The sequence below is a fragment of the Gopherus flavomarginatus genome, chromosome 4 (genome assembly GCF_025201925.1).
Source record: "Gopherus flavomarginatus isolate rGopFla2 chromosome 4, rGopFla2.mat.asm, whole genome shotgun sequence".
NCBI classification, from domain to species: Eukaryota; Metazoa; Chordata; order Testudines; family Testudinidae; genus Gopherus; species Gopherus flavomarginatus.
The window spans coordinates 106,260,566-107,413,998 of record NC_066620.1 but is presented as its reverse complement, the minus strand read 5'-3'; the positions used below and the strand labels follow the sequence as shown (position 1 = coordinate 107,413,998).

The window sequence follows — 1,153,433 nt, the reverse complement described above, 5'->3', positions numbered from 1 at the left end:
CTTTCTGACCCCTCCAAAAATTTCCTAATATTTACAGTACACATACCTCTAGAGCAAGGTAATATCCCTGGAATATTACCGGAAATTAAGGATCTCCAAAAAGTAGTGTGTCCCCAGAGAAATTGTGTGCTTTACACTAAACCCAGTGGCATGCTTGAGCGATCTACAAAGTTTAGTCTGGGCCAGGTGTGCAGCTATGCCATGAAAACATTAAGAAGTCTGATAGTTATGTACCCTACTATGCAGACTCACCTGAGACGTGTGTTCCTGCTCCTTCTTTGTAGAAAGAGGTGTACTGCAGGAGAAGAGGAACTTCTTGTGAGTCAAAAGGCAGATAAACTGAGAAAGTGGCAGAAAATGTTTGATAGATTGAGAGCTATGTCTGCTGGTCTGTTCACCTCCACTACCATCAGGATTCCAAACTGCTGTTATGGGAGGGTTTCAGAGTTGTCTGTTCTAGGACACTCAACTTCTAGTAGTTATAGTGAACCTTTCTTGACCATGCTGAAGTCCACGAAAAATGTAAGCAACTCAGCTCAGTCTGTCTAATTTTGGAACATCTAATGCTGATTTCAATTTCTTCCTGCCTAACTTAGCTTCCCTCTTGGCTAAATCTTTTGTAGAAGTTAGAGTACAAGATGAATTCTTTATTCAGCCTAGCCCTACTCTGCCACCTAAGGTCAGGCCTACTTCCTCAGCCAGAGGGACACAGATAATGACCAGTCTTTGTCCACAGTTCTCCACTTTTCTCCAATCAAGATGTAAATATTAGCTTAGATCCTCTTTCTTCTCAACCACTGAAGTAGTAATATCCTCTTCCAATCAGGTAGTTATGAGAGATATGGTATTCTGAGCAAGAAAAGTGCTGCAAGAGACCAGTTCCTGCTGATGAGTTCTGCTATAAGAGTTGCTTATGTGTCAGAATGTTACCAAAGAAAATTATTACAAATCAGTCTGCCACTTCTTGCAGGAGAACTCTCCCTTTATTGAAGGAGAAAAGCCTGAGGATTGTTTTTTCCATCCATCAGTAAATTCCCTTATTGATAAAAAACCTAGGAAATTCATATGAATTATGCCTTTTCTGCTCACTCAGTTAAGCTTTAAACTCCAAGTTGCTAAGGTAAAATTAAGGTCCTCAGTCCCTGCAGTAGACACTGCAGTGTCCTCTTGTTATAAACAGATAGCTAAGGGTTAATGTTTCTTTCACCTGAAGCACCTGACCAGAGGACCAATCAGGAAACCGGATTTTTTTAACTCTGGGTGGAGGGAAGTTTGTGTTTGAGGGCTTGTCTACATCACAAAGTTGCAGCGCTGGTGAGGGGGTTACAGCGCTGCAACTTAGGAGGTGTACACATCTGCAGGGCATCACCAGCGCTGCAACTCCCTGTTTGCAGCGCTGCCGTACTCCCGTTTTGTCTCGGGTGTAGAGGATCCAGCGCTGGTGATCCAGCGCTGGTAATCAAGTGTAGACACTTACCAGCGCTTTTCTTGACCTCCGTGGAATAAGCAGGTATCCCAGCATACCTGAGGAAGCCTCTCCTTCAAGCAGGTCTCTTTCCCTGCGGTTTGCAGGGGGCTCCGGGGAACGCGAGAGCAAACCGCGGGGAAACTGGTCTCCTTCCCCGGTTTGCTCTCGCGTTCCCCGAACCCCCGAGCAAGCAGGTCTCCTCGCTGCGGTTTGCAGGGGGGTTCCGGGAACGCGAGAGCAAACCGCGGGGAAGCTGGTCTCCTTCCCCGGTTTGCTCTCGCGTTCCCCGAACCCCCGTGCGAGCAGGTCTCCTTCCCTGCGGTTTGCAGGGGGGTTCGGGGAACGCGAGAGCAAACTGCGGGGAAGCTGGTCTCCTTCCCCGGTTTGCTCTCGCCTTCCCCGAACCCCCCTTGAAGCCGCCAAACAGCGCTGCAGTGTGGCCACATCTAACACCACTTGCAGCGCTGGTTGCTGTAAGTGTGGCCACTCTGCAGCGCTGGCCCTATACAGCTGTACTAATACAGCTGTAACAACCAGCGCTGCAAAATTGTAGATGTAGACATACCCTAAGTTTTTGTCTGTCTGCCTGCTTTTTCTGAGCTTTGGAGAAGTAGTTTCTGCTTTCTAATCTTCTGTTTCTAAGTGTACGGACAAAGAGATCAGATAGTAAGTTATATGGTTTCTTTTCTTTGGTATTTGCATGAATATAAGTGCTGGAGTGCTTTGATTTGTATTCTTTTTGAATAAGGCTGTTTATTCAATATTCTTTTAAGCAATTGACCCTGTATTTTGTCACCTTAATACAGAGAGACCATTTGTATGTATTTTTCCTTTTTTTTATATATAAAGCTTTTTTTTAAGACCTGTATGAGTTTTCTTTTCTGGGAAATTTCAGGGAAATGGAGTCTGTACTCACCAGGGAATTGGTGGGAGGAAGAAATCAGGGGGAGAGCTGTGTGTGTTGAATTTGCTAGCCTGATTTTGCATTTCCTCTGGGTGAAGAGGAAAGTGCTTTTGTTTCCAGGACTGGGAACGGAGAGGGGGAGTCACTCTGTTTGGATTCACAGAGCTTGTGTCTGTGTATCTCTCCAGGAGCACCTGGAGGGGGGAAGGGAAAAAGGATTATTTCCCTTTGTTGTGAGACTCAAGGGATTTGGGTCTTGGGGTCCCCAGGGAAGGTTTTTCAGGGGGACCAGAGTGCCCCAAAACACTCTAATTTTTTGGGTGGTGGCAGCAAGTACCAGGTCCAAGCTGGTAACTAAGCTTGGAGGTTTTCATGCTAACCCCCATATTTTGGACGCTAAGGTCCAAATCTGGGACTAAGGTTATGATATGGTGTGCAGCGGTTACGGGATAGACAAAATCCAGAAGCCAGTAGGAATATTATATTTTTCTTTTCTCTGCTACGGGCTTTTTAGCAGAGAGAAACAGTTTGGTTTTAAAAGGGAACCAAAGATAATTTTTTTTTCTTCTCTCTCTGGCAGTTTGTGGCTTGCATGTTAAGCAAGAAGCCATTACCAGACTGTTAAGGGTCTTTTGTCATGCAATAGCTCTCCCATTGAGAGTCATTACCAGCACTATATACATGCAAATAAAGTGGTTTTTCAGGTTTACTTAACATTGAAGATTAGCTAAAGGCACTGTTGCTAGGCAGACTTTAGGAGGCAACAGAGAACCTGCAGTTCAGAAGATAAACACCGGAGGGCACCCCAACACAAGAAAACAGGAATCATGACTTCTAAGGCAAAAATTGAGGCCGAAGAGCAATTCAAAAAAGCTGAACACAGGCGACAACTGGAGCTAAAAGAGAACAGGCAGCCAAAGAGGCAGCACACAAAAGAAAACTAGAAGAAGAAGAGTTGGCCCACCGCCGAGAAATGAAAAAACAACAAAAAGAAAATGAAAAGAAGAAAAAACAGAGAAAACATGAACTGGACTTGGCAAAAGCTGGGCTGCATGTGCCAGCCAACCCTAACAACCCGGCGCCAATTATTGCTCCACAGCACAGGAAATTTCCCACCTACAAGGCACTAACTGTTAAGGCCAAAAAGTGTCAAATAGGCCAAAACACAGTGACTTACCTGGGGCACCAGGTGGGTCGAGGAACCATAAACCCCCTACAGGCCAAGGTGGATGCTATCCAAAAGTGGCCTGTCCCAAGGTCAAAGAAACAGGTCCAATCCTTCTTAGGCTTGGCCGGATACTACAGGCGATTTGTACCACACTACAGCCAAATCGCTGCCCCACTGACCGACCTGACCAAAAAGACCCAGCCAAATGCCGTTAAGTGGACTGATGAGTGTCAAAAGGCCTTTACCCAACTTAAGGCAATGCTCATGTCTGACCCTGTGCTCAGGGCCCTGGATTTTGACAAACCATTCCTAGTAACCACAGATGCATCTGAGCGTGGTATAGGAGCAGTGCTCATGCAGGAAGCAACAGATCACAACTTCCATCCTGTCGTGTTTCTCAGCAAGAAACTGTCTGAGAGGGAAAGTCACTGGTCAGTCAGTGAAAAGGAATGCTATGCCATTGTGTATGCCCTGGAAAAGCTACGCCCATATGTTTGGGGACGGCGGTTCCAACTACAAACTGACCATGCTGCACTAAAGTGGCTTCATACTGCCAAGGGGAACAACAAGAAACTTCTTCGTTGGAGTTTAGCTCTCCAAAATTTTGATTTTGAAATTCAACACATCACAGGAGCTTCTAACAAAGTTGCTGATGCTCTCTCCCATGAGAGTTTCCCAGAATTCAGTAGTTAAAAAGTGTTCTTAAAATGTAGAAGTCTGTTAGTTATATACTTAGTGGTATATGTAAAGGTGCATGTGTTGTATTAATCTGTTTATTTTCAAGTTCTAGAAGGAAATCACCGCCAGTGAGCTTCCCCACTGTCTGCAATTTGGGGGGCGTGTCATAAACAGATAGCTAAGGGTTAATGTCTCTTTCACCTGAAGCACCTGAGCAGAGGACCAATCAGGAAACCGGATTTTTTCAACTCTGGGTGGAGGGAAGTTTGTGTCTGAGTCTTTGTCTGTCTGCCTGCTTTCTCTGAGCTTTGGAGAAGTAGTTTCTGTTTTCTAATCTTCTGTTTCTAAGTGTACGGACAAAGAGATCAGATAGTAAGTTATATGGTTTCTTTTCTTTGGTATTTGCATGAATATAAGTGCTGGAGTGCTTTGATTTGTATTCTTTTTGAATAAGGCTGTTTATTCAATATTCTTTTAAGCAATTGACCCTGTATTTTGTCACCTTAATACAGAGAGACCATTTGTATGTATTTTTCCTTTTTTTTATATATAAAGCTTTTTTTTAAGACCTGTATGAGTTTTCTTTTCTGGGAAATTTCAGGGAAATGGAGTCTGTACTCACCAGGGAATTGGTGGGAGGAAGAAATCAGGGGGAGAGCTGTGTGTGTTGAATTTGCTAGCCTGATTTTGCATTTCCTCTGGGTGAAGAGGAAAGTGCTTTTGTTTCCAGGACTGGGAACGGAGAGGGGGAGTCACTCTGTTTGGATTCACAGAGCTTGTGTCTGTGTATCTCTCCAGGAGCACCTGGAGGGGGGAAGGGAAAAAGGATTATTTCCCTTTGTTGTGAGACTCAAGGGATTTGGGTCTTGGGGTCCCCAGGGAAGGTTTTTCAGGGGGACCAGAGTGCCCCAAAACACTCTAATTTTTTGGGTGGTGGCAGCAAGTACCAGGTCCAAGCTGGTAACTAAGCTTGGAGGTTTTCATGCTAACCCCCATATTTTGGACGCTAAGGTCCAAATCTGGGACTAAGGTTATGATACCTCTTTAAGCAAACCGTTCCTCTTGAAAGGAATGCCAGTCCCCAGGATATACTGGAAATGCCCTCAGTAAAATAATATGGTAGAAGGTTGCATTGGCTGGCTTAGACTTGCTGGGGCCTGGGGCCAAAGCCTGAGGCCCACCACCCAAAGATGAAGCCCAAGGGCTTCAGCCCTGGGCATCACAGCTCAGGTTAGAGGCTTCCTGAAGCCACTGGACTTTGACTTTGCCCCGCCCCCCCCCTTTGGCCCCCACTTCTGTAATCTAATTTATCAGTTGCTGGCATATTGTCAGGGAACACTATCCTGTGAACTTGCTGCCAGCTGATGTGAGAGCAGTATGCACTCTGGTATCCATCTGGGGAGAAGTCTATCTGAAATTGATCATGTGTCACATCCTGGCATGTGACAAGGCAGCCAGGCATGGCCGGCATGGGCACCAGTGAGACTGGCAAACAGGCCATGAGAAGATAAAGGAACCAAAAACACAAGGCCTAGGATGATGACCTCCTGCTTTGGCTTAGAGCAGAAAATGTGCCTCGTTTTTTACAATGAGCTGGACTGAATCTTCAGAACTGAGACCAATCTGCTGGTAGATACTGCACAGAAGCATCTTGAGGCTTAATTGTGAGGGATGCAGAGGAGGAAACACAGTTGTTCCATGGACCAGGAGATGCCTGATGTATTCCTGGGATCTCAGAATCAATTTACTGGATCCAGGATCCCGACCCAGGAGCACAGATGAATGATGATACCTGAACCAGCTTGGAAGGAAGAGGAATCTGGAATCAGGAGCCCCTACTGCAGATATGTAGCTTGCTTTTTTTTTTTTTTGTAAGTTGTACTTGTGAGAGTTGATTTTGCAGGGTTAATAGGAAGAGTTTTCCAAGTTCTTACGAGTACTGCTTTTAGTATCTGCAAGGTACAGAGAGAGCCTCATGTAGGTACAAGTGTCCATTTGTCCCACTGCTTTGCCATTCTCTGCTCTCCAATGCCACCCTCTTTCCTCATGCAAGAGGGGCAGCTTTTAAGCCTGACTCTCAGATCTCTGTATATCTCCTCCATCTGTTTCTCTGAAGGTAGAGCTAGGGCATATGTAGTCACTTCTTGACTGTTTTAAAAACTCCAGCAGAAACCTTTCTTAACTGAGCAAGACCTGAGGTTGAGAGCTGAATGTTCACTCTTCATTTTAAGACAGTCTAGGAAATGGTGGTACCAGGACTTCTAGGGTATTACTGGAGTTTGCTATATTCTCAGAAAATTTCTAGTTTCCCAAGTCTTTGAAATCTCCCCAAATGCACTGTTTTAGGGAGCTGGATAAGGAAATGAGACTGCAACTGCACAGACATGGGACAAAAACTGAAATTGAAAACAGCCTAGCCAGTGTGAGCATACTGCCCTGTTGATAACTTACAGCAGTGGCATCCCACCAGTTCAAGTACTAGTGATTCATTTTGTTTAGACAAGATAGGAGTAGTTCATTAGTTTGATGGGGGTGTGAACTGTGAATCCAATTCATATTCTTAATAGTCTCATATTCTTCTTCCAATAGAGAGAGAGAGAGAGAGAGGTGTAAACTCTATCTTGTCTCTCAACTTCAATGCTCTACATGTTCCCTGATTAATTCTCAAGTTGATTTCTTTTTCTGGATACACAAATGTTACACTTTTTTTTTTATGAAGGAGTTGTCATTACAAATTGTTCAATAGTATATATAGGAAAAGGAGGGTACCTTCCATCATTCTGTTTGTAATACACTAATTTCAGCACAGTGATTTCCAAGAGGAGTTCTTAATTCAAAACAAAAAAAAAACCTGAAGGAGGTGCTGCTTCCATATAAAATTTTTATACAGTAAATGAAAGACCAGAAATAATTCTCAAATAATGCCTAGTAGGATACAAAAGTGGTAGAGTAATATAGACTATGTAACAGTTTAAGTAAACTAGTCAGAGTTAAGTTTGTCAGTTATGACAGGTTAAAATAAGACACGTGGCCAAATTCAAACTAGTGTGACTCTATTGACTTTCAGGGGTATAGAGCAAGGATAATTTTAGCTCAGTTACATTAGAAAACAGTACATTTAAATTAAATTCCCTGTTGTTAAAAAATGAATAAAGCAGTAATATATGAAACTTGTCAAAATATTTCAGACTGACTTCAAAAAACACTCTTGAGAATTAGCAGCGGTAAGTTGATTAAGAAGAGAGAGAATCTAAACAAGAACAGTACCTGAAATGAAACCAGAAAAAATGATAGAGAAACAAACCTCTTGGAGTGCTAAGGTTGCATAGTTTCCATCATACCTTTCCAAGAGTACACCTTTAATATATGGCAATTAATTCACTCAAATTTCTCCATTATATTTTCTAATCTCTGCCTGTTGATAGTTATTCTATTAGCTGTTATATAGCACATTTTATCTATAGTGTGCACAGGAGGGAAGTATTGTCATTCCTGTATGATAGAAAGTGAAGTGCTGAAAGGTGAAATAACTTGTTCAAGATCACATAGTAGTAGGTCAATGGCAGAGCTGAGCCTAGAACTCAAGTCCTTCTGTTGTCTAGCCCAAGGCCCTATCCAGTGGGCCATGCTGCCTCTGAAAAGGTTCTCCCCCTGCCCCACTCAGTGAGTGAATAGGATACTGTTTTGCTAATTTTATATAAATATAGCATATAGTATTTCATCCTGCTTGATTTGCACACATTGATTTCAAGTGCAAAACTCTGACTGACTTCCACAAAGCAGGCTCCAAAAGACCCACTTTTCATGCCTGATAGCTATATTCCTGATTTGCACTCAAATCTTTGTTAGAAAGAGTCAAAGCCATCACATCATGTAAGATTTGAGGTTCTACCACTTGCCTAGTCTCTCTCATGCTGTCACCACAGGCTTTAAGTTAGTAGCCGCTGATTAACATAGTAAGCATTACACATTAAAATAATTCTCCTCTACATAGCTTATTTTATTACAATATAAAAGTTGTTTATAAACTACATGGAAATATTACACAGAAACTGCTTTAGACTTTAGGGGACAGACATTATGAAGTATTTTGCCCTGTTGTACTGTATTGCTTTAAAGTAACATGTAGGTTCATATTAGAGATAGAAAAGAGTGATTAGATCATTGTCTACTCCAAGCACAAAAACTAGTCTTGCAGTAGAGGACATATTAGATATTAAAGTGATATGATGGTGTAACCCACTGATCACTGTGTAGTGTCTCTCCCTATATGCTCATTCCACAGAGGACATGGGTTTGCTATAGAGCCTGCCTCTTTCACTCTAGTTGTAGGGATGAATGTAACAGCACTTGAGGTCACAAGTTCAATCCTAAGTGCCAGCCGTGGTAGAGGTTATCTCCAGGAAACAAGATGGAATCACCAGACCAGCAAGAAAATGCCCAGGCCTGAAGAAGGCCATTGTGTAGCTCGAAAATGTGTCTCATTCATCACCAGAAGCTGGTCCAAGAAAAGATATTCCCTCACCTACCTTGTCTCTCAGGCCTAATTAGGTAACTTATCCTGCCTGTTCCTGAAAAAAGAGCAGGATATGTAAAACTTAGTGTACATCTACTTTGCAACCATGAGGTGTGATTGAGTAGACATACCTGAGCTTACTTCAGTCTAGCTAGCTTGGGTCCACAAGTAGTGAAGTTGCAGCAGCGTGCACCAGCTCCATGAGCAATTAGGGTTCTGGACGAGCTGGTTCAGCCCACATTATAGCACACCCTGCCATGGTTTTATTGCTCCGGTACCCAAACTAACTAGATTTAAGCTAGTTCACGTATGTCTATTTGAGCTGTAACCACACCCCATGATTGCAGTACTGATGTACCCTTTGTGGTTTTGGTTTACACAAAGGATAAACATCAGCAGCACCGCCATGTTGGGAAGCTGACAATATAAGAATGATGCACATAAATAGAGACAATTTAAGAAAAAATCAGCTGTTTCAGTACTCAAGTTGGGGAGAAGAACAGTTACATGATGCTGAGCTCTGATTTTAAGCTCATCCTTGTTCTAATGGGTGTCATCCCCAGCTGTCTCCCTCTCTTTTCTTCTCACTAACCCCTGCCATTGGAAGCACAGTTTATAGTGTGCTAACAGCAGCAAAGAATCCTGTGGCACCTTATAGACTAACAGACGTTTTGGAGCATGAGCTTTCGTGGGTGAATACCCACTCCCTCAGATGCATGTAATGGAAATTTCCAGGGGCAGGTATACATATGCTAGCAAGCAAGCTAGAGATAACGAGGTCAGTTCAATCAGGGAGGATGAGGCCCTGTTCTAGCAGTTGAGGTGTGAAAACCAAGAGAGGAGAAACTGGTTCTGTAATTGGCAAGTGTGCTAACAGTGACAATGTGTAACTCATGCTTGGTTATTGAACCAGAGGAGTTCTGTGAGATGCATTACTGTAGTGATAAGTGTAACTTCACTTTTCTGTTCTATATTTGTTTGAGACTTTATTACAGACTCCACTAAGATAAAGGATGTAAGGAGTTGTGGTGTGAAGTGAAATGACATAATTGTGTTGGAAAACTGTTGTAGCTTGATTTGTATGCTGAGGTAGCTTAATGTGAGTTAAATCAACTCCTTTGTTAGGAGTTTACCTGGGGCAAAGTAGCTTTTCAAAAGTGCATGGGTGATTTAGGAGCTTACAGCCTCTTGGTTTTTCCCATCAATCATTTAGACACTTTTGAAAATTTTGCCCAGGATGCCATTATAACTTGATCATCTTGTTGAGTTTACAAAGTGCACCTGACTTGAAGTGAACTAGTATTAATACTCACAATGGGCACCCAAATTTACAACTGTGTAGACCCAAATGCATAAATGTATGCATGACTTCTACAACTTTGTGTTAAGGTAAGCAATTGTGCTGTGCTGGTATAGGATAATCTACGCTAATCCATACTTCTGTTTTGCATTTAGGCATAAATGAAACCTTTGCAATGGAGTTGTGTCAGATAATCTAGAAAAAGAATAATCCTGTTTACAGAAAAAATACACGGGTATGGGGCTATATAATGTACAGAATACTGCTTCACACTTTACATATTCAAAGCTGTGTAGAGATGAATGTTCACACAAACCTGTGAAGTAGGTAAGTATCACTATCCTCATTTTACAGATTGGGAAATGGAGCCAGATAGGTGAAGTGACACTGCTGGGATAGTATCAGAGGGGTAGCCGTGTTAGTCTGGATCTGTAAAAGCAGCAAAGAGTCCTGTGGCACCTTATAGACTAACAGATGTTTATAAGGTGGCCATCCTGCAGCAAAAAACTTCAGGACCAGACTTCAAAGAGAAACTGCTGAGCTTCAGTTCATCTGCAAATTTGACACCATCAGCTCAGGATTAAACAAAGACTGTGAATGGCTTGCCAATTACAGAACCAGTTTCTCCTCCCTTGGTTTTCACACCTCAACTGCTAGAACAGGGCCTCATCCTCCCTGATTGAACTAACCTCATTATCTCTAGCTTGCCTGCATATATATACCTGCCCCTGGAAATTTCCACTACATGCATCTGACGAAGTGGGTATTCACCCCACGAAAGCTCATGCTCCAAAACATCTGTTAGTCTATAAGGTGCCACAGGACTCTTTGCTGCTTTTACTGCTGGGATAAGAATTTGTGAGTTCTTGGTTTCCAGACTGGTTGCCCAAGTTCAGATGTTTCAAACACCCCCCCAACATAATAATGTCACTTCACATATTAACATTTTCCTTCCACTGACATGAGGGCTCACTCCTAAAGCAGCTCAGTCACTGCAGTTTTTGCATAAAAGTGTAGAGGAAGCTATTGTGGGCCTTGTCCTTGTCCTATGGATGAACACACATCAATCTCCAGGGCTCTCAGTGGAGGCCTTCTTAAGAACACTAAATGTACAAAAAAGAAAATCTGCCCCTGCCCCCGCCCCCCAAACTCCTACTTTAAAATAAATGATACAAATCTTTAGTATTTGCAGTGTTCTGAGATTCTAAAGATAAAAATTCTTACTGGACACATGGCCTATGCTGCCCTTAATGATTCAGTACAAAACGGCCTGTGTTCAGGCTCCCTCTACATTTAAGCTTTCAGGAATGTTAAAGCTAATTTTGAATTTATTGCCAGGATTAAAATAACCAATTACCTTTTTCATTAGAATGTTTTAATCATCATTACCTCATACTATCTAGAAGCTCTAGTAACACAGTGATACATGTTATTTTTTTATTTGAATTTGAAGCACTCTTCATTAACTACAGAAGACTAGCACCCCTCTAGAAGGCACAATGCTGTATTTCAAAATAGCTTGAAAGCAGGTATGGGCACAGATTCTTTTGATGGATCATAAATCTGAACATTTCCGTACAGAGCATGGTCATGATTCTTGCTCAATATCTGTGTTGCATTTTCTTTTAACCATGACCTTTAAGTGAAGGAAAATTATTTAAATATTTTTGCAGAACTCTTTGCAGAAGTTCAAATCAAGCTGATAAAATGCTTATTAATATTATATGTTTAGACAATGCCTATAAACATCCATATTGTTAAAGAGATACAATAACGGATGAAGCAAAGTGACTACAATATGAAAGATGAGAAAGGACAACACAGTAAATGAATTCATCTAAATCTACACCCACACAACAAATTTTTAAAGCTTTATCCATAATGTCCTAGAATAACTTAAAAATGCACAACAGGCATACATTATCATTCTTGAATTTTTTCAGAGAAGGGCTTTTTTTAGTAGTTCATTAATAAAGCAATCTATTTTTAAACAATGGGACATAAGGGCAGAGAGCACCTAGTGGGATTTGGACTTTACACTTCAATGTTTTCTTTTGATGCAGAAGAACCTAATCAGCAACAGCAGCAAACTAAAAACACAGGATCTTTGTGAAGTGGTTTAGGGGAGATGGATGGACCCTGAAGGTTTTCTTTACAAACGGTCCTTAAAAAAAAAAAAAAAAAAAAAAAAAATGTGGTATCTTTTGCAATTTGCATGAGTTCACCATACCTTGTCAGTTGATGGCACTTTGACACCTGAAGACTTTTAGAAAGGAACTATATACAGATAACTTACAAAAAAAGAGCATATTTCTGTTTTGGTTTATATATATGAATGTAACTTAAGGGCTAGATATAACCTGTTAAATATTACTGTGCTGAAACCGTAAATATAAAATTACTTAACATTTTGATACCTACTGTATATTCATCCAACTTTAGTAGGAGTTAGACACTGGATGTAGCTGTGGAAGGCACACCATGGGACCTTGTCTGATCTTGCAGTCCTGGATGCAGACCAGTCATTGACTGTAACAGAAGCTACCATGCATATGCTGAGGACTGTAACATTAAGCTTATGTTGCTAGTGTAGTTTAGCTGCCAAAGAACATTTGTACTACAGATTGTTACACTGAATAAGTATCAGAGGGGTAGCATGTTAGTCTGTATGCCACCGGACTCCTTGTTGTTTTTACAATGAATAATCACTTTTCTGATTGAAACAAAGGCCATCATTATCAACCAAAAGTGAACAGAGCTTGCTTGGATGGGGAACATAATCTTTACTGAGGCTATGTCTACACTACGGACTGTACAGTAGCACAGCTGTACTGCTGCAGCTGCACTGCTGTAAGGTCTCCTGTGTAGTCACTCTATAAGAGGAGGAGAGCTCTCCTGCCAGCATAATTAAAACACCTCCAACAAGCAACGGTAGATATGGCGGCGGGAGAGCATCTCCCGCTGACATAGTGCTGTCCACACCAGCGTGTTTGTCAGTGAAACTTTTGTTGGTCAGGGTGTAGTTTTGCCAACAAAAGTGCTAGTGTAGACATAGCCTAAGAGCTAGATTGTGCAAGGGGCTGAGTCAATGGGGCTATTTGTGCTTAAAGCTAAGTATAGGCTTAAGTGCTTTCTTGGATTAGGCCCAGAATGCCTAGCATCTTGCAGGATCAAGGTCTAAATTAAAATTAATGTATTGTCTTAACCACATACTTCCTCTTCAGAAAAAGCCATTTATACAAGACATCTATTCTTAGGCTATGACGGTGGTAGTTATTTCCAGCCCTGGAGAAAACACCGTATCTCCACACACAGGAAAGTGCACTTCAAAAAAACAAATTCTAGTTCAACTTAATCACCACAACCATGTTTTGTTTTTAAAAAAGTGAGAGGAGATAAAATAAGTGAAGTCATAACTTAAATTAAAAATTCTTAAAGCTCAGTGATTAAGTGCTTGCCATAAAAACCTACTGGATCCTCCTAGATTCTACATATGAACAATGTTCAAGTCATTTGTATAAAACAGGGGTAGGCAACCTATGGCACAGGTGCCGAAGGTGGCATGCGAGCTGATTTTCAGTGGCACTCACCCTGCCCAGGTCCTGGCCACCGGTCTAGAGGGCTCTGCATTTTAATTGAGTTTTAAATGAAGCTTCTTAAACATTTTAAAAACCTTATTTACTTTACATACACCAATCGTTTAGTTATATATTATAGACTTATAGAAAGAGACCTTCTAAAAATGTTAAAATGTATTACTGGCACGCGAAACCTTAAATTAGAGTGAATGAATCAAGACTCGACACACCACTTCCAAAAGGTGGCCGACCCCTGGTATAAAATTACTGCAAGTCATGGCTCATTTAAAAATATATGTTTCCCACCCTCATCCCCATAGCAGCCATCATGTTTTGTGCCTGTTATAGATACATTTGTATTTCCACTGAAGAACACTAGTTCAACTATTTGGTTTAACTGTAAAAACATGGAGGGTATTGAGGGGAAAATATGGCATTGTTGCAAGTGTCATATGCTACGAAACTAGTAAATATTATATAAAATACATATATTCATTCTGTTACTTCCTGGAACATTCTATAATATTTATAATGTCCTTTTTAAAAGTTCGAGATGGTTTAGGGCTTTCCTCCTTTGCAAATCTGGGTATAAAAAGGAGCCCTAAAAAAGGTGATAGTTATCTGAATGCATGGTGAAAATGAGGCAATGTTACAGAATTTGTACTAGATGGAAAAGAATGGGGGACATGATGAAGCTGGTTTAGGGCCACTCCACCCAGAGCTAGCTGTGCACCTTGCTGTTGACTGAGGCAGCTCAGCCTGTGTGGTGCTTCCTCCTGACCAAATGCCATTGTGATGTCCCCACTGTTCTGGTTATCACTCTGAGGGAACTGCCAGAAACCCAGTATATGAGTAAGATCCATGGAGGGCATGCTAATAGATTCAACTGTTGTCACAGTCTCCTTGTGCAATATGTACTTGCCAGCATCACCTGCAGCCCCCGAGGAAGCTTCTTCCAGATAGACTTTGTGAGGTTCTGGTAAAGCCAGGTCCTCCAGTAAATTCACATTATGAGCTTTAACATCCACTTCCATGGATAGGTTTTTGAGGGATGTTGGTGCAAATGAGGTAGTACTCAGTTCATATTTGTTGTGCCGATGAAGATTCTGGTTGGCAGGAATTGATGGTGGAGATGGTTTAGAATGAGTGGCTGAGAGACTATCTACACAGCTCATCCTTAGCAAATGAGGAGGTTCAAAGGGATGAGTAGACTGGAGGCTTTGTTGACAGTGAATATGTGGGCTGCTGTACTCTTCTGCTTCTAATGTGTTCGGAAGCCCAAGCTGCATAGAAGCCCTCTCAGGAAAAGAGGACAGGATACTGGCATCTTCCTTCAGTCTGAATGGAGAGAAAGGGGCAAAGAGACCCTGCAAGTCACCATTCTGCAACCTGCCTTTCAGCAGCTCTTGTGGATGTGTTTTCTTCATGTGGCGAGTCAAGTGGTCCTTGCGCCCAAATCTCTGGGCACAAAACTGGCACAAGAAGTCCTTGCAGCCTGTGTGAACCACCATGTGACGCCGCACATCTTTGCGTGTATAGAAATAGTTTTCACAATGATCACACTTATGTTTCTTTTCCTTGGTGCTGCTGCCTGACTTCCCTGCATGAGTTTTGAGGTGTTCTAACAACACCTCAGTGCCTTCAAACTCTTGGGAACACACCCTGCAGGTAAGGTCACCACTAGTGGCTGCATGAAGAGCCAGGTGTCGTTTGTAACCCAGCTTGGTGTTGTACTTCTTGCCACACTCTTCACACTTGAAGGCCATTTTGTTGGGGTCATGAGTCTGAAGGTGATTTTTCAGATGGTCCTTTCTGTGGAAGGTCTTTTCACAGTAACCACATTGGTGAGATTTCTGTGGAGAGTGGGTGGCCGAGTGCCTAAGACAGAAGAATAACAACATGTTTACAGAACTCATGCACACAAGTGGGATACAGTTTCAAAATGTGAAGGCACTTGCGCTCTCTAGGGTAACAGTTTTTTTCAAAAAGCCAGACTCTATTAAATAGCAAACTAGTGGGTTTTTTATAGTCTGTAGAGCTAGATGAACATTACTGCAAGAAACACCTTTCGAATAGCAATCATAATTGTACTTGAGAGGCAGAGAATAGCTAGTGCCGAAAACAGAGGACTGGGAGTTGGAATACCTATTGTCCTGCCACTTATTCATCCTCCCTGTGCCTGTTCTCTCATCTGTAAAAGGGGTATAACACTTACTCTCAGAAGTGAGGTGAGACGTAATCAATTTAATGTTTGTGAAGTGCTCAAGTTCCTTAGAAGAAAGGACCCATATATAAGCCAACCTGACTTGGGTCTCAGGTGTATGCACACGCTATCAGAATGGATAGTTATAAGCAACATATGGCAGTGAATCTGTTTTATTCACATACCTTGAACAGCATTTATTTAAATCTTAACATCTTATAAAGAAATATGACCAATGGAGTTTAGCGAGTAGTTGTCACTAGTGCATGCCAAGAAAATACATCTTTTTCTCCCCACACCCCCACTGGGAAGGGCTGCTATCCCTTCAGGAGATGTACCTTATCAGTTTGTATTTGGAAATGAAAGCTTTCGTGCATCCCTGCTGGGAACACCTGTAGGGACGCTCTCCTGTGTGGGCATAAGTGTGGGCTGTGAGCTTTTCAACAGAAACAAATATCTTCCCGCAGAGTGGGCAGTGATAACTGTCTGGCTGCTTCACTTCTCTTTCCTTTAGTAGTGAAGACTGACCATTTCTCCATGTAGGCACAAATCTCACAATGGAACCGCAAACACTTCCTGAGCTGGCACAGGTAGACTTTGCACTAGGGGAACAGGAAATGGCCCCATAGCACTGGACAATGCTTGCGCCCATGCCAGTTTCACTCAGTTTGCCTTTGGTTTTGCCCTTTGCTTTTAGAGGTTCTAATTTATTTGCTGGTCTGAAGCTGGTGAGAAGTGCTTTGTCTTTACTGATGCATTGGTGAGATTCCAGCAGAGCTAAAGTCCCAAAAACGTTACTACAATTGGAGCATATCCAAGCGTCGGCACACTGTCTCTGCAATGAGAACAGAAACAGTTCCCTCAGATTAACCATTACAAAGAGAGAGAGGTCACATTCTTCTCACCAGCCCTATGTTGTCTTTGGTCGTCCCAAGGCCTCTCACTTCCCTCGGTGACAGGAGCAGGCACAGCACGTAACTGTCCCACCCAGACTGCTGTTCAGTTGGAGACATATTAATCTTAGCTGTGTACAAGCATGAAAACAAATGATTGGTAAATGATTATTTCCATGTTCTTGTCTGGTGTTTGCTATTCTAGCTCTTGCTGAGCCGTTGGTGATTTCCACCCCCCTTTTTTTTTTCAGTGTCTCTGTGCTTGTTCTTATTATGGAAGTGCTAGTCACAGTTCCATAGTTAAGACTGAGTCAAGTTTTCCACTTAATTTTAGACTGAGAGCATTCTGTGATACTGCAGCTGTACAGAAGTCATGGGCCTGTGGGATTATTCTGCCAACAATGCAGGGTATATGTCTGTGTGTGTGTCTCTCTCTCCATAGAGACACGGAGAAAGAAGAAAATAATGAGATGTAATAGCTTTTGTGCTTTAACGCTTGGGGGGGGGGGGGGGAGAAAGGGGGCGGGCGCTGTAACATGCAGCACATGTATGCCAAAGAATTAGAACATAACAAGCTAGAGCAGTGAACGGGTGAAAGGAGAATTTTAAGGACTGGTGTACTCAGTTTCCCAAGAACGTATGCCAGCATGTTAGTCTTTCCAGAGTTTAGCATTACATGCCAACACTGTATTGTGCTCTGTTTAGAGTACAAGTACGGTACACACAGTAATAGAGCTCCAGATACTTTATTTGATTGAAACTGTTAATTCAATGTTGAACTAGTTGACAATCATTTTCTCTCATGTGAACTGAGGCAAGGTGTTGGCCTGCATGCAGTCCTTGGACACTTACTGTTGTTAAAACTGGTGATAAAGCACAGATATCAGATTCTTCTTTGATGACAACTGCAGAAGCTTCCATAAACTTGGCGTAATCTGCAGCATACCACACTTTTAATTCTGTGTGGGGTTCAATTGGCTGTGAATGGAAAAAAATCCCCATTATTTACTTGTATTGTCTTTGTTTCTAGAGGAAACGTTTACATCTTATTTAAAACAGGTGGTAGTCTAGTTGTTGCCTTTACAGCAACTGTTTTCTTCACATCTGCTTAAACCCTTGATAGCTTATGTGATGCTGTATGGAATATGGGTGACCATTTATAATATTATTGATACCAATAGTATAGAATTGCAATGAATCTTACAAGATGCGCCATGTAAGGTATCAGTGGAAAAGTTCTGATTTGCTAAGTATAGTGGCCTTGTTTATATGCATGTATCATCTTTGTATCATGAGTTATTAATATGTATGATATCTGCATCTCCAACCTGTGCTGTTTCTGGATGGCATTGCTGAGGCCAGTCTGTCTGGGACTATCTAGACTGTTGGATGGCCAATCAAGGGAAATCAGCTCTACAATGAACCTACTGAGAGAAGCCAGGAGCTATGCCTATGAGCAGGGCCGGCTCCAGGCACCAGCATTCCAAGCAGGTGCTTAGGGCGGCAATCTGCAAGGAGTGGCAGTCCCTGTTGTTTTGTCCCCAGGCAGCGCGCCAAATTGCCACCGTGGACAGCGGGGGCAGCACGTGTGCCCTTAGGGTGGCAGGCGCGTTTCTGCGGCGGCCGCAATTCGGCAGCAGCTTCTATATTTAGCTGTCAGCGGCAGCTTCAGCTAAACATAGAAACTGCTGCCACCGCGGAAACACGCTGCCGCCCTAAGGGCACACGGGCTGCCCCCGCTGTCTACGACGGCAATTCAGTACGCTGCTTGGGGTGGCGAAAACTGTAGAACTGGCCCTGCCTATGAGTCAGCAAGACATGTAGGGACATGCCTGTGGACAGGGGATTAGAAGAGCTCTTCCATGCCCGTGAGTTTGGGTTTGGGACAGAAGATGTACAGGCCACATGGCAAAGGATAGTGAAAGGCAGCTGCATCTTCTCCATTTTGTCTTCAGTCCTGCTTCTCACCTCTGGAGAAACTTCTCTACGAACTGAAGCTTTGAACAAAGGACTGATAGACCCATCCAAGCTTTGGATGTGTTCCAGAGGAACTCCACAAGCCAGCAAACTCACCAGTGCTGCTAAGAACCTGATATATGGACTTTGAAATCTTATGTATGTATACAATTGCTTTCATCATTTAATGACTCTCTTCTCATTCTTTTCTAATAAACCTTTGGTTTTAGATACTAAAGGATTGGCTGGAAGGGTGGTATTTTGGGGAAGATCCAACCTAATATTGAGCTGGTTATGTGGGTGGCCCTTCGGGATCAGAAGAACATTTTGTATAGTGACTAGAGTTTTAAATAACTTCTCACATTACTGAACCTATTTGCTGTTTTGGAGCCAGAGACTGAAATTCAAAGGGAGCTGAGTGATTTCTTTTTTTTAGCTTCCTGATAACCAGTGTGGTGTCAGGAGCACAGTTTAGTTAGATTAACCAACCAGTCACACAGTTTTGGGAGAATCTGCTCTCCTTTTAGCAGCCTGCCCTGGTCTTGGCATTTTCAATGTGGGCTACTCTAGGCACCTTAGTTCACAGCTTAGTTTCAAAATTCAACTTTTTCTTTTTTTTAAGAACAACTGTTCAATGTGAGTTGAAAAATCAGTTATTTATTTGTACAATTCCTAAAGACAGGGAGGAGGAAATTTAACAAAGGTCACTGAGGTTAAGACTAAGGTAAATACTATATCATAATGTCTTTAGCCAATAATAATGCAAATTACAGAAAAATACAGAGTGAGCAGCAGTAAATACATTAGCATTTCACTCTTACATACTTTAAATTATTTCCATGCTGCTGTGGAGGAAACAGCAAAGATGATCAATGGCTGGGTCTTGTGCTACAACGTGTGACATCTTTACATCAATATTTTTGTTCTTTCCTAGCCTCAGTGTTTAACATGGGAATGATGGGGTAATACACACAAACTCTTAAGTGGCCAGATGGACTTTGAGCATGGATGATGCTTACTCACTTGTATACTGTGGGATTTTTGTTTTTAAAATGTGTGTTGTAGCGATTTGTCGTTTGCAGTAGTATTCCTCCAAATTCTCTAACAGTGTCCTCTAGTCACTCAATAGGCAAATGAGAGCTAAATAAGTGTCACTTAAAACTGCTGCTACAAAATGTGTATATGTACATGTAATTTTTATTTGTCTCATTGCAGTTTCTTTTCTTTGTTCCAAACTGAATCTTAAGGATCTTCATCTCTGTATTATAAAGGGGAGGGGAGGTGTCACCACTTTTTACCAGTCTTAACAGATTTTTTTTTTATGGTGTTTTCTCTTGCCTGTAGGAAATAGCTTTCTCTGTGACCAACTCCATGGCTACTCTGTGAAGCAAACAGCAGGGTGTGCTTTAGTATAGCAAGTGGCCCTCTCTCTCCCAGGAACAGTTCATCACACTCCCACAATACAGTGAGCAATGCTTTTCCTCAGGAGTGAGAGGAGCAAGGTCACTATTGAACCAGCCTCTCATATGATGCAGAATACACCCAGGCTGGTAAGACTCAATCCACCATACCCTGTTCTTCATGTTAGATATGTGTGACCAAATTTTCTGCTGAAATAAATGAGCACAGCTCCATTGAAGTCCATAGAACAGCACTCATTTACACTTGCAAAGAGTTTGACCTGTAACATTTAAATTATGCAAGAAAATATAGATTGACTAACTCATTATCACAACCTTGAAGAGAAAGCATTAGGGCTGTTGATTAATCACAGTTAACTGATGCAATTAATTACAAAAAATTAACTGTGATTAAAAAAATTAATTGTGATGAATTGCACTGTTAAACAATAGAATACCATTTGAAATTTATTTAATTTTTTTGGATGTTTTTCTACATTTTTCAAAAATATTGTTTTCTATTACAACACAGAATACGAAGTGTACAATGCTCACTTTATATAATTTTTATTACAAATATTTGCACTGTAAAAATGAGAGTATTTCTCAATTCACTTCATACAAGTATTGTAGTGCAATCTTTTTTTTGTGAAAGTGTAAACTTACAAATGTAGATTTTTGTTTGTTTGTTACATAACTGCACTCAAACAAAACAATGTAAAACATTAGAGCCCATAAGTCCATTTAGTCCTACTTCTTGTTCAGCCAACTGCTAAGACAAACAAGTTTGTTTACATTTACAGGGAATACTGCTGACTTCTTCTTATTTATGTCACCTGAAAGTGAGAACAGGCATTCACATGGCACTTTTGTAGCTGGCGTTGCAAGGTATTTACGTGCCAGATATGCTGAACATTTGTATGCCCCTTCATGCATCGGCCACCATTCCAGAGGACATGCTTCAATGCTGATGATTGTTAAAAAAAATAAATAATGTAGACTGAAGTCCTTGGGAGAGAATTGTATGTCTCCTGTTTTACATACATTCTGCCATATATTTCATGTTATAACAGCCTTGGGTGATGACCCAGCTCATGTTTATTTTAAGAACACTTTCACAGCAGATTTGACTAAACACAGAGAAGGTACCAATGTAAGATTTCTAAGGATAGATGCAGCACTCAACCCAAGGTTTAAGAATCTGAAGTGCCTTCCAAAATTTGAGAGGGACGAAGTGTGGAGAATGCTTTCAGACGTATTAAAAGAGCAACACTCAGATACAGAAACTACAGAACCCAAACCACCAAAAAAGAAAATCAACTTTCTACCAGTGGCATCTAACTTAGATGATGAAAATGAACATGCGTTGGTCCGCTCTGCTTTGGATCGTTATCGAGCAGAACTGTCATCAGTATGGACACACATCTGCTGGAATGAAGGTTGAAGCATGAAGGGACATATGAATCTTTAGCACATCTGGCACATAACTAGCTTGCAATGCCAGCTACAACAGTGCCATGTGAACGCTTGTTGTCACTTTCAGGTGACATTGTAAACAAGACATGGGCAGCATTATCTCCTGCAAATTGTAATCAAACTTGTTTGTCTGACCAATTGGGTGAAGTAGGACTGAGTGTACTTGTAGGCTCTAAATTTTTATAGTTTTATTTTTGAATGCAGTTATATTTTGTACATAATTCTACATTTGTAAATTCAACTTTCATTACAAAGAGATTGCATTACAGCACTTGTATTAGGTGAACTGAAAAATACTATTTATATTGTTTTTTACAATGCAAATATTTGTAATAAAAATAAATAAAGTGAGCACTGTATACTCTGTATTCTGTGTTGTAATTGAAATCAATATATTTGAAAATGTAGAAAAATCCAAAAATATTCAAATAAGTGGTATTCTATTATTGTTTAACAGTGCGATTAATTACAATTAATTTTTTTTAATCGCCTGACAGTCCTAAAAAGCATTTTTGTGCTTTCCAAATAATGATGATACTACCAGTTTCACTTATACAGCATAGATGTAATCATATTTTGTATAAAATCACAAAAGTAGTATGGATTGCTCCAGAATCCTTAATACAGATCTATTCACCTCTACAAGACAACGTGACAATCTGTTACATATTACCACCTGTCACTTTTTACACTAACTTTCTTACGTAGCCAAATACTACTAATACTTCTATAGCACTGTATATCTTAAAAGCACTTTACAACCATTAACTAATTCTTGCAACACTCCTGTGAAGTAGGCAAGTATTATTCCTATTTTACAGATGAAGAAATGGAGAGAAATCAGTTAAATAACTTGCCTAAAGTCGCACAGAAAATATGGGGCAGAGCTGGTACTAGATACTGTGAGTTCCTAACTCCTAAGCCTCTAAAAAAGTCCTACTTTAGAGAAGATATACAGTAGCTCAAGTAAAATATGGTTTAATAAATAAAGCAAAACAAGAAACATTTGGCACATTTACTCCAATACTAGAAAAGCTTCAGCTTTGTGAGATGGTAAGAGAATAAAATTGCATAGTCTTATAGTAAACCAAGATTTACAGCTGCTGTAGTCTTAGGATCCACTTTATAGTGGTCAAAACAACAAACAAACCCAAGAAGCAAGTTGCTATATTTCATTTCCACCTATAAATACAGTTTCTCTCAGAAAAATAATAATCCAGAGAATCTCTCAGAAACTGGTCACCTTGCAACAGGATCACAGTGCTAAAAATTCTGAAAAGTAAGTCTCTAACTAAATCACTGTTCTCAAGTATAGTATTCAGTACTGTAGAGCTTTCAGAGTTTTCTGTTTAGTATCCAGTTTCTGAGCAACTGGTCTCCAAAAAGTTGTTTCAATATATATCTAAGAAAAGAAAGGTACTGTTTGTCCTTTCCGGAGCAAAGCTGTGCTAGAGCAAGCTCAGCACAAACCAATTCAGATTTTAAAAAGAATATTTTTATAATAGCCATGCTTAAACTACAATTATCAACCATGCTATTTGAGTTGGTGGTGGTTTTTTTTTTTTTGTTTTTTGTTTTTTTTTTTTTTTTTTACCACCACTATCATTGTCTTTCCTATCCTTTGAAGCAGATTCCATGACACATTAGGCCTAGGCCAGTAGTTCTCAGACTTTTGTACTGGTGACCCCTTTCACATAGCAAGCCTCTGAGTGAGATGTCACTTATAAATTAAAAACACATTTTTATATATTTAACACAATTATAAATGCTGGAGGCAAAGCAGGGTTTGGAGACTGACAGCTTGTGACCCCCCCATATAATAACCTCCCGACTCCCAGTTTGAGAACCCCTGGTCTAGGCAGAAGGCCCAATAAGCAGCCTGTTTGATTGATTGAACATTAAGTGTTATGAAGGGATGTATGTAATGGAGAAGAGGTTACTTAACCATAATCAGTCTCTCATCTGTGATGAGGTGAGCCAGTCTCCTCAGTTTTTGGGTACAGTAAGCTATCATTTGAATGGTAGTCATGGAGGTGGTGTAGCCTTAACTACCTTAACAGTTGTGAAGTAGACTTCTCCAGCGTACTGATAGGCTACAAGGGTCTGTTCTTCCTGGTTCCGGGCAAGTCGGACAAACATCATCCAGTTACCACAGTCTTCATTGGGAGCATCCAGAAAGTACTTTCTGCCGTCTTTCAATACCTAAAGAAAAAGGAGAGAGGTTATGGGAGAAGGGATGAGTTACAACAGAGCTGTGGAAAGGAACACACTAAACTTTTCTGTTGAATTTGAGTCAGGGACAGGGCTTTTTATATATTTCTTTCATACACAGATGTTTTTAAAAACAAAATAAATGACACTTAAATGAGCCAACTGGAAAAAAAAAAAAAAAGGTTAAGACTGTACAATTTTTGAGGAGCCCAGGCACAGAAATAACCAGGTATTTGTTTGAAATATGTAATTACAGGTTATATTATTTGTCAAATGATTTTTAGAATGATGTAAAAAGATATTTTAAAGGTTTAAGCATAAGCAGATGGAGAAAGATAAGCTTTGAACTATAATGCATTTCTTAAGTGCTTGATATCTCAACCTTCAGTTTTGTGCTGAAGTTTTGTTTTGTATGGAACAATAATATAATGAGTCTAATGGATAACATCCAGTATATTGATACATCAACGCTCATCCCTCTTGACTGACCACATGTTGTATTCCTATAACAATAAGGACATCATACTAATGAATGACAATGCCTGGAAAGTCTCTCATTCTCTCTGCTTCACTTTATTCCTTCTGGATTCCTTTAGATGGAAAAAGAAAGGAATGTGTTGGGCAAGAGGCTTCAGATCTGCTGCCAGGATGTCACCCTTCAGTGACATACCCTGAAAGATGGATTGTCTTGCTGTAGCAGTATGTCCATTTTCAGTATGTTGACACTTCATGCACAAATATGCCATTTATCTGCTCCACTGCTCATCTGAAAGCTCTTGAGAGTTAAGAAGCAATTATGTGAAACACTCTACATTTCCATTGCCTTTGGGAGCTTTTCATCTAACATTGTAGTTGCTGATGAAAATACAGTTCTGCTGCATAAAGGCCGGTCTCAGTCACACTCAGGATTCTGGCAGATGGAAGGCAAAGCTCCTGCTGTTGTGCTGAAAGAAATTCAGGGTAAAGTCTCATGCCATTCTCTCTCTCATGAGGTAATTCATCAGCCATTTAGAATATAAATCTTAAGATATTTAAGGGGATAGAGGGACTGACAGAGGAATGGGGGTGGGTGTTGTTTGCACTGTCAACCTCCCAAAGGGTTCCATCGGAGGACAGCTTTAACTTGCTGGCAGAGGCTATAGGCAGCCTTTGTTAGTGGGGTTCCTACCAGGTGCATTGTATCAGCTATTGCTGGTCACTTTCAAGACTGCACTGGTTGTCCATGAGCCTGCCTGCACAGTGGGGGTGGCGAGTGTCCTATGCCAATGCAACCTTCCCTAGGCAGATGGCTAGGCTAGCAGTGGATCATGTAATCCAGAAGGGAATCAAGGCTAATAACTGTAAACAAGTATTTTTTAAATTTTAAACAAAGGTGTGCTTGATTAGGATGGTATACCTAGATACAACTGTACACAACTTTAAGATGCATATTATTTATTTGCATTGTGGAAGTGCCCAAAAGCTCTCATCATTGTGCTGGACACTGTACAAACTCACAGGAAGACATGGCTAAATAGATTATAACCAAAAGAAACAAGACAACAACAATATAAGCAATATGTCAAAGGTTGTCTCTCTTGTGGTTTACATTAAAAAAAATGCGCCCCCATTATCCTGTTTTCCTCAATGAACAGGTGCCTTAACCAGTTGCTGCCACTATTGCTGAGTCAGCCACAGAAAAAGATTAATCTTTGGTGTGAGTGGGTTGGTTTTTTTATAAAGTTAAATGGTGCCTGGATTACTGGTTAGTAAAAATATAAAAGGACAGACTTTGCCAAAGCTCTGCCTGCTCTTTAAAACCCTCTGGAAAATTTCCTAACAGCAATGACTGAGGAATAACACTCCCATTGAACTAGCAGAACCCCCGGCAATAGACATTTTAAAAATAGATTGGACAAATTCTAGATTGGGCAAATCCAAGCCAGCACACCTCAGCATTACACTAGAAGATCAAATTGGTCTGCATCATATATCATGTTTGTATCAAATTATGCATCACTAGATCAAAATTGGAAAACCAGTTGGCAATTAAAGTTACCCTGACCTGAAAATCATGAAACTTTGGACATGACTGCATGTGCAGTATGAATACTCTTGCATATGAAACTTGAATAGGAAAAAGAGAGATGCTTATGCCACTTAAAAAAGAAATAAATAAAAAATTGAAATATTACAAATCCTGCTGCACTAGTTTAGAACCCAGCAAAGAAAATCCTCCAAAGCCCGCCTGAACCTCTGAGTTTATTACCTGTAGAACTAGCCTGTTGTCATCATAGTGGGTAAGTTTTGTAGATAGTTTCCCAACATAAGGACCAAATTGTGTTCTCTTCTGTATAACTTTCTTAGCAAACACTCCAAGGACTGTGAATAAAAATAAGACCAGTCTAAGAAGAATATGCACATCATGATCTAAATCCCAAATATCTTCAACTGAGGGAAATGAACAAGTGTAACATAGGAGGGACACATGGAATTCCTCTGCTAGACTCAGGCTGAGGAATAAATCAGGCAAGTACTTCTAAATGCAGGGGTTCTCAAATTGGGGGTCCTGACCCCTCAAGGGATCACAAGGTTATTACATGGGGCATCTTGAGCTGTCAGCCTCCACTCCAAAACATCACTTCACCTCCAGCATTTTTAATAATATTAAATATAAAAAGTGTTTTTAATTTATAAATGGGGTCGAACTCAGAGGCTTTCTGTGAGAAAGGGGTCACCAATACAAAAGTTTGAGAACCTCTGCTCTAATGGGTAAAATTTTCAGTCACTGTTAAAATGGGACTGGGTAACATTTCCAAAACCTCCTAATTCACGATGAATTGCCAATTTTCCATATTAAACTGTGGGGCTAGAAGTATAGATCAGTCAGAATGATGTGAGCATCAGCAGGGCTATTGTAAGCTACTAAATATCACTTCCCGGGGGTTCTGCACCTTGGCATGTTTGACAAGGTTGTCCTCTCCAGCAATCAGTGTGTATAGCTATGAAAGTACAAAGTAAGCTATCTTACATGTTCCATTATTCCCCCATATTAACAGTGATAGTACTGCACAGAAGACCTTCATTTTCTGCAGTACTATCTAGGCAGAATTAGAGTTCTCTAACAATCTTTGGGGAGTATCTGTAAATTAGCAAGGAGTTTGTAATTCCCCCTCTCTCTCCAAACTCCAGTGAACTATCGTGTGGCCTGAAAGAAACAATACAATCTTTCTACAATGCTGACTTTAGATGCTGAAAAGGTGAATTGTACTGGGCCTTCGTATGCCGTCTGAATTTTGTTTCTTTCATTGCTACTTTGTTTATTGAACCTCTTTCCCCCTTTGCATGCCTATGTCACAATTAAGTGAAGTACCTATAGGTAAGGTTACAATTTTGTCATGGAGGTCACAAATCATGAATTTGAATAACATCTATGAAATCTTAGAAATGGCTGTAGAAATATATTTAATGAGGACCCCCAAACGAAGTGACATTGTCACCAGGTGCACGGGGTCACAGCACTGCTCAGGTTTGGTCTGTCTGTCCCTCTGTCTCCATCAGTGGTGGGTTCTGGGATTTAGCTGTGCTCAACCAAAAATTAAGATAGGCTGTTTAGAACTATCTGAACAAAATGCCACTTTTAAGTTACTTCTGAAAACAAGCAGTGTTAGTACCTTTTTGTCGCTTCTTTCCCAAGCATAGCTTAAAGGGCTAAGATACTTACTTTGTTGGTTCCCAGCTCGCAGCTCCAGCACTCGCAAAGTGAGGTAGTGAGGTAGGGTAAGGCGGGCTCGACTGGGAATAACCCTGTCTTTAACTCTGAAGAGTGGTCCATGGAGTTTGCATTCTCCTATAAGGCTTTTGCTGCAGTCCTCACACCCTATAAGCCAAGAAGAAAGTTCCCAATTACAAAAGTAATGTACTATCCTCCCCCTATTCCCAAGAAGTTGAGCATGAAAAGGAGACTGCAAAATAACATCTTGCTCTTATAGCACCCTTCATACTGGAGGATCCCAAAGCCCTTTGCAGACTTAAACTGATACACTTGCTAAATACAGGGCTCACTTCACCCTCAAATGACATACAGCCACCTCAGAGGCATACCGCAAAAAAAAATTCTGCATTTCCATGGACACAGAATTTGCCCCTTACTGCAGAATTTTCTGCTGCCATGAAACTTGTCACATCTGTCCCCTCCTTTCACTCTCAGCATACGTCTACACTGCAATAAAACACCCGTGGCTGGCCATGCCAGCTGACTCAGGTTCAGGCTGTGAGGTTATAAAATTGCAATGTCCATGTTCAGGCTCAGGCTGGAGCCCAGGCTCTGGGACCACAGGCTGAGACCAGCGGACTGGGTTTTTTTTTATTGCAGTGCAGACACATCCTCACATGCCAAATTCATGCTAATCAGTACTACGCTCCCACTACCTGAGCTCATACAGAAGGAGTACAGGCCAGCACAGATCAAAGTACTGCTCCTAACCCAGCGCTCCTCAAACTTTTGAGGTCTATGCCCCCCACTGTCCCTGAGCTGGGGTCAGGAGTGAGGCCATGGCAGACAGGGTTAAGGAGGCCCAGCTGGGGGTAGGGGCTGCAGCTGGGGGTAGGGCTGGGGCCAGAGCCGCCACCAGGGCTGTGGCTGGAGGTGGGGGTGGAGCCACAGCTAGCTGTGGTGGGGGCCAGCAGTCCAGCCCTGCGGCCAGGTGCGGCTCCACTCCCAGCCTTGCCCCCAGCCTCAGCCCCAGTTCGGGAATGGAGCCATGCCCAGCAGCTGATGATGGGAACGGAGAGAGCTGCGCATGAGGCCAGGAGCCGGGGACGCGGCTAGGGGCCGAAATGGAGCAGAGCGGGGGACGGGAAGGGGCCGCGTGGTGCTCCTTTCCCGACCCTATTGGGGCTGGCCCGGGCCCTGCAGCACCTCCCCAATGGTTCTTCATGTCACCCTAAGGGGGCGCGTCCCACACGTTGGGGATCTCTGTCCCAACCTCTAATGCTGCAAGGTGCTACCTCATAACAAAAACATTTTCTCTGCATTAGCAGTTGCATAGAAAAACTGGGCGAGAATTTCACCCATCCCCTTACCTGCCCAACCTGCTGGCTCTTTCGGTCATGACTAAGAAGGAAATGTGCGGCCTGCTCCATCACCAACAAATTTCCCTAAAGCACTTAGCTTCAGGACCCAGCCTGACCACTTGCTTGGCTTGATAGATCTTAGCACAAAATAGTTATACTGTGCATTAACATAATAAAGCTTAACGTCTCCTCCTTACTGCTCATAAAAACTATACCTAAAATGAGAACTAATTAAATCAAACTATTTTGGAAAATTTGCTATTTTTGGATTTTTTATGACTGTACCTTTATGGATATGATTGTTTCCCCTGTTTAGGGTGTCTTACTGCATAGTATTGCTATAATATTTTGGCATGTAATTCACAGAAAACATCCTTTTTTTGGACTATAAAATTACAGTTAGACTAAAGTGGTTTAGAAAAGATTTTGGGGGTACTTTGGAACATATGTCCCCTCAAAAGATTGGATATTTTGAGTACTCAACTTCATCAGAAACAGGTAACTGACATCAAAAAATCAAAGCAGATTAATCAAGACATTTATTTAGACCTGTTTAGCACTTGTCTGCCTTTGTTTATGTTGTTTTTCACAGAGAGAGAATGAAAATGATAAATCTATTATTCTAGAACATGAATGCAGTTTGATGTGAAAGACAATTAGTTTCTCTGAAATTAAAGACATTAGCAAAGATATTTGATACAGGGTTCAAATAATTGTCTGTGCATGGGGTTAAGTGGGTATGCAATTTTATTTGCCAAAGTATTTGAAAAAAATGTAGGTGTTGCATGTTGATGGGAAATATATATGCACACAGAATTCTCAAAAAAATTGTTTACATGTTTTGAATGCCAAACTTCAAAGGAACTGCACAAAAGCTATATATACACATGTTCTTAAAATTTGTAAGTGAGGTCCATGTTTAATAATTTATACTAATGACTGTAAATCAAATTTTCAGTGCAATGTACAGCTGTTAAGCTCTAACATACCAAGATCAGCAGGAAACGTGTGGCTGAATGACTGCGCACCAGTTCAGAAATGGGCCCTTAGTTAATACCACAGAAACAAGCTTACTACCAAGGACTCCAGAATTCAGGTAAGAACGATTCTTACAATGAATAAAACTGTCCTTTTTTAAGGAGCTACAAAATCCTATTGAGGCACATGGATGAATGCTCAAATCAGTATAATGCTTGTTTTCTTATGCAGCACAAAAGACTATTTTCACTCTTCTCCCCCCCCCCCCGCCAGATAGCATTATCTTTAAAACAAATCCTGCTACATTAACTTTCCATTTTAGTCCATTTTAAAAGACTGATTAACAGTATTTAGGCAGTTATACTCACAGCTTAACCTTTTCAATTTTAAAATCACTTTGTTTACCAATATTTAATAGAGTCCCCTTAAAGAGTATAGTTAACATCGAAGTGATACAGTATGTTGTTCAAGAAGATCAGGAAAATGAGCTATGAGCTTTCATTCAAATTCTCCAGATACTCACTTTCTATATGCAATGCAAATCATCTATCAATGTTATAAACAAACCAGTTGCAACAGATCAGTTAAACTCCACACAAGTTTTTATGATTTGGTTAACTTTCAACTAAACTATGCTGGTGGACTATGCAACTGTGTTCAGTACAGAATTCTGCATACCAAAGGTGAAAGTACATCCCAAGATGATGGGGAGGAATCAGAATATTTTAAGATGCTCAATTGTACAATAAAAGTGAGCACTTGCATAGTTAAAAATTCCAGTGCATCTTGGCTATGTGTCGAAAGAGATTTTTAAATCGTATGCAGGTTCTGGCCAAATTTGAACTTAATGAATATTTATTTCTTTACACTTAGAACACTTACCAGACTTCTTAGGAGGATGTGTCTGTAATATATGCAGTATTAAATAAAAACTCCAAAGTAATTACATGAGTTTGAAATCAATCAAATTGTGCCCTCTGGTAATTCCTGCATAATTCCTTTTGAAATCAAATGGAACCAGAAATGCCTTCAAAAGCAGAATCAAGCTCAATAACTAATTAAAATGGAACGCTTATGCCAAAATTCATATTTAGGCACCTAAATTAAAATGTCCTGACTTTTTTGAAGTTCTGAGTCCCCAAAACTCCAATTTATTTCCATGGGAATTCAATATCTCTGAAATTTACAGTATTGCCAATCCCAAGCATTCAAAAACCATAAACCATGACTGGCTAAAAAAAATCATTAGACTTTAATAAATAACAAATTGGGATCTTTTTCAATTTCCCTCATGATGTTTAAACTTTCCAGGTTCATATTTTCCTGTTAGTTTTGGCATTATTGAGGGCTAGAAACCTACTTTTGTTTTGTATTTTAAATGAAAGCTGAGATTCTCACATATTCAATTATTCCAGAAGCTTGAGCTACAGAAAAATTATCAAAAATCATGAGACTTGTAATAAAATCACAAGTGTTAGCAACAGTGAAATTAGGCCATTTTTATTCAGGTACCCAACTATGGACTTTGGGGCCTATCCTTTGGCACTAGATTTGAAAATGCCGACCTAAATTTTTATTTTTTTTAGGAAGCCACTATTTGGACAAGCAAATAACCATAGTTGGGGAGGTAAGAAGTGGTAAATCAGCATGAGACGGGTAAAAAAAAACTTTCAGTGGATACTAAAGCACTGGGAAGGGGATAAAAAAACAAACAAAACCAGATAATTAACTTAGTTTTACAACAACACAAAAAGCCTCTTCTTGCCTCTCTGACTTTTCTGTGCTGTCCTTCCTGCATCTAAGAATGAGTCATCAGAGCAGCCTGAGAAGTATCAGCAAGATCACAGTTCTTAGTAAAGATGGACATCGGAGCTAAATGAAACCTAGGCAAGTGTCTGTAAGTCTTGCCTGGTCTACCCTACGCGTTGATACCAAATTTAGCAGCGTTAAACCGATTTAACCCTGCACCTGTCCACACAATGAAGCCCTTTATATCAATATAAAGGGTTCTTAAAACCGATTTCTGTACTCCTGCCCGACGAGGGAAATAGCGCTCAAATCGGTATTGCCATGTCGGATTAGGGTTAGTGTGGCCGCAATTCGACAGTATTGGCCTCCGGGCGGTATCCCACAGAGCACCATTGTGACCTCTCTGGAAAGCCATCTGAATTTGGCTGCACTGGCCAGGTAGACAGGAAAAGCCCCGCAAACTTTTGAATTTCATTTCCTGTTTGGCCAGCGTGGAGAGCTCACCAGCACAGGTGACAACGCAGAGCTCATCAGCACAGGTAACAATGCAGTCTCCTGAGAATCGAAACAGAGCTCCAGCATGGACTGCACAGGAGGTACTGGATCTGATCGCTGTATGGGGAGGGGATTCCGTGCTAACAGAACTCCATTCCAAAAGACGAAATGAAAAAACATTTGAAAAAATGTCCAAGGCCATGATGCAGAGAGGCCACACCAGGGACTCAGTACAGTGCCGTGTGAAAGTTAAGGAGCTCAGACAAGCCTACCAGAAAACCAAAGAAGCAAACGGAAGGTCCGGGGCAGGGCCGAAAACATGCCGCTTCTACGCTGAGCTTCATGCAATTCTAGGGGTGTCCACCACCACTACCCTACCCCTGTCCGTGGATTCTTCCCTGCTACCAGCCACGTGGTGAGGGGGAGGGTGGCTAGCTGCGATCTTCCATGATACCAGCCATGCGGTGGTGGGAGGGGTAAAGCGATCATCCCAGAGATTTGGATGGGGGCGGTTCCGGTGCTGCACGTTAATAGGAAAGCAGCAGCACTGAACGGGCTTTGCTTGCTATTTGGGAAAGGAGGGCGCTGGATATATGAAAGCTGCAGAAGCCGAAAGACAATGGCTTACCATGGCCACATGCAAGCCGAATTCTGAGGCCCACACCTGCGTCTGTGATCTCTAACACCAAAGCCGCAGGCACTCAATATTAAGAAGCAAAATGCGACCTTGTAGTGAGATCACATGTGCTATGTAAGGTGAATAGTGTTGTTCACCAGGAAGAGTATAACCATTGTTCTGTAAAATGTATCTTTTAAAATACTTCTCTCTCTTTTTTCCTTCCCTCCTGCAGCTGCAAATTTTTCAAGTCTCCCTCCTCCATCCCAAAGGCTATCTCAAATAAGGCGGCAGAAAAAAAAGACGCAAGACGAAATGTTCTCAGAAATCATGGAAGTGACCTGCAATGAAAGAGTGGAAGGACGTGGTATTAAAGTGCAGGAAAGATGCCAGTGACCGTGAGGACAGGAGGGACAAACGTGAGGATAGCAGGGACGAATGTGAGGAGAGATGCTCGAAATGAGAGGTGCTGGCAGGAAGATCTGAGGTGTCGGGATGCAACTCTGGGGCTGCTGCGTGATCAAACGGACATGCTTCGGCGTCTGGTGGAGCTTCAGGAATGGCAGCAGGATCACAGAGTGCCGCTGCAGCCCCTGTATAACCACCCTCCCTCCTCACCATGTTCCTTAGCCTTCTCACCCACCAGACGACTAAGAACGCATGGAGGGAGGCTCCGTGCACCCGCCCATTCCACTCCAGTGGACAGCCCAACCAAAAGGCTGTCATTATTTTGAAATTTTTTTAGTGGCCTTTTCCTTCCCTCCTATCCTCCTCCCAAACCACACCCGGGCTACCTTGTCAGTTCTCGCCCTCTTTTTATAATTAATTAATAAAGAATACATGATTTTTAAACGAGAGTGATTTTAGTTCCTTAGGAAGCAAGCGGTAATCGAAGGAGGGGGTGGCTTACAGGGAATGAGTCAATCAAGGGGGAGGGGGTTTCATCAAGGAGAAACAAACAACAGTCACACCGTACCCTGGCCCGTGATGAAACTGGTTTTCAAAGCTTCTCTGATGCGCACCGCTTCCTGGTGTGCTCTTCTAATCACCCTGGTGTCTGCTGCGTGTAATCAGCAGCCAGGTGATTTGCCTCAGCCTCCCACCCCACCATAAAGGTCTCCCCCTTACTCTCACAGAGATTGTGGAGCACACAGCAAGCAGCAATAACAATGAGGACATTGGTTTGGCTGAGGTCTAAGCAAGTCAGTAATGTGCGCCAGCACGCCTTTAAACAGCCAAATGCACATTCTACCACCATTCTGCACTTGCTCAGCCTGTTGTTGAAGAACTCCTGACTACTGTCCAGGCTGCCTGTGTATGGCTTCATGAGCCATGGCATCAAGGGGTAGGCTGGGTTCCCCAGGATGACTACAGGCATTTCAACATCCCCAACTGTTAATATCTGGTCTGGGAAGTAAATCCCTTGCTGCACCCATTTAAACAGAGTAGTGTTCCTGAAGATGCGAGCATCATGAAACCTTCCCGGCCATCCCATGTGGATGTTGGTGAAACGTCCCTTGTGATCCACCAGTGCTTGCAGCACCATTGAAAAGTACCCCTTTCGGTTTATGCACTGGATGCCCTGGTGCTCCAGTGCCAAGATAGGGATATGGGTTCCATCTGTCGCCCCACTACAGTTAGGGAATCCCACTGCAGCAAAGCCATCCACTATGACCTGGACATTTCTCAGAGTCACAACCTTTTGTAGCAAGTATCAGAGGGGTAGCCGTGTTAGTCTGGATCTGTAAAAGCAGCAAAGAATCCTGTGGCACCTTATAGACTAACAGACGTTTTGGAGCATGAACTTTCGTGGGTGAATACCCACTTCGTCAGATGCATGTAGTGGAAATTTCCAGGGGCAGGTATATATATGCAGGCAAACTAGAGATAATGAGGTTAGTTCAATCAGGGAGGATGAGGCCCTGTTCTAGCAGTTGAGGTGTGAAAACCAAGGGAGGAGAAACTGGTTTTGTAGTTGGCAAGCCATTCACAGTCTTTGTTTAATCCTGAGCTGATGGTGTCAAATTTGCAGATGAACTGAAGCTCAGCAGTTTCTCTTTGAAGTCTGGTCCTGAAGTTTTTTTGCTGCAGGTTGGCCCCCTTAAGGTCTGCTATAGCGTGGCCAGGGAGGTTGAAGTGTTCTCCTACAGGTTTTTGTATATTGCCATTTCTAATATCTGATTTGTGTCCGTTTATCCTTTTCCGTAGCGACTGTCCAGTTTGGCCGATGTACATAGCAGAGGGGCATTGCTGGCATATGATGGCGTATATTACATTGGTGGATGTGCATGTGAATGAACCGGTGATGGTGTGGCTGATCTGGTTAGGTCTTCTGATGGTGTCGCTGGTGTAGATATGTGGGCAGAGTTGGCATCAAGGTTTGTTGCATGGATTGGTTCCTGAGCTAGAGTTCCCATGGTGCGGTGTGCAGTTACTGGTGAGAGTATGTTTCAGGTTGGTAGGTTGCCTGTGGGCGAGGACTAGCCTGCCACCCAAGGCCTGTGAAAGTGTGGGATCATTGTCCAGGATGGGTTGTAGATCCCTGATGATGCGTTGGAGAGGTTTCAGCTGGGGACTGTATGTGATGGCCAGTGGAGTCCTGTTGGTTTCTTTCTTGGGTTTGTCTTGCAGTAGGAGGCTTCTGGGTACACGTCTGGCTCTGTTGATCTGTTTCCTTATTTCCTCGTGCGGGTATTGTAGTTTTGAGAATGCTTGGTGGAGATTTTATAGGTGTTGGTCTCTGTCTGAGGGGTTAGAGCAGATGCGGTTGTACCTCAGTGCTTGGCTGTAGACAATGGATCGTGTGATGTGTCCGGGATGGAAGCTAGAGGCATGAAGGAAGGCATAGCGGTCGGTAGGTTTTTGGTATAGGGTGGTGGTAATGTGACCATCACTTATTTGCACCGTGGTGTCTAGGAAGTGGACCTCCCGTGTAGATCGGTCCAGGCTGAGGTTGATGGTGGGGTGGAAGCTGTTGAAATCGTGGTGGAATTTTTCCAGAGTCTCCTTCCCATGGGTCCAGATGATGAAGATGTAATCAATGTAGCATAGGCAGAGAAGGGGCGTGAGTGGACAAGAGCTGAGGAAGCGTTGTTCCAGGTGGACCATAAAAATATTGGCATATTGTGGGGCCATGCGGGTGCCCATAACGGTGCCACTGATCTGGAGATATATATTGTCATCAAATTTGAAATAGTTGTGTGTGAGGATAAAGGCACAGAGCTCAGCAGCCAGTTGTGCTGTGGTATCATCAGGGATACTGTTCCTGACAGCTTGTATTCCATCTGTGTGTGGGATGTTCGTGTAGAGAGCCTCTACATCCATGGTGGCTAGGATGGTGTTTTCTGGAAGGTCACCAATGCATTGTAGTTTCCTCAGGAAATCAGTGGTGTCACGGAGATAGCTGGGAGTGCTAGTGGCATAAGGTTTGAGTAGAGAGTCCACATATCTAGACAGTCCTTCAGTGAGAGTGCCAATGCCCGAGATGATGGGGCATCCAGGATTTCCAGGTTTGTGGATCTTGGGTAGTAGATAGAATAACCCTGGTCGGGGCTCTAAGGGTATGTTGATTTGTTCCGGTGTTAGTGTAGGGAGTGTCCTGAGTAGATGTTAAGGTTTCTTAGTGTATTCCTCAGTGGGATGTGAGGAAAGTGGCCTGTAGAATTTGGTGTTGGAGAGTTGTCTGGCGGCCTCCTTTTGGTAGTCAGACCTGTTCATGATGACAACAGCACCTCTTTTATCAGCCTCTTTGATGATAACGTCTGGGTGGTTTCTGAGACTGTGGATGGCATTGCGTTCTGCACGACTTAGGTTATGAGGCAAGCAATGTTGTTTTTCCACAATTTCTGCCTGTGCACGTCGGCGGAAGCATTCAATGTACAGGTCCAGACTGTGATTTCGACCCTCAGGAGGAGTCCATGTGGAGTTCTTCTTGTGCTGTTGGTGGGAGGGTATCTGTGTATCAGTGCGCTGTTCAGTGTTGTCCTGAAAGTATTCTTTGAGTTGGAGACAGCGAAAGTAGGCTTCCAGATCGCCGCAGAACTGTATCATGTTGGTGGGGGTGGCAGGGCAGAAAGAGAGTCCCCGAGATAGGACAGACTTTTCTTCTGGGCTGAGTGTGTAGTTGGATAGATTAACGATATTGCTAGGTGGGTTGGGGGTACCACGGTTGTGGCCCCATGAGGCAGGTAGGAGTTTAGACAGCTTACAGTCCTTTTTCCTTTGTAGAGAAGTGAAGTGAGTAATGTAGATCTCCTGTCTTATTTTAGTGAAGTCCGTTTGTATGGAAGTTTGGTTATTAATGAGAGTCTCCAGGTTGGAGAGCTCTTTTTTGATGTTTTCCTGTTTGCTGTATAGGATGCTGATCAGGTGGTTCCTCAGTTTCTTTGATAGAGTATGGCATAATCTCTCACTGTGGTCTGTGTAGTATGTAGATAGCAGTGGATTTTTCACCTTTAGTCCATTTGGTAGGATGTCCATCCGTTTGCATTTGGAAAGGAAGATGATATCTGTCTGTATAGTATGATATCTGTCTGGACAGTCGCTACGGAAAAGGATAAACGGACACAAATCAGATATTAGGAATGGCAATATACAAAAACCTGTAGGAGAACACTTCAACCTCCCTGGCCACGCTATAGCAGACCTTAAGGTGGCCATCCTGCAGCAAAAAAACTTCAGGACCAGACTTCAAAGAGAAACTGCTGAGCTTCAGTTCATCTGCAAATTTGACACCATCAGCTCAGGATTAAACAAAGACTGTGAATGGCTTGCCAACTACAAAACCAGTTTCTCCTCCCTTGGTTTTCACACCTCAACTGCTAGAACAGGGCCTCATCCTCCCTGATTGAACTAACCTCATGATCTCTAGCTTGCCTGCATATATATACCTGCCCCTGGAAATTTCCACTACATGCATCTGACGAAGTGGATATTCACCCACTAAAGCTCATGCTCCAAAACGTCTGTTAGTCTATAAGGTGCCACAGGATTCTTTGCAACCTTTCATAGCAGCAGCTTAATGATTGCTTTGGCTACTTGCATCACAGCAGCCCCCACAGTAGATTTGCCCACTCCAAACTGATTCCCGACTGACCGGTAGCTGTCTGGCATTGCAAGCTTCCAGAGGGCTATCGCCACTCGCTTCTCAACTATGAGGGCTGCTCTCATCTTGCTATTCTGGCATTTCAGGGCAGGGGAAAGCAAGTCACAAAATTCCAAGAAAGTGCCCTTACGCATGCGAAAGTTTCGCTGTCACTGGGAATCGTCCCACACTTGCAACACTATGTGGGCCCACCAGTCTGTGCTTGTTTCCCGGGCCCAAAATTGGCGTTCAATGGCTAGACCCTGCCCCATTACCAGCATGATCTCCAAAGCACAGGGGCCCACAGTTTGAGAGAATTCTGTGTCCATGTCCTCATCACTCTCATCGCCGCACTGCCGTAGCCGCCTCCTCCTCGACTGGTTTTGCAGGTCCTGGATCAGCATTGACTGCACGAGAATGCGCAAGGTGTTTACAACGTCCATGATTGCTGTCTTGAGCTGAGCAGGGTCCATGCTTGCCGTGCTATGGCATCTGCAAAGTTCACCCAGGGAAAAACGCGCAAAACGGTTGTCTGCTACTTGCACGGGGGGGGGGGGGGGTGAGGTTGTACCCAGAACCACCCACGACAATGTTTTTTTGCCCCATCAGGCACTGGGATCTCAACTCAGAATTCCAATGGGCAGGGAAGACTGCGGGAACTATGGGATAGCTAGGGGATGGCTACCCACAGTGCAACGCTCTGGAAATTAACACTAGCCTCGGTCATGGACGCACACCGCCGAATTAATGTGCTTAGTGTGGCCACATGCACTCGACTTTATACAATCTGTTTTTAAAAAATGGTTTCTGTGAAATTGGAATAATCCCATAGTGTAGACATACTCTCTGTTTAAAACTCATTTTATTTAATAATTTACCTATGATAAGTAACCACTGCCATTTTCCTTTCAAGCATCTGTCTCTCTACATAAGGTGGTGATAATATATTGTGTGTTTTAATCTCAAGATTAAGGCTTTTGAAACAGAACCACTGAATTTTGCACCCATACTTGTGTAAATACAGCTAAATAGGCCCATATCCTCCAAAGACTTATATGCGTGCTTAATTGGAAGCACTGTGAGTAGTGCTAATGGGAACTAGGATTAGTGCAAGATGAATTTAAGTACGTACTCTTGTGTGCCATGTCCAAGATGTATATAGAACTGCACAGTGAGGTCCTGAACTACAAGGAAGACTGTGCAGAATTGCAAGGAGGGTAGTGAGGCTCTGTGTGGATTCAGGGGTCTGCGCATGCAGTTCTCAATGCAGGAGTGGAGCCTCAGAGTTGTCATTCAAATAAACAATTGGTGCAATGGGTTCTTCTATTTCCAACCATCCAGACAATCATGTATGGCCAATGCAACTGACAATGTCAGAAGTACTCTACAGAGTATACTCGGGAGTCTCCCTGCCATTATTCCATAGGGATGGCATCTGAAAGGCTATATAACTGACCCAGTCAGAGAGGGCATTGATGGGGAAACTAATGTCTACAAATTCCAGCATTACTACACTTCTTAGACCTATACTTTTTGATACAGTCTCTCTCAGATTGGCTGACAATGCAGTGGTGGCTCCGTGACAGGAGCTTCCTGGACTTAGTCAGAGAAGAGCCAGGGGAGTTGAGGTTGGGAGTGTGGAAAGAGTTCACAGCAGCTCTAACACACTCTGGCTATCCATCTGGACAAAACAATAACAACCACCACCTTTTCATAGACACAAATGTCTGAACCAGAGAGAATACAGCTTTTCATAGCTGACTTCAAATGTGAAGCTGATGTTGGTCATCTATGTTTTATTTCCATAAAGTTTATAGGAAAACCCTTAATCAAGTAAATTGCAATAATCCAATGACACAGTGAGCAGGAAAAATGGATGAGGAGAGAGGATGGGTAAGATGCCATATGAGGTCAAAAGGGCTGAGGGAGACTGGAGAGAAGGCTGAAAGGAAGGACTTCCAGTGGATCTGTGGGTCACAACCATCATGGGCCAACAGCTAAGCTCAGGTCAGGGAAAGCCTTACGGTGCTGGGGAGACACTGAGGGGCACTGCAACAGACAGCAGGTTTTCTAAGGAAAGGGACTGGTAGCATATATGCAAGTATTCACTGTTAGTTCCAACAACAGGTAATCCCTCATTTGTCAAAGCACTTACACACATTGAAATGTTCTGCTGAATCTTGGGTCTATGGGCCTGATCCAAAACCCATTGACGTCCATAGAAAGATTCCTGTTGACTTCATTGGGCTCTGGATCAGAGTAAATGAGGAAGTAGATTTATAGGCAGTTCAGAATATTGGCAAGTATGTATGGTAATTGAAAAAGGGGAGATGTCAGCAAAGGCTATCACCTAACAATGTTTTTTAAATGGTAACACTGCCCAGATTCATCAATCTTGATTGATAAATAAATGTAAAATATTTTTAACAAAGTTAGGAAACCAGCCGGAGTTTGAAGCACTGCAGTGGCTCAGGTTCTACAAAAAAACTGGGAACTATTTCTATAAGGCAAAAGGTTACTTTTTTTGTTATTACTCCTTAGCTGTGCGGTCACACTGCCAATAGTTGAAATTGATTTTTTTTTTTGTTAGTGATACTGATCAAGTACATTTCATTCAGAAGGCATACGAATTAACCTCACTTAAAAAGCCCACAAAAATTAGCTGCAAAACAGATTTTTTCTTGCTATACATTGTTTTATGTATTTAAAACTTCCATATAGCTGGGCTTCAAGAAAGCATCCATCTCTTTGTGATTTAACGTTAGAGACATTACAATAAATCACCGACAGTCTGTACGTCTTCTGAGGCCAGCAAAAGTGTTAGGGGTCCTAGTTTGGCTTCCTGAGCTAAGGTGGAATAATGGTGGCTTTTGTTTCAGATTGTAAGGCCACTGCTAGAAAAGAGACTGTGGGCTTTGTTTTGTGCAAACCACTGAAAAACATTGCCAAAAGCAGAAAAGAGACAAAGAACTGCTGTTATAGGGAGGATGTATCTAATCACAGAGTCAGTGACCTTATCAATCCATGCATTCCTCTGTGATTCATCAAAACTGAACTCTTGAACAACCCTTTTAACAGTCCCCAGGTATTTGCCCTTTAAAGAGTTAGCTGCTATGTAAATGGCCTTGCTGACTCCTCCCCCTGTAGGACTGTAGATGTCAGGAAGAATCACAGCAGAGTGCAACTTTTAATAGTGTCAGGGGTACAACCACCAGAGCAGGAAGCTGACACCTCTAGGGCTAGTGAGAAGGCAGCGGGGGGGCGGGGGGGGGAGGGTCCTGACAAGGGGGAAACTGGAGAAGGTGGAAAGACGAGAGCAATTTATCTCCTTTGAATGCCTCCTCAAATTCATTACTCCTAACTAACTAGCAACATATCACATCATAATCTCCACTCAAGCATCCCTACTGCCAATCAAGTGCCTGACTTTATTTTAGTCAACAAATGAATGTAGCGTAACTAAAATGCTTGCAGCCTAAAATTTCCACACACACACCAGTCACATTATAAAAGGCTTTCCTAAGCAGTTCTTTCTCTCTTCTCCTGTTTGATCACCCCACTAATATTAATGTGGTGCTGATCATTGCTCATGTTTCTATATAAATTAGATTGTAAAATCCATGGGGGTTTTATTTGTCTGTCCTGAGATTGCCATGGTATCTGAGCATGTTACTAAAATCTGTTGGCCTGAATTTCAAAACTGAGTTACCGGAACGCTAGTTGAAGTCAGTAGGAGCTGCTGATACTCAGCACTTCTGAAAATTCAGTCCCCGTAAATTCTACAAGAAATCTAAACAAAGTTCTGTCTTTGGTTCTCTTTCCCAACCACCATTCCAACATAGGTAGAGGTTGATCATTGTGTGTGTGTTGCTGTTTTATATACTACCATAAATATCTTTGACAGTATGCAAATAAAGCGTCTTCCCTACAAGTACACTAAAAGTGCCTACAAGTCTATATGAAACTAGAAACTTCACTTCACAGTCAATTTATTTGTGTGTGTAATCACAGTAAGCAAATTTTTATCACCCTTAACTTCACTATTTCTTAATGAAACATTTTCTAATGTAGTATCTTAGTAAAGACTATGTTTCTTTTTGGAGACTTATGAACACGCCAGATTTGCACATTTAAAGTAAGACACCAAAAAAAAACCATCTTAGGCAAAACATTCAAACTTGTAAAGCATTTTTCTTGCTCCTACATAGTATCCTAAAAAAAAAAATCCACTTGGCTCCACCCAAAAGTTTCAACAACAATGACAAAAATCACCTTTAGGCTCTCTGAAAACAAGCATGAGAAATTTCAGACCAAACTTTGGAAAGTTAGGAGAACTTAAAATAGGGAGAAAATTGCATAACTATCTTATCTACAAAGTTAGGTTGACATAAGCTGCCTTGTGTCAACGTGGCTGTGCATGTCTACACTTAAATTTATCTCCCACCAATGAAAGCTCTCCATTATGCCAACATAGTTACACCATCTCCTTGATCAGTGTTGAGCCATGGTCTATGTACTGAGGTCAGTGCAGTATGAATGTAAACACTGTTACTTATATCAACCCTAAAGCCATGTCTACACTACACAGTTTTGTCAACCTTAGGCAGCTTACATCAACCTAACGGTGGGGGTGTACACACTGCAATGCTCCTCCTGCCACTTTAACTCACCTGCTATGCTGACATTAAACCGCCTCGGTGAAAGGAGTAGAGCTTAGGGCAACAAAGTTAGAGCAACGCAGTGTCATTGTAAACACTGTATTGCTTACATCACCCTAAGTGGCCTCCAGGAGGTATCCCACAATGCCCACCATGACCGCTTTGGTCACCATTTTGAACTCCAGGTACACAGGTGAACGCCTCTCCCCTGTTAAAGCCCCAGGAAGTTTTGAACTTGCTCTTCCTATTTGCTCGGTGTGGAGAGCTCACATAGCAACTGCCCAGCTGAGTAGGCCAGTTCCATGCAGCAAAAGTGCTCCTGCCTGGAGTACATGGGAGATTGTGGATCTCCTAGGTCTGTGGGGAAAGGAGGCTGTGCAGGCCCAGTTCCAGTTCAGCTGCAGGAATTTGCTTGGGGCATGGAGGGGAAGGGCTATGATAGAGACATGCAGCGGTGCTGGGTAAAATTCAGAGCTGTGGCAAGTATAGCAGAAGGCGAGGGAGGCAAATACCTCTGGTGTGCAGCCACAGACATGCCACTTATAACAAGGGGTAGTCTGGGGTCAGGGTGGTGGTGAATAGCCCCCACATCCCCTTCCCCATTGAGCTCCTCTCACAGCCTAGTGTTCATAACGCACAGCATGATACTGAAGAGCGGTGCAGGACCCATGCTTTCTGACACAGATAGCTGGCTCACTGGTTACCAGGGCAGTTGAAAAGCAGCTGGGAAACCTAGTAGGATGCCCATTGAACCTTCATCATGTGATGCTGAACCTACCCCCATGAGGCATTGCAAACCCTTCTCAAAGCACCCTGTGGCCAGTTGCACAGTGGGATAGCTACCCACAGTGCACTGCTCTCTGTGTCAATGCAAGAGCTGCTTCTGTGGATGTGCTCCGCTGACATAGGGGCGTAACATGGACATGCAACAGCAGTTTAATTACAGCAGTAACTTAAGTCACCTTAACTTTGTAGTGTAGACATGGCCAAACAGTGCTCCAGCTGCTGTCCCAAAATGCCTGACACTGAAAGCTCTAACCACAATTGTGAACTCCACTGCCCAGGGGACACAAACACCTGACTCACCCCCTTTGAAGCCCTGCTAATTTTTAAAAAAGTTTTTCCTGATTGCCCAGCTTGGCAAGCACATCCAGCAGCTCTCCATAGTTGTGTGCAACTGCCCTGCTGACCCTGCTGGCTACATGCGCGAGATGCACTCCTGCCTGGAGTAGACAAGAGATATTGGAGCTCCTGGGCCTGTGGGAAGAAGAGGATGTGCAAGCACAGCTACGAACCAGCCATAGAAACATGAACATCTATAAGCAGATTGCACAGGGGATGCAGGTGGTGGTGTACGACAGGGATCAGCAGCAACGCCCCGTAAAAACAAAGGAACTATAGCAGGCATATTAGAAGGCCAGGGAGGCCAACAATTGATCCAGTGCTGAGCTGCAGACCTGCTGCTTTTACAAGGAGCTGCATGCCATACTTGGCAGACTCCACCACCACTCTGTGCATCACTGTGGATACCTCTAAGGAGCCCAAGTCACAGGACCGTGTTGTGAACAGTGAGGAAGAGAAGGAGGAAGGAGGACATGTGACTGAGGGGAAATGTGTCCAGTAATGCTGCATGACCTGTTTGAGACTTCACTGCAGTCCTGTCAGTCCTAACAGTCAAGCACATGTGAGCCTAATGCAAGGGAAGGAACCTCAGGTGAAGTGTGCACATTTATTTTCCATTACAGTGATGATGCCTCCAACTTATCAGGACACAACTATCAACTTTTTATTAATTTACTCCTACTAGAAGATGTAGCAGTACAACGAAGAGAGGCAGAGTTTATCTGCTTTTCATTCCCCTGTACAGTTACACGGGGGTGAGGAGAAGGCAGGCAAAACAATTTGTTTATGTACACAGGTATGTCCCTTGAATCTTCCTGAGAGATCCTGATGAAACTTTCATGGAGGAACTCTGCAATCCACTCCTGAATAGTTGTAGGGATAACAGCCTTATTTCTTTCTCCATGATTTTGTTACAGAATAAAATGATATTCTTTGGAACGTAATTCACCTTTATTATTTCACTAAATATGTGGTGTGGGCTCAACCCATTACCTGTTACTGCACGTCACACAACTAATAGGGTAATTCACAAACGAAATTAATTGGTGCATTGACAATGCTGTATTTCTACATGTACATCAATCACCACATGATTCCTACCAGGTCACAAAAGAGCAGGACCAGATAGAGCACACCACAACAACATACACACTACTCTAGTTCACTGGTAAAATTATCTTTCAAAGGCTCCCTGAGCCATATAGTTCTGTGTTGAGCTCTTCTAATAGGCTTTGTATCTGGATGTCCAAATTCAGCATACTACCTCCGCTCTCCACTCCACTGAAAACTTTTGCATCACGTATATTATGCAGGACACATCAGGCAGTTGTGAGTAAACAGTACCAGCGACCCTTCAAACAACCAAAAGCACATTCAACTGTCATTCTGCATCTGCTGAGCTGGTAGTGCAATCGTTCCTTGGTGCTGTCAAGGTGGCTTGTGTATGGCTTCATAAGCCAGGGGAGCAATGGGTAGGCTGGGTCCTACAGGTTCACTATTGGCATTTCAACATTCTCAATGGTAATATGCCATTTGGAAAATAAAGTCCCTGCCTGTAGCTTTCTGAACAGTCTTGTGCTCTTTTATCTGGCCCTCAGCGTCATGCACCCCCCCTGACTACCTCACACTGATGTCATTGAAGCATCCTGGTGATCCACCAATAATTGCATAACCATAGAAAAGCAGCCCTTTCTATTGATGTACTCTGTAGCAAGGTGGTCTGGTGCCAGAATTGGGATATGCATGCTGTCCATTGCTCCTCTGCAGTTTGGAAACCCTGCTGTTGAAAATTCATCCATTATGTCCTGCACACTGCCAAGAGTCACAGTAGCAAGAGATTATTTGCCACACAACAGCCTCTGTGGTGGATGTCCCAACTCCAAATAGATTTCTGACTGATTGGTAGCAATCTGGCATTGCAGGTTTCCACAGGGTGATCAACACTCACTTCTCCGCTGTCAGTGCAGCTCTCATTTTGGGCCACAGTGAGCTTAGTGCACAGATCCAGGAACATGGCCTTGTGCCTCCAAAAGTTCTGCAGCCACTGCTCATCATCCAAAACCTGCATTACAATGCAATTCCACCAATCAGTGCTTGTTTCTTGGTCCCAGAAGCAGCACTTCACCATCTGCAACTGCTCCGTGAATGCCACTAACAACCTAGAATTGGTTCTCACTATATCTCACAGCAATCTGTCCTCCAAGGAATCATCATGTTCCCCACTTATTCGGTTCTTACAGCTCTGCAAATACTCCATGATCACTTGCCCTGTGTCTGCAACACTCATGACAATAGGGCAGAGCTGTGTAGACTCCATGCTTCTGTGAGAGATGGTGGACAGTGACAAGTCCTGTATAGGTTTGTGGGACTTTGAAAATTTTTTTTAAAAGGCACAAAAATTATGGGATACATTTAACATTATGGGATGGAGATAGTTGCAAACTGGGAAGTTGACCCCATGCTCCCAGTAACCCCTGCATGGACTCATTTCAACCCCATCATGCATTGCCAAAATTTCCCAAATGACTGCGCATTGGACAGTGGTAAGTTGTACAGTTGGATGCCTACCCACAGTGCACTGCACTCTGCATTAATACAAGCACTCCTACCTAATACACACACTGCCGACAAAGAGCCAAGTATGCATTCACACAAGCAATACACTAACTGCAGCTGCTATATGCTGACATAACTTGAGTCAATGAAAGTTTGTAATGTAGACATGGCTTAAGAAGATTGGCCACAAAAAGAGGACTAGATGAGACATGACACTCTAGTTGTGGGGAAGACGTCTGAGCAAACTGCCACTCATGGAAGGACTTGATACACTGGAAGATTGTTCATCATATTTTGATATTTTAATTGAAGAGTCGACCTATGATTACCATAGTGCTAGCCTAGCCATGATTTTACCTACTTATTATTTATTGTGATTTTTTTCTCTCTTATTTTTAATCCTGGGCATAATACCTTGTTAGATAACTGGAATTCATGGCAGAGACTTTGGTTGGGGACAGGCACAGTACACATTTCCAAGGGAAGGAACCTGATCTCCAGTCTCAATGATGCCAAGTCAGGCATGCAGTATGAGCCTAGGCCAGGGGTAAGCAAACTACACCCTGTGGGTTGCTTCTGGCCTGTCAGTCGTTTTTATCTGGCCCTCAAGCTTCCATCGGGGAGTGGGGTTGGGAGCTTGCCCTGCTCCACCCGGAGTTCCTCAGCCCCCGACTCACAATTCTCCCAGTCTCCTACGGCCCCATCCTAAAGAGCCTCGAAACCGCCCAGGGACCACACCTGTCTCAGCGAGGGTGCCTCCGCCCATAGTGATACCTGATACAGCCGCTTTGATGTCACTGCTGGCAGGGTCCCTAGGAGTCCCCGGTACTGCCCCTGTACAGCCACACACATCCCTGTGCCACACCCCATGAGTCCCCCCATCTCGGTAACATCCCTTATAGAGCTCCCCCCATGCTACACCCCATAGAGTCCCCCTCCCCCACCAGGCATTCATGACCCGCCATACAATTTCCATACCCAGATGTGACCCTCGGGCCAAAAAGTTTGCCCATCCCTGGCCTAGGCAGTTGTTCAGAAGAGTAAGTGAACTCTAGAGGCACACTCCCAAAAATCTAGGAAGACAATTGCAGTAGGGAACAATGGGCATTAGGTGAGCCATAAAGCTTAAGGAATGCTAGTGACTGGTTTCACAAAGTGAGCTAATGTTTATTTTTCCCAGTATTTTCTGCACTTTATTATCTGGCGAATACTTGATCATTTAGCTATGTAACAGTCAGACCGCTGGTGCTAAGTTTGTAGACAATATTTACAATCCTTTTGTTCACATATTAGAAACCTGATCCTCAATACCTTGTGCACCAAAAATTCCCCATCTGCTTCTGCTGAACATTGGTTGTGCCAGGAATAGACGTTTGGGCCCGTGTAGGAAAAAATAATTGGATTGTTCAGAACGTCTACCTTTTCAGGAATTAGCATGTGAGGGTGCCCTCCACCATTTTCTTCCAAAAATTCTGAAATATGTCAATCTTAAATTTATTCTCTGAAGAAAATTACATGAGAACTCATAATTTATTGCAAGTAGGTATACACTGAATTAAAAACATTGCCAGGAAAGAAGCATGTAAGTTACATAGTCCCAATATGGCACCAACTTCCTGGTGACAATTTACACCAGTTCTATATATCCTTTTAACTGTGCTGTTCAAGTAAAAAATGGATAATTCAGTTGTTTCTGCAATACAGAACATTTTGCTACAGGAAACAGACATGGCCATGCTGTGTACTTTACAGAGTGTTAGTTGTTGGGAGTGAGAAGGAAATGTGTTTTGACAGAAAAAAATATTCTGCCAAAAAATTATTTCCCAATTTCAATAGTAACTTTAACTTATTGTTCCATGCCATTATCCCCTTAAATTATTAAGTGTATGTAAACAAAATTAATGGATTACATTTCAAGTTTACAGGACCATTTGACAATGTGTAAGCATGTCAGAAAAAGCACAGAAACTGCAGAGACTTGCCATATCACTTAGTATATCCCTGCACTGGTTAGTACAAGATTATCCCGCTGTATTTTTGTTAGTGCTTTGTCCACTCTATTTTTAAACATCCCAGATGATGTGGCTTCTGTGTGTTCCTTTGGAAGCTTATAAATAGCCCAACAGATCTTGCCCCTAGGAAGAATTTTCTCATATTTTGCTAAATTTGGCATTGGCCAGGGTGAGGGATATAAGTGAAGCCAAACATATTAGTTCATACTTCTGACATCCAAAACAGAAAAACTGTTTCTGGCCATTGTTGCTATCTTTTGGCTAGCAAAAAAATGGGGTCTTTTCCTACCAAAGGACTTAGACACGGTAGATCACTCTATGCTGGACTCCTACTATCCACTACTAAGGGCTGACCACAAAGGCATGTACAACTTTTAGCTGATCCAAAATACAACAGCTGAGTTCCCAAATGGGATGGATCATTGAGAGTACAGCTCACCTGTAGAGTTTTCACTACAGTGGCTCCCTCATCCAGTTTTGGATCTGGTTTAAGGTCCCAGAGCTCTCCTTTTGTAACCACTCAATGGACTTAAGCTGACTACCTCAGGGACTGTCACTTTCTTTTTGCACTCCACTGTGAATACTATAATTACTTGCACTTTTTCAGCTAACTGAGCCCTGGGTAAACTGTCAGGCATCAAATACCTAGCATTTTCAGCAACAGCCCTACAGCTGTGGAATTCCCTAACATAAGAGATCAGGATGAGTTTGTGGCTTGTGTCTTTGCAAGCACAACACAAGATACACCTCTTTGTCGAGGCCTTCCCTAAAAAAAAAGAACCTACAAATGGCCAGTGAATTTTTTCTTCCCTTTAGGAATCTTTGTCTTAGAATGACCCAAAGGTCTACCACCTAACAGGAGTAGAAAAGAAGGTCCATAATTGGATATGGTTAGGAGAGAACGTGAACCATAGTTAGCCAAAAGCATAAAAACAAAAGCAATTATTTAAGTATAGCAGAAGCAGAAAGCCTATATGAGAATCAATGGATCTACCCGATCACTAGGCAACCCAAGGCACAATTGAGGAAGGGCAGAACATTGCGAGAAAGCTAAATTATTTCTCAGCATCACTCATAATCGGAGATGATGTTGGGAAGATCTGACTTAACCCTGAGATGCTGGCCTATTCCAGTGCCTAATTTCCTGCTGAAAGAAGAGTCTGGAGCCCAGTTTAGTGAAATAGCAAAAATTCACTCCTTCTCACCAAATAAATGACTGGAGGGAAGTTGCATAGGCAGATGACTCCAGGAGATCCATTCAGGCTTCTTAGCTTTATCTTCTGTCTTATCCATTTTGAGAGCCTGGCTGTCTGCTTTTGTAGTATAAGCCAAACTAAGTCCATGTGTTGCCTAGAAATATTATACAATACAACTGACAGCAAAAACCCTTTGAACAAATTCATTTCAACTACCATAAGACAGGAAATTCTACTATAGCCATGTCCTTCTACATTTTCTATGTTCTCCACCTTCAAGTGACCAGTTCAATTCTTTGAAAAGCCAAAACCAATTGTTCACACAATTATTATAAAATAATGAATGAGCACATTGAATGTAGAGAAAATGCACTCCTTTTAGAATGTCTAACTGCAATAATCTAACCTCTAAATAGGTTTCTGTGGCAAAATGTTGTCCAGATGAGCTGTATTTAAACTTTTACTTTGTTCTGCAGGTGAAAAGGCTAGAAGTAGATGTTAAATGTAACCAATGAACAAAGATCAAGATATACAGTACTCCCAATCTTGGTTTAACCACAATTGTAAGATTTGCGTAACAAAACACAAGTAATTTATCCCAGAGTAAACTGCTCTGTCCTATTATCATTTAGTTTTTATGTAGTGGAAGGCTTTTTGTTGGCTGAAGAAATAAACATCCTGGGAGAATTTATTTGTTTAACATACACTATAATTGCAGTACATATTACATAGATTTGTTTTCTATTATATTGTGACTCACAATATTTCATCTGATGGAACGCAATAGTATGAACAAATCCTCTTCTAAAATTACCAGATACTTAAGAAGAATACAGCAGCAACACTAATGGATGCAAGTCTTGGCTCTCCTTACTTAAGAGTACACGAGGTTTTCTCGCTTTGTGTTTGTTCTGAAGAGTTCACTGTTGGAGAGCTTGAAAAGCTTGTTTCAGAATGTAATTTCCTTGGCAGAAATTCAAAAGTGCTCAATTAGTGAACAGTTAATCCCAAATAGTTTTCCCTTTACCTTGGCCCACAGCCACACATTTCCATTGTTGAAAATGTGTTTGTGAAAGAAACATTCAATATTCTAAGCTTTGAGTGCACAGTGCATTTATATGTAAAGTATCTGAAGATCTGAACTGATTAATAACAAATTCAGTTTATATTGTGGTAGAGTAGCACATTAACTACAATTATAGAATTATGAGGCCAAGAACTTTATTTGAAGTATTTTAATTAGTCTATAATTTTTTAGTCTAAAATTTCTTGTAATTATTGAATTTCAATGTTTAGCTACAGTAACTGATTCCTTATCTAACAAGAAGACTGCAGAATGTTTTTTCAAATTCTCCATGACTTCATTCCTTATTTCAGTCTTATGTAGCCTTAATTTTTCTATGCCATACAAATAGTCTTACATTGAAAGAGCATTATGGTTGGGCTCATGAAAAGTGCTACAGAAGAGCTAAGTACTGTTGTTATTATTATTGTACAGTTAAGCACTTAAGTCAGGAAATGACAAAACGAAAGTTGTGAATGCATAACCTTAACTCTGCCCACTTGTGTGACTGCACTAAGCTACAATCTTTAATATACATCACACATTGTATTATTAGATAAATGGTATGGCACACTATTTTCCATAATCATAGATCCAGAAAAACATATAGAAAGAAAGAGCTTTAGTCTTCAGCACTTTAAAACTCAGATGCCTTTCAATAAATTTCAAATAGTGAATGAAAATTCCATAATTTCGAACTAATTAACTAGACATCTCACATCCATGTAGCCCTTATGTCTGCCACATCCTGCTGGGGAAGGCACAAAGACTTTCTTCCCCAGCTGTGAAACCTTCAAGGCAGTGGTTCTCAACCAGGGGTATGCATAGGTCTTCTGGGGGTACGTCACTTCATCTAGATATTTGCCTAGTTTTACAACAGGCTACATAAAAAGCACTAGCAAAATCATTACCAACTAAAATTTCATACAGACAATGACTTTTTATATTATATTACATGGTAACGTAAAGTGCAAATATGTCCAGTATTACACGTGTTTTAAGTCATTTACTGATGCATGCAAGCACGTTAATGATGTTGCAATTATGATGTGCATGCACTTGTGATGTAAAAATGGATAGATGTTTAAAATGAGGAAGTGGTAGTGGCAACAGTGAAAATTTTAAGAAATTGAAAATGATTGGAAAAAAAAAATCAACCCATTGTCAGTTCTGCAAGGAATATATTGCTTTTGAATTCACATCTACAAATACTGATCCACCTCAAGCTTTGTGTTTCTTTTGCGGAGAAACTCTATCAAATAATAGTATAAAGCTGGCGCATTTGCAATGACATTTGAAGATAAAACACCGTGTGCATAAGGGTAAGCCAGTAGAATTTTTTCAAAGAAAGTTTAATGAGTTCCAGACTTGCCAGCTTAAAATGAAATAAGCTTCAACTATTTCTACAAAATCACTTGAAGCTTCAAATAAAGATCATTTGGCCCATTGGACATCTGAGTTCAAGTCACATTTCCCCAACTTTCAACACTACCCAGCTCAGCTCGACTGAGTAAGAAACACATTCATTTTGTTAGATGTTAGCAGCATTCTGCCAATCAGCAATCTTCTTAAGCTGTCCTCAGACCTAGTTTGCAAATGAAGTTTAATGACTCCACACTAACCCAGTTCTGATGTTTAGTACAGAAAGAGTACACTGACCTTGGGAACCACATTTTGGATGTTGTTACACCTTTTGGGTCAATATCTCTTTGTGAAGTCTCATTTTCTGCTATGACTGCTATCAAAAACAAAGAGTAGAAGTAGTCTCAGTGTGGAGAAAAACTTAATTGTTGCTGTTGTTTCACTGCCTCCCAGAATGACAAAGCTCACAACTGAAAAACAGGCTCAGGTATCACACTGAAATGTAAGTACAATATTTATATTCCAATTGATTTTATTTGATAATTGTATGGTAAAAATGAGAAAGTAAGCAATTTTTCACTACTAGTGTGCTCTGACACTTCTGTATTTTTGTGTGATTTTGTAAGCAAGTAATTTTTAAGTGAGGTGAAACTTGGGGATACGCAAGACAAATCAGACAACAGAAAGGGGGTACAGTAGTCTGGAAAGGTTGAGAGCCACTGCCTTAAGATGTTCCTGAGTGGGTGTCTTCTAATAGATTCTCCTAAAATATGTAGGAGAATGGGTCTCTCTGCTGAACTCCTAAAGCACACAAGAAATGGGTCTTCCAGTTGTGTCTAATAATCTGTAAGAAGGAACTCTACTCTGGCACATTTTAGGAGATTCACAGCTGAGGGAAAGCCATGAAACCTACCTTCAGTTTTGGAGCTCCTAAGGTGCACTGGAGTGGGGTTCACTTCTGCACATTTTAGGAGGTGTTCAAAATGGAACCACTGACTTATATATAACAGTTTAAATTCTGTTTTAAAATGTAATCAAATTTAGGTGGAGGGAAGGATGTGTGCTTACACATAATTGACCTGCACACACATCCCACCTGCCAATCTGCCACATAATTCTAAAGTCATTCCTAAAAGACAAAAGTCAAAAGACTGCTTTTATTTTACACTTAGGAGTTTGGCAGCTTGGAGGTCACCAAGACTTCCCAGACATGCCGCTTTCTCCCAGCAATGCCCTCTACATTGGGGGCTGGCATAGGAACTGCTACGGCAACCCTGCACTAACAGAGGATTTAGGGAGCTGGTTCTGCTGCCTTCCTAGCTGCCTTTCAGCAGCCAGAGTGAGGGCTGTGACCGGACCCAGTGTGAGCGTCTGATTTAGGAGGCGCCATCAGAAATAATAATGATTTTAAGGTTTTGTCTCTTTAATTGCATAAGTTAACAGATTTATATTACTAATAACGCTTTCCTTTATTAAAGGTCAGTGATCTTAAAATTCCAATTTGCTATTTATGCACTACATCCAAGCAGAGACACAAAAAGTAATCAATGGAAATAAATGAAATCCCTTTCTTATTTTTTAAATGGACACTTTCATTTTTAGGTCATCCTTGCTTCTGTGTTTAGATTTCAAACACTGCAAGGGAATGTTTATCTTAAAACAATTGTTCTCATTTGTTTTTAAATACAGTAATATTTCTATTAGTTTTTATTTTTTTAATAAAATACTGATTTTTCCGATATTTAAATCTGGCGACAGCTTACCTTACAATTGTAATCAATAACTTGAAGCGTTCACTTTATGGAAAAAAAGTTATCAAATCGAACTCCATGAAGTTGTTCTTTCAGATTGCTTTGGATATCTGTTATACATAGGCTTGGCAGAATTTGCTTTTTTTTTTTTTTAAATATAATTTCAACAGATAATATGGACATTAAAGAGTTTTTCATTTATTTAAATTTTCACCAATGTGCAAAATTATGGGTTTTAAGCATATTTTTGATTTTATCTATTTCAATTTTCACCATTATGGAGGAGGGGGTCAAACAATTATTTAATGGCAGTAGACAATGACATTCAAAAAGTTAATGCTTTTTACAGCAAATCTTTCCGTTGACATATCTTCTAAGTAGCCTTTTCAATTCAACAAGTATAATTCTGCGGTTTCTCTTTTCATATATATGCATGCAGTATAGGAATAAAAACAAAAATATGCATCAAAAATAATAATAAAAAAAATTCAATTTTCCCTCTCGACACTCATTCACTCACCCACCAACTTTACAATGGTAAAATCAACCTAGATGGTGAATTCAGCAAATTTTCCATTTTTATGAACAATACAAAAATAGCATATTGTGGTGACATTTATTAAAAAAAGGGGTGATTTCAGATACTGGAAGGCATATCAAGTTTAATTTCTCGGCTTCTTTCAAACCAAATTGTTTATCCAAATTTTCAGCATTTTTCTCCTGTTGAAAATGAATTGAAATCTAACTTTCAGTGGTTTGAAGGGTCAGTAAAAAATTATCCTTTTCTGATTATTCTCAAGGCTAAGATATATGTGTCAGACTTATGATGGGCCACAATGTTTTTTGGTTGCTATCAGAATTCATATGCATAATAGGTATAGTTCAAATGAACTCAATTCCTGTAGTCTACATGTAAGTTTTCTAGTAAGCATGAGCAAAGATACTTCCCTCATTGCTGAAAGTTGAACCCATTTCAAAAAAATCAAATTGAAAAATAGTTTGACATGTTTTCAGCTTTTCTCCTTCCTTCCCACAATGGTTTGGCATGAAGTCACATAAAATTACTTCCAGAAATAGTGGGGAAGTTAGCAGCAGTCAGAAAAATGATTGCCAATTTGGTTGAAAAACAGTTTATTGCCTTATTGCAAAGCTAAACTTCTGCTGGTCTCAGCAGTGTGACCAGACGTCCCGATAAAATAGGGACTGTCCCAATTTTGAAGAGTTTGTCCCACATCCCGACCAGAGTACGGTCGGGAAGCCATCTGTCCCATATTTTGTTTCCTGGTCTTTGGCGGCAATTCGGAGGAGAGTCCTTCGGTCGCTGACAGTCTTCGGTGGTATTTTGGTGGCAAGGTTTATTACCAGCCGCCGAAATACCGCTGAAGACCGTCTGCAACTGAAGGACTCTCCGCCGAATTGCTGCCAAAGTCCCCGACGGGTGAGTATAAACCCACCCCCACCCCCACGGCGATCCCGATTTTTCCCCTTAACATCTGGTCACCCTAGGACTCAGCCACTATGCAATTCTCTTTAGGGAGACTTTTTGCAGGTTGTTTGTTTTTCTTGCCAAATCTCCTAGTGAATGATACTTACACAAAACAACCCTGACAGAACACTGGCATTTTCCAGCATTGACCCAGCCAAATGTGCACTTAGGAGGACACAGGCATATGTGCACAGCATCCAGAGTTTTAACAAAGCTGGCAGTTTTACTTATGGATAGTCCATGATTTTGGTGTCAACACTCTTGAGTGCAAACCTGCATGCTGAAAAGTGAGGTACAGAGACACAAAACACCAGTGTTAGCCACCCAGGATTTGCTTAGTACCTGACTTTTTAGGTGGCTGGTGGAGGGTTGCTGGGGTATATTTTGTCTTCCTCTCCAAAAAAATTCTGAGCTGGAACCACTTGATGGAGAGGGTCTGGGGCAAGGAGAGGTGGGGCACAGATGGCGAGAAGGGAGTGTGGGGTGAGAGATCCTCTGGAGTAGGGGGAGACAGCAGGAGTGGGGTGGGAAGGGCTGTTGAAGAGGGGGGAAAGTCTGGAGCAGGCAGCAGGACAGGGGGTAGGAGTGGGAGTCAGGACAGCCTTACCTAGTTTTGGGCAGAGAAGGGGGGGGGGGGGAGTCAGAGAAGCATTGCTTCTTGCAAAAGACTAACCCAATCCCATATTGTTTTTTACAATGTGATGTTATCACATATATGAATAATTTGTATAGGTTATTTAATATGTAGATTTGCAACTCCTCAACCCTAAAAAGGAACACAAATTCTATGTGTGGGTGTGAATCATGTGCATTAGGTCAGTGGTTTTCAAACTATTCACCAACATACCCCTCTTTTATCACAGGAAATAAACCAGGAAGGGGTGGAGTCAAGGCAATAATAGAAAACAGATGACAGTTTCCCTATCTTCCGGGTGAGAGGAGAGTAAGCAGAGCCTCCATCTAAGCAGCCAGGGAGAGGCATGCATTTTTATGTAGATTAAAAGTTGACTTTTTAACTTGAAATTCTCTCGCATGCACACACTGGCAGAGAAGAAGTGGGGAGTTTAAAAGTCAAGAGACAGACTGAAAAATATTCAATGTTTTTATTTTTAAACTCATGATTTTCCAGGGTCTGACGCATGACTTTTGATTACTTTAAGGTTGGCAATACTGAAAATGGGGCCAGATCCTCTACCTTTTCTAAGATGCATGGGAATAGGAGTCCAAGGGTAGCCAGAACTCTATGCTTCAGTGATCCTGAGATCATGGAATAGCTAGAACAGCCTGCTATAACATACTGGGGCTGAATTAGATCCTGGCCACCCCTAGGACTGGGGGAGTTTGATTAGGACTCTCCACCTCTCCTCAGGTCCCACACTGAGCAAGGACTTTGCCCAGGGTTCTTTTGGGAGTACAGCAATTTAAGTACAATTTTGAACGTGCTGAACATAGCTGTAATTGTTGTTTTCCATTTCTCTCAGCATAAGGCACAGAAATACAGGATCAAAAGTTTTGGTGAAGATTTGCAAAAATAACTAGTGCTTCAGTGAGTGCTTTAATTTTGAGGTGCTTAATTTCATACCTCCAAGCATTTAAAGTGGCTAAAATGGGACACAGCACCACTCAAATTTAGAGCAGGCACCCCTACTTCTACAAAAGGGCAGCCAGGTCAAACATGCATGGCGCTGCGACCCCACATGCCAGGTTGCAACATTACTGGGGTTAGGAGCCCTCTCAAATGAGGTCCCTGGAACAAATTTGTCCTTCTTTCTCCCTTCCCTCCCGCCCCCATGTGGCAAATGTTCTCCTTTAACTGGGACAGGGAGTCAAAATGAGACATTTTCTGCAAACCCCAAGACTGTTGGGAGGTCTGCAATCTTATTAGGTCCACTCTGTAAATGCTGGGCATATGCTGTCTTAAGATGCCTCAGAATTACACCTATAAATTTCCTAGACACAGAGACAGAACAAATAAATATTAATATCAGCATTTAATGATGACACTGGGAAGAAGCTGGCAAAATAACTGTTAGGAGCAGGGCCTTAGGTATTCTATATCCCCCAAATTTGCTATGGAATCCTCCACTTGCTACAAAATTATGTTGTAGAATCAAAACTTCCATTTAAAAAAAATGTTTCATGCTTTTCTTTGTGAAGAAACTTTCATAACGGGAAATACTGAAGCTTTCTCTTCTGGGTCGAAACAATAGATCATTAGTGACTGAAAATTATTACCAGCTGACAATCAGATGACCTAAATGAAATTAAGTTGGTAATCTCACTCCAGTTCCTAATATACAAGTCTCCACAGTATATTTTTAAAAAGCCAGCCATCCCAATTGGCACATGTTGGCAGGATCAGTAGAGAGGTAAAGGACTGAGTGGGTGTGGAGAGTGAACTATCCTCTCTCTAGTGGTGATTCAGGGAGTTGGCGTGATGACATGAGGAGAAGATTGTATTTATTTTCTGATTAGAAAACTTCAGCCTCCGGAGTAGAAAGTCTGACACTTGTTACCAGCACTAAATTAACTGAAAAGAAAAAAACAGGCATGTTTTTAATTATTTCCAAAGTGTATGTTTGGATAGGATACTCACACATGTCTGGACAATCTTGATCAGACACAGCCTCTTTTCATAAAATTCTTCTTATAAGTGAAGGTCATTACTTGGCCCAACAGTGTAGCTTTGACCTTTATTACATCATTAGTGAGGTCAAAGAGGCTATAACTAATGGATAAAACAAAACATTCCCTCCCAACAAATATTTTAAGTTAGACTAAGAAATGTCTAATTTATATAATAAGGAGGGTCCTTTTTACTATGTGTTTTAGTTTTCACTCAGACTTGGCATCTCTCAGCTCTATCCTGGATAAGTCTCTGTTTTCTGTATATTCCTATTGCATGCCTTGTTTCTCTGATCAGCTCCCTAAGATACCAGCCCTGCAAACATTTTCATGTGTATTTTACTTTGTTCACAAGAACTTTAAACATTTGCTGTACATCCAAATGGAAGCATAGGCAGAGTTTTTTATTTTAGTTTTGGAGTGGAGAAGTTGTGTTATACATTAAATAAAATTGAGAAGTCCAGTTCATAAATAGATAAAGCAGCAATCCTGTCTTTCCAACTAAGGAGCTGTGTTTCCATTTACTTGTCTTAGTGTACTTCTAGACAGTCATCATTACAGGTCCAGAATAAACTTCTAAGGAATTATATTTCTGACAGCTTCACAGATCATAACAGGTTCATAAGAAAATACTCTAAATCTAATGCCTTGCCAGCTAGGTTGCTAAAAAACTGGCAACCAGTTTTTCTAATAAATAGCATAATTGGTCAGGAGACCAAAACAAAATTAGCAGTGACTGAATTCCTCAGGGCTTGGATTTGGTCATAATGTGTGATGACTCCATATAAGAATTATCCTTTTTGGGTAGAAGAGGATTTTTGAGTAGATGTCTGTGAGTTTGAGAGTCATGTACGCATACACCTTTCGTTTTAATAAAGACTTTGTTTTCTCCTTCCCATAATTATACTGTAATCTGAGTTTAGAGTGCCATTTCACTATAAAGCCCTGTTAATTCTCTCATTAAGAAACATCTGAAAATGAAATAAAACTAAAAGTGAAGAATACAGTATCTGGTTAGTGAAAAGATATAGCTTTCTAGTCACTTTGGCCCAGATCCTCAAGGTGTCTGGGAACCTAAATTCCAGTTGGAATTAGGCACTTAAATACCTCTGAGGATGTATGCCTTTGTTCCCAATGTCCCATTCCTGCCTAACGTATTGCTACACTTGCTTCCACTGTACAAATAGAGCTAGAGCAAGTGGTGATCTGGGTGCATTATTTTTTTTTTTAATAAATGTTGGGTCAACAAATATAGCAACCGCTCTGCCTGAGGTGCAGATTTTTACTTCTCTGCCTAAATCAGGCCTGCACAACTCATAAAGCGGCAAGGGCCACATTACTCTAAAGAAAACAGCTGAGGGCCGAAACCCCCCAGTCCTGTGGAAACACACACCCCCAGCACCGCCCAGCCCTGCAGAAACAAACCCTCCTTCCCCAGCACCACCCCACCAAAACAGCTGTGGGCCAAAAAGGAAGGTTGCGGGTGGGGAGGTGATACTTAATTTTAAATCAATCAGGGGCTCCCAGCTGAAGAGGTGGCTGGGAGCTGTCAGGGGCAAATTAAAGGGCCCGAGGCTCCAGCGGCTGGGGGAACCCGGAGCTTTGTGGGGCTGGGGCACGGATTTGAAGGGCCCAGAGCTTCTGCCACTGGGGGGAGCCTGAGCCTTTTAAATCCCAGCCCCAGCCCATCCGCTGGAACTGTGGCCGGGATTCAAAGGGCTCTGGGCTGCCTGCAGCTGCGAGGAGCCCTGAGCCCTTTAAATCTCAGCCGCCGCTGAGATTCAAAGGGCTCTGGGCTGCCCGTGGAGGCGGGGAGCCCCGAGCCCTTTAAATCTCAGCCGTGGCTGGGAATCTCTGCAGGCAGCCCAGAGCCCTTTAAATCCCGGCCACGGCTGAGATTTAAAGGGCTCGGGGCTCCCCCCAGTTGCGGGCAGCCCAGAGCCCTTTGAATCCCGGCCGCGGCTGGGATTTAAAGGGCTCAGGGCTGCCCGCCGCCGCCGGCAGCCCAGAGCCCTTTGAATCCCGGCCGCGGCTGGGATTTAAAGGGCTCAGGGCTGCCCGCCGCCGCCGGCAGCCCAGAGCCCTTTGAATCCCGGCCGCGGCTGGGATTTAAAGGGCTCAGGGCTGCCCGCCGCCGCCGGCAGCCCAGAGCCCTTTGAATCCCGGCCGCGGCTGGGATTTAAAGGGCTCAGGGCTGCCCGCCGCCGCCGGCAGCCCAGAGCCCTTTGAATCCCGGTCGCGGCTGGGATTTAAAGGGGTCTGGGCTCCTCGCGGCTGCGGGCAGCCCAGAGCTCTTTGATTCCCCCCACGGGCCACACAGTGAGCCTCTGCGGGCCGCATGTTGTGCAGGCCTGGCCTAAATCATGTACATAGTTGTTTTTTGTTGTTGTTGGTTTGTTTGGTTTTGGGTTGGTTTTTTTTGTTTTTTTGTTTTTTTTTGTGGGGGGGAGGGTCCTGAAAATGTTGGGGATATAAAAGCAAAACCTGAAAACGTACATACATATACTCTGCAATACCACTATTTCATTCACAGGATTTCAAAGCATTTTACAAGCATTAGTAAATTAAATCTCAACACCTCTGAGAGATAAGTAGGTAAGAGTTATCTGTTCTACAGAAGAGGATACTGAGACAAAAAACAGTGAAGTTACTTGGTCAAGGTACTACAGCAAACCAGTTCCAGAGATGGGAATATAGGCCCAGATTGAACAAGTTCCTTAAGTTTATGCATAACTTTAAATATGTGAGCAGTTCCATCAAAGTCTATGGGATTATTCATGTGGACTAAAGTTACACAGATATTTAAGTACTGTACACTGCTGAATCAGGGCCATAATGCATGAATCCTGACTGCCGCTTCCCACTGTAACTAGTAGGCATCGTGATAACTATCATTTCATCTCAAGTTTGCACTTGGATTTAAGTCGGTATATAAGGAGACTACTGGTAGGTTGTATAGCTTTTTGCCTTCGGTCAGTCCAGCTGTAATATCTGAAAGGTGTAGTTTCATGAACCAAAAGCCTTTTACTTTGGTCACCACTCAAACTAATACAAATACTGTCGGGTTTTGTTTTTTACTGCTTTTATTAGTAAATTTACATTTCAATTACTTGGGGAATTCCTTTCCTCTGACAATAACTTTGAACATGTAAACAGAAAAAACATTGATTCTTGGTTATCTTCTTCTCTATATTTTTACAGAAAACAACTGGCACCCCAAAGTCATCAAAAATTATCAGTGATGGCAAACCCTACTCTTGCCTTTGGCGCACCTAAATGGAAAAGCAAAGGTAGAGAGGTTTCTTTACAAACAATACTTATGTTTTGAGGATGCTAGGTTTCCTGCTAAATAGGCCTATCAATCAACTGTCCTATCGGTGAATATTAAGGTTGCGATATACACTGGTCACTGAAAGATCCCATGCAGTTCAATTAATTTTCATACATGTAAAGACCTGCATATAAATACTACAGCCTACAGAAATGAATGAAGGGTAGGGACTTAATTTAGAGAGAGAGCCTTAAACGTCAATGAAAGGAAAATCTTTCATTCTATTTCTAGTTATTATCTTTTTACTTTCATTAAAAGTTCTTGTTATTTCTGTTTTTGTTTAAAAGAAAAGCTAAGCAACAAGCTAGTGTCATTTATATGTTCCACGGGAAAGAATACAGTGAGATCAAACTTTTTGCATTTAAGAATAATACAGTATAAATACTTCACAAGCCTGTTATGTGTAGTAAAACTGAAACAGCTTTTACCAGATTGCAAATTCTATTTTTAGACAGAATTACTCTAGTGCAAGATGGCAGGAAACATGTCTTTCTCCTTCAGCACTATTTTCCAAATATCCCCATGTTAAACTAAAGTCTAATTTTGCTCTGCCTTGTTTTCACAAGAGGACCCATTCAGTACCATGTGCTCCTTTTCAGCTGCCAATAAACAGAAGCAGCGAATTCCCCAGGGCTTCACGAAGCTAGTTAGGCATAGCCATTCGGTTTTTCAGGAAAACAGGGCATTCATTTCAGAGAGTTCCCGAGGAGCCAATACAACAAAGAGATCAAAGACCCATCTCCTCTCCTTCATTGTTTTCACTAGCCCTGGCCCAGATGAACAGCAACAGGTTTCCTCAAGACAAGGAAAGGGCCCTACAGACCACTTCAGGGTTCATTCAAATTAATCTGCTTCCTACATTCCAGTGACAGTGCAGAATGCTAACCGTGACAAACTCACACATTCAGACAGCATAATATACTGCCCACTAGTTCATCCAAGGTAAGAAAGAAAAACAAGCTCCAAAGGAAGTTACTTACTTCCCTGGTCAGTCAAGCTTCAATAAGTGTCTGACATTTCATAAATAAACTCTCTTTTCTTAATTTCCCAGGTTAAGGATACTAGTCAGAGTTATTTGCTGTCTTGTTAATTTATCATATTAAAATTTCATTATGACTTTGGTTTTCAGTTTACTTCCCAAAGTTTGTTGACACTGTTACTGATGTTCGAGCTGTGGGCATGTTTGTCTGTATTACGTACCTGTGAATCTTTCTGTAGAATCCACCCCTTGCAGCAGATGTGTGTTCTAAGATTTCTAAGAACTTGAGATTTCTTCTTTATTATTATATTTCTAGTCATCACGTTTAGGAGGATAACCTTGAAAATGTGACTGGACTCTGCACAACATGAAACAAGCCCCGAGAGATGTGAACTGTGTCATTCATGTCAATGGAGTGTTGACTCTGGAACCTAAAGGAAACATCTTAAAAAGTCAGCTGAACTATTTTTACTGCTAATCATTTTAGCAGAACCATCCAGCTAATTCACTTAACCCAAAATGCCTCCATCGAAGCCTCAAACCCCAAATTGTCCCCTGACCAGTGGCCAAATCCTCCTGTTTCCCCACTGATAAATGCAGTGCTACCAGTGTTATGATGTCAATACAAACATCAGTATCATATCAAAATCTGAAAATGCGGAAAATGTAAAATACATGTAATTTAATATCAAAATACATGAGGCTACTGCACTGTTTGTCTTATTCATTTTCATATTTAATATTTCAAGAAATCTCTAGTTTTTATTTAAGCTGCTGCAGAACTTTCAGTTCACTGCACCAGAGTGTTGCAGAACTCAGGGGACTGTGCAGCAGAATTTGGATCCAACTTGATGCACTATATACATACTGGTGTAATGAATGACGTTACCCACACTCATTAGCATCACCTTCTGTTTTGTATACCTTTTATTTAAAAAGATATCAATGTACTGTCACTGGGTCCTTCAACTACTCTCTTTCCTATAGCATTCCCTACATGTGGCAAGATTCATCCTGATCTTTGCTGCCAGAAAGCTGCAGAGGCAAGCATCCTACCCTGAAAATGCAGTGTTCCCTGTGAAAATTGTCCTGGTTCTTGATAGTCTCCCTGCAGCCCCTAGGGTGTCAAATAACAGTGATGAAATTGACTCATCTTGTTAATTTCACTCTGCTGCAGTATGTGAAAGACAGGGGCACAAGAAGAGCACTGTAAGTCAGCAGGCTTAGGAAGACAGCAGAGCATTGTTTTACATTCAGTTCTCTCTAAGACAGTCATCTTCACAACCATTTTAATTAAAACTTAGATTCTGCAAACGCTGATGGCTCTCACTCAGGGAAGCTTCCTACTCATCCGGGGGAGTGGATTTTTTCAAGTTCTGTATATACCTATCTAGATTCTTATGTTATGCCCATCACTGTGTCATCTGAGTGTCTCTCAAACTTATTAAAGTTACTACAAGAAGAATGTGTCTCTCTCTTTGCACCCCATTGTTTTAGGGGATGTGCATATGTGCGCGTGCACAGGTATTTCATATGAATTTTGTTGAGTTACATAAGAGAGGCTTGGTGTGAGGTTCATGGTCTTCCTGATCTCTTTTGGAGATAACTCCATAGTGGTGAACCAGCGGCAGAGAAAGCCTTCTCCTGCACATGCAAGTTTCACTGCTGAAGTTGACAGTTCCATTGCCCAGAGGAGAAAGTAAGCTGGTACGGCTTCTTCAGTGGTGATTTAAAGGGCCCAAGGCTCCAGCCATTGCGGGGAGCCCTGGGCCCTTTAAATTACCGCCAGAGCTCCAGCAGCTGGGTTCAGGCAGGGATTTAAAGGTCCTGGAGTTCCGGCCCCTGTGGGGAGCCCTGGGTCCTTTAATGTGCTGCCTGAGCCCCGCTCTGGAGCTCTGGCGGCTATTTAAAGGGTACGGGCCTCCCCGCAGCAGCTGGAGCCCCGGGCCCTTTAAATCGCCTCCGGAGCCCTGCTGCCACTATCCTAGCCCGAGCCCGAGCCCGAGCCCTGTCACCCCAGGCTAGTGGCAGCAGGGCTCCCATGGTGATTTAAAGGGCCCAGAGCTCTGCGGTGGCCGGAGATCTAGGCCCTTTAATTCACCCCTGAGCCCCGGGGCTCCCAGCCGCCTCTGTAGCTGGTAGCTCCAGGGTGGTTTAAAGGCCCTGGGACTCCCAGCCATAGCCAGAGCCCCAGGGCTGTTAAATATTGAAAGATCCCGCCCCTTCCAGTTAAGGCCACGCCCTGCTCAGGACTCCAGCGTACTGGTAAGTCCTTTAAGTTACTTTCACCCCTGCCATTGCCCCAATGGACTGGAGCCCTATGATCATGTACAGTAGCCACACCCTCAGAAAGCTGGGGCCAGTCCCATAATTGACTTAGAAAAAGAGAAAAGGAACCTTGAATTTGACGTGATACTCACTAAGGGCTTGTCTACACTGGCTCTTTACAGTGCTGCAACTTTTTCGCTCAGGGGTTTGAAAAAACACCCCCTGAGCACTGCAAGTTTCAGCACTGTAACATGGCACTGTAGACAGCGCTACAGCGCTGGCAGCTGCTCCCCTCATGAGGGTGGTTTTCTTACAGCACTGGGAGAGCTCTCTCCCAGTGCTGGTGCTGCGACTACACAGCTGCATTTAACATGGCTAGTGAAGACATGGCCTAAGAAGCTAGGAAAGGATGGCCTTGGTGTTAAGCGGGGTGGGCCTAGAACACCGAAGATCCAGGTTCTAGTCCCTGCTCTGTCATAAAAGTCCTGTATGATCTTAAGCAAGCCACTTAGTGTCTGTGTGCCTCAAATCCCCATCTATAAACTGGGGAGAATAGCACTTCCCTACCTCACAGAGGTGTAGGATAACTATCTTAATGACAGAGAGGCATTTAGATATTACAGAGATGAAGGTCATATAAATACACAGAAAAGAGTAGAGAGCTGAAGTAATGTGCATGTGCTGCTGAGAAAGAATCTGTTGTGTTCTGAACCAGCTGAAACTTTCTAAGTTAGCAATTTAAGTCCTAGGTACAACAATTGAGCAATACATGCTGACAAGCTCCCTGCCACATGGCAGATCTGGTTTAGAACTAATGCTTCAAACACGGACCACTATTTGTGCCAGCCTGTCATGGACACAAACAGAAGTCTCTGCTTCCAGGAAAACAATCTTTGGAGCAGAAGCAAAAGCAGCAGCATTATGATGTCAATTACAAATCAGAAAAACAAGATGCTAGGAGTCCAAAACCGGGAGTTTTCCTTGTTACACACCATATTGCCAAGTATATACATACATTATAAACCTTTATGTCTGAAGTTTTCCTATACTTGCTAAAGAGCACTAAATCATCCACCAATGTCTCCAATTATTTGCTGCGTGCATAAAATGTACGCTCTCAAATAACTGTGTTAAAGCAGGTATATCACCTTCAAGATCAGTTGCTATCTGCCAGCTGTTAGCCTATATACATCTATTATCTGATTTCAATTCGCAAGAAAAATCTAAATTTTCCTTTTTTCTTTTTATGGAAATCACTCACCTCTGATACAATACATTTCTGATACTTCCCTCCCTTACAGGTCATATCCCCTTTTTTCCACAGTTCATTTCTTTAGTGACCGTGTTTCACCTAAATATGGAAAGGCAGATAACTAAGCACACACAGACAGACAGACGGTATTTTATTGTTTGCGTGAGATAAATGGATAGAATATAAAAAATAAGTAGAAAATCACAGATGAAGTGGGTCTGCAGGAGAATGTAAAGGAGAGAAGAGTAATTTTGCATACCACTTCAGAAAGGGCTTTGTGGAAGAAAAGTAGATGTTTACTGGAGATGTAGACAGCCCACCACTGGTAGAGTGAGACGGCAGGGTGCGTCACAATAAAAGTAATTTAATACTTGGACAAGTCAAAAAAGTCAGGCTGGAATGGAGTTGTGTAGGGACTTGAAGGCAATGCCAAGAAGCTTGAACTTGATGCAGTGGAGCGATTTAAAGAGAAGGTAGTTTTTAAGTGAGATAAATCTTGGGGTATGCAAAACAAATCAGCCTTCTGAAAGGGGTACAGTAGTCAGGAAAGATTGAGAGCCACTGCTGTATATAGCACAAAACAGAACAGTTTTGCTTTAACCATGTTAACAGACAATTATAATGTAATCACATGCCCCAACACTGACACACTCGTACAGCTCAGTCCTCAGCAGATAATTTTGTGATCTTCAGGAATATATACTGTATATACTCAATCATAAGTCGGTTTATTTATAAGCTGACCCCCCCACAAGATGGATAAGTAAAAATGGAAATCTGTTATGACCCGTTCATAAGCCGACTCTATAATTCAGGGGTCAGCAAATTTTGGCTCCTGGACCATCAGGATAAGCTGCTGGTGGGCAGAGATGGCTTGTTTACCTCGAGCGTCCACAGGCATGGAGGTAAACCTAAGTACACCAAGTGTCCCAGCGCACCAACTGCTTACCCTGACGGGCCGGGACCGCAACTGGTGGGGAAATTTTTTGTGGGGGAAGAAGCTGGGAGTAACCCCTGTGACCACCCCCCACATGACCCCACCCCTAGCCCGGGACCCCTACACTCTCCCCATCCCATCCCTTCCCACCTTATCTGGGGAGGGCCAGGGGAGGATGTCTCTGGTCTGGCTGGAGCTGCTCCAGCAGGCTGGGCAGTGTGGCTGCAGCCTGCTCCGGCAGGCCGGACCAGGCGGCATGTCCACACCATGTTCCAGCAGGCTGGGCCAGGTGGCACAGCCACAGCCTGCTCTGGGAAGCAGGGCTGAGTGGTACGGCTGCAGCCTGCCAGTCCCGGAGCTGCAGCTACTTTGGAGGCCGGGAAGAGAGCCGCGTGGCCAGAAGTGGAGAGATTCTGGCCCTGCCTCTTCCCTTCTGGCTCTGCTGGCTGTGCTGCCTCTCCTTGCTCCCTCTGTTGGGGGGAGGATCTCTCTCTCTCTACACTCATTCCTAAGCTGACCCCCTTCTCTGGTGCGTCCCTTTTTTACTAAAAAAATTCAGCTTATGAATGAGTATATACGGTAAGTACTAGCTTGTTTGTCACCAGGCAACGTTCTTCCCTTTGAATCAAGTAAAGAGACACCATCAACTTGAAATCTAGTCAGCCTAAAAAAATGTGCTTAAAAAAATAGTCTCAGTTGCCATACCTTCCTTGAGCTTCTCTGACAATTATTCATAGATTCTAGGACTGGAAGGGACCTCGAGAGGTCATCAAGTCCAGTTCCCTGCCCTCATGGCAGGACCATGTCTAGACCATCCCTGATAGACATTTATCTAACCTACTCTTAAATATCTCCAGAGATGGAGATTCCACAACCTCCCTAGGCAATTTATTCCAGTGTTTAACAGTTAGGAACTTTTTCCTAATGTCCAACCTAAGCCTCCCTTGCTGCAGTTTAAGTCTATTGCTTCTTGTTCTATCCTTAGAGGCTAAGACGAATAAGTTTTCTCCCACCTCCTTATGACACCCTTTTAGATACCTGAAAATTGCTATCATGTCCCCTCTCAGTCTTCTCTTTTCCAAACTAAACAAACCCAATTCTTTCAGCCTTCCTTCATAGGTTATGTTCTCAAGACCTTTAATCATTCTTGTTGCTCTTCTCTGGACCCTCTCTAATTTCTCCACATATTGTGGTTTTACAATTCTATGTTTCTTCTTGTCTCCCCTCTGTCACTGTGTGAAAGGCAGGTATGCAACAAAGAAAACTGACAATAATGAAACAATTAATACAGAACATGCTGTCAAATGAAGAAAGAAAGAAAGAAAGCAGCTTATTGTAATCTTAGGTTCACTTGCAACAAAGGCGGATAAAACACTTTTAGACAGAAGTGTGATTTTTAAGTTGATGGTGTCTCAATTAATTTGTGCCTGTTCTTCAACTGATTTTCACAACTTTAATCACGGCAAGTAGTACCTTATTCCAAGAGTAGTGTCACTCACTAACAATAGTGTTCCACAGATGTCTCACAAAATATACAAACATAAAAACAGTTCTTCAATTTAAAATGAAACATCAGTCCAGAGCACACCTGATCATTCTAATAAAGCCATGTGGTACTAACATTTATTAGGAGGGAAGTTTACTTACATAGCAGATCCATGGACATGTTTACAGATCAGGTAAAGGAAACCTAAAATAAAGGAAATGGAAAAGTTTAGTTTTCTGTAGGGGAAGTGTTCATGTTTAACCCTGAAAAAGACAATCATATGTAGAGCTGACTACAGAATCATAATATTATAAGCTACAGACACATGGACACATCCTCATGTGTCAATTTTGTTGCAGTTGGAAGAGTCTGACAATGCAATGATCAGCATGGGCAATTTGAAGTGACTCTTAAACAGTTGTTCAGTTCCTTTATAAGTCAGAGGGATCTTATCTGCAGAGGTTTAATAAAGAAAGAATCACATACTTTGGAGAGCAAAAAAAGAGTAAAAATCTTAATTTAGTAGAAAGGATTCTCTCTTTAATTCACAAACGCTCCCAAAAGGTCAACAAAAAGTGTTTCTTTTTAATGAACCCAATGCTATTCAGAATAAACCATCCTTTGTTAATATTTGGCATAAAAAGAGCACGTCCTGATGCCTCAACTTTTATGTCCTTAACTGCCATTTTTATCTCCGAATCTATTGTTTCTGGGTCTGATATTGGAGTCCTTACACTGGCTAAGCCAAAAGAAGTTTTGACTGAGTCAAGGACAGCAGAATCAGGTTCTGTGTTAGCAATTTTGGAAGTCTTCTGGGGACTTCTGTTTTTCTGCTAAACTCTACTCATGTTATTTCATACCCCCACCCACCCTAATTATCTGTTTCATCCACCTGTTGTACCCTAACACCTAGATTGCAAGCACTCTGGGGCACAGGCTGTTTCCTTTGTTATTTGTCAGTTCAGTGCCTAGCACAATGGGTCCTTGATGCTTGGATGGGATGCCTAGAGCTGTGTAATACAAATAATAATAAGACAACACTACACAGCAATGAAACAGCCCCACAGCCAGATCCCCGCGAGCCTGAGTCGGCTGGTATGGGCCAGCCACAGGTGTCTAGTTGCTGTGTAGCCCTACCCTTAAAGGTTTCAGGCAGTGGATGAGGGTACAGAGACACAATTGTTAAAAATCAAGTGTGAAATCCTGCCCCTGCTGAAATCAGTAGGATTATGCCATTTAATTAAATTGATCCAGGATTTCATCCTCACTTTTAAAAATAAATGAGCTGTTAATAAGATGCTTCTAACTGAGACATTTTGGGGTTAGGTATGGGGACTGATGACATTGGTTTGAGACAGAGGAAGTGACAGAGGAAGAGGATGTTTGGAAGGATGAGTGGAAAAAGAGCATGAGCAGGGGGGCAGGAATTAGGCCCAAGAGGAGAGAAAGAAGTGGTAAGTTCAGTAGCTGCAAGGCATGGTGAGGCGGGAAAATCAGTAACATGTCAGTGGTATTAAAACTAGGACAGAAAGGTTGCGGCTGGCAGTCATTACACTGTTGTTGGAAGCCCATGGCTCTGCCTCTTACCCCTGGCTGCCAGGGAACTGATGGTGATGCCAGACAAGGCAGTGTTCTCCTGACATCTTGGGAAAGGGCATTTCTCCCAGGTTGGCTGACAACAGCAGAGATTTCTGACTGAAGCAAGCATCCCCTGCTGACAGCCCTGAAATTATGTGAGGACAAGTCATCGTCTGGGTAAAGAACCCCTCCACATGGCGATTGGTGGTGGGTAAGAAGAGAGGAAATGTGTCTTCCTTTCCCCCATACACATGCACACATCTTCTCTGCAAAAAGGTAGCATTTAATAATTCTACTCACCCTACCATTTCCCCTGTAGGGCAACTACATGAGGGATAATTGCAGACTTAGGGTAGGCAGCAAAGGAAGAGATGAGGAACAGGATCCACTGGCTGGTGCTCAAATTTGCACAAGAACTTCATTTACAGGAGGTCTCCACCCCACCACGCAGGACTGCATCCCCCACAGAACAGGTGACGTCTGCATCCCCTTCTGCCTGCACCCTGCTGAAGAGCCAGTGGGAGCTTATCCACTTCTTACAGACTGTGTAAGCAGGCCATAGACTAGTTTGTATTGTTTCATATAATGGTCAGAATAATCAAAAGTGTATACTAACACACATGCTATGTAGCTAGACTCCAACTCTCTCCTCAGCAACAAAACATATTTGGTTTTGTTCTCTTAAGGGAAGTTGGGACACCATAAACCTTATCTTCCTTCCATATTGTAGGTATTTGTTGATTGTCCTAAGCCATATGATTCTCCATGCTTGTTTTTTCTCTTTTAACTATCACTGACACTTTTGTGTTTGCTTGTCTGTATTTCTTCTTATACAGTTTCTGCTGTCTTTAATTCATAAAAGGGGAAGAATATCATAGTAAAGTAGAAACTGTTTAAGTATTAACAGAGTCCTAATGGGAAGAGACTAATATACAAGACCAAATTTTAACTTTGGAGATACATGCATAGCTTCATTGAAGTTAAAGGAAGCTTCACATGTGTGTCCAAGGTTAGGATTTGGCCCATGTTAAGAATAACACATCAGGATTTTCTATGAGTGAATCTTCCTGAATATGTGTGTGTATTTTGGATCTGTCGTATATAGCGTAGAACAGCAAACACTAAACATGGAATCTTAAGTTACTGGAAGAGGCTATTATATTTGCTATAGGATTTTTCTTCAGTATATGGGACTGCAAAATATTTTTTAAAAAAAGAGATTGCAATTTCCTCTGGTTGATCCTTAGCAGACAGAAAACCTTGTATTCCAATTTCAGAAGGCTGGCTTGTTAACATAGCAGAAGTTTCCTGATGTGGAAATCTTATGTATAAGCAACAAAGCTAAAGAATTTCAAATGTCATGGGAGGAATGTATTTCTTCCATACAGAATCGCACAGATATACAACAAAGGAAAACATGAAATCACTAGGTAGATGGTGTGGGTGGAAAGTAGTGAAGCAGTTCAGGATTCAGTTTCTCTAATGTGCTGTGCATAGTTTTTTATAGTTTTGTGGTATTCTTTTAAAACAAATGACATGGCTTCTGAGGAATACTTTTCTTTAAAACTAATTTTTAAAGGCACCTCTAAAGGTTATTATGGCTTGATTTTCAAATAGTGATGAGCACCCTCATTATTCATTGATCTCAGAGATCAATCAGACTAGGAGACCCCCATTGACTTCAGTGAGCTTAGATCAATGGCCTATGTTTTGCCCAAGCTTACATAGAGTTGCAGAGTTGGAAATAAAACCCAGACATCCCCTGCACTAACTAGTACACATATCCACAAGTTCACAATAATCTCAAAATACTGACAAACATATTCTGCTTCTGAGCAAGCTCTATCGAAAAGTCTTATTTTAGCTAAAAAACACAAAACTCAGTGGCCAAGGTCCTGTCCATTACTGCACTCTTGTCACATACACAAGCTTCCCTGTCCTGAGATGCAGCGTTGGGACTCTCACCATGGTTTTACCACCATTATGCCCTTTGGATTGCTTAATGGTATTCTGCCCTGACCAGCAATGTCTCCATGGCAATAGATGTACCAAGCAAGGTCCTTGCTCATCCTTACTGCATTAAGGAAGGCAGAAGCTCTACAGAATAAATTTTAAAAAGTTCCATTAAAATCCAATTAAATTGCAAGTACATCTGAGAGAACCTCAATATAAAGTTATAATCTAGCAGCCAGCAAGCCAAAGGGAAAAAAGGAAGTGTACAAATCTGACTGACAAAACAAATAACTATCAGTTTGATTTCCCTCCAACTTTTAAGCTTCTATGATAAAAACACCAGCTGCTTAAATTCATAAGATATTAAAAGAAGCACGGACTTGTGGTTAAAAACTAGGACTCAGGATATCTGGGTCCAATTCCCACTTTTGCCCCAGACCATAGGCAGGCTCTCTGTGCCTCAGTTCCCCACTTGTAAAAGGGTAATAACAACACTTCATTTCTCCCACCCTTTGTCAGTCTTGTTTATTTAATCTGTAAATTCATTGGGGCAGCAGCTGTGTCTATTTATGTATGTGTGTACAGCACCTAGCACAGTGGGGCCCTGATCTTGGATGAAGCCTCTAGCTGCTACTGTAATATGTAATAGCAATAGTTTTTTTTAAGTTGATAATATACTGGGCAACGAATAATAGGATACAGCAGGAGGCGAGTCTCTGTAATAATCATAAGACCATTTTAAATTTTGTATTTGGACAGTAAAAACAGAACTTCATGAAATTGCTGTTAAGTATAGCATACAAAGACAATTAGGGTGTGGTTATATGCAGTTGGGAGCATGGCTCCCAGCAGCTGACAGACACATTCTAGCTCAGCTTGAGTTAGCATGCTAAAAATAGCAGTATGGCCACAGCAATGCGGACAGTAGCTACCTGAGTACATACCCAAGCCAGCACCCGTGCTGCTGCAGCCACACTGCTATTTTTAGCATGCTAGCTTGAGCAGAGCTAGCATCTGTCTATCTGAACTGGGAAACATGCTCCCAACCCATAGGGACTGATCCCACATGCTTTACTCAGACAAAACTGCAGTAACATAGAATCATAGAATATCAGGGTTGGAAGGGACCTCAGGAGATCATCTAGTCCAACCCCCTGCTCAAAGCAGGACCAATTCCCAGCTAAATCATCCCAGCCAGGGCTACATCAAGCCTGACCTTAAAAATCTTTAAGGAAGGAGATTCCACCACTTCCCTAGGTAACCCATTCCACTGTTTCACCACCCTCCTAGTGAAAAAGTTTTTCCTAATATCCAACCTAAACCTCCCCCACTGCAACTTGAGACCATTACTCCTTGTTCTGTCATCAGGTACCACTGAGAACAGTCTAGATCCATCCTCTTTGGAACCCCCTTTCAGGTAGTTGAAAGCAGCTATCAAATCCCTCCCTCATTCTTCTCTTCTGCAGACTAAACAATCCCAGTCACCTCAGCCTCTCCTCAAAAGTCATGTGCTCCAGCCCCCTAATCATTTTTGCTGCCCTCCGCTGGACTCTTTCCAATTTTTCCACACCCTTCTTGTAGTGTGGGGCCCAAAACGACACAGTACTCCAGAGGAGGCCTCACCAATGCCAGATAGAGGGGAATGACGACGTCCCTCGATCTGCTGGCGATGCTCCTGCTTATACAGCCCAAATACAGTCCCAGGGTTTGATCCTGCAAGGAACTGAACTCTCTGATCCTGATCTAGCAAAGCGTTTATGCACATTATTAATTTAACCAGTAACCTGTGATCATTTACTTCAGTGGAATTACTTTGTGTTTAAAGATAAGCATGTGCTGGATCAGGGCTAGGATGTTCATGACCAAGTCCCACAGAGAAGGTATTATAATGCAGATAGTTGTTATAGGAATCAATGAAACTAAAACTAAAAATTCATAAAAGTGTGAGTTTTTAAATGACAAGTGACCTAGAATACTTGAAGAAGAGTTCTGTGTAGCTCAAAAGCTTGTCCCTCCCCAACAGAAGTTGGTCCAATAAAAGATATCCCCTCACCCACCTTGTCTCTCTAAAAGACCAAGACACATTTCTAAAATAATATATATTCCAAAGCAGACGGTAAGGAAATCTCCATTTCAGTGTGCCTGCATAAACAATATTGGATCACCAGTTCAAATTCTGGATTTAGCTAGAAGAAAGCAAATGAGAAACCCATTCACATGAAATCATGTGAAAAAGAATTTTCTCAGGTTACGTCCTTCCTCAGCATATCAACTAAACTATTTTCAGTGGTTTGGATTTGAAGCTGAATATGCATTTTAGGATACCAGGAGGGACACTCATCACAACTTTACTCAACTTATTTGACAACACAGGGGAAAAAAAGAGGGGGTGGGGGTTGTTTTGTCTCTCTGAAGCATTGTGCTCCCTTGCAACAAACTATCAGAAAAGGCCAACAAGCCTTCTGGAGCTAAACAGCGGTTTTACAAAAGACTTGGCTCTAACACTGTCTTTTTTCATTTTCCTACACAGCTCACTATGAAGAAATCAAACACTACAGGCTGCCAAGTTTCCAAACATGAGGATTCAAGCTATAGTAAAGAAGAGAGAGATATGCCTGCATCCTACCACATAGACCAGGGGTCGGCAACCTTTCAGAAGTGGTGTGCCGAGTCTTCATTTATTCACTCTAATTTAAGGTTGTGTGTGCCAATAATACATTTTAACATTTTCAGAAGGTCTCTTTCTATAAGTCTATAATATATAACTAAACTATTGTTGTCTGTAAAGTAAATAAGGTTTTTTAAATGTTTAAGAATCTTCATTTAAAATTAAATTAAAATGCAGAGCCCCCTGGACGGTGGCCAGGACCCAGGCAGTGTGAGTGCCAGTGAAAAATCAGCTCGCGTGCCGCCTTTGGCACGCGTGCCATAGGTTGCCTACCCCTGACATAGACCAGTCATGCCTTGAAACTCCCCCTCCGCCTCCCCCCCCAAAAAAAGGGCTGGGGTGGGGATCTGGTCATATGTAACAACCATTTCTGTAGCAGAAATAAATCATAAAAATAGATTTGACTTATGTAAACCAACATGTTAATTTCACATCTTACTTAAATTATTTTAGAATCCCTCAGTTTCATATACTCGCTACTGATATTGCAAATACCTAGCACAGCGCCCATAAATGCATTTCCTGCCCTGTTTTACGTACTTGTTTTGTCATTGTTAAGTATGAAAAAGTGAAGTCTAAACTTAGTGAGCTATGCCGTAAGATTTTGTTAAAAATACAATAGTTTGTCATTTTTAAACCTACACACATCTTTTTACTGATTTAGGCTCCAGTTCTGCAAAGGGACTATTCACTTCCTATGGAAGTTTTGCCCGAATAAGGACTGCAGGATCGGAGTCTTGATATCTTCACAGGTTATTTGCATATATTTTTTCGGATCTGTCATACACTGTTAAAGGTGACCTGTAGGGGTTGAGGAGAAGGTTGTGTCTCTTTGGCCTGTTACAAGACTGTTACATAAAAGAGAGGTCTGTATATAGCAGGGGTAGGAAAACTTTTTGGCCAAGGGCCACATCTGGGTATGGAATTTGTATGGCGGGCTATGAATGCTCACCAAATTGGGGTTGGGGTGCAGGAGGGGGTGAGGGCTCTGGCTGGGGGTCCATGCTCTGGGGTGGGGCCAGGAAGGAGCTCAGAGTGTGGGAGAGGGTTCCAGGCTAGGACAGAGTGTTGGAGTGTCAGGGAAGAGGGCTCCAGCTGGAGATGCAGGCTCTGGGATGTCATAAACAGATAGTTAAGGGTTAATGTCTCTTTTACCTGTAAAGGGTTACAAGCAGTGAACCTGGACCACCTGACCAGAGGACCAATCAGAAGACAAGATACTTTCAAATCTCGGTGGAGGGAAGTCTTTTTTTTTGTGTTGTTTGTTTGTCTGTTGTTCTCTCTGGGTTCTGAGAGCGACCAGACATACCTACAGGCTCTCTAATTTTCTGTTTAAATAGTAAGTACCAGTAGAAAGGCGGTTTAGTCTTTTTGATTGTTTTCTTTATTTGCAAATGTGTATTTTGCTGGAAGGATTTTAATTTGTATTTGTGCTGGGGGGAAGGCCTCTCTCTAGTGTCTATAAGCTGAAAGACCCTGTAACCTTTACCATCTTAATTACAGAGACAACTTTACTTTTTTTCTTTCTTTTATTAAAAACTTTTCTTTTTTTAAGACCTGATTGATTTTTTCGCCTTGTTGAGGCTCAAGGGAATTGAGTCGGTACTCACCAGGAAATTGTTGGGGGACAGGGACAGAGAAGGGAGGGGGGAAGGTGGAATCCCTCTGTTTTAGATTCACGGAGCTTGAATCTGTATTACCTCCTGGGGAGGGGGAAAGAGGAGGGGGCAAGGTGCACTCCTATCTGTTTTAAGATTCAAGGAGTTTGAATCACAGTGATCTTCCAGGGTAACCCAGGGAGGGAAAGCCTGGGAGAGGCAATTGTGGGGGAAAGGGTTTACTTTCCTGGCGTAAGATCCAAGGGGTCTGGGTCTTGGGGTCCTCTGGGAAGGTTTTGTGGGGGACCAGAGTGTACCAGGCACTGCAAGTCCTGGTTGGTGGCAGCACTACAAGATCTAAGCTGGTAATTAAGCTTAGGGGGATTCATGCTGGTACCCCATCTTTTGGACGCTAAGGTTCAGAGTGGGGGTTATACCATGACATGGGGTGCGTCTGGGGATGAGGGGTTTAGGGTGCAGGAGGGTGCTCTGGGCTAGGATTGAGGGGTTTGGAAGGCAAAAGGGGGATCAGGGATGGGGCCAGGGCATGGGAGGGGCTCAGGGGTGCAAGCTCTGGGTGGCACTTACCTCAAGCAGCTCCTGAAAACAACGGCATGTCTCCCCTCCGACTCCTATGCAGAGGTGCAGCCAGGTGGCTCTGTGCACTGCCCCGTTCACGGGCGCCACCTCTGCAGCTCCCATTGGCCACAGTTCCCAGCCAATGGGAACTGCAGGGGCAGCACTTCAGGCGGGGGCAGCATGCGGAATCCTCTGGCTTCCCCTACGTATAGAAGCCAGAGAGAGGACATGCCGCTGCTTCCGGGAGCCTTGCGAAGCCGAGGCACGTATGCATGGAGCGGCCCCCAACCCCACTGCCTGGCTGGAGCACAGGAGCAGGTCAAGCCCCTAACCCTGTTCCCCAGTGGGAGCTCGCGGACCGGATTAAATCAGCTGGTGGGCCGGATGTGGCCTGCGGGCCATAGTTTGCCCACCTCAGTATATAGGTAGACAGTGATAGATAAAATGCCACTAGATGGCACTCAAGAATATGCAGCATTGTTTCTTAAATTTTGTAGGATCAATAAAACTTCTGGTTGTCTGCAGCAACTAGCTTTCTTTTTGCAGCTCTTTACATCAGCTTGTAGCAGGCCCCAGATGTAGACAAGCACCCAAGCGGCATGAATGAAAAGTTATATTCTGCCACAGGAAACACATAGATAACGCCACCTTCTAATGCTTCTTAATCATAGAATCATAAGACTGGAAGGGACCTCGAGAGATCATCTAGTCCAGTCCCCTGCACTCATGGCAAGACCAAGTATTATCTAGACCATCCCTGACAGGTGTTTGTCTAACCTGCTCTTAAAAATCTCCGATGATAGAGATTCCACAACCTCCCTAGGCAATTTCTTCCAGTGCTTAACCACCCTGACAGTTAGGAAGCTTTTCCTAATGTCCAACCTAAACCTCCCTTGCTGCGATTTAAGCCTGTTGCTTCTTGTCTTATCCTGAGAGGTTAAGAAAAACAATTTTTCTCCCTCCTCCTTGTAACAACTTTTTATGTACTTGAAAACTGTTATCATGTCCCCTCTGTCTTCTCTTTTCCAGACTAAAAAAAAACCTTTTTTTTTTTTTCAAATCTTCCCTCATAGGTCATGTTTTCTAGACCTTTAATCATTTTTGTTGCTCTTCTCTGGACTGTTTCCAATTTGTCCACATCTTTCCAGAAATGTGGTGCCCAGAACTGGGACTAATCCAGGACTATTGCTAAGCAAAGACTTCTACCTAGACATAAAGAATTTAACATATAGAAATGAGGAGCAACAGGACTGTTGATTTATTATTAAATATTGGGATCCTTAACAGTGGATCCTAATTAGGGTAACTGGATTCCATTATATGTCTCAGTGCTTTTCTGAGTCTTTCCATTTTCTCACAATTCCCAGAGGTATTAAGGCTTCTGCTTTCAATCACGCCTGTGCTGATACACTGACTACTGAAGGGGATATGTTTCAGTATGTAAATTCTTCAACATCTGTAGGACCGGCTTTCAGGAGAGGCTTAATTTCCCAATTCCACTACTAATTAGGGTGTTATATGATGAGGTGTGTACTCCACACAGGTTCTGAAAGCATTCGTTGGGCCTAAGAGGCATACTGAGCTGCACCTGGAGGGTAGGTCAAGCTTCACTGAGGCAGCGGAGAGCAGAAGGGTGCTGCAGAGAGAGTGTGAAGAACTTTCCAGTCACTCTCTGGGATTAGAGAGTGTAGTCACCAGGAGGGTTAAGGAGGAAACCCAAGGTAAAAAAGAGTTGGCTCTGGGATCCTCTCCTAAGTGGAGAGGTCTGGTAGGCAGCTAGGAGAGACATGGAGCAGGCTTTGGTAGGAAGCCCTAACAAAAGGATCAGGAACTGAAACTGTAGGGAGAGAGCCCTGGGAGGCATTCCATTAGGGAACAGAGCAAGAAAAAGTGGAGAGGGGTCCAAAGTCCAAGTTGAGTCCAAGTTGGGATGAGAAGTGGGTTATGTATATATTTTATGGTTTGGGAGTTTGGTAGGAGCATGAAAGCCCTGGCCCTGAATGAAGGTTTAGCCTCGGAAGGGGAGAGCCTGAAAAATGCTGGATGGAGAGCAGTCTAAGGATCCAACAACAAGGAGTTGTGCGGAGCAGTCCATGAGCTAGAACCTGGTGTAGTGGGAAGGCCTGGGTTCCCCTACCAGCCACCAGAGAAGGTGATCTGAAGTCCCATACATAGGGATAAGGATGACTGGGAGCTCTAAGAGAAGGGTGTGAGGACCATGCAGCCCAGAGATAGGGCTGAAGACCTTTTTGGAAGAACATCAGGACTCTTGTTCTGTTGGACTTTCTATTACCTTGAAAGCAGTGAACTTAATCTGATCTGATTGGAGGGCCAGGTTATGGAAAGAGAGACCACTGACTGGTGGGAGAGACTGTCGGCAGAGGGTGGGAGAGAAGGGAGAGTGTGTTACATCTAGCTATAAGGGAGGTTGTCAGTGATGAGACACTTTTTCACATACAGTACTCTCATACACAAATGTTCAGATCCTTCATGTCCTTTGGTCCCAGATGTAAAAAGACCAATTTAAGATCACAGTAACCACCACTTGAATATGCCATGAATCAGATGTTAACATTTAACTCTCTCTAGCCTTATCTATGCTAGCATTTTTCAGGAAGTCTCCATTCACTACACTAGCACTGCCCTGGAGCTAGCAACAGTAGAAGTACTAGTGTAGGAATGGGGCATGTATTTTTACCACCATGTCATCTAGACTTGCAGTGAGCCATGGTGGCCAATACAGCAGTGAAAACAATGTCTAAACCAGGCCTGCACAACATACGGCCAGTGGGCCGCATGCTGCCTGTGGAGGCTCACTGTGTGGCCCGCGACGGGGAGTCAAAGGGGTCTGGGCTGCCCGCAGCAGCGGGGAGCCCAGAGCCCTTTAAATCCCAGCCATGGCTGGGATTCAAAAGGCTCTGAGCTGCCCGCAGCGGCGGGGAGCCCACAGCTCTTTAAATCTCAGCCACGGCCGGGATTCAAAGGGCTCTGGGCTGCCGGCTGCGGCGGGGAGCCCAGACCCCTTTAAATCCCAGCCGCGGCCGGGATTCAAAAGGCTCTGAGCTGCCTGCAGAGATTCCCGGCCGCGGCTGAGATTTAAAGGGCTCAGGGCTCCCCGGCGGCTGCAGGCAGCCCAGAGCCCTTTGAATCCTGGCCGCGGCTCCAGCGGACGGGCTGGGGCTGGGATTTAAAGGGCTCGGGCTCCCCTCAGTGGCAGGAGCTCTGGACCCTTTAAATCCCTGCCCCAGCCCTGCAAAGCTCTGGTTTCCCCCAGCCGCCAGAGCCCCGGGCCCTTTAATTTGCCCCTGACAGCTCCCAGACACCTCTTTAGCTGATTGATTTAAAATCAAGTATCACCTCCCCACCCCCAACCTTCCTTTTTGGCCCACAGCTGTTTCGGTGGGGCAGCGCTGGGGAAGGAGGGTTTGTTTCTGCAGGGTTGGGCGGTGCTGAAGCGGGGTGTTTCCGTGGGCCGGGAGGTCCTGGTGGGGGGGGTGTTTCCATGGGGCTGGGGGGTTTCAGCCCTCAGCTGTTTTCTTTAGAGTAATGTGGCCCTCACCGCTTTACAAGTTGTGCAGGCCTGGTCTAAACCAACATTCTCACAAATGTTGCCACGAGTGGAACTGCAACAGTGGGAGACTTCCTGAAAAATGGTAATGGAGACCCAGCCCGTCACTGAACTTATAGGTCACGGAAGCAGGGGACATATGTTAAAACTACTTTATTGAACTTGTAGAATTAGTTCCTGTAAGTTTAAATAATAGTTCAAGAGTTGAATTACAATTTGTGGAGTGAGTTTATTTTTCTTCTAAGCAAAAAGAAATAAAATACAATTTCTAATTTTAGGGACATCCTTTCTGGGGAGTATTTGGTGTGACAGAAAAATTCTAATTTCCCAAGACTGCATATATCCCTGACCATCAAGAATATTATACATTTACCAAAGTCCTTTGGCTATTTTCTTCCCTTCCTTCTTGTTTCTTCTATTAGATAAATTAACCACGCAGAACTATGATAACAGAATGAGATGTATGGCTCATGAGTAACTGCTGAACAGATACTGCCACTGGGTGAAGAGTCAGTATAATTATCTGTTTCTCAGATAGAGAGAGTTCAAAATGGGGAGTTTGTCCCATCGCCCTGACTTGAAGACTAGTTATAGAGACATAATCAGACCCTTTCTCATCTTGAGTGCTGGTTGGAATTGTTACTTAGATACTGTTAGTAATGTTAACATTCTGCCTGGCTTTTGAACTGGTAAGGAGAGGCTCCTTGCACCTTTGTTCAAACAGGAAGCCAAAATGTAGCACTAAGTCTACAATACTCATCATGCTAGTTTGGTTACGTAAAAATATTAGTCCTTGCTATTTCATCTTTCATAGTAATATAGCTCTTCTCTTGAATGATGCAAACAAACCTGAAGCTCGGTTAGATAAAAGGTTGGCTCTTTTCTGTGCAAGGTTCTCTTAAGTACTGGGGAATGCGGAAGGAATAGTGAAATCTGAGTCACCTTGTATTAGAATAACAAGGCCCCTGGCTCAAGAGCTCTGTAGGGAGGCAGAAGGGGAAAGAAATACCTTCACAGAATGAAGGAGCTCTGAGAAATAAGAATACAAGCAATAGACAGTTATTTTCCATTCCTCTGTTGAGCTAGAATCTTGAAATTTGGTTCACTCATTCATTATCCAAATGTCAAATACAGCACAATCTCAACTATGACCATTCCTTCAGTGGTCACTGAAAGATTAAAAGTCATTCTTATGGGATTCACCTATTTATATACCCCTTTTCAGGTATAATCTTGAACTTTATTTAATTCACAGGGTACTTTTCCAGCATTGGAGAGAGAAAGAACCCAGGATTTATGTAATTCATAATGGAAAAAGACACTCCAGAAGAGGAAAAGCTTGCAAAAAGAATTTTAAAAAATCCTAAATTTGAACTTTGACCTTTCAATAAGAGGTCACCAAAAGATCATCAGTCTTTCTTATTAGATTTCAACCAATCATGTGCCCTTTTTAGCTCCCAACTTGACATTCAATACATTCAGTATGGGCCAATGTGTCATGAAAGAACTGGCATTTGACATTTCTATCCCCAGTCACCAAAAGGTCACTCTAATTTACAACATTCCCTCTGCAAGGTGGTCATGTTTGGTTTGAGGTCTCCAATTTGGAGAAATTAAGGTCATCTAAGGAAAACAGCTGTAGAGCATTTAAGAGACTTAAGCTAAGAAAATTGTCAGCAGTGAGCAAGTACGTGATGTTGATTGTTAAATCCACTAAAAAAATGGACTTCTATCAACTAATTAATAACATGCACAGGAAACTATCCATTGTGTAACATTTTTATATTGGCTTTCTAAAATGTTATGCTGCTACCAAACTTTCAATCTGCTGCAGTTGGTTGCTATGGAAATATGTAACCACACTGTAGAACTTACCAAGTGGAAAGCTGAAGATTGTTCCCTAACCAATTGTTACAATTGGGGATGCTGGCATGCAGTAAGGTGTGGAACCAGCTTTGGTGTTTTGGTACCTAGCAATTAAGGCTTTTGGCACTGGAGAGAAAATGTTGTATCCTTCCCTCCCCTTCTTGAGCAAGGACAAAGATCAAGTTAAATTTGAAGGTTTTGTGGGGAATTCCTTGTTCTCCACCCTAACAATCTTTGATAGCTGCTGACTGCTCTACTACACCCTCTGATAGGGTATATACCTCACACAGGCTCCAAAAGAGTTAATGTATGCCTGAGTTGCCAATTAGGGTACAAGGTTGCACCTGGAGAGTGGGACAGGCTTAATTAGACATGAACCCCAGATGGGTTGTGACTATAAATGCAGGAAGCCTAGCGCAGAAAAGGCTGTAGGGAGGAGAAGAAGAAATTCTGTATTCACTCTGCAGGGCTAAAGTGAGCTTTATTCTCCTTCTTTCCCCAGGGGAAGAGCAAATGCTGAGATCCTCACCTGGCAGAACGCTAGGAGCAAGACAGAGAGGCCAGTAGGTGGCACAGGCTCTGATGGTGCATACACCCTGAAAGAAGGACAAGAAGCAGACTTCCAGACAGTGAGCCCTCAGAGGCATTTGCATGGGGAATAAGGCAAGAGAAACAAGACAAGGACCCAAGTCAAGCCCAAGCAGGGTGGAAGTGGGTTTAAGTTTATATTTGTTGGTTTGGGATGTTGTTGGATTCCAGGGGAGGGCCCTGGGTAGCCTTGAAAGTAGGGTGAACTTAGAAAAGCTGTAGAGGAGAAGTCCTGAGGAAGGCTATGATAGGAAAGAGTCCAGGAAGGCAGCACCAAGCAGTTGAATGGAGCAGGCCTTGGCAGCTGGTCACGGATTCCCTGGACTAGAGCCCAGTGGAGTGAGAGGGTGTGGGTTCCCTTAGTGGCATGAGGCTTAGGAAGGAAATAAGAATGGCTGAGAGGAGGGGGTTGAGGATCTTTTGTAAGGACATAGCCTTTTATTTTATTGGATTTTGTACCCCAAGAGGGGTGGGTCTAAATTGTTGCCAGTCTGGAGGGCTGAGTTATGGGAATAGAGAACATCGCTGGGGCACTAGAGAAGCGAGAGCCTGCTATGCCACGTTCAGCTACGAGGAGGCACTTTAGTGGTGAGTTCTCTCTCCACCCACTTTCATCTCCAATATCTGCTACTATATAACAAAAGTTAGCTTGATGTTTCTATTCAAATAGTCAACAGTGAAATACTTAATCATGTTAGCAATAATGTAAATGTCAGTTTCAGAATTTTCACTCCTTTAAGAGAAATGGGAGATGCAATTCAAGCTTATTTCAATGCTATTGTTTCAGGTTCTCTGCAAATTCCAGCAGAGATTATTTTTAGGGAAAATAACCTTCAAAATATGAACCCATTCAATAAAGGGCTGAAGAATTATTATTTAATAATCAGATTCTAGATCACAATTATGTTCAGGTCTTTTGTGAGGATCTGCTGGTCTGGAACCTGGATCTGCAAACTCCTGGGCAGTTGCTGTATCCACACTCCCACCCCTGTTGAAACAGAAAACAGCAGCCTATGATCCCTACAGGTTCAAACAACATGGGATGTCCTACCCATAGAGGTTCTGACTGGTAGAGCCTACTGTGTTTCCTGATTTCCCAAGGTCTTAAATAGTGTGCCTGGGCCAAACACCTGCAGCCTGTCTGTGCAATTAGGCAGATACCTGGCTTGCTGCTGCAAACAGACCTTGCTCTGCACTCCTGATGCCTTGCCTTGCTCCTGGTATCTGGCCTGGTCCTGGTCCCTGATCCTTGCCCCCTAGCTCTGCTCCTGATGCCTTGCATTCCCTCAGTTCCTGGCCCCCAGCTCCACTCTTGACTTTTTGACGTGCCTCCGTTCCTACTTCAGCTGGTTCCCTTGGCTCTGACCTACTACAGCTCATCAACCTTGACTATGACTTGATGCTGTGGCATAACACTGGGATTGACTGCTGCTTCTGGCCATGACCCTGTAAACTGAACTCAGACCACATTCTCATGTCTGCTCCAACCAGCCCCTGGCCTTGATCTGCTGCTCCTCCTTCCCCTCAGTAGCTGGGGTCCTGACAGCTTCCAATTTTTTTTTACTTTTAATCAATAAACACTGATTAAATATCCCTATACAAAAAAAATGGTGTTTATCCAATGAACACCAGAAATGGTTACTTGTCCAAAGTCTTGTCTACATGGAGCAGTAATGAAGACTATGTTTTTAAGCTAACAAACGTGTGAGACAGCAGGACCAATTTAACTTAAATTTATTCTATTATATTTTTTTGTATACACACATTCAGGACCTGAAAACTACATTGAGTTGGGAGTTGCTTGCTGTACCAAAATATCTCCTAGGAACCAATAAGGAGTTTTAGGCCAAGGTTTTCAAAACTGTCTAAGAGATTTTTGGAAGCTCAATTCCCATTAAAACGAGAGAGAGAAGTATCAAACCCCCTATGCACCTTTGGAAAGTGCTGTGCTTAAGGCACGGTAACTGGTGAAGCAGGACTCAAATTGAAGAACGTGGTGGTATGTTCAAGCTCTGCCCAAACAAGATACCAGCACTACTGATGGTGCAGATGTTCAAAATCTAATATGCTAGCTCTGCTGGTCCCTTTACAGTGGGAGGGAGCAAGCTCAGATATGACTTTGGGCTGCATTAGGATGGAGGCAACTTAGAACAGGTACCAGAATCATGTTACAGTGTCAGAATCTAAGCATTTATTAACAAAAAAGTATGCTTCTAGCCCTTGCGGCAGTTAACAAAAGTATGAAAAAGTGAATTAAGTATAACTAATGTCTGCCTGAGTCTGCAGCGCTTTACATATAGACAAGCCCACAGAGTTTTCTCTCTCCACTTGAAATTCCTGGATATAATCAAGCAATAAAATAAAATTGGAAACAAAATATTTACCTGATTTTGGGGGTGGGGGTTATATATGTCGTTAAATTTAGTAGCTGAACGCCAGGGCTACCTGTACTGATTTCAAAGCAGACTAACCTTCCTCCTGTCTTAACAAGCAGCAAGTAAGAAAAGTTATCAGAAAAATAGCAGCATCCTTGAGATAGCTTTCAAGAGGTGTTTCCTGGACTACTTTTTTTTGGTACATTTATCTACCCTTGTGAAGTTGAAAAGCACTTTTTTTTTTTTTTTTTGCACTGGCAAAATAGAACCAAAATAGTCTTTGCTATTTTAGTGACTTGACTAAACTGTATTTTGTACTACACTGTCATATGCTGGAGTATGAGTGTAAGATTGCTGTCCATTTAAAACTCTTGTGAAAATTAGAGGTGAATCAAATGAGGCTATTCCAAGTGAGAACATCTTAATATAAATAAAATTGATGTGGGACCACTGGGGAATTACCTGACAATGTGTGCTTTAATAAATATAGCCCTGATCCCATAAACATTTCATGCACAGGAGTGCCTCTAGTGAAGTCACGGATACTACTGATATCTGTAAAGCTAAACATGGGGGACATGGATCAGCATTCACATCGCACTTCCCCTCAGTACCCAGCCCAAGCTGGGGAAGCTAATGATCCAACCAGCGGACCAAATTCGGTGATGAATTCAGGTCACGTGCCACCTGAGGCATGTTGTGCATACACTAAGAAGAAGCCGCAAACATGTGCATAAGTGTTTGCTGGATTGGGAGCCTATATCTACCACTGTAAATATACGACAGTAACTGACTTTTTTTTTTTAATGGGGGGGTTGGATTCTACCTCTATTACTTTACACTTTGGTGGTGTAAAGATGTCATAAAAGGCTAGGAGTGGATTCCCCCCATGCAGCGGCAGTATAAGACTGACATAAGCAACCTTACATTGCTTCCTCTCTCATAGGCTGTGGTGTAGACAGGTAGGTTGGAATGCGTGTCCTTGTGACACTCAATGCTTGGGGGATTCAGGACTACAGAGAAGATTACTGAATTCAAAGAGAGCTAAAGATTGTCTTTAGTTCAGAAGAATGAATCTGTGCCCTATTGGTGGGTTAGAGTGTATTTTTGAAAAATAAGGTGCATATGAAACATCTCCTCACTAAAAATGTTAGTTTATAAATAGATAATACAGAGAGGACATATTAACCTTCCATCACTAATTTTAAAATACTCAAACTCAGTATTATTTAAAACTACACAGTTATTATGTGGGCTCTATGGACACTCTACCTGGTCAGACTCTGAGGCTCAATTAGATCAGGGTTCTAAATTTCGTTAAGGTCCAGATTTCTTGGCCAAGATATAGTCAAGGTCCAGACTCCAGAGAAAATAATTTTAAAAAAAGTCAATAAAAGATGTTGGGGTCCATTCAAGAGCATCTGGCAATCTAGATTTAGCCCACAGTCTGCCTGTTGACTACCCCAGGATTAGATTACCTGCTGTCCTCAAAAACCTGTTTGGAAAAACTACATACCCTTCCCTCTCATTTTTTCTGTCAGTTGTGGCCCTAAGTTTATTTTATATAAGTCTAGAAGAACTAGTCTAGAAGAACTAGTTCTGGTTTAAAAGCTAGAGCAAGACCTTGAGACCATTCAGAAACTACTAATATGGCAACTGACTTATTAAGTGGAGTTTCATGACAAAAGCGTGCTCTGGGATCTACAGGTTTTCAAGTGGCATTCTAGCAGCCTAAATCAAGATGCAGGACAACTGAATGCAGCCATTTACAACAGTGCAAGGTAGGTGTCAAATGCTGCCATTCTGACTTGATAGCATTGCACACTCACTTTACAAATGGTACAAGTGACTACAAAAGCATTGGAGTAACTGAAAATCAGATTCAAAGTGTTATTAACTTTGCAACTAAAGATTTGGGACTTGGAGTTTGGCTTCGCGTATGCTGATTCAGCTGCACTGCTGCACTTCGTTAGTGAAAACACTACTACACCCATGGGAGAGCTTCTCCCATCAGGACAATTAATCTGCCTCTGTGAGTAGTGGTGGCTACGTCAATGGGAGAAGCTCTCCCATTGACACAGCGCTGACTACACCAGGGGCTAGGTCAGTATAATTACGTCAATCAAGGGTGTGGATTTTTCACACCTCAAGTGACATAGTTATACACATATAAGTCTGTAGTGTAGACTTGGTTACTTGTGAGACTACTTCTCTCCATGAGACAAAGTTTCACAGCAGAGGCTCTTCAGCTGGGGCTCCCTCCCTGCAAATGGAGAGGAGCCTTCAACTGTGGAATTTGCTCCTCCCTCATTTGGTCAGAGCCTGGATGTCAGCTTTTTGGTTATGCTGTGAAGCACATTGTTTTCTCTGTGCCTCTCTGCCCCCCGGGGTGTTTGACGTGAGGTGGGCTAAATGGTTTTGGGTTTACTAATGTGGATGTGCGTGCATCAAGGTGAGATGCACAGTCTTGTATATTGTGCTATGTATTTTTTAATTTAAGTAATTGGTACCCAAAGCATAGGATGGGTATCTATAGAGTCTTTTATAAATCTAAATAAAATATTCATCCTGTGAAACATAAGTTTATATTAACCCTCCACACTAAAAATAGTAATAATTTACACTTATAGTGTCTTTCACCAAATGATTTCAAAGTACTCTACAAAAGTTATTTGCATTATTTGCCCCCTTTGCAAATGGAGAAATTGAGATACACAGGTGATATACATACGGAATGCAGGAAGCAGTAGTATTTTGACTAGAAATTAGGTCTCCTGGCTGCATCTTCCCAGAAAAGTTAAATTTTTGTTTGCTGTCTTTGTAACAGAGCTTAAGTTCTAACTGAACAGTTTAAAAAAACCCAGAATATCATGAGGCAAATTCTCCCCTAAGATACATGCACAGAGCTCCCTTAGAAGTCAATGAGAGCCAAAGACATTCAGGATCAAAACTGACTCCACTATCTGAAGTGAGATGTTTGTCTCTATACAGTATTTTTATAGAAGGATAATTCCACATTCCTTAAATTGTAGTATGACTGTGTTAGTCAATGGGAATGTTTTGAGTGGTGGTTGCAATAGTTGGCCCACAGAAGAGGTTTTTTTTTAAGGAAAACATAAAGCTCTCATGTCAAAACATGAAATTTCATACTGCGTAGATGCTACAGAATATGTCAAAACACAGTTAGCTACTTCACATCCACAGACTCTCTTACAACACAATTACCATGGCAAAATATAAACTAGCAAGAACTAGGTACAGATGAACAAAAAAAATTCTGTAGCCTTTTTGTTCATAAAGTCAATAGAAGTTGTATTGGGCCAAAACACCATCACCTCATCCTCAGGCTTTTGTAAAAAGCAAAGAAGAAAGACAAGTGGGAGAACCTGGCTTGTGGTTGGATTTGCATTCCACTGAGGGCAGAGGTTGAGACTTGTGGATAAAAACATTTGGAAAAGAAGAAAAAAAATCTTTTGGAGGCAGATATATGTGCAGTAATTTGCTTTCCTGTTACTCAGTGGAGTTTCCCGTGCCTCAGAAGGCACTTGTGATTACACAGAAAGTGGTTCTACTGCCTGGAAAAGGAAGGAGGCTGTATATGTCTGTAGCTGCACAGCACTCAATGGTGCTCCAGGACCCTGGTAAGGGCATATCACATATAACATGAAGATATCTCACATTTTGTCCCCCATACCTCTTAACTGCCCCCAAATTTTGAAGCACATCATTTGTTTTAGCCTTAATGTTACCTATGTTCCACACTAGTGGTTCTCAACCAGAGGTAAGTGTACCTCTAGGGGTACACACAGATCTTCCAGGGGGTACATCAACTCATCTAGATATTTGCTTAGTTTTACAACAGGCTACACAAAAAGCACTAGCCAAGTCAGTACAAACTAAAATTTCATGCAGACAATGACTTGTTTATACTGCTCTATATACTATACACTGAAATATAAGTACACTATTTACACTCCAATTGATTTATTTTATAATTATATGGTAAAAATGAGAAAGCAAGCCATTTTTCAGTACTAGTGTGCTATGACACTTGTATTTTTTGTCTGAGTTTGTAAGCAAGTAGCTTTTTAAGTGAGGTATAACTTGGGGGTACACAAGTCAAATCACACTCCTGAAAGGGGTACAGTAGCCTGGAAAGGTTGAGAGCCACCATTCTACACAAATGTATAGTGGCCCCTACTTTTTAATGCTGAAAAATATTTACATCAGAAATATTAAATCATTAACTGAAGTTACAGAAAATTATTTACATGGAAGGAGGGAATCCCCCAGTATTCTAAATTTCCTCCATGAATAATTTTTGTCTCTGTCATACACTGCATTCCCCATTTAGACCTTTGTAGGTTTTGAGGAATGTCACTTTGTCCAATCCTTTGTATTTCTTTATTCTAATAGTGGGAATATGTTGTTCTTCCCCTCTGCATCCCCTGCTCCTCACTCTGAAACTTGATCTGATTGTGCAGCTCTTTACTCATTTCAAGACTGACAACAAGGAAATGCCTGTACATGTAAAAATCAAAATCACCACGCCTTACACACACCTTGTAATCCCTTCCCACCTCTCACTTCATTCAACAAGGGAGAATCTACTTTCCCAGAATACTTTGCAGGAGAAGAAAACACGTTTTGTACATCATTGTCCTCAGTCCAGTTCAATACACAATACTTTACAAATGGCGGCAGCAGCAGCTTCCTCTTTAGCCCAAGAAGGTGGCAATAGAGAAGGGTGTGAGAGGGATAAAGTCTCAGAGAAAGCAGTAACAAACAGAACTATCATGTGTATCTCCTTTAAATCTGTGAGGCTAACAGGTGCTGACACTAGACATCTTTCCCCTCCCGCACTCAATGTAAGGGCTGGTCTACACTACGCGTTTATACCGGTTTTAGCAGCGTTAAACCAATTTAACGCAGCACCCGTCCACACAACGAGGCCCTTTATATCGATATAAAGGGCTCTTTACACCGGTTTCTGTACTCCTCCTCAACGAGAGGAGTAGCGCTGAAATCAGTATTACCATATCGGATTAGGGTTAGTGTGGCCGCAAATCGACGGTATTGGCCTCCGGGCGGTATCCCACAGCGCACCACTGTGACCGCTCTGGAAAGTGATCTGAACTCAGATGCACTGGCCAGGTAGACAGGAAAAGCCCCGCAAACTTTTGAATTCCATTTCCTGTTTGCCCAGCGTGGAGCTCTGATCAGCACGGGTGGCGATGCAGTCCTAAATCCAAAAAGAGCTCGAGCATGGACCGTACGGGAGATACTGGATCTGATCGCTGTATGGGGAGACAAATCTGTTCTATCACAGCTCCGTTACAGAAGACGAAATGCCAAAGCATTTGAAAAATATCTCCAGGCTATGATACAGAGTCCACAGCACAGTGCTGTGTGACAAGCGTAACGGAAAGCCAAAGAATCAAATGGACGCTCATGGAGGAAGGGAGGGGGGACTGAGGACTCCAGCAATCCCACAGTCCCCACAGTCTCCAAAAAGCAGTTGCATTCTTGGCTGAGCTCCCAATGCCTGTAGGGTCAAACACATTGTCCGGGGTGGTTCAGGGTATATCTCGTCCATTTACTCTCCCTCCCCCCTCCGTGAAAGAAAAGGGAAAAAAATCGTTTCTTGACTTTTTTCAATGTCACCGTATGTCTACTGCATGCTGCTGGTAGATGCGGTGCTGGGGCACTGAACAGCAGCACCCTCCCCCCTCCCTTCCCCGGTGGCAGATGGTACAGTGCAGTAGGACTGGTAGCCGTCATTCTCATCATCCCATGAGTGCTCCTGGCTGGCCTCAGGTGAAGTCAGCCGAGGGTGCCTGGGTAAAAATAGGAATGACTCCCGGTTATTCCCAGCAGATGGTACAGAACGGCTGGTAGCCATTCTCATCATAGCAACTGGGGGCTGAACTCCATCAGCTCCCCCCCTCATTTCATGTCTAAAGAAAAGATTCTGTACTGCTTGGACTATCATAGCAGCGGGATGCTGGGCTTCTCTCCTCCCCACCGTTTAATGTCCTGCCTGGACTATCACAGCAGCTGGAAGCTGCCTCTCCCTCATTTTACCTCACTAAAAAGTCAGTGTTTCTTATTCCTGCATTCTGTATTACTTCATCACACAAATGGGGGGACCCTGCAACGGTAGCCCAGAAGGGTTTGGGGAGGAGGGAAGCAACAGGTGGGGTTGTTGCAGGGGCACCCCCTAGAATGGCATGCAGCTCATCATTTCTGTGGGATCTGACACGGAGCGGCTATGCTCTCTGGTTCTCTGGTTCTCTAGTACACTTGCCCCATATTCTAGGCAGGACTGACTCTATTTTTAGATACAACATAAAGGAGGGAATGACCGGGGGGGTCATTCCCATTTTTGTCTTTGAGCCCCCAGCCGACCTTAGCGAAGGTCAGCCAGGAGCACCCAAGACAGCAGCAGTCAGTACAGAACGACTGATAACCGTCATCTCATCGCCAATTTACAATGGCACAGCAGACGGTACAAAACAACTGGTAACCATCTCTGCTACCTTGCAAAGGCAAATGAATGCTGCTGTGTAGCGCTGCAGTACCGCCTCTGTCAGCGGCATCCAGTACACATACGGTGACAGTGACAAGGCAAAATGGGCTCCATGGTTACCATGCTATGGCATCTGCCAGGGCAATCCAGGGAAAAAGGGCGCGAAATGATTGTCTGCCGTTGCTTTCACAGAGGAAGGACTGAGTGACGACATTTACCCAGAATCACCCGCGACACTATTTTTGCACCATCACGCATTGAGATCTCAACCCAGAATTCCAATGGGCGGGGGAGACTGCGGGAACTATGGGATAGCTACGAGATAGCTACCCACAGTGCAATGCTCCAGAAATCGACGCTAGCCTCGGTACATGGACACACACCACAGAATTATTGTGCTTTGTGTGGCCGCGTGCACTCGACTTTATACAATCTGTTTTACAAAACCAGTTTATGTAAAATCAGAATAATCCTGTAGTGTAGACATACCCTAAGTTACTAACTACATATCAATAAATATGCTGTCACCCATATGCATCTCACAGCTTATGCCTACAGTGCAATAAAACACGTGTGGCTGGATGTGTCGACTGATGGGCTCAAGCTGCAGAGCTATAAAATTGCAATGTGGATGCTCAAACTGGAACCCTGGTGGGGTCCGAGCCTGGGCTCCAGCCCAAGTCCAAATGTACACAGTGCAATTTTTTAGCCCCACAGCCCAAGACCCACGAGCCTGAGTCAACTGACAGGGGCCAGCCCCGAGTGTTTTATTGCAGTGTAGACAAACCCTAAAGCCTATATGTCTACACTGCAATGTAAACATGGGGTTTGAGCTCAAGGGTAACCTCTCTTTCATCCACGCACAAATAATGCCAACCCAGGGCTTAGACCCAGGGTATAGGGTTGCCAACTGTCCAGGATTGTCCTGGAGTCTCTGAGAATTAAAGATTAATCTTTAATTAAAGAATTCATCCAACTGAAGTTGGCATCCATACCAGGGTCCCAGAAGTCCACAGAGGATTGCGCGGGGGGGGGGGGGGGAAGCTGGGACACTTCAAGCCTTATTGTTTTGTACTGTAGATGCAACCCTATTGGACTCACCAAAAGTATCCCACAATTCCACAGCTTGTCATTCTTTGTCCTTGGGACAGTCAAGTGTTCCCACACTGCACCATGAACAAAGGGCTAGAGCAGCCCCATTTTGGGAGGATGCTAGGAAGTCTGGGATGGGGGAGGAAGCCTGTACATATTACTGGGGCCCAGAGGTCCGGAAGGGGACCCGGGGCCAGGCTTCTCCAGCCCTGCTTAGCTGGTCCGCCCTTGCTGCGGGGACCCGAACAATTTTTTTCACCGTGGCCCAAACCCGCTCTTGGCGGCCCTGGACAGGGGTGGTTGAAATCAGGCCCCCCCAGTGCAGTGCTGATGCTGGTGCTGCTGGTTGGGACCAACCGTTCAACAAGTCCTAACCTGGGGTTACAAATGAATGTAGACACTCAAGCCCTAGGTTAACAAACCCAGGGTCTGCTAACTCCAGTTCTACTAACCCTGGCCTGACTGCAGCCTAGTCTAGACATAAGACTCCCAATGCCTATGCGGGTCCCATTCTTGCCGCCTGGCTATTTAGCCTGTAAGCGCCTAGGGACAGGGAGTGTGTCCTGGGTACCCGCTAACAACACTGGGGAGCAGGGCCGGTGCAACCATTTAGGCAGACTAGGCGGTTGCCTAGGGTGCCGAGATTTGAGGGCGCCAAAAAGCGCCCTCAAATTTTTTTTTTAAATGGTTGAGCAGCCATTGCTCCTGGGACAGAGAGGGAGTCTGAGCTGCCGCAGTCATGCCTGCACGACCGTCCGCAGGCACCACTTATCACTGTTTGGAATGTTCAGTATCCACCTTAGAAATGCTAACAAGCTTATTCAGCGAAGTTTTGATGTACTTGATACATGCTATTAGATCGTCAATTAGGCATCAACGAGATAATTTAAGAGTAAATGTCTTTTTGTTTGAAGTACCACTGAACACTAATCTGTCCATTGCCCCCTCCCTCCTGTGTTACTGCTTGAAGCAGAATCCTGGGTAACAGTAATGGGGATGCTGGATAAACCTTTTAAAATATTTCCTCTTTATAATGCCACATTTTTAATACAATTTTAAAATTAGATCCCATAATTTCAAGGCATCGATTTCCCCGTTTAGACAATTAAATTGCAATTGTCGGCATGAACATCATTTTAAAGCTGGGTTTTGAAAATCTAATTTAACTTCAAAAATTAATGACCAAAAGATGGGCACGTGAAGTAAGGTAAAAGTAATTAACTGAGGGTCTAGCATTCACTCCCAACACCGCAAAAGAGCTGAGGGATTTCCAAAGAACTCCGACACCACTACAGTGTATTATTCAAACGTGAAAACATAGTTACTACAGATAATAAATAATAAGTTACCTGGGTTGGAAATAGATCTTTGTGGAAGGGAAAGCAGGAAACTTGTCTTTTTGATTACAGAATTATTTTGCTTCTGGATCCATTAAAATCATAACCGATTTTTTGGGGGAGGGGATGTGGGGAAGAAACTCTTTTCTCTACTAGGTTTGTTTATAGGCAGCTGAAAAGAAAAGTTAACTGGCTTTGCACAGAACTGAAACCTAAAGGTCTCTCTTCCTTCCTTCTCTACTCTGACCCCTCTGGGCTATTCCAAGTTAATTGTCATCTAATTGCCCAGCAAAGAAAGAGATAGTGGCAGCAATTAGGCATAGCCCCCACCAGTTCAGGAGTCATTAACACAGTACAAAGATATGCTGCATGCTTTCCGTGCACCCAGGCCTAATGAGGGACTGGGGGCAAGAGGAGCAGGGCTGAGCCCCTAGGGAGTGAGCCACAGAGAGCCAGTGCCCAGGAGGCTGAGAGGGCAAGGGGCTGCAGGGGCGTCCCCACTGCTATTTAAAATGCAGATCCCGCAGCAGTACCTCTCCATGGGACAGAGCCGGTTCCTCACAGAAGCTTCTGTCCAACAGCTCTTCCTTCTGCAGCTGCTCTTTGTGCTCCAGCTCCATCCATGGCAGCTGAACCCCCTATCCTGACTGAAGCCAACCCCTCATCCCCTGCCCTGCCTCCAGTCAGCCCCACATCCCTTGCCCTGCCCACAGCCAGCCTCACACCCCCTGCCCTGTCTCTAGCCAGCCCCACACCCCTGTATCCAGCCAGCCCCTCACTCCCTGCCCGCAGCCAGCCCCGCACCCCCTTCCCTGCCTTAACCAGCCCCGCATTCCCTGCCCTGCCCGCAGCCAGCCCCTGCTGCACCCCCTGCCCTGCCCACAGCCAGCCCCACACCTCCTGCCCTGCCCACAGCCAGCCCCACACCTCCTGTCTCCAGCCACCCCACACCCGCTGCCCACAGCCAGCCCCTCACTCCCTGCCCTGCATGCAGCCAGCCCCTACTGCACTCCTTGCCCTGTCCATAGCCAGCCCCACACCACCTGTCTCCATCCAGCCCCTGCTGCAGCCCCTGCCCTTCCTGCAGCCAGCCCCACACCCCCTGCCCTGCACGCAGCCATTCCCGCACCCCCTGTCTCCAGCCAACCCCACACCCCATCTCCAACCAGCTTTGGATCCCCTGCCCTGCCCAGAGCCAGCCAGCCCCACACCCTGTCAGGTCATTCAATTATTTTCATTAAATATGTAGGCTAAATAATGAAATTAATAAATTTTCAAGCCAAATATGTATTAATTCTAATGAACAATGCCACATTATGCAGTATTCATTTTTGAAAGTTTATAATAAGCAATGCTGGGGGGGGAGGGGTGGGGGCAGAGGGCGCAAGGTGGAAGTTTCGCCTAGGGAGCAAAATATCCTTGCACGGGCCCTGCTGGGGAGCAGGGGCGAGGAAATCTCTCTCCCCTCGCGCGTCTCACACTCTGTCCCCAGCCCAGGCAGCCCCTCCAGGGGAGCGTGAGGGCAGCGCCCCCGCCCGGCTCACCTGGCGCTGGTCCGCGAACAGCCGCCTCACTCAGCCCCCAGGCTCCCCAGCAGCGGCTGCCACTCACCCGCAACTCTCGCTCATCTCCCGGCTCCGCAGGGGCCGGCCGCCCGCTCCAAGCGCTGGGGTTGAGCCGCCTCCCCGCCGCCGATGCCTCCTCTGCCCAGGGCAGGCGCGCGATGCAGATCCGGGGGGAGGCTGCGCTGCGGCGGGGAGCTCAGCCGCGGGCCGGCGGGCGCCGGGACAGCTGCTGCCTCTGCGGCGGGCGGGGGACTTGCCCAGGCACGGTGAGCGGGCGCTCCTGCGTTGTATGGCCGCTCGGCCGGCCGGCCCTGCCCCCGCCTCCCGCTCTGCCCGGGCGGAGCAGCTCCCGCTCTGCGCGCAGGAGAAGCCGCAGGACTGGTTTGGGGGCGAGGTGGGTGGCGAAGCAGCCGGGGGAGGTGAATCGGTTCTGCCTCCTCGCGGTGTAACTGCGGAGTCACTTCCTGGCGGAGCCGGAGTGAGTGCGGGCGGGCGGACGCTTGCCAGCCCCAGGAGAGGGATGCGACCGGAGCACAGCGCTACAAAGCCCAGTAGCGCTTCTCCGGACTAACACATGCTTAGCATTGGGCCAGTGAGCAGCCCCGCTGAAGTCCTGGTGCACAGCTGGGTAGGCGCTGGTAGGATCGGGGCCTCAGACTGTTGACACAACGGTGGTTAATGCTGGTCTACTGCACTAGCTGGCCCCAACCCTAATTCTTCAGTGCCTCTTGTTTCAACTCCAAAATTACCCATGTGGTTTCACCAACTCCAAGCCTTCAAAATCGTGAGATTAGCTTTGATTGTGAAAGAATCATGCGATTTCAGAAATAACTACTGGATTATTTTCCATTTGCCTTTGGACGTTATTGGTTTTTCCAGCTTTTCTCTGCAGACTAGAAACTGACTTTATTAGGCAAGGACAACTGAGACTCAGCTCCAGCAGTTGGGAACTTTAAGAAAACCTCCAAAATCACTAGACATGATAAAATTGCAAGAATTGGTGATGCAGCCTATATTAACCACAAATGTGGTGTTCCCTCACTCTTATTGCAGAAAATTATTTAAATTCAAAATCATGAACACGAGATTGTAGAAGGGGTTCTTTGCACTGAAGGAAGGAATCACACACCATTTTAAGTATCAGAGGGGTAGCCCTGTTAGTCTGGATCTGTAAAAAGCAACAAAGAGTCCTGTGGTACACATTTTAAACATTTTAAGTTTCCTGAATGATTCCTTTTTTGTGTCCCTTATTTTGGATCTTTGTGACACATTATGGCCAATGGCCCACCTTTGGGCCTTGGTTGGTTAAGAGTTGTTATTACAATATTAACCTTAATCTATATAAAAGCTTCAAATTCTGTATACATAAATAGGGCTTCAGGCAGTTATAGGTATTTTAAGCACTGTGTTCACAGAAGAAGAATCATAGAAGCTTAGGGTTGGAAGAAACCTCAGCAGATCATCTAGTCCAACCCCCTGCTCAAAGTAGGACCAACACCAGCTAGGGTGTTGTCTACCGCAGCTTGAAACAGAGCTACATTATACCATGATTAAAATGGTGGCACCTAGTCTACTAATGCTCCCACACATTTAAACAGGTTCTTTGTGGTTCTCAGTAACCTGTTGCACTCTGTACCCTCCAACACTACCATACTAAAATGAAATGTTTCTCAAATGCAAATAATTTTACTTCCCAATATGGGATCCAATAATGCTTCCCACTGAGCAAAATTTTGCCATCAGTTAATTTTTAATGGTAAATTTTGTCTGAATAGGGATTTCAGGGTCAAATTAAGTCCCATTGCAGCAATTTCTTTACATTTCTCTCTCACTCTCTCTCTCATACAATTTCAGCCCCATGCTTACATCTACATTTTCTGTTAATTAAGGTGAGAGTAACCACCATCCCACAATATCAAAAAAATAAACATTTTAACCACTTAAACCTTGAGATATTTTAATTTATGGTTGCCAATGGCATATTATTATATAGTAGGCAGCTGTAAAAAGCAACGATTATTTTCAAACTATTTTCATATGCAAAATATTCTGAATTATTTTAAACTCAGATGATCAATTTAATCTTTGTCTCAGGAAGATCTTTAGTGGTTCAATCCTGCAGTCTTCTGGGTAAGCAAAGCTCCCACTGAGGTTTAAGTTATTTACTCTAGTTTCAAAACAAGACTGCAAGAAACTCATTTGTAGTATTTCTCAAATTCTTATTTCTAAAATCCATCTTTTCATGTGAGACTTAGCTATTTCTATTAATCTTATGCCACTGTGTCTTTTTATGTGTTCAAGATGAAGGAACTAGGAAAATTTTAAAACTACTTAAAACTCCATTTTTAATTTCTCATAGCCTTGCTATTTATACAGCTTACCAAAATATTTATATATAATGTTTATTTCCTTAACAGTCCTTACCTGCTGTAATTGAAACTTCTGTGAAGTCACAATTATGATGAATTTTCATATCACGGTAATTCTCCTGGCAACTGACTAATCTAAAGTCAGAATGTAAGGATCAAACAGAGAAAGAGTTGGAGAGAAGTTTGTTGTGAAAGGAAAGGAAGTAATAGCACTGGGAATATCTAAATTACTGTCAAGTTCTTCTTCCATTAAATTTCTTTTGTCAAATATGCCACGGAATTAAAGTCTCTTTTTGAAACATTGCCAGGAAAAGTCATTAGTTCCTGTTACTGCTGGTCCATAGATATTTTGCTGAATTCCTGCTGTGCAGGCTAATCCTAATTTTGTAGATAAAATGGATTTTTCCCTTGATCTTTGAAAGTCATGCAACTCTGCTTTAACGTTGTCTATTACCCCGCCCCAGTATCTGATTCCATTCACCATACAGTATTGCAATCAAGTGCTGGACCATGTGTCAAAGGGAATCCACTGAAAATGCTCAAAGTGGCCCCAAACATTTTAACTTAAGTGCTGAGGTTAAAGTAAGGAGAATGTGGAAATGGCAGAGGAGTGCAGCTTCCTGTGCTAAAATAAGAGGGGAGGTTCCCCTCCTCAACCTGTTTTGGGTAAACAGGGCTCTTCCCACAGCTCACCCTCTTCCTTAGCTGGGGCAGAAAGAGCTGCCTGACATTGTTAAATCTACTTTAACCACTGTTAAAATGCATGTTCTTCCCTAACTTCATGGGAAGAGGGAAGCATTGATGAAGTAATGGCAAAATTCTGGCACAGACAAAATTCAGTCCCTGGCTAATGACAGAGCCGCTCGGGGGAGGGCAAGTGGGGCAATTTGCCCCAGCCCCGCAGGGGCCCCATGAGCCCTGGCCCAGCGGCGGTCTGGGTGTTTGGCGGCATTTCAGCGGCAGGGGGCCCTTCAGTGCTGCCAAAGACACGGAGTGATTGAAGGGGCACCTGCTGCCGAAATCCCCCATGAGCCCTGGCACAGCAGTGGTCCAGGTCTTTGGCAGCATTTTGGCAGAGGGGGGCCCTTCATTGCTGCCGAAGACGCGGAGCGACTGAAGGGCCCCTCGCTGCCGAAATGTCGCCGAAGACCCGGACCACCGCCAGATGAATACAAGCACCAGAGCTCCCCCACTTTGCCCCAGGCCCCCTGAATCCTCTGGGTGGCCCTACCTAATGAATGGATGGAAGGTCAATCAACCAGGAAATAATCTTAAAGCCAAGGAACCATAGTCCAAACTTGTAGTGGGTGATGGTGGCACTGGCGTTTGGGGGGAATTGTTGGGTTTTGGGTTTTTTCCCCCATGGGTAAGCAGTACTATCAATTTGAACAATAGATGTAAACATTTGTATGTATATGTTCTATTAACCATTTATAATTCTCTTCTTTTCTTTTATTAATAAATCTTTAGGTAGGTTACTAAGGATTGGCTCACAGTGTGATATTTGGGTAAAATCTGAGATTCATATTGACCTGAGGGTATGCATCTGATCCTTTGGGATTAGAATGAATCTCACATATGGTGACATGGGTTTTCAAAAATTAGATTGAGTTGTCTGGATGGGAGCTAAGGGTTGGAACACCTAAAGAGGACTGTGTTGGGCTTCCAGTTAACCAGTGTGGTGCTGCAGAAGCTCTTTTGTTACTGGATTGGTGAATCTAATTATAGAATAAACCATCAATTTGGGGGAGATTGCAAGAAATATGGCAGACAGTCTGCTCTGAGTATGGTATTCTCAGTGTTTCCCATCCCAGGCATGTGGTCACAGTATTATCTTTGTTTTTGGCCTGATGTGACATCTACAGGAATACTGTATCCAGTTCTGGTGTCCACCATTCAATAAGGATGTTGACTAATTGGAGAGGATAACAAGAAGAGCAATGAGAATGATTAAAGAATTGTAAAACATGCCTTATGGAGATGGACTCAAGGAGCTAATTGTATTTATCAAAGAGAAGGTGAAGGGGTGACTTGATCACTGCCATTAAGTACCTACCTGGGGAACTAAAATTTTATAATGAAGGTCTTTTCATTCAAAAAGGCAAAGTCATAACAAGATCCAGTGGCAGGAAGAAGAAGCTAGACAAATTCATACAGAAGATCAGACTAAATGATCAAAGTGGTCCCTTCTTGGGCTTATCTCTGAATCTAATGTTGTAAATTCTGTACCTCAAGTAATAAGTGGTGTAAGTTTGTGCTGCAGCACTGAAGGTTCAGGGTTCAAAATTAGCTGAGAATGCATGATTTATTTGTTGGTGAGGGGAACAGAATTTTTTATACCTTTTTTCTGTTAAAAAAATACCCTAAGTAATTACATTTTAAAATAACCCTAATATTAAAAGAACATTATTTAGATTGGAAAGTCAAGTACTTGAAAGTTGGGAAATCCCAGATTTATAGTTTCATGTCCAATCTTAATTCTGCCTTCTCATGTGTATGCATGTCATAAACAGATAGTTAAGGGTTAATGTCTCTTTTACCTGTAAAGGGTTAAGAAGCTCAGTGAACCTGGCTGATACCTGACCAGAGGACCAATAGGGGGACAAGATACTTTCAGATCTTGGTGGAGGGAAGTCTTTGTTTGTGCTTTTTGTTTTGTTCGTTGTTCGCTCTTGGGGCTAAGAGGGACTAGAGGTACACCCAGGCTTTCTCAATCTTTCTGAATCAGTCTTTCATGTTTCAAAATAGTAAGTAAGAGCCAGGCAAGGCGGATTAGTCTTATGTTTGTTTTCTTAACTTGTAAATGTGTCTTTTTGCTGGAAGGATTTTTACCTCTGTTTGCTGTAACTTTGAATCTAAGGCTGGGGGGCGGGGGAGTCTCTCTAGTCTATATAAATCTGAGTACCCTGTAAAGGATTTTCCATCTTGATTTTACAGAGATCATTTTTACCTTTTCTTTAATTAAAAGCTTTCTTTTTAAGAACCTGATTGATTTTTCCTTGTTTTAGAATCCAAGGGATTGAGTCTAAACTCACCAGGGATTGGTGGGGGGAAAAGGAGGGGGATGGTTAATTCCTCTTTGTTTTAAGATCCAAGGAGTTTGGATCTGTGTAAGCCTCTCAAGGCAACCCAGAGAGGGGAGAAAAGGAGGGGGATGGTTAATTTCTCCTTGTTTTAAGACCCAAGGGGTTTGGGTCTTGGGTTCCCCAGGGAAGGTTTTGGGGGAACAGAAAAAATCCTTGACAATGCATTATGGTAAGTGTTTAATAACTTGATCACATACCATTTTTTTTCACGACCCTACCTGTAGATAGGTGGACTAGAGAGCAGAATTAATGTTACAGGGCAACTGTACACATAATTTCCTTTCAAGTATGTGACTTTGCTCTCTAAATGTTATTAACTTTTTATTGGTAATTTCTATTTATTTTATATATTGCTGTGTATATATATATATATATATATATATATATATATATATAAATAAATGTAAGGTAGAAATGCATTACTTAACTTTTCAAGGAAGTGTCATATGAGTGTCATGTATGGGCTTTTCAAACAATTAAGCTTCATCACTGTGGACAAGACATTCTGACCAATTTTACAAGTAGGGATACTGTGTCACAGAGTGATTCCTGGCTGAACCACCGTCAGCTCTGTTGCAATGCAACTTAGTAATATAGTTAAAACATGGCTTACTGTCATTTTTATAGCCAACACTAAGCTATGTTATAACACAGTAAGGGGGTCACCACTGAGGTATGTGTCCTCTAAATCAGTGTTTCTCAACAACTGCCAGTGTAGGAAGAATATTTTCTTCCTATGGACTAATTCATTCCAAACTGAGAAATCGTTTGGGACCTGAAAAAGCAGGAAAGTTTGTTTTTCTTTTCCAGATTATGAACAAACAGGAAAATGAAGATGAAGACAACTGAGTTAGCTGCAGAAGCCAATATTTTAAGTTTCTCAGGTTGGACTGGCTGACACAGTCGATTTGTTGCTGTTGTTTTTTTAATATTTAATTTAACAATTTTAACAAAAAACAAACCTGATTTTAAAAAACTTGAATGTTTACCTAATTCAAAAATTTACATGCTTCTTTTGTTAAAATATTATATGCTTGCTCTGGAAGAAAAAAATCCATTGTTGTTTTAGTTAAATAAAACAATATAAATGTCTGTCTGGTGATGTTCTCCTAATATAGCATGGCAAGAACATCCTCCAAATATTAATAATTAACCTGTTGAATTGAAGATAATTATGAAGTCATTGGTTATATAGTTCACCTACCAATCATTCATTTTCTGATATAGCTATAAAATTAAAGTTTTCAAAATAAATCGCTTTAAAAATGTATAGTGTGTACCTTCTAAAAATGAAACCTACATCTATCTCCGAGTTGTGAAGAATATGTATTAAGGTTATAACAACCAACAAGAATGCACTTTTATGTAGAAATCCATGATTAAATCAAGTCTTCCTGACTAGTGAATTAAATCAAATCCACCCTGGCACTGTCCATTGTCTTGAAGATGTTCAAACCGGGCAGTGATTGTAAAGGATGAGAGTATATAGAGAGGTGACATGTTGTGGACTTTCTGAAGGAAATCAGTTGTCATGGAGAAAGCTGTCCCTTTGCATGGTAAGTGGCTTGAGGATGGTTTCTCTGAATCCTGATATTCCTTCAATAAGAGTGCCATAGCCAAATATGATGGGTCTGCCTGCGTTCCCTTGTTTGGGTAGCTTGGGAAGAATGTAGATGATCACTGGGATGGGTTGGGGGGGTAGCGGTTTTGAGGGTTTTTTTGAAGTTGTCTGAGGAAGGATTTGATGATATCCTTAAATTCTTGGTGAATTGTGATGTGGGGTCTTCTTTGAGCGGTGTCAGAACTGTCAACTGTGACATCATCAATGAGGCCAGTTGACTGACTATAGTACCCTCTTTGTCTGCTAGCATGATCATTATCTGCCTTTCAGGGAGTGTATAGTTATCACCAATCTTCTCAGCTGCGGAGAGATTGCAGAGGATGCGATGTTTACGGATTTCAGTCAATTTTTTTCCCGAAGTAATCAGTCTAATGATCAAGTGTGTGGCTTCATCCATTGAAGGGTGCCCAGTCTGATTGTTTTCTTGTAGTAGTGGTGGGTGGTGTCATTATTGTGAAAGAATTTTTTGAGGCAGAGTCAGTGAGCATTTTCTAGTTTTTCGTGTTAGTATAGTATCAAGTTCCGTGGTGGAGCACAAGTTCAGTTTCTTGAGGAGTACAGCCAGTTCAGCTCGTTGGGGGCACTATTGATAAATTGATGATGGTGGGATGTCATGCAGTGTCCATGTGGTGGGACCCAGTGCCATGGTTTATTCTGGAGATGAAGTTCCATGGGTTGTGGAGCTGTTGTAATTGGCTCCACTTTTTGTATTGGATGGCTGTCATTACTACAAACAACGTAATGCAATGTAAACTGGTTGGTTTTGGTTTTAACAGCAAAGTAATTAATATAAGAAAGCAGGTATTTTACATTCAGAGTAACCACTACTGCGACCAGACATTGTCATCACCGAGACCAGTAGAACATCATGGTGGACGTCCCAGTGCCCTTCAAGAACAGGACTCCGGCCTTCCACGATGCCTGAGCTCAAAAGGTAGAAAAATACACCCCTCTGGACCCTTGAAAGCTAAGGGTTATCGGGTTCAGACACGCACTGGTTGTTAGAGCCTTGGGCGCTTGGGACCGCAGTAACATGAAAGTGCTGAGAGAATGCGGAATTGGTCAACGCTCTGCTGTTGTGGAACCTCATGTTGTCCGACGCCATCAGGTGGTCGAGGAACATCTACATAAAACACATCACCAGATGTTGGCAATACCAGGAGGGATGAGCTGGAGTGCTAATGAGAAGCGCAGTCATGAAAGTAACTGAAATATTTTCCTCACGGAAAGTATTTCCTAAATAGACCTACCTAATTCACAATTACTGAGGGACAATCTCCACTCATTGATATGTACTTTGCTTTCCACAACCAAATCTCTGTACAACTTTTCATGAGTGATGTACCTGACTATTTGGATTCTATTATCTAAACTGTAGTTAAATCTATTCACGTAAATTTGGGTTATTGCTGATTGAGCTCTATGTATCATATGACTTTAAAAACAAACTTTGTGGATAATCTAAGCACTATACCCAGAGGTACAGACACTTTTCTCAACCTATGTATAATATTTTTTAACATTAACTTTAATAAAAATTTTGGATTGGACCCATTATGGATCTGATTCTGCAAACATAATTCCCACTGAAGTCAGTAGGAATTTTTTGTCCCTAAAGACTACAGAATTAAGTCAGAAGTTAGTAAATGTCAAGGGCTCATATTAGTATATATGTAGTGTACACAATTTATTACCCATTATAAAAGCTTCTTTATAATTTTTAAACATTAAACTATTTTGACCTCAAATGTTTCACAAGTAGAGCAACAATACCTACTAAAAATCCTTTTTTTTTTTTTTGGACAGAAAAAAGGATAACATTGCAAATTTGCATCACTTATTCTTTGTTTTGTAATCCTTACTCACATGAGAAGTCCCACTGTGTTTCAATGGGAATACTTCAGTAGGAATTCTCATGTGAATGAAGGCTTGCAGGGTTGGGCCTTCAATTTATAGCAAATTTGAGCTTTTGCAAAACGAGATGTTGTTACTTCTGCAGTATTCATAGCCTTAGCAGTCCAGCATTTTCTCATAATACTCTTACAGACTTTTAAACAAAGCGGTGGCTTTTGGACGAGAAGCATTTTTAATTAGCCTCTGGCAAATTAGGTGTCATAGCATCGCTGTTTACTAGCTATTCAAACATTCATATCAAAGCATATCCCTTATAATGTGAGACCTGAATATTGAGTGGTCAAACAAAAATGAGTTAGGATAACCTGAGTCCTCATTTCTCTGGTGCATTTCTTGTATAATAGCTTAACTAGTTTTGAACCCTATGAAAGATCTGAGGGGTTTTTTTTTTTAATTCAAACCTGTAAATTGTCTAGAGTATATACATTCAAATTATATTTTTGTCTTTTAAAACAAATCCTTGTAGCATTATACAATAGAATATTGTATTAAATTTAGGGCTGTCGATTAATGTCAGTTAACTCATGTGATTAACTCAAATTAATCGCAATAAAAAAATTAATTGCAGTTTTAATCACACTGAACAACAGAATACCAGTGGCGAACCACAGCCACTGGGAGCTGCAGGGAGCTGTGCCTGTGGATGATCAGTATCAGCAAAATGTCTCACAGCCCACAATCAGATTACCGTGATGGACTGCATGCATCCTGCAGATTGCCCACCACTGATGTAGACACTGCTGATGCACATTAAGTTCCCTACTGCACTGCCCTAAATTCCATTTTTTAATGTAATGTGGACAGGAATGTGCATTGTTACACTAGATAAGCCAATTAATAAAGCTTCCCCATAAAACGTTTCATAAGGTTTCTTCAGGAATGGATTTAATAGTGGGCAAGGTAGAGCCTTTGGATTCTTTTTTCATTTTAAGAGATTCAACCTACCTGCCATTTTTAGCCCATAGGATTGCAGGACTTTCCTGGTTTCCTGTCTGCCCCTGCAGGAGCTTCCTCACCCTCACTCTACCCATCTGCTACCTGTTGAGTCTTGCCATTGAAGGTCCAAGTTACCAACAGTGCTTTTATCCTTCAAGCTGTGGGCTTTACATATTTGTGCATCATCTGGCACAAATAACCACACTTTCAAGAACACCATCAATTTTTAAAAAATTAAACTATTTTAAACTTAGTCACTTGTTACATCATGTACTTTGTCTTCAGACAGGAACTGCAAGCATTATTTGTGTAAAGCTGTATCAGCCTCAAGCACCATTTTTACATCTAGTATTAGAGGGGCAGCCGTGTTTGTTGCTTTTTACAGATCCAGAGTAAGAGTCCTGTGGCAGCTTATAGCCTAACAGACGTAAGGGAGCATAAGCTTTTGTGGAAGCTTATGCTCTAATATGTCTGTTAGTCTATAAGGTGCCATGGGACTCTGTTGATTTTTACCTCTATACATTCAATGTACTAAAAGTCAAATGCTAACAGAGCAAATATTGGCTAATCACTGGTACTTCTAGAACAGGGTCTCTATTTAAGGCCTTGTCTACACAGGAAAGGTTCAGTATAACCTAAAGCTGTGAATTTAAAAGTGATGGAGTTATACAAAAACCTCCCCCCTGTGGCCACTTATAGTATTAAAAGCTGGAGGGTTGTGTTTTTTTTTGAGTTTAGCTTGTTACTGGAGAAAGGATTTAAGCTAAACCAAAGTCACTCATATGGTATCAACACCGGGGGGTTCAGAGTGATATAAGTGGTAACTCATGAAAGCAAGGCCTTAATAAAATAATAGGCAGCACAGAAAGGTAATCTGTCTCCCCTAAACTTAAAACTGTTGGTTTAAAACGACAAACTTCATATCCAGATACACCTCTACCCCAATATAACACAACCCAATATAACACAAATTCGGATATAACGCAGTTAAGCAGTGCTCCGAGGGGCGGGGCTGCACACTCCAGCGGATCAAAGCAAGTTCGATATAATGTGGTTTCACCTAGACCGCGGTAAGATTTTTTGGCACCCGAGGACAGCATTATATCTGGGTAGCGGTGTATATTGAATTGTAATGAAATGCATTTCTGTATCTATCCTGTGCTAGATAAAACAGATTTGCTGAAGCTTTATTTTAGCTTCTGCCTGTGTCCAGACTACGTGATAATGGTGTATGCCCTACTAAATAGTTGAATTAATAGATTTCCCCTCATCTCATATGGAAAGGGTTATAATTTTGGAAACACGTTTGCAGGAGGAAGGTGACAATGCAGCTCCAAACTGCACACAGTATTAAACCTCCACTTCCTGAACTAGAAAGACAAACCAACACTTCAATTTGGAACTAAAAAATAAAAGACGGTGGCCATTGCCATCCAGTTCCCAAAATAAGAGCTCCATAAATGTTACAAGGTTCTACCTCCCAAAATTCGAACGATTCGGTTTTGCAAGCAAACAGTATGATATTCTCAAGTTAGAAACACGCCAAGAGCAGCAGAATCCACTCTGCCAGTCAAGTTAACTGTAGTTGCAAGTTGTTGCCCAGCATTTCATCACTCTGCCCAACACTCCTACACTAGGGTTTTACATACTTTACTCTTCCAAGATAGAAACATGAACATTATTAAAAAGATATCTGCACAGAAAAAAAAATAGATTTTTGCTTGTGGAAATGGGTAAAAGTTTATGTAAACTACTAATAGGGGAGAAGTCTTTCAGCAAAAGTTATTTCATCTTTCCCAGACTTCCCGCAGTGTTTTACTCTGTTGCTGTATGCAGTCAACATTTAGGAGATGAAGTTCCACTTTGCTGTTAGTACAATAGTCAAAATAGAAGAGGCAACAGAACTATATACCATGTAAGGGAAGAAAAGAGTGAAAGCGACAAAAGGAGAAACCAGAGGAAAAGACACACACCACACAAAATGAGGTGGTTTAGAGAACCCAGCAGCGCCCAGACGAAACAGAGACAAGAGCAAACAGGATACTAGAGAAAATAATTAGTGAACAGTATCCCACATAGTAATTCAGGGCCAGGGAGCATCAAATTACTTATTGTATAGGGTGGCTGTGTTGCGCATTTTACTAGCACACTATACTGATGACTCCAATTAATCCCTGGGAGCACCATAAAAATCTACAGGTTGTTTGAATTTTGGTAAGCAAATGCATGGAATGCAGGATGGGGAAATAGCTGCAGTTATGGAAGCCACAATTCATGCTTCAGAAACAAATGCACCCAAACACCCTGCAAACACACAATACTATAGTTACACAGAAACCAGGAGTCCAGTGGCACCTTAAAGACCAACTGATTTATGGGGCATAAACTTTCATGGGTAAAAAATGCACTTCTTCAGATGCATGGAGTGAGAACTACAGATGCAGGCATTATTACATTGACCAATAATGCCTGCATCTGTAGTTCTCACTCCATGCATCTGAAGAAGTGCATTTTTTACCCATGAAAGTTTATGCCCCATAAATCAGTTGGTCTTTAAGGTGTCACAGGTCTCCTCTATTGTTTTTGTGGCTACAGACTAACACCACTACTCCTTTGATACTTGACTGGTCCCTGGCTTTCCTACCAAGCTTTTAGTTACCCCAAGGGCAGTTCACCAAGAGCAACATCTGAAAGCACTCAAAGCATTTTTATTTCACATATTTAAAAAAAACAAACCCGTACAGCTAAACAAAGGATGGCGTAGGACAGCAAACAGTGCTACCCCACAGGAAAGGCCTAACGGCTAAGTCCCTCCAGCCCAGGTCAAGTCCTCTCAGGAGCAGCGGGCCACACAGTGGCTGAGCCCGACGACACGTGCTTTCCTCGTAGTTAGGCCCCATATCGGGAAGCGGGGGTCCCGGGTCCCTCACAGGGCACGGCTGGAGGCGGGGCGACGGATCAATGCGTTTGCCGGGCTAGGTCGTGATCGACAGCGGGGAAGGGTTAACAAGGTCCAGCGCGGCCAGCCCAAGCTCCCACCCCCGGCGGCGGCGAGGCAACTTCGTCTCACTCCTCCCGAGAGCCGCTCCCGCCCCCGCCCCGAGTCCATCCCGGCTTCGCTCCCCTGAGGTCGGGCGAGTTCTGAGGAAATCGGGCCGGGTCCAAACGTTTTTGGCTGGCGGGCGGGCAGGGGTCCCCTGGCAGGCGGAGGGAGGGGCGGTGCTAGGACTCCTCGGGCTTGTCGGCGGGCGGGCCGCAGGGCTGCAGCATCTTCTCCATGAGGTTGAAGCGCACGCGCGCCTTGCTCTCGTTCTCGGCGATGGCGAAGTAGTTGAGCAGGTCGAAGTGGCCCATGTAGGAGCAGTACGAGTCGCGGTGCTGGTTCACCAGCCACTCCCACTTGGTGGTGTCCGCGTGGCCCGTGCCGATGTACTTAGACTGCAGGTGCTCCAGCTGGCTGTGGATGGTGTAACGATCCGTCATGGCGACAGCAGGGGAGACCTGACTCGAAACCACCGAGCCCCAATCGCTTCCAGACTTCACCCGGCTCAGCCACAAAATGGCGGCCGGAAGTGACGTTTGGGAGGAAATACGAAATGTTCCCGCATCTAGCCCTTCCTCCCCTCGAGCAATACCGCGTCGATGAGTCACCGGACCAATTTTACCATCCGCCACAAAACTGTGAGGAGAAAAACGAAACTGTGGTGCGCGTCGCCCAGAGGCACGACGGGATCGCGCCCGGCTGAGGAACGAGGTAAATGCACCCGCCTCTGGACTGTGTATGCGCTGACTGCACTAGCGCGGCCCCAACTGCATGCTGGGAGCTGTAGTTCCGGGGGAGGGAGAGCGCGGGGGCAGAGGGTTGGTTCCGTTGACGGGCCCGAGCTGTGTCTTTCTTTTCACAAATGGCCACTGGACGTCACGCGCGCTGCCCCTCCCCAACTCCGCGCTCTCTGAGCCCCGGGCACGGAGATGAGGGGAGCCCCGTGTGCCACGGAAACGCCCAGCCGGAGACCGGCCACTCGCCCCCTCACCGCGCTCTTGGGCAGCCCCGAGGCTAGGGCGTGTCTGTAACGGGTTGAATTGTTCGGCCCAGCCCCCATTGACCGGTCAGACGGGTTCCCCACAGCCAAGTGCAGACAGTGCAGCGGGGCAAACCGCGGGGCACTGGGCAGAGCGTCAGCAGCCCCCGTGCAACGTTCCCGCTCTGCTCAGTGCGGCTCCGTCTTGAGCCCCAGCCTGAGCCTTCGCTGCTTGTCCGAGCCCTGCACCCTGGCCGGGTAGAGCTGAGTAGGGTCCCTGCAGCGGGAGCGGCGCTGCTGGCGGAGCGAGGACTAGTCCTAGGGACAGAGGTGAACACAGAGGGGGATGTTTTTCCGGATGGCTTTAGGAGTGGATCGGTCTGCTGCTGTGCACGTGTTTGCTCCTTTCACTCACGTCTCGGGGTTACTAGCCCAGAATGGAGACGTGCCTCTGAACAGAGGAAATGGTTAGAAAACAAAACACTTTGGAAAAGAGGCTTTACTTCCCTCCAGCTGCACCACAGCCTGGCTGTTTTCGGTACAGTTCTGGCTCTTCAATGTGAGACTTCCTGGGGTGCTTATTTATAAAGCAGGAATGAGATTCTGCTTATCTAAAGGTAACCTCAAGAGCTGGAATAGGCTGTGCCCTATAACACTAGCTTTAAAGTAGTGGGGGAGCAAAACCACACTCGTTACACAACTATGTTTAAATAGTTTGCCTGATAAAAATAGGTGGGTTTTTTGTTTGGTTTTTTTTGGTGGGATGGCAGAGAACCCGTGGTTGTGGAACCAGCCTATCCTATGCAATTCCCCAGATAGTCTCTAGCCTGGTTTTATAATACGGTGCTTATCTGATTTTCAGATAGGTGAATTATGTAATACCTGCATTATCAAATCCACATCTTCACTTCACGGAACTACTTGATGCTTGAGCTTACACCCATGGAGGTCAAGGAGAACTTTGTTTTTGATTTACTAGTTTGGGTATATGAAATCCTGAATTACTGACAATCATCAGGCATATATTTCACAGTAATAATGTATTAAAGGTATTGGCCTATGCTAGTAACTGGCTCACTTTTAGAATTTTCAATTAAAGTAATTAAAGCTTCAGGAAATGATTGTATACAAGATTTATGATGATAATTAAGGATTTACAGTTTCTCCATACTTGGATTCTCTGAAGTTACTAGTGTTTTTACTTGCAAAAATATGTTGATATAAACAATAAAAACACTTGGAAATGGTTTATTATTTGCTGAGATTCATAAAGAGTAAAAGTTGTATCATTCCAAGTTGTTAGGAGATGCAGTAACCAGAAATCTATACTTGCAGTGACTCGAACTGGCCATTGGATGTCAGAGTTGTCCTGTACTTGAATACAATAATAGTCTGACTGTGCAGACTCTCTTCTCAGGCTCTACCCTACCAGCACTCCTGGCTATCTTAGAGACAACACTGACTTCCTGAGGAAATTACAATCCATTGGTGGTCTTCCAGAAAACACCATCCTAGCCACTATGGGTGTAGAAGCCCTCTACACCAATATTAGACAAAGATGTAGTACAAACTGTCAGGAACAGTATCCCCATTAATGTCACGACATACCTGGTGACTGAACTTTATGACTTTGTCCTCACCCACAACTATTTCAGATTCAGGGACAATGTATACCTTCAAGTCACTGGCACTGTTATGGGTACCCACATGGCCCCACAGTATGCCAACATTTTTATGGCTGACTTAGAACAACGCTTCCTCAGCTCTCATCCTGTAATGCCCCTACTCTGCGCTACATTGATGACATCTTCATCATCTGTACCCATGGGAAAGAGGTCCTTGAGGAATTCCACCATGGTTTCAACAATTTCCACCCCACCATCAACCTCAACCTAGACCAGTCCACACAAGAGATGCACTTCATGGACACTACAGTGCAAAAAAGCGATGGTCACATAACCACTCTATACTGGAAATCTACTGACCACTACACTTACCTGCATGCCTCCTGCTTTTATCCAGACCACATCACATGATCCATTGTCTACAGCCAACCTCTAAGATACAACCACATTTGCTCCAGTCTCTCAGAGACAAACACCTACAGGATCTCTTTCAAGTGTTCTTAAAACTACAATACCCACCTGATGAAGTGAAGAAACTGACTGAGAGAGCCAGAAGGGTACCCAGAAGTCACCTACTACAGGACAGACCCAACAAAGAAAGTAACATAATGCCACTAGCTGTCACCTTCAGCCCCAACTAAAACCTCTCCACCACATCATCAAAGATTTACAACCTATCCTGAAGGACGATCCCTCACTCTCACAGACCTTGGGAGACAGGCCAGTCCTCACTTACAGACAGCCCCCCAACCTGAAACAAATACCCACCAGTAACTACACACCACACAACAAAAACACTAACCCAGGAAACTCCCTGCAACAACCCCCATTGTCAACTCTGTCCACATATCTGTGCAAGGGAATCCATCATAGGAGCTAACCACATCAGCCACACCACCAGGGGCTTGCTCATCTGCACATCTACCATTGTGGTATATGCCATCATGTGCCAGCAGTGTCCCTCTGCCATGTACATTGGCCAAACCGTATAGTCTCTACGCAAAAGAATAAATGGACACAAATCAGACATCAAGAATTATACTGTAACATTCAAAATGCAGTTGGAGAACATTTCAGCATCCCTGGACACTCAATAACAGACTTAAAAGCGGCAATTCTTCAACAAAAAAACTTCAAAACCAGACTCCAGCGAGAAACTGCAGAAGTGGAATTAATTTGCAAACTGGACGCTATCAAATTAGACCTGAATAAAGACTGGGAGTGGATGGGTCACTACAAAAACTAAAAACTAATTTCCCCATGCTTATTTCCCCCTACTGTTACTCGCACCTTCTTGTCAACTGTTTGAAATGGGCCATCCTGATTACCACTACAAAAGTGATTTTTCCTCCTGTTGATAATTGCGCACTTTCACTTTAATTGAATTGTCTCGTTAGAACTGACCGCCCACTTGGTAAGCCAACTCCCATCTTTTCAAAAACTGTGTATATATATCTGCCTACTGTATTTTCCACTCCATGCATCTGATGAAGTGGGTTTGAGCCCATGAAAGCTTATGCCCAAATAAATTCGTTAGTCTCTAAGGTGCCACAAGTGCTCCTCATTGTTTTTGATAATAATCAGTATGGGTTGCTCCTGCAAAGTCAGTGGGACTGTTCTTATGTGAGACAGCTAGGTAATGGAGAAAGACACTGTGATTTTCTACCTCAAGGTTTACCTGAGCTTTTAAGCCACCCATTGGTCCTGCATGTAACAGGAGAGCCCACAGATGCTATGTTTGACAGTACAATTCGATCATAGGGACAAATCAACCCAGAAAGAAGGGCATTGTTATATTTGGCATGCACCTGGAAACATTTCAAAATGCACTTTGCTAATTTTCTGACACTTACTAGAAATCACAGCATCCCTTACTATATTGGTTTGTTGTCCTGCTGATACAGTATCACAGAGATCTCCCGAGATTTCTCCAGAGACCAGGCTGAAAAGAACGGAAGTATGTGAGAATAATGTGGGGCTAGGGTTGGAAAGAATTCTCATTCCTGGATGGAAAATACATTGCATAGGAAAAGATTATTCATTTTCCTTATAGCGGGCCTCTCTGGCTCCTGACTAACAGGATTCTTGGACAATTACTTGTACAGATCCTATCACCTCTGTCATGGTAGGCTAATAATACCTATCTCTTATTAATTCTGTGAGTTTTTTTTTTCCCAAGATGTCCCATGGTGTCATATACGTTGTACATACCTTTTTATATGCACATAATTGGCCAAGTACTGTGATGACTTACAACTCATGTAACCGCAGAGTGTGCATAAATTGGCCCAGTATCAGCTGGAAGATCTCTTTTTTTCTCTGCTGAACAATCCTGTGTAAAGCTCTTTCCGCAAACTAGACCTCTCCTTCCCTCTCTCCCCATTTCTCATCCTTGCTATCCAAATCTTGATTCCTTTCCAATAAGTGAATTGCTCATGATATATCTTAGCATAAAACAAGGAAGCCACGGTAAAAAAAAATTAAATTATTTCCTAGAAATTTTGCTTTATTTATTGTTTTGAATCTGTGATTTAATGGTGTTAAAAAAAAAAAAAATTCTTAGAACTGGATTGTGCCAATGGATCCTAGCCAAAGCTGTGCATAGTAAGAAAATGATTAAAAACAAGGCATAAAAGCAATAAAATACCATGTCCTACCACTTCAAGGCATATGCTTCGAGTATGTGTTTGGCTTTTTTAATCAACTTGCAACTAAAATGTTTTCTCCTTTGTCTAAATCTAGCATCCCCTCCCAAAATATTACATTGCCCTGAAGCCCAGGGCAAGCACTATCCAGAACTGGGCCTGTGACATGTTTAAGATTTGATATTTAGCAGTGCATCCCAACTAGCAAGAATGGAGTGATTCCCAGCTTATGACCCTGGAAGGGCCTGAAATACTAGATTTAAAAATTTTGAGCTTTTTAAAGGAAATTTGTAGAGAGGTTATTTCAATGTTTATTTTTCCTTTGCAGCATGTACTGCTGGATGTACACACCTGCCCTTATCAAAACTCTCTGAAGCATTTTTAAAGTAGTTTTTCTATAACATATGTGGCATGTATCTGATGGCATAGAGGGGGATAAAGGCCCTGACAGGGCCATCCTCAGGATTTATGGGGCCCTATGCAGTATTATTAAACTGGTGCCCCTAAGCACTATGGCAGCCCGGGCTCACATGTGTATTTTAGAAAACGGTGGTCTTTTTAAGGATTTATTTAAAAAACTTATATGTCTGAAGATCCAAGCATTTAACACTAAAGATGAATACTCAGATTGTGCACATAACAATCTATGCAAGGATTTTTTAGAGATGTGATTTTTATAATCTTCAGCAACACACGGAGATATTTTTAAAGCAAATTTTAAACTGAGGTCTTGTTGACTAACATGTTGTGCATTATTGTAATATTTATTCAGAAGTGTTTTTGTCAATAAATTCAGAAATTGTCAGTATATACCTGGGGGTTGGCAAATGCCTGTTAAATGGCTTCATTACAACTTGAATGGCTCTTTAACAGTTTCAATGTTGTGCTAATAGGTCTGGCAGGCTGGAAGGCTTTTTCACTTTCAAGTACTAGATCCCATCTGGAGGAAGATTCACTAGGGGCTTGTCTACATCACAATGTTGCAGCGCTGGTGAGGGGGTTACAGCACTGCAACTTAGGAGGTGTACACATCTGCAGGGCATCATCAGCGCTGCAACTCCCTGTTTGCAGCGCTGGCCGTACTCCCGTTTCGTCTTGGGTGTAGAGGATCCAGCGCTGGTGATCCAGCGCTGGTAATCAAGTGTAGACACTTACCAGCGCTTTTCTTGACCTCTGTGGAATAAGCAGGTATCCCAGCATACCTGAGGAAGCCTCTCTGGTAATCAAGCAGGTCTCCTTCCCCGGTTTGCTCTCGCGTTCCCCGAACCCCCGAGCAAGCAGGTCTCCTTCCCTGCGGTTTGCAGGGGGGTTCGGGGAACGCGAGAGCAAACCGCGGGGAAGCTGGTCTCCTTCCCCGGTTTGCTCTCGCGTTCCCCGAACCCCCGTGCAAGCAGGTCTCCTTCCCTGGGGTTTGCAGGGGGGTTCGGGGAACGCAAGAGCAAACCGCGGGGAAGCTGGTCTCCTTCCCCGGTTTGCTCTCGCGTTCCCCGAACCCCCCCTTGAAGCCGCCTAACAGCGCTGCAGTGTGGCCACATCTAACACCACTTGCAGCGCTGGTTGCTGTAAGTGTGGCCATTCTGCAGCGCTGGCCCTATACAGCTGTACTAATACAGCTGTAACAACCAGCGCTGCAAAATTGTAGATGTAGACATACCCTAGTTTGCAGCAGCCAGCTGTGGTGGGAGCCTGCAGGAAGGGTCAGAACAGTGATAGGAAGAGTGGACACTAAGACCCAGGGGTGCCCCAAATTTTCAGGTGCCATACGCAGCCGCATTTGCTGCATATGCCTAAGGACGTTACCAGATTTGGCCGTTATTTTGGGGTATGCTCATTTATTCGGGTTACTCTTTAGGGGGATGGTTTCTGTAATTCTGTCAATGTACTGCTTGTATCACTTGTGTTGTCATATGGAGCTCTACTTCTCCCTGCACTGCAAGTCCCCTCCCAATGGAGCTATCCTGCAGGACCTAGGTTCCCTAGGGCTGGGTTTCTCCAGCCCCAGAACCGGATGAACACACACGCACCCACACGTACATTAACAGAGCAAGTCTGAGCAGACCGAGTCAATCAGCACTGTCAAGCTGACCCCTTATATGTCTCTAGACTCACTGGGCTGGATGGAGCAGCACTTTAAAGCTTCCCTCCCGAACCCACCCCATATGCCCCTGGGCTCCATGGACTGGGTCAAGTAGCACTTTTAAGCTGTCACCTTTATGTGTCCCAGATTCAGCACGTCCCTATCCCCACTCACAATTGTACGGGCAGTAACCTACTTGATGAGCAAACCCCACAGTATTTTGGGCACTGTAGGGATCTTTAACTTAGATAAAAGAAGCGTTGCTGTAGAGTGAATGTGGGAAGCTAAAACCATAAAAGAGTAAAATTCAGCAAGAGAGAGAGAGAGAGAAGCAACCAGCTTAACCATACAAGTTATTTATTGAATAATAGTGCTAACTACACAAGGAGGGCCTAAACAAACATAACAGTTACGTTATTAAAGATTAACCCCTAAGGTAGAAAGGAAAACAGAGAGAAAGAGGGGATCTTGCCCACTCCATAAGGCTTGAGCTGGCCGGGGTTCCCAGGTGATGATGGTAGTTCAGGTTCCTGAGTCCTGGAGACAGGCAGAGCCCCCAGCACAATCAGTCAGGAGAAGATGGAGTCCCAGTGGAACTGATGCATAGTTTGGATCTAAGGATTAGAACATTGAGTGGAGGGTGATTACAGATTTTTGTAGAGAAAATACAATGGTTCAAGGGAGAACTAGATTTCTTTATAGGTAAACTGATGACTCAAAGGTTTTCTTTAGGCTAGGCAATAGGAGCTGATCACTCAGGCTATGGGTGGTGTTTTTGTCCAGGGAGCTCACAGTGCAACTAGGCTGCTTCAGTATTTTGGATATCAATCAAGGATTCATTACTAGAATTGGTCTGATAACTGCTGAGCTGAGTGTGGGCAGGTGTAGGTTCATTAACATCTGGAGCAGAAATTTCCATAATGCAGTGCTTCCCTGCTTTTCTGGTCCCAGAGTTCAGTGCCGTTATTAGTTCTTCATTCTGCATGTCTCCTTGTCCCCTCTTTCATGCAGATGAGGCTAGGGGAGCTGTCTCTGTTCTTCATTCTGTATGCTAATGCAAATGTCTTAATCTTGTCACCGTTGTCAGGAAGAGTATGGGTATGCCTACACTACGGGATTATTCCGATTTTACATAAACCGGTTTTGTAAAACAGATTGTATAAAGTCGAGTGCATGCGGCCACACTAAGCACATTAATTTGGCGGTGTGCGTCCATGTACCGAGGCTAACGTCAATTTCCGGAGCGTTGCACTGTGGGTAGCTATCCCGTAGCTATCCCATAGTTCCCACAGTCTCCCCCGCCTCTTGGAATTCTGGGTTGAAATCCCAGTGCCTGATGGGGCAAAAAACATTGTCGCGGGTGGTTCTGGGTACAGCCTCACCCCTCCCTCCGTGAAAGCAGCAGACAACCGTTTCGCGCCTTTTTTTCTGGGTGAACTGTGCAAACGCCATAGCACAGCAAGCATGAACCCTGCTCAGATCAAGACCGCAATCATGGACATTGTAAACATCTTGCGCATTCTCGTGCAGTTTATGCTGAACCAGGACCTGCAAAGCCAGGCGAGGAGGAGGCGGCTACGGCAGAGCGGCGACGAGAGTAATGAGGACATGGACACAGAATTCTCTCAAACCGTGGGCCCCTGTGCTTTGGAGATCCTGCTATTAATGGGGCAGGTTCTAGCCATTGAACGCTGATTTTGGGCCTGGGAAACAAGCACAGACTGGTGGGACTGCATAGTTTGCAGGTTTGGGACAATTCGCAGTGGCTGCGAAACTTTCACGTGCGTAAGGGGACTTTCATGGAACTTTGTGACTTGCTTTCCCCTGCCCCGAAACACCATAATACCAAGATGAGAGCAGCCCTCACAGTTGAGAAGCGAGTGGCAATAGCCCTCTGGAAGCTTGCAACGCCAGACAGCTACCGGTCAGTCGGGAATCAATTTGGAGTGGGAAAATCTACTGTGGGGGCTGCTGTGATGCAAGTAGCCAAAGCAATCATTAAGCTACTGCTACAAAAGTTTGTGACTCTGGGAAACGTGCAGGTCATAGTGGATGGCCTTGCTGCAGTGGGATTCCCTAACTGTGGTGGGGTGATAAATGGAACCCATATCCCTATCTTGGCACTGGAGCACCAGGGCACCCAGTACGTAAATCGCAAGGGGTACTTTTCAATGGTGCTGCAAGCAATGGTGGATCACAAGGGACTTTTCACCAACATCCACGTGGGATGGCCAGGAAGGGTTCATGACGCTCGCGTCTTCAGGAACACTACTCTGTTTAAACGGCTGCAGCAAGGGAATTACTTCCCAGACCAGAAAATAACAGTTGGGGATGTTGAAATGCCTGTAGTTATCCTGGGGGACCCAGCCTACCCCTTGATGCCATGGCTCATGAAGCCATACACAGGCAGGCTGGACAGTAGTCAGGAGCTGTTCAACTACAGGCTGAGCAAGTGCAGAATGGTGGTAGAATGTGCATTTGGCTGTTTAAAGGCACGCTGGCGCACATTACTGACTTGCTCAGACCTCAGCCAAACCAATGTCCCCATTATTGCTGCTTGCTGTGTGCTTCACAATCTCTGTGAGAGTAAGGGGTAGACCTTTATGGCGGGATGGGAGGCTGAGGCAAATCACCTGGCCGCTGATTACGCACAGCCAGACACCAGGGCAATTAGAAGAGCACACCAGGAAGCGGTGCTCATCAGAGAAGCTTTGAAAACGAGTTTCATCACGGGCCAGGGTACGGTGTGACTGTTGTGTTTGTTTCCCCTTGAAGAACCCCCCCCGCCTTGATTGACTCATTCCCTGTAAGCAACCCACCCTCCCCCTTCGATTACAGCTTGCTTAAGGAAATAAAGTCTCTATTGTTTAAAAATCATATATTCTTTATTAAAAACTCATTATAAAAAGAGGGAGAGAACTGACAAGGGAGCCCGGGTGTGGTTTGGGAGGAGGATAGGAGGGAAGGAAATGGCCACTAAAAAAATTTCAAAGTAATGACAGCCTTTTGGTTGTGCTGTCCACGGGGGTGGAGTGGGCGGGTGCACGAATCCTTCCCCCACGTATTCTTACACGTCTGGGTGAGGAAGATATGGAACATTGTGAGAGCTGATGGTGGTTACACAGGGGCTGCAGCAGCACTCTGTGACCCTGCTGCTGTTCCTGAAGCTCCACCAGACGTCAGAGGATATCAGTTTGATCACGCAGCAGCCCCAGCGTTGCATCCCGCCACCGCTGATCTTCCTGCCTACACCTCTGATCTTCCTGCTGCCACCTCTCATCTCGAGCGTCCCTCCTCTCCTCCGTTCGTCCCTCCTATCCTCACGTTGGTCCCTCCTGTCCTCACGTTCACTGGCATCTTTCCTGTAATTTGATACCACGTCCTTCCACTCATTCAGATGAGCTCTTTCATTGCGGGTCACTTCCATGATTTCCGAGAACATTTCGTCTCGCGTCTTTTTTTTCCGCCGCCTTATCTGAGATAGCCTTTGGGATGGAGTAGGTAGGCTTGAAAAAATGTGCAGCTGCATGAGGGAGGGGAAAAAAGGGAGAGAAGTATTTAAAAAGATACATTTTACAAGACAATGCTTTTACTCTTTCACGGTGAACAGCACTATTCACCTTACATAGCACATGTGATTTCACTACAAGGTTGCATTTTGCATCTTAATATTGAGTGCCTGCGGCTCTGGTGTTAGCGATCTCACAGATGCAGGTCCAGGCAGCAGAATTCAGCTTGCATGTGGCCATGGTAAGCCATTGTCTTTCGGCTTCTGCAGCCTTCATATACACAGTGCCCTCCTTTCCCAAATACCAAGCAAATCCCCAGTGCTGCTTCTTTCCTGTTAACATGCAGCAGCAGAAAACCCCCCCCCCATCCAATTCTCTGGGATGATTGCTTTACCCCTCCCCCCACCACATGGCTGGTAGCAGGGAAGATCCCTGCTAGCCAAACGCGAAAAAGCTCAGCGCCATTCCCCCTCCCCCCGCTTGGCTATGTGCAAGGAAGGATTTCTTTTAAGCAACAGGCAAACAGCCCAGTAGGAATGGCCATCTCTGTCCCCTTACTTAAATTCCTGAATTTCAACCAGGTTACCATGAACGATATCACTCTCCTGAGGATAACACAGGAAGATAAAGAAAGGATGTTGCTTGAATGCCAGCAATCACCGGGACCATACGCAGCTAGGCTTTGTCATGCAATGATACCAGACTACTTGTTACATGCATGGCGTGGTCAAGTGTCCTACCATGGTGGACGGAATAAGGCTGCCCTGCCCAGAAACCTTCTGCAAAGGCTTTTGAAGTACCTCCAGGAGAGCTTCATGGAGATGTCCCTGGAGGATTTCCGCTCCATCATCAGACATATTAACAAACTTTTCCAATAACGGTACTGGCCACGAATGCATCCCAAGTCCTCAGGGCAAATTAATAATTAAAAAACGCTTGCTTTTAAACCATGTTTTATATTTACAAAGATACACTCACCAGAGGTCGCTTCCATGGCTTCGTTGTGTGGGCTAGTGGCTTTGGAAGGCTGGGAGGGTAATTCTGTCGGTGAGAAAAAGCTCCTGGCTGTTGGGGAGAATGGAGTGCTGTGTACCCTCTGCAAGCTTTTCCTCCTCTTCCCCATCTGCAGAATCCTCAGCCATGGCTGAGATTACAACCCCCACCTCGGAATCCACGGACAGGGGTAGGATAGTGGTGGCGGACCCCCCTAGAATTGCATGCAGCTCAGCGTAGAAGCGGCATGTTTTCGGCCCTGCCCCGGACCTTCCGTTTGCTTCTTTGGTTTTCTGGTAGGCTTGTCTGAGCTCCTTAACTTTCACTCTGCACTGCACTGAGTCCCTGGTGTGGCCTTTCTCCATTATGGCCTTGGAAATTTTTTCAAATTTTTTTTCATTTCGTCTTTTGGAATGGAGTTCTGTTAGCACAGAATCTTCTCCCCATATAGCGATCAAATCCAGTACCTCCCGTGCGGTTCAGTTCTCAGGAACTGCATTGTTACCTGTGCTGATGAGCTCTGCGTGGTCACCTGTGCTGGTGAGCTCTCCACGCTGGGCAAACAGGAAATGAAATTCAAAAGTTCGCGGAGCGTTTACTGTCTACCTAGCCAGTGCATCCAAGTTCAGATTGCTGTCCAGAGCGGTCACAGTGGTGCACTGTGGGATACTGCCCGGAGGCCAATACCATCGATTTGCTGTCACACTAACCCTAATCCGATATGGTAACACCGATTTCAGCGCTACTCCTCTCGTCTTGGAGGAGTACAGAAACCGGTTTAAAGAGCTCTTTATATTGATATAAAGGGCCTCGTTGTGTGGACAGGTGCAGCGTTAAATCGGTTTAACACTGCTAAAATCTGTATAAACGCATAGTGTAGACCAGGCCTATAGGTGTGTCTCCCATCTGCCCTTCATTGCTCTCTGCAAGTCTTTTCTCTGATGGATTTTGGTTTAAGCAGAGGCTGGGGGGGATCTTTCATGAGTCAGAGAGGCTGGATACTGCACCCTGGTTTCCCAAGAGCTGACTGGTATCAGATGGCCCCGGGCCCTGATCCTGCAGGCTGCCTTCCACAGGCCCCTACACCAATGCTGAGCACCATTGACTTCACTCTGGCTCTGCATAGCCAGAAGGATCCACTCAGGTGGAGCAGTTTACAAAACATAGGCTAAAGGTTATCTGCAATGACCTGGGTAATGCAGTCATAGTTTCACAAAACGTGACTAATACAGTTAGTAATACACCGTCATACTGATGACAGCTTTAGTCCAGTTCCAAGCATTACATAATACATATGTAATGGATTATGTAATACTAATAAATAAATACCCTAAGTCAATATTTAACACTAGGTTAGTTTAGTTTAATTTAGAAAGTGATTGATAATCTATTCCATAGCATTCAGGAGCATTTAAAGGAAGTTTCACACTAGAGTTTCACTAGCACAGCATCTATGGAAAAAACTTGAAATAGAGCAGTTTAAGAAACATGAGACAGAGAGAGAGAGAATCTGTCTAAAGAACACATCAAATGTCTCAAAAAAGGGATAACTATCACTTGATATTTGGAGAGGAGCTCTGTATTCCTTTATTTTGAAAATAAAAGCCTCTCTAAACAAATGTGCTAAGTTTCTGCTAAAGCTAAAAATAGAGCAGTCAGTCTGTCAGGTGAATTTAAATTGCTTATAATTACTGAAGGATAATTTTTAAAAATTCACAAGTTGTAAATAAAATGGATCTTAAAATCAAGAACCAGTAATCAGCAGTTATGTAGGTAGCTATGCTCTGATTTCTCCTTTCCTTAATGTGTCTCACCTTTCTTCCAGGACCTTTTTATGTCATTAATCCCAGGTAAAGTATCACAGCTAATACAGAGCTGAGGGATACAACAGTCTGCCCTGAATAAGTGAGCTTGTATGGTAGCATAAACACATTTAAATCACCATTAACAGAAAACCCCCAGTTTAACTTTTTATGGTCAGCCTAAAATAGAAGGAGCTGATCAGAACAATGGCCAATATTCTGTATCCACTACAATGTTTCTGTGCAATAGGGCAAGTTAGGACAGAGAAAAAGACAACTCTCATTCTCCCTTCTTTAAGTCTGACCCTTAAAAAGCTGCTTAATACCGCAGTCGTCTTGTTCATGTTTTTTAAAGATGTATTTCCTTTTTTAAATAAACTATTTTAAAATTTCTTTCCACAAAGAAGCCTATCTACTTAAAAAACAGTAATGTTTATCATTTCAATTAGATACTAGAACAGTGGTGTCATAATCCTTATCTTGACAGAACTCTAACATTTCTATTCCGCTCAAGTCTAAAACTCATCTGTAAAAACACTGAGTCAATAGATAAGACATTTGAGAAAGTACAAAAAATACTTTCAGTAGAAGTGCGGAGATGTTGATCTCTGAATCACTGACATGACTGACCAAAATGGATCATTTGATGCTGTTGTAAATGCATTATACTAATTTATTTTATGGAGTTTTGATCTGAGGATTACTGACATGACAGACAATAATGGATACACAGAAATCATTGTGGTTGATCATGGCAATAGATATTTAGGAAGGTTTAACCTCAGGATAAGTTGAACAATACAGTAAAACTGGTTCATCTTTATGTTACTGGGTTCTGGGATATCGATAACAGAAGAGACTGTTAACCAGACCAGTGCTTTACAACCTTCTGAGGTTGGCAACCTCTTATTCAAAAGCAAAAATTTTCATTACCCTCTTATGGTTTTAGCTTACTTTTATAGTAATGTATTAGTGATAACAATGATAAGCCTATATAAGTTAAGATGCGCACGCACACACACACACACACACACACTACATTAAAAGAACATTTGTAAGGTTACCAAGTCAAGTACTCAAAAGTTAGAATGTGCCAAAATTAAAGTTGTCTGTGGAACCTTAGTTTGATCTTTCCTTTGCTTTATGTATCAGGCAGATTCCTTGTCCATGGTACGTGGGCCCCGCCAGGTGACATTTGAGAGCACAAGAGAGACAGTCTTCGCTCACGAAAGCTCATGCTGAAATAAATCTGTTAGTCTCTAAGATGCCATAAGTACTCCTGGTTTTTTTGCAGATACAGACTTACACGGCTGCTACTCTGAAACCAGTCTTCTTGCTGTCCGTTGAAGTGCCTGAACCTAGACCTGGCCCAGCCAGTAGCAGCCCAAAGCTGCAATTGCTGAGAAAATCCTGCTCAGTCCCAGGCTGGATTGGGCAAACAGAATCTTCAGAGATTTCAGTAGCTACAATCTTTGAAGTCTCTACTGAGCATGTGCTATCTGCAATTTTTACAAAGGCTTTTAAATTGGCCCAGTTTGGGTGAATTATAATAGGGGACAGCACAAGTCACCTGCCTGCCAAATTTCACATCCCTGCTCCAAACCTGGGGGCACTGGAGCTGTTCAAAGAAAAGGTCACCAGATTAATTTTTTTTAACGTTAATAAAGCAAAGTATTTTTTCCTAATCTCATTCTTGGAAATGGCTATACTGTTTTGGCTGAAAACTTCAGCCTGAGGAAGACACCAACATTGAAATTTCCTCCCCAAATGGTTAAACTATGGCAAAGTTACAGGCAATTGAAAACAGGGTTTTATAATGTGAAGTGTCAGGCAACCTTAATAATAGGCAGTGTTAGCAGTACTGCCTATAGTTTTTGTGTGTGTTTCGAGAGCTTGTCAGAGAATACTTGACTTTAAAGGGTAAGGGCAGGCAGGGAGTGGGGTAGTGAGAATTTCTATGCTTTAGATCAGTGGTTCTCAAACTGTGGGTCGGGACTCTGTTTTAATGGGGTCACCAGGACTGGAGTTAGACTTCTCAGGGTCTGGGGCTGAAGCCCGACCCCACTGCCTGGGGCCGAAGCCCGAGTCCAAAGGCTTCAGCCCTGGGTGGCATGGCTCAGGTTACAGGGCCTCCCATCTGGGACTGAAGGCCTTGGGCCTTGCACTGCCTCCCTCCACCGCCACTCTGGGCGGCAGGGCTTTGAAGCCTGAGCCTGTCCATCTCCCCTCCTGGGGTCCTGTAGTAATTTTTATTGTCAGAAGGGGGTCGCAGTGCAGTGGTGTTTGAGAACCCCCGCTTTAGATTGTAATAATAATTTCAGTTCTGCAAGGGGTCATCGTGACCCATTGGTTGAGAAACACAGCACTAGACTATATGGTACAGAGACTATACATAGTGTTGCCAACCCCAAACATTCAAAATTTATCTTTCAGACCCTAACAATCGTAAATTGGGTTAAAAATAATGAGGTTTTTAAAAACTGTGATTCTTTTTGTCTTCTGTATTTTGAGCCATTAGATTTCACTGAATCACATTGTTTTTTTCCTCTACCATGAGGGCTAGACACTTATATTTTTGGAAAAAAATAAAACTGAGATTCTCATTTATTCAGATGATTCCAGGAGCTCAAGCTTTAAGAAAAACACCAATTATTGTGAGTGTTGGCAACACTGTCATAAGACCAGGAAGGCAGTCAAAAAATCCATGTGAAAAATAGTTTCCTTGCATATTCATGTACAGCAGCTGCTTCCTCCACCTTGGTATTTAAACCATACAGAAAAGCCCCTACAGAACTGATTCATGGTGATTGTAAACGATCATTCTCCTTGTGTGCTCTTTGCTTTTTCACTAACTTTGTCTGTCTTAAACATTTTGATTTCAATCTCTCAGAGACAAGGACTGGCTCTAATTCTGCTTTGTACGGAGCCTACCACAGTGAGGCCCCTAGGCACTATTGCAATAAAAATAATAATGTGGATATTGGTAAAATTTACCTCTGTGCAGAGGGCCAGCACAGGCATCTGTCAACACTAGATACCTTTAATTTTTTAATTAAATAGGAATGTATGTTTTTGTAGATAGGGAGAAGGAAGTAATGGAAAATTATCACAAGCATATTTCTAGGGTGTTCTCCAGTTTTCTGCTCCAGATTGGGCCTAAATATGTGGTCACTATTCACTAGGGGCTGGGTGTCGCAAGATGCTGAGCACACTGTCCCCAATCGACTACACTTAGCACTTTGCAGGATCAGACTCTAATGGTAAAGAAGGTTGAAATGTTATTCCCCGATGTGCCAGAAACAAAATCACTATTGCAAGAACAGACTGATAGCTATTCCAGTTGATGCTCACGCATGGTTTAACGTTGACATTTGAATCCATGTGGCACACTAAAAGATGTGAAATTATTTCCTGCCTTTTGGGGAAAAACACAAAGACAATTAAAGAACTTACTTTCAGGCTGGTCTTTACAGTCATACACCACTCACTCTATATAAGCAAGGGACAAGTGCACATCAGCATCAATTGGAAATGGCTTTATAAAAGTATATTTAATCTATCACATACAGCACAAACACTGATCAGTCCAATCAAATTCTGTTACAGTTCCTTTCTTTCCATACATAACAATTACAATTATTTGGGGTGGGGGAAAGTGGCAGGGGGCAGGTGAGGTGGTTACCATTCTCTAAAAAGTATTTGTCCTGTCCTATGCTAGTTAACTAGTCAGTTACATCAGCCACAGTTGTTTCCATCCCTTGGCTCTCTTGTACATGCATCACCGTTTAAAAGTTCTCTCTGAATGACTCTTTACTGCAGAATTGATTTATATTGTAAATGAAGAATGGAATCTTGCACAGATTTCTGAGTCATAAACTTACTTACATAATTTAAAAGAATAAAACAAGCTCGTCCAGTGACTCAGCTGGATATCACAGTCTTTCACACATGCACACACACCTGTAACCTGGAGTGGAGATCAGATTTAATTACAACATGAACCATTGCAGTGACACATCTACTTCAGATATGCTCTTCTGTCCAAATTTCTGCTAAACAAGGCATGATTTATGACTTCAGGTACACAGTGTGATCATGCAGTCAGGAAAATAGGACTTGTCATACTGGATCAGACCCATGGTCCTTTTTGTTTGGTTTCATGTCTCCAGCAGTGACCAGCACTAGATGTTTCAGAGGAAGGTACAAGAAGCAACCCCATGCTCCCAATGTCCCTAAATCTCCAACTGATAGAAGTTGGGACCGGATGGCAGGAATAGATCATTTGAAGTTGCCCTGTCCTGTTCATTCCCTCTGAAGCACCTGGCACTGGCTACTGTTGGAGACAATACAGGGCTAGATGGACCATTGATCTGACTTAGTATGGCCATTCTTATGTTCTAAAACTTGCAGTAGGCAGATAGGGGATAATCTGGCCCCCAAATCCATCAAATATAGATTGTGATTACTGGACTACCCTAAGCATTTGCTTTTTCAATAAGATACCATTACATATTTTAGGAGTAGCTGAGAAACTAATGTTTTCATGGTGACTCTTTGTAGAAAGAAAATGATAATTGGAAAAATGTCTTTAATAAAACTCACCCACCTCTCATTTGCATTTGTTTGCTGCATTTTTGGACTTTCTGAACCGGAGTAGAAATACTAAACTTATACTCCATTAGAAAAGAGTAAATGTAAAAGGGCACAGACTGAATCATATGTTCACTTATAAGTAAGATCTAGAAAATAGGATGGAATATCTGAGTTGGTGTAAAGTTTTTAAATGATGGAATGGAAACCAAGAGCCAAATGTGGTAGCTGGTATGAATACCTGAAAGCAGAATTTAGCTTTTAATTCAGGAGGTCTAGAGGACAAATGAAAATTAGGGAGAAACTTCTTTACACTAAGGAAAATTAGTCTGTGGAATGTTTCTCCAAGCAAAGAAACAATAGCGACTAAAGTATGATTAAAGAGTCATGGAGCCTTATGTCTGGCAAAAAACGTATGAAGGGTAACCACCAGCCAGGCAATTACACATCACTTCCTTATAATACAAATGAATAACTTTTTAATAGTACTTTTCATCCAATGATCTCAAAATGCTTTAAAAACATTAGTTCATTAACACTCCCAACCCCTTTGTGAGGCAAGGAAGTATTAATAGCCCTGTTTTATAGAATAGGAAACTGAGGTAGAGAGCATTTAAGTGACTTGCCCAAAGTGAGTTAGGCATAGATCTGGCATAGAACCCAGATCCTCTGATTCCCATTCTCCTGTGCTAAACATCTGACTGTGCTTCCCCAGTCTAGCCCATCTATTTTCTTGTGAGTCACAAAAGCTAAATGCCCAAGCACAGTACATAATGTGCAGATAAGCTTTGCTTATGACTACAAGCAAAAACAGGACCACAAGATATAACTGCTTGCTGTTTGTAAATTAGCCCTATGGAAAATTTCTTTATCAGTTAAGATTTTGTTTCCTCCTACATTCTCAAGTAGTCATTAAGCTGAACCCACACTGTCACTGACACATTTCTTACCCTTCACACTTTTAAGCATTACAACTTCTTTGTAACCTAAGATAGGTATGCAAAGCCAGTCAAGTGTTTAACCCCAGTAAAATCTAACACTTCTACAGCAAAATGAGAAACTGTCACTTCCTTGTCAGAACCTCAATTAGTCAGCATCAAGCCCATATGAATACACTTTTAAAGCAGTACCATCAATGTACCTTGTACAAACAACACATGTATATCTTGAAATACTGAAGAGTACATTGTTGCTGATGAATGCTGAAATGCTTTGAGTTACTTGGGTGAAGATGCTCTTTAAGTGCAAAATATTATTATTTATTCTACTAGTACTGTATTTGTTTATCTGGTAGTGGTGGGAGTCACTAAGTTTGGATTCAGATCTGAAATGAAATTTCTTCAAAATTTGGGTGCATTAGAGCCGGAATTTTGGTTTAATTGGTTGTGAAATACGGGCGCCAACCACAACGTTCAGATATGGCTGCGAACTTCTAAAATGCTCTGTGGGTGGTTGGATCTAGGGTAAGGGAGGCTACACAGCTACTTACTCCCTCCCCAGAGCAAGTGAGTGGGAGAGACCAAAGAATGGGCACAGTGTGGCTTCACCCCAGTTTCCTCTCCCCAATGTGCATACACACGCTCAGTGGCCAGAGTAGCTGAGCCATTGTGCAGTAGGTATAGCCCCGCAGTAAATTACTTTTCCTCAGGAATAAAGTTGAAGCAGTGAAGCAATTCTGACTCAGAGGTGAACTTACTCCACCATGAAAAATATTGCAAAGCTTGCCTCAAAACCTGGTGAATTCCCAGGAATCCTCTCTCTCTGTCTAGAGGCACCAGCCCCCATGGAGAGGCTCTGGAGAAAAGATAATACAGTCTTAGGATAGGCTCCACACAGCTGGAAGGGAGAAGGTGAGGATTTCCCTAGCGCTGTCCAGTCTCTCTCCCTGATATCCTCCACAGTGTCTGAATGAGGGGGAAGGCAGTGCTGCCAAGGCAGCTGAACCTCATTCTTTGGTGAAGAAGGAAGATCTGTGTATGAAGGGGTGATCTGTGTGTCTGTTGGGTGTCCAAGTATTTGATGCTAAAAGTGTATACTTACTCCTGTTCAAAATAATGCATCTATAGCTGAATAGTGAGCATTGTTTACTCATGAAAGTAACATTTAAAGCACTTTTCCATTTACATTTTAGATAAACTCCTGGTCTACACTAGCATAACTATGTCACTCAGGGGCGTGAAAAATCCACACTCCAAGTCATGTAGTTAAGATGACCTAAGTCCCCATGTAGAGAGTACTAGGTTGATGGAAGAATCCTTATGTTGACCTAGCTACCGCCTCTCTGGGAGACAAATTACCTACACTGACAGGCGAACACCTCCCATCAGTGTAGGTAGTGTCTACACTGAAACACTACAGGAGCACCACTGTAGTGTTTTTAAGTGTACACAAGCCCTAAGAAATCATGTTTTGGGTTTCTGCATCAATGAACTGTGTTTATCTGCTCCTGAATGCTTTTATAAAAGTGTTTGGGGGCGGAGGTGATGTTTTACGGTGAAGGGTTATACATCCGATGACATGACAAATTATGAAAAATATATAGCACATCTACTCTGACTCTAGGAATGGTGTTCACATGCTAAATTTGAACATAATATATTAAAATATTATTTACATAAACTCATACATCTTGTATAGAGGAGCATATTTCCATAACTGCAAAGAAATAATTGTTAGGTTTTTTTCGTCAGTCCTTACAAGTATTATTCCATAAGGAGTAAAGTTTATTTCGCAAACTTTGTATAGCTTTTTTCCTACCAATGGGTCACAAAACACTTTTATTGTATTCTCTATATGTTTGGAATTACTCTGCATGACTCCGTACAGTTAGTTTAGACTGTATTGCATTTTGTCTTGTGGTAGATGTTTCCTGTGTACAGTAACTCCCCACTTAAGGTCCTCTCACTTAACATTGTTTTGATCTTACATCCCTGCTCAATTACAGAACATGCTCCATTTAAAGTTGTGTAATGCTTTGCTAAATGTCATTTGGCTGCCTGATTTGTCCACAGCTGGCAGCCCCCTTATCAGCTCTCCTATGCCCTCCCTCACATACACAGCACCTCCAGTAGACCCCGTGTTTCAGCACCTTCCCCCTCCTCCACCCGCGGCAATCAGCTGGCTTGCGGCATTTTGGAGGCAGGAGGATGCGAGGAGGAGCGAGGACTTGGCGCACAGGCTTCCCCTGCCTCCCAAACATCGCAAACCAGCTGATTGCCGCGGGCAGGAGGGGGCGGGGAGCCTGCATGCCAAGTTCTCGTTCCTCCCTCCTGCCCCCTGAATGTCGGAAGCCAGCTGATTGCTGCAGGCAGGAGAGAGGAGGGAGGAACAAGGATGTGACGCACCTTGCCCTTCCCTCCCCACCTCCTGCCCACAGCAACCAGCTGGCTTGCAGTGTTCAGGAGGCAGGGCAGGGAGGGGGAGCCTGCGCGCCATGTCCTCACTTCTCCCTCCTGCCTCCTGAACGCTGCAAGCCAGCTGATTGCCACGGGCAGGAGGCAGGGGAAGAAGGGGGGAGGAGCGAAGACACTGCATGCAGAGTAAAGGAGAAGGGGGGGGAAGAAGAGGCAGGTTAATAGTGGGGGCTTGGGAAGGGGGGGGCATGGGTGGGCTGAAGGTTGAGCCCCCCCCACCCCTAGTGCTTGCAGAGTAGGGGAAGCTGCTGCTGCACAATATGCTTCTCCTAGCCTACAGCACCTTCAGCCTCCTTGCCTGCCTCACTGTCTGCAATGTCCGGGGGCTGTGCCTGTGTGGGGTAAGGCGGGGGCACCTCCCAACTATAGTACTGTACAGTATATGGCAAAAAAAAATTTCCTGGAACCTAACCCCCCTATTTACATTCATTCTTATGGGGAAATTGGATTCGCTTAACATCATTTCACTTAAAGTCGCATTTTTCAGGAACATGACTACAATGTTAAGTGAGGAATTACTGTATTATTTACACTATTGTAGTGCCTCGACCAAGAAGGAATGCTCAGTGTGCTAGCCACTGACAGTTACTGCCCCCAAGAGCTTCCTTTGAGTAAAGGAAAAAAGTAAGAGTAAAAAGATTATACAAAAATACTCCCCAGAAACAAAGTTCAGTCATTTGAATTTTCTGTTGCAGCTCTAATATGTAGCTTTATATTAATAATGTGAAATTCATTGCCTCTAAAAATAGTCTTTTCTCGTCATACATATATAGTAGACACGTTATCCCTTGCAGGTAAAAAAAAAAAAAATTCTGATCAACTCTGTGTGGATATTCTGGAATAAGCGAGTCCACACATGGAGATAATCAGAAATAACTCCATGTGTAGACAAGCCCACAGACCTTGGCTACATCCGGATTTTTTTTTTTTTACCTGCAATTCCCAATGGGTATAGATCCGTTGATGGATGGTGTAATGTAGCCAAGGCTTAGGTCGACTAGGGTATTTTTAAAAAGAACAAGAGTACTTGTGGCTCCTTAGAGACTAACAAATTTATTTCAGCATAAGCTTTCATGGGCTACAGCCCACTTCTTCGGATGCATAGAATGGAACACACAGACAAGAGATCTTTATACATACAGAGAACATGAAAAGGTGGAAGTACGCATACCAACTGGAAGAGTCCAATCAATTGAGATGAGCTATCATCAGAAGGAGAAAAAAAACCTTTGAAGTGATCATTGAGATGACCCTGCTGACTAACTTTACTTTGAGCCACCACCTGTGGGATTGCGCTCACTAGAAATTACTGGTCCTTGTATTGATACTGTCATACAGTTGCCCTCCTACTTGCCACCCCACTCATTTTCATTTATAAATGGTGAGCCAGTTCCCTAGCTGATGTAAATCACTGACTTCAGTGAAACTTGTAAAGGACATTTATAACTATTCAGTGCCAGTAATTCTTCACTTTCTGTACTCTGAGTGCTTGACTGTGGCTGAAAAACTATTCGCAGCATCTTTTAAATAGCCACAACTTTCTGCAGCTAGGTTTCAAAAAATAAAACACAAACCCATGTTTTCCTTAGATCAGGTTCATGACTTGTTTGACATATATCCCTGCACCTCAATATGTACCATTGATTTTTATTTGTTTCCTTGCTAGAAAAGTCTAGGACACAGCTACCCCCATGGTACCTCTCCCTTCTGATCTGCCAGGCAATCTGCCCAATCACTTTCCTAAGGGTGACAATTGAGGAGGCTAGAGGCAGGGCATTCTTGGTAGCAGGAACTGTTCTCTAGAATTCAGTACTGCCAGAAATACACCTAAACCTGAGCCAGGCTGCATTCAGAACTTGTTTGAGCTGCACCTCTCTGATCAGGATTTTTGCTATCTTCTGGCTCTGGTGTTTCTAATATTGAGACCATTGGCACGGTTTTTCCATCTCTACTCTTTAAAGCTGCAGTGTCACAAAGGGTTGTGCTCCTTATGCTTTGAAAGTTTTATTGTTTGTAATGTAAGCCATATTATGTGCATGCAGATATACTGTGATGCTAGTTATGGTAACTTACTTGTATTGTACTATGGTGATAGGTGGTGGATAAATACCTTTAATAAAAATAAAATGTTCACTCAAACAAAAGCTTATCCTTATCACACATATAAGGATTTTATTCTGCATCCAAAAGCTAATGAAAACAGTGCAAAAATCCAGTGGTTTATTACTAGCCCATTTGAATATTTTGAAAATACTTTGAATTTCCATTTACTCAGCTATTAGGTTAGTCAAACATGCTGGCACATGTCATCTCTTCTATGTCAACACAAGACACAAAATTCATCCAATCTGGCATTTGATACAGTCTTAACTGGCTCTGAGGCTATTCAGAATCCATGTAGATGCAATAAACCTAAAAAGCCATGCATGGATGCCAAGTTGTGGTTCACAAGGAATCCAGAAGTTTGTTTCAAATGCTTTTCAGGTGTAATTGAAAAAGAATGCTACCCCCATTCCTAAATAAACAAGAGAAAAGTCTCTAACATTGGAGCATTATGTCTGTAGATCTTTCAACAGTCCATTCTTTTTCAACAGTTTCTCTTAGTCCAGTGGTCCTCAAACTTTTCAGGGTCATGCCCGACCCACCCCTTTCTGTGCCCCCAGGAGCTGGGCTGCAGCTCCCAAGAGGTGAGGCCACGGCCAGGAGTAAGGGGGCTACAGCTAGGGGCGGGTCTGGGGCCAGGAATAGAGCTGTGTCCAGAAGCAGAGCCACAGCTGGGGGCTGAGGCCAGGTGTGGAGCCACAGCCTGGCTGCGGCTGGGAGCCAAGGCTGTGGGCTGGGCCAGGCATGGAGCTGGGGCCGTGGCTGGGGGAGCAGCTGGGGGCAGAGCGAGGCTGGATGGGACTCCCTCACTGCCCCCCATGGGGGTTGGCCCAGGCCCTGCCAAACCTCCCCAATGTTTCTCTGTGCCCTCCTAGGGGAGCATGTCCTACAGTTCAGGGACCACTGGCTTAGTCCTTCTAATGAAGGACTGGAAAGTACGTAGAACACCATTCACTCGGCCAAATACTACTCTCATTTATTCCCTTGTAAATCCATGGGTTTCAATTGAATTAATCTGGATTTACACATGTTTAAAAGTATTTGGCTTCTGAGTTCTTTTCAGGAGAATTTATTTCACACAGAAAGGTAAGATTTAAAAACCCAGCAGTTTGGTACATTTGACGGTCTCTGTCCAAGGCAGAAGACTAGTGCTGAAATAGTAGGTGTAGGTTCAGATACAGATCCATTGGCAGACCAGTATGGTGAGGAAGTTTCCAAAGTATCTACTCCACATCATATTCCACTACTCAGCTCAGCAGTTAGTCAATGTTTCAGCTCCATGAACACTTAAATTCACCCAGAAGACTAAAAATAAAAATGTGGAAATTAATTAATCTAATGGTATGTGTCCAGGGGCTTGGAGTGCTAATATCTGTGATTATTAATATGGGCTAGATTACATTTTCTGAACCTCACTTAAACTAAGGTGACTTGACATTGCTTTGGCAGTATAAATGGGCTTACAAGTAAGCATAAATTGTGATGGGGCAAGGCCAGATGGCTACAGTAAAGTACTGAGAAACAGGTATGTTAGCCCCAGGCTAAACAAATCCCTAGGACCCTGGTAACCAAATGGCAGTTGCTCCAGGTTAATCAAGGCACCTGGGGCCAATTAAGATCTTTCTAGAAGGCAGTGGAGATAGCTACTTTAATTAGAACACCTGCAGCCAATCAAGGCAGGCTAATCAGGGCACTTGGGTTTAAAAAGGAGCTCACTCCAGTCAGGCAGAGAGGAGCCAGATTAGAAGGAGCATGTGTGAGGAGCTGGGAGCAAGAGGGCAAGGAGCTGAGAGTGAGAGAGTGTACTGCTGGAGGATTGAGGAGGACAAGCATTATCAGACACCAGGAGGAAGGTCCTGTGGTGAGGATAAAGAAGGTGTTTGGAGGAGGCCATGGGGAAGTAGCCCAGGGAGTTGCAGCTGTCATGCAGCTGTTACAGGAGGCACTATAGACAGCTGCGATCCACAGGGCCCTGGGCTGGAACCCGGAGTAGAGGGCGGGCCCGGGTTCCCCCTCAAACCTCCCAACTCCTGATCAAAGACACAGGAGGAGCTGACCCAGACTGTGGGTTCCACAAGAGGGGAAGATCACTGAGGTGAGCACATCCACCAGTAAGTGCAGGACCCACCAAGGTAGAGGAGGAACTTTGTCACAAAATGTAGTTTACACTCACTTTGCACTGCAGTGTACTGCCAGAGTGGTGAAAAGGAGTTTGACGTAACTAAAAATTGGGCCCATTATGTAGTAGTTGATTGCTAGCAACCTATTATGTTTAAAATTAAAATTTATCCTGACCCAAAACAAATAAACAAAACAATTATAGATCCACAACACGGTAATTCACTATTTGAAATAGTTACAGGTGTGAGAAATGGAGTTTGATTTAGCATCTGATGATCCATGCAAGCTGATCCATGCAAATGGCTGTTTAAGCTTTGGCACAATTCTAGTGAAGTCAGTAGGGCTCTACACAGGCTTAGGGACCTGCCTGCATAGACTATCTTGCAGAATTTGGGCCAGGCATGTAACTGCAGATAAGAGTTGGAGAAGATGTAGTATCTGTCTTGTCTAATACTGCTTCAAAGGAAGGGGCCAGAAACCCCACAATTGAATTATGGAATATCTGCTTGTGAGAGAAGACTACAGAAAGAGAAATCTTCATGCTTCTAGACATAAACCAACCATGAATATATATGATTTAGGAAGAAACTTCCCTATGCGCAGGGTATTCTACGTTGGAGTTTGTAAACCATCTATTGAAACATATGGTATTGGCCACTGTCAGAAACAAGATACTGGACTAGAGGAACCACTGATCTGATCTGGCATAGCAATTCTTATTTCCATCCAGTGAAACATTCAAAGAGTACTGTCTATGTCAAGGAACTGAGGGTGATATTTTTCAACAGTTGTATCCCAAATCACTGCTGTTCCACGTCTATGAATGTTTCCATTATCCATATAACAATACTTTATATGTTCAAAGCATTAGTAAAAGAACATTAACTCATTAATCCTAACAACCTCTCTGTCAGATCTGAAGGTGGTCATTATTATTTCCATTTTACCAATGCAGAAACTGAACAAAAGTATAACTTGCCCAAGGCTACATAGTGAGTCAGGTCACAGAGCCAAGATTGGAATTAGGAATTTCCTCATTCTTTGGGACCACACTACTCAACATGTGTAACTTTAAAAAAAAAAAAATCCTAGTATGATCTTGGTATAAGTGGTACTCTTTGAAAATGAATCACATAGTTGAACTATCCATTGTGTAAAAATGTTATCTCAAAGGGGAGCCAAGATAACGCGGAATGTATAAATGGTGCAGGTATCAGAATAGGAACAAGCCCCTTTTTCCCAAAAGAGCAGTTTCATCCTCTGCTGTATCTGTCACCAGTGGACTGGTGCAGATTTCCTCCCCTCTTTCCTTGTGTGGTGTACAATAAATAAAAACTGGCAAAGAAATAAGGGTTAAACAACAGGTAAGTGTATTAAGGGATAAACTACAGATAAGGGAAGGGATAAATGTGAACGAGCAATAACTATATAAACAACACAAAACCAGTGACACAGCAGCCCTTCCTATGAGCATAAAGCAAAATTGAAACCAAACCCATCCTGGCATTGAAGAAAATATAACCCCAATTAAGAAACACTAATTATTTGTCTCACTGTATTCCCAGCACTTCAGTGGCGGTGAAGTCCAGGACCTCTACTCTGTGGGTAATTGGAACCCGTGGAGCAGGAGCACTGGAGAGTCCCTTGATGACTGTTGGAACTGAAGGAGCAGACCGAGAACCCTCAGGATGTTGGTGTCTTTTTCTGTCTTCTGGTATTCTTCGGTAGTGTACTAGTGCCACGAAGACCTAAACCGCGCACACACAGTTGCTGTGATGGACTGCGCCACTGGTCTGTGATTACAGTTCTTTTATAGAGTCTGTGGTGGGAAAACATGGTATGATCCTGGGAAAGGCAGGAAACAGTCTGAGGTGGTGTGACCTTGGGATCGCCCAGTGGAGGGAACAAACAGTTCAATCCAGTTACATCCAGGCCAGGCTGACAGTGCACAGAGGGGGTCACAAGATGACAGTTCAGACTCCATCTTGGATTGCTGCAATATTCTTAAAACTGATTATTGGGTCTGATACACACATGTAACTCAATAAACCATAACAGCTTATACCCAACATATCCCCTCCTTGGGGCCTTTTACTTAACTAAGTACAAAGGTCCCAAACAACCTTGGTACAATGTAGACAATTATAACAAATGTAAGTATCGACATAATAATGCACATATTAAGATTCACAGATAATATAACAGGCAAGTATCTAACTGAATAACTATACCTAGGTATTAAGAAGAGAGATGTCAAAGGGAACTTGCTTAGACCTTTTCTTAACCTTTCTGAGCTTGCACAGATAAACATTTAGTACAACTGCATAAATGATTAAAAGAAATTGTATGATTAAGAATACCATAATTGGATGGAGCATGGTGATCCAAGCAGCATGAGCTTCACCCGCATGGGTGGTAAAAATACCTTCCCACTATTGGTGTCACTAGGCATAACCCTAGGTAACTCGGGAGGGTGGAAGATCACGAGTGCCGATGAAGCCCTCCTGCTCAGGCCTCAATGAACCATTGTTCCTCCATGTTAAACACTTTGTGTAACCTAATGTGTTAACAGCTGCAAAAGTGTAGTGTCAGCAGCCAGTGATTTGTTGTAACAGACTGGAGATAGGCTGAAATGAACTCAAGGCCGCTTTTAGATATGTATATGTCTACAGCTGGACGGAAGAGGGAGGGGGGAACGGAGGATGAGCTAGTTAGCAGATTTTGCAGTAAACAACTCGGGTATAAAAGAGAAAAGCCGCTTGTTTTAGGTGTGCTTGATTTGAGGCATCACTTTCCTTGCACCGCTTTGAGATCTCAATTAAACTTGGTTTGCTTCTCCATCCTGGTGTGTTTACTGGTGCTACGCACACCGGGCAGCGGACCCTGCTGTTGCTTGCCTTGGGCACCCTGTGCCGGCAACGCCACCAATGTAGAGATGTGGTTTCATCCTTTACTTTCTTAAGGATTTGTTTGATTTTATTCACTGAATGATGGACAGTGAGAAGAGTCTTAAGACCTTCTGTTTTTAAGTTGTTGATATAATAGGTGAGCTGTTTATGGTGCAGTAATTTCTTGATAGCCTCTAAGTCAGCTCCAATATGTATAGGCTGTATGTAGTCGTATAGTTGATATTCAGACTGAATGAATTCTGACTCTAGGTCATGCAGCGTCACATTTATATCACACCCCCTTAGACTAGATACTTGACACAAACAAATATTTGCAGTAAAATTGTTGATTATATGGTAAAACCTATTTACAGTAAACATTGGACACAGACTTTTTACACAGACACAGTGTCTATCTACCTGCACTATGGCCAACTGGTTACCAAGGAAATGGTGGTGCAGCTTGTAATTACATGTTCCTGACAAAGAGTTTAGGCACACATGGGCCTCCTCCCATATGCCTGAGGTGCAAGTGTATCCCAACCCTTTCTGCTTAGTACAGGGTTGTACATTAATGAGTTTATACTTTTTCTCTTTAAGATGCACCCATTTACTTTCTTCCACAAAGGCACCATTAGGGATTGGTTGGCAAAAATTCCTAGCAGAATGAGAGGATAGATATTTTTCTCAATAGCTGACCTTAAGGTGAGTACAAGGGCTATAATAGTCTCATTATGGGGATAGTACATAAAATTAACGAGTCTCCACCATTCATGATGCCTTTTCTCAAGTTCACTGGAGTTATTTCTGATTATTCTTTTTAACTCCAAAGGCATGGTTCCATTTAGGCCATCTCTTACAATTGATTTTGCCACACTTAATAACCATTGCTGGGCTTCCATACAGGTAAGTGCCTCAGACAGATTTGATTGGAGGATGTCAAGAGCTCCCAATACCTGTAGGTGATATTGTTCCTGAATATCCAATCAATAAGGGAAGATATTTACAATATTGAATTTGGTGGGTATTAATCCCATCAGTGCTGAGGACAGTGGCTTCAATAAGGTTTTGCGTCATGACCTAGATCACCTATTCTTTTGGCAAGGAAGTTTTGATCGATGGTATTAATTACCCCAAGTCCAGCTCCTACTCCTCCAAGCACCTTTACTGTCACATCTCTTTTCTTCCTTTGTTGATGGCAAGATTCCTTGTAGCCATGCTCTCCATCCCATTAATAATGGCATCACAAAGGATGCACACAGAAGATGTAGTGGAATGATAGAGATTTGAATAGGCATTATGAACTTCTTTAGGGTGAATTTAAGTTCAGTGATCATAATTCTTGATACATCCTTTTTGACAATAAAAGGTCCCACGTACAGGAGCAGCTCTATGTATTTTGCTGCCCCAAGCACGGCAGTCAGGCGGCTTTCGGTGGCATGCCTGCAAGAGGTCCACTGGTCCCGCGCCTTCAGCGTACCCGCCGTCAAAGCCACGGGACTGGCAGTTTTCCAACAAGCACACTGCCGAAAGTCGCCTGCCTGCTGCCCTCACAGCGACCGGCAGGCCACCCTCCTGTGGCTTGCCACCCAGGCATGCAGTTGGTGTGCTGGTGCCTGGAGCAGCCCCCGCCCACTTAACTAGTTTGTAGTGGTGGAGCAATGGTAAATTTGAACAATGTTTTTTCAGTTCAAACGGGCCCCTAACAATCCACACCCCAGAGTGAAAAATACTAGTATTAACCATGAGAATTCCTGTGTAAGTGAAGTTGTCATTTTACTGAGTCATCCAACTTGCAAAATTTAGGTGAAACCTAATTAGTCAAAGAGAGAGAACATTGATTTCTGCATACTTGACAGGATAGATTCATGATTAAATGTTCGTTGGTATAAGGGAGTGCACATGTAATTTAGTTGAAGTGGATTGAAAATTATGGTGATGTAGGCTAGAAGTAATATTTATAAAGCCTGGTGTTGTGGTAGAAGGTGCACTGGTTTTAAAATTGATACACTTGGATGAGTCCCAGTCCTTTATGTCCTGTGAACAACCTATGAAAGGGGAAAGGTCCAACATCCATGCACATCCATTAGATAACTTTTTAATATATTTTAGCTATCCAGTTGGATTTAGCACTGGGTCGTGTGTTCGATTGTCGTGTAGGGTGAATGACACCAGTGAGTTGTTGCCTTTATTCTCCTTTATAACTAAATAACAATACCCTTCCATTACGTAGGAGTAAATGCTGGATAATCCAGCCATACATCCTCAGCGACCACCCAATATGCAGGAGTGAGAGGGATTTGAGTTGCTGACAGATCTTGTTTTCCCCATTTAAATCCAAAAGTGTGTATTTTAAATGGTGTCTTAGGCGGTGCTTCTGCCCTAATTTCCTCCTGGAAAGGGTTTTGTAGGGGCTTTAGGTGGTGCCCTTGGCATCATTTGGATTCTAGCTCCTTTGTTTTCCTTCTCGTAATTCTTGTCATACTCCTCATCATATTCCTCATTTTCAAAGTCCTCTTGTGTATATACCTCTTTCTGAATCCTCATCCTGGTCATACTCAGAAACAGGAATCTTCCATTTGTAGAGTAGACTCTCATTCACTTTACAAAACCAATGCTCGTTTTCTTGAACTATTAGACTTTGGCAAATCCATAGGCATAACCATGCCATAACTATAGACATCAGATATTTTCCAAGAGTGTTCATGCTTTCTTCAGTACCCTATAAAAGAAAACATGAAAATATTCATTTTACCTAAGGTGGTTTATGATTATTTTTCCTCTCTTTTTCCTTTACAGTGTTGTCTGGGCAGATGTTTCACTTCCACTGTGCGCTGTGAAACCATTTGGTGACTCGTTTCTTCCCAGACTTTATTCCAGCTGGTAAGTAGTCGGACTTGCTTTGTTTATAATGGTAACAGGACCAACCCATCTAGGACTGAGTGGATGGTTTTATTCTGAATAATACTTGAATAGAACTTGATCACTCACATTCTATTCAATGAATTTAAGGTTCTTCTTCGAGTGATTGCTCACATCCATTCCAGTTAGGTGTGCGCGCCGTGCGTGCACGTTCGTCGGAAACTTTTTTACCCTAGCAACTCCAGTGGGCCGGCAGGTCGCCCCCTGGAGTGGCGCCGCCATGGCGCTCAATATATATCCCTGCCGGCCCACCCGCTCCTCAGTTCCTTCTTACCGCCGTGTCGGTCGTTGGAACTGTGGAGCGCGGCATAGCTGTCCTCCACGTCCCTAGCTCTCCTTGTTATCTCTCGTTATCTCTCGTATTGTTATAGTTGTTAGTTAGATTGTTAAGTATAGATAGTAGTAATTAACTGTAAATAGATTGTAAATAGTTGTTCGCTGGGGGCTTAGCCCTTCCCGGCACCCGGCACCGGGCTCATGCCTGGTTCGCCGGGCTTCAAGCAGTGTGCGGCCTGCAAGAAGCCTATGCCCACCAGCGACCCCCACGACGCGTGCCTGAAGTGCCTGGGGGAATCGCACAGATCGGACAAGTGCCGCATCTGCAAGGCTTTTAAGCCAAGAACAAAAAAGGAGAGGGATCAAAGACTCCGGACTCTCCTTATGGAGGTGGCACTTGACCCGGCGGCTTCGCAGGCCGTGATCTCGGCGCCGGCACCGGATCACACCGGCACCGAAAAGACTCCCTGGCACCGACCTTCTCCGGCACCGGGGACAGAACCAAGACCGTCGAAGTCTGCTACTCCAGCCAGGCAGACCCGACTGGAGCGCCCGGCCTCAACATCGGCTGCGGCGCCGCAGGCACCGTCGACTCCGGGCCCGGCGGGTCCGTCGAGTCCGGTGCCGCCAAGCTCCCCCTTGAGATCTGGGGTCGAGATATTGGTCCCATCCACGCCGGAGACCTTCGCCTCGGCTCGGGACCTCATTGCCTTAACTGAGCCTACTCAGCTGCCACCCCCGGTACCTCCGGTGCGGGTCGCGTCTAGAGGCAAGCCAATGATGTCGGCACCGTCTAGGGACTCGCGCTCACGGTCCAGGTCCCGACGTCACGGCAGATCGAGATCTCGTCGCCGCTCGCAGTCCCGGCACCGCTCTCCTCGGCGGTACCGGTCGCACTCGCGGCACCGGTCGACCTCAAGGCGGTCCCGGTCGGATTCCAGCCGCCGATACCGGCACCGTGACTCCAGGAGCCAGTCCCGCCGTCACTCGCCGCACCGGTCGACCTCCCGGCACCGTGCTGGTGGCAGGTCCCGGTCCCGGTCGACCTCCCGGCACCGAGCTGGTGGCAGGTCCCGGTCCCGATCCCGGCACCGAAGCGGCGGCCGGTACCGGTCCAGATCCCGGCACCGAGACAGAACCCGGTCCCGGTCCCGATCCCGGCACCGATATGACTCCCGGTACCGGTCCCCGGCACCGAGACGTTCGTCCATGCCGACCCACGCAGACCCTTACCAACCAGGGTCAGCCCCGCCGTGGCCTTCTAGACAGCCGTCGGTCTCCTCCCAAACGGACAGCGGGTATGCGCTGGGCACCGACCGGCAGGCGGCGCTATTTAACGATCCGCCACAACACGACCAAGGCCCGCAGCAATGGGGGTTTTGGACACCCTGGGCATACCATCAAGCCCAGGGGCCCCAACAGCTCCCTGCTAGGCCTGCGACGGCGGAGCACAGGGCGCCGGAAGCCTCATTGTCTCGCCCCCCTCCCTCCCCGGATGGGGAGGAAGGGTCCAAGCAGCAAGACTCCGCTCTGGCTCCTGAGGCAGAGGCGAGGGCCGAGGGAGACCCTCCATTAGACACTCTCTTGCCGGGGGTCTCCTCATCTTCCTCCCCTGATGAAGCGGTGGCTGGTACCTCCTCCAGTAGCCCCCCACCGCTGGATCTCAGGGCGCACCAAGACCTCCTTAGGCGAGTAGCTCAGAATCTGAGTCTACAAGCCGAGGAGGTCTCGGAAATAGAGGATCCGATCGTTACCATCCTCTCATCGGATGCTCCCACCAGGGTCGCCCTGCCCTTCATAAGGACCATCCAGGCCAATGCCAATACCATCTGGCAGTCTCCGGCCTCCATCCCCCCTACGGCGAGGGGCGTCGAGAGGAAGTACATGGCCCCCTCTAAAGGCTATGGGTACCTCCATATACACCCGACACCGTGTTCCCTGGTGGTACAATCAGTGAATGACAAAGAGCGTCATGGGCAGGAAGCTCCAGCCCCCAAATCCAGAGAGGCCAGGCGAATGGACCTCCTCGGCCGTAAAGTATACTCGGCTGGGGCGCTGCAGCTCAGGGTTTCGAACCAGCAAGCCCTGCTAAGCAGATACGCCTTCAACTCCTGGGTGGCAGCAGACAAATTTAAGGAGCTGCTGCCGCAAGACGCTCGCCAGGAATTTGCAGCCATCTTAGATGAGGGCAAGAAGGTTGCACGCACGTCCTTGCAAGCTTCTTTGGACGCTGCAGACTTGGCTGCCCGTACCCTCGCGTCGGGAGTAACGATGCGCCGCATCTCCTGGCTGCAGGTTTCTGGCCTTCCGCCGGAGCTCCAGCATACCATCCAGGACCTCCCTTTCGAAGGCCAGGGCCTGTTTTCTGAAAAGACAGACCCCAGACTCAAGAGTCTGAAGGACAATCGGGTCATTATGCGGTCCCTCGGGATGCACACACCGGGAACGCAACGCAGACCCTTCCGGCCACAGCAACAACAGCAGCGCAGGCCATATTCCCAGTTCCGCCAGCGGCAGGACCTTAACAGGCGCCGCGGCAGGAATGGAAGGCGCAGGCATTCGGGGAACCAAGGGGGGCAGAACCAAGGCTCCTCTAAGCCCCCGCCTGGACCCAAGCCTTCATTTTGAAGGTGCGCCCGAGGGCGCAGTAACAGTTTCCCCCATGGATCCTTCCCCCCCGTTTTCCAACCGCCTTTCGTTTTTCCTCCCGGCGTGGACCCGAATAACATCGGACCGCTGGGTCTTACGCACGGTGCAGACGGGATACCGCCTGCAGTTTGTATCATTTCCTCCTTCCCGCCCCCCTTCCTCGTCCCTCTTCAGGGACCCCTCTCACGAGCAATTCCTTCGGCAGGAGGTACAGACGCTCCTCAGCAAAGGAGCTATAGAGGCGGTTCCGGAAAACGAGAAAGGCAAGGGGTTTTATTCCCGTTATTTTCTGATCCCCAAGGCCAAGGGAGGCCTCAGGCCTATCCTCGACCTGCGAGAGCTCAACAAATACCTGGTGAAGTTGAAGTTCCGCATGGTATCCCTGGGGACCATTATCCCATCCCTGGATCCGGGAGACTGGTACGCCGCCCTCGACATGCAGGACGCGTATTTTCACATTGCCATTTGGCCACACCACAGACGTTTCCTTCGCTTCGTGGTGGGCCCCCTTCATTACCAATTTGCAGTCCTCCCATTTGGCCTTTCCACGGCCCCGAGGGTGTTTACAAAATGCATGGCAGTTGTTGTGGCGCATCTTCGACGCAGTCGTATCCACGTGTTCCCTTATCTAGACGATTGGTTGATTCGGGGCACGTCGGAACAGCAAGTCTGCAGCCATGTCCGCGTGATCACCGGCATGTTTGCTACTTTGGGCCTCTTGATAAACACGGACAAGTCCACCCTGATTCCCACGCAGAGGGTGGAATTCATCGGGGCCGTCCTGGACGCCACTGTGGCCAGGGCCTTACTGCCATTGCAGAGGTTCCAGGCATTGTCGGCGATCGTTCAATGACTGCGGGCAGCCCCCTTGACATCAGTGCGGACATGTCTAGCCCTGTTAGGCCACATGGCGGCTTGCACCTTTGTGACCGGTTACGCTCGGCTCCGCATGAGGCCCCTCCAGTTGTGGCTCATCGATCATTACCGGCCGGCAAGACAGCCGCTAGACATGCTGATCACAATCCCCCAAAGGGTGTTAGATTCTCTCGGCTGGTGGCTAGACCAGTCCGTGCTATGTGCGGGGCTCCCTTTCCACCCACCTCAGCCCTCGGTGTCCCTGACAACGGATGCCTCAGATCTAGGCTGGGGGACCCACCTGGGGACCCTGAGAACGCAGGGCCTGTGGTCCCAGAAGGAGGTGGGGTTGCACATCAACATGCGGGAGTTGAGAGCGGTCCGCCTTGCTTGTCAAACGTTCTGCCATCAGCTTCAGGGTCGTTGTGTCGCGGTGTTCACCGACAACACGACGACCATGTACTATATCAACAAGCAAGGTGGCACCAGATCCTCCCCCCTGTGTCACGAGGCGATGCGACTCTGGGACTTTTGTGTAGCCCACTCCATTCACCTCACGGCTTCCTTCCTCCCCGGAGTACGGAACACGCTGGCGGATCGCTTGAGCAGGTCCTTCCTGTCGCACGAGTGGTCCCTTCGCCCGGACGTCGCCCTCTCCATCTTCCGGAGGTGGGGTTATCCCCGGGTGGACCTCTTCGCGTCCAGGGGGAACAAGAAGTGCCAAGCGTTCTGCTCCTTTCAGGGCAGGGAGCCCGGGTCGATAGCGGATGCCTTCCTTATTCAGTGGTCGACCCACTTGTACTACGCGTTTCCCCCGTTCCCTCTGGTCCACAGGGCCCTTCTGAAGGTGCGCAGGGACAGGGCTCACGTGATCATGGTAGCCCCGGCATGGCCCAGGCAACACTGGTACCCCATGCTGCTGGACCTGACCATAGCCGACCCAGTTCCCCTGCCCCTTCACCCGGACCTGATTACCCAGGAGCACGGGACCCTCTGTCACCCGGACCTGCAGTCGCTGCACCTAGCGGTGTGGCTCCTGCGTGGCTGACCGGTTCTGAGCTGCGCTGCTCCACACCGGTGAGGGAGGTGCTTTTGGGCAGCAGGAAGCCTTCCACGAGAGCGACATATTCGGCCAAGTGGAAGCGTTTCTCCTGTTGGTGCGTGGAGAGAAATCTCCGCCCTATGGAAGTTTCGGTGGCCGACATCTTAGACTACGTTTGGTCCCTCAAACAGCAAGGTCTGGCCATATCGTCGTTGCGAGTCCACCTGGCAGCTATCTCCACCTTTCACCCGGGTGCGGATGGTCGCTCTGTTTTTTCTCACCCGACGGTGTCTAGATTCCTTAAGGGGTTGGAACGTTTATACCCTAACGTCCGTCTCCCTGCTCCAACCTGGGATCTTAACCTGGTGTTGTCCCGGCTCATGGGACCCCCCTTTGAACCGTTAGCTACTTGCTCCCTGCTTTACCTCTCTTGGAAGACTGCCTTTCTAGTAGCTATCACCTCAGCTAGGCGAGTGTCGGAACTCCAGGCTCTTGTGGTAGACCCCCCATATACAGTCTTCCACAAAGATAAGGTGCAGCTGAAACCGCACCCTGCCTTTCTTCCCAAGGTAGTCTCGTCCTTCCACATCAGCCAAGAGATATTCCTTCCGGTTTTTTTTCCCGAAACCTCACTCCTCAGGCAGGGAGCAGCAGCTCCACTCGCTTGATGTCCGTAGGGCTCTCGCGTTCTACGTGGAGAGGACCAAGCCCTTCCGCAGATCCCCCCAGCTTTTCGTGGCGGTGGCGGTAGCGGACCGCATGAAAGGGCTTCCTATCTCCTCCCAGAGGTTATCCTCTTGGGTAACGTCCTGTATCAGGACCTGCTATGACTTGGCCCACGTCCCTACGGGCCGTGTGACTGCGCATTCTACCAGGGCGCAGGCGTCGTCGCTGCCTTTCCTCGCCCATGTGCCCATCCAGGAAATCTGTCGGGCAGCGACCTGGTCATCGGTCCACACCTTTGCTTCCCACTATGCCCTGGTCCAGCAGTCGAGAGAGGATGCGGCCTTCGGATCTGCAGTGCTCCATGCCGCGACTTCTCACTCCGACCCCACCGCCTAGGTATGGCTTGGGATTCACCTAACTGGAATGGATGTGAGCAATCACTCGAAGAAGAAAAGACGGTTACTCACCTTTGTAACTGTTGTTCTTCGAGATGTGTTGCTCACATCCATTCCGCACCCGCCTTCCTTCCCCACTGTCGGAGTAGCCGGCAAGAAGGAACTGAGGAGCGGGTGGGCCGGCAGGGATATATATTGAGCGCCATGGCGGCGCCACTCCAGGGGGCGACCTGCCGGCCCACTGGAGTTGCTAGGGTAAAAAAGTTTCCGACGAACATGCACGCGCAGCGCGCACACCTAACTGGAATGGATGTGAGCCACACATCTCGAAGAACAACAGTTACAAAGGTGAGTAACCGTCTTTTATTATTGAGCCTTTGGTCCATCTTCCTACAATTGGCTTCTAGGGTGACAGCTACTGCCCTTTGCGCACCAGTGATGACCCTTAGCATGGATTTTATGTATTGGTCTGTTATTGCTCTTGGTCAGTATTCATCAGGAGGTACCCCTCCTGGCACCCACCATTGTTCCAGCATTACCATAGGTCGTCCGAATAACAACACTTGAGGAGTGAAACCATGGGATCCTATGGTGGATCTCATTGCCATGAGATTTAATGGGACCTATCAATCCCAGTTTTTGCCTGAGAAATCAATTACTTTCCAGAGTGCAGTCTTCAGACATCTATTTGATCTTTCTACAAGGCCAGATGCTTGAGGGTGGCCTACTACATGGTATCTTTGATGCACCCCAGGGCTATACAGAGTTGTTTGGTTATTTCCCCGGTGAAATGAGGACCCTGATCAGAATCGATGACTCTTGGTAGACCAAACCGACTGAATGCGTTTTCCGGCAATAACTTGACTGTAGTTTGAGCTGTACAATTACATGCTGAATAAGCCTTGATCCACTTTGAGAAGGGGTCAATGCACACTAAACAATATTGATTTTCCCCTATTTGTTCGAGGTAGGGGACCAATATAATCAATTTGCACCTTAGCCATGGACCATTCACTGGTTGATAGAGAAGAGGTCCTTCGATGATTTTGGTGTCTGGGTTATTTTGAGCACATCTCAGGCAGTTGTTGATATAATGCTCTGTATCTCTTGCAATCTCTGGCCACCAGGCCACAGTAGCCAACTTACATAGTGTTTTCTGGACTCCAAAATGACCCTGTCTATGTGCCAGTTGATTCAGTTCTTGTTGAAGCACAGTTGGGATTACAAGCAATGGAATACCACCCTCTGTAGATTCCTGGTCTCCAACCTTGTTTTTAGTTGCCATAATTAAATCAGATGAATGATGTTTAATGGTATAGGATTTGTATTTGCCATCCTTTACTAGCTGCTTAATTTCTGGGTCTTGTGATTGTAACCTTATGATGTCCTGATGATCAGTGGGGTCTGTTGATGTTAAGGCATCAATGGTTGCTTTTACCTTATCCCATCTGAACTCTGGTCCCAAACTTGCAGCTTGTTTTGACAGTCAATCCACCTTGCTATTCAGGAGAGTGATTTCTGATTGATTCTTTCAATGGGCCTTAACCTTAAACAAGAAAGTGTCACCCCTCCTGGACTCAGCTAACTGCCATGCATATTGCAGATATCGGGCATAAGCAACTGGCTGGTTATCTGCTGTTCTCATTTCCCTCATTTTCCAAATAACCATCCAGTTCAGCAATGCCCTCATTGTCCAATCAGAATCTGTGCAGATGGTAATATCTGTGGAAGATTAAACCTTTTCCAAGGCTACAATGATTGCCACTATTTCTGCAGCCTGGGCTGAGTTGTGTGCGATGGTTCCTTTGAATGCTTTGTCAGATGCAACATGTAAATCCGCAAACCCTGTGGCTGCTTTTCCATTGACGTACACGCTGCTTCCATCCACAACCCACAGGTCTCGGTTATAAGTTTTAGCTTCTTCAAGCACTGATTCTAACTTGAAAGATGATATGATCTCAGGATTCATGTTCTCGGGAAGAGGACACTCATGATTTATCAGGGGCTCTTTTGGTGCAGGAACGCAAAGTGTGAATGGTGCCAGGCTGGGACGTGCAACCTTTTCTACTTGTATTTCTTTGTTGATCAAAGCTAAGGTCCAGTTAGCTAGACGAGGGTGGCTTACTCCTCCAGAGTTGGCTCTCTGTCAGCACATACTTCACAGGAGTGTGCGGGGTCTTTAACACTATAGGAGCCATGCCCACTATATACCCCCAATATATGCCCATACAAGAGCCAATACCTCTCATTCACATTTAGTGAATTGCTATTCCACTGCTGATAACATTCTGAACCCATATGCTATGGGCTTCAAGGATACCAGTGATTGCTGTGTTAGTGGTTGCTAATTAGAGGTGGAAGGGTTTGTTTACCTGCAGAAATGCCAGGACAGATGCTTCCATTAAGGCTTGCTTCAACTGTTGTACAGCTCTTTGCTCTTCCCCTCCCCTCTTCCATAGTTGGCCTTTCCTAATTAGCTGGTAAAGTGACCTTGCCTTCTCACTATAACCTTCCCGAGAAAAATCAACCAGGCCTAGGAAGGACCTGAGTGTGCTATCATCTGTTGGAGCAGGCTGTTAAGATATTAGCTCTATTCGACTGGTATCAGGTTTCCTCCTGGCAGGGCCCAGTTGCATCCCTAAGTAGACTAATTGTTGTTGAACTAGCTGGGCTTTGGTTGGGTTTTCTAGGAACCTGCTGTTTTCAGAATTCCTAGTACTTCATATAGAACTTTGATGTTATCTTGCTTGATTTTGGTAGCTATCAGTATGTTGTCTACATAACTGACAATGTTGTCATGGTAGGAGGCAGTTTTCCATAATGCTGTTACGATGCAATGACATAAACTCGGAGTATTGTGATACCTTTGGGGAACTCTTGTAATGGTGACTTGTTCTTAAGTGAAGGCAAATTTAAAGTAGTAGAAGGGATGGAGTTGTTTGGAGAAGAAGGCATTAGAGATGTCTAGGACACTGTACCAGCATGCACCTTCAGTGATTAATTTCATCACCTCTGGAAATTTAGCAACAACAGGGGCCAACCTGAGTGTCACCTTGTTTAATCTCCTAGAGTCCACGGTTAACCTCCAGGAGCTTCCATTGGCCTTTCTAACCAGCCAGATAGGAGAGTTTCAGACACTTTGACAAGGTATCAGCACTTCTTAATTCAATAATGTCTCTATTGTGGGTCGAATCCCCTCCTTCACCTCTGCAGAGTACTGGTATTGACGTATAGGCTTTGGATCAGGACCTTCTACCTTTATTGAGGCTTGAACCTTTCCACAAATTAGTTTGTTAGGAGCAAATACTTCCTTGTGATTTTTTTGATAACTTGTTGGATTTCTGTCTCCCATACAGGAAGCTGCAATTCTTCTGGAGCCTTGACATCACAGATGTGGTGTGTTGCAGGAATTAGAATACCTGCTTCTCCATGTTCGGCTTGAATCAACATCTTATCAGGTAAGTCAATAGTTACATTGAATTGTTGCAACAGATTTATTCCTAATATGCCTGTACCATCTAATTTTTGCAGTCCAAATGAGGCCTGTGTAGATAGAGAGACAATATGGCATGTAACTTCATAAGTAAAAGGAATGACATTTTCTTTACCATTATATGAGACCAAAGATTTCAGTTCTCTTGCTGGCAAGTTCTTAGCTGTAGGACTTCCCTTGAGACATGACATAAACTAGTGGAGTCCCTGTATCCACCAGTATTGATTGTTCTATTTTTCCGAAGCTTCCCATTATTTTAATTTTTACTGTAGGCCTGCCCCATTTGTCGTTAACTACAGTAAGTATGCTAGTGGAGACAGACTCTACAGGAGCGTCAAAACTTGGCCCTCCAGCCTTTTGCCCAGATTCATATTTAGCCAATTTTAGAAACATGTCCTCTGCTGACAGTCTCTGCTTATTTAGCTTGTCCCATGGCTCATACTGAGACAATCTTTTTAGCATAAGCTTTTTAAAAATCCTTAACTCATCTCTAGTTCCTCTAAACATAACGTTTCTGTTGTCCAGGGGTTTCGTAGTGGCGGAACTTTGTCCTATGTGGCTGCTTTTACCACTTGTTGTCTCCTTACTATTATATGCTGATACCTTCATTTTTGCTGATGTTCCTTGATGGACTAATTGCTGGAGTTCAAAAATCTCCCATGCTCTTGCTTCTAGTAAAGGCAGCTGACTGTTACATGTATCTATTGGACCCATAGCTAGTCGTATGCTAGGAGATAAACCCTGCACATAAAGTTCTCTTAATTCTTGTGTATCATAAGTGATTACCCCATTTCAGTTCACCCCTAGTCTAGCCAACCAGAATAACAATTTTTTCCTCAGAAAATATTTTTCTGGCCTTTCATCTACACTCTGCTTTTTTGAATATGCCTTTCCCACTACATTATCATGTGGATAAAACATTCAAAATACAAATGAATAGATAGTAGATGGTTCATTATTTGCATCAATTAATACATTATAAGGAAGAGTTGCAAAATCATAATTAGACATACATTCCCTTAGTATACATATCATATCATCTTGAGGTAAATGTGGTGTAACAGATAATTTGGCTCACCAGTTAAGCACTGTATCTCAGTCACAAGGGCCCATGTGCTTTCCCATGGCTCTAGCCTCCTCTGGTGTAAGAGTTTTACTTCCATGTTTTACCAAGGGGGGTTGTCCAGTGTTTTTAAATTGTGTAACTGTGGTCACCACAGGAGCCAATGGGCATCCTTTCTGTGCCACTTCCACCTCCTCGCAGCTTGAAGATGCAGAGCGTAGCTGCTCTTTCCCACACCAATTTTCTGGTGGATGTTCTCACACTGACCATTCAGATTGTTTGTGTAGTTCCCTCTGAAATTCCACACCGTCGTCTTTAGTCTTAACTAATTTAAATTATTTTATTTTCTGCTAATTATGGCATCTCACTGTTTATTCCCTTTTCTAAAACATTAATTAGTAACAGTAATACAGCATTGCAGCAAATCTATTGAGGAGATAATACAAATTGCATAGATCATGAGAGAGACAAGAGCCCAGGAGGAGCCTCAGTCCTGACCCATCTTATCTTTCATACCATATCTGTAAGGCTAAGGCCTTTATCTGCAGCCATATTGTAAGGCCTAAGGCCTTCGTCTGCAGCCAGATTGAAAGAGCAGCTGAGCAGCAGCCATTACCTGAGAAGCAGGAAGTCACGTCCTCACATTCCATCTAAATTGCATTAAAACAATGTAATATCAGGCTGTTAAGAAGGAGACCCTATCCTAATAGCACCCACTATCACCAGATAAAGAAACAGATCTTAAGATGGCTAAAGAAAACTTAGTTTGTTTGCATTCTATCTGCAGGGGCGGCTCTAGACATTTCGCCACCCCAAGCATGGCGTCATGCCGCTGGGGGTGCTCTGCCGGTTCTACGGCTCCGGTGGACCTCCCGCAGGTGTGCCTGCGGACGTCTGTTGGTCCTGCGGCTCCGGTGCTGCCCGTCTGGCTGGCAATAAATCACTTATCAATAGTTGTGGTTGTGAAATCCTCATTTCTTTATTGTTTTGTCATTATGGTCCCCACTTCCCTATTGTTTATCTGTATGGTCTCTGTAAGGTTCTTAAATTGTTTCTGTCTATTACATAATTAATTTTGCTAGGTGTAAATTAATGAAGGTGGTGGGGTAGAGTTGATTAGAGAATTTTGTTCCACTGTGTTAGGATTGGTTAGACAGATTTCAGTATGATGATTGGTTACATACAGCTAAGCAGGACTCAAGTTTCACTATATAAACTGGGGTCTGTGGGCTTGTCTACACATGGAGTTATTCCTGATTATCTCCATGTGTGGACTCGCTTATTCCAGAATATCCAGGACACAACCCCAAAGATCAGAGCTGCCAGACCTCAACACTCTGCTAATGACACCATGCAGAAACTGGAGTCCCCCAGATGGACTTGATCCTGACTGACCATCAAGAAAAGTTCATCTGGCTTATTGAGAGTGGTGAGCACTGTATGTGTAGCATGTGCAGTCTGTTTTTGGTAGTTGTTAATAAATAGAGGTTATGTAGTATATTACTGTGTAAGGCTCTCTCACTGGTAAAAGGTCCTGCAAACCTGCAGTAGTAGTATACGCCTAGAGCCCTACGAATTGGGAAAAGGTGGGGGTACCTAAATTTACCGGGTTATGCCTGGAGCTCGAGGGCCTAGAAAAAGATGGGGTGCCCTAATGTGTGCAGGTAACAGTCTCCACCAATGATGTTGCAGGCAGCAAATGTTTCTGGACAAGCATCTCATTCGTCGCTTGGTCAACTGGCCTGTCACACAGTGCATTGTTCACTGCAGTTTTGCTGGAACAGCCTACGGTTTACTTAATTCTCAATCAATGTTTTATGTTATACCAGCCAGAATATATCCTTGATTACCCATGCAGTTACATTAACAAGGAATTTTATTTCTAGATGTTTGCTATATTGGTTTTTATTTTCTAAATTGTCATTTAGTTTCTTCAGTGCAGTGTAAAGGAGAAAGCTGTGTCCTTAAAATCTTGTGATGTAGTCAGCCTTATGAAGGAACACTATGTTTGAAGAGGGAAAGCAAGAAAGTATCCAATCCTGTGATCCTGCAGATACCCTTAAATGGATGCTGGGATCCAGGCCTAACTGATCAGTACTACCAAAGAGATGGATCTAGATGGATGTGAAAAAGAGAGTTAAGAGGAGGAACAAGTCTTGTATTTAGAAATGTAGGGTTTTCTTTTATGGCTGCTTAATATTATTTATAGAAGGCTTTTAAAGTGTACGCTTTGATTTACATGCAATAAACCTATGGTCCCTCCCACTCTGATTCAGAAAAATATAATGGGTGAAATCCTGGCCCCTTTTTAAGTCTTTGGAAGTTCTCTCATTGACCTCACTTGGACCAGGATTTCACTCAATAAATGGAATACTCTACCAAGGGTCCTCAAACTTCAACGCACTGCAATCTCTTCTGACAACAAAAATTACTACAGGACCCCAGGAGCAGGGGCCAAGCCTGAGCCCCACCACTCCAGACAGGGGGACCGAAGCCCAGCAAGTCTAACACCAGCCCTGGCATCACATTAAAACGGGGTTACGACCCACTTTGGAGTCCCAACCCATAGTTTGAGAACTGCTGCAGAAAGATTTCATGAACAGGGAGGGAGATTAACATAGGAAGATTATATAAAAGCAGTAATTTTGGAGAAAGATTTAGAGGATAAGAGAAGAGGTCATATAATGTATGAAATTACTTCTTTAATATAAACTTTTAAATAAATTTTAGTTAAAATTATTTGTTTGCGAAATCAGAACAAAGCCCCAACTACATCATGTCAAATGGAAAGTAATTCTCTCCAAGAGTGAATAGTGTGTGTGTGTTCTCTCCAAGAGTGAATTTTGTGTGTGTGTGTGAGAGAGGAGAGAGAGAGAGAGAGAGAGAGAGAGAGAGCTTTTAACTAGGCCTTTGAATATCTCTGGAAAAATCTTCCGCCATAAAATGCTGTTTTGTTTCTTTCACAGCTTGATTCTGGCTTTGACTTCAAGTTGTTCTTATTGCACTTCATTCTTTCATCAGTTCCTTATCTGAAACTGTCACATGGTTTTGAGAACTAGATATTGAGTAAATGTACCAATTTAAATAGGGTCAGCATTGGAACATACTACATAAGATTACTGATGCAATATCTACACATTGTATTGTGAGTTATGTGACTAAGAGGGCCAAAGATCCAGTTCTATAGCTTGTACTCATATTGAATGTGAGTAAGGGCTGCAGGATCTGGTCCCAAATCTTTCAGTCTTTATTCAATCAAAACTCCTGTTAACAATTTTTGTGTCTGTGAACTGACTTGGCTTTCAATTCTGTTGGTAGGTAAGTGTGTCAAGGAATGAAGAGTCAAGATAAGATATTTAAATATTCAAATTCAGTCATAGTTTATCTCTTCAGATTCTATTACTTACATCAAAAATATGACCTCATTTACTATACAAGTAAGCATAAAAATATCAATCATAAGCCTATATCAGTTATTACACACACAAAGCTACATTAAAAGAACATTAATGTTACAAAATGAAGCACTCAAGCGTTAGAAAATGATAGAACTAAGGTTGCCTGTTCAGTCTTAATTTGGCCCCTGGTGGATAGCATAACAATAGTTTTTAATTACATGATCATGTAGTATTTCTTAGGGTTTTTTAAAAAGCTAACTGAAAAACAGAAATTCCATCATGTGGCATCATGTGGACACTCACATGGTGCAGCCTGTGTCTGGAACCTTTAGATCCACTGCACATACCTCAGTTACTTGAGCTAAGGTAGTAACAGATAGCAGTAGGAAATTGTCATCATCCATGTGGACCAGCACTTAAGGGAGAGGAGACACACACTTTGCCAGGGGGTTTTCTGACAGCAGAGGATGGGTGAGTCTTGGGTTCCGGTCCAGGCTCTGCAAGGAGTGGGCTGTAGTCGGCACAGGCTCTTCTGCCTGTTTCCTCCAAAGCCTGACCCCTTCTGCCCATCCCCTCCGATCTATTCCTCTCCCCGTCCTGTCTGTTCCCTACTCCAGCTCTTGTTGCAGTGTCATTGCCTGCTGCAGGAGTGGCCAGCCTGAGCCTGAGAAGGAGCCAGGATTTACCGATGAACATTGCCGAAGAGCCACAGTAATAAATCAGCAGCCCCTCACCAGCTCCCCACTCCCAGTATCTTTGGGATGGAGTTTGGGTGCTGGGTGCAGGCTCCAGGCTGGGGAAGGGGGTGGGTGTGCAGGCTCTGGGACTGAGTTTGGGAGCAGGCTCTGGGCTGGGGGTGTAGGAGGGGGTGAGGGGTGCAGGCTCTAGGAGGGAGTTTGGGGATGGGAGGCAGTACAGGCTCTGGGAGAGAGTTTGGGGGCGGGAGGGGGTGTGTGAGAAGGGGGAGGGGGTGCATGGTCTGGGAGGGAGTTTGGGGATAGGAGGGTGTTCAGCGGGGAGGGCTGTGGGGCTGAGGATGAGGGGTTCATGATGCAGGAGGGGGCTCAGGGCTGGGGCAGAGGATTAGGGTGCAGGAGGATGAAGGTTGGGGCTGAGGATGAGGGGTGCATGATGCAGGAGGGAGCTTAGGGCTGGGACAGAGGATTAGGGTGCAGGAGGATGAAGGCTGGGGCTGCGGGATAAGGGGTTCATGATGCAGGAGGAGGCTTAGGGCTGGGGCAGAGGATTAGGGTGTGGAGGGATGAGGGTTGGGGCTGATGGGTTTGGGGCATTGGAGAGGCTCAGGGCTAGGGCGGAAGAGCAGGATAAGGGCAGCCTGCCCTGCCATTATGGGAAGGGGGGCGCTAGGACCCTGGGGCAGCAGACAGCAGTTCTGCCGGGAGCCGCTCTGCGTAGGAACATGCAGGGACGCAGTGGTGGGGTGATGCGTAGGGGAGTGGGGGCTGGGGCCCGATCCAGGCAGGGCCGGGGGAGAGACCCAGCTCCAAATATTGGTGGAGCAGGGCCCCTAGCCCTGAATATTCCTGGTGCCTGAGCACCACAAAAGTATATAACCTGCCGCCTATGCCAGCACCCTGTTAGGAGGGGGATCCACAGTTTCTCCCTGGGAGGAGGGAGTTGGGATGCTGGCAAGCTCAGTGAATGGGGAGACACGAAGGTAGGAGAAGGCTTGGGGCATAGCAGCAAAGAATAGCAGTGCAGGCCTTGGCTGCTAACTGGAGGGCCCCTGAGCTGGAACCCAAAGTAAAGGATGGGCCCAGGTTCCCCTACCAGTCACTGAAGACATGGCAAATACCAACAGTGTTTAGCTTAAAGAGTTTTTAAAACTGGTTAGAATTTGGGGGAAGTTTTCTTCAGTAAAGACCCAATTTAAGGCAGAGTATGTTAGTACAACTTCTCTGACTGAGGCCTGGTGTACACTACGCTGTTAAACCGATTTTAACAGCGTTAAATCGATTTAACGCTGCACCCGTCCACACTACACTTCTCTTTATATCGATTTAAAGGGCTCTTTACATCGATTTCTGTACTCCTACAAAACGAGAGGAGTAACGCTAAAATCGATATTACTATATCGGATTAGGGTTAGTGTGGACGCAAATCAACGTTATTGGCCTCATTATTTTACAGTAGCTACCCACAGTGCACCGCTCCAGAAATCGACGCTAGCCTCAGACCATGGACGCACACCACCGAATTAATGTGCCTAGTGTGGACGCCCACAATCGACTTTATAATATCTGTTTTATAAAATCGGTTTAAGCTAATTCGAATTTATCCTGTAGTGTAGACGTAGCCTGAGTAAACTACACTAATCAACTCACAACTGAATTTGGCCCCAACTCTTTGGGGCACTGTCCATGCAATACTTTTTCATCTTTATTTGATAAATGGTTACAAGTGATGGGGTATAGTTTGTATTCCCAGCAGTTTTTCTGCCATCATACTGTGTTTGCATATCTGCCCTACCATGTTTGTATTAGTGAATTCTGGGAAAATCTGGACAACTATCCCCTAGTGCCTCAGGCCCCTGTTCAGTAAGATATTCAAGCACATCTGGTGTTAATTACCCAAGTTGTCCCATTGAAGCCAATGACACTATTCACATTTAAATACCTTTCTGAATCAGGACTTCAGTAAGGGAAAAAGCAACTAGAGGACATGCACACTGACCGATTAGTATCAGCAATATGTGGGGCAAAGTGTGGGCTTTGTACTTCACACAGAGCAGTGAAGAAGGACTAGCCAAACTGGTTATACAAAATTTAGTTAGGGTGTCCAGTCCACACTGCAAAAAAGCTGAACTTGTTACAGCATGATGCTTTGTCTACCCCTAGGCCTCTGGTGTAGCAAAATATGGTTAGCTCAACACAGTTAGTATACTCACCACAGACACAGAGTTTTAACCTTGTTGTATTCAGACACAAGCCATGTGTACAGCCAACCATGCCAGCAACTGATTACAAGTTATAACATGAACGGAGCCCAAAAAACTGCAGTCTGACTTTCTGCCACTTCTGTTGCTGCTGGTGGTGGTTCACATTCACTGAGGCAGCATCTGTTCCATCCACAATTCTCAGTCTATCACTTACCTCCCTTCTCCTGTATCATTCTGCGTAGTGCCGCCTACTGCCCATCAGGGGCATAGCCACCCCCCAGCCCTGGCTCTGCTTCAGCTGCAGCTTTATCCCACTCCGTCCACCCAGCCTCAGTTCTGCCCGCCTGGCGCTTCAGCTGGGGAGCGTGGTTGTGACGTGGGGGTTTTCTCCACCTGCCTGGTGCTCCAGCTGGGGAGCAGAGTCAGGGCACAGGGGCTTGCCCTGCTCTCCAGCCAGGGAGCAGGCGGAGCAAGGCAAGCTCTTGTGCCCTGACCCTGCTCCCTGGCAGGAGCACCAGGCAGGGAGTTAGAGCAGGCAGGATGCCCATTTTTCCTTGGGCCCACAATTGGCTGGGGGCCCTGGGCACGCTCCTTTGGCCCAGTGACTAATCTGCCACTGGGAGGAGGGTAAGCTTCAGGCAAACCAGTGGCGGCAGAGGAATCCTCAAAAAAGGTAGTCCTGCCACTTGGGGAGCCAGGACCGGCATGGGACTAGGATGGGAGCCATTGCTGCTGGAGAGCGGCTTCTCCTCCTGGAGCTGGGTGCACGAATGGGGCCCCAGAAGGCCCTGGCCAGAGCATCCATTGCCCCCTGCAAGGCTGGCTGGAGGGAGTGTGGGCCCCCCCATCATTGTCTGCCCACCCAAATGTCCCATCCTACCTATGCCATTGCTCCTGATATCCCATGCTCTGATCCATCCCCACCCACTCTGGTCCCCAGGAACTCCTGTGCTTCTACCCTTCCCATAACTTTACTCTTCACCCCCTCACTCCTTCATACCTCCCCAGGAGCGGTGCGAGGGTTTTTGGTGCCCTAGGCGCAGGGCCGGCTTGCTGGTCCCGTGGCCCCAGTGGGCCTCCCACAGGCGTTCCTGCGGACAGTCCGCTGGTCCCGTGGCTCCGGTGGACCTGCCGCAGGCGTGCCTGCGGATGCTGCACCGGAGCCGCGGGACCAGCGGACCGTCCGCAGGGACGCCTGTGGGAGGTCCACCAGAGCAGTCTGCTGCCCTCCCAAATCCGGTCGCCTAAATGGAAGAACCGGCCCTGTACCTCCCCCCACTCACCCAGCTGCTTCCTGCTCTGATAGTCCAGTCTCAATTATCTCCCCTTTCATTCCTCTCCCCCACACTGTTATTTAGCTCCCCGACCTGCTCTAACTGCACTAACAATGAGTCCTTGTGGCACCTTAGAGACTAACAAATTTATTTGGGCATAAACTTTTGTGGGCTAGAACCCACTTCATCACATGCATGGAGTGGAACATACAGTAGGCAGGTATAATTTACACAGCACATAAAAGATGAGAGTTGCCTTATCAAGTAGGGAGGCGATCAGTGCTAATGAGATCATTCAATTAAGGTGGAAGAGGCCTCTCCTCAACAGTTGCCAAGAAGGGGTGAATACCGAGGGAAGGGAAATCACTTTTGTAGTGCTAATGAGGCTAAAACAATCCAGGTGGCCCATTGCAAACAGCTGACAAGCAAGTGTGAGTCTCAGCAGAACAGAGTTAAAAGAGCCGCTTAAGGGAGGTTGTGCTGCCCCCTTGCACCAAAAGGCCCCTTCTAAGCTAGAGCACCAGGAAGGGAGTAGCACGGCGCAGTAGGGCACGGAAACCCAGCAGCTGGCTACAGCCAGAGCCACCCACACTGCCTAGCAGCTGGGGAAACCCCCTCGGCCTGTTCTCGGCTGTGACCCACCGCCAACCTCTCCCCTGAAGCAGGCCTGGGGAGAGTAGGAGGGGGCTGCACCACGGCTCTCGCAGCAGAGCCTTGGCGAGCCCGGCGCACCTCCGACCCCCGGGCTTCCCCACCATGCCGCGGCAGCCACTGGGAGACCCCCTCCCCCTGCGGGCTCCCAGGCTCTGGAAACCCCCAGCGCCCCGCAGCGCTGCATCCCGCGGCCGGTCACCACCCCGGCCTCGAACTGCGGCCAATGGGCCCGGACGGGGGAGGAGCCTGGGCGGGGCGCGTGAGGGGCTGGGGAAACTCCCCGCGCCCAGCCCGGCTTGACAGGCTCGCTGGAGGCAGAGGCACGTTTCTCCGGGAGGACGCGGCCGAAGCAAGCAGCGGGGACTCAGCCTCTAGCCCAGCTTCCTGGAGCGGTGAGTTCCGCCGGGGTCCGCTGGGGCTGGAGGGTTTGGCGGCGTGCGCCCTTCCTCGCTCTAAAGCCACCGTCTCTTTGGGCTGCTCGTGGGAGCCCGGAGTCTGCCTGTCTCCTCGCAGCCTCCCTCGCTCCTCTCTCGGCTGGGTGGGGTGGGCGTGAGCCGCGCCGCGCGCCTCGGGGGAAGCTGTAGCAGCTGAACTTTGCCGAACAGGCCGATGCGGTACCTGCTGGGTGGCAGGGGACTAAGGGAACAGTCCGCACGCCGGGCTAGGAAGGGGGCTTGGGGCGCCCGGGACGGATGATGGTTTTAATTGGTAAATCATCAGCCAGTGAGAAACTACAGACGTTCAGGTTCCCTTCAAATTGTGCCACATCTGGAAAGCTCCGGGGAAACTAACTTCTTTCTGTCTCGCCGGAGAAGTGCTTGAGACGCAGGTAAAGTACCACGGCCCTTTCAAACAGAAGTAAAAGAGAGAACACTTAGGGTATAGTAGCCAGCTAGCGTTGTGAGTGTGGTTGTGCTCTGAAATAGTCCTTTTGTTTAAAAAAAACAAATTTTGGAAAAAGAGATGCAGTGTGTCTGTTTTTCAAGAAAGTACCAGGTTTGGAAGGTGAATTTATGATATGTCTGAAAGCTCTTTTAAATCCTATCTAGCTATATATCTATCATCTATTTTCAGCTGTCATTTCTTAATCGTGTCACTAAGAACAAAATCAGGATCCCCCTACTCCTCCAGTTTATGCAACCTAACAAATGCTAACTTCATTAACAATTCAAACCCAGCTAATGTGTATTACAGTCCAAACCCAGCTAATATGTGTATTTGCCTTTAGATCCAGAACATAAGTCATTTTGCTCTCCCCTTAGTCACCCCAGAATTACCTGACTGAACAAGTTACCTGAGTGAACAAGTTTAGCTGACTGAACAGGTTACCTTTCTTTGGCTCTTCCTACTAACTGATTGGAATTGATGTTCTTGCTAAAACGAATAAGTACCTCCATATATTTGGGATAAACTTTTGTAATACAAACTGTATGGTAGTGGGACAGGAAGTGACCAGAGGACTGGCATTGGCCTGAAAATGGTAATTTAAACTTCCTGTTCCGACTCTTGAATTGTGATAGTATGAATTAGAAATGTGAGGCTTTTTTTTTTTTTAAGTCTTCAGACATTGAAGAAGGAAAATCAGTGGCTTTTATATATGAGCGAACAATTTGAGGAGAACTTAAACTGGGGCATGATTTTCTGATAATACTGTTACTTGCACCTTAAATTTTCAAAGGGCTGTGCAAGTGTGATGCTCCTGTATGATAGGTAACACAGTATTCTTATGCAAAACTGAGGTTGAGCCTTTGGTCACTCTTTCTTATGGTGCCCGCCCTCCACCCATGAATAATTCACTTTTCTTCTGCTTAAGGCTTGAGATTAGCTACTGCTCACAGACTAAATATGGCAGGTGTGTTTATGAACCGGACAATGGATTTAGCCAGCTGGTCTCCATGGTGCTTTTTTTCCCCTTTAGTCTAAAATGGTAAGGTAACAAGTGGCGTTAGGGTTACGTTTCAATTAATAGAGGGGTGAGACACAGCATCTTCTTGTGGATAATGTGTCTAATGTTTCAGATTATCATTTTCTGTGGTAATAGCAGCTTCTGATCATGGCAAATAACTGCAACACAATAGCATACAAAATCACGTGCCATACCATGCTGTCATGAAAGTTAACCATGTAATTTGGTTAGATTTACTGCTATAGTTTTAATGGTAAATAATAAACTATTATTTTTATAGTGCTGGAAGTCTAGACCTATACTTGTATGTCTGGGGGGCAGAATGTGAGAAGGAGAGGACTTCTATTTGACAGAAATGTAACAGTAATTTAACATTAGTCGAAGTCGCTAAATGCTTTACTGTAGTAGTTTCTTTGCATGTTTATGGGGCAAACTAGTGTGGGGAGTGGTGGGCGGGGACAGTACTATAGTACATTGCAGCTATAGACAGGCACATGTGTTGCACCTGACTCAGAATTGGGGGAGGGGGCACGGAGAGAGCAAGAGGAATTTCCTGTGGGTTTGTGGTGTTGGAGCAGCACAAATAGGGTTCCACACTGCAGGCAGGATCTAGTAGGAGATTTAAAGCCATGTTCTGTACCAAGGTACAGAGTAATAGAGTAGCAGCCTGGTAATTTACGTGCTTAAGTTCACTACAATTTTCCATCAGAAACACTTTCAACTATTAAAAAAAAAAAAATGCAGTGTCTGCTTTCCTCAACTTCTTTTTTTAACTGAAAATGGTTGCCTAAAAATGAAAATATTTTCATTTGCAACTGCCAAACTCCTTTTATGAAAAGTCAAAATGTTTGCAGGATGATTCCAGCCATCTCTCGCTACCACTGAGTATTGGATTGTTTCACTGAATGTTTGTATTTGAAAGAGAAGTTTGCAAAATGAGACCACACACAAATGGGGGGGGGCGGGGAAGTAGCCCTGGTCACTAATGGTATTTGTCTGAAATCATCTGGAAATCTGACCAGCGCCTCAATTTGTGAACTTCTTTTAACAAACAGACCCGTGGCCTGCCTGAATGAAAGCAGAACTAATAGTTACTTTCCCCCCTCCACCGTAATCATCTGAGTCCTATTTGGCTCAAGTCTGAACCAGATCACTGTTACAAATTCCTCAGGGCTTGGCTACATGTGAGTTACAGCGCTGGTGGTGACTTTACAGCGCTGTAACTTACTCCCCGTCCACACTGGCAAGGCACATACAGCGCTGTATCTCCCTGGCTACAGCGCTGTCTGTACTCCACCTCAGCCTGGGGAATAACGACTATAGCGCTGCTCTTGCAGCGCTGGGTTGCCATTGTTAACAGTGATTAATCTTACTGCTGTAACTGACCTCCGGAACCTTCCCATAATGCTTTTTAAGTAAAGATAACACTTTATTTTGTTGTGATGCCTCTCTTCGTTTTGTTGTGAACGCTCCCAGAGCTGCTTATCTGAAAAACAAACACAGCCACTGTTTGCTCCAGCAGAGGCAGGCAAGGGGATGAATGTCCACAGCTAGTGTTTGCTTGAGGAGAGAAGCAGCCCGGAGGCAGGGAGGAGGGGGTCCATTTTGGAGCAGCTGCTTATCTGGTCTGAAGGCTATTTGCATTTAGTAAATGAGAGAGGGGTGGGGGAAGAGGTCAAAACTTTTAAAATGATTGAAGGTTGGTGCTGTGTATCTTCCAAGTCCTTAGAACTTGCAAGGCAGGGAGCTGACACAATATCAGCTCCAAAAATCCACACACTCTTCTGTCTCCCCCACGCTCCCTGTCACACTCCAACCCATCCCCTCTTTTGAAAAGCACATTGCAGCCACTTGAACGCTGGGATAGCTGCCCATAATGCACCACTCTCAACACCGCTGCAAATTCTGCAAGTGTGGCCATACTGCAGCAGTGGTAACTGTCAGTGTGGTCACACTGCAGCACTTTCCCTACACAACTGTACAAAGACAGCTTTAACTCCCAGCGCTGTACAGCTGCAAGTGTAGCCAATCTCACCTAAACCACAAGAGACACTCGGCTACACTCTCCAGGCCTGCAATAAAGCTGATGAATGTTGCAGTCATTCTGAAAACACTTCAGTCCATGCCTCCTTGCTAAGTCTTTCATACGTCTAGAACAGGAAAGTACCCAAAATAACCCTCTAGAATCTATTGGAAGGAAGGAAAGAGAGAAACAAAAATTACCAGGGGCAGCCCCATATACTTCTACAAATCAGCACCTCGTTATCCATAGATCAATGACTGCTAATAGATCTAACAATATCAGCACTGCAGAGCCTTTTATGATACTGACTTATGTGGCTGCAGTTGTGCATTAGAAGTCAATTTGTAAATACAAGCAAGAAAAACACCTTGTGAGGTTATATGCTTGATCAGGAAGGGACACTCTTAAGTGCCATATGCCATAATATTCCTAGTTAGGCTTTTGCACCATTTTCAACATTGCTGGTGTCCCAGGAATATATGACACAGAATACATTTCCCCCTCTCTATTTAGGGAAATCTTTCTTTTGAAGGATGATCTCATTAATCAGTGCTGGTGATTTTAATCTTTGACTTGCCTTTACACAGCTCTGTATGTGACAAGTGGCCAAGGCGGATTACAAGCTACTGCTTTAACCTCTACATCTTCTTGTACTTTTAACTTCCTCATGGTGGCTTTCTGTTTTAACTCAAATTGCAGGCTGGGAGGATAAGGGAGGTGGCCTATGGGTGTTGCACATGGCTGGACGGAAATGAACTAGAGTGCAAGATCGACCCTCTGCTTCAAATTAGTTTCAGTTTACTTCTCAAAAATATCTACTCTAGAAGAGCGTGTGTGTGTGTGGTATGTGTGTGTGTGTGTGTGTGTGTATATATATATATATGCATTAAAGACACAAATGAGATAGGGACAACATGCTCCTGCCACAGAAAAAGAACAATTTATGAACCTACTCCTGGGCTCTCAGGCATGATTCCCATTAATTTTAGTCAGGGGCTTGCCTTGGGAAGAAGTGCAGAATTAGACCCAGTGTCTCAAAGCAGGAGTGGTTACATTTTCTGTATTTGGAGTGGAATGCTTGTCAATATTTTGCAGCTCTAGACTAAAGATCAGGATCTTTGCTCTCTGAGTGTAATAGGGCTTGTGTAGAAAAGTGTGTGGTGGGAAGGGAAGGTTAGCATTGCAAAAGTGGGTTTTCACTTCGAGGATTCATTCTTGTTACAGGGGCTGGCATGGATTGGTATGCACTACAGAATAATCAGTACAAAGCATTCTAGCTATTGGCATGTCCCTGTGCTGAGTTCACGGGGTGTGAGTGTAATTGCTGGGGGTATCTCCTGCAGCTAGTTAAGCTGGCTTTTTGGACCCTTTATAGCTCTTGAGCTGCTGTAGAGGTTGCAGTAAACACCAAAATTGGTCCCTAACTGTGTCAAAGCACTAATTTAGATTAATACTATTGAACAATAATCTGTTGTAACACAATATGTTGGTTGGAGATAGTTTTAAAAAATGCTGTCAGATCAGCAGCATAACTGTATGAGAATGCAAACCTCCCCATTGTGCGCCCCCCCCCCCATCATATTCCAATATGTGCATTCTGAAGTGTGTTGATTTTATCTGAAACGTAAAAATTTCCTCCACTCTTATCCTCAAACTTGCATCCTGGTGTAATAAGTATGGTCTATGGGCTTAGACAATTCTGAACAGTCTATCTTTAGAATTCTCAGTATAAATGGGTTTATCTAACTGGTAACTACTGACAACCTCATTTTACTACTCTGCTGTATGTTTAATGTCCCCTTGCTTGTTTGTTTATACATTCTATTTCATAATAAAAGTAGCATTTCTGTGATCATATTGTACTTATGTGGTGCGATGTTTTGGGGATCACCCAGACCAATAAATGGTTCTGTCACATCTGCTTTGTAAGTTTGAGTATCTTAATACTGTGCTGCTATGGCTCAGGGCTCTGACACCAGTAGCCACCTTATAAGCATAAGGTCCCACTCTGGCTTCCACCAGCCTCATTACTACTTGCATGGCAACCTCAACAATCCCTTTTGGTCCGAGTTCCTCCCCTCCAAATCCATCTCCCCAAATTGTCAACTATCAGACACTCGGGATTTTCCCCTCTAGTTCATCACCCTCAAGACGTGAAACCTGTCCCCAATTATTAGTGCACTTTTTGGCACACACTCCATACAGTTTGCCCAATAGAGTTCTGCTTGGGTAAAAGTAAACGAAGTTTATTTAGTAGAAAAATCCTTGGATTCAAAGATGAAATAATAAGGAAAAGCAAATGCATCTGAGTTGCACAGAAAATAAAGATGTAATCTCAGGCTTTACACTTCTATATTAGAAAAGGGAATATAGGTTACCTGTTGCCTTAGAACAGTTTCCCAGTATGCCCTTGGTCCTAGAGGGGAGTGCTTTCCAGATAATGTCCTACTTTCTTGTTGGCTCTGTTTCTGGATAGCCTTCACTTCTGTGACGAACTGGGAAAGTTCTTAATGTTTTCTCTGAGTACTGTGTTGGTGCCTCAGTGTCCCCATGGCAGTTCTTAAGTATCTGGCAGAGCAAAGGGCCAGTGCACCTAAATGCCTGGCACTCTGTCTCCTAGCAACTGATGGCCTGGGCCCCTCCCCTGCAAAGGTGCCAGCTGAAGGTGTTGGAGACAAAGGGATCAGGTGGCCTCCTGGCCCGGGAAAGGGGCTGAGGAGAGAGGAGGGGCTGGGAGGGGTGGTTAGTCTGGAACTGGCTGGGGTCAAGGGTGGAGGGCAGACCTGGGGGTCGGGCTCACTGCCACCCCAGAATGGACCCAGCCGAGGGGTCCGGTTCGCTGTATCTACAAGCTCTGTTTTAGACCCTGTTCCTGTCATCGAATAAACCTCTGTGTTACTGGCTGGCTAAGAGTCACGTCTGACTGCAAAGTGGGGGTGCAGAACCCGGTGGCTTCCCCAGGACCCCGCTGGGGTGGACTCGCTGTGGGAAGCGTATGGAGGGGCAGAGGATGCTGAATGCTCCAAGGAGAGACCCAGGAGGTGAAGACGTGTGAGCTTCTTGCCCTGAACAAGTCTGCTCGAAGGGAGAGGAGGCTCCCCAAAGTCCTGTCTGGCTTGGTGGGGAGGAGTTCCAGAGCATCGCCCAGTGACTCCGTGACAACTTCAAATCCCTTCCCTTTTAACAGGGTTTGCGGTTCGTTTGTTCTTCTTCCCCTTCTTCCCCCCCCCCCCCCCCCCGCACCCTTCCCTTTTTCTCAGAGGGCTTGGCTACACTTGAGATTCCAGAAGACTGGAAAAGGGCAAATATAGTGCCCATCTATAAAAAGGGAAATAGAAACAACCCAGGAAACTACAGACCAGTTAGTTTAACTTCTGTGCCAGGGAAGATAATGGAACAAGTAATCAAAGAAATCATCTGCAAACACTTGGAAGGTGGTAAGGTGATAGGGAATAGCCAGCATGGATTTGTAAAGAACAAATTGTGTCAAATTAATCTGATAGCATTCTTTGATAGGATAACGAGCCTTGTGGATAAGGGAGAAGCGGTGGATGTGATATACCTAGACTTTAGTAAGGCATTTGATACGGTCTCGCATGATATTCTTATAGATAAACTAGGAAAGTACAATTTAGATGGGGCTACTATAAGGTGGGTGCATAACTGGCTGGATAACCGTACTCAGAGTAGTTAATGGCTCCCAATCCTGCTGGAAAGGTATAACAAGTGGGGTTCCGCAGGGGTCTGTTTTGGGACCGGCTCTGTTCAATATCTTCATCAACGATTTAGATGTTGGCATAGAAAGTACGCTTATTAAGTTTGCGGACGACACCAAACTGGGAGGGATTGCAACTGCTTTGGAGGACAGGGTCAAAATTCAAAATGATCTGAACAAATTGGAGAAATGGTCTGAGGTAAACAGGATGAAGTTCAATAAAGATAAATGCAAAGTGCTCCACTTAGGAAGGAACAATCAGTTTCACACATACAGAATGGGAAGAGACTGTCTAGGAAGGAGTATGGCAGAAAGATCTAGGGGTCATAGTGGACCACAAGCTTAATATGAGTCAACAGTGTGATACTGTTGCAAAAAAAGCAAACGTGATTCTGGGATGCATTAACAGGTGTGTTGTAAACAAGACACGAGAAGTCATTCTTCTGCTTTACTCTGCGCTGGTTAGGCCTCAACTGGAGTATTGTGTCCAGTTCTGGGCACCGCATTTCAAGAAAGATGTGGAGAAATTGGAGAGGGTCCAGAGAAGAGCAACAAGAATGATTAAAGGTCTTGAGAACATGACCTATGAAGGAAGGCTGAAGGAATTGGGTTTGTTTAGTTTGGAAAAGAGAAGACTGAGAGGGGACATGATAGCAGTTTTCAGGTATCTAAAAGGGTGTCATCAGGAGGAGGGAGAAAACTTGCTCACCTTAGCTTCTAATGATAGAACAAGAAGCAATGGGCTTAAACTGCAGCAAGGGAGATTTAGGTTGGACATTGGGAAAAAGTTCCTAACTGTCAGGGTAGTTAAACACTGGAATAGATTGCCGAGGGAAGTTGTGGAATCTCCATCTCTGGAGATATTTAAGAGTAGGCTAGATAAATGTCTATTAGGGATGGTCTAGACAGTATTTGGTCCTGCCATGAGGGCAGGGGACTGGACTCGATGACCTCTCGAAGTCCCTTCCAGTCCTAGAGTCTGAGTCTGAGAGTTACAGCGCTGGTGGTGGCTTTACAGCGCTGTAGCTTACTCCTCGTCCACACTGGCAAGGTGCATACAACGCTGTAGCTCCCTGGCTACAGCGCTGTCTGTACTCCACATCAATGAGAGGAATAAAGAGAACAGTGCTGCTCTTGCAGCGCTGGGGTGCTAGTGTAAACAGTGGTTAATCTTACTACACTGTAACGGACCTCTGGAACCTTCCCATAATGCTTTTAAGTAAAGATAACACTTTGTTTTGTTAACTCAGGGCTCCTGGAGCTGCTTATCTAAAAAACAAACACAGCTACTGTTTGCTGAAGCAGAAGGGGATGAATGTCCACAGCTAGTCTTTGCTTGAGGAGAGAAGTGGGGAGGGGGGATGTCTGCTTTGGAGCAGCTGCTTATCTGGTCTGAAGGCTATTTGCATTTAGTGAATAAGAGAGGGGTGGGGGAAAGGGTTGAAACTTTTTTAAAATGATTGAAGGTTGGTGCTGTGTATCTTCAAGGCCTTAGAACTTGCAAGGCAGGGAGCTGACAGTGTCAGCTCCAAAATTCCACTCTGTCTCCCCCACGCTCCCTGTCGCACTCCACCCCACCCCCCTTTTTTGAAAAGCACATTGCAGCCACTTGAACACTGGGATAGCTGCCCATAATGCACCATTCCCAACACCACTGCAAATGTGGCCACACTGCAGCACTGGTAGCTGGCAGTGTGGCCACACTGCAGCGCTTTCCCTACACAACTGTACGAAGACAGCTTTAACTCCCAGCGCTGCACACCTGCAAGTGTAACCAAACCCAGAGTGTGGTAATTCATGGTGACACAGAGCAGGAGGTTCCCAGACTGGGATTTTCTTTTCAGGTTTCAAATTGTTTTCCCATAATGGTCCACCATTGTCTCTTAGTAGGTGGACAATGTAGGTGCTTGGAGTTGGTTTTGTATAAACATCTGGCCTGGGAGAGATCTTTCCTGCCTGATTGCCTCATCACGGTTCTGTGAGATGATGCTCTAGATGTACTATAGTTACAACTTTCTGCATACATTTATAACAATAACCTCTGTGTGAGCATGTATCCTCATGACCACTGAGTTCAGGACACTACAAGCTTTCATAAAAGATCTTACTTGACTTTTTTATATACACAGTAACAGTATGTACAAACAGCTGATTCAATTGCTTATTCTTTGGGATCCATTTTCTCCTTGGTGTGTCAGGACCCTGATTCTTACACATGGGTACAGTCACTTGATCTTGTCTTCCATTCAGAGATATCATGGTGATTATATGTTCTAAGTATTGCAGCAACATTACATTATGTGCATTACAGTATGAGTATGTGCTTAGTATTATTAATACCTTGCCTACTGAGTCATAGTGAGCCCAAGAAGTATAGTAGTTGCCCAGAAATGCATGGATGGCTGTGTCTTACTGCTTGTATTAGTGGTATGTATGTAAGTGTTACTGTATGATTTGCATAATGTATGATTTCTGTGACTCTGTTCAAGTCACTTAACTCCTCTGCTGTATTTTACATAATTGCCAAAATTGATATAAAGATAAATATATTTTGTGAGATTATTTTAAAAAAAAGTCTAGGGTAAGAGCCCAGAACACTGCATGGGTAGCTATAGTTGTATTTTTAAAACACTGAAGAAATATTTTATCAGGAGTTCTGTGATGAATAGCAGTTTTTTATAAAGTGCCGTGCAAATGCTAAAAATTTTTACTAGAATGGGTCCACTAGCCCCAAGCCTTCAGTGTTTCTGATAATTGCCTCTTGCAAAACCATTTTAAAAGTTGGTAGACATGCACAGTCTCCAGTACAAGCCTGTAGAATTACTTTCCTGTACACCCAAGGGCACCCAATTAATTTGTCCTCTCTCCAACCCTCACCCAAATCCTTAGAGTGCTTTTGGCATAGACATATTTATCTTCAGTCGAAAGGAATCAGCAATATCGAGGGCAGGGGGAGGACAAAAATGCTAAGGGTAACTCTGTTTCATGGGCCTTATAGTGAGGGTGAATAAAACTTTTTTTTCCTCTCAATCACCACAGCCCTGGTATAAGACACTCAAAAACCAAACTTACTTAGCTGTAATCAGTCAAATTCAGAAAGTGACTTCCAGCATGCTAGACTCCACTATTCATACCCTCTTTCCCATATTTGTATACCAAGATGACCAAGGGACTCTTACTACTAATCCAGGTCAGAAGACTGTCATAGGATGCTGGAAACTGGTCAGTAGTGATACATGAGCTGTACAGAATTCTCTGATAGAGAACTTGGAAAAATGAATTTTATGGTCTCTAACTCTTGAAGAGATTTGAATCTTAGCTGAGTGCTGTAAAACAGGCTTTCTACAGGGCTGGAGCACCCACAGGGAAAAAAATTGGTGGGTGCTCAGCACCCAATGGCATTTTCCCACCCTGCTCCATCTTACCTCTACCTCCTCCATGAGTGCGCCGCTACATCCTGCTTCTCCCCCTCCCTCCCAGTGCTTGCACTGTGAAACAGCTGGTTTGCAGGGTAGGGAAGGAGGGGGAATGTGGCATGCTGGGGGAAGAGGTGGGCCGGGGCGATTTGGGGAAGGGATCCAATAGGGGCAGAGTTAGGGCAGGGACTTTGGGGATGTGGTTGGAATGGGGGCAGGGCCGGGAGCAGGGGCACAGGCACCCACTAGTGCCAGATAAAGTTGGTGCCTATGCTGGGAACTATGTTGACTTTCATGTTGTGGTGCTACTAGAAAACGAACAATAAAAAATACTTTAATTTCAAATTCTTGCCCACTGCTGGCATATAAATACATCAAGGAGGGAAACAAAGCAATTATACATGTATCTATATCCTCACCTGTTCCCGGCTTCCATTTACCGCAAGCCTTCTGGATAAAAGGTCCAATAAAACTCCATCCTTGCAAAAGATGGCCGGTACCACCTGTAAGGGACTCATTAATATTGGCATCCAGATACCATTTATCATTTTATGTTGGAAATATCAAGATAGACAGGGTTATGGAATAAGCCTGCGAAATATGAGATATGAATAGAAAGACCTGGAAAGTGTTACTCAGGAAGTGCAATACAACCTTACTCTGAAGTTGTTGAACACTATTACAGAAATGTGGACTAGTCAAACAGGACACTCAAAGGCAATTAACATTCAAGTGGTTAGTGCTTCATTTCATAGTGCTAGAGGCACTAACCATTTGAATGTTAATTGTTTTTGATTCCTAGTTCTTCTCCTCACCTAGGGAGGACAAAGGCCTGGTCCACACTATGCTGTTAAACCGATTTTAACAGCGTTAAATCGATTTAATGCTGCACCCGTCCACACTACACTGCTCTTTATATCGATTTAAAGGGCTCTTTAAATTGATTTCTGTACTCGTACAAAACGAGAGGAGTAAGGCTAAAATCGATATTACTATATTGATTTAGGGTTAGTGTGGACGCAAATCGATGTTATTGCCCTCATTATTTTACAGTAGCTGCCCACAGTGCACCACTCCAGAAATAGATGCTAGCCTCGGACCACGGACGCACACCACTGAATTAATGTGCCTAATGTGGACGCGCACAATTGACTTTATAATATGTTTTATAAAATCAGCTTAAGCTAATTCGAATTTATCCTGTAGTGTAGACGTACCCATAGACATCCTGAAGACAGATTACTGGATAAACAAAGCCATCAAAAGTTGGAAGCACCATTGAAAGCCAACATGTCCAGGGTATTAGATATGGCATAATTAACTTGTTCTGGGATGACATCATGCTCTGAGGTGGGACTCAGTATTCAAGAACTTTGCTATTTAGCTATTCCATGGGGGGAGGGGAAGCAAGCTTATCCTGAAAAACTTGATTAAACCTTGTTAAGAAAGGGAAAAGAGAAGTGTGTGAGCAAGTCTTTAAAAGGGAATTGGCCCTATGACCTTGTCAACTGGACACACTCCCAGGTAGACTAACTTAAAACATAGTGGTGGATAGGATGATCTCTCTCTCTCTCTCTCTCTCTCTCTCTGCCTATCAGAGGAAAGGAAGCAGGTCTTAGCTGTAACGTGAAATGGATAACCAATCTTCTGTTGATGAATTTTTGATAGTTGTATGAGATTTCTGTAGGTCTCTAAATGTTAGTGTTAAAGGATGCCTTTACTTCTCTAAATTTTGGGAGAAATAAGATGATTAGTTTTCTTAATTCTCAGTGTTGCGATAAATCCTCCACTTCCTGGTTTTAGAGACTGTGTATGTTCTACTCTGATGTTATGAGCAAGAGCTCTTAAAACCACTCCAGGGCAGACAGGCAGAGTCCCAATTACTAGGGTGTGACTTTGCCTATATATATATGTAGCATTGTCCAGAGCTAGTTTTGGGGAGAGAGAAAAAACAGCTAAGTGGCTTGAGGGATGAGAGGCTCCACAAGCCTGCTGGCTATGGTGGAGAAATTGCTTCTCTAGACTGTCAGGGAATGATGTTTTGGGAGCTGACAGTTGTGATAATTTCAGAAGTACAGGATGCTTTCCCTAAGCAGCCCTTGCTTCCCTGCTACTGTTAACTATTTCTTTAGCATTTTTAGAACTTCAATAGCTAGTGATCTTTTTATTCTTATAATTCAAAGGCCATAATTTCAAAACATTTGGTTTGGTGCATATTGTGATCTCAAGAACTAACTTCAATATCAGCTACTACTTGCTGTGCACAGTGATTCTTTAAAATATACAATATGCTCTCTACTCAACATTGTGATACCTTTGGAGAGATGACCATCATTTTCCTGTGAAAGCCTTCTTAGCTTTTACAACATGGGAGAACAGATAACAAACCCAAGTTTGTGTTGTATCACTATTGCATTAACATTCACCAGACAAATTATTTAAATCTACTGTACAAATAAGTACTACTTTCATAACAGAAATAAGTCATTAGAAAATTGTCACGCGCTCAATGTTGACATCTTTTAAAATGAACATTTCAGTTATATTTTAATGTTTCTCTTACGTAAAATCAAAATAATTTAAGGAACAGTGAGACTGTCTTGTGACTGCCTTCTAATCTACTGCCAGACAAATGAAAGCTCATCTCTCTCACCAACAGAAGTTGGTCCAATAAAAGATACTACTTCACCCACCTTGTCTCTCTAATATTCTGGGACCAACACAGCTACAACAGTGCATATATACATTTGATTGTCCAAGCATTCCTTTATGATCTAACTGGGTGAAAGCCCATCAGCACTGAATTGTCCACAAACAGTGTGGGAAAACTACTGAAATGTACCGAGATGGATTATAAAACATCTTCCTTTGTGACCAGATTATTTCAAAATTGTCCACTGCAGGGTTTCTTGTATCTTACTCTGACACATTGGGTACTGGCTATTGCTAGAGACAGGATACTAGAGTAAACAGACCACTGGTCTGATCTAATATGGCAATTCTTATGTTACAATATGTATTAGCTCTTAGCTTCTTGGAAAAAGTTAAAGATGAAAGAAGAACGTATATTGTCTCAATGCATTTTACAAATGTTAGTATTTTATCTTCTTAGATGGCAACTGACATTGTTTCCATATATCAGGTTGCTATATCTACATCCATTTTAGTATTAAGATTTTCACCAGTACTTGAGGAAGTAAATGCTATTAACCAATTCTCATTAATATTACTCTGTGGATTAATTTATTAATGCTACAAAAAAAGGAACAAACATACACTGAATTTCCCCAGTGCTGTTTTTGATCTTTGGAGCATTGAAGGCTCTGGAAACTTCACTAATCTTCCTTCTCAAAAATCAAGGGCACTGGACACGTACATCTTAAAATTTAAACAAAGGTGTGTTTTGTTTGCATGTGTAAGTTCCATTACCTATTAACTTTTTGGTGCTATCTACCATCCAAGATCTGGCCTGCTATGATACGCATCAGGGTTTAGTTGGCTGCGTGAATCAAGCAGTAATAACACTGCCTAAACTGAAACTAGTCCTTTGCCGTTACAGATACAATTGTTTTTGGTTTTTGCCTCTTTAAATTTGGAGGGTGAATGCTGCTTGGAGTTGGGATAATTAGTGAAGCAGCATGATGTGTAACACTGGAGCAATAGTGGAAATGAAAGCTTGCAGCACTGAATAATAAGTCACCTGTGCCACTGAATTCCATTGTTGCAAATGTCTTGTTTTGATAAGAATTTTAAATTGCATCAATTCAGAGCCCTCATTATCTGACACAGCTTTTGCTTGTACGTAAAGTGTGCTCTGCTCAAGCCACTCAGTAACCAGGCATTTCGGAGTGCTAAATGTAGTTGCAATCTTATTGCAACACATACCACATCAAGAATTTGTAACACTCCTGTGCATCATGGGAAAACTGTTTGCTTATGGTGGTTGTTAATAGACAGAAGTTTCATTCTGTCATGGGAGGATCACTATGGGACAGATTCTCAGCTGGCTAAATTTTAAAATTTGCACCAGGAGAGTATCTAGCTTCAGGCACCTAACCTGACTGTTGCAGACATTAGGTAGCCTACTCTCTCTGTGTGTGTGTGTGTGTGTGTGTGTGTGTGTGTGTGTGAGAGAGAGAACAGTTGAATTGCAAAAGGAAAATACTCTCTATAGGGACAGACTTGCTGAAAGTGTACATTTCAAAATGAATATTAAAAATTGCATATGAAATAAATGAAGGCTAAACCAGGACATTCAGTCAGCTTTTTCTATAGAATTGGAAGGGACCTCAAGAGGTCAACTAGTCCAGTCCTCTGCACTCGTGGTAGGACTAAGTATTATCTAGACCATTCCTGACAAGTGTTTGTTTAACCTGCTCTTAAAAATCTCCAATGATGGAGATTCCACCACCTCCTTAGGCAATTTGTTCAGTGCTTAACCACCCACACAGTTTGGACATAAGGAAAAGTTTCCTATCTAAACCTCCCTTGCTATGATTTAAGCCCATTGCTTCTTGTCCTATCCTCAGAGATTAAGAAAACTTTTCTTCCTTCTCCTTGTAACAGCCTTTTATGTACTTGAAAACTGTCATGTCCCCCCCCGAGTCTTCTCTTTTCCAGACTAAACAAACCCAATTTTTTCAATCTTCCCTCATAGGTTGTTTTCTAGACCTCTAATAATTTTTGTTGCTCTTTTCTGGACTGCAATTTGTCCACATCCTTCCTGAAATGTGGTGCCCAGAGCTGAACACAATACTCCCTTTTGCTGTACTCAAGCCTCAACTGAATTACTTCTTGTATCTTGCTTATAGCTTGCCTGCTAATACATCCAGAAGGATGTTTGCTTTTTTGGAACAGCGTTACACTGTTAACTCATATTTAGCTTGTGGTCCACTATGACCCTCAGATCCCTTTCCACGGTACTCCTTCCTGGGCAGTCATTTCCCATTTTGTATGTGTGCAACTGATTGTTCCTTCCTAAATGGATTACTTTGCATTTGTCCTTATTGAATTTCATCCTATTTACAGTACTTTAGACCATTTCTCTAATTTGTCCAGATAATTTTGAATTTTAATCTTATCATCCAAAACACTTGCAACCCCTCCCAGGTTGGTATCGTCCACAAACTTTATCAAAGTACTCTGTATGTATGCCATTATCTAAATCATTGACGATATTGAACAGAACCAGACCCAGAATTGATCCCTGTGGGACCCCACTCATTATGTCTTTCCAGCATGACTGTGAACCACTGATGATTACTCTCTGGGAGTGATTTTCCAGCTAGTTTTGCACCCACCTTATAGTAGCTCCATCTAGGGTGGGTTTTCCTAGTTTGTTTATGAGAAGGCCATGCAAGACAGTATCAAACTTTACTAAAGTCAAGATATACCATATCTACCACTTCTCCCTTGTCCACAAGGCTCGTTACCCTGTCAAAGAAAGCTGTCAGGGTTAGTTTGATGTGATTTGTTTTTGACAAATCCATGCTGACTGTTACTTCTCACCTTATCTTCTAGATGTTCGCAAATTGATTATATGCTTCATTATCTTTCCAGGTACAGAAGTTAAGCTGGTCTGTAATTCCCTGGGTTGTCCTTATTTCCTTTTTTTATAGATTGGCACTATATTTGCCCATTTCCAGTGTTCTGGAATCTCTCCCCCATTGTGCTTGATCCTCACAATATCACAGTATTGGACAGTACTGCATATCCCTAAGTGAATCTTTATGCTAGTGTGCAAAATATTCACACCGGTTCACATAGGGCTCAATGAAATCAGTTGGAGTATTACCACTGATTTCAAAGGGTGAATGTTTAGGCCAATACTTACATATGCAGCGTGACTGTAGCTCTGTTGGTCCCAGGATGTTAGAGAGACAAGCTGGGTGTGAGATCTTTTACTGGACCAAATTCTATTGCTTGTACATGTCAAAGAATAATATTTAATGCCCTAGTGCTATTTAGTTATAACGCCACCCATAGCTAAGGTTGCCCGATACTCTCCATTTTAAGACCTGCTTTCATTTGCTTATAATTAGCTAAAATGGTTCAGCTGTTTCTGAGAGTGAAATTGGGAGAAAATGCATTGGTAAAACAATGTTAAAAGCATTTATACCCATTTTGCTGAGATACTCTAGTGTCTCTGTGCCTTGGAGCAGGAATTTGAAATATGGCAGCTGGGTTGCCTTGCTGTTGGGGATGTGCCTTTTGCAATTGATGTGAAAATTCACCCAACTTTAACCAAGTTACAAGCCTTTGAAAATAGTAATTTACACATACATGCTCAGTAGAGATTTGTTAGATGTTGCTGGCAAAATTTCCTCAATTCCAGCTGCAGTGTGCATGCTCCAGCCCGCCAACTCTTGTGTGCTGATTAGACTCTGCATGTGCCAGCCATACAGAGTGACTGAGAATGTTCCATCCCAGAGCCATTGGGGGCCAAGCAGGACTTGTCCTGCAACTGCTGCTCCTTATAGCTACAGTCTGGTGTGCTTTCAGGTACCAGAACAGAGAGCAGGAATACTGTGTCTTGTGCTTTGCATACCTCCTGGTGGTGCCCAGGTAGTGTGGTGAAAGGGGAACATCCTGACATGCTTGAACATATAGGGATGTAGTGGGGGAGACAGGCAGGATGGAAGATGCGTTCTGGGAACAGAGGGAGAAAGGAGAGGGCTCTAGGAGGACTGGAGCAGAGGAAGGTGGACAGAAGGGCTCAGATGGGGAAGGGATGGCAGGGTCAGACTGGGTAATATGGGGCAGCTATCTGCAACCAATAGAACATGCTCTTTCAGAATCTGGAATAGAACCCAGAATTCCCTATTCCCAACAGTTCTTTGTCTGTCAGTAGCAGTAAAGTGGCGAAGTATGTCGTCCTCCTCTAGTGGCTTTCCCAAACAGCGCATAACAGCCTCTTGATGCTACCAGTTGGCCCATTAACTGAAGTGGAAGAGGTCTGTTCTGTGGATCTACAGTGGATCTGCTGATGACCTACAAAATTGCACCAAAAAAATAAACTATATTCAAAGAACATCATGGTTGTTAAGTCAAGCGGTCAAAAGTTAGGAAATGCCAGGATTGAAGTTGCCTGTGCAGCCTTAATTCAGCTCCTTTGTGCACATGTATTATGATCCAGTTTTAATTACAAGATCACATACTTTTCAAAACTGGATTCTGTTCCTGCCTCTGCCACAGAGTTGCTCTAAGATGCTGGGCAAATCTCTTAAAACTAAACTTTGTGTGTAACCACTAATTGTGTGTTCCTCATTAACTTACGGCCAGCTTGAGACCTTGGGGTCAGATTCACAGAAGTATTGAACACTCACTGCTGCATCTGAAGTCAGTGGGAGCTGTGCTTCAAATAGCTGCTTTTGTAGTACTTCACATATCTGAAAAATCAGGCCCTAGGCATCTCAAATTGGGCACCCAAAACTAGTGCACCAATGACAGTTTTGCCCTTAATCTTTGCCGCCTTGCCCTTTTATAGATGAGGATTAACACCTTTCCCCACAGAGTTACTCTAAAGATAAACTATTAAAGTTTTTGAACTCTCAGCTATTACAGTGAGTACCATGGAAAAGCCCATGAGGAAATTAATACTGTACTCAGTGTATGGCTCAAATGATGTGCAATAAATAAAACTTGGTCATACATGGAGTATAAAATATCGAATAGCTGCTCATTCGGTGAGTACTATCCATCCTGTTCAGTGAATGTGGCAGGGGCAGTGTGTGTGGAGGTGGGGGAGGGAGGAATATTATGTGATCATATAATTAAAGACTGGATCACAATGCTATATGCACAAGAGGGGAGCAAACAAAGGTTGCACAATCATCATCTTGGCATTTCCTGGGTTTTTTTAATGCTTGACTTTTCAACTTTAACATATATCTGAATGTAGTTTTTTCTCTGTTAACATGACAATGGCACTTTAACCAGGATTCTACAGGCTTGCCAGGAAGGAATTTCGGTACAATAGTTTCACATTACATGTTCTCTAAGTATGAATTGGCATCAACCACTCTGACATGATATTCCAAGTCATCTTCAGTCGACTGTGGCATTACAAAAAGTGTAGAATTATGAACTATATCTCTTGCTCAGCTGTTTGCAAAATTGAGTGAAAATTTTTTCCGCTTCTTAAATTGACAACACTAGTTACTGGGCTGTAACAGGAGGTTTTGACCACCACCAGGTAGGGTTTGTTTGGTTTTTTGTTTGTTTCTTTGTTGGTCTGTTTAATCAGCATGTGAACATCAGATTTAGGGAAGTTAGGTGCCTAGTGAGATTTTTCAAAACTACCTATCTGCATCTTTAGGCACTTAAATAAGCACTGAACATCTTGCCCTCGACTAATTGTTGAGCTGTACAATTATGATGATCAGCCTGTGCATATAGACCTATATCCAGTTCTCTTTGCCTCTGTCTAGAACTTGGGTTTGATTAGCTTTCCTCTTGTTTACCTAATTTGGGGAGCACTCACTCTATGGACCAGAACTGCAACCCTCTATCAAATACTCTGTATGTGACAGAAGAGTTGGCTAGTCACATAGTGCAGGCTTTCCTAACCTCCAACTGTTGAATCATATTAAAAGACTACTAAAAATACACTCCTTGCTTGACTTCTTTTTTTAATGTAAGTAAAGTAACTTCTCTAGTTACTACAGGGATGTCATGATGGCTGACTGAATGGGAAGGAGGTGATCCCCAAGGCAGTCTCTAAAATTGTGGTCCACACTATAAATGTGAGAATCTCAATGTAAATAAATCTAGCTATATAATTCTCTTTGCTCTCTTTTAAAGGAATTAAATCTTGGAGCATTTCTTGAAGATAATTTGATAGCAATGCTGGAGCCATATTGATGGTTGTGAAGTGAATAGCTTTCAAAAACCAGTGCCCTTGTAGGGAAGGTGTGTATTCGCTTTATAATATATAAAATCATGACCCCTCCTTATCTCAAAAGGGTGTTAAACTAATTCATTAAAGTTGGAGCCGTGCTCTGATTGAAGCCACTATGTCTGCATGTGCTTCAAATTGCCTCTCACCTCTAAGGGATTTTAAATGAGAACATCTTTCTCAGCTGACACTGTTTTTTAGTACCTTTGAATATCTCACCCAGAGAATTAGCTTACCATTAATAGTGATTATATTTATTTTAGATCTAGTGAAAGCAAATCAGCATCACTATATATTTGACACTTGAAATTGAGTATGGGCTAGATGATCAGCAGTACAAGATTTTTGCATCACTGGACTCCAGTATACAACCGTACTGGAATTATTGCTGCTAAAATGATAGCATAGTTAATAGATTACAGTGACGCTCGATTGAGATGAATGTGGTTCATTTTCACCTCTTTACTTTTTGCAAGAACAGCTTATATTAAAAAAAAGCACAAATCCAATTACTTTTTAATTAAAACAATCATTCCCCAGCAATATTGGGAATGCAACTATTACAGCATGGAGGACCCAAAAGTGAGAGTCTAAACGAACATGAAACTGACCTCATTGTTAAAACTGAGAGAACTTGAATACAATGAAAATCATACATACACACATGCGTGTGTATATACACACACACACACACACACACACACACACACACCTTCCAACAAGCAGTGACAAACACTTCTAGTGATTTAGATATTAGTAACATAGGTAAAGTGTGGTCCTAAGTTGACAATGTTCTTTTAAGTCCATTCTACATACTAAGGTGTGAAACTAGTGGTGAAGGCTGTAGGCGAGCTGTAGCTGGCCAAAATGACATCTCTGTTGGACTTTTAGTTGGTGGTACTTAGGGGTGCAGAGGTAACCTGACAAAACCCAAAGCTATGCTGTCTTATTGAGTGCGCAGACAACCTTTAAAAAGACATTTTTTAGGGGTTCTCACTAAAGAGAGAAGTGGGTATAGCTATTTATATTTCTCTAACACAAATTTTTTTGTTTTACTTTTTATGTATTTTATTTTTAACTTCAGTTGCCGTTTGTGGGTTTTTTGTCAAATAGTCTCCTGTGGTGGCTATCCCCAAACAGTTTAGCATTGTGCTAGTGCATGATACCTGAAAAAGGAAACAAATTTTGTAAGCAAAACTATAAACTGTCCTGTTTGTTTTTCCTCTAAACTGAATGAAATATAGAAAATAAACAAATGGTGCACACAGTGAAGCATAGCTTAGATTCTCTAAAAAATCTTCAGATCCTTTTAAGAGTAAGGAATTAATTTTCTGTTTATCTTGGATTTAGACTACTGTCATACTCCATGGGCAGATTGATCCTTTAGTGTGGCTCAATCCATAGTCTGCCTCTCCAGTACTTCACAACAGTGCCCAAGTCAATTTCATATTATTTCACGTGTTCTATTTCATTAAGGGTGGCATGTAGAACTTGGCTATAAAATCTGACCATGAGAACAGGAAGACAAACATCTTCTTCTTTGAAATCATTAGGAGTAAATCATTCTGTTTCATGAGAAGGTGCTCTGGGCCTGCTTTTAAAGCAGAAAGAGGCAAAAAATATCCTAGCAACAAAATCTTACTCTAGGTCCCCATTTTTACTTTGTCACAAGCTTTTTGTGGAAGACTGAATTCTATATCTTAACAGGACCAAAACCATCTTTTCCTTTTTCTTTTTGGTGTTGGGAGGGGATGTCTCATGCAACACTACATTTAAATTAACAAATTAAAAACTGTTTTGGCCTCAGAAAATGAGGTTTATGTGCCTTAGCTCATTTCTGCTACCGTAGTGTGTATTTTTAAATCACCACAAACACCTTGATGCTATTAGCTATCTGTAGTATAGAAAAGTTGTGCTGTGTAACCGCTGTTTGTCAGTTCTCCTGCTGACAAAAAACTTCCACCCCCAAAGAGTGACGTTTGTAGTGTCGACAGGATAGCGCTCCTGCCAACAATGCGCTGTTCACATTGGTGCTTATCGTGGTGAAACTTTTGCCTTGGGGGACAGGGAGGGGAGGGTTAATACCTCTGAAAGACAGTTTTGTCATTCAATTGCCAGTGTAGACATAGCATTATACAGGTGTAAAGAATGTGGGTTTTTGTTTTGTTTTTGTTTTTTTGTTTAGCTTATTGCATGGAAGAGAATAAAGCTAAATCCAAAAAGCCACTATTATGCCAAGGTAAGAGTGTCTACCCTGGAGCTATACTACTATAATTTATATATATATAATCCTGCAAACACTTGCATGTGCCTCTTTAAATAGATTATTCATGTTCCATGAGTAAGTGTATGCATGAGCATTTGCAGAATTGTGGCTTAAAAGCTCTTTAAAATCCCTAGTAAGAGTCCTGCTAAGCCTGTTCTACAAAACTTTAAGATATGTGTGGCAAAGAGGGTAGTTACGGGTTGAGGGGGACTGCAATTAGGATTTTGTTTTTGTTCCTTAACTTTTAAAAACTATGCAATAGATCATAAATCTGCGTTTTTTTTGACTGTCATTGTCTTCACTGGATCCACACCTATACCCTTTGGCTGTGTCTGCACTAGGTTTTTTAAACCTTTTAAATAGTTCACACTAAATTAATTCATGGTAGTTAACACCTTTGTAAAGGCTAGCGTGGACATGCCCTTGAAAAATGAAAATGTAATTCAGTTCAGTGTCAAAACAAAACATAGAACACAAGACATAGAATGCCAATTGTATTATTCATGTACGTATCTAATTCAGTTATCACTCTTTAATGTAAATGGCTTTGTCATGGAATTCCAGCTTCTAAATTGCAGTGCCACAGAAACCTTGCTTTAGTAAATTTGATCTCTTGTATTTGCTGTCAATAGTTTTGTCTCAAGTACCAAGAATTTGAAAATAAACATACAGTGCTGCAATAATGGAAGAGACGTGCCACTAGGATAATCTGATGTTTAGTTTTAGTTTTTATTCAGCTCTATGAAGAGTTGGTTCTGTGTCTTCTCCACATTTAGTGCTCACTGAATTTAACAGAAATTCAGTGCGTTGAATGACGCCAGAATTGGGCTTTAACTGACATAGATCCCCTTAGGAGCTCTACTCCTTTCCTAAAATTCCAGCCTGAACTTTTCCATATCAATCCTTGTAACTAGAATCATAGAATATCAGGGTTGGAAGGGACCTCAGGAGGTCATCTTGTCCAACCCCCTGCTCAAAGCAGGACCAGTTCTTTCCCTTTGTGTGTGTTTGTACTCTGCAAACATGTTGACAGGTTTTATTGAGGCAAAAACAGCAAAGGCAGAAATTCTAAGGTTTCTGATCATTGGAGTTAATGATTCAGTAAAGGGTCAGGGTCTAGAAGGCATCTAGATGCAAAGAAATCATTTTAACTATTGAAAGCTGTACATCCAAAAACTTGGTGGGTGTGTGTGTGTGTGTGTGTGTGTCGGGGGGGGGAGGGTATTACTGAGCCCTATTGCAACCACAAGGGGACTCAGGTGCCAATGTCTTAGCGCCTCTATTCCAGTGACCTGTGTCAAGCGATGCAGGGAAGTTGAAAGGATGGTATTTTGTGGTGGTTTATGCAGAGATACTTAAAAAAAATTATTTAATACATTCTTTAATTTTTCTGTTTTTTTTTTTTTTGTTTTTTCCCCTTCTCCCCAACCCTCTTTGCTTACAGGCAGGATGAAAGACCGGTTATGTGAACTGTATGAGTTAGCTAGGCTTTATAACCAACAGTTTCCTAACAATGAGGATGATGAGAGTTTACCTCATGAAACCCTACTTTTTGAGACTGATTATGCCCTCGCAACTCTTTACAAAGATATCCAGAGTATCAGAACAGACAACCTCCACCTGAAAGAGGACGTCAAACGGCTAGGTAAACAAAATAATCGCTTTCTTACCTCCATGCGGCGTCTTAGTAGTATCAAACGAGATACTAACAGCATCGCCAAAGACATCAAGGCCCGTGGAGAAGGCATCCACAGGAAACTCCAGACAATGAAAGACTTCAATGAAGATGCAGAAACAAAACATGGCACGATGTCTGTCATAACCCGTGTATCAAAGAATCACTATGTTGACCTCATGCATGCCTTTCAGGAAGCCATGTTTGAGTACAATGAGGCAGAGATGAACCAGCGGGAGAACTGCAAGATTCGGATCCAGAGACAGCTGGAGATCATGGGCAAGGATGTTTCCGGAAACCAGATTGAAGACATGATCGAGCAAGGCAAGTGGGACGTCTTCTCTGAGAATCTCCTGTCTGATGTCAGAGGGGCTCGTGCAGCATTGAATGAGATAGAGACGAGACACAAGGAGTTGATGAAGTTGGAGAGTCGCATCAGGGAGGTTCATGAGCTCTTTCTACAGGTGGCACTACTGGTGGAGCAACAAGCTGACACCTTTGACATCATTCAACTGAATGTGGAAAAAGTTGAGGACTATGTCGGAGAGGCTAAATGTCAGGTGAGGAAAGCTCTGGAATACAGGAGGAAACACCCTTGTCGAACACTCCTCTGCTGTTGCTTTTCATGCTGCAGAAGATGATTCTCCTACTCAAGCCGTTACAGACCAACTTGAATGTGCCCTAAGAATGTATAGTTGAAATAGTGCTTTTAAAATGGGCTACTCCTTGGAACAGGGTTGCTTTTGGTTTTGGGAGGTTGGGGTGGTTACCCCTTGTCTTAGACAGAGATGCCTTAAGCACATTTATGTGCTAATAAAAGCCAAATGTTGCTTTCAAATCACTTTTATTATCTTAAAAAAAAAAAAAAAATCAAGCCTAACCTATTTGACTGTAATCAAGGCTAGAGTGCTTAAGAGAGCCTCATAAAATGATACATGCTCCAATCTGACACCACCTAACTTAAAGAATGAATGAAAGGCTCATAGCTTCCTCAATGAAGGATGTGTGTTGGTATACCACAAGGTGGCTATTTTCTATCTTCCACAGTGAGACTGCGTGGGGTACAGCTCTACTGCTGTAGTGAAGTAATTCTGTGGTGCTTCGTAAGTTTGCCTACCTTGAGGAAACTTGGAGCACACATGATGCAATCCTTGAGCAATTCATTGCCACATTCATTTGAAGAAACAGTAAATCTGTTAAACTATTAACAGAAAATATAGAATTAGTTTCTTAAATCTTTTTACACAAGGAGCTTGATTGTGATGTCACACTGGTTTTACACCATGGAACTCCCTTGAAATGAATGAAGTGAATTTTGATCTATTCCAGTGTAAATAAGATCAAACTCGGTCCCAAGAAGTGGTCATTCCTTCCCGCCCCCCTCCACCAAAAAAAAAATCCCTTTCATCATTGTGAACACACCAGAATTTTGACCAGGTCACAGGAAACACTGTCAAAATAAGACCTCTCCAACTGATTCTTTACTTTAGTCATTAAAGAACAACATTACAAACTTTAAATACTATTTAAATGTCGTCTGCTGAAGGACTGAAAATGGTCATGGCAAACTTTTCAAAGATTTTTAGCCCTGTGAATAAAATTAATACAACTATCTCCTCTCAAATGTGACTTAACACCCATAAATGGACACTTGTCTGGAGGGCAAATGCAACATTTTAGAGATTCACATAGACACAAATTTGAAGTTGTAGTGACAGATTTACCTTGTAAATAGATGCTTATTTTTGTAAGAATGTATTGATATATTATGTTTGTATATGTTAACATGAAGGTATTAATAACAATGTTTACTCTGGTTAATACATGAAGACTGATGGGGCTGTCTTGTGCCTCTGGGACAACTGCACATTGAAAAGAGAATAGACCCCTTTATTCAATACTTCTGTATGAGCCAACATTTTGGAGACAAAATAACACTTCCTTTTATTGGGTTTGAAAAGTTTTCCCTTCTCCCTCTAAAACCTTCTCTGACCATATTAGGTTTGGACAAAAAGGGAGGAAGAGAAATTTAAGGCCGAATTTTGCAGTCCTTAATTGATTACAGTTCCCATTGGTTTCACTTGATTGAGAGATGAAGAATTTGGCCCTTCCTTTTGAATATGCACAATATTCCAACTACAGTATTTCTAAGCAGCTTTCTGCTACATTGTGATTTTATTGGTACTTTGAACTCATAAGATTTTTCCAGAAGTTAGTGACTTTAAAGATCTTCTGTTTGGTTAACTTATCCCCCTTTTGTCCTTTTTAATATATTATTTTAACATTTCACATTTGTATTTTGGTGGTTTCCTGCCCAGAGGCACCCAGCTATTCTTCTGCACCCTTCACAGTGAAAGGTTTCTCTGTCTTTTGCACACTAAATGTATATTGTAACATTCTTTTAAATTACTTATAAAACAATAAGGTCTTGCAAAAACAAATTGATACTTACTTCTAAGCTTTCTTTGCCTAGCAAGAAAATGTTTCTGGTCAGGCTTGTCACATGGAGGATGGAGGAGTTAAATGAACTGTGGACAAGAACTTTTTCTTTTCCTCAAGTTGAAAGTCACTTTGCTTTGAACTAAATATTATATGAAGCACCTGTCTGTATTTTCATGTGTTCATTAGTTAGAATTTATGTAGGGGACAAATGAGCCTCAAACAAGAGTGTCTGTGGTATACAGTGAAGTCTTGAAGCCATCAGTGTTAGATTTGCTTGGGGAAATGCAAACAATTCAAATCTGAACTGCAAGGGGGGAAGAGAAGGGGGTGTAAAATGCACTGGCTGGCACCCTTTACTAATATTTAAGAGCTGTTGTCATGTTGAGTAGCACCTTACTCCATAAGTAGTCCCAATCTAGTCAGTGAGACTGTTCCTGAAGAAAGGTACATGTGCATGAGGATATCCGAATCTGGACTTAAAACAGGCCACAGAAAACCTGAATCTATTTGCTCTGTATATTGTAGCTTTTTCTGCCCCCCCCCTTTTATGATAGTTATGTAAATATTCTAGTTGTATGCTTTTTGTACATGTATGTACCTAGAAATGCAATAAAAGTATTTTGGTACAATGGTAAAGATGCATAGTCCCACCTTAAATCAGCAGATCCAAATAGTTTCTTGCACGTTGATATTCTGTGGGACTTGGAAAAAGTCATATTACCAAACTGTCTGTCCCTCTTTCATCAACTCTCACATGTGCCTGAAACATTAATTTGAAAAAATGTTCTACTGTTCCCTGCCAATGTAATTCACACTTCATGTTTTTCAGAAGATCTTAAACATTAATCCAGTGCAAGAAATACAAATTAAATCCAGCAGTTCTGAGATCCTTAAGATCATATTTAAAACATCACATTGTAAATATCCCTTCTAATGCTGCATCCTCAGTGGCACTCAGGAAAAGGAACTGAGATAAGCAAGAAGAAACAACTTATTTTGAAACAAGAAAAATACAGTTAAGGCTTGCATGCATCCAAACAGGCTCCGCTTGGCAATCCCTGATTATATAGTTTTTCTACCTTGGATAGTATATAATGGAGAAGTATATTAATTTTATAGTATATATCTTGTACAATATATTCTTAAGAAAGCTAAAACTTGCAAAGGTGCTTTTTAAACTCCTCCAGCAGCAAACATTTTTAAATCTCTTTTGAGTACTGTAGTCTGTTTGAATGTGCATTGCAGAGTCAATACAGGCCTGGGAGAGTGAGCTAGCATCTATTCAGACTTGTGCATCATCAATAAAACTCTTAACAAATTACTAATTGGAGGGCCAGCTTCAGCCGTTAACACTCACATAAGCACTACAGGAAACAAGGGAGTTGTACATGTGTAACTGTTGTCCAAATTTGACCTGCAAAACACTATTTGTCTGTCATGGTGATGTTTGAGCCAAAAAGCATTTGAATACAAAACCCATACAGAGAGCTTGACCTTGAAATCTTGGGGAGTTGGGATGAGGCAGAGTAGAGAACATTGTTTAGCTTCCAGATGGTGGTAACTAGATGCCAGATAGTGGCAACTAAAGCTGGAAGCTATAGAAACAACAGTGTGGAATTTCTCAAAGTTAACATCAGTTCCATTTTTGTTGTAGAACCATGTCAAGGTTCCTTCCCCACTCTGAATGTTAGGGTACAAATGTGGGGACCTGCATGGACACTTCTAAGCTTATTTACTAGCTTAGATCTGGTAACTCTGCCACCATCCAGAAATGTTAGTGTCTGGAGCACTTCCTGTTTCCCCCAAAACTCTCCCCTCCCTGGGTGGCCTTGAGGGACTTCACCAATTCCCTGGCGAACTCGGATCCAAACCCCTTGGATCTTAAAATAAGGAAAAATCAATCAGGTTCTTAAAAAGAAAGGTAAAAATCATCTCTGTAAAATCAGGATGGAAAATACTTTACAGGGTAATCAAATTCATCTAGCCTAGAGGAACCCCCTCTAACCTTAGGTTCAAAGTTAAAGCAAGCAGAGGTAAAATCCTCTAAGCAAAAAAAGGACATTTACAGGTTGAGAAAACAAAAATAAGACTAATCTGTCTTGCCTGGCTATTACTTACAATTTTGAAACATGAGAGACTGATTCATAAAGATTTGGAGAGCCTGGATGGACCTCTAGTCCCTCTTAGTCCCAAGAGCGAACAACAACCAAAACAAAGAGCACAAACAAAGACTTCCCTCCACCAAGATTTGAAAGTATCTTGTCCACTTATTGGTCCTCTGGTCAGGTGTCAGCCAGGTTCACTGAGCTTCTTAACCCTTTACAGGTAAAAGAGGCATCAACCCTTAACTATCTGTTTGACAAACCACATGTTAAATAGGGAACTACTTTCAGGAATTAAGATTTCTGTTTCCTGTAATTAGGTATTGCTTAATGCTGTGCTTTTTGACTTTACCCATCTGTGACCTTGCCTTGTCTTTGCATAGTATTTTGGAAAGGATGGATTTCACTGTAGTTACAGAGAATGAAACACAATGTCATGTCCTTGTAGGATGAGTGGGGGAAGAAGATAAAAGGGGCTTGATAGCATGTCAGTGCACTTATAAAACAAGCTAGGCAATTAAAGCAATCATGGGGAAAAATGAGCTACTAGTAAATCTAGAGCCAAGCTCAGGGAGATGCAAACAGTTTGATTGCATGTATCCTATGACACAGCAGTACCTTCTAAGCCACAGGATTGGAGCCAGGAGCAATGGCATTAAAGAAAGAGGGTGTTTTGGTTTGTTTTGGGTTTGGAGAGGGGGGTAGAGGCAGTTAATGTAAAAGAGGAAGTGATGGGAATGACAGAAGCTTCATGAGGAAACTGGTGACAGTATCCTCTTGATACTGGCAGAGGGGAACTGAAAACCAGACAAGCCCTAACGCAGTGCCCCACTTCCTCTAAAATTATACACTTGGCTTTGAAGAAAAAATTGTATTACTCATACAACACGCTCACTAATAGATGAGGAATATTCAATGCTATGTGTTAGTGGTTACTCCATAGCACCTTTTGCGGGTTCAATGTTTGTTACACTATATAAAATTTGCTTTGAGTTACTGAGGTAGAACTCCTAAATTGTAACTTCAACATGGAGGGTTCCCGCCCTCCCAAGAACTGCAGCAGTCTAGGGGGCATCTCTATGGCACTTGTTTTGAGAGAATCTTCTAGAAAAAAATCTTGTACAGCTTCTAGGTGCTGTGTTCTCTTCCCCTCCACCCACCATTTAAACAATAAAAAATAGTCATTGGGTGAAACTTTTTTCCTCTCTTCTCTAAAGCTACTGAGGAGGGGTTGGGCTGAATGGAATATATTTATTGGCAGCCCTCTATTTACTTTGTAATATTTAATTTATGGGATTTGTGGCCAGCACACCAGATTGTTGCATTAATTTACATTTAGTTACATTTTAGAAATTTGAATAAACTTTCCAGCACTGTCAGAAAGCCAGTAACAACTGGAAGATAAATGAGATGGGCATAATTGCAAGACTTGATGCTTCATATCTCTCTCAAAATGAAAAGGATATGACCATGACAGGAAATGAACTATTTTATAGACAGTTTACATGACTACCTCTAAAGCAAATAAAACACAATGTGATTTTTCATGTGAACCTAATACTTTTTTTCTTCAGAAATGTAATAAGCAGCCACTGTGCCCTATTCTCAATTATTACCCTGTTATTTAAATGTGCTGACAAAATTCAGATACTTAACTTTAGTGCTATAGGTGCACACTGCACAAATAGGATGGTTTTGCAAACACACTGGGAAATATACAGTAATGAGAGAGTACTGAAGAGACAGTTTTACACACTCCATTTACCAGTTTCATTGTAGGTCCTATGTATATTGAACCTATGCTGTGGAAGAGCAAGGATATTTTACAAAGGTAGGGGGCAAGTGCGCTCCCCAGTTATAAGCCCCAAATCTCACTATTGTGCTACTGTTTTACCACCCACAGCAATGGAGACTTCTACTAAAGATGCCAGAAAGTTGCAACAGTATCAAGAAAACTGAGCAACACAGATTGGGATCAAGCAGAAAGCACAACATGGAGAACACTCAAACGTGTGTTTTAATTGCGAGAAACAGTATCACCATGCAGATAATTGTTGGTTCAAGGAGAGAACCTGCAAGAAATTGGAGCGCACACACAAAAGACAAAGGTCAACACAAAACACTCAATCTTTAAAAGGCTGTACCAGCAAATTTCACATTCACTAGTTTGCAGGTGCCAACATGGAATCCCCACAGAATACTGAAGCATCTCTACAACTGTATAATTTAGATGACAATAATTGTTGTAGTATTTCATTTAGAAATAGAAGGAACTTAAAATGGAGCTTGCTGTGTGCTGTTTCTGTAATTTCAGAACAGGGTTAGCAGAGGCTACTTAAAAGTGTGAAGTTGCAGAAAACTTCAGTGCTTCTAAAACCACACACTGATGGAATCCTCACTCCCTTGGATGTTATTACAGAGAAGGTGATATGTAATTGTAAACAGCTGTGAAGTGCAGTGCTTGGGTACACATCTGTAGGGAAGCTTTTCAGCATTCGGGTTCCTGTAGATGCTGCTGATCTGAAATGCTTAAAAGATTTTATCTTGTCAGGAAATTGCAGAAGAGTGAAATGTTCTTTAAAATATTTATCTTGTAGCCTCTCAACTTTTACTATCATCCGTCATTTTCTGTTAGCTAAAGAGGTTACTTTTAAGGATTGGAATTTATACATACAATATATGTTGCTGTGGCACAAACTGTAAAATATAGTTTCCTTCAATAATAGACAGCTATAAACATTCACTATAATTCAGTTCTTGAGAACGAGAGGTAATTTAAGTCTGATAAAATGAGTGATCTTAATTAAAATAGTAATGAAGGAGAGAGGTGGAGAATAAATAATTGGATATTTTAGATTAAGAATTACAGTAATTGAAATAGTGTTGAATTGGGGTGGGCTAATGACTGAAATATTTATTTTTATCAATTGACAAATTAAAATATTAATACGCCATTGTTCAAATAGTGACTAAATGTTACGTAATGAGAGACATTATATTCACAGGTGCATGCATCCAGCTGTTTAAATCCTAGTTTTGCATAGGCCTGTGATTTGTTCATCTAGGAGCAAAATGTCTCTGAAAGGTATCAGCATTTCATTGCACTATAAGGAAGAACCACTCTCTCTTAGGAAACAGTTGTATGTGACTTTTAACCTAGCCACATATCCCTAATGCTAAGGAAATCTTAATTACATTACTTATTCAGCTCCTTTTCACTTCTCTCATAATCATTATCTTAATGATTTTGCAATTTGTAAAAGAAAGACGATTATCAAGATTAGTTCTGGTGCCTAGCAACCAAGAACATTTATTTTTATCCAAAAAAGATGATGGACAGTGATTATTGGATCTAGCCATTTTAACACTTTTTTGTTTGTTATAAAATCCTGTACGTTCCTATTGAAATCAGTGACAGTTCCCAATATATGTATGAGGGAAGAGCCCAAATTTGGGTGACTCAAACTGGGGCTATGTCTACACTACAAAGTTGTCCTGATGCAAGTTTCGTCAGCATATAGCTGCTACATTTAACATATCACTTGTGCGTGTGCATACTTGATTCCTTGCATCAGTGCTGCATGTACTCACTAGAAGGGCTTGCACTGATGGACAGTGTGGTGCACCATAGGTTTGCAACCTGCCACCATAAGCACACTAACTGTTGGAAAGTTGTGACAATGATTGTTGGGGCAGAAACAAGTTGCCCTGGAGAAAACTGGGAAAAAGAGGTCAACTTCCCATAATGCATTGTTCTTCATCTCATTATGTCATCTCTATCCTATAATTTTTGTGCCCATTTTCAATTTCCCATGAGCCCACATGGGACTTGTAGCTGTCCACCATACAGTCTGCACACCTCTGTGCTATTGTTATAGATGTAAGCAGAGTGAGGCTGAGCTCTACCCTGACATCTGGTGGTGAATTATGGGAAGTGCGGAAAGAATGTCAAGAAGGTGAAATTTCAGATATTTACATGGGCACACCCAGCAAGGCAGCCTGGGATGGTTATTTTGACAGCTCTGGGATCCCCAATTTCTTTGTTACTGGGGCAGGATAAATAAAGTGTTGCCACCTGATTATGTGAATGAGGAACTACCAGACTGCTTTATGACAGAGATGTTTCAATATAAATTAAATGACACTTGCTAGACAAGGGACATGGGTTCCAAAATTGTGAGAGGTTGGGGATTGGTGTGTGTATCTGATGGTATGGGTGCTTTTTGAGGGCCTGGAACACCAATTGCACATCCTCCTCTCTCCACTGTTAAAGAATAGAACTAATTTTGATTCCATTAGGAGTCCATCTAGAGATTGCTGAGCTGAATTTATGTTGGGCTAATAGTGCACCAGCACCAGGGCTCCCCTACTAAAAGCTGAAATCACTGAAAGAGCTGAGCTGAGTGCTGTATTAACTAGTGGGGGAGCCTGAAGACCTATTGTTAAGCGGCTGGCAGAGCGGAGCAGTTTGCAGCTTGTTGGAGCAGCCCATGGAACAGTGAGCGAAGTGTAGTGGTTTGCAGGGACAGCTGGAGAAGCGGCACAGCTGGTGTGGTGGAGCTGGTCGTGGTGAAGGCTGCAGCAGAACTCCATGGAGAGGCGGAGCAGTTGGCCCTGGCCCATGTAAGGTGCCTCTTAACACCCTGTGTGGACTCCCCCCATTTCCACCCAGGCTAGGGAGGGGGAAACTCTGCAGATAAACTCTTGAATTCTGGGGTGGCACTGACCAGAGACTTTTGGATTGTTGGACTTTGGGGTGATTGGACTTAAGACCCTAAGGGGAAAAGGACATTGCCAAACATACTTGGAGGTGGGTTTTTGTTTATGGTTTGTGTTATAATCCTGTATGTGGTGTTTCTCCAATGGGATGTCGCATTCTTTCCTTCCTTTATTAAAAGGATTTTGCTACACTCAGACTCCGTGCTTGTGAGAGGGGAAGTATTGCCTCCTAGAGGCGCCCAGGGGGGTGTGGTATGTAAGTGTCCCAGGTCACTGGGTGGGGGCTCGAGTAACCCCTGGATACTGAACCCAGCCCTTGTTGCTGCCAACTCAGAGGGGCAGAAGGGCGACATAAGCATTTTAAGCACAGGACGCATGAGCCTCTGTATTTGCAGAGCTGCAAGAAGAACTATGAGGAACATGATAATTTCCTGGTGGTCAGTTTGCTGTGGGTCATTGCGAGAATCAATTCAAAGTTATTGGTGGCATTCATTGAGGAGCTGCAAATAGCAGAGCACTACTTCTGGGCTCTAGAAACAAGCACTGACTGGTGGGTTTGCAACATAATGCAGGCTTGGGATGATGAGCAGTAGCTGCAGAACTTTCAGATGCACAAGGCCACATTCCTGGATCAGTGTACCGAGCTTTCCCCAGCCCTACAACACAGGGACACCAAACTGAGAGCTGCACTGGCAGTGGAGAAGCAAGTGGCTATCATGCTGTGGAAACTTACACGCCATTTTGCTACCAGTCAGTGAGAAGACATCATTTTGGAGTGGGAAGATCCACGGTGGAGGCCATTTTCATGCAAGTGCCCAGGGCCCTTAACTATCTCCCACCATACAGGATTTCAGCTCTCGGCAACATGCAGGGCAAGGTGGATACCTTTGCAGCTATGGGGTTCCCAAACTGCAGTGGCATAATAGAGGCATGCACATCCCTCTTTTGGCCCCAAAGTACATCAGAATAATGGGCTACATGGTCATGCAAGCACTTTGCCAACATCAGTGTGCACTGCTCATGAAAGGTATATGACACTTGCATCTTTAAGAACACAGAACTGTTCAGAAAGCTACAAGCAGGGACATTCTTTCCTGACCAGCGGATTACCATTGGCAATGCTGAAATGCCAATAGTGATCCTGGGGGACCCAGCCTATCCCTTAGTCCAGGGGTAGGCAACCTATGGCACGTGTGCCTAAGGTGGCACGCAAGCTGATTTTCAGTGGCACTCACACTGCCTGGGTCCTGGCCACTGGTCCGGGGGGCTCTGCATTTTAATTTAATTTTAAATGAAGCTTCTTAAACATTTTAAAGACCTTATTTACTTTACATACAACAATAGTTTAGTTACATATTATAGACTTGGAGAAAGAGACCTTCTAAAAATGTTAAAATGTATTACTGGCACGTGAAACCTTAAATTAGAGTGAATAAATGAAGACTCGGCACACCACTTCTGAAAGGCTGCCGACCCCTGCCTTAGTCCCTGTCTCATGAAGCCATACAGAGGCCACCTAAACAGCACGAATGAGAGAGTCAACTACAGGCTCAGAAGGTGCAGAATGACAGTTGAATGTGCTTTTGGTAGATAAGGGACAGTGGTGGTGGTTCCTCACCAGATCGGAAAGAATATTGCAATGGGTATAGCTGCTTGTTGTGTCCTGCATAATATTTGTTAAGCAAGGGAGGAAAACTTGTTGCAGGGTTGGAGAGTGAGCGGTTGTCTGCTTCATTTGAACAGTCAGACACAAGGGCTATCAGATGAACTCAGCGCGGAGCTATACAGCTCCAGAAGACTTTGAAAGAGCACTTTACTGTGGCTCACTGTTAATGTGCTGTGATGTTTAGGCTCAACATGGCGCTGCAGTGCATATATCACTGACAGTGCACTTATTAATGGTGGGGGCTTGCTATACATTTATGACTACACTGTTTGTCGTTGATCCTATGGGTTGTGAGTATGCAAGACCATTACTTTCACTGCCAGCAGGCATTATACACCATGTGCTGTAAACTAATAAAGATGACTCACTTTCAAAACGAAAGAGTTTTATTCACTTATGAAAACAGCTCAAAAAATTTCCTGAAGAATTTAAAAGTAAATACATTTTAACTTAATTTTTTTTAGGAACCTTAATAAATAAAGCAGAAGAAGGAACACTGATGTCCATTGTAGCTACACATACATGAACCATGGTTCTCACAAGTCAGCGTAGATGAAGCGGGGATTGTCCATGCTTTCTCCCAGCACAGTGTGGAAGCAGATGTGAAGGCTCTGAAGCCATGTGGAGTACTGGGTGGGGGCGGGGGAGTGCTGTAGGGAACTGCTATGCTGCAGTTCTCCCCAGACAGCAATGGGATTGTGGAACCTGGAGATCCACAGGAGTCTACACTACAGCATCTGAGTTTGCTGATGGAGAGGACCCATTAGCTATGTCCTGGTGTATTCAGCTCTCCTTTTCATGTGTCTTTCTCCTGTCTTCTCTTTCCCTCTCCATACAGTCTGCAATATTCACCCTCCATGCTCTCTTTCGAGGTCTGATACTGCACTGGCATCCAGAATCTCAGAGAACATGTCCTCTTTTTTCCCCTCCTTATCTGGGTTAGTTGTTCCAGTGGTGTGGAAGGGGACCGCTCTCAAGGCCACAGCTACAGATAAAACTCACAGAAGTACTATTGTTAAGAACATAAAAAGATTAGAACATAAGAACAGCCATACTGGATCAGACCAAAAAGCCATCTAGCCCAGTATCCTGTCTTCTGACAGTGGCCAATGCCAGGTGACCCATTGTTAGTATAACCATGGAAAACAAAACATAACATTGAGAACTCCCCCCTCCCCTTGATCCCCTAAAGTGTTAAACAAGATGTGCTTATTGACACTTCTACTTTGACTGCTTGTGCTGGTACCACTCCCATCTCAAGCCATGGTGAGTATGACCCACCGGGGTAAGGGAAATGAGGACAGAATTGCTTAGTTCCATTAAACTATTAGTATAGGACACTAGCTATGAATACTGGCACCATTTTCCACAGGCAGTGGTTCTAGCTGATATCTAACTCCTGAGGGTAATAATGGCAGAGAGAGCACAGCTGCTTCTGGCATCTTAAAATCAACGAGGTCCATATGCCATTAGCTTGTTTACTGCAGTGGTGCCTGCTGGAGTTATCACTGACTGGCATGGGAAAGTATCCTACAGTGGAGGAAGAAATAAGGCTGCCATCCCCAGAAACCTTCAGGAGAGGATTATAGCGTGTACCTCCAGGGAAGTTTCATTGAGATCTCTCAGGAGGATTCAAGCGACGTCCTTATTTACAGAAACAAACTGCTATGCATGCCCCTCCCGCCTAATTCTAGAGGGGAATGAAAAGCAGATAACAACTACGTTGGGGCGGGAGGGGGGCGCCATCACTATAATAAGAAATATATTTACACATTTACCCAAAGTTCCTTCCCCTCTATTAGGATCATCCACGCTAGACTGCAGGGACTGGCTGAATCTGGTGCAGTCAAAAACAGGTCCTGGCTCACAGCTGGAGTCCCTGGTCACCCAGCCCCCAAACTCCTCCTCCTCCTTGCAGTTCATGACGGGGGCCTGTGACTCAAGCTCCTTGGAGGTATTCACGGTGGTCTGCAAGGTGGTGGTAGAGTCTTCTCCAAGTATGGCACACAGTTCTTCGTAAAAGTGGCAGGTCTGTGGCTTGGCATTGGATCAATAGTTGGCCTCCTTGGACTTCTGCTGTGCCTGCTGCAATTTCTTGTCTTTCATGTGACACTGCTGCTAGTCCCCGTCATACCCCATCTGCTGCACTCCCCAAGCAATCTGCTCAGAGATGTCAACATTTCTACAGCTGGTTTGGAACTGTGCTTGCACAGCATCTTCTCCCCACAGGCCCAGAAGATCTAAAATCTTCTGTCTACTCCAAGCCAGAGCATGTCTGGAGTGTGTAGCTGGTATGGTCAGCTGGGCAGTTGCTACGAACAATAGAGAGCGGATAGAGGTGTGCTCACTATGCTCAACAACCAGAAGACAACATTTCAAACATTTGTGGGGGTTTTAAGGATGGAGGGAGGCGCTCTAAGTATGTGTGACACCTGGGCAGTGGAATTCACAATTGTGAACAGAGTGGTCAGTGCTGTGCATTGTGGAACAGCAGCTGGAGGACTGTTAGGGTTGACATAGGTAACATAGGGTCTACACTCATGCTGTGTTGATCTCCATACATTGACCATGGCTCAGTGCTGCTCAGGGAGCTGATGTTACTATGACAGCGTAATGGGGCACATACATTAGTGGGAGAAAAATTTAAGTATAGCTATATGCACAACTAAGTTAAAGCAAGATGTTACGTCAACCTAACTTTGTAGTGTAGACCAGACCTGAGTGAGTCTCTCTCTCTCTCTCTCTCTTATGTATAATATAAATGGGGCAGAGGGGTTTTTTTTTTGTTTATTTCTAAGGGGGGGGGCAGGGCAGGAAGAGGTGAAGCGAGGATGGTGGGCGCTCAGGGAAGGGTGTGGAATGGGGCAGGAAGAGTCAGGGTGGGGCCTTGGGGGAAAGAGTAGAGTGGGGGCAGGGCCAGGGGGAGAGCAGGGGTCAAGCACCTCCAGGGAAATCAGAAAGTCGCCACCTCTGCAACACTCTCCTGACTCCCTATGCCCAGAGTCCCCTGGACCCGCTATGCCCAGCACCCCCCCCACACACACAAATGCACAGCACCTTGCACACCACCCCTGCACAGGGCCCCCCAGCCCACAGGTCCACCACAACTGCCCAGCACCCCACATAGAACCCTCACTCCCTAGTGCCCCAACACACACAGATCTTCCCTGCCCCCTCACAGCCCAGAACACTCCCCAGAGACCAACTCCCCCACTCTCTGCCTCCTGGCCGCATTCACTAGCCCTGCTGGGAGGCGACTGTGTCTGCTGGGCTGAGCCACCAGTGCAGCCAGGGCTGGTCCCGGGGTAGGGAATCGCTCCATCTCTTGGGAGTGGCGCAACTAGCCAGGCCAGGGCCTGCCCTGGCCAGGCTCCCTCAGACCCATTTGTCTGGAGGGGCCAGCCAAGCCCCCCACACTATCCCCCACAGCTGGTCAAGACTGGCCAGGCTTCTGTACCAGTCCCAGGTGGCTCAGCTCCAGGGAGACACGTAGGACCCTACAAGTGGTGGGAAGCAGAGACTGCCTGGAGCCTGAGGTGCACTGGGGTCCATCCAGGGGGCGGAGAGGAGCCAGCAGGTGGGGCCAGAGGGTGGAGAGGAGCAACTGGTGGGCATGGGGATGGGGAGCAGGCTGGGGGGGGTCTTGGGGCACAGTGTAAACAGAGGACGCGGCACCTTCTGAGCATGGGCCCGGCTCCATGGCACCACTGTAAATCCAGCACTGCAGTGACCTTAGGATCCATAATATAAACAGCATATGTTATAGAATTCTAAGAACATCAGCTAAAGGAGTTATAGATGGTTAGAAGCAATGGATTGATCTGTGCGATACTAGCAACTGATTAATGATTTGTTAAAGAATTAATAAATGCTATTTATAAATGGAACCTCAATATAAAGTGTCCTACGTATTTACAGAAAAAGAGGAACTGAAAGACATGAAACATTTTTAATGGTCAAATCCTGCTTTTGCCTTTAGTTATTGCATACAGAAAATATGCCTTTGAAGGGAAAGGTGTGGTGACACTGTACAATTTCAGGAGTAACATTTCGCCCCCTAAAGAAACCTGTTTAACTAGAGAAGCCTGTTTCTATCAGCCGGGGCAGGTATGTTCCAGCATATAATTAAATGGGGATAAGTAAAATGTCAGTAAATAATAAAGTTAGTGTCTGTTTTCTACTCTTTCTTTCCTTTTTCATAGGCTGAGGGTCTCTTCATTATCACAATTGATTGGGACTTTTTCTAAACAGTTCTTCGTTTCCTTAAGGAAATGCTTTGCACCATAGGGTTTCACTGCTATAGAATGTGACTGTTTTGCCAACTTAATCTCATTTTCAGAGCATTAATTAAATGGCCAAAGAACAAACAAAATGTCATTTGTTCCCTAAGTGTGAAATAGAGCAGGAAGGATTTGTTTTCACTTTCATGTAGGCCCAAAGGCCAGTTTCACATGCAGGACTAAGGGGAAAGGGGAAACATCTAATACGGTTTTTATTACATAAATTAAACAGAAAACGAAAGGCAGCATTTCAGCCATGATACCTGCTTCTTGCTGGCTTTGGGCAAAATGGAGCAAGTCAGTAGCCTGTTATAGTTCTTAAGAGTGGCACTTTCATGACACAGCACCACAAGAACATAAGAAGGGCCATACCAGGTCAGGCCAAAGGTCCATCTAACCCAGTATCCTGTCTACCAACAGTGGTCAATGCCAGGTGCCCCAGAGGGAATGAACAGAACAGGTAATCATCAAGTGATCCATCCCCTGTCGCTCATTCCCAACTTCTGGTCAGCAGAGCCTAGGGACACCATCCCTGCCCATCCTGGCTAATAGCCATTGATGGACCTATACTCCATGAATGTATCTAGTTCTTTTTTGAACCCTGTTATGGTCTTGGCCTTCACAACATCCTCTGGCAAAGAGTTCCACAGGTTGATTGTGTGTGCTGTGAAGAAATACTTCCTTTTATTTGTTTTAAACCTGCTGACTATTAATTTCATTTGGCGACCTAACAAGGGCACTGAAATGATGGGGGTGGAAGCACTTCTAAACTCCACAAACTGCAACTTTTCAGAAAAATTTACCCTTTAGCCAGGCAGAAGTTTCCATGTTCTCTGTCTGGCTGTTTGTGAGGGAGGGGAGTGTGTTAGTGAATTGGGGAGGGGGTACAGTAGTGCAAGTGTTTGTGTACGGAGAATGTAATGGTGTGTATGGGGTGCAGGTGTACAGGGAGGGGCATAGTGGGTGCAGAGGCATGTGGGATGTGATGTGGGGTGGGGGTGGGGTGTAAGCGGGGCTTCATATAGGGGTGCAGTGGGTGTGGGTTAATTTAGTAAAGTAGCGCAGGAGTAGGTTACAGTGTGGGGGGTGCAGCTGGAGGGTGCAGTATGGGGGGAACAGTGTGGAGTAGGGTGCCATGTGGGGTGTGGATTGGGGATGGGTGGAGCAGGGGATACAGTGTGGGGTGCAGTATAGGGGGAACAGTGTGGAGTGGGGGTGCCACGTGGGGTGTGGATTGGGGGGAATACAGTGGCAGTGTGGAGGGGGGCGCCGCGGGGGCACCGAGCCTCGGCCTGGATGTGGGGCCCGGGGCGGAGCTCGGCGCTGCAGGGGGGGGCAGGTCCAGGCGCTCCCTTCTCGCGCGGGGGTGAGGCCGTGACCCGGCGCTGCCAGGCGGAGGCAGCGACCTCCGCTGTTCTCACACCAAATCTCCCGCCCGCCTCTCCCCGCGCGGCCGCGGCCCGCCCTCCTCCCGGCGGGCGCCGCTGGCTGCTCTGGGTTCTGCGCCCTCCCGCGCCGACGATGACAAGTTGCAGGGGCCCCGCTGGGGGGGAGTCACAGCCCCGTTCTCTTCCCATAGATGGGGCAGGCCGGGCTTGGCGGCGGCATGAGCTATGTAGCAGTGTCTGCGTGCCACTCTTGCACCTGCACCAGGATGGCCGAGTGGTTAAGGCGTTGGACTTAAGATCCAATGGACGCATGTCCGCGTGGGTTCGAACCCCACTCCTGGTAGCTGCTGTTTTTTTCCCCCCGGTCCGTTAAATTAACAAGGAGGGAATGTAACAAACGCCGAAACCCCAGTCATGGCTCAGGGAGACTCCCACCCTCTGCCTGTCACCCAACTAACACCAGGAGGAGTGGCATGTAACTGAGCTGTGGCTGCTGCTTGCACATTGGGACGGGGACTGGGCAGAAATGTCTAAAGAAAAATCTGTGATCACAGCACCCCCAGTGTCACCACAGAGTAAACATGGCTTCAGGCATGGTCTCTGCACACAAACAAGGGCAGATATGCCAGATGCAGACATACAGGGACTGATACATGGGGATAGGTACACAGACGCTGCCAGATGCAGACATACAGGGACTGATACATGGGGATAGGTACACAGACGCTGAGACTGAAACACACACATACATGCAGAGATTGACAGACATGCACACACACAGACGCATGCAAAAACTGACACACAGACATATGGACAGGCAGAGAGACGTGCAGAGCCCGACACACAGACTTCTAGAGACCCAGACATGTAGGGACAAGCATGCAAACACATAGGGAGAGATGCATAGAGATGCACAGACATGCAGAAACACATACACAGGCATGCCATGACAGAAGTAAAGACCTGCACACACAGGCAGCCACAAACACACAGCAAGAGTGAGAGAGACACACAGAGTCTGAAAATGACGGGAAACATACAGCGACAGATGCACACGCAGGAGACGACAGACAGGCGGTCACTGACACAGGTATGCATGTGAAGACTTATATACGCAGAGGGACAGAGACACAAGAACATGCAGTAATATACACGTAGAAAGAGACAGAAAAATACAGGGACAGACAGGAGTACAAATGGAGACAGAGACTCAGTCAGAAACATATGTATTGAGACATGAAAGACATGCTGAGAGGAGATTCCAGGCCCAAAGCACCTGGGGAGGCAGCAGCAGAAAGGCTGTTAAAGCTAAAGTGTGGAAGAAATGGCCCAAGAAGGGGGCCCCCGACCCAGTTCAGAGGAGACAGTGGGTGGCCTGTTTTTCCCAAGGTTGTGGGATCTAGAACAGGGGTTCTCAAACTGGGGGTTGGGACCCCTCAGGGGGTTGCGAGGTTATTATATGGTGGGGGAGTCATGAGCTGTCAGACTCCACCCTAAACCCTGCTTTGCCTCCAGCACTTATAATGGTGTTAAATACATAAAAAGGTGTTTTAATTTATAAAGGGGGTGGGTCGCACTCAGAGGCCTGCCATGTGAAAGAGGTCACCGTACAAAAGTTTGAGAACCACTGATCTAGAAGAACATATAATGATGTTCCTTAAGAAATGCAGGGCAAGGAACATAGCCAGAGTCTAGTTTGTGGCTGGGATCAGGGGTGGCGTGGGGGGTGGGAGGGAAGCTGCTCTCTGGCCTGGCAATTGAGCAGAACCTGGGGACCTGCCCCTGAGACAGGCTTGGAGATAAAAGGGGCCTGGTAAGAAGCAACTAAGTGATATAGCAGCAATAGATTGGAGTCAGCAGTGCATGAGGGTCCCTGGGTTGGACACTGCAGTAGTGGGCAAGCCCGAGTTTCGCCACAGGTAAAGAGGCATAAACTCTAAGAGGGGAACAGGCCTTATTTGGGAGTAGGGTAACCAGATGTCCCAATTTTATAGGGACAGTCCTGATTTTGGGGTCTTTTTAATATATAGGCTCCTATTACCCCCACCCCCATCCCAATTTTTCGCATTTGCTGTCTGGTCACCCTATTTGGGATCCTGAACAAGTGGCTGAATTTAAAGGACCCAGCGCTGAAGACCCTAGGGAGAGCAAATAGTCTGTTTGCTAGACTCTTTCCTGCCCTGGGCAGGGTGCATTTGGACTTTGTGATGTGGCCAGAGGGTCAAGCTGCTGAGGACACACCAAGGTTGGCTGGCAAGCTGCAGAGGGTACCAGAGTTGAAAAAAAGACTGCAGAAAAAGGTTGCACGCTTCTCCATTAGGAGACACTCAAGAAATATGTTCCCTGTTACAGAAGTCAATGGGAGTTTTGCTATTGACTTCAACAGGAGCAGGAACTGACCTTTTATTTTAATTTATTCCTTAGATTTAGAGAGCTACTATACACAAGCTACATGTGCCCTCAACATAACTTTAAACTACATCACAAAGAATACTCTAAAAGTGCAGCGGTATAATTCAGCATAACTCACTATGATTTCAGTCGTCGTGCCATGATTTTTGAGATGTTTGAATTGCCACATCATGATAGTGATGGGAGGGGCATAAAACTCATGGAATGACAATATTATGCTAGCCCAAAGAATATGTCGGGATAGCCAAATGCAAATCAAGAATGCCTCACTATAACTGAGATGGGCAACATTTACTATGAGTTTAGCCAGAATATTCAGGTCTAATTCCAGCTGAGGTAATTACAGTTGATCCTGCTGAATTTTCCCCCTATAGTTTGACTTGGATATATGATTTTAAGCTTTCGGTCTAAAACTGTGGTGTAGAGTTGAAAATGTTTAAAAAGTCAACTTTGGTCAGTACTGAAACTCAAAGGACAACAAAAGACTCAATGTAGTATAAAATAAAGATAATTTATTTCATACAGTCATTCTTTATTCTGTACCATACAACGTGCTCAGATATCACAGACATGACTACATATGTTTGATTGTTTAGATGAAATTAAGGAGGCGAACATATCCTGTTGGTAAACTTCTAGGGAATATGAGTATCTACCTACATGGTTTAATTATTCATCATTTGATATTCACTGAGGTCAAACTCCAAAATTTAAAAACACAACAGCAGTTCTTACAGGTTAAAACTATGCCAGGCTGACAATATCCTGAACAAACTGTATGAAATTAAGATAAACTGTATTGAATTAAGTTAAACCTCATTGAATTAGAGTTAATATCTTTGAGGGTCTATTGTATTAAAAATGCAACTGTGTATGTGTTGTGGCATTGTATGTACCTTCTCAAGTAGGGAGGAGAGATGCTAATGAATGTCCTTAGTTATCCGTCTTTGAAACCCCCTCCTGGGAAGATATATCTATACTAGTTCAAACCTGATTCTCCAGAGACCAACAAACAAATTAAAAGACTTTTGGGTAAAAGCCTGGGTTTTAAGTGACTCAGGGCCTTCTTCCTGACCCTGTAAATGGACAGGACCTCTGATCTATGGAGATCTCCAATCCTTAGGTGTTGATTGGAAGGACTTGGCCCACCAAGACTTCATAAGACTGTGTGCTTGTTCTGAGCTGAAGTTCTGATGAATATATAACTGCAACTGTCTCTGCTGCAATTTTTAGCAACTCAGCTCTCACAAGCCTGAGTCAGTTGACATGGGCTCTGAGACTTCACGCTGTGGGGTTTTTGTTGAAGTATAGCTGTACCCCTGGTTACCAATATTTGATACTAAAATGAAAGGTACCAAAAAAACCAACCAACCAAACAAAAAAAACTCATGAGATATCTGGTCAGTTGTATAATGGGAGAAAAAATAATTCCTCCTGACTCTGCGACCCTAGTGCTGCAATTAACTTTACAGGCTGACTGCACAATGTGTAAGGAAGTATTTCCTATAATTACTTTTAAATTTACCTTCATTCAATTGTTCTCATATTATGAGACCCTAACCCTAACCCATGGAACTCTTCCCTTTTCATTGCAAACTAATCCTTCTTTGGATCACTTCCCATTGTGTGTGAACCCTGCTTTAACGATAATCACCGCCAGTTCCCTTCTCTAGATCTCTTCATTATCACTTGACTAAACTCAAACTCACTATTCGACAGGGATGCATATCATTGTTATTAGCATATGCATTAGTTTCTATCACTTGAAATGCACCCTAGCCTCTTATTTTCATTTTTCTGCTGCTGCACAAAGAGCTGAGATCTTCAATAAGCTACCAATACTGATGCCTAATTCTTTCCCTTGCAGGATACCTGTGCAGAGACCACCGGTACTCGAGTTTAGACTATTTTTTGCCATTGTGTATAATCTTGCATTTATCTAAAATCCGTTTCAATATCTGTAGTGTTACTCAATCCCTCCAATGTGTCTAATTCTATATGAAAAGAATAGGAGTACTTGCGGGCATATATATTTCCTTACTATATGTTCCATTCTGTGCATCTAAAGAAGTGGGCTGTAGCGCAGGAAAGCTTATGCTCAAATAAATTTGTTAGTCTCTAAGGTGCCACAGGTACTCCTGTTCTTTTTGTGGACACAGGCTAACACAGTTGCTTCTCTGAAACCTGTCGTAATTCTATGTGGAGTTTACCCAATCATCTATGGGATTTAATAGGTGCAACAATTGAGTGTTGTCAACCAGACTTCATTAATTCTTTGTCTACTTCCTACTCCAAATCCATATATAACACTAGTCTCTAAACAGACCTTTTAAGAATTTTACTACTTAATCCCATCACTCTTTGGCCTGTCTTGAGAGGCAAAAAAGGATGTGTTTTTTTTTTTCAATCACATTGGGTCTTTGTCTTTAGTTTAACAGGGTTGAAAAACTTCTTTAAGAAGCAGGCTAAGAAATGTGAAAACATGGCTAGCTGTATTGTTGCCTAGACTCCAATAGGATCAGACAACATGGCTTCAAACAGGTTAGTCTGCATCTTACTGGGCCTTTTCAGTTGTGTTAAAGTAATCTGACTGAGCTAAAAGGATTGCAAAACACACTTTTTGCCTCTCAAGACAGGCCTTTTGACCAGAGGCAGCAGACAAATGTAATATCTGCTGCAGTTTGTTTTCTTCAATAGGAATTTGTTAAACTGTCTTCCTTTCTCTTAAATGGGGTGTAACTATCACGGCATTTTTAGGAGTAGAGTAAATCCTACAGGATTCCTTTGTTTTCCTGCATTCCTTCTTTGCCGCCCTCAAGAATTCTGTGTTATGGTGACCCTCCCTCTTGCTGTAGAGAGCTCTATGCTCTTCCCTTCAGAATTTATCAACCCCACTCCTAGGTGTTGGCCAAAGTGGATCAGCAGATTATAGGCAAGAGGTCCTCCCTCATTGTAGTTACTGACTCAGCTGGTATCTCGGGACATTAGGCCACTTTGGGGTTTGATTTCTATTTAAACCTTATCCACCATTTTAGGCCTGGTCTACATACACTGTTTATATGGATATAACTGTGACTTAGCGGGCTATATTTGTGTCAAAGTATGAACTCCGTGTTGTACTCTTGAGTAAAATCATCCAAAGACAACCTACTGTACTGCATTCAGACAGCTGCCCTGGCCAGTTAAGGTTTTTCACCCCTCGTTGAAGCACTAGCATTGAAGAGCCATTATTATTATTATTATTATTATTAATTATTTATTTATTCTACAGTGTCTAGGAGCACTAGTCAGGGACCAAAGCCCCATTTGCCTCTCCAACTACTGTGCCATCTCCCTTTAATCTTCTAATCAAATTGTGTGCTGTTTAAAATCACTCTCTGAAATTCCTCTCCTCAAATTACATCCTAGACCCTCTCCAATCTAGCTTCTGATCTTTGTACGCAATTGAAACTGCTCTCACCAAAGTCTCTAGAGACCTCTTCTTTGGCAAATGTCAGAACCAGTACTCCATCTTCATCTTCCTTATTCTGTCAGCCAGCTTTGACAGTTGACCATGCTCTTCTTCTTCAAGTCGTGTCTTGATAACTCTTTCTGTATATCACTAAAAATGGAAGTGTCTGAAGTTACTGCTTTTGCTATGTAATCCATTTTCTGTATGTAGCACACATATTTTAAAAAAGTTTCTGGGGTTAAAACTTTTCGGAATTGAGGCAAATGTATTTAATTCTGCTCTGAAGAATATTTTATTTATTTCCCAGACAAATCTCATTTAAATATATTTGAAACAGTGATACCCCAGGACTGGCTTTGACAATAACTGTCAGACCATTTTTAGAAATATTTCCTAACATGCTGCAGAGGTAACTGACAAAGCTATTTTAAAAGGGAGTGTCTGAGCTTGTGTCTAATATTAGCAAAAACCTGTAATCCTGAATTACTTGCATGAAATGGAGATTTAAGTGGGTTATTCCCTACAGAGTCTATCAGGTAGGCCATGATATTTTCCTATTGCTTTTATTCCCAATAGTTTGTATTGGGGAAGTATTTATTTTATCGTTTGTGTTCTTATAGTGAACACAAAAGATCTTGGGTCAGATTATGGCCCCTTCTCCAGGCCCTATACACTGCTCTGCTTATAAAGGGAAAGCAATGGTCTGAGAGTAGCATAGGGTTCATGTGAACAGCCTCATGCTGCACTCCTGTGCTGTCCCTGCTGTAGGGGCATGTATAGAGGGGCAAGGGAAGGAGTTGGAGAGAGTGAACCTGTAATACTTAATGCTATGGCAGTTCTGGATTGCAGAGCCACCCATAGGCAATCAGGTTGCTGCTCAAATTTATACTAATCTGGGTCATTTTGATTCCTGCAGCATCCCAGAATCCAGGCTATGCAGGATGGTGTAAAACCTGCTTTGCCTCCCCTGCTTCTGGGCCTCACCTTCTGTATTGTGTCTCCCAGGAAATGCAGCACAGACTTTTATCAACCTGATCCCTATCAAGGAAAGAAATAAACTGGAAAAAACAGATGGATTGTACTGTAGCAAGACAGCTGCATCCTACCCTGACAGCTGAAATCCCAAAATAGTGACAACTATTTAAAAGTTCTTCTCAAGAAACTGCCAATCAAGAAAAGCACAGGAAGTGGCATTTGTGAGCCAGTAGGTGGTGCTCTTCCCTCTGAATTAATTACAGAATTCATGCAGTTTGGTGCATGTGTACAGAGACAAATGTTAGTAATTAGAGGACTGATTAAAATCAGTAAGAACAAGTTCAGAGCATAATGTAAAACGAAGATGCACATGGTATGTAGCATTTTCATAGCCTCTAACATTTTTAAATAAATGCACTTCACCTTTGATCCCAGATTTATGCTTTCAGTCCGTCCAGTGATAGATCTATCCTTCCTGATACCCTGGGCTAAGACTAAAATTGCTGCTCCCTAACCCCCTTCACTTGATGAAAGGAACTAATTAACTTGCTACCAACTATTTTTCTTGCTCCTCAGATCTGGCCAACTTCTGTCCTTGGGACAACACCACTATGCACAAAGCCAGTCTAAGGATCCTGGGGTGGGCTAAGGGAGGTGATTGATTGTGTGTTTGCTTGTTCTGCCCATCAGACATCACCAGCTCCTCCTCCCCCAAACCTGAGTTATTTTATATAAAAAGGAGGCAGGTAATCTTCAGGTTACCACCAGTCTCTGGCTGTATGAGAAGTAGAACCCAGCTGCTTGTGCCAGGGTCAATGCATAGTTCTCAACACCGAAACTGGAGGTCTTGGAGCCTCTAGTAGATGCAGGAGGGGTTGTGTGTATTTGGTGAATGTTAGCAGTACACAGAGCTTTACAACCATTAACTAATTCATTATCACAGAACTCCTGATGTGCAGAACCAAACTTTTTTCAGGAAAGGGTTGTGTGGTTAGAAGACTGACATGGGAGACTTGGCTTCAAGTCTCTGATCTGGAGCAAGGACTTTAACTAGGGTCTCCTACATCACAAGTGAGTGCTCTGACTACAAGCCTATTGTGTGTGTATGCGAAAACATTTAAAATATCTTTTTTGTCCCATAGTGGACTGGGAAATGTTTTGAAATCTGAAACATTTTCACAGAATGGGACAAATGTTTCCTGCCCACCTCTAATGCTTAAGAGGGTGCAGGATCAAGACTTTGATAATTATTTACTTGTTATTTTCTGAACACCCAAAATATGCTAGGTACCTCACATAAACAAACGAAAACAGCCCCTGGCCAGACGTGTGTATGGTCTAAATTTGACAAGAGACAACAAAGTGAAGGTCATAAGCGGACAAAAAAGGGGGCAAGGGGAAAGGACAGACAGCCTGAGGATACTAAGATCCCATGGTTATGCATCTCAGTAAGCTATGTACACATCTGGAGGGTTATTGTATCTTTTTTTGTTTTTGATGAACATTTCCACCATCTCACTTCTTCTGAGTTAAATGGCAGAAGCGAGTTTTTAGGAGGATGTGAGTCTTCATCTTAGCGTATGTGCAACATGCCTCAACCGGCACATGACTAGGATTCCTCACCAAATTTGGTCTGCTGGTTGGCTCATTAGCTTCCCTGGCTTGGGCCAGGTACTGACGGGGAGTGCGACATGAATGCTGATCCATACCCCGCAGGATATTAGTGAAGGCTTGGCCAGCAGGTTTGGAGAGAGCTTTCCAATAGGGCTGTTGATTAATTGCAGTTAACCCACACGATTAACTCAAAAAAATTAATTATGATTTTAAAAAGTAATCACTGTTTTAATCCCATTATTATAGAATACCAATTTAAATTTATGAAATATTTTAGATGTTTTTCTATATTTTCATACATATTGTATTTTGTGTTGTAATTAAAATCAAAGCGTATTTTATTTTTATTACAAATATTTGCACTGTAAAAACGATAAACAAAAGAAATCGTATTTTTCAATTAATCTCATACAAGTACTGTAGTGCAATGTTTTTATCATGAAAGTGCAACTTACAAATGTAGATGTTTTTGTTACATAACTGCACTCAAAAATAAAACACTGTAAAAATTCAGAGCCTACAAGTCCACTCAGTCCTACTTCTTGTTCAGCCAATCGCTCAGACAAACAAGTTTGTTTACATTTATAGGAGATAATGTTGCCTTCTTCTTTTTATAAAGTCACCAGAAAGTGAGAACAGTCATTTGCATGGTACTTTTATAGCTGGCATTGCAAGGTATTTACATGCCAGATATGTTCAACATTTGTATGCTCCTTCATGCTTCGGCCATCATTCCAGAGAACATGCTTCCATGCTGATGACACTTGTTAAGAAAATAATTAAATAGTTAATTAAAATAGTTAATTAAATTTGTGACTGAACTCCTTGGGGGAGAATTGTATGTCTCCTGTTCTGTTTTACCTGCATTCTGCGATATATTTCATGTTATAGCAGTCTCGGATGATGATCCAGAATATGTTGTTCATTTTAATAACACTTTCACAGCAGATTTGACAAAACGCAAAGAAGATACCAATGTGAGACTTCTAAAGATAGCTACAGCACTTGACCCAAGGTTTAAGAATCTGAAGTGCCTTCCAAAATCTGAGAAGGACGAGGTGTGGAGCATGCTTTCAGAAGTCTTAAAAGAGCAACACTCCGATGTGGAAACTACAGAACCCGAACCACTAAAAAAGAAAATCAACCTTCTGTTGGTAGCATCTGACTCAGATGATGAAAATGAACATGCATCCATCCATACTGCTTTGGATTGTTATCGAGCAGAACCCATCATCAGTATGGACACATGTCCCCTGGAATGGTGGATGAAGCACGAAGGGACATATAAATCTTTAGTGCATCTAGCACATAAATATCTTGCGACGGTGGCTACAACAGTGCCATGAGAACGCCTGTTCTCACTTTCAGGTGAAATTGTAAACAAGAAGTGGGCAGCATTATCTCCTGCAATATAAACAAGCTTGTTTTTCTGAGCAATTGGCTGAACAAGAAGTAGTACTGAGTGGACTTTCAGGCTCTAAAATTTTACATTGTTTTCTTTTTGAATGCAGGGTTTTTTTTACATAATTCTACATTTGTAAATTCAACTTTCATGATAAGGAGATTGCACTACAGTACTTGTATGAGGTGAATTGAAAAATACTATTTCTTCTGTTTTTTTACAGTGCAAATATTTGTAATAAAAAATAAATATAAAGTGAGCACTATACACTTTGCATTCTGTGTTGTAATTGAAATCAATATATTTGAAAATGTAGAAAACATCCAAAAATATTTAAATAAATGATATCCTATTATTAACAGTGTGATTAATCATGCAATTAATCATGATTTTTTTTAAATTGTGGATTAATTGCGATTAATTTTTTTAATCGCTTGACAGACCTACTTTCCAGACAAGGCAGCATCAGAGCTAGGTTAGAACACAGATGTCCCTTGCTACCAGTTCTACATATAGAGGTTGATCCTGATCCTATTGAAGTAAATAGCAGAGTCCCATTGATTTCAGTGGTGCAGAATCAGGACTTTATTTACTGGACCATGTTGCTTCTTGTGCTGTTGAGCTGCTCCTTCTTGTGATCAGAAGCTATGCTGGTTAATCAGTAGAGGAGGTAGTTGACTGAGAAGGAGCTTGATGTGTTCCTTCTGCTCACAGCCACAAAGTTAGTTTGGCCTGCTCTCAAAAATGGAGGGACCTAAGAGCATGATTTTTAACAGAACCATTCGTGGCTCTAAGGAGGACTCCAAATAAGCACACATTAGGAGAAATCAATGACAGCCTTTCAGTCCTAGTGATCAGCTTACATTTTCAAGATATTTCACAAGGAGAAGGGCTAGATTTTTTTAAAATTGAGATTAGTCCTGACATTTCCCATTCCCCAAGATTAAGCGGGAGTATGGGCATGCTTCACAGGTTCCAAAGGCTCTGCATTGGCTCTATATTGAGATTACTGATGCTGCATTCAGTGAACATTCCAAGCTTCAGGCATGCATAAGAATGCATGAGATAGTGTCTACATGACCAGAGAGTGATCCAGTGGGCTGGAACGAACCATGAGACCCAATCTAAACAAAAATGGAAACATTTGTGGAAAATTTTCTGTTTTCATTTTTGATTGGTGGACACTGTGTCTTGTTCACTGCAGCCCCAGGCCTTGCTCCATTGCACCACAATTAAATACTGCTCTCTCCGTTCCATTGTCCCATTGTTTTCCTCAGGGGATTCTCTGTATCTTTCTGGAGCTCTGCCCTTAGGGTGACCAGACAGCAAGTGTGAAAAATCAGGATGGGGGTGAGGTGTAATAGGAGCCTATACAAGAAAAAGCCCCAAATATTGGGACTGCCCCTATAAAATCGGGACATCTGGTCACCCTACCTGCCCTCCTTCTCTCTCAACCCACTATAGAGCTCTGTGCTGCTCTGGGAGTTGAGTCCATGCAGGAGCAAGCTACAGGTGGGTGAACCAGAGCTGTCTGCTATATCCCTTGCTTTCTGGCATGAGCAGGAAGTGGAGGCGCACCCAGGGCATGACAGCACCATTGTTCTCACCTCCTTTCATGCTCTCTGCCCTCTGATTTTTGGCCCCTGCCACTCTCCTGAGGCATCTGGTCAATCAGAGAAAGTGGGAGGATAAGGAACAGATCTTCCCTTTCCTTTATATTCTGAAATTAATGGCACTACAGGCCAGGTAGTACCAGTGGCCAAAGAAGCCAGAGCTTGTTTGTTTGTCTATTTATATTTTAGATTTATAAAATATGATCTCTTTTTTTCTCAGTGTCCAGCACCCATTGCAGTCTCCTAGAATGCGCATACCTAATGCACCCAACATGTCAAGAACAGGTGCCGTATTGTATTTGCTCATCAAATGATTTTCAGTACTGCACTCTCACTAAATAGTACCTTAAACAGCACCTTAAATATACATATGTAACACAGTATTACTTCATAAAAATTACTGTTTAAGGGCAGATCATGTAAAAAACCAAAAGGCTTTCTTGTAGTGCATATGCAAAAAGAGGAAAAGTTAAATTTGCTGTAGGACCCACCACTGAATATCCTGACTGCTTTGCAATTAAAATCTCAAACCTAACCTTGTACTTACCCAGCTTTTTGCATAGCTTGTAATATCTCAAGTGTTCTGTTGCTAGAGACATTTTACTGTTGCCTCTTGAGGTCAGAATAAGGTCAAAAGCCTGGTGTTTTAGGGTATTTGGCATTCTTAGATAAAGCCTTTTGTATTCCATTCATGTGCACACACTACAGATGGGGATGCGGTATAGGAAAAGACCCTGCTGTCTGTGTTAAAGGGACAGACTTTCATTTGCATTTCAGTACATTGCATGGCTCTACTTTTCATTCTTCAACTTATTGCCCCATTCCTCTTTATAACACTCCTTTGCCTTTTTTTTTGTACTGCAACTGTTGGCATTTGGTGCCTGTTGCTGTGACGAATCTGTCATCAAAACATTCGCTTCTTGAGCCAAAATGTATTTCAGTTCTTCCAGCACATTCATATCAATATGATTGCAGCTTTCAGGGTTTTAAAGTGAAATTATTTTAACATATGGTAAGAGTATTTACTGGTTTCCTTTGGGAATTCCACCCATTGCGTTAGTTGCACACAGCTATTTTAAGAATACTGTTCTCATGTTTTAAACACTTGTAACACTGTTCCACCCAGTTCAGCCTCTGTTTCAGAATGACTTCTAATCTGTAAACTAACTGAGCTTTGGAACTATCAGCAACTCTGCCTTGGATTTTTTAATTATTTCCCCCTTCCAAAATACTAACAATCTCTATTTTATTATGACAAAACCAAAGTTTGCATAATTATCATAAAAGCCAGGTGTTCAGGCCTTCATTAAGCAGAGGAGATATGTTATTTTGATTTGCTGTGAAAATGCAATAAATAATTCTGTCACTACAATAAAATCAAATCTAGCATATAAAGGTATACTTTATCTTAAGTAAAATAGAAATTTGACTTGCATTAGGCAAAATGGTCTCTTAATTACAATTTAAGTCAAATGAAGAATAAATTTCTTTAGTGTAATTTTTAATTTTGTATATATACATTTTAATTTAAGGCTTACAATCACAGCTACAAATAATCCTGGCATGATAACAGCACTGCTCTAAAATAGTATCAACATGGTGATAAATTTGACTGTATTATATTCCATAAAAGCACTGGACTATCTATCAGGATAATGTGGAACTTTTTTTGTTTGATCATAATCCTCAGATAGCTTTTCTCACCCTAAAATGAATGGTGTTATTATTTTTTGCTTTAATGGGATCCTATTCTTTTGCCTCTCTAATGTGGTAGAATAATTGGGATAGGTGACATGGAATCAATGTTGTTCTATTAATCTGGTATCTTCATCTCCTGCAAAGTTTAGTTGTTTTGGTAATAATGTCTCAAAAATCAGTGAAAGTGGATAAAGTTGTATGATGGAATGGCTATACCCAGTTCTGAGTCTAGTGGGGAGATTATTAAAAACCTGCTCAAGATCAAGGAAATGACCGGTATCTGCCTTCTCCGTAGCAAATGGAGAGAACCCTTCCTGTGGTGTGAAGTGACAAAATGAGGCTGGTCTCGGCTAATGAGCATTCACCTCCATCAGGAAGAGGCAGGGGAAAGACTTGCTTATGAGTTGAAGTGGAAAATGAGCAGACTGTACTTGAGACAATGGAGCCTGAGAGATTCTGGTGCCAGAAGCTTTTCTTAACTTGTTAAGATTCTGTCTGCACGAAGCTTTATAATCTTTTGGTTGCTCAATATGAATGCCAGTTGTGAGAAGCAGTTTATTTTGTATTGGACTTTGACTTCTAGAGGACTGATATTATTTTGTGGTAGCTGAGTCAGGCAAGTCCCATTGAGCAGCTGAACAGTAGGCTGGTTCTGCTATAACAGGAACTAGAGTGATGGCTTAGACTAAACATATTGTACATGGGCACATGCACAAGCTTGTGGGACAGAAAGGCCATATGATACAACCTTATGTTGAACCAACATCTCTTTCATGCCCACTTTTTGTAAACATCTGCTTTAAAAAGCAATGCAAGATAAAACAAAATCCACGTTATGTGTCTGCAGTAGGGGGCTCTCAGTGTGATACAACAAACTAGTCAGACTTGTTTCCTTGGCAGTCTTTACTTTCTTTCCCCCTGAATCCACACATCCATGGTAGGGGTGGCAATAATACTCATGGCAATAGACGTTCCTCGGTTATTGTTCCTTGATAAGTAGAGATTCCTTCCCCACCCAGCATCACCCATGCTGGCACTATGCCTAGGATGATCAGGAAGTGTCAGAAAGTACCTTAATCCATCTCTTGCTTATTATGAAGATTTTCCACTTCATTCTGGATGAGGGCCTGGCCCTTGTAATCCTTATATAAGGATCCATAGGATTAGAAGCTGGATCTACAGAGCCTGGGCCAGCTGACATTCCCACATCTCCATGCCACAGGAAGTATTGCCCAAAGGGTCCAGAGTGATACTCTGATTGGTCTGTGCTCACAATTTAACTCTAGAGGATGGCCCAGGAAGTTGTCTGGGAAACCACACGGACTTCTGGCCTACTGTGAGTCCAGATCTCATACCATTTTCTGAAACTGCATGTGAAAACAATGCGAGGGCATGAGCAGAATGCAGCTTCCTCAGTCGGGTTCCCTGTTCTGATCACATTACCCCTCTGCTCCGGACTGTCCTCTAGCTCCCACTCCACATCTAAATTGACCTTCAAAGCCATTAATTGATAAGGTCCCAGCTACATTAGAGACTGAATCTTCATCTGTGAAATGTCTGAACAATTGTATCCTTCTGAGGCAATGCAGATCACAAAGCCCAGGTCAAAGCAAATAAGATAGGAGACAAAGCATTCTCAGTCAAGTGGATGGATGCACTGCAGAATAAATTCCCAGAGGAGATTAGACTAATCAAAAATGTACCACTTTTAGGCTGTGCTGCAAGACCTTCCTCTTTGATAAAACGTTTCTATCATTATTCTCTCACCACTGTGAAACTCCCTAAACCAAACCAAAAACACACTTCAAACACAACTTCCAGATACCAAAAGGGAGAAGAGCTGAAGATCACATGAAACCTACTGAGGTTCATGCATCGACGAAGTGGGTATTCACCTACGAAAGCTCATGCTCCAATACGTCTGTTAGTCTATAAGGTGCCACAGGACTCTTTGCAGCTTTTACAGATCCAGACTAACACGACTACCCCTCTGATACATGAACCCTACTGAGGACTTCTCTATGCCAATCCAAATAACCCAGAGAGTGCTCAGATAGCAGAATTATGGGTGCTGCTATTACAAACAAACCCCTCAGCTGCTTAGAAATAGTGTGGGTAGAGCCTTTGCCACTTTCCTGTTAAGAGATTGCATGCTTTGCTGGTAATTCTGAGACCTCGTCATACTCCAAAGCTTAGGGGTGTTGGGAAGCTTGCAAGGCTATGTGGACAGCACTTTGAAAATAATGTACTACATAAATGTTTGGGGCTCCAATCTGCTCTAGCCACTTTGTGCCAGTCATGTGACACAAAAAAGCATGGATTCCAGCTGGAAAAAGTTAATGGAAAATTCTCCTTGCAGAGTGGAACTCCCTGCTGGCAAAAAACCAGCAGAACCAGTAGAACAGGCCCTCACTCCAGTCTGCTGTACCAGACGTGGGGTGGGATAGAGCCTGACACAGGCATGGTCCGCTGGGGATGTTGCAGAGTTGGGCTCCATTATGCCAATTCCTGACTACTGCAAGTTAAAGTAACCCCTCAGTTGCTCTAAGTAATGCCAGGGCCAGGTCAGCACTGAATCAGGGCTCTTCATTGGCTTCCTGATGGTGCCTTTCTCCTCTGTGCTAAGCGGAGCTCAGGTACACAGAAAACTGAATCCTTGGTAATTCAGTGCTGCCACTAGGGTGGCCAACCCTCCCTATTTGGCTGGGAGTCTGCCAGAACTGGGCTCAATCTCCCAGAGGCTACTGAAGCCAATCTGGGAGATTTTAGGCTGCTTAAAGTCTGGGGGTGCATCAGGGCTAAGGCAGGTTCCCTACTTGCCCTGGCTCCATGCCACTCCTGGAAGCCCTAAGCACAGAAGGGGTACTGCCCCGAGTACCAACTCCACAGCTCCCATTGGCTGGGAACGAGAAACCATGGCCAATGGGAGCTGTGGGGCAGTGCCTGCGGGTAGGGGCAGTGCCTGCGGGCAGGGGCAGTGTGCAGAGCTGCCCGGCTGCCCCTGAGCCTAGGAACCACCACCGGACATGCCGCCGCTTCTGAGAGCCACCTGAGGTAAGCACCTCCTGGCTGGAGCCTGAACCCCTAACCCCCTTCCACACCCAACCCCCCTGCCCCTGTCTCCTCCCAAACCCAAACTCCCTCCCAGAGTCTGAACCCCAAAACCCCTTCTTCACCCCAACACCCTGCCCCAGCCCTGAGCCCCCTTCTGCACCCTCCAGGAGCCAGCACCAATCACCCCCTTCCTCACCCCAACCCTCTTCCCCAGGCTCAGTCCGCAGTCCCTTCCTGCACCCAAACTCCCTCCCAGAGCCTGCACCACCTCCTGCACCCCACCCCCCTGCCCCAGCCCAGTGAAAGTGAGTGAGGGTGGGGGGGAGTGAGCAACCGAGGGGGGCTGGAATGAGTGGGGGTGGGGCCTCGGAAAAGGCACAGGGGAGGAGCGTGGCTTTGGGGCAGGGGTGGGGTAGGGCAGAGGTGTTTTTGCGATTAGATATTTGCCTACTTGCCATCTCATGTGGTCTTGTCAGAGCTCATAACCGAAGCAGTTAGTATTTGGCTAGGAGGCTGCTTAAGGAAAACATAGGGAGCTGCAGAAAGGTGTTGGTGGCATTTTTCAGTAGGTGGAACTTTTCTCTCCTAGGTTATAGCCAGACTGCAATCACTGGTGATTAAAAGTCCAGATCCTGGACCAGGGAAGCTGTTGCAGCACAGGCTGTACAGACCTTCCTGGAACCCTGGGCAATTACTCATGGGACTGGCACACGGTGCTGAAGCTTTACTGTTCTGGTACCTGAGCAAACTCGATTAAAGCTAGCGGGGGTGCGCTGGCTCAAGCTGCAGTCATATTCCATGAGCTCAATCTACACATACCCTTAGTCGTTACTTAGCCAATGGCCCTACAGTGGTATTAGAAAATTGCTTTGCTCTTAGGGGTCCCTTTCTTTGGCTGGGAGTTAAAATGGAGGTGGCAGCATCCTGCATCTCTTCTGAGAAGAGTACAAGTGTTAACCCTGATTTCCTGGCTAAATGCTGACATGTGTAATGACATTCCATTTACCTACATTTTAGTTTATTTCAAATTGACAGAGTAGCCTTTGCCTTCTGTGTTGAAATGTGCAGTTTTCCTGTGTAGTCTTAGGCCCTAATTACACATGCAAGTAACTTCACCCTCCTTAGTCACTGGCATGACTATTGCAGGCTCAGGGCCTCGAACAGTTGTTACTCATCAGAGAGGTAGCTGTATGGCAGTGGTGGGTAAAATGATCCTATTATACATACATATCATTATACAGTAGGTGGTGTGGCCTAGTGGCTAGCACACTGGCCTAGCCTCAGGTGACCTGGTTCTATTTCTGGCTCCTCTACTAACCTGTTGAGTGATCTTGGGTAACTCTCTGTTTTCCTCATTGTAAAATGGGGATAATGATCCTGACCTCCTTCATAAAGTGCTTTGAGATCTACAGGTCAAAAGTGCTGTATAAAAGCTAGATATTATTAGAGTCTGTGTGTCAAATCAAAGTGATTGATTGTATAATAGGATCATTTTGCGCACCAATGAAATGATGATATAAATAAAATGGAGGAATTTAATTATTAAAGAAATGCAGGATCATTATTCTTCTTATTTCAAATAGGTGAGGCTGCCAAAAAGCCATTATTATGTTACAGAAATTTTCAATCAGTGACAACTTTGGTTGGATTTGAATTTGTGTCTTGGGGGTGTAAGGCTTTGGATTAGCAAGATGCTTGAGCCAACTCTAGGGATTTGCAGGCTTACTCAAAAGCACTGAAAGGATTTTTTATTTTATTTTCATATTCTAACTTGTTAACATTTCTTTCCTGTTGTTGCTGTTACTCTGCTTCTGTTTATTTGTTGCTATCCTTCCAGAAAAATCCAGGTTTAAATAGACATTCATGGGAAAAGATATTCAGTGGGAAAAGAGAGAAAGTCCTTTGGAAGATTTGTAGCATTTGATAATGTTATGAATGGGTCAAACAGCTATTTTAAAAATAGTTATTCAGTGATTTATTTGCAATAGGAATGGAGGAAGCCAAAGAAAATCCTCTATATTATCTGTTCTGAAACTCAAAATAGTCAGCCAGTTGTATTTATCCTTCAGCTGCATTCTATATCTTTTGGTGGTGGTGGCTGCATGATCATTTGCACAACACATTATTTATTTCAGTCTACTACTCTGAGACCTTTGGCCCACTAGGAATGTAATAAATAATTTCTTTTCACAAATAAATAATCTATTATTTAAGTTGGGCAGAAAATTAAAAAAAAAAACCAAACAGCAATTTTTAAAATGTTTTTGTATGTTTCTTTGATCAGCTATACCAACTATTTATATCCAAGGAGGTATAAACAAGCAGCACAACTAACCAGCAATCTAAACTTCTATATGTGCTTCTTCTGGCCTTCCTGCTTTATATTTTAGAAACCTGTTACTGTGTACCCATAACATCTCCTCTGCAGATTATTGCACATTGTTTTAATAACACATAATTAAGACTTCAGTGATTATTTTTGCAAAGCTATTTGGACCCTATTCTCCAAAAAGAACCATATGAGCAGACCCAGGCACCCACTGAAGACCTTACTGCGGTTCCTTGGAGGCAGAGGGATATGTCTGCATGATGCTCTTGGCAGCACAGGGGCCTAGAGGAGGAAAGATGCTCATAACCCAACCACCTAAATCTTCCTCTCTGTTCAAAAGAAACCCCCCGCCTTTACTTTACATATGCTGCAAACAGAATAGGTAAATCACCCTTGACCTTTAATAGAAAGAGTCCTGTTGTAAAATCCTACGTTCCAAATTAACCAATCAACAATGCCTGCAACAAAATGACCATTTAATTGCTAACCTACATTTCCCAAAAGGCCAAGGTCCCAAGGTCTATGTTCACTGCATCCTCCCAGGCCTAAAAAGCTCCATTTCCAGCCACATCTGCAATGTTTATTCTCTTGAATTATCTTCACTATCAGAAAGGTTAATTCCTCCAATGAAACCTCTAGGCCATCAGCCAAACTAAGAATAAACGGCAGAGGGCAATCGGAGGGAGAACACATGAACAACTGAAACTCTAATCTCATGGTTGTAGTGGCATAGTTGAGAAACCTCATGAATGGTGCTGAATATTTTTGTTTTCTGCCTGTAAAGCAATGTTTCTCAAACTCTTCTATTGGTGACCCCTTTCACACAGCAAACCTATGCGTGCGACCCCCCACCCTTATACACTTAAAACCAATTTTTTTGTATTTAACACTATTATAAATGTTGGAAGCAAAGTGGCGTTCAGGGGTGGAGGCTGACAGCTTGTGACCCCCCATATAATAACCTTGTGACCCCACAGCGGTCATGACCCCCAGTTTGAGAACCCCTGGTGTAAAGGCTTATGTCCTTCAAATACTAGGAATTGATCTTTTGGGGTTTTTCTTTTTTAAATTCAACAGCAAAACAATAAACATATTAGGCTTTATTCTTCACTCCCTCTGAGTGCAGCTTGGATGGAATAAAGAGGGTTTGTAAGAAGACATTTGCAGCACCCTGATTCAGGGCTGTCTGTCCCTCAGTGCAAGTTAAGGCTTCAGGTGGGCCACCTCAACTTAAATCAGTGGAGGACTAGGCAGAGTAGAGCTGAGCTCTGCCCTGATCCCTTCTATATTCATCCTGCCCACTCTCTGACCCTGGCACAGTCCCAACATGCTCCCCCCTCTCATTATACTGAAGTAAAGGTGGTGGCCGCTGAAGTGGAGGGATGGTTGGCATAGGAGATAGCTGAGCTATCTCTGCTAGCTGAGCATTCCCCTGTGGAGGAAGAGATGGTGATGCAAAGTAGCCGTAACTACCTGGAATACTGCAGCCCATTGCTGATCCCAAATATGGTTTTACATTAGCTTTTATTTATTTAACACTAACATCAACAAATGGCAATAGAGCCTTGAAAAGAATATTTCATTGTCGATATTTCATACAACGACACGCTTAGACAGCGAGGATCCATATCACCGAATGTCTCTGGCCTCATTATACAGCTTTATTCCAGGCATCCAAAGGCTCCACAGGATTATTACCGAATCTGGTGCTGACAGGTTAATCACAGATGACTGCATTCGTGGCCTTTCCCAGTCTATGGCCAGGCAACGTTCCCTGCTGACCCAAAGTCTGATCTTCAGGGCTAGATGTGCAGGGACTTTCTCTCTGAGGCAAGCTATGTAACCAAAAAGTACCAGGTAGAGGTGACCAGTGATGACTTTAATCCTCTTGAGGCCAGTGTTCAATAATATATACCTATTACTGATAAAATCAAACCATCTTATGCCTAGCAGTTGCTTCTGGCAAGGCAACACATATGAAATGCCTCCAGCCTCCTGCTCTCTTGTTTAAGCAACATCCACATTTCAGATCTGCATAAGAGGATCAGAAGAACACAGGTTTGATAAATCTGTACTTTTGTATATAATTTCACCTTTTTGGGGCTCTAGACTCTATATAGATCCTTCATGTCTGAGGTTGCTAAACTGATACTCCTTAGGATGTCTCATTGGCTGCTCCCATTTGGTGACAATTTATTGCCTAGATAGATTAAATCTTCCACTACTTCCATAGTTTGTCCATCAGCACAGAGGTCTTGTATCACAACTTTTGAGCTGCCACTCTGGATTTTCGGTTTTCTCCAAGAAACCCTTAGCCCATGGGCAGCTACCATGTGCTAGAAGCTCTCTATTACATCTTTAAGGTCATTTGTGTTCTGGTTGAAGAGGATGACATCATCCATATATTCCCAGTCAGTAAAATAAATTGAACCTACAGTTATACTGGTATTGGTGGAGATCTCTTCAGTGAGCCAATCTGTTGCATGGCAGAACAGGGCTGGTATCAGGATACATCATCCCTGCTTCTAGTGTAAAACCTATTGGGTCTATGGGTCCTCCATCGCACCCTGCTCCAAGTCATTATGTACATTTTGAATTAACCTCACAAGGGTGTTGGGAATGCCTTTCACAGGGCAGCTCTATTGACAGAATTGAAGGCTACCTTTAGGTCTACATATGCTGCTGTCAAAAGATGATTGAATTCATGACAAGTCTCAGATAAAAGACAAAAATCAAGTATAGCGTCCATTGCAAGTCACCCAGCAGCAAAGCCCAATTGGTCTAAGTGATAGGGTGACCAGATGTACCATTTTATAGGGACAGTCCTGATATTTGGGGATTTTTCTTATATAGGTGCCTATTACCCTCCACACTCTGTTCTGATTTTTTCATACTTGCTATCCAGTCACCCTACTGGGTGATGGCATGTCACAAGGATAGGCTGGAGCTGGGTGAGAAGGACACGTGTAAATGCTTTTCTGGAATAGAGAGCAGAGCTATTGGATTGTAGCAGCTACACTCAGTGCGTGGGCCTTTCCTCTTATAAAGTGGGCTGATGATCCCTTCTTTCCACTCTGCTGGTGTCTTTCCAGTAGTCCAACCTTGGACAAAAAGCTGGTGTAATGCTACACTTATGGGGTCTATGATACACCGGAAAAGTTGGGTCAAGCAGCGCGGCTGCTTCATAGTTTCTTTATGACAGAGTGAACCTTTTTCAATATAGGTATGTCTACACAGGTGTCATCCAGATCTGGACATGGAGTCACAGGATGGTTATGTGCAGCTTCATAATATTCTTTTCATCTTTGCAGGACTTCTTCTTAGGTTGAACATGTTTGACCATCAGCCTTATTTATTGTCACAAACCCCACGTAAAGTCCAGTTTTGGATCAAAGTGACAGAATAGCTTTGAATGCAGGCCGTGATTTATTAGATCTGATTCCCTCTTCTGCCTCTCTTGCCAAGTTCCCAAATTAAGCTTCATCATCTACTTTTTCTCTTGCCCAAAAAATACCTTGTAAACGTTTACATTCAGTGTCATCATGGTGCTGTCTCACCTCAGATTTCTTTTGCAGAATTTCAAATGTCTCATCAGATGACCAAGGACATCTTTTGTAACATTTCAGTTTGGGAATGGCATCTGCATCTTCTCAGATGACTGTGCTTATGGCTGTCCAAAGTGATTCTACATCACCCAGGACATTGCCACATGTGTCACATTTGTTATGCGCTATGACAGAGTACTTGTTAGCAAGTGCTGAATTTTCACAGATGCATTGTGCCTAATGTGTCATAATGGATGCACTTGTCTAGAAATTGGGGGTTAATTGCCATTTTAGCAACAAGGAGACGATGGTCAGTATTTTCCAGGGCTTCTGCACCTCTGTAGACCCAATATGACCTTGCTATACTATGATTCCAGTATATGATCCAGCTCTTTCTTCGTCCAGCCATCATTGGATATCCAGGTTTCCCAAAGAATATCTAAGCGCCTGAACCAACTGCCAGTGATGGTAGTATTATTAGAAGTGCAAAAGGAGAGAAATCTCACATAGTTGTCATTTATGATTCTTGAGCAGAAGGGCCCGAGTATAGTCTCCAAGCCATTTCTGGGACAACTTGGTGCAGCATTCATATCTACAAGTATAAAAGGATTGTCTTGCAGTGGGACAGAGTAAGTCACTGCTGTGGGCTTTTGACAGAATTCATCTTTATCAGTATCTGTAGCTTCCTTGGTGGGCATGTAGGCTATCCTGATGAACAGCTGCCCATGGCAATGTACCAATCCGGTATATAGCAGTCAATCAGAAATAGGGTGCCACATCGTAAGTGATTTAGTAAAGGGTGGACAGAGGGACAAGTGCTACCCCAGTTATATGGCTGGTTCCTCCAGAGTACAGTAGACTTGCATCCTCCACAGAATGTTCACCATTTTTCATGAGTCTCACCTTGGTTATCCCAGTGACTGCAACTTTGTATCTTTTCAACTCTTGGACTAATGAAACCTGGTTCCCAACCTTATTTAGGGTTAGTACATTCCAGGGGGCAAACCTAGTATATTTTCTCAGATCTGTCAGGCAGGGCCGGCGCTTTCATTTAGGTGGCCTAGGCAATCGCCTAGGGCGCCAGGATTATTGGTGGGCGGCGTTTTGCCGGACGGGGCGGCAGGCGGCTCCGGTGGAGCTGCTGCAGTCGTGCCTGCGGACGGTCGGCTGCTCGTGCGGCTCCGGTGGACCTCCTGCAGGCACCACTGCGGTAGCTCCACCAGAGCCGCGGGAGCAGCCGACCGTCCGCAGCCACGACTGCGGCAGCTCCACCGGAGCCGCGGGACCAGCGTGTGGGGCGGCGAATTGCTGTGCGCCTAGGGCGCTAAAACCCCTAGTGCCGGTCCTGCTGCCAGGGATGCCATAGGCATTATGGAGTTCGGTCTAAAGTGTGGACCATGTTTTATCAGATGCCTCCTGATTCGCTCTGTCTCCTTGGGATAGGGGAGATGTAGCTTGGTGATTTTGTTTGGGAACACCAGGAAGCAGATGGTTCTGAGGTCATAGCTCATCCGCCTTCACCATCATTTGGGAAGTATTTTGCCTTCTCTGCTGGGTCCGTCATTGGCCTTTGCTTATAACCCTGAACAGGGGCCCTTATCACATGCTACTGGCTGGTGCCTGCTGGAACTGAGGTTCATGTTGCCAGGGGCAACCGCACCCTGAAGTAGCACAGCAAATACTGCTGCCCAACCCTCTACCCAGTGGGTACTTCATAGGCTTCTTATGAATATTTATTGGCTGTTGGGTGGGATTTGCTGCTGTTCTGCTGATGTTGTTGGGTTGTTTTTTTTTTTTTTTGCTTTGCTTTGTTTGTTTCTTGTTAAGGATTGTGGTTTTAATTATTTGTCAAGGCACCTGGAGTCTGGAGAAGATGCTTTTTGTGTCTTAAGTGAATTAAATCAATACAATTAAGAAACAAGTATCATGATGAAGATTAGGGTTTGATTTCACTTATTACTGAGCATTGTTCTAATTACTTTGAGTGTCCCCAGGGACTTCAGCAAAGCCTCTCCCACAAATACCTCTCTGCTTTGCTTATCAATGGAACACTCTCCCTGAGCTCTGTCATGCCACTACCTTTTCCTCATTCAAATCTCTCCTTCAAACCGTTTCTGCTGCAATACCTACAAAAAACTGTTGATTGCTCGATTGTGTAAGGGTAGCTGATTTTATTATTATTTTTAATTTCAAATGATTTAAAAAACTCAGATTCTACCCAAAGCTAAACTTTATAATCCTATGATTTATTATTGTTATCCTCATCTTCTCTTTCTCCTATTGTTTATCCTAGCCTACTTCACTTATTGTTTATTACACTTACTGCATCATGTTTCTGATTAGATTATAAACTCTTTGGGTTTGTCTTGACTAGGATTAAAAAGTGTATTTTTAAAACACGATAGCTAAAATGTTTTAACTTGCCCTGTCTACACTTCAGTTTTAAAATACAGGTTTTATCCTAGTCTGAACAAGCTCTTTGGGGCAGGGACTGTCTTCCTATGTGTCTTTGTGCTGTCTAGCATGATGGCATGCACATCTCAGTTGGAGCTTTCAGCACTACTGTACTGTACTAAGCACTACTCTTGGTAGTTAAGTGTTCGCAGGATCAGTCCCTAAGATTGTACAGTGCTTGAACATTATATTACAAATGAATAATGTGCTAGCATACTAGTTCCTCTAGAAAGAATCTGATCCCTGTATGCTTGGCAAAACTCTCTGTTCAGTGACAAACGTATTTTCTGAAATGAGGAATGTTGCTATGACTTCTTTGCTAGGAAGAACTAATTATAACATTTCAATTTCACTTGCACTTGCGCATCAGCATCCAACTCCAGTTTACAGACTTCACTGATTTTCTAAGTGTGTCTTTTTCCATTTCCCCCTCCTCTTCTCAGTCTATTCAATAATACCTTCAAAAAGGCATAACTGTTTTTTTCCCTTGAACATCAAAACGGTTTCAATAATCTTTTCAGATGGTTCTGTGGTCTCTGTCTCTTTGCATTACAATGATAAAGTACTTGGCAGGGCTGGACTTATTTAAGTTCCTGTCTGGATTGGAAGATCATTTTTGGCTTTGGTTTAGAATGTCCCAAAGTAAATGATGTTCAAAAGTTCCCCCTCTGTCTGCTGTAATTTTAAGGCAGTTTGCCTGGCAGGGGTTTAGATCTGCTTCATGGAAGAAAATGGAGTAGGAATAATTACATGCAGAAATTCTAGCACAGCAGTTAAATAACTGGCTTCAAAATTATTTAAATAGCCAGCAAAAAACAAATAATAATAAAAGTCTTATTGGAAAATGTCTAATTTCCTAAGGAATTACATACATTGGGCAAAATTCTTCTCTCACACACATGCATGCAATTCCCATTGGAGTCTGAATGCAGAATTTTTCCCATTACACCAAGTATATAAAGACCAAGAATACAATTCATAGGCCTGATTTGCAGAGGTGCTAAACTCACACAGGTTCCACTGATTTTGTCTGGAATTGTGGGTGCTCATCATTAGTGGAAATCCAGCCCTGCATGCACGTTGAAAATAGTCCCAAGAATATAAATTAGACTTATACATTGTTCAAAACCACAACATCTGTGGGGCTCAGTTCTCAGTCTTGGTTCCAGCAACACAAAAGCAGCTGGAAAGCTGCCTTAAAGGGGCAGCCAAGATTTTCCTCTGACACAGCCCTCGTCCAGACTAACCCGCGGCATCGGCGGGTTAAAATCGATTGCTCGGGGATCGATATATCGCGTCTAGTCTGGACGCGGTGTATCGATCCCCGAGCGCGCTTACATCGATTCCGGAACTCCATCAATCCGAACGGAGTTCCGGAATCGACGCGGAGAGCCGCGGACATCGATGCCGCGCCGTCCAGACTGGTGAGTACCTCGATTTTAGAAATTCGACTTCAGCTACGTTATTCCCGTAGCTGAAGTTGCGTATCTAAAATCGATTTTAATTCCTAGTCTGGACGTGGCCACAGAGGAATCCTCAGAAGCCGCAAAACTGGCATGGCCAGATCTATACCACCACCTCAGCATAGGGAGGGAGGAAGGGAGGAGAGCAGAGCACGTGGCATTCCACCAGATCTTGCTGTAGGCAGGGCTAGCCTAAGGGCTGCAGAAAGGGTATGTCTGCACTGCAACTGGGAGGTGTGACTGCAGCATGTGTAGGAGTGGTGAGCAACCTGCGGCCTGTCAGGGTAATCTGCTGGAGGGCTGTGAGACAGTTTGTTTACATTGAACATCAGCAGGCACGGATTAAATGGTGGCTGCGGTTCACCATTTCCAGCCAATGGGAGCTGTGGGAAAAGCGCAGGCCGCACAGATGTGCTGGCTTCAAGTTGAGCATGTGCATAAATATTTGCAACATTAGGGACTAAAACTGTATTTTTATTATAAGGTTTTCACTTAGAAGCATCAAATCTTTGCCACTTTAAAACACAATTGATTCAGTGTTGACAAAAGTGATTTAGACTTTCAATGCATTAATAACGTTACTGAACATTTTAATACACACAGGCCAAATTCTTCAAAGCTCGGAGCCTAAACTTAGGCACGTATGGATGGGGCTTCAAAAACATCTCAGAGTATGTCTGTCTTGCAATTGAAGGTGTCATCACGGGGAGCTAGTGCGACTAAAAGGAGCGGTGAAGACATGGCAGCACAAGCTTCAGCGTGACCTAGCAACACAAGTACAAACTCAGGGTCCTGGGCAGCCTCATACAGCCGTCGCTGAAGCCTGCACTACTGTGTCTTCATTGATATTTTTAGCTGTGCTAGCTAGATTAAAGCCAGCACAGGTGTACTTATCCAAGCTGCAATGATACTGCTGATTGCAGTGAGGGCACCCGATGTGACCTAGGAGCACAAGTCCCATTGACTTCAGACTGTAGACCCTGGTGGAGGAGTATAGTGAAAGTGTTCAATATAGGGAAAGTGGAGCAGGTTGTAATGAGAGCGCCGTCTGTTTGCTTGTTGATTTTATGTTTAAGTCTGTGGCCCTTGGCTTGTCTTTTTCATCACAGATGTGCATTTTAAGAGTCTACAACATTCTATATAAAATCTGAAAATCTAACAGTTAGGGAACTGTATAAAGGAACAAATACAAAACATCCACCTGAGCCATTTAAGACTCTACAGTGGGAAGAAAATAAAGAACTAGCAAATTTACATAAAAATCTGATTTAAATTTTCCAGCACTGATCTAAATTAAACAAATCACAGTTTAATTTAAATGGATTTTCTTTGATTATTTTTTAAACCATGCTTATAATTCATCCTGTGCTGGGGGCATTTGGTTGACTCAGGATCAGAGGAGTTAAAAGGTGAGTTTGGGGACTGAGTCCATTAAGCGTTACACCCTCCCCCCAAAAGCAGACCCTCCCAAAAACCCACCCTATCTTTCAGACCCTCTAGATTATGAATATTTTCAGCAATGTGGGACCATTAATTTGTAAAATACATTTCTGTATCATCTTTCAGTGTTTATTTTACAAACATTAGTTATTGAAGCCAGGGGCAGCTCCAGGCACCAGAGCACCAAGCATGTGCCTGGGGCGGCAAGCCGCGGGGGGCGGCCTGCCTGTCGCCGTGAGGGCGCAGTCAGGCTGCCTTGGGCAGCATGCCTGTGGGAGGTCTGCCGGTCCTGCGGTTTCGGCGGCAATTCGACGGTGGGTACGTTGAAGGTGCGGGACCGGCAGACCTCCCACAGACATGCCGCCGAATCCACATTACCAGTGGACCTCCCGCAGGCATGCCGCCAAAAGCCACCTGACTACCGTGCCTGGGGCGACAAAATACATAGAGTAGCCCCTGACTGAAGCTTCTCTAAAGGAATTCTTATCCCTATTTTACAGATGAGTAAACTGAGTGACAGAGAGGTTCAGGGAATTTTTAAAATTTATATAGTAAGCCAGTGGAAGAACCTAGTTCCCTGTTCTAACTACTAAATGACACTCTCTTTAAAAAGAAAGAAGTTACAATTTGTCTGCTCAACCGTTGTGTATTATATGTCTAGCCACCAGTCAAGCCAAGCCAATTCTATAACTCAGACTGATAAAATAAGAACAACTTGGAAACAAATGGAATAAAAATAAAGAAATAAAATGGAAAACAATCTGTAGCAAACATGACTTTGAATAACAATTTACATCTGCCCATAATATGAACACACCATTTTATTAACCTAAAGCTTCCTGTCTTGCAAAGATACTTTGTTGTTGTTGGTGGTGTGGTGGTGTTTTTAATTGTCTAATTCAGTTAAGAAAATCAAACCCAGAAGGTAAATTGATGGCTATAATTGTTCATTAATGTAATATTTATGTAGTGTTCTTAAGGTGGTTATCTTCTAAATTATGATAAATTATAGTAGCTTTGACTGGTGTCAAAGTTAAGGGAATGTCAGCATCTCTATTGTAAACACAATTTCCAGGGTTCTATAACTAAGCCATAAAAATTTGCTGCAGGCTGAAACTTTATACACAAGGTTCCAACACAGACACAAACACACAAATATATATATAATAGCGATAATATATATATTTGTGTGTTTATATCTGTTTTGGAACTCTGTGTGTGTGTGTATGTATTTTATATATATAATTCCATTGAATCTAATGAGCTAAAAGTTTCTGCATGGAGATTACCATGTTGATTGAGATCAAAGAAGCAACCAAATCTAATAAAGCTGTAATAGCTGGTGAGCATGTTGTTTTTTGCTGCTCACTGTATTCAATATGATTGTTTCACTGTTCACTTGTCCTCCCACTCCATCTCTGTTTTTCTGCACCTGTTGTCTCATGTCATCTGTTTAGAGTGTAAACTCTGCGGGGCAAAGACAGTCTTGTGTATTATGTTTTACAGTGCCTAGCCCAGTGTTCTTCACTGCTAGGCCCATGAGCCAGTGACGGCTCCTATAGACCCTAAGTGTGGCTCCCTGTCGATCGCAATCTCTGACAATCTCTGTTGGTGTAACGGGGCTGCTGCGAAGGCTGGCTCCTTGCCTGCCACAGCCCCACGCTGCTCCCGGAAGCAGCCCTTGAGAGGTAAGGAAGGGGAGCAGAGGTCTCAGTGCACTGCTACTGCCTGCAAGCACCGGCCCCGCAGCTCCCATTGGCCGGGAACAGGGAACTGTTGCTAATGGGAGTTGTAGGGGCGGTGCCTTCAGAGAGGGCAGTGTGCAGAGCCACATGTCCCCCCAGGGGCCACAGGGGTGCGTTGGCCCCTTCCGGAAGCGATGTGGGACCAGGGCTGCCTGAAGTAAGTGCTGCCCCCTTCAATGGGCAGGTTCTGAATAGTTCTGCAGCATTAAGACCAGGAGTAGCATGAATACAGCAGTCCCAGCTATGTTGGACAAGCATTTCTCTTCCACCACCCAATCTGCAGCCTCCCGGGGCCAGCCTCCCATACTCCCTCCTGCAGCCCAAGTCCCTGCCCCAGCCTTGAGCCCCCTCTCAGAGCCAGCCAAAAAAAAAAAGAAAAGATAAAGGTATGTTCTTTGGAAGATGTAAACTGAAAGTTTCAAGAAAAGTGGACTGATGAGTTTTTCTTTGTGAAAATGAAACATGCATGAAACCTGTTTGTTTAATTTGTCAGCAGACGTGCTCTGCTTTTAAGCACAGCAATTTAGAATGCCATTACACAACAGTACATGAAAGTTTCAGTAAAAATTACCCACCTAGAAATAACCTAAGAAGAAGTAAAATTGAACAACTTGCTGCTTCACTAAAAGGCCAGCAAAAAATAATACAGAGATCGAGGTCCGTTGCAGAATGTTTGACAGAGGTATTTTTTTTAATTGCATGGATTTTAGCAAGACATAAAAGGGTATTTACTGACACAGAGATCGTTAAAGAGTGTTTTCTGGATTCTGCAGAAATCCTGCGTGCTGATTTCAATAACAAAAATGCAATCCTTAAGCATAACAATCATAATGAGAAGGATGGAGGAAATCAGAAAAGAATCTGACAACAGTTAACTGCAGATATTTTGGCAGCACCGTGTTTTAGCATAGCAGTGGATGAAAGTACAGATATATGTGACATCTCACAACTGGGTGTCTGGGTTCGTTTCCCCAAAGAAGAATTATTCCAGGAAGAAGTGCTGTGTTTAATACCTTCGAAAGGTGAAACAAAAGGGGAAAATATTTTGAGTGCCCTACTTGATTTTTTTTGCTGAGAATAACTTGGCCTGGACAAAGCTAACTTCTGTGTGTACAGACGGTGCTCCAAATATCTGAGGGAAGGAGAATGGATTGATTGGCCTGATGAGGAAATGAAAGGAAATACCCAAATTTGCAGAGTTTCATTGCATTATATACCAAGAAGCAATTGTGGGTAAACTAAAAAATAGTGAAATGCAAAGTGTTATGTAGTTGGTTGTAAAGGTGGTCAATTTTATTCTTTCAAGAGTGCTGAATCACCGACAGTTTTGAGTATTACTGGAAGAATACGAGACAGAGTATGGCGACCTAGTGATGCACAATCAAGTGAGATGGTTATCTCATGGCAACGTCCTTGAAAGATGTTTTGGTCTCCTTCCTGAGATTTGTGAATTCCTTGAGAGCAAGGGGAACAAGGAGAAAGGCGTAGGAAATCCAGAGTGGATAATTAAGCTGGCATTTTTGACTGACATCACTTGCCATTTGAATGCACTAAATCTCCAGTTGCAAGAGAAACAGAAACTTCCTAGTAACAAGCTGCATGTCGTAACTGCTTTTCAAAACAAGATTATGACATTATTCATTCCCAACATGCAGTTTGTTCACTTTCCAAAACTCAGAGCAGTCACCTCAGAAAATCCCAAGCTTTTGAAACATTTAGAACATAAGAATGGCCATACTGGGTCAGACCAAAGGTCCATCCAGCCCAGTATCCTGTCTACCGACAGTGGTCAATGCCAGGTGCCCCAGAGGGAGTGAACTTAACAGGTAAATATCAAGTGATCTCTCTCCTGCAGTCCATCACCACCCTCTGACAAACAGATGCTAGGGACATCATTCCTTACCCATCCTGGCTAATCACCATTAATGGACTTAACCTCCATGAATGTATCCAGTTCTCTTTTAAACCCTTTTATAGTCCTAGTTTTCACAACCTCCTCAGGAAAGGAGTTCCAAAAGTTGACTGTGCACTGTGTGAAGAACTTCCTTTATTGCTTTAAACCTGCTGCCCATTGATTTCATTTGGTGACCCCCTAGTTCTTATACTTTTCCTTATTCACTTTCTCCACATCACTCATGGTTTTATATACCTCTATCATATCTGCCCTTAGTCTCCTCTTTTCCAAGCTGAAAAGTCCTAGCCTCTTTAATTGCTCCTTCAATTTCAATTCATTTGTACAAGTATTGAGACAATTGAGGGTGGAATTCAAGTCTTGATTCAAAGATGTAATGGAGTACAAGGAGTTTTTTAATTTAATTGAGAACCCCTTAAATTTATCAGTGACGTCTCTGTCACCAGTTATCACAGACATTTGTAATAACTGTGCTAAACTGGAGAGTGAAATTGTGGAACTTCAGACAAATGACAAGAAAAGAGAAGAGGTGTTTATCATTTCTGGAACATGGTCCCTGATACACAATCAGGGATGGCTCTAGGTTTTTTGCTGCTCCAAGCAAAACATTTTTGGTTGCCCTCCACCCCAGCCCTGGGCTCCCACCATTGCCCTCCCCCACCTGCACCCCCTGCCGCCCCAGCCCTGGTCTCTCTTTTCCCCCTCCACCAGCATCCCCTGCTGCCCCAGCACTGGGCTCTCTCCCTACCCCACCTTCACCCCCTGCTGCCCCAGCCCTGGGCTCCCCCCACCAGTGCCGACTCTGCCCGCTTCCCCCTTGCCTCCAGCCGGTCCGGTGCTGGCAGGGTCAGGGTAAGCAGTGGGAGTCCCGGGCCACACCTCAACCCAGGGTCCCTCCAGCCAGGGCTCCTGCCTCTAGGACTGGCCGGGACCCGGGAGGGCAGAAGTGGGGGACCGCCCCAGCAGGGTAGCCCCAGAGGGAGCAGAGCCCCAGAGAGCAGGACGTGGGCCCTGCAAGGCACCACCCCACCCTCTATAGCCCCACTGCTACTTCTGGCCACCCTGTCACAGTCTCTGGGTGGCTCGGGCCGCTTCACTCAGCCTCAGCTGCGGTGCTGAGGGGCGGCCCCAGCCCGAGTGTCCCCTGTTCAGAGCCCGCCTGGTCCAGTCACACGGTGCGGGCGCTGCTCCCCCGCGACACGAATCGCAGTGGCTCCAGGGCATCCTCCGTGCACAACACGCGCTGCTGCCAGGGCTGGCTCTAGGCTTTTACTGCCTGAAGCCAAAAAAAAAAAAGGATGACCGGAATGCCCCCTGAAAATGTGCTGCCCCAAGCACATGCTTGGTTTCCTGGTGCCTAGAGCCGGCCCTGTACACAATACCCATCTCTGAAACACTGTGTGCAAAAATGCTGTCATATTTTATCAGTATGAATACCTGTGAATCTACATTTTCAACAAAGAATATTTTGAAAGGAAAACAGAGGAACAAATTGACTAACGAACATTTGGACTGTCTTACTAGGATTACGATGTGAGATTACAACTACTACATGAACAAAGTCAAGGAGGAACAGGCACACTTTCACTCATCCAGTTTTTAAAGTAAGTTCTACATTATTCTGCTCTGAAAAAGTTTATTTGCATAGGTGCCTTTTTAATTCCATATATTTTCCTGGTTATTATTTTATAAAAGGAGTATCGTTTTATGGTACAAGTAGACGTTGTTTTAGTTACACGAGTGGCTCTATAACATTACATCATTAAGTAGTAGTAAGCAATGTAGTAATTTAGTAATGGATGTGGCTCTCACTTTGAAGGTTTTTTGCCAAAGTGGGCCCAGTTAAAAAATAGTGAAGAGCACTGGCCTAGCCTACTGGGACCCTGACTGGGGCCTGTAGAAGCTACAACAATGCAGATAATAAATAATCATAATTAAATAATGTGTAACTTTAGCTCTACAGGTGGTCATATGTTATGTTGGAACAAGATTCTATACAGACCTTTGTTGATCCATGGAAGAAGGCCAAGATCATCTCTGCAGAGGCCTTGTATCCTTGTAGCAGTTCTGGTCTCTGGTGCTGCTTCTACTCTGCTCTCTGGAACTTCCAGCAGACACAGGCTGCTCTTGCTGTACTGCCTCCAGGTTCCTTGGAGGCAGAGGGACCTGTGGAAAAATCAGGGCAGTATGAGTCTATAGGGCTTGTCTACATCAGAAAGTTGCAGCGCTGGTGAGGGAGTTACAGCGCTGCAACTTAGGAGGTGTACACATCTGCAGGGCACCACCAGCGCTGCAACTCCCTGTTTGCAGCGCTGGCCGTACTCCCGTTTTGTCTCGGGTGTAGAGGATCCAGCGCTGGTGATCCAGCGCTGGTAATCAAGTATAGTCACTTACCAGCGCTTTTCTTGACCTCCGTGGAATAAGCAGGTATCCCAGCATACCTGAGGAAGCCTCTCTGGTAATCAAGCTGGTCTCCTTCCCCGGCTTGCTCTCGCGTTCCCCGAACCCCAAGCAAGCAGGTCTCCTTCCCTGCGGTTTGCAGGGTGGTTCGCGGAACGCGAGAGCAAACCGCGGCGAAGCTGGTCTCCTTCCCCGGTTTGCTCTCGCGTTCCCCGAACCCGAGCAAGCAGGTCTCCTTCCCTGCGGTTTGCAGGGTGGTTCGCGGAACGCGAGAGCAAACCGCGGCGAAGCTGGTCTCCTTCCCCGGTTTGCTCTCGCGTTCGCCGAACCCCCGAGCAAGCAGGTCTCCTGCCCTGCGGTTTGCAGGGTGGTTCGCGGAACGCGAGAGCAAACCGCGGCGAAGCTGGTCTCCTTCCCCGGTTTGCTCTCGCGTTCCCCGAACCCGAGCAAGCAGGTCTCCTTCCCTGCGGTTTGCAGGGTGGTTCGCGGAACGCGAGAGCAAACCGCGGCGAAGCTGGTCTCCTTCCCCGGTTTGCTCTCGCGTTCGCCGAACCCCCGAGCAAGCAGGTCTCCTTCCCTGCGGTTTGCAGGGTGGTTCGCGGAACGCGAGAGCAAACCGCGGCGAAGCTGGTCTCCTTCCCCGGTTTGCTCTCGCCTTCCCCAAAACCCCTTGAAGCCGCCCAACAGCGCTGCAGTGTGGCCACATCTAACACCACTTGCAGCGCTGGTTGCTGTAAGTGTGGCCACTCTGCAGCGCTGGCCCTATACAGCTGTACTAATACAGCTGTAACAACCAGCGCTGCAAAATTTTAGATGTAGACATGGCCAAAATTTGTTTTTGGAGGCAACTTCTGTCAGATGAGAGAGGACAACATGCAACTCTCCAGCCCTACCCTGACTCCACCCTATCTACAGGACCTGAGGATGGTGTAGTACTGCAGACACACCTGAATCTCTAATTCCATGCAAAAGAGGCAAGATCTGTGTGTGAGAATGGTTCTAAAGGTGGGCCCGATCTTGGTCATTACAGTTTGAAGTACATCAGAAGCAGAAAGCCTGGGAGACAGCCTGCTGTGCTAAGGACATGTGAAAGGAACAATGAAGAATAAGGACATTGCAGAGAAGCTAGATAATTTCTTTCCATCAGTCTCCACTGCAGAAGATGTTGTTGAGGTTCCTACCTTGGACTTCCTTTTTTCTGGTAATAAGGGTGAGGCACTGTCAGGAAATGAGGAAGAGATGCTGAAACAAAATATAAATTAAATAGCAACAAGTCATCAGGACTGGATGATATACATGTAAGAGTTCTGAAGGAATTTAAGCACAGAAATAGCTAAGTTATTAACAAAAATATGCAGTCTCTCATTAAGTTTAGCTACTCTAACGGAGGGCTGGAGGGTAGCAAATGTTGTAGTATCTATTTTAAAAAATGGTGCTAGAGTGTCTCCTAGTTATTGCAGACCAGTGAGCTGTGTTTCAGTACTGGGAAACTGGCTGAAAAATAATTAAAGGGAAAAAAGCTACAAAACACTTAGATGAAATAATGTGATAGGGTAAAGGAAAACTGTGCCTGTGCAAGCTACTAGAATTCTTTGAGCATGTCTCTAAAGGAGTAAATAAAGATTAACTAGTAGATATCATTGTCCTGGATTTTTCAATGACCTTTGATCAAGGCCCTCAAAAGAGGTTATTATGGAAAAGTTAGGTAAAGTTTTGTCATAGATCAGAAACTGGCTAAGAGAGACAAAACAAACAGCAGAAATAAATGGCGAATTTTCAAAATGACAAACAGTTATCAGGAGGTACCCCTAATGCTCATACAAGAACCAGGATTTTTTAATGTATTTCTGAAATCATGAAAATGGATGGCCAATGAGGAGCAAAATGTACAAATAAACCAAAATAATCTGGCTAGTCGAGATTAGAAACAACTGTAAGTACCTTCTGAGGGACTTGACAAGGGTTTGTGAATGGACAGCATGATCGCACATAATATTGATACTCCTGTGTTCATATATATATATATATACAATGGAATATATTTCTAAGTTTACAGATAATGTTTGTTGTTTATGTATTGTCTTGTCTTCTGAGAAAATGAGATACAAAAATAATAAGAGGCTTGTATCTACAGATTTGTATAATATATCAACATGGAAGCACTGTATAACTATTATCTGAGCTAAAGATACAAGTGCTGAAGAATAAATGCCTGCCAAGTTACAGTCTACCTAATACATTAACTGAGAATGACAACATGATGTGATCTGCAGGTAGGGACAATGAAGCTGTTCTGTTTACACAGCAATCCATATGGTATCTAATGTCTTTCTTAATAATAGAATGGTTTTCTGAAACCATGACAAAACATTGATGAATGGGTACGTATATTATTATAGCAGTCTATCACCAGCTACTGACACACAGCATTCTTTGTTATATTGTAATCCTATCAATCATGAGTGCATCCTAAAAATAGCGGTAACGAGAGCAAAGGAAACAAAAGAAGACAAGGTAAGACTAGCTGAGGGTAGAACAGTTACGTTGTTTTAGTGGGTAGGAAAAAAGTATTTACTGATGTGGGCCAAAATTGGAGGGATACATTTCATTTCAGCCAATTTCGTCATGCTTTCTGTTGCTTTTCCCCCTGCTTTTCCTTCCTTCCCTTTTCCTGGAGGCTTTCTCAGCTTTTCATATATTTTTCTTAATTTCTTTTACATTGTTTAGACATTTAGATCATGTCACATGATGTAATCTTAAAGTCCCACAGCAATCAAGGGGTCTTGTTGAAGTATTTTAGACAAATACTCTTGTGGAGCCCTCTTTATGCTTGAATGAATACACTGTTGTGCTATAGATTACTTTCCCATTTGTGCTGACCATTAGAATCCAAAGCCCCAAAATATACATATGTGTAGAATATACATTATTATAATTATTTACATTACAGAAGTACCTAGAAAGCCCAATAAGATTGGCACCCCATTGTGCCAGCCACTGTATAAACACATTGTAAAAAGAAATTCTCTGCTTTTGCCTTATTTACAGTCTAAATAAACTAAAGGATGGATGCACAGAGTTTGATCACTTGTCTGAACAGAGGCATGTTTAAAACCTTAGGACAAAATTCTCTTCCCATATCCACATGACAATACTTACCTTAGGTATTCTACTCACCTTCCATTGACACTGTGCAGATCAGAGAAGAAAATGTTACTGTGTTTATTACAGTGCGGCATAAGGAGAAACCAAGAATTAGAGCCCCCATTGTGCTAGGCACTGTGCAGAGGAGTAGACAGTCCTGCCCTGGAATGATGTCCCTTCTTTGTAAAACGTTAAAAATAGTTCTTTAAATGTAAAGAGGAAAAAGATCCCACCTGATTAAACCAAAATTAATTGATTTACAGGAAAAGTTTAATGCTTTAACTTCTTTTTAAGTAACTGTCAAAATCAGTTTATTAGAGAGAGAAGGTGGGTGAGGTAATATGTTTTTTTGGACCAACTTCTGTTGGGAGAAAGAAAAGCTTTCAAGCTTCACAGGGCTCTTCTCTGGGTCTGGGAAATGTACTTAGGCCAGATCTACACTAGGAATTTACTCTGGTATGACTACATCTCTCAGGGGTGTGAAAAATCCACACCCCTTGAGAGACATAGTTATACCAACCTAACCCCTGATGTAGATCAGAGCTAGGTCAATGGAAGAATTTTTTGCATCTGTTCTGGCAGGATCTGGTGTCACTTTGAGTTGGTGCATCCTGGTTTGTGGGGAACTTGCATCTGATGATTAGGTTGGCAAGGTTGGGGAGTGGGTTGTTTGAAGGCCAGAAGGGGAGGTTCAGGAAAGAGATCATTCAGGCTGGGGTCCCATTGAGTATAGGTTATTTAATGATACCCATTATGGATTCCAGTGTGGAAAGACAACTATAGGTGTGTGGTCAGAGAGGATTTTAAGTGTAGACAAACCCTCAGAATATCATAGCTAAATAGAAGGCGGAATAGATAGGTTAGCGTAAGGAGTTAACACATATTTCAAGGGATCACACAAGGTGAAGTTGCTTGTTAACACCCCTCTGTTAATAGGGGGCAATGAAGGGAGGGGGAAGGGTTAGAGATTGTTATAATAAGCTATAAATCCAGTGTCTCTGTTCAGTCCATGATTTTTAACATCCAGTAAAGTTATGAATGTAAGCTCTAGGCTCATCTTTTGAAAGTGTTGTTCAGATTGCCTTTGAGGATAAAGGCGGAGAGGTCAGATACAGAGTGATCACTTTGTGAAAAGTGTTCACCCATCAGTGACTGGGTGCTTTTGTCTTTGATCATTTTTCTGTGTGAGTTTGTTCAAAAGAGTAGTGATTGTCTAGTTTCATCCACATAGTTGTTATTGGGACACTTAGCGTACTGGATGAGATATATCACATGTTGTAATAAGCATATGTAGGATCCATGGATCTTGAAAGGTATGTTGCGGGCAGAGGTGGATTAAGGTTTCCTGAGGTCCTGGGCCAGACCAAGTGGGAGGCCTCTCCCACACCCCTTTTGCCTGCAGCTGCAGCCACAGCCCCATCTCTTTCTGCCCCTTCCCTGGGGCTGGGACCTGCTCCTCTTCCACCCAGGGTCCCTCCCATTTTGCCCCCTACTGTAGCCCTGCAACCCTTTTGCTCCTTTCTGCCACCCCCCACTGCGACCCCAAGACTGGAGAAGCTCTGTCCTCATGCCACGGCCTCGGGGCACAGTGGGGAGTGACATCTCCTCCAGTCCCAGGGCCGCAACGGGGGTTTGGCTTCCCCTCTGCACCTTCTGTGCTTCTGTGGGAGACCAGGGTCGGGGCACTGGGGCTTCTCCCACTGAACCCACCTGGCATTTCTGCGAAAGAGTAGTGTTGGGCACCCGGGTTTCCCATGCCATCCTGTGGCTTCTGCTGTGGATGTGTGAGGGGCACTGGGGCTTCCCCTGTCTGGGGGCTTCTGCTGAAGGAGGCTGTTGGGGGGGGTCCCCCATCCCATGGCTTCTGCCAGGGATGGGGGCTACTGGAGGGGGCTTCCCCCATCCCGTCACCCAGTGCTGCTGCCAGGGAGCCAGGTTGGGCCTTGGGGGTTTCCCCAACCCTGCTCACCTGGCAGCCAGGGCTCCAGGCTTCCGCCGCCTGGTTGCAGATTTTTTCCAGGGGCTCTTTAGTTGGCTGGCGCCCCTGGGCATTGGCCCAGTTAGCCCAGTGGCTAATCGGACACTGGTTGTGGGGTGGGGGGGGTGTTGATCATTGTAGCAATGGAGATATATCTGAAGGTTTTGCATCTATTGTTCTGGCAGGGTCTGTTGCTGCTTTGAGTTGGTGTGTTCTGGTCTGTGGGGAGCTTGCCTCTGATGATGAGCTTGGAGAGGCTGGACAGTTGTTTGAAGGCTAGAAGAGGATGTTCAGTAAAGATTTCATTCAGGATGTGGTCCCCTTTGAGTATGGGTTGTAAGTATTTCATGATATCCTACATGGGTGTGCAGTTGGAGGGGAGTTTATTTCCATACTGAAGCAGATTCTCTTGGGATATTTGGTTGGCCCATTAATGGTGCAATCTACTTCTCTGGTGGAGTGTTCTTTGGTGAAGGTGGTTTAAAGTGTGTTAAAATGTATACCCGAGACTTTCTACTTGGAGCAGATTCTGTGGTATCTCAATGCCTGAGATATAGATTTCTTAGTGTGTTTGGGGTGGTTACTGGATCTGTGAAGATACTGTGGTGATCTGTGGGTGTCAGTTTATGAAAGTCAGGATTTTGTAACTGGATGCTGAGAGAATTTGTAATGGGATATAGAGCCTTTTAATCTAGCCCAAGGTGTAATGACTGAAGGCTATTATCGTCCCATGGCTCTTTGGTAACCTGTGTGAAATGATTCTGATCATGTCACTCCAGTTTCCAAAAGACAGACCTCTTTTTCCATCCTTTCACTGAAGATTCCCCTACATACATTAAGGCAGACTCAAGAATTGCTAGACTCATTGCTAATCCTAGACCACTAGGTAGCAACAGCGGTGAGAAATTACTTCTTTTTCATCCCCAACTTGCTAGGATACTCCTTGCTCTTGGATAAGTATTGAGTCATAGAGATCCATGTGTTTGTCATCTTCAGCTATTATATTTATGGAAGCTCTGTTATAGCAGGATTCTGGAATTTTACTGTTGTGTTATTTCATGCTATTGTTCAGGCACTGAAGCATAGATATTCGGTATGTACTGGGAATTTCTGGGATAATAGTGGAATTACAATATAATATGTATGCGAACAGTTGTTCATTTAAGAACAGTAAAGTAGAATGCAAGCAGCAAAATGTGTTTATGTATATATGCAAGTTATTTTTTATACTGATCTATCGGAGTAACATAGAATAGACAACAAACAAACAAAACCCCCAAACAAGTTATCAAACAACACATATAAAGGTGTGTGATATATTACATAATTAGATTTTAACATAAATAAAACATTGCATTTCTATAGTGCCTGTCATTTCAGATCTGAGGCTATCAAAGTGCTTCAAAACATGAATAATCATAAAACTGTAGGGATGTAGTTTAGTATTATTATTTCTGTTTCAGAGGTAGGGATACTGGGGCAGAGAGAGATTTATATTGCTGTAGGGGCCCCAATCAAATATCAGGGTGCTAGGCTTTACACTATTAACAAAACTCTGTATTGTACAAACTCAGAACAAAAAGACTGACTCCCTGTTCTAAGAGATTATTTTTCTTAAATTACCTTCTGCCTCTGAGTCCTGTGTGCTTACTGTAAGACTAGTACAATATTTCTTTGGCATGCAAGTTCTAAGCCTCCACTGTCTATTTTATTTACATCACTGATGTAGATGATAGAACCATTGTTCTCAGTTTCTGCACTATTCCCTACTATGTCCAGTGATCTTCCAGTATTGTGGACAGACTCGTTTTAATCATTCTAGGGGTATGTGTGTGCGCGCGCATGTCTTCTTTGATCTCCCTAAAAATGTTTCACATGCAAGAAAACATTGTGTCTCACTTCATTGTCTAGGAATGAAGGGTCAAAGAGACTATATTACTACATTAGCGGCAATAGACACATTCACTGTGGTGGCAAAGTACCTAACTCATCCTTCTGGCCTGAAATCGACTACTGTTATTTAGTGGTTTCGCTTTTGGCAATGAGTCTCTACCAGGGTAAGTATGAATTTATCCAATTTGTCAATGTCAATTGGCATTTATATAATTTTTTTTTAATTATTTGTATTACACTAGTACCTAAAGGCCCCAAATCAGGACACCTTTGTACTAGATGCTCAACAAACGTAGTAAGACACAGCCTTTGTCCTATACCAGGGGTCAGCAACCTTTCAGAAGTGGTGTGCCAAGTCTTCATTTATTCACTCTGATTTAAGGTTTTGCATGCCAGTAATACATTTTCATGTTTTTAGAAGGTCTCTTTCTAAGTCTATAATATATAACTGAACTACTGTTGTATGTAAAGTAAATAAGGTTTTGTAAATGTTTAAGAAGCTTCTTTTAAAATTAAATTAAAATGCAGAGCCTCCTGGACCGGTGGCCAGGACCTGGGCAGTGTGAGCGCCATTGAAAATCAGCTTGTGTGCCGCCTTCGGCATGTGTGCCATATGTTACCTACCCCTGTCCTATACATTCTAAACAGGCAAGATAGTCAAGGGAGGTGGTACATAAATATTTTGATTAATAATGTCACAACCTCTGTGACGTCATGTTCTGTCAATACCCCATGAGCTGAGGTTCTTTATTTATGGTTTAATGTCATTGTAAATGGTAGTAATGTTATAATGATATGAGACCCAAACAATCTGAGACTTTAACTGTTCTGCAGATGTATGAGACATGCCCAGGACAGCAAGCTCCTGCTCGATACACAAATCTGCATGAATTTAATCGTTCTTTAATTTTTAAAAATCCCTCAATATACAACTTTAAAATTAACTGTAAATGTGATTGTGCTCACAACAGCAAACCATATCAAAGTGAACTCAGGGCATTGTTTGTGTTGCAGTTGTTAACATCCCTTCACATTATTTACAAACTCATTCCACTTGAAGCTAGAATGCAGTAAATTATATATTTATAGCATCTCCCTTGCATTTTATTTTGCCCCTCAGTAGTGTTATTCCACAGAACAAATGTCCAGTGCAAACTCCTCCAGTCTCCTCTCCTGCTGTCACCAACTGGCAGAGATTTATGTGTTAAATTTAAAGAGAAAAGGAATCCACAGAAAGATCTTGAGGTGGAAAAATGAGGTAAATAGACAATTGATATATATTTAGCAAAGGATAATGAAAAGTGTCAGCAAATATTTAGAGTAGGAGAAAACCCCTAGACAGGAAAGTATTTGAACTCCTAGACTACAGAGAGGGCCACCTTTTTTAAGCTAGACACATCTGGTCTAGCTTAAAAGTTTTGCATTTCTTCGCTGCCTGTCAGTTGTATGTACAAACTGGCAAAAATGTGTGCACCATTATCCCATTTGTACATGCAGATATGTGGTTTGGAGGGCCGTCTCTGAATATGCAGGTTGCTCCAGCTCATTCCTTCAGTGTGCAGGGTCCTTTCCCTACCTTCCTCTTCCTTCAAGTAGCTCAGTCCAGCTAGGGAACAACTTGGAGCTGGGCTGGGACAATGTGGAGTCCTGAACCACCCACAGCGCACAGCCTTCGCTGCTAGCAAACACAGCCTGTAATCTTCACCCAAGCTGCAGAGGGAGAGCAGGCACCCCAGACAGAAGGGCAACCTGAGGCTGAGTAGGGGAGAGGCGTCTGGCGTCCCGTGCCGAGGATCTCCGAGGGCTGATTGACAGGGCAGGCGGTCACATGACGCTGCCACGCCACTTTCCCATAGCCAGCGTGCAGCAGCAGCCACTGCTCTAGCTGGAGGGCGGGGAGGGGGGTTCTGGGAGCAAACAAAGTTCCCGGCGCAGCAGCAGCTGGGAGCATTCGTAGCCCGGACGCTGCCTGTCCTGCCAGCTCTTGCTCGCTTGGCCGGAGGGAAGCAGGCGCGCGGTTAGCGCCAGCCCTGCCCAGAGCCTTAGCCCCGTCCTGTCTCACCTACAGACAAAGGGGAAGTCCCGGGGGCCAACACAGCAGCAGGAGGAACAGCAACAGCTTGTACAAAAAGTTGCGGAGAGCCCGCCTGCAAAGGGCGCAGCTGGAGCCGCTTCCTACTCCCGAAGGACGCGGCGAGAGGGCGGAGGAAGGTGTTCCGGAGGTGGGAAGATTAAGCAGGAATTCTGCAGCTGGAAAAGCTTTTTTTTTTTTAAATCGAGTGTGTGTTTTGCATCCGTTGCCGCTTGTTTGGGGCGACTTCTGCAGCCGCTTGCCCCGGCTCCGGCGGTGGGAAGGCCGGGCGGGCGCAGGGGAGAGGCGCTGCCGCCCGGGGCGCTTCACGTTAAGCTGGAGCTCTCCGGCCCCGGGGTGCAGCGGCACGCAGCGCCGTAGGTGAGCTGGTGAGTAAGCGCTAGCCCGGGGGCGGGACGCCGGGCCCCCCGCGAGGAAGGGGACGAGGGTGTTGTGCCCTGCTCCGGAGCGTCCTGGCTGAGAGCTCCCCCTGCGGGATTGCTTGCTCTCTCCCCGCGTGGGGGCGGGTGTGCGGGTGGAGGAGCCCCCGGCACGAATGGGGCGGGGGGTTCAACATGAGCCAGACCCTTCCGAGGGGAGCCAGGGCTCCCAGCCTGCAGGTAATCGCCTGTAGGGTTGGCAGCAGGTCCCGAGGGAGGGGCCAGGGCGACGCCTGCACCCAAGGGAGTGGAGCCCCTCGCGGCTCAGGGGGCTTGCGGGCTGTGTCCGCTCTAGCGCTGCCCCGCCTCCCGTGGGGATGATCCAGTTTGAGACCGTAGGTGGAAAGGTTGCTCTGGGTCACTCGGGGGCGGGGAGGGGGGAGATGGTGGTGTACCAGTTGAATCCAACTTGCAGCCCCGCCTTGTTATTGCTCTAGTGATCTGACCTCTTGTTTGGTCACTTTCCTCTTTCCCCTTCTCCCACCCGATTTGTTACAGTTGTTTTTCAGCACATAACATCTTAAGGCAACGGCCATGTCTACATCTAAAATTTTGCAGCGCTGGTTGTTACAGCTGTATTAGTACAGCTGTATAGGGCCAGCGCTGCAGAGTGGCCACACTTACAGCAACCAGCGCTGCAAGTGGTGTTAGATGTGGCCACACTGCAGCGCTGTTGGGCGGCTTCAAGGGGTTTTGGGGAAGGCGAGAGCAAACCGGGGAAGGAGACCAGCTTCGCCGCGGTTTGCTCTCGCGTTCCGCGAACCACCCTGCAAACCGCAGGGAAGGAGACCTGCTTGCTCGGGGGTTCGGCGAACGCGAGAGCAAACCGGGGAAGGAGACCAGCTTCGCCGCGGTTTGCTCTCGCGTTCCGCGAACCACCCTGCAAACCGCAGGGAAGGAGACCTGCTTGCTCGGGGGTTCGGCGAACGCGAGAGCAAACCGGGGAAGGAGACCAGCTTCGCCGCGGTTTGCTCTCGCGTTCCCCGAACAAGCAGGTCTCCTTCCCTGCGGTTTGCAGGGTGGTTCGCGGAACGCGAGAGCAAACCGCGGCGAAGCTGGTCTCCTTTCCCGGTTTGCTCTCGCCTTCCCGGAACCACCCAGCAAACCTCAGGGAAGGAGACCTGCTTGCTCGGGGTTCGCGGAACGCGAGAGCAAACCGCGGCGAAGCTGGTCTCCTTCCCCGGTTTGCTCTCGCCTTCCCGGAACCACCCAGCAAACCTCAGGGAAGGAGACCTGCTTGCTCGGGGTTCGGGGAACGCGAGAGCAAGCCGGGGAAGGAGACCAGCTTGATTACCAGAGGCTTCCTCAGGTATGCTGGGATACCTGCTTATTCCACGGAGGTCAAAAAAAGCGCTGGTAAGTGACTATACTTGATTACCAGCGCTGGATCACCAGCGCTGGATCCTCTACACCCGAGACAAAACGGGAGTACGGCCAGCGCTGCAAACAGGGAGTTGCAGCGCTGGTGGTGCCCTGCAGATGTGTACACCTCCTAAGTTGCAGCGCTGTAACTCCCTCACCAGCGCTGCAACTTTCTGATGTAGACAAGCCCGTACTTCTTTCTTCTCCCTCCGGTCTCCCTTTCTGCAGGTGTCATTTAGATGAAAACAAGTGTGTGTGTCGGGGGTGGGAAAAGATGGGATGATGAAGAAGAAAAAGTCACGCTCCTCTTTCATGGTATGTGACTAAACTCCATAGGAGACAAGTCACTGAACCCCCTATATAACTTTGTGACCAGTGTGTGTATATATAAAGTCTGGGAACTGATCCAGGCTCTGGGGTAGTTGGCAAACAACTTCCTTCATAATTAGTAAGGGTTAAGCCAGCCAGTCCTAGTTTGTTTCTGTTCTGTGGAGAGTGACTAGTAAGTGGTGAGGATAATGTTCTTAATAGTGGTTTGATTAGTGTTGCATTGGAAGAAACGTGGAACTGATTTCCAAATACCTAAGATTTCAAAGTCAGGTATATAATCTTGCTATTCCAGTTATGACAAGCTTGATAATTCTTGATCTTTGCTCCAAAGTCTGTCTTTGATATCCCGCCTAGATTTAAAGTGTAATGACTTCATTTTCATTTCACTTGTATATTTTGCACTTCCCAGTATTCTAACATTAAGCAGTTTCCTTGGCTGTGTTTTTTCTGTGTGAATTGTAATCAGAGTAGAAAACAAATTTTAATCTTTTTTCTTTGTGAGTTGTGTTGAAATGCTCTTTAATTGGAAAAGGAACAGAAGTTTTTAATGACAGTGATATTTATAACACTTGATATGCACTGAAAACATGTATGAATGTCAAGCATATACCATTGTTCACATGTATAGATTTTAATAACTTCTGGTTTTAATACAGGGAATGATCACTTATCTACTTTTTTCCTTGTATGTTTTAGGTATTGTTGCTGAACTAGTCCTGTACATAGAAACTGTTTTTGGAAGAGTTTAGATAATACCAGAGAAGATTTTCAAGACTGTTAAAGGATGGCCACGGTTTCGGATCAAGAGGAAGGACCTGGTGGAGAACACAATGAATTCAGTGATATCATTAAGTCCAGATCTGGTAGGTTGCAGAAAAACAAAGTTGTATATGTCTCTTTCTTTATAGATCATTGATGATGAAAATGTCTCAAATTATGTGATGCAAACTGCCATTTAATTGACAAATTCCTAGCCTCTGTTTGCCAGAAGCTGGGAATTGGCCACAGGGGATGGATTACTTGATGATTACCTGTTCTGTTGATTCCCTCTGGGGCACCAGGCATTGGCCACTGTTGGAAGACAGGATACAGGGCTAGATGGACCTTTGATCTGACCCAGTAGGGCCTGTTCTTAAGTTCTTGCAACTTTTTTGTCTCTTTATACGTTTGTATAGTATCTAGCACTAGGAGGCCCTGATTCTAACTGGGGCTTCTTGATACAACTAAAATGTGTCTGCATATGTATAAAAATAATAATTGAATATCTCTACACTGGTAACCAAATCTTTTTATTTAAGATCCGCCTCCTGCATTATAATTACCTCTGGTTTTGTAAATAAGCAAGTGTTTAAATAAGTGCTCTTATGCAACCCAGTTTTGGCGGCTGCTTCTGTGTTTATTTCGAGCTGTGGAAAATGGCTACTACAGGTTGCAACACTGTAAGATGCTTTATATGTTTGTTAGTATGCTGTAAAATGAATCTACTTTTTTGACCTGCTACTGTCTGACTTTAGCACCACAGACATATCCTGTATCAAAAACATTTGTGTCAAAGAAATAGTTTCTGGATAATGTTCTTTTCAGAATTGTTTTTAAATGTTCCGCTTATGGGCCTTTCTGTAGTTCCTATTACTGTTGTATGTGAGTGCTTCACAAACATTAATGAAGTTATTCTTACAATAAATAGGGAACTGTTACCCCGTTTTACAGATGGCTGGCACAAAAAGGTGAAATGACTTGCTTAAGGGCACCCAGGAAATCGTTTTGCAGAGACAAAAACTGAACACACTCTGATTACTAATTCAATGCTTTATCCTAAAGGCAGGGTATTTGATATCCACAATGTAACAAATTGGAACTTTTCCAGTAATTTACTACAATAGTAACAAAATGGCTTTGTAATTAAAAAATATATTTGTGTCCTAGTGTAAATGCAGGTAGATAAGACTCAAATTATGTATATACAATTAGTATAATCAGGTTATATAACAAATTAAGTAGGATACAAATTTGAGATCAGATTCAAAGCCCATTGAAATCAGCGGCAATCTTTCAATTGATTTTTCAGATGTCTTTGCATCAGGCCTTTGAACACAGCTTTGAGGAATCACCATTTTTAGTGCATGAGTTCAGAGGGTGGAAAGCTTTTCTTAACTTCTGGAAGTACAGTTTGTGAAACAGTATTTGTTGTTTAATTCATATATTTTTTTTAAAGTTCTGGGCTATATTTGACCTGATTGGAAATGTCTGCTATATGTCAAGGACTCTGGGTTGGTGAGCACCTGTTTTTTTTGTGTGTGACAAATACTATAACTTTTGCAGGCATTTTGCGGAATCATTGCTGTATTTGATAAGTCCTCTGTATAAATAGAATGTACTGTAGTTTCCATTGTTCTGATATGGACCTGCACCTATCTACAGTAGTCCTTACTTCTCTCATCTAATAAATTAATTTAAGATATTTTTATACTAAAATCAGGAATGACTTAATTCAACTTTTTAGCCTAAATTGAAAATTTTTTTTTATATCCCATTTTCAAAACTCCTAAGAACTAAATTTGGATCTCAAGTATGCAGCATGCATCCCTACATATTTTAAAGTTAATTATTACACTACATAGCTGAGATCTGAACCAGCCCCTATAACTAAGCCTGTGGGAGGGATTTTTTTAATGAAAGGGACATAATGTATCCAAGCATAGACAGCAACAAATTAAAGGCCAATTGCCAGGTCTAAAATATATATATTGCATACTTTCCCCCTCCTCTTAACCCACGGAAAGAGAGAGAGAGAGAAAAAGCAAAGTTAAAGGGATATTCATGTTGGCACTTAAATGGAATACTGGGTTGCTTTCCATTAATCATTTGTATTTTCAGTTTGGGTTGCTGTTCATGCTAGAGATACAAATGGTCAGAGTCCAACAAAAATATTAGCATAAAATAATTAACTTCTCATAAAACGCTCCCAAATTATTTTTAACAGCTGATTGCACAAATATATTTTTGGGAGGATATGGGATGGGACTAAATAAGGAGTCTTTATTTTGATTTTCTTGTATGGTGAGGAAGGGTCTTTTTATTGTTTTTGCTTCTGAGATGTAAGTATGCACGCACAACTTTTCATTATTAGTGGAAGCAAGAAAACAGCTGCTTGTCAGACTTTTATTTACACAACAATTTAAGTTGTCAGAATATTTGTTTAAAATTTCTCATTACTGTGGTGCAGGATTTTTTTTTAAGTAGTAGGGATTATAAAAAAGCAGCTAATTTGAGTCCTCTGTGGGAGGGTAATATAGTGCCACTTATAAATAGACTTGGCTGAATTCAGCCTTTCAATTTTTTTTTATAATTTTGACAAATATCAGTATGTACTTTTAAGCATTTTTATCAATTTACATTTTCACTGTTGTGGAAAAGTGTTGGGGGTAGGAGCCAGACAATAATAAATAACCATAGACCCTGAGATTCAAAACATTTAACTTTTTTCCAACTTTTCTTCCATTCATTATTTGTTCTTTTTCTAAATAAACAAAGCTGCCAAACAAGATGTTGTTTAGGATGCCCGGATTATTTTAATAATTTAGGGAGCAAAATTCACCAGTAAAATAGTAACTTGTGTTCAGTAGAATGTCAGAATTTAAAAAAAGGGACAGCAGGGAAAGAATATATAATATAAACTTAAGAAGACAGTCAAACTGAGTATATAACCAATCTTTGTAAGATTTGATGCTTTAATTAGTTGGCTTTGGAAAATTCAGTAGCTGATAGTATGAATGCATAGAAAATTATAGAAATAGCTATTTTAATTGATGAAACCATTGATAGAAACGTGTGTTGAGCTAAAATGGTATTTACTCATGGTAATTTTATTAAAATACAGCTTTACCTTGATATAATGCTGTCCTTGGGAGCCAAAAAATCTTACCGCGTTATAGGTGAAACTGTGTTATATCGAACTTGCTTTGATCTGTCAGAATGCGCAGCCCCCCCCCCCCCCCCCGCCCGAGCACTGCTTTACCATGTTATATCCCAATTTGTGTTATATCGGGTCACGATATATCGGGGTAGAGGTGTATATCAGGCCTTACAGCTCTCCTAGGATATGTAGCATGTGTTGCATTGCATTTGTCTTCTGTTGTTTCTCAATTTTATGGAATTAAAAGTGAACTATAACTTAATTTAAAAATACCATTAATTTTAAAGAATATGGTATTTGCTATAAAAGCTCCAACTTTTTTTTTTTTTGGTGTTTTTTGTACAACTTAAAAACATCATTTATACAAAGAAAAAGAATCCTGGGTTACACAATTTCATGACCAATTTGCAGGGAGACGGATCTTTTATATGCCTACCTTTTTAAAATAAAACATTAATATCTTCAAAACTGTGTCTGAAGAATATTTGGAAAAATATTAACGTTTATAGAAAAGTTTTTGTTCAAGATCTAGTTCTGTCATTCAAAGATTTAAATTCACCATGTGTAGGAGTTCTTGTATGCTCAGATTGTGAGGGTGGTACATCATCCTTTTTTTAAATTAGGAAGAGTTACCCAGTGCATAAATGGCTCTAAACTGGGGCGGGCAAACTTTTTTTTGGCCTGAGGGCTGCACTGGGTTTTGGAAACTGTGTATGAAGGACCGGTTAGGGGAGGGAGTCATGGCCCAACCCCCTCCTCCCCCCGGGGACTCCTGCCTCATCCAACCCCCCCCGTTCCCTGACTGCCCTCCGCCACCCCAGCCAACCCCTCCTCTCATTTCTGATGCGCCTCCACCCCCGGACTCCTGCCCCACCTCTGCTCTAAACACATTATTGAATGCATTACCAATTCTGTCATCTTCAATCATCAGTAAGAAAGCATATTCCAAGACAGTGATGCACTTCTGTGGCCTTCGTAAGTCATAAATGCTTGAGAATACCCTGGTTTGTTTGACTAATCATAAACACATTTGGTTTCATTCAGTAACCTTTCTTTTAAAACATAGTACTAAAGAAGAGTCTTTTGAGGGTGTTAGGGTTTTTTTAAGTATGTCTGATTAAGATTTATTAGTTATCAAATGTTGGAAGATACTCTACTTATACTAGACAAATATAGGCACATACTCTGATTAGACAGTGTATTAAAGCTGTATTGCATAATGATGTATTTTATTTTTAAAAATCTATTGAATGTTTAGAATAACATAATGATTGTGACCAAAACTATATTGTGTAATAACTATTTTAATCCTGGCAATTACATGGAAGCCAACCCAAGGTTTGCAGAAGAACTGTATTTACTGTTAGCGTCTCTTCTTAGTGCACAAATATTAATGTTTTTTTCTTGAAAAACTATAGCATATCTGTCAATTGAATGGTTATTATATTTTTCAGTAAAATATTTACCATCTTATATAGCAAGGGTTGGCAACCTTTCAGAAGTGGTGTGCTGAGTCTTCATTTATTCACTCTAATTTAAGGTTTCGCGTGCTGGTAATACATTTTCACGTTTTTAGAAGGTCTCTTTCTTTGTCTATAATATGTAACTAAACTATTATTGTCTGTAAAGTAAATAAGGTTTTAAAAATGTTTAAGAAGCTTCATTTAAAATTAATTTAAAATGCAGAGCTCCCTGGACTGGTGGCCAGGACCCAGGCAGTGTGAGTGCCGCTGAAAATCAGCTCGTGTGCCACCTTCGGTACACGTGCCGTAGGTTACCTATCCCTGTTATATAGGGTATTCCATGCATCTGAAGACATTAAATGGGTATAGGTCAAACTTTACATATGTCTGTATTATTCCTTAAAAATCATTTTCATGGGTGTGTTTTCCATAACAGAAACTATTTATTTTTATATGTAATCTAGAATGTACCTTTTCTTTTTTTAAAAAAAGATCCTTTTGGGGAAATAAGTGCTTTTATGTTTGGTTTTGAAAAGAAGCTTTCAAGAAGGAATGCAAGGGGATGCGTTCTTTATAGTGGGTGAGAAAAACAGTCTGTCATCAGTGTGTTTTGAAGAACAGATTAACTTTTGCTGTGATTAATTATGAAACACTGAGGAAAAAGCCCCACTTGAAATCTGTCATGGTAGTTTCAATGGCAATGTATATAATTAAGCAGTAAGACATGACAGGCAAAACATTTCTGGAATCTTACTGAGTGCCTTAGGTGTGTTTTAAGGTACAAGAGTAGATTGGTAGGAGCTTAATTCTCCTGATCTAGCTTTCATTTTTAATTAAATTAAATGTGGCTGACAGAGTCTTGGAAGAACTGATCTAAAAATTGTACTTTATTTTGAGAGCTCTTTCGTGAGGATCGCTTTTGGGAGTTAACACTGGTCTTTGTAGAGAAGTATGACTGTCTGTTTTGTGAGGATATTTAGATAGCAAAACAGAGCTGTTGACTAAGATATCTCCCTGCCCTGGGACATGCTTTGAGAAGCAGACTTGTTCATTCCATAGTTCTTGGATGATGGCCCATAAAACAGTGAGTGTTAAATATATTGTATGCAACACATGTCCTAATAATCTATTTTTTTAAGTGCAAAAATTGCCAGGTGAAGCACAGGGCTGGCTCCATGGTTTTTTTGCTGCCCCAAGCGGCAGTGGAAGAAGGAAAAAAAAAAAAAAGCCGCGGTCGGCGTCCGCTCCACCGGTGCCGCTTTCTTCTTTGGTGGCAGATCCTTCCCTCCGAGAGGGACCGAGGGACCCGCTGCCGAAAAACCCGACGTGCTGCCCCTTTCCCTTGGCCGCCCAAAGCACCTGCTAACTGAATTGGTGCCTGGAACCGGCCCTGGTGAAGCAACTATTAACTAACTGGTGATGTAGAGAAACCAGCTGGTGATGGTATCGCTTTGAGCATTTGTATGCCATTGTAGCAATCAGAAACTTGTTAAACATTAATAAAAGAATTTGAACTAAAGGGATTGGCCTGAATCCAAAGGCTATTGAAGTCAACAGAGAGACTCTCATTGATTTCAAATAGGCTTTGGATGAGGCCTTTTCTCTGAGGCTTCTGGGTGCTTCCTTAAATAACTTTTTTGCTTGTTAAATTCAAGCTGTGAGTCTCTAGCAAATTGTGCCTTGTGAATTTGAAAACCACATCTGAAAATTTTGCAGCTATTAATATAAGTAACCCCTGAGATTGCTAAAACTTAAGTTAGCAAGTTTTTCTCCTTTTGTCTACGTATTCACTTTGTATATACACCTCTACCTCGATATAACGCAACCCGATATAACACAAATTCGGACAGAACATGGTAGAGCAGTGCTCTGGTGTGGGGCAGGGCTGCGCACTCCGGTGGATCAAAGCAAGTTCAATATAACGTGGTTTCACCTACAACGCGGTAAGATTTTTTGGCTCCCAAGGACAGCGTTATATCAAGGTAGAGGTGTAGTTATTTAGCTAGGGAGAAAATGGCTAACTGAAACAGACCTAAACATAAACAGGGGAGCAGAAATACTTCTGTTACCTGTCTTGGTAGCTGTCATGACCTGTCACTACTATCATCTCATTGTTTCATGTTACTTCCCTGTATCCATCTGTTGTGATTTGCTTGATATTTAGATTGTAAACTCCTTAGGGAAGGGACAGTCTTTTTGTTCTGTGTTTTGTAGAAAAAATCTGATCTGATTTCACCCCTCTGAGCAGGATTTCCTGTTTCCAAACCTGACCTGATTGCCTGGAATGAGCGGAAGAGCCATGGATACTGGTGGGCTCTGAGGGGTTCTGGTATATGACTGGCATTATGGTAATAGAAATAAATAACTGTCAGTGCATTAACAAATTGAATTCCCCAAGCAAGAGTACTGTGATGGAGAGACAACAACCAAACAAGCCCCACCGTATCATTGCACTAGAATTGCAGCCACTGAGAGGTTTGAGGTGGGAACAGGGAGGGTCCCTCTTCCTCAAATTCTTAACCTATTTTCGTTTCCCATCAATGTGATTGCAGTATCTTCACATCTTCTTCTGCCTTTCATGGCTACAGTGTTTTCAACACTGTGTTTGCGAGCAATGAAGCTTCATGTGTAGCTTCTTTAGTTCCTGGAATTGTATAAGTAATAGATTTTAAGCAAACATATTTCCCATATTTATGACAGACAGATTCAGAGGAAAGTGAAAACACAAGTATAGATAACATGCTTGGACAGACCGCCGACATTCTTTGTCAACCCTACCCCCTAACACAAATGCGCATTCTTTTGGGGAAGATTTTAGCATTCACAAGTTTGAGGGGGGAGAGAGGGGATGAGTCTAGTATATATTCAAGCCATTTAGCAAGGCTTAGCTATGTCATTACTGGCATCTTTCATAAAATTACTTAATTACCTTTTCTGTCACTGAAAACTCCTCCTAGTAGAGCAAGCACAGTGTGTTGCACGTCTATGAATAAAGAGGAGCAAGGCAATATTTAACTAATACTTTTGGTTTTGGAGGACTGGCAAAGAGCCTGGGAAAATATAATTCAGAGTGTGTTAAGAAGGGGTGAGGGTGGGGAACAGAGGCAGAACAAATTGACTGTGACCATCCTTCAGCTGATACAGATGCTCTGCTGTGAAATATCTATAGCTGTAAAGATTATGCATGTTTTGAATAAGTTATTCTGCCTTCATTGTGCTGGACAGTACTCCTCCCTTGATGGAAATTCAAAAGTCAGAAGAGAACAGCTGTTTTCCTTCCTGCATACTGAAATGCTCCCAGCTCAGTGCAGGGGAGAGTTGCAATTTTTTTTTCCTTCGGCGTGGGGCTGTGGTTTCCATTGGTGGACTTATGTTGGTGGAAGGATAACTTAATTGTCAGCGCATGTCAGGAGTCTGGTTTTCTCTGTTCAAATTTCTGGAATTAAGAAGGGACACAAATGAACTAGAATTTCAGAAAGTGATTAATTTATTCAAAGTGAAGGAAGGGAATTTTAAATATCTGCACAAGTAACTGGGCAGATAAATAAATAAACCTCTATGGGACTAGAGAGAGAATAATGGAAATGGTTTCACACAAGTCAAGACCATGGGATTATTCAAGAAACTGCAGATTTATAAATGCCAGCAGCTGCAAAATGCAGTGTAGTTGTAGCTGTATTGGTCCCAGGATATTAGAGACAAGGTGGGTGAGGTAATATCTTTTATTGGATGAACTTCTGTTGGTGAGAGAGACAAGGTTTCAGACTTGTACAGAGCTCTCCTTTGGCTTGGGAAATGTACTGTCACAGCTAAATACAAGGCGGAACAGCTGTGGAGGCAGTGGAAACTCTGAATGGAGGCAGAATAAAGGAACACTTAAACACTCTGCAGAGAAAGGTATAACATTGTCCGATGGCTGAAAGTTGAACCTAGACACATTCAGGCTCAAAATAAGAGGTACATTTTTGATAGTGTGAGTAAAGAACCACTGGAGGAATTTACAAAGGGTCATGGTGGATTCGTCATCACTAACCATTTTTAAATCAAGGTTGACTTTCCTGAAATATCTGCTCTAGGAATTATTTTGGGGGAAGTTCTATGGCCCATATTATACAGGAGGTCAGACTAGATCATAGATTCCAAGGCCAGAAGGGGACCATCATGAATGTGAAAACTGCGATTTTTCTTAGGACATGTCTTTTTAAGGGGTGGTCAAGAAATCTGATACAGTGATTGACCTGAGGAAGTCATATGCATAACTGACTTGGACTTGAGGAAGGCATATACAGAAGCTTAGCTAATGTTGAGGGGTGTGTGTGTGTAAGTGGGGAGGGGGGACACAAAAGTCAAGTCAAAAACAAAAGTCAGAAAGCAAGCCAAAATGAGGAAATGCCAAACAGATCTACACAAAGCAATAAAGGGAGTGGGGGAGAGAGAGAGAAGAAGCACACCTCCCACTTCCTCAGCAACACTTACTGGGTTAATTACCTTGTGCATTTGCTAGGCTTGGCAGAATGAGGGGCTGTTGAGGAGCTGATTGCTATCCTCAGGGCACCCCTTCCCCCCTGGGTTACAGTAGCTAGGGGCTCCAGCTGAACTCTGGTCCTTCCTGCAACACATCTTTCCACACTCCCTGAGGTAGAGGCTGTAAAGTAGAAGGTGTCAGAGCCAGTTCTTTGCCTGTGGGGCCTCTCCCATGCTGGAGTAGAGATATGGATATCTTCAGCTGACTACAGACAGTTTCTGTTCTCTTTTCTCTTTTGCAATACAAAGGGAACAGAGTGGGTTTGAGAATCTAACTCGTATCTAGAAAAGGATATTCCAAAACTGGAAATCATGGCAGAAAAATATCTACAGGAAGTGTACTATAGCTGCAGTTTCCTCTAGTGTCCAGAAATTCTATTAGTGTGAGATTCAGAGTACTCCTGCACAATATACTCCTTTCTGATTGGCTGAGCAATTCTGAATGTGAGCCTCAGTAGCATGAGAGAGGCTGTTAAGTAAAAGGGAATAGCATGGACTAGAGTGGTGATGTCTTTAGAAAGTATTCACTGTATAGGCTAGAAAAAGCTTTACACCTCCACCTGCTGCTGCTTATTAGGATTTTAAAATATAAATCCTTCCTTAAAACTCCCCTTCAGTTACACATACAAAAGAACTTGATGATGGCAAGGCTGCTGATGTGCTGAGATCACTGTTTGTTTGTTATGCTGACCAATATTGTCTCATTGTTTCCTTGTACAGTAATATTATTGCTAACTAATACCTTCATCCCATTTAGCACATGTTTCTGATTTCAGAGGTTCTGCCAACTTGTATATCTATGACTTCATTTGGAGCAGGTGCTGAGCACCTCTGAAAATTAAGCAATATACCTGTTGTGCTCTAGGTTTTCTTTCAAGTTTGAGCGGGTTAAAATTTGTTGTCTTACCTGTGGAAGAGCTGTGGGAAAACCTGCTGATTGGCACGTGTATTGTGCTGATAGAATGTGGCATATTTATGCGGACAAAGTAGTAACTTGTGTATTTAAAAATGTTGGGTACTTGTGAGTGAAAGAAATTGTGATTGAGTGACATACGGATTGGAATTTAGGATGTATATAGTTGAGAAAAATATTTTGTCTTTGGGATATTGAGAAGGAACGTGTGACAACTTATTCTAATCACCCAGAAGTTGTGGACTGCGTTGTGCAGGAAGTTTAGACAAGGCCGTCCAAGTGTCTCTTTCTGGCCTTAAAAATCTGCTAGTTATATGAAACCTCGTGGAGGTGGAACAAAGTAATTCGGTTAAGAATGATATGGAATTGGCCAGGTATGCAGTTAAGGGCAGACACTGGCTTATGCAGTTAGCTTGGGAGAAATGCGAGGTTTTGAGTCTTGGAACAAAATATTTTGGAAACATTTTCACAATACATTTAACAAATAGTTTTTGTTAATCTCTCTGTACTGCCTTTTTTTTTTTTTTTTTAAATCAAATGTAGCGTGTAGTTCCCTCCTCTCCACCCTATTTGAAGTGTCAAAGGAGGGAATTTTAGGAAGGACTACGCCCCAAAAATATTATGTCACAAATTATCGAGAAGGAAAAAGTGTTATGGATAAAATGCTAAATATTTTGGATGCTATTTAATAGCAAGAAAACAAAAAGGAAACAATTTTGGATGCACAAAGAAAAGTACTGCATATATGAATTTGTTTGGGCAGTTAGGTGAGTGTTGGGACTAGCATGCACATTTCTAGTCTCGAACTAAAACACAGCTATGTAAAGGCTGTTACATAAAATGAGTTTGGGTGAAGTGGTATTTAAATGCCACAACAGGTCCACCCTTTTTATCTTATTCTTCTGAGACATCTATCTGATATAGCCTGGCATTGAGCAACAGCTAGGGTTAGCATACTCACAAAGGGAGCCCCAACTCTCTGTCTTGACTTTCCAGAAATGTGCACTGCTGCTCTTTTCCTCCTGGGACTCCATGGGAACAGATTTCAGTAGTGAGAGAAGGCCTTTTGCTGGGGAAAGGCTGTCCTGAAGTGATGGAACTTGCAGTTAACTCTGAAAACTGTCTGGTTTGGTCTGATGGCTTCTGGGATGGCATTACATGTTCAGATTTCTCCTGCTTTCGCTGTTGCACCTGTGCTCAGGAATTTTTATATGGGGCTTAGCTATAGTGTCCCTTTAGAGTGTCCCCCCAACTTGTTTGTTTGTGGATTGATAAGTGGTCTCTTCAGGCTTGTATATATGAACATTTAGGCTATGTCTACGCTACAGTTTACGTTGGCATAATTTTGTGTTGCTCAGGGGTGTGACTAAATCATCGCCTCCCCCCACCCCCGTGATATAAGTTACACTGGCTTAAGTGCCAGTGTGGACAGTGCTGTGTTGGTGGGGGAATAGTTAAATAAATGCTCTAGTGTAGCCGTGCCTTTAATCCATGGCAAACTGGGATGTGTCGCGGACTGTGTGGATCCTGCTAATGCCTATTAATAGTTTGTTAATGTGCTTTGCTCTAGTTTTATTTCAAGGAGGACTAGATCAAAGCATATTAACAAACTGTTAATGCACATTAGCAGGGTCAATGTGGACGACTGGTCCCTGGCAGGCTAGTGGGGGGTAAATTTTCACCCCAACTTTCCAGGAACTAAATGCTCACACAGACAAGTTCTTATATAACCTGGTTGTAGCCCATTCAGAGCATTGTAGATTAGGAGTAAAACTTTAAATTCAATTGGTGAATAAATATGGAGTCATCAGGAATCACAGAGCACAGGAGTGATGTGTTCTCTCTGGCCTTTGTTGCTCAATAAATCAGCTGCTGGGTGATGTGAGAGTCAGTCTGTCTTCATCCCTGGACAGAAGGAATTGCAGCTGTCTAGCCTGGTTGGTATTGAAGGCTAGACCAGGGGTAGGCAACCTATGACACGCATGCCAAAGGCGGCACATAAGCTGACTTTCAGTGGCAATCACACTGCCAGGGTCCTGGCCACCGGCCCGGGGGGCGCTACATTTTAATTTAATTTTAAATGAAGCTTCTTAAACATTTTAAAAACCTTATTTACTTTCTATAACTAAACTATTGTTGTATATAAAGAGACCTTCTAAAAACATTAAAATGTATTACTGGCACACGAAATCTTAAATTAGAGTGAATAAATGAAGACTCGGCACACCACTTCTGAAAGGTTGCCGACCCTTGGGCTAGACTATCACAGTGCCAAGGACTTCGTTGGAGAAGAAGGGATATGCTCTCTGGGCTCATGAAGGTAGTAGAGAATGTTCCATTCTGCTACTGTTTGTGTCCAGAAGCAGTGAGGAATCCTTCTGATTAGTTGTTGGGTATCTCAGTTTGAAGAGTTTGCATTATTTTATTAAGATCATTTGGGACAGAAGAATGGCCTGATGCAAGGTAATAAATTTCTTAGAGGAGCCATTTCTAATTCATTCTAACTCCTAAGCTAATTAATGGGTTCACTTATAAATTCTCAAAAAATTCATTCTATCCTAAAAGAGAGAGTGCTGTAATTTTTGGGGAGGATGCACTGTAATCTCATTTGAAATACAAAACTCAACTCTACTTTAATTATAGAAACACAACCGGCGCTTCCATAATTGAGCAGAGGGAAGGGGAAATAAGACTCACTAGTAGCTGCTGTCACACTAGTTCATTTCCCCTCCCCCCACCTTCTTTGAAGTCAATGCATCTTATACATGTTCAAACGCTTCATTAACTTTCAGCAAGAAAACAGAGTTGTTTCATAATTAACCATGTACTAATTATTGGGCTACTGGAAAATAAATTTAGTTTTAAAGAAAACTGTGACCAGTGGCTGCTCCAGATTGTTGTCAGTGCCTCCAGCCCTTCTTTGCTACCCTTACGCCTACCTTTTCAGAGTTCCTCTCAGTCTTCCACTGCAGTTGCTAGGCTCTTTGATGAAATGCAGGCCATTTGACTGATGTTATCTTCTGCTGCTTGGCATGTCTGGAGTAGGTTCCCTTCCCCCCATGAAGATGAGCTATGCTGTTAACAATTGTGAAAGTTGAATAGAATTGGGATCATGGAACATACTCTGTCTTGGTCTAAGTTAGAACAGTTCTTAAACTAAGGGCTGGGGGAAAACCGACAGGTGTGGAGGAGCACGTGGTTTGGACATCCCTTAGGGGAGGATCTATAAGTGGAGATTCCCTATGTCCTAATAAGGAGGAGAGGATGGACGATGATAAAAAACCGGTAGGGTCTGATGAGAAACAGTCAAATGGGGGAAAAAAGGCTCATTCAATTATGTCGTGTAATGGCAGGCAGCTAAGAAGTGACAAGTTTTTAAAGTGCTTATATAGACGTCTAGCATTGGTAAATAATAAGATGGCTGAAGTAGAATGCCTCATATTAAATGAGAGTATTAAAATAATAGGCATCACAGAAACTTGGTGGAATGAGGATAATCAATGGGACACAGTAATACCAGGGTACAAAATATATCTGAAGGCCATAACAAGTCATGCCGCTGGGGGAGTGGCACTATATGTGGAAAAAGTGTAGACTCAAATGAAGTAAAAATCTTAAATGAACCAAACTGTACCAGGGAATTGCTATCCATGGAGATTCTATGCTTTAATAAGAAAATATAGCAGTATATCTCTACTGCAGACCATCTGACCAGGATGGTGATAGTGACTGTGAAATGCTCAGGGAGATTATAGAGGCTATTAAAATTAAAAAAAAACTCAATAATAGTTGAAATCCCCCATTATTAATTATCTCCTTATTAACTGGGTACGTATCACTTCAGGAAGGGATGCAGAGGGAGTTTCTTGCCACGTTAAATGACTGCTGCTTGGATCACAGGAGAGGCAATTCTTGATTTAGTTCTAAGTGGAGCGCAGGATCTGGTCCAAGAGGTCAATATAGCTGGACCACTTGGTAATAGTGACCATAATATAATTAAATTTAACATCCCTGTGGTGAGGAAAACACCACAGCAACCCAACACGGTAGCATTTAATTTCAGAAAGGGGAACTGCACAGAAATGAGGAGGTTAGTTAAACAGAAATTAAAAGGTACAGCATCAAAAGTAAAATCTCTACCAGCTGCATGGAAACTTTTTAAAGACACCATAATAGAGGCTCAACTTATATGTATATCCCAAATTAACAAACATGATAGGAGAACCAAAAAAAGAGCTAATGTGGCTAAACAACAAAGTAAAAAAAGCAGTGAGAGGCAAAAAGGCATCCTTTAAAAAGTGGATGTTAAATTCTAGTGAGGAAAATATAATGGAGCATAAAGTCTAGCAAATGAAGAAGTGTAAAAATAGAAACAAGAAGGCCAAAACAGAATTCGAAGAACAGCTAACCAAAGACTCAAAAAAATAATAGCAAACTTTTGCATCGGTCTTCATGGTTGAGGATGTGAGGGAGATTCCTAAACCTGAGCCATTCTTTTTAGGTGACAAATCTGAGTAACTGTCCCAGAGTGAGGTGTCATTGGAGGAGGTTTTGGAACAAACTGATAAACTAAACAGTAATAATTCACCAGGACCAGATGGTATTCACACAAGAGTTCTGAAGGAACTTAAATGTGAAATTGCAGGGCTACTAACTGTCATCTGTAACCTATCATTTAATCAGCTTCTGTACTAAATGACAGGAAGATAGCTAATATGATGCCAATTTTTAAAAAGGGCACCAGAGGAGAAGCTGGCAATTGCTGGCTAGTAAGCCTGACTTCAGTACTGGGCAACGTGGTTGAAACTGTAGTAAAGAATAAAATTGTCAAACACATAGATGAACATCATTTGTTGGGGAATAGTCAACATGGTTTTTGTAAAGGGAAATCATGCCTCACCAGTCTACTAGAATTCTTTGAGGGGATCAACAAACATGTGGACAAGGGGAATCCAGTGGATACAGTGTATTTAGATTTTCAGAAAGACTTTGACAGGGTCCCTCACCAAAGGCTCCTAAGCAAAGTAAGCAGTCATGGGATAAGAGGGAATTTTCTCTCATGGATTGATATGTGGTTAAAAGATAGGAAACAAAGGGTAGGAATAAATGGTCAGAATGGAGAGAGGTAAATAGTGGTGTCCCCCAGGAGTCTGTACTGGGCCCAGTCCTATTCAACATATTCATATATGGTCTGGAAAAAGGGGTAAGAATGAGGTGGCAAAATTTGCAGATGATACAAAACTACTCAAGATAATTAAGTCCCAGGGAGACTGCAAAGAGCTACAAAAGGATCTCTCAAAACTGTGTGACTGGGCAACAAAATGGCCCAGTGTTGATCAATGCAAAGTAATGCAAATTGGAAAACATAATCCCAACTATACATATAAAATGATGGGGTTTAAATTAGCTGTTACCATTCCAGGAAGAGATCTTGGAGTCATTGTGGATAGTTCTCTGAAAACATCCACTCAGTGTGCAGCAGCAGTCAAAAAAGCCAACAGAATGTTGGGAATAATTAAGAAAGGAATAGATAATGACAGAAAATATCATATTGCCTCTATATAAATCCATGGTACGCCCACATCTTGAATACTGTGTGCAGATGTGGTTGCCGCATCTCAAAATATTGGACTTGTAAAAGGTACAGAAAAGGGCAACAAAAATGAGTAGAGGTATGGTACGGCTTCCGTATGAGGAGAGTTTAATAAGATGGGGACTTCTCAGTTTGAAAAAGAGATGACTAAGGGGGAATATGATAGAGGTCTATCAAATCATGACTGATGTGGAGAAAGTAAACGAGGAAGTGTTGTTTACTCCTTGTCATAACATAAGAAGTAGGGGCCACCAGATGAAATAAATCAGCAGCAGGTTTAAAACAAACAAAAGGGAAGTATTTTTTCACACAACACACAGTCAACCTGTGGAACTCCGTGCCAGAGGATGTTGTGAAGGCCAGGACTATAACACGGTTCAAAAAAGAACTCGATAAGTTCATGGAGGATAGGTCCATCAATGGCTATTAGCCAGGATGGGCAGGGATGGTGTTCCTAGCCTCTGTTTGCCATAAGCTGGGTCTGGGTGACGGGATGGATCACTTGATGATTACCTGTTCTTTTAATTTCCTCTGAGGGCACCTGGCATTGGCCACTGTTGGAGGACAAGATACTGGGCTAGATGGACCTTTGGTCTGACCCAGTATGGCTGTTGTTATGTTCTTAAGTTAGATCAATGTAGCTACGGTGCTCAGTTGTTTTTTTTTAAAAAAAATAAATTTATGCTCCTGAGAACCAAAGCTATGCAGACCTAATGCCTGGACTTACTTACTGCCATTTGGGATGGGAGATTACCAACGGCAATGAAAAACCCTCCTACTGCTGTAGGAAACATCTACGTTATGGGTGCTACAGCAGCACAGATGTAGTGCCAGAGCTGTGCTGCTGTAGTGGCAATAGTATAAACACAGCCTCTTACCAATTTCCCTGCTGAGATTTATTCTTGTTCTCATACTTGGAAAAGTAAAGGTCAGAAAACTAGTTACATTTATAGTGTGTTGTGTTTGTTTTATTTTTATTACATGTGGCTTCCTTTTCTATCCTCCTGGCTCCTAATAAGAAGGTTGGGCTCCCTCAAGATCCTATCCATTATTATTTTTATTCCCCTCTGTTCTCTCCAAAGTCTCATACTGTGTGTCTGTGTGTGTTTTAAAAAAAAAACAAAAGAAGTGGTAGTTTTTGCCCTGGGGCTGAGGTGGGCTAGACATATCTCCCTTTGGAGACCAGCTATTAGTTAGCTAGAGGAGGCCACTTCATAGTTGAGTGAAATCTTATTTCCCTAGGTTCAGTGCAGTGCCAGTCACATCTCCTTTCTTATGACCTGAGGAGGAGAATTGAACTCAGATGTCCCTCCCAACTTCCTTTACACATGACAGTGCCTTCCCTTACACAAGAATGCTAGACAGGCCCCTCTCACATCTTTATACAGGCCATGGCTACACTAGAGAGTTGCAGCGCTGGTGAGGGGGTTACAGCGCTGCAACTTAGGATGTGGCCACACTTGCAAAGCACGGCCAGCGCGGCAACTCCCTGGTTGCAGCGCTGACTGTACACCTGGTCGAGCCTCAGGTGTAGGGATTCCAGCGCTGGTGATCCAGCGCTGGTCAGCAAGTGTGGACGCCCACCAGCGCTTTTATTGACCTCTGTGGTATAAGGAGGTATCCCAGCATACCTTAGAAGCCTCTCTGGTAATCATGCACACTCCGCTGCCTTGGGCTCAGCTGACCCCACCTTTAAATGCCCCGGGAATTTTAAAAATCCCCTTCCTGTTTGCTCAGCCAGATGTGGAGTGCAATCAATCATTCAATCAATCAGCGACCATGCCTTCACGCCCCAGACGAGCCCCATCATGGAACAATTCCGAGCTGCAGGACCTCATCAGTGTTTGGGGTGAGGAGGCTGTGCAAGCACAGCTGCGCTCCAGAAGGAGAAATTATGATACCTATGGGCAGGTATCGCAGTCCTTGCTGAGAAGGGGCCATGAACGGGACGCGTTGCAGTGCAGGGTCAAAATAAAAGAGCTGAGGAGTGCTTACTGCAAAACTCGTGAGGGAAATCGCCGCTCAAGAGCTGCCCCCACGACCTGCCGTTTTTACCAGGAGCTGGATGCCATACTTGGGTGTGACCCCACTGCCAATCCGAGGACCACGATGGAGAGTTCAGAGCAGGGAGAAGTGGGGGAGGGTGTAGAGGAAGCCGACAGTGAGGCTACTGGCGTGGAGGGAGACACCCCAGAGTCCCAGGAGGCATGCAGCCAGGAGCTCTTCTCAAGCCAGGAGGAGGCTAGCCAGTCGCAGCAGCTGGAAGTTGCTGGTGAGGAAGATGCTGAGGAGCGTGCTCGGGGTGAGCAGATTTTTATGTTTTGGGAGAGGAGGGTTTGGGTTATGGCTGCCTGCATGCATGCCTAAACGTGGAATAGCCCATTGATTTGCTCTATCACGTCTCTGTAATCTGCCTCGGTAATCTCTTGAAAAGTTGCAGCCAGAGCGTGCGCAATTTGCTTTCTCAAGTTTATTGGGAGAGCCACCGTGGTCCTTGTCCCGGTCAGGCTAACTCGTCCGATCCACTGTGCAGCGAGGGGTGGGGGGACCATGGCTGCACACAGGCAAGCTGCATAGGGGCCAGGGCGGAATCTACATGGCTGTAGAAGACCCTCCCTCTCTTCCCAGGTAACACGCAGCTGTGATATATTTGGCAGTAGGAAACCCTGTTGAGAATTTAGGGATACTTGAGTGCAGGGCGCCAGGTTCGCGGTCCCCCCCCCAGCCCCGCGGTGCGTTCCGGTCTCCCCACCCCCTTCCAGCACGTAGCCAGCCCCGCGGTGCGCTCCGGTCTCCCCCCACCGCCCCTTCCCAGCAGGCAGCAAGCCCCGCGGTGTCCTCCGGTCTCCCCGCCCTCCCCCCGTTCCCAGCTCCCCCCTCACCAGCAGGCCGGCAGTTACGCGGACCGCCCCCCCCAGCCAGCAGCTCGCCACTTTCCTGTTCACTACTGTCCCCTGTGCAGGACACCAGCTACCTCCTGTACCCAGTGCAGATAAACCCCAGTGACCCATCGGTCAATTCCCCCTCCAAGGTGCAGTCGGGGCAGAAACACTCACCCCGTTGCTCGCCATGCCTTCGCTTCCCTGGCCTGTCTGTGTTATGTTAAGTATGTGGGAAGGATGCTACAAAAAGTCTAAAAACTCCTTCACTGTGTGATAATAAACAATGTAGCCTCTGTGTATTACATGTTTCTATCTGTTTTTTTTAGTGACCTTGACTAATGCAGCGGGATCACTGGCCTCACGTCGCTTGCAGAACTTGAGAAAAAATCCGCGAAAATCAAAAGAAGAATTGATCAAAGCAGTTATGATTCACTACAACAGAGAAAGTAGGAAGACGCAGGAATGGAGAGAGAAAATGTATGAGTGGAGGCAAACACAAAGCAGGAGAAAGGAATTGGCTACCAAAAAAACCTCAAAGCAGATGATAAGCCTCCTGGCTCGCCAAACTGAGTCTTTCGAGTCTCTCGTAGCCATGCAGGCAGATCTGTACCGTGGTAACCCACACCCCTCCCAAAGCTCTCTTTCTTGTTCCCCAGTATTTGCACAAAACACCTTTCTCCAGCAGCCAGTTTCTTATTACCCCCAGCTGCCCCCAACACCTGTACGATCACCTACCAGCCCTGATAACTACAATTCTTACCCTGTGCACTCCACCCCCATTACCCTGCAGCATAGTAATCCTGAAGTGCAGCAGACGTTGAACAGTAATCCAAACAGGACATATTCAAACCTCTGAATGTACAATCCACCACCCTAACCCCCCTGGCCTTTTATGTACTGTACGCTGAATAAAGGATTTTATGGCTTTTACAATACGTTTTATTATTGCAGGAAGTGGTAAATATTGTACCCCAAGGTAGAAAGGGAGGTAGAAAGGAGCACAGCAAAGGCACCAAACATTACTGTTGGCTCTCAGCATCAAATTGCTCCCTTAAGGCATCCCTAATCCTTGAAGCCCTTTCCTGGGCCTCTCTAGTAGCCCTGCTCTCTGGCTGTGCAAATTCATTCTCTAGGCGTCGAACCTCGGAGGTCCATTCCTCACTGAATCTTTCACCCTTCCCTTCACAAATATTATGGAGGGTACAGCACGCGGATATAATAGCGGAGATGCTGCTTTCCCCCAAATCTAGCTTCCCATAAAGACACCTCCAGCAGGCTTTCAAACGGCCAAAAGCACACTCCACAGTCATTCTGCACCAGCTCAGCCTGTAGTTGAACCGGTCCTTGCTCCTGTCAAGCTTCTCTGTATACGGTTTCATGAGCCATGGCATTAAGGGGTAAGCGGGGTCTCCAAGGATCACAGTGGGCATTTCGCTGTCCACTACTGTGATCTTGCGGTCTGGGAAAAAAGTCCCGGCCCTCAGCCTCCTGAACAGGGCACTGTTCCGAAAGATGCGTGCATCATGCACCTTTCCAGGCCATCCTGAGTAAATGTCAGTGAAACGCCCACGGTGATCCACAAGCGCTTGCAGAACCACGGAGAAATACCCCTTGCGATTAACGTACTCTGATGCCAGGTGAGGTGGTGACAGAATAGGAATATGCGTCCCATCTATTGCCCCTCCACGGTTAGGGAAACCCATTTCTGCAAAGCCATCCACAATGTCCTGCACGTTCCCCAGAGTCACAGTTCTTAGCAGAGTGCGATTAATGGCTGTGCAAACTTGCATCAGCACCATTCCAGCGGTGGACTTTCCCCCTCCAAACTGGTTCGCCACCGATCGGTAGCTGTCTGGAGTTGCCAGCTTCCAGATTGCAATAGCCACCCGCTTCTCCACTGGCAGGGCAGCTCTCAATCTCGTGTCCCTGCGCCGCAGGATAGGGGCGAGCTCAGCACACAGTCCCATGAAAGTGGCTTTTCTCATCCGAAAGTTCTGCAGCCACTGCTCGTCATCCCAGGCTTGCAGGACGATGTGATCCCACCACTCGGTGCTGGTTTCCCGAGCCCAAAGGCGCCGTTCCAAGGTGCTGAGCACGTCTGTTACTGCCACAAGCAATTGAGTGTCTTGAGCGTCAGGCGTTTCAATATCATCGTCTGACTCCACTGTCACTTTGCAGCTGAAGGAATAGCTCCACTGCCATGCGTGATGTGCTGGCAACATTCATCAGCAAGGTCCTCAGCAGCTCAGGCTCCATTTGTAACAGAAATCTCAGAAATCGCGCTGCAGACTCACAATGCCGCCAAAATGCTCGGAATGTGTAGCAAAGCACCACGGGGCGTTGGAACTGGAAGCGGAAAGACCCGCACACTTCCTTCCCCTTCCCACAAGCCACAGCGCCAAAATGGGACGAGGTGCTCTGTGGGATAGCTGCCCACAATGCACCACTCTCAACAGCGCTGCAAGTGCTGCAAATGTGGCCACACTGCAGCGCTGGTAGCTGTCAGTGTGGCCACACTGCAGCACTGGTCCTACACAGCTGTACGAACACAGCTGTAACTATCAGCGCTGCAAAACTGTAAGTGTAGCCATGGCCACAGTCTTTTTTTTTTCCAGAGGGAGCATGTGGGTGTGGACACAATTAAAGCTGAGAACAGCTAAGCTTCAGACTTTGTTTGCCTGGATCAACCGTTGAGAAATGTGCTTATTTAGTCATGAAATATTGAAGGAAATGGGTTTAGAAGTTTGGAAGCATAATGTTAATGAATTCCATGTGAATTTTCTTTTTTCTTTTGAAATAATATCCATGATAAACAGCACTAGTGACCTATCTTTCCAGATCTTTGCGAGCAAAGATTTCTCAGCAGTTCTTTGACCTCTTTTCTCCCAGTAATTTCAGAGAGAGGGTTTTATGTTAATATATTCTTATCACTCCTTTTATCAGGAGGCAGAGCTATATAGTTATCACTTTAGTATACTTGTTTAGTATTATTGCCCTATATAATGTGGATTTTCATCTCCATAAAAAAGAGACAAGGACGAGATCTGTTCTTTGCTTTCTTTGACTTGAAAAATTTCCAGCTAATTTTGGCTTTCACTTAAACCATTCAGTCAAAACCAGTCAGTTTTTGAATAAATGTATGACATAGTTGTGCATGACTGAACCCTGTAGCAGCTCCATGCCAATGAGTTCCAGAATTGTAAAGAATGAATATGTTGATTAAAATAAATATTGGTATTCTTATCAAAGGCGATAATGTAAAGAGTAGGGACAGCATCATTTTGCTATGGGACTTGTCTGGACTGTCACCACTGGCAACTTCCCTGTACACATCTGAATTAGCACTTTACTCTCTCCAAGATAAATTGTAGGGAGGAGCAACAGACTTGGTGCCAGAGGCAAACTGAGGGAAAATAAAGAGATTTGGGCTATGTCTACACTGGAAATTGAGCAACAAAACTTTTGTTGTTCAGAGGTGTTAACCCCCTGCCCGGACCCTGCCTGAAAGGCAGTTGTCAGTATGAACAGAGCGTTGTCGGCATGAGTGGTCTCCTGTTGACAATGCGAATACCACTTGTTGGGAGTGAAAGTATTTTGTCGGCAAAAGCGTCCGACTTTTAGCGATACGGCTGTGTCGCTAAAAGCTGTGTAATGTAGACAAAGCCTTAGTCCTGTGGTCTAAATGATGTGATTCATGAAGTGAAATGTAGTATTAGCAGTAATATATACCGTATGAGGGAGGAAAAAGGATTGAACTAAAGCAAAACTCTTCCTCCCCCTCCCGGAATTCTCAGACTCCTTGCTAGTGGTATGTCCCTCCAGCTCTTGTTGCAGTGAGGCCAGCAGACTGCCAAGTTGTGGAGTGGAATGAAGCTGGGGTATAATATAAAATGTTTCAGTTCCAGTCACTGGGTTATAAAAACACATTATAAGCACTTGAGGTACAGAACAGAATAGCAATGCTAATCCTAGCACTGGGTATATTCAGTGTGTTACGACAGACTGACAAAATCTGTATTGGAACATCATTTGAAACCTATCATCTTGAATGTGATATAGTGTAGTGAACAGATGCTGTCAGCCCATGTTGCTAATTTTAATTTTGCACGGGAAGTAAATGCAATGTAAATGAAAATTGTGAAGCACTTTTATCAGGCTTCCTGCCCTTTTACTCAGTGGGGGATGGAAACGGATTAGTGAACCTTCCTCCCATCCACCTTCAAATGTCTGTTTTATTCTAATCTCAGTACTTTCCCCCTTAAACGGTTCAACTTCATGGCAACTCTTTGGGCTTAGAGGAGGCATTATTGTGGCTATCTTGGTAACTGTCCTTGTGGCCTGGGTAGGATCATTCAAGCCACAGGAGTGCCCTTTTTCCACCGTTCTTTCCCCTCCCTCACCTCAGGATGGAAAAAAAAAATAATTGCATAGCAGTTCTCTTCTCTGCTGGTACAGGGGAGCAAGGACCCAAACTGTGCCTCTCTGTATGACATGGCAATGCTCGGGCTGCTTGGAAACTGAAATTATATTCTCCATGCAGTGGACAGACAAACGGGTCAATCCGGTAACTACTCTCAGAAATCCAATGAAGCCTTGTGGACAACTTAGTAAAGCTTTTTTTAGTCTGAAACAATATTGCCAGCCTCACTGTAAAAATTGTTTTTGTATTACCATAGTGCCCCAGATCTGCACTATTGGACCTGAAACCCATTGTGTTAGGAACTGTACTAACACAGAACAGAAAGACAGTCCCTGCCCCAGGTTCTTATGTTTCTTCCCCTGTCATATAGGCTTGGCAGAATTTAGTTTCTTTGTTTATTTTTAAAAGCAATTTTTATTTTTATCTTTTAAATTTTTACAATTTTGGAAAATTATGGGGCAGGGATCAGATGATGATTTAATGACAGTGGACACTGAGATTCAAAAGGTTAAAACTTTAACTATTAAAAAACAAATTCAACATCAGATGTCAAAAATACAAAGTAAATATCTGTAAATCTAACTTCTCTAGCAGCATTTTATCTTTTAACTGTAAATTGATAGGTTTTTTTTAATTTGGTTTGTGTGCGTATGGTGAAATTGGGATTTACTGACACAGATTTAAAAATTTAATCCTTGCAAGTTTAGTATTAAGCACTTGTATGAAATCATAATTTTTGTTTCTCAAGGGTTTGCCTGCTCCTCCTGCTCTTTTTCCCCCTGAAGTCACCTTCTGTTAAGAGATGTTGCAGTTTGGTGCTGCAGGTGTTCATATGATTACACATACGGAACATGTGACTTTCAGTGGAGAATGAACTGCAAGTAGATATTTAAACTAAAATTCTAGGTTCATGAAATAAGTGGATAAAAGGGTTGGTGGTGGTGGGGGAACAGGGAACAAGACATGGAGACAGAGTTCTTTCTAAAGAGAGCAGTGTCTTTCTCCCCCTCTACCCCTTCTTGTTTTCCCTAAGGCATCAGGAGGTAGGAGATATCCAAGCAATATCAAAGAGAGGATATGTCCATGATCTTCCCCCATTTTACCATTTTGTTGCTCGCTTCCTCCCTCTCTTTGGGTATAGGACTTGGTTGGTACTGAAGCTTCGATTGTTCTAATCTGCCCCTTTGCTGTTTTCTGTTCCATAGCCAGGGTTGCTATTGAGTGAATTTACACCAAAGATGATGGATGTGACTTACAGACAGAAGCAGGAAGCGTCACTGTTTTAAGACTGGTGGCTTATGGGCTGAAATTTGAGAAGTTTTGTATTAGAAGTTAATTGGAGACATGAAATGCACAAAAGCTGGCATGTGCCGCTAGACTCTGCTCTGACAGCTTTGGAAAGGTTATGATACTAGTTGAATGCCAGGCTGTTACCACCTCCTGACCTGGAAACAACTGGGTCAGAGGGGTTGAAGCTAGCAAACATCAGATATCTAAATTTGTGTAAAGTTCAAGCCCTTATCAGTGTCTAACTTTTTTCCTCAGATTTTTGACCTTTATTCCCCAGCTTCCTGAAAGTTAGTAATTTTTGTTTTTGAATGATGATCCTCCTGCAGGATTGGCTTTTTAAAGCTATTGCAGTAGTGAGAGGTCAGGTCATAACTCACCTTCTCATTTGTTGTTTGTGTAATGCACTTGCTGTTCACAGGCCCAGTGCAAAGGAATGCCCCAGATTGTTCCTACCTTCAGGTCTTCCACATAGCAACACCGGTTGAAGTGCTTTTAAAGTCTTCTATATTCAAAGGACAGTTATGTTTTTGAAGGAAGGGATACGTTGGTCTTAGTGCCATGCTGATTTAAATTAATCTGACCACCTTCTGTGTCTATATCCCACACCCTGTCAGTTTATTTTAGCATTATGCCTTTGGGCTGCAGTGTGGGGTATTTTTAAATGCATTGGCCACTATACACTGCCACTTAAAATGACTTTGAGTCCACTACAGATTTGGTATTTCATACACAAATTTACTGTAGCAGTGAACGAATATGCCTGTTTGCTTTTTCTCACAGTTGTTGTGTAGATTTATCAAATAACGTCTGACTAGGTTAAGAACTTGGTGACTTTTTTTTTTTTAAATAAATGTTTAGCTATGAAAGGCTAAGTTTGAAAACTTGAATCAATTAAACAAAAAAAAAAATGGTTGCGGTTGGCAAGTATTCTTACCTGTCTCATAACTTATAAAATCCAAGCACTGAAAAGCAAAGAAAAAGAATAAGGATGTCCTTACTATTTTACACTGCCTACATAAATGGGAGCAGAAAATTGGGCCCATAATTCCCACTGAGAGTAACAGACATAAAACTGAGCCCCAAAATCATCTAGAACAAAAAAATTGGGTAGTGCTGCAATACAAATGAATATAACTAGCATGAGAGTTTCCAGGGAGATGTAGTTACCACCTCTACCTCAATATAATGCTGTCCTTGGGAACCAAAAAATCTTACCACGTTATATCAAACTTGCTTTGATCCACTGGAATGCGCAGCCCCGCTGCCCCAGAGCACTGCTTTACCGTGTTATATCCGAATTAGTGTTATATTGGGTCAGGTTATATTGGGGTAGCAGTGTACTTGCAAGGTTTGAGGGAGTAATAGAGAACTTTTTGGAGCTAAAGGGAAACAAAGAAACAGACAAAAGTCAAAGTTCCAAACTGGAGTAATTTTTTGACTAATTGCAGCTCAGAAATTGTTTGTCATTTCTTCTAACTTTACATGAAGATTCTCTTTTTCACAGATAATGTTAAAAAAAATATTTCCTTCCAAACTGAAACAAAATCAAGTTCTGAATATCAAAATCTCCCAAAAATTGAATTGCCTTTCTCTGCCCAGCTCTAGTGGTGAGGTTTTTGATTGTCCTTAGTTCAAGATCATTCTACAGTCTCCGGACTGGCCTCCAAGAAAGCTGCTGTTTCCTGTACAGAGGATCTTTATCTTTGTGACAAAGTTCCATTGTGCCTAAGAAGTGGAGGAGTTTACCATTGTCTCCAGCCCAGAGCTTTAGGTCGGGGGTTGGCAACCTCTGGCACGCGGCTAGCCAGGGTAAGCACCCTGGCGGGCTGGGCCAGTTTGTTTAACTGCCGCGTCAGCAGGTTTGGCGGAGCGAGGGGTGCCGGGAAGCTCTGGCCAGCACATCCTTCACCCGCGCTGGTTTCTGACGCCCCCATTTTCCTGGAGCAGCGAACTGCTATTTTCTCGTGGCTTCAGGAAACCCACCATAATAAATAGAAATAAACAATTTCATTCTACCACTCAGGTTTTTTAAATGATTACAGAAGTATTTTGACTGTTACTATTTGTGTAACAAATCCTGTGCTCACCCTGGAAAGAGGTGCAGAATTTGCTTAGTTGTCCTCCTCCAGGTTGGAGAGGAGGATGTTTTTCCTGTATTCTCAGTAACAATAAGGCCACTTCACACTGTTTTAGCGCTGTAATGGGATCTTTAAAATAAGGCCTCTTTACAGGTCCAGAACAGTGTAGGAGGCTTTGCTGTAACTGAGAATCAAGTCCTTAAGTGTATATGGTGGAAAAGAATGAGTGAAGTCCTGGCATTTATTGAAATCAAATGCAAAACTCTGATTTCACCCACTGAGGATCTAGATGAGTTTGTAGTTCTGATTTTTTTTTTTTAATGGAAGTATTTTGAATAATGATTGATGTTTTAGTGCTCTCTGGTATTAAGAGAAGAGTTAATTCTGTTTAATCTGGTTATACTCGATGGCTGATGTAGTCTGACTTTGGTCTGGATTTGTGCAAGTAGAATATAGCTGAATGTGAATCATTTTTGTTACTAAGACATCATGTAACTTTATTTTTCTAAGCGTTCCACAAGAAAAAAAATTTCATTCTTTGTCATTTCTTTGTGAATGAAGAAACTGTTTATATCAAACTGGGGTGGAGCCATCTGGGTGTGCAGTCGACATACTTCACTATAGAAGGACTCCAAGTCTTGTCAGGACTTAAATAAAGCTCAACCAGTTCTGAAGCCTCATTTCTGTGGAAATGACATGAGGTATGGCGTTTGTAGTTGATACACAAGATGGGCATATTGTAAAATGGCTACAAAATTTATTTGACTGACCATAGTGACTTGCTTTTTAAAGACAACAAAACTAGAATATTAAGACAAGGGTGTGGATGTAATAGACGTGGAAGTGTACGGGTTGTCGCTACAGTGACTTGAGTTTTGGCTTTCTTAACCATTATATTGTTGTGGGTTCCCCTCATCTGTCAGGGGAATAATACGAAGTATTCAGATTAAAATATGCAATGGTTAGTATAAATTTCGAAAGGCTTCCAAATCAAAATAATTATCTCTGGTTAACCAATGTACCTTTATTAAAAGGAACTGCCTCTAACTTACTATACAAATACTATATTTTCTAGTAGTCTTTGATTCTTTTCTTCTTTTCCCACTTTTTTCCTTTAGGGTGTGGGTGTATCAAATCTCAAATTTTCCAAATCTGTCATTTCATTTTACAAATAATTAGCTGTTATTTGTTCAAATGTCAGTATTTCAGCATCTTACTGCTAAACAATTGCAATACAAAAAGCTTTGCAATCTCATTACAAAATAATTATACTTCATAATGGAGAGTGTTTATGGTGGGAAAAGGTGAATGGGTTTTTTCTTTTCTAATAGTTTAACGAGAGCTGATCCTGTAATTACAATTCACCTTTTTCCATAATAACATATAACTAGTTTGTCAAGTCTGCTCAGCAATTTCTAAAGTCCATTTCAGGGTTCCCTTTATGTGTGAAATAAATAAATTAAGTGTAATTTGCATAACCACACTTAATTTTGAAAAAGATCACTATCTTCAATATGTCTTCAAATAAGAATACAGATGTAGCAGAGATTTTATTCAGGATTTTAAAATGGCGTTCTTAAAGGGAATAAATAAATTGAATGTAGAACAAACTGAAATAATGGTGGAAAGAAATGGGATGACTAAGAACTTTGCCTCAGTTTCCCCATATGTAAAATGGAAATAATACCAGCCTCTCCAGGGTGTTGAGAAACATAACTAATCCTTGGATGAAAGATGCTGCTGACCAGAAAAGAGTTTTTGTCTGATCCTTCCATTTTCCTTTTTTCTTCCAGACCCCCTCCCAAACCGTAATGATTGTACAGAATGCCTTCCCAAATGGAAATGCTTCTTAGTACCCAAACTTTTTAGCTTAATGCAGGGATGTCTAGTGTTTGTGATCTGGCCATCAGCAATGGAGCCTGGAGATGATTCTTTCAACCTCACATAGCTTTCCTTGTTTAGCTGAGAGACTTGATGGACACTAGCTGTGTGGAGGTAATATTCTATGCTTTTTGGTCAATTTATTGGTAAATCCAGTGAAGAGTGTTCTAGCTGCAATACAGAGTTTTTGTGTAATACCTAAAGCCTTCCAAAGAATAGTGTCAGTTCTCTCCAGGCCCATCACAATTATTTTATAGACTCTAATTCTGTCTTGGTTTTATTTATTTTCTTTTAGGCTTGTTTTTAGCTAAAAAGCATGGCAGACTTGCATGCCCCAGTGCTTATGCATCTCTGTTGCGTCTAGCCTGAGAATTTTGGGGGAATTCTCTGGTTGCGCTAGTTGCTTAGGCCTGGTCTACACTAGGGGCGGGTGATCGATCTAAGATAGATCGACTTCAGCTATGCTATTCTCGTAGCTGAAGTTGATGATGTATCTTAGATCGACTTAGAATCACTTACTTCATGTCCTCATGGCACAGGATTGACAGTCGCCGCTCCCCTGTCAACTTTGCTTCCACCTCTCGCTGAGCTGGAGTTCAGCAGTCGACGGGAGAGCAATTGGCAAACGATTTATTGCATCTACACTACATGCGATAAATCGATCCCTGATAGATTTAATTGCTGCGGCTGGTAGTGTAGACATACCCTTAGTTAATATTGGTAAAAATGCTATGGGCTGGCCTACGGTAGTGTTCCTGTTGCTGCTCATACTTACATAGGTGCACCACTGGTGGGAGAATTTCCTACAATTCTTAGGGCTCAGTCTTCTCAAGTGGTCAGTGTGACTGCACCTGTGTGAAGCCCCAGTGAAATAAATGGGATTTGACATGGCCCTGGGGCCTGCGCTGCATTGATCCAATTGCAGAGTCAAACCTGATCTGTGTTTTATAAGAAGGGCAGAAAATCTTTCAGGGTCTCTCAAGCTGCTCCAGGTGAAGTCAACACTTTATTTGCAGATAATCTATTTTAAGCACAAAATGCTATTAGTAAAGTTTAAAAAAAAAAATTGGAATCAAATCTGCTAGTTTGCTACTCCAGGAAGTACAATACATTAACTTTCTGACAGATGGTAATTTTTGTTCATTCAGATTTTTTTTAACTTTAAGTGTGTGTGTGGGAAATATCTTGTAGCCTCCCCCCCTCAACAGGTTGTCTCAACTTAATTTCAAATTTTAATGGTGATATTTTGTCTGATTTTCTTTTTGAGTGAGTTTTAACTTTTACAGAAAATGTCTGATTGGCCTGGGGATTGACACCTCTCCATTCTGCTGTATTCTGGGATGTGGTACAGTTCATTCTTTGAATAGGGCGGAATTCTTTTTTCCAATACAATGAGGAATTTCACTTTAGTGGAAAGATTTGAAGAATATTCACTTTCTTTCCTTTAATCTTTTCAAGCTGACTTTCTTTTCAGAATGGCAATTGTTCTTCTGTGGCAGCCTGCCCAGACTGAAGGGAGCCAGTGTTAGGAATGAAAAATATATTCACTTTGAATAAGAGAGTTTAACAAATCTGGAAGGACAGAGACCATAAATATCAGAAGAATAGAGCTGGTTATTAAAATGGCTTGATTTGTGGTGACTGAAATAGTGGTAGACATGGTTCTTGAGTAGCTTAGTATCTACAAGACAGTTCCCTCCTAATATGCACACCCAGTTACACTATGCCTGTGTCACATTTGACCCACCTGCTCTACTTAAACTGGATACAGGCTGTGTGACAGGCAAAACAATAGGCTGAATGAAACAGGAGTCACTCTTGACTTGCCTTGTGTAGTGTGGAGAGAAATAAATTATTTATGCAGCTTTGTTCAGGTGGAAAGCTAGGTAAATTTTACTGTCTGTTCTAGGTAATGAAAATTCATGCTATAAAAGATCAGGACACTATACCCTCTGTCAGTAGTTTCTTCATTAACCAGACCTAGCCAAAAATTACTTGAAGTAAAAATTTAACAGATGACATTAATGACTTGTTACAGACAAGCCTTTCAGTCACCACAAATCAGCCTGGGTCTATGAAAGTGGGCAGTACCTTGGAATACATTAGAAACCTTTTCCAGCTTAATATAGCTAAGGAAACTCAATATGGCTGATATCTATGCACTAACTTTCTGTATAGTAAACCTCAAGCAAATTGATCATGGATCCAGCGTTTGGGCAATGACAGTGTTTTAACAAATGTTTGTGTAATCCGTTTATACGCTTCTTCTCTAGTTGTGTCCTAGAAGGTGTTGTAGTTAGGTTAAATGTGGCTTGTATATTTTCCTGTTGTCTTTCTTTAAAAATTCATTATCTTTATCAGCATTGGCAGATTATCTAATATCCCTTTTGGAATTGCGTTTAAGATGTCTTGGAAGAATATAAATTTAAGCATAAGGATACTTAAAAATATTCCCTTGTTGTAATCTGTGACTTGGATTGTAGTTACCCTGCCTCTTGGATTCTGATCTCCTGCCTTCTATGCGTGTCAGTTGGGGGTGTGGTGTGGTGTGTTTGTTTTTTTTTTTTTTGTTTTTTTTTGTTTTTTTTTGCTACTCACCCTATCTTATTTTTCATCTTTCTTTTCTTCAGACTCCTGAGTTGTTTCTGCTGATAATGGGATAAGGCTTTTGTGGTTTTCCTGTAGCTGGAGACTTTGCCTGGCATATCAAAGGTTTTGTAATTCTTGTAACTTAAAATGTCTATTGATTGCTTGAAACAAGAATCTTTTTAAAGCAGTTCAACAGTCCAAGAAATTTAGATGTATCTTTCAATATGGCTGACTAACTGCAGTAGTTCTCTCTCTCAAGCACTGGTGTATGTTTGTCAGTGGGGGACACCAATATGTTTAGGGCTACTAAGGCCTGGTCTACATTGGGTGGGGGGCGTTGAGTTGATATAAGTTATGCAACTTCAGCTATGTGAATAACATAGCTGAAGTCAATGTACTTAGATCTGCCTACCGTGGTGTCTTTGCTGCAGTACGTCGACGGCTGACGCTCTCCCGTCGACTTTGCCTGTGCCTCTCACTCTGGTGGAATAGCAGAGTCAACGAGAGAGCGCTCAGCGGTCGATGTGTCGCATCTGGACTAGATGCGATAAATTAGCCCCCGGTGGATCGATCGCTGACCGTGGATCCAGCGGGTAATGTAGACAAGCTTTAAGATTTACTTGACTCACTATCTTGAATTTAATTTGTTCTACTTGCTGTTTGTTTCATTAGGCAGTCTCTACATGAGCCATGAAGTGGGAGAGTGTTGATTTTATTTTGGCGAGTGAAGAGTATCATTTGTGGTATTAATCCCACTTAAATTTGAATCACCAAAGACCCGTTTACGTTAAGACAGTATCTCTGGGAAACTTATTCTTTACTAACAGTCATTGATTTATTTTTAAAGAATTTTTTTCAGGTTTCGTGTACAATTGAGATTTTCTTCTTATTTATATTGTAGAAAAGCTTTCTTCTCTTAATCGAGAGGTAAAACTGTGAAATGAGTTTCCTTCTCCTACTTCATTTGCTTACAGATAATCACTGGCTATGGCATGACTAATGCGTAGTAGGCAGGATCTCTGTAACTCAGGCTTTGTCTACACTAGCACTTCTGTCAATTAAAACTTTTGTCAGTCAGGGATGTGACCGCTACTGCTGCTGGGGTGGTTTAATTATGCTGACAGGAGACGCTATCTCCTGCCAGCACAGAGCAGCTACACGGGAGACCTTACAGTAGTGCAGCTGCAGTGGTACAGCTATTGCCGCTGTAAGTTCTGTAGTATGACATGATCTCAGATGCCTGACATGAGGAAACCAGCAAAAACAGGGAAGACTAGCCTTGGGGTTTGACATAATTTTTTTTAAAGATTTTTTTTTTTTTTTAAAGGCTACTAGGATGATCCGAGGAATGGAAAACCTGTCTTATGAAAGAAGACTCAAAGAGCTTGGCTTGTTTAGCCTAACCAAAAGAAGGTTGAGGGAGATATGATTGCTCTCTATAAATATATCAGAGGAATAAATACCAGGGAGGGAGAGGAATTATTTAAACTCAATACCAACATGAACACAAGAACATATGGATATAAACTGGCCATCAGGAAGTTTAGACTTGAAATTAGATGAAGGTTTCCAACTATCTGAGGAGTGAAGTTCTGGAATAGCCTTGCAAGGGGAGCGGTGCAGGCAAGAGACATCGCTGGCTTCAAGACTAAGCTTGATACGTTTATGGAAGGGATGGTATGATGGGATAGCCTAATTTGGGCAATTAATTGATCTTTGACTATTAGCGGTAAATATGCCCAGTGGCCTATAATGGGACCCTAGATGGGGTGGGATCTGAATTACTACAGAGAATTCTTTCCTGGGTGTCTGGCTGGGGAGTCTCGCCCACATGCTCAGAGTTTAGCTGATCGCCATATTTGGGGTTGGGAAGGAATTTTCCTCCAAGGCAGATTGGCAGAGGTCCTGCGTTTTTTCACCTTTCTCTGCAGCGTGGTGCATGGGTCACTTGCTGGAGGATTTTCTGGACCTTGAAGTCTTTAAACCATGATTTGAGAACTTCAGTAGCTCGGATATAGGTCAGGGGTTTGTTACAGGAGTGGGTGGGTGAGATTCTGTGCCCTGCGTTGTGCAGGAGGTCAGATTAGAAGATCATAATGGTCCCTTCTGACTTTTAAAGTCTCAGTCTAAAAAGTAAAGCATTTTTTCCTAACAAGAACAAAACAAAAACAACCCATTCCCCTTCCTCCTATATTAGCAAACAAAATATCTTCAGAGCTTTTTGGTACACACAGAGAAATAAAGGGCTTGTCTACATCAGAAAGTTGCAGCGCTGGTGAGGGAGTTACAGCGCTGCAACTTAGGAGGTGTACACATCTGCAGGGCACCACCAGCGCTGCAACTCCCTGTTTGCAGCGCTGGCCGTACTCCCGTTTTGTCTCGGGTGTAGAGGATCCAGCGCTGGTGATCCAGCGCTGGTAATCAAATATAGACACTTACCAGCGCTTTTCTTGACCTCCGTGGAATAAGCAGGTATCCCAGCATACTTGAGGAAGCCTCTGGTAATCAAGCTGGTCTCCTTCCCCGGTTTGCTCTCGCGTTCCCTGAACCCCGAGCAAGCAGGTCTCCTTCCCTGAGGTTTGCTGGGTGGTTCCGGGAAGGCGAGAGCAAACCGGGAAAGGAGACCAGCTTCGCCGCGGTTTGCTCTCGCGTTCCCCGAACCCCGAGCAAGCAGGTCTCCTTCCCTGAGGTTTGCTGGGTGGTTCCGGGAACGCGAGAGCAAACCGGGAAAGGAGACCAGCTTCGCCGCGGTTTGCTCTCGCGTTCCCCGAACCCCGAGCAAGCAGGTCTCCTTCCCTGAGGTTTGCTGGGTGGTTCCGGGAACGCGAGAGCAAACCGGGAAAGGAGACCAGCTTCGCCGCGGTTTGCTCTCGCGTTTCCCGGAACCACCCTGCAAACCGCAGGGAAGGAGACCTGCTTGTTCGGGGTTCGGGGAACGCGAGAGCAAACCGCGGCGAAGCTGGTCTCCTTTCCCGGTTTGCTCTCGCGTTCCCGGAACCACCCAGCAAACCTCAGGGAAGGAGACCTGCTTGCTTGGGGTTCGGGGAACGCGAGAGCAAACCGGGAAAGGAGACCAGCTTCGCCGCGGTTTGCTCTCGCGTTTCCCGGAACCACCCTGCAAACCGCAGGGAAGGAGACCTGCTTGTTCGGGGAACGCGAGAGCAAACCGCGGCGAAGCTGGTCTCCTTTCCCGGGTTTGCTCTCGCGTTCCCCGAACCACCCAGCAAACCGCAGGGAAGGAGACCTGCTTGTTCGGGGAACGCGAGAGCAAACCGGGAAAGGAGACCAGCTTCGCCGCGGTTTGCTCTCGCGTTCCCCGAACCTCCCTTGAAGCCGCCCAACAGCGCTGCAGTGTGGCCACATCTAACACCACTTGCAGCGCTGGTTGCTGTAAGTGTGGCCACTCTGCAGCGCTGGCCCTATACAGCTGTACTAATACAGCTGTAACAACCAGCGCTGCAAAATTTTAGATGTAGACATGGCCAAAGTAAAAAGGGGGCACAAACACCATTTTTCCCTTTCTTTCTAGATCACTCTTAAGAAGTAAAAGGAATGTTTTTTGGGGGTGGGGAAATGGGGGAATCCCATTCAGAAGATGAGATTCCATTGAGTTAGCTGATTGGGTAAAGTTAATAATCTCTTTACACCCTGGTGAGTACAGAATGATGGATCTTGAAGACTTTTATCAGGAGTCCTCTCTTAAAATGGCCTTTCCTAATGCTTGAAAAGAAGAGTGGGGTATTACAGGTTCTTCCGTTCACAGCTCTTTTGCCTTGAAAATCCTCACACTCTCTCTTCATTTATGTAAATGGACTCTAGGATCTGGCTTCTGCCTCTCCTCATTTTGGTTGTCTTGCGGTTTAGGGCTGTTGGTTGGGGGTTCCGCTGGCAACCCTGTGGAGCTGCAAGCTGGTATTAGGGAGGCATGTTTTGGTGACGACAGCTCTGCTGTTGTGAATGGTAGTATTCACATTTGACAGTGGCACCATTTCTTGTCCACAACTGTGAATTATTCAGGGATTTCTCCTTAGACTTTGTGTATCACTGAGACAAACTCCAAATCCCATCAACTAGTTTAAATTTTCAGTACTACCTCCACAATCAAAAACAAATCTTAAACTTAATTAATGTAAAAACTAACTATTAAGAGTTAAAAGGGATTTCACAGCTGAGCAACAAAATGACAGATGAAATTCAATGTTAAGTACAAAGTAATGCACATTTTAAAACATAATCCCAACTATACATACAAAATGATGGGGTCTAAATTAGCTGTCATCACTTAAGAAAAAAGTACAGAAGAGGACAAGAAAAATGATTAGGGGATATGGAACAGCTTCTTTATAAGGAGAGAGTAAAAAGACTGGGACTCTTCATTTTAGAAGAGAAACAATGGGAGGAGGGGGAATATGATCATGAATGGTGTGGAGGATGTTTTTACTCTTCCAAAAAATACAGGAACCAGGGCTCACCCAATGAAATTAATAGGTAGCAGGTTTAAAACAAACATAAGGAAGTACTACTTCATACGACTTACAGTCAGCCTGTGGAATTCATTGCCATGGGATAGTGTGAAGTTCAAAAAATAAGTGGGTTCAGAAAAGAACTGGATAAGTTCATGGAGGATAGGCCCATCAATGACTATTAGCCAAGATGCTCAGGGATGCAACGCCATGCTCTAAGTATCCCTAAACCTCTAAATACCTGAAGCTGGGACTGGAAGATGAGATGGATCACTCGATAATTGTCCTGTTCTTTTAATTCCCTCTGAAGCATCTGGCAGCGTTAACTGTTGGAAGACAGGATAGTGGGCTAGATGGACAATTGGTCTGACCCAATATGGCCATTCTTATATTCTTTAGTATTTAATATCTGAAAGTCAGTGGACCTGTGGTTTTGCAGGACCTAAAGGCTCTCCTTGCCCAAATAAATTGCATGGATTACAATCTATAGCCTTGAATAGCAGCTGTCTTGGTTGTAAACTGAATGAAATACCAGGCAGGGAAAATATATACACTTTTCTTGTCATTCTGTATATGTTTAAAAAGTCAAAATAGACTAAATCTATGTGCATAAGATAAATAGGGATGAGAGTGTGTGCATCTTAGACAAATGACTAAGAGTCATCAGCCTACTAACCTCTTGCCCTCCTTTATGGTATTTCTATGACACATTTAATAGGTACACATCTCTTCTTGGGCTCTGGATCAGACTGTGAATTTGAAAATCCCTGCTTGGGTTTACAAGCTATTCTTTCTATAGCCCCTTTACATTTCTCTTTCCTATCTCCTCCAGGGTTTGTTTATATATCTTTGTCTGGTTTATATTTATATTTATAAGTTTTTGTATATATAAAAAGTTGAAAACTGTGTTTGAGCTGCTAGAATGAACGTGTAGGAGGAGGCTTGCAATTTCATGAATATGCTGGAAAATCTTAAAATTGTGCGTCAACATGAAAAGGTCCCCACCCAGTTGGGCAGCCACAAATGAGCATGCACAGTTCTGTGGGGGTAGCAGCAGTTGGCTAGCTTTCTTGAGCTTGACTTATTTAAAATGAAAACCTAATTTCACTTCCAGATGTGCTGTATATGGCTTTCTTTTTGATCTTTGACTTTATTTGCTGTCTAAACCTTATGTGCTCCTTCTCAACCAAGGGAGGAATTGCTTTGTGTTTTTTATTTTAGGTTGGTCTATGCTGGGAACTTACATTGGCATAGCAACATGCTTTTGTGGATTTTTTTTTTAACCCCAAGAGATGTAGGGTGACCAGATGTCCCATTTTTAAAGAGACAGTTACGTATTTAAGTTCCCCTACAGTGTTCTGACTTTTTCTTAAAAACTGGCAAATTGTCCAGTATTTTATTCTGTAACCGCCCCTTACCCCACCCCCTGTCAGTACCAATGAGTCCTGCTGCTGACCGGATTCCTTCTCGTCAGCTGCCTGCCCACCTGCAGCAGGGGTGGGCAGTGGCAAACAGTGGCGGTGGGTGTGCAAGGTTGGTGGTGGGGCGAAGATGCAGTGCACGGGGCCGGCTGTTCCCCTCGCTGGTCCATCAGCGCAGCCCCCACTGCGTGCCAGCTCTCAGCCAGCAGGGTCTCACCCGCCCGTCTCATTTCTGGGAGGCACTGGCTGCGGTGGTTGGTACATATGGGAAGGCGCCACACAGTTGTCACCTCTGCTGCCCACTCAGTGGTCCTTTACATGCTTCCCTCTTGCTGTCCTTTTCCTGCTTTGCCCCTCCACCCACGCCCCGCTGCTCTCCATATCCCCCTCAGTGGGATGCGTCCTGCTCCCAACGCTGTGTGGAGAACCAGCCCCTGGTTGAAGCACTGAGCTCACCAGCAGGCTCCATCCTTCCCCTGCTGCCTCTGGCTGGGCTGGCACCCCAGGAAAGCCCAAGACTCTCTGGCCTGGGGTGCTGGCCAGGAGGAGCCGAGCCCTCATGAGCTGAAGTCCTGCACAGCAGTGGCATGGGGAAGCCTCTCTGCCCCTCAGCTAAGCTCTAGAGTGGTGGTGGTGAGTGATTTTCCAGCCTGTTCACAACCCGAACCTGCAGGCACCACAGCAGCCCCCCAGGCAGGGGTTTAGCACCCTCGTCACCCATCCCCATCCCTACGATCCCTGGGTCCAGCCCCCAGGGAGCATGGCTGCTCCATCCTCTAGGCACCCTCCTCTGCTGAGCCACCTCTCTGGCCCAGTTCGTTGAAGCCCCTGCAGTCAGGTTCCCTGGGTCCTGGTGCACAATGCATCCTTAGGGCTTAACCCTTTCCTGCCCATGCTGTAGCTAGGAGATGAGAAGCGGCTGGGTTATGTCTGTGGCCAGCAGCAGCCTGGATGTGTTGGCTGCCTTTTGACACTGTGGGCAGGAAGGGACAAGCTGCTTCCAGCCACACGGGAGTTATAGGGGGCAATGAGGAGAAGAGATGAGCTATGTAAAGACATGGGCCAGATCCTCCCTGCCCCACAGCTTGAAACAGCTCCCATTCCTTCCCTCCCACATAGTGCTGAAAGGCTGCTGCTGGCTCCATTCTGGTGTGAACGCTGGCAGAAATCTGGGGATCCTGTATGCCCCCCTATGTTGCCTCAGGAAGGCGTGGTACCAGGAGAGGCAGGTCTGTCTTGGGGGCATGTGAGAGAGGTAGGTAGGGGTGTGTGTGTGTGTGTGTGTGTTTGTGAGAGAGAGAGAGAGACCCCTCCCTGTGTGTGGAGGGTAGGGTTGTGTGTGTGTGTCACCCCTCCCCGTGTGAACCCTAAAGCCTTAAAGATAAGGTAAATAAAAAGAATCCAACTATGCAGTATTTCTTTTTAACGGCCTCAGTCAACTTGATGTTAATCTGAATGTTAGTACGATTGATTGCTGTTGAACTCACTTGAATATGAGTAATTTTTACCAGGCGTCCTGTATTCAGCATAGGAAATATGGTCACCCTAGAGAGGTGCAACTATTATGACTTAGCCCCTAGTGTAGATAGTATTAAGTCAATGGAAGAATTTGTCTTTCAACCTAGCTACTGCCTCCTGGGGAGGTGTATTATCTATGCCGATGGGAGAACCCCTCCCATTGGCATAGGTAGTGTCTACACTGAAGTGCTACGGCTTGTGTGTTCTGCATTTGTTGTTCATAAGACCTACTCGGGTTGGGGAATCACTTTTTAGTATAAAAATTAGGCTTGTTCTAGTTTACATATCTACCTAGCCTAGGATGATCAGACGTCCCAGTAATATGGGGCCTATGTCTTATATATGCAACTGTAGTCCGTCACCTTCTGAAAAAGTGTCCTGTTTTTTCACACTTGCTATCAGGCTAGGCAAGGGTGACCAGTCTCTTAATAAGTGCATACATGCATGTGTACACTGAGTAGTTTCTGCTCTTTTGTTGCATGTCCTGCTGCTAGTAGCAAGGAAGGGAAAAGAACAGAAGACTTTATGGAGTCCAATAGGGTCCTCAGTTTGCAGGTCTTGCTTACTTGGGAAGTGGTTAGATTACAGTGTTGTGCATTATAGATTTGCAAGTAAAGTAAAAGCAGCAAAGAATCCTGTGGCACCTTATAGACTAACAGACGTTTTGGAGCATGAGCTTTCGTGGGTGAATACCCACTTCCTCAGATGCAAGTAAAGTAAGTGTGTGTGTTTGTATGCTCATTTTATGTATAATATATATTTAAAAAAAATAAAACTAGATACTCAGGCTGTTACAGAAACATCCTGGGGACTTTTTTAAACTGACAATGTTGGCAGACAGTATGGTTTAATTACATCTTATGTGGATTATTGTAATTAATTTGTTCATAAGAACAATAGTTTGCACTATTACTTCTTTCATTTGATTGATGGACAAGTTATAAAAACTAACGCTCTGGCTACACTATGAAGCTTTTAGCAACACAGCCATGCCACTAAAAGGCACGTAGCGTAGCTGCTGTTTGTCGTTCAATATGTACTACTTGATCCCAAACACCGCACTTTTAGCCAGTCTTTAGTAAATTAACTTAAATATTTATTAAATAAAAAAAGACAAGGAGAATTATTAAATAGTTAAAGTGAACCATGTACATTATAGTTGATTTCAGAGCCTATAGATCAGGATAAAAGCAGTGCTGTTAAATCTGCTAGCTTACAGCAAGTCTCTGGATCACCCAGAAGATTGGGGGTCCTCAGTCCGTTGTTCAAAGCTTCGTTGTTAGAAATCATAGTCCAGAGATGTGGAACAGGAAAGAAGCAAGAAGGCATTGTTACAGTCTCCAATTTATACCTCCCAGTCCATGTGCATGGAAAGTTAGAGTCTCAAACATGGAGTCAGACCCTGCTGAGTCATAGGGCCTCCATTGTCTATATGCTCTCTGAGGTGTCCTCAGGAGGGTCCCACTGGAAGTTGACTCTCAATGACCCATTGACCCTGGCTGGTCTTGATGTAATTCTGTCTTGTGGGTGGAACACAATATGTTTGGGATACAAACATAGCAAAGATCCATAACTTCATACAGTGATAATATACACACAGGATATTGTTCAACAGATTACAATTTTTCCAGTGATACCTTACAAGGCATACTTTGTACAAGATTTATCACAGTTGTGCACCAGTGGTGAACAAAAGCATGGTCACCTTTTTTTCTACACAGTATTGACTATACATTTAAATTACAGAATGAAATAAGGGAGGAAAAATTAATTACAGTGGAACAGCTAGTGTTGGAGTGACAGTGACTGATGAAGGGTTATGTGGTGAGATATTGGCTGGATTCTTAACTGTTCACTTCCAGAGCTTTCAGCATTTTTAAAAAAATGTAGAATTTATGTAAACAAAGAATGATTGATTGTGTATGTGTGTGTGTATGTGCAGGGGATGGGGATAGGCAGGAAGGAGCTGTTAGCTGAACTTCATTGAAACACCTTTGAACCTGAATTCTTTTTTTTGCAGGGGAAGCTTGTCATATTCCTTCTGTGCTCTTTTGACTGTGTGCTCGCTAGAACTCTGCCACCTCTGCCTGTATCAGTTTACCTCTGAGTATGATTTTAAAAAACCCCTCTAATTTTAACTAAAATTATATTTCATGTTAAGTCGATTAGGAATTAGTTTATGCTAAACTGACATATGCTACTTTTAAACTGAAATAAGAGTGTCAACAAAGAGGTTTGCACTGGTTTATTTACACTGGTTTAAAAAAACACCTTTTAGTTAAGCAGGTGTAACTTTTTTCTTCTTCATGCAAGGCCTAAGCCTCACTTAGGCAGAAAAAGTTTATGCTGCAGCTTGAACCTGGGTTTCAGCTACCATCCTAGACTATAACCCACCATAAATAGGGCATTGGAGAGACAGTGTTTCTAATGGATAATGAGCTCTTGACTGCTCCCAGCATTGCCACAGATTAGGTTTGTCCTTGGGAAAGTCATTTCACCTCTTCATGCCCCTTTTTTCCTCTTCCATCCCATGGGTTATCCTATCTGTTTAGATCAGTGGTTCTCAACTCACAGCCCAATCAGCACACAGCTGCAGCCCATGTGACATCCTCAGGGCCATACAGGTAGTGTGTATGTATATTGTGTAGATGCAGCCCACATAATACCCACAGAGCTGCATATGCAGCCCACAATGGTAAATAGGTTGAGAAGCACTGGTTTAGACAGGAAGGTCTTTGTGGCAAGGACTCTCACACTGTTTTGTTCAGTGCTTAGCACAATGGGGCTTTGATCTTGGTTGGGGCCTTTAGGCATTCCTGTAATACAAATAATAAATAGTTATTTTAAAGAGTAACATCCCTTTAATAGGATTTTAATGTGCTGAAAGGTCAAAAGCGCTGTGATGACAAAGAAACAAATTAAAAAACAACTTCAGAGTAATGCTGTGGTTGTGCCAGAAGCTGAAAAAAGCAAAGCAATACAGTGCAATACAGTTCTGTAACTTACCGTTCATACAACTCTTACAGTGTACTTCAGTTAGAATATATGGAACTGTATGTGAATGAGAAGTTATATGAAAGAGTCATGGTCCCACAGGATATGCTGTGCCTTTGACCTTTTAAACAGTCTTTCAGAGAGTGTATTCCTGCTGCTGATAATCCCTGGCCCTCCATTTTTCTCAAGGGGGAACCCATGACTCCCTTACTCAGAGACGTGGTCCCTGTCTTCAGTACCTCTGTTTCTCAGTGAGGCTCTTCAGTAGGTCCAAAGAAGCTTGGACCCCCATTGGATGCATTCTCCGCTTGATAGCTATGAAACTGGAAAATGTTGGCAGTGACAAAGGGACAGCCTTTTCAAAAGAGGACATCATTCTGAGACAACAGGGTTACCGTATAGTGGGTTAAACCGAAAAGCAAAGCATAATATTTTCACTCGTCCTCGACTATGGACGTCAGGCTTGTAGGAAACCTCCCTCTGACTGTCTCTTGGTGAGTCCGAGTCTTTCAGCTTTTGACTGACATCCCTTGGGCAGCTGCTCCCAAATTGGTCAAAACTTCCCCCCCTCCCATTTCTTTTCTGAGCCCCCATCCTATAATTTTTGTTTGCTTTGCCCTCTATTTTCCTGTCATGGCTAGAAACCTGGCCATTGTGTTTGAATGTTTTGCAGGAATACTTCTTATCTGGGCCATTGTTTTGCCTTTTGTGATAAATGAAGCGGGGGTGGGGTGGGGTGGGGGGGGAAGCGCCCTTTTATGGACACCCAGCCATCCAGTTAGCTATAAAACCCCTGTTAGTAGTTGTTCTCTACTTGCTTTACCTGTAAAGGATTAAGAAGTCCATAGATAACAGGAAGGGAGTGGGCACCTGACCAAAAGAGACAATGGGAAGGCTAGAATTTTTTAAAATTGGGGGAAAAAATTTCCCCTTTCTCTGTCTGTCGGTCTCCCGGAGAGAGGGGCTGCAGCTATGCTGTAAGAGCTTGGCCAGATATGAAAATCAGATCATACCTAGAAACCACTAATTTGAAACCTCAGATACGTGAGTAGATCAGGAAATGTCTAGGAAGATGTGATTAGGTTTATCTCTTTTTATTTCTTTATGGCTTGTGGACAACTCCTGTGCTAACCCCAGGTGCTTTTGTTTTGCTTGTAACTTTTAAACTGGACCTTAAGAGAGTGATCTTGACGCTTAAATCCTTTGTAGGTGTTAGGCTTTTCGCTAGATTTAAAAAACAAAGTTCCAAATGTATTTTCTTTCTTTGTTGTTTTTAATAAAATTTACCTCTTTTAAGAACAGGATTGGATTGTTGTGTCCCTAAGAGGTTTGTGCATGTTCTTTAATTAGCTGGTGGCAACAGCTGATTTCCTTTGTTTTTCTTTCTCAGCTCTTCCCTGGAGGGGGTGTCTTCCTGGGTTCTCAAAGGGGTTTTTGCACTTGGGTGGTGGCAGCATCTACCCATCCAACGTCAGAAAAAAGCTGTAACCTTGGGAGTTTAATACAAGCCTGGAGTGGCCAGTATTAATTTTTAGAATCCTTGCAGGCCCCTACCTTCTGCACTCCAAGTGCCAGAGTGAGGAATCAGCCTCAACACCCTTCTTGCTTGGTTTCTTTTAACAATCTTACAAACCTTTTGATCTAACTCCCTAGCAAGTAACTCACCATAAACACAGAGGCATGTACTATATTCATAAATAAGAATACACATATATTTCCCAGTTCGAGTATAAAGGGGGTGTGGAACCACAGACAGAGGGGTAAGGAATAGATAGTAATAGGCAGTGCTGGGTTGAGATGCTGGTTGGCATTTTACTGAATTAGGTAGTATATAAAAAAAAAAAAATTCAAAGTTAGAGCAAATCAGTGACATAGCTCTATGTGCCTTGGTAATGAAGAACCCTGATATATTTGTATTTATATGCAAGGTGTTAAATTAAGGACTGCAAGAGATCCTTTGGCTCCAATTTTGCCCTCTGGTTTTGTAACAAAAGAGCTAATCCTGAAAATGACACTAGGATTTTTTGCCAGTATAGCAGTGTTGAATAGAGGTGTTTTTTTTCTTTCTTATTAAAAAAACACTGCTATGCTGTCAATAGCCCTAGTGTATGTGCAGTTATAATGGCAAACACACTCTTGCCAATATAACTTAATTTGTTTGGAGAACCAGTATAAGCTATGCTGACAAGGCATACCCTAATTGGAATCAGTGGCATCTACCCTAGGAGAATTTGCTGGGATAGCTGTACTGGAGCCTTTTCTAGTACAAACAAAGCCGTAAACTCTTGTCTCTCTTCTGGTTTATTGGCCAAGTGAATTTGCCTGGCCTTGAGTGCAAGGTTGCTTATAGGCAGCAACTGGAAGATAAGCATTATTATGCATATATTCAATAATCCATTAAATTATATGCATTGCAATGTTCATTTTAAGTTTAGATATAACTTACTACTTAGCTGTCTGACACCTCTGTTTTCACTTACTCATGCTGGAGTATGTCAACATGTGGCTGTGTTGCCACTTCCTTGAATCAGTATAGATTGAAAGAATCGTGACAGCATGAATAAGAGTAGTGGCTCAGTAGATAACACCAAGATATTATCTCTATCTTTGATGCAGCACATTACTTCAGGCAATATTGTGGAGACATTAGTAAAGCAGGTCTTTTGATTTGATTGTACTGTATTAATATGTACTTGGGTCCTGTTAGTACTTGTATGAAAATGTGTATTTGAAAAATACTATAAATTTTTATTGGGCATGGAAATAAGGAGAGTGTTAAATGTATTTTAGCATAGAAGGAATTTTGACAGAGTAGTTCTAAACCACTAGAGCTGGGGTCGGCAACCTATGGCATGCATGCCAAAGATGGCACGCGAGCCGATCTTTAATGGCATGCTGTTGCCTGCTGGGACTCCAGCGTGCCATTAAAAATCCTGCCCAGCCCAGCCTGCTCTCCTCTGCCCTTCGCTCCCCCCACGGGGGCAGGGAGCAGAAGCATAGGCGTGCGTATGGGGTGGGCACATGGCCCCAATCTGTCGGCGCGGCAAGCTGCGGGGTCCACGCTCCTGGGCCAGAGCGCCCAGCTGAGCGCAGCAAGCTGCTGGCCTCTCCCCTGCCTTCCCTCCTCCCCTGGAGCCCTCTGGGGGTCGGGGCTGCATGCTCCCAATGGGCAGTGTTCGGCTCTGCGGGGAGACAGCCTAATTAATGATGAGATATTGAGATTCAAAATGTTAAAGCTTTTTATAATTATTAAAATGCAAATTGTGAGCATCATGTCAAAATACACACACAAATATTCTTACATCAAACTCTAATATGTTCTCAAGCAGCGTCTTTCTGTATATTTTGTCTTTTATGGTTAGTTTGTCTGTGTACAGTGAAGAGTATCTCAGTTCCGCATGTGGATCAAGGTTCTTGGGCTCAGTGAAGCAGCTCACCATAGATATTTCAGATGAAGGGCAAGTAATACTCTTGTGTGTGTGCTTGGTCTTTTAAAAATAAAAAATGTAACACCTACATAAAGTACAATTAGAGAGGATACTTAAAACTATTTATATAAAATTTAAGGTGCCTAAGTATACAAATCCAGCAACAACACGTCTATGGCTGTAACTTTAACTTTAGAAAGCTGTTTACTGGACTTCAGTTATACGGGAAGGAGTTAATTTCTGTTGTTTTTGGAGGTGGCTGTTCTTTCAGTGAGACTCAGACTCCTACGTCACTTAAACATTTTTGGAAGTTTTACCCAATATGACTGCACTGTAGGAACTGTCTGATATAAGTGATACTTTCTGTTCTTAGATTTGTACATAAATTAGTATATAGTCTCAGGTCTCTTTCTATAACTGATTTGATTCTTAGATTTTTATATATATAATATGTCATGACATACCTGTGTTTGGCTAGAGATTCAATTAGCTCATGCCTCTGCAGATTTAACAAATATAAGTTTGATAGAATAGCTCTGTGAACCAAGTCCAAATCAGGTTTTGTCACATCGCTGTTTTTCACATCTGAGTCAGGCGAAACAAAAGGAATTTCATATTTGTTTTCCTCTGGGTGGGTCTGCCTAGGCAGAGTGCTCTCATCACCAGAGATATGTATCTAGGTAGTAATGGAATGGTTTCCCTATTACTCATCTAATAGCTATGTAACAGTGACAGCATTACTTGTTCCTTATTAGTGACGCTGCTGCAAGTTTTAGCTAGCAGCCACTGTTGGGGGAAAACCTAACTTCTGACACAATCCGTCTGCTGACGGATCAGTCTCAGGGTATGTCTACATCTACAATTTTGCAGCGCTGGTTGTTACAGCTGTATTAGTACAGCTGTATAGGGCCAGCGCTGCAGAGTGGCCACACTTACAGCAACCAGCGCTGCAAGTGGTGTTAGATGTGGCCACACTGCAGCGCTGTTGGGCGGCTTCAAGGGGGGTTCGGGGAACACGAGAGCAAACCGGGAAAGGAGACCAGCTTCGCCGTGGTTTGCTCTCGCGTTCCCCGAACCACCCTGCAAACCGCAGGGAAGGAGACCTGCTTGCTCGGGGGTTCGGGGAACGAGAGAGCAAACCGGGAAAGGAGACCAGCTTCGCCGCGGTTTGCTCTCACGTTCCCCGAACCACCCTGCAAACCGCAGGGAAGGAGACCTGCTTGTTCGGGGAACGCGAGAGCAAACCGCGGCGAAGCTGGTCTCCTTTCCCGGTTTGCTCTCGCGTTCCCCAAACCACCCAGCAAACCGCAGGGAAGGAGACCTGCTTGCTCGGGGGTTCGGGGAACGAGAGAGCAAACCGGGAAAGGAGACCAGCTTCGCCGCGGTTTGCTCTCACGTTCCCCGAACCACCCTGCAAACCGCAGGGAAGGAGACCTGCTTGTTCGGGGAACGCGAGAGCAAACCGCGGCGAAGCTGGTCTCCTTCCCCGGTTTGCTCTCGCGTTCCCCGAACAAGCAGGTCTCCTTCCCTGCGGTTTGCAGGGTGGTTCGGGGAACGTGAGAGCAAACCGCGGCGAAGCTGGTCTCCTTTCCCGGTTTGCTCTCTCTTCCCCGAACCCCCGAGCAAGCAGGTCTCCTTCCCTGCGAAGGAGACCAGCTTCGCCGCGGTTTGCTCTCGCGTTCCCGGAACCACCCAGCAAACCTCAGGGAAGGAGACCTGCTTGCTCAGGGTTCGGGGAACGCAAGAGCAAGCCGGGGAAGGAGACCAGCTTGATTACCAGAGGCTTCCTCAGGTATGCTGGGATACCTGCTTATTCCATGGAGGTCAAGAAAAGCACTGGTAAGTGTCTATACTTGATTACCAGCGCTGGATCCTCTACACCCGAGACAAAACGGGAGTATGGCCAGCGCTGCAAACAGGGAGTTGCAGCGCTGGTGGTGCCCTGCAGATGTGTACACCTCCTAAGTTGCAGCGCTGTAACCCCCTCACCAGCGCTGCAACTTTGTGATGTAGACAAGCCCTCAGACTCCTGAATCTGTTCTCCATCATCAGCATAGTACACGCTACTAAGGCAGCTTAGATTTTTAAGCTTATAAACAGCCCAGCAAGAGCAGCTGGTCTTCAGATCAGTTACAAACCCAACCCACTATCCCCCAAGGATGTGGACTTGGAGAGGAAAGAGGAAGTATATAGTAGCTGCTCCTATCTTGTAGAAGTCACATATACTGTACAGTGAGAAGCTAATAGCAGGTGCAGGACTTCAGTGGAAATAAAACTGGAACAACCTCGTATCCCCAGTTTTGGTTTATCCTACTTTACAGAGGTGACATTGCTGGGGAGACACATGTTGGCTCGCTGCCCCCTGAGATTTCTGCCAGGGTTTTTGTTTAATATATATAATGTAATTTGTGAGGAGTGGTTTCATAATATGTGCCTTCTCCACTATCAACAGTTGCGAGTCGCCTCTAGGGTAAAGTAATGCAATGCCATTCCTTTTTTTCCCTACCTCTGTAGCAGCTTCATTAATATTTCAGAGACTCACTCTAACCCATTTATTGGGTTGGGAATACCATTTTTTGATAATACTTTAGCTTTCTTGATTCAGGTAAAGAGTCTGTACTAAAAGCAGTTTATTTTATTTGTTCAGGTTTATTTTTAAGATTTGTCTTAGTGTGATTCTGTTCTGAGAAGGGACTTTGTGAAGATGGTATGGTTGTGTTCCATGTTTATAGTGTTTCACCATTTACAAAATGGTTTTTCTCTCCCCATAAAAATGTATGTGTGTTCTCCCTTTGGTAAGTATTTCCTTCCAAGCATCATGCCACAAAACTCCAGCCAGCTGCCCAGCCACAATAACTGGCTACCTCCTGCACCACGTAAAAATAAGTCTCTATCCCTGCCAGAGCGCTTGTTGAAAAGAGTTGTCTCTAATCCTAGGTCCCATGTTCCAGCTAGGAGATGGTGTTGAGGTGGCCTAAACCATAATGGAATGACAGATCGGGATAAGAATGTGTTGGAACAAAATCTTCACAGGAAAGAAGACCTGGAAAACTTCTGCTGGTTTTTTGGTCATTCCATTTAAACTTAATTTAGCAGTTTATTTCAACAATAAGGAAACATACTGTAAATCCTACACCTGTGATGATTTAAAAAAAATAGTTGACATAGCTTTCTTTATCAACGTTAGTGATAAACTCTTCTGTTCTAAAAGAAACCACTGACTCATAACTGTAAGGATAAGTATTATGTAAGTGTCTATGCTAGTGTCTGAATGAACCTGCGAGCATCCTTGTGTGAACCATAGCAGTGGTTCTCAAACTGTGGGTCGGGACCCTGTTTTAATAGGGTCACTGGGGCTGGCATTAGACTTGTTGGGCTTGAGGCCAAAGCCTGAGCCCCACCACCTGGTGCTGAAGCTGAAGGACTTCACCCCTGGGCGGCAGGGCTCGGGCTTCGGTGTGAGCCCTGGGCAGCGGGGCTCAGGTTTCAGGTCCCCAACCCGGAGCTGAAGTCCTTGGGCTTTGGCTTTAGTCCCCCTGCCTGGGATGGCCAGGCTCAGGCTTCAGTCCCCCCTCCTGGGGTCATGTAGTAATTTTTTTGGTCAGAAGAAGGTTGCAGTACAATCAAGTTTTGAGAACCCCTGAACTAGAGGCTTCCAGAAGCATGAAGAGTCTCTGATAGAGTTGGCTGCTCATGCGGTTAATGTGGGTGTTGTGGATGCTCTCCTGATGAGCCTGAATGAGTGCTTACCAAGCACTCACTGTTAAACTACTCCTAGGAAGCCATTGAGATGTCAACCTCCATCTCTAGTCTGCGTATGATGTCAGTATTCGTCACCCATTTGGTAAAATTTCAAAGATGCTTTTTGTGCTTTCTCCCATGCTGCCACTCGCATGTGAGGGCTCCTCATAAACGTCTGCAAAGTGAATTTATTGGCCTTCTCAAATCCCTCCTTAAAATTCTATTCTGTCGTGATACCTAGAAAAAACGTAACCATGATTGGGCAGTTGATGTGCTGAAACAGCTGTCATGGTAATTACTATTGTCTTATTATCGTGGGTTCTCCTGTTTGTCCCTTGTCTTGTACTTTAGACTGTAATATCTGCCCCTAAGAGATTACAGCCTGTCCTTTTTATACAGTGCTTTGTAAAGTGGGAGCCCTGATCAATGACTGTAGATGCAACTACAGTATAAATAACTTATTCCTAAATATTTCTGGTTTTCCAGATGTTCTGTGATACTGTCTCTGAAATATTTATCTCTCTGATATTTGACAAGGACCAAAATATGGCTTCTCTTAATGTCATCAGTTAGGAACACTTTTCAGAAAGAATGAGTGAAACTGTGGATTCTTGAAAGATTTAAGATTTTGTAATCTATAATTACCTCTTATTTTGCAAAATGAGTCAGTTGACTAGTTATTATTGAACAGCCACATTAGCGGTGCTCTTAAAAATACTGAAACAGTTGTCAGAAGCATACTTTTATTAGAGCTCTAAAAATGATTGATACCATCGCCTCTTCTCTTTGCATAGTAGAAGCTATTTGTCCTCTTGGTGTCCATGAAAATAATAAATTTTCTTCCAGGTTGACTACACAGTGACACACTGTACCTCAAAATAGAGCCCGTAACCCCCATATTCATCATTCATAAAAGATTGTGATATTTCATACAAAGCATTCCATGTAAGATATCATGTGAAAGGTCATAATCTGCTCAAACCCATTGTTCTGTCAAAATATGTATATCATTAGCGTCCATGAAGTTATGAGACTTCATGTATGGTTATTGTTGAAATATGGTGAGAGTTTGGGAGTTGTCCACAGCTAGTTATCCAGTGACAACAAAAGAGGTGATCCACAGCCAGACAGCCGTTAAATGACCATTAATCAGCAGGAATGTTATAAACAAGAGACTTACAATTCCGAAAGAGTTGTGCAAGCATCACACAATGAGGATTGCTCCACTCTGGGACACAGGAAAGCACACCAGAACATGTCTGGGCTAGTGTTTTCCAGGCACATGGACTAAGGATATAAAATACAGGTATGATGCCACTGTCTCCTTTCCTCTCCCCAACTATGCTGGAAGCCACAAGAATGCTGGGAAGACAAAAACTTGAACTGAGGACACTGGTTCCGGGCTTAAAGGGGAAACCTGTGTATTAAGGACTGTGACCTACCTGCAACATCCAGTAGGGTGAGAAACTGCTTGATCCACATATTAGACTGTACAGTATGGTTTAGGATTTAGACTGTGTGCTTGCCTTTTATTTTTTTTGGTAACTATCTCTTCTCTTTTGTGCCTACCTCTTATAATCACGTAATCGATTTTTCTGTAGTTAAAAAACTGGTTCTATGCTTTATCTAAAACCATGTGTATTGGTTGAAGTGCTTGGGGAAATCTCCACTCAGCTTACAAAGGCTAGTGTGAGTCCTCTGGATAATGGGTAATGAACTTACACACTGGTCCGGTTTCTGACCAGGGCAAGATAGTACAGTTCTGAGATACAAGGCTGGGGGCTTGAGGGGAATTGGCTGGAGCTTCTCCATTGTTTGGTTCATGAGTGCAAAATATTGGGTGTGTCCCAGACTGTGGATGGTTGTGTAAGTGCAGTCCCTGCCAGAGATTGGTAGCTTGCCAACAACATCACAGTGTGAGAGCCCAGGTTGGTGGATGGAGGGCTCAGCGGTCCCACAGTCCAGGTTGCACCCTGGGAATCCCATCACATACTCAGGGCCGGTGCAAGAATGTTTCGCACCCTAGGCAAGACTTGCACCTTGTGCCCTTCCCCCCCCATGCCCCTGCCCAGAGGTGCCCCCCTGCAGCAGCTCCCCCTCTCCACCCTGAGGAGCCCCATCCGCAGCAGCTCCCCAACCTCTGCCCTGAGGCACCCCCCCACCCCAGCTCACCCCTGCTCCGTGTGCGAGCACCCTGAGCACGCCGTCGCTGCTTCACTTCTCCCGCCTCCCAGGCTTGCGGCGCTGTCATGGTATAATTCCCCACTCTGAACCTTAGCATCCAAAAGATGGGGTACCAGCATGAATTCCTCTAAGCTCAGTTACCAGCTTAGTACTTGTAGCGCTGCCACCAACCAGGAATTCCAGTGCCTGGTACACTCTGGTCCCCCCAACACCTTGCCTGTGGACCCCCAAGACCCAGACCCTCTGGATCTTAACACAAGGAAAGTAAACCCTTTCCCCCACCGTTGCCTCTCCCAGGTTTTCCCTCCCTGGGTTACCCTGGAAGATTACTGTGATTCAAACTCTTTGAATCTTAAAATAGAGAGGAAAATCCACCTTTCCCCGCCTCCTTTTCTCTCCCCCTCCTAGACTCTCCCTGAGAGAGAAAGTAATCCTAACACAGAGAGAAATTAGCCTCTCTCTCCCCCTTCCCTCCTTTCTCCCCACCAATTCCCTGGTGGATCCAGACCCAGTCCCCTGGGGTCTCACCAGAATAAAAAAAAATCAGGTTCTTAAACAAGAAAAGCTTTTAATTAAAGAAAGAAAAAACAGTAAAAAATTATCTTTGTAAATTTAAGATGGAATGTGTTACAGGGTCTTTCAGCTATAGACACTGGGAATACCCTCCCAGCCTAAGTATACAAGTACAAATTAAAATCCTTTCAGCAAAATACAAATTTGAACTCCTTCCAGCCAAATACACATTTGCAAATAAAGAAAACAAACATAAGCCTAACTCGCCTTATCTACCTAGTACTTACTATTCTGGACATATAAGAGACTGTATCAGAGAGATTGGAGAGAAACCTGGTTGCATGTCTGGTCACTCTCAGAACCCAGAGAGAACAACCAAAAACTAATAGTACACACAAAGACTTCCCTCCCTCAAGATTTGAAAGTATCCTGTCCCCTGATTGGTTCTCTGGTCAGGTGACAGCCAGGCTCACTGAACTTGTTAACCCTTAACTATCTGTTTATGACAGGGCCTAAGCTGAGTGGGAGGTGGGAGAAGTGGAGCATGCTCAGGGAGGAGGCGGGGCAGGGGTGAGCTGGGGTGGGGAGTTCCCCTGCATGCCGCTGCCCCCCACTTTACTTGCTGCAGGCGGCCCTCCCCACACTCCTCTGCCCCAGCGCCCTCCGCCTAAATGCCGACTGCAACCAGCGCGGCTGAAGATCCAGCCGCCACAGTCGCTGCCGAAGAAAATGGTGCCCCCCAAATGCCAGTGCCTTAGGCTGCCGCCTAATTCGCCTAAATGGTTGCGCTGGCCTTGCACATACTCTCTCCGCATTCAGGGTCGGCTCTGTTTTTTGCCGCCCCAAGCACGGCAGTCAGGCGACTTTCGGCGGCATGCCTGCGGGAGGTCCACTGGTGCCGTACCATCGGCGTGCCCACCGCTGAATTGCCGGAACCGGAGGACCTCCCACAGGAATGCTGCCAAAAGCCACCTGCCTCCTACTCTCACAGCAACCAGCAGGCCACCCCCATGGCTTGCCGTCCCAGGTATGTGCTTGCTGTGCTGGGGCCAGGAGCTGCCTCTGTCTGCAATGCTATTCTGAGGGGAAAAAACTAAGTTGTTTCTTTTACCTGTGCACCTGAACATCGTATTGCCTATTCATTTTATTTTAGGGTCGAGCAGGGTACTTTATATTGGCCCAAAATTCTGGTGTTTTGAATAAAAGTTTCAAAAGAGATCTTAGAAATCCTTTTACTATGCAGTGGAATTAACAGTTCTATAATTTAAAGGTGAGCTTGCTTCCCAACTTTAAACCTTATTATGGATTCTCAATGTCCCCCCAAAACGAAACCAGTTCTCCTGAAACATCACGTGTTGCATTTCAAACCAGGGTAGAATTTTCACGTAAGTTGTTTTTTTGGGGGATAGGCAGGAGATTTAAAGTTAAGGTGTTTAAATTCCTCTCCATCCATTTTTAGCATTTCCCCTAACTTTTTTTTTTTTTTCTGGCTCATCAAAGCTCCAAAATTGTTTAGCCTAGTTATTCAACGTCTTTTTTGATTGGCCTTGTTGACCAAGGGTGGTCTTAGTATTGTGGTGAATTACAATGGTATAATAAAAAGAGCTTGTGATGGATGCCATGTCAATACCGCACAGAAAAACAGGACAGGGAAGGAAGGGGTTAACTAGGAGTTTATTAGAGCAGGAACATAAAGGAGGCAAAGGAAAACTGGGACAGTGACCCCAGGGAATGAGTAAAATACTCATATTACTCCTACCGGAGCAAGAAATTTCTGACCCTGCATTACCAAAAAAGGAAGAATTGGCTACCTAGCCATTTAGCTGTATTGCTTATAAGAAAGTCAAGTTGTTCTTTTTTTCTTCCCACCCCACAGATAAAGCAAGCCATCCTTTACTGACTTGCTTTTTGATGTGGAAGAGAAGGCAGTGTTAGTAAATGTAACTGTAATGGTAAATGTAAAGTGCAATGATGAATGTAAAGTGCTTGTGATCAGGTGTATGTACTCTGCAATAAGATAGATAGGAAATGGTAGAACAGGGCTAAAAAGAAGTTCCAGGAGAGAGAATGGAACTCCCTCCTCCTAGCCCAGGCAGCAAACAGACTCTGGAAGCTCCCAGAGCCAGAAGGCCAGGAACTAGAAAATGGTCATAAAGAAGACTGTGATGCTTTGAAGAGACTGTGTAAGTTAAGGACTCTGTTCCCCTGCACGCCTATCCTCTTAGTTTGTGGTTTTTCACTTTTAATTTTTGTTTTTGGACCAGGCGGAAGAACCCCTGTCCTGACTCCATAGATGTTGGGGCCAGGATGGAGATTGGTGATGGTGCTTAGAGTCATAGACTTTAAGGTCAGAAAGGGCCTTTATGATCTTCTAGTCTGACATCCTGCACAACACAGGCCACAGAATCTCACCCACCCACTCCTGTAATAAACCCCTAACCTATGTCTGAGCTGTTTGAAGTCCTCAGATCATGATTTAAAGACTTCAAGGTGCAGAGTATCCTCCAGCAAGTGAGCCATGCACCATGCTGCGGAGGAAGGCGAACCCCCCACCCACCCCCGGCTTTTAATCTCTAAATGCATGACTTTGCCTGTTTCACTATTAAATTTCATCCTATTTTTAAATGCTTGTGCTTCCCATCCTTTGGCCCTCCTGGGTAATCATTGGCCCACACAAGGTTGTGCTTAGCTTTAACAGATTCTACATATTTCAGTAAGATTTAAAGTCACTTGTATTGATTTATGTTTAAGTTCAGCTTGTTTCATATGTATTTAGATTGTTTCTATGTATGGCATTGTGTATGTACACACTTGTAAACTAAAATGATGTAAACATGACAATGCTAAGGAATTGGCCATTAGCATACTGTGTTGAGGCAGGCTGCAGGCCTTATGAAATGCTCTGGCGGACCAAGTATGGACCATGGGCCATAGTTTGGGCACCCCTGCCTTAGCATAACAGGATGTAGATGTTCCCCCACCTCCCTCTCTCTCTCATCCTTTTCTCCTTTAAAAAAAGCAAAAAAAACCCACAACCCTTTCTCCCCTCCCCCTCCTTTTCTGTTTCCTGCTGCTGTGGTCTGAGCTGGTGGATGCAGACTCTGTTTAAGTGTGGAGTTGAGATTTCCTAAAGGAAAATAATCTCTACTCAAATGTGCCTCAAGACTATATTCCTGTCAAAACTATTTATTAAAGGTGCTTTGCTTTGTGCTGGTGTCAGTCTGGCCTTGTTTGAGTATCATCTTCTTGCTTGGTAATAGGTAGCCGTATGTCAAAGACTTTTTTAGTTTGCGCTGGTAGGAGAACCACATGTCTTTGCTCCACTTCTTACACCCTCACTCCTCTATAGTTTCAGCTGGTTCCTTGGGCTTTTTTTTAAATCTTGTGGGATGATAAAAAAAACTAGGCAGCCGGCCAGTGACTGTTGGGCTATAATAGAGCCAGTGGTATGTACAAAATTTGATTACTGCTGTCAGCACCAGAATGAATAAAAGAGACTGCATACCCTAGACAGATAGCTGTTAAATAAATGGTCTATTGAATTCTGTAGTAGTAGGAATGAGACCATCTTATTAGAATGAATGAAGTAACTTGTAGCTAGAATGCATGTGTTTGAACACTTAGGATTTTGTTTTTAAACATTCTCCTAGCTCTAGTATTCAGGCTACTTCCCAAAACTCAGCATGTCCCTCTCTTGATTACCAACTATTGCAGTTGATATAGTATTTCACATCCAGTATGTTATATTTTGGCAGAGGTTCTAGCTTCATTTTGACTTTAGATTATTTTAATGCCTTATTGTTCCTGCAACCTACTAATTCTATAAGTGACTCCTTTGCAAATCACATTTCTCACAGTTTAGTTTTACATCAGTGAGCGTCATTACTTAGATTCAAATTTAGGGCCTGATTTTGCAAACATTTAACTATGTCAATATCTTGATGAATGGGAGCGGATTACACACAGATGCAGGACCAATCGTTAGCAGTAATGAACTTTGAGTTTTAAGTAGGCCTATCAAGCGATTAAACAAATTAATCGTGGTTAATCGTAATGTTAATAATAGAATACCATTTATTTAAATATTTTTGGATATTTTCTATATTTTCAAATGTTTATTTCAATTACAGCACAGAATACAAAGTGTACAGTACTCACTTTATATTTATTACAAGTATTAGCATTGTAAAAAAGATTTTTTCAATTAACGTCATACAAATACTGTAGTGAAATCTTCATTGTGAAAGTGTAACTTGCAAATGTGTTTTTTGTTACATAACTTCACTCCAACAAAACAATGTAAAACTTTAGAGCCTACAGTCCACTCAGTCTTACTACTTGTTCAGCCAGCTGCTAAGACAAACAAGTTTGCTTACATTTACAGGAGATAATGCAGCCAGCTTCTCATTTATGTCATCTAAATGTGAGAACAGGCATTCATTCGCATGGCACTTTTGTAGCCGGCGTTGCAAGGTATTTACGTGCCAGATATGCTAAATATTCCTATGCCCCTTCATGCTTGGGTCACTGTTCCAGAGGATATGCTTCCATGCTGATGCTGCTCGTTTTTTTTTTTTTTAAATGAGTTAATTAAATTTGTGACTGAACTCCTTGGGGGAGAATTATGTCTCCTGCTCTGTTTTACTCACATTCTGCCATATATTTCATGTTCTAGGGGTCTCAGGTTATGACCCAGCACATTTATTTTAAGAACACTTTCACTGCAGATTTGACAAACTCAAAGTAGGTACAAATGTGAGATTTCTAAGGATAGCTACAGCACTCGACCCAAGATTTAAGAATCTGAAGTGTCTTCCAAAATCTGAGAGGACAAAAGGTGGAGAATACTTTCAGAAGTCTTAAAAGAGCAACACTCTGATGCAGAAATGACAGAACCTGAACCACCAAAAAAGAAAATGAACCTTCTACTGGTGGCATCTGACTCAGATAATGAAAATGAACATGCTGGTCCACTCTGCTGTGGATCATTATTGAGCAGAACCCATCATCAGCATGGATGCATGTCCTCTGGAATGGTGGTTGAAGCCTGAAGGGACATATGAATCTTTAGCACATCTGGCATGTAAATATCTTGCGATGCCCGCTACAACAGTGCCGTCGAACGTCTTTTCTCACTTTCAGGTGACATGGTAAACGAGAAGCAGGCAGCATTACCTCCTGTAAATGGTAACCAAACTTGTTTGTCTGAGAGAGTGGCTGAAGTAAGACTGAGTGCCCTAGGCTCTACAGTTTTATATTCAAAAATAAAACAATGCAGTTATTTTTTGTACATAATTCTACATTTGTAAGTTCAACTTTCATGATAGAGATTGCACTACAGTACTTGTATGAGGTGAATTGAAAAATACTATTTTTACAGTGCAAATATTTATATTTTATTACAAAGTGAGCACTGTACACTTTGCATTCTGTGTTGTAATAGAGATCAATATATTCAGAAATGTAGAAAAATATCCAAAAATATTTATTAAATTTCAATAGGTATTCTATGTTTAACAGTGCGATTAATCAGTTAATTTGTTTGAGTTAATCATGTGAGTTAACAGCGATTAATTGACAACTCTAGTTTTAAGTAATTTTTCTTTTATTAAATTGATCAGGATGAGAGGTGTCTTGGTAAAATTTGTTTGGGAGAAGCTCATCAGTCTGACCTATTAAAGAAATCCACTACACTGCTGTGTGAGCACCATTCCTAAAATATACTTTTAATACAAGTACCTCAAGTAAGTTTCATGGCATCCTTTTTAGCATCCCTTTCTTTTCTATACAGAGATTTCCCTCTGGTCCTCATCTTTATATACTCCTCATCTTAAATCACGTACCTGTTGTTACTTTCCCTTTGAATATATAAATGCAGATTAATATCCTAAAATACGTAGCCTTGAATTACAAATATATTTGTAATTAAACTGAAAGACATTTAATTAGCTACATCCAGAGCTCTCTTTTGCTTGTTGATTTCAGAACACCAAAGGGAAGACAGAGGTCTGTGCCCTGTGCTTTTTGAAGTAACACCCTGGGGTATTTGTGTATACAAATGATTTTTAACTTATTGTTAACTGTGTGGTGCTAATATTGCTTTGCCTTATTAAAACTGAATATTACTATTCTTGCCTATGTGTGTCTTGACGTTTCTACATATTGAGGATTTCAACTTTTGTTTATGCCTACATTACGGAGATGATTTTCAGATCATTTTAGCTGTACATCTTCTATTAATTTTAATGGAAGATTTATGCCTAAATCTCCTGCACTGCTTTGAAACTCCTGATGAAAGTACTTAATGGTACTTGCCTTACAGCTGTGTTGCTGTAAAGAATTAAGCAGTGCTATGTCCGTGTAAGTATTATTTTATTATTACTACAGCTGTTTTCTTTTTAGCATTTAATTTGCATATTTGTATAGCCTTTAAAGGATGTTCCATTAAATTTCAACAGTCTAGAACAGCATAGGAGAATTGCCACAGATTCTTTGCTACTTTCAGTATGTAGAACTACTGCTTTGAAGTTTTTTTGTCAAGAACACAAATTGTTACACGGGGGCACCTTTAATTAGTTTGTCTACATTGTTTGCATACGTTCTTCAACTATAAAATGCTTACGTGTTTCCTGAGTGGCTCACGTTGTGGTTGAGTTTAAGTCCAGTTCTTTCATAGAAAAACCAATTCTCTCCTCTACTCCCCCTCCAAAAATCCCAGCATGCAGTTCTCATGCTGTTATTGGTGTGCACTTCCTCTGCCTCTTCACTTTTTCCTGTTTTTAAACATTAGGCTTGATCATGAGCATTCAGACAGTCAAAAGAGTTCAGTGGAAAAAGTATATGTTTGCTTTTTTTGGGCATACAGATATCCAGGCTTGTTCTCTTCTGCCAGGTGAGTGCATATTTAAGATTCAAATATATTTCCAAGAGTAGAGAGAATACAAAAATTTGCTAGCCATCTTTTTTAACACAGTTTGTTTGCTTAGTCCAATAGCATTGTGTCATTAAAGGCTTGGCAGGAAACAGTCCAAGGGAAGCATAGTTTACAGTTTGCTGTTTTGTGGCAGAACTCCGCTGCAAACAACTGTGAATTGTGGCTGGTTAACATTTGCTGCTAGACGATTGCCACATAACACCTTTGGCACTGATGTATATATTTTTTAATTTAAAGTGTTAACTTGGTGAAGAAAGTTATTAAAATTATGTCAACTCTTTCACTGACTGACTTCCTTGAAAATACATATTAAAGTATGAAAAATGAGCATAGACAAAATCAGGAAGTCTTGCTGACATTTCCTGTTAGCTGAGAGACACACTAGATATTTAGGATTTGATTATCCAATTGTGCATATATAATAAAGTTCTGCTTATTGTGATTTTGAGTGTATTGGATTGTACATACTTCCTTTTAACAACTTTATCCCTCTTCACATTTCAGCACAGTTGCTAAAATGATTTAAAAAAAAAATCAAAGTTTAAAAAAGGCACCTTTTTAATCTTTTGAGACTAATGAATGAGATTTGCTCAGGGGCAGCTCCAGGCACCAGCACGCCAAGCGTGTGCCTGGGGCGGCAAGCCACGGGGGGGCGCTCTGCTGGTCGCCTTCGGCTGCATGCCTGTGGAGGGTCCGCTGGTCCCATGGCTTTAGCGGACCTCCCACAGGCGTGCCACCAAATCCGCGGGACCGGGGACCTCCCGCAGGCAAGCCGCTGAAGGCAGCCTGCCTGCCGTGCTTGGGGCGGCAAAATACCTAGAGCCCCCCCTGGATTTGCTGCAACCGAAAATAACACAGATGGGTTTTGGGGGGAGAGAGAACTGGGCACATGTTCTCTTCCTGTTTTGAACCCCCTTTAGGAATTGAAAATTCTAGTGCTCTGACGGCTGGAATCAGGACTAAAAAAGCTAAAGCAGGAACAGATTGAAGACTTCTCTATCTCTGAATTCCAGTTTTTTGGATAGTACTCTAACGATGGCAGGGCGTCAGATCTGAGATAATGATTGCCTCATGCTGATTACCTCCTGGTATAAATTGGCACAAGTCCATTGACTTCAAACCAGCAAAACCAGCCGAACAGCAGAGTTTGACCCATTGCTTTTATTTAATTTGTTTTGACCCAATTTTTGCTGTGGGATTGTGAACTGCTAAAGCAAGAAACCAATGTTCCTATGCTGTTTTTAGAAGAGGAATCCCCTGTTTCCAGTAGAATAAAGTAGTGGGATCAGAGTCTTGATTGTTTTTGCTTGCTTCTGTGTAAATTTGGAGCAATGGAGTTGGTCTGCATCTGGCCCTTAATCTTTAAAGGCCCAATCCACTCCCATTTAAGCCAATAGAAATTTCTGGGCATGCTCGTTTATTTCAGTAGGAGTTGGATCTACGGGTTTGGCTAACAATGCTCCACAGACTTTGGAGAGCTGAAGACTTACTAAAGCTAAAGTGAAATAAAAACAAAATGTTAATCAGAAGTAAGTCATTTCTAGGGTCAGATCTCTTGATCTGCCAGGGCTAGAAAAACTTTGGGAGGCTTGTCTTGAGCCTGGACTGTTAATCAGAAGGAACATTTTGAGCTCTGCTTTTCTACATTTTGAATGAAAAGCTGTTTTTGAAGACTTGTTTGTATCTGTTTTTCCTAGAGTACAGGTGTGGGTGAAGAAGATGTAAGTAGTGTGTTTTTGTTAATTGATTAACGCTGCTTTTGTGAAAGCTCTCAAGAGTTTAGTTCATCCACAGATTAGCTGTGAGTTGCATTCCTTTGGATCTTCTCAGGGGAAACAGTGAAGCTTGAGAAAAGAAGCTAAATTAGAAAAGGAAACCATTTCTTTAAACAAAGAATGAGGAAGTTTTAGTGAAACAGTAAATGGAAACATTGAAAGGGTGAAAGAGAGAGAGAGAGGTTAGAGAGGAAAAGACCTTTCAGGATATAGATGGGTAATCAAAGGACCTGATGTGAAACAGGAAAGAAGATGGGGGGGAGAGAGAAGAGGGAGAGATCTTTTTAGCAGAAATTCATAGATTCCAAGGCCAGTAAGGACCATTGTGATCAACTAATCTGATTTCCTGTATAACACAGGCCACAGAACTCTCCCTGCTTCCCTCCCCCCCACATGCTAGACTATATTCTTAAGAAAAACATCCAATCTTGATTTTAATCATTCTTGTTGCTCTCCTCTGAGCCATCCCCAATTCTCAGCATCCTTCTTGAATTGTGAGCACCAGAACTGGACGCAGTTTTCCAGCAGCAGTGCCAAATACAAAGGTAAAATAATCTTTCTACCCCACTCATGATTCTTCTACTTATGCATTCAAGGATTGCATTAGTCCTTTTTGTCACAGCGTTGCATTGGAAGCTCGTGTTCAGATGATTATCCACCACAACTCCCAAATCTTTTTCAGAGTCATGTATAGAAAGCTGCAGTTTGTAATGCTTTGACTGTGTGGTTTAATGGTGATTTGACTGTAGCAAATGCACAGATCTGTAAATTTTCCAGGCTTTGACTCCCTTTTGGGTGCTATAGATCAGCGGCTCTCAACCCCTCCCAACTACTATACCCCTTTCAGGGGTCTGATTTGTCTTGCATACCCCAAGTTACACCTCAGTTAGGAACTACTTGCTTACAAAATCAGACCTAATTTTTAGTAATAGTGTGCTGTGACACACTTCTATTTTTGTTTACTTTATCATTTTTACCATATAATTATAAAATCAATTGGAATATAAATATTGTATGCACATTTCAGTGTATAGAGAAAAAGGGTTCTTAAACTTCATTGCACGGTGACCCCCTTCTGACAACAAAAATTACTACATGACCCCAGGAAGGGGGGACCTGAAGCCTGAGTCTGCCTGATTCCCACTGCCCCAGGTGGGGTAGGGGTCAAAGCTGAAGCCCAAGGGCTTGTAACCAGAGCCCTGCCCGCTTCCTAGGGCTGAATCCCTCAGGCCTTGGCCTGGGCTGTGGGGCTTGGACTTCGACCCTGAGCCCCATCAAGTCTAAGTGATCCCCATTAAAATGAGGTCTTGACCTACTTTGGGGTCCCAACCCACAGTTTGAGAAACACTAATATAGAGCAATATAAACAAGTCATTGTCTGTGTGATGGGTTGGATCACCTGCCACCTGATGTACCAAGACTACCTCTGCCCCTGCCTTCTTGCCTGATCATCTTAGGACTTCAGTGCCCTGCCTGGTTTGAGCCAGACTTGCTAGCCTGCTGCAGACCCAGACCCAGGTCTGAATCATGTTCCCTAACAACTGTAGGATTACCTGAAAGCAGCTAACAGAAATGTTCTTGTCTTTAACACTCAGATGCCCAACTCCCAGTGGGGTCTAAACCCAAATAAATCCCTTTTACCCTGTATAAAACCTATACAGGGTAAACTCATAAATTTTTCGCCCTTTATAATGCTGATAGAGAGATGCGCAGCCATTCTCCCCCCCACCCCATGGTATTAATACATACTCTGGGTTAATTAATAAGTAAAAAGTGATTTTATTAAATACAGAAAGTAGGATTTAAGTGGTTCCAAGCAGTGACAGACAGAACAAAGTGAATTACCCAGTAAAATAAAATAAAATGCACACAAGTCTGTCTAATACAGTAAGAAACTGAATACAGATAAGATCCTCACCAGTTCCAGGATGCTTCCTTTTACAGAGTAATCTCCTTTTAGTCTGGGTCCAGCAATCACTCGCACCCCTTGCAGTCACTGTCCTTTGTCCAAGTTTCTTTCAGGTATCCTGGGGGTGGAATGGCTCTCTTTTTAGCTAGCTGAAGACCAAATGAAGGAGTCTTCCCTCAGCTTAAATAGACTTTCTCTTGTGGGTGGAGACCCCTCCTCTCTCCTATGCAAAGTCCAGCTACAAAATGGAGTATTGGAGTCACCTGGGCAAGTCACATGTCCATGCACGACTGGGTTCCTTACCAGCCAAGCCACATTCCTGGGAAAGTCCAGATGTGGATTGGTGTCTCCAAGTTCATTGTTGGCTGAAATGTTTCTTGATGGGGCTCTTAGTGCAAATAGTCTTTTCTCAGGAAACTGACCAACTGCTTCACTACAGCCTACATAGAATCAAACAAGTATGCAGCCAGTATTCATAACTTTGAATAAAAAAATGATACATGTATACAAATAGGATTAATAGATTCGGTAGATCATAACCTTTACAGAGATATGTTACATGACATATGTAGCATAGAACACATTCTAGTTATGTTATATATGTACATAAATAAGCATATTTCCATAAAGCCTTATGGGTGGCACCGTCAGTCTGTATTAAATTTTAGTTTGTACTGAGTTTGCTAGTGCCTTTCATGTAGCCTATTGTAAAACTAGGCAAATACCTAGATGAGTTGATATACGACCTAGAAGACCTTGGTGTACCCTCCAGGGGTATATGTGCCCCTGATTAAGAGCCACTGCTATAGATCACCCGAACTTTTTTTTTCTGAAAAAGCTGATATTTGACAGTATGAGCTAGGGCTGACTTAAACTGTTTTAGGAGGAAGAAGAAGAAAAACTAGACTAAACCTTTTGCCAATTCCTTGTATTAAACCCAAATATTAAAAAAGCCCAAACTGTTAGGAGGACTCTTCTTTCTCCAAGGACATGTCTACAACTGCACGTGAAAGCGTGTTTCTCAGTGTGGCTAGACAGATTCGTGCTACTTGTGCTCAAGCTAGCATGCTAAAAATAGCAATGTGGTCACAGTGGCATGGGTGATGTCTTGGGTTAGCCATGAAAGTGTATTTGTGCATTTGTTGCAAGGCCCAGCTGAGTCTTACCTATGCCCTTGGGTGCTCATGCTACATGCCTGTGATCCACTACATACACAATATGTAAAAGTTCAAAACAGACATGTGTCTAGTCCAGTGCCCCATGTCTGACAAGAGCCAGTACTAAAGGTTTCTGAAAAGTGTAAGAAACCCTATAGTGGGCAATTATGGAATAACTTCTCTATAGTGGATGTTTCTAATTAGGGGCTGTCTTATGCCTTGAAACATGAGGGGTTTATTGCCATACTAATTTTTATCTGATTGAATGGGATAGTATCATTACATTACATTTATGAAGATTGAATCTTTCTAAACTCTTGGATTCTATGAGACCTACTGGTAGCGTGGTACACGCATAAGTTGGGTTATGTAAAATATTTAATTTTTCTACAGTTCCTTTTTGCATTCTACTTATCCAAAACCTTTTTAGGAGTGATGAGTTATGTACTGGCTGTTCAGGCAAATGCACAAACTGTTTCTCTGTGTAAGGAGTTTTCAGTTGAGTGCATAAATAGAATCTATTGGGTATGAGATGGTCTTGCATCAGAGAAGTCAGAAATAAACATTCTTCCCTGAGTAGGTTTAATCTTGCAATGTCTGTCTTGTGTCTCTTTTTCTTAACATCTTAATGCTAAATAGGATCATGGAGTACAAGCTCTGTATACTTAGGAATAGGTTTGTTGCCTCATTCAGACCTCTGGGTGTGGTGCTCAATGATACAATTTGACCTTCAATTCAGCTGGTTAGATTCTGGTGACTTGGTCCAGCTAGAGAAGCCTTGGATTTTCTAAGTTTGGACCTTAACTGGGAGAAAGAATGGAGGTTCTGCCTCCACCAGCTGTTTCCTGCTCTGTGCAATCCCATGACACTGGTAGCCTTTTATAAGTGTGTGACTTAATTGTTTCAATCATTTAATTTTTTTGTTTTCTGCTATTTAGAAACACATTTAAAAATGGTATACATTTAGTTATTTCCTTTTGGCAACAACTCTGCCGTTTAACCTTTTATCTTGAAATACATTAGAGATACAGTCAGCTTGATACCTAATCGATTTGTAAGAATAAATGGTAAGTAGTTTCAGGTTGTATACTTCTCCTTGGGCCTTTCTGTCAATTTTCATGGCTTTTCAAGGAATTTTTTCTAACCCTTTTCTCTTTGCCATTGCTGTATTAAAGGACCCACATGAGCAACACTGAAAACTGACTAATAATGATGGCAGGTGTTGATACTGACTATCCCTTAAGTGTTATTTAAACTCAGAGTAAACAACTGAAAAACAGAGAAATATTTTTCTCTATACTCAGAGTAATTTTTGTAACACTCCAGAACAACAAGAACAAAAAAATCTCTGCAAAAAATAAAGAACAACCCTTTTGTACTTGCAGCATTGTGGGAAATTGGGAACCTCCCTAGACTGACCATGAATTTGATGTTGTCACTTTCATGTATTTCCACTGAAATGCTCTGACCCTTAATTGAAGGGCACCATATGCTTCCTGTTCTAGTCAGCTATGACTACAAGAATGGCTGAAAATACAGTCTGTTATGTGACCTGGTTTGTGAATTGTATTGCTGGATGGAGTGTTTTTTGTAAATCTTACTAAGCAAGTAATTCAAAAAGTGAGTTGGTCTAACTCCTGGACTATCCTTCCATTGAATTAAAAGTAATTGTTTTGGAGGGGAAGTAGATGAGTCATGGTTCAACCCTCAAGATGTGGTGAAATGAATTTTTGTAATTTTTTATATACTAATCTTAAAGGAGCGATGGAGAAAGTGATTGAAGTTTCTGCTTAAAAATGTAGGTTGTAACAAATGAGTTGGTTTGGTGTCCATATGGATTAGATTATGGAAACCACCTCCACAGCTCATTTTCAGCATGGGTGGAGAGACTGATAGCAATCAGGTAAAGCAAGCAAAGGTAAATTACATTTGCCCCTGGAAAAGGGTAGATTTTCTTTTCTTCTCCAGGAAGAATGTCATATTATACTTTGTATTTCCTTATGTGATGTGATGCTTGATAAAAATGTCACACAGTAGAAATATTTGAATTCTGCAGAAAATGCACGCTCTACACACCAGCAAATGCCTTAGTCCAAGCAGCTTTTCAGATTGTTAATGAGAGAGAATGTTAGATCCAAACAGAAAGTGGCTGGCAACCGTCCACACACAGACCAGACTTCAGAAATGCTCCTGAGGGTCTGTCCTACAGGAGTAACAGAAGATATCTAGACAGAAGGATAGAGAACAGTAGAACCCCTTGAGGGCATCCCAGGTTACTGACAATGCTTGTGGGCTGACAGAAGTAACATATTGCCCACCAGTTGGCTAACATTGAAACACATGACGAGCAGCAAACACAGGGTTCAGGTGGTAGATTCATCCCAGCTGATGATCAGATCACAACAGACAAAACTTTTCAGAACAAAATTGGCAGTTTGATCAGAAAGTTCTAGAGATTCAGGGATAGTAGTTATTGGCAGATAGAATAGCCCTCTCTTCTGTCAGGGATCTGATTGTCATCCTGGATATATTTGTGTATTTTGTTAATTGGCTATGTTAGTTTGTGGTGCTTATTTTTGGTTATTTTTGTTTGCATTTGGTTTTTTAATGAAGAAGATATAAGAGCAGCTCCTGGATATTGGGCCCCTGTCGTGTGGCAGGGTTATAACTGCTTATAATCCTGAGCCCTGTCATGTGACTGTTGCCAGGAAGTACAGGCTAGTCTCTTCTGAGTGCTGCTTTTCACCTGTATGAGCCCTGGTCCTACAAAAGGCTCCATGCAGGCCCAGAGGTTGTGGTAGACTTGGGGGTTAGAAGAAGGAAAAAGAAGAGAGAGTGTCATAAGAGATGAGTTGTTGATATCGAATGAACTTCGAAGGAAGAGGAAAAACTTATGCCCATTTTTGCTTCTTTTTGATTTACAAAGAATACAGAAGTCTGTGTCCCCCCCGCCCCGCCCTACTTGAATTTCTAGAGTAAAAAACCAGATCCTCTCTAGGCTGGAAGACTATGGGTTATGTCTACACCACCAGTGAAGGTACAGTTTCTGTGCAGGTAGGTATTCTTGTGCTAGCTTTAATTGAGCTAGTGCAGGAAATAATAGCACCCTGGTGAAGGCCAGCAACCAGAGTACATATCCTGAGTTCCTGGTGGGTTTGTACCAGGACAGCTAGGCTTCACCACCACATCCTCACTGCCATGATTATCCGTGCTGCCCAAGTTAGTGTGGGGTGGGTATACCTACCAGTGCGGCAATTGCACCTTCATCTGTGGTGTAGATGTACCCAAGGAAAAGTATTCAAGGTTAGGTAGGGCTTAGCTAATACTTTTTAATTGTCTTATCTTAACCCTAAACTGCATTTAGACTAGGGAAAAAGGTCAACACATTTTACCTCTATGATCTCACCAGGCTCCCTTCTAGGGTAAACCTCAACTGGTTATATCAAGGTAAAAGTGGTTAAACCTGCATCTGTTGGGGGTGGGTAGGGGTTAGGCTTAGTTTAAACGTGTTACTTAACACTGACCTAAGCCCAACCACTTTTCCAAGTTTATATAAATCCTTTGAAAGTAGAACTAGTGAAATGATGGTATCACAAGAATCAAGTGAGTGAAGACTGAGCAGTTGAGAATGGCAGACACTTTTAGGCAGACTGCTAAGGGGGTTGGGAGATGTTATGTTTCTGTAACTTCCCTGGTGAGTAATGATGTAGGCTACATGTGGATAAAAAGTGAGAGCTCACATGACACATTGTCTATCACCTGGTGTATACTACATAGGTCAATTTAAAGCAACTTACGTTGACCTAATTACATCGATGTACAGACGATATAGCCTTGTCCCACGAATGTAAGTGCCCTACTACACTGATGTAATAACACCACCTCCCAGAGAGGTGTAGCATGTGTCGGTGTAGCTAGGGTGATGCAGTGTCTGTGTAGACCCTACACTACTTACCTGGGCTGTTGGCTGTCTTGTCAATTTCAGGGCTCTAGGCTTAGCTGTGAAATTGACAATAAAGCCTGGCATCTAGAGCAGGGGTGCTCCTGGCTCTCCACTTCCAGCTGGGCTGCTATGCAGGGGCTCCCCACTCCCAGAGGTGAGAAGCTCTGATGGCTGCCCCCCACATTGCCCCTCTTCAGTTGGTGGAAGTGCTCCTGGTGAGAATATGTACCACCAATGGAAGGAGGGTGTAGTGTAAGTCAGCCTAACATAGGTTGACTTAGGGCTGTTGTGGAGACGTGTCTTTTGACACCCAGAAGAATCACCATCGAAACAAGGGAAGACAAGACTTGACACTGCTGATGTGTCTAAGGTAAAAAACCGAAACCATCCTCAAAGAAAACCAAAATATTCAGGGCTTCTTCATACAGTATAAAGGAGTAAAAAATAGTACAAGCACAACTTTTTGTTTTTAAAAAGTCGTTTCAGGTCATCTTTAAGTATCAAAGGTATTTACATTGAAGCTTGAGTGAATCATAATGTGAGAAATGTAGAGAATGTGGCTTCCAGGTCAAAGTATCCATTTAGCATCCTGATCTAATCCTAGAATGTGATTCACATACTCTTTTACACCTAAGTAAATTAAAACAAAGGTCCTTTTCCTATTCTAGGTCTGTGCTTGAGGCTAAATAGAAATAAATCTATGTTGCTGGTGTTGCAGACTTCTAGTGGTGTGATTGGTGGTTTTTTTTACTTTTTGGTGACTTTTGATGCTTTTGTAAAAGAAGCTAATCATGAATAGCAATGTGGGCTTGTTAAGTGGGTTTTGCTCATTTGGTTTATTCTGCCTGAGAAATAGCTTGAGAGGGAAGAATGTTTTACAAGGTCTTCCTATTATGTGTTTTGGAATGTTTTAAATCAGCTGGAGGGAAACGGTCCTGCTAATTTGAATTCTTAGTTAAAAAAGAGCCTTTTTATTGTTTAGACATTTAAAAAGTGATTTTTAATTCTTAGGGTAATTTCTTTAAGAAAATCAACAAAAAGGCATTGGTTGATTGTTGAAATTTTGCCTTGCTGCTTTGTACATTAAGAAAAGGCACAAGCTAGCTAACAAGCCTCAATCCCAGAAATTGCCAGATGCAATTATACTGATACATGGATCATTCCATTACTCTGAATGTGAACAGTAGAGTCAAAAATAATGCAGATAAAATCCAAGGTTGCTAAATAAATAGGACACAACTAGTAGAGAAAATGTTTTGTAGCTTCTCAGAGGATATAAGCAAAATGGAGATTTTTTTTTTAAAAGTATACAAAAGTTGAATTTATTATGTACTGGGACATAATTTTAAAATGCATGTAGTGGTTTTTTAAATTAAAACAGCAGCTGCTGATCTACAATTTTTCCACACCTTTCTGTTTGTTTTTATCCACAAGAATGGAAACAAAGGAGTTCTTTCAGAAGTCATTTAGATTATATATAATTTGCATCTTGTGAGACATCACAAGTTGTAAATGTAAGGGGGAAAAAAATCTAAATGCAGTTTGTAAAAGTAGGTTATCATGAGACTGTTAATCATATGATACAAGATTCTTGAATCCATGACTATACTAATTAAGGACTCAATCCACCCAAAGTTTTCATGTGGGCGCATCCTAACACCCACATGTGGTTGCATAAAATTGAACGGGACTCTGTTGCAGGATTGGGGTGCAAAATAGTAAAAGAAAATATGGAATCCATAAGATGAGGATTTGCAGTCTAATGCTGAGAAAAATCTTTAAAATTCACCTTGCACAATCAATGTTCTGAAGGAATCCATAGAGTTGCTTACGTATTAAAGACTTGGACCTTGACCCTGCAAGCTGCTTAGTAAGGGGAGACCCCACTCAGTGGAACCTTATTGAAATCACCAAGAATACAGTAACTCCTCACTTAATGTTGTAGTTATGGTCCTGAAAAATGCGACTTTAAGCGAGACGATGTTAAGTGAATCCAATTTCCCCATAAGAATTAATGTAAATGAGGGGGTTAGGTTCCAGGGAAATTATTTTCACCAGACAAAAGACACTCTCGCTCTCTCACACAGTAAAAGTTTTAAGCAGTTTAATACTGGTACACAATGATGATGATTGTGAAGCTTGATTGAGGTGGAGGAGTCAGAGGGTGGGAAATATCCCAGGGAATGCCTTACTGCTAAATGAACTAGTAATTGACTAAGCCCTGAAGGGTTAACTCTCACAACATTCTACAAGGCAGCAGGAAAGGAGGGAGGGCAGACAGAGAGAGACACTCTGTGTGAGAGAGGAAAAATGCACATTTCCCCTTTAAGTAGCTGACCCCAGGCTTAAGTACACTATCTTGTTTAATTAAATCAGCTTGCTGAGACTTGAGACAGCAGCTACCGCCTAGAGGCTCCCTCCCTCCATCATTTGTCCCCCCTGCTCTATGGAGAATGGGGTAAGCGGGATGCAGGAGCAGGGGGGAGGAGGAGACACCCTGACATTAGCTTCCCTTCCCCCCCCCCCCCCCGTACAATAAGCAGGAGTCTCTAGGAGCAGCTCCAAAGGCAGAGGGCAGGAGCAGCACATGGCAATGGGAGGAGGGACAGCTGCTGCACAGGGAACTTTGGGGAAAGGGGAGCTGCTAGGGGGACTGCTGGTCCACCCTGGTTCCAACCACTCACCAGCTAGCTGCAACGGGCTGCTCTTCCTGCAAGCAATGGACAAAACAGGCGACTGCCAAACGATGTCAGAAGGGAACATTTCACAATTTTAAACAAGCATGTTCCCTAGTTGGTCAGCAACTTAACATCAAAACGATGTTAACTGGGATGACTTTAAGTGAGGAGTTCCTGTACTCCACAGTGAGTAAAATTCAGCAAGTTTGTCTTTGCAGAATTGGGGCCTATACTACTAAATGATGGTGAAAGTTCAGACTTTTTTCAGATCTTGACTTGCAGGGAAATCTGTATATAACTTTTTGTTCTGCAGCTAAGACAGAAATGTCATCTAGAATTGCAGAGCTCTTCTGCTATTGATATTACAGAAATGCTGTTATGAATTGCTTGTTTCTAGTAGCCACCACAATGCACTAGGCACTGCACAAACACAGAAGAGGGCTACGTCCCAGCCCCTGAAGTGCTTACTGATAAGAGTGGTAGGCTTAATCTTAAAAACTGGTATTTGTGTTTGAACAATTGTAAGACTGTTCTAAATTGAGCTGATTAAGTTTAATTAATTGAATTGTATGCTTATCTTAAGGAACTGTACTGCCATTCCCATCCTACTGAATGGGGCTTTCCTATCCAGGTGAAGATAGGCCTTAAAAGAGAAGTTCTATTCCTGACCATGGGATTCAGGAGCTGGTCAGGTCTCTGGGAGTCCCATGGGATGATTGGAAGATGTAATTCTTCATATAGATTCTTTGTCATGTTTGCTGGATATAAATGGAGAGAGACTGAGGAAAAAGGGGGAGGGAACAGCTGACCAAGACTGTGATGCAAGAGTTTTGAGGGGCTTGACAAAATTTCCTGAAATAAGGAGGAAATTGAGGGCCCTGGTTGAACTGTCCCTTAGAGTTTAAGGCCAAAAAGGACCTTCATGATTATCTAGTCTGACCTTCTGCACATTATAGTTCACAAAACCTCACCCTGTCACTCCTGTGGTAGTCCCATGACCTCTGGCTGAAGTTCTCAAATCTTGATTTAAAAACTTAAAAGTTGCAGAGAATCCACCATTTATTCTAGTTCAAACTTGCAAGTGACCAGCTCCCCATACTGCAGAAGAAGGTGACTCTCTCCCTGCACCCCCATCTCTGTCAATCTGACCTGTGGGAAAATTCCTTCCCAGCCCCAAATATGGCGATCAGTTAGATACTGAGCATATGAGCATGACCCACCAGCCAGATACCTGAGAGAGAATTCTCAGTAGTTACTCAGAGCCCTCCCCATCTAGAGTCCAATCTCTGGCTGTTGGAGATATTTGCTAATAGCAGTCGCAGATGGGCCATATGCTGTTGTGGGCAGTATCACACTGTCCCCTCCCTAAATGTATCAAGTTCAGTTTTGAAAAAAGTTTTTTTTTTTTCTTTTTTTTCTTTTTTGTCCCCTCTACTCCCCTTGGAAGGCTGTTCCAGAACTTCACTCCTCTGATGTCTAGAAACCTTCATCTAATTTCAAGCCTAAATTTACGGATGGCCAGTTTATATCAATTTTTTCTTATTCCCACATTGGCCCTAAACTTAAATAACTCGTCTCTTTGCCTAGCATTCATCTTTTTGATGTATTTAGAGAGACAGTCAGATCTCCCCTCCTCCTTTGGCTTGTTTAGCCTAACAAAACAAGCTCCTTCAATCTCCTCTCATAAGACAGATTCTTCTGATCATCCTATTAGCCTTTCTCTATACCTGTTCCATCTTTTTTAAACATGGGAGATCAGCACTGCATGTAGTATTCCAGATAACTTTTTTTTTTTCCACATCTCAGCTCTGAGCTAAGATGTGAAAAAATTATCTAAGTTTTATATTCCAGATGAGTTCTTGCCCAGACCTTATCCATTGGCACTATCCCATTCACATTGAAGACTATGTGGAGTTGGGTTCCTGTGGAGATGCTGAAGGAGCATTGAGGGATAGTCCTGGACCAAGAAGGTTTAAAGCTAATTGCTTTTAGGTAACCAGTCTAGTGCAGGATAATTGACTCTTTGCTAGCCTTATTGGTTTGGACAGTACTCTAGGAGATAGAAATATGGAATTTCCTGATTTTGCTGGGTAACGTAACTAGGAGTTTACATTACTATGCAAATTTAGGTGAGACTTTATTAGGAATTAACTTAAAAGTCTCACATTTAAAATGGTAATATTTGGGTCTGAATCTTGAGGAATCACACTCGTGAAAGCTCAGGATCTTTTTGAAGCAGTTTAGAGCAGATTTCATTTTGAAGGGACCTAGTACCAGCGTTCCACTGAAGTCAAGGAAGAATTAACCTTGTGGAGACTGTATTAATGTTATAGAGCTATTAGCCCTGTGAATGCTGGGTAGTTCTTAAATTTTGAGTTTTAGCAAGAGTTGTGTTTACCAGTCTTTAAGAATACACCTCTACCCTGATATAACGCTACCCGATAAAACACAAATTCAGATATAATGCAGTAAAGCAGCACTCAGGGGTGTGTGTGTGTGTGTGTGTGTGTGTGTGTGCGCGTACGGGGAGTGGCGGCTGCGCACTCTGGCGGATCAAAGCAAGTTCTGTATAACGCGTTTAAGATTTTTTGGCTCCCGAGGACAGCGTTGTATCGAGGTAGAGGTGTATTTGAATCTGGATCTTAAATTTGTGTGTGTGAACAAGGCTTGAGAGTGTATTCATCTGCTTGCCACAGCCTCTTGATATGGGCCAGCAGGCAAATGCAGCCCTGTTTGACAGTTCAGTGTCCTATTTACTCTGTATAAGCCTGTAGGAGCATATCTTGTGCTGATCACTGGAGCATTCTGCTTGGTGAGCATGTGATGTAAGAATGAAAGTTATCGACAAAAAACAAAACAACCTCCCCTTTCACTAATGCACAGATTTTACAATACCAGGTTAACCCATTGCTTTGATTCTGACATATGAAGGGTTATCCTCACAAAATGTCAGTGGAAATGAGAAATGTAACAGTGAGCCTATGTATTCCTTTTGGAAGGAACAATTGAATACCTGAACTTAATAATGAGACTGCAAGTGCGAGTACTGGGGCGTCAGGATAGATCATTATCAAGTGCATTAGAAACAAAGGAAAAGTTTATCAGGTGTTGCAAAAATTATCTTAGCATCTAATTCTTAGCTTTTGTCTGAGTAACAGTTGTTTCTATTGTGGACTTTATTGAAAGTTGAGAGCTTCCTGGAACGAAGAGTAACTGTTGCCTCTTTGTGTGTTTTACGCTGTACAGAATGGCCAAGTCTCATGCAGCTTCATATGTGACATTTTATGCCAAATATTTGCTAATATGCAACTTATTTGCAAATGACCACAAACCTCAGGTTAAGTTCCATATGCCCTGCCTCAAGCAGTGGCAGGGGTAGAAATGGAGCAGCACAAAACTTGGTAGCTGTGACAAGTTAGTATGTGCTTAAGGGTATTTGGGAAGTAGGAGGCAGCTGTCGGGGGTTGGGAGTGGGGAGAAGCAAGAGCAGCTGTCTTTGTGGGGCTGTCTGAGTGAAAAGTGGTGGGTGAGTGGGCTGAGGGAGTGGCTGAGGGAAGCTGCGTTTGGGATGTCCAGAAAGGAGGATGTTTGGGAGGAGATGTGAGGCTGAAGGATAGTTAGGTTTGGGGAGAGGGGGTGTCCAGGAGGCATAGCTGGATAACCTGGAGAAGAAAAATATAGCTGCGTTTGTGGGGGAATTTGAGGGCAGCTGGGTGGGAGCTGAGACCTGAGTGGATGCTCTAACTCGTTGCTGAGGGGGGAGATGGGGTGGCACTTGGCCCTCCTCACCTTCAGTCCCTGTTCTTGTGGTTGCTGCCTGTTTGCTCCCCACTGATGGATCCCTGCGGGAAAGGACTTGCCAGGAGGAACAATGAGACAGAAGCCATATGGCTGCTTGGGAGGCACTACAGAGGCCTCTGCTCTTTCTTTTTTCACACCACTGCCCAATGTAGGTATACAGATAAAACATTTCAGTCCAGACCAAGCCTGGGGGTCTGTTTTAAACCACTACTGCCTATGCCAATGGCAGGCATTTGGCTGTTGGCGTAGGTAATTCACCTCCCCAAGAGATGGTAACTAGGTTGACAGAAGAAGCGTTCTGTCGACCTACCACGGGCTACACAGGGGAAAGGGGGGGCAGGTTAGGTTGGGATAACTATCTCTCAGGGGTGTGGATTTTGTTATACCAATTATATTAGACCAGTAAAAAAAAAAACCAGCAGGATCTTTTTAAAGGGGATAAGACAAAGATGCCACATTTTATTATGATAACAATTTATGACTAATAACTAATATCTTAATTCTTATACACACACATTATACCTATTACCTCTATATACACACACACACACACACACACACACACACACACACACACACACACACACACATTCACATTATACCTAATCCCTACACACACACACACATTCACATTATACCTAATCCCTACACACACACACACACATTCACATTATACCTAATCCCTACACACACACACACACATTCACATTATACCTAATCCCTACACACACACACACACATTCACATTATACCTAATCCCTACACACACACACACACACTCACATTATACCTAATCCCTACACACACACACACACACACACACTCATCAGGTGTTCTGCAGCTGCTGCATAGTTACCAGTCCTGAAGATAGCTTAAGTTCATGGCTTGATTTTGCAGCTTGGGTTCGTAACTTGTGTCAGCTAACTGGCCAGGAAAGCTGGGCACAAGGCTGAGCTGGATCTCTGTTGGGCAGGCACCGATGTTCCTCCATGTTGGCAGCAGAATGTTACCCAGAGTCTTCTTTTTTATAGGCTTTTAGTTTGGATTCCAAGTCTGTAGGTCTTGCTGTATCACGCTGCCTCTGGGTTTAGATTGATCACCCATCAATTGCAGGCGTGACTTTCAGCCTTGGACCTGGCTTTGATCTTCCTTCTGTTGTTCTGTTGTCCTTTTCTTTTTAGGGTGGATGCTTCTTACTTTGTTTAGGGCTGTTGTCTAGGTCTTCAGCCATTGGTATTTGAACTTTATCTCATCAGGACAGGCTGGAGCTGGAGGTTGATTCCATCATTCATACATACCTCATTCACACATCTAAACTAAACTAATAAGATTACAGCAGGGTTTGCAAAAATGAAGGTTGGAGGAAGGTTTTACAAAATGGAGTGAGTGTTTTAAAATGGGGTTTGAATTACAATATGGAACAGAAGTTACAGTATAGGCAAGTGTAGTGAATGGTGAACAGAAGTTACATTAATAAAGTGAACAATTGAAAACAATTTCATTTATCAGTTCTACAATTTTTCTCACACCATGAGACATGTAGCTATGCCTATGTAAGTTGCCAGTGTAGACCAGCCCCATGGCTTTGATTTATGTTCAGTATTTGAATTTCCATTACTGAGGTTGGCAGTTTTTTCCTAGATTGTCTGAAGGATCTTGAAAACACATATTGCACAGTTGTTTTCTCTGCTAAATGTAGAGTATTCCAACAGTGCAGTCCATCTGTGGTTAAATTGGGATATGTATGTATGTGTGTGTGTGTGTGTGTGTGTATGTATATGTATATGTATATGTATATGTATGTATGTATGTATGTAACTGGCTTACACCAAGGTAACATACAGGAGAAATAACACTGATTTAACCATATGTTATAGTCATTTGGTATACGATAACTCAGAGGAAGAAGTCAGATGTTTTCCAAGTGTTTTGTTGAAGTCTAACTACTTGGCTTCTCCTGCTCTTACCTCTTCAGACCATCACATCCCACACAAACCCATGTACATGTAACCAACTACATTCAAATATGATAGAAGCAGATCAAGGCAAATTTACCAGAACTTCGTGTTCCAAATGATAACACTGTCCTATTAAGTATCCTCAATCATTCTACAGAGCAGAAGCATGTACCAGTAAATAATCAGCTACCGCTTGAGTGTCTCCATCTGTGAAATAAGGAAACCCTGAGCCATGTGATGAGTTTGGTTATTTAAGGAGCCATTTAAATTTTGTTTTTATGCATAAAACCAAAAATTAATGTTTAAAGGTTTTTGATAAATACTTTTATTCCTTCTGCTGACTTCATCAGTTGAGAAGTTCTGTTTACTCAAAACCCCTTCAATCAATCACCGATCCTGTATCGGTTACTAATTTAATACTACAGTCGGAGTAATTCTTGGTGGTATGTTGTTTTCTGTACTGAAATCCGTTAGAGCGTGACAATAAACTCCCTGCAAGACTATCTGCAGCATTTGGGACACACTGGACTTCCAGTAGAAACTATTTGACAGCCTTGTGTTCCCCCACAAGAAAGATTCAGGAGGAAGTGGGCAAGGGGAAACCACTATATCACCAGGCTGACGTCTGTTCTATTATTATTATTGGTGGTAATAACCATAATATAGAGCACTGTACTTTTACAAGGTGCTTTGCCTTATGTTCAGTTAAGTGTGCAGGCAATAGACCTTGAGGTGCAGATTGTTAGTAGCCCGACTTTTATTAAAATGAACAGGAGATAGTGCAGCGCAGAAGTTCAGAATTTAATTAGAGATGGCTCTCCTGAATCTTGGGTCTTGTCTACACTGCTACTTTACATTGCTGCAACTTTCTTGCTCAGGGGTGTGAACACCCCCTACTCCCGCCCCAGCACTGCAAATTTCAGCGCTGCCAGCACTGGTAGCTACTCCTCTCATGGAGGTGTGTGTGTGTGATATAATATAGCGTTTGGAGAGCTTTCTCCCAGTGCTGGTGCCACTACTGCACAAGGCAGTTAAAGCGCTGGTGTTCCTAGTGAAGACATACCTGTTGTCATGCAAAGTTATTTTCTGTGTTTCGGAGGCATTATTTCAGTGCTTTGTCATCTTTCTTTGTATTCTCATTTAAGACCTTACCCTGCAAATGGATCTGCATGCCCGGACTCTTACTTCTGTAAACAATCCCAAACCCAAACCAAATAGTACAGAAAAATTTGGGATGTAACGTTCTGAAATGGGTGAACAAAGTTCTTGTGTGCTTTCAGTGAGACTGAAAAACAAGAAGTGGCTAGGCTGAGATGGTTTTATTATCTTCTTTCTCAAGTATCACTTGGTTTATCTATAGGTTAGCAGGGACTACTCCCTGTGGTTAGCCTTTTCTTTTTATTACATGGAACCACCCTTCCCAAGTCCTTTGATTTCTTATTTGAATTTCTGCTGTTCCCCTGCAGACTTTTAATATCCTTTCACGGATAGTTTCTCAGGGCTGTCCAGAGGGTTGCCAACCCTCCAGGAGTGTCCTGGAGTCACCAGGAATTTAAGAGTGACCTTTAATTAAAGATTATGCCATATGATGAAATCTCCAGGAATACATCCAACCAAAATTGGCAACCACAGCTGACCTATGTGGAAGAATTAGGGCTACTCAGTTACGTTACTTGGGGGTGTAGAAAAATCCATGCCACTGAGCAACATAGTTAAGCTGAACTAATACCATGGTGTAGACCAGAACCAACTTTAGGAAGTGCAGGGCCCAATTCGAACATTTTCCGCGGGGCCTTGGCAGGGATGACTTTAAAAAAAATGTAAAAAAATTCCTTTCATTTCTTAGCAACTGGTTCCCTATAAAAAGTTCTTATTTAAGGGATGTGCCACAGTATGTATTTTTTGTACCAATAGGGTTACAAAATGTCCATATTTTCCTCCCGGATGGCAATTTAAGAACCAAAAAGCCTGTCATGTCCGGGAAAATACAGATGCATGTTAACCCTACCTAAAGTTTTTTTTTTTTTTTTTTTTTTTTTTTTTTTTTAAAAGATGGACCTGAACTAGAAATAATCTCCGTTTTACGTGTCTGGGTCCCACCATTCCCTGGGGGTGTGCTAGCATGACCAAATGTCCTGATTTTATAGGGACAGTCCCAATTTTTGGGTCGTCTTCTTATATAGGATCCTATTACACCCCCCATCCTGATTTTTCACACGTGCTGTCTGGTCACCCTAGGGTGTGCACATCTGTAGGTCCCAGCTGCTCCCTGCTCCCCTCATTGAAGCAGGTGTGCAGGGTTACTGCCCTGGGAACTGCAGGGCACCAGTGGACATAGGGCTGGCTGGAGGCAGGGCAGGGGCTGGCTGGAGGCAGAGGGGTGTAGGGTGGGCTGGCTGGCTTCAGGCAGGGTCATAGGGGGATGCGGGATGGGTTGGCAGGGATAGAGACAGAGGAGTGTGGGACTGGCTGGTTTCAGGCAGTGGGGTGCGGCAGGGGTTGTCTGGAGACAGGGCAGGGGGTACGGCAGGGGCTGGCTGGAGACCCGCTGACTGGATACAGGGCAAGGGATGCGGGACTGGCTGGACACAGGGGCTGCTGCGGGCAGGGCAGGGGGAGTGGGGCTGGATGGAGACGGGCTGGCTGTGGGCAAGGCAGGGGGTGCAGGCAGGGCGGGGAGCGCGGGGCTGGTGCGGGCAGGGGGTGCAGGTACAGCCCACCCTGTACGTGAGTGCCCCCTCTACTTCCCTCACCTGCCAGAGTAGCAGCAGCAGCCTGGGGCTTGGGGGCTATTTAAAGGGCCCTGGGGATCCCCTGATTCTAACGCCCCGGCACTTTTAAATAGTCGCGGGAGCGCTGGGGAAGAGGTGGGACTCCGGTGGCTATTTAAAGGGCCGGAACGGTAGAAGCAACGGGAACCCCAGACTTTTTAAATAGCCCCCCAGAGCCCTGCAGCCCTACCCCAGGGCTCCAGCAGTGGGGCTTTGGTGGCAATTTAAAGGGCTTGGGGCTCCAGCCCCTGCTGGGAGCCCCAGGCCCTTTAAATTGCCCCCTGGGGAAGCTGGGCCACCCCGATACAGCGCACCGGCTCTTGCCGGTATGCTGTACTGGGGCTTGGGCGTGGGACCCTCTTAGGGGCGGGGTCCGCTTCAGGGGAATTGGCCTAAAGCCGGCCCTGGTGTAGACAGCACTAGGTTGACAGAAGAAGTCTTCCCTCAACCTAGCTACCACCTCTTAAGGAAGTGGCTTAGCTACAGCAATGGGAGAACCCCTCCCGACTGTAGATGTAGTGAATGTTTAAACTGAAGAGCTACAGTGACACAGCTGCATTGCCAGAACTGAGTGGCTGTTATGCCTACACTTAAAACACAGCCTCAGTTTGTGTGGTTTTTCTCCTTTTTGTCCCTAAATAAGTCTTCCTCAAAACTTGTATAACTTCCACAAACTTATAATGCAGGATTCTTAATTGATTTAACATTTAACAAAACCTGATTGCTTTTCCTTGCTACCAGGCTTATTCAGTGGGCAAAACTAATTGAAAATGTATGTCGCTCAGTGACCTAAGTACTTTATTGCTGTTTTCCTTAAGATTTTCCCCTTTCCCTTTTGTCACTTGTGTATTAACACAACTGTGAAGAAAATCATTATAGGATGAGGGGGTGGATATGTCTAGGAAGGTGTTTAAGGGCCCGGCAGACACTAATCTCAACAATTTTCATCTCTGTTGATGAAATTTGTTTTGTTTCAATACTGTCAGACATCTAAGTTCATATTAACAATAGAAGAGTTTTTTTTTTTTTTTTTTAAAAAACCATGGGCCAGATCCCTGGCCCTACTTCACTTTACAGTTAACCTGAGTTTGAGCACCTGGGTTAGCTTACTGGGGGTGTGTATTCCTTCAGCAAAGCCCTACCCATTTTACTATGTCATCACTGTTTCTGCATTTACCCATGTGTGTCTGGGGGTGTATCCCATGGTTCTTTGTGCTGAGATGCTGTAGGTATCTTTTTCTGGTCAGTTGTGTCAACTGTGAGAGAACTAGTCTGTCTTTTGGGGCAGTTGTGGGAAGAGTATTTGAGGACTATCAGCACTCTAGTGATATTTTTGCTTATGTTCTCACTACAAAGTGAGCAGATTCCAAACTGAGTTAAAGCTGGACTCTAACCTGCCCTCTCAACTGTGTAAACTAGCCTGGTCTTAAGTCCTCTCCAAACACAGGGCAGATGTTTTTGTGTGAGGAGAATCTGGTTAAGAGCCCAGCTTAACAGTGTAGTGAAGACATACCCTTGGATCCCTTTGGGTTGTGTAGAGAAAGTAGTGCCTGAAATAGGTAGTTTAGGATTCCTCTGACTGCCAGGGATGACAGCTCTGTCATCTGGCAATCACTTTTAGTCCACTGGCTGAGAATCCCCTTTCTGCTGCGCCCACTGCTAGCTACAGTATTAGCCCTCCTGCTGAATAGCTTACCTTTGCCTGTTTGACTGGCATGCGTGACAAACAAGTTGAGTAACAGTTTCATTGAAAGGTGAACTCTAAATTATTTTTAAAAAAATCCACTTTCTTTAGGAGTAGCTCCTGAGTTGCCCCACTGTCCAGTCAATGAGGAACAGTCAATACATGAACAACAGAATGTTTGTTTTCTGGTTCTTTGAAGCAAGGAACTCGAAAAGCAGTATTTGAACTGATTAATTTGCAAGATGGGTGGGAGTGCATAAGTCCATGATCCAGGGATATCTTCTCCCAAGACACTATTTGCATGTCATTTTTCTTCTTTTCTTGTTATTCTCCTGCACCTTCAAGTGCATAGGGTGTCCAGCTGTTTCCACCACTTATTTTGTTCTTGTGCTGGTCTGTTCAGACTTCTGAGTGTCACGTTGAGGTATTCGACTTCTTTCTCTATTTGTTCAATGTAATGTTTCTCTACATTGTCCTCTTTTTCACTTGTCAGGTGGTGTCCATATTATCACTTGAACTGGAAGTTGTGGTGGTAGCAGCATCCTTATACATATTCTAAATATATCCATTATCCTCTTCTCTCCATGTTTGATGCTTTAGGTTGGTTTGCTCTACTTAGACTTTCTAATGTTGCAAGAAAGTCTAATGAACTCTCTGAGGATCTTCTGCAGACGTTTACTTTGGAATGACCTAGCTATCAATTTCTGCTGTAGATTTTCATGACTCTTCTCCATAAATGAAGACAGGCATGATACTGGTGTTAAAAATGTGTATTTTTGTATCTTTTCCAGTCATACTACTTTCATAAACTTGAAAAGATTGGGAAAAGTTGTTAGCTGCTTTTGATGTTCATTGGTTGACATCTAACATGGTGTCACCATCATTGCACATATCACTCCGTAGATAGGTAAAATAACTTGCTACTTCTAGTATTTCTCTGTCTGTTCTGATAGCCATATATTTTCCCTTGTTGGTTGTTCCATTAGAAGCTATACTGATCTAAGCAGAACAGTGTCATCAGCAAAAATTAGGTAATTTGGTACAGTCCAAAGATAAAATTTGCTCTTTGAGTGAACCTTTATGAGCCATAGCTGCTTTAGCAGCGTCTAGAAAAAGGGGTAGATTGAGCTAGAGTCAGAGAATAGTTATTTCCCCAACTGTTTGAACACTATCCAAAAGAATATAAAATTACTCTACTCCCCCAAAAATAAAATGAGAAGCATGCAGTATACAAAACTACTACCTCGTATCAGTTCTCCCCTGCAGCCTAAATGCTCCATGCTTCATGGTAGGTACATAGAGTGTGTGACATTGGAGATGGATGCTTTCTTGGGAGCCAGATGATGCAACTGAATATGTATTGGTAATGTAAAGAAATATGATTTTTTTTTGTCAGTTCACCTTTATTCCAAACTCTCTGTTCTAAATGAGAATCGCTTCTCCATTGCATGGGTTTATTCCGTGACTACTATTCAAGTATGCACAAGTAAGAGGGTATAACAGATAAAAACACACTTCTATTAAGCAGATGTCACAATCTATCTTTGCTTTTTACATAGCACTTACTACAGTTTGGCAGCTGGAACCTGTGTGTGTTATCTTTTAATGCTCACTTAATGAACCCAAATTAGTTTATAGATTTAAGGATAAAAAGCTTAGTAGTCATCCTTTATTCTTTCTCTTCTTCCACAGCCACATAAAGGCTTGAGGAGTAATAATGGCCCAGAGTGACATGAATTGAAAGAATAGAACAACTCTGATTATAGACACAACTGAGGCTTTGGAGCTCTTATTTATTCCTTTGGCAAGTTATCTTTTTTTTCCATTGTGTTGCTCTTTCATGGAAAAGGTTGTAATTAAATACAAACAAATTGCTAACCAGTATAATCTGCTAGAGACAATGCTTGGGCACACTGATACTTTCTAGAGCATTCCTCCTCCTACAAACTGCCTTAGGATCTTCTCTTTTCTGGGTATTTGCAGACTTTTCTTCCCCATTTCTTTTTCTGACTTTGACTGTCATCTTAAGGTGTGTCTACACTGCAATAAAGAAACATGGGCACCAAGTCTCAGCACCTGGGTCAGCTGACTTGAGCTGGGGCTGCAATGAGATTCTGACAGGAAATTCAACCAGAGTTTTCTACATAACAGTGCGGTAAATGAAAGATTACTTTGGTTACTCGCCACTGAGGGACTTTTCAAACAGAGTCCTGCTCTTTGGGTATGTCTACGCTTGGAGCTGGGATTATGATTATCAGCTCAAGGACACATAACTGTGCTAGCTCAGTCAGAGCTAGGGCACTAAAAATAGTGCATAGCCATGGCAGTGCAGGTGGTGGTGGGGGCTGCCACCCTGACTGTGGGCCTGTCGGAAATGCCCATAAGACATGGTGCGGTAGCTCCTCCTGCCACTTGTGCTGCCATGGGCATGCCATCTTTAGCATACTAGCTCAGTCGGAGGTGGTGCGGGTATTTTGTTCCTCTGCTGGGAATCACTCCCCGACCTCCCAGCTCCAAGTATAAACATGCCCATAGATTTCCAGAAGTACTGAACTGCAAATGACTGATATCAGATGTATTTTCCTACTTGAATGTGAATTAAAAAAAAAATAGCGGCGAAATGACTGATTTTTAACATATCTTCTAGCCATCTGTGCAAGCGCATAAAGATTAAAAGTGCAGTCACAAGAATTTGTTCCTCAGTGACTATGAAGTGGTAAATCCCAGGGACATTACAGAATCTTGCCACTTGTGTCACAGGTCTCTCACATTTGTCAAGACTAGTGAGTGTTGCTGCTTGCATTCATGACGTTTTAAACAGGGTGCAAATGATGTTGTATGCTCCTTCATACATCATTGTATTCCCCCCCTCCACCCCTTTAGCTGATTAGCTGATTAAGTTTTTTCTGCTTTCTGTAATGCATGTTATGCATAATGTACAATTTTAGAAGAACAGGTTTGGAAAGCAGTAGTGCTATGGAAAGATCTAAGGGATGGTAGATAACAGCAAATTGGGTAGAAGCTTTCAATTTGATATGGTGGTAAATATTATTCATGCAGGTGCATCATATCACGGACCAAGGAGGTGACAATCCCTTTCTAAACGGCTTTGATTGGATCTCATCTATAATTCTGTGATTTCTTCTGTGCTACTCAGTACCAGAAAGATGACTAAAAACTGCAGCAAAATTGTAGAAGAATTATTAAGATTTAATTAAGTGGGAAGATTTAAGAGCTACATATGGAAAATGAAGTTGACTAAATTCTGACTAAGGAGGATGTGATAAATCTCCAAAGTATTTGGCAGACAGGAGGCAGTTGTGGATTTTGTTGTTTATACTTTTCAAACATCAAAACTTCCTCCCATGTTGTCCTGAGGAGCAGGAGCCCCATCTGTTCCCTGCTCAGCTGCCAAATCTAGACAACTTCCACAATTCAGGTCTCTCTTGCAGTGCAAAAATATGTAGTGCTCTGAAAACTTTGACAAAGTGAAATAAGTTTAATTTAATGCCAAATGAAATATGACACACAGGATTCATTGTACTGCACTGGGGACTTGGAGAGAGGAGACTACTTGATGAGGGGAAAAAAAGTAGTGTTGCAGGGGTCTTTGCTGCACAGCTTGGGTCTAACGTATAACACAGGACATTGGATGGAGTAATCATTATTACTACAATACCATATAGAATATAAATAGTCACATACTAAGACTTTCATATTTTAAAAGAAGTATAGTGATTCAATAATTTTTGTGTGTAAACTGCAGTGACCAGCCAACAATTTTGTGAGCTACTACAAGAAGGAAAGTGATTTTATTTTATATAGCCTATTTGCAAAATTTAGCAAACAGTTTAAATGTTCCTAATTTTGCCTGGCATGATACAGAGATGATTGACAATAGGGCTGGAGTTGCTTATAATAGCCCTGGCTACGTAATGTTTTATTTTAACTTGTTTTGCCTTCCTAAATTATGTCAATGGAGCCATGAAGACCAGTAAAAATACCATTTAAATCCTAGGTCAGATATGCTATGCCTTTAAAACGAAACATCACTATAATAAGGTGGTGAACAAAACTAAGCTAAGTATTTCTATCAAGGTCTGTGCTGGCCAAATAATTAATGTTTCAGCAGATTGTCCTGTGGCTATTACCATACAGTCATGTTTCAGCATATTGCTAACATTTTGAGACCTTTCTCTAGAGATGTGCAGTGATATTCTAGTACTTTAGAAATAATATTCTTGCTTTAGTTTTATTTCTATTCATTTGATGCTTCTATTTATGTACTTCAGCCAACGAGAAGTATGGTATTTATTTATTTTACCATTTAACTTCATAGCCTGCCCAGAGTGTGTACAAATCACTTGATATTTATTGCTCCCGGTAATGTGTATAAAATGAATTCAACTAATTTTTAGTAGGTTTCTCCATCTTGCTGGTTTATAGAGTCAGTGTGAGAGAAAAAAGTAAATCTCCAGTGACCCCTGAGGGACCCCACTTAATAGTATTTCCCATTTTTGAAGCACAGTCGTTCTCTCTCTATGTCGTCTTATGTTTAAGCAAACACAATTTTAGTATCAGAGGGGTAGCCGTGTTAGTCTGGATCTGTAAAAGCAGCAAAGAATCCTGTGGCACCTTATAGACTAACACACGTTTTGGAGCATGAGCTTTCGTGGGTGAATACCCACTTCGTCACTTGCATCTGACGAAGTGAGTATTCACCCACAAAAGCTCATGCTCCAAAACGTGTGTTAGTCTATAAGGTGCCACAGGATTCTTTGCTGCTTTTACAATTTTAGTACTCATTGATATATTTTAGTATGAGGCTTTTCTGCCTCACGCAAAAGGAACTGTCAAAATGTAATAAACTTCAGCAGTGAGAGTGCTAAGTGGCGCCAGTACCTACATGAAAGGATCATTAGGTAAATTACATAAGTAGGAGGAAACACGTTTTTAAGTTCATCATTGTTCAGGCACTACTCGATCATTGCCTGCTTCTCCAGTGTGCTGCTCTGTATTGTGATGTCACATCAACCACCGGAGTATTCTGGAGCTTGGAGCCAGCATATAGTGCTTTCCTCCACCATAAGTGTAGTTTACTAGTGTTTTAATAAGCTAATCTTCAAATGGTTCAGAGTGGCTTTTTGAGTTAGAAAACTATGCACAGTGCAGGGTTTTTTGTTTTTCTGTGTGAGGTTTTTTTAAAGCTGCACTTCCCAGAATAAATGCAGATATCTGATTTTTACTTTAGTTCCTAATTTCTTTAACCTTGTAGATTACCCTGTCTCAGTTCTGGGTAGGGTGACCAGATAGCAAGTGGAAAAATATTGGGACAGGGGATCGGGCGGTAATAGGTGCCTATATAAGAAAAAGCCCTCAAAATTGGGACTGTCCCTATAAAATCGGGACATCTGGTCACCTTAATTCTGGGCAAGCAGATGATGACCAATGTTGTTGCAGACTCTTTTGCCATGTGTTGAAGTTGACATGTTGGTTTGGCAGTTCCTGACGTACCTATTTCTCATAAAGACACAACCCTTAAAAATTAACTACTCTTTAAGTCATATTTCTCTTTTGTCAAAGAGGGAAGCCAGTAGTACAAGTTGGGTTCTAATTATGTTTAGTAAGAGCCTTTGATCCTCATTGACAAATCTAGTTGTAAGCATTCTTAAAGGGAAAGATGCAGATACCTCATAACCTCCCCCCGCCCTGTCAAAGGAGCAGATGTGTGACCCATCCATGATGGTATTGTCCAGCAATCCTTCAGTTTATTTGAATTCCATCACCATGTTAATTTAGCCTAGTACTGCACCTGATGGACATCAATAGTTATTCATCAGCATTTCAGGGTGAACATCCTACATCCACAGCAAGGGCTGGGGAGGTGGAAAACTTTTAACATGTACTACACTTCCATTCAGTGATCTCAGAACTCTATGGAGCAATCTTCACAGTGCTCCTGTGAGGCAGTTAATAGTAATTTTTAAAAGCAGTGCATGCCAAAGTACGTAGAGCTTGTCCCCTACTGGAGAAACATTGTAACCAGTTTTAAAATTGTACTGTTCAGTTTTATATCTAGTTAAAGCCATAGTGCGGACCTAGTTTTAGGCCATTTAATGTGGCCTTTACTCTTTTATTGATACATACATACTGAACTAGTTTCAAGTCAGCTTTTACTTTAGTCAGCTAATGGCACACCTACACAGCCTGTGGCAGCCTGCAGCAGTGAGCCTCCTAACCTGGATCAGCAGACTCAGGCTCATGTTATTGCACTAAAAATAGCTGTGTAGACAGAGCTTTGAAGTTGTGGGGCTCTGGAGCCCATCCCCCCCCTCTAGGCTTCAGAACCAACCTGAGTTTCTATGTCTGCATAGTTGTTTTTAGCATGGTAGTGCTAAACCCGCAAGCCTGAGTCTGTCAACCGAGGTTGGAGACTTACTGTAGACATTCCTTTAGTTTTCAGATTGGTTCAGTAGAAGTGTTTCAGGCATCCTTAAACCACCTAAAACTGAATCTGCAGTATGGTTTTAACTGGTTTTAAAATTTCTGAAGATGTTTTAAAACTGCTCAGAAACTTCTCCAGTGTGCACTGTCTTTGTGGACCTAACTGACTTAGACAAGGTGTCACCAGAAGCTGCAGGAGAGTTGTCTGACTTCGAGTCTTCTGCGTTAATTAGATACTCCCTTTTTTCTATATGGACAAAATGGGATGCTGATTTCCACATTCCCAATGCTACAGTTCCATCAGAAAAACCTTTAGTATATGAGAATAACAGAGTTTTGAAATCCAGATCATACTGACTTGACTTTACCACAGTCCTATTAAATAACTGAGTAAAGCATGGGGAGTGGAATGTGTGTACAAAATTACTTACCTGAGCAACTGTCTGCTGAAATCCTTTGGCTTGGAGTTCTCTGAAAACCCTTATGCTTTGACAATCTCTTCCCTTTGACTACAAATTCCATTTCTGTGTTATCATTTCTTTTGATACTCCCTTTAGGTAGAGTTTATCCCGGGGAACATTTTATAGTATCATAGAAATGTAGGGCTGGAAGGGACCTTGAGGTCATCTAGTCCAGCCTGCTGCACCAAGGGAGGATCAAGTATACCTAGACCATCGCTGACAGGTTTGTCTAACCTGTTTTTAAAAACCTCCATTGGTGATGATTCCACAGCCTCCCTATTCCAGTGCTTAACTATTCTGATAGGAAAAAAAACTTTCGAGCTAATATCTGTCTTGAATTTTCCTTGCTACAGATTAAACCCATTACTGCTTGTCCTATTTTCTGTGGAGATGAAGAACTGATCATAGTCCTTCACATATCTGAAGACTTTTATCTGATCACCCCTCATTCTTCTCTTCTCAAGACTTACCATGCCCAGTTATTTAACCTTTCCTCCTGAGGTCATGGTTTCTAAATCTTCTTTCATTTTTGTTGCTGTCCTCTGGATTCTCTCCAGTTTGTCCATCTCTTTCTCAAAGTGTGGTGCCTGGAATTGGTCACAGTACTCCAGTCTTACCAGTGCTGAGTAGAGCAGGACCATTACCTCCTGTGTCTTGCCTATGACAATCTTGTTAATACACCCCAGAATGTTGTTAGCCTTGTTTGCAAAGGCATCACATTGGTGGCTCATATTCAGTATGTGATCCGCTAAAACCCCTAGATCCTTTTCAACAGTACTACAGCTGTTCTCCATTTTGTAGTTGTGCATTTGATTTTTTTTTTGACTGTAGTACTTGGCACTTGTTTTTATTTAATTTCATCTTGTTGATTTCAGACCAATTTTTCAGTTTATTATGATCATTTTGAATTTTAATCTTGTCCTCCAAAGTGCTTGCAACCCCGCTCACCTTGGTGTCATCCAGAAGTTTTACAAGCATACTCTCCATTCCATTATCCAATTAATAAAAAATATTGATTAGTACTGGACCCAGGACTGACTGCTGTGACACCCCTCTACATGCATCCTCCCAGTTTGACAGCAAACTATTGGTATCCTGGTGAGCTACAATAAGCTCTTCAAAGTCTAGGGTTATCTGTATATAACATGGGTCATACCAATTTGATATTCAGTGGTGGTGTTAATTGTATTAAAAACCCATCTTTCAGTGCATGCTAGATAGTTACTCTTTCCTTTAGTAGGTAGGTCTGAATTTACAAACCCTCAAGGCCGTGAATCAGGCAGGGTAATCAACATCAGGGGTAAATTGGCTTAAATAACTATTCTGTTGAAGGTAATGGGCACTTAATTAGGGTATAGGGCAGAGGTTTTCATACAGTGGGGCACACTCCCTCTAGAAGGGCATGGAGGAATGTTTGGGGGGGGCACGGTGACGCCAGGCGGCTTGGGCTTCAGTCCAGTGCAGCGGGGCTTGGGGAGAGAGTGCCACCTCCAGCTGAGACTCATCATAATTGGCTGGGTTGGGAGGCAAAACCAAAAATTTGGGGAGAGGGGGCTCAGCTCAAAAAGTTTGAAAACTAGTTCTGTAGGGCCAGCCATGTGTAGACCTGTTGTTATCCTGTTCAAACTGCAAGAAACAAAAATTATGTAACATGTACCAGGAGCCATAAGAAGTGACCTTTTATGAGAGATGGCATTTTACTCCAATGCGCCATTTATCGTCCCTTCTTTCCTCCTCAAATTGCAGCAATAAAGAAATATATTTGATAAAAAGCTGCTATATTCCCATTCAGAAAGGTAGCTTTTGCATATGCTCAACCATTCAAGCTTTATGTAATCAGATGTTATTGTGCAAGGGCCTGTTGCTCATGACCCTGCAGAACACATTTCCCTGGCAGCGAGGCAAGTGAAAGGGCATTACTAAAGAGTAGTATGCCTTTTTGTCTAAGGAAGTGGATTCCTTTCCCCCACTTCAGATATTTCTTGGCTCAAACTATAGTGTGTGGGCATACTTTTGATAACTTTGTTTTTTGTGGGATTTTTTTGTACTGGCTTTCCTAGAGCATTGCGTGGATTGAAGGTAAGATTTTTAACCCAGTCTCTTCCAAGTAATAATGGGGTTTTAATTGCCCTGTGCCCCACTAATGCTAGCCTCTGTCACCTACTTGTCCCACAATCATCTTCATGCATTTCTTTCTTAAAAGGAGTAAACAGAACAACGTAGATAATTATAGGTGTATCCCCTTGATGTTGATCCTAGGTAAAATGATGAAATGGCTGATATGGGACTCAGTAAAGGATTAAAGGAATGTGATATAGTTAATGGCAATCAACATGGATTATGGAAAAATAGCTCTTGGCATACTAACTGCATATCTTTTTTTCATGAGATTACAAGTTTGGTTGATAAAGGTAATATTGTTGCGGTAATAGACTTAGACTTCTGCAAGGTATTTGTTGGTATCACATGACATTTTGATTAAGATACAAAATAAACATTGCACACCTTGAATGGATTTAAAACTGGTTGATATATTTCAAAATGTGACACTAAATGGGGACTCATTGAGTGGGAGTGTTTCCAGTGGAGTTCCTCAGGGTTCTGTTCTTGGCCATACGCTATTTTATCAATAGCCTGGAAGAAACCATAAAATCCTCACTGATAAAGTTTGCAGATGACCCAAAAATTGGGAGAAGGGTAAATAATGAAGGTGACCATCATTAATTAAGAGTGATCTGGGTTGCTTTGTAAGCTTGGCACAAGCAAATAATCTGTGTTTCAATACAGGCAAAGGTACAGTAGAAGCTCAATTACGAACACCTTGGCAAGGGAGGTTGTTCATAACTCTGAACTAAACATTACGGTTGTTCTTTTTGAAAGTTTACAACTGGACATTGACTTAATACGGCTTTGAAACTTTACTATGCAGCAGAAAAATGCTGCTTTTAACAATCTTAATTTAAACGAAACAAACACAGAAATTGTCCTTACTTTGTCAAATCTTTTTTTAAACTTTACCTTTATTTTTGTAGTACTGTACTTTATAACACAGTAGTGTTCTGTATTTGTTTTTGTCTGTGCTGCTGCCCAATTGTGTACTTCCAATTCCAAATGACATGTGTGGTTGACCGGTCAGTTCGTAACTCTGGTGTTCGTAACTCTAAGGTTCTGCTAGTGCAAATATTTAATGCTGATGATGATAATTAAGCATTGGAATAACTTAACAAGGGTTGTGGTGAATTCTCCATCTTTCCTAACAGCCTAGTATAAATTCCATTTGTTTTTAAATAACCCTAGTTAATTTGTCTGCTGATGAAATAAACTGGAATGGTGGCTACAGTGCCTGTGTTGTATGATATTTAGTTAACCGTCTTTGTAGGCATGTTTAAGCAGCATTAATATATTTAAATACAGTTAAATATTTTTATTTTATGCTTCCCTTAATTTTTTTCATCTATTGGAGTTTATTTTTGTTTGTGTGTGAAAGGTTAGTGTCCTGACTTCAGCACAAATGTGATTATAAAGTTCACACATGACTGGGGAAGGGGGGAAGAGATATGTTGATAGGATCCAATCGTGTGAAGTACTCAGCATCTCCTGTGAGTTCCCTCAACACTCGATAAAGTCAACACTCGGGAGAAACCAAGCACTTGCAGGATTAGGCTGTTTATTAAAGGGTTCAGCAGAGTGGTACAAATAGTTGCATGGCTTTTAGTAGTACACTGACATTTCACTTCTGTACCATTACGTTAAACATTAGCCATGCTAACCTAGCCTGGAGCATGTTTAACCTCCATGACATCTTTTTGACTTCTGAATTATCCATAGTGTACACAACAACTTCACCGTCTTTCCTTTTATCTTACTGAAATACCCCTGTCAACATGAATGTCTTTGCAGGTGAGAAGTATATTTCTGTTTTGTTTTGAAGTGTTTTCTAATATTTGTTGCATGATGTTTTCTTGAGAAACTCTTTGTTTCTGAGGCATCTAGAAAATAATTATGGTAAATTCTAGACAGACTGTAGGTTGTTTTATCACCGGCATTCCGATCTGTCTCAAATTTGTAGCTATTAAATGTCAGTCATGTGATTAGTGTTTCTCCTTGGATATTTAACACAAATTACTACTCAGGAAAGTTTTTTCTCTCTAATCTTTCATGCTAAATTTAAAGTTCTTTACTATCAACAGTTCTCCCACGTACATCAAGATTTGCAACAATAAATATAAATTGGCTGTTGATTCACACACAAATTATAAACTGACAATTGGGACACTTTTTAAAATAGTGAGCCTTCTTTGGACCCTTTCTAGTTTGACTGTAATCTCTTCTGAACTAAACTAGTGAGTTTTATGCCAAGAGCGATTGGTGCGGTCCAAGAACTTGAATCTATCCTATCATTGCATTCCAACTGGGATAGTGGACTATTTTTCCTAATTAATTGCTTGCTTTTAATTCAGAACTCAGAGTTGGTCAGTTTTACCTTAATCCGAGCATTGTGAACGAGAAGTATGGTGATTTGCTTCTTAAGACTCTGAATCCTAGTTGTAAGATCTTGAAATGAACCCAGGCATTTTGGCTTCTGTGGTAAGCTAAATGGAAGACAGATGTATGGAGCTTACTCTCTGCATACAGTAGTCTAGTACTATTTGCCATGCTCTTGAAGCTTAGTTATTGCTTAAATCTAGTGTTCAAGTTGTTTGACTCCAGTTGTTGTGTGTATTTAGCCTTGTGCCTTTCTCGGCACAACTCTCTCTCAAGCAGGAAATTGCACCTCTGCTATGGAATACCAAAATGTCTCCTTTCACCTTGTATCAATTCTGTTTTACAAGTCAGCAGTTATAGCCTTTACAAAATTTACTTTTTGAAAAGATACAAGATGTAGTAAAGATTGCAGAATAATTGGAGATATGGGAATCTGCATATCTCCAGTCCTTTTCCCCCTTGAAATGTTGAACAGTCTATCGAGTGCCTGGATCATTGGTGGTTCTTGATATTGTCCACTGGATTTGTAACCTTTTTTGTTGCCATAACTGATAGTTTTTCACCTGGACATCTTACTGACAGCTGAGATGTATCGGGAAATCTACAAATTATAGTCCTCATTTGCCTACCTGGCCTTCCTCTGCCCCTTAACAATATCTCTACTGCTATATTTTTCTCAGCTCTTAATCAACATCAGTTGGATGTCTTTTCATTCTGGTACACAGGTGGTCTTTATGTGGGAGTTACATGGTGAAATTTTATGGCTTGTGTTATGCAGGAGAGTAGACTAGGTGACTATAATCATCCCTTCTGATCTTAAAACTGGTGAGTTATCTCCATGAATGCAAGTGAGCCAAATAATTCCTAGATTAGAGAGATTAAAAAGGGAAAAAGGTAGCACATGGCCACCTGAATATGTGGAAAACAATTATAATATTAATGTAACCTCCCTCAGAAATGTAAACACCTTCTCTGTCCATTATGCAAATCTAATTCATAGTTACCTTTTTCATATCTCTGTAGCCAGTTAATTGTCCCCTTTTCAACCTCAGCACTGAAAGAGTCAAGTGACTTGCTGAAGATCACACAGGAAGTCAGTGATAGATCAATAACTTTACCCCAGCTCTCCCAAGTCTTAGTCTAGTACCCTAACCTTCATCTGTGTCTCCTGCTTGCTCTCCCTGCTCCTCTTTGAACCTATGTAACAATCTGGAATCGTAATGCAGGATTTTAGCACCGGGCCCTACATAAGTCAATAGAACAGCCCTGCATTCCTAACCATAACCCTTGAGACTGCCACCTACAGTGGGTACTTTGTCGGTGTTATGACACTGTGCCTGGAATTTTTTGTTCTGCATTGTCATTGTGAAAAAACAATGCAGTAACTGACTGATATGTGTAGGTGTCTGAAAAGGGCCTATTGTCCGATATCACAGTATCATTGGTGTGTCTGCAAGCCTTGCGCGCTCTTCAGTTTCTTTTTAAATTTCATTTTTATGTGTGGAGATGGGCAACATGGCATGTCAGAATATTTTTGCTGGGAGGTATGGAAATAACTATTTTAGTATCTCGTTTTAGCAGTTGAGACACTGGTTTCCAGGTAAACTTTGTATCTTGTCAAGCAAATACTGTTAGCTCAGAGGCTTGCAGCATGCTCTCATGAGAGTCACAGGGGTCCTTGATGACTCCTCTCGGGTGTTTTTTTCTGATGTCATCTACCCTAAGAAATAGTTAACAAGTGAGGTGTAATTTTGTTTCAAGAGGATGTATCCTGTATTCCTTAGCCTTGCCTACACGGAGGTTTTACCACAATTACAGTCATTGAAGTAACTGTGTTGGTGCAAGCCCCAGTGCAGACAGGCACCATCGTTACTTGCACTGGTGGAGTTATTACCCTGCCTTTTTAGTTTTGCCTTACTTCAGTAGTAGAGTGTACCAGTGTAACTACATTAGTGGCTAGCCACTGATGACTGAATTTTGGGGCAGATTCCCAATACAGACAAGGCCTTTCGGAGAGATGAGTGGCCAGACACAGATCCCATTGAAGTCAATGACCAAAGTTTGTCTTCATTGTGAGGTGGGATTTGGCCCATGATGTTAAAGAACCACAGTTCTGGCTGACCTTCTAAAAATTTAAATTGTTGTCAATTGACCATTACTTCCTCCTTTCCTATCAGCCTCCTCCCCTCGTGCCCCAACCATATTTCTCTACCCTAACCTGCACTGACTGCCTCAACGTGTCGGGGGTTAGTATTCATCCTCAGCTGATTCTTGGCTTCTCTAATGACACTGCCAACAAGGATACCAGTTTTGGCATGTAGATACTTGTGCCTTAAGACCTGGACTGAGACTCCCAGCTCTTTTCACATGGACAATCAAAGCGTCAGAAGGTGGTAAGACTTGTGGTCATTGACCTGGGTGAAATGCAGACTTGCAATATGGAGGTGAAAGGTTACAAATACTATTACATAACCCTTGAGCGATTCACTCCTCGGTCATATCTGAGAAGGGAGGGGATTTGCTTAACAATCTTAAGTTTATCTTTTTAAACAGTGACCGTCATTAAGATGATTATTTAGTAATTATATATGGTAATGCCCAGAGGCCTTCATCAGCATCAGGGTTGCTTGTGCTAGCCACTGTATGAAATCCTACCATACTTACAGCATTTTTAGTTTGACTTTTATTACTCCATTAATTGAAAGTAAACACTTAAGTAGTGTCTGTTTGTAAATAATAGACACAGATTTTATATGTGAGTAAATCTCTATTTTTAAGTACACTTAAATTATAAATGCTAAATGCTTTTCCCGCTCAGAAAAACTGAGCACTTTTTCCCTTTCTTCTGTAAACTGATACTGGTGTGATGTGGGGAGATATTTATCACAAATACAGTGTATGTACCCCAAGGCTAGACAAGTAGGCATTTCTAATTTTGTTACATTCCTAGGATCATAATTGAAAACCCAGAGGCTAATTCCTTATTTTATTTCTGAATTCCTTCTTTGTAGAAAATTAGAAGTTTAAACAAAGGGAGCAAGGCAAATTTAAGGCTGACTTAGATGAATGTTGACCCTTGCTCACTCTTGCTGGACTGGTTGACACAAAAGGCAGTGGGACTGTCTGATCTGGCCCATAAAACCTCCCTAGTGCCCTTTTCATGACAAAAATGTGCTTTTCCAACTTTTGTCTTTCAGGATTTAAGTAAAAAAAAACCCTGTATAGTGCAAGTGTAATGTAAATGGTAAAAGGAGGAGGCTGGTTTTAAAGATGACTTCTAGAAACAGAGCTTAAGCGAAGGGCAAACCACAACTCAGTGAGGTCTCCCCCTATATGTATATCCATATGAATAGTGTGTTCAGGAACAAAAAGGAGACATAAAGCTGAAAACTGGAACAGAGCTGGAATATGAAAGTCCTGATCAACTGAAAGGATAATGTTCATGGTGGAGGAATACGCAAGGCTGCCAGTGACTTCTGTAGGTGATTAAACACCAGAATGAAGCTCTGGCATTTGATCTCAGAGCCATTTGTTATGAATGCACTCAAGTGACACAAACGTACTTCTGTTACACAACATGGTACAAGAGACAACAAACAATGTGCTAGAAAATCCTTTTTTCTTTGCTCTTTGTTAGAGTTTGAAAATGTTTTTTAGTATTGTTAATGGCAGGGGTTTTCAACCTTTTTCTTTCTGAAACCCTTCCATTAAACACTCAGGGGCCCAGCAGGGGATGGGGCACAGTTTTACTTCTGTTTGGGTGGGGGCAGGGGCTGTCAGGGCTCAGGCCGGCTCTGCACAGTGGTGTCCAGGGAGAGCTTGCCATCTCCACACTCTGACTCACCTCAGGAGGCCACCCAGCCTGTCTGGGTTGTGGGAGACAGGGGTCAGAAGCAAAAATTGTAACTGAAAAGGGGAGGAGGGACTCAGCTCAAGAAGTTTTTGAAACCACGCAGAGTGCAGGCAGGGGGTAGTTAGGGACTGTGCGCAGGCAGAGAGGTAGCTCAAAGTGCAGGATAGATGTTTGTGTGCAGGCGGGAAGGTAGCTCAGTGTGCAGGGAGAGGGGTATCTGGGACTGTTTGCTGGCAGGCAGGTAGATCAGGGTGCAGAGAGGTAGTAGTTTAAGGGCTGTGTGCTGGGAGGGGGCCCCCACTGTGGTCGCTGCTCCCTGAGGGCTCTGCTGGCCCTGGGGCCAGGGCCACTACCGCCTGGGCAGCTCTCCTCTTACTGGCTGCATGAGCAGTCAAAAGGGGCTGGGAGCTGAGGCAGAGCTGCAAGCTCAGGCACTAGCAGGAGATGGGGTGGTGGGGAGGGGCCAGTGCGGCTGCCCATTCCATGGCACCAGCCAGAGCAGCAGCTGCCTGCACTTCCCAGCTCCCCACCTCCAACCTGGTTATGAGGCAGGGCCTTGGGGGCAGAAGGAGAGGAGGAGGGTAGGTGTGTGGAACTGCTCCTCTATCGGTTAAGCACTGCCGTTTGGTAAGTCAGCTCTCACCATGTCCCCTGAACTCCACCCTGTGGGCTCAGGGCTTCTGCCCTGCAGGGAACGTTTAGGCTCCAGGATACTGCAGCTTCTGCTTATGTCCCTGTGGGGGGTGCTATGGCTCAGGGCTCTGGGTTTCAGCCACAGGGTCCCGTGGACCCTTGAAAGGACTGGTTGGGCTGCGGACCCCCGTTTAGAGCCTCTGGTTAACGTCCGCCACTAACTGTTGAAAGTTCATTAAATGTCTGAGGGCAGGGCTAACAAGTAAGAAACTAACCGAGGGAATGATTTATGTAATAATGGAGTGAATTATGTGCCAGATTCTGTACTGTCTTTATGCAACCCCATTGACTTTGGGGTTACACATGTATAACTGAGAACATCATTTTGGTTCATAATGTTTGCTTATTTCAGTACCTTTTTTGAGAGAATTTTATTGGTCTGTGGCTGAAAATCTTAACTTTGTCACGCACTTCACTGAATGGTGGTAATTTATATGGTCAAACATATACAGTTTGTCATCTGTGTCATAATGTCAGTCTCTGGTAGTTACCTTTACAGACAGGTAGAAATCGACATACAATTAATTGGGCATTGTGTATGTTGCTCTAGTTCAGGGGTAGGAAGCTATGGCAGGCATGCTGAAGGCGGCATGCGAGCTGATTTTTGGTGGCGCTCTCACTGCCCGGGTCCTGGCCACCGTTCTGGGGGGCTCTGGACGTTAATTTAATTTTAAATTAAGTTTCTTAAACATTTTAAAAACCTTATTTACTTTACATACAACAATAGTTCAGTTATATATTATAGACTTATAGAAAGAGACCTAAAAACATTAAAATGTATTATTGGCACGCAAAACCTTAGAGTGGATAAATGAAGACTTGGCATACCACTTCTGGAAGGTTGCTGACCCCTGCTCTCTAGTTAATAGTACATCAGTCTTTCAGATGGGAAATTCTCTTCCTGGGGATTTATAACTGAACGGTAGATGCAACCTCACATTAACTATAATCCCTAATTACTAAAATGCTACTTTCCCATCTAGGCCACACTTTTATATTTGATTTATAAAGCTCGGAAATTAACATCCACAGGTTCTGAAAGTGAGCAGAATGCTTTGCAAAATCTTAAAGTAAATGTGACTTTTTGTGTTGCAAGAATGCTTAGTTGTTAAATTGATGAGGTCACATAAATTCCTTGATGGATAGATAGAAAATACCTAAAACAAAGGATTGGAGTGAGTGTGTTCATTTTTGACACTTTGTCAGAGGCTGAAAAAGTAAGGGCTTCCCATTTAAAGTAAAATGAAAGTCTGCTAGTCCAGTAGCTTGTGTTGTCCGCACAATCCTTGGCCCAGATACCACAGTGGTGAATGTAGTATAAATGTCTAGATAGTACTTCAGCCCTTGGGTCTGAAAACTGGCGGGGGCGGGGAGAAGGGGAAAACAAAACTATGGAGCAAAGCTTTGCTGGGATAACACTAATTGTAAACTCCTGGTGAGGTGTCAGAGTGTACCTATGCGTGCATGGGGTTATGGTGGTGAAAGTCAGATCAGTTAACTGCAAATGCAGTTTCATTTGTTTCTTAATCATTGTTGGTTTACGTGATCATTGAGACTTTTTTTTATTTTTGCAAACATTATTAATAAACCTGCTTTATTATTTTTCAGTGGTAACCAAATTAACATAAAACTACAAATATTGGTTTAAATTACTTGTGCTGGTTCTCTCAAAGGCTTAGGAATGCAAAAAGTCAGATCATGCCCATGAGAAAATATGTTCTACATGCATATCGAGGGAGTCTTTGTAGGGGGATGGAGATTAGTGGATGATGCTCAATATTTCAGTCTTCATCTAATCTATCATTTATCTATTTATTTTTGTGTTATTAAACACAGATGATAGAAGTGTCCATCCCAATATTTTGGCACCCCTACAAGGCTTTATGTTCATATTAATCTCCAAAATTAATATGAAATGCTTAAACCCATACAGTCACTATCACTTCCAGCCCCCAAACTTGATTATCTCATGCTAATAAATAACCTCATCCAACCCTTATTCTGTCTTCTCAGCAAATGTCTGAAAAATAGATAAGCTTTATGAGTATATCTGGGCCCTGGAGGACCATAGGGGAAAGGTTTTTGAGTCAGGGGACCCTGGTGAAGAATGCGAGGCTGGCAGCTTCCTCTTCTCTGTAGTGTTCTGGGAGTGCCATTTCAAGTGGCTGTATTAACCAGAACTGTGGCAACGTGGCATGGGGAGAGGGATGGTATTTTAAGTAATTAGGTCCCCAAACATTTAAGGTTTTAACGGATCAAAACCAACTCCACTCAGATGTTGATAGGCAGCCAGTGCAGCTTTTGCATCATCAGGGTTCTGTGTCCAATGTGAGACTGTTATATTTAAAAGGCTGCTATGCTTTGGATGAATTTAATCTTCTGAATAGGCTCAATGTGTAGCTCAAAATAGTGTGGTGTTAGTCTGAACTTGGGGTGACAAAGACACGGATAAGTGTAAGAAGTCTGAATCTGAAACACAAGGTTACTCTTCCTAGCAGCCAGGAGGGATGTGAGTTAAATGCATAGGTAAAGGCTCAAAGTGCCCCCAGACTTGAACACAGTAGATTCCACAGTTGCTGTCTTAGAGTCATGACATTGCCCTGTATCCTGGATGCAGGAGGTTTGGTCTGAATCTGAGCAATTCTATCTGCAAAGTAGCCAGCAAGTTCTTCACAGTGAGGCTGGGATTGTTTTGTTTGAAATGCTCGCTCTCTCTCAAACACCCCAGGATTGAGGTGGTATTCTTATTTGGGGAATTTTGAAGAATAAATGTTCACTCATTGTCTTTCCCCCTTCCCTCTTTTCTCTCTAGATGAACACAATGATGTACAGAAGAAGACCTTTACAAAATGGATTAATGCTCGCTTTTCCAAGGTAGAAATAATTTTCAAAAATTCCAGTAGGAACAAAATAAATGTCAGCTCTAGGTACCATATTTTGTTTCAGGGCTTTTAGCATTTACTAAATGTACTTGGATCAAAATTTTGAAGAACTGTCTCAAAAACATAGTAAAATGTATAATGGCAAAATATGTTTTTAAGTAAAATATTGGTAATATGTGTCCCCCACCTCCCCCCGGCAAATAAACACACTGTATCCCCTCAAAAATATTGCAGCACTATACTCTTGTTAGTTTGTGAGAGACACTTATATTCAACAGGTGTTAAGAACTACAGTTTTCTGCAGGCAGTGTCTGTTCAGTTCATAGTTGTCCTGCTGGAGTTTACTCTGTATACAATATCTTGGGTGGATTCTAATAACTAGCCTCATTTATGTTGATGCTAAGTCAATTCTGCTCATACACAATATTCAGTGAACCTTCACTCTGGTTCACAAAGTGCTTCCAGTTTGAGTCTTGGTTATAAACTGGTGGATAACTGTTCATTCATTTTTGCACACTTCTTTGCTTTCACACTAACTTTCCTGTGACTTAAAACCTATTGAGGACATTGCTTCTTATTGTGGGCTGGGAAAAGAAGTTGTAGCATCGCACAGGGAAGAAAAATAGCTATTTTAAACCTCCCTTTATGCCACTCTGCTGATTACTGAAGATGGAACACAATGGCCATGGGATTATTTCCTAGTTAATAGCATGAAGAGAGGAACCCTGGTTAGCCTCAAGTGAAGAACATATCTTTCTGGGCCAGAAAGGCTACTAAAAATAGAACAGCTAGTGTGGGTGCCTCACTTAATGGAAAGGTACATGCATGAGAAGTCCAATGTTTGAGGACAAGTACAAGGAGACAAATTTAAAAACCTTTGTGACACTGTTATGGGAAGTGATAATATAGACTTCTCAAAGCTATAGCTTGGTCTGCAGAACGCAGAGGTTTGATTACCCTCCCCTTGGCTCTCCAACTTAAAGTATATTGTTTAAATGCAAGGTTGGCATGATTTTATTCATTTTGATCTGACGGTTCATTTTGCTGGATAGCTGAGATTCTTAGCTTTTAGCCAAGATAGTCTTGGCCAGTGTTTTAGTTTGGGGAGAAGAGTGTATAAGTTGATTATGCCAGACACATCCTTCTCAATGCTGCTTAATGATCAAAGGGAAAAATGTTCTGAAAAAGCAAAAAACAAATTGAGAGAAACTTGAAGCATGATGTTATTTTTCTCCCTACTTTGGGCCCCAATCAGCATATAAATAGAAAAACTGACAATGTTATTGCATTAGCATATCACAATTCAAGTGAAAGGTCAAGAGTTTTCTATTTATTCATCTCGAGATACAATTTTTGGTATGACATTGGCAAGTGCAACTTAGAGTTTCAAGCAATGAAATTAAGGGCTGTTTTTATTTGTGTGTGTGTGTGTGTAATATATATATATATATATAAAAATGCACTTCACACAACACACATTCTACCTGTTGGATTCTCTTTCACGGGAAGTAGAGTCTAATACTATGGCTGGATTTAGAAGGATCTTGGCAATTTCGTGACCCATTCATTAATAACACATGAAGTTATGCAAGCTAAGTTAATGGTTAGAAGATTTGTACTCTAGGGCGTAAAGTGATCACCTGTATGATGCAAGAAGCAATGGGCTTAAACTGCAGCAAGGGAGATTTAGGTTGGACATTAGGAAAAATTCCTAACTGTCAGGGTAGTTAAACACTGGAATAGATTGCCTAGGGAAGTTGTGGAATCTCCATCTCTGGAGATATTTAAGAGTAGGTTACATAAATGTCTATTAGGGATGGTCTAGACAGTATTTGGTCCTGCCATGAGGGCAGGGGACTGGACTCGATGACTTCTCGAGGTCCCTTCCAGTCCTAGAGTCTGAGTCTATGCACTTCTAATTTTTTTTTCATGTTCAGCTCAAGCACTACTTTGCACAGGAAGGGCACCAGCTTAGGAAGATTAATGCACATGGATACAGTGGTGATGAGCATGATAAAAGGTGTAGGTGGAAAGATAATATATATAATATTAGAAAGCTTAGTTCCTTATAGTTTTAAAAACCTAAGGAAATTAAACAGGAATACTTAGTAGTTGAAAGCAGTCTCCTCAAAATGTGTTTATGAAATCATTTCGGCTGCTTAAAATGTAATTTCTACAAGTCACAGCTGGGTTAATTGGAACACCTCTCATGATAGAGAAATGAAGATGAGAGAAATTGGGTAGGTTTGTGTAGCTTATATCACAGGAAATTGTCGCTCCTCCCCAGCCCAAGTTGTGATTTTCTCCCTGTTAATGAATGGCCACGTGGTGTGTTGAAGTTTACATTTGTCTGGTGTTGATTTTCCTCTCTCAATCAAACAATTCACCGAACCTGCATTAGGGACGGAGAGAAATAAGCAATTTCTTAGTTTTATATCCATTTATACAGAATTTCGAAGTTCAGGCTCTAGGAACTTGTACATTAATTGTACTGTAATTGCCCTTCATTTTTGAATGTATAAATGAGTGGAAAATAATTTATGCTGTACTTGCTGTATAACACAATTTAATGTACAGAGAAACAGAAAATATTATATCTCCGTTTCATAGCCTCTATAATTTCATGCGCTTTAAAAATTGCTTGAACTTTAATTAAACCAATTGGACATAGTCTAAGAATCTTCTGTACAGTATAGAACAATGTCGTTCTCGTGTCTCGTCAGTCACTCTAAGAATTCCATTGGCAGTTTAATAACACCCCAATTGTACATAAACTATTTGGAAGCAACTTGCCTTTTTATAAAAAAAATTAAGTGTTAAAGAAGGCAGTTAATTTTACTTTGCTAAACCTCAACCTATTGAAAGCTGTAGTATGCTCAGCTTCATCTGACTTCAGCAAGTCTATGAAGCTGGCACCATAGGAGGATCATCCAACTAATTTAAAAAATCTATATACTTTTAAAATTGTACACTTACAGGTACTGTAAGAAAAATACTCCACCATATTAGTATGTGCCCAATATAAAAGCTAAACATGCAAACAATTATAAATTGCAAAAATGCTGGAAAGCTGCAAACCAACACAACTAAGCCAGAGGAATTTGCCCCTTAATATTCACTTTCTATTGTGATGTCCAATCTACTGTTAAAAGACAGGTTATAGGACTTCTGCCACTTTCCTAAAGAGACTATTCCACAAAATAATGTAACTAATTGTCAGGACGGTTTACAGTAAATATCTGGAAAATGTTTATTTTTTTAATTGCATACTGCTACTCAGAGTTATACTTGTGTGTAAATGTTTATTCTTGAAATATGTGCTCTTCAAACAATTGTTACCTCCTATCCTGTCCTTCCCCCTTCTCCGTCTGTCACCTCTAATTTAATCTATACTTCTAATTAACACATGAAAAAACTACATTAAAAGAACATTATTAGGGTTGCAAAGTCAAGCACTCAGAAATTAGGAAGTGCCAGAGTTAAGATTACCTGTGCCACATTAATTCCCCCTTCCCCATGTGTATGCATTATGATACAGTCTTTAATTACATGATCACATACTGTTTTTTCCACAGGATCCCTGCCTCATGCAGTACGCAAAATGAATGAAGCTCAGTTAATGAGCCGCTATTGAATATTTTGTTCCGTGTGGCCCCAGTTTACTGCACCCTATTCAAACCCTGCTTTGAAGAGTGAATTATTAATTTCCTTATGGACTTTTCCCTGGCATTCATTAGAGTCTGAGTGCTTCATACATGTTAATGAATTTATTTTCACTGTACCCCTGTGAGATTGTGTGTTTTTTTCCTTCTGCTGATGATAGATCATCTCAATTGATTGGACTCTTCCAGTTGGTATGCGTACTTCCACCTTTTCATGTTCTCTGTATGTATAAATATCTCCTGTCTGTGTGTTCCACTCTATGCATCCGAAGAAGTGAGCTGTAGTGCACGAAAGCTTATGCTGAAATAAACTTGTTAGTCTCTAAGGTGCCACAAGTACGCCTGTTCTTTGTGTGTGTGTAATATTATCCCCATTTCATAGATGGGGAAACAGACTCAGATCTTAGGTCAAAAATTTGGGGTTCCCAACTTGAGACATGTAGGACCTGATTTTTCATAGTACTTACAGCACTTTATGCATTCAAAGCTCATCTCCCATAGATTTCAATTGCAGCGGTGACTGCTCAACACTCATGGTTTGGAGCCCCCTGTTTTGCATGGTCTCAGTTTCCCCTGCAGCTTGCTGCTCCCCCTGTCTCATGTGGTCCCCCTCCTCTCTGCTGGTGACTTGCTTGTTACCTGATTCTCCCTTACCTCTTTGCCGTTTGCTATATACTTCCTCTGCCCTGCTTGGTTTTTCCTGCTTTTTTGCTGTTTGTTTGCTTACCTCCCCTGTCCTGCCTGGTGCCCTCTTTGCTTTCTCTTTGCCTGCCTCCCCTGGCCCTGCTGGGCCAACCTTGTTCTTTGTTTACCTGCCTTCCTTAGCTTGCCCAAGCCACAGCTTTTGTTGTTTGTCCCATACCCAGATCCCTTCTGCTTACTGTTTTGTCTTCTGCCCTGCCTGGCCCTGTTTGCCCCATGCACTTGCGCACTTTCTGCACTTTCATTTCATCCCCCCTTCACTGCTGCCCCTCTCCTGAAGGAGCTGGTGCTCCCCCACACACTGCCTATTGTGCCCCTCGCCCTCCTTCCTTTGTTTTGTTAACCCTTCCTGTTTTGTTTGTGCTTTCCCACCTCCCGCATCCTACATAGCCTAGTAGGGAGGAGCGGTCAGCCTCTATTTTCCCTACCCCCATGTTTCCCTTTATTTCTTCTCTCCACTGGTTGGCTGTTCCCATCATCTGACTTTGAAGGTGGACTCTGAGCAGGCCATGTGCTAGTTGTCCTCTCTAGCAGCTTTGCATCGGGTGGGGCTGGGGGCTGAGGAAGGGGACCCCTGACCTTTGTTGTTGCCCCATCTTGGCTATCCTAGGGTGAACAAAAATCAACGATTTAAATAAAAATTGGATTTTTTATTTAAATTTAAATGCTTTTTTACCTCAAAAAGCATTTTATCAAAACAATCGATCTAAAGATAGTTTTAATTTAGATACATTATAGCTCAAAGATATCTCATCATGGAATAGGGATTATAAATTCTAATTCTGTAGTATGAGATGATATATCCATGTAATGTTTAAGAAACGTTATGTAAATGAGTTCCAATAGTTCATGGATTAGGGACCCAATCTTATAGGGTTCCACAGGCTTCTGTATAGATTATTTAGGTAAATCTTTCTATCTGCCAAATGGGGCTCAGTGCTCAGTCTAGAAGATAGCACCAGAGATGCTTAGTTTTACAGTTCTCAAACTGGATTTGTGTCTCCACAGATAACATGCTTGTTAACAGCAAAAATGTTTTTAAATAAATAATATAGAGAAGTGAGAAATAACAGACCTCAACCCTATTGTCCCTCTGCAAATTTGTGTGCACAGAGTCAATCCCTTACCTGTCTTTCTCGAAAAGTGCATAGTTTCAAAAAGTTCAATGAATAGAAGATTGTTGGGGGCAGAATAGATCTGGACAAGAAGTCTGGAGCTAAATGTGAGAAGGGAGGGACAGGCAGTAGAAACAAAAGTGAAACTGTTTGAGCAGCATATTCCAGAATGCACTTTTATGTAGAAATCCATGATTAAATTGAGTCTAATTGACTAGTGATTTAAATCAAATCCATGGTGCTTTCTTCCCTATCTGCCCCTGTGGGAACCACCACTAGCACCACTGCTGATACCATCAGCATTGCTGCTGGGCAGTGGCAGCAGCAGGCAGAAGAAGGGACAGTACTGCCAAAACTCCCATTGCCATCAAGGGAGCTCCCATAGCTGACAGAAAGGGCCAGGACAGGAAAAAGGGCAAGAACCCCGCCCAGAAGGCTCCTTCTGTGGCGGCACCCACTACTGCCGCAGCCCTGCCATTGGTTGCAGCTCCCTGTCCCCCGTCACCCACCAGCTCTAGGGCCATTGGCTACTCAACACCCAGGGCCAACCTGCAGGTGGCTGTTCCACCTGCCATCCCAAAACCATCTGCTGTGGTCCCCGCACCCGCTACTGCTGCCACCGCTGCCTCCTCCCCACCCTGACCAGGAGGCATGGCTTCTCTTCTGCCGGTAAGTCCCCATTCACTTACTGGCGGCGGTGCGTGGGTAGCTTGGAACGTCCTTCCTGGTTCCCAACTAGGATGCCCTGTTGGGTCCACTTCTCATCAGGGAAAGGCACAGTGCTCCCCGTGCTGGGCTTTGGGGCATGTCTGGAGGGATGCTGGCCTTGCTTCTGCTGGTGATCCTACCTGCTCAGTTCCCTCTCCTGCACCAGCATCAGCTGACAGTCTCGCTTGGGTGCTGGGGATGGTCCCATCCTCGCATCCAGCTGAGCGAACGGATCCTGCTGCTGCTAAGCCATTAGGGAGTGTCTGTGGAAGAGGAGGCTGCTGTGACATCTGGGGCCTATCTCTGGAGAAGAACAACCCTGTCTCTGTTGCCCATCTTCCCCCCCCTTCCCCCCAGTCCCTATCCCATTGCCCCCTGGACCCAACCCCACTGGCTAACCCTCCATCAACACCACGGAGGACTGTGTACTGGTTACTAGGGGAAAGCACCTGTAACCGCGGGGGAAAGCCTCCGCAAATCGTGGACACAGCATATCTCCCTCCTCAAACTAGGCCTCCTGTAAAAGTAATCTAGGAGGACAACCACTAGGGCTGCTTCTGCACCCCCTGAGAAAGTGGGTGAAGTTGGCTGAGCAGCCTCTGGCAGCAGTGGGGGTTGGTGCTGTCCCCCTCAGAGTCCCTTACTAAGGAGGCCTGAGAGGGAACCCTCCACCCCTTTTCTGCCATCTTTCCCCTCTGCTGGTGCCAAGATGGAATGCTGATGGGGAGGAAACCCCTTATGGCAGGTGAGGGCCTCTGAGCGAGCTTGCAAGAGATCGAGGCCCTGGGTTGAGCCCTGTAGGTGGGGAAGGGAGATGGATTTTCACATGCATAGCAAAAGGCACATCCCGGATGCAGAGGTCGTTGTCTTGACAAATTTCAGTTTCCTGCTGCAAAGCATAGGGGTGTTAAGCTTCTAAAAGAGAATGTTTCCAGAATTGTTTAACATGGATGACACACATTTTCCTTAGTCGTCTTCTCAGAAATAATCAACCTGAGACAGACACCTGTCATGGAAGAATTCAGTTAAAATGGTCAAAGTTTGGCTAAGTTATAAGTAAATGAAACCCCATGTTCTTACAATCGAAAGTGGCAGGCAACTGTAATAGATGGTGCTATCAGCCCGTGCCTATAACTACGTTATCAACTATTATTATTTTTATATATTTGTATTAACACCCAGTTGTTTTAAACACTGAAAAAACAACATACTCAAATCAGTCCCTCTCCTAAAGAGCTGTTTATATGCTAAAACACTTTGCTGAATTGGGGTTATTAGAGAGGGACTGTTTAGGTCCCAGTTTTGTGAGATTATTTCCTTGTGTCTTAAAATGCACCTTAAAATAACACTGGCCTTTTACATTTTTTCTGCCATACTTATCAGACATTAATTTTGTTTTGAGACTGAAAAGTCATGTGAAATCTTCTTTCTGCAGTCACTTCTAGGTCTCTTTCAGCATTACTGCTTTGTGGTTTTCTCCCTTCCAATCTAAGGTTTGTTTTACCACACAACAAACCCTGGGCCCCTTACCTTTTTGATATTTTGCCAAATGCACTGCAGCATCTTGGCAAGTCTGATAAATCTGTGTAATGATGTTGCCTGAGTCTGCTGTTGTCTACAATTTCACGTGATTTCAGGATTCTCCAGGCCAAAGACATTGCAAAAGGGATTACATATGTCTGATTCAGGGAGATCATGGAATGTGTAGTGTATGGATCAGGCAAAAATAGAGATCATAATGATCTGTTAAGTCATGTTGTCTGTCCAAGGAAATATCATCCAAGACATCTGTAGTACTTTCTCTGGTTTAATTTTTGAGTGGCTCAAGTTAAGAAGCTTCTTTCATTTATTTGTAGAATATTCTATAACCGAATTATTGTTACTATTGCAGTAGGAAACATTTTTCAAAATTCAGTCTAGATTTTCCTTTGCTAAATTGCTTTCCATTTACCCTGAAAGATGTAACCTGGCTCAGCAAGATAGCTAGAGCCTGGCAGATTGGTGGAATATCAGCATCAATTTGGGGACAGAACATTTCATGTGTTGGCATAAACTGTATTTATCTATCTGAACTGATCTAAACCTTTGAAAACATTTGGGTTCAGTTTTTGCGTCTGTTCTTATTTCTTCTACTACTTTTACCTACTTCTTAAGAGCTCAGAATAGTGCTCTAAAATGATTTTTTTGTAAAGTAATCCTGATATGCAAACATATCCTAATTTTTAATTTTAATATGTTAGATGATATAGTCTGAGGCTAAATGGCGTTTGGCATAAAAGTAATAGGAATCAATTAGTTTGCCTCTAAGTTAGGAGCTAGAAATGAAATAGTCTGCCCATTCAGTATGATTTTAATCTGCTTAATTTTGAATTGAAATATTTTCACTTAAGGAAAAAAATCAAGAGAATAGAGATTCAAAATGTAGACGTTTGGTGTAGGGAGGAGGGGTTTAGATTTATTAGGAACTAGGGAAACTTTTGGGAAAGAGGAGCCTATAGAGGAAGCATGGGCTCACCTAAACCGAAATGGAACCAGATTGCTGGCACTTAATTTAAAAACTGATCTACAACCTTTTTAATGTTAAGAGCCAGGGGAAAACTGACCGGTCGGAGGAGCACGTGGTTCGGACATCCCTTAGGGGAGGATCTATTAATAGAGAATCTCTATGTCCTAGTGAGGACGAGAAGATGGAAAATGATAAAATACAAGCAGGGTCTGATCAGAAACAGTCAAAGAATCCCATTCAATCATATAATGGCAGACAGCTAAAAGGAGACAAGTTTTTAAAGTGCTTATATACCAATGCTAGAAGTCCAAATAAATGAACTAGAGTGCCTCGTATTAAATGAGGACATTGATATAATAGGCATCACAGAAACTTGGTGGAATGAGGATAATCAATGGGATATATTTTGTACCCTGGTAGTACTGTATCGGAAGGATAGAACAGGTCATGTTGGTGGGGGAGTGGCACTATATGTGAAAGAAAGCGTAGAATCAAATGAAGTCAAAATAGTTAATGAATCAAACTGTACCATAAAATCTCTGTGGATAGAAATTCCATGCTCTAATAACAAGAATATAGTGGTAGGGATATATTACCGACCAGGATGGTGATAGTGACTGTGAAATGCTCAGGGAGATTAGAGATGCTATTAAAATAAAAAACTCAATAATAATAATAATAATAATTAATAATAATTTGGGAGTTCAATTGTCCCCATATGGACTGAGTACATGTCACCTCAGAATGAGATGCAGAGATAGTTATTTGACACCTTAAATGACTTTTTCTTGGAGCAGCTGCTCCTGGAACCCACAAGAGGAGAGGCAATTCTTGATTTAGTCCTAAATGGAGCACAGGATCTGGTCCAAGAGGTGGATATAGCTGGACTGCTTGGTAATAGTGACCATAATATAATTAAATTCAATATCCCCGTGGCAGGAAAAACACCACAGTGACCCAACGCTGTAGCATTTAATTTCAGAAAGGGCAACTACACAAAAATGAGGAGGTTAATTAAGCAGAAATTAAAGAGTACAATACCAAAAGTGAAATTTCTGCAAGCTGCGTGGAAACTTTTTAAAGGCACCATAATAGAGGCTCAACTTAAATGTATACCCCAAATTAAAAAACATAGAGAACGAAAAAAGTGCTAATGTGGATAAACAACAAAATAAAAGAGAAGGTGAGAGTCTCAAAAAGGCATCCTTTAAAAAGTAGAAGTTAAATCCTACTGAGGAAAATAGAATGGAGCATAGCGAAATAGAATTAGGAAGGCCAAAAAAGAATTTGAGAAACAATTAGCCAGAGACTCAAAAAGTAATAGCAAAAAAAAAAAAAAAAATTAAGTACATCAGAAGCAGGAAGCCTGCTAAACAACCAGTGGGGCCACTGGACAATCGAGGTGCTAGAGGAGCACTCAAGGACAATAAGGCCACTGCGGAGAAACTATATGAATTCTTTGCATCGGTCTTCACAGCTGAGGATGTGAAGGGGATTCCCAAACCTGAGCCATTCTTTTTACATGACAGATCTGAGGAACTCTCCCAGATTGAAGTGTTACTAGAGGAGGTTTTGAAACAAATTGATAAACTAAACAGTAATAAGTCACCAGGTCCAAATGGTATTCACTCAAGAGTTCTGAAGGAACTCAAATGTGAAATTGCAGAACTACTAACTGTAATCTGTAACCTATCATTTAAGTCAGCTTCTGTACCAGATGACTGGAGGATAGCTAATGCGATGCCAATTTTTAAAAAGGGCTCCAGAGGTGATCATGCCAATTACAGGCCTGTAAGCCTGACTTCAGTACTGGGCAAACTGTTTGAAACTATAATAAACAATGTTGTCAGACACATAGATGAACATAATTTGTTGAGGAAGAGTCAGCATGGCTTTAGTAAAGGGAAATCGTGCCTCTCAGATCTACTAGAATTCTTTGAGGGGGTCAACAAGCATGTGGACCAAGGGGATCCAGTGGGTATAGTGTACTTACATTTTCAGAAAGCCTTTGACAAGGTCCCTCACCATAGGCTCTTACACAGCGTAAGCTGCCACGGAAGAGGGAAGGTGCTCTCATGGATTGGTAATTGGTTAAAAGATGGGAAACAGAGGGTAGATATAAATGGTTAGTTTTCAGAATGGAGAGAGATAAACAGTGGTGTCCCCCAGGGGTCTGTTTTGGGACCAGTCCTATTCAACATATTCATAAATTATCTGGAAAAAGGGGTAAACAGGGAAGTGGCAAAATTTGCACGTTACAAAATTACTAAAGATAGTTAAGACTCAGGCAGACTGCAAAGAGCTACAAAAGAATCTCTCAAAGCTGTGTGACAGGGCAACAAAATGGCAGATGGAATTCTGTGTTGATAAATGCAAAGTATGCATATTGGAAAGCATAATCCCAACTATACATATAAAATGTCTAAATTAGCTGTTACCACTCAAGAAAGAGATCTTGGAGTCATTGTGGATAGTTCTCTGAAAACATCCACTCAGTGTGCAGCAGTAGTCAAAAAAGCAAACAGAATGCTAGATAATAGGACAGAAAATACCATATTGCCTCTATATAAATTCACGGCACACCCACATCTTGAATACTGTGTGCAGATGTGTCGCCCATCTTAACAAAGAAATATTGGAATGGGAAAAGGTTCGGAAAAGGGCAGCAAAAATTATTAGGGGTAGGGAATGGCTTCCATATGAGGAGAGATTGGTAAGACTGGGACTTTTCAGCTTGGAAAACAGATGGCTAAAGTGAGATATGACAGAGGTCTATAAAATCATGACTGGTGTAGAGAAAGTAGATAAGGAAGTGTTGTTGTTTACTACTTCTCCTAATACAAGAACTAGGGGTCACCATGTGAAATTAATAGGCAGCATGTGTAAAACAAATAAAAGGAAGTATTTCTTCACACAACAGACAGTCAATCTGTGGAACTCCTTTCCAGAGGATGTTGTGAAGGCCAAGACCATAAAAAAGAACTAGGTAAATTCATGGAGGATAGGTCTATCAATGGTTATTAGCCAGGATGGGCAGGAATGGTGTTCCTAGTCTCTGTTTGCCAGAAGCAGGGAATGAACGACAGGGGATGGATCACTTGATGATTACCTGTTCTATTCATTTCCTCTGGGGAACCTGGTACTGGCCACTGTAGGAAGGCAGGATACTGGGCTAGGTGGACCTTTGGTCTGACCCAGTAGGGCTGTTCTTATGTACTCTTTAAAAATCCAGTTCAAGAGGGTGAAGAAAGGAAGGATCTTTGTCTGTAGCATACGATGCAAGAACCCAGGCAAGAAAAATGATCAAGAATTAATAAGGTATCTTTTTCACTTTTAGTGGGACCAGGATCAGTAAATTTGCAGGTGTCCAGATAAATCATTGATTTTTCTGATGCAACATGTTTGTCTTACCTGCTTGTTAGGTTTGAGGTTTGCTTTCATATTTTGTTTGCTTTTTTCTCTTTTCAACATTACTGTCAATAGTGTTTCTAGTGTTCTGTGAGTACAGTGGTGGTATCTTTATCTTTTATTTTTTATGAGCGGTGATTGCTATTGTATTCCACTCAGAGTTATGCATGCGCAACATGCTTCCAGAGCTGGGGAATTTGAAAAGTGTCCGTTGGTCCACACATGCACCCTGGCTCACCTTGTGCCTTTGTCTAAGGGGATGAAGGGCAGGGTCGACTGACTGCCTCTCCATTCCTTCTCACTGCTGCATATTTTGAGTTGGAACCTTTAGTGTCCACGGCTTTGGCTTCGCTCTACAAAATAAGAATGATCTAGTTTGTAAATAGTTTTAGCAGTTTTAATAGTTTTAAAAGTTCAGTGTTCTCAAAACCGCATGCTTCAGGAGAGAAACAAAGACTCCATTCCGTCAATGTTCAACAGGCCTTCTTGGCCTTTACCTGCAGAGAACAAAACCAGTTAAAAAATCCCTGAGATTATTCATCGCTGCAGCGGAAAGAGTGAGAGGGCACATCATCTCTACCCAGAGAATCTCCAAATGGATCTCAGGCTTCATTCTACTCTATCAGTGATCGAACTTTCCCTCCGCTCTATCCCTCAATGGAGTAAGAGCTCATTCCACCAGAGCGCAAGCAACAACTATGGCATCTCTTCAGGAGGTACCCCTCCTGGAAATCTGTAAAGCAGCCACATGGCACTTGGTTTGTATGTTTCCAAGACACTATGCCCTGGTGCAGGACTCTTCTGCTGATGCCTTCTTTGTGATGGTGATACTCCACTCAGCCCTACCATCTATATCGGGGTGGCTGAACTGACTCTCTGAGCTGCATACGATAATTTTCAGCAGTTCGAGAGCTGGATGCGCCAACCAGAGCTGGGGGCTTTGCCCCATTCCTGCTGAAGCTCTAAGCCTGGGCAGCTGCTTCTTACAGGGTCGAAGCCCCAAGACCCTCTTCCCTGCAGGGCAGAAGCCCCTAGCCTGACTATTCTGCTTCAGGGCAGAAGCCCTGAGCTCCCCGCACCTCAGTCTTGTAGGTGAAGAATGGAGTAGCAGTGTAGGGGGCTCTGCAAGCTACATTTTAATTGTAAGAGTTGTATGTGGCTTACATGCCGCAGTTTGGCCACCCCGATCTATATCCTCACACCCTCTTCCTACTTAGGTACGGCTTGTCAGTGGAATACGTTAGGGAAGATCACTTGAAGAAGAAGGGGAGGTAACGGGAGGTTCTCCGAAATGTGTGATCCTTATCTGTATTATACTACCTGCCTTCTTCCCCTTCCGCTTTGGATCCTACCTGATTTATGGTACAGAAGGAACTACGGAGAGGTAGTTGGTCTGTCCCGCCCCTTATTCCTTGGGACTGAGGCATGAGGTGAGCCAGTGTGCACACACAGACCATCTGATGCTACTTTCAACTTCTCCAGCGCCAGATGCATGGTGTGCATGTGTAACCCTCAGTGAAATACAAATAGGGATCACACATCTTGTAGAACCTCCAATTACAGGTAAGTAACCTCCCTATTTCTGTTCTACAAATAGTTTAACCTATATCTGTCAACTATATCTTGTTTGTTTAAACTTTGCACTGTAGCTCAACGATGAATCTTCTTGCTTTTCTCTTCACCTGTCTTCTGGAGACTTAGTTGGTTATTTGATTGTTTTCATTTTTTAAAAAGCATCAGCATTAATGTTTAATTCTATTAGTTGATTTTTGGTAAGAAGACTAGAAGATTTTGGCTGTTGGCAATGAGTTGCCAATTCCACAAAGGACTTAAGTATATTTAACAGGGGACTTAAGCATGGGCTTATGTCCTTTTAAAAAGAATAAGACTTAAGCATATGCTTAAATGAATCACATGCATACATATTTTGCTAAATTGGGGCCTGAAAAATGTTTTCTGTTTTTGTTTATGTATGTTGGGCCCTATTGTCCTTTTTGTGTGTGTGTGTGTGTGTGTGTATTTGGAGAACTAATAGAAAGGAGAAAAGTTCTTTTTCATATCTTAAAAATATTTCTGTAAATTAAAGTTGTGACCTAAACTTAAAAATTGGGAAGCTGCAACAGATTTTATTTGTTGACACTGTAGTTTAAGTTGTACAAAGACCTTTTCACTTTCTGAACTGTTTCCCACGTCAAGTTCCCATGTACTGGACTCATGATTTGGCATTGAGCATGATCAAGTTACCTTTGCTTTTTATTTGGTGCCTATATTATTGAGGAGTGCAACTAAATTGCAAAGTTCATGATGTTTTTGCCAAAGAGTTTATGCTAAAGTTAAAACAAAATAAATAGTTTGTGTTCTAGTTACTTAAATTAACTACATTGATCTTTTTCCCTCTGATTTAACCTCCACGCCTCCAAGACTAGAGTTGACACATGGCCATAATTTTATGGGAATGTCCCAATTTTGACTTAACTACTTAGCATCTTATAGGGTGCTCAAACTTGACAATAATTGCAGGTTAAAAAATCCCCAACGTTTTCACAATGTAACTTAGGATATCTGGGAAAATGACTAAATGACTGGTTTTCATGAGGCTGTGGATGACCTAATGCTTATTATAGTTCTTGCCAGCAGTGCTTTAAACAGGGGAACCTGTTTTGAGTCTCCCCCATGTAGCTAGTGGAGAATTATACCTTTGCTTTACCAGCGCATACTATTTCCCTGGTGCCCCCTAAGGTGCATCAGTGTGAAGCTGACAGGGATCATGACTTTCATTCTGTTGCTGCTATTCTTGCAAATGTTTCTGTAAGCGTAGGATTTTAATAGAGACTGGATTTCTGCAGGCCTCCTTACCCCCCATACTGACACGCTTACTAAAATAGTTTTATTATAGACTATCCTCAATTCATTTAATGAGAAAAGCATATTAAGATCTCTGCTACAAGTAATTCTGCTAAAAGTGACCAGGCACTACTTTATTGAATATATTAAAATGGCTTTTGTTTACAGATTTTTATGATTCTGGGTTGATTTTGTTTTTAAACTAACATGCATTACAAGTAAAACACAGAGTGCAAACAGTTGAGGTTGTAAAAACAGAATAAATTGCACAGTGCCTGTAACATAAAATAAACTAAGCAAGAACCAAGAAAAAGCAAATCTCTTAATGAGAATTCATGAATCTTCTTATTTCATCATAATTGAATTTGATATATTTCTCTATTAGTATTAAATGGAACTGAAGGTTGTTTAATTGCAAAATACAACAAATGTCACTTGTTCTAATAAAACTGCACAGATTTGCAAGCTAGCAGCAGAAGCTTATGGTTGTAAGTGGATTATCTGAGAGCTATTTGTAGTATAAGATGACTTAACTTTCAGTGGGCTAGATCTTATTTTATATCATATAAATTTCAGGGATGAGGAACACTTAGCATAGCTCCACACTGATCTAATGGTGCAACACCCTCCTTTAGAAAATTCAACCCATTTGCACAACAAGTAATCCTAGATACACCGAAGGTAATTTGATTCACTATTTGACACTGACACACATCCGCTCTGGCTGGTGAATGATGGCCAAGAGCATCTGGGCTTGCTGCTCACAGAGAGAGAAGGCTTCTTTCAAACACTGATACCTACTTCTCTGTTTAGAGAGGGAACAGTCTCACTGGTATGCATGAAACTGATGCTTGAGGTAACTGACCTTGCAATTATTGGCTTGTGTCCAGTCACTCAGTTCTAAGAAGGTAATTGAGAAACTAGTTAAAAGGTGTCTCAGGCTACATGTGTTCTCAGCTAACCTGGTTATATGTCAATATGAGTGGTGCTTCTGTATATGATTAACTGCCAAACTTCCATCCTTGTTCTGCTCTTATTTCTCTGCAGCACTTAACGCTGGTTACTGTGAAGTTCTGCTCAGAAACCTGGCAGGAGTAAACACAGCATGGTAGTTCTGTTCCTTATTGATGAATAGTACCCAGGGTGTTTGTGGTAGGCAGCAGCACCTTTGCTTGTGGAACTCTTCTCTGTAGAGTTCTGCAAAGCTTCATTCTTTCCCTGCATTCTTCAACATCTATCTCTAAACCAGCAATGCATCTTTTGAAATGCAGGAAAGAGATAGCTGTGTATCTCTTATTACTGTTGCAGCACCTGGATGAAAAGTAGATGCCTAATCTGAGGCAAGATGGCAATGATGCTTATGCATAAAAGGAAACACTTTTTTTTTTTTTTAAAAATCAGCCAATAAAACATCACCTTCAAGAGAGCGTGTCTGAACCACCATTCTTCAAGTGGTTTGTAGCCTAGAAAAAAATCTTGCTAAATTTTAGATACCCAGAGAGCAACAGCACCCAAAATGACTCCCAGCTTTCCAAGAGACTTTGGCCTATCTTGTCAGAGGTAAAATGAGTCAGTGACTTATGTATTTATGACCTCCAGATTTGAGGTGTTATACCTTAAAATGTAGCTAGTGACTGTAAAGCAAACTCCACCTGATGAAGCATGCAGCCCACAACTTGTCTGCTGAACAGCACACTTCATTCAGAACGCATCCTTCCAGTGTTTCCATCACTTCACTGGCTGCCTGTTGAGTATCTGATCAAGTTTAGAAACCGTGGGGTGAAATTCTGGGGAGAGCTACAAGGAGGTACAGCATCAAACTTGCAGCCTGAGGGAGTGGGATTAAGGTGGCATTGATATGAAATTATTATAGTGCAGTTAAGATAGAAAAAGTCCATTCTTGTTCATTAAAGTAGGGATAAAAGAAATATCTAGGTTGTGTTTTTGGTTTCTGATCTAGAGCAGAGTAAATGTTTTAAGATGTTCCACTGCAGTAGTGATAAACCTGATAGCAATATCTGATGGGACAGATGTAATCAATGGGACTTCTCACTAGGCCAGGGGTTCTCAAACTGGGGGTTGGGACCCCTCGGGGGGTTGCGAGCTGTTAGCCTTCACCCTAAATCCTGCTTTGCCTCCAGCACTTACAATGGTGTTAAATATATAAAAAGGTGTTTTAATTTATAAGGGGGGGTCGCACTCCAAGGCCTACCATATGAAAGAGGTCACCGTACGAAAGTTTGAGAACCACTGCACTAGGCCATATTCCAGACTGGTTTTGTCTTTTATTTCAGTCAACAAAGAGAACCTGAATGGTTCAGAGATGTAACATGAAAAGAGGAAATGTCTGTTAAATGTTTTCAGCACACAGTGGGCCTAAATTTTCATATTTCATTAGTGTTTTTGGTTGCCTCAATTTTTGGATGCTTAAACTGTCACCTTAAAGAAGCCAGGTTTTCAGAATTGCTGAGTGCTTGCACTTTAAAAATCAGGCTCCTTTAGATGTCTCAAGCTGGGCACCCAACATTGAAATTTAGTCCTATATGAGTAATATTTTTCTCCTTCTCATGCACCTGCAGTGGTCCTTCACTATTTTTTGCTGTGTTGATAGTGTCTACTGTTTAAAAGGACATTATTGGCTTAAAGTGATATGCATTTACTTGCTATTATATGTGTTACATAATGAGAGGTCAGAGGAAAAATCATATTTTTTTCTGTTTGTGACTTTGTACCTCTAACAGCACTCTTGTGTACAGTCAGCTTAATCTTTCCCCTTGTACAGCCATTCTGTTAGTTTTCAGTGTGTGTGTGTGTGTGTGTGTGTGTGTGTGTGTGTGTTTCACTCAGCAATAAGGAGAGAGAAAAAGAATAAAAATGTGTTCTGTAAAGCCACAACCATTGTCAGGAGGGTTTGGGGCCAGTGTAATTAGAGTGACTAGATTGCAACAGTAAAATGTCAGGACACATTGGGGCTCTGTCAGCTCTGCTCCTGCTCTCCTGGGGCCCCCTTGCCCTCACATCCTACCTCAGCCCCCTCCCCCCCCCCGTCGCCTGCTGCTGTCTTGCAGTGTCCCTGCCCGCTGCCTGCCGCTCACATCCTCACTCCCCTGCCATGCTGCCCCCCCTCCGCCCCCCACAAGGAGACAATACAAGTGATTGATGATCCCTTGAATGGGTTTTGGGGTGGGCCCACAGAGAGTCCTGGCTTTCCCTTAACACACCCTTCCCTTCCCCTCTCCCTTAGCCATGTCCCCTCGTGGTGTCCTTGAGCTCTGTATGGATTTGAGCAGGCTATATTGCTGAGGTGGCCAAACATACTGACCTCCAAGCCGCATATGACAATCTTCAGAAACTTGAGAGATGGGGCGTGCCTATTGGGGTTTCACCAGCTGTGCACGATGGGGTAGAAGCCCCAAACCCCCTCTCTCTGATGGGCAGAAGCCTCTACCCCACCATCCTGCTGCAAGACTGAGATCCTGAGCACCACCCTGAGTCTGGTAGGTGGAGAATGGAGGAGGGGAGCTGTTGGGGGGACTCTGTGAGCTACACTTTAATGTTAAGAGCCACAGGTGGCTTGCAAGCCACAGTTTGGCCACCTCTTCTATAACGTTTCCAAATCACAGTATACTCTGGGAACCTAATCATGGTAGCAGGTTACACAATCTTTCCTTGGGTAGTATCAGGATTTGGCCCTAAATATCTTGAGTTAGTTGCACAAGCCAAACCCACAGAGCAAATCCCTACTACCGACAAGCACACCCCAGCCTGTGCCCAGAGGTCTGGGCAGTGTGTTAAAAATATTCACCTTCACTGGGGAGGACTTTCTAGGATTAGGTAAGGACCCCTCCACTTGTAACTTCTGAGCTCACCTCTTCAGTGTGGTGATTTGTCTTTCATCACAAACCTCGTGTTCCACCTAGGCTGGGGAATTAACTAGAGGCTGAGGCAGCATCCACCCCTGAAACTTCAGATTCTACCCTCGTTTACACCAGTGCAAATCTGGAGTGATTCCACTGAGGCCAGGGTAATAACTGAAGCACCCTTGGAGCCCTCCCTCTGGAATGCAGCATTCAGAAGGAGACAGCAGGAGTTTGCTGGTCAGTCGTGAATATGGAGTTTCCTGTTGCAGTAAAATAATTCTAGGGACAGGGTTGATTTCGGAAAACTCTGGCTCCCTTTAGAGCAACCGCATGTGCCCAGAGAGGCAGCGTCTTGATCCCCCTTGGAGTAGTCGAGGCCATGCGATTTGTGTGCCTTAGGAATGGCTGGGGTTGGGGACTAGGGGCTAACAGTAAGGCTGCTGTGTGCCGGGTGCTCGTGCTGTGCTGAGTCAGGTGCATGCCCCCCTAAGTGCAGCCTCTGCTCGCCAGTGTGGGTAAGTGACCTGGGCAGCAGCTTGCGGCCTGCCCTGGGTGGAATCAGCACATGCAGGGCTGCAGCAGCAGCCTCTGCAGCCCTGCCCCCAGTGTGGTTGGGCACCTCTTCTCCTAGGTTCAACAGTGAGTTAGGTTGGCCAGTCTGTGCACCTTGACGGTAGGAATGCAACTATAACCTCGGTGGGGCATTTTCTTCCCCCCTCCTGATGCAAAAACAGTGGGGAAAGAAAAGCTTGGAAATGGCTTCTGGCAGCCTCCCCCATTGAACATGGAGCCATGTCTCATTTCAGAGCCAGCGGTTCTAGCCCTTCCACTGCATCCACGGAGGCAGCCTCTGTCTGGCTCTGGGTGTGAGCTGCCCTGCCCAGCCCTTCTTGGGGCACCCCGAATGCAGAGGGGTCCTGCTCCAGGGCTGTCACTCAGCCCTGGGTGCTGAGCCATTGGAACACTCCAGCCCGGGGGCTGGGCCAGGGGTCAGCAGCCCTCTGGGCTCAATTGGCTGGGGTGTGTTTTCCTCTCTGTTGTGGCCACAGAGTGAGTCTTCCTGATGGCAGAGATTTCTGAGGGTGCTGCCCCTGCCCTTAAAATAAATGGGGGACTTCAGTTCACTTTGGATTGGATCCCAAAGCTTGTTCACCAAGACCTGGTTTGAATCTGGCGCAGCGCTAAACCTGGTCACAAAGCGCTGGCAGGTGACAGCTGAATTGAAGTTCGACTTTTTTGTTCCCAGCCTCAAGGGGAGGCATGCCTTTCCCGTGTCTCCAGTCTGCTCAGTGATAGCCAGGAGTCAGCACTCTGGGGGAATGCTGGGTGGGGGTGGGGGGGAGACCCTCCACCAGCCTCCTCATCCTCATACCTGCCTGCTGCTTGCCTCCTCACTCCTTCGCCAGAGGCCCCTCCACCTGCTGTGAAACCCTCACACTCCGCCTGCCTCCTCACCTCCCCCTGGCTGCCTGCCACGCGCCTCCTCACTTCATAGCCTGCTGCTCGCCTCCTTACCTGAATATTGGGACAAACTGCATTCTGATCATACATCAATCGGGATGTGGGACAAAGGGTAAAATTTTGGAACGTCTGGTCACCCTAAATGTAGTAGCTGAATCTACTAATTTTTGTCTGTTAAGTAGCTTTAGTGTCCCTTTAAAACTTCTCATCTGATTCTGTTTGATGAGTAACCAGTTTTCATTTTATAACCTGTTAAATCTGTTTCTTCTGGTCTCCTCTTCGTCCTTTCACTTTCTCTCACTTCCTGGCTGATGGCCTGATGTGTTTGCCCTTGCCTCTTGCTTCAGGTCCTGGTATAATTTGTCTGATTGTCACTTTAATAGTGTTTTAGTACCTCAGTTTTGATCAGATCTCTTCAGTGATAAAATGACTGTTTTATGGGATATCGGTAGACATTGGGCCTCCATTGCTTTGCCCTTGTGTAGTTACTTACACCCGAGAAAAGTGAATATAAAATACACCAGTTCAGAAAGGTAAGTTTGCAGATCTGAAGTAATTGGGAGACAGTTATTCTGTGGATTTCCTGGGGCTTTGTATCTGGCCATTAACACATTGCCATAAAAATAACATTTATGTAGTTCACTTCCTACAAGGATCCAAAGTGCTCTGCAAAATTTACAGAATAGTGAATTATATCAGAAACTTGGCTCTATGACTATGTATTTTTTTGGGGAAAAAGGAAAAATTCCCAAGGCATATTAGATGGAAACCTAACAAAGTACTTACAAACCTTTATTATTTTATAGTCTGACCCTAACTCTCATCCCAGTACTGTGCATTGTTTTCTCTGGAAGCTTTCTACAAATGTACAAAACAGCGCATTTTTAACATTGCTTTATCTGTCTCTGTTTTGAGGATAATGAATGCTGTAATAAAGTAGAAATGAGTAGTTTAAATTTCAGAAATAATCTAAAGCTCTTTTGATGGCTGTTTAAATTGGCAGAAGAAAGTGTTGCTCTGATGCCAGTGAAATAAAACCATTCTTTTGAGAAAGCAGATCAAAACTTTTTCCAGCAGTACAGTACATGAAATGTTACATGTACGTGGAAAATATCATGACCTGCACAACAAAATGTCTGAGAACAGGAAATCAGGTTTATTTTCATATACTTAAAATGAGAAATAAAACATCCAAGTGGAAAAAAAAATCAGGCTGTATATGTCCCAAACCTCCTAAATGTAATATAGCACCATGAAGATCTTTTTATCCTCTCCAACAAAATTGCTACAATCCTACAGAAAAGTTGCTTGTGGTCTATTTATTAAAATCCATGTCAGGATATTTGATATTGGTATTTTCAGTCTCTGCACATTTTATAGATCTCTCTGAATCTCTGCATGTGTTTGTTAGCCACTAATATGAAGAGGAATGCAGTTCTTGCGTGTTGCACCCATAGCTGAAGCCTATAACTGTGGACACAAAATAGAATACTTGTTCTCCTTTCTGTAAGATGTTTGGCAGGGTTGTAGGAAACTTTTACTGGTACATCAGACTAACGACAACAGATTCCGAAGGGAAAGAAATCCTTGGACTTTTAGAATATGAACTTCCCTACCCTCTTCCTTCCCCCATGGCCACAAATCTGGCACTTTAGGTTTTGCCGTTTAGCACCTGGGCAGGGGTAGACTCTGTAGTAGCCCCCTAGCCCAACCGTTTACACACACATCAGCAGATACTTGCATTTATACTGAGGGCTTAGGGCTTCCTCCAATTAGTCAAGTTCCTATTGGCCCCTGATGGTCAGTGACTTGTGCTCTTTAATTGTCATGACCCATCACCTGTCCCTTGATCCAGTCCCAAATTAAGTTGCCTTGCATGTTGGTATTCATGATAAAGGTAATTTGTGATGGCTGAGCTGCTCCCATGGCACACCACATTGTGTGGGAGTACCCAAGAAATTTCAGCTTCTCCTTTCTCCCATTCTGCCATTCCAGGCCAGGTTTAAAGGTTGGGGTTGAACTGTAGGATATCTATATCCCCTGAAAAGCATATGCGAATACTGTCAATATGTGCTGTTCTTACCATGCTTGGAAGGGTATTGTTACACTTATTAAATAGTGACCTGTAGTGTTCCTGCTTGTAAAGGTTTGTGCATTGGCCTGCTAAACCCAGGGTTGTGAGTTCCTCCTTGATGGGGCCATTTAGGGATCTGGGGCAAAAATCTGTCTGGGGATTGGGCCTGCTTTGAAGCAGGGGGTTGGACTAGATGACCTCCTGAGGTCCCTTCCAACCCTGACATTCTATGATTCTATAAACTCTAATTTGCGCACATTATCTCATAATTACTCTGTTTGGAATTATGGTCTGTCAATTGCATTGCTCTCTCTATCCTAGATTTGTGTGTGTATATACAGTCTGTAGACACTTTTTTATAGATTGTGACAGTAATTGACTGGTAGCCCTTCTGCCAGAAAAGTTTATTGCATTAATTTAATGTCAGAAACCTTGGATGGTTGCTACTTTATTCTTTAAAAAAAAGTAGGGGGGGGGGACATGAGCATCCTTACCATTTTTGTTCAGATGGTTTCAGTTAAAACTGGGAGCTGCGCTTTGATTCCAGTTATGCTGATGTAAATGAGATCACAATGTGGTTCAGTGACTGAAATAGCTTAACTTGATTCAATATTAATTCTTTTAATAGTATTGGACCTTTCTGGCAGCTTTTGCTCTAACTAAAGTTTTAAGTTTTGAAACCAAAAGGTAGCTTCGAAATAATAAACATTATTTAAAAAATTGGCTGTATTGAGTCGCATGGAAGTAATCCCATTTTGCAATTGTGTTGACATTACAAAATGTGACGTCTGCTTTTTCTGGTTTAATATATTAGTAGAACGCTGCAATTCTTCTCTTCATAAAACTGTCATTAGGGAAAGAGGAGCCAAGATAGTGAAGATTGTGATAGCACAACTACTTGACATAACTGTGTCAGTTGACCAGTTTTTTGCTTTCTGAAAGAGTGGCATGTAGTTAAGGGAATAGTAGAGTGAGATTCTGAAATGCTGTGGACATTAGAAACCTTTTGGAATTATTTTGTTCTCCAATCTGGCAGTCAACTGACTGCGTTTTTTCCAGTCCCTTTTCCATAGAATCTGTGATTGGATCCATGGATAAGATTAAAGGGAGGTATACGAAAGGATTGCTATTACCATGCTGCTACCTAATTTACAGCAATTATGTGCCCATTTCAATAGAAATGTTTAGTGGGAGTTGAGCTTGGGCAATTCTGTTCCTGTACTTTTTTTCCCCATGGAAATAAATACATGGCTGGGGAAAATAAGGGACCAGTTTCAAAATATTAATGGAAATCTCAATTTCTGCATGTTCTAATCCGCTAATCTGGACAGAAGTGGTGGTATTCCTTCCTAAGGACTCAGTTCAAAGCCCATTGAAGACAACAGTAAGACTCCCAGTGACTTCAGTGAGCTTTGGATCAGCCCCAGAATGAAAAGCAACACGACCAAGAATCTTGTTGTTGAGATTCTGTTTCCCTTTCTCCTTTAATATTGTCCATAATCTTGGTTCTGCCTTAGGTATAGCCAGAACTGAACATTCCTTCTCAAAGAAATCTCCAAAAGTATAGCATGTGTGTTTTTTTTTCTTTTCCCTGGGATGTTGAAGCGCCTACATTAAAGTTAGGAGAAGCTGTAGATGCTCAGAGTGTGTCGATATTAGGCTGTTGATTTACAGCGATGGAGAAAGCAAAACGGTAAGGAAAGAATTTTCATCTGTGGAGAATGGTCATAACACACAGTTGTGGGACTCTTCTTTTTTCCTTTATTCAATAACTGTGAATTGAAAATATGATGCAAAATTAAATTTTCTCTAATTTTAAAGAGGCTTTTGTTGCTGAAATAGACTTTCATTTTGTTTCCATATTGTTTTTTTCTTGTAGAGTGGGAAGCCACCAATTAAGGATATGTTCACAGAACTCAAGGATGGAAGGAAGCTCTTGGATCTTCTAGAAGGGCTCACAGGAAATCCATTGGTAAGAAAAGTATTAATTAGTGATTGTGAAGGAAGCTTATCATCTGACCTCTGCTTTTTAAATACAAACATCCCAGTATGTAGTGCATGTAACTTTGGGCCTGATCTAAAGCCCATTGAAGATGTAAGGCATCACAAAAGGGAGAGTTTTCATGCTTTGATACCCACTTGTGACACTCCATGTTAAGCTTTATGATCCTGCAATTGGTTCTGCAGCAATAGGGCTCCACACAGGCCTGCTTCATGAGTCAGATTGTGATAGGTCAGGGGAAATGGAGTGGCCAGTATTGTCAAGGGTTGCTTTGAATTTTAAGTTCTCTCTGCCGCTACCCAAAGTAGGGCATGAAAAAAGAGGAAGTGCGGCCTGTCCCCAGTGCTCAAGGCCTCAGTTGTCTTCTGGGTGCCAAAACAACAAATTGCCTCTTATTCCTTCCAGGAGCCAATAACTCCTGCTGCTCTGTCAGACTTCCAAAAGCTTCACCTTTCCCCTTGGGAACTTCCACAAGGCAGTTACGTTGCCAGTACAAAATTCTGCAGCACACTGAAAATTTAAAAATTGTGGGGTTTGTGTAAGAAATTTGAAACATTCTGAAACTGAGGTTTTTTTCAATATATAAGGAATATTGTATTGTTACTCTTTTACATAGTTAATTCAGTAAAAAAACCTCTTTAATTTCTGTAGTCTTCCTTATTTTTCTGTTTTTCTTTATAATAACACTATAAAATGACACATTTCCTGTTGTTTGTTTATTTTGTTTTCATCTGTCATCAAGTGTTTTGACATGAACAAAATATAACTTTGTATTCTTATTTTTAGCCCAAAGAACGTGGTTCCACAAGAGTACATGCCCTAAATAATGTCAACAGAGTACTGCAAGTTTTACATCAGAACAGTGTAAGCTTATATTGTAACTTTAAAATATTTTTTTGCGGTCAGTTTGGTTTACTAAGTCTTCTAAGATAAGTGACTTGGAATTGCAGATCAGAAACATACCGCACACAGCAAATAAAAATGCCAGCAGACAGTGAAAACGATGAGCAATTCATGTGGTCAGTGTTTTCAACTGTCTGATGGTTTTGTGAAATACATGAATGCAAGCAATATGTTACCAAATGATATAGTTTTGGATGAGATTTTGATGAAGAGGAACTGAATGCTTTGGTTATAGGCATTTGTTCTCTCTGTAGGTTAAACTGTTTTGCATTTTCACCTCTCGTTATTTGCCACTTGTAAGTCAGTATCACTTCTAGTCGATGTATGTTATTAAATCAATATTATTTAATCTTATCTAGTTTCTTAGATGCACTCATGATAGTATTTGAGCACTACTTTACCAAACCTTTGGCATATAAGCCATATGTGGCTTCTTTAGAAATCTCTGTGATTCAGCCAGTAAGTGTTCTGAAGAGTAGTTTGATCAATCCTCAGCTGGTCTTGTCATAAACAGATAGTTAAGGGTTGATGCCTCTTTTACCTGTAAAGGGTTAAGAAGCTCAGTAAACCTGGCTGACACCTGACCAGAGGACCAATAAGGGGACAAGATACTTTCAAATCTTGGTGGAGCGAAGTTTTTGTTTGTACTCTGTTTTGGGTGGTGTTTGCTCTTGGGGCTAAGAGGAACCAGACATCAAATCCAGGCTCTCCACATCTTTCTGAATCAGTCTCTCATGTTTCAAACTTGTAAGTAATAGCCAGGCAGGGCGTGTTAGTCTTATTTTTGTTTTCTCAGCTTGTAAATGTACCTTTTTTGCTGAGAGGATTTTACCTCTGCTTGCTGTAACTTTGAACCTAAGGCTAGAGGGGGTTCCTCTGGGCAATATAAATCTGATTACCCTGTAAAGTATTTTCCATCCTGATTTTACAGAGATGATTTTTTTTTTTTTTACTTTTCTTTAATTAAAAGCTTTCTTTTTAAGAACCTGATTTGATTTTTCCTTGTTTTAAGATCCAAAGGGATTGGATCTGGACTCACCAGGGATTGGTGGGGGGAAAGGAAGGGGGATGGTTAATTTCTCCTTGTTTTAAGATCCAAGGGGTTTGGATCTGTGTTCACCAGGGAACTGGTGAAGCCTCTCAAGGCTGCCCACGGAGGGGAAGGTTTTGGAGGGGGGGAGGGGAACAAGAAGTGATCCAGACACTGAAATTTCTGGATGGTGGCAGAGTTACCAGATCTAAGCTAGTAATTAAGCTTAGAAGTGTCCATGCAGGTCCCCACATTTGTACCCTAAAGTTCAGGGTGGGAAAGGAACCTTGACAGGTCTAATGCCATCAGACCTTAGAAATAACACATGGTAGATATTACTTAAAATTAAAAATACAATATATTAAATTTAAGCACATGCTTGAATGTTTGTGGGATTGGAGCCTTTGATTGTTAATTCTCTGGAGCAGAGAGTAGGTTTCTATAATTTGTGCAGTTCCTAGCACAGTACGGCTCTGCTCTTTCCATTGCTGCAATACATACAGTACTTTTAGATAGTAATTTTAGAGAACATCAGTTAAAACATTTATTGCAAAAATTCCCAACTCAACAAACCAAAGGATAAATAGGATAAACAGAAGGATCCACCACTGAAGATGCAGCAGGAATCTATTTATATCCCTTTAGGGCAGAGATTCTCAGGGTTGAGAGTGTCAAAGTTAGAATCAGAACTCACAATTTGTCAGACCACTCTGTTTTATTAGCGCAGCGCTCCGCCAATAACACCCAGATAATGTGAGTGGCCGTGCAAGACCCAAACAGTCTTATTTATACAGATAAAAGAGCGGGAATTAGACAAAGGGACAAAGAAAGCGAAACAGTAAAATTCACCTGGGGCACAGCATGCATATCTTACTTCCTTACTAACTCTTATCGATCTAAGGCTAATACTTCACCAATTACCCTTAAACAGTGCAATTGTATTATGTTAATGTCTGTATTCCTGACACCTGGATTGCAGTATTCCAACAGTTTTGCTTAAAGGTACAGACAGCATTTCTTTAATCCTTTCTATTTTCACAATATAATTCATTCTACTTTCAGAAGGCGGTGTCAAACTTTTGGGGGAGAGAGGGAAGCACAGCAGGCCTTCCAGTAAATCAGTACTTACAGTAAAAGGGGTAGAGGAGGGCCAAGTTGCAACGCCACTCATCACGAAGGGGTGTACAGGCCAAATTTGAGTGAGTGGCATTGTGACCTTATGCGTGGGGTTGCAGTACCACTCACTCACATTTAGCTTGGAGGGTCAAATTTTAGTGGCATTGTGACCCCATGCTCCAGGTTGCAATGCCGCTCACTCACAGTGCCATAGATTTTTTGGGGTAGGGCTTCAAGTTTACAAAACTCCAAAAACCTCCTAAGTGGGGCTTGATTTGTAAAAAGTTGAGAACCCCTGCTTTAAGGCCTGACCCAAAGTGCCCATAGGAATCTTTCCATTGACTACATGAGTTTTGGTTCAGGTCCTTAATTAGTTGTCCCAGTCTTATAAGTGTTCAGTGGCTGATCAAAAACGAACAATACAGCTTTAATGAAAACAAGAGTTTTTAAAATTATACTGTAATCTTCTAGTGAAGCAGTTGTATTTTTATCTTCACAGAACAGTTTCATAAGCATGCTTTTTTTTTTCTAATCAGAATTGCTGTTTTGCATGTGGCAGGATTGAAATAATTCAGAATAACAGTCAGCTTCAGTGTGTTTCACTACAGTGTGTCTGAGTTTGTTGTAATTACGTTCCAATGTATTTATATACTGCTGACCAAACGATGTTGTGAAACTGCTGTATATTACTGAGCACTTTCCCCTTTTGTATTGCTGGACTGAAATCATATTACTAAGTGACTTGAAGCAAGCAAAGATTTATTCTTCTCTGACATACTGTGCACACACTTATTTGCTTTTCTAAGGATAAGTAATGAGCTTTTCTAGCCTGAAATTAATTTAGTTTATTTTATGAAAGTAATGGGATTGAGTTAAACTACTGAGTGATTTATTGGTTCTTCCTTGACCTGCCATGATCTGTAGTTTTGGAAATGTGCGGATAGCATTAGTCTGCTGACTGCTGTGAAGATTCTGCACATGGTTTACACCAGGTGCTCAGAAATATTAAGAGTTTAAGATAAAGGAGGAAGGAGTGCAATTGAATGTGAATACTTCCCTCTTATCTGGAAGCTTAGAGACTATAAAATATCATTAACTTTTGAAAGGATTAGTATTGAGTATTTAAAAAAATTTGTTCTAAGGAACAGGTGAGTACTAGGTGTCAAAATTTACAGTAATTGCTGTGACTTCAGTTCACTTACGTGAGCAGAATAGTTTAGATTATGATGATCAAAAAGGCTATTTGAAGATCAGAACATGGAGTGGTTTTCATATTGTGTAATTATAGGGTTGGATGTAGGATTTAGTACAGATACAGAGAGGATATAAAAAGAGTTGTCTATAATCACATAAGCATTTCTGTTGTGTGTTCTCAGGGCCTTTCCTTCTCCACTCAGATTAAATCACACCTTTTGCAAAATAATTTTCAGCAGACTGCACTTGGAGTACTTCCATTACAATGTGTTTGCATCCTACTTTTCTTTCCACTGTTGTGGTTGAATGATGTGTGATGACTATTTTTTCCTCTCTCCTTTCTTCCCTCCCTGTGTAACTTTTGTGAGTCTTGAGAGAGCATATGTCCAGCATTTACAGACTGTGCCATAATAAGATTCTGTATGTTTTACTGTAGAGATTGGAAGAGGATCCTTTCCCATCCCATTGCCTTCCTCACCGTCTTTCCAAAAACATGTGTTTCTGCTGCTTTAAAATGTGTGTCTACCTGAAAAGTGATGCTGGATTGTGGGGTTCCATGTCTGTCCCAGTGATTTTCATGTCAGTTTCATTCTTCTAACAAATTAAAAGATCGGTTGAAAAGGTGACACTTGGCACTAGTTGAATTCAGTGGAGTTACATGGGCAGACTGCAGAATCTTTATTATTGGTGATTATTCAAAGATTGCAAGGGCAGAAGGGACTATTCTGATAATTTAGTATGACCTCCTTGTAACATAGGCCATAGAGCTTCTCCAAAATAATTCCTAGAACATATCTTTTAGGAAAACATCCATTCTTGATTTAAAGATTGCCAGTGATGGGCAATCTGTCATGGCCCTTAGTAAATTGTTCCAATGATTAATTACCCCCACTTTTAAAAATGTACACCTTATTTCCATCCTGAATTTGTCTAGCTTCAACTTCCAGTCATTGGATTGGGTCGTACCTTTCTCTGGTAGATTGAAGAGCCCATTAACAGATTTGTTTCCCAAATAGGTAGTTATACACTGTAATCAAATCACCCCTTTAACCTTCTCTTTATTAACTTAAATAGATTGTGCTTCTTGAGTCTGTCGCTATAAATCATATTTTCTAATCCTTTAATCATTGGCATAAATTATATTACCCTCCAGCACGTGTCACTTAACTTGAAGTTCCGTCCCACATGTTCACGCAGCTTTTTATTCACTACACATTATAGATAGGAGCATAAGGAGCTGGTTCCCTAGTGCGATTTACAGTAGACACCAACTAGTACCCCATCTTATCATAGAAGATTAGGGTTGCAAAAGACGTCAGGCGATCATCTAGAACAACCACCTGCTCAAATAAGGACAAAACGCCACCTAAATTATCCCAGCCAGAGCCTTAAAAACCTCTAAGGATGGAGATTCCACCACCTTCCTAGGTAAACCATTGCAGTGCTTCACCACTCTCCTAGTGAAATAGTGTTTCCTAATATCCAACCTAGACCTCCCCCACTGCAACTTGAGACCATTGCTGCTTGTTCTGTCACCTGCCACCACTGAGAACAGCCTAGCTCCATCCCCTTTGGAACTCCCCTTCAGGTAACTGAAGGCTGCTATCAAATCCCTCCTCACTCTTCTCTTCTGCGGACTAAACAAGACCAGTTCCCTCAGCCTCTCCTCGTAAGTCATGTGCCCCGGCCCCCTGATCATTATTGTTCACATCCAATTTGTCCACATCCTTTCTGTAGTGGAGGCCCCAAACCTGGATGCAGTATTCCAGATGTGGCCTATAATAATAACTTCCCTCGATCTGCTGGGAATGCTCCTACTAATGCAGCCCAATATACCTTTAACTTTCTTGGCAACAAAGGCACACTTCTGACTCATAACCAACTTATCCACTGTAATCCCCAGGTCCTTTTCTTCAGAACTGCCGCTTAGCTAGTCGGTCCCCAGCCTGTAGCGGTGCATGGGATTTTTCCATCCTAAGTGCAGGACTCTGCACTTGTCCTTGTTGAACCTCATCAGATTTCTTTTGTCCCAATCCTCCAATTTGTCTAGGTCACTCTGGCAGGGCTGCCTGGGGGGGGGTGGGGGTGGGGCGCAAGTGGGGCAATTTGCCCCAGGCCCTGGGCCCTGCAGGGGCCCCGTGAGCCCTGGCTCAGCGGTGGTGCAGGTCTTGGATGGCATTTTGACAGCGGGGAGCCCTTCAGTGCTGCTGAAGACAGGGAGCAACTGAAGGGCCCCCCACTGCTGAAATGCCGCTGAAGACCCAGACCGCCGCCAGGTGAGTACAAGTGCCGCAGCTCCCCCACTTTGCCCCAGGCCCCCTGAATCCTTTGGGCAGCCCTGGACCCTATCCCTACCCTCCAGTGTATCTATCTCTTCCCCCCAGCTTAGTTTCACCTGCGAACTTGCTGAGGGTGCAATCCATCCCATCATCCAGATCATTAATAAAGATGTTGAACAAAATCTGCTTTATCTGATGAGATAGTAGGGAAGAGTTTCACTGTTGTATCAGATTAACGATGTAAGGCAGAATGGAATTTGTTTTCCTTCTCTGTTCACATTAATTCTGCCAGTGTAATGACCCCTATTCTGCATTGAGAAAAAAATTGCTGCTGCACCTGACATATATGTGTATGTGCTTTATGAAGTCCCTCAACCCAGGCGTAATCTGAGTTCATCCACTGAGTGCCTTTCTTCTATAGCCTCTAGATTTGCTGCTGTAGGTAGGCTATCCCATTGTCCATTTTGGATTTGGAGAGCTCATAACCCAAAACAAAAATGTCCAGTCTCTAGTTCTGGTTTCCCTACATTAATGTTATCAATTCAGATTTCTTCCCATTAAGACATCTTACAGACGTAGTTTATGGACTGCTGAACTTTTAAAAGATAACGCTACCTTGGCATTACACACAGCTTTCTAGGTCTGAGGCAGTTGGCTCTTTTCATTGCTCCATCCCTTTATTCAACCCTCTGAGAAAAACCTGTGGAATCTGACTCACTTTTTTGTACTCTCTTGTGAAAAAAGGAGTAAGAGCTGAGTTTGTTTCAAAAGCTTGACGTTGCACAGTGTAAAATGGAAATGAAGAGGAGTTCAAAAGCTTCCATAGGTGATGGTCAAGTTAAAATAAGAGAGGAAATTTCAAGAAAAAGCAGAACTCATTAGTGAATAAAGAAATTTAAAAAGGAAGATAAGACCAATGTCATGTTCCCCCTTGCAGCCCTTCCTGAAAAATTAAATAAACCCCATCCAACACTGCATACATATAATTTCTGTTGAGTTGAGCCCTCATTAAACTTCTTCAGTTAAAAGTAATGCAAACTGATTCTCCCCTGGACTCTTTTACCACATATAAAGCTTGTCATGTGTGGCTCCTGGTCAATCTGAAAACTAAAGTTGTTTGTAATTATGACACTTTCATGACTCTCTGTAATGCCATATAGTATTTAGGATTACCTTTTACCTTGCAAAACAGACCAGTTACTGCATGTTTGCCTGTGTATTGGTTGATTTTTGTATCCCCCTATATTGCTGGTCGGGACTGAACCCTTTCTCTGTTGCCTATGTATTTTGCTTCTAATTGCCTTCATGACAAATTCAGGTAAGTTGCTCTCTGCAGAAATCTCTGCTTGGAAATTTCCACAAAATTAAATGTATCTGTTCATTTGCTAGTATCTGGTTGGTAGATAAGAAAATGGGAGGACACTCAAATCCTTGGTGAGAAATATTGATTGACTTAGTTGAGTTAATGTCTCCAGGTGGAATTGGTGAATATAGGAGGGACTGACATTGTTGATGGAAATCACAAACTGACACTGGGATTACTGTGGAGTATCATCTTGCACTGGCAGGTAAGGACACTTTGGGGAGGTCAGTCTCTTTCTAGGAATTTCCACATTGATCTTTTTGAATTCTTACAAACCTTTCCTTGTCCTCTAGTGTGGAAAACATCACTTCTCTTTTGAGTTTGTAATTGGTGTAGGTCAGAGTTTAGTTTCTGACCATTTCTGTTGGCTGAATCCCACAGTGCACTTCCTAATTGTGTGTCTAGTTGTGCTCAGTCAGCTGGTTCTGTTCCTTGTGGTGTTACCACGCAAATGTTTTAAATGAAGACTAAAGAATTACATTTTTATTCTCTTCACAAGTTTTCTGTACAGATCTACTTGCAAGGTATTTTTAAAGTATTCTAGCAGAATGGTCTTGATACTGTTATTGTGACCTGGTTTCAGTGTCTCACCAAAGTACCTTCACTGACTTGAATGCAGTTACTCATGATTTACACCAATATGAGTAAGAGGAGAATTGGATACTTTGGGAGGGACTTTGGCCCCTCCTTAGGCATCATGTAAAAACGGCAAATGGCGTGTAAGAGGCTCAGGAGAATTCCTGATGTGGAATAATTGCCCCCCTACAAGGCCCAGTATAGAGGGATATGCTTGGGCTAGAATCAAGGACAGGAGATGGCAGAGCCATAGTGTATGCCATGTCATGCAAGCCTGGGCAGCACTGGGGATGCTGTTGTAACTTAGAACAGTCCTGGACTGTTACACTAGGGTCCCATTCTTCCCACACAGCTGCCCTTGATCAGAAGGGTGCAAAGTGTCTTAAAGGCTCCTGTTGTGTTTAGTGAAAACAGTGTTTTGAACTCTGATACCAGTTGGTGCAACAAATCCGCTTAAGTGAAGGTTTGGCAGATCAACAGTTAACACATGTAAAATTGTAGTTGTTACTGATTATTTACTTTCTGCAGGTGAAAGATGTCATGAAGGACATCATGTCAAACTTGCAGCAGACAAACAGTGAGAAAATCCTACTGAGCTGGGTTCGGCAATCCACAAGGCCTTATAGTCAGGTCAATGTTCTGAACTTTACTACAAGCTGGACCGATGGACTTGCCTTTAATGCTGTGATCCACAGACACAAGTAAGTGACATATTAGATCGTTAGCGGCACAAATAAGCAGCTTTTGCTTCTTCATCTTGGAGTACTGGTGGTGGGTTTTGGGATTTCTTTTTTTGTTTTGTTGGTGTGGTTACATTAACAATGGAGGGAAATTTGCCAATCCAGCATTTTTGTGGAGAAGGCAAAGCCAGGGCTACATTGCAACTCCCACTATTCCTTTACTCGCTTTTCAATTACCAAAAAATAAAAATACTTGAGATTGTTTTAAATCACAACTAACATGTATTAACTACAAAGTCAGCTGAATACGTCTTTACAGAGAGGATATCTTGCCTGTTAGACCATCTTACTCCTTTTCCCCCAAACTGAAAACACTTGGAAAAAAAGGCTCCAGTCCAGCTTGTTTTTTGTAGCATCTCTAGTGAGTAGATAAAGGAACACTTTGAAACAAATCAACATGTAATACAGGCACCATGGCTCCCTCTTAGTTTTGACTAAGTGTGATTTGAGACACATAGTAATTATTCTCACAGAATTGGCATACGTTACTTAACAGAAGAATCAAAGAATAATACAATTCTTTGTTTCTATAATGTGGTGTTTTATTCTCCCTGGGCCCTTTTTCTAAGAGAGATTGTTTAAGCTGCTCTGTGCAAAGATCACATATTCTTTGTTTTGAGAGGTGTGTTTTGGGAGTCTGTAGATATAATCATCACTAATTAAAAAAAATATGACTTTCATCAGATATTTCTGCTTTTGGTCAGTCCAGTGTAATTTTAAATTTCACAAATGTTTCAGGATCTATCATTTCCCAGAATGGGCTATTCCACAGTATAATTTATAATTATTCATTTAAAATTTATAGTTATAGCACCTGGGGGCCTACCAGATCACAGCTCCACTCTCAGGTGCTGTATTGACCTATAGAAAATGACAGTCCCTGCCTCAGTGATCTTCTAATCCGAAACACAAGACATAATATTTGGATGGGATGAACAAACAGGTTGGAATGAGGTTCAGGGGAGACAGGGTAACAAAAATAATAGGAGGTGTGAAATTCTTATCAGCAAAAATTTCAGTTTCCTAGCTGCCTAATGGATAGTGTGTGTGGGTGTTTTTTCTTTTTAAACCCACACACGCTATCCATTAGGCTGCTAGGAATATTTTATTTTAAATATTCCTTCTCTTTACTTTATTCCATTACACACAGGGGTATCATTTTGTAAATCCTTTCTAACCCTCCTGTTTAAACCCTTCAAATGTGTAGTCAATTATTAAAATCCTATTAGTTGCAAGTTATCCTATTTATGTTAATGTTAGAACTTTTTAACCTTTTCCCACATGTCAGAACCTTTAACTCCCTATTCAGTCTTGTTCCCCAGCTCTATATTCATTCCAGTTGCATGCGAGTACCCACCCCTTCCCTCCCCACCAAGTTTTAGAAATCTTACAAATAGCCATTTTTTTCATGACTTCGGTATTTAAAAAAAAAAATGGAAAATGATTATTCATATCCCTGTGATGTGCAGTTCAAACACTGCAGCACTGTGCAAATCATAGTGCTCTGAACTTGGAAGCAAAATGACTAGCAAGAAAAATGAAACTGACTTTTTTTCTTTCATTATCCAAACTGAGTGCAATACAAAAAGTAAATACTCAGCAGTAATGTTGAAAAATAAATATTTTAATAATAGATTTGTACATTTTTAAAGTTGACTATATTTCTTTAAATGTTACTACAAAAATAGTAGTTATAGCGTATATTATGTGACATGGGATGAGAATATAACTGCAGTCATATAGATATAGAGTTAGTGATTCAAATATGTTCAGAATTTTGTTAGTATTAGTGTGCACATACTATAACTTTCTGCTTGGAATCTCAGTGACACTTTTTAAAATCTGTAATTGCATTGTAATATTATTATCTGATGTGTGTGAAGTCTTATTTCTGCCCCCCCCACACCCCCATCTGATTTTGTTTTCCCTATTCTTTCAGACCTGAGCTCTTCAGTTGGGATAAAGTTTTGAAGTTGACCCCAACGGAGAGACTAGAACATGCTTTTACCATAGCCAAAAACCACCTGGGAATAGAAAAATTGTTAGATCCTGAAGGTAAAATGTTTCGTTTTGCTCTTGATTATAAATTCATTTCTGAGATAAGTGTTCAGAATTTACTTCCATTTACTTTTAATGTAAATACAGAGTCAAGTTGTTTTCCAGTTGTAACTTCTTGTTGTCTTCAGCTATTGAATTGGAAGAGAGATCTAGTAATAAGGGGGGGTGCGCGTGTGTGCATGTGTAAAAGTGACATCTATCTTCACTGATTTTTTTAATTTAAAAGTAAGTGATGCAACAAATGATCATTGGTTAAGGAAGAGAAAAGCAAAAACTGGTTTGCAATCTTTTTTTTTTTTATTGAAGTATGAGTTGATTATAATTGTACACGTCAAAAAGTGTAGGAGATAAAACTAAAAATAACTAAGCATTTTTCAGGCTCATGTAAAACATTAAATGCCATACACTGGGTAGCTCTTCTCATACAGAAACCCACTTTGCTGTCTATGCCCACTGAACAGCAGGGGCCACTTATTAACTGCTTAAGTGCTTCACCTGTGAGAACACTTGCCAGCAAGCTTTTATGACTTCTGTTGAACCCCCTCCCTTCTGAATGGACTCTGGGCTTCCCAGAGGTATGTCCTGCATAATAGATCAGCAGATGGCCTCTACAGCATTAGATGATCAGTCCTAGAGGTGCAGGTACAGAGGTAAGATTCAGTCTAGAGAAAGCTCTTGAAACCCATCACCCAGTGTATCTGTCACAAGTGAGGATAATGGGGCCTGACTCTCCATTGGGAAAGGACTGGACTGTACAGTTATGGTGCAGCTATGAGGAACCTGGTATGTTCAGTTACAGGATTTGGTAGCTTCTGCTGCACTGTCTATACTGTGTAGGGACTGACAGAATGTGGACTTTCCGTTTTCGTTCTTTGCTCAGCTTTTGTAAACACCGAGTTTCCCAAGACTTTCCAAACTAAAATCCTTGATTTCAGGAGCCTCTTTGCGCTGAAGAAGTTGGGGCAGAATCTCCCCAACCTCTTAGCAAAAATATTCTAGCATTTGAAGAAGTAAAAGGGTTGTTCCATTATTATTTGCATTTTCCATTGCTGGCGCTTCTCTGATCTGTTAACCGTTCCAGATGCATTGGGGAGGGTAGGCCAGACCTTTTGGCATAAAACTTTTTGATAATATTTGAGACCATGACACTTTCTGGTATACAGACCACACTCTAGCTATCTAGGAGATTTTCTAGAAAAGCAGTCTTGCTTCATTTCTTTTAAATTTCCTGTGTAGATGTTGCTGTACAGCTGCCTGACAAGAAATCTATCATCATGTATTTGACCTCTTTGTTTGAGGTTCTTCCTCAGCAAGTCACCATGGAAGACATCCGCGAGGTGGAGACTCTTCCAAGGCGATACAAAAAGGAATGTGAAGAAGGAGCGTTTAATATACAGCAAGTACGTTTCTCTCCATCCAGGTCTGGAAGCCTCTTGGCTATAATTTTCACCTGTTTAAGTATACTGGTAGCCCTCCCCACCCCTTGCAAAATCCATGGGAGGATACTAAAATCGCACCCTGACAATCTGCCTCCTGATTCTGTCTCTCATCTTCACTCTAGCATTGCCTTTCCTTCTCCTCCTCCCCCCTCCCTCCCTTTTTTTCCCCCCTCCCTACACTGATAATTGTCTACTTGTCCTGGAAAGTTTCAGATGCTTTAAGCTTCCTGCTTCTGCCCATCTTTCTCATTCATCTTGGTATGCTGGACAGGATGGCTCCTGATTCTGGATTGAATTTGCGTTGGGAGAGTTTTTGTTCTTCTCTGGTACTCCTCCGCTCTACTTCAGTGTCGCCTGCTGACTTAATTTAATAAACACTACTGAGGGTGATTTTATTTCTTAGTAATGACCTCTAGATTCTATAGTCGCCGGGGGGCGGGGAAGGAAAATAATCAGATCTGACAGTTGTCCCATCTAGTCTACAAAGTAACCACTATCATATTTTAATATGTTAAAAGATGGCGTAACAGACACATTGTCACATCACTGAAGTACTCAAGGGCTCTTAAACAATCTGTGTTTGTTGCCAATTATGGAAACCACATCTCTGCGTTTCTAAGAAATGTTATGTTCCTCTTTGCTATGTAGAGTGCAACGCCTGAAGAGGAGCATGAAGGTTCTAGAGCAGAAACCCCTAGCACTGTGACTGAGGTGGATATGGACTTGGACAGCTACCAAGAAGCTCTGGAAGAGGTCCTCACATGGTTGCTTTCAGCTGAAGATACATATCAGCAGGATAACATATCTGGTGATGTTGAAGAAGTCAAGGAGCAGTTTGCTACCCATGAAGTAAGTTTGTGTTGGCAGATCTTTTTCAAGCCCCTTCTTAAAATTGTTAGTTCTTGATACTATAAAAACATCATTCTGTTTAATTTGTGTTGCTTTTGCTAAATTTATACTGAAAGTTTGTAGGATATTTTAAGGCTTGTGACATTTGCATCATGCTTTGTTTTGTGCATTAGATTTTGAGTTTTAGCTGTTAGGGTTTTTTTGTTTTGTTTTTTAATAATAGAAATAATTGATTATTAGAATGTTACTTTTAGTGCAGTTTATCCTCATTCCTCAACTTCTACATTGTTTGATGAGAATTTTATAGACTTTGTCATGATTTATGGGCCAGATCCAATGGTGCTTGCTGATGTACGCCAGTAGAGGAGCTGGTTCTGCTCTTTCCCAATTTTTAGTACGAGGTTTCTGGTTGTAAGTGTAATGTTGCTAAAAGCTGTAGGTGCTAGAGTTGGAAAAATTCTGTTTAATACTTTAATCTGTCTTTCTGTCAATGTAAAATATACAATCATATCTAATCAGAAAATAGAACTACCTTCACAATAGTTGCCCTTCTCCATGCATAGGAGCTGTATGACCATATATAGAGAAGAGAAGAGACCCCTCCCATGTGCACATTTTTGGACTCTTTGTTAAAAAAAAAAAAATCCAATTTTTATTTCCATAGTTGAAAACGTATTTATCCGCTTTCTTTGCGGTATGTTTTGGTTTTGGTTTTCAATGTTTCCAATTAATATGTTTCTTACTGCATTTATTTGTAAAGGTTGTCTCCTAACCAGCAACCTCTTCTCTTAGGAAAGGTCTATTTTTATTCCTTTGCCACCTCTTTTTTGTTTTACCAAAACAAATACTTATGGTTCTTTTGAAATTTTATGATGTAGAGACCAGTGGGTTAAGGTCTGCTGTGCTTGTGCTTTTGATGATACCAGCTTTATTCTGCAGCATTGTGGTTTGAACATTATCAGTTTACTATGGGTATGTCTACACAAACCATTTTTTAAAAACAGATTGTATAAAGTCAAGTGCACGCGGCCACACTAAGCACATTAATTTGGTGGTGTGCGTCCATGTAACGAGGCTAGCGTCGATTTCTGGAGCGTTGCACTGTGGGTAGCTATCCCGTAGCTATCCCATAGTTCCCGCAGTCTCCCCCGCCCCTTGGAATTCTGGGTTGAGATCCCCATGCATGATGGTGCAAAAACAGTGTCGGTGATTCTGGGTAAATGTCGTCACTCAATCTTTCCTCCGTGAAAGCAACTGCAGACAATCATTTCGTGCCCTTTTTCCTCTGGATTGCCCTGGCAGACGCCATAGCATGGCAACCATGGAGCCTGTTTTGCCTTTTGTCACTGTCACCGTATGTGTACTGGATGCTGCTGACAGAGGCGGTACTGCAGTGCTACACAGCAGCATTCATTTGCCTTTGCAGGGTAGCAGAGATGGTTACCATCCCTATTGCACTGTCTGCCATTGCAAATTGGCGATGAGATGATGGTTATCAGTCATTTTGTACCGTTTGCAATTGGAAATTGACGATGACCGTTATCAATCATTTTGTACCGTCTGCTGCTGTCATGAGTGCTGCTGGCTGGCCTCGCTGAGGTTGGCCGGGGGCGCATGGACAAAATGGGAATGACTCCCCGGGTCATTCCCTTCTTTATGTTTTGTCTAAAAATAGTTAGTCCTGCCTAGAATATGGGGCAAGTCTACTAGAGAACCAGAGAGTACAGCCGCTCCGGGTCAGAGCCCCATAGATCCCGCAGAAATGATTAGCTGCATGCCATTCTAGGGGGTGCCCCTGCAACAACCCCACCCGTTGCTTCCCTCCTCCCCCAACCCTCCTGGGCTACCGTTGCAATGTCCCCCCATTTGTGTGATGAAGTAATAAAGAATGCAGGAATAAGAAACACTGACTTTTTAGTGAGATAAAATGAGGGGGAGGCAGCCTCTGGCTGCTATGATAGTCCAGACAGGACTATCAAGGGTAGGGGGCGGGGAGAGGAGCACAGCCTCCCGCTGCTGTGATAGTCCAGGGAGTACAGAATCTTTTCTTTAGACACGAAAGGGGGCAGGGGGGCTGATGGAGCTCAGGCTCCCGCTGCTATGATGAGGACAGTTACCAAGCATTTTGTACCATCTGCCACGAATGACAGGGAGTCATTTCCATTTTTACCCAGGCGCCCCCGGCCGACCTCACCGAGGCCAGCCAGGAGCACTTACGGGATGATGACGGTTTTCCACTATTTTGTACTGTCTGCCATCAGGAAAGGAAGGGGAGGGGATGCTGCTGTTCAGCACCACATCTACCAGCAGCATGCAGTAGACATACGGTGACATTGAAAAATGGCAAGAAATGTTTTTTTTCCCTTTTCTTTCACGGGGGAGAGAAGGGGGAGTAAATTGACGAGATATACCCTGAACCACCCCGGACAATGTTTTTGACCCTACAAGCACTGGGAGCTCAGCCAAGAATGCAAATGCTTTTCGGAGACTGCGGGGACTATGAGATAGCTGGAGTCCTCAGTCCCCCCTCACTCCCTCCATGAACGTCCGTTTGATTCTTTGGCTTTCCGTTACGCTTGTCACGCGGCACTGTGCTGAGTCCCTGCTGTGGCCTCTGTCTATCATAGCCTGGAGATTTTTTCAAATGCTTTGTCATTTCGTCTTCTGTAACGGAGATCTGATAGAACAGATTTGTCTCCCCATACAGCGATCGGATCCAGTATCTCCCGTACGGTCCATGCTGGAGCTCTTTTTGGGTTTGGGACTGCATGGCCACCCGTGCTGATCAGAGCTCCATGCTGGGCAAACAGGAAATGAAATTCAAAAGTTCGTGGGGCTTTTCCTGTCTACCTGGCCAGTGCATCCGAGTTCAGATCGCTTTCCAGAGCGGTTACAATGGTACACTGTGGGATACTGCCCAGAGGCCAATACCGTCGATTTGCGGCCACACTAACCCTAATCCGATATGGCAATACCGATTTCAGTGCTACTCCGCTCGTCAGGGAGGAATACAGAAACCAGTTTAAAGAACCCTTTATATCGATATAAACGGCCTTGTTGTGTGGACGGGTGCAGGGCTAATTCGGTTTAACGCTGCTAAATTCGGTTTAAACGTGTAGTGTAGACCAGGCCTAAGCCTGTTAGAAATTCATAAACTCCTCATGGCAGCTCAAAAATCAAGATGGTTCATTGTACATTTTCCAGGCTTTTATGATGGAGCTAACTGCGCACCAGAGTAATGTGGGTAGTGTACTGCAGGCTGGGAACCAATTGATAGCACAGGGCAATCTATCAGAGGAAGAGGAGGAAGAGATCCAGGAACAAATGAAACTGCTAAACTCTCGATGGGAAGCTCTCAGAGTGGACAGCATGGACAGGCAAGCTCGGTGAGTTGCACTCTAAAACTTCTTGTATAGCTGGAGAACTAGTTAATGGAAATCCTTGTGTGTTTAGTCCTCAAAATCAGGCTAATATCAGATTTTTCAGAATGAACTTGTCATTTTGTAGCATTAAATCCATCCTGTTTGTGTCTCAGTAACACATCTGGAGCAAAGCAAGAAGGAGGGAAAAAAATCTGTGTTCTTGGCTACTTTAATGTAAATATTTATATGTATGTATATAATATAGAAGGTGCCAGACTGAAAATGCAGTGTACTGCTTCTACTAATAGGAAGTAGTCTTAAAATTGTTGTAATAATTTAAGTTCTTAACAAATAAAAGCCTTCAATCATTGTAAAGAGTAGTATTTATATAATACAAAGGACTATCTGAAGGATTTTTTCCTGCTATGTTTTATTACAGTCATTAAGGGAGAAACTGCATTTCATTGCTGCTCTTGACATTGTCATTAAGAAGAAACATCTGATGCAAGAAACAATTAAGCTGTTAGAAAATGTGAGCGTATTTCTGTGTACGCTGGTGGCATATTTCATTAACTTTTGAGGAGTAAACCGATATTTAACTGTTTTCTTTAGTTTTAGAACTAAATGCTAAACAATTTATTTAGACATAAATGGCTTAGATATGGCTATATGGCTTTCCTCTTATTTATAACTAGATCTTATGCTTTTTACTTGCAAAAGCCTTTCTGGAATTATTCTGCTTTTGTGTTCTCCCATTTGCAGCCTGCATGATGTGTTGATGGAACTGCAGAAGAAGCAATTGCAGCAGTTGTCTGACTGGCTGACTGTCACAGAAGTGCGCATTCAAAAGATGGAATCTCAGGCCTTAGCTGAAGATTTAGAGTCGCTTCAAAAACAGATGGAAGTACATAAAGTAAATGCCTTTTTGCCTGTTCTGTAATACATGATATGGAAAAAAAATACTCAGACGCTCTAATAACTTAGTGACTGCTACAATGGAGAAACTCAATTGTGGCAGCCACTTCACGGTCCTCTCGTTTTTAGGCAAGATTCAGATCTGGTTGTACGCTGAGGGGACATGCTTGATAGTTTTGATGTGGAAGGGGATGGTAATGGAAAGGAAGAGACTGGACAGTTTTGAAAGCACTTTATTTACTAACTGAGTAAAGCACCTTTAGTGGAAGTTGCATTGTGACAGGCTGGATCGCAGAAACCCCCTTGGGAACTGCCAGCTGATGTGCCAAGACTATTACTGCCCCTGCTTTCCCTGCCAGCTTGGGATTCCAGCACCCTGTCTTGTTGAACCAGACGTGCCAGTCTGCTCCAACACAGACCCAGGGTCTGAACCACATGCCCCAAAGCTGCAGACTTAACCTGGAAGCAGTTTACAGAAGTGTTCCTGTCTTTAACGCTCAGATGCCCAACTCCCATAGGGTGTAAACCCCAAATAAATCCATTTTACCCTGTATAAAGCTTATAGTGGGTAAATTCATAAATTGTTCGACCTCTGTAACACTGATAGAGAGAGATGCACAGCTGTTCCCCCCCCCCCCCGCAGGTATTAATGCATGCTCTGGGTTAATTAATAAGTAAAAAGTGATTTTATTAAATACAGGAAGTAGGATTTAAGTTGTTCCAAGTAGTAACAGACAGAACAAAGTGAATTACCAAGTAAAATAAAATAAAACACGCAAATCTAAGCTTACTACAGTAATAAAACTGAATACAGATAAAACCTCATCAGTTTCAGTAAGCTTCCTTTTACAGACTAGTCTGCTACTAGTCTGGGTCCAGCAGTCACTCTCACCTCCTGTAGTTACTGTCCTTTGTTCCAGTTTCTTTCGGGTATCCTTGGGCGTGGAGAGGCTATCCCTTTAGCCAGCTGAAGACAAAATGGAGGGGTCTCCCAGGGGTTTAAATAGACTTTCTCTTGTGGATGGAGACCCCCTCCTCTCTCCTATCAAAGTCCAGCTCCAAGATGGCGTTTCGGAGTCACATGATCAAGCCACATGTCCATGCATGTCTCAGTTTTTACCAGCCAAGCCACATTCCTGGGAAAGCTCCAGTGTGGATTGGTGTCTTCAAGTTCATTGTTGGCTTAAGTAGTTCTTGACTGGGCATTTAATTTGCAGATTACTTTCTCAATAGAAATCAAGCAAGTATACAGCCAATAGTCCTAACTTCAAGTACAAAAAGGATACATGCATACAAATAGGATTAATAGTTTCAGTAGATCATAACCTTTACAGAGATATGCTACATAGCATATGTAGCATAAAACATATTCTAGTTATGTCATATACACATTCATAAGCATATTCCATAAAGCCTTATGGGGGGGGGCACCATCACATGCATATCTTGCCTTGTTTGCTGCATAAAAAATTCTTCATTAAATTGCCTATGTAGGGGAGGAGCTGAAAAATAACATTATTTACCCCTAATGAAGAGAAGAGTGCACTCAAGTGCACTGTACCTCTTGACACTTACAAAACAAACAATCTCCTCCCCACCCCCTGCAAAAAACCCCCCAAAAAAACCTCAACAACAAACCACTAAACCAAGAATTAAAGAGTCCTGTGGCACCTTATAGACTAACGGATGTATTGGAGCATGAGGTTTCGTGGGTGAATACCCACTTCGTCGAATGCATGTATTCACCCATGAAAGCTCATGTTCCAATACATCTGTTAGTCTATAAGGTGCCACAGGGCTCTTCGCTGCTTTTACAGATCCAGATTAACACGGCTACCCCTCTGATACTAAGCCAAGAAGAAATTGCTCTTTCATTTGTACAGCACTCCTCTAGTGGTGTGGCTCTAAGCCAAGTTTCTGGGGATGAGTCTTGCTTTCTGCCCCAGGTGCTTTTAGGTTGGAGAGGGCTTTTGGATGCTCATTATTCTTACAGCATTCTGTGGTAAGTGTTAAAAAGAACATTCATTCTGATGTGGAGGCAGCTTATTGACCACCTTCCTGTTTCCCAGTAAGGTACGTATCTTAAGGGGAAAGGGCATTAGAGATCTTATAAAAACTGCCACAGGAGTAGGCTTTGTCCTTGACTCATTGGTCAAAATTTCCCCTCCCCTCAAACTTTTGTGAGTTGAGTGCAGTGTTTATTTCCTTCCTCCATCTTGACCAGGGTCTACATTTCAGTGAGGCTTGAGGTATATAGATTTTGAATAATAATGTGCAGCTGTTATATAGCGTTCTTCATTAGTGGATCTCAGAGTGCGTTGCAGAGGACAGTATCATTATCTTCATTTTGAAGATTGGGTGAGGCACAGAGAGATGAAGTCACTAGCTCATGGTCACCCAGCAGGCCGATGGCAGAGCTGAGGATAGAACTGAGGTCTCTCATGTTCTACGCCGATGTTGTATCTACTGGTTGAAGGATCCTTTGGGATAAAGGATGTTACAGAACATGTAAAACTATATTTCTGGGGCAGAGTTACTCTGGTGATGTGATATTTACAATAGATATTTACAATAACTACACTTCTATATTGCTAAATAACAGGAGAATCTCTTCTCTCCTACATTTTCTTTGTAGTTGTTGTGTAGTCTTTTGTCAGTATTGTCTCTGAACACAGTGTACAATATATATGATCAAAACCGTGCAGTTGTCATTGTTCCATCAAAACCTATTAAGAGTGTGCATAGTAAGCAATGTAATCTGCTGTTATACTCGCAATATCGTGCTTTATTATGTATGGCAACACATTTTGTAGAAACCCTTTCTTACATGCATTATTAGAGATTCAGAAAGTCATTTGCTGTTCAGAGCCAAACATTTGAATGTTTGGACATTCCTTTTTATTTGCTGAGGAACACAAAGTACTTTTTTTTTTTTTTTTTTTTTTTGTAAATGAGAACAGAAAGCTGGTAGAATCTAAATATATAACTTTTCTTATTGCCTGGCATCTTCCATCGTCTGAAATATTTTAGGTTCATTACACTTTTTCTAGTTGCCTTTTCCTAATACTTAGTTACATTATATATTTGTCTCCCCTTAATAAAATATTTGCTTAATTGTTGAGTCTTTAGCACTTTGCCACAGCAAGAGTTTTAACTGCTATGGCCAAAAAGCTGGCTCTTTACCCATATATAGTTTCTGTAACCATTGATTTGTTCTTCCAGGGGCTGCAGGATGATCTTGAGATAGAGCAGGTTAAGGTAAACTCGCTGACCCACATGGTGGTGATTGTAGATGAAAACAATGGTGAGAGTACCACAGCTGTACTAGAGGAACAACTGCAGGTAAATGTTTTGTACTGTTGTTTGTTGTACTACATTACATGTAAACTATGTAAGATGGCTTGGTTTTTGTACATTTGTTATCTGATAGTTAATTGTGAAGCTGCTGTAAATATAGTACACCTCCACCCCGATATAATGCGACCCAATATAACACACATTCGGATATAACATGGTAAACCAGCGCTCCAGGAGGGTGGGGCTGTGCACTTTGGTGGATCAAAGCAAGTTTGATATAACAAGGTTTCACCTATAACGCGGTAAGATTTTTTGGCTCCCGAGGACAGCGTTATACCTCGGGGTAGAGGTTTACCTCTTAATTGTAAACTAGCTTAATTCACAATTTTTCTCCAAGTTAAGTCACTAGTGTATTTTGACATCTATGATTTGTTATCATATGCTTTATTCCTCTGAAATAAAATATTAGAATTGAAGTATGGAAAGGTGTTTGCTGAAAAACCTGGCTCACAGGCCCAGAAATAAGTTAATTTGTCATTACCTGAATACAGATAATGCCACACACATCAGTTTTAATGGAATTTTAAAAATGGACACATTTTTGTGCTGTAAACAAATTCTTATTAAATCACTATCTCTGAGAGATTACTCTTGGTTTCTTATAACATAAAGAATTTAGAAAATTTTACCTTAAGCAATTTTATTAAGTCCTAATTCCCATTTTTAAGAGTGCCAAAGTCACTTTGGAGGACAAATCCAGTTACAGAGGATAATTGATAGTCTGTTGGACTTGTACTCTTAAGAGGCAGACACTCTTTTTTGAAAATTTTACCCTTAATGCAATTTTATTTGTGGAACTATACAAAAGTAAGGGGATGATATACAGTAGAGTTTTTTTACCTTCTCAATCAAAATTATTTATTCAAAAGAGATGTTCATGAGAAATTTGGTTGTAAAGTATATTGCTGTTTGAAGAGTTGACCTTTTTATGTTCTACCTAAATAACTTGTAGTTCTAAAGTATTTCCCCAAAAATGTTCTACATTAAAAGTACTATTACTTGGCTTAAAACAAGAGATGATAAAGCGTGGGATTTTCAAAAGCAAATTGGAATTAGTCCACCGGTAGAGGACTCTTAAAATTTCCCTCCTTTGACTTTCTTCAGAACAATAGTTTCAATTCTAGATTTGAATAATTTTTATTTTAGAAAGAGGTTGTAGTGATTTAGAGAAAATAATCATGTGTTTTGAATATCTGGCTTTTTATGCATTTCAAAGTGTGACTGTGAATATTCATTAATGTTTCTTGCTGTTGTAGAGACTTGGCGAGCGTTGGACAGCAGTTTGTCATTGGACTGAGGAACGTTGGATGAAGCTGCAAGACATACAGATACTGTGGCAGGAGTTGGTAGAAGAGCAGGTAGGAAGCTGTGCAGCTATCCAAAAATTCTGATTTTAACTCATTACAATTGTAACTACCAAAAACATTTGTCAAACTGTAAAATTTTCATCTGTAAAATTATTTGCCACAAGATGCAAAATTAATCTCTTCTCCTTGGGACCTGCCAACCTGTACATGACAGTAATATAGGAATAACTGTAGTGCATCAGACCAATCTTGTCCAGTACCCTGTCTCTGCCATGCTTCTGAGGAAACTTTAAAACCGTTATAATGAACAATTATGCAATAATGTGATGTGATAGGATGCAATACTCTGTTGGCAGCTGAATCATGAAGTAATTAAATCCCTTTGCTCTGTTGAGATCAAAAGTCGAAGTAGTAGGAACTGCTTGAGGTTTCAGAACTAAATAAAGGGACCTGGGAACTAATAAGTTTGAAGATTGGAGGAAAGAGCTGTGCCTTATGAAAGAGAAGCCATTAAGTATCTCAGATTTTCAATGAGTCAGGGTGGAGAGGGGTTGCTAGTAAGAGATGAGCAGAGCTTCATCTCCAATGCAGAGAATTTGACTGGGGCCTGGTGGAAGGGACCCAGGTTACTCTTCTTCCTCCACTTGATACAGAGGAGGATTTGGGCAATTCTGCAGCTGCTTCTTTTGTTTTTCTGATGACGGACTTCTGAGAGAGACTAACTGCTTTCAGGGAGAAAACAGCCCTGTGGAGCTGCATTTTGGTTGTCATTTTCGTTTGGGGTTCCTGAGCATAGTGACCCTTTTATTCAAGCATCTGAGGAAGAAGTTTCTTAAGCCTAGGCATGAGAGCTGTCACACTTTTATCCTGTCCAATGTAGTGGTTTCATAACTGTGAAAATACCATATGTACTCATTCATAAGCCGAATATTTTTGGTAAAAAAGTGACACGTCATGGAGCGGGGGTTGGCTTATAAAGAGGTCTACACCAAAATTTGATGATTTTAAACTCTATGGAATCATTTGAATTGAATATCTAATACAATGTTGTTTTGTTTACCTGAAATGTCTGCAGGCACGGAGCCCCTCAGCTCCATGCCTGCAGAGGCTCCAAGTAAACAAAATGTCCCAACCCATCAGCTGCTTACCCTGATGTCCGGGAGCCAAAGTTTGCCAACCCCTGAAATATAGGGTTGGCTTATGAAAGGGTCATACAGTTTTTGCTATTTTTACCTAACCAACTTGGGGGAGTCGGCTTATAAATGAACGGGCTAATGAACGAGTATATACGGTATATAATCCCTTTAAAAATTCCTAATTGTTTTTCCTTTGTAATATGTTGTGCCAGTGTGTTCCACAGGTGAAGTGTTGTAGAAAATAAAATTTTTAACAGTTGCACGTTTTTGCATTTCAGTTTAATTTTTCTTGCATTATTAAAATAAATAATCCTAACTTCTTCTTCATAATAATATCAGTGTTCATTCCCAGTGACTTTAATATAGAAGTAATTGCATCACAGTGCTCTTCTGAGCATCTCATCTTGCAGGATCAATATCTGTGGAGTGTTGGGGATAATTTATCAACTTTGAACCCCATGGTCATTGGACTCTTCTGTCTTGTTAGTTAACCACGCATACATGGTTGGTGCGTGAAACCCCCTTCGGGGAGGCTAGCCACACCCCTTCTGCCACTCCTCCCCCCATTACAGCTGGAGGAGCTGAGCTGGGCCATGATCCACCCGCACCAGCTGTCCTGGATCGCTGGCTAGCCCGAGGACTTGGGCACACCAGTATGCCTGAGCTTGCCGCTGGCCAGCGAAGCCCCAAGCTCCAGGCCACCGGCCTGAGCTGAGCCCCCACCAGGTTTGGGGGAACAGGGGAGCGAGGAAGAGGCCTCAGGGTGGAGCATGGGTGGGGCTATGGCCTGGGTTTGGGCAGGCTTACCCCCCCCTTGCCTATTATACCCGCCGCCCATGAGTGCATGTTTGTCTGTGTAATGGTGAGACAGTTAAAGGATTTGTATCTGATTTATATTCAAACTGTATAACAGTATTTAAATAACAGATTGTTTTATTTGGGTTAAGACCAGTAAAGAATGGAGTAAAATGGAAACTGTTTGTCATTGACTCTGAGAGTGCAGTAACAGTGAATCACTAAGTACTTGGCAGCCTGGTAATTCTAGAATCTTTCCCAAATGTGCTATACGTGCTGCCAACATGAACGAACAAACACATCATTTTCCAGCCAACTAATCAATCCTATGACTAATATTTTTACAATTATGGATATAAAATAAAACAGGCAATTTAACAGAGTGAGATACGTGCCCTATCTCAATATTTGCTGATTTGAATATTAATTTTGAGACACACAGATGGCAATATGAGTTTAAGCCTACTTGATGTGACACTACACTTTATTTTTAACTTGCTGTGCAAATAAACATATTTAGGTCTTAGTAGAAGCAATCACACTGGGTGCTTTCTTCAGCTGTGATAGAGCCCTTGTTTGAGAGCTAGTGCTTATTCTGTAGTCCTGTTTAATAGCAATAGTTGGGCAGTAATTTGACAGCTTGGCGTTTTTAAATAGTGACGTGAAATGCTATAAACAATAAACATATATATATATATATATATATAAACATAATTAAAATCTGTTTGGGTCCTATGGATGCTGGGTATAGAACAGTGTTACCTATCCCATTGTAGCTAGCAGGGTTCCAGCCTGGCTTCTGTGACTGAGAGCAAATCTACACAAATCGGTGAGCCCTGCCCAGGGCTGATGGTCACCAGGTGATGTAAGTAACACAGAACTTACACAGACACTGCATTGCCCTAACTACATCAACCATAACACAATGCCTGTCACGGAGGTGGAGTTAAGTTGAGATAGTGGGCAATCATCGGTAGGAACTACACTTTAGTGTTAGATGCTTACAGAGCTAGGTTGACATAAATTGCCTTATGTTGACCTTACTTCTATAGTATATACACGAGGCCTGAGAACCATGTTATAGTAATGTTTTCTATAGACTACCAGTAGTCCTGGTTGTAGTTAGCATAGCTCTGCTGCTATTGTGGACCAGGTTTTAGAAACTGGTTTCTCAAAAGTCATACATATATTCTTGTATAATCAGAGAAATGTACAGCAAAATTTTATGGCAGTTTTTGTGTGGTGTAGGTTTATATCTGAGTCAAGGAGATGAACAGAGGAGCCACTAATCCCACTCTAGGTCAGGGTTCAGGCCCTCAACTACTCCCATGTTAAAGTCGCTTATGTGAACGTGCTTCTGATCTTTGCAGAACTGCAAGTGCAGTTCTTATCAGATGTGCATTCTGGAGGACTGCTTGCTAACCAGGAAGTGGGGACAGCTTAATCAATAGAAATGAGTGCGTCTTACACAGGAGTCTCTTCATGTGCACATATTTTACATAATGTACATGAACTGTGTGACTCTGAAAATAAAAAATCCTTAAAGGTTTTTTACTGTGTATTTAAAATACAGTAAGCGTGATGATGTGGAAATGTTAGTGTTTTACTGAAATGTCCTGTCATCTGAAGAAATAATTAAATGGTTTAACGCAACCATTGCTTCAGTTTGAGGCACTGGCTCAGGATCAGTCATCTATGCTACCAAGCTTAATTCATCAGTCCCTATGTTTCAGGAAAACTAAGTTAACTAGAAATTCTGAAATTAGAACTAATTTCAAGTTCTAGGAAAATATTTGTGTTCATTGACAAAAATATTTTAGATCATTCAGCTGCTGTCACTTCCACCATTTCACCAGTCAACTGGAAGAATGAACAGAGATGCATCAGTCTTTTTATGACTGCCTAAAGAATCTTTGGAAGCCTAACTGCCTAGTCAGCATAATTCTTACCACTCAGGAAACAAATTAGTCATTGCCATTTATTTCTTGGCACTGTAATAATTATAATGTTTCGGTTTCCTGGGGAAGGTTATCATTGTCAGCTAAATTAGCAGAGATTAATCATTCATGTTGAAGAGCTGCTTAACTCAGCTATATAAAATGTGTTGGCTGGAACATCAGCTTAGTTTTTCCAATGAATGTGTGGTGTTGTGGTCTTGTTCTTTCATACTTTATGGCATTTTCATCACCCTTATATTTTTCTGTCTATACATTTATGTACTCAGGTTATATAGGAAGGGAAAACTAAAGTAGTCTTAGGTCCAGGAATTGCTAATCAGTCCTGGACCAATGCCAAAACTGCACAACTAGACTGAGGATCTAGTGACACTTCTATAGTCTAATGTCCCGTGAACTGCTAAGGCTGCTTTGAAACAAACAAACAAAAAAACCCTACGTCCCTGTGGTTCTTAAACTGTGGTCCATGGAGTGTTGGATGATACATGGGCAGCTTCTCATTGCTTCCAGCTGTTAAGTTATATTAAAAGAAGCTAATATACAGTACTAACGTTTTTTCACATAAGGCGTAATGGTTGCCATAACAATGGTATTTGACCACTAATGAGGAAGGACAGTGGTCTTCACAATTCCAGATGAGATGGGTGGAAAAGCTGAGACAGTTTCTCCACACTATGAAAAAGTTAGAGCCCTTCTCATTTGTGGTGTTCGACAGTAGTGTATCCTTACAGCGTCAGTCTCTGTCTCTAGCAGTTTGTGAGGCATTGCCTGCTAAAGCTGTGTTGAAGTTGAGAAAGATTCAAGGATGGTAATTAGAATGTCGTGATTTGAAAGTTGATTGTGACAAACTGCCAAGGCTAGAAACACTGAAAGGTCCAGAGAGCAAGCTTTTTGGAGCACTAGGCCTGCTAGTGATGAGAAGGAAAATAGATTATTCTAAATATTTCACTATATTTAACTCTGGTATAATAATTTGTAAATGTAGGCTGGATTTCTGGCAGATCTCTAATCTGATATTCTTTTATCTCTGCATGTGTGCTACTCCCATTAACGCCAATAGGAGTTTGATGCATGTAAGGATTGCAGAACAGTGGTGGTGTGATCTAACAGGAAGATCTGAAAGGAGTAATTTGCCATTAGTTGTTTGACACGGTAGTATGTTTCAGAAGTGCTGTATTCTTTTTCCTCTGCAGTGCTTGTTGAAAGCTTGGTTAACTGACAAAGAGGAGGCTTTAAATAAAGTCCAAACAAGGAACTTCAGAGATCAAACAGAGCTGAGTGTGAATGTTCGAAAACTGGCAGTGAGTATTCCTATCCTGGTCTTCCCTGTCAATTTAAACAACATGAGTAAGTAACATGTTGTTGGCCTGACTTCATTTGACATCAGTAGGAGCTGTGAACATTCGGCATCTTTGAAAATGAGGCCATACATTCCCTCCTTATGTTTGTCAAAGTCCTTCATGGAGTTCTTTCTTTGTAAAATAGCATCTGTTTTGAGTATTTAACTTATTGTGGCAAACTCTGGTTCTCTGTGCTGCATTATGACCAGTTGCCTTTGTGGTCAACAGTTCCCATTGTTTCACTGAAGACTGTCAGTAAAAGACACTTTCCATAGTTCCCAGTGCTAGCTAAGACCTATGCAAAATTTTGTAGTAAATGTACTCTTGAATACTCTACAATATAATAGCTGATTCTGGGGCTGATTCTTTTTAAAAATTTCTTTCTCTTGTTGCATGATAAAGAATTGTGTTTTTGAAACACATAGATCATGGGATAAGTTTGTCTATGGAAATAAGAGAATTTGAATAAAATCTGGGAAGTGGTGGGAAAATATTTAGGATCTTTAAGTGAAAACAGTTAATGGATTTTTTTAAAATGACAGATTTTGAAGGAAGATATGGGAATGAAGCGTCAAATGCTAGATCAGTTAAGTGAGGTTGGTCAGGATGTGGCACAGCTCCTTGGGAATAACAGGGCTTCAAAGAAAATTGACAGTGATCTGGAAGAACTAACTCAGAGGTGGGACAGCTTAGTTCAGAAGCTTGAGGACTTCTCTAATCAGGTAAGCAAACAATATTAAATTGTCTTTCAATCCTTGATGTGTCCTTTGGCACCAGCTTTGGTAAAGGAAGGTTCATGCAATTACTTATGCCTAAATTAATCCATAATGTAATTCTGTGGACTTCCCTTGGTCTGTCAGAGCCCAAATTTATTACCCTTTTGGACACAGCTGTGTGAGGCCCAATTTCTACCACTCAGGTTGGGGGAGGGAAGGGGGCAGGGCCGGCTCCAGGCACCAGCATAGGAAGCAGGTGCTTGGGGCTGCCAATTCAAAGAGGCGGCACGTTTGGGTCTTCGGAGGGAATTCGGTGGCGAGTTCCTCATTTCCTTTCTTCCTCTTTGAGCTGCCACCAAAGAGGAAGAGAGGGAAGAGCTGCTGCCGAAGAAGTGGCGCAATGGAGCTGCCACTGAAGTGCCACCACTTGTCTTTTTTGCCGCTTGGGGTGGCAGAGAAGCTGGAGCCTGCCCTGGAGGGGGGCCTCATTAATATCTTTATCTTTATTTTTTACTGGTGGACAAAATAGTTTATTTTATATTGTTGGGAATTTTATTGATTATGTTGTTGTAAGGGTGCTGAGATTTGGCTGAATTGGTGATACTGTAGAAGTCAGAATAAATAAGTACATGGAATCATACTAAGGTTGAATTTAGACCTTGTGATTTTTCTCAATATGGTACAGATTTACCATGATATATTGAAATTATAGACACAAATATTTATATTGGCATGCAAGAATAAGAACAAGGCTTGCGTGTTTACACCATATCTTACTATTTAGGGCTCTAGTTAGTATTTCTTTCTTTCACAAAACTCCCATTCAGTAAGGAGTGCTGAGTAAGCTAGGCCACATTTCTGAAAAAGACTTAATCATGTGCTTGACTTTGACTATCTAGAGCACTCCCATGAGTCCAGTTCAAAGCCCTGTACAGTTAATAGACTCCCATTGATGGTAATGGACCTTGGATTGCGTGTCAATTTTTGCATAGTTGGAGTCTAGTTGTGATGAACTGGCAGCATAAGCGTTTATAAAGTTTTGTGTTATACTTCAAAAAAAACAACTCCTTCAACTGTCTCCCCTTCCCTCCCCCGAGTGTTTGGTTTTTACTGGTGAATGAAAATCTGTCATTGGCTTTGTTGGTTATATTTACTCAATCTGCTGCAAACTTTCAGTCAATTTGAGAGTTTTGATGCTTAGTTTCCCCATCTGGAAGAATTAGGATAATGTTACTTACTTCTGTCTACGGATAAGAAGGGCTAAATGTGTGAGGAGTTGTTTTTATTGGTAAATGGGTTTGAATGATATGTAAATGTAATTGGAAAAAAATGCACAGAGAATTTCTACCGTAAAGAATAAACTCTTTGCTAAATCATTTTGTGTAGGTAACACAGGCGGTGGGAAATATAGGAGTGTCCCAAGTGTCACAGAAGACAGATACAGAAATGATTTCTGTAAAGGAGCAGCTAATGGTAAAACAATACAGACAGGAACTACCACCACCTCCACCACCAAAGAAAAGGCAGATACCCGTGGATATTGGAGCAAAAAAAAGGTAAGAATACATTATTGGTATTTGTTACTCACTAGATAATATTTTAAACTTATTTTCCTTAGTCATTATATATGAAATTGTCTCAATGCAAATAAGAAATATCTATAACCTCTAGTGCTCGATGAAATTTTTCAGCCAAAACTTATTTTAAACAAAAAATGCAAGTTTGGTTTGACCAAAACATTTTGCGTACTTGTAAAATTGTTTGTTTTTGATTCAAAATGATTTAATTTTGAAATTCACTTTAAATTTTTTTAAGAAGTAGTTAAAATTTTGAGATTTTAAAAAACATCTTTTTTTTCCCCCCAACTTTTTGATTTGCCAAAAATTTTGTGTCAGGTTGACTCAACTATTGTTTTTTGATTCTTCCGCTCCCCTCCCTCCCCGAACGGCCAATGAGTCAAAAAAAAATTTGTTGTTTTCACATATTGTCTCTTAATTGTCACATAACTGGGAGCCCCAATTATGCTTGGTTGGTCCCCTCCTCTGACAGTGACATGTACTCTGCATTGCGTTTCCATTTGTGCACAGGTTACACAAAATATTATGGAAATTGGTGTGCAACAAATAATCATGAATTTTTCCACAAGTCAAAAAGTGAAGGAGAGGAGGCTGAGGGAACTGGGGTTATTTAGTCTGCAGAAGAGAAGAGTAGGGGGAGGATTTGATAGCAGCCTTCAACTGCTTGAAGCGGGGTTCCAAAGAGGATGTTAGGAAACACTGTTTCACTAGGAGGGTGATGAAGCACTGAAATGGGTTGCCTAGGGAGGTGGAAGAATCTATATCCTTCAAGATTTTTAAGGCCCAGCTTGACAAAGCCCTGGCTGGGATGATTTAGTTGGTGTTCGTCCTGCTTTGAGCAGGGTATTGGACTAGATGACTTCCTGAAATCTCTTCTAGTCCTAATATTCTTTGATTCTATGTATCTCCATATTATTATTATTATTATTATTATTTATTAAAGCATTTTCTCATAGACCTGAGTTCTGTTTGTAGCTCTGGCCTGGTCCACACTATGCTGTTAAACCGATTTTAACAGAGTTAAATCAATTTAATGCTGCACCTGTCCACACTACACTGCTCTTTATAACGATTTAAAGGGCTCTTTAAATCGATTTCTGTACTCCTACAAAACGAGAGGAGTAATGCTAAAATCGATATTACTATATCGATTTAGGTTAGTGTGGACGCAAATCAATGTTATTGGCCTCATTATTTTACAGTAGCTACCCACAGTGTACCGCTCCAGAAATCGACGCTAGCCTCGGACCACGGACGCATACCACCGAATTAATGTGCCTAGTGTGGACGCGCACAATTGACTTTATAATATCTGTTTTATAAAATTGGTTTAAGCTAATTCGAATTTATCCTGTAGTGTAGACATACCCTCTGTGACTGCTGCACCATGTGGTTTTTGTGGAAGTCATTCACTATCTGGTTTTCAGAGCTACAGACCACCTGCAGATCTTGTTTAACTTCAAATAGAGTTCTGGGTGCTCAAGACTTCTGAAAAATGTGGTGGTCAGCCCCTCTGTGCCTCAGTTTCCCCATTGAAAAATGGAGAGAATTTCCTTTGTAAAGCACTTTTAGATCTTTAAGTGAAAAGCATCATCCAAATGCCAAGTAATATTTATTTTATTTAGTAATACATAACCTTAATTTATTATTTACTTCTAATTGTGTTAAAATACATTGTTGCAACTATTTGGACAGAAAAACTGGTGGTCTTCCCCCAGCTTTCCTATATATTTAATGTATTGAGGTCTCATTGGTAGGAACTCACCGTTGTGGGTTTTTTTTTTAAAGCAAAATGTATTTTAGTGTCCTTTATAAAATATTGTAACTAAAACTAGATTACTATGGTCAAGATAAATGAACAGAGTAAATGCTGTGCATGCATATGTCTTACCCTTGCCATTTTCCGTTTACTCTCCATTTTGAAAAATTCAGTAATTTATCTGACCAGCGGTTTGGCTTCTGTACGTCATTAATATTAGAGGCCTGAGCCAAGAGCAGGGCTTTACTGTGCTAGGTGCTGTTCATTCACATAATGAGAAATAACTGTATCTTTTATAGCTTAAAATATCCCCATTTTAAAGATGAGAGAACTAAAGCACAGAGAGAGAAAGGAACTTGCATGAAGTCGCCTGACAAGTCTGTAGCACAGTGTCTGATTGAACCCAGAGCACCTTAGTCCCAGTCTGATGCCATAACCATAATATCATCTTTCTCTGTTTACAGTTCTTGAATTAGAGGTTCATGATGCTATATATATGTGTGTATGTATATATAATAATTTTTTTTTTTTTTGCTTTTTAAGAAAGTGATTGATTCTGCCTCATTTTCCTGTCTCCCTTTACTAGTGTTAAAGCTGTATCAGAGAATGAAGTCGGTAAAAACAGGTTAAACTTTCAGTTGCTTTTTTTGCCACTTCCCTATAACACAAGTTTGAGCCAATAAGTGAACAATGGCAGGAAACCTGCAAATTCTCCCACAAACAGTTTGACTGACTTAACAGTAACTTGCTCAAATACATTTGTTAGTCTCTAAGGTGCCACAAGTACTCCTGTTCTTTTTGCTGGAATTAGTTTCTTACTGGGTTGATTACAGGCTGTTGTTCTGCATTAGGGTTTGTCTGCGTGGGAAAGTAACAAGTGTGATTTTAAACCAATATAATTAAACTGGTATAGTCCTCATACATAGCCTTATAAGAGTGTTTGTTTTATTTTATTTTTCCTTGTTTAATTTGTCACTTTGGAAATGGTTTAAACTAAAAACGCCACTCTCACAGTGAGCTGTTCTGGTATAAATATGTTGGTTTAAATTCACACCTTAGCTGATACTGACTTAGCTTTCCTGTTTAGACCAGCCCTTAGTGTAGCTGAAGAGCAGTTTGCCCTGGATTCCGCAGGAGCCCCACGAACCCTAACCTGGCGACAGTCCAGGTCTTCAGCGGCATTTTGGCGGTGAGGGGCCCTTCAGTTGCTCCAGGTCTTCGGCAGCATTTCGGTGGCAGGGGGCCCTTCAGTGCTGCCGAAGACGCGGAGTGACTGAAGGGCCACCCGCTGCTGAAATGCGACCGAAGACCTGGGACCGCTGCTGGGAGAATATAAGCGCCGTAGCTCCACCGCTTTGCCCCAGGCCACCTGAATCCTCTGGGTGGCCCTGATTATAAGCTATTTCTCAATCAGCTGATCATTTCTAATGCCTTTGCTAGCTGCTCTGAGTTATTATGTAATTCTTTAGCAGCAGGTTCTTCATTTAAGCTAACTTTACAAATTTTTGCAGAGTTTGGAACAAAAATATAGTCCTTAGTTGTCTGTCATTCATATTTTTAGTTTAGTTTTGTTTTTTAGGGAAACCTTATGCTTACAAGCCTTGTAAGATTCATCCTATAGGACTGTATGTTAATAGAAATAGTAATCATGTGTTGTAAGGTATCATCTGTAAAATGAGAAAGCAAAAGGTACCGTTGCATCAAAGTTCATGCAAAGGAAATAGATGACGATGAAATTGTTTTCACTGTGGCAGTTTGATGAAGAGTCTGTAAGCAGTGAGATTTGTCGCTACTCGCTTGTGGTAGGGCAGTAATGTGAAAATACATGAATGCATGTGTGCCACCTTGCTTTCTCAATATTGATGGAGGAACATGAGGAACTTAATAAAAGACACAATGGCTGAATGGGGAGAAAAAAATGATGAAAAATGTTATCTGACCTTTTAAACCAGGTTTGATTCTGAAAATGCTGAGCTGTTGAACTGGATTTTGAAATCAAAAGCTGCCATTCAGGCCATAGAGATCAAAGAATACAAGAAGATGAGAGAGACTGCAAACATGAAAGAAAAGTTTAAGGTAAACTAAGAAGGTGGAAGGATGTTTCAGTGAATAGTTTGTCAGTTTTCGCTTCCTATCAGCTAGAGGTACAGTCTGATCTGAGAGCTTTCTGTGGATTAAGTCCCATTGTTAAATGGTTCTGGAATGCTGGACAAACGTGGAACTCTCTGGCTATGGGTCATGCATACTGATTTACTGGGAGGAGTGTTTTTCCTTTTTTTTGCTAATATCCACCTTCAGTGTAGTAATAGGAATTGCATTTCTAGAGGATTATTGTATTTTCTAGCGAGCTACTTATTTTAGCCCCATGGCTGACAGCTGGAGATGGGGACCTATTTGAAAACACTCAAGTAACATTGAGAAAGTATAGAGCTGTGCAGTCTCTACACACAATCCCCTGGAGGTATATATTGACCCTCGACCCACCCTGTCCCTCAGAAGAGCCTGAAGTGTTTTATTGCTAAAGTAACTGGAATCTTACTACTTACAATCTTAGCATAGGTCAGAGTCCCTGTAATTATACCCTTTATACAGTACTGTTGCTATAAAACTGTCACCAACCTGTGAGCCAGTGTAGAATTTACAAGACCCTGTGGAGCTATGCCTACTCTGTCTTGAATTCATGCCACTGGAAGAGTGAATCCTTGTGATTTTTTTTGTTTTTTTTTAAATAAGCATTGTCTTTGTAAAAGCTTACTGGAATATTAGCAGCACTTGAATCTGCTTGTGGAATTAATCCAGAAGGAGGCTCACTTCTGAGTAGACTCCAGTGCAAAAAGATGACATTGAGGCTATATGGAAGGATGTTGTAGCTGCTGCTATTATTATTATTATTATTATTATTAATCATTATTTATAAAGCTCCATAAATGTGCAAGGCTCTTCACAAAACAGAGTCCCTGCCCAGAAGAGTTTACAGTCTGATCCCAATTCTGTAATTTACAACATTCAGACGGCATGCTCCTCTGTGGAGCCCCATTTAAGTAAGGGTTCCAGGGAAGTATAGCAGTTCACCTGTCTGTTGTCAATTGCAGGCTTGGAGCCTCTGTTAAGACAAGAGGTAGAAGAAGGTGACAAACATGGAGAAAAGTTAATGGAGAAAAGGATGAGTGTGCAAACATTAAGTTCATAGGTCACTGGCATGTATCAAGGGGGTTTATAGTTAAAAAATAAATAAATTTAACTTTAGACTGTGGCTTGTATATCTCCTTGAAGAGATGCATTTTGAGGGGGAACTGGAAGGAGGGATAGATGCATGGCAGAAGAGGGAGTAGCCAGGGGCTTCTTGGCATGTGTGTGATTTAAAAAAAATTTAAAAAAAAAACCAGTTAATGTGGGTAAAGGATGTGAAGGGTTATTCAGCTGAGCTGCTTGACCTGAGCAAAACAGACATGTTGGGGAATGAAAAGGAGAGAAGAGCTAAGACGGGAGATGGAGCCACTCCAGTTTCAATATGACAGACCTATATTTACTAATACGTTAAAGAAGCCAGTCTGAACCAATAATTTCCCCCGGGCCTCCAATTTAAAAAAGAAGGAAAAAGGGAAATGATTTTGACAGTTTTGATTAAGAAATTAAATTCAAGTTTGGGGAGTTAGTATTCAGGGCTCTCCACAGAGCTGGCACAGGTTATCTGAGGAACCATCTCCCTTTATGCAGTCACACTGGAGCAATACAACCATTAGTACAGAGGACAGGTTTCTAGGCCTTCAGCCCAGTGTTACATTCTGGGAGTGAAGTCTGCATCAAAAGGACCGTGACTCTCTCTGCCTTCGCACCACATTTGAAAGCTCGTTAATTCGACTCAGATTTCTCTCATTACTCAATTATTTAAAAAAAAAAAAGCTTTTTTGGGGGAAATGGTAGGAGGGAGAAGAAGCTTCAGTTGTTTGAAAGAATTAACACTTCCATTTCTCATGATGAGTGTAGTATGAAGGGGGAAAAAATATGCCTGGAGCGCTGATCTTGCAAGCACTAAAGCATTCTCAAAAGAACAAATTAAAAACGTATAGGCAGGGCAAGCTGGAGAAGCTTGCATCTGCAATATCTGCTTGCTAGGTGAATTGGAAGCTTCAGATTTCACAGGATTCGATGCATTCTTTAACAGAATAACATTCTCCTGCAGGGCCAGCTCTGCCACTCGCAATGTAAATTACTGCAGTTAGCTCTACTCAGTGGATAACACTGTCCACTTACTGTTAATTTGGGGCCCAATCTTACTCCTGTGAATTTATGAAAGTTTGCCAGTGACATTTAGGAGACCAAAATGAGGCTCTTTAAGGCACACACATTTAACTGGAAGGAACATGGGAGTCAAGCGTTCAAGAATAAAAGGCCAGGAAATTTTGCCGATTGTCTGTCTGAATTTGACTTGGACTAAACATAATAAACATGGATCAAACAAAAAACCAAGAGTGCTACAATAACACAAGGAATAAAATTGCAGTGTTTTATCAACTGCTTGCAACCGGCACTGGGAGAAATGCTTGTGTTGGCTTTAAATGCAGGGAACAAAATATTCCATGGGGAGCCAGTATAGAGGTGTAGTGTGGTGTGCTCTTTCTGGCCCATGTTGCTGAGTAAATGGGATGTTACCTTCACCTCATTGTTTTCTTCTGAGATTTCCAATGAAGGTGTTTATTTTTACTGTATTTTTTAATACAAATTTAACTGAAAAGTCACTTTCCCATGGGGTGCTGAATGACTACCGAATAGTTAGTCACATGCAGCATGTTTCAGGTTTGAATTGGAATTTATATATGAAGGTTTCCACATCTCATTATCACTGGCTAACCAGACTGTTTTGGTCACCTTTTATTTTTGGTATCATGATACTATGATTAACCATTTTTTGTGACCAGTAAGTATTACTGTATAATACAGTTTGGCATTAGTTTCTGAAGTGAATGTCACTAACAAACACTCAAAGATATGTTGCTGTTTGCAACTGGAATCTCCTGCAAGAAATCCCGAATTACCTGGGAAGTGGTAGAGAAGTATGTATTATGTGCTGTACTGAAAAAGTTTGTGTCAATTCAAATGCCCATCTTTGAAACAACGTTCTTTGTTGGGATTTGATTTGCAGGCCCTAAAAAATGAAATGGCCGAGAAAAGCCAGCGGTTAGATGATTTGAGCCAAAGTGGACAGAATCTGTTGGCTCAAATGGGAAAAGGTAAGAGATCTTTAAAGTTCTTTCATTTTGTTTTGGTGGAGGCAAGTGATTTAAGCACTTGACGGAGTAGAAGCAGAGACATTTACTGAAGGTACTTTTTCCAGATGAAGCCTTTCTTCAACTCTTTATCTTCTAGAGAGAGATGAATGGGTCTTAATTGGTCTTTATGAACACAATGCATGTGACTGTTAACCAAACTTATGAAAGATCAGCTCTGAAAACATTTCTCTAAAGTAGCATGTGTCCATTCACTTCGTCTTAGGGCTTCTGTTTTATTTCCATTCATCTGAAGATGTTGAAAAAGGCAACATTAAAATTATGTATTGTTCTTTTGGAATCTTACACAAAGAATTTGTCTTCAAGACTTTTATATGTTATTGGCCTGCTATTTTAGGGCAAAGTTTGGATTGGACAAATATCAGTGTATCTGTCTCTGAATATTTGTCTGCTTTATGCATGTCTGTGATTCAGTGTAAAAATTCTTTTCAGTGTGCTCGGGTAATACAGTCACTACCCATGGTACAAAGGCAAAAGAGATGATCATACCTTGAGCCGTAATCTGAGTGAATGATTGTTAAAACCCCAACTTCTGAAAACTTACAGTTAACATGAATGAAAACTGGATCTTTTAGCCATGCCAAAGGATTGCTAGATAATAATTCCAATAAATAGAATGAAATGCTGTCAGTAAAGCATATCTCATTCTCCTGTAAAGCAGCTCTTCACGTACTCTGGAGACAGAATGTTGGTTGCTCTGGAGTCTAGTCCACAATTGCACTCTGGTACCATAGTTATGATTAGCAGAGTCCTCAGCTAGTCAAAGGGGTAGTGTCTGTGTATGCCACACGTGCATTACATGCCCAAGGATTGGCTGTGCTCTCAGGATGATTCTGTCTGGTCTCTGAACACTCATGGAGGACATCATCTTGTAGAACCAGGTGGCATTCTCCACACCATGTGACCTCACGCACAAGAGGTTATGCCACATGTTCTACAAAATGAGATCCTTCGCACATACAAGGTCATGACCTCACATACACATGTAGAGTTGCATTCCTTACTAAAAATGTCATGGTGCACACGGCTGATGTTGACCATTTTTTCTGATAGACTTTGTAAAACTTCTGCCAGGCTTCCCAAAATTTGGGCTTTTCCCACTCAGAAAGCCCTCATTTGCTCGGAGTCTCTAGCCAGACGATTCTTTTCCTGCTAGGGGTGAAATCTCTAATTTTGTTAGTGACCTGGTGTCACGTTCTGGGATGCAGTCCAGACCAGTGAGAGGTTGTCATTGTCTGTCCCTGTACCTTAGGGGTGTCTCAATGCTTTGCTGCTGTTGCTCCCCACCTGGGCCTTTCACAACCAGCTTACCAGCACGCAGATTGCACCCTGAGTGTCTGTGCTAGACAGCTCTGGTTCAGCAGCACTGACCTCAGCAGCCGGTCTATGTTCCTACTCTAGATTCCACTAGCCATGGTTGCTACTTGCAGAGTGACTCCAGTCCCAGATTTTCCCAAAACCATGTGTTCTGCAATGTCCAACCCTCTCCTGGTAGTTCAGAGAAATATGGTTTATTTAAAGACACACAAACACATCACAGCTTATTAATTAATGCACATTTTTATTTAAACACAGTACTGAGTTGGTTTATGGTAAAGTGAAATAAATTTTTAAACAAAATTAGGATTCATAGAGACAAGGTGGGTGAGGCAATATCTTTCATTGGATCAACTTCTGATAGTCAGAGAGACAAGCTTTGAAACCACACAGAGCTCTTCTTCAGGTCTAAGAAAGGTACTCTGAGCATCACGGCTAAATGCAAGATGGAACAGATTGTTTAGCATAAGTAGTTAGCACACGTTCTTAGGGACCATTCAAGGTTGAGTAGCTCATTAATGTTTCTGCAGTCACAGGACAAAAAGAGGTGTCCATGATTTTTAGTATCTAGCAGAGCTATGAATTTAAGCTGCCAGGCTCATCTTTTGAAAGTGTTGTGTAGGTTTCTTTGAGGATGAGGATTGATAGGTCAGAAATAGGTTGATCACTTTATGAAGTGTGTTCATCCACAGGTGATAGAGTGGTTTTTGCCTTATCATTTTCCCTGTGTGAGTTCATTCAAGAGCATAGGGCTTGTCTGGTTTCATCCACATAGTTGTTGGGGCATTTAGTGCACTGACTGAGGTATACCACATCTTGATAGGCATGCATAGGATCTGTGGATCTTGAAAAGTGTTATGGGGAGTTTTGATCTTTGTGGTGGTGAAGATAAGTCTGCAAATTTTGCGTCTGGTGCCACTTTAAGTTAGTGTGCCCTGGTCTGTGGGGAGCTTGCTTCTGACGAGGAGTTTGGAGAGGCAAGGGGTGGTGTTTGAAGGCCAGAAGTGGAATTCAGGAAAGATTTTCTTTGGGATGGGGTCCTTATTGAGTATGGTTTGTTGTTTGATACCCCATATTGGTTCAAATGTGGGGTGGCAGGTGAAAACTAGGGGTGTGCAATTGGATGGTTCTTCTGGGGTATTTGGGTGGCTTGTTCCATGCTTTGACATACTTCCCTGGTGGATTGTCCTTGTTTGGAGAAAGCGGCTTTAAGGGTGTTAAGGTGTATATCCCAGACTTTAAGTGAGTTAAAATTTAAGGAATGAAGATAGTTATAAGGAAAACAAAATAAAATATGCTTCTAAAAGTCTAAATCTTAATCTAGCAAGGTACAGGCTTTGTTCGAGATGGTTTCTCTCGCGAGCCATTCTTCTTCCCAGCCACGTCTGACTTTCCCTCAATAAGGACCTTCCACAAAAGTAGAAGGTACTAGCTTCCCTTGTTGTCTTAGGTGAAAGATCTTTGCCTAAGCAGGTTACTCACCTATGCTTGGTTCCAGAGATTTCAACCACCACTTGGTTGAAGGACATCCTCCCTGCTTGCATGAATTCTGACCTCTTGTATTGTCTAGTGATGGATGACAAAGACAGCTTCTGTCCTTACTTATATGTTCCAAAATTCAATGATTTTGAGCAGGTCTATCCTTAAAATGCTACATTTGCACAACTGCAGTGTTTAAGTGAAGATTGTCATATGCCGATGGGAGAGCTTCTCCTGTCGGTGTAGTTAATCCACCTACCTGAGAGGCGGTAGCCATGTTGATGGGAAAAGCTCTCCTGTTGGCATAGGGGGTTAGCTCAGTATAACCATGTTGAGCAGGGGTGTGAAAAATCCACACCTCTGAGCAATGTAATTTATACCGATATAGGTCTGTAAGTTATGGTACATCTACACTATGGGATTATTCCGATTTTACATAAACCAGTTTTGTAAAACAGATTGTATAAAGTCGAGTGCACGCGCCCACATTAGGCAATTAATTCGGCAGTGTGCGTCCATGGTCCGAGGCTATCGTCAATTTCTGGAACGTTGCACTGTGGGTAGCTATCCTGTAGCTATCCCATAGTTCCCGCAGTCTCCCCCTCCGCTTGGAATTCTGGGTTGAGATCCCAGTGCCTGATGGGGCAAAAATTACTGTCGCGGGTGGTTCTGGGTACAGCCTCACCCCTCCCTCCCTGAAAGCAGCAGACAACCGTTTCGCGCCTTTTTTCCTGGGTGAACTATGCAGACGCCATAGCACGGCAAGCATGGACCCTGCTCAGATCAATACTGCAATCATGGACGTTGTAAACACCTCGCACATTCTGGTGCAGTCTATGCTGAATCAAGACCTGCAAAGCCAGGCGAGGAGGCGGCAGCTACGGCAGCGCCCCGACGAGAGTGATGAGGACGTGGACACAGAATTCTCTCAAACCGCGGGCCCCTGCACTTTGGAGATCCTGCTGGTAATGGGGCAGGTTCTAGCTATTGAACGCCGATTTTGGGCCCGGGAAACAAGCACAGACTGGTGGGACCGCAACAGGCAAACAGCCCAGTAGGAATGGCCATCTCTGTCCCCTTAAATTCCTGAATTTCAACCAGGTTATCATGAACAATATCACTCTCCTGAGGATAACACGGCAAGATAAAGAGCGGATATTGCTTAAATGCCAGCAATCACCAGGACCATGCGCAGCTATGCTTTGTCATGCAGTGATACCCGATTACCACACCATGCATGTAGCAAGTAAAGTGTCCTATTATGGGGGACGGAATAAGGCTGCCTTACCCAGAAACCTTCTGCAAAGGCTTTTGGAGTACCTCCAGGAGCGCTTCATGGAGATGTCCCTGGAGGATTTCTGCTCCATCATCAGACATGTTAACAAACTTTTCCAATAATTGTACTGGCCACGAATGCATCCCAAGTCCTCAGGGCAAATCAATCATTAAAAAACGCTTGCTTTTAAACCATGTTTTATATTTACAGAGGTACATTCCCAGTCTTTATTCAAACCTAATTTAATAGTATCCAATTTGCAGATTAATTCCAGTTCTGCAGTTTCTCATTGGAGTCTGTTTTTGAAGTTTTTTGTTGGAGAAATGTGACTTTTAGGTCCGTAATTGAGTGACTAGGGAGGTTGAAGTGGGGTACTCACAGTTATGGTTGGCCTGGGTCAACTGATTTGGGCTTGTGGGGCTCAGGCTGCAGGGCTAAAAATTGCTGTGTAGACATATGGGTTGTGATGCGTTGGATCACAGAACCCCCCTTGGGAGCTGCCACCTGATGTGCCAAAACTACTTCTGCCCCTGCTTTCCCTGCCAGTTCAGGACCTCAGCACTGTGTCTTGCTGAGCCAGACATGCCTGTCTGCTCCAACAGAGACCGATGGTCTGAATTACTTGCCCTCAAAGCTACAGACTTGACTGAAAGCAGCTAACAGAAGTGTTCTTGTTTTTAACCCTCAGATGCCCAACTCCCAATGGGGTCTAAAACCCAAATACGGTAAATTCCTTTTACCTTATATAAGGCTTATGCAAGGTAAACTCATAAATTGTTCACCCTTTATAACACTGATAGAGAGGTATGCACAGCAATTTGCTCTCTCCACCCCAGATATTAATACATACTCTGGGTTAATAAGTAAAAAGTGATTTTATTCAATACAGGAAGTAGGATTTAAGTGGTTCCAAGTAGTAACACAGAACAAAGTGAATTGCCAAGCAAAATACAATAAAACATGCAAGTCTATGTCTAATACAGTAAGAAACTGAATACAGATAAGATCTCACCCTCAGAGATGTTTCAATATGTTTCTTTCACAGATTGGATGCCTTCCTAGTCAAGGCACAATTCTTACTCCTGGTACAGCCCTTGTTCTGGCTCAGGTGGTAGCTAGGGAATTCTTCATGATGGCTCCTCCCTTTATTCTGTTCCACCTATTTATATATCTTTTGCATAAGGTGGGAATCTTTTGTCCCTCTCTGGGTTTCCACCCCCTTCTTCTCAATGGAAAGACACCAGGTTAAAGATGGATTCCAGTTCAGGTGATCACATGTCACTGTAAAACTTCATTGCCCACTTGCCAGCACACAGGTATACAAGAAGACTTACAGGTAAAACAGACCCATCTGCAGTCAATTGTCTTGGTTAATAGGAGTCATCAAGATTCCAAACCACCATTAATGGCCCACACTTTGCATAATTACAGTAGGCCCTCAGAGTTACATTCCATATTTCTAGTTTCAGATACAAGAGTGGTACATTTATACAAATAGGATGACCTCACTCAGATTATAAGCTTTGTAATGATATCTTACAAGAGTCCTTTTGCATGAAGCATATTTCAGTTACATCAGCATATTTTCATAAAATCATATAGAGTGCAACATCACACGGGGGACCATGAGGGTGGAGGATCCTGGAGCTTGGGCTGGAGCCCAAGCTGGAACATGTACGCGGTGATTTTTGGACTCCATGAGCCCAAATCAGCTGGCTTAGTCTAGTCATGTTTTTTATCCCTGTGTAGACATACCTTAAGTTTTACTTATAATATAAGCTTGAAATTAAAAGCCAAAATGCTTGTTACCACTATTAGACATAGTTTCAAGGAAGGCTGACTTGGAAGTAAAAAAAACAACAAAAAAACCACCTCTGTGATTTATAGATGAAACATGTATATGTTTGCATTAGTATAGCTGAAAAATGGAATGATTAGATATTTGTAAATCAAGATGTGCTGCAGTTTCTGTAACCACAATGGTTTATTTCCTTCATTGACACAGAGGGACTTTTTACTGAGGATGTGAAAAATGCCCTGGAGAAGATACTGACAGAGTGGAAAGAGGTGATAATGCACCTAGAGGAATTGGCAAGAAAGATACAATACCAGGATGAAATAAACACATACTTTAGGGAAATGGGAGAACTTGAGAAGATTGTAAATGAGAAGGAGGTGTGGCTAAAAAATGCCACTTCAACATCGCAACAGCCACCTTTAACAAACCTAAAAGAGTCATGTGAGGTAAGGTTGGCAACTTTGTTTACTTTGGTATTAAACTTCTGGAAGAACGGAATACCCCGGATTAGTTTAGCCTGTGTCAACAGTGTAAGGGTAATCATCTCAAAAGCACTCAAATCTCATTTAAAATTATGGGATTTAGATGCTTTTGAAAACTTTATCCTAAATCTGTTGAATAGTCATAGCACAAGTATTTATACAAAATGGTTTAAATGTATATCTTGTTTTGTTTTTGTTAATTTTTCACAGCGGGAGCTCACTCATCTGTTAAGTCTGTGCCCTCAAATAGAACATCAGACTGCTAGCTGTAAGGGGCTCACATCCCAACCTGATGCTCCAAATTTCATCCAAGACAGCTTGAGCAATATTACTGGTTGCTTCAGAACTGTCCGACGCAAATTGGAAGAACGACAGCAGCAGCTGAAGAAAGGTAAATATTCCATTTCTTCTATTTAAATCACATTGATGCCTCTCTTGATTCTGTCCTTTTTAAAAATCAGATTTTGATACATACTCTTTTGGTGCACAGTCTGATGAACTCAGAGCCTGGAAAGAACTGCTGCTGCACTATATAATATGCATGATTGTCTTGTGTCTTCATTGACACACTGCAAGTGCCATGTAGAATTTGTAGCTGTGTAGAAATATAAAAGTAGCTTTTCCATTTTCCTCTTTTATCCACAATATGACAGTCCGTTCTAAAAAAGTTTCCAGTTCTTTGTGTAGGTTACATTATAAGTCAGTGATATCCGGAGAGAGTTTCAGAAAATGATAGAAAGTGCTGAAAGGAATGATTAGAATGTCTGAAAGGTAATATAAGGACAGATTATTTCTCTTGATATATTTATAATAGTGCTCAGTATACTATGTAACGTTTTTAAAGAAATCTCTTGCAACTATTTTTGTCAAGGACAGTGCACCCCTTATGAAGATGCATAGTACACTGTTGGAACAATATATAATAAATTGAAAAAGTGATACATTTATCAGTCTGATTCTGTAATCCTTCACTCCGGCACTATTCCTATTGACTACAGTGGGAATTTGTAGGATTGTAGGACCAGGTCCAGCAGCAGCCAATTATAGTCTAAGAAAGGAAAAAAAATCTGCTTTTTGAATTGTATATGTTAAAATTATGGGATAAATTGCTGTGCTGCCAAGAAACTTAGTTCTCTTGTGATTGTTGGCTGGTTGGTTAGGCCACAGTTCTCAAACTTTCCTATTTTGTGGACTATGTCTAAAATACATTTCTCTTCTAAAAGTTGATAAAGTGCCTTCGTAAGGTTATCAGTGTCTCAGTATTACCTTGTATTTCTGTTGTCTGTTTTTGTATCTACCTGTTGTCTCTTGTCTTGTACTTAGATTCAGCTCACTGGAACAGGAACCATCTCACATGATTCTTGGGTACCTAGCATAATGGAGCCCTGATTGCTGCCCTTTGGCACTACAGCAATCAAAATAATTGATAATACATATAATAATAGTAAGGTTCCATGTTTATTATGTCTCTGATTTCCTCATCAAATGTGTTCAATTTACAAGTTTTAAAAACAAGTCCTAATTGCTAGCTCTGCTAGCCTTTGATCTATTATTAATCATGTTTATGATGTTAGTTGTGACCAGGGCCAATCTCCTGTGGAAGCCCCATTATGCTAGGCACCGAAGAAACACATGGATCCTGCTCTGAAGAGCTTATAAGTGAGGTCAGAGGAGTCACAGAATCAGACCTCCGTGACTTCACCCCACAGTTGCTGGGAGCTGCAGGGTACCCCCACCTCTCCTGGTGGCCAGGAGCTGCGGGATATCCCTACGGGCAGTTGTGCAGGGGGGAGGGGAATCCACAGCAGGTGTAGGGTGCTGGACCCTCTTCCCTCCCCATTTTGTCATGGCTATTTTTATTAAAGGTCAGGGACAGGTCACAGCTTCCATGAATTTTATTAATTGCCTGTGACCTGTCCCTAACTTTTACTAAAAATGTCTATGACAAAATTATAGCCTTACTTACAAGCCAAATAGATGGGACAGACACAGGGTCTTAACAAACAAAGAGAACTGTGTGATGGCAGCAAACAAAATACTAGTACCACTTTTTTGTGGGTGGATTTTGTTAGGAAGGGGATAAGTTAAATAGAAAGTGAAGGGGGCAGGGCAGAGGAGTGAGTGAGTAAGAGGAGCAGGTTTGGAGTGAAGCTTAAGGGGAAGAGGCTTGAGGGAAGGGGGTGAATGGAGTGAACAGCCAGTCAGCACCATTTAAAACTGTAAAATGTTCTGATTGTCCAGAAGTCCCTGCTTTGGCTGCGTCTGCCCCTACAAGCTGCAGTCTCTGGCTGGCTCCTCTCTGTAGTTTTCCCCCTGTGTCCCATGAAAGTCAAGATAGCTGCTTACATATTGTGACAGACCCAGGCCAGTGGGGTAGAGGGCAAATATACTGATCACTGGATGAGTAGTTTTCTGTTCCCTGAGTGACCAGAGCAGGGGCTGCCCTAGAGTAATCAAGATTAGATTACCTGCAGCCAATCAAGGCAGGCTAATCAAGGCACCTGGGTTTAAAAAGGAGCTCACTCCAGTTAGGTGAGGGGGAGCCAGAGGAGAAGTGTGTATGAGGCACTGGGAGCAAGAGGCACAAGGAGCTGAGAGTGAGTGTGTGTGCTGCTGGAGGACTAAGGAGTACAAGCATTATCAGACACCAGAAGGAAGGTCCTGTGGTTAGGAAAAAGAAGGTGTTTGGAGGAGGCCATGGGGAAGTAGCCCAGGGAGTTGTAGCTGTCGTGCAGCTGTTACAGGAGGCACTATAGACAGCTGCAATCCACAGGGCCCTGGGCTGGAACCTGGAGTAGAGGGCGGGCCCGGGTTCCCCCTAAACCTCCCAACTCCTGATCAGACACAGGAGGAGTTGATCAGACTGTGGGGAAGATCACTGAGGTGAGCAAATCTGCCAATAAGCGCAGGACCCAGCAAGGTAGAGGAGGAACTTTGTCACAATATCTATAGTAATTAGGCCTGCAGTGTCATCTGTGCTTTCTGCCCTCCATGTGAGTGTAACTGATGGAAAATTAACAAGCATTTCTCATGGTGCACAAGAAGCTGTGTTGGTTCTCTGGTGCCAATTAAAGTGAAAAGTAGTGAAAACTGATTTAGTTGCTGAGCTTATAGGCTTCTAAATAGACACAAATAACTGATCTGCTGTGTCCTATTTATACATAGGCACTTTTCAGAATAGAACCACACTTGAAGTAACTCTTGAGGAAACTTTAATTTTGAATTTCCAGTCTGATCTCCCACATTTCCTGCAACAACTATATGGCTTTATATGATTAAAAATTAGTGTCAGGGTTGTATTAAGGAGATACAGACAAAAGGAAAATAATGTAGTGACATAGTGCAACTGGTTAAGTACATCTTCTCATCTCGTGCCTACTATTTATTTCTTCCTTGGTGTACAACTTTTTTTTAACATCGTCTCCTCCTCTTGTTGCCTGCAAACTTAACCAGCAAAAGGTGAGAGCAGTCACTTTGCAGATAGGTTGTGTTCTATATGTTGTTTACTTCTATGATTTTGGTGGTGTCTGCAAATTTGGTTGAAATTACATAAAAGAAATCTTAAGGAAAGAAAGAGTTTCTAACAGACTTCAGTTCTGGTATACCAATGTTTCTCAATGAATGGTCCATGGACCAGCACGAGTTGCTGAAGTCTCCCTGACACAATTTAGGAAGGCAACAAGCCTGTCAATGGTAACAAAAAGGTTGAGAAACACTGCTGTGTAGCAGATATACGAGGGAACTCTGGAGGAATGGCTGGTAAGGGAACATGATTAAAATTAATTTTGAGGGAAAGAAGAATAATTGACAAAAAAAGGAGATGGGAAACCTGTAAAATACATGAAAATGACTTTAAAGATAGGACTGAAACCTGCTTTGTAACCTGTCTGCTGCTGTCTTGTATATGATCCATGAGAGATTGGGTATTGCAGAAAGGTTATGACTGTAAGACCTCATTAGTTGTGACTGTCTAGAGAGTTTCTAGAGCAGGGGTTCTCCAACTTTATTGCACTGCAACCCCCTCCTGACAACAAAAATTACTACACTACCCCAGGAGGGAGGGCCAAAGCCTGAGCCCGGCTGTAGGTGGGGGCAAACCTGAAGCCCCATCAGCCAGAGCTGATAGTCTTGGTCTGAAGGCTTTTGCCCCAGGCAATGGGGGTCGGGCTTGGGTCCTGGGCCCCAGCAAGTCTAACGCCAGCCCGGGTGACCTCAGTTTGAGGACCACTGTTCTAGAGCAGGCCTGCACAACTCATAAAGCGGCGAGGGCCACATTACTCCAAAGAAAACAGCTGAGGGCCGAAACCTCCTGGCCCCGCAGAAACACTGCCCCCCCCCCGAACCTCCCGGCCCCGTGGAAACACCCCGCCCCAGCACCGCCCAGCCCTGCAGAAACAAACCCTTCTTCCCAGCGCCACTCCATCAAAACAGCTGTGGGCCAAAAAGGAAGGTTGGGGGTGGGGAGGTGATACTTGATTTTAAATCAACCAGGGGCTCCCAGCTGAAGAGGTGGCTGGGAGCCCTCAGGGACAAATTAAAGGCCCCAGGGCTCCAGCAGTTGGGGGAACCCGGAGCTTTGCGGGGCTGGGGCAGGGATTTAAAGGGCCCAGAGCTCCTGCCGCTGAGGGGAGCCCGAGCCCTTTAAGTCCCAGCCCATCTGCTGGAACCGCGGCCGGGATTCAAAGGGCTCTGGGCTGCCTGAGCCCTATGAATCCCAGCCACGACTGAGATTTAAAGAGATCTGGGCTCCCCGCTGCTGCGGGCAGCTCAGAGCCTTTTGAGTCCCAGCAGCGTCTGAGATTTAAAGGGCTCTGGGCTCCCTGCCGCTGCGGGCAGCCCAGAGCCCTAGGAATCCCAGTCGCGGCTGAGATGTAAAGAGCTCTGAGCTGCCCGCACCGGGGAGCCTTTTGAATCCTGGTTGCTGCTGGGATTTAAAGGTCTCTGGGCTCCCCGCGGCTGCAGGCAGCCCAGAGCCCTTTGATTCCCTGCCGCGGGCCACACAGTGAGCCTGCGGGTCGTATGTTGTGCAGGCCTGTTCTAGAGGAGTCATCTGACCAACTAAATCTCACAAAATCCCAATCTCTTTTTGCACCCTTCATGACTACTTAAATTGAGGTGTGGCGTGTGTAGCAGGATGATGTGAAATCACATACCCTTTTTTATTGTGGGTATATGGATCAGTACTTTTAGGGCTGAAATGGCCTTTTAGTTCATCTGTGCGACTACTGTAATGGAAGTAGCTCTGGGTACCAAAAGTAGCCTCTGTGCTGTTAAATTTATCTTCTGAATCTCAGTAACTGGTTCTGTCAAGCAGAAAAAATAGGTGATAGTAACAGTTATTGTTTAGGCCACAAATGTAGAGGGATCTTATCCGGCTATGGGCTTTATCTTGAAAGGCTGTGAGTGCCCTCAGTTGCCATTGTGAAGTGAAGGGGAGTTGAAGGTACTCCCATGTGTTGTAGTCTGACAGTACACTATTGAATATGGAAGGTTTCAGTGAAATATGATGTTTCATGGAGTCAATCAGTAACTTCACATACTACCATAACCTCTTAATGGAGCTATTTTTGTAATTAACTGTAACCAAATATATAAATGGTAAATGCACAAACACATATATGGTAATGATCTGTTAGGGAATCTCATTTAAGTCTTTTATTAACATCTTTCATATACTTCTAGCATTTCCGCTGATGCAGAATTTTTGAATGGACTCCTGCCAGACTGACCTATATCTGTATCACCATATATGCCTGTAAACCAAAGTTGTCCAACTACTTTTCCATTAAGCAAAACTATTAAAATTTCTAATGTATTTTTAATTTTTAGCCAGGTTTAAACTTAGTAAAAGATGATTTGGGGATATATGTACCTTTATTTACAAAAAAGTAGCATTCTTCTGAATGAAATAAATCATAAGTAATGTGAACTATGTTTCAGTATCTGCTTGAACTATATTTAAATGTAGTGTGATCTTTGTGCTGTTTGATATTTCATAGTCTGTTGGATCATTGACTTTCAGTGCTATGAGTTTAGGCTACATTGAAATGTATTGAACATGTACCTCATTTTCTGCTCTCAGACCATTTTGTGAGTTGAACAAGGCAGTGATCTTGTGGAGAAAAATGGGATGTGCCTGTATCATTCAAGACTAGAACATAATACAGCCAAAGTTGGTATTGGTAGCAAAGAGTTAAGATTCCACAGACATCCTTAACCTTGGAATTTTTTGACTGCTAAATGCTTCACTTTACAACGTTTTAAACCTTTTGCAGTGCACATCTTTCTCACTGAATGAGGTGAGGGGGTCTCTAGTCTCATTCATCATTCATTCTGACATAAAATAAGGCAGGGGCCCTTCAGAATAAATAAAATTACTCTTGGGGGGATTCTGCACCACTGTGCAATGCAGAATTTTGCAGAAATTAATATTGTGCATGCAGAATTTCCTCCTCCCTCCCCCTCAGAAATGGGCTGCAGAGATGTTGGCTGCCCATAGGGGCTGCTGGAGCCAGCAGAGCCTAGCTCACAAATAGAAGACAAGGCTGTGGGGAGTTCCCAGCTGTAGTTCCCAGAATGCCCCTGCGGAAACTCTGTGCAAGCCTGGGATCCAGCATCAGGATGTTTCTCCCTCTGGATTCCTGGGCTGTAGGAGAACAGGGGGTGAGTGTGTCTGGTCTGAAGGGGCCCCGCAGCTGGCCTTTGGGGGATAAGGGTGAGAATGTCTGGGCTAGGGAGGCCACAGCTGGCCTCTGTGTGTGTCGGGGGGTGTTTCAGGTTTTTGGATTGGGAGGGCATGGCTTGGCTCTGTGGGGGAGGGGATGTCTGGCTCCCCAGCTGAGCTCTGTAGGGGAGGGGACAGAGAAACAGGCACAGAGTTGTCATAGAGGTTTCTTTAACTCTCTCTACTTCTGGAGTAATTTTTTGTGTGTGCCTGTATTGTTACAGACATACTTGCTCACAGGTATTTTCAAATAGTTAGGTAATTTATTTCAAATGGGTGTGATAATGTAGTGTTGTTTTGACAAATAAAATTTGCTGAATTTTTAAATTTTTGATGCAGAATTTTTGGCTCAGAATTTTTAAAATTTTTGGCACAGAATTCCCCCCAGGAGTGTAATATGTAACTGCATAGACTAAAGTGTAAGGTGTACACGCAAAGCCTTAACTCTGGCATTTCTGGACTGGGGCCTGATTCAGAGTCCACTCATGTTAGTGGAAATGCTTGCATTGCCTTCAGTGGGCTTTGGATCAGGCCCTCAAGCATTAATTTAAAAAAGTTTTTTCCATCAGTGTCACTGTCTAAACCTCATACATGAAAGAGCAACTTTTAAAAATACTGAAAGGTCACTGTGTAATTACTTTAGCAAATTAAAATGGTGGGCTTCTCGTATCATTATCATGTCTAAAGTGGGAGCTCAGAACCCCTTGAAACAGTTACTTACTGTTATTTGGTAGAAAGGTGCAAGCAGGATAGTTCATAATTGGATTAAAGAATTGATTTTTCTATGTACTGACAATTAAATTTAAATAGTTATTTGTATAGGGCCTGGTTCAGAGCCTATTGCAATTTCCGGGAGTGTTTCCATTGACATCAGTGGGTTTTTGGTCAGGCTTGTAGAATGTAACAAAAAATTGGAGTGCCAGATTACCTCCTCCATGCACCTTGCTACATATGTTCTTCCCTAATGTGAGAAGTGATTATGCAAGGGTGCTGCATTCTTGAAATTAATTAATTAGCAAGACATATTTGAAGTACATGATACAGGATAAAGAACTAGGTATGCCTATGACACTGTAGAAATAAATAATGCTTTGGTGCAGGGTAAATTAGCCAACTACGTGCCACTGAAGAATGGAAGATAGGGAGCACTGTGAAATTGAAATGTGCATAAGAAATTTATTTTCTCTTTCAGCTTTGTCGAGCATATTAATCATACATAATTCTTTTTGGAAATACTTGTCTGAAGAAGAATTCCATCTTTGAAGCTTTTAGGACTTTGAGCTGCTTCTCAGGAACATTCTCCTTGCCTCTCTGTATCATTAAAGCTTCACTATTAACATTCAAACCAGGCATACTGACTTTGAAGAGATTTTAAATGTAGTGCACAAATATGTAGCTTTTAATATTTTACAGCCCAATATTAAGTGCACTGATCTATAGGTAGATTCCTCACCCCCGTAGTCTTTTTTGTTTTATGCATTGAAGAGGCTGGATGAAGTGTTTTATGCTGGCTCCAGCTGGGGGAGGAGAAAAGCTGTCTTTCCAGTGCAATAAAAAATAAGATTAAAATGCTATGCTATTAGGGCAACTATTTAAGGAACGAGCTCTTTAAGTCACATTGTCAGAAAACTTTCCCACGGATCATGCTTAAATTATGGGTTTTTTATCATGCTCATTGTGACGACGAATTATTTTGTAATTGTTATGATTTAGTTCATGTGCATATGAAGAGATATATGGGTAATGTGCATTGCAGTAGATCATTGCAAGACGTGACTAGAATATGCCTGAGATTTTTTAATATCTAGAAAATCATTTGAAGTAAGCTTGTTTGTTTATGAATGATAATGTATTTTAACCATTTATTACCTTGTAAACGCATTCTAATGAAAGGGGTCAGATAATATATTCAGGGTAGATTATAGTTTTTGAAAGTGTCGTTTGTCTGCAGATTGGAGTGCATGGTATTTGCCCCCAAGGTACTCTCCAAACTTTTATAAAAGAACTTATTGTTTGTTTGTGACTTTCTTATATAGTGGAAACTGCATATAGTGCAGTATAGTGTGTTTTTTGTCATTTAACATAACTTGAATTGCTTGCAAATAGAAGGGACCTTCAGCATTTATAAGCTCCTACAATGACGAGAAGTACTGGTGCTGGAAGTCTGCAGAGTTTATAAGCTTGTACAGCTCCAAAGGAATATTGTTGAGAATTGCAACTTGAATTTTATTTCAAATAAGGGTGGAATTTCATTGCAAGTTCCTTATCAGCAGGTTAAAACTACTGCTTCTACTTGCTATACCATGGAAGCTTTCCTTTTAAAACTGATATGGCTTCCTTTGAGAAACGATGCTACTGGATAGGTCTAATTGTCTCTAGAAGTGTTCACTCATTATTCAGTTAGAAATGGCATGAAGTAGCACTGATAGTTTTAACAATCCATTGTTGAAAGTGAGCCTTTTGATTATTTTTTGGTGATGTCAGTGAAGAATTTGCATATGTATCCAAGGCCAGAGAATATACATACCGCAATACTATTTTGATAGCCACCAGGGTGTTCAGTGCTGATTTTAAGTTACATATTTTTTTGATAGTTTCTGAAACACACAAACTAATGTGCCAAACAAATCCTTTGAGATTCCAAAGAAGTCAGAAGCAAGAAACCTAATTAAAAATAAATAGGCTTGCAAGGATTAGATTTTTATCAGTAAATGTTAATAAACGTTGATTTCACCTCATGCACACAAACTGATGAAAAAATATTTCCTTTGATGATTGAAATTTTGAGACAGGGAAATTAAGAAAAATGCTACTTTGAGAGCTTATTAGAGTTTGACTTAGACTATATACTTCGTTTATTTTGATATACAAATTATCCACATAATGTTTTAACCATTATAAAACTTTTATTTTTTGAATCTCAACATCTACTGTCCTTTAAATAACGGTCTGATGCCCCCTGATTTCCCACAACTGAAAATTTAAATCAATAAAAATTGAAAAAAAATTGCTTAAAATAACTGATATTATCCATCAAAATTATATAAAAAAGAATTCTGCCAAGCCTAAAACCAAATGAAGATGTGCAAACAGTCCACAACACATACTAACCTGCTGATTCATTGGTCCCAAGGTCCCCAGTTTTAGGCTGCTCCTCAATGTTTCCAAATAACATTTGATGTATTGCCAGCATGAATTCACTCCCTGTCATTGCTTCAGGAATATTAGATGTAGGCTAAATTTTTCAGAACTCCATGTTCAAAAAGGGTCTTAAGTGTCTTAAGTCTTTTTGGCTTTCAATGAGACTCAGGCTACTAAGTACCTAAGTCACTTTTGAAACTGGGATTTCAACTCTTGAGTCACTTAAGCATTTTTGTGTCAGAGGGGTAGCCGTGTTAGTCTGGATCTGTAAAAGCAGCAGAGTCCTGTGGCACCTTATAGACTAACAGACGTTTCGAAGCATGAGCTTTCGTGGATGAATACCCACTTCGTCAGATGCATGTAGTGGAAATTTCCAGGGGCAGATATATATGCAAGCAAGAAGCAAGCTAGAGATAATGAGCTTAGTTCAATCAGGGAGGATGAGGCCCTGTTCTAGTAGCTGAGGTGTGAAAACCAAGGGAGGAGAAACTGGTTTTGTAGTTGGCAAGCCATTCACAGTTTTTGTTTAATCCTGAGCTGATGGTGTCAAATTTGCAGATGAACTGAAGCTCAGCAGTTTCTCTTTGAAGTCTGGTCCTGAAGTTTTTTTGCTGCAGGATGGCCACCTTAAGATCTGCTATTGTGTGGCAAGGGAGGTTGAAGTGTTCTCCTACGGGTTTTTGTATATTACCATTCCTAATATCTGATTTGTGTCCATTTATCCTTTTCCGTAGCGACTGTCCAGTTTGGCCGATGTACATAGCAGAGGGGCATTGCTGGCGTATGATGGCATATATTACATTGGTGGACGTGCATGTGAATGAACCGGTGATGGTGTGGCTGATCTGGTTAGGTCCTGTGATGGTGTCGCTGGTGTAGATATGTGGGCAGAGTTGGCATCTCGGGCATTGGCACTCTCACTGAAGGATTGTCTGGATATGTGGACTCTCTACTCAGACCCTATGCCACCAGCACTCCCAGCTATCTCCGTGACACCACTGATTTCCTGAGGAAACTACAATGCATTGGTGACCTTCCAGAAAACACCATCCTAGCCACCATGGATGTAGAGGCTCTCTACACGAACATCCCACACACAGATGGAATACAAGCTGTCAGGAACAGTATCCCTGATGATGTCACAGCACAACTGGTTGCTGAGCTCTGTGCCTTAATCGTCACACACAATTATTTCAAATTTGATGACAATATATACCTCCAGATCAGTGGCACCGCTATGGGCACCCGCATGGCCCCACAATATGCCAATATTTTCATGACCGACCTGGAACAACGCTTCCTCAGCTCTCGTCCACTCACACCCCTTCTCTACCTACACTACATTAATTACATCTTCATCATCTGGACACATGGGAAGAAGACTCTCTGGAAAAATTCCACCATGATTTCAACAGCTTCCACCCCACCATCAGCTTCAGCCTGGACCAATCTACATGGGAGGTCCACTTCCTAGACACCATGGTGCAAATAAGTGATGGTCACATTAACACCACTCTATACCGAAAACCTACCGACCGCTATGCCTACCTTCATGCCTCCAGCTTCCATCCCGGGCACATCACACGATCCATTGTCTACAGCCAAGCACTGAGGTACAACCGCATCTGCTCTAACCCCTCAGACAGAGACCAACACCTACAAAATCTCCGCCAAGCATTCTCAAAACTACAATACCCGCACGAGGAAATAAGGAAACAGATCAACAGAGCCAGACGTGTACCCAGAAGCCTCCTACTGCAAGACAAACCCAAGAAAGAAACCAACAGGACTCCACTGGCCATCACATACAGTCCCCAGCTAAAACCTCTCCAACGCATCATCAGTGATCTACAACCCATCCTGGACAATGATCCCACACTTTCACAGGCCTTGGGTGGCAGGCCAGTCCTCGCCCACAGACAACCTGCCAACCTGAAGCATATTCTCACCAGTAACTGCACACTGCACCATAGTAACTAACTCAGGAACCAATTCATGCAACAAATCTCGATGCCAACTCTGCCCACATCTACACCAACAACACCATCACAGGACCTAACCAGATCAGGCACACCATCACTGGTTCATCCACCTGCATGTCCACCAATGTAATATATGCCCTCTGCTATGTACATCGGCCAAACTGGACAGTCTCTACGGAAGGCAGTCGGGGGACAGGGAGTGTGGCGAGTTGGGTAAGGGGTGGGGTATTATGCATTAAGGGTGTTCTAGCATTCATTCAAATATATGAAATATAGCTTAATTCCTTTTAGAAATAAAAGCACTGTGTACTCATTTCTTCCCTTTTTTAAAAATAGCAACCTTTTTGTCAAAAACAGAGTTAGAATGCCAGCCTAGCCAGGATTACTTGGACACTTTGAAGAGAGTGAAGGATACATTGAATGAATTGGAAAGTAAAGTACAATCCATCATGAGCGCTGTGAGTGACCCGAGTAAGGTTGAGAGAGCCTTGCAGCAGACAAAGGTAAGTTTATTTTCACTTTTGCATCTAGAAACTTGGCTATCTTGATAATTTCCTTACCCAAAAGAAGCATTAATGCAACCAGCAGCTGCTTTTCCCCATCCCACATCCCAATGTTTTAGCCACATTATCTGCGACTAGTGGTGCTTGGTGTACCCTAGCCAAATCCAGATGGATAATTTAAACTTTTTCTCTGCATCACCTTGGAATTTCAGTTGAGTAAGGGATGTATCTTTTTTTTTTTTTTTTTTTTTTTTTAATCCTAAACCATGAAGTATTATAGCTGTGAGCTGTTGAAAGACCTGTCTTTCAGCCTGCTTTTCAGAAGCAAGGAGTACTGACCCTTTGGTACTATAGAAAGAGAATTGCTTTAAAACATCTGCAGCTAGAAAGAAGTGAGACTTCACTTTATATATGTGCAATAGTAAGTAGATATCTTTGTCAAAAGCTGTTATATAAATGTACGAACCTCCTACTTCATTTATCTGTGTGTATGTATATATACACACACACACACATCTCCAAATAGTTAAATTTAAAAAGAAAAAAAATCCCCATAAATTAACTGTTCTCCCCTCCTCACCCCTTTTTGTAACCACTCTGTGTAATGGAGAAACCTTTTTCTATGCATTAGTGTAGGAGTGCGGGGATGAAACTAGAGGAACTCTGCTGAAGACTAATCACTGGTTTATTTTTTTTCCTTTTTTTGGGTTTTCCTTTCTTTTGGAGCAGGGGTTAGTTGGGGATGTTAATGTCCTAGTAAGTGAGGCTATCAGTGCTTTACTTTATAGACAACCGATTACGACATGGCAGAAATTCTGTAGCTTGATCTTCTGATGCTGCTATGTAATTTAAAGATGGCAGAAGTCTTTAGTACATGAGCTGTTGGGAATCATGAACGTGACTTTTTCTTTAGTCTCTGGGGATCTGTATGACTGGACTGCTGTTTAAGAATTCTACTCCACCTCTGTGACTAATTGACCCGAATGGACATACTGTGCAGATGTATGATAGTATAAGAATGACACACATGAGAGTTATAGAGGACGGCAACAAAGATTTCAGAGTGATGTTGAGTAGGAGGAGCCTGATTCTGTCTGCTCTCTTCCCTCACACTTACAAAGAACATAAGTGCTACCCATATGTACATTTTTTTTCCTGTTTTCTCCCTGCAGACTGTATGTAGAACAATAGAAGACCAGAAACCCATAATAGATAAACTTGCTGCAGAAACAAGAGCTTTGGAAAAACATGCTTCCTCTGATATAGCAAAGATCTACAAGCAAGAGTTCAAGTGTATACATGAGGAATGGGACAAGTTTTCTAAAGATGTTCACCTGCTGGAGGAAATTGTCTCTAAACTGAGAATATTTGAGGTAAAGTGAAAAATATTTGGGTTTATATCCATTGAGTCCATTTTCTTCTCCCTGTGCAAGCATGAATCCAGCTAATGTTTGACTTTGACATTTAAATATGTATTGGCCACAGATTTAAGAAGAATATAAAAATCTTATCACAGGGAATGCTGAAGTATACTGTAGTGTTGTCATGAGTCTCTCCATTTTAAAACCTCTGATGTACTTTTTCATCATCTGATAGAATTGTTTTTACTTAAATAAAAAATTCCTCTTTACACTCTGTTCCTGGAATGGCAGGGATCAAGTGTATCATTAGGAATTTACTCCTGTTAGGTGCTGAGTGCCCTCAGTTCTCCTTGATGTCAGTGGAAGCTGAGAACATTCAGCACCTCTCAGGGCTGTTAAGCACCTTACAGGATACAGCAATAAATGCTTCGCTTTTCTGCGTCTGAAAAGTAAGAATCACATTTCTGCTCCTGAACCGCAGTCCCTTGGTGTTGTTTGTTTTAAGTGTAATACTGGATTGGCACAGTGCCTTCAAAGAATAAGGGGAAAAGGAGGGTGATAGACAGGAATGGTTTTCCAATTCCAAAAACTCATCTTTGAAATGTCAGGAAGGTGGGTAATGGTTATTAAGAATAATTAGTATTTACAGTATGTGGTGCTTCATCCTTTTTTAAAACGTTATACAAACAATCCTCACCAACAGCCCTCTGAGGCAGGAAAGGAAATATCCTCACTTTAGAATGGGAGGGATTGCTTGCTCTGTGTCACACAGATTCATTGTGTCAAATGAATTTAAATTAACTTCTGGGTCGCCATCCCAGTCTCAATTTATTAATCTGTGCTATCTTTATGGGGAGGCAAAAACGTGAAAATTCAGTGCATCATAACTTGATTTCAAAACGTAGCTCAAAAAATATAGTACTAACCATCATTTGTAATTATGAAGTGAAGAGTGTGTGCCAATCAGAGCAGATTAAAAACCTGTCTGTCTGTTAATATGGAGTCATTGGTGTGTCTAATGTGATTAGTGTAGTGCTTAAGCAGACATTTGGAATACATTTCAGATCTGGGCTTCCTCTTCCCTTTTTTTTTTTTTTACTTTAAAATCTAGAAAATAAAAAATGTGTGTCTAGGAGATCTACTCATCTATCCCTCATTAGACCATTTATAGTAGTTCCAGATTCTGAATATAAAGTTTCCTTTACCACTGTTTTGCAGCTAGAAATTGCTGACAAGGGAGATGCTGAGCTCTCAGATTGAACTGCTGTCTGAATTATATTTCCACTTCAAGAATCTGCATTAAACATCTTTGAATACATTGAATTATCTCTATATTCTCTTCCATTTGAAGAATATATGTTTTATACAGTCCACATACATGCAAATTTTCTTATTGAACCTCATTTTTTGGGGCCATAAGATTCAGAGGAAGGGGAGAGGGGAAATCAGTGTGTGTGTGGGTGTTTTAGTTTTCCTCTTCTGATTCCACTACTTTTGGGGTGGGGGCAGGGGGTAGAATGTATATTTGACTTGGAGAACACATGCAAGCTTAAAAAGAAATTTTGATCTGGACAAGGATGTAACAGGGTGTTTCGTTCCAGGGACTGCTGAGCCTCTAGCTAAGTCAGCGCTGATTACAGGTTGAGCTTCATCGTAGCGGGATCAGGAAATTCCATATAAATGGCAGCAAGTGGCTGCAGTTAGCTGGGGAATGCTCAGGAAACACAAGTCAGAAGAGCTACTTTGCAGAAGCGAGAAAGATTTGACTCTTGCTGAGACATTGAACTGTGCCCAGCTCTGGGAAAAAGGAGTTAGCCCCGTAATGGAGGGGGGAAAGATGCTGAACTGGGGTTGGGGCCTGGAGGGCCTCGTATACCTGAGGACTGAATAAAATGGACCTCAGGCTAGGAATGTTTTAATTTCTTTTGGACTGTCTTGATTTTGAGGACCCATGTGAAGGACACTGCAGGAGCGGAGTACTGCAGAGGCACATCTGGGCGCAAAGGGGTGCTTGGGTGGTGGCCAACTCTGGTACTAAGAACTCAAGTGGAGACCTACATTTGTCTGTGTTGAAGCTGTTAATAGTATGGCTAGTTTTAAATGTGCCAAGTGATGAAATTTCAACCAAAGTCTTTGGTGATTATTCTTTTAAGAGATTTAGCTTGATGTTAAGGCCACAGTTGTCCTTTCTTAATCTCACCCCATTCTTCCTAGTTGTGTTGCCCTTCATCATGCTAAATAACTCCTCTTCTTCCATGTGTTCACATCGTTCAAATACTAATAGACTTACAATGGTTCCCTCTTAGTTCTCAGTTTGTTGAGCTATATATCCTTAACTTTTTAAATATTACCTCAGCTTCTCATTCAGTTTTGCAGTTCTTTTCAGAACTCTCTAATTTCTTGTCATTGCAATATCTTTCTTGTAACTAGTTGCACATCAAATTCAACATTTACTGCAGTCATTTGAATAATCCCCACGTTCACCCACTTAAGCATGCTTATCCTGTGCAGGATTGGGCCTTGAAAATGGAAATGCTCCCTTTTGCATATACATAAGAACAAGGTAGTGTACTCAGTTATTGTATCAGAATTATCTCAGAGATGTGATGCAGCTACAAGCTGAGGGCAAAATTCTCCTTTCTGGTCTTCACAGTAGTACTCAATGTTAGTGTACTGCTTTCACTGTGTGTTTGGGTCACCCATTGTTGTTAAGGCTACTGGTATTCCACTGATGTCAATAGGTGTCCTGGAGGCATAGGGAGAACAGAATGCTGAAGTTGAGTACATAGTTTTAGTGGAGGGGAAAAGCTTAAGAAAACTGCAGGAGGAGACCGTACTGAAGTATTCTGAAATTTGCAGTGGTGGTGCCTGAGGAGACGTACTTCAAAGGGCTTAAATGTGGGTGTTTTTTAATACATGGAAATTTTTTCCGATAGTTTTTCCCAGCATTTCCTGAATGCTCTGTAAAGGCTATCAATATACAAACAAACCTTCATAAAGCTGCATGTATGTAGTTTCCTATTTCCTTTGAGGAGCTTTGTTAGTACATACATTGGTGGTGATATCCCGGGATGCTGTAGTTTAAAAACCATCATAGTTTGAAGATGAAGATTGAAACAAAAACTTCATGGTTAGGACTGGGCAGATCAGAGTGAAGTTTGCGTTGCAGGGGGAGGGAGGATCTAATCTATAAACTAGTTGTATTTGCATAGATATTCTATACTACTCAGCGGCTGCTGGGTACTGTTGGAGACATGATACCAAATTGGATGGGTTGATTGTATTTTACAGCCATACCCAAACTTAGTAAAACAGATAGATGAGTGGGTAGACAAGAGACATGGGAAGCAACATGAGTTGAAGCAAGTGAGATCATGATGAAGATGATGATGATGTGATCATACATAGGAAGTTAGTTTGCATTTTCGTAAGGATTTTTGTTTTGTTTTAATCAATTTTCTCATGGTTTTTAAATGTACATTTTCCAGTAATATGAACACTTAGTTCTGAGAACTACACCTGCCAAATATCATTATCCCCATTTTACATTTAGGCAACAGAGACAAAGAGAGTGAAGTGACTTATTAAAGGTTGTACAGCAGATCAGTGGCAGAGCCACTTAGAAATCCTGACTCCCAGTCCAGTGCCCTGTCCGCTGGACTGTGATACAAGAGACCATGGAATTTCCCCTTAATTGTAGGAAGCAAATTCTGTGTGTCATCGGTGGCACATGGACTACAATATGTTTTTAGATTTCACTTTGGGAAATGAGAGGAAATGTATTCATTTTATTCAGTTTTGTTAAATGGTGCACAGCTTTACAAATTTTAGTGGAAAATATTGTGGAAAATACTGTTGGGCAAATGATCCCACTCTAAAGAGACCATCACACTCACACAGCCTCTGGATTGATAGCTGTGGGAAGGAGTGCTGTGTAGAAATATCCAGAAGGATTCTTCCTCAGCATCTTGTCCATGGATGGCAGGGTTTGCCTCCCTGTCAGGAAGGCACCAAAATCTGACAGATCTCCTCAACTTTCTGCAGTGGTTCTGGTCTCTTATATCTCCCAGGCAACACAGCTAGTAATGGAACAGAATGGCCAGGGATCTCTCCTGTTCTGTGGTTGTAGCTGCCCCTGGGTTCCTCCTTGCAGGGACTCACTGGGGAGAAAGAATACAGACAAGTTTGTCCCGTTTTTTTAGGTAGAGTTCTGAAGGGGCTTCTAAGGGTCTTAAGATATACATCCCTCTATCCTTCACCATCTCCACTCCTTTCCTCCACATGGAAAGTGGACAGCAGAGAGGCCCTCGGCAGAGGTGGGGGGAGAGCCAAATAAGTGTGTGAGCGCCGGTTTTGTGCAGAATGCTTCATATCTGCATTGAGAGGACTACCCCACATGTGAGAACATAAGTGGTATGATCTGGCCCCAAGTTTTAATATATGTTGTATTATATGTCTTTGTCCCATGAGTTGTTTTAAAAGGAATGCTGGTAAGTATCTCCTCTCCTCAAATTCTTTTCTAGATTATCATACCTCCACCATATTGTAATATTTGGTTCTCTTGTTTTCATTTTTCTTTAACCTACTGCAAAGAAATATTGCACATGCTTCTTATAGGGGCTCATGTTGATACTCAGTACATGTAATCTGTGTTTCCAGTTGGGATGAAATTGGGAAATTGTCCTATTATTGAGCTCATCCCAAATTTAGAGTAGAATTAAAAAAAACCCACCCCCCTGCCTTATGCATTTGACTCATTCTCTTTCTCTCTGCATGATGTGTAAGTATTTACTTCACTAAACCTAGAACATAAGACCCATACTGGGTCAGACCAATTGTCCATCTAGCTCAGTATCCTGTCTTCCAACAGTGGTCAGTGCCAGATGCTTCAGAGGGAATGAACACAACAGGGCAATTATCAAGTGATCCATCCCCTGTCATCCAGTTGCAGCATCTGGCAGTCAGAGGTTTAGGGACCCAGAGCATGAGGTTTCATCTTAATTACATTTCATCTAAACTGTCTCAGACACAAGGGTAGGTGAAGTAAAATCTCCTATTGGACCAACTCCTGTTGGAGAAACACAAGCCTTCGAGCCCACGCAGAGCTCCCTGTCAGATTTGAGAGAGGTACTCAGTGTCACAGCTACATCTCCAAGACCTGAAGAAGAACTCTACTTAAGCTCAAAAGACTTGCTGTCTCACTGACAGGAGCTGGTCCAGTCAAAGACACTACCTCACCCACTGTGTCTCTGTATTCCGGGACCAACATGTCTGCAACACCACTGCAAACTGTCTTAATGTTCTGGTTTTCTCGAATAAGAACATCCGAAAGCAAAGTACTTAAGCACATGCCTATCTCTAAAGCATGTGAATAATCCCATTGCATTTAGTTTGACTATTTATGTGCTTAAAGTTAAGCACATGCTTAAGTAAATTGTTAAATCTTGTCTTAATGAATACATATTTCACACTGAACTGTTGTTTCACTGTTGGAGCTTCCTATGGTCTGTTTAGACTGGTTTGTGAAATCAGTTTTCAAATCAGCTGCAGAAAATTACAAAAGCTGGAGGAGGAACAAAAAAAATGTAAAGAATATAACCGTAAATCTTTCCAGTAGTGGGTTTGGCACAAAAATAAGTACTGCAGTGTTTTAATGGGCTTCCAATGCAGAAATTTTTTTAGAAGTTGGCAGTGTAATATTTGGATCCTGAAAGTATTATTGTTACAAGGTTCCAATGAAGTAAGGTATATGTTTCTTCAGTTTTGGAATGCAGTATGGAATATATACTTTGTAAGGCTCAATTGTAGCTTTTAAGGCACAGCTCTGTATTGGGATGGTTGCATCAGCATAAAGTGAAACTGAAGGACAATAAATTGAAGAATGAGAAAATGAATACTTTTTTCCTGCAAAGTGTAGCTAACCCAAGGATCTCTTTATCACAAATATAATTGAAGCAGAGAGTATAGCAGGGGTTTTAAAATATTGGTCGTAAATAAGAATATTACACATCCACAATTACATTAGACAGGATAAAACTTTTTTGTTAGAAGGGATACAAATCTTCATTCTTCAGGGCATAAGTTAACTGATAAGAGTTAAGAGACTGCCCCATATCTGGTAATGGCCGCTGTCAGGCTATTGGATTTAGTGGATCATTGTTGTAATCAAGTATGGCATTTTCTGCCCATCTGTGTTCCTCAGAAAGGCAAAATGCCTCCCAGTGGTCCCCAGCAGGCATGGAGGAGGAGCATCCTTGTTACTGCACCTTTTAAAGAGATACAGTGTGCAACCTTTCTGCCTGTGTCAGTGCAGTGCAATGGGGAGGGAAACGATTCCTGTCTCCACCTCCTTGGGCACAGTGCATTCCTGGGGAATATGGTGGGGGCAGTCCTTGCACTCCTGTCTAAAAAGTGGCCTATAGTTGTGTCTGGTCTTCACAGAGGCCTTTACAGTAAGTTGTGGGCAGAAACTCCTTAATCCTATACTCACCCGCCTCTCTGTGTGCCTGTTTAGTGGCCAGGAAGAGTGCAGCCTGTGTTTAGAAGTTCTGTTACGTGCATGTAATACTTTACAATCATTCATACCAGTCTGAGGGTGGGAAACAAATCTCTCAAACAGAACAGAAATTGAAGCCATGCTAGCAGCTTTTAAAATTGCCCTCCCTTGTTGCTGATAGCTGTTGAAATGCTATAGTTATTGGCTGTACATCATGGAGTTACTGTGTTCAATTCAGGCTGATTCAGAAATCATTCAGAAGTGGATGGATGGTGTGAAGGACTTCTTAATGAAAGAACAGGTTATCCAAGGAGATTCTGAAGGGCTTCAAAAACAGCTTAACCAATGCACAGTGAGTTCTGCTGATATAAGGAATCTTCTGCAATAGTGGTTTTTCTCATCTTTATTATTTTGCTGCTGTTATTAAACAGAGCGTGTGACACATACAGTAAAGCATGCCAAAAAATTCTTTCACCTTTTGTCTTCATCTTTTTTTGTCCAGGTAGTATTTTTCAATTAGCCCTTCAATCCATTTAACCCTAATAATACATTGCACTTCAGAGAGCTTCTTCCAAATCTCCTAGCATGCTTACAAATTTTTGTATAATTTAGCTTCACAACTGCCATGATAGATGGGTAAGTGTTTACTGCATTTTATGGATGAGGAAACTGGGGCAGAGGAAGAAGTGACTTTCCTTGGTAATAAAGGAAGTCCTGCGCAGAATCAAGAATCACATTCAAATCTCCCAACTCCCCAGTTCTGAAATCACTCAGCCTTTCTTCCCAACCAATGTCTGGTAGGGTTATCCCCCAATGGTTATGAATTTTGGCTGAGAGCATTTGAATAAACCCTGATATGTAGTCAGTTTGTTTGTGTGGCTTTCCCTGGTTGCTGGAAATTTGGAAATGTCCAAAACACTTGTGCATCTTCTTCAAACCTATGGCATTCCAAAGGGATGATACAGGCATCTGGCATTTTTGGAATATTAATTTGAATGATGTCATGACTGAGTCAGGTGGGCTGTACTTACGTTGTGTCTGTTATGCCTTAGACACATTAGTTTGGTACACTCTCTGCTGACTGATATATGGATAAGATTGATATTTATCTTGGTGTCGCATTGCCTTTAATAGAAATGTATTTGGGAAAATTGAATAACAGGAATGCATATCATACAGATTTCTTACAAAAATGAATGCCTAATTAGTGTACTCCCATAACAGAGATTAACACGTTCTTTCTCTGATACATGTTTAGATGTTTGTTAATGAAATGGAAAAGACTGAGCTCTCTTTGAAAGAGATGAAAGAAGTAGAGTCCAGTTTAAGAAGCCAGCCTCTTGTAGGAGTTGATACCCGGATAAAATCTAGGCTATTAGACTGCCAGGCACAATGGGAGAAACTGAGCAAACAGGTCAGTAACTGATAGCATTACTACTTACTTGTTTTATCTTATCTGGTACTGCAATAATTAATTGCTTTTTCACTCTATGGGTGTTAATGGTCTAGACGGGTAGTAGTGTAACAAAATAGTCAAGCCTTTAGATATAACATCCCATTTATAAAATCTATTTAAAAAGGAAATTTGTAGTTTTAAGATATTGTAGCCTGCTACGAAAAAATGGTATGATGGGCTTGTTCAAGGAATTAATGCTTTACTTTGGCACTGTACTTTTTGAGTTAAATGTCTGTTTCTAATTTTTAAATGTTTATAATTTCAAAAAGTTGTTGTTACAATGGTAAATCAAAAGAAAAGATGGCCAAGAATAGTTCTTTTACCAGTGCATGTGTTTTTGTTTTATTAAGTATGTTTAAGTCACATTTTTACATCTTGTGATGTGCGCTTTTGGTTCTATTGAGCAGAACAGCCTGCAGCACACATGCTCTATTGTCAGAAGTCTTAGAACACTCTCCCATTGACTTCATTTGGAGTTGCATTTGTGGCTCTGGGAGATAGATGACCCTTAGTTTACATTTTAAAAGTAATATGTTGAGATCCTTTTAATGAGAATAATGGAAGAAACAGGTATGTGATCGGGTCCCATTGCTCTTGTCCTCTTTTTGTTTTGCACAGACTGCACAGAGACCTTCCTTCCTGTAGATACCACCATGTTGTTTGTTTACAGTGTGTCACTCCACCAGCTTTTACATACTAGTGTAGTCACAGTGTTTGCAGTATTATGTAGCTTTACTACTACTTGTTTCAAAGCATGTGTGTGGGGGAAGTTTCTCCTCCCAGAGAACTGCATTTTGTCAGGTCCTGCTAGTCTTGTCTGTCTGTTTTCTTCTGTCACCTGCATTTCCTTCCTGTGTTCTTTTATACAGTCTCCTTGCTAATGGGCTCATTAGCTTCACAACCCCAATCGGAACTAATAATCAAAACTCCTCTTCTTAATCAGGCCCTGCCCAGGGCATAACTGGCTAAACAGTGACCAGACTGCTGGTTAAGTTGCTGATTCCCAGCACTCTGTCACAGGAAATATAGTTTTAATATTGTACTTTGTCAAATCAATATTTCATTTTACAATAAATGATCAAAGATCCAGTTAATTTAAATTTTGGTTGATTTTAGTTTAGTGCATTGTTCGAACTAGTCCATTGGTTTTTCACTCAATGCATTTGAGCACCATATTAGGAAGTGTTAGCTCAGGCATGTCTGGAAAGTGGCTTACAAAAGGGAAGAGTTTCAGATAGACAGACCCAAATTTAAAATTTTATCCTAAAAGAAAAATAGTAGCGTTCTTTTGTGTTACAATGTCTCCCTAATGGAGTTTAAAAAATCTGTTCTCTAGAGTGACTGGTAATTCCTCGCTGCTGGTAAAAATAATGTTTTTGTTTCCTAAAACAAAGCTTCTGTGTTCTAAATTACAGTATGCCTTATATATTTCACTTTTAAAATGGCTGAAACTCAACCCTGGCCCAGTAAATCCTCTGAGAAATGCACTAAAAGTTCAAATGCATTATTCCCATATCTAATGGGTATTGTTGCTTTAGGTCTTTTTCTTGTTCACTTTTTAATTGTTTGTAGTTAGAGATTATCTGATTTACCAAGTCAACTTGCCTGTTGCTCATCTTCTCTTTCCCTGACAGGCAGTTGTAGGCCTTTTCTCAAGTTGTGTGTGAAGTCTGGAATGCTATTCCTGAAACTGTGTGCCACCCAACTTTTGACCCATCCTTCAAAACCCTCCTGAAAACAATTTTTTTCCCTGTTAATTTTCCAGTCCTGACCCTCCTTCTCCAGTCTTTGGTCTGTGCATTAATCAGAATGTGTTTGTTTGTATTACTTCTGGATAGAAAAAGAACTACACATCCATGTGCCATATGCCCTATACTGCTTGTTTCTAGTGACTTTCCTTTAAAGTGGCAGGGACATGTACTTTTGGAGCAGGAGAATCTGTGTTTTGAGTGGCTGTGGTGAGCAACATAGGGACACCTGTGAAGTTCTTAAGTGACTACTTACTTATTTAGCCACGAAAGCTTATGGTCCAATACGTCTATAAGGTGCCACAGGACTCTTTGTTGCTTTTTACAGATCCAGACTAACACAGCTACCCCTCTGATATTTATCTTTTTAGTATATAAGCATTAATAAATATGATACCAAAAGCACTTGATACTCTCTAGTACAGGGGTCAGCAGCCTTTCAGAAGTGGTGTGCCAAGTCTTCATTTATTCACTCTGATTTAAGATTTTGCATGCCAGTAATACATTTTTAACGTTTTTAGAAGGTCTTTCTTTGTCTATAATATAGAACTAAACTATTGTTGTATGTAAAGTAAATAAGGTTTTTAAAATGTTTAAGAAGTTTCATTTAAAATTAATTTAAAATGCAGAGCCTCCTGGATTGGTGGCCAAGATGCGGGCGTGTGAGTGCCACTGAAAATCAGCTCATGTGTCGCCTTTGGCGCACCTGCTATAGGTTGCCTATCCCTGCTCTAGTATCTCAGGGAGTGTCACCAGCCTATACTCAGAGAGAAAAGACATACCGTTTGTCCCCTCCAGATCTTGGTCTTCCTCCATGGAAGCAGGTGGCTTGGTCTGCTTAAAATAGCTCTAATGATTAGTTTTGAATTTCTGAATCTTTTAATCTAAAAAGAGAACTGTAAAGAATGTTTTGGTTGAGGGCAATTAATTAGTTGCACTTGACTTTGAGCCTATGTTAAAATGCTTTTCAAATGGTATGAGCAACTTCAAATAGTGAAACCACCTTAACTTTTCTTGTTGGCATTTCTAGATTGTTAGTCAGAAAAATCGGTTGTCTGAAAGTCAGGAAAAAACTGTAAACTTGAAGAAGGATTTGGCAGAGATGCAAGAATGGATGACACAGGCTGAAGAGGAGTACTTGGAGAGAGATTTTGAGTACAAATCTCCAGAAGAACTAGAGAATGCTGTAGAGGAAATGAAGGTCAGAAATACTAGATCATTACAAACACCTGGTTATGCACAAACAAATAAAACACAACACTTAACACATTTTGTCTGGGGGTTTACCTTGAGTTTTATATGATGATTACTTACATGGAAGGGAGTTCTGCTCATGATAAGATTAGTGCTATTCTCAACTATACTTTATGGAATTTTAATTTTTAAAGCACTGACTGAATAAGCAGATTTTCTCATTGGGCAAAGAGCAGCAAGAGTTCCATAATAAAAGGCTACTCACCCTGACCGACAAGCAGGGTTGGTGTCTGTAGAAAATTGGGTTGGTTGTGGAGGTGGGGAGAAGGAAAGTTGTGAAAAGTGAGAACGATAGAAATTTATTGCATGAGCCGAAAATTGAGGGGGAAAAAGAGAAAATGTGGTATTATACTTAGTAAATTAGTAATTCTAGTAACTGATCCATCCGCTTACAGCAATTGGGTCAGAGTCCCATATGTCCTTGAATAAATGTAGTGTCTCCATGTGGGGAAAAAAATTGAAACAAATTTGCTTTGTATTTTGGAACCAAGACAAAATTGTAATTTTAATCGTTCTAAAAGCAGCCCTGTCCCTGCTCCTTTCAACTTTCAGGCCAGTAGTCCCAAATTTAAAATGTCTTTTCTAGTTGAATATCGATAATTGAGCCAACAGATGGCTATATGATCTAATATTTTTGGTGAAGGTACAGAACTGACGAGCATTTTTGTCTGGATTAAAACAATTATAGGCCCAGGTTATCCAGTGGAATACTAAGTATAGGGTCTATTTTTGCTTTCTGCTATACTGACAAATGTACATTCAGAATTGTAAATTGCTTTTCTCAAGGGGTCTTCGTGAAGTAGTTTTCAGCAAGGATTTTTCATAGATGTCAAGGTCGCAAGAGACTATTATGATCTTCTAATCTGACATCCTGAATAACACAGGCCAGAGGACCTCCATGCATCTTTTCTGTAGAATAAATGTCTGAGAAATCTGAGTGCAGTCTGTGTCAGTTTAGTCCAGATTCATACCCTATACTACTTAATGTGATAAGGACATTGTAGTAATCTAGATGGTTAACCATAGTTTCATCAGATACCCTTTATCAAAAACAGAAGCATTTGGTTACTTATTAAGTATTATTTTGGGATTGAACTGAATATGTGAAAGGAAAAAAAATCTCTAGCTTTTCAAGGATTTTCAAAAGCCTAATTCCATTGTCATGGAAATTGATTAGTAAAACTCCCATTGTCTTCAGTGGGAGCAGAATTAAACCAATGATAAGCGCTTTCGAAAATCCCATTCTAAAAGAATTTTGTGAATAGAACCATGTGTATATAGTCCAAACTGGGGAGGTGAGGGCCTACAGAGAAAGATGAGAAAAAGACCCCAAGGGCAGCGGTTTTTTTTTTTTTTGCAGTGTCTAACCTACCTCTACCTTTTCTGACCCAAAGGGATAATATCTTTTCTGGTAAGGAGGCTGTCACTTCATGTTGTCACTCTCTTATGGACCACACTGCCTCAATCCTTGGCTTGATGTGTGTGTTGCCCTCCTGCCATTTGCTGCCACTTAACTTATATTTAGCATGCTACTCTGCTTGCATTATGTGGTGTCTCTTCTGAGCCATAATATTGCAGTATGGTAAATGTCAGCACAAGATGTAATATAAGATAGCTTGGGCCAACAATCCCTTTCCCACCTGAATCTCCACTGACTTCACTTTGTGCTTCTCTCTTCTATCCCTTATTGCCCATGGGTCTTTTGGGGTCTAAGTTCTGTTGGAATTAAGTTCTGCCAGCCAAGATTGAGATCCACATATCAACAGCATATGTGCTTAATCTTCCACTGCTTAGACGTCTTGGGAAGCTCCATTCTCTCTCAACAGACCATTCTGTGTGTGTGTGTTTATCATCTGTGTGTGTATGTTAAATATGCACAAACACATACAGAGACATGGCCTTCAGTCAAAATATGTACAAGTCAGAATTTGGTCCATTCATACGTAAGCATAGCAATATAAGGAAGAGCCTTTTAAGCCTGTAATTAGAATAATATTTAATGGTTAGTTATTAGATTAATAAATTGTTTTGGTTTCTTTTATGTTAATTACCATTGGGGAACACTGAGTTAAGCAGACACTGATCAAGTAATACATCTTTTTGACTAGAGAGCGAAAGAGGATGTGTTGCAGAAAGAAGTGCGCGTGAAGATTTTGAAAGACAATATCAAGGTGTTAGCTGCAAAAGTGCCATCTGGTGGTCAGCACTTGACATCCGAACTTAACATTGTGTTAGAGAACTACCAACTACTATGTAATCGGATCCGGGGGAAATGCCACACTTTAGAGGTATGATTGATAGCTCTCAAATTAATAAAACTCAGGAAAAAGGCACAAGAAAAAGATGGTGATGGACACTTACAATGTGAGGGTTCATCATTAAATCCAATATCCTTTGTGTACATAGTTTGCTATCACTTTTTTCCTTCTTACTGGAATCCACATGGAACCACCTAGTTTTTCTTTTATACTCTGTCCAGTAAGTAGCCCCACAGATTGTATTACAATAAACGTTTCTCTAGCAAAGGAGTGCTGTCACACAGCTCTGTTATCTATCGCCACTGCTTCCAAAATGGCAAAAAGAATCTCCAGAGCAACATTATTATTTATCCTTTTTCATGTAATAGAACTGAAATAAGTAGAGGTTCATGTGGGATAGGAGTAAATGTGGTCATTTTTACAAAGGAAAGATGAGTGGTATGGTGTGATAATCTGAGTATACGTAGTAATTCTGCAGGTAAATTTCATATGTTGCATTATGTGATTTGCAGATATCTAGATTCTTTACATTATGTGACACTTTTTTTTTTTTTAAATTCTTGTGTCCAGGAACCAGTTAAAAAAAATAAATCCAACTCCAGAACCCAATTTACAGAACCTGTAATGTGTGTTTGAATTTTGTTGCATGAATAATAGTGCTCATTGTTCTAGTATCATAGGCAAATCTGTTCACACTTAGAATGCTCATAGGCATATGAATATATGCTCTTCAGGCTAATTTCAGTTTTTCTATTACCTTTAGGAGGTATGGTCCTGTTGGGTTGAGCTGCTTCAGTATCTGGACCTAGAAACTGCTTGGCTAAACTCTTTGGAGGAAAGGGTACAAAGCACAGAAAATATGCCTGATAAATTGAATGCTGTCAATGAAGCTCTTGAGGTATTAGTCATGCTATTGAGTTGATGACTTTTCATATAGCTCTGTTAAGAAACGTCTAAATGAACCTCAATTGAAGACAAAAATGTATATTGAACTTTTCATTTCCTATGTCAAATGGATATATCATTTATTTGAATCTACAGGACAGATAATTGTAAAGATAACCAGTGAAAAGATAAACTTTAGCCTTCCTGGTAATTGTATTGTACTTTGTATCGTTTAGAGATACAGTTGCATGTTGTTTTCTGTCCCCTATAAATTGCTAAATCTTTGCAGTAGCCTTCATTTTGGAATAGTTGTGAATAGAAAATAAGTGCTATGACATTCCTGTTGAAAAAAATGATTGTTGAACTTGCCCTCTACAGTCACTGCAGTAGCAGTACCTAACTCATTCTGTTAGAGGACATTTGGAGTATAAAAGGTGCTGTGCATACAGCCAAAATTTGAATTCTAAAAACAGAGCAGAATTCAGCATCCTAACAGTTATTGTCTTTCTCTATTGTTTAGTCCCTGGAATCTGTCCTGCGTCATCCAGCTGATAATAGAACCCAGATTCGGGAGCTTGGTCAGACGTTGATTGATGGAGGGATTCTTGATGACATCATCAGTGAAAAATTGGAGGCTTTCAATGCCCGCTATGAAGAATTAAGTCACTTGGTAAGTATTTGGGGATGTGGTGGGAGGAAGTCTTTAAGTGTCACAGTCAGCTTAGTGCACTCAAATGGGTTTGAACAAAAGCTGAAATTATTATGGTTAGCCCATTCAAATCATGGACACAAGACTGAAAGGCAGTAATACAGAGAAGTGTTCACAATGGAGTCAGGAATACTTGATTTAGCAAATCACCGTAAGACTCAGATACACGATCATTTATGTTTCTATTAATTCATTATTATTTGGAAAAACTACAGTATCTTTTTACTTAATTTTCCAAATAGTTGTGACAAAATGGAAGACATTTAATCCTCAAAACTTAAAATGTTCTTTGAAATGGAGTTCATCCCTGTACTCCAGATTAATTTTCCTCTTCCACTATCCTATATTCTAGCAAAAGAGAGATGCTGCTGCCACTACAGTGCACATTTTCCTTAACACTGAAAGAACATGAATGGTTGCCATTTTTATTCTTGAATACGATTAGAACAAAGTCAAACTGAAATCAAGTATGTGAGGAAGCCATTGCAGGAGGTCAGACTGATCTTGAAGTCTGAGTCTTTTTTTTTCTTTTTCTCCTCCTTGTCTTTTGTGACATGTGGCCAAAAGGGCTAATGCAGTCTTTGGCTGCGTAAACAGGTGACTCTTGAGTAGGAGTAGAGAGGTTATTTTACCTCTGTATTTTGCACTAGTGTGACCACTGCTTAAATACTGTGTTCAGTTCTTGTGTCCACAATTCAAAAACAATGTTGGTAAGTTGGACAAGAGCCACGAGGATAATTAAAGGGTTAGAAAACATGCCTTGTAGTATTAGACTTAAGGAGCTCAATCTCTTTATCAAAGAGAAGGTTAAAGGGTGACTTGGTTACCCAAAAGAATCTACATAGGGAACAAATATTTGATGATAATGACTCTTCAGTTTTGCAGAGAAAGGTATAACGCAAGCCAATGGCTGAAAGTTGAAACTAGATAAATTCAGACTGGATAAGCTGTAAATTTTTAACAATGAAGGTAATTAACTATTGGAACAATTTGCCGAGTGTTGTGGTAGATTCTTTTTCACTGGCAATATTAAAATCAAGACTGAATTCTTTTCTAAAATATATGCGTGTAGGAATTATGTTAGTGAAGCTCTGTGTTATAAAGGCCTGTGTTACAGAGGTGATCAGACTAGATGATCACAATGGTCCCTTCTAGTCTTGAAATATGTGATATAGATATAATGGGCAGTGAAATGGTAGCTGCATCTCAGAGTTATTAAATTTACTCATCATAATCACATAACCCAGTAACCCAGGCTCCTACCTGAAGGGTGAGGACAGAGAAGCATAATCTGAGTCCAGTGTATTTGGATAATTGGCTGTCCTATCTTGGAATGGTGTGTGGCGATATGCTTTTAAAAAAAATTATATGTCAATATTATTCTTAGATTTTTTTCACTTTGGTAATTGGTTTCCAAATAACCCTCTTTCCTGGTAGCTGCATTGATGATACTTTCTAGTGTGGTCATTTAGAAGTTAAGTAGGTGTTTCTTTCTCGTGTGCATGTATGCTGGTGGTAGGGAACTGCCATTCATTTGTGAGGAGCGATTCTACAGGTAACATTCCCTTTTTGTTCTTGAACAGATGGAAAAAGAATTTGGAAGAGAGTTTATTGACAAAGGAAATGTGTGTTTGTATTCTAGTCAAGGAGAAATGTTTTTTGATGCATGTTACAAACTCTGTCAAATCCTGTACTGTCCAATTTATGAAACACAGCTGTATGAAACAACTTTCCTTCTGTTTACTGAGATGATTAAAAAAAGTCTTTCTCAGTAACTCAGACATAACATGAGTTTCCCTTCTGTGTTACTCTTTTTTTGTTTTATTATCAATTTAGTGGTATAAATCGCACACCAGGTTTCAGAAGGCAGTGCTGTGTAGAGTTCCTTTTCATGACTATTTTGTGTGTGAATTTATTTTTCATATTCTGAGGCAAAGCTTAAAAATATTTGTGCAGAACAACTCCTCCTTATACTTCTCTCCCCTTTAGGCAGTGAGCAGGCAGATTGCCTTGGAACAGCAGCTTCAGACCATGCGGGAAAATGGCCACATGCTGCAGGTCTTGCAGGAAAACTTAGCAGAGCTGGATAGACAGTTGGCCTCATACTTGACTGATAGAATAGATGCCTTCCAGATGCCACAGGAGGCCCAGGTATTCCAGCAGAGCTTTTTCACTGCATAAGATTTTTCTGATGTATGATGATGGTAGATTACTCCTTGGAGTACCATATTCTGTTTTTGTGTGGGAAGGATGCATTAGAATAGCTGCTGTAATGGCCATAATGGCATTCAGCCTAGCAAGCAGTCATCAAAGTCAGCATAGACTCCATAATATTTACGACACACTTCTTCAGAGTGGATTTACTGTTTGATATCTGACATACCCTGAGGGTTTTGTATCATTTATCTCCACCCTGTTTTTACATATTGGCAGAAAATTCAAGCAGAAATCACAGTTCATGAATCCACCTTGGAGGAGCTCAAGAAAAATGCACGGTCACTGCCTCCAGCTTCTGCTGAATGCAGGTCCCCTCGTGGTGGAACTCAGCTGGATGCCCTGCAGGTAAAGAAATCCCAGCCATGAATTTAGGCTCAGTCAGCTTCCAGTTGTAAACCACTTTTGTCCACCTGCAAATCACTTTGTGCAGTCAACCAGGTTTTAAAAATAAATGATGGATGCATTTATATGGTCTAAATGGGGAGCTGAAAGTACCCGGGGGAGGGGTTAGCAAGTAAGTTAATTCCTTAAGTTTCATAGACGGGAATGCGCGGAGCCAGAAGGGATTTTGTTTTCTTTTAATTGGAATGGTTACTGTGGATGTATGTGTGGTAGAGTCTGAGGCCTGTTGTACTGCAGAAGAAAGATAATTAAGGATGGATAATGTAATGTTGTTAAATTGTACTCAGAAAATGGCATACTCATGCAATGGGTTGTTTAATTATGATAAAGAAAAATGAAATGGAATCTGAAGAGAGAAACTTTAAACACTGTTTCAGTCCTCAGATATTAATGTAAAATGATCCTTTTTGGTGCTCTTATAAACAGAGGAAACTCCGGGAGGTATCCACAAAGTATCAACTTTTCCAGAAACCTGCCAATTTTGAGCAGCGCATGTTGGACTGTAAGCGGGTACTGGATAGTGTAAAGGCAGAACTCCATGTTTTGGATGTAAAGGATACTGATCCCGATGTAATCCAGGGTCACTTGGACAAGTGTATGGTAAAGATTTTATTGATGGATTTTTTCCAAATCCTTATTTTTAACCCATATATAACATTCTCTTTCTCTAAAATGATGTGCTTAGGATTTTTTGCATAGTTCTGTATCCCGGTTAAAGTAAATGCTAGTATAACTTGCCACAGTATACAAACAGAACTGTTACTAGGTAAAGGCTTGGATAAAAGTTATTACTTTTGAGTGGAAAATATGTAGTCATAAGGGTAATGCATTGTTAATTACAGGATATAAGTGTTACAACACTTATCAGAATTCCCCACCCTGGCTATTGCTCATGTTCTGGAGGCAAAATACAATTTAGAGACAAGTGTTTACTTGGCTCTTCATTTTAGCTTAATTTCTAATACCTTATGTAAAAAAGAGCATGAATCATGGGAAATCTCTGCCAACTCCTTTGGTGGTGGTATACAGTAAATTATGAAGTTGAGTAAATGTTATGAATATTAGATTTAATAATAAAGCAGAAAATGGATCATCTGAAATTTGAGAATTGATCTATGATCAAACATTTTGCTTCTTACTATTTGAGATGAAGAAGATGATACAAAGCATTTATATGCATTGTGATGTCCAAGTTCTTAACAGTCCCAGGGAACAGTTACCTACAAAATCTAAAATGTTGCTAAAATGTATTTTTCTCTGGTTTCAGAAACTGTATAAAACTCTAAGTGAAGTGAAGCTTGAAGTGGAGACTGTAATCAAGACAGGAAGACAAATTGTACAGAAACAGCAAACAGACAATCCCAAAGGAATGGATGAACAGCTCACAGCGCTAAAATTTCTTTATAATGATCTGGGTGCACAGGTAAGAAGAGTGACACATATATACCATATAACCTGTCTGTGTGTTCCATTCTATGCATCCGAAGAAGTGAACTGTAGCCCACAAAAGCTTATGCTGAAATAAATTTGTTAGTCTCTAAGGTGCCACAAGTACTCCGGTTCTTTTTGCATATAATCTAGAGCACATATCTTCTTCGTTTTCTTAAATACTCGTGTAGGAGCAGTGGTAGTTTTGGTTTCAGAGTTTCAAATTAAGGTTGTGTTCTTGAAACTGGCTAGTGCAATCCTAGGCTGCATCAGGGAAGGTATTTTCAGTTGACAGGGAAGTCTTAGTACCATTGTACAAGGCACTGATGAGACCTCATCTGGAATACTGTGTCCTGTTTTGGTCTCCCGTGTTTAAGAAAGATGAATTCAGACTGCACAAGTGCAGAGAAGGGCTACTAGGATGGTCAGAGAAATGGAAAACCTACCTTCTCGGAGGAGACTGAAAGAGCTTAGCCTGTTTAGCCTAACCAAAAGAAGGCTGAGGAGAGAGATGATTGCTCTCTATAAATACATCAGAGGGATAAATACCAGGGAGGCAGAAGAGTTATTGAAGTTGAACACTATTGTGGACACAAGAACAAACTGATGTAAACTAGACTTCAACAAGTGTAGGCTTGAAATTAGATGGATTCTAACCATCAGAGGAGTGAAGTTCTGGAGCAGCCTTCCAATGGGAGGAGTTAGGTCAAAAAACTTAATTGTCTTGAAGACTGAGCTAGATAATGTTATTAATGGAATGATATGATAAAACTGCTAGTAGAAAATATCCCCAATGGTCAGAGACTGGACACTAGATGGGGAGGGCTCTCAGTTACTAGAGAGAATTCTCTCCCAGATGGCCATTGGATCTTGCCAAAATGCTCAGGGTCCAACTGACCATCATATTTGGGGTTGGGAAGGGGTTTCCCTCCAGGTCAGATTGGCAGAGACCTGTTTTTTTATTTTTTTATTTTTTTTATAAAATTTTTTTTGCCTTCGTCTGGAGCTCAGGGCATCGGTCATTTGCAGGTTTAAACTAGTGTAAATGGCAGATTCTGTGTAACTTGATTTACTGAGTTCCTCAACTCAACCAGATATTATGGATCTGATCGGAGTGGGTGGGCAAGGTTTTTGTGGCCTGCAATGTGCTGGAGATCAGATTAGATGATCATGATGGTCCCTTCTGGCCTTCAAGTCTATGAGTCTGTGAACTGACAGTGTGTAGGCAAACTGCTGCACCCATTCATAATCAGTTGCAGGATCATGAAAGCTTATGCCCAAATACATTTGTTAGCCTCTAAGTTGCCACAAGGACTCCTTGGTTTTTTTTGCAGATTCAGACTAATATGGCTACCACTGAAACCTATTACATGGGAATTCATTTAGCTTTAAGCTTCAGTCGGTTAGTGATCACCTAGTCAATGGTTACATTTGTCAGTTAGTAGCTATAAAGAAGTGACGTGCCCATTTCTTTATTCTGACCTTTTTTAAGTGTATTATGTAGTTTCAACTGTTGATCAGTTAGCAAGAGGAAATTTGGTTATTTTGTTCTTTCTAGTAAGATGTAACAATTGTAAAGAACCTAATATTCTTTTCAGGGCACTTTGCAATACAAGACAACTTGACAATGCCATGATTTTGTGTGTTCAAGTGAGTTTTTTAATTGCTGGCTTCTTTCTGCAGGTGACTGAAGGGAAACAAGACCTGGAACGTGCATTGCAGCTGGCGTGCAAAATGAAGAAAGAAACTGCCTCTTTGTCAGAATGGCTAGCCCTTACAGAGACTGAATTAGTACAGAAGTCCACTTCAGAGAGTTTGCTTGCTGATCTTGATACAGAGATTGGCTGGGCTAAAGTAAGCAAGCTATATTATAATAGGGCTTTTCAACTATTAAAAAAGTTAATCTCAATTAATTAGGACATTAAAAAAATCATAATTGCAGTTTTAATCACACTGTTTAAATAAATGATATTCTATTAATATTTTTGGATGTTTTCTATATTTTCAAATATATTCATTTGTATGAAGTGATTTGAAAAATACTATTTTTCAGTTTATCTTTCTTATAGTGCACATATTTCTAATAAAAATAATATAAAGTGAGCAGTGTACACTTTGTATTGTGTTGAAATTTAAATCAATATATTTGAAAATGTAGAAAAACATCCAAAAATGTTTATAATTGTTTAACAGTGAGATTTAAATTCTGATAAATTTTTTAAAGTTAATTTGTTTTGAGTGAATTGCTTCAGTCAACTGCAGTTGACAGCCATAATTATAATTCCAGATTAATTATTATTTTTATTGCATTAACTCTGGGAATAACTAAGAATTTGGCATCCCTTTGTTCCCAAGCCTATTAGATGCTTAGTTCTTACTGGAGTTGACCATTGCGGAATCAGATCTGTGGTATCACAAATGTCTTAAACTGTGAGCGCATTTAATCTGTATAAGTGCCAGTACAATATTAAAGATGTTAAGAATTAGCTGTTCAATAATGTCTAACTATCTTATAATGTTTCCTACATAGTTCTTAATCTTTAATAAATACGGTGTTAATCAGTGCACACACTTATATTACTATCATTGCAACAGGTCTGTTCAGAAATTTTCCATCAAAACTGTTCTAGGTGGAAAATTGGGTTTTCAGTGGAAAGGGTTTTTTTGGTCTGCTTTCTGTGGAAAATTTTGATTTTTGTTGGAAAAACTGAAGAATTGTAGAATTTTGGAAAAACCTTTTGGGTTTTGGTTTTTCAATGATAGATTGAAATTTTCCACGAAGGGGGGGAAAATTTCTGACAAGCTCAATTTATTCTAAATTAAAGGATTTATAGCATTACAGTGACGCATGGAAATTTATTTAAGGTTTCCTGGTTTGTTTGCAACTGCAATATTGCATTGGCAAGAATACAGTCATGTTTTATATCTGATGCAATAGTTATTCAGCAGTCAGGTTTTTCCATTAACTCAGCATATTTTTCTAACTATTGCTTATTTGTGTTTCATTATTTGTTGCTGTAGTTAGAGAACATAGAAGTTAATCAATAAATATTCACCTAATGAACTGAAGGAAGGCTGAGTGCCTCAAAGTACTACAGTGTGTGTGTGTGTGTGTGTGTGTGTGTGTGAAGTGCAATAATATTTTATTTATGTATTTTATATGAAGTTATATATATGGAAATATACTGGTACGCTCAGTTTGTAAGCTCCTTGAAGATAGTAGGTTGGTTTGGCATGATTTGCCTTCACAAATCCCTGCTGGCTATTTCTTATAACCCTAAGTTCCTTCTTTGATAGTGTTACTGATGTAGTGGATGGGGGAAGCAGTAGATGTGAGAGATCTTGATTTTAGTAAGGCTTTTGATACTATCTCACATGACATTTTCATAAGCAAACTAGGGAAATCTCTTCTAGATGAAATTACTGTAAGGTGGGTGCACAACTGGCTAAAAGACAATAGTCAAAGAGTATCATCAGTGATTTACTGTCCAACTGGGAGAGTGTATCTAGTGAGATCGCACAAGGATCAGTCTGAGGTTTTTAAGATTTTCATTAGTGACTTGGTAATGGGATGGAGAGTATCTTATAAAATTTGCAGATGACACCAACTGGGATGGGTTGCAAGCAATTTGGAAGACAGGATTAGCATTGACAAATTGGAGAATTGGTCTGAATTCAACAAGATGAAATCTTTATAAGGATGAGTGCCAAGTACATTGGAAGGAAAAATCAAATGCACAAAAATAGAATGTGTAATAGCTTGCTAAGGAGTAGTACTGCTGAAAAGGATCTGAATGTTAGTTAGAATATGAGCCAAAAATGTGATGAATTTGCGAAAAAGGCTAATACCATTCTGGGGTGTATTAACAGGAGTGTTGTATGTAAGATGTGGGAGATAATTCCGACTGTACTTGGCACTGGAGTACTGAGTCAAGTTCTGGGCCCTACACTTTAGGAAAGATGTGGACAACTTTGAAGAGAATCCGGAGGACAACAACAAAAATGAGGGAAGGTTTAGAGGGCCTGCGCTTGTTTAGTCTTGAGAAAAGAAAGGGGGATGGACCTGACACCAGTCTTCCAATATGTTATCAAGAGGATGATGCTCAGTTGTTCTCCATGCCCACTGAAAGTAGGACAAGAAGAAAGTGGGCTTAATCTGCAGCAAGGTAGATTTAGGTTAGATATTAAGAAAAACTTTCTAACTAGAATAGTAGTTAAGCTCTAGAACCGGCCTCCAGAATGCACATCCTTTCTTAGGTGAAAAGCAATAAACCATTAAAAAAAAAAACAAAACTAACTGCCACCTTGCTTTTGTGATCCACTGAAGGTGGTGGTGTGCTATTTAAGTGTTTCTCTTGTTTCAGAATGTACTGAGAGAGCTGGAAAGAAGGAAAGCTGATCTGAACACCATCACAGAGAGCAGTGCAGCTCTCCAGGCCTTGGTGGAAGGCAGTGAGATTTCCCTGGAGGAGAAGCTCTGTGTTCTTAATGCAGGTTGGAGTCGAGTTCGAACCTGGACTGAAGACTGGTGCAACACCTTGTTGGTAAATTGTGAATAAAATATTTCATATGTGTGGTTCTCTCACCCCCTGGAAACATTTGCAGTTTAGAGTACTCTTTCTATATTGACAGTAAAGCTTCCACCATGCAAATTGTCTTAAAGGAAGTGGGGGATAGATTTTTGGCAGCCCACTTGCTGTGCAGACAGAGAGAGCGAAGTTATGAAGATCTATCAAATGAGGAAGCTAGGAAATTCTTTTGAGGTGGTATGTGTTTCAGACTAGCTGACAGACGTTGGCTCCCATAAGGTCCTTGGGAATGGAATGCACATTGCTAGTCCTTACTTGCTACAGTGATGGAGTTACATAAATTCCTGAAGCAGACAGACAAGTTGTAATTTTTAGCTCACTACATTGGAAGTGATGCTTAGTCATAATGAGTAAAAACAGTAATATATCTTTATTTCAGCATTCAGGCTTTTCTTTCTGGCTGCAATTATAGAATTCTTGTCCAGGTCCTCATCTCCTGTCTGACTTACTGCAACTTCTTTCTTGCTAGTCACCCTATCACACATGCCACTCCACTCCAATACATTCAAAATTCACCTTGTCAGCATCATCGTGTTTGCTTATTGCACGGATCTCATTACTTCCCTTTTTAAAACCCTACACTGGCATCTTCTCTTTCACCACTTAAGTTTTAGCTTCTTGTCTTTACTCTCATGGTCTACCGTAGCTCTGCTCTGCCCTACTTGTCCTCTCTAGTCCCTTATTGTGACACCTCCCTGCCTCTTCTGATCCACCAGTGATGCCAGTCTTGTCCACCCATTTGTTAGCTTATCCCATAACTCTCTCCTTACCGTCCTCTACAGCCCTCCTTATACATGCAGCGCTCTCCCATGAATTAATCTGGATGGAAGGTCACTACTCTCTTCTCATCAAAATGTCACCTCAAGACCCATCTCTATTGTGACACCTATAAGAAATTATGTATCCTGTAATGGTTTAGTGATTAGTTGGGGATAGTTTATTTTATGGAATAGAATAAAATAAACCAAAATAACAAAGCAACTCCCGCCTCACCCCTCTCCCTGACACCCCACCCCCCACGACTATTTTTGGTACTTTCAGGTACCTTCTCACATCCCTTTTTTGTCCTCATTATGATCATACTCATCTGTGTCCACCTCAGATTAGTCTGCAAGCCTTTTGGAACAAAGACTTTGTCTTATGCTTTTCTACAGCTCTTGCCAAAGTGTGCTCCCAATTCTGATTAGGGCCCTCTCACTGCTATCACAATACAAATAAATAGCAACATAGGTAATGAATCATTGATTTGATGACTTCCTGGGTGGCATATAGTTCCATGTAACCTTTTCTAAGTAAGTTGCTATGTTGCTAGTGGTTAGCATTGTTGCATTGTAAAGAAAAGAAACAAGCAAAGATAGATTGATTGCTCATCCTACGAAGTCTAGCAGTGCTGCTTCTTAATCAGCTTGCAAGAGTGTGTGTTGAGCAATACAAAATACTGCTTTCCCCGCACCCTGTGGGAGGCTGAACGCAATGTGTGGGTGGCACCCCAAGCTCCTGGTGGCTTAGCTTGTGATTGTGTAATATATTGATACCTGGAGGGTGGTTTCTGTTTCCAGTTCAGGAAAGCGCATAGGAACCTGCTTAAGTCCATTTGTACTTAGGACAGTTCTTAAACACATGCCTAAATTTAAGTGCTGTCCTGCACAGAGATGCTTTCCTGAATTGGGGCCAATATCTGTATCTTACATTTAAAAAAATCCCTTTTGGCCCCCTCTCCTGCTTATCTGTCCCCTTTCCTCACCTGTTCTTTCTTTATAATGTACGAGCCTCTTCTCTGAAAATAACTATCCTATGTTTCTCCAATGGGAATTTTGGAGCATCAGACAGAGGAGTGCGGAGATGCATGTGTCTCTGTTGCTAGTACACAGTTTAAAAATTCTGTTTATATGAGCCAATCAGAGGAGAAGGATTAGTATATTCATTGCATGACTATTTCTCTGTGAAGTGAGAAATGCATATGAGATGTGATGAATCAAAGTACAGAAATTGAATAAATGGCAACAAAATATCAAAACCACACCAAACACTGAAAGCTATATACAAAAAGGTATTTCTTCAACTTCAGACTAAAATGTGATTTTTGTTTGTAATTGTTTTTACCGAGTATTGTTGTATGACACATCTAAGATTACTATAATTGATAGAGATTAGAGGAAATATTCTGTTTTTGTCATGTGTTTTCTTTGTGAATCTGACAGTCCATTTCAGTATTTCTCCTGTAGAATCAGTCACTGTTGTTTGTGTAGGTCTCTTACACAGCTACAGGGGGAGAAAAATATCCTTTTAAAAAGGGAAAATGCACCACTTTCTGATGGTCATAGTGGACTAGTGATGAAATTGTGATGTAAAACAGGAATTCTTGAATTCTAATCCTATTTATGCTACAGAATTGTGTGGCCTTGTGGAAAACATCTTACTTACCTTTGTCCGTTTCCTTGTCTGTAAAACTGGGTCACTAACTCTTACCTACATCATCAGAGTGTAGAGCCATGTTTATAAAGTTGATTGAAGGTGAAAAATGCTATAAAATGTTCAATGTTTTTCTTCCTAAAGTATGTGTAGCATTTTTATATTTCATTAGGCTTACCCTACCTGGGACATTGAAAAATATTTTTGTTTCCTACTTGGATATATTTTTTACTTCCCTTTCCAGAATCATCAGAGCCAGCTGGAGATCTTTGATGAGAATGTTGCCCACATAAGTACTTGGCTCTATCAAGCTGAAGCCCTGCTGGATGAGACTGAGAAAAAGCCAGCGAGCAAAAAGGAAGAAACAGTGAAGGTTGCAAACTTAATCTTTTAAAGCAGGGAGTTATAAAAGAATAGCACTTTTTAATTCCATGTGAGATGGAGTTAGCTTTTCTAGTTGATTTTTTCTTTACACTGCAGTAACTTTCTGCTGCTTTTGCTTCTTAGCGTTTGACATCAGAATTGGATGGTGTGAGTCTCCGAGTGGATAACGTGCGGGACCAAGCCGTTATCTTAATGAACAGTCATGGCGTGTCATGCCGTGAACTTGTAGAACCAAAGCTGTCTGAACTGAACCGGAACTTTGAGAAAGTATCACAGCACATCAAAAGTGCTAAGGTGAGCAAGAAAGAGTCACAAAACCAGGAAGTTAATTTATATTGCACACACATTATTCAAATGGTTTTTTATGTGTATACTATTAATAGGGATAACTTCATTTTAATATACAAAGATACTTTTTTCTATGTAAATCTATGTAAAAAATTTCTCTATACGCGAAAATTAATAGATTCAGTAAGTAGCCAGTCACACTTACTGATCAGCAGGGTATGAACCCTGAATTGGATCATAGGTGAAAGGGTGCAGTGGCACTAGGGTGACGAGATGTCACAATTTTATAGGGACAGTCCCAATATTTGGGGCTTTTTCTTATTTAGGTGCCTTTTACCTCGTACCTTCTGTCCTGATTTTTCACACTTTCTATCTGGTCACCGTAAGTGGCACCAATCTATTATCTATTAGTCATTTATTAGACCATAAGGTAAATCCATATCTTGGCATGATTGTCAGCCTCTGTTAAAGAAGGGCTGCAGGACTAGACTAGCCAGAGGCCTGCAGGCTGAAATTCATTGGCAGAAACTCTCTGGCATATACCAATATTCTACTTAGCTATCTCCAGTTATTGTAGCGAGGCAACTCCTGCAATTTCATTACAAGTCCCATGATATTTTGATGTTTTTCTGTCATGGTCATGTATATAATGAGAATCTCACTTTTCTTTTTAAAGAAAGCCAAGCTGCTTGCCCTTTTGGTTGTGGAAAATAGCTTGAAATTATGAACCTTAAAGGCTCAAATACCAGAATGCAAATGAAAACACTCCAAATTAATTATTTTTAAAATCTCATGATTTTGAGGAAACCTCATTCAGGATTTTTGAATCCTGGGATGAGCAATACTGTTTGTTTGAGCAGGGAGAGGGTTAGCTTTCTTTTCTGAAAATAAATAGTTCAATATACAGTTTTATGGCCTGATCCTTTAGACAGGCATGTGGATTGATAACTACTTACACAGAGAGTCACATTTACATGAGTTACTTCAGTACTTGCAGGACTGATCCTTTAATGTGTGTGGTTTTTGTTTTATTTTTGTGCTACAGATACTTGTTTGTCAAGAACCATTGCCTTATACATTTCCTGTTGAGCCAGAACCCCAGGAACCTGGAGTGGCTTCTGCAGACCTTGACAAATTTGAGAGTGATTTACAAAACATGTTAAAAGTTGTGGAAAAGCACATGGAATCAAGTGATGAAGATGAAAAGGTTTGTGAGGAATGGATGAATTAAACAGCTTCATCATGTCTTCTTTGTTTCTGTAATTCAGCAGTGTCTTTTAACTGAACTGATCTCTGTGAAAAGGAAATGGTTGATATCTCTCTATGAATATGCAATATCACAGTTTTACTGAAAACCACCTTAAATTGTCAGTAAAGTAGAGCGGTTGGGGCAGAATGAGAGGATGAGTAGAATAGCTTCTCCTCCTCACCCTAGCATGAATAAGCTGTGCTCTCTACCTAGCTCACTGTGCTCTTTGGCTGGTGCAGTGAGAACTCCTCATCCTGTCTTAATCTGTTTTAATGATGGCTTTATATGTGCTTTAGTCTTTGCTTGTGGAGAATTGGAATTTCTCAGCTCCAGTTTATTTTGGGTGACAATGGGATGCTTAACAGTACTGAAGTGTTAATTTTGTTAGCATTTGGGCAGTCAGCAAATCCATTTTGAATACTCTAACATGGCTTTCTGTAAATGACCATAGGCTTCTGTAATTTTAGATGGATGAGGAGAGAGCGCAGATTGAGGAGGTTTTACAGAGTGGAGAGAAATTGTTACAGCGGCCCATGGAGGACAACAAGAGGGAGAAGATCCGCTTGCAGCTGTTGCTTCTGCAGACGAGGCACAACAATGTAAAGGTGTGACTTCAGAGTTTTAACATGACTGACTTCTGATGCAGTTTACGTGGTGGACTTCTGGAAGCTTATTTGAAATCTGATTGTGACCACTTAATAGCATGGTTTAGGGGATGAAAGCCTTCAGGATATTTAGTGTACATACAGAAAAAATGACTGACTGAACCTCAGTGATCCCAAATTCAAAAATATTCCCCAAAGTTAGTTTTGTTTTTCTGCAGTTTGATTTTCCTGAATTTTTAAATTTGTCCCCTGAGCCAATCAGAACTTGCTATGATTAGTTAGTCCCCACATCCCACTAAACGGAGTCTGAGCTTGATTTAAAATAAATAAGGAAAATCCATTCCCCAATTTATTTTTCTCAAACTGCATATCCCCTCCATCCCTATTTTGTGATAGGAACTGAAGTCTTTTCAAAGGAGGCAGGTGGTGGAGCTCTCCCCTGCGTTTTCACAATATAAGAGAGAAAAGGACAGTCTGTTGAACTGGCTGAATGAGACAGAACGTCGTCTGTCAGGACTGCAAGGAGAGGAAGATGAACAAAAACTACAGGTAAATACAGATGTTCAAAAAATTAAGAGTGGAGGTAATGACTTCATATTAGAATTGTGTGCTGGGGCTCGGGGATATTCTTTTGATTCTACCATGGTAAGGAATGTGTCCAGAAGGGTTGTATTAATTTTTCCGTTGTGTTTCATCAGCTTGTGTCAGTCTTGGATTAACTTGGAGTATTGCCTCATTATTGGGGGACCGATCAGTAGCAACCATGTCTAACTTTCTTTTAAATCTGTTATTTTGTGTACACAATATTTATCATAGGCAAGTGTTTAGTGCTGCCTCTAGTTAGGGTTTTCAGCTTCCTCTAATCTTGATGCCAAACTTTGCAGATTAGCTTGATGTATACTAATAATATTTTTGATCTGTTAAATTTTCAGATATTTTTCTCAAGATAGTTTGTTCACTTGAGACTTACTTTTAGCCAGTCCATAATTTCATCTAGTCTCAGAAGGGAAGCCTTTCCCTGGTTGGTCATCTTGGCTCCTAGGAGGGTAATCTGACAACTTGGCCTTTTTAGGATTTCTTAGAATGTCTAGAGTTGGCGCAGCATCCATAATCGTGTTAAAAGAGTTGCAGAATAATATCTGTTAAATGTTAGATGGGGAAAGAAAAGCAATCCAGTTGCTGATGATTGTGGATTGTAGGAAGTGAGGAAGAGAGCTGTAAAGCTTTGTATCCACCATTCTTCAGTGGTGCCCATTAGGTCTAATTGCATTCAATTTTAATACACACATACAAATGTATCTCTTAAAATTTGAAATATATGTATTTAGAGAGATTTTTATATTACCATATCTATTTTTTATTGTATTTTATTATGGTCATCTTCATAGATTTGAATTATACTCTGTATACCAGAGCTACTGAATTGATTGGGTTTGGATGGTCCTGTTTAAATCCTATTACAGTGTAATAGCTTTACTATATATGGGGGGAGAGATACCTCAGTGATTTGAGCATGGGCCTGCTAAATCAACGGTTATGAGTTCAGTCCTTGAGGGAGCCACTTAAGGATCTGGGGAAAATCAGGACTTGGTCCTGCTAGTTAAGGCAGGGGGCTGGACTCGATGACCTTTTTGGGGAAAAAAACACATTTGTCCACAATGAAGAATAAATTTCTGTCTAAAGAAGTAATTACATACTAAATCCCTGTAAGTTCATTTTCTGTTAATTTTAACTTGGAAATATGAATAAGTTTTTTCTTAGGTTTCTCTTCTTTTTTTATTTTATATATTTATTTATTTATTTTAAAACATATGTTAATATGTCAGGCCCTAATCATGCAAAGACTTACACGTGTGGTTAACTTCACACAATATAAAGTCGCATTGAAGTCTGTGGGGCTACTTAATGTGTGTAAAGTTAAGCAGGTGCATAAATCTTTTCTGGATTATGTGCTAGTTTTCTATAGAAAAATGATATATTCTGTAATTCAGTGGAATATAAAAATTAAACATAGATATTAAGCATTTGAAATAATTTCTCCTAAACTTTGAGAATACTAATTTTGTTTACATTATGCATAAAATTATACACATGTATTCAAGGTAGTATAAAATAGTATAATTCTGATGCCTTGTAGTATTTGACTACTAGTATGTGATCATGTAAAAAACACGGACAATCAGGGCACGTGCAAAAGAGGGCGCAGTTAAGGTTTCATAAGCAACTTTCACTTTGTCATGTCCAAACTTCCGAGTACTTCACTTTGTAACCTCATAATTCTTAAAAGATAATTTTTGTCTGAGAATTAATATTTAACTACAAATGGTGAAATATTACTTATGAGAGTTACATTGTGTGTCGTAGTTAGAGTCCCAAACAGCTAGAAGTTCTCAACTAATTTGCAAGGACTTTCTGCTCAGACACTATTTATTGATTTAGTTTCTGTCCAGAAATCCATGTTTTTAGATGCAGAGGATACGAATTCCTTACTTTTTTTTTCTATTTCTCCTTTTCATCCTACCAAAATAGTTTGGCTGCCATGACAATTAATTTAATATTTTATGCAATAACTATGAAAAGCCCTGTGAAGCAGTAAGTAATTTCTTGGACAAGCTTGGGGGTTAGGCAATCTGTGAAGTTAGTTCTGAATTTTCGGTTATGAACTTTCATAATTAAAACCAATCAATTTCTTTATGACTGTTCTGTAACTTTTTAAACCCAGGACCAATTAAAGAGGGGGATGGGGAATGTTCATGCTCTGAATGAGACCTTGTCACAGGGTCTCGTGCAGACTCTCTCCCACTTTTGTGCCTGCAGCCCGTGTTTAGGCTAGTATAATAGAGTGTTCACTCCTTCTTTTGTTGGGTCACTCAAGTGTCTTTATTTACAGTGCTCGTGCAGTTCCCAGATCCTCCAACAGTTAGTGCCCCACAGACCCTCCCCAGGGTCTCCTGGCCCTTGAGGTTTCCTTGTTGGTAAGGAGACAGAGCTACTGCCCTCCTGTCTCCTCTTAGGCTATCCTTCTCATTGAGGTTTGCCCACGGCTTTTATAGCCCTCTCCTGCTTCAGCCCAGCTGTCACTACTTAGGCCTTGGCTACACTGGCGCTTTACAGTGCTGCAACTTTCTCACTCAGAGGTGTGAAAAAACACCCCCCCGGGCGCTGCAAGATACAGCGCTGTAAAGCGCTAGTGTAAACAGTGCCACAGCGCTGGGAGTGCGGCTCCCAGCGCTGCAAGCTAATCCCCATGAGGAGGTGGAGTATGTGCAGCACTGGGAGAGCTCTCTCCCGGCGCTGTGACCACACTCACACTTGCAGCGCTTTGAAGTTTTGAGTGTAGCCATACCCTTAGCTCAGTATGTTCCTCTAAGCCAGCCTTCCTTAGGGCTTGCAGCTGGGCTCCCTGCTGAGTACCTGCATCTCTACACCAGGCCTCCTGGCCAGAGAGCAGACTGCAGCCAGCATTTTGGCAGAGCTTTAAAGGGGGTTTTACCATACCCTGCCACAGACCAATATAGCATAAAATATGTATGTGATACATGTCATTTAGAGTTACAGTGCGCCATGGCTGTCGTAGACGGCTGATGCAATAAGGTTATAAGAGCTTGTCTGCTGTCCTTAGCTACTTTGTGTATCCTGATAGCTACATTAAGGCTTCAGGGTCAAATTAATGGTAATCCCCTTTTTAGATGGACATTTAAAATCATTAAGCTTCTGTTGTGTACCTGTGGAATCACTGGGCTGTTAATTATGGACTCTAAGTTTGCCGAACTTGTATCTGGTTGCTCTATCAGGTACTTCATTAATCACTCCTGCCTCTTTGCATAACCCATCTGGGTTTACTGCTGCACCAGGAGGCAGGTACCCTGAGACAAACCATCTTAAAATGGGACTAGATTTACTTCATGGTCTACTTGAGATTTCCTTGCATATCAGACAGCACTCATACTCTACCAGAGCCTCTTAAGGCTTCCATCAAACAAAGGACAAATCTAATAGCTAAAGGGGAACTCCTGAGGTTGTCTAATCTTGAGGTGAGCCATTGTTATCTTTAACCTTGCCCATATTCCTTTTGGACACTGAGTCCAAATGGGTTTGAACAGGAAAGACAGTAGGGGCCTCTCAGCACAGATCTCAGATCTTCACCATTCACCCAAGAGTTCTTTCCAGTTTTCTGGATTCTTCTATACTGTGCATTCCTGACACAATCTCTGAGAGGAAGCAGGCCCAAAAAGCGTAAACCAACAGTCTCATGTCTCCTTGTGGGATGAAGAACTGCTTCCACTCAGTGCCAGGAAATGTAATTTCCCACAATCTCAAGATGTTATACAGACAAACAAGGCTGCATTTTAATGTACGTCAAAACAAATCCAGTCTGGCTACCCTTCCAGAGATCATTGAAATGTAGGGCTGGAAGGGACCTTGAGATATCATCAAGTCTAGCACCCGTGCTATGGTAGGACCAAGTAAACATAGATCTCAAACTAGTTACTCCTCTCCCCTACCCCCAAGCTTTAGAAAATTGTTTGACATGAACAAATGTTCATTTTACAGATTGGAAGGGAATTTGCTGCTGGTACCCATGCTGTTCTCTTCCTGATAAACTGGTGTTGACATTTAATTGGGTCAGAACACAACCATTAGAGTCTCTTAAGTAATATTCTCTCATAGTTAAGTAAAGCTCTCCATTTTTACTCTTATTCTCTATACTTAAAAAGACCTCAGGATTTCGTAAATGTGAGCATTTTCTTTTGCAGTAGTTAAGTAGCAAATCTGTGCACTCACTGACTGCACTGATTTAACTCAAATGAGCAGATAAAATTGACACAGCAATCTCAAATGAAAAAGTCTGTTTCCAGAATTCAGTGTGTATGGCAAGAGTGGTTTGAAATGCTGGATTTCCCTGACCAGCAGGATGTTTATTTGCAAAGATGGGAATACAGTGGAAGCTTGATGAACATGCTCTGAGTGCGTATTCCCCATTCATATTGAAGATGTGTATTTGTAAAGAGAAATACCCAGATCCTCAAAGGTATTTAGGTGCTTATTGCTATCAAGAGAGATAAGGGTTAGACTCCTTAGATATCGCTGAGGATATGGGTCAAAATGTTTAATAAACCTGCCTCTTCAGCAGTGAAATTAGTGATGGAAAAGGGAATTAGCTTATCCAGTCCCATTTCCCGAGGCAATAGCTCTACCGCTTGATCTTTTATTTGCTTTTTAGCTTTTAGTGCTCAAGATAAAAATGTTGGGCGCCAAACTTCCATGCTTATGATTTTTTTAAAAAGAAAACACCAGGCTTATATGAGATTTAGCTGGAATGATCTAAGTTGCAAGAGACATAATTATGTGAGGCAGAAATTACTGTTCTTCTTCAAGTGATTGCTCATATCAATTCCAGTTAGGTTTGTGCGCGTGCTGTGTGCACGGATGTCAGAACTTTTTCCCTAGCAGCTACCCATTGGGCTGGTTGGGGAACCCCCAGAATGGCGCCGATATGATGTTCTATCTAAGGCCTGGTCTACACTACGCGTTTAAACTGATTTTAGAAGCGTTAAACCGATTTAACACTGTACCCGTCCACACAATGAGGCCCTTTATATCGATATAAAGGACTCTTTAAATTGGTTTCTGTACTCCTCCCCAACGAGAGTAGGCTAAAATCGGTATTACCATATCGGATTAGGGTTAATGTGGCCGCAAATCGACAGTATTGGCCTCCGGGCGGTATCCCACAGTGCACCACTGTGACGGCTCTGGAAAGCAATCTGAACTCGGATGCACTGGCCAGGTAGACAGGAAGAGCCCCACGAACTTTTGAATTTCATTTCCTGTTTGTTTGCCCAGCGTAGAGCTCTGATCAGCACGGGTGCCCATGCAGTCCCAAACCCAAAAAGAGCTCCAGCATGGACCTTACGGGAGATATTGGATCTGATCGCTGTATGGGGAGACAAATCTGTTCTATCAGAGCTCCATTACAGAAGACGAAATGCCAAAGCATTTGAAAAAAATCTCCAGGCTATGATACAGAGTCCATGGCACTGTGCTGCGTGACAAGCATAACGGAAAACCAAAGAATTAAATGGATGCTCATGGAGGGAGTGAGAGGGTACTGAGGACTCCAGCAATCCCACAGTCCCTGCAGTCTCCGAAAAGCATTTGCATTCTTGGCTGAGCTCCCAATGCCTGTAGGGTCAAACACATTGTCCGGGATGGTTCAGGTTATAGCTTGTCAATTTACCCCCTCCACTCCATGAAAGAAAAGGGAAAAAAATCGTTTCTCGACTTTTCATATGTCTGAATGCTGCTGGTAGACGCGATGCTGCAGCAGTAAAGAGCAGTATCCGCTCCTCTTCCCTCCTCGGTGGCAGACGGTACAATATGCTTGCTATCTGCTGAGTACTCCTGGCTGGCCTCAGGTGAGGTCGGCCGGGGGCGCCTGGGTAAAAATAGGAATGACTCCCAGTCATTCCCAGTAGATGGTACAGAACGGCTGGTAACCGTCTTCGTCATAGCAACTGGGGGCTGAGCTCCATCAGCCCCCTCCCTTTCCTGTGTAAAGAAAAGATTCTGTCCTGCCTGGACTATCATAGCAGCGGAATTGGAACTGGAACTGGAATTGATATGAGCAAGCACTCAAAGAAGAGAAAATGGTTACTCACCTTTCTGTAACTGTTGTTGTTTGAGATGTGTTGCTCGTATATATTCCATTTCCACCCACCTTCCCCTCTCTCGGAGTAGCCATCAAGAAGGAACTGAAGTGGGGTCGGGCTGGCAGGGTCTTAAAATGCCATATCGGCGCCACTTCTGGGGGCTCCCCAGCCAGCCCGACGGGTAGCTGCTAGGGACAAAGTTTCCGACATCCGTGCACACGGCACAAGCACCTAACTGGAATAGATATGAGCAACATATCTCAAAGAACAACAGTTACAGAAAGGTGAGTAACCGTTTTTTCCTCCCCAGGCCTTGTTTGTTCTGCATTTTCACATTTAAGGAGGAGAAAAGCTGAATTTATAAAGCAGTACTGTAGTAATACACATACACCACTCTGACGTGTTTACCCATTGAGTGATGTGTGAAAAGGGGGAAATAACTTTTCAGTGATTGCAGACAGCTGTAATTAGGTGTACTCTGCAGGAACTGCTTCAGGAGCTTGAAGAGCACCGTGAGGAATTCACTGCTTTGCAGAAGAAGAGCAGCAACCTGTCCCAATATGGCCCAGTTGGGGAAGCAGAGCACACCAGTGTGTGTCAGCGCTGGCAACAAGTTGAAACCCAGTTTGCTGCATGTCAACAGATGCAGTTCAAACCCCAGGTAAGTGTATGTCTCTTTCCCTCCCCCCACCCCACCCCTGATGGTAAACAATTGTATATTATAATGCAGCAGGACAGGAAGATAAATCAAAAGAACTATCCATTTGAATGACATCCAGAGACTTGCATTTGGCCAGTGCATACTGGCATGCAGCTGCAATAATTTGTAGTATCCTACATCCTCTGCCGTGGAGGTAGCTGCAGAACAGCAGCATGGGGGTTACTGCACCTTAGTGGTCCTACATGACTTTTAAGCATTTGTCCATTCCCAGTCTTCTTCCACCCCTTGTGCACTGCTGAGGAAAGAGCCTGCAGAGAGCAAGGGTCTGAGTTTTGCAGATGATGCAAAGAGACTGCCTCTCCTTCCGCAGCAGAAACACACTGATTCCAAGGCCAGGGAGGCCTGCATGGCTGCAGAAGAGAGCTGGATTTATGTCTTCAGAATTAAGTCACTAAAGTTGGTGAAAGAATAAAGCATGTGAACAAAATGAATATATAGGGACACCCTGAAAATAGTAGCATGCCCATGATTATAAATTTTCTAGATCTGTCGGTCATAACAGGCAGAATTGCGCAATCAGCATAGGCATATGTTGTGAATTTTTTATCTAATAGTTCCTGTGCACTATTGTAATATTGCATCAAAGGTCATTCTTGATATATGATAGAGGTCTATAAAATCATAACTGGCTTGGAGAAAGTAAAACAGGAAGTGTTATTTATTCCTTCTCATAACACAAGAACTAGGGGTCACCAAATGAAATTAATAAGAAGCAGATTTAAAACAAACAAAAGGAAGTATTTCTTCAAACAACGCACAGTCAACCTGTGGAACTCTTTGCCAGAGGATGTTGTGAAGGCCAAGACTATAACAGGGTTAAAAAAGAGCTAGATACATTCATGGAGTATAGGCCCATCAATGGCTATTAGCCAGAATGGGCATCCCTAGCCTCTGTTTGCCAGAAGCTGGGAATGAGTGACAAGGGATGGGTCTCTTGATGATAACCTGTTTTGTTCATTCCCTCTGGAACACCTAGCATTGGCCACTGTTGGAAGACAAGATATTAGGCTAGATGGACCTTTGGTCTGACCCAGTATGGCCATTCTTATGATTATTTTAAGCCCCTGTGTTCTAATTATGCTCTCAATTGCATTAGAGCCAATTTTATGCTTGTACATCATGATTTTTTGTGTGTGCATGATAAATGGCTGAAACATAACATATGAATTAGTAGTCTCATGGCAGCATCCAGATGTTTCCAGTTTCAATACACTGCTAGCACTGCAATTTGGCATCCTTCCTTAGAAGTGTTCAGTAGCTGAGATAAACTTCATTCAACAGCTAGATGTCCTGACTTGAGCTTCTTCTGTGGTTCTTTTACTCTTGACCACACAAATTATGCCCACTGGATTCTAATTAATTTGAACAACATGTTCAAGCAGCAAAGAGTCCTGTGGCACCTTATAAACAAACAGACGTATGGGTGCATGAGCTTTCGTGGGTGAATACCCACTTCATCGGATGCATGCCCAGAAACATCAGACATTGAATACAACTTTAAGCTTAACAAATTCATAGAGTGAAAGAGACCCAAGTATGTTTTCTCAGCCACTGCTGTTGATCAATTGCAGAATTATTATCTCCAGGGAGAAGGAGAGCTGTTTGTCTCACTGACAATTGAAGTACATTTGGGTAATGTATGACGACTAGGCCAGATGTTGCTTAAGTGATATGGCAACTGTAAGAGGTTTAGCAGCACAATTGGAGGAAGAAAATGCAAAATATCACTGATGAACAGCAGCTATGCAGGAATCAATTGCAAAAGTTGCCAATTTTCCTTCAATCTTCCTGAGATTGAAGAACTGGGCTGTCCACTTGCAGTGGAGCACAAAAAGCTGATCTTCCTCAATACTGTTCCAAGGATTGCAGACTCAACTGCAGAAGAGACCTTTTGTAAGTAGAGGCATTTTTTGAAAATCACTTTTAATAGCATAACGAAAGAAAAAAATGCCACTTCATGCTGTTACTGATGTAGTTAATTACCCTGCTTTGGTCGCTGAACACCTGAAGTGAGCTTACCAAAAAACCCAATCATGAATTTTAGAATATCTTGGAATTTTTCTCATGGTTTCTATATAGAGTGATAGACACAGGATGAAAATTTAGATTAATCCTTCTGATATGTGTTTCTACCATCATGCTAACTGACAGCAACACTTAATGTTGATACTAAGAGTGATCTATTCACTGTCTACAAAATTCAGTGGAGGTGATTAATTAAAGGCATTGAAGTTACTAATGTTCTTGCTACTGTCATTAAAAAGAACACTTTTTAGAAGATTACACTCAGCATCACTTCACCCTTATCTCCCCTACTGCTCCCAAAGTACAGTGTGGGACTACTATATATTTTAAAAGGTACAAGTAGATTTGGCATTTAATTGGAGTCCAAATAGGACACTGATCCTGTAGGCACTTCAGTATACTGATACAACCTCTTACCTATAAGAGAGAACTCTTTCATTTCCTCTCCAATTTCCTTACTAAGCCATTTGCTCAAAACACAAAGGAACTTGCAGATTTAGAGTTCTGATACTCATTGTGCCATCGTGCAGTGTTCTCAACTCATTTGCTCCTTGTAACCATGATAGTGTGTTATACATACACCAGGTGAAGCAAAGAATGTTCATTGCAAGATTTTAATTTTTTATGGTTGATGTTAAAGCTCTGGTGTTTTCAGTGATGGCAACACAGTGTCCTCTGTCCATTAACAAGCTTTTGGAACAGGAAACTATTTCCAGGATATAGGCTACCTGGAGCTAATTTCCAGGAACTCTCCAGTGCAGTTATGTCATCTATATCATGTGCCATAGAAGACAGCCACATTTTACTACCTCCAGTGCTTCCCTCTCTATTAACTGGGAACTCAACCCATATAGATTGTGGTCTATAGAACCACATCAGACGATTCCAGAGGCCCCAGAAGTTGCTAATCTCTTGTGGCTGCAAAATGGATACAGTGGATACTGTATGCATACAAACATGGAACTCAATTGCACAGTTTTTTGGCATTATGAGGGAAAGTGAGGCACCACCTATGATGCTGGAAACCATGTAAGCACCTTTCAGCATGCTGGAAAAGTGCTCACATGCTTTTAAATCTTTTGTAGGGTCTTAGTTATCCCATGCAAAGCTTAAGACTTATGAGAGAATATTTAAAAATACTTTTGGGAGCAAAAAGTGCTAAGAAGACTAGGGGAGGAAAAATGGTGGGATGTGCTGGAGTAAATTTACAGCTCTGTTTTGTCTTCAGTAAAGCGCTGACAACCAGGAAAGCAGAGACTGTCTCTTGTTTCCATAAGTCCAGGGAGAAAAAGTGTTATACCTTTTTGGCATGAGGTATACAAATGAAGGTGGGAGAACTAAAAGATTCCTTTTTTTTTTTTTTTTTTAAAGGATTTTAAAAAAATTAAATTAATTACTGGTATAATCCTGATGGCCCTCTGTGGGATTGGGTAATTTTGAAAAGGTTAGAAAGAACTCTCATGTTTTTTGTTTTTAATTTAGAAAATGCCTACTCTGAATATAGTAGAAATTTTTCATTTGTAACAGTAGCCTTTTGTTTAGGATTTCCTTTTTTCCAAAATGAATTAAATTGAGAAGAATAAATAATTAAATGACTTTTTATGTTTCTTTAGGCAATCCCAGTCCTGAGGTTAAAAGGCAACTATCCATCAGGAATTAGGGCCTCTCCCTTCCCTACTGAATACCTTGTTGAAATTAACAGAGTTTTGCTGGCCATGGCTGATGTTGAACTGTTGCTGAATGCACCAGAGCTAAACACTGGTGTCTATGAGGACTTCTCTACGCAAGAAGATTCATTGAAGGTATTGCAAATTGAAGTGCTGTATTGCTAAAAGAGCAACAAAAAGGGATGAAAACCATGAAGTGATTCAGTGGTTACATTTTGTGTAGTATAATGGTTCAATGTATATCATGTGGAAAATAATAAGTAAATCCTACTTGTGTCTTTCCCACTGTAGCTGTTGTTGGTAACTGTCACGTGTCAGTGCATATTTTCTCTCTCAATTTGGAACACTCAAGTTTGAAATGGAAAAGTGAGAAGTGGTTTTCTTCTTTCAGTGAAATTTTATAGTTGTGTGTTTATAAATATTGGTTGCTACAGGGATTCCAATTTTTTTCATAGTGTGATCAACACCTCATTTAAAGAGAGGGAGAGCCTAATGGGTCAACTTCCCTTCCGCTGTCTCAACCATGATTTCATACATGTATCCCTGTAGTAACCGCAGCCGTTACTTATTTGGAAAAGTATTAGGAAAGAATTTGTTCATAGCTTAGATTACTACAAATAAAGTTTGAGTAAGCAAACCACATGTTTAACTTTAAGCATGAAAATACTCTTGTCCCAATTCAGCACTTAAGCACATAACTCATCCCAATTGAAGTCAATGGGATTACTCACATCCATTAATTTTTGTTTTTGAAAAAGTAACTTGCTAGGTAAAATTTTCCAAAGCACCGAAGTCCATTTTCAGAAGTAAATTAGATACTCAAGGGGTCTAAGTCTCATTTACTTTGAAAGTTTTTGAAACTTATACCTGGTCTCCTTTTATTTTTAATTTCATTCCTCATCTCACATCTACATCTCTTGTTCCATGCATGTTTCTTTGCCTTCTGATGTTTCCCATTCACTGCACAAGCTTCCCTTTGTAGCGATGTCCCCTAACAGAGGTAGCTAGGCTGACTGCTACTTTTGCTTATTGCCTGCTGCTTGTGTGCATGTCTCAGTGCTTCTTTGTAATTTCTTTGCAAAGTGTTATAAAAGCAGCTGGAAACAAGGAGAAAGAGCTAGTAACATGTGATTCACCAGCTCTCTACAGACCACAGTCTGAGGACTCCTGGACTAGTACTATTTATTAGTTTTTGGAGCAAGGGAGAATTAAAATAGCTGAACTATTTCACTGAGAAAAGCAATTACTATTGCTCATCCAAATGTTTTCAAAAGTATACATAACTATAACATCATGCCTTGTTAGGGTGAGGTGTTTTGATCCATTTTGATGATCATGCTGTTTTCAGTCCCTATTCCCTCCTTGCTGTATATGTGCACCCATAGAGGAGGAATTCCAGTGATGATAGTAAAACTGCATGCGTTTAAAAAGGCTCATCATAGTTTTAGGTAATAGCGTCCCATACATTTTTCTTTTTGACAATCTGACATTATTTAAAATACATTTTGGAAGAAAAATAGCATGCAGAAGTGTATGGAATTTATGGAAATAATGAAACTACAATTGATAGCCTGCAATTTCACCCATATGCCATTGTATCTAGATCATGGAGAAGTCTCAGAATAGTGCCAGCACTCTGTAAGGTTCTGGAACACCTAGACACAATACTGTAATATGTTTTGAAATTGGCAGTATTAACTCTGAAATCTTTTTGTCCTTTAAAGTTAAAATGTTCACATTACTTTAATGCCATTCTGAGTATGTCAGAAATTGTGCGGGGCGTAATTTAAACTTCCCCTTTTCTTATGTGACTTCAAAGGAAGTTTTGATGAGATGAGGAAGAAAGAGAAAAATTAACCTTAAGTGTATTGCGAGTGCAATCTTTGTTCAAAAGAGGAAGAGAAAAAGTGAAGTTCATTCTAATACTTCTTGTTCCTTTAACTTAAAAACTGCTTGGCTGTAAATATGTATGTTGTCCTCTTATAAGCTTGTGGAAAGGATAGAAGATTAAAAAAGTGCAGCTGAAAACAATTTTTCTCTGTTGATTTATCAGCTGGTGGTGCTCTTCCCATGATAGTCAGTGTCTTCCATTTCTGGGTGTTCAACTGGCAATATTCACAATGTTTTTTTGACGGGGCTATTGACTATTCTTGTTTCCTGCTGGTGTTGACTTTACTAATGGGTTGGTGCCATCATTGTGCTTGTAGAATATAAAAGATGTTTTGGACAAACTTGGGGACCAGATTGCAGTCATTCATGAGAAACAACCTGATGTTATCCTGGAAGCATCTGGACCTGAAGCAATTCAAATAGGAGATGCACTAACACAGCTGAATGCAGAGTGGGACAGAATTAATAGGATGTACAATGATCAGAAGTGGTAAGTCTGTTTGATTTTGTAGAGATATTTTAATGCAAGTGCAAAGGAGTTCCATTTCTCTCCCCAGAACCAGCTGTAACTCTGGTAACAGATGTATCTGCCAAAGTCTGGGGGTCCATCTCGGTCAGCTGCAGGCACAAGCTTATTGATCACGCTCGGACCACAGTCCAGTCATTTGTCATCTTTTTGTGCATTCCTTTAGTTCCTCTCATTCCAAGGATACTCAGGAAACTGAAATGAGACAAAGTAACATTAATCCTCATGGTCCAGGTGTGGCCAAGACAATATTGGTTCATGGACCTACCTTAGCTCTCCGTTTGGTCACTGATAACTTTATCTTTGGTCAAGAATCTCCTGTCTCGGAATCAGGCCATATCTTTGCATCCCAACTTCCAATCTCTCTACTTCATGGCATGGGGTTGAATTCTCAGAAAAAATGGTTACTAGTACAGTAACTGCAGGTCTTCGAGTTACGTTGTGCACATATATGTTCCACAACCCTTTCACTTTCCCTTCTACTATGCACATTGCAGTGGGCTGAAGGAGCAGAAAGAGAGGAGGCAAGCATGCCTTAAACTTGGCGCATGAGGAGAGCAGGGGTGCATCATGCACCGCTTAGTGGTACTGCTGTAAACAGTCTCCAACGTGAGTGTATTAGGCATGTACACAACGCATCTTGAAGAACAATAGCTATTGTATAGGTAACTCGGCTTTTCCTGCAGGGAAACTTAGCAACAGCCAAGTTTAGTGAGAGAGCCTGGACTTAGACTTAAGTTGTTTCAACTACTTGCAAAAGCAAATTCTGTTAGACTAGGTTTGGACTATATACTAGCTATACGTATTCTGTTCAGAGCAGGGTGAAAATTTTGATGTGCTCACAAAGCTCTGTAAACCTTTTTCTGGACAGTCCAAATGTTGGTGTAACTGAAGAGTTAATACAAAATGAGAATGTTAAAATGCGGGAGCTCATTAAATTCTTATATATATAGAAGCATTAAGTGTGTTCTTTTACAAAACAGTTTATGGAAGTCTCTGGTCTGCCCATGAGTTATAGATAGGTATAATTTTTGCAAAGGAAGGAGAATAAAAGCAAAACTGGTTACTCATGAGACAGATTATATTCATTAACGGAAGTTTTAAAGGTTGATAAGGTTTTAAAAAAAGTCATGCAAACAAATAGTGAATGTCACTTATTTATGAGGCAAAAAGGTATTTTAAAATAACACTGTATTGTTTGAATAACCATTTAAATATTAAGTAAACTATGTATTACATGAAGTAGTAATCTCCTCTGACCAATGTGTTCATTTTCTAAGCCTCCAAAAAACACATTGGCAATAAAAGAGAACTAGTTTTCCCATTTGGTTGTAGGGATCATTTTACTGGGTTAATTTCTTAAGGTGTGTGTGGGAAGTCAAAGCAGGTATTAGGAATTAGTGAAAAAAGAAACTCTCAATGTGTGCATTTCTTGATTTTTTTTGAGGGGGGATATTTTTTTTAATATGATGACTAAATTAAATGTAAAATTCACTATATATGCTAATGTGAAGGAGCCATTTGGAGAAGCTGACCAGGCCCATGGTTCTTAAAATACCACTATCGGGATATTATAACAGTTTATTTGAAGAAATCAGGTGGTGTTGCATTCTCATTCACTGGCTTTTAAAAAATGAACAATAAACTGTGATCACTGAAGAAAAACGCTTGTACCTAGTTCAATGGTTCATAAACCTGCAGGCTATTTGTGGCTCAATTAGCACAGAACCGCGACCCATGTGACAGCCTCAGGGCTATACAGGTAGTATATATATTGTGTAGATGGTGCCCACATGATGCACAGAAAGTTGCATATGCATCCCACAAAGGTAAATAGGTTGAGAACCACTGATCTAGTCTAAAGCATACTCAGTTTACAGAACTTTTTAGATTAAAGTTGTATGTAAATTAAATGCTGCTCATTTTCTAAATAGCTTGTACAGATTTCGGTTTGGGAGAATCATTCATGTTTACAAACTGAAGCCCAGATAAGCCCCTCCTTCCACCGTTGTAAGATGTAAGCCAACTCAGTTTAACTGACCTCGATAGTTAAAACTAAGCCATACAAACAAAGTAAAAGAAACCTTTTAAAAAAAAAAATCTAGGCCAGGAAATATGTATGAGTCTGGGCAAAGATTAGATCTATCTCAATCAGCAACAATTGAAATTGAAACTTTTTTAATCACTGCAAGTAAATAACTGAAGCACAGTGATCACGAGACTCGCTCATTAAACTTAGATTTGGTATTTCCTGATGGGATACAATTCAATCAAGCTATATCTGAACTTATACAGGAACTCCAAATCTGTCTACAAAGATGGCCAGTCAGAATCAATGAATTCAAAAATATAAGGATGAATTAAACATATATTAGTGTGTGAAACCAAAGAAAAATTTGAGATGAGTAAAAAGATGTGTTCTCAGTTTTAAATTGGTTCACATCTGTAGGGTTTGGTGTATCATGACTTAAAGACAAGTGGAACTTATTTCTTATTAAACATCATTGTATACATAAGAATTATGAGGTTTTCCTCTCTAGTGGAACTCCAGATCCAACTCCTATTGAAGTTTATGGAAAAAAGGTTCATGTTCCTACTCTGCAAACTAGTACCATGTCTTAATTTCTCTTTAAAAATGAACTGCATTTGTAAACGCATACCAGATCTTCAACTTCAGATCCATTAATATAGCTCTGCAGATTTATGTCAGTTGAGGATATCTGCCCTCTGTTTTATATTTTATAAAGGCAAACAAAAGGCACTATTTTGAAGTGGGACATGATCTAGTCCATCAGTGTGTTGTGTCTCTTCTGTATTGTCTGTCTTACATGGACTGTAAATCCTTTGGGGATAGAGGTCTTATCTGCTATACAGTGCAGAAATATTGTCAGCACTCACCAAATTATAAGTCACGTGCCTGGCTAAGATGCTTTTCCAGAAAGTATATTCTTGGTTTTGTTAAATAAATAAATAAATTCTTTTTTGTCAGCCTACTGTCACTGTCCATTTAGCTAGTATGAAAACATGTTGTTTATACTACTACTGTACTTGACCTTTTGCATGCCAGAGAAAATGTTTGCCTGTTAAGTTAAACTTAGCACTAATATGATGCTGCAAAAGTAAAATATATTGAAACTTATTGTGTAATAAGTTCTGTGGGACCTACTGCATGCAGGCCCTTTTCTGATCCAGTTGAAGTGGAGTGGTAACACTCTCAATCAGTGCAGTGTGATGAAGATCAGCTTCTCTCTTTAATTTCTTCTAGCAGCAGGAAATCATGGTTTTGTGAGCAAAAAACCCAACCTGGGCAATTCATCATATTTAATTTTTCATGCCCTCTGATGTATGAACCATTTAAAAAAATTGTTCTGCAGACCAGTTTTGCTGCAGCTAATTAATCTTTATTTCCCCAGTAATGGACACCAAATATTTCTCGGCCCTGCCCTCAGCCACTTCAATTTAGAAGGCAGTGATTGTTTGCGTAGTTGGCTTTTGCAGTCAGTGCAATGACAGGAACTGTTCAGTGTATAAGACTTACTTAACTGTAATGTATCAGGCCTTTCTATTTTGCAGGGCAAGTTGTTTTGAATTAACTGCTCTCAAGATTAAATATAAACAGGTCAGCCCATCTCTTTTCCCTGAAACAGTCTAGATAATTTTGAAATCCTTTCTTGTTCCCCAACAGTTGTTTTGACAGAGCAGTTGAAGACTGGAGGCAGTTCCATTGTGATCTCAATGACCTCACACAGTGGATAACAGAAGCTGAAGGGTTACTGGCTGATTCCCATGCTCCAGATGGTAGCTTGGATTTGGAGACCGCTGAGATGCATCAGCAGGTATGTGGCATTCAGTCAGAGGACAGGAAAACTGACAAAAGTTTAGCATGGATTTGAGCCAAAAATTCAAATCTGCCCATGAATAAAAATATGTACTTGAAATTGTGGTGGTCCTCTATAAAGTTTTGCAGGAAAATACGCCTGTGTTTAATTTGAAATTGTTTTTCTGGTTGTAATTTCAGTTGATTTTTTTTTTTAAATTAGATTATAAATGTAAAAGTTTTAATCAGGAGTTAGGGACCTAAGCCTTATTTTCTGTCTATTTCGCCTCCTCCCCATAAGAAGGTTCAGTTGGCTACATTTTAAAATATATTAGAATTAATGTGTACTATACTCCTTAATTGGATATACTTTTTAAAATAATTAGTATATCTATAATTAAATATTGCAGGGTTTAGTTTCCTATTCTGAGTAGAAAGCAAGCACAACTGTTTTGTATAAAGACTCCAGAAAAAAATTAAAATGTAATATTATTTGCTTTAGTTTTACCTCTTCACATTTTGTTTTCCTGGTTCTTCTCATGCATCATCATAAAGGAGAAGCAATTTTCTGTTTAGCTAAAATCTTAATTTAATTTTGTAAAAGCAAGAGGCTAAAGCATAACTTTAAAATAAATCCAAAACAAAAAAAATCCTTAGCAATGTGCAGGTATCTGTATTTTAGAAATCCAAATGTTAAATACTCGTGTTTTACAGGAGAAATTTATGATCCACTGAGTATGCTTGTATTTTATTCTTGGTTTTTAGTGCTGTTGGGAGTTTTCTTCTAGGGCATTTCCTTTCTCTTCCTTGAATCATCATCAGTTCTGTTCTAGTTGCAAAGAGATCTGTGCTAGTAATGTAAGCTTTTTCTAGCTGATAGGGATATGTTAAGGTTTGAACCTGACTTTTTCTGACTTCCCTCAGTTGCCTGGATTTTTTGTGATATCACTAGATCATGGCAGCATTGCCAAAATTATCCTAGCTAAAGTGTTGTAAGGTGTAGACGAGTTCCGCTGGGGCTCGACCCTTCCTGATGGGGAGGGGAGCCACACCAGCCTCTCTGTCGTCCCTGCAATTATAATCAGCTCTGGCCCTTTGGGGCAGGGCAGAGCAGTGGCAAAGTCAAACGGGGCCCAGCCCTTGGTTCGGGCGGGGCACCCAAACACAGTTACAAACAGCTCTGGCCCTTTGGCCGGGGAGAGGGGGGAGTCTGCCACCCGGATACGAGTGGCAGGGGGAACGCAGGCCCACCCACTCCTCTGCGTTCCAGCCCGGGGCCCTGGTAGCGGCCGTCACTGCTACCGGTGGTCAGTGGGGATCCTGACCGAAACACACTGACCATTGGTAAGGTTAGCTCTGCAGCATGACTGGGGTCAGGTGCCCCTGGGCTACTTCCTAGCTCCCCCTCTACTCCTACCTGGTCCGGAGCCTCCGTTCCGGGGACGTCCAGGACCATCGGTTCATCCCAATCCGCGCTGGGCGGCAGGTCCGGTAATGTTTCGGGGAATGCTGGCCAAGCCTGGTCTGGGGGCTCCTCAGGGCCGTAGTAGGGGCGAGGCAGCTCTGGCGGCTCCTTGTCGTAGCGGCCTCGAGAATGCTCCAGCGGCTCCTCGTCGTAGTAGGGGCGAGGCAGCTCTGGCAGCTCCTGGTCTCGGCCTCTGGCTTGGGCAGTCTCCCAGTTACGGGCGTCGGCGGACACGTCTGCTCCTGCTGGTGGCAGATCTCCAACTGAAGGCTGGGGCCTGGCTTTTATTCTTCCGGGTCGCCGCCTGACCCTCTGAGGGGCGGGACTTCCGCTCAGCGGGCCTGCCCCCATGGATGACTGACGGGGCTTGACCCTCCCTGAGGGGGAGGGGAGCCACACCGCCTCGCTACACAAGGTTACAACTACGGTGTGCACACAAGTTTGGAGAAGAACTGGTGAAAAGTCACAATCTGTGGGCAATCTTAAAAAAAGAAAAGAAAAATGTAGCACTTAAAAACATCAGGCATGAATGTAGATGCTAATGCTAACCATTGAAAAGTCAGTTCCTTTATATTCAGTTGTATTCAATAGCCAATTGTGCATCAGTCTTTTTTTTTTTAAATTATATTTATTTGTAAGTTGGCCTAGACTTAATAACAAGCATTTAATCATTCTTTTAAAGCTGCAGATTGTTGATGTAAAGTAGTTTAAAATGCTCTTTTTGGTAAAATAATATGCAGCCAGGATGCATTCTCAACGTTATAAGCCATAAATCAAAGTCAGTTTAGGTCAGTAATAAAATTCTGCGTGGTTTTCATACTTGTGACAGGAACTAGAAGAAGGAGTCAGCAGTCATCAGACCAGCTTTTCAACACTGAACAGAACTGGGGAAGGAATCATACAGAAACTCTCCACTACAGATGGGAGCTTTCTGCACGAAAAACTGGCGGGGTTAAACAAACGCTGGAAAGCAATTACTGCTGAGATCATGGATAGACAACAGAGGTAATAAGTTAATCAGAAATGTGGGTGTCTGAGCAGATATGATGGGGAGAATCTCATTTAGAAGACTCCAGAGGAGGTATAGATTTCTATTGCACACTGTTCATTAGGCTGAATTTTCCTAACATTTAGACCCTGTTTTCAAACTGCCTCATAGAACCACTTTCTCATAAAAGCATCAGCAATTGATTACTCAGATTGCTGTTAACACGAACAAACACAAGCCCACCTCTTCCCCCTCCCTACAGTTTTCTCTTTTTAAAATGGCTTCACTGCAAAATCAGATTATTTGGAGGGACCACTGCTACATTCAGTTCAACCTAACCCAGAGGAATTAGCTGTAAGTACATTTCTGCTGATCTTTACATTGCAATAACCTGAACATTATTATCTGAAATCCAAAAATGAAGTAATAGAGGACACAAAGAGAAAATATATCGTTTGTAAGAGCTGAAAGCTTCGTACACAATCGTTTATCTGACTGGAGAGTTTATAAGTAAGATCAGAATCCGTTTTGAAGGAGAAAATATAATCAGAGAATAGAAAGATCAGAATCCATTTATTACTGTAAATTTTGTGTAAAAGATCAAAGTTCAAGGGCAGTCTGAGATAAATGTGCACATTTTCAGTATTTCTATGTGGGATATGAAATCCCCATGTGTCATTAATTTTAATGGAAATTGTGAAGCTAAATCCCCATAATTAATACTATTTTTGTGTTTTCTGAAGCAAATCTAATTTTAAGTCTTCACTGCTGCATATAGAAAATCTTCTTGATTATTTTATTAGGCATAACCTGAGTAAGTTTTCATGTGCTACAAAAAATTATCCTTTCCCAATGTTTGCATATTTAGAGGCTCTCCTGAATATTTTCACAAACAATGGTCTTATAGTGGCTTATAGCAATTAGGCCCTAGTAATTCCTGAAACTTGGCTTTCTGATCTCTTGGTTCATGTGAACTTTTAAAATTAATATTTTATACAGATTTTTGGAAAAACCTATTTGGAGATTTTAAAGTGAAGTTTAAGCCATAGTTATTTGAATGTGATTTGCTTTTTTATGGTTGAGGAAAGAATCCTTTGATCAGCAAAACCAACTCTTTTGGTAACCGTCATTAGTGTAAAACAGAGAGCTGCATGTCATATTGGAGGTAGTGTGGGAATGGTACATACTGTTAGCAGTTATGGCAGCATATCTCACACCTCAACAGGCTTTAGTATTTGAACATGAAATTTTGCAAACGTCTCTCTCAATAAATATGTATTTTCCACTTTTAATCAAGTTGTCTCCATTTGCTTCATTTTGGTCTGTTATCTGCTGTCGGATTTGTGTTTTTTAGACTGAAAGGAGAGAATCAGCAGCTAATGGACTACAGGAAGAAGCTGGATGAGTTTGGTTGCTGGTTGGAAAATGTAGAAAATTCCCTGGAAATGAGACCTACATTCAACCATGAAGAAAACCTGAGAGAATTAAAGGCAAGATGGATTAAAATGTGTATGAGTGCCTGTGTGTCTTTCAGTAATTTTGAATCTGCCATGTCCAAATGTGGGATAAATATCCAAAATGAGGAGAGGCACAAGAAAAATATTATTGCATAAAGTGACATGAGATTAATTACCAAAATAAGAGACAGCTTTTACTGAGGGCCAGTTGAGAGTTGCATATGAAGTAGGAGAAGATGCCATTGGATGCAGTAGGTCAGCACACACTTATGCTGTGAAACCTTAAAATGTTTTTGTTACATTCTCAGTTCAAAAACAACAGCTGGCACTTCAGAAAAAGAATTTGTGGCATATGAAATATAGTAAGAGCAATTGCACAACATCATATATCTTCATGCGACTAAACAGACTGAATACCATCAAAAATTATAACAAGGGCATGAAATTATAATTTGTTTAAAGTGGTGTTTTTACTTATCAAAATGAGTGGTATTAACACTTCTGAGATTGAAATGTAGGAAGTTATAATTAATATCACAATGCATTTGATTACTATAAAGTTATCCAATGTGTTTCAATGTTTTATTGCACTTCAAAGAAAATAAGCAAGTAAATAGCCAATTAAAATACTTGTAAATAATGACACCTGTGTCCTGTTACTGGGAAGCTGAATATTTCTTTAATTGTCTTTTAGTCAGCATGGAGTACTTTTGGTTGTCTTTTAAATTTTATCAGTATTGAACATTAATAACATAATACTGTCGTATCTGTGAGCATGGTAATGAGAGAATGCTGTCAGTACCTGAATAGAATGAAACACATCAGTCTGTCTGGCAATGTTACTTGGTTGAAATTTCAACTAATAGTCTCAAATAGAATACAGAAATCAAACTTCCTTCAAATCTGTTTAAATGAGGTAAATTGGTTAAAATTACATCAATTGTTCATTCAAGTGCAGTCTATTGTATAGTGCCCAACCAGTAGTTCTTCTTTGAGTGCTTGCTCATATCTATTTCAGTTAGGTGTGCCCGCACCGCGTGCATGTTCGTTGGAAGATTTTTACTCTAGCAACACTTGGTGGGTCGGCTGGGCGTCCCCTGGAGTTGGCACTGCTATGGCGCCGGATATATACCCCAGCCGACCCAGCCACCCTTCAGTTCCTTCTTACTGCCCGTATTGGTTGTTGGAACAGTGGAATGCGGCTTAGCTGACCTCCACTTCCCTAGCTACTCGTAGTTCTCGTGTATATAGTTATAATCCTTTCATATATATTTTTTATATAGTTATACATTTTTGCTTTACTAGCATAGTTAGTTTAGTAATAGTTAGAGGGGTTCGGGGAGTAGCCCCTTCCCCGCACCCGGTGCCGGAGCCCATGCCCGGCTCACCGGGTTTTAAACTCTGCTCAGCCTAGTGCAAGCCAATGCCGACAGGAGATCCGCACGTATCCTGTTTGAAGTGCCTCGGGGAATCGCACTTGACAGCTAAGTGCCCCATTTGCAAGGCTTTTATGCCGAGAACAAAAAGGAGCGGGACTTTCACTTACCCCTCCGCCTTTGGCACTGAGCGATGATCAATCGGCGGGCAGAAGCGCCTCTTCAGCACCGGACCCCGCCGGTACTGCCAAGGCCTTTCGGCACCAGCCGTCGCCGGCACCGAAGTCGACTCGGCACCGCTCCCTCTCTCCAAGGTTGAGAGAGCCTACGACTCCTCCTGCCAGTGCCTGATGGCTCCCCGGCACGTGCCGTGGTTGAGCTCCCTGCTCCTGCTGCTTCCATGCCACCTGCACCGCAGCCAGAGAGCTCGTCTAAGTCAGATCGCCCAGCACCGACGCCTGCAGAGGCACCGATGACGTCGGCACCGTCGATTCCGGTCCCACGGGGCTGTCAAATCCAGTGCCTGACAGCTCCCCGGTACGCGCTGTGGTTGAGCTTACTGCTCCTGTTGCTTCCGTGCCAACTGCACCGCAGCCAGAGAGCCTGTCTAAGTCGGATCGCCTGGCACCGACACTTGCCGAGGCACTGATGACGTCGGCACCGTCGATCCCAGTCCCATGAGGGCCGTCGAATTTGGTGCCTGACAGCTCCCCGGTACGCGCTGTGGTTGAGCCTACTGTTCCCTCCATGCCGGAGACATTCCCAACGGCGAGGGATCTCATTGCCATGACAGAGTCGATGCTGCCTGACCCTGGCACTGCCGGTGCGGGTAATACAGTCTCTTGGCAAGCCTCCCTTGATATGACCATCCTCTGTTGGCACAGCAGAGTGCCACCGTTCATGATCACGGTCCCGCAGATGCTCCAGGTCCCGTCGGCACTCCCGCTCCCGAGACCACTTGCAGTCCCAGTGCTGTTCTCCTCCTCGGTACTGGTCGCACTCGCCGCATCGGTCTGTATCCCGTTCGCTGACCCACTACTCTCGGCACCGTTCCAGCTCCCGGCATCGCTACAGGCACCGTGACTCCCGTAGCTGCTCCCAACGTCGAGCCTAGAGATCTCGGTCAACCTCCCAGCACTGCTCTGGTCGCAGGTCTGGATCTCGTTCCAGGTACCGGTACGCCTCCCCGTACCGGTCCCCGGTGCCGAGTTGGGCAAGGTCTGATAGAGTCAGAGACTCTGCCCATGGTTTTTCAGCACCTCCATGGCCATCCAGACATGCATCAGTGTCATCCCATGCGGACAGCTCTTATGCTCAGGGCCGCGATTCTGATGTGCCCACCAACAACCTGAGAGCCCATCAGGACCGCCTAAGGAGGGTAGCACTCAATATGGACCTCCAGGTGGAGGAGGTCCCGGAGGTAGAGGACCCAGTAGTGGGCGTTCTATCGGCGGTTGCCCCACTAGAGGGGCCCTACCCATTTATTCGGACCATCCAGGCAAATGCCTATACTATGTGGCAGTCCCCAGCCTCTATCTCTCCTGCGGCCAGGGGAGTCGAGCGTAAATATATGGTGCCCTCTAAGGGGTACGGCTACTTGTATGTCCGTTCTCCTCCCTGCTCACTAGTCATTCAGTCTGTTAAGGAGAGGGAACGGCATGGCCAGCAGGCACCAGCCCCGAAATCGAAGGAGGCTAGGCGAATGAACCTACTCGGCGGCAATGTGTACTCTTCAGGGGCCTTACAGCTCTGGGTGGCAAATCAACAAGCCTTGCTTAGCCGCTATAATTATAACACCTAGGTGGCAGTAGTTAAGTTTATGGAGCTTCTCCCTCGAGGCTCCTGCCAGGAGTTCGCTGCCCTCTTGGAGGAAGGGAAAAAGGTGGCCAGAGCTTCCCTCCAGGCCTCGTTGGATACAGCAGACTCAGCAGCCAGGACTCCTGGCCTCGGGTGTTGCCATGAGGCGCATCTCATGGCTTCAGATTTCAAATCTCATGCTGGAGCTGCAGTATACCATTCAGGACTTAACCATTTGATGGTAAAGGCCTCTTCGCGGCAAAGACAGCCCCAGGCTGCAAAGCCTGAAGGACAATAGGGTCCTAATGCGCTCTCTCAGCGTGCATACCCCGGCGACCAAACACAGGCCTTTCCGTCCCCAGCCATGCTGCCGTACTCTGTGCCTAGCCAGAGACCGGACTTTGGCAGACGGCGCGACCGAGATGGTCGCAGACGACAGTCAGGACTGCTAGAGGGCCAAGATCAAGGTCCCTCGCAATCAACACCAGGACCAAAGACAAACTTTCGAAGGTGCGCCCGAGGGCGGCGTACCAGTTACAGGCCGGGATCCCACTCCTACTTTCTCCTGGCATGGTCCCAGTTAACTTCAGGTCGCTGGGTCCTACGCACGGTGGAGTATGGGTACCACCTCCAATTTGTTCCAACCCTGGCCCCCTTCAGGGACCCCTCTCACGAGCAATTCCTCTTACAAGAGGCCCAGACGCCGATGGACGAAAGGGGCAAGGGGTTTTACTCCTGTTATTCCCTAATCCCCAACTCGAACGGAGGTCTCAGACCTATCCTAGACCTGCGAGGACTCAACCAGTTTATAATAAGGTTGAAGTTCCGCATGGTATCCCTGGGAACCATTATCGTTGGATCCTGGAGACTGGTATGCCGCCCTCGATATGAAGGACGTGTACTTTCACATTGCCATCTTCCCTCCGCACGGGAGATACCTCCGCTTTCTAGACAACTGTCAGTACTTCCAGTTTACGGTCCTGCTGTTTGGCCTTTCTACAGCCCCACGGGTATTGTCCAAGTGTATGGCCGTAGTCGCTGCCTACCTTCACCTACGTTGGATATGCGTTTTTCTGTATCTGGACGATTGGATTATCCTAGGAGACTCTGAGACACACATCACTCAGCATGTGGGCATCGTCAAGGACCTATTCACACGTCTAGGCCTGATCATTACTATAGAACAATCCACTCTGGTTCCCATGCAGAGGTTAGACTTCCTAGGAGCTGTCCTGGACTCCGACCTAGCCGGAGCCTGCTTACCACAGCTGCGGTTTCAGGCGATGGCAACAATCATCCAAGGTCTGCAGACTTTCCCAACGACCTTGGCTCGCACTTGTCTCGGTCTCCTGGATCCCATGGCTGCCTGCAAGTTTGTAACCAACCATGCCAAGCTCCGCCTCCAAGTTTGACTCAACTTGGCGTACCGCCCGGACAGGGACCAAATGGTCACGGTAGTCACCATTCCCTCCAGCACCCTAGGCTCCCTAGAATGATGACTGACTCCCTCCCTGGTGTGGGCAGGGATGCCATTCCATCCACCTCAGCCCTCACTGTCCCTGATGACGGACACATCATCTCTTGGCTCGGGTGCTCACCTCGGTCACCTTCGAGCTTAAGGCCTTTGGTCTTCTCAGGAGCTGGCATTCCACATCAATGTCCAAAAATGAGAGCAGTCTGCCTGGCATGCCAGGGGTTCCAGCAGCAGCTGCAAGACTGTGGTGTCTCAGTGTTTACAGCCAACACAACGGCCATGTGCTACATAAACAATCAGGGAGGGACATGATCCTCCCTCTTTTGTCAGGAGGCCATCTATCTCTGGGACTTTTGCATAGCCCACTCGATAAATCTGGTAGCGTCCTTTCTCCCACGTGTTCGGAACACCTTGGCGCTTCGACTCAGCAGGTCTTTCCGGTCTCACGAGTGGTCGCTCTGCCCCGGTGTGATGCATTCTGTTTTCCAGAAGTAGAGACTTTTCCCCACATGGACCTGTTTGCTTACCGCGAGAGCAGGAAATGCCAGATGTTCTGCTCCTTCCAAGGTCTCTCCCCGGGATCGATCTCTGACGCTTTCCTGGTGCCGTGGAAGGGCCAACTCCTTTATGCCTTCCCACCGTTCCTGCTGGTTCATTGAGTCCTGCTCAAACTTTGCAGGGGCAGAGCGTGCATCATAATGATCACTCCAGCATGGTCCAGGCAGCACTGATACACCACGTTGCTCGACCTGTCAATAGCCAACCCAATTACCCTGCCACTCCCCCAGACGTCATAACTCAAGACCACGGCAGGCTTCGCCACCCGGACCTGCAGTCTCTTCATCTCACGGTGTGGCTGCTGCATGACTAAACCGGAGTAGCAGGAAGCCTTCCACCTGGTCAATGTACCTGGCCGAGTGAAAGCGTTTCTCCTACAGGTGCGAAACGCTTGATCTTCCTCCTACTGAGGTCTCGATCCCCTCTATTTGGCCTACCTCTGGCCTACAACAGCAGGGCCTAGCGGTGTCATCGCTGAGGGTACACTTGGCAGTCATCTCTACCTTCCACCCAGGCAAAGGTGGTCGTTCTGTGTTCTCACACTATGGGTTTCTAGGTTCCTCAAGGGCTTGGAGCGCTTACACCCTCAAGTACGCCTCCCAGCCGCAACCTGGGACCTCAACCTGGTTTTAACCAGACTTACGTCTCCCCCATTCGAGCTGTTAGCGACCTGCTCGCTGCTATACCTGTCTTGGAAGACAGCTTTCCTCGTAGGCATTACATCGGCCAGACGAGTCTCCGAGCTCAGGGCTCTTATGGTGGTTCCGCCGTACGTTATGTTTCACAAAGACAAGGTGCAGTTACGACCACACCGAGCTTTCCTCCCTAAGGTGGTTTTGGCCTTTCATGTTACCTACACTCAACGCAATGGGAGCAACAATTGCTCTCCCTGGACGTCTGTAGAGTGCTCGCATTTATATTGCGCGGATAGAACCATTTCATAAAATGCCCCAACTCTCTGTCGCGGTAGCAGACCGAAGGAAAGGCCTACCTGTTTCCTCTCAGAGGATCTCATCTTGGGTGATGGCGTGCATCCGCACTTGTTATGTTTTGGCTCATATTTCCCCAAGCCACATCACCGTGCATTCTACCAGGGCTCAGGCTTCATCTGCCGCCTTGCTGGCTCGTGTACCTACCCACGAGATATGTCGCGCAGCTCCATGGTTCTCGGTCCATACCTTTGCTTCACATTATGCTCTGGTTCAACAGTCAAGAGATGCTGCAGCCTCTGGCTCAGCAGTTTTACATTCTGCCACATTTCACTCCGACCCCACCGCCTGCGTAAGGCTTAGGAATCACCTAACTGGAATGGATATGAGCAAGCACTGCAAAAAGAAAAGACTTACTCACCTTTGTAACTGTTGTTCTTCGAGATGTGTTGCTCATATCCATTCCAAACCCATCCTCCTTCCCCTCTGTCGGAGTAGCCGGCAAGAAGGAACTGAAGAGTGGCTGGGTTGGCAGGGGTATACATCCAGCGCCGTAGCAGTGCCACTCCAGGGGGCGCCCAGCCGACCCACCGAGTGTTGCTAAGGTAAAAATCTTCCGACGAACGTGCACACGGCGCGCGCACACCTAACTGGAATGGATATGAGCAACACATCTCGAAGAACAACAGTTACAAAGGTGAGTAACCGTCTTTTATCAAAGCTAATCTTGTCATTTCCTGATCATTATATTCTCTCTGCCCACACTTGGAGCCAGAACCTGGCTAGGAAAATATTACTAATTATTATTATAGGTATTTAGATATTCTGCTGAGGGGCATCAATATATAAAAATGTGGATGGATAAATGGTTGCATACATGTTCTCCTTGTTGTTAACAATGTAATTATTTATCTAGTTGTGCTAGGTGCTTTGCAGACAAATAGATGACCTGGTCCCTGTTGTGCAGTGCTTATAGTTTAAGGCCCTGAACACACACTGTTTTTCTCCATGTATAATCCCATTGAAGTCAATTGGAGACTACATGCAAGACAAACTTTTTGCTGGATCTGTCCTGCCATGTAACATTAACACAGGCAAGAGTGAATAAGTGGGGGAAGATTCAGGGGTCAAAATAAGATATGAGGTTTTTTTTAAAGGGTAACTTTAAAATTTCCTCTTAACCTCTATTTCCCCCCTACCTGCCATGTCTGCCTGTCTGGAGCTTGTTGCAGGATTGCAGCCTTAGTTTTTAAAGACTTGAAAACTGGAACAGACCATAGTTTTAACTGAGGTGGGGAGACAGGTAATCAGTGCTTTTTAATTTGAATATATTGGCCACACCGAAAGGTAACCAAACCAAAGTATGCATGTAGCAGTTGAGTAGCTTTCATGAGTAATGTATAAAAGCGGATCCCTTCGCTATTCTCTTTTACTTTCAGTTCCTCAGATTTTTGTGTTTTATGCAGGAAGAAAATAAACTCTGATAGTCAAATAAAGCTTTTAAATACTCCTGTTTTCTGTTGTTGTTAGTAGTGCCCTGCAAATCTGCAGATAGCTGTAGACCATGTTTGTGGATTGTAGATTAGATGCGGATACAAATATCCACACAGGGCTTTAGTTACTAGATCTCTAGTTTATATGCTGTTGGTTGGTTAATTTTTGCTAATCAACTCTCCAAATGTCCCATTCTTCAGTTAACTAAACATTTATTTGTGTGTGTGTGTGTGTGCGCGCATGTGCATTCACACGCAGAGTCATCTTCAAACTAAAGTTCTCTCTTGCTCCCTGTAGGTCTTAACTGAGGAAATGGAAGTACAAGGAGAAAAACTGAAATGGTTGAACAGAACTGAATCTGAGGTACTTTCAGATAAAATTGTTGGTTTTCAGGAAAAAGAGAGAATTTCTGACATCTTAAGGGCTATCAATATGAAGTGGAACAAGGTGTGTATTTTCTCCATATTAATTATGTATAGTCAGCATGTCTAGTAGTTTATTAGGTAGAGGTCTATCCTCCTTTCCATACATGTGTGACTCCCACTAATGCTTTTGGAAGCTATCCATGCACATCAGCGGAAAGCTAGACTCCATAGTCTAGAGCATAAGTACTGTTCCATGTCTAAGTGCTAAGCTCATGTAAAAATTGTTCAATCAGTATGAATTCTCCTTTGGTTTAGATCTTTCTGGTTGAACTGGTTTTCCTTCAAAGAGCTAGAATGAGACAGGTTTTTTTTTCTTTTTTTTTTTAAACAAGCTGGAAAGTATCAATTAGAAATTGACATTTCAAAAGATTTTTAATAAGAAATTGAATATTTGCAATTACCATAGCAAATATTAAATAAAACCAAACTCAAGTTACTTCAGGAAGTGTGGTGGGTCATGTCTTACCTGGATTCTCTCTCCTTTTAGATAGTAGGAATTAGAAATTCTAATGAAATATGACCTCTTTGGCTTGATGACCTGATGAAGATAGGAGAATACTAGAGACTGGATTAGTGTGATTGAGGTTGTGTGAAGATTGATGAGACAGTTTGATTGTGGGTCAGGAATCTGAATATTTGCTAGGGGGAAGAGGGATTTGGTAGCTGTGGAGAGGAAAAAAGGTCTGTATCTCTCTCACTGCCGCCTCCAAGCCAAGTAACGCTCTTCCTTTTCCTTTCCTTTCCCCAAAATAATAGTGTAACTAAATTTGGTTGGCTCTAGTAGTCAGATAATTTATATATATTCTGTAAAAACCTCGCCTCATATTTTGGTACATCTTGTGTGCCTCTGCTAATATCTCAGCTAGTAGGGAATGCATTACAGCTGGGTACTTCGGCAAAAAAGAATGGAAAAGATTATCTGATCTGTGTCTAAATTCTGTTCTGTTTGACGCAAACTTAACTCAGGTGTGCACATGTATATAAAACACTACACTGTATATAGATAGATATAAAACTCTTATCTGAGCACAGGGTGACATTGCTTGCAGTTATTAAATTATAGGTGTTTATGGCGCTTTCTTTGCTGTCTGAAGAAATCTTCATTGTAAACATAGCTTTAGTATTTTAGTATATTTTGTGATCAATATTTTAGCTATGTTAATGAGTGTTTCTTTATAGCTATTAAAAAGCAAACAGCCTGAGTGGTCTTTTTTGTTTTTGTGTTTTTTTTGCCCTTCCATGCTGTGCTGTAGTTGTTCAAAGAGGTACCTGACAGAGTGAGAGAACTCGAGGCATATGTTCAGCAGCTCCATCTTGTGACACAGGCAAAGCCTTCTGGTGAGTGATGGTCAGAAAACATTTTACAATCATGTCTAATTCAATTGAGTTTAATCCTGTTTGCAGTAAAAAAAAAAAATAAAAAAAAAATAATTGTACTAACTTGGGTGAAGTGGAGATTGTAATATGCAGATTTTGCATCCTTGTATTTAGGACTGATTTTGTATTATTGGCAACACTGGAGCACTTAATTGGGGAAAAGGACAAGTTAGAGTTTTTTGTTGTTGCTTGATCATTGAATATTGATGAATAAAACCACTTGTTCTTTATTATTTGTATTACCATAGTGCTTAGGCACCCCAGTCATGGACCAGAAACCCAGGTGCTTTACAAGCACAGAACAAATACAGTCCCTGCCTGAAAGAGATTGCAATCTGAAATTAAGTAAATGGATTCATAATGTTTTTCAAAATTCCTCACCCAGGAAAATTTAAATGGAGCAAATAATTCTGTGTTATAATCTCAGCCTGTCAAGGGTCTATATTGTCTTGAGTTGAAATCAAGACTGTTAAGCGAACAATGGTTCATATTTTTTATTAGTGGAAGGCAAATGTCCATGATTTGAACTCCTGCTTGATTAACATATCTGTGCAGTTGTAATCTGTGGTATTTTTGGAAGGTGATCTGGTGATGCGTTGAAATGTGTGTTTGTTTTAAAATATACACATCCCAAGCCATCGGACTGTAAGATTGGGAGCCCTCAGTGTAACCAGGTTTGAGTGTTGAAGGAAGGGATAAGAACCAGACTAGAAGTGTTATTGTTCCTGCTCCATCCAACCAGACATCAGGCCAAGCTGTGAATTGCTAAATCTGTGCAAGGCCTTAAACCGTAGTTTAAGTTGTTTGTGTCTGAGGTGAGCTCTGTATTGAGAATTTTAAAGATCTTGTGGTTTTCCATCAATAGTATTAGTTTTGGACCTAGTCATAATGGAAGAAATACTTCAGTTCTTCTTTGAGTGCTGGTTTGTATGTGTATTTCAGTGTGGGTAGACGTGGGTCAGGAACCAGAGAATTTTGAAATCAATGTCTGTTGGTCCGCATGTGCACCCTGGCTCATCTGGTGCCTCTGTCTGAAGAGACAAAGAGCAGGGTAGACTTTCCTTCTCCTGTTCCTTCTCACCGCTGCATGGTCTGGGTTGGATACTAGGCTATGCCCAGGACTCCGGGCTTCAAAACTTGTGCTTCCAGCCCGCGATCCTTCTTGGTCAGCGACGACCTCCACTGCTCCTTGTACACCTTGAGGAAACCCACATTGCAGCAAGGTGGAAAGGGTGGGAACTTTGCCTCCTGATGGAAAAGGCCATGAGGCCCAATATGACCACGGCTAGGGAACCTCCAACCCCACTTTCCTCTGCATTAGCCAGACTAAGCAAAGAGTGTGTCAAATCAGGAACAAGGGAGTGTGCTTCCACAGAGCCTTTGGTAAGGTCTTGTTGACAGAAGAGGGAGCATACTCATAAACTTGAGACTAAATCTTCCTTCAAATCCACTTAGAAGTCGTTGGATCCAGTCTTGCCTAAACTGAGTATTAGCTCAGCCCAAGAGAACTTAGAATGTATTAAGTCTCAGAGGCTTGCTAAGAGAGCTCACAAGGGCTTCACTGGCAGTGAATCATGGTCTGGTTGTACTGGTGTCTCCAGTACCTCCCAAGCACAAACTCAGGATCCTCCAGCACTGATGAAGACTGATCGCTGAGAGCATTTGTCACCCACAGTACCATCTGCAACGGTTGTGGCACAGATTTTCTTTACTGCTGCTCCAGTGGTTCAGACAGACAGGAATCCTCTCACTCTGGGAAGAGCTGAGCCCTATTCTATTCCTGAGGATATCTTTGCTCTCCCAGACCCAGAGTCTCCCACTTCTTTGGATCCCCTCCTTTTTGAGAGAGGTTACAACTCCACCAGAGAAGCTGGCCTTTGAAAGGAGTTTGTCTCCCATTCCATTTCTGGGCTACTATTTCCCTCCAGCAGCACCATGGAACTGGAATCATTTTTTTTTCTTCATTGGGAGATTCTGAACCACCCAATGAACCTATATGTTGTCGTCCTCCAACCCAGTCAGAAGACCCTGGGCCAACTTGTGACCTGCCTTCACCTTACCATCTACCTCAGAATTGTTGACCACCATGACCCCCATTTGATCCATCCTTTTGGCTATACTGGGGGCCATCGGATCAGTGCCATCTTGTTGGTCTGGTCTGCTAGGGAGTCATTCCTTCCCTCCCCTTTGAAGGGACAACTGAAGCAGCCCCTGAACCCTATTGAGGAGGAGTATGCGCCAGATCCAGTGTTTCCATCAGATCTGATGAGATTGCCATCTTAAGTGCCAGACATGGTGGCGACTTTGTTTCCATCTCCCCCCGACGACTATAATCAATTCCAGGAGCTGCAGATTCCTGTTGAGGAGGTTCAAGATCCTTAACCCAAGCTTGGGGACATGCTCCAGTACAATCGCCCTCCCAGTTAATGAAGCCATCCTGGAACCAGCTTGGGTGGTCTAGAATATCCAAGCTACCAGAATCCCCATCCCTAAAGGGGCAGAAAAACGGTATGTCTTTGTCAAAGAGACAGAATTCCTGTTCTCTCACCCTACTCCTAGTTCTTCAGCCACTGCAGAGCGATCTAGGCAGCAACCCTGATCTACCCCAACTTATTGGGAAGGAAGGTCTTTTCTTCTTCTAGCCTCTGGTTCAGGATAGCCAATTACCAAGCACTACAGGGTGAGTATGACTTTCTGAATTGTTGAAAATGTATGGATTTTACTGACAGTCTCCCATAGCAGGACATAGCTGTTTCAGGCTATGAACTGTATCATAGACTAGATCAGGAGTGGCCAACCTGAAAAGGAACCAGAATTTACCAATGTACATTGCCAGAGAGCCACAGTAATACGTCAGCAGCCCTCCATCTGCTCCCCAGTGCCTGCTGGCGGCCCCCCACCAATCAGCTCCTACTCTGCTCTCCCCCTGAAATCAGCTATTTCTCGTGCGCAGGAGGCTAAGTGGAGGGAGGAGCGAGGGCATGGCAGGCGAAGGGGCAGGGGCCCTGGGGGAATGGGTGGAGTGGGGGGGCAGGGCTTGGGGCAGAGCAGGGGGTCGAGAAGTGAGAACCCCCAAGCACATTGGAAAGTTTGCATCTATGTCTCTAGCCCTGGAATCAGTGCCTAGGTAAGGAGCTGCATATTAAGCTCTGAAGAGCTGCATGCGGTTCAGGAGCTACAGATTGGCCACCCCTGGACAAGATCGTAATTAAGGCTACGATTTTTGTCATGGGTCTTTTTATTAAAAGTCAAGGTCAGGACAGAGGCAGTAAACAATAAATCACATATTTGTTGAAGGTGGAGTCCAAGCCCTGCTGCCCCGGATTGAATTATTGGAATTTTCAAGAAGTCACGGAGATCTCGTAAAATTGCAGAATCCGTGGCTTCCGTGACTGATTCATAGTCTCAATAATAACCAGCCACAGAGTACCTGTCAAGACCGCTCCACCTCTCCCCCCCGACTTATGGTCGCATGCACGTACGTGACACCTTTTGCTAGACTCCACCTTTGTTTCACCTATAAGCGTGGCTTCAAACTATGTGCTTGCCAAACCAACAGTCCATGAACGCCATAGTGACTGTTCCCAGCAAAGTGATGTCATCCTTGTCATGGTGGAGGAATCCCCTCCAGCTATGCGTTGGCGTTCCCTTCCTTGCCTCCACATAGGATAGGACAATCATTAACAACACATCCCTAATGGGAGCGCACATGAACAACAGTGCAGTGCAAGGCACCTGGATGTTTCAAGCGTCCATGAGCTACAAGCAGTTTGAAGGGCTTGCAAAAACTTCCCCCTGTTTGTTCAAGGTCTCCGTCCCCCCATAATGTCAGACAGTGTCACAACTGTCTTTTACATCAACAAAAAGTTGAAGTGAGATCCACCCTTCTGTGCACAGAAGCGGTTAGTCTGTGGAACTGGTGTATTGATAATCAGATTGCCCTGTTAGCAGTCCTCCTCCCAGGAAATCAGAATGTGCTAGCGGACTCTCAGCTGACACTTTGTGGTCCGATCATGAATGGGTGCTTCACAACTCTGTGGTAAACAATATTTTTGCTCTGTGGAGGTTCTCCACCAATCTGCCTCCCAAATAAATAGGAAATGCAACATATACTGTTCTAGAAGAACCCTGGGTTGCCACTCACGGGACAATGCTCTACATCTTCCATGGTCAGATCATATGAACTATGCCTTCCCTCCACTACAGCGTCAAGTTTTGTGCAAGATTTGGCAGGACAGGGCATGAGTTATTCTTATTGCCCTGAACTGGCCCAGACAGTTTTGATTCCCAAACATTCCTACGCATGTATCTCAGGCACTGATCATTATTCCTGTCTCCCAATCTCCTTACTCAGTGGAATGGCAAGATCAGGCAACCCAACTTGTGTCCACTACATCTCAGAGCCCGGATGAGCATCGTCCTTAGAGTAATTGTGCACTGAAGCTGTACAGAACATCCTTTCTAATAGTAGGAAGGATTCCACTAGCAGATTCTAGAAGGGCCAAATCAGAACCCCTCTGTCTATTTAAAAAAAAAACAAAAAAAACCCTCAATGGAACTTGAATCTTGTTCTCTCAGTATGCCCTAAGCCTCCTTTTGAACCATTAGCTTTCTTGCTCCATGTATCTGGTAGTAATCACCTGAGCCAGGAGAGCTGGTGATCAGGGTGTGTTGATGGCCAATCCTGCCATAAGGATGAAGTTTCATTATGTTTGCCCCTAGATTCAACCCCAGAGTAGTCTGAGTTTCATCTGAACCAGTCTATCCATTTACATGTATTCTTCCAGAAAACACATACATCCTTAAAAGAAAGGAGGCTCCATTCCCTCAACATTGGGCGAGCCCTAGCCTTTTATCAGCAGAGAATGAAAAGAATCAGGAAATTCCCTAAACTTTTTGTCACCATAGTGAAAAGGGTCAGGGGTCAGGCTGTATCCTCTCAAGCAATCTCAGAATGGATCTCTGGCCATATTTTTCTCTATCAGTTGTTTAATCTTCCTCCTCCTCATGGGATAAGAGCTCATTCAACAAGAATTTAAGCAACATTTATGACGTGGATTCAAGAAGTGCCTCTACTTGATATTTGTAAGCCAGCTCTGTGAAGCTCAGTCTTTGTTAGACGCTATGCCTTGGTACGAGGCTCCTCTGCTGATGCATCTTTTGGAACAACACTCCTTCATTTGGCTCTGCCATCTGCAACCTCACACCCTCCTTCTGTTTGAGTACTACTTGTCAGTCATCCACAGTGGAATACACCCAGGGACCAGCACTCGAAGTAGAAGAGAAAGTTACCTACCATATAGTAACTGGAGGTTCTTCAAGATGTGTGGACCATATCTCTATTCCACTACTCACCCTCCTTCCCCACTGCTGCAGATCATCTGTGATTCATGGTGGAGAAGGAACTTGAGGTGGTTGGTCTGCTCGAGTCAGGGTGTATGTGTGGACCAATGGCCTGCTTTCAAAGCTCTCCACTCCAGATGCATGGAGTGCATGCCTGCCTACAGTGGAATACAGATAGGGCCTAAACATCTCAAAGAACTTCCAGTTACTATAAGGTAAGTCACTTTTCTCTTTCAGAGAGTGGGTCAGTAGTTGCCTTTCCTACCCAACTGGAAACAAGATCTATATGTCCAGGACATATGCACTCTTCTTTGGACCTGATATTTTTAGTTCAGCAAGTTATTATATATCTAGAAATCATGATTCAAGTTTGATTTTTTGCAAGGTTTTCTTCTTTGGGAGCTATTGTTGTTTTCTAATGAATGTGAATCATTGAGTCGCTCTTTGTTGGTATAAAATCAAGCGACATGTATTTTGTTTTCCCTGATTTGTGTGTGCGCGCGTGCTGTTGTCAAGGTGCTTCAAATATCATTGTTGCTATTCTTTCACTGTAGACACTGGCATGAATGTGTAGATCTTACAGAAAATGTCATATTTTTTGTAGTTCTCACCAGTGTCACTTTGGACTTGATGTTTTTAAATATTAGGGAAAGAATCTTTTAAAAAATGCTGACTATATTTACTGTTTCAGCTTATCCTGCTGTCCAAAATGTGGTGCTAGTATCCTCTCCCTTTGAAGCTCCTGTACAGACTCAGCAGGCTTTGGAACATTCTGCACCTGCTGATCTGGATAAAACTACAACTGAACTGGCTGATTGGCTGGTGTTGATTGACCAGATGCTCAAGTCAAACATAGTCACTGTGGGAAATGCAGAAGAGATCAATCGGACAATTGCACGAATGAAAGTATGTCTCACTGGAGAAGCTAGTAATCTTGATGCGCCACAACAACTTTAATATTTTTTTTTCAAATTTCTGTATATTCTGAGGGAAGAAACAAAGAGAAAATCATTGTATCTTACTGCAGCTAGTACAGAGTTATTTGAAAATGACTGAGAAATAAAAATCTTTTATCTATATCTATAGATATCGATAGATATATAGAGAGATAGATGTAGATATCGTAGTTCTAAAATTGTTGTTCTTCTTTCCCCTGTTAAGCCCTTGTCCTACATCTCCAGGGCCGTACTGTTTTTACACCTAGACCTTTAGATTTGGAGAAAAAGTGCTATATGTGGAGTGTATATGTGTAGGGGCATTACCAATATCCTTTGCTGGTATATGCCTTTTTTTGAAAGTCAGTACATCAGCTTTTGGTCAGTTTAGAAAGCCATGCTTATTATCTATGCAATATAAGTGTATTTTAGGCTGTATTATAATGCAAGTTAATTTATTTCCATTTAATTTTAAATTAGAAGAACAGTTGTAAATGCTAATGTTAGACACTCACAAATGTTTGTTCCTGATCACAGTCCATGTGAGGCTGAGCCAGGACTAGGCATAGATGTCTGTGAGTGTCTACATTAGCATTTATGATCATTTTACTGATGATAATTGTAAATTAATCAACATGAGTTACAACATGACCAAAAACTGTAGTCTAGGCAATTCCTAAGAAACTGTTTGTATTGTGACTTCTAATGTCAGAATTTTTTGAAGAAGAGTTCAGTGTGTGGTAGATTTAGAGAAGTTTTTTTTAACTTCATAGCATTCATCAAATGTGGGTATAGTAATTAGTCATCATTTTGCCAAAATCATGTGATACTCACATTTCTGATTGTATCAAACAGGCTGATTTTCTTTTTCTCCTTTGATAATGATTACTGTTAGGTTTTATAGTGAGAAACTAATTTACAAAAGAGAAAAAAGAGGCAGCCAAAAATATTGTGCAGCACTTCCAATTAATATGTTGTTCACATAGATTAATCTGCACTTCAGAATCTTCAATAATAGCCAATCAAAATAAAGTAGCTTTATGATACTGTGACACCGAAAGTATGTTATACTTGTAAAATAAAGATGGTTACAGCTGTCTACAAGCACAGTTGGTCTTAGGTTCATAACTACACGTAGTCCAGAAAATGTTTTTATAATGTTAAAATTTGCATTTTCTAATTAAAAAAAAATCAAATATTGATTCTTACAGATAACAAAAGAGGATTTAGAACAGCGCCATCCTCAGCTGGATTCTGTTTTTACTTTGGCTCAAAATTTGAAAAATAAAACTTCCAGTTCAGATGTTAGGACAGTGATCACAGAGAAATGTAAGTTCTCCCTCTTTTTTGCAAGCATAGTTAGTTTTTCATTGTACTAAAATAAACGATTATTTTCTTTCCTGGTAAACTATGAACATTTCCCCTATTATAGCAGACTAGTTTGTATGCATCTAGGACTTAGCAGTCAAAACAGTCAAGTGACTTTCAGTTTCCCAGTGTTGTTTAAAAACACTCATCACTAATTAAAATGTTGGTGCTTCTTCACTGTCCATTTCTTAAGTATGGGGGGAGGTGGGGCGATACCTTGGGTAGCTCAGTACAGAGTAGCTCATGAAAGGCTTGAGAACTGCTTGCAAAATCCTTCCTGCTTATTCTGTTCATCCTATTCAGTGGTATAAAAGAAATAATGCATTATTTGTTCATTATGAACTGCTCTGTTCTCAACACTTTGTAATTGAGGGCAATAAAGACTTTGCTAGTGTTTGTCCCTGTTTGTTGGATTTGGGGTATAGAAGGAAAAAAGTAAAAACCAAGATAATTGAGTTGTGTGTTGAAAGTGGAAAAAATCTGTGATAGAGATGAAGAGTTGAGGGTTAAATTGAGCATATAATGGGGGTGAGGGAAGTCTTGATCTGTAATACAGAAAGGATATTTCTTATCTGTAATAATATGCCATGAAAACTTCAGAGATAGTGAGTTGGGTTTAGATTTTTAAAGCTATTTAGGCATTGCTGCACTCAGTGTTTCAATGCTTAACTGACTTAAGAGACTAAAATCTCATTTTCAAAAGGGAGTTAGGCACTTAGTAACCTAAATCCCATTGGCAGTCCTTCTTGAAAATGAGATTTAGTTGTCTAAGTCAGTTAAGCATTGTACCGATAAGTGCCGCAATGCCTAAATACTTTTAAAAATCTGAGTCCTGGTTTAAATGGACAGTCACTGTAGGTAGTTGTCTCAAGAGTTTTTTTCATCCAGCTTTGCAGGGGAGACCTGAATGCTCTGGAGATTCTCCTCTTCAGGTCATTAACCAGTGCAGAATGTTACACCATTTTCACTCCTATTGTTTTCACTTTTGCTGTTTTAATGAAATCACTGATTCTTCTTCGAGTGCTTGCTCATATCCGTTTCAGTTAGGAGCGCACGCACTGCGTGCACGTTCATCGGAGATTTTTTACCCTAGCAACACTCGGTGGGCCGGCAGGGTGCCCCCTGGAGTGGCGCTGTTATGGCGCCTGATATATACCCCTGCCGGCCCATCCGCTCCTCAGTTCCTTCTTGCCGCCCGTGTTGGTTGTTTGAACAGTGGAGCGCGGCTTAGCTGATCTCCACCTCCCTAGCTATTCGCTTGTTATATAGTTATTGTGTCCATAGTTCCTTTTCTGTAGTTCTAGTTAACAGTTATATTAGTAGTTCTTATAGTAGTTGTGTATATATAGTTAAAGAGGATCGGGGTCTAGCCCCTTCTCCTCCCCCGGTACCGGGGCCCATGCCCGGTTCACCAGGCTTCAAACCCTGCACGGTCTGTCATCGGCCGATGCCCACAAGAGACCCGCACGACTTCTGTTTAAAGTGCCTGGGCGAATCCCACCTTGCGGACAAGTGCTGAATCTGCAAGGCTTTCAAGCCCCGAACGAAGAAAGAGCGGGACATTCGCCTGAAGCAACTTTTGATGGAGGCAGCTGTAACTCCTCCATCCTTGGCACCGACTCCGGCACCGGGGACAAGTGCCCCCTCCGCACCGGAGCGTACAGTTCCACTAAAGACTTGTCGGCACCAGCCTTCACCCGCTCAACTTTCTGGCCAGCACCGCTCCCTCTCCCCGAGGAGCAAGAGGTACAAGGCTCCTGCGGCACCTGTATCTACACCACAGTCAGAGTGTACAACCATGGAGGACTGCCCGGCACCGTCAACTGCCGCGGAACCGCTTGCCTCCGCACCGTTGATTCCGGTCTCACAAGAGCTGTAGAGTCCGGTGCCTACCAGCTCCCCGGCGCACGCTGTGGTCGAGCTCGTAGTGCTCTCCATGCTGGAGACCTTCTCCACGGCTCGGGAACTAATTGCTTTGACGGAGCCTGAGCTGCCCCACCCCCCGGCACCGCCGGTGTGGGTTGTTCAGTCATTGGGCAAGCCCGCCATGATGAGGCCATCTTCGCCTGGCCCTATCGAACGCCGCCGGTCCCGATCCAGGTCCCACGGACACTCTCGGTCCTGCCATCATTCCCAATCCTGGCGCCGCTCGCAGTCTCAGTACCGTTCTCCATCCCGGTACCAGTCGTACTCGCGGCACCACTCGAGATCCCGGTCTCCTTCGCGGTACTCTGGGCACCGGTCCAGATCCCGGCACTGCCGTACCTCTCACAGCCGATCTTGGCATGGAGACGTAAGGCACCGGTCGACCTCCCGGCACCGCGTTGGTCGCAGGTCCCAGTCCCGCTCCCGGCACCGCTACGACTCCCGGTACCGTTCGCTGGTACTGCGCAGCAAAAAGTCCAATGGACGCAGAGACCTGGTCCAATCGACTTCAGCTCCTCCGTGGCCTTCGCGTCATCCATCCATCTCCTCCCATGCAAACAGTGCCTCCTACGGGGATTCGGATACGCATGCCCATGGCCTGGACCACGGACCTCATCAGTGGTCCTTTTGGACACCTTGGGCTTATCGTCAAGCCCGAGGCAAACCAACTGGCCCATCATGCTCCGGTCACTCAAAGCACCGTGTGCCCGAGGCCACCATCAGCAGACCTCCCCCTGCTGGTACAGAGGAAACCAGTGCACATGCACCGGACCCGCATGATCTTCCGGAGACGGAGGTCCCCCCTGGACCAGGCCTCAGTGCAGGACCCACTCGTCCCGGGGCTGTCATCCTCCTCTTCCCCGGATGAGGCAGTAGCGGGGACATCATTGTCGGGGCCACCTCCAATTGACCTCCGGTCACACCAGGACCTTCTGTGGCATGTCACCCAGAATATCAACCTTCCAGTAGAGGAGGTTCCAGAGGTGGAGGACCCGGTGATTAGCATCTTGTCCCCAGAGACACCAACCAGAGTGGCTCTCCCCTTCATCCGTTAGATCCAGGCTAGAGCAGGCACTATCTGGCAATCCCCGGCTTCCATCCCACCCGCAGTCAGGGAGGTCTGACGGAAATACATGGTGCCTTCCAAGGGGTATGAGTACCTCTATGTGCACCCTTCTTCCTTTTCATTGGTGGTACAGTCCGTCAATGAATGGGAGCGCCATGGCCAACAAGCCCCCGCACCTAAATCTAGGGAGGCCAGATGCATGGATTTGTTGGGACGGAAAATCTATTCCGCAGGAGGCCTCCAACTCCTCGTGGTGAACCAACAAGCCCTCCTGAGCAGATACAATTACGATACCTGGGAGGCGGTCGGGAAGTTTACCGAGTTGGTTCCGCAGGATTCCCGCCAGGAATTTACAGCACTCCTGGAGGAGAGGAAGAGTGTCATGAGGACATCCTTACAAGCCTCACTAGATGCTGCCGATTCGGCGGCTGGGACGGTTGCCTCTGGCATAGCCATGCGACGTATATCATAATTGCAAGTGTCTGGCCTGCCACTTGAGCTGCAACATACCATACAAGACTTACCGTTTGATGGACAAGGCTTGTTCTCGCAAAAGAGGGACCCCAGACTGCAGAGTCTGAAGGACAACTGCATAATTATGCATTTGTTGGGAATGCATACGCCTCAGACTCAAAGACGGTCATTCCACTCCCAACCTCAGCGCCCTTACCTCCCACCTCGGCCAAGACAAGACCTTGCCAGAAGACGAGGTCGCACCAACCGCAGACGTCAGTCTTGACCTCAAGGGGGTAACAATTCCGGTCCCACCAAACCAACACCAGACCCAAATCAAACTTTTGAGGGTGCACCCGAGAGCAGTGTACCAATTGCCTCCCCGGATCCCTTTCAGTTCTACAACCGCCTTACCCCGTTCCTCCCTGCGTGGTCCCAATTGACTTCAGATCGTTGGGTCCTATGTACGGTGGAGCTTGGATACCATCTTCAGTTTGTTTCACCCCCACCTCTCCTCGTCCTTCTTCAGGGACCCGTCTCACGAGCAACTCCTCATCCAGGAGGTCCGCAGGCACCTCTCAGTCAGAGCTATAGAGGAGGTACCGGAGGAATTAAGGGGCAAGGGGTTTTATTCCCGATATTTCCTAATTCCCAAGGCAAAAGGGGGCCTCCGGCCTATTCTAGACCTGCAAGGACTGAACAAATTCATCAAAAAGTTCAAGTTCCGCATGGTATCCCTTGGAACCATCATTCCTTCCCTGGATCTCGGAGATTGGTACGTCGCTCTCGACATGAAGGATGCATATTTCCACATTGCAATTTATCCCCCGCACAGGTGGTATCTGCGCTTTGTGGTAAATCATTGACACTACCAGTTTACTGTCCTCCCCTTTGGCCTCTCCTCGGCCCCTCATTTCTTCACGAAGTGTATGGCGGTCGTCACTGCTTCCCTACACCGTCGTCGAATACACGTCTTCCCTTACCTCAACGACTGGCTTATCCGAGGGGCCTCCGAGGCACAAGTCATCAGCCATGTGACCATCATCAAGGACCTGTTTATGTGTCTAGGCCTGATCATCAATTTAGACAAGTCCACTCTGGTGCCTACACAGAGGATAGAGTTTATCGGGGCAATGCTGGACTCCAACCTTGCAACGGCCAGTTTACCCCCACACTGGTTTCAGGCCATAGTCTCCCTCGTCCAAAGTCTTCAGAGCTTTCCAACAGCCTTGGCTCGCACTTGCCTTGGTCTCCTCGGTCACATGGCTGTATGCACGTTCGTCACAAAGCATGCCAGACTGCGAATGTGTCCTCTACAAATCTGGCTCACCTCCATCTATCGGCCGGGCAGAGACGCCATAGACATCATTCTGACAGTTCCACCGAGCGTTCTAGGCTCCCTCGACTGGTGGCGAATATCATCCCGGGTGTGTGCAGGTCTGCCGTTCCATCCTCCCCAGCCCTCCACGTCCCTAACAACGGACGTGTCCTCTCTGGGCTGGGGTGCTCACCTAGGGCACCTGCGCACCCAAGGCCTTTGGTTGTCCCAGGAGTTGACGCTACACATCAATGTCAGAGAGCTGAGAGCGGTCCGGCTGGCATGCCAAGTGTTCCAGAGCCATTTGCAGGGCCATTGTGTTGCTGTATTCATGGACAACACAACGGCCATGTATTACATAAACAAACGGAGGGACACAATCCTCCCCCTTGTGTCAGGAAGCGATCCAACTGTGGGACTTCTGCGTAGCCCACTCCATAGACCTAGTAGCCTCCTTCCTCCCAGGAGTCCGGAACACGCTCGCAGATCATCTGAGCAGGTCCTTCCTGTCGCACGGGTGGTCCATCCGTCCGGACATTCTCCATTCGGTTTTCTGGAGGTGGGGCTTTCCCTACATAGACCTGTTTGCCTCCAGAGTGAGCAGGAAATGCCAGGTATTCTGCTCCCTACAAGGTCGCTCCCCGGGCTCCCTGTCGGACGCGTTCCTCATTCCGTGAACGGGCCACCTCTGTTATGCCTTCCCACCGTTTCTTCTCGTCCACCGAGTTCTACTCAAGCTCCACAGGGACAAAGCCCGCCTTATCCTGATCGCTCTGGCTTGGCTGAGGCAGCATTAGTACACCATGCTGCTTGACCTGTCTCTGTCAGACCCGATTCCCCTACCACTCTGCCCGGACCTGATCACACAGGACTTCGGCAGGGTGCACCACCCGGACCTGCAGTCCCTTCATCTGACAGCATGGCTGCTGTCTGGTTGAGCCAACTGGAGTTGCGTTGTTCCGCCGCAGTGCAACAGGTGCTGCTGGGAAGCAGAAAGCCCTCCACGTGATCAACATACCTCACTAAATGGAAGCGCTTCTGTCACTGGTGCTCCCAGCAGGACCTGTCTCTGCAATCTGTATTGCTCCCCACTGTCTTGGACTATTTATGGTCTCTCAAAGAGCAAGGTCTGGCGATCTCTTCTCTAAGAGTGCATCTTGCAGCTATTTCCACCTTCCATCCTGGGGAAGCTGGCAGTTCCATTTTTTCCCGCCCTATAGTCTTCAGATTCCTCAAGGGCTTGGAGCGACTCTACCCGCAGGTCAAACGCCCAACTCCTACCTGGGACCTGAACCTCATCTGAACCAGGCTCATGGAGCCCCCCTTTGAGCCTTTAGCCACGTGCTCGCTGCTGTACCTGTCCTGGAAGACAGCATTCCTAGTCGCTGTCACCTCGGCTAGATGAGTCTCAGAACTTCGAGCATTGACTGTGTATCCTCTGTATACGGTATTCCATAAGGACAAGGTACAGCTGCGACCACACCCGGCGTTCCTCCCTAAGGTCGTCTCTGCCTTTCACATTAATCAGGACATCTTCCTGCCGGTCTTTTTTCCAAAGCCGCACTCATCGCGACGGGAACAGCAGCTGCATACTCTGGATGTCTGCAGGGCTCTTGCGTTTTACATCAAGAGGACCAAACCCTTCCGGCATTCACCTCAGCTATTTGTAGTGGTGGCAGAACGTATGAAGGGCATGGCAATCTCTTCCCAGCGTATTGCATCTTCGGTGACATCCTGTATTCGGGCATGCTATGACTTGGCTCACGCTCCGACTGGCCATCTCACCGCCCACTCGACTCGGGCTCAAGCCTCATCTGCCGCATTCTTGGCCCAAGTTCCCATACAGGAAATCTGCCGCGCGGCCACCTGGTCTTCCATCCACACCTTTGCATCGCACTATGCATTGGTCCAGCAGGCCAGAGACGATGCCGTCTTTGGCTCAGCGGTCTTACATTCTGCAACGTCTTGCTCCAACCCCACCACCTAGGTAAGGCTTGGGAATCACCTAACTGGAATGGATATGAGCAAGCACTCGAAGAAGAAAAGACGGTTACTCACCTTTGTAACTGTTGTTGTTCGAGATATGTTGCTCATATGCATTCCACACCCGCCATCCTTTCCCTCTGTCGGAGTAGCCGGCAAGAAGGAACTGAGGAGTGGATGGGCCGGCAGGGGTATATATCAGGCGCCATAGCGGCACCACTCCAGGGGGCGCCCTACCGGCCCACCGAGTGTTGCTAGGGTAAAAAATCTCCGACGAACGTGCACTTGGCGCGCACACCTAACTGGAATGGATATGAGCAACACATCTCAAAGAACAACAGTTACACAGGTGAGTAACCGTCTTTTTTTCACGAGCAACTGCTGTTTGGTTTTGAACCTAACATTTTATTCAAGATAGTAACATTTTTCTATTTTCTGTTAGGAGTGCTGGAGCTCTTTCTTCATAGCTCTAATTTAGCACTACTGAAGTCATGCCTGAAATTATCCTGAAGCTACTGTCAGGTTGCAGTTGATGACTCTAGTACATTTTATGTATCAATACAATAGCTTTTCTGGTATAAGTCATTGTCAGTATTCTTCAGTGAGAGAGTTGTGAAGCTGAGTGTAGCATTTCTTACTGGCAGAGGATGAGTAAAGAGGCTCTCATGCAGATAAGAGAACTCTTATGGCTTAGAATACTTTGAAATCACTTACAGAGGATTGGAATTCATATAAGTGCCACTAAATTCAATATGGCCCTTTCCTTTGCCTTTGTTCAGATGTGGAAAATAAAATGACTTGAGTACCAAGTGTATTTGATACCCACTTATATCTGTTTAACAGCAAAATAAATACCCCCTGGAGCTGATAAATATAAATTAGAATCAAGCATAACAGAGACCCATATCATACCGTCAATATAGAAGTGAAACTCTCCATAGATTTCTTTGCAAAATTCTACTTAAAAGTTCAGTGGAGCAATATGCTCCTGACTATAGGCTTTACATAATTCATTGGTAATTATTACTTAAATTAACTTTAAGCGAGTTATTTGTGTGAGCAGGATGGGCAGGATTTAAATCTGTCCAGGAGAGATGGGTCTGCTCATTGTTAAGGCTGCAACCAAGTTCTCTATGAACCTAGAGCCACTTCTGTAACTTAGGCTGGTATAATTTGATAGTGCAGAGCATTGCCAAGCTTTACCCTAAATGCAAAGGAAAATATTTCTTCAAAGTATGATGAAAATTGGTCAAAATTCTAGAGTAATAGGTCATTTTATAATTCTGCAGTCAGAAAATCTGACATCTTAAGTTTCTTAGTTTACCTCTAGTTCTAGTAACAGCATAGTTTGTTACTACCGCTTCTAACTTTCAACAGAGCTAAGTCTTCTTAACACCTCTTGAACTGGTAATATTTGAAGAAAATACATTGTAATGCATGGTTATTGTATATTATTGTAAAAGCTACATAAGTCTACACTAGAAACTGTTTTTGATTATATTAATACAGAGTAGGGATGTGATTATTTTTTCTTTTGGGTGACATTTCCGTATTGGAAAAAGCCCTAGTGTAGAGGCAGTTATACCAGCATAAAAATATGCTGACCAGTATAGCTTATTGCAGTCAAGAGGCCAGTATAAGCTATACTGGCATAAGCACTTTTCTGCAGTTGTAAGCTGTGTCTTCACTATGAGGGTTAGCCAGCTATCAATGGCTATCCTGGCAAACCTTTTCTAGTGTAGATGTGGCCTTAAACCCACACTTTATTACTTTGCGTCTCACTGTAATTGGACTATGGTGGACTGACTATATATGCGTTAATAAAAACAGTCTTCCTAACCCTATTCACTATTGTTTATCCATTGGCTAATCTGTATAAACACTTGCCTTTTTTTCTTGCTTCTGCGAGTATGAATACTGATATGCAGCAGAATTATTTTTATGGGTCTTGCAGCAGCTCTGTATACAGATGGTTTGCTCCAGTTCTGGTGGTCACAGGGAACAGTAGATAATGAAGTCATGGCTAGTGGGTGTGAACTTCAGGTTATAACTTCCTGCATTCTCCTCTGCAGTAGAGAAGGTCAAGAACCAGTGGGACAATACTCAGCATGGTGTGGAAGTACGGCAGCAGCAGCTAAAATACATGCTTTCTGACAGCATGCAATGGGATCAGCACAGGCAAGAAATGGAACAGCTCATAGAACAGTATGATATCCATCTGCACATGCTTCTGCAGGCTCCTAAAGAGACACTTATCAAACAGATCTCTGAAAGCAAAGTAAGATTTGTTCATGCTTTCTAATTCCTTCCTCTGACTGTATGACTTCATTGGGTCAGCAAAGGGTCTTCTCTGACTTAAAAGTGTATGATTCAGTCTTGATAACATCCTTGACAGGTTCTCTGTGCTTGTTTGAATATATAGCTTTGTTTATATGTAATTATATATTCTAAATAGCCATTTATTTTTGTTCAGAATTCCTGAGCCTCATGTTTAGTGAAAAGTAGTGAGTTTTTGGGGGGTGTGTGTGTGTGTGTCTGTATGTGTTTATATCACATTCACTTAATATCTCCATCTAATAAATGCCCTTACTTTAGCACAGAATTAATGATATGTGCTGACGCAAGCTTATCATACAGTCACTGAGTATAGTGCATGTTACTTCACAGCAACTTATGAGCCCTACTGGAGACAGTGGAAGTAATTATTAGAAATGGGCCAACTGATTCCAAAATTGACCTGAATTGTCACCACAAATGCAGAGTGCAAAGGCCTTTAAGGACCTCTTATTATGAACCGCTTGGAATAAATGTATCCTCCATCCCTCATGAGGCTCCCTGCTTTTGGTATTCCAATAAATCCGTTGTAGTACATAGGAAAGTCCAACTGCCTTAGTGCTGACTGCTGTCCCCCTAGGACATGAGAGATTCTCAGAGATGAGCCATACCTCTCTGATGCAAGGAAGGACAGAGTGGGCTAGGGGAGGAGTAGGACAAGACTGAACTAAAGTTAGGTGAGGTTAAAGTTAATATGTAATGTACATCTGCATATTATTTGTTTGTAAACAGACATGCACTTCTGATCTTTGTTTACCAAGTATGGCATTTCATCCCCTTAAAGAGAGCATGCCTACAGATCCTGAAGAAAAATTCCAACTCCTCCCATTGTTAATGGCAGGAGGTTTATGTCTCATAACATTTTAGAGGTTTTACTTGGCAAACTGTGCTAGAAAAATGATGTGAGACAAACTTTTTGAAAAATATTTCTAATTTGAAGTTCGCCTTTATTTTTACTCTGTATTTTGCTTACCATCTAGCAAGATGGGCAATGAAATGCAGAACAGAATTTGTGTAGTCCCTTGTTCTCTTTGGCAAGTTTCTTCTCTCTCATTTCTGTTTTGAATAGTTCATTAGCATCTATTGAAATTTATAGTGCCTTAATAATAGAGGATTTAGATCAGACAAGAAAATATGCATATAAACATGTTCTATAGTCAGTGCGTGCAAGAAATCAGACTTTGATTTTAAGTTTGCGCTGGTGCCTTGTTTGTTTGTTTTTTACTGACTTGATTTGTTCTGAAATTTCTCCTTAGCTGCTAATACAAGAACTGCGTAAAGGGGACATAACTGTGGCTGCATTCAATAACCTCTCTAATAAACTTCTTCTGGACTACAGTGATGATGACACAAGGAAGGTGAAAGAAATCACTGACCGCTTAAACACATCTTGGATAAACCTGAATCAAAGGTAACTTCAAGGCTCTGTTGAGTGTAAATATTGCACATGGTAAATCTAATCTTGCTGTTTTAAGTAGTCAAAATATTGGTTATAAACTCGTGGAAATGAGAGGCCCTCATAGGTCATCTAATCCCATTCCTTTTCTGTAGCATGCAGGGTTATCACTGTTCAATAGTCACATATATCAGAGTGAGTCTATTTTTGAGTATTTCCCATGATGGGAACTCCCATAACTGACCCTGGAAGACTTTTTCCATACACATACTGATCATCTTGTTTAATAAATAAATAATTCTGATGTTGAGTCACAATTTTTCCTTGTTTCAGTCTCATTTCTTTGCCCCTAGCCATTTCTCTCTGCAACATTTGGAACAATTCTTTCACTTCTTTGAAATCAGCACCTTTGGATATTTGTAGATTTTTTGTGAGTCTATACGTATTCAGTTCAGTCTGCTGACATATATGTTAGTTCCTATGAGCCTCTTCGTATCTTGGTGATCCTTTTCGTGAAGTGCCTCCAGTTTGTCATTTTTTGTGGGTCCCATATATGGTGCCTTTTTATTTTTCAACCTGAGTATCTAACTTGAGGAGCTGTAAGAACAGTCAATTATTCTCTGCTAGGAAATTTACTTATTTACACTCATTGAAAAAGATGTAGTTACTTAGGTGCTGAAAGTCTTTCAATAAAAATGTGGCCCCAGACATGTATATGTGCATAGTACTATTGCCTGGAAGGTAATCAAATTTTCATTCAAATCCTGTTTTTTTTAGATATATATATTTTTAGTAGCTGACAGACAAATGATACAAGAATAGTATATGACTGATATTTTTTGAATATCAAAGGCTTTAAAAGACAATAGTTGTCTTACCCAATTTAATGATGCTTCAGAAGGGAGACTCATTCTTTTTCTTTGAGTGATGGCTCATGTGTATTCCACAGTAGGTGTGCATGCTCGCCACATGCACTGGTGCTGGAAGTTTTTCCCTTAGCAGTACCCGTACTAGGGGAGCGCTGCTGCAACCCCTAGAGTGGCACTTCTATACCGCACTATAAGGGGAGCTGCACACTTTCCCCACCCTCAGTTCCTCCTTGCTGCCAGTGAAGGTAGTCAGAACTTAGTGCTCCAGCTCTGCTGCAGCCTTTCTACTTGACCTTAGTGGTACCATTCCTGGGATTGTTACTTCAGTTGTTAGAGTGGGCTCGGGGCATGCCCCGTGCCACAGGCTTCAAGTTGTGCGACTCCTGTCGCCTTTTGGTGCCTAGGAGTGACCCGCATGCTGAGTGCCTCCGGTGCTTGGTTGAGACTCACATCAGCAAATATTGTAAGATCCGCAGGTCATTCAAGCCGCGGACCAAGAAGGAGAGACACATTAGACTCGGTGCTATCCTCATGGAATCAATGTTGGGCCCCAACTCCGGCATGCCAGGTGGACTCAGCACCCGTCGCCGCATCATTGGTGCATAGCGAGGCCATCTCTACCAGCCGGCACCACTCCCTCCTCCAGGAAACAGGGAAAGGGCCATACCTTGCAGCGGTGCTGAGACAAGGAAAGAGGGGAGGCTGGTCCCATGTCAGGCAGCCTATGATCCTCCCCACCCCCCTGGGCTCAAGGCCTCCATCTCTGCCGGTATGGATGCCATCAATGCCGGAGGCGATGCAGGCTTCGAAAGACATTGAGTTTGCCGGTTCCAGGCTTGCAGCCGGTGATGGCTCCCCGATTTTGGGGCAAGCCTCCATTGGGTGCCCATCAGACCTCTCCTGCAGGTTGCAGTTCCTACTCTGAGGACTGGTCCCTGCACCATTCAGCATGCAGCGACCGATAGTCCAGCAGCTCGTGCTCTCCCTGAACGCCGACCAGGCCATCCCGGTCACCATCTGCACGAGAGTCTTGAGGACCCTCTACGCTGCCTGCCAGTGAGCACAGGCACCAAGATAGGTGCCGGGAACGTTTCCCTTTGCGACACGACTACTGCAACCGGTCTCGATGGGATAGGCGTCGTCATTCTCGTTCCAGTTACTGCTCAACTAGACATCGCGCTCGGGATTCCCCTTGCGATGACTCGGCACCAGAGCTCCTGCCTCCATCATGGGTACCGAAGTAGCACTTTGGGCGAGTACTGGTCCTCAATGTTGAGGCTCAGGTCCCGAGGGAGGCAACATCGTAGGCACCACCACACACACTGTTCTTATGAGACCGTGCACTCAACGGTTACCTCGGCCTCGGCATCCAGCCACCCATCCCCGACCCGCGTGGTCCAGCTGGGACAACTACCGCCACCGGGCCCTCAGCTGGGTCAGTGGCAAGGCGCCCCGTGGCAGGGACAATGGTGCCATTGGGCGCCATGGCTCGGTTGCCGGAGTGTCTCAGACCCCATCAGCATCATCTGGCCGTCTAAGAGACCCGCGTCCGGACTCTGATCTGGGGCTCGACCCGCTGGTACTGGCTGAGGCCCATGGCTCTGTGCCGGCCCTTTCCCTGGCACCGGACAACACCATAATGGCTCCCCCACCATCAATCCCTCAGGAGGACTTTAAGGCGCACCAAGACCTGCTGAAGAGGGTGGCATCCAGCCTCCAGCTGCAGGCCAAGGAAATGGAGGGCCTTCCAATTCCCTCTTTAACGTGTTGTCCCCCTTGGCCTGCTCAATGGCTTCAGTAATTTCCATGCGCAGGGCACTGTGGCTCCTCTTGTCTGGACTGTCGATGGGGGCCCAATCTCTTATGCAAGACCTCCCATTTGATTGGAAAGCGCTCTTTGCAGACCAGGCAAATGTCAGGCTGCATGGCATGAAGGACTCCTGTACCACCCTGCAGACCTAGGGGCCTCTGCATTCCTCCAGCTAAGGACAAAGCCAAACTGCAGCCATCGGCTCAACCTGCGAGGAGCCCCCATATAAGACTGAGGGACCAAAAATGCTGGTCTCAGTGACAATCCCACTCTGCCCCGCAGCCTGGACCCTCTAAGGGCAAGAGGCAGGGAAAGAAGTGTTTTTGACTATTTGCAAGGGGGCACTGGGCCAGTTGCCAGGGAGACCCCCTGATTAATAAAGTTCTGCAACTGTTTGTTGCCTTCTGCATGACTTGGGTCCTCAGCACCATTTCCAAGGGCTGCATGTTGCAATTCACCTCACCCGCTCCAAACCAGCCGCCCTCCACAGTGTACTCGGGGCACCCAGAGCATGCCCACCTCCTACGGCAGGAGGTGGACCATTTACTGTACCTGGGGGTGGTGGAAAGAGTACCAGTAGAATTCCAGGGCAAAGGGTACTTCTTGATCCTGAAGGCCAAAGGGGGCCTCAGGCCCATCCTGGACCTCTGGGGCCTAAACAGTTTTCTGGCTGGCTCCAAGTTCCGCATGGTGTCCCTGGCCTCTATTATCCTCTCTCTGGACCCGAGGGACTGATGTGTGTCCCTGGACCTCCAGGATGTGTGTGTACTTCCACATTCATATATTCGAGGGGCACAGGCACTTCCTTTGCTTCCTAGTGGGGCTGGACCACTACCAGTTTGCAATCCTTCCATTTGACCTATCCACGGCACCCAGGGTTTTCACAAAGTGTATGGCTGTGGTAGCAGCCTACCTCAGGCGGGAGGCGATACAGATCTTCTCATACCTGGACGATTGGCTTCTCAAGGGTGAATCGCGTTCTGAGGTAAAGACCCATGTGGAGCTGCTCCTCTCGACGTGCGCCAGTCTCAGCCTAGTGGTGAACGAGACCAAATCAACCTTAGCTTCAGTTCAGTGCATAGAGTTCTTTGGGGTGCTGCTGGACTTTTCAAGGGCCACAGCCTCTCACCTCCTAGACCAGTTTGAGGCCCTGAGAGATCTCATCACCTCGGTCACGGCTTTCCCGGTGACAACGATGAGAGCATGCCTTCAAATTCTGGGTCACATGGCGGCATGTACGTACATAGTCCTCCATGCTGGACTCCGAATGAGGCCTTCCAAGTCTGGCTAGCCTCCCAATTCTCTCAGGCCGGGGATGGGCTGGACAGGGTTCTCATGGTTCCGTCCCTGATACTGGCTTCCGTTCAATGGTGGTCTTGCCCGAGCAATATGCTGCAAGGGGTTCCCTTTCGGGATGCCAGCCTGTCTGTAGACCTGGCGACTGACACATCAGCCCTGGGTTGGGGAGCCCATACAGGAGACATGCAAGCCCAAGGGACATGGTCGATCCGAACTTGTCTCTTCACATAAATGACAAAGAGCTCAGGGAAGTTTGGTTGGCGTGCGTGGCCTTTCACAAGCATCTTTGCGGCAGGCTGGTCAGGGTCCTCATGGATAATACTACCGCCATGTACTACATCAACAAGCAAGGTGAGACTCACTCTCTAGCCGTCTGTCGGGAATCTCTGAGCCTATGGGAGTTCTGTATAGCCCACAATATCTCCCTGAGGGCCATATACCTCCCAGGCGTCCACAATACGCAAGCAGCTTACCTCAGCAGGGTCTTCTCCCCCCAGTATGAGTGGTCGCTCCATTTGGAGGTTGCACACCAGCTCTTCTGAGACTGGGGAGTTCCCTAGGCCGACCTCTTTGCAACCCACCAGAACTGGCGTTGCCCCAAGTTCTGCTCCTGGGGCGAGATGCTTTCCTCTTGTGGTGGTCAGGCCGGCTCCTCTACGCTTTCCTACAGTTCTCCCTCATTGACAAAGTCCTGCAAAAGGTAAAAGCAGACAAGGCGAGAGTCATCCTCATAGCCTTGCCGTGGGCCTGCCAACACTGGTACAGAACCCTCCTTCACTTCTTGGCGGCTTCCTCACCCTAGGACACTGCTGCTTCACTTGGACCTCCTCTCCCAGGATGGGAGCTGCCTCCTCCATCCCAATCTAGCCGTGCTCCACCTGACCGCATGGTTTCTCCATGGCTAGACGAGGAGGAGAGCAGGTGTTTGAAGCAGGTAAGGCGGGTCCTCCTGGAAAGTAGGAAGCCATCCACGCGCCGTACATATATGGCGAAATGGTCCAGGTTCTCCAAGTGAGCGGAGTGTCTCCCCCTCCTCTGCACCCCTCCATCTTATCCTGGACTACCTCCTGTCCTTTAGGACCCAAGGACTGGCAATTGCCTCAGTCAGGGTACACCTGGTGGCCATATTGACAAGGGCACTTGATCTTCTCCCACTCTGACCTCCTGCTTCCTGAAGGGCCTTGACAATTCGTTCCCATATGCTAGACCACCTGTGTCACAATGGGACCTGAACCAGGTTTTGTCATGACTCATGGGTCCTCCCTTTGAACCTCTGGCCACATGTTCCTGGTCTCAGCTCTCATGGAAGGTGGCCTTTCTTGTTGCAATCATGTCAGCCCACTGTGTCTCGGAACTCAGGGCCTTGACCTCGGAACCCCCCATACGGTGTTCCACAGGGATAAGGTCCAGCTTCGCTCGCACCCAGCTTTCTTCCCAAAGGTGGTCTCCGCCTTCCATATGGATCAGAGCATCTTTCTCCCAGTGCTCTGTCCTAAGCCCCATTCCTCCAGTGTGGAACACCGTCTCCACACGTTCAGTTTACGTAGAGTGCTGGCAAACCGTTCTGGAAGTCCTCGCAGCTTTTTGTTGCCTTGGCTGAATGGGTAAAGGGGCAACCAGTCTCCACCCAACGTCTTTCCCGCTGGATTACCTTCTGTATATGCACGTGCTATGACCTGGCAGGGGTTCCCCTGCCACCAGTCATTAGGGCACACTCAGCGAGGGCTCAGGCCTCATCGGCTGCCTTCGTGGCCCATGTCCCTGTCCAAGACATTTGTAGAGTGGCCACTTGGCCTCAGTTCACACGTTTACTTCACATTACACAATCGTCTCCCAGTCTAGGGATGACGGCAGGTTCGGCAGGGCGGAACTCCATCCCGGTCTATCATGAACTCCTCCCCACCTCCCCCAGGGATAGCTTGGAATCACCTACTGTGGAATACATAGGAGCAATCACTCGAAGAAGAAAGGACAGTTACCTGTTCCGTAACTGGCGTTCTTCGAGATGTGTTGCTCATGTCTATTCCACATCCCACCCTCCTTCCCCTCTGTTGGACTTGTCCAGCAAGAAAAAACTGAGGGTGGGAGCGTGCACGGCTCCCCTTATAGCTTGGTTCAGAGGCGCCACTCTAGAGGTTGCAGCAGTACTCCCTCAGTATGGGTATTGCTAAGGGGAGAAACTTAAGGCACCAGGGCATATGGCAAGCATGCACACCTACTGTGGAATACACCTGAGCAACACATCTTGAAGAACGCCATTTATGGAACAGGTAACTGTCCTTTTATTAGGGGAAAAATTCAGTATGTTTTAAAAAGTCTTTTTAAATAACGACAACCAATGAAACTGCTTTTGTAGCTGAAAGTGAATGAGAAGAGAGAGATGTATAATGAAGGTTGTGTAAGTGGCATTATGTCCTGGGGAGAAGAGGAGGAGGTTACTGCAGTGGCATGCAATAAGTGTCAGAGGTAATTAAGGAAGCAATGTATAGAATCTAATTACGCTTCCTGGGAGGGAGAACTCTACCTTAGTAGTAGTTTGCACTTTTGATGTGGTAAGGGATATATACAAATGCTTTCCTGATTATTTCCAGAGATAACACTGAAATGGCATAAAACTTTGTAGCTCATCCTATGTGATGCTTAGAGAGAGAGAGAGAGAGAGAGAGAACGAACAAAAATATATCCCTCTTTAGATATGTCTTGAGATATAGGCTGGGATTTTCAAAGGAGTTTGAAAACCCATTGAAGTTCACTGGGATTTGGGCACCTAACCCCCTGTGGCTCCAGGCAAATTGTGGAAAAAGGCTTTGGTTTATGACAGATTCCCAGTTTTTTCCATAATGTGGACCACTTCATAATGTTGAGGACATCTCATGGATCAGTTCCTTTTTTGATCATCCATTCGCGTTCAGATTTGAGGTTTCGGGTCATCCCTATAGCCATTACTGTAATTGTCCAAATGAAAAAGAATGGAGGTAAAAATCTGAGTTTGTGTATGTGATTGGCAACATAGGCCATATATACCATACAATCTGAGGCTTACTTCACGTGGGGCATCTGTGGAGGAGAGATTGTTTGGTGCACAAAGTTCAGTTCTGTCGCTTACACTTTTAAATAAAGGTTTATGCTTATAATATCATTTTAGAAGTGTACATTGTCTGTTCTGCAGTATCCATGAATGGAGAAACCAGGACGACTCTCTTCAGTTACTTTAGCTGGAAGACTCACGCTTCTGAATAGCATCACAATACAGCTATAAAACGTAATTCCAGCAGAACTTTAAATTTTCAACAGCTCATTTTAAAACTATTTACATTTAAGAGATTTAGCCCTCCAGTTTGATGTGGTGTAAATTGGATATGCTGTACAGTGGCTAATAACATTTTTATACTCAAAGGCTAAAACTACGGTAATTCATCAGTATTGTCACAGTCTCAGTAATGGATTACATTCTATGTCTTCAGCAGACAGTTGTTTCTTCCTGACACATTCTCCCCCCTGTGCTCACATTTCTTTGTACTGCAGAGTATACATTTTCAGTTTGCATCCGAAAAACAAGTTGACGGAATTTAGTGTTCAGACTGGGCTGAGAAGAGTCTAAAATTAAAAGGGGAATGCTATTCTTGTTCTTGATCATGGCTTTACTAATAGAATTAACATATTTTTTTTTCCTATGCACTCCTTGAGTCCTGTGTAACTTCTGCAGTTTTACGGAAGTCTGAAGCTCATTCAGATATGGACTCCACAACCTTGGAAGACCCTGGTCAGCACCTCTATCTTTTCGTGACTAGATCTGGACTCCTCTTGGAGTCTGACTGCACTTGCTTTATTGTCATGAAAGGTGATTACGGCACAGTGTAGTGTGCTCTCTTTTCCTTAGTTTTGGATTTGCAGTCTCTTTTGAGAATGAAATGCAAGTATCTAAGTCTTTTCTATAACAATGTGGATCACTACTAGGCCATCACATAAGGCCTAGTTTTTCTTCTAACTGAAAAATGGAAAATTCCCAGTTTACCCACATCATCACTCTCAAACCATTTGATATAGTAATCATGCTGCTGGAATATGAAGAGCATACTTAATAGCATGTTTTCAGCTTTAGTTCAAATACCATGAAAGTGATAGGACTATAACAGGCTTGCATTCTTTCTCTCAATTTCAACTAAGCAGAAAGTTTTGAGATATTAAAACTTAGTGCAGGAGCCATCATTCCTGACATAATGAAATTAGGTAAAAAGTTCAGCTTGTTCTCCTGTGCAGTTCATCAGGTCTTTAGGCTTACGGATCTGGGTCAATTGTCTTGATTCATAGAATCATAGAAGATTAGGGTTGGAAGAGACAGGAGGTCATCTAGTCCAACACTCTGTTCAAAGCAGGACCGACGCCAACTAAATCATCCCAGCCAGGACTTTGTCAAACCGGGCCTTAAGAGCCTCTAAGGATGGAGATTCCGCAACATCCCTAGGTAACCCATTCCAGTGCTTCACCACCCTCCTAGTGAAAAAGTTTCTCCTAATATCCAACCTAAACCTCCCCCACTGCAACTTGAGACCATTACTCCTTGTTCTGTCATCTGCTACCACTGAGAAAGGTCTAGATCCATTCTCTTTGGAACCCCCCGTCAGGTAGTTGAAGGCTGCTATCAAATCTGTCGTCTCCCAACCCCCCCCACCCCACACATACACCCTTCTCTTCTGCAGACCAAATAAGCCTAGTTCCCTCAGCCTCGCCTCATAACTCATGTGCCCCAGTCCCCCAATCATTTTCATTGCCCTCTGCTCGATTCTCTCCAATTTGTCCACCTCCTTTCTGTAGTGGAGGCCCCAAAATTGGACACAGTACTCCAGATGAGGCCTCACCAGTGCTGAATAGAGGGGAATGATCACTTCCGTTGATCTACTGCCAATGCTCCTAGTGTTGGACTTCTTGGCAACGAGAGCAAACTGTTGACTCATATCCAATTTCTTGTCCTCTGTAATCCCCAGGTCTTTTTCTGCAGAACTGCTGCTCTAGCCTTTGGTCCCTAGCCTGTAGCAGTGCATGGGCTTCTTCCATCCTAAGTGCAGGACTTTGCGCTTGTCCTTGTTGAACCTCATCAGATTTCTTTTGGCCCAGTCCTCCAATTTGCATACGTCATGCTGGAGGGTAGGGATAGGGTTCAGAGTATCTGCCTCTCCCCCCAGCTTAGTGTCATCCACTGAAGGTGCAATCCATCCCATCATCCAGATCATTAATGAAGATGTTGAACAAAACTAGCCACAGGACCGATCCCTGGGGCACTCCGCTTGATACTGGCTGTCAGCTAGACATCGAGCCGTTGATCATTATGTGTTGAGCCCAACAATCTAGCGAGTTTTCTATCCACCTTATAGTCCATTCATCCAATCTATACTACTTTAACTTACTGTCAAGAATACTGTGGGAGACCATATCAAAAGCTTTGCTAAAGTCAAGGAATACTTTGAAACTTGTCTGTTTCTTTGAAAGCCACCTTTGTTTCCAGCCTGTTCTTTCTGTTCCCATTGCTGTTTCACCTTTAAACTTACTTCCTTGCTTGTGAAGGAAATGCTTACAGAGGGAAATGATTTTGAAGTCAAGACTTCCTAGCTGCATTAACGTCTTTATTTTGTACTCTCTTTGCTGATTTACATTGCTTTGATTTTAGAAGGTGTTTTGTGTTGTCATTAGACAACATATTTATCGAGTGCCCTATCCTTCGAATTAACATTCCGTTACTATTTCCTCAATAGGAGGATAAATGTTGAGGCATGTTCCCACCAAATCTAAAGCTGGAAGCATCAAGCCATAGATGCAGTGATTAAATTAAAGGGTTCTGCTCTGTCAGTAGTTTATATGGCAGTATCCAGAATTTGAAGTGTGTAGGAACAGCTTAGTTTCAAAAAAATGAGAATTATTCAAGCAATATTTCTTTGATCATAATAGTTGTAAAGATGACATTAGACTTATTGCTCTTGAATGACAGTTCTTTTGCATTGATACAATGCTTTTCCAGAGTGCCAATAAACTAATGTACAAACCATGGGCTTGATCCTGAGGGGAACTGGTCACCTGCAACTTCTTTTGATTCTGAAATCAGGTCTTGCACCTATGGATCATTTCAGCCACTGCTGAAATTCAGCCACCTGTAGCTTCAAACACAGCAACTGTTTAATACTATTGAGGAAACACTGCACAGTACAGTACGAGAGGAAGGGGGGAAAGAAAATATTAATTCCTTCATTTAAAATGTAAGGAGGTTGAATGTAAATGTACAAGGTTAGACTTTTGGCCAAAATTCCTGGGAAGCTCCTATACATACAAAAATGACAAGTTGTGAGGATTTTGCTTTTGTCTCCTCTGAACAGCATCTTCATAAACACTTCACCGTTGACAGCATATGAGAGTGTTACTTTAGTTCTGACTTGGAGAGAAGAGACAGTTTACTGAATTAGTAGCAGTATTTCGGATAGCAGCTACTGGTAGATGTGCCAATAAAATGAAAGACTGCTACTGAAAATACTCACTTTTATTTTGTCCATATTTTGGGAAAAAAAAATCAAATTCAGTTTCGTACTGTGCAGAGTCCTGCGCTTAAGAAGGAAGAATCCCATGCACCGCTACAAGTTGGGGACCGACTGGCTAAGCAGCCATTGTGCAGAAAAGGACCTGGCATTAGAGTAGATAGGAAGCAGGATATGAGTCAGCAGTTTGCCCTTCTTGCCAAGAAGGCCAACGGCATATTGGGCTGTATTAGTAGGAGCATTGCCAGCAGATCAAGGGAAGTGATTATTCCCCTTTATCCAGCACTGGTGAGCGTTCCACTTGGAGTATTGTGTCCCATTTTGGTACTTCTCCCCCCGCCCCCCCCCCCCCCAAGGGATGTGGACAAACTGGAAAGAGTCCAGTGGAGGGCAATGAAAATGTTTAGGGGGCTGGGGCACATGACTTATTCAGAGAGGTTGAGGGAACTGGGCTTATTTAGTCTGCAGAAGAGAAAAGTGAGCGGGGATTTGATAGCAGCCTTCAACTATCTGACGGGGGATTCCAAAGAGGATGGAGCTAGGCTGTTCTCAGTGGTGGCAAATGACAGAAGAAGCAGCAATGGTCTCAAGTCGCAGTGGGGGAGGTCTAGGTTAGATATTAAGAAACACTTTTTCACTAGGAGGGTGATGAAGCACTGAAATGGGTTACCTAGGGAGGTGATGGAATCTCCATCCTTAGAGATCTTGAAGGCCCAGCTTGGCGAAGCCCTGGCTGGGTTGATTTAGTTTGTGTTGGTCCTGCTTTGAGCAGGGGAATGGACTAGATGACCTCCTGAGGTGTCTTCCAACCCTAATAGTCTATGATTCTATGTATAACTGGTAATGGTTAAATGATTTTTTAAAAATATTAACTGTAACAATTTTGAATTGTTACATTTCTGTAATAAAGTTGTTCTATCACGCAGTTTTATTCTAATCCTTTGTAGGATTAATATGAATGAGACTACTTAGACATGTTATAACAACCTCTATAGCAGTGGTTATCAAACTTTTTTTTCGCGGACCACTTGAAAATTGCTGAGGGTCTCAGTGGACCACTTAATGATTTTTCCAGTGTTGTTTCTACTGTTAGCTAACTATTGTAAAGCGCTTTGGATAAAAGCACTATATTAAAAAAAAAAACTTTTTGTTCTACAAATGAAAGCACACAACTCATATTTTAACATCAGTAGTCTTACCCTTCTAATGCGATGGATGTGCCCTCTCTTTTCCACCATGGTAACCTCTGAGCTGGGGCTTGGGAGGAGGGAGGTTTCTCCCTCTTTCCTTCCCAACCCCAGCTCTGTGGCTGCCGCAGCAGGGGAGAGAGCCATCTCTCCTTGGCAGCTGCAGCCCTGGAGCTGGGTAAAGTCACCTCTTTCTATGGTCTCCGCAGCCCTGCAAGTCCCAAATTCCTCCCACTCTTTCTCACCCTACTCCTCCCTCCCATCTCCCACCTATTCCCCGCCTCCCAAGGCCACCATCTCACCTTACATGTATATCTTTTCCAGGATCCAGGCGTGGCTCCACTAATTAGTTGGGTAACCCTTCATTCCCTCGTATGCGGTTGCCCAGGCGTGCACCTTAGAGGGAATTATCCGCGAACCACCTGAATGGAGCTCGCGGACCACCGGGAGTGCACGGACCACAGTTTGAGAACTTCTGCTCTGCAGCCTTTTGAAATGATCCCTTGTGATTTATGATGATGTTGCCAGAGTACATCAGTAAGATCACAAGTGTGTGTGGGTTATATAGTTGGAAACCACACATTGGAATTCCCCTTTCTGTATGTCTGTTTTGGACTAGATTCTGCCAGCCTTATTCAGGTATCCCACTACTTGAGTTTACTCTTTTTGGTACAAAGCTACTATTCAGCATGAGTGAGGCTGGCAAAATCTTGCTCTTTATGAGAGATGGGCCTGAGTGGGTTCCCCCAAATTTGACTTTTTGATCTGTCCACTGAATGTTATCAAAACTTCAAGTCTGTTTAATGCAATTTCAGTCATTTGTGTCTTTTTGAATCATATTTAAATTTGGCTTATTACTTATGAGCTGCTATCTACGGGGAAAATCTCAGATTTGACCATTGACATTTTTGTCAAATATCACCAGAAAGTTATCAGTGGATTTATTGCTCACATGGCCTTTTGAGCTAGAATCTTGTAACCAGTGTCTTTTTGGGGTTATGGTTTTGAAATATGGCACATTCTTTAGGTGTGGACTCCTGATCACAGGGAGAAAAGAAAAACGCATAGATGTTAAATATGACACTTCTTTCCTAGGGTACCAAAAGGTGGTCAGTATAGGGAATTGCAAACGTTATTTTAACTTCCAGTGTGAGGTGGTCATGCGGGGCATAAGGCCACCAATTTGGAGAAATTAAGGTAATCAATGGTAACTGTTTTTGCAACATTTCAATGATTTTCACCAAGAAAATTATCAAAGGCAAGAGGCATTGATACAGCTAGATGTTTGCACCCTAATGGGGGCTGTTGTCAGCTAGTGTTAAGTAAACACTGTCACATAAAGGCAAATACCTTTTATGTTTGTGGAAGCCCTGTATTTTTAGGGTATGGAAGTCATTTGGCCCTCCTAAACAAGTGCAAATGAAGTACATCTCTTCCATTTTCCACAGTGCTGTAATGTGTAAAGTGTATACAATTTTAGGGAAATGGTTTCCATTCACAGCAACAGACTACTGCTCTCTCTTCAGATAGTGGTTGCTGATAACAGCAGTGAGAAAAACATTCAAAGGGTGGAAATAACAGCTTCTCACACCTGAAATGTCACAAACCCATTATGGTAACACATAGAAGAAAATGCTAGGTTTTACTGAATAATTTGTATCCTGCTCACACTCCTCGGGTTTGGGTGTAATACATATATCCAGTACAGAATGATAGATACAGATGCAACCTTCCAGGAACCAATGACCTTACGTACAAGAAAACAGATGAGAACAGACTGTACAGTTTTTAGTGTTGTATCATAATGAATCTTCAGATCATCTTACAGTATCTTCATTTATGATTCACACACAATATGGTATGTCATTATGGGGGGGAAAATTGAGATGCCTGTCTCATTTGTACTTTCAGAGCTGGTGATAGGCAGAATGCCTTGGAGGTTGAACTGAAGATAGTGCAAGCCTTACTCAAGGATCTAGAGAGCTTCTTCAAATGGATGCAAGAGGCAGAAACTACAGTTAATGTCCTTGCGGATGCATCCCAGCGAGAGAATGCTCTGGAGGACAGTGCTTGTATTGGGGAACTGAAAAAACAGATGCAGGTAAGAGCACGAGAGAATATTGTTGTTTTATTGTTTTGTTTTCTGCTTCTCCATTATTGTGAACCTGACTAGGAAAAGGCACCTAATAAGCTGGAAGTCCTGCATCTTATTCATGAAAACAATATTTTAAAATGGCAACGGGTATGGAAGGAATTATTGATTTAATGAGATCTAAGAATCCTTACTTGGGAATAAAGAAAGGGTGGCCAGCTTGTGTCCTGGGCAATTTGTATCCTTCAGGTTCTAAATTGTGACCCTTGTGGGTAGCTGTATTAAGAAGAAAATGTACATTATGAATTGAAAATGTGCTCCCTGAGCTACACCCAGTTATTATTTAACTTAAGTTCTTGACTCTGCCCTGCTGCTAGGGAGCACAGGTATCCCTCCTCAGGTGCCTCCCACACTCCCCCTCCTCCTAGGCACTTTCCCTGCAGCAGCAGCAGCTGAGCGGAGCTGCTGTTAGCTGGGAGTGCTTTGAGCAGTTGCTATCTCTTTATTGTTGCTTAGCAGTTCCCCTGCTGGTAACCAGCTGCTTTACATGGGAGCGAGAAGAGAAAGTGGCTCCACTTGCCCCATTGCCTACTTCCTTGCCAGACTATGACAGCTAGGTATTCCCCTTCCCCCACCTCCACCCCCGGGCCTAGAGAAATACCTAGCAAAGAGAGGCTCCTTCTCCCTCACACAGCCACTGAGGAAAGGCTAAAAGGAGGATGGGGGAGGAGAGGAGACTCCCCCTAGGGTCAGCACACTCCAGCTACTCCCCCTCTCCGTACCCAACATGTCTCTTTATTGGGATGCGTGGGAACAGCGACACAGGCTCTGCTTTAGGGATACAATTGGAGGAGAGCAGGGCAGAGAACATGTACCAAAGGGTTGATTGGAGACACTTGACCTCTTTGTTATGCCATATTTGGGCCTCAGGCTGCAAAGATTGGATTCCACTATATTAAAATAATTTTCCATGTTTTGCATTTGTGCTAGAAAATAAATAGTTAAAATGATTTCTGAAGAAATATGGATTCTTTGGTTGCCCTGTTGACATAATGTAAATTCCCTTCACAGCTATCCCCCTTTCTTCCTAATTTTTTAAATATTTTGTAACTGAAGGAGAAAGTTTACTTCATCTAATATAGTGTATTTTCTTTCTGTGGGGAAAGCAAGCACAATAAGTAGGTCAGCCACACAATCCAGCCCCAAGTTTGTAGAAGGAAACCCTTATTTTGGCCTCCGTGTCACGAGGCGTGATCAGCTCTCCGTAGTTGTATAAAGTTTCCATTTTTAAAATAACAGATCTTCTTTTGTGAGGGAGCGCAGATATGACTTGTGTGTGCTAGTGGAGTGGTTGTACGCTAGCTCTTCCTGCTATCTGTGGCTGCAAACCATCCGCAAGAAGCAGAGTTCTTGTGTTGTGGCCACCAAGAAGCTAGAGGTGACTGCTTGGGGCTAAGAAAGCTGAAGCACAGTCATCTGTCCACCTCCCTTAGTTCAGCACCCTTTACTATGTTTTCTTTCTTTCCCAGGACTATGCTCTGTTCTGCACTACGCAGCAGAGGGAGCATTGTCTCCTAACCTGCCCATGAGTCAACACATAATTTTAAGTTCCCTTTCAAATATGAAAGGTTTAGCTATACCCCATATCAAAGGCTTTCATAACTCAGTGACTTTTGAAATAAATTTCCCCTTCCCCCGCAACTTTCAAGGTCACTTTAACTTTCTGATGAGCATTAATCTTCTAAAAGTATAGATGTTTATATTATTGTATTGATGTAATAATTCCAGGTGTATTCCTGTGTTTTCAGACATTTGTTTTTTGTCTTGTATTGATTTTATCACTGTGCAGTTAGTCCTGCTTGTTAGACTTCCAGGAAAGAGACATAAAATTACTCCAGATTCAGACTCACAATATCTGTTCACATTAACAATATTTTTTCCCCTGGTGCTGTGGTATATACAGTAACATGAAACTGTGTTTATCTCACCATTTCATGTGTTTACATGTATGAAAAATTGTATTTCCTAAATCAAATTGATTACAAAACATGTGCTGTGTTCTTACTGTCCTTGCTCTTATGAGAAACTATAGGAGAACTATACACTGATTGAATAGCACTTTACAAGGAGTTCAGACTGTGACTCATCTAATTTGAAACAAGACACAAGTAAGGTTTTAACAAATAATAGAAGAGAGGACTATAGTGACGTGATTAGATTCCGACAGATTAGCTGTTGCATAATTTGATGGTTCCAAATCATTAGTAATTTATTTTTAAATAGGTAAAATGAATTCAACTAGTCATCAACCTTGTTATTATTGGTGATCTAATTCCTTGTATGTATTGGATGAAACGGGTGACAAAGAAAATGGCACAGTTGAAAGAGGAGAGGGCAGATTTGCAGTGGAGGAAATCTGTTTGGCCATGGGAACTCCAGAAGTGTTTAGTGGCATGGGAAGGGAAGAAGTGGCATTAGATATTGAATCTAAGTCAGGGTAGGGGGTTGAAGGAACAGACTTTGTGGTGGATGAGAGGGGCAAAGGAGTCAAAATGGAGTGAGTAGAATGCACTACTATAATCCTGCCTTGGGGGAAGGACTGAATGGAGACAGAGAAGGGGACAGAGAGTGGTGTGGAAATCAAGGGTACTTGATGGCTGGGAGATTACAAAAAGACTGGATGGAAGGGTACATGGGCTATGCCCTGGAAATGAGGTGGTGATTGGTGAGAAGGAAATTGCTCGTGTATGATATTTCCATTGTCAGTGTTTAGTGAAGATGAGTTTGAGGAGTGGCCATTTTGGTGAGTAGAAGAGTTGATTCAGCAATGAAAGTCAAATGAGGTGGGGGGAAAAAAAAGGCCAGCTGGGAAATCTGTTTGTAAATTGTTCAAGGAGGAAGAACCTATGGTCGGGGAACCACCCAGTCCGGTGCATAGGCTGTGGTAGAGGAAGCTGGTGTTGGGCAGAAGAATCTACTTAAATGAAGAAGGCTGGCTCTGGTCAGACTCCATGCAATAGGCATTATCCCATCCTGAACACAGGGTGCAGAAGAGCAGGCTGGCATTAGCACAGGTATAAGGAGAGGGAAGTGTGCACAGGAGACCTGGAAGAGAGGAGACGTGTGCTAGTGATGGAGCCTGGGAATGGGAAAATGAAGAGCAGACAAGAAGAGGAGAGAAAATAATTACAGAGATGGAGAAAATGTATACTGTTAAATTTGGAGATAAAAGAATGAAATGGGGAGAGAGTGAGAGTGTGAGCAGAGAATAAAGAAATGAAAAACACAAAAGCAAGTAAAGCCAGTTTAAGGACAATAAGTGTTTAGTTTTCCCATATTCCTATCTGCTGTCATATTTCTCAGAAGAGGGAGTATTCAGAAGGGAGGAGAACTGAGGGAACCAAGGCAGAGGATGTAGAATCTTCAAGCTGATCACATCTGTTTGAAAGGGAGTACACCAACACTTGAAACATTTATAATTGAGCAATGTATAGACCATATGCTTCAAAGCTATGCAATACCTGAGGTTCTGTGAATTCGTCAGAGCCTTAATGTTACTTTTAATTGGTGCCTCTGACTGATGCATGAGAAGGATGTATGGAGATATTCATGTAGATAATATGCAGATTAATAGTAGATGTATTAATTCTTTCAGATTTTTCAAACTAAACCTGAAATCAGACATTGGCTATCCATTCAGGCTAGACATTGAAAAAAAGTATGCATCTTCTAGGTGAACAGGTAAATTGTATTCTAGCTCTGTAGAACATATCTAACTCTGCAGTCTTAAAAAACAAAAAGAAAAAAACTTGAGCAGTTGCAGTGTAGATACTAATCTTCATCCTGTGCTGTGTACTAGGTCTCATATCCTAATTCAGTGGCTCAAACCTCTTGTATGCTGTGACCCCACATTACAAAGAAAAGTTTTAATCCTTTAATTTGGGATATAAATGTATATTCCATATCAAAAAAGACGATAGGAGGACCAAAAGAATGCCACCATGAGTGGATGATATTCACCTCCAGAGTTCTGAAGGAACTCAAATTGCAGAACTACTAATTGTGGTATGTTATCTAACCCTGAAATCAGCATCTGTACCAGATGTTTGGAGGGTAGATAATGTAATGCTGATTTTTATAAAGGGCTTCAGAGAAGATTAAATTCACCTGAGGACAGTAAATTACTGTCCAGTGAGCCTAACTTCAGTACTGGGCAAATTGGTAGAAACTATAGTCAAGAACAGAATTATCTGACCCGTAGCAGATAAACATGATTGGTGGGGGAAGAGTCAACAGTGCTTTTGTAAATGGAAGTCATGCCTCACTAATCTATTAGAATTCTTCAAGCATCTGTGTAAGGGTGATCCAATTGATATAATTGTATTTGGGTTTTCAGGGGAGGGGGAGGGATAGCTCAGTGGTTTGAGCATTGGCCTGCTAAACCCAGGGTTGTGAGTTCAATCCTTGAGGGGGCCACTTAGGGATCTGGGGCAAAAATTGGTCCTGCTAATGGAGGCAGGGGGCTGGACTCGATGACCTTTCAAGGTCCCTTCCAGTTCTAGGAGACTGGTATATCTCCTACTTAAAAAAAAAAAAAAAAAAAAAAAAAAAAGGCTTTTGACTTGCTCTCTGATCATCAAAGGCTATTAAGGAAACTAAGTAGCCATAGGATGAAGAGGGAGGATCTGCCCATGGATCAGTAACTGGTTGAAAGATGAGAAACAAAGGATCAGAATAAGTGGTCATTTTCTCAATGGAGAGAAGTGAACTACGGTGTCCCCTATGGATCTGTACCAAAATCAGTGCTGTTCAGCATATATTCACTCATGATCTAGAAAAAGTGGTGAACACTGAGGTGGAAAAGTTTGCAGATCATATAAAATTGTTCAAGATAGTTAAATCCAAAGCAGAACGTGAGGAGTTAGAGGGATCTCACAAAACTGGGTGACTGAGTAACAGTATGGCAGATGGAATTCAACATTATTAAGTGGAAAGTAACGCACATTGGAAAAAATAATCCCAATTATAATTATACGGTGATGGGTTCTAAATTAGCTGCTGATCTTCGAGTGATTGCTCATATCCATTCCAGTTAGGTGTACGCGCTCATCGGAAGATTTTTACCCTAGCAACTCCGGTGGGTCGGCAGGTCGCCCCCTGGAGTGGCGCTGCCATGGCGCTGGATATATACCCACTGCCGACCCGACCGCTCCTCAGTTTCTTCTTACTACCTGTGTCGGTCGTTGGAACAGTGGAGTGCGGCTTAGCTCTCCTCCACTTCCCTAGCTTTTCCTTGGTCGTTTGATCTCTTGTTGTATATTGTTGACTTAGTCTATAGTGTAATTAGTTTTATAGTTATTAGTTAGTTACTGTATATAGTTTAGTGGGGCTTGGGCATTAGCCCTCCTCCTTGCTCCCTCGTTGTCCAGTCGGTTAATGAGAGGGAGCGCCATGGCCAGCAGGCTCCGGCCCCTAAATCAAAGGACGCGAGGCACATGGATTTGCTAGGGCGAAAAGTCTATTCCGCGGGGGCTCTCCAACTCCGCGTGTCCAATCAGCAAGCCTTCCTTAGCCGCTATAGTTACAACACCTGGGCAGCAGCGGACAAATTTAAGGAGTTGCTTCCGCAGGATGCACGACAGGAGTTCTCGGCGATCCTCGATGAAGGAAAGAAGGTGGCAAGAACCTCCTTCCAGGCTTCCCTGGACACCACGGACTCAGCCGCCAGGACTCTGGCCTCTGGCATGACTATGCACCATATCTTGTGGCTGCAGGTCTCCAGCCTCCCCCCTGGAGCTCTAACACACTATCCAGAATCTTCCATTTGAGGGCCAAGGGCTGTTCTCGGATAAAACTGACCCTAGGCTGCAGAGCCTAAAAGACAACAGGGTCATTATGCGCTCATTAGGAATGCACACGCCGGTAACAGTGCAGGCCGTTCCAGTCCCAGCCGCTCCACCCTTTTCCTCAGCCCCGGCAGAGGCAAGACTTCGCCAGACAGCAAGGCAGAACCGGTCGCCGCAGGCAGTCAGGCAACCAAGGGGGCCAGAACCAAAGCTCCTCCAAGCCTTCCTCAGGGCCAAAACCCTCCTTTTGAAGGTGCGCCCGAGGGTGTTGTACCAGTTTCTTTAAAGGATCCGTCCCCTCCTTTTTCCATCCGTCTTTCTTTTTTCCTCCCTGCGTGGTCCCAGCTAACATCAGATCGTTGGGTCTTACGCATGGTGGAACTTGGATACCACCTTCAATTTATTTCAACCTCCACCTTCCACCCACCTCCCTTGTCCCTCTTCAGGGACCCCTCTCACGAGCAACTCCCTCCTACAGGAGGTGCAAACGCTCCTCACCAAAGGAGCCATAGAGGAGGTACCGGAGCACGAGCGGGGCAAGGGGTTTTACTCCCGCTACTTCCTAATCCCGAAGGCAAAGGGGGGATCTCAGACCTATCCTCGATCTGCTGGAACTCACCAGATATATGATGAAGTTGAAGTTCCGTATGGTATCCCTGGGGACCATTATTCCATCCCTGGATCCTGGAGACCGGTATGCCGCCCTCGACATGCAAGATGCCTACTTCCACATAGCCATCTTCTCGCCTCACAGGAGGTTCCTCCGGTTCATGGCCAACTGCCAACATTTTTAGTTCGCGGTCCTCCCGTTCGGCCTCTCTGCAGCCCCAAGAGTATTCACCAAATGTATGGCTGTAGTCACCACCCACCTTCGCCGAAGTCGGATACACGTCTTTCCGTATCTAGATGACTGGCTCATCTGTGGGACCTCCGAGGCGCGAGTCCTCAGTCACGTCCACATTGTCAAGGACCTTTTCCTACACCTAGGTCTAATGATCAATGTGGAAAAATCGACTCTGATCCCCACTCAGAGGATAGAATTTATTGGCGCCACCCTGGACTCCACTCTTACCAAAGCCTGTCTACCACTGTCACGGTTCCAGACTATGGCAGCCATCATCCGGAGACTGCGAGCGGCGCCGTTGACATCGGTGCACACTTGTCTCACTCTCCTGGGCCACATGGCAGCCTGTACGTTCGTAACGAACTACACCAGACTGCACCTCCGGCCCCTCCAGTTGTGGCTCCACTCACAATACCGTCCAGCCAGGGATCCTATGGACATGGTCGTCACTATTCCCCCGACCGTCCTAGACTCCTTCGAGTGGTGGCTAGATCCCTCCATGGTGTGTGCAGGGCTCCCGTTCCACCCACCCCAGCCCTCGGCGTCCCTGACAACGGATGCATCATACCTGGATTGGGGGGCTCACCTTGGGCGTCTACGCACACAGGACCTTTGGTCATCTCAAGAGCTGACCCTCCACATCAACGTCCGGGAGCTGAGAGCGGTCCGCCTAGCTTGCCAGACATTCCAGCACCACTTATAGGGCTGCTGGGTGTCAGTATTCACCGACAACACAACGGCCATGCACTATATAAACAAGCAGGGCGGCACGAGATCTTCACCCGTGTCAAGAGACCTTACGACTCTGGGACTTCTGCATAGCCCACTCCATACACCTCTTCGCGTCCTTTCTCCCAGGAGTTCAGAACACGCTGGCGAATCGCCTCAGCAGATCCTTCCTTTCCCACGAATGGTCCCTTTGCCTGGATGTTGCTCTTTCTCTTTTCCGGAGGTGGGGGTTTCCCCGGATGGACCTCTTTGCGTCCCGCGGGAACAGGAAATGCCAGACGTTCTGCTCCTTTCAAGGCCTCTCACCGGGTTCAGTGGCGGACTCCTTTCTTGTACCGTGGACAACGCACCTGCTCTACACCTTTCCACCATTTCCGCTCGTCCACAGGGTCCTACTGAAATTACGCAGGGACAAAGCCCGCTTGATCATGATAGCTCCAGCGTGGCCTCGGCAGCACTGGTGCACCATGTTGCTAGACCTATCCATAGCCGACCCTGTCACGCTGCCTCTTCACCTGGACCTGATCACCAACGACCATGGCAAACTGCGTCACCCAGACCTTCAGTCCCTCCACCTCACAGCATGGCTCCTGCGTGGCTGACCCAGTCTGAGCTGCGTTGCTCTACCCCAGTGCAACAGGTGCTCCTGGGTAGCAGGAAGCCTTCCACTAGAGCGACATATTTGGCCAAGTGGAAGCGTTTCACTTGCTGGTGCGTGGAGCGGAACTTCCTTCCCACCGAGGTCTCCATCTCCAACATTTTGGATTACCTCTGGTCCCTTAAACAACAGGGCCTAGCGGTATCGTCTCCGAGGGTCCATTTGGTGGCCATTTCTACCTTCCACCCAGGGGAGAATGACCACTCGGTATTCTCACACCTAATGGTGTCTAGATTCCTTAAGGGCCTAGAACGCCTTTACCGCCAGGTACACCACCCTGCCCCTACATGGGACCTTAACCTGGTTTTTGCCAGACTCATGTCCGCCCCTTTCGAGCTGTTAGCAACTTGCTCTCTTCTCTACCTCTCATGGAAAACCGCTTTCCTAGTTGCCGTCACATCAGCGAGACGAGTCTTGGAGCTTTGAGCCCTCATGGTAGATCCCCCATATACTGTGTTTCACAGGGACAAAGTTCAGCTGCGACCACATCCAGCCTTTCTCCCCAAAGTGGTATCGGCCTTCCATGTTAACCAGGAGATCTTCCTATCTGTCTTCTTTCCAAAGCCCCATTCGTCTCGTAGGGAGCAGCAGCTACACTCCCTAGACGTCTGTAGAGCGCTTGCTTTTTATATTGAGCGAACTAAACCATTTCGCAGAACCCCCCAACTCCTCGTCGCGGTGGCTGAGAGTATCAAGGGCCTACCCGTCTCCTCGCAGCGGATTTCGTCCTGGGTAACGTCGTGCATCCGCACCTGTTACGACTTGACTCACGTCCTCTCGGGCCACGTGACTGCGCACTCTACCAGGCCTCAGGCCTCATCGGCTGCTGTCCTCGCTCACGTGCCCATTCCTGAAATTTGTCGTGCAGCGACCTGGTCCTCAGTCCACACCTTTGCCTCCCACTATGCCCTGGTTCAGCAGTCTAGGGATGATGCAGCCCTCGGCTCCGCAGTGTTACACTCTGCGACATCTCACTCCGACCCCACCGCCTAGGTAAGGCTTGGGAATCACCTAACTGGAATGGATATGAGCGATCACTCGAAGAAGAAAAGACGATTACTCACCTTTGTAACTGTTGTTCTTCGAGATGTGTTGCTCATATCCATTCCAAACCCACCCTCCTTCCCCACTGTCGGAGTAGCCGGCAAGAAGGAATTGAGGAGCGGTCGGGTTGGCAGGGGGTATATATCCAGCACCATAGCGGCGCCACTCCAGGGGCGACCTGCCGACCCACTGGAGTTGCTAGGGTAAAAATCTTCTGATGAACGTGCACGCGCGGCTCGCCCACCTAACTGGAATGGATACGAGCAACACATCTCAAAGAACAACAGTTACAAATATGAGTAACCGTCTTTTACTATTTAGGAAAGAGATCTTGAAATTACCATGAATAGTTCTCTGAAAACATCCACTCAATGCACAGCAGCAGTAAAAAAGGCTAACTGTTAGGAACTATTAGGAAAGGGATAGAAAATATCATAATGTCCCTATATCATGGGGCACCTGCAGCTTGAATGTCACGTGCAGTTCTGGTTGCCCTATCTCAAAAAAAAATATGGTGGAACTTGTAAAGATTCAGAGAAGGGCAACAAATATAATCAAGGATATGAAACATCTTTCATACAATGCGAGAGTAAAAAGATTAGGGCTATTCATCTTAGAAAAGAGACAACTAATGAGGGATATGAAAGAGGTCTGTAAAATCATGAATGGTGTAAAAAAAAAATGAGTAGAGAAGTGTTATCCTTTCACACAATACAAGAACCAGGGGTCACCCGATGAAATTAATAGTCAGCAAGTGCAATATAAACAAGACCAAGTACTTTTTCACATAATGCAAAACTAACCTGTGGAATTCATGCTAGAGGATGTTGAAATGGCCAAAAGCATAACGGGGTTAAAAAAAGAACTAGGTAAGTTCATGGAGGATAGGTCCATCAATGGCTATTAGCCAGGCATGCAACCCTCTACTCAGATGAACCTAAACTTTGGACTGCCATAAACTGGGAGTAAAAAACAGAGGTGGGTCACTCCATAGTTGTCCTTTTCTGTATACTCCCCCTGAATCTCTGGCCTGCTGGAGTCAGGACAGTGGGCAGGGTGGACCATAGTCTGATCCAGTATGGAAGCTCTTATGTTCTTAATTCCCATAGGCGAGCAGAGGGATGTCCAGAAACTAACTATCCATAAAGAAAGAAAAGGTGGTCAAGAGCCCCAGAACATGTTGGTAACTCTCCTTGGGGACATGACGCCCCCAGGTTGAGACCCAGCATTCTAATTAATATGTTAATTTAATGTTTTGATATGTGTTGGATAAGTGCATTTCCTGTTCTTTTGGAGATGTGGTTATCAGCTGTGTGATTTTTTTCCTCTCTTAATCTGGAGAATTTTTAGGATGCCATGATAGTGGAAGCCATGTACATGAACGTAAAAATAATTCAAAAGGGTTTTGCTCATTGGGTGTTCTTTCCTCCCTGTGCACTGTTTTTCAATGGGTTTCTAGAACACTTTTTTTTAACTAATTTGCATTGATTGCCTCACCTGCTATAATCAAAGTTGGATCTGTCTCTGTTTTGAGGCAGTGATGTTGTCCAGTGTTGTCCAAAACTCTATCTGTTTTGCTTCCTGCTGTGTTGATGTTTGTTCTTGCAGCACCTGTAATAGAAATGAAAATGTCTTTATTGACTCACCTCTCTAAGGAATAAGACATGGCTGCATGTGGTGGTGCTGTAATATGGCTATGTATGTTGGCTGGATTACACTTGGAATATGTTATAGGTAGAAAAAAAACCCCACATTGTAGTGTCTTATTTCTGCTGTTAGCTTGCTTAAATAATACTGCTTTATGGTGAATATACATCAAAGTGTTGCCTCTGAGGATTCAAAGCAGTGGAGACCCTGTCTAGGGATCATGATTTGAAATGTTCAGTTTGCCAATATCATATTCTCGTTCTTGTTGTTTCCATTTCTTAATGAGTCATTCAGGAAAAGGTTCTAATTGGAAATGGCATCTTAAAAATATTCATGCTTGCTGGTGTGGAAATTATTTGTTTGGGAGCCCTTTGGATGAATTAGCTTTAGAAGAGTTTTCACATGAAAGAGATTTGTCCCCAGCAGTTTTTCCTTTTGTATTAATAATCTAGCTTTGAGATGTGCCTGTATGTGATTTATTAGCCCTTAACATAAGGCTGATATAATTAGGGCAGGTATCCCTCTGCTCTTCTCTCAAGATTGATAACATGGTCTGTTGTTCACTCACTCCACAGCTCTGCCAGAGCTGCATTTAGTCTGAGAGGGAGAACACCCTTCTCCAGAGTGAGGGAGTGAATGCCGTTCTCTCTCTCTTTCTCAGTATAAAACAGCTATACGGGAAGAACTGTTGGGATATGTTGGAGCTGTCTTCCTAAGGGAATTCTGTTTTGTTTCTGCAGCTTTAATGTTTCAGTTAGTAATCTTCTCTGCTATTCAGTGCATTCCAGTATGGTAGCAGACATTCGGCTGCTCAACAACTTCATTCTTTCTCTGTGCATGCTGAGCTGAGCAAATACTGGCTAGGAGGAACTGTGAAGGGTTTTATTTTCTTGGTTTTTATTTTTTATTGAGAGAAACTTATGTTGTATCAACCTCATTTGCCTTTGAGACATATAAAGCTTTTTAGCTCTCAAAAGCAGTCCTGGAAGCGAGCATGCTCAGAGAGCTGGCAAATCGTTGTCCAGTGACCGGGAGTAAATGATAGTTGCTCTTCAGTTATAATGCACATTCTGAGGTATCTTCAGAAGTGTGGCAAACTTAAAATGATGGCTGTGGTGAGAACATCTCTGCAGAAAGTTGTGGTCTTGTTGCATCGCTTGCAGAGGATGGCAGTTTCTTCCCCACGTTACCAAAAGCTTTGTAAGGTGAGTAAAAAAAATGGGGAAAAAACAGATCTTTGGGAGTCTGTAGACCTTACTTTTATCTCAAAAAGCCAATAGATAGGATGGGGTGGCAGGAAAGCATCCGACTCTAGAAAGTAAATTTTGAAAGCCTGTTATATTCTGTTGTACGTACATACATGTGAGTTATTCACGAATGTGAAATATGTTGCTTTAAATGCACTTGCTGAGGTGGTGGGGTTTGTTTTCTTTTTTTTGATAAAATGTATTTGATTAACATTTAAGGATTTCTGTGAAGAAACTGTTCACATTCAATTACCTTCCTTAGAAGTCTATATTTTTTGGATGATGGTTAGGTTCTGGCAAATGTCTTACAATTCTTTAACTCCTATTTAATTGTTATCCAGGATACTTAAGCTTTCTTAAATTCCTATTTTTTGTTTGTTTTTGAGCTGAAACAAACTTTAAGCAAGCGTATGTTTTCAGCAGGCTAGTAAACAGTGTTAACACTTCTATTTTCCTATTCTATTTTTAGTGCTCTACAAAATTTTAAAAAAAGTTAGATGAAAATCATGTTGATAGATTTGACAGCTTTTTGTTTGAATAGAACTATTATCTCATTCCTTGAGACTGAATGTTCAGATTCCAGCCGGACTGTAGTATTGTTCCATACATTGCACAGGTACAGCTGGACAACTTTGTTGCTGTGAAAGTATCCCCAGCAACCCACTTGAAATATTTTTTTTTCGTCACTTCATGGATGCAAGACTTTTGAATGCAAGTTTGTGCTGTATTTCGGAAGTCATTTCTTAGGTAGTTAACATAACCTGACATAGTCAGTCATGCTCTCATGGATTTTTGGAGCCTAACAGGTGGATTCTCTTTCATGACTTTTGACAGTACAATTATTAGGAGAGGTGCATGCCCATGAGAAAAAGGGTATTTTGACATTACCGTGAAATCCATTGGCTGTTTTTGAAGCCATTGTTGGTTATCGGTGCTTATGATGTTTTTAAACTCTTTTGTTTCATACTGAAAGTACACACAAATTGCATATGAAGTATGTAAACCAATGCACGCCTGAAGGTAAACTGAGAAGTTCTCAGTGTTCATTTTTTATTAGATTGGAAAATGGCATGCTGCTAGCTAATCATGAAGTTTTGCATCAATGTGAGAGAGTTTCTGTTGGGGGAAATTTGGAGATGAAAGAAGCTACAAAGACATTGCCCAAATGCTTTATATTCTTTCATTGTCTCTTTCATTACTTCCAAACTTGACCGTAAAGTGATAATTGTTTAACATAATGTAAGTTAGCACGGGTAGAGTTTTGGCATGTCAGGATGATCGTACTCCCTTTGTATATACATTTGAAATTGTCCTGTTTACCTAATGTAGTTAAGTGATGTTTTAATTCACAGAAATGAATAATTGAGGATAGCTAGTTTGTTGTGTAAATGCAAGTTATTTAAGCATGTCTGCTTCAGTACTTTTTGTTTTTCATTTTAACAGTGAATAATTTGCTTTGATAAAGAACATTTGTTATGCAAATAAAGCATTTTTTTTATTAATGGAGAAGAAAACATTCATTCTCGCTTTCCTTTGCAAAATTACTAGTAATTATGAATACATAAAAGCATCTTTTTAGTCATTTTTATGTTTGTAGATAAACTACCTTGTAACAGAATGTTTGTCAACCTGGTAGTAAGTACTCAATGAATCCTATAGATGGGAGATAATAGCAGCAGTAATTGTCTGCTCAGTGGAAGTCTAGACACTAATCATGTGTATATAGTTTTCTGACTTTAAATCTACCCACGAGATACTAAAAATCTTAAAGAAGCTGTTACTTAAAACACATTTTCTGACTGAATGGCAAGCTCTGGGAAATTTGAGATTATATATTGTATGTTTTTCTTTAAAAACTTTGCTTTAGTGCTCTTAAAGATAGCCTGGTTATTAAACTGGAGTTTGACTTGTTCTGCCCTGCTAAATCAGCTACTGATAGAAAAGGAAATATTTGCAAACCCAGCCACTTCCAGCAGGTGTCAGTGTAAGGCAGTGATATGTGAGACTGATGATGGAACGTTTCATTCCTTTTTTGCTTCTGAGAATTAAATTACAAATTGAAAACCGTTTTTAAGGAAATCATTATTTACACTCAAGTTGTTGTCTCCACCTCCTCAAACCTTTGAAAAAAAATGCGGTATCTACTTCTCTTGTATATTCATGGAAATATAGCATTAACAGTTAAATACTGCATGAGAAGTTACATAATCATTATTAGGGTTTTGAATGAACAAATTGGTGCCTCATTTTTTTTCCGTGTTGCATAACCTAGGAAATACTAATTACCTTCCATGTAAAAGAAGCCCCTTCTGTGATTAGTGAGAGAGTCAGCAACGGCAAAGAGATTAACATCAACAATATAAATGCTCAGATGAACAGAGTGCTTATCTAATTAAGAGCATCATAAACGAAAACAGGCATGATCCTCAAATTGTGATCAAAACTGCTTTTCTTCTAATTTAGTAGCATGGTAAAGTAATAACTTAAAACTCAGTCTTCAGACTGTAAATTTGTTAAAAGCAGAAACAAAACCCAGCCCTTCCTTAAACTACATTTAGAATGTTGCTGAAATGGAAGATCATACAAAATTCTAAGTTCAGGTTAATATTTCATATGTGAGGAATTCCTTTTTCCTCCTCTGACTTCTCCAGATGAACACAATGATGAATACTTAAGTCTTTTTTTTTCTGATAATCCTCCACTGAACCTGCTACGTAACTGTGGTACGTTGAAATCATTTGAGGACATAACTAGTATTTACAGCAGCACAACAATTACATTGTACCAGAACATATTAGTGTCATCATTCAATGGTTAACTTCGCCTTATTTGTCAGACACAATTTTTTTAAAAATAGTTTATTGCATCATAAAATTCAGAAGTAAGAGATGGAATAACCTAAAAGGCCAATTGTTGAATGCAAAATTGTTCAAAGAGCACATTTTCTACTGTTATGTCCAAAGTGGTTCACTGAAGACTAGAATAGTTGCTTCATGAGAAGGTATAAAACTGATAGATTTTTCCCCTGAAGCGAAAACTGCAACATTACTTATGAAAATAGTATATGAAATTAGAAAGCTTTTATGAATGCTTGTAACAAAAATGATAAAATGTTTTATAGCTCAAGCAGGTAAATGTAGTGAACATTTTGAAATATGTATTATGTTGTTGGAGAATTACAGCACACTATTAGCACGTATGCAGATCAATTGAAAGAGAGAATGGGAAAGAGCTGGTATCTGAGAGAGAGAATATGCTTTTGAAAAAATGTGTTCATTAAAAAATTATAAAATATGTATAAATTCATATTTTAAAGATTGTCCTTTTCTGCTATTTATTTTCACTACTGTTATTGAATATACTAAGATATAGGAACATTAAAAGTTTTGAACCATGGAAATGTAGGACTGAAAGGACCTTGACAGTTCATTTAATCCAGTCCCCTGCACTGAGATAGGACTAAGTATTATCTAGACCATCCCTGATAGGTATTTGTCTAACCTGTTCTTGAAAATTTCTCATAGTGGAGAATCCACAACCTCCCTAGGTAATTTGCTTAACTACCCATACAGTTAGGAAGTTTTTCCTAATGTCTAACCTAAATCTCCCTTACTGCAATATAAGCCCATTATTACTTGTCCTGTCTTCAGTGGTTAAAGAGGACAGTTAGTCACCCTTTTCTTTATAACAGCCTTTTACATACTTGAAGAGCGTGATCATGTCATACCTCTGTTTTCTTCTCCAGACTAAGCAAACCCACTTTTTTCAATCTTTCCTCCTTGGTCATGTATTCTAAACCTTTAATCAGGTTTGTTTCTCTCCTCTAGACTTTCTCCAATTTGTCCAAATCTTTTCTGTAGTGTGGTCCCAAAACTGGATACAATATTCCAGTTGAGGCCTTATCAGTGTTGAGTAGAGTGGAAGAATTACTTCTCGTGTTTTGCTTGCAATACTCCTGCTAATACACCCCAAATGATGTTCACTTTTTTTGTGACAGTTACATTGTTGGCTCTTATTTAGTTTGTGATCCTCTATAACCCCCAGATCGTTTTCTGCGGTACTCCTTCCTAGGCAGTAATTTCCCATTTTGTATTTGTGTAACTGATTGATCTTTCTTAATTATAGTCGTTCACATTTGTACTTATTGAATTTCATCCTATTTAATTCAGACCATTTCTCCAGTCTATCAAGATCATTTTGAATTTGCAACCCTCTAAGTTTGGTATCATCTGCAGACTTCATAAGTGAACTCTCTATGCCATTATCCAAAACATGTAAGAAGATATTGAATAAAATGGTTATAATGAACACTAAGGTAGCTCAGAGTCACCTTTCACGTGACGTTGGTGATGTCCTCATATTTTGAAAGTAGCAATAACTAGAGGTCTTTGTGATGGGATCTCTGGAGTAAAACCTGGAACTGGGGTACTGCTGTGCCCCCTTAACTCTCCAGCCTAAGCTGTCTCTCACAATGCTTTGCTACTGACAAGCACCAAAGTCCGCCAGTTCCTGTTATCACTCTGTACAACAGCATGTGGGGTCCCACGCCCAGCTAGATTGCATGAATGCTCCCTGAGCCACTCATGAATCACACTGAAAAAGGCACCAGCCAAATGCTCCCAACCTTGTACCCCAGAACTATGTGGTCTTGCCCTGGTCAGAAGCCTGACCAGTGTAAGTTTATTACTCAGTCTGCCCCTCCTTGGATGTGGAGGGGATACTGAGCTGAGATTTCCCATTCATTTCAACCAAAATATAGTTTTAGCTAAAATATAAAACAAATTTATTAACCACAGAAAGATTTTAAGTGATTATAAGTGGTTGCACAAAAGGTCAGAGATAGTTACCAAAGAAAATAAAAGGTAAGCACACAGTCTAAATCTTAAATCTTATTAGACTAGGCAGTATTTGGATCAAGCAGTTGTTCTTATCTCACTGGATGTTGCAGCCAGGTTACTGTTTTAATACAGAGCCTGTCTCCTCTAGCAGTAAGTCTCTGAAGCTTACAACATGTTTCAGTAACAACCTTACGGCAAAATCTCATAACTTCATACACACTAGTGCAATATGTATTTTGACAGAAGAATCTGTTTCATATGATATCTTACATGGCATATTTTGTATGAAATATATCATAATTATATGATGGGTGAATATGGGGGCTCCAGGGTGTTGCTTTGAGGTACAGAGTGCTACAGTCTTCTTATGGAAGTTTGAAAAACATGACTGGGAATAAGGCAAAAAAAATCAATAAAAGGATAGTTGTGGCAAAAGGCTAGAGTAAAATTGTGGCCCACTGAAGTCAATGCAGGTTTTTCCATTGACTTCAGTGGAACCAGGATTTCACCCTTAATATTTAAATGGTCTGAACTTGGTAAAGTATTGACATCTGTTCAATCTGATGACGTAGTGTCAATCAATTGGGTGCAAAAAGGAGAAACCGTAGCAGAGTAAAAGGACACTGTGGGGAGAGAGAACAAGAATTTCCTGAAGCAGCTCTTGGGGTGGTCAAAACCACAGGATACTGTACCTGTGGCATTGTTTAACTACCTTATATTTGATGAGTGACAAGTACAGCCGTATGTACATCATCAGAGACATTCCTGAACTATGTATAAGACAAATTTATGATCTTAATAGTAGGAACTCTGGAGCTAATTCTCATTTATAGTATGGCTGCTTTATATTGCTCTGTCAGTGTGAAGAGACCTTAAAGTGAGAGTAAATGTAATTTATGCCCCTTTTAAGGTCACTTCACAATCCCGGAGCTGCTTAGTCGCATTAACAACACAGTGAAAGTCCCAGAGTATGGCTGCTGCACTTGGGAATTTTACTGTGCTGTAGCAGTGTCCACACTGGACAGACAGCAAGCTGGTGTGCTGTAGATTCACACCCTAGCTTGCAGCTCAGTAACTTGCCATGCAAACAAGCCACAAGACTCAGATACTCCATCTACAAAGATCTGCCACCAGAGAACTTGTTGACAATTATAAGAACAAAAGCAAACCTTGGGAACATGAGCAATTTGAATAAGGAATGAGCTTAAAGAATGCTCTAGCATAAGGATATTAGATTTCAGGAGAGTGAATTTTGAAGAATTGAGGAATCAAGTGAATAATGTCTGATGAGAGTCGGTATTAAGATCCCCCTTTTTGGAAGAAGCCTGACAGAAGTATGATGATTGAAAGACAACACACTATTAATGTTGAAAAATACAAAAGCAAAGAACAGTTAGTGGCCAATATGCTTTTATAAAGTACCACTCAAAGATCTGAAGGTTGTTTTTAAAACATCTGCACTGTAAATTGAAGGCAACCCAAAGAGGGATGGTTTACATGGGGCAATTAAGAGCAGCAACAGTAGGTTGGTGGAATGCTAGTGAGAGAGACTTTATAAGAATAAGAGACTTTATAAGAATTTATAAGAATTGAGAGGAAAGGATTGCTAGAGAGAAATTAATAAATTAAGAGTGAATTAAATTAAATGAAGTCCTATCTGGAATCTGTCTCCCGCAAGCAAAATAAAGAAATGTAGACAACTATGAAGTCTGAAAGATCCTATAAAAAACACTGTTGGCAGAAAAACAGGCAAGGTAATACTTGGAAATATGAACACCTGCAACTCAACTGGCTCAGGTTTCAGAGTGGTAGCTGTGTTAATCTGTATCAGTAAAAACAACGAGGAGTCCTTGTGGCACCTTAGAGACAAACAGATTTATTTGGGCATAAGCTTTCGTGGGATAATGAAGTGGATTCTACCCCACGAAAGCTTATGTCCAAATAAATCTGTTTGTCTCTAAGGTGCCACAAGTATTCTTCATTGTTTCAAATGGCTCAGTTTACCTGCAATATAGAGTATTTAAGGAACTGATAACAATTTACATTTAAAAAGCCATGGAAAACTTAATGAGGTACTGGGAAAGACGTGGGAGAAAAAAGCATATTAGTACTGATCTTCTTCAAAGAAAGAAAGTCATCTTGGAAACTACTGTCCTCTATCTATCCCCTCTCCCTAGTAAAAATATGGAAGGAATATTGAGAGAGAAAATAATTAAAAATCTATAGAAAAACAGAGACAAGAAATAAGAGAGAAGAGTTTATAAATAGATACTGACAAAAAGTAATTGATTGCTTTTTGTTAGAATTTATGAAATTTGTGGATGAAGGGAAAACAGTGGGATCAATCTATTTGGATTCAGAAAAACATTTGATATTGTATATCTCAGTCTGATTGAGAAAAATGTAACTGATACTGCTTTGGAATGAGCCTTGTCTTGGTTGGATTGAAAACTGGCTCTAGTGTATTACACTGCAATTCATCATAAGCCTGTGTGTATTTAGTTAGGACATGGTGGTTAATGTGGTTCCATCAATGTCTGCATTAGGTCTGGTTGGTCTTAAAATTCTTTTTAAGGTGTTGATCTAGAGGTGAGGTAAACCGTACATTAATTCTAAATTAGAAGGAGTTTTGGACATCATTGAGAACAGGGAAATAACTCAGAGACAGGTAACAATTAAAAATGTAGGCAAAAATATAAATCATAGGACTGGAAGGGACCTCGAGAGGTCCTCTAGTCCAGTCCCCTGCACTCATGGCAAGACTATATTATCTAGACCATTCCTGACAAGTGTGTGTCTAACTTGCTTTTAAAAATCTCCAATTATGGAGATTCCACAACCTATCTAGGCAATTTATTCCAATGCTTAACCACCCTGACAGTTAGGAAGCTTTTCCTAATGTCCAACGTAAACCTCCCTTGCTGCAATTTAAGCCCATTGCTTCTTGTCCTATCCTCAGAGGTTAAGGAAAACCATTTTTCTCCTTCCTCCTTTTATGTACTTGAAAACTATTATGTCCCCTCTGTCTTCTCTTTTCCAGACTAAAGAAACCCAATTTTTTCAAATCTTCCCTCATAGGTCATGTTTTCTAGACCATTAATCACTTTTGTTGCTCTTCTCTGGACTTTCTCCAATTTGTCCACATTTTTCCTGAAATGAAATAGAAATTTGAAAAATGAAGGTAGGGAAAAATAACTCGAAACACTAATACTCAATGGGAGTAAAAAATTTAGAAAACAGTAATGTCTGCTGTCACACTTTAAATATTTATTGGCATCAAATTAGACTTGATTTGGTGTGTGTGTCTGTGTGTGGTGGTGGAGGGGTGGTAAATAAAAGGCCAGGGCAACTAGGGATGCATTTACACAGGCATTATGTCATGGGACAGGGAGATAACTGTCCACATGTCAAATGTTATGTTGAGGTTTGAGCATCTGTAGCAAAAGAGAGAGTGATAAATTGGAGGAAGATCAGAGAAGAGCATGAAATGGTTGGGGACTAGAGGAATATATTTATAAAGACAGATGAAAAGTGCTAAAGATGTAGAGTTTGGCCAGTATTTGAGTGTTGGGATGTCACGTAGCCATTTCCAAATATTTGAAGAGTGTAACCACTTACCAAAGATGTATATTATTTACTATAATAAGGGGTAATAATTCAGAGTACTAGAATGAAATAAAATAAGTTATATAGACTAAATTTATGGAAAAGTTTTTGACAGTAAGAAGTGGTACCCTGTGACTTCTCAAGGGGTGTAGTTCGTTAGAGCCCTCAACATCTGTCCCATTTTGAGACTAAACTAGACAAAATTCTTGTGGTTCTATAATAGGGAACAATTGTGTGAAACCTGATGTTAAGACTGGATGACCTGAGACACTTTGTTCTTTTAGGGGTAGTCCTACACTATTGCGCTACATTGGTGCCAGTGCACTGATGCTGCTGTGCTGCTCTAGCCAGGGGTGCCTCTAGGCATTTTTCTGCCCCAAGCACGGCAGGCTGCCATGCACGCCTGCGGGAGGTCCGGAGCCTGCCTGCCTGCCGTGCACGCCTGTGGGAGGTCAACTGAAGCTGCGGGACTAGCAGACCCTCTGCCGGCAAGCTGCTAAAGGCAGCCTGCCTGCTGCCCTCGCGGCAACCGGCAGAGCGCCCCCAGTGGCTTGCCGCCCCAAGCACACACTTGGCGTGCTGGTGCCTAGAACCGCCCCTGGCTGTAGCATGTCAGCTGAAGATGTGCTATGCCAACATGAGAGTGCTCTCCCATCGGCGTAATTACACCACCTCAGTGAGAGGCAGAAGCTATGTTTGTGGGAGAAGCGTCTCCTGCCGACTGGTGTGGGTCAATGTAACTTGTTTCGCTCGGGAGCGGGCGGTCGCTTTTTCACACTCCAACTAAAGTAAGTTACATCGACTTAAGTGGTACTGTATACAAGCCTGCAGTCTCTAAATTCTGATTCTAATAGGAACACAGTTTAATATTCTGTATAACTTACTTGTGACCTCAGGTGATTCTGCTTTTTCAACTTGTTCTTTTTTTTTTGGTATTCCTGATGCATTTTCAGGCCTGGCTTTTAATCCTCCAAAAGGAGATATATTATATGTCACCTGCTTTCTGTGGCTAGGAGCTTCTTTTCAAGTGAAGGTTGCTCATCCTCTTGGAAATTATTATGAGCAGGAGCTCAAATAATTGAAAAGGAAGATAAAGTGGTTTGTTTCAGCTTGTTTCTTTTCATAGCCCCTTCTCTAATTTTAATTTGTTGGAGGTCTATAAAATTTATAAATAGGATTTGTATATTAAAGTAGGTCATGCTTATGAGTGCTCAGTGCATAACATGGACATCTGGAGATGCCAGTCTTTTGTTTGAAAAAGAGAATGAGGAGAAACAAAATGGGAGCAAGCACAAAGAAATTCAGGTTTAATATTTTAACTTCCCCATCAGTCATTATTTTTAGCAAGTAGAATAAACTTAAGCAAAATGGAAACAAGACAAGCTCAGATACTCTGTATTTTTTTTAAACAATGTTTTAAAAGCAGTATTTAAAAAAAAATATTTCAGGACATTCTTTAGAAATCATATCAGGTTTAGTTGTGTGTCTGGCTTGTTGAACTGAAAACAACTTGGCCACTGCAGAAAAACGAAAATTAAGACAGAATATAGGGTATATTTATTCAAGACTGAGTGTGGGATTAATGGGAATATTGACTTCCTTGAACTTCATGTGTTCACAGGAACTGGATCAATATTTGATATATGATGTCCTCTATAATAGTATTTTACACAGCGCTTTTTGATTGCTACTCTTTTTGCAGTGCAAGAACTCTTTTCTGTCCCACTAGCATCCAACTGTGAGCTTGCCTCAGCCCAAATCCCATACTCCTGCATAAAAGTCATATGTGATACACTGTTTCATAATATCTCCCTCAAGCAGTACTTAGCATTTCTAAATGGCTCCAAGGAAGGATTATAATGATTCACCAACTCTTTCCTCCAAAACTGCCTATCTTCTCCAAATATAACATAATTCTGTTTCACACAGATCACCAGAACTAATAGCATGGACACTGCACTTGCTGAACAACCAGAAAAGTAAGCAATCTCTTTTGAAGTTGTAGTGCCATCCCAGCCATTAGGAACTCTGAAAGAATGATGCAATGTGAACTCCTATCACCTCTTACCCTCCCGTTCTTAACTAATGCAGAGAGTGAGGAGACCAAATGTCCTCAGGTCACATGTGAAACTGAATATTTCACATTAAAGTTTGCTGAGCTAATAACTGCAGACTTGCTTTGGTTTTATGCTGCACTGTCCCATATTCACTTAACGTACAACTCGTACCATAGTTTGCTACAAAGCTTTTCACCGGAAAACAAATAATTTTTGCTATATGGTGTGTGAGTGTAAAGTTACTGTTGGTGAAAGGTGAGAGTGACCATCCTGTAGACTGATGTATGTTTGTATTACTTGTCACTAAAGAAAATAATAATATGCAGTGCCATTGGTACCTTAAGGTGGTATTTTCTATTCTACATTAAGTATATGTATTATTGCAAATTCAGTGACAAATAAAAATACTAGGATGCTGTAAATGTTAATTGTGCAGTGGTGACCACTGAATCTGCAGGCTAGGTACTGCACTGGCAAGGGAGTACAAGCTTTTCCACATTGTCCCAGCAGCGTAGCAAATCTCTGACCCGGAAACACTATGCTCTAATGGAGGGACGGATACTTCAGTCTCAATGCTTGTTCAGTTCTTGCCTCTTTGGCTGAGGCTGACAACTAATGTGCCAATTAGTGCTAATTGTGGTGGGCTTTGTGGCTTGGTCCCTGAACAGTCACCTGAGGTCACGACTTTCTATCATTGCCATCTTGGTCTCAGTTTGAACCATATTTGAGAGGAAGGACACAGTATTAGCCCACTGAGCCAACCAGTCATCTTTCGTGTTCTGTTTCAATTGTTCCAGTTCAACCACTCTGTCTGGTTCGCTGTGTGATGCAAAAGAATTACTCAGTGGCTACAGCATCCAACATTACAAAATAGAGAGAGTTCACAATTCCCCCCCGCCCCCCTATACCTCCCCGAAACTGACAGACCTTCCAAAAAACTCCCCATGTCCGTCCCACGCTTACCCTTCCCCATTTCTCTGTTTGGAGGCAACACTTTCCCCCTCCTTGTCCATAAAAAGATCTTTACGGTTCCTAATGGTATTTGCTGGGCCACTATGTATTTGCCAGACACTGGCAGCTTAACAGCAGAAACATGCAGACTCCCTCAGGTATTTTCACTAAAAAGAAAATCTCCTTTCAGTCTGATCTTTCACTGTGTATTGTCTAATAGTGTCACAAAACAATCAGCTCTGAATTGCTTCCTTTTCTTAAAAAATTAATGCAGTCTGAGAGAAGTGTGGTGATTTGTCTTGAGGCAAATAATATGGATTGTGTCAGAGTAGTGATTCTTTAAAATAAAGTGATAAAATCTCTCCTTTGTGTAGAAGCATGTGTAAAAAGAAATAGAAAGATAGTAAAAGAGAGATTTGATTAGTAATGGGCCTGTGCAGTAAAATTTGGAATTGTACCTCAGTGAAAATCAAGGTGTTACAGTCCTTAAATTAACTGGATTCCTGGAATCTGATTATTTTCTCGAACTTTTTGTCCCTACATACAATTCTAATTTTGTCAACATTTTTTAAAAAAAGGCGTGCGTACTTTTCATTTCCCCCTTATCCTCCCTGGCGCCTAAACTGTAGTTCTATGCTAAAGGGAAAAACTCTTTGGTAGTGACAGAAATGATGAGCTGCAAGATTCCACGGCACTCAGCACAGCCTGTAGTGTTCAGAGCATGACATTCATGTATTTTTTGCAATGCACACTTATTTTTCCCCTTTCCTTCCCAGGAGCAGGAAACCAGCCTTCCTAATAGAACAGAGATTTTTACCGAACCAGCACAATCAAGATCTGATGATATTGTTTGAAATGCTTAGAAAAAATGTGACTGTATGATTTAAATTGAGGTTTTGCAGCAGAGAATAAGCCTTGAAAGTGTCCGCATTAGTCCTTTGAATGACAGTGCTAACAATTGTAGCTCAACTGTTCAGCTGAAAAATGAGGCAGTGTTTTTCTAGTGGCTAGAATGAATGTCCTGAGTTCTGTTCCCAACTACTCCACTGCACTCTTGAGCAAATTGCTTAACGTCTTTCTCTTGGAAAGTCACAAGGATAAAAAAAGAGCACTTAAACTTTTGAGATGAAAGGAGTGCAATTTAAGAGCAAATTACAATATACACCAATAAACTATTTTTTATGCCACTCATAGCTGATTTTTAGAGGATCCATTATTATTAGTCTCAGCTGTTGATTGGTTAGGTTTGGAAAATGAAAAAAATCAGAGGGAACCAAATTGTCAGACTGCTAGTGTTCTACCCATAAAAGAACTACTGGATTCCCTACTGATCTAAAAATAAACAATATACAAGCTTCTCCTGTGGTAGAGGTAAATTACCAAGAGTGGGGACTAGACAGAGTAAAAACAGATGGATCATATGGAATTTTTGGGTTGCAAAAGAAGGGAAAACGGATCACCCCCTCCCTTTGCCAGAACAATATGCAGCTATTGAAATGAGGCCCTAACTTGTACAATTTGCTATGCTGATGAAACCAGAAAACTTCCTGACAGGAAGGATAATGATAACGCAAAATGTGTAGATAGAAATATGCTAAAACCTTTGGAATTTATCAAAATGGAAGACCGCATATATATCAAATGTTTGTATCGCATCCACATGAGGACCAAAAAGAGAAGTTAATGAGCAGATTTATTTTCTGTTGTGAAGCTGTCTGAAACACAGCTCTGGGACAGAATACAACAGGCAGTTAAATAGAAAACTGCTATAGGAAGGCTTTAAACTTTATTCTTTCCAGACCTAACTCCAATTATCTACAGAATGTGGAAGAGGACTGTGATTTAGAGTCCCTTAAAAAGCCTATGGCATAAAGCTATAAATGATGATTTGTTGGTTTAAACTGATTTTAATATGTTTAGACATCCATTTCTGTTTGGTACTGTCCCAACATCTGTGCAGAAGATGATTCTTTGTCAGTTTTATTTATATTTACACACCTACACACCCCAGTTTTTTATTTTCCATACCTTTCTTCCACCTGCTGGTTTGGCATTTAATTTCTTGATACTTATATTATTACTTTTACACACTTAATTCTTGGGTGGGATGAGTTAAGGAAGTGAAAGGCAACTCTCTAATCTAGATGTCTGCATAGCTCAGTAGACAGACTTGTGTTAGTTTCTTGTGAGCTAGTGCACTAAAAATAGTAGGGTCGATGTTGTGGCACAGGCTGTGGTTCATTCTAGCTGCTTGAGTCCCAGTCCACTCTGCCCCCTGGATCCAAGCTTAGATGGCTAGCTCAAGTTGCTGTCTGTCCCACATTGTCTACACTGCTGTTTTTAGTGCACTGGTTAGAGCTGTTAACTCAAACTGGGAGGCATGATTCCAGCTGCAGTATAAGCATACACCTATGTGGCAGTTTGTGCACTTCATTCTCCTGGGTGGTCCCTGAAGGAATTTACCATGATCTTTGCCCAAGGGCCCCTGACATGGTGGAGCAATTGAGCATTACCACGCCAAGTCCAGGAAGTATCCAGTTTTGGAGGTAGCTTTGTTACCTGTCACAGGAGAGGAATTTTGCCATGCCTGCTGGCAGCATTCAACCATCATTCAAACACTATGCTCTGAGTCTTAGGAGGGTGAAGATGAAGTAGAGACTCCTTAGGAAAGCACAAGAACTCCTAACAGAGCAAATGCAGCAGAGGCCCAGTCTGCAGTATAATCCCAGTATCTCCCCTCCTGAAGATTCTGCCATTGTAAGTCAGGAGTTAGCTCTCAAATTAAATATTCTGCCAGCTCCTGAAAATCCCACAAGTACAATTTGAAACCTGCATTCAAGGGCAAGCACTCACCAAGCCAGCAGAGAGACTGCCACAGATATCTCTAATTCAGGAATCACTCCTCACATAGCAGACAAAGCCTGAGTCATTATTCTCCATCGGGTTATCCAGTCATGCAGATGGTGGAGAAACAGGAGTTCTGTGATGGAATGAACTTTGCTGCAAATTCTGGATTTACAAGCTCTTTACAATGGATATCGGCCAACTGAGCTGTGAAATGCATGTGGACCAGCAAACTGCTCTTATGGGACTAAAGTCTATGTATCTACAGCATATTAGAACATCAGTTTCCTAATTAGTCTACTTTTATTTGGGAGGCTTTTATTTCTTATGGTGTATATGGCTATATGAGAAGTTCTCTCACTGCTCAAGAGGAAGTTAAGGGGTGACTTGATTAGTCTATGTGGACAACAAATATTTGATCTTGGACTCTTCAGTCTAGCAAAGAAAGGTAACATGATGCAGTGGCTGGAAGTTGAGTCTAGACAAAGTCAGACTGTAAATGAAGCATAAATTTTTAACGGGGAGAGTAATTAACCATTCAAACAATTTACCAAAGGTCATAATGGAGTCTCCATCACTGACCATATTTAAATCAAGATTGGATGTTTTTCTGAAAGATATGGTCTTGGAATTATTTTGGGGAAATTCTATGGCTTGTATTGTACATGATCCCAATGGATCCTATTGGCCTTGAATCTATAAATCCATAGAAATACAGGGTTAGAAGGGAAATGAAATCCATGGCCATGCTTTGAGGCAGGATTAAGTATACCTAGACCATCTCCAACAGGTGTTTGTCTAACCTGTTGTTAAAAACCTACAATAGGTATTCTACAACCTTTTTAGGTAATCTGATGCAGAATTAAATTGGACAACAGAAAACTTGAGTTTTCTAGAGCAATTAGATTTCTTGCAAGAGATCTGCTCACAAATCTCTGGTTAGGTAAGCACAATCTATAATGCCAATCATTCATGGTCCTACTTCTTTCTTTTTGAGCTCCCCAAAGGCACCATACTTCTGAGATGATCATGGTTAGCCATGCCAGCAGTCTGTCATATTTTCTCGTGTGAGAGTTCAATTGTCTGTATGTTTACTTTTATTCAAGTCTACTTTCTAACGCTCTCCTTAGCCAAGGTTATGGGTTAGTGGAAAATGCTGCTTCTGTATTCAAAAACCATATTGTGTCTTCTAAAATGACAAAATTGCTTTATGTACCTTAGAGCATAGGATCCCAAATGGCTGTACTTGTGTTTGATGTCCCATCAATTCACTCCACAACAATTTTTCAGCAGATGGTGCATGAACTCACAAAGTTTGGGAGCTGCTGCTGGAATAAAACCACCTTGAGCACTTCCCAGAACAGTCCCAGCCAGGAGCACCATGAGGAAATGTTAGTTGTCAACAATCTGAAATTTAATGAACCATTTAGAAAATCATCCAAGCTTGCTTTCTTTCCTTCTTTTTCTTTTCTCCATAGTAGCCAAATCCTTCAAAATTTCCATAGCCCAGCTTGATCAAATGCTGTTTTAGAAAAGATTGCTGTACATAATATCCAAACAGCTAGTCACTACTATAATTAAAGCTTATTCTACTCACTCAGTTGGGGACACAGAACTGAACTGCAGTATTTCCAGTGTGATCACAATGGAGCTGTGCATGGTCTGTTACTTACCTATGCTATCTATCTTACGCTGTCCACTTTTGTGGGCATGTGGATAAGGTCACCTACATATTTCAGCTTGAGTGATGTAAATAGACTTGGTTTAAAATAAGAGAGAGAGACTGTAGTTCTCTTGAGATAAATCAATTGTCCCGCAGGTGTGGAAGGAATTTCAAAGTTGCAAACAGAACTCAATGAAGAGTTTGCTAAGAAGGCAGATGTTACTGAATATAGGAAAATGTGTTCTAAGATTTGCCATCTGGGTTTGGAAAGGAGGATAAAAAGATGGCTTGGTGTGATTCCACCTAGTGCATTTCTTCTATTAAAATTTTAAATATGTTAAGTATAATCCTAATTAAAAATGAGAACCAACATTACTAACTAGTATGTGGAGAGTTGAAGCAGCTGGGCATGCATAGAATAGGCATTCATAGAAGTTGCTGAGTACACCATGATCCTTCTCAAGTACCTTCTAGTAGAACTTGCACGCAGCTCTTCTCGTGACTTAGTCTATAGCATGTAGATGTTATATTGTTGTACACTCAAATGTTCCTTCCCCTTTTTGCTGAAATTTTGGAGCATTTTGTTCACCCTAAAAATATAGTCTGTGTGTTTCTGCATTAAAAAGGTCTCGTATGGTTGACAACCTCAAGATTGATATGTAGGACTCAGTCAACAATTAGAGCTGTTTGGGCAGACCTCCAGCTAGTACTGCTCTGCATAGTTGTAGTGGTCCACCCACGGGATCCAAGGGCATGATCAGATTGCAACAAGTTTCTTCTTAATCACAATATTTAATAGTGAAGTGTGCAATATGTTATAGACATTATTATTAACCAGAGCATGAGAAGTCTATAGAGTTATTTTTTAAGGTTAGAAGATTTCCTCTTCCAGTGAGTTTTATATGCAGGAATGAACTGTATATCAGGGTGGTCAAACTTACTGGTCCTCTGAGCCCCATAGGACAAATCTTCAGAAGTTTGAGAGCCAGGACACACCTGCTGGGGGTCAGGGCTCAGGGCTTCAGCGGTGCAAGAAGAGCCTGATGGGGTTCAGGGCTTCAGCATGAGCCCCTCCTCCCCTCAGGGCAGAAACCCTGACACCTCCCTCTCCACTAGGCAGAAGCCCCTATCCTATCACCCCACTGCAAGGCAGAGGTCCTGAGCTCTACCCTGCCCAGTCTGGTAGGTGGAGAATAGGGTGAGAGTGTGGAGCTAAGTTCTCTCTAGGCTGAATGGCTGCACAGCAGCCTATTAAGTGCCATGCAGCTGCTCAGGGCTGCGGTGGGGAGAGTCCTCTTTCTCTGGTCCCAACCCAGCCTGGCCTGGACCTGCCACGGTTATGGGAGATGTGCCTCAGCCCCAGCCCGGCCCAATTGTGGGAGAGGCGCCTCTTCTGCATCCCCAACTCAGCCCTTGCCTAGACCTGCTGCAGCCATGGGAGAAGTGCCTATCCCGCAGCCCCAGTCCTGGAGCTGCTGTGGTGGAGAGAGGCCCTCTTCTCTCCCCACCATAGCCCTGGGGCAGCCTGCACCCCAAACCCCTCATCCCTGGTCCCACTCCAGAGCCCTCCCCCCAGCCAGAGCCCTCCCCACCTCAACCCTCTGCCCGAGCACTGAGCTCTCTCCCATACCCCAAACCCCTCATCCTCAGCCCCACTCCCAGCTGGAGCCCTCACCCCCTCTTCCCACCTCCTCCCCGCATCCTGGCCCCAGTTCTGAGCCCCCTCCCCTGTCAATGAATTTTGTTACATGCACCAATATGGAGCTGATTTGTTTGAGGGAACACTGATGTGGGGGTGTCGCAAGCAGCACTTTTACAGTAAAAGAGCTGCAGGTGGCTCGTCAGCCACAGTTTGGCCACTTCGCGTGCTCTGTGTGTGTGTGTGCACGTGCGCAGATATAAATATTTGTTTTAAAGTATGCTTGGAAAAATCCTCCATATATAAGTTTGAATTCCTTGAAACAAGGTACAGGGGCAAACAGTGGGTAGGAAGAGGAGATAAGGAATGGGAGCAGAATATCTTAGTTTACTACTTACATGGTGTGACTTAGTTTAACATTCTAATGATTAAGAATGTTCTTGTTTGGTTTAAATTCCTTCTTGCTATGTAAGACACCACAAGAAATAAAAATTATTTTATTAAATTGCATAAAACCACCAAATAGTTTAACTTGATTTAGTTGCTAAGAAGTGCACATGTCCTGCTGTCATACTGTAGCATATAAAAATTTTCACTGATGGGAGGACTGGAGAATATGTGAAACACTTGTATTGAAATGTATCACTCTTTGAAGTATCTGCTTTAAAAAGAAAGACTTGGTAAGAGTCAAATCAGAAACCTACTGAAACAAAAAACCTGTGTTTTATGCCCAAATACCTTCATTAAAATATTGACAGTGTCATTTTACTTGTAAATAAACTAGAGATTAATTCTCATTAATGGGATTGAGACTTTATCTGTTGCCCTTTGAAGAAAGGTTGATGGGTACTAGGACGGTTGCATAGACCTGATTACATAGAAATTATTGCGCAATTTCCCATAGGCACTGGAAAGTAAGTAGGCATTAATATGTATGTATTCCATCAACAAAAGGACTACAAATGTAGAAGGATGATTTTAGAACTTTCTAGGAGCTCATTGTTTTCTTCTGGTTTATCAGAAATGGAGCAAACTACAGATAGTATGTAGAAGCCGGTGGTTCTCAACCAGAGGTATGCGTACCCCTAGGGGTAGCAGAGTCTTCTAGGGGATACATCAACTCATCTAGATATTTGCCTAGTTTTACAATAGGCTACATAAAAAGCACTAGCGAAGCCAGTGTAAACTAAAATTTCGTACAGTGATTTGTTTATATTGCTTTGTGTACTATACACTGTAATGTAAGTACAATATTTATATTCCAGTTGATTTATTTTGTACGGTAAAAAGAGAAAGTAAGCATTTTTTCAGTAATAGTGCGTTATAACACTTTCTTATATTTGTATGTCTGATTTTGTAAGCAGGTAGTTTTTAAGTGAGGTGAAACGTAGGGTATGTGACAAATCAGACTCCTGAAAGTATGGGAAGTCTGGAAAGGTTAAAGCCGCGAGTCTAAGCAGTGAACGCTCTATGGAAAATAAAGGAGTATGCAAAATAACTCCAGGCTGATCACTTAAAGCACAGCAAATTAAACTGGTGGGAATTACAAATGGTTAGTAAATGGCATCATTTGTGTGCCTTGCTTACATATTTTGTCTAAAGGCTGAGACGGAATTAAAAACTTGTTGCTTTAAGCAGTGATAAAATATTCACAGAGGTTGAATGTTTGATTCTCTTAGCTTAGTTTAAAGACTTAGAGTTGTCATTTTATCTTTAAAATAAAATGCATGTTAAGGCCTTTAGTATTGCCAGTTTCTTTACAGACAAAATCTGTCTCTGCACATTTCAAACCCATACATTCTAGTACAAGTTTATCAGGATCAGTGCGGCAGGAAAACTATGGCAATATTCATATTGCAGGAGGGCAGTTCTTATTTACCAGAAGCAAAGTAGATTTTACTCTTAAGAAATTACTGAACCATATGTGCTTATACCTTAATTGCATTTGCTGCAGAAGACTGCTGTGCCACTTTTTAATTTTTCTATCGTTTCTTTACTTTATGCCAGGCAATAAATTGCAAATTCCTCTTAACAAAATGGTAGACTGATATTTTCTTGTCTTTACTTCAATACAGATACAAACCTTTTGTTTATAGAGCAACCTAACATTTGAAGAAATTTTGTTAGGTTTAAGGTTTATTAGCACATTTGTTTAATGAAGCTGCTGGCTCAGAAAGCTTAGAGTACTGTAGTAAAAGTTTTTGGATTCCAAGAAATGAGTGGTACCAGACAAATCTATAAATGTCTTCTCTCCTTGACTCTTCAGAAAACTGCCTTTCTTGTCCGTGTCCCATCCTCGTCTTCATGGGATTACCCTCCTCTGAAAGCTACCATTTGTTATGTATACATATGCATGTGTGCATATAATGGCATATTCTTCTGGATGGTTGGAAAGGGTTGTGGGTTTCTGCAAACCCACATTGGGACAAACACTATTTCTTCCCAACTCCTGCTGAAAATCAGCTGTCCCCTCCACCAAATTTTGTAAGTTGGTTTTGGCTCTTCCAGTTGACTTGAAATTCAGCACTGTTAACTCTTCTGATTAACTTAAATAAACCAACATGCAGCAGTAAGGACCCCAGTATGGAAAGTTACAGATATGATCAGCTTTTATTTTCCCAACAGAAGTCATTCTCACAGCACATATAAAAATTAAAATGGTTAAACAGCAAAAGAGAAGTGATTGTAATTTATTTCTTAAGTAACATTCTTTGCGTTTAGTAACACAGCTTGTCAAAAACAACAGAGTATCCTTTGGCATGCCATGTACCTCGAAAATCTGTTACATGATAAATATATAGAGAGAGAACTTCATAGGCAAGTGCTTTTTTTATTTCTATTTGAGATATTCCTGAATTACAGCAGAAGTCAACAATTTAGTATCTGGTTAGTCAAATGTACCTTATATAAAATTATTCAATGTCCCATAAGGTAGAAATGTGTGTTCTTTTGTTTAATAACTAATAAAAATGTAACCTAAACCTTTCAGAAGTTAGAGTTCAGTTTTTTCATAAATGAAAAATGTGGCGGTCCATAGGAAATAAACAGTTCAGTTTAAAAATATTAATTGGAATTTTTTCCCCGCAGTTGGCTCCAACCATAATACATCAGGCCTTTCGGTTCAGAGGAAGTGTTTTAATATTTGACATGTTTTCTCAGTAGAGTATATCCTCTTAGGGAAGGGAACACCATCATTTTAATAGTTCTTTAAAGTCAATAGGATTCCTATGAAACGACTGATAATTTTAGAATTATTATAAAGATAAATAAAGATAGTTGACCAGATTAAAAAACAGTAGTTGGCATATCAGTCTGAAAATTAGTATTGTTTAGCCATTTTCTCATGCAGGTTTTAGAATCATAGATGGAATTAAAGACAGATATTCAGCAAAACCTATCCACACATGCCACACTCACATACAGAAATCAGTTATAAGAAATATTGTAATTAAAACAGGCAGAATAAAATTTTTAAATTTCCCATATATCTGCTACCTTTTCCCACTTTTAGCTATTTTGTTATATTACTGAATATATTTATATAGCCACTTTACACTTTAAACACTGTTCAACTGCTTGTCCTTACTACTTAGGTCTCACTAATTAGGATAATTTATAACCTACTCTTCAATCTTTGAAAACTATCTTTTTGGCTATTCATGAATCTGCATAAAGGGAATTCCCTCCAAAAGTTGCAGTGGCAACAGTGGTAATCATATTGGGTCAAAGTAGACAGTGAATTGGAAGTGTTCAGTTAGAAGTACTGATCCCCTGGAGAGCTGTAGAACTAGTGTCCGGCACATCTTCAAAATAAAAGGGATTCCGTGATTTTTGGAGGGCTTAACATATATATTGAATGTTTACACTCCCATTTCTGATGTTTAGTTTAAGATATTTGGACATTGGTAGTGGGGAATCCTATGAACTTTGAATAGAAAGCTGTACAGCTGTTTTGGATTTTTTCATTTTTTTTGAGGAACCTCTGTGTACATACTAGGTTCGTTTGCTTAAAATCTGTTACACTGTTATCAAGGACTTGGAATTTTTAATGCAGTGTGAATCATTTAATTTCTCTTTTGACCTACTACTGAAATAGTTCCACTGTTAAAAGAAATATTTTTCAATCAATATAAAAATAACGTTCTTTCCAGAGTGAAAGGAATAATGTGTTTTGGAAAGATAAATATGTAGGCACACAGTATTTTTGTTGGTACACAAAGCTGAGTTAAAAATACGATATGAGACTAAGTGACAAAAGCAAGGCAATTCAATGTCTATTTGTCCCACTAGGCTTATGTGGTGCAGATCATTTAAGGCGTAACTTCAGACAGTGATAAAACATATTCTGTAAGCTTTACAACCCCAATTTTCTTAAACTGTTTTGTTCTGCTGTTTTTGTTTATTTTCTTTCCTTAAAGTGTTCTTCCTCCCCAAATACAAAAAATAAAAAAAAGAGGAACTCTGCTCATCATCAGCTTCTCACAATTATTAAATGCCATCCCTCTTAAATCTGCAATCCCACCCAGTTCTTGAGAGCCTTGGAAAACAGAGAGGCTGTTAGGGAGGGAGTTGAATGAGGAACAGAAAATGGCTAGGCATGCTGAATCAAGGAGGCTGTTTGAGGCATAGTGGACAGCATGAAAAATTGTCCAAAGAAGCAAATTGGAGAAATTAAGGCTGCCCTTTAACTGACATCTGTTTCTTCATGGTCCTATTATATATATTGTTACAGGTGCTGAATTCTTTTTGTGATGCTAAATTTTAAAGAGGGGTGGGATGGGAGGAAAATGTTAGCATCATGTAATGAACAAACTTAAATAAAATACAGTGTTGTTGCTAGTCACCAGAGTGATTCAGGTTCAGGTTTAATCAAATATGGTCGATGCTGAGTGTTCTTTGCCTCCCTCTGAACCCTGTATCTCTTTTGTTCTTTAGTTGTAGATGCAAAATGTAAAAATTTGCTGTTAGACCAGATCTGGCTACATTATAAACCATTTTATCCCCATCCAGCATTTAGTTAATATTATTGGTTTCCAGACAAATGACCAAAGTAGTATTTGTTATGCCTAAGTAATATTACTTATTTATATGGCATCGTTTGCAAGCCTTTCCAGAATTACAGACCATACATTCCAAATGAGAGGAAAGGTAGAATGTGGTAGCTATTCTGTCTCAGCCACATAGCAAAGCTATTTAAAGAGAAAAAGTCTTGATCACCTTGACCCGTTAAAGCAATAGGTGAAATTGGGTAAGTGAAATGCACTAGCTCAGGTTAGAATTAGATCAAAGCACGGAGGTAGTTCCTATTACTAAGAAAATGACATGGACTCTTTGACCGCTTGCATTAGGGTGTTTTTTTTACCTGTCATCTGAAAGTTGGGTCTTTTGATAGCACAATATCTTTTAATACCATGCTGATGCTTCTGTTCTGATTCAGAGAATCACCTATTGAATCATATATCAGAGGGGTAGCCGTGTTAGTCTGGATCTGCAAAAGCAGCAAAGAATCCTGTGGCACCTTATAGACTAACAGACGTTTTGGAGCATGAGCTTTCATGGGTGAATACCCACTTCGTCAGATGCATGTAATGGAAATTTCCAGGGGCAAGTATATATATGCAAGCAAGCTAGAGATAACAAGGTTAGTTCAATCAGGGAGGATGAGGCCCTGTTCTAGCAGTTGAGGTGTGAAAACCAAGGGAGGAGAAACTGGTTCTGTAGTTGGCAAGCCATTCACAGTCTTTGTTTAATCCTGAGCTGATGGTGTCAAATTTGCAGATGAACTGAAGCTCAGCAGTTTCTCTTTGAAGTCTGGTCCTGAAGTTTTTTTGCTGCAGGATGGCCACCTAAAGGTCTGCTATAGTGTGACTCATAGACTCTCTAGAGGAAATAGAAGTTTATAAAGAAGATGCTGATACAATCTTAGTCAACCTCTTTGTAATTTGTGTACTTGCATTGCACCAAAAATGTACTATTTATTTTAGGCAAGTAAGAAGAGAATGTCCCTGCATAGGGGAGTTTACAAGTTAAATAATTCCATAATAATTTCGTCAATAACTCCACAACTGTTTTTATTTTCCATGTAGACTTTACTCTTTGATTAAAAAAAAAATGGTAAGAATGAGCCTATCAATTACTTGGCTCAAAGGAGTTTCTTGGAAACCAATCACTGGAGTCAGGTCATTCTATTAAAAGGCTAGTTTAAAAGGTTGCAGTCTTATGATTTTTACAACATTGATCCAGGAATCCTTCAACTTTAAATTGCAGTTTCTTTGCTCCTCTGTTTTTATCATTTGTTTTAAATCAATGTGACTTTATATTAAGAAACATGTTTAGTCTCTCACCAGCATGCTCACGTTTGGTTGAGCAGTATGCAACCGGTTTAAAATGTGTTAATTTAAAGTTTAAAAAAAATCACATAAACTACATTTAAAATAAACCCAACATTATTAGCATTAATGATAGTCTTTGTATTCAGGCAATCCTTTTGCTGCAGGGGAAAGTAGTTTATCTGATTTGTCTTCTCTCCTCCCACATTTTTGGGGAAAAGAGGATACACTGTGCTTTTTAAAGTTCTTTGTTCATGACTTTTGGCTTTTAAATTGTTTGAAAATAATTTATTCCACATGCATAGGGACTGTTTTCACAATTGCTTTGTATAGATTTTGTACTGCATGTATGTTAACACTACAGTTCTTATGATGGGTCAGCTCTGAAGGTGCTGATATGATGATGTGTGGTGCTTTCCACTGTAGTGTTTTATTTCAAGCTGTGCTGTGTGAATGCAGTGGGGAGGCACTTATGCATAGCACACTTAACACATGTTGACCTCTCGCTGGGTTGTGTCAAAGTTAGAATCAGGACTCACAATTTGTCAGACCACTCTGTTTTATTAGCACAGCGCTCTGCCAATAACATTCAGAATATGTGAGCGCCCATGCAAGGCCAAAACAGTCTTATTTATACAGATAAAAGAGCGGGAATCAGACAAAGGAACAAAGAAAGCAAAACTGTAAAATTCACCTGGGGCACAGCATGCATATCCTACTTCCTTACTAACTCTTTATGGATCTGAGGCTAATACTTCACCAATTGCCATTAAATGGTGCAATTGTTCTATGTGAATGTCTGTATTCCTGACACCTGGATTGCAGCATTCCAACAGTTTTTCTTAAAGGTACAGACAGCATTTCTTTAATCCTTTCTATTTTCACAATATAATTCATTCTACTTTCACAATCTCTCCTTTTGGTCAAGCGCACGCCATGACCAACAATTACTGGGTTCCACAAATTAACCGTTTCTTATCTTTTTGTTCATCAATGATATTCAAAATCATTATATTAGCACTCTGTTTTGGGGCAGCCATCTGGGTGACACAATTCTGGATACAACAGATTAACTGAAACCATACAAAAATCACTAAGATTTCAAACAGGATAGTTAGGGCTCCCTGAAACAACCAGTTCTAACAATGTAGAAAAAACAATTATTCAATAAGAACTCTTACCCCAACCTTAAAGCACTGTCCCTGTACTTATTGGTAATGGCACACACATAATGTGTGTTATATATTGTTCTGTGTTCCAAGACAATCTGGCAAAGGAGGCAAGGATCATGCTGGCAGCGTGACTGAGTTGGGCAAAGAAATGCTAGTTAAGCTTAGCCCCTTCCACTAAAAAGATTTTTGGCAGGGCCCCAATCCATATTGCAGTCATCCCACAGCACACCTTCTTACTGGTAATTCTACAGATATTTAAGCACTCCACTTTTCTTTTCCCCCAGATTTTTTTTAAAGTAAAGGGTGGGGAAAAAAAAGAAGGAATATGCCATGAGTTGACAAAGATGGAAATTACAGTTCATCGCAAGAAGAAAGGCTGAGCCTTTGATGTGGTATATGAAGAATGACATAGTTCAAAAGTCCTATCCACTCTGAAAAATCAGGGAGACAGTAAATTTAGGCTTGGAATTTCTTTCCGTGTGTTATTTTATGTTAGAAATGTAATGATATTTCAACTGATTGTGGCAATATTTTTTTTAAGAAGGGAAACACACCAAGGGTGTCATTCTTACATTCCAACTGTGAAAGTAGAATGAATTATATTGTGAAAATAGAAAGGATTAAAGAAATGCTGTCTGTACCTTTAAGAAAAGCTGTTGGAATGCTGCAATCCAGGTGTCAGGAATACAGACATTCACATAGAACAATTGCACCATTTAATGGCAATTGGTGAAGTATTAGCCTCAGATCCATAAAGAGTTAGTAAGGAAGTAGGATATGCATGCTGTGCCCCAGGTGAATTTTACAGTTTTGCTTTCTTTGTTCCTTTGTCTGATTCCTGCTCTTTTATCTGTATAAATAAGACTGTTTTGGCCTTGCATGGGCGCTCACATATTCTGAATGTTATTGGCAGAGCGCTGTGCTAATAAAACAGAGTGGTCTGACAAATTGTGAGTCCTGATTCTAACTTTGACAATTTGGAGGTTCCACCGAGATGGCAACCGTCTTCACTGGGGCTGTGTGATTCCTGACTGTTTTTGTGGGATGACCGTGGCAGCCGGCACCTGGGCATTTGGCCCAAGCGGTCCCCCACTAGAGCGGAAAGGCGCACAGCCACAGTGAGGTCTACGCCATCGAACCTGTTGGTTCCCACTCTGTTCTGGTAGGGATCCCGGGATCTGACATCAGGAATCTGGTCAGGTAATTATTTCTGTGTTTTGTCCGGACTGAGGACTGTCCTGTCTGTGTGTCTATCTGTCCTCTTGTGGAGCGTTTGAGTCTGGGTGCCGTCTCTGTCTGGGGATCGGCCGACCAAGGGGTTCCTGTCCCCTTGGTCTGAGTGAGTGAAATCTGCACAATTGCAGCCGCACCACACCTTGGGTAAAACCCTTAGTGTGAAAGCAAGGGCAATTGAGGCAGTAGCCTGTGGGCTCCTTTTATGTGTTGCAGCAGGCATCGCTCTGACGAACCTGAATTTCCTTCTTGTGTGATTGGTGTGTGAAAGTCCTCCTGTACTGGTAACCAGACGTCTAAGTCGGGACAGTTCCCTAAATGAACGCCGGCTCATTTTATGTATTTAGGATGGGTCCAGACTACTGTAAAAAGGGTCAAGACTCCTGTAAATTTCTGGGAAAATGGTCTAGGCTAACTCAGGGGGATCCCAAAACTCAGTGGCCACTGTTAAAATCTTGGAACAAAGACTGAGTGGACGTCTTAAAGGACAAACTCGGCCAACCTAAAACTAAATTGGCTAAAGGAGAGGTTAATTGTTTCATGCAGTGGTGGGAAGAGGCAAATCATAGGTGGACAAAATCAAAACTGGCCTCTCTCACTTATTCAAATAATAAGTTAAAAGCTTTATTAAAAGCCTCCTCTCCCACCACTAGACCGAGCGCTCCCCTTTACCCCGTTCTCCAAACCCCGGATCAATCCAAACCCCTTCATACTCCCATCTCATTGTAAAAAGGACAAAAAGTCCCTTGTTCTGTTCCCCTTTGTTGTCTGCCTCAGAAACTGATTCTTTGTAGTGTCCCACTACCAATTCAGCAAGGCTGGGGGCAGGGGGAGCTCCTCAACTAGCCCCCACCCTTCCTGGTCCCTTTCCTTGAACATTTCTTTCAAAATTGTGAAATGACCACAATATCATTCACAAATGGTTCATTGAAAAAAGCAGGATCGGGCCCAGACAAGCAGGCAGGCAACAGAAAAGAAACAGGTTGAAAGCCCTAAGGGAATAGTGTCAGGAGTAAAAAAAAGTAGTAAGTGCAGGCATGAACCCCTGGAACAATACTTAAAAGGGTGAAATCTAAGGTGATAAAGGTGTCATTTTGGAACATAAACAAATGATTTAAGAAAGGAGAGTGAAAAGTTAACTATAGAGGCTGGAGAGAATTAAGCAGTTAAACTTTGTGGAAAATGTTAAAAAGGACCATGTTAAAGAGAGAGAATTCTTGGTTTCTTTGCAGACATTCTGAAGGGAAAATGGGCCCTTTTCCAGAAGAGTGCCTGTAAATAATCCTTATATATATACAGCTATGCAAAAACAAAGCAGTGTAAAAAAAAATGTTAAGGAAAAGAAAATGTGTATGTATCTATTTGTCTGTGTATGTAAAGTTCTAAGAATCTAAACCAACACATCTGGTTTGTAAAACTACTGTTTTGTAGGTGTAAGATAAATTGATTTTGTTTTTGTTTTTAATGCCACTAAAAATTCATTTGACTCTTTGATTCAAAGTTGCAAAACTGACAGATGACAGACCTTTTTGCAAGACACAGGTAATTAGTGTTGTTTGGCTTTGGGATTTAGCATTTAACCCTTAAGGGGTAACTCGATTCTTTACAAAAATTAAAACGTTTTTAAATAAAGACCAAGTCATGGCTGCAATAGGGCAGTCAGAATCAGGAGAATAGGTAGAGATTCTGGAGTCTTTTTGTTTGTTTGGTTTGTTTTTTTTGTAACAATAGCAGATAAGAGCTGTAATGACAGAATAAGAAGTTAACAGTGACCCTCTGAAGCAACAGCAGAGGTGAGGTGCACAAAACAAAAAGAAGCAATGTTAAAAACACTGAGCCTTAAAATGACTATGTGTAATCAGACTGTCACTTTAATAAAAGTACATGAAAACTCTGTAAAAACAAAACAAAGGTATACCTTATGTAAAAATTAATATGGCTAATGTTTTTGAAAAGTTATAGTATAGAAAGAATGTGCATTTTCCGTAGGACATGTGCAGCGTATATTGTAGAAAGAGATGTAAAAAAAAAAATGCAAATGAAACATGCTGCTGAATTAAAATCCTATTAGGGCTCCAAAAAGAGCCGCAATAGGCTGTTTTCTTTTTCAGATCCCTGTGTGTTAAAACAGAGTCTCTGAGCTCTGCTGATGGCTTTGAATCCAAAAGCCTAGCCTGTGTTGATGCAAATTACCTAACTGATAAAGAAAGGTGAAAACTGCCAGCACAAACGAAGCTGCAAATAAAGAACATACCTGGTCAGCAAACAAACTGCCTACATAAAAGGCATGGTATAACAAGATACCTTTAATTAATTTGATGCTAATGTTACTGTTAATATTAACATTAAAATAACTTTAATGTTAGTGAGTACCCCTGTAACAACTTGTAGTGTGTATGATTTTTGGAAAAATCCTTTAAAGTAATATCGTAATGATGCTTCTCAGCTATTACCTGTGAATAAACTTAAAGCTTAACACAGCAGGGAAAACATTACAAACTTGGTCTGCTATATAAGAGGCAAAACTTGAGGTACACCACCTCATGAATTTAATAACTAAACAGTGAAATAATTTTTGCATAACCCTTAAAACGTAGAAGCCATTAAAACCTGGCCTGCCTATTTAAAAAAAAAAACAAACACAGGAAAATAAGGGGGTAATTCCTCTGTTTTGCCTGCAGTCAGGAAGGGTATTTGTAAAAGAATGAAATCTTTAAGCAATAATCAATGCCACCCCAAAAGGGGTAGAAAACTGTTCTTTTTGTCTTTCAGATAATCCAAAGTACTGTATAATAGACTATGTGTATGTGTTAATTCTTGGGGAAAAGTGTTTAAAAAGTGCTAGCAACCCACCAGAAGACAAATGTAAATGTAATGTAAGTACTGTGTTTACCAATAATCACATTTACTATTTGCCACAACAACAACAACAAAAGAGTCTCCGCTTACTGTAAGCACTGATTTAGCTGAGTTCTCTATCAACCTTGGCATTAAATGGCAAACAGTTACCAATCATCTGTTAAAAGGTAAAAAGGTAACATGGCTCCTAAAAAAAAAAATAAAAACAAAAATGTGGAAAACTGAACTATTCATATTATACACGCAAATGGGGACATGTTAAAAATTGCCACTGCATAAAAGCATAACAGCTTACCATTGGTATAACATTTTCTGGATGGTCTCCCACAACTACTGGCATACTAATATTACTACCCTAATTGTTTTTGGTTTTACATTGTATGTGTTTAATTGAAATGTTTAAAATGTGCTGGTGGATAAAACAAATGTATGTAAAGCTAAAGCCACAGGCCCAAATCACCTCCCAGTATTTTCTATTACGTGGACTAAATAAGAAGTGACACTGGCGATTAATAATCTTAGTGTCAAAAGGGGGATATGTAGGAGCAGGATTTTATAATATCCCATAAGAATTAAAGTATAATTTGATTTCATCCTGCTAGTCACTATTTTTAAATAGCAGAAAGAAATGACCCCCTGGGACTATAGGATTCTGTTTTCCCATATGCATTACAAATTGGGCCCTCTCTAACTCTTTGTTTTAAGATTTAGGTAGTAAGAGACAGGATTCTCTATTGTGTCTGTGTTAAGTAAATTAGAGAAACATTGAAGGCCTGGGTCCAATGTAAATTGTCTTAGTTACCAATTGTAAAACTTAGCAAGGTTTAATTTGCAATGTTTTTTTTGTTCAATATAAAATACTACTGTTTGTATTCTCAAATCTATTTGTGTGAATGAGGAATGTATGCATCAGGACAAGATAAGGTGTGAAGGCCATTGTTATAGCCAGAGTCAAGGGACGGCTGTTAAACTGTCTGGCATCTCAGAGTGGATACATGCTTCGCAGTGTAAGAATGCACCACCCCCAGTGAACCAAACACCACCTCAGGACCACGCAGAGTCAATTTTTTTGACTCCAGAAGACGACGTAGAGGAACAGCCTGCAATACCTTACAATCTACGCTCTCGTAAGGGTTGCCAGAAGCAGATGACTACATAAAGCAAGGCCCAAGAAGAAGCAGTAGTGAGCCGAGCGCCTGCTGCCTGGTGGACATAAAACTGTGAGTGCAGTTCCCTCAGTTGAGGTTGTCAGAACCAGAAGGGCCTTGCCTCCAACATGCAGCTCTGGTAGCGCCTGTTCCTCGGCTGCTGGTATCTTAAGGTCTGGGGTGCACACAATGACAATTCTTTTATCCAGCAGCAAGTGTGGATAGCTCAGACCCTTAATATTTCTAAATGCTGGGTCTGCAGCCACATCCCAGCCCACTCTCAAACTGGTGTTCCTGTCCTGGCTATCCCACTCAATTCCCCAGACCTCACTGGAGGACCTTGTCTGTTTAACACAATATGGAACAGTAATGACACCTGGGAAGAGGCTATTGGCAGTTCCTTTACCCTACTTGGGGGAGCAATACACCAGGCAAAAAGGCTCCTAAGTAGTTAAATAATGGCAAATAAAACCAGAGAAAGTTTAAGAGCCCTGGCCAAGGAAACAGAGGCGATTGGACAGGTGGCCCTCCAGAACCGTCAGGCATTGGACATAGTGCTCACGGCCAAAGGAGGGACCTGTGCTCTCACTGGAAAACAATGTTGTATGTTTATACAATACCAATAAGGTAATAGATCGCTACAGCCACTTAGAACAAATCGCATATCTTCCTCATGAAGAGCTGAGTTCTTTATGGAAGTGGCTAAGTAACCTGTTCAATTTCTCTGGCATAGGAAACATATGGCATAGATTGACCTTAGTGTAGTTATTCAGAGTGTCATAGCCAAATACAAGGTCAAACAGATTGATTAGCATGAGTAGGTAACACATTCTAAGGGACCATTCAAGGTGAAGTGTCGTAGGGCAAAAATGGGGGTTAATGGGTTGTAGATTGTTGTAATAAGTTATAAATCTAGTGTCTTTATTAGGAGCAGGATTTTTTAGTGTCTAGCAAAATTATGAATTTAACCTACTAGGCTTGACTTCTGAAAGTACTGTGCCAGGTTTCCTTGGAGAATGAGGGCTGAGAGGACAGAAAGAGAGTGATCTCCTGTGAAAAGTGTTCAACATACAATATGGTGTTTTTGTTTTAGCATTTTCCTGTGTGAGTTCATTTGAGAGCATAGGGATTGTCTAGTTTCACCCACATAGTTGCTATTGAGGTATTCAGTGCATTGGATTAGGAACACCACATGTTATGCTAGGCATGTGTAGGACTGATGGATTTTGAAAGGCGTGTTGTGGGGTGTGTTGATCATTGTAGCAGTGGAAATATGTCTGCAGGTTTTGCATTTGTTGCTCTGGCAGACTCTGGTGCTGCTTTTAGTTGTTTTGTCTTGATCTGTGGGTAGCTTGGAGAGGCTGGAGTGTTGTCTGAAGCCAGAAGAGGGGGTTCAGGAAAGATTTCTGTCAGGAAAATATCCATTAAACTATGCTAATCTATCTGTTTGACTTTCTATTTAGGTGTGATACTCTGAGGGCTTGTCTTCACTACGGGGGGTGGTGGTGGTAAGTTGGCCTAAATTATGCTACTCCAGCTATGTGAGCAGCACCCTTGGCTGTAAGGAGAACCTCAGATAATTCATTTTTGCCATGGAATCCACCATTTTGCTGCAGCCAGGCACTCAGCATTTTCTCTTGTCTCCCTGCCCTTAGATAGCTTAGCTTGACTTATCCTGGCATCTTCACGGTGCTGAGTGAATGGGAGACGCTCTCCAGTTGACTTCCTTTACTGTTCTCTGAGAGCTGGAGTACCTTGGTTGACCGGAGAGCTCTCTACCATCTATTTAGCAGATCTTCACTGCACTTCTTACATTTCCATATCTTGTCCTGGAAATAGCATAAGAGACACCAGGTTAGTCTACTAAGACTAGGTCTACACTGGGAGTGGGGGGGTCGACCTAAGCTAACCAACTTCAGCTACGCAAATCGCGTAGCTGAAGTCTGCATATCTTAGGTCGATTTACCTGGCCATAAGGATGGTGGCGAGTCGACCACTGCCACATCAACTCCACATCCACCTCTTGCTGCGGTGGAGTTTCAGAATTGAGGGCAGAGCGATCAGGGATCGATTTTATTGCATCTACACTAGATGCAATAAATCGATCCCTGATAGACCACTACCCGCCTATCCGGCAGGTAGTGTAGATGTACCCTAACTCCTTCCGTCTATTACACTTCCTGTAGCTCACAGTAATGATCTGATTCTACAGCTTAGTGAGCTGGATACAGTTGGAACTGCATAATTTATTCATTTACCATCACATTTCTTGAAAGGCTTGCAACAGCACTAGTGTGTCTTCAGACAAAAGCTTGTTTGCTCTCAGTTCAGTAAAGTTACATTTTCAAATGAAAAATGCTGTTGGTAAATCTTATTTTCTCCTATTTTATTTTGGTCAGTTGTTACATTGTGTTTATTAATTCTGCTCCTGGGCTTGACCTGTTTTTTGCTTCTGAGTAACGTGGGTGATAATGCGCTCTTAGGAATCAGGTGGATTTTCTGCATCTCCTATAAATATTCTGGAAAAAACCATTAATTTGTTCCTGAGCAGTATGTATCTTAAATCAGGGATTCTCAGTCTGTTTCCTTTTTATTTAAAAAAAAATGTTTGTAATCCTAATGGCTGTAGGCAGTGATGTTGGAACAGTTTTTATAGTGTAGGTACTAAAAGCCTTTGAACAAAACTGTAAAACCTATATATGATTGAAACTACTTCAAGCCAGGGGTGCTGCTGTACCCCAGAGCCTCTAGTTTCAGCACCACTGGCAGTAAGGAGAACCTCAGATAATTCAGCTTTTTTGCCATGGAATCCACCATTTTGCTGCAGCCAGGCATTCAGCATTTTGTCTTGTCTCCCTGCCCTGCTGGGACCAGCCTGCAGCTGCCTCTTGCTCTCTAGCTTTCTTTTAAATTGGGGTACAATACATTTCCCTGCACTGTCCCATGAGCCAAGCAGCAAAGTGGCTGCAATCTCCCTTCAAAGGAGTTGTCACTGGTAGCTGGCAAAGGATACTAGAGCTTGCATATGGCCTTTTAAAGGAGAGAGCGCTGAGCCATTTGGAGACCTGACATCTACCTTCACAGAGGAAACCAATGGCATTTCTCAAGCATATGACTATGGGTTTACAAAATCAGAAGGCTGTTTCATTAAATGGCAATGCTGTAAACATGAAATCGTACTTGGTGTCACTGTTTACTGAAAAGCGTTTCATTACTAGGGAAACATTGACTGCATGTGTATGCCCGTCCACTCATGCACCATGGATGATGTTAAAGTTAAGGTGGGATCTGCTGCTGTCAATGGCTCAGCAATTCCTGCAGTTAGCTAACAAGTTCATAAAATGGCTACAGATGTTTGGGATCAGCCATTCAGAAGTGTTAAAGGGAGGTAGTACTTCTCAACAAAACAGAGTGAAACTACAGATATATATTCTTCTGTCAAATTTTTATTATTGGATCAATATGAAAGGGAAGGAATCATGTTTTGCTCTCCACTGACAGGATATGCCGCAAGAGGGGAAAAAATCTTTGAAGCTTTCTGACAATAATGTTGCAGCTGGGTTGGATTGACATTGCTGTATTGATATTTGCACTGTTAATGCCTGACCAAAAACACACAGCAGCCTTCTGACTATAATCCAGTGTGTTCTACCAAGCTATTATGACACATTGTTTAGTTCACCGGGAGGCTGTGGCAGCAAAGACGATGTTCATGAACAAATGTTAAGAAGTCATGACCACCTTCCCTCTCCCACATTGCCAAATGGGAAGGGGTCCCAACCAAGCTGGTGGAGGGTGGTCACGTATGGAAAAGGGGCTTGTGATATGGGAAATGCTTGAGAACTATTGGCTTAGGTAATGTTTTGGTTTGCATGACTTAGTGTACTGTACTGCCCCAGCAAAACAATATACTTCTCAAGCCAATTTCTCTTCCTGGATGCATTCTGACAACTCTCATTGATTTCAGTGGCATTTGTTTGTGGGAATCCAAGCAGAAATTAGCCCACTGACCCATAGAAAACCTGTTTTAATACAGAAATAAAATCGCCTTTGACTATCCATCCCAAATTGTCACCTATTACACCACACTGGAACCCACATGGAGTGTCAAACAAGTAAAACCCATACTCATTGGGAACCCCATCTTGAAAGTAATCTTTCCTGAACCCACTGTTCTTGCCTTCAAACAATGCCCCAGCCTCTCCAAGTTCATCATCAGAAGCAAGCTGCCCACAGACCAGGACACACCAACAAGTGGCACCAGACCCTGCCAGAACAACAGATACAAAATCTGCAGACATACCTTCACTATTGCAATGATCAACACCCCCTACAACACACCTTTCAAGATCCATGGTGTGATGGGGTCCCCGGGGTGCAACCTGGACTGTGGGCCTTCTGAGACTTCTAAATCCACCAACCTGGGCTGCCTCTCACACTGTGCTGCTGATGTCAAGTTACAAACCTCTGATAGGCACTGCACTTAAACAGAGATCCATGGGCAGGGACATGAATGATCTCCCTGCCACTTTGCCAGTGGAGATGCTCTAGTCAGTTCACCCCAGCTTCCCAGACTTGCACCCCTGAACTGTACCAGAAGCCTGACCAGTGTAAGTTCATTACTTAGTTCACCACTTCTTCATAGGAAAGTGGACATGCACCGACCTTTGTAACCTGAGCAGATTTCTCAAGCACTTTAGACAAACTTGTTAAGGATAAAAAATTAAAATAAATTTAACTACTACAGAAAGATAGATTATACATGGTATTCATAAAGGTCATAGATAGCTACCTTAAGAAATAAAAATAGAAACACGCATTCTAAATCCTAAACTTTTAGTCTAAGCAAGTGTTGAATCAAACCACTTTTCTCACCCTGACAGATGATACAAGCTGGTTACGGTTCCTCAGTACACTGACTGGGACTAAGTTTCAGCCTGGGGCTAAACTTCCCTTGTTCAAAATCTTTGTCCCCCAGATGTTCTTCTAGATGTTGAGTTGGGGAGAGAGAGGCTAAGTGATGATGTCACTCTCTCTCTTTTTATATCTTCCATCTGCTAGAAAGATCCTTGCTGTGACAGAGTCAGACAGTCCCTGTTGATCAAGCAATTTCCTTTGTGTATGTGCCTTCTCTTAAGGAGAATAGTGGATAGTGTGTTAATTAGCCATTAATGACCATCTGGCTACCAATAGTTACTCCTTTGTTGTAACTGAAAGGCTGGTGGTGGGTGTTCCCAACCTCACAACATATTTCAGTGATACATACAGCAATACTTCATAACTCCACATATAAAAATAGCACATACAATCCAGCAGGATATTAATGTTCAACAGATTAAGATTTTTAAAGTGATACCTCACAAGGCATACTTTGTACAACATATCATCATTTATGACAGTGGTGAATATGGAGGTTCCAGGGTGCTACTTTGAGGTGCAGAGTGCAACACATCGGTCTTACACTTGCCTATCACAATGTGTGTTGTATTTCAACCAGTTTGCTAAATCCCCCAGTAGCAACTATATTGGTGAAATCAATCACTACGCTCTTGAATGAACTCACATAGGGAAATAAAAGACAAAATCACCACATCACCTCTTCACAAAGTGATCACTCTTTTTCTGACCTCTGTCCTCATTCTCAAAGGAAACCTGCACAGCACTTTTAAAAAACGAGCCTGGGAGCTTAAATTCATAACATTGCTAGACACTAAAAATTATGCACTGAATAGACACACTGGATTTATAGCTTATTAAAATGATCTGTAACCCACTAACAATCTCATTTCCCTCTTCCATTCTGCCCTATGACTGGAGGGGTATCAATGGGCCATCTCATCTTGAATTGTCTATTGAAATGTGTGCTGACTACTTAAACTAAGCAATTTGTTTGACCTTATATTTAGCTGTAACACTGTGATTATGTTTCCAGGTCTGAGGAAGAAGCTCTGTGTGAGCTTGAAAGCAAGTCTTTTTCTCCCAACAAAAATTGGTCCAATAAAAGATATAATCTCATCCATTTTTTATCTCATTGAATTGTCGGCTGTTATTGTATACCCACTGGAGATTAAACGTGGGATTTATCATGGAATTAAAACAAAGAGAAATTCTGTTTAATGTGTGAAATATTTAATGTTACTTCCTCATTCTAGACTTCTCTCCCTTATCTCTCAGGAAGTTAACAATATATTTTTAGGATTCTATGCCACTAGGTAAATCTGCTTGTCTGTGGTAAGTATTTTATTTTAATGGTTAAGTAAAATTAATTTGCTCTTCGTTATTGTTTAGTTTTTATGACTGGATTGTTAAGTTTTCATGTCAGGCTGAGTTAAGTGTACAATAAAATTCTATCTTTTCAGTTAGAGGTAAATTAAAGATAGCGAAGTTTGTACGTACGTTGGTGTGAAGATAAATGTAAGCAAGCACACCTGGGAACTGGTGAGTTCAACAGACAAACAGTGCAATTGGTCTCTGTCTTCTTCCTTCTGGTTCTTTGATAGCTTGTCACTAAAGGGATTAAACGTTTTCTGTACAGAATTGACAGGTTTGACTGAAAAATGACTCAATAAGAGTCTGCCATGAAGTTTGTTAGAACAGGTTTAATGACTGGCAGCAGCAACAAAATATTATTGTCATCCTCAGGACTTCTTGGCTTTTTGTTTGTGGTTGTGACTTTCGCTGCTGATTCTCCAAGCAATGAGTGCAGTCCCTTGGGCTGCACCTGTGCTTGGGTAGCCAACATGGTATGCTGATATTGAGCCTCAGGGTCTGGCGGGTGCTCACTTTTGAAGCTGGACAGGGACTGTTAAAAATCAGACAATTTTTAAAATTGAGCTTTTGAAACCTTTGCCAATAGAATTATTTATCTGTAGAGAAATTGCTGTTGCCCAAAAGTACTGTTGTTGCCATTAGATCTCCAGACAGGTATTAAAAACATTGAGGATATATACAAGCGTGTTCTGTTGTGAGGCAGCTGCACCAGATGATATTGGTGGTTTTTGCTTATACAAATCTGTTTCTATAGAAAATTGCATGAGAAAACACTTCTGTTTGAAGATATTTTGCTTAATCCACCGGTTTGTATTTCTCTGTCATAAAGTTCTCCCTCAAAGATATTTCCATTTTGGAAATATTGATTAATCATGATGAGGAACAAAGCACTGAGAACTTTCAATCTGTGGGGATTAGCAAACCAGATCCATAAATACCACAGGCATCTTAAATGTTACCATCTTCCAGCAAAATCAACAGATGAGGATATTTAGAAAACATTTAATTTAATTCAGCTGCAGTTTTTTGTTGGCAGCAGATTATTTTTATTACTATTGCATAGAATTTATCAAGTACTGTATGAAAGCATGGCATTTTACACAAATAAAAAAAAAGTCCAGTGGAACTCACAACCTAAATTAGACAAAAGGAGGAAATAATTATAAAAATAGAGAAAAGGTGGAGGGGTAAATGTTAAAGAGAGTGTAATTGTTTTTAGCTAAATGCAGCTTGTTAGAATTTTTCCACTGTGAACAAGAGGACAAAAGTAGATGGCACAAATAGAAAAGTAACGAGCAGAAAAAAGTGAATCTTTCTTACTGTCTCATCAGATAAAGCATGTTTTGTTCAACATCTTTATTAATGATCTGGATGATTGGATGGATTGTACCCTCAGCAAATTTGTGGATGACACTAAACTGGGGGGAGAGGTAGATATGCTGGAGGGTAGGGATAGGGTCCAGAGTGACCTCGACAAATTGGAGGATTGGGCCAAAAGAAATTTGATGAGGTTCAACAAGGACAAGTGCAAAGTCCTGCACTTAGGAAGGAAGAATCCCATGCACCGCTACAGGCTAGGAACCAAATGACTAGAGCGGCAGTTCTGCAGAAAAGGACCTGGGGATTACAGTGGACGAGAAGCTGGATATGAGTCAACTGTGTGCCCTTGTTGCCAAGAAGGCTAATGGCATATTGGGCTGCATTAGTAGGAGCATTGCCAGCAGATTGAGGGAAATGATTATTCCCCTGTATTTGGCACTGGTGAGGCTACGCCAGGAGTACTGGGCTAGTTTTGGGCCTCCCACTACAGAAAGTATGTGAACAAATTGGAGAGAGTCCAGCAGAGAGCAACAAAAATGATTAGGGGGTTGGGGCACATGACTTACGAGGACAGGCTGAGGGAACTGGGCTTATTTAGTCTGCAATAGAGAAGAGTGAGGGGGAATTTGATAGCAGCCTTCAATTACCTGAAAGGGGGTTCCAAAGAGGATGGAGCTCTGCTGTTCTTGGTGGTAATGACAGGATAAGGAGCAATGGTCCCAAGTTGCAGTGGAAGAGGTCTAGGTTGGATATTAGGAAACACTATTTCACTAAGAGGGTGGTGAAGGGCTGGAATAGGTTACCTAGGAAGGCAGTGGAATCTCCATCCTTAAAGGTTTTTGAGGCCTGGCTTGACAAAGTGCTGGCTGGGATGCTGTAGTTGGTGTTGGTCCTGCTTTGAGCAGGGGATTGGACTAGATAACCTCCTGAGGTCTCTTCCAACCCTAATCTTCTATGAATCTCTCTCTCTCTCCCTCTCACTGCCTGTTTTCCCCCCTTTGTACTTCTTTCCTGTGCCTATTTGTGGGCTCTGGCTTATGGCTTAATTAGCCTTTCTGCCCTGCCTCACCCACCAATTAGGCATAGCTCTGCCTAGTCAGCTCCAATCTGCATTGCCTGATTGGAGCTGCTGTGAATAGAATGCTGACTTAGGTTTTCATACTTACCACTGTCACAGTAATCAGTATCAGGTGAGATGGCATATGCCAGGTCTTTCAAAAGACACAACTTTATTCAATGGGTAAAATCTTGGCCCCTTTGAACTCAGTGTCAGAATACCCATTGATTTAAATAGGGCGAGGTTTTCACTCACACTCTCTCTTCATTTCAATTTCTCATTATGTACTCAGTTTTCTCACATGGGGCAATAGAGAAACTAGTATTAGCGGGAGATCGTGAGCCATTGTCCTGCTGTTTATCTTGCTAAGTCTCATACTGAATTTTTACCTGACTAGGTATAGAATTTTCTTGCATGGTATATCAGAATAATTGAAAACCAAGAAGCCTCTGTGGTAACATCTAAGAAATTATTGGTCGCTTATTGCTGTCACTTAAAAACCAACCAGTGAAGAAAAGTTATTGGCTAGTATACACGCTAATGGCTTAAAGGACATTATATGATCAATAACAATTACATATGAATAGGCAGAGAAAGAATAGCAATCAGTGTATACGTGATCTGGAACATTCTCTGGATGCAGAGAATCGACTGGAAACTTTGGAATTTTAAATTATAGGAAAAACCTATAATTATAGCAGACATAGGTAACTATAACAAATAGTGTGATATTAGTAAATATTCACTACAGCATTCTTAACTCATTTTTTGTGCGCATTTTGCTTTTGTAAGTTTCTAAAATTGTACAAAAGGAATTTGAATAATCATGAAGATTTTTAACTTAATATTGTTCAGGACTGTAGTTTCACTTAAGTTTAGAGGTATTTCAGTGTTGTACTTCATCAGCCTAATAACCATCTTTTATATTAATTTAGCAACTAACAGACACAAACTTGACTTTTTAAATGTGTGTGTACATATTACCATATAAAAAGCCAGAGCCCTGAAGAAAGTTCAGGGAGGGGTGTATTGGGCAATTAAAAATGTGGATCATGGAAACTAGTTGTAACTCTCACAGTTTCCGGAAGATGTTACTTTGGAATGCTTATTACAGTGGAATTTTTTGTTTTGGTTGGTTTTGTTTGGAACAGTCAGGTGCTTCTAGGAATCATTTGCTCTGGAAACACAGTAAATTTTTAAAACAAGTAAAATGTGTTTGGAAGCGGTTCAGCAATCTGTAGCAGGGACTGCTGTATAGTGTAAGAACATTAGCAGCATTCAAAGGCTCCATGCAACTAACCAACTAAAGTCCCTTTTGGAAAATGGCTCCTTTATCTTTATCATCGGGAGATGCAGAAGACATTTACCGCATGTCAAATTATCACCAATATGAACTGTTTTTAGAGCTGTAGCTCTCTAGGTACTTCAGTCATTTTAAAAAAGGTTTTTCTTAGCACTCTGGAGTCCAAGAGCAATGATTGGTTGTCTAGTAATAAAATTTCTATATTCAGTATTCTACAGATTTCATATTGTCTGTTAACAAAACGCTATGTTTTTTCTTTGAGACGAAAACTTTTATCTTGGAACAGGGGGAAGTCTAACGAGCTCAAAGCTTTAATTAAACCTGTCACTTCAAATACAGCTGTTTGATTTTGTTGACATTTAGAAAATAGCTCCTTATATCAGTGACCAGAGTGGTTTGTGACTGTAACTGCTGGGTCTACATATGTAAAAGGTACTCTCCAAGGTTGTAGTACTGCAGTTTGATTAAAAATTTCTTATTCTGTAAGAGGAAAATTACATTTTTTTTTTGTTGGGGAAATTTTGTATTTTAATATAGTCACAAGCTACAGTATGGTGTCTTTTTTAGCAGGCTGCTGATATAGACACATATTACATTGTGAACATAAGGCCAAAAAACGATTTTCAAAAGTGACATGATTTTGAGTGTCTCAATTTTTGGATGTCCAACTTGAGACATCTTAAAAGGGCCTGGTTTTCAGAGTGCAGGTATCTCAGTACTTTTTGAAAATTAAGCCTTTATTAAAGAGTCTTAAGTTGGGCACCCAAATCATGCAAAATTATTAGTCATGTTTTTAAAAACTTAGACCAAGTGTAGTCAGCCACCTGAGAAGCACAGTAAATTACCCAGTGTAATGGTACAGCTTATTGACTTTAGAATCTGGCTCAGCATTTTAAATGATCTTTTTAATAAATCAATTATAAGAACAATTAAGCGGTTCATACAACATATCTTTATGGTATGCTCTTAACTAAACTTTAACTTTGGAACCAGAAGTTAAACACTACTTAGTTTGAAACATGCCATTCATTTAAAAACTATCCCTGGGCCTGGGGGGAGGTATTAAGAAGAGGCAGCAGAGAGACTGGGCCTAGAGGAGGAGATGGGTAGAATCATTCAGTATTGCTCATCTTGTACAGCTAAAGCTTGTAACGCTTAAATGAAAAATACAGAGAAACTGTGGCTACTACTTTTCAATTCTATTATTTTCCTCCTTTTTAACTTCACGATGGCTGTAGGAATTTTCATAATTCTTTTTGCTGCTTTTTTGCAATAGCATTGAAAGTTTAGGGGTGTCCTATTCAGGAAAGAGCTCCTTATGATTAATTGTTTATCTATTAGATGAAAGTGTAAAATGGTATTTTATTAACATAGATAACTGGTTGCCCAATCAATTGTATGTGCTCTTTCCAGGACTAGATAAGTTCATGGTGGATAGGTCCATCGATGGCTATTAGCCAGGATGGTCAGGGATGGTGTCCCTAGCCTGTGTTTGCCAGATGCTGGGATCGGATGACGGGATGTATCACTTGATGATTACCGGTTCTGTTCATTCCCTTCTGGGCACCTGGCTTTGGGCACAGTCAGAAGACAGGATGCCGGTCTAGATGGGCTTTTGGCCTCACCAAATATGGCCATTCTTATGTTCTAAGATATTGGAGAGACCAAGCTTGTGGTTGTAAGAATCATAAATGAATGAGAAATATAGAGTAGCACTCTAGCAGAAAGATTAGCTGTTACAGTCAAGGTTTTATGGCTAAATCCTGTTTATCTTATTCACATAAGCAGTCCCACTGAATGTGACAATATATTTGCTTACCTGAGTAGGATGAGCAGGATTTGGCCCTTAGTGTGTGAAACTCGTACAATTGCTCAAAAGATTTGGGCACTTGTGACCTAAGCAAATAAGAGAACGTTACTGCCTTCATTCAGTGCAGGGTCTTGCCACTGGCTTTTGTGGGAGCAGACTCAATCTCTAATGCAGAGAGGGAAAACTTACCATACCATTCTAAAAAGCTTAAAATACCACTATTATTGGTACCATTGCTTTTTTCTAACATCATCAAGGCACTGAGACTTTTTTTTAAGAAAAACCTGGAATATTTTAAAAGAAAGAGAAACATGCCTTTGCTAATTGACGAATTAGCTCCTTTAAAATCAAATACTATGCTTTTTTATTTTACCTCCCTCAGAACTAATGGTGGATCAAATATAATAGAAAGGGATAATGAGTGTGTCAACCTATTAACCTATAAATGGACTAGAAATTGCTTATAAATATATTTCGTGTTACATTTGACAGTAGCCTGCGATTAATTTTTATAAACGATTCTAAACAAGCTTTTTCTAAAGGGTAAGTAACAATTATCACTTTGCAGACATGTTCTCTTGCAAGAAAGCAGTTCATTATTTGCTGTATTTTTTTAAAAAATAGATGGCGTCATCTTGTAAATCCAGTTAAGAAAACACATATTCTGCTGATATACTTTATGCAATAGTAGGAAATCATGTAGACATCATATTTTGCTAGTTCAGAATGACTGGGAACTATATTAAGTGCTATGTGAAAATATGAAGTATGCTAATTTACAGGATAGTATTTATTTATGTACATATATGTATGTGTGTGTATATGTGTATACATATATATACATACATACACACACACAATTTAAAAAAATGGGAAGTCAACTTAAATAAAGGACTAGATGTTGTTAGCTTGCCTTACGTATGCTATAGAATGTAAATCTGCTTATACATGCAGCCTGGGATTTGAGATGTTAATGTAGTAATTCTAAATTGTTTTTTAATGTGAAACTGATTAATATGACAGAAGGATATTTACAGGTTAATGAGTATGAGTACATCGAGTTGGTATCTTACCTCTGAAATACTCATATGAATACTTATAGCTAAAATTCAGAATCAAGGCTGAGCTCTACAAAAACTCCTGTAACACAATAGATATTTGCTACAGCAAGTAGAAGAGCACAATCCCTCTTGAATTACCAGTGTCCTCATATAGCACAAACCAGGAAGGATGTCACTGGAGTCATTAAAAACCTAGAACTGCAGAAAAGTTATTTCATTGTGTAGCAGCTAGAATATTAGAGTTGTACAGTAGGTACAGTAGTTTTGGTTGACAGTGTAATTCTGTTTTGTCCTTGGAGCTGTTCAGGGGTCAACAGAAAAAGAGGAGTTGAATGTTTAATTATTGCAGTAAGAAATTGCATGTCTTGCACTGTAGACTCCCAAATTATTAAATGACTTCAGCTGACATTAATCATCCCTACTAGACAGTAACAGTGATTATAAATAGAGAGACATCCCCTCCAGGGGCTTTCTCCATCCAATTTCATTACTGACTATACAGGGACCAGTGTGGGGAAGGCTTCAAGGAATATGATTAAACCTTGAATATTTGGAATCTTGTAGTATACATCTGGGTGAAACACAAAGCTTTAAAAAATACATAGTAGTTAAGAACTAATTGTTATCTTATTTGGCTATTGTTATTTTGAGCCATGATGCCATGATTTTCATATCCTGTTCCTGACTTTGTTGGCTTTGTTGTTCACCACTGCCAATATTGGAAAATTGAGCTTTTATAATAAACTGAATCACAATAACATTTATCTTTAGACTGCTAACAGTTTTGCAAGACTCCAGTGAGGTGATACCTTTGTTGGCAATAACTCAGGAATTGTCTGACAGGTGCTTCGCGCGCGCACACACACACACACACACACACACACACACACACACACACACACACACACACACACACACACACACACACACACACACACACACACACACTCTTGCCCTAATACAATACTTTCAATAGGAAGTGTCAAAACTATGATACTATAGAACAATGGTTCTCAAACTGGGGGTCGGGACCTCTCAGGGGGTTGTGAGGTTATTACATGGGGGGGGGTCGCAAGCTGCTTTGCCTCCACCATTTATATGGTGTTAAATATTTTTTAAAGTGTTTTTAATTTATGGGGGGGGTCTCACTCAGAGGCTTGCTATGTGAAAGGGGTCGCCAGTACAGAAGTTTGAGAACCACTGCTATGGAATGTATTGTGTTCTAAAAGGCTTCTCCCATCTTTTGATTATTAGTCTTCGTTAGCATGTTTCCTCTATTCTGTCTTTTCCTCAATGGAAACAGCAGACTGCTATCAGCAGCAATAGAATCATAGAATATCAGGGTTGGAAGGGACCTCAGGAGGTCATCTAGTCCAATGCCCAGCTCAAGACAGAACCAGTCCCCAACTGAATCATCCCAGCCAGGGCTTTGCCATTGTGTACGCCCTGGAAAAGCTACGCCCATATGTTTGGGGACGGCGGTTCCAACTACAAACTGACCATGCTGCACTAAAGTGGCTTCATACTGCCAAGGGGAACAACAAGAAACTTCTTCGTTGGAGTTTAGCTCTCCAAGATTTTGATTTTGAAATTCAACACATCACAGGAGCTTCTAACAAAGTAGCTGATGCACTCTCCCGTGAGAGTTTCCCAGAATTCAGTAGTTAAAAAGTGTTCTTAAAATGTAGAAGTCTGTTAGTTATATACTTAGGAGTATATGTAAAGGTCTATGTGTTGTATTAATCTGTTTATTTTAAAGTTCTATAAGGAAATCGCCGCCAGTGAGCTTCCCCACTGTCTGCAATTTGGGGGGCGTGTCATAAACAGATAGCTAAGGGTTAATGTCTCTTTCACCTGAAGCACCTGACCAGAGGACCAATCAGGAAACCGGATTTTTTCAACTTTGGGTGGAGGGAATTGAGTGTCTGTGTCTTTGTTTTCTGGCTGCCTGCTTTCTCTGAGCTTTGGAGAAGTAGTTCTCCTTTCTAGTCTTCTGTTTCTAAGTGTAAGGACAAAAAGATCAGATAGTAAGTTATATGGTTTCTTTTCTTTGGTATTTGCATAAATATAAGTGCTGGAGTGCTTTGATTTGTATTCTTTTTAAATAAGGCTGTTTATTCAATATTCTTTTAAGCAATTGACCCTGTGTTGTATCATCTTAATACAGAGAGAACATTTGTACTTATTTTTCTTTCTTTTTATATAAAGCTTTCTTTTAAGACCTGTTGGAGTTTTTCTTTACTTCAGGGAAATTAAGTCTGTACTCACCAGGGAATTGGTGGGAGGAAGAAATCAAGGGGAGATTTGTGTGTTGGATCGCTAGCCTGATTTTGCATTCCCTCTGGGGGAATAGGAAAGTACTTTTTGTTTCCAGGATTGGGAACGGAGAGGGGGAGTCCCTCTGTGTAGTTTCACAGAGCTTGTGTCCGTGTATCTCTCCAGGAGCACCTGGAGGGGGGAAGGGAAAAAGGATTATTTCCCTTTGTTGTGAGACTCAAGGGATTTGGGTCTTGGGGTCCCCAGGGAAGGTTTTTCAGAGGGACCAGAGTGCCCCAAAACACTCTAATTTTTTGGGTGGTGGCAGCAGGTACCAGGTCCAAGCTGGTAACTAAGCTTGGAGGTTTTCATGCTAACCCCCATATTTTGGACGCTAAGGTCCAAATCTGGGACTAAGGTTATGACAGAAGGGACCTCAGGAGGTCATCTAGTCCAATGCCCAGCTCAAGACAGAACCAGTCCCCAACTGAATCATCCCAGCCAGGGCTTTATCAAGCCTAACTTTAAAAACATCTAAGGAAGGAGATTCCACCACCTCCCTAGGTAACCCATTCCAGTGCTTCACCACCCTCCTAGTGAAAAAGTTTTTCCTAATATCCAACCTAACCTCCCCCAATGCAACTTGAGACCATTACTTCTTGTTCTGTCATCTGGTACCACTGAGAACCGTCTAGATCCATCCCCTTTGGAACTCCCTTTCAGGTAGTTGAAAGCAGCTGTCAAATCCCCCCCTCATTCTTCTCTTCTGCAGACTAAATCTGAGGAACTGTCCCAGATTGAGGTGTTAGTAGAAGAGGTGTTGGAACAAATTGATACCATTGCCATGAAGCTAGTATTTTATAAATGCTGTGCTATTGGCCTCTGTTGTTGTTTGTTGTTGTTGTTTTCTAGAATCAATGGATTTAATTTCTCCTTTACACTAAGATGTTTCTGAAGTATCTGAAAAACATTTACCAATGAGAGAATATTCAGTTATTGCTAATGATTTTGAAAATCCTGTCATCATAACTGATACTTTTTCAAACCTAGGTCTAAGACTGTAGGCTGTAGAGAAAATCAGTTATTGACTAAAGGGGAGGGAAGAGATGGATGCCTCTGTGAAAAGAATCACTGAAGCAGCAATGTAACAGAAAGCAATAAATATGCAGTTACCCTTCAGACAGACCTATGTTTTTCCTGTCTTTTACGGTGTCCTCAGACAAGATTGTCATTACTCTACGGGGTAATGATTAAACTTCCAGGACCTGAATAAAAGAACCTTTGTGACTCAAAAGCTTATGTATAGTGTCTGCATTAATACAAATATGGACGTCCCAAAGCTACTATCTAAAGCACATTTCAAGTGATGGTTGCCTGCTCAGTGCGCTTTCCAAAGTAAAAGAGTTTCAGCATCTGTTTAAGCCATGACAGCTCCTTGGCTTTGTTACCATGGAGGCTGGTCCTATTTTATTCTTAAGAGTGGCCGTTTAATGCCTAAAGACTAGACTGTGCATATACAATGTTAGCCTGTGTAACGGACAGCCTGCAGCTGAGATTCCTTCTCTAATTTCCCCTTGGTCCAAAGGAAAAACAATCTGCTACTGGCCCTGGCCAGTTGTGATTATTATCCCTTCCATCCTCTGCACTGGCTCAGTTGCTCTGGCTCGAATGGTGGGAAAATAGGTCCCACCCACTCTTTGCCCCTCTTGCATGCTGCAGTGTGAGGTGAAAAGTAGGAGACACACTGTCTGTTTACTTCTGTGCACTAACATTCAAAGTCTAGGGAAGTTTTGTTCTAGTCTATTCTATATAGGGTCTTACCTATAAACTTGATTCGATATTCTGTGGGAAGCCAGTATAGTGAGCAGAAGACAGATGTATTTGTGGTAACCTGTGTTGCTGAGAAGATGCTGAGGAGGCATAGTGCAGGATTCTGTACCTGCTGAAGTTCCCTAGGCTGTAAGCTTCATGCCTAGATATATTGCACTGCTGCATTCTGTCTGAGCCATGATGAAGATGTAGCAGGGGTTTGTGTTTAATCTCACTTTTATGTCCTGCATGGTCATATGATCAACACTATGTGATTGCTTAAACTTGCCTGCTTCTCGGGGAGGGTGGAAGGGGCAGAGCCATAGAATCTAGGAATAATACTGGGAGACTTGGTGGGGGGTGTAGTGAGTATACCCAAAATCCTAATGGAGAGAGGTTTGATGAGTCATACAGGAAAGTGTTCTGAAACTTTCCCTCCCTGCATGACTGCTCCAAAAACTCTGGGGGAACAGCAGAATGAAGAGATGAACAGGCACAGAATAGGAAATTGTGGAGCATGGCAGTTGGGCATTGTGCTTTCCCTCTTTAGTCTTGTGAAACAACTTGCTCCTTGGATTTGGATGAGCTGCTAGATTTACGGGCACTTTAAGCTGGATAAGAGCCTGTGAGTGTGCATTTAATTAGGCTTCGAAGGATTGGATTTTTATTGATAAATGTCAGAAAAACATATAGTTTTCATTGTACACACAAACTGATGAAAAAATATTTCCATCAATAAATGAAATCCACAGATACGCAAAGTTAGTAAAATGCAGCTTGGGAATTTATTGGAGTCAAAATCCAGTGATTTAGACTTCTGAATTAGGCATGTTACAAATGGACTAGCAAATGAATAGTAAGAACAGGTACAATTTGTTGATTTAAGAATATTTACTTCGTATATTTTGACATGTGCTGTTGACAATTTGTGTTTTAACAGTATATAAAGCTTTAACTCATAGAGTAATGTCGCTAAGAGTGCTCCACTTCAGGTCCACGTGCTCCTCAGCACATTTGATTGGAGATTTTTGGTAGCAGTGTCCCTTTGACCTGCATGTGCACTCTATATATCCTTGTGCCCTGTACTGAGAGTAGTATAGGGCTGCATGGGTGAACTGTCCTTAGTTCCTTCTCAAGTGCCTTCCACCTGAGATGGAGCCTCTATCATGTCTGCGTCTGCTGAGTGCCTTAAAGAAGTTAGATAATATATAATTGCAAGTAGTTCCTTTTTACTTCATTTGTGGGGTCATTTTGGATTTTTTTGTTTCTGGGATATGTGAGTATCTCCGGGTTTAGACATTTTTCCTGCTAGGAATCTGTTGCAGTTAGTGACACCCACTCTTCTTGTCTGAAGTTTTTGGACGTACATGTATTCCCTCAAAGTGTAAGATCTGACTTTGTTTTAAAGCAGATCTTATAAGACCACGGTGATGAAGTTCAGGCTCCTTGTGATGGAGCAACGCTGGCTTCAGAGTAGTACTCTTAAGAACCCCCCTGTACATACTGCCCCATCTCCCTCTGGATCTTGGTCTCTCAGAGTTTCAAGAGGCAAAAGAGTACCTGATAACCCATCTATTTTCAGGTCCAGGTCATTGAGAGCTTCAGGGGGTAAGATTTCTGATACCCAGTTGTCAGGATCTCAGTCACCAAGGGGTTTTAGGTCAAATGTAAGTTATCGCTCAGGGTTGTGGAAAAACTCAGCCTTCGGAGCAACTTAGCTCTCATAGACTTAATGCAGTATGCACACTACGCTATGTCATCAGGAGGTGCTGTCCCGCTGACTTACCTTCCACCTCTCAGGGAGGTGGAGTACTGAAGTCGATGAGAGAGTGCTCTCATTGACTTATTGCATCTTGATCAACCCTGCTAAATCAGTGCTGCTGCATTGATCACAGTGGCCCAATTTAGTGTGCCAGTGGAGACAAGCCCTAAGAGAGAAGATGGTCTACCTTAGCCGCTTTGAGATCTCAGTCACGGAAAGCCTTCAGGGAGGGGTCTCTGTGTGTGTCAGTGGTACCAAAAGCCTCACGCTCCATGCCGATGGCTATGGATAAGAAAAGCAGGAGAGTTGAATCTCCTTCTAAGGCCTCGATCACCAGATACCTCAAGACCCAGAAGGAGCACTACTGAAGTTCCAAGCGTTTCTGGTACCATGAAGATGTCTGCTTCTAAATTTCATGCCTCTACTAAAAATGACCTGGTACTGAAGACCACCTCTGCTTTCGATGGTCATGTCCACTCTAACAGGAGTTCAGTGCAATTAGATTCTTCAGTATCCTCAATATCTGTTTTGACCTCCTGGATTGCTACATCTGAATCTGCACCTGGGCATGCTCATTCCTCAATGTTGGCTATGCAAGTTCTTACCTCAGTATTGACACCAACCTCCAGTGTTCTTTCAATACTGTAACAGCTCAGATGCTCTGTCTCTTCTTCATCTGTAATGAACTGGAGTCTCAACTGTTTACTAGTATTGTGCATTTCTCGGTACTGAGATCTTCTGGGTCATCTACTACTCTTATTTTATTGAGACCCTCTACTTCCCGTACCTCCATCATCCATGGAGACCATGTATTTCCTTTAAAATATGTATAGGAGGACACTGACTTGGACTCATAGCTTTCAGTTCAAGGATCTCCTGTCTATTCAAGGAAATGTTTCTTGCCTCTGCATGCTGTAAGAAGGGAGGATGAATGAACATCCTTCACCTTCAGCTGACTGGGATAACCAATAGTGGCTACCTCTTTTAATGCCCTATGGTCCTCCTCAGTGGCTTTATTGGGTCCCCGAGGCCTGTTCCATCATCAACTTCTAAGGACTCTGTCTGCCTCCCTTAGAGATCATATCTCATGCCTTTACTCCCTTCTCACTTACCAGCACCACTAGAGGAGATCTTTGTGAAGCAGGAGACAAGGGCTGACAAGGTGACCTTCAAAAAATATCTCATGATTATCACCTAATGAAGCTGTAAGCCTCACTTCCCCCCCCCCCAATTAGAATGTTTATTCAAATTTAAATATTTTCGCCAAATTTAATTTACCTTTTTAGGAAGGTAAAGGCCAGATGACTCCGTGAGTGTAGCACTGTGCATAGTGGTTTCATTATAGAAATCCATGTACATTTCTGTCTGCAGAAAATTGTTAATGTTGCTATAATCAGGAGGTCGGTATCATGTAGGGGAACAGATGCCTAATGGATGGAGTATTAGTTCCTACTCTCTAAGGGCTAGTTTGGAACATAGTCACATTTGCATTTATTTTTATTAGAAAACTGATACAATATGAATGTTTCAAGCAGTGGTCCAATTAAACAATATAAAGACTTTTCACACATTCCTTTAATGTACTGTGAAAAGACACTGGTTTTTACCACTGATCAAAGACATTTCTCTTCTTCCAAAGATAATTAGGACTGATTTCATTGTGATTCAGGCTATAGCTACGATCCGAGGCTTTTAGTGACATGGCTGTGCCGCTATAGCTGTGCCACTAAAAGGTATGTAGTGTAGCTGCTGTTTGTCTGTAGGAGAGCTCTCTTCTATCAAGAAAGAACTTCCATCCCCACCCCCCACAAGTGGCAGCGGCTTTGTTGGCAGGATAGTGTAGACCAGGACGGCTCCAGGCCCCAGCATGCCAAGCTTGTGCTTAGGGCGGCATGCTGCGGGAGGCGTTGTGCCGGTCACCAGGAGGGCGGCAGGCAGGGTGCCTTTGGCAGCATGCCTGCGGAGGGGTTGCTGGTCCCGTGGCTCCACCGGAGCCGCGGGAGCAATGGACCCTCTGCAGCATGCCTGCAGGAGGTCCACCAGAGCCGCGGGACCAGAGGACCCTCCGCAGGCATGCCTGCAGGAGATCCACTGGAGCCGCGGGACTGGCGAGTGGCAGAGCGCCCCCCGCGGCATGACACCGTTCTTGGGGTGGCGAAATGTCTAGAACTGCCCCTGGTGTAGACAAAGCCTCAGAGTTTTATTAAGGAAGGGGGAATAAAACAACCCTGAGTGGAGACTATTCATTTTAATTCTGTGTTCAAGTAAATCAAATCAGTAGGGACTGATCTAGAAAAAGATTTGCTAATATAATGGAAGGAAAGAAGAGAATAACCAATATGAGAATGACATATGTTAATGAGACAAAGTGGATCAGGTAATATCTTTTATGGGACCAACTTCTGTTGGTGAGGTAGGCCAAGCTTTTGAGCTTACACAGCTCTTCTTCAGGTCTGGGAAACTTATTCAGAATGTCACATCTAAATACAGATGAAACTGATTGTTTACATAAGCAGTTAACTCATCTCCGGGGACCATTCAAGGTGAAGTGGCCCATTTAACAACCCTGCAGTCATAGGGAGGAAGGAAAGAGGGAGTGTGGTGAGGAGGTGGCAGGGGCTTCTTAGTGAGTTCTAGATTGTTGTAATAAGCATAAATCCAGTTTTCAGAGTAGCAGCTGTGTTAGTCTGTATCTGCAAAAAGAACAGGAGCACTTGTGGCACAAATTTATTTCAGCATGAGCGCTCATGCTGAAATAAATGTTATTCTCTAAGGTGCCACAGATACTCCTGTTCTTTTTGCATAAATCCAGTGTCTCTATTCAGTCCATGATTTTTCATGTCTAGCAATGTTACGACTTTAAGCTCATAGGTTTGTCTTTTGACAGTGTTGTGCCATGTTTCCTTTGAAGATGAGGACTGATAGGTCAGATATAGGTTGATCGCTTTGTGAAAAGTGTTCCCCCACAGGTGATGTGGTGTGTTGTCTTCGAATTTGGAGTTTCTTTTGGAGTAGGGAGAGACTGTAGGTGAGTAGCCCATTGAAGTCTGGAGCTATGCTGAGGCGGATAGATAGGTGGAGGCTCCTTTTACTGATTTCCCTTCTGTGGATATCAAGTTGTGATATCCCTCCAGAGCATAGTCTGATGAAGTGGCAAGAGCTACTGATCATGTGTGTCCTGTGTGGAGAAAAGGATACTTTATTACGAAGAAATTTGAAAATTAAAATAGCTGTCTGGTCTCTGTTCTCTTTCATGTGCTTGTTTCTTGTACTGAAAATAATTTTAGTTTAGCTGTCAGAGTAATATAACCCAGTCATATCAAGTGACTAGGCATGCAATATACCTTTTGATACCAAAAAACTATTGATACCTGGGAGAGTGTGTATGTAGGCTTTTCCTCAGAGGCATAAGTAGGGTGACCAGATAGCAACTGTCGAAAAAACAGGATGGGATGGGGAGTAATAGGCACCTATATAAGAAAAAATTCCAAAAAAGGGACTGGCCTTTTAAAAACGGGACATCTGGTCATCCTAGGTATAAGGGAAAGAAGTGGCCCAAGTCCGTATAAGCCAAGTTTTCTCTTTATACACTGTATATAATACTCTGCTTTGTTGAGCCAACACTGCGTGCTTTCAAAAATCCTGCCCTAATGAGGAGTGGGTCCAGGTAACTATAGTACAATGGACAACCTGTGACAGATGAGGTAGTTCATGGTGCATTCAAAATGTGGATTGATGCTCTATAGACATTTTTACATTCCAGCTCAGGATCTGTGTTCCTGCACCTTTATTTTGGTGAAGATTTAACCTGTAGTTAGAGTGGTGAGCGGTCTAGTGCATTCAGACTTCTTGTATTTAACAGCTACAAGTTTTCCTTGCTGTGGAGTTTTCCCTCCCTGATCTGGTCTGCCATAGCCCTTACTTTTCTCCTCCTTCAGATTTCTCCTTTAAGCAAACTTCTTTTGCCAAATCTTCAAATAGTAATTTTCTCCTCAGGGCTGTGTTCACAAACCTTCATTAAAAAACAATGTGAAACTAACAAGAGATGTGCCATGCTGCTTTTTATTGATTCCTTCTTTCACTCTTTTGTTTGTATGTTGCTTAATTAGATAAGCTCTTCACCACCACATAAAAATAAAAATAATGAATGCATGTGGACCATTTATTGTACTTGCACCCAAAAAGACTTTGTAAGAAGCTGAAAGATCTTGGGTTTCTAATTTTTAATGTAATATAGGACAGGATCATGATTCCACTCTGCTTTATAATTCCACAGGAGAGAGGTTGAGGGGAAGAGGTAATTTCTTCAGAATTATTTACTTATAATTTAAAAGTCTGAATTTCTTTTCATACTAACTTTAATAAAATACGTAATGTACAACTGAGAATTAGTTAGTTTCCATTTGATTTTATTGTTGCCTAGAGAATTGACCAAGACTTGGTCCTATATAGTGCTTTTCATATAACATAGACATCTTTAAAATAAATTGATGCTTGTTCTGATTCATGTCCATTGGTGGCTTTTGCCAGCTAATTCTAAGAGGAAAAAGTCATGTAGTGAGTAATGCAGATACAATTAAAGTTCACTGGGGAATATCTTTTTTCATTGCGAAAACCTATATATAAATATTTTATTGTTCGGTAGAAAAACAAATTCCATTTAATTAAGAGTTAATGAAAATTATTTTCTCAGATATTAAACCACATTTATTCTAAAATGTAATGAACTGGTTTTTAATTTGCTGCAAATACCAGATTATTATACGTTTAAATTGTTTGCAGTCCCTCTCCCAAGAAGTAGAGTAAAGCCACCTAATTTGCAGCTTAATACATTGTTACTGTGCACTTAAAGATATGGTTCGTACAGTTTTGAAATCTTAAGACGACAAGCCAAGACATGCTGGATTCACAAATTGTAATTGCCAATGTGGGGGAAATTTCTTAAAGAGTGAGGATACTATATTAGGGCAGAGTTCAAAGCTACAGGTAATTTTCTTTTTAGCTGACTTGCACAGGACTTTTTTTTTGGTAGAAGATAGCATATATTTTAAATGCCATGTTCCATGGCTTTCTCTTGTTGACACATGTTAATGGTACAGTACTTGCTGTAATACACACTGCTACAGTAGCTTGATAGAACATATTGGGAGACGAGGTACTGTTTTCAGAGACATTTTCTGTTTAATTTTTGATTGAATTATTATGAGTTTGTTTTTACCTAATGAGCATTGGTGTCTAGACAACCAGAGTCCACACAGTCTACATAAAAACCAAAACACAGAAATTATATAATAAAATCGACCTTTGATACTATATATTTATAAACTACAGCTAGCAGCTAATGGCTAGTGCTGCTTGAGAGAGAGAGAGAGAGTGTGTGTAATATTAATTGTCTAACTTCCATAGACACTGAAAATATTATACATAATTAAACTAATGTGATGAGACCAACCAACACAGCAACTTAAAATGTGATATTAAATTAATGTATTTGAGGGGCATATTGCTAGAAATCTACAGCACTGGTTAGCTGCATTCTTCCAAAAAAATTGTGCCAGAACCACTTTTAGTTGGTTCTGTTCTTAAAAAGAAATGAAGGATTGTAACTGCTTATGCATTTGGATAGGAAGACATTTTTTGAAATGCTTGTCTGCTTTTAAAGTGATATTAAGTATTAGACAAAATAGAGTTGTCAGAGTATTCCTCTTGAACCATCAGTGTCACTTCTCTCCATTACACATCCTGGCTGACTGTCACTGATAGAACCTGGACAGGAATGCCTGTATGGCAGGAGGACTGAGGGAACAGAAGAAAATAGAACACACAGAGTCCTAAATAGCAGCAGGTTCTCTGCAGGCTTGTAGAAGTTTCACTAGAAGTTTTCTCACATTACATGGGTTCTAATATGTGTGGGCTGTGTGCAGTTTTCTCGTTTTTTACATCCATGTGTGGAATTAATTTTCTGTGCACCAATATGGAGGTGATGTGTGACAACCTTAAATACATGTCTTAAAATTGAGAGACGGCAAAGTGGTGCGGGATGCCGGGCAGATTCCTTGCACTTCATTGGTGTGAAGAATATTTCTGTAGCAGTGTTTTACAATGTACATTACCATAGGGATAAATCCCAACTGGATGGGTTTTGTGAACTCCAAAATGCAGAGAATTTTGGGTGCTGGACTTATTTTAAAAGGACTTGCTGACTGACTTTTTAATTGATAAACACGGTAGCTTTTACTTCCAGTAGAAAAAGTCATTGATTTGTTCTGTGAGTAATTGTTTTTCTCCCCTCCTGTTAACAGTACAGTTCACACCATTAAGCTTTTGTGCAGCATTCCGCCTGCTACGATAAAGGAAAATCTGACCATTGGGCATGGGCAAATTAATTCTTCCCTTACTTATGCATCTAGTGCCAACCATAGTGGTATCTGGACTCTATTTCCATGTATTGTTTTGTATCCACAAGTAAAGTAAAAGCAGTATGTTTGGATTTCTATGGTGTGTCCATCATTCTTGTGATTCCTTGTGGCCTCAGGACCAGTACAGTTTAATTGATAAGCCACAAAGTAAAAGGTGAAATTGTGGAGTAGTGCATTGACTGAGAATTAGATCAGTCAGCAGCCCGATGAGACTTTTGTTTTGTATAGTTATGGTAGTGCTTATTGCTATGGCAGCATAAGGCACAGTAAATACAAAAATCTGGATAAAGCCTTTTAAAATTGATTTTAAATCCTGGAAATCCTGGACGCCCCATCATCTCATTGGCACCCTGACAGCAGGATTGTCTGGCTATGTAGACTCCCTCCTCAAGCCCTACGCTACCAGCACTCCTAGCTATCTTCGAGACACCACTGATTTTCTGAGGAAACTACACTCCATTGGTGGTTTTCTAGAAAACACCATCCTAGCCACTATGGATGTAGAAGCCCTCTACACCAACATTCCACACAAAGATGGACTACAAGCCATCAGGAACAATATCCCCGATAATGTCACGGCAAACCTGGTGGCAGAACTTTGTGACTTTGTCCTCACTCATAACTATTTCACATTTGGGGACAACGTATACCTTCAAATCAGCGGCACTGCTATGGGTACCTGCATGGCCCCACAGTATGCCAACATTTTTATGGCTGACTTAGAACCACGCTTCCTCAGCTCTTGTCCTCTAATGGCCATGCTCTACTTGCGCTACATTGATGACACCTTCATCATCTGGACCCATGGAAAAGAAGCCCTTAAGGAACTCCACCATGATTTCAACAATTTTCACCCCACCTTCAGCCTCAGCCTGGACCAGTCCACACAAGAGATCAACTTCCTGGACACTACAGTGCTAATAAGCAATGGTCACATAAACACCACCCTATACCGGAAATCTACTGACCGCTATACTTACCTACGTGCCTCCGGCTATCATGCAGACCACACCACACGATCCATTGTCTACAGCCAAGCTCTACGATACAATAGCATTTGCTCCAACTCCTTAGACAGATACAAACACCTACAAGATCTCTATCATGTGTTCTTACAACTACAATACCCACCTGCTGAAGTGAAGAAACAGATTGACAGAGTCAGAAGAGTACCCAGAAGTCACATACTACAGAACAGACCCAACAAAGAAAGTAACAGAACGCTACTAGCCGTCACCTTCAGCCCCAGCTAAAACCTCTCAAGCGCATCATCAAGCATCTACAACCTATCCTGAAGGGCGATCCATCACTCTCAGATCTTCGGAGGGAGGCCAGTCCTTACTTACAGACAGCCCCTCAACCTGAAACGAATACTCACCAGCAACCACAGTCCAATGAAGTGTGCTGTAGCCCATGAAAGCTTATGCTCAAATAAATTTGTTAGTCTCTCAAGTACTCGTGTTCTTTTTGCAGATACATACTAACATGGCTGCTACTCTGAAACCATGGTGACCTGGTCCAAATGAGAGAAGAGGGGAATTAGCAGTCTCCTAGCCAGTTACAAGGAGACAAAATGCAGTGCAAGTCATTGCTGCTGCTGCCATCACTTGCGTATGCAAGAGCCGCAATGAGTCTTGGAGGCTGTGAACCGTTTTGCAAAAATTTGTCCACAGCCCACGCTTTTAGGTGCTTCCTTCTGCTCACAAGCATTTTTTCACTTTGTGGATAAAGTTGTAACTTGGCTCTCCTCATCTAGATCTCTAACGTAGACAAACCTGTTGAATCTGGGTTTGATGAAAAAGAGATGGAGGTGAACGTCACCTGCACAGTGATTCCTAGACACATTGGCCTGCTGGCCCCACACACTGGATAGGAGGAATAATAAAAAGGAAACACTCTGTTGAACCAAGCGTGACCTCCAGCTTCTGGGCTCTCTGAATGGAAGGAGTGAACCAATGGATGGCCAATCGGCCACTCCTGTAAGTAAGCTATGACCTCCAAATCCACGGTGTCAGATTAAAGAAAGATGTTTAAAAAACTAAAACAAACAAACAAAAAATAATCGGATCATTTACAATAAGATATTAGTTATATTTTCTGGATGCACATAGGGTACATACCTTGATATCAAAATATATGATCAATGTACAAGATGTTGCTTAATACTGTTAATTCTGTATTAACATTTCCCTTTTTTGAAAATTGTGTGTACGTTTGTGTGTGGGGAGGTGGGGGGGTGTTAAAAATATTCATGTCAACTTTTTTCTTTTTGTTTGGGAAACAATGTTTTTTGGGTGGAAGGGGGAAGCATTTCAAGGGAACATAAAGAAAAAAAAACTAAGGGGGATGCAAGCCAATTATTATCCTCTGTGTATATTCTTCTTGACTTCCTATTAGTATAGGATTACTGTATCTATATCAAAACATCTTAATCATGTCAGTATTTCTGTTGCACTGTTTTCCTGTGCAGAGTATGCCATTATTTTTATCAATTTTTCTGTGAATCTGCCTGGTACTGTTGTTAAATTTAAGTCTTTTGTTATAAGATTATTATTATTTTTATATGTACAGTACAAATCACTGCCTGGGTCCACACATTTCAAACGGCTTTTTTTTTTGTTTCCCCTGTAAAGAGAGAAAATAGGAGGAGATTCCTTAGTCAGGTGTGAATCTTTTTTTAACAGGCTAACTGCCAACAGAAGTCTGAGTCCTGTTCAAGTTCTGTTTCTATTTTTTTTAAATTTCTTTTGAAATGGTTTTCCAATTATGTATTTTGTCATACAGAGATGAAGAAATATACTTTCTGTGAATTAATACTGAACTTGCTTTATTTGGTTAGTATCAGAGCCCATATTTATCATCTGCATTATCACATTTCATTCTTTTTCTGGTATTTCATATTTAAAGTCTGCACTCCGCAACTTAATAGCTTTTTGCAGGTTGTTCTTGAAAAAAGTCATGAGATATGTTCTAGACATGATCTTGATTGCTGAAACTTCAACCCATGTATACAATTTTGTAATACAGATAGCTGTTTGTTCCTTTCTTCTCTGAAAGTGTTTTTAATAAAGTAAGCAATTTGTATAAACTCATATTACACATCCTTTTTTTAATATATCAGCTACATCTGTTGGTTTAAAGGGATAACCATCCCTAAGGAAATCCTTCTACTTACCATAGTGATGTTTCCCCCAACATCTAAAAACTATTCAGCTCGGGTCTGAAAGCACTATTATTTTTTGTTTTTGATATTACCAAGACTTGCTCTTCTTGTTTGGGCAAATGCCTTATGTATGCCCAATTAGGAAGTACACTTTTAAGCAGTGGGTGATGTTCATGAATGTTGGGATATGAATCTAGCACACAACTGTATGATAAGATTAGATTTGCTAGTTTCTATTCCATCTGTATCCATGATGGATTCTCTCTATTAGTGATCCATTCCAGTACCAGTCTAATTTGTACCGCTGTATAGTATCTTTTGAAGTCTAGTAGTGCCAGGTATCCCACCTCAACTGGGTGATGTAGCCCTTCTGTTTTATTCTTGGTTTCTGATTTGACCATAGGAATCTTTGAATAGCTTTTGTAAATTCATTGAATAAATTTTTGGGAGATGTAATGTAAATCATGGCAAAAGGATACAAGACCCTAGGGGAGTGTGTGTGTGTGTGTAGGGGGGCGGGGGGGGGGAGGATGACATTTGTTTTAAGTGTGTGAATTTTACGTATCAGAGTCAATAGTGATAATTTCTGCCTTTTGAGATCATTGTATAACCTCATTGACTTCAATGGGAAATCATAGTTTGCACTAGCTGAGGATCTGTCTCCATGCCTTTTAAATTGAAGATAATTCGTTTTTACCATTTAATAGATGGGGGGAAAAGGCTTTTTCTTCAGGTTTAGGTTCCTGTGTGATTGGTCCAGTGCAACTCCCATTGCAGTTTAGTAGTCTTTCCATTGGTTGCCATCTGAGTTACAGATCATGCTCGGGCATCTCTTGTCTTTGACACTGGGGGGCATACCTACCATTAGTACAAGTACTGATGTCCAGCAGGAGGCTGGTGTCTTTGTTGACAGAGGCCAGGACCTTGTGGTGTTGGTGTGATGAGCTTTGTGTTATTCCCACTCCAGAGAATGTAAACAGATAAGATAAACATTATTCATTGTCAATAGTGAAATGGGATTTGGAGATTTTACTATTTTTCCATGTCTACATATTCATATACATACTGTGGTCACTCTAATCCATTTAGGGTGCAAACCAGCTTATTAAAATTTTAAATTCATAAGATCCGAGTCTGGGAAAAGAATGAGTTACAAAAGCACCAATGGCTGTTAATCTGCAAATACCTTGTTAGCTGTATGGTAAAGTGTCATACTAGATTGCTCAGACTTTCTTCCTCTTGTCTCCATTCACTTCCCTTTAAATGAAAGATTCTTTAGGAAGGTACTGTCTGAAGAGATGGTTGGGGGATAGCTGATATGAGCAGGAAAGTCAGACCTGTTAATAAAAATCATTTGGAAATGCAATGTGCAGTGTTTCTGTAGAATTTTTGTCTGCCTAGCAGAGCGTAGACTTGCAGTACTTTACATGATGATCAATACTACCGTAGTGGGAGTAACAAAATGTATGATTTTCATTTCCTTTTAGTCTAGTGAGCTGAAGGAGAAATGGATACTGCTACTGGAACTTACTACTTTCAAAAAAGATTTGTTGCTTCTATAGGGCCCCAAATAACTCACCCTTCAGAAACTCATCTGTTAGCACTGGTGTGCTAAGATTAAGTGCAGTATATAGCAGAAACCAGCATGACTTCAGAAAAATGAAATACCGGTAAATCTACTTTTGTATTAGAAGCATAGATAGCTCACAGTGTACCAAGCCCCCCGATGTGTGACAGCAGCCTCTAGATTAGAAGACACCGAGCAGTCATGGAGGAAGCTTGAACTAGAATGAGATTCAGTTTTTAAATTAAAACGAAGTTGTCTGTAACTTAATTTCCATGATTCAGTATTTCTGATGTTAAATAATTCTGAGGAATAAGCAATGATGCAATTATCAGAGGGGTAACCGTGTTAGTCTAGATCTGTAAAAAGCAAAAAAGAGTCTCGTGGCACCTTATAGACCAGGGGTCAGCAACCTTTCAGCAGTGCTGTGCCGAATCTTCATTTATTCACTCTAATTTAAGGTTTTGCGTGCCAGTAAAACATTTTAATGTTTTTAGAAGGTCTCTTTCTATAAGTCTATAATATATAACTAAAGTATTGATGTATGTAAAATAAATACAGTTCTTAAAATGTTTAAGAAGCTTCATTTAAAATTAAATTAAAAGCAGAGCCCCTTTGGACTGGTGGCCAGGACCTGGGCAGTGAGAGTGCCGCCTTTGGCACGCGTGCCATAGGTTGCCTACCCCTGTTAGTTTATAACAGACGTATTAGAGCATAAGCTTTCGTGGGTGAATACCCACTTTGTCTGACACATGTGATGCAATATTAGTTACATGGGGATGGAAGGGAATTTAGAAATGAAAAACAACAATGTGATGCTTGTTTGCTTCTGCATAATGCACATCAGTTCAGCTTTTCTGTTTTAATTCTGACTTTGTTTTATTTGGCTCAGATTGAGTTTAATAATGTAAAGGAAGAAATTGTGGTAATTAAAAATGGTGTATCTATTTAATACCAAATACATGTCCTCTCTGGTACTGTATCATGACCTGCATATGGGGATGGGACAGCTTATTTATTAATTGTTTTACATCTTTAACTTTGATATTTAATTTGTTTTGCACCCTAAATGTTTTATTTAAAATCTACATGGAAGACTGGAAGGAAATTAAGAGCTGAGATGCTCCTGTTAGCCCTGTCCCTACTCCTCTTTTCCCCAAGGCCCTGTCCCTGGCCAGGGTGGAAGCCAGAAACACTGTTGTAAGAGCTGCCCATGGAGCCTGGGCCATTGTGGGCAGCCCCGGACCCTCCATCTGCCTGGATGGGTGCCAGGGTGGCTGAGAGCAGCTTCCAGCCCATGTCCCCATCCCTGAGGTGTGCTGCTTGGGGCAGGTTGAGGGTCCAGGGCTCCCCACAATGGCCTGCACTCACTGGCTGGTTGTTACCATGGCTTGGCTCCGACTTCTGACCTGACCCAGGGGGTGGGGGGAGGAGCAGCATGGCAGGGGCCACTGAGTGGAGCTGGGCCTCATGGTGGGGGGGTAGTGATTGCTCACCTGAGCCTCTCCACCAGGAAGAGGCTGGCACCACCAACAGGGACTGCACTTTGCAGTAGAGGATGCTGATCACCTTATCAGTTCCCCCACCATGAAGTGCAGCCCCTGCCCCCGGGGTCACTGCATGCCTGCAACACGACTCCCAGCTCCCAAACTATGCCCATGTTAAAAACTGGACAGGCATGGCCCCCTGGCCCCTCCGGTTCCGGTGTCCCTGGCATGAAAGGATGTCCATATTTATGAATTTGTTCAGTGCTAGTTAGATATCGAAAGCTTGAAAGCTGAAATCTAACAAAGTAGGCTTGTCAATAGAATAAGTGTTAAAATCAGTATAGAATGAAATCTGATAGGATAACCTCTTTGTATTGAGTCCTGGGAGGCAGGAGCATTGGCTTATTAATTTTAACACTCGGTTCTTTTCAGGTCAACTTTTAACTTGAACAGTATTTCTCAATTCTGGCCTCTTGATTATTCTTAATCAACAATTTCTTAATTCAGCCAGAAACACATTCATATGGAATCAACTGTGGCTCAGTCAAGTGTAGACACACCCAGTGTGTTCAAGGCATGTATTGAACAACCCGATACAGTCTTTCAAGCTACTGTCAGTGACTAAGATTGAGGCTCAGCAGTTATGTCAAAGAACAGTGCAAATCACCAAGATTTCTTACTGAGCTTACTTCTGATCATCATTTCTTTAATATGTAACACATCTATCTCCCTTCCTGCATTTCTCCAAGGAGGAGGGATGTACTTGTCTTTAAGGCATCTCTGAGTGTTTGGTCCCTGCTATTTGAATGTATGGGTTCAAAAGGGCCAAGCTGAGACTATCAAAAGCAATTGTTTGAAGTTATGGTTCAAATTTCTTTTAGGCCAATTTGCTTGGAATTATTAAGAATTTAAAATCCAAAATATGGTTACTTGAGATCTCACTAGAGAGTGTACACTTAACAAGATACCTAATGCTAATGCTTCCTGGGCTCAGTAAAAAGGGGTTATTCTATTTGATTCCAATCTATATTGATTGTAACATCTATCCAATTGGCAAACCTAATTTGTTAGATTTCAGCTTTAAAATCTAATTGGCAAATTCATAAAATTTGAAACTCTTTCATGCTTACACAGCCTGGTTGGGCTTTCTAAATTATGATGGGAGCCATAGCCTTTAGAGCAGTAATAGGGTACGTCTACACTACGGGATTATTCGATTTTACATAAACCGGTTTTGTAAAACAGATTGTATAAAGTCGAGTGCACGCGGCCACATTAAGCACATTAATTCGATGGTGTGCGTCCATGGTCCGAGGCTAGCGTCTATTTCTGGAGCATTGCACTGTGGGTAGCTATCCCATAGCTATCCCATAATTCCCGCAGTCTCGCCCACCCTTTGGAATTCTGGGTTGACAGCCCAGTGCCTGATGGGGCAAAAACAGTGTCGCGGGTGGTTCTGGGTACAGCCTCACCCCTCCCTCCATGAAAGCAGCAGACAACCATTTCGCACCTTTTTTCCTGGGTGATCTGTGCAAACGCCATAGCACAGCAAGCATGGATCCTGCTCAGATCAATGCCACAATCGTGGACGTTGTAAACACCTCGCGCATTCTCGTACAGTCTATGCTGAACTGGGACCTGCAAAGCCAGGTGAGGAGGAGGCGGCGGCTACGGCAGCGCGGCAACGAGAGTGATGAGGACATGGACACAGAATTATCTCAAACCGCGGGCCCCTGCACTTTGGAGATCCTGCTGGTAATGGGGCAGGTTCTAGCTATTGAACGCCGATTTTGGGCCCGGGAAACAAGCACAGACTGGTGGGACCGCATAGTTTTTCAGGTGTGGGACGATTCGCAGTGGCTGTGAAACTTTCGCATGCGTAAGGGCACTTTCATGGAACTTTGTGACTTGCTTTCCCCTGCCCTGAAACACCATAATACCAAGATGAGAGCAGCCCTCACAGTGGAGAAGCAAGTGGCAATAGCCCTCTGGAAGCTTGCAACGCCAGACAGCTACCGGTCAGTCAGGAATCAATTTTTGGAGTGGGCAAATCTACTGTGGGGGCTGCTGTGATGCAAGTAGCCAAAGCAATCATTAAGCTGCTGCTACGAAAGGTTGTGACTCTGGGAAACGTGCAGGTCATAGTGGATGGCTTTGCTGCAATGGGATTCCCTAACTGTGGTGGGGCGATAGATGGAACCCATATCCCTTTCTTGGCACCGGAGCACCAGGGCACCCAGTACATAAACTGCAAGGGGTACTTTTCAATGATGCTGCAAGCACTGGTGGATCACAAGGGACATTTCACCAACATCCACGTGGGATGGCCAGGAAGAGTTCATGATGCTCGCGTCTTCAGAAGCACTGCTCTGTTTAAACTGCTGCAGCAAGGGAATTACTTCCCAGACCAGAAAATAACAGTTGGGGATATTGAAATGCCTGTAGTTATCCTGGGTGACCCAGCCTACTTCTTGATGCCTTGGCTTATGAAGCCATACACAGGCAGCCTGGACAATGGTCAGGAGCTGTTCAACTACAGGTTGAGCAAGTGCAGGATGGTGGTAGAATGTGCATTTGGCCATTTAAAGGCGCACTGGCGCACATTACTGACTCGCTCAGACCTCAGCCAAACCAGTGTCCCCATTGTTATTGCTTCTTGTTGTGTGCTCCACAATCTCTGTGAGAGTAAAGGGGAGACCTTTATGGCAGGGTGGGAGGCTGAGGCAAATCATCTGACTGCTGATTACGCGCAGCCAGACACCAGGGCGATTAGAAGAGCACACCACGAAGCAGTGTGCATCAGAGAAGCTTTGAAAACGAGTTTCATCACGGGCCAGGGTACAGTGTGACTGCTGTGTTTGTTTTCCCTTCATGAACCCCCCCCCCTTGATTGACTCCTTCCCTGTAAGCAACCCACTCTCCCCATTCGATTACAGCTTGCTTAAGGAAATAAAGTCACTATTGTTTAAAAATCATGTATTCTTTATTAAAAATCATTCCCTGTCAGCAACCCACCCTCCCCCTTCGATTACAGCTTGCTTAAGGAAATAAAGTTTCTATCGTTTAAAAATCATGTATTCATTATTAAAAAGTAATTATAAAAAGAGGCAGAGAACTGACAAGGTATCCCGGGTGTGGTTTGGGAGGAGGATAGGAGGGAAGGAAAAGGCCATTAAACACATTTCAATGTAATGACAGCCTTTTGGTTGGACTGTCCACAGGGGAGGAGTGTGTGGGTGCACGAAGCCTTCCCTCATGCGTTCTTACACGTCTGGGTAAGGAAGATATGGAACATGGTGAGTGGTGAGGGTGGTTACACAGGGGCTGCATCGTCACTCTGTGACCCCACTGCTCTTCCTGAAGATCCACCAGATGTCGGAGGATATCAGTTTGATCACGCAGCAGCTCCAGCGTTGCATCCCGCCACCACTGATCTTCCTGCCTACGCCTCAGATCTTCCTGACGAGCGTTCCTCCTGTCCTCACGTTCACTAGCATCTTTCCTGTAATTTGATACCACATCCTTCCGCTCATTCAGATGAGCTTTTTCACTGCGGGTTACTTTCATGATTTCCGAGAACATTTCGTCTCGCGTCTTCTTTTTCCCCTGCCTTATCTGAGATAGCCTTCGTGATGGAATAGAGAGGCTTGAAAAATTTGCAGCTGCATGAAGGAGGGAAAAAAGGGAGAGAAGTGTTTAAAAAGATACATTTTACAGAACAATGGTTATACTCTTTCACAGTGAACAACACTATTCACCTTACATAGCACATGTGATTTCACTACAAGGTCGCATTTGGCATCTTAATATTGAGTGCCTGCGGCTCTGGTGTTGCAGATCTCACAGACGCAGGTCCGGGCATCAGAATTCAGCTTGCATGCGGCCATGGTAAGCCATTGTCTTTCAGCTTCTCCAGCCTTCAGATACACAGTGCCCTCTGATGCTTCTTTCCTGTTAACATGCAGCAGCAGAAGCCAACCCCCTGTGACGATGCGGATCTGGTGGGACCCAACTGAGGGTATGTCTACATCTACAATTTTGCAGCGCTGGTTGTTACAGCTGTATTAGTACAGCTGTATAGGGCCAGCGCTGCAGAGTGGTCACACTTACAGCAACCAGCGCTGCAAGTGGTGTTAGATGTGGCCACACTGCAGCGCTGTTGGGCGGCTTCAAGGGGGGTTCGGGGAACGCGAGAGCAAACCGCAGGGAAGGAGACCTGCTTGCACGGGGTTCGGGGAACGCGAGAGCAAACCGGGGAAGGAGACCTGCTTCCCCGCGGTTTGCTCTCGTGTTCCCCGAACCCCCCTGCAAACCGCAGGGAAGGAGACCTGCTTGCATGGGGGTTCGGGGAACGCGAGAGCAAACCGGGGAAGGAGACCTGCTTCCCCGCGGTTTGCTCTCGCGTTCCCCGAACCCCCCCGCAAACCGCAGGGAAGGAGACCTGCTTGCACGGGGGTTTGGGGAACGCAAGAGCAAACCGGGGAAGGAGACCTGCTTGCACGGGGGTTCGGGGAACGCGAGAGCAAACCGGGGAAGGAGACCTGCTTCCCCGCGGTTTGCTCTCGCGTTCCCCGAACCCCCCTGCAAACCGCAGGGAAGGAGACCTGCTTGATTAACAAAGAGGCTTCCTCAGGTATGCTGCGATACCTGCTTATTCCACGGAGGTCAAGAAAAGCGCTGGTAAGTGTCTACACTTGATTACCAGCGCTGGATCACCAGCGCTGGATCCTCTACACCCGAGACAAAACGGGAGTACGGCCAGCGCTGCAAACAGGGAGTTGCAGCGCTGGTGATGCCCTGCAGATGTGTACACCTCCTAAGTTGCAGCGCTGTAACCCCCTCACCAGCGCTGCAACTTTGTGATGTAGACAAGCCCTGAGAGTGCCAATTCAGGACCAATTGCTCAAATACGGCAGTTACAGCCCTAAGCTGGGGTTTTTCCCCCTCTAAGGCAAACCAAACCAGCCAGACAAAAAGGACTTGGGTTTCACCCCACTGGCTAACCACAAGTCACACAAGCAATGTCCTTAGACACTCCAGTCTCCCAATATCACCACCAGTGCCACCTGTCCTGGGGATGAATGGTTATGAAAACCAACACCCCAGTAAAAGAAAAAGGTTCTCTCGATCCCAAAGGACCAAGCCCCACACCCAGGTCAATATACACATCAGATCTTACCCACAAATCACGCTGTTGCCAATCCTTTAGAATCTAAAATCTAAAGGTTTATTCATAAAGGGAAAAAGATAGAGATGAGAGCTAGAATTGGTTAAATGGAATCAATTACATACAGTGATGGCCAAGTTCTTAGTTCAGGCTTGTAGCAGTGATGGAGTAAACTGCAGCTTCAAATCAAGTCTCTGGAGAACATCCCCCGCTGGGATGGGTCATTCAGTCCTTTGTGCAGAGCTTCTGTTTGTAGCAAAGACCCTCCAGAGGTAAGAAGCAGGATTGAAGACAAAATGGAGATGAGATATCAGCCTTATATAGGCACTTCCAGGTGTAAGAACACTTCTTTGTTCTTACTGTGGAAAATTACAGCAAAATGGAGTTTGCAGTCACATGGGCCAGTTTCTGCACACCCTGCTGAGTCACAGGGCGTAACTGCCTTCTCTCGATGGGACAGTTGTGTAGGTGATGGTCCTTAATGGGCCATCAAGCAGGCTAAACAGAGCTGACACCAACCTGTCTGGGATCTTTCCCAGTAACACAGCACAAGTTTGAAATATAGACAGTATAGAGCCAATACTTATAACTTCAACTACAAACGATACAGACATACAGACAGCATAATCATAACCAGTAACTCATAACTTGGTCTTAGACACCTTATATGACCCCCTTTACGTAAGATCTGGTGCCACTACAGGACCTTGGTTGCAACCCATGTTCTATATGGTCCCAGTTTTTATCAATAACGTCACCCCCCCCATCCAGTTCTCTAGGATGATTGCTTTACCCCTCCCCCTACCACATGGCTGGTATCATGGAAGATCACTGCTAATCACCCCTCTTTTTCCCCCTCACCGCATGGCCGATAGCTGGGAATATTGCTGCTAGCCAAACTTTAAAAAGCTCAGTGCTATCCTTCCTCCCCTCCCCCCCCTTGGCTACGTGCAAGAAAGGATTTCTTTTAAGCAACGGCCCAGGAGGAAAATGGCCATCTCTGTCCCCTTAATTAAATTCCTGAATTTCAACCAGGTTACCATGAATGATATCACTCTGCTGAGGATAACAGAGTGAGATAAAGAACGGATGTTTCTTGAATGCCAGCAATCACTGGGACCATATGTAGCTAGGCTTTGCCATGCAATGATACCCGATTACTTGCTACATGCATGGCGTGGTAAAGTGTCCTACCATGGTGGACGGAACAAGGCTGCCTTGCCCAGAAACCTTCTGCAAAGGCTTTTGGAGTACCTCCAGGAGTGCTTCATGGAGATGTCCCTGGAGGATTTCCGCTCCATTCCCAGACATGTTAACAAACTTTTCCAGTAACTTTACTGGCCACGAGTGCATCCCAAGCCCTCATGGCAAATCAGTCATTAAAAAACGCTTGCTTTTAAACCATGCTTTATATTTACAAAGGTACACTCACCAGAGGTCGCTTCCATGGCTTCACTGTCTGGGCTAGTGGCTTGGGAGGGTAATTTCGTCGGGGTCACAAAAAGCTCCTGGCTGTTGGGGCTAACGGAGTGCTGTGTGCTCTCTGCAAGGTTGTCCTCATCTTCCCCCTCCGCAGAATCCTCAGCCATGGTTGAGATTACAACCGCCACCTGAGAATCCACGGACAGGGGTGGGGTAGTGGTGGCGCAGCCCCCTAAAATTGCATGCAGCTCAGCGTAGAAGCGGCATGTTTTTGGACCTGACCCAGACTTTCCGTTTGCTGCTTTGATTTTCTGGTACGCATGTCTGAGCTCCTTAAGTTTCACTCTGCACTGTACTGAGTCCCTGGTGTGGCCTTTTTCCATCATAGCCTTGGAAATTTTTTCAAATATTTTTTCATTTCGTCTTTTGGAACGGAGTTCTGTTAGCACTGAATCCTCTCCCCATATAGTGATCAGATCCAGTACCTCCTGTGCAGTCCATGCTGGAGCTCTTTCTCTGTTCTCAGGAGACTGCATTGCTACCTGTGCTGATCTGAGCTCCACGCTGGCCAAACAGGAAATGAAATTCAAAAGTTCGCGGGGCTTTTCCTGTCTACCTGGCCAGTGCATCCGAGTTCAGATTGCTGTCCAGAGCAGTCACAGTGGTGCATTGTGGGATACCGCCTGAAGGCCAATACTGTCGATTTGCGGCCACACTAAGGCCATGTCTACATCTAAAATTTTGCAGCGCTGGTTGTTACAGCTGTATTAGTACAGCTGTATAGGGCCAGCGCTGCAGGGTGGCCACACTTACAGCAACCAGCGCTGCAAGTGGTGTTAGATGTGGCCACACTGCAGCGCTGTTGGGCGGCTTCAAGGGGTTTCGGGGAACGCGAGAGCAAACCGGGAAAGGAGACCAGCTTCGCCGCGGTTTGCTCTCGTGTTCCCCGAAGCACCCTGCAAACCGCAGGGAAGGAGACCTGCTTGCTCGGGGTTCGGGGAACGAGAGAGCAAACCGGGAAAGGAGACCAGCTTCGCCGCGGTTTGCTCTCGCGTTCCCCGAACAAGCAGGTCTCCTTCCCTACGGTTTGCAGGGTGCTTCGGGGAACGCGAGAGCAAACCGCGGCGAAGCTGGTCTCCTTCCCCGGTTTGCTCTCGCGTTCCCGGAACCACCCAGCAAACCTCAGGGAAGGAGACCTGCTTGCTCGGGGTTCGGGGAACGCGAGAGCAAGCCGGGGAAGGAGACCAGCTTGATTACCAGAGGCTTCCTCAGCTATGCTGGGATACCTGCTTATTCCACGGAGGTCAAGAAAAGCGCTGGTGAGTGTCTATACTTGATTACCAGCGCTGGATCACCAGCGCTGGATCCTCTACACCCGAGACAAAACGGGAGTACGGCCAGCGCTGCAAACAGGGAGTTGCAGCGCTGGTGGTGCCCTGCAGATGTGTACACCTCCTAAGTTGCAGCGCTGTAACTCCCTCACCAGCGCTGCAACTTTCTGATGTAGACAAGCCCTAACTGTAATCCGATATGGTAATACCAATTTTAGCGTTACTCCTCTCGTCAGGGAGGAGTACAGAAACCGATTTAAAGAGCCCTTTATGTCGATATAAAGGGCCTCGTAGTGTGGACGGGTACAGCATTAAATCGGTTTAATGCTGCTAAAATCGGTTTAAATGCGTAGTGTAGACCAGGCCATACTGAGACCTCAGAGGTTCAGGAGCCAAATTAGAAATCAACATTACCCAAAAGAGCCACAGTAGCGTGGATTCATTATTTCATTCTCTCTCTCTGTCTCTCTCTCGTGTGTGTGGGTATATATATAACAAAGTATATTATTAACTACAATTGGTTAATAACATAGTAGAAGCATCCTGATTGGTTAATAATTAAATCAGTGTTTTAATATTGTGCAGCAAAGAGCCTCGGGCGACACATTAAAGAGTCACTTATGCTTCGCGAGTCTCAGTCTGAGTATTGCTGCCTTAGAACATCTCAGGACTGGGAGGGAACAACTCCTCTCTCCCCCCCCCACCCCCCCAGCTATGAGTTCTGTGGCTCAGTACAGAATCTCACCCTTGGCCTTCTGGCTACATCTCTCTGCCTTGATGTATTTAGAGGGAGGGAATACTTATCATTTTCAGATTATGCAGAATGTAAGTACTTGTTTATTTCAAAAATTTAAATGTCTAGCCCTCATGGTTCTGAAGAAAACCTTTCAGATATTAACGTAGTGTAACCTGTGCAGTGTATATTACCTGAGCCTACAAACAGCATGAAGCAGACATCCTGAGAAATGTGAATGCTTCCTTTCCCAGTAGTTTGTAGTGGGTGTTAACTCTCAGATCTAATGAGGACACTTTAAATGTCAGTATTCACTATTGGTTGCTGATCAGTTTGGCGTATGGGATGGAGTAAGAGATGGGAACAAAAAGTATAGTGGAAGTTACTGAAGGGAAGGAAATGCAGAGGATGAACATGCAGATGAGAGCGACAAAGACAGAAGAGTGAAAGAAACGTAGAAAGCAGGATTAGGCTATAAGAGAAACAAAGGGGTGAAATAGCAATACTCTTAATGGGGACCACATTTTCTCATTGAATGATGCCGAGTATGAGAAATTACTGAATAAATAATAAGTAGAAAACAATGATTAAATAATAATTATTACTTACAGTCAATATTCTTTTGCTGGAAATTGCTTGTTAATATCATTAGACGTTCTGCTATGGATTAAGGGTATTATTACATAGTCCAAAATATTTGCCTGAGACCACTGACCATAAATAAATATGGACTTCCCTGTCCACACAATGAGTTTGATACTCCTGAACAAATAGGACAAACAGCATATGAACAGTAGTAGAGAAAGAGACTGTCAAAATATTAATTATCTTTATAGTTTACCCACAATTTACAAATTGGGAATGATACAGATTTCCTTTGTGAAGCATTCTACAAAGATGCAAAGATGAAAAATGCTATATAAAAGCTAGCTATTCGTATTCCATTCATATGTAATACTTTGATTTCTTTTCACATTAAATCAATACATACATATCTGCTATATCAATTTATCAAACTGGCCAATTTCTAAAGAGAGTGTAGGGTTGAGTGTCAAATAATAGCTTAAAAATTTCAGAAGGTGGTATCATATCTCAAAATAATGTTTCAGGTACTGTCTGAAGTAATATTCTACAGCAGGGAATGCATCTTTGTATTATTCAGTGGTATGTATTTTACATACTCAAGGAATTCTCCTTTTTGTTATTATTTATAGGCTTGTGAAAGGAATTTCCATATAAGAATAGTGTTCATTCAGTTTTTCCTGATTAGATGCCTTAGAAACTTTCAAAATGTTTTTACTTCTCCTCTGTATTGCTGTCCCTGAAGAAGTAATATACTTTTCCCCCCTTATTAGTTTAGACTATTTCTGGTTGGCAAAAATTGTGTTCCTGCCTTGCTTCTCTACTTGTTGCTTTTTAGGGAAGAGCCCATACAATCTTTTTTGGTTACGTTCTTATTGGTTCCCTTGATATTATCAGCAATGTCAGCACAACTTCAGAAGCATATGCCAAAAATGAACTGGTACTCCTTTGGGCTGGATGGATGCTTCTGCAGCAGCAGGGCGTTCTCCTTTGTAGGCTTACTTAAGCAGTAACATTTGTTTCTGTTTTCATAATATTGCAGTGACAGTGTGGTTAATTTTCAAATTTGAAATGCTTTTTTCACTGCTGCACAAGGCTGGGTCGTGGGCAGCCATATCTAATGTTCAGAGCTGGAATCCACAGTCAGTAGTTGAGTCAGCTGGGTCCGGGTACTGGGAGATCAGAAGCAGTAGACAAACTTGGGATCAGAACCATGAGTGGGTAACCAGACACGGTATTTAGATGTTGCTTGTGATTATTAGAACTGGGAGCACTGGCTGTTGGGAGTCTGAAAGGACAGGAAACAGGAAGGAGCAGGGAGGAGTTACAGAGGATGTAGCAGCAGCTTGATAAAGAGGTTTCCACCTTATTTTTAAAGTCCTGTTGAAGTTTGTTAGTACCTTGCCTGGTTGATACAACACCAGATTCAGGCCGGGTCAGGATACTAGGGGGTCAGAGGCAGGAGACAAACCAGAGATCAGAACTGAACATCAGAGATCAGGTGCCAAGCCCGGTCGGGATGCCAGGAAGTCAATCTGGAAGAGCAGGAAGCACAAGGTATGCAGTCTAGAGCAGTTGTATCCCAGTTATTCAAACAGCTTGCTGCTGGGCTTAAGTAGAGCCAGCAGGCCAATCAGCTGCTTAGGGAGTCACCGCTAGCATATCAAGGATGGAGCCTTAAACTGGGGCAGGGCTTCATGGGTCCTGGACAGGGCCAGCCTTAGGGAAAATGGCACCCTGGGCAAACTTGTATTTTGGCATCCCTGTGTGCTCCCCCTCCCCCAATACCCTTAATCCTTGCACTGTGCCCACTTCACCCCAACCCCTGCATCTTCTCCTGAACCCCTAGCCCCTGCACCCTCCTAACCCCTGCACCCCCTCCTGCCCCTCTCCTGTGCCCCCTTCCTGTGCCCATATGGGAAAACTGACCTGGATGCACGGAGCAGCTGGCATTGCTGCTCGTTACCCTCCCCCCTACCTCTGGAACACTGCCCCTCTGTGTCCCCTAGAGGGCTGGAGGCGGGAGCAATGTCAGAGCTCCCTGGATCCAGTCACTTTCCCCACCTGGGCTGCGTAAGGGGAGGGCAGGAGAGCAGCAGCTCTGATACTTGCCTTATAGCACAGCCCAGGTGGGGAAAGTGACCTGGACACATGGAGGACTTGGTGTTGCTCCTCACAGCCTCCCTAATGGTGCGCAGAGGAACGTTGAGAGGAGAGCAGTATTTGTGTGTCACCGCATGCCTCCTCCATGCCAGGAGGGAGTGAGGAGAAATCTGGATGCCCCCCATGCGGCGTTCCCCTGCCAGCCAGGAGTGGTTTCTGACTCTTTGCAGGCAGTGTGCACCTCTGCACTGCCGCATAGCCCCTCTTTGACTATAGTGTCTCTGAGCTGTCACCCAGGTGTCCCACCCCTAAGGCTAGCCCTGGTCCTGGTCCTGGGTCTGCAGTTGTCAGCAGACTACCAAGTGGAGAGTTGAAGCGTGGCTACTTCTGTGAACCCAGATGGAGGCCTGTGAGTCATGACACTGCCTTTATGTAACAGTTTGCAGGAATGTCAGATATTCAGTCTAAATTAGGTGATTGTCTGTAACAACTGATTTTCTTTGGTACTCACTTCAGTAAGAACATCACTCAAAGGTTGGGCTGATTTCCTCACAACTTACCTTAGCACACATTAAAGCCTTCTGAATCCAGTCAATTCATTTTTTGGGGAGGGAGGAAATAAAAGTACTTTCAGATACCACACCTGCCTCTTGGTCCCCCAGCCACTCTTTGAAATTATACAGTCAGATTCTCCTATATTTAAATTTTTCTCTCTCCTCTTCTTGGTGTGTGAAAAGCCCACATATATAGTTAGGGTATAGGAGGACTCTACAAGGCTAACAGTGAAATTGATTACACTACAAGCTTGCCAAATGCACAATGTAAACTGGGAATATATGTCTCTCCTCTTTTTAGTTAGTAATTGTATGTACTGTGACAAAAACAGTTTAAAAAGTTTAAGTTGATTGTATTCCTTTCAACCTATCATATGTGGATGGTTCTTTAAATTTTCATAAGAAATGTACATGGGGAGACTTGCCCGGTAAGATAGCCAGCCCTCTTTGGGGCTACAGTAATTATTTGATATGATTTTCTCTTGCCCTGATGATTATCTTGCACTCTTCTATTTTCGCTTTTAATTTATATAATTGTATAATTTCAAATGTTGATGTGTGCTATAGAGTTGCTCTTGCTTTGGCTATTGGAAATTGACAAGATTCACTACCTCTAACCAGGCTCTATAACAAAAATTTCCAGTAATGATGAAGGTAATAAAAGGGAAAAAAAAACATGCTACAGCGTGTCATAAACAGATGGTTAAGGGTTAATGTCCCATTTACCTATAAAGGGTTAAGAAGCTCAGTGAACCTGGCTGACTCCTGACCAAAGGACCAATGGGAGTACAAGATACTTTCAAATCTCTGTGGAGGGAAGTCTTTGTTTGTGGTGTTTGTTTTGTTCTTTGTTCGCTCTTGGGGCTAAGAGGGACCAGACATGCAACCAGATCTTTCTCCAATCTTTCTGAAACAGTCTCTCATGTTCAAAATAGTAAGTACTAGCTAGAAAAGGCGGATTAGGCTTATGTTTGTTTCCTTAACTTGCAAGTGTGTATTTTGCTTGAAGGATATTTTACCTCTGTTTGCTGTAACTTATATCTTAGGCTGGGGGGAGGGAGTCCCTCTAGTCTATATAAGCTGAATACCCTGTAACATTTTCCATCTTGATTTTACAGAGATAATTTTTACTTTTTTCTTTCTTTAATTAAAAGCTTCCTTTTTTAAGAACCTGATTGATTTTCTTCCTTGTTTAAGACCCAAGGGGATTGGGTCTGAACTCACTAGGAGATTGGTGGGGGGAAGGTTAATTCCTCTCTGTTTTAGGATCCAAGGAGTTTGGATCAGTGTATCTCTCAGGGTAACCCAGGGATGGGAAGTCTGGGAGGGGGGAGAGGAGGTGGAATGGTTTATTTCCCTTTGCTTTAAGACCCAAGGGGTTTGGATCTTGGGTTCCTCAGGGAAGATTTTGGGGGACCAGGGAGTGTACCAGACACTGGAATTTCTGGTTGGTGGCAGCGCTATCAGATCTAAGCTAGGAACTAAGCTTGTAAGGGTACATGCAGGTCCCCACTTTTTGGACGCTAAAGTTCAAAGTGGGAATAATACTTTAACAAGCGGGACTGTATTTTTTTTCTTCATATTTCTAGCCATTTTGATGATACATTTTTATAGCCTCCCCAACACAATAACTTGGTCTCATAGTCATTTGTAATGTAACATTTTATGTTAGCTTGTGTATTTTTTTCTTAACCAGCTAGAAAATAAACAGAATTCTCTCCCTTTTTTACCTCTCCTTTATTTTTTGGATTCTCTCCTTCCTCTGTCTCGTTGGCCCTTAATCCAAGAAGTGTTGTACTAGCTGTGTTCTATTTGCTATTTCTTTTGTACTGTTCCCATTTTCTTCTTTCTTTTTCTCTTCCCTATGTAAGCAGAGTCAGGATGAGCTCTACCCTGACATCTGGTGGTGAATTATGGGAAGTGTGAAAAGAATTTCAGGAATTGTGAATTCTCAGATATTTGCATGGGCACGCCCAGCATAGCCCAATGCAGCCTAGGATGGTTATTTTGACAGCTCTGGGATCCCCAATTTCTTTGTTATTGGGGCAGGATAAATGAAGTGTTGCCACCTGACTATGTGAATGAGGAACTACGAGACTGCCTTATGACAGAGATGTCTCAATATAACTCAAGTGACACTTGCTAAACAAGGGACATGGGTTCCAATACCCCGTGAATTGAGAGAGGTTGGGCATTGGTGTGTGTACCTGATGGTATGGGCCCCTTTTGAGGGCCTGGAACACCAATGCACAGCCTCCTCTCTCCGCTGTAAAAGAGTAGAGCTAATTTTGATTCTATTAGGAGTCCATCTAGAGACTGCTGAGCTGAGCTCATGTTGGGCCAAGGGTCCACCAGCATCAGGGCTCCCCTACTAAGAGCTGAAATCACTGAAAGAGCTGAGCTGAGATCACTGAGTGCTGTGTTAACTAGTGGGGGAGCCTGAAGACCTATTGTTAAGCAGCTGGCAGAGCGGAGCAGTTTGCAGCATGTTGGAGCAGCCCGTGGAACAGTCAGCGGAGTGAAGCGGTTTGCAGGGACGGCTGAAGGAGCGGCACAGCTGGTGCAGTGGAGCTGGTCGTCATGAAGGCTGCAGCAGAACTCCACGGAGAGGCGGAGCAGTTGGCCCTGGCCCACTTAAGGTGCCCCTTAACACCTTGTGTGGACTTCCCCCTGCCATTTCCACCCAGACTGCGGGGGGGTAACACTGTGCAGATAAACTTTTGAATTCTGGGGTGGCGCTGACCAGAGACTTTTGGATTGTTGGACTTTGGGGTGATTGGGCTTAAGGGGAAAAGGACATTGCCAAACGTACTTGGAGATGGGTTTTTGCTTATGGTTTATGTTATTATCCTGTTTGTGGTGTTCCTCCAGTGGGATGCCGCATTGTTTCCTTTCTTTATTAAAAGGATTTTGCTACACTCAGACTCCGTGCTTGCGAGAGGGGAAGTATTGCTTCCTAGAGGCGCCCAGGTGGGTGTGCTATGTAAGTGTCCCAGGTCACTGGGTGGGGGCTTGAGCCGGTTATGCACTGTGTTATTGAAATGGAACCCCTGGATACTGAACCCGGCCCTTGTTGCTGCCAACTCAGAGGGGCAGAAGGGTTACGCCTATGTATTGGCTGGACTGCCTTGATGGTATGCTGGAAAGTAGACTGTCAGTTCTATGAGAGAAGATGCTGTAGTTTTGTCCACATGCCACAGAGTGAAGGAACTCTCGATATAAGTCATCAGTAGTCCCTGACAGGGCTGGCTTTATGAACGGTGGGGTCCAATTTGAACATGCGGCGGTGGTCCGGGACTTCGGCGGCACTTTGGGAGCAGGGGGTCCACTCCGGGTCTTCCGCTGCTGAAATGCCATTGAAGACCCCCAGAGTGGACTGTGCCGGGCGAGTGAAAAAAAAAAAATTAAAAGTGCCTACATCGTGGGGCTCGATTCCGGGGAATTGGCCTAAAGCCGGTCCTGGTCCCTGTGAGGTCTCAGTATCTCATATGGCTTTGACTAGAAATCATAACCGGATTAAATATAACTTCACAAAAAAGGGGGAGACTTTAATAGATGATTTCTATTTCATACAACCCTAATGTTAACAACAATTTAAAAAAGTCAGACTAGATAGTAACTAGATGTGTAATACTGAAGAATCTGTTGCTAAAATGAAGTTGTCTCCATACTCTTCCCTGGTTTGTCTATGTATTGTCTCTTTAAATGTATTTATTCTAAAATTGCAGATAAGGTTTACATAACTTGTTTTAAAATTTTTCTTTAACAAGCATCACAGCTCTTCTTTCATTGCCTTGTTATTTACTTCTGCCATCATCGTACACATCAATTACTCAGGCTAAGAGGCTTATCTGCAAAAGCAAACAATATATTCTTCCTGTAGGCCCTCATTTGTAATTGCAAAATTTTAAAGTTGTTCCTGCTTCCATTGTTTACCGATGAATTTCAGGGGGAAATTACGTGTTCAGTAGAATTTTCATCACAATGCCTTGCAGATACTGCAGCAATAATAGCAAAAATCCCAGTAGTGTTCACTGTACTATATATATTTGAGTAAGTAAGTAGTGTTAATAATTTATATAGTAGAGACATAGATTGCAGTCTTGTTCTTTGTGGGTAAAAATATAAATCTGGAGTTTATATTAAACAATCATTTCTTTAGTAAGTCAATGTTTATATTTGTCATACTGAGACTGTTGTGTGGCTGAGAGCTGTCAGATGGAAATGTTTTTCCCCTTCTGTGAATTAGCATGAATTGCTTCTTCCCTTCCTCCCTCAAACCTACTTCACATGCCCCCAAAGGGTAGTATTGATCCCAGAGAGTAGTATTTATTGTGTGAGGCTTTCTTGTTTTATAACATTACGGACTTAAATCCTATTGAAATGTAATGGGATATGGGTGCCGCACTCTTTGTAGCCTCCTTTGAAAAAGTTTTAGTTACTTCAATACATGAATAATTCTTTCTCCCAATTTCAGTGTTGTTCGTTCCCTTTCCTAATTTTGTTTTTGTTCACTATAGTCACTGGAGTGCTGGCAAAGCCATCTCTTCAGTTTGGAATCTGTGATTTTCTACCCCCCCTTCCCCCCAAAAAAACCAACAACAGCAACAACAACAAAAAAAACCCTTATCCAAACAATTTCAGATGATCCTTCCCTCTAGCTGAAAGAGTGGAACATTATTCTTCAGAAAATAGTGTTGCTGTTGCTTCCTCCTGTGTAATATTGATTTCATGCCATCTTCATTGCTCTTTTGTCTTTATTAGCCACAAACTGTGGGAGTTTAGGTCACTTTTTGACTCCATGCTAAGTGATGGCGCTGCAATGAACTACAGTAGATCCACTCAATTGTAATTCTGACTCAGTTTAAATATGACTCATGTTGTTACTGCTAAAGAGATATTTGTGCTCCAGCATGGGGTCAGTGATAACATTCCAATATTGCCAACCCTAAGTGTTCAAAAATTATGAGTTAGGCTAACCAAAAATCATAAAATTGGCACTTAAATCATGAGATTATGTAAAAACAGACTTGGTGGTTTTTGTTTGCCTTCTACTTTTTGAGCCTTTAAGGGGCAAGGGAGGTCACATTTTGACACTTTCTTCGTAGCCGCAAGGGCTGGAAACTTACTTTTTTCTTTAAGAATGAAGGCTGAAATAATCACACATCCACTTGACTCCAGGAGCTGAGTTAAAGAAAACAATAATTATCCTGAGACTAATGACAAAATCATGATAGTTGGCAACACTGTCATTCCTCAAATTCTGCTTGGTCTCTGTTCCCCACATCACCAATCAGTGAATGACAAAACAATGAAAAAGTCAAGTGTACCTGGGTAATTAAGACTTTGAACCTGAAAAACAAGGCTTTAATTAGAAGCTAGTGAGAGAGGCAAGTCTTTCTCATTTCATTAATAGTTCTGAGCTTAAGAGAACTGATTCATATGTGCCATTTAATCAGCTCTATATCCTTCCGTCGTTAACAGAAATCTTTCCCCATTGCATTGTGAGGCGTCCAGAAGGGGTTTAAACTAATAGCAGGCGAGAAGAGGAAAAAAGGGAAAAAAGATAAGAGTACTCAGCACAAAATTGAGATGTTGAGAACAAAATTAATCAAGGAACCAAAGTACATTAAGAGGATAAATTCTTTAATTTCCTAGAACACCAATGCTAGGAGCCTGAGTAATGAATAAGAGGAAATAGAATTTCTCATTTGTAAGTATAAACTCAACCTAGTTGCTATTACCGAAATCTGGTGGGATGATTTGCACAATTAGTTTGTTACAGTCAGTGGTTATAACCTATTTAGAAATGATTGAATGGGCAAAAAAGAATTAAGTTGAGTGGGACTCTCAAAAATGGCATTGCCTGTTTCTGAGTCAGTGATAACTCAGAAGAAAATGATCTTGAATGCTTATAGCTCAGTGTCGTAACAGATAAAGCACAATATGAGTACTAGTTGATGTCTGTTATAGACCACCAAATCACACCAGGAAACAGGATGTCCACTTCTTTATGCGCCTATCTACAAGTGTAAGGAAAAAACCTCTGTATTATCAAGGGGGGCTTCAATTTGAGTGACATATGCTGGAGGTCTTATGCTTCCAGGACTAAAACACCATTGAAATTTGTAAACATTATAGCCGACAATTTGCTACCTCAAAAAGTCTTGCAACCAATATGGGAGACTTCTATATTAGACCTTGCTCTAACAAATAAAGAAGAACTGATCACAGAACTAAAAGTTAATTGTAGGTTAGGTGATTGTGACTTAATCACATTTCCAGTGTGCAAGCAAAATAAAGTCTAGACCAGTAATAGATATTGGGTGATTTAATAGGGCCGATTTCACAAAGCTGAAAGCAATTATGAGCCAGATCAGCTGAGAGGAAGAATTTAATCAGAAAAATGTGAATAATAATTGGCAATAATTTAAGAATACTTTGCTAGATGCTCCAAAAGCCACAGTCCCACAACTGTGAAAGAAGGTGGTGCTGTTTAAAAAAAAAAACAAACAACCTGCTTTAGAGAGGAAATGAAGGCAACTGTAATAAATATATCTAATATTCATAAAGCAAATGGAAGAAAAAGGAAGTTGTTAATGTATATAAATCAGAAGTTAGGAATTGTAGAAAATTCATCATGGAAACCAGGGGACACATGGAGATATCTATAGCCAGCAGAGGTAAGGACAATGAGGAAGAGTTTTAAAAATACGTTAGAAACAAAAATTATCTTGTCAATGATATTGGTCCATTACTGGATGGAAATGGTAGTATAAATAATAGAGCAGAAAAGGCAGAGGTGTTCAGTAAAAATTTCTGGTGCTGTCTCATCATATGGTGATAATGCTTTAAATTTCGGTAGTATCTCCGGAGGATGTTAGATTCATAGATTATAGAATCATAGATTATTGGGGTTGGAAGAGACCTCAGGAGATCATCTAGTCCAACACCCTGCTCAAAGCAGGACCAATCCCCAAATAGCCCCCTCAAGAATTGAACTCACAGCCCTGGGTTTAGCAGGCCAATGCTCAAACCACTGAGCTATCTGTCCCCGCCCCCCACACAGTTAAACAGAAGCTGTTAAACAGAAGCTGCTGAAGTTAGACATTTTTAAATCAGCAGGTCCAGATAATTTGCTTCTAAGAGTTGTAATAGAGTTGGCTGAGGAGTTTGCTGAATCACTTATGCTGATTTTCAATAAGTCTTGGAGCTCTAGAGAAGTTGCAAACAACTAGAAGGAAGCTAATGTTATGCCAACTTTTAAAAAGGGTAAATGGGATGACCCAGGTAATTATAGGCATGTGAGTCTCACATCAATCCTGGACAAGATAATGAAGCAGCTGATACGGGACTTAATTAATAAAAAATTAAAGGAGGGTAATGTAATTAATGCCAATCAACATGGTTTTATGGAAAGTAGATCTTGTCAAACTAACTTGATTTTTTTGATGAGATTACAAATTTGATTGATAAAGTTAATGTTTATGTAATAGACTTTTGTAAGGCATTTGACTTGGTACACGTGACATTTTGATTAAAAAACTATAGCATTAACATGGCACACATTAAATGGATTAAAAGGTATTAAAACTGGTAAGGTCTTGAAATGTAATTGTAAATGTGGAATTGTCATTGAGCAGGTCTGTTTCCAGTGGAATCCTGCAGGAATCGGTTCTTGGCCCTATGCTGTTTAACATCTATATCAGTGACCTGGAAGAAAACATGAAATCATCACTGATAAAGTTTGCAGTTGACATACAAATTAGGAGAGATAAATAATGAAGAAGACAGGTCATGGATTCAGAGTGAGCTAGATCATTTGGTAAACTGGGCACAAGCAAACAGTATGTGTTTTAATAGAACTCAATGTAAATGTATGCATTTAGGAACAAAGAATGTAGGTCATACTTACAGGATAGGAGACCCTGAAAAAGATATGGGGATCGTGGTGAATAATCAGCTGAATATGAGCTCCGTGTGTGACGCTGTGATCCTGGGTTGTATAAAAAGAGGAATCTCAAGTAGGAGCAAAGAGGTTATTTTACTTCTGTATTTCTGACTGCTGCTGGAATATTAAGTCCAGTTCTGCTGCCCACAATTCAAGAAGGATGTTAATAAATTGAAGAGGGCTCAGAGAAGATCACTGAGAATGATTAAAGGATTAAAAACGTGCCTTATAGTGCTAGACTGAAGGAGCTCAATCTATTTAGCTTAACAGAAGGGTTAAGTGGTAATTTGTTTACAGTATATAAATACCTACATGGAGAACAGATATATAATAATGGGCTCTTGAGTCTGTCAGGGAAAGGTATATAACACAATCCAATGGCTGGAAGTTAAAGATAGGCAAATTCAGAAATAAGGGTCAGAGTAATTAATCGTAGGAACAATTTACCAAGGATTTTTTTGGATTCTCCATCACTGACAATTTTGAAGTCAATATGGGATATTTTCCTAAAAGATACATAGTAGGAATTATTTTGGGGAAGATCTATGGCCTGTGCTATACCAAAGGTCAGACTAGATGCTCGCTTCTGGCCTTAGAATCTCTGAATCTGTATCCCTTCAACTTTGGCTCAGTTGTTTTATTCTCAGATTTATTTCAGTTCTGACCTGCTGCTATTCCACACAGATGCCCTCAAAATACTGTGAACTTTACCATTAATTGGAATATGAATGTGGAAACATCATAGATTTCATCCAGGTTAAAAATATTTTTTTCTCCTTTGCTTCAAACAACTTTTTCAGTTATGACTATACATTTTGTTCAACATCTTTATTAATGATCTGGATGATGGGATTAGTTGCACGCTCAGCAAGTTTGCAGATGACACTGGGCTGGGGGGAGAGGTAGATACGCTGGCGGGTAGGGATACGGGTCCAGAGTGACCTAGACAAATCGAAGGATTGGGCCAAAAGAAATCTGATGAAGTTCAACAAAGACAAGTGCAGAGTCCTGCACTTAGGAAGAAAGAATCCCATGCACCGCTACAGACTGGGGACTGACTGGCTAAGGAGCAGTTCTGCAGGAAAGGGTCTGGGGATTACAGTGGACGAGAAACTAGGTATGAGTGAGCAGCATGCCTTTATTGCGAAGAAGGCCAACGGCATATTGGGCTGTATTTGTAGGAGCATTGCCAGTAGATTGAGGGAAGTGATTATTCCCCTCTGTTCGACACTGGTGAGGCCACACCTGGAGTATTGTGCCCAGTTTTGATCCCCCAGTACAGAAGGGATGTGGACAAATTAGAGAGTGTCCAGCGGAGGGCAACAAAAATGATTAGGCGGCTGGGGCACATGAGTTATGAGGAGAGGCTGAGGGAACTGGGCTTATTTAATCTGCAGAAGAGCGAGGGGGGATTTGATAGCATCCTTCAACTATCTGAAGAAGGGGTCCAAAGAGGATGGAGCTAGGCTGTTGTCAGTGGTGGCAGATGACAGAACAAAAAGCAACGTTGCAATGGGAGAGATCTAGGTTGAATATTAGGACACACTATTTCACTAGGAGGGTGGTGAAGCACTGGAATAGGTTACCTAGGGAGGTGCTAGAATCTTGATCCTTACAAGTGTTTAAGGTCCGGCTTGACAAAGCCCTGGCTGGAATGATTTAGTTGGTGTTGGTCCTGCTTTGAGCGGGGGATTGGAATGGATGACCTCCTGAGGTCTCCTCCAACCCTAATATTCTATGATTTTAAAGGACCAGTGTCTCACATTTATCCTTTTCCAAGCTAACAGTAATCTAGAAAAGAGTACCAGCAAATGTTTCAGTGCATTTTAAAGCTCTTTAAAGTGCCTTTATAAGACGGATAGAGCTTTTATGGACTAAAATATGGAGATCCCAATTCTGGCTGCATAGTTAAGGTTGGCTTGAGTTTTGCACTTATTCTGAGTATGAATGAGTTTGAGTATTTACAAGTAAATATATCGTGTAGCTTAGGAGTTAAAATTAGTTTAAAAATAAAGTATTAGGAAATTTAGTAACTGGTTTCACGCTTTAATTTTGTTCTGAATTATTTTAATAGAATAATGCAGAAGCTTCAAACTCATTTAAACTTTCTACATAGATTACATTTGAAGATTTTTTTTTAAGATCGAGTTTTTTCAGTTATTCACATCTGAAAGTTTCTTGTTTAGTAGAAGCTGAAGAGTAATGTTCTTCTACAGAGATTTTTTCAAAATGGCAGGCATCTCCAATCCTCCTTAATGGAACTGAAGGTGCCCACTTTGAGAAAAACATTTCTCTCTCATTGCTTTCAGTAGGACTGTATGTTCACCTCTGCCTTCTGACAGCACAAGCCCCACCACATTCCTTGGTTTCACTCTTTTTGGGAACAATGGGAGGTGGTGGCCATTCACAGACAGCTGTTCTTCGTGAGTATTTCTGAAAGAGAAAGATTTAGGCACCAGCCTCTGCTCACAAGACAGATTTTTTCAGATATTCAAACCTGTATTTTGTATATATTCTCTGGCATGCTATGTTAAAACAGAGTTGAAACTGAAGAGCACATGTCAGTAATTTACAGTTGTGACCAGAGTTGCCTTGGGTAGCCCTCACTGGATGATGATGCTTGTCGGTGGTGATGCCTATTGACGTTGCCGCTTGTCAGCGGCATTTCAGCAGATGTGCATCCGCCGCCACGATCCTCCGTGGCTCGTTGTCTGGTGCCCGTCAGGCAAAAAAGGTTGAGGACCACTGTTTTAGTGTTTAAAATGAAAGGTTTATTGTAAAGAAAAAAGAACAAGTGTTGTTAAATGGTAAAGCAGTCAGATGAATACAGAGACTTCGAAGTCCATGTATCAGGTTCTTAGCAGTATTGGTGAGTTTGCTGCTTGTAAAGTCCCTTTGGAACGTATCCACAGCTTGAATGAGTCATTCAGTCCTTTGTTCAGAGCTTCATTTGTAGAAGAGTTACTCCAGAGGTAAGAAGCAGGAATGAAGACAAAATGGAGAAGATGCATCTGCCCTTTATATTCCTTTTGCCATGTAGCTTGTACTTTGTTTGTCCCAAACACAAGCTTCACAGCACATGAACATGGACATGGAAAAGCCTTAGAGTTTTGTACCTAGGCATGTCCCTATATGCTTTTGCTGAATCATAAAGTGTATCCCCTGGCACCTTGCAATGGGTTCATTGTACAGTTGATGACCCTTAATGGGCTATCAAACAGAGTAGGCAGTGCTGATGCCAATCTGTCTGGGGATGTCACCCAGAAACACAACGTAAGTTCTGAAATACAGATATACCATACATATCTATAACTTTTATAATACAAAGATGATACAAACATATAAAAAAGATTATCATACTTGGCAATTTATAACATTTTCGCAGATACCTCACACAGCCTATCTGGTCAGATTTCTTGCAGTTTTATTATAATAGTATCAACAATATCATAAAGTGTTCCACATATTCCATACAGCGTCAGGAGGATGAAGTAAATTGCAAGGATATAGTAATTACCCCAAAACAGTTATAAACCCAGGAATTTCAGAGTTAAGGTTAAAAACTTAAATCAAAATGTGTAAAGGTATGAAAATGCACACATGGAGGAACTACACAGTACTATGTTAACAGCTCCCTAAGGGTTCTTTAAGGTGCACCAGAAGGGTCTTCATGGGACAATTAATGTTCAGCATGTTAACGACCATTAGAAATTACACCGCTGTAGTGTGCATTATCATACCATGTAGACAAGCCCTAAGTTTAACTTTAATTTGGAATTTTTTGGTTTAAATAACGTTTGGTTTGGGATGTTTACAGCACTCCAATCTTAACTCCATGTTAACAAAGATTTTTTTCCTGGGTGTGTATATACAAAATACAGGCAAGGTCCAAAAGAGTCAGCTTCTCTCAGTGATGGATGTTAAGTCCAGAGTAAACGAATGCAGGAATGATGGTGCGGTCAGCCAGGTAATAATAATAGTTACTCAATATTTGCAACTTTCTATTAAACCAGGGCTTAACTTACATTGTTTTGTTGACAGAATGTTGACAGGTCTGTGTACATGTCTAACTGTTATCAGGGAGTCTTGTGGGTTGCTGAGTATAAAGAAGGTTTTTTCATTCACTCATTTTTATAAGGATTTGGAAAGCATATGTAGTGGTCTGTAATGGGGGTGCACTCACCTCTCGCAAGTGCCTCCCCTTGGCCGAGTGCATATGCCTGCACTTTCTCTCTGCTTTGTGATGAGTCTTCAGCGACCCAGCCCTATGGCCGAGTCACACACAATCTGTATGCAAGTGTCAAGGTTCCTTCCCCACTCTGAACTTTAGGATATAGATGTGGGGACCTGCATGGACACTTCTAAGCTTAATTACTAGCTTAGATCTGGTATCGCTGCCACCATCCAGAATTTTCAGTGTCTGGATCACTCCCTTTCTCCCCAAAACCTTCCCCTCCCTGGGTAGCCTTGAGAGACTCCTTCCCCAATTCCCTGGTGAGTCCAGATCCAATCTCTTGGATCTTAAAACAAGGAGAAATTAACCATCCCCCCTCCTTTCTCCCACCAATCCCTGGTGAGTCCAGATCCAATCCTCTTGGATCTAAAAACAAGGAAAAATTAATCAGGTATTAAGAAAAAGGCTTTTAATTAAAGAAAAGAAAGGTAAAAGAAAACCTTCTGCTGTTACAGATCCAGACTAACACAGCTACCCCTCTGATACTTGACACCATGCATGGCACTGCATTTAGCTGTATGGAGTGGAAATCCATCAACCTCATGAAGAAACTTGATATATACCTGCCCCTGGAAATTTCCACTACATGCATCTGACTAAGTGGGTATTCACCCACGAAAGCTCATGCTCCAAAACGTCTGTTAGTCTGTAAGGTGCCACAGGATTCTTTACTCCTCTGGGAGAGATTAGCATACCAGCTACTCTCACAGACAACAGATTCAAAACACAGAAGATGTTCCCCTGGGCCCAAATTTAGTTACACAAAAAAATACCTAATTTGATTCTACCTCTAATTGCATAAGTCAGGTTACAAAGAAATAAACATAAACCTACTTATTCTTTTCTAAAACTTACTACTCTGATAAGAGGCTGGTTCCTTGATCTTTTTCACTCCGACTGAAACTGAAACTCTAAACAAAGGAAAAACTTCCCTCCTTCCTTTTGAAACATCTTGTTCCCCCATTGTTTCCTCTGGTCAGGTGTTAGCTAGGCTAGGTGAAATTTTTAACCCTTTATAGGTGAAAGAGGCATTAACCCTTAACCATCTGTTTATGACAGTGAGATAAATCAAACCCCTTCCAGGATATAAATCCAACAGGGGGCCTATCTGAGTGCCCTGTGTAAGGTCTCTTTATCTACAGCCCTATCCCTGGGCTTGCTCCTCAATCAGTCTAGCAGGGCCTATCACAGTACCCTGGTCCAAACTCTCTCTGTCAGTCCCTTCTGGGCTCCCTTGAATTGTCCCCTGGGCCTAGTGTGGGGCCATGTCCCTCAGGACTCCCTCTCTGGAGACTCTTTGCATTTCTGGGATTTTCTGGACGCAACTCTTCAGCTTGGCCACTGAGAGTTCCGTTCCCCTTCTAGAGTGTATCAAAGTCCAGGCCACTTTCCCTGTGTGTATTTGTGGGGGGAGAGGGAGCAGCTAAGGTTGCCACCGTCCAGGACTGGCCTGGAGTCTCCCGGAATCAGCGTTGATCTTCCGGTGCCTATTGAAAGCAAGCTGGGAGATTTTATTAGGATATTTTAAGAAAATAACATTGTCATGTTGAGGGGAAAAAAAATCTCCCATAATAGCTTCAGTCAGAGTTGGCAACCCTAGGGGGACCCAGGCCTGCCCTCTACTCTGGGTCCCAGCCCTGTGACCCGGCAGATGTCAGCTGTCTACCCTGTCCCTTTAACTAAGCTCATTTCTGCTATGATTTGCTGGGCCACTTTCCCTGCTCCTCCAGCTCATTCTTCACCCTTACTTCAGGGTTCTATCTTGGTTGAGTTCCAGAAGCCATCCCAGAGCTCCTTCACATACCCCTGGTTTCGGGTGTGGTGAGACTAGTCCATCCCATCACATGGTCACTGAAGAGAGACAGGTTTGTTATCATAAACATGAAAATAAGCAATTTGCTCAACAAGAGAGAACAGTCACTTAATAAGGGTTGGCCTTAAATTTATTTGAATCTAATGCCTGGTCTGCACTGTGGGGGGGAGGGGTCAAGTCGATGTAAGATATGCATCTTATTTCGACTTACTTCTCGTCCTCACAGTGCGGGATCAACAGCCGCGGCTTCCCTGTTGACTCTGCTTCCGCCGCTTGCCCTGGTGGAGTCCTGGAGTTGATGGGAGTGCGTTTGGGGATCGGTATATCGCGTCTAGACGAGACGCGATATAATGATCCCTGATAGATGGATCGCTACCCACCGATCCGGCGGATAGTCTGGATGTACCCTAACTTGTGTTTGTCTCCTTCCTGACCTTACTTTTTCTTTAGTTGGAGATGTGATTTTAGTAGCTGTTCTTCACTCATTCTATGTTTGTGACTCAGAAAAGATCTGCAGTGAAGTCAGTAAGAGTTTTGAATGAGTAAGGAGTGCTGAAGAAGGCCTTAATTTAGCATGAGAAACCAAAATAGAAGGGTGTACTAAGTATTTGTTAAAATATGTGTTTTTCTTGTCATGCTGACATGAAATGCAACTCTTGAAACTGAGCAGCTAAAATCTGTCAAAAATCTGGAATTGTATTATATATTTTACAACATAAAAGTACTAAGTAAAGATACCTATTTAACCAGAAAGACAGATATTGGAAATACTTATGTATAACAAGGCCTATTTAATATTGATGGCAGAACCTATGCTAAAGATTGTGGTATGGCATCCTTTTGCAGTTACTGTTTTTGGAACTTTAAAATAATAGAAAAAAAGAAAACTGCAAGTGCACAGAAGCATAGCATATATGTGGTATATGTGAGTACGCTTTCTGCTGCAAATGCTCGGTACTCAGATTTCAAATATTATTGCCAAGTAAAGGAAAACGTATATAATTTTCAAAATAAACAAAACCATTAGTCATCAGTATAGAGACAAAATACTATCAAGTTCCAGATTTGAAAGTTAACTGTTTTAGCTGTAGCACTCAAAAAATATTGAGGTTAGAACTGTTTTGAAAGAGAAAGCAGATTTTCTTTTCACTCTCTCATAACTCAGGTCTTATATGTGTACAGAATTGCACTTGTAACTTGCAATTTTAAACTGATTTAATCACACCTGTGCAAAAGAAGGATGTGGACACACTTATTTTCGTTCAAACTAGGCTTATTTGGTTTAGCTTAAATTAATTAGGAACAGGTTTAAATTAAGCCACAATATGCCGAGGTAAGAGAGTCTGCCTAAGGGTTTGTACTGATTTAATTAAACCAGTGCACATTTGTGTATACAGTAGGCCTCAGAAATGGTTGAATGCATTTTGCACAAACTGCAAAACAAAACTGAAAACCATCTACAAGGTCTCATTTGGGTAGGGATCAAACATAAGAAATTTTAGCTCTAATGAAGTTGTTTTGGAAATTTACAAGCAAGTGAAAGGAAAGCACTGGATGCTTTCTTCTGCAGCTTTAACTGTAGATGCCCCTTCCTGTGAGCTGTAGAATACAGACTTGAACAACCATATAATTTCTTATTAAATAATGATGATGATAAACATTTACATGATTTTGTATGCTCAAAGCACTGCATAAAAATTAATTTATTCTCACAACATCCTTTTAAGCAATGTGCCAGTAATATTGTGTCTGGTTTCTGGAATCTTTTTGCAGAGCTTTGCAAAATCATTTCAGCAAGAGTAGTTTTTCAGTCTGAAATACTCAAAACCAAGCCAATCAAGTTGGATTGCAAATGATGCCTGTCAGAGGTTGTTCAGTCTCTTTTGTTATGAAGAATTTTGTGCATGCCATCAGTGCAATAATTGGGCTTCTTAGAGGTACAAGGTCGTATAGCTAGTTTATTATCAAAATAGCAAACTTGTGTTGGTTGAATACTTTTCTTATTTTTAGTATTCAATTACCCAACTCTGGTGTTTGGAAAAAGACCAGAAGATGCATTTTCCTGAGGATTTGAGATACTTGGAATTTTGGCCTCATACCCATATAATTCCAGTTGTTGAAACCCCAAGATGGATAAGTTTCTTACAAGTTTTCCACACAACAGGTTCACCTTTGATCAAGAAATCATCATACCATGCATTCTCTTTTCCTTCAGATGAATCCAGGGAAAATTAGGTCTGGATAATTTTGAACTGGGTTAGCTTAACATTTTGATGCTTGGTACTGCTTTCCATTTTCATGTTTGTGTGTGTGTGTGTGTGTGTGTGTGTGTGTATATATATATATATATATATTTATTACAGACTTTATCTTTGTTGCTGTTGTTCCCAAAGACCTTTTTCTAGCTGATAATTTTTTAGGGCTGTTTTTAAAAATATTGTTTTTGAAAATGCCAAATGCTTATCTATAGCCACTGGATGCCTTCCTCCATCCATTAGTTCAACAGGTGGTGACATATGGAATATGATGTTTACCGAATGAAGTTTATGTAGTGTGGGTGTGGTGCTTGTTTGGTGTTTTTCATCATTTTCACACTGGCATGACAGCTGCATATTGTATAAACCTGCCTTTCCATCCTGAAAAATAAACTGTTCAATAATAATCCACAGAAACCTGATCAGTAGTGGTTAATAGCCTATCTGTGATTAAACACAGCTATTGATATTTAACAGTTCAGTCAATAGCTATTTTTATGATGCTTGGGTTAGCTAAAGCATTTCTTTATAATATAATTCTTTAAAATAGCAGAACTTTGAATTAAAAGGAAGGGCTTCCTACAGCTAAGGCTGGTTAGGCATGTGATGAATACTGGGAACAATTAAAACACTGAAGTACTAAATATTTGGATTTGTTGGTGTCTCCCTCCCCCAAAACAGGAATATCTGATGATAAATTAAGATTTCAATATATGAGAATTGCATCAATCCAAGCTTCCAATATTCAGTACTGTACATCTACACTTGTTGGCTAGAATTTTCTAAATCACATAGTATTGAGAGTTTTTAGATAGACTTAATTGGAGCAGAATTAGGACAAAACTAGTGCTTTGGAAAAATCTCTTCCCTTATATAGATAAACTAGTCAGAAAGACCAGAGTTAAATTCTCACGCACACCAAACCCCTCCTCATTTCCCTCAAAAAAGAAAAAAAAAATCCTAAAACGCCACCGTACCCAGTAGGAATGCTAAACAGTCCAGATGCAGTCAATGTTCTTGGGTTATGGATGCATTTTGGTCCCCTTTCTTCCCATCTTATATTATTTTAACTTGGAGGTAGTATGTTGCAGGTGAGCTGTGAGGTGAATTGCAGGTGATCTGAGAAATCTGCTCCCGTGCGCTTATAAACATCTATGTCAAGCTTGGCACACTGCAGCGCTTTGTATTCTTGGTGTCTTCTTCATTGACTCATTCTCCAAATCTAATCTGCATTCGTTCTGGTAGAGTTGGCGTTCTGGAAGATTAGCAGTTATACGGTGTGTCGTTGTCTGGTTGCAGCTCTTTATAATCTCTCTCCCTAGCTGCATTCTGGGGTGGGGTGGTGGGGTTCTCTCTCTCTCTGTCAGGAGGGGAAAGCACAGGGGGACTTCAGGCATTTGCAGTATTGCTGTATTAAGGACGATCCTATCTTTAGAGTGAAGTGGCTTGTGGAGACTGAACAAGTATAATTTACTACAGAATTAACATTATCAAATGGATATTAATACTTGGCAATATTTGTGCTAGGGACAAGTTCTGGACTTAATCTAGGCAGACCAGTTTGTTGAGCTATCTATTAGGCTTGGCATTTCTATTTATAACGGTAGCTAACCTAGTAGTCTCTGTAAGACATTGTTAGTATAAGCTACTGTTAACAATTGCAGCACAGGAATATCTCTAGCTACCTGGAGCTGAATCCACTTTCTGATGGAAATGATATGTATGTCATGATTTTAGGGGTGGGGAAGAAAACAAATAGTCACATTCCTAGTTTAGAATGAACCATGTGCTATTGTTAACTTAGCTGATAACTATAGGCGCCTGTTTGAATATTTGATAATTTGCTATTTGAATTTTTGCTCCACTGCAACAGTCCTCCCAGCTTCAGTATATCTAAATGGGTATAAGTTGTTTTTTCCTTAAAGTTACATGCAAATAAAAAAATCTCAGATCAGAATAAGGGTTTGATTTAAGGAACTAACTGAAACAATTTTGGAACCGACGAAGTGAGTATTTGCGTCCTACGAAGTGGGTATTCACCCATGAAAGCTCATGCTTCAATACATCTTTTAGTCTATAAGGTGCCTCAGGACTATTTGCTGCTTTTACAGATCCAGACTAGCATGGCTACCCCTCTGATACTTGAATTTTGGAACCATTAGTGGTTATCTTTGAGAGCTCATGGCGATGAGTGAAGTCCTAGAGACTGGAGAAGGGCAAATGTACCTATCTTTAAAAAGGGGAACAAAGAGGACCCTAGGAATGATAGACTAGTCAGCCTAACTTTAATGTCTGGAAAGATACTGGTACAAATTGTTAAACAATCAGTTTGTAACCATCCGGAGGATACTAGAATCATAAGTAATAGCCAACATGGATTTGTCAAGAAAAATCATGCCAGTCCAAACTGAATTTCCTCCTTTGTGACAGAGTTACTGGCTAGTGGATAGGTGGAAGCTCTGGACACAGTGTCTTGGTTTTAGTAAGGCTTGTATTAATTTAGATTAGATATATGGGCAAAAGGTGTTAACATAAATTAGTCAACATCCAACATCATACAGTGTTAAACAAGGTTCAGAGTTTGCTATACAGGGACCTCAGCCTGCTTAGCACCATGGCAAAGACATCATTACAAATCCTTTAAACCTTTTATTAAAGATAGAGAAAGAAGGAAAAACAGTTAAAGCTTTTGAAATGTGAAGTATTAAAAAAGACTGTTCCTTTTCCCTTTAGCTAGAGAGAGGTTTTAGAAGGAAAACTCCCTTTGAGAGTCTCTTTAATACTATCAAAGATGGTAATAACTGTCCTTTTGGGAAGAAGAGATTAAGTGATGGTTGAGCTTCAGCTGGAGCTGGTAGAGGTGGACATCTGGATTTGTCTTGTCAGAACATTTCTCAGGATCAGGATGACAAAGGTCTGGGTCCCAGAGTCAGTGGGGATAGCAGCCATAGGTTGCTCCAGTAGCCACAAAGCCTATTCCACCTACTATTCCCTCATTATTTTGTCCAACAATTTTTAACATACTAATCTGAGGTCACTGATTTCTGGTTCCACACATTTCTTGTTTACCAAACACGATCTTAATACAGGTTTTGAATTATATGAATAGGCCTTTTTGTTTGGACTGATTCAGGCTATCTTCCTATCATATCTTTTCCCATCAACATTTGTTGTTCTAGGTTATTGTGGCATTTTATGGACTTTCACATACTTTTTACAGTTTAGCTTGCAATTAGGGTAAATTTGAAGGCCCAGTTGCCACAAATGCTTTTGACACAGACCTACATGACATTCTTATAAGCAAATTAGAGAAGTGTGGTCTAAATGAGGTGTGCAACTGGTTACAAAACCTTACTCAGAGTAGTTAGGAGGATGTATCTAGTGGGTGCTGCAGGGGTCTGACCTGGGTCTGGTACTATCCAATATTTTCATTAATGATTTGAATAATGAAGTAGAGTGTATGCTTACAAAATTTGCAGGGTTGCAAGCTCTTTGTGAAACTGGATTAGAATTAAAAGTAATCTTGACAAATGGAGAATTGGTCTGAAATCAACAAGATGATATTCAATAAATACTAGAACTTAGGAAGAAAAAATCAAATTCATAACTAGAAAATGGGGAATATCTGGCTATGTGGTAGCAGTGCTACATAGGATTGGGGGAGGAATAGTGAATCTCAAATTGAATAAGAATCATCATAGTCACAAGCTATGGGATATGCTTGTGAAAATGGCTAATATTGTTCTGGGGTGTATTAACAGGAGCGTTGTACATAAGAATTAAGCCTTCAGCTCCTTTCTTAACTCACTCATGGCTCTCTCATTATTTACAGATACTCTAGTATCAATGTGAGAGAGGAAGGCGCATAGTAGAATACTAATAGTTCTCTTCTATGCTATAATTTATATGGTGATCAGAATTAGCATTTTCAGGGATTTGTCCAGCGCTGTGTTAAGCCAATGTATAGCCTCCTTGTGGTTCTTTTGGTTAACCCTTTGCCTCAGTGTTAGATTTCTCTGAGCCCCATACTGCTGCCTTTGGCACTACTTCTCAAATTATATACCTCCAGAATATAGGGGAACCTTTTCAGATACAAGGAGGATCCAGTTTGGTGAAACTCCTGAGCGTGGCACCAGATTGAGCTTCAGCTTTCGTGAACATCTTGCTCGTCCCTTTTTTTGCCTCCCTCTAAGTAACATCTTATTTTCTAGCATCTTCCCTCCCTGATTTCAAACTGTTTTGTAAACATTAATTAATTAAAATCTTACAGCCAAGTGTTCTTATTTGTCATTTGGCCTAGAGAGTGCCTGAGGTCTCACAGTAATACGTTGGCAGAATTGGAAACTGAATTGAGCTCTACATCTATTTAAGCTTGCAACGCCTCTTTTGCTTTTAAACCAAAGCCGTCTTAAAGACTAATTTGTATTTCTTGCTATTGTGATTATTTTATTTCTTGAACTGCTCAGAGAAGTCTGAAATCAGTACAATCATGCCCCCTTTTCTTTTTTGAATTTTTGTAGAATTTTAAGGAAAGAGAGAAATTAAAATATGAATATAACTGGTGCCATTTGACACCAACCAAGCTCTAACTACATGAAGAAAGGTGATGTTCTACGGAAAGCTTAAACTGATCTCTAGCCGCAGTACAATAAAAACTCTGAAAGCTTTTCTTAAAATGATGCTGTTTGTCACTACACTTTATCTCCGACAGGAATAAGTGTTGCTATATTAAGTAAAACAATTCAAAACTAACTTTTAGGTGTATTAATGCCATAGCTACCATTTTCCTCACACGTAGTGGTGTGTTTAATGAGTTGGAAGCAATTTTGGGGACTTTTATTGAGCTCAGCTAAGTGGAACCCAGCTACTTTTTTAAAAAACATTTTTTACAATTATGGTCCTTCGTGAATGGTGGCTGACATGATGTAGATTCATTGAGAATCTGATTGCTCAGGGACTGATAGTAGAAATTCAGGTATTAATCTGCAGAGAGAAAATTAGCAACGATTTTTTATTCTGTTGCATGTGTGTTTAGGAAAAACTAGTTTGTCATGGAGTGAGAGTTAAGCCAAGTTAAGATATCAGATATGGCTGTGGGAAAATGACTTGCAAGCTGTAAGAGGGCTAAGATAAGAAATAGTGCTTATGATGTGTTTCTTTAGCAGGCTATTTTATTCCTTGCATAGTGCTGTCAGTGTGGATTGGGAACCATGGTATTCTCATTTTGTCAAACTAAGGGCTACATTAAGAACATCCCACAAGCTTGAGGGAGGAACTTAATTTGGAGAATACAGAATACATCCTATCCACCCTCCTTTTAATATTGAGTCCAAGCATGAGGATCAACAGGTGTTCGTATAACCCACTGGTGAGTATGTTTTATAGGTCCCCCTCTCTGCCCAGCTCAGAGGATAAGAGTTGTTATAGCTCTCAGTTACATAGGTTTGACCTTTTAGCTTGAGCTATAGCAGCACATGGTTTTATCTCTGGAGGTTCCCAGTTCAATCCCCGGACTATCAGCCAAGAGGACAGCCATCACACTAGCATGGACATGTGGCAGATCAAAAGGATGGAAGATTAAAGAAAATGTTGGTCATGGTTATGTGGCAAACCCCTATTTTCATGACAAATGCCATTGGAACATTAATATCCATGCAGCACAGAGTAGTTCTGTGGCTTGGTATTTTTGAAATGGTCATATCTATAAACTGCATGGAACTTAGTACAACTTGTTTGGAAGGATGAAGGGCTTAGTCAACCTTGTAGCAATTCAGACCTGTGAGGAATTCTAAACTGATGCTTAGACCACTAAGTCATCCTTTTTTCATTGATAAATGATTGTGGCTACTGGTTGCATTGTAGCACAGAGAGAATTGCTATATGTATAATAGCTCAAAAGAACTGACATTGGTCCATATCCCACTTACTCTTAAGGCGATTTTAAATGCCTTTCAGGATGCACATATAAGGGACAACACAGCAATTGTTCCATGTCAAATTTATGGTTACTTGATTATTTACGTCAGCTGAAAAAGGCCAAAATCAATGGGAGTTCTTTTGTTCTAAGAGTGTAACTTCATTTTATTCCTGTCGGAGACTTCATTTGCCTCAGTGGCTGCTGTTGTCGAAGTAGGGCACAGGCACCTTCTTCAAAGACTCGAGTCTAGAATTGCTAACGCTGCTCTCCCCTTTAATCAGACATACAGTTTCACAAAGGAAATAAACGTAAACATATACTAGCTGTGAGTGATGCCTCTTATTCTGCCCTCTGGTTCTGTGTGTGGGATTCTTAAAACTCATATCCGTTCTGGGAAGCATTTTAAATTAGTGGCTTCCGTTCCCCAGTCTCCAGTATGAAAAAATGTTTGTTTTTCTTGGTTTGAACATCACTCAGCTTCTTTCTCTCTGCCATAGTCTAGAACTCTTCTGAACAGTCAAAAAGATCTATCTTGAGGCTATCTTGCAATATGTACTGATGGAGTTATTTTATACGTTTTGTAATATGCCAGTTTTGACAGTATTTTAATGCAGGTCTCAGAGGCTGAGGATTGTATGAATGTGTTAATGAGTATGTCTAGCCATATGGTCTATCTCTTATTTACCAGAATAATATTATTTGAAAAACAGCAGTCAAACTACTGTGCTGGTTCATTTTCCTGTGAAGCTAAATGTGAATCATACCATATTGCTGTCATTATTTTAGAAGCTTAGTAATAGTAACCTTGATTTTTAAAAATAAATATATGGTATTTGCATATGTTCCTTAAATTATAACATAAATGAAACTTCTTCTTCACTTCCCTCAGTGAAGATACAATATGATTTTGCCAGTTGCTACAGAAACATGTTAAATATACAACCTAGTACCATTATGGGAAATATGTTCCTCAAACAGGTGCTTTTTTACAAAAATAATAATAATGACTCTCTTGTTTTCTGAAGTACATTTGACACAGTGAAAACAGTCGTTTCATCTATTGGCAATGCCTTTTGGTGCCCTGCCATCTTTTGATTAACTTTATTTCCTCACAAGCTGGCTTTTACTGTATTTCAGTTGATCTTAATGATTAAAACATCTGAAAAAATCAGGTTTTATAAGTTCTGAGTATCTGCAGCTTCAGCTGTCCTCAACAGAAGCTGCAACTACTCAGCACCTCTGAAAATAGGTCCAATGTTATTTTAACAAGTATGTTCCTTTTATTTTAAGTCTTCTATATAATCTTCTTTATATCTCTTTATGTTGAGAGAGAACATTGTGGGAATGAAAAAACAAATATGAAAATGTGGCCATCTTTTACTGCTCAATGTAGTGGAGGTGTCAAGAGAAAAGTGCTGGAATAGATCAGTGCCAAGAATAAACTTGCTGGCCAAACTAGTGATCATAAGAGCATGTTCAAAACCACTGTACATAAAATCTATTCATCATTTAATTATTTCTCTATTGAAGTAAAGATTAAGTGTGGGCAAACTAAATTTTTGAACTTGGAACCAAAATTGATATTTGCATTATTGACGAATAAAATACAGCCTCTGATTAACCAACGATCAGCCTTATCACCTCAGATCAAAGAACATCAGGCATTGTACACCCATTAAAGAGAGGTGTGTGTGTTTGTGTGTGGTCATCCCTTGTATAAGACACATTTATGTAAAAGCACCCAGGTATGCTGACAAGTGCTTTAGGCATGTGTATAATCATTGTTTCAGGTTTATCCCAAATCCCTTTTTTTCCCCAGTAGCTTTTCAATTCCCTTTTTGCACAGGAACTGAAAAGAGCACTTTACTTTTGTTTGGCTGAATGTGTATTTAATTTGCACGGTCTCCTCCCTTTACCATTTCTTTCTTTATATACGTTACAGTGATAGTTATATTTTGTTATGTTTATCTTAATTAGGTATCTCACTGAGGCACAGACCAGAAATAAAATCCTTAAATAGAACACACAGACCAAGAAAGCAAACAGGCTGCCACGTCAGGGAAATGTATCTGGGAATAAAAAATTAAATTCTGAGTCTGCATCATGTGGAGCCACTCCATGACTCCTACTGCAGACTATGCACAGGAGAAGCTGAAACTCTCTTCCCTAGTTGCTGTTTGGGTCAGAGGATCCGTATTATACATGATCTCACTAGCTAGGCTTTCTTGGCTTGCTCACCTCTGGCCACCTCTAGTATTCTTGCTTAGATAAGCCATCATAGTACTTATTCCTTCATGTACACAGAAGGTGAGGAGTCATTCTGCTTCCTGCTGAGGGTAACACTGAATTTTTCCTGCTTTGGGTTTTGCACATGCATGAAGGGGTCCATAGAATTGAACCAAAATGCTTGATGCATGTATAATGCAGGAGAAGCACTTTCACTATCATAAATTCATTTACACACTGGAAATATCAGATTGTTGTCATTTGCAAGAAATAGTAACCTATTTTAACCTAACTTTTCCAGTGTTTTTAAGGGAGGCTATGAGTAGTCGTTTCTGTCACTTTCTCTCATTCATTTACTTGTTCAGAATTACATCACTCAACCTCCTTGTGCTCCTCCATGCCTCAAAAATCCCCCAGAACTGAACTTAAAATCATCCTCTGAATTTTAAATTTAGTTGACCAAATCCAATAAGATTAAAGCATCATTTAATTTAAAATATTTTCAGTCAGGACACATGTTGTTTAATTTTCCTTAACATTTAATTGTAGGTTTTTTTCAGTGATGGAACTGCAAAATGCCTAGACATATTTGAGGCTATGCTGGTGTTTGAACTGAAAAGGAGATGCCAGAATATTATAACATAAAGTTCATTATGTTACCTCTCTGATGCATGGAAACCTACAAATCTCAATATAGAGAAATTAAGAATAAAGAGGTGTGCTAGGAAGATTGTTACATTTAGAAGATGCAAGGGCTTCATAAGAAAAGCTTACACAATTCAACTGTGTTTTCTGTTTCATTTATAGTGGGTGCCAACAACATGTTCAGGACAGTATATACAATATAGACAGTGCTTATTAAAATTGGGTTCAAACTAAGAATAAATAACTGTTTTTGAAAATGGTTTAGTGTATTTTCAACTGCATAACCGTGTTATGTTAAAATGATTTAATTCTTGTATTAGAAATCCCACCTAATATTTCTAAGGAATGAAGTGTTTTAGGGAACCCTTAAAGTAAGCTTTTTTAAAAGAAATGACTATGAACTATAAAATAACTTTTTATTAAAATGATCTATAGAGGATCTGATTAGGGCAGATTGTACAGTACACATGGTCCTGCCTAAACTATGATCAGCTGCCTCAGATAACTAAATTCAGTTCATAGTGTTCTGTAAAAGGTTCCCTACATTCAATAAAGACAATACTGCAAATAACTGAAGTGCTATCTTTATCACAAAATTGGAAAGGTTTTAAATGCAGCCACTGCACTCTGTTGTAAAAGCAAGTATAAAATGAACATTTATCAAAAACTATGCAAACTCTCCAAAGCGTAGTTTTGCGGTGACTGGTTCAGATATGCTTTGGAATGCATTATATCAGGCCAGATAAAGTACAGTCTCATCATGATCAGCCCCTGGCACTTGTACTCTGACTCTCACATCCCCCCACCAACCTTTCCGTATTGCTTTTCTCGATATGTTTTTGATGTTTACTGCTGTGTAAGTTAAGAGCAGCCACTCACATTCACTTAACTGGTTGACATTATGCTGTCAGTTGTGGGAGCATCTAGGAGGAACAAATAACTCGTGGGAAGAGTTTGCTGCATATGTGAGATTCAATAACTTTAAACTGAGTCCTTCTCAACAGTCAGCTGGTGTACTCTCTCTTTTTTTGCAGACATTACCCCTTAGCGTAGTGGTTAATGGCTTTAAAAATAAACACATGTGAATGCAAACTGATATTTTTCTTACGCTGCTGTGCTACTTTCCTTAAGTTGTACTGTTGGGTACCAGTTATAAATGGTCACTGTTTGGTGCTAACAGTTTCCTGAAGCTTTTTTAGAGAGATTTTCCAGTACTTCTATTATTAAAGCTGTTCATTACATCTTATGTTGGTTGAGTTGTAAATAATGTAAGATGACCTAACATGCTTGTTGAGAAACTGACTTTCTTCATGTTGTCTTTTTATCTGCAAATGTTCAGCCTTTGTCTCCCAACACACCAGATTTGACATTTTAGGGCAATGGCTCTCAACCTTTCCAGAATACTGTACCTCTTTCAAGAGTATGATTTGTCTTGTGTACCCCCAGGATTCACCTCCCTTAGAAACCACTTGCTTACAAAATCAGACCTGAAAATACAGAAGTCACAGCACACTATTATTGAAAAATGGCTTGCTTACTTATTTTTACAATATTATAAAAGAAATCAATTGGAATATCAATATTTTACCTACATTTCAGTGTATAGTATATAGAGCAGTATGAACAAGTATTACTGAGTTTGCTAGTGCTTTTTTATGTAGCCTGTTGTAAAACTAGGCAGGCATCTAGATGAGTTGGTGTACACCCTGGAAGACCTTGGTGTACCCCCAGCAGTATGAGTACCCCTGGTTGAGGACCACTGTTTTAGAGGAGTGAGTTGTTTTCTTGATTTCAACTGAGGTTCTGAAAAGATGTTACAGTGAGAATGTAACTCCTGCCCTAATGTTATAAAAAGTTATTCATGTTAATCTATTTGTTCCCATAAAGATAACTGGAAGTACCATTGGGGGAGGAGAGAGCCCTAGGCTCCCTCTATTTAAATAAGCTCTTCGTTCAGGTCAGTGCTAGATTCACAGTTGTAGATAATGCAGCTTACCTTTTATTTCAAGAGTAAAGATGATGTATTCATAATTTCAAATGTAGATGTTCTGTTTTCAACAGACGAATGCTAAAATCTGCATGTGAACCACTTAGCTGACCCACTAGCTCTGCATACTGAAAGCTAATAAGAAACATGCTCCCATGATGATCTTCAGCTCAGTGTGTAATAACTTCACGTGGGTTGGAAATTTCAGCAAAAGAGGAGTGTGGTTGCTGTCTGGGTATTTACAAATCATGTGACAAGCGCTGCTTTAAAAAAAAAAATTATATGTAAGACATAAACCTGAAAGGGAATCGGGTTCCTGGCTTGACTGATCTTAACGAGGATATTTTGTATGGTAACAGCTCAAGACAACCTCTCTTTTTATATTGATGACTTGCCCTGTGGGCAGCTCAACAGAGACCCATTTGCTAGTTTTTGCCTATCTCTAACTAAGGATTCCCACCAGTCTGTAAGATGAAAGCAGACAAGATTGAGAGCATTTATTAACACATTATTTTGAGCCAGCCTAGAGACCCACAGAATGCACAGTTGCGGCCCCATATGGACATTTCTGCTTCACTGTAGTTTTGGGGACAAGTTAAAGGTTAATTTCAGCTGTTATACTCTTCTTCTTCTTCTTCTTTTTTTTTTCTTTTCCCTTTTTCTGTTTTGAAAACATAAGTTTCTAACCCTTTTCTTTGTGGATATAGCCTTGAAAACATTTATCAATTTAAACAAGTTGTTGGAGTGAATGTCACTGATTTTTGTTCAGGATCACAGGTTCTCCATGGTCTTCCTTCCTCACCACATAAAGCTGCAAACTCCTGGGAATTAGCCTTGGGGATCTGTCAAACCCAAGGCAAAAGGGGCTGGACGTTGGCATTTCTTCTTGGGCTGACACTGATGGTACTGCAACCACCAGAATCTTCCAGCAAGCTGCCTGCAGTTGTCTTGGGTTCTTTGTGGAATAACCTCTGGCCTGAGTTTGAGTCCAATAAATTGATTAGAATATATGTCTAGTGGATTAAGTATAGGACTGAGAGCGCTGTTCTAATCTGAACATTGACACTGACTGCCTCTGCCATCTTGAGCACGTTCCTTAGTGTGAGATTCTGTGCTCTGGCATATCCATTCAGCCCCTTCTGAGTTTATTAGTGTCTTATTGGTGTAACTGGGAGTGGCATTTGGTCCTTCCCCTTTCTGTGTGTTTCCTTATATATTACAGAAAAATGAGACAGAATGAGTACACACTGAACGTTGAATGAATGGATGCTAAGTTATACTGTAGAAGAAGATAAAGAGAAGGAAGAGCAAATGCTTAGTTATTACTTTTCCATTTAATATTACAATTTAATGCCTAAATGCTGCTAATATAATAGCATCATTCTATATTATCTGCACAAAAATACAGTAGGAACACTTACACTATAGGAAAGTGTATTCGGGATTCATAGTGGCATGGCTTTGGGAGCTGTGGCTAAATAGGCGTTTATCACTTTGGCTACAAGGTACAGTTTTCAGCCTTAATAATTGCACACCCTTAATAATTGAACCAACGTCTTTATTTTAAAATCCCTGCTCCTGAGCAGTGCTCACAGAACAGCCTTTTCGGCATCCCATTGTATAATAAATGAGCTGTTTCTTTAAGAGTTATCAGAATGATCAGGAAGACATTAAAGGCTGATCTTGACCGGGTGCTATATATTAAGGGGCATACTGTTCATCCACTAGTCACCGTTAGTTATTGCTATCGGAAGGTTACTGTATAGAGAGAAGTTTTAAAAAAGAACAATAATATAATATAGTGCACTAATTCATGATACCTTCTGAAATGCATGGAGGAACCTTTTTACCTGCTGTGCTTGCTTTTGCATTTTAGGGATTTTATCGACAATAAACGCTAACTAAATTTCATTTGTTACCTACATTGCATTGATTTTCCTTTAAGATCAATAACACTTTGAAAGCCATCATGGAACTTGAACTCTCACTTTTAAATTTAAGATGATTTTTGTTAATTATCTAGTGCTTTATTATTTCAGGGATGATTTATCTCTGACTACAGTTATAGCTAGTTTTCTTTGGTAAGTGGGGTTACAAGATATTAGTAATAGAACTTCCATTTTTGCCTTTGAAAAATCTCACCCTTCTTCCTTAAATTTGTGTGTTCTAATCAGTGAACACAAAAGAAGTTGTGCCATATTTTTGTATAAATTATAAAGTAGACTAGTTTAGGAGCTACCAATGTCTCAACAGTTTTTAATTCATTTGTTTTGTGTGCTTTAAATTTAACTGAGACGTAGGTTTTTTACATTATAATAGTTGGAAATACATGCCTTCATACTGGATATTTATGCACTTATAAACTTATATTTAAATAAATCACTGACTAAGATGCAAGAAGTAGATGAATCCTTCATCTTTCATGGGTTATAGAGGGATGGATGTGAAGAAATGACATAAAATAGAAAAGTACAACAGAAAAATAGGAGTTTTTAAATACAACTTGCAGAAGAACCTGGTAATTTATTTTTCTCCTGTTCGCAAGGTAATTGACAGAGTTCTTCTGCCTGTCAGCAGATCAAAAACATTTTAAAACTTGCTTCCTTTGCCAGTTAGCTACATGACAAACTTGAAAATTATTTGTTGCAAAGCTTAGCTGACAGAGAAGAATGCTGTTCTTATTATTGAGCTGCTAATTTAGGATTGCTTTCACTCCTTAATCTTGGCCAGTTATCAGAAATTATTCCTGTAATAGTATTTATGGCTATTAATTATACTTTAGTTAATAAGGCCATCCATTTCATGTGTGACTTTTAATTCTTCTGTTGACAGACATGTTTCTTTTAGAGATGTCTTCTGACTTTTCACCTTTTTTTTTTTTTTTTTTTTTTTAAATAATGAATCTCTGATTTCAGGATTCAGGTAGCTGATTTGTAAATAAAAGGTATGTGGCAGCAGATGAACCAGAAAATAATTAACAGGTTAAAAATAAAAGGAAATTTAGAGTATGTTTGAGCTACAAGATCACCTTTAATTTCTTGAGCTAGAGGTAGAAGAAAAGGTTTGAATTAGCACTTCACTTCTCCGTAAGTGCTTGTTCCTGCAGAAGGCTTCATGATCAAAATGGCAACATGAATATCCTAAAATTCATAAACCATGTGTTTCTCAGTCAAATCTTTGTTTTTGGGAGCATATTTGAAGTGTTATTGATCTGGTGTGTTATGTAACTAGAGCCAAATGTTACTGCTTTGTACAATACATCAGTAGAGCCAAATCTAATTTGAAGGCCTTTTAAGCTAGGTTCAGCAACAGTTTGGATGTGTTTTGATCCATTAGAAAGAAACAATTTTTAGTGCATCAGTAAAAAGAATAAACAAAGTTACCAAGAAAAAAGAGAGTTCTTTTCTGAGCAATTAAGTCCTATCATAGTAACTTCAGTTTCTGGCCACTAAGGAAAGGAAAGCTTGATGCTCTAGTTACTAGATGGCAACTTCATTAATGAAGGCCAAATATTAACTTGCCTCTTTGTCCCTGTCATGGAGATAATTATTGCTGTCAGTGGTGACCATGTTTGTGACCTTCTGCATTGGATGTGTGATATGAAAGTGAGAGGGTTTGTTTTTTTTGACATAAGCATGTCCTGTGGATCCAGGGACAGAATAGGCCCAGTGCTCCTCCTGCATGTTGTAAGAGCGGGCTGCCTGAAGAAAGATGGTCTCCGCCAGGTTAGAAATTTACCCAAGACACACCATATGATGAGCAAGTCAACGATGTCCATACCAGATTGATCTCAGCCTGGGTTAATAATGACCACGCCATCCGTCTCCCACAAGGGCAGACGCAACAAGTATACTATTGGAGTAACCCCAACAAAGAGATAACATCACCATAGCCACATGGAATGTAAGGACATTGAGACAAATAGGGAGGTTCGAAGAACTCACGTACGAAATGGAACAATACATCTGGCACCTCCTAGGAATCTCTGAAGTCAGATGGAAGAACTTTGGAGAGGTACTAACAGAAGAAGGCCATGTACTCTATTACAGTGGAGAGGACAAACATGTCAACAGTCTACAATTTCTTGTGCATAAAGATATCAAGAATTCAGCATTAAGCCTGCTGGACATTGGACGGCATCCTGTTTCCATTTGTCTAAAGACAGTATCATTTAATATCACAGTGGTACAAGTCTATGCCCCTACAACAGACTATAACAGTGATCAAATTGAAGATATTAACAATCTGCTCTAAGACATCATTGATAAGGTACACAAGAAAGATATCCTGATTGTACAAGGAGATTGGAATGCTAAAGTGGGTACTGATGCACAGGCAAATTGGTGAGATTTATTGTGGCCCTTTCTGTAATGCGGTAACCAATAAGAGAGGATTGAGACTTCTGGAGTTTGCTGGCTGTAATAATCTGGTTTTTGCAAACACATTAGGCGCACATAAGGCATCCAGACAGTCAACATGGCACAAACCTAATGGTCTACATCACAGCCAGATTGACTAAATCATGGTCCAAAACTGATTTCGTTCTGGGATTAACAGAGCTAAAACAAGGAGCTTCTCTGGTTCTGATATTGGAAGTGATCACGACTTTGTGATGCTAAATTTTTGGCTGCGGCTAAGGAAAACCGTCAGACCAAAGTTCACCAGAATCAAGTTTGACGTAGAAAGATTCAGAGACCAAAACATTGTAGAGTCATTCTGTGCAATGATTGGCAAAAAATTTGCCCCACTGCTTGCTCTAGAGGAAGACATAAAAACAATTACCAAGAATTTCAATGCTGTAATGAATGAGTCAGCAATAGACATCCTTGGGAAACATTGTAAGAAGACAAAACCATGGGTCACATATGAAATACTACAAATGTGTGACATTAGAAGAGAACTTGGAAGACAAGAACAGCATGGAGGAAGCTGATAATTACAAAGTGACTGGCAGAAAGATCAAGAAAGGAATGAAGGTGGCCAAGGAGATATGGATTGAAAAACAGTGCTCTAAAATTGAAGAGTGTATCAGTAATAAAAATAGCAAACGAGCCTTCCAGGTTGTACAAGATCTGACAAAGGAAAGATGGACTAAAACTAACGCAATTCAAGACAAAGAAGGGAACAATCTTACAGAAGAAAGGGACATCATCAATAGGTAGACAAACGACTGCTCTGATCTATACAACCACCAGAGTAATGGAGATCCTAGTGTCCTAGACAGCTCAGATTCAACAGAAAAGAATGACTTTCCAAATACTACATGAAGAAGTGGTAACAGCTGTGAAATCACTCAAGAACGGAAAGGCTACAGGTATTGACATCATCCCAGCCGAATTGATGAAATTTGGAGGAGAAATAGTAGTAGATGTACTCACCAAGATGTGCAACAAGATCTGGCAGACTGGTGAGTGGCCCTCCACGTGGACACAGTCACTAATCATCACTTTGCCAAAGAAAGGCAACCTGCAACCTTGTCAAAATTACCAGACCATAAGCTTAATTAGCTATCCCAACAAAGTACTGTTGAAAGTCATATTGAACAGATTGAAGCCACAAGCAGACAGTATCATTGCTGAAGAACAGGCTGTCTTTCATGCTGGAAGAAATACTACAGAATAGATTTTCAAAAAGAAAAAAACATGATTTAGAATAAACGAATACATATTGAGTCTCTTTCCAAATAGGAAAGATCATCTTATGAAGGGTTATGGGTGCCAGGATGGCTGATCTGAAACTACAGTCTTTTGACATTAAAAAAGCTGCCTTAGTGAAAGTTTCAGTTCTGACCAGAATCAACAAAGAAACAAAGAAAGAAGAAGTGGGGCCGCTATACACCTGAGGATGGAATGGAGGTTAAGGATAACCTAGGCATGGCCCAATATCTAAATAAGTACTTTGCCTCAGTTTTTAATAAGACTAGTGAGGAGTTTAGCGATGATGGAGGGATGATAAATGGGAATGTGGATATTGAGGTGGATATTACCGCAACTGAGGTAGAGGCCAAACTTGAACAGCTTAATGGGACAAAATCGGAGGGCCCGGACAATCTCCATCCGAGGATATTAAAGGAACTGGCGCGTGAAATTGCGAGCCCGTTAGCGAGAATTTTTAAGCAATTGATAAACTCGGGGGTTGTGCCGTACGACTGGAGAATTGCTAACGTAGTTCCTATTTTTAAGAAAGGGAATAAAAGTGATCCGGGTAATTATAGGCCTGTTAGCTTGACGTCTGTAGTATGTAAGGTCTTGGAAAAAAATTTAAGGGAGAAAGTAGTTAAGGACATAGAGGTCAATGGTAATTGGGACGAATTGCAACATGGATTTACTAAAGGTAGATCGTGCCAAACCAATCTGATCTCCTTCTTTGAGAAGGTGACGGATTACTTAGATAAAGGAAATGCAGTAGATCTAATTTACCTCGATTTCAGTAAGGCGTTTGACACGGTTCCACATGGGGAACTGTTAGTTAAATTGGAAAAGATGGGGATGAATATGAAAGTTGTAAGGTGGATAAGGAACTGGTTAAAGGGGAGACTCCAGCGGGTCGTATTGAAGGGTGAACTGTCAGGCTGGAAGGAGGTTACTAGTGGAGTCTCTCAAGGATCGGTTTTGGGACCGATCTTATTTAACCTTTTTATTACTGACCTTGGCACAAAGAGCGGGAATGTGCTAATAAAGTTTGCGGATGACACAAAGCTGGAGGGTATTGCTAACACGGAGAAGGACAGGGATACTATTCAGGAAGATCTGGACCACCTTGTAAACTGAAGTAATAGTAATAGGATGAAATACAATAGTGAAAAGTGCAAGGTCATGCACTTAGGGATTAATAATAAGAATTTTAGATATACGTTGGGGACGCATCAGTTGGAAGCGACAGAGGAGGAGAAGGACCTTGGGGTATTGGTTGATAGCAGGATGACTATGAGCCGCCAATGTGATACGGCCGTTAAAAAAGCAAATGTGATCTTAGGATGCATCAGGCGAGGTATTTCCAGCAAAGATAAGGAGGTGTTAGTACCGTTATATAAGGCGCTGGTGAGACCCCATCTGGAATATTGTGTGCAGTTCTGGTGTCCCATGTTCAAGAAGGATGAATTCAAACTGAAACAGGTCCAGAGACGGGCTACTAGGATGATCCGAGGAATGGAAAACCTGCCTTATGAAAGCAGACTCAAAGAGCTTGGCTTGTTTAGCCTGGCCAAAAGAAGGCTGCGGGGGGATATGCTTGCTCTATATAAATATATCAGGGGGTTTAACGTTAGGGAGGGGGAGGAATTATTTAAGTTTAGTACTAATGTAGGCACGAGGACGAATGGGTACAAACTGGATATTAGGAAGTTTAGACTTGAAATTAGACGAAGGTTTCTGACCATTAGGGGAGTGAAGTTCTGGAACAGCCTTCCGAGGGAAGTAGTGGGGGCAAAGGACTTATCTGGCTTTAAGACTAAGCTTGATAAGTATATGGAGGGGATGTTATGATAGGATAGTTTAATTTGGGCAATTGATCTTGGATTATCACCAGATAAGTCTGCTCAATGGTCTGCGGGGAGATGTTGGATAGGATGGGAACTGAGTTACTGCAGAGAATTCCTTCTTGGGTGCTGGCTGGTGAGTCTTGCCCACATGCTCAGGGTTTAGCTGATCGCCACATTTGGGGTCGGGAAGGAATTTTCCTCCAGGGCGGATTGGCAGGGGCCCTGGAGGTTTTTCGTCTTCCCCTGCAGCGTGGGGCATGGGTCGCTTGCTGGTGGATTCTCTGCAGCTTGAGGTCTTCAAACCAATGTTGAGGATTTCAATAACTCAATCCTGGGTTAAGGGTTGTTATAAAAGTGGATGGGTGGGGTTCTGTGGCCTGCCTTGTGCAGGAGGTCAGACTAGATGATCATATTGGTCCCTTCTGACCTATGAGTCTATGAGTAACACTATCTCTTGCTGCTTATGTGGCTTGAGTTCACAGAAAATTGAGAGAATAATCCCTGTTTGAAAAGTGACTAGAGCCTATGCGATCTTCACCGAAAAGTGTTCTTCCTGAGATATGACCATTTAATTGATTGAAAATATAAGACAAGATACAGAAAGACCCAGTCAATAGTATGTATCAGGCTGCATACCCTTGGAATGTGGCAATATTATAAATGACGCTGTGCAGAAGGAATGGCTTGATCTCCTTGCCAGGGACTTGAGTATAAATGCCATTGCTTGAAAGTAAACTCAGAGAAAACTACAGTATGTTATTCGAATGAATTATAGATCCATAGGTATTGAGCTGGCCAGAAGTCAACACCAGTGTCAAGGAATTTAAGGTAGTATTTCAATGATTTATGAAGACCATTGTAATTTAAGTATGATGCTTCATATCCTTCATACTGGAGGGATTGGGAACTTGTCAACAAAACAAAGGTTTGCTAAATTGCTAATCATCTTTTGATGGGTCAGTTCTAATTCTTGAGAGATTGGTAATCCTCTGTGGTTTAATAAAATAGAAATCAGTTGCCACTTTTTGCAGATTAGCAAATCTTTTTAAAGACAGATATTTCATTTTTTGTCATATAGTATGTCTTTAATCTGCCAGGAGGATAGATATCTTTAGTTATGGCAGGAAAATGCAAGATGTTAAGCTCTATTTTCAGTGTTGCCTTGGATTTAAAAATCCCAAGTTTTAATTAAGGTAATTTATTCTGAGAATTGGGGAACAGGAACTATGAGAACCATAGATTTGTCATCTTCTTACCCTATGCCCCAAAAGGTTCCATAATGCAGAAATCTTGCCTCCAAATGAGAGACTTAACACAGCCCCATCCAGAGTTGGTCAAACATCTTTCAGTCAGGTGAAGGAGTAGCTGGAAAACAGCCTGTGACACTTGCTTCACTCAAGGCACTTGAGAGCTGTGGAGATACCACAATGTCAGTTTTGTGTTTGGAGTGCCACTGTGGTTAGGACGAAATCTTGTTTCAGTCCCACTAGACTTGTTTCATTTTAAACGTTTTGATTAGAGTGGGAAACTTACATGCATACAAGTGTAAACACTTTCCATGCAAAGAAAGAGAGAACACAGCTAAATATAGTATTGGTGGACTTGCATGCGAACTGCTTTGTTTAACTCCTGATAATTTCCAGTGGGATCTGTGCATGTGAACTCAAGTGTTTCACGACTTCTAGTTCTGTGCCAAGACCAGGAGAAGATAAGCATATATAATCAAATAATATATTCTTAAAGAAGTACTATTTTCTTTCTTAACCTTTAGAGCCTCCCGACTGGTGGACCAGGGAACTTCTGCTGCTCACCAGCAAGATCTAAATGAACCAATTAATGTGCAACATGTTAGTGTGCTTTAGAAATCACACCCCCATAGAGTGCATTATCCTGCCCTGTGTGGCAATAAAGCCAGCTGTTCCCTACCCACTTTCACTTCCTCCCATGTAGAACAGAGAGGGGATAGGAAGAAAATGGAAGGGGTGGGGACAGAGTGCATGGTTCTCTGGCTAGGCCTCCAGAATGCACAATTTAGAGCAGCCATTAGGCTGCTCCAAGTTACCTTGAGGTGTGCTTTGGCCATCAGTGGCTCTAGGGTGGAATAAGGACAATGGTGGCTTAAAATCAATTTCCCCCCCTCCTGTCCATCGTCTCAGTTGTACCAAGCCTGTCCTCTCTTCTGGGTTTTTGTGGTCTGTGTATGTTTGAAATGGATACAACAACCAAGAGCCATTGGGGATACGTGTTTCTAAGAAGTCAAAATAAATAAAAATAACTTGCAAGTTCCATATCCAATACCAATAAGAATTGGAAAAAATCACCCCCCCACTTCACCAAAAAACCTTTACTATTGGTGACATTTTATTGCCTTTTCCAAAGACTTGTATTTTCAGTGTCCCATCTGGAATTTTCACCTATTGTCCTCTTGAGATTTTATGTCTTGTCTGATACTTCATTTTCTGAAGAAGGTCACCATTATGAAACATTAACTTGTCTTTGTTATCAGTACTCGTGTTATTTCTGTTCACCTAATAAAGATTATCTTTGTTGTTAGATACTTCAGAGGTTGCACAGGGTTGCACCTGGCTGGTCGATTCATCTAAATATCAAGTAGCAAAGAGGAATGAGAGCTTCTTTTGTGTGTCATTTGGGGGGAAAAAAAAAAGTACTACAGAATTTTTTGGGTCTAAATTGCTTATATGTGAAAGGGGCCTATAAACCTTTCCATGCAGCTTGTTGCAATTTAAATATTCTCATAGTTTCTCTATTAGAGCAGTTATCAAAATAAGAGATTATTGAGGCTATCTCATTTTAAAGTATTATTTTTTTTATTGATTCATCCCCACCATGGTGGAATTTTCCCCCATTTATTGGCAGATTCTCAATGACCTTTTGGGATGTATATCACTTCAAATGTTGCAGCTGACTCGGCTGCTGGTTGAGGTTAGCTGGGAGACATGTTTTGTACTGGTAGAGTCTTGTTAATAGAACTGAGGTGTTTTCGTTAATACGTAATGAATTTAATGCTATATAATAAGAGCCTTCTTGGAGCTATTTACAGTATGAAATTAAACTCTGATCTAACAGAGGAGTTAGAAGGGAGTGTAGATTTGACTTTTTCAGTTTGGATCAAATTACCATCATAAATTGTTTTACATGGGGAGAAAAATACCAAGATGGCTTTTGAACAAGTGAATCTTCCTACCCCTGTCCAAAGCCTTACATTCTGAGCAAAGCCATGATGTATTGATTTGCTGTAATCACCTATTGACCTCCATATGGTTTACTTCTGTTTCTTCTGAGAAACACTGTTAGTTTTATCTTTTTGTTGTTTGTTTGTTGTTGTGAATCATAGAGGTAGGAATTCTGTATAAACCTGCTTCATAAATTCTTGGACTTTAGCTTTTGTTGAAAAAAAAATAGTAGTTGAATTTCTCTTGGAAAACACTTTTTGTTAGATTTTGAAGTCAGGTGGTGGTAGTGTTTTGAAATTGTTCATTGTTTTGCACATGGCCTTGAATACGAAGCAAACTGTTTTGAGTGTGTTGATGTGTCCCAACACTTCCTTTATTATTGTGTACAAAGAGAAGTTCAGTGCACCGCCTTATTTGAAAGATATTCCTGTAAACTTAATGCTGCAACTGTACTGTAAATCAACCTTAGTGTTGTAGATCTTGTGACAGTCAATCAGACATTTTTCCTTCCTGTGGCAATGGAATATGCAATTCTATTGATTCCATTGGTTCACTTGCACTAGTTATCTGCAGTTGTCCAGCTTTCAGTTACTTGTGGCTACTGCATCTTTGTTTGATAAAATTGCTTTTTAGTGATGACTCTTTTTAGAGCCCTAATCATTCAGACATTCCATTCTACTATTATCCATAGAATTCCTGCATTAGATCTTGCCAAATTTAGACTGTAGTAGAAGTAGTGTTGTTTTTTTTTCTCTCTCTTTTTTTTTTTTTTTTGTTTCCCCGAGCATACAATTTTGGGCTAAATCCTGCAGATTTAAATCTGTCATGGACTTAATGGATTCTGCATGTGATTATGGATATACACTGTAATAACTATTTGAAGCGTTGGCCACTTTATTTAGCCCAAGGAATAAATGCTTTGGAACTGATTGTCCTTTCATATACAGAATAAATCATTAGTAATTCCACTGAAGTCCATGCTAAAAAATGTTGTGTTACTCTTTGTCATGTGTGCAATATTTAAAATGAACCAAGAAAAACTAGTATAATTATATACAATAATTTTAATGTATGTGATAACGTTCTTCAGGAACAATGTGCTAAATGTATTAGAACATTCCCAATATCTGTTGGAAATCCCTTTGTGAATTTTGTTTGTGAAAATGATATGTGCAATTAACTTCTATTACTGTTACTCCTGGGGGAATTCTGTGCCAAAAATTAAGAATTTTGCAGGAAAAAAATAAAAATTCTGGGCACAATGTTTTAAAATTCTGCATATTTTATTTGTCAAAATAATACAATATAATCACTCCGGTTTCAATTATTTCAGTAATTTATTTAAACTATAATACAATGCATGGAGAATGGAAATGGGGAGCACTGGAGGAAATCCCTCAAAGCCCCTTGCCAAATAGCAATGTAGATAGATTTCACCCTTTATTGCTAGTTATCAGTCAACAAATATATGCAGCCATATGCTCAGTGTTATATCATAGGCAACTGAAGAGCAAGTGAAGACTGGGGGATCAAACTCACAATTTATTTGGGCTACTAACCATCTCCAGAAAAGGAAGTAACAAATAGTTTGTAGAGCACATTTTGATAAGAAATATTTTCAGTCCCAAAAGTTAGACCAGTTCTAATCAATAAAGCATTTATAAGGCCATACTGACCTTTTCACCACTCTGGCAATGTAAAGGTGCCTTAAAACTTTTACACCTGTTTTATACGTCTGGGGGAATTCACAAGGACAGTGGAAACAATTCACTAAGCAGGCAGGCTGCTACATTCTGCCCTGCTTGAGTGGACAGAGTCTGTCCCATGCCTTCCTGAAGCCCTGTCCCACTCACTATTGCGCCGAGCGTGCCGCAATAGTGAATGGGAGGGACAGTATTTATCTGGTGATTTAGTCAGGAATACTGACTGCTCCGGACACCTGAACCAACCTGCCTTCACTGCCGGGGAGGGGCATGTGACTGCTCTTGCAGCTTCCTTTTGCTTCGCTTTCAGAAGTCATTTTTCTGCAAGAAAGCAAAGAAGTCAGTGGGGCACATGAATTCTGCACATGTACAGTGACGCAGAATTCCCCAGGAGTAAGTTACTGTACTGTTAGTGGTAAGCTTGTTTCATCCATAGAAGATTAGCACAGAGGTATTTGCATGAAGGTTTAAACTGGCAGAATATCAGCTTCTTAGAACTCTGGTATTGAATTATTAAAACTTTTGTGTGAGCTGTACCTTTCATTATAATATTATATTCATTATAATATTCCATTTTTATTATCAACATAGATAATATGATAATGCTGATCATGAAAATTTAAACAGTAATATGAAATAAATAGTGTAACTTCTTTTATGGTGTGTGTGTGTGTGTGTATAGCATGGTTGGTACCTCTCATACCCTACACCACCATTCAATGTCTACACAATTATTTTCCCGCAAGGCTATAGTAAGTATTTGGCTAATTGAGTGAGGATTTTTTTTCTTTTACAAATGGAGACTTTTGTGAATATTAGTCTATTTTCATTTCATGTGAAGGGGCATCAAGAACACTTTTATTGCTACTTTTACAGTTCAGATTGAAGAGTCAATTTACAGAAAATGTTTGTCTAATAGTACATTGTGTATTGGAACATTTTTCACCGAATTCTCAGAACAATTCAATACATTTCCACCTCACTCTACTTACCTTTCTACATCTCATGTAAGATATATCTTCTTTTGGAATGTATGATTTTTGAATGATAGGATAGGTAACTGGGAGCTGCCCATTATTGTCTCCAACTATGCAACGTAAGCATGTGCTTGTCAAACAGAAATTGACGTGTGCACTTTGTGTACAGGCCTGGGGTCATGGACCTTATTTTCATTTACACTAAAACTCCCCTAGTGTAAAGACACCTCTAAAGTGGGTATAAATGTAATTTATGCCATCTTTAAAGCCAACCCCTTTATGCTGCCAGGCAATGGAAAGGGACCTTAGTGTCAATAAGAATCAGGCCTAAAATTTCTGTGTTCTGCAGGAAAGAAGTGGGGTTTTGTTGAAACAGGAATTCACTGGAATCCCCGTGCAGGGCAGATACAGTCTTAAGGCCGGACACTCTATATTTTCAGATTTTTCAATAAATTGTTAATTTAGAAAAGAAGAAAATTGGTTTTAGACATATTAACTGTGCTCAGTCAGACTAGTCTATATTTCAGATCTTCGCAGGCTCCATTATAGAAGATTAGGGAGTTTAAAATGAGCCTTTATATAAAAAGGGGAAAACTCTTAATATAATTAAAAAAAAATTGACTTGGTAGCTTAACATTTTAACACTTGCTTTCTTCACTGACTTTGATGGGGCACCATCAAAACTAATGGGCCTTTAACAAGACTTTATATGTTGTGAGTTGGTTGGAGGGTGCACAACCCCCTTACTTTACCTATCTGTTCTGGTGAGCAAATAAAGAATCCTACTCTCTCAACTGCTCATAGGGGGCAGATCTTCAGCTGTGGTAAATTTTATGTCTCCCTTGACTTCAGTGGAGCTATGTCAGTTTCGCCAACTGAGGATTTGCCCAAAGATCCTTGTATGCTTAAATCCAGTGCCTGATGGTCACCCTTGGGAATAAACTCATTTTGTTTAAAATGTATTTTCTAAAAGTGCGTTTTTAGTGCTGGTAAAATGTGATAGATGGACAGCTTTGGTGATTGCATTCCTCTGTCATTGGAGCACAACAACACTGCAGCAGCCTTGCATATAACCCCAAAACGTTGTGCCAGTGTGAGCGAACCTTGAGCACGTAGTTTAGTCTCTGTGTCCATTTGTTCCTTAAAGTATGTGCTTAAATGTCAGTAGGGCCAGTAAGTGCCAATGTGTTTGTGTTGTGGTGTGGATACCTGCTCATTAGAACTGCACAGAGGCCACTAGCAAATCTGATGGAGAATAACAACTATTTAGTAACTCTCCTCATGCAAATTTGAAACCAGCCACCTCAGGTGAAAGCGCTATGTGAACTACCAATCTCACAAGCCATCTGGCAGCCTGTGTTATGGAAGTAAAATGCAGAAGGTTTTCAGGGATCAGGATTCAATCTGAGTCATGTTTCTTTAACTATTTAGGAGTTTTATAGAGTTTATGAAAAGAAATTTAATTTAAGGGAAATATAGACTACAGAAGGGGAGAACAGACTTTGCAAAATACAGATATAGTCAGAAGTAGTTGAACTCACTTTTCACTAGTAACGTATTGATAGCTATTGCTTTCCATAAAAAAAAAATTGAACGAATATAAACAATTCCTGATTCCCTGTCTATGAATTTGGTTAGCTAAATAGGGTTGTCAGGTGTCTGGTTTTCAACCACAACAACCGGTCGAAAAGAGACCCCGACTGCTCTGGTCAGCACTGCTGACCAGGCCATGAAAAGTCTGGTTGGCAGCTCAGCAGGGCAGGCAGGCTCTCTGCCTTGTTTCCTGCCTGGCTCCGCATGGATCTCGGGAAACAGCAACATGTCCCTCCAGCTCCTGGGTGAAGAGGTGGCCAGGGAGGCTCTACGCACTGCCCCTGCCTGTGTACGCTGCTCTGAGCGCCAGCTCTGCTGCTCCTATTGGCCGGGAACCACCGCCTATGAGAGCCGCAGGGGCAATGCCTGTGGGCACAGGCAGAGTCCCCTGGCGCCCCTTCCACCTAGAAACTGGAAGGACATGTCTCTGCTTCTTGGGAGCTGCCTAAAGTCAGCGCCTCCTGGGCCCACTCCCGCACCTCAATCACTTGCCTCAGCCTGGACTCCTTCCGCACTCCGAACCGCCCATTTCTGGCCCCAGCCCGGAGACCCCTTCTGCACTTGGAACCCCACAGCCCATACCCCCTCCCGCACATCTGCTCCAACCTTGAGCCCTCTCCCACACTGCAATCCCATTCCCCAGCCTGGAGCCCCTTTCCACACTCTGACCCCCTCAGCCTCACCTCCCAGCCCAGAGTCCCCTGCTGCACTGCAAACCCGTCATCCCCAGCTCCACCCTGGAACCCATACCCTCAGCCAAAGCCCTTGCCCCCTCATACACCCCCACCCCATTGCTCAGCCCAATGAAAATGAGCAAGGGTGGGGGAGAGCAAGCGATGGAAGGAGGGGGGGATGGAGTGAATGAGCAGCGGGGTAGGGTAAGGGTGTTTGGTTTTCTGCGGTTAGGAAACTGGCAACCCTATAGCTAAATTATTCTAATTTTATCACTTAATATTATAAATATAATTTAATTTCTGTAGAACATTTGTCTAGTTTGTTTGGGTGTGTTCATGTGTGTAATATAGTTATACATATATGTGTAAACAAAATAAAGACCAATAATTGCAGTAAAATCCTGTTCATATTAATGTATTTTACAAAACATGTTCATCTTAAAAACATCCCCCAGTCCCCAGAGACTATACCACAGACAGTGAACAATCTTTCTCTTAAGCAGTTTTGTCATATAATAATTTTCTTGGCCCTCTAAATAGTGACATAATGAATAAGTAAAAAAGTGAAACCATCTCATGGCTCACAGAAAGGTGACATAGTGATAACCGTAGCAGAGAGATTTTGTGACTGTTAGGGTTGTTTTTTAAACTATTAGTATATTTTTCACTTGCTGGAAAGCATATTGAAGCACTTGCCAATTGAATAATAAGTGGTGTACAGAAAACATTGATAGCTATAACAGGGCGCCACGCACATGTTTACTGTTTCAAGTGGAAATTATTTTAAGTTGAGATTTCCTAGTATCCAAACTTCAGGTGTCAGGTTTCTTGCTGAAATGAGAGCAAAGGCCTCAAATGAATACGATCTGCATATGAAGTAATAAAACGTGTGTGTGTGTCTGTGTGTGTAGGTTTTTGTTGCAATATTACAGCTACTATAACAGTTTTAAAAAAACTATTTAACGATTAAATATCAGTTTCCTCTTGAGAAGAGGGAAGTGTGATGAGTAAGTAGAGAAGTGCGAAGCTGATGGTCTAGGAGTTTTGCACTTCTTAGATTTATTAATGTTTTGCAGCAAGGGAGGCCTCCAGGAAGTGGGAGTGAGCTTAGCTGCTGAGCAGCATGGGGGGTGGTGAAAGGGAGGATGCTGAGTAAAACAATAAACAAATGCTGGGGAATAGATTAGCACTCTGCTGTCAGAGCAGCAAGGGAATCTATAGATGAAATCCCCAGCAAAGGTTTTAGAGGTTACAGTGTGATCCTTTGTTGGAGGTTTTGCTTAAGTAGGGAAAGCAACTTTTGTTTTTTTTTTTTTAAACTGGGCCTTATTTCTGTTGCTCTACAGCATCCCCTACACTAGGCCGACAGAAGGAAATTGACTGAAACTAGCTTGGTCATTACCATAGCAACACATCTGCTGGTGACTGAAAGAGAGTGAGAGAAGGGGTGCCTCCTGTCCAGCGTTTCGGTGATATCTCTTCTTTTTCTTCAGACTGAAGTTTACTTCACCCTATTTTAATCCCTCTAATGAAGATGGCTTTTGGTTTCTTTACCCAAAAATGTGCTTTTGGGAAAGATCTCTTGAATGGAGCAAGATTGGAATAGTTTGCTTTTTTCTTTCTGCACACCACGGGGATATAGCTCCTTATGCTGTGTGTAATTGAGACCAAACGTTGAGCTTGGGGCCCAACAGAAAACAGTTGGGATCTGCAGGTCATTAGAGGGGTGAACAAAAGGGAATCCTGGGTCGTCTAGAGAGACAAGGAGAACATGCCAGCATCATGGAACCTGGTTAACAGAACAGATAGCATCGATTCCATTCACTCTGAACTGCCCAGTCCATAAGAACAAGTGGGTACAGTGGGAACACTAAAATGTTGGTACAATATCAGCTGCCACCGAAGGAGTACAGTGCAAGGGAGGTACGTGCTCAGGATTTTCCTAAGGGTTTAAAGGAGGTATAGTTGGAAAAAAACAAAACTTTTTGGCGGCTATAGACTTGACTGGAGGATCTTTAACAGAAAGATGTAGGCTCAAAGGAACACTTAACCATGATTGGCCTGAACTTCAGCTTACGGGAGTTGCTGACAAAATTTGAAAAGGTACGAGGAGACAAGTTTCAAGTATTTATTATTTTTTCAAACAAATAAAGAAACAAAAGGGCAGGTCATTCTAATTTTCCCAACTTCATTTTCTGTTTGTCTAGGTCTTTAAATGTCAACTTCCAAATATTGAAAAGTAATACTCCCCCTCTTTTTCTTCCTTCACAGCCTGTAGAGGTATTGTTGTAGCATTTACTCTGCCACTCACCTCTCTCTTTCTTAAAATAAGTCACAGAATATTCAGCATCGCTCAGCCTTGAGTACAAGGGTGCTTTTCATGGTACTTGTGCTTTCATGCAGTTTGACATCTGGAGAGAGTGCTTTATCACTTGCTGTTAATTTAGCTGAAATTAGTTTTGTGAAACTAAAAAATCTGAGTGAAATTAACAGTAAAATGACTTCATCAAATAGGAATACTACTCTCCCCACACCTTCATCTCCTCTTCTTCATCCCAAGCTAGTTAGCCTTTCCCTTATCTAAAACCCTGATAACAGTAATGTTGTGAGGCAGGATGCTTGGTTGTGTAGCCATTACACTGATTAGAGTTTATGGTACTTGGACTCATCTAAAGTCCCAAGTGTCAGCATTTTTGAGACTAGTAGTGTGTGTTCATGTAACAGAATCTTTAGTTTGGCTCCACTTACTGTGTTTTCATGCAGTCTTTTTTTCCATGGAAAATACACAGTAAATCTGCTGGTGTTATACAGAGCCACAGCTGGGAGGGTGAATAAATGTTATCTTTCCTAAGTGTTCAGCTTTAAAAATAATTGTAGGTTATTGCAAGATTTGGTCAGAAAGGGAGAAAGCCACACACTCATGCCCTAAAATCCTAAAAACTGTTCACACCCTGTATTCAATTTTTGTTACAAATAAATACTTGTCACCTAAACTACTCTAAAAGAGACATTGCCAATGTAGTCCCTGATGGAAACTGAACTCAGACTATTTGTTGAATACAGTGAAGGTTTTTTATCCTTCTCATAGGAGGAATGGTTTGTTTAATGATTTCATTTTATTTCAAAATCAAGTAGTACCACTGTTCTGAAAAGATTGATAGGTGTTAGCTTTCTGCAGTATCTTCAACTGCAGTTTCATCTGCGACTGAGCAGCTAGTTTGCAGAGACAGTGAGATGGGCACTGTACTGCAGGTCCACCATTATGAATGAAAATGTGTCTTCCAATGACAGCTGGTAACAGCAGGTGACAAAGTTTTTTGACAACAAAATGGTCTGTTAGTTTGTGTGTACATGTGCTTTTTCTTAATAAGTATATAGTACATGTAGCACGAATCATTTGCTACACTTAACCTCTCTGAGAGTCAGTAATTTTAGGCATTATCTGGACATTTGTGCTGTAATTGCTGCTGTTAGTCTTAAAAGCTTAGGTCAGACAGCAGATGTTAGTAATTTTCATTCTTCTAGGTGCCTTTGGGCCATTTAATGACATGTTTAGAAAGTAGCTGTGGTACTAGCACTAGTGTATTTCTTTTGTACCACATAGAGCCCTGGTTTCTGCACATTTCACATCCTCCTTTGGGTTTTTGAATGTGTCAGTGAAAGACATCCAGTGTCTTGTTCTTGTTAAAATAATTGATTGTAGCAGTTTTAGACAAAAGGCAGAATTTACAAATCTCGTGTCTTTCTATGCTTTTTTTGCCTAAAGCTTGCTGTATCCTTTTATCTTGTGTTGAGTTTTCTAATATGGTATAGGAGAATAACTAAGTACTGCAGAAGATTGTTAATATCTGTGCAACGTTCACTACTTGAACTGTGATCAGAAATTTAAACATGTATTTTCAGAACAACTTTCCTTCATGTGCCCTTTCCACCATGACGTCCATAAACACATGCACACATCATGTTTATCCTTTGGCAGAATGGTTTGCTGGCAGGAATACTAGAAGCATGAGAGGTCCTGCTTTGCAGCTATTCCTAACTTTTCTGGAAGCATGAATACATGTTGTAAGGAGAGAATTACAAGTGCTATTACTGTGGTAGTAATGCAGAAACCAGATGGCATTCCCAAAGCTTGGGCAAACCATATGCAAAAGCAGAGTCACATTACACTGAAGAGGGTTGTGCTGCTTTGGCTTTATTCAATCCCAAAGATGTAACTGCTGGAATTAGTAGAACTAGATTTATGCCGCCCTTCAGACGTTCAGTCACTGCACATAACTAGGCTGCAGAAGTTTTCCAATATCAAGTTAATTAAAACATGTCAACACTCTTTAAAATCTCAAGCTTAGAAAACAAATAGTTGTTCATGTTATTAAAAGAATCCTTAACCATGTGTCCTATCCCCTGTTAAGCTTTTCGACAGGTTTGATTGAGAGTTGAGTCAGCTTCTTGCAAACCCAAAGCTACAGTGCAAGACTTTTGATAATCTGAGCATGGAAAATAAAGACATGAAAAATATTATCCAGAGGGTTTTTTCTTTGAAACTCTTTTTTAGAAATTATCTGAGAGTTTAAACAGTAATTAAGTTACTGTCATACTTGAGTAAATTGCTTTTGTAGACTGCTTTGACCTACTTACACAGTAATCACAATAGATATAATGAATAGGCAGTGCTGTCTGTGTGACATTTTAGAAGGTTTAATGTCTTTCTTTAATATGTAGTTCTGCCAGTACTGGATTTATGATGGTGGCAGTTCTACCCAAGGGTTTGCGTGTACATGTGTGCTGCTCTTCTCTGTGTGAATTCCTTCTGAATTGATTGCCTAAAAGCAGACAAATGCAGGCTTCTGTGGCATGGCAGATGGGAGGAATCCTTCAAAAGTCAGAATTATCTTCTGAGGCCAGAAGAAAGTACCTCTTGAGGGTATCCTCCTCTATTTCTTAATTGTCTCTTTTTGGTGGCAGGTCTTTTTTGGATGGGTGGGAGTGGAGAAAAGCACATAATTGATGTGTATTCTTCCCCATAAGAAATGCGTAGCCATTGCTGCAGTGGAGGCTAGTGAACGTTGAATCTGACTTACAAGTGCGCTCACAGGCAATTTACAGCAGTAGTAGATAATACAATATAATATAATAATACAGTAATGTATCGGATTCAAAACAGAGCAAGTAGTCTGCCCTAAGGAACCTCTACTACCTTGCTACCCACTATGGGCCCTCCTTAGTAGTGACCAAATAGAGATGTGCTGGCTGATGTCTGTCTGGCATGATGCTGTTCCATTTGGTTGCAATTGACACTCATGGGTTATTCCAATTGAAAGAGCTTTCCCTGGCATTTGAGTTCCCTTGTGGAGCACTCGTAACCCTCAGAGGTCAGGAGTTAGAGAGTGGCAGATGGAGAGAGTGACAAAATAAAGCCACAATGGTGAAATAGCCTGGGGGTATTGTCCTCTGGGGATTTTCACTCTTAAAAGTTTATTACAGTCTCTGCTTTGTGAGAAACTCTTATTGAGTTTGCTGGGAATGAAACCAATAGCTTTATATAGAACTTTAATGGAGTTCTATAGAAATTCAGTAAAACCCTATAGAATTTTTACAGGAGAAGAAAAATATTCATTAAGTTATATGCAGTTGTTACGAAGAAACGTATAGAAAGATTATAATTTTGTATTAAATTGTATAGGACTCTTCCATAATGAATTTCAACTATTAAACTATATCATTATTTAATACGGTTTTGTATACCTTTAACAACCTGTTTAGGGAAGCCTGACATACATCTTTTTATCCACAGTGGCTAATAAAATAACTTCTGTGCATTAGTACCTATTACCAAATAACTGTAATATTCTGGCGTTCCAGTTTCTTAAGAATAGGAAAGAGTGAGATTTTACCTCTTACTTAAAAAATAAAAGTCATTCTGTTTGTTCTGCTTAAACCACAGGCTGGGAATGAGGAGTTTTCTCCAACCTGCTATATTTTTACCATTAGTGGAGGGCTGGCTCTGAAGTCCTTTTTCAGAAGAAAATATTGTAGCTCTGCATGTAACATTGTGGAAACACGTATATAAATAAACGAGTAAAATCTAAACAAAAACATGAGTGGCAGTAATTATAATGGCACTGTCTGTGCTACTGCAGTCTGAATTGAAGGTCTTATGGCGTTTCTATTCTGAAAAAGCCATTTCAGACATGAGTGCTACAGGATACTGTTGTGTAGTTTAGGCCCAGAATTTCACTCTGTAATAGGGTTGCCAGGGGTCTGGTTGAAAAGGGACCATGGTAGCACTGGTCAGCAGGATCGGGCTGTTAAAAGTCCTGTTGGTATGGGGCTGGCAGGCTCCCTACCCTGCTCCACACAGCTCCTGGAAGTGTCCAGCATGTGTCTCCGGCTCCTCGGCACGGGATGGTCAGGAGGGTTCCACGTGCTGTCCTCGCCCCGAGTGCCGGCTCTGCAGCTACCAGTGTCCAGGAACTGTGATCAATAGGAGCTACAGATGCAGCGCCTGCAGGCGCGGGCAGTGCATAGAGCCCCCGGTCCCTCCACCTAGGAGCTGGGCATGCTGGCTGCTTCCGGGAGCCACCTGACGTAAGTGCTGCCAGAGCCTGCTCCCTGACCCTCCTCCCGCACCCCAACTCCCAGGCCTGAGCCCCCTCCTGCACCCAAACTCCCTCCCAGAGCCCACATCCATCACTGCCTTCTTCACCCTAACCCCCTGCCCCAGCACTGAGCCCCCTCCCCTAGTCCCTCCACCTAGGAGCTGGACATGCTGGTCACTTCAGGGAGCCACCTGAGATAAGTGCCACCCAGAGCCCACACCCCGAACCACCTCCTGCACCCCAACTCCCAGCCCTGAGCCCCCTCCTGCACCGAAACTCCCTCCCAGAGCCCACATCCATCACTGCCTTCTGCATCCTAACCCCCTGCCCCAGCCCTGAGCCCCTTCCCACACCCAAACTCCCTCCCAGAGCCCACAACCCTAACCCCAACCTGCGCCCCAACTCTCTGCCCTAGCCTGCTACCTCCTTTCTCCACCCCAAACCCCTCATCTCCAGTCCCACCCCAGAGCTCGCACCCCCAGCTGTATCACTCACCCTCTCTGTGCCCCAGCACAAAGCCCCCTCCTGCACCCTGAACTCCTCATTTCTGGCCCCAGCCCTGAGCCCCCTTCCACACCTAAACTTTCTCCCAGAGCCCACAAGCCTAACCCTAACCCCAACCCCCTCCCGTGCCCCAACTCCCTGCCCTAGCCAGCTACCTCCTTTCTGCACCCCAAACTCCACATTCCCAGCCTCACCCCAGAACTTGCACCGCAGCCTGGAGCTCCACGCTGCACCCCAAACCCCTTGCCCCCAGTCCAGAGCCCTTCCTGCACCCCAAACCCTTTGACTCTGTCTGCAACCAGAGTCCTCACCATTCTGTACCCCAATCCTCTGCCCCAGCCCAGTGAAAATGAGTGAGTGGGGGTGGGGGAGAGTGAGTAACAGAGGGAGGGGGGTGGAGTGAGCAGAGGGTGGGGCAGGGAGTGGCTTTAAACCATGTGATCATTTTAAGTGGCCCATGCCCATCAGTGATCTGTGCCAGGGGCTTTCTGACGTCTGTAGCAGGGGAGCCCGTTCTGATTGTCTTCATAAGCTCTGTTGAGGCAGGTCTCTGCTCTTGTAGAAACTCATACACCACATACCACTTTGTGTTTGTTTATGTAGCAACTGGTAGTATTTGTTTCTGTCTAACCAGAGAAGGTCAACAATAGGAAGACAAGGTAATTAATGAAGCTTATTCACTGAACTGTGCTGTCAGTAGAACGCAACATGTCAACAGGAACGCAAACACAACAAATTCATAGTGCCTCGTTCAACATAACATGGCATTTTTCAAATACAAGGATTAAAACCGTTTTGAAAAACATTATTTTTGACCTTCTAAGTGTACATAATAACCAGTATCCCTTTTAAATGAAATCAAGGCTGAATTTTTGCATTGAGGTTCTAAATAACCCAAAACAGATATTCTTGTTGTAAAATTAGAAATCAGTTTGGCAACCCTGGATTTGCAGTTTAGGTGAGGGAGAGGTAAGATTGGAAATGGAGGTATAGCTAGCTCTGTGAAATACGTAGTTCAGTGTCAGCTTCACTCTATTATCTATGAACATCTTACCCAGTCTCCCATTCTTAAAAGATCAGCCTTTTGCAACTGTGCAGAGTCTGGTTGATGTTAAGGTGTCTACACATTTGCAGGGATCTGCCTGCATGTATGAACTTGAAGGATCAGAACCACAGAAGGTTGTTGGAATGTGATGACGCTGCTGCCTAATTCAGGTTCCAGTACTGCAGTGCAAGTTCTTTCCCGTAATACCCCTTTCATAAGGTTTGTTCTCAGCATGATGAGAAATACAATATGATCTAGCTCTCCAAAGCAGAACAAGTATCATTTTCCCTATATTACATAGGTGAAACTGAGGCACAGAATAGCAAAGTGATTTGCCCAAAGTCACATGGCAGTTCAGTGGCAGTGCCAGGCAGAGTTACTGTGCCATGTTCACTGGCACAGGGAGTACTTTACTTGCCTTGCCCTATGAAGGAACAGATATATACATGTTCTTGAAGTCCATGATTTCTGCCTCCCCCAAATATTTCATTTTTCAGCTGTTCATCAGATTTTTTGAAGGAATATAATTAAAAGTTTCACAGCATCCCAAGTGAACATTAACACTCAGTGCATTCCCAAATATCTGTTGTATGCGTAGCAGCCATTTTTAGCTGCAGCACCACCCACTTGGGGGTGTGTTTAAAAGCCACTGGGAAAGGACAGCCTGGGTTGAAGAGAGTTTGGAAGAATTAAACCTTTTAAGGGATTTCATACTTGCTAAACTTATTCCCCCTGAAAAAGGAAGTTTTTGTTTGTACCATGTTTCTGTAATAATCTTTGTTGATTGATCTCGTTGAGATTTGCAGGGCATCCCAGGGCTCTTTCATTCATTTACATTTGTCTATTTATGCATTCATACACAGATGTTACAAAACAGTTGCCGATCACACTAGAGCTTCTTTCAATGTCAGTCAGTGCTGTTGCATTTTATTTTAATGAAGGCTGGGATGTGCTTGGTTTGATGGATTACAGTAATGTCTTTTGGGGCAGATGTGAGATCAGTGAATATACTCCATTTCATTTGGAGGGTTGGGAAGTGAACTTTTTACTTTAATTGTTTTTTTTTTCCAGTGGTAGTATCTACTGTAGATACTGCCCTCTCATATATAGCAAAAGCTAGTGTACAGTAGTTTAACTGGAAAAAGATTTTTAGTGATTGCTGTAGTAGAGTCAGTAAAGTTAGGTCTAAGTTGCAGAAATACACTGTGAATGTTTCTAACTAGAATATATAGCCTAAAGCACTGTAAGGTGAGTGGATCTCATTGGATACATACATGAAATTCCTGCTATATTTTATTTTAAAGAGCTAAGGGGCAAGTGAGTGTGATGAAGCTTGAGATCACATACTTTTTGCCTGTCAAGATTTGGGAGTGCATTTGTAAATGTTGTGTAGTGCAGGAAAAAGAGAGTATAGTAGTCACCTTAAATGACATCTGAAGAGGTCGTGGACTTCATTTCTGCAGCCATATATAGACAGGTGTCAGGTGGGGGAGATTTTCAAAGGCATAAAGGACAGTGAGAAACCTAACTGCTATTTTTATTATTTATTAATATTGATAATAGCAACGTCAATGGGAGTTGAGTTCTTTTCTCCCTTTGGCTCTTTTGAAAGTGCCAGCCACAAAGGTCAAGTCACCTGCTTTGGAGGATGCTGTCTGAAGACTTTAGGATAGGATTAGGATTCAGGAGATTTAGTTCCCACATTGGCTTGCTGTGTAGTCTTGAACAACCCACTTAATATCTATAACTCACATTTCTCCAGTTGTAAAATAGGGATAATGATAATTACCTATATGTTTTGAGGGTTAATGGTGGGTAAAGTGCTATACAATTGCAAAGTACTATTAAGGCTAAGTGGTGGTGGAAACAGAGCTCCTAGCACTATGGTCAATCCTCTAGACAGCCTGGGCTTACTCCTTTGGCAACGCTTTGAAATTTCACAAGTACAAATTTCATGCAAATATGGCTCTCTTTTCTGTAAACATCCAGATAGTGGGAAAATTTCTATTTTAGTAGAAAATGTTGCAAAATAGCTCCAATGTTGCAATCTTGGTAACTGGCAAATTTCATTAGGAGGGAAGGGGGAGGGGGCTCATAACAAATATATCTCTTCTGCTCTAGTTACAGAACTAACATGCCTGAGTTTTTCTCTTTGTTTTTCCAGGACATCCAGGCTGAGATTGATGCCCACAATGACATCTTCAAGAGCATTGATGGAAACAGACAGAAAATGGTAAAAGCCTTGGGAAACTCTGAGGAGGCGGCATTGCTCCAGCACCGAATTGATGACATGAACCAGCGCTGGAATGACCTGAAAGCAAAGTCAGCTGGCATCAGGTTAGTAACAGAAGCATCAAAGAAAGAATGGAACAATGTCTTGCTTTCATTGCTATTCTAAAATATTGCTGTACAGTAAAAGAGAGAATTCAGTTCTCTTTTTTAAAAAGCCTTTTGGGCTCAGATATAAGAATTCTGGACACTTGCTCGCCATGGAGGTTTAACTACTTAAATAACTCTCTTCAGTGGTGTACAAACTGGCAGGTTACAACTGCACGTGCTATTAAGGTCTGCTGAAAGTGGGCCTGGTTCTCCTCTCTGTGTTGCAGATCAGAAGCTCTCTGTAAGTTGCATCTGGTGTAAGGAGAATATATATATATATATATGGGAGGGATAGCTCAGGGGTTTGAGCATTGGCCTACTAAACCCAGGGTTGTGAGTTCAATCCCTGAGGGGGCCATTAAGGGAACTGGGGTAAAAATCTGGGGATTGGTCCTGCTTGGAGCAGGGGGTTGGACTAGATGACCTCCTGAGGTCCCTTCCAACCCTAATAGTCTATGATTCTATATTTTTAACTGAAGTTAGTACTTTTTTAGGGTTCATATCCTGGATATGTGGGTTTGTATTTTTGTGTGTGTGTTGTGGAAGATCTTTGCAAATGATGGTTTATAAAAATTGTTTAAAAGTGAGTAGATAGGCAAAAGCAGTGTTTGTTTGTTTATTTTATTTTGAACCTAATAATGAAAAAAACACTGCCTTTTCAGATGTTCAGATTCATAGATTCCAAGGTCTGAAGGGACCATTGTGATCATCTAGTCTGACCTCCTATATAGTATAAGCGATAGAACTTCCCCAAAATAATTCCCAAAGTATATCTTTTAGAATGTCCAATCCAGTGTTGTACAATAGTCTCCATTAAAATCTTAAAAATATTGTTTGTAAGAAGATACATCCTATAGTTGTTGTAGGGAGTAAACTGAATCTTATATTAAAGTTAATTAGTTGTCAATGCCTTTACAGAGTTTTTAATAGCTATTACTTTGCTATTGATTAAAGCAAACTATACTGTATTCTATTCCAGTCATGTTAAGTATATGTATTAATTCTCTAAACACCAGAAAATTCAATCAAGACTTGAATTTTGGCACAACAGTTTAAATTATAAACTAAGTGTAGAAATGACTGAGTCATTTAATTTTAGACTCCACTTAACCATATGACTGACCTGCTACACAGACAAGCCCAAGGAGCAGCCTCTGCTCAACCCACAGCCAGAATAGCCTATTTTGAAATTTGAGACTCTCGCAGAGTTTGTAAGGGAGCTTGCAGAGACTGACTTGCTCTATGATTAGTTGAAGCAAGTCTCTTTAAACTTGGACATCCATGAGCTACACTCACCAAATAAATTAATAAAACCAAAAGAGGGAGATTAAAAGATGTTCATATGTTATGGTTTAATCAACAGCTGAAGAGTTCCAACAATAACAGCTGAGTTACTTGACCTTTCCTGGGGATTAATGATCATTTGGGAGAAATTAATGGTCCAAATTGCCCTCGAGCCATTTACCCCAGTCAGTCATTAATTCCCAGGCAGGAGGCTATGCACAAAACTGTGATTGCTATTATGAAAGGGAAATTTGTGGAAATACTTCTTCTTTTTTTGATATAAAACTATTTTTATTTTCTATGTATACGTAGAACATGCTGTCCACAGAACATCATTAATGTTAGCAGCATGGATGTGATTACTGTTGACATCCACTGTGCTGCTGAACAGTGTGTTGCTCTGAATATGAACTAGAACTGAAAAACAGTCTGGGAAGAGTTTGCTGACAAACTGGAGTAACACATGCGAAACAGATTAATATCCATTGAAATTGAAATGTTTGTGATTCTGCCCATTGAGCCCCATGCTTCTCTTATAGTTGTATTGTCTAAATCCAGGAATAAAATAATAATGAAAAAATCTGAGAGAGACAGAAATGATAAATACTATTAGTGTGAAGACTGTGTTTCTCTAATTGTTTGCCTTTAATGCTTCTGTTTTTTTGTTGTGCCTGGTTTGAGAGGTGAGCTATAAGTGAAGTGTAGGATAGGTCTGGGAAGAACCACAAATCATATTTTATAGGCTAGTATTGATGTTTGAAAAGTCTGATTTTGCTGTGATTTTTGTGTTCAGTTTTTGTACTGTGCCCAGATGAAGATTATTCCATTTCTTCTACAGAATAAAATTCCCAATCATGCAGTTTCGTATCTGGGCTTTAGTCCTTGTTGAAATAGGCACCCTGAGTATAATTCACCCTATGCAAATGACTAGCCCATGCACCACTTAAATCCAGTTTAAACCCTTAACATCAAGCTGAAGTGAAGCTCAAATGGTACATTGAGCCTAGTGCTAGCCGTGTTTACAGGAGTTGATTTTATCCAGAATGATTAGTTTCCTTGCTTGTTGCCATGTGTAAAGGTGCTATAGTTTGAAAAGGGTGCCAACATTTAGAGGTGTACTTTCAGGTACAATCCAGAATCTACTTCAAAATTTTTCAATTCTGGCAATTGTGTCCTCGCCCACAATCTCAGATACCTGGATTTGCATCTCTCTTCTTACTAATACTAGAGGAATTTTAGAGTTGACCACACCTATTCCACTTTCAGTCTGGATTCTCTGCCGTCTACAACACGAACAGCAGCAGCTCAGCATTTTTTTGTCTTGTACATTAGAAGCCTGTCTTTTAAAGCAAAATTTTGGGGCATCAGTGATTGGTGTTTTTTCCCCTTCTACCCTTTTCATGTAGGAGACAAAAGGTTTTTGCGGGGTGAGAGGAGGAAGCGTGGGAGAGGAAGAGTGATTCTCTGAATGAGACCACCCACTGAACTTCTTTCCTCCATTTGTTCCATTGTCCCCTAGTGTGATGGAGTTATCCAAACAGAGCAAGCCAAAAGGCCAAGAGGTGCTCCAGCTGTGAGAAGAACCTCTCAGGGTCCATAGAAAGGGAGTCCTATCACAGTTGCTCTCAGCCTGCAGGGACTCTGAGTCTGGCGTGCTTTTTTGAGCCTCTGCCTTCCAGCCAAGAGTCCAATAGGGACATCACCAGAAGGGATATCAGCCTAGTTCAGTGCTTGGGATCCAGCAGGCACATTCTTCCTTGCCAACATTGTAATGCTTTTGGAATAAATCCCTCAGTCACTGCTGCCCCTACCCCCAAATCCCTTGACCCAGTCTGCTTCAAATGGCCTCCTCAGGGAAGTTCTTTTGTATGAATCCAGTGACCGGGGCACAGAGAGTCAAAGCTTTCCTTGCAGACTAAGTTCCCAAAGGAAGCACTGTCTAGGGTAGGACCAGTCTCCAAACAGGGACAAAAATCTTTTCTCCATGAGGCACAAAAGAAAAGCAAAAAGTCCCCAAAACTCAAGATGCCTTCCAGACTCACATAGTTTTCCGCAGGTTCTAGCTCTTCCATTACTGATGCCTGCGTCTCAAATACAGATGAGGTTACAAAATGGATTCATTGAACGTTGTGAGTGAAACCCAAACCTGATGCTAGCTTTCCCCCCCCCCCCGCACTCCTGCTTAGCACGTACCCTGAGCAGAATTCCCTCAAAAGCCTAATTGTTCCTTTATAGAGTTGAGCATGTGTTTACTCATCTGCGGCAGCTATATATCACACCTCTATAAGGAATAATAGTGAAAATAAAAGCAGGAATGTTGGGTTAAAATAAACAATGATACTCTCATTAAATGTGCATTTCTTTTATCTCTTTACAATGTTTCTGGTGAGATACTTCCTCATTTTCATTACTAAGCAGAAGGTACTTTTATATTACTTAACTGGCTTTTTCTGAGCATCAGGATTCCACCAGACTTTGAAACCATATGCTGGTAATGTTCTGCTACTGTCATTAATCTGGCACACAAGTGGACACTCATTAATGGTAAATTATAGTGAATTTAATCTAGTATTGTATACCACAAAATTCACATTTAATACCAAATGAGTTCATTTATGATTAATATTATTGCAGGGAATGTTAAATTAACAGTGAACCACTGTTAAAGTTTCCTTTTAATTATCTGACTAGTGACATATTTTTTCCTCTCAAAGTTCCAATTCATTATGATATAGGAAGTCTGCTAAATAACTGGAGCAGAATTGTAAAACCTCAGCAATACCAGCTTTTACAGGTGAGAGCAACTTAGATGGATAATTGTTTGTTTTTTTAAAAATCTAATTATTTGTCCTAAAAATCTCCACAAATGTCTCATTTCAGTACAAGTAAATCATTGCAGTTAGAGATATTTCTTTTATTTATAAAAAGGCCAGTCTGTTGTTTCAGCAGCAAAGCAGTGAACTCAAAGCATGGTGGTCTTTCCTAAAAGGTGCAAAAGAGAGCAATAACACATGCGGGAGAAAGCATAATACAGTTTCCATCTACTGTAAGGAGGGCTGGTGCAATGCGGTGATTAAGGGGAAGGCAGAGTGTTGAGAATCCTGGAGTTCCCTGAATTTATTATTTTTAAGAGGGGCATATGGTCAAAAAGTCCGTTTAAATTAAAATATGTAAATACAAACTGTGCACATGAATCTCTTCATATTGCTTTGAAACACAATCGCCTCTGGGGTGAAATGTTTCGAATTGATTTGGTCGAAGTTTGTAGGCACAGTGCAGTATCTTAATATAAGGGGAACATAATCTTTATTAGATATAAAACAGTGGACACTGAAAATGTATTGTTTGGCACTGATTTTGCGTGTGGTTTACTGGATGGCAGTGGATGCCTATTTACAAGATTATCTTGAGTTAGCAGTCCTGGGGTCTCAGACCTTTCTGCTAAAACTAGGGTTTTGCCATTCAACTGAAATCCCTTATTTTCCCTCTCTACCTTAAAGCTGTGTTCAGGCCTTAATTGGTTCAAGTGTGCCACTTACCTGTCTGTTGGCTTTCTCTCTTTTGAATTAGAAGATTCTGTGGAGCAAGGCACTGACATCATGCTCTGTACTCGGTTGCAGTACCTTATTCACATGCCAGTGTGGGCTGGCTGCAAACTGGCTGTATGTTCAGTCTCAGCATATAGACAGCTGGCTTGAATTCAGCATTAAGAGAGGAATGGTGGGGAAGCTGAGAGTTTAGCAGCACCAATTTAGGAAATCACCTGCTTAAGTGCATCTCTGTGAGGAAAACATTTAAGTACTTGCTAAAAACAAAGTAGGTGCTTAAGTGCTTTCATGGATCAGGGTGAAAGGAGAACAGATTCCTCTCCTTAAATCCTCCTAGCTCAAACTTCATGGAGACACCTTCCCTCTACAAATGAATTCCAATGACAAGTGCTTCCCAATTCATCCACCTTGTATCCCTCACTTCAGAAGCACTCCCTTCCTAAGTATCACAACCCCACCAAAATGATCCTCTTGAAGTAGACCTTCCAGCATATTTCATATGCACCTCCAAGTACTGCCAGATTAGTAACTGTTATATTGAGCATTCATTGGAACTGCTATTTAAGATGACAGCACAGGAGAAGGCAGGTGAAATAGTGTAGCTTTGAAAGAGTTAAGGTTTGAGTAACAGCTAACATGGATTAAAAAAATTGAAATAGCAGGTATTTTTTAAAAAAAAAGGCAGAAACCAAATATATATAATACTGCTTGTTGATAACAGAAAAGCAGAGACCGTGGAGCTAGCAGCAAGTTAAATTGAAAAGGATTTAGTTCTACTCTGTAACCTGGCTGACCATGAAATTATTGTTTACAAGTGTAAGTAATTGTATGTTGGGTTCAAAATTAATCGACAAAAGTACAGAATGACCGGAATAAAAGTGGAGCAGTGGGACATCACTACAATTGTCCTGACAATGTAGGGAAGCCAGCTAGAGAATAGAAAAATACTACGTATATTTGTGATATAGTAGAATGTCAGTGGTATGAGATTACACAACTGCTTTTTAAGTGTTAGGCTTGCTTGAGGATCCCATGTCAGGATAGCTTGGAATGGAGCAGAAAGGGGGAACAAAGGAAATAGGAATGCATCTGTCATTATCAAGAGAAATTACATGAGGGCATGCTTTAATTGCATTACTGCACAATACTGCAGTAACTAATCACTGCCTCAGACTTAATGTCGTAAATAACCTGTGCCACCACTGTGTTTTCAGTAAGGCTGTCGATTAATTGCAATTAACTCACATAATTAACTCAAAAATTAATTGTGATAAATTGCAGTTTTAATTGTGCTGTTAAACAATTGAATACCAATTGATATTTATTAAATATTTTGGATGTTTTTCTACATTTTCAAATATATTGATTTAGGTTACAGCACAGAATACAAAGTGTTCAATGCCCACTTCATATTATTTTTATTACAAATATTTGCACTTTAAAAATGATAAAAGAAATAGTATTTTTCAGTTTGCCTCATACAAGTACCATAGTGCAATCTCTTTATCATGAATCTGCAATGTACAAATGTAGCTTTCTTTGGGTACCTAACTGCACTCAAAAAGAAAACAATGTAAAACTTTAGAGCTTACATGTCCACTCAGTCCTCCTCCTTGTACAGTCAGTTGCTAAGAGAAATGTTTTTTTACATTTATGGGAGATAATGCTACTGCTTCTTATTTATAATATCATCTGAAAGTGAGAACAGACATTCACATGGCATTTTTGTAGCCAGCATTGCAAGGTGTTTACGTGCTAGATATGCTAAGCATTCATATGCTCCTTCATGCTTTGGCCACCATTCCAAAGGCCATGCTTTCATGCTGATGACACTTGTTCAAAAAAATGTGTTAATTAAGCTTGTGACTGAACTGCTTGCGGGAGTGTTTTACCCACATTCTGCTATATATTTCATATTGTAGCAGTCTCAGATGACGACTCAGCATGTTGTTCATTTTAAGTGCACTTTCACTGAAGATTTGAAGGTACCAATGTGAGATTTCTAAAAATAGCTACAGTACTTGACCCAAGGTTTAAGAATCTGAAGTGTCTTCCAAAATCTGAGAGGAATGGGGTGTGGAGCATGCTTTCAGAAGTCTTAAAAGAGCAACAGTCCAATGCAGAAACTACAGAACCCGAACCACCAAAAGAGAAAATCAACCTTCTGCTGGTGGCATCTAACTCAGGTGATGAAAGTGAACATGCGTTGTTCTGCTCTCCTTTTGATCATTATCAAGCAGAACCCATCATCAGCATGGACACATGTCCTCTGGAATGATGGTTGAAGCATGAAGGGACATACGAATCTTTAGGGCATCTGGCATGTAAATACCTTGCAATGCCGGCTCCAACAGTGCCATGTGAACGTCTGTTCTCACTTTCAGGTGACATTGTAAACAAGAAGCGGGAAGCATTATCTCCTGTAAATGTAATCAAACTTGTTTGTGTGAGTAATTGGCTGAACAAGAAGTAAGTCTGAGTGGACTTGTAGGCTCTAAAGTTTTGCATTTTTATTTCTGAATGCAGTTATTTTTTGTACATAATTCTACATTTGTAAATTCAACTTTCATTATAAAGAGGCACCGTGGCTTAACAACCATGTAAAAAGCAGTGAGAGATAAAGACTTCCTTTAAGAAGTGGAAGTCAAATCCTAGTGAGGCAAATAGAAAGGAGCATAAACACTGCCAAATTAAGTGCAAGAGTGTAATAAGAAAAGCTAAAGAGGAGTTTGAAGAATGGCTAGCCAGAAACGCCAAAGGTAGTAATAAAATGTTTTTTAAGTACATCAGAAGCAGGAAGCCTGCTAAACCACCAGTGGGGCCCCTTGATGATCGAGATATAAAAGGAGCACTTAAAAGATGATAAATTCATTGCAGAGAAACTAAATGGATTCTTTGCTTCAGTCTTCACGGCTAAGGATGTTAGGGAGATTCCCAAACCTGAGCTGGCTTTTGTACGTGACAGATCTGAGGAATTGTCACAGATTGAAGTGTCACTAGAGGAGGTTTTGGAATTAATTGATAAACTCAACATTAACAAGTCACCAGGACCAGATGGCATTCACCCAAGAGTTCTGAAAGAACTCAAATGTGAAGTTGCACAACTGTTAACTAAGGTTTGTAACCTGTCCTTTTAAATTGGCTTCGGTACCCGGTGACTGGAAGTTAGCTAATGTAACACCAATATTTAAAAAGGACTCTAGAGGTGATCCCGACAATTACAGACCGGTAAGTCTAACGTCAGTACCGGGCAAATTAGTCGAAACAATAGTTAAGAATAAAATTGTCAGACACATAGAAAAACATAAACTGTTGAGCAATAGTCAACATGGTTTCTGTAAAGGGAAATTGTGTCAACAAACATGTGGACAAGGGGGGGGGATCCAGTGGATATAGTTTACTTTGATTTCCAGAAAGCCTTTGACAAGGTCCCTCACCAAAGGCTGTTACGTAAATTAAGCTGTCATGGGATAAAAGGGAAGGTCCTTTCATGGACTGAGAACTGGTTAAAAGGCAGGGAACAAAGGGTAGGAATTAATGGTAAATTCTCAGAGTGGAGAAGGATAACTAGTGGTGTTGCCCAAGGGTCAGTCCTAGGACCAATCCTATTTAATTTATTCATAAATGATCTGGAGAAAGGGGTAAACAGTGAGGTAGCAAAGTTTGCAGATGATACTAAACTGCTCAAGATAGTTAAGACCAAAGCAGACTGTGAAGAACTTCAAAAAGATCACACAAAACTAAGTCATTGGGCAACAAAATTGCAAATGAAATTTTAATGTGGATAAATGTGAAGTAATGCACATTGGAAAAAATAACCCCAACTATACATACAATATGATGGGGGTAATTTAGCTATAATAAGTCAGGAAAAAGATCTTGGAGTCATCGTGGATAGTTCTCTGAAGATGTCCATGCAGTATGCAGTGGCGGTCAAAAAAGCAAACAAGATGTTAGGAATCATTAAAAAGGGGATAGAGAGTAAGACTGAGAATATATTATTGCCCTTATATAAATCCATGGTATGCCCACATCTCGCATACTGTGTACAGATGTGGTCTTCTCACCTCAAAGATATACTGGCACTAGAAAAGGGCAACTAAAATGATTAGGGGTTTGGAGAAGGTCCCATATGAGGAAAGATTAGAGGCTAGGACTCTTCAGCTTGGAAAAGAGGAGACTAAGGAGGGATATGATAGAGGTATATAAAATCATGAGTGATGTGGAGAAAGTGGATAAGGAAAAGTTATTTACTTATTTCCATAATACAAGAACTAGGGGTCACCAGATGAAATTAATAGGCAGCAGGTTTAAAACAAATAAAAGGAAGTTCTTCACTCAGCTCACTGTCAACTTGTGGAACTCCTTACCTGAGGAGGTTGTGAAGTCTAGGACTATCACAGCGTTTAAAAGAGAACTGAATAAATTCATGGTGGCTAAGTCCATAAATGGCTATTAGCCAGGATGGGTAAGGAATGGTGTCCCTAGGCTCTGTTTGTCAGAGGGTGGAGATGGATGGCAGGAGAGAGATCACTTGATCATTGCCTGTTAGGTTCATTCTCTCTAGGGTGTACCTGGCATTGGCCACTGTCGGTAGACAGATACTGGGATAGATGGACCTTTGGTCTGACCCAGTACGGCAGTTCTTTCGTTCTTATAAAGAGATTGCACTACAGTACTTGTATTCAGTGAATTGAAAAATACTATTTTTTATTTTTACAGTGCAATATTTATAATTAAATATAAAGTGAGCACTGTACACTTTGTATTCTGTGTTGTAATGGAAATGAGTATATTTGAAAATGTAGAAAACATCCAAAAATATTTAAATAAATGGCATTCTATTATTAACAGCATGATTAATCATGATTAATTTTTTTAATTGCTTGACAGCCCTAGTTTTCAGCCATTCAGAATTAATCCCTTAGTTCTGATGATTGCTGGTGTGCATCATTTCTTTCAGCCTTGGAGATTCGTGTTCCTGGCATCAAAGATTTAAGTTTGCCTCTAAAGTCCAGAAATAAGGTATTTCAGTACAAAGATTAGATGTATGTAATTTGTACACTACAAGTTCAGATTCATAACAGAGAGTGGGGATTTTCTTCCATCCCTCTCAAATATGCACTCTGCATTGTTTGAGACAGGTTCACACATCAGACAGACATTCATCCACATTCTGTTGTGTCTCAGACTAATTTGCTTTTGCAGTGCAAAATAATTTGAAGTGGTGACTTTTAATGCACGTGTGAGCAGTTATTTTGCATTTAGGTGTTAGGGAAGTGTTCCTATACTAACAGGGACAAGTTTATTCAAATAAAATATAGCAGATTTGGAATGTAGGGCAAGCCCCTGAGTAGGACACTGTTTTATCTTTTTGCAGGGCCCACTTGGAGGCAAGTGCAGAAAAATGGAACAGACTGCTAACATCACTGGAAGAGCTAATCAAATGGCTGAATGTGAAAGATGAAGAGCTGAAAAAGCAGATGCCCATTGGAGGGGATGTTCCAACTTTACAGCAACAGTATGACCACTGTAAAGTGAGTTGGCTGCATTTAGCAAATAAATATATTAAATAAAGGAATAAGCAGAAATAGATTTGAATTTCCCTTAATGATAAATCTTGAAGTGTACCTTTTTTTAAATCATGGCCACATTTTCTTACTAGATAAGAGTAATTTAGAAACTCTATTTACAATTACATCAGAATGGTTTCTGATTTATATATTTTTACTGAAGAAAAACTTGGTCCGCTTCCTGGTGTTCTTCACTTCTAACAGGTAAGTCTGTCATTCTGTGAATGGAACTGATCAAGACCCTATAAAAGAGAGCTCAGTGTTGATTCTAAATTTAGTAGAATTATCTTAAGGGTTCTCCACATACTGTTAAATGGCCAGTATTTTTTTTTTCTGTTTAGTGGATAGTTTGTTTACAAAGACTCAGAATTGCTTACAAGCACTCAAACAAAACTAGTTAGGCCTCACATTTTGTCATCTAGCTCTTCTAAATGTGGTGTTTAGTGAATCCTAAAATATCATGGTGTACGTTAAAATATAGACAAACGAAAGCCCTCAAGGTAAATATACTTATTAAACCAAATGTATCCTGGTAGTGAGCATTATAACTTTAATCATAATGTATATAACTTGTCACATTGAGTAGTTCTGCACAATAACACACTGGTTTCTTTCCTATGACTATGTTTAATGGAGATGTAAATATTTTTCACATTCAATTTTTTGATCAACAGAAAGATGCTTTGCCTTAGTAATGTTTTGGGGGGAGGCTTAGAGTTGCTAAATCCTAAGAGGACAACTTAAAAAAAATCTGCTTTGGTACCATATATTTCTCTTCATTCATTCATTTTTAATAAAAAAAATATTTCCATAAATACAGGATCTTTTTTCATAACAGTTCATCTTCTCTCCCCCCACCACCTGGTCAAAAAAAGAAATAGAAATAAAATAATCATGCTCTGTTGCAGGCATAACTTCTCTGAATACTTTATGGTGATCAAACAGAAGGTTTTTTAAGATCAGATACGCAATAAAAGACTGGAGCACATAAATATATACAGGAGCTCCCATAAGTTGAATTTTGCATAAGTGGGGAACTCCGACAGGTATCCTCTGCCCCCCCCCCCAAAAAAAACAAGAAAAAAAAAGAAAAAAAAAAGAAAAAAAAGCTTATGGAACTTTTCCCGTAAGTCCGGATTTCTGTAAGTCGAGTTTGCATAACCTGGGGAGCGTCTGTATTTTAAAGTCTCTGTCAAACAGGTGTTACTTGGTCTTCAAATGAACTTCAGCACATACTGTATGCTAGTGCTACATAGAAAGCAAACCTTTAATATGACATTTAACGATCTTAAGTGCTTTACAAAAATGGGAGTTATACCCAGAGTTAGGAAAACTGAGGAACAAAGAAGTTAGGTGATTCATTCCCAGGTGCTAATGAGATAGTGGCAACATGAAGGAGAAAACATCAAGACTCCATATTCCCTGTCCTCTGCTTAAGGAGTAACTTTCACATTATGGAAGAGGGTGAAGCTAGGTTTAGACTATGAAGCAAACTAAGTACATCTGTGTAGAGATGGGGTTTTGGAGCATCCTTACAGATTACTACACGATTGTTCATTTTCCAGAATTTAAATGATCATTTAAAATGACGACAAACCCCCACTGTGGTCCAAATACCGTTTTTAAATGCAGATGTGCAGCATCTGAGGGCATGTGTAGATGAACAGTTAGTATGTGGCAAGGTTCGGTGTAAACCTGCCACGCTCCATCAAGCCGTGCACTAACTGTCCATGTGGACCCTGTTGCCATGCACCGTCTGGGTATACACAGCTGCTGAACAGTAGAAGTTCCCTAGTATACTGCTGTTTGGGTTAAATAGGAGTTCCAGGCACGGACAGACATATAGAATTTGACCCTGTCAGCTGAAATATGATATCCAAGAACAATGTCTGGTTTTAGATTTGATTCTGAGCATTTTATCACACCACCCAACAAAATGAAATGAACAGATTTCTTGTGTGTATATATATGATGTGTATATGTATAAATAAATAATTTTGAGTTGTAAGATGAAGTTAACTTTTATCTTAGCTCGGATGAAGAGATCCTTTACTTACCATCCTCTCTTCTCATCCCACATATATGTCATTGCATCTACCCAAGTGCGAACTATTTGGGTGTGGTGTTTCACCTTCCTCTGTAGCATTGTCGATTGGTTACTGCCAGAGGGAGAAATCTAGACAAGACGCACCAAGTGGTTTGATTCTCTGTGGCAGCACTTACGTTTTCCTATATTTAATAGGCACTATATGTTACTTCACTTGATATGTAGTTTACCAGTATTACATCAAACAAAGCAATTGCTGTCTTCTATGAAAACTGAAAAAGATCTTTTTGCTGATTCTCTTCCTCCAACATATTTGAATTGTCCCTACTTAGGACTTGGAATGAAGAGTATCCCTTTTAATCAACTCTTAAAGGCTTATGCAGGTGGTGTTTCTCCTTTCTTCCTCAAGTAGTGTCCGTATGGGTCCACTTTAGGTGCACTTCAGTACTACACACAGGGATGCAACATCTTCAGTAGCAGTGCCTACATGGGCCACACATGCGAGCGGCGACTGCATAGCGCTCTGCAGTGCAGCTGCCCTCAGCTCCCTCTCAATTGCTGTTGATGTGGTATGGAATCTCTAGCGGAACCCTTGATGAGAGAGTCTTTACTGCCTTTAGCAACGTTATTGTTTCTGTTAAAGGTTTATAGTTGGTCGTTTCCGTTTCTTACATTTTTCTGCCACGCCTTTTAAATTTTTATTCCTCCCTGTTACTCTGTAGGCTAGGATAATATTTTTTTTCTTCATCACATGGGGTTATGCCTGGATTCCCCGGGTTTAAGATGTGCTACTCCTGCCATGAGACCATCCCTGTAAGCAACAGGCATTCGTTGCTTGGGAGAGGGGCATATACCACAGAAGTGCACTGACGTCCTCAACTTAAAGACTTGGACCCAAAAGAACTGGGAGCTGAAATTAAAAATTTTTATGCTGGTGAGTGCACTGCAATCAGACTCAGGCTGTGGCCCCAATATCTCTCTTTCACAGGGGTCACTGCCGGCACTGTCATCTGCCGCTCCACACTCGACATGCACTGTAAAAAGAAAAGCCACAGACTCTCTTAAAGATGGCAGGAAATGGAGCTTGAACTCTCCTATCAAGGAGCTATCCCAGGAAAAAGTGTCCCCGCACAAAGTCGGTAGCCTCAACATCTTCCACAGTGAGACTCAGCTCTCGTGACCAGCTGGGGACTCCGGTACAGTCACTACTGATAAGTCCAAGAACCCTAAGAGTGCAGGACCATGGAAGACAGTACTAGCAAAGACAGGCCCAAAGCTGAACAGGTGGCACTGGCTGCTCTGACTATACATGTGGCACCAAGTGCTTTGGCACGATAAAGCCTTCGGTGCCACCTACTGGTCACTTGGGAAAATGCAGACTAATGTTTGCACCGTGGGCATTTACCTCACCAATGCCTAGATCGGGGCGGCCAAACTTACTGACTCTCTGAGCCATATGCAACAGTTTTCAGAAGTTTGAGAGCCTGGTGTGCCTGCTGGGGCTCGGGGCTTCAGCCCTGCAAGGTGTGTCTGCTGGGGCCCTGAGCCCCAGCAAGCACTTCCCATGGGGCTGAAGCCCCAAGACCCCCCCTTCCCACAGGCAAGAGACTTAGCACCCCCACACCCTGCTGTAGGGCAAAAGCCCCTAACTCCTCCCGTCTCGGTCTGGTAGGTGGAGAATGGGGAGCTGTGCAAGCTGCACTTTAACTGTAAAAACAAACAAACAAAAAAAAAAAAACCCGCAGTTTAGCCACCCCTGGACTTACACCTTCCACGGCACCAATGCAAGCACAATCCGTGATACCAATGCTGCTGCTGTCAGTACCATGAGAATTCCATTCCTGAGAGACCTGATTGTCTCTGAAACCCCGGAGTTGCCACTCCTCCATACCAAGTTGCTAGCGGTACACATCTCTCCTTTGGAGAGGCAACTGGTATCACACTGATCATCTTCACCATCTAGGCCTCCTCTCTCTTCCCCAGTGAAGAGGAAGAGGAGGGTGAAGAGCAGGGGTTCTCAGACTGGGGGTTGGGACCTCTTAGGGGGTCGTGAGGTTATTGCAAAGGGAGTCACGAGCTGTCAGCCTCCACCTCAAACCCCACTTTGCCTCCAGCATTTATAATGGTGTTAAATATATGAAAAAGTGTTTTTAACGTATGGTTGGGGGGGGTCGCACTCAGAGGCTTGCTGTGTGAAAGGGGTCACCAGTACAAAAGTCAGAGAACCCCTGGTGAAGAGGCTTACACCATGCACTTCCCCCTACCCCCAGGGGACTCCACAACATGAACCATATACGTGCTCTCAGTATCAGGAAACTAGAACCAACCCAGGATCTTGGTACAGGCACCCCGGATGCCACCCTACATGCCTATCCCTCCACACAGGCCCTATTGGGACTCTTGTGCTATGTACAGGCAACGCTTTCACAAACCACCCATTGATCAGAGGGATCGACACCAGCACTCTCCATATTCATCTTTATACAGGCCTCCCAAACCTGAGGTAGAACCTTTAGAGGAACATGAGGAAAAACTGTAGGAACATCTTTGTCCTTGCCAGAAGGCGCAATTATGCCACTATCTCCAACATCTGGTGAATATTTTAAACTGTTTCAAGAACTGTTTAGTAGAATAGCAAACTCTCTCCACGTCCCCCTGGAGGAAGTGCAAGAATTACAACACAAGTTGTTGGATATATTGCAGACTTCCACATCGGCTAAAATCTCACTCCCGATCAGTGAGGTCTTATTGGACTCAGCCAAGGTGTTCTGGCAGACCCCAGCACTCATACCTCATTTGTGTAAACAAGTAGACAAGAAGTATTATGTCCCCAGCATAGACAGACCTCAAGATAGTTATCCACACCTCCCACATCTACCTCAAATCAACAGTTTTGAAAATTTGGTTGGGGTCCTGAGACGCATCCCTCCTGGATCATGTGCTGCATCCATCGAAAATACTCCATTTGTTTGGTAACTGTATGACCCACTTCTTTGGCAGAAGATCACCTTTCACAAGTGAGTGTTGGAGATCATCAGCAATGGGTACTTGATTCTGTTCCTCTCCCTTCTACCTACCAGCTTCCCATCCTGCTCCCTCTTCAGGAACTCTTCCCACAAGCACCGTCTGCGAGACTAAATAAATCAACCTCCTATGGTTGGGTGCCATAGAACCAGTCCCATTTTGACACAGAAGGAAAGGATTTTATTCCAAACACTTGATAATGCAAAAGAAAAATAGCAGGTGGAGATTGATCCTAGATTTGAGAAACCGCAACAAGTTCGTCAAACAACCACGGTTCAGGATGGTTATGTTATCAACAATAATTTCAGCAGTGGAACAAGGGACTGGTTCTCGGCCCTCAACCTCCAAGGCGCATATTTCCACATCACCACACACACTTCTCATAGGAGATTCCTAAGATTTGGCCTGGAGTTGGAACATAATCAGTACAAAATGCTACCCTTTGGCTTTTCCACAGCATCCAAGTGTTCTTTAAGGTTTAACAGTGGTAGCACCACATCTTTTTAAACAGGGAATTATAATATTCCCATACCTATACAATTGTCTAATCAAAGCTCCCTCTTGAGCTGACGCGCTTGAAGACATATGAAGAACAATGGACCTTTTCACAAGACTAGGCCTCGAAATAAACACATTAAAATCAACATTGGCACCAGTACAATAACTGGTCAGTGGACATGTTCATACAACATTACACAATTACCCAAAACTCAGCGTTGGATACCATACTAGGAGGAACCACCCTATGCTCTTTAACAAATCCAACTCTGAAGTCCCAGCCTATCAACTCGAGGTTTTGCCCTGCAGTCACCTGAAGCGGAGCACCCATAGAGACACTACTGAATGAAGAAGAGAGAGTTATTTACCCTGTGCAGTAACTCATGATCCCACCTCTTACACCAAATGTCTGCCTTTGTAAATGAACTCCAAGGGATTCCATTTTATCACTCATGTTCAAATCCTAATGTTGGGATCACTTGCCTTCCAGTTAAGGATGACATGATGGGTCTCCTTTTAGATTCCATCAGTACCAATCCTTAATTGGTTGGAGGGTTCTCAAAGCTGTGTGGCATGCTTTCCCCTTCCTCTGGGGCTAATTATCTTTCCACAGTACCACTTTCAGCCCTCTCTCGATTTACAGAGCAAAGCACCCAGGATTTGAATCTTGTTCTTCCAGATGCCAGGTATTTGATATTTATTGTTCTCTGACATATGTTCAGTGATTGGTTCTGTTCATTGTGATATAGTGAGGGTCATGGGCATTTAGTTTAGAATTATGCTTTAGTTGTCACCATAAATATTGTAAACGTACAAATTAGAGTAAATATTCTTTGTTTATTAGCAATCTTTAAATGAAACCATTCAACTAGATTTCCCCATATTTATTGATGCATGCTACAGAACAATTAATTTCTTTCGGCTCCTCTTTTGATTTTCTTTTCTCTTTGGTGAAACAAGCCAATCAAATTTCTCTAAATCTGACCAAGAGAAAATTACTTTTCAAAGATACTCCCTTCATGCCACTTATAAGCACTGTGAACCCTCACATCATTTTTGACCACCTACCTCTCAGATTGTCAAATCTTCTAAACATTTCACATATCTGCAAGATTTACTTTTAATACTACTAAAATCCTCAACCTCATGGTGGTTGTTCCATGCCCTGCTGTTTGCAATGCTCTCCTTGCTGGTCTTCCAAAAGTCTCTCTTCAACTGCAGATCAGCCCAAAATCATACAGCAGTCTACTTTTTGCTTTGCCTTATTTTCATGTGCTACCTTTTTCGATTCATTAGCTTCTACTGTTGAGGTTGTTGTTTGGAAATTGTCATTCTAGCATTTAATGCCATTGTCCAAACTGGTCAATATTTCCTCCCTTTTTTATTCCCACTTCTCCCTGCCTTCCTGTTTTCTTCTTTCACTCATTTTCACTGAGCCAGTTTACCGCAACTCATTCTGCCACTGCCATTTAAAAATACCAGGAAGTCAGCGGGAGTTTTGCCAGTTAATTTAATGGTGACAGGATTTCACCCCAGACTTTATCCACATTTAGCTCTTTGTAAATATCATCTTCTCTCGCTTCATTTTAATAAGTCCTGAATCTTTTCCTCATTTTAGCGTTGCTACTTCTAATGATTTGATACCCTCTTCCTCCTTGTAAACCTAATATTTTATTCTCATTCCAGAATGCCTGTTGTTAATTTGTTTGTTCCTGTTTAATGCAATTTGCTTTATTGCTCTCTCCTTCTGTTAGCATTCCCCAGTGCTCAGGTTCAAAGGCACTATATATAAGTACAATATAATGCAATTTTAAATGTTTGTTTGCTTGATTTATTTGTGTGCTACTGAGAAGTATTAGGGTGGGTGGAAAGAAATGAATTGCTAATTAATTATAAATTTGGCTTTTGATTTTGATAACAGTGATCATGTTAATTTTTCTGAAGAAGGTTTACATTCAAAGAGAATTCATACTGGTATCACTCCCAGGAGTAAGGGCTGCAAGATCAAGACCAAATTATTCAAATGAACAGAAACCTTTTACAAGTCTAGTAATGTGTTGCCCCAGTGTCCATAAGTTCATTTTGCTTCTTTCAGAATAGCCCCAGGTGAATATTCCCAAATATACTTTAAAGAAAAATGTATTAGTAAACTGGAGTAATAGTAATAGGATGAAATTTAATAGTGAAAAGTGCAAGGTCATTCATTTAGGGATTAATAACAAGAATTTTGGTTATAAATTGGGGGCACATCAGCTGGAAGTAACAGACGAAGAGAAGGATTTCGGAGTATTGGTTGATCACAGGATGACTATGAGCTGCCAATGTGATATGGCTGTTAAAAAAGCTAATGCGGTCTGGGGATGCATTAGGCGACATATTTCCAGTAAAGATAAGAAGGTGTTAATACCGTTATACAAGGCACTGGTGAGACCTCATCTGGAATATTGTGTGCAGTTCTGGTCTCCCATATTTAAGAAGGATGAATTCAAACTGGAACAGGTACAGAGAAGGGCTACTAAGATGATCCAAGGAGTGGAAAACCCGTCTTATGAAAGGAGACTCAAAGAGCTTGGCTTGTTTGGTCTAACCAAAAGAGGGCTGAGGGGAGATATGATTACTCTTTATAAATATATCCAAGGGATAAATATCAGGGAAGGAGAGGAATTATTTAAGCTTAGCATCAATGTGGACACAGGAACAAATGGATATAAACTGGACATTAGGAAGTTTAGACTTGAAGTTAGACTAAGGTTTCTAAACATGAGAGGAGTGAAGTTCTGGAACAGCCTTCCAGGGAGAGTAGTGGAGGCAAAAGACATATCTGGCTTCAAGACTAAGCTTGATAAGTTTATGGAGGGGATGGTATGATGGGATAGCCAAATTTTGGCAATTAATTGATCTTTGATTATTAGCAAGTAAATGTATCCAATGATCTGTGATGGGATGTCAGATGGGGTGGGATCTGAGTTACTACAGAGAATTCTTTCCTGGGTGCTGGCTGGTGAGTCTTGCCCACATGCTCCGGGTTTAACTGATCTCCATATTTGGGGTCGGGAAGGAATTTTCCTCTAGGCAGATTGGCAGAGGCCCTGGAGATTTTTCGCTTTCGTCTGCAGCATGGGGCATGGGTCACTTGCTGGAGGATTCTCTGCAGCTGGAGGTCTTTAAACCATGATTTGAGGACTTCAGTAACTCAGACATAGGTTAGGGGTTTGTTACAGGAGTGGGCGGGTGAGATTCTGTGGCCTGCATTGTGCGAGAGGTCAGACTAGATGATCATAATGGTCCCTTCTGACCTTTAAAGTGTATGAATCTAATTTGAGAGGAATTCATAGTAAATACAAATGAGCAGTTTAAAATATACCTAAGGCAAAGATTACATTCAGCCTCACATACTATTGAAAACTCAGATGTAACTCAATTCTTCTCTTAGGGGGTTATTTGCTGTGCCAGAAAGAAGTGTTGGAATGAAGGCAACTCCCTTTTTAATCCCTATTTTACTACTCCATATTTCCATGTTTCTCATTAATGCCAATCTGTTTTAAGACTGATTTCTCTTTCACTCTCTTGGCTCTTTCCCAGGCTTTCTTGTAACAGTTCATTTTAGGTTTTCAAAGCGTTATATGGTAATAGCACTTTTGTATAAAAATTCTGATAAATTACAATGATCACATCAGAAGATGCTTCTAGTTCCTGATGTAGGCTCCATCTGTGGCCTGGGACAAATCATTCTACTTTTCTGAATCAGTTTCTCAATCTATAAAAGGAAGTTAATACTTTCCAATTTCATAAGGCTGTCTTGTGGAATAGCTACTTAATTTGTGCAAAGAGCTTTGAGGATGGAGTACTTTATAAATTTATGAATTATAAAATTTTGATGACACCTAGATGTGTAGCTGAACAAAGGTCTAGCTAGTGCTGAACAGAACATTCATCTTGATTCACGGAAATGATAAAATCTGGCCTCATTCAAGTTCAAACTGGATGGGGGAAGAACCAGTAAGTATTTCATTAAAACCACACACGAAGATTTTCTGCAATTTTTTCTTCTTCTTTTGGATACACCAAACTTTTTTCAGACTGCTTTCAGAATATTTCTTGTTCAGATTGGTTTCTGGAAGTGGGTCATTTGGTGAAAGTTATATGGGATTTTTTTCCTGAGTCCTTGATTGGTTGAGCCATTCCCAGATGATCAAGAATAGTAGTTCAGCCCACCAAAAACTTTGCAGCTAATTTCTCACAGGGAGGCTGCAGTTCTATTTGAGCTTTCTTAAGCAGCAGGAAAAATTTGGGAGAAAATGTTCTTCTAATCCTAGCTACTGTGGCCTTCTGACTGGCAGGCAATTGCCTATTGTTTAGCAGTTTATGTAATTTCTTTTGGAGCTGTCTTATTTTGCAGTATTTTATCTCCATTTTTACAAAGGGAAATTTATGGAATTCAGTGATATTAGAGTTCTTGAACCATCAGACTGAAGCCTACAATTATAATGTATCATTCCTAGACAGAGATTGAGTGTTCTTTTAGGCATGAATTGCTACCTTTCTGGATGCCTTCAATTATTCTCTACAAATGCTTTATTACTTTGTGTTTGCTTTGTGTCAGTTGTCACCAAATGTACCCTATAGTATTAAGAGGGGTAGACTCAGACTCTGTTTTAGTGTCTTTTTTCACAAAAAGACCCAAGATGCAGCATTATCAAGATAAGGAGGGAGCCATAGCAAAACACAGGGGCTAAGGGGAAGCACAGCACTGGCTGTTCTTCAGTCAGGCAGTTGTACTGTGGTGAGCTGTTCCCCAGGAAGTGTTAGAGCCAGGCTTACACAGGCTGAAGGGTGCAACAGTTAAAAAAAGACAATGATGTAGAAGCTGCTCATAGAGAACATTCCCTGTCAGTTCCTAAATATAATGAGGATGCTGAAATGATGTCCATGAGGGAGGCTTATGGGGTAAGTGTGGGGGAACAGAAAACCAGGAAGGCCAGCAGACTGATGGAGAAGGGCAACAACGTCTTTGATTTGAAGAACAAACTACAATCTGATCCCTTAGCCTGTGGTTGCTGTAGAGTAAAGTCCTTTTCCCCACTACAGCACATGCTAAGTAGCTTTTAAAAGCAAGGTTGCTCCTTAAAAAAAATTGTACATTCAATCAGGAGGAAAAATGGCCTCTTCACTAGTCAGTCAGTATTCCCAAGCATTCTGAGAGCTGCTTAAGAGACTCTTGTAGCATTAAAGTGTTTCTGAGTGTTGGCTGGTGAGAAAGTAACAAAATATTCAGAAGAAAGGTGCAGGTTTTTTTAGTTTTAACTGAGGTGAAGCCTAAACTTTTTTTGTGTTGTTGTTAGAAATGGGAGAAAGGGACTTTGTGTGGATATTTTGGTCAGAGAGAAGGAAAGGGAGTGTCTGGTAACGCCTATTCTACTCTACTATTGTGAGAGTGGAGTGGACCCGTCTGATATAAAAAGCTTAGAACCACTTTTCATTGGGAACTGCTTGAATTGATTTGTACGTTACTTGTAATGATTTACGTTTACATTTTTCCTCTTAATGTTCATTATTTTCCTCTTTCATTAACAATTTCTCCAAAAGGATGGTGTAAAAATGTGTCACAAAGAATAAAATTTTAAATTAGGATTTCAATGAAGTGTATTTTTAAGTTTAAAAGGAAAATTTGCCTTCGACTGTTCCCAAATGTCATCAAATGCAGTTTCTTATGATAAGTGTGGAAAATTGCATGGATTTAGTACTTAAAATAATACACCACTGGGACAGTAAAAGAAACAAGCATGCTGTTAACAGTGCGAAGTACAATAACTTGTTTTACAATGCTGAGACCAATAGCTATAATCATCCCTTATTCATGGGCATCTCAGCAGAAAAATCCTTTCAATACAATAAAAAGAAAGACTTCAGGAAAATTGTCGTTTAAATATTAACCTCTTGCTGTAGACATTTGTGTAAATTTCTTTTCTCAGGATCCAGTATCCATTTGTATCAAGGGCTCCATTATTAAGCTGGTCTATTTGAACCCACTGAATAAAACCTGTTTTAGAGAGTCTTCTTTGTTAGAATGCCCTTTTTGCTGTTTTAGGCCATTGTTACCCTGGAGGAAAATATATGTGAATGAAGACCAGTTTACAGTGCAGAAATAGCATATTAAAAAATTTCACATCTGTCCCAGAACCCTGTGAACACAGTTTGAGCATTACCTCCCTCTCAGCTCCTTATCTCCTGTGCTGAACACCACAATGCACACACCTTATCTTCTCTAGAAAATGAGGTTATGCCAAACCCTTGCCTTGGCTCACTCCAAATATCTGCTTCATGCACTCCTACTTTCTAACTGCGGAGTGTCTGTAGCAGAAATCCCATGAACAGTCTGACTTTCCTCCACTGCAAATTTGTTCTATTTCTTCAGTTCTGCCATCTCCCTAGATTCTGCTTCCAACTTAATTAAATCCCATGCCTGCAATTTCAGCTTCCTTTTTGCTATTTTACTCACTGCTCAAAACCTCTCTTCCTCCTGCCTCCACATCCCACTCTGTAGATATTTTCCCAAAAAAAAACAAAAACGTCATGACCTCTTCCCTCAGCTTGCCTTTCTCTCTCCTCTCCTCTTTCTGCCCTATCATAGATGCAGAAGTTTCTCATCTGCTCTTGTCTTAAAACTCCCTGCACTTGCTCCAGTGATCCATCTCATCCCTTGATCTCCCTTGTGGCCATTCTCATTCCCTTCCTTACTCTTCTCCTTAACATCTCACTCTCTTACATATCTTTCCTCAACAATGCAAAATACTTTGTTCTCTCCTATTTTTTTAAAAAAACCTGACCTTTACCTTTCCAAATACCAGCCTTTCTCTCTTTCGTCTCTAAGATCGTTGAACACTCTGTCTACAGTCTGTCTGGAGTTTCTCTTCCTCTGTTCCATCCATGTAAGTTAATGCTCTATCTGTTCACGAGAGGGAAAGGTCCCATAGAGCATGAAGAGGAGAGTGTGGAAAGCTTGGAAGATTAAGAACTCAGTTTTACCAATTTGAGCATGAGCTGACGGCCAGATAACCACAAGGAGCTGGCAAAGAGACAGACCAAGCTTTTAGTTTGGACAGAAAGAGACAAGTCTGGAGTAGAGAGGTAGATCTGTGAGTCACCCGCATGCAGATAGTAATGGAATTTGTGTTTGCAGATGACATTACCCCAAGAAAAGGTGTCGAGGAAAAAGAGAAGAGGAACAAGGACAGAGCTCTGAGGAATTCCTAAAAAAACTGGAGGTGGGATGAGGCAGACTCTCCAAAGGATTAGATATTAGAGGGGTAGAAGGAGACCCAGGAGAAAACAGAATCGTGGAAGCCAAGGGAGGACAAGATTTCAAGGAAAGCATGGTTGAATGTGCCAAAGACAGCTGACAGGTCAGGAGGGATGAGGGTGGAATAGTGGTTCTGAACTTTTGGCTTGGAAGAGGCAGTAGAGACTTTGACGAGAGCAGTTTCAATGAATGTAGAGGCATACATTACTACCTGAATGCCTGAGTTTAATTCTTTCAATATTTTTGGTGGAAGTAAGGAAAGAATTGTTTGTTCTAAACTTGTGCAATGTAAGATTGTATCACTAAATTGATTCCATAAGGTTCGTAGCATTGTGGTTAGCAAGTTTACTTTTCTAAATAAATGTATATGATTTAAAAAGGAAAATAAACCATTCAGTAGGGATTCAATTAACAAGATTGTTTTATAAAATTAATTAACCTGGAATAGGATTATACATTGCTAAAATTATGACCTCTTAGAAACCTATAGATACTAATATGAAGAAGTAGTTCTCATATATTCTTAAAAAATAGAGGAATATAGAGCTGACTCATCATTTTACATGATTGAAGGAGGTTTCCAAAAGAACAAAGTTAGATATCTTGATTTATGAAAGTGCTATGTTACTACTTCATAAATAGTAGTGAAAAAGTAACTATACTCACGTACTGATCTGTTACACATTTAGCTGTAAATTGGATTTCCTAGACAACCAAGCGCTTTGGACATTGAATTAAATCCTCATAGTTAACAAATTCTCTTTAAGTCAATAGAGTGGATCAGTGGGAATGTCAAATTAGCAGTAGAGAGCAAGAATACCAAATGACATGGTTTAAAGGAAGTTATTAGAATAAATGATTTTTCAGTTACATCAGTTATCTTTTCTCATTTTTGTTCTTTTCCATCAAAATGTCTAGTTCATTTTTTATACATAGAGCCCTGATCCGCATCCAATCCATGATCAACAAACATGGTCCTCAGATTTGCAGTGCTTTAGATATAAAATTTCAATCTGCATCCATCTGCGATCTGCAAACATGGTCTGTCAATATTTGCAGATATAAAGCCAATATCCACAGATTTGCAAGGCTCAATTCGTACACTTCATACTCGTTCACCTGCATATTAATCAGGCAGTTTTTTAATTAGTATGTTTCCTCCTTTTTCTTGGTATCCCTTATTTTTTGAGCAATGAGCTGTTTTTGAAGCTATACTGGAAGATTACAGCTGAGCCCCCAAAAGCATGGAAGATCCAGATTCCAGTTATTAAACAATAATATCACTAGACAGGTGTAATAATGGTAATATTCTCATGTTCTGAAGGAGAGGGAAGATGAGGAAAACTGATCTGCCAAAGTGATAGTTTTAGGGATCAAATAATACATGTTCTGGGGCTTGATCCTGCATGCTCTGTGCTCTTAAAAACCAACTAAGAAGTGGAGTTTGAGCTACATATTTTTCTGATTCAGTAAATAAAGAGTGTGCTTTAAATCAGGAATAGAAATCGTTATTACTGAAAAGCTATAATTTAATTCTGTATCTATTTTATTAGATTTTTCTAGGTTTGGTGTTTCATAGTCCTGACGGGAACTTGGGACTATAATATTAAATTATTTTAATATTGGATCTAGAGGGCTGTTAGGCTTTAGAAATTAGAACAGGCAATGTCAGGGACTTTGGTAAAAAGAACTAGTAAATTCATCATAGTTGACTCAACTACTACTATTTTAATGTTTAAACTACAAAATCTATCATGCTTCGGTAAAAATGCATAGCTGAAAACCACTAATGATTTTAGGATTGTACTGAGAAATTTAGTGGGCAGTAACACTGCACAGCAACTTGCCAATACTATAGAAGTTAGAACACTTGAGTTTGCTAGGTGTGCCTTTGTAACCTGGACCAACTAAACTGAGGCTGAAGCCTGAGGGTTTGTCCGCACATACGCTGTTGGGAGAGCTGCTCTGGGCTGGGGCTTGACGTGCAGGAGGGGGTATGGGTGGTGGGTCCTGGAGGGGGCTGGTGTTTGGTATGTGGCCTCCCGCTGGGCAACACTTACCTTGGGTGGCTCCCTGTTGGCAGAGAAACAAGCCTAAGGCAGGCTTCCTGTCTGCCCCGGCCCCTGTACGTGGTTCCGCATGCTGCCCCTCTCTGCAGGCACCATCCCTGCAGCTCCCATTGGCCACAGCTCCCCGTTCCTGGCCAAAGGGAGCTGCAGGGGCGGTGCTTGCAGACAGGAACAGCACGTGGAGGGAGACCCCCACCCCCCAGGGTCATGGGGCCACACTGGCCACTTCTGGGAGTGGCTTGCAGCTGGGGTAGGCATCTGCCTTAGTGGCAGCCAAGCTGCACCTCTGGAGATCATGACTGGTTGGCGACCACTGCTCTAGGCTCTGTCACAGACTGTGACCTTGGGGGGAAAAAATCATCTGATCACTCATGGTCTTGATTCCTCATTTGTAACATGGGGAATAGCATTATTTCTCAACTTCACAGGAGTGTTTTGAGGGTAAATTGATTAATGTTTGAGGCACTCAGATACTAAATTGGTGAGCCTTGTGGAAAAGTCTATAGGGAAGAAAAAAGTTCCTTATTCAGGGCAAAAATTAAATGGCACTCACTGTTTGAGGCATGAACCACACTCTGAAGAACGATGATAGGAAGAAATACTGAACAGTGGCCTTGTTCATTGACCAGTGTTGGTGAGGGGCCCTGTGGAAAAAGTAAAATACAACCATGTAATTCAAGGCAGTGTTGTGTAATGGGCAGAGCTAAGGGGTATGCGTGTGAGATATATGCTATGCTTCAAATTCTTATAATATATTACCTTAAAAAGAGCAGCCTCATTTAAATTACATTATGGGTGAACTGTGGAAAAGATGCTGGTTTGCTGCCTGAGTAATAACAAAAATAAATAACGTTTGCACACTTTACAAACAAAGCAGGGAAAGGAAATGAAGTATATAAACTTACATAGTAAATGCATTGCAAGACTGTCTGATGGAGCAACCTCTTGTGCAAATTTACCTGTACAGTCAAGCCCACTTAGGATCAGCTTACTTAATGGAAATGTGTTTTCCAAGCACCAACCCATTTCATACTATTTCAGTACAACTGAGCCAATTTAATATCAGTTCATGTTACATGATTTCCGGTTATATGTCAATAGAAAATCATTGTGTTATACTCCAAACAGCAGTTAATGCTAATTACAGCAGGATGGTGCAAGTGGGTTTTTTCCTTCAAGTTTACTGTGAACTACATTATATGCTTGCATGTTTTTAATCTAGGTGCCTGGTTTGTGTGAACAGCTGTTATGGGAAACAAGGACATGAGGCAAAATGGGAAGATGATTTCACTTAGCATTAAAATGTTTTTTAAATGCCTCTCCCGGGGCTAATTAATTTTGATTTTTTTTCCTTAGAAAATCCCAGGTAAAGTAAAATAATCAGTGACAAACTTACTTGTGTGTATGAAATCTGATGATTTACCACAGTCAATTTAAAATTTAATTTAGTGTCTTCGCCCTGGTTTAACCAATATTTATAAAATAAATACATTCTGTGTCCACTAGTGTTTTATTCCTGTTGCTATGGCTGAGTGAAACTGGCAATAAATTACAGGTGTAACTTCACACATTTTGGTTTTGCTTATCCATTTTGTGTGGTTTTCAGACCCTTCCTGTTTTGTTTTTTGTGAAATTTTTTCAGACATTGAAAATTTTATGTGCATGGTACCAAGGCAAGTTTGGGTTCTGGAGAGAACTGGAAGTAATAAAGCAAGGCAGAGGATTTCACACAGGCAGTTGTTATATATTATACACTCAGACATATTCCAGGAAGGGACAGAAAAATGCAGGGATGGTGAACTCTGGTTCTACTACTAGCATTGTCACAGGTGCAGTTACCAATAAGGAAAGAGGGGGACAAGACCCACCCCTTTACTCCCCAGATTTTATTATCTATCCTATTGATCTCTCCTGCAGCACTGATGTAGAATATGTGAATTTTCACTCCCAGATTTTCCCAACTTATTTTTTTGTGATTGGGCCCGCTGGGCACTGGGCTATATACCAAATCCTTTATCTCCCAAGATCTCACAACCTATGGTGCAACTAAGGTGGAGGACCAGCTAAGATGATGATATCTGAATCACATGCTGTATCCTATTTGAAAGAGGAGATTTCCATCTCCCTAATGGTCTTTCCAGATCTGATGGTGCATGAAATATTGGAATTTAAACTTGAGTTGCCCAAATTTATAATCCTTGTATAATTTTGGGAGGAAATTCTACATTGTAGTGAAAGAAGGAAACACATTTATGGCAATTTTTTATTCTTTTTTTGTTTTAAAACCCATCAGATGTTTGAAACATTAGCAGTAGTTCTGGCAGAGAGAGATTAATAGGTGAGGCTGTCAGAGGTGTAAAATAAATATAATGAATCACATTGACATCACCACTATATGTGGTCCAAGTGTATTTATTAAATTCCTTAGATTTTTGTCAGCTATAAGAATGTTTGGAAAAACTTTGCTAGACACTAGAAATCAAACTGAATAGAGACAGCAGATTTATGATTTATTGCAATAATCTACAACCCAATAACAACTCCCTCTCCCAGCTGCCTCCCCCTCATTATATCAGGGGTGTTAATTGGTCACTTCACCTTGAATGGTACTTTGGAATATGTACTAACTGCTTATGCTAAACAATCTGTTCCACCATGTATTTAGCTGTGACACACTGTTTCTTAGACGTGAAGAAGAGCTCTGTATAAACTCGAAAGCATGTCCCTCTCACCAACAGAAGTTGGTCCCATAAAAGAGATTTTCACCCACTTTGTCTCTGAAAAAACAAGAGGCTGCTGAGAGATTGGGTAAAGAAGGGGGAGAAAGAAAGACATTCTGATCTTGGGGAGCTAGGAATTATGGGAGAGATGATTGTATTAGTGATCAGAGAGAGAAAAATCAAGAGTGTAGAAAAATAAACATTGAATGGCTGCTGAGGCAAATGCAATTGAATTGCCACTTGACAGGTAAAAAATAGTTCTTCGAGTGCTTGTTCATGTCCATTCCACATTAGATGTGCGCACACCTCATGCATCAGCGTCAGAAACTTTTCTCTTAGTGGCACCCGGCGGGCCGGTGGGGCCCCCACCTGAGTGGCACTACTGTGCCATGCATATATACCCCCGCTGGCCTGACCTCTTTCAGTTCCTTTTTACTGTCCGTGGTGGCGTTGAAACAACCTCTTGCTCTCATACGGGAAGCAATCCCTTAGCTTTAGAGTACTTAGTTGCTATCAGTTTGTTAGCATTCCCTTGTTGTGGACGCTTAATAGATTAGGTGCTTGGAGGCTTCCAGCACGCGCCCCAGGCCACAGGGCATGCCACAGGCCCATGGGTTTAAGACGTGCCACGTGCCGCAAGCCTGTGCTGGTTAGCGACCCCCACAACACCTGTCTACGTTGCTTGGGGGAAGCCCGCCAAACAAAGAGGTGTAAGATTTGCAAGGTGTTTAAGCCTGGTGTGGTCATGTGACACTCGGCATGGATTCAGGAGTCAAGTCAGCCACCTGAGGTCCAGAAATTGCTCCAGGACCTTCCCTTTGAAGGGTCTGGGCTCTTTTTGGACCAGACAGACACAAAGCTACATAACCTCAAGAACTCAAGGCCTGCACTCAAGTTGCTGGGTATGCACGTCCCGGCAACTCAGAGGAAGCCCTTCAAGCCGCAGCCGCCGCCTCAGCGTCACTGCCAGCCTTGTCCTAGGCATGAGCCTTACTGCAGGCGAAGGAGGGATAACAGGTGATGTAATAATAATAGATCCAATAGGCTGGGCCAGAGCCAAGGCCAACATAAGTCACAGCCTGGCCCGGCCTATTGGATCTGTTAGGCTTTTGAAGGTGCGCTTGAAGACAGCGTACCAGACCAATCACCAGATCTGTCCCCTTGTTTCCTGAACCGTCCGTCCCGTTTCTCCCATGCGTAGTCCAGCGTTATGTCGGACCGTTGGGTGTTACACATGGTGCAAAGCGGATACATGCTGCAGTTCTGCTCCCTGTCTACCCCCCCCCTTCCCCGTCCCTCTTCAGGGACCCCTCTGACGAGCACCTCCTGAAAAAGAAGGTTCACATGCTCCTGGAGGTGGGGGCGGTAGAGATGGCACCAAAAGGTCTAAGGAGGAGAAGGTTCTACTCCTGATACTTCTCATTCCCAAGGCCAAAGGAAGCCTTCGACCCATTCTAGACCTGCGCGGGCTCAACAAGTTCTTGGGCAAGGCCCAATTTCGCATGGTCTCTCTGGGCACCAGCATCCCTTCCCTGGATCCAGGGGACTGGGACACTGCCCTCGACATGAAGGACGTGTACTTTCATATCGCCATCCACCCGGCGCATCGCTGATTCCTGCATTTCAACATGAACCAGGAACATTACTAGTTAACGGTTCTCCCATTTGGCCTAGCTGAGGCCCCACGGGTGTTCACAAAATGCATGGCAATAGTGGCGGCCTTCTTACGGAGGCAGAGGATTCGAGTTTACCTGTACCTTGATGACTGGCTCCTGGCAGGCCGGTCCGAAGAGGAGGTTCGGTCCCATGTACAGGTGGCCCTGAGACTATTCCGCACACTGGGGCTCCTGGTCAGTCTCCCCAAATCCACCCTCATTCCAATGCAGAGAATTCATAGGGGTGGTCCTAGATGCGGTACAGGCGAAGGCGAGCCTTCCAGTATCACGATTCCTGGCCATCCAGCAAGCAATAAACTCCCTGTGCCAGTTTCCCACTATAATGGCCAGATGCTGCCTGAGGCTGCTGGGCCACATGGCAGCATGCACGCATGTGGTCAAGCATGCCAGACTGAAACTCAGAACGCTGAAGGCTTGGCTTGGCCGTATATTGTATATTGCCCAGGCAGGTCCCCCCTGGACTTGGTAGTGACAGCCCCAGGGGACGTGCTAGACTCCTTGCAGTGGTGGCGGTCCCAGACTGTGGTTTGCGAAGGCATCCCCTTTGCTGCACAACAGCCAGACCTGACAATTGTGATGGACGCGTCAGACCTCGGATGGGGTGCTCACCTAGGGGACCTCAGGACTCAGGGCTTGTGGTTGGGAGCAGGCCTGTCAATGTTGCCTTTTTCACAGAGGTCAGAATTTTAAGTCCTATATTGCTGTTTTCTTGATCATTTGAATTTAAGCTGGAACAGATACAAAGAATTACTAGGATGATTAGGAGTATGGAGGGCCTACCTTATGAAAGGAGACTGGAAGAGCGTGGCTTGTTTAGTCTAGCAGAGAGAAAGCTGAGAAAAGACATGATTGCTCTCTGTAAATACATCAGGGAAGTAAATCCCAGAGAGGGTGAAGAACTGTTTAAGCTAAAGGACAAGAGTTGGTCTAAGAATGGATGGTATAAATGGAACATGAACAAATTCAGGTTGTAATTCAGAAGCAAATTCCTAACCATCAGAGGACTGAGGTTCTGGAACAACCTTCCAATAGAAGTTGTGGGGGCAAACAACTTAAGTTATAAGAGAGAGCTGGGCAAATCTGAGTGCATGTGTATGATGGGGTTGCTTGTGATGGTAAGAGGCAGAGCTCATCAGTTTGAGGGCTCACTTCCAGTTTAAGTCTTATGTTCCTGAAAGCTCAGGCTTCATGATTGCAGCTGGCCACGAGCAGGGGTCAGGAAGGGGCTTTCCCCCCAGATATATTCTGGGAGTGTTTTATTTTTAATTCCCTTTCTCTGGAGCATCAGGGGTGACCATGGCTGGAAATGGGACACTGGGTGGGGTAGGTGAGGGCTCTGAAGTGGCATTCTCTCACTCTCATGCTTAGGATCTAATTGATCACCATATGTGATGTCAGGAACTATTTCCCAGGTTAGACTAGCAGTGACCTAAAGGGTTTTTCACCTTCCTCTGCAGTGTGTGGGTGTGGGTCAAGTGCTAGGATTATATGGATATATCTCACAATCATTTCCCTGCCATGGTGGAGGCGTCGGGCATTGGTACTCTTTAGTCCTACCTGTTCTCTGCCTCTGGCACATCATGGTCTAGTCTCCTGTGGGCTGTTAAACTTGGTCTAATTTCAGTTGTTGGATTTAACATGTGAGTGCTGACAGGTGGTATTGGCCTGTGATATACAGGAGGTCAAACTAAATGGTTTGTGTTCTGTTCTGGCCTGAAACTCTATGACTTCATTATATCAGGACTTGTCTTCACTCGGAACAGTACAGCAGCACAGCTGCGGCACTGAAGGTGTGCCACTGTAGCGCTTTAGCATATACGCTACCTATGCTGACGGGAGGAGTTCTCCATCCATCCCCATAGGTAATCCATCTCCCAGAAGGATAGTAGTTAGGTCTACAGAAAAATTATTCCATTGATCTAGCGCTGTCTCAATGGGGACTTAGACTACATTGCTTGGGGGGGGGGGGGTGGGGTTGGATTTTTCATGTCTTTTGAGCAAAGTAGCTGGGTTGATTCAATTTTCTAGTGTAGACTAGCCCTCAGTCTTATATCTGGACAGCTAGTCCTATGTAAATACAGATCAAATTATTACAGTGCTATATTTGAAGCGTCCTTTGCAGAAAGTGAATCTTCTAGTTTGAAGAAGGATACTTAATTAAAACAATGATCTGTTTGATCTGCAGTGCCATACTTGGAGTTATTCAAATACCACATATCTAGAGATTGCAGTAATTGTCAGTATAATTAATTCTCATGGCAATTACATAGGTATTATCAAATCACATTTGCTTTCTGCTATTTTGGAAGATGTCTTTGGTTTATATAGTCTGGCAGTGCTCAGCACAAACTAGATATTTTATAATATCAGAAATGATAGAAGTTTTTCATTCTTCTGAGGAAATGTTTAAGAACCATGGATTGTTCTTCATTATTTCTTTTTGCCATATATCTCAAATGTGCTCCATTTGGCTGATCAATTTTTTCTATTAAGTTACATTTAATCAAAACTGTTTTAAAACCTTTCACATAGAGTTGGGTCATACGAGGGCAGTGACAAGTCTCTTATGCTTCTAGAACGTAATTTAAAAAAAAATAAGAGCAAGCTGTGGAATATTTCACCCTTTTTAGACAAACTTTTTTAGGGTCTATTATAATTTCCTGTTGGAGCCCTTTGGGGAACATAGGAAAGGAGCAGATGGACACTCCTGTCTGAAAGATGGAGTAATGTGATGCTGGCTGGGATTTGTAGGACATGCCATTACTCAATGGGCAAAATTTTCCAAAGTGCCTTCAGTGGGGCTTAGGCTCTTAAGTCATGTAGGCACTTTTAAGGATTTTTCTCAACCGGATTCTATTATCTGAAGCTTGGGTCAGATTATTAGGTGATCTGAGTTTTCATTTTAGATCTCTTTATTATAATTCCCCTTCTTCCCCTACTACTGGTAGAAGGACTGTATGCCTACACCTTGAATACTGCATGCAGTTCTGGTCACTTCATCTTAAAAAAGATATATTAGAATTGGAAAAGGTAGAGAAAAAGGCATCAAAAATCATTAAGGATATAGAACAGCTTCCGTATGAGGAGAGATTAAAAGACTGAGACTGTTCAGTTTGGAAAAGAGACAACAAAAAGAGAATATGATTGAAGTCTATACAATTGTGAATGGTGTGTAGAAAGTGAATAAGGAAGTGTTATTTACTCCTTCACATAACACAAGAACCTGGGGCCACCCAATGAAATCAATAGGCAGGAGATTTAAAACAAACAAAAAGGAAGTATTTCTTCACACAATGCATAATCAACCTGTGGAACTTGTTGCCAGGGGATGTTGTGAAGACCAAAACTATAATGGGGTTCAAAAAATAATTAGATAAGTTCCTGGAGGATAGGTCCATGAATGGCTATTAGCCAAGATGGTCAGGGTTGCAACCCCCTGCTCTGGGTGTCTCTAGCCTCTGATTGCCAGAAGCTGGGACTGCACGACAGGGGATGGATTGCTCAATGATTGCCTGTTCTGTTCATTCCCTCTGAAGCGCCTGTCACTGGCCACTGTTGGAAGATGGGATATTGGACTAGATGGACTATTGATCTGACCCAGTATGTTGTTCTTATGTTCTTGTCTAAGTGCGTTTGACAGTTGAGTTCCTCGGCTGTCCACAGTTCTGTCTAGGATAGAGACACTGGTATCCATTCTTTTGATTTTTTTTTTATAGTGGTCCCTGCATCATCCAGTGACTCATCAGTGAGAAAGAAACCCCATTACAAGTGCTCACATATCCTGCTCAAGCTACTGAGTTGGGTTTAGCTCATAATCTGGTCCAATCAATTAATCTAGCAGTAAAAGTATGTAAATTACTAAATAATTTTAAAATATAATAAAAATGACTAAAGAACTTGCCTTCTTCCCAGTGTCCTGATATATAAGGTATATCTTCACTTTGAGCTGCAGGTGGAATTTCCAGCTCGAGGAAACATATGTGCTAGTTCTGATTGAGATAGCAAGCTAAAAATAGAGAACAGCCACAGCAGAGTGAACAGCAGGAGGGGCTATCCGCCCCAAGAACATACCTAGCACTTTGGATGGGTACGTGTGTGAGGGGGTTGCAAGCTCCTCCCACCACTTGTGCTGCTGTGGTTATACTCTGTTTTTAGTGGGCTAGCACTAGTGCAGGTATTTCTCTTCGAGCTGGAAATTGTAACCCTAGCTCAAAGTGTAGTCATACCCATAGTTTATGACAAAAGCATGAATGCATAATGCATATAAGAAGTTGGAAACTTAATTATTATGGATTTGTTTTATTACTTAGGTTTTTTTGGTGTTAAACTAACATTAATTTACTGTGAACAATACATTATGTTCATATGGGAATGTTTCTGGTAAGCCGCTTCTCAGAACCAATATTGACAATTCCAGTCTTATTCAGACTTTCAGCAGCTGACGTCAATAGCACTTACTTGCTGCTACCTGGATGAACCATCGAGTAGATCAATACATTAAATGTTATTTCTCCACTGATGCGGGCTATTAACTTCCTGAAATGCACACATGCACTTAAAACTTATCTCCAGTGTATTAGTGAGAAAAGGTGGGTGAGGTAATATCTTTTATTGCACCAATTTCTGTTGATGAAACAGAAGCAGTTGGACCAACAGAAGTTGGTCTAATAAAAATTATTAACTCACCCACCTTGTATCTCTAATATCCTGGAACCAACGTAGCTACAACAACAATGCGTATTTCCAGTGTATGTGTAATGAGTTTGGAAGGGGGGAATCATAAGGGATATATAGTATTCTTTCTTTATCAATTGTATTATAACATATAACTCATGGGGATTGAGAGACAGCCCGGCTCTGTTTTACATAACTACACACATGTGTACTTACTTATTGGAAAGCCCAAGGAAAACCTACTTTCTACAGGCCATAGTGGTAATGGTTCAGTAGATGGCACTCCAGTCTTTTTGGCATGGCGTTAGCGGATGTTATGTTTTGGAAATCCTCTCTTTTTAGCGGGTCTGATCTCCTCTGGTTATTGACGTTTTCTTCTGCAAGAATCCTTGGTTAGCTCCCAAGTACTAGTTGTACTTTCACATGTAAACTATTTAATCTTGTGTTCCAGATTTTCTGTGGGGAAGTTACTCTATGTCCTATCCCCTATTAGATCCCTCCACCAAAAAAAAAAAAAAATCCGGCCCTTGTAATATTGCTAGTAGAGGATGGTTGCTATGTTTCTACTCCAGAGAGTGGCTGCATTCCAGGATAATAAGGTTAATTCTCTATTGGAATTAGAGAATGAACCCTATTAATAAAACACATCTTTTGGCATAAAAGCGTCTGTATAATTGGAGTTTATATAGCTATTTTAAAATAAGTACTAAAGCTAGCACCACTGTAAAGTTGAGAAAAATACTGGATCTCTTTTCTTCATCTAAGAGAGAAGCATCAGACACTGGCCTGTTTACAGTCTAATGAAAATAGAACAGTACTAAGAGATGGAAGAAGCAGAAGTCGTCATGGCTCTTCCTCCCTTCCTCTGTGTGTGTTTTTCAAAATCCCACTGGGGACATGATTTACTACCTGCTGAGAGACTGTAGAGGTCTCTTTCCCAGTCGTTAGCATGCACATGACGCACTCTAACTCAGACACATCATTTTTGCTGTTACTAGGGTGAAACCAATATGAATTTTCATATTAAATGTTCATTTAGGGATCTTAACCAGATAATGTTTTTAAAGCACCGTAAGAATTTTTTTATAGCCCACACATACCAATCTAAAGTAAGTCTGCATTCATCCACTTCTTTTGTGTAGTTTTATTAGTGCTATCAAATATGATTCTTCTGCCCTTCTTTAGCTGTCATATTGTAATGGCCTTAAAATAGTGTAAGCTGATTTAGCTTTGAAACCAGGGGATGAGCAAAAAAGAATTGTATTCTAATAGATCTTGTTACATTATCTTTTTTTAATTTCATTCTACTTGCTCTGTCCATTAAAGAATAGGCACATATTTCATTGAAGGAAAACAAGCTTGCTGCCCCATTTACTGTTCTATGCCAAAAGTGTCATTGATAAGAGAGTGAGGCTAAAGTACAGGAGAGTCAGGAAGGAGGAGCCCTGGCTTGACTCAAACATGCTGCAAAATATAAAGGAGATATTGACTATTAGATGATTCTCTTGAAGACAAAAATACAAACTCCCCAAATGCAGTGAATACACAAGATTCACAGCGGACGTGCGAAAACTGGGGCACTGAATACACGCTACCTGAGAAATTCAGAGACAGGGCACTGCTGCAGTGCAGTCTTAATCTTTCAGGTTACTTTTATGTGACAACAAAGACCTCAATGTTTAACAAAACTGGCCCCAAGACAGCGGGCACTCTGGAACCAGCTAGCCTTTTAGGGTCATACCGTGTAACATTTTACCCGGGTTTTTCCTCTCAAAACCTAATTTCATAATCATTCAAACTTTCCGGTGGCTGAGGAGAAGGCTGTGTCTTCTGCAGGGCCCTTTAGATTTTGTTAGCAACATAACTCAGGCCCTTTCCTCAGCTGAAACAATCATTGACCTAGAAGTGCAAACAATAAAAGTCTCATTTCAGAGCACTCAGAATTATGAAGTCCAGTTCTGTAAAATTACTGTCAGTGGAAGACTTATTAATGAACATCATTATGCCTCCTACTTTGTAGCCTTTACTCAATTAAGCAGTGCCTTGGCTCATTCCTGGACATACTCAGACTCTGTCATGTTCATGGGGGTGGAAGGGCTTACTGCAGCTCTTCGTCAGCAAGGACAGCTTTTGATGAGTGGTTAACTGCAGGTTTAAATCTTTTTCTTAAAAATATTAACCCTATGTTAATTTTTCCAGTATAGACGTAAGAATGCAATACAGTTGTGTCAATGCCATCCATATTAAGTGTGCCTTTGTCTATAATTATGATGTAATAAATATCAGGTTCCTTTTAGTCCCTGAAATAAATACATATTTTCTGGAGTCTTTCAAGATCTCCGTAGGTGAACATTGTTAATTGTGGTTGCAAAATTCCTATGTTAAGAAGAAGAAAATAACTTTCCACCTTTGAAACTACCCTGTGCAGGTGAAGAAGAAAGGGGTGAGGAATGAGAGCCTCTTTAGTTGTGAGGCACCACAAAAGTAATTCAATAGGTATAGGTGGAGAATTTCAATTTACTGTATTTATAGAAATATTAATATTTATTCTTTTGTATCATTCTTTATAACTACCTGGCTCTTTACAAACTTTGACAGATTGATCTATAGATGTTAAGGAGTTATTATAAGCACCTGCCATATGTGATTCTAAACTACAAGACTGCAAAGACTGTGAGACAGCTCAGATGAGTTGTATATACAGCATGCAAAAAGTATGAATACTGGGGTGAAAACCAATAGTTGTATGGGCTGTAACCATAGATATTCCAATGACGACAAATGTCATTAAGGAACTGATGTTTTCCATGAAGAATACCCCTAGTCTCAGATTTCATATAATAAATCTAATGTGCGTACCAGACAAATTAATGGCACTTACAGGAAACAAATTCAAAGTCAGAAATAGATTATTATTACCTTTTCTTTTTTTATGTCTGTAATGTCATCACTTTTCTAGGTGCTTCACAAACGTATCTGAAGACAATGCCTCTGCTTCAACGAGCTTATGTTCTAATAGCCTTCTTCTGTACACACTTACTCTCAGATATTGTGCTTAATATTATAAGCAGTCACATTAAACTGAATAGGATTTGTCATGTCAGGAAGCACTATAATTGGTATTGTTTGCAGGGTGGATGGGGAACAAGAAAGGTATGCAAAGTAATCTAAGAGTGATGATGTTTAGCATGCTTTTTGTTAATTCCATACCTTTTGTACTTGGTGTGAATATCATTTTCAATAAATTAAAGGGAAAGACCTAGTTAAGATAACATTTATGGCCTTCTAGTAAGAGATCATCAGCATACATAGTCTAATTCTCTCCCTTACTCAGAATTATGATGATAAATTCTGACCAACCTGCCCTATAAGTCAGAGAAAGTTGTGCAGGGCTTTTGTACTGCATAGCACTTGTTATGGCTCATGAGCAACTCCTATCCCCCTTGTGTTACATGAGCTAAGGGTAATCATTTGAATTTTGTGTATAATATTAGTTATCCAGGCAGCATATGGGAAACTAAAAGAGACTAGATTGCAATTTTTCTGAATCTCACCCTTTTTTTTGTGTGTGTATTTTGGATAAGTGTGTTACTTTTACCCCCTTTACCACATTTCCCCACTCCAGTGGTTTGCCACCATCTCTTATGTCTTCTCTGAGGCCATGTCTACACTACTGGTAGACTGGCGCTTCTGCAGTCCGCTAATTGATGACAGAGTGCTCTCCAGTCAACTCCAGTATTCCGCCAGAATGAGAAGAGTAAGGTAAGTCGATGGGAGAGCGTCTCCCCTCGACGCAGTGCACTATAGAGCTAAGCTACATCAACTCCAGTTAACGTTATTCACATAGTATAACTTAGGTTGACTTACCACAGTAGTGTAGACAAGGCCTTAGTTTAGATTGTTAGTAGGGATGCTGTCTTATATTTTTCTGTGAAGCACCAGGCTTGCTTTCAGGGATTTATAAATGAGAATAAATATCAGTGGGCCTATGTAGATGAAGTCTGAAGTAACAACTGAATGCAGCAGTTAATCACAGAATAAAATGTATCGTTTAGAATATGTCAGAGTTGTTTGTTGTTTTGTTGATGAGTGCTGATGTTTGAGAGAGAATGTAATGTGAAACCTGCCTCTTATGACAAAATTATTATTATTGGCTTGTGAGCATAGTTTTATCACCTGGGGATAATTCTTTTATACCTGGTTTTTCCACACACACACACAGACTAGAATTTTTTTTCTAGGGACTTAATATAAACAGCAAGACGATGCATTGACTGACATGGAGGAACAGTCACTACACATTATTATATTTATCTTTTCCATTATTTTTATTTGATCAAGTTCATGCTTTCATGATGCGGACATGTTTAGTATTATACCACATCTACCAGTGACAAACTTGATTTCTCTGTGATCTATAGAGGCAGCTTCTCCCCAACACTTCTCAGTGCTCAATTATTTTTTATTTCCATTCAAAACGTAAAAGAAAGTGTAGTTTCTCCAACACCTGGTGAAGAATGACTAGGTAATTAAACACCAGCGGAGCTGATTGTTACATAAAGCCACAATGTGGCAAACAGTTCTGAGTCCCAGTAATGTGTGTCTTTATTTCACTGAAAGGGGTGCATAATGAATCCTGATTTAAATGTGTTCTGTTTTTAAGAAATATCTCATCTGTTATCATTGAAATTAGCTTTGTCTTCAGAGCCTCTAAGCAGACCTGCTCTTTGAGTTATTCTATGCAAGCCTGTGCAGCAAAAAAAGAATGAAAGACTATAAATCAGTAGCTCCTAATTTCAGAAGCCCACTCATTATGCTAGAAATTTTAAGCAGTTAAACTCTGAAAGAAGTTTGTGCTACCATATAACATAAAAATCATTAATAGCAAAAATTTTCATGGCAATGTAATTCCTCAAGAGAGGAAACACTTTTGGTATAAAGCATTCCCATCAAATCTTCCTCAAGTCCTCAGTTCAATAGATTCCTTTGTTTGAAGGAGGTTTAAGAAAATGTTAGCTTTCAAATAGTGTTATTTAATATGAGAAGTCACATCTAGTCATAAATAGCTCTGTGATGGGGTGCGACTCACCACTGCTTTGCCCCCTGCTGGATGCCCCAGGGATAAGCTCTTCTAGCCAGTGAACCCTCTTCTGGTGGCGTCTCCCAGGACTATGGCATCCTCTCCATGACAGAGCCCTCCAGCTGTGCCGCACTATGTGCTCCCCACCCTTCCAGAGGAATGTCGCAATCCCTTAGTCCAGCCACTTCCTCAGTGGCAAGTGGGGGCAGGGGAGGACTCGGGCCTGCCCACCACTCCAGGTCCCAGCCCAGGGACTCCATACATGGCAGCCATGTGCTGCGTCCCCTCCAACCCCTCCGTCTACTTCCCTGGGTTACTTCCTCACAGCCCTAATACCTTCTTCGCCCTTGACTCAGGGCCTCAGCATGCCAGCCGTCAGCCAGGAGCTCGTTCTCACTCCCTGAATCCTGCCCAGCACTGCTCTGTCCAAGTTCTTCCTGAAAGGCAGCCAGGCCTTCCTTCTTGAGCTCCAGGGAGCAACTGAAACTGCTCTGCTTTGCAGCCCTTCTTATATGGGCCAGCCCGGCCCTGATTGGCTGCTCCCTGCAGACCCTTTCTAATTGGCTACTTCCTGTGCAGCCTCCCTAGGGCTCTATTAACTCCTTATGGAGCCATGTGGAGCGGGAGCCCCATCACAATGTCCCTTGAAGAGATGGCACATATACTCTTAGATTGTCCTGGTATAATGGAATAGACATGAAATCCCAAATTAGAATTGATCAATCATACCCTTCAGAGTTATTGAAGGAAGAATGAATCAAAATAGACAGCAAACCATAGGATAATGATTTTACTAAATCGGGTGTATAATGTTTTGGATTATTCCATGACCTCAGAGAACCAATATTAGATGACAGAAGATTTGTGTATAGTAGGTTAGGGATTACCATGTCATTTTCAAGCCATCAGAAGGATGTCCCTCATCCCTGTGAAATTAATGCTGCCATTGGTCTATTGTTGCTTTCTGAGAGTTTGCATAAAATGTAACGGTAGACGGCAATGTTGCATTGTGGTAGGTCTTTAAAGACTAAGTGGAAAATGGTTGTGTTATTGATCAATGCTGTTTAAACTCAGGATTAAAGAGTGGGTTATTTTTACTAGACTGTGACAGTCCGATCTTGTGCTCTTGTTTCCCCTTCCAATTGTCCTTTGTAAGATTCAGTGGAATATTTAACCTGATGACTTTTACTACAGAAGCCTTTAAAATATGAAACGTGGTTTACCGTATCCTATTAGAGAAAAATGAGTTTAGGTTCAGTACGTCTCCTATCCAAAAGACTCAGGACTTTAACAAAATGTAGTAAATGCCTCTAGCTGCTACTTCAGTTAGCAAAACTGTAACCTATAAGTAAAACTATTGCAAGGTAGTCCAGATTCCTTCAGCACAGTCCAAGTCCCTGTACCAGTATGTTTGTAATATGAATTTCAGAAGGCTTATTTATCACATTCCAAGTTTTATCTGGTGTTCTCCCATGGGAAATAATAAAGCATTCTGAAAGGAGTTTCATAGGTACATTCATTAAGCCATGCTGACATTTGTTTATATTGTTGCAATTTGTAGCAGTTGTTTTTGCCCTGCATTCCTGTTCTGGGATCAGACTTAGTGGAATATTTAAAGCCAGAAGGGGCCATTAGATCATGCAAGCATAGGACTGGAAGTGATCTTGAGTGGTCTAGTCCAGTCCCCTGAACTTATGGCAGAACTGAGTATTTTGTGGACCATCCATGACAGGTGTTTGTCTAACCTGCTCTTAAAAATCTCCAGTGATGGAGATTCCACACCCTCCATAGGCAATTTATTCCAGTGCGTAACTACCCTTCCTGCAAGTTAAGCCCATTGCTTCTTGTCCTATCTTCAGAGGTAAAGGAGTACAATTTTTCTCCCTCCTCCTTGTAAGTTTTAAGTACTTGAAAACTCTTATGTCCCCTCTCTGTCTTCTCTTCTCCAGACTAAACAAACCCATTTTTTTCAGTCTTCCCTCATAGGTCATGTTTTCTAGACCTTTAATAATTTTTGTTGCTCTTCTTTGGACTTTCTCCAATTTGTCCACATCTTTCCTGAAATGTGGCATCCAGAACAGGACACAATACACCAGTTGAGGCCTAATCAGCTTGGAGTATTGCTTATTGCTAATACATCCCAGAATAACGGTTGGTTTGTTTTTTGCAACATTGTTACCCTGTTGACTCATATTTAGCTGTGATCCACTGTGACCCCCAGATCCCTTTCTGCGGTACTCCTTTCTTGGTAGTCATTTCCCATTTTGTATATGTGTAACTGATTTTTCCTTCCGAAGTGGACTGCTTTGCATTTGTCTGTATTAAATTTCATCCTATTTACTTCAGCCCATTTCTCCAGTTTGTCCAGCTCATTTGGAATTTAGTTTCTGTCCTTCAAAGCATTTGCAACTGCTCCCATCTTGGTATCGTCCGCAAGCTTTATAAGTGTACTTTCTGTGCCATTATGTAAATCACTGATGAAGATAATGAACAGAACCAGACCCGGAACTGATTCCTGCAGGATCCCACTTAATATGCCCTTCCGGCTTGACTGTGAATCACTGATAACGACTCTCTGGGAATGGTTTTCCAACCAGTTATGCACTCACCTTGTAGTAGGTACATCTAGGTTGTATTTGTCTACTTTTTTATGAGGTCATGTGACACAGTATCAAAAGCCTTACTAAAGTCAAGATATACCACATCTACTTTGCCTTCCTCCTCCTCCCCTTCCCATCCACAAGGCTTATTATCTTGTCCACAAAAAAAAAAGTTATCAGGTTGGTTTGTGTCTGGTTGGTTTGACATGATTTGTTCTTGACAAATCCATGCTGACTGTTACTTTTCACGTTATTATGTAAGTGTTCGCAAATTGATTGCTCAATTATTTGCTTGATTATCTTTCCAAGTACTGAAGTTAAGATGACTGATCTGTAATTCCTCAGATTGTCCTTATTTCCATTTTTATAGATTGGCACTAGTCCTGTTGTCTGGTTTCTTTCCCGTCTTCCGTGACATTTGAAGATAATCACTAATGGCTCAGATATCTCCTTAGTCAGTTCCTTGAGTATTTTAGGAGGTATTTTATCAGACTCTGGTGACTTTAAGGCATCTAACATGTCTAAGTAATTTTTAACTTGTTCTTTCCCTATTATATCCTCTGATCCTACCACATTTTCACTGGTATTCACTACGTTGGATGTCTAACATAGTGAGTGCCAGTGAAAATGAGGTACGATCAGACATTTAGTCTGATGTCCTGCATATTGCAAGCCATTAAATTCACCCAAATTCCCTGTGTTGAGCCCGACGAGTTCAGTTAAACCAAAGTGTTTTAGTCCTCAGGACAATAAATTGTGATGTCCCACAGGCAGAGCAGAGGAGAGACTGAGGTATCACCAATGCTCGAGGCCCCTGCAATGGCAGGCAATAGTTTAGGTGAGATGTGCCTAAATGATCCTAGCAGGCAATCTGCATCCCATGCTTCAGAAGAAATGAGGGAAAAGTACCCAAGTTCCCATATTGAGATTCATTTGGCAAATGGTCCCACATTTTCTGTGCTGGTCTTGTATTCTTGGGGACAGTTCTTTATACCTGTGTCCAGTGCTGAAAGTCCTCCCATCCAGTGAAGTTAGAAGCTTATCTCAGTTAACCAGTCTGATCCCAGAACAGGGCAAAGACAACTGCCATGAAGTTGCAACAATATAAATAAATGTGACCACTGCTTAAGGAATGTAACTTTAGCTTAACAATGTAATTGCTGTATAATGACCATAGATGTGCATAGGGTGATCCAAAATTTCCCCATATCTCTGCAGCATCACCTAGTCAGCCACAGTAAACAGCAACCCAGACTGCATTCAAAGCAGGCAGTTATGGGCCAGCACTGTGTGTGTATGCCTTAACTAATTTAGTCCATGAGGCCATTGCAAAACTAAATAAAACCTAAAAATGTGTTCATGCTTTTTGCAAGTATTATACCAAAATCTTTAATATAATAGTAAAATTTATTATTACAGCCTTCTTTATGATTCTCAATAGGTTTTTTCATCTTATTTTTACTCTCCATAGTGTTCTTATAGATCTGAATTTCCAATCAAATCCTGTCCTCAATCCAGTCCAGACTAATGAAATTTGAGCAAAGGAGTAGACTTACAAGTGGATTTTTGTTTTTCATTATCTGTACACTGCAGAAAAGTTTGTCTGGAAGGAATTGTAGGATATTACTGATAGGTTTGGTTATTATTACATCGTATATTCTCTTTGCTATTCCTTTTTACTGGCACAAAAACAGACTAGGAAGTTAAGTACTGCTAAAGAAATAAGGAATAAGGAGGCTGGATTGGAGCAGCTATTTTTGAAGTAGATTTCCGTATATGTAAACTACTAGGCCATGTTGCACGAATAAGATATTAATTTTTACTTTCAGATTATTGCTATTTGAATATTTATTTTTCATCTGTAAAGTTCCTTTCATGCTGAAGGATCTCTCAGTAGGGAGGAATTAATGATGAGGAATTCCACTGATGATGTGGAAGTAAGTATACATGCCCCTATGCATACTTAATGCCCTTATGTTCCTCATCCTCTAAATAAAACCCTCCATTAAATGAAGTCTCAATTCAGACAGCTACAATGGAGGGCATGGTAGGCAGAGAACCAAAGGAGGAGCCATGGAGAGAATTTAAATGAGAGCTATGAGGGAAGAGTCTCATTAGTGTTTGAGATTGTAAACTGGAGGCAGGCAGGGAAGAGACAGGAAGATGGGGAGATCTATCCCTATAGAGTTTCAAAGCTTAGCTGGAATTTCTGCACAGATTCCACATGGACTTCTTTTTCTGAACACTCTCGAAAAATTAAGAGATTGAACAATCCTATGGAAACCCTTATGTGAAAATCTTCATTAATTTGGAGTTAACATTGAAGGAATCTCACTTCAGAGGGTAAAAAAACAAACCAACCCATAAACCTTTTAAAATATATTTTTTGCACAGAAATATAAATTTTAAAGCTAAGGTTCTATTTTAATGATATGCAAACAACAAACTTTCAGAAGTAGAGACTTGCATCCAAGGCTCACCCAAGGAAACTTATGCATATACTGGTGATACTGGTCTCCTGCCTTATTTCCTTGTCTAGTCTCAGTTCCTGCATACAGAGTGCTTTCAGGAGTGGTCTCTTGGTAATGTGTAGATGATTCCTAAAAGGTTTATTGTAATCTGTTCTGTGTGTAATTTAAATATTGATGTGGACTGACTTGATTTGTAGGGCTTAAGTAATTGCGGTTCATCATCTGCCTAAGTCAGGAGGCTGGGTTTTGTATGCATTATAATGAGACTAACGGATGCATCTCAAGAAGGATAAGGAGAGTCAGTATAGAATTTTATGGAGAGTATTTTTGATGCATAAGTGTTGGTTTGAGTGTGCACTAGAGGTGCTTGAGGCAGAATGGTGGGTGGTGAAGTCTGGGGAAGCTGATGGAGCATTGTCAGTGGTAAACAAGAGGTGAAGTTACACAATCAATTAACTGAAGTGGAGCAGGGCAGAGCTGTGAATGTCCATAAGGGTAAAGATACAAAACTTGGATGCAGAGCTAGAGGGGGAACCAGCAGAAAGATTCAAAGAGCAGATTGACGTGGTCAGAGCAACAAGCCAAGAAGATAATTATAGCAGCAGAATTTTGATGGACTTGGGGAAAGTAAGTTGTCAGGAATCAATACATGACAGTTTTAATGGAATGGCCAGAAGGAGGACTGAATCCTGGAGAGGTCGTGTAAGAAGAAGCCATGAGATTTCTGCTTGGATGTATGTCTCTAAAGCTAGGGCTGGCTCAATGATGGCACCGAGATTATAGGTGTGAGTGACTGAGAAGAAGATATTGTTATCCATGGTGATGAAGCAAGGGAAAGAGGAGTGACCAAGAGGTCATGTTTGGCCATGTTGACTTTAACGGCATGTCTACACTTACCTCCGGAGCGATCGATCCAGCAGGGGTCGATTTATCATGTCTAGTGAAGACCTGATAAATTGACCACCGAGTGCTCTCCCATTGACTCCGGTACTCCACCACAGTGAGAATCACAGGCAGAGTCGACGGGGGAGCTTCAGCAGTCGACCTACCTCAGTGAAGACACCATGATAAGTAAATCTAAGTACATCGATTTCAGCTACATTATTTATGTAGTTGAAGTTGCGTAACTTAGATCAACCCCCCTGCCCCTCTATTCATGAATCAATTTCAGGAAGATGGATAGAGATGTGGGTTTGCATGGAGGAAAGCAGGTCTGGAATGGAGAGAGAGATTTATGAGTCATCAGCAAAAAGACAACCGGTAAAGTTATGCAAGTGAATAAGATTATCTAGTGATGTGTGATATATAGGGAGAAAAGAAGGGACAGAGCCCTGTGTGACCTGCACCAGAAGTTGGAAAGAAGAAAAGGATGACCACTAACTGTATCTCTGATGATACAGTTCAGCAGGAGGAGGAGAAACCAAAAAGGCTACGGGAGGATAGAAGAGGAGGAGCATGGTTGACAGTGTCAAAGAAGAGAAAGATGGAGTACAGGCTCTGTGAGTTGACCATGAAGAGGTCATTAGTGACTTTGACAAGAACAATTTCGGTGGAGTGTGGAAGACAGAATTCAGACTGGGGGACTAGGGGGTGGTGGGAGGTGGGAATGGGATAGAACTGGAGGAAAGGAATTCCAGACAGCAGTTGGTGATATACAAGTTTTATATTTTAGCTTTGTGTTCTATATTGAAATGTTATGGGCCAGTTAGTTTAAAAAATATTGAGAATTTTTCTGACTTTGTACTAGTTGTCATGTGATCTTATACTCATATTGATGTTTTTATTGTAGTTACTTATGTAGAGTCTGCTTGACTGACTAGGTGATGATAAAAGAAATATTTATATTATAAAAGAGTCTTTTAATTTACTCTGTGTGTGTGTGTTTCTGTTTCATGCTGAAGTTAATTGCTTAATGGAACTGTTTTGATGTACTACGAATATCTAATAACAATGGAAGGGCTGTGAAATGAGTACAGTACCATTCCCCTCTGCCTCACTACTGCAATAATGTACATGTAGTCTTTGTGTGCAAGTGAGGAATTAGAAAGTAAACTGGGTGGAAAATCAATGAAAGATTATCTGGCTTTAATAGTCTTTCAGACTTTTAAAATAACATATCTACTGTACTGAACTATCTCTAATGAAAATGCCCTCTAAAGTGAGGGGTAGAGTTTAAAATCAGGGTAAGCTGCTCAGTAAGGCTTATTTAAAGTTTGGGATCTGATGCACAAATACATACTTTGTCTTCGCTCATATGAGTAGTCCTATTGGGGTCAAGCCTTGGTGTTGGGAATGTTGTGCTTTTGACACATCCTCCCTAATGTCAAATGTGCAGGAGAATTTCAGTATGATGCTCTATACCCTGGGTTTGTTCTGAGAAATAGCCATGTGTGTTCTCAAAGGAAAAACTGTTGTTTTCACATGTTCATTGCTATGAAGAAAATTTGGGGAGAGAATGTGGAGGAGGATTAGAATTAAAATTAAGCTGCAAAACAAAATCAAGCCTGATTCCGCAATCAGATCCATGCAGTAGACCATTGTGTCCATATGGAGTCCCACTGGGTTTTCCCACATGTAGATCCACTTGCATAATTGAGGCCTTAGTGTGTGTCACTTCCTATGTAAATATCTGGAGAAAAGACAGTAGGACACTTTCCTACTTTCTGCTCTTGTCCTTCCCCTAGGAACTCTTTTCTATAGGGAAAAGATGCGTGTTCTGTTATACAGTGCCTGGAGTACTGTGCTGTTTCTTGTGGGCAGTGGGGAGTGATTGGACTTTTTCAGTAAAATTAACATTTATTTTTAATTAGAGATGTTTAAAATATTCATTTAAAAGCAGAAAACCATAATACATGGCATTAAAAATATGCTGTTGTGTATTTACAGTGGTAGTAACGTAAATATTTCATGAAAAATTATTTCTGAGAAGGATCTTTTAAAAGTTTATATGGAACTAAATGTTTTTTAGGAGAGAATATTGGAGCAGACTGTGCTCATAAACACAAGACTCCCCCCACCCCTTTATAAATAAAAGAACAAAAGCACTATAGAACAAAGTTTGATGAGATTAATTTACATTTGCATGAAAAACCTCTCAGAGAAAAATTGCAATTGCCTTGACGTGACAGGCTGAAAATATTTTCAGCCTAATTGGAGACTGTCTTTTCATAATATGTTCTCTTTGGTTGAGTTTTGATTCTGTGTAGTTGAATCTGTTTCTGCTTCTTAATTTTCATATTTTTTTAACTTAACATATTTTGAAGAATTTAAAATATTCTGCAGTTCTCATTACCAGTAGTGAAATTATCTTCTTGTGTTCCATTGAATGTTTTTTTTTGCTCTGGCTGACTCTCTCTCACACACACCCACCAGAGCAGTCTATTATATCCTATGAATCCTTCAGATAGTAATGAAGGCTTCAAAGTGTGTTTTTATGTAAGTTCAAGTATAATAATTTCCTTTTCGTGAATATTTTAAACATATCATATTTCTTGTCTTCACATATTTAAGTTAGTTCTGCAAAAATCACCTCTGCAGTCTAAATTCATTTTCTTCCCATCTCTCTTTTGCAAAATTTACATTTTGTCTTGCAACATGAATTAAATGTTGACTATTAGTCACTCACGATACGGGTCAGAGGGATGAAAATGGAGCGATTGCTACGTTGCCTGTTGTACAAAACATTAAGTTACAAATGCAACTCTAATTTTCTCTTGCATAAGGCACTGAGGCGTGAACTGAAGGATAAAGAGCAAACCATTCTGAATGCCGTAGACCAGGCACGAGTTTTCCTTGCCGACCAACCAATTGAGGGCCCTGAAGAACCAAGAAAAAACCTGCATTCGAAAACGGGTCAGTTACTGTTTTCTTCATATTTGGAACATGTCAAATGAATGTTGCAACATCAATATTTAGGTCCCAGTATACATTTTATAGCTCATTATTTAGGTAGCCTAGAATTTCTAAAGCAATTGGGCATTTCACTTCCTTTAAATTGATCAAGTATAACCATAATTGCTTTGTAAATATCCAGTGTTCAGTGATGGAAGGGGGAAGTGTACAAATAAATCACAGAAGGCTATATTTTATATTAAAAACATTTTGAGGAGGCATATCTGGAATTTTTCACCTTTCATTGTAAACTCAAAATATGGATAACATCAGTGCAATTTTGTAAATTCTTGCTTCAATAACAAAGCTATGCACCTGAAATATATGATTGTGAAGAGAATAAGCCATTAAAATCTGCATATATTACTCTTTTTTGTAAAATATTAACCAAATTAGATTCTGGAATTGCCTGATGAATAATGCAAGATCGGTAGTCTTTTAACTCTTAGCGACTGCAAGAGTTGACTCATATTTAGCTTTTTTCAGGAACCTGAGAAAAAGTAGTAAGTCTATTCATAATTGCTCAAAAGAAAAAAATATAATAATTGTATAAGTACATACGGTCAGTATCATCTAGCTATAGAGTAAATTCGTAATTGTATCTCTTCTGTTATGAAATCTTACTGCTGAAAATTGCATGGTAATTGTACTAGAAATAAACTAGTAATTTAAATTATTATGGAGTAATCTGCAGAAATCTGAATTACCGTGCAGATGCATATCATTTAGTACTCTATATAATTTGCAAAGTCATTATATGATTATTTCTATCCTGTGTTAATATTCATTCTCCTGATTTCATACATCCTGTAGAGCCTTCCTAGACTACTTTTCAAGTTAATGTTAATTAAAAACAACTAATGTTATAGCAATCTGACATTACTTTTGTGTAATTTTCTACCACAGCAAATTTATTTTCCTCATTTCTGATTCCCTTCTTTGGCTTTGCATTGCATAGTTTAACCTGCTGGTTAAAACAAATGAACACTTTTATTTTGTTGACTAATACTTACTTCTTGGTTGTTATATTAGATCTTATCTCCTGCTATTTTGAAAAATCAAGAGTATGTTATGCAAAATTCAATTGTTTTGCATCTTATTTCATATGTTGCATATATAATAAATGTGCTGTTTGGCCAACATTGCATGAAGTATCATAAAGATGAAAATAATATATTCTGATTTTAGCTTTGCTCATTCAGCCAGTCATGACCTCAGCAAATTTTTAACTTACATCTCAAAATGTGTAAAAGCACCCAAATCAATCTGTGCCAAATCATACTTGCCACTAGTAGTGTATTGTTTTTTATTCAGCAATATTTGTCAGGACTTGATTTTTGGTCAGTGTTGAATGAAAACCCGAGAGTGATCTTTAGATGACGATACATATGTTAAATGTTCGTTGTGCAATGTTTTGAAAACATAGTATTTTGTAATATTCAAAAGGTGGTGGGGACAGACTAGGAGAGTGGGTGACCATGGTAAACCACCAAATGATAATTGGCAGGCTGGTGGTCTGTGAGTGTTTTATGAATATCTCCTGTCCACACAGCATATTGCAAAAACAGTACCTTAACTGTACATAGATTCATAGAGTCTGAGTCCAGAAAGAGACCATTTCATCATCTAGTTTGACCTCCTGTATGTCATAGACAATTTGGTTCTCCCAGGTTACCCCTATGTGGAGACCAATAACTTGTGTTTGGCTAAAACATATCTTCCAGAAAGGCACACATGTGAAGACATGAAGTGGTGGATTCTCCATCTCTTGCCTTGGGAGTTCGTTCTCCTGCTTAATCACCCTCAATTAAATTTCTGCCTTATTTCTAATTTGAATTTGTCTGGCTTCAGTTATCAGACACAGGTTTTTGTTAGGCCTTTCTCCACTTTATTAAAGATGCATATAGTCCCATTGATTAAAGTACTCTTCTACAGGAGTAGGTGTGACAGAATCTGGCCTTTAGATCATAGTTTTCTTATTGCAGTGACTTTCTTTCAGTCTATGCTTATCTAGCACAATGATATCTAGAAGTAGATTGAAGCCTCTAGGCACTACTCTTATGCAGATAATAACAAAATAAGAATTAGAGTTTTCATCTTTCTTAATGAGAACATGTCTGGTAACCCACCTCTTGCACTGGGGCAACACCAGATGTTTGAGTAAGGAGGGAGGAAAAAAACCTCTACCCAAAACACCAAATTCTAATGCATCATAGCCAATTGTGCAATGATATACCTGGGGTTGCACTGGGATAAATACCCTCATGGTCTGTGCAATATCTACATGCAGTGAAATGAGAATTCCAGAGTAATGCAAAATGATGACCAACTAATTCCAATATGAAACTGATTCATTGTCTTAAGTAAACAGGAAAATGCTTGGTAATCTCACTGATCTCTTTCTGCACCTGAAAATACACAATTATTATTCAATTAACAGACAGATATTGTCTTTGAAGCATTCTCTGTTACCCTTTTATGAAAGGCACTTTACAAAGATGAATTGAATTATACTATAATTTAGTTTTTGTATTAGATTTAGCCTGGTATTAGCTAATTTATGTTCAGACTTATGTAAAATGTAATTTCTGTCCAGGCATAAAATATTCAACAGTATCTTAGGGCTTGTCTGCCATAGAACACTCAGGCCAGTTAGGCTGGTTCAACTAAAGATGAGAATTTAAAGCATGTTAGTTAAATCCCATTAAACCCATGTGGTCACTTTTGAAGTAAATTAAGATGAACTGAATTAATGGCAATTTAATTCTATATGAGCATTTCCGCACAAGGGTTTAATAAGGTTTAACTAATGCAGTGTGAATTGATACCCTTAAGTAGAGCCAAACTGGCTTTCCTCTGTTCCTGTGTAAAGAAGACCTCAGATTGCAATATAGTAAGGGTGTATGGAACATATGGAAAGGTGATGAGGAAATGTATGTGGAATAACAACGTAAGTAACTTGCTAGGCTCGTGGCTTAGATGAGGACTGAACCTGCACAAGACTGAGGTTATGCTAGTGGACTGGAGAAATTGATGGAGAAGATACCAGCTCCCTAGTTGGAAGTTTCCTTTTCATTGTTACTCAGGTGCACTAGTTCTAAGCGTTAGGTATAGTGGCAGTGGTCAATACTGTTTCTTATTTCTGACACTCAACAAAAGGGTTGTGTCCACTCATTTACACGTGGACCTTGCCACAGTATCCACACCTTTTTCAGCACAAGATTTGATTATGACAGTGCACTTTATGTGGGACTGTACTTTAAAACCAGTCTGAAACTTGCTGCCTGAAAGTATGCAGGGGGTCTCTTTAAGATGTATTCTTTATGGGAACCACCTCAGCACCAGTGCTCCAACTTCTTTCCTGGTTTCTATTTATTTCCAGATCCAATTAAAGATTTTTCATATACAGCCTTCAGTGGATTGGGTCCTAGTTACTTCAGTGACTGCCTCTATCCTTTTATAGTACTACAATAGTTGAAATTATCCAAGGTTCATGGTCTAATACCCTGTGGCTTAAGTGCAAAGAGAACAGAAATGGAGCATTATCTGCTCTGGGTCCTCAACTGAGAAATTCACTTCCCTTTTCAGTTCACAAGAGCCTGATTCTGTTAACCTTACAGTCATCTAGCAAGGCCTGTTTGCTCCTCTGCCCTTTTTGTGGAAGGGAAGAAATACGTTGTTTGAGGGTGTTGGGCAAAATCTGGAGGTGAGCCCACACTAATCAGTGTGGGGTTTGCTCAAAGAAAAGACAACTTTAAAAATTCTTTATTGTTGGGTGATACATTTTAAGAGGGAGTATAATACCTGCTCATGCATTACAAGATAGCTTATATTAACTCCATTGCTTCATTACATGTAATAAGATCTTGTTATATGCCCTACGATAACAAGTAGATTAACATGGGTTACGACGTTAGCTTTGATGCTGTTCCCTTTTTGCATGTTGGCCTTATGTTGCAACTGTGCAGTAACTGGCGCTTCTGAACACTGAGCCTCCATAATCCAGGAAATTTTGTTTTTGAGTTCTTTCTTAGTCCGTATGTTTTTTTTTCTTATGATTTCATCTTCATCTCTCTAGGGATCACATCATCACAAAAGAACAATCCCCTTTCTTGCTTTTGAACTTCTAGCTTCTAAATACGGTATAGTGATAAACCACCATGCCAGCTGCTAGATTTTATAAATCAACAAGATAAGGGCCCTGTGAAAATGTTTGTTTTTAGCTTTGTTGTCACTTGTCCATGATGTATAGTAAGAAAATTTAGAGAAGCATAATTAACTGCTTGCAGACATTTAGATCAAGAACACAGCTCCAATTAGTTTCTCAGATCCAAAAATTTTTAGTGGTTACAGGCCAAGAAAAACACAGAAAAACAGAATATTATTTTCTTTTCCTTGGGTTCTTAACTGCAGATCAACCATATGACCTTCTTGATATGATAAGCATTCCTATCCTTAAAATGAAGTGTACTATAAAATAAAATCCTGGCAGATCAGGATGATGCAGTGAAATTGTGGACATTTCTAGATGTCTTCAGTCATATCAATGTGCTTTACTAGTGTGGAAGCTGGTTAAAGTGATCAAATCCCCACTTATAGTGAGCAATTACTTGGTAGCAAAGGTTATTTTGATGGACACATCACTTTAAATTAACTTAATGTTCACCATCTGTTCTACCTTTAAATTATAAATGCAAAATAGATATCACAGTTGCATCAGAACAATATTATATATCAGTAGTTTACATGCATATACTTCAGTTATTCTAGCAGGCATCTGGCATGTGTTCATGTTTCATACATAAATGAGGGGGAACCTCTTTTTTTTCTTTTCCTGCTGCCCAATGCAATGAGAGAAATTCCCTGATGTAATATTTTTATCCATAGCAAGGAAAAATAAATAAAGAACTTCAGTTTTTAAAAACTTTGCTTGTCATTTTGTCTGATGGGTGGGAATTGAACTGATGCCTACAACACCTATTTCTGCCAAAGTATCAGTCCCGCTACACCTACCAAGATACTGAACCAGCTGGTTGTTAGAAGGCCTGAAAAGTCACTCTTCAATCTCTCCCTATATTACAATTTCTGGTCTCATCCATCTTTGTCTTTTCTGAAAGTTTCTGTGGAAGAATGGAGACTTACTAAAATTACAACATTATAACTATGGAGAAGGGATATTTAGCCAGACTTATGGGTCACCAGTTCAAGTTCAGTCCATGGTAGTAAAGCCCAACATTTTTTTACTATATATTGGCTCTTTGGTGTCCTAGGTGAAGTGGTCTCAAACTTACTAGTGGACAGGTGCGTGACAGATCAACAAGCACAAGAAGTGGCCAGGGATGCAAACACCCTCTTTCCCTCTCCAGAGATGGCATTGGAATCCTGCACGTGGCCAAAGATGATATTTTAAAACAGAATTTTGGGCAGCTGGAGTAAGGGAAGTGAGGTTTAATCTGAGGACATAATGGTAATTTTTGGTATTGTAATGTGGCAGCAAACAGACCAATTTGTTTATTAGGACAACCCCAGAATGTTCCCAGAGCAGTATTGATTCTTACAATGTGTACACTGTGCCATGGATACACTAGGAGATGTTACCCAAAAATCCTACCAGTGCCATCAACAGCACCAATGGGAACCTTAAGATATGTCTATACTGCAATTAGAAACCCATGGAACTGCCAGGCATGGCCTTTGTGCCACTAAAATCATAAATGGTCTTTGGTGGGGGAATATTAGGCCCTCACACCATTCACCCCCAGTACATCAAGAAGCAGAACCACATACTGGGCTGCTAAGAATCAGCACTTACGCCAGTGGTCCCCAACTTTTTCGTTTGGCGGACGCCAGACGAAAGACCATGGCGGTGGTCGAGCATCCGCCGAAATGCTGCCGAATTTCAGCGGTGATGCCTCTGGATGATGCCACTTGTCAGTGGCAAGAGGCGTCATCCAGAGGCGTTGCCACCGAAATGCCGCCGAATTTTGGCAGATGCTCGACCACTGGGCTGGACGCGGGCGCATTTAGATGCAGCGCTCGCAGGCATCGCATTGGGGACCCCAACTTACACAGTGGAAGAGTCATCAGGGAGCCAGTTAAAGTTGGCTTTTCAGCTGCTCTGCACTGATGAGAGAGTTGGGCCCTAGACTTCCATTAATTTACTTCCATTTTGCAAAAATATTGTGACTTGATTTGAGGTCACAACGCTCTTGCAAAATGGAAGCAATTTTTGGTTTAAACAAAAAAAAGTTGAGTAATTTGTGCCGGTAACATGTGTATGTGCTCTCACATGCGCTCTCCTCTGCATCACATGACTCTTCTTGGCCTACAGGAGAGGTGGAACATCTGTCAAAGTCTGTGACCAAAGGAATGCTGCAGAGCAACTGAAGTTTTGCTTCTCTGTAGGGGTGAAGCACTCTGCCTCTACAGTACTTCCATTGTGCTTGGGAGCTAAGAGACTTTCCCATGAAATTAATCACTTACTAGGTTGGCCCATATATTTTTTTTAATTTAAATAATTTTATAGTGCAAATAATAAAAAGGATAAATAACAATTTTTTCTAAATTTCCTTTTTAAAAATAGAAAAGCTTAGGAATAAGCGTTAATATGCTTTTCTGACAAGCTCAAAAATAGTTTTGCTGTGTGTGAGTTTTCAGCTTAATCTCTAATAGAGAAAACCTCTTTTTCCTGTCATGGTACAGTTGTCTTTGATTTACCTGGTGGTGTGTTAAGGCAATGACTGCTGAAGAAGAAGAGCTCTGTGTGGCTTGAAATCTTGTCTTTCTCACCAACAGAAGTTGGTCCAATAAAAGATATTACCTCACCCACTTTTTCTCTCAAATACCCTGCGACCAACATGGCTTCAACTGTACTGTATTTAATATTAAGGGGAGACATGTAGTACTAGAATCTTCTTTCCCTTTATTGATGACTATATACTGGTCTTCCCAGAAATATCCACTGTATACAAACTCACACTTCAGATATTCCGTGTTCTTTGCTCCTAGTAATTCATTCATCTGCAGATAAAAGTAATTTGTCTTTTATCCTGCAGCCATTTTCCTCATTCTTTATCATTTTTTAATTTTCTTTGATTTCAAAAACCTTCAGTGTTAATCAGAGAAAAACCAAAGGGTTAAGATGAAAATGATCAACTATCTTTTTTCCCACAACTATATGCACATTAGATATATGAATTATGAGGAACTAGTGGCATGCCGTGTTATGCCTGCATGGATGGCTGCTTTAAATTTGCCTAATTGCTACATTTTGTGGTACCCAGTTGCTTCTTATTATCTAAACTTCTTGTTCCTGTAGTACTTTTTGTTGTAAGCAAGTTTTCTGCCAGGGTTATTAGAAGCTCAAAGAATAGTTTTCATTGGAGTGATGCTAAAGACATAATTTTGTGATGACAGTACTATTGGATTCTTCCGATTATGAGCTTGAGCTTGACAGTATCCCATTATGCCTGTTTAAATGCTCTGAAAGTGCTCATAATGATGACAGTGTCATTTGCACCCATCACTTTCTGCTCCAAAGACTCACTGAACCGTGGAAAAGAGAACATGTTCTGTATAATTGGGGGAATGGACATTAAATCAGCTCCAGTTCTTCTATGCTGTTTAAAGAACATATAACTATGGCTAGGCAGAGAAAGAACACTAGCTGCTGTCAGGCCCTAAAATAAGCACTTTTTCTATAGATTGAGGAATGAACAAGAATAAGTGCTTAAAAAAACAAGAACTGGTGGAACTAGAAGCAGCTTAAATTATCTAAAATAAATGTGTAAACAAGCAACACACTGTTCATACATAATATTTTCTTTTTTTCATATTGACCACTCCTTGGAATCTGTTTGCTTAGTATTCAAAATAAGAGTTCTAAACCTCAGTTTTAAAAGTTCGCATCCCATTGCAGTTTACCTCCACTAGACATTGAGAATTTTTTTTTGCTATTTTTGTCACTTTGACACAAAAGATGCTTATTGAAATGAAGCAGTTGCAACCAGAGCAATGGATTTTTTTTCTCTCCCTGATTCCAAGGTCAGTTAATATTTTTCCTCTCTGGTAACTAGATGGTCTGATTATAGAGCTTTTCTTACTTTCTGAGCGGCTGCTGAAGTGGAGATAATGTAATAAGTACCATAAAAAAAGAGACTGATCAATCAGAAGATTTCATACTAAGTGAAGACAAAAAAAGCAACAGCTAGTGTACAATGTTTTCGTCAAAGTATAAAGGAGTTGTGTATCCCTGTGCCAGCTTACTTAATGATGGACTGATGAAAAGATTTCCTAACCCAAGGAAAATTGTCACTGTTAAATCATCTTTTATGAAATCAGGTCTACAGTTCTATACTATGCAACCAAAGTCACTGCAAATGTTCTCCGCTTTAAAAAATAAGAGGTTTCTTGTTAACGACAATCGCAAACATTGTTATGCTAGATGAATTTGTCTCTTAAGTGAATAAAAATTAAACAATTTTATACTCATAAAACTAATTATCTGGCTTTATTTCCATAGTAAATGCCTTTTTAAAGCAAGTTGATAAGCACCCCCAAGGGTTCTATAAAGTTAAATAAAACAATCACAACACATTAATACATCTAGTATTTTTTCAAATAAAATGCAATAGTCATGTTTTTAGAATGACAGTGAATTAACAAATAACTTGTACATGCCTTTCAACAGCTTCAGGAGAATGTTTCTATTTTTATTTCTGTTCAGTTCTAATTCTTTCACCACACCTGTCACCATGGACTCTAGGTGCCTTCCACACAGTAAGGGATGTGACTAACATCTGTCACATGTGCTTCTGTTTGGTGTTAGCTAGAAGGACAAACCAAGTGAAAGAATCTTCCTTCTTCTCTTCCCCAACACTTGCCATCACCGCCATCTTCTCAGGGTCACCTTATTAGAGTGTAGGGGGGGGGAGTTCCCCCTTTCAGTGTAGAATGCTTATCCGATTTCTGTACCCAATACTGTCATCAAGTGCTGTCATACTTGCTTTCCAATCAGGTTGGAGAATGAGGCCTGCCTTAAGCCTACTGTCAATGCCAACAGCTCTTAGAGAGATTTCCCATTCTTCCAGAATTGAGGCTAGTTAGCTGGTGGCTTGTGTAGTTTAAATTATCACTAGCCACCTGACCAAGATGATTAAGTCCCTGTATCTGACCACCATTTTATGCAGAGATACCAGATTATTTCTTTCTTAGTTTTTAAACCCTCCAAAAAGGATCATTATCTTTTATCATAAAACATTTAGTTTTTAACAGTATTCAATTTCCAAAATAATACCTGCAAGTTGTTATACTGTACAGAAAAGTAACTATTTGCAAGTGCATGATTCGGAAAAACAAATAGAAAGTATTTTACACTTTGTTTTTTTTATCACGGCATCAGTATATTTGGTACACAAGAAATTATTTTGAAATAGTCCTGGGACTTTACAATCAGTAAATTGACTCTTTGTCATTGGATTTTAGTCAATTCAGATGATTTTAGAAAAGCTCATGGCAGTTTTAAACTCTTAACATGAATAATTCCCAAATGAATTAAAATGAAAATTCCCTTGCTATCCCCAAGTAATCAAATCCTCTGTTATTGTCCTTCCTATATAATTTATTACTTTAATAGTTGATTCTGTCTCAAATCTTTTAAATTACAGTTCTATCTCTCTCTCTCTCTCCCCTTTGCAGAAATCTGTTGCAAAGGCTGGGGTAAAAGGTCATCTCAAAACTGAGCATAACGTACAAGGTAAACCGTGTTGCAGAATCCAGTGGTGGAGTTGTTCAGGTGGCAGGATAGAGTCAGAAATTTTCATGTTAACTATAGGAAATAAAATTGTAGCAAAAAAGCAAACAAACCCAGAACAACATTGAATCTCTGTCTCTCATATGCTCCCAAGTGGTTCTTAATATCCCTATTCATAATTCCTTTCAAAGCATCTCTTGGATGATCTCCAGCTTTCTTCCATTCCGTCCTTTCAGTGTCACAGATATTGGATCTTCTTCATGCCTAGATTACCAGTTCCAGGTGCCTGGGATTCTACATACAATTTATACCTCATAGCCTGTTGACTAGTCATATCTACCTATGCAGCCCCATCTTTCTGTCACAAGTGTCCCTGGAAGTCCGCTCTGTAAAATCCTTGGTATCACCAAGTGTGGTCAGCATCTGGATCAGTAATGGCTCTGCAGGCTAAAATTTACACAGATGGAAGTTTCCCTTAATAGTTTATGGCTTGGAATATTTCCCTCAAACATTTGGTAAGCGTGAGCGCTCAAAACTTCCCTCTGCCTTTTTCTCAGACTTTCTCCAAAACAGTTTTTCATTTTTCAGAGGTTCCCCCCCCTCCCCCATCTCAGCGATTGCTGCAAGATTTGCTGTCATTTAAGCCTTGGATCAAGAGAGAAAGGGACATTAGGCTCTGGGCTATTCTGATGGAGTTGGCACTGAACCCGGCACCGGCGCGCCGCTCCGAGTCAGCACCAGGCACCGCAGTGTCAGTATGTGATGACCCTTCGGCGCAGTCAACTAGTCAGCACTGCTCTCCATCCACAGGGCACTCCAGGAAGGCTAGGAAGAAGACTTCTTCGCTGTGGCACCGGAGTAAACCCGGGACAGAGGCTAGACCAATGTTGGGCAATCCTCGATCCCCACCGGCCTCTAGGCCTCTGACTCAAGTCGAGCAGAGTATCCAGGCCCATTTGGAGCAGGCCTCCTCAGATGTTCAGATGCCCTCCACACTGGAGGCCCTGCAGGCGGCCCGGTATGTTATGTTCATGCCGGTACCAGGAGCGCCACCGATGTCGGCCCCGCACTTCAGAGGCAAACCATCACTGGGATCTCTGCAGTACTCCACCTCATGGTGTGGCTGCTCAAGGGTTAGGTAGGGAGGAAAGGATGTGCTCAGAAGGGGTTCAGTGTGTCATCCTAGAAAGCAGGTGGCCCTCCATGCTCCGAGCCTACTTGGCAAAGTGGTCTTGGTTTTCCAGATGGGTGGATGATCCAGCTTATTCTGGACTACTTCCTTCACCTTGTAGCCCAGGGCCTGGCACCTTCATCTGTCAAGGGTCACCTGGTGGCCATATCGGCCTTTTATCTACCGATGCAGGGCCACACGGTATTTTCCCATACTATGACTGGCCGATTCCTTAAGAGGTTGGATCGTCTCTTCCCATATGTTACGCCCCCAGTCCCGCAATGGGATCTAAACCTGGTGTTGGTCCATCTCACAGGGCCCCCGTTTGAGCTGCTAGCCATGTGCTCCTGGTCACACCTCTTGTGGAAGGTGGCTTTCCTGGTTGCGATCACATCAGCTAGGCGGGTCTCAGAACTCAGGACCCTGACCTCAGAGCCCCCCATATGGTGTTTCTTAAAGATAAGGTCCAACTCTGCCCACATCCTTCGTTCCTCCCAAAGGTGGTCTCCGCCTATCACATGGGTCAGCCAGTCCTCTGCCTCAAGCCCCATGTGTCCAGTGGGGAGCGCCACCTCGACACGCTGGATGTGAGATAGGCGCTGCCCTTTTACCTGGAGTGGACTAAGACATTCAGAAAATCCTCACAACTGTTCATTGCCTCAGCCAAGAGTATGAAAGGTCAGCCGATCTCCACCCAGCAGTTCTCCAACTGGATCACCTCATGCATCCATACCTGTTATGACCTGGCGGGAATCTCTCCATCACCAATTGTGAATGTGCACTTGACTAGGGCGCAGGCCTCGTCAACTGTCTTTTTGGCCCATGTTCTCATTCAGGACATTTGTAGGACTGCCACTTCAGTTCACACGTTCATCTCACATTATGTGATTGTCTCTCAGACCAGGCAGGACGCCGTGTTCAGCAGGGCCATTCTCCATCCCAAGAATTTTTGAACTCTTTCACACCTCCAACAGATATAACTTGGAATCACCTTTTGTGGAATATACATGAGCAATCACTCGAAGAAGAAAAGACAGTTACCTTTTCCAAAACTGGTGTTCTTCGAGATGTGTTGCTCATGTTCGTTCCACATCCTGCCCTCCTTCCCCTCTGTCAAAGTTGTCTGGCAAGAAGAAACTGAGAGTGGGGGAGGGGGGGCGTGCAGCGTCCCTTATACCGTGCCACGGAGGTGCCATTCCAGGGGTCGCTAAGGAAAAAAACTTCCAGCACCAGTGCACTTGGCGAGCGCACACACCTATTGTGGAATAGACGTGAGCAACATATCTCAAAGAACACCAGTTACGGAAATGATAACTGTCTTATCAGGCTCCCACCAATTGTTTATAACAAGGAAGAGATCCGGCATATGTGTACTTAACACATACTGTCAGAGAGTGAAACTTTAGATAGTGTGTTTGTAAGTTACAGTAATGTCAAATAATGCTATGCATTCTCAGGTCTTGACTCTGAGTGGGATTTAAACAAAAACTTCCAGACATAATCAGTGTCATCATCCAAACTATCTCCTTAAGTCTAAGAGTACGTCCAGACTACCTGCCTTTTTGGTGAGTAGTGATCGATTTCTCGGGGATCGATATATCGCGCCTCATCTAGACGCAGTGTATCGATCTCTGAATGCGTTCCCCATCGACTCTGGAACTCCACCAGTGTGAACGGCGGTAGCGGAGTCGATGGGGGAGCTGCGGACGTCGATCCCGTGCCATGAGGACCCAAGGTAAATCAAACTGAAGTTGCATATCTTAGATCGATCCCCCGCCCCCAGTGTAGACCAGCCCTGAGGTTCCCATCCTTGCCATATTTATCCTACCTTCAGCTTTGTTTGCTCAGTTATAACAGCTACCCATTGACATGGGATTTTTCTGGGGATCCCGGGTGCAATTTTCAAAGCCGCTTAGGGGATTTAGACTTACAGCATTGAAATGAATGAGGAATGTGCATCTAAATCTCAGCTCTGTCATTTTGGTTAGCAATCCTGGTTTTGTTTTTGGTTTTGTTGTGCAGTTCTAAGGTTTGCAGTACTCCATTTGTATGACTGTTTAAGTGGGAAATTAACATTAAAATCACTATTGCGGAGCTGCAGAAATATTTAAGGTGTGGTACTGAGAAAACGTGATCCATTTTAACATGAATTAAAGAGAGTTAAAAGAGAAGAAAACATGGGTTGGGGCAGAGGTTCATGAACTGGGAAAGTGAGGTGGCACAATTTGCAGATTACTCTTGCAGGTTCCAGAGGTACCGCAAACACCAATAGCCAGTCCTAGGCTCTTGCTTTTTGTAATGCGTGGAAATGAGGATGAATTTCTTAAGTTATCCTAGCCATGTTGTTCTTTAAGAATAAAGTTTTGTTTTTCATTTTATGTTATTTGTCAACATGGACTTTTCTTGTTGATTTATTTGAAGAAAAATCTGCTGAGTTATGATGATCTCTGAATTGGCTGGACATCTTATCTGATAGAGTCTTATTGAATTGCTCCTTGTACAGAATTAAATCTGTTCAACCAAAAATGAACAGCAGCTTTAAAAAAAGAACAAGGGGAAAAAAAAACACCTAAACCCTGAAACCACCTTTTCACTGCAGAGTTGACCCCAGAGGAGAAAGCACAGAGAATTGCCAAAGCTATGCGCAAGCAGTCTTCAGAGGTGAAAGAGAAATGGGAGAGCCTGAATGCCAGTGCCAACAACTGGCAGAAGCAAGTGGACAAAGCGTTAGAGAAACTGAAAGACTTGCAGTGTGCCATGGACGACCTTGATGCTGACTTGAAAGAGGCTGAGAATGTGCGGAATGGCTGGAAACCAGTAGGAGATTTACTGATTGACTCATTGCAGGATCATATTGAGAAAACTACAGTAAGCATGACATTCTTTGTGAATATAACAACTGTTTTTAGCAATGTAGTGACCTACTGCTTCCCCAGAGCCAGAACCTTTCCCTACTATAGGGAAAGGCTCCAGCAGTAAGGAAAGGCTCTGGTGGTGGGTTGGCAGCAGGGAAATGCTCTGGCAGCTCCTCACAGCTAAAGCCCTTCCTCACTGCCTCCCCTCTGCCACAGTATTTTCTTACCGCAGTGAAAGGCTCTAGTAGCGGGGAGCTGTCAAAGCCTTTCCTTGCTGTCTCCCCCTGCCAGAGCCTTTCATTGCCACATGTAGCTATATGCTGCAGTGTGGACACAAGCTGCTTTTCACTAGTTACACATACCCTACAGGCCTTATAGTTAAGTTTGCTCCAGGGCATTTCCTATCAACACCATTATTAAACTTCAAGGAAATTGCTAATTAAGGCAACATTTATGATTGTCACTAACTTCATTTGATATTCCTTAGTACTCAAATGATGTCATACCCAGAAACACTCAGACTCTTCAGCTCCACAGTATAATCTCTTTCAGTTCCAACATACAAGCACGCACAATACACACTGATCAAAGCCATGCTGAAAGGCACAAGTTTGTCTCTGACCTTAGCATCTAAAGTTACTCATGAAAGGATCAACTATCTTGGATTGTAAACATTTGCAAGAAAGATTCCATCTTTATATGTATTGCAAATAATTATTTGCATTTATGTTACTATGTAAATAGTGTATCTGACTGCTTCACTTCACTGTTGTTCATACATAAATGAGTAGGGCTTTACACCTCTGTCCCCTGAAGTTTTGCTCAGACTATTCAGGTTGAATGGAACCTAGGAACTTGGAGTCAAACACAGTCAAAGCAGAATTATCTACACACCGCAGTTGATATAAGAGTAATGCATACATTCCTCCCCCTTTTCCATTTTAGTATAGACAGTAAACCAAGCTCTCGCATGCTGCAGGGAATATCTCTTTGTTCTTGTGTTAAGAAACAGTTTGTCATATCTTGATGTCATTTCTGCAATGGAGGGTAAAGCAAAGTCTATTAAATTTTCATTGCTGTGGAAAGCAGAAAGATCTGCTAGAATTGTGGGGGACTGTTGGCAGCCCACAAACCAAAATTTCCCCTCTTGCCTGTAGATGTCTCCTGTGAATGGGACTGATTAGGGATAGTTTCAAGGAAGGTAGGGAATAGTTGTCCAAAAAAAACCCTTCTCTTTTTCTAGTTGTTGGCTTGTTCACTGCATCAAACAACTATCTTTACCTGCTCACAGCAAGAAAGACATTTAGTACATATTTTCAACCATAACTATAACTTTTACTTTTTAATGTTATATTTAGTTTTGTTTGGTTCAGAAAACCTTTCTTCTTTTTTAATCATAATAGTTTTAACTGTCCAGTCAGAATCCCATGAAGTATTCTGTTCGTTTTCCTTGGAAGATGCATTACCTCATGTTTGCTAATCCAGTAATGAGGTATTTGAATAAAGATTTTGCCAGCAGCTTTTTATCAGGGAACAATAGTCAACCTTATTCAATAAATTTGATTTAAGAATCCTTGATGTGAAACAGTATTTCTAAAACTCACTGTAGAATATTTCAGTATTGATGAAATCCACCCCTGTGCAGAATGACCACACTAAGCCCTATGCACCCCTGAAAACTTATTTAAGGCCTATTTTGATAGCTTAAGTGGGAAGTAAGTAGGCTTTATATGGGCCCTGTGTACAGGAGTGGATTTAAAATCAAATAATGCAACAGGGTAGAATCCTTTACAGTCAGACTATATTTAAGTAAATAGGCTTTCCTCCATAGAGAATGCTAATTACCTCTGTTGTATGCTCTTGTTTAGTATATCTGTACTGCCGTGTCAGTGTCAACCAAATGTAACTGTTTTTTATATGGCATGCAAGCTTTCATTCTGTTCTGTAAGATGGTGGTCAAGCCAAGTGTGTGTCGTCTTTTCCTATCAGGCTTTCAGAGAAGAGATTGCACCAATCAACTTGAAAGTTAAAACAGTGAATGATTTATCTAGTCAGCTGTCTCCACTTGACCTTCATCCATCTTTAAAGATGTCTCGCCAGCTGGATGACCTTAATATGCGCTGGAAACTTTTACAGGTATGCCCTCCTCCTTTCCCTGAAGGGGGAAGTGCATCAGCAGTACTCTTCTTTTTCTCTTACAAAATAAATTATTACTGTTTTTCCCTTATTGCTCTCTTGACTCTGTTACCGTAGTGGCAAAAAGCAATGAAAGGAGCTGTCTTTCCTTCACTGTTTTGACTGATAGCCTGCCTCCCTTTTCTGCTCTCTCAGCAGTTCACTCGCTCAAGGGACTCTGTTAATCTTTACAGACTAGATCTTATTTTCATTTCACCTGTGTGATAGCAATATTTGTACCAATTTGTAAGCACTGAAATAACTCCATAAATCCTAGTTATTGAAACTTTTGAAAGTTTGAACATACGTTTCTGCTGTATTGCCACCCGTATAAAAGTTGATTTTTTTTTAAATGTCCAATTTCCGTAGGGAATTTTTCATGAATAATGTGAATACTGATAGGTCTGGGACCATGGGAAGGTTTAGGAGCAGAAAACATGCTTGAGGAGTCTGGAGTGGATTCATATGGCTTATATTTGACTAGTGCTTCAGTGGTCTAGGACTGATAAAGCAGAACCTGTGTATCCATTTAGGTGATTTACAGTTTCATGCTGAATGAAATAATGAGGATTCTTAATTTATCAGTTTACCAATCTTTTCATCCCCGCCCCCCCACACCGCTATCTTTTATGGATTTTTTTTGTCAATCCACTTCTATTAATTTTGATTTACCCAAATCTCAGATTCTCTCTCCTGCCACACACAGAAGGAATTGGGGAAATCAAAATGCTGTGAAAGAGGGGGAAAAATATTTCTCCTTTGTTTGATGCTGGGAACCTGCAGAGTTTGAATGTAAGCTGCTGGGCTACTAGGCTCAAAACAAGCTGGGAGGCAAAGTTATTAACATTTCTGAAGCATCCCTCCTTGTCTCTCAAAATGTAATTTTGGTGTTGGAATGATTTTTGGCCGTAAAGAGAATTAGCTAAGCAGCCAAGCCCCTGCTGCACGTGCTTAGTGCAGTTTAATTAATAAACCAGAAGGACGTCTGGCCATCCTGTCAGCTCCAGAATGGTCTCATCTTGTAAAGGCAGCTGTAAGATTGATACAATCAAAATGAGGTCTGCTGACTACAGACAGTTGGACAGGAGAAATGGGGAGAAATAAAACAGACATTTCAATGGACCACTTTAGTCACCTTGAAACTTCCGTTCATTATTGATCTGTATTGCTTACACAAGCACAACGTTACCTGGAATTGAAAAAGAAAAACAGTGAGTGTAATGAACTGAGAGTAAGTAAATGTAGAAGATACACGAAAATTATTTGGAATTGCATGCAAACCAATGTTTTTGTTGTGACTCCTGCTTTACAAAATAAATAAGAAACCTTGTTATTTTGTTTGTGTATAGGTATCTGTGGAGGATCGCGTTAAACTTCTACAGGAAGCACACCAGGATTTTGGCCCTGAATCTCAACATTTTCTCTCCAGTAAGTGCTAGTAATACATTGATAAATTTGAGACAGTAGCCTTCTCTCCAGTCACCTCTCACGACCCATCCTGGACGATGATCCCACACTTTCACAGGCCTTGGGTGGCAGGCCAGTCCTCGCCCACAGACAACCTGCCGACCCCTGAAACATATTCTCACCAGTAACTGCACACCGCACTATAGTAACTCTAGCTCAGGAACCAATCCATGCAACAAACCTCGATGCCAACTCTGCCCACATATCTACACCAGCAACACCATCACAAGGCCTAACCAGATCAACCACACCATCACCGGTTCATTCACCTGCACGTCCACCAATGTAATATACGCCATCATATGCCAGCAATGCCCCTCTGCTATGTACATCGGCCAAACTGGACAGTCTCTACGGAAAAGGTTAAATAGACACAAATTAGATATTAGGAATGGCAATATACAAAAACCTATAGGAGAACACTTCAATCTCCTTGGCCACACTATAGCAGATCTTAAGGAGGCCGTCCTGCAGCAGAAACTTCAGGACCAGACTTCAAAGAGAAACTGCTGAGCTTCAGTTCATCTGCAAATTTGACACCATCAGCTCAGGATTAAACAAAGACTGTGAATGGCTTGCCAACTACAAACCAGTTTCTCCTCCCTTGGTTTTCACACCTCAACTGCTAGAACAGGGCCTCATCCTCTCTGATTGAACTAACCTCGTTCTCTCTAGCTTGCTTGCATATATATATATGTGCCCCTGGAAATTTCCACTACATGCATCTGACAAAGTGGGTATTCACCCACAAAAGCTCATGCTCCAAAACATCTTGGTCTATAAGGTGCCACAGGGTTCTTTGCTGCTCTCACATGATGATACCCTTAACTGACCCATAATGTCAGGAAGTTTCACTTCCTTGTAGTTAATTACATCATTCTTTCAGCTAAGTTGATTCCCTCTTCCTCCTCAGGGAGAGATAGCTCAGGGGTTTGAGCATTGGCCTACTAAACCCAGGGTTCTGAGTTCAATCCTTGAGGGGGCCGTTTAGAGAACTGGGCTAAAAATCTGGGGATTGGTCCCGCTTTGAGCAGCCGGTTGGACTAGATGACCTCTTGAGGTCCCTTCCAACCCTAATATTCTATGATTCTTCATTTCACTTCATCTCTCTATAGTATTCCATTCTCATGGATCACCTATCTGATCATTCATTCTTTGTTTGCAGGTTTTGCTGCTTTTCTGCACCAAGCATCGTTTTTTTAATAGAGAGAGAGAGAGAGTATGTGTCACACATGTCAGTTCTTGTCCTTTTGCCCTCTGATATCTGTCTTCTTTTCATTCAAATTATCTTTACCTCTGGCCTTACTACCAAATTGATACAAGACGAGAGCTGGTCAAACTTCTTTTTTTAAAAAACCCATATTAATCAAAAGTTTCACTGTATGACCTGCTCTGAGTTTTCAGAATTTCAAATGAGGGGAAAAGTCCAACAAAATTTTCTTCTTTGGAGTGGCAATTTTATTTATTTATTGCCATGTACTGAGTTTTTAGAAATTTAGATCTGGAACCTCCAAGTGTTTGAGATTTTCAGATCCATGGCCGACATTTCACCCATTATAGAAACATAGTGGAACTGTGGAATAAAGATCTATGTTCAGTTTCTGAATCTTTCTCTCACCTACCAGCACCCCCCAAAGTTCAAGTATGTTCATATACAAGGTGTTAATTCAGGCCTGTCTCTAGTTTTTAGATGAACACTGCAATAATAATCATAGCTCTTTGTCATGTATTCTCCTCGGGTGCTTTGAGATGGGTGGATAGTGTCATATAAATGACTTAACTCCTATATTCCACTTTTGATTCCATAGATCTCAGTGTATTGTATGCATAATGCTCGGAGCATCTTGCCAGCTGACAAGCCAAATGCCCTAAAATAATTTCAAAAGCCCTAGATATCTATTGTCCCCTTTTCAGGAAATGTAACAACGATATTCTCATTTCAAACCCACAATTATGTTCAAAATAAAGAGCCTGGTGAAAGAGGTGCAGCGTCATACATTTAATTAAAAAATACAGGTCATACATAGGACAGGTTTTTTTGGAGCAATTCCTCCAAAATGGAACCTATTTGCAGACCAGCTGGATCCTCTGAGTCTTTCCAGTTACTTCAACAGTGACCCTGAGAACAGAGCTACTTAATGCCCTTTTTGCGCAAATATGTAAATAAAATGCATCAATAGTATCGGGGAATGCCTGGGAAACTTGAGGGCTCTGTTTAGTCTTAGAATTAGTACAGCTGAAGAAGCATGCTCATGCTGCCTTACCAGCATCCCTCTGCTTTGTTCTTGAGGAACGTCCCTTACCGGGGATTGACTGCCAATCCTGGAACACTAGTCACTCCTGTTCTACAAAGAACAACCGGACACAGCGGACAACTTGAAGCAATGTCAATCGATTGCCACAACCTATGCTCCAACTCTTCCCTGATCTATTTCTGTTATCCCACCAACATTTTATTAGCAGGAAGACAGCTGCAATCTAATTGCATCCTTTCTCAACTTGGAAACTATGGGATCCTTACAGCTTACCCTTATGTTGGCAAAGTTTATCCATCCCTAGTGTTGATGGGTACAAAATAATCCAACCTCAGAATATTTTATAATCCATAATTCCCCTAAAAAACACCCATGCTACTGTCCCAAAGCTTTCAGAAATACTAGCTTGATTTTTTGCTCATTTTAATTTATTTTACATGTCCACAGTTCCACAACTCTGCAGTTCATTTTTTGTACTCTTACAAGAAGAGATTAGTGTCAGTCAGTTATCTTCATATGCTCTGTGTCTCAGCCTGCTGTACTCTTCAACCAAAGCCTTCAGCCACCCTCTTCAATACCTCCCTCAACTGCATCCAACCTTTTATTAATATCTGCAGTATTTGTACTGAGCGCCAGAATCAATAATTAGTCTCTTCATCTTCCATCCATAAATAGTGATTTTTTGAAAAAAGAATTTCATCTTTGCATAGGTTCATGCAGCACAGAAAATGGACAATGTTTTTATTGAGTATGGTTCTAAATAAGTACAGTATCACTTGATCCACAGGAATTAGAGATAAATCTATTATTATGCTATCAAGACTATCTGCCTGCAAGTGCAGAATATCTGCAATCACTCATAACTAATAAGTCAAATCTGAGCAAAACTCAGAGGGGAGCTGATCTTCTCAGTTAGTTAACATCATTCAAATAATAGTGCCACAGAAACCAATGGCAATGACTAACACTATTAGGAAATGAAGGTCTGAAAGCAGCATATTTCTAAACTTGTCTGCTATCTTGGCCCATCTGTGTGATTTCAGTGTTTCTCTCCTCCACAGTACAAACCCCTAAAATACAAGCCCTACTATTCTCTTTGTTTCAAATTATGGGAAAATAAAATGATTGTTTGGTCACGGAACTTTTTTCCTTACAAATTAGCAACACTTATTAAAATATGGATGCCTTTTTTCTCCTTAAAGGGTGGCACAAAATTTTTGCTTCATTCTTTCAATACCATATAAAAATGTAGACCTTTTTTCATAAATTCAGATATTTTTCCACAAAGTACTGCACAGTTAATCTGTTGTTTAGTAAAATGTTTTATTAACTCTGTACAATGTGGACAGAATTTTCATCCCACTTGCCTAGATGTTTAAATATGGCCTTTGATGCCTAACTTTCTGGATCTAATGTTGGCTTGTGTGTTGAATATAAATTCGGCTCATGGTGCTATTTAATTATTCCTGCTTATTCTTTCAAGAACAAATATCATTTGCTTCCACAGTGAATATGATGAAGTGAATTTCCTATACAGTAGAAACTGTTTAACCAAACACCAATTTGGTTATGTCCTCTGGGGAGGTATAAAGCATGTGGTCTGGGAAGGTATAGAATATGTATACAGAGATGCCTAGCATGTGGCCACTTCAAAGATAATCTGTCAGATATCCTAATCACTCTTCATCTAAAGATTTCTGATGTCTCCTGAGATTTTTAGATTAAACAGAGTTATACTGTATTGTAAGTTTTGCATCTCTTATGTGTGGATGTGTTATAGAGCAACCTAACTTTACAGATTCCCTTTTTTCTGTCAGATTTACATAAATTTTGCACATATTACTGTCTCCAGGAGCATGGGAATGGGGCCTAATGTTCTGTGTATTTCACAGAATATTAATCAATATTAATTTGGATTGCAAATAGGAGCTGAGGAAAATAACTAATAATAGTGTAGTTACTATTTTTATTTTTCATTATATTGTAATGTATTGATTATGGTAGTGAAGGCTCATATTGTCAAAGCTTAAATTGCTTGTATTTTCTGGAACCCATTGCTGGAGATAGGAAAAAGTTTTTAAATACCCCCTTAGCCTGCCTCTGAGTGGATGGCTTACTAAGCTACAATTTATTATCCTTCTTTGAAATGGAATTACCATATATGTTTGTTTTTATTTCTTGCTTGCCATCAAATAGATAGATAACACCACCCTGATATATTACCACGGTTTTCTCCAGCTGAATTACTGAAAGCCTGACTGGAAAATTAGAGCTCTTTCCACTGAATTTTTATAAATGGGTTTAATTGTAAAAAGGAATCTTGTTTTTAAGATAGGTGCTATCTAATCACCATCTCCTGTGCTTTTCCCCCTGCAGCTTCAGTTCAGCTTCCATGGCAGAGATCTGTTTCACATAACAAAGTGCCCTATTACATCAAGTAAGTTGGCCTTGATTCTCATTTAGCTGCACTAAAGAAAGCGAAGGGTTTTGTGAGCTAAGTCTGATATGTACCTAATGCTACAATATTAGTAGAAATGTTACCAGCATATTCACTGCTTAGTCTATCATGCTGTATGTGCTCTATATTTTTTCTGCAATATGAGCACTTGTTTACAAATATATACAAATCATCAGCATAGGCGCTCTGATTCAGCAAGGTTATTTAAGCACATGAGTAGTGCCATTGAAGCCAATAGGGCTACTTATGTGCTTAAAGTTAGGCACATATTTAAGAACCTTGTTCATTCAAAGCCTAACCCACAGAGAAAAAGGGCGGGGGGGGGGACGACAGATTGTTTTTCTGTAAAAGCCTGAATACATGGTATATCAACTCTCAATTATTTAATGACAAAGTCCATAGTTGAGAAGCATTTTTGTAGTGACTAATTTTTACAAAGAAAAAGTAAATGATTTACAGCTGAAAATCTGTTGTTTTTCTTTTTGTTCAGAGCTCCTGTAATGCATAGCCATCTGGCTGATCCTTCTGCTTTTCCTGTTCTCCTAATTTTTTTCTTTGCTTTTGAAATACCGACCTGGCATAAAATTAATCATTTGCTGAATAAATTGTAAATAATGGAAATAGTTCTTCATGGAGACATTCAGTGTGCTCTAATGGAAAAAAACATCCACAATCATTAACTGTATCAGTTTTCTTATATAATTATGTTTATATACCTGTACTTTCTCCCTTATGTTAGAAGGACAAAGATCACGGCTCTATCAGGAAACCAGCAGCTGTTTGTAAAAGGGATAAATGCTATTTTGGAATATCCAATGCACAGTCATTTTAAAACAAACCTGTATTTGTTTGTTTTAGTTCTGAGGGGGGAAAGTCCTTTTTAAATGTTGTCAGCGTCTGTTTGGAAAGGCCATATTACTCCTCAGTGTAGCGTATCTACGAGTGAGCATCGTAGGTCATCCCAAACCAGTGCCATCAAAACCTTTATGCTATCGTACATGACACTATCATTTATCTGTAGAGCTCATGTTAAGTGTCTCATTAAAAACTATTTTAGAAATATTTGAGGTTCTAAATATGAAGTTAATACTATTTCTTTGTCTCTCTGCCTGTGTTTGCCCAGCCTTTCCTACTCTTCCTTAGAGTAGGAGATTCCTTCCTTCGTGGCCAGGATGGGGGAGAAGAGCAGAGGTGAGAAGGAGGAGACTGAAAAAAACATAGTCTATAGCTCTTCTCCCTTCCTGCAGTGCTTCAAAAGGCCACCATGCTTTAGGCAGCTGCAACCATGTCTGCAGTGGTGGGTGTACAGGGAAGTTAAATGCTTGATGTAGTGAGTTTGTCTGCTACTGTCCTTGCTCATTCTTGCTCACACTGACTCATCCTCCGATGGCTGGAGCCTTTGGGGGTAAAGAGGTATTAGTACTGATAGAGGTTCTGCCAAGCTATGCATATTTGGGGAGGGGGGAGAGGGGGAGGGATCACACCCCCCAGCACCTCCCAAATTGCCTCTCTCATTCTGGGTGTGTTTGCTCCCTTCTTCACTGCTTTGTATCCTTGGGTAGGAGGGGGAGAAGTCACTGGTGCATCTTCTTCCAGCCTACAATTAATGCCTGATTTTGTGGCGCTTGATCCTCTGCAACACCAGCAGCTATGAGAGCCCTGTAGAGGCTCCTTGTACCTCACAGTTACATCATCTGGGCTGCTTTGTAAGCCTCATCCCCTTCTTTTGACAGAAAGGAGCACTGTGGGGCTCTCAATCATGATAGCAACATCATGGGTCTCCGCCTCACAAAAATTAACATAATGTCCCTATGGCTGCTCCACATCAGGATGTCTGCAAACCCATGCACCCTTAATTGGAGATTTTCATTACCAGTTCTGCAGGTCCATGCCTGCAACCTCGACCCCATTGTGTTCTGGGGCAAAGGTATACCTGTTGCCTCACCAGTTCCTTCTCAGCACGTCTGCAGCTAGAGACACAGCATAGTGGTGTCTGTTAGCTAATTACACAGCTTGCTACCTCTCTCCCTTAATCTTTTCTTTTCTTTTTTTGTTATTTAGTACACTATGTGCATTTTGGGGGTTCCCCTCTCCTTCTGTTGCCTGATTTGGACCTTTGGGGGGGACCTGGATCCATGGCCTCAGGTATGGGTCAAGGTCACCACCCAGGTTTCACATCCTGCCAGACCTGCCATTAGTCTTCTCCTCGCAATTACGAACATTCAGGTTGCCTCCACAGCCTGGAAAAGTCACACGTGCCCTCCAAATGTAAGATCTGCTCATTTATTAAAAGCAGATCTAAGCAACTGAGGGGAAACAGGCTAAATTTCCTGTTGCTAGAACACTCCCTGAGACCTGCAGGATCAAGTCACACACCTGTACCTTGGATCCAGTTGATTTGAGAGCCTTGGCAATAGTCTCTGCTGTGACAGTAAGCAAAGACCCTGGGAGCCCTTCAGAGCCACTAGTCCCTCAAAAAAGAAAAGACCACTTTCTCCAGAATGGGTCTCAGGAGACTGCATGTCCCGATAGGGATAGCAAGTTCCCATCCCCTCCAAAACTGAGACCATGGCACTAGCTTAGAAGACCATGGTGCATACTAAGAAGCCATTAGGTAAAGAACCTAGAGTGGCCCTGGTATCAGCATCAGATTCAGAGCCTCCAAAACACAGGGTCTCAGAGCCAGGCCAAAATCGTCGTCAGTGCCATCTTCTGTAGCCAGATATGAAGGGCACACCAATCACACTTCAGTACCATCTCCAGTGACATCCAACATACAGAGAGTCCCTACTTGTAGTCTCCCATACTCCTATTCCATTAGGACCTTTTGAATCCTGGAAAAAGCCTGAATCATACTTACTGATGGACAGTAGAGGAGCAGGAGTCAGCTGAGGAAGAAAGACAGCACATCCAGCCTGCTCACTGAATGAAGCAGGCGTCTCACATGAAAGCTTATATTATAGTTAATGTATAATAATGCGTACATACCGAGGGGTGAGAGCAGCAAGATACAGTTGCGTTAGCAACATGATCTTTGCCATTTCCTGCCTTTGAGTGCATCGCTTTGCAATTTTAATGCACTTTTTTGATTGGCAAAGAAAAACAATTTAAACATATGTAGCATATATATTGCAAAAGTAGGCTATAAGTTACTTGAGACTGGGCCAACTATGTAGATCCTTGTTTAAGAAATTCAGAGGAGTATTGAGTCTTTCCAATCATATCTTGTTAATGACCTTGATGGAAAACAACATAAAAAAAGAATTAAATTTTCAGAGCTGGCCGAAGAGAAGAGTTTGCTAATGAGATTTAGCTGAAATACATAAAACACATGATTTTATATAATGAAGCAGAGGAATTTTTTTAAAATTCAACAAGGATGCTCACAAAGCAGTCAAAACAGTTACTCTAATCTGGCAGCCCCACAGATCTGTGGAAATAATTGGAGTTGTGAATGTGTCCAGTCAGGATTTTTAGACAGTGCACTAGCATCATTCAATAATCATTAAGACAGCATTATAAAAGGGGAAACTGGTCAATTGTGGGCAATGAGTGGAAGAGTCTTTTGATGGCCCCCCCTAGCTTTTATTCATCATTTATCTATTTTTATAAAGGTTGGTTTTAATAAACAAGGCCAAAGCAATTGAAGTAAAAAATTCACCCACTGCCCCCACAAGAAGGCTTTTGCAGAGCTTTTTCTGTACTATCAGCTTGATGCAAAGTGCCTTGATATTTATGTCTTGAAAGAAAAGTAGAGTGATCTGATATTTAATTGGCAGATTTTATTTATTTTTTAAAAGCAAGCTGAAGAATGCTAAATATTTATAGCTTCACAATCTGCCAGGCCAGCTTTCCTTGGCAGTTGCCTTATTTTCTTGTTGCATACTGTCTCCAAACTTCACACTTGCCAGTAGCAGGTAAGGAAAGTACTGAGTTATGGAAAATAGAAGTCAGAAAAAAGCTGATTCTTAGTTGTGTCTTTTGGGGCATTATCAGGCTGAGGCATTTTATCCAGATTTAAATGTATATATTTTTGTAAACTATGTCTATTCTCTACCTTCAGACCTTGTTAGGAGAAGAGAGGAAAAATAATGCTATAATTGAAAAGGTATTTAAGAGAACAATTAGTGTGCTTTGACAGTACAATTCAAGAGAGAAATCATACGTCTGCAATATTTACCCTTTATACAAAGAACCAGTTATTGGACAGTTGTAGAGATTAGCTTGTCACTTAATTTTCCTAATGATTTTTCTGGATTCACCATAAGAACGGCCATACTGGGTCAGACCAAAGGTCCATCTAGACGAGTGTCCTGTCTTCCAACAGTTTCCAATGCCAGGTGCCCCAAAGGGAATGAACGGAGCAGGTAGTCATCCAGTGATCCATCCCCTGTTGCCCTTTTCCAGCTTCTGGCAAACAGGCTAGGGGCACCATCCCTGCCCATTTTGGCTAATAGCCATTGATAGACCTAGCCTCCATGAATATATCTAGTTCTTTTTTTTAACCCTGTTATAGACTTGACCTTCACATCCTCTGTCAAAGAGTTCCACAGGTTGACACTGCATTGGGTGAAGAAATACTTCCTTTTGTTTGTTTTAGACCTGCTGCCTATTAAATTCCGTTGGTGACCCCCAGTTCGTGTGTTATGAGAAGGAGTAAATAACACTTCCTTGTTTACATTCTCCACATCAATCATGATTTTATAGACCTCTATCATATTCCCCCTTAGTCGTCTCTTTTTCAAGCTGAAAAGTTCCAATCTTATTAATCTCTCCTCATATGAAAGCTGTTCCATACTCCTAATCATTTTTGTTGCCCTTTTCTGAACCTATCCCAATATCTCTTTTTTGAGATGGGGTGACCACATCTGCGTGCAGTATGCAAGATGTGGGCATACCATGGGTTTATATAGAGGCAATATGATATTTTCTGTCTGTCTTAATGATTCCCAACATTGTTAGCTTTTTTGAGTGCCGCTGCACATTCAATGGATGTTTTCAGAGAACTATCCGCAGCAATGCCAAGATCTCTTTCTTGAGTGGTAACAGCTAATTTAGACCCCATCATTTTATGTGTATAGTTGGGATTGTGTTTTCCAATATGCATTACTTTGCATTTATCAACATTAAATTTCATTTGCCATTTTGTTGCCCAGTCACCAAGTTTTGAGAGATCCTTTTGAAGCTATTCACAGTCTGCTTTGGTCTTAACTATCTTGAGTAGTTTTGTATCATCTGTAATTTTTGCCATCTCACTGTTTACCCCTTTATCCAGATCATTTATGAATATGTTGAATAGTACTGGTCCCAGTACAGACCCCTGAGGGTCACCACTATTTACCTCTCTCCATTTTGAAAACTGACCATTTATTCTTACCCATTGTTTCCTATCTTTTAACCAGTTGTCCGTCCATGAGAGGATCTTCCCTCTTATCCCATGACAGCTTACTTTGCTTAAGAGCCTTTAGTGAGGAACCTTGTCAAAGGCTTTCCGAAAATCTAAGTACGCTATATCCACTGGATCCGCCTTGTCCACATGCTTGTTGACTCCCTCAAAGAATTCTAGTAGATTGATGAGGCATGATTTCCCTTTACAAAACCCATGTTGATTTTTCCCCAACAACTCATGTCCATCTATATGTCTGACAATTCTGTTCTTTACTATAGTTTCAACCAATTTGCCAGGTACTGAAGTCAGGCTTTCTGGCCTGTAACGCTGCTCTACAGTCAAAATGCTTCTGAAATAAATGTAGTCCAACTTTACTAATTCTGGGTCACTGAGAACGAAAATGATGCTTAAAATTGTTGATTGGCTCTAGTTTTCAAGATATGCTATTGGGTCAGTATATACGACCCTTGACTTGGGAATGGCAGAGGATAAGTGAGTTATAAAGGGAAAGGATCTCAATTTAAACCAGAAATGACTAAAATACATCTTTGACTGGATCTATGAATAAATCTATGAATGGGTTTGGACAGTACTTGCGTTTTAGGCAAAACAATGAATGATGCAATCTGAAGCTGGTATTGCATCATACATGATATGAATTGCATCATGTTATTCCTAGAAGTCATGGATGATGCAATCCTAACGAAGCTTACATCACTCTGCTGAACAAATTGCCCTATATCAGCTCTAGAAATCATACAGTGTCAGGTGCTCTCTTATTTGTCAGTGTTTGATTTTGCAAAGGGACACATTTCTGTTTAGCCAAAGTGAGTAGAGATGCCTCGTACTTGTGTGAACAGTGCAGATAACTTCTGCTATGTTTGTGGTGAAGTGACTTTTGCATCACAAAAGCACAGTATAACCACTATGGTTAAGAAAGTCTATCACTTTTATTTTGGCTGCAAAATTGGAGATCAGGACAAGAGGTGGGCCCCACACATATGCTGCAACACTTGGGCAACAAATCTTCGCCAGTGGTTGAACAGGAAAAGGAAATCTATGCCTTTTGCAGTGCCAATGATTTGGAGAGAGCCAACAGATCATACCAGCAATTGTTACTTCTGCATGGTGCCTCCAGTTGGGAAACGTGCATCAAAGAAGAAAAAGTGGACTGTGCATTATCCAAACATTCCATCAGCTTATACGCCCAGGACCCCACGGAGAAGGACTGCCGATTCCTGATGCACCAGAATCATTCTCACTTGAGTCAGACAAGGAAGAGGAAGAGGATGAAACTTCTGGTCCTGAACCATCAATGTCACAGAACCCACATTTTCTCCCATCCTCCTCCTCTGAACCACACCTCAAAACACATGGTGAACTGAATGACCTTGTCAGGGATTTGGAACTACCCCAGAGTAAGGCAGAGCTGTTGGGCTCCAGACTACAGCAGTGGAATCTCCTGGCAGGCTATCAGGGCAAATGGAGCCCATCAATGCTTGCAGACTATTGCTGGACAGTGACAAGAGATGCTCCATTTCATGAATACAAGAGACAAGCCAAGAAGCGCCGAGTAGACACTGAATAGGACTAAACTATGTACATAATAGTTTTTTGCCTTTTGTTTCATAATCAATTTTATTTATATAACGCTTTTGCTGATTTTTAAAGTGTTACATAAACAGGACAGGTGAAATATTATCATGTAAAGCAACCATAAACACATGAAAAGACCTAGGTTTACAATTTATGATTAAAACTCTATCATCTACACAATATACATAGACATAAAATGTAAAAACTTAAATATCTTAGAAACAGTAGCCAATCAGTTGTTTTAATTGTCATATTTGAATTCAGCACATCAAAATACACAATAAATATCACATTTTATCTCTGAAGCAGACGACTTCTCAAAAATTGTAGACCAGTGTAATTGCCGGGATCACCTCTAGACCCCTTTTTAAAAATTGGTATTACATTAGCTATCTGCCAGTCATTTGGTATAGAAGCTGATTTATGTGATAGGGTCCAAACCACAGTTAGTATTTCTGCAATTTAACATTTGAGTTCCTTCAGAATTCTTTTGGGTGACCTATTGCTTTTTAATTTATCAATTTGTTCTAAAACCTCCTCTAATGACTCCTCAATCTGGTACAATTGCTCAGATTTTTCATCTAAAAAGAATGCTCAGGTTTGGGAATTTTCCTCACGTCTTCAGCCTTGAAGACTGATGCAAATAATTTAGTTTCTCCGCAATGGCCTTATCATCCTTGAGTGCTCCTCTAGCATATCGATCATCGAGTCGCTCCACTGGTTATTGAGCAGGCTTCCTGTTTCTGATGTACTTTAAACATCTTTTGCTATTACTTTTTGAGTCTTTGGCAAGCTATTCTTTAAATTCTTTTTTGGCCTTCCTAATTGTGTTTTTACACTTGTGAGAATTGATGCTCCTTTCTGTTTTCCTCACTAGGATTTAATTTCCACTTTTTAAAGGATGCCTTTTTGCCTCTCACTGCATCTTTTACTTTGTTGTTTAGCCATGGTGGCTCTTTTTTGGTTCTCTTGCTATGTTTGTTAATTGAGGATGTACATTTAAGTTGAGCCTCTATTATGGTGTCGTTAAAAAGCTTCCATGCAGCTTTCAGGGATTTCACTTTTGGCACTGTACCTTTTTATTTTTTGCTTAACTTCCTGATTTTGGTGTAGTTCCCCTTTTCTGAAATTAAATGCTACTGTGTTGGTCCACTGTGGTGTTTTCCCTGCCACAGGGACGTTAAATTTCATTATATTATGGTCCCTATTACCAAGCGGTCCAGCTATATTCACCTCTTGGACTAGATTGTGTGCTCCACTTAGGACTAAATCAAGAATTGCCTCTCCTCTTGTAGGTTCCAGGACTAGCTGCTCCAAGAAGCAGTCATTTAAGACAGTAGTCCCCAACACGCTCACGCTGTCTCTCTCTCTCGCTGTCTCGCTCTCTCTCTCTCTCTCTCTCTCCTGCCAGTGCTGTTCATAGTTACCAGTCTGTTGTAGCTTGAGTCAATCTAATGGCCAGTTACAGTGTGGAGCTGGGCTCTTGTCGGTCGCAATCCTATATTCCTGGAGTGTGGCAGGACGAACCCAACGTCCCATGGCCAAGCACTCTGGTTCTTATAGATTTTTTTTTTTTTGTTGAAGTCTATGGATTTTGCTGTGTCAGTTTGTGAATTGCTGTTAACATTCCAATACACCTCTGAGAGGGTCATCCTGTCCTTTGTTTGATTTAGTTTATTGTCCTCAGAGGTGCCAGCCTTTACCTCAGAGTCGTCAATCTGCCCTTCATTATGGATGCACGTTGATGATTCTTTGATGTCCTTTAAGTCTCTTTATTTTTTCTTCCTTGACTCTGGCTATAACAATGTCCTTCACACCTAATCTTTTCCTGATGGATACATCCTCATTCACACAAACAGATTGAGACTACAAACAGTAGTATTTTATATCGAGCAGAAAGGCATTGCAAATTAAACCTTGCCTTCAATGTTTCTCTAATCTGCTTAACATAGACACAATAGAGAATCCTGTCTCTTACTTGCTAAACCTTAAAACAAAGACATGTGTATTTAACTAGAGTGCCTAATTTGTAATACATATAGGAAACCATAGTAGACATTATAACACATCCTAAAACAAAAGGTGACCATAATCAGTCAGAAGGATTGTTCTGATCGGTCATTCCTTTCTGCTATTCAAAAAGGGGTGGCTAGTAGGATGAAATCAAATCATACATTAATTCTTATAATAATTATAATAGTACATTATAAAATCCAGCTCATACACTGTGGCAGCGGACGAGCATTCGCCAAAATGCCGCCAACAAGCAACGTCATCTAGAGGTATTGCCACCGAAAATCGGTGGCATTTCGGCGGCGCTGCCTCCAGATGACACAGCTTGCTGGCGGCATTTCGGTGGATGCTTGTCCACTGGCCAGTACACAGACGCACTTAGACACCCCGGCAGGTGCTGCAGCGCCCGCGGGCACCGCATTCATGACCGCTGATTTAAGGTGTCAAGAAACTTTCTTTGCATCCCATCTTGAGGTGACATGTACTCACTCAATATGGGGGTAGTTGAAGTACTGCATTATTATTGAGTTTTTTATTTTAATAGCCTCTATAATTTCCCTGAGCATTTCGCAGTCACTGCCTCCATCATGGTCAGGTGGCCAGTAATATATCCCTACTGTTATATTCATACTTTTCGAGTATGGAATTACTATCCATAGAGATTGGTACAGTTTGGTTCATTTAAGATTTTTATTTCATTTGATTCTACACTTTTTCACATATAGTGCCACTCCCCCACCAATATGACCTGTTCTGGTCTTCCAATATATTTTGTACCCTGGTATTACTGTGTCCCACTGATTATCTTCATTCCGCCAAGTTTCTGTGACGCTTATTATATGAATATCTTCATTTAATATGAGGCACTCTATTTCACCCTTCACTTGCTCCGGGGGCCCCAGAGAACTCTTGCGGGGCCCGGGCCCCCAGAGCTTCTCCCGCTCCGGGTCTTCGATGGCACCTGGGTGGCGGGGGGGTTCTTCCACTGCTGGACCCGCCGCCAAAGTGACCTGAAGACTCGTGGTGGGAGGTCCTTCTGCCCCGGGACCCGCTGCTGAAGTGCCGGGTCTTCGGCAGCAACTCGGTGGCAGGAGGCCCCTGCCGCGGGTCTTTGGGGCACTTCAGCGGCGGGTCCCGGAGTGGAAGGACCCCCTGCTGCTGAATTACCTCCGAAGTGGGGACCCCCTGCCACCGAAGACCCCAGCCCCCCTAAATCCTCTGCGAGACCCTGTCTAGCCCACCCTTACGCTCTCCAAACTCCCTTGCAAAACTCCCTTGCAGCTGCATCTGTTCGCTGGCTCCTCTGGTTGCTTAGGCAAAGGTCTGGTCTTTAAATGAAGTGTAAACCTGGAGTGATATAAGGCATAACTTAAGCTCAAAGAGAAGCAGGGCTGCCCCGTAGTCTAGTCAGTGATGTCTTTCAGCATCCCACATCTTCCAAGAATAGTTATATTTAAGATTAATGGTCTCAAGGAAATATCCTAAGGCATGCTGCATCTGCCATTTTTACAGCTGGGGTTTTATGTAGAGAGATGAGGCTTAATAAACTGGATATTCTTTTGTCTGAGTTAAGGGATAAAAATGAACCAGAAAAAGAGGAGAATAAGAGCATCAATGAATTGCCACCTCCTGGTGTCCCCTGGTGGCCTTAGGACTATAAGTCCTGTAAGTGTCTCCTTGCCTCAGTTTCCCCCGCAAAGGGCTTCTTAAATATATACTACACATCCTTTTGGGGGACCATTCATAACACCCCTTGTTGGGGTCTGGTTTTATTCATAGGCTATGTTTTGGGATGCTGAGTTCTATTTTCTATCTCTTTGCCCTCTTATTGGGTCACTCCCAGGCCTTTCCTGCCTATAGTCTCGTTTTCCATTCCCAAGGTCTTCTGCGGGATCCTACTCACTCCCAGAAGCCTATGTCCAATTTTCTTTGCTCTGATCTCCCTAAACAGACCCCCGCCACTGCAATGACCTGCTGCTCTTTTATAGAAGAATCACCTGATCTCTCTCAGGTGTGCCTCTTCAGTTATCAGGGTTGTCTGGCCCCAGGCATTCAGCCGTTAAGAGCAAGTCACCCTCTTACAAAGAGTAAGATACAATGTTTGACATCTGTCAGAGGTATTCAGAGAGTGAGAATGTGCTAGGTGAGTTGCAGATAATCTCACCTTTGAACTGGGATACTGCAGAAGTACACCTGTTAGGACTATGATTTTTTGAAAATGTACTACATCCTCACCAGTTTTATAACACAAATAAGAGAAATGTTTTTCACAAATTAGGAAACTCTCAGAAGGTGGGAGGGTGTGTTTTAGCCTTCAATGGATCTGTCAGTAAGGATAGTGTCAAAATGATTTAAAACGTCTGTATTTTGAGATAAGTAGCATTTGTTCTGTCTCCTGCCTGATGCCCATGGTAACAGGCTTTTACGTGCCCAGACAGGAATGTCTCAAAGAAAAAGAGGGTTCTATTGCTGGCTAGTTTCCTCCTACCTGTTTTCTAATTTTGATGTGCATTCTGGTTCTGATGTCATATAGTTATTCAAGTACATGTAATGTGCCTAAGAGAGGTTTGCGCAAAACCGTTTTGACCCCCTATTACTTGAGCAAGTGGGTAACCAGCGAAGTACTTTGAAGGGGAGCAAAAGTTCTGTTTCCTTGGAAGTGAGATTCATTCTCTAGAGCCCAGATTTATGAAGCTGTTTGTGTCTATGCTCTCTGCCCAGTGAAAATATTTGGTTGAATTGAACATACATGTTTGTTTACATATACAATTTAGTCTGTTACTTTGTTTCCTCCTGTTCAAATCTTTTATTATATAAAATAAGTTGCCAAGTGGCTTTTGAGATTTCTCTTGGTCCTATTTAACTTCTATTTTATCTCTTCTTAATGCAAAATATTACCAAATAGTTCTATAGTTCTGTCATTTTGGGTTAATTATTGCTGTGGACAGTGTTTGAAATTGAGGATCTGACTGAGCTGTACATCTGTAGAATCTAAATACTCTAGAACATAGGTATCTCAGTATTTACTAATCCACTGTTGTTTGTGATAAATTTGGAGAAATGGTTACGAGAGGCAAAAATTGATTTCTTTGAGCAATCATTAAATTGAATGCATTTTTCATTGGCTGTGCTGCAAAGATATGTGGGCTTTAATGGACATTCTCTACAACTTTTTATTTATAACCATTTGATGCAAACAAGGCATGTTTTTGCATCATCTCTATGGAGGGAAAATAAAACGTGGGAAAATATATATTCAGACAAAAATTTTAAAAAATCACAGAAATTTACATCCACTCATTTTTAAAAAAATGACATTGAAATATACAATCATTAAAATTCACAGTCTGTAAATAAATTTGACAAATATGTCGTCAGGTGAAAGGAATGGAAGAAAGAAATAATTACCCTAGCATTTCACAGTGTTATTCAGTTAACCATAACTAACCATATTACAATTATGTCTTTCTACATTTATAATGTATTAGGTATTTGTACTGTCCAGAAGAACTCAAAAGGAAATGAGAGAGATCAAAGCAAATTTAATATTGTAGAAGGCATTTTACTTAAGGGCAGTGATGTCTCAACAGTCGTCATCATCAAGCTACTCAATTTCAAGATCCACAATCACATACTTCTGAACGCTCTTGAAAAGGACCTAGCATCATCAAAAACATTTTAAACGCTACTTTATCCCCTTCTGTATCACATTTAACTCTCTAGGGTAAGGAATCTTGCGGCTGTACTTTTCAAGTCTTCCTTCAGAACAGCAATTCTTTCTCTTCTGACCTTAGTTGTACCATTAGTTTGGGGGAGAGAAAAAAATCCACTGACTCTGGAAGTAAATCTTTTTCTTCCTCCTGGCCACATTCATAATACCATCTTCTCTATGAGCTAAAGGGAAAATAATAATTAAATTGCCTCCAAATGTGATATAGGTTTTAATTTTGAGATTATTTCCTTAGTTACCACTAACCTTAATTTTCTACTTAAGAATTACATGTAGTACTTTTTGTCCTGAGGGAGTTCAAAGTATACGTACAGAAATTACTCCACCCACTACTGAAATGCAGCTCCCCTTACAACAGCATGCCAGCTATTTTACGGCACACTTTTGCAATAGATTAAGAAAAGAAGTTAATATGCTGTATGCAGATGAAATTGTATGAGGAGCTTAGACAGGTAGGAGTTATGCTCCAATACTTCTGTTTGTCTGTAAGGTGCCATAGGACTCTGTCGCTTTTTACAGATCCAGACTAACACAGCTATCCCTCTGATACTAGGCAGGAAGTAATTCCTCCAATTTAGCCAGGACAACAATGCCAGTTTGTAAAATGCCATGGAATCGTTAATGATTATTAGAGATCATAACTTCAGTTTTACATCCTATCCAAAAGACTTCATCTTCAGAAATACAATGCTGCTTACCACCATGCCAGGGTATATTTTTTGTGAGCCAGTCAGTGTTAGAACTGACTCTAGCCTTGTCTATGCTAGGGAATTTTACAAAAATAATTCCCACCTCTAACCTTAATTGTTATGAAGAAAACCTTGATAATGTGACTAGATGGTGTTGTCTTCCTGAGTCTGCAGGCAGCCTAAAACAAAAGCTCTGAAATGTGTGAACTGTCCCATTCAACTCAATTGAGCGGTCAACACTTATACCTATTAATCACAATTTAAGTGGCAACACTGTTAACTATTTCACTACGTATCATTTTAACAGATATGTCCAGCAAATTTTAAAAATGTATTAATTAACAAAGGGAATTATTAGAAAGTTTATCAGCAAATGGATTTGATAACACATGGGTTATACGATAATACATTTGGCATCTAAAACTTTAGTGTCTAAAAGAGTTGAGGACAAAAACTTCGATGTTGCTTCCAGTTTATTCTAAAATTGAAGGCATGGGTTATTTTTTCAGATTTTTAAGTTATAACACTATTAGTTGTAACCAGTTCTATTTATTTTTATTTATACATAAATCCATTCATGCTGTGATGTTGGTCTTATTTGGGGGGAGGCATCAAATTTCTCATGAAATGTATCTTACTGGGAATATTGTAGATTATGGTTTTATATTGTCAATAATTTTTGTCAAAGAATGATATGTACAGCATACTTTTGCTGAATGAGTCACATATGTGAAACCAACAGAAAAAGAATTCAATATAAAAAATACTGACTTGGGGCAGTCAGTGAAACAATTCACTGTTTTTCCAGCTAAACTATAAGAAAGGACCCACTCCCACACAGATTATCTCTGGGATCCCATGGAGCTTGGCATGTCTGTAGCAGTGGAATTGCTCTCCTGCAGACTTCCTAAGTTCCACAAGAGAAGAACTCACCTCTTTTTTCCCCTCTTATGGGCCGCAGGTTGGGAACATCTTTCTGGACCCTCCTACAGACCTTCTAAAGCCTACTTGCCCACTGCCCCTCAAACAGTTCTGTTTCAGAGGCATATTCATAATAGGCCTGATTTGCGCCTCTCAATCAAATTGAGTAATATATTATTCCACAAGTGGTCTCATTGAAATCACCCATCTTCTTGTGGAGTAAGGTGCTATTCAACATGGGTAAGGCAGTAGAACTGGGTCTAATAGTTTGCATAATAAATAAAACACAGATTATATTAGGATTGTATGTTGCAGTAGCTTTTCAGTTCATTGGTGTGTGTTGAAGTTGATAGCACTGTTGAACTGTGTATATGTGTGAGTAAATGCGGGGGGGAAATAGGTGCTGGTGGAACCTTTGAGTTTTTTAAAGTGGGAGAGTTCAGAGTCAAATGTCTAGATCCAAATCTACTACTTGGGCTTCAGTTCTGAATCAGGTCCTATTTTCTGGTTCAGGTTGGGAAGCTTCTTAAAATTTCTTGGAAGATTGTTATGAGGTTTCAGTCCAAATTGGTAGACCAGCTGCTCTTGTGAAACTCCCCCACATCACAGTCTCATCATGTTTATGCCATTTTAGTACAATACATCCATTATAGAACAGTTGTCTTTCATCTCCAGGTGCTAATTGAGATATTTGACTCTTGAGTCTTTACTGACAGCCTATCAAGATCTGACTCTTAAATGTATTTAGCTGTTTCTGTGAACCAATGAAAAGATAAGATGGCTGAGGTAATTTTGTTTATTTTACCAACTTTTGTTGGTGAATGGGACAAGCCCTTCTTCACCTCTGTGTAAGCCTGAAAGCTTGTCTCTTTCCCCAATTGAAGTTGGTCTAATAAAAGATATTACCTCACCCACATTGTCTCTCTAACATCCTGGGATCAACACAGCCCCAACAACACTGCAGGTGAAAAGACAGTCTTTTTTTTTATAATTGCAGAAAAGAAAAACAAACCACATATAAAAAAATTATAATTACATAATAAATATCACATCATACTATAAGAACTGTATTGACGTTTTTGGCTGAGATTTCAGCTGAGTTGAATCTGAAGCCCAATTGCAGACTAAACATAAATCTGATTTTCATACCTCTTTTTAACTCATTTAGATTGTATAGTAGGTTGCTTTATGTTGTGTTGTTTTTTTGTACTATAATCTAGTTGCAGCAAGTAGGATTCATTCTTTACATTATACATACTATAGTGTCTTCCAGTATATTTTAAAAATGAAGACAATATTTTTTCTTCCCCTGCCTCCCCCTAACAGTGGTATCTCTGTCTGATGAGTCAGCTAGTGGTAACATCAGAAGGAAAACAGTGGGAAAAAATAGTTTTCCTCCTTACCAGTTGCCAAATGTGAATAGGGTCTCCTTACATATACTGTCATTATAAATCACTTTGGCATAGTAACGGTGTTGTTGGATCCGGTATGTCAAACCCCTAATTACTCATTTTTATTTTTTCACCCAAGGATTTGTGTGTAATGCAATATTTTAATTAATACAGTACAAGGTGGTGTGGTATACAGGCTTTGAGATGACTGAGCTATTCATGAGTGTCAAAGCTTCAAATTAAGTTATTGAGAGAGATGGCAATATATATTATTATGCTAGCACTCAAAAGGGATTGGGTCTCCATTGTGTTGGGTGTTATACAAAATAGAAAAAACAGACAAACCCTGTTCCAGATTGTTTACAGTTTAAAGTTAACAATTATCCCAAACAGTGTCCATTAAACCTTACCTCCACCATGTCTCCATCATAGAATCGTAGGACTAGAAGGGATCTGCACTCATGGCAGGACTAAGTATTATCTAGAGGTGTTTATCTAACCTGCTCTGAAAAATCCCCAACGATTGAGATTCCACAACCTCCCTAGGCAATTTATTCCAGTGATTAACTACCCTGACAGGAAGTTTTTCCTAATGTCCAGCCTAAAGGGCCTTTGCTGCAATTTAAGCCCATTGCTTCTTGTCCTAGTCTCAGAGGTTAAGGAGAACAGCTTTACTCCCTCCTCCTTGTAACCGAATTTTTTCAGTCTTCCCTCAGAGGTCATGTTTTCTAGACATTTAATCCTTCTATTGCTCTTCTCTGGACTTTCTCCAATTTGTCCACATCTTTCTTGAAGTACGGTGCCCAGAAGTGGACCCAATTCTCCAGTTGAGACCTAATCAGCACAGGGTAGAGCAGAAGAACTACCTCTCGTGTCTCGATTACAACACTCATGCTAATACGTGTATTCAGCATATGCTGTGAATACTAAAGACACACTTTTAGAAATGTGTCAGAGTTTTAAAAACCTGTATTGAGACAGTTCTACAAATTCAGGCACTGTAATTGCCACGAGTCCAATTGTACAGGGCTCAAACGGGGGCAAAATTTAAAATGAATAAATCTCAAACACCTCTGAAAATACCTAAAATAGCTTTTCTATGCCTGAAAATGTCACAAATTTGAAGTGAGATTTCTTGGGATTTCTAGAGCCAAGATCAAGTGCTGTGCATCCTAAGATGGAAAACTAGAAATCTCCCCTTTCCTATAATATACATTTCCTGTTTCTAGCTCTGCCATTTGGGAGATAATCAGAGTTTAAATAACTGAGACAGAACTAAATATTGCCCAGTTTGAATTGCTTGAAGACCATAATTCAGTTTCCCCATGTTTACAGCACACACCTTGCTAGTAACTGAATTTCGTAAGGATTGACTGTGGTAGCTGTGTGGCAAAAACCATCATGACACTTTGCCCTAAATGTTATCCTTGCATGGTCTTAGTGGGGGTTGGGGCCTAAATGGGAATGGAGACTGAACTCTCTTCTCCTTCCCTCTCCCCTCCCCCGCAATTGTCACTACCTCTCTGATCAGGGAGAACTTTCAGAAAAAGATTGAAGCCCATTGGCAGGATAGTGAGAAGGTTTCACTGTCATTACCCTGCTGTAGCTATTTTTGGTCCCAGAGGCTGTCAGCACAACACCCTTTACAAGGATTTTGTTTGTTTTTAATGTTTTTAAAGGAAAAATATAGTCTTAATTTTACTACAGTTTTTCTTGGTTTTCTTTGTTATCAAAATAGTTTCTTTTCTGCGTGTTTACTCCTGTATTAACCAGGATATCAGAAAAGAAAGAAGCATCCAATGGCTCCTTACTGTGCCTGGAAGATATCCCTGCTGGGCACTCGTAACCAATATTGATCACTATGGCTTGAGCATGCATAAAAGAGGTGTCAGGACACAGCAAAAGAGTCCTACCTCCAGTCTCTGCAAGTCCACATCATCTGTGCAGGAGTCTATCCAGCATTATGAGCCTTTTTACTTTCTAAGCACAGTTTTTATAGGTTGGTCTATTTGCATTAGTCATGCATCAGTAGCACAAAAGCTAATGTGTCTACAGCACAGAAAGATGGATCTCATTTCAGAGGGCTGCTTTATAAACCAAATCCACACAAATTGATGTATCTTGTTTGCCTCCTATTTTGAAACCCTTAAAATAATTCTTTAACTGACATTCTTATTTGTTGCATGTTAAGGTTACCTGTACATGCATTCATTCTTCCTGTGAAATTCGATTTGTGTGCACATAAAAAGTCCTTGTGCGTTATGAAATTGTCATCAAACACAATTTTGTAGTGAGAAATAGCAACGTTGAGATTGGTTCCTTTTTAACTCCTTATTAATATGAAGCTATCGTAGCGTTTTTACAGCGCTATCCAATATGCCTTCATTTGCAGTTTTCGTATAGCTTTTTTGTGTTTGGATATGGTGTATATGAAAGGTGCCAACTTTACTGCCCTGGAAACTGCAGTCTGTAATTCCACAGAATAGATATAACATGAACAGTGACACCACTAGCAGCAGCAGTGACAGTGCACTTCTGCTTTCACCTGAATGGATCACCTCCAATGCTTGGATCGTTCAGGGAATGTCTACATTGTGGCTGGGAGCAAGCCTCTCTGCTAAACCTGCCAACAAGAGTGGAAACTGTGAGTGGTGATTTTATGATTTAAAGCTTTGTCCTCTGGGGATAAGACTTAGACATCCAAATTCATGTCATGTAAACACCTGCCAGCTATCCAATAGTAATAACTTTTTGGTCACTAGCAAACAGGGCTATATTGAATCAGTGACCTAGAGGGAAAAAGTTCCATATCCCATTTTCAATTCTATGGGTCATCGAGTCGCCTTTCTCATACAGTTTACTAACAGATGGAATTGCATTTGACCGAAAGCATACCAGTATGAAAGGAGTGAGAGAGAGCTTTAAAAATCCATTAGTCTATGAACAGGCATGTTTAGAATGCACTGCTCCAACTGGTGAAAAATAAGGGATCTTTGTAGAATTATAGGGATAATTGTTGAAAATGGCTGTGTTCTGGGAAGATATTTGCATAAATAGCACAGATCTCATATTGATATTCTTTGTCTTTTCATGTCAAAGGGGAAATTCAGCTGTCCAGGTGGTTATCACATTACAAGGAGGTAGCGAGGGGTAGTGCAAAGTACAGAACATTGGGAGAGTGTGTTCCTCAATTCTAAACCTTACTCTATCTTTGGGCTATGTCACATGGACAGATTCACTTAACCTCTCTCTCTCTTTTTTCAATCATATGTAAAATAGGAAATAACACTTCATGTGGCATATAGTTAGGCTAAAATACCACTTGTGAAGCCCTTTGAGATTGTCACTTAGAGTGCCACAGAAAAGTATATATGTAATTTTAATAATAATAATAATATAATATTCATTAAAAGAAAAATTATCCAGGGATCTCAGACTGTTCTTAATACTTAGTTATCCAATTTGGGGTATGTTAGTCCTACAGGACCAGGAGTCCAGATTGCCTGTGATTATGCCAGCAAAGATGTCCTGGCATTCCACAGTAAGTGTTAATAAGATGTTCTGAAGTGATTATTTTTTCTATGTATAAGTTGTTTTAGGTTCCTTCCACCTTTGTCATAAATATACTGAACTGAATTTTCTATACAGTAGTTCTTAAACAAGGAGAAAAATGCCACTACTTTGGGCCTTGTAGAATATAACAATTTTGTGTTGGGGAGGAGAAATTTAGAGCCATCATTGGCAATATAATTTCATCATTATTTTTGTTAGGTAATAGGAGCTAATACTAAAATTTTGCACTTTTATAGCACCTTTCAGCTGAGGTTCTCAAAGCGCCTCACAAATGGTAGTCAAGTTCCATAGTACCTATTTGACAGATGAGTTGACAGAGGTACGGAGGCCCTGATTCAACAAAGTACTTAAGCACATGCCTAAATTTAAGTGTGTGAATAGTCCCATTGAAGACAGTCAGATAAACAGGGTTTGGGAACCAGAGAGTGATCTATTACATGCACTGCCATCTGGGGATTGGACTATAAGATATCTGAGCTTTTAAATAATTTGAAATGTTAATTTTAAAAAATCTGATATAAACAGTATTTAAAAGTGTTTCTCAAACTGCCATGTTCCACTTATGCTTGTAATTTAGAGATTTGCAGGTCTGTCAGATCAAATCCAGATCCTAATGCAGACTGTGCCAGATAATACTTTTCCCTTATGATGTTGACAAGTAAATCACCACCCTCTTTTTTTTGAGAGAGAGACTCATTACTGCTTCAAATGAGAGTTCCTAAATGAGCTTTACTAATGGCCCTTATTTTAGATGTGACCATACGGTTTGATGGATACAACTGATGCTAGTAACGTAGGCCAGTGATAAACTGTTGAGGTGATAATGACAGCATTTCACTTAACACTGTATTGGAGACACTGGTCAATATCAGCCTCCTACATCCTCAGTGAGAGAGTAGCTGAGGCACTAGTTCTGAGATTACTTTATTGGTCTGCATTGATGAGCCCATTTAGTACATTTTCCATTCTCATTTATTGAAGCTATACAGGCCCCTTACCCTGGCATAGGAATCCTAATTTATTGCTACACTAGAATCATTCAGAATGCAGCGCAGTAAATCGCCGTAGTTCTGTGCCAACAGTGGACCAAGAAACACAGGCTTTCTTTCTTTCTGAGTTGGTTTCACTGCGGATTTATTAGTTTGTCTGACAGGGAATAACTGTCAAGTCTAGAAATGTTACTGTTTTCTTTCAGGTGACTTTGTTGTAGACAAGGACATATATTAGTGGCATTTTTAAGGCTTCCTTTTAGAAGTTGTAAAACTTTGATGATTGGATGTGTTTCTTTTGGCATTGGCAGTATTTTCTAGTCCAGGATATCAAGGCTTTGACTTTTTTTTTGTTCATTTCACATAATTTTATTATGAAACCAAAACCTTTCTAAGGTTGCAGTTTGGGAAGTTGTCCTTGTTCAGGAAATTTCACATTTAAGCATATCAGTAACTTTAAGCATTTGTTTAAAGTTAAGAACATGTTTAATTGCTTTCCTGAATAGAGATGGATAAAGTTTAAGTAGGTGCTTAATTCGTTCCTGAATTCAGGTCCAACAGACTAATCCGTAGGTTGAGTAGAGTCCTGTCACTTGGGTATGCTGCTATTTTTTGCCTTCAAGTGTCTATCTGAAATACTTCGTAAAAAAGAACAAATGCTTCCACTCTCTACAGTAGTGGTTGAAGGTATGACTGGGCCAGATCCTCAGTTGCTATCAATCAGGAGGTACACCCATTTACACCTGCTGAAGATATAGCCCACTGAGTTCAGTGGCAAAATACCATCTTGTAATTGAGTTAAGAACAAAAGCATCTATGCGTGGGCAAATTAAGTGCCTCCCTCTGCCCAGGAAGCTTTGACAGCCACATTTGAAACAAACTTTCTCTGCTTTAAGGTTTTGAAATATTTGGATACTCTTTTATAAGATACCCAGTTCTTCTGAATGTCAGAAATGTCCCAAGAAAGTTTATTTTCATGAGACTTTCAGTCCAGATTTTTTTTAAATGTTTGAATCCCTGGATTCTTCTCAAACCTTGACATCTTTCTTGTTTCCCGCCTCACTTCTTTGGTAAATCCTGGTCACAGTCCCATCCCACCTTGTTTTGTTGTTATAATATGCTAAATAACTTCTACCAAAAAAAGTACAACAAGCAGAGAACCTTTTAAAAATCAAAACTGTCAAGAGTTAAAATGTAGCCGATTCTTAATATTTATTCTGTACGTTTGTTTATGCTTATCTGCGTGTCTGCTTACTGACAAGTTCAAATAAATGCACCTCCTTTTTGTAAGAGTATGACAAATATATAGAGTCCTCAAATTACTGTCTTCTTTTAATAAAGCTACAATTAGCACATTTTCTCACACATAGTAACATTTTTATTCATTCAGAAATTAAGTAATTTTATGAAAACATTTGTTTATGCTTATCTCTGTGTCTGCTTGCTGACAAGTTCAAATGAAAACAAAGATTAAAGACAGTAGGTTTTTCTGCTTCATTAAATATTGCTTAATTCGCTAACTTGGGATCATTTCATTTTACAATATTAATTAGTTAATTTTTAGCAGGTTGTGGTCTTTTTAGTGTAACATCCAGTATATTAATTGTCTAATTAATCTGATTTAAATTTAAAAGCCTGTGTGTGGTCTGAATGTATAACCTTTCCAACAATTAACATACAGAAATAGACCCAAAACATCACTGATGAAAAAATTGAGATTTCATTGAGCATGAGATAAACTGCATTTTATTCAGAAGGCTGGATACATGATACTTTAATAGATTAACCAGTGCTGTTAAAAAGTGGTGCTCATTGTATTTTTATGTTCTGAGAGCATAAATGCAGAAAGTCATCCTGTGACATTAGGTAGCTACAGATATGCATGTGGGAAAGTGTAGTATGCGCTTCATTAAAAGTGTTATGGATAAGTCATAAGATCACTGTTTGTATTCTGATATTGACTAATTGCAAATATATAATGAAGACTATGAAATAAAAGCCTTCCTTTTTGTAAAAACACTTCAAAAAATTAAGAATGAGTTTGGTATGCTGAGACGGCAGGGAATTTGTATCTTTATCTTAGTTGTCATCTTGGTTTCAGAAGCAGAGTCCAACTGGTACAATGAGAAAGAACAGACAAAAGTAGGACTGAAAAAGGATCAGAAATAAATCGGTCTTGTGGATGCTAAATATTGGATGATTATCTTACAAGTTATTATTTGATCTAATGCATCAAGCAACTGGATGATACAAATCTTGTAATTTGATATAAGAGCTGAGAAATGTTTCTGTTTTCCTTATAACCAAAGAGTTTAATCTGTATGTGCCACAAAATGTGTTTTCTTCTATGTTTTTTTCCTCAAACTTTGCTTCTCTCATTCTCTTATAGTCACCAGACACAAACAACCTGTTGGGATCATCCTAAAATGTCTGAACTCTTCCAGTCCCTAGGTGAGTACACTCCCTTACATAAACAATTTTATGAAATTCATCTAACACAGAGGTCCCCAAATTGTGAGGCATGCCCCCCTATGGGGGCACTGAGGACTGTTCACGAGGGTGTGGCTGGGACCTGAGCCAGCCCCCCGGGGGACAGGGAGGAGCACTGCCCTCCTCTGCTCTTAGCTGCTGGCCCCAGCTGCTGGCCTGGGGCCCCGGCTCCTGGCCTCAACCCCCAGCCAGGGCTCTGCTCCTGGCCTCAACCTTGGCCACCTTACCCCTGTGCACATCTCTTCTCTTCCCTTCGAGCCGCAGCCCCGCTCCCAGCCCCAGTTGGTGGGCAGTGTGCAGACAGGAGTAAAGGGGGCTTGAGCCAGAAAAGTTTGGGGACCACTTCTAACCGGTTGACTGAAACTCTCATTGTCTGCTGACCATGACTGAGGTATCATGAATTTAACTAAGCATACCTTGCTATGTGACTGAAGACTTGGAGCTAGGAAATTTGATATTTTAATCATACAATCTGTGTTGTTGTTCAGTAAACAACTTTAATTCAAGAATGTTTTCTGTGACTTCACCTTGTTATGTAGTATTTTATTTATTTATTTATTTAATTTTAAATAGCAATTATATCACTATCCTCAGATGATCATAGGACTCAGACTCCCTGTGCATTTAAGCAAGGATGCATAACCTGTAGAATGCTATGGTTTGCAATGACTCAGCGCAATAAAGCCTAGCTTATGATGTTAGGGTAGGGCTGGTTCAGCAGCATGCCCATGTAAACATCTGCATTTACTCTGAAATGCCCTCTGTCTGAAAAATTCAAGTATAAAATGTTATTAAATAGGAAAAGATATGACTATCAATTTTACAAACTGTTAAATATAGTATACATCTCTTTCTGACTGCCCATCTACCTGTCCATCCACCCATGTTCCCATATCAGAGTTGTTAACAAAATCATGACATTATGGAAATCATAGCTAGTAAGACTCTTGCTAAACTTCACCACTCAATCACTATGACATTTGTTGCATCATATCTCCTATCCTTCATCTGTATATTGTCTGTTTTTAGATTGTGAGCTCTTTGGGAGATGGACCTTTTCCTTTTATTTCTGGAAAATACTTAGCACACGGTTGTCAGTGTAATAATGTCTAAGGGCCTGACCCACTGATGTCCAGGAGTCTTTCCGTTGACTTTAAGGGGTTTTAGAGGGTCTTAACTCCATGGTTGTCTTTGTATTTTGATTTGAAATCTTATATTCCCTCCTCCTCTCCAGCTTTTTAAAATGAAATGAACCTCAGACTTTACTGATATATGATTATTTAGGAAATTGTTTGTCAAGGAAGACTTGTGGATTTCTTGGTTTTGATGCTTATTTAGAAACAACTAATATTTCTGCTCTGTAATATTTCAGCTGACTTGAACAACGTACGTTTCTCTGCATACCGTACAGCCATCAAAATCCGAAGATTGCAAAAAGCATTATGCTGTAAGTTTATTCTTCAAAATGAATTAATCACTCTGTAGAGTACTTGGGGGGAAGGAGGGTGGGCCTGATCCTAAAGACACTACAGCAATAAAAAGAGAGGAAAAAGATGGGGGATCAGATGTCTCCTTGATAGTTTGTCATTTACACCACAAAATGACATTAATTGCCTCTGGCCCATGTCACTGTTATGAATTAATAAAGTTAATGAATACAAAGGCAGGCACATCAGTGGAATGAGCTATGCTAACATGCTTTCTCCCCTGGTTATTTTTTGAAAAGCAAATGGGAGAAAAAATTGTAAATGTGCATCATATATACACAATCCATAGTGTGAAGTGATACTATACAGTAGGAAATGATTCTTGTTAAGAAGCTGAGCTCTGATCATCAAATCCAATACTGGGTATTTTATCATCTTTGATAACTGTTAGTATGACACAAAAATATTTGCCCTTATAGAAAATGACTCTCTTATTGTGTGAATTTCAAATAGAGATGGATGTAAACTGCTCGGAGTTGGGGTTTACTTTAGTCTGTTTTCTAACTTTGTTAGATGGGTTTGCTGTAAACTTTCCTTACAAATAGAGGAAAGTTGTGGAAAACAAATATACTACTAATGGCAATAGTTTTCACTTTATATAATTTTTCTCTGAGGTATCCAGAAAGCTCCGTATTGCCCAGTATTTTGAGAAGTCCTTTTGTGTTATTTCATTGTTATAGTGTTGTTAAAGACTTATTTTTAAGGTTGACATGTACAGTTTTGGTAGTCTTAGAAGTAGCATATCTGGGGATTTTCTTTGGTTGATTTTTAGAACTGTCCTTCTGATTCAAAACTGTCAATTGCTTCCTCATCCTCAAAACAAGAGATCCCAAATTCTCTTCTGCTCAGGGCCTTAGCTTTCTTTGAGATTCATCCTTTCACTCAGCATTTCCTCTGAATTCTTACGAATAGTCAGGGTAAGGAAAAACAGAAAAATCCTGTGTTGGCAGTTAACTTGGCCTCGGACTGGTGTCTGTTACTCTTAGGGAGGTAGATTTCAGTGGAAATTGATGAGTAGTGCTTTGATGTTGTTGTTTTTTAATTTATGAGGGAGAAGGCTGAAGGGAAGGGGAGATGCAGATGGGGAAGAAACAGGGAGGAAAATGGATGAGGGAAGGAAGAGGAAACTAGGAAAAAGATGGATGAGGAAATGAGGAGAAGCCTGAGAGAGACACAGCTAAAAGTAAAATAAAGAATAAAAATGAAAAGGAAAAGCCACTAAATACATAGAAAAGGAAGAAAGATAGGAGTTAAGAGAGAACAGCAGTAAGAGGGAGAGAGTGGATAAAACCAGGCGTGGTATGGGAACCGTGCCAGTGTGTGGTATTGATGAGGGGGCCAAGACTTGGATCTGTCATAAGCTTGGCAACAACTGGTTTAAAATACTGTGTGAATTTTGTAGATCCTCTGATTTGAACTTTGGAATCAGACTCTTGTATTATAAATGGAATAAACAGCTGTCATGTTTCTACAGTACAGTAGCCTTAGCGCGCAGTGAACCCCTAGGGGTTCGCGAAAACTTACAGGGGGTTCTTGGGGGGAAAAAATCCCTAATGGCGGACAGAGCTGTCCCTAGGGACCCAGACCCCGGTCACCACGGGGCCAGCAGCCCGGAGCCCATGGACTTCCGAGTGCTAAGCAGATCAAAGCAAAGGTATCTATCACAGTGAGGTGATTTAACCTTCAAGACCCCTTATAATTCAAATGGAGAGGGAGGTGGATATTTTTTGCTGTTTTTAAAATTAAATAGGCAGCTAGTATAGTTTTTAAAATTATGAAGAACAAGTTTAAGCTTTGTTGTAATGTGCATTGTTTGCCTGGATTGCTTGAGACCTGAATGCTTGTGTAGGAGGAACTCTTTAAGTTGACTTTTTAAATACCTTCATGCTGGTTTCGCATCTGATACTCCTTGATGAAACATAGCAGCCTTGTCTTATAACAGGCTTATTCAAAGTGATACAAGCTATGAAAGTGAGATCTTGGAAGAGTGTTGCCATTTTCATAATGTAATAAAAATACTATAATGATTAATAATAATAATAATAGTGTGTAATAAGCATGTTACCAAAACAAATTTTGTATTTCCAAGATCACTGCTTTTATAATTTATACTCAGGTAAAGGAGAAAATCTCTGGAAATATTCATTTTTAGGAGAGGGTTAAAGTTTGGGAACCACTGCTGTGGAGTATGTGGGAAGAAGTGAGAGGAAAGCTAAGCCAGGCTGATGTACAAATGGAGCAAATGATTAGTTAGAACTCCTGCTTGCAGATTCACTGCTTGTGGACCGGGCTGGTCTCCCACCTCTGACAACAGGACTGCAAGGCTTGGAGTGTGTCTCACACCACAAAGACTTCATTTCTGGAGCTTTTGGAAAGAGGGGTTACAGCAGCCATTTGAAAGGCAGTTGTCGGAAGGAGAAATTAAAATGTAATAGGTGCAAAAAGAATATTCAGACTCTGCTCAGTGGGTTAGTGGTAGCACTTTTATTTTTGTTCCAGCTCTCTAACCTTAGCTGCTTGCCCAGAATCCAGCTGACTAGTTAGTACAAGTCTCCGCAGACCTAATGAAGTGCAAAATAACTACAAATGACTCAGCTGAAAAATGTCACTTTACAGAGTTTGTGTCTCAAAATCCAAACGCAGTGCTGACTTTCAGCCTGACCTCTGCAAAATTGAAGTTGAGATACTAACCATCCATCTTAATTCATGGTACTTGTTTTGGGGAAGAACTGCCTTCCCTTTCCCTCCTCCGCTATTTCAAAATGGGAAGATGCAGTAATAACAGTACTTAGCTCCAGGTCTTTGGAGCATAGCCCGGAGCTGGAGTGCGGAGCAGCTCCAGAGCGGGGGAGCGGCAGGTTTTTGCCTGGAGCTGGAGCGGAGCCAGAACACAGTTCCAAAGCCCTGCTTAGCACTTATATAGACCTCAAAGCACTTTCCAGAGGAGGTGTAAGTATTATTACCATTTTGCAGATGGGGAAACTGAGGCAATGAGAGAGGAAGTTATTTTCCCTCGATCACCAAGCTGACCAGCAACAGAGCCATGAATAGAACTCTTATCTCCTGAGTCTCTTGTGTGAGAATGTAGCTATCAAGTTGAAGAAAGGAGAGACAGCCAAAGAAATCTGCTAACTTAATTGTACACGTGTTTTGGAATATGGATTTATTTATACAGGAGGAGGGCTCAGGAGGCATACGGATCTCTGAGAAACACATTGCTGTTTGCACCTGACAGCAAACGACTTTGAGAAATTTTCAGCGTCCAAACACATTTTCTTACCTCCTTTACTCAAACTCTATATTTGCTAGCCTGATTTTATAAATGCTTTCAAAAATCTATGCTATTCTTTCTGCCACTGTTTGCTTACAAATGAATACCTAACATCCAGCCAAAGGTACAGGCAGCGGTTTGATTCCTTGTGACCACAGTAGTTAGAACATTTCTGTTCTTAGGAATACTACTAAGATATTCAGAGCACTCCATTAGCATATACTTCAGGGTAGTCTATACATGAAAGAGAGTCAAAATGAGAAATCTATAATTCTGCTTTTGATTTGAGGGTTTTTTTTAGGAAGAGTGTGGACATGTCTGCTGAGCCTCTTTCTCATTCATCCTTAGGACCAAGTTGTCATTTGCCTTCCATTGAAAAAAGAAAATCATTTCTCATAATTTAAATGTGGAATGTCTCTAAAGGTGTCTGAATGTAGAACACTTCAGAAAGGCTTATGTCTGGCTTATGCACTAGGGCAAAGAAAGTGTCAAATTGAATCACTACATATAGGGTCATCGTAGATTGTAAAATGTGCCAATTTGCTGTCACAGCTGCAGAGTGTATTACTGAAAAGGCCTTTTTGAGAAGAATGCAAGGGCAAAGCTGAAGCAGGAGTGTTAATCCTACTGACACTTGATAGACTTTGACTTTACAGTGTAAATTGGTAATGCAGTAGTAGAGCTGCATAACCCAATTAATTAATTCATAATTTCAGGACGCTGCTGGAATCCAGGCTTTGGGCTGTCGTTTACAGTCTGTGTCCACTCAACAGAAGGATAGAGTTTTAATGTTAAGAGCAGGTTAGTGGAGATAGGGCTTCCTGGATTCTATTCTCCTATTCTGCCGCTGACTCACTATTCAACTTTGAGCAAGAAATTTAACTTTGAGCAAGAAATTTAACTTCTCTGTGATATTCAGCCGTCTCTGAAACTCGTATAATATACTAGTAAAGTGTTTTCAGATCTTTGCATGTAAGGTGCTATTTCAGTGCAAAATATAATTTATCAGTAGCCATGTACAGCAGCCAGAGACAGGCCAAGTTAAGTTACATGAATCTGATGGAGTATGTCACAAAATTGTCCCCCTAACTTACTTGCTCTTGTGGTGTTTAAAAAGTTGACCTTTTGAGAAGAGAGAATTTTTTTCTTTTAATACCAGAGGGGTAGCCGTGTTAGTCTGGATCTGTAAAAGCAGCAAAGAGTCCTGTGGCACCTTCTGGACTAACAGACGTATTGGAGCATGAGCTTTCGTGGGTGAATATCCACTTCATCGGATGCATGTGACAATGAAGTAGGTATTCACCCATGAAAGCTCATGCTCCAATATGTCTGTTGGTCTAGAAGGTGCCACAGGACTCTTTGCTGCGTTCTTTTAATAGTAAGCAGGCAGAATAATAATAATTTTTTCATTCTAGTGTATTCTTTGGAAGGTAGATTGTGCCATAGATGGATTTTTGTAGTAAATAAAGAACAGTAAACAGTAAATAAAGATCATCTGCAAAAGGTTACATGAGGACATGGCCTTTCTCTCTCATATGTTATGTGGAGTGGATGCCAGGGCTGGATTAACCCATTACTAGGCCTTAGACAAACATACTGGGACTTTACCTTTTTAATGAATCAAAACAAACAGCCCATAAGTTGAAAGAAGGGGGAAAAATACACTTCAGTGATGTTCCTTCAATGTGCCATTGCAGTAAATTCCCATCCCAGCCTGTTTGGGTAAGGAAACTGCTTCCTTCCCCGTGTTGTCCTCTCTCCTTGGCTCTGTTGGGAATGGCAAAGCAAATCCAGCCATGGGGAAAGATGATCTTTGTCCACTCATCCACTAGTGTAGATTTGCACGTGAACTGAAAGAACTTCACTCACGTGGGTGAGTGGTGTTGCGACCTGGTCCACCAGTCTATAGAATTCAGTATACTGTCTCTAACAGAGGACAGTACCTAATGCTTTGTATGATTACCTCCTATGTCTATATTCAATTAGCCAGATGAGCAGTGTTGTACATTGGACTAGGGTAAATTCTGTCTTTCCTCCACAAGCAATTAGTCTTACCCAAGACATTATTACACTTACATTGATTTATTAGTTTAATTTACATAACTATAAAATATTTCCTTTAAGTGCTCTAAATATACTGCTCTTAAAGTGTGTTCAGTTCTTTCATGGATTGTGAGATATAAAGCTAAAAGCTGAATTCCTCCAGGATCTTAAGCGCTGCTGTTAATAGAAGATCTTCATAAGCATAACACATCAAGTCCTGCAGTCAACAGAGTAGCTCCATTATCTGTTTGCACAGAGGTTTTCACTGCAAAGGCCACTGTGGTAGGAATATCCAGTTCCAGACAACGTTACTTCCTTTTTAGCATTGAAAAGGGGTGGGAAGTTCCCATTGCATTAATGAAATAAACTAACAAGGATGAAGACATTCTATTTTAATACTGGGGAAGCTGCAGTTATCAACACAGAAAGAATAATAAAACAATTTATGATGACACCAGTTATGACAATCTTACAATTGTAAGTTCTCTCCTGTATTTCACACACACACTGCGTGTGAAGAAAATAACATAGTCTTCAACCCGCTTGGACTTGATACGTTTGAAGATTGATAGTACTTTATAGTCTCGCTTCTGACTCCCCAGAATATGAAATAAAAGATTTATTGTACTGTGTATGTTTCAGTCATTGAATTCTAATTTTCTTGTGTGTCATTTTGAGTGTATTTCACTCATTCCAACTACTGTATAACGTTACCCTGATACTGCAAGGTTTAGCAGCTTCCGTGCGAACAAATGGTTTGCTATAGTTAGTCCTCCCCTATCCAGCTTGTGCATGTGTAGTGTTTTTTTCCAAGCCTGAAAGATCTGACAATAACTTCTCCTTCAGAAACAATCTACAAGAATCTAACTTCTATATGGATGAGTGCTGTAACGTCAGAGTACAATATGCATGTGTTCGGAAAGGGAAAAGCAAGGAATGTACAGGAAATCTTTATTGCCTTAGTCTCATTTTTATAAAGATGTATAGGAAAACGGATTGGACAAAACAGGGATAAGGAACGTAGGCTTCTTTAAACAATGTAGTAGAAGAAAACATTGAGGTTCAACTGAATTACTCATAGGCAGAAGAAAGATAGCTAGCCATCCAGTAACATTCTAGTTTTTGCCATTATGGTGTCTGTTTTCTGTGTATCTCATTTTACAGGCCATGTTGAACCAATCTGATGCTACATCCCATGCTACATAAAGACTTACACCCTTCTGGGGTCCTTATTTTATACTGATATACAGCAATTTATAACTCATCCTAAAACTGTCAAGACTTATTTCCATTGAGAAATGACATCTATCCTGTTAATGCACTACTAACTCTGCCCACAAAGAAACAGTTTTGAATGATGGAGTTTCAAATTCATGCTATAGATACTGTAGTTACTATGGGAAAAGATGCCAGGAAACTGCCGCTACTTCTTGCTAAAATTCTAACTTGTGTAGTTAAAGATGTCACTGAGAATTATGCCACCATTTGGCTTTTACTGTCCTTCTTTCCTTTTAGACAAAGATATGCCTCTTTTCATTACATAAAGTGACTTGGAAGAATTCAATAAAAGCCTTCTTTTCTTTCTCATCATCCAGCTGATAATTAGGTTTTCATGATCACTACGTCTCTACCCTGATATAACTCGACCCGATATAATACAAATTCAAATTTAATGCAGTAAAGCAGTGCTCCAGGAGGGGGGGGAGGGGGAGCTGCGCACTCTGGAGGATCAAAGCAAGTTCGATATAACGCAGTTTCACCTATAATGGAGTAAGATATTTTGGCTCCCAAGGGCAGCATTATATCGGGGTAGAGGTGTATTACATTTGAGTGTGCTTTTTAGTATCAGCACTCCTTATTATCTATCAGAAATTCATAGCAGAAGTGTGTTCTTTTATGAGGGGAGTCTGAAGATTTTGTATGACTCTGCATGTTATCACCTTGACTAATAGGATAAAAATATAAGATGAAAATTACATATTTTTCTGGAAAATTACATCAAGCTGCTACCCCTTAGTTTCTTTTAAATCTTCATAATTCTGCATCTACTATTCAGTTAATCAGTCCTCATTGCATCCCTAGTGCACATTGCTGTCAAATATTACTATCAAAGAATTTGCACAGCTTTACACTATTAGAGCCTTTCAATGCTAGTTTGATACCTTAGCAGTCAAGGCCAAATTCTGCCTTCTGAGCGATGCAGAAGACTCTCAGCCCACGTCCACACTACAGGGTAAAATCGATGTTAATAAAATCGATTTTATAAAGCAGGCTTTATAAAATCGATTTTGCGCGTCCACACTAGGGCTACTTACATCGATGTTGAGCGTCCATGTTCCCTGGCGTCCATCTTTTCCCTGAGCGTTGCACTCTGGGTACCTATCCCACAGTTCCTGCACGGGTCCCTGCCCTTTGGAATTATGGGTTACTAGCCCAGTGCATGATGGGATCAAAGTCCCCGTCCTGGGTGGTTCTGGGTACAGCCCCCCCCCCTTCCTGTAAACGGCACACAGTCAGTTCGCGCTGTTTTTACTGGCTGCAGTGAGGGAAACGCCATTTTGCAGCAAGCATGGATCCAGGTCTGCTCTTGTCCTTGATCGCGAATGCTGTAAATAATTCACGCATTCTCGTTCTATCACTGCTGACCCATGATGCAGAAATGCAAGAGAGAATGCTTGAATGCGGGGACGACAGCGATGACGAACTGGAGAACGAGTTTTCTGACTCCCCGGGCCCCTGCACGTTGGAGCTCCTGACGGTTACGGGTGAGGTTCTACCCGTTCCGCGCCGCTTTTGGGCACGGGAAACAAGCACTGACTGGTGGGACCGCATAGTCCTGCAGGTGTGGGACGATTCGCAGTGGCTGCGGAACTTTCGCATGCGTAAGAGCACTTTCTTTGAACTTTGTGACTCGCTTTCTCCTGTCCTGAAGCGGCATAATACCAGGATGAGAGCAGCCCTCACAGTGGAAAAGCGAGTGGCAATAGCCATATGGAAGCTTGCAACGCCAGACAGCTACCGGTCAGTCGGTAATCAATTTGGAGTGGGCAAATCTACTGTGGGGGCTGCTGTGCTGGAAGTATCCAAAGCAATCATTAAGCTGCTGCTTCGAAAGGTTGTGACTCTGGGAAACGTGCAGGCCATTGTGGATGGCTTTGCTGCAATGGGATTCCCTAACTGTGGGGGGGCCATAGATGGAACCCACATCCCTATTTTGGCACCGGAACACCAGGGTGCCCAGTACATTAACCGCAAGGGGTACTTTTCGATGGTTCTGCAAGCCCTGGTGGATCACAAGGGACGTTTCACCAACATCCACGTGGGATGGCCAGGAAGGGTTCACGACGCACGTGTCTTCAGGAGCACTACACTGTTTAAACGGCTGCAGCAAGGGACCTACTTCCCTGATCAGAGAATAACAGTTGGAGATGTCCAAATGCCTATTGTTATCCTTGGGGACCCAGCCTACCCCTTGATGCCCTGGCTAATGAAGCCATACACAGGCAGCCTTGACAGTGCTCAGGAGTTGTTTAATTACAGGCTGAGCAAGTGCAGAATGGTGGTAGAATGTGCATTTGGCAGGCTTAAGGCGAGATGGCGAACGCTTCTTACTCGCTCAGATCTTAGCCAAACCAATATCCCCTTTGTCATTGCTGCTTGCTGTGTGCTCCACAATCTCTGTGAGAGCAAAGGGGAGGCCTTTATAGCGGGGTGGGAGACTGAGGTAAACCACCTGGCCGCTGATTATGCGCAGCCGGACACCAGGGCAATTAGAAGATCTCACCAGGATGCTGTGCGCATCAGAGAAGCACTGAAAAGTAGCTTCCTCATGGGCCAGGGTACAGTTTGAATGCTGATTTTCCTTTCAATTGATTGCTGCCCTCCCCGTCTATGCGGTGTTGCTGCTGCAAGATACTTTGCCTGCAGCATTCCTCAATTGCTTGCTTAGGTTACTTGCAAGAGCTGTCCATTGGAAAACATATACTTCTGTATTTCCCAATTATTACCTACCTCCACCATTAGCTGCTTCCGTCTGCTGCTAGGCACAGTACCTGCAACCTTCCTTAACTGCTTTTTTATTGAAAATAAAGTTACTACTATTTGTTACAAGAATTGTGTTCTTTATTTAAAATCAGACCCTTTCATCAATCAAGCATAATGTTTGTTGTTACAATACTGTGCATGAAATTTCATAACTCATTGTTCTATGGGGGACGGAGCGAGGGAGGTTTGGAGGAAGGGGGAGGGAGGTTTGAAAGAAGAAAGTGCATCAGAGAAGACAGAACAAGAATTCTCATGGACCAGGTTACGGTATGGCTGCTTTCTTTGTTTTCCCTGTATTGCCCATATCCCCAATTGTCAAATCCTGATGCTGATAACTAGCTTCCGTGCAGCTTTCCAAAGCTGCTTGCTTTAGTTCATTACCAATCTACAGTCACACTGACTTAATAGCATGACCTGAGAGTAAAAAATAGGCAAAGGTGCCATGGTAGAAGTTTGGATCATTAGAGGAGGGAAAAAACAGGACACAAAGGGCTTTTCAATCTAATGAAAGCCTTCTGGTTGGAGTGTCCGCAGCGGTGGAGGGGGCTGGTGCAGAGAGCCTTCCCCCACGCGTTCTTACACGCCTGGTTCTGGAAGGTGTGGGACAGGGTGAGTACTGAGGGAGGTTATACACGGGCTGTAGGGGCATTCTGAAACCACGGAGCTCTTGCAGCATATCGCGGAGGATGTCAGTCTGATCACGAAGAAGATCCAGAGTTGCTGCTCGCCAGCGCTGATCTTCCTGCCACCTGACATCATTTTTGGCGTCCCTCCTGTCTTCGCGTTGGTCCCTCCTGTCTTCGCGTTCACTGGCAGCCTCCCTGTACTTTGCGACCAATTGCTTCCATTCTCCCTGCTGAGCTCTCTCTGTACGGGTTACTGCCATAATTTCGGTGAACATGTCCTCACGCGTCCTCCTTTTCCTCAGTCTTCTTATGATACCCCCCCCACGTAGATGAGAAGCAAGAGGGAGGCTGGAGAAATGTGCAGCTGTGTGTGGGGGGGTGGGGTTTGGAAAGAGTGATAAAAGAATCATAAGAGACACATTTCACACAACCATGCATACAGTCTCTCCCCTCACTGACCTGTGCCTGTTACCGAACCTTGAACATTTTACTTTACCAAAAGGTCACCTTATGATTCCTTTAATACTTATTGCTTGTGGCTGAGGACAGAGAGTTCTGCTCAGACGCAGGTCAGGGGAGCACACAGACCATGTCCGGAGAAAATGGTAAGTTAATAATGGCTAGTAATCCCTGTAGTAGATTGTACTGGTAATCAAGCTACTCTCCTTCCCTGGTTTGCTCTCGCGTTCCCCAAACCACCCAGCAAACCGCAGGCAAGGAGCCCTGCTTGTTCGGGGAACGCGAGAGCAAAGCAGGGAAGAAGAGTAGCTTCCCGCGGTTTGCTCTCGCGTTCCCCGAACCACCCAGCAAACCGCAGGCAAGGAGCCCTGCTTGTTCGGGGAACGCGAGAGCAAAGCAGGGAAGAAGAGTAGCTTCCCGCGGTTTGCTCTCGCGGTCCCCGAACCACCCAGCAAACCGCAGGCAAGGAGCCCTGCTTGTTCGGGGAACGCGAGAGCAAAGCAGGGAAGAAGAGTAGCTTCCCGCGGTTTGCTCTCGCGGTCCCCGAACAAGCAGGATGAATCCGCCCTGTAACAATGGAGACTTTTCTAAAAACCACCTCATGGGTCACTGTTTTAGGAAAGGTTTTTAATCTACTTGGTCAGTGACTCTAAGTACAGGTAGTGATTTGAAGCACCCAGTAAAAAAGGCTTACATTAAACTGAAGCTTTTAGTAAAAAAAATTACACTCACCAGAGGATGGTCCCTCAGCTTCATTTTCTGGAGTACTGCCTTGAGATGGCTGGCAGGGAACCTCAGTAAGGGTGAGGAAAAGATCCTGGCTGTTTGGGGGGATAAAATGCTCTGTGCTCTCTGCTGGAGCCTCCTCCTCTTGGTCCTCATCATACTGATCATCGCCATCAAATAAATCTTCCGTAGTTGCAGGAATCACAACGCCCACCTCTGAATCAACAGACAAGGGGGGGTTCGTCGTTGCGCTGTTCCCCAATATTGAGTTAAGCTCGTCGTAGAACCGGCATGTTTTGGGGGCAGAGCCTGACCTGCCCTTTGCTGCTTTGGTCTTCTGATACGCCTGTCTGAGCTCTTTCACTTTCACTCGGCACTGTAACGAGTCCCTGGTATGTCCCCTCTCCCGCATGGCATTAGAAATTTTTTCAAAGGTTTTCTCATTTCGTCTGCTCGAGCGCAGTTCTGAAAGCACTGACTCTTCTCCCCATACAGCTATCAGATCGAGTAACTCCTGTGTGCTCCATGCTGGAGCTCTTTTCCTATTTTCAGGAGACTGCATTCTTCTCTCTGCTGCTGAGAGCTCCACGCTGTGCAAGCAGGAAATGGAATTTCAAACTTCCCGGGGCTTTTCCTGTTTACCTGGCCAGCAGAAGAGTACCTTTACCTGTGTAGAGCGGCCACTAGAGCACTGTGGGATACGTCCCGGAGGCCATTAACTTCGATGGCCGTCCACACTATCATAAAATCGATTTTAAAAAATCGATTTTGGGGTTACTCCTCTCGTTTTGATGGAGTTCCAAAATCGATTTTAGGGACCCTTAAAATCGATTTTATGCACTCTGTAGTGTGGACGGTTACAGCTTTAAATCGATTTAGAGCTCTTAAAATCGATTTAAAGCTCTAGTCTGGACCTGGCCTCAGTAAAGTGAGTGGAATCCCATCTGAATTCTGCAGCTGAGGGCAGAATTCTCTGATCATACAATTCTCGTAAACTGTTTTTAAACAGTATGCTGAGTAGCGTAGTGTCTTTGTTTGCTTGTAAGATTAAAAAACCCAAATTAACCCAGAAAACAAACAAGAAACAAAAACAGCCAAAGCTCTAGCTTCCTGCTTAATAGGAGTGCTTCATCAGTGTTAGTACAGCTAAGCCACTGCTTCAGCTAACCTGCCTGTAATTAATGCTATAATGACATGAGGATTCAGGAGGCAAACACTGAATCCAGTGATGAGACATCATTATTTGTTTTGTTTTTTATTATGTTGTTAGTGGACCTGTTGGATTTGACCAGAACAAATGAAGTTTTCAAAGAGCACAAGTTGAGCCAAAACGACCAGCTCCTCTGTGTCCAGGATGTGATCAGTTGTCTCACTACTATTTACACTGGACTTGAAGAGAAGCACAAGGACCTGGTGAATGTTCCTTTCTGTGTAGATATGTGTCTCAACTGGCTGCTCAATGTGTATGATACGTAAGTAATGTGTTCTTATTTACAGCATGTAGCTCATTGTTTCAATGTACTGTACACAAAATGTATACCATGTATACAGTGAGTTCAGTGGGGTTGTACTTGGTATGATGTGTGTAAACAAGAAAATACTAGAGCATAGCACTCTAGATTAGATTTGTCTGATATTTTTTTTGTGATTTTTCTTTTTGGGAAGGGTGGTGTGGTGAGAGAGAAGCTGTGATAGCAAAACTTTAATACTCCAGTGAAAAACATGCATTTGTTCCTTTTGATAAAGCTTCTGTCTGAGTCACTGGTGACACTATGAGTTTGTTTGATTCACCAGTGATACTGTAGGTACTTAAAATGGCCTGTTTCTTATCCCACCTACTCAAAAGCCCTGGAATACAAGCGCGTGTGTGTGCGTGTGCGTGTGTGTGGGTGTGTGTGTAATATAGCTACATATGCTACCCTAGAAGCATAGAAAGGTTGAAGGAGGTATGTCCTTCATCTGGCAATTGGTGTTACTGTGCTGGTTGCAGAACCAGAGAAGCACTGAAAACATGGCAACCTGCATAGCATCCATTCCAAAGTTAAAGGTAACAAATGGCCAGAATAAGAAAGCAACTGTCAGAAAACCTTGATTACAGCCATCCAACACACAAACAAAAAGGAAACCAACTACAACTCCACAACCAACTGAATACTGCCTACTGCAGAAACCAAGATATTGGACACTGAACAACATGGACACTGAACAACACCCTAACAATATCAACCTATCAAGACTACCCCTAACCACAGGGGTGGGCAAACTATGGCCCATGGGCCACTTCCTGCCTATCAGACATTTTCACCTGCCCTCAAGCTCCCACCAGAGAGCGGGGTCAGAGGCTTGCTCCGCTCTGCCCACCTGGTGCTCCTGCCAGGGAGTGGGGTCAGGGGCTCGCCCCACTCTGCCCACCCGGCGCTCCCCAGCCCTGACTCATAATTCCCTTAATGAGCACCATCTTCCAGCACGCAGAGCCACACTGCTCAGACGTGACCTTACCACATGGTTTCCAGGACTGGAATCCCACCCCTACACGGCAGCATGCCTGATCTCCTCATGGTCTCCTACAGCCCCACTCTTGAAAGCCTCAGAGCTGCCCAAGGGCTGCACTCATCCCAGCTAGAGTTCCTCCACCCATGGCGGTGCTTGGTACGGTTGCCTTGGTATCACTGCCAGCAGGGCTCCCATAGAGCTGTCTCCCTGCCCTCAGAACACCATTGTTGCCATGACTATCACTTCCCTATACACCAATATCCCTCACTATGACTGCCTCATTGCCTGCCTCAAACACACACAAGATAATGCACAATGCCCAGAAATCCACCCAAAACACATCACCAAACTCATCCATTTCATCATTATCCGCCACCACTTCACATTTAATAACAAACATTTTGCAGCCACATGTACTAGGATGGCTCCCCAATTTGTCAACCTCATCATGGGCCACCTTGAGGAGGAATCTCTAGAAAAATGTACCACAAAACCAGTGATACATAGATGATATTTTCATCCTCTGGACACATGAACTAAACTCCCTCAGGGACTTGCACCACAACTTCAACAACCACCACCCATCCATCGAAATCTCTTTAAACCACTCCCACACCAGCATCAACTAGATACCATGATCAGCTTAAAAATGCTGCAAACCATCCCGGACGCACCAAGAAATCTGTCTTCTACAGCCAGACACTCAGATACCACAGAATTTGCTCCAAGATTCATAACTAACACACTTAAAACCTCCTTCACCAAACAAGGATGCTGCACCAGGAGAGTAGATTACATCATGGAAAGGGCCACACAAATACCCCTGGAGAACTCATTTCATTGTAGGAAAAAGAAACCCACTGACCGCACTCTCTATAATTGTCACCTCCCACTCCATACTGGAACCCATACAAGTATCATCAATCAGTTACAACACACATTTCATGGGGACAATATCCCGAAAGAAATCGTTCAGGAAGCCCCTCTTCTGGTCTTTAGACAAGCCAAATCTCCCCATCCCCCAAACCTTACAAAGGTCATTATCAGAAGCAAACTCCCCATAAACCAGGACACACCAATTCAGAGTGCACCAGATCCTGCCAGAACAACAGATGGAAAACCTGTAGGTATCTCTCCACTGCTACAATGATCAGTATACTCCGCAACACACCTTTCAAGATTCATGCGTCTTACACATGCTTATCCCACACGTGGTGTACTTCATTCAGTGCATCAGATGCCCCAATAGCAACTAAGTGGGTGAAACAAGACAATCACTATGTTCTTGAATGAACTCTCACAGGAAAATGATAAAAGACAAAAATACCATATCAACCATGGGAGAACACTTTTCACAAAGTGATCACTCTGTTCAATACTTGTCCTAAAGGGAAACCTGCAAAACACCTTCAAAAGGCAAGCCTAGGAACTTAAATGCAAAACTCTGCTAGACATCGAAAGCTATGGCCTTCACCAGGGTTTTATGGCTCATTACAACAATTTGTAACATGCCACATTGCCTTCTACCCTTAATTGCCCACTTCAACCCTATTATGCATAGCAATCTAAACCACTATTGCCCACTTCATTTCAAGTGACTGCCTACCATATGTTACCCCTTCTTCTTAACAATCTTATCTCAACTTGTGTTTAGCTCAGACACTCTTCTTCCTTCCCCAACCTGAAGAAGAATTCTGGGTAGCTCGAAAGCTTGTACCCACCAATAGAAGTTGGTCTGATAAAAGATATTACCTCACTCACTTTGTGTCTCAGAATTTTTTTAATCAGTTACTCTATCTAAATAACTCCATAATTCTAGGACTACAACAGAGAACATCTGTTGTTTATTTATTGTATAATGAGTTATGTATCTGTAGGCTTGTCAGAATATGAGTCTCATTTTTTTAATAATTTTGATGTATATTGATTATTGATTATTTTTAACCACTTTTTCAATTATCATCATTTTAAATGTTCACAGTTGCAGAAAATTCAGGGGAGAGGGGTCAGACCATAATTCTTTTTAACAGAGTTGTAAATACGTGCTTTATGCAGCCTTCATTACAACACATAATATACACATTAAGGTGAGACTCTAAGTTCTTAAGCAGCAGTTTCTCACTTTGTCTATCTGTAAATTTTACTTCTTATCAATGGCAATATTTTTCTGTGGTTTGTGTTTATACAGTGAAATGTTTACTCTCCCTTAAATCAAATTCTTCCAAGCTTATATTTCTGTCACAGACTTGGTTGAGTTCTCCCTGCTGGACACTCACCTGTTTGGATCCAGCACTGATCCCATGTGTTTCTCATTCAGCGCACTGAGTCTGAGCAGCATCCAGGCCGCGTCTCTGGCTCTAGCGTCTTAGGCTCACTCCCAGGGTGCAGACTCCCTGTCCTAGTACCCCTTCTCAGAAGTGGAGCCCCATGATTTAGCTGCCCTAGGCCCCAAGACCAGTGCTTAACCCCAAGTCTCCCCAGTAGGTTAAGCACACCATTTCCCAGAGCTCCACCCTCGTGAGTACACATTTAATCCTCCAGGGATGTATACCAGTTTTAGCAGGGAGCCCAGAGTCTTTGCAAAGTATGTTCTTACACGCGCGCGCACACTCACTCACTCACTCACTCACTCACTCACTCACTCACTCACTCACTCACTCACTCACGCACTTCATTCATAGAGAAAGCAAGGATCCATACAAAAATAACATCTGCCCACAAAATCCCTCTTTCCAGTGTCCCCACTACACTGAGTGCTCATTGAGTGTTTGTTCAGTTGTTTCAGGGTCCCCAGACTCTCCACTCCTCTTGATCAGCTTTCAGGTTCATTCTCTCATCCCCTGTAACAAGCTCCCTCAAGCAGATCTGATGATTGAAAGTATATGTCTTTGTTTCATGGACCTCAGAGTTAGAATTTTTCAAAGTCAGTTCCAACACATTATTTCTTCCTTGATTTGTTGCTGCTGCAGCATTTCCACTTCTCCAACCCTCCTCCCTGCAGATAAACTGGACAGAAAACCAGTTTCCTGCAGCCTGGCCAAATTTCACTGTGTTGCCAGGCAGAGTCATTCCGTGTAAATGACTGCTTTGATTGTCCTGTGGCTGTTTCCAGATACGGTATGTGATATCTGATATGATCCCCGTCAGTGCATGGCTGATTTTAATACACACTGTAGATTAATTCGTAGATTTCCTAAAATCAGACAGAATTCATATGTTGTGCGTAGACAGATTCCCCAAGTCGTCACATATCTCTTCCCACTTCAAGACGAACAGAGCAGAGGCATCTCCCAAGTACTCCCTTCCCTTCCCCGCAACCCCACATACACTGCAAAATAGAGCATCTGCTGTTACATCTTATTGGTTTAAACTTCATACAGTAAAACAGTCCCAAAATCACACCAATATACAGTTTTCATTACAATATTAGTAATCAGTTTCTGTATACATTGTTACAGATCTCCTCCCTCATGATTCCCCAGGAAGGGGTACATATGGGGAGCACGTGAACTCTCCCCATATGCTCTTGTGACTCAAAACCTTATGATTAGTTGGGGTGGGCCCAGAAGGATTGACCCCCATCAGAGTGGGCCTCTGAGAGATGAGGAATTCCCATCTTCCCGAGTGCCAAGTTCCCTTCTTCCGACCTACTGAGGAGAATTTCCTCCCTCACCCCTCTTAAGTTCATTTACATTTTGATTGACCAACCAGCAGTTATAAATTAGGGAGGGATTTTACCTACCATGTATTTATCTTGTGAAGTTCTTAGGGGAAGGGGAGCCACAGAAGTGTCTGAAAGCTGTGCCCTAAGATAACAAATGTGACTATTACCAGCCTAGGTTCACTAATGGTCTTTCTGAGTGCACCTCCTCAAACTTCAAGCCTCAGACCTTTTCCTCTCCTGGGGTGGCATCCACAGTTTGCCCCGCCTCAGATCAGGTCTTTGGTTGCAGCCTGATGGGTACCATGGACAAAGATTATGCTGACAACACTTCCTTGCTTGTGGAGAAATAAGAGAATTTCAGTCCTCCCTTCCAAGGTCTCTAAGAACCACCCACATCATGGGGTTTCTCTTTGGGAGCCTGTGACAGCATACGTTTGCAGTCAGAGACAGCTTCTTCAAAACAAAAGATGCACAGTGCTTAGAGAAGTGGATTTAAAATAGCAGAGACGTATGTGCATGTTCTCTTACCTAAGTTTAACCTCTCTATTCATCACTGGTGCAAGTCTGGTTTATTCTCCATCACTGAGCTGGGAAAAAAAGCCCAGGCTCCTTGCAGCCTTCTCTTGTCTCTGAGGGTATATCTACACTGCAATTCAGGGCCCCCATGAGAATATAGTATTCTATAGTATTGCAACTTTTTATTATGGAAGGGACCCCTGAAATTGCTTTTCCCCAGGCCCCCTGAATCCTCTGGGCGGCCCTGCTGCAATTAGATACCTGTGGCTGGCCTGTAACAGCTGGCCTGGCCTCACAAGGCTTGGGCTAAGGAGACTGTTTAATTGTGGTACCGACATTTGGGCTCAGGCTTGAGCCTGTGCTCTAGGACTCTGCAAAGTGGAATAATCCCACAGTTCCAGAGTCATCTACAGGATATCCTAGACTGGATGGACCCAGCTAGGGAACTTCTCCCCTCAATTGATGGCCCAGCCATTGTTGTTTTAAATCCCTTGAAGCTGAGTACTTGGCTATCTTATCATGTCACTATTTAACTTTCCTTCTGGGCCTCTCATCATTCCCTTAACAGCTTCCTTCGATCTAATTCTATGCATTCAGGCTGGGGGCAATACACAATTGAACGGGGAAACTGACACACACTCAATATTCATGAGAAACAGTGCAGAGATTTTTTTCCAGTTCATCACAAACGTATCAGTGGAAAACAGAGCGGGGGCAGGTTCAGATACATTCATTGACTTGGAAGCTGTTGCATGCTTAGTATCAGAAAATAGTGTCAAAGGAGAATATTAGCTTCTGATTCCTATGTATTTATCATTGGAACATTATTTGGTTATTGTGTTGAAAGTGTTGATATGATGTCTCTAAACTCTTTAGACTGTTTAAAGAAGTCTTAGGGTACAAAATATGAAAAATATTAGATTTCTTACTCACAGTTAAAGTAAATATTCTCTCTTTTCCATCTTCACCCCCCCTCACCCTCCACCACCAAAAATATTAAAGATTGGGAAATCATTTTAAATTGCCATTTTTGAAATGTCCTTTAGAAAGGAAATAATTTGCCTCCTAACATTTCCTTTGTTGATTGCATTGGTGTTGTACATATACAGTGTTTCAAATCATTAAACTTCCTACAAAAGCACCTGTTTGTCATCTGCTATCAACCTGAGATTTAATTAGTGGTTTGCAGATTGAACAATTTCCCAGTTTGTAATAAAACTCACCTACTGATGTATGTGGCCATTTAAAAAGCAATTTATTTTTAGAGACAGTTGACAACAATGAAGTCTGTTGTGTTTGGTATTTTCTGACACATTGAGAATTATTAATTCTTCAAGCTAGATAGAAAAAAGGAGCAGACTCCCTGCAACCTTTACATTCTCAAGGACCCAAAAGGTTATTTTGTTGATTAGCATCTGCCTGTAAATATGTTTCAGCCTTAAACTTGATTCCTTAAGAGAATTTTGGCTAGTCCAGAACACTTTTAAAAATACAGTATTGAAAATATAACTTGTAGATACTATGTGAAATGGTTTTAAATGTCTTACTGAGGTAAGATAAGTCTGTGTATGAGAAGTCAAGTATTTCGTATGGGTTTTTAATAAATCTCACAGGTAGATTATTACACTAGGACACTTGCATAAATTTAATTAATCTGAAAGCACACGTAAGTAAATAAATAGATTTTCTCTTACGGCTATCATATATTGTCCAATCTTGGGAAATATATGTGTCACTTATATGGAAATGGGCTAACGAGCTATAGTACCCCCTGAAGCAGTTAATTCACATGTGTTAAGGTGTACACAATACCTGGTGTATAGTATGTTTCCCTATGGTGGTCAATGACCCATTCTTATTATCTGAAAGTAATTCAAAGGACCCTAAATGAACCACATAGTAGCCATAAGGAAACTTGTATGAGTTTTCTGCTGGTTTTGTAACTACTTTATCAGGTTGTTGTATTTTGGAGGGAAATTTAATCTTTTCAAATGTCTAGGTCTCCTGAAGTGAGGGGTCCTTTCTGTATGAATGCCTGTTTGAAAGGCTGGGTGTGCTTTTTTCTTGCATTCTATATGTCCAGTTCTCTGGGATGTGTATGCTAGGCAACGTTCTATACCCAAGCTTTTCTGTAAGACTCAAAGCTGTTCTCTTAGAGCTACCTCATTTTCTTTTGTGGTTCGCTCTTCCTACAAAGAATCATGGCTTTTTTCTAAAATTATCAGTGATCCATTCATAGACGTTGTATTTACTGTAATTTTTTACTTGAAATTAGGTCAAATGGCAACGAATTCCAGTCTTCATGCTGGCTCACTTGTTGTGCTCTTTTAATCAAGAACTGGCAACTTTGCTCCAACATATCTTATAGTAGTTTTATGGCCTTTTTTCCCATTAGGATCCCACATTGATGTAACAAACAAAGTTGCTACAGTGATAGGTGCACAATAAATTACATTGGCTTGTCCAGGTAATCTTTACGATGATGCATTTGAGTTGTGTCATACCAAATGTCGTTAGATCAATATAGTGACGTTGGTCTCAGGAATGTTGGGTTGAAATTATAGGTCAGGCTGGTAGCACTGCACCTTATTAAGATTATCCACTTCTCTTTATAGAACCCTGTTTTCAGTTGTTTATAACTTCGTCAAAACTTTAACTATTTGGGCTAAAATTTTCCATGTGTGAATTTTTTCAAAAATAACAGTGAAAATGGTTCAGCTGTTTCTCAGAAAATGAGGCTAGGGAAAAATAATGTGATAGACCCAGGCCAGTTGGGAACAGTAGAGTAGTAGAAGGGAGATATACTGGCCACTGGATAAGCAGTTTTCTGTTCCCTGAGTGACCAGAGCAGGGGCTGCTCCAGGCTGATGAGAACACCTGACTCCAATTAACCCGCTAAGAATCAGGTGAGGCTGTTAAGCACCTGACTCTAATTAAGGCCCCTCTGATGCTATGAAAGGGCTCACTCCAGTCAGGCCAAAGGGAACCAGGGAGCCAGAGGAGAGGAAGTGCGTGCGAGGAACTGGGAGCAAGAGGCATGCAAGAAGCTGAGAGTGAGTAGGCATCTGCTGGAGGACTGAGAAGTATAAGCATTATCAGACACCAGGAAGAAGGTCCGGTGGTGAGGAAAAAGAAGGTGTTGGGAGGAGGCCATGGGGAAGTAGCCCAGGGAGTTATAGCTGTCATGCAGCTGTTGCAGGAAGCACTATAGACAGCTGCAGTCCACAGGGCCCTGGGCTGGAACCTGGAGTAGAGGGTGGGCCCGGGTTCCCCCGAAACCTCCTAACTCCTGATCAGACACAGGAGGAATTGACCTGGACTGTGGCTTCTGCCAGAGGGGAAGGTCTCTGGGCTGTTTCCTGACCCACAGGATGAATCTGTGAGGCGAACAAATCCGCCAATAAGACCCACCAAGGTAGAGGAGGAACTTTGTCACAGTACATTGTTTTGCCCAGACTAAAAAATTCTGGTGATCTTTTTCTATGGAAAGCTCTATCATCTCCATGCTTTGGAGCAGGGACTTGAAGGTGAAGAGTTGTGGCCTTGGTGTTAGGGATGTTTGTTTTCCTATTCCTGTAAAAATACACCCAAATATGGCCAATTTATAGGCCTTTGCCAAATTGCATTTTGCACATGCTCAGTGCAGACTTTTTATATTTTAACAGCTGAATTCCCCAAAGATGCTCTGTGTACTGGGTATTCTTCATTCTAGGCTGAGCGGGACTTAACCTGTGGTTGCAGCTCTGGGCTAATATGTGCTTTGTTGTATCCAGGTCCCAGTAGCATAGAGGAGGAAGCTGCCTGATTCAAATGCAGAGGAGGAAGAGAGGTTCTTTCTCCCTCTGCATTCAAATCAAGCAGCTTCCTCTTCCATCCTGTCTGTGAGGGGCTGTGTGAGTAGAGTAAAGCAATAAGCACGTTTGAGGTTTGGAAGGAGTAGATTGAGACAAAGAGCCCGGATAGAGGAACTAGTATTAGAGGCTGGCAAGACAAAGGGAGAGAGAAACTGGTCTTGGGGATTTGGGTCGGCAGAGATTAAGATTAACAGCAGGAAGGAAGGTTAGGACCGGTTGGTCAAGGGGACCGGGATCTGGGGAGGAAAATGCCCTGTATGGGAATGTGAGCCAGTAGGTGGCGAGGAGACTAAGACTGGATGAGGAGCCAAGAGAAACATTTGATCTGGCTGGGCAAAAAGGCTGAGACAGAGAACCAGTAGGGCAGGAGGGAAGGAATTGCTGGGGAAGGGAAGGTAGGTCTGACAAGGAGCTGGGATATAGAGGGAAGAACTGGCATTGGTTAGCGGCAGGGGTGAGGACAAGGAATCGGGATGGATGGGGGATTCTGAAATTGGACTAGTAGCCTGGGATGGGAGATTGAGACTGGAATTAGTCCAGAATTTTTTGACAACATTTTTTGAAGTAGAAAGTGACAATTTATCAAAATAAGAACTGTTCACGGGAAAGGATCGGTTTTGACAAATTTCCCATTGTTTCACTTTTTGGTTCAAAAAAGGTTTTGTTTTCAAATAAACAAACAAAAAGTGTGTGTAGTGTGTGCTGGTATAACACCTCCTCTCATGCACACCATGTCAAAAATGATGGAAAAGCATGTGCATATTTTTCAATCTTGGAATGGTCATTAGTAAAGGCAAAAATCAGCAAGTCCTTAATTAGTGCAGTTTTTGCAATGAGCTTTTGAATTTTCTTAATTATGGTGCCTTCTCTCCATTTCCTGATTTTATCACATGAGTATCAATTATGAACTGCATTTTGCTTATAGGTTTAAAATTGTATCATTTGGAGCCCAGTGTGTATCCTGATTTTTTTTTAAACAGCATGAGTCTGAAGTCATATTGCCAACAGCTGCACATTCTCTAATGATCATATACATTCAGCTGTTTATGTACTGATGCACCTATGCACCAAAATGTTTTAAAAAGAGAGATGAAGCACAGTGGGTGAAAAACATTAATGAATCTGTACAGTATCAGAGCTCAGCTTCATTTTACAGACCTCATCTCTCACTGTGTAGTGTGCTTCCCAGCTGTCTGCTGGTGTGTACATTTTGTTGTGTAAATCACAGTTAGCAAATAATGCTATGATTTTGTAGTGCTAAATTTCATCATTTTGGGGGTAATGTGAAATGTTAAGACAACGCGAACCCAAGTTGAGGGGTTTTTGTGAAGGAGAATTCCCTTATTGTGATTATCAGTTCTAAAGACCTGAAGTATCTTGTTTAAGGAATTTAAGTATAGTTTGTATAACTTGCCAGGTGTTTTGAATTTGGAATGAACCTATATTGTAATATTAACTGTGTTTAAGCTGTCTAATAGCTTCGTGCAATTGCAGAGGGCGGACTGGAAAAATCAGAGTGCAGTCCCTGAAGATTGGGTTGATGTCTCTTTCCAAGGGTCTTCTAGAAGAAAAGTACAGTTGTAAGTAAGAACTTATTCCATAAAATGTGTGAATCTGTACTTTTTATATTAAAAGACAGTCATGGTTGAAACAAAAATCATAATTATCCTCTTGCCCAGGATAAGAAATATTTTTTGATGCGATAGTAGATTAACATTAGCTTTTGCACTGTCATCAGTCATAGTGGTAAAGTGTGGGCAAGTAGATTTTATGCCGTGACCTGTAAATTATGCAGTTATAACATATATGGTAAAGCGGGATGAAGTGGTTGTACATGGTTTCTATGGAGAAGCCAGAAAAATGTCTTGTTTTACGTATTTTGCCCATTTAACAAAATAATGCAACATTCATATGTTCAGTTTATGGAAAAATCAAACAAGTCAGAGTTGATAGGAACAGGTGCATAGGTTTGATAAACTACTGCAAGGAAATATATCAAAATAAAGCAGCTACATTAAATGTGTCTGTTTGCGGAAGGATGACTGTCGCTTTGCAGATACTGCTCCATCATCTGAACTTCCTGACAAAACCTTGCCCAATGTAATCCAACAAAGGCATGAAGTTATATTGATTTAGATATTTTGAAATTTTTGAGGATGTTGAATATTTTGAAAACATTTAGTAAATTAGCAACATGTAGCAAAAATAGTTGCAGAAACATGGAGTGACATTCTATTGTATAGTATTTATAAGTAATTCAGAACAAAGGACTTGTGCAATCCTACAGTATGGACTTATGGAACTTAAAATTAGTTTTTATGGGAGTAGCGGTCCGACACATTTCACAGAAGCAGAAGTATTTAAAAGTATGTCGAGAGAATATTTGTTATACCTTTCACAGAAAACTGTGGAGCTCCTTGGGAATATATTCCTTGCTTTTTTTAAAGAGCACTTTCATGTAAACTGTTGATTACCATGTCTACATTAGCAAAAATCTTGTGCACTGGGGCCAGTTTCAGCGTCTGATTTTGTACAGTCGTAGTCTCTCCCCAGCATGTTGTACATTTTTTTTTAAATTCCCTAGCATAGTTTAGTTCATATGAATTGGTCAGTTTTCATGAACAAGGAGGAGGGCTGAGTCCATATACAACAAATCAAAATTCATAATAAGGCAGCAGAATGGGATTTGTGAAAAATGAAAAGCTGATTGTAGGATCTAAGGGTTAGATTCCCTTGATAAAATGGTAAGAGCTAACCAAAAGACTAGAATAGAGGTTGATTTTTTTTCCAAACTCAAAATTGCCCTCAACAATGTAAAATAGGCCTTGTTGATCAAATATTCCCATTGAGACTAAGTACAAACATTTAAGTTGACTAGTAAATTGGCTAGGTGAAGGTAAATTTCAGCAATTATTTCTAATACAAAACAAAAGTGGCAATTGACAACCAGTACATATTTGCATAATTGACTTACACTTTTACAGCATTCTTCAGAAACAAATTAAAGTGAAGAGTTCTGGTGTTTTGGGGCACAAAAGGTTAGCTTACTTGTCTCAGAAGATTTCTGTACTAAGACAATCACAAGTTCAATTCTAAAACTCGTCATATCAAAGAGACTTTAGATATCTAAATAGCTTCCTGCTCTGGTTTATTAGGACTTCAGCAGTTACTCTGTTACTTAACATAAAATATCTTTTTATATTTTAATTTCCATATTCTTTTTCAGTATGTCGGGTTTTGGCAATTCATAATTGTCAGCTTTAGTGTCCACTTCCTGATGAACCTCCAGAACTTTTCTTTAGAGGAGCAGAAGCGTTATCTAATGTGATCAAATTGTCTCAAAGCAACTGATCCACACAGATTGTTGGTAGCATCTTCCTCTGTTGCTCTGGTTTTGGGAAGTTGGTTTTATGGGAAATAAAGAACAATTTCTCCCTGGGCAACTCTTCCATTTACATTATTAGTTTATTATTTGTTTATCAACCACATAGAGCCAAGTTCATGTCCTATACAGTTAAGAATGCTTTGACTCAGATGCATTCTGAAAATATGTTTTGGTGTAGCAATTCCTGATATAATTAAACTGCTTCCCAGTCTTCTTTGCAAGACTCAGAGAGGTAGCTGTGTTAGTCTGGATCTGGATCTGTAAAAAGCAACAGAGTGTCCTGTGGCACCTTTAAGACTTAACAGACATAGCATAAGCTTTCATGGGTGAATTACCTACTTCATCAGACGCATATAATGGAAATTTCCAGAGGCAGGTATAAATATGCAGGCAAGAATCAGTCTGGACCTCCCCCTCCCTGATTGAACTAACCTCATTATCTCCAGACTGATTCTTGCCTGCATATTTATACCCACCTATGGAAATTTCCATTACATGCGTCTGATGAAGTGGGTATTCACTCACGAAAGCTTATGCTCCAATACATCTGTTAGTCTTAAAGATTCCACAGGACTCTCTCTGTTGCTTTTTGCAAGACTGTGGATTTGTGTAGGTGATATAAAGAAGAAGCTTTATCAAATAAAATTCCTAGTTGTATTAAGAAAAAAGAGTACACAATTAAAGCCCCAGTTCAAGAAAGCATCCATTTCAGGAAAATCCTTATGCTTAACTTTAAGCACTTGCCTGTGTGGTTTCTTGAATAGAGGTAGAGTTAAGAACATGCTTAAGTGCTTTCCTGAGCTGGAGACTAGAGGTATACAGCAAACAAAGAGTTAATGAATGTGTTAAAATGTTTGTTAGTTGCTTTAAAAACTATATAACCTAGTGTAATTCTGAAATATTAAGAACAGGATAAACAAAATGCCTGCTATTCATTCCTATTATTACTATCCTTTATTTTATATAGTATCATTACTATTATTACTATCATTTATTTTATATAGTATCATTTGTGCTGCAGAAAAAATAGGCTATTTATGAGTTATTTAGTTCTACTTGCACAAATACTCTTGGAAAGCAAATTCCAAAGTCGTATGTAAGTATTCACAGAAACCAAAGCTTAAATTCACATGTGGTTTTTTATGACTGAGTTCTTTCACACTCATCCAGACAGGAAACAGAAGCAACACTATGTGACTTATCTGACCTGTCACAACTAAGAAACATAACTTGAAGACTGATTATCAGGTAGTCACAGAAAATTGTTTGCAATCAATCCACAATTGAAAACAATCAGCAAAATTCAAAAAACAAATATATTTTTTAAAAAAGAACATTCTGCTTGCTTATAATTCATGAGCAGAAAACAAAGGTAAATTTACTTGAATAAATGATATGTTGTTAATTATTTATTGAACTCTGGTACTGAATCTGGAACTCACCCCCAGGATATGAAGCTAAGTGTGCATGGCAATTAAATCAAGTTTAGAAACTGACAGAAAAATCTGAAAATTACTGTTTCCTTGGATTTTGGGATGATGCCGTGCAGTGCTCAGGAACTGTAGGATTTGGGATGCCACGAGGAAGGCTGTTCATTGAAAGATCTCTGCTTTTGGTTCAAAATGAACAAATTAAATTAGTCTTAAATACATTTTTCTCTCTTTATGCTTCTACTGAAGGCCATATTTCATTGTAATTGTGGAATCTGTGTCACTGGCCTCTTTACAGCTGCTTGAATGGCTGTGATTTGACAGTGCTAAATATGTAATTTGATGGCTCCACAATCTTTACTAGCAAAAGACACAGACAACACGCTTGTGGTGGAATTTTTACTGGGAATGATGAACTGTTGAACAAACTTTCTTGCACTGCCTAGTGTGCACTGTAGTTACCAACCTGTGGTCATAGTTCTTCAAAGACTCTTCTTCCAATAAGCTAGGTCAGAATTGTATTAATCAGAACATTGTGTGTGCATTCTCAGGAATTTGGGAGTATTAGATTAGGTTCCCCCATACCTCTAATATGTCTAAGCTCTCAGCTCCCCCATCTCACCTTTCCTGCCCATCTTAATGAAGGGGAACCTCTTTTTTTTGTTTTTTGTTTTTTCCAGTTTAAACTACTTACTGGTTTCAGCCTACACACGATCAGGGCCGCCCAGAGAGGGGGGGGGCAAGAGGGGCAATTTGCCCCAGGCTCCGCAGGGGCCCCCATGAGAGTTTTTCGGGGCCCCTGGAGCAGGGTCCTTCACTCGCTCGGGGGCCCCAGAAACTCTTGCGGGGCCGGGCCCCGGAGCTTCTTCCGCTCCCGGTCTTCGCTGGCTGGGGAGTATTTCTGCTCCGGGGCGGAAGGACCCCCAGCCATCGCATTACTGCCGAAGCGGGACCTGCCACCGAAGTGCAACCCGGTCTTCGGTGGTTATTCGGCGGCGGGTGGCCCTTCCGTTCAGGGACCTGCCGCCGAAGTGCCCCGAAGACCCACGGCAGGGGCCTCCCGCCACCAAATTACGGCCGAAGAGCGGGCTGCACTTCGGTGGCGGGTCCCGCTTCGGCGGTAATTCGCCGGCAGGGAGCCCCCGCCGCGGGTCTTTGGGGCACTTCAGCGGCGGGTCCCAGAACGGAAGGGCCCCCCGCCGAACAGGGCCGGCTCTAGACATTTCGCCGCGCGGGGGTCCCACTGCCGCTTGCCGGTCCCACGGCTCCGGTGGACCTCCCGCAGGCACGCCTGCAGGAGGTCCACCAGAGATGCCTGCCGCCGATGGCCCCAGGCCCCCGGAATCCTCTGGGCGGCCCTGCACATGATCTCTTGGAGTCTATGGGTTGTGGAATCCTCAGAGAGTGATTGATGGGTTCATCTACTAAAGTAACAGACACAGTGTGTTCCCCATCAGAACTACTAGCAACTTGCTGTCCCCTGCTGCCCCCACTCAGTACCAGAACCACTGCCAGCATCTTCACCTGTCAGGATTCCTGTTTCCAGGCTAGCTGAAGTCAGTTTGGTCAGAAAGTGCTAGAGCTTTGGCTTGTTGTATTCTTGATTCAGGAGGTTCCTTTCCCCAGCAGAACGCAGACCACTAGCTGGTGCTGAGTGCCCCTGACTTCTCTCTACACTTGGCCCCAGCACTGTCAGTCTCCTTGGGTTAGTCATTCACAGGGAGGGATTGTGAATGATTTAAACAAATCCAGTTTGCAAAAAATTAATCTCCTACCTATATCACCATCGTCTGATCACCTTTCTCTCCCCCTACCCACTCTTAATTCATCTTTTTACCCCCCATCAATGGAAGGGTTAGAATTTGAGAAGATGTGCTATTCCACCTTTCTCCCAGTCACTGCCAAGCCATTGTGCCTTGTTCCTGCTTTTGTGTCAGCTTCTAGTATGCACAGAGACCAGCAGAAACACTTCAGGGGAGCTGAGCTAGCTGTCCTCCCATCAGCTCTGCAAAGCTGACCCGTAGTTGCTACAAAAATGACTTCAACTGCTGTTCTCTAGAAAACTGGCCAGGACTCTGAAAGCCTAGGACGCGGTTGCCAGAACTATCAAGAAATACATAAAAATTCCCAAAATGCAGTTGATAATCCAAATGTCCCTTAGTTGAAATTCCTCTTACGACCCCCAACCACCATCTGTGCCTGATTTTTATAAAAGTGCTTACACCTGCTAACATATTCTTCCTGCTTCTCCATCAGAAATATAGTCAGATGGGATTTTTAACTATACTCATTCTTAAACAACATGTGTGTTATGATAAGAGAGGTGCAATATATGGAAAACTGTACAAATAGATTCTTTTTTAATGAAAAAAGTATGAAAGACCTCATTTGGGAACAGAGAAAAATTTGGGAACAGAGAGGAAAAACCTCTATTGACTTTACAAAGTCCATGATTTCACCCTTCAATTTCTTAGCTGTGAAAAAAACCTTTTGAGTGAATATGAATTGCTGCATTGCTCTCCTTCTGAGACTCTGTTCAGCACCCTGGAAAAACAGCTCTGAGACTTTTTCACTGCTCCATTAATCTCAGCAGCTCAAGTTTTAAATAATAGTTTAAATGGTCACCCTGTTAACTATTTAGTTGCTGATCATTTATGCAGAAACATCCAGCTAATGCAATTTTCTCTTGAGTGCTTGGAATTTATATAAATGAGAAAAGGAAGACACCTGTTTGATTTGCATCTAATCCATATTCAGTAGTCGGTGCAAAATTGTTGCCGACAAACTATTCTGCAAAACTTGTCTTGCCTGATTTTAAATGATTCAAGTGACTTCCAACATTTCCCTTGAAAAACTGTTTCAATGTCCAATAGGTCTCACTATCAGGAACTATTTTCCTGACCTTTTTCAGCCTCAATTTTTCTTTTCTTGATATCATCCCAATACTCCTAGTTATGCACCAGGGGTTGACATGCCACAGGAAAAGAGGAACCAGTGAAAGGAAAGTGTGTGGAAGGATGTGTTTATCCAAGGGTGTAACATAAGTAGCTGTAGATAGATCAGTGAGCAGTTGACTGGTTCTCAAATCTTTCAGCTTTTGTATGTACCACATCTGACCGCTCCCAGATGCAAATTTTCTTCTATTGCATTCTCACCTGCTGATAGCTCAAGTTTTAGCATAAAATGTTGTCAGATATACAGAATGATTCCTGTGATAACCCAGAAAACTTTATAAGTGTTGCAAAAATAAATATAATATAATGTCTTATTTTAATCCTATATTCAGGGGCGGCTCCAGGCACCAGCACGCCAAGTGCATGCTTGGGGCGGCAAGCCGCTGGGGGCACTCTTCCGATCGCCGCAAGGGCAGCAGGCAGGCTGCCTTCGGCAGCTTGCCTGCAGAGGGTCCGTTGGTCCACTGAAGCCGCGGGACCAGCGGACCCTCTGCAAGGCAGCTTGCCTGCTGTGCTTGGGGCGGCAAAATGCCTAGAGCCGCGCCTGCCTATATTTTGTTTTGTGGTGTTTCCCACATTTTTATCAAATAGTTGATTGATTGTAAGTTGGGAGCTACAATACAGTGGTACTTATTCCACTTCTTGTTGTAAAGAATATTAAAATAAACAGCATAAACTACACTTACTGGGTCTGAATCTATCCTCATTTACACCAGTGTAAATCAGGAAAAATACTATTGAAGTTAATTGATTTACACTAGGATAAAACGGTTGTAAGCCATGGGAGAATCAGACCCATTTTAATTACATTTGGAATAGGAAATATTCATTAAACCAATACAGCTGAAGTGGGAAGAGAAAAAAGAGCAGACTGAGACTAAAATGACTTTCCCATATGAGCCATCGACTATTGTCTGTATTGCAGATCTCTTTAAGGAAGTGGCAGGGCCTACAGAAATGTGTGACCAGAGGCAGCTTGGCCTTCTGCTTCATGATGCAATCCAGATCCCCCGGCAGCTTGGAGAAGTAGCAGCTTTTGGTGGCAGTAATATTGAACCCAGTGTCCGTAGTTGCTTCCAGCAGGTAAGATCATCAACTGTTCTTTATGTCTGAAATGTGTCTGCTGTATCTTTTTGTTTTATACCTCTTTATATATTCACAAACTTTATTTAGGTCAAAATCAGCTGTGGAATTAGCAGACAGTCTCTTCATAGTGAAGTGTAAAAATAATAAAAGGCACACAGTATATTTCATCCAAATATGTAATTAGAATGAGTATTAAATGAAGCTCTTTCATGGAAGACCAACAGAAGGAAGATCAAAAATTAAAATATGTCAGTGGTTTCAAGGTATAGACTGGATCACTGTGGAAAACAAAAAAGAATTATGCATTAGAGCTATATTAAGAAATACCTATTACAGATGTGAAAAAATAATTTTACACATTTTTATTTTCTCTAAAGTATTTCAGCTATGGGCCAAAATTTTTAAACTTGGATTTGTAAAGGCAGACACCTGAATCCACAGTTACATACTTTAGTAAGTGGTGTGATTTTCAGTAACACCTGTAGCTTCAATTAATATCAGAACTATAATGTAAGGGTTGTTTTTGTAGTAAAGAAAAAAAACGGACTGGGCTTACTCTATAATAGCACATTTAAAACCCATTTTAAGGTGGTAACCACGACTCTTCTCTGTCTGTCTTTCGCACAAATCATAGAACATCAGAGTTGGAAGAGACCACAAGGGTCAACTAGTCTAACCCTCTGCCAAGATGCAGGATTTGTTGTGTCAAAACCATCTAAGACATCTGAAATGTCTTTAAAAGGTTTTTGTTTTCTCTTCGTGGGTTGTATGGAAAATGAGTCAAATTATTGACTGAGGCTGTATTTGGATAATGGCCATACTGAAAATAATAATACCTCTTATATAGCAATTTTCATCAGTAGATCTCAAAGCACTTATGTCTTTAATGTTTTTATCCTCACACTATCCTTCAGAGATAGGGAAGTACTATTTTCCCAGTTTTGCAGATTGAGAATTGAGGCATAGAGAAGCTTAGTCACTCACCCACTGATCTACATTACGCGTTTTAACCGAATTTAGCAGCGTTAAACCGATTTAACCCTGCACCTGTCCACACAGCAAAGCCCTTTATATCAATATAAAGGGCTCTTTAAACCGATTTCTGTACTCCTCTCCGATGAGGGGAGTAGCGCTGAAATCGGTATTGTCAGATTAGGATTAGTGTGGCCGCAAATCGACGGTATTGGCCTCTGGGCTGTATCCCACAGTGCACCATTGTGACCACTCTGGAAAGCAGTCTGAACTCGGATGCACTGGCCAGGTAGACAGGAAAAGCCCCTCGGATTTGTGAATTTCATTTCCTGTTTGCCCAGCGTGGAGCGCTGATCAGCATGGGTGGTGATGCAGTCCCAAATTCAAAAAGAGCTCCAGCATGGACCGTACAGGAGATACTGGATCTGATCACTGTATGGGGAGACAAATCTGTTCCATCAGAGCTCCGTTACAGAAGATGAAATGCCAAAGCATTTGAAAAAGTCTCCAGGCTATGATACAGAGTCCACAGGACAGTGCTGTGTGACAAGCGTAATGGGAAGCCAAAGAATCAAATGGATGCTCACGGAGGGAGGGAGGGGGTACTGAGGACTCCTGCTATCCCAGAGTCCCTGCAGTCTCAGAAAAGCATTTGCATTCTTGGCTGAGCTCCCAATGCCTGAAGGGTCAAAAACATTTTCCTGGGTGTTTCAGGGTATATGTCGTAAATTTACACCCTTCCTCCCCCCCCCAAAAGAAAAGGAAAAAAAAAGTTTCTCGCCTTTTTTCAGTGTCACCATATGTCTACTGCATGCTGTTGGTAGACAGGATGCTGCAGTGCTGAACACCAGCATCCCCTTCCCGGTGGCAGACGGTACAATATGACTGCTATCCATCGTCATTATCAGCCTGTGAGTGCTCCTGGCTGGCCTCGGCGAGGTCAGCCGGGGATGCCTGGGTAAAAATGGGCATGACTCCCGGTCATTCCCGGCAGATGGTACAGAACGGCTGGTAACCGTCCTCATCATAGCAACTGGGGGCTGAGCTCTATCAACCCCCACCCTTTCATGTCTAAAGAAAAGATTCTGTACTGACTGGATTGTCATAGCAGTGGGAGGCTGTGCTTCTCTCCCCTCCCCACTTTAATGTCCTGCCTGGTCTATCATAGCAGCTGGAGGCTTCCTCCCCCTCATTTTATCTCACTAAAAAGTCAGTGTTTCTTATTCCTGCATTCTTTGTTACTTCATCACACAAATGGGGGGACACTGCCAGGGTAGCCCAGGAGGGTTGGGGGAGGAGGGAAGCAACAGGTGGGGTTGTTGCAGGGGCACCCCCTAGAATGGCATGCAGCTCATAATTTCTACGGGATCTCTGGGGCTCTGACATGGAGCGGCTGTGCTCTCTGGTTCTCTAGTACATTTGCCCCATATTCTAGACAGGACTGACTCTATTTTTAGACAAAACATAAAGAAGGGAATGACCCAGGGAGTCATTCCCATTTTTGTCCATGCGCCCCTGGCCAACCTCAGCGAGGCCAGCCAGGAGCACCCGTGACAGCAGCAGACGGTACAAAACGACTGATAACCGTCATCTCATCGCCAATTTAAAATGGCAGGCAGTGCAATAGGGATGGTAATCGTCTTTGCTACCTTGCAAAGGCAAATGAATGCTGCTGTATAGCACTGCAGTACTGCATCCAGTACACATATGGTGACAGTGACAAAGCAAAACGGGCTCCATGGTTGCCATGCTGTGGCGTCTGCCAGGGCAATCCAGGGAAAAAGGGCGAAAATGATTGTCTGCCGTTGCTTTCACAGAGGAAGGATTGAGTGACAACATTTACCCAGAATCACCCGCGGCACTGTTTTTGCATTGGGATCTCAACCCAGAATTCCAGTGGGCGGGGAGCCTGCGGGAACTATGGGATAGCCGCAAGATAGCTACCCACAGTGCAAAACTCCAGAAATCGACGCTAGTCTCGGTACATGGACGCACACCGCCGAATTAATGTGCTTAGTGTGGCCGCGTGCACTCGACTTTATACAGTCTGTTTTACAAAACCGGTTTATGTAAAATCGGAATAATCTCGTAGTGTAGACATACCCCAGAATCACAGAGTCTGTTGCAAAGAAGGGCATTGAACTCTGTCTCCCACATCCTAGGCTAGTGCCCTGGCCACTGGACAATCCTTCCTCTCAGAAGTACAGTATGCTCCTGATCTCCACTTTTAAAAGGCATATACAAAATAGACGGATGAGTGTTTAAAAACATATGCATCAGTTAAGTTTTATTCAGAGACCTGCATGCTCTAGAAAACAAGGAGCTGAGGATTTTGTTAAAAGGTAATTCCAGTGAATGACTTATCAGTGCAGGAAAAGATCCACAAAATTAGTATCTGAGTGCATCTGAATATATCTTAAAACCCTTAGGCTTAGGGCAGTCTTGGCAGCCTTCAACCCTGTTAAAACTTATGGTAGCAGTTACCCTGCATTACATTTTCTGGGCAGCCTTATATTGTGGGAACAACAGGCTTTCTTCTGCTGGAACAAGGCTTCATCTCAGCAGTTCAGGGGAGTGATGTTGTTAGTAATTTTGACCCTACACATCAGGAGATGACTTAGTGTTAGTTTTTTGACAAGGGAGCTGGCAATTTCACAATGTTTGCAACATAGTCATTTGTATGTCTGGAGTCTTTATACAACAGACAGATCATAGTACAGGACTGCAGTTCAGCTGCATGCAGGATGTTGATTAGGCTGCAGGGGATGTCTGTCTTTTTAGGGAAGATAGGAGGAAAGAGAAGACGTTCTAATGGAACACAATCAAATTTTGAATTTGTAAAGGATGCCCAAGGCTCTAGCTGTTTTTGTAGTGATAATTACACGGGTTGCATTTATTTTTTTTGTGAACGTGGCTGCCTTTGAGCAATGCTAAGACTCAGATAGGGGTTAAGAAGTCACTGTGCTGTATATAAATCAATCTCCATAAGTGAAATGTCAGACATTTAGTAGTATTGTGACTTTATTAAATCCTACAAAAGAGAATATAAGAAGACTTCGTTGGCAGAGAGGCAACATCTCTTCTTTTACTTTTCCTTATTGCAGCTTCTGGGATTTTTTTTCCAGTCATTTTTTGCTTTATTCCCTTGTTAGTAGTTCAGAGGTTAGAAAGGTTGAGTGGTATAAACTGTTTTACAAGAGATAAGTGCTAGATTCCAATGTGGGTTCTGGTCTTCCTTTGGAATTAAGACCATGTTGATTAGGAATTATTTTTGGGAGGTTCTGTCGCCTGTGTTATACAGGTCAGACTAGATTGAAATGGTCCCTTCTGGCTTTGGAATCTATGAATTAGTTTCATGAGTAATCTGTTAATTAAGATCAAGATCAGTTTGCTGGTTGGCCCTCATGGACCTCTCCTAAGCTTTCATACTACTGCTTCAGTAAATAGGAGATATTGCTAGTGTGTCTGTTACTGGCCTCAAATGGTTCAAGTCCTCTCTAGAGGAGAGGATTCAATTGGTGGTGATGGACTTTTTGTGTGTCACCACTAAGGGATTTGATGTGCTGTCCCTCAAGGATCAATCTCATATCCCATGATTTTCAGTGTATGCATAATACCTCCTGGCAAGATAATCTTTAAACACACACTAGGGTATCGTCATGTTCTTCTTCGAGTGATTGCTCACATCCATTCCAGTTAGGTGTGCGCGCCGTGCGTGCACGTTCGTCGGAAACTTTTTACCCTAGCAACTCCAGTGGGCCGGCAGGTCGCCCCCTGGAGTGGCGCCGCCATGGCGCTCGATATATACCCTTGCCGGCCCACCCGCTCCTCAGTTCCTTCTTACCGCCGTGTCGGCCGTTGGAACTGTGGAGCGCGGCATTGCTGTCCTCCACGTCCCTAGCTCTCCTTGTTAACTCTCGTTATTGTTATAGTTGTTAGTTAGATCGTTAAGTGTAGTCAAGTAATTAGGTGTAAATAGTGTTGTAGATAGTTGTTCGCCGGGGGCTGTAGCCCTTCCCGGCACCCGGCACCGGGCTCATGCCTGGTTTGCCGGGCTTTAAGCAGTGTGCGGCCTGTAAGAAGCCTATGCCTACCAGCGACCCCCACGACGCGTGCCTGAAGTGCCTGGGGGAATCGCACAGATCGGACAAGTGCCGCATCTGCAAGGCTTTTAAGCCCAGGACAAAAAAGGAGAGAGACCAAAGACTCAGGACTCTCCTCATGGAGGCGGCACTTGACCCGGCGGCTTCGCAGGCCGTGATCTCGGCGCCGGCACCGGATCGCACCGGCACCGGGAAGACTCCCCGGCACCGACCTTCTCCGGCACCGGGTGCAGAGCCGAGACCGTCAGCGTCTGCTACTCCAGCCAGGCAGACCCGACTGGAGCGCCCGGCATCGACGTCGGCCGCGGCGCCGCCGGCACCGTCGACTCCGGGCCCGGCGGGTCCGTCGAGTCCGGTGCCGCCAAGCTCCCCCATAAGATCTGGGGTTGAGCTATTGGTCCCATCCACGCCGGAGACCTTCGCCTCGGCACGGGACCTTATTGCCTTAACGGAGTCTACTCAGCTGCCACCCCCGGTACCTCCGGTGCGGGTCGCATCTAGAGGCAAGCCCATGATGTCGGCACCGTCTCGGGACTCGCGCTCGCGATCCAGGTCCCGACGCCACGGCCGATCAAGATCCCACCGCCGCTCGCAGTCCCGGCACCGCTCCCCTCGGCGGTACCGGTCGCACTCGCGGCACCGATCGACCTCCAGACGGTCGCGGTCTGACTCCAGCCGCCGATACCGGCACCGTGACTCCAGGAGCCAGTCCCGCCGTCACTCGCCGCGCCGGTCGACCTCCCGGCACCGAGCTGGTGGCAGGTCCCGGTCCCGGTCGACCTCCTGGCACCGCGTCGGTGGCAGGTCCCGGTCCCGATCCCGGCACCGAAGCGGCGGCCGGTACCGGTCCAGATCCCGGCACCGAGACAGAACCCGGTCCCGGTCCCGATCCCGGCACCGCTATGACTCCCGATACCGATCCCCGGCACCGAGAAGATCTTCGGTGCCGACCCGCGCAGACCCTTACCAGCCAGGGTCGGCCCCGCCATGGCCTTCTAGGCAGCCGTCGGTGTCTTCACAGACAGACAGCGGGTATGCGCTGGGCACCGACCGGCAGGCGGCGCTTTTCCAAGACCCGCCGCAACAGGACCAAGGCCCGCAGCAGTGGGGGTTTTGGACCCCCTGGGCATACCATCAAGCCCAGGGCCCCTAACAGCTTCCTGCTAGGCCTGCGACGACGGAGCACAGGGTGCCGGAAGCCTCGTTGTCTCGCCCCCCTCCCTCCCCGGATGGAGAGGAAGGGTCCAAGCAGCAAGACTCCGCTCTGGCTCCTGAGACAGAGGCGAGGGCCGAGGGAGACCCCCCATTGGACACTTTCTTGCCGGGGGTCTCCTCATCCTCCTCCCCTGATGAAGCGGTGGCTGGCACCTCCTCCAGCAGCCCCCCCCCCCCCCCCCGCTGGATCTCAGGGCGCACCAAGACCTCCTTAGGCGAGTAGCTCAGAATCTGAGCCTACAAGCCGAGGAGGTCTCTGAGATCGAGGATCCGATTGTCACCATCCTCTCGTCGGATGCTCCCACCAGGGTCGCCCTACCCTTCATTAGGACGATCCAGGCCAACGCCAATACAATCTGGCAGTCACCGGCCTCCATCCCCCCTACGGCGAGGGGCGTCGAGAGGAAGTACATGGCCCCCTCCAAAGGCTACGAGTACCTCCATGTCCACCCGACACCGTGTTCCCTGGTGGTGCAGTCGGTGAATGACAGGGAGCGTCATGGACAGGAAGCTCCAGCCCCCAAATCCAGGGAGGCCAGACGTATGGACCTCCTTGGACGCAAAGTCTACTCGGCTGGGGCCCTGCAGCTCAGAGTTTCGAACCAACAAGCCCTGCTCAGTAGATACGCGTTTAACTCGTGGGTGGCAGCGGACAAATTTAAAGAGCTGCTGCCACAAGACGCCCGCCAGGAATTTGCGGCCATCCTAGACGAGGGCAAGAAGGTTGCACGAACATCGTTGCAAGCTTCTTTAGACGCTGCAGACTCGGCTGCCCGCACCCTCGCCTCGGGGGTAACGATGCGCCGTATCTCCTGGTTGCAGGTCTCTGGCCTTCCACCGGAGCTCCAACATACCATCCAGGACCTCCCGTTCGAAGGCCAGGGCCTGTTTTCGGAAAAGACAGACCCCAGACTTAAGAGTCTCAAGGACAATCGGGTCATTATGCGCTCCCTAGGGATGCACATGCCGGGAACGCAGCGCAGACCCTTCCGGCCACAGCAGCAACAGCAGCGCAGGCCATACCCCCAGTTCCGCCAACGGCAGGACCTCAATAGGCGCCGTGGCAGGAATGGAAGGCGTAGGCATTCGGGGAACCAAGGGGGCCAGAATCAAAGCTCCTCTAAGCCCCCACCTGGACCCAAGCCTTCATTTTGAAGGTGCACCCGAGGGCGCAGTAACATTTTCCCCCACGGATCCTTCCCCCCCCGTTTTCCAACCGCCTTTCGTTTTTCCTTCCGGCGTGGACCCAAATAACATCGGACTGCTGGGTCTTGCTTACGATGCAGACGGGATACCGCCTGCAGTTTACATCGTTTCCTCCTTCCCGCCCCCCTTCCTCGTCCCTCTTCAGGGACCCCTCTCACGAGCAATTCCTTCGACAGGAGGTACAGACGCTCCTCAACAAAGGAGCTATAGAGGCGGTTCCGGAAAACGAGAAAGGCAAGGGGTTTTATTCCCGCTACTTTCTGATCCCCAAGGCCAAGGGAGGCCTCAGGCCTATCCTCGACCTGCGAGAGCTCAACAAATACCTGGTGAAGTTGAAGTTCCACATGGTATCCCTGGGGACCATTATCCCATCCCTGGATCCGGGAGACTGGTACGCCGCCCTCGACATGCAGGACGCTTATTTTCACATCGCCATTTGGCCACACCACAGACGTTTCCTTCGTTTCGTGGTGGGCCCCCTTCACTACCAATTTGCAGTCCTCCCATTTGGCCTTTCTACGGCCCCGAGGGTATTTACAAAATGCATGGCAGTCGTTGTGGCACATCTTCGGCGCAGTCGTATCCACGTGTTCCCTTACCTAGACGATTGGTTAATTCGGGGCACGTCGGAACTGCACGTTTGCAGCCACGTCCGCGTGGTCACCGGCCTGTTTGCTACCTTGGGCCTCATGATCAACATGGACAAGTCCACCCTGATCCCCACGCAGAGGGTGGAGTTCATCGGGGCCGTCCTGGACGCCACCGTGGCCAGGGCTCTTCTGCCGTTGCCGAGGTTCCAGGCATTGTCGGCGATCGTTCAGCGATTGCGGGCAGCCCCCTTGACATCAGTAAGGACATGTCTAACCCTGTTAGGCCACATGGCAGCATGCACGTTTGTGACCGGTTATGCTCGGCTCCGCATGAGGCCCCTCCAGTTGTGGCTCATCGAGCATTACCGGCCGGCAAGGCAGCCGCTAGACATGCTGATCACAATCCCCCAGGGGGTGTTAGATTCTCTCGACTGGTGGCTAGACCAGTCCGTAGTGTGTGCGGGGCTCCCTTTCCACCCACCTCAGCCCTCGGTGTCCCTGACAACGGATGCCTCAGATCTCGGCTGGGGGGCCCACCTGGGAACCCTGAGAACGCAGGGCCTGTGGTCCCCGCAGGAGGTGAGGTTGCACATCAACATGCGGGAGTTGAGAGCGGTCCGCCTTGCTTGTCAAACGTTCTGTCACCAGCTTCAAGGTCGTTGTGTCGCGGTGTTTACCAACAACACGACGACCATGTTATATCAACAAGCAGGGCGGCACCAGATCCTCTCCCCGATGTCACGAGGCGATGCAACTCTGGGACTTTTGTGTAGCCCACTCCATTCACCTCACGGCTTCCTTCCTACCCAGAGTACGGAACACACTGGCGGATCGCCTGAGCAGATCCTTCCTATCACACGAGTGGTCCCTTCGCCCGGACGTCGCCCTCTCCATCTTCCAGAGGTGGGGTTATCCCCGTGTGGACCTCTTCGCGTCCGGGGGGAACAAGAAGTGTCAGGCGTTCTGCTCCTTTCAGGGCAGGGAGCCCGGGTCGATAGCGGATGCCTTCCTTATTCCGTGGACGACCCACTTGTACTACGCGTTTCCCCCGTTCCCTCTGGTCCACAGGGTCCTTCTGAAGGTGCGCAGGGAGAGGGCTCGCGTGATCATGGTAGCCCCGGCGTGGCCCAGGCAACATTGGTACCCCATGCTGCTGGACCTGGCCATAGCCGACCCAGTTCCCCTGCCCCTTCACCCAGACCTGATTACCCAGGAGCACGGGACTCTCTGTCACCCGGACCTGCAGTCGCTGCACTTAGCGGCGTGGTTCCTGCGTGGCTGACCGGTTCTGAACTGCGCTGCTCCACACCGGTACGGGAGGTGCTTTTGGGCAGCAGGAAGCCTTCCACGAGAGCGACATACTCGGCCAAGTGGACGCGTTTCTCCTGTTGGTGCGTGGAGAAAGGTCTCCGCCCTATGGAAGTTTCGGTGGCCAATATCTTAGACTATGTTTGGTCCCTCAAACAACAGGGTCTGGCGATATCGTCGTTGCGGGTCCACCTGGCAGCTATCTCCACCTTTCACCCGGGTGGGGATGGCCGCTCCGTTTTTTCTCACCCGACGGTGTCTAGATTCCTTAAGGGGCTGGAACGTTTATACCCTAACGTCCGACTCCCTGCTCCAACCTGGGATCTTAACCTGGTGTTGTCTCGGCTCATGGGGCCCCCCTTTGAGCCGTTAGCTACTTGCTCCCTACTCTATCTCTCTTGGAAGACTGCCTTTTTAGTAGCTATCACCTCAGCTAGGTGGGTGTCGGAACTCCGGGCTCTTGTGGTAGACCCCCCGTATACAGTCTTCCACAAAGATAAGGTGCAGCTGAGGCCACACCCTGCCTTTCTCCCCAAGGTAGTCTCGACCTTCCACATCAACCAAGAGATATTCCTCCCGGTTTTTTTCCCGAAACCTCACTCTTCAGGCAGGGAGCAGCAGCTCCACTCGCTTGATGTCCGTAGGGCTCTCGCGTTCTATGTGGAGAGGACCAAACCGTTCCGCAAATCCCCCCAACTTTTCGTGGCAGTAGCGGACCGCATGAAGGGGCTTCCTATCTCCTCGCAGAGGTTATCCTCATGGGTTACTTCCTGTATCAGGACCTGCTATGAGCTGGCCCATGTTCTTACGGGCCGTGTGACTGCGCATTCTACCAGGGCGCAGGCGTCGTCGCTGGCTTTCCTCGCCCGTGTGCCCATCCAGGAAATGTGTCGGGCAGCGACCTGGTCATCGGTCCACACCTTTGCTTCCCACTACGCCCTGGTCCAGCAGTCTAGAGAGGATGCGGCCTTCGGATCTGCAGTGCTCCATGCCGCGACTTCTCGCTCCGACCCCACCGCCTAGGCATGGCTTGGGATTCACCTAACTGGAATGGATGTGAGCAATCACTCGAAGAAGAAAAGACGGTTACTCACCTTTGTAACTGTTGTTCTTCGAGATGTGTTGCTCACATCCATTCCACACCCGCCCTCCTTCCCCACTGTCGGAGTAGCCGGCAAGAAGGAACTGAGGAGCGGGTGGGCCGGCAAGGGTATATATCGAGCGCCATTGCGGCGCCACTCCAGGGGGCGACCTGCTGGCCCACTGGAGTTGCTAGGGTAAAAAGTTTCCGACGAACGTGCACGCGCGGCGCGCACACCTAACTGGAATGGATGTGAGCAACACATCTCGAAGAACAACAGTTACAAAGGTGAGTAACCGTCTTTTGTTGATGATAAAGTTACATCTCTCTTGTCGGATGGACCCTGCCACTTAAGCCTCTGCTCTAGAGGAGTGCTTGGATAATATTTTCAGCTGGATGTGTCAGAGCTATCTTGTCCTTAGTCCTGTGAAAACAAATGTCTTACCGATGGTAGAGCTCATCATTACTGTTTTCCTTGGTGTTCCCACTTACTGAGAGGGATTCATTTCGGCAATGAATAGGTTAAAAATCTTGAAGTCACTTTTGGTCATGCATTATTACTTGCCATGGATGTTTTTTAGACTGTGTCTGATTTATCTTGCCATGAACTCAGAACAGCAGCACAGGTCCTTTATGATCATAAAATATGATTAATATATTTCCATTTTATCAAGATTTCTCCACTGATTTCAACATATTCAGACTTCACAAGCATGTTTGCTTGCCACCTGGAACAAGTGTGATAATATTTTGGCTGCCTGTAGATTTACTTTAAATTATTATTTATATTAGATGTTTACATGTTAGTTTAAATTAACAATGTTGGCTATTTTTTTAAGAAGTCTTAAAGATTGTAGATCACTTCTTTTAGCCTCACCATGATGAGTAATTACACTCAAATACTTTATGCTTTTTAGGTGGCATGTCGCCACATCTTCCATCACAGACAAGGTAGCCTTTCAGTGCAGATCTTGCTTTCCCATGACTTTCCAATTCCTTCTAAAAAAACGTTTATTTCAAAGCCCTGGTCTGCACTACAAGTTTAGGTAGAATTTAGTAGTGTTAGATTGATTTAACCCTACACCCATCCACACAACACAGCCATTTTTGTCTACTTAAAAGGCTCTTAAACTCAACTTCTGTACTCCTCCCTGATCAGGTTAAATTTGGGGTAGTGTGGGTGCAAATTGACGGTATTGGCCTCTGGGAGCTATCCCAGAGTGCTCAATTGTGACTGCTCTGAACAGCACACTCAACTCAGATACACTGGCCAGGTAGACAGGAAAAGCCCCACGAACTTTTGAATATCATTTCCTGTTTGGCCAGCGTGGCGAGCTCAACAGATGACCATGCAGGGCTCATCAGCACAGGTGACCATGGAGTCCCAGAATCATAAAAGAGCTCTAGCATGGACTAAACAGGAGGTACTGCATCTGATTGCTGCATGGGGATATGAATCCATGCTATCCAAACTCCGTTACAAAGACGAAATGCTGGAATATTTGAAAAAATCTCCAAGGGCATGAAGGACAGAGGTTATAACAGGGACCTACAGCAGTGCCGCATGAAACTTATAATAATAATAATAATAATTAATTGGAGATATACCTATCTCCTAGAACTGAAAGGGACCCTGAAGGGTCATTGAGTCCAGTCCCCTCCCTTTACTAGCAGGACCGAGTACTGATTTTGCCCCAGATCCCTAAGTGGCCCCCTCAAGGATTGAACTCATAACCCTGGGTTTAGCAGGCCAATGCTCAGACCACTGAGCTATCCCTCCCCCTCAGGCAAGCCTACTAAAGAACCAGAGGGGCAAATGGCCGCTCCGGGTCAGAGCCCCAGACATACTACATCTATGATGAGCTGCATACCATTCTAGGGGATGCCGCTACAACTACCCCACCCCTGTGCTTCCCTCCTCACACAATCGACTGTATGAAAACGGTTTCTGAAAAATTGACTTCTATTAAATCGACTTAATTTTGTAGTGTAGACATACCCAAAGATAATTTTTAGTATGGATTACTGGTAGCTCTGAATTTATTACCTTTTCAGCTTTCTTCCTCCTTTTTTACAGGCTCACCTTATTAGTTCGCCTCGCTTGTAATTTAAGGAAAGCTGTGGCTTACATCTCATATTTATAATTATATTGTTGGATTTTTTGTGCAGTGCCTACAACTAGGTTGATTTTTGGTTTTAAAATAGAGTGATGGAAAAAAAATCTTGTGTTTAAGTTTTTATTGTTGTTATGTTTTGGTTTTCCTTCATCAGAATCACAATAAGCCAGAAATTAGCGTAAAGCAGTTTATAGACTGGATGCGTTTGGAGCCGCAGTCTATGGTATGGCTACCGGTTCTGCACCGAGTGGCAGCTGCAGAAACAGCAAAACACCAGGCCAAGTGCAACATCTGCAAGGAATGTCCAATTGTTGGCTTTAGGTAAGAGTGGAATTGGTACAGAGTTTTATGGACAGAGCCCTACCAATTTCATGGCCGTGAAAGGACTGTGAAATAAACCCTTCCCCATGAAATCCGATGTCTCCTTGTTCCTAGGAGCACCCCAGCAAAGGGGGCTCCTAGCTCCAGCTGGGCTGGAAAGGGATATCCTCCTGCACAGCTGCTCAGGAGGGTAGGGGAGACTAGACCTACCTCCGGGTGCCTCCACCTGCTGTAGTACACTCTGGGACTGGGCAGCAGCCCCAGAGTTTCCTGCAGATGGATGAAGTGTGTGGAGCTGGATCCGATCTTCCCTGTGCTGCTGGGAGTGCCCCAGGAAAGGGGCTCCTAGGTGCTAGTCTGGACAGGGCTGGGGCAGGACAGGACTTGCTCTTTGCCTGCAGGGCTGCTCTTGGGTATCTCTCCTGGCTACCGATAGCTCTGCATCCCTCATCCCCACTCTGTCCAGCTCTGAAGGTAGCACAGAAGTGAGGATGGCAATCTCATGACCTCCCTACAAGAGGTTTATGACACCCCTTCCTCTCATCTCCTTTTGGATTGGGACCCCCACGGTTACAAGACCGTGACATTTCATATTTAAACATCTGAAAACATGAAATTTATCAAATTTCAAATCCTATGGCCATGAAATTTACCATAATGAACCATGAATTTGGTAGGGCCCTAGTTATGGGTTTTTCTTAATATAACAGATCATATCTTCCCGCCAATTTACGTGCCCTTCTTTGTTTTGCCACTCCCCTCCCTTCTGACTATTGAGTTCCTCTTGCTCTCTCCTCAGGCTGCTCAGAATCTGGATTTCATTGCTGTGTCCCCAGAGCTAGTTTATTTTTCTACCACCTGCAAATGGTGCTGATAGACTCTAAAGCACTCTGTGATTGACCGGTGTACCAGAAATGCTATCACAGAGGTGTCTTTGCATCAGTGGAGGCAAATAGGCACTGAATGAAGTATAAATAAGCTTATGTGCTCTGTAGACATCAGAAATAGAACTGAGCAGCAGGAAAATATATATATATATTTTTCCCATGTTTATACTTTACACTGAGTCTGACATTATGCTCTCCAGCAAATCATGCCAGAGTAATGGACACTAGCCAATATTAAAAAACCCTAAAGCTGCAATCTCTCTTTGTTTTGGCTCTAGCATTAATACATTGTACAGAAGACTCATCATAGCAATCTCTCCCCAAAAGCACTAAACACAATCTAACTTGGGTCTCTCTTCCCACATCTGTCCAAAAAAAGCCTGGGAAATTTTAAAAGAAAGACAGTGAACATTCTCCAACTTAGTCCCAAAAATAATATGATCTGGCTAGGCAGGTGACCACACTTGAAACCTCTGTTACAGCTAATGAATGAATACATATATGCTGATCCCATATAAAAGCATACTAGAACAGAGCAACGTTTAGGTTTTTCTTATCACTTCCTCTTCACCTTGCTGTGCTCATGAAGGTAACCTGTGACATTTGAGAGCTACAGAAGGCAGGTTCTGCCTCTTAGAACTCTCCCTCATGTCCCCTTCAGACAATTCAGCCCATTCCGAGAGTGGGTCTGGTGGGACAGGTGATTCTTGTGCTCATTTGAACTATAAAGAATCTCCTCTTTTTGCCCCTCCCTCTATCCTTTTAAGGGCAACAATAAAGGGCCCAAATGCAGGAATCTTACTCAACTCGCTCTATGGGAAAAACACAGAAACAAAACAGAGATGGAAAAGACAGACAGACAAGCTGAGAGCAGGAAGATGGTAGGAAAATAGCTATTTTTATGCAATTTATGCAGCACAGCCGGAGGTTTATATAGCATCATGGCAAAGAGTGATCTAAGTGGCCATATTTTATGTGGGGCCCTGCATAAATCATATAAACAGCTGCATCAGTGTACCTTAAAAGTAAATCTGTAAATTATACACACACATTCTTATGCATCACAAAAAAAACACCTAGATTTTCTCTCCATTTAACATTGCCCAAACTAGCAGGATTAAAATCTCTAAGGTGACTAAAGCAATCACTCAGTTGCAGATTTAAATCTATCTGACATGTTTTAGAACTGTCCAGCTTTAGGAAAAGTTATACTATGACTATACTATACTATAGATATATATATACTGTGAGTATACTTATACTCTCTGAGATCAAAATGATTGAAATGAGGTAGTGGCTCAATAGTTGAAGTTTGAAATTCCCTTTAGGAGCCCAGTTTTCAGCACTACCCCACAACTTTTCCAAAATGGAAACCAATTCCTCATAAATTTCACATCACATCTCCTCCCAGCTTACCTTAATTTTTTCCCCTCAGAAGTCTGGAAAAGATCAGAATAGAGGCTTTTAAATTTTGTAGCCAGGGTGCATAAGGAGGTGTTCTTTTAAAATTCCCTATTGTTGACTTTCTGAAAAAATCCCTGGTTTGGCCTATTAACCCTAAATGAATTTTTTGAAGTTCATTGGTCTTGCTGAGGACAAGTGCCTTTTAGTCTGTCTGAGCTGTTAGTTGTAACAAAGGTATATACTGTGCAAAGGCTAAAAAACTACATTAATGCAGCGTTAAGGTCACTTGGTGAACACTGAGTTGAGCAAAATCCAAATGTCTGAAAACCAGGAAATGCCACTCACCCCTTTTCAGCAGCATGCCCCATTACCGCACATACCTTTGTTCTGCCGACTTGACAGTTGCTGAAATGTACGAGCCATTCACCTTCTTTTACAACCCCTTCACACTCCCCATAGGAGTCCATTCTAACGCTAATAATAAAAAAGCAAAAGTTGCCTACATTGCCTTCCCTCTGTTCACCGGAATCTGGTGGTAGCCAGTGGGCATTATTTGCATACATTCTAGGGGCAGTCATTGTGTTAGATGTTCCAGACACCCCCAGCAGTGCAAAGCAAGGCCCCATATCACACCTTATATGAGGGAGGTAGCTCAGATTCCCTTAGAGGGGCAAGAGCCCCTCCCTCCCCACCCCAAAGACCTGGACAAACGCATGGGAGCAGAGTCAGAGTCATAGGGTATGTCTACATCTACAATTTTGCAGCGCTGGTTGTTACAGCTGTATTAGTACAGCTGTATAGGGCCAGCGCTGCAGAGTGGCCACACTTACAGCAACCAGCGCTGCAAGTGGTGTTCGATGTGGCCACACTGCAGCGCTGTTTGGCGGCTTCAAGGGGGGTTCGGGGAACACGAGAGCAAACCGGGGAAGGAGACCAGCTTCGCCGCGGTTTGCTCTCGCGTTCCCCGAACCCCCCTGCAAACCGCAGGGAAGGAGACCTGCTTGCACGGGGGTTCGGGGAACGCGAGAGCAAACCGGGGAAGGAGACCAGCTTCGCCGCGGTTTGCTCTCGCGTTCCCCGAACGAACCCCCCTGCAAACCGCAGGGAAGGAGACCTGCTTGCTCGGGGGTTCTGGGAACGCGAGAGCAAACCGGGCAAGGAGACCTGCTTGATTACTAGAGGCTTCCTCAGGTATGCTGGGATACCTGCTTATTCCACGGAGGTCAAGAAAAGCGCTGGTAAGTGTCTACACTTGATTACCAGCGCTGGATCACCAGTGCTGGATCCTCTACACCCGAGACAAAACGGGAGTACGGCCAGCGCTGCAAACAGGGAGTTGCAGCGCTGGTGATGCCCTGCAGATGTGTACACCTCCTAAATTGCAGCGCTGTAACCCCCTCACCAGCGCTGCAACTTTGTGATGTAGACAAGCCCATAGAGTTTAAGGCCAGAAGGAACCACTAGATCACCTAGTCTGACTCCTGTATGTCACAGGCCACTAACACCACTTGCACACTAAACCTAGCAACTGAAATTAGATGTAAGTATTACAGACCAAAGGAGACTAGGCTGTAATGTGCCACTGGAAGAGAATAGGAGGGACTGAGGTGCCCCAATGCCTGAGTGCTTGCAATGGCAGGGGAATGATTAAGTGCAGTGCACCCAGATAATCTTGGCAAGTGACCTGCACACTCACACTGCAGAAGAAGGCAAAAAACAAAAAAAATTCCCAAGGTCCCTGCCAATCTGACCTGGGGGAAAATTCCTTCCCAAACTCTCACATGGTGATCAGAAAGACCTTGAGCATGTGAGCAAGAAACAGCTAGCGAAGCATCTGAGAGAGAGGATGCTCCGTGCCTCCTCAGAGCCCTGGCCAAGGAGAGCAAAACCTTTCCCCACCAGAATACATGAGATACAAGGGGAGAATCCCGTCCTGACCCATGTAGGTTTTGGCTAAAGCCCTGAAGCATGAGCTTTCAGGAACACAAGGTGTAAACCAGAAGGTGAGCCCTAGTGCTATTGAGCCCTGCCCCACAAGCAACCCCACCATAAACTCATAAAACTCTAATAAATAAATAAATTGCGGGGAAAAGTTAGCTAAGCTATTTTTTTTAAACTAGAAACTTTCATTCTCCATTCCATCTAGGTCTCTGAGCTATTGCAGAAGCCACTCAAGGCAGCTTGTTTATAACACCTTTTTATCATTGATCAGCATCAGCACCCAGGTGTCACTGCACACTGTCAGTCATTCTAGTTTCTACTGCATAAAGTTGCTTGGGGATAATTCTGTTTTTCTCTCGTGTTGGTACACAGTAACTTGACATTTTTATTTAAATCTGCTTAGCTACTGGAAGTCACTACCCTATAATCATAACAGCGCAGATTCCAGCTTCACTGCTCCCTTTAATTTCTTGGAACCTGGGCCAAAAGATCAGGCAACCTTTACTGCTACAGGCTTAACTTCTGGCAAATTGTGGGGCTGGATGTCTTCCGAGAATTGAGATAGAAGTGCAAAAGAAAACAATGATAAATCCCTCCAACAAAACATCTTGGCTTCTTTATACCAAAGCCACACAAAGCACGCCTGAATTGGCTCACTCATAAGCAGCCCCTGCTGGGTTCTGATAGCTGAAATCAAGACATACCAGATCATATGTGCAAGTGCAGTTTAGAAACATGCAACATATTTTAGGGGGGTTGTTTTTATTTGGTTTCTCTAACTGGGGCTAGATCTGAGCCAGACAGCACACCTGCACAGAGGTATAAGAGTAAAAAAAAACCCTTACACTCCTATGTGGGCTACCTGGATCTTAGGTCTAGGTATGCAGGAGTGAGTGCATGCTGTTCACCTTTAGTTTCACCACCACATTTGCTGGGCAGTGCAGCTGGCTTGGTATCAGATGGAGCGGGGCATTGCAATTTGCTTTTAGTATAGATCAATAGCAAATATGATCCCCCTAAGCAAGTAGACAGTGGGGGAGAAATTGTGGGTCAGAAGTGTCTTCCTGTATTATAGAGTGGTACAGTTTACACATCAGCTATGTTCTTCTGTCTCTACTAACTATTGTTTCTATGCTATGCTGCTACATAGGTGAAGATCTCTACTATGCAAAGGAAGGTGGTAAATTGTGGATGTTTACAGGAGCATTGCTGGGGCATATTTTTGTAAAAATGTGTTGTTACTAAAATAAATATAGAGTTTTAAAAGTGGATTTAAATGGTAGAATTATAAACTCCGCTTTTTCACATTATGCCTCCCGAGCCAACCCCTACTCCCTGCATATGAATTCATGTTCTGCACGGTTTTCTGTTCCGAAGTGTCATAGATACACAGACACGGGGCTACATCCTGCAGGCACTATTATAGAGATGCAGTGGTTCAGTGGTAGGCACTTGACTGCAGTCCTGAAGATCGTGGATTCAAGCCTTGCTTGATCTCACACAGAAAGACCACCTCCAGTTCATCCAGCTGCATAACGGGTACCTGATCTATCAGGTTAGGGCAATCAAAGGCAGTTGGATGTGATGCTTGCAGCATCACTCCTTGGTCTGCTGTTGGCTATGAAACTGATGTGCCTTAACCACATCAGGCAGATGAGCCATGCTCCCACAATTTAATATATAAAGACAAACACTGTTGTTTCTAAGCTTAGCTTCACAAACTCAAGTGTCCCCCGTGCATTGCTGTTGCTGCAGAGCATCCGAGTCAAATGAGCTGTCACCATTTCAAAGAGGAACTTCCTCTCCACTTTAAGAACTCGAGAGAGAGAAAGTAAGCTAATTTACCTTGTGAGATTTAATAGCAAGCAAACAATAGAACTTAAATTTAGGAAGCTCAGGTAAATGACTTAATCACTCTGCTTAATATCTCCACAGGTACCGGAGCCTGAAACATTTCAACTATGATGTCTGCCAGAGCTGTTTCTTTTCTGGCCGTACAGCTAAGGGCCATAAATTAAATTACCCAATGGTGGAGTATTGTATACCTGTGAGTGCTGATTTACTAACTGTTTCCAGTAGATTATTTTTGCATTAGTCTAGTTTTTCTTTCACAGTCTTTAACACCTAAATAGGCTGCCTCTTTTTGGTATGGACTCTACCATGGTTTGTGTTGCTGCATTTCTCCATGAAATCCACTAGGGACTTTGTCTTGATATTGATTTTACATGGAAGGCGCTCAGATAGGGGGCGGCAATATATAGCTCTAATATAGATAGATTTTTCTTTTGTAAAACAAATGTACTGTATTGAAGAAACCTAAAATATACATACAGAATTTGCATGGAAGAGATGTTAGATTAGATTGATACACTGTGCTACTACTGCATTATAAGCGTTTGTGTGCACATAAAAACGTCAGTATTTTTCAAAGTACATGATAAATTTGTCCAGGCTCAGTAGTTGGCCTACTTTATCAAAATCTGGTCTGGAAATATGCCAGCCGTTCCCCTGAATTCATAATATTTATTTGGATTTTTTAATTAGATCATTGCTGAGATGAAAACAAAATAGCTTATTTTTTATAGGGGTACCTCAAAAAGCAATGTGAAAAGTCCTCTTGCAGTAGCTAACAACCATTAATTTCCACAACTGTGCATCTTCTTGCTGATGTAAGTAGTCATGGTATTCTCAATTAAGACTGTTTCTAAGAGGTTTTTTCTGTGAAACTTAACTAAAGTAACTGGTAGTTCTTCGCATAGTGTCCCTATAGGTGCTCCACTTCAGGTGTGCATGTGCCTCTTGAGCCCTTGATCAGAGATTTTGTTAGCAGTGTTTGTTCAGCCCATACATGTGCTTTGTGCCTTTGTGCTGAATGCCGAGGCTATATAGTGATTCACAGGTGAACTGCCCTTCTCAACCACCTTGGCATGAGACAGAGCCTTAACATGTTCAACTTGAGCATGCGTTAGCTATTTTGTTTACAGTTTCTACAATAGTTTGTTTAGGGTTATCCAGTCCATCATTTCAGAGGGCCAGTTATTGGCCAGAGCCACTCTTCAAGCATCCTTGGATGCTGCTGCCAAGTCCATCTCCACCGCCGTAGTTACGTGCAAGGTGTCATTACTCCAGCTCTCAAGGTTTTTGAAAGAAGACTAGAACACTGTTGAGGAACCCCCCCTTCAGTGGTCATAAGCTTTTCTTGGAGACCACTGATGGGTCCTTGTATGCACTAAAGGACTCTAAGGCTACTTTACAATCCCTGGTGGGGGCAAGGTATATACACCTTCAACTGCTGTTTCCTGGGTTGGCTTAGAACAACCTGTTCTACAGACAGAGGCTCCATGGACAGGCCTATGACAGTTCCTTTCCGAGTGAGGAGCACCCCAGACTGGTGGAAAGATGAACTCAGTGTCTGTGAAGGCATTTCTCTCTGTCACTCTGCTCCATGAGTAACTATGACAACAAACACATCACTGTTGGGCTGAGGAGCTCACCTCACTGACCTCATGACTCAGGACAGATGGATACCTCAGGAAAACAGTTTCCACATCAATCTGTTAGAACTCAGGGAAGTCAGGAACATCTGCTTTCATTTCCTACCTCTCATCAGTGGAAACACTGCTCTACAGCCAAAATGCTTCTGAAATAAAAGTAGTCCAACTTCACTAATTCTGGGTCACTGAGAATGAAAATGATGCTTAAAATTGTTGATTGGCTCTAGTTTTCAAGATATGCCATTGGGTCAGTATATACGACCCTTGACTTGGGAATGGCGGAGGATAAGTGAGTTATAAAGGGAAGGGATCTCAATTTAAACCAGAAATGACTAAAATACATCTTTGACTGGATCTATGAATAAATCTATGACTGGGTTTGGACAGTACGTGCTTTTTAGGCAAAACAATGAATGATGCAATCTGAAGCTGGTATTGCGTCATACATGATATGAATTGCATCATGTTATTCCTAGAAGTCATGGATGATGCAATCATAACGAAAGTTACATCACTCTGCTGAACAAATTGCCCTATATCAGCTCTAGAAATCATACAGTGTCATGCTCTCTTATTTGTCAGTGTTTGATTTTGCAAAGGGACACATTTCTGTTTAGCCAAAGTGAGCAGAGATGCCTCCTACTTGTGTGAACAGTGCAGATAACGTCTGCTATGTTTGTGGTGAAGTGACTTTTGCATCACAAAAGCGCAGTCTAACTACTATGGTTAAGAAAGCCTCTCACCTTTATTTTGGCTGCAAAATTGGAGATCAGGACAAGAGGTGGGCCCCACACATATGCTGCAACACTTGCGCAACAGATCTTCGCCAGTGGTTGAACAGCAAAAGGAAATCTATGCCTTTTGCAGTGCCAATGATTTGGAGAGAGCCAACAGATCATACTAGCACTTGTTACTTCTCAATGGTGCCTCCAGTTGGGAAAGGTGTGTCAAAGAAGAAAAAGTGGACTGTGCGTTATCCAAACATTCCATCAGCTTATACGCCCAGTACCCCACGGAGAAGGACTGATGCACCAGAATCATTCTCACTTGAGTCAGACGAGGAAGAGGATGAAACTTCTGGTCCTGAACCATCAATGTCACAGGACCCACATTTTCTCCCATCCTCCTCCTCTGAACCACACCTCAAAACACATGGTGAACTGAATGACCTTGTCAGGGATTTGGAACTACCCAAGAGTAAGGCAGAGCTGTTGGGCTCCAGACTACAGCAGTGGAATCTCCTGGCAGGCTATCAGGGCAAATGGAGCCCATCAATGCTTGCAGACTATTGCTGGACAGTGACAAGAGATGCTCCATTTAATGAATACAAGAGACAAGCCAAGAAGCGCCGAGTAGACACTGAATAGGACTAAACTATGTACATAATAGTTTTTTGCCTTTTGTTTCATAATCAATTTTATTGATATAACCCTTTTGCTGATTTTTAAAGTGTTACATAAACAGGACAGGTGAAATATGATCATGTAAAGCAACCATAAACACATGAAAAGACCTAGGTTTACAATTTATGATTAAAACTCTATCATCTACACAATATACATAGACATAAAATGTAAAAACTTAAATATCTTAGAAACAGTAGCCAATCAGTTGTTTTAATTGTCATATTTGAATTCAGCACATCAAAATACATAATAAATATCACATTTTATCTCTGAAGCAGACGACTTCTCAAAAATTGTAGACCAGTGAAATAAGTCTGGGTCATGACAGACAATATATCCTGCATGTTCTCTATCAACAAGCCACGAAACTATGGAGCTAGTGCGTTAGCTCATCAGATCCAAATTTCAGGTAGTCGGAACACCACAGCCAATATTCTCAGCAGGACTATAAATGGAAGCTAGACTCTCAAATTCTCCACAGTATATTTCAGAGAGGGATACTTCCAGAAGTGGATCTCTTCACCACCTCCAGGAACAAGAAGTGCCCTCTGTTCTTCTCAAGAGGTCTGGGATACCACTCTTTGGGAGACGCCTGCCTTGGAAGAAGGGTCTGTTTTGTACGTTTCCCCCAACACCACTAATGCTAAGAGTGATAAACAAATTCGGACAGGACAAGGCCAAAATTATCCTTATGGTGGCAATCTGGCTGCTACCCTTGGTACGTGCTAGGTACCCTTACCTGCTTCATGTATGCATTCAACTGATGTTCAAGCTTCTGACCATTCCTTATCTCCTCTCCCAGGATGTGGGTCATGTGCTTCCCCTCACTTAAAGGTTCTCCACCTTAGGTTATGGTTCCTCCATGGTTCACAGGATTAGGATCCTGCTGGTCTGAACAATGGAAACGAGTCAACCCGTATTATTTTCCTGCAGAAATGAAAAGATTCTTCTATTGGTGGTGTCTGCCACTCTGTCATCCTGGATTACCTGTTGGATCTAAAGAAATAAGGTTGTCTGTTCAATTAAGGTCCATTTGGCCACAATATCAGCCTTTCATTCCCTAGTAAAGGTTCTCCATATTGCCCACCCGATGTCATCTTGGTTTATTAAGTGCTTGGGGACTCTCTTCCCCTAGAGTAGAGACCCCAATCTGCTATTAAAATACCTAATGAGATTTCCATTTGAATCAATGGCAACCTGCTCTCTGCTCCGTTTATCTATTAAGATGGTCTTTTTAGTAGCCATCACATCAGCCTGTAGGGTCGGGGGCAGGGGTGGCTCTAGGTATTTTGCCGCCTGAAACACGGCAGGCAGGCTGCCTTCGGTGGCTTGCCTGCGGGAGGTCCCTGGTCCCGCGGATTCGGTGGCACTCCTGCGGGAGGTCCGCCAAAGCCGCGGGATCACCGGACCTTCCGCAGGCATGCCGCCGAAGGCAGCCTGCCAGCCACCCTCGCGGCAACTGGCAGAGCGCGCCCCCGTGGCTTGCCGCCCCAAGCACGTGCTTGGTGTGCTGGTGCCACCTCTGGGTCGGAGAGTTTGGAGCCTTGATGGCAGATCCCATCTCCTTTACACTGTTCTACAACAGCAAACTCTCTTTACGCCTGCACCCTAAATTCTTACCTAAGGGACTATCAGAGTTTCCTCTTAACCAATCTATTCATCTACCAGTGTTTTTTCCAAAACCACATAACTGTCTTCAGGAGACCTGTTTTCATATCTTTGATGTTAGAAGGGCATTTGCTTTGTACTTAGATAGAACAAAACAATTTTGAAAGTTCACCTAAACTTTTTATTTCCTTCGCAGATAGCTTCAAAGGGGTCACAATCTCTGCTCAAGCTTGTTGAGTTGGATATCTGGGTGTATTGCCACTTGTTATGCAGCCAGTGTTCATCCACCCAAAGGGCAATAGCACATTGTACTTGTTCACAAGTAATATTTGCAGCATTACTGAAGAACATGGCAGTGTCTGAGACACGTAGGGCTGCTATATGGATATCAATACATGCATTTTCTAAACATTGTGCATTGACCCATGCTTCCAGTTCTGATAGTATTGCAGTACCAAGCACCTATCTTCAGTTCTAGACTCAACTACGAATCTCCCTCCTCCCATGTGTACTGCTCGGAAGCCACCTGAAGTGGAGCATCCATAGGGACACTACTCAGAAAAGAAGAGGTTACTCATCTCATGCAGTAACTGCAGTTTTTTAGATGTGTGCCTGGATGGGTACTCCATTACCCGTCCTCCTTCCCCTGTGCTTTCGACAATTCTCTATGGGATGTTCAGGTGTAGAAGGAACTGAGAGCAGTTTGCCTATGCATCCCTATATAATTTCGGTGTCCAGCATGAAGAGTTATAGGGCGCATGTGTGGGCCAAATGGACACGGCTAATGGAAAGTTTCCAGTCGTGCTCAAGAGGCATATGTACACCCAAAGGGGAGTACTCATAGGGGAAAATACATCTAAAAGAATCAGTTTTTTCAGAAGGTGAGTAACCTCTTATTTTCTGGTATGAGGATGGCAGTATCATTTTTGGTGTTTTTGTTTTCTAAAGTTTGCTTTTTTTTGATGATATGTGAACTGTGTGAACTCTCAACTAACCAAAAATAAAGGATATAGTGTTTTGATTTGCATCTTAAGTACAACTGTTCAAACATCTATACCTTGAATATACAGAACAAAATTCAGGTTTGAATCTGACCTTCTTTCATTCATTTCTTATAGTGGTGCATGAACCCTATGGAGAATCCTCAGAGTGAGAGAGCATTAGAGAAATTATTTGGTTGTTTTCCATTACTGCAGTAGGTGGGGTTATTAGTATAAAATTCTCTTGCATGTTGCACATCTCTATTAGCAGAATTCAAATGATCTTGAGTAGCATTAGTGGTTCATTATAATCCGTTCTAGCCATGAGTTGCATTACATTTCAGTTCATTAATTTTGTAAACTTGAATGGTAGGATTGGGCAGGTAAATTAGCATGCCAGATACTGCAGCTGTATAAATGAAACTACTCTGAGGAAAGCTGATATTCATGTTATATCACAGTTTTGTTGTTAAGTCACTTCTGGTTTTTTCCATATTCTGTAATTTAGTTTTTTCTTTACATTCTCATTTTTCCTCTCTCATCTTCCCTAGCAGTTAACTGGCTGGCTGAGACCTATATTTTGAAAATTATATATCAGAAAAACGTGTTGCATATACAGAATAAGTAACTATGCACAGAACTTCAAAGTAAACCAGCAGAAACTGCATGTGCAATTATGTATTTTGTGTGCACAACTGCATGTTTTAGATACAAAACCTCAAAACATTTTAAAAGAAAATCAACATTTAAACTCAAAAAACTGAAGCCAGCACTGTAGCAATGACCCCTGCATTTTAACAACTTTTATTCAATATTAAAATGTAAATATTTTAAAATGTTTAAACTATTTAATCTTTATTTTACTTCCTGTTTCTTTCCTTTCTGCTGTTGAATGCGTGCATCTGTTAATTCCGTGACTGTTGCCATTAATATTCTCCAGGGTATTCCATGGGGGGGTGGGTTTCCTTTCCAGTGCTCAACAAATGAGGTCTGTTTACTAACCTCTAAACAAGTTATAATAACAACTTGTCCTTCTGCTGGTATTTTATATCCCAGATATGAAACAAGGTTTACTTTATATTTCAGTACCCTTTCCTTAACTATCATTTTTACATTTTCCTTGTGATAACGTTGGATTATACTGTACTATCCAATTTACAGGCCGGAATTCTGACGTTAACAAATTGCTTCACTTTGGCAAATATAGCTGTTTGTGCTGCAGACACTAAAACCTACAGAAGGAAATGTGATATTTCTGTGCTGTTCTCCATTCATGTAGATGCTCTTGGCTTTAGCTCTATGACATCGTTTTGGGGGGGAAAGTTGCATTTTGGCATATTCAGCCAACTTCTTGGTTTATATGTCCTCATCTAATCAATAACATCTGTTAAGCTTCCATTTTTATTTTAATTGTTCATTGTTTTCTTTTACATCTAGTTTCAGTCTTTTCTTTCTCTGTCAAATCACTTGAAATATGAGCCTACATTTCAACTCTTTGATTGGTTTTTCATATATCGATGTGGCTTGGGTCAACACTACATCAACTTTCTGCAATGGAGTCTGCCTCTATGGCCATTTTATGTTTCACATAGAAGTCACTAAGGAATTGTATGGTCCCCAAATTCGTCTGAACTTTGTCAGTTTCATAAGAGTAAAATATCCCAGCTCATAATTAACATCCTTGCATTAGCATATCTTTCACATTTATCTATAATCTGTGCCAAAACCTTTTTACTCCTTCCTCCTCCCATATAAAAGCAATTTACAGTGCCGCTGGGCCCATCATGTGGGAAAGCACCATCAACTGATTTTAGTGCTTTCTCTGCAGCCCCCATGGCAATTAGAAAAATTTCAACTTTTGCTTAAATTGGCAGAATTTTCCTATAAGAGTCATTTGAAAATTGAGAGGAACTGAAGGAAGTAATTGTTCCTCCTTTGGTGTGATATAATTTCTAACACAGTAAAACATTTGATGAAACGTCAGAAGTCCCATTTCCCAAGATCTGACCTGATACTTTTAAGTGCTGCTGTGTGTGTTACAAGGTACCCCCTCTGTGCCTAGGCCTCTGAGGGCTTGAGTCTGTTACAACCCCAGCTAAAGTGTTTTGGTTTATTATCTTAAGCTGTTGCATGCTTTTAGCTCTGGAACTTGGAAGTCCCCTGTTCTGTGCTCAGTATGTCAGCCAAGGTAACAGCCGTCACACCAGTACTTAGATCAGTTGACATCAGCTCTACTTCTTGCTGGTCATACTCAGATGTTTAATCATAAGTCTTGGTATAGTCAAGCTCATCCTAACATTGCATTGTTTTATTTGCGGTCACCCGTACTAGAAACAGGGATCCAGATCCTCAAAGGTATTTTAGGCATCTAACTTTCATTGAAATCAGTGCCCTGAAATCAGCATCTTAGTGCCCTGGAGGATCTGGTTTAAGATGCCTTCCCGTAGCCATCCATAACATTAAGTCTTAGCAGTTGCAGGATTAATTTGCAAATACATAATGTAAGAAAAGTTGCTTCCTCTTCATCAGGGATCCCTAAAATTGGAACATTTCGGATATCCATTTTCTTCTCCTGAATTTCTAATTTTTGCTCTAAAAAACAATCTTGTTTTAAAATCTGTGGTTGGTTACCGTCTCATTTTGGTCTATCGTATTTTCACATACCTCAGTTCTTGGTTTTCTCTGTGCTTTGTTCCAGGTCTGACATAAGCCAATTTATGTTAAGTGTGCCTATTTTCAAGGAAAGATTTTTTTTTTACCTTACTCTGTAATGAGGACAAGGAGCTCTGCAGTTGTCTTCGAGAGATGTCCCTATGGGTGCTCCACTCCAAGTGTTGGTGTGTCCCTGTGCCTTTACTCGGAGGTTTTTACAGCAGTACTTGTAGCGGTCACACCAACCTCCGGTGCCGAGGCTTCAGGCTTTCAGTTGCCTATCTCTCACACGGAACTGTTTAGCACCGCAATGGAAGCTGTGCCGACGCATGCTAGTCTGTCTAACCCCCCACAGGCTCTTCTCACTGTCCCAGCACTGTCAGCCTTTCAGCTAGCCAGCAGTGACAGAAGGCTCAGGACACTGGTGCAGAGGAACCCCCTTCACAACAAATTCCTCTCATGCACCCTCGCCACACAGAGGCACTGCAGTACCTCAATTCACACAATCAAGGGACCTGCTGGTGTCACCTATCTTGCAGTCACCCTTACTTAACACCTACTTCTCTCCGAACACAGACAAAGTCCACTCAGCTTTCCTCCAATAATGAGGAGTCTGGGGCTGCAGGGAGAATTTTCACCTTAGCAGATGTCCCGTATACAAACGCCAGTCAAGAGGTCATAGAAAAGCTACCTCGTCCGAGGGTCCTGCCCCATGGTGCATAAACCCCTGGATGGCACCCATGCCCTTCCTGCCACAGTGGCAATATTAGGCTCCTTATACTCAGGACCACCACATTATACCACTGCAGCCAGGTGTGAGACCTGCTCGATACCACCAGCTGACGACCCTGCTACTGGCTCCAAACACCAGGCAGCCCTGTCACAACCGCAAGAGTAATCATGGCCTGCCTCTAACCCGGTACAAGCAGTTGTTCTGCCTGATGAAGCAGTGCTTCCTCCTACCCCGATGTTTTCAAACGACTTCTCAAAATTTCAGACCTCTTTAAAAGAGTTGCCAGTGAGCTACGAATTAACCTCAAGGGAGTCCCTGAACAGCAGCATGAGCTAACTGACATCCTGCAATCCTCCTCTTCTTCTAGAATTGCATTACCTAGCAACGCAGCCGTTCTAGAACCTGCCAAGGCCATCTGTCAAACTCCGGCTACAAGCCTGCCTACCTGTAAATGAGTGGACCAGAAGTACTTTATTCCTTCCAAGGGCTCAGAATTCCTTTTCACTCACACAGCGCCAAACTCACTGGTAGTAGACGCAGTCAACCAAAAGAACAAACACCAGTTTCCCCACTCCATTCCTTCCAACAAGGACAGTAAGCGATTAGATCTGCTCAGATGTAAGGTATATGCTTCTTACACATTGCAATTTTGCATTGCTAATTATACAGCCGTTCTAGCAAAATATGACCTCAAAAATTACAATAAATTCATGGACTTTATTGATCACATTCCAGAAAAATAGAAACAACAATTTACAGCCATAGTTTCCGAGGGACAAATCATCTCCCACACTGCTTTTGAAGCCGCCCTGGATGCAGCCAATACTATGACACAGTCCACTGCCACAGCAGTTGTGATGCACCAAGGTTCATGGCTGTCATCCTCTTCCTTTCCCCAGGATGTCCAGAGTGCCATTGAGGATCTCCCCTTTGACGGTGAGAAACTATTCGCCTCCACTACGAATGACGTACTCTACTCCATGAAAGACTCCAGGGCAACTCTCTGGTCTCTGGGAATTCAAACCCCTATGACCAGAAGGCGACAATTTAGATACCAGCCTTACCAGCGACCACACTACCCCACATACACCCTGCAATTCCATAAATCTCACAAGAAACAGCAACAGCAATGCTAGAGACCCAGATACCAATGCTGCCATTCCAACTCCTTGGCAGCATCTCAACCTCCTCCAACCAATAAACAAATTTGAAGCCTTGGTTGAGGGTACAGAAAACCAATATTCCAGGGTAGGCAACCTATGGCACGTGTGCCGAAGACGGCACTCGAGCTGATTTTCAGTGGCACTCACAGTGCGCGGGTCCTGGCCACCGGTCTGGGGGACTCTGCGTTTTAATTTAATTTTAAATGAAGCTTCTAAAACGTTTTAAAAACCTTATTTATTTTACATACAACAATAGTTTAGTTATATATTATAGACTTATAGAAAGAGACCTTCTAAAAACGTTAAAATCTATTACTGGCACGTGAAACCTTAAATTAGAGTTAATAAACGAAGACTCGGCACACCACTTCTGAAAGGTTGCTGACCCCTGCAATATTCCCACTTCAGCGCTTACACTGCTTCCCCCTATTTTTGGTCACCGCCTATGCACATTTTCCCATCAATGGTGAAATATTACTACCACCAAGAGGGCTTTAGAGGTTGTCACAGTTGGCTATTCTTCTATCCCTTTCCTCTCCCTGCCTCCCTCCCACCCACCCTCCACGTCCCTCGTCAGGGACCCCTCTCATGAGCAACCACTCCTCCAAGAAGTGCATCGTCTCCTTCAATTGGGAGCAGTGGAAGTCATGCCCGAACAACACAGAGTGAAAGGTTTCTATTCCCATTACTTTTTAACAGAAAAGAAAACCAAGGGATGGTGACTGATCGTCAACTTCAGGTGGCTAAACAAATTTATCAAAAAGCAAAAGTTCAGAATGGTTACCCTCACCACCATAATCCCAGCACTGGAGCAGGGCAATTGGTTTTCAGCCCTCGACCTACAGGGTTCCTATTTTCATGTGACTATTTACCCAGCACAGAGAAGTTTTCTTCGTTTTACCCTTGGTTTGACACTTTTTTCAAACAAAGTGTTGTCCTTCAGCGTATCTACCATCCCCTGAGTTTTCTCCAAACTCCTAGCGGTGGTCACTGCCCACCTCAGGAAACGGGGGGTTATAATATTTCCTTTCCTTGATCGTTGTCTCCTCAAAGCCTCAACGCTTGATGAAGCTCTTTAATCCACGCAGCTTACCATCGCTTGCTTCCTTTCTGTTGGCCTACAAATAAACAAAACCAGATCCACCTGGTCTCCTAACCAATTACTGGAGTTCATAGGAGCACACCTCAATTCTCAAACAGGAATCGCATCTCTCTCGCTTGATCATTTCAACACCATAAAACTTCTGGCTACAAAACTTTGCAACAGTCCCCAGGCCACTGCATGAGACTGCCTGCAACTGTTAGGCCACATGGCCTTGTGTACTTTCGTGGTCAAAAATGCATGCCTATACATGAGGTGCTTCCAAACTTGGTTGGCCACGGTTTACAGACAGAACATATATGCTCTAAACAAGCCTCTATCCATACCCTTCAGAGTCAGACTCCCTCTGATGGTGAACAGTTCCCTCCAATCTCTGCTCAGGAGTCCCTTTTCTCCAGGATGCTCCATCAGTCATAATGACTTCCGATGCATCCCTCACGGCATGGGGAGCACACATGTCTGACTACAAAGCCCAGGGGCTATGGTCTGCCACCGAAGCCTCTCTACACATAAACGTCCTACAACTGCGAGCCATACACAACACCTGCCGTACTTCCTCCCATTCATTCGGAACCAACATGTTCGGATAATGACAGACAACATTGCATGCATGTTCTATAGCAACAGGCAGGGAGGGGCTCGATCTCACTCGCTTTGCACAGAAGCCATGAAGCTCTGGAATTGGTGCGTTGTGAACAACATCCGGATATCAGCTGCCTATCTTCCCGGGGCCCTGAATCCCACCTCGGATGAACTAAGCAGACATTTTCCCTGAGATCACGAATGGGAGATAAACGACATGATCATACACAACATATTCCACATTTTATCATAGAATTGTAGGGTTGGAAGGGACCTCAGGAGGTCATCTTGTCAACCCCCTGCTCAAAGCAGGACCAGACAGACTTTTACCCCAGTTCCCTAAACAGCCACCTTCAAGGATTGAACTCTCAACCTTAGGTTTAGTGGTCCAATGCTCAAACCACTGAGCTATCCCTCCTCCCACCCTGGACCTCTTCACAATTACGAAGAACAGGAAATGTCCTGAATTTTGCTACAGAGTGGGGTTGGGCAAACATTCCCTAGGAGATGCTTTCCCAATCTAATGGGCTCAACACTTAATGTATGCTTTCCCCCTGATACCGGTTTTCCACAGAATTCTGACGAAGATACGAACAGATTGTGCCATAGTAATTTTGATTGTCCCATCGTGGCCCAGACACCCATGGTATCCATTCCTCACCAGAATATCAATTCATCCACCGATTTTGTTGCTTCTCACGCCGAATCTCCTATCGCAGCAACACGACTGATTTCTTCACCCCAATCTATCCATGCTTCACCTCAAAGTTTGGTTCCTCCATGTTTCTCACAAAGAGAACTAGCATGCTCTAAACAGGTTCAAAGAATACTCTTACATAGCAGAACACAATCTACTTGCGCCACATATCTCCAAAAGTGGAAACGATTCACACGTTGGTGCTCAAACAACCAAATTCTTCCCATTTCCACACCTTTTCTGGCCATACTTGATTACCTAGTAGACCTTAAGCAATCCAGCCTTTCTTTCATTTCCGTCAAAGTCCACTTAGCTGCTATTACAACTTTTCACATCCTCGACGGTGCTTCTGTTTTTGCTCATCCAATCACCAAGCACTTTCTTAAAGGTTATACCAATCCTTATACCCAGACATTAAAACTCCTACTCCTCCATGAAACCTTCACTTAGTATTAGCCTATTTAACATAATGACCTTTTGAGCCCCTAGCCACTTGCTCCCTCTTACACCTCTCTATGAAAACAGCATTCTTAGTGGCAATCATCTCTGCCAGACATGCAGGAGAAATAGCGGCTCTCATGGCGGACCCACCCTACACAATATTTTTTAAGGACAAGTTTACTCTTCAACTACATCCCAAATTTCTTCCAAAGGTACATTCGTCATTCCACATCAATGAACCAGCTGTATTATCTACCACATTCCTACTAGATCCAAAGTCCCTGTACACCTACCAACCTTCTTTCCTAAAGCACGTGCAAACTCGTTTGAATCCACAATGCATACATTGGCAGTATGCAGGGCTTTGTCCTTTTATTTGGATAGAACCAGACCCTTTAGAACCTCTTCCAGACTCTGTCTATATTGCAGAACGATTCAAGGAGACGCCTGTTTCCACCCAGAGACTTTCCAACTGAATCTCTGCTTGTATCCGTCTATGCTATCAATTAAAGCAGTCAATTCCTCCAGCCTGCATCAGGACTCACTCCACTAGATCTGTAGCTACCTCTGTGGCTTTTCTATGCCAAGTTCCCCTGGCCGACATCTGTAAAGCGGCCAGTTGGACCTCCGAACACACATTTGTTAAGCCTTATGCTCTTACTCAAGGCTCTCTCACTGATACAGGATTGGGCAGAGCTGTATTATCTACCACATTGCTACCAGCTCCAAAGTCCCTAGCTCCTTGAGATACACTGCTTTTAAGTCTCCTGGAGTGGATCACCCACAGGGACATGTCTCTCTCGAAGAGGTGGTTACTCACCTGTGAAGTAACTGATGTTCTTCGAGATGAGTATCCCTGTAGGTGTTCCACTACCCATTCTCCTCCCCTCTTCTTCGAAGTTGGGGTAGCCTCTGTTGTAGAGAAATAATGAGGAGACCGGTCACGCACGCTTACTATTAAAGCCCACTCAGGACATGGGTCAGGCTCTGCATGTGCACGACTGCTACTAGTACTGTTGTCAAAATCTCCGAGCGAAGGTGCAGGGGCGCACCAACACCTGGAGTGGAGAGGTTCTCCAGTTCCTCCTCTTCAGCTTCTAACATGGTAACCTTTGTATTTGTTAATATTTGAAATATGTGGAAAATTCAAATGTAAGAACAAAACACATTGTTTGCCATACCAGATGGCACAGAATTCTGACGAAGATACGAACAGATTGTGCCATAGTAATTTTGATCCATGTAATAAGATCCATGTAATAAGATATTCTTTCCTGCTGTGCTAGTCAAATATATATTAGGGAGGCAAGGGAAAAAACATAGTGCACTTAGCTATGTATATGCAGTTCTCTAAATACAGGCTGTGAAAAATTCCTACCTGGCATCTTAAAGTTTTAGCGTGAAACAAGGAATTTGATATGTGACAGAAACAAATATTTGTGGTATTCACATTAGAAGTAATTATCACAGTGTTTACACTGATGCCGCATGGTGCCAGTTGGGATCAGGATCATGTTGTGCTACATGCTATGCAAACATGTAGAAAGACAGTTTCCACTCCCACCCCAAAGAGCTTACTGTCTAAAAAGCCCAAACATTTTAAAAAAATAGGGAAAAGAGGTACAGCATATAAATGAGGTCAGGTGAAAGTTTGTATGCAAATTCATCCTGTGTAATTTTGGTGGGGATGGTGGCATTGAGGTTTGTTGCATGGATTGGTTCCTGAGCTAGAGTTATTATGGTGCGGTGTGCAGTTACTGGTGAGAATATGTTTCAGGTTGGCAGGTTGTCTGTGGGCGAGGACTGGCCTGGCACCGACCTGGAACAACGCTTCCTCAGCTCTCGTCCAGTCACGCCACTTCTCTACCTACGCTACATTGATGACATCTTCATCATCTGGACCCATGGGAAGGAGACTCTGGAAAAATTCCACCACGATTTCAACAGCTTCCACCCCACCATCAACCTCAGCCTGGACCAATCTACATGGGAGGTCCACTTCCTAGACACCACAGTGCAAATAAGTGATGGTCACATTAACACCACCTTATATCGAAAACCTTCCGACCGCTATGCCTACCTTCATGCCTCCAGCTTCCATCCCGGACACATCACACGATCCATTGTCTACAGCCAAGCACTGAGGTACAACCGCATCTGCTCTAACCCCTCAGACAGAGACCAACACCTACAAAATCTCCACCAAGCATTCTCGAAACTACAATACCCGCATGAAGAAATAAGGCAACAGATCAACAGGGCCAGATGTGTACCCAGAAGCCTCCTACTGCAAGACAAACCCAAGAAAGAAACCAACAGGACTCCACTGGCCATCACATACAGCCCCCAGCTAAAACCCCTCCAACGCATCATCAAGGATCTACAACCCATCCTGGACAATGATCCCACACTTTCACAGGCCTTGGGTGGCAGGCCAGTCCTCGCCCATAGACAACCTGCCAACCTGAAACATATTCTCACCAGTAACTGCACACCGCACCATAATAACTCTAGCTCAGGAACCAATCCATGCAACAAACCTCGATGCCAACTCTGCCCACATATCTACACCAGTGACACCATCACAGGACCTAACCAGATCAGCCACACCATCACCAGTTCATTCACCTGCACATCCACCAATGTAATATACGCCATCATATGCCAGCAATGCCCCTCTGCTATGTACATCGGCCAAACTGGACAGTCTCTACGGAAAAGGATAAATGGACACAAATCAGACATTAGGAATGGCAATATACAAAAACCTGTAGGAGAGCACTTCAACCTCCCTGGCCACACTATAGCAGACCTTAAGGTGGCCATCCTGCAGCAAAAAAACTTCAGGACCAGACTTCAAAGAGAAACTGCTGAGCTTCAGTTCATCTGCAAATTTGACACCATCAGCTCAGGATTGAACAAAGACTGTGAATGGCTTGCCAACTATAGAACCAATTTCTCCTCTCTTGGTTTTCACACCTCAATTGCTAGAACAGGGCCTCATCCTCCATGATTGAACTGACCTCGTTATCTCTAACTTGCTTGCTAGCATATATATACCTGCCCCTGGAAATTTCCACTACATGCATCTGAGGAAGTGGGTATTCACCCACGAAAGCTCATGCTCCAAAACGTCTGTTAGTCTATAAGGTGCCACAGGATTCTTTGCTGCAATAAAAGATATTACCTCACCCACCGTGTCTCTCTAAAGCAAGATGGACATTATTGTTGAGGCTGATTAATGGATAATGCTTGGGGTCTCTTGTTATTATTGAGATCCTTTTGTCCTTTCCTTCAGCTCATGGTACCTCCTGCCATCCTGCTCCTGTTAGGACACAACTAATTTCTTTACTCTTTCATTACTCTCTCTACAATATATGATTTACAGCTTCTATCGCTGGTTATCTTCTTCATGGTAAGCTGAGCTGTCAGAAGTGATGCAAGAAATATGAAGGGTTGTCTCCTTTCTACAATTTCTTGTGGTAATGTTTCAAATCTGAAAAGCAAATTTCCCTGAGGATTGCTCCTTTGTTATAATTATTCTTGACACCTTACCTTGGAAGGAAGCTGACCAATATTGTATTTCCCTGAAGAAACTCATAACATGATCGGCAAGATGTCAGAAATTATTAGTCCGACCGATGGTTTGACCTCAGGGAAAAATATGCTTCAGACACAATAAAGCTTACTTGCAACTATGCCTCTTAAGAACCCTGCTATAGGGCAACACCCCAAAAACGTAATTATTGCTGACACTTTGAGAAGGCAGTTGCTTTCTTGAGCGTTTAAGCAGCGTGTTTGAGTATTTTGTAAGCAACAAATTGGCACAGGGAACTGCCACTTTATGATGCCTTCACCTCCTTCAAGCTTATCACTTATCGTGTTCCATTCTATGCATCTGAAGAAGTGGGCTGCAGCCCACTTAAGCTCATGCTGAAATAAATTTGTTAGCCTCTAAGGCCATGGCTACACTGGCGCTTTACAGCGCTGCAACTTTCACACTCAGGGGTGTGAAAAAACACCCCTCTGAGCGCTGCAAGATACAGCACTGTAAAGCCTCAGTGTAATCAGTGCCGCAGCACTGGGAGCGCAGCTCTCTCCCAGCGCTGGCGCTACGACCACACTCACACTTCAAAACTCTGCCGTGTTGCCGCAGCGCTTTGAAGTTTCAAGTGTAGCCATACCCTCAGGTGCCATAAATACTCTTGTTCTTTTTGCGGATACAGACCAACACGGCTGCTACTCTGAAACTTATCACTTTGTTTTTATCTGAATTACCTGTTCTATGAAGAAGAAGGAGAATAACAAGTGTGCTGAAAGAAGATGAATCTGCCTATTTCAAATGCAGAAGGTTATTTTCTGCTGCAGAGTTCAGAGATTAATCCATGCCCTTAGAAGATTGGACAACTGATCAGAATAGTCTGAATCCAAACAGTTGTATCAAAATGAATATTGCTTCCTGTCTCTAGCACTGCTTGTATAATTGTTGTTCTGACATTTGGCAGCCTAGTACCTATTTTCCCTCCAGTTTGCTAAATTCTAAAATCAGATGATTACTCTTGAAATTGCAGAAAGATCAATTTTTGTGTGATCTGTTTTTTTAAATATTGTTTTTCCAAAGGTACAAGATATAATGAACTCTTGGGTTTGTACTCTTACTGTGAGACAGGCGAAGAATTCCTGTAGCTTAGAATTCCAAAACCATCATCTCCAGGAGAGGAATCTCCACAGTGCTTCTGCAGTGGCATGCAAACTCCACTTACTTGTTAGTGATAGCCATACAATAAGTTCATTTGTGATGCACCTTTGGAAGCATCATTTATACTCTACCTACTAATCCATCTTACTGCTCACTAACAGAAAAAAATTACTTAATTTAAACATGTGCCAAAGTGTTTTGCTGGATAAGGATGGATTTAAACAGATCCTTAAAGTTAAGCACATATTTAAGTGCTTTGCTAAATCAGGGTCTTAATCTCCAAGGTATTATGAATTTTCAGGGCAAGAAGCTGACACATTTTGTATCATTGGATTGGAGAGCTTCCCAGGTTTCCGAAAGGTAGCTTATAGCCATTTAAGATCCAGAGTTGTCTCACCTTAAAACTACAACACCCATGTATATGTAAAATCTATTTTAGATAACTTTTCTAGTACTTATGAATTTTCTTTTATACAGTACAATTGGACTCATCATACAGAGTCATCCTGACTTTACAGGCAGAGTGATTTAAAACTCACTAAAACATTTCTAAAACATTTTCTGTAGATTGTATGAATTGTTGGAGAATAATTGATGGTGTGGTGTGTTGCAAAAGCTTTCCTAGCACTTATTTAGGGTTACCGGCGTAATTCAATAACAGCTTCACCATTTGTGAGTAATAATAAGGCCATCCTAACTAATATAAAACTTTGTTTTATGTGCACATGCATTACAATACAGTCTCTGATTACAATCTTTTACTCTGTACGACGCTTAGCACAGTCAGGTGTTTGGAGTCTTGGGTACTACTTTAATGTAAATAACTTGTAGCTGAAAGCCTTTTGCTGTCACCTGAGTATACTTCATAAAGTTGTGCCTTAAAAAAAAAAGGAGGGGGGAGGGGGCGGAGGTTGAAAATGGCTTCAGAATTGGATGGTAACAGACCACAAATGCCAGTGATGACTGAACTTGGTGATAGTGTAAACAGAAAGAGCTCTCAGCCATCTTGTAGCTGTTTCCATCGCTTCAATGTTATAGTCTTCAGAGTGATGTCTAGGGTTATTTTGTGTGATGATTGTGTGATTATTTCAGAACATGAGTTAAATCTAATAAAATGGTCATGAAACAGTTTTCAGTTTTTACTATGGTGCCATTCAGCCCACCTTCACCCTCATGGTCTCACCCATCACGGGCCCTGATTTCCCCCCACCCCTCATGTCAATGCCTGGGGAAAACACTGGGCAGGGCAAGAGTGTTCGGTTTTCTGCAAATGGAAAGCTGGCAACCCTAGAATACCTTGCAACACCAGCTGCATGCTATGCACCCATGACTAGCACTTGACTTGTAATTACATGATGATTTGTTGGAGTGCACTCCTTTCTCCTTTCATTCTTGTAAACTCTGACTTATACACATTTAAGATAGATAAAATATTCCCTCAATATTAATATATCAGCACTTAGTGTGTTCTGTTTTTCCTTTCTTAATCAAATTGGTCCTTTTAAGCAGTTAGGTCAGGCTGTCATAACACGTAAACTGTAACCCAGAGAAACATTTTGGCAAATTAAAAGGCATTTGTTTTTATAGTTTGCAAGAGTTAGAAGTTTCGTTTATTGGCCTTATGTCAGAGTTCGATCCGTTCAGGTTATTTTGCATGAAAGTAGGCAAACCCATTGGGCTGCATGTTCATTTTTTTGATCATCTGAGAGTCTAATAGATGTTTTCTGGGACTGATCTTGTGAGGCTGTTCCCTGGGAGCCCACCTGGTTATATCTTCTGGAGCTTAAAGGACCTGTGAATTCCATTCTAGCTTTTTTACCTTGTTGCTCATTGTATTCCACACTGCTCTTCAAACGCTTCTCAACCAGATTTAAGAAACTGTTTCCAACAGACAGTAATCACATACATTTAATCATTTACAGTTAGTGACGGCAGTTTCGTTTGCATAAAAAGATATAATGAAATACTCAGGTGTATTTACATTAAATACTTAAACATGTGAGATGAGAGAGATCTATTTTCACAATAGGAAATAAAAGGCAGGAAAGGCTTGGCTTATTAAATCTGAGGTTGTTATAGTAGTTAATGAGGAAAAAAAATTGCAACTCTGAAAAATGTTAATAGCTCTGCTTTCACCGTGGATTTCCACCTAGCTTTAACAACACTTTATGTAGCTGAGCTGCTCCCAAAATAGAATTTTCTGTAGTTCAGCCGCACCATATCATATGAAACAGGAGTACTTGTGGCACCTTAGAGACTAACAAATTTATTTGAGCACAAGCTTTCGTGGGCTACAGCCCACTTCTTCCGATGCATAGAATGAAATATATAGTAAGGAGATATATATAGATACACACACACACACACACACACACACACACACACACACACACACACACACACACACACACACACACACACAACATGAAAAGGTAGAAGTAGCCATCAATTCTAAGACACTAATTAATTAAGATGAGCAATTATCAGCAGGAAGAAAAAAATTTTTGTAGTGATAATCAAGATGGCCCATTTTAAACAGTTGACAAGAGGTGTGACGATACTTAACATGGAGAAGTAGATTCAATCTGTGTAATGACTCAGCCATTCCCAGTCTCTATTCAAGCCGAAGTTAATGGTATCTAGTTTGCATATTAATTCAAGTTAGGCACAGCTGCTACTCTGAAACATATCATATGGTGTTTCATGTAATTTTACAAGTTGTAGTGAGGAGAAAACACCTAGAACCATTTGGAAAGAGTACTTTTGTATATAAACCAATGGATTCCATTGTGATCTTCAATGAACACCTGCTTTTGAAAGGAAATAGTGTTTTTTGTTAGGTTGGTGTTGGGTTTTGGTACTGCAATTAGAAGCATGCTGAAGATGTTATAGCTAGAATAGATGGGAACAGTTCTATTCATTTTAAGTGTTCGTTTAAAAAAAAATACAACTCCCTTCCTGAGGTTTTTTTAATAGTCACTTCGTATAGACCCGTCAACATGTTTTGTACTCTTTCTGCTGTTTCTTTAGCAGAAGTTACTGAACTCTGTGATGAAAGAGGTGTTGCCATCATCATTCAAATTAAAATCGATATAGATAATGTTGTTAAAAGCAGTCATTCCAAACACAGATGCAAAATGAATGTGTGCCAGTTTGAAAAGGACAGCATAAACAGGGAAAAATAAAAAGCTTCTGAGAGTATTGATGGCTGTAATCTTGTATGTTTAGGCTCTTGGGGTCTGGTGAATAGGGCGCTAGACTGGAAGTTATAAGACACCAGGGTTATATTCCTGGTTCAGACCTATCGTGTGACCTTGGACAAATCACTTCACTGTTCTGTCTTTTTTCCTGTCCACCCTTTGCCTGTCTTTGGGTATGTCTACACTGCAATAACACAGCTGTGGCTGGCCAATGTCAACTGACTTGGGCTTGTGGAGCTTCTGTAAATTGCATAAAGTTGCAATATAGACTTCTGGACTCCGGCTGGAGCCTGGGACCCTCCCACATCATGAGGTCTCAGAGTCTGGACTCTATCCAGCCTGAGCTTCAGCATCTACACTGCAGGTTGATAGCCCTTCAGCCCAAGCTCTGCTAGCCCGAGTCAGCTGATGTGGGCCAGCCACGGCTGTTATACTGCAGTTGGACATAGGCTTAGAATTAAGCTCTTCAGGTCAGGGACTGTCTCCTACTAGGTCTTTATACAGCCTCATGTGATGGAACCTTAGTTTTAGTCTCAGCCTCTAGGAGCTACTGTTATAGAAATAAGGAGAAGTAGGATTAGTTCTAGTAACTTAACTAGGAATCATCCAAGGAAAACTCAGGTGTTGCAGGCAGGGGAGTTCTTATGATTTAGCATATAGTACCTATTTTTTTTAAAGGCAGTATTAAATCAGTGACCCAGCATGGACTCTGAGCAGGCAATCTTCTGCTTGTGTTGCTCTCTTCAGTTCAATCATACAATGGAGAGGTCATTCAATACTCTATGGCACTTTTGCATATACTTTATGAACAGGGTCACATAAGAGACTTTCCTACCCTACCAGCATTCAGACGTGTAAATGGGGAGAAGGGTTAGAGAAGCAAGTGCTATAGAACACATCATCATAACTGCTTTATATAGTTAAAAGAATACAATACTTTTTTGTGAGTAGAATTGACTTCAATTGTTTCTAAACAAAATAGCTTGTTACTTTCTATAGTTTTGATTATAATATGATGCCTTTTTAGGCTTGTAACTATTCTAGTTTTTATTATCTGTCATTTCATAAAATATAAAGAAACCTTGTGTATTCATTGTTAACAAGTTTAAGCGCTGAGTTTTCAAGCGAGCTTAACAAATCTTGGAGATGCATTTTTTCACTGTTGCTAACGTACATAACAGGCTATTCATAGAGTATAAAATCACCAGCTTTTAGAAGTTTCCCCCATATGTCCCCTTCCAGCGTTCTTTAAGATATAAACCAGTGCCAATTAGAAATGTTTAATTTTATTTCTCTACTGTTCTAGACAACATCTGGAGAAGATGTACGTGACTTCACTAAGGTGCTGAAGAACAAGTTCCGGTCAAAGAAGTATTTTGCTAAGCACCCACGACTTGGCTACCTTCCTGTGCAAACAGTTCTTGAAGGCGATAACTTGGAGGCGTAAGTTTGAATGAAACATGATCTCTGCCATGTGGTTCACAAACCTCTTCCACCCTTAAAAAAACATCAAAAACAAAATTAATGTGAAGCAACAGTAGCAGAACCTCAGTGAGGGAATATTTTCTGTGAACCCTGTTTTGTTTTATTTTAATTTCCTTGCTTGTTTTCTAGAAATAATTTTATACTTTGGTTGTATAAATATGTTGCCATAATGTCATGGAATTCAGCAAATAGTGAAGTTGGAATTCTTTTCTCCTTTCTTTTCCCATGGAGAACAGTTTTTTTGTTTGTTTGTTTTAAACTCCTTGTCAGGAGAGGCCCCTTTTAGTAGAACAAAGTTAAGATGCCTTAGAGACACAATGAGAGTAGTTCCATTAATTGACTTTACTTTATTTCCTGGAATTTCAAGTGCTATAAACATAATACTTGTCTTAAAGTGAATGAAACCATTCTGTATAGCAAAACATATATGCATGGTTTTCCTGAATATGGTGGCTGTAGCCATTATTGATCATTCACTTTCATAACCGGGACAGTACTCTGTATTTTTAACACACAATAATAAATAAAAGACTAAGCATAAGAGGTTAAGAAACAAGATCAAATGGCCAGATTTCAGGGTTGCTGAGGACCAGAAATATACATCAGGGTTTAATCTGATCCCTGGTTTCAGATGTGAATACACCTCTACCTTGATATAACCAGGGCCGGCTCTAACATTTTTGGCTCCCCAAGCGAAAAGAAAGAGCGCCACCCTGCCCCTCGAGCGTTGCGTCGCCCAAGGCCCCGCCCCCCGGGCATTGCGTCACCCTGCCCCCCGGGCATCACGGCCCCCCAGTCCCCCGAGCGTCGTGTCACTGAAGCCCGCCCCCGCTGAGCTTCGCGCAGCCCAAGTTCCCACCCAAGTCCCTGCCCATCCAGCACTGCGCCACGCCTCCCAAGCCACGCCTCCCCCTAGGGCTGCCCGGCCAAACAAAAAAAAACAAAAACAAACCTCGAGTGCTGCCCTGTCCCAAGGTGGTGCCCCAAGCACGTGCTTGGTAAGCTGGTGTCTGGAGCCGGCCCTGGATATAACGCTGTCCTCAGGAGCCAAAAAATCTTACCGTGTTATAGGTGAAACCGCGTAATATCGAACTTGATTTGATCCACCAGAGCACGCAGCCCCTTCCCTGTCCTCCGGAGCACTGCTTTACCACCAGAGCCGGCACTTCCAGGATTTGGGGGGGCAGCAATTCGGCGGCGGGGGGTCCTTCCGCGCTCCGGGTCTTCGGCGGCAATTCTGCCACGGGTCCTTCACTCGCCCTGGGACCTGCCACCGAAGTGCCCCAAAGACCGGGAGCCTGGAAGGACCCTCCCGCCGCAGAATTGCCGCCAACGACCGGGAGCTTGGAAAGACCCCCGCCTAGGGCGCCAAAACCCTGGCACCGCTCCTGTTTACCACTTTATATCCAAATTCGTGTTATATTGGGTGGTGTTTTATATATCAGGGTAGAGGTATATATTGCCTGTTTAAAATAGTCTCTCAGTAGTCCATATTTTAAATACAAAACCAAGGAACAATGTGGCATATCATCTGGCACGATTGGTAGTCCATGGTCAGGAGTGGCCAAGTATTAAAATAGCAGGGATATTTCATCAGGTCAGGATAAAGGTGTATTGTCAAGCTATGAGGGAAGCATCATATAGTCTCTCTGTAAAGGGTGGTTGTAGCCCATGTTATCAGTGCTTCCCTTCCATAAGCAATAGAACAGCCGTAAGTATTTTGTCTTTTAAAAAAAATCCTCTCCCTTATAGCATTTTTGTTTATTATTTGCTATGTAATAGAAAAATATTGTAGTAATGACCTTGATTTTAGCCTTTTACTTTTTCTACAAATAAGTTGTTATAAGTTCAGTTTCACAGGTGACTTTATAGAAAAGTTCCAGCAATTAAATGGAAGAAATTCCAAATTTAAACAAGCCAGACATAGTTTTAGATGATTAATTCAATGTGTGATGTGTTTGTGTATTTTTTAAAACTTTTTTTTTTTTAAAATGCTTCAGTTACTGTCCTGTCTTCCATATGGCACACTGCAGTCTCTGTTGCTACTGCTTTTACAGCAGATGTTGCTAATGTAAATCATCTGGGCAGGCTGATTGGTAGATAGTTTGTGCTTTTACACCTTATTCTTGCTTAATTGCACTAAAGTTTTTGTTCTGTGGTTTCCTTCTCTTTTTTTTTCTTCTTTGCAGTCCTATCACACTCATCAGTATGTGGCCAGAGCAATATGAGTGAGTATGCACAACTCTTGTGTGTAGAAAGCTGAATATGCTGATTGTTTTGTTAATGTTGACTAGTTGCTTACCTATTTGTATGACCTGTTATATACACCTGCCCAAAAGCCCACGTAACAGCCTTTTTTTTGACAATTTCATCACTTAACTTTTTAAAAAACTCTATCTTGTCTCTCTAATTAATTACATTAGATACTACTAACATTTTTGTGCTTATTTTCTTTTAATAGTCCCTCCCAGTCTCCACAGCTATTTCATGATGACACACACTCCAGGATAGAGCAGTATGCCACCAGGTAAGAAACACACAGATTTCTTATTTTAATTGTACCTCTTCCTTTGGGAATCAATCTTTTGGGATTGATTCCTGCGGTGTGAAATGTATGTTATATTGAATGGACAGTATTTATTAAAAAGGCATGACTAAGTCACATGACTTTTTAATAACCAGAGATAAGTTAAATTTTTCCACCCCAAGAGTTGGGGAGTTGTCCTAACTAAAATGTAATGATATTTAATGAAATGCATTGATCAGTATAGAATGGATAGTGTAGCAGAATTACTGTGGGATGTTTCTGCAAATGTTAGTTTCTTTCCCCTCTGCTGTCCACTTCTTACCTTCTAATATGGCTAGTCTTCATAAATTAAGACCCAGCATGGACAGAGAGAGAATTTCTCCTTCAGGTTTTTGAGATACTGGTATTACTCATTTTGTTGTCACTGCTAATTGCAAATAAGTAAGGAATAAACTGCCATTTAATTTGCTTCTGAAACAAACTGAGGAAGTATTGCATTTACTTCCATCCACTTTTAAGGTATGATAGAATAGTATATTTGATTATAGAATAGTCTCCCAAGCAATATGGTGGAAGCTCTGTGATTTGAGTCATAACGCTAAAAAATACGTCTGTTAGTCTATAAGGTGCCACAGGGCTCTTTGCTGCTTTAACAGTAAAAAAGTAGATGGGACAAAACTCTTGACAGTTCCTTAGGGAACAGTCTTATATCATCTGGGAAGGAGGGCTAGGGACTGGTTAGGTCTTGTTCATCTCTGGTGTCTTGAGATCCTTAGAGATTTCTGCATTGTGCGCATTAACTTCTTTTTGGGAAAGAGTTGCTGACCTAACATAAAATTTTCTTGTTTAGTTACTATACAATATATTCTTTTCCCAAAGAAAGTTTTCATTGAATAAGTCATAATTCTTGGAGCATAAATGATTTTCTGCAAAGTAACCTCAGAGCCATTTTGTAAACTTCTCCTCCTTTCACTTGAGGCTACAGCTGTATTTGTAAATTTGTATTTGCAGCTCCAGTTGTAAATAGTGAATATTCATTCTACATCAGATGAACAAACTGTTAAAAATAGACTGTCAGGTGTAATGGGGCAACCTGAGCATGATTTTGGTTTACCTGAACAGAAAAGAAAACTCAGTTTAATAAACATCATAACATACATTCAGCAATTAAGGACCAACACAATATCCCAAGGATAAGGGCTAAGAATTTCTGGAGCAGAGAAGCATATAAATAAATAGCAACCAAGAGAGCATAATTCTAGACCAGGAATCAGCAACCTGCGGCAAGCATGCCAAAGGCTGCACTCGAGCTGATTTTTAGTGGCACTCTGCTAACAACCAGGGTCCCAGCTGCCAGCCCCGCTCAGCCCACTGCCGGCCCAGATGAATGGAATCCCAGGCAGGCAGTGGGCTGAGCGGGGCCGGCAGCCAGGACCTCGGCTGGCAGGAGCCGGTGGACGAAACCCCAGACCGTCAGCCCGCTGCTGGTTTGGGGTTCCATCTGCTGGCCCCACTCAGCCTGCTGCAGGCCTGGGATACCAGCTGCTGGCCCCACTCACCTCACTGCTGGCCTGGTGTACCAGCAGCCAGCCCGGGGCTCTGCTCCTGGCCTTGGCCCAGCACTGTGCAGCCTCCCCCAGCTGTGGCCCACTGGCCCCAGCCTGGGGCAGTGAGAAGTGCAGACAGAGGCAAGACGGTCCGCAGCTCAGCACCACCCACGTTAAAAATAAGCTACTGGGATATTTTTAAGTCCTGGTTTGCTGCTTATATTGGACCACATCTGTGTTTGACCTTGTGCATGCCCTCTTTCACCATTTTCCTTCCCACTGATAGTTGAGGGGAACATTTGACAAAATGAGAACTCCTTAGAAAACAAAGTTAGATGTCCGTTCATTTCAGCCTTCTTGGACAGACAAATTTGGATTTATTCAAAAGAAGGACGGTGCTGTTTGTGCTTTCTGTTGTGAAAGTGTTTTGTCACACCAAGTGTTCAACATTTTGAAACAAAGTGTGAGAAAACCTTTCTTGACGAAGCGGACAAGACTGAATAAAAAAGGCAGTAGCAGGAGATGAGAAGCAAAGCAGTGTTTTTAAAAGCTTAAGTGAAGGAAAAATCAATCTAGAAAAGGAAGTTACAAGATTGCACAGTGCATTGCAAAAAATGGAAAGCTGTTTACAGATGGGATTTGCATGGTGTCATTTATCATGAGGTAGCCGTGTTAGTCTGTACCCACAAAAACAACAAGGAGTCTGGTGGCACCTTAAAGACTAACAGATTTATTTGGGGATAAGCTTTCGTGGGTAAAAAACCTCACTTACCCACGAAAGCTTATGCCCAAATAATTCTGTTAGTCTGCCACCGGACTCCTTGTTGTTTTTATATAAAAGACGTTTTTCTCAGAAGTTCAGAGGTTTTGTTCAATGATTTGCCAAATGAAGATATGATAGTATCTAGAATAAAAGAACTGCCAATCTCTGCCAGAACAGTTGAGAGACGCATAAGCGAAATGGCAGAAAACATTAAGGAAAAGCAGACGACTGCATTAAAACACAGTAGTGTTTAGCATTGCAGTTGATGAGAGCATGAAATATATACGATGTCCCACGTTTGGCAGTTGTTGCAATATATTGTGCTTCTGAGGAAATCCAAGAGGAATTTTCTTGCCTAAAACCCTTGCATGGCATAACAAAGGGGGAAGATATAGTTGAAAGTTTTGTAAACCATTTTGAAGAACGAGGACTTGACATCAGAAGAATATTTGGTGTGACACCAGATGATGCTTCTGCCATGGTTGGAAAACAGAAGGGTTTTGGTGCGCTTTGTAAACTGTTTTGATGCAATCAAGGCCTTTTTGTCGGAAAAAGGACAAAACTACCCCGAACTGGATGATGACAAATGGCTGTGTAAGCTCATGTTTCTAACTGACATCGCCGCTCACCAAAACAAACTCAACCTCTGTCTCCAGGATGCAGGGCAAATGGTTCTGGATCTTTATGAAGCCTGGTAGGCATTTGTTGTAAAACTAGCAGTTTTTTCTCAGGATATTCAAACGTCTACTTTCTGCTACTTCTAACACACAAAAGAGGTAACAAAACATTGCACTGTCAGTGTCGATGAGGTTGGAGTGTACAGAATTTTCTGACAGATTTCAAGATTTCCAGCAATTTGGCCCAATGCTTTCTTTTCTAATTAAACCTGAAAAGTTCAATGAAATCAACTTGGATTTGTCTATATTTCAGTGGATGGATGTTGAAGATTTCAAAATGCAGTTCATTCAGTTAAAAAGCTTAGAATTGTGGGCATCAAAGTTTGTAGATCTGCAGAGTGCACTTGAAGCTAGTGAGAGAGATCATCGGACCTCTGTTCTGACCTGCTGGACATCCCTGCCAGTGAAGTTTAATTGGATCACACTAAATTGAGAAGATCTGTGTTTTAATTTAATTTTAAATGAAGCTTCTTCAACATTTAAAAAACCTTATTTACTTTACATACAGCAATAGTTTAGTTATATAATATAGACTTATAGAAAGAGACCTTCTAAAAACATTAAAATGTATTACTGGCACACGAAACCTTATATTACAGTGAATAAATGAAGACTTGGCACATCACTTCTGAAAGGTTGCCAACCCCTGTTCTAGACTGTCTTTTTCTGCTGACTGGCATCAATAATTCTGCATGTGTCATAACTCTAAAAATATCAGGCCAAGGTGTTATAAAAGGAGCTATTTATCTTCTTTATATCTTCTAGTGTCTCCTGCATTGCACCAAATAATTGTTAGAATTTTAATCTTAAACAGAACTCTGGGTATTGTCTTGCCCTTTAATACTCACCATTTCTTAGTGGTGGCTGCGTATCAGAACAGGGGTATAATTTACAGCAGTAAAGGGTCTGGTCCAAAACCCATTGACATCAATTAATTTCAGTGCTCTTTGGATCAGACCTTAAATTTTCAGAGGTGCTCAAGTTTTAGCTATTTGTTGACCACTGACCTTTACATAAAAGCCAGATTTGTAAAACTTTTGGTCTGGATCAAGGGGGAATCCCCCAGCAGTGATGAAGGGGATGGAGCCCCCATACTTGAGTGTCTAGGGGATGATGATCCCCTAGGTAAGAGAAAAAATTTAAAATAATCTCTGGACTCAACTCCCCACTCTGGATGGAAAGATGGCAGCTCAATAACTAGGGCAGAGCCAGGCCTGGCGCCAGGATTTCTTGCGCCCTAGGTGCACGGCCATTTCGCCGCCCCCTGCGCTGATCCTGCGGCTCCGGTGGAGCTGCCGCAGTCATTCCTGCGGATGATCCATTGGTCCGTGGCTCCGGTGGATCTGCCGCAGGCATGCCTGCGGGCGGTCCACCGGAGCCGCGCGAGCAGCCGACCGTCCGCAGGCATGACTGCGGTAGCTCCACCAGAGCCGCGGACCAATGGACCCTCCACAGGCATGCCTGCGGCAGGTCAACCGGAGCCACCTACTGCCCCTCCCTGGCAAAATGCCACCCCCCTGAATAATCCTGGCGCCCTAGGCGATTGCCTAGGCTGCCTAAATGGTAGCTCCGGCCCTGGGCAGAGCCCAGGAGGACCCTCACTCCAGAAGGAGAAATGGTGGTTCAGTAACTCGGGCAGCCTAGGTACAAGGCCATCATCACTCATTCTGGAGCAGGCCCAGAAGCAGAAGATGTAGAGGAGACAGCATGAAGAGGTGGCACCCTCCTCCACCTCTTCTGCTTCTAGGTCTGCTCCAGAAGGAGAGATGGCAGTTTGGTAATCTGGGTTCCCCGGGGTCTTCCCAGGTTACCAAGCCATCATGACTCATTCTGGAATGGGGAGCTGGATCAGAAGTTCTAGAATGATTTTCTGGCTCCAAAAGGAAGTTCCAGGACTCTGTTCTGGCACAGCTTGAATGTTGGTATGGCAACTTTCTTCTCTGGGGCTGGGGGGTGCCAGTGCCAGTGCAGCCCCAGAATATGGGTGGGGCATGGGAGCCATGGGCCCATGTAGCCAGACAGTATAGATATTTATGGGAGTTGCACTGAACTAAAATTTCCATCCATATGTTTTGAAAACTTGGGGATACTTTCTTAAAGTCATTTAGAAATGTGTTTTATCAATGCTTTTTAGTAAGTACCAATGTCCTCCCTGTCTCTCTGGTCCAGAATCAGGGAGACTCTTCGACTGTTCCCTGTCCCTTCTCCCAAACATGGAGACCATATCCGAACCTCTGTAAGAATAATTTCTTCCTGTCAACAAAGCTAAAACTCTTGTCCTCATCATTTCCCAAAATCCTCCTCCAACACACAGCCACAAATATAATTTCCCATACCTATCACTCTGTGTCCCCTCCCTCTTCCTTTTGAATCTCTTATCTGACTCCCACATTCTTCCATCACATCAGGTTCAAATTTCTTATCCTCGCTTTCAAGGCTCTTTGCAACGCTGCCCTTATTTATCTATCTGCTTTTTTCTCGCATTATGTCACTCCCTCTGCCATGTGACCATTGACACCTCATTAGTCCACTTTTTCCACAACTATCCTCATATTTTCGCCCATTATGTCTATTTGAGGAGTTTTGTACACTGTAATGATAGACTTTATGTGCTGTTAACAACTGTTCCAAACACGTCTTCACAGGACTAAAATAACTGAGGGGAGAAAGTATGATGTAGAGCACAGGCCTGGGAGTCAGAGGATCTGGGTCTATTCCTAATGTTGTTACTGAGTTGCTGAGACACCTTGGGCAAGTCACTAAATCACTCTGTGCCTCAGCTTGCCCATCTGTGAAATAGTGATAGTTATGCCACTTCTCTATTTTACAGGGGTGTTTTGAAGTTAAATTTATAATTTTTTGTCAAGGCCATAGAGATGCTTACATGGGAAATGTTACAGAAGGTCACTAGCATTGTTATTACTGCAGGCTTATTCAATGTTAGCTAATGCTGAAGATCTACAGGAGAACGTCTAGAAATAGGTTGGCATTCAGATAATTCTCTATCAGTTAAAAACTTGACTTCCAAATACACAATCCAGTCTAGATAGTGCTATTCCATCACATGCTATACCATGTCTCCACTTCAGTGGAATAAGGTGACGAAGAATATCAAGGGTCCTTTATCTCATAATAGGTTTTCCTTCATTGCTTCTAATCTTTACAAAGAAGGCTAATTCGTTTACAGATTAAATAACTTGCTCTCAGACAAAAAAGAAAACTAACAAAAATGAGCCCATGGGGCAGTGCATACTATTTTTTTCTTCAGCTCAAAGATGTCTATATAATGTAAGTGGTAATACTTCTTTATAGTGAATGCCATAGTAGCTTGCCTAGGATCCTAAAAATTAGAAAAGGAAAAGAAAGGTTATTTGGTCCAACTCCTTGGGGACAGAGGTAGTTCAGGTTTCAGGTAAGCCAAATTGTACATCATACTGATCTCTGAACAGGCAGTACTCCTGGCATGAGGAGGGAATTTCACTTTCCTGAGGTCAGTATAAGTTTGATGAAGCCTGCTGAATGATCAAGATACAAAAGGAGCACTTAAAGATGATAAAGTCATTGCAGAGAAACTAAATGAATTCTTCGCTTCAGTCTTCACAGCTGAGGATGTTAGGGAGATTCCCAAACCTGAGCTGTCCTTTGTAGGTGACACATCTGAGGAGTTATCACAGATTGAAGTGTCGCTAGAGGAGGTTTTGGAATTAATTGATAAACTTAACAGTAACAGGTCACCAGGACCGCATGGCTTTCACCCAAGAATTATGAAAGAACTCAAATGTGAAATTGTGGAACTATTAACTGTGGTTTGTAACCTGTTCTTTAAATTTGCTTCTGTACCCAATGGCTGGAAGATAGCTAATGTAATGCCAATATCTAAAAAGGGCTCTAGAAGTGATCCCAGCAATTACAGACCAGTAAGTCTAACATCAGTATCGGGCAAATAGTAAGAAACAATAGTAAAGAATTCAATTGTCAGACACATAGAAGAACATAACTTGCTGGGCAAAAGTCAACATGCTTTCTGTAAAGGGAAATCATGTTTTACTAATCTAGTAGAGTTCTTTGAAGGGGTCAACAAACGTGTGGACAAGGGGGATCCAGTGGACATAGTGTACTTTGATTTCCAGAAAGCCTTTGACAAGGTCCCTCACCAAAGGCTCTTACGTAAATTAAGTTGTCATGAGATAAGACAGAAGATCCTTTCATGGATTGAGAACTACTTAAAAGACAGGGAACAAAGGGTAGGAAAAAATGGTAAATTTTCAGAATGGAGAGGGGTAATTAGTGGTGTTGCCCAAGGGTCAATCCTAGGACCAATCCTATTCAATTTATTCATAAATGATCTGGAGAAAGGGGTAAACAGTTGTTGTCAATGGTGTTGTCAGATGCTACCGGTGTGGTGCTCTGCTCTCTCCTTGTTGGTATCACTCGGCTGCGTGCGTGTGTTCCCTCTTTGTGCTGCCCCAGCTCTGCGCAGATAGCAGACACAGCAGACCGAAGAGAACCCCCAATGACCACAGAGTCTAGTAAGGTACGAAGGCACGTCGGCCAGGTTTATTGCCATATTGGATACAGTAGTAGTTCCCTGTAGGTTTCTTAGCCTAATTCATGGCATACTACAAATATGTACCCACGGTCAATGGAATCGGCTCAGTCAGTAGCGGGACTTTCCAGTGCCCCCTAGGCCGGCCAAAGACATCTCCCCAGGGATGCATTCTTATACACAGGTACAACAAGTTACACATCACTCCTGATGTATTGAAGTGCAACCCCTCTACGTAGCAAGGTACAACCCCTCTACATAGTAAGGTGCCGCCTCTCACCTTGTACATGTTGGTTTGATCAAAACAACTCTATCCATCATTTTACCCTTTTGCCCCTGTCATCGGGATGGGTCAGTCTGTTCCTTGTTATCTGTGTGGAATGTGCAAGTATGTGAATGTTCTGATCTCTAGTGTTCAGTACCTTTTAGGTACGTATCTTCTTGCAGCATTAGTCCTTTCCTTGCCAGCTTCTGTGAGCAGGGCCTGCCTCTGGCTCACAGCTTAACTTTGCTTTATGTTAGCAAAGTCTTGACCATTACTTTAGTTCAGGCCTTAGGCCTCATACCAGGCCTCTGATACCAAGGTTTATATCTTAGGGCCTCCTCTTACTACAAAAGTGAGACGGCAAAGTTTGCAGACGATACTAAACTGTTCAAGATAGTTAAGACCAAAGCAGACTGTGAAGAACTTCAAAAAGATCTCGCAAAACTAAGTGATTGGGCAACAAAATGGCAAATGAAATTTTAATGTGGATAAATGTAAAGTAATGCACATTAGAAAAAATAACCCCAACTATGCATACAATATGATGGGAGTTAATTTAGCTACAACTAATCAGGAAAAGCAAACAGGATGTTAGGAATCATTCAAAAAGGGATAGAGAATAAGATGGAGAATATCTTATTGCCATTATATAAATCCATGGTACACCCACATCTTGAATACCGCGTACGGATGTGGTCTCCTCATCTAAAAAAAGATATACTGGCATTAGAAAAGGTTCAGAGAAGGGCAACTAAAATGATTAGAGGTTTGGAACTGGTCCCGTATGAGGAAAGATTAAAGAAGCTAGGACTTTTCAGCTTGGAAAAGAGGAGACTAAGGGGGGATATGATAGAGGTATATAAAATCATGAGTGGTGAGGAGAAAGTGAATAAGAAAAAGTTATTTACTTGTTCCCATAATATAAGAACTAGGGGCCACCAAATGAAATTAAAACAAATAAAAGGAAGTTCTTCTTCATACAGCACACGGTCAACCTGTGGAATTCCTTGCCTGAGGAGGTTGTGAAGGCTAGGACTATAGCAGGGTTTAAAAGAGAGCTAGATAAATTCATGGAGGTTAAGTCCATTAATGGCCATTAGCCAGGATGGGTAAGGAATGGTGTCCCTAGCCTCTGTTTGTCAGCAGGTGGAGATGGATGGCAGGAGAGAGATCACTTGAACATTACCTGTTAGATGCAATCCTCTGGGACACCTAGCATTGGCCACTGTTGGTAGACAAGATACTGGGCTGGCTGGACCTTTGGTCTGACCTAGTATGACCATTCTTATGTTCTTATGAAAGATATTTGAATTTTCGATTGTTGCTGCTGCTGTTTATTTTGTTTATCCAGTCATCTTTACTTCCAACATTAACTCAGTAAATCTCTTGTAACCAGGTTGAACTCCTTCAACTTCAGGTGTATATATCCAGTGCTGGAAATTCTTCTTGTCTTCTGTTTTAAACTTCAGTGATTTCTTTCGTTATTTTTAGTCAGTTATTGGATTTGAAAATGTTAAGAGACATCCTTACAGTTTTGTAGACTCCAAGAGGATGGTTCTATAGAAATATTCAGTAGAGTAATAAGTGGAGTTGTCTGTGTCACCCATTAATATACACACACCATTATATGTTTCTAGAATGTCTTGTATTCCTTTTATGCAGTAAAAACTACTGAATAGATGTGAAACAATTTCTAATGCATCTTTAAAGAAACAAATAACTAAAATGATGTTTGCTCCATGAACATTAAATTTAAATGATTCATACTGTGTTCTTTATCTTATTCTTTCTATAATGCTGTGCAAACTATACAATAACAAGATAACATATCTGCAAGATAGCATGACAAAAACATTTATATTCATAATTTATAAAAATGTAATACCCAAACCTTTTAGATTAATTCCATTAAAATGGGAAATACAGGCAATGGCTCCCCACAGTTATTCTATATTAATTTATGATTTGTCCAGGAATGTGTCTGTTAATACTTTATAGGTCAGTTTGTCCATTGTGCAGTAGTATTTATTTGAGCATAGCTTCAGAGGTTGCACAATGATTGTGATAATACTAAGGAAAATCTAATGGTCTTCTACTGGATTACCAAAAAATGTACTTGATGCAGATGAGTGGACAGGTAAAATTTGTTAATTCTCATAAAGTTTTCTCATAAAAGTCCATCCGTATCAGTGGTTCTTACCACTGAGCTCCATTTTCTGTGGATAAACCTATAACGTCACCATATTTTCTAGTTATGTTAAAATACTTGGAACACCTTAGTTACTAGAGTATGTTTTTGTTATCCATCCATCCATCCATCCATATTGTCTTTTCTATGAACTGCCAGCAGTTTAGGGGTTCAACCCTCAGCACCTGCAAGAATTGGCATATCTGAAATACTCTCAAATAGAATGATCCCAGTCTGATTTCTCTGCATGGTCTCCCAAAGTCACATTTCTCTTTTCTTTCAGGCTGGCTCAAATGGAAAGGACCAATGGCTCCTTGTTGATGGACAGCAGCTCCACCACAGGAAGTGTGTAAGTAAATCATGCAATTAGAGCTACTGGGAAAGGCCAACTCATTTGATTATAAATGTCTAATTAATATAATCTTCATTGGTTGCAGTGCTGAATTTTAGTCCCAATCAAAGTAGATAATAAATGGGACCCAGAAAAGCCTGCATAAATTTCATGCTTCCAAACAGTAATGGTATAAATTGGCAGTGTTTGTTTAGCTTGATGTGTCATTTAATGAAGTGGTTCTACCTCAAGAAATTGGGTCATTTCAGCTGAAAGGCACATAAAAATTCATTCTAGTTTGTCTCTTTCCTAGCTTGGCCCATTAATTTAAAAGAAAAACGTTATTCAGTAGAAGAATATACAGTGCTAGAACAGTGTTGTTACCTATGCAGAACAAATACATTGATTTTGCTGGCTATTGGGTCATCTACATGTAGACATACTTACTAAAAAGACCACATTGTTATTAGCATTATGGGATGTTTTGCTTGTGAAATGTTTTAATTGAGATGAACTGATGTGCTGAATAAAAAAGAAAGATACCAAATTCCTGATAGATTAAATAGGAATAATTTTTCATTGTTAAGCAAAAATATTTGAAAAATTTATGTCTTTGCCAAGACCCAAATTGTGAGCTTTGTGAATTATTCAAGCATAGGAAGATAGATTCTGGCTCTTTTTAGGTATTTGTGATATTATGAGCTCTTGCAGGGCAAACACAGATCTTTGTTGTTCGACTTTCATTAGGTAGAAAGCTGTGTCATTTTTAAAATGAATTAATTTATTATTTTAAAACCTAATCATGTATTACGTTTAAGTATGAATTTCATTAGTGATTAGAGATGGCAAAAAGTTTGTTTCAAAGAAACATTTAAGTTTAACTTGATGTCTTCTCCATACTCCTGCACACTTGGCATGCTCTCACTCTCATTATATAATGTTAATGCGTATATTTCACAATGGTATTAATCAACAGTATGTCACAGGTTTACTCTATACACTTTTATAATACAGTAATATAATATACAATTAGTTGATTCATTTGCTTATCATTTGAGATTCAGACCCTCTTTGTATAGCCCTGTAAACCTTTGAAATGTATTCTTCTGTAGCATCTCCCAATCTAAAGTTTCTCTTTTTTGCTGGGGTATGGGCAGCATGCTGTCTTCTTCCCCACTTGCTAGCTTTATTTACCTTCTACGTAAATGTACCTTCATTGTCTCCACTGACAAGCAAGAGCACATTCTTTGTCTAAGGCAGATTGGGCTTGGGTATTACTTTCCAAACACATTTTAAGAACATAATTCTAGTACCTGTTCGTACACGCCCTAATGATTGTCAATATCAGCATCTTAACCAGTTTGTATATGATACCTTATATGAAATCTTTTAGATTCAGATTATGACGATAGTGTGTTGGGTATAATGAGTATGTCAGGCATGACAAGACGTGATGACACAGAGTAGTGAATGGGCCTCTGTCGCAGGTCCATTGTAAATATAGAAGACATCTGTGAAATTCAGCTCCAGATCCCAGTTCATGCCCTGAACTTCTGTAATACCTGGAATTTTGGTTCAGGCCCATCTGTAGGTTATTTTAGATACAACATACCATAGAAATGAAATCTCTGTATGTGAATAACCTGAACTTTATGTGGTGGCTGAAATTTAGGTCAAAATTTCATCTCAGGCTCTTCTAATATAAACATATCTGGGCAAAATCTCTCTATCTTAATGCATTCTGCTGGGCCTCAGGAGATAATTGCTGATTTGTAGATCAAATTCTGTACTTCTCATAATCAGAACTCTGTTCTTTGATATTATTTTATTGGTCCCTGAGAGTCCTTCAGTTTATTGCAAACTCGTAATAGGGGCAAAGTCACTTTTAACATTGGAAAATTCTGGAACGTTGTATGGTTCAGAGGTCATTTTTCAGAGAATTTGCTTTTTCTTCTCTGTCTTATCCTGGACTTCACTATAATTTCTCTTTTGCCTGAAACTCAGTTCTCATAACCTGACAATATAACATGAAGTTCACTAAAATATAAACATTTTCCTCATTTAAAGCCATATTATCAAGTTTTAGAAAGCATGGAAAGCGTCCAGTACAGAACGTCCAAAATGTCCCTAAAACAAGCAAAATATTAGGATCTTCCTGATGTAAAGGAGAGGAGAATTTTTTTCCTTCATAGCCTTTGCTACAGTACATTCTGGAAGAATATTCTAAACATTTGGACAAGGGGGTCCTGTTAATTTTTCTTCTAGATTAATTTTGGTTTTAGCTAGGGCTGTCGATTGATCACAGTTAATTTATGTGATTAACTAAAAAAAATTAATTGCAATGAAAAAAATTAATCACAGTTCATCGCACTGTTAAACAATAGAATACCAATTGAAATTTATTAAATATTTTTGGATGTTTTTCTACATTTTCAAATATATTGATTTCAATTACAACACAGAATCCAAAGCATACAGTACTCACTTTATATTATTTTTATTGCAAATATTTGCACTGTAAAAATGATAAATTGTATCAAATTTCAGTTCACCTCCTACAAGTACTGTAGTGCAATCTCTTTATCATGAAAGTGCAACTTACAAATATCATTTTTTGTTACATAACTGCACTCAAAAACAAAACAATGTAAAACTTTAGAGCCTACAAGACTACTGAGTCTTACTTCTTGTTAAGCCAATAGCTAAGCGAAACAAGTTTGTTTACATTTATGGGAGATAATGCTGCCCACTTCTTAATTAGAATGTCACCTGAAAGTGAGAACAGGCAGTCACGTGGCACTGTTGTAGTTGACATCCCAAGATATTTATGTACCGGATGCGCTAAAAATTCATATGCCGCTTCATGCTTTGGACGTTGTTCCAGAGGACATGCCTCCATGCTGATGACACTCATTAAAAAAATAATATGTTGTTAAATTTGTGACTGAACTCCTTAGGGGAGAATTGTATGTCTCCTGCTCTGTTTTACCCACATTCTGCCATATATTTCATGTTATAGCAATCTCGGATGGTGACCCAGTACATGTTGTTTGTTTCAAGAACATTTTCACTGTAAATTTGACAAAATGCAAAGAAGATACCAATGTGAAATTTCAAAAGATAGCTACAGCACTTGACCCATGAGTTAAGAATCTGAAGTGCGTTCCAAAATCTGAGAGAGATGAGGAGTGGAGAAGTCTTAAAAGAGCAACACTCTGATGCAGAAATTACAGAACCCAAACTGCCAGAAAAAGAACATCAGCCTTCTGCTGGTGGCATCTGACTCAGATAATAAAAATGGACATGCATCAGTCCACACTGCTTTGAATCGTTATCTGGCAGAACCTGGCATTGGCATGGACACGTCCTCTGGAATGGTGGAAGCATCAAGAGACATATGAATCTTTAGCACATCTGGCATGTAAATATCTTGCGATGCCCACTAGAACAGTGCCATGCAAATGCCTGTTCTCACTTTCAGGTGCCATTGTAAACAAGTAGCGGGCAGCATTGTCTTCTGGAAATGCGAACTAACTTGTTTGTTTGAGCGATTGGCTGAACAAAGTAGTAGGACTGATTGGACTTGTAGGCTCTAAAGTTTTCCATTATTTTCTTTTTGAATGCAGGGTTTTTTTTGTACATAATTCTGCATTCAAAAATAAAACAATATAAAACTTTAGAGTCTACAAGTCCAATCAGTCCTACTTCTTTGTTCAGCCAATCGCTCAAACAGTGAAAGAAGGAGAGAAAATTTTTGACAATGCTGTTGAACTTTCAGGATTTTGCTATTTCTCACAGCAACGCTAGGTCAAAGGGGGAAATATAATTATCAACAGCACATTCAGGTTAGTGCATAAGATTTAATTTATTATCTGGTTTTCTCAATCAAATAGAATCATGAATGCACCAGAGCTCAGAATGATTCTGTCAGAAAGACTTGATCTTTTTTTAGAGCTTAGACAATGTATACACACCTGTTTAAAGACATTGATACACACACACACACACACACACACACACACACACACACACACACACACACACACACACACACACACACACACACACACACACACACACACACACACACACAGAATGGCATGTTTCAAGTGCAGATTTCCATGGCTTGTTACGTGAGATGCACCTCTCTTAATTTTGACCTTCCTGCAGCTCATTTTTACATCTTAGTGCTGTCATTCTGCTAAATGGGGCAGGCACTAAAATTACAGTGCAGTCTGATAACTTCTCCATCTTCATGATCCTGATTTTGAATCAAAGTAAGCTGAAAATCTTCAGTGGAATAACTACTGAAAAAGGCTGAGGAGTTAATTTTGATGCTTTGCTTTTATTCTGGTTGTTGCCTACCATCCCCTATCAGTTCTGGCGAGGAAAGCGAAATGGATTCTCAATATCAAAAGGTTTGTTTGCCAGAGTGCATTTACTGCTTCCTTGTCTTGTAGGCCATTCTGTCATCATGAAACCCTGAATTAAAACTCCAGTGCCACTAATAGATCTATCTTAATTACTGTCATGAGGTTTGTTAGTGCAGACACAAGGTCCTGCCTTTCAGACCAATAATTTAGCAAGGCAGACAGAAGGTTGAGGGGAGAGATACATAGCAAAGATTCATCTTTTCCTTAAATAGATTTCTTCCTTTATCTGGTGTTCATTGAACAGGAATGTTATCTGTAAGAGTATGCTGCTTATAATGGACAAATCAATACTTCCAATCTTTGTCCTCTATATTCCGTGTGGGGTAGCCACAGTGAGAGAGAAGTGGAGCAAATCTCCTCTGTCCTGAATGAATATGATTGTGGAGTTTGAAATAAAAAAAAACTACTGGATTTTTTTTCTGCCAGTTTGTATTTATCTGTTGCAGTCACACCAGCTAGTAGCAGTACCGTTAGGGTTCTGTCAACAATTACCATTTTTAAATTTCATTTTTCAGTGTCTTATAAATGTTATGTAAAAATTCACAGATTACACAGATTATTAAGTCATACCAGAAATGACAGACCAGGACTTTAACATATAAAACTCAACTTTGGAAGCACTTTTAAAAAAAGTTCTATTTTAGATGTCAGTGCTTAATGAATAAACTTGTAATTTAGACAGTGCCTTTTTGGTCTCCATTTATTTAAAAACTAATTAAAGTAGCCAAATGGAAATATTTGACTTAGTGTATCACCTGAACTTTTCACAAAAATGTGTCTCTCTTACCATAAGGATATCTCCGCACTTCAAAATGATGCCATTTGTTTGCACTTATCAGTTAAATGTTGCACTTATCAGTTAAATGAATATTTTAGACAATCTTTTTTTAAAAAACCCAACCTGATTTCACAATGTTCTGTCTCTTCGATCTGGTTCAGTGTTGTGTTGTGGCACTCACTGCTCACTTGAAGTCTGAGGCTAGAATTGTCAATATTTCTCAGCATGTCCAAGAACCTGCCGATTTGAGGGTGGTGATTCTGTATGGCTTCCAGGATTTTAAGAAACCCTACAAATATTCTAGGGCTTCATGCAACATCATAATTTGAAATACACTTAAGCAATAATCTTAGTTATAACTAGAGAATATTTTTAAGGTGGATAAAAGAAGAACATGGGCAAGTTACTGCAGTTTTTCACTATTGTTTTAGGATCTTATCCAAAGTCTGTTGAGGTCAGTAGAAAGATTCCTACTGGTCTTTGAATCAGGCCGTTAGTTTGTAACTAGGCTACTGAAAAACAAGCAATTATGAGTTTCACTGAGACAGGAGAGTAGCTGGAGCAGAAAGGAGCAAGAAGCTTGTTTTTGTAGGTTAAGAAGAAAGAAAAAACAACCTGCACATTGATTTCTTTCTACGCTTGACAGCACTGTTCATCAATAAGGCCAAGTCACGGACAATACAGGTCATGAGCAATAAAGAAAAATTCACTGGACCCTGTGACCTATCCGTGACTTTTACTAAAAATATGGAGGACAAAATGGAGAACTGTGGGGTCCCCATACCACCCCAGGGGCCCCAGCTCTGAGCTTACAGGGTCCCCCCACCACCCGTGGGTCGAGCTCAGGGCACTGTCGCCACCCATGGTGGCTCCAAGTTCCGGGGCACCCCTGCCACCCACAGCAGTGGGGAGCTCCTGGGGGCCCCACTGCCCGCAATGTTCAAGAGCTTTGGGGCATCCCTGCACCTGCTGAGAGATTATTACACAAAACAGGAGTGTAGAGGAGTGTCTCATCTCTACTCAGTTTTTAATTCTTGTAAGGTAAATGAATGCATATGGACTGAAACAGCATGAATTGAAACAGTGGCCAGGACTATCACATGATATAGATGGAATTGATGGTTTTTCACTTTGTGTTACTTAACATAAAAGTATTTGATTAAAAACCCCAAACTTTCATATCTTAACAACAAGGAGTAAATCAAGCTAGAGTCAAGAAGTGGAAGCCCGCGTAACAGGGTTTACAGTGAGTAGTTTACTTATACTCAAGCAAAGAAATATCAGAGATATTTTCATTTTACTCTAACATAGGAGCCAGTATGCCCAAAGAGGTGCTGGAAGCAACTACTCAATGAGCTTACACCAGTTAGTTCTTAGTAGAAGCGATCCTCTAATAAAGAGCGGAAAACTACTGCATATGTTTGTGGATATTTTGGCATTGTCTCTAGGAGGTTACCTAATAGCCATGGTCTTTTGTACAGATTTTGCTGCGTATGCAGTGAACTATCAAGAAACACCCTTGCCTCAGTAGTGTACCCAGTTGAAAAAGATTTAACATACATACACACTCAATTTATGTTTACAATTCTCATTAGCACTTATATACATTGGTAAGAATAGAGGATGCCTTTCATGATGATGGTTTAATGTATCTTTGAGGAGTTATTGCTATCCATAAAGGTGGCTTGTAATTCACATATACGAGTGTTTAGCTCCTCTTGATTACCAACCACCACAACTGTAGTTTGTCTCATCAAAGCAGTCTGTTTTTAAGCAGTTATTTTTCAAATCATTAAAATGTGACTGTACATTTGAATATTCTGGGATGAATTATGTTACATAAGTAAATGTGTTGTTTATTTGCCATATTCTATAAAAAAGGCCTCTTCAAGTGTTCCATTACATTGGATTTCAAAAATAAATATTTTCCATATAATCAGTTGTCATGTTAAGTCTGCCCATTATAGGGCACTGGCTTAGGTTACTTTTGGTTATGTTCATTGCACCATTGATTGGATCAAGGAGTTATTGGTTAGTTCATTGATGAAAAAGTCAGAACAAGAGATAAATGTTGTAGATGAGAAATAGTTTGTGTATCAGGATGCGACTGTTTATCTAAATTATACCCAACTAAGTTGTATGTTCATTTTTAAGAAAAGAAAACTTCCAAGTATCTGTTTTAACTCCAGTTAGTATTTTTATTGTCTCATGAAAAGAATTCCAGTAAGTTTATTCCAAAATAGGTGTCTGAGTGAGACAAAGACTTCCCTCTTTGGGAGGGCAGAGTTCAATACTAGGTACATTTTGCAGAGGTTTTTGTGTAATAGCCTAAGACAGATGTTAGCATAAGAATACTCCCAGCTGTAGAGTTATGCTGGGTGAATTTTAACTGTTTCAATAAAAAAAAGGGTGAGAATTTATTATTCCTAATAAATGTCCAAAATGCAACCTTTAAACTAAAGAATGTTGGAGACATGGATAATGGAAGGAGATGGCTATAAATTCAATAGTAAATAGTTTATGGTTTATCTTTTTATCTTTCAGAAGTGTGGATTATTTTTAAAGGAATCGGTTTTTATTTTCACACACAGAACTGTCATATCTTTTTGCTGCTGCCAGGACCGGCGCTAGGGGTTTTAGCGCCCTAGGCGCACGGCAATTTCGCCGCCCCGCGCCCTGGTCCCGCGGCTCCGGTGGAGCTGCCACAGTCGTGCCTGCAGGAGGTCCACCGGAGCCGCGGGAGCAGCCGACCATCTGCAGGCACAACTGCGGCAGCTCCACCGGAGCCGCGGACCCTCCGCAGGCACAACTGCGGCAGGTCCACCGGAGCCGCCTGCCGCCCCCTCGGGCAAAATGCTGCCCACCAATAATCCTGGCGCCCTAGGTGATTGTCTAGGCCACCTAAATGGAAGCACCGGCCCTGGCTGCTGCCCATCTTCTCCCATGTACAAAGAAGTTAGCTGTATCACTCCTATTCTCATGGAAGAACACCAAAAGAAACAAAGAACACCCTCTGCTGCTTTCAAACTATCCTCCTAGTGTGAAATCCTAGGCCCCACTGAAGTGGCAAAGTACTCATTGACTTCAGTGGGCTAGGCTTTCACCTCTAGTATCAAAACAGCCCTCTTTCCATCCACTATCAGATTAGAAGCAGCCTACCTCACAAGTCTTGTCCTCTTGTTCCCTGTCCCTTCTCTTTCTTCTCCCTGTTCAACACCTAGCACTGTACCCTCCCACATTGTCAGAACATCTGGTGCAGGAACTCTCTCCTCTGTGATTAGTTCCCATCTAGAATTTTTTTTCCATCTCTCTCTTTCGCTCTCTTTGACTTTGCCAAATGTTATCTCAAAACATATCTGTAAATGTTAATGTGTTTCTTCCTATGTGATTATTCATTCTTTAATTCTAGAGCATATTGGGGTACAGTTTGTCTGACAGATGCTGTACAGAATAAAGTATTGCAGCTTTTGTTTGTAAGCAGATGCGTAAAGATTGGAATTTATCAGGAATATTCTCTAGCGTTCCAGCTGTTGTGATTCAGCAGTTTCTCTTTAAAGAAGAGAATGAATTTAGAGACTGTATCTTCTACCTCCTATCCATCTGAAGATTGTTAGGGAGAAAAGGCAGGATTATTTAATAGACTTAGAAAGGGATGGGAAAGGATGATGCGTCTAGAAAAGCAGGTTCAGCTGAACAGTAATAGCCATTACTGGATCCCTCAGGTCCTCGATACCTCCTACCACAAGATAATTTCTGCTCTGGCCAGAAGAATCTAGCTACTTCCTTCAAAGAACCTAAGCACGTTGCCTATGTGAGAACCACAATCTTAAGAAATGGACGACAAAAAGACCAATTCGTGTGTGTTATACTTATAAAAATTTCATGGAATCTTTTATAAGCAGAACATGTTTCCTCTTTAATGTCACAACCAATCCACTTTGCGAAGCACACTGATCTTTCTGTATCTCTGATTTTTTTAAGCCTATGACCATGCTAAGATATCTGTGAACATTCCCATGTATAATTTTTACTAGGTGTATTGAGCATGTAAAATGAATGTCTAGCATTTTCTCTCCCATCTCTCAAAGTACACTCATTGTCAGGTGTTTGTTCTGAAAATGCACAACTTCTGCAAAAGACACCAAGTAGTAGCTGATATTTTTTTTTGACCAAAAAAAAAAAAAAGTACTTGAAATCAGTCATTATTGACTTACACCATTTCAGCTTCTTGGATTTTTGGTTTCTTTTAGAGGTATCACCAGCCATTGCGCTGTGTGTGTGCATTTAAAATAAACTGGCTTTACACTAATACAGAACATCTTTCTTTTTCATTTGGATTTTTTAATCCTGCAGGATATTTATGCCAGGAGCAAGTCAGAACAAATATTGATATCTATAGTTCACCCACACATAACTGACAGCTCTGTCCCAAACTCTTGGAGATTAACTTACCTCTGTGCAAGCCTTTTTAAAAAAGATATACTTAGCAAAGCTGTTAGATCATTGGCTAATTTATATTTCCAGTAGTATCAAGTACATTTACATGAGCTATTTCCATCTATGTTGCTTTGTTACTCTAGAGAGGATGAACATGCCCTCATCCAGCAGTACTGTCAAACTCTGGGAGGAGAATCACCTGTGAGTCAACCGCAGAGTCCTGCACAAATCCTGAAGTCAGTGGAAAAGGAAGAACGGGGGGAGTTGGAGCGCATCATTGCCGACCTCGAGGAAGAGCAAAGGTTTTGTCATCTTCCCGTGCAGCGTCTGAACTGGCATTTCATTAACTGTGTTTTAATCATGCACCATACTGTATAATCGTTGTTCGGACAAAATGAGAAAAGGGCCTAAAATGGGCACTGGAGTCAGTTTCAGGTGAAAACTGGATCAGAGCGTTAGCTCTTCACAGTGGCCCTTTGTAAGTTAAGTTGTTGGGCCTGTGATCAGTCAGTCTAACAAAGTAGCAGTTTCACTCCTACTTGTTTGTGCTGCAGCTGTCTAATTTATCATACACTTTGGAGCATAGACTTTATCTTGGTATAGGGTAGTTAAGCTCCACAGATATTGATAATGAAAAGATTCACTGAATTAGGGGAACTATATTAAATTATGTTGTCATGTATGATGTCATAAAATGTAATCTCCTTTTTCTCTTTATAATTGTATTAGGAGCCTCCAGGTAGAATACGAGCAGCTAAAGGAACAGCATCTTCAGAGAGGAATAAACCCTCTTGCCTCCCCTCCAGACTCCATTGTATCTCCCCAGCACACTTCTGAAGATGCTGAGCTCATTGCTGAGGCCAAACTCCTAAGGCAGCACAAAGGTCGTTTGGAGGCCAGAATGCAAATATTGGAAGATCACAATAAACAGCTGGAGTCTCAGCTTCACCGGCTACGACAACTGCTTGAGCAGGTACAATAAGTAGCAGTGCCCTTCCGCAACTCTCATGCTTGTGAGGTGGCATTCATGTCAGCGTTGAATTTTTTTGCATTAAATGCAAATGCATTGAATGTTTTGTGGACATTTCTCCATTAATTATCTTACTCTGTTGCCGTCAGTTTTATTGATAGGGTGGAAAAGGGTGTATATTTTTCTACCTTCAGTTATAAATATATTCGCTATAGCAAAAAACAAAACCTAAAGCAAAATGATGCTTCAAAAATCCTCCATCAATGAAGCCTGTCACATGAAGCAAATAAAACATTTTCTATCCCTAAAACTGCCAGTTTTGGCACCCTCCTGCCAATAACCACATAATAATCCTTCATGTTCAACATGCTAATAATATGGCTGGCTGGCTTGATTGATCGATTTACAATGTCTTTCCAAGAGCTCAAGGCACTTTTGAGATCTATGAATGTTTCAGAACGACTTAAATAACAAAAATAAATACAGCAATTTTCTCAAAACAAATAAAAAGTGAGGACAAAATATCCCTCTCCCTCTCCAGCCAGTGGGCCCTAGCCACAATACCCCTGCCTAGCCCTTCTGTCTCTTCTCCTTATCACTCCTTTCCTCGATGCTTGGTCTGGCTGTTAAAGTTGGGCACTGCACCATTGCTCAGAATTACAGTGATAGAGAGGGCCAAGAGATTTGTCTCACAGACAGTGAAGAAATTAATTCCTAAGGAAAGTGGGGAAAACTAGACAATTCCTTCACTAGCTCTTTTGAGTAGCACATATATACATCTGGTATGTGCAGTAAAATGATGGTGTAGCTACAACTGAATGTTGCAGTACAGAAACTTACCACTTTCTTGAAAGTGCCAATAACTATGGGTGGGTTTTTTGATTCTTGAAATGTGCACACACAGCTTCTATAGATTGCAAGTCTTGTCTAGGTACAGAAAAAGCTGTAAAAGCTTTTAAGCATTGTTTTGATTGCACTGTTTTGGATCTGGAGACTTAAGAAATTTGCAGAGACAATGCATCACCTTTCCCTTCTAGATCACCAGTTCAGATCAATTCTAGTTCCATGTGACAAATATTCCCTGGCCTACGTGGGCCTAGTGAGTGGTCTTAATCTCGTTCCGAATGAACCAGTTGGCCACATCAGTGCATATTCCCCAACTGAGAAGTGGATAAAGTCCATTTACTGTTACAGCTTCATTCGCTGTTGCTGTTGTTTGAGCATTTTTCACCAAGACTCAAGTGGCTTAAATATTTAGGTAGGAAAATGGGAATTGATACAGTGGTTCTTCTTCGAGTGATTGCTCATATCGATTCCAGTTAGGTGTGTGCGCACCGTGTGCACTCTCATCAGACGGTTTTTCCCTCTAGCAGCACCCATCAGGTCGGCTGTGGAGCCCCCTGCAGTGGTGCCTCTATGGCACTCAATATATGACCATGCCGACCCGGCGCTGCCTCAGTTACTTCTTGCTGCCAATGGTGGTCATTGAAACTGTGGTGGCTTGCTTAGAAAGTTCTCCTCTCATTCTCCTAGCCTTTCAGTTTGCTGTAATATACACCATCATATGCCAGCAATGTCCCTCTGCTATGTACATTGGCCAAACTGGACAGTCCCTACAGAAAAGGATAAATGGACACAAACCAGATATTAGGAATGGCAATATACAAAAACCTGTAGGAGAACACTTCAACCTCCCTGGACACTCAATAGCAGATTTAAAGGTAGCCATCCTGCAGCAAAAACACGTCAGGACCAGACTTCGAAGAGAAACTGCTGAGCTCTAGTTCATCTCCAAATTTGGCACCATCAGCTCAGGATTAAACAAAGACTGTGAATGGCTAGCCAACTAAAAAAGCAATTTCTCCTCCCTTGGTTTTCACACCTCAACTGCTAGAAGAGGGTCTCATCCTCCCTAATTGAACTAACCTTGTTATCTCTAGCCTGCTTCTTGCTTGCATATATATGCCTGCCCCTGGATATTTCCACTACATGTATCCAATGAAGTGGGTATTCACCCACGAAAGCTCATGCTCCAATACGTCTGTTTGTCTATAAGGTGCCACAGAACTCTTTGCTGCTTTTGTAGATCCAGACTAACACGGCTACCCCTCTGATACTGTAGTTTTAGTGTTAGTTGTAGTTCTAGTTCATTATTGGTGTTAGTAGAGTTTAGCTGTTGGGAATGGGGTTTTCCCCTCCACCCCGACTGTTTATCTCCCCTTGGGGACTCTGGGCAAGCCTCAGTCCCAAGGGCTGAAACCCTGCAAGTCCTGCAGTAAGCCCAAACCACTGGACGACCCCCACGACACTTGTCGAAAGTGTCTGGGAGAGGCGCACCAAGCCAATAGGTGCAGGATTTGTAAAGGGTTTCGCCCTAGAACAAAAAAGGAGCAGGACTTCCATTTAAAGCAGCTCCTTATGGAGACGGTGCTGAGACTGCAATCCACCTCGGCGCAGCAACACCCAGCATAAAGTTAATTGGTGCAGAGCGCTCCAGCTTCCGTGGCAGAAGCAGCACCATGGAAAGATGCTGGGTACAGAGACCAGTGGCACCGCCACTCTCCAGTGCCAAAGTCAGTGGGAACTGTCTGGCACCGGTCCCATTCCCTGGCACCAGAGAAGCAGGGTAGGAGCAGATCTCCACCTTCAAGACCCACTCCTTCAGAGCTGGCCAATGGGGCGTATCCCAGAGAGGAGCAGCTGGCACTGAGAGCTTTGAAGCCAGCACTGTCAACATTGGCGGGACTGTTGAGTCCGGTGCCATTGGACTTCCCAAGCCATGTGGTGAAAGAGGTGGGGCTATCAGACACCTTTGAGGCTGTGAGGGATTTGAGGCATTGCCTTTGAGGCATTGCCGTGATGGCACCATGGTCCCTTTCTCTCCACGACAAGCCTCCAGCGCCACTAAAGGCAGCACCATCCCAAGGCAAGCCGGCGATGTTGTGTCCGCCTGCATCTCCAAGGCATCGCTCGCCGTTATCAACAAGGAGGCACCACTCTGAATCGCAGCACAGATCCATCTCACCACGCTGCTTGAATTCGCGGCCCCATTTGGACTTGTGGCACCGCTGACCATCCCGGCACCAATCCCCATCTTGACAGAGGTCCCGTTCTCGGCACCAGTCAAGGTCTCAACCTTTTTGGCAGGAAGATCTATTCCACAGCCCCATCAACGTCCCTACCAACCTTGTCCTAGACAGGATTTTTCTAGGAAGCACGGTAGGGATGGCAGGCAGAAACCATCCCAGCTCTTGTCCACTCAGGGCCAGGTGTGCACCTCTTTGGGCTCCAAGCAGGCCTTTTGAAGGTGCACCCAGGGACAGTATGTCAGAGTATGAACCAGATCCTCAACTCTGTGTTTTCTGAACCATCTAGCCCACTTCTACTGTGCTTGCTCCCAAATAATATCAGACCTCTGGGTTCTTCACACGGTAGAAGTGGACTATTCTCTCCAATTTTGCTTCTCCTCTCCCTTCCCCATCCATCTTCAGGGACTCTTCTCATGAGCAGCTCCTTATCCAGAAGATGCGGGTGCTCCTCGCCGCAGGGGCAGTAGAGGAGATTCCTCAGGAGCTAAGGGACTAAGGGATTCTACTCCTGTTATTTCCCAATCCCCAAAGCCAAAGGAGGTCTCAGACCCATTCTAGGTCTGTGGGGTCTCAACAGATTCATGGTGAAGCTGGAGTTCTGCATTGTCTCCCTGAACTTGATCATCCCCTGTCTGGATTCAGGAGACTGGTTCGCTGCCTTCGATCTCCAGGACACGCAGTTTCTTATATCCATACGTCCTGCTCACAGACGATACCTCAGGTTTGTGGTCAATAACAACCACTTCCAATTTATGCATTTCCCCTTTGGCCTGTCCACAGCCCTTCAGGTATTCACTAAGTGCATATCAGTTGTTGCCACCTTCCTTCACCGGAGGCAGGTGCAGGTGTATACGTAACTCAACAACTGGCTGCTCTGGGGGCACTCCAGGGACCAGGTAGAAGCGCAGATACATATCATGAGGTCCACATTCATCAGGTTGGGCCGCCTTCTCAATGACAGCAAGTCGATGCTGATATCAACTCAAAGGGTAGAGTTTATCAGGGCAGTGCTGGACTCAGGTTGTGCCAGAGCATTCCTGCCAGAGATCCGTTTTCTAACTCTCAGACTCCATTCAAGGTTTCCAACAGTACCCTACCACCACAGCAAGAGCCTGCCTGAGACTACTCAGTCACATGACGTCTTGTACATACATGGTACAACATGCCAGGATGCATCTCAGACCTCTCCAGATTTGGCTTGCATCAGCATATCGTCTGGGATGCGACAGTCTGGACTCTGTGGTCACTCTTCCAGGTCATGTCCTCCAATCCATGGGCTGGTGGCTCAACCAACAAGACATGTCCCTGATAATGGACGTGTCGGTGCTGGGGTGGGGCCCTCACCTAGGGAACCTTCAAACGCAGGGTCTCTGGTCTCAAGATGAGCTCTCACTCCACATCAACATCAAGGAGCTGAGAATGGTTCAATTAGCGTGACAGGTCCACTTGAGTGGTCAATGTGCAGGAGTCACGACAGACAACACAACTGCAATGTTTTGCATAAACAAGCAGGGTGACACCCATTCTTCTCCCCCTCTGTTAGGAAGCCCTTCAGCTGTGGGAGTTCTGCATTGTGCCAATTCAAGAAATTTGCAGGGCGGCGACGTGGTCCTCAGTGCACACATTTGCCACTCATTATGCCATAACCCAGCATGCTAGAGACGATGCAGCCTTTGGCCGAGCAGTGCTCCAGTCTGTCGTTCCATAACTACAACCCCACCTCCTCGGTAGGGCTTGGGAGTCACCTAACTGGAATTGATATGAGCAAACACTCAATGAAGAAACAATTTCTCAACTTCTGTTGTTCTTGGAGATGTGTTGCTCATGTCCATTCCAGACCCACTCGCCTTCCCCTCTGTTGGAGTAGCCCGCAAGAAAGAACTGAGGAAGCGCCAGGTCGGCAGGGTCATATATTGAGTGCCATAGAGGTGCCACTCCAGGGGGCTCCACAGCTGACCCGATGGGTGCTGCTAGGGGAAAAACTTTCAGACAACTGTGCACATAGCACACACATCTAATTGGAATGGATATGAGCAACACATCTCAAAGAACAACAGTTACGAGAAGTGATCCATCTAGTCCAGTATCTTAGATGACAGTGGCCATTACCTGGTGTTTCAGGGGAAGATTTTTTTAAACTTCCTTTGTAGATGGTTGTGCAGTAACATGCTCTTGAGGGAAATTTCTATTAAATTGCAGATAGTTAGTAATTAGCCTGCAACATAAAGTATGAGGGTTTACATTCCTTAAGACTCTTTATTCTGTCCAATATAACTGTGGATATTCTTCTTCTTCATATAATTGTGTAATCCTTTTGGAATCCTCATAAGCTCTTTTTCTCAATAATATCATTTGGCAATTAAGGTGAATTCTGTGTCGTGCAACATCAACAAAAATTACTTGTAGCAGGTTTGCCTTTTAATTTTATTGTGTCCTCCTTGGTTCTTTCTAACTGGGTAAATGGAAGAGCACAATTCACCTTCACTGTACAGTTCATTATTTTAAACTCATCTATCATGTCACCTCTTCTCTGACCTAAATAGATCTAAATTCCCTTTGTCTTCATATGGGAGTCATTTGATGCTTCTAATCATCATGGCTGCCCTTTTCCAAACCATTTCTCTTTCTGCTCTTACCCTTCTTGAGATGGGGTGGTCAGAACTGAGTGCCATGTTCAAGATGAGGGTGTACCACTGATTTACATAACATTTTCCATAGTTTTGGTATGCCTTTCTAAACAAACGCCTAATATTTTCTTTGCTTTTTTACCCACTACTACACACTAAACAGGTGGTTTTTAGTGAGTTGTCTACAATGACAACTTGGTCTTTTTCTTCGATGATTCACTTACAACACATCAGTGTTTATGAATAATTCCAGTTGTACTTTCAAGGGCGCATTACTTTGTTTTATGTGAAAGATCATTAATGCATTGATTATCACCACTGGTCCTAGTGTGGATTCTTGGGACACCTCACTATTAACCTTCCATACTGACCATTTATTCCTACTTTTTCTGTTTCTTAGCCAGTTTCTAATCCATGACAAACCTTTACCTTCAACGCAGTCCCTTCTTTGTTTTCTTGTGAGGGATTTTATCAAAGCTTTTTGAAAGTCCAAATAAAATTTATTTTTTGCTTTTCCTTTAATTTTATTGACTTTCTTAAAGAAATATGTTTTTAAAATATATAATTTAAGAGATCATTTTTCACCACTGATGAGATGGATGGTTAGCTGACTGTCACAATGTTTCTTTATAATAATCACTAGTATTAGTCTGAAAATAGACTGTCCTATTTACAGTAATTTTTTTTGCCATCACTGGTAGTTCTCATGATCTGTTTGTTCCTGTCTTCTGTCAGCTGCAAGACTGTCTTTTCTCACTCAGCTGCCTAGTTACAGCGGGTAGCCTTATGATTGCTGTTTGGGTTAATAACCTGTCAATGAAAGCACTGATACTTTTTTCTCCAGTAGATGCAGAGTGGGTATCTCTCTACACAGATGTGTGGGGAGAAAACTAATGAAACTTAAAAACTGTCCTGCCATAACAGTCTGATCTGTATTTGAGAATGTTGAATGAAATTCTTTGGGGAACAAATGTAGCAGAAATATGCATCACTCACATATATCCCAGGCCACAATTCAGAGGTGAGCGTGCTGTTTTTATTTTAGCAAAGCCCAAAGCGTTGGTAGCTGTCACACAACATTGTCATGTCTGTCTTCTGATTATAGTGCCAAACACGGAGCTGAAACAGAACTGGCTTGTGACAGTTTTGACACCAACATGCTAATTGTAAAGAAGAGAAATAAAAAGGCTATTTTCTTTTTCTTCTTCATCTCTTTTAGAAACTACAGGTTCCATGCCACACAAAAACAAGACCCTATTACTAGGGACATTACAAAACTGTCGTGGTTCTTTCCTACTTGACTAATCTCCTGAACAGAGGTTTCATACAGGGCCTGATTCTGCACTATTGATGTCAGTGGGAGATTGCTAGTTACTTCACTGGGCACAGGATTAAACCATAAGGAGGAGCAGGGGTAGAGTACAGCTCCCCCTCTTTTTGCTAAAAGCAGAGAGCTAGCTTTCCTCATTCTCTTACTACTGGAGTAAGGATGTACCCAGCAGAGATAGCTGAGGTGGGTGCAGGAGAAGGAAGTTGATGCGTGGCTGAGGTTTCCTGTGGCTCCTTGTCTTTACCACCAGTGGGTGGAAAAGCAACAGCAGCTGACAAGGGAAGAAGAGAGTGTTTCTTATCCACGTCCTAGCCTCTAAACCCTGCCATCTGCCTCTGGAGGGAAGACAGTTGCATGGGGCATCTGATACAGAGGGCCTATTTTAAGCGATAGGTTACATACCACAGTTGTTAGTTGTGCAATTTCATATTTGAGTTCTTTCAGAACTCTTGGGTGAATATCATCTGGTGCTGGTGATTTATTACTGTTTAATGTATCAGTTTATTCCGAGAGCACCTATATTGACCCCTCAGTCTGGGACAGTTCTTCAGATTTGTCCTCTAAAAAGAATGGCTCAGGTATGGGAAATCTCCCCTACAGCCTCTGCATTGAAGACCGATGCAAAGACTTCATTTAACTTCTCCAAATGGTCTTGTCTTCCTTTAGTGCTCCTTTAGCACCTCAGTTGTCTAGTGCCACCACGGATTGCTTGGCAGGCTCCCTGCTTCTCAAGTACTTCAAAACATTTTTGCTGTTAGTTTTTGTCTCTTGCTAGTTGCTCTTCAAATTCTTTTTTGGCCTGTCTAAATACACTTTTATACTTGCCAGAGATTTATGCTTCCTCCTATTTTCCTCACTAGGATATGACTTCCAATTTAAAAGGATGTCTTTTTGTCTCTAACTGCTTCTTTTACTCTTCTGTTTAGCCATGGTGGTATTTTTTGGTCCTCCTAATGTTGTTGTATTTTTAATTTGGAGTATATCTTTAGTTTGAGCCTCTATAATGATGATTTAAAAATGTTTCACTGCAACTTGCAGGCCTTTCATTCTTGTGACTGTTCCTTTTAATTTCCATTTAGCTTGTTTCTCATTTTTGAGTGATTCCCCTTTTTGATGTTAAATGCTACTGTTTTGAATTTCTTTGGTATTTCTCCCCCTACAGAGAGGTTACATTTAACTACGTTATGGTCGCTATTACCAAGCCGTTCAGCTATATTCATATCTACACACACACACATTTTTTAAAATGCATACTCCATGCATTTTAGAATAGGCTATAACAAGCAGCTGAAGTTTGAAACTTCATTTGGACATAATTCTTATTGAAAATAGTGTGTGTTTGACATGGTGTATGGGCAGAATTTTATAAAGTTATACGAGACTGAGCAGTTTAGAGTTAACCTCTCCTCAGGTTTCCAAGATAGTCTAATGCAAGACCCAAACCCCGTTGTAAGATCCTTTCATATTATCCCTTCCTGGCCTGACCTATGGGTTTGGGCAAGAAGAGTGGATTGTTTTGTGTAATGGAGATTGTTTCTCTGTGGAACACATGCACAGCCAAACACTGCCTTAATGTGAGGGAGCTAATTGGAGGCTGATTATGACAACATTGAAAAGTCAAATCTTTTTTATAAATTATTTTCCTAGAAGCTATTATCTTCCTAAGATCAACCCATATTTGAACAGAGATGAGTGGAGGAGAATTAAAAGGAAACAAGAAATAACATGAGAAGAGAAAAGCAAGAAAAATGGATGACGATTAAAAAGGGAGCAACGTGTACACACACATGCAACTTGGTATCTGTAATTTACATAAATTTCTGCATTACTATAATGATGGAATTTTTGTTTCTTAAATATCTTTCAGCCTGAATCGGATTCCAGAGTTAATGGAGTCTCTTCCTGTGCTTCACCCCAGTATTCTGCTCACAGCTACTCATTTGACCAGGACGCCAGCTCACAGTTTCATCAGACGGGTTAGTGCTTTGGTCAAATATTATGCCATGTTTGTCTATAAATGGTTGGAATCAGTTTTACTGATGTGTGCCTAAAGTAGCCATATCAGTCCCATTATAAATTTGTAGCTAACACTGCTGGGTGCAAAGCTCACTGCAATTGACAGTAAGAGGTTTTCAGAACTGGGCATCATAAGAAGAAAAATATAGTGTGATTTGGGGAAAGAGAACTTCTTTTTTTATCAGTAATGGATGACAGTCTATACTACTTGGTCTCCTGTCCCTTCTGGGAAGGAGAATTACTGACACAATCCCTTAATGCACCAAGGGAAGAATTAAATCCCATTGGACTGAAGGAACCTATAGCAGTGGTGTGCATCTCACGTTATATTGATTGGCAGCAAAGCACTCTTTCTTTAAAGACAGCGAGTAGTGTCATTTCCTGGGTCTAAATGCAATTCTGGGCGTAATAAACCTCTTCGTCTCATAGTGACATTCTGATGAAAAAAGACTTTTATTTGTTAGGACTTCAGTGGGACTTAAGTTATGCAGACCCTCTGCGCAGGGGTGAATCTTACCCTAAATGGGTATTTTAAACCTTACTCTATTGGAACCTCAGTAATTTGCACCAATGACTGGGAAAACCTTTGCAGATAAACACTAAAAAGCAAGACTAATGCATCATACTTTGTTCCATCAACATACTTTATTCATGTATTTTGGCAGTTGATGTACATTTTAATTACCATAATATTATATAGATGTAGTACTAGATAGTGTTTTGTAAAAGTAATGGAGCTATACTACTACAGGACTATGGGTCCAGTTCAGGACAGCACTGAAGCACATGCTTAAATCCATCCCTGCCAGGACAGCACTTAATTCAAATTCACATTGACTTCAGTTGAACTTAAGCACGGGCTTAAAGCCCTTAATAGGGTTAAACTCTTGATTCAAGGCCTCAGTGATTAAACCTTTGCTAACAGGGGACAGACCACCACTCCTTGTGTGCAAATCACTGAACTATGGATAATCTGATTCCAATGCAATGGAAACAATTTAAAAAAAATATTGATTTTTGTTTTTCATACTAAGGCATTTTCTTTCAGTATTGGCATAAAAAATGTAAATGTGATATGGAACTTTTGTCATGCTGTTTTCATAAATTGATAGATTTACATATGATGCTTTGTAATAACACTGCCAAAAGTGAAGCAAACAGATTTCCCTATTCATTTCATTGACTGAATTTAACAAGCAAGCAAGCAAATGGCCTGAAAAACATTTGCACTGATAGGCCTGCTGATGCATATTGAACAAAGACTATCTGGAAGATAAATGTTTTTTGAAAAATCTCAGATTTGTTTGTTTTGGAAATGACATGACAAATTGTTTGAAAATAGAGCAGAATATCAAATGTGCAGTTGCCAAATATGCTTAACAAGATAAGAGAATATTTTATTTATTTTAACAGTAAGTTCTTACATTCTGCTTCATGTGGGCAATTTCCTTTGATTAAACCTCAGGAACAGTGGTTAAGCCTTAATAATAAAAAAATAAGATGAGATTAGTTGTTAATTGATAATTGAACTTCCACCTCCCCTCCTAAGACTGGCAATTATCAGTGAGCAATTCCTGCACATTACATTACAAATGCTTCAAGTAGGGGGTTCTGGTTTAGATATAAAAGAGCATTTAGCCGGTAGGTTAGATGGGAATGACTTTCAGAATCTATTGTCTCTCTTTTTTTTTTTTCCTCCCCCTTATTAAATTCATTGCTCATCTTGTTTTCATATCTGCAGATGACTTGTTAGGCCCACCTCATGATACAAGCACAGATCTAACAGATGTTATGGAACAAATCAACAGCACGTTTCCTACTTGCTGCTGTAAGTGTTAAGTATAGTGAAATCTGTCTCCCTTCCCTCCCCCGACCCCCATTGTGTCTTTCTCCTTGTCATTCTCTGGAAACTTAACACAGAGCAGTATAGATATGAGACTGAAGCTTATTTGCAAATAAGTCATATGCAGAATATTGACCCAAAAAAATGAAGTTTAACTCTGATAAGAACGTTTCCCAAGATGTGATGGCTGTGTAATCCTGTTCTTTGAAACTGTTTAACATACATAGCGAGTGATAAAATGGAAGCCAAATCAAATCATAGTCATCCTGTGTTTAAAAAAGAAAAAATATTCACTCTAATATGTGGCCTACTTTAAGAAAAGCGTATTGCTTCAAACAAGATCTTCATTTGTGTCTAGAAGAAATGGAGATTCTCTGCTGATGTAAATAGTTATGCTCACTTATACCAGCAGTAAATGTAGCCCCTGGAATTCTGGGTGCCGGTGATTGAATTTAGTGAGAGTTGCGGGAAAATAGGAGCTGCAGGATTGGCTCCTTCACCACACCACTGACCTCCCACATCAGGAATCTGTGCAATTTTCTAGGCAGTGACTGCTCCTAATCAGGGGAACACCAACCTTACATTGTACTTGCCCACAGGAAATGAACATGTTAATACCCAGCACCTCCCTGCTTTAATTCACAGGCAATTAAAATATAACCAGCATCAATTAAAATATCTTCAAATAGATCAAATATAACCATATAAAATATCGAGAGACACACATCAGGCATTGCCTCCTGAGCCTGACCAGATTGACCCACATAAATTCACCCAGTGAGAGCTCTCTGGGGATGGCTTTCCAGGATCGAGGGGTGAGGCCTTCCTTGGAAAGCCTTCTCCCATACCCCATAGAAAAGACACTGTTGACATGCAGGAAAGGCGTGGAGACTGGACCAGCCATGGAGAGAAGTACGAAGAGTTGGGGGTGGAGAGAGAATTATGGTCTCTCTTCCAATGCTGTGAAGGCTCCCTAGTAAAGATTATACAGCTGGAGGTACCTCAGACATCTGTGAGCGCTTTACAGCAATTAATACATGTATCTGCTGACCTCTCTTCCTACTGAGTGTTGATGCATTCTCTGTTCACACAAGATTGAATCGCTTTAGTTCTGCCAGCATTTTGTATATGCTATTGTTCCTAGCAGTGGGAGCTTGTGTTTATAATATGTAACAAATTTGTTTTCAATATTAGCTAAGCAAGAGCAAAAACATCCATAAACACTTTAAAGCTCTGGTGTTCAATAGTGTCTTCATAAAGCTTTGTTTTTAATGTCCACAAAAAAAAAAGTTGAGGGCTTTTTATCTCTTATTCCTGCCAAAGAAGTCAGCTATTTGCTCACTGTTGTATTCTGTTTCCCAAACTCTACTGAACCCTATTAAAACACTTCCTTTATCTCTGCTACACACTTTGCGTGTCTTTGAAGCAGGGCCGGCGCTTCCATTGAGGTGAACTAGGCAATGGCCTAGGGCGCCAGGATTTTCGGGGGGCGGCATTTTGCCGGGGGGGCAGCAGGAGGCTCCGGTGGACCTGCCGTAGTCGTGCCTGCGGAGGACCGTTGGTCCGCGGCTCTGGTGGAGCTGCCACAGGCATGCCTGCAGACGGTCCGCTGGTCCCGCACGGCTCTGGTGGACCTCCCTCAGGCACGGCTGCAGTAGCTCCACCGGAGCCGCGGACCAATGGATCCTCCGCAGAAATGGCTGTGGCAGCTCCACTGGAGCTGCAGGAGCGGTGCGCGGGGCTGTGAAATGGTCGTGCACCTAGCGCGAAAAACTCTAGCGCCGGTCCTACTTTGAAGCATTGCATCAGAGAAAATGCATTTTACACATTTTTGAGAAGCAGCTTAGTATCTTGCAAAACATGGCTTGTTTCAACAGTCCCCTGAGGTCCTGAGTTAGTGCTAGATTCCTGGCCACTATAGTGCATGTTAAGGGCCTAATTCTGAGAGGTTCTGTGCTCCAGGAACTCTCACTGAAGTCAGTCGGTAGTGCTGGTGCTCAGCACTGCTCAGATTTGGCCATAAGACTGTTTCTTTGTCACTGCGGTGAATGGAAAATGCAAAGAAAAAGTATCCCCTCCTCCCATGTTTTTTGTTTTGCTTTTGTGAAGGCCTATAATGCAATGGTGAAAGCAATATGGGGTTAGATCATGGTTGGACGTGCTCAGATCTGCAGGGAATGGAAGGTTCTTCAGCTCCCTTGCATTCCTGTTCTAGAGACAGCCATAATCCCACTCTTTGCTTTCCCTGAACAGGAGTGGAAGAATCTGCTGCCCACAGCAACTCTAAACTCCATGCCCTTTCTACATTGGGGAGTGGTACTGAGCTTGTAATAGTGGTTCTGCATCCTATTAAAAGGTGCCCTCAGCCCCACCTCTGATATGAGTTTCCCTAGCACCACCAGAGCGTTCCTCACAGAGTTAGCCACAGTCCTTCCAGCTGACGTGATCCCCTCCTGTTGTCCCCCACATCTCCCCCGCCCCTCCCCCAAATGCAGGATGCTGTTAGTCACAATATAACTCCTGGGCTTTGCTAATGGTAATATCAGCCACTTTTGCCGAAGTCTCACCAGTAACCATTGCAAACTAGTGCTGTTAGCTCAAAATAGAATTTCCTTTGAGAAATTCACTTTGAGAAATTCCTTCACTGCAACCCAGTCAGCTGTGCCTTTTTATGTTTCCCTTTCATGAAGCTAGAGTAGCTCCACTTACATTAAACTTTACACCTGCTGTTTTATTTATAAACCTTATTTTAGGTCTCTATCTCACTCATTTAAAAGTACATCAGGCTAAGATTTGGTTTTTGAGAGGTAGGTCCAAACGCTAATTATTTTGCTCAACAGTGGTGCAAAATGCTTATGTTGTGGTTCTTACGTACTGAGTAATCAAAAAGTTTGGAGCAAATTCAAATAAGTTGTGGGAGAGGGAGGTTTAAGACCATTCTAACTGTAAAGTAGTGTTCAGTTTTAAAAATTGAAGCTTAGTAAAATGTTCATCCTCATTAAGGAGTTTGGTTTCTTCTGCTAGTTGGGGGAGAAGGGGTCAGATCAAGAGAGCAGGTAATTTAATGTTGAAACGCATCTAACGTGTATTATTCAGTGTGTGTTCCAGAATAACGTCTGCTATAAAATGTTGGATGATGAGTTCTACTTATGATAAAAGTATATGGGAGGTGTGTGCACACTTGATGAGTCGCATTGTCTCTTACAGCCATTAATGAAAGCAGTGGGTGAAATGTAATGGCTTATTTTGCTGTTCTGTTGGGATGTCAGCTGTGAAACTGTCTATGAATCATAACCATTCAATTGATTATGAACTGATGCCCTCCTTTCCTCCCCTTGCTAATCCTGGTGAAGGAGGACCCCAGGGAGAGGGGAAGCCCTTGCCCTGCTCCCTTGCATCCAAATGAGCAAAGTGGTTGTTCTTCCAGGACCCCTCTGTCTTTCCTCTTGCACCTTAATTGCGCTCTTCAATTCCCCAGCAATTAATATAATTAGTTATTTATAGTGCTTTGAACTTTGCAGTCAAAACATATGAATGCTAATTATTTCTTATTCATTATTTTTATGGCAATTTCTAAGAATCCCAAACATAGATTAGGGCTCCATTGTGATAGACATTGTGCAGAAAATTAGCATGGAAGCAGGACCTCCCTCAGGGATCTTACTTTCTAGGATTTAAGATTAGGGCTATCAAACGATTTAAAAAAATTAATCAAGATTAATCAAGCTATTAAACAGTAATAGAATACCATTTATTTAAATATTTTTGGATGTTTTCTACATTTTAAAATACATTGATTTCAGTTACAACACAGAATACAAAGTGTACAGCACTTGCTTTATATGCTTATTACAAATATTTGCACTGTAAAAACCAAAAGAAATAGTATTTTTCAATTCAGCTAATATAAGCAATCTCTTTATCATGAATGTTGAAATTACAAATATAGAATTATGTACAAAAAACACTGCATTCAAAAGTAAAACAATGTAAAACTTTAGAGCCTACAAGTCCACTCAGTCCTACTTCTTGTTCAGCCAATTGCTCAGACAAACAAGTTTATTTACATTTGCAGGAGATAATGCTGCCCACCTCTTGTTTACAGCGTCACCTGAAAGTAAAAGCAGGCATTCGGATGGCATTGTGGTAGCTGATGTTACAAGATATTTACATGCCAGATGCACTAAAGATTGATATGTCCCTTCATTCTTTGACCACTGTTCAGAGGACATGCATCCATACTATGATGAGTTCTGCTTGATGATAATCGAAAGCAGTGCAGACTGATGTATGTTCATTTTCATCACCGAGTCAGATGCCATGAACAAAAGGTTGATTTTTTTTTTTTTTAGTAGTTCGGGTTCTATAATCTCCACATCGAAGTGTTGCTCTTTCAGGACTTCTGAAAGCATGCTCCACACCCCGTCCCTCTCAGATTTTGAAAGGCACTTCAAATTTTTAAAGCTACAGCACTCAACCCAAGGTATCTTTAGAAATCTCACATTGGTACCTTTTTTGCATTTTGTTAAATCTGCAGCGAAAGTGTTCTTAAATCGAACAACATGTGGGGGGTCATCATCTGCGACTACTATAACATGAAATATATAGCAGAATGCAGGTAAAATAGAGTCAGAGACATACAATTCTCCCCCAAGGAGTTCAGTCACAAATGTAATAATGTTATTTTTTTTTTTTTTTTAACGAGCATTATCACCATAGAAGCATGTCCTCTGGAATGGTGGGCGAAGCATGAAGGGGCCTATGAATGTTTAACATATCTGGCACGTAAATACCTTGCAATGCTGGCTACAAAAGTGCCATGCAAAAGCCTGTTCTAACTTTCAGGTGACATTGTAAATAAGAAGTGGGCAGCATTATCTCTTTAAATGTAAACAGACTTGTTTGTCTTAGCAATTTACCTGAACAAAGAAGTAGGACTGAGTGGACTTGTAGGCTCTAAAATTTTACGTTGTTTTGTTTTTGAGTGCAGTTATGTAACAAAAAAAAATCTACATTTGTAAATTGCACTTTCATGATAGAGATTGCACTACAGTACTTGCATGAGCTGAATTGAAAAATACTATTTTATCATTTTTACAGTGCAAATATTTGTAATAAAAATAATATAAAGTGATCACTGTACATTTTGTATTCTGTGTTGTAACTGAAATGAATATATTTGACAATGTAGAACAGAATCCACAAATATTTAATAAATTTCAGTTAGTATTCTATTGTTTAACAGTGCAATTAAAACTGCGATTTATTGCGATTAATTTTTTAATCTCAAAAAAATTTTAGTTAATCGTATGAGTTAACTGTGACTAATTGACAGCACTAAATAAGATATTTAGTAATAATACAGGTATTGTTGTCATTCCTTAACTCAATTTGTTGTGGCTGAGTATTTCAGCATGTGAGATGAAGCACTATTGTAGAATGAGATAAGGACAAAGTGCCTTCTGTCATTTTGTAAGACTGTAATGTTAGAGTACAGCCTGTTTTTAATATGTAATTTCCCTGAGTTAGACTCAGTGAGGAGCTTGGGAGCAAATTCATGATAGCTGCAGTTTCAAAAAAATAAAACCTAATGGAAGTATGGTCCCTCAGAAGGCCTTCTGTAGTGAAATCTTACAATCCAAAGTATAATCTGTTGGGAAAGCTTTGTATGTTGTAATGACATTAACTGGTCCATGGGACTAAAATAAGGGTCCATTATCCTCAACAGATACAATACTTTTGACCTTTTTCTGGAGTCAGGAAAACATTTGTTTTGTTTTTTTCCCCAGACTAGCTGTAAAGGAGGAAAATTAACTATGAAAAATAAGAATTCTTCTTCGAGTGTTTGCTCATATCTGTTCAATTCTAGGTGTGTGCGCGATCACATGCACATTTGCCTTAGCAGTCAGTATCTGTAGGGTCGGTTGTGGTGCACTCTGGAGTCCTGCATTCATGCATCAGTATATCAGGCGCTGGCAGCCCTACGCCCTTTCAGTTCCTTCTTGCTGCCCCTGAGCACCTCTCTCCCTTGCCCCGCAAGTGGTCAGCGGTTTCCTTCTTCGCTTTGTGTATTAGAGCTGTAAATAGTTTTGTTTACTGTAGTTAGTGAAGTATCTGTTAAGCACTGTAATTAGTAAGATAGGGTCCAGGTGGGGCATGCCCTGGTCTCTGGGTTTGAAGCCCCGGGCTGACTGTAACAGGCCTGTGCCTGTTAGTGACCCCCAAGGCAGCTGCCTGAAGTGCTCCAGAGAATCGCATGTAACAGACAGATAGGTAACTGGCAGGGCTACCCAGAGGATTCAGGGGGCCTGGGACAAAGCAATTTCGGGGGCCCCTTCCATAAAAAAAGTTGCAATACTAGATTCATGTGAAAGCAGCAAAGAATCCTGTGGCACCTTATAAACTAACAGACGTTTTGGAGCATGAGCTTTCGTGGGTGAATACCCACTTCGTCAGATGCATCTGAAGAAGTGGGTATTCATCCACGAAAGCTCATGCTCCAAAACCTCTGTTAGTCTATAAGGTGCCACAGGATTCTTTGCTGCTTTTACAGATCCAGACTAACATGGCTACCCCTCTGATACTATGTTCTTGTGGGGGCCCTTGCAGGACCTGGGGCAAATTGCCCCACTTGCCCTCCCCTTTCCCGCCTCCTCTTCCCCCTGCCCCCGCCTCTGGGTGGCCCTGGTAACTGTGTTTTCCCTCTGGGAAAGGGAGGCTCTCTGCTTCTAAAAGCAGATTAAAAAACAAAAAACCTGGATATTTTTGAGGTGGGAAGATGTTCTGTTGTGTATTCTACCACCATTGTTTTCTTTTGTCTCCTGGATCAGGTTTCATATAATTAGAGCTCAAGTTAGAGGGCTTTTTATGACTAAAGAATGTCAGGTAACATACTTCTTTAATAACCATTTCATAAAGGTATATAGACCGTGACCACTACTGGAGGATTTATTGCAGCAAACAAGAATTGAGTTCCTCCAGACTAAAGCGGATTCCCCAACCTACTATAACTAATGGGAGCCTTGTAATAGTGTTACTAGTCCAACTCGAAGTCCTTTGTGCTTTACAAAGTTGAATCGACATTGCTTACGTGGACTGAATATACACGATGCTTTAGCAATCCCATCCTTTCAGTAATGTGGGGTATTAAATATCTTCTGCACTAACTGCCACCAAGTCTGCTTCTATGAGGTACTGAACATCTCCTACAAGTTGCTCAATGCCACCACTTTCCTGTAACTTCACTGGGAGTTGAGGGCACTTAGGCCCAGAACCACAGGATTTAGGGACCTAACTCTCACTTCAGGTACCTAGATGCAAGTCTAGATACCTTGACATGCTCAAAACCCCTGCTAAGCTGCTGTCTAACCCTAGATGTTCCTAAAATCCCATAGTGCCTAAATTTACACTGTTAAAGTCCCCTGCGTGCCTACATTTCCACTGCTGGGCATGTGCACTGCTGCCTCACCCATGAGCATAGGTTCAGCTGTGCTTCTGTGAGCTCTCTTGTATAGAGAGAGCATTTATTTTCACAAAACCTCTGAGAGATAGGAAAGTGCTGTTATCCCAGTGTTACAAATGGGGAGCTGAGGCACAGAGAGCGTAAGCAATAGCACAAGATCACCAGGAAGTCTGTGGCAGATCAGGGAATTGACCTCAGGTCTCCCAAGTCCTAGGCTCGTGCCATAACCACTGGACTATCCTCATTCTTGATAGAGCATTCTGTTTTTATTGGCTATCTAGTTTTGTGAAATGCCCACGCTGATATGAAGTGTGCTCTGTACTAGTACACTGATGTGTTACACAAGAGCACAGGTCTTTACATACATCTGTGATAGACCAGTATCTTTAAAATAGATAAATACAAAGAGACCGAAGAGGGTGCAGTTTAGCCACAACCTCTGTCTTAACACTTGAGTTTACTAGCATGTACCAAAGAGGCGAAGTTGGTGAATACAATCTATTCTAATTTGTTACAGCCAAAGGGGTAGCTAGAGATTTTAATGACACTTACTTATTAACTTTGACGTGTAACCTTACTGATGTGCTGCTAAACAGTTCTTTTGTGAAACCACCACTGAGATTTCTTCCTCTCCACTCCATTTCATTTTGGCTGTTTGTTCTCTAGCAATTTCTAAAAGACTTCCTGAAATGCATTCAGTTTAATGAAGTAAATACCTGGGGTTAGCTGTGGAATATAGCTAACTGCATATTTGCCAAGGTTATTTCACAGTGTTTATTTGTGTGTTTGTGTGCTGTTTTCCCTCCCACACCCTGACCTTTACTCTTTCTCCTTCATTAATATGCTTTGTAAATCTTGCTAAATAGAGCACTGGCTCATCTGTTAAAATGTATCCAAAGAAAATCAATTGGAAAAAAATATTGTGGAACTTAACAGAGAGAGCATTAGCATAACATACTATTAGCATAACCCTAAGGAAGTTAGTGTACAAGTCCATATAGCCTTTGATTCCTAAGGGATGATCATCAGTTGTTGTAATGGTTGCACTCATAATGAGCTATGAGTTATCCACATAGTTAATGCAATATTTATAATATTTATATTATTACTCTTAACTGAATCCAGATTGCTCTAGAATGACTCAATTTATCGTTCACACTACTGTAATGCACCAATCTTAAATATTGTATAGATATATATGACACAAAGTGTTAACTGTCAGCAACTCAGATGCTCATTGTTTACAATGATATGATAAATCAGAGTAATTATGATGCTAAGAAAATTATGCCTTGGCCATCCACGCACCATTCAGCTCTTTTATATTTTATGAAGTTCAAATATGAAATTTTCCTCCTCTTGTGTTGCAAATATTCTCTGTATACAATAATATTTAATTCTCACACTATTCTGTACTTTTGCATTTTAACTTTTTTTTTTATTTTTTATTTTTACAGCAAGTCTCACTGGCAGACCGCAGGTATGGTACATGGTGCAGTCTTTCAGTAGTGTTAATGTAATACAGGCAGAAGAGCTCTTTTGGTTTTGTAACAAATTATTGGCTTTCAGGTATACACATTCAGCTGACAAAAACAAAGCAAACTAGTTTGATTTAAATGCTACTGATTTTTTGTATCAGTAAGTCAAAAAAAGTGATTCAAAAACAGATGCCACTTTTTTTCGTGGGTGGAATGTTTGCTAATAAAACTTCAGTAATTCCTGTTATAAATTGCAGAAACATAACAAAAAATAGCATATGCTATAAATATATGTACTAATTATATGAGAAAGTAACACTGTATGTCTATAAATAACAGAAATAGTCTAGTTTTCATGGCTTCTCCCAAATTATCATAATTTCTGACAGTGATAAATTAAATTGTGTCTTACAGTCAATAACTAAATAACTTGGGACTGCAGTCCCTTTAATTCCCTCCCTCCCCCCGTAGTTTAACTTGCATTATTTTCCAGAGAAGAACCTTACTTTTTAACAGGCTTTCGGAGGACTTTAAACATGGCCCGTGAGTTCTCTGATGAAAGTTCCATAACCCCAGTTTTTGTAGAGATACCGTATGGTAAGAAGATAGCCAGACTTACAAATCTGTCACTCCACAATTTCCACACCCATTAGAGAAGGGGTGCTATTCCCTGAGTACAGGAAGTAGCCTAGCTCCAAAACTTGGAAGCAAGTATCCTGGCCCAGTGGATTGAGCATGAAGCTAGAAGCTCTGTATTAATTCCAGCTCCGCCACTGACTCACTATAAGGCTTGGACAAGGCACTTCCCTGTATAAATGCTAAGCATTATCATCTGTGGTTGTAATACCCAGGAGGCCCACACATTTTCTGTGGCCCATCTTTGGCCCAGATTCAGAGATTCAGCAAGAACTTAAATGGTAAATTGCTAAAATTGTTAAAGTACTTAGCACAAAGCACTTTAAAAGACTTATTTTTAGCATGTGCTAATAGTTAAACCAGGACAAGTTTTTTGCTGAATCCAGAGCCTATAAGCCTAGAACTTGGAATACTCCATTTATTTTAAATTACCTCAAAATTTCGTATTTGCACTCTGTCATGGGTGTTCAGGGCTCTGCGCTGTGTATGTAAATAGTAGTGTGACATTTATTTCTCATCACTGTAGGCAATGTGAAGTACTCATTTGGAAGGCAACCAACACTCCCTGACCTACAGTATGGCCCTTTTCTACAAATGCCAATCACAAGTTCTGCTTAGTCAGAAGACTGCATGGGACCTTGGAACATGCTGTTCAGCTCTGATTGTGTGTTCTACTTGAAATAGTAAAACACTGAATACCCAAAGATGAGGAAGTTGTGTTTTTATATTATGCTCTTTTTTTCTTCTTCTTTTTCTTCCCTTTCTATGCAACTGTAAATTAATGAATAGTGCAGTATTTGGAAATGATTATACATTTGTCATTGATTTGTATAAATATATAGCATTGGGAAAGGGGGCGGGGGCTTTATATACATTCTTTTTAATAACAGTAAAGAGAACTGCATAGAGTTTGGAGTAAAATGTTACATTTATACATTCCTTTCAGTTCTTTGCATTTACATTGCTGAAACATTTATTTTCTGACACGCTTGCTGTTCTGTACAGGTTATTTATAATTGTGTCAGTCATCTAACCAGATAGATTTCTGAAGACCCTTCAGTTGTCTCCAAGATTGGCAAAATAACAAGTTCACACAACTTGCACAATTATTATTTAACAAAAAAAATCACATTGGCAACACATGAAGGCTAAGCTCCATTTAACAATTGTAGACCCTCTTTTAAAATTACAATAATAAGTGCTATGCACCAAAAGGGCATTTCTAGATTTTATGTTGTCTAACAGGGTTTTTTGTTTTTAGGATTTATTTCAACTCAGAAATCAGGCGATAGCTACATAAAGACTTAACAATATTTTAAGTTGTTTTAATAAGATCTCTCTAACAAAATGCAGTTTTATTTTCCCCCAGAGACAAAGCTTTGTGGTTCCAAGTTGTGCCAAACATTTTTTTTAAAGCCTTGATTCTCCAGTTTGGAAAGTAAAGACCAGTTACTAGGGATCTTATACGTAAGATCTGAATGTACACACACTTCTTTTTTATTTTTCCTTTTGGAAATATCTAATAAATTAAGAAGCCCTCTCCAGTAATATCAAGGCTGGAGCATTTTCTTTAAACCAGTTCAGGGCTCGTGGGCATTTTCATTCAGTCTTGCTCTTTATTTTTGAAAAGCTAATTTGTTGTTCATTTATTTATATGCTTAAGGTAGGGATAATTTTGGGAAGGTTGTGTCACTGATTTATGATACAAATATTCAAATTAGCAATCGGGTGATGGGTTCTTCTGCCTTCACTGTTGAGTTTACAGTGTTGCATGGACACTTGCTTTAATTTTAGAACACATATTTGATTGGTAAATGGCATGCAATAATCAATTTTCAGATATAATGAGAGGAAACAAATTCGTATCCTAAAATGTTGTTGAAGAAAAATCTCTGGTCTTGAAAAAACCTACAAATTGGGTAATTCTAGAGGTTATGCAGGTAAAACATCGGGATTTGTTAATACCTGATTATCTTTACTGAGGTTGTGCCTATCAGAATGTCCTACATTCATAATTTTCACTCACCAGTGTATGCTTAAGGCATGGTCTGAGCACAGGTTCTAATCCCGACTCTGATATGGATTCTATCTGAAGCCATGGGCAAGGAATTTAACCATTCTGCCTCAGTTTCCCCATCTGTAAAATGAGATGATAATACGTACCTACCTCTCAGAGGTGTTGAGGCTTAATTAGCTAGTGTCTATAAAGTGCTCTGAAGATTAAAAGTGCTATATAAATAAGTATTATTATTTTTGGATAGGGGAATGGAGGAATTGTCAAGGTGGGAAGGGGAAAGTCTGGCTGTTATAGGATTCCTTCATCTAGGAAAAATTATATTTTAGTAGAGTTATTTTGAGAAGGAAAATAGTTTTACAGGAGATGAAAAGCCATGACCGCCTTTCTACCTCAGACCCATCTTTGTGAGTAGTATTGAAAATAGCTTTATGCTCTGTTCTCGCCAAGGTATTTTGTTTTTACCAGGCCACATCATATCAAAGCAAGAAATCCTTTTAAAAAATTCCCTGAATTGAAAAGGTCTCAGTAGTCAATTTGGTGGCTTTTTTGTTCTAACTGTGAAAGGTTATGTATAAAATTGTTTTTCTGCCTGTGTTTGTATGCAAGCTATGTCCTCTACTCTGCTGCCAAGTAAAAGCTACTTAAAACACTACATTGTAACATTCTTCCTCTGAGACAATAATAAATAAAAGGAATATATTGCAGTAACATTGAGAAAATGTATGGCGTTCTTTTGAGTTTTGTGGTAGAGAATGATCACACCTCTCCCTTCTAATCTGGATACATATTATACATTTCATTTGGAATAAAATTAATTTTAACACAAGATTGCTTTGATATTCCTCAGCTCAGAAGTAAAGCACATTTTAAAAACTATTCCCATGAGATAGCGTTTCAGGCTTCAAGGTACATTTATGAAAACAACATATGGGGGGAAAATAACAAATCTGTGCATATTCTTCTGTAATTTTCCTTCCTTGGTGACAGACGCTATGCAATCCTTCTCTGCTGTGTGACAGATTTAAATTTAAACAACCAAGCAATTAACTGCTTGCTTTTTTGTACTGTATGTATTACAAATAATATGTGAATACTGCGTTGAACATTGGAGTCACAAATTAATTTCCCAGTTTCATTGGAATTCAGTCCTTCAGTTCAAATACATCCTTGTTTATTCAATCAAAAAACACACATTTTGTAACTGGTGGTATTTCATCACTTTCAGGTTTTAAATGTGCTGCTATACAGTCGTGTTAACCAGTTCCTAGGTGATATGACTCTTTTAAAAACATATTTTAAACAATTTGCTGTAGTTTCCGAACAAAGTTGGTTGATACTACTTATATACATTTTTTTAATTTAAAAAACAAACTACGGGGAAAATCTACTTATTTGCAAATGATTCAATACTCAATAAAAAATTTGATTGTTTGAAATAGGAATTGAACTACTTTAAAATTGCTACATTTACTAGAAAATTTTAAAGGAAGGAACACAATCAAGCATAGCCTTTATAATGCATGTTTGCAGAGTGGAAGGGGAATAGGAGAGATTGGAGCAGTGGTCTAGGACATGATTTACAGATGCACTTAGCACCTCTGAAAATCAGACCCTAGGTGTACTCAGTCACACTTTGGAGATCACACTTAACCTTTACAACTTTAAAGACAAATGTATTTATTTTTATGTTTCTCCTGCCTAGCCCTTTAGTGCCTCTCTCTCCGTAGCCCTTCCAGCAAGAACTCTGCCTTTTTTATACTGCCTTCAGCAAAAGGATCCCTTTGCTAAGCTACCCTACAATCTCCTGCTGAATCCTGGAACATGTACCACAGGTGGGCTGGCTTCATGTTTCCAACCTGCTTTCTCTTATGCTGCTACTTTGCTTTTCTATGGGGAGCCACTCTGGGTTCCAAGTCAGTTCTTATACCCCACAGTGCACAATGCAGCCTGGCTTTCCTATGGCTCTTGGCCTGAAGGAGTGGTTCTGGCGCCATTTCCCAGGGATAGAAACCTTCCATCCCTCCTCCCCAACACCGTGCCCATTGATGATCATCTCTTGACTTTAGGAAATTAATTAGTTCCTTGGTGACATTCAGATCCTCAGCTGGCATAAATTGATCTAGCTCCTTTGAAGTCAGTGGTGCTAATCCAAGTTATATCAGCTGAGAATCTGGCCTAGGATAACTAATTCCTTATGCAAAATAAATGTTCATTTCATAAGAAGAAAAGGGTGTTAGAGCTCGTTCTAGGATGAGCAGGGCTGGCGCTTCCATTAGTCGACCCTAGGCTGTCGCCTAGGGTGCCAGGATTCGGGGGGCGGCATTTTGTGCGCTCCTCATGGGGCGCATGGGAGCTTCCAGTTCCACTCCCGTCGTGCCGCCGAAGGAGGACCTTCTGGCGACATGCCGCGGAAAACAGCGGCAGGCAATTGAGCAGTTCAATGACTGCCACTGTTGCCTGTGGCATTTCGGCGGAGGATCCTTCTTTGGCGGCGCGATGGGAGTGGAACCGGTAGCTCCCGCGCACGCTGTGGGAAATGCACAAAATGCTGCCCCCCAAATTCTGCCTAGGGCGCCCTCCTGAGGATGAATATCCACATCCCAGTACTAACACACAATTCTATATCTCAGTTGGTCAGGAAATAAATGAAAAACACCCTAGCTGTGCTTCTTGCAGTAGCCCTTTACCTGTGGGTCCATTTTGGCTTTCACCATGAAATCCCCTTTCCACAATAGAGCAAGGCAGTGGCTAAAGCAGTTCTTGAGCTGTGATGGACAAAACCAGTCCATGCAGTTTCCTTAAAGGGGGAGAGAAGATTGTGGGGGCAAAAGTCTCCATGAAGCAGCCTCAGATGTCATGACTTATGTAGATAAAGAGTGTCAGTGGTCAAACCCACAATTCTCCTGAGATGCCTTTCCTGGTGACTGAATCTGACTTTACCTCTCCTTCCAGAAAATTCTCCCCTCTTCGCACACATATACACACACAAAGCTGATGTGTTCCCAGCATCCTCACCTACTTCCAGGGGCATGTTTGCTACAAACTGTCTTTTTCTAGAAACAAAATCTATAAGATGGGTACTGTACCAAATCCTTCACATACTTGGGATTTGGTAGCCATCAATGTGGGCTCTGGCTCCAAATCAGGAAAAGGAGAGGTATTCTTTGGCTTAAAGAGACAGGCTCTGGCCCCATTACTTTGGGTTGCATGTGAGGACTAAAAGTGATTGCTGAAGCATATTTTCAGAGTCATGAAATTAAAAGTCTCCCAAAAGAAACTGCTGAACTTGTTTTTAAGAGTAAGCCTTGTTCTATCAACTAAAAAAAAAAATCTTGAGTCATACTCAAAGCAGAAAGAGATCCCTGTGGAATCCGACACTACAAAAGGACCCTGGATAGGGAAATGGAGCAGTCAAAAAGAGAAAATGTGCATGTGTGTATCTTGGACTGTGTGCCTGTGCATGGAGTATTATGGGGTAAAACATGGTGAAGGCGGTGGGATTTCTTCTCCCGGTTTAGAATGAAGGGTAGGGTCCAATGAAAGGGATAGGATTACAGGGCAATCTGAAATTCCTCCTTATCTGTTTTGCCACGTAAAAAAAACACATGCTAGGCCAGCCTCCCAAAAAGGCAGCCTAATCTCTTCTTCAGTGAAAACTCCCTTTCAGTAGGAAAACACACCCAAGTACATCCCACTCACCCTTTCTCAGAGGTTAGACATCTAACATTAAACCCAAACTTTCTTTGGGAGGTTTCTCAGAAGAGAGGAACAGCTTTTCACATTTTTTTCATCCCCATGTGCAAAATGCTGGCAAATATAAGACCAGCCCTACTGGGTGAGACCAATGGTCCATCTAGCCCAGTATCCTGTCTTCTAACAGTGGCCAGTGACAGATGAACCGAACAGAGCAATTTCGAGTGACCCAGTTTCTCATAGAGGTTTAGGGACAACCAGAGCATGAGGTTGCATTCCTGACCATTTTAGCTCATAGTCAGTGTTAGGTCTAGCTTCCATGAACTTACCTAATTCTTTTTTTAAACCTAGCTATGCTTTTGGTCTTCACAACATCCCAGTTCCACAGGTTGAGTGTGAGTAGTGTGAAGAAGTCCTTATGTTTGTTTTAAATCTGCTTTTTTGTTTTAATGTCATCGGGTGCTCCCTAGTTCATGTGTTATGTGGAGGGGTAAATAATACTTTCTTCACGCCATTCATAATTTTATAGACCTCTATCATATTCCCCCTTAGTCATCGCTTTTTTGAGCGGAACAGTCCCAGGCTTTTTAATTGCTCCATGTATGGAAGCTATTCTATACCCCCTAATAATTTCTGTTGCCCTTCTCTGTATCTTTTCCAATTCTAATATTTTTTTTTTTACTTGGGGAGTCCTGAACTGCACACATTATTCAAGGTATGGCTATAGCATCAATTTATATAGTGGCATTATTATTATCTATCCCTTTCTTAATGGTTTCTAATTGCACATTGAGCGGATGTTTTTAAGAGCTATCCATGATGGTTCTGAGATCGCTTCCTTGAGTGGTAACAGCTAATTTAGGCTCCCATCATTTTGTGATTATACTTAGAATTATGCTTCCCAATGTGCAGTACTTTGCACTTGGCAGATGAAATTCAATGTTGATATTTTGTTGCCCTATTCTGTGATCAGAATCAGCTTTGAACTTAACTACCCTGTTTAATTTTATATTGTTTGCAAACATTGCCACCTAACTGTTTCATCCTTTTTCCAGATTGTTTTTTTTTCCTAACTTTTAACCAGTTCCTGATCTATGACAGGACCTTCCCTCTTATCCCAGGACTGCTTACTTTACTGAAGAGCCTGGGAGGGGACCTTGTCAAAGGCTTTCTGAAAGTCCAAGTTCACTATATCTACAGGATCACCCCTGACCAGATGCTTGGTGACCCCCTCAAAGAATTGTACTTGGGGAGATGTAATTTCCTGTTATAAAAGCTGGGTTGACACTTCCCCAATATATTGTTTTTATCTGTCTCTCTGATCATTCCATTCTTTACTATGGTTTCATCCCATTTGCCTGGTCTGAAGTTAGGCTCACTGGCTTGTTAATTGCAAGGATTGTCTCTGGAGCCTTTTTTAAAAATTGGTGTTACTTTTGCTACCCTCTAGTCGTCTTCTACAGAGACTTATTTAAGCAATAGATTATATAACACAGTTAATAGTTTTGAAATTTCATATTTGAGTTCCTTCAGAACTCTTGAGTGAATGCCATCTGGTCCTGGTGACTTACTGTTCGAAAACCATCTCTACTGACACCTCAGTCTGGGACAAAACACATGCCAGGCATCTGAAGAAGTGGGTTTTTTTACCCACGAGAGCTTATGCCCAAATAAATCTGTTAGTCTTTAAGGTGCCACTGGACTCTTTGCTGTTTTTGTGGATACAGACTAACACGGCTACCCCTCTGATACCTAACACCAATCTGGGATGGTTTCTCAGTTGGTCATCTAAAAAGAATGGCTTGGGTGTGTGACTCTCCCTCATATCCTCTGCTGCGAAAACCAATACAAAGTATTCATTTAGCTTCTCTGCAATGGCTTTGTCATCCTTGAGTGCTCCTTTAGCATCATACAGTGCTCCTACTGACTGTTTGGCAGGCTTCCTTCTTCAGGTTACACGAACATTTATTTTGCTGTTAGTTTGTGTCTTTTGCTAGTTGGTCTTCACATTCTTTCTTTGTCTAGTTATACTTTTACACTTGACTTGCCAGAATTTTTACTCCTTTTTATTTTCCTCAGTAGAATTTGACTTCTAATTTTTAAAGGATGCCTTTTTGCCTCTAACCACCTCGTTTAACCTGATGTTTAGCCCTAGTGGCTTTTTCCAGGGGAGTGTCTTCTTACTACTTTTTATTTTTCATGTGGGTCAGCGAAGGAAGCAGGTGCTTGGGGCAGCCCTAGAAAGGGGCTGCACATCCGGGTCTTCAGTCGCAATTTGGCGGTGGGTCCCTCAGTTCCTCTTGGAGTGAAGGACCCGCCGCCAAATTGCCACTGAAGAATGAAGTGATGTGGTAGAGCTGCCGCCAAAGTGCTGCCAATCGCAGCTTTGTCTTTTTTTTCCCCCCCCTCGCTTAGCCATTTGGGGCAGCAAAAAAGCTGGAGTCGGCCCTGATGTGGGTACACGTATAGTTTGAGCCTCTATTATGGTATTTTTACACAGTCTACATGCAGTTTGCAGGCATTTCATCCTTGTGACTTCTTTTTAATTTCCATTTAACTAGCTTCCTCATTTGTATGTAGTTCCCATTTTTTAAGTTAAATGCTACAGTGGTGGATTTCTTTGGTATTTCCCCCCTACGGAGATGATACATTGAATTACATTATGGTCTCTGCTACCAAGTGGTTCAGCTATATTCACCTCTTGGACCAGATCCTGTGATCCACTTACGATTAAATCAAGGATTGCCTCTCCCCTTGTGGGTTCCAGGACAACCTGCTTCAAGAAACAGTCAGTGTCCAAGGGCTGGTCCAGACTGAGGGGGGAAATCGATCTTAGATACGCAACTTCATAGCTGAAGTCGAATATCTAAGATCGGATTACTCACCTGTCCAGACGGCGCGGGATCGATGTTCACGGCTCTCTGTGTCGATTCCGGAACTCCGTTGGGGTTGATGGAGTTCCGGAATCGATATAAGCGCGCTCGGGGATCGATATATCGCGTCTAGATTAGACGCGATATATCGATCCCCGAGCAATCGATTTTAACCCGCCGATATGGCGGGTAGTCTGGACGTGGCCTAAGTATTTTATCTCTGCATCCCTTCGTGAGCTGAGATGTACCCAGTCAATATGAGGATATTTGAAATCTCCCATTATTATAGTGTTTTCTGCCTTTGTATCCTCTCTAATCTCCCTGAGCATTTCACAATCACCATCATCATTCCAGTCATGTAATTGGTAGTATATTCCTACTGCTATACTCATTGTTTATGGATAGAAATTCTCTGCTTGGAGAGTCCATGTTACAGTTTGGTTCATTTAAGATTTTTACTGTATTTGCCACTATGCGTTCTTTCACATCTAGTGCCACTTCCTCACCAGCACAATCTACTCTGTTATGTCTATATATTTGTACTCTTGTATTACCATGTCCAGTTGATTATCTGCATTCCAACAAGTTTCTGTAATGCCTATTATATCAATTTCCTCATTTAATGCCAGGCACTCTAGATCATCCATGTTAGTATTAAGACTTCAAACATTTGTATCTGTAATAATTGAATCTCCCACCACTATTACCTTGCTCCTCCTAGTAACTGGTATTCCCTCTTTAAGAGGAGTATCCTCAGTGTGAGAGGATACAAAGACATTATCTGGAAGGAGAGTCTCAACTATGGGACTGTATTTCTACGATCCAGCTTGATGTTCTCCTTTGAGATTTTCATCCTCCTTAACAGCACAGAGGCTGTCAGACTGTGGGTGGGACTGCTCTATTGTGCCCCTTTGTACCTTTCTGTCTTCCTTAGCTCCTCCAATTCAGCCACTCTGGCCTCAAGAACCCATACTCTGTCTCTGAGGCCATGAGCTATTAGCACTAAATGCATACATACATCTTAATCATATGTGCCACATTCAGTGCAATAAACTGGAGCAGCCCTGCTCTGCTGCTGGCCTTCTGCCTGCGTTGTTTTTACTCTTGCAGGGTTTTTTTTTGTTTGGGTATTTTTGTTTGTTTTTTTGAGGGAGTGAGGTATGTTCACTGGCCTAAGTTTAGAGAACATTTGCGGCTTCTCACGCTCCCACTCTAAACTCTGTTGCAAAACGTCTCTGTTGATCCACTGGTTGTTTAGGAGCTGGCTTTTTAACCCCTGTCTTCTCCCTGAGTTAGTCTTGCCCTCTTGTCAGGAGATCCTAAAGGGGTTAGGGATCAAGGAATAGCAGGCGAGAGCCTTGATAGGAAGCTCTCAGCCTAGCCTGCTTGGCTCAGCACATAGCCCCCAAAAGAGACCACACTGTAATCTTCAAGCACGCACACACACGCGCACACACACACACTCTCTCTTTATGAACCTTTAAACCTGTTACAGCTTCCAGCTAGTGGACCTGGTGCTTTAGTTCAAGCTGGTGGTTCACAAACGAGAAGCAGTTTTGGATTTGAGTCCTTTCTTATCTCCTGGGGGTACCTGCTTGAAATCATCCAGCCCCTTCCCAGGATAGTTGTCTCCCCATTTCTCAGGCTAGAACACACCATTTTCTGCAAACACAGTGACTTGCATTTGAGACCTCCATATTGGCTTACTGGAATGTGTTCTGTCTGGGGCTTCCCTAGGGCCTCTAGTGGTACTGGCTGCCAACAGTATATCACAACAGAAAAACTCTGGATTACTATTCAGTTACACGTTCAGTTCAAGGTTTTGATTTTAATGGATCTTGGTTATTTAAGAGACCACATCTTTCCTCATGTACTGCCAGGACATTTGAATTCAGATGGTTAGAGCCCTGCATGGATACAAATATACATCTGTGGATATAAATCGGTATCCTTGGAACTTAAGGGCTTTCACGGGAACCACAGCAGCAAAAGGAGCATAACGTGGGGCTGCCACTCCCAGCAGCTAGTGCCCCACACTGGCAACTCCTCCAGTGTAGCCCCCCTCCTGTATTGCCTGCAGCCCCACCTCCAGTTCTCCCTGCCATCCCTTCCACGCAGCTGTCTGCATCTCCTGTCTGGAGGCATGTGTGCCACTTGATCATGAGCATGCAACCAGGGACAGCTGCTAGTGGGGCAGGGCTGGGGATGGTACAGCTGCACCGGAGGAGCTGCTGACATGGAGAGCTGGCCCCACATTCTGCTCCTTTCACTGCTGCAGTTCCGGGAGAACCCTGCTGTTCTGCGGATGCCGATTTATATCTGCGGATATCCGCATCTGCGGATATACATTTTTATTGGCTCAGGGCTCTACAGATGATACCCTCAAGCAATTCCATTCCCAGAGCCAAGTATAAGGAGGCAGGTGATTGGATACTATTAATGGAGGCTGATCAACTCTGGAATTTAATTTCCTGACCTTGTAGGCATTGTGGATCTCTTCTTGCCCCCAGGTTGTGCCTGAGAAAGAGTGCAGGCAGTTTTAGCAGGATGTACAACTGTGTTTTTAAATTGAGAGATCTTGTGATTTTAAACAGTAATTGTTTTCAATTGTGTACGTTTACCCTGAGGCTTCTTGTAATAGGACACATTGTTATAAATTAAGATATGAAATAAATGTTTTGTTCTCTTACCTACTTGGTATACCCATTTCAGCCAGAGAGAGAGAGCACTAGGATATGGACTTTTGAAAGACTGGCATTTTTCAACTGAACATTTCAATTTTTCCAGGAGCAAGATCCTTGATCCTATACATGTGCATTCAGGACTAGCTAAGGATGAAAAACCCTATTATGGATGGGGCGGCTGATGTCTTGTCTGCTTAAATCATTTTGACAAAAGCTCTGTGAGCTGAAACATTACCAGCAAATCAGTGTGCGTATTAAACAGAGTGTAATATTGATTTATATGACTGGTCCTGGAGCACAGAAGCATTTCTGCTTTGGATTAAAAAGGAGAAAGCCAAACTTAAGCTAGACTTCCTAAAGCTCTGGGTGATGAAGTTGGTGACAATGTTCTGGGGCCTTTCTCTGGACAAAGTTTTTTCTGATTCCTAATTTTCAACTTACTGGGATTTTAGCCCTACAGGATGGCATTGACATAAGGTCATTAGAGACAGGGCAACTAAGGGTGAACACTATATACACATACCTCAGAAATCCCCATCCTCTGTGACCTGGTGGGCACTAAATTGTTCTTGAATCAGTAATTGGAATCCTCTCTACAGTTTTGTTTTTGTCAGTAATAGAAATAGGTATATTTGTAACCCCCTTGTAGTTTATAGAATACAGCATGGCCCCTTTAAACCCTTGTCCTAAGGGGAAGGACATGATAATTGTTCCAGGAAGAGGAAACACTGGCTGTTCCAGGGATGTGGAGAGAAGGAGTGTGACGGGCTGTGTGTCTGAGCTCCAGCCAAGAGGTCTACAGCGAGCAGACCCTCACATAGTGAAGCAGCCGAGAACCTGTCCAAGCCTGGGAGGGACAGACCCAGGAGGAGCTATAGTTACATATCCTTGATGTGTTGTGATTAATGACAGTTTAGAGCTGGAGGTATATGATGCCTGAAGATATTCTCTTCACAAGCACCCAGTGATATCTATTTGTTTTCATAGAATCATAGATTATTAGGGTTGGAAGGGACCTCAAGAGATCATCTAGTCCAACCCCCTGCTCAAAGCAGAACCAATCCCCAAATGGCCCCCGCAAGGATTGAACTCACAACCCTGGGTTTAGCAGGCCAATGCTCAAACCACTGAGCTATCCCTCCCCTCGTTTTATACCTTAACACTGAGTCACCCTAGAACAGAGAGTACTACTACGTAAGGGAGATGTAGCTAAAGCTAATGAATATATCCTGATGCTATAACCGTCAAAAGATGAAAGGGCAAAATTACAAAGCAGGGGATTTGTGTATGTTCATTCCTAATAACAAAAGCAACGTTAATGGCATGAGTTTACAAGCTTGGCTGGATTTGTAACCTTGGTGTATGTGGTGATGTTTCACTGTATGGTTTTAGTTTTTGCAAAGCACCCTGGAGTGAAGAGCTTGAAAAGGTCACGTCTGTTTCACAGGCAAAGAGCTCCCAGGAATCATCAGCAATATGAAAAGTTCTTCGGCAGAGAAAATCACGCACACGAAGCACAGTGGCGGAGTCTACCAGAGCTGAAAACTGCCTTGGCTTCTGCATTCTGAGTGGCGGGGATGAGCTTCTCTCATATTTGGTGCTACTAGCAATTCCATGGTGTTGGGGCAGAATTTAGAGACTTGGCTAGCTTCCAATTACAATCCATGCACCAGCTGGGGCAGATTCACAAATGGGATTCAGTCTTGGGTTCTGGCTGTGCTACAGAGCTTACAGTGGCATAGCTACATCAATGAATCCACAGTTTGAAAGGAGACTCCCATTCTCCCTGCAGTTCTTTGCATTTGACAGTACCCACTATACAGGAATGAGTCTTGCCCAGCTTTCAGAGCACTGAGACATGATTAGTCATTCTGCTGAATGTTGGGAACAAAAGAAGATAAAAGTTGCCATCTCTTGGTTGTTTTCACTGGGGAGTCTTGGTGTGTGTTGAACAGCATTCTAGGGAATAGACTTGTCTAATCTTTTATCAAACAGCTAAAACAACAGAAAACTACAACACTTTGATATTTCATTTTAAGGACCATACTAGCTTAGGGCAAAAAATTTTTAAAGTGATGAACAAGGCCTTGTGAGGAGAAGTGGCATGGGATTCTTAGATGCTAACTCCTGCAATTTGATTTGAAAACACATCGCCTAAGGTCTAAAGCAATGTAAGATGACAAAAAATGGAGGGAGGTTTAAAGGGTTCAGGATCAGCTAGAATCATTACATATATGGCTATTGAAAGAATAAGTGATGATGAAATATAAAGGTTTTATCAGCCTTAGTTTAGGATTTTATTCTGTTCACCTACTTATCCCACACACATCAGTGTAACATCTAAGCATCTTCCAACACTGAATTAAACAAAGTGGCCGGCACCTCTCTCCTATGACTCTCTTTTCATACTTTTACCAACAATTATTTTGAGATACTCTGAGATCCTGCAAGCTAGGCTTGCTGGACTTGAAAGATGCCACAATAAAATTAGGATGACCCTTTAAAAATGCAACAGATAGGCATCTTAACATGCTCTTGATGAGATAATGGTCCCCAGTTATCCCTATGTGAAGAAGAAGGAAGCATGGCCTAGTGGAGAGCCCATGGGTCTATGGGTCCGGAGGTTTGGGATGAAATCCAAGCCGCACTGAAGTCCCCCTGACTTCAATGGATCCAGGATTTCATCCATGGCTTCTAATCCTCGTCTGAAAGTCACTCCCTGTCTAACCTTGAGTGATTTATATCATTTCTCTTGCTTCACTTTACATATCTACAAAACGAGGATAATGCCTGCTTCACCAGGGTGTTGAGGCTCCATCAATTGTTCAAAGAACTTTGAGATTCTTAGATAAAAGACTCTGTAAAAGCGTCATGTATTATCAATATGTCCACCTTCTCCTCCTGTTGTTTACCTTTATAAAAGTCATTAGGTTTGAAGTTACTAATACAGAATCAGTCTGCCAAAGATAGATGGATCACATCAAGCCACCCCGCTTCCAGATGCTGTATGACAAGGTACTTCAGTGAAAAGTAAATTAGCACTTCATTGTGCTTTGGAATATGGCAAGTCAAACAGATGCAGTCTGAGATGAAGCTTGAAAGCTGAAACTGAGATAATGTCTGGAGGAGAAAGACAGGGCAATTCCCAGTTTGAAGGGCCTGACTACACTTAGTTCACTGAGCCTGATGGTTTTACACCTGTAAGTGTGAATCACCAGGCAGCTTCTCGGATGGATCTCACTGCTTCATTTAATGAATAAATCACAAGGAAGTTGCTAAAATAAGCCACGCCAGATATTTTCTGTAAAACAGAATATCTATCCTATCCGTAATAGATCTGATCAGTAGTTAGTTCAAAGACTGACGGGAACATGTTGAAAATGCTTAGGGTGGGCAATATTTCTGCTTTAATAATCTGCAGTTTTTAATCTGCACAGAGCTCTGTCTGGGAGTGTGTGAAACCATTCACTAGGGCAATTAAGTGTCACAGTAAGTAATAAGAACATGAATCACCACTTAAGTTTTATGCCAGAATCTGGCCCATCTTCCAAAGCCATGAGATTTAGAAATTCCTTTGGACTTTAACTTGCATGTTTTTTAACCCATGGCACTTTAAAGATCCATTTTAACTTTGTCTTGAATGCAATAAACCTTGAAAAATGGAAAGCCAAGAATTCATCATGCCACATTCACACATGAGCTGGTGAATTCCAAGTGTTTGTGACAGTGTCAGTTCCATTGAGGACTGTAATCTATGCACGCGTTAGGGCAGGCAGCTTTTCTAGCCTTCTTTTCCTCCTCTGTTGCCCTTGTTACATCTATACAAACTATCACAACACACTTGTTTAAAAGTATTTGAACAGCTGATGGACATGCAAACAATTCTTCTTTGAGTGATTGCACAAATCCATGTCATTCAGGTGTGTATGTACTCAGTGCACAGTTGGTGGAGATTTTTTCCTTCTGCACTACCAGCTGGGTTGGTGCATGTACCCACCTTGTGCCACTGCACAATGGTATAAATGACAGAGCATCTCCACTCAGTTCCTTCTTAGCACCTGTGACATTTCTTGTAGCATCTTGTCCTGTCTTTGCAAGTTTGCCCAGTTTGCCTATTCTGTACATAGTTGGTACTGCTTTAGCCATAGTTTTAGCACTGGGTGGTTTTTACTATTGTCTCTTTTTCCAAGTGTTGTTGTTCACTTTGGTTCCCTTTGTTGGGTTTCGATACCAGGGCTGGAGCATGCCCTGGTCACTAGGCTTCAAACTCTGTCATTCCTGTAGAAAGCCAATGCCGATAAGTGACCCTCACTGTAGTTGCCTAAAGTGTTTCTGAGAGTTTCTGATCAGGGATTGGTGTAAATCTGTAGGGACTTTACACCATGGCCCAAAAGAGACATGGAGGCCAGACTTTAAATTTCTACAGATGGAGGCATCTCTGTGTTCACATTCAGAGTCTTCCCTCTCAGAATGGCTGCCAAGCACTCCTGCTTCCGTCAGGAGCACTCCTTCTGTGTTGGCTGGATCCTAGCACCAGTCTCCTTCTCCAGTGCTGAGGAAGAAGTACTACAAGTTGTCCTGGAAGGACTCAGCTTCTGGGAGAGGGAGACTCCTTTCACCAAAGTCCAGCAAGCATGTGGAAAAGGAAGTAGAGTGCACTAAAGTTGAGGCACTTCCTGTAGCAGTCATCTACTCATGTGAGACTGTTGATGCCAGCACCAGCACAGACCTCATTGCAACAGGTCCCTGAGTTTAATGGTGCTTTCTATGTTGTCACACCAGCAAGCGGCTATCCTGGTGCCATCAACTCATCACTACCACCCAGCTTTCGGTACCATGGTCACCTCCAGATCTTTAATTGCTTCATCATTTGGTGCTATCCAGAGGGAAACCAGCAATAATCTCTCCCAAGCTGTTTTTTCTGGGCTTTCAGCACTGTTCACTGGCACTGATAGGAACAGCCCTTCCATTGGTCAGAGGAAGCTGATTCATCTTTGGACTCAGAGGTTGGACCATACGTATTGTAGTCATATCTTGTACCTCACCATTCCCCTCCAAGGGCTTACCTCAATGGTATCTACTGATGGGCCCATCTTGGCCTGCCATTCTGGATCTATGATCTCAAAGGAATTGGGCTCTGAGTCCTTACCAATGCCTATTTTTGAACCTTTTGGGGGTTTCTGCCTTCCAACAGCTCATCGTCTTCATGTTGTCCTACCAGCTCTGCTTCCTCAAGTAGGTGTCAAGACCAACCCAGTACAGTGGGAAGCTCTTGCCCAGTACTGCACTTAGTGCTGAACAGGAGGATGTTGCTCTGGTAAATCCCCTCCTTGGTTGTACCAAAGGAGGCTCCACCATACCCAATCCTCCTCTTCATCTGACAAGGCAGTGGTGTCAGAAGGTTACTCTCCCCCCCTGAAGGTGACTTCTACCTTGGATATCCAGGTGGAAGAGATTTGCGAGTCTGATTGACATTTTGGCTGCTGTAGGACCTTCTTGGATGGCACTTCCAATTAATAAAGCTATTCTGGAGCCCACCATAGTACTACAGCAGACTCTGGCTTCCCTTCCACCCACATTAAAGTGGGCTGAATGCAAGTATTTTGTACCTTCTGAAGGGATATGAGCATTTTTATACCCCTCCTGCTGGGGTTGCTGTTGGTCTCAGCTGCTAAGCAGAGAGAGAGTGTATGGGTGTGTGTGTGTGGGGGGGGGGGTTAGGGGGCAAGCAGGCATCTGCCCAAAATCAAAGGATGCTAAAAAAAATTCGGTCTGGCAGAAAGCTTTATTCGATGGCTGGCCTGCAGCTCAGGATTGCTAACCAGCAAGCATTGCTGGGATGCTATGACTTTAGCCTCTAGTACAGTATATTAAAATTTAAGGACAGACTGCCAAAGGGCACGAGACAAAAATTTCTCTCAGTGGTGGATGAGGGTAAATTAGTGGCTAGAACCTCACTTCAGACAGGTCTGGATGCTGCTGACCCTGCACCATGGCATCAGTCATTACAATGCATAGATGTTTATGGCTCCAGTCCTTAGGTTTCCCTCAAGAGGTCCAACAGACAATACGGGATTTGCCCATTGAGGGGTCTGCTCTGACAAACTGCATAGGCTGAAGGGGTTCAGGGTGATGCCAAAATCACTGGTCATTTCTACACCTGCCCCAAAGGAAAAAGCACTTCTGTCCTCAGCAGCCACCCTGCTTTCCTACTTTCATGCTTTGCCACCAGGACCTGGCAAGGAAAAAGAGTAGAGGTTATAGAAGAAGACCACCCCTCCTCCTTTTGCAACACCTAGTTCATGTAGCCAATCTCGGAGCACAAAGCAAATATTCTGATATGTTTATCAAGGACAGCATACCGGCTCCCATGGTGCCAGCCTCTCCTCCTACTCTGTTTGCCAGCTGGCTGTCCCACTGCCTAAATGGTTGGTCCTACTTCACTTCAGACCAGTTGGCCCTAAGCACAGTGGAATTGGGATACACCCTTCAATTTATTTTTATCCTTGCTTCACACTCCTCCTTCCTCATCCCTTTCAGGGACCACTTGCACAATTTAAGTTCTTCTTTGGGAGGTGCAATCTCTCCTCCAGCAGGGAGCCATGGAGAAAGTTCCTCCATTATTCAAGGGGAAGGAGTTTTACTCCCACTATTTCCTAATCCTGAAAGCAAAAGGAGCTCTCAGTCCTTATACTAGACCTGTGACAGCTCAACAAACATCTGAAGAATTCCTCATATTCATGGTCCATCAATTCCATTACCAGTTCATAATGCTACCATTTGACCTGTCCATAACTTTCTGAGTTTTCACAAAGTAAATGGGAGTGGTAGCGATGTTCTTGAGGAGGTCAGGAATACAAGTGTTTACCTACTTGGATGACTGGCTGGTGAAAAGCCAGTCCAAGCTCAAATGCTGTCCAGCCTCTCTCTCCTCCAATCCATCTTCAATGCACTAGAACTTATCCACATAGAGAAGTCTCTCCTGTACAAAACACAGAGTTTATTGGAGTGGTCCTAGACTCTACAGAAGCCAAGGCTTTTATTCCTCAGTCAGGATTTCAGACAATGCTTGCCATTGCTGTAGACCTGAAGGCTTAACCTATCACGATAGTACAACATTGACTCAGGCTTCTGGAGCATATGGCTTCATGCACTTATGTTGTCTGATATGCCAGGCACCATCTCAGGAAACTGTACAGGTGGCTAGCTTTGGTGTACTCTCTAGTTCCATATCCTCTAGACATGGTGGTTCTAGTGCCCACTCAGATCTTGGCCTCTCTAAACTGGTGGACAAATCCTTCCTCTGTGTGTGTGTGTGTGTGTGTTTCCATTTGCTCCTCCTCAGCCCGCTTTAACTCTGCTTACAGACACTTCTGCCCTAGGTTGGGGGAGTTCACCTGGATTCCCTACAGACACAAAGTTTATGGTCTACACAGTATTTAAATATCAGGGGGTAGCAGTGTTAGTCTGTATCCACAAAAACAACAAGGAGTACTCCCTTCTCTTCATGTGTCATTACATAATGCCTGCATCTGTAGCTTTCACTCCATGCATCTGAAGAAGTGAGGTTTTTTTACCCATGAAAGCTTATGCCCAAATAAATCTGTTGGTCTTTAAGTTGCCACTGGACTCCTTGATGTTTTTACAGTATTTAAATGTGGATAAATGTAGTGGAGTTGAGGGCTAGTTTACTGGCTTTTCAAGAGGAGAAATATGCTTGTATTTACAGACAATACAGCAGCCATGTTCTATGTGAACAGGCAAGGAGGAGCCTGGTTGACTCTGCTATGCAGACAGCCATTCAGGCTATGGGACTTTTGCATCAACAGTTCAATCAACTTGAAAGCCTCTCATTTTATGGGCATATAGAACAATTTAGCAGATCTTTCACCAGTCACCATGAGTGGTCTCTTCTTCCAGACATGGCCTGTTGCATTTTCCAGTTCTGGGGGACTCCTCATATAGACCTGTTTGCAATGAAAGTCAACAGAAAGTGTCATCAGTTTTGTTCTTGAGGAGGTCACAGCCCAGGGCCTCTCTCAGATGCTTTCCAGTTGCCCTAGAGAGACAAGTTCCTATATGTATTTCCTTCAGTTCCACTCCTAACCAGATTGTTGTTGAAAATCAAGCACTGACACTGCCACCGGACCCAGCCCTAATCTCACAGGATCGTGATCACCTCCTCCACCCCAACCTGCAGGGCCTTCACCTGACAGCTAGATGCTCCATGGCTAACTTCTCAGGAAAAGGTTTGTTCAAAGGAAGTTTAAGTAGTAGAAAGATATCTACTAGATATACTGACCTGGTGAAGTAGAAGAGGTTTTCCATCTGGTCCCAGGGTTTCCCTGGTCTAGCTCTAATGCACTGTATTCTGGACTATCTCCTATTCCTAAAACAACAGAGTCTGGTCATTAGTTCCATCAAGGTCCATCTGGCAGCTATCTTGGTTTCTCCCTACCCTCTGATTGATAATTGTTTTATTTATCTTTATCTACCTGTTACTTGCTAAATCTTTCAATGAAGGTAGACTTTACGGTGGCAATCACCTCAGCCAGGAAAGCAGGTGAACTATGTGCCCAATTGTAGGGACTTCTATATACAGCCTTCTTCAATGACAAGATTCACCTGTGGCCCCTCTGACATGTCTACACAAGTGGTCTCACTAACCGTTAAGCAGGCAGCATATCTATCTTCTTTCTACCCAAAGCCTCATGCTCATAAGGATTAAGAGAGATTCCAGACTTTGGATGTCAGGAGAGCATTAGCATTCTGCTTGTTGAGGTAGACTCTGGTCCCACCTTGAGTCCAAACTGCTCCCGAGTCACCTTAGCAGAATGGGCATGTGCTAGCACTCGGAGAAGAAGGAACGGTTACTGACCTATTTGGGATGTGTTGCACGTGTCCATTCCACAACCCACCCTCCTTCCCCTGGGTGTAGAAGTCTGTTTGGTAAGAAGGGACTGGGGGTGGGGCAGGGTTGGCTTTGCCTTTTATCCCATCTTGCAGCACTGTGAGGTAGCAGAGGGCACATACTCTACCCTGATCGGTACCAGTGAGGGAAAAATCTGCAATTGGGCACTGGGCACACCTGAATTGGAATGAACATGGGAAACACCTCTTGAAGAACAATAGTTAGGGAACAGATTAGTAATTCTTTCTTATCACTGGGGGAAAACGAATGCTTTATAGCTATCATAATATTTTCTATGGCCAAACTTGTGGCAAGGATTAAATTAGTATGAATGAAGCTTTGAAAGAACTAGCTACTACAGAAAGGTCAGGTTATTTCTATCAGACAAATGATTCTTTGTTGCACTGGAGCGTTCTCATTTATAAGGTGCTCATCCCTGTGGTATCTTGTTTCAGTAAGGAATTCAAGTTGTAGAAAAGGAAGTGATGGTGGCAGGAAAACCTGTGAAACCATCTGTCTCTGAACCCAAAACCTAACAGCCTGAAGGGAGCATCCATGTCAAGTCAGTAGTAAATCCTGCTGTGGTCCCCATTGTAACACCACCCAACTAGAGCACTAACCATGATGACATCACAGCCCAAAATACAAGAACCGAAGCCCAGCCTGTCTCAGTAACCTGTCTGTATACTGGAGTGTAGTGTGCACAGCTGGCATGTTATCGTATGTTACAAAAAAATCAAACAACCCCCCCCCCACACACTTTCCTAGAACATGAAGAGACTCAAGGGCTTCTCTGTAGCCACTGGGGAAACTTTCCTTCCCAACACGGCAGAGTTGAAATATTAGTGTAACACTCAGTTAAGGCAGTTCTTTGAAAGAGAAGATAGCCCCCTCCTACTCATCTGTTGCCCTTTTCTTGACAGAAGCCTTGAGGTACATGAGAGGCTTCAGTTGATTTTGCTAGATGCCTCTTAGTGAGTATTGGTGGGTGATGGTGATGAGGTTTTAATAGATGGCAGAGAGAGAGACAAAAAGAATCTCTGGCCAGATGTCTATCCCTCTTGCTAATCCCCCTTAGTAAAGAAAAGTATGATTCTTACCGACTTGCTTCCAACAGGCTGTAATTACAGCCCCTATCAATTTTCCATAAAGACAGATGAGAACAAATGAAACCTTGACTGGATAAAACATGGACTTGAATAAGAGTGTCACTTCCTCCTCCAAATCCTAGGCCCCGTTCCTGTAATGAATTCACTCAGTCAGAGGTTGAACACTAAGACTTGTTGAAAGGAAACATCAACCGTGTTTCATTTTGTTATGAAAAATTATGAATCAAGCTTTGTAGACAAACAAGAGGTATCTTGGGATCCATCTGTTTGACAGTCTCTCTCTCCACAGATCAGTAAGCCTGCTTGATTAAGAAGTGAAATTAACATTAGCCTTACTGGAATGAAGGACGTTTTTGATTTTGTACGTTCATTTTGTTTCCTGAATTGCAATCACAAGACCGCAGGCTGTGCTGGCTTGGAGCTGTGTTCCATGAATTGAGGACCCGTGGCAGGGCCCTGAAACAAAGCTGGTGAGAAACAGCATTTAAAATCTAAGAGAACAGTTTTATTCCGTCTTGCACAGGGAAAGCTCTAGCACTGAGCTCCAAGAGGCCGAAGTGGGGAATTTATAGAAGCCGATTCGCCTTCGCTTATGCAGGAGTAAATCAAGATTGAAGGCAATGGAGTCACACTAGAGGGGAATCAGTTCCATATCCTCCCAAAGCTCCCCACCCACATTGCCATTTCTTAATTAAACAGGAACCCCTGACCATAGCCAGCATCTTGAAAAGCCACCCTTTGAGGCCCCAGCCCTGCAAACCCTTACTGAGGTGAACAGTCTCTACTCATGGCTGAACAACTGCCCTCATTGAATTTAGTGTCACCACGTTGCATTGTAACTAGAATACAAACCTGTCACACATTCATATTAAGCACTATCTAACAACTCTGCTAAATTACCCTTTGCCCTGTGGCCACTTGCAATGTGTTTGCATTCAATATGTGGCATCGTGATGCTTGTGAGCATCGGGAGGGTAGATGAAGGGGGCATCTCTTCAAAGTCCTGGAGGAATCAAGGGACCATCCCTCCCCAAACACACTAAAAAAGCCTTAATGAATCAAGTAAATTTGGTTAAAATGTTGAGGCATAGTAACGTGATCAGTAGTTTATTACAGGGGTCAGCAACCTTTCAGAAGTGGTGTGCTGAGTCTTCATTTATTCACTCTAATTTAAGGTTTCGCGTACCCGTAATACATTTTACTGTTTTTAGAAGGTCTCTTTCTATAAGTCTATAATATATAACTAAACTATTGTTGTATGTAAAGTAAATAAGGTTTTAAAAATGTTTAAGAAGCTTCATTTAAAATTTAAATTAAAATGCAGAGCCCCCCGGACCGGTGGCTGCCATAGGTTGCCTACCCCTGCCTTAGGAGATATTTCTATAGAGATTCAGCATCTCTTTCACGTCTTTCACAGCAGTAACATAAAAGACAATAGACAATTGAGGCTTGTAAGACTCAGCATTCCCCTCATCCCCAGGTTCAGCACTCAGAAGCTACTGGAATAATCAGGGCAGATATCGATTTGCAAATACATCACCTATTTTCAGTAGTTATTTCACCAAGTTTTATATTTATATGGCTGCACCCCTAAAAAGTGTACAATGAAATACAGCAGATGCATTCCTCAAGGGGTAAACATCACATGTGTGAATTGCTTTTTGGAGTGGAAAAATACCAGAAGAAAGTAATGAGGCTCACATAGCTCTCCCCGCTGCACACAGGCTGCAGCTAGTCACTGAGAAGACTGGGAAATGTTTGCAGTGGTGTGTGAGTCTTGTTCAAAGATTATTCCTCAGCGGAGACTCAGACATATCAGAGCTCCGACTAATGAAAACAATCTGAAATGTGAACTATTCTAGGCACACCGCTGTGACATAGATGTTCACCTCCCAGAGATGGCTTTTTTAAGTTTATAAGGGAAAGGAGTCGACATGATGCAGTATTTGAAATGCTTTGATGAAGTGTTGAGAGTCACAAAGGGTTTATTGTTTTGTCTGCCAGCTGATAGCCAGGCAGCCACCGGAGTTGATTTGCCCATTTAGTGAACCTTGGATGCAGGACTTGGGGCATGAGGAACCTGTGCATTGTCACAGCAAAAGCATGAACCAATACCCACAGTCAGAGGCAGCAGAGTTCTCTGGCTTCATGCTTAACACTTATCCAAGATATTTCTCTCCCCTTTTCTGGATAACATTAGAGTTTCAGGTTTATTGAATTCTCTGATGAAGCTCAGTATTGGGTATAAATTTATTAGCACCTAGTACTTTCCTAAAGGATTTGCTTTTGAAGGCATTTAAATACCTGTATAAACATTTGGTGGATTTCCAGCTTTCCCACCATATGTTAAAATGGAAATAACCATTACATTGAAGTTTCATAATTTGGTCTTTAAGCTGTAGATTTTCAATGACTAAATCTTATTTAAGATGGTCAGTGCAGCTGCTGCCGGGCCAATTAGTGACATTGTTTCTTTCTGGACATTCCCATTGGCTTGCATGTGACTACCATGGTATGTAAATGTAAAGTAAATACATACCTTTGCCTTATAAAGTAATGTTTGTATGGGAAGTTGCTGGTAAAAGATTGTTTTAAAGAATAACTTTGCCAGATGATGAAGTATCAACATTTTTTGCAGTGATTAAAAAATATTCCCTTGAATGTTGCCTCTTGGTGACACTGATGATGATAGCTTTGTATTTGGTTCAAAGAAAACTAAACATAAAAGCAGAATTAGCTATTTGGGAATCAAACTTTTGCTTGTTTGTTTGCCGGTATTGCACTTCTTTTCATTACAATTACTAAAGCAGTTGTAAAGTGAATATGAACAGCAAGTTAGGTTCCTGAATGTCATACTGCATATGGATTTATGCTAATAATGTAGTATTTTAGGTAACACAACAGACTTCTTAAACAGAAGTATAGTCTGATTCTTTTAATTCACTTTTCAAGAGCAGTTTATATACAGGGACGCTCATGAATATGCATGCTTCTTGTAATTTCTCCCACTACCTTTTCTCCAGTTGGAGGAGATTATATCCATCTCTGTGAAACCATGAAAATATGAATTTACAAAGAAAATAGGTATTTTCCCCTATCCCACTGTAGAATTAAGTGAGAAGGATTTGTCCCTGTCCATTACAAGCATACTTCCATAGATTATTATACCACCAATGACACAATTGCCAGTAAAAGTTTCTGATCAAATTCCAATCTCTGAACACTGAGTCCTTACTCAAAGTGATACCATTTTTCTTCCAAAGTATATTTTAGACATTCAAGTATTGTGGAGTACTGGATAGAAGAAAGCTTTGAGAGAAGAGGTGAACTTTAGGAATAACCACTTCTTTTGCCTTTTGAAATTAGTAAGTAAACATTTTAAAGCTGCATCACCAAGACCAGGCTACAAAAGCTGTTTTTAAAAATCAAACTTATTTTTACTTTGAGTCAAGTGTTGAACTTCTATACAAAGCCATAATAGAAAATTTTTAAGATCTGTGATAACCCCAAGTGAGATTTTTCCCTGGACTGGCAGGAAGGGGGAGTATTAATAATACCTCATGCTTAATAGTGTTTAAAATGGCTTCACTCAGTCCCACAGGTTAAACAACCAGTAAAGGACCTTTCATCCAGAAAGATTGTGAAGTGTTTTATGGATCATATATAGACACTGCTTCAGCCACCATTGAAAGGCAGACACCTCTCAGACAGAATGCATCAGACAGTTAACAGCCCCAGCAACACTTTTCCAAGAATTGCCTTAGTTGGAAATGGACCAGGAAACTGCAGCTCACAACCCTACCCTGCACAGGGAGAGAAACCCTAGGAAAAAAATGAGGTAGTTGTCTTGTGATACAACTCCATGGATTTCAGTGCAGGATAGCTCAGGTGTGTGTGGGTCTGTGTGCGCGCGTTTGTGTGAGAGAGATTTAAGCCAGAGCTTAAGCCCTCTGAGGATTTGGTCAGTTATATTTTGTTGCATCACTAATGAAATTTCAGGAGGTTGGGAATGATGATTTATTACTGTCCTTCAGGTTAATTTCGAGAGTGCTGCTGTGTTCGTTTATGGATCATTTCTTAGCCCAGCATAGCAAACTATTTCTTAATATTGATACTGGGCTTTTGAATTCATGCCTTCATGCACATGACCTAAAAATGTTTTTGTATATATGGAATTTGTTGTTAACGTATTGCATGCTGTTGAGATAGTAGATGCCAAATTATTACCTTGATTGCTGTCTAAGATTCTGATCCTGAAATTGACCCCATGAACCCTGAGCCTGCATGGGGATCCATTGGGGCAGATCTTCAATGGAGCTATGACCGTTTCACCAGCTAAGGATCTGTCCCACTGATGATCAGGTTTCATGTAGGTAGTGGGGTCTGCACATGAGGAGCCAATTACAGGATCAGGGCCTACATGTTCAGCCAGGTTATTATAGTTAGAAAAAATGGTAATTTTTTTCCATTCTCTAAGTCTGTAGTTCTGTTGATGGCCATGAAGTGGTAATCATGCTGTCTATGTGCATTGCACCGTGAACTCTACTCAGTGGAACAGGTAGGATAGTGAAAGAAATAATTTATGAATATATTATTTGCTAATAGGCCAGAGAAGAGAATAGTTGTATTTGCTGATGTATTTATCTAGCGAGCTGCTTGAATAGTGAGAATAATACTTTATCGAATAATCTATTTGCAACTGATGAGAAAACATTATTAAATATGTTGTATTATTCTACCAGCTCTGCTAGGTTCCAGCCTTGCAGTCAGGTATTTCAGTGGAGTTTTGCCTGGGCATAAGGAACTGTCTACATGGACCCAACTGGAAGATTGGGATTTTAGTGAGCCAGATGCTTGGTCCCATGCATGGTGGTTCAGCATATGTCAGACAGGCCTGCTCAGATTATATCCTTTGATCGCTGCATAGTAATGTCAGAGTCAGCTTCCATGTTTTTCCTGTGTGCAATACTACTTCATCGCTTTTTTTCACACTTCCTTGGGAAATCTATTCTGTTTGCAATTTACTCTACAGAGAGCCTGTAGTAATGTTATATGCATCTTTGGGTGTATAATCTTTATTTTCTGAGCATGAAAGGCAACATGACAGATGGTCTAGCAAATCAGTGAATGTTCCCACTAGGAAGTCTCATAATAGATAAATTGCATATTTTAGCAGGTATTGTTTTTGTATTATGAATCAAGCCATAGATTCTGAAACCTCTGCTCTACTCCGGTGTGCTTTACATCTGTGTAAACCTAATGAAACTAATGGAGTTTCACAGTGAAGGCAGAAATTGAAGAAATGCAGTGACGGATACAGATGTGTAACCTTGGGCATTATCTGGCCTTTATTGTTGTTGGCAATATACAAGAAGGAAAGAACTCAGGTTGATTTTTAAAGCCAATAAGATTCTTGTATTTGTAAACTAAACTCATTTGATCAGGTATCACTGAGAGGCAACAAATGTAAATCTTCATAATCTACACTTAGTCTCTTTAAAGAGTATAACCACAGTTTATTTGTAATTTAATCCTGCTAGTCCATCTACAGATTTTAAGAACCTGCAATCTGTGGCTGCAAATGTCCTGTGGTTAAGGCTACGTTTTAGTGATTGGTACTTTTAGTAAAAGTTATGGACCGGTCAAGGGCAGTTATCAAAAATTCACAGCCCGTGATCTGTCCATGACTTTTTCTATATACCCCTCACTAAAACTTGAGGAAGGACTTGAGAGACGGCCACCAGAGAGGGAGGTGTGGGGGAGGGTTGGTGGGGCTCAAGCACGCTCCCTACCTGGCTTCTGAGCGCCACATACTGCCTCCCCTTCGTTCCAAGCTCCAGTTCTGCAGCTCCCATTGGCTGGGAACTGTGGCCAATGGGAGCTGTGGGGGCAGTGTCTGCCGGCAAAGGCAGCAAGTGGAGCTAGGAGCTGAGGGAGGAGAGCCCCCCCACACATGTAAGCATCACCCCACACCCCAATCCCCGACCCTGAGCTCCCCCACACCCAAACTCCTGCTTCTGGGGGCCAGGGTGGGGCGAGATTGCCCCAGCAACAGATGGTGCGTCTGGCCTGGGGACTGCCTGAGCTGCTCAGATGGTCCCCGGGCCAGGCACACCAGCTGCTGCAGAAGTCATAGAGGTCATGGAAAGTCAAGGAATCCATGATCTCCGTGACAAACATGGAGCCTTACCTATAGTACATCACCCTGAAAGCAGTGGTGTTCATAATGCAGAGTTAGAGAGAAGTATTTGGGAAATTAACCACTAACCCTTTCCTAAAATTCTCAAACGCACTGTCTTTATTGCAGACAAAGGAATAAAATAAAACTGGAGTTTCTACACAAATCTATTTTAAAATATACAAGAAAAAGGTAAAACTGAAAAAACAAAACTAAGTAAAATTCTCCCATGTCTGCTATGCCTTCCTTGTTCAAATAATCTGTTTTCTTACACACATGATCTCTGGCAGGAGACATTGAAAAACAGAGTGGAACAGATTTCTTAAAGGAAGTTGGTATATGCATAAATATTGTACTTATAATGGAAAGCTAGTAGCAGCCTTAGGCACTGATCCTGCAAACAGTTACATGTGTGGGTATTTCCATTGAGTTCAATGGGACTATTCACCTGGGAAATGTTGTCAACTTTTGTTATATTGGGTAGTGGTCTTAAAGCTCCAGCTCCTGGAGTCACGGGAATCAACCTCAGCTTTCTTTTTAAAAATAAGAAAGTTTCTCAGCTTTATGGTTGCAGAGAAAAGCTGGAAAATGTAAACTCTAAAGGCTGAAAAAACAAAAGGCAAGTAACCTCCCCGCAATTTATTTTTTTAAAAAATCTTATTTTTAAGCCATTCTTGTTACATTTTGAGATCTGACTCATGATTTTTGAATGTTTGGGATAGGCAATACAATGTGCCTAAGTGTTTGCAGGATGAAAGCATTTGTATGGAGTGAGTCACTATTATGGCTCTATAGTGACTTGAACAACTTAGTGGAGGTTTAAGTCAAACTTAAAGGTTCAGCTTTAATTTCTTTGAGTCAGACTTTGCAAGATAATTTAAATGTAATTTCTAGTGGTTTAATATTGTAATGGAGGTTAAATTGATTTCCTGTCATGTAACTAGCAGATAGTAGGAAACTTCACCAATCAGCTGCAGACACGTACACACACAATGCAATCAGGGACCTGCTTCAGCAGAAATATCTGTCTATGAAGGGACTAAAGTCTCACCAGTTCATTAAGAACACGTCACTGAAGAGCCAAGGCAAGGAATATTCATAGAATCAGAGTGTCAAAAAGGAGACATGTCTAGGAGTCTTTGATAATGTCTGTGAGGGATTCTTGGAGTAATAGATGTCATTTCAACTAGGAGACTTTGTAGTGTTCATAGTATAATTACTTGTTTTTTGTAAGGTAAACTATATAGTTCTTCACATTAGTTCTGCACTTGTCCTCTGTAGAATTTTTTGCCTTGCATTAATTGCTTATCAATTTTGTGGTTTACATCCATAGCCTGTATCAAACATGTTGGAGCACACTAGCTTTTTACAAGTGTGGTAAGTACCTTGAGTGAATTGACAGATTTGTTAACCTGAGGTAAACATGTCTTGTTCAGACAACTGAAGGTCTTGTCCCCACGAATGAATGTCCCCCATCATCAGAAACCAGAACAAGCTTCCCTCTCGTGTTCTGAGTCATGGTACCATTTGTGTCGACAGCCTGCTCATCAGATTGCTTTATACAACAAGATTAATTGTCCTCCTCCTGTTTGATTCATCAAACACAGCACAACATACACAAACAGAGCAAATTCCTAGTTCTCAGTTTTCTGGCTGTCTCCTTTCAGCAGGGCCTCACCTTCCTGTTTCCTTATTCTCAGTTAGTAATAATTGGAGACATACCAATCTCCTAGAACTGGAAGGGACCTTGAAAGGTCATTGAGTCCAGCCCCCTGCCTTCACTAGCAGGACCAATTTTTGCCCCAGATCCCTAAGTGGCCCCCCCCCAAGGATTGAACTCACAACCCTGGGTTTAGCAGGCCAATGCTCAAACTACTGAGCTATCCCTCCCCTTGTCTCCTCTTGTACCTGTTATACAAGTCCCAGACATCAGTACAGACAGGATGAACACAACCCATGGGTCCACAAATACCTTGCTGAATTGTAACAATATTGCCAGCATTCTATATAACTATTGAGCCATGTGAAGAATACACACCAGCAAGCTAAGACTTCTGGGTCACCTGATTCTTCTCCCTTTTTGAAGACTGCCGAGATAAATGGCTGTGTATCATGATCAGTCCTTCACTCTTTGTCCAAGAGGAGTGCTGGGGGAGACAGCATGTTCTGTCCCTGAAGTGCAGAAGGTACCTTGGGTCCCTCCATAGTTTCTCATTTAGCCATTTTTGATTCAGCAGTTACACTGAAGTGACCGCACCTCCTCTGCAGAGAGAGTTACTGTGATGTAGGGAGACTGAGGGTAAGTAGGAGTAAAAACTAGGGCTGTCAAGCAATTGAAAAAATGAATCGTGATTAATCACGGTGCTAAACAAGAAAAGAATACTTTATTTAAATATTTTTTGATGTTTTCTACATTTTTCAAATATATTGATTTCAATTACAACACAGAATACAAAGTGTACAGTGCTTACTTTATATTTATTTTTATTACAAATATTTGCACTGTAAAAAACAAAAGTAGTAGTATTTTTCAATTCACCTAATACAAGTACCGTAGTGCAACCTCTTTATCATGAAAGTTGAACCATACATATGGAGAATTATGCACCAAAAAAACCTGCATTCAAAAATAAAACAATGTAAAACTTTAGAGCTTACAAGTCCAAACAGACGTCCTTCTTGTTCAGCCAATTGCTCAGACAAACAAGTTTGTTTACATTTGCAGAAGATAATACTGCCTACTTCTTGTTTACAACGCCACCTGAAAGTGAGAACAGGCGTTTGCATGGCACTATTGTAGCTGGCGTCGAAAGATATTTACATGCCAGATGCACTAAAGATTCATATGTCCCTTGATGCTTCAACCACCATTCCAGAGGACGTGTCCATGCTGATGATGGGTTCTGCTCAATAACAATCCAAAGCAGTATAGACTGATGCATGTTCATTTTCATCATCTGAGTCAGATGCCACAAGCAGAAGTTTGATTTTCTCTTTTGGTGATTTGAATTCTTTAGTTTTTGCATCGGAGTGTTGCTCTTTTAAGACTTCTGAAAGCATGTTCCTCCACTCCTCATCCCTCTCAGATTTTGGATATTAGGTGCTGTATAAATAATGAGTAAGCGTCAGGCTTCAGGAAATTCATTTGATTGTCATATTGTGTTTCACTTACTACGTGGGGCCAAGGAAAGTTTTATTTTGCAGTCAACTATCTGCCCTAGGCTTTTAGACTTCAAAAGAAACAGGGATTAAAGTGGCTATAGTATACTTTAGTTTCTGGAGGGAGAAAAGGCCTGTCTTTTGTTGTTTGCAGGGAGTGCCTTGTGATCTCAGAGTAGCTCTGTTAGAGTCTCAGAAGAGTGAGAGACCTCACAAGTGGTATAACATGGACAATTAGGGACAAGTTAAGGAGCGATTGTCTTGTCTTTATTTGGTTTAAGTAATGCCCTTAACATAGTATTTGGTATTTGATTTTCTTATTTTTAATCGCAGTGTAAAAAACAAAGGGAAAGAAAATCACTCCATGACTTCATAATGAGACATACACAGATAGTGCAAAGTAACCACTTCCCACAGTCAATATTACTGCTTTGGACACCAGCACTGTGAAAAACAATTGACACTATCTACTGTGCTGCTTCTCCAGATCCACTGTTACATCAGTGGAACTCTTTTGATGCAAACACCCAGTGAAATAAATTGTGTTTGGCATAATATCGAGTTGCCAAGAACAGTACACTGGTGTGATGCTCCCCTTCCCTTCATCCTGGCTTCATGCAAACCTTACTGTGAAAACTCGCTCTGGCTCTGCTGGAATTTAATGTCCTATCAATAATCTGTGACTAATGTGACATTTAGAACATAACTCCCATTAAAACAGCATGGAAAGTACTGTAACTACTTTGCATGTTGAGTTGTTGTTTTTCAGAAGATTATAACAACATGCTCTTATCACAGGATGGTACAGGTGAACAGCCGGGATGCAATTAATCTATTATAAGGACTGACCATCTTCACACTTCCCCTCACCCGCCTCTTGAGTTGTCCTTGGGCCAGGTCCTTTCAGCTGCATTGCATTTTCCAGCCACAAAGGATTGTTAACATTTGGTCCATAAGATTGTATCTATGTATTGCTCTTGGGGAAATTAGAACGTTAACATACCCTTACAGCATTCCAATTTCTTAAATATAAACTGCATTGTTCACTTAATAGGTGTAAAGATCCCAAATAAGTAAAAAGATATGTGAAAAAGTGCAGCTCCCATTGACGTTAATGGGAGCTGTGGGCATGCATCTGATGGCATATACAGCATGTGTAAACGTAAATATTGCAAATAATTTTGGCCTGAGATTGGCCAAAATTGCATCCCCTAATCAATTCCCCTTCCTATTTCAGGGAAGACCTAGGTTAAACTCCTTGGATCTGAATTTCCTTCTTCAGTGTTGTAGGTTAGTTTCAGATCTGGAAGGAACGTATTATATGGTTCTGGTTGTATGCAGCCAAAAATTTGCAGGAACAGATATTCTCACTAGTCTTCAGCCAAAGAACATGGGACTCTTGGGAGAATAGCTGGTCTCAGGAGATTGTCATTTTGAACCAAAATTTCCTCAAAACAAATTTCAGTGTCCTCACCCCCTGATTTGTCATCAAATTCCCACACCTAAATCTAATATGATTTTGATCAAAACGCTGCCTCTTCAGCCTGGTTCTATGATCTGCCCAGATCTGAGTTCAGGAACTGCTGTTTGTCCTGCTGCAGCAGATAATCTCTTCAAGACACAACATTGCAACCTTCTTGCACTTCCATGGACTATCCTGAAAAATGCTGTGTGACTGGTAAAAGGTGCTGAGCACCCGGAGCATCCATCAACATTAATGTATCTCACAGGCTGGCTTCTGAAACCACTAAGTGTCACTAAAAGGTGCTATGACAAATAGTGGTTTAATCTGTGTTTCTCTGAATGTTTAGGAACTCAGCCTGATAGAATTACTTACCGTTGGCTTTGATGCCTTTCCTTTCAGATACTGAGCATGAGTAACGTTTTTCTTCCCTGAATCTTTTTCTCTCTCTCTCTGACTAAAAATCGTTAGGTGCAGCTGCTGCTGCCTACAGATTAGTTTATAACCCACCTAAGCAAACAGAACATTACAAAGTTTTGAAATTGTGATATCATCAGCTGTTAGAGGACAAACACAGCACTTGGGTCTTGGCAAGTAAAGTGAAGCAACAGATTTTCAGCTGTTTTACATATTTGAAATCTATGGATGCATAGATTTATCGGGTTTTTGATTTAGCACACAGTTCTGAAAAATATTTGCAGTACAAAATCTTTGCAATTAACTCATAATTTTACTTGCAATCGCAGATCTCTCTCTCTCTCCAGCACTTCTATTCTATATAGGTTCTTACACCACCCTCATCGCTATAGTATCTGAGCACCTTCCAGTAGAGCATTAAGTGATGTGACTACCATTATTCACTTGTGGTTCATTCCCTCTCTTTGCTTCTCCTCTGAAGGAGAATTGTATGCACAATAGAGTGTTTTGTTCTTGTAGGCATTTTAATTTTTTTTAAATACATGTTTTATTTTGTTTTTTAAATATATGTTTATTGTAGAGAAGGCCAGGTTGAAAAAAAAAAAAGGTCTATCTTTCACTTGGAATGGAAGGTGGTGAGGATTGTGATGATCCATAGCTCCTGGGCGTTCATTCTGCATTCTTTGACCAGCCCCCAAGAAAGCTCTGTCTCCTGCACAGATGAGGTTTGTCCTCATTGCAGAGAATTCCATTGTGCCAGAGGAGAGGAGTTATCAACCATGGTCTTCACCCTGAACTTTAGATGATCTTTTAGGTATTTTTGTCCCAGGCCATTGAACTCTGTGAAGATAAATAGAGCCATGCAAGCCCATGGATAACTGCTTTATATCTGCAGATATCTGCATCCACAGATGCCGTTGTATTGTTTACCATCTTTGCGGCTTGTGGTTTAGATGCAGATCCAAATTTTTGTATCCGCGCAGGGCTCTTACAGTGCTGGTGCAGATGCGGATACATATAAAAGGTGGAGTACAGATCATGGGTTGGATACAAGTTATTTATCGTGGATGTGGATCAAATGTGGATCCAATGTTTTACGTCTGCGGAGGGCTCTAAAGGTAAGGACCAAGATTTTGAGTTGATTCAGTATGCTATGAGAAAGCGGCATAGAGATCAGAAGACAGGTGTTTTTGGGCTTGTGGTAGCCTGTGTTGCTGAGGAGATGCCCTGCAGCCAGGGGCGGCTCTATGTTTTTTGCTGCCCCATCACGGCAGTCAGGCAGCCTTCAGTGGCGTTTCTGCAGGAGGTCTGCCTGTCATGCGGATTTGGTGGCGGTTCTGCGGGTGATCTGCTGGTCCTGCACCTTCACCATACCCGCCGCTGAAGCCGCGGGACCGGCTGACCGCCCGCAGAAGCACTGCCAAAGGCTACCTGACTGCCATCCTCACAGTGACCAGCAGGCTGCCCCTCGCGGCTTGCCACCCCAGGCACATGCTTGCTGTGCTGGTGCCTGGAGCCGCCCCGACTGCAGCAGTGTTTTCAACCTTTCCAAACTACTGTGCCCCTTTCAGGAGTCTGATTTGTCTTGCGTGCCCCAAGTTCCACCTCACTTAAAAACTCAGTCTTTGGCTTCCACACTGCACAGCAGGGCTTGGGGGTCAGTTTTCTGCCCTGGGCCCTAGAGAATCTAATGCTAGCTCTGGTGACTGCATTGAAATGAACTCTCCCACAGTTTGAGAACTGCTGGTATAGTATATAGCACAGTATAAGCAAGTCATTATCTGTACAAAATTTTAGTTTGAAGCAATTGAAGAAGAGTGAATGGGGGTTGGTGCAAGTTCTGGCCAGATGCTTTTCTTTAAACACTGAATGATCATCCTTTATCCCAGTATTAAATAACAGAGCACTAAGGTAGTTGATGATGAGCTCACTTTAGCTATTTAAGTTTTCGTTCAATGAGCCTAGAGATCAGGGTCACTACCACTTATTCTCATACTATCAGCTGTCCTGACTGTTATTAGATAGGGTACTAGTTCTCCACTAGCTCTGTGTGAGTGATGTTAGAAGAAGCTGATGGTGGAGTTGAATTTCGATCAAAGATTGAATTCATTCTTTACACTCAGCTGCCTGTGCCCTGCCTTATTCCCCTGGTCCCAAAACCCCCAGTGAAGGAGATATAAGAGCATAATGATGATAGTTTAATCATGTAGGATGTAGTGTAATTCACACACCTTCTGGGTGTGGTGTTCTGTCCCATCTAGTCACACCGAGACCACTTAGAGAGATAAAATGAGTCTGCTCTACAGTCTTAGCTAACAGTGATTTGGCTTTTAGCTCATGCAGTAGAGGCTCATGCACTAAGCTCCAGAGGCCCCAGGTTCAATCCTGCCCGCTGACAACTGGGGTCTGTCAGCATTACAGTAGCATGGCATCAGGCTTGATTACCTAAAGCACTGCAAGGGTGTGTGCCTTTTTAATGATGATGGATTTGGGCAAAAGTGTCATGACCATTCTTAGAGTGGCTTAAATGGTTCCAAATCTTGCACACCAGCTCCAGCGTGGTTGTTATCTGCTGTTCACTGTCAAGAAAATCCTGTGTGATCAAATGAAATTAACAGGTGAAGCAGCAGATGTGTGAACCAGAATCCCCAAGTATTTTTTACATTGGCTAACCTTGCCTCCAGTGAAGAAGCCAGGTGTGATACTTTGTGACTGGACAATCCAGCTGTTTTTGTATGGTCTGTGCATGTGTGAGGGAAATGAGCAATTTAGAGCACAGCTGTTTTCTTGTGTATTTGCTTGCTGCTGCCTCTATATATTGGTAACGGCAGAAGTGCAATGCCCAGTGGCAATGCAGGAAATAGGAATCCCACCTGCTCACTGAGTCTCCAAAGCTATCCCAATATCCTGTTAGAAAAAGAACGTCTTCATTTGGCTGTTTGTTCACATACCACTAGTACGGTGTAAGAGATATAGTGTACTCATCCAAGAGCCTGGCTTACTTTGATCAGTAAGCTGTCATAAATACAACACAGACTGCTCTTTCTGCATCAGAGAGAATAACTTGGTGCATTATGCTGCAGTAGCATTTGAGGTCAGTATATTTTTCTGGAATGCAGTGTAGCCGTAGATCAGTCTGTTGTTACTACTGTTTTCCGGGCTGTGGATAGCGTGGGTGGATAATTTTGGGAATGCTTAGCTTTCTTCTGGGAAAACCTAGTGGAAATAAGTTCTTCCTTTTTGCCACCCCTGGATAGCAGACATAACTATGTCCAACACTTCTTTCTAATTCAAGCAGAGATGAGCAGCTGGTTGGTGATTTATCAAGGTTAATGAGTATTAAAATCAGAGATAGTGGGAGGTTGTACTTAGTCGATGACTTCATTTTCTATTTCACAGAAGTAACGCTTAGGTATAGTATAGCAGCCATTGGTGAATAGGTTAAATGTAGAGTGAATGGCATGTTGTGGGCTAGAAGGGTGGGGTAGGGGGATAGCAGGCACCTCCTGTGGGATTCTATGGGTTTTGGCATTAGTTTCTTTCAATTTTTAAATCTACTATTGCTCCCATGGCAGGCGAACAATACTAGTGAATAGTATTGAATGATCACTTGACATATACATTTTTGTTTAGCTTTTCTTCAGTAGAGCTTTAAAATGGATTTGCTGGCCTATATAACAAAGATCCCCGCTTTAGATAGTGCTTTCATATGGATGTATTGGATTGAGTGGGATAGCTGGAGGACTGTTAATGGATGGGTAGTTACTGGGCATACAAAATAATGTGGTTGTCCTTAGGTCAGAGTCTAACTGGTAAACAAAATTCTTATAATATTAATTTGAAATGATCTGGGTCTAAGTACTGATATGTGTTTACCAGAGATAGCAGAACAGCTCCCATCACTACAGCTGCTTTAGTTTTTGGGTCAACTCTCAGGCACTTTCCCTGACAGATTATTTTATTATTTTGACATGTTTTATTTTTAAAATGAACAAAGCCAAGCTACAAATGAGATTTGGCGCACAGCGATGGAAGTAGGAGAATTCAGAGTTTAGAACATACATTGGAGGTTTGCTGCATCCTGAACTTGTGCCTATATATTTGCAGTGTTCATGGTATGTAATCTTATAATTTGATCTCTGATCCATGCTCTGCCTAGGCCCAGGGCCAATCTTGGGGACAGGTGACATAGGCAGTTGCCTAAGGTGCCATGAAAATATAATGCCACAATGTGGGACATACTAAATCACAAGATTAGTGACAATGAGGGATGCTGATCCTGAAATGAAGGGCATCATTAGGGACATGGCACAGTGGCCTAAACTCTGAAGTCATAGGTGTGACGGGTTCGGTCACAGAGACCCCTTTGGGACTGTCACCTGACTTGCTGAGATGATCTCTGAGCCCGTTTTCTCTGCCAGCTTGGGACTCCAGAACCCTGCCTTATTGAGCCAGACACACTAGCCTGCTGCAACACAGACCCAGGTTTGCCCCACACCCCCAAAGCTGCAGGCTTAAACCAAAAACTGCTCAGCAGGTCTCCTGTCTCCAGCACCCAGACACCCAGTTCCCAATGGGATCCAGACCCCAAATAAATCAGTTTTACTCTGTATAAAGCTCATACAGGGTAAATGCATAAATTGTCCACCCTCTATAACACTGCTAGAGAGAGATGCACAGCTGTTTGCTCCCCCACGTATTAATCACTCTGGGTTCAATAATAAACAAAAGTGATTTTATTAAGAATAAAAAGTGGAATTTAAGTGGTTTCAAGTAATAACAAAGAGAACAAAGTAAGTCACAGAGCAAAATAAAGCAAAAACATGCAAGTCTAAGCCTAATACATTAAGAAACTGTTTACAGGTAACATCTCACCCTCAGAGATGTTCTTTCACAAACTAGACTCCTTCCTAGTCTGGACCCAATCCTTTCCCCTGGTACAGTCCTTGCTAGTTCCAGCAGACATCTTAGGTGGAAAGCAGGGGTGTTCTCATGATTGGCAGCCCCATTTGTTCTGTTCCGCTCCCTTTTATAGCTTTGGCACAAGGCGCGAATCTTTTGTCTCTCTGGGTCCCCACCCCTCCTTTTAAATGGAAAAGTACCAGGTTTAAAATGGATTCCAGTATGAGGTTACATGTTCACATGTCCTGTGAGACCTCAGCCTCCATTCTTCCTCGGCTGGCTCACATGAACATAGGAAGGCTTGCAGGTAAATAAACCATTTACAATGAATTGTTCTAGTCAGTGGGAGCCATCAAGATTCTAAACTACCATTAGTGGCCCACACTTTGCATAATTACAGTAGGACTTCAGAGTTATACTTCATATTTCTAGCTTCAGATACAAGAATGATACATTCATACAACTAGGATGACCACACTCAGTTGATTACAAGCTTTGTAAAGATACTTTACAAGAGACCTTTTGCATAAAGCATGTTCTAGTTACATCATATTCACACTCATAAGCATATTTCCATAAAACATATGGAGTGCAATGTCACAATAGGGGGAGAGGCAAATGTGGAAGACCTTGGGAGTATGGTAGTATCATAATAAGATGCAATGTCCTGTGTAATGCAGGACATGAGGTATGGCCTGCAGGCTCTTCAAGGATGGTTCCTCCTCCATTGTAGTAAGGTGTCCAGCTTTCTGTCTGCATGCTGGGTTTTTTTTTTTAAGCTGGCCTCATGGGCTGGCACTCTCTAGTTCACCAGATTTGATGGCATAGACGTTTTAAGCTGGGTGGTACGTGGTCATTTTTTCTTTTATCCCAAGAAGGGTGGCAGGATCTCTGGAACTAATAATGCATGGGCCCAGCGGAGTGTGAGTAATTTAAATTCCAGACACAGAGTTCAGCCTGAACACCGAATAAACTTCTGTTTTTACTCTGATCATAGAATGACATTTGGGGAGGATTTTTTTGTGTCTGTGTTGCAAAAGAAGTCACATAGTGAAAGTTTTTATGTGCCTGTGAATGTTCCTCTGATCTTGGAGAGAAGAGTCTCCTTTGGGTAAGAAGGAAAATTTTACTCTTGAAAAAAAATGATAGGACATTATCTTCTGTCTGGTCGAAATGTATAGTGTGTGGCTGCAGCACTACACTTTCACATGGTCATTAAAGGCAGACAGCCTCTGGAACATGCAGTGCACTGGAAGGCACACTTGTGTAATTCAAAGGATGGGGAGATTAGCTTCTTCCTGATGGTGCTGGGAGGTGGTGTAAGAATGAAAGAAACTAAATTAATAACAGAACTGGTTAAACTGAAAGTTTCCTTGTGCTGCTCTTCATCTTACTTCCAATTTCTGCAGCCTCCAACATTCTGTCCACTACTCCAGTTTCATTTAGACACTCAAAAGGAAAGCAAGGTAGGGTTCTTTTTTCCCTTTAATTTCTTTCCTGGTCTCAATGCATATGTGGTGGTATAGCTCAAATTTCATATTAAGTGACGCTTTCATGTCTCGCATGACCACAATACAACATTAATAATGCCACTAGCAATCAGAAAATTGCACCCGCTGCTGTAATATGATACTGTAATGTGATCTTCCCATGGCTGAGATAATTACTGAAACCATACACTGGGGACTCACAATAAAACATTCCACGCTTGCTTCTGGTTTCAATTCATTTGGCTACACCTATGAGTGTGCACAAAGACATTAATTCCTTTGCATTACATGGGAGCATTTATTTTTTAGAAGAAGTAGGGACAACAGAAGAAATATGGGGCTAGGTTCTAGCCATAAAGTTCAACCAACTCAATCCCGATTTCATACTCCCCTCCCATCGCTCTGTTACCTTTGTAAATGAGATGCAACTGGCAATGAAATTTAAATAGTGTTGCATCTGAAACATCAATGAAACAGAGGAAATTGTTGTGAGGGAGGGAGGTTCTTTCCTATAAAAGCAATCACGCATTAACTTATGTTTGGATGCCTGCAACTTTTGCAGCTGCACTAAACAGCAGATGATAATGATTAAAAACATAAAAATTAATGTAGCAAATTATGCGCTTTAAAATCTAGTTACAGCTACGCATCAAAGTTGTGTGTCATTTTTAAACTCAGGCTGCACCTGCATGGATGTATAAGGAGCTGGAGGAAAACGCATAAGGTGTCTCAGCATGTTCCCAGAGCCTGAAGTCTTGCCCTGCAGATGCTTGCATGACGTGAACATGCACAATCAGAGTTCAGTGGAGAGAGACAGGTGAGGTAAGATTTCTGTCTGTGGGAGGAATATTCATCACCAGGGGCTGGTTAGTCATCTTGATCTGTTGGATGCCAGTTTTCCGAACAAGAAAAAAGGACAGGTGTTGGTTTATTTTTAGCTTTAATGTTCTCACTCTTGTATCTAGGAAGAAAATAATGAACTAACTGGAATATTTGCCATTGCTACGTGGTTTAGGTTGGAAATGGCTCTGACTGACCTGGTCCCAGTCTGCTATAGGCTGGGTGTCACTAATATCTGCACTTTGGTGTATATGTCAATATCCCATTTCAGAAGGCCGATTTTGGATTGGAGTAAAGAACAAATGTTTTAGTAAAAACTATAAATGCACATTTCATGCAATGAAATAAGTACAGCCCCAAAAATACTACCCTGAAGATTTGTTGCCTATGAGAAGGGAAGGAGATGAGGGAAAACATTTAAGGTCAAATTCTGGCATTGTGGAAATTGGTTGCCAGTCTTCAGAGTTTCCACTGGCCTTCCAACACTGAAGCCATGCAGGAGTGTACTGGGCAGGGTCTGTTGTCAGGGAATGAGATCTGCATGTTTACATATTTATGCCTTCTGACCTAACCATGTAGAGTTCCACTATACAAACACACACTGCTCTGGAGTATATTGTATGTAGTGGGTTGGGGGAAGGCTCAGGAGAAGGGAATTGCTATCACTCAGAACACAAGTGTGTTCTTCATTTGCAGCATAAATGTGCACGTGTTCTGGGACCATTTAGACTTGTTAAATGAATATGGCCTTTTAAATGTTAAATATAATTTAATTTAAAAGTAAAAACCTCTTAATTTTTTGTAGCGCTGTTTAGGGCACTGTTTGTATTAGAGAGTACACTGTGGATGTTAAAATAGCCAGATATCTGGACAGCTGACAAGAAATCTTCTAGTGCAAACAGAGAACCTGCAAGCCCCCAATAATGAATCTACATTCTCTATGGATTCCCATATTCCACTCCTAATTCCAAAGCAGCCCGGTTGTTTCCTGCAGTAAAGTCTCAATGCATATTCAGTGGCACGTTTGAAACATCACATTAAGTGATACTTTCAATTCTCATATGTCAACATATATCACTATTAGGGTAATCAGACAGCCAGTGTGAAAAATCAGGACAGAGGGCTGGGGGTAATAGGAACCTATATAACAAAAAGACCTCAAAATTGGGATTGTCCCTATAAAATCGGGAAATCTGGTCACCTTAATCACTACTAACAGAGAATCCTCTCAGAACAGAATTAACCCACTTGTGGGAAGGAATAAACTGTTTTCTCATAGCAAAGAACACTTTGAAATGTGGGGTGGGGGGGAGCCTGCTGCTGGATCTGAAGAAAGGTGGGAGAAAAGCTAAGGGTGCCTGAAGGGAATAATTGGCCTGTTTGAAGAAGAGTTACCTACTAACCATGCATGCTATGTTGTGGCTCTAGCCTATCTATTTGCATACTCCCACAAACTTGGCATGGCATTGACCGTGGTGATGGAGAGAGCTCTCCGTGTACTGGACACAAAACTATGCTGAGAAAGAGTTAAGGCTGAGGGTACCTATCAGTATCTAAAAAGTTTTTAAAAAATCACAAGAATATTATATGTATTCCCCAAACCAAGCATTATAGAGCCAGGAAATTCAGCAGTATGGTTCAAATAAAAATAAATCTAAGCATGTTAAGGTGTGAAAATACACAGTGGGGGCACTCAAATAACTTTAACTTTGTTTGTAGTGATTCCATGGAGATGAAAGGAAATAGAATGAAAAAGATAGTTTTAAAAATCTGTTTAATCTAAACTGGGACCAAAATCACTAAGATGCACTAATTTTAATCACATGGCCTCACCACAGTTTTTTGATCAAGTAGATTCTTTAATCTGTCTTGTCCATTGCTCCAGGCCTGGACCAAATTTAAGAGTGTCACTAACTGTCTTGCTACATGAGTCACCTGAGATGCCAGAAAACAATTTAGCTTATGAATTCCCTTGTGGTCTCCAGCTTGATCCTTACGCCTAACTTCCCACCATAGTCCTTGCTCTACCATTGATTCACCACAATAAAAGGCTGCAAGCCTGCTTTACGACTGACTTGGCATGTAATATAGCGATGAGTTTGGATCTTTCTCTAAGAGCTCTGGTTACAGTAAAAGCAGTGTTCCTGGATCCAGTGGTATAACAGCAGTTGATGTCTCTGTTTACCATAATCTCCAATGAAAATAGACTTCTGGTTACCACACACAAACACTCCATGGGCTTTAAACTGGTACACTCACCCCATTGAGCTTATTCAGGAGACCGAGGCCCTGATTTTAATGTGAGATTCAACTTGGTACTTTTCAAACTGGGCTGAATCTTTGTATCCACAAATAACTGCAAGTATATGTTGTAGGTACTAATCAGTTTGGGTGCATTTTATATTACTTAGACATCTAAGTGCTAGATTTACAATTTAAACTCCTATAGTTAGACATCTACAATAAGTTTTAGGAAATGTATTCAGTTATGTGCTCCTGAAAAGCTGTGTGTAGGGTTGGTCACAATTCAGAATCTCCATATTGTGGGAAGTTTCCACATTTCAAAGTATGGTTTTATTATGGTTTCAATCAAAAATAAATATTTTTTAAATTTCCCATCCAATGGAAATTTCAAAATATTTCATTTCAGAAATGTTGTCTTAGTAACATTTTGAAGTTTTATTTTAAAACTAAACTTTTGTTTTCAAATTTATTTTTTATATTTTTGCAGTTTCATGTTTTATTATTTTTACATTGTTTCATGATGTGCATGGATCACTTGATGATTGCCCTGTTCTGTTCATTCCCTTTGAAGCATCTGGGATTGGCCAGTGTCGCTGGGATAGATGGGCCATTGGTCTGACCTGTTACGCCATTCTTATGTTCTTATGTCAGTAATATTAGTGCATAATATGACATGTTGCATGTTGTCATGCCATAATATCTCATCTGCACTACTGCTACTGGTAAGTTATATTATGACATGATATATATTACGATCTGAGGTATCACATTATGACATAACATAATAGGCATCACATGAACCAATGGCTGCAACCTGAAGCTTGGCACATTCTAATTGGAAATAAAGTACAACTTTTTAAAAGTGAGGTTGATTAATCATTGGAAGTAAGTGCCAAGGAAAGTGATGGATTCTCCATCACTTGATGTCTTCAGATCAAGGTGGAGTGCCTTTCTGGAAGATGTGTTTTCACCAAACACAAGTTATGTTTAGTCAAATACAAGTTACTGGTCTGAATATAGGAGTGACTGGGTGGAATTTAATGGTCTGTGATACACAGGTCAGACTAGGCAATCTAATGGTCCCTTCTGGCCTTGGAATCTATGAATCTAGAAACATCATTCTTGAGTTATGTGGGGGAGTGTAGCAGGGTGCTGCTGTAGAGGCAGCTAATTAGCCCCTGCTCAGCCAGCCCCAATCAGGTGAAATGGATTGGGGCTGGGGAAAAGCCTGGTGCCTGGCCTCTGAACGGGCTGCACCTGTGGGCCTGCAAGCTCAAGGACCATAAAGACTGGCTGGCAGCTAGAGGAAGTGGAGAGAAGAGAACAGCCAGAGGCACGGCAGTCTCCAGGCTGGGGTAGACTCCCTGTAAAGGAGGAGGAGGAGGAGAGTAAGACCTGTAAATAGAATCACTGGTGGTGGGAACTGTGTGTAAATAAAAAGCCACAGGTGCTGCAGCAAGGGGGGCAGAGGAAGAGACCCAGTTACAGGGAGTTATTACTATTGAAAGAAGCTCCTTTCTCCGTTTTCCCAGACACAGAGTAATATGCCTGCATAGCGCAAACGGACATTGCCAGCCTGTGGATGAAAAGACCAGGACCTAGGAAAGCCCAGAATGTGACATGTTTTTTGTCTTGCTTCTAATGTTAAAATATATCCATAAATAGTTAAATACTCCCCCCAGTGTGTATAGAGTTCGGGGAAGAGGCTGGGTCTCTGCTGTTTCTCTGTGTAGCCACTTGTTACAACAAAGAGGAAATTGAAGGTGCTGTTTCTCCTGGCTTCCCATCACTTCTTTTAAGAGGATTAACTGAACAGCAAAGCATGGCTTGTTTGCTGTGAAACCTGTCCAGGAAAATATGTGTAGAGCATGAATGCTGGGCAAGCTTCATAATATCGTACTGCAAGGTAAATTTCCAGCAATGCTTGGAGAACACAAGATTAATTGAAGCTAGGAGTGGAAGTGGTGAAAGTTCAGGTGAGTTAAAGAAGTCATCCAAATTCAAGGTGTAAGCAACCAATTTAAATTACCTCAAATGATTTGCTATTAATCTTGTTTGGCCAAAATCACTTTCTTTAAATGTGCTTTGGAGTTAACAGACTCTTTTCTTTTGCTTTGTTTGCTGCAAGAACAGCACACCCAGGATAGATGACTATCAATGTCATTGATTCTAGGCCCTTTCCCCCCAGATTTCTTTAATCCTCTCCCTATACTATTTCAGCATCCTGGTGTCAGAACACTCTCCCTTTAGCTGAGTCCTCTTAAAGGCTGACATCGTTGTTGTGCAATATGCAGGAGCTGCTGAGGGCTCATGAAGAAATATTAAGGTTACGAATCACAAGATCTGGACTCTATTGCAACTTTTTTTTTATGGAAGGGGCCTCCGAAATTGCTTTGCCCCAGGCCCCCTGAATCCTCTGGGCTGCCCTGTAGCAGAGAGGTCTGGCATGTTGACTGTTATGTCTGTTGCATTATTAGTATTAATAAATCTTTATATAGCATCATCATTCCATAACATAATTTCATTCCTCTCCCTTACACAGTATTCTCGTACTCACACGGAGTAATACCTAACTGCACTGAATTCAGTGGGACTGTTTGTGGTGTAAAGTACTATTCAGTGTGAATAAGGAATCATAATCTGGCCCTAAACCAGATATAATTGACTTTGAAGCTAGAAAACAGAAGAGGCTAAAAAAGGACATCATTAAAGAGAACACAAAAGAAATGTCAGCAGTGTCACCAGCTCTTGGGATTTTTATCATAAACCTTGGGCTATTTGGTGTATGTCATAAAGCCCCAGCTCCTGGAATCCTCTCATTATGTGGCAATCTCGGCTTTCCTTTTTTTTTTTTTTTTTAAAAAAGTAAGTTTCTAGCCCTTAGTATTGAAGAGACGCCTGAAAATGTGACCTGTGTGTACCCTAACTACTAAAAAAAAAACCCAAAAGCAAATAAAACCTAGAATGTATCCTTTGAAAAAGCTTCAATTCTTTAAGCCAATTTTATGATTTGTTGGGACCTGAGTCATGGTTTTTGACCATCTGAGGCTGGAAACACTTTCAGTTATACTGAACCATACAGCAAGCAAATCACATTATCCTGATATTTAAGTAGAGACTGAGTAGGGCAAGAAAGGAAATAGACAGCAGAGGGATGGAAGTCAAACAAGTGGAAAACAAGACAAACTAAGTGAGGAAGTTTATAGTCTATGGACTGAATCTCTGGTCTTCTTTAGGGAAGCTCAGCATGTGAACCAAAGAGGCAAACAGCTCAGTAGGATTTGGTTTTACTGTCAACCCAGTTTGGGCTTTATAAGTTGAATTTAAAGTAGGCGTTTTTAAAAAAAATGGATATTTCTGTCTTCCTGAGCTCTGTTTGCAATAGAGTGCATCCCTGAATGCACAATGTACCGTTAATGACGCACACTTCTTTTTCAATAGCTACTTTCCTCATCTCAGCCACAGGTGCTGTTAAGAAAATCTTCATTTAAACAGCATCCATGGTGGAGGTGCAGTAAGCAATGCTATACTACAGAGAGCTTTGGAGTTTTATTAGGGATGAATCAATTTATTTGGAGGAAAAAATTCCTGAACCTTGTCCCTCATCAAATGTGTATTGTAGATACAATGTCTATAGGTTCAAAGTATGACATTATGGAATGAGAGGAAGGTATTGCCCTGGTGTCAGGGATGTGCTATATATTTCCTGGGACAGCTCAAAAAAGGGATGATCATGAGACAACTTATGGGTCATCCTGGATATCTGGTTTTCTTTGTACCTCAGAGGTGGCAGCAACCCTAGGGGAACAGGAGCCACTGGTGGGTTTGATAGGCACAGAAAAGAAGGGGGATAAGAGGCATGGGATGGGGAAGTTGGAGCAGAGGGGGCAGGAGCCAAGCAGTTGAACAGGAGCGGTGAGGGAAGGGAGGAGTTCATGATAGGGATCGTATCCCTAAGAGGCAGAGATAGGATCCATGTGTGGTTTTCATCTCTGGGGCAGGAAACTGTTTCTTTCTTCATGATCAAAACCGTACTGTGTGGGAACTGATTGCAAGAGGTCCGCGGGACCAGCAGAACCTCCGCAGGCATGCTGCTGAAGGCAACCTGCCTGCCGCCCTTGCGGCGACCGGCAGAGCTCCCCCTGTGGCTTGCCGCCCCAGGCACGCATTTGGTGTGCTGGTGCCTGGAGCCGCCCCTGCAGATGATCATTGGCCCATTTCATTCCATTGAAGCCAATGGGAATTCTTCTGTTAACCTCGGTGGCAATTGGTTCTCAAATGTACTTTGTCCACAGCCAAAGATGATGTGCCCCGCTCCAACCAATAAGCACTTATTCAGCATTCTGATTTGTTCCTAGGAATAAATAACTGTCATTTACTATACTTCTGGGATGGTATGTGGTGTTAGAATGGAAAAGCATTAACTAAAGTGTTGGGTTTGGCAAATCTGGGCTTGCTTAAGGTTTGTTGTCTCTCAGGCATAACAGTGACAGTGTTAGGGTGACCAGACAGCAAATGTGAAAAACTGGGACAGGGGGTGGGGGGTAATAGGAGCCTATATAAGAAAAAGACCCCAAAATTGGGACTGTCCCAATAAAATCGGGACATCTGGTCACCCTAGACAGCGTTGGGAGGAGCTTATTTGTGTGTTGCAACTGCACTGATACTCTATTTAGTTTTTATCATTTACACCAGCTGCTGGAGTGATGACCCATGCCTTGCCTTTTTATAGAGGAGTAATGCGATGCTGACAGTGAATCAGCACTCCAGTATTCCAAGTAAGAAAGATATACTTAAAGTCAGATTCAGAGTAAGGAGGAGTAGCAAGGAATGCAAATCCCTCTCATATACGGAAAGCAAAGGGAGAGCATCCCCTCTACTTTCGCTTACTATCTCTATTCATAGCTGGTGTAATGACTGCTCTCTCTATTGCTTCAATCTACGTTAAGCATGGCTTAAAACAGCCTTCCAATTGAATCTCAGGGGCAACTCAGAGCAAACCCTGGACTGGAGTCATCAAAAGTATTAAAGGGTAGATTTTGCTTTACTTTTGAAATATTCATGTATAAAGGTCATTGCCTATTTGTCCTTTAATTTTATTTTTTATGAAATGCAAAGGAGGGCTAGTGATCATCAGATTTCTATATCTGTGGAAAACTAAAAGTTTATAAATATTGATTCCCGCCCCCCCCCACTGTATACAGCGCTGAAATACTGTGACAGAAGCCCAGTCTCCCTCATGATCTTGCCCCATGGAAGCCGTGAGCTCGTGTGATGCTAGACTCATTCCCAAAATGGTGGTTATGACACCTCCAACTGAGCCAATCAGAGGCATTAAATATAATGGTTTGTTTTGTAAAAGCAGCAGTGAATATGGATACCTGCCAGAGGGGCTCTCTCTTTACAATGTAAACCTTTTTAATGGTTCTGATTAGCTCAATCAGAGAAGCTACCACCAGCATTTTTTTAAAATGCTTTTTAAGGACTGAAAAGACCTGTTACCTTTTTAAAACTCCCGACTTTTTCTCCCTCTCACCTTCAGTCAGAATCTGCTAAAAGTGCCTTCCTACAGTGGTCACACCAGCGAAGCAGCTTTACACTCTGGCTGTGTCTCTCTAGCAGCCCTGGGAGCAGATTTTATAGGTAGGCTGAGCCAAATCAGTGCATATTATGGGTGTCCCTGTCCCATCCCCATTTCCCAGGCCAGGCTCACCTACTTTGTGGTGTTCAGCTCTTCAGTTTGTGTTCTGCTAACTTGAACTGGCAGAAACTGGCCAGTGAATGCAGCTTGTGAGTCTAAGATGTTCTCAGCGTCTCATATTGAGATTTAGCCATGTGCTATTAGCTGCAGCCTCACTTCTGGCCCTGACTGAGTTTTCTTTTTTTGAGTTAGCCTTAATCATGCGATTTATAAGACCTTGTTTTCTCCTATCTGTGTTAATACCTTTTTAAGCATCTGACCACAACCCATGGCAACTAGATGTTTCCAGACCCTAAGAAATCTCAGGCTGATCTGAATACTCAGGCAGTTAACAAATAATAATGAATCCTAACTCTGATATGATCCTCTGTATCAGTAAATCTCTACAAAGGAACAAAGTAGTATTACCCCATTTTACAGACAGAGAAATGGAGGCATAAAGTAGTGATTTGACTTGCTGTAAGTCAGCCAGCAGCAGGACTGGTAATAGAATCCAGGTTTCCTGAGTCCCAGGCCAACATGCTATCCACTGGAGGCCACGCTACCTTCCTAAGTGCTGTGGCTTCTCTACAACCTCCTGAATACTTACTAAACATCACAGCTTGAGTGGGTAGAAGCCCATTGTTCATTTTTATTCATGGTTGCTTCATCAGATTGGAATGTCTGGGGATTTTTTTCTGTGGGCACCATGTGGATGAGGGTGGACTTCAGTTTCCAGCCCAAACGTAGCAAAACACCAACTCTACCAGTGTTCCACATGTTTGCCTTTGGTTCAATGGTCCTTCCAGATAAATGGACATAAAAATAAAGACTTGATTCCCAAACTGTTTATTATTTGAAGCAATTTATGTAATGGTCTTAATAATCAAAACATGTCCCCTCCATTTGTGTGAATTCCTCTTTTTTTCCTTCATTGTCTTCTGCTATTGTAAATGGAAGGATCATAACCTCACTGGGATCTCAGGGAAAGTGAGCAATTGGAGTTCTGCCTCTGTTCGAATACAGTACCCCCTCAACAATAGGAATAGCCTGAATTGTGCATATAGATTTCTTATTGTTTTCTTCTATAAATAATCCTGGTCCCACAGAAGTCAATGACAAAATTCCCATTGACTTAATTAGGGGCAAAATTTCACACCATATCTTTGCAGCAAACACTACTATTCATCTGGACTTATTTATTATTTTAACCAGTAGAGGGTGCCCATATTTTTCCACTAATGCAGTAGAAATGCGGTTCTACAATGAAATGTGACTCCGTAACAATGACCCTGTGATGCTCTGTGTTTGTGTCTCAGTCTCCATATAAAATGTACTCAATTTACAAGTCAAAAGATGCTGTTATTTTTCTAATTGTTTGTCCTGTAAACTGTACCAAGAAACCGTAAGTCAATCTGTGTTCATTCTACCTCATCAGTGGTAAATAGTTTGCAGCTGGAAGTTATGTAACAATTCTGCTGATGATGCATAAACCAAAAGAGAATTTAGCTTACTCTGCCAGAGCTAAATTAGCTTTTCAGTGCTAACATAAGTGAAAAGCAGTACTCTTTATTTTTCATAGAATCATAGAATATTAGGGTTGGAAGAGACCTCAGGAGGTCATCTAGTCCAATCCACTGCTCAAAGCAGGACCAACACCAACTAAATCATCCCAACCAAGACTTTGTCAAGCTGGGCCTTAAAAACCTCTAAGGATGGAGATTCCACCACCTCCCTAGGTAATCCATTCCAGTGCTTCACCACCCTCCTAGTGAAATAGTGTTTCCTAATATCCAACCTAGACCTCCCACACTGCAACTTGAGACCATTGCTGCTTCTTCTGTCATCTGCCACCACTGAGAACAGCCTAGCTTCATCCTCTATGGAACATTTTCAGGTAGTTGAAGGCTGCTCTCAAATCCCCCCCTCACTCTTCTCTTCTGCAGACTAAATAAGCCCAGTTCCCTCAGCCTCTCCTTGTAAGTCATGTGCCCCAGCCCCCTAATAATTTTCATTGCCCTCTGCTGGACTCTCTCCAATTTGTCCACATCCCTTCTGTAGTGGGGGGACCAAAATGAAACGCAATACTCCAGGTGTGGCCTCACCAGTGTCGAATAGAGGGGAATAATCACTTCCCTTGATCTGCTGGCAATGCTCCTACTAATACAGCCCAATATGCAGTTGGCCTTCTTGGCAATGAGGGCACACTGCTAACTCATATCCAGCTTCTCATCCACTCTAATCCCCTTGTTGATCCTCATCAGATTTCTTTTGGCCTAATCCTCCAATTTGTCTAGGTCACTCTGGACCCTATCCCTACCCTCCAGCATATCTACCTCTCCCGCCAGTTTAGTGTGATCTGTGAACTTGCTGAGGGTGCAATAAATCCCATCATCCAGATCATTAATAAAGATGTTGAACAAAACCGGCCCCAGAACTGACCCCTGGGGCACTCCACTTGATACTGGCTGCCAACTAGACATCGAGCCATTGATCACTACCTGTTGAGCCCAACAATCCAGCCAGATTTCTATTCATTTGTATAGTAATAAGATACATCTTTGGAACCAATCTGCTGAGTAAGAAGATGCCATTTCTGCATGACCTCTTTCTGACCATATCAATATTTTAATGATACAATTTAAATAAAACCTCTAAAAGAGCCCTAAAAGCACATTTCTTAGTTAATTCTAAAAGCTGCCTTAGGGAATGGCTAATAACAATAAACCAAATTTCGGTGGCAAATATTACTTGAAAGATAAAACTAATTAATGATATAATTTTTAGTAATTTAATTCTGAGAGAAAATCTCTGATTAATATTTCATAAAAATTACAACCCTTATAGGATTTGAACTCAATGGCTTTGAAATATGAGGCACTTTATTTAATAAATGAAATAGTCTTTGGAAAGAAGTCATGCAAACATACTGGCGTTAAATTACCCACTGGAGGGCTCCCATATTGTTTTCTGAATGCATTAGTAAGATATTGAAAATTACAAGACACTTACAAATATAAGGGATTTAGAGGAGGTTTTTACAAAACCCTGTACTTAGATCATGGGAAATTTATCTGGAAAATTATATGCAAATAATTTATTCTGTGTATTTTTTTAAAGAAAACACACATAACCATTGATGTTAGATAATAATTTTAATTCATAGGAATAGCTGGTTTTATGACAGTGGTAGAGGATCACAAATAGTTTTTCTTTTAACACTGAAAAAGGAACTTTATTACAATAAGGAGATCAGTAGAGGTGGCTGAAATCTTTCATTCAGTTTATTATTTATAAAGGAAAATTACCTTTTTCAAAACCAAAATCTTTTTCAAAAAGCTTTGTTGTTTTTTTCCCAGAAGTTTTCTGGGTTTTCTTTGTTTGAAATAGTAATTTTTAAAATTTGTGTCTTGTTTTGGAACTCCCAACCCACAAATGTAGCAAAATGAATGATCCCCAGGTCATTTCTCATTTCCCAATTTTAATTTTTCCTTTTGCCACTCTAACTTTCCAAAATTTCTTTAACTTCTGAAAAGTTAGACTAGAGGAAAAAAAGTGAAAAACAAACCTCTGGACATCATTCCTTCCATTGCATTCAGCAAAAAGAAGAAAAAAGAAAAACAATGACATTTGAAAAAATTTTAAATTCAAAATTGTAAAATAACAAAAAATGTATTTTGCATAAAACTGAAAATCATTCTGTTTTAGACCCTGAGAATTTGAAACAACTTTAGAAATTTAAATTATTTTTGTAACATGCCTTTCCAATTTTTGACCAGCTCTAGAAAACATTATTATTTGTGAAGATATACTGACTCTTTTTGCCTCTCTCTCTGATTCAGTTTAGATCTGCATAGAACTGTCCCCAGCACCCGTCTGGCTTTGTGCTCTATAGAGTTAAACAGCTAGCCTACATTATCTCACTCCCTTCCTCAGCCCTGCCACTTCACTCCTTTTTTTGTATATACTTTAGTAAGAATGAATAGATCTAGATGAGTCGTCAGCTTCACCCTCATCCAGAGCTAGTCATCATCTGGCATTTGAGCACGGTTTTGCCTAGTTGAGTCACATCTGATTATGAAAATCCCAAAAGTATATAAACTCAGTAAATAGGACTCTTTTCAAAGATCTATTTTCACTAAGAGTTATCTCTATTAAGGCTGTGGTATAAACACTATTGCCACTAGAGTCACACAGCAATTAATTTGGGTTTGAAGCCTGATGAAGATGTTTACTGTTTCCTTTGTACTGAATGCCTTGGTCACACCCAACCATGTAGGATGGATCTTTAAGTGTAACTACATCTAAGGCCAGCAGTTTGTGTTCAATACTTCTGATCAGTCAACTCATAAGCAGCTGAACTGAGTTTGCTTTGATGACTGATGTATAGCGCAACCTCCATATCAGCAGAACTAATGCAGGATCTCTTTGTTGAAAAGATCGCCACCAGTCTGTTCCTCTCTGTATAGTGAAGGATGGAAATAATGTCATTAAAATCAAATTGTATCCCAAAATTGTGTAATGCAGAGGGGTGAAACTGTGACTTTCTTCCACAATATTGCAGTAAGAAAAAATGCCTTTCAGTTTTCCTATGTTCATTGTACTGTGGGGGCAACAGAGCAGCAGAATGTCTAAAAATCTATAAAAATGATCATTGGTTACCAGATGGGAACATCTGTCTGTCTCACACCAGCCTATGGATATTCTTTGTCATAGTCTAATATTATAGGCAGTGGTGCTGGAATAATCTGTATAGTGGGGGTACTGAGAGCCAGTGAACCATATGATGGAAACCACTTCAAGCCAGGGGGTGTGGCAGCCCCCCTAGTTCCAGCACCTATGGCTTTGAGTTGTGTCTTTCTGCTTACTATTAAAGACTTGTATGATTTCACACTGTGGTTTACGTTCTGCCCTAATTTGGGCCACCAAACTAACTTTTGGCCTCAATCCTGATATTCTGTGCGGCCCTTGTGTCTTTCCTGCATGGTGTGAGTATATCATCCTACAAGAATAGCTAGCCTACAATATGGCTGCCGGAGGTTACCGGGCCTTCAGTGTCAGTGAATTCCCTTTCTTTGCAGTAGAAGGCAGGGGTGCTGGAACAATCTATATAGTGGGGTGCTGAGAGGCATTGAACCAAACTGTAAACTCTGTATGTGATGGAAACCACTTCAAGCCAAGAGGTTTGGCGGCATCCCCCAACAGCCCTAATTCCCACATCTATGAAGGCATAGGCAAGGTGTTGGGACCCTGATAAGTAAATGGGCCCAACCATGCTTTATTAACTTGGTACTGTTTGCAGTTTTGTATCAGCACTATATGCTATTTTTCATGCTGCCTTCTATGCCTGGAACATTCTCCTGGGTCCTGTATGTCATGCAATTTCTCCTACCACCTTCAAAACCCTTTGCAAGTGTGGCGAATGGCCAGAAAGGGTTAAACATCCTGCAAAATAAATAACCCTAAAAAATATGGGGAAATAATGTGTGTGTTTTTGTGTATTTACATATGTATGAATAGGGTCAACAATGTAATCAACAGTCCCTGTCTATGCTGTATTCTGTTAATTCAGAGGTCAAAAGAACATCCTACCACTAAAATGAATTGTAAACACAGGGTATCTCTGTATTCATCTCTCTTTGGGTATGTCTACACTACGGGATTATACCAATTTTACAGAAACTGGTTTTGTAAAACAGATTGTATAAAGTAGAGTGCATGCGGACACACTAAGAACATGAATTCAGTGGTGTGCGTCCATGTGCTGAGGCTGGTGTCAGTTTCCGGAGCGTTGCACTGTGAGTAGCTATCCCATAGCTATCCCATAGCTATCCCATAGTTCCCGCAGTCTCCCCGCCCCTTGGAATTCTGAGTTGAGATCCCAGTGCCTGATGGGGCAAAAAACATTGTCGTGGGTGGTTCTGGGTACAGCCTCACCCCTCCCTCCATGAAAGCAGCAGACAACCGTTTCGCCCCTTTTTTCCTGGGTGAACTGTGCAAACACCATCGCACAGCAAGCATGGATCCTGCTGAGCTCAAGACAGCAATCATGGATGTTGTAAACACCTCTTGCATTATCGTGCAGTCTATGCTGAACCAGGACCTGCAAAACCAGGTGAGGAGGAGGCAGCTACGGCAGTGCAGCGACGAGAGTGATGAGGACATGGACACAGAATTCTCTCAAACCGCGGGCCCCTGCGCTTTGGAGATCCTGCTGGTAATGGGGCAGGTTCTAGCCATTGAATGCTGATTTTGGGCCTGGGAAACAAGCACAGACTGGTGGGACCGCATAGTTTTGCAGGTTTGGGACGATTCGCAGTGGCTGCGAAACTTTCGCTTGCATAAGGGCACTTTCATGGAACTTTGTGACTTGCTTTCCCCTGCCCTGAAACACCAGAATACCAAGATGAGAGCAGCCATCACAGTTGAGAAGCGAGTGGCGATAGCCCTTTGGAAGCTTGCAACGCCAGACAGCTACCGGTCAGTTGGGAATCAGTTTGGAGTGGGCAAATCTACTGTGGGGGCTGCTGTGATGCAAGTAGCCAAAGCAATCATTAAGCTGCTGCTATGAAAGGTTGTGACTCTGGGAAATGTGCAGGTCATAGTGGATGGCTTTCTTGCAATGGGATTCCCTAACTGTGGTGGGGCGATAGATGGAACCCATATCCCAATCTTGGCACCAGAGTACCAGGGCACCCAGTACATAAACCGCAAGGGGTACTTTTCAATGGTGCTGCAAGCACTGGTGGATCACAAGGGACGTTTCACCAACATCCACGTGGGATGGCCAGGAAAGGTTCATGACGCTCTCATCTTCAGGAATACTTGTCTGTTTAAATGGCTGCAGCAAGAGAATTACTTCCCAGACCAGAAAATAACAGTTGGGGATGTTGAAATGCCTGTAGTTATCCTGGGTGACCCAGCCTACCCCTTGATGCCATGACTCAAGAAGCCATACACAGGCAGCCTGGACAGTAGTCAGGAGTTGTTCAACTACAGGCTGAGCAAGTGCAGAATGGTGGTAGAATGTGCATTTGGCCATTTAAAGGCACGCTGGCTCACATTACTGACTCGCTCAGACCTCAGCCAAACCAATGTCCCCTTTGTTATTGCTGCTTGCTGTGTGCTCCACAATCTCTGTGAGAGTAAGGGGGAGACCTTTATGGCGGAGTGGGAGGCTGACGCAAATCATCTGGCCGCTGCCAGACACCAGGGTGATTAGAAGAGCACACCAGGAAGCAGTGCACATCAGAGAAGCTTTGAAAATGAGTTTCATCATGGGCCACGGTACGGTGTGACTGCTGTGTTTGTTTCCCCTTGATGACTCCCCCTTGACTGACTCATTCCCTGTAAGCAACCCACCCTCCCCTTCAATTACAGCTTGCTTAAGGAAATAAACTCACTATCATTTAAAAATCATGTATTCTTTATTAATTCATTATAAAAAGAGGTAGAGAACTGACAAGGTAGCCTGAGTGTGGTTTGGGAGGAGGATAGGAGGGAAGGAAAAGGCCACTAAAAAAATTTCAAAATAATGACAGCCTTTTGGTTGGGCTATCCATGGGGGTGGAGTGGGCAGGTGCATGGAGCCTCCCCCCACGTGTTCTTACATGTCTGGGTGAGGAGGATGTAGAACATGGTGAGTGGTGAGGGTGGTTATACAGGGGTTGCAGCGGTACTCTGTGATCCTGCTGCTGTTCCTGAAGCTCCACCAGATGCCGGAGCATGTCAGTTTGATCACGCAGCAGCCCCAGAGTTGCATCCCGCCACCGCTGATCTTCCTGGCGCCACCTCTCATCTCAAGCATCCCTCCTGTCCTCACGTTCACTGGCATCTTTCCTGTAATTTGATACCAAGTCCTTCCACTCATTCAGATGAGCTCTTTCATTGTGGGTTACTTCCATGATTTCTGAGAACATTTTGTCTCGCATCTTTTTTTTCCGCTACCTTATCTGAGATAGCCTTTGGGATGGAGTAGGGAGGCTTGAAAAATGTGCAGCTGCATGAGGGAGGGAAAAAATGGAGAGAAGTAATTAAAAAGATACATTTTACAGGACAATGCTTGTTCTCTTTCACGATGAACAACACTATTCACCTTACTCAGCACATGTGATTTCACTACAAGGTCACATTTTGCATCTTAATATTGAGTGCCTGCAGCTCTGGTGTTAGAGATCTCACAGACGCAGGTCCGGGCAGCAGAATTCGGCTTGAATGCGGCCAATACCGTCGATTTGCGGCCACACTAACCCTAATCCGACATAGCAATACCAATTTCAGAGCTACTCCCCTTGTCGGGGAGGAGTACAGAAATCGGTTTTAAGAGCCCTTTATATCTATATAAAGGGCTTTGTTATGTGGACAGATGCAGGGTTAAATCGGTTTAATTCTGCTAAATTCGGTATAAACTCCTAGTGTAGACCAGGCCTTTGAGGTGTGTAGCTAATAATCTGTGAATGGTGGAGGAACAAGCAAATAGCCTTATGTTAATTCTATAGCTAAGTACAGTGATGGACCTCCTTCAAAGTCATACTAATTACCTTTTGAACCCCAGTGTGTCAAAAGACATGAAGTTGAGGCTTCATCAGGAGAAGTTTGAGTTGCAAGACTGAGGTTCCAGTTATGCTGGTACACGGAGAATATGATATTTGAACTTTAGATTATAACCTATTAACTGAATTCTAAAGGAACTCTTTGCAACTACAAAGCTCACCAGCTCCACTATAAATCTGAGTCTCAATGGATTGTACTCATGTCTGTATGTATATTGATCTTTTAACCATACTCTCTCTTTTGTTTTGTAATAAATTTTAGTTTAGTTAATAAGAACTGGCTATAGTGTGTATTTGGGTAAGATCTGAAACATTCATTAACCCGGGAGGTAATGTGCCCGATCCTTTGGGATTGGTAGAACCTTTTCTTTTATATGATGAAATAAGATTTACAGAAATTTTCATTGTATTTGATGTGAGTAGGCTGACATGGAGGCCTGAGGCTGGATCACTTTAAGCAAACTGTGTTGTTTGGACTTCTGAGTAACCAGTAAGGTAATAAAGAAGCTGTTTTATGCTGGTTTGCTGAATCTAAGGGTACGTCCAGATTACCCGCCTTATTGGCGGTTATCAATCGATTTCTCGGGGATTGAGATATCGCGTCTCATCTAGATGCAATATATCAATCCCTGAAAGCGCTCCCTGTCAACTCCGAACTCCATCAGCGCGAACGGCAGTAGCGGAGTCGACGGGGGAGCCGCGGATGTCGATCCCGCACTGTGAGGACCCAAGGTAAATCGACCTGAGATACTTCGACTTCAGCTATGCTATTCACATAGCTGAAGTTGTGTATCTTAGATCGATTCCCTGCCGCTAGTGTAGACCAGCCCTAAGTAGTGGAATATCCACCAGTTTTATGGGGATTGTCTGCCCTATTCTTTGCAGTTCACCCTAACTGAGTGATCATAGCTGGCTCCCCACTAGGACCCTGGTCACAGCAAGAATTTTGACAAGCCTTCCATTGCTGCTGAATCAAGAAGCTTGAGAGATGAAGTATATGCAACAGAAACATATCTCATGATCACTCTGTAATATCCCATGTCCTCTTGATTCTTTCCCCACCCACATACTTGTTCATCATTATTTATTGCTCTCTTTAGTCTAAATTAGGGAAATGGTCCTTTTATTTGTCTATAAAGTCTCTAGTACACAATTAGTATTGTTTTATTATATGTATTACTATTATTATAGGAGCATTTTTCATTTGTTTGGGATAATTGGGTTCACACTTCAGTCTATTGAAATTACTGTCAAGTTGTCACATATCTTCATGTTATGTGACTCTCTACTTAATTCCTAAAAAGACTAACTATCTCCTTCTCTGTCTTTTGGTAAAACTGACATCTTCAGCCTTATTTAGGTAATCTGAAATGCCTTCTCACACTAAGAGAAATCTTCTTAAATTAGTCCAATTTCCTTTATTACCATATTTTCTAGAACTATAGGTTAATATGTATATGTATATCTCAATTGAAGGGTATGAGTTCATTGCAGGGAAAACTTCACTCTGCAGACCCTATAATTGTTTACTATTTCTGAGAGAGCTATTAACTTCTTTGTCCTGACCACATGGATTAATAGTGCAAAAAACTCTTTAGTCTGATTTTCCTGAATAAGTTGAATTTCAGTTTTAAATTAATTAAATGGAATCGCTGATACAAAAGGATACACCATTTCTAGAATATTCCCACCCTTTTGTTTCTCAAAATCCTGTTAGACCAATTAGGGTATGCCTACACTGCAATTAAACACCTGCAGATGGCCTGTGGCAGCTGACTTGGGCTCATGGGGCTTGGGCTGCAGGGCTGTAAAATTGTGGTGTAGATGTTTGGGCTCAGGTTGGAGCCTCCCATGTGTCTACACTGCTATTAAATTCTCTTATGCTGATTGTCTCATGGAGTATTTCTCCTCCATCTACCTCATCTTTAGGTCCTTTGAAATCATTGCTCTTTTTTGTTCAGAGATGCAGGGGGTGGGGGAAGAAAGGAGTTAAAGACTGAATTGAACTGATTGTAGAGTATAAGCATTTTTTGTATGTTTAATTTCAATGTTAATTGTTGGTGTATAATCTATGCATTTATACAGACCTTCCTAACACTCTTAACAATCCAGCTATATTTACTTTTCTCTTTGTCATTCTTAGTATTAGTTTTATGTTTACTAAGCTTTATCTTTCTACAGACTAACTGGAAATGAGAATCCCACAATTCATGAAGAATCTTTCCTCTTCTCCTCATCTGTTTTCTCTCTTAATTCATTGTCATATGCGTTTGTTGCATCGTGTATTTACAATTTAATAAAAAGTCCCTCTTCCATCAGAAGGTAGTTTTACCTCAGTACTATCATAAAAGCAGGTAGAAGAGTGGATTGTTGTATCTCATTTCTTTGGTAAAGACCTTCAGACTGTAATGTAATGATTTCTGAAACTTTTTAATTTGTTCTTGAATGTTTATGGTGTAAATCTAGTACCTGGTGAAAATGTGAGATTGACAATTCTGGAGACAGAAATTCCCTGTTTATCAACAAAACAGGTACATTTAGAGGACTGGCAGAGCAAGCTCTTCCAACTACACTAGTTGTCTGCCTCCATCCTGGCCTTCTTTTGATGACTAAACTGGGTCATCACTGCAAACATGTCCTGATTAACTTCTGAACAGATATGGAAACTAGTCTAAGTGACATCAATCTTTCTGATTACCACTTAGTTACACACAAACACCAGCCATCTGGCTGCCACTGATGACTTCCTATGCTATTATAGTTCAGGTTTCTTATCTCTCTTGCACTAGTATTAATCAGGAGTAACTCTTATAGTCAATGGAGTTATACCGATATAAAACTCTTGTAAGTGTGACCACAGCCAGACTCTTGGTGAGGTATCTTGACTTGTCATCCGGGGTCTTCAGTCTCCATTCTCAAGCACACAAGATGGGAGGCATCCCAATTCTGGTTTTATTAACCTGAAATGAACATGTTATATTGTTCTCTGTACTCCACAGGGGAAACACAATGGATTTTCTTTAGCTTTCACTAAAAGTGTTTTAAAAACACACAGGGGAATGGATGCAGCTTTTAGTAAATCACTGCTGGTTTTGTTGTTGTAATGGTATTTATTATTATTATCCATCAGTATTACATTGTGGGGATTTTTTTAAACAAATAGGCTTCACGGTGTACAAGATTTTTAGGCATAAAAAGGGGAAAAGCTACTTTCCAAAATATATTCTCATGATGATGATGTTTAATGTATATTGCGGTAGTACCCAAAACATGCGAGGTATTTTTCAAACACAGAAGAAGATGTAATCCCTGCTTCAAACTGCCCACAATCTACAAATAAAGGGTCACATCTTCAGTTGGTATAAAATGGCATAGCTCCATTGACTGTTGTGAAGCTATGTTGATTGACACCAGCTGAGAATCTGACGCAAAATATCCATGTTTGAAAAATGAAGTGATGGGGGAAATTTGGGTATGAAATAATTAGTGACACTGTCTTTTGTGAAAAATTTGAAATTGGCTTATTAGTTCATTACAAGGGAATCAAGGACTTGAGTTATCACTGAAACTAAGTTTTCACTGAGACAAGAGGTTCCTGTTGCAGGCATCTTTACTTAGTTATTTATCAAAAGTGACCTCTGAAATGGGACCATTCTCCTTGGCAACTTTGGTTCTTCATTAGTAATCTGCGATATGCTGCAAAATCTGCTGGGAGATTTTTTCTTTTTCTAACTGATGTTCACTTTTAGGAGATGTGAGTCGTTATTTGAAGAAATCATGTAATAATAGCTTTAAAAAAACACAGTGGCCAGATGGCTGTGTACACCTCCACTGAGCACTGAGTGACTAGCTTTGCCAGCACAGGTTATATGTGATGCCATCAGGGAGACAGGAAATTTTTAGCAATTTCCTTTGTCATTATGTCATTTATATTTCCTCACAAAACTTGACATTTTAACTTGAGGGATGGGAGAATTAGTTGGTCAAACTACAACCATTATGGAAAAGTCCTCTAGAATATCATACAAAATAGCTATTCTATAGAATTTTTGAGCCAGCCTGTTGACTTTATTAAAGAATTATATCTACACTATGAAATTCTATAGGATGGGTAAAAACACCTAGAGAAAGGTAAGGATCCAAAATTCTGGGTGCTTATCAGAACAGAAATCAACTTTTTGAGGCTTGTCTTTTGCTAGCTGACATACAGTTTTGGAAAAGTTTACCCTCTAATTGGAAAACTATACACATTTTATAAAATATTCATTTTCATAGGTTCATAGAGTCCAAGGCCAGAAGGAACCATTGAATGAAATTCAATGTCAAGTTTACTTGCCTATAATTACCTAGGTAATCCCATTTACTCTTTTAAAAATTGGCACATTAGTTTTCTTCCAGTCTTCTGGATTTTCCACAGTGCTCCAAAACTGATTGAAAACCAGCAGTAATGGTCCAGCGAGCTCCTCAGACAGCTCTTGGATGCAAGTTAACTGAACCTCCTGATTAAAAAATGTGTAACTTTAGTAGCTTCTGCTTAACATCCCCAGAGAAATGAGCAGAATGGAGAGTGTTGTCATCACGTATGATAAGACTCTCTCGTGTTTTTCCCTAAATACAGAACAGAAATATTTATTGAATATTTCTGCGTTGTTCTTGATAATTCTACCATTTCCATCTAGCACTGGACCAATACCATTGTCAGGATTCTTTTTGTTCCTAATATATTTTTAAAAACTCCTTATTGTCCTTAACTCCACTGGCTATAGAGTTCTCGTTGTGTCCCCTTGCAATTTTCTACAATCCCTAGCTTCTGATTTATATTCATTACTATCAACTTCCACTTTCTTCCATTTTGTTATATATTATTCTTTTAATAGCTGTCTTCACTTCCCCTCTAAACCAGGTTGGTTTCTTGATTGTGGCTTTTTGGGCATCTAATAAAGTGTTCTTAAAAGATTCCTCTATTAGGGAAACTAACTGATGTAAAATGTTTACAATCAATTACATTTATTTAATATTTGTTTGCTGTGGTATCACTTGTGAATGAAGATGAACTTTGGTTTTGAAACATAAGTTACTTTGGTGAAGTGGGAACATGCTAATGGCCATGAATCTTTTTGTGTACTTTCTTGCTGATGCATAGAAATATCAACATGCTGTAATTAAGATTAAAAAAGGATGATCTTTTAAGTAATGTTGGGTTCAGAGCCTGACGGCTGCTGCTGCTTTTTTTCCTCTCTCAAAGTAAGACATTTAAACTGCAGCTGGGGAGCTGTGATGATTCCATGACAAATGACTTCTTACAGCTGAATCTGTTTTTTTTTAATGAAAATGTGTCAGTGAATTTCTTCCTCAGGAAAGAGAGTGAGTGTGAGAGCATTGGGCAGAACCATGCATAATATTTGAGCAAGTATTTCACAAGTTTTGACCCCTACAACTCTCTCTGCAGTGGAGTCCATTACTGCAGTCCTTTGCCTCTCTGAGGCAGTGTGTATTGTGTCTATGTTGTTATATATTTAAATTAGGGTGGATGTGATGTTCTTTACCTTGGAGGAACATCCAGCAGCCCCATGTTTATCCTTATAATATGATTGTGTGCTACCTTATGCAAAGTTTGTCATGTTGGGTGTCTTCGGAAGGCTCATGATGTACTGAGCATTGTTATTATGGTAATGTTATAGTAATAGTTGTTATAATAATGTAATAGATTATAATTTCATGTATATAGTTATGAGGCTGAAAATGTGTCCTCTTGGTTTAAAGCAAGCCCAGGCAAAAACTCTCCAGAAGCAGAGGGGCAATTCACACCTCATCAGGGCATGTATGGGACAAACCCAGCCCAGCGTCACAGGAACAAAGGACACTGGCCTAGGCAGCAACAAAGGATCTTTTGGACACTCCCCTTCCTTTGGTCAGTTTGGGACTGCGATGAGGTAATACTCACCTGATTCTGAAGGGGGGGGGGAGGAAAGCCAAAAAGGAAGAAAGGACATGATAAAAGGGAGAGACATTTGCCGTGCGCTCCCTCTTCCACCTACATCTACACACATCACCACCAAGAGACTGAAGCGCAGATCAAAGGGGAGAGCCTGGCTGAAGGGCAACCAGGCAGCCTGTGGTGAGAAGCATCTAAGTCTATAAGGGCACTGAAAGTGCTAGGATCAGCTCAGAATGTGTTTTGCTTTTATTTCATTTGACCAAATCCGACTTGTTATGCTTTGACTTATAATCACTTAAAATCTATCTTTGTAGTTAATAAATCTGTTAGTTTATTCTACCTGAAGCAGTACATTTGGTTACAAGCATGTCAGAGACTCTCCTTGGGATAACAAGCCTGGTACATATCAATTTCACTGTTAAATTGACAAACTCATAAGCTTGCAGCATCCAGCAGGCATAACTGGACACAGCAAAATGGAGGTTCCTGGAACCGGAGATATTGGCTAGTGTCATTCGGTTGCAAGTAGCTGGGAGCAGCTTACATGCCAGAGGCTGTGCGTGAACAGCCCAGAAGTGGGGGTTCTCACAGCAGAGCAGGGTAAGACTGGCTCCCAGAGTCAAGGATTGGAGTGACCTAGCACATCATCAGTTCAGATAACACCAGAGGGGAACGTCACAGCGGGGCAATCAAATACATTTTCCCTTATGACCATAAAGAGTTGCTGTATCCAGGGGTGAAAGTAACTTACAGGACTTAATGGTACTGCCGGAGTCCTGAGGGAGGCGTGGTCTCATCTGAAAGAAGCATAGCATCTCAAGATTTAAAGGCCCTGGGGCACCAGCTGTGGCTGGGAGACCAAGGGCCTTTAAATCAACCAGGGGCCCCCAGCTGAAGAGGTGGCTGGGAGCCCCCCAGGCTCAGGGGCAAATTAAAGGGTCTGGGGCTCCAGCCGCCGGGGGGAACTCTGAGCTTTGCGGGGCTGAGACAGGGATTTAAAGGACCCAGAGCTCCTGCCACTGAGGGGAGCCCTGAGCCCTTTAAATCCTGGCCCCAGCTTGGCTGCCAGAGCTGTGGCTGGGATTCAAAGGGCTCTGGGCTGCCTGCCGCGGCGGGGAGCTCTGAGTCCTTTTAATCTCGGCCGCGGCAGGCAGGCTTAATGTTGGTATCACTTGACTGCATGTGTGTGTTCCCTCTGTGTGCTGTCCCAGCTTTGCGCAAATAGCTGACACAGCAGACCCGAAAAGAACCCCCAGTGACCACAGAGTATAGTAAGGTACGAAGGCACGTCGGCCAGGTTTATTGCCGCATGGACACAATTGCCGTTCCCTGTGGATTTCTTAGTCCAACTCAGGGCATATGACGAGAGAGAGCCTCTTGGCAATGGACTCAGCTCAGTCAGTGGCGGGACTTTCCACTGCCCCCTCGGCTGGACAAAGACACCGCCTCAGGGATGCATTCTTATACACAGGTACAAACAAGTTACACATCACTCTTGACGTATTGAGGTGCAACCCTTCTACGTAGCAAGGTACAACCCCTCTACGTAGTAAGGTGCTGCCTCTCACCTTGTACATGTTGGTTTGAATAAAACAACTCTATCCATCATATTACCCTTTTGCCCCTGTCATTGAGATGGGTCAGTTCCTTGTTATCTGTGTGGAATGTACAAGTATGTGAATGTTCTGATATCTAGTGTTCAGTACCTTTTAGGTACGTATCTTCTTGCAGCATCCGCCCTTTCCTTGCCAGCTTCTGTGAGCAGGGCCTGCCTCTGGCTCACAGCTTAACTTTGCTTTATGTTAGCAAAGTCTTGATCATTACTTTAGTTCATGCCTTAGGCCTTATATCAGGCCTCTGATACCAAGGTTTATATTTTAGGGCCTCCTCTTACTACAGAGGGGGGATGGTTAATTCATCCTTGTTTTAAGATCCAAGGAGTTTGGATCGCTGTGAAGCCTCTCAAGGCAACCCAGGGAGGGGAAAGTCTGGGGGGAGAAAGGAGGGGGATGGTTAATTTCTCATTGTTTTAAGACCCAAGGGGTTTGGGTCTTGGGTTCCCCAGGGAAGGTTTTGGGGGAACAGGAAGTGTGCCAGACACAGACTTCTGGTTGGTGGCAGCGTTACCAGATCTAAGCTAGGAATTAAGCTTAGAAGGGTCCATGCAGGTCCCCCACATTTGTACTCCAAAGTTCAAAGTGGGGGAAAAAACCTTGACAGAGCTGCGGGAGAGTAGCACCATCCCAAAATTCCACAGATGACAGGGAGTTGAGGCTGGGGAGCAGGAAGAGCCAATGTCACAGCCTGCAAAAACAAGCACCTTGTGTTCTGATCTTCTCTACAAACTTTATTTTGTAATAGAGCTTCTGCCAGGCTACCTGCTCCCTGACATGACAATCTTTTACTAATTTCTTGGAGGGTAGCGGAAATGATGCTCAGTCCTCGTCCCATCCCAGAGCAAAGGATTAAGCACCAGTGTTCCTAACTCTCATATTTATTGTGACTCTAATGATATTTGATGTATTTCTTTAATCCCCAGCTCTTGCATATCTGTGATTAGCTGAGAAGCTCAGCTTTCTATATAAATGTAAGTTTCTAGCATCACTGTTGTAAGGAAAAACTTGCATATGTAAACTCCAAATGCTCCAGTGCGAAAAGGCAAATAAAAAGGGTCCTAAATTTATTTATTTATTTATTTAAAATCCCAGCCAATTATTAATTTTGGGACCAGGCTTGTGATTTTTGAATTCTTCAGGGATGGCAATACTGCAGCTCACCCAGATCCAGAAAGGGTAAAGAGAGATTGACCTGAAACAGCTCCAGTTTCCTCTCCTGCTCTTGGTCGTTCAAAAGGCTTTCTGAGCATTGAGAAGAATAATGGTGGCAGTTCTGCTTATAATGAAGAAGGGTGTGGAGGAGATCAGACCCAAGTAGTCATTTTGCAGAGGCAATAATACCAACTCTGCCTCTCCCTGTTCCTTCTCCACAACTCTGGCATTTGGGATGGTGACTGTCCAGACTGTATCCACCTAGAGATGCAAATCCCTAATTGCTTGTCCCTGCCCCCCCCCACCTGTCTTTCTTCAAGGGAGGGCCAATTTCTTAAACAAATGAGGCTCAATGAACTGACAGGGCAACCATCCTTTTAAATTGGATTTGAACACAGGACTCAAAATATTAACTCTATGCTTAGTTATGATACAAGGGAGAGGGAACAGTCTTTTAAGAAAAACTTATGTTGATGGCCTATTTAAAATATATCCGCAGAGACAGGGTGAGTGCAACATGAAATGTCCCTTCACAGTTAGAGCTGGAATTCTGATTTGTATTTCTGCACTTTCTTCTCCTCAGTGTGTTTCATAACTTATTCATTGATTCTCAGTTCTCTAACATTTCAACCTTTGAATCAATGTGATTTAAAATATAAGAGCAAAACAAGTGAGAGTTTTTAAAGACCCTCGTAATAAAACATTTATGCCTAATTTAAACCTCTTAGTGAGGTAATTTAATTGGAGCTTATTGGATCCAAGTAGAAAGTGGCACTTTCTGCAAAGTTCAGAACTGGATCTAGATTCCAACTTTCCCAAAGTTTCAGGTGTTCCGATATGGGCTTCTGATTTCACCTATTCTATAGAGAGACCAAATGCAAAATTTGGATCCTCATCCAGTGAGAATTTCCCAGTGTTTTGGAATGTTCAGGTCTTGGCTCAGGCGTAGACTCATCCTTACTTGTAATTCGTCCATAGAACAAAGCACTCATTAGTCAGTCCTCCCTGATGTATTATGCATTCCATAGGTAGGTACAGGAAATTCAGGATCTCCATAAACACTCTCTCCGCAATAACTTCTTAGCAAATTGTGTGTGTGTGTGTGTGTATATACACACACACAAGTGTATTTGTTTGGGATTAAATGGGTAATGCTGTATGCATAATGAAAGAGAAAATTGAATACAATGACTGTTTAATGCTGATAAAAATATCTTGAATATTTGCTGATCTCTTCCTTTTTTTTATAAGAGGATGAGCTTGAGATCAACATAAAAATTAGGCAAATGAACACTGTAGGTATTACAGTGCCAGGAATTCAATGCGATGTTCATCGCTATGTAAGATTAGATTGCAGCTTTCCACTGAGAACCATGATAATGCTCTGGTCATACAGAACCTCCCTCCTCCCTTCCTCCCCACACAAAAAAGCAAAATGATAGAACAGTGCCAGGACGCAATTCAGTAAACTGTTAGGAGATGAAGAAAATTCATGGTGGGATCTACGTGGCTTAAAATGATGAAAAGCAATTCAAGAAAAATACTATGTTCAAAGGACAGTCTTTTACTGAGAATTAATTTTAACCCATAGTAAACAAGCTAATCGGCAGATATGTCACCATTGTAGGCTGTGCAGCCACTTCTATTATTTTCTATGCTGCGGTACAGAGTTCTATTAGACACTATTTTTTGCACTGATTTGAGAAAATGTCACAACATCCATGGAATGAGTACAATGTGGGCAGCAGGAATGCAAGCTTCTTTCATCCACCCACCAGTAGGCCTTAAACCTTACATGAAGGCAACACGTCTAGGTAGTGACAGTATAATTTCCATACTGGTCAAAAAAACACAGAATAGATGTGTGTTCCTTTTTGAGTGAATGACTGAGGGTGTGAGATCAATCTGTTTCCTAAAGACTTTTCTCTTTGAGCATGCTGTCCCCATCAATAGTATAAACTTCCATGGAGTGAAGAGATGTCACTTTGTGATTTCTGTTAGTCTTGGCAGTGAATGTAAACGTACCTGGAGTGAAGAGACTTTAGGTTCTTCAGTTATTGAACCCTTGGACAAGGCTGTTGAATAGAACCTGATTGCGCATGGAGATTAATTTGTTCAGTCCTAATAAAGCTTTTTAGTTTTAGGATCTCCTGTGCCTAGTTGCAATGAGACAACCAATTTTTCCCATTGATCCCTGTCCAGAGCAAGATGTTGGACTTCATCATAAGTTGTCTTCATAAAGGCAACATCCTTTTTGATTAGGTCATTTTTTGTCCTCCAGGCTTTCTGTTCCCTCCGGGTGGGATCCAGTCTCAGACCTACCTTTGTGACAGATTTTTGTTACCAATCTGCCTAGGCCCACAGTTGATTAGGCTGGGATCATGGGATCTTTTCGGGGAGGAGATGATGAGGCACATCATGTGTCTGAATTTTAAACCTTTATTGATAAAATAATAAAATAACAGCAGCATGTGCTGGGAATGCTCCCACATCACTCAGGGGAAGAAAGAAAGTATTAGAGCCCCAAGCCCTGACCCACTTTCATGCTTACTCACACCTGACCCACAGCTGCCAGGCCTTGGTGTAACATAAGAAGAAGAGTGGGGGAGCGGTGGACGGGAGTTCTTGCCCTGGGTCCAGGTCTTCCAGAGGATCTGCTGTAATCTCCGAATTACTTTAGTTCTCAGGAGAGTTTTAAGTCCTAGGCTCCTTTGAGAGTGGTTTTGTCCAGGTCACATTTGTTCCTTGGGCTTTTTGTACTAGTCCAAACATGCTTGCTACGGTCTTTTTCCTTTTTCCAAAACGTCCCAACTTTAGGGATGCCTGGCTGTCTCCTACTCTTGTTGTTTTGTTTGTGTTTTCAGCCTTTGCATCCCTGGGCTTTGTTTTCCTCTTGGCTGGTTTTGCTGTCCTGCAGGTGCAGGTCTGTGTAGTTAGTTTTTCACGGCCACTTGGGCAACTTTCAGGCCCACGTCTTTCTTGGCTGTTAGCCAGTCTCAGCTGCGAGCAGTGTCCTTGGGCGGGAGCCAGAGTCTTAGCTTTGAACTGAGCTTGATATCTGAAGTGTTGAGTTACCTGTTCTCTGCTCTTTTTTTTCTTCTTCACCCCTTTTCAGCCTCTTGTGACCTACAAAGAAACCTTCCACTCACACACCTCTGACCCTCCCCAAAATGCTTTGCGATGCTTGCAACAGCATTAGCAATATACAGGGCTGATCTACCTTCCCAGGGGACTCCCTACGGGGAGGGGGCCACTGAGGTGTGACATATTGGGCTGCTTCTATGTGGTAGCCTGATGACATGGCCAAACCATAATAGCTGTCTCTGTCTGATTATTGAGTCTGCAGTCTGCTGACTTTTGCAGCACAACACTTTCACACTGGTTACGTGAGCTCTCCAACGGATTCCCATGTTTATTCTTAAACAATGCTGTTGGAGTGCATTCAGCTTTCTGTTGTGTGTTTCCACCATCTGCCACATTTCTGAGCTGTCAAATAGTGTTGGGAGGACAATAGGGTTGTGAAATCTCATTTTAGTGTATAGATGTATGTTTTTATTCTTCCAAATGTTTGACAAATGGGAAAATGATCCACTGGCTCTGCTGATGCTTGTCTTCACTTTTTTTTTTTAGTGTGCTGGCCATTAGCATTTATTGTATTTCCAAGATAGATGAAGTCTGCAGCTCTTTCATACTCTTCTCCATCAATCAAGATATTCACCATTATGGACAGAATTCTCTTCTGTCTCCATGGTCTTAGTCTTCTGTGTACTGATATGAAGTCCGACTTTGTCCACTTCTGCTTTTTTGCTCAAGTATCCAATATGACTATACCATCTGCAAAAGCTAAATCTTTAAGTTTAGCTCTTGCCCAAATAATACCAGTGTCCTCTGCAGCAGCTGTCACTCTTCTCATCACACTGTCTATAGCAATGCAGAAGAGAAGGGGAGAGATAATACTCAACCTTGCCTTACACCAATAACAATCTTAAACTCCTTGGTGTCGCCACTCGCTGTCCTAATGCAGCACATAGACTTGCCGTATAAAGCTTTTATCAAATTGACAGTCATTGCTGGAATTCCATAGTGTCTCTAGATTGTCCAGAGGACCATCACTTCCTCCCCAGCTTTAACATTTCAACGTCTATCTTATCATAGCCTGGTCCTTTACCTCACTTCAGATGGCTTATAGCCTTTTAGTTATTTCCTCAAAGGCAATTAGTTCTTGTGAGGTAAGCAAGTCTGCTATTTCTTCACAACTCTCAATGTGTTGTTAATGGCTCTGGCTGGTTAACCACAGCCTGGAATTCTCCATCCAGTGGGCTCTCTGTCCTGCCTCTATGGTTAAAATAATACCATATCAAGCCTTCATAATGCCACAGCAGTTTAAGAATTGTGATGTCAGTTGTTTAGACACTAGAAAAAGCTTTTTAGAATCCCCTGTCTGATATACCTCCTCAACTTCTCTTTTTTTATTTTCCATCCATTCTCTCTTATCTCTTTTGGCTGATCTTTTAACTTCCTTGTCTTTGTCTGCAGAATAGCTTTTTTACTGCTATCTTGTTCTTGTTGAATTCTCTTCTTTAATTCTTTCCTCTCTTCCTCATATGTATGGTTGGAGCCATTTTTCTTTCTTAGATATCCTTGCGCCCATTGTAATCTGGACTGCATCTGCACTTGCTTTTTTGAAAAACTGCCATTGTTCTTTGATGTCATCCATCAATGTATTTAATTTTTCACATCTATTGATTAGTTGTAGTTTGAAGTGCACCTTCACTGCTGGATCTTCTAACTTTCTAGTATCATACATACCCACCTTCTTTAGTTTATTTTGATTGTCCCAAGAACAAGATGGTGGTCACTTCTGACATCAGCATTCGTATACACCCTGCTGTCTAACAGTTAACTTCTCAAGTGCCTACTAATGGCAACATGAGCAAGCTGCTTCAGGGTGAAGCCCTCATTTGATCTCCATGTCAGTTTGTCTTTCCTGCTTGTATCCAGGTTCCTTATTAAACAATGATCTTTATACTGATTACAGTCCAATGTTGCCCTTTCTTTACTATCACAAGATATTCACATTCTCTCTGAGTGTGAAAGCAATGGCAAGGAAACAAGTATAATTTATGAAGATCTAAAGAAAAATTTGGACTCTTGTTAATTTTTTTAATTGAAAGGCTGTGTTCATTAATGTGGGCTTTCATTGAGGACAAAGAGAGAGAGGCCTTGTACCAAGCTAAAAGTGAGCCATTTTGAGCTGTTATACCAGTCAGGAAAGTAAATTCCAGAACATTTTTTAGCTCAAGCAGCTCTGATGAACTACCAAAGTGATACACCAAAGTAAGTGAAGTCATTCTTAATGGGTGAACAGATATCCAGAACCCAAAGAATTTGGTGGCTTAAAGATCTCAGTCAGATATCCAGCACCAAGAGAATATAGGGGCTTTTAGAGATTAGAGATTTGTGAGGTAAAATACATTCTATGCTATTACCCTAAATTACTCCAAGAGATTTCTATCAGTGACTGATACACTAAAGGTCATTTGACAACTGGTTCACAGAGATTTTGATACCATCTTGCTTTTGATCTTACATTCTTTTGTGCCAAGCTTCATTTTCTTTTCTGAGCATAAGCAGGAACCTGATGATGGAAATTAGCAGCAGATGCCATATTTTATGAACCATTTTATGAACTGAATGTTAGTGTAGTGAGGCAGATTGGCCTCCCTCTGAGCCTGATGGAGAGGAGCCACCTCAGAGAGCCCAGCCCTCTGTGCCAGAAACAGAGGAGACAAGAGGACTCTAAGATCCTTAGGGGTTATTCTTTGCTCTGGGTTTCCTTCCCATAGACTGTGAACCCTATGTACAGATTACTTTGTGGATTGGACCAGTGGTGGAAGAGTTGAGTTCCTCATCTGGAATAGGCAGCAGCTGAGCTGATGGAGCCCCAGACCAAGTAGATGCATGTTGGAACAAAACTATAGTGTGGGCTTTGCTGTTGGACTGGAGAAGACAAGTGGAGAGAAGCCACCCTTGACACATACCTGACCACCACTCAGAGTACGTCTACACTACACTCTGGATCAGCACGTAGTGATCAATCTATCAGGGATCGATTTATCTCGTGTAGTGTAGGTGCGATAAATCGATCCCCGATCGCTCTCCCATCAACTGCCAAACTCCATCTCGGCGAGAGGCGGAAGCAAAGTTGACAGTGGAGCAGCGGCCATCGATTCCGTGCCATAGGGACACGAAGTAAGTGATTCTAAGTCTATCTAAGATACGTCGACTTCAGCTATGCTGTTCTCGTAGATGAAGTTGCATATCTTAGATCGATTCTCCCCCACAGTGTAGACCAGGCCTAAGCTTTCAGGCACAAATTGGGAAATGGTATTAAAAGTGTCCATATCTTGGAGATGTTAATACCAGTGATCATTTTCAGGCACTTCAAAGGCAACACAATTTGTTTCTCTAGATTGTTAACAGCTTTAAGGGAAATCGAGCCACTTATTAAAAAAATAAAGGTAGACAGGCAATAGATACTGGAGTTTTGAAAATTTTCATGCTTTATATTGATCCTATTGTCAAAGGCTATAAGTCCGAACTTCAGCTAATGGATATGTCAGATTAAAAAAAAATTACATTGCAATCTAAGTAGCTCGACATCTCAGTATGCCCCCAATGGGGTATCTAATTCCCGTTATAGTAAAGCTGTCAATACATCTCTTTGGCTTATGATTAGATTTGGCCTGGGCTTGAAATCCTTACATTGATAGTCAAGGTACCAGTATATTGGGGTAACCCAACCCTCCTTGTTCTCTGACCAAAAAATTATATCTCCAAAAAACCAACAAAAAAACCCAACAACCAAATGCAGTGGACTTGATTTTCCACTGCCGTGCCTTTTGTGCAGTCATGTATTTAGAACTGTGCAAAATGGATGTAAAATACTACCAAATCAGAATTCTTCATTCCTTCCTGTGATGGTGGTATCATTTTATACCCACTCTGCACATAAGTAAATGGCTACATAATATGCAGGACAATGGAGAATCAGACCTTAGGTATTCAATAGCTGGAAAAATCATCCAGAAATGTCTGTCTAGGCATACATCTGGTGTTGGCTATTACCATACAACATCATTGTCATAGCATGAAGGATAAACATGGAAAGAAAGCAATGAAAAGAGGGAAGAGGGGTAAATATTTCTTAGCTGAGCTGTGGGCTTTTTCTTTTCTTCCATCCTTTCCTGGACATCCCTCTGTGTGCAGCTTAATTCAGAAAACTGGTATTTGACCCTTGCTGCAGCTAGAAAGTTTCAGCTTAGTAGCAGATGCAGCTTTATTATACTATAGGCTACAACTAACTACCACTGGCTCCGGCAGTTGTTCCTTTCATGGTTCTACTTTCTTTCACTCTAACCATTTTAGGTCTAAAGAGACCTTGTTGCCATTTTGGCTTTGCAAATGAGGCTGTAAATGGGTTGGAAAGTTCTTGTGCATAAGAGTTCTAGGCCTCAATAAACAAGATAACTAATAAATGTGATTGTGGGGTCAGCCATTCTTGTGATATATTGGGATTTGCTTAGTTTTATTTTTATGTAAGTATATGGTTATTTTGTGTTTCCCAGATAAAAGGTGTTTGTGGTTTCATATTCCCAAGGACTCCTGTGCACTTGTGAATGGGGAAGAGACACCTGGAAAGGATGCCATATTTTTAAATTCCTAAATCTTGGGAGTGGATAACATTTTAGGTGGGTACTTGAGCCATACATTATATTTATTTGAAGAGAGGTCCCTGAGACCTGTTGTTGAACTGGGCCCTAGTGACTGACACCAGGCAGAAGAGTTACACTTTAGTGTTTGGAGGTATCCAAACTTCTCTGAAACAGTTCTGCTCACTTCTCATTTTGAAAAGCAGATCACCTCATCAGACACCTGGGCTGCAGCATGTTGATACGTGCCAGGAACCATCCCTCCAGACTGTTGGGATCTTGGGTACATTTATATTAATGGTTGATTTCCACTAAATCTTTGTGGGCTGCATAATATGCAGTTCAGAGGCTGCCATTCAGAGAATGATGGTAGCCATGAAAGCATTCAGCTGAATTTTCATTTATCATTCCAGGACCTGCAAAGTACAACATAAGCTTATGGGGTGGATGGGAGGAGAATTTAAACAGCATAATCTATTGTTACCAGCTTTTAATGCTATTCGCATTTAATCTTGGCTAGTCTCAGAACTGAGAAAATGTTTTGATTATTCATTATTTATTTTGATTCATTAGTTCTTTAGCTGTCTACCCATTCCCGCTCTCTACCCATGGTCTGCATATACTGTCCATTAACTGTAATGGAGAATTTGTTCCCTGCTGCTTACCTTTACAACACTCATCCATCAAAGAATAGTAAGTTAAAAGAAAAATGTAGATTTGTTTTATGCCAAATTAATGATGCATCATCTTTATTTTTAGTACTATTAAAGCCCAAATCTTTGCATTTTAAACTCCAATTTTTAAAATTATTTGACCAACTATGTTTTAAACAGTCATGGAACTGAGAACGATATCTCAGACACTGAACTGAATATGAGGAGGTTTAAAAATAAAACTTTAAAGGCACTTTAGAGTCCTTTCTTTTAGAAAAGAAGGTGCCTGGGGTGTCAGCCACGCGGGGTGGGGCTCTGCAGACTGTCAGTGCTCCACAATGCCCCACACTGACAGTTAAATCAGTGGAAACATTCATTTTGAGGATGGGCTCTGCCAACAGAAGGAATGTGGTGTGGACATAAAAAATGGCTGTATGTCAAAATAACTTACGTAGACTTAATTTTGTAGTGTAGACTTGCCTGAGATGTATGGGATCGGATTCTCCACTGCCTTGCAATTTTGTAATCATTTACATCTGTGCCCAGTGAGCGAAAAAGAGGCGTGAACATGCTACCAAATCTGAATAGTTATGTTTTACAGCCATTTGCAGAGGGGCAAGTAACTTCTCAAAGTGCAAGGCAGTGAAGATTCAGGCCCTCTGAAAGGACGTGCAGAAAGCTCCATTTCGAAGAATTCTTCAGTTGGCGTTACAGCGAAAAAAGGTGTCACCACTAGCATGCAGAGTTTATCATTTAAAGTTAAAGCATAAGCTGTGCCTCAGGCAAAGATCAGTAGTACTGAAGTTGATTTTATATTGTATTAGCAGTTTCTCATGTTAATTCTTGGACATTATTCATGTTCCTAGTGAGCAAACAAGGAGATCACGTAGGTCATGGTGATTCTCAACTTTTTCCATAATGAGACTCCCTTTTCCATACCCAAATCCTGATGTGACTCTTCTTTCATTTGGGACTATGAGAAGGTATGGTTGGAAATGACCCCTTGACAACTGCTTGTGTCCTTCTAGGTGTCCATATCCCTAACTTGAGAACCCCTGGTTTAGCTAAAATAGATTTTGTGGGATTTAACTTGAATTTGACTCCTGATTTCTGTTTACCAGACTTTTGAAAGCCAGTCTTTAAGCAATTCTATGGGTTAAAAAATACATGCTGAGATCTTAAATTAATACTCTTTAAATATTTTCTTCAAGAAATAGAATTAAAGTATTCTTCCACTTGTACAATTCTTGATAATAGTATGGATAGTGTGACAGGTGGTAATCATATGGGTATGGGACTTAACTTAAGATCTGACTTTAGGGAACACAACATCCTTGGCCCATTAGTAAATTGCCTGGGATTGTTTGCCATAAACAGATGGGATTGACCTGTTGATTCTGGATAATCAGCATCTATTTCAGCTTCTCTTCTAGTGAGCATGCCCCAACAGGAAGACGATCTCTTTCTGCTAGAAAGTGTAACTTCAGATGGAAGTTCTCAAAGAGAGAGACAGAGTGATTATAATTGGGCTGAATTACCATATTGTTTTTCATTGCTTGTTCTAATTTATTATTCTCTTTGTAGCCCATTGGCTTCCATATTCTCTGCTAACTGGTGTAAAGTTACTTCCCAACATGAGTAAGAGTATCTCAATCCTGGACCTAAATTACTGGCTGGAGGTTTTTTTGTTTTCTGAATCATAGACTCCCTTGAGGTGAGAAGCACTCTTTTGTGACAATTTGGATCACCACTTCTGAATATAAAGCCAACAAAGACCTCTGTTTTTCCAGTCATGATGATTAGTCACTTAGAGATAACATTACTTGGCATTCAGCATCTTCACTCATTTATAAAAACACCCTTGTTCACACCCATTTGCATTAGCTTACCATCATCAAAGCTGAATTTTTTCTTGCTTCGTAGCATAGCAGGGAAGAATCTATATGCAAGACCCTTGTTTCAACCACCTGTATTCAATATACTACCAGAAACTGAAAATCATTTACATCTAACAATTTTTCATTTTTAAATAACCATTGGTTTTAAAGTTGAGTTTTTCAGGGGGTGGGGAGAGAGGAATTTCAGGAAAATTTCACTAACATTAAAAGGAGGAAGGAAGAATTTGTAACATTAGCTAAAATATGGGTGCAGTTTCACCAATGAGATTCTGGAGTAGATAACAATAAGATTTTGTAACAGGCGTGAGGTTTTCTATAAAGGCAGCAAAGAATCCTGTGGCACCTTATAGACTAACAGACGTTTTGGAGCATGAGCTTTCGTGGGTGAATACCCACTTCCTCAGATGCATGACACCCACGAAAGCTCATGCTCCAAAACGTCTGTTAGTCTATAAGGTGCCACAGGATTCTTTGCTGCTTTTACAGATCCAGACTAACACGGCTACCCCTCTGATAGTTTTCTATAAACTTTTCAGAGTGGGACCCTTATAGTTTGAGCTATTTTTGTGGGGGGACAAAAAGCGCAGTTCTTAAAAGGAATTCCTTGTAGAGCCTTATTTAATGGGTAGGATACACCCTACAAGAGAGTGGACACTTGGGAATTTAATACAGATTTTTTTTTTGGTAAATGTCTTGTTGTTGAGAGAGGGCGTACATTTGTTGGAAAAGAGACACTCTCCGACTAACTACCTAAACAGGTGCTCCAGTGGCACAATTGCCTTTCTTAAATCCTTTAGTTAGTACAGTAGCCCAGGAGAGGTAATTGCGGACAGATTTTGTAAACTAGAAATAAATTGAAAAAGTATCCATGTCTACAGGACTTTCTGTAGAAATCTGTGGGGGGAGGGAATCTTCAGGAATCTTGCAAGACTAGCCATAAAAGCTTTGGCTAAAATTACAATTTTCTGTACTAAAATAATTCAAAATAAGAGAGGCGGGAATGATCACAAGTAGTTCTAGAAAGCTGACACATCATTCTGGGCTTCTATTGATAGTGACATCTTAAATGTTATGTGTCAAGTTGGTGTCAATTGCCTGCTTACAATATGAGCTGGCTGAATTCCTTTGTTTTTGTTTACCAAGGGTTCATGAGGCAATCCTGATTTCTGCAAATGCTTTTGTTAATTTCAAGTATACACAATGACTGACTAGACTGGGTGAGTTGTTCATGGATTGGTAATTTTAACTGTTTAGTAGCCATTAATATGGTTTATGGTTGATCCGCTACGTCATATGGTCATTTTGCCTGTTCCATCATTTTCTGGCTGATACCTTATAAATTGGAAAATAAATCAAGATGAAAGAAGAATATGAAATAACCCACTTCAAGCACGAATTTGCCACTCACCATTTGTTCCTGCAAAAATCTGGGAAACTTCTAGGACTGACAATGTTATTTCCACTAAAATACTATGCTTACTTTGTTCAGACTGACTTGCTTATTATGTTAAATGCTTGTGTGCATTGGGATGAAATTCAATTTAAAAGAAAAAAGTGCATTAGTAAGAGATTGATTGACTTTCAATACACAGTGAGAGGGAAAAAGGGGAACTGTGGGAAGAATAGATTAATTTTTATTTTAAAATTTGTATTACATCTAAGAGGTTGTTATGATTAGAGCCCCATTGTGGTAAGTTTTACAGACATGGAGAAAGAGAGAGTCCCTGCCCCAAAGAGCTTACGGTCTAATACCTCAATCCTTCAGTGACTTCAGTGGGTGTCTGTCAGTACAGAACTCATTGCAGGATCAGGGCCTAAACAGACAAGGGAGACAAGCAATAAGACAAAAAAAAAACCCAAAGAAATAAGTCATGCTGGATAAAAAGAAGTGTTGTTTCTAACCAGAACTTCACTAAGATCCAGAAACAAACAGAAGCCCAGTCTAATTTCTTCAGGGGGTTTGTTGTGACTCACTTGGCTGAGTGTGAGTTTCTTGAGCGGTTTTGCTGAATGTGACAGAACCTATGTAATGAACAGAAGTTGCCTAGAAACAGGATCACTATTTAGATGATTTACTCCTCCATTGGGCTCCTCTCTGTGATACTACATGGGTTCTTTTTTGTTCTGTTGAATTAGTCCATAAATCAAAAGGGAACCACAAAGAGCAAGCAGGTGTGTATAAAAGGATAAGATAAGATAATTACACAAATATGTAGATTCTGAATTGAAACAATATGTTTTAGTATGTTCCTCAATGTTACTAAAATATAAATGGGAGTATTTTTGATGCAGCAAGCGTCTCAAGGACATTAAATGCAATGTGGTTTGTTACTAAGCGATTGTGACCAAGCATCCCTATATTCACATCCTATATACTACCACAATAATATTTGTACAAAATATGCCTTGTGAGGTATCACATGAAAGCTAATAACATGCTGGTTACTAATATCACTGTAAAATGCATGTGTTAGTTATGTGTGAAGTTATTAGTTATGTATGATGTTACTAGAACATGTTTGAGACCAGACAGCCTAGCCTGGATGAAAGACAGAAACTATTCTGTCCTAGACAGAGGAATCTGGGTTTACCTTAGTTCATGTATTATCAGTAAACAAAGCCACTGAGCTAAACTGGTGGGGTGGGGGGGTTGGTGGCGGCTGGGTGTTATCCTGATCTTGAAAGACAGAGAATTAATATGGTTCCCGCATCTCAGAGAGAAAGAGAGATAGACAGGAGACAGGATCCTCGGGGTCCTTCCTGACTGGTAAGACAAAGACATCCCTTTGGGGATATAAGGAACAGAGAGAGACTTCATCTTTATCCTGCAGCTTAGAAGACAAAGAAATCAAGTGATTTGATCTCTGTGAGGGGTCCTGGCCACGCCTGCCAGTAAAAAGCTGGAAAGGAGACTGGGCGTGAGAGAAGCCATCTTGAACAAAGACTGTATCTTGCTAGATTCAATTTTAGATGCATATTTTCATTTGTATTTGCTTATAACCATCTCTATCTGTATCTTTTTTTCTTGGTATCACTTAATCCATGTTCTTGTGTTAATAAACTTGTTTTGCTTTCATCATCGATCATCAGCGCTGGGTAAATTCAGTAAAGTGTGTGATTCTAGAAGGCTTAGAGTATTTTTCTGTCTCTGTAAAGGCAGCCAACTAATACTTTCTCTATGAGGGTCCAGGGAGAGGGATTGCTCATTGCAGTAGGATGATTTGGGGGTGAATTCAGGAAGGGCACTAAGGTCAGCCTGCAAGCAATACCCAGGTTGGGCAAGGTCAGGGTAAGGTATTTGGGCTGCTGGTAGGCTGTTGGGTCAGAGCTCTGGATCAAAGCTTCACAGCCACAAGAATCCCAGGGTTATAGGTCAGACAGTGACTGAACCCATTACTAGCCTGGGTGAACCCCAAAAATGTCACAGTAAACCTGTATCACCTTCCTTCCACAAGTTAGGCAAGTTTATGGAGAAACAGTGGCTGCAAGCAGGAATTTCAGCAGACAAAGTACAGAACCTGGAGGCCCACCAGCTGTTTCCTCCCTTTTCTCCTTTATACTTTAATGAGTATTTTCTTTTCTAAAAGTCCTTCCCTCAGAGACCCTTTTCTAATAATTTCTTATTTAGTAGGTGATTTTCTGCAGCACTGATGTGATGTGAGAAATATTAATATTGAAGTGCTGACATATTTTATCATAGAAGTAATGGTGGAAACCATAATGTCTTCAGCTTGTCACAAACTGCCAGTCCATTAATACTAAGATAACATATTAATTAATCACAGCCCTTAATTGAAATGTAAAAATCTGAGTCACTGTAATCTTTTACTACTAAGGCCACTTAGCATCACCTGAAGGAAAAAAGACTAATGGAACACAATTAAAGTACACACCATTAAGTTCCTTGGGACTTTCCACTCTTCTTTTTTTGTGTGTGTATAGAATAACTTATTTTTATTAGGCAAAATTACATGCCTGCCAAGAATATGTCCTAGTAGATAACATTAATTTTAATTATATTGCTTAGTTTCCAAAGGTCTTCCCTGCCTGAATTGGATGACAAGGGGAAGAAGAAAAGATCCTTGGAATGAAGCTGACATAAAAGTAATTTCAGCCAGAGGGAAGTAAATAAACACATAAATAATATAGTCCCTGCCCAGGAAGCACTTGAAACCAAGCTAGTGATAACTGTTTCAGCTGTGGTTGAAGAGAGACTAGCTATGCAGCTGACTTAGGGTATGTCTACACTATGAAATTAGGTCAAATTTATAGAAGTAAGTTTTTTAGAAATCGTTTTTATACAGTCGATTTTGTGTGTCGCCACACAAAATGCTCTAAGTGCATTAACTCTGTGGACTGCGTCCACAGTACTGAGGCTAGCATCGACTTCTGGAGCACTGCGCTGCCGGTAGCTATCCCACAGTTCCCACAGTCTCTGCCCATTGGAATTCTGGGTTGAGATCCCAGTGCCTGATGGGGCAAAAACAGTATCATGGATGGTTCTGGGTACATGTTGTCAGGCCCTTCTCTTCCTCCCTCCCTCCGTGAAAGCAACGGCAGACAATCGTTTCACGCCTTTTTTCCTGGGTTACCTGTGTAGACACCATACCACGGCAAGCATGGAGCCCGCTCAGCTCACCGTCACCATATGTCTCCTGGGTGCTGGCAGACATGGGACTGTATTGCTACACAGCAGCAGCTCATTGCCTTTTGGCTGCTGTCATAAACAGATAGCTAAGGGTTAATGTGTCTTTCACCTGGAAAAAAAGTAACCTGAAGCACCTGACCAGAGGACCAATCAGGAAACAAGACTTTTTCAAATCTGGGTGGAGGGTTTTTTGTGTGTGAGTCTTTTGTTCTTGGTCTTCTGCCTGCACTCTCTCGGCTATGAGGGGATTTCTATTTCCTGCTTTCTAATCTTCTGTTTCCAAGTTGTGAGTACAGAGATCATAAAAACAATAGGGGTTATTGTTTTTTTCTTTTGTATTTACATGTCTATAGTTGCTGGAGTGCTTTGAATTGTATTCTTTTTGAATAAGGCTGTTTATTCATATTCTTTTAAGCAAATGACCCTGTATTTGTCACCTTAATACAGAGAGACCATTTTTATGTACTTTTTCTTTCTTTTTATATAAAGCTTTCTTTTTAAGACCTGTTGGAGTTTTTTCTTTAGTGGGGGACTCCAGGGAATTGAGTCTGTGCTCACCAGGGAATTGGTGGGAGGAAGAAGTCAGGGGGAAATCTGTGTGTGTTAGATTTACTATCCTGACTTTGCATTCCCTCTGGGTGAAGAGGGAAGTGCTTGTGTTTCCAGGACTGGAAATAGAGAGGGTGGACTCCTTCTGTTTAGATTCACGGAGTTTGCTTCTGTGTATCTCTCCAGGAACACCTGGAGGGGGGAAGGGAAAAGGTTTATTTCCCTTTGTTGTGAGACTCAAGGGATTTGGGTCTTGGGGTCCCCAGGGAAGGTTTTTGTGGGGACCAGAGTGCCCCAAAACACTCTAATTTTTTGGGTGGTGGCAGCTTTACCAGGTCCAAGCTGGTAACTAAGCTTGGAGGTTTTCATGCTAACCCCCATATTTTGGATGCTAAGGTCCAAATCCGCGACTAGGTTTATGACAGCTGCAGATGATGCATTACGACTGGTAGCCATCCTTGTCATATTCCTGGGTGTTCTTTTAGCTGACCTCGGTGAAGTTGGTCAGGGGTGCTTGGTAGACATGGGAGTGACTCAGCCAGGTCATTCCCCATCGTACTGCATCGTCTTTTGGTGAGCACCCAGGAAATGATGATGGCTAGCGGTTGTACTGCACCATCTGCTGCCAGCCTAAGATGTATAAGATAGATGGAGTGGATCAAAACAAGAAATAGACCAGATTTGTTTTGTATTCATTTGCTCCCCCCTCCCTCTGTGAAATCAATGGCCTGCTAAACCCAGGGTTATGAGTTCAATCCTGGAGGGGGCCATTCTGTGTGACAGTTGTTTGTGTTTCTCCTTGATGCAAAGCCACCCCCTTTGTTGATTTTAATTCTCTGTAAGCCATGTAATCAGTCGCCCCTCCCTCCAACAGAGCAACGGGAGACAATCGTTTCTTGCCTTTTTTCAGCAGACGCCATAGCACTGGGAACATGGAGCCCCTCAGATCACCATGCAATATTTTGCAGTATATGCAGAGCCAGAACCTGCAAAAGCAAAGCCAGGTGAGGAGGTGACAGCAGTGTGCTGATGAGAGTGATGAGGACATAGACATGGTCATAGCCTTCTCAGAAAGTATGGACCCCGGCAACGTGCACATCATGGTGTTAATGGGGCAGGTTCATGCTGTGGAACGCTGATTCTGGGCCGGGGAAACAAGTACAGACTGGTGGGACCACATAGTGTTGCGGGTCTGGGATGATTCCCGGTGGCTGTGAAACTTTCACATGCGCAAGGCACTTGCATGGAACTTTGTGACTTGATTTCTCCTGCCCTGAAGTGCCAGAATATGAAGATGAGAGCAGCCGTCACAGCTGAGAAGCAAGTGGCGATAGCCCTGTGGAAGCTTGACAGCTACCAGTCAGTTGGGCATCAGTTTGGAGTAGGCAAATCTACAGTGGGGGCTGCTGTGATCCAAGTAGCCAATGCAAGCTGTTGATATCAAGGGTAGTGACTCTGGGAAATGTGCAGGCCATAGTGGATGGCTTTGCTGCAATGGGATTCCCTAACTATGGTGGGCCGATAGACGGAACCCATATCCCTATCTTGGCACCGGAGCACGAAGCCAGTGAGTACATAAACCTAAAGGGGTACTTTTCAATGGTGCTGCAAGTACTGGTGGATCACAAGGGACATTTCAACAACATCACTGTGGGATGGCCAGGAAAGGTACATGATGCTCGCATCTTCCGGAACTCTGGTCTGTTTCAAAAACTGCAGGAAGGGACTTTTTTCCCAGACCAGAAAATAACAGTTGAGGATGTTGAAATGCCTATAGTTATCCTTGGGGACCCAGCCTACCCCTTAATACAGGCAGCCTGGACAGTAGTCAGGAGCTATTCAACTATAGGCTGAGCAAGTGCAGAATGGTGGTAGAATGTGCATTTGGATGTTTAAAAGTGCACTGGCGCAGTTCACTGACTTGGATAGACCTCAGTGAAATTAATATTCCCATTGTTATTACTGCTTGCTGTGCACTCCACAATCTCTGTGAGAGTAAGGGGGAGACGTTTATGGCAGGGTGAGAGGTTGAGGCAAATTGCTTGGCTGCTGATTATGTGCAGCCAGACACCAGGGAGGTTAGAAGAGTACAGGAGGGCACGGTGTGCATCAGAGAAGCTTTGAAAACCAGTTTCATGACTGGCCAGGCTACAGTGTGAAAGTTCTGTTTGTTTCTCCTTGATGAACCCCCACCCTCTTGGTTCACTCTACTTCCCTGTAAGATAACCACTCTCTCCTCCTCCCTTTGATCACCGCTTGTAGAGGCAATAAAGTCATTGTTGCTTCACATTCATGCATTCTTTCTTAATTCATCTCACAAATAGAGGGATAACTGCCAAGGTAACCTAGGAGTGGTGGCGGAGGAGGGAAGGACAAGGCCACACTGCACTTTAAAACTTAATTGAATGCCAGCCTTCAGTTGCTTGGGCAATCCTCTGGAGTGGAGTGACTGGGTGGCCGGAGGCCCACCCACTGTGTGCTTGGGCATCTGGGTGAGGAGGCTATGGAACTTGGGGAGGAGGGCAGTTGGTTACACAGGGGCTGTAGCGACGGTCTGTGCTCCTGCTGCCTTTCCTGCAGCTCAACCATATGCTGGAGCATATGAGTTTGATGCTCCAGCAGCCTGAGCATTGACTCCTGCCTTCTGTCAGCAAGCTGATGCCACCTATCATCTTCAGCCTGCCACTTAATCTCTTCTGCCCGCCACCTCTCTTAGTGTTAAATTGAGGTAATGCTGCTAAATCAGACCTAAAATCATAGTGTAGACCAGGCCTTAGAAAGCTGGTGTGCTGTGACTGCTACTTGTATTAGACATGATTGTTTCACGGTTGTAGGTACTGTGATTTTGAAGGCTGAAATTCGCAGACCATGAAACTCTTGTTGTTCTAATAAAGCCAGCTGGAATCAGACGCAGAATGAACACTTTAAACAGTTAGTCATCACAGAACACAAGAACAGTTACCTTATCTTCCCTTCCTCCCTCATTTGTTTGTTTTATCTACTTTTTGTTTCTCATCATGCATATGGATTATAAACTCCCCTGAGTTTTTTATTACATGTGCATACAGTGCCTGGCACTATGTGGCCCTGACTCTTATTGAGGTCTCTTGGCACTACCACAAAACCAAATAAATAATACTGCTACTAGCCCAGTTTCCACCTACATTTCATGAAAAGGAGCATTTCCTCTGAGCTGTGCAGAATGTGTGTCAAAGCCCATTGAAACTGGAATGATGTCAAACAGAACTCGCATATCAGTTCAAAACCATCTTAAGGTAGAAGTTAAACTGCATTGCCTAGAATATCATTTGTGCTTGTAAAAACTGCAGGGGCAATACCATTCTTCAACAAAGGACTGTGGCTTTTAAACAATCATCATGTAAGAAGGAAGGCAAGAACTTCAGGTAGAAAGTACATATGCAGTTAAAAGCATATGATTGCTCTCCAGTCAGTTTGCTAAGTCAGTCCTCATTGGAAAAAGACTCAGCCAGGGATAACAGTTTTATTTAAAAGTTTATGTGCTTTAAAAAAAATCAGTCCTTAAAGGCCTTTTTTATTTATTGGCCTATGAATCCTGATTTATTTCATGTTATTTTACTATCTTTTCATGTATGTATTACATTCATTCTTTAAAACCCTCCTCCAGCATTTCTTCCTAATTTGAAAAACAAATTGATTTCTAAGCTGATAGACAATTTGAAAAACAAATTTCCCCTCTGCCCCCTATTTGAGGCTTTTCTTTCTCACATTATTTATTATTTTCGCACTGTGACAGCCCTGGCAGTGTCATTGAGGTTCAGATGAGGTTGTAGTTTGAACAGTGATGCATACCTCCATTGTAGGTCTTAAATAGAGTTTTATTTCAGTTTCACTGATGAGGTTAATGCTCAGCCAAATGTCCCTGGCTCACCCGGGAACCCTACAACAAGAATCTCACGTGTCTCAAGACAGCCTAAGCTTCACTCAGTGATGCGTGGCACCGAGCCTTCAGGATCGAGTTCTCTCAGCCTGGAGCCCCGTGTGTTACTTCCTGAAAGCGCACGGGTGTTTTTCATGCTCCAAAACCTTCATTTTAAAAATCTTACTTCCTAATGAAGCCCAGCAATCAGCCCCTTCCTCCAGAACTGATGGTATGTACAATCCTTTTTGGAACAGGCAACGTACCTACACCTCCAAGTCTTCCTAGACATGCTCTAAGGAGACTTCTAGAAATCCAGCATAAGAATGGACCAATAAACCATGAAAGATAGAACTTGAGACTCTGATTACTGGGACTCAGTGGCAGCATCATTCATTCAATAAAGACCTGGCCCCACACTCAATTCCAGCAGCATGTTTAGTAAAATAGGGGGCTCCACCAAGCAATGGCTCCTTGATGAACCAGGAGCTTTGGTACTTGAAAGACAATGGTATTGAACTCTGAGTCACCAGATGATGCAGGGCCACAAGAGGCTGAGGCGGTAGGTGATGAGAGACAGAGCTAAGCAGCTTCACAACATGCCTGCCTCCTAGCAGCTTAGAAATAAGGCCAGTAGATTTCCTCATCCCTGTATTTGTGTGCTTGAAGAGGACAGGTAGATGGTGATTCTGAATATCAGTAGGTGCTCATCAGTCTGATTCTTGCTAGGTTACCATTGAAGCCCAATGTATCAGCTTTGATGCATTAGTTTCATTCTGTATCAGCACGCACAGGATGTTTTGGCACAGTTGGAGAGGTTTTTGCATCAAGGTTGATGTTAGCACTCTGACAGCCAGCACTCCTGGCACAGGGAGCTGTGGCCTCAATGCACAGTACACCCCTGACACCATGGGCTCTAGCACAACCTGTATCTGTGCTTTCCAGGGCACTTACAATGCTCTTGACTCTCATAACTTGGACAATTCCAGATGCTTGAATGAGGGAGGCTAAGGATCAGGGATTGATGAAGGGTGTTGCTTGACACAGATGACTCTTTTAAGGACAAATGTCTTTCCACTACAGAGGAGACCAGGGCAGTGACTCCTACCTTTCCCTGTTTTTACATAAGGTGTCCATCTGTTAAAACCAACCCAGGAATCTTATAGGGGTCATAATCAAAAGGTACCTGGCCAATAGGGTTCCCATGTCCTGGAACCCCTAGTTTGGATCAGAAGGTGAAGAAGGTGTGGCAGGTCCCTCACACCTCTGTGCTAGTCTTATGGGCAGTTGAAAAATAGTACATCTTGCCCAAGGATGCCACTGAGCAAATCTTCCACTTTCCCTGCAATCTTCTGGAAGAGACAGCAGCTATGGCAAGAAGGAAGAGAGGCCATACTTATGACACTGTGCTCCAGAATCCTGAACTCTCTGGATTTCATATGTCTGAAGGGATTTTCCATTCGCAGTTACAAGCTGTCCCATTGTGGATTACTAGGTCTTCATGGCCAAAGCTCAGATGGGGCTTTGAAAGCAGAAGAATCCACGCTGAGTCATTTGTTTCTGCAAGAGAAATGATGGGCACATAAGAAGTTCATCCAAAGGGTGTAGACATGGCCTGGCATGAAGTTCATGTGCCCAAGATCTAAGAAATATTATGCCCCAGTGGTGGATGCTTCAGGGGCTAATTATTCCCTTAGATTGTCAATTAATCACCCCTTTAGGAGCTAGTCTCAAAAACAGCCTCAATTATGACTGTAATTATTGGATTTTAACTGGACTCAATTTAATTCCCATCACAAGTACCATGGGAAAAGAGGTTTCACAATAGCTTCTTTGCCTTATTCCTTCTTACAGAGATAATGGGAATTTCTTACATTTTTTTAATCTCCCTCCTCACTGACACAGCTAACTAATTAGTTTTTCCATTTTGGTTTGTTTTACTTTACCTTTCTGATTTTTCAGAGCTCTTTTTTCTATGTATTACTTCTCCATTGCCTTGGTGGAGCTAATTGGCTGCACTCAGTAATTAGAATATAATAGAAAGTGGAAGAATTTTAAGAAGTGGATGGGACTTCTGACAGACCTTCTTTCCATGTCTGCCTTATTCATTGTCATTATAGTCTCTGGTGATAGCACAGGTATCATTGCGGTCCTGAGCAAATATCAATGCAAGTTGCATATGCTGGAGCACCACAGAAAAAAACAACTGTTTGGCAGCTTGGGAGAGGGCGGCGAGAGGCAGAGAGGGGGCAGAGTGGGGTGGGAAGTGGCAGAGTGAGGGAAAGACCTTGAGGGAGAGTGGGCAGAGTGAGGGCGGGGCCCTGGGGGAGGGGGCAGAGCAGGGGCAGGAAGAGGCAGAGGTAGGACAGAGCCTTAGGGGAAGGGGCAGAGTGGGGGCAAGGCCTCAGGGCGGAGCCGGGGTGGAGAACCCCTGGGGAAAACTAAAAGTTGGCAAATATGGCAAGCTGAATTTCACTTTGTCCCTTGCTTCTGTTTTTACCATGATGTATATTTACCTTTTTTTTTTTTTTAGGAAGCCAAGAGCAGATTTTCCTTTGTAAAAACCAACCAACCAACCAAACAAAAAACCTGTCCCTCTCTCTCTGAGTGAACTGTACAAAACTGCTTATGCCAGAAACTAATATTTTCCCCCTTCTTGAACTTAAAATATCAGAGAGTTACAGTCAGCCCTTTTGCACAGAGCTGTGTAATCTTTTCACAATTATAATTTGATCAGTGAAAAGGTCAGGTGTTTTTGACACTCGTACCGTTCTATGTCCTCAGAGTGTGATCTTAAACTTTTCTGTCACTCCTGGAAGCACTAGATCCTAGTGGAGGTTTCCCAGAAATAGCATTACTTGTAGGTCAGCAGTTTCCCATGTGGATGTTTTTTGGAGCAGTTCACCAGGCAGTCAGATACTCAAGGCCGGCGCTACCATTTAGGCAGCCTAGGCAATTGCCTAGGGAGCCAGAATAATCGGCGGGCAGCATTTTGCGGAGAGGGCGGCAGGCAGCTCCGGTGGAGCTGCTGCAGTGGTGCCTGCGGAGGGTCCGTTGGACCGCGGCTCCAGTGGAGCTACAGCAGTCGTGCCTGCTGACGGTTGGCTCCTCGCGGGGCTCCGGTGGACCTCCCGCAGGCACCACTGCGGCAGCCCCACCAGAGCCGCGGGACCAGCGCGCGGGGCGGCGAAATTGCTGTCCACCTAAGGCGCTCAAACCCCTAGTGCCGGTCCTGCAGATACTGACACAACTGCATTTCAAACAGCTGTGTGAGTCAGAAAGAGTGACAGCAAGTCTTAGAAACTATAGATCGTTTTTCATCTTTAGTGCATTACCTGCCTGATTATCTCTGAAAGTTTGTGCAGCTTTGTGACCTTCAATGATTTTAATCTCCAAGAATCAACCCTACACATTCATGGCAGCTCACACACGTAGCAGCTCATAGTCCTCAAAGGTTAAAGAGTCAAACAAAAAGGTGCCTTTCTATTTTGACAGCAGGGTGGTCCACACTCTGTTATCTTGGTGGAACTCTGGAATAGTTTCACTGAAGTCATAAGGTTAGGCACACAGCATACAAGGCCAAGAGGAACACAGAACGTTGTTATTATGCATCACTGTCATTGCAGTAAGTGAATCATTACTCAGATAATTATTCTGTAATTTAAAGGGCACAACCTTCATGCAATAGCACATCAAGGCCTCAGGAAAATTACTGGAGATTTAACTGTTTTTAACTCTTCCAGGTTCTAGGTAGGGAAAAGGAATGAATGGATTTCATATCCATGTCTTCCTCCCCATCTTACCCCCTCTACAAGGTTAAATGCACAGGGACAAATTCTGCTATGTTACTCTGGCACAAATCTGGAATAAGTCCAATAAGGCAATATCAAGTGAAGAGACTGCTGTGGGACTAGCACAATAATTACCTGATAAATCACTTACTTACCTTTACTGTACCTACAGCACTGGTAAAAGTGTATAAAATGTTCTAGATTAGGGGTCTCAAACATGTGGGCTGCATGCGGCCCGTGCAGCTATTTCCTGTGGCCTGCCATAGGCACCGACTCCCCTCCTCTGCCCTTCAACCACCCCCACTTCTCCTCCCCAGCATGCCGCGTCCCCACTCCTTTGCCTACCTCCCAGTGTTTTCCGCTGCCAAACAGCTGTTTGGCAGCGCTTACGACTTTCCAGGAAAAGAGAAGAGGAATGGGAACGCAGTGTGCTGAGGGGAGGAGGTGGAGAAGAGGCGGAGCCCGGGCGGGGATTTGGGGAAGGGGTTGGAATAGGGACAGGGAGGGGGAGCATGAGCTGTATGCTATCCTGGCTTATGCATCATCAACAGAACTTTTGACTATGAGTCTAATCCAACCCCCATTGAAGTCAATGACATTCTTTCCATTAATTTCAGTGGGAGTTAGACAAGACCCTAAATTCCAGTTGCAGAATATAGTACTGGTGAAGAAGCATAAGTGAGAAAAAGACACCGCTAGACTGAAATTACAAGGTACATTTGTCGACCTGTGTAAAGGGGTCCACTCACAGCAGGCGCACTGCCTTGTGGGTACTCTACTCTTTTAGGCCCCTTGCAAGAATCCCTAATCCAGGACAGAACCACAGGGTTTACTCTCCTCCTGACCACCTCCTTGTCTCTAGCCAATTCCCTTTCCCTCTAGGGTGTGGCTGCAGACCTCCTTTCTGCTGTCACTTCCTGGCTTTATCATCCTAGCCCAGGTCTTCCATTAGTTCTTATCAGTCCCCGGCTTCTCTCCAGGTGCAACAAATAAGGTTAATTGGCCCTTTCTGGCCCACGTCTACCCAGTCAGGGCTTGTGTGGGATGGACACCCCATCATAGACTGACATTTTTTTAACTTGTACAATTAACAAATTAATACTGCCAGATAAGCGGCCAAAAATGAAATGACTGTCAAAATTAGCACTGACTTTTCACATTACAGTTTTTAAAAGTGAATATATTGACTTTTAATAGCATACTGTATTACTCTTCATTTTTTACTATACTTTTGTATTGTTGTATGAAAAGGTTTCAGTGATGCAGCCCTAGGGCCAATGTACTATCCTCATGTGGCCCTCGTGGTGATTTGAGTTTGAGATCCCTGTTCTAGATTCACGTCAGGCTTGGGTACGATAGGTTAGGGATGAGTGGTTTTATGATGTTATTTGGGATGCAGGGCGGAATAAATAACTTGACGCTTCAAATAAACCACAAATAACCTCTAAGTTATGCAGTATTGCATTAATTTCATTATATAAATAAATAGATATTACTCTGGTTGCTTCTAAAGCCAAGTCAGCATTAGTAACAGGAACCCTGTATGAATTCATTTCTGCTTTTTAATGATTTTTAGGATATCTTTATGAAGATAAATTGTGTAATTTCTTATTCTTTCCAGTTTTCTTCTATCTTTTATGCATACTAATCATTTGTAAGTGCAGTGCAGTAAGCAAATAATTGTGTTTAACCTGAAGTCTTCCTTCAATGTAATATTTCATTTCCTTATCCACAGGGGCCACAGGCAAGGCAGCAGCCATGCGCACTTGCAATAATATTGTATAGCATGATGAAGTGCAGCATTCATGTGGCACAATATAGTAATCAGAAGGAAATTACACTATTCAAAAGTACCATGCCCAGTCACAATACCTGCAACTATGAGATAATTGCTGTCATAGGAATACAGTGAAAAAATGGCAAACCAGTCATTAAACAAATACTGTGGCCATCAATAAGTATCATATAAAAGAGATAATTTACTACTAAACATTATACAGACTGCAGGTTCCTTTCATAGGATAAGCTGTTTGTATAGATCTAAAAACAGCTCATACATACAAAAATGTTTGGTCCGTTGCAGTATTCAGATATGAGATAAACAACTTGTGTGGTGTTTTGTACATTATATGTGAATGTATATGTTTCTATATGCAGCACCTATATCTATCTATCTGTCTGTCTGTCTGTCTATCTAAAATTAACCCCACTTTGAATACTGTACCTCCATTGGCTTCCTGTTCCTAACAACATTTCAAACTCAAGCTCCTTTTGTAATCATGTCCCTCCTACTGCTCTGTTCTCATTTCCCAATATGCCTGCTCTCACCTCAGATGCTGTTCTCAATCAGCTTGCCTTATTCCTGACCTCATTTCTCCCTCATTCTAGATATATTCTGACTGAAACACTGCCTCTTCTTCCTGGAATTATCATCCTGTCCTCATCAACCAAGCACGCATGCTCTTTTTCAAACCCATGCAATCCTTCCACACTTCTTTTCCTCATCAATACTCCCCACATCCTCCCTCTACTGAAATGTTACCATGTGTGTTGTGTTTCTTTATATAAGCTGCTTGGGACAAGGGCAGTAGTTCATCGCTATGGACTATGTTGTCTCATCGTTGCTTTTATATGGCTGTGCGAGGGAAACCACAACGAGTACTGTCCTGCTGCCCCTTCTTGATCCGAGTGGCTAGTCAAAGTTTGGGGCCCTGAGGATGTTTCAGTTGGAAGTAGAAATTGATGGAGTCTGTTTTTTTCTTTGATGCGGTCTTTTTATTTTGATGCACTTCTTGGTTTTCTTGTTTTTTGCCTCTACCTCTCTCTCTTTCTCAAAACACTAACAATACTCAGCAAAAACCCTCTGCTCACTCAGTCCAAACTCCTGGGCAGATAGACAACTCCTTTTTGTCTTAAGTGGGCAGGTTTCTGATTACCTCTTCCTGACAGTAATGTTAATTGAGTATGAACATATCCTTCTATCTCAAAGAAGTTTATGATCTAAAAGAAACCTTTCGTTGACTTGTGTGTGTCTACACTAAAATTTGTCTCTGACAGACATAAGCATCTGTAATGAGCAGGTGTGCCCGCCCCCCCACCTCAGAGAGTGACTGAGAGGGACCATAACAAGCCCCCTGGTGGACGGAACCAGGAGAGCCACATCTGCCCTGATGGAAGCAGAAGGATGAGATGGGAAGCAGAAGTACCAGAGGCAGTCTCTGCAGCTCAGTTAGGGTGGAGCTGCCACAGGAGACAGATGCATCCCATCTGCTGCTGGAGCCTGCAGAAGAGCTGCTGGGACTGCCTCCTGAGGACTGGCCAGAGATCCCCGAGATGACAGACAACCCTCACAATGTAGAGATACCAAACTCCAGGGAGGTAGGAAGTAACCATGGGGAACTAGATGACTATCTGGTTGAATGTTGGCCTGATAAATGGTCAGTATGTTGCTGGTGGATCCCTGCTGACCCAGTGGCGGATTCCCGCTGACCCAGTGGTAGACAACTCGGCCACTGTTAGGGCCCTAACCCGGGACGAGATGGAGCCTGGAGTGAGTGAAGATTCCACTCTGCCGCCGAAGACCCGGTAGGGAACCGCGTGGTGAGCATAAACCCCACATGCCTGTCTCCCCCCCACCTCTGACCCCAACCCAACCCACTGCCCCCCTCAGAACCTGCAACCCATCAACCCCCCACCCCTTCTCCTTGTCCCCTGACCACCCCTTCCCTAGACCAGGGGTGAAAGTAAGTCTAGTGACTTACCAGTACGGTGGGGCCAGCTCTGGCCCCCAGAAGGGGAGGGGTCTAGGGACGAAGGGCTGTGGCTGAGGGAGTCAGAGCCAGCTCCAGCCCACCCTGTAAGGTAAGTTTCCCCCCCACACACTGGGGTAGCAGCAGCAGCAGCCTGCGGCTTGAGGGCTATTTAAAGGGCCCGGGGCTCCCCTGCTTCTACCGCCCCAGCCCTGTAAATAGCTGAGAGAGCCTTGGGGAAGCGGCGAGGCTCCAGCGGCTATTTAAAGGACTGGGGTGACAGAGGCAGCTGGAGTCCCGGGCCCTTTAAATAGCCCCTGGAGCCCCCCACTATTCCAGGGCTCTGGGGGCTATTTAAAGGGCCTGGGGCTCACTTGCTTCTACTGCCCCAGCCCTTAAAATATCCACTGGAGAACACCCCCTACCCAACTCACCCCGCTCCCTGTCCCATGACTGCCCCCATCCACCACCAATCCGACAGACCCCTGGAACTCCCGTGCCTACCCAACCCCCCCATTCCCCATCCTCTGACAGCCCCTCCAGAACCTCCCATCCCTCCAACTGCTCCCTGCCCCTTATCCAGCCCTGGCCTGGCCCCCTTACCATGCTGCTCAAAGCAGCAGGAGCTGCAGAGCTGCCCAGAGGACTGGTGCTGGTGGTGCGGAGTGCTGGGGCTGTGCCGGGGGGGACAGCAAGGGAGCCTCCCTAGTTGGGAGCTCAGTGGGCTGGACAGGACGGTCCCGCAGGCCACATCCGGCCCACGGACTGGAGTTTATCCACCCGCCCGCCCCTTTAATAACCAGTTCTATACCAGCTTCTAAATTTAACAGCTGGTTCTTGCCAACTAGCTCCAGCTCACCACTGGCCTGGTGATCATAGACTGCTTAGCTGCTCTGCCCTGATTGCAGGCCAGAGCCTACTACCTGTTTGCTGTCTCGGGGCTCATTAACCGTTGTATTGTTCTGCCTGGCTCTAAGGCCGGAGAACTAGGTGCAGCTAATTCCCCCCTTTGAGCTCACCTACAGGTATACGACAACGAGGAGCCATGGCTCCCCGCAGAGAGTGACCGGAAGGGATGCCCACGCAGCCTACAGTGCCCCTTTACAATGACACAGTAGAACCATCTCCCTGAATGGCATAGAGCCATGGTCGACCTATTGAGGTTAACACAGTGCGAGTGTAGACATTCCATGATCTGTGTTGAATCTAACGTTCCTCCAGCAGCTGTCTCATAATGCCCTGTTCCCTGTGACAACGTTCTGGTCATCATTTTAAACTGCACTGCTCAGGGATCACAAAGAATGGAAGCCACTTGCTCCTTTAAATCTCCTGCATGTTTTTGAAATTGCTTTTCCTGAGTGCCAACCTTGCTGAGCACACTTAGCAGCTCACCTTTGTTGTGTGCAACTGCCTAGTTGACCATTTTGGCTTCAAACACTAGATTTGCTCCTGCCTGGAGTAGACAGGAATTATTGGTTGTCCAGGACCTGTGAGGAGAAGAGGCTGAGGAATCGCAGCTACCAGTTGTACAAACATGGATACCCATGAGCAGATTCCATGGAGGATGCAGGCCACGGGATATGACAGGGATCAGAACCTGTGCCATGTGAAGGAATTTTTCTAGGAATACTACAAGGCCAGGGAATGCAACAATAGATCCAGTGCTTTGCCACAGACCTGCTGCTTGTTTAAGGAGCTCTGTGCCATACTTGGTGAAGACCCCACCAGCACCCTTTAGGCCACTTTGGATACCTCAGAGGAGTCTAAGACAGACTCTCTCACACCCCACCCCCCAAATCCCCAAGAACAGGATGGGAAGAAAGACATGGAAAGGGACTGCAGCCAGGCAGAGAGTCAGGACCTGTGTAAGACTGTCACAGTCCAACCAGTCCCAGACGAGCCTGACAAGGGAAGGGAACTTGGGTAGGTGTGAGTATGCATTTTTCCTTACAATGTTTAAGTTTAAAGATTGAGCCTGGATCATCCCGAAGTTAACAAGAGAGAGGTTTCAACTGTTCATTGTTTTACTCATATGAGAAGAAGTAGAAATACAACAAACAGAGGTGGAGCTGGCACCTGATTTTCATTCCCCTATTGGGTTAGGACAGGGGATGGGCAGCATACAGAACAGTTTGTTTATGTGTGTAGGGATGTCTCTTTTATCCTGCTGAGAGATTAAACTTTCATGGAGGTACTCCGCAATTGTCTCCTGAATGTTTATAGGGATTGCTGCCTTTTTTCTTCCTCCATGGTAGGACACTTTCCCATTCTACTCAGCAATGAGTTCAGCTGGCACCACTGCAGTAAATAGGCTGGAAACGTGGAAAAGTAACCATAGAAAAAGCCTTTCTGTTGATATCATCTGTGGCAAGGTGGTCTGGTGCCATAATAGGGATATGCTTATTGTGTCTCTGCCCCCTCCCCAGTTTGGGAAACCCAGTGCTCCAAATCCATCCACTGCACATTGCTGAGACTCACAGCATAGCATAGCAGAAGATGATTAATGGCCCTATGCACTTAAAGACAACAGCTGCCACTGTGGATTTTCCAACTCCAAAATGATTTCCCACTTACCAGTAGCCATCCAGCATTGCAAGCTTCCACAGTGCGATTGCCATTTATTTCTTTGCTGTCAATGCAGCTCTCATTCTGGTTCCCTTGCTTGAGGGCTGGGGTGAGCTCAGCACACAGTTTCAGGAATCAGAGGGGTAGCCGTGTTAGTCTGGATCTGTAAAAGCAGCAAAGAATCCTGTTAGTCTATAAGGTGCCACAGGATTCTTTGCTGCAGTTTCAGGAATGTGGCCTTTTGCATGTGAAAGTTCCGCAGTGGCTGCTCATTCTCCCAGACCCGCATTATGACATGATCCCACCAGTCAGTGCTTGTTTCTTCAGCCCAGAAGTGGTGCCCCACCATTTGCAGCTGCTCTGTGAATGCCACCAGTGACCTGGAATTGTTTTTCCCCTGTGTCCCACAACAAACTTTCCTTTAAGAAACTATCATGTCCCCTATTGTTGTACTACTTTCTGGGGGTTTGCAAATACAGGAGAATCATGTGTCCTGTATTTTCAACGTTCTTGAGAATAGTGCATAGCTCTGCAGGTTCCATGGTTCTGTCAGAGATGGTAGGTACTGAAAAGCACCACACAGGTTTATAGGATTTTTAAAAAGGCATGAAAATTATGGGCTATGAATGGCATTGTGGGATGGAGAAAGATGACTTCTAGTTTCCAGTCATTTCGATCCCGCAACACATTGCACAAATTTCCCAAAAGACACTGTGCTAGACAACGGCGCATGGCACATTGCGATCTCTACCCATGGTGCACCTCACTTTACATTGACACAAGCACTCCTGGTGAGTACACAAAGCACTGACGCAATCAGACAAGTCTGCTCCTGCCCGAACGACATAACTGTGGCAGTGGTATGCTGATGTAATTTGCTTCACCAGAACCCATCAGAATAATGGTATAAGTAGGAACTATGTACCCTAGAAGACATTACTTTTGGCTGAAATTTCCTCCTCCTGCTCCCGTTTGGTAACTCACTTATATCCTCTCATAAATTGGGACTCTTTTAGAATAAGGAGGATTTCCAATTTTGTAATATTAATCTCTTAGTTACTAAAACAGATCTCAATTTAAATTATTATTCTTTTAACTTGGGTTCTTTTGTGAGAGTTAAATATCTTTGATAGGATGTCACTTTTTTTCCCCGTTCATTGTAGAAAGCTGGAATAACTAAGAGGAAATGATTAATTCATCCATATCATACTGAACCCCTTCTCAAACTATTAATCATAATCTGAATGAAAACACACAGATTTTGAAAGCATTTCTGTCACTTACATTGTCACAACATCATCGATTTTGAAAAAGGAGCCCCATGCAGTGAAATAAAGTCAGATTGAAAATGACAGAGAAAATGTAATTGATGTTTTTTGTACTGGCACCACAGGGTTCAAACAAAGTAAACACCTGATTCTTTGCTTTTTCTTAAATGTAGTGGGGCTCACCCTGACAGCTAAGGCCAGAATGCACTGAGTGCTGCATGCTCTGGTGCATGCTACCTCCATCCTGCAGGCACAGTGGAAGATCCTCTGCCAGAGTTCTGTGAGATTGAACCTTAAGACTCTGGCCGCCAGTTGGTGGTGGGAGAGGGAAAGGCCCAACGCGGGAAGGGCTGTGTGGATGCCTTGGATCTCACTAGATGTTCCAAATCTTCAATTTAGGGGCCTGCTCCTCTGTGGGGAAAACTGTATTCTGATGTGATGGTAGTGAGGAAATTAATGATCCTTCCTGTCTCCTATACGCATTTTCCCTTGAAGCCTTGACTCCTAGTTCACATCTAGTTACATAGACACAGATCTCTCTAAATCACAATTCTCCCATACTTTACACCAATGGTAGCATTTCACACTCACTTTCTGCAGATGTAAATAACTACACAAAGTGCACAATAACAGAGAACTAGACCCATTACATCACGAGGTTAATTTTAATATACAGTATAGCTTCAGTGATTGGCACACCATTTTTTGCTGATTTGTGATTGCTGTGTAGAAATACATCCAATATTGATTTAAAAATTGTCAGTGATGAAGAATCCATCACAACCTTCGGTAAGTTATTTCAATGGTTAATTACTATACTGGGAAGCTCAACACTATCTGCCCTACAAAAAACAGTCCTCATTTGGGGTCTGTTATTTCTATTTCTTCTTCCTTTTGGTGATTTCCTGAGCTACACTCAAGTTTGAGAGCTGTTTTTCATCTTTATAGCTACATTTTTTAAAATATTCAAACTGGGTAATTTTTTCCATGAGCTGCAACTCAGAAACTGTTCAATCGATGTGTTTCATAATCTGTTTGAAAAATTCTCCTTAGTCTTCAGGGTAAACCTTGCAATTTTCAGGCCAGACTACTTTTATTAGTCAAAGTACGTTTTTGTGTGTGTTTGTGGGTGGGAGGGGAAGCGGGATGTGGGGAAGAGTGAGTGAATTCCCAGAACAGGGCTTGAAATGATCCTTTGATTATTAGCGGTAAATATGCCCAGTGGCCTGTGATGGGATGTTAGATGGAGTGGGATCTGAGTTACTACAGAGAATTCTTTCCTGGGTGTCTGGCTGGTGAGTCTTGCCCACGTGCTCAGGGTTTAGCTGATTGCCATATTTGGGGCTGGGAAGGAATTTTCCTACAGGGCAGATTGTACTGTACAGCTTCAATTATCCAAAATTTCCTATTTTTGAAAAGTTATATCCCACGGTATCTCTTATGTAAGTCCTGTGGCCTGATGCTCTAGAGGGTAAGGAGCTATCTGCTGTCATCTGTTGGTAAACAGGGGTAAGAACAAACATGGAGCTGCTTCATTTGGATATCCAGAATTCCAGATGAATGGATGCTCCAAAGCGGAAGGAGTGCTATGACCCATTTATTGGAGAACTTCTCTCACTTGCACTTGCACTCCTGTGCCAGGAAACAGGCAGTGCTTCTGTGAGACACCAGTGGACATTTCAGTGGTGTTTTCTGGCAACTGATACATCTAATGATGAAACAGGAGGATACAGACATGGCATGCTCAAACTGTCAGATGCTGCTTATGGAACTTGGCATAGCTGCTGATACCCCTCTGTAGACCAGTGCTTCTGGAGCAGGGCCACAAGCACAGACTGGTGGGACCACATCATCTTGCAGACTTGGGATGACCAGCAGTGAGTCCAGAACTTTCACATGAAGAAACCTACGTTTCTGGAACTTTGTGAGAAACTGATCCAGACCCTCAAGCATGAAGACACATGCATGAAGGTGGTCATGCCAGTCCAGAAGTGGGTGGCTATAACCATCTGAGAGCTGGCTAACTCAGACTGCCATTTCCAACCAACCAGAGACCAGAGATTAACCAAAATCTGGCTGTACACCTGCAACCATGAAACAGAGCACTTAGGAAAGGAATTCATCTGGTCTGTGTTCATTGCAGAAAGTTCACTAAAGGTGTGTTTGTGGCTTGGCAGTCACAATAAAATGGAAGGGTTAAACACCAACTTGCTGGTCTGCTATACTAGAACAAGGGGGTTGCTTTTGTTTCCCTAGAGTTGATTGGTGATTCTTGGGAGAGAGAGGACAAAGAAATTGGCCCATGAGATTGTGGGATACTTTTGGCTGAGGAGTCTGAGGAACTGTCTCTACAGTGTTTGAACACTGGGTCCTTGCTTGACTTGGGCTCAAACCTTTCACCATCATGGAGTCCTTGGATCCTGGGTCTGAGTTTGAGTCTGAGAGATTTGTGTGTGGATGGAAGTGGGATTTGGCCTCAAGCCTGAAGCTGAGTCTGGATTTACATTGCTGTGTAGACATAGTCAGAGAGGAGCAGTCAGGTTGCAGGTCAGAATCAATACCAGAGACAAAAGCTGCATTCTCTTTCTTTGCTGTTCTCTTCTGTTCTTTCCCCTGGGTCATGGTAACACTTTTGACTCTCTTGGACAATTTATTCCATTGAAATTAAGAGACCACCACATACTTCCCTATATGATGTGAGGTAAGACTATCAGACATATGCCCAAAGGGACCAAATTAAGGTTGCATGGATGACCTATGTTCTGGCAATTCATAACTATGTAGTATTTGATTTTGTGACTTTGAAGGTCTTTTAATATATTTTTGTATATAACATATAGAGCTACCTAGAGCCCTGCAGAATTCATGTCCCATACATATATTATATGTAGGACTATCTGATAAGATCCTGCAAACCTTGTCATCAGCAAGACCAGTATTTCAGTTTAGTTCTATTCTATTCTATATAGGTTCTTACACTGCCTTTTTCTCCAGAGTATCTAAAGTAGCGTAGCGACCATTTGTATAAGAGCCACATCTAGGTTTTATAGATAAGGCATAAATATTATTATAATGCCAGACCTCCAGGCCTCAGGCCTATCTGACAATTAGCTTAAAATAACCCAGGCCTAGCTTGACATGAGTAGTATGCAATAAGGAACTAGCTGACTCGTGACCTTGAGTCTCAAGATAAGTATGACAGTAAACAAAAGTGTTATGTGTTGGGAAAGGTGAAGTACAAATCCACAAGAATATACTGTTGGAATTTTAGGGAAAGTGCAATGGATGTTGAGTTTAACTGAAACTTTCATGTACTAACTGCAGGTACACCATAGCAACTAATTGACATAAATGCTAATGAATATAACATAAATGGCTAATTGACCTTTCTAAGTTTGGGATCCCAATATTATTGAGGTGTTGAAGTATGTATTAGGAAAAGAGGTTGAAACCATTATTGAATACATATTGAGGTATGGTGGGCAATGATGTAACCCCCTTTTAAAAGCCTGTGTGCTCTGGCATACAATGGAACACGCTGACCTGATGACCATGCCTGGAGCACCTACTTTGAGGGCCCCCACAAAGGATGACGTGAATAATGCAAGTGCTGGACAGTCTGTATTGGCTCTATCTCCTTTGCTAAATCATAGTGTTTGGGATTGTTTGAGAAGCACATGAGAAACAATTCACTACTTTTTATCTGACTAGTAACGTTATACATTTTATTAGCTAAACAAAGTCCTCAGTCTAATGACAGTTTCACTACTGTAGCTGATCTAGAGGCTGAATTCTCTCAAACCACTGTATGGTAGAGAATATCAGAGGGGTAGCCATGTTAGTCTGGATCTGTAAAAGCAGCAGAGTCTCCTGTGGTACCTTATAGACTAACAGACGTTTTGGAGCATGAGCTTTCGTGGGTGAATACCCACTTCATCGGATGCAATGGTAGAGAGAATCAAATTCCCACTGACAGATTAGCCTACAGTAACTTTGTTATATATTTGCTATATGTTGTGAACAAAACTTCTGTGTTGTGAGGTTATATTTCTTTTAAGTCCTTAGAGATGCACAAGTTAACTAAGCCAAGTTTTTGATGTGAAAAATAAAACAGGGCTTGGGGTATTGAGATATATCCAGATGGAACTAAACTAGATACTGTATCTCACCACCTGTTTTGTTTGTGCAAAATCTTATAATTTAAGTTGGCACTGCAATGTGAGTAGAAAACTTCCACCCACTGAGGAAAAAACTAAGTACTGTCGTAGCAACTTGAAAAATATTTGCATAAGTATTATCAGAAATTATGCTGATGGATTTAATATGCTGAGATCCCAAATAATTATAGTTCTACAAACCAAGCGGGAGGTGACTCAAACAGTTAGCATGTAGTTTGTTTTATATAAAGATGATGTTATTCATTTAACAGAGGGTATGGTTACACTTGCAGCTGTACAGTACTGCCGTGGGAGCACTCCTGCGGCAGCGCTTTGAAGTGCGAGTGTGGTTGTGGCGCCAGCGCTGGGAGAGAGCTCTCCCAGCGCTGCATGTACTCCACCTCCCCGAGGGGATTAGCTTACAGAGCTGGGAGCTGCGCTCTCAGCGCTGGGGCACAGTTTACACTGGCGCTTTACAGCACTGTAACTTGCTGCGCTCAGGGGGGTGTTTTTTCATAGCCTTGAGTGAGAAAGTTTCAGCACTGTAGAGCGCCAGTGTAGCCAAGGCCTAAATGATTTGAAAAATGTGTAGCAAATATTTCAAAATATCCACAAAGAGGTCCTCAATTTCCCACAAATAAATTCACTAATATTGTAAATAAAGTTGGTCAAAATTTTTCAAACTAAGTATTTTTAGCTGAAAAATAACCTTTTAAAAATATTGACATTTTTGTTTTTCACAAAAAGATTTGTGCCTTTAAAATTATGTTATTGCAATATTTAATAATATTATTGAAAATGTTATCAGAATGGCTATTGACATTTTTCAGTAAAAGGTTAGATTAAAAAAAGATCGTGACAAGTTATAGAAAAATAACCCTTCTGAAATTTCACTTTTGTGAATAATCTTTTCAACAATTCATTGTTTTATTAGAATATATTTTTGATTAAATTAACAATAGAATACATAATTCCCCTCCCTCATTTATTTCTTGTCTTCCTGAATGAAAATAGAAGACTCAGCTTCAAATCATTGGTCATATCACTTTTGAGGATCACCAATGACCATGACATAAGTCTGAGACTATTTCTCTGATCTTTAGATGAGATTTGTGAAGGACAACAACTAATCTGCTACTTTCTGAGACCACCTGGTAAAAGCCATGCAATCATTAGTGTTAAATGAACTACTTACTGCAGATTTTAGCAGGGCCACCTAGAGGAAAAAATAAGAATAGAGATTAAATATATAATGCTGAAAAGCTTGTTGTTTATATGTCTGGGCCCTGAGGCCAAAGATAGACTCATAGACTCTAGGACTGGAAGGGACCTCGAGAGGTCATCGAGTCCAGTCCCATGCCCTCATGGCAGAACCAAATACTATCTAGACCATCCCTAATAGACATTTATCTAACTTACTCTTAAATATCTCCAGAGATGGAGATTCCACAACTTCCCTAGGCAATCTATTCCAGTGTTTAACTACCCTGACAGTTAGGAACTTTTTCCTAATGTCCAACCTAAATCTCCCTTGCTGCAGTTTAAGCCCATTGCTTCTTGTTCTATCATTGGAGGCTAAGGTGAACAAGTTTTCTCCCTCCTCCTGATGACACCCTTTTAGATACCTGAAAACTGCTATCATGTCCCCTCTCAGTCTTCTCTTTTCCAAACTAAACAAACCCAATTCCTTCAGCCTTCCTTCATAGGTCATGTTCTCAAGACCTTTAATCATTCTTGTTGCTCTTCTCTGGACCCTCTCCAATTTCTCCACATCTTTCTTGAAATGCGGTGCCCAGAACTGGACACAATACTCCAGTTGAGGCCTAACCAGCGCAGAGTAAAGCGGAAGAATGAGTTCTCGTGTCTTGTTTACAACACACCTGTTAATGCATCCCAGAATCACGTTTGCTTTTTTTGCAACAGTATCACACTGTTGACTCATATTAAGCTTGTGGTCTACTATGACCCCTAGATCTCTTTCTGCCATACTCCTTCCTAGACAGTCTCTTCCCATTCTGTATGTGTGAAACTGATTGTTCCTTCCTAGGTGGAGCACTTTGTATTTATCTTTATTGAACTTCATCCTGTTTACCTCAGACCATTTCTCCAATTTGTCCAGATCATTTTGAATTTTGACCCTGTCCTCCAAAGCAGTTGCAATCGCTCCCAGTTTGGTATCGTCCGCAAACTTAATAAGCGTACTTTCTATGCCAACGTCTAAATCGTTGATGAAGATATTGAACAGAACCGGTCCCAAAACAGACCCCTGCGGAACCCCACTTGTTATACCTTTCCAGCAGGATTGGGAGCCATTAACAACTACTCTCTGAGTACGGTTATCCAGCCAGTTATGCACCCACCTTATAGTAACCCCATCTAAATTGTACTTTCCTAGTTTATCTATAAGAATATCATGCGAGACTGTATCAAATGCCTTACTAAAGTCTAGGTATATCACATCCACTGCTTCTCCCTTATCCACAAGGCTCGTTATCCTATCAAAGAACGCTATCAGATTAGTTTGACACGATTTGTTCTTTACAAATCCATGCTGGCTATTCCCTATCACCTTACCACCTTCCAAGTGTTTGCAGATGATTTCTTTGATTACCTGCTCCATTATCTTCCCTGGCACAGAAGTTAAACTAACTGGTCTGTAGTTTCCTGAGTTGTTTTTATTTCCCTTTTTATAGATGGGCACTATATTTGCCCCCTTCCAGTCTTCTGGAATCTCCCCCGTCTCCCATGATTTCCCAAAGATAATAGCTAGAGGATCAGATACCTCTTCTATTAACTCCTTGAGTATTCTAGGATGCATTTCATCAGGCCCTGGTGACTTGCAGGCATCTAACTTTTCTAAGTGATTTTTTACTTGCTCTTTCCTTATTTTCTCTTCTAAACCTACCCTCTTCCTGTAAGCATTCACTATACTAGACATTCCTTCAGACTTCTCAGTGAAGACTGAAACAAAGAAGTCATTAAGCATCTCTGCCATTTCCAAGTCTCCTGTTACTGTTTCCCCCTCCTCATTGAGCAGTGGGCCTACCCTGTCCTTAGTCTTCCTCTTGCTTCTAATGCATTTATAAAAAGTCTTCTTGTTTCCCTTTATTCCCATAGCTAGTTTGAGTTCATTTTGTGCCTTTGCTTTTCTAATCTTGCCTCTGCATTCCTGTGTTATTTGCCTATATTCATCCTTGGTGATCTGACCTAGTTTCCATTTTTTATATGACGCCTTTTTATTTTGTAGGTCACGCAAGATCTCAAGGGATCCCAAGGTGGTCTTTTGCCACATTTTCTATCTTTCCTAACCATCGGAATAACTTGCTTTTGGGCCCTTAATAGTGTCCCTTTGAAAAACTGCCAACTTTCCTCAGTTGTTTTTCCCCTCAGTCTTAATTCCCATGGGACCTTGCCTATCAGCTCTCTGAACTTACCAAAATCCGCCTTCCTGAAATCCATTGTCTCTATTCTGCTGTACTCCCTTCTACCCTTCCTTAGAATTGCAAATTCTATGATTTCATGATCACTTTCACCCAAGCTTCCTTCTACTTTCAAATTCTCAACAAGTTCCTCTCTATTTGTTAAAATCAAGTCTAGAACAGCTTCCCCCCTAGTAGCTTTTTCAACTTTCTGAAATAAAATGTTGTCTGCAATGCAGTCCAGGAACTTATTGGATAGTCTGTGCCCCGCGGTGTTATTTTCCCAACATATATCTGGATAGTTGATGACTGTGAGGAGTTACCAAGGTATCTCACAAAACGGGTGACTGGGCAACAAAATGGCAGATGAAATTCAGTGATGATAAATGGAAAGTAATGCACGTTGGAAAACATAATCCCAACTATCCATACAAAATGGCTCTACCACTCTAAATTGGCTCAAGAAGGATACCTTCAGGTCTTTGTAGATAGTTCTCTGAAAACATCTGCTCAGTGTGCAGTGTCAGTCAAAAAAGCTAACAGAATGTTGGGAACCCTTAAGAAAGGATAGATAATAAGAGAGAGAATATCATAACACCACTATATAAATGTATGACACCCACACCCCTGAATACTGCATGCAGTTATAGTTGTCCTATCTCAAGGAAGAGTTGGAAAAAGTACAGAGAAGGACTACAAAAATGATTAAGGGTATGGAACATCTTACATGTGAGGAGAGATTAAAAAGCCTTGGGCTGTTCAGCTTTGAACAAAGATGACTAAGGGGCAATATGATAGAGGTCTATAAAATCATGAATGGTGTAGAAAAAGTGAATAAGGAAGTGTTATTTACCCTTTCACATAGCACAAGAATCAGGGGTCACCCAATGAAATTAAGAGGCTGCAGGTTTAGATCAAGCATAAGGAAGTACTTCTTTACACAATGTGGAACTTGTTGCCAGGGGATGTTGTGAAGGCCAAAAGTATAACTGGGGTAAAAAAAGTATTGGATAAGTTCATGGAGGATCAGTCCATTAATGGCTATTAGCCAAGATGGTCAAAGACACAACCACATGCTCTGGATGTTCCTGAACTTCTGATTGCTAGAAACTGGGACTGGATGACAGGGGTTAGATCACTTGATAATTGCCCTGTCCTGTTCATGTCTTCTGATGCATTGTGCGCCAGCCATTGTTGGAAGACAGGATACTGGGCTAGATGGACCAATGATCTGACCCAGTATGGCCATTCTTATGGCATATACAATTATGCTTTACCATAGATACTTATTAGTTATAGTGCAGTACTAGTATAAATAAAGACAATCCCAAATATCCTCTCTACTTCCACAGACGATAACATTTTGTTTTGCAGAGCATAGAAATACAGTAAATAAGCTTTATTTACATAATCTTTATCATAGAATTACATGAGGCAAAATCTTACTTTCCTAGCACAGAAGTTGACTTATATAGAATGGCTGTTCATTTATATGTGAAGTTTGCCCATTATAATTACATAGGTATACAATATACAGTGATTTAACACCTGTTATAGCAGTTATCATGCGATGTTGCAGTATAGCTGCCTTTATGCTCAACAGGTCAAAATTAGGTCCACATGAGACTGGAAATGATTGCTGTGGACCAGGGCCGGCTCTAGCCATTTCACCGCCCCAAGCGCGGGGGGCGCTCTGCCTCTCGTTGGTCCCACGGCTCCGGTGGACCTCCCGCAGGTGTGCCTGCGGAAGCTCCATCGGAGCCGTGGGACCAGCGGACCCTCCGCAGGCACACCTGCGGGAGGTCCACTGGAGCCGCTTGCCGCCCTCCCAGCAACCAGCAGAGCGCCCCCCAGGGCATGCCCCCCCAAGCACGTGCTTGGCGCGCTGGGGCCTGGAGCTGGCCCTGCTGTGGACATTGAAAACTGTAAACTCATCATCTGGCAAAGATCAGCAAAGCAAACAAATCTCAGGTATACGTCAAGAAAGTAATAAAGCACAAATTGGAAGCAGTCATTATAGTAGCATAGATTGTGAGTTTTCGACATAAATCTTTCAAGATCTTTTGTAGTAAATGTGAAAGACCAGTTTCAACATAATTAGCTGGGGCACTGGACTGTCCTTCTAATCCAGGACATCTGGTCACCCTATCCTCAGTGGAATATCCTAATACAGCACAGAACATGTAATTACTATACACATTGCCATTATGTCAAAAAGGACCTGCATGGTGGAACTAATGAAACCCTGCAGTATCACTCAGAGACATCAATTAGATTTGCTCCTCTGAAAAGTGAGCCCCTCATTTACTTTTCTAGCTTTAAAGCCTTCACTTCCAGCAGAGAATATTTGACCATGGTCTGTTTTCAAGGACCCTGTCACAACTGAAAATAAAGCTTTTAAAGATCAGTAATCCAAAATGGTACCTAAGATGCTGAGGCTCATTTGAGTCCTGCAAAACTCTGCACTTTATACTGCAAGGTTACACAGTGCTTTATAGTAATAGTGCTACAATTACCTGGGGCCAAATGCTCAAGTCCTTACTCATTTCCTGTCCCTACGAAGTCTTTCAGTCTAGGCATCTACACCATGCTTGTTATCTTGATATCTGAGCACCTTACAATATTATGTATAAAATGGTAGTCTGGAAATCAGTTCCGGTTTTATTAGGGCTGTCTGAAATTTTTCTATCAAAATTGTTTTTGACTGAAAATCGGGTTTTCAGCTAACCAAATTTTTTTTGCGAATATCTGCTTCTGCAGAAAATGTCATTTTTTGTGTAAAGGAAAAAAAAAAGAAAAAGAAAGGGGCACGGGCCCCTCCAGTCTACATCTCCCATGGTACATACACTATGTCAAGGGACTACCATGATGTTCTGCCTCCCCTTTCCAGGAGGGGGAGACCTTGGTACACCCTGGGGAATGTAGTCTGACCAGGGATCCAAAGCTACAGAGGAGAATGGGAAAATGTCCCAGAGCAACATTTTCAAATCAAAATATTTCAGCTTTTCGCTAAAATATTTGAGTATTCACATTTTTGTCAACAAATCAATTTTTCTGTGGAAAATTTAGAAGAAAACATGTTTTCATTTTTACTGAAACTTTCCACAGTAAAAAGCCCAATTTTCTGATCTGCTGCAGGTTGTACCTGTAGTTTTCTCTTTGATTCTCTCTTCCTTCTCTGCATATACATAGATTGGCTCTCTCACCCTCACCCTCAGACTGGTATTTTTATTATAGGTGAAGAAGTGGATCTTATATTTATCTTCTCTGGAAGTAATAGGATTCATGACCATTCTGATATCCTTGTGAAAGGGAATTCCATGGCCATGGGTCAGTTCAGTGGCAGTTTTGCCTGACTAATGACTTGAAGGTTTAGTCTGTCACATTTGACAGATATAATTAGGATGAATGAGTCAGTTCAGGTAATTAAGAATTCACTTGACCCTTCACCCCCCACACTCAATCTAAACCCAGAGCAAATGTTTCAGGACGTTTGAAAAATGTCAGTGAATTTTTTTTTCTATAATATAATTTTTTCTCTTTTCATTATCTTCTCTACTTCCTAGTTCCAGCTGGTACCTGGCACAGAAATGACAAAATTCCGCACGAGTTGCTAGTTTCTCCTGAGCCGAAATGATGAAAAATTGCTGAAACATGCCTACTCTTCTGAAATTTCTAGAACAGCTTTTTTTGAATACTGCTTCACATAGAGTGGATGTTTTCAGAGAACTATCCACAATAACTCCAAGATCTCCTTCTTGAGTTGTAGTAGCTAATTCACAGCCCATCATTTTGTATGTGTCATTGGGATTATGTTTTCCAATGCACATTTCTATGTATTTATCAACATTGAACTTCATATACCATTTTGTTGTCCAGTAACCTAGTTTGTGAGATTCCATTTTAAATCTTCACAATCAGCTTTGTTTGTAACTATCTTGAGTAATTTTGTATCATTTGCAAACATTGCCACCTCACTGTGTATGTGTTTTTCCAGATCATTTATGAATACGTTGAACAGCACTGGTCCCAGTACAGATCCATGGTATTTACCTCACTCCACTGTGAAAACTGACCCTTTATTCCTATCCTTTGTTTCCTACCTTTAACTAATTACTTATCCGTGAGAGAACCTTCTCTCTTACCCTTAATCATAGTACTGCTTATTTTGCTTGAGAGCTTTTGGTGAGAGATCTAGTCAAAGACTTTCAGAAAGTCCATGTACTCTGTACCAACTGGCTCACTCTTGCTTATGTGCTTGTTGATGCCATCAGAGAATTCTAATAGATTGATGGGATATTCTCTCCCTTGACAAATGCCATGCTGACTCTTCCTCTGTGAGTCTGATAATCTGTTTTTTTTCCCATAGTTTCAACCAATGTGCCTGGTACTGAAGTTAGTCTTACTAGCCTGTAATTGCCAGGATCGCATCCGGAACCCTTTTTTAAAAAAAAATTGGCATTACATTTGCTGAGGGGAGGGATAGCTCAGCAGTTTGAGCATTGGCCTGCTAAATCCAGGATTGTGAGTTCAATCCTTAAGGGGCCATTTGGGGCTTTAGTTGGGGACTGGTCCTGCTTTGAGCAGGGGGTTGGACTAGATGACCTCCTGAGATCCCATGCAACTCTGTTATTCTATGATCTGGTACATAAGCATATTTTAAGTGATAGGTTACATAACACAGTTAGTAGTTCTGCAGTTTCACATTTGAGTTCCTTCAGAACACATGGGTAAATACCATCTGGTCCTGGTGACTTATTACTGTTTAATTTATCAGTTTGTTCAAAAATCTCTTATAACACCACCTCAGTCTGGGACAGTTCTTCAGATTTGTCCCCTAAAAAGAACAGCTTGGGTGTGGGGATTTCCCCCACAGCCTGTCAGTGAAGACCGATACAAATAATTCATTTAGCATAACCACAATGGCTTTGGCTTCCTTGAATGCCTCTTTATCAGCACCTCAATTGTCTAGTTGCCCCACTGGTTGTTTGGCAGGCTTCCTGCCTCCGATGTACTGAGAAAATATTTTTCTTAGTTTTTAAGCCTTTTACTAGGTGCTCTTCAATGCTTTCTTGGCCTCCTAATTATACTTTTACACTTGACTTGCCGGGGTTTATGCTCTCTTCTGCTTTCCTCACTAGGATTTGACTTCCAGTTTTTAAAGAATGCCATTCTGCCTCTAACTACCTCTTTTACTCTGTTGTTTAGCCATGGTGGGGGAGTATTAGAAATAACAAACATGAATAAAACAATCTTTTTTTAATAAGGGATATACATTTAATTTGAGCCTCTGTTATGGCATTTTTAAATAGTTGCAGGCAGTTTGCAGGCATTTCATTTTTGTGACTGTTCCTTTTAATGTCCATTTTAAATAGCTTCTGCATTTTTATGTAGTTTCCATTATAGTCGCTGTTACCTAGCTGTTCCTCTATATTCATGTCTTGGGCAGATGCTTGGCTCCACTTAGAACCAAATCAAGAATTGTCTCTCTCCTTGTGGGTCCAGGACTAGGTGCTCCAAGAAGCAGTCACTAATGGTGTCTAGAAATTTTATTTCTGTATCCCATCCTGAAGTGGCATGTACCCTGTCAGTATGTGGATAGTTGAAATCCCCCCCATTATTTTGGGTTTTCTGTTTTTTAGCTTCTCTAATGTCCCTGAGCATTTCACAATCCCTGTCACCATCGTGATAAGGTGCGCTGTTGTATATTCCTACTCTTACATTTCAAGCATGGAATTTCTATCCATTCGGATTCTGTGGTACTGTTTGAGTCATTTAAGATTTTTTACTATATTTGTCTCTATGCTTTCATTCACATATAGTGCCACTCTCCCACCAGCACAATCTATTCTGTCATTCTTATATATTTTGTACCTTGGAATTACTATGTCCCACTAATTAGCATAGTTCCACCAACTTTTCGTGATACCTTTTATATCCAATATCCTCATTTAATGTCAGACACTCCAGTTCATCCATCTTAGTATTTAGACATCTGGCATTTGTATACAAGCACGTATAAAATTTGTCAATATTTAGTTGTCTATCTTCAAGTGATGCAGTTGAATGGGACTCTTTTTCATTTGTCTGTTTCTTTTCAGTTCCTTCCTGTACTTTATCAATTGATTCCCTCATCATCAGTTATTACTGTCAGTATGGAATATTTCAGATGATTTACTCTTAATAATTAACAGCAATGATAATGTTAGTACTTGATGTAACAAAATATGATCAACTACCTTTCAGTGAGACTATTAGCTGTGAGCGAGCGAATCTAGTCTTATAATAGCTAAAAATACAAATGTATAATGAATGATAATATTATTTATTAGGCATTTCAAGGAAAAAGCCAACCTGTAATAATGGACCCTGGGAACGTATAGTTATTGTGTCACTACACCCCATATTCTTCATGGAGATATTGTTATGATATGATTATAACATATCTAAGATGAATCATGTGAGATATCATTGGAAAGGTTATGATTTATGGAATATGATTAGCATAATCGCATGCATGTATCATTTTTGTATCTTGAGTTAGGAATATTGTCTATGCACTTATTACAAATGTGTTTACACCTGGGGAACTCCCACTAGAAAGAATGTGATCAGTCTAGCTGGCTGGCTGGAAAGGACCATTAGGAAAAACAATAGGTCTTTGAAGATGCTAATGTCCCACCTTCCTGTGGAAAGCCTTCCTTTAGAGCTGCAAATAGACTTTGAGTTATGGCTGCAGGGTCATGTGGTCATGTCACCTGATACTAGACTCCATGATAAAATTAGTACTTTTCCACTGACTGGAGGTGGGAATCACACTGGAAGACAAAGCATTCCTGCCATATGTAAAACCTATTTAAGGCAGGGAAGTGACATAACAGTGCCTATTTAAGGCAGGGAAGTGACATAACAGTGGTTCGTTCTTCACTGAATCCCTGCCCAAGATGACTGCAGTAAAAATCTAAGAAAAAGACTGGAGGAGGTGAGAAGGATTGAGCACAGGCTGGAAGGCTGTCTAACTTGTGAATGAAATATCTGGAGTTCTAAGCTGCAGGCAAGTGCTGCTGGCCATCCAGAATCTCTGCAATCTGCCTAAAACAACATTTAGGATGAGAAATTACTACTTGTAACCAGTTTCTTTGGTATCTTAAGCTTAGATTGTGCTTTTGCTTTATTTGCTGGATAATCTGCTTTGATTTGTTTGCTATCCCTTATCATCACTTAAAATCTATCTTTTGTAGTTAATAAACTTGCTTTTGTTTTGTCTAAACCCAATGCGCGGAACTCAAAACTGGGGGGCAAAAAGCTGTTGCATAGCTCACTCCACATTGAGGGAGAGGGCAAATTTCATGAGCTTATGCTGTACAATTCTCTGTGCAGTGCAGTACAATTTTGAGTCTACCCACTTGAGTAATTCCTTAGCTGAGGCTATGTCTACACTACAGCCAGGATCGATGCTCTGAGACCCACCAAATCGACAGCAGCTCGCTCTCCAGTTAACCCCTGTACTCTACCCCCGACTAGAAGAGTAAGGTAAGTCAATGGGAGAGTTTCTCCCTTTGACGCCCTGCGGTAACTCGACCTAAGGTACGTCGACTCCAGCTACGTTGTTCATGTTGCTGGAGTTGTGTAGCGTAGGTTGGCTTACTGTGGTAGTATAGACATAGCCCGAGTCTTCCCATGCAGACTTGATCTCAGCATCGGTGTGCAAAGTTGCAGCTGGGCGTGTCTCTACCTGTCTGTATGCTGGTAAAGTGCAGTCCGAAGCCTGAGAGAGGGCTTGGGTGGCTTGCCTTAGAAATACAGTGTGAAGGCTGGTGGGTCAGGCAGGCTCAATGATACCCCAGTTTCAAGTTGACCCTGGGGGGGACCCGTCACAGGTATGCCTGACGTATTCACAGTTTCTTCCTCTACTCTTTAAAAGAAGATATTTAATAGAAAAGCAACATAATAAAATCCAGCTTGGTGTGGAGAATTCAGTTTCAGGGACTTCTATCCCTGCTAGCAAGTGACTCAGATGATAAATTGCAAGTACTAATAATCAAAGTGATGCCTGGCAGGAACTGGATCTGGTCTTGTTCAGTACATTTTAATAAAAAAGAAAAGTATAAACTTTTTTCATATTTTTTAATGGAAGAGTGCTGTAGGAGGAAGCAGGCAGAGGGGAGGGGGAAAGAAAGATTTCTTAAAGGCTCTTTTATTTTTCAATCACAATAAAAAAAGTCTTAATGGAGACAAGATGATTTTTTTAAAAAAAGAAAAGAAGCAGAACCTGAACATTCATCAAGCTGATCATTTTAATATAAACTGCTAGGACCTGCTGGGCTCTGGTGGATTTGCCTTTCAGCGCTACATTTATGCTTCACTTTCAAGGCCTTTATGCAGCAAGGGAATAAACCATATGGATGTATTACCTGATATGGTGGAATTAGGGGATGGGGAGCTCAGGATGGTAGTGACCAAAAGGCAGCCACTAGCATCTGAATTTTATATACTTGTTGGAAAAGAGGCAGACGTCTTGATCCAGCATTAAGGCATCCACGTGACAAAAATGAGACATACTTAGCGCCACTGTAGGTAGAGATGCCAAGGACCAAATGAGTGAACAAACTTTCTACCTCCGACTCTTTCAGCATGATGTATGTCCAAGTCAGTGATGCACATTGGCAGTACTCTGTGGGGCATCTCTCTGTTTACAGTATACTCCTTCTGTGAATAAACACGGGGTTTCAGTCTGTCAGGGCTGAATGAGAGAAGATACCAAACCTGTGAGCAAAGGAAGTCCAACCAAATGGGTCTGAGATGAAAGTCCTGGCATGGGGCAGTCAGGGTACACTAACAGAAAGCTGGTCTAGATATGGCTGTTGACCTTCATAGAGAATAAAATTTATTTAAAGACAAAAATACATAAAATAATACTATGGAAATCTAAATTCTAAGAGACACATATTGCAACAATAACAGCCATAATCCCAGTCCTGCAAACTGCTCCACACAGGCAATCTCTTCCTCTCAATTTAATCAGTTAGGAGGAGAGGGGCCCAAATGTACATGAAGATCAATATTTTTAAAAATGGGAGAGGCTCGTATCTTGTTTTTAGGTGCTTAAATAAATGTCCTGCTCTTAGAAAGTGCTGAGTGAATGGGAGATGTTGCAATTTTAAAATCAGACAATGACGAGAAGCAGAGTGACAGTCCAGAGGTTAGGAAACTAGCTCAAGTAGATCGATTTCATGCTTTGCTACTAACATCCTGTGTGACCTTGGTCAAGCCACTTAGTGTTTCAGTTCTCCAATTTTAAAATTGGGATAATAGCGCTTCCTTACCTCAACTTTTTTTTGTGATGATAACGCATTAGATTTTGAGGGCTCGGATACTACGGTGTGTGGGGGAGGATGGCCGGGAGGGAGAGAGGCATATAAGTACCTAAGATTTACACAAATTAAAATATTACCTCACTTATCTTATCTCTCAGATTATTAGTGATATTTGTGGTATCCAGTTGTATTTTCATTAATTTAATATGTGTAGTTCCATAGGACCTAGAAGCACCACTCATGGACCAGGACCCCATTGTGCTAGTATAAACGCGATAAATTGAGTGCTGAGTGCTCTCCCGTCAACTCCGGTACTCCACCAGAACAAGGAGCGCAAATGGAGCTGACGGGAGAGCATGAGCTGTCAATTTACCTCAGTGAAGACACCACGGTAAGTAGCTCTAAGTACATCAACTTGAGCTACGCTATTCACGTAGCTGAAGTTGCATATTTTAGATTGACCCCATGTGGTAGTGTAGACAAGCCCTGAGGTGCTAGGGCTCTGGGGAAGTGGCCCAGGGAAACAGATGGTGGAGTAGGAGATGGGGCAGAACATGGCTGCCGACTATAGGGTCCCTTGGCTGGGACCCGGAGTAGCGGGCAGGCCTGGGTCCCCACCTCGTGCCTTCCCACTTGCCACTGAGGGGAGTGACCGGTGCATGGACTGAAGTTTTCAAGTGAGGTGAGTGGCTAGACCCGAGACTGTAGTTTGCCACCGAGGCAAGTGGCTGGACTGAAGACTTTCAGGTCCCCCGGAATGGGGGAGAGAACCTAGTGGGGCACAGCTGGAGGGCTGTGTCCAGAAAAGGATGCTGCAGTCTGGGGAGTGACATAGGTCCTGGAGGCAAAAGCGACGATGGATGAGACACCAGTAGACGAGGGCACTCTGGCGAAAGGAGAGCTAATTCCCAGGATGGCCAGCAGGAAGTGCCACAGTGGTGAGTCGATTACAATTACATATGGCATGTGAAGGTATAAGATTCCCATGTATGATATTATTAACAGATGTTCCAAACCCCACAGCCGTTTAGCTTTTGCTAGATAACTTCTCCGTATTTGACAGCACAGGGCAATGATATGAAAAAAGAATGTCAGCAGTGCTGGCCACTTCATTCTTCCCTGAAAAATAGACATCTGTAATACATCGCTGGAGACTCTAGAAAAGTATCACAAGTGATTTTCAAAAAGGAGGTGTCTGCTGCCACTGTTGTGCTCTGTAGTTTGAACCCAAGACAAGGCAGAGCCTCATCACCATGACAAGTGATCACATGGACAATTGTTTAACGCAGCCAGGTGACATTTTCTAATTCCACTTTTTGCCTTAGTTATAGAATAAATTTAGCCATTGAACTAGATACAGCCCCTGTTCTGTAAACATCTTAAATTGCTCCCTTTAAAACCATGCAATTATATGTAAGGTTAGTTGCCCTCCTGGGTGGATGATTGGACTCATTTATCAGGTAAACAATATCTAAACCTATCTAGACTTAATGGTTCACAACTGCCAAGAGAGTAGTAACACATTTAAATATAACCGAGGATGAGTTTAAAGTGCTAGGATGAGGCTAATGTGTATCAAAAAGGATAATGAAAAGACTGAAAATACGTTAGGGGAATGGTACACATTGTTAAATGGTGCTCTCACTTTAAATATTTTGCTGTGAGGCTGCCAAATGCTATTGAAACACTTTTTTTCCTATTACCTTGTTTTAGACCATGCCTGTTCATTTCACTCTGTGTCCATATTCAGTTAAACGATGCAACTAGTGAAACCACAGAGGTTTTGTGATAGAATATTCCCTGTTGGCATCCATGGAACTGCATGAAATGAATCTTACAAACACAGCTGTGCAAAAAATTGTGCTTGTGAAGAGGAAACTGCCTAAATTTGCTTTTCTTTTTTTTCAGTAAAGCACCCCAAGTGAAAAAAGTAATTGATTCTTCTTCGAGTACTAGTCCCTATGTGTATTCCACACGTGGGTACACATGTGCACCATGCACCCGATAGCACCCAACTGGTTTCTGGACCTTCTGCTAACCCATCTGCCCATCAGCATCCAACACTTCCTGGGTCTACTATCTCTGGAGAATGGTGAGACCAGACATCCCAACATAGGCCCTCTTCACTTTATGTCCTGTTGTTTGGACAGGCACCATATCTAGAATGTTGATGCTGGGAGGCTGTTCAATCTATTCACCATCAAAGACTTCACCAGAAAAATGTTATCTGGCTAAATGGAGAATTTTCTCTTCCTTGGTACAAAGTAACCAGTCATCTCCAGAATCTGTAGAAATCCCTGCTATTTTAAACTTACACCCTTGGTTCAGAGCATGAGGAAAGCAACATGTAGGTGCAGACCAATGAACATTAAATACCAGTGTCAGGTAAATGATGTGCTTGTGTACCCACATGTGGAATATACACAGGGACTACACATCTTAAAGAACTTCCAGCTTACAGGTATGTAACCTACATTTTTCTTCCCATCACCCTGCAATGTAGTTTCAACCACTTTTGCAATAGTAAAGAAAGTTGTTTGCTAAAGCTGAAGAACAAAGTGATGCCAATTACACTTTAGAATACAGTGACTATGAGGACACTGTAGAACAGGAACTGGTGTGGATGGATAGGAATGGGGAGGAGAGGATGGGGCAGAGTGGGATGGGGGCAGGAACTGAGGAGCTGGACAGGAACAAAGGACAGGCAGGAGCTGGGGGAAACAGATAATAAGGGCCAAGAGACAAGGTATGGGCACAGGGAAGGTAGCAGCAAAAATGGACAGAGATAGACTAGGAAATTGGGGCAGAAAGTCTATAACTATTAGTGCACATTCCCCTATAGAACCTGGAATTGAACCCAGGAGTCCATAGTCTCTACAGTCCTCTGTCCACTTGCAAAGTGTTTGTCTCTCCTTCCCATCTAGTGACTATTTTACGGAGAAGATAACAGCCTACTACTCCTACCAGTTACTAGCTCAAGTGATAGAGTTCTGGACTGTTGCTCTAATGGGCCAGACCTTGCTGATGACCCCTGTCTTTTAGTCTGTATTTTAAAAAAATTAGGAAATGACATCCATCTATGTTAAAAGAATGTTAAAGTTGCAAAGTCAAGCACTGAAAACTGAGCAAAGGTCAGAATTAAGATTGCCTGTGCAGTCTTATAAGTCCTGTGACAGGGTGCTGAGTGAGAAGCACTTAATCAGCCCCTGCCAATGGATTGGGGCTAGTTGAATAGCCCTGTGTCTGCCTGGTAATGGGCAGCACCTGGCAGCCTCATTAGCCTGGGCTATAAAGGCTGGAAGGAAGCCACAGGAAGGGGGGAAGAGAGAGGCCAGGCACAGAGGGAGGTGAGAGCCTTCTGATCTGTTGCTAGCCAGGCCTGCACTTTGCAAAGTTGGCTGTAAAGAAAGAACACTGGTGTTGCATCAAGCTGAGACATTCCTGCTGAAACCAGAGGGGCCCAACAAGCGTCTCGCTACAAGCCCCCTTATGAGTATGCATTATGATGTAATCTATAATTAATTATATGATCATATACTTTTTTTCCCAGAACGAATCAGGTTTGTGTGATGAAGACTTGTCTGTACTCAGCGTGCCTCACTTGTTTCAGAAGTTGGAAGATGTGCAGTGAATGAGGCAAGGCACTGAGGAAAAAAAAGGATCTCATGGATAAGGAAAATGACTGCTGCACTGGGGAACTGGATTCTATCCCTCCCTCTGCCACAGAATTCCTGTGTGATGTCAATCAAGATTCACTTAAACCAGACTTTTCAAAGATGTTCACTAATTGTGTGTTCATTTTCTGGATGCCCAACCTGAGACACATGGAGCCAGATTTGCAGAAGGGCTCAGCACTTGTAACTCTAACTGAATTCAAAAAGCTTTTTGCACAAGCTTACCAAAGCTTAGGACTCTCACTTAATACTGAGAAGACTAAAATGCTCTATCAGCCTGCCTCAGGCCTTGCACATGACCCATCACAAATTGCCATCAAGGGACAGACTTTGGAGACTTTCGAGCACTTCTGCTACCTCAGTAGCCTACTCTCTCACAATGCAAAAATTGACAGTGAGATCCAGCACAGAATCCAGTGTGGAACTGCTTCCTTTGGGAAACTGCTCCAACACTTTTTCACAGACCGTGATCTACAGAAGGACATCAAAATTCAGGTCTATAAGACAGTTGTCATCCCTACACTCCTTTATGGATGTGAAACCTGGGTGACCTATTGATAACACCTCGAGTCTGGAGAGATACCACCACCAATACCTCCAGAAGATTCTTTGCATCAAGTAGGAAGATTGCTGCATTAATTCTAGCATTCTCACTGAAACCAATGTCACCAACATTGAAGTGATGATCCTTATGCACCAATTCTGCTGGGTTGCAGATGCCATATTCTCACCTCCCAAAACAAGCCCTCTACTCTCAGATCACCCATGGTCAAAGATCTCGTGGTGATCAGAGAAAACACTACAAAGACACACTGAGAGCATATCTCAAGAAAACTGATGTTGACATCAAAAGCTGGGAGGAGCAAGCCACCAACTGATCTCAATGGCACCACATCCTCCATCTGGCAGTGGCCCACTTCAAGGACAAGCACCTTGTCCTCAAAGCTGAAAAAGAGAGGGAAGGAAGGAAAAAGAGAGAACTTTCTCCCGGCAGGCAGCTGCCTCGCTAGGAAATATCTATAACTATTGTGGGTGGATCTGTGGTTCCAGGATCAGACTCTTGAGTCATCTTTGGACGAATATGTAAATCCATGGTAGAGATCATCCTTGAATCAAGGGATTTCCACCACTGACAACTGAAGTCCATAGGAGCTGTGCTTTGAACATTTAAAGCGCTAAAAAATGGTGTTAAGTACTCTGAAAAAATCAAGCACTATGTGTTTCAGTTTGGGCACACAAAATTAAAGGATTTTTCCCCACAATTTAGATATTAATAATCTCTCTGTGCCTCAGTTCCCTTGTTGTAAAATGAGAATACCACCACCTGTTTCCACAGAGGATTGTGAAGATAAATCCATTACTATTTGTGAAGCACTCAGCTATTATAGTGAGAGCACAATAGAAATGCCCATGAGGAAATTTAGTAATTCTGTAATCAGTGCATGGTTTGGTTGGTGTGTGGTAAATAAGGCATGGGACCATACATAGAATGATGAAGATAAAAAGAGATATTAAATTCACTTAATAAGGCTGGATCCTGTGGAAAAATCATATGAGATCATGTAATTAAAGACTGTAGGAAAATGCTCAAGAGGAGGTGAGAAGAGCAAATTAAGATTGCACAGGCAACCTAAATTCTGGTGGTACTTAACTTTTGAGTGCTGGACTTGGCAACCGTAATGTTCTTTTAACATAGTTTGGGGGGTAGGGGTTGGATGTAATCTCTTATAGCATAAATACCATTCTAAAAGTACTTATATGAGCTCTGAAACCAAAGGTGCGCTGAGTAATTAACCTTCTGATTATATTAATTACTGGAAAACTTTCATCAAAAAGCATAATCACCAAAATTGCAATCATTTTATCATAAAGTGTGACCATGGCTTTCTGCATCATGGGGTCTTGACCTGAACTATATCCTCAGGAGCAGGAGTACTCGCTATGATGAGTAAAAACAAACCCAGTATGAGAGGTGGGAGATTGTGGGGAAATAGAAAGTCCAGAAACATCAGTCCAAAATGACTTGTCTCTTTTCTAGTTCTTAGCGATGATGGGAAGAATGTCAAAAGGTTAAATTCAAAATGTGTTTAGTTCAGGGTGGAAATCTCACAAGGCTGTGTGGTATTTTAATTCCTTTTAAGTTTCATAGAGACTGAAAAATCTCTGTTTCAGATGAACAACTCTTCCAGGATAATTTGGTGATGCTTGTAATTCACGTCACATAAAGGAGGAGCAGGACAATTTGCACATCTCTATTTGTTAATTACCATGTATCGTTGAGCTTTTGGGGCCGGGGGGAGGAAATCTATTCTCTCACTGACACAGAGAAAAATAAATCAGAAATAAGGCAACAAGATAAAAAGGACTACACAGGGAGGGAGGAAGACCAATAAATCTTTCCTTGCTTCTTCTGTACAAGGAAAAGAACAAGGCAGGGGGTGAAGCAACCTCCTTTCCATTTTGTATCTGAACTTTGTGTCCTACTCTGAGTCACTGACTTCATGATGGGCAGATATGGGGAGAGGTAATGAACAATTTGGCTTTCTCTCTTCTTCACAAATAAGCAACTGAGAAGATTCTGGTATGGCTTCCTGACTTACTCAGTGCAGTAACTTCTCATTTAAAGTTGTCCCGGTTAACATTGTTTCGTTGTTAAATTGCTGTTCAGTTAGGGAACATGCTTGTTTAAAGTTATGCAATGCTCCCTTCTAATGTCGTTTGGCAGCCACCTGCTTTGTCTACTGCTTGGAGGAAAAGCAGCCCATTGCAGCTAGCTGGTGGGGGCTTGGAACCAGGATGGAACAGCAGCCCCCTATCAGCTCCCCACTCCCCTAAGTTCCCTGTGCATCAGCTGCCTGCAGTTCAGCTGTGTCCCTCCCCCTACTGCCATGTGCTGCTCCTACCTTCTGCCTTGGAACTGCTTTCTAAGACTCCTGCTTGCTGTGCCAGGGGGAGGGAAGGAAGAGGGTGGCTAATGCCAGGTTGTCCCCCTCTTCCCTGCTCCTGCACCCCACTTACCCCATCTTCCATAGAGCAGGCAGGGCCAGCTCTAGGCACCAGCAAACCAAGCATGTGCTTGGGGTGGCACATTTATAGGGGCAGCATTCCAGTCCTTTTTTTTTTTTTTTTTGCTTCGGGTGGCAAAAGCCTAGAGCCAGCCCTTGCAGCAGCAGTGCTTCCTGCGTGGGGGCGCCCTGGAGCCACTGCAGTTTGTGCCACGGGGGAGCAGCGCCCACACCTTGTGGGGGGGCCAGGCAGGCTCTGAGTGGGGGACACTCAGGCTGGGGGCCACCCCACGGGGCACATGGAGCCGTCTGCAGGTGCCGCAGGGTGGCAGCCCCCAGCACCACAGCCAGGCGAAGCAGCCCAAGCCGGCCAGGGATCAGCAGCAGGAGTGGGGCCATAGACGGCAGGGCGCTGCCATGTGGGACACCGTCCCACTCTCCTGGGCGCTGCTCCCTCTGCGGCTACCCTGTCCCGGCTCCTCAGCCCCCTGCTGGGGCAGTCCCCCAGCTCTGCCCTTCTGGGTCCCGGCCAGTCCTGGAGGTGGGAACCCCAGCTGGAGGGACCCTGGGCTGAGGTGCGGCCCAGGAGCCCCACTGCTTACCCTGACCCTGCCAGTGCCAGACCGGCTGGAGGTGAGGGGGAAGTGGACGGAGTCAGTACCGGTGTGGGTGGCAGCACAGGGCTGGGGCGGCAGGGGGTGCGGGTGGAGGAGGGCCCAGGGCTGGGGTGGAGGGCAGCCAAAAATTCTTTTGTTTGGGGTGGCAAAAAACCTAGAGCCGGCCCTGAGAACAGGGCTCAGGATGGAGGGAGTTTGCAGCAGCTGCGGTCTCAGCAAGCTGATCTAATTAACAACGCAGTGTACTTAAAGGGAAAATGAGCATATTTCCCTCCATTCCTGCTGCCTTGCAGAGTGAAAGAGTTAACCCTTGAGGGCTCATCCAATTGTTAGTTCATCATTTAGCAGTAAGGGAATATCCCACCTCTGACTCCTCCACCTCAACGAAGCTTCACAATCATCATCACTGTGTACCAGTATCATAAATCTTATCCCAGATTTGGACCTTAGCGTCCAAAATATGGGGGTTAGCATGAAAACCTCCAAGCTTAGCTACCAGCTTGGACCTGGTACTTGCTGCCACCACCCAAAAAATTAGAGTGTTTTGGGGCACTCTGGTCCCCCTGAAAAACCTTCCCTGGGGACCCCAAGACCCAAATCCCTTGAGTCTCACAACAAAGGGAAATAATCCTTTTTCCCTTCCCCCCTCCAGGTGCTCCTGGAGAGATACACAGACACAAGCTCTGTGAATCCAAACAGAGTGACTCCCCCTCTCCGTTCCCAGTCCTGGAAACAAAAGCACTTTCCTCTTCACCCAGAGGGAATGCAAAATCAGGCTAGCAAATCCAACACACACAGATCTCCCCCTGATTTCTTCCTCCCACCAATTCCCTGGTGAGTACAGACTCAATTTCCCTGAAATTTCCCAGAAAAGAAAACTCCAACAGGTCTTAAAAGAAAGCTTTATATAAAAAAGAAAGAAAAAATACATACAAATGGTCTCTCTGTATTAAGGTGACAAAATACAGGGTCAATTGCTTAAAAGAATATTGAATAAACAGCCTTATTCAAAAAGAATACAAATCAAAGCACTCCAGCACTTATATTCATGCAAATACCAAAGAAAAGAAACCATATAACTTACTATCTGATCTCTTTGTCCATACACTTAGAAACAGAAGATTAGAAAACAGAAACTACTTCTCCAAAGCTCAGAGAAAGCAGGCAGACAGACAAAGACCTCAGACACAAAATTCCCTCCACCCAAAGTTGAAAAAGTCCAGTTTCCTGATTGGTCCTCTGGTCAGGTGCTTCAGGTGAAAGAGACATTAACCCTTAGCTATCTGTTTATGACAACCAGTATTAAATTGTTTGTTTAAAACTTATACTGTGTGTGTGTGTGCGTGTGTGTACACACACACACACATAATATAGTCTTTTGTCTGGTGAAAAAAATTTCCCTGGATCCTAACCACCTCATTTACATTAATTCTTGTAGGGAAATTGGATTCAATTAACATCATTTTGCTTAAAGTTGCATTTTTCGGGAACATAACGACAACCTTAAGTGAGGAGTTCCTGTAGTCTACTACACTGTTAAATAAAAGGCCAGATTCTTCCTTCAATTTACCCACAAGGCCATACTGACTACAGTTAGTTAAATATGGTTGCTCAGGTACACTGAGGGCACACTGTATCCAGTTTATTCTTCTTGTATTATTATTATTTGTGTTGTGGTAATGCTAATCATGGACCGGGCCCCACTGTGCGAGGGACTGTACTAAGACAAAACAAAAAAACAGTCACTGCCTCAAAGAACTTACAGCCTAAGTCAAACAGTTATAGTCATCACCTGAGTGACTTTTCCTTATACCCTACTCAAATCTGAAGCATCATCAATAAGCAGTTGCTACTGGAACAGCTGCCTGCAGTGAGAAGTTTCAGGCAGTCATAGCATGGTATTTTGCAGCAAGGATCTTACATTATAAGATGCTTAATGAGAACATTTTACTATAAATGGTGGGTTAGTGTTCAGTTGTATTCAGCCACTATGTGGTACATTTATCAGTGGCAGGATGCCATTTCTATAAGAGACACCGTGCATTGTAATGGAAAAAATGGATTGCCTGAAGGATTCTCTAGACTGGGTAAGACTCTTGCTGCCTGCCCTACAGAGGAAAAGAATTTGCTTTAAAATTTAAGAACAGGTAGTTCTGGTTACTTCAAGGGAATAATTACACGTTATTTTCATCACTGGTAATGAACTGTGACTTTAAATTCTAGTGTCAGTTGAGCGCTTAAATCCGTCATGTGAAACATTCTACTGATTCCTCGATCCTATTTAAGCAGTATTTACCTCCTGTAATTGATTATTTTGAACCAGATCTTAAGATATAAAGATTAAGGCACATGTGGAACATAAACTGAAACTTTAATAGCATAAACAGGTTGTATAGAAGCATAGTACAAGTTAACTAGGCTTAACATCATTACTATTGAAGGAAGCTATCTCTTTCCTATAACTTAGTGAGGTATAAATAGATAAAATAGATGTAATCAAATATGTGTATAATGCAGATATTTGGGACTTCCAGGAACAAATGCAATTGGGTGCTGAAGTAGATATGGCAGCAATAACTATACATTTCAACTTCCCAGGCATCCTAGAAAAAGCTCCATGTGATGGGGTGTACCAACCCTGCACCAGCCCTGAAAGGGTTAACTGTGCTTTGCAGGCTGAGGAAACCCTGCCCCTCCAACTCTGCTGGGCATGCTCAGCCGGGAGTCAGAGTATAAAAGGAAGCAGCCCTGTCAGGTCAGGCTGCTGGAAAAGGAAGATGCAGACTGCAGGCTCTCTCCAGGGAACTGCTACAGACCCTGACTACAGAGCCACAGCACATAAAGCTCCAGATGGACTCCAGGCTGCCAACCGAGCCCAGAGATGAGACCACGACAGCAGGAGCTATGTCACTTGAGGATCCCAGAGATCCAGGGGGACCGTGGAGCATCACTGAGGGAGAAAAGGTAGGAAGCTGCCCAGGGGACTTTGACTTTTCTCTGGTGAGTGAACCAGGGAACCAGCCAGTGTGTTTTGGGAAGATCCCCGCTGACTTGGTGGTGAGCACCCCCACCACTGCCAGGGCCCTGGGCTGGGAATTGGAGGAATAGGGAGGGCCTGAGTCCCCCACCCTGGGTGCCAGACACCCCTAGGTGTCCCCAATGAGCCACTAGGCCACACAATACCCTAGAAGTGGGCAACTTTATTGACTCTGGTCATTAGGCCACACCACTCTGAGTGGAAGGGCCGCTTTATTGAGACTGGCTTTTAGGTTATGCTGCCCTGAATTAAAGGGCCACTCTATTGACTGGCCATTGGGCCACACAGCCCTGTGTGGAAGGGCAACTTTATTGACTCCAGTCACTAAGCAATACTACCATGCTTTATAACAAGGGCCATTGGCATAGGACCTAACCAGCTGTGGTACCGTCTCTGCCTTTTCTTTTGGCCACATGTGACCTGACACCCAGGACAGGGTTTACCTACCCTGTGACACTCCAACTGATAGAAAACATAGCCTGCCTGCCTGCTCAGCAGCACAGGACACTGAGAACCCTCAGCCTGGTGCTCCACTCATAGCACTGACTCCCCTTTGAACATAAAATCCAATTTGAAGTCCAGATACTCAAAGCCTTCTAGGGGATTGGGCCTATGTCTACACTGTTAGCTAGTATAAGCATACTTGCACTAGCTGTCATTAAGCTAGCATGGGTATAAACAACGGTATAGCCATGGTAACATGGGTAGCAGTGAAGGCATGGCTGAGTCATGTTGAGTTTAGGAGCTGTGTTGTAACTGAAATCATTATATTTGAAAATGTAGAAAACATCCAAAATACTTAAATAAATGGTATTCTATTATTGTTTAATAGCACAATTAATTGTGTGATTAATCACAATTAATTTTATTAATCACTTGACAGCTCTAATAATTAACCAAACATTTATTTGTAAACTATATACTCCTGGGGCAATTCTGTGCCACTGTGCTTGTGAATAATTAATGTGCCATGCATATTTTTAATTTTTTGTGCAGAAAAGAGCTTCAGCTGGAAAGTTGGTGCAGTTCTGCCTTTTGTCCACCAGAGGATGCTGTGGCAATAGAACAGAGCAGCAGCTCCCAGCCAACTAAGAAAGAGGAAGAACTTGCCATGCCTTCTTCACAGCGGCTGTAGGGCCAGGTCAGGAGACAGGGGATATGGGGAGACAGACAGTGTAGGGCTGCTTGGGGGGAGGAAGGGGAAGGGTCAGACAGGGGCTCATAAGGGCTAGTGGGAGAGGACAGACTGGGTCAGGGGCTGAATGGAAGTGGAGGCACAGGGCCACCAATGGGAGGGAAATACAGTTCTGTATTGTAGTTTAAATGAATTATTACTCAGAGTTCTCTGTTAATATGCCTAGTAAGGAATCTATTTGTCAAAAACATTTTCTGAATCTTTTGTTGTCTGTGTTATTATGGACATACTTACTGACAGGTATTTTGCAATAAATTACCAAAAATAACTGAAACTGGTGTGATTATATTATGTTATTTTGAGAAATAAAATATGCAGAATTTAAAAATATTGTGCACAGAATTTTAATTTTTTTTGTTGCAGAATTTTTAATTTGTGGGCATAGAATTCTATCTATCTATCTATCTATCTATCTATCTATCTATCTATCTATCTATCTATCTACTAGGTTTGTCATGTTTGGTACCATTGTGTTCATGGAAGAAAGGGCTTTCAAATGATACCCAACTTGACTCATTTATGATATTGTATTATGAAAATTTCCAGCAACCAGAAGACCTAGAGCTGGGAGCGAATCCCCCTGCTCCACCTCAGATGACGACATAATTGAAATTATGATTCTTTCACTTTTTATGAATCAAATGCCAGCTCCCTTATCTTTCTATCACTAATATGCCCAAGGAATTACACATTCTTCCAGACTAATGACTTTCTTTCATGTCAGCTCTTTGCATGGAGCTAACTGCTGCAGTGGTAGAGGCTGCTTCATTTGGAAAATTCTTGGTGGGTAAAATCTCTTCCCTCCCCCCAAGGCAACATCTATTTGTTTCCAATCTCTTTTATTTAAATTTAATCCTTGTTTATATCGTGACAGTGGTTGGTCACATCTTAAAGTAAGTTTTACCAAAAAACACTCTCCATTATTTTTGTGCAGCAATCACTCATGCACATAAAGATGCCATTAACTACCCAAAGCAGACAGGAGTACTATCCGACCAACGCCTCTGTATCAGGATGCAACCGGTTATGTTAATTCTAACTTATTTCTCTTACACCTTCACACTACTAGCAGCCCTCGCATCCCCTCTGGGAGGAATCATTTCTATCTTGAACTGAACTCCCACTTCATCATACAGTTTATCAGTGTCAACATCTTGCAAAATTGAACAGAGCTGAGAAGTTCTTTCAATATTTAATCTTTAGATATGGGACATCTTTTTTAGCTCAGCTTTATCTGAAATAAATTCTCCTGGGCCGTTTAAATTTCCCAATATGATTTTGATCTATATGGAGAGGGGGAAAAAATCTAGTTGTGAAGAATATTGATATGTTTTGACTTCTTAAAGGAAAAGTCCTCCCGACTATGTTGCAGTGTGTTCTCCAGACAGATCCATACTTTGTCTGGTGTTGGCAAAGATTCTCTACATCTGGATTATCTTGTAATGAAACAGATATATACATTCTTTGGAAATGTAAGCATTCTGCAAACCTGCTTGATTTCATATTTAGTGAGGAAAGATAATGAATGCAGGGGAATTTTCCTTTAGTTCCTATAAAAAAAATCACGGTGTCTGTAGAGTTATGTTATACTGCATATTTCTGGAAAACCAAATCACTTTTGATTTCATGCTAGATTTTCATCTTTCTTATTTCCCATCCATCACCACCACTTGGATATCTCCAGTCAGTGTCTATTGATGGATATTTTAGAATTCAAAATGTTTGGCCAGCCATACTGGGAGTCCTTGCATTCTTTAGGGATGACACTATATTCCATGTGCTAGTAATTTTTTTTGTACTGTGAGAAGAAAGCATCCTTTTCTGTGAAACTTTTCCATTGTTTCATGATCCAGCAGCAGTACCTTGTACCCAACTACCATGCACACATGCTCAGAGGCCAATCACAGTCTGGCAAGAAATTGTTAAAATATATACCCTAGAGAGGTGAGAATTTACCATCTCAAAAGTATCTATCTATCTAAACGATGAAATTAGTGCAAGCATAAAAGAATGAAAAAAAGTATTGTTATACATGTATCTTAGCTTGCAGGAAAACATATTATTGTTGAATTAGTTGAGGAATAGTGTGCAATCATGCATTTAATTAAAAAACTGTTGTAATGCATGCACACAAGGGGTCGGAGAGAGTTAAGGTTGTACATGCAGCATTTAGCTTTAGCATTTTCTGGCTCTGAGTGCTTAACCTGTTGCATACATTCATAATCTGACTCATCCCTGCCAAAGGATTTGTGTGCATTGATAGAATCCACAATTGCATGGGCCTGAGAGCATATTACAGAGACAAGGTGGGTGAGATAATATATTTTTATTGAACCAACTTCCATTGGTGAGAGAGACAAGCTTTCCTGCAACCTACATGGCTACAACACTGCATCAACAATGTGCAATGTATATGTCACTTGAATTATATTGTTGTCTGCATTTGTTTTTCTTTACATTGTCAGCAGTTAATCTCCCTGTTACAAAACCCTTCTTACTTCCCCACTTCTCAGGGCCTGAGTGCATTTTATGCAGGGTTTGTTCCAGTCTGGCTGATTTTTCTTTTTCAAGGATTTTTTCGAATCCATCTCTATCAGTGACATTAGTCAGTTTTGTGCATGATGAAGGCCATTTCCTGACCTTGTTTGGGCACACAAGTTATTAGAGCATTACTTATCATATAAAATAGGTACCTGAAAAGAGACACTCATTTTACAATTGCTGTTGAAACAGTCCAATGTCTTCCTGGATTATAGCATAAAGTTCAATAACAAATCATCCTCCCCTGGAGGTTTCCCTTCATTGGGTTTTAAATAGCAATTTCCATTACCTCTCCCATTATGGCAGTATTTAGCGTATTGTTTTGTCTAATGTGAGTTGTACTAATGGAACTCTGTCCATGTATTCTCTCTCTTCTACTGCATCTGAGGCGTAAATGGCTGATAGAAATTGTAAGAATCCCATTTTTATTTGGTTTGGCGAGGTAGTTATTATTCCTGCAGGCATCATCTTTATGAGGAACAATAATTACTTCCTTTAGCTGCTGCTTTGTTATTTTACAGTTAATACCCTTCCAGCCAAATTCCCTATTTTGTAAAATGCAGTCTCCTTTATTATCATATATTTTTCAATTACAGGATAGTCGGTAAATTTGGGGATATAATTTAGGTGACTGGGGTCTCTTGTGTTTCCTTTCAGGGTTTTTTAATTGGCAGACAAGTTTTCATTTCCCTCTGTATAACCATAACTTAGTTTTTTGCCAATGCATAACTTATTACCCTGCCTCTCACTGTGGCTTTGAAGAATGCCCATACATTTTTATGTTAACGTGACTGGAATTAGTGTTGTGTCAAAAGAAAATAAAAATCCTAAATATAAATCTGCATACGTTTTAGAATGAGAAATCTCTTAATCAGGAGGGGTTAAACTGCCATCTAATATTTCACCCCAACTGCTCTCTTACCATTTATTCCATAGCATGAGGTTCATGGTATTGTGTAGAGGACTGGGACTATGCACAGCGCATAAGATTAAGCATGTGCACAAGTGTTGGCAGGGCTTGGGCAGTAGAGGAAATGTTACAACTAGAGGTGGATGAACACACATACATTAGTGTTCAGGTTCTAGTCACTAAGGTCCTAGTGTTCAGAGGTGCTCAGCTCGCATTGGACTTCCGGGTTTTCAGCACCTCTCAAAATCAGGTCCTAAGGGCCTCATCCTGTTGTCACTGAAGCCAAGGGTGCAAGGCTTCCAAAACCTTCCTCTTTAAAAAGCCTATCCACCCCAAGAATGACATTCATTATACTGACATGCCCTCTACTCCAAATGCCCAACCAACACATAATCCCAGCAGAGTTTTGACCTCTAAAGGGAGACATGCCAGAGACTCCATGAAGGCCATTAGGCACTTCATTATTGCTGTTGATTTTATGCTGAAGATAATCAGATACTGTGGTGATGGATAGAATTATAAAACCCAGAGATACATAGGTAGAATAGCTACTCTCATCTTTTCCGGTAGGAAATATGGGGCTGATGAAAATGTTGGAATGGCAGCCCCGAAGAGTGAAGTCTTCTCATCCTGAGGCAGCAGCAGTGCAAGCTTTCCCCCACACCTGCCTGCTAATGTTCCCCAGTCCTGGACTGAAGGGATTGTTTCACAATTCAGCCCCTCTGCCCACCCAATAGCACACCTCTGAGAATGCTAAGAAAGATTCCAAGCTAATCCCACAGAGCTTTTTTGTTTGTTTGTGATGTGGACACCTGCACATTAGGAACTGGACTAACACAATATTTCATTTCATACTAAATCAGATAGTCACCATTTTGGAATGAATGCCTGATTGATAGTGACTGGAAATTGTTACTCTCTCATTTCCAGTTCCCTGGACAATGCAGTTCCTTTGATGCATCCTTTCTTGCACAAATTCAGTACTTAGCTTTTGTCACTATTTAGCTGCAGCAAGGCCCAAAAGACATCAACTTTCCATTCAAATTATATGCAACATCTGCTTTCCACCCTTGGCTTTATTTTTTGATTAAAGAAATCAGTCATAACTCCTATGCAAAAATTAGTTTTTATTATTTAAAGTAGAGTCTTTAATATAACCTTTAGACGTATCTTTGTTTAAAAAAGTGGCTACGTAAAATAAATTACACCCAGAAAGCTGTCAGTCAGAGCATGCCTAGTTAAAAGGAATGATGTAGGTCTGACTCTAACAATTAGCCAGCCAGCCAATTAAGGGATTATGCAATTGCAGTAGGGAAGGTTAAAAAAAATCCCCAAACTCCAGGGGAACATAATCCTTTTTGATTTAAAGGGGTTCTAACATTAATCACAAAGGGCACATCTGTCATTAGTTGTGCAGATAAAGCTGTTCTTATTGTTTCCTTTCACTCACTGTAGAAGTGGAGCACAAAACAGTCACTTTGGTTTCTTCATCAACGTTTTGAGATGACTGATTAAACTGAAGAGATACTAGACACTGTCTTTTATCTATGTTCTGACACTCCTGGCTGTGCTGTTCTCTCAGCTTTCTCAGCACTGTGTTTCCAGGTCTCCCTTCAAATATTGTTCTGCATTTCAAGAAATAAAGGAGATATAATGTCAAGTACAGCATGATTATCTACCGTCACTATATTGTTTGAAAGCTGCTTAGTGCAGACATTAAAGAACTGCTGGGAGACTGGTCATTCAAGTACAAAGAAAGCTATTTCCAAACAATCAAGGGAAGGAAGAAAATATCAGAGACCAAGAATATTTTTCATAGTCATTTATGATATGGTGAGTTCTCCACAAAAGAAATACAGCCTTGTTTGACATCTAATTTCTCATTCAGCCTTCATTATAGCATGAGTGATTAACAGTGCAAAGACATATTTCCAATAATATATCTGCACAGTAAATGGCCATGCCACACTTTGAACTGTACCTACTTAATTTGCTGCCTCACATGCAGTAAACAACATCTGAGAGAGTGGTGCTAAATTTTCATAAGTTTGTGTAGGCAAGACTATGTGATATGAGAAGTATAGTCCCACATCACACTTTTCTGTGCATGAAGAAAATTGGCTCTGCTCTCTAAGACTGCAACAGCTTGTGCAATTGTTTCCAAAAACAGACTGCAGAGCTGTAATTTTTGTGGTAAAAATCCCTTTTGGAGCTAACCTACACATATTGAACAAGTGTATGTGTGTGGAGTGGGGGGGCAGGGGAAAGTGGGGCACTTTCTGAGAGATACTCTGCAATCCTTTCCTGGAGGGCTCTAGGGATGGCTGCCTTACTTCTCCTCCAAGGACACTTTCCCATGCCACTCTGTGATGAATTTGGCTGGTGTTGCAGTAAACATATGGGCCTGGGCAGCTTGGTGACACCAATAGCAGCTGTGTTCTCTGTGCTCTTGTGACCCTCAGAAGTGAGAGATCAGCTAAAAATCCCCACCACCTGTGGAAATAGTGACAATATTTATTGCCATTGCCCTGTGTGCACACCCAAGGAATAGGTAGATGAAATTGTATAACTGAATGCAACAGAACATCCTTCCTTCCCTCATGCCTGGCAAGATGTTCTCACCATAACTGGGACTGAAGAGCGGTGCTATGCTGAGGCCTTCCAAAGTTGAAGTGTCAATAAGAATTTCTGGTTAAAAATGTTCATGGGAATAAGGGAAGGATATTAAATGCATTTTTCCCTTTCCTCTGTGACTTAAATTCAATGGTATATTTGTCTGTTTTTATGCACAACTTCTGGCATGGTGGCCTTGAGGTGTGTTCATCCATGCTCATAGGAAGCCTGACCCAGATGAGGAGGAAAAAGAAGAGGGAAAGGGAGGATGTTGTTTGTGAGATCCTACAAGTCAGTGCTGCATTGGACGATGAACAAAGGACTTGGAGGGCCAATATAACTGACAGCATGGTGAAAGACAGAGAAGACAGTAAGAACGCCCAGGAGTCACAACAGGACAAGTAGAGGGAAATGCACCAGGACATAAAGGGTCTTCTCAGACAATAAACCCAAATACTGCAGACCCTGGTTGGCCTACAGGTCAAAAAACCCCAGACTTTCCACCCTTTGCAATCCTTGGTCTCTCTTTTCTACACTCACCAATTTCCCTGTGGCGGGGTGCTGGATGCTTCCCGCAGCTCCCATTGGCCAGGAACGGTGAACTGTGGCCACTGGGAGCTGCGGGCAGCCGTACAAATGTAAATGAACTGTCTTGCAGCTGGCCAGCAGATTACCCTGATGGGCTGCATGCAGCTCACAGGTTGCCCACCATTGCTGGATGGCTTCATGGGGAAGAGGAGAGGCAGAGCCCCAGGTGGTGGTGGTGGTGGGGAGGAAGTTCCTGTGCTCCTGTGGGGGGGGGGCCCAAATTGGTTGGGGTCCCTGGCACAGGTCCTGTCGGCCCATGTGGTAATCCACCACTGGGCTGGGATAAGCCTGGCACACTGATCCAATAATGTGGCCTTTTGCCACCTCTGCTTGTCATCCGAAACCTGCATTACAGTGTAGTCCTCGGAATCAGTTCTTGGTCCTCAGGCCCAGAAGCGGCATTCCGCCTTCTGCAGCTGCTCCATAAAATGTCACGAACCACCTTGAATTGTTTTTTGCTATGTCCCTCAGCAACATTTCCTCAAAGAAATGATCATGTCCCCTTTTGCTGCAATACTTCCTGTAGGTTTGCAAATACAGGAGACTTGTGGGTGCTGTATTGGCAGCATACATGAGAATAATGCAAGGCTCTGTGAATTCCCTTCTTCTGCCAGAGCTGGCGGACACTGAAAAATGCCACATGGGTTTGTGGGATTTCTTAAAAAAAATTATGGGATATGAATGGCATTATGGGATGGAGAAAGTTGCATGCTGGGTACTTGATCCCTAAATCCTAAAGATTCCTGGGCAAGTAATTGCTATTTCACAATACATTGCAAAAATTTCCCACAAGACATTGTGTTGGATAATGGTGTGTGGCACATGGGGCTACCTGCTAATGCTGCACTGCACCTTACATTAATGCAAGCACTCCTGGTAATTATGCATGGTGTTAACACAATGAGTCAAGTATGCACCCACCCAAGCCATATACAAACTTCAACAGCTGTATGCTGACATACCTTGCATTGACCACTGTTTTTAGTGTAGACATGACTTTAGTGAAAAATTGGAAGAAGGATGAGATACATTTGCACCTCCTGGATCCAACATGTACTGTCTTGAATGCCCAGTGCAAACTGATGCAGTCTGAAGGCAGCGCTAGCATACAGCAGCTGCTCATGGTCTATTCAAACTACCAGAAATTGCTGGAGCATAAGAACACCTCAGATACACTCTCTACACCAGTGGTGGCCTAGGAACTGCTTCAGTAGCTTTGTGCCACTTAAGGGCAGGCCTCCAGTGCAGGAGGTAGCCTTAGGAAGTTGGTTAAGCTGTCTTTAAGTTGCCTTGTCTCAGTGGCACAAAGCAGTCATAGTTGGGTTTGGCCCTATAGGTAAAATAATTTATACCTGGTCTGTGTAGGATCAAGTCTCTAGGCACTCAGTGTATTATCTGGATACAATTAGAGATAAAAGAAAACAATTTTGAATTTTTAACTCAAAAGTCAGCACAGAGAGAAAAGTTCACCTCTCGCATCTCCTTTCAGCATGCTAGATGAGATGTGGCACGAAAAGTTTTGAAGATTTAGCCTACAGTGTTAATGAGATGGAAACAATGCAGCCAAGAGGATAGGAAGGCACTCACTGGTCTCTCTTCATTTTAATCACCTCATCACATTTTTGAAGAAGAAGCCAAAGTGACTGTTTTGTGCTCTACTTGTACAGTGGCTGAAGGGAACTGAAAAGAGCCGTTTTACATTATACAGCTAATGACAGATGTGCCTTTCATGATTAAAGTTAAAACCACTTTAAATCAAAACGATTGTGCTACCCCTTCATAGATTTTTGTAATCTCCCTATGAAATTGCTGCTTCCCCTAATTGGCTGATGACATGATTAGTCGACTCTGACATGCAGTTGGTCTCCTTTTAATTAGGTGCTCAACTTCTTTAGCAAAGTTATTATGTTGAAACAGCTCTTTCTAAGTGTTTTCAGGAGTAGTTTGTTTAATGCTTGGATGTTTTAATATTGTCTATCGTCATTGTCAGTAAAAGAATCTTTAAACTTTTTATTCTTGCGTGGACTAGGAGCCAATTAGCTGGTACAGATTTGGGTCTCACAATAATAACATAATTGATCTTATGCAATTCTGTAGTTTTTTTGTTTATCTCCAAAGTAAGTCACTAACTTCAATTTTTAAATCCTTGCTCAACTAACAGATAGACTAGGTGAAATATATAAAGGAAAATTCAGGCTTGATCTGCTGTGAAGATAATTTACTTCCCAAATCAAGACATTCTATCAAGCTAAGCTCCGTAAAAAGTAGTTAAAAATGACCACAACAAGACCAAAATATAAAAATATGTGGTTTACCTTTTGGGGCAGAATTGTCAACGTATGGCCGCACTTGGTGCATCTGTTGCTTTGCGTCACTTGCTCAGTATCATTTTGCACATGAATGATAGATTTTACTACATGCACCCATGTAAATGGGCTACACTCATGTAAAACTGTCGCTGGTGTGTAAAGAGATAGGACACCAAAGGTATATGTACATCAGGGACAGTTGGGGGAAGGGAGGAGGCAGGGCCAGAAGACAAGAGTTAACAGGTAAAGGCCAAGGGGCAATTAAGGGTAGCAGAGGAGGCAAAGGCAGAGGGCAGAAGACAGTCTTGCTGCAGCGGGGATCAACTCAGTTCAGCAACATAGAGGCTGCTAGTACAGTAGCTGGTCAAGAGGTATGGTGGCACCTGGCTCTGTGCTGCCTCCATGACCATCTGCATTCATTAAGAGCCCCCTGATTTCCCCCCACAATTCAAGCATTGGGTGTATAACACAAATTTTCAGGGGGGCTGAAGATCGAGCCCACCTTGCACTCACCCAGCAGCAGTAACTTGTTTCCCATGGAGCTGGCCCTGGCTTCCCACTATGGGTGTTGTGACATGGCTCATGGGGTTGTGTGGCACTGAGACCTCGTGCAACTGAGTTGCAGTAGGATTCACTGAAATTTGGCCTGTCTGACCCTCCACTGGCTGGGCCGAACCTGAAAGGTGTTGCAACTAAATGAGACAGGAGCTGCCGCTGCCAAGTGTATGCTGGGAGGACGTGCTTTCCAACCCCTTCTCCCCCAGGACTGCCCCTTGAAACCAGGCTGAGACTGGTGTTGCAGTGCCAGGTATGATAATGTGTTAAATACACATGCATGATAAGGTGTGAAATTAGCAAGCCGATAGCTATAACAATATGTGCTTTAATATAGTTAAATATAAATGTATATGTTTAGGAGCAAAGAATAGAGGGCCATACTTACAGGATGGGGGACTCTATCCTGGAAAGTAGTGACTCTGAAAAAGATTTGAGGGTTGTGGTGGATAATCAGCTGAACATGAGCTCTCAGTGTAACACTGTGGCCAAAAGAGCTAATGCAATCCTGGGAAGTATAAACAGGAATATCAAATAGGAGCAGAGACATAATTTTACCTCTGTGTTTGGTAGTGGTGCGACCACTGCTACTGTGGAATACTGTGTCCAATTCTGGTGACCAAAATTCAAGCAGAATGTTGATAAATTGGAGAGTATTCAGAGAAAAGCCATGAGACTGTTTAAAGGATTAGACCACCTGCCTTATAGCAATAGACTCAAGGAGCTAAACTAAATTTTGCTTAACCAAATAAAGGTTAGAGAGTGATTGATCACAGTCTATCAGTACCTACATGGGGAACGAATATTTAATAATGGACTCTTCATTGTAGCAAAGAAATGTATAACCTGATCCAATAGCTAGAAGTTAAAGCTAGACAAATTAGACTGAAATAGGTGTACTTTTTTAATAGAGAGAGTAACTAGAACAATGTAACAAGGGTTGTGGTGGATACTCCATCACTGACCATTTTTAAATCAAGATTGGCTGTTTTTCTAAAAGATCTGGTCTAGGAATTATTTTGGGGAAATTCTATGGCCTATGATATGCAGAAAGTCAGACTAGATGATCATTATGGTCCCTTCAGGCCTTAGAATCTATGAATAATTGAAAGTGGTACCACCAATGACTCGCCACCCTCCCTGTTTGCAAAACTTGGCTCTACCACTGTGTACAATGATTTGTGTGAACTAAGCTGCATGCATACAAATGGATGGTGAATTGATACCTTGCTGAAATAATTCTCCATAATTTGGAGTTCCACTCTATAGTCAGAATCTCAAGGAAGCAATATGTTTTACAGTTTCAGTGATAACAGATACATGCTTCAAAATATTTCTCAAGGCAGTGCTGATTGTTCACAAACATAAGGGGACATGTTAAATTAATTACCTTACTGAATACAAACAAGCCTGGAAATATTTGTGTTCTGTAAAGTTATAGTCGGGGTTAACTACAACAGTAGACCAATTCTATCAGACAGTGAAACATTTGGTTTCATAAAGAAGAAAGAAAATAATTGTATTAGCATTATAGATTTGATAATAATGCCTCATCTTATTACATATACTGTATTTCAGCAAAATTTTGTTAGCATATATGTGCTAGTATGTAAAAATGTTTTAAATATCAGGAAGAGTTGTTGAAAAGTACATGAAACATATATTTCCCCATCTGAGGTATTTTATTGCCTGTAGCCAACAAGAACTTGTGGGAGAAACTGATCTAGGACCAAGAATTTAATTTTCTGGCAGGATTGAAGCTGGTGTGATGACGTACTGTTACCTCCTAATGCTGAGGGTATGGATTGTGCTTATTCTAGTAACTGGGACTGATGGCGGATGGATGCTCTTTATAGAAGCAATGGTTCTTTGATGTGTCTCTGCAGAAGCTGCTGCCAAGAGATGATGGCAGGTGTTTCAGGAGCAGCTTTTTGCTTGGAGAACACAGAGGCAGCAGCTTACAGGAAGTACAACAGTGCATCGGTGCAGGAACTAGAGGTGTGGGGGGTCTGCCGCACCCCCCTGACTTGATGTGGTTTCCATTATATACAGGGTTTACAGTTTGGTTCAACGGCTCTCAGCACCCCCACAGTATTCTTGCCAGCAAGTTAAATAAGTATGGGCTGGATGAATGGACTATAGGGTGGATAGAAAGCTGACTAGATCGTCGGGCTCGATGGGTAGTGATCAATGGCTCCATGTCTAGTTGGCAGCCGGTATCAAGTGAAGTGCCCCAAGGGTTGGTCCTGGGGCCAGTTTTGTTCTATATCTTCATTAATGATCTGGAGGATGGCATGGATTGCACCCTCAGCAAGTTTGCAGATGACACTAAACTGGGAGGAGTTGTAGATTCACTGGAGAGTAGAGAGAGGATACAGAGGGACCTAGACAAATTAGACGATTTAGCCAAAAGAAATCTGATGAGGTTCAACAAGGACAAGTGCAGAGTCCTGCACTTAGGATGGAAGAATCCCATGCACTGCTACAGACTAGGGACTGAATGACTAGGCAGCAGTTCTGCAGAAAAGTACCTAGGGGTTACAGTGGACGAGAAGCTGGATATGAGTCAACAGTATACCCTTGTTGCCAAGAAGGCTAAAGCATTTTGGGCTGTATAAGTAGGGGCATTGCCAGCAGATCAAGGGACGTTATCAGTCCCCTCTATTCTGCATTTATGAGGCCTCATCTGGAGTACTGTGACCAGTTTTGGACCCCACTCTACAAGAAGGATGTGGAAAAATTGGAAAGAGTCCAGCGAAGGGCAACAAAAATGATTAGGGGGCTGGAGCACATGACTTATGAGGAGAGGCTGAAGGAACTGGGATTATTTAGTCTGCAGAAGAGAAAAATGGGAGTGGGGAGATTTGATAGCTGCTTTGAACTACCTGAAAGGGGTTCCAAAGAGGATGGATCTAGACTATTCTCAGTGGTAGCAGATGACAGAATAAGCAGTAATGGTCTCAAGTTGCAGTGTGGGGGGGGTTAGGTTGGATATTAGGAGAAACTTTTTCACTAGGAGAGTGGTGAAGCACTGGAATGTGTTACCTAGGGAGGTGGTAGAATCTCCTTCCTTAGATGTTTTTAAGGTCAGGCTTGACAAAGCCCTGAGTGGGCTGATTCAGTTGAGGATTGGTCCTGTTTTGAGCAGAGGGTTGGACTAGATGACCTCCTGAGATCCCTTTCAACCCTGATATTCTATGATTCATTCTATGCAACTTGTTCCAGAACCCCTACAACAGTGGATCAGGACATGGTGGAGTGGACAGAGCTGATGCTATTTTTCACGGTAGTCTCTCCCTGCTCCCACCATGCAAAACACAATGGTGAGAACATGTCATTATGGAAACATGGAATGACTTTGAAATGGGTTTGTTACAGCAAAGAACTGTCAAATGTGGAAAACCTCATTCCTGGAGTTGTGTGAGGAACTTGCCCAGCTTGTGAGCCTCAGAACACCCAGGTGAGAAAGACAAGTCCACTACAGTGCAAAAAAAGGAGGCAACTTTGATCCAAATTTTCAGAATGCTTAAAGATTATGGATTTACACACTTCCCTTGCACTATCAAAAACTTGCATTTGCATGCACTAAGTGGTGTTTATGTTCATAATTTGGGTAATTGACACATGTAAATAATTAAGTGCACAGTTACCCAATGTTTGTGCAAAAATATTGGTTTGTGTATGCAAGAACAGAGTTTTCAGGGTACAACAAAAAGGCAGTGTGTCTTCTTTTATAAATCTGAATTTTTTAGAATGTTTTTCTTTTCGTTCTTTCGAATCACAGCTATATTATGGTTACTCTGATTGTAAATATATTTCAGAGAAACTATTTTTAAATAGGCAAATACAGGAGGGAACAAAGGAGAGAAAGCAGAAGAGGGAATTGAAGAAGCCTGTTGACAAATAAGGTAGAAATTCCAAAATAATTGCTATGGTCCCTCAGTTTGTGCTCAGGATATTAGCCTTAATTATGTTGAATATCAGAGGGGTAGCCATGTTAGTCTGGATCTGTAAAAGCAGCAAAGAATCCTTTGGCACCTTGTAGACTAACAGACGTTTTGGAGCATGAGCTTTCGTGGGTGAATACCCACTTCATGCATCCGACGAAGTGAGTATTCACCCACGAAAGCTCATGCTCCAAAAAGTCTGTTAGTCTATAAGGTGCCACAGGATTCTTTGCTGCTTTTAATTATGTTGCTTCATCCCAGAATGGATATCTCAAATATTTGTAGCCCCTAGCACAACTTAATGGGAAATCATGGGGACTTTAACCTCAGCCTCACAAGAGAAGACTCAGCAGTAGCTTTTTGCAGCTGACATTGACACTGGGTAAGACATCCAACTAAGCAAAGCAGGCCAGCCATGTTTTCTAAGTTCCACTTGCATCTGATGCAGAGGGAATCAAAATGAAGACTGGGATTCAATGGGAATTGTGTGCCCAAGGCAGCTTTGAAAAGCTCACCAAAGACTTCAGGTAAATCCTCTTTCTTCTTCTCAGAACGTTTGTACAGGAAGGCAAGCACATACTGTCAGTAGTTGCTCTGCCCACAAGACAGCTAAAAAACTGACTAGGAAGATTTGTAAAACCTGTTGTCCTGTGTGGGGATGTAGGGAATGGATTTCAAACCCCCAGAGAGATGGGTCCAGGCTTTTGATTTAGAGGCATGTGTTGAGCTCAGGGTTGGATGGAAAAAGAAGCATCTTTTAATTGCTGAATCAGGATGTGCTCAGGCAAGCAAGACCTCTAGGGTTCTGCAGTGATTTCTACAGCAACAGAACATTTTGGCAGGTAAAGTCCTAATAATATCAATAAAACCTCATATCCCAGGGTCAAAAATTAGATCTCTGCTAATGGTAACAAACATTTAGAAGTTTTCAGTATTCTAAAAGAGATCGGTGTGCCCAGATGTCATTTTAAGCACAAGCTGCAGTCAATTACCTCTTCAGTCAATTATGAAGATTCAGAAAAATAATGCAAATGAGCAGTATTTGAATTCTTTCCCAGCAGCCTTTATATTCAAGACTACAGTAATTCTCACTCAAGTGAAAATATCTGATAAAAACAAAGAAGTTAAAATCTACAGGAATAGGATTTTGTGATATATCACTGACTTCAAGCTGAGAAAATTCATGTCTGCTCTGACAGACTTGGCCATTGGGAAGTTTCTCTTTAGCTCACCTGTTAGAAATTATCAGAGGGATAGCTGTGTTAGTCTGGATCTGTAAAAGCAGCAAAGAATCTTGTGGCACCTTATAGACTAACAGACGTTTTGGAGCATGAGCTTTTGTGGGTATGCATCTGACGAAGTGGGTATTCACCCATGAAAGCTCATTCTCCAAAACGTCTGTTAGTCTATAAGGTGCCACAGGATTCTTTTCTCCTGTTAGAAATGTTATTCTAATTCAGCAACGATGGTGAGAGGGTAACACTCGCAGCAATTTCATACTAGAGATGTAAGACTCTCCTGGTGGGCTAAGTTTGGTTTAACTGCCAGTTGTTATCATGACAGAGTATAGTACCGTTTACTTTAGATAAACATTTGTTTGCCACACAGAAACTGCAGGGATGCTTCCTTGTTACTGAAAACAAATCGCATCATTATATAATTCAATGCAAAAAAAATCTGTCAGTATTCTGAATACGCTTAAATTTTGCTATATCATTGGATATTCCGTCCAGTAAACTCAGTTAAAAATTTGTAATGCATTTGCTTCATAGGGTTATTAATGTAAAACTTTTTGCAGTATTAGCCAACCACTGATTATAAACACATGAAAATATCAGAGTCCTGTAGCAATGTGTGCAGCAGCAGCAGCAGCATTTTTGTTACTAATGGTCCTTTTTGTATTAGAAAAAGCTGTCACTACCTTACTATTATTTTCATTAGTCATTGTTATTCAGATAATATGCTCTGGTTTTCTTCACACCCTTCTGGGCACAAGAAGGGCTGTCATAAACGGATAGTTAAGAGTTAATGGAACAGAAGTACTTCATATCTCTTTTGCCTGTAAAGGGTTAACAAGATCAGTAAGCCAGGCTGTCACCTGACCAGAGGACCAATCAGGGGACAGGATACTTTCAAATCTTGAGGGAGGGAAGTTTTTGTGTGTGCTGTTAGTTTTTGGTTGTTGTTCACTCTGGGGGCTTAGGGGGACCAGACGTGCAACCAGGTTTCTCTGCAATCTCCCTGACACAGGTTCTTATAGATTCAAAACAGTGAGTACTAGGTAGATAAAGCAAGTTAGGCTTATGCTTGTTTTCTTTATTTGCAAATGTGTATTTGGCTGGAGGGAGTTCAAATTTATATTTTGCTGAAAGGATTTTAATTTGTACTTGAATACTTAGGCTGGGAGGGTATTCCCAATGTCTATAGCTGAAAGACCCTGTACCTATTCCATTTTAAATTTACAAAGAAAATTTTTACTGTTTTCTTTCTTTAATTAAAAGCTTTTCTTGTTTAAGAACCTGATTGTTTTTTTATTCTGGTGAGACCCCAGGGGACTGGGTCTGGGTCCACCAGGGAATTGGTGGGGAGAAAGGAGGGAAGGGGGAGAGAGGCTAATTTCTCTCTGTGTCAGGATTACTGTCTCTCTCAGGGAGAATCTGGGAGGGGGAGAGAGGAGAAGGGGGGAAGGTGCAGTTTCCTCTCTGTTTAAGATTCAAGGAGTTTGAATCACAGTGATGTTCCAGGGTAACCCAGGGAGGGGAAGCCTGGGAGAGACAACGGTGAGGGAAAGGGTTTACTTTCCTTGTGTTAAGATCCAGAAGGACTGGGTCTTGGGCGTCCCCGGGAAAGGTGTTGGGGGGTCCAGAGTGTACCAGGCATTGGAATTCCTGGTTGGTGGCAGCGCTACAAGTACTAAGCTGGTAATTGAGCTTAGAGGAATTCATGCTGGTACCCCATCTTTTGGACACTAAGGTTCAGAGTGGGGAATTATACCATGACAAGGGCAAATTATAGTGTAAAAACTATAGAGAAGAATTTTCATTCTCATTTTCTTTTCTCTCTTGAAACTGAATTTTCTTTTATAGCTAATACATATGCAGCTGATATCTGTTTGAACCCAAGTGCTATTTTCTGTCTTTAAACATAATTTGCCACCTAGTCTCACAGTTAATATGGGATTATGCAGTGTTTTATTCAACTAAATCAAGACCCAAATTATGCAATATTACAAAACAAACAACATAACATAAGTGGATTAATTGCACTTCATTGTTATGAAATTGACTGATTGTCTTGTTGTGTGTGTGTGTGTGTGTGTGTGTGTGTGTGTGTGTGTAAAAAAGGATAATACGGAGATAGAAATGATATAACAGATAATCAGATTATGATTTTGTCATCGTAATTGGGCCTACAAATTTCCGCTAATTGTGAGCTCATGTAAAATATATTTGAAAATTTGTAACAGGATACAATAACTTAATAGAACAAATGTTGATGGGAAAAGGTACAAAAGGGAGACAGACTGAGTTACAACAAGCAAGAAGGCCTACTGATATAACTCAATACAGTTGTATTAAGATCATACTAATAAACAAGAAAAGTTTGGAATCAGAAACGAGTGAACCAAAATGAGTGTGTTGAAAACTAGGCCTACTTAGTGGATAAAATGCTATTCTGCCCACCCTCTGTGGGTACTTAAGGAAAAAGACTTTATGGAGAAAAATGATCTAGCTTCGTCATTATGGCTGTCCCCTCACCACCTCCTAGAAGCATGGGAAACAAGCAGGGAGAACTGGAAGTCCTGGCACAGTCAAGGAACTGTGATGTGATAAGTCACATGACTGGAGTACTGTCATGGATGGATATAAACTGTTCAGGAAGGACAGGTGGGGGAGTTGCATTGTATGTATGAGAGCAGTATGACTGCTCAGAGCTCCAGTATAAAACTGCAGAAAAACCTGAGAGTCTCTGGATTAAGTTTAGAAGTGTGAGCAACAAGGGTCATGTCATGGTGGGAGTCTGTATAGACCACCAGACCAGGGGGATGAGGTAGACGAGGCTTTCTTCTGGCAACTAGCAGAAGTTACTAGATCGCAGGCCCTGGTTCTCATGGGAGACTTTAATCACCCTGATATCTGCTGGGAGAGCAATGCAGTGGTGCACAGACAATCCAGGAAGTTTTTGGAAAGTGTGGGGGACAATTTCCTGATCCAAGTGCTGGAGGAACCAACTAGGGGCAGAGCTTTCCTTGACCTGCTGCTCACAAACAGAGAAGAGATAGTAGAGGAAGCAAAAGTGGATGGGAACCTGGGAGGCAGTGGTCATGAGATGGTCAAGTTCAGGATCCTGACACAGGGAAAAAAGGAGAGCAGCAGAATACGGACCCTGGACTTCAGAAAAGCAGACTTTGATTCCCTCAGGGAGCTGATGGGCAGGATCTCCTGGGAAAATAACATGAGGGAGAAAGCACTCCAGGAAAGCTGGCTGTATTTTAAAGAATCCTTGTTGAGGTTGCAGGAAAAAACCATCCCGATGTGTAGGAAGAATAGTAAATATGGCAGGCAACCAACTTGGTTTAACAGTGAAATCCTTGCTGATCTTAAACGCAAAAGCGCAGCTTACAAGAAGTGGAAGATTGGACAAATGACCAGAGAGGAGTATAAAAATATTGCGCAGGTATGCAGGAGTGAAATCAGGAAGGCTAAATCACACTTGGAGTTGCAGCAAGCAAGAGATGTTAAGAGTAACAAGAAGGGTTTCTTCAGATATGTTAGCAACAAGAAGAAAGTCAAGGAAAGTGTGGGCCCCTTACTGAATGAGGGAGGCAGCCTAGTGACAGAGGATGTGGAAAAAGCTAATGTACTCAATGATTCTTTTGCCTGTCTTCACAAACAAGGTCAGCTCCCAGACTGCTGCACTGGGCAGCACAGCATGGGGAGGAAATGACCAGCCCTATGTAGAGAAAGAAGTGGTTCAAGACTATTTAGAAAAACTGGGCGAGCACAAGTCCATGGGGCCGGATGCGCTGCATCCGAGGGTGCTAAAGGAGTTGGCGGATGTGATTGCAGAGCCATTGGCCATTATCTTTGAAAATTCTTGGCGAACAGGGGAGGTCCTGGATGACTGGAAAAAGGCTACTGTAGTGCCTATCTTTAAAAAAGGGAAGGAGGATCCGGGGAACTTCAGGCCAGTCAGCCTCACCTCAGTCCCTGGAAAAGTCATGGAGCAGGTCCTCAGGGAATCAATTCCGAAGCACTTAGAGAAGAGGAAAGTGATCAGGAACAGTCTGCACGGATTCACCAAGGGCAAGTAATGCCTGACTAATCTAATTGCCTTCTATGAGGAGATAACTCGGTCTGTGGATGAGTGGAAAGCAGTGGATGTGTTATTCCTTGACTTTAGTAAAGCTTTTGATACGGTCTCCCACAGTATTCTTGCCAGCAAGTTAAAGAAGTATGGACTGGATGATTGGACTATAAGATGGATTGAAAGCTGGCTAGATTGTCGGGCTCAGTGGGTAGTGATCAATGGCTCCATGTCTAGTTGGCAGCCAGTTTCAAGTGGAGTGCCCCAAGGGTCGGTCCTGGGGCTGGTTTTGTTCAATATCTTCATTAATGATCTGGAGGATGGTGTCGATTGCACTCTCAGCATGTTTGCAGATGACACTAAACTGGGAGAAGTGGTAGATACACTGGAGGGTAGAGATAGGATACAGAGGGACGTAGACAAATTAGAGGACTGGGCCAAAAGAAACCTGATGAGGTTCAACAAGGACAAGTGCAGAGTCCTGCACTTAGGATGGAAGAATCCCATTCACTGCTACAGACTAGGGACCGAGTGGCTAGGCAGCAGTTCTGCAGAAAATGACCTAGGGGTTACAGTGGACGAGAAGCTGGATATGAGTCAACAGTGTGCCCTTGTTGCAAAGAAGGCTAATAGCATTTTGTGCTGTATAAGTAGGGGTATTGCAAGCAGATCAAGGGAAATGATCGTTCCCCTCTATTCGACATTGGTAAGGCCTCATCTGGAGTACTGTGTCCAGTTTTGGACCCCACACTACAAGAAGGATGTGGAAAAATTGGAAAGAGTCCAGCGGAGGGCAACAAAAATGATTAGGGGGCTGGAGCACATGACTTATGAGGAGAGGCTGAAGGAACTGGGATTGTTTAGTCTGCAGAAGAGAAGAATGAGAGGGATTTGATAGCTGCTTTCAACTACCTGAAAGAGGTTCCAGAGAGGATGGATCTAGACTATTCTCAGTGGTAGCAGATGACAGAACAAGCAGTAATGGTCTCAAGTTGCAGTGGGGGAGGTTTAGGTTGGATATTAGGAGAAACTTTTTCACTCAGAGAGCGGTGAAGCACTGGAATGGGTTACCTAGGGAGGTGGTGGAATCTCCTTCCTTAGAGGTTTTTAAGGTCCGGCTTGACAAATCCCTGGCTGGGATGATTTAGTTGGGAATTGGTCCCGCTTTGAGCAGGGAGTTGGACTAGATGACCTCCTGAGGTCCCTTCCAACCCTGATATTCTATGATTCTATGATTCCTAGGACCCTGGGCCTTCATCATCTTGATCCTGAGAGATGTTCTGACCAGACTTGGGCAAAAAGGGACCCAGATGACATTGGTACCTATCCGGGCTTCAGCTGAATCCCAAAAACCACCTGGATGAAATGGGATTGAACTTTAATAATAGCAGCAACAACAGCTCTAGGCCATCTCAGCTGACTTTTCTCTTCTTTCCCAAAGGACAGTTATTACTATCTTTGATGCCATCTAAGAGATTGTCAAACAAGGGGGGCAGAGGGTTATTCTAAGACCTATCTCCAACTAAAGGAAAAGGGAATAAGTGATGTTCTTGAAATGAAAGTATGACACTGAGCCAGAAATGTTGAGGTGACTAGAGGGCTAAATGACCCAAATTCAACCTTTAAAGACATATTAGAAAAGTATATAAACGGTAATTAGGGCCATTCCTTATAAATAGCTAACAAAACCACGCTAGATAGATGAGCGCTTTGAAATATAAACCTATATTGTTAGAGAAGTAGAGGTAAATACTAACGTTTACTTATATCTTGTTAGATGTCAACCATGTAACCAGAGGGTTCTTGTCTGTTACTATATTCTATTGCAGGGGTTGGCAACCTTTCAGAAGGGGTGTGCCGAGTCTTCATTTATTCACTTTAACTTAAGGTTTCGCTTGCCAGTAATACATTTTAAATTTTTTAGAAGGTCTCTTTCTATAAGTCTATAATATATAACTAAACTATTGTTGTATGTAAAGTAATAAGGTTTTAAAAGTGTTTAAGAAGTTTCATTTGAAATTAAATTAAAATGCAGAGCCCCCCAGACCAATGGCCAGGACCCAGGCAGTGCCACTGAAAATCAGCTCCTGTGCTGCCTTTGGCACGCATGCCATAGGTTGCCTACCACCGATCTAGATGGAAAGTCCATATAGATTTCATCCTTTCTGGCTCCCATCTCTCCCTGCAATATTGATCCACACAAACATCCCAGGTACTTTTCAAGTTCAGAAGATGGTAGCATGTGCATTTAAGAGGAAAAGCAGCGACTGTACCAGCAACAGGGCAGGGGAAAGGGGGACACTGTTACCACATAAAGGAGCATTAGGAGGTTCTTTCAAATGTGAACCTGTGCGCCGAATACTCTTATTGACACAGTGCCCAGGGGAGTTTCAGCTTCTCCCTTTTGGTGATGCCAATAGCTCAGAGAAACAGCTCAGCTGCAACTCCTAACATGAAACTGACACAGCAGGGACTGGAGCTCTCAGAAGCGGCCCTTAAGACCCGGGTCCCTGCTGCCCAAAAAACTCATATGGCCGCTTCTAGGGACTACTGCCTTCCTCTTTGAGATGCAGATCCCCTGTGATGCAAGACCTACCCAGATCACTCTGCAGTTTGCGCATTTTAAACCTGAACTCTCCTGGGGGCTGAAAGCTGCCCAGACGGGAGGCCACTCTTGCCTGAGCTGAGATGCCACTGTGTTAGGATGCACAGACACAGCAAGAGCCTCCCTGTCTCCATCTGCTCTTTCCAGAGGCTGCAAAATCCTTCCAACACCACCACTGCCCAGCCGGCTCAGGGGCGCCAGGGGCATGACCCCTCCCGGGCTGATGCTGTGCCAGAGAAGGGGAGAGGAGAGTGGGAGCATGAGGCAGCAGCGGGGCCATGTAAAGAGGGGGCCAGTTGCGACTCATGGCTCCTTGCACCAGTCCAGGCTCCCCCTTCAAAGTCCAGGGGCCAGGAAAGAGTTGCACAAGCCGCTCATTCAGCATCTGGGAGCCCTAATGCAACTGCTTCCCAGAGCCCAATTACCCCAGTGCTCCCCGTGCAGGGGCTTTGGAACTCACATCCAAGATCACTGAGGTGCCTTTCTGCTGCCCCGCGGGGAAGAATCCCTGGCTGGTGGCTGCCTGCCTTCCTGGAACAACTCCCTGTCAGAGAGCAGCGGGCTGAGTGGGGCCGGCAGCTGGGACCCGAGACCGACAGCAGGCTGAGCTGCTCAGCCCGCCACCACTCTGGTGTCCCGGCTGGCAGCCCCACTCAGCCCACTGCCAGCCTGGGGTCCCGGCCACTGGCCCCATTCAGCCTGCTGCCGGCCTGGGGTTTCTTTCACTCAGGATGGCAGCGGGCTGAGCGGGGCTGGTGGCCGGGACCTCAGCTAGCAGCAGCATGCCATTAAAAATCAGCTTGCATGCCACCTTTGGTTGCCGACCCTTGTTCTACTGATTCAGAGATCAAAAGGGAATATTAACATTTAGATGAAACTTTGGTGCAATATGCTAATATTTATTACAATAACCACCATTTTGGGGATCGTTTGCCCCATTTTTTGCAGTTTGCCCTGACTGAGCAATCTCAGCGTGGCCCCTCCATGCAATAATGGTCACACAAAACCTGATTTAATACCTTATATTTCAAAAGCTTCAGCTTTTTTCCTTTTTTTGTATTTTAATAAAAGGTAAAAGGATTTTTAACTGTGTGTTTGCCATGGTACTAAGCAAGCTGAGGTCCCTGCAGACCAAACACCAAATCTTGTTTAACAATGTTTAATGCTGGACAGTGACTGGGTTATGTTAAAATCTTTGGCCCATATACTACATTTAAATTAATAGAGCAGTGACTGCCAAAAAAGTAACGGGTTTTAAAATGCTGGGCTTGTGGGTAAAGCTATGAAATTTGCTATCACCACTATTTGATCTGAGAAGTTTTTATAGACACATATTGAGTTTTCTTAGGGAAATTCCATTGAGGCTGGATAAAAATGCTTATTTTTAATACTGTTTGTAATTTTTGGTAGGAATTTTTTCTGCCACTTGTTGAAGAATCATTAAAACTGGCAAAAAACTGATGCCTAAAACCCAGAGAACCTAAGAATTTGTAATAGGAAAAATACTGATGAGATTTAGCTATACAAAAGTACCAAATTTTTTTGACTTTGAGTAAAAATCCCCTGACAAATTTGTGTTTGTAGAACATAAGAAATGTTGATATTAAAGAATCAATCATAGTATGCTTTCCAAAATCCTGCTTCTAATTTTTAGGGGGATTGAGGGGCAGGGAGGATAATATACTTATAAAAATATGTACTGATCTATAACATTAAAATGGAGGCTTGCTAATGCTAAGATTACAAGCGTTGTTAAGTATATTTTTAATAAATTGTAATTATGGATATTGAGTAAGTATAGCTAAGATAGCATGCAGGGCAAGGTTTGCCTGGCATAAGTGTATTTTCATTAATTTCTCTTTGATATAATTTGCTGATTTGTTTAAAATGATATTGTTGGCAAGATAAATAATGTGAAGTGTTGGGAGATGTAAGTAAGAGGTACAGGCATGTAATTATTAAAAAAAACCCTTCTCCTCTTTCTGGGAAACTAAGATACAGGGTGACCCAGGCAATACAACCCAGAAACTGTAAATTTGGCAGGAAAACTGTAGACATTAGGTGATTAACAGTTGTACATGGATCATGTATGGGTATGTAAAAATCAATGGGTGGTAATGCGCAGGACCGGCGCTAGGGGTTTGAATGCCCTAGGTGCATGGCAATTTTGCCACCCCACGCGCTGGTCCCGCGGCTCCGGTGGAGCTGCCGCAGTGGTGCCTGTGGAGGGTCCACCGACCGTCCGCAGGCATGACTGCAGCAGCTCCACCCGAGCCGCGGACCCTCCGCAGGCACCACTACGGCAGCTCCACCGGAGCTGCCTGCCGCCCCCTCCGGCAAAACGGTGCCCACCAATTATCCTGGTGCCCTAGGTGATTGCCTAGGCTGCCTAAATGGTAGCGCCGGCCCTGGTAATGCGTTGAATGGTGATTTGAGGAAAATTAGGTAATGGAGAATTAGGGCTGTCGATTAATAGCAGTTAACTCATGATTAACAAAAAAATGAATCGTGATTAATCGCAGTTTTAATTGCATTGTTAAACAATAGAATCTCAATAGAAATTTATTTAATATTTTTGATGTTTTCTACATTTTCAAATATATTGACTTCAATTATAATACAGAATACAAAGTGTACAGTGTTCACTTAATATTATTATTATTTTTGATTACAAATGAAATAGTATTTTTCAATACACCTCATACAAACACTATAGTGCAATCTCTTTATTGTGAAAGTGCAACTTACAAATGTAGATTTTTTTTTGTTACATAACTGCAAAAAAGTCTTAGAAGAGCAACACTCTGATGAGGAAACTACAGAACCCGAAACATCAAAAAAGAAAATCAGTCTTCTATTGGTGGCATCTGACTCAAACGATGAAAATGAACATGCGTTGATCCGCACTGTTTCGAATAATTATCAAGCAGAACCTGTCATCAGCATGGACACACGTCCTCAGAAATGGTGGTTGAATCATGAAGGGACATATGAATCTTTAACGCATCTGTCACATAAATATCTTGTGACACTGGCTACAACAGTGCCATGCGAATGCTTGTTCTCTCTTTCAGTGACATCGTAAATAAGAAGCAGGCAGCATTATCTCCTGCAAATGTAAACAAACTTGTTTGTCTTAGCGACTGGCTGAACAAAAAGTAGGAGTGAGTGGACTTGTAGGCTCTAAAGTTTGACATGTTTTTTTATTCAGTTTTTTTTTTACATAATTCTATATTTGTAAGTTCAACTTTCATGATAAAGAGATTGCACTACAATACTTGTGATGGGGGAATTTAAAAATACAATTTTTTTGTTTATTTACAGGGCAAATATTTGTAATAAAAATAAATATAAAATGAGCACTGTACATTTGGTATTCTGTGTTGTAATTGAAAACAATATATTTGAAAATGTAGAAAATATCCAAAATATTTAAATAAATGGTATTCTATTGTTTAACAATATGATTAATCACGATTAATTTTTTTAATCACTTGACAGCCCTATGGAGAAAGTGAAAATGTATTAGAATACATATGAAAATGGGCTCTGATCTGGAGAAATCCCAGATCAGAAACTGAAGAACGAGACTGAAGGCCAGACTAGGAGCTGAGGGGAGGTGATGACCACGGTGGAGGAAAAAAGAACTTCTTGGCACCTCAGAATGCAGTAATTTGGGCCCATTTACCTAATCCGTCTTGTGTGTTACTACTCATCTGTCATAAATATGTGTCCAGACACTATAAATGACAATAATTCTGTCTGAAAAGTATTAAACAAAGACAAAAACCAATTAACCCTAAATTGGGTGGAAATATGGCTCAGTTTCCAACTCTACACTCCCAACAGATTCTTTTTTATCTTTTGTTTTTATTGGAAACACCTCTGTTTAAATGCTCCTTCACTTCATGCCTTTCTTAACTGTGGGTAACGGAGTTCTCTTTTTATTGTTATCTTTATTATAGAGTTCTTAATTGGTATTCATTTTTTTAAAGTGTGGGTTGACTGATATGAAAAAGTAACGTGTGGGTGGTGGACATGACAGTCATTTCAGGTATAAGGTTTTTGATTAGTGGTATTCATGTTTATATTCCTCAGTCTGATTATTGTAGACTTTCCTCACTAAGCTGTGCTTTGATTTGCTTTCTCTTAAGCATATGATTTTTCAGTTCCAGGTCTGTGTGTGTGCATGTTTTGTTTCTAGGCAATTTAGCTCTATGATGCTGATTTATTTCAAATGTACTTTTTTCTGGAATTATACTTTTATCTCATGCTTACAGGGCTGATTGTTTTGTTTTCTGGTTGTAATAGTATGCAGAATGAAAATGTCCCGGGAGATTTTTTCCCTTGTGTGGAAAGCTTGTCTAATGGTGATAGGCAATGTGTTTATTTTCACAGGATGTTTCTCAGCAGATGTACAGTTCCTTTCTCCTGCCTGCTGGAAAGTTTCCTAGGGCTACTGAGAAAAGTTTTGCACTGCTCCTTCTGGTTCATCAGAATTGAAGATTTCTATTAGTTCTTCTAAAAAAGCTGATTCTTGGTTTGATGTCCATACCATGAGTATAGCCAACTAGTGGTCCACTTTCGAATTTGGCTGCCAGCAGCACAGAAATTGGCAAACATATTTTAGGTGGTCAGGTAGCTGATTGAACCTTTTGCTGTGACAGTCAGGATCATTACCATGATCTAGTAGACTATTGCTTGGACAATCCTTCAAAACTCCTCCACTATTAATTGTTCAAGTTTTTATATACATTTGTGTCAGCCATGTCTGTGTCCTGTTTGTGTTTTGCTTTCCATCAATATTTGAGCAAATTAGTTTAGCATTCACCAAAACAGTGAATTTTAGAGGAACATTGTAGACTAGTTAACAAAGAGCACATTTCAAACTCACATTCGTAAGGATTAATATTGGGAAATAGATTTTAACATTTATTCTCATCCAATTACAGAATAGCAACATACTGTATGATTTTGTGCCCAATCTAAACAGCTCAAATTTCAAAGTATTGCCAGCCTGAGATGTTCAAAGCTCAGGAGTCAGCCCCCTCACTCTCAATCTTGAGATTTAAAAACAGCTGCAAATGTGAGGTTCTTTTTATTTGCCTTCTGGTTTTTGAGCTTTTTAGGTGCACATTTTAGGTGCACATTTGAGCTTTTTAGGTGCACATTTTCAAGCTTTCTACTGCAATCATGAGGACTAGAAATGTACTTTTTTCAGAAAATAAAAGCTGAGATTTCCATATAATCACTTGTTTCCAGGAACTGGGGCTTTAAGTAAAACATGATCTATTGCCAGACTCTCAATAAAATAGCATGAATTGGCTGCACTGTATGAAGTGCACATAAACAATGTGTCATTTTGTAGAGCAGGGAATGTAGAGAGGCACACATGCTTACAGCAGAGCTTATTTTTCTCTGCTCTGGTTGCTTTTCTCTTTGCCTTCTCATCTGGCTGTTGCTTCTCCTGCCCTCCACAGTTTAAATTGCTCTTTCTCCACTATCTGTCTTTCAATGTAGCCTAGCAGCACGCTCTCTTCATCCAGCTACTCTCGTGTTTTAGAGTGATGGAAACAAAGCCCCTTCTTTCTTACCCTTTCTGCCTTTATTCCTGTCCCTTTGTTTTCTCTCTGTGGGATCCAGCCAGTCCTGGCTCAATGTCACCGTTGCAGGGCAGGCAGGATCAAAAAGCACAAGAACAGCTGCAAAGGCGGTAATTGCTTTATCACCAAAAACAGGACTTGACAGAGGCAATCAATACTACTTCTGGCTTTGTATTAACTCAAGTGTCTTCCAGAACACAATGTACAGTCCAAGAATTACCCATTAATTATGAGCATCACTATTAGCATCAACAGTGAGACCAAGAGTTGAATGGGCATGGATGTTGCAATGCCCTCAAACTTTTGTAAGTTAGAACCCCAGGCAAAGGTTGAAGCAGTTTTTCAAGGTACTGTTGGGGGAAAACATGTACTCCTGCTCCCCATGCTGTAACTCCATGGATAGAATTAGAGAAATTAGTTTCTAGGGCTGTCAATCTGGCACTTTTCACCCATACTGAGTTCACTTAAAATTTTAATAAAACAGCAGATAATTCTTTGATAGTGACAGTGAAATGGGACATTAAAACACTAGATATATACAGGAAACTAAGTGAAGGAAGAACAAAATAATGGTAGGTTTAGATCTTCAACGTTTGTAAATCACTGTAGCTCTATTGAAGTCAATGAATCAATGCTATTTTACACCAGTTGAACATCTGGTCAATAAGGAAAAAAGGATACCCCACCTTCCTGTCAAGGTGAATAGAGGAGAATATTTATCTTATGGTGAGCTGCCATACTAGACATTATAGCAAGACCTACAGTAAATTATATTGACATTACACTTCAGACAGTACAGACTTTCTTGTCTTTTGTTCCTGTGCATTCCATAACCTCCCAGGAATGCCAATGTGCAAGTTTATCTTGAAGACTAATGTGCTGACTCGATGAGAGTGATAAGTAGCGGACCTTTGCTAGGGCAGTGAAAGTACATAGCACCATTTCATATAAAATGCCCTTGAAGTCTTTCTTTACTCAAAAAACTCATGACATACTGTTCCCAATGCCCTGTAAAAGTAGCTGCCTGTGTGTGTGTGCCATTATTAGGGAAGGAAGGTCAGATTGCTGCTGGTAGGCTAGCCACTGCTCTCTGAGAGCAATAAAGCATTTCAGTAATAAGAGTTTTTTCCTTCTAGCTATAGTCACAACTAAACCTGACTGGAAATAAGGTGTGCATTTTAAACAGTGAGGGTAATTGACCAGAGGAACAACTTAGGTTCATGATGGATTCTCTCCATTGCTGACAACTTTTAAATCAAGGTTGGATGTTTTCCTAAAAGCTGTCTAGGAATTATTTTGGGGAAGTTCTATGGCCTATATTATACAGGAAGTCAGGTTAAGTGATCACAGTGGTCCCTTCTGGCTTTGGAATCTATGAATCTATATTTTGGCTATTATTTATCCCCTTATTGTCCTCTGGGTGCTTACCAATTGATTGGTTAGTAATTTGTTCCAGTGTCTTTCCAGATATTGAAGTTAGACTGACTGATCTATAATTCCCTGGGTCCTCTTTGTTCCCCATTTTAAAGACAGGTAATATGTTTGCCCTTCTCTGGGACCTCATGAATTCTCCAAGAGAATTGTTAATGATTTTGAGATTTCCTCAGCTAGTTTCTTACATACCCCAGCATGAATTTTGTCAGTCCCTGTCAACTTGAATTCATCCTAGCTAGCTAAATATTCTTTAACCTGTTCTTTCCCTATTTTGGTTTGTGTTCTTTTCCCCTTGTTGTTAATATTAATTATATTAAGCATCTGGCATACTTATCTCTTTTAGGGAAGACTGAAGCAAAATGGATATTAATACCTCAGGTTTCTTGGTTTTGTCATTTATTAGCTCTCCTTCCCAATGGGCCTAAACTTTCTCTTGCTCCTAAACTATTTATAGAACCCTTTCTTATTGCCTTTATATCCCTTGTTAAGTGTAAGTCATTTTGTGCCTTATCCTTTCTGAGTTTGTCCATGCTTGAGCTATTTTTTAGTACTTATCCTTAATTATTTGTCCATGTTTCCACTTTTTGTAGGATTCCTTTTTGATTTTAGGCAACTAAAGAGCTCCTTATGCAGCCATATTGGCCTTTTACTATTCTTCCTAGCTTTTCTTCACATTAGGATAGTTTGCTGATATGCTTTTAATATTGTCCCTTTGAGAAGCTGCTAGCATTCCTGAACTTCTTTTTCCCTTAGATTTTCTTCCCATGGGACCTTACCTATCAGTTCTCTGAGTCTGCTTTTTTAAAGTTTATCATCCTTCTTCTGCTACTGTCATTCATTCCTTTCCTTTGAATCATGAAGCTGTAATTAGGTAAATCTTGAAAGCCCTCTGTTTCACAAGAAGTGAGTTTGTCGTTAAACATTGTTTTCCCCATTTGTGGAATTTCCAGTGCATCCTGTCTGCTCTGGGTCTGCTAATGCACAAATGAGCTCAAACTAGCTACAGGAATAAAGAGAAACAAGACGACTTTTTATTAATACATTAGAAGCAAGAGGAAGACCAAGGACAGGGTAGGCCCACTGCTCAGTGAGGAGGAAGAAACAGTAACAGGAAACTTGGAAATGGCAGAGATGCTCAATGACTTCTTTGTTTCGGTCTTCACCAAGAAGTCTGAAGGAATGCCTAACATAGTGAATGCTTATGGGAAGGGGGTAGGTTTAGAAGATAAAATAAAAAAGGAACAAGTTAAAAATCACTTGGAAAAGTTAGATGCCTGCAAGTCACCAGGGCCTGATGAAATGCATCCTAGAATACTCAAGGCGCTAATAGAGGAGGTATCTGAGCCTCTAGCTATTATCTTTGGAAAATCATGGGGGACAGGAGAGATTCCAGAAGACTGAAAAGGGCAAATATAGTGCCCTTCTATAAAAAGGGAAATAAAAACAATCCAGGAAACTACAGACCAGCTAGTTTAACTTCTGTGACAGGGAAGATAATCGAGTAAGTGATTAAGGAAATCATCTGCAAACACTTGGAAGGTGGTAAGGTGATAGGGAATAGCCAGCAAGGATTTGTAAAGAGCAAATCACATCAAACCAATCTGACAGCTTTCTTTGATAGGATAATGAGTCTTGTGGATAAGGAAGAAGCAGTGGATGTGGTATACCTAGACTTTAGTAAGGCATTTGATATGGTCTCGCATGATATTCTTATCAATAAACTAGGCAAATACAACTTAGATGGGGCTACTATAAGGTGGGTGCATAACTGGCTGGCTAACCATACAAAGAGTAATTATTAATGGTTCTCAATCCTGCTGGAAAGGTATAACAAATGGGGTTCTGCAGGGGTCTGTTTTGGGACCGACTCTGTTCAATATCTTCATCAATGACTTAGATACTGGCATAGAAAGAACACTTATTAAGCTTGCAGATGATACCAAACTGGGAGGGATTGCAACTGCTTTGGAGAATAGGGTGATAATTCAAAATGGTCTGAACACATTGGAGAAATAGTTGGAGGTCAACAGGATGAAGTTTAATAAAGACAAATGCAAAGTGCTCCACTTAGGAAGGAACAATCAGCATCATGCATACAGAATGGGAAGAGACTGTCTAGGAAGGAGTATGACAGAAAGGGATCTAGGGGTTATAGTGGACCACAAGATAAATATGAGTCAACAGTGTGATGCTGTTGCAAAAAAAGCAAACATGATTCTGGGATGCATTAACAGGTGTGTTGTAAACAAGACACGAGAAGTCATTCTTCCGCTCTACTCTGCGCTGGTTAGGCCTCAACTGGAGTATTGTGTCCAGTTCTGGGCACCGCATTTCAAGAAAGATGTGGAGAAATTGGAAAGGGTCCAGAGAAGAGTAACAAGAAAGATTAAAAGTCTAGAGAACATGACCTACGAAGGAAGGCTGAAAAAATTGGGTTTGTTTAGTTTGGAAAAGAGAAGACTGAGAGGGGACATGATAGCAGTTTTCAGCTATCTAAAAGGGTGTCATCAGGAAGAGGGAGAAAACTTGTTCACCTTAGCCTCTAATGATAGAACAAGAAGCAATGGGCTTAAACTCCAGCAAGGGAGGCTTTGGTTGGACATTAGGAAAAAGTTCCTAACTGTCAGGGTAGTTAAACACTGGAATAAATTGCCTAGGGAGGTTGTGGAATCTCCATCTCTAGAGATATTTAAGAGTAGGTTAGATACATGTCTATCAGGGATGGTCTAGACAGTATTTGGTCCTGCCATGAGGGCAGGGGACTGGACTGGATGATCTCTCGAGGTCCCTTCCAGTCCTAGAATCTATGAATCTTTTAGTCTGTGCTATACACTCTTTGAGGCAAGCAGACTTTTTTTGTCTATTACATAGTGCTGATCAGATTGTCAGTACTAAATAACGAAGAATAGTAATATAGTCTTGTCAATGCATCTTTTCTATCCTCTTCCAGCTGACTGTTACTGCTGACCAGCAGATGAAAAAAAGCATTCTCTATTTCAATTGAACTATTGGCTTTTATGTCGGCTAGTCACTAGTTCAGATCCTAAATATGCTAGCAATAGTATTATACATAGACCTGGCCTTGCAAATGATGCCTTTTTGCTTATGTCAGTGACCGTGGATTCACTTTCATATCTTTAGCTTTAAATATTTGCTGCTCTTGTCACTATCAAACTAATATCTTATTCTATTTCAGTCCTCTGCCACTGCCAGCAGGATGCATTCTCTGATTATTCTAAAGCTTTGGTAGACTAGGAGAAGACATATTTTGACAACTTATGTTGTCTAGTGTTGACATTTATGCATTTCTTAAAAATGTCTCATATTCTGTGCAGTGCCCATTGCTGTGATGTCTGGGAAACTTAGAAGCAGATTAAAATAACAAATAAATTTATGAACCTGTTTAAATTAAAAACTTGTAGAATCTGACATAATAGTTAGATAAAGGTCTTCATTGTACCCTGAAACTCTAAGCCAGGCCTGCACAATACGTAAAGCGGCGAGGGCCATATTACTCCAAAGAAAACAGCTGAGGGCATTCAGGGGAGGAGATGGAGGCGGAGCGGCGGTGAGCTGGGGCCAGCTGTTGGCTCACCAGCCCCCCCGCCACTGCCCACCTGCTCACCTCCTCAGCCCCCTCCCTCACCCGCCGCTTGCCTACTCATTCCCCCCTGCGGGCCACACAGTAAGCCCACACGGGATGCATGTTGTGCAGGCCTGCTCTAAGCCCATTCTCTTGTGGATTTTATGACACGGTAAGTTTCAGACAGGAGGGGCTCTCACCTGAAAATTCTCTTACTCTGAGCCTTGGTTAGTCAAACAAGTAGTCCCAATGCAGAGGCAAGAAGTCAGGATGGCAAACAACAGGAGGTAAGGTGTAGGGGAGAACAGCAGTAGTAATAATAAGATCAAATCATTCAAATCTGTGGATATTTTTAATTATCGTAATAAAGTTCCTATGAAACTAAAACTCCTGCTCTCTGCTAATATTTGCTCCTCCTACCTCACTCTGTTTCCTACCCCAAAAAAGTGAACCTGGACATACTGTCTGTTATTGTTTATATCTGTATTTGTGTGATAATGTAAGACTCAGAGAGATACCTGGATGCAAATTCTGATTTTCTCAAGTGACTTCTGCAGTGGTAGTTCAGCAAAGGCCCTTTCAAAGCCCTATTTAAAGCCCTCTTTCTTTCGGATGAGCAGTATCACAAGCCTTCTCCAAAACTTGGCATTGTATCCCTCTGGTATAGCACTTAGCTCAGTATGGCAAAAAATCACTTTCTGCCTTTCCTAATGACAGACCTAATTACCTTTAAATCTTCAGTGAGTCAACAGACTTATGTAGTGAAGTGAAGCTTTTTGGGAGCAATGGAGAACCACTTAAGGTATAAAATAGTATATTCTGTTAGTTGAGAATTTAACTTAATGGGGAAGAATGGTCATTGATTGAGACATTAATTCTTATTAAATGGATTCCAATGTATTTTCCTTTGAAAAGGGGAGTTTAAAATGGACATTCTGGTAGACAGTTGACAACATCCTAAATACCAGGGGCGGCTCTCGGGTTTTTGCTGCCTCAAGCAGGCTGCCTTTGGCGGTTTGCCTGCGGCGGGTCCGCTGGTCCTGCGGCGCATGCCTGCGGGAGGTCCACCGAAGCTGTGGGACCAGCGGACCGTCCGCAGGCATGCCACCGACGGCAGCCTGCCTGCCACCCTTGTGGCGCTGGCAGAGCGCCCCCTGCAGCTTGCCACCCCTAGCACGCACTTGGTGTGCTGGGGCCTGGAGTCGCCCCTGCTAAATACAATGCTAAAAAGCAAGAATTCCTCACAAAAAATTTGTAGTGTGGAACACAAGGTAATATATTTGTATTGCTGATTCACGCCCCCTTTCATTTTCAGTCACATAGGCTACCTCCTAGGTCATTCACAACTGTGAGGAGCATTTCCTCTCCCTTCTGTTACATCCCTATGGAAACTACAGCAATTGCTTATGTAGACAGGTAATATTAGGAAAAGTAATTAATACATATTCTAGCTGACTTTTCCTTAAATTTACCAGCTAGGAAAAAGGAAAAGTTAGCATCAGACAGACAGCTGTGACCAGCCAGCTTTTTGTTGTCCACTAGTAGCCCATGGGCCAGTTTAAAGCAACCACTGATAGAAAGAAACTATTGCAGGAATGTTGTTCTGCTTCAAGGCTTCTTTGGCCAATCATGTCAAATTGTCTAACAGTTTTGTCTTGGATGGACAAACACCCACTAAAGGCTAGGAGGAAACCACCTAACTCATTTCTGCTATAACCTTAATTGCATTTGATCCTACGGCTATGCTTATGCTGTAGTTCTCTGCGTTACCTATGTCTCCTCCCTTTGATGTGTGTTTGTGCTTTATCTCATTCATTTGATCTATCTTTCACTCTTTAAACCTTCTGTGAAAACTATGGTCTATTTTCCTTACTTTACTTGTCTTCCTCTATATCCTCTAGTATTGTTTGTTATGTTGTTTTTCTGTTTTTTATAGACCTTTATAAAGAGGTGTTTTTAACTGCATGATACAATTCCTTTCTCTATATGATGTTGAATAGAGTTATTTTTAGCCTGCTTCCTTCTGCCAAGTCCTTTAAATCTTGCTTTTGTTTTAACATTTGCTTGGTTACTGTAAAATTTACTGATCCCATGTAAACCTTTTACATTTACTAAAACATTCTTGGTGTTTAGCGAGTGTTTTATTCTGCCATTTAGTGGTCAGCTAGAAAGAGATGTACTGCTATTCTTTTTCTGAGAGGCATCCTTAAAGAGAATCCCCCGCTTTAACTCACAACTAGAACTGGTCAACCCAATCTTTGTGTAAAATATTAATGGCAATTAATTTGGGATTTTGGAATAATTATTCACAAATATATTTCCCCCTATTATTTGATTAGCCCTACCCATTTAGGAAAAAAGGCCTTTGTTTCTGGTAGTTCATCCAGGGGTGTTGTGTTGACTACTTACTTAATAGTTTTACATACTTTTATAGACATGTAGCAACAGAGCCTGCAAATAAACAGCTCAGTTTATGTTCATTGTACCAGCGTATATCAACTGACTCAGTCAGTAGGTAGTCAGAATGTCTTTGGATATTGATGGAGACAGTTTTAAGACAATTTATGTGAACATGCTGCAATTTTGTAGCAGAATATTTCTGAGAAAGGTTAGAGTGCATAAGAAAGTCTTCAAAAAGAGAAAAATAACAGATTATGCATTTTTATAGCAACTTCTGGGGTAGGTTTAGGTGAACTTTGCTAGTAATGTGAAAAATGCCAGCATTCTGGGTGTTAAAGCACTTCTTCCTTCACTCAGGAGATGCAAAAAACTACTGTTGCTTCTCCCCACCCTGCTTTTCATTTAATCATCCCTGCAGCCTGTAAAGAACAACTTTCATTTTCTTGGGCCTCTTCCTCACCCCCACCATTTCTGCTTCTCTCGTATTTTTTTGGATTATCTATCCTGGTTATGGAGGTCTGGCTCTGCTTCACTGAGCATCCTATTTCCTCTCTTCATCTATTGACAGTAACCAGTGCAATTTAGGATTCATCCGCTTGCTGTTTTCAACAATATTCTTTACTAGCGAGCATTTCTTGGCACTGATGGTGGGTTGTGTTTTTCATGTCTGGAGCTTTTCTCCTACTGTACTTTGCACAGTCCTCTGGTTGTGCAAAACTTCTTAAAATGTAGCCGAACTCAGGAGTATTCCCTAGGGAACAGGTGATGTGGTGGTTGCAAGAAAGAGGAAGTAATCTTGAGGGTTAGGGAGATGAACCCAGGCTGCTACTTGTCAGGAGCCCGCACACCAGCGACCCATCTTAGTGGTTAGAACTGGACTGAGGGAGTCAGGAGCCAGAGGCAGAAACTTAGGGACCAGAGCCAAAGGTCTGAACCAGAATCAGAAACCAGGAAAGGAACACAGAACTAGAGCAAGACAGGAACAGGGTGGGAACAATCAGCAACATTGCTTCTGCTGAGCTTAAAAAGCAGGTCTGGAGGCTCCCTTCAGCCAATCAACCAGGCTATCCAATTAGGCCATCCTAATGCAACCTAGCTGAGTTCATTAACCAGCCTGGCTAGTCATCAAGCTCAGCTGAAAGAACCAGTTCTGTAGGTACAAGGCCTGAGAGTAGAATTCCAACGTAACCTAGTGGGCTAGAACTATTGAGGAAGATAGCTGCATGACATGTGCACTTAAGATATGCAGTGCTGGCCACTAAGCTGCCAAGACATGCAATTTGGTATTGCAGAAGTGTCTACAAGCCCCACTTAACATTGGGGCCCCCTTTGCTAGGTGTTGTACAAATACAGAGGAAGACCTAATTCCTGCCCTGGAGAGCTGCCAATCTAATTTAAGACAAGAGAGAACAAGTGAGCATATCACATGATAGATGGGAAGAGGGAGAAAAGAGGCCAAGAGTAACAGTATTAAGTTCATACAGATATATGGGTTAGCCATGTGAACAATAAATGACTCCAAGTCATAAATGTTGACTACCCCGAACATACCCATGGTTAGTTGGCTGACTTCTTAGCTCGCTAGAGAGGCCAAAGACTGAAGGGGGCATGGATATTGAACTACTGTTCTAGGGGGTTCCTCCAAATCAAGCTATGGTGCACTGGGCTGGGAAGTGTAGGAAAACTTTCACTGCCTCTGCTTGTTTTGTGGAAAAGCAGAGGGCTTCAGTCTCTGGGGCTGCCAATCAGACACTTTTCACCAGGACTAAACTGACATCATTAAAAAAAGAAATGTAGTTAAACTTGCATTTGAGTACTCAGCCAAATTTTCATCTCTCACCTGAAACCAGGGTTCCTGGGATTCATGCAGGGACCGACTCAATTGGACAACTAAATCTTCCTCTCCAGCAGGCACATAACTGCTATGCAGCCACTGGTCTGTACTGTAGTAGTAGCACTGGCCTGGTACAGACCCTCTGTGTAGACCTACCAGCCACGTCACTGACTCTGCCTTCACACCCTCTTTGCTGCCAGAGACAGCTGAGCAGGTTGTGCAAAGTCCATTGTGGACAGAGGTTCAGCCACCCTTCTACATGCTCATACATAGCAGAACAAAAGGAAGTCTGCTGTTTTTCAGTCCCTTTGAACCTGGGAAGATAAGGAGTTAATGAAAAGAGCTTGGGTATTACTGCAAATGTTTGTCCCTCTCTGCCTTTCCAAATGTGGTGCCTTCCACTCCCTCCCTCATCTATTCTTCAGAAGATTCAAACAGGGGTGGTGCGGGGAGAGGGATTGTGGGAGCTATAGCCAGTCTAAAATTTGCCTTAGCCCTTCTGTAGCCAGTGCAAATGTCAAACATTACACAGAAGTAAAGCTGTCATGGCATGGTATTGCCAGCCTTACTTCTGCGCTGCCTTCAGAGCTGGGCAGCTCATGCTCCCCACCCCTGAATATATTTTACACCCAGTTTGAGATGAGCACAGCCCTCCTGATTTTCTGTCTAGCCCACCTCAGCCCACCTCCCACTAGGAAGAGGCTGGCACTGCCCTTGGATTCAAATATCAATACCTCAACTTAATTCTCTTGTGAGAATTAAAGAAAAAATTGTTAAAAGGGAGCTTTTTCTATTCACACCCATTATTAATAATAATAATATATGTAGATATACCTATCTCATAGAACGGGAAGGAACTCTGAAAGGTCATTGAGTCTAGTCCCCTGCCTTTACTAGCGGGACCAAGTAGTGATTTTGCCCCAGATCCCTAAGTGGCCCCCTCAAGGATTGAACTCACAGCCTTGGGTTTAGCAGGCCAATGCACAAACCACCAAGCTATCCCTCCCCCAATGTATGTTTATCAAAGCATATTTTTGGGGACACTGGAGGAAGCTGCATTAGCTATTTGCACTTTAATATGTCATTCCCATTAAGAAAAGTGTGGCTAAAGTTTTGATACTTTTGTTTCTCTATAGGAGGTAGTAACCTGGGAGAACTTTTTGTGAAAATCAAATGAAGTGCAAATGAAAATTACAGCAGGCCTGGTGTAGTGGTTAATGCATGGAAATGGAAATGGAAATGGGAATGAGAACATTTGAGACTGTGCCCCGGACTCATTGGGTATCCTAGAGAAGGCCAATTAAATCTCTCTGGGCTTTGGTGTCATCATCTGTAAAATGGAGAAAGTAACATCTCACTGGAGTTTTAAGAGGCTTATTCATTGTTAGTAAACTGCTTTGAGATTATTGCTGGGCTTCTAGCAATAGTCATTTATTTTCATAGAAGCCATTTAAATAGCTACCAGTTACCACAATTTAGTCTTGAACATCCATCAGTGATTTAAACTATTCAGATTTAGGGCTGGAAAATGATGTATTCCACACAGTGAAAAATATAGCAATGGATTTGCTGTAGCAACACAGTAGAAGTGTTAAGGTAAGGCTTGAACAATGAGGTAGTCTAATGTAAAGTCCTAAACTGATCCATGTTTCTCACATCCTATAGGGACTGGTCTGACTTCCAAAGGTAATGCATATACAAAATGCATATTTTGGCCCTGCTATCCTACTAACTCATGTGTCAGTTGTCCCTTTAAATTTAATGGGATTGGGGCCTGAATTTTCACCCTTTGACTTCCTAGACATGCTCTTCCCTGAGTACAGTCTGTCTGGGGATTCAACGGTCTTTGAGACTCAGGAGTGAAAAGTCCATTGCCCCATTTCTCTATTACAATCACAGATTATTGATTCCACAGGCACACTCAATGTATTTCTCAGAGGAAAGAAGCATAACTATTTTGGTTTCCCCCCCTCCCTCTGTCTCTGCTGATAAGGTTTCCAGTTTCCTGCTGAGGTGTCAGAAAGAGAGAAAATAATTAGAGCTGAAGATGTAAAATTCCACCCGATACTGAGATTTGTAAGGACCTTGTTTACAGGGAATAAAAATAGAGGGAAACAGCAGGGAGAGGGCACAGATGAGGATTTATGATTAGAATTTCTAATTATATGTATACAATCAAATATAGAAATTCTTCCCCCACTAGATCCTTTCCTTATCACACAGCAGAAGGATACTCATCAATATGGCTCTTGATGTTAACGTCTCCCTGATCAAAATGATATGTGTAATCTTTATGCTTGTGACACTCGTTCCAATCTATGAAAGTATTCATATCAAAAGGGTGCACGTCTTCCATTGCTTCAAACTGATGGGTAAGTCATATCCTCCTAGGCTTTCTTAGGGGAAATGGCCATGTGCAAAGAATTGAAAAATTTATCTCACAGCTGCCAGTAGCAACTAAGCTATTGATAGCCTCTCATTGTAAAAAGAAAAGTAGCCTCAAATTAGAGGAATGGTTCAAAAAATATGGGGGGTGGGGGTGGTTATGGAAAAATTAAAGCACCAATTACCTCCCCAGCAAAATAGGCAGAAGACAAATAAATACTTAGATATTTGGTTATTATTTATTCAATATTACCTTCACTTGCAAAACAGAATCCAGCTCACCTGCCCAATTTTGTTGATATTAATGGTTCAATAAACATACATTTTTATATAAATATGTACATAGTCAGTAGTTCCATTCAATTTAATAAAATCCCCTGGAAGAGCACATCCTGGGTGTTGTAAAGAGGCTTGCTCTGTAATATAACACCACCCTGCTAGGCAGAGAAATTTGATGATTACTGCATAATGTTTCTCTAAACAAAACAAAAATAAGCTCAGTGTTGTAATGATTGATGTTTTATTTCTGATGTTTACATATTAATGATTTGTAAGCCTATTAAAGCTTCCTAAATAGGTAGTTATTAAAAATAGAAATGGAAGAGTTGCCCCAATAGGACAGTCTGTGAAGAATTCTTAATATTGTTTTGCAATCATCACAAATCACTATCAATCATGTATACACTGATTTAGTTTTTCTAGTTCTATATTGTAAATTTTGTCTTTTCTCCGATGCAGTTGAGACACGAAAAACACCAGAGATTTTTCTGGTGATTTTCTGGTGAAAAGTGTTCTTTCTCTTTCTTAGCACTATGGACAGATGGCCACCAAATGTCACTATCACTCTTTAATGGGAAGACCAAATCATCATGCCATTTTATTTAAAGAAGTTCATTTATATGAGCAATACTTCAAAACATCTCACAGAGTAATGAATAATGTAGGTTTCCTGTCAGTGTCTGCCTTATTTCTCTGGTATTTGTTATAGGCATTAGCTGCGTAATTAGGATCTGAACTTTCCCAAAGTTTGGGAATGTTTGGATTTGAGGTTTTGGTTTTGACCTTTATAAAGAGGCCAGATGCAAAATTCATATATTGACCCAGAGCTGAAAAAGGGGTGTCTAGATCCAGTGATTAGGGGGTTAGTACAAATTACTTGCTGCATAACTCTATCTTTGTTTCGGTCTTCACTGAGAAGTCTGAAGGAATGTCTAACATAGTGAATGCTTATGGGAAGGCGGTAGGTTTAGAAGATAAAATAAAAAAAGAGCAAGTTAAAAATCACTTAGAAAAGTTAGATGTCTGCAAGTCACCAGGGCCTGATGAAATGCATCCTAGAATACTCAAGGAGTTAATAGAGGAGGTATCTGAGCCTCTAGCTATTATCTTTGGAAAGTCATGGGAGACGGGAGAGATTCCAGAAGACTGGAAAAGGGCAAATGTAGTGCCCATCTATAAAAAGGGAAATAAAAACAACTCAGGAAACTACAGACCAGTTAGTTTAACTTCTGTGCCAGGGAAGATAATGGAGCAAGTAATTAAATAAATCATCTGCAAACACTCGGAAGGTGGTAAGGTGATAGGGAATAGCCAGCATGGATTTGTAAAGAACAAATCATGTCAAACCAATCTGATAGCATTCTTTGATAAGATAACGAGTCTTGTGGATAAGGGAGAAGCGGTGGATGTGGTATACCTAGACTTTAGTAAGGCATTTGATACGGTCTCGCATGATATTCTTATCGATAAACTAGGCAAATACAGTTTAGATGGGGCTACTATAAGGTGGGTGCATAACTGGCTGGATAACCATACTCAGAGAGTAGTTATTAATGGCTCCCAATCCTGCTGGAAAGGTATAACAAGTGGGATTCCGCAGGGGTCTGTTTTGGGACCGGCTCTGTTCAATATCTTCATCAACGACTTAGATGTTGGCATAGAAAGTACGCTTATTAAGTTTGCAGACGATACCAAACTGGGAGGGATTGCAACTGCTGTGGAGGACAGGGTCAAAATTCAAAATGATCTGGACAAATTGGAGAAATGGTCTGAGGTAAACCGGATGAAGTTCAATAAAGACAAATGCAAAGTGCTCCACTTAGGAAGGAACAATCAGTTTCACACATACAGAATGGGAAGAGACTGTCTAGGAAGGAGTATGGCAGAAAGAGATGTAGGGGTTATAGTGGACCACAAGCTAACTATGAGTCAACAGTGTGATGCTGTTGCAAAAAAAGCAAACATGATTCTGGGATGCATTAACAGGTGTGTTGTAAACAAGACACGAGAAGTCATTCTTCTGCTCTACTCTGCACTGTTTAGGCCTCAACTGGAGTATTGTGTCCAGTTCTGGGCACCGCATTTCAAGAAAGATGTGGAGAAATTGGAGAGGGTCCAGAGAAGAGCAACAAGAATGATTAAAGGTCTTGAGAACATGACCTATGAAGGAAGGCTGAAAGAATTGGGTTTATTTAGTTTGGAAAAGAGAAGACTGAGAGGGGACATGATAGCAGTTTTCAGCTATCTAAGAGGGTGTCATCAGGAAGAGGGAGAAAACTTGTTCACCTTAGCCTCTAATGATAGAACAAGAAGCAATGGGCTTAAACTGCAGCAAGGGAGATTTAGGTTGGACATTAGGAAAAAGTTCCTAACTGTCAGGGTAGTTAAACACTGGAATAAATTGCCTAGGGAGGTTGTGGAATCTCCATCTCTAGAGATATTTAAGAGTAGGTTAGATAAATGTCTATCAGGGATGGTCTAGACAGTATTTGGTCCTGCCATGAGGGCAGGGGACTGGACTCGATGACCTCTCGAAGTCCCTTCCAGTCCTAGAGTCTATGAATCTATGAATCAAACATTTCAGTTTGTTAGGCCTCTTCAATGTTCTGTCACTCTAGGCTTTATTGGATTGGCCATGATTGGTTGTATGTTTCTTATATTATTGAAAGCATTAGTAAAATATTCATTAAAATATGTCAAAAAATTGAAATTTGTTTCCATTTTAGGATCCATTCATCTGGCTTCCTCTCTCATACAAAACCAAAAGTACTCTGAATATATTGAGCATGCCAATAGTTGCTAACAGCAGGGGTTTCATGATAGGATATCAATATACATTACTAAATATTGTGGCAAATCAATATTCTGTTACAGTAAAATACTTTATTTTTACAACACTGTTGTTTGTTGCCCACCGATTCCAGCATGGCTTTTTCATCTTCAATAAATGCTACAGCTAACCAATATCATTTGCTGCTCTTACTTTTTTTTTAATAAATGAATTCCAATTGATGTCAGAACTTTCTTAGTAGAAGTCTAAATATCATAGAACATACAGTCTGAGGTATGTAAGGACTAGGATGGCTCTGCTAATCAATACACCAAAAGAAACAAACAAGGGAAATTGAACTTCTGGTACCATCTCAAGCAAAACATTAGAAGACCCAAACTAGAAATTACATTGGATTAAAAGAACATTCCACTTCCAAAAAGCGTTACTCCCAGTTCTTTGGTAAAAATAGCACCATCCAATATTCAAGATAGAAGATGCAATTATGTTTTATAATGCATAATGCTGAATGGGTTAAACCACACTCTTAAAGAAAGAAATTAGTATGTATCATACTGGAACAGACATGAGCACAATACATGGACCAAGCCAAGAAAATTCCTGTGGGATGTTTGTAGTGGAAGGCTGGCTCTGAATTGCAAAGACTTATTGGGAAGGCCATAAAGACAGCTGCAAACAAGAAGTCTAGATATTTGTATTAGGGGCCTTTGCTACAAAGGAGAGGGAGAAGAAATAGGAACAACCCATGGGTTGCCAGCCACCATTATAGAGGAACATCTAGGTAAGCAGGGAAAAGAGAATAAAGCGGAATGATTGTGGAGTGTGCTTTTGGCAGTTTAAAGGGCTGCTGGTGCTCTCTGTGTGGGAAGCTGGAACTGGCCGATGGCAACATCCCCGCAGTTATATCCACATGCTGTACCCTCTGTCATAACATTTTTCCCAGATTTGGACCTTAGCGTCCAAAATATGGGTGTTAGCATGAAAACCTCCAAGCTTAGTTACCGGCTTGGACCTGGTAAAGCTGCCACCACCCAAAAAATTAGTGTTTTGGGGTACTCTGGTCCCCCCAACAACCTTCCCTGGGGACCCCAAGACCCAAATTCCTTGAGTCTCACAACAAAGGGGAATAAACCATTCCCCCCCCCTTCTCCCTTCCAGATGTTCCCTCCCTGGGTTCCTGGAGAGATACACAGAAGCAAGCTCCGTGAATCTAAACAGAGGGACTCCACCCTCCCTATTTCCAGTCCTGGAAACAGAAGTACCGAGAGGTCTAATCCCCCCCCTTTACCCAGAGGGTATGCAAAGTCAGGCTTAGTAAATCTAACACAAAGAGATTTTCCCCCTGACTTCTTCCTCCCACCAATTCCCTGGTGAGCTGCAGACTCAATTCCCTGGAGTCCCCACTAAAGAAAAAACTCCAACAGGTCTTAAAAAGAAAGCTTTATATAAAAAGAAAGAAAAGGACATAAAAATGGTCTCTCTGTATTAAGGTGACAAATACAGGGTCAATTGCTTAAAAGAAATATGAATTAACAGCCTTATTCAAAAAGAATACAATTCAAAACACTCCAGCAACTACACACATATAAATACAAAAAACAAACAATATAAACCTACTGTCTTATCTCTTTGTACTTACAACTGGGAAACAGAAGATTAGAAAGGCAGGAGACAGAAAGATCACTCTCAGAGCCGAGAGGGTACAGACACAAGACAAAGAACAAAGAACTTACACACAAACTTCCCTCCACCCAGATTTGAAAAAGTCTTGTTTCCTGATTGGTCCTCTGGTCAGGTGTTTCAGGTTACTGGTGTTACCCCTTTACAGGTAAAAGAACATTAACCCTTAGCTATCTGTTTATGACACCCTCCATATCATTTGTGAAGGGAAGGGTGAAAGATTCACTCAGACATGGAACTTGGAGGTGCAACACTTGGAGGTGCAACACCTGGAGGCTATTAGAGGGGCCCAGCGTGGGGCTGCAAGGATTACGGCTGCCTTGAGGGAGCAATCTGAGGCCGAAAGCCACCAGTAATGTCCGGTGCCCTGCACTGGAGTGAAGTGCAGTAGTTCCAATGTTAGTAGGAACCTGTGTTTGCTATGCTGACTTGCAGTGCCTGTTGCTTTCCTGGGCTAAGGTATCTTTTACTTTATGCAATAAAAAAGAATGTTTTCAAAGCCAAAAAATCCATTTATTGAAAAGAAACACAACTGCTTGGGAAACAGAAAGGACAAGGGGGTGGGGTGGTGATCAGTACAATCACAGATTTGCATATGTCCTGTTATCATAATCAGCCTTCCTGTCTGGAGTGCTGTGCAATGAGTGCTGCACTTCAGGATGGCTATAATGTATGGTGATGGGGGCTGAGTGCAGTGGGTAGGGGTCATAGTTTTCAGGGCTGGGTGGTGAAGCTACAGGCGTTGGAGGCAGCTGGAGCCGATAAGAACCCGGATGTTGGGGAAAGTGGGTTGGAGGTGACAGTGGTGTACAAGGGAAAGCGTTTTGGGACAAGGGCTGCAGGGGAGGGGGGGTGCGGTAGTGGTCCACTTGCATGGCTATGAGCACCTGGATCAAGTCCACTTGGCGCTCCATAATGCTTATCAGCCGATCTATGCTTTGCTGCTGGAGCTCTGCGCTTTTGTGCTGGTGATCCACATCCTTCCTAATTCTTCCGGCCAGTGATTACATTTGTGGCTGAGATCTCAAGGTTGCATCTGTAAAGGCAAAATGCAACATTTAACAGAGGCAGCATTGCTCACACCAGACAGAGCAATGATTGCCCTGTACTTAAGGGCATGCACAGTCTACACAATAGCATAATTTGCCCATCCCAAAGCAAGAGCACATACCTCATGGGAGCCCCAAAATAGTGAGTAAGCACAGGGTCAAGGGGGACTGATTGTTTCATGACTCTATTGTCTTCTGGGTTTCTGTGCCTTGGGGAGAGCTAACAGCTGCAGAGGCCCTCTGTACTGAACACTGTCCCCATATTTTCCACAGGAGTTCGTCCTGGAAAATATCTTGCTGCTGAGGGTGACCTGAGAAGCAAGGGAGGGTCTTTTACTGCAATGCGGCTTCAGCTCTGCAGTTTGCCTGTGTAGCAATGGTCCCCCTGCCCCTCATGGCACAGTGGTGAGGACAAGTTAACCTGACTGGGACAAGGACCACGGTGGCTCTCCCAAGAAACCTGCACAAATGCATTTCCCAAGTTCTGGATGAGACCTTTGAAGAAATCACTGAGGCAGATTATTGCAATGTGAGAGAGCACATCAACACCCTATTCCGCATCTAGGCATGCATGCAGCCCTAACCCTGCTCGCCCCAAGAGCCTGCATGAATATCTTCCTTCCTAAAATAAAAGCTGCTTACTGGGAACCTCCTCTGGTGTGTGTTCTTCCGCAAGCACCAGCTGCCGCGACTAGCTACCTTCCTCCTGGCTTGAGAACAGCTCCTGGCTGCATGCATCTAGGGATTGCGGGGTGTCTTCCTCCGCACCCTCACTCCCACTTTGCTGCTCCTCCTTCTCCTGCCTTTCTGCACTGGGCTCTGAAGTGTCTGTGGAGATGAGGTTGCCCCCAAGTATCGCGCCTAGCTCTTTGTAGAAATGGCAGGTCACGGGGGCACCACCAGAGCAGCAGTTTGCCTTGCGGGCTTTGCGTTAGGCATTCCTCAGCTCCTTCACTTTAACCCTGCACTTCAGTGCATCCCAGTCATGGCCCCTTTCCATCATGTCCCTTGATATCTGCCCAAAGGTTTTGTAATTTCTATGGTTGGAGTGCAGCTGGGACTGGACAGCTTCCTCCCCACAAACATTGATGAGGTCCAGTACCTCGCCATTGTGCCATACTGGGGATCGCCTGGTGCCTGGCAGCATGGTCACCTGGAAAGATTCACTTAGTGCACTCCACACCTGGCTGAGCAAACAGGAAGGGGATTTTCAAAATTCCCAGAGAATTTAAAGGGCAGGTCTGACAGTTGGTCACCTGAGAGCAGGGCCGTAGAGTTCAAAGAGATAACCAGAGTGGCTAGAATAGGCATTGTGGGACACTTCTGGAGGCCCATCAGAGCACATTAACAGACCAGGGCAGCCACTCTGATGCTGTGGCACTCCAGGAGGGGCACATCAAACATTATTCCACTCGCCAAAGTGGAGTACCAGGAGCACTCTAGCTGCGGAGTCTGGGCGCTGTACATGCTTTGCCAGTGTGGACGCATCATGAGTTAGAGTGCATGGGGCTGCTTTAATGTGCTCTAACTTGCAAGTGTAGCCATGCCCTATGTAAAGGGCTAACTACCTGAAAAATGTATAGTGAAAGGTCCTCAGGTGTGGGGTGTTAGCCAAAATAGTCCTAGGGTAAGAGACTTGACTATTAAGCAAAGCCTAGAAAAGGCAGATTTTAACCAAAGAAATGTCCAGTTAGTTCAGCCATTCAGGTTCCAACCTTCTAGACTGCCCACTTCCATGACTGACAAGGACAGATCTATGCAGGGGACAGTAGGACCAGATTCGTCTTATATACCCATGTAAACTGTGACTAGCTGCATTGAAGTCTGCGGGGTTACAATGATGTAAAGCAGTGTAAGTGAGAGGAGAAACAGGCCTTTGATCGATAACAAATAAACACAAATATTTCCAGTCCCTACTAGTGTGATCATGCACTATCAAGTTTGATACAAGCTGAAAATTTTCTCTGTTGAACTCAGAATTTAGAGAGTCTGATTAAAATGGTACCAAAACTTTAAGCATAAACATGCAAACCAGGATGCTCTAATCCTTATTTAAATGTTCAGATCATGATAAGAATTTGAATTATACACACAAAAGTAAGGAAGTTTAGAGTTAAAGCAGCCATTTCCCTGTTTCTCCTGCCAGATTATGCCTAAGTAGTATTGTTAGGTATTTAAAATCTCTCACTTTTAAGACTTCACAATACTTTTATAGACAATGGGCTGAATTAAAAGATGGAGTTTTGGGATTTGCTTGGAAATGGTGGGCTTTTGCGGTGGTAGCTGAGTCCTAACATTATTTAAATTTCATCTTTTGTGAAAGATGACAGCTGACAATTGAACAGTGGAGAAGGATAGGTCCTGAATTCCAATTTCAGATCTATTACTGACTCACACTGTGACCTTGGGCAATTCACTTGGCTTTCTCCTGTCTCAATTCCCATGTAAGTAGGCAGATGCAGGAGTAAGATGTTGCATCTCAAATAATAAAGACCTTTCATGCATATAGGAAGGGTACGCGTGCCAAGGGGCCAGTTGTTCAGTAGAAAACTGTGATCATTAAGGTCTGCACACGCTATTCTGCATGATGCTTGGAACGTGTCCTAAAATAAAGCATTAGGCATGCAGTTAATCTCATGGTCATTCAGGATTTTCTGTACCTTCATTAAAAAAAAAAAAAAGAAAATAATTACCTTACATACTGCAAATTAGCTGTGGCTCTTTGTTATATGGAAAGAGTTTGCTAATTTTTTAATGTTATAACAGATGTGTTTTTGTATGATTAAATGACAATAAATATAACATTCATATCTGTGCATAATTTAAAGCTAATATTCAATGACTATGATATAATTAATTCATGAATTCTATTAAGTTGCTACAAGATCAGTATTTATATTTAATTTCATGTGAACTTTTCTTGTGGAGGCCATCTCTTATAGTATAGAAATACAAATCTTGAAGCTGGTCGCGTTTGCCAAGGGGAGTCAAAGCTGCTTTTGGGAACCTGCCATGTTTAAAAGCACAGTATATTAATAAATACATCTGACAACACTTCTCTTACAATTAGCATCATTGTCAATTGACTGACAACAAAACACAAGTGAAAAGAGTGGTTCTCTATCATCCAAAGTAAAACTTTGATGGTGTTCTAACACATGCGGAGATGTCATCAGTGTTATAGCGTCCCTCTAGTGGGCTTGGAAGCTGCTCATGCACCTTCAGGGTTCCAGTTCAAGTGGTATCTGTAGAAATGTGATGGACACACACTGCAAGTCCCGATGCTAGGTGGTGGAGGGGTTCTGCTGACTGGTTACATCTATTCTTGCATGGGGTCACCAGTTGTCAAACACAAGCCAGATGCATCTCTTCAGATTGTCCTGGCTTTCCAAATGGTCAAGGAGAGTTTGGGCTCCAAAGTGGGTTAGTTCTTGTTGGGAGATAAATGAGCTGAAAAAGGCAAAAGATATTGAACTCCTAGTCCAGTTTAATGACAAGTTATTGAAATGGGATATCAATTGCAAATGCAAACAACAGTTTATAACTAACAGCTATAACAACACTTTCAGAGCCTAGCAAAACAGCTTTAGTTTCAAGTGTAAAAAAACCCTTCAAGATGGCTCAGAATAACCTCAGTTGTCAAAACAAGACTAATCTATCAGAGGTTCCTTTTTTGACAAAAAGGGAGTGATTTTGCCCTATGACATTTCAAAGGGACTCCTGTCTTTAAGATAATAGTGGTAATGAATATCTTGAGGACAGAGTCATTAAGCCTGAACTATGAAGGGATGGACCATCTCAAACATGACATATTTCAGTTAATTTATTTTCACATCTTTATCACTTTTCTTGTGCAACATTCTCTGCTTTATTGCAGCTTGAGATGGACCCAAGTACCAACATTTGGATATAGGTTTTTAATCCTGAACAATACTGGGGTGTTTCTAATCCCAGGTTTTCATGCATCTCATTAGAAAAAGAGAGGCTAACTGAAGTTCTGAGCTGGGTTCAGATTCCACATTTCCATCCAATGTTTTGGGATATTCAAGCTGCATATAATGCAATGTGCTAACCTCAGGAGGATGATACAAGCATTTACTCAGTTCATCAGGGTTTCTCCCCTTCAGACACAACTGCCCAGTGGTCAGTTTGGTAACAAACCTATAATTAACTCACCCTAGTCTGATTTTTTGTGTTTTGAATGAAATCCCAGGGCTATTTTTTTGGTGCTTTTATGTACTGGCAGGAACATTTTGCACAGATCTAATTACAACATCTTTTTTCCAGATGTAAATCTGGCTACCCTCTGATGGGAATCCCAGGAATATTTTTTTTTTGTACACAGACCGCTATACTCTCGTCCTTACTTTTCTAATCTCAAAGCGATCTGAGAGCCGAGAGATTGTTTCTGAGAAGGTTATACCCAAACCAGCAGTAGCTTGTAAAAAGCAGTTGGTATAGTTCAGGGGTAGGCAACCTATGGCACACGTGCCAAAGGCAGCATGCAAGCTGATTTTCAGTGACACTCATGCTGGTCCTGGGCCACCGGTCTGGGGGGCTCTGCATTTTAATTTAATTTTAAATGAAGCTTCTTAAACACTAAAAAACCTTTTTTACTTTATATATAACAACATTTTAGTTCTATATTATAGACTTATAGAAAGAGACCTTCTAAAAACATTGAAATGTATTAGTGGCACGCAAAACCTTAAATTAGAGTGAATAAATGAAAACCTTCTGGAAGGTTGCCGACCCCTGGTATAGTTGATTGTCTGATGGTGAATTGCTAGACTGTAGAGTAGTCTCCCAGGGGAAGTGATGGAGTATTAAACTGCCTGGGACAAATAAAACTAGAGCAATAAGTCAAACTGCGTGGTATGGCCCACAAGCAGGTGGTGAGCAAAAGTCTGTTAGGTTACCTCCCACAGGTTTGGATCTGGGAGGGGTGGTGAGGAAGAGACAGAATACTACAGACACTGGAACCTAGGGGGATTGGGCAAAGAGCAGGTTAAGAGCAAACTGCTGCCTGAACCAGTGCTACCTGCAGCACTGAGAGCTGTGATGGCAGGGAGGAGAAAGAAGCTCCGCCACCCCCAACCATTATCCCACCAAACATCAGTCCCCCCTCACAACCAAACTCAGCCAGGGGTTCTTGCTATGTGACCCCAGCTGAACAATCCTTGTTGCCACAAAGGTTTGTGGGCTTTTGATGGGTCATGGTGAAGCCAGGGGTGCATTTTGTGTTCTGTGAAAAATGAGTGATAGCTGGATGACTAAACAGGTCTTTTCAATCTTTAATTTATATAATTTTTAAAACTTAAACTGAAAGATGTCTGAGTTTATAAACCAGAACAGAAGCTGCAGAGAGACTCCACTCAGGTGCATCTTTCTGAAATTATATCTCATAAACCTCTTGTCTCTTGCTCAGTCTTGTGCACTGATGCACTTGGCTTAAGGTCTCATATAGAGAGCATGAATGCAGTGCTTGACTCCATTTACTTTTATTTTTAATCACTCAGGCATTCCTAGTGTTCACCATAATTGAAATGTCAAGTGCTTATGAATATTGTTCCTCATGATATAAGAGCATGACTCTGAGTTCCTTTTGCAAGGTGACCCTGTCTCCTGTCACTTTTCCTTGTGAGGCCTTTGTACTCTTGCCTGTCCTGTTCATGGAAGTTGTGCATAGTTCTCTGAGACAAGGAGTGCAAAGGAAAGCTTTGCTTCCCTAGGATGTTGGCACCATACCATGGTATATTGTACCATGTCCTGACATTGCCAACCAGCTGCAATAATCATTGCTTGGTGTTTAACCACTGCTTTTCACGTTTAGGAACAGCTTTTCAAATGGCCTTTGTTTTCTGTATGCAACATATGCACACCCAGATCCTACATTTGTGTTTGTGGAACAGGTGACTCTGTATCTAATTATGGTAGTGAGCAAGCAACAGGTTGAGTGTAATAATTGTACATATGCACAAAGTAAAGTTTTTGAAAAATTGTCCTTAATTCATTGTGTCCTTGGGTAGTAATGGGATGGGCAAAGCTAGTTCAGATAAAATAAGAACTAACTCAAACCAAACCTAGACCTCAGTTTGACTTCTGAAATTGTTCACCTGTTTTGAGTTTCCATCTACACATCCTAGAATGAGACAGGACAGAATACAGAAGTGTCAATACACTGCAGGAGAGGGCCATTTCTAATCTGCATGGCACAACATAATACCAGAAATCTAAAAACAGAGCATGTTTTAGTGAGATTTCCCAGCATAATGTGACAGATGAAGTGTGGGCCAATTTCAAATAAGCATTTGCAGTTTTCAATGGTATTTGAGCCACTAAACCGTATCAAGTTCACCCAGTGACTATAAATAATTATGTTGTTCTGGGTCTAGATATTTTTTGTTTATGCCAGCCAATTATGTTTCTATCTGTTGTAGCAAAGCTGTTACAAGCCAGGTCTTCAAGCTAAGAAGCACATTATTGTACTTCATAGACACTATGGGCGCACGCGCTCTCTCTCTCTCTCTTTTTTTTTTTTTTTTTTTGGCCTGCAAATAATTGTGGACAAAATTGGAAGCAGGCAGACAACTACATAATCTACAGGTGAAAGTGGGGAGGCTGATTTTAAGAATCAGGCCTTCCAGAATGTGTTTTTAAGGGTCCTTGTGGTGGGGTGGCTGCCCCACACAGAGCGAAGAAGGGGTTAAAAGCAGCACCAGGGAGACTTCGCAGAACCCAATAGGAGGAAGGCTTGCTGGAGCAGCCAATCAGGGCCAGCAAGGGCCATATACAAAGGGCTGCTCAGCAGCACAGAAGGGAATTTCTCCCTAGAAGGTGAGGGAGGAGGACTGGCTGCCTGAAGATATACCATAGATAGAGTAGTGCTGGGAAGGAGCAGCAGATTGTGAGGGTGAGCTGCTGGCTGACCACTGCCGGGCTGGGGCCTTGCTACAAGGACTGAGAGGGTGCTAGGGCTACAGGGGAAGTGGCCTTGGGAAAATAGGCAGGGCCGCCCACAGGATTTAGGGGGCCTGGGGCAAAGAAATTTCAGGGGCCCCTTCCATAAGAAAAAGTTGCAATACTATAGAATACTATATTCTCGTGGGGGCCCCTGCAGGACCTGGGACCTGGGGCAAATTGCACCACTTGCCCCCCACTCTGGGCAGCCCTGAAAATAGGCAGGGGCTTGGAGGAGGGCAGTAGGTGGCTGCTGGTGGTTGGGACCCAGAGTAGTGGGATGGCCTGGGTCCACCCACCCTTGCACCCCACTTGCTAATGAGGAGAGCGGCTGGTATCCAGACTGAAGTTTGCCCCTGAGGTGAGGGGCTGGACCTTGGACTGCAGTTGGCTGCTGAAGCAAGTGGCGGGAGTAAGGATTGCCAGTCCCCCGGAAGGGGGAGATACTGAAGAGGATATTGTGGTCCAAAGAGTGAAGATGCAGGTGTGACACCACTAGTTGAAGGTGGACTGGAAGGGCTAAGAGCTAATCCCCAAGATGGCCAGCAGGCGGTGCCGAGGTGGTGAGTCATGTGCCCTGCTGTGTCACAGTCGTATATATTTAATTTTACAGTGGAGACTGTTTACGCTTATGAAAAATACACATTAGTTTTCAGATCTTTGAGACTGCTGACTTGATTGGTAATGCATTCACATTCTATTGATCTCTTTCTAATGGTCTGAACACATGGTTGAGAACTGACTTCAAACCTCTTCATTTCTCATAGTTCACATGTTTCTATTAATACCTAACGTTCATGCTGCGCCACAGCTGTGATTAATGCTGCCACCTTTGTTTCATTTGAGCTGCTGGTCTTCTCCTCCTCCTCCATCTCTCTGAGTACGCAAGCCCCGTTGGAGATTGGCTTTTCCTCTGTCAGCAAAATTGCTCAGCATTGAGACTCAGATATGTAACATTGCACTCATTGGTATATAATTGCTATAGTTTGCCACTGAACATGTTCCTTTTCAGCATGTAGAGGATTGTACCAGCAGTCTGTAAATGCAGTCAGAAGGGGGGACAAGTAGGATATCTATTTATCTTTCCATTGAATGTTGGACTGCTATGGCAGTTTTCTGCAGCATCCTTAAATAAGCCTGAGCTCATTAAAATACAAGTACATGTTCACAATTACACAATAAAATAGGGTTCACAATATTGCATGTGGGCTCTCACTTCACTTAAATTCATTCTTGTATCTCACTGACTGACTAGCGATGCCCTGCCCCTTATATACCCATGAGGGCATGGCTGGCAACATTCCAGGAGGTTTGTGGAAAATGTAGTTCTCACAAAGTCTGGAAGGTTCCATGAGATTCTACAAAAGGTTGGAACATTCTAGGCTGTTAGTGAAAAATGAATCCACATACGGAATACCTGAAACTTGTGACTTCATCATTCTATTTTTCCTTTTGTCACTCAGAACAAAAAACAGCTCCCTGAGCCTGGTACCTCCCAAGCCCTGCACCCCAGGCAGTTGCCTGAGTTGCCTGCGCCTTAATACAGCCCTATTCAGCTGTTCATAGCCTTCAGCAAGAAAGCAAAACTCAGACAGTGGCCTGTTTAGGCAGCCCGGCTTGCTGGGGATATCACAGTGTAGTCAGGGAACTGTGCAGCCTGGAAAAATCCTTATCAGTAGGGAGAGAGATGTATATCTACCCAAGAGGTGTGGTGGCTATGGAGCCAGCAGCCTAGAGTGTGTGCCCTTGAGGGATCACAGACGGAGGGGGGAATACAGATGTAGTTGTCATTCCACTTTGTATGAAATACTTAAATCATCATTGGGCCAGTGAATGACTATAGCCTGCTGGGTAGAATACACCTACTCCAATGACTACGTAATTATTTATACAATTTGGAACAGCTTCAGCTGGAGAGATTGAAGGAGACCCACACCAGAATAGCCCCTGGGTTAGAGCACTCTGCTAGGAGACCAGGGTTCACGTCCCTGCTCCACATCAGGCAGAGTGGGGATTTGAATTTGGCTCTCGCACATCCTGGGTGAGTGCCCTAATCATTGGCTATTGTACATAGGGGAAAGGAAAGTGGAGTACTATTATTGTTATCTTTCACATGGAGTTAATCATTTTCAGAGCTCATCTGCTAGATTGGGTCCTGCAGGCATGATAGGCCAGGGAATGTCTAGTCTGTGAATCCTGCTGGGGCTGAGGCATGAGCTAGGCACTGAGCAGCCCTGCATCATCAGGATTTAGGGAACTTTGCACATGTGCAAAAATTTAGTCAGGTGGTAGAAATTTAGTCGCTATAGGAACTTTGCCAGTCAAAATTTGGTTGCCAAGGGAATTTAGGCATCTACGGAGTTGACGAACAATGGGTTTTGAGGATTGAAATTTTGGACTTGGGTGCCTAAAATTGCAGTGGGTGCCTAAATCCCTTTGTAGATCTAACGCTAAGAGACTTACCCAAGGTCACACAGGAAATCCATGCCAGAGCATGGAATTAAGCCCACATATTATCACAGAATCATAGGACTGGAAGGGACCTTGAGAGGTCATCTAGTCCAGTCCCCTGCACTCATGGAAGGACTAAGTGTTGTCTAGACCAGTGGTGGGCTGCCCATGGCCCGTCGGGATAATCCACTGGCAGGCTGCGAGACAGTGTTTATATTAATTGTCCACAGGCACGGCCGCCTGCAGCTCCCAGTAACCGTGGTTCGCCGTTCCTGCAGCTTCTCATTGGCCGGGAATGGCAAACCATGGCTACTGGGAGCTGCAGGCAGCTTTGCCTGCAGACAGTCAATGTAATCATTGTCTCATGGCCTGCCAGCGGATTTCCCTGATGGACGGAGTGCGGCCCATGGGCCGCAGGTTGCCCAACACCGATCTAGACCATTCCTGACAGTGTCTGTCTAAACTGCTCTTAAAAATCTCCAACAATAGAGATTCCACAACCTCCCAAGGCACTTTATTCCAGTGCTTAACCACCCTGACAGGAAGCTTTTCCCAATGTCCAACCTAAGCCTTCATTGCTGCAATTTAAGCCGTCGCTTCTTGTCCTATCCTCAGAGGTTAAGAACAATTTTTCTCCTTCCTCCTTTTATGCACTTGAAAACTGTTATCATATCCCCTCTCAGGCTTCTTGTCTCTAGACTAAACAAACCAAATCTTTTTATCTTCCCTCGTAGGTCATGTTTTCTAGATCTTTAATCATTTTTGTTGCTCTTCTCTGGACTTTCTTCAATTTGTCCACATCTTTCCTGAAATATGGTGCTCAGAGCTGGACACAATATTCTAGTTGAGGCCTAATCAGCATGGAGTAGAGCGGAAGAATTACTTCTTGTGTCTTGCTTACAATACTCCTGCTAATATATCCCAGAATGATGTTTGCTTTTTTTGCAACAGTATTACATTGTTGACTCATATTTAGTTTGTGATCCATTATGACCCCCAGATCTCTTTCTGCAGTACTCCTTCCTAGGCAGTCATTTCCCATGTGGGCAACTGATTGTTCCTTCCTAAATGGAACACTTTGCATTTGTCCTCATTTAATTTCATCCCATTTACTTCAGACCATTTCTCCAGTTTGTCCAGATCAGTTTGAATTTTAATCCTATTCTCCAAAGCACTTGCAACCCCTCCCAGCTTGGTATCATACGCAAACTTTATAAGTGTACTCTCTGTGGCATTATCTAAATAATTGATGAAGATAGTCAACAGAACCAGACCCAGAACTGATCCCTGTGGGACCCCACTCATTATGTCCTTCCAGCATGACACTGAAACACTGATAACTACTCTTTCGAAATGGTTTTCCAATCAGTTTTGAACCTACCTTATAGTAGCTCCATCCAGGTTGTATTTCCCTAGCTCGTTTATGAGATGGTCATGTGAGACAGTATCAAAAGCTTCACAAAAGTCAAGATATGCCATGTCTACCACTTCTCTCCATCCACAAGACTTATTCTGAGTCCTGACTTAGAATGTTAATATTTCAGCAGTTCTAGTTAGGTTTGGAACCAATTGAAAGATCTAATATTTATATACTTAGCATGGCTTTATAAGAACCTCAAATTTATTTTAAAAATGACCAATATACATTGAATAGAACCAGCTGCCGCTCCACAAAATATAACTAATTCAATAGATGCAGATAAAGAAATTCTCCCCATCTCCTCTGAAGCATAATCTCTCTCTCTCTCTCTCTCTCTCTCTCTGTCTCCCCCCTTAACAGCTTCTGTGGAAAAACATAAACACAAATGGAGATACAAGCTACTAATATTGAATGCCTACGCAAATAAGATGAAACACCTACAGACACACCAGTTTCATAGCCTTGACTTGGTGCTTGGTATCTAGTGATAGTATTTTCTAAGTTGCTTGGTTTTCAGTTGCCCTGTTCCTTGTACAGTCATTTATACCAGTGCCAAGGGGATGTCAAATGCTATCAGACCAGAATGGTACTATTTTACATCCACTTTACACTCATTGAAATGACTACACAAGGTTCAAGGCAGTGATGAACTGGGATGTAATATTAAAGATGACTAGACCAAAATATCTGCATCTCTAGGATGAAGCACAATCCAGATTATTCCACCAAACTGTCAGGAATGTTTACACAATCAACTGCAGTGGGTACAAATTTGATGTTGTTTCGAAAGAGACTTTTAATTTTTTTTATTGAATGACTGAATAGATATGGATCACATTTCATACAGTCCAACATGATTACAGATAAAAGATGTGAAGAGATGCTTCCAGCTTGAAGCACGGCTCCTTCCTCTGAGCTCATGTGACACTGGCTGTAACTCTTGTGCCAATGGCAGCTTCTGTCTGAATAGCTCCCTGAAGACTTCACTCCCAGAGGTACTAGCTGTGGCTTCTGTTTTTCCCAGTGATGTGTGGCAAGGTGCTTCTCCCTTTTTTCTCTTAGATAGCAAAGGGGTTATTTTATTATTCAGTTTCAAAGGTAATGTTTTTCAGTGTGAATGATTTTGATTGGGCTTAAAGTTTCTCTTGGGATGAAATTCACCTCTGTGGGGAGGGCCAGCATGAAACCATGTAAGCTAATTTTGAGATTTTAAGAGTTGCATTGGCCTTGTGCTGGCTCTTGGCACAGGAGTGAATTTCACCCTTCTGTTTGTATTTTGAATCAGATTTGTAAGTTGCTTTCTTCAGTTATTGTGCAGCACCTAGGGGTATGGACAGGGGTCTTGTAATTTATTTAAAAATTAATAGTAGGATGAGCTACTAAACAAATAATTTGAGCTAAATTTTCTTTCCAAAGTGATGAAAAGGTTACATTTCAATAATTGAATGTTTTATTTTTGGTTGTGGCAACACCTACGCAAATCCACCATCAAAGACATGTATCTTAAGATAGACATTTTGTAGAAAGGGGTGTTGGCACCTAATCTTTATCTCCCTTAACAGAACTCAAATGAGATGGTAGGAAGAATTTCTTTTATCTTATTAGGATGAAGCAAAATATGATTCAACACAGAGCTGGATTCTCTTAGCACACTGGTCTTACACCATGATAGCTTCATTGACTTCAGCGGGGTTACTCCTGATTTACATCAATTTACATTGGAGGAGAATAGGCCCATAGTCTTCAGGGAATGTAAGACATTCCTGTTTCCTTGCTCGTAATTACCCTGCACATTTAAGTGTGCTAAAAAATATATATTTTTTTAAGTGCCAGTGAAAAGTCAGGACTCTTGGAATTCTACTCACAATGGCTTCTGAGGACTTACTTTTTTTCCCCCCCTTAGTTGTACCAGTGTAAATCCAGAGTGACTCTGGAATTCAGAGTTACTCCAGTGTGCAGTACAACAGAGAGCAGAATATGGCTCTCAGGGTATGAAATTACATAGTTTAATTCCCACACCAATGCAGCCGGCAAGCGTTGCACCCCAGGCAAACTTTCCCTCTTAGTGGGAATATAATGTCACCTTGAGTAGTAAAGAGAAATAAAGGAATAAAATGAGCAGATTAAAAAAAGCAACACTGGATATAGTCTAATCTTTTCAGGACATATTCTGTAACATTGCAAGCAGGGAATTCTGCTCTCAAATCCTGTTAGCAAACAGGATTTGTGTTTGTAGCTCCCAAGGCACCACTTTCCAAATGGCTTTCTTTATGATTTTGCTCCTGCTATCAGTTCACAGTTTATAAAATCACCCATAGAAACAAATCCCTTGGGAATATCTGTATTATTCCACCACCAGTGGTTTGCAGTCTTTTTTTAGACAATACCTAAAAACAAAATACTCTGCCTGAATTACCCCTTCCTTTCCCAACAGATCATAGACATTCTTGTGCCTGTTGCTTCCTACCATTTTCTGAGCAAGCACCTTTTTTTCTTATTTCTCTAGATGTACATCTTTTTTTCTCAAATTGATTCATCCCCCTCCATTCCTCTTTTCTGTAAATAAATCTGTTTTTATTTATTTTTAATGAAAAACTGAACACACAAGTCATTGAGGGGGAGGGGCTTGAAATCTGACAACAAAATCAGCTTTACATATTTTATTGTCAAAAACCCTGGTTGGGGGGGGTGGTAACCCAAAAATATTCAAATTTCAATTAAAATTAACAATTTATATTCTTTGAAATTTGTCATGGAAAGTAGAATCACTTTTTTGACCAGCTCTACTAATTTACATCCTTATTTATTAATTTCCCATGAACATTAATGCAAATAACATACCTTTACATTTGCAAGAACGTCCCATGAAAAAATCCCTTGAACGTTCATACAAATATATATCTGTGCAAATATTCACAACAGAAGCACTCACAAGGCCATCTTGAAAAAGCTGTCAGGGAACAGACGCAATGCCATGTGACTTAGATGAGCAATTACACAGCTTCACTATTGATACTTGTAGCAAATCCACAGCGTGGAATTTGTTTGCACACAACTTTTGTCAAACATTTCAAGTGGTGAACAAATTAGTAAAAATCACAATCTAGGGAATGCAGGAAAAAGTGCTAATTTAGACAAATTGCTTGCTGAGACCTGTTGGCCCTTCAGTATCTTTCATCACAGACCAGTGGACTGACAGCAACACTGCTGTGCATTGGCTGTTTGAATATAGAGTGATGATCAAGGTGGGCTACTGAATGGTGATTCATTAGTCATGCTGAGGGAAATGGTATATGTTAGGTATGGCCAACAGATGGCACTGCTCCCGCTCAATTTTCCAGGTTTCTGTTACTCCCGCTAACTACCTCACTAAAGTAATTTTGTGGTGTGACAGCATTTTACCAGCCCAGCCCTGCCTGCATTCTAAGACCCTTGCTTTATGAAGACAGCTCCGCCTTGTTCTCCATTCTTCACCTACATCTTTGTGCTTATAACATATGCCAGGGCCCAAATTTCCATACTTTAAATCCACAGGAAAGAGCAAAACCCTGAAAATGATTTCTCTAAAATTAATTTTCTGTAATTCAGCCCTGGTGGCTTGTGTTAAAAAAAAAAAAAAAGTGCTCGGCAAACAGTTTGGGAGTAAATCAGAACATAATGTAACCTTCTACAGCAAACCTGAATGTAGGCAGCTGATTTTGCCAGACACTACTTAGACACTTCTGTTGCAACATCCTGTTATGAAAATAATTATATACACTCTAGATCTACAGAAGAAGGAAGAGTTCATCTCTGGGGAAAAAGTGTTCAGTTGATTCTGAACCACTCTCAACCCAGCCCTAAAAGCAAACCAGATAGTGGAATGGTACTCTGAGATAGCTTATCCTCTGTTCATTATTATAATGGCTACCACTTCATTCTGTATTACAGGCAATCAGAAGGGCATCACTAGGGGCCTGTGAAAGCCAAGGTTGCAGTGATTCTCTGAGTCAATGGGCCTCCACCTCAAAAGATAAGAGAACTTTTGTTTTTCTGACACAGGAAATGCAAACTTCTCTTTCATCCTTCTGCTCACTTCAGTTTAATCCAGACTATGAAGGGGTAGGAGAATCCTCAGCACGTTTCTTGTGAGCTTCCACTGAACCAAGATGGCTGCATATCTTCAGTTCTAATTTATATAGTGCAATAACTATGGAGCTGGCTCTCGGTAATTACCACAGTAATTGGGTACATTAGAAACTGGTAGAGGGAGTGCTCGCTATCAAAGTCAGCATTTGCAAACAGTCACTATATAAGAGTAACTTCGATGAATAGGAATATGCATGGGTTAGACAGTCAAGAACTCTTGAGTTCTAAGCACAGTGTTAACGCTAGGTAAGTCATTTTTACCTATGCGATGACTATTGTATAAATGGGACAACTGAGGCACAGTTATTTCCTTTATAAAAGGTGTTATACGACTTAGTTAATGTTAGTATAGCACTTTCTTCATGTAAAATACCGTAGAAGAGAAGTATGGACATCATAAAAACACCTTGCGAGAGTTGAAATCTTCTATAGAGACACATTTCTGTCTTACAAAGGAATCCCTATAATACTTCAGGCAACATCTCCAGGCAGTGAGTAGGAAAACTTAGTAACTTTGGTCAAATAAAAGGCTTATTGTGGCTTCTGCTGAATTGGGGTGTGTGGAATTGAAAATAGAAGATTTTTACAACAGTGTTGAGATAGCTCTGAGCCATTACCATGGGTCTGGGTTTGCCATGAGGGACATGTTTGTAAATATAGGCCTCAGTATTAGTACTTTACTAATCACAGAGTGAAGTCCACTTTAAACAAATGAATGTTAGAGGTACTATCGTGTATTTTAGTTGAAAATAAACCCATGGCAACTTTAGGAAAACAAGCTGGAGAAATGAATTGTAGAGGATCTCATAAATGTAGATGTAATGCCTGAAGGCTTAGCAGTTACTTGTTCTCCCTGCTTTTTTATTTTGCTGCTCCATGCAACACTTCATGTGACACTATACAGCACATCATAAGTTTTATTCCAACTAACAATTAACTTACCTCTGTGTAATATATCTTGCAGAATGACAGCATGGAGCTGCTAACAATACCTTAGAAGGACACATTAATGGCATACCACAGGTGTTGAGGGGGCCAGGAGAGAGTGACGGAGTTTGAGTACCCTCCAAAATTAAATACATTAAAACTTGCTTATAAGCAAACGAGTGTGAATATTTAAACACATTGCTGAATATATTTAGAGATCCATTGGAAAATCAGGATACCCATCAGATGTCCCACCACAGAGCACATTCTTTGAGCTTGTAGCTACTGTAGTTTGATCGTGAGCCCTTTAAATAAACATTTTAAGACAGATGCAGAATTTTTTTTATTATAGAAAAGGCATAAAATATTTATTGTTTTTGTTGGCTGGATTCTCAAAGGCTCTCACAGTAAAAGGGAAAGGCTCTGATAAAGAGAGGTGGCACTGAAGGTGGGCAATACATGACGATCAGACAGACTACTTGATTCACATCAGAGATGATGTTTTGAGCAGGGGGTTGGACTAGATGACCTTCCAGCCCTGATATTCTATGATTCTATTCGATGATTGTCTTGAATGATAAAAGGTGTTGGTTTTTTTTTTTAAAGATGTAAAATGATTCCTCTGCTTGTGGCTTCTACAGCTCAGGCAAAGCCTACTTCTTCACTAGAATTTTTTCACAGGGTTTGGAAAGCAGAAACTTTTGGGTCTCTTACTCCATCCTCCCGGCACAAGAGCAGCAGTATCCTCCCTTCAGGGGCTGCTCCAGGCTGGTGCTTGGGGTGGCAAGCCACTGGGGGTGCTCTGCCGGTTGCCGCGAGGGTGGCAGGCAGGCTGCCTTCGGCAGCTTGCCTGCCGAGGGTCCACTGGTCCTGCGGCTTTGGCGGACCCTCTGCAGGCAAGGTGCCGAAGGCAGCCTGCCTGCAGTGCTTGGGGCGGCAAAATGCCTAGAGCCATCCCTGCCTCCCCTTATCTCTGCCCTCAAAGCTTTCATACAAATCCAGTGATTTCCTCCACTGGTCCCCCTGAAAGATCCCTTTCCTGTATAGGATCCAGGGAGCTGCCTCTGCCCTTCAACAGGCCCTTGGGATTCTCCTCCCCACCCCTAAACCATCTGTGATCATCCTCCATTTCCCATGCAAACACTTCCACACAGCAGACTTTGACTTCCCCTGCAGTTACCATTAGACATCTCCTCTTAAAATAAAAGTGCAGTTTCTTTTACCTCACTCGCTCCACTAAATTCTCAGATGTAAAGACTGGCCTGTTCTCCCATTCCAGGATATTCCAGATTGGCTGGTATCTTTTTGACAGAGTTAGCAAGGTAGGCCCCTGCCCTCTCGTATCCATAGGTCTTATTGGTGCTCTCAGTCTGGAAACAGAGCCGATTACAGACTTCTTGTTGACAGCAACAAGACTGGAAACAGAGCCCAGGTCTGCTCACTCCTAGTCTCTTACCCCAACCGCTTGACATTGTGCCTCTCCATCAACCTATGAAATATTATGTCTAATAGCCTTTGTTTGGGAAAATAAAAGACTAGGGGTCAAAAGCACGTAAGTCCCATTTTTAACAGCACCTAATCAATGACTTTCAATGGAACTTTGGCTCCTAAGTGACTTTTGAAAGTTTTACGCATGGACTTAATTTTTCCAAAGTGATTCGTCATTTGTGGTGCCGCTGTTTTTGGATCCCCAATTTGAGATACTGCAAGGAGGACTGATTTTTAGAAAGTTCTGAGCATCCTGCCCTCAGAAAATCAGACCCCTTTAAGATGCCAGAAGCTGAGAATGGGTGACAGGGGATAGATCATTTGATGATTATCTGTTCTGTTCTTTCCCTCTGAAGTATCTGGCATTGGCCACTGTCAGAAGACCGGATACTGGGCTAGATAGATCATTGGTCTGACCCAGTATGGCCATTCTGATGTTACATCAATTTATACTAGTTGAGGATCAAGATATTTACGTGCCAAATGCGCTAGATTCATATGTCCCTTCACGCTTCAACCACCATTCCAGAGGACATGCTTCCATGCTGATGATGGGTTCTGCTCAATAACAATTCAAATCAGAGCCGGCCAGCGCATGTTCATTTTCATCACCTGAGTCAGATGCACCAACAGAAGGTTGATTTTCTTTCTTAGTGGTTTGGGTTCTGTAGTTTCCATATCAGAGTGTTGCTCATATCTCATCCCTCTCAGATTTTGGACGGCACTTCAGATTCTTAAACTTTGGGTTGAGTGCTGTAGCTATCTTTAGAAATCTCAAATTGATACCATCTTTGCATTTTGTCAAATCTGCAGTGAAAGTGTTCTTAAAATGAACACGTTCTGGTCATCATCCAAGACTGCTATGACATGAAATATATGGCAGAATGCAGATAGAACAGGAGATATACAATTCTCCCCCAAGGAGTTCAGTCACAAATGTAATTAACACTTTTTTTTTTTAAGGAGCATCATCTGCATGGAAGCATGTCCTCTGGAATGGTGGTCGAAGAATGAAGGGGCATACGAATGTTTAGCATATCTGGTATGTAAATACCTTGCAACGCCGGTTACAAAAGTGCCATTTGAACGCCTGTTCTCACTTTCAGGTGACCATTGTAAACAAGAAGTGGGCAGCATTATCTCCTGCAAATTTTAACCACACTTGTTTGTCTGAGCGATTGGCTGAAGTAGGACTGAGCGGACTTGTAGACTGTAAAGTTTTACATTGTTTTATTTTTGAATGCAGGTTTTTAATGTAATTCTACATTTGTAAGTTCAACTTTCATGTTAAAAAGATTGCAGTACAGTACTTGTACTAGGTGAACTGAAAAATACTATTTCTTTTGTTTTTTTACAGTGCAAATACTTGTAATCAAAAATAAATATAAAGTGAACACTGTACACTTTGTATTCGGTGTTGTAACTGAAATCAATATATTTGAAAACGTAGAAAACATCCACAAATATTTAAATAAATAGTATTCTATTATTATTTAACAGTGCAATTAATCACCCAATTAATTTTTGAGTTAATTGCGTGAGTTAACTGTGATTAATTGACAGCCCTAATTTAAATCCTATATATATAATATTTATTTATTTTTTTAAGGCCATTAGAGTTAGAAATGGAAGCTTCATATTTAGAGGAGGAATTCTGGCTATCTCCATAATAGCATTTGGCATCTGATTCTAATCTAGGTACACAGTGAGATATTGGATTTTAAGTGCTGAATATTATTTTATAAGGAAAAGCAATTTTAGGCATTTTTAGAGGTTTCTAAATATATTAGTTGTAATTTTTCTCTCCCTTAAGGCCGGTTCTATTGCCATGTAAAAGTTTGGTTTTTTTTTCCTCTCCTGTCACTGCCTTCTATCCTTAATTCTAGGAAATTTAAATTTCTTCCATCCTTTCCAAGAATACAAGCAGCATAGAAACTTCACTGCAATCAGAATGATATATGGAAATATAAAATGTGAGAAATGGACAGGACAATGGCAAAATGGTTTGTAAATCTATGTAAAGTATCTGTCTGCAAAAGCTGTGAGACGTATCTTCACTTGTAACTTGATTAAAACAATAAAGGCAAAATTCTTCTCTCAGATCTACACAGCATACTGCTCTGCTTTGGTATTATGCTTTCATTCCATGTGCAGCTCTCCCACTGACGTCAAGCAGAGAGCCACAGATCTAGGGAGAGTGGGACATCAAAGTTGAATACTGCCATAGAGATCTGAGAGCAACCAATTTGCTCTATGAATGAATCTGAAAGTGTGTAGTAAAATGAAGACATTAAAGAGCACCTTTAAGTAGGTGTGTGTTTGTGCATATGCATCTGCCCACTACTGAAATATATATATGGAACTTTGTCAGAGTTATTTATATGATAGTTCTCTAGTACTGGATTGTCTACTTCAACTCATAAGGGAGAGCTGGTGGTTTAGTAGCAAAAGATGGTGCATTTGATTCTTGATAGTGTTTCGGAGGTTGAAAGAGCAGAGGTGCTTTGGCATCCGTGGTATTTGCATGTATTATATCAGAGAGGCTCTGCTATGGTCCAAGTTGAGAATCACTTACTGTAAAGGACAACTATTCTAAGCGCTCTAAAATCCATATGCTGATTCAGATAGTCTTGCAATTTGCTGTGTCTCATGGGGCTGAAGGGTACAGTTGGTTGGCTCAATGTGGAGTCACTTGCATAAGAGGTTCCATGAAAACAACCCCTCAAACAATCATATATTTACAAAATCACTTGGTTCTTATAACTTTTTGTGCACATATTATCACTGTAAGCTACCCACTTGGGATTGATCTCCGCTAATGCACAGTCCCATTGCTCCTTTGAGGAAGTAATATACAAAAAGATATTGAGAGTAAAGTTAGGGACGCCAGGTAAGAACAAGTTACCTAAGCGAACGAATTGTAGACATGCAGCAAAGATTAGGGTTCTAATGAAGCCAAAAAGTTTGCAGAAGGTCTGTCATAACTGTGCCTGGAGTGGCTCAAGTAGACATGCTGTGGTCATTGAATCTGAACTATATTCATGTGCCTTCCCCTTGGCAGCTTTCAGAGAACATGTGTTCTGCATGGTCCTTACATTCTACAGCGGCTGCTTTTGGAAATTGTTTCCTACGACCAAAAGTATTGTTATGGAAATCAGCATTAATGAAATAAAGGGAAGATGACTGACTCTAGTAAGTAGTTAGGGTATATGAAGAGCATACGTGATAATTATTATAGTAATTTCCTGAACAATGGAACTGAGTGTGATCAGATGAAAGCAAATGGCTGGATCATTTGGTCAAGGGGCTCTGGAAACACAACATACCCTTTCAGGAGTTGCTCATAACACTTTCAGATTCGTATTACTTTTCTGGAGCAGATCTAGGGAATGTGGGGAGTGTTACAGCAGTGAGGGTGAAATGGGTTGGGGAAGACATGCTGGAGAAGTTCAGGGTGTGGGGGCTGCAAGGGTGCAGAGTGGAACCTCTTCCTTTTTACCAACCTTCATCCCTCAAGACTGTGCTCTGGCACAGCTGCTAAGGTGTCAGCACACTCCTTGATGACAGATCATCCCATTGCTGTTTTGAAAGCCTGGTTTGATGACTAGGGCTTTGATGAAGAGTTGAGTTTCCAAAATAAGTAGTTTTCTGTGATCCCTCTGCAAATAGAGTCATTCCCAAAGGGACCTTTGCTGGCTGGGAGCTCAAAAGTGCTGACAGAGCAGAGCCATAAAGGGGGAAAGTTGGGCATCTCCCCTTTCAAGAAAGGGAAGTGGTGTTTACCCTTCCCCCAGTTGGTGCTACTTCTTGGATAAGAGGGGAGGCCAGAGCAGTGCAGGAGTGTAGAAAGGAAGGGGTCAGAACTGTGCAGTGGTGGAATGTAAGGAGCTTCATCTCTGCACCCTAAACCCAACCACTTCTATACCCCCATTTCTGTCTCCATGTCAAAATGTGTTTCCAGAGTGCTAAGACCAGCATGTGGATGAACAGGTCTAGTGGATGTCACAGGCACCAGCGCTGAGATGGGTGGGGAGCTGAAAGCAAGAGTGCTCAGTACATGGCACTGGCATACAAGCAAAGACTGGCGTGAGCAGATGGGAATGGGTATGACAGGAAGAGATGGGATCCACCTGCCCAAGAAGGAGAAGAGCATCTTCAGACACTAACTCTTCAATCTACTGAGAAGGGCTTTAAACTAGGTTCAAAGAGGCTGACAAAAGCCCTTAGATGGTTATAGGAAAGGGGTGACCTTATCTTTCTGTGTGTGTGTGTGTGTGTGTGTGTGTGTGTGTGTGTGTGTGTGTGTGTATATGTATATATATATATATTTATTTATACACACACATCTTCTGAGTATATGTTCCATTCTGTGCATCCGATGAAGTGGGCTGTAGCCCACCAAAGCTTATGCTCAAATAAATTTGTTAATCTCTAAGGTGCCACAAGTAGTCCTGTTCTTTTTGCAGACAGAGACTAACACAGCTGCTACTCTGAAACTTAACAGAGGGCTATATGTTAGGAAGGCAATTACAATAGGGTTGTGATGCTGCCTTGCAGGTTGCCAGCTCAGATCAAGGCAGCACACTAATTCACTCGCATGCTAATAGAAATAAAAAAGACATTGTAATGTGATCAGGCCACTTCACTTTTGTGTTGGCATAATTCAAAGGAAATGTGATGGTCTTGTTTTCATTTATCTGTAACCTGTTGAATGCTACTGCATTACAATTTGTTATATATGTATATCCTGTAATTAGATAACCCCAGATCAAAAGTGTGTGATTGTATTGGGATGATAATTTACTTAATGTGTAAAACTGCATGGAAACTAATGAAGGATAGTTTCTGGCTATCACATTGTTCATGAGAAGTAATGAACGATAATTTGGGTTACTGTAACTAAATGCATTATGCATATATCTGTAATCTAATTGCCCATGAAATGGGATTGAAGCCTTAGAACTGTAAATGGAGAAGCATGCTAACTGCAAACATAGGTCATTGTGTTCAACAAAAGGAAATCGAGAGACTTATGCTGTGGTGGGAACCTTTGCCAGACTGTTTTCTGGGGAAAACAGCTATAAGAATGAACCCTGGGAGTGATCCTGTGTCTCTGGACTGATGGATTCTGACAGGATGAAACAATGAGCGATTGGACAGAACTCCAAAATTATGTTGGGTGAACCTGAGAGACTTACAGAAAACTAGCAGATCATTACATCTCTATCGCCACTTTGGACCTACAAACTTGGATTCACCAGTTAATGTATTTTTCCTGGTTTAATGTCTCAGTATCTCGCGTTTCTTTTTCTTAGCATTGTCTTTGGGGTGAGTATCCACTGCCTGGGGTAAGTGACCCACCCCTTGGTTGGGACTAACCTATGGTGAGATTATTTTTGGTTTTAATAACCTTTCATTACAAAGTTCAGTTTGTCTGGGCAGTAAAGAGGAGCTGGAGAGCCTAAGGGGACTGTCTGTGACTCCCTGGTAAGACTAATATAGTGACCCAGGCGTGTATATTTGTTACTGGCTTGGTGAAATCTAATTATAGAAATACCACCAATCTAGAGTGTCTACCCTGTTTTCTGACAGTTTGACCTGATTTTGGCACGCTCAGTTGTAAGCCATGCCAGACAGCATGACAAGAGTCACAGAAGCAACAAGAGGCAAAAATCGGGGAATCATAGATGTCCATTCACAAATACAAGGATCATGGGGAATGAATAGGAAGAACTGGAAGTGTTAGTGCACAAGCTAAATTGTGACTTAATTGACATCACTGAGACTTGATGAGTTAAATCTCATGGGTGGAATATTGATATAAAGGGATATAGCTTGCTCAGGAAGGACTGTCAGGGTCCTGGAACAGGTGTCAGGGCATGAGCTGCTCAAGGTCAAATTTCTGGACCAAGGTCAGTACCAGAGGCTAGAACTTGTGTCAAGATTTCAGGTCCAGAGAGAGGGTCAAAGGCCAAGTCAAAGCTGATGCCAGATGTTTGGGAGCAGAACTGGTTGTGACCATTCAGCATGGATCCACATTGTTGCCTAGACTTTTCCTGGTGTGCCCCATGAGCTTATGAGGTCAAGAGGCCAATCGGGAGCCTACAAGGCAGCTGCTAATCAAGTCCCATGGGTGGGACTTCCTGTAGTGTATATCTGCAGTGGTTTGTGAATTGCTGCTGTCAAGTAGTGGTGCAGAGGTGCCTGTTGCTTTGTGGCTCTGCTGACCTGGGTTTGAGTCCTGCCATTCTTTATGTGACTCCTTTCTCCAGGGGTGCCCCACATACATACCAGGCCAGGTTTAACTGGGGGGAATGCATGGAAGGCTGTTACAAAGTCAGGTGCATGGAGCTGGATGACCATTCTCAGAAGTGCTCTTTGGGGCTGTAACCTTCCCAATCAATGAGGTAGCAGAGGGAACTGTGGTTTTTGTTTTTTTTCAGAATCCAAAAATCTCATGGACCTCATATTCATGATGACTTTGGGCCAGTACTGGAGGAGGGAGCAGTTGTTGTCAGTGAGCAAAGGAGTTACTGACATGCGGTTTCAGCAGTGATACATGGAACACTGAGTGAACCCTGCTGGATCTGGACAGTCGGAGCCTGAGGCTGATCACCTGGCTAGTTTGCAACAAAACCAGTCCGTGTGTTGTGCTGAGAGCCAGACCTTTTGTACAGCTGCAAACATTGGGCCTTTGTGGTCAGTGTATCACTAGTACTTCCTCCTTGCGTTTTCAAGCTGCATGTTAAGCTCCTCCTGGACTTTGTGGTTGTGCCAGACCCAGCTGATGGTTGCAGAGTTTGTGGAGATGGCAGCTACAGCCGGATGGAAATGGGGATGGAACCTGAAGTTCAAATAGAATGGACTCTGTCTGCTGGAAACATGGTCAGCATTATTGTAGCAAGTTCTGCCTGGAGCAGAAAAGCTTAACCAGTCATTCTGGTGACAATTTGTAAAGCACCATAGATTCTGTTCTAAGACCTGATTCACTGGCTTGGACTGGCTGATGATCTGGGGTAATAGGTGGAGCATGTGTAGGCACAGACCCCGAGCAATCACAGGGTTTTGCACAACAATTGCAAAACAAACTGCAGACCTCAGTCCAGTTTGGGGAGTCCATGGAGACAGTGTGCATCACCAGGAGTTAAGCCATCTCTTCTCTGGTGGGCAGGTATGCAACAGGGGCAAAGTGGGCCATTTTGGTTAACTGTTTGACCATGGTGAAGATGATGGTATAACTGTCAGATACAGGGAGCTCCACTATAAAATTGAAGGTGATGGCCTCCCAAGGTCTAGCAGGGGTCTTGCAGAGTGCCAAGGGATCTCATGTGCAGCCTCTTGGTATGAGTGCATACCTTGCAAGAATCTACCTAAGAGTGCACAGTTGCACACATCCAGGGGCACCAATCTGGAGAAGGGTCTTGAAGTGGCTGAAGCCTGCTAGCAGGAGTTGTGGCTGAGTTTCAGTACCTCCAGTTGGGGGCGTCCTAGCAGAACATACAGGTGACTGGAGGCTGAGATGAAGCCATCTCATATCTGATGTTACCTCTTGCTTCCTACCTCAAATTCTTGGGAGGATGCTCCTCCCCCTTCACTGATTGGATTAAAGACTTGTGAGGGCTTGGGAAATGGTGCTGTGCAGACAATTGCGAGGCATAAGCATTCATAGTGGTTCTGTAGAAGAGTCACCCTGAGTGGCACCCTTGTTCTGTGTTCTGAGGTGGTAAGTGATGGTGAAGTTAAAACATGTGCAGGACAGGGCCCAGAGTTGTTTAGCCTTGTGAAGTTATCATAAACATTTATGATCCATGCACACTTTTATTGGGTGCTGGGCCCATTTCAGGTAGTGGTGTCTCTTCAAAGGCAGGCATTTGTGAGACCAGCTGGTGTTACCAAGTATTCATAATGGCCATGCCTGGTTTGAAAAGTCATCTTCCATTCCTGCAATTAGCCTGAACAGTTGTAGGCTCCTTGCAAGTCAAGCTTAGTGAATACCTGGGCTGTTTGCATATAGCCAAACAATTCCAGGTTTAGCAAGAGGGGTTCTGGTTTCTGACAGTTACTTGATTGAGAGTCCCATAATCCAAGCATAGGTGCAGGGTCCCCCTCTTTTTGGCAAAAAGAACAGGAGCTAAACCCATTGCCCAGATTCTCCTGAAGACAGGAATGTAGAGCAGCTAGTTCTGGTTCCAACATTGTGTAGATGCAGCCAGAGTATCTTGGCTTCAGGTTGTAGCTCAGTCAGACAGTCATTGTTCCAATGCTGTAGTAGAACATCCATGTTTTTTCCATATACATCTGTGTCTTCACAGTACTTAGTGGGAAAAGCAGGAGTTGATTTGGGTGCAAATAACTCTGCAAAGTGGCTGCAAAAATACCCTTTCTAGATTCCATGTGTACTGGCTGAGGACCATGTCCACAAAGGGGCTTAGGGGTTGCGGTACTCAGCATTGTGGTGCCTAACTTCTAGGCAACCAGAAATCACTGGAACAACAGCGTGATCCACAAAGCCTGAGTTAGGCACCTAGGCTCTGTCAGTGAGATACTTCAATATTGAAGCACAATTGTATTAATAAAATTATTATAATTTTAATATCAGCTCATTAAACATGACTGTGCCTTTATTGAAGCTCACAATATATTTATCATGACTATCATATATATGTATATGTATGCTTGGAGGAAAGTACCTCATATACATATCTATTTGCTTAATTATAGGAAATATTCAAGCTAACCAAAGGAGTCTCGGGAGGTTTCTACCTTCTCTTCAAAGGACAAGCAAATGTTAAAGTTAAACATGGCTTTATGGCCTTTATTACCTCCCAGTGAATAAACACATACTTTGGAATCCAACGTTATAACTCCTGTTTCGCTTTAATGTTCCATACTACTTTCTTTTATACTATGTTTTGAAAGATGTATATAAGTGTTAGTTATTGTGATCTGTGCTTTGTATAGAATATTATGAGTTTGTAATTACTGGGACAGATATGGCAATTTCCCTGCAATATCTGTAGGAGATTGTTCTATATTGAGTTAATGTATCATTGTGGGACAGGGACTGCATGTAATTCTAAGGTGGAGGTGACCACAGATTTTCAAAGAACTAAGAACAGTGTGGGTGATTAGGCAAATTCACTCACATTGTAACACCTCCAGAATCATTACCTAGAGATACTTATATATACTAGTTCAGTTTGGATGCTCCAGAGACCATCAGACAAGGAAAGGACTTTTGGATAAGTAGCCTAATTTTAAACTGATTCAGGGCCTTCTTTTTGCTCCAGCAAATGGAGACGACCTTTTGTCCCACAGGGTCCCAGTTCTTCTTAGAACTGTTCTGTTACACTCTGATGTACCCCAGAATTGTAATCCAAAACCAAACACACACACACAAGAAGTAAGATGTACTTGTAGGTTGTCAATCAAAACATGTAATAACCATGAATTGGGTAGGTCAGCACAAAACATGTTAACAGTCCAAACAGCAGATACATAGCAGTGGGCCCTGAGTTCATGCACACAGCCAATGCTATGCTCACACACAGCCTTGAACAGGATCAGGAACATTGAGTTCAGGAAGCAGGAAACAGAACAGGAACAGGAAGGTGAAACATACACCACTCATCACAGCTTGGAAGGACTTTGGCCTACTGAGGCACCATAAGATTGATGAGTGACGTCTGCTAAGCTTTTAGCATGCACATAGGAAATGTTATCGTTTTTTATGTTTTCTGTGCAATTATTTCACCTTACATGTACTTTCTATGTGGTGTTTGGCAAAACTGTTCAAAGCAAAGTGCAGACGCTGGCCTGTTTAGGCAGCCTGGCTTGCTGAGGATATTACAGTGTGGGCAGGGAACTGTACAGCCTGAAAAACCCAGTCAGGAGGGAGATAGATACAGGTGTTCAATCACGAGAGGTGACAGCTGAGGAACTGGGAGCCCAGAGACCACAGAGGGGAAATATAGGTACAGTTGCACTGATCTGTGACAACTACAAATTGCAAGATAGTTACAAATGTTAGGTAGTAAATCTGGAAACCATTTGGTCAAAAGGCAACCAAACCTATCAATCTTATCAAAGGATAGGATACATCCCTCCTGTAAAAAATAATATCTATACTAATTTAGATAGCTTAGTCTAAACAAACAGAATTTGTAAGTTATTTGTGTTTGAGAAAGAGTTCTAGTTGTGTCAAAATGTGAAGATGTTTTTATTTTTATTTAGAAAACTCCAAGAGGAGGAATGCTTATGATGTGTTATTGGACCCATAAACCACAGCATCATAGTGGTTTTGTCCCTCATCTTTGCAAAGAGAAACCTTAGTTTAAACTCACCAAAGGATTCTAGAAATATTATTGAAATTGATTTCTTTCGTAAACACACTAACGTCTTCATTATTCAAACCTGGAGAATATTTATTGTGGGAAATCTTTTATAGAAGACATTGGTTACTTCCAACTCATGTGTCCACTGAAGTTTGAAAACTTTGTTGTTTTTTTCAAATGCTGAAGAAAGCATAAATATCTTTTAAAATGTATATTTTTATCTAAATGCAAGTCTTCATACAGTAACTGTCTGATATCATTGTTATGTGAATAGTAAGATGTTTTATGTACAAATATCACAAAGTCATTACTAATTACTAGTGTAAGTAGCCATTTAACTATAGAAAATGTATATTAATAGGAAATTGATTAATTACTGGCAGTGCTCATGCTAGCCCTAAACCAACTCAGAAAGCCAAGAATCATCTCTCAAAAAATTGTTATAAGATTTTAATTATTTAAGCTAAAGGCTTTGTAAGAGTTATTTAGTTTTAAAAGACTGTTCTGAGAACTAAGAACTTTTCTCTAAGAACAGGACTGTTTGAACTCTTTGAAAATAGAATTTCATTTCCTGTCAAACACTAATACATTGAAAAATTATCTCAGAGAATGGATGAACAAAAGAACTTCCAATGTTATTTTTAGCTCTTTATCTTATGTTTTCCTGCCCCCCCAAGAAAAAACAAAGGCAATTAAAGAAATGTGGCATATTCATTAAACAAACTTCTTATAAAGAAGTCACCTAAGCCAACCCTGAAGGCATAAAGCCAAGGAAAGGGTGACAGCAACCAATTCTGAATCTAAATAAGCCAGAAGGAGGTGTGTTTCTTCTTTAATTTCATGACACTAGGAAGGAGAGGGCATAAAATCTCTGAAGTGAGTACTGCTTCCCTCCCACCCTCTACCTTGCTTAAACAAACACTCTAGAACCAAGCTGCCTCAAACAGCTAAGAAAACAGAAGTCTCTAGAAGAAACCAGCCTATGTAAAACCTCCCCTAAACTCGAGTCTGGCACGGCCTTCTGGCTCTTGCCAGTATGCCATACCGGACCGGACCGGCTTACTTTCACCTCTGCCTAAGCTTCAACATGGATTGGTGAGAGAAAATTAGCTAACACTGCCAGGGAATTAGGTTTACAACTCCTACTGGAATATTGAAAGGCTGTTGTAACTTATTTTACTAAATGTTTCTGCTGTTAATCACTGAGTGGTCAGACCATGTATTCCTGGAGAGGAGACAGAGCTAAACTCCAGGAAACAGAAAGCAGGTGGGACTTTACTTGGATTTAGGATTATTAATATACATAATAAGCCTGTTTTTTAGAACAGTTCTGTAAATGGCTTTTTCTAAGAAACTGGTTTAAATATTTTCTTTGATTCCTTTGGATTTAGTTAAGATAGCCAGGCAAAGTAGGCAATCAACTGTTTAGAATATTATTATTATTAAGAATAAACAGACTTTACTTGCCCTTAAATAAATTGTTTTGCCCATACTTAAAGGAGTTTCAATTGTCTGATAAGATTCTAAAACTGAATTCACAGTAATTTGGAAAACAATATACTTTGGTCTTGATTTACCAAGAGAAAAGTGCCCCCCCCCCCCCCCGAGGCAGTTCACTCTCTCAGGGTTATAATCCCTGTTAAAAGCTCTCTCCATAGAGACATCTGCAGAAGAGATTGTAATGTAAATAACCAGTTTATTGTTTGTGTTCAGTCATTTGCATGTTTTGTTTAATGTTTTCTTTCTTTAATAATAAAATAGCCATGGTTAGTAATTGTGATTTGTTGCTTGGTTTTGATCATGGTGTCCCCTGAGGTATGTAATAAAATCCCCACGACTAAATAAAATTATTTGGCATCCCACAATTTTAAACTAGTCCTTTCAACCCCACATCTCCCTATACAGTACTTGGGGAGAGAGAGGTGTCCAAAAGTGCAATCCACAAAAGCCAGCATGCTAGGCAGGGAGTTGCCTAAGCTAGACAAAGGGAGATGCCAACAAGAGGGGTGTATCCTAAGCCCTGCCCCTCTCACAGAGTTGGGCACCTAAATCTAGGCTGAGGGGATGAGCCTAATTCTGCTTAATGATCCACCACTGGGAATCTGCCATCTGCAGTTAAGACATTTTAGGCATCTAAGTTGTTTCTTGTAAGAGTGAGTTAGGCACCATGCCCCATTCCATGCAAAGTGGCCAGTAGTGTGGCCTCCGTAACTTTTAGCCCAGTGGTTAGATCACTCACCAGGGATGTGGGAGAGCCAGGTTCAATTCCCCACTGCTTGATGGGAAGAGAGGATTTGAATAGGGGTCTCCCACCTCTACAGGGGAGTGCTCTAACTATTGAGCTATGAGATAGTCTGATGTGGACTCTGTCAGTGTTTCCTGTTGAAGCTGTTCTACTTTGTATAACTAATTAGTGAGCCATTGACGCACAGGGACTACATCCTGTGTCTCCCCCATCCCAGGTGGGAGCCTTAACCATCAGGCCATAGAGTGATTCTGATTCTTTTCTCTGGCTATTAAAGTATTCATCCAAAGTGGAACAGCTTCAACAAGAGTGACAGAGGGAACCTCACATGAGAATATCACATATCCCAAAGGTTATGGCACTCTCCTGAGAGGTGGCAAGACTCCTTTCTCCCCATCAGACAGAGGGGAGAATTAAACCTAGCTTTCCCATATGCCAGGTGAATGCTCTAACCATACGGCTAAAAATTATATGGTGGCACCATCACCGCCATCTCTTCCACAGGCAGATGTTGAATGGAGTCTGAGGCAGTAGGCAGCCTCCAAGCATGCCTACCAGATCAGGTCCGGCAGGTGAGAGAGGTGCTTCTCTGCCTATCTTCCCCCAGTTTGTGGATTGTGCTGGGGCTAAGGCAGAAGATGGGCATCTGGGTGCCTAGAGAGAGGCAGCAGTGCGCATGCCCAAAGTCAGAAACAAAGGCACTTAAGGAACTTATACGTGAAAATTTAGCTGCTGAGTGAGTTTAGGTGCCTACAAGATGAGAAAGCAGCTGAACAGAAATTCTGTAGACCACGGTGAAGCCTAAAAAAAGGCACCTAAATACCTTTGTGGATCTGGGCCTGAATTATTTCCATATCAAATGTGCTCAGCTTACAAGGACACAAACTAGCTAGCCCTGCAAACACAAGCAATGGAAAACTTTTCGGAACTGCCTACATGTCTCTTAAGCACTTTTGAAAATGTTGCTGTTGTTTGAGTTTGCAGGTGTCAAGCCAGTCTTGTTATTACAAGTTTCTCTACTCACCCTGACAGTGTGACTGAATCCTGAACTGGAGAGACAGAGGGGCTCACATCTAAGAATGAAAGGTAGTTTGGTCCCCTTAGATATGTAGCCACAGTCCCTCCACTGAAACTGCTATGAAGAATGATAATTAGTGTTGATTTTGATGATCGTTCAGACATGTAGATTGCTGTCTCTTGATATTTGGACAACGACCATCCATTTGTCACACCTAGACAAACAATGAAAGACGTGGCTTTTTACTAACATAATGGAAAAGGAAAATAGTTGGTGACAGAGATAATAGTTTCTTTTAGGGCCCAATCCTTAACCATGGAACCAGTTCTCACTTATATTAATCCTTGATTTCAATGGACCTGTTCAGGTGATTTAAGACTATGCATGTGAGTGAGGGCTGAAGGAGCCAGTCTTAAGGCCTTTGCTCGTTAAGTGATCAGTTTGACTTGGCACTCATCTTGTATATCACTGTGTCGTGATCACTGGGTCCATAATCACTGACAAAGCCTATTTAGGAGGGGTTGTCTTCCCTGAGTAAGGAAAATAGCCAAACACATCCTTTTAAAAAACAAAATGTTATACTTTAGAGATTACCACCCAATCTCATTGCTCAGACATTTAACTCTTCTCATTTAAATGGAGAGAAAAAATCCAAAAAGCAAGAAAGGATTTTTAATATGAGATTGCAAAGCAGTTTTTATTTCTCACAAGCTCTTGTTTCTGCATAATAATCTCCACGACAAACTCTGCCTTATGCTGCTCCTATTGATGTACGTGGAAGAACTGCCATTAATTTCAATGGTAGCAGCAGCTAATCTATATTTGCTGCTCATTTTGCGGGGGGAAATCACATTTTCTCATAAGTTTTAAATCAAATTTCTATGCCCCCCTGTCCTGCAGCCTCTGTCTGGAGGCACAGAGACCTTGCAGTAGCTTAATTTATTATATTACTGTCATTGTCATGGCAACAAATTACAATGTCAGAGTACCAAGGACTGTATCATTACAGCTCACTAGCAGAGGAAAAATGTTACTAAAAGATGAGGAATGGCAGAAAGAAAAACACGTAAATCTGTCTCTGTGCATATAGTGTCTGTCCCTCCCTCATCTGTTCAAGTAACCTTTGGCTTTTGGAAAGCCTTGCTAAAAGTAATTGTAATACACCTTTACCCCGATATAACGCGAATTTGGATATAACATGGTAAAGCAGTGCTCCCGGGGGGAGGGAGGCGGGCTGCACACTCCGGCAGATCAAAGCAAGTTCAATATAATACAGTTTCACCTATAACGCAGTAAGATTTTTTGGCTCCTGAGGACAGTGTTATATCTAGGTAGAGGTGTATATCTAAGACTTTCTCTTTGGGAAAGATTACTGCATGCTGCCCGTAAGGAGCTGGTTCTGGGAAAGGCCAGAAAACTTTTTTTACATGGGTGTCAGCTTGTAGCTAGTATTTTCACGTCCTTGTTTTCCAAATCCATCATGGATCCTGTAGGGAATCTAGCTTCAGCCTTAAGTACTATATGGAACAGTTAGTGTCCATAGAGAAGGAAACTAACACAGAATTAATATTTCTTATGCCAGCAGTATCCCAACTATCACTGCTGTGTGGATTGCTTTTAGGAGGCATCTTAAGAAACTGAAGAAAATTCCTATCACAGGTATATAAACTGTGTCTGTACAATTATATATAACTTTGGGGAAATAGTCCCATGTTTTAACACTGCAACAACACCTGTAATCTCTGAAGCAGCCTCCAAAGAACAGTCTGCGTCATACAGAGTGCAGGGGTTGGTGTGTAAATTCCAAGGCAAGGATTGTCTACATGGAGAGTTATTCCAAAATAGCTGTTCCTAATTAACTATTCCTGATTATCTCTCTGTGTGGACATTCTTATTCTGGGATAAAAGTGCCTTCTTCTGAATGAGTTTAATCCATTTTGGAAGTAGATTAAGATAATTCAGGACAAAGTATTCTTATTTTGGAATAAAAACATGTACACAGGGAGCTAATCAAGGGTGACTATTCTGCTTTAATGTCCCACCCTACTAAATCCAAATTAATTCCCCTGTGTAGACAAATCCTTAGTTTTTGAAGGAATGTTATATTTTGATAACAGCTTTTCTTTTCCTTCTGTGCTGAATAGACTGGGAGGTGAAATTGTGAAGGGTCACTGGCCCAGAAGAGGATCTGTAAAATGAGGTAATTAGAATGTGTGTGGTTTTTCCTGTGGAGAGGACTTTCTCTAAGAGTTTTATAAGTCTCCCTTTCTCCTTATTTTTTGAATAAATCAACATTTGCATAGCTGGTTCTGGGGATGAAGTTGTCAAAGTTCTCCAGCTGTGAGGACAGATATTCTGCAACCATTTCAATTGACAACTGTAGACTTCAGTTAATAAATGTAGCAGATGCTTCCTCCGCCCTGCACATTGGATCTAAAGACAATTCTGAGCTTTATAGTCGGAAAGAGAACCATGGCAGGTTAGCTGAAGGTCCTTGCAAAACCACAGCTCACTTTAATTTAGCTAGAGATTGTAAATAATGGGAGTGATTCCTGGTGACTAATCCTTAATTTAGTTAGAGATGTTTTCCAACTCCAGTTGGTTATAAAATGATTTTGTATTCTTTGTCAGTCTTACATGTGCTATTTTTCTGAATGATGGATAGAGGAAACAGTTTCAGTGCTGAGAGTCTTTAATACAGGAGTTGGAAGTAGTAGTATGAAGAAGTGTGGCTCCAAATGAAAAGCATACATTGGTGTGGGGTAGGCTTATTGTGTTCCATACTGCACTGACAATGCCCACATTCTTGTTGCATTCCCAGAAATCAAATGAGGGAATAGGATTTATTATAATTGTTTGTTTGTTTGTTTGCTAAGCATAGACAATGCGCTTTGCTTTGTACATGGCACAGAATTAACACTGTCTCTGACCTGGAGTCCCTACTCTTATGGCTAATGGAAATAGGGAAGGCTGTGTGTATTTTGGAAGGGCTAAAAATGTGAAGGAAATTAGTTTGCATACATAGGAAAAACTCCAAGCTAACTGGATTGTCCAGAAATACACATTTTAATTAAAAGTAAATTGTTACAGGGAAAAAAATCTTCCTATATCTACCACTCAGAGAGAGAAAAGAATCACCCTCTACATGGGACAGAGCTGAAGAGCTAACAAAACACCACTCTTCATTCTTAAGAGAAGCACCATGAAGGACAACTTGACTCTATAGAGAGAAACAATGCTTTTAAGATTTTTCCTAGAAGTCTAATTTGGTGCATGCAATATGTGCACTACAGGATTTCAGCAAACAACGGGCATTATATCCAATTATAATTTAGTCCTGTGATTGACAGTTTCTTTTCTTTTCATGTTTTCCCCCCTTGTAAAGAGATGTGTTCTGGAGGCTATTAAATGGTTGTCTGGTTACTTTTGAGAAGGATTTTATGTTCTGGTTGCGGGGGTGGGGTCGGATTATCACATTTCCTCATTTCTGAGGAAGATGAGATGATGTGTCTAACAGGACACCCTCCTCATTGATCTTGGATCTATTTCCACTAACAGGATGGAGTTCAGTGGATTTATACATCTGTGAAATCAGTGTGAGAGAAGAGTTGGGCTGAGGGCCTAGGCAAATATTGGCTGAAGCAGACTGGCAACATAACTATAGTATAAAAGATGGCCATGCAGCTGGTGATCTCAGGAAATAATTATATTCTATATCTAAATTGCCACTGCAGTTTCAATGGCATGTAATATTTTTCTTAATATCCTGCTCTAAACTATTTTGTAACATTACCGTGAGCTGTGAAACAACTGCCAGATCCTGCCCCAGAGGTGAGTGTATTTTAGTGGTGGAAAAGTGATTCTTGCCCATCTAGAGCATCCACAGTGCTATGCAAGGTCCAAGGGCCAAGTTCTCAGCTGGGGTAAATCAGAATACTTCCATTAAAATCTATGGAACTGTGCCAGAATACATCATCTGAGGATCTGACTTTTATTATTACTAATGGTTAGTCTCTGTCTCACACACCACTCACACAGATTGTTCCCAGAAGTGAGTCTATAATAGCCATGGGTCTTTCCGTCTCTCCCTTCTTCTACAAAGCCCAAATATACATGTGACAGTCTATACTATTATGGTCACCCCTTTTACAAGACTTTTAAACATATTTTGTACAAAATATGCCTTATTGAGGAATCATTTGAAAAATCAGAATCTGCTGAATATCAGTATCCTGTTAAAATGTGTAGCAACACTGTATGTGAAGTTATAAGATTCTACTGTATGATTATTACTGAAATATGTTGTAATTCTGGATAATACCGACAAACCAGTTTTTCAGAGACAAAGACATACTAGCATCTTAGACAGGTGTTAACAGGCCACTATCTACGTAAGTGGCCATCCTCCAGCAGGGGGAAGGTGTAAACAAGAAATTTACATTTAATCACAGGGGCAATCCAAACCTCATGTCCACAATGGCTCAGCAAAGATGTTTCTAGCACAAGGAATTGAATTATAAAGAGGGAGAAAAACACTTGATTTCCCTTCTTTCTGCTCGTGACATCAAGGACTCTGAAAAAACTTAAAACTAAGGGAAGTGGTCCCAGGCTGAAAGGAGAGCCAGCCTATGAAATTTACAGCAGCATATGGTGAGGCAAAACCTTTGCTCTTAACTTCACTTAGTTTGTTACATTAGGTATTAGTATGCGTATTACTCTTTATTTTCTTTTGTAACCAATCCTGACTTTCATGCATCATCACTTGTAATCACTTAAAATCTATCTTTCTGTAGTTAATAAACTTATCTTACCATTTTATCTTAACCAGTGTATTTGGATTACAGTGTGTGGGGAAACTCCATTTGCGATAACAAAACTAGTGCATTATCATTTTCATCTAAATGGTGGACTTTTTATGCGTTTGCATTGTACTGAACAAGCACGTGCTACTGAACAAGACACACATTTCTGGGGGAACAAGGCTGGACTACGAATTTGTGGGTATCATTCTGTATGTAATTCATGAGTGACTGGTCAGAGTGCTGCTCATGTTTTTATCTGGGAGTGAATTTGCATGCTGAAAGCTGAGCAAGCCAGGAATGGATGTTCTGACAGCATAGCAGTGTAAAAGGCACCTGTCATGGTATAATTCCCCACTCTGAACCTTAGCATCCAAAAGATGGGGTACCAGCATGAATTTCTTTAAGCTTAATTACCAGCGTAGAACCTGTAGCGCTGCCACCAACCAGGAATTCCAGTGCCTGGTACACTCCGGTCCCCCCAAAACCTTGCCCGGGGGACCCCAAGACCCAGTCCCTCTGGATCTTAACACAAGGAAAGTAAGCCCTTTCCCTCACCGTTGCCTCTCCCAGGCTTCCCCTCCCTGGGTTACCCTGGAAGATCACTGTGATTCAAACTCCTTGAATCTTAAAACAGAGAGGAAAATGCACCTTCCCCCCCTTCTTCTCTCTTCCCCTCCCAGATTCTCCCTGAGAGAGACAGTAATCCTAACACAGAGAGAAATTAGCCTCTCTCTCCCCCTTCCCTCTTTTCTCCCCACCAATTCCCTGGTGAATCCAGACCCAGTCCCCTGGGGTCTCACCAGAATAAAAAAACAATCAGGTTCTTAAACAAGAAAAGCTTTTAATTAAAGAAAGAAAAAACAGTAAAAATTATCTTTGTAAATTTAAAATGGAATAGGTACAGGGTCTTTCAGCTATAGACACTGGGAATACCCTCCCAACCTAAGTATTCAAGTACAAATTAAAATCCTTTCAGCAAAATATAAATTTGAACTCCTTCCAGCCAAATACACATTTGAACTCCTTCCAACCAAATACACATTTGCAAATAAAGAAAACAAACATAAGCCTAACTCGCTTTATCTACCTAGTATTCACTATTCTGAACTTATAAGAGCCTGTATCGGAGAGATTGGAGAGAAACCTGGTTGCATGTTTGGTTCCTCTGAGCCCCCAGAGTGAACAACAACCAAAATCTAACAGCAAACAGAAATACTTCCCTCCCTCAAGATTTGAAAGTATCCTGTCCCCTGATTGATCCTCTGGTCAGGTGACAGCCAGGCTCACTGATTTTGTTAACTCTTTACAGGCAAAAGAGATATAAAGTACTTCTGTTCTATTAACTCCTACTATCTGTTTATGACAGCACCCCAGGTTAGATAATTAAAGGGGCATAGCTGTTCAACAGTCCAGATTGTACCCAGAGTAATGTCACAATACACTGTATTCCTAACATTCAGCACTGCTCACTTCCAAAATTGGCACTGGAGGACCTGATAAAATCATTTTCAGGCTGCTGCAGTTGATACATTTGATTTACTTGTCCACTTTTTCAATTACTTTTTGTTTCAGTGACATATTTTACAGTGAAGCATTGTGCTGTGTCTTCACAACCTCTTGTCCCTTTCTGAGTTGGGCAAACTTATGGGGAGAAATAGTGACTTGTACAGTATGTAGGGAGATGGGGAGGGGGGAGGTCTGAATAATTGAAGTGCAGCATCTACTTGGCTACTGTACCTGTAATGCTAACCAGACATTAAAGGGGCATATTTATTTTATGGAATGGGTTTTTACATGGACAGACTGATTCAGGATTTTAACAAAAGCTGAACACGTGTACTGAGTAAAGTTACTGTGGCATAAAATTGAGCTGAACTGCTGTGCCTAAACACTGTAAATAGAAGTTAAATCCTTGTGAAATGGCCCTACACATGTGATGCTAAAAGCTGGGCTCCCAGTTTTCAACCCTACTATTTGATATGAATTTTTCAGAAAATTTTATAGTATATTCAAGTATTTATGCCCAAGGAAGAAGCCTCGTTTTCCCTCAAGTCCCCTGCTGGATTCTGTAAGTGCTTGGGCCACAGTTTCCATCAGAATGTGCCGGAAGCATCCCTATGGATGCTTTCCTGGATTTCCTACATTTCCTGGATGTACTGGGGCTGCATGGAAAATATTAAGCACCCTAGGGAGGGAGAAGAATGGAACTCCCTCCAACTCAATGTAAAAGAGAGGATAGGTAGGCCAGAAGGAACCAGTGTGGTCGTCTTGTCTGACCTCCTGTAAACACAGGCCATAGAACACCCCAAAAATAATTCCTAGAGCAGATCTGTTAGAGAAATGTACAAGAGCACAATGGGCTCTGTATTAGGGTACACTTCACCATTTTGTAAAAGATCTTGGATAAAATCAAACTCCATCTTTCAGTAAGTGTCAGAACCCATCCCTAGCTTTGAATGCCACTCAGATACAGGAACACTTTTAGTTATTCCATTCAATTCAATAATGTGGAATTAAAGGAAGCTGGAAAAGGTCATTTTATTTCCATATGACTGACAGATCATCTGGGTAAGATAACTACCCTTTCGGGGAATCTCTCTGTGTGTCTATAAAATAATTGGGCCCCATTGCTCTTTGGGAAGTAGAACATGGTTTTTTCAATGGTGCTCAGTAGTGAGGAAATATTTCTGAAAACAGGAGAGGAGGAATGAGCTGAGGGAAGATTATAGACAGCACCTGATTTTTATAATATGTACAATAAATCCTGAAAAAAAGAGCTGATGTGCTATCAGCCCCCAACTCCAGGCCCCTGTCCCTCGATTCCTTAATAACTTATTGTTAAATAAGTACCAAAAGCATTTTGACACATTCAGTTCTATGTATTCTTTCATCCTATCTGCTATATGTAGACATACTGATGCGGAGTTCTACATAATATTGGTCCTCTTTACATAAGAATGGCCCTACTGGGTCAGACAAAAGGTCCATCTAGCCCAGTATCCTGTCTTCCGATAGTGGCCAGTGCCAGGTGCCCCAGAGGGAATGAGCAGAACAGGTAATCATCTGTTGCCCATTCCCAGCTTCTGGCAAACAGAGGCTAGGGACACCATTCCTGCCCATCCTGGCTAATAGCGCTTGATGGACCTATCCTCCATGAATTTATCTAGTTCTTTTTTGAACACTGTTATGGTCTTGGGCTTCACAACATCCTTTGGCAAGGAGTTTCCACTGCCCCTTGGAAAATGTGACCCTAAAACCTGGGAGCTCAGCTGGAAGTGGTAGGAGGGTCCCAGTCTTTTCTTCTCTTGCCCTGAGATTGACAGGGAGCTGGGAATATCAAAGGCAAACTAAAACTTCAGTTTACTAGAATATTGTCTGGGAGCCAACAAACAGTAACCATAGGAAAATAATCTCCTGCATTCCCTGTGTGTAGAACACAGCTGCAGGAGTGGAGTGCCGCCAGAGGTTATTAGCACAGTTTCTCTTGCTAACTGGAAAGGTAGATGAGGAAGAAGCCACAGCACCTAGGCTTCCCACATTGCAAAAGGTTAAAACACTTGTACAAAGTACTTATTGCAAGTGCCATTTACAGGGAAAACATAGTGACCAAACATAGGAGCCTGGAGTTGGGCTTATAAATAAGGGGTCTGGTTTTCCAAAGCACCCAGTACTTCCAACACCTATTGAGTTCAATGGGAGCTCTAGGGTACTCAACACTTTTGAAAATCAGGTCACTCAGAAGCCTAATGTGGGATTTTCAGAAGTTCCTAGAGGAGGTAGGCACCCAATTTCCATTGAAAGCTAATGTGAGCTAAGAGCCTGTGTGTGTGTGTGTGTGTGTGTGTGCACGCGCACACGCACACACGTGTTAAGATCCCACCCCTAAATATGAATGTTGGATGATTTTTAGATGTGTCTAATGAATTGAGTCATGCAAGTTCCATTGACTTTCAATGGGTCTTGGGTTCCTAACCCAGAATTGGCTGGGAAGAGGTGGTGCTGGGGTGAGGGATTGGGGGAAAGAGTGGAATGGGGGCATGGCCTGGGTGGAGCATGGGCTGAGCACCCTCAGGGCAAGAAGGAAGCTGGCACCTGTGGTTCCTAAATCCTTAGGTGTTTTGAAGCTTTCCCTCTTTGGGGCCCAACTTTAGCTTCTAGTTTTAAAAATCAAAACTTGGCTAATGGGGTTTTTTGAATAGCAATTTTTTTTTGGCAAGGTAGAGTGTGGGCCCAATTAAAAGATTACTAAAATATATGTTGTTTTTCTAAAAACGATGCTTTAGCTCAACCGGAAGCTAAGCTCTTCTTGCAGGAATTACAGGCTGAAAGTCTGTGGACTGAGTTATGCAGGAAGTCAGGGTAGATAATTGTAATGGCCTCTTTTGACCTTAATATCTTTGACTCTATGAAAATTCATTGACTCAGAATTCTGCAATAATTCTGTGATCTCTACCTATAATTAGAGCAGGCGACACCTGTAGTACTATGATCACAGGGCAGTGGCATGTGTTTCTATTCTTTCTCCAATCTTTTGGCTTTTTTTTTTTTTGTTCCTGTACAAAATGAAGAAGCCGCCCTATCATGGCAGTACAGTAAAAAAAATATATATATACACAGAAACATCTCAGTATTAATTTTGACAGGGATGATCTAGATAGACTTAATCTTGCCACAGCGTGGGGTGTGTGTGTAAAGGACTAGAGGTCCCGTCGAGCCTTACATTCCTTTGGTTCTACTATGATGTGATTTTGATTTGAAATTTCTCTTCATTCTCTTCTTCCATCTGGCAGTAGTGACATCACACACCGTAAATCAGTCATATAGGCTGATGAGTTAGTGGGCCTCCAAACATATACTGACAGGCTAATTAAATGGTCCAGACAAAACTGCTTTCAATCCCGCAGCAGAAGAAAAGAAGAAGGAGACAAAGAATTTATGAATGCTTTGCATTATCTAGATGTTCTTCATAGCATTGTCAGTACCTAATAATAATTCTGTACCCAGTGATGGGGACCATCACTTCTAATAACGTGAATCTCATCTAACATGCCCTGGTTATATCACATCAGCTCAGTCAGTGAGATGCACAGAACCAGACCTCAGAAACTCCAGTGTCTGAGTGAGCTATTGCTTGCACCAGGTTTCAGTTTTAGTGGATGGGTCTGATAGTCCTGCCAGCATTAGCAAAATTAGGCATTTCACCCTCATAGGAAATATCCTCTGAAGACAAAAAGAGTTTCTCTTTCTAGAATCAGAGGGGTAGCTATGTTAGTCTGTATCCACAAAAACAATGAGGAGTCCGGTGGCCTCTTAAAGACTACCAGATTTATTTGGGCATAAGCTTTTGTAGGTAAAAACCCCACTTCTTCAGATGCATGGAGTGAAAATTACAGATGCAGGCATTATTATACTCTCTTTCTAGAATTTTATTCCTGCCCTTTTTCCCTCAATATTCCTTTTGGACGTAAGACTGGTCAGACCAATGGTCTATTTAGCCCAGTATCCTCTTTCTGACAATGGCCAGTGCCGGATGCTTCAGAGCGAGTGTACAGAGCAGGGCAATTTTGAGTGAACCATCCCCTGTCATCCTGTCCCAGCTTCTGGCAGGTGGAAGTTTAGGGATACCTGGAGCATGTTGCGTCCCTGACCAAATAGCTATCAATGAACCTATCTTCCAAATTCCTTTTTGAACCTAGTTATCCTTCTAGTGCATGCTGTAAGTACTGACTAAATCAGTCTGCTATGACTTACACCACTTTTGTCCTATTGTGTCATACTGACATTATTGCTTGGAAACTAGAGGCACGCTTGCTTAGACTGGAATTAGGTTGTACTTAACTACAATGATAGTAAATATTGAAGGGTTTAAATAAGATTCTATAAATTTTTAGGACAAACAGGTTGTACAAATGAGAACTAGTTATATATGAACATTTTCCTCCAGCACACACATTTGCTGTCCGATTGTCGATGGAATCCCTATGCACACACATCCCTCCCCTTTAAAAAAACCTCATACCACAAAACCACATACAAAAAACCATGACTTGATCTAAGAGTGGATATTAAAAGATGGAACCATCCCCCTGAGGCTACCTTTTCAAAGTGTTTGGAGCACATCATCAGGCTTTAGTATATACAGTAACAGGCATAAGTGGTGTGTGTGCCAACTGAGAATTTTCAAAGGAAGGTCACAAGTGGCATATATACAAAAAGTTACTCCTGGCAAGAGGGGTTTGATGGGGTGTTGCTGATAGTGCACACACCTGAGTGCAGTAGTCATTCTTGTGCAAATATTTTGCACAAACATTGTGACAGCTTGAGCCGGCAAAGTGTAAGCTACACTATGTTTGCATTCCACTGCCTCCGTAATACCACCATTTAAAAATCCGGTTGAAAACTAATACCCTCAACTGCAATTTGTTGAATGTTGTGTCATTCACATACAACACAATGCCTGCACATATACCTCAGGGGAAAAAAAGTGATTGATTGATTGATTGATTGGCGACCCCTTGATTCGAGGATAATCTCTACCACAGATTTACATATGGGTCCTGAGACGACTTAAGAGTCTGATCCTGGAACCACAAATCTGCCCGCAGTAGTACAGACATTTTGTAGCAGGCCAGTGGTCTGCTGGGAGAAAGTTATTTGTTTGTCCTTCTTTCTCTCTCTTTTGAGCTTCGAAGGCAAGGCACTTCTCCTCGAAGCGAGCCACTGCCTGATGGAGGATGTGGTGCCATTGAGGTTGGTTGGTGGCTTGCTCCTCCCAGCTTGTGATATCCACATCAGTTTTATTAAGATGTTCTTTGAGTGTGTCTTTGTAGTGTTTCCTCTGACCTCCACAGGATCTCGGACCATGGGTGAGTTGAGTAGAGGAGGGGAGAGTCTGGCATCTGCACACAATGTCCAGCCTAGCGAAGTTGGTGCATGAGGATCATTGGTTCAGTGCTGGTGACATTGGCTCCAGCAAGGATGCTGGTGTTAGTGCAGTGATCTTGCCACTTGATGTGAAGGATCTTCCACAAGCATCGTTGGTGGTACCTCTCCAGACTCTTGAAGTGCTGTTGATAGGTCACCCAGGTTTCACATCCATAGAGGAGTGTAGGAACAACAATTGTCTTATAGACCTGGATCTTGATGTCCTGCCATAGGTCACGATGCATGAAAATGCATTGGAACAATTTCCTAAAGGAAGCACTTGCACGCTGGATCCTGTGCTGGATCTCACTATCTATTCTTGCATTTTGAGAAAGTTAGCACCGAGGTAGCAAAAGTGCTCAACTGTCTCCAAAGTCTGACCCTCAATGGTGATTTGTGGTGGGTCATGTGCAAGGCCTGAAGCAGGTTGATAGAGAACTTTAGTCTTCTCAATATTGAGTGAGAGTCCTAGGCTTCAGTAAGCTTGTGCAAAAAAATCCAGTGTGAACTGAAGATCATCCTCGGTGTGCATGAGGATGGCACAATTCATCAGCATAATGAAGCTCAGTAATGGACGCGCTGAGGACTTTAGACTTCGAGTGGAGATGTCGAAGATTAAAGAGCCGCCCATCCGTTCTGTATTGAATGTCAACTGCGTGGGAGGTGATCTTTAATGGGGACCAAAATGACTGCTAAATTGATGGAGAACAGGATTGGGGCAATAATGCATCCTTGCTTAACCCCAGTTTTGATAATGAAAGGTTTTGTCTCAAGGCCTTTACAGAGAACCTTGGCCATCATCTGATCATGGAGAAGACTTAGGATCTTAATAAATTTTGGAGGGCAGCCAAATCTGGGCAGCACCTTCCACAGGGCTTCACGACTGACAGAATCAAAGGCCTTTGTCAAATCGATGAAAGCCATATACAGGTCCTGATTTTGTTCCTGAGACTTTTCCTAGATTTGGCGGGCAATGAAGATCATATTGGTTGTCCCGTGGGATAGTCTAAAACCACACTGAGATTTCAGCAATATTTCCTCAGTGAGGGGAAGTAATCGGTTTAAGGGGATACAGGCAAGAATTTTCCCTGCTGCAGATCGCAAGACACTGCCTTAATAGTTTCCACACTCTGACTTATCTCCTTCCTTAAAGATTGTAACAAGGTTAGTGTTTCTCAAGTCTTCTGGAATCTTCTCATTATACCAGAAATGAAGAAAAAGTTTGTGGAGCTTCACTAGCAGTTCTTCACCTCCTTTCTGGAGGTAAAAAGTAATGGACAAGTAGTGTCCTAGGTTCTGTGCTTCCTTCCCTTAGAAGAGAATCAGTGAAGTAATTCTGGCGAAGAATGAAACCTTCGAACTATATTCAGTCACATACAGACAAAATGAGTGTAATGGAATACATGTTTGCCCCCATACATTTCCAACCCCTTTTGCTTCATTGCCAGTGTTACAATTGCAGGCAGATGAGAAACTAGGCACCAGGCAGGGAAAAATATGACCACATGCTTACTCTGGCTACACACAATAGATGACAGGCTCACACAGTTCCCAGCACACAGTATAGCATGCTGTTGTGGGACGAACGAGAACTAATATGCCATATAACTTTTTGCATGGCAAGGATCAAGAGCAACATACAGTTTCTCCTTCCACTTTTGACCCTTGGCAAACAATAGTTATTTGAAATTCAGCAGAATAGAAAAATCCATATTTTAAAAACTCCTCTAAGACCCATAACTGCAGCATGAAGGACAAAAATGGTATTAAATATACAGAAAAGCTGCGCTAGTGAAACCCTGATTTGTTACTAGAGACCATTTGATTCTGCTTTCCAATGTCATTCAGGCCTTGTGTACAATGTAAGTTGTATCTTTTTAACTGTACCAGTAGAGTACATTTCAGTCTCCCTAGTTACACTGTTATATTGTTATATACACTGTTATATTGGTAAAAAGGTACTTAGCCCAGTATAACTTCGTCCTTTATGGGAAGAGGGATAAAGCTGCATGGATATAAGGCAACTTTATACTTGTTTAGATTGTAATTAAATTTCTGTTTCAAGACCCATGGGTAATATTTTCTATTCTCATTGTATAGAAATAATTGTTCCTCTCTAAGCTATGAAATAGTTACAACTATTAAAATATTAAAAAGAAGCTCTTTAGGAACTAAAGATTTACTAATTATCCATGGATAATGGTATATACTGTACAATGTGTCAAAGGAGATTATGCCATAGCTGTATTGCTGACTCTGCTATTAAGCAGTTGCATAAGCGCTGACTCGTATCTGTACATCTTTTCAATAACTCTCTCTCTCTTTAATTTAAATGATTCCTGTAGGAAGCTTGGAATCTTCATAATGAGTCTCTTCAGATGCTAAATAGTGTGGATCACTCTTTACCTTTCTGTTCATGGACACACTGACAGAATAAATACAGTGGTCATCTAGGTAACATTTTCTAAAGTGCCTAAGGGCCAGATCTGAAAAGGTTTCAGAAATATTCTTTGTAGTTAAAACGGAGAACAACACTACAACTGATAATCTCTCTAGCACCAAAGTAAACATTTTGAGTATGCCCACTATATGCTGTACCCCCGTGGGTTCCAGCAACTGACCCAAGAGGGTATAGCTACATGGCAAAACAAAACAAAACAAAAAAAACCACACACACACAAAAACCACATGGCAGCGAGTCCCAGAGCCTGGATCTACAGACCTGGGCTTTGGAGTTTGTGCTGTGACACTAAAAGCAGCTGTGTAGACATTTGTGTTTAGACTCGAGCTTGGGGTCTGAAACCTTCCCCCTTTCTCAGGCTTCAAAGCCCAAGTCTGGGTGTCTATGGATATGTATATATGGGGATAAAAAACCCATGACTGGCCTGGGTCAGCTGACTTGGGCTCACAGGGCTTGGGCTGCGGGGCTGAAAAATTGCTGTGTAGATGTTTAGGCTCAGGCTGGAGCCCAAGCTCTGGGACCTAGAAGGGCGGAGGGTCTAAGAGCCCATGCTCCATCCCGAGCCCGAACATCTACACAGCAATTTTTAGCCCTGTGAGCCTGAGTCAGCTGACCAAGGCCAGCTGCAGTCATGCCACTGGGCTTTTATCCCTGAGTAGATGTACCCTCTTTGGCTATTTTTAGCACTGTAGTGTGAGCCCAAGTCTGTAGACCCAGGCTCTAGTCTCCCTGCCACAGTGTTTTTTTGCCATGTAGACATACCCAGATGCTCCTTTGCCTCGCCTCATTTGTGATTTACATTTGAGGTAAACATTTTAAAAGCTCTGAAGTGTCTTAAGTTGCCCAGTCCTAACTGCCTAAGTCACTTTTGAGAATGGGGCTTAGGCTGCTAAGTCACATAGGTGCTTTAGAAAATGTCACCCTTGGGGCTTTATAGGTCAAAACCAACAGCTTGATCTCCAGATGAGGTTGACTAATGTGCCCTGCCATGCTCACAGCTCTCTGCCTCACTCTGAGGAAGTTGCCACGTGCTCCCCCGAAAAGCTATGTCGAACTTAATGACTCAAGAATAATTTCCAATGGCCCATATTTGCACACTTTCTCTCAGCCTAGGGACATTGTAGTCTGTTACTAAAACAATACTGTACCCTAATCAGTTCTCATCCTTCAGGCTAAACTCAGTTTGCATCTTTCTGTTGGTTCGGTGCTGTGCTTTCTTTCAACAGGAGTTTTGCTTTATGGTTTTGTTGGTTAAAATGACCTTCCTGGCACCTTTCGACCACTTGAGACTTCACCCCAGGATAGAATTCTGTACAATAATTGCCCCTTTCCACAGTGTATGCACTCACATTACTTCCCCATCTCACCCATGCTGCTCTTCCTGTTGCCATTGGCACCTGTTCTAACTTGTAGCCAGTTGTCTCTCTTGCCCCAGGTGCGCACTTCCCTTTTCCGCCCTGCTGGTCACTGGTTTGTGGGTCACATTGATAACCAATAGTGGAGAGGTGGGCATATGTGGTGTTCTGTGCAACATGGAGGTCAAGGAGAGGTGCTAGCAGCCAAGAGCTGAGAAGCAGTTTGGGACTGCACGAGATCTAGTGTGTCTAATATCACTGCTTCAGGAAACTCTCCTCAACTGCTCAAGTGGCCCCAGGCAGGCATCTGAAAACCCAGATAGCTACTTGCCAACGGTCAGCTCTCTGAGGGTTAATGGAAATGAGGAACCCCTACACAAAAATCATAGTCAGCCACTACCTCAGCAATGGATGTTTGAATTGATATTTGTTCTTGTGGTGAGGGAAGAGATGTGTCCTTAGAACCACTGGAGCTGTGCCTGAATGAGACATATTGCAAAAAATTATAGATCCATGGACTCAATTCATAAGTCAGACAATGTAACGAATACTTGTGCTCTTCTCTTTTGACTCACATTGTTTTTCATTTTGATTAGTGGTTTTAAATAGGTCATTACTTACTTTCCTATTTTACCTCTAGAAAGCTTATCCATTAGAGACGCTTTGTAATCGCATTCAGATGGAGATCACAATATATTTACCTAAAGCCATAACTTTTTTCCTTTCAGAATGAAACAATACTGCTGAGATAAACAGCTGAAAATATTTTACTGAAGTATTAACAGCCTCCAGATCTGTAGTTAATGAAGGGTTTGTTAGAGTGTGAAATGCCTCCCAGCTTCTCCTCAGGGTGCCCTAACTAATATTCCTGTGAACAACTGGCATAATTCTCCTTTCAAGTTCACCAGTGTTACACCATTGACTTCAGTGAAGTCAGTCCTGATTTACACCAATGCAAGCGAGAGAAGAATCAGCACCAATTTTTTTAAATATCACCTGTTTTAAAGGGTAAGTTGGCAGCAATGTTATTAACCAAAACAATTTTATAAATTATGTACAAGCTATGCTATATCACACTCACATTAATGCATCCATGTGCCACCCCGTGTTAGGGTAGTTTTCCACATTTTGACACTGAAGTAAAGATATTTTTTCCAAATCTCTACTTGACTATTCTTTCAGCCATTCCTGGCTTTTCAGACCGTTTTTTAAAACAGAAAAAGGAAGCGGGCAGAGGGAAGCTAAAAATGTCATGTGATAAGACTTGTATTTTTGCTTTGTTTTGTCTTGCACTTCCCAATAATGAAACTCCCCAGTGGTTGGTTGGTTGTTTTATTTTTCTAAAAAAATTAAAAGGAAATTGTTTGAAAACCAATTCTGTGTAAGTATATCTCTGAACTTTAGAGATATGTGTTGTTTGAGACGTATGTGTGGATTTTGAGAGCAAAAATGGTGTCTATAGCTTAGAACAAGGGACAGGGAGACAGGACTTCTGAGGCAAGAATTCTTTTAAAAATAGGGTTGGGATTTTCAAAGGAGCCTAAGGGAGTGAGGCACACAAATCCCCAAAACCCAGCCCAGGAGGCTAAAGTTGCTGTCTTATTTAGGTACCTGCCTGAGTTTTCAAAAGTGCTGAGTGCCCAACAGCTCCCATTTAAATCAACGGGAACAGTTGCACCTCAGCAGCACCTCTGAAAATCAGGTCATTTATTTAGGTGCCAAAATCCAGAATTAAATCCTTAATTTTAGTCTTCTATTTTTAAACTCTAGTCGCTGTGTTGTATGATTAGTTCTGCTGCTGATTTGCTGTTTGAATGACCTTCCTCGAGTCTCTGAACCTTGTCATTTCTCAGTTTTCACAGTTGTAGAATGGGTTTAATAATATTTACCTACAAGTCAGGGGTGTTGTGAAGCTTTGTTAATTTCTGTAAAGCAGTTTGCAACAGCAACTGAAAGCAGCTCTATAAATGGAACTTTTCATATAACCTACCTGCTCACTCCTAGTGACAGGAGGGAGGCTAATGGTGGATCCTGAGAGTGAGAGACTGGAAAATGTGGATTCTGTTCTCTGCAAGAATACATAAATGGGGAACAAACAGCACCTGATCCAACAAAGGTATTAACATGGAGCTTAGCAGAGGTTGTGAAGTAAATTTTCACTGTCTTGGGTAGAGTATGGTTTTCTGGATCACACAATGGTCCACTTTCTGTTACCTCTGGGGAACTTCTGAGAGTGTGTTGTGTAAGACTGGTGTTCAGTTAGCAGTAGCATGAACAGCAAATGAGTAAGATCAAAACTATATTCTCATGCACTTGAGTATATTTACAAAGGCAGTGAAGCACTAAAAAATTAATGTCAGCTATATACCAGGCTTTACTTCAGGCAGCCAACTTCCCATTCTCCAGGCATTTTCAAATGACAGTCCCCTCACTAGAGGATTAAACTTATTGTAGGTGCCTGTGGATTTGTAGGTCATGTGTGTAAACCTGATTTGGGCATTACTCAGCCCTGATTAGTTTCAGAAGTGTATTTGGAATGAACTCATTTAAAACTGACTAAATGAAGAATAATTTTGATATTCATATGTTCTCCCTAATCATGCTTGAATTTATCTTCCCAATTATTTTTATCAATAAACATTTCCAGTTTGCTTTTGACTTGTCGATTAAAATATTCTTGGTGCTAATCAAGTCTGTGCATAACCTGCTAATCACTCTGTCAGCTGGTACTAGGTCTCTAGAGATGGCATGCATCAGGGAAAAAATAAAGATTCACTTATTTGCTTATCTATCCAGCTATTGGCTTTGGAGCAGATTAGGTACTTTCTGGGGGCAAAAAAAGGGGGAGGGGGAGCCTAAATCAGGAAAGTTGGATGGAGATTGCCATATAGTATTTGACAATAATCAGATTACTAAATACTAGCAGGAAAGGACCAGCAAAGATACCCAATGAAACATGCTCTAGTGCGATTTTCTAAATAGCATTGAACAAATTAGCTTCAGTTCAATCTAACGAACCCACTCATGAAAAACAAAATGAATCAAACCAGAATATTTGTGCAGTCTGAAAGTTTTATTACCTTTTTTAAAAAGAATAAAGTTTAATACATTTCTGGATTCTATATTTTAGCTTATTATTTTATTACATCATTATTATTTGTATTGGAGTAATACCTAAAGAACCCCACCAAAACTTGAGCCTTCTTTGGCTAGGTATTGCGCATATACACTTAGTAAAACACAGTCCTGGTCCCAAAGAATTTACAATCTAAGTAGTCACAGCAGACAAAGGAAGTATTATTATCTGCTGTCCTGCCCGTTGCCTGCTCTGCTGTGCTGTCTGAGGCCCGCATTGCTCCCTGGTTTGTGGTGTCCTCTTCTAGACACAACCCTCCTGCTGTGTCCCACCCGGTTCTCTCCCCTTCCAGGGGTACCCTTAGTTCTCAGTCTGCACCTGCCCACATGGCCAACTGCAGCCCCAGAGTCTAGCCCCTTGCCTCAGGGGCAAGCCACAGCCTGTATTGGGCCACGCTCCTCCATGGCCAGGTGAGGTGTAAGGGGGAAGCCAAGGCCCACCCACTACTCTGGGTCCTGGCCCAGTGGCACTCTGGCAGCAGCCATGTCCTGTCCTCCCTCTCTCCCCTCTACTGCTCACGCTCCCTGGGCCACGTTCCTTTGGCCTTGAACCATCTCAGCCCTTTCTTTCAGGGGTCTCAGCTGGAGCTGGAGCTGGAGCTTTCCCTCTCCTCTCCTCTCCTCTCCCCTCCCCTGCCCTGCCCTGCCCTGCCCTGCCCTGCCCTGCCCTGCCCTGCCCTGCCCTGCCCTGCCCTGCCCTGCTCACTTGTCAGGGAAAGACTCCACTCCTCTCTGCCTTGCAGCCCTTCTTATAGGACCCAGCCGACCCTGATTGGCTGCTTCTAAACCTTCTCTGGTTGGCTGGGTTCTGTGCAGCTACCCCAAGGGCTGCTATTAACCCTTTGTCTGCCAAAGTGAGGCAACTGCCCCCACTACAAACATTCATATGGATGGTAACAGCTTATGAGGAATATAGCTAAAGATTGTCCTCATGTAATTTATGGTCACTTTTACCCTTATAGACAGTTCCAGTGCCTTTCTTCCAGTGTGGTTATGGTTTAGGGTGACCAGATGTCCCTATTTTATAGGGACAGTCCTGATATTTGAGGTTTTTTCTTCTATAGGTGCCTATTACTCCCCCGCCTCGTCCCAGTTTTTCACATTTGCTGTCTGGTCACCCTGTTACAGTTAGACAGTTACCTAAAACTGACATGTGTGAGCCAGGGTCTGAATAAGCGCTCCCCTGCTAGCTGTTGATGAACTGGGGCAGAGGGGCAGGGAAAGACCTCAGGAGCTGACCGTAGTTGCATAGACACACATAATTCCTAGGTGATCAGGGGACAGAGCTGCTTTGTGAAAGTAATCGATCCTGACTGTTCGAGGTTAAAATTCACTTTAGTCTTGGCTGCAGGGGTAATAGAATGTTGTTATCCTTATCATCTGACTAAATGGCAGGTGAACTATACTTAACATACCCCAATTAAGCAGGTTTCAGAGTAGCAGCCATATTAGTCTGTATCCGCAAAAAAAACAGGAGTACTTGCGGCACCTTAGAGACTAACAAATTTATTTGAGCGTAAGTTTTCTTGGGCTACAGCCCACTTCATCGGATGCATGTAGTGGAAAATACACTAGGAAGATATATATATTGTGATGGGGCAAGGCCAGATCTTTGCTCACCACTTTCCTGATCATGGCCTTGAGGGTCCTATTAAACCTTTCTACAAGACTGTCTGTTTGTGGGTGGTATACAGAAGTCCGTAGGGCTTGTACATGGAGCAATGAACAGAGATCTTTCATCAACTTGGATACGAAAGATGTCCCTTGATCAGTCAGTATCTCCTTGGGTAGCCCAACCTGGGAGCAAAGATATCACCCGACTTGACACCAATCCAAAAACTCGAGGCAGCTGACATGATTAATCGCAACTGAGATGTGTTCTCTACAAAACCGGGGCAGACGACTGAGACCTATCACCATATCTGCACGATCCCCAGAGCCAAGGTAACACTGAGACCCTACAGAATCCCAGCAGCCAAAAGAGAAGAAATCAAGGCTGAAGTAAAGAAAATGTTAGCATTAGGCATTATTGAAGAATCCTACAGCCAGTGGTGCAGTCTAATTGTTCTAGTGCCCAAACCTGATGGTACCACGAAATTCTGTAATGACTTTCGCCGACTGAATGAAGTATTCCAATTTGATGCATACCCCATACCACGCATTGATGAACTGGTTGACCGACTGGGTAGTGCCCGATTCTTGACTACACTGGATCTGACAAAAGGGTATTGGCAGATTATTCTGACCAAAGAAGGTTAAAAAAAAGACAGCGTTCTCCACCCCAGATGGGCTATTCCAGTACACTGTCCTCCCTTTTGGGTTGCATGGGGCCCCAGCCACATTCCAGCGCCTCATGGATAAGCTGCTGAGTCCCCATACTAGTTATGCAGCTGCATACCTAGATGATGTCATCATCCATACACCAGACTGGGGAACCCACTTGGAGAAAGTTGAGGCTGTACTACGCACCTTAAGGCGGGCTGGCCTCACCACTAATCCTGCTAAATGTGCCATAGGACTAGCAGAGGCTAGGTACCTGGGATATATTGTAGGAAGGGGTATAGTGAAGCCCCAAACTAATAAGCTAAAGGCGATTCACAACTGGCCCTGGCCGACCTGAAAGAAGCAGGTCCGTGCATTCCTAGGCATGGTAGGCCACTACCGACGTTTTATTCCCCACTTTGCCAGTAGGGCAAGTCCTCTAACGGACTTGGTGAAGGCCCAAGGTCCAGACATGGTGAAGTGGACCGACGCAGCAGAGGGGGCATTTTTAGACCTTCAGACAGCCCTCTGTAATGACCCCATACTCATAGCCCCAGATTTTACCACGGAATTTATTTTACAGATAGATGCTTCTGAGGTGGTGCTGGGGGCGATTCTGTCACAAATGATTGGAGAAGAAGAACACCCGATCCTCTACCTAAGCAGAAAGCTGCTCCCAAGAGAACAGAAGTATGCAGTAGTCGAGAGAGAATGCCTTGCCGTCAAATGGGCCATGGAGACACTGCGTTATTACCTCTTAGGCAGGCGATTTACTCTTGTGACAGACCATGCACCCCTCCAGTGGATGCAGAGAAATAAGAAGAAGAATGCAAGGGTCACCCGGTGGTTCTTATCTCTCCAACCATTCCAGTTCCGCATACGGCACAGGGCTGGATGCCACCACGGCAATGCTGATGGTCTTTCATGAGCACAATGCCTGGCGTCCCAAGTTGCCCAACCCTATGGTGTTGAGCAGAGGCGGGGATATGTGATGGGGCAAGGCCAGATGGCTACAGTAAAGTACTGAGGAACAGGTATGTTAGCCCCAGGCTAAACAAATCCCTAGTACCATGGTAACCAAATGGTAGTTGCTCCAGGTTAATCAAGGCACCTGGGGCCACTTAAGATCTTTCTAGAAGGCAGTGGAGATAGCTACATTGATTAGAACACCTGAAGCCAATCAAGGCAGGCTAATCAGGGCACCTGGGTTTAAAAAGAAGCTCACTCCAGGCAAGGAGGAACCAGAGGAGAGGAAGCGTGTGTGAGGAGCTGGGAGCAAGAGGTGCAAAGAGCTGAGACTGAGAGGGTGTGCTGCTGGAGGACTGAGGAATTATCAGACAATCAAGCATTATCAGACACCAGGAGGAAGGTCCTGTGGTGAGGATAAAGAAGGTGTTTGGAGGAGGCCATGGGGAAGTAGCCCAGGGAGTTGTAGCTGTCATGCAGCTGTTACAGGAGGCACTATAGACAGCTGCAATCCACAGGGCCCTGGGCTGGAACCCGGAGTAGAGGGCGGGCCCAGGTTCTCCCCAAACCTTGCAACTCCTGATCAGACACAGGAGGAGTTGACCCAGACTGTGGGTTCCACCAGAGGGGAAGATCACTGAGGTGAGCAAATCCGCCAGTAAGCGCAGAACCCACCAAGGTAAAGGAGGAACTTTGTCACAACATATATATATATATATATGTATATATATACACACAGAGAACGTGAAACAATGGGTGTTACCATACACACTATAAGGAGAGTGATCAGTTAAGGTGAGCTATTATCAGCAGAGGAGAAAAAGAACTGTTTGTGGTGGTAATGAAAATGGCCCATTTCCAGCAATTGACAAGGAGATGTAAGGAATTGTAAGGGGGGAATAAACATGGGGAACTAGTTTTACTTTGTGTGAGCAGGATAACCCTAAATTCAACGTCACTCGCTAAGTGGGGGTAGTAATGCCATGTCCAAATGAAAGCCAGAGGGGGTAGGGACATGTACACTTATGTGGTGGTGTGGCTGTTATTTAAGGAGACTGATATACTATGTCACCTTCCTCTTTTCAGTGTTTAAAGACAGAGCAGATCAGACTCAATTAAGAACTCTCCTTTCTTCTCAGTGATTACTGGAGCTGAAAACACTAGTCCAGGGGCTGAAGTTTAGAACTGGTATTGGGACAGATTGCAATGATAAGTGCCTGAGTCCAAATGTCTACACAGAAATTTTTCAGCCCCGGTACCTAAACTCTGTGAGCTCAAGTCTGCTGACCCGGGACAGCTATGGGTTTTTATCCCCACGTAGACATACCCAGGGGTGGTGTTTCGTTTTATCAGATTTCTGGGTAGGGGCATGAGCTGGTTCTGTTTTGTACTGTTAAGAGCCTGGCTGACCCTAAGGAAAATGGCACCCCGGGTGAACTTTCCTTGGCCTCCTTTAAGTACCGCTCCCAGAGCAGTGGGAGGCCACTCAGCAGGTAGAACAGCAGCAAGTGGAGCAGCGATGGCGCTGCAGGTGTCATACTGCCAGGAGGGTGGAGTGGGGACGTGTGTGAGTGTGTGGCTCCCGCACTGCAGCCCTGTTTATCTCCTCCCCTTGCCTTCCAGGTGAGCACAACCCTTCTGCAGCCTCCTGACCACAGCGTCCAGGGCGGTTGCCCACCTGTAAGGCCGGTCCTGGTTAAGAGGAACCCCTGCATATAAAGCCCCTTGTTGCTAATACCATCTGGCAGAAGGGTTACACACGTTAGAGTTGCATATTCCATGTACACGAATAAAGTTCATAACTCATCTGCAGCATTTATTTTATTATTATTTCTGTAGCTCAATAAATTATGCATTACAGATAAATAAAAGATGTGGCCTCTGTCCCAACAACAGCTTCATATTTAATGTGCTTCAGTAATTACCATAACATATCTACCAAGCCTACAAAGTCAAGATGCATGAAGGATGTGAACAAACACCGGGGGGAGAGAAGGAGAAAAGCAACAGCGATAAAGTAAGTAATCTGGGGGTGCCGAAGATGTTGGTGCACACATCTTGAGGATTAATGTTTTTTCTTTGCTATGTTACTTATACCAAGATGCATAAGAAGTAAATGGAGTGCCATTTTTTTCAGTTTGCCTATTACTACCCAGCGCTTACCCAGAGCCTCTTTCTGTGTATAGATGTAGGAGGAGATTATGGTGTCCATCCCAGTGATGAGCATGTCATCCTTGGAGAGGTATATTTATAAAAAACAGTTACTGTGGAAAATGATTTAATAATTTATGTCTCTCCAACATTAGAGTCAAAGTTGAGGGCTCACACTTGCAAATCTTTACTCATGAGAGTAGTTCTTACTCACATGATGAGTCCCTTTGCTGACTCCTCCCCCCACCCCAACTGAGCTCATTTGAGAGCATAGGGATTGTCTTGTTTCATCCACACAGTTGTTATAGGGGCATTTAGTGTACTAGAGATACACCACATGTTGTGATAGGCATGTGTAGGACCCAGGGATCTTGACAGGTGTGTTGTGGGGATATTGATCATCGTAGCAGTTGCATCTGTTATTCTGGCAGGGTCTGGTGCCGCTTTGTGTTGGTACATCATGGTCTGTGGTAATTTGCTTCTGATATTTGGCTTGGCAAGGCTGGAGGGTTGTTTACAGGCCAGAAGAGGGAGTCTGGGAAAGATTTTTTTTAGGCTGTGGTCCTCACTGAATATACATTGTGGGATGGTAGGTGACAATCCTCCAATTGAAGCAGCTTCTCTGAGGGTATTTGGGTGGCCCCGTCCATGAGGCAATCTATTTCTCTGATGGAGTGTACTTATTTGGTGAAGGCAGTTTTAAGTTACGTATACTAGACTTTCTCCTCGAAGCATATTCTGTAGTATCTGAGGGCATGGCTGTAGATTACAAATTTATTGGTGTGTTTGAGGTGGTTACTGGCTCTGTAAAGGGAAGTGTGGTGATCCCTGGGTTTCTTGTATATTGTTGTCTGTAGGGTTCCTTTCAAGAGCCATAGACTGGCCCCAGTAAAAGATATTATCTTTTCTTGCTAATATCCTGGGAGCAGCACGGCTACAACAGCACTGCCAACATCATTTGAAAAGGCCTTTATGTATAGCAATAGTACTTCAGTCAGGACTGGATTAAAGATGTTCAGGTAATACAATGCCTTTGATCCTGTGGTATTATTAGTTGAACAGCACTTCCTCCTGGCCCTTTTTCTTTCGCTACGTGAAGTACTTAAAACCAATGAACGTTAGTGAATACTCTGAGGATCTGGGCCTGAAAGCCTAAAGCTTCATGCTCTAACTAGTTGACAAACTTTTGAAAGGATCCTTTGATGGCAGGACTGCCAAGTGTCATGCAATGTATGTGACACTCTCACATGTAGCAGACATATCAGTCACACACCCCTGAAGCTGGGACTGAGGGTAATACTATGGGCAGAAATTGCAGTTTCTCTCACAGCCAGTAGAGGCCACTGTGGAGTCTCACTTCAAACAGCGACCTGTCTCTCCTCCAGCTATGCTCAAGGCACTGCTGGATTTGAATCAGGAAGCAGCTGCTGCAGCTGTGTACACATTATGTACCATTGGCAGTAGGGATGCTTAGAGTGGGGAGGGGAGCAAAAGGGGCCCTTTGTCCCAAGTCCCCTGTTTGAGAGGCTCCTACACCAAGTGGCATTGGAACCTGGTGCATGGGGGTTACAGTGTCACTCAGGTTGGCCCAGTCTGACACCTCTGTCTCCAGGAGCTCCCACTGCGAGGTGTGTGCGTGGCGGGCTTGCTCTCCAACCCAGTAGGAGCTGAGCATGGCATGGACTTGGCGGGTGAGGCGTTGGGGCCAGTGGCTGCTGTGGGGATGACTCCACAGGGACTGGTGGTGACTTGTGGGATCTCCCCGGCTCATGTACTACATGTATGTACCATGTGAAAAATTTCTGGGGGTTCCTCTGGCTGCTGCAGAGAGGCATGATGGAGTGGGGGGGCTGTGTCGATGGTGGCAGCAGGAACAGGAGTGGGTGTGCTGGCAGAGACAGAAAGTGAGAGGTTCAGTACCAGTCCTGGGCTCCCCCCAGCCACACTCTGCCTGACCTGGGCCTCCAGGTGCTTTGGGATCCTGTGATCCAAGAAGCACTTGTATGATAATGAACCTGCACTGTGCTATGCCCCAATTTAACAGCCAGTGGAGGATTGCATAATCCCCAGCACACAGGAAAGGGAAGTACACCTTGAAGTCAGACGGGACCAGGCCCAAAAGAGCCAGAGGCTGCATTGGAGGAGGAGCATCAGCCAGAGACTTGAGAAGCTGGCTGTGGAGGAAAGACTAGGCAGTCTAAGAACTTGGCAGACATCCCCCACCCCCATAGCTCTCTGTAGCTGCAGCAAGAGGATACAGTGGAGTGTGTTGGTGGCAGGAGGACAGCAAGATGTTTGTCATTAGCTCCCTGTACTGGGCTGTCCTTAGGGATGGGTTATGATCTGTGTTGATCTTTTTGTTGTAACTGTTAAAAGCAGTTGGGCCTATGGTGCTTGAACTTTATGTTTCTGGAAGCTGTAGTAAAGAAGTGCTCATTTACTCAAAGTATGTATTCATAGGAGGCCTAGAACCTGTAGACCCTAGTGGTTGCAGCACCTACAGCGTTTGCCTTTGAGCTCCTAATACACAGAGCATACCACCAGACATCTAGGATATGTCTACATGTGAGCTGAGGGTATAATTCCCAGCTCAGGTGACCATACACAATCTAGCTTTCATCGAGCTAAACATAGAAGTGCAGCACCAGCATGGGCAGTGGGACAGGCTAACCAACTTGAGTATATGCCTAGAGTACTGGTTGGATTGTACTTGGGGTGGCTAGCCTGTTCCTCCACCTGAACCACCGTGGCTAGCACTACTATTTTAGCATGCTGTCTTTATCAAAGCTAGTATATGTCTGGCTGGAAATTACACCCCTAGCTCTAATGTTGATGTACCCTTACAGCGGACTAGTATACCACAGCTGTCATAAACAGATAATTAAGGGTTAATGCCTCTTTTACCTGTAAAGGGTGTGACAAAGTTCCTCCTCTACCTTGGTGGGTCCTGCGTTTATTGGCAGATTTGCTCACCTCAGTGATCTTGCCCACAGTCTGGATCAACTCCTCCTGTGTCTGATCAGGAGTTGGGAGGTTTGGGGGGAACCCGGGCCCACCCTCTACTCCAGGTTCCAGCCCAGGGCCCTGTGGATTGCAGCTGTCTATAGTGCCTCTTGTAACAGCTGCATGACAGCTACGACTCCCTGGGCTACCTTCCCATGGCCTCCTGCAAACACCTTCTTTATCCTCACCACAGAACCTTCCTCCTGGTGTCTGATAATGCTTATACTCCTTAGTCCTCCAGCAGCACACCCTCTCACTCTCAGCTCTTGCACCTCTTGCTCCCAGCTCCTCTCACACACATCCTCTCCTCTGGCTTCTCCTCACCTGACTGGAGTGAGCATCTTTTTAAACCCAGGTGCCCTGATTAGCCTGCCTTGATTGGCTGCAGGTGATCTAATCAGCCTGTCTGTCTTAATTGGTTCTAGCAGGTTCCTGATTACTCTACTGCAGCCCCTGCTCTGGTCACTCAGGGAACAGAAAACTACTCATCCAGTGACCAGTATATTTGCCCTCTACCAGACTTCTGTACCCCACAGGTCTGGGTCTGTCACAAGGGTTAAGAAGTTCACCTAGCCTAGCTGACACCTGACCAGAGGAACCAATGGGGGAACAAGATGTTTCAAAAGGAAGGAGGGAAATTTCCTTTGTTTAGTCAGTTTCAGTGGGAGTGAAAAAGATCAAGGAACCAGCCTCTTATCAGAGTAGTAAGTTTTAGAAAGGAATAAATAGGTTTATGTTTATTTTCGTTTGTGACTTGTTTTGGTGCCATTAAGGGAATTATCAAATTGGATATTCTTGTGTATATTAAGATTTCTGCCCAGGGGAACATCCTGTGTTTTCAATCTATTGTCTGTGAGATACGCAGGAATGCTGTTTACCAGAGAGGGTTTATATTTTTTCTTTCTTTTACCTTTCTTTTCTTTAATTAAAAGCCTTCTTTTTAAGAACCTGATTGATTTTTCCTTGTTTTAAGATCCAAGGGGATTGGATCTGGACTCACCAGGAACTGGTGGGCGAAAGAAGGGGGGATGGTTAAATTCTCCTTGTGTTAAGATCCAAAGGGTTGGATTGTTGTTCACCAGGGACTTGGTAAGGAAGTCTCTCCAGACTATCCAAAAAAGGGAGTTAGTTTGAGAGTGGTGGCAGCAAGACTGGTAATTAAGCTTAGAAGTGTCCATGCAGGTTCCCACATCTGCACCCTAAAGTTCAGAGTGGGGAAGGAACCTTGACAACAGCACTTACACTGATATTCTGCCATCAGGTGGTTACAATATGTAAAGCATCTCCAGGCATTATAATGCAGTTAATATCTATTAGAATCACTGGAAATTGTTATTCAAACCTTTTTGTCTGAGCTTTCTATAGCACTGTCCTTTCCTCTAAGTTTGTGGATGTTAAACAGTTTGTTTTCTCATTTATAGTGCGTGTATTCAACACAGAAAATTAGTAGTGGACATCAGCAGTGACTAGTATTGATGTAACTGGGAATTTTGCTTTTGAAAAATCCCACCCCAGGGACCCAATTCTCCATTCTATCACTGAGTGTCAGAGCCCTGGTCAACTAAGTTGGGCTTGTGGGGCTTGGGCTGCAGAGCTAAAAATAACAGTGTAGATATCTGGATGTGATCTGGAGCCTGGCCTCTGAAACCTGGCAAGGGTGGAGGGTCTCGGATGTTGGCTCCAACCCAAGCCCCAATATCTACACTGCCATTTTTAACTCTGCAGCCTGAGCCCTTTGAATCTGAGTCAATTGACCCTGTGTCTGAGACTTGGTACTGAGGTTCTTTTACTGGAATGTAGATCTATTCTCTGAGACGAGTCTTACATTGGAGAGGTGGAGTGGAGAATCAGATCCCATCAGTGTTTGCAAGAGTAAAACCAGACTTAAGTACATAAATGTTAAGCATATGACAACAAAGCACTCGTTTACAACCTTAAAAATTTACTTAGAAAACTATGTTTAAAAACCAAAATGTACAATAACTGCAATGCCTGTAGTGTGATATTTACCAAGTTATACAATCTGGATCTGTAGAAACGGATGCATATTTTAAACCAATCTTCTCCATGTTCTGCCTTACTCCAGAAACCACTTCTTCCCATAAGTGCGCCTGCAAAAGACAAATTACTTTCTAGGACATGCAGTGCATAATCTTCAGCTTTGTTTTTTAAATCAGTCTCTTGGATCCAGGCAAATGTAGTATTTATGTCTTCTGCCATTTGGCAATCCAAACTGAAGAGTCCAGTCAAACAAAAGCTGTTACTCACATGAAAATTTTGAAGAGTGAGGATTATCTTCATTAAGTCTTTGTCTTTATACAGAATACTCCTGTCAAGGGAATGGCACAATACTGAAATAACAGAGGTGATATGGTCACATTGCTAATGTAAAATACATATTCAATTGTATTTATAACTGCTACATTTTAATACTTTTGGAATAAGCAGGAAAAGATCAAGAATTGACGCATCCTGGGTTCTATTCTATTTCTCCCACTCACTATGTAGGCTGGAATAAGTGATTTAACCTTTTAAGCTAAAGTCTGACTGAGGTTTAATTTACTTTGAGAGACAATGTATGTTATTGCATATACTCATAATTACATTCATTCAATAACCTAGCTTAGACATCCATCTAGATATGTAAACCTCCGGAAAGTGCTGTTATTTTTAAACTAATGATCTAAGGCGGTGATGAAACTGGAGCTCCAGAAAAAGTTTACAGCCTGATTTTGTTTGGCGCTATGATTAATGAGGAATAGCTCCAAATAAGTCAGTGGAGCTACACCAACATAAAACCATGATCAATGTTAGGTGCTAAGTTTTCGCAGAATTCTTTGAAGCCAATTGTTTGCAGCTATTTGGATATGAAATTTAACTGGTTAACGTTGTTCCACACTTTAGGATTATGGACTTTCTACAGACTCATCACATGGCTGTTTTCAGCCAATCATTACCCAGGATTCTTCCTGAATGTGACTTTTTTTCATTAAATCCTCAGCTAAATATTGAGAATGAACTCCTGCATTCCCACTGGTACTGATATGGTCATTAACTGCTGGAGAAATGCCAGTATGGTAAATGTAAAAAAATGCAACAGTGGCTGCACACAGAGCTGGAGACAACAGGTTTGCTACTTAGACATAATAATACTAACTACCACAGCTGCTTGCTCCGAGGCGTAATTAATGTTTGTCAAGTGCTTTGAGATGCTTGATTCAAGGGCAAATGATGATTACTTACGATTTTATTCTGTGAAGCTAACAGAAACAGAAAATGTAAACTTCAAGTCCATTAATAGCCAAAAGGTATTTAAAATAGAGTATTGGTGCCCTGCTGCAATGTGATTTTAACCCTTATTCAGATTAGGGACTTGTTGCATAAGGAAGCAAAAGAATAATACAAAAATCTTTTAATTTCTCTATTTCTAAGCATCATTTGTCCCCATTGTGAAGAATGACATATACTACAGGTGCAAAATGATTTCTTAGTACGGATGTGACAAGCAGTAAATGAAGTTTCTGTTTGCCACTCACTAGCACAAAAAATCAATGTAACAACATTTATCAGAAGATAAAATGATGTTACTAACCTTTCAAAAGCAGACTCTGCCCTCTTCCATATACCAAAAAAAAAAAAGCTAACAAAGGAGGCTTTGAGAGAGGGACATTTACAGGACATGTAGATATTGCTCAGAGACAAGTGTGTTATTTTTTGACTAGAAATAAACTATGAAACATTATGCATATATATATATATATATATATATATATATATATATATATATATATATATATATATATATATATATATATATGTACATACACACACACACACACACATAGCTTTATGAATAAAAGTAAGGAACATTAGTATGCCTTGTTCAGAAGAGATCTTGATTGCAACAACCATGACCTTAAAACACATGTGTGAGATAGCCATGTGCCTCTTTTAATGGGATTTGTGGGTGCTCAGCAATTCTGAACATCAGGTCACTTGCATTTAGCAACCTAACTTCAGGCATCCAGGTGTGAAAATTTTGACCTTAACTGTTTACTCCTCTTAGTATTGGAGAGCCAACAAAGGTATACAAATGTGAGCTGGAGTCTAAACTATCTTGTGAATCATCCAGGAAACTTTCAGTTAAATTTTAATTGCAGAAGTTTTGACGTAAGAAACAGAAAACCCTTTGAGCTTCAGGTCTCTGGTTGAATTTGTTAGGCTGATGCACTACAAAAAATAAGACTTTGCAGGCATTGTAAACTAAGCACACAGTACCTGATAGGGAAGTCAGCACGAGAATAAGTATAGAATTTCACAATATCCTTTTTAGTCACCTTTCTAACTATAATTTCACATTAATGATTTGTAGATTGAGGACAGATGTATGTGTTCAGTATATGCACATATAAAACAGTACACTGTGTATCAGCTAAAGTAGGTTGCACAAAACAGGTCAGAGCCTCAGCTGGTGTAAATCATCATAGATCCATTGAAAATAGCTGATTGTCCATTCCACAAGATCTAATGCAAAGGAAACAAACCAGTTCAGCTGTCTATCTCTGCATATCCTCTACTCTTCCACCCAGAGATGCACAACCACCATCTACTAAAGACCACACATCAGCAGAGGCATCAAAAACAAAGTCTCAGATTTGCACCGGTTTCATTACACAGAACAGTCATACTCTTTAGGTAGCTAAAGAGTTTGCAATGCTACTGGCTTTGTTAAATGTAACTTCTCAATGCATTTCATTACAAATTCAGTTTTCATTCAGTAATCCAAAAACAAGGTTTATATTGTCATAGCGGTCATAGGGGAAACCATTTTCAAAAAGACAAATGCTTTGTTGGTTTTTAAAAGTTGGATGTTCAAAGGATGCTTATTCATCCTTTTTTAATAGATGGCAGACTGAATTCTCACAATTAAAGTTATTCAAATGAATATGCTTTTACAACTTCAAAGAAAATACACTTTCTGAGCCTAACGATAAAAAATAAAGTAGTACAATACTTTCTGCTTCTTTCTGAGAATACTACAAGGTTACCAGTATAATGGAAATGAGATAGGTGTGCAGTTGTTATTTGAGTGTGTCTGTGTCTTGCTGTGGAAGTACACCTTAAGCCTGAGTTGCTTGGGTTTGTAACTTTTTTATTTCTGTATGTTTTTAACTTGCTCATTGTGCAATATGCTGGTATTTGCTCAAAACCTTAACTTCACCTTAATACATTTCTTTGTATGGGCTTATATATTATACAGCATATCCTCTTGTTTAAATCTACTTTTTAAAGCATTCATTCCGTTGGCAACCTGGAAATTTCTAGCATTCTAATGGAAGGCACATAGATTATATATAAATTCACCCCAGTGAACCCTTATCTCTAAAATCAGACTCTATCTAGTTTTTTAAATCTGATTTGAGTTGTAGAGAGCTTTGAAGATTTCAAGAAAGGACTTTGGGGGTAAAGTTCCTGAAAAGTCTGTTAAATTAATATCATGGCAAAACCTTCTGTGAAGAGATAATACCTTAAAGCAATTCAGCATTACAGATGTCCTCAGAAGACGATGCTGTGACTCCCTACATTACTGTTTGTTTAACGTCCTTAAGTCTTTCTAAAACTTAAGCCCCTAAAATTCTGCTTCAATGATATCCCCACCCACTCCCCCTAGAATGCTTATTTTGAGATGTTCTAGAGGTATGGAAAAGTGATGAGATCTCTGCATTAAAAAACTCAAAAGAACGGGACTTGTCCCTTCTAGTGTTTCTGTACCCGTAATCCCTTAGGACTACTTAGTAAAAAGCTGCCCTAAAATTTGACCTACATGAATGTGCTGAAGGTTTTTACCTGAGTGAAATCCCAGTAGCATTTACAATGTTGCAGATCTTGAGCAAACATACAGAAATTCAGAAGGATGCCTGAGGTGCTCTTCAATATTTGATGCCCCTGCTGCTTTTTATAGCTGAACAAAAAGCTGAAAGGCACCACTGAAGCTACATTACCCCAGTATCATTGGCTTCAAGAACAACAATATTGAGAAAACATTCGGTCTGTTATTGACATCCCTGCATTTAAAGCAAAGCCGAGTTATTTTAAGGTAATTGGTCCTTAAAACCTTTCCTGAAACCCCATTTCACATGGCTACAGATTCTCTTCATTCCACTATAAATGCAAGCCAAGCCGAGCTTTTGGTTTTTTATAATGAAAAATGAGTTGCAAACATTTTTCAGACAGCCATCTATTTCAATATTTTGCTAACTCTTTTTGTTTATGGAAATTCAGTTTCTGAGTCACAAGTAAAGAATTGAATATCTAGTGCCATAAATCAATACAGCTCAGAGTGGGGGAAAACTTGAATTTTGCTCTAAAGCCAAAACTCATCTTGAAAACAATTTAACAGTGGTAGACTGAGTTGCCCTGATAACGGGGTATAGAGCTCTTCGTCTCTAAGTTGCTGGTGTGAATCCACTAACCCTCGGTAGTAACAGAAAGTCATTACCATCTGATGGTTGTTGGATATCATATGTAAAATGGGTTGATTTCAATCTATTTCCTATTTGACAGGACTCCATTTCACAGAATCCACCAACATGATTAGTTCTATTTGACATAGAAGCCAAGGACTGAAGGAATACAGAGAATGAATTATTTACATGCCCAGAACCCAAGTTGTAGTTTCTGCGCAAGGATTCGGTATAAAGAATCTTGCACTGCCATGTCCCAGGCTGCACCAGATCTGTGGATAAAGAGAGCTCATCGCTTTTAGCCTATTCATCTATCTTAGTCTTTTGGACTTTTTTCAGTCAATCTGTAGGCACACATTGCCATGCATGTACAGTAACTCCCCACTTAAAGTCGTCCCAGTTAACGTTGTGTAGTTGTTACGTTGCTGATCAATTAGGGAACATGCTTGTTTAAAGTTACGCAATGCTCCCTTCTAACGTCGTTTGTCAGCCACCTGCTTTGTCTACTGCTTGCAGGAAGAGCATCCCATTGCAGCTAGCTGGTGGGGGCTTGGAACCAGGGTGGACCGGCAGCCTCCCATCAGCTCCCTGCTCCCCTAAGTTCCCTGTGCTGTGGCCAACCAGCAGGCTAGCAACTGCAGCTGTCCCTCCCCGCACTGCCATGTGCTGCTCCCCGAGACTCCTGCTTGCTGTGCTGGGGGGAGGGAAGGAAGAGGGGGGCTAACGTCAGGGTGTTCCCCAGCTCCTGCACCCCACTTACCCCATATTCTATAGAGCAGGGGGGACACACCAGGGCTGCGGTCTCAGCAAGCTGATCTAATTAACAAGGCAGTGTACTTAAAGGGGAAATGCACATATCTGCCTCCATTCCTGCTGCCTTGTAGAGTGAGAGAGTTAACTGTTGAGGGCTCAGCCAAGTGCTAGTTCATCATTTAGCAGTAAGGGAATATCCCACCCTCTGACTCCTCCACCTCAACCAAACTTCACAATCATCACTGTGTACCAGTATTAAATTGTTCAAAACTTATAGTGTGTGTGTGTGTGTGTGCGCGCGCGCACGCGCACACAATATAGTTCTTTTGACTAGTGAAAAATTTTTCCCTGAAACCTAATCCCTTCATTTACATTAATTCTTATGGGGAAATTGGATTCGCTTAACATCGTTTTGCTTAAAGTCACATTTTTCAGGAACATAACTACAACGTTAAGTGAGGCGTTACGGTATATGCACTCGTGTGTGGTGCACACAGTTCTAGAAGTGTACACCCACATCTTCTGCCTGCCCCGGCACATGGTTAGCTACACAGCTATCTAGTCACATGTGTATGCAACTCAATCGGGCACTTGTGCGCACACATCCAGTACTGCACAAGCCCATAGGCACATTTATGTGTTTTTGCTAACAGAGTAGGCAGCAGCTTCCTTAGAGATGGAACAGTTTGAAATTTCAGGTGCAATATGTAGTCTTTTAGAACTTTTTAAAACATTTCAAGATGCAACATTTATGGCAACAGCATCAAAAATGTCCACTTGCTGTTTATTTGGAATTCTCTACTTGCCAGCATGGCAAGTTACATTTTGTTAAAATATCAATAAGGGGCAAATCCACTCCACAGTGACCAACTCAAGCATTTGAGCTGGGACTAGGAGGATAAGTGAGGAAAGGAATCCTTTGATCCTATGCCATGGAGTGTGCAGGGACCTGTTCTACAGTCGTAGCTGCAGTAGCTACCATGGCTCTAACATCTCCCCTATGCAGAGCTGCACAGCAGCATATTTTCCAGCCCTGCCTTCTCCCACATATGCTTTACCCAACCTACCCTCATGGTGTGTACGAGCCATTGCAAAGGAAACCCCTGCATCTCATTGTAGATGCATACCCACTGTGCATTCCCCTAAATCAGGTGCTTCCTTACCATGATGCATCATTTTCCACTGCCAGAAGATCTTCCACAGCCAGTGAGGCAGGGACATTATTTGCCCTAAATCTGCTTCAAAACAATAAGACCTTGTGTCTTCATCTTGCATCTCCCATCACATGTTTATGGAAGATTGAGCCCAGTCACCCGTCAGACACACTGTTGTAAATCAGCAAAAACTCCAATGAGTTACACCCTTGAAAAACTGGTATTTGCATCATTACTACCATTTTAAAAGCAGACCTTCTTGCAACAATGCTAAGAGGAAGGCAGGATGTGGGAAGCTGCAGCAGGAGGGTTACGGTGGGAGTCGTGGGGCATCTTCCCCACTCTATCCCTCAGAGAGCCTCCATAGCTCTCTCCTGTTCATCTGTATCATGAGAGTTGGGAAGGTTTGGGGTTTCCCTCCATCCCTTTGGGTCCCCTCCTTCTGTGTATCTCCATCCCTGGTGAACCTTTGGATTCTCCCTGCCCACCCACCACCATGTCCCTATGTGTTCAACATTTCCACATAACCAACCCCCCCCCCCGATTAATTCTGTCTTTTCCTTTCCCAAAACACATGATTTATTTTGTGGAATAACTGACCCATTACAGACAGAAATCCTGAATAACAATATCCTTCCATTGATAGACTGTTTCCAGCTCCATACATAGAAATCCTGTGCATCTCTCACTCACATACCTGGCAATACCCCTTCACCTTTTCCTCCCACATATGTTTAAAGTTAGGCATGTACTTAAGCACCTTGCTGCCTCAGGGCCTTGCCCCCCTTTCATTTCCCATTCCTTCCCTTCTTGCTTTTCCACTGCTTCACTTTCCCTCCTTCTGCTGCTTTTTTCCTCTCTTTCCCACCCCATTTCCCCTCTTCCTAACTTCCCTTTCCCAGCCATTGCTCTGTAAACTTTGTTCCCTTCCCTCTATTCCATTATCACTTTTGCCTCTTTTCTTTCAGTAAGTTATCACTGCAAATACCCTTAATTCATAAATTACATTCTATGCTCACTGCCCTCAGTATTAAATCAGCCCTCAACCTCTCTGTGCATAATTTCCAACTTTGCTGTAATTAAAAGCAATAATAATGTAAATACTATTCCCACAGGATTACTTATTTAACATATTTTTCCTCCCACCTTAAAATATTATTTTCAGAGGCAGAATACATAAAAGTTTAATAGCATTTATTCAATGAAACTACTTTAATTTAAGCCATTTTAGTCATGAAAACTGGTAACGTTTATTCAGTTTTCAAGTAAATGTATTATATAATTTCCTAGCTATCCCTAAATATTGTTCCTTCATCTCACTAGGCTGTCTACTGTTTTTCTTTCCTTATAGCAGGTTATTACAGAAATTCAGTAAACAGCCTAGCGAGATGAAGGAGCTATCCCTAATTTTTGTTCCTTCATCTCGCTAGGCTGTTTACTGTTTTTCTTTCCTAATAGCAGGTTATTTGAGAAATTCTCCTGTTTGCACTCATGTTTATTATTGAACTGTTGCTGTTATTGTTATTTGTTGATGTTTATTGAAATGAAAACTTCAACATAAAAACCCAGAAATTACAGTCACAATCAGAATAAATCCCAGATACAAGAAGAAATCATCCAAACCCTCCCACCCAGACTCTTCCTTTGTCCTGAAAACTAGAAGATGACTCCAGTATCATAAGTTGACCTATGCTGTTCATTCCCTTTGAAGCAGCTGGAATTGGCCACTGTCAGAACACCAGACATTAGGCTAGATGGACCATTTGTCTGACCCATTATGGCTGTTCTTATGTATTCCTTAAGCACACTCTGATGTAGTGCTCTCTAAACAGCCACAGTGCTAGAATGCTGTTGCCTGAACTTGCCAATAGGAAATGCATCTTAAAGTTCTATGTAAGCCCTGGTCTGCACTACGAGTTTAGGTCCAATTTAGCAGTGTTAGATCGATTTAACCCTGCACCCATCCACATGACAAAGCCACTTTTGTCGACTTAAAGGGCTCTTAAAATCGATTTCTGTACTCCTCCCTGACGAGAGGATTAGCTCTGAAATTGACCTTGCTGGGTCGAATTTGGGGTAGTGTGGATGCAAATCGACAGTATTGGCCTCCGGGAGCTATTCCAGAGTGCTCCATTGTGACCACTCTGGCCAGCACTCTCAACTCAGATGAACTGGCCAGGTAGACAGGAAAAGCCTCGCGAACTTTTGAATTTCATTTCCTGTTTGGCCAGCGTGGCAAGCTCAGAGGTGACCATGCAGATCTCATCAGCAGAGGTGACCATGGAGTCCCAGAATCGCAAACGAGCTCCAGCATTGACTGAATGGGAGGTATTGGATGTGATTGCTGTATGGGGAGAGGAATCCGTGCTATCAGGACTCCACCCCAGAGGATTGCCCAAGCAACAGAAAGCTGGCATTCAATACGTTTTTAAGTGTAGTGATGCCTTGTCCTTCCCTCCTTCCCTTCTCTACCACCCCTCCTGGTGCTTCCCTCCTCCATCATCCCTCCTGGGCTACCTTGGCAGTTATCCCCCCATTTGTGTGAAGAATTAATAAAGAATGCATGAATTTGAAACAACAATGACTTTATTGCCTCTGCAAAGTGGGGAGGGGAGAGTGGTTGGATTACAGGGAAGTAGAGTGAACCAAGGGATGGGTTTTCATAAAACAGAACTTTCACACCATAGCCTGGCCAATCATGAAACTAGTTTTCAAAGCTTCTCTGATGCACAGCGCACCCTGCTGTGCTTTTCTAACCACCCTGGTGTCTGGCTGTGCGTAATCAGTGGCCAGCGATTTGCCACATCCTCCCACCCCGCCATAAACATCTCCCCCTTACTCTCACAGATATTGTGGCGCACACAGCAAGCAGTAATAAAGATGGGAATATTGGTTTCGCTGAGGTCTAACCGAGTCAGTAAACTGCGCCAGCATGCTTTTAAATGTCGAAATGCACATTCTACCACCATTTTGCACTTGCTCAGCCTATAGTTATAAACTTATAGACTTAAGGTCTGCAGAGACCATTGTGGTCATCTAGTCTGACCTCCTGCATAAATTTGAAAATATCTTCTCCCCTTATTGGTCCTTTGGGTCAGGTGTCACCCAGGTTATCTGAGCTTCTTAACGGGTAAAAGAAGAATTAATCCTTTACCGGGTAAAGAGGGATTTTATGCTACCATTAGCTGTATGTTTATGATAGAGGGAATGAACAGAACAGGGCAATTATTGAGTAATCCATACCCTGTTGTCTAGTCCTAGTATCTGGCAGTCAGAGTGTAGGGATAACCAGAGCAGGGGGGTTGCGTCCCTGACCACCTTGACTAATAGTCATTGATGCACTTATCCATGAATTTATGATGATGATGAAAGCAGTAGACATTTTTAATGCATTTAGTACTTTGGGCAGAACTGACTTTTAGAGTTGTCTCATTCATTTTGTTTGCCTGTTTCTTTTGTTTTCACTAAATAGTCTGTCCTCAGGCATTTGAGAAATGTCCCTGAGCACCTGGTGGATAAAGAGCTATGAGAAAATAAAAATGTATACTGCTCATGAAAATTCATGGGTTTTTGCTGAATTCTTAATCATCTCACGCCTTCAACTGAACATTATGTCATTGCAAAAGGCAGTTTCTACTGGGAAGTTAGAGAATGTGTTACAGCTGTGTTATGCAGGTTTTGCAGTTAAGGCTGAAGGCAGAACATGGAAGCTACTGGATATTGTATAGCATAAACCCTTCCCAGGTCTGTCACTAGATTGAATGATGCCTCAAGACACAACATTTAGCCCATGAAAGACTCAAAGGCCAAGAATATAATTAATTCAGGGTTTAGGCATGGCACGACACCTCAGTAAACCTCTCTTCAATGTTTCTTTGGGCCCAGCAAAAAAATACTTATTTTCATTACAATTGTGAAAAAATATCTCATGGCACTATTTGGGTTCTCCTGCCCCAACCTACAAACACTTCAGTGCAATTCTCTTTCTTTCTGTGTTTCTGAGGTGGCTTTGCCTTTTTCTCTGCTTCCAGAAAAGCTGTAATTCTTCCTTTTTTAAATATTTTTATGTTCTTCACTTCAGTGCTACAGAATACAGGATTGAACATTGTTAAACAGAACCAAAATAATTTGCAAAATTAAATAACTTTCGAGCAAGCAGGCTGCTTTTCAAAAAGGCAGAAACATTTATAGAGTAAAATACCATAAATCATGGGCTGGACACTAAACCAAGAAATTTTTTGAAAAATTTCTGAATTCCTTGAAAAAAATGCTGGATTTCTCTACTTTACTATATGGGAAGATGGGAAATGATGTAGTTAATCATGTTTATTTCAAAAATACTGGAAAATAGTTCCATAATTACATTGGAGGGAATCATTAGTAATTATTCTAATTATAATGTAGAGGAGTAGATATTACATTTTCCAATAGTGCATGAACTCAAGAGGCTGAAAAACTACTAGCTCTTTGGGAGACATTTATAGTCTCATTCATAAATTGATAAGATATACCATAATTACCTCTAAAAGAGCTACATTTCACTATACTTAATTATTCCCATTTTGAGTAGGTTTAGGCCATTGAGACTAACAAGTAGAAACTTTCTGGAAGTTGGGTTTATTTTAATAATGCATAGGTACCCCATTAAAGAGGTTTTTCGTGTTAAAAGTGGGAGACTGGCTTTGCACACTGATTACTCAAAGCAGATTGGACAGGGGTGGGGTAGATCTTTTTGATAATGTCACATGCATGCACTAACTTCTAGTCATACTTAAGTGCTTTGCTGAATCAGTGCCAGGGTGCTTAGCACCTTACAGGATCAAATATTTAATTCTTACTGTTATAACTCTGGATAGTCTGATTATCCATATAAATTTCCTCCAAATTATTGTATGATTAAGAAAAAATAAGGTACAAATGATGTTTTCCACACATGTTCCAATAGTAATCAGCTATTCCTGGATGTGCATTATTAGACTTTGTGCCTTGCAGCCTATCTGAGGCTTGCTCCACTAGCTTACTAATGCATGTCATTCTGTGGCTTATTGTTTAATTACATTGCCTTGTGGTTTGCTGAATTGCTACAGCTGATGGCCAGTCTGGTTGGGAAAGAAGTGTCATACATTGGTTTGGTTATCTCTGGAGTAGCAGCATAGTCTTCCGTACAAAATCTTGACTCAGCACTGTGGAACTAATTATGTAAATTATAAAGTAAATTTAAACATAGTTCCAGCCCTTGTACGGAATTTTTTTATTATCACCATTTGGCTAGAAAGTGACTAACCACAATATCTTCTCCCCTCTCATTTCAATGTGCTCTGCAAAAGAAGGTGTATGAGACAGAAAGGGACAGTGAGGGGTGAGAACAACCAAGTATCTGTCAGGCCTTTTTGATACTGGCCTTTTTGATACTGGGCTCTGCCGCTGACTCTGGTTGAATTTTGAAAAAAAAAAAAATCATTTCAGCACATTGGCCCAAATCCTCAAAGGTATTTACTCCCATTGAAATCAAGACACATATAACAACCATTTCACAAATGGATAAAGTAGGTGCAATGGCCCAGATCCTCAAAGGTAATAGATGGGAGTTAAGAGTCTAAATAAACTCCTTTGAAGCTCTGGGCCATCGTACCTACTTTGCTCATTTGTTAAATGATTATTATAATATGTGCCTTTCTTTAAGGGATGTTGTAATGTACTGGTGAAGTGTGAGATAATGTCAGTCTCAAGCATTTGGCCAACATAAGGGATACAATGACCTATTACTTCTAGTACTACTAGCAGATAGCTCCTAATGTTATACGCTGGAGTTGAAAGAACAAGGTTTGTAGTACGAGCTCCACAGGGGCCTCTACTGTAACTGTGCCCACATGGATTTATTCCGCTATGGGGCTTAATTTATTATTAATATTTATAAAGTGCTTTGAGTTCCTCAGAAGAAAGAGGGTTATTTAAGTGCACAAGAAGTCGCCTTCTTCATTTGGGAGGGCAAAAATGGTCTGATTTTCATAAGGTTTGAACAGCTTCACTTCCAGGCCATGAAATTTTGAAAACTTAAAACATATTTTATCTTTTTCTTGTGATTTCAGTTTTATAATAAAAATACAGTACTTTGGACATTAGCAGCCCCTTCCATCAGACCATATCTAAACACTTTATAAATGTCAGTGTATTTAACTTCACAACTCCTTGCTGAGGTAGGATTGGTGAGCAGTATTATTTCCATTTTACAGATGAGGAAACTGAAACACAGAGAAGTTAAGTGACTTACTAAAGTGTAGGAACAGGATTTTATAATGTCTCATGAGAATTAATGTATGATTTGATTTTATCCTGTCAGCCACCCTTTTTGGAAAGCAGAAAGGAATGACAGACCAGAACAATCCTTCTGACTGATTATGGTCCCCGTTTCGTTTTAGGATAAGTTATAATGTCTACTATGGTTTCCTATATGTATTGCAAATTAGGCACTCTAGTTAAATATGCATGTCTTTGTTTTAAGGTTTTAGTAAGTCAGAGACATGATCTTGTATTGTGTCTATGTTAAGGAGATAAGAGGAATGTTGAGGGCCTGAAGCCCCAGTGTGAATTGTTTTAGTTATAAGATTTAGCAAGGCTTGATTTACAATGTATTCTGCTAAATATACAATACTGCTGTCTGTATACCTTTGAAGGTTTCTGTAAGAGATTGTTTGTGTGAATGAGAAATGCATTCATCAGGAAAAGGTAAGGTGTGAAGGCCATTGTTATAGCCAAATAGTCAAGGAAGAAGGAGTGAAGAGACTTAACTTGACATCATCAATGTGCATCCATAATGAAGAGAGGGCAGATTGACAACCCTGAGGTGAAGGCTGGCACCCCTAAGGACAATTGATTAAATCTAAAACAGGACAGGATGACCCTTTCGGAGGTGTATTGGAATGTTAACATCACAAGATACATCAATTAAGAAGTAACCCGGTGACAAACTGACACAGCAAAATCCATAGACTTCAACAGAGAAAAAAGAATATAAGAACAAGGTGCTCTGCCATGGGGCTTTGGGTTTATCTTGCCACATTCCAGGAGCATCGGATTGCGACCAGCGAGAGCCCAGCTCCTCACTCATGCTCAGTCTAACTGGCCATTAGATTGACTCAAGCTACAACAGACTGGTAACTATGAACATCAACTGGCAGGACTCTGTGTGTGGGTGTGTATGTGTGTGTGTGTGACTAAAAAGCATATGCTAACTTGTATTTTAAATAAATGCAGTGTTTTTGCCTTCTCCTCTATAAAGATCCAGTGTGCTTTGTATAGCATAACAAAAGGCCAAATTGGAAGTGTGTGTCAGACTCATCAAAATGGAACTCAAGTTTCCTGATTCCAAGACCTTTGCCTTAAACAAATATACATTACAGGCTAGGAAGAAATCACCAAATGAATGATACTGGGACCTGATTAATAAAGAATTAAAGGAAGGTACCATAATTAATGCTAATCATCATGGGTTTATGGTAAATGGATCCCATCAAATTAGCTTATTTTTTATGAGATTGCAGGTAACAGTGTTGATGTAATATGCTTAGATTTCTGCAAGGCATTTGACTTGGTAGCATGTGACATTTTGATCAGAAAACTAGAAAGATATAAAATTAACATGGCATCCATTAAATGAATTAAAAGCTGGACAATTGTTAGGTAACAAAATGTAATTTTAAATGGGGAATCTTCATCAAATTGGTGTGTTTCTAGTGAGGGCCCTCAAGGATTGGTTCTTGGTACTATGATATTTAACATTTTTATGAAATACCTGGAGAAAACATAAAATCATCACTGATAAAGTTTGCAGATGATACAAAAATTGGGAGAGTGGTAAATAATGACGAGGATGGGTCACTGATACAGAGCGATGTGGATCATTTAGTAAGCTGGGCTCAAGCACACAATGTTCGTTTTAATGTGGGCAAATGTAAATGTATACATATAGGAATAGAAAATGTATACCATACTTTCAGTATGGGGGACCCTATCCAGGGAAGCAATGACTCTGAAAAAAAATTTGCAATGGGCAGGGGGAGTCACAGTGGAGTTCTTAGTGTGACACTGTGGCCAATCCTTGGATACATAAACAAGGGAATTTCCAGTAGGTGCAGAGAGGTTATTTTACCCCTGTGTTTGATGATGATGTGACTGCTGCTGTAATACACTGCTGGCGGTGCCCACAATTCAAGAAGGATATTGATAAATTGGAGAGGGTTCAGAAAAGAGCCATGAGAATGATTAAAGGATTAGAAAACTTGCCTTATAGTAATAGATTCAAGAAACTCAATCTACTTAGTTTAACAAAGAGAAGGTTAAGGGGTGACTTGTAAAGTCTGTGTACATATCTACATGGGAAGCAAATATTTAATAATGGACTCCTCAATTTAGCAGAGAAAAGTATGACATGATCCAATGTCTGGACATTGAAGCTAGACAAATTCAGACAGGAAATAATGTATAATTTTTTGACAGGGTAATTAATTATTGGACTAATTTTACCAAGGGTTGTGGTGGATTCTCTAACACTGTGACAATTTTTAAATCAATATTGGATGTTTCTTTAAAAGACATATTCTAGGAATTATTTTGAGGGAAGTTCTGTGGTCTGTTATACAGGAGGTCATACTAGATGATCGGAATGGTACCTTCCGGCCCTGGAATCCAGGACTCTACAAAGGATGTAGTGGGAAATACTCTGAGGGAACTTGGCTTTGCAGTAACATCACCATTGATGGAAAACATCAGGTTAGAGATCATTAAAGTGATGTGAAGTCTTGGGGTCCAACTGGACCCTCACTAACCCTGGGTACCCAGATGGTTACAGTGAGAAATGTTGCCTTCACCTCCTTTGGGGTAAGGATCTGGCGATATTTCAGATGGCTTTGCTATAAATTCACTATATTTGGAGTGACAGGTGGAAACAACACAGCAATGATAGCTGGTGCAGACTGTGGTGATATGCCTCCCCTGTGGGACAGGCCACCAAGAGCAAATCAATTCTGTGCACAACACCTTCAACTTGCTGCTCACTTCTGACTTCAAAGCCATCAACAGATCAGGAAATAGCTACTGTAGAGACTGATTCTTCATCCAAGTGGGCCATTAACTTTTGGCAGGTAGGTGTATGTTACAGATTATTGTAATGAGCCATGAAGCCAATGTCCCTGTTAAGTCCATGACTATTAGTGTCCAGCAGTGTTATGAATTTAAGTTCCCAGGCTCAAACTTTAAAGCTGTTCTGAAGAGAAGAACTCGGTGTAGTTCAAAATCTTTTCTACTAACTTGGTCTGTCTCATACAACACCACTGCAAACAAATTTTAGAGAACACTACGAGACTTATTTATTTATTTGATAAAAAACTTGCCCAAAGGTGACATATTTAACAACAATCTCTTAGAGAGGACAAAGCCCTCTCATTCATGTCTCCCTTTCTTCTACTTCACTGAGATTGCATAGTGGAAGGGAAAGAGGCAGGGGAATCTATTCATTTCTTTTTTCCCACTGAAACATAATGACAACAAGCAAGGAGGCAGTCAGGCAGCACCACTACACAAAAGGCAGACAAAATTATATTAAGCAGCACTGATTGAAAATGTTTATAATTTACCCTGAGAAGTAATTGGTGCTGGAAGATTGAAGACCTCATAGGGGACTAGGCTTATACTCTACAAGAACAATTTCTGAAGCATACCTTATATGTGATGAAATCTTGTGTATGCCAAAGGCAAAAGTTTGCTCTTCAGAAGTAGTTTATGAGCTCAGAGACAAGAGTTGTATCCAGAAAGGGTAATCAAACTCTGTGTAGAAAGGAGGTGACTCAAATCAGAAACAGGAAAATCTTTTCTGCCTTTGCCTTCAACTTGGCTGCAGAATTTTAACAAGAAGCTCTGAATAGCTCCCAAATTCCTCCACCACTTCCCTGAAATAGGTCTCTTTCTCCTTTCCACAGTCCTCTCTCCAAGCCAGTGAGACAGCTTGGAAGTCTGGCTCATGATACAGCTGATCTAAAGTCAGAATTTCTGTACTCTGAGAAATTCTGATATTTTGACATTGTTTTCATTCTGCTGAAAAGCTGAAATATCAAAATTTTTCACAAAACAAAAAGTTCAGGAGAATTTTGATTTGGAAATAACCAAATGTTTTATTTCAGCTTTTTCTATCAAAATAAAATGTGATATTCCCAAATCAAAATTTGTGCTACATGTTGGTTCAACATTTAACTGCATCTGCCTGCTCTGTCATGATGCCTCTTGCCCCTCTTCTCCCCTAAGGGCCAGGCTTCCCAGCCAGACTATCGTTCCCATGATGCACCTCAGTGGTCAGCTAGAGGGAGACCATGGTGTAGCATGGAGATCTGGCCTGGTCCAAAGGAGTAAATAGGGGATAAGGCACCCCAAAGGCAGTTCCCATGAAGTACTAAGATGGGTCAGGCAGATGCAGATCGATGGTGAATTAACCCCAAATTAAAGGTTTTAATTCAGGTCAACTCAATCCAAAAATTAACCATTTTGTTTCAATTTTCCCAGCAGAAAATCAAAAATATTTTGTGGCAATATTGTTTAATTTGATGACTGAAGAAACCACATTTTCCACCAAAAAAAAAAAAAAACCACAACAAAAAAAAACATTATCCCAACTAGAACTAATCATGAGTTCTACTTGCATAATCTAATATTTAAATTGTTCAAAATGCACTAAGAACATGGTGTACTATAGAACCATAACACGCCCAATGGCATTAACCCAAATCTGCAAGAAGACTGTTCTCATTATGAATAGTTCCATTAACACAACACACTGTGAGAGCTTAACCAAAATCATATGAGCTATTTCTTGTAACAAGGACCTAATTCATGCAGTGGTTGCCATTATACCCAGAGGTTGCTGAAAATACTGAGGTTTGCTATGGCATTCTGTTCACTAGGCTGATAAGACACCAAAGATATGTTGATAGGACACCAAAATCTCATTGTGAACAGCCAATTATTTGAAAAATTAAAAACACAAGCTTTGAAAAAGTATGTTATGGAGTTGAACATCCATCTTATGCCATGTCATGTTCTATCAAAGCATTGCACTTAGACTGGCACCAACTAATGCAACCCATGCCATTATAACACGATTAATTAAAAAGGATGAGAAAATATAACTTCTCGAGGGCTAACTTTAAAGAATTAAGGAAATTAGTTAGAGAAGTGGATTGGACTGAAGAACTTGTGGATCTAAATGTGGAGGAGGCCTGGAATTACTTTAAGTCACAGCTGCAGAAACTATCGGAAGCCTGCATCCCAAGAAAGGGGGGGAAAACCACAGGCAGGAGTTGTAGACCAAGCTGGATGAGCAAGCATCTCAGAGAGGTGATTAAGAAAAAGCAGAAAGCCTACAAGGAGTGGAAGAAGGATGGGATTAGCAAGGAAAGCTACCTTAGTGAGGTCAGAACATGTAGGGATAAAGTGAGAAAGGCTAAAAGCCAAGTAGAGTTGGACCTTGCAAAGGGAATTAAAACCAATAGTAAAAGGTTCTATAGCCATATAAATAAGAAGAAAACGAAGAAAGAAGAAGTGGGACCGCTAAACACTGAGGATGGAAAGGAGGTTAAGGATAACCTAGGCATGGCCCAATATCTAAATAAGTACTTTGCCTCAGTCTTTAATAAGGCTAATGAGGAGCTTAGGGATAATGGAAGGATGACAAACAGGAATGAGGATATGGAGGTGGATATTACCACATCTGAGGTAGAAGCCAAACTTGAACAGCTTAATGGGACAAAATCGTAGGGCCCAGACAATCTTCATCCAAGAATATTAAAGGAACTGGCGTATGAAATTGCAAGCCCATTAGCGAGAATTTTTAATGAATTGGTAAACTCAGGGGTTGTACCGTATGACTGGAGAATTGCTAACATAGTTCCTATCTTTAAGAAAGGGAAAAAATGTGATCTGAGTAACTATAGGCCTGTTAGTTTGACATCTGTAGTATGTAAGGTCTTGGAAAAAATTTTGAAGGAGAAAGTAGTTAAGGACACTGAGGTCAATGGTAATTGGGACAAATTATAACATGGTTTTACTAAAGGTAGATCGTGCCAAACCAACCTGATCTCCTTCTTTGAGAAGGTGACAGATTATTTAGATAAAAGAAATGCAGTAGACCTAATTTACCTCAATTTCAGTAAGGCATTTGACACGGTTCCACATGGGGAATTATTAGTCAAATTGGAAAAGATGGGGATCAATATGAAAATTGAAAGGTGGATAAGGAACTGGTTAAAGGGGAGACTACAACGGGTTGTACTGAAGGGTGAACTGTCAGGCTGGAAGGAGGTTACTAGTGGAGTTCCTCAAGGATCGGTTTTGGGACCAATCTTATTTAACCTTTTTATTACTGATCTTGGCACAAAAAGCGGGAATGTGCTAATAAAGTTTGCGGATGACACGAAGCTGGGGGGTATTGCTAACACGGAGAAGGACCGGGATATCATACAGGAAGATCTGGATGACCTTGTAAACTGGAGTAATAGTAATAGGATGACATTTAATAGTGAAAAGTGCAAGGTCATGCACTTAGGGATTAATAATAAGAATTTTAGATATACATTGGGGACACATCAATTGGAAGAAACAGTGGAGGAGAAGGACCTTGGAGTATTGGTTGATCACAGGATGACTATGAGCCGCCAATGTGATATGGCCGTTAAAAAAGCTAATGCGGTTTTAGGATGCATCAGGCGAGGTATTTCCAGCAAAGATAAGGAGGTGTTAGTACCGTTATATAAGGCGCTGGTGAGACCTCACCTGGAATACTGTGTGCAGTTCTGGTCTCCGATGTTTAAGAAGGATGACTTCAAACTGGAACAGGTTCAGAGACGGGCTACTAGGATGATCCGAGGAATGGAAAACTTGTCATATGAAAGGAGAATCAAAGAGCTTGGCTTGTTTAGTCTAGCCAAAAGAAGGCTGAGGGGGGATATGCTTGTTCTTTATAAATATATCAGAGGGATTAATATTAGGGAGGGAGAGGAATTATTTAAGCTTAGTACCAATGTAGACACAAGAACGAATGGGTATAAACTGGACACTAGGAAGTTTAGACTTGAAATAAGACGAAGGTTTCTAACCATTAGAGGAGTGAAGTTCTGGAACAGCCTTCCAAGGAGAGTAGTGGGGGCAAAAGACATATCTGGCTTTAAGACTAAGCTTGATAAGTTTATGGAAGGGATGGTATGATGGGATAGCTTAATTTTGGCAATTGATCTTTGATTACCAGTGATAAGTATGCCCAGTGGTCGGTGATGGGATGTTGAATGGGATGGGATCTGAGTTACTGCAGAGAATTCTTTCCTGAGTGCTGGCTGGTGAGTCTTGCCCACGTGCTCAGGGTTTAGCTGATCACCATATTTGGGGTCGGGAGGGAATTTTGCTCCAGGGCAGATTGGCAGAGGCCCTGGAGGTTTTTCACCTTCCTCTGCAGCATGGGGCGTGGCTCACTTGCTGGTGTTTTCTCTGCAGCTTGAGGTCTTCAAACCACAATTTGAAGACTTCAATAACTCGGACATAGGTTAGGGGTTTGTTATAGAAATGAATGGGTAGGGTTCTGTGGCTTGCTTTGTGCAGGAGGTCAGACTAGATGATCACATGACCCTAAAGTCTATGAGTCTATATTATTATACAACACTAATATGCTGTGACAGGGTGCTAAGCAGAAAACTGTTTAGACAACCCTCTGTCACTCTAGCTCCAATTAAGGGAGGTGCATTGGAGCTGGGTAGACCACCTGGCCCTGATTGGGGAAGCTTGAACTGCTGCTGCCTCATCAGGCTGGGGCTAAATAAGAGCCCCAGGGGAAGGAAGCCAGAGGGGAGCTGGAAAGAGGAAAGCTGCAGTAGAGAAAGGGCAGTGAGGGGAAGCAGAGATAGCTTTCCCCCTTTCTCCTGCCAGTGAACTGCAAGAAGGGGACTACTTGTATGGTGGAAAGGTGGTAGGAGCACAGCCTATAAATAAAAGCACCAGGTGGGCACTGCACCTAAAGGTTTCTGTGTGACATTCTCAGCCCAGTGGGGGCAGCAGCCAGGAGGGCCCTGCAGGCACTCTGCTACATATACAAAATACATTCCGACCACTTTGCTTTTTTCTTGTTCCAAAGAAGCTAAACTCTAATGCTACATTTGTGAATAAGCTCGACTTGCACTCTTTCTGGTGTGTGTTCACAACCAGTCCTTTCTCATTTGTACATTTGTAGAGCACTTTTTGACCCAAAAGATCCCAATCCACTTGCACAAAAAAGTGTATTGATATCACTTACCCATCACTGAAAAGGAGCCACTTCTGCACAAGAGAATAAATTGCATGCTGTTATTCCACTTGGTCACTGAATATTCTTCACCATCATAGATATGCATAGAACTTTACTAGGCATATGGAAAGACATAGTGCCTTTCCCAAAGAGCTTACTGTTGAAGAGTCAAATCAGGTAAGTTGCTGAATGCTTCCCCTCAGGTGCTGATTATCCTCAAGCCCCATGGACAAAATACGCACTTCTGATTGTGAAGAAAACCATCTGAATGTGAACTAATGCAATGCTGTCCTCTTGAATCTGCAAACAGACAACCTGAAAAACAGTTTTAAAAGAGGAGTGGACTGTCCCAATCACCTTAACAGGGGTAATCCTTGAAGTCTAACAATAAATTTCTCAGCATTATTATTTTTTTCACTGATGATCATTCTGACTTCATCTGTTGGGGATTGTAAGAGGAGCTAAATTAATGTACTACTGTGACTGTTTCCAGTAAGTATACAGCATGGTCATTTTAAAATTACTTGAAACAAAAAGATTTTCATAATTCATTGCAATTCAAAAAAAAAAATCTTTGTGTTACCCAGTCTCTCCACCTTTGGAAATACCACTCAAAATTCAATCATGGGAGATTCTTTGATATTGCATTTAGTCTTCTTGAGTTATTATTATTAGAATTTCTGTGCTTTATTGTCATTAGTCAGTCAGAACAGCATTGCGTCTGTCAATTGTTATCACCATCTCTTCTGTTTTCCCCAGAGCCTCCTGTTATCTAGAACCAAAGCTTTCAAACTGTGCAGCCATTGCAAGCTGAATTGCAGAAACACCCCTTGATAGGTGAGATTTGTATTAGCCATCGAAGATAAACACAAACAGACAAATCCCTGAGACTAGGCAGGCTTTCACTAGACCTGCTAACTTGTGTGAAAATTACTAACCGCCTTGTCTTCACAAAGATTTTACCTCATATCAAAACCACACCTTTCTTAGTGAAGATACAGACTTAGAAATGCAGCTGCTCAGCATCTTTCAGGATTTGACGCTTAGTATTTTCCAAACCTGAATAACCATAAGAATTCACTAATAATGAAAATGGCCCTTTATGTTCAACTTACTTAATTTTAAAGATTCTAAGATCAATTACACATTCCAGGTAGGATTTTTCAAAAGCATGTTTTGCCTAGTCTAGTTTTAAATGACTCAAGCAATGAGGTACCCTTTGGGTGATTTTTCTACAATCTAATACATTTTGAGATTAGGATGTTTCTTGATATTCACCCTAAATTTTCCTGTGCTGCTGATGTTAAACAACACCTCTTGTTCCTTAATATTCACACTCTTCAAATACTTGCAAATGGATATCTTATTCCTTCCCACATGCACAATTAGCCATGATTTGATCAATTCTTATTATCTTTTTCATATCTCAAACCGTTATATAACAGTTATTTCTGTTGCTGTTCTCCAAATTGAATTATCTCCAATTTATTGACATCTTTCCGGTACTGAGTTAACAAATTGAACTCATTTATTTAGGTATCGTCTATGCTTCAGCACATAAAGAAGGGTTATCAGTTCTTTGGTATTAGGATGAGGAGAGGATGCCTTTGCACATTTAGCTCAAAATCACATGTTAATTTTTTTCTGCCATATTGCATCCTATCTACTGTGCTGTCCACGATCATTTGTAGGCCACTTTTGGCATTGCTGCCTTCCAAATATTTCTAGTCTGTTAAATTTTGAATTTTCAGAATGGCTTTAATATGAAATTATTTAGCACCATTTTTTTGCAATTCTGATATACGTTGGAAAGTTCAATAGTGCACAAAGTGTACACTTGCCCTTTGGGTCTAATACTCCTGTTTGGTATATTACATATCCTGCCGGCTAATATTATAGTCATATGGAATGTGGATTGGCTCAAAGCTTAGTAAAAGATTATTGTCATAATTTACTTTAGGTTTCTCCCTGCCGCAACCCACTGTCACTTCCTGCTGGAGAAATAAAGTGTCCAGATGCAGCAATTGGTTCACGTAGGCCGTCCTCAAAAGGAACAGGACTAGCAATTTTACTTCTTTTTATTTTTAAGAAGATGAAAGCTAAGATCCTCATTTACATTTCTGCATCTCCCAAATCAAGGGCCCAAAGGCCAGTTCTGGAAAGGGTGAAGTATCTGTGTGCCCATAGGTGAGAACTTCCATCTGTACTTCACATGTCCCTGAGAAGAGAAAGAATTACCTTCACAGGACTTCTAATACAAATCTCCTTGATCTCTCTCAAGTCTCGCCAGATCTTTATGGCTAGTGGGAAGTCCCAGTCATCTCAGGAGGTCTACAAAGTGGGAAAAGACTGGATTGACCTGTGCAGCAAGACAGCGAGAGAACAAAAACCTCTTAAGTAAGTGTTATTTGCCTTGTTGCAGCTTACTCCCCATCAAGATTTCCTAGGGCACTCTAGACAAGTAACCAAGGGAAAGCTGGTCATCCAATTGCAGCAGGTTTAAAAAAAATAAGAGAACAGACCACAAAGCAGTTTGGAAATGTAAACTGTCCAATGTTTATCTTGCCTAAGATGTAAATATAATTTATAAAGCTTGTTGGCCACAAGTTCAGAATTTAGCAAAGGACAGTGATGAACATCTTCAACACTGAACCACTAAATTAAATATGACATTAATGAGACTCATTTAATGCATTCAGCTCTGCTTTGATGGCCATTTAAATTGGATTGCTGCTGCGCTGAACTGAAAAGCTGCTGACAACATCAGAAAACCACAGCTTGCAGTATTGCACCTCATAAGATGTTGCTGGATCTCAATTTGCAGATATTGTTTATAACTCGGGTCTCTTGGCATGCACCCCTTCCAGAAATGCAATTTGATTTAGAGATTGGACAAACACATGGGAATTCATTGTCAACTCTTTGCCTGCAAGAGCCTTTTCTCCACATGGGCTCATATGGTGGAACTTCATGATTGATATGACTCTGGTATTGTGTCTTGATTGCAAGGCTATAAGTAGTTGGTCTGTTGATTTAAGGGTGAGATGTTTTTCATTGAGGGATGTATGCCAACAAGAAGCCTAAGCTTAATTTTGATAGGAAGCAGGTGTTCAGCCTTTATTGTAGCACCTACACACTAAAAGAAGTACAATTTTAAGTGACTTATTTAAAATTTGAGCCTATGCATTTTCCCAGTGGGTCACCACATAACTGTTTTGCACAAGTATTTCTGTCACTAGGATAAAACAGTATACCAGAAAAATATCACAGTGGTCAGTGATACTGAAATTTATACGCCTTTCCCCTGAGGGATGGTAGTATACTCAACTCCCAGGTAACACATGTAGAAAAGTGGCTGGCTGAAGGGCTTCCTTGCACTGCATGTGTCTTTAAGCTACAGGCCTTGTTAGGCCCATTGCTACATGGAACCTCCATCCCCTGTTCGTTGGCTGAGCTGGCAACAGCTCAATGGCAGCACTACGAGTTTACAAACAATGCTGCTCTGAGCATTCAGCCCCATAGCATTTCTTCGTACCCACCTCCTGCAGCCCAGGAACGTCCCCAAACAAACAAGTTGTTAGGATGTTTAAGGAAAAGGATGCAAAAAATACTGCAAATATTAGAGGGTTCACCTTCTCCTAAGATATTGTTTCTGTCAACTTATCTCAAAAGGGATGCAGCAGAAATCACTGTTGAAAATATTTGTTAACTGAATTTTTCGGTAAATGAAAATGTTCAGTAATGATTTGGAACACAATTTCAATAAAATATCAGTACCCAATTGGGTACTGTACCCAAAAAGGAAAATGGGTCCATTCTGAACACTGCAAATTGGAAAAAGCTTCAAAATTTCCTTCAGAACTATTTCTGTATTTTGAACAGCTCTAACTGGGATATTTCCCTTATGGAGAAGATCTGATTAAAGCATACAAAATAATGAATGGAACAGAGAGGGGAAATCGAGAGCTTCTGGTCACACAGGCCAATAACAAGAACAAGGAGACACTCCATGAAATTGAAAGGCAGCAAATTAAAACTACCAAAATGAAGTATTTTCCCACACAATATATAATTAAGTCATGGAATTAATTGCCACAAGATATCATTGAGGGCCAAGAGCTTATCAGGATTAAAAAAGGATTGAATTTTTGTATGAATAACAAAAATGTCCAGTTACAACCATAAGGATTTAAATAAATAAATAAAAAACATAAAAACTTGGTAAAGGATATAAAACCTAATGCATCAGGACATAAATCAATCTACATTGTATGGTAGTGGTCTGCAAAATTTTTACCTTGCACTCCTCCTTAACACCACTCCCCACCCTTTGCATTATAGATTGGTTTATGCCCTGATGCATGAGGTTTTATACCTTTTACAAAACTCCTGATATTTTTATGTTTTTAGATCTTTATGATTGTAACTGGATGTTCTTGATATCCAGGAGCTCCACCTCTATAGCAACCAGCAGCTCCTCCTCCTCTTATGGAACTCTACCCACTGCCTGCCACCTGGACTCCACCTCATGCCCCACTTCCAGCAGCTCTTCTTTCTCCTGCAGCCCTCACACACCAAGTGTGTGAGAATCCCCTCCTCCAGAACCCCACTCTGCACCTCATCCCTGCACAATCCTCTGCCCTTTCCCATCCCTCCCCCACTCCCTGCCCTGTGCCTCTTACACATGCTGCCTCACGGGACCCCACTCTCTACTCTCCCCCACTTTCTGCCCCCTCCCCTCCACTTGAGAGAGGATGAGTGCATATGTTTGTGTGATAGAGAAATGAGAGAGGGGGAACAAGCATAAGTGAGTGCATGAGAGAATGGATGATGCCTGGAGGTGGTGATGCATGAGTGTGTGTACGAGGATGGAGTGTTTAATAGGTCCAGTGAACATGAGTCTTTTCAGATGAGTTTAACTGGAATGAGAAGCTGAATTGCCTTAAATTCGTCTAAAATGAAGGAATTTCTACCTGGCATTTCAGATTTCAAAGAAAGCACTCAGATTCTCCAGTTCTGTTTTTTCCTGCCTCCCCTCAGCTCACCAATGTTTCACTGGCTACAAGCCTTGGCTATGAGAATGCCAGCAGAACAGTTGAAAGTATTATTTATTTAGTTATAACATTTTTTTAACCTATAAACACCTTGTCCTGAGGGGCCTGCTCGTCGAGACAAACAAAATTGGCAGCTGTGAACAAATTCTTAAATTATTTAGAATGAGACATGACAGGCGTGAAATAATGTCAATTTCTTTAAAAAAAAGAGGAGAGAAAGTAGAATGCAAAGCTCAGGTTGGCTCATTTCAGATTCCTTCAGCGTGAGGGGTCGGCTATTTCAAATGAAACTATCATATTTTCTTTTCATTTCCTCAATTTAAGTAACAGTCCATACATGTAAGAGGAATTTAAGATTGGTGTTTGAAAGAAATATTTCTGCTCTTTGTACACTTTTCTTTTTCTATCTGGATTTGTGGTTTTCTTCCTTTTTCCCCATGGGAAAGAGAACGCTGCCACTGTTCAGGGCAGCTGTATCTGTATTACCCCTCCAAGGTCCACCAAGGGCAACCACTTGTAGCTTTCTAGCTCTCAGCCATCATCTCTTTCGGGCAGAGACCCACCTCTCTGTCCCTCCTGACCAGGGTTTTCAAGGCTGCACAGTTCCCTGTCTTACACAGTGTTTTGCCCAGTAAGCCAGCACCTGCACTTTGCTTTCTCTCCCGAAGCTATGAACAGCACAATTGCCTGCAGTTACCACACAGTCCCTTATACTCAGGCACATTCATTTATAAATCATAAGGTGAAAGCGTTGCAAGAGAAAACTTTAAAAACTATAAAAGAACTTATATGGATACTCATCACTTACCAGAGGTCACCCTTCTGTCTTATGAGCCCTAGTAGGTCAAGTCCTTCTAACCCTTCTGCAAGAATTGGGAGCCCCCTTGGACATATGGCCCTTTCTGTTTGCTGGATCAGACAGAAGGCCCTGAGCCAGTTTAAACTCAGGCTAGCTATCCAAAATCCTATCTTTGTCTGTTGGTCTCAAGAGAGTATATGTGAGCCTCTTCAGAAGGTGGCAGCTCACCGGGCCGGGAGGGGAGTGCAACCAGGTTAATTTGCCTTAATCACCACCCACTGTTTTTAGTTCCTGGAGGAGCTGTGGGAGTTGTCCCCTGTGGAGTAGAACACAATCATATTTAAGCCATTCATTTATAGCAATGAATCCAAAAGATACTGCATGGGGTTGCAATATCTGTCACATCTCCCCTCTAGAGAGGTTATGTACAATCCTGGCCCACAATGATACATAAATTTAATACAACAATGCCTTCCAAGGATATTGCAGGAAGTTGCCATATCTGTCATAATTGCCATGTTTTGGGGTAGGAGGTGATGAGGCAAGTGATGGGAATAGTAGATTTTACAGAAAGGTGGAAGAGAGCGGGGTGTCTGGAGGAGTGTTGAAGGCAAAGAAGAGACACTAATACTGGGTCCAGAGGAGGATGTTATAGGAGAACATAAGCAAGAGCAGAGTTTACAGGGCTGTAGAAAGGAATAGTGTCTGGAGGTGCAAATAATTGGAATGGAGACTTTAATGAGGCCTGCAGAGGCAGAATGAGACTAGCAGACACCATTGGAGCCTGAGGAAGCATCAGTGGTGTGCAGTCTATGTATGCAAGGCATGCATTGCATGCCCTGCATACCTGACTGGCTGTGCATTGTACAAATGGCACAAATCCGGCCAACAGGATGGTTCTGGCTGGCGCTCATGCAAAATGACATTCTCTGCACTGTGTGACCTTGCATTGCATGGAGCACCCTAGGTTGAACCACCTACTCACTTACTAAAACTGTCATGGCATGCCACTGGGAAGCATGTTTGTGAAAAGGGGAATAGAAATTCTGCATGCTAAAACTGGTGTGTCTTGGCAGAGATTTCTGGAAAAATTTTCAGCAAATAAACCCTGTCTTGGCTCTAGTCTGAGTTTAGCAGGCCTTCATCTTCACAAATAATATCATTTACCTAAATTTAAAAAAAGGATACTGTTACTGACATAAATGATGAGGTGTATTCTAAATTGCACTCTGATGAAGTGTAATGTATAAATCTAGCAGCAAAATGTAGCTGGCAGCAGTTTGTGGATTAAGACTTGCTTAAAACATTTAGTTTAATCAGGTCAGTTTTGGGCATTTGCAATACATTAGGAAAAGTACCTGTCTGTAGCAAAATATGATCTAATTGCATAACTAAGAACTTTTCTCAGAAACCGAATACCTTTGGTGTAATCAATGCATATTTTATAGAATTTGGATATATTTTAGTAGGGTTATTTTGTCACAATGACATAATGAGGGCAAGCTATAAAAGCCCTACACTAACAATGTGTATTTGCTGTAAATCCCATGCAAAATGTAAGTAAATCACAGGCTTCCCAGTAAGTGTGGTGAATTATGAGCATTTCCCAGATTTAGCAACAGAAGCTAAAGTACTAGTTTAGAATATCATCTAAATTAGGTCTTTAAATGTTTGCCCTTGACAAAGGTTACTATGTTAAATAGAGTGAATGCATAGATTAAATTACACAAATACACATAAATGTACAGACACATTTATTTATGTTTGTATGTATACACGCACACGCATATATGTACATACATCTATCAGTACAAAACCACACATTTTCGTACCTAATGAAGTTATTATGTAAAACTCAAAGGACAGGACACATAGCCATTACGTGTGCAGATAACACTAGCACAGACTGCAGACCACTTCCAACATGCTTATGCAATTTCTGCTGGAGGCTGTTACCTAGCAATAATTGATAGCATGTGCATTGGGAGGTTTAGCTGGAGAGAGACAGACTACTAGATGGATGGCTGTCTTTGGCTACCACCTACAGATTATTAGACAACTAATTTTCCAATAGGCCTGAGAAAAAGGCAGTTGATTACTTGAGGCGTCTTTTAATGAATCCCACTGGAGGTCCCTTCAGCCAGCTTTTGTTTCTTCTTTGATATAAGGCTTCTGTGATCCCAGTAATGTCCTTCATTTATACAGTAAAATATTAGACACATGAAAGGCACTGACAGCAGCCGAAGAACTATAATCCTATTTGCCCTTGCCCTTCATTTGTCCTTTATTCTCTCTTCCCCGACCCCTGCTGGGTGTCACACAGAAAAACAGCATCATGGTGTGAAGCTTCTTTTCACTAACAGTGTTCCTCCTATCAGAGTCAGGGGAGAGAAGTCAAAGCATTATACTGGATCAATGCTGGCTCAGCAGGGAACCCGTATATTCTGGCTTTGACAAAGTAAGCCTAACCAAGTGGGGCCTAGGGTGGTGATGTTAGGCCACTCTCTCTTCTTGATTCTCCATTTGTTTACGAAACCGCATGAATGAGCGAATTTGACTCTGATGGTTGTCTATTCTTGTGCATGCAATTGCTAGAAAAGAAAAGAAAATACATGAAACACATTTATAGCCTAGGTTATGCCACCCCTTCTCCCATGATAAGGCTTACAGAAGATTCTGTACATACCATGTGCATACACTGGGTGAAAAACAACACAGTCACTTTGCACTTCAAGAGTGCCACAGCACAGATGGAATACAAGCTGTCAGGAACACTATCCCTGATGATGCCACAGCACAACTGGCTGCTGAGCTCTGTGCCTTTATACTTACACACAACTATTTCAAATTTGATGACAATATATATCTCCAGATCAGTGGCACTGCTATGGGCACCCACATGGCCCCACAATATGCCAATATCTTCATGGCCGACCTGGAACAACGCTTCCTCAGCTCTCGTCCACTCACACCCCTTCTCTATCTACGCTACATTGATGACATCTTCATCATCTGGACCCATGGGAAGGAGACTCTGGAAAAATTCCACCATGATTTCAACAGCTTCCACCCCACCATCAACCTCAGCCTGGACCAATCTACACGGGAGGTCCACTTTCTTGACACCACGGTGCAAATAAGTGATGGTCGCATTAACACCACCCTATATCGAAAACCCACCGACCGCTATGCCTACCTTCATGCCTCCAGCTTCCATCCCGGGCACATCACACGATCCATTGTCTACAGCCAAGCACTGAGGTACAACCGCATCTGCTCTGACCCCTCAGACAGAGACCAACACCTACAAAATCTCCACCAAGCATTCTCAAAACTACAATACCCACACGAGGAAATAAGGAAACAGATCAACAGAGCCAGACGTGTACCCAGAAGCCTCCTATTGCAAGACAAACCCAAGAGAGAAACCAACAGGACTCCACTGGCCATCACATACAGCCCCCAGCTAAAACCCCTCCAATGCATCATCAAGGATCTACAACCCATCCTGGACAATGATCCCACACTTTCACAGGCCTTGGGTGGCAGGCCAATCCTTGCCCACAGACAACCTGCCAACCTGAAACATATTCTCACCAGTAACTGCACACCGCACCATAATAACTCTAGCTCAGGAACCAATCCATGCAACAAACCTCGATGCCAACTCTGCCCACATATCTACACCAGCGACACCATCACAGGACCTAACCAGATCAGCCACACCATCACTGGTTCATTCACCTGCACATCCACCAATGTAATATATGCCATCATATGCCAGCAATGCCCCTCTGCTATGTACATCGGCCAAACTGGACAGTCTCTACGGAAAAGGATAAATGGACACAAATCAGACATTAGGAATGGCAATATACAAAAACCTGTAGGAGAGCACTTCAACCTCCCTGGCCACACTATAGCAGACCTTAAGGTGGCCATCCTGCAGCAAAAAAAACTTCAGGACCAGACTTCAAAGAGAAACTGCTGAGCTTCAGTTCATCTGCAAATTTGACACCATCAGCTCAGGATTGAACAAAGACTGTGAATGGCTTGCCAATTACAGAACCAGTTTCTCCTCTCTTGGTTTTCACACCTCAACTGCTAGAAGAGGGCCTCATCCTCCCTGATTGAACTGACCTCGTTATCTCTAGCTTGCTTGCTAGCACACATATATTTACCTGCCCCTGGATATTTCCATTACATGCATCTGAGGAAGTGGGTATTCACCCTCGAAAGCTCATGCTCCAAAACGTCTGTTAGTCTATAAGGTGCCACAGGATTCTTTGCTGCTTTTACAGATCCAGACTAACACGGCTACCCTCTGATACTTGACAGCATTCTACAGGTGTTAATTAATTAAGCTTCATAATACTCCCAAAGAGAGAAGTATTTTTATCCTCATATTGCAAATGGGAAACCTGAAACACAGAGATATCGTGCCAAAAGTTACAGACTGAGTCATTGACAGAGTTGGAAATAGATCTTAACAGTGTGACTCAACTCTCCTTACCTAAATACTAGAAGCAGTGCCTCTCAAGGAAAAGAACAACATGGCAATTGTGTTTTAAATTTTTCATAGCTTTCCTATATAACATGAGGTATGAGAATATGTAGAGGGTAGTGGGCAATATAATACAGAAGCACTTTATGAGATTGTGAAAGTTTCCGGAGCAATCATTTATGTGAGTGAGAAAAATCAATAAAAAGAATGAAAAAACAAATACACAAATCCAGTACTGTTATAGCCAATAGAGGGTGGTGAAAACTGGTAAGTGCTATTGTCAATCTCATCCCCAGGACTTTCCTTTTAATAGTCCAGCATCTTATACAGGGAAATGTGAATGATATACCTCATTTTGGTCATGACAAAACTACTTTGGCTTTTTACCAGATAACCAGTTAAGGCTGACCAGATTGTTTTATTTTAATTGGAACATTTTGAAAATATTTTTTCATGGGCTTTTAAAAAAATATTCAAAACAATGTAGCCTTTTAAAATAATATTTAAGTTTTGGATTTTTCATTTAATCAGTTTTTCTTCCACCCCCTTTTTACTCTTCCATCCTCTACCCCTTTTCTAGTTGCAACACAGAAAGGGGAAGAAGATAGTACAGGGAAAGGGGAGAAGGAAGAAAAATGGAGGGAGGAGATACTGAAACATTAAAAAGATAAAAAAATAGAAAATGAAAATGAGGAAAGAATAATAAATATACTGTTCTTATTTTTTCCACACAATTTTCCCAAGAGAAGCCTGATTTCTGTAGAACAGTAGTGCACTGAAAACTCCTGCTACATCCAATCCACTAATGGAGTATTGAAGCCATAACAGCTTGAAGATTTTTTCCTCAAGTGCAAACATTGGGCCAGATCCTGCAGACACTTTAAATGTGGTTAAAATGTACACACTATGGAGTAGTTCGCTGAAGTCAATGGGACTACTCACTGTGCATAAAGTTACACATGTGCCTAAGTCTTTGCAGGATCAAAGCCTTACATTTTAAAGTTAGATCATTGACAGAAAAGTTTGTGAAAATGGCACCATTGCAGATCAGCTCCCTATTTATATTTTTAACCATATTTACTTTGCAACAAAAAGAAGTTTTCACTACTTTTACATCCCTGAGCACCACAGAGCTATCACAATTCTAGGAAAACAAAGCAGATTCTATTCCAGTTTGTGCATCATCATCAGAATTTTTAACTAAATTCCTATTGCAAAATCCTTACTCCCAGTGATAGTGCACAAGCCTGAAATGGAATAGCTTGACTCTTCAATTCCAGAGTTAGGTTGCAGCACTGATGGAACAGACTTGTTTGAACTAGAAAAGTGAGGACATTTTCTCTGAAGACACTGAGACATAATTTACATAGTATCCTTCTATACTTTTTTTTTATAAAGAGAATACAACAGGAGCTTAAATATTAACCACCTGTTACTCATTTGTGGTATTCCTTTTAGTAATGATGACCTCTCATGCTACGTTAGATGCACCTATACTGGAATTTTTGTTCAATACCATCCCACAAACAGATTGATCCAAATAGCAGAAGTGGCTGTTACATAAAAATTATCCCCAAACTGTATAAATCTGAAGTCATGCTGTAATTCTCAGCTGAAAATCTTATTTGCACAGTGCAGTCTCAATTTAGAATCAGTTCAAAATGTTAAAGAAACTCAAGATGCTGCTGTGATGAATTTGGAGCTGCTCTGTAATAATTGATGAATAGTGTTTGTTGACCTGTTTAAATGAATGTTTAAATATATTGGCTTTGTTTAATAGGAGGCTGTCGAGATAAACAAACAGGAAAAAAAAAGAGTGGCTCAGTATCAGCCTCCTTTGTAAACAATGAAGTGTTGTTAAGAGACAAAGCCAGGACAGGAAAAGGCCAGGAAATCAAAAGAACTGTGGCAGGTTGAAAAAGGAACATTCTCTCAAGGAAGAGAGGTAGTCATTCAGGGGAACCAGACTGAGACACAAGACCCCAATTGAGAAGTGGGGCATAAGGGGGCCTGAAGAAGTTAGTCCTACTTAGGTTACCATCAGGGAATGGCGAGCCTTTTAGGAAGATGGACGTGTGTAGACTGTTGGTTGTTTTAAAATCCTTTTTCTCTAAATGCTTTGCTTGTATTGCAAAATAAACAGTACTCTGTCGTGAGAAGGCTGTATAATCAGTGGATATCACTAGTCACACATTCCCAAAGAGAAGAACTGCAGGTATCTGAACTCAGTTGTACCTTCTGGGTAAGCATGGTTTATAATATGACTACTGTAAGCCCAGGGCCAGGCTAAGACCTGGTGTACACTGAGCGGGGGTGGAGGGGAGGGCGCAGAATCAATCTAAGATACGCAACTTCCGCTACAAGAATAGTCAATTCTCAAAGCACTTTACAAACATTGGATATGAGTCACCACTCTGTTAAACTGCTGTAATAGAGTGGTGAATGTTTGTAAAGTGCTTTGAGATGTTTAAAGGCAGGATGCTGCATCCAGTATGTAATTTGTTTGTACCACACATTGTACATTTTAAAGTATTATTATTGTAAGTGCAAAGCATTACTTCTGTTGGTTTCAGATGAGCATAAACTGTTGCAATCTGCTTGTGGCCTGTTACAATATCTGTGTGATTTTAAAGAAAGTTGTGCAAATGCATTGCAAAATCAGCAGCCTCTAATGGCAGCCCACTGACTCAGGAACAGAGAAACAACCCTTTCATTTTACAGGCTGCTGTCAACAATTAGTTGAAATTAATTTTAAAAAAAGTCTGTGTGGTAATGCATCTGGGCAGGATATTGAATTTGAAGACAAATAAAGGTAAATGATTGTTGTACAACCCTCTGTTTTCCAGTTATGTCAGAGGGTACAATTCCCAGCAAATAGCAAAGACAGCAAGACAAGTTTTTTTCAAAAGTGTCCAGGGGAACAATACAGGTTTGGTAGGACCTGTATCTTACGCAGGGGCAGCTCCAGGCTCCAGCACGCCAAGCACGTGCTTGGGGTGGCAAGCCACAAGGGGTACTCTGCCGGTCGCCATGAGGGTGGCAGGCAGGTTGCCTTCAGCGGCATGCCTGCAGAGGGTTGGTCCTGCGGCTTTGGCAGACCTCCTGCAGGCTCTGCAGGCAAGCTGCCGAAGGCAACCTGCCTGCCGTGCTTGGGGCGGCAAAATACCTAGAGCCGCCCCTAATCTTACGGAGACCTAAAAGTTTAATGCTTGAAGATGGCAGTGTTTTTTGCTTTGTGGGCCTCCATTTTGAAACTTCTCTTGACTACAATCTCATCTCACTTCTTATAAAACTGAGAAGCTTATTGTTAACAGCAAGAGGATGAAAGAGAATCCTCATGTACACTATAGTGCAAGCAGGAGTTAATTAGAAAAGGAAAAGGTGAAAACGTAAAGCTGTCCATATTGAAACCCACAGCTGTGGCTCTGTAAATGAGGGCTTAAGAAGTATCACAGTTTGAGGTTTCAGCTCAGAAGTACATTGATTTTTAATTGCTGCAAAAGTTGTGGTTAGAGGGGCTGAAAATGTGATGAGTGGCAAGTCTGAACAGAGAATGTTCTGGAGCTTTGCAGGGTAGGAGGAAAATTAAGAATTAGAGTAATTGCGCAACTATCTGTCAGTGGGTATTAATGAGGACAGACAAAGGGACTCTACCACAGGCTTTTTTCCTTCACTTAGGAAGTGAGTTCCATGGCACTTGTGTGGGAGAATTTACTTTTGTTTTATCTTTTTAGAATCATCACTTTACTCCCATGGCTCAAAGTGGCAAATGGGGGGTCGTGGGGAATGTTGAGATCATGAGGAAACTGAGGTTAGAATGAAATAGAAACCACAGTGAAATAAGCTGCAGAAGAGTAATGAGAATGAGATCACAGTGACATTCTTTTGCAGGGTACGCCAATAGAAAGTAATCTCTATCCCTTATCCTAAGCAGTTTCTGGGAGAGAGAAGTACCTTAAGTGTGGAATAACATCTGTTTGGGTACATAACCGTTTCAACCATAGTATAAACCACCCATCCCTCAATGCACCCTCTCTCTTGCCCCTAAACCTAACACCAAAGGGGGTGTAATAGATAATCTAGTTCTAAAGAGAATGTGTACAGAGCCCTTTTCCTCAGGAACACACTATGTTTCTCTATAGTAATAGCTAGGATATCAGTGCAGGAGGCCAAGTCCAACTTAGGGATTTTAGATAAATAGAAATGTAAGAAGAAATACACAGGAGATTTCTGTGAACCAAAATTCATGAAATCTGCTTAGTTACCTTGATTTATCTCCTAACTAATAGTACATAATCTCAGTTAACCTAGAGTGTACAGATAACTTTAAGATACTTAGGGTGAGAGTCTCCTCTCACAGTTACACCAATGTGTCTCCATCAACGTCAGTGGACTTACCTCTGTATTATATCTGTGGTGGTAAGAGAACCAAGTCCAACTTTGTACAAATGCCCCCTACCAGATCTCTATTACATCTTCTTTTCTAGGTGAGGCAGGAGGACAGTTTACATTACATCTTCATTTCTGCAAGGGGATCGTGGCAAGGCAGGGGAGAAGGACACATGAAATAGTTTTATGTGTGGGCAGAGGCTTCTAGCCCTTGTGGGTGTAGACCACTTGCCCTTTGTTAGTAAATATTTTAGTCATGAGGGTTGTCGTGTGGTTTTTTTAGGTTGTGTGCTATTTATTTGTGGTTCCCATCATAGGTGCTGAAACTAGGGGTGCTGAGTGTGTGGCAGCACCTCCTGGCTTGAAGAGGTTTCCATCAGATATAGGATTTACAGTTTGGTTCAATGGCTTTCAGCACCCCCAATGTACAAATTATTCCAGCACCCCTGGTTCTCATCGACTACCTATCCCAACTGACAACACTGTTTGAGCGTCTTTGGCATTTCATCAGGAGGGCATCTGTCTGTGGAGCAGCCCAGCCAAACCATTGTGAAATGACCAGCTCAGGCACAAAATCTGCTCAGCTCATCTTTACCAAGATAACTGATTACTGTCGTCATCATGTACATAGCATCAAGAGTGTGCTGGGCATTGACAGACATGTAAGGAAACAAAGGTTTTTTTGCCCCGCGATATTACAGTCTGATAACTGATAATGAAAAAAACAAATATTTTACTAATTTATATTTTAAACTATTTGATATATTTATATGCATGGCATCATGTATGTATATTTACATACATTTGCAAACACAATGTCTCTTTGTCGTGCTCACACCTAATCAATGCATTCACTCCTTACATCTGTACCAGCATTTACTCTATGCACCCTGTAAGGGTGCCCGGCCGAGGCTCAACTCTCCTTGAGGAGGAGGGGAGCCACACCGGCCTCGCTACATGCTGTCTGGGTCTGCCCTTTTTTCAGGGCTAAGCGACGCTGCACAGTCGCTTGGGACTCCGGCCTTCTGCTGCAGGGTGGAGTAAACAGAAAGTCAGCTCGGGGTCTCAGGCCCTCAGTCCCAGGGGCTGAGGGCCTCCTGGCCCAAGGCTCGGGACGCTCAGACCCCTTGATACAGGACCGAGCGGTGGCACAGTTTAAAGGGGCCCAGCCTTGGGTCGGGCGGGGCACCAAATACACAGTTATAGAGGCTCAGGGCCGAGAAAAATCGCAGTTCAGGCTGCTCAGGTCCTTTGCTGCAGGACCGAGCAGTGGCACAGTTAAAGGGGGCCCAGCCTTGGGTTGGGCGGGGCACCAAACACACAGTTGTAGAGGCTCAGGCCCTCTTGGCTCAGGGCTGAGCAACCAGCAGTCAGACTGGCCTCCTCAAGCCAGGGGGAGGGGGAGTCTGCCACCCTGGGAAGGGTGGCAGGGGGAACGCAGGCCCTCCCACTCCACTGCGTCCCAGCCCGGGGCCCTAGTAGCGGCTATCACTGCTGATGGTCAGTGGGGATCCTGACCGCAACACACTGACATGGGTTCTGGTACATTCGCAGCCTGACTGGGGTTGGCTGTCCCCGGGCCACCTCCAATCTCCCCCTATGGACCTACCTGCTCGGTGGTGTCGGCCCGTGGGAAGTCCAGTAGCATGGGCCCCCCCCGGCTGGGGCTGGGTGGTAGATCCGGCAGTACCTCTGGGAAGTCCGGCCAGGCCTGCTCCGGGGGTTCCTCAGGGTAACAGCAGGGACGGGGCGGCTCCGGCAGTCCCTCCTTGTAGTGGGCACGGGGAAGCTCCAGCCAGTCCGGGCAATGACCCTGGGCCTCAGCAGCCTCCCAGTCACGAGCACCCTCTGGCAGGTCTGCTCCTGACTGCGGCTGGACCTCAACTGAGCGCTGCCGGTCGGCTTTTATACTTTCGGGTCGCCTCCTGACCCTCTGAGGGGCGGGTCCAGTGCCCTGTGGCTCCGCCTCTTCCGGCATCTGGCGGGGCTCAACCCTCCCTGAGGAGGAGGGGAGCCACACCGCCTCGTTACACACCCTTTCATTTCTCCTCAGTGAATCAACGAGAAGGATTTTGCAAGGCCAGTGTACAGTTACATTCCTAACAAGTACACGATATTTTACCTGGGACTCTGTCATTTTAGCTAGGAGATAAATACAGTAGAACCTCAGAGTTATGAACATCTCGAGAATGGAGGTTTTTCGTAAATCTGAAATGTCTGAACAAAATGTTGTGGCTGTTGTTTCAAGAGTTTACAAGTGAACAATGACTTAATACAGCCTTGAAACTTTACCATGCAGAAGAAAAATGCTGCTCTCTCTTTATTTTTTATACACGGTACTGTACTATATTTGGTTGGGTTTTTTGGGGGGTGGGTGGGAGTGTCTCTGCTGCTGCTTGATTGTGTATTTCTGGTTCCAAATGAGGAGTGTAGTTGGCTGGTTAGTTCGTAACTCTGAGGTTCTACTGTAAAGGGCCTATCTAAGTGTTTTTAAATAGCATCTTTTTGTTTAATGCGTTATACAACTTCTTCCTTAGTTTTTCTAACATCTGCCAGTTGTCTCCTGGCTTCTATGAACAGACAGCATTTACCAGCTAAAGACAAGGCAATGCTGCCTTGTTATGGTCACCATAACTTGGCTGCTTTATGAACTGTCTGCAGCTTGTACTTCAGATAAGATTTCCCAGAGGTTTTAGTCTTTCTTCACTTATTTCAAATAGGCTTGATTTATCAAGTTTCTCATGTTATTATTATAAGTAATGCTAATGCCTGCAACAAAGTGTTGTTTTGTTACACTGTGTTTGCATTGTTTACTAGTTCATTTAAGCAATTATGATAAGGGTCTTCTCTTGATACAAAGGCACAGACATTAGACCAAATTTAGCAGTGGTGCAAATGGGGGCAGACTAATGCATACTTTTATACTAACATCAAATTTAGCCCAAATGATCTATTATTGTGTTAGAGTATATATTTATATATAAAGTATAAGCACCATCTATTAATAAGGTTATTCGACATTTCCTATTAGAAGATCCTGTTTCAGTTCCTTTAAGCTTTACCAGACTTTATCCATTTGCGCTAACATTTTCCATACCAGGTGTCTGCCTGAGTATGAAGATTTTTTTGGAAAACTTCAGCCAAAACAGTTCAGCCATTTTCAAGAACAAGACTAGGGAAAATATGGGGTTTTACCCATTAAAAAAAAATTCTGGTGACCTTTTTCGTGACAAGCTCTAGTGCTCCCATGCTTTGGAGAAGGACTTGAAATCTGGCAGGGATGATTTAGCATTTTCTAATGGCATTCGTAATTTGTAACATTTTAATTACATCAGCAGTACAGCTGGGATATTGTTAAACAAGTAAGTAGCATTAGACCACCTTTTAATTGGCCTTCAGTTCTCTAAGAATCCAAAGAGAACTCTGCGACATGGAAAGCAATAAAAGAGCAAAACTGAAAGGGAAAGAACAATTAGAGGAACTGGAGACTATATACATGTCTACCCTAATATAACACGACTCGATATAACATGAATTTGGATATAACGCGGTAAAGCAGTGCTCCGGTGGATCAAAGCAAGTTCGATATAACGCGGTTTCACTTATAATGCGGTAAGATTTTTAGGCTCCCAAGGACAGCGTTATATAGGGGTAGAGGTGTACTAGCCAACATATAGAACATTTTTTAAAAAACCTAATGAAGAATTCTTTGATAACTGCCTTGGCCAATCTTGAGAACACTGTGCTAGATACATTTTGGCCATTTTAATAGAAACCGCAGTCCACAAAGCAAGTATTTGGGTTTTTCATCAGTAATAACTTTGGTCTACTATATTTAACAATATTTCTCGTATTTCCTTATTCCTCTGGGAAAAGAAGAAGCCTCTGAACCTCTCTCCTTCCACACGAATAAGGAAATATGAAAAATATTGCTAAATACAGTAGACCAAAATTATCACTGATGGAAAGAGTGAGATAAATCTCTTTCTGGCTCAGATTCTCAGCCGCACACAGAAAGGAAGGAGACACAAAGCAATCAGTTGTGCCACTGCTGGGCAGGCAAACTGATAGCGTAGAACTACTGCTAGCATCATGATTTAAACCCAGCTACAGACTGGGCCTTCTTTGCTATCCTCGCTTACATCTCCCTGTTTGCTTTTCTGCTCCTTCTTATTCCCTTTCCCAAAGAGGCTTAGGGGTTTGTAGGCTCAGCATCATAACTAGTAAACGGACAAGCAGGCTAGGTAAAAAGAGTTACGAAACATGAACTGTGCCATACAAAAAAGAGCTTGCTGTGCCTCCCTGATCTCCAAAGTTATTCTGGGATGATGGCCATAGCTTAAAAAAATCCACTAAAATGCTTTTCATATCAAGAAGGATGGTGAAAATTAGAGAGGGGTCACAGAAGAGCCATGAGAACTACTAAAGGATTAGAAAACATGCCTTATAGTGACACAGTCAGAGCTCAATCAATTTACCTTAACAAAGATAAGGTTAAACGGTGACTTGATTACAGTCTATGAGTGTCTAGATGGGAAACAAACATTTAATAGTGGACTTTTCAAAATGTAGCAGAGAAAGTTATAACATGATCCAATGGCTAGAAGTTGAAACTAGACACATTCAGACAGGAAATAAGGCGTACATTTTTGACAGTGAGAGTAATTAATCATTGGAATAATTTACGAAGGGTCATGGTGGAGTCTCCATCACTGGCAATTTTAAAATCAAAACTGGATGTTTTTCAGAAACAGCTGCTCTGGGAATTATGGGAAGGGAGTTCTATGCTTTGTGTTATACAATAGGTCAGACTAGATGGTCACAATGGTCCTTTCTGGCCTTGGAATCTATGAAAACAAAAAAACAAAAAATTGAAACTTGTAAAAGGGGCATTTGAGGACGTCTTTAGCAAAATAGCTAAGCCATTAAAATATGGCTGTTTTCTTTATCTCTTCTTTTCATGTGTTTCTTTGGTCCTCCATTCTCCTTCACTTATTCCGCTCTTCCTTTTCCTCTCTGATAGTTCATTTTAAGATTCCCATTAAAGAATTGTTTAGCTGATGGCAAACATTAATCAGCAACTCCAGAACAAACACAGGCAAACAAATTGAAACAAGATCATTGGAGAGTAAGAGAAATGATGAAAAGTTTGGACAATGAGAACTTTCAAAAAAGATTTCGAGAACTAGACACATTCAGTCCAGAGAAAAGATGACAGAGTAAACACAATGTTGACAAACATCTAAAGGGATGTTACAAAGAGAACAGGAATCAATTATTCTGCACAGCCAGTGAGGTCAGAACTGAGATTGCCAGTTAAGCTAGGGCAGAGAAAGTGATGGTTAAATATTAGTACCCAAATAAAAAAAACCTAACAGATGTTAACTTCACTAATGTTCAGAACCAATAAGTCACCAATCAGAACTATGAATTTGTTACATGAAAGCCCTTTCCGGAAAGTGGGGGTAACTATTACAAGGGTCATTTCAACTTAGGCATGGTCTACACAAGAGGGGGAGGAAATCGACCTAAGATACGCAACGTCAGCTACGAGAATAATGTAGCTGAAGTCAACATATCTTAGGTCGACTTACCTCACATCCTCATGGCTCAGGGTCAACTGCCACGACTCCTCCATCGACTCTGCTTCCACCTATCGCTGCGGTGGAGTACAGGAATTGACGGCAGAGCAATCGGGGATCAATTTATTGCGTCTACGCTAGATGTGATAAATCAATCCCCGATAGATCGATCACTACCTGCCGATCTGGCGGGTAGTGTAGATGTACTCTAGTGGATAGAGCACTATGGAATGTATTATAGCGAAGAATCCTGCATTGGGATGGGGTTGGACTTTTCAACATCCTCTTCTGGGTACCTAATTATACCCCCAGTGGAATATATAAAAATCTCATTGACTTCAGTGAGAGTTATTCTATCCTGCGTAGTGAAAACAGTGTCCCAAGACAGAGGAAGGAGAAAGACTAAAATTAATTAATAAAACTCCAATACAGCACAAGAAGAGCGATGAGCTATGTTGCACCAACTACAGATTAGATCACAAGCATACTAGGAACCACTGAAGTGAATTTCAGAACTTTGTAAGTCTCTTTTCTGCTCTATCTCAAGAAGTTTTTAGAAAGGAGGGGTTATAAAAAGATAGAAGAAACTGTTCACTGAAGTTCCAATCTCTGATGAGGAGCTCACAGACGCTTTTATTTTAGGGTAATATATTTTAGCTAAACATGGATTTAGCAATATTATATTGCTTGCCATACCGGGAAAACATCACCAAACTGGCTGGTTCTCTATACATTTTAATCAATGAGAAAGGACTAGAAACCCCAAGACTGAGTAGTAATCAAAAAACATGTCTGTTCTCCCACTAACGAGCAGGGGAGTACAATGACCTCATCTCCATATCTCAAGGAGTGAATGCCATGTCCTTTTTATTTTAATTCTAGATTTGTAAATCATCAACCTATAGACTGAGTCTTATAGAGAGAAATACAGTAAAAAATGATTTAATATTCACTGTGCTCTAGATTTAATTTCATATTCCTTATATATGTTTGATATTTGGGGCATAAAACTAGTTACTATTAGGAGGGGGGCTTTTTTCTCTCATCAACAGTTGTGTGACTTCCCTGTTCTTTAATGATAGAACAAACATACTTGTTTGATTACTTGTCAGCCTTGGGATGTTTGTCCTTGTTTTGCTATTTGAAACTACTGAACTATTGGATTGGAGGGAGGTTACGAGTGTAATTCCTCAAGGATCAGTCACAAGCCTGATTTTATTTAGTATTTTTATTAATGACCTGGGGTGATGGGGCACACTCACCCCACACTGGATGGGGAAGGGTTAACCCTACATTGTGGGTTGAGGAAGCCATGCCCCCTTTACTCTACTGGGCATGCTCCAAGTACACTGATATAAAAGGGAGCAGCTCAGCTCAGTTGGGACTGACTGCTGGGGAGGAAGGAAGTGCTCCACTGGTTCTAGTTGAGGATCAGCCAAAACCTGAGGCTGTGGAGGTCAGAGACACTGCAATCCAGGCAGACATTACTGAGACCCTGCTGCATCAGGAGACACTGGGGACAGCGCAGACTGGGGAACCCAGAGACAGCAGAGATGCCCAGACCACAGCAATGGGAACTACAGTAAGAAGCAGCCCAGGGGAATTAGATAGTGGCCTGGTTAGTGAACCAGAATTTTGAGTCAGCGTGTTTCGGTCGGAACCCCCCGGCTGACTCAGTGGCACATGCTCCTGCCACTACCAGGGCCCTGGGTTGGGGTCCAGTGGAGAGGAAGGGCCTGGACCCCGCTATTAGGGCTGCCACTCCCCCACTTGTGTGTGGTGGCCCCTTTCCTGACTTTGGCCACTAGGCCTCCCTGCCCTGCCAAGAAGGGCGAATCTATGGACTCTGGCCACTAAGCCTTACTGCCCTGTCTTCCTGGGGTGAATCTAGTGATTAGGGCTACTGGACCTAAGAGGGGTGAGTCTATTGTTGCTGGCCATCGGGCCGCATTGCCCTATCTCATTAGAATGAACTTATTGATTGTAGCTGCTGGGTCTTACTGCCCTGCTGACTGGGGCCAATTTATTGACTCTGGCCACTGGGTCACACTCCCCTGATAAGAAGGGTGAGTATATAGACTAGGCTTAGGAGTGTGACGGGGCGCATTCACCCCACACTGGACAGTGTTTTCCCCAACCCTGTCACACCTGGACACACAGAGTAGAAATGTGCTAATGAAGTTTGCTGATGATACAAAGTTGAGAGGCATTGCCAATACAAAGAAGGATTGAAATATTCTAGGGGAAGATCTGGATGACTTTCAAGCCTGGTGTGACAGAAGTGGGATGAAATTCAGTAGTACAAAGTACAAGGTCATCTACTTGGGGTCTAATTATAAGAATTTCTGCTACAAGCTCGGGTCACATTAGTTGGAAGCAACAGAGGAGGAGCAAGATCAGGCTGTTTGTCAATAAGATGACTGAGCCATCAATGTGATGCAGCTGTTGAAAAAGCAAATGCAAACCTAAGATGCATCAGGCATGGCATTTCCAGTAAAGATAGAGAAGTGTGTTAATACCATTGTACAAGGCACTGCTTAGATCTCATTTGGAACAGTGTTCAATTCTGTTTAAGAAAGATGAATTTCAACTGGAATGGGTGCAGAGAAGAGCTACTAGGATGATCAAGGAAATGGAGGGTCTGTCTTATGAAAGGAGCCTGGAAGAGCTTAGTTTGATTAGTCTAGCAAAAAGAAGGCTGAGAGGGGATATGATTGTGCTCTGTAAATACACCACAGAGGCAAATACTAGGGAGAATGAGGAGCTATTTAATGTTGTCCCTAGCACAAATGGGTATAAGAATGAACAAATTCAGGCTGGAAATTAGAAGATGGTTTCTAACCATCAGTGGGTGAGCTTCTGGAACAGTCTCCCAGTGGACGTCGTGGGGGCAAACAATTAATTTTAAGAGAGAGCTGGATAAATTCATGAGTGTGATTGTATGACAAGGTTGCTTGTGATAGTAGGGGCCAAGGCTCAGCAGGCCCGGGGCTCACTTCTGGTTTATGTCTTATGTTCTTAAAAGCTCGTGCTTCAGGTTTTCAGTCAGTCACCTGAAGGGTCAGGAAGGGATTCCACCTTTATCCCCCATGTATCTTGGGTGGGGAAGAGGTTAGTCTTCTTCCCCTGAACCATCAGAGATGGTTATGAATGGAGATGGGACACTGGACGGGGGTGGGTCTGGGCTCTGAGGGGGCACTGAGCATTCTCTCGTGGGTGCTTGGTTAGCTGGTTGTTGCTCACATGCTCAGGGTCTAACTGGTCACCAAATGTGGGGAATTTTCCCCCAGATCATGTTGGCAGTCATCTTGGAGATTTTTTGCCTTCCTATGCAACATGGGGTGCAGGCTGCTTGCCAGGATCATCTGTATATATGTTCTTTAATTAATACTCTGCCATTACAAGGGCCTTAGGCACTGGTACATCTCAACTCTGTCTATTCTCTACCCATGGCACATAATAGGTGAGTCTCCTGTGGGCTGTAATACCTTGGTCTAATTTGAGTTGTTGGCTGACCCGTGATATATAGGAGGTCAGACTAAATTATGAGCCAGTCCCATCAGACCTTAAATTCTGTGACACTAATGTGTAGAGAGCTAGTCCATTTTCATTTTTCTGGTGCAGATATTGATGTTCTTTAAAAATATGTAATGGGATAAAGAACCTTTCATTTCTACTTCACCAGTTCAAATGCAGGCAGGTTGGCAGTGACAAAGTCATTACCATATGGTTACTATATTGAATTACCGTCCACATTGCAAAAAACCCATCACCACTATCAGCAGCTTGTCAATAGAGGCCTTGTGTATAGCAGGAGTTAGACAAGAGATCTAAAAGATGGGTTCCCTATCCATGTTAGATTGAGAGGTTGTCCACAATTGTTAAAGTGTATGTGGAACTTGGTAGACCCTACCCATGCCACCAGGACAATATTTAACATGAGCTGAGTCAGTAGGTAGGGACAGCTGAAAATGATAGTGAAGACATATAGAAGTCAGTGGATGGAGCTATTCTCCCACAACTATAGTGATGTCTGCACTACAGACATTTTCTAAAAATTTCCCATTGCTGCTAACACCTGCTCTGCTCCACCAGAATTAGCAAGATTGGGAGCCATAATGTAGATAGCATTAGAATATAAAAACACTGGTGGCCTAAGTACTTGGAACTAGAGATTGATTTTTCAGTTTGCAGAACCCAAAAAAGGTGCATTTTGAACCCAAACTGATTTTTTTCAGCTTCTTACTGAAACAAACAAAACAAAACATATCACTCAGCTCTACTCTGAACAAGGTCACATGACACAGTTGTTAACAATGCCAATGGCATCTGGAAGCCCATCTACACTAAGACTCCCCACGTTGGTAATGCTGGTGGAGGTGGGCCAGTATGTGAATCTTCAGAAAGATTCCCTTGTGTAGACATGGCCTAGAAGTAGAGATTTGGTTGGAGAAAAAGATTGCCCTACTACTGAAAAAGTAATTGTGCATCATGTTCTCTCAACATGAATAGAGAAATCAAATATCTCTTAGGGATCAATTCACAAACCCCTAGCCTCATCTTAAAATGTAAATAAAACTGGCATTATGTTTTAGGTTCCATATTATTAAAATATCCAAATTATTTTGATGGACCAGAAATTTTCAATAAGTGAAACATTCCTGACACTTATTTTATACTTCATTCACATTGCCTGAAATAACACTAGGCACCTTGTTTCTCTGTTCTTAAATCTTTTGATTTGGAAAAAATATAAGCAGTTCTACACTAATTAACTCAAATACTGTATAAGCCCCCTAGCTGTGACAAAAGTTCTAATGAGTTTCATTAGTGGTTCTACATCAGTCTTGTATGCAACACAAAATCACTGATGCTTCTTGCATAAAAAAAAAATATTGCCAGAGTAAATAGATCAAAGATTGAACTTCTTTTCCTGTTTACTTTTGGGAATATTTTCTTTTAAAATAAATGAGGAAAATTACTAATTTACACACTGATGAAAATTATACAGTGGTTTTCCCTCCCCAAATTTTGTGTTGCACAAGAACCTCCCATGATAGTTCTATTACAATCCCACATACAGAGCAACCTGATTGTTTACCTAAAGAGGGAGGCAGTAAGTGGAATGGAAAGAATGCATTGGAACTGGCTTACACAGACACATCATGAATAATATCCCAAGGAGAGTAGTAAGGAAGAGCACGCATTAATATTAGAAAAGGTAGGCCATTATTGTAATACAATCTCATTTATCCACCCTCCATTTAGGTCTTATCCAAAGTCCATTGAGGTCTAAGGAGAGTCTTTCCATTTAATTCAATGGCCTGTGAACACGTTCTCAACCAGAAATGCCTCTTATCTCAGTCCCAGTTATGTCCCTTGATGTGAATTGCTCTGTTTCTACCCAGTTGTCTGATGCAGTGGGTATTCACTCATGAAAGCTTATGCTCCAATACATCTGTTAGTCTCCAAGATGCCACAGGACTCTCTGTTGCTGGTTGAATATGTGTATGCACACAAGCAAAAAAGACTAGGACTTCCTAGAGTTATACAATAAGCCAGTTTTAACCTAATGGGATGCTTTTAGTTTGCTTTCTCAGTGTGCATTTAGTTCTGGTAAAAGGTGCCAGATGGAGACCAGTGGAGGCTGATGTTCTCTACTCACAGCACAGATATAACCAAGGCAACCACTCTTAAGCTTCCTCACTTTGTCTTACCAATACACCATAAACTTAGACTTCTTGGAGCACCTCTAGGGGTGAGTGGGTATCTCTATGTTAATAGCCATTTTGTCCTTAGGGCCTCTGAGGCTGCTGATCAGGATGTCAGGTAGTAGCAGTTGTGATATAGTTTTTTGCGATACAGACTCCTGTCCACTAGGAGGCACTAGATTGAGCTAGGAGGCACTAGATTGAGCTAAATGACATTTCCCATGAACCACTGAGCTGTCATTAGATAGTAAAGAATTCCATTCAGTGACAAATTGGACTGAATTTGAACCAGTGATCTCAAAGTGAAATGCTGATGACCCCATTCTCAATTCCCAGAGCCATCTAGTCTGAGTTAATTTCCATTTAATTGTCAAAATCCACTCGGATGGAATCTTCTTGGTTTTATCTTCCTCCTTTTCCTGACTATAAGTTTTAAAGGGTTTAGAGCATAGGCTTTTGGAGACATTAGGAATCAAGGTGGTAATTCAGAAGCTGAGCCTAATGTAGCATATTATTATACGTATCACAGGAGTGCCCAGATGCCCTAGGGACCCATTGTGCTAGGTGTACAAATCATAGAAGTGTAGGAATGAAAAGAAGCTCAGTAGGTCATGTAGTCCAGTCCCCTGCACTCAAGGCAGGACTATGTAATAACTAGACCATTTCTGACAGGTTTTTGTCTTAAAAACCTCCAGTGATGGAGATTCCACAACTTCCCTAGGCAATGTGTTCCAGATCTTAAATAAATGCAGAACAAAAAGACAGTCCCTGCCTCAAAGACCTTACAATTGTAGTAATCTGCTTCTAGGCATCAAAGTATGTCTAGGAAAGGTTATAATAGAGCACAATAACGTCAAAAGAGAGAGGCTGCAGAAACTAGGTGCAGGTATCCTGAATGGGAACTGGGGAAGGCCCAGTAACAACATGAGGAGGCACTTGATGAGCATCAGAACAGCACGTTGAGCAGCTGTTCACAATTGGTGAAATTCATCCAGGAGCAGGAGGCCAACTTAAGGCCTTAAAAATGGACACCAATAGAACCAGGAGAGAAAAGATCACAGTAAGAGGGACAGGGGAGACAAAGTTGTGTTAACTTGGATGGGTAAATGAGCCCAGAGGTTCAAAGGTATAAACATGACCCTGTCGCCATGCAACACTCAATAATTAATCAAGGTTCAAGGTTTTGAGCACCGAGATCTTGGTCTGGTTAGTTCCAAGGCACAAACAGAAAAATTCATGCCAAAATTTGAACATATATTGACTGGGATACACAAGTGGAAAAGAATCAACAATAAAACAAAGCATTCTGAAATTTAAATTGTCCTACAAAGCAAACAATCAAAACTGATCAAGTCCCTTTTTGAGAGAGAGGAGTTAGACCTCCCGTTCTGTCATGCAATCCTTCTGAGTGGGGAAGAAAGGATTAACGCTGTTGGATTTTGAATTGATCAGTGAGAACAGTGTTTACTTTTTCTGCCTTTTGACAAAACAGACAGACACAAGAGGGAAAAGAGAGAGGACGCTACGGGGGCGTGGGGAATATGGCTTTTGTTGATGATCTCAGGATACAAGGTCCCTGGTCAATCATGGATGGATACTGTGAGCTGGAAATTTGGTGATAACAGTTGTTCTGGATCCTGGCTTAATTACTTGCTGTGGGATGCCGCTCGACTGATCTGGTCAGGTCCCTTGCTTTCACTGGTCCTTCTCAGACAGGGCAGAGCTGAATGAGCAGCCTCATTCCAGTTTGTTGGTGCTGTGTGGTGCAGTTGGTCTTAGGATAAGATGAAAAGCTGAGAGAGAGAGATAACAAGAACACAGGAGAAAACTAGCGGAGGACAGAAAGGAACACGTGAAGAAATGGAAGACACAACAGGATCTCACATGTATCAGACTGGCGTACTCACTGGTTATTTAGTGATTTTTTCAGGCATCCTCACCAGTGCGGGTCAGGATACCCCAATAATTGAGGCTCACCAGTGAATGGCAGAAGTTCTGGAATGAATGAAGTTTCTCTCTTTCAAACTTCAAGGGGGAATGATGAGTGGCATAGGCCAATGGTTCTCAAAGCAAGTCTGCCACTGGTTCAGGGACAGCTCCTGAAGGGCCAGGCCAGTTTGTTTACCTGCCGCGTCTGCAGGTTTGGCTGACTGTGGCTCCCACTGGCCACGGTTCGCCGCTCCAGGCCAATGGGGGCTGCGGGAAGCAGCGCCGGCCGAGCAATGTGCTGGCCACTCTTCCCACAGCCCCCATTGGCCTGGAGAGGCGAACTGTGACCAGTGGGAGCCGCGATCGGCCGAACCTGCAGACGTGGCAGGTAAACAAACCGGCCCAGCCCACCAGGGGCTTTCCCTGAACAAGCAGGTGACCAGCTTTGGAAGCCACTGGCATAGGCCATTCCCACATTTATTTTGTTCACTGATTAGGCTTAACTTCCAAACAAACCAATTTTGGCCCACTGATTGCTGATCCTGTTCTCTTCTGCTTTATCAGTCAGTGTTTGGGTAGCATCAGTATCCCTTTTTATTTGGGCTAATTCAGCCTGTTTCCTTTTCATATCTTTTCTATCAGCATTCATTGTTACAGGTTATTGTAACATTTTATGAACTTGCCCCCATTTTCCAACAATTGGGCTTACAATTGAAGTCGATCGGCTAGGCACTGATTAGTCTAGTATCACTTCACTCCAAGAAACGTGTAAAGAGGTTGGGTCAGCAAGATCTTTGCTTCCACACATAGAAGGGCTAGGGAAGTGTGGTGTGTCAACTAGTCATGGCGCTTATGTTTTGAGTACTGCACCTTTAAATTTCTATGACCTTGCTGTCAGCAGAGACAGTTGTCCTTGTGCGGCAGCTGACAGAGCCTGTATCAGAAGTGATGCACTGTTCTTTGTTGGTTTGTTGTTCTCTCTCTCTATCTAAAATAAAAGCAATTCAGACTAAAACTGTGTGATTTCCCCCCTTTTATTGAAAAACTAAACAGGAGAATAGAGGATGAGGGAAGCGAGTGGTGGCTATTGAAATTCACAAAGCGGTGCTGCTGGACCCAGATTCTTACTAAGGCAATTGGTCACAGAGAGAAGAATATTGCTGAAAATTGCTCTGGGTGAAGCACCCAGTGCAGTAGGGACTTTTCCACTCAGGAGGAGAGGATAAATTGAGGCCCAGCCAGTTGGGTCCACCCCTATAGCCAGGACCCCCACCCTGATATCCAGAACTGTGTATGCGTGACAGCGCCAACAGCTCCAGGACTAATGTGGCATTAGAGAAAAACAGTGAGAGACTCCAGCTAATAGGAGCAGCTGCAGAAGCAGCCAAAGCAGGGACCTTTGACATTCAGGGAACTTTTTACAGTCTGGACTGGATTTTCTCTGCCTTGTGCTGATTGACTGTTTGCACCAACCCTTTCTCTCTCTGTCTTCACCTCAGCTTCACTCCACACCTGTACCTCTTATGCTCTTCTCCCCTGCCCATTACTGTCCCCACTCCTTTCACTTCTCTCCTTTTAGCTTATCACCTAACTAGGCCCCTTCCCCTTCAAAAATGGGGCATTAATATGCAGTTAGCTGCCATCACATTGTTCTTTCTCTGTGTTATACCCCTTCCCTGTCTGTGTTGTCTATTTGGATTGCAAGCTCTTTTGGGGCACGTAGACCATCTACCACTGTTTGTTCAGCGCATAACACAATGGGATCCCTATTCTGGTTGGTCCTTAGGTTCTACCATAATAAACATGTTCAATAATAATTCACAACCACAAGTTCTATATACCACTTAAGCATTCAAAATAGGGCCTAAGTGTCACTTAGACCTTGCAGTGGCTTTCTACCCAGGATTGAATTTCACCCTCTCTGAGCAAAAACTAACTCTGAAATCCTCTTGGGACAGATATGTTCTAAAAATATTTTCTTTGAGAAAGTTACAAATACATTCCTAGAGAAACCAGGGGTGTAGGGCTTGGAAGAGATGGTGGGACTGTGATTGCACTATACACTGATTCATTGACAAAAGCACAAGCATGTCTAATAATGACAGAGGAAGTTTGAAGATATTTAAACAGATTTTGGGGTGACCATTCAATGGAAGTTTAGAGCCAGAAGTATAACAGTAGAGAATAGCTTGCTCAAGGGAGGGATGGGAAGAGATATAGACACATCCTCATTTCCTGTTCCAGGAATTATTCCCCCTTCTTTCTCCCCAGTTCATAAACAGGTGAAATCTTATGACCCTGCATCAGAAAACCTCATTCAGCAACAGACAAACCTGGTCTTCAAATGTTAACAGATAAATATTGCAAAAATCCAGGAGCCTGGGAATATAGAAGTATTTTCAACCTACATAGATTGAGAAGAGGGAGAAAGGAATCCCATCGACCCTGCTGTGGGAAATGATTAAGATAGTTTTCAGGAGGAGGAGGAGAATAGCACCTGTAATAGAGCCCAAAAGGAGCAATATACAGAAAATAAAGAACTGGAGTTACAAAAAGCAACGTTAGAAAGGTGAGTGGTAAAGCAAGACAGAGAAAATTAGATTCCTTGAAAAGAAATGAATCAGTTATCTAGTAGCTCAACAGAGAAACAAGCAACTGAGAATGATGAAACAAACATTAAGAATACAGTAACATCAAGTCCAAGGTGAGGATGCCAGTGGGGGGAGGCAGGGGGAGAAAGCTGGTAGACAGAACTGTGATAAGATGTTATGGGGTGGTAGAAATCACACAAGCATTTATAGCCTTCCATAGATAATTGTATTCTGGGCAAAAAAGTAACCTAAAAACAGCAAAGAATCCTGTAGCACCTTATAGACTAACAAACGTTTTGGAGCATGAGCTTTCATGGGTGAATACCCACTTCATCAGATGCATGAGATGGATTTCCACTCCATACGGCTAAATGGAGTGCCTTTCATGGTGTCAAGTATCAGAGGGGTAGCCGTGTTAGTCTGGATCTGTAAAAGCAGCAAAGAATCCTGTGGCACCTTATAGCCTAACAGACGTTTTGGAGCATGAGCTTTCGTGGGTGATTCATGCATCTGATGAAGTGGGTATTCACCCACGAAAGCTCATGCTCCAATACGTCTGTAAGGTGCCACAGGATTCTTTGCTGCTTTTACAGATCCAGACTTACACGGCTACCCCTCTGATACAAGTAACCTAAAGACTTTCTAAAAGCTCCAGGTCATAGAGACAAACCACCAAAAAAGTATTAGACCTACTATAGCAAATAAAACATGGAAACTGATTTAATTTCTTAAGAATAACAGAGAAGAGATAGAATGCAGAATATTTATACATTTAAAAGCTATTTTTAAACTCTTTGAATTCACTTTGTAGAGCTTCAATGTCATTTAGAGGGATTTCTCCTTATATGTCTGACATTTTTACTTTCAGGCTTGACATTTTCTGATTACTGGAAGGATTGGGAAAAGAGTGAAGTGAGGTAGAAAAAGTATTTGGAAAGCACTTCAGAAGAAAATAATTTCTCAGGATAAATACCAGCCAAGCAAAATGCCATGGGAGAAGAAAATTTAACACAAGAGGGACTTGAAGGTGTGTTTGTGTGGAGAAATACTACAAAGTTTCCTAGCAGCAGTTTTTCCACTGTTGTTAATGTTACAAGATAATTAGGCTTGTTCCATCCCGGAGTGTCAGTTAATGAAAACCCTCAGTATAAACAGTCCAATGGCTAATTATATGAGTCAGTTTCTGCCCTCAGATGTGCTCCTACTGAAATCAATGAAAGCCAGATATCTGATGGTAGACTCTGGCTCTGTAAACTTAAGAGCGTCACACTAGTTCCTTTCTAAACAAGGTTTGGTCTGTCTCAGACAGACACCAGAGTAGCTTCCATTGCAATGACTTTGAATCCGGGCTTATAAGGAGTGGGAGTCTCATAAAGTAACTGCATTGCAAACCCAGATCTGTGGGACCCAGGCTTGTGGACTTGGTGTTTACAAGCCCACACCTGAGCACCCGCACAGCATTGCAAACCTAGGTTTACTGTTGCTGGAGCTGGGTCACACAGCTGTGCTAACGCATCAATACTGCACTATGCAAATCTTCTGACTTGGGTCTGCAACTTGACCTGCATCTCCACTGCAAAATGACAGGGCTTGGGCCCAAGTCAGAGAAGGATCCCGTGCCCTCATCCACTAGGGTCTTAGGACCCAGGTCCTGAGTTCTTGCTGGTCTGAGTCAGACTGATTTGTGTATGGATGGAAGTGGGACTTGGGCTCAAACCTGAGTCACAGCATGGGGTTCGTGTGCATGGTAGACGTACCCATAGACTTTGATGGCTGTAGGCTGTCAGATTCAGCACCAGTTCAGGGTGCCATGCTCCACCAATGCTAGTGAGACGTTTAATATTTGTGTCCTTACACAGCGTGAAGCTTGGGCCACTTCATGTTCCTGAGAACTCCATACTGATAATAATTCAAGTGCCTCTGGAAAGCTACACGTCTCCCTCGCCTTCACTGGGGTACGTTGTATGGTCCCACTCCTCTTTAACAGGAAACCTTCATCCAGTGCTCTCTAACTAGCTCCACAGCTCCAGTTGGATGCTTGGATCAGTTGTGTTTCACTGTGTGATGGTGTCACATGATGCTTTCTGATATGGCACAATATGAAAAGGCAGAACTGAGAGAAGTGGGGTGTGCTGCCATGTCACTGGATAGGAAATGGAACTGCACTCCTTGTAGAAGCATAGAAGGCTACCTCTGCTTCTTGTGAAGAAGGTGATAATGTCCCATTGTGCTCTACTCTATTTTAACTACTGATGGATAACCCCTTACCCATGATGACAGAAATATTCACTAAAATGTGGGCTCTCATGCTGAGTGAAACTAATCATAAGGTTTCAATTAAATTGCACCCCAAAAGAATGCACCATGAAAAAGAATAACAGAGGTCACACGAAGAGGGAATGAATATGCAAATATGCTGAATATAATTATTTATCACACATTCATGTGCTCCTAAATGTGAGAATCTACTAGCAATTCTATTTGTAATCTTAAAACATTTGCAAATGTTAGAGTATACACATTTGCTTGCAAAAGAATCAAATACACTCCTTGCCCCCAAAGAGATTATCTTTTATGTGTTTATACAGCACCTAGCACAATGGGGCTTGATCCTGATTGAGCCTTCTGGATGCTACTATAATATAAATAAAAACAATGTATTAACTGGGTGTGTATACACACACGGGACTATACATATTGATCAGGGGAAAATGATAGCCCTGACATTCAAACAGAGGAATGGAAATGAGGGCTTGAACTTTATTGCAATCACTGCCATTTGTCATAGGCAAGTCACTTATGTTTTGTAAATTTGAGGCAATATAATTTACTTACCTCACTGGAGCATTGTGAGGTTTCATTTACTAATGTTTGTAAACCACTTCAAAATCCTGAACTGGAACATGCTATAGAAGTCAAAAGTGTAAGATACGAAAAGGTAAATATAACATGAATGATTATACAAAACATACTTCAGAAAATGTTCAATTACTTATGAAGTAGCAGTCACCCAAGAGTCTGCTATTAAATATACTACATATGGCTACTTCATCATTCTCGGTATGCTTCTTCCTTGAAGAAGCAACTAGCACACGATATTGTTGGAAGAGGGTTTGGCAGAGAAACAAATGCATAGAAGAGGTCAGGCCTTTAGCCGTTATAAGTCAGCATATCTCCCACGACATCAGTGTTGATTTACATCAGTTGAGGGCCTGGCTAAGTTTTGCATGGTGTGACCAAAAGGAAATGCTAGTGAATCATCAGTTAGCAGGCAAACCGTTTTAGGTTCTGCACTGACACTTCCAGGGATAGTGCTTCAAAAGGAAGATGAAGCTATTAGTTAGGCTATGATTCCCCAGATATATTTACACACTCAGTTTTAGTCGGGAAGATTATGCCACATGTAATCTTTGGCAAATCTCTTTTAATTCCAAAAGACGCCCCTTGGGAATCCAGGTCATAATGATATTGTGATAGCTTGGAGAATTAATGTAATTACTTTTTCCATAAAAAGAAACTTCATAAATATATTCAGCACAACATATTGTAAGTGTGTATACAAAAGTTTACTGAATGCATTCAGGTGGAGTTATAGAAGCTTTTCACTGAGAGGAGGCAGTGTATAGCTGATTTAAATGCAAAATTTTTAATTGTAGCAGTGATTTGCTTATGCAGCATATTAGAAAATTCTGAGTTTGATGTTTAGAGATGGTTTCCTTGGGCTGTTAATGCATACTAACATGTGCAAATGAGGAACTCCAATTCAGCCATGTTGTGGTGTGATGAGGTCAAAAATAATCAGAAGTATTTTCTGATGCATGCCCAACTAATATGGCAGGCAGTCACCCTAAAACTATGTAATCATTTTGCCCTCAAAAACAAAAGTGAAGAGACTTCATGCCAATTAGCATGAGATATTCCTTCCATAGCTTAGTGATATCCTATCTTCCGTTATTTTCCATTTTATTGGGTTTCTATTGATTTTAAACTACACGTAAACAAAACTCTCAAAAATAGGCCTCAAACCTGAACAGACTCATGGCCATGCTTAAGTTTATGTATTATGAGAAGACCCAATGAAGTGACTTCAAGTTAAGCAAGCACGTAAGTCTTTGCAGGATTAGACACACGATGTCTGCCTTCCTTTTCTTTCTCTTCCCACAGCATCTATCAGCCTCATGTACCTCTTCCTTGAACATCTGTGTTTTCCTTTATGAGACAAACTCCTCTTATATTACATGAAATTCTCCAGTGTCATTAATCTTATACAATAAATAAGAAAGTTATGAAGCAATTTCCACCATGTCAATGTACCAGTCTCTTAAAATAGGAACACAAGAGCTTATTTTTATCTCTGTCATTTGAATCACAGTAACTTCTACAGGCATCCACCAAGATGCGGGTCCCATTGTGCTAGGTACTGTACGTACCTAAAGTAAAAGACAATCCCTGCCCTGAAGAGCTTATAATCTAAATAGACAAGATATTATCTTTATTTCACTGACGGTCTTGCTAAAAGTCACATAGGAAGTAAGTAGCAGAGCCAGGAATTGAAGTCAGATTTTAGGACTCTCAGGCCATTGCTTTAACAACAAGACTACCTACAGAGTTACAAACAGTATATGCAAAAGGAGCTTCAAAATAGGATGTGAACTAATGTGTCATATTCAAAATTTGTATCTTTAAGAAGATATGAAATTCAATAGAATGATGTCATTCTGAAAGTGTGAAGCTTGATTCTGATCTCACACTGCCGTAAAACATGAACAACTCCACTGAAGTCATAGCGGTGTAAAAGTGATCAGATCAGAATCAGGGCCATTGTTCAGACACAGATAGGGTCCCAAAGTCTAATTAGCCCGTCACACTAGTTTTTACAATCTCTCTCCCTCTGGGAATTGTACATTTGTTCCTGAAAGAGCCCATTTTTATGGCTAAATCCTGATAAAATGTGAGAGGGGGTTTTGGTGGAATACACAGTAAAGAGGAAAAGATCCTTTCCCTGAATCCTCTAAAGCCTGGTCTACACTACACAGTTAGGTCAATGTACACTCTGCTCCCGCTGATGTATGTGCCCTACAACACTGACATAACTCCATCTCCACGAGAGGCATAGGGCTTAGGTCAGTGTAGTTTAAGTGACCTAGTATCTGTGTAGACACTGCATTACTTATGTTGGCTTTTGACTGTCTTGTCAATTTCATGCTCCATCCGGGAATGGGGAGCTGAGAGCCTGGAGGGTAGTGGGCTCCCAACTGGGAGATGTATAGAGCTGAGAACCCTGACTCTCAGCCCTCCACACTGCCCTCCTTCTGTTGATGTAGGTACTGTTGTTGTGGATGTGCATCATCAACAGAAGGAGGGCAGTGTGGACATCAACCACCCCACTAATTACTGTACTGGCTGTAAGTTGACCTAGCATTGTTCAATGTAAATCTGTAGTGTAGACACACCCTAAATATCCTTGCTCACCAAGCAAATGAACAGACTGCCATTTAAACTGTGAAGCAGTGAATACACCTGTACATAGAGTATGAATGCTCAGCTGATGTACATGATGATGACAGGCAATATATTTTGCAGGAGGAAAAAGATACAAACAGAGAGAAAGAAAGAGAGCCTTATATTCTCCTAATTTTATTTTTCTTGACTTACCTCTCAAATGGAAGTTATAAAGAAAGGATCAAGGCCACATCACACAATAGTGATCCCCATACAAACAAAGAATTCAATTTGAAAGGAATCAAAGGGGGGGAAAGTCCACAGTGCTGCCACACATAGTGGGTTTCAAAAAGACTCCCTGGCTGGGCTTCTGAATAAGGCTTAGTCTGTCCAGCTTATCCTGGGAGTTCCCTCCATGTAAAGTCTATATGCTCCATCACAGGGAGGGAGTGAATAGCTCAAGTGAAACATCACTCACTTTTGTTTTCTAGTCATGTATTGGATTTTTAAAATCCATATATTAGGACAAAGTTTCATGTGCAGCCCTACAGCAATGACAGAAACAGAAACTAATTGGGTTAAGTTCCCTTCTTCCTCACAATGTAACAGCATTCTGTCCAAAACCTTCTTTAAAACCATAGACTTCCAAGAATAAGAGCGCTGCTACCAGTGCACCCAATAATATGTATTGCCCAAAATTCAGCAACAAGAGTTGGTTTGCATTTGGGGTTGAGATAGGTCTGAGATACAGTTCATAACTCTTTGAGGCTTGCTCCAGACTTCCCCTATACTTATCATAGCCTTCTGAGGCCACATTCCCTGCATGTTACATACACCCCACCCTGGAAAAGAAAAGTTTGTTGTAAATAGCATTTATTATTTGTACTACAGTAACAGCTAGGGACCCTGTGGCAGGGCAGCAGCCAGCAAGAGGTGCTATGCCAGTGCGTTCTCTCGGGAATTAGCACTTCCAGCCCAGAGCACCCTCTGTAGGCCAGTGTCTTGCCTACCACTGGCCCTGTGTCCCTCCCCGATCCTGGTGCCCTTTGCCCAGAGGTTCTGCCCACCACAGTACCCCCTCTGTCTGGGTCTCCTCACCCAGGGGAACCCCCAACCCTCTATACTCACCTTGCCTCAGTGGCTACTGCCAGTCATCATCTAGCCCCTGCTCCCTGGGACCAACTGCAGCCTGTAAACTACTTATCAGCAAGGGGTTTAGGACCTGCTGCCTTTGCCTATCTCTGGGCTGCCCCTCTGCAGCCTCGGTACCTATTTGGCCCTTTTAGCAAGGCCTGCAGCCTGAGGTTTTTCCTGGCTGGAGCTCCCCAGCTCCCTCTGTCCTTCCCCAGCACTGCCCCACCTCAGGTACCCTTCTCAGCAGCCAGGTCCCTCTCTCTCAAGAGGCTAGAGAAAGAGTGTGTGTTAGCTTCTGGCCTACTAACCTCTTATAAGGGCCAGCTGGGCCCTGATTAAGCTGGCCACAGCTGTGGCTGCTTTCCCCATCAGTCTACCTTTTCTCAGCTGCAGACCTTTCCAGGCTGCTTTAACCCCTTCAGGGCCGGAGCGAGGTGAGCACCCCACTACAGACCCCAACTGAGATCAGCACCCCATTGCTATAAGCACTGTACAGACTAAGAGATGGTACCTGCCACAAAAATCTTACAGTTTAGATAGACAAGACAAAGCGTGAGAAAAATTAAGTATGATTAGACCCATTAGAGCCTATAGATTTGTGAATTGCAGAGATTATGTGACTTGCCCATGGTTACACAGGAGCTCTAGCATAGAGCTAGAAACTGGACCTCCTGAGTCCCCAGCTAGTGTCTTAACCACAAGCATCCAGAGCCTTCCTTGCTAATGCATTTCCAGTCTCTCTGTTGGATTTTTATTTGGAGGGTCTAATTTGCTCCTCAACCCTAGTTATTTTTGAAACGTTTCACAATGGCTTGATATCTGTATTTTTCTTAAGCAGGGAAATTGTGGAGTTTTGTTTTGTATTGCCTGAATGCATTAGGAGAATGAGGTTCATAAAATATGTATTTTATTAATAATAATGTTATGCATATCACTGGTGATTGCAGGCCTGAAGCCCTGATGCAGCAACCAGAAATAGTTTCAAGGCTTCATGGAAAATATATTTTCAGATTAAGAAACAATTTGTCAAAACATAAGCATGCCACTAAAATGCCTTTTTCTGTGGTTGGCTAAAATATTAGCCTGTTAAGAGAAAATATGGAATAAGTGATTTAGTTATTTTATTTTAAAATGCTATTTTATATGATGCAGTCATCAGGAGATTTAGAAGCTATCCTAAACTCTTTTTTATGCATGAAGAAAGGAATTAAGTGAAAGTTTCTCTCTCTCTAAGAGGATATATTTGAAGTTCTCCATCACCCTTGAAATCATAAGGGCCAGTGTTAGAGGAAGTTCTGTTACATATTCACATACTGTTGTAATAATGTGTGTTTTAAATTTAAATCGGAAATGCTGCTTAATGAACGTACTTAACAGATCGTGTGATACCTATGTAATTTCAAAAAGTGAGTGGAAAATGTACAGGGGAATTTTCAAAGGGGATCATCTGTGTGCACTGCAGGGAATTTGCATGCTCTATTTTGGTAGCTCTGGACACCAGTGAAATTTCAAAAAAAAAATGGGTAGTGCTGGAGTTTTGGAAATATGGGACTCTGGCTCTAGCTGCACACTCATGAGACAGAATTTTCTAAATCAGCTGTCACCTGAGGCTATGCTACCCAGCCACCACTCAGAACACTTGTTACCAAATATTCCATCACTTCCATCCTGTGTGGGGACCTCAGGTACTCAGCAGGAAGCCATGCCACACCCAGGTGGTGACCACTGGGTAAAGGAAGAACCCACAAACCCAGGAAACCTATGACATGAGAAGTGCAAATGCTACTCAGATGCGTATGGACAAACTTTCCCTCCACTCATATTATGCAAGCTCAGGCTGGGTGCAGAAGAAATGTTGCAGAAAAGAAATAAGTGGTTACTTTCATATCACATCAGGAACCAGTCACTTGCTTGAAATACAGTAGAGGAGTGAATACCATACAGATCCAGGGAAAGCACAATATGATTGCTAAGTGCTGCTCTGTGATCTCCAAAAGGAGTCATATGACAGGGATTGAGGGCACAGGGGATGCATTCTATGTAACAAGGACATTCTTTTGTGGCTGCAAGCACCAAGAGACAGGAACCACAAAAACCGGGATGCTACCTGTAGAGAACTCATATTGAACATTCCTATGGCCAGAAGAAATCATTTGTATGTGATGTCATCAGCCACCTTTCCTCTCATATTGTTCAAAAGGTAGTAGCAGCCCCTATCGTGGCAGAATATAAGCAGGAGTCTAAATTTAGTGGAGAAGGGGGACAAAGGTTTGAATCTCTTATAGTAAAAAATCCATGACCATCTTGATACTCTATACATTTATTGCTCAGCAGCAAGGACTGGGTAGAGAGTAGTTTTGTTCTGACTATTGCTATATACCCAGTGCATGTGAAGGGAACTGCAACACCCTCTCATTTG

General features: G+C 42.0%; 5 protein-coding genes, 1 long non-coding RNA gene and 1 other non-coding gene across 17 annotated transcripts; 4 read left to right on the top strand and 3 right to left on the bottom strand.

Annotated features, from left to right (window-relative positions):
- Window positions 1–13,963: 13,963 nt before the first annotated feature.
- On the bottom strand, window positions 13,964–95,206 carry PLAGL1 (PLAG1 like zinc finger 1). Its single transcript, XM_050949571.1, has 8 exons — window positions 95,154–95,206; window positions 67,973–68,015; window positions 27,455–27,610; window positions 26,000–26,112; window positions 23,593–23,742; window positions 17,561–17,686; window positions 16,154–16,650; window positions 13,964–15,490 (listed from the first exon to the last, which is right to left on the bottom strand). The coding sequence occupies exons 2-8, from the start codon at window positions 67,989–67,991 to the stop codon at window positions 14,230–14,232; spliced, it is 2,322 nt and encodes a 773-aa protein (XP_050805528.1). The 5' UTR covers window positions 67,992–68,015; window positions 95,154–95,206; the 3' UTR covers window positions 13,964–14,229.
- A 12,515-nt stretch (window positions 95,207–107,721) lies between these two features.
- Window positions 107,722–108,670, bottom strand: SF3B5 (splicing factor 3b subunit 5). The gene has a single exon (XM_050949977.1). It carries the CDS (start codon window positions 108,514–108,516, stop codon window positions 108,256–108,258), a length of 261 nt encoding a protein of 86 aa, XP_050805934.1. The 5' UTR covers window positions 108,517–108,670; the 3' UTR covers window positions 107,722–108,255.
- Window position 108,671: 1 nt separating this feature from the next.
- On the top strand, window positions 108,672–185,382 carry STX11 (syntaxin 11). 9 transcript variants are annotated; one of them, XM_050949854.1, is made up of 7 exons: window positions 108,672–108,787; window positions 135,499–135,623; window positions 137,422–137,526; window positions 139,621–139,704; window positions 148,983–149,084; window positions 151,471–151,620; window positions 182,074–185,382. In XM_050949854.1, the coding sequence occupies exons 6-7, from the start codon at window positions 151,557–151,559 to the stop codon at window positions 182,943–182,945; spliced, it is 936 nt and encodes a 311-aa protein (XP_050805811.1). In that variant the 5' UTR covers window positions 108,672–108,787; window positions 135,499–135,623; window positions 137,422–137,526; window positions 139,621–139,704; window positions 148,983–149,084; window positions 151,471–151,556; the 3' UTR covers window positions 182,946–185,382. The 9 variants fall into 9 exon arrangements, with proteins under 9 accessions (XP_050805811.1, XP_050805810.1, XP_050805813.1 ...); XM_050949853.1 differs by lacking the exon at window positions 137,422–137,526; XM_050949856.1 differs by lacking the exon at window positions 137,422–137,526 and having other exon boundaries at window positions 135,499–135,724; window positions 151,471–151,611.
- Window positions 185,383–199,161: 13,779 nt separating this feature from the next.
- On the top strand, window positions 199,162–199,244 carry TRNAL-UAA (transfer RNA leucine (anticodon UAA)). The gene has a single exon. It is a non-coding gene; the product is annotated as a tRNA-Leu (tRNA).
- Window positions 199,245–261,857: 62,613 nt separating this feature from the next.
- Window positions 261,858–263,830, top strand: LOC127049278 (uncharacterized). Its single transcript, XM_050949894.1, has 2 exons — window positions 261,858–262,337; window positions 263,244–263,830. Exons 1-2 carry the CDS (start codon window positions 262,145–262,147, stop codon window positions 263,771–263,773), a joined length of 723 nt encoding a protein of 240 aa, XP_050805851.1. The 5' UTR covers window positions 261,858–262,144; the 3' UTR covers window positions 263,774–263,830.
- A 38,370-nt stretch (window positions 263,831–302,200) lies between these two features.
- UTRN (utrophin) lies at window positions 302,201–867,418 on the top strand. Of its 3 annotated transcripts, XM_050949465.1 has the most exons (76): window positions 302,201–302,329; window positions 342,796–342,857; window positions 367,085–367,177; window positions 367,994–368,071; window positions 375,205–375,297; window positions 376,197–376,369; window positions 378,348–378,463; window positions 379,703–379,866; window positions 380,554–380,754; window positions 383,959–384,140; window positions 384,879–385,029; window positions 388,254–388,373; window positions 389,645–389,746; window positions 394,775–394,882; window positions 395,464–395,643; window positions 397,024–397,193; window positions 400,926–401,049; window positions 404,117–404,204; window positions 410,339–410,577; window positions 410,824–411,004; window positions 422,818–422,963; window positions 424,136–424,336; window positions 431,059–431,172; window positions 432,079–432,234; window positions 435,055–435,225; window positions 437,387–437,566; window positions 438,300–438,434; window positions 438,942–439,091; window positions 441,120–441,281; window positions 441,564–441,692; window positions 442,176–442,349; window positions 443,017–443,172; window positions 444,861–445,031; window positions 447,542–447,721; window positions 450,423–450,551; window positions 450,686–450,856; window positions 451,896–452,057; window positions 452,567–452,704; window positions 453,101–453,253; window positions 459,842–460,018; window positions 463,717–463,905; window positions 465,978–466,150; window positions 469,872–470,022; window positions 472,298–472,473; window positions 473,811–473,946; window positions 481,839–481,988; window positions 483,220–483,304; window positions 489,378–489,592; window positions 490,833–490,950; window positions 499,808–500,013; window positions 501,326–501,480; window positions 515,063–515,252; window positions 653,732–653,904; window positions 664,159–664,315; window positions 702,233–702,362; window positions 715,923–716,191; window positions 718,168–718,314; window positions 719,703–719,781; window positions 724,452–724,512; window positions 747,214–747,275; window positions 748,687–748,761; window positions 761,241–761,442; window positions 771,992–772,077; window positions 779,192–779,349; window positions 792,099–792,265; window positions 798,433–798,544; window positions 820,561–820,697; window positions 822,929–822,967; window positions 823,201–823,266; window positions 833,536–833,601; window positions 843,375–843,533; window positions 843,961–844,204; window positions 853,115–853,223; window positions 855,005–855,091; window positions 864,026–864,048; window positions 865,209–867,418. In XM_050949465.1, exons 1-76 carry the CDS (start codon window positions 302,236–302,238, stop codon window positions 865,215–865,217), a joined length of 10,635 nt encoding a protein of 3,544 aa, XP_050805422.1. In that variant the 5' UTR covers window positions 302,201–302,235; the 3' UTR covers window positions 865,218–867,418. The 3 variants fall into 3 exon arrangements, with proteins under 3 accessions (XP_050805422.1, XP_050805420.1, XP_050805421.1); XM_050949463.1 differs by lacking the exons at window positions 302,201–302,329; window positions 342,796–342,857; window positions 367,085–367,177; ... (41 more) ...; window positions 473,811–473,946; window positions 822,929–822,967 and having other exon boundaries at window positions 481,843–481,988; XM_050949464.1 differs by lacking the exons at window positions 302,201–302,329; window positions 342,796–342,857; window positions 367,085–367,177; ... (47 more) ...; window positions 501,326–501,480; window positions 515,063–515,252 and adding an exon at window positions 527,073–527,216.
- Window positions 593,206–795,984, bottom strand: LOC127049346 (uncharacterized). The gene is made up of 3 exons (XR_007773946.1): window positions 795,928–795,984; window positions 596,664–596,919; window positions 593,206–593,319 (listed from the first exon to the last, which is right to left on the bottom strand). It is a non-coding gene; the product is annotated as an uncharacterized LOC127049346 (long non-coding RNA).
- Window positions 867,419–1,153,433: the final 286,015 nt, after the last annotated feature.

Bases quoted from the DNA above. Each gene is read 5' to 3' on its own strand.
- STX11 (XM_050949853.1), top strand. From the start codon at position 151,557: ATGGACTTGATCCTGACTGACCATCAAGAAAAGTTCATCTGGCTTATT. The intron at 151,621-182,073 runs GTATGTGTAGCA...CTTTGCTTACAG, and splicing joins TATTGAGAGTGGTGAGCACT to GCAGGATGAAAGACCGGTTA.
- UTRN (XM_050949465.1), top strand. From the start codon at position 302,236: ATGAGCATTCAGACAGTCAAAAGAGTTCAGTGGAAAAAGTATATGTTT. The intron at 395,644-397,023 runs GTAAGCAAACAA...CATTTTGTGTAG, and splicing joins TTGAGGACTTCTCTAATCAG to GTAACACAGGCGGTGGGAAA. The intron at 844,205-853,114 runs GTACAATAAGTA...AATATCTTTCAG, and splicing joins TACGACAACTGCTTGAGCAG to CCTGAATCGGATTCCAGAGT.
- PLAGL1 (XM_050949571.1), bottom strand. The intron at 26,113-27,454 runs GTAAGTATCTTA...TTTTATTCACAG, and splicing joins GCGAGCTGGGAACCAACAAA to TCCTTGGAGTGTTTGCTAAG. The intron at 17,687-23,592 runs GTAGTTAAGGCT...TTCCATTCACAG, and splicing joins TCTACTTCACAACTGTTAAG to CCAATTGAACCCCACACAGA.
- SF3B5 (XM_050949977.1), bottom strand. From the start codon at position 108,516: ATGACGGATCGTTACACCATCCACAGCCAGCTGGAGCACCTGCAGTCT.
- LOC127049278 (XM_050949894.1), top strand. From the start codon at position 262,145: ATGGAGAGTTCAGAGCAGGGAGAAGTGGGGGAGGGTGTAGAGGAAGCC. The intron at 262,338-263,243 runs GTGAGCAGATTT...TGTTTTTTTTAG, and splicing joins TGCTGAGGAGCGTGCTCGGG to TGACCTTGACTAATGCAGCG.